Raw genomic sequence first — 1153433 nt, 5'->3', positions numbered from 1 at the left:
AACACTTTTCTATTTCTAGAACAGAATATCTTGCACTTCGAGAGCCTTAAACAGTCTAAAAAATGTGTATACATTTTTCCAGAATAAGTCTGATCTTGCAAGCCAACAGCTCAATAGATATGAATAGTATTTAGTATGAAATAGAAGCATGTGAAAATATTATCTGATATTACTTGAAATTACTGAAATAGTCAAAAATATCTGTACAGATTCATATCTGTTTGTCACTGTGCTATCAGAAATGACATAATAGAGCAACTGGATTTAAGTTGAATCCAGATGACATTAAAGTTATATTCTCCTGAAGATTACCATTTTTATAGCAGACAGGACAGTCTGGACTGAAGAGAGAAAAAGGCAAATGCACATATTTCAGTTTCTTCAGCAAAATTTCATATTTGACATGAATATAGGACAGATATCATGTCTGATCAACATCAAATGCTTGTTTCTGCTACTATAAATCCATAAAAAGTTTTCAATATGTATTGCTGTAGAGCAGAAACCTGGTCAGAATTTCATACAGAAGAAAAAGTCTTCATGTACAGGGTTTCTTTGCCAAATCAAGGTTCCATTTTTTTATTTTTCTCTTTTTGGTTGTACACTTTTTATAAAAAGATTGCTGCTGCTTCTGAAGAAATAATTTGCTTTCTGCTAGCCAGAGTATCTGAGGTCCTTTTCAGCACAAGCATGGTTAAAGAAGAAAATGTGTTTATTTTAGCAATCTAAAGGCTTAATTTCTTCTTGACTATGAAATTGGAAAAAAGTTGCAAGGCAGAAAAAACTCCACTCAAACCAGCAGAGTACAGTTCTAGATCACTCTTAACAGCAAAAATCTTCTTTAACTGCTTCAGAATACGAACATGGCTCAGCATATGAAGCATGAGAGTATGGTTGAACTGACAGGGGTTCCTGGGAGGAGTGAAGAGATTTGAATCTTGACTCCATGTTTCAGAAGGTTGATTTATTATATTATGATATATATTATATTAAAATTATATATTAAAATGATACCAAAAAGAATAGAGAGAAAAGGATTCATCAGAAGGCTAGAAAGGACAGGAATGGAATGATTAACAAAGGCTCATGACTCTCAGAGAATCGGAGCCAGCTGACTGATTGGTCATTAATTAGAAACAACCAACATGCACCAATCACAGGTGCACCTGTTGCATTCCACAGCAACAGATAGTTATTGTTTACATTTCTTTCCTGAGGCTCCTCAGCTTCTCAGGAGAAAAATCCTAGCAAAGGATTTTTCATAAAATATCATTACTACGTGAGAGTTCTCCTTTGGCTTCCTTCCCCATGACCTATCTTTCACTGAAGCACTGTTCAAGGCCACTTTTACTCCTCAGTTGTAGTGACATGGTAACAGAGATGTTTCAGAGTCATTATTCATTTTGGATGCATTTCTCCTGTAGTCCAAATCCACATAAACATGAAGGCCGCACACACTTGCAGCCTGGTTATGGCTTTCTTGATTCTCAGATATCTCATTTTGGTATGGCACTATTCATCTGTGATTCACTGTTTTCTATTTACAATCCTGGAACATGATTTCTAACTGTCCAGCCCTCATTTGCAGAGGATTTGGGGCTGTGAGCATGTTAAGAGCCAGACCTACTTGCAATAAGTTTCTGTTAGCAACCATCTCTGTTAAATAAGGATAATTCTCTGTCTTTGGCTGATGAAGAAGCAGCTGCACAGAAGCTATATTTCTTGATATTTTGAGACTTCAACCACGTGACTGTGCTTTGTTTAACAATCCTCTGAGGCTCCTGATGTAAATTCTTTATTTTCAGTAGTATTTATATACACATTTTTATACACAAATAATTGAGAAACTAAGTTAATGTAGGCTAAGTTAATGTAGCCATATCATTCTTAATAAAGACAATCTTAATTTACACTGTTGGTTGAATATAGAGGCTGACTTTTTCTGCTTAGTTTCTGCAACAGTACAGAGTTTCCATGATGACTTAAAGGGTATATTTTAGATTCATCTACAAGAACTTATTTTTTTCAAATTATTCTTGTACTGTCAGATAATTATAACGTGTCTTCCCTGCCAGTAATGGTCACCACAGGAAATAAAACTGCAATACAGACTTAATCAAATCTGAATGACAAGGTCATTGTAAAGTTAAATCCTTTTTTTTCCCTTATTGACAATGTGCTCCACAAAAAGAGCTAAGCTCAAATGTAAGATAATGTACACAATCATTTGCTCAGTTTTTTGTTTCATTAGAGCCATCTAATTGCCTGTTAGTTACTTAAGAGCAGTACTCATTCTAAAGTGTACATTGCTGACATCTCCAGCATTTTTCAGAGTAAAATCATGCTGTGTCTGCAGGTCAGTGTCTATTTTCAATTTTTATCCATTAATGCCATATGCGCATTTAACATATTCAAAGGCTATCTTCAATCACAACTCTTTCACTATAAAATTTAAATAACTGACAGAAATTTCCTTCTGCATGCCTTTAACTTGCCTCATATTTTCATTTTCTGCAAACAAAAAATGAAGCCAGCACAGCTCAAAGGCCTGAAGTCTTTTGTTTGAACTAAAGGGATAAAAGATACAGTAACTTCATCAAAGGTCAGATCTCCCCTCCTACCCTTTTTGAGCTCAGAAAAAGGCTGACTTGAAGGAAAATCTCTATTAGGTTGCTATGAACTGCTTTTGAGAAGAAGGTATTGCTCAAATCTAAGGGCTGTCCCAGAAGACTCCAGGACTCTGTATTTTTGTCCTTCTAACTCACATTGCCTTTTTGTAAGTTGCTTTTGTCAAGTTAAAAGAAAAGAAAAGAAAAGAAAAGAAAAGAAAAGAAAAGAAAAGAAAAGAAAAGAATTGTCCACAATTCAGAAAGTTTGGGTCTGTGTGAGCACGATAACCTAGAAAAGTTTCTCTTCTCTTCTCTCTCTCTCTCTTTGTTACTCCAAAGGCATTTTAGACTAAGAGAGAGAGTTTTATAAACCCTGATATTCCTGTTTATAAATCCCTGCTTTTTAACTTGAAATGTAAAATTGATCGCATAGGCTCAGATGTATGTCCTCCTAAATAAGGCTTCACTTAGTGTCACAACATCCACAGATGTAGTTTTTTGAGAGACAGGTGACCCAACATCTGAATGAAAATTTCATTCAACAAAGGTAGAATCCATCAACTGCTGATGTCCTTGAAGTCTGGTTGAAAAGCTGCAACAAGCTTGAAGTTTTTGGTTCGGTTTGCTTTGGTTTGAGTGACTTTTTTTTTGTAGCTTTTGTTGGTTTGAGTGTGTGTGTAGGTGGTTTTGTTTTGTTTTGTTTTAGCTTTTTTTTTCCTTGAGAAGCATTTGGTAACACCAAATTGATAATAAAGATTTTACTGAAGGAAAACATTAGATGACTATTTTTAAAAACTTGGAGTTAGGCTGTAGGAGTAACAACATAGTATATAGATCAGAAGGTGAAACTAGTCATGTACTTGCTTTCCTTCCCATAACATAATTGGAGGAAAGTGTACTGAGTAAAGATGCAATAATTTTCTCAGCATGAGCTACAGTTCAGTTGTATGATACTGGGGAAGAACAGCTCTGGATTCTTTTTCTTTGCTGTTATTTCATCTTCTGCTATCTACCTGCATACTTCATAATGTGAAGAAAGAAAAGATGCAAAAGTGCCAATTACCCTGTTCAAATTCTCTTCCTGTCTGATGTCCAATGAGTCCTGGAACTTTTGGATGCCATGAGGCATTAGCACAAATACCTTAAGAATTTTGCAAATGGCTGACAGTAACCATGTCTTTTTCAGCATTGACAGTAGGGATTGGCAAAGAGTTCAAAAGTAATCATATGTGGTTTGTTTCTATCTTTTATTTTGTTTGATGTAAAAAAAGCAATTGGTCATATGCTTTTAACCCTAGAATTTACATGGCACAACACCTGAAGAATGTAAAAATTCCTGAAATTTTACAGACTGGAATAATTTCCCAAATATTGGAAAAAAGATTTTTAATATCTGCCTAATATTAACTTACTGGGCACTGAATAAATGGGAGATTTAGATGTTTAGATTAAATAAATATCAATATATATATGAGATGCTGTACTTGCACTATGCACTTCTTCCGTATATTCTAATTATTTTTCACTTATACACCATGAATCTGCTCAAATAAGGCCTCCTGAGAAACTTTTGGAAGGAAGAGTTTCTGAGTTTCTTCTTTTCACTTTTTAATTGAGGGAAATTTTGCAACATACTTATACATTAGCAACCAAGGCATAACTTTTGAAAGTGCCTGCCATGGTAACAATCTCTTCCTGTGTTCCAAAGTGTCTGCTTTTTTTGTAGCATGTCTGCGCTGGGTTGCTAGGAAATGTGACTGAGCAGGAATACATGTTGAAGACAAAGCTAAAGGAAAGCCATATAAAGTGAGAAGATGTATTTAATTTAATTTAATTTATTATTTTATATTTTATTCCTGATGCTGCAAATCAAATTAGGAAAAATATAGTTTTAGAAGTGTTATTCTTGCACAACATTTCTTTTTGTCATACAATCTTTCTTGTAACATCAAAACTAAACCTCTAACTGCAAAGTAATCATCTAAGGACACAAATAAAGGCAATTTATATGTAGGATCAATAGGTGTATGGAACAGAGCTGACAAATTTTTTGTCATGCAAACTCTCTTTGTGGCTTCCCATTTGTCTGCATTTTTCTGGTGTGCTGAAATAATTCTCAATTGCTTGACCCATTTTCAAAAATATGATATGGATCCCACTTCAAAAGATGTTGTCTTCATTATTTTCTTCAAGTGGAGAATCACTTTCATCTTAAACACTAAAGCTTTTTATGACACAATTCTGCTGTTTGTCAGTAGAATAACTTATATACATTTATCTTTTTTCAAATCTGCAAGTAACTGTAATGCAGTAACAAAAGTACAGGTGAATATTATACTCAATTTTACTGAGAATTCTCACCAAGTAATATTTTATCTTGACTTTCAAAGCAAGTAGATCTTACATGAAAGCATGGTATAGATGGCTCTGTCTTTCCTTCTACTGTTTGAAGATATTTCATAGCCTCAACCAATTTAGTCTTTTTAAAAGACAGATTTACAGGTAAAGAAAAGATATCTTAATAACGTTAACAGGTGGCTTGCATATTTAACCCTTATAATTCACCAGAAAATCCTCATGAAGGAGAACTGTGAACTCACACTGTAAAGAACCCACACAATTCAGATGGAAATTGAGTGTACTTAAAACCCAGGTAAAGAAATTCATAGGAGTTTTTGTTTTTTTTTCAGAAACAGAAAGAAAAAACCCAGGTAAAGAAATTCATAGGAGTTTTTTTTTTTTTTTTTCAGAAACAGAAAGAGCTTCTTGTAAATAGCAGTCATTAATTTGAAGCAGGGTTTCTATACACTGTTTTTATTTTAAAGTTAAAAAATATTCTGCATAAAGAAGATATTCAGAATTAACAGTGTTGTGTTTCTACATCTTATAGTAAGCAATATAAAGTGAACTAATGTTCTAGAAATAATCAGTGATATCTTAAAGAGAACAAATTATATATCATATATCAAATTATGTGTACTTTCTTGTTACCAAGAAAGTAAATTCCAATAATTTATTACTGTATTTCACAGGTTTATTTCTTTTTGCAATTCTTAATGTCTTCTGCTGACGTTTTGACTCTTGGCATCTCAACCTGAATTTCAAGTTGTACATTCCAGTTTTCCAAGCAGTGTATTCATTTATTTTATTGGATTGTGGTTATATTTAAGCTGTTTTTCAGCAGTTAAGTAAAAAAAAAAAGGCAATTTATTTTAATTCTGCGACACTACTGTTAAAAACATAAGATCAGCACAACAGAAAGCATGTTAGAGTTCCATATGTGAATGATTTTACCTCAAACACACAAATGTTTTTGCTATAAGGGTTCTGGTACACATTGTTTCAAAATGCAGAGACACATGGGGATGTCTTGTATCAAAGGCCACTTCTAAACTCTCCTTGATTCGCTTCCTTGTCGGAAATATTCCATCCCTGGAAAGCTCATGGAACACAGGCAGATGCAGAGCCTGACTGCCCAGGGTGCTCCCTCTTTAAGCAGTGCTGGAACACTGAGTGGAACAGGCTTGGTAAAACACAACCAAGTTCCCTGTTTTGCAAATGGAGAAATGCAGCAGAGAAATGGGTCATCCTGTACCACTGTTAGGAAAGTAACAGAGCATGTTAATTTAAAATTATCTGCTGCTAAGGTTGGAGTATGTGTGTCTTACATTAATGCTGTAAACAATCTCTAGTATATTGGGAGACAAATCCTTAGGATTATTTTAAAGGAGATTTAGTGAAAGAAGTGAGTTTTGGTTAGGAATCCTGGGAGAATAAGGGGTAAAAGGGTTATATTCACAGAGTGCAAGGAATGAACTGCCCAACAAAGCTTGTCCTGTCATGCTTGTTTATTTGTTTGGGTAACACACTGGGACTTGTAAACCCCAGTGGTCCAGGTGAGAAGTCATTAGCTCCTCACAGCTATCATAGCTGTAAGACACCTAACAAGGACTGTCAGTTGTGTCACTTTTCCACCTACACAGAGAAAAGGGACACGTTTTTCACACTGTGAATAGTGTAAAATAAGAACCAAAGCCAAGACATATCAAACTCTGCCAGAAGAGTTTATAAATGTATGTGTATACATATCTCATGCAAATAGGGCCTAGGAGATCAAATCAAGCTCTTATCAGTTTCGCTATATGTGACACATTTACAAGAGAAATTGTTCGATGTACAGCTTTTTTTTTCTTAGTTACACTTGTGTAGTGTATAACCTTGTCAAAAGGAAGAGCTCTTAGTGGTTTCACTTGTTCTTGCAGAGTCCTTCACTTTGCTTTATGCACAACACGTATGAAACCTCAAGCAAAGGAAGTGCCCAACAGTTTGTGCCTTTTCTACAGAAGTGGTGCTACATTCTCTTTTTGGTGCAATGCTTCTGCAGGCAGAGCAGAAGTGCAGAGAGCCAATCTAAAGGTGGAGGAACAGGGAGCTTTGTCCCAGCTCAGAAAGATAATGCTTCTGCAGGCCGAGCAGAAGTGCAGAGAGCCAATCTAAAGGTGGAGGAACAGGGAGCTTTGGCCCAGCTCAGAGAGCCGTGTGCATGCTGGGAGTCCAGCTCTGCACCGTGCAGTGCAGGTTTGGGACACAAACACTGCTCTTTGCGGGGTTGTGTGCACAACACTTGCTGATTTACAGTACTTACAGTCAGCTTTCATGGTTCTGTAATTGAGAATACATTTAGAGAATGAAATGTTTTTATTGACCATCTATGCTCACGCCTTATTTTAGGTTATTTTGTTTATTTTTGTTGTTTTTTTCTGCATTCAAACTAAATTATTTGTATCATTCGTAAAATGAGAAAAGTAAACAACACAAGTAGTTTGTCTGCATTCTGGCAAAATTATAAGAAATAAGGCACATGAAAGAAAAAGATTTGTTTGTAGTTTGTATGCTTTTAAACAGATACACTTGTTCCATGTTTTAATTGTTAATTTCAAGAATATGCAAAGAAGTTCTTTAAGGTATGAATTGAAGAAGAAGAAATAGCATAGCTAGTTGAATGAAATATCTTGGACTACTTTGTTTTTTAAAAAAAACAAGGCATGAATTTATTTGATATTTCTGCTGGTGTCTGTTCTAGGGCAGGATGTAGCAAATAAAATACACTTTAAAAGCTCTTTTGTGGTTGGATTAACAGCTTCCAAAAGATAGCACATCTGTAACTAGAGAGTGGAAATTTCAATTTGTCATTACTCAGATGGAAATATCAGGAAGGAGGAAGAGAGCTAAGCAAGGTGGTAAATAATAAACTAAACCGTCTGAAATCTGCCAGTATTAGAATCGGGGCATATCTTCAAGTTTATGAGCCAGTAATGTGTGAAGAGTCTGTAAAACTTTGGATCACATGGTGATCAGTTCTATAGATATGCTAGTCAAGAAGCATATAGTGACAAAAAGGAGATATAGAAGTAGCAACCATGGAACTATATATATAATTGATGGAAAAAGAAATTGCAGAAATAACTAACATAAGCTACATGGTAAAACACCTGGGAAATAATGAAGTAAAGCAGCAGGATGACTGCAAGATATATGATCAACACAGATAAAGAAAATAGATTTAAAAAGAAAATAGTCTTCTCAGTCACAATTTAATGAGAAGAGGCAAACAGAGACCTGTAGAAAAGATATGACCTCATTTCATAAAACCAGTAGCTTCAGGAAGCTGATATGGTGGAAATTGACCTCCAGTGAGTGTCAGGAGTGTTGGGAGCGATTACTCACTTTTTAACTTGGAACACATGAGGGATATGAGGCTCAACCAACACAAGTAGGAGGGAGAACTTCTCAGGAGAGCAAAGGGAAATACTATTTTCACACAAACTATTATTACACTGTGGACCTCTTTCCCTCAGAATAACAAGAAAGTCAAAGGTCTAAATGGCTCAAAAATGTAATAGATCATTTTTTGGAACAAAACCCAGAGTTTGACTGCTAAAACTGACCTACTGATTCATGGGAGATTTTGCAAGATGGAAGAACATTTTATACTTGCCCTGTTTCTTACTCTTTTTTTCCCCCTAAATATCTGTTATTAACTGCTGTGGGATTTTGGGCTAGACTATTCTTTGGCTTGATACCTCATGGAAATTTTGATCAAGGAATCATTTTAGGCAAGAAAAAAGGTGTTGGTAAATCGAACTCATCTTCTCTGTCTTTTTATTCCAGGGCATATATACCCCCTTAAAATATAATTTTAAAAGGATTAAAAGAGTTTATTGTTTCTGAACACTATTTTAGAATTTTTCATCAATCCATCCATGTTTAAGTAATAACAGAGAGGTTGTCACTTTACATTTAAGCTATTTTATTACCTAAAAGAAAAAAAGTAACCGTGAAAAGTCAAACTTGGTAAGCTGAAGTGTGGGAGCCAGACAACAATTCTGTGGTTTCTCTCCCTTGTGGTGGGTATTAGCAAAATACAGCAATGCAGCCATTCTTCAACAGCATGATAAAGGGATAATGAATATTGCTCATGTAAAAATAGTATTTGAGTACATAAAAAGGCTTCAGACTCAATGATATAAATCACTGTAAAGTTTTTGACATCCTTCTCTAAAGTGAAAATACATTCAAATGATGAAGCAATAATGCAGTTTTTCTAAATAAATTACAATAACAAAAACCCAAGCAGAGCTGTATTCTGAAATGAAAAATAATGTTTATGCTCCAGGTAATTTTAACCAAATATTTGAACTTAATCTCTAAACAAATCAACAATTCTACAAGGAAATCCAATCTTACCTATTCAGACGGCCAAATGAATAATGGAACAGAATAAAATCATTATTTTCAAGAAAAAATAGACTTCTGGATCTGTGTAATAAGAAATGCAGTTTGATTTCTATGTGTTTGACCTATATACTTGTTACCTGTTTAATCTTCTTGTTAAGGAAAAATAACTGAATGCTTACATTACTTCATAAATGGTTGCTAAAGAAGCTTAATTCCTTTCCATTTTGATCATACATATCATTAATAGACTTGTTTAGTGAGACCTGAGACCAGAAGGCAAGTGATTTAGTTTTAGATTGGATTTTATTTAGTACTAAGGAGTCAAAACCAACAATAAATCAAGCTTCAAACCCTCAGTTCACTGAAAATAACCATCTACAAGCAGCACCAAACTTTTAAAATGATTCTAGGATGAATAGTGTTCCAGTCCTTGTGGACACTGGTAGTGAATACCTTTTATGAGCACATATTTCTGTATTCACGTTATTTCCATATGTTTATCTGCTGTCCTCAAGGCCCTCTAAAAGTCAGATGTTGCATCTTATAAGGATATCAGGGGAATAAAACTTAAGGTGCAATAAATACTTGCCATCACATTTAGTCATGTAATGCGAAAGGTATTAGTTTGCCTGCACTTTGTGTATAATTCAATAGCAAGCTTATATAGCCTGGACTGGATCTCCTCTTGGGCTTTTAGTTTGTTTCCAATTAATGACTCTTGGCATACCAATAAAGATAAATAATGTGATAGATAACTATAGTAGTTTTCAGAATACAACATTTCCTGACATTTCTAATCAAAGCTATTTTACACAAAGATGTAAAATGGCTTCAGCTACTGAACACTAGCAAAAATCACCTAAACAGATCTCAAATAAATTTTTTGACAAATAACCTGTGTAGTGGTCTCACAGAGATATTTTTGACTATCCTTGGTATCCATTAAGGGCATGGATATGGTTATGGAGTTATAAAAAAAGCTCCACTAGGATGATGTATATTATGTTTCTTATATTCCTTGTAATTCCATAAACACGAGTGTGTGTGCATGTGTGCATACCTGTGTGTATTCATTTGCCCAAAATCTACATATATGTATGCATACCTATGTACATATGTGTGCATATATGTATTCTTTTACTTAGGTACCACTGAAAGCTGGCGTTCAATTGCAGTTCACCAAAGTTCCAAAAACAAAACAATCCTTTGTAGTCATCTTGATCTTTATTCACTGCACACCACAAGCCTGACAAAAAGGGTATAGAGAGCAATAACTCCCATAACCCCAAAAGGTAACTCATGTAATTCTTGGCTGAGATATACTGGGGGAAATTTTACACTATGCACTGCAATTTCCTATTTTGTGTTTGTTCTGTGAATAGATTCTGACTCCAGGACCATTAGATCAAAGCATTTAATGAGCTAAATCCAAATTGGCAGCAGGCAATAGCAGCTTTATTGCTGATGGCTGTTACGATCCGATTATTAAAATTTTTAGAGAGATGCCTCTACCTGAATTAAGGTGAAAAAGAGACCACATGCCAAAGTCAAAAATATGGATTTTATTTAACAGTGAATATGTGTGTGTGTGTGTGTGTGTGTGTGTGTGTTTGCGTGAGAGAGAGAGAACTAGGAAAAGATGTGTGGGGAGAGATAGAGCAACAGAGAGGGAGATAAAGTAGAAAATATCACCACTCCATGGGTCCCTATAGTGTACAGTTAATCTTCCTCCGGTCTTCTTGGTAGGGAGGGTCTTGGAAAACGTAGAGCTCAACTGGTTAATACACATTTGGTCCAGGTAGGAACACCCAGGTAGTTCCCTGGAGGGGCAGTTTGACACTGTCTCGCAGCAGACCCTGAATTTGTTGCATCACTTTGCACCAGGTGCGGTGCTCTGATGCAAGGCCTCAGGAATGTGTCTGGGGGATTCTTCAGGGGTCTTTGATGAATTTTGACACATTCTCAGCTTCTTCTCATGGAAATATCCCATGTGGATATGGCTTTCCTGGGAGGTTGGGGGTGTATGGTTACAACTGAACCAGTTTGTGTAAGGGAGGATGGATGTTCACTCTCTCTTACCAGAGGTTATTCCAGACACTCAAAACCTCTCCTCCTCTCCCTTTGGTTTTGGGGAAGTGTGTACAAACCAGGTCTCAGCAGATGAGCCTGTGGGCTGTGGCCTCCCCACCCCAAACCTAGCCATAGATGATTTTCAGGACAGCTGCTGGGTTTGGCTTTCTTCTGGATACATTCTTCTCTCTCAGCCTTGTTAACTTCTCTCCAGGCCTGAGATAATTGGAAAACAGTGTCACCATTATCTTATCTCAAGTTCCCTTAGGTCCATCAAGTTCCCTTAGGTGGGTTAACCCACAGTGGAAAGTTCCCCTCAGGAGACATACTCAGGGGAGGGAGAGCTTCGGTGATTGCAGCTTCTTTAAACAGTTTTGCCACAATGGGCAAAAAGTCCTTCACAACAATGTTTAAGCCATTAACCATAACATTTCAGTTCTGAAAATGGTGAAATAATTTCACATTCTAACAGCGTAATTTTTAAAAAGCCTCACTTGTTTATCATGACCGTGGCTTGCAGACACTGCACAGATGTATATTTTTCACATTTTTTGTCTCTTTGGGATATGGTATTGCCATGGTTTAACATCAGTACACACCTAAGCAACACATGGCTGCTCAGTAAATCCCCTCAGGGAGGAATGGGGATGAGAATCAGAAGCATAAAGGTTAAAGGACTTGTGGACTTTGGTAAAGATGGGTGAAAAGGCAAAGCCAAAGCTGAAGACTCAAGCAAGCAAGAGAGGGAATTCATTCACCACTTCCCACGGGCAGACAGGTGTTCAGCAATTTTCAGGCAAACAGAGATCCATCACAGGTAGTGGTGACTGGGAAAGAGGAAAACCTATACTGCAAAGGTCTCCCCTTCCTTCTTATTCCCCCATGCTTAATTGCAGAGCCCATCAATGTAGTCTGTGGTGTTCCTTTGGCCACTTGAGGTCAGCTGTCTTGGCTGTGTCCATCGCAGAACTCTCAATGAGCCTGTTTCCATGCTGGTTGGACAGCAAGGAAAGGAGAAAAGACCTTGATTCTGTGCAAGTTCTGCTCAGCAATAGATAAAATATCTGTGTTATCCACATGGTTTTGGTCACAAATCCAAAACATGACCCTATGCCACTTGTTATGAAGGAAATTAACTCTATCCCAGCCCAAACCAGTAGAGGTGCTTTCACATATTTGGGTAAAATAAATTATACATACTTCCTAAAGAATCTGAAACTTTTTCCTTTTCTCCCCAATGAATATTAGGACAGGTTCAGACCTCAACAAAATGCTTATTGAGTTTCACTTCTTTTTATATGTCATCACCATTGCAAAAAGTTTGCATGAACTTTTGTGTAGCTCAGAGTTGCTAAAAAGACTCAACTCTTTGCTCTCAGATTATCTGTTCATTACTGAGTGTTTTATTTATCATTTTATAGGATCTTGTACTGCTGAGATTTACAGATGTGGAAAATCTGCTGCAGTGATATCTAAATATAGTGTTTCCATAACTATTTCAGTTATTTTTTCTTGTTTCTCCTTCTTCTGTTCCTGAGTTTCCAGTCTTATAGGAGATAGCACCAAATCCATTAAGAATTTCTATTTCATTTCCCACTGTGTATGTGAACACTGTTTTAAAACTTATTTTATATGCAAGCTATATTTGAAATTGGCTTCTGATCTGTAGCATTACTAAAAACCAGGGTAAATATTTAGTTGATGAGTATTGCATTTGAAAGAGTTTTGTTGTTATTTATAGATAACTTGACACAACTTCTTAAAAGAGGATTCTAAAAAATTAAAACTGGTGTCCCTGTTGCATGTAATTGTTTCTTTTTAACTTCAGAAAACTTTGTCCCTTTTTCTGTGTTCCAGCTGCTAAGCATGGTAGATAGTTTGTTATGGAATAAGTATCAAGGTAGCCCTTGATGTCTGTAGGCTAAGATCACCAGGATCAAAGAAAAACTGAGTCTCTGGAACAAACATAAGTGTTCTAGATAATGTTTGGCTATCTTTCAAGTGTAAAAAAAATTATACCATTTTTTTCTGTATTGGCCAACACAAAAGATACAAAAAACACAGATGCCAGAATAACACAGCTGCATGTTTATATCTACTAATCCACCTTATTAAGATTCAGTGCTACACACTGGGAAATAATCTACTCCCATGTAAACTAAGATAAATCTGTGAATTCAAAGAATAAAATTTGGCTTGATTCATTATTTCTCTTTTATTCCCTAATTGTTTGCTCTTGCTTTTCAACCAAACTGCCTCAAAACAGTCAGGGTTTATTTTTTGGTTTTGTTTGTTTGTTTGGGTTTTTTTAATTTGTTTGTGGTATCATTTTTGTGGTATTGTATACCCATACCTGCTTTAGCTTGCAATGTTAAGAACTAACATAATGAAGATGCTTAGTATTGCATAAGAACTGACCACTACTGTGATATTTGAATGAATATTTAGCAAAGTTTATATCTCAAATATAAAGCCTGTCTGTGAACTTTCAAACTCTTCTTGTACAGAGATCTCTACTTCTCCAATTAACTGGGACTCAATTACAGCACTACTTAAGCTGCATATTATCTGTGTTCAAGTCTTTAGTTTTTAAAGCTCTAATCTGAATTTTCATTGCAAAGTTTTTGCTAAATGCCATGAAAATCTTCATTGTTTCTTTATGCAATCCTTTATTTCTAGTCTATCTTGAACTAATTTAGGTGTGAGTTTAGAAAAATACAAAATGAAATTGCTTTGATGATGAGGATGATGTCTCCATATGCTAAGATGCTGGTCATGCAAAATGAATGTTAATAAAGTTCATGGTCTTATAGAAGTCATAAACCTTTGAAAGACTAGGTTCTGATATCAAGAGAAATTTTTTGTGCAGCAGAATAACAGGAGTGGCATTTACCTAAAACAATGAATCAGGATTCCTTAACTGAGGTTGAGAAGCTTAGAATTATTTTTTTGTGGAAAATTGCCTGCATCTATGAAAATTGAACCCCATCATTGCCATTTATAGAAAAAAAAAGTCTAGTATTTTGAATCTGTGGAAAAAAGAGAATAAGGTAAGATGATAAATGTTTCAAAACAGGACAAATTCCAGCAATGTCACGGCCATTTATTGAAAAAAAAAGTCTAGTATTTTGAATCTGTAGAAAAAAGAAAAATTTGAATACATTATCACACAGAGAATAAGGTAAGATGATAAATATTTCAAAAGGCTATAAACTAAACCAGGACAAATTCCAGCAATGTCACACTGTTGATAGAGTCCTGAATCATATGTTTTTGAGTCCATTCAAAACAACCAGAAAGACATACTTCACAGAAAATATAATCTAGTATGTATTTTATGGAAATAGTTTGATCAACAGGAGATATTAGCATCTTTTTAGTTCAACATGTGTGGAGAATCTCTAAATCCAGTGTAGTTTTCACATTTCCCTGATAAAGTATTGTCATCTAAGTCTTGAGAATGTCTTAGATTCTGTCCTTACTGAAATGAAAAGAAAAGCAGCTTAAACAGCTTAAACCCCTGATAACTGTGTTACAAGAGAAATTCGCAGAATAATTGGTCCTAAATTAAATTACATGAAGTGTTCAGGGTGAAGAAGATCACTGCAAACAAAGAATGAGTATAGGGGGTTAAGCTAAGGTCACAGCAGAAACTGCAACTGCACAGCGAGGGAAAAATTGTATGAAAATATGTCTGCAGAATATAAGTGTTGGGATAATTGTCTTGGCTTTCACAAAGCTTTGAAGATGTGATATATAAAATGGCAAAGGTATTTGCTGAAGCTGACATATCAAATTTTATATCAGAATTTTATGCATTTTATATCAGCATTTTGTAATAGAACTTCAAAACTAATCACAGGTCTTGCTGATGCTGGTGTTTACCATTTCAACCAGAATCTGACGAGAATAAACACAATTTCATGGAAGTATAACTGGGTGAAGAGTGGTTAAAAAATCAGGCATTCCAAACCTAATAACCACAAGTACTTTAAAATTCTGTTGGCAAAATAGAGAAAATGTAGAACAATGCTTAATGATCAGGTACATTAAGAAACTACAGAACAATGCTGCAGTCATTGTGCCATCTCCCATCTAAATAATTCACTTGGATTTCTTGAAGAACAAGAGGGTTTTACATACTCTGGCAGTTTTCAGAAAATTGGGAAATGGTGAATATTAGAATAGATGAATATCATATAATAGACTTTTAATGGAGCAAAGCAGTGGAAAACTGCAGAAAAAGAGTCAGTATTGAAGATAAATGTACTAAGTGTGAAGAAAACTCGTTGAATATCTGACAAGAGCTGAGACAGTGCCAGGTCTGCAAAGGAAAAACATTAGCATTATAGTTAGACTTTGGTTTAAGATTCAAATAACAGCCTGATCTGATCAGCCTTAATGAAGGCTATGAAGTAACTTCAAATGCTTTTAGCCATGGCAGAGAATAAAAACCACGGTAGCTTACAGAGTTGAATGCATTGTGCTTCATTTCTGCAAAGGACTCTATTTAAATGCAAAGGCAATTTCTACAGCCCAGCTGACAAGGAGTGATTTCACTGTCACAGGAATGCACTGCATGGCCTTCACCATTGCAAACACATTCTCTGGATATTATGCTGAAAAAATTCTTAGTTGCCTCTGCAACTAATTAATGTTATTTTCTATTTCTGTATTATGAAATAAACAATTTTCTATTTCCGTATTGTGAAATACACACCTCTCCCATGTTGTATATGCAGAAGTGCAGGTAGTTCATGTTACAAGAAGTTATTCAAGGGAACTATTTCTGCCTTGAAAAAAAAAAGGGTTTAAAATACATTCGTTGATGGAATTAAATATTCGAAAAGAGAATGGAATAATCCTTTTGAAAGCATAGAAAGTGCAACTGATTCAAAATCAAAGGCCAGTCTGTGAATTAAAGCAGGGATTGGAGCTCAAGGGGTTTCTGCCCTTGTTTTTGTCAGGGCAGAGCCCTGGACGTGATTTTTGACAGGCGCTCCTTCCACCATCTCCCATGTGAAAGTCACTCATGTCCTGAAGATCTGTAAGTTTTATTCCCCCATTCTTTCAAATTTGCAAGGAGTTCATTAGCTAGGGTGAGCACCATACAATCATAAAAAAAAAAGTTTAATATGATCCTGTTATTTTGGAAATTACGCTACAAAGTATGATTCATGGGAAGAACAGTCATGAGAGATTTTGGGTACTGCTTGCCTAGGTATGGATAAGCAAATCCTGTTTCACTGGTATCACTGAAGTGGCACATGTACACATATACATACGCTAGAATGGCGAGTATACGAACACTAGAATGGAGTCTAGCTTTTTGTTTAAGCCAAGGATTTTCTGTGCTACTAGAAATGTTTTAGAACAGCTAAGGCTAATCATTCAGAGCAATACCAGAGTAGGCCTGAAGCACCTGTACAGCTGAAGGAATGAAGATTATATGTTTTTCTGATACATACACTTACTGTAGTCTGTGAAAAAATTTTCTTCATCTAGAAATGGGTCAAGCTAGATGGTGTTAAAGCTTATCTACATGATACTTCTGTTCTTGGGTCTTTGATTTTCTGTCACAAATCAACATCAGGAAAAGTTTTACTGATGCTCATTTGGAACCAGTGTTCATATTGCCTGTGGGGAGTGAATCCCTCCTGCTGACCCATTCACTAGGTAAGCAGAGACAGTGGCTGGTATGATTCATTCATTACTTAAATTTAGGCAGAATCTAGTCTTCCTTTCTCTTGAATCCAAGTATTAATAACAAACTGCTTCATTACACTACTTTTCACTCTATTTCCTCTGAAGTTGATGATTGCTATAATAATTATAAACGCCAGTTTAAATTAATGCACATGCATTTTGGAATGTAGATGTTAAAAATATCTTAAATGTCAATAATAATGTGAAATTTAGAGAATTATTTTCACCTCTCCAATGCTTTCTGGGGCTATTTTCAAGGTTTCTTTTCAAAAGTCATTCAATGAAAAATACTGAAAATATTTTCTTAAAGATTTTTTCTCTGCTTTTTAAAAAAGAAAGTGTGAAAGAAGCAACATGATGTCTTTTTCATTGTCACAGAGCTTGCACACTTTGCAGGATCAATGATTCAACACAGCATCAGAAAGCCATTAAGATGTAGCTGCCAAAATGGGCTTTGAAGCACAACCACCAACTCAGAAAGACAGAAAAGGCCCACATGCGGTGTTAGGAAAGCCATATCTGTGTAAAAATCTCTTAACGTAAGCTAACTAATTGGCAGCCTCTGCAGGTATAAAGATGTTTTCATCTTTGTGGTCTTTTGTATTTGTATTAATGATACAACCTGTATATAGTGTAAACATGAAGCTAAAAGTACATCTATCCTTCATCTCATGCATTCTGAGTAGACCATTCAAGTCAATAGATTGTCACATTGTGTCAAAATAAACCTATTTTGTAAATCTTTGCAGTAGAGGTGTATGCACTCAAATCAGGCTTTGAGTTGTAACTCTTTCTCTATTAACAACATTGATGTTGAAATATATTTTTCAGAAATCCAAGTTTATTGATTTCAGTGTATATCAGCTACAAGAACAGGCTCAACTTGCATCTTAAAAATAATAAATAGAAAGCCACTCAGACTATGGAGAACTAAAAGGTTATCAAGACTGTATTTCTCAGGTTTCTTAATGACTGCTAATGAAAAATTACGCATTTCACACTTCTACATCATGAGCTGGGAGGATTAAAGGAAATTATAAAAACGGTAAGGTCCTGCATTTTCCTTTTTTTTCTCTACTGCTGCTTTGTGGTGTACCATGATAATTTTAAAAGTGATCTCTGCAATCCTTATCTGTCATGGTAACAAATTCATTCACTGGGTGGCTGAGCAACATGAGGAGAAATAAATTTCTCAGAAGTCTATCCCTGGAAGGCTGCTATCCATTACTGTTACAAGTTTGCAATGGAAATGGCTTTACTGCTACGCAGAGAGTATGATAAAATTTAAGGCCCTGTGAAAGATGCATTAGAACAGTTAATATAGTTCAAATAATGTATTAGGGACAAAATATTGCTGGATGTGATATGTTTATTTATTCCAACAATTTTTTGATTTTATCAAAGTAAATGGAGAACTCCTTAAATCTGGAAGTTAACCTATAGAGTAATAAAAGTGAAAATTATGCACAAATTGATGTATTCATATAGCATGGGGATTAGCATTTTTTCATCTTACCTATATATAGCACCTAGAGTGCCAGACTCTCTGGCAGATATGATCATCATAAATCAGAAGATTCGTCATAGTCAGCTACCTGATTCCATCTTAACTCTTCCAGATGTTCACTGTCTATACTTTAAAAACACATTATGGATCATTTTCATCTTTTCAACCAGGAACATCAAAGCCTTTATATCTGCTATGATTAAAATTAAAGTCTGATCAAACAAGGCACAGAGTAGCCTCAGCACACAACTTTATTTGCAACAAAGCACTTATTTATATCTCTGAAGATGTGTGCTAGAATTCTCTTTCTTTAAGTGGGACTTAAGACCAAGCTCAGATGAAGCCATTGGCTTTAAACCTGTAATGAACTGTGGGTTAATGCCAGTTATATTGCAAGTCTGTTCTTGTGGATAATTCCAGCTTTATGTTTGCATCTACATATTATGTTCAAAGAGTTCGATTGAATACCAGATGGATATTACAATAAATACTCTATTGAAGCAACAACTTGCCCTTTCAAAATTTTTCTAGGTTCCTCAAATTTCAATTCACTGTTGATTTTTAAATATGAAGAGAAAGAAAGGTGTCACTTGTCTGAATAAGTAAATATGGATGAAATAACAATATTTCATCCATAAAAAATCCTTTTGTCTTTCTCATTTTTCAGCAGAATAAAATAGATTAAGATATTTAGGCACAAACTTAACCTTAAATAAAATTTCTTCCTAAGAAGGTTTTCTTACAAGGTAACATCTTAGGATATCAGTCTGTAGACATTTTGTAGCCTTAGGCTTTCGAGTTTTGCACTGTTTTGTTCCCACTCGACAAGGCCTCTCCCTGCATGAGCCACCTTTCTTTTACAGGACACCAAATGTTAGGTAGAACATGTTGCTAACCTAACATGCTGCTCGCAGTCTGCTTTTATGCTCTAGGGAGTGTTCCTGTGGTTCAGCCCAGGTGGTGAGTGCTTTGTATATGCACGCTGCCATCCAGCTGCTTTATGTCTTGAGCTCAATGCCTGAAAGTTCAGACTGCCACGGTCACTTCAGCATCATGCTTCAGATAAGCCTGCTGGTGATCTGATCTCCTAATTTAAACTCTCTATTGAGTATTTTCTGGGGGGAAGGGAAGGATGGTGGTGTGGGGAAATATACCTAAACTGTTCTTACAATGCTTATTCTATGGCATTTTATCCTCAGTAGTTAGGAATTCACCACCAAATGTCAGGCTTTCTGTGATGTATTCCCTGCTCATTCTGGTTTCACCTTTTGTAAAGTGGATGTGCCTCAACATGTCAGGCTGGACAGCTCAACCTGTCCTCATTCTTCCTGCAAGATATGACTATTTTGTTGTCTTCTATGCATATTTGCACCTCTCATACAAGCAACATACTTTCAAAATTGTTTCCCGCTTTTTAATCCATTTCTTTTGTGTGGTAAGTTTTCCCCTGTCTCTGCAAAGAGTCTTTGAGCCAACAATTTGTTGCTTCACGGAAATACACAAGCACCTGAAAGATAAACAGACAATTGTCCTTGACTGTAGCACCGACCATTTCTCAACAATAGCTTTTATTGAAGTTTTAAAACATTTATTGGTCAGAGTAGATGTCTGAAATGCAATTCAATAAGCTACCCAGTGCCAGTTAAGAGTTAGCAAAAAATACAAGACAAAGTGCCTACAGATGCATATTGAAATTTGTAAAATGGACTTTAGACCTGTTTTACATTGCAGGGCACCAGGAGTATAATTTGTGAGGGAGAACAGACACCTCTGATTCTTTTTTTTCATGCACTTGGTAGTGAAACAGTGCAACAAGATAAGCCTGTACTTGGCAAAGCCAGTGAAATACAGTTTCCCCAACTTCAGTGAGCTCTGTGTGCATTATACTCTTCAGCTTAACTGTGTGACCTTCAGAATAAAATATATAGTTATGTTGGTGTTTATAAAGTTAGAATGTTATTTTCTAATTAAGCCATGTTCATGTGTTACTTGGACAATGGCAAGGAATTACAGGGAACTTCCTCCTTTCTGAAATAACACAGCTTTTTCAGGTAACTTTCTCAAAGTTAACATTTGCTCTAAGTTATGGCTGTACAGGTAAAATTTTCAGCAGAACCAAATACTTTACAGATAATAGGATGGAATCACACTTCTTCTAACTCTCTGCTAAGTAACACAATTCTTTATGTTCATATTTGATTTTCTAGCCTGCCTCACCTCTCTTACACTTCCATTTCAGTCAATTGAATATTTTAGCCTAACCTACCCTTTGGCTCCAATAAGAGAAAAATGAAAAACTATTGGCATACATTGATCTTCTCTCTTTCCATAATCCCTTTGTCAATGTCAAAAGGAATAAAAAGTTACAGTAGCCTATTTGTAGGATACCAGCATATCTCAGATGAATGAAAGATTAAAGAAGGAAAAGGTTCCATGACGAATCAAAAGAAGACAGCAGTACTTGCTAATGATTAATTTTTAGATATTAACTAAATCCAGTTTATCTAATCCACCTCATAGGATTTAATTATGTTTGCATTTAATTAGAATGGAAATCCACTTCTACCATAAAACACTGCAGAACTGTTTCAACTATTCTCATTTTGGCTGCTTTTCCCCCCTTGTTTATTAAACAAAAATGTCCAACTTGTGCTCATTGACTAATTTTGATATTACAAGTGGCAATAAATATTTATGAAAGGTACATAAAGGAAGACTTGCCCTTTTCTCTATAATACCGAAACATTTTTATCAAGAGGTCTGGAATTTACACTACCGTGGTTTAGCAATCACTCAGAATATCATGGTCATGTTAGAACTGGTGAATGAATCCATGTAAACATTAAAAATGGGTAGTGGTTATAAAAGATATTTTTTTAATATAATAACTGAATGTAGTAGCAACTCAATCATACTTTTTTTTTTGTATAATTTTCCTGAAGATTTTTCAGTGCAGTTTGAAAAGAGTAATGAAGGAGTGATGTACTCCTGATTTAAAATTTTCCTCCCAGCAGGATACAAAAATATAATGAGCAGAGACATAAGATGTGGTAACCTGCATGTCTTGAAGTACTACTGTAATCTATTTTGTAGGATATCTGTTTCTATATACATCTGGTGAGGGACCCAAAATTACTTTTATTTGACTGGTAAATTCCTTTCACTTTAATGCAAATCTTTTTATCCTAATGTCTAAATCACAGTGCAAAGTGTCAAGCATTATTTTTTTTTTTTCAATTTGTTTCACAATATAAACCAAAATCCTTCTTGCAGGATATTTGATTTGATGCTATAATTGAAAATGGTTTCTGGATGAGTACCATAGACAACTTAAGCACAATCAGCTGGAGGATCAATATCCTGTGATGCATTCATGGATACTTGAGTTTGGTGTAAAAAGACTAAAGCATAATTGAGAGTCAGAAGTTGCATAAAACTAAATCTCATTACATTACCTGACAAGGATAGTGTGGAGATTATAAAACTTATTACCTGTGTCTAAAATAATCTCTCTTGTGAAATATGCAGCTAAGAAAGAAAGTGCTCTAAAAAACCACTGAGAAATGTCAAAACCAAGTCTGACAAATACCACAGAATTTCACAGCTGCTACTGAGGTAGACTTTTAATATATAAAAAATATTTAAAGTCCCCCTCCAAAGTAATTCTTATACCCATTTTCCATTGTAATGTATTATTATTTTTCCCTCAGTAATTTTTTTTCAGACTCTGAGCTTTAAACTCTGACACAATTTGTCAGGCATCTTTAAAAAATGAGGAAGTCAAACATTTCATGGATTCTGAATCAGAAGAATACAAAGACTTCTTTAAAAAACAGTTGTTATTTTTGTCTTCTTTCATCTTATTATGGAATTACCTGTAGAACTAGCACTTCTTCCTTCCAAATATTGATGAAAAATGTTTCAACAATGTGATGAAAAAATCAAAATATAAGTAAATTCCCACAAATCATCTGAGCCATCAAAGCTCATTGCAAATTTGAGCTAATATGTGTTTAACATCAAGACTTGTCACTGATTTGCCCTACATTACTTTTGACCTGAATTAAAAATGCCTATCAGATCAGTCAAAAGTGATCAGCTTGCGATGCCTAAATTTGTCTCACCCTTTATGTACTGCCTACAAGAAACAAGGTAAGTTGTAGATAGGTTATTAATTCTAGTTGCTGCTTGTCATTCTAGTCTCCATTCATCCTTCTTTTTTAAGAGTGTACTTCCCTTTTTGGCTCCATAAATCTGTTCACTAGCCAGGGAGAAGATTATTTTAAATGAAATTTAAAATAATTCCTGATAATTTAGATATACCCAGGAAAATATTAACGTAAAACACACCAAGACATCTCTTCCTTTAACTTTGTGATTCTGTGCAACATGATTGACATAGAGTCACAGTTTATTTTGAAGATCTTTATGAGAGTTTGGGTTAAAGACTGGTGTTTGTAGATGCAGCTCTCCATTAGCCCAGGAAGACCTAACGACTACCACTTGTTCCTTACTGGTTTTTTTACCTTTGGTCTTCTAAGGACAGCTGCCTTTCCACAGGGTGTAATTTAAATATGTTTGACCCATATAGAGTTTACTTGTTTCACTGGTAGTGAAACTTGTTTCACTAGGTAGTGAAGACACAAATTCTGGCATGTATTTTAGAAATTTCATGTAAATATCATGTGAAGAAAGGCCATATTGGCATATATATCAGCTTGAGCTTGCAGACACTAATGGATGTTTTAGGAGGTTGTCAATGCTTGAAGCATCTCTCTCTGTTGCAGAAAGGCACTTGACTAAGATTGGGTTCCTGGTAATTGTGCAACTGTTTCACTCTCTGTAGTAAATTGCCCATCCTAAATCTACCCCACAGCTTTAAACACTCTACTACACTTCCTCGGTCATCAGAAACTAATCTGTACCAGTTTTCAGGCATATTTTCTATTCCTGTTCTATGTGAAAAGATTTTGCCAGCAGTGATAATCATTTGCTACATATTTTACAAAATTTAAACAGAAGAAGACCTTCATAGGTCAAGTACTGTCTCATAAAATATTAAATTAAACTATTGGCAATTTGAGAATGCTAATTTTAATAGAAACTCTGTCTAACGTAAGAGATAAGCCTTACCCAGAATAAATAGAGAATAAAAAGGCCACAGAGGTCTTGTATTTTAATTTTTTCTTCTTTTTGCCTTGATTTTAGGTAAACTGCACTCAAATGTTTCTCCAGTAATTTTGATGAATGTTGTTGATCTGTAACTCCTCTAGGTCAGACTGTCAATTGATACATGCATATATCTATATCTATATCTATATCTATATCTATATCTATATCTATATCTATCTATATCTATCTATATCTATATCTATATCTATATCTATATCTATATCTATATCTATCTAATCTGTCTATCTATATCTATATCTATCTATATCTATATCTATATCACCTATATCTATACTTATATCTATATCTATGTGTGGCTTTAAATTAATTGGAAAGGTTCTTCACCCTTTGTGGTCTGGTTTTCCTCAGTATGACAAGGGCTGGCAATGGCATGAAAATTTCTCTCAAAATATACCAATTTCAATATTTCCCCAGGCTACATATGCCTTGTCTAGCCAATCACTCATTCACCAGAGCAGACACTGATCTTTTCCAATGAACTAGAATGCCTAGATATTTGGTCGGTGTCTGCTGACTCTCACATATTATGAGGTCTCAGAAAATTGCTCCTGAAGAGCAAGTATTTTCCATAAAGGAATGCTGCAACTCAAGGACTGACTGAGATTAAGGAGTCAAAGACCTCTTTGTCTCCAGCAACCACCCTTATTCCTGGCATGGCACCAAGAACAGTGCCATGTCCAGCACTGTTGGACACCCTCAAGGCTAAAACACCAATACCACAATGTTAAATACTAACTCCACAGCTGTCACTGTCACCCTTGTCCTTGTTAATTATTCCCCTTTCTTATTTATTCCCATTCTTTCTATCACTTCTGCCAGTGTAGACACACAAAAAGATTTAGAACTATTTCAAAGTGTTTTGCATTATGTCATATTTGCATTATGTCATATATATATGAAATATCTTTATATCTGGGGTCAGAAGGCTTCAACAATCACTGCAAGAGTAGGCTTTAGAGAAGACTTTAGAGCCTTAACTTGTGACAAGTAACTCACTCTTTAAACAAAAGAAAGTTCCTCACTAGCTCTGATATTATCTGAAATTTTCACAAAAAAATCTTCATGATGGGACTAAATGTATACTCACCGAGTTTACAGATCATGCCATCCTAGAAGGAGAGGTTGATACTACAGAATGAAGAACGACCTTATGAACAGAAGTCAGAAGGTTGAAAGACTGGGTCAACAAGCATTACATGAAGTTTAACAACAAGAAGTTTGAAGTGTTGTACCAGTGGGTAGCAGGATGCTCTGCCTGGAATAGGGGAAACAAATTGAACAATAATTGTTATAAAATCCTGACTCTTTCCAAGAGATTCAGCATACAACTCATGAGTAGAGCTGTAGCCAAAACTGAAGGTATGTGTAGTTCAGTGGCCTGTCTTCAACAGCAGTTATTAATGGATGGCTAATGCAGAGGAGATATATTGTGGTATATCCCTTAAACATTGTGTCAGCCTCCAGCAGTTTGCAATACAGGGGCTTTATGTTTCAGTGGTGATTTCTGCATGCTTAGTAAGCCTCAGCACATTGTTTTATGTTCAACCATCCAAATTCCCCTTTCATTTATGGAAACTTTTGTCATTCAGAATGTTGTATGGCAAGTAGTGCTGCACCATAACCATGCACCATGCAAACAATCACTTCTTTTTGCTTTCCTTGAATGCAGGTCAACGATTTTTTGAGTGTATTCTGTCATGTGAAAGAGCTGCTCATTCTCCTTTAAGTTTTGCAATGAGAAAGTCATCACACTGTTGTGAGCATTTATTAGGCAACCCTCAGATACCAGCTCAGAGATCTCCCAGAGTCTCTCTGGAGAAAGGTTCAGCTTCTTTTCAGGTTGATCAGGGAGATTCAGCTGGTCACAGTTTAAGTAATGTCAAGGCTGTATATGGTTACCAATTCTGTATCTTTCAATAGCAACAACTCAGCTTTTAATTTATAGCCTGTGGGATGCTTCACAAGGATATTCTACTCTAAAACTGAGGTGCTGCTGTCCATGAAGGCTTCTGCAAACCCTGGAGATGTATTGAATAGAGTTTTCTTTTCCAAAATAGAAAATCTCTCTGAAGACTGACAGATTCTGACAGTGTCTATTTATAAAAAATACCATGACATGCGTGTCAAAGTGGTGATGGAATTTTTTAAAAGTTTGTGTGAGAATTGAGATGTTTTGTCATTTACAGTAACCTCCATTTTAGTGTAGTCTTTCTGGTGGCAAAGGATTGTGTCTAGCCTTCTGTTCCCCTGGCTGATACTCAGCTTATTGAGGAAACTATAATAATAGCATTTAGCTTTTATAGCATTTTTTATCTGAAGCTTTAAAGTTCTTTACAGGAGTAGGTACTATTATTACAATTTTTATGGACAGAAGAACAGATTGCATTACACAGTAAATATACAGATGAACTATGAGCTGTGCTTGGGTTTCTTGTTCTTTAAACAAGTCTGCTAATCACCAGCCAAATTTATCTTTTAGGAGAGCAGTGGGAGATGGGAGGATCTAACAAAGTGAGGACATAATATTTGAAGTTATCTTTACAGTGGCAGTAGTCCTGCTGTTGCGATGCAAAGATGAACTATAGCCAAATAATAACTGATCTTTTTTTTAGCAAAGATCACTGCAAATGAAAGTCCAGCATGATGCATTGAATGCTTCCTGCCCTGATGAGGAGTTCTATGCCACTGTTCCTAATGATGAGCAAGACAGAGGTTTAGTGAGTGCTGAAAGGGTTGGTTACCCTTTCCAGTTACAGTAGGGAAATGAGCTTCAAAAAGCATAAAGCCAAACAAAGCAAGAACAGCATTCTGGAAATGAAATTAGTTCAGCATTTGCAGAATCCAATGAAGCAGAAAGATTTTGTTGTGAAATTAAGTCAGAATATATGCATATATCCAACAGGTGGAGGAAGAGCAATGAATCCCTCAAGATTCCTTGCACAGAGTCATGGATGATGAAAACCTGCCAGGTCTGCCATGAGATATTCACAGATGAAATTATAATATGTTGTAGTTGATAATGTATGCTTGGTCCTTACACAAACAAAAACAAGCCCTGCTTTTATTAGTGAAAGTGAAACAGAATAAATTATTTCTTGGTTTAATCACTTCTTTGCACAGTATTTTTCTATATATTTTGTATCCCTGGCGTACTGTCTTTCATTTACTGATTATCTATCTTTAAAACCACTTCTTTTCACAGAAAGGCATTTCCTTTCAAACCAGTAAATAGCATGAAATGGGATGCACTTTCCATTACAGGTTTTTCCCAAAGAAATCATTAATAATCATAATAGAAAAGGGTAAAATTTGTGGCTTAGTGTAGGGATTCTGTTTCCACTAAAGAAACATAGAAATTAAAGAGGAAATTGAAGCACAGTTTGTTTCAAACTCCAGAGGAATGTTCTATTCTTGGATTAAAAACATGTTAAAAAAAAACCAAAACATTAAACTTCTTCCTCTGCAGGAGTGCCAGCATTTTACTAAGACTATCTTTCTATTATATTATATATGTGTGTGACAAAGTGAATAAAATAGGAAAGAATGCAAACTGTGGCACCTTAAAGTCATAACAAATCATCCAGGAATATTTTTCCAAGTGATTTTCCAGAGATGTTAAAACTATAAGGCTCTTTGAGCACAACAGACACAGGAGCAAGGTGGAGACTATGCAGGGTTCACAGCTAACAGGGTTGTTACTGAAGAAGCACACACAGAAGATTAAAGTCCATCCCCACCACAGTGTGTTACTGGGACTTTTCCAGAGGATTTCTTTTCTCTTGAATAATGGAGAAATCATGTCAAATAAAAGTGTCAGAACAAAACATTTCTAAGCAAATTAATAAAACAGATATAAACAATTGCTAAAACCAGATTACAACAATGTCTGAAACCAAATGGCATTTCCACAGGATTTCTGAAGGACCTCAGATAGAAGATTACCAAATATTAGCTGATATATATAATATATTGCTCAATTTGCCAAAGGAATAGAACGCAGTAAGTGTTACTATATATTTTCCTTAAGTATCTTGTTTCTGGCAGTTTTCAGAGATTTGATATTGGACTATGAAGCTCTTTATTTTCAGCTGTAATGGATATTCATGTGTTAATATACAACACTTGTTATATAGGATTTAGTAAATGAAACTAAAAACATTTGCTATGTCTATCTCTGTTTTTTAAACATAACTTTCAAATATTGATGGCAATAAATATGGTAGTCTTCCTCTTGATAAAGGTTGGAAATTTAGGATCTAGAAGAAAAGTCCCAGTGGCAAAATGATTCAATTAAATTACTTGCATACTGCTAGTCACTAAAAGAAAGATTCATATGGTTTATTACCTTTGGTCACTTTTCACATTTCTTCTATCACAAACATTTCTCTTTAAATTCCTTGGGCAATGCAACAGTGTTGTGGAACTATGGGTATTTTCTCAAACTGCAGATGGTTTTTGAACTGGGAAGTATAGATAAATGTTGTGAATTGGTTTGATTTGTGTTACTCAGGAGAAATTTTAAATGTTAATTGATTACATATATTTTGGAGTCTTAACAAGTAAAAGAAAACAAATACTTAGCAGGAGCCATTCCTGGTAATTAAAAATGTTCAGACTTAACAGCAGAAACAAGGCAAAATTAGCCAGAAGACAATTAAATAGAATTGCAGAACATCCATTCTCAGGGTAGATTTGTGAGACTGAAATTTAAATCAATAATACTATTATTGCAAGAATTCTTTGGCTTGTCTAGGTACAGAGGTTGTATGTATCTGACCAGCTGCAGCTCTTTATATTTGTTCAAGTTAATCTTGTCCTGTGAACACCAATTTCTTTCCATTAATTGTAAGGAATTAATTTTTGCAGCACAATGATTTTTATTCCAGAAACGTGCTGCATGTCCACAATATTGTCTGTGTCTAGGCATGTCTGTTTCCCTGACTTAAGGTGAGAACAAACTTCTAGCAATTTTACACTCTAAGCCATGCACTGATAAAGGTTGGGTTCATATTAGATGTGAAAGAAATGAAAGCCTAAAATTAAGGTAGAGATATCCAGTATGTTTTCCTTCTGATTTCAATTCAGATAAACAGGTTTTGGGGAGTCTATCCAAGGCTAAGTTGTGGATAGTATGATAGGAGTTTTGAGAATTATCATGGTGTGGTGTACAGTGTTTTCACCTGGCTCATTTATGTAGTGATACGGAACGCAGTGTTTCTTCCCTCCATCTTTTCAAGCAGTAAGTAGTCTGGTGTTAAGTGATATAGAAAATGCAAAAACCAAATTGCTGGCTCTGTTTTAGATTGATTTGCATGCTAATGACAGAAAAGACAGAAATTGCATCTGGTGCTCTAAATTCTGTTTTTCATAAAAACTGTTCTTACAGCATAATTGAAAGCTGGAATACACTGAGCTGGGAGTAAAAAAAGTCCTGTCAGCTAGAAATTACTGCATCTAGACTGCAGGCTGACTATGAGAAAGAAGTAAACTACAGTTGATAACCTATTTGAGAGGGTCTTTCTGTCTTCATTTGTTCCAAATATATATGTTAAATTTTGACTAATTAGAAAGTCTGGCATTTTGATTATGAGAGATGTTATATACAAAGTAGGGGGGTAATTGAGAAAACTATGGGAGAACTTCAGAGTTGCTCTAAAATATTGAGGTCATGAGTAGATAAAAAAAATGATTGCTATCACAGGTTAAGAAAATTGATTCTTGATGAATTACAGTGTTACAGTCACAATGTGTTACTGGCCATTGTAGTCAGTTCTGTTTGGTCAATTCTGAATGGTCCAGGTCCTTATTCCTGATGTTTGAAAAGCTGAATAACAAGCTTAGAGAGACCCGCAGTGAGAACAGCACAGGACCTATATTGATAAAACCATGGCAGAGTAAGGACAGGAAATATGGCTTTCCATAATTTCTTCTCATACATTGTTTTTCAACACACCCTAACATTTTGGAATGACCAAAGATTGTGTCATACCAAATTATGATACCAGTAAATTTTTTACCAGCAATTTTCTAACCAGTGTTTCTGGAACACAATAGAGGAAAATAAGATACATTTTAAGTAGTTCCAGTTCCTTACTAAATAAAAACACTATAACTCACAAGGTAAAAAAGTGAATTTTTTTTTCTTATTGTCAAAAATGTTCTGATTTTTCTCACAGTATTCTTCTTGCTCTTTTGGATTGCTAAAGTATTCCAGAAGCTTAATACACTTATATTAAGAAAAACTGAATCACTGCACATTTCAGGTCCTATTTATCTATCTTGGTTTTTTACTTGTCTTGTTTTATCTGATAATTTTAGCATCTTTTTCAACATTATGACATTTATATTTATACTTTGTTTCATTCTGTGTCTTAGAATATGTTGAATAATTAGGATACACATTAATGCATTATAAATTTCCTCTTAAGTAAAACAGGTTGCTAAATATTACTTTGAGTACTAATTTGTGTGTTCAGGTTAATATTTCTATTTTGCAAAACATGAAAATGTGAAGTTGAACTAATCCAATGACAATGTGGAGAGCACATTTTCTATTATATCCTGGAGTGCCATCGATGTTTATGAGTTGTATAGAACAAGAGCTTTTGACTTGATTGGCAATTTTTAGTGATATTCAAGCCAAATTTTCTCAAACCACTGTTAGAGGATTATCATCTTATCAGAAACTGTAAATATACAAACTTACAAAATAATGTCGAGAACCCAATAAGGTGTAATGCTAAAAGAGCAATAAAAGTAGATCCATTAATGAGAATTGTTCAGGTCAAAACACATCAAGTATTAATCTTTAGACTGTTGAATTATTATTAGTTTTTTCGTTGTTCTTGTTGCACCAAGACTATTCGTATGTGGAGTCCTAAAATGAAGAGTTTTGTGGACTTTTTAGAAGCTTAATTTCTAGTCAATCCTATTTCTTGGCCTTCTGAAATAAGCTGACTGTAGACTGAGTAGGTTTTCAGCATTCCTTAGCTTTGTTCATTGCAGCTACACACAGGAAGCTGAGATGTGAAAAGAAATCCCTGATCGCATTTCTTTGTTGAACTTGTAGGTATGATGTGGGAAGCTCATTCTGGTTGGGAGGGGGAAAAAAATAAAAGGATTTTTTGCTGCCTTTCTGCTTTTGAATCTGGGGTTTCTGTAGAAGCCTATGCAGTACAATGTCCCTCTTTCATTTTCAGCTCTGCTCTGACCTCTTTCCTGTACTGGGTCTTGCAAAAGGATTACAAAGCATGGTGACAAGATACTGTGCTTTTGTAATTCTCACCTTACTCTGTAATAGCAGCTCTCATCTACCAGGTGGAGGAAAGAATCATTCTGAAGTTCTTCCAGATATGTGAAAGATTTAAAAGAATTGATTGTGATGGTAGATACAGGACTGAAATAAGTGTGAAATATTTTGCCAGCAATGCTTGAACAAAAGTAATATTGTGACAAAAAGGGAGCTGTGAATATATACCTTTTTTTTCTTCCTGATAGGTTAAGATCATGAAAACCACTCATTTTTTTTATCAGCATTATAGTCAATCATAAAAGGTTTCTGCCTAAATGTTTGTAAATATTCTATGTGATGATCTGAATTCCCTTATTATTATCAATGAACTTGCCACCTTATGCTCTATACAGAGATAATTCCATTTCGTAATAAGCTTTCCATACTTAATTTGTATGGAAAATACTAGCACTTAAATTGCCAAACTGGTCTTTTTTCTACCTGATCATTTCTCCTCCTCTGCTCTTGCCTTCCCTCTCTCTGCTGCTCCTGGATGTTACAGTTTTCAAGCATATGTTTTAAAGTAAGGTTCCTTGGAGCCAGGCATAGTAGGAGAAAATTGCACAGTAGGTAAAATCAAATGAATGGTAAAAGATGTGTGTGTCCTTTCTTGTCTCTGTAATTAAGCTCCTCTCTGAGCTGCCCAGCCATGGAGATAGCGGGAGGCCTGGTCTTGCTGCTCTTTACCGTGTTTGTGCAGTCCCAGACCTGATTACCACAACTCAGCCTTCATCTGAAGCCAGCTGTGACTTACGAAGTAAAGGTTGCACTTAATGTCAGTCCTTTGGAGCCATGCACCTCTTTAGGTAAGTAGTACAGTTGAAATTGGATTTTGTGACAGAGGGTATCTGTTTTATTTGTTTTTTTAGTTTGCACATCTCCTCCCTGGATCAACTGAATCATGTGGAGGCCTCCTTTGCTTGTGAAATGGACACAGCCTAAGGGAAAGGTTCCAGACATATGAGTTAGAAGAGGCAGGCAGAAAGTGAGAGCAAGAGTAATGATCGGAGATCCTGAAGATGAGGCTTACCCTGTGAGACTGTGAAGAGGAGCAGGGAATAGAGAATGTGGCCATATGAGGCAGAAGAAACCTTTGCAGGAACTGAACAGAGCGTACATTGTTAGTGGTGACTCAGAGAGCCACTGGACTATTATCAAGCATCTTCCTGCAAGGAGAGAGGATGCTGAAGGAGAAATATTTGTGTCCTTGGTGTCACTCTTTTTTACCAAATTGCTTTGAGATTTTTCTATTTGAAATACTAAATATGCCAGTTTCTATTATAATACAGCTTTGCTCTGTTGACTTTTAAATCCCCCTGACCTTTTGAAATGTGTTCTTAGAAGACAAAAGTCTAGGCACATCGATTTCAAAACTCTGGCAACCAGGGATCTTGCTTCAGTGTATAATCCATAATCCAGTTAGATAGTTAGGCAGTGTCAGTATGAAACTAATGCATGGTTTTCTGTTAGCTTTATGCATCCATGCTCTAATACCTGGGCAAACAGGGAGCCACCATTCTGGAGCTGTGGGCTAGATTTCCTGGATAGCCATTGGAGATGCTTTTGTCATAGATAATATACAGTGAAATCTTCAGAACGGTATGAATGTCAGGACACTGAATGACACACTGAACAATCTGTCATTCTGTCAGAATAGCAGTATGAATGGCAGAAGGGCTGTAAGAATGGCAGGTGGTGTTGGCATCCAGATTAGCAGGTTGCGAAGATCACAACAAATCTGCTCAGTGCCTTTCAGGGCACCCAAACTGAAAAGGCATCCTAAAACCTGGAATGCTCTTTGATCACCTTGGTATACACATTTTGGTGTCTGAATTCTTGGTGCTTCTGAGTATGTGACATAATAGTGGGAATGAGAGACATTGATTTTGTTTAAAATACAAATACTGTCTCTTCTTTATTATTCTTTTCTTTGTTACACTTTTTCTACCATTTTTATGAGAAATACCTGCGTCTTAAGTTACTCAGCACTTTCATGCTTAAGTCAAAAGGATGAGAATGCTTGTTCTGAATGCTTTGGTCCTGAGTCAGCAAGGACCTTGTAGCCATGTTCACATTAATTAATGTTTTGTTTGGTTTTTTTTCACTGAATGAATGTGTCAATCGAAACATTGCAAATATTATGGAAAAATTCCCCTACAACAAAACATGAAAACACAGTACTGTTTCAGGAATGCTGCTGCAGAAAGTGCTTTAACAGATAGTCACCTCTAATGAAAAGATATTCAGTACTTGTGGCCAAAGGGAATATGACGTATAGTAAAAATTGATATAGCAGTCATTTGTCAGCAAGAGCCTGAATTGGTGTTCGATCTGTTTTTGAAATATGTGTCTGTGTGTGCCATATACATGCCTAACTATCTGTATACACACATATAATGTATAGCTATATAAAAATGGGGATTGATTTCTAAAACTGGAATTACTTGAAACTCAGAGGAAATATTTTTGGGTTCTTAATTTTGAATAGGTACTTACTTGCTTCAGTTTTGTCTGAGATTTTTTTTTCTCTTTAAAATTTTTATCTTGGTAAGGAAAATTCTTAAATGAATCTACCATATTCTTTGTTTTCTTCAATGTATATTTCCCATCTCAGAAATTTTTGTTCTGTGTGTAACATAGTTTTGACTGTTATGAAAAATAATATTTTCATATTTTTTAGTAAAAGCTGAGTTAGGCACTTTGCAGAATCCTTGAGTTGAATACAGACTGTGATTTACGAGAATAGGCACAAGTCAGATGAAACTATATCAGAAAATTTATAAACACTCTGCTTCGCTACATGGTCAGTCAGAATTTGTATCACTTCAGAAGGCCTATCTTTTTTTTTTTATTGCTGCCTATGAGTAAGTCTCCCCGTAAAAGTATGAAAAATATATCCTTAACTTCAATTGCAAGTCTGGTTTTGCCTAAAAAAGGCAAGCAGAGTTCAGATAAGTATGGAAGTTTGAAGGACTGCAGTTCTTGATATTAACTCCAACACCTATGTGTGGCAATACTAATATTAGCTAAAAAAGTAGGGAATTTTAAGTAGCCCCAATATTGCTGAAATTCTTGATGTCAGAGGTGGACTATCTGGTCAGTAATGTCATAACTGTTTTCAGAAGTTTTGCTGCAAGCATAAGTTGAAACAATTACCTTTGTACACTTCTCCGTTGGTTGTTTCTTTGATCATCAGCTTTTCATTTTTTCCTGGAAGATAAAATGTGCTTCAAGTTTTGCCCCATAAAATCATTCTTATTCTGTCCTTAAAAGTTTAATTTGACTAGCCTTCAGGCGGTGATAGGAAAGCTACCCAGAACTGTGACATAAATTAACCTTCAACAGTAGGTTATTTTCCATATTTTCTAAGATATTTTTTACATATGCCATCAACTTTGAATAAAGTGATATAAAATACTTTGCAGTTGGAAATTAACTTTGAGTTGAAGGAATGCAAAGTTTGGTTATTACAGATTTTTTTAAGTCATTTTAATTAACTGAAGATGCGGAAGGCATAAGTAAATGTATCATCCTGCAGTACTTGCGTATCCATTTCTGAGATGTCACATCTTAATTGACTTTCTGTCCATCTATTCTAGTATCTTATATCAGGTTACCAGTTCCAGACACATTTGCCAAAGATGCAAAATGAGCCCAAAGAACTGGATGGGATAATTTGGGCGCTGGAGCAATACATAAATAAACAATGGTTAGTTATGAACTGTTGACATCAAAAAAATACCTGAAGTACAGGGGGTGTACTTGATTTGTGCTAGAGTGTAGTACAGATTGGCATTCCTTTCTTCTCTCCTTAAAGATGGCACTTCTTAAGAATTTATTCTTAAGACTTAGTGGGAAGACAGAAGAAGACAACACACAGAAGATACATGCGCTGTCATATAAAATCCATGGATCCCACTCCCCCTGAGTACAGTATTTAGTTCTGGATCCTCGGTCTCAAAGGAGGTATAAGAGGGCTGTAAGCAGTTCAGAGTGGGCAACATGGCTGATGAGAAATAAGCAGAGCAACCAACCAGCCTGGGACTCCTGTGAATGAAAACATAACACTTAAGGAGGTCTAATTATTCACTGTCCATTCTAAAATAGAAAGCAGGGCCTTAGGATCCTTCTAAACAAATTAGGCAGTTTTTCTTAATATTAGCACAAATTCTGTGAAACTGCTTTTTAAAGTACATTGCCTATACTTAGAGCATGTTTGTGTTCAAGGGCAGATCTGACAAGCACTTGGAAAAGGCATCTTTAGGGAGCTAGTAAATGCACAAGACACTCAGGAAATATGAGCTGAAAATAGTAAAAATCTAGGAAAAATTATACTTATGTGTTTAGGCTTTCTCTGGTTTCCTTCTTCCCTAGGGCCCACTTGTAGCCACTGTTGGAGACAGAATAATGAGCTAGATAGGCCCTTGATTTGAATTAGTGTGGTCTTTCATGTATTTTTATCTACTTCCAGTTACACCTTACAAATCAGATCCTTATCTTCTCTTTGATATCTTTATTTCTGGGCTGGTCTGCATATGAGAATACAGCATTTCACATCTGAAGAGAAACTGAACCTTTAATTAAAACAGTGCACATGTATTCCTGCTCTATTTGATATTTGGGGATTTTTTGGTTGAGTTTTTCTGTTTGTTTTTTTTTTTTTTTGATCTTGTCAATAATTCTTGTGCATTCAGCAACATGTTTTCCCTACCTGGAGTCACTTTTACTTATGTGATTATCTTGCTTCTGGCTTGGGAACTTTCTCTTAAGTGTCACCTCATACCACCTTGTCCTTTTGGTGGTCACATTGAGCACATACTCTGTAAAATAATATGCCCTAAGTATATATTGCATTTTGCTATGCTATCAGAGTGCTAATAAATTCTTTTGTGCTGTGATTGATTTCACAAATTTTAAATGACTGTGTTTGGATTCAAAGCAAGGTAATAATAGCTCTAATCTGAGTAGTGGATGTGCAATTTACAGGTGTCATAGGCCCCTGCACTGGCTTTACTGCCAGGTTACAAATTTACTTCTGTACTTAAGCAATCTACTTTTAGATTTAGATTTTGTATAGATCAAAAATACCAGTACAATTATCAAAATTTAATAAATCAGTTTAACTTAAGTCCTCTGTCTCATTGACTGCTGGTAATGGGAGCAAATGAGGGCTGGGACAACAGAACTGTACTTGACACCAACTGCCCTTTCAAGAAACCTAATCCAGCTTTATGGTTCCCTGTGTTCTTGCCAGAGATTTCCTGCACAGAGGGCTCCCTGTGTTTATAGTAGCAATTTGGGTGTTTGTATCTATCTGTTAGTTTTCTGTGAGTGCTTCTCACATGAAAAACTGGAAATGTGCCACTCAGACTGGGAACCTAAAATATATTTGTCTTTCTTCCTTTACCCTTTTCTCTTCTTTCCACTTTAGAATTGTTTTCAAACATTCACAAATAGGAAGATTAAACTTGTTTTGGTTTACACATGGCATTGTAGATTGAATTTTCAAATTTATGAATAATTATTGACAGCACAAATATTCTTGAAGAGAAGCATTCATGACAAAATCCTCAGGGTTTTTCATGCCCTTACATTCTATTCTTGGGGTCCAAGAAATATGTCTATAAACATGTCTTGATGTGAAAATGTCACTTCTTTTCTTCCCGTTCCCCTTCCTTTCTATCTTTTGTTGTATATTTTCTTTCTCTCTTTATACTTGTCCTCATTCAGTACATTCAGAAAATGCTGAATTAACTTCCTCCTACAATTTTTCGGCTCTCTCCCGCATGACTTTTCTATTTCTTTCCAAATTAATTTGCCTTGCCACCTGGCCTCCTTGGAATTTAGCAATTATTCAGTGTATAAAGCCTAGCTCGTAACAGATGGGGCTTCCAAAACACACACATCAACAATGTACATCCTAGGGCCAGAGATTGTGAGTGAGCTGCAGTTTCATTATGACTTCAATTTTCTAATGCTTGTGAACATTGTCAAAGAACATAAACGTTGTTTGTGATACCATGTCTTCTAAATTGTGGAGTTCAGACCAAGGCCTGTTTCTTTGATTTAGAACATAAGTTTGTTTTCCAATTTCATGATCCCGATGGCATGTATTTTATAGCTACAGGGATAGGAACCAAAATATAATAATTACCTACGCTTGTTTTCACCTGTGCTTTGCAGAAAGCATTTTAGTGTTTGCATCCAATTACCTAGATCAGCATTTGTCATTTTCTAGGACTTTCTATGTTTTCATAGTTAACTTTATCACTCATATTTCCAGATTTTACAATATAAGAGAGAGTTCTGCATGTTGTTTTTTAGTTATATCAGGCTACATAAGGAATGCTGCAAGAAACTTCTGAGATGGAAATTGTTTTAAATGCCCAAAATTCCCATGAGCTACATTTGCAAGATCTGAAACTTTTGGGGCAGCTATTAAATTTAGGGGAAAAAAAAGAAAATGGACTAGAGATAAGGGGGGAATAATATTCTAATATTCAGAGTGAGAAAGGGTGGGAATACAAAATATTGAGTATTTTTCAAATGTTCCAGTTTGAGCTGCTCCGTTTCATATAAATAATTGTTGTCTGGAGAATTATTCCCTGTTGTCCTAACCACAAGATTATATTTGGTATTTGTCTTTTTCTTGATTTCTCCAGCTTAAATTGTTCTTTTTTGTATAAATAACAAATAATACTACAGGAGCAGATGCTAACTCTGGATCCAGCGGCACTTTTGGAGAGTGTAGATATGTGAGATGGTGCAGGAGTGATTTGAAACTGGGCATTCTGTGTATCATAGGACTTGATAATAAGTACTGTAAGGGCCAAACTCTTCTGGGGTCTGGAGTTTTGAGCTGGAATTTGATCAGAAATTTGTCCAGAAAAATTTCTGTACTTATATTTCTGGAATCCCATCTTTGCTAACACCTCCCATAGAGGTGACCATAGTTTTAAAAGCCAAAGCATCAACTACAGCAACAGTTATGCAGCCAGCTGTTAAATTGCAAAACACATCAGCTCCCACCCAAACCCTTCTCAGACACCTGTACGATTGAGGAGAACAGCATTTGGGCTCTCACATCTTCCATCTTTGGCCACACAAATCTGCAGTCCCTTGCTGACTTTGTTCCATGACTCCTTTTGTGGTTGTTTGTGTTTACCCCATGAACAGTGAGAGTGAGCTATTTGGGGTGTAGGCATTGGGAGCCTCTCTGCAATGTCTGCCAGCCAGTGATAAGGATCCCGTGACAGCAGCTCTGATCAACTCCTTCCTGCCCTGCAGATGGGAACCTCTGACACTTGGTCTAGGGGTTAATGGGTGTTCTAGGCTCAGATGCCTTTGAACTGTCCCCAGGGAAGTAGCTCCCCTTCCCTGGCTATTAGAGTGTTGTACCGATTCTGCAAATTCACATCTGAGGGCAGAGAAGAACCCTCCAAGCTACAGAGCCCTGCAGCTCATCACCACCGCAGTCATATAGTTCCATGCTGTAAAGGACAGAGTTTCTGGGTATTTTTCACATTCCCAGCTGAGCTAACTGCCCTCCTAACCATCAAAGCACCTTTCAGCTGCCTCTACTCTATGCCTGCTTGCCAGCTAAATAGGTGTTGTCTGTTGCAGATGAGCAGTAGATTATTCTTTAATTGGCAGATGGCTGTTGAACATATTCCAGACAGCTTTGGTGATAAATGCTTTTTTGCTGCTCTATGTGGTAAATTGCTTTTTTGTATCATATATGTATTGTAAAAGCTTGGTTATATTCCCATGATACCTTTTTAACAATCACTCTGAATGGAAGAACTGTCTGCCAAGACTTTGTGCTAATTGCCCTACATAGCCAAGAAGAGATAAAAATGAACTAATGTTCTTTTTGTGATCCAAAGCAATCCTAAAGGATCAATTTTAAAAAGTACTATCAAGCATTTAACTAAGCAAAAGGCTAAAACACAACAAAGAGATTCATTCCGGGAAATAACTTCTTTCAACTAATGAATGTTATCAACACTGGGAATTGGAATACCAGCATTATTTGGCTGTGATCCTTGGGGAAGATGGGCTGTTTTAAGCTCACCTCTGTTATAAAGGTATTGTAATCAAACTAGCGATTTCAACCCTATTGTAATTCCACCTTTTTCAAATTGTGTCTTTCTCTTTGTGGAAGGGAATGAACTGTTAATAGAAACAAAGGCAGGGGAAGAAATGTAGTTGAATTATAAAGACTATACACTTATGGTATCAGAACACTTCCTAATTTCCTATTAACATGAATAATGTGTGAGTTTACAATGAAAAAACTTCTGCTATCACATATGCATAGTCACTGTAGTGGATATGTAACTAGAAGCAAAGGTTGAGAGCACAGTTCTCCTGCCTGATGATGGAGGTCTTTATACTTTTGGTAGGAGCTTTGGGGAAAAGATGATTAAAAAAATTAAGATAATAGCTGTGCTAAAGTGCAACTTTTATTTCAGGTTGGACACTACAGAATCATTAATTAGGTCACAGTTGTAAACCTGTGATTGCAAAATATTTTATTCAGTTTCTGATATCTGAAGTGATAAATTACATACCTGTTAAGAATGTGAATGCTACTGGCCATGTATTCACATTTGTAATTTCCCTGTGATTTATATGAGGCTAAAATGCTACTGCCAAAATGCCTTTGACTTTTGACTTTACATTGAAAATAAGTAATTACTATAAGGATCTTTTCTTTCAATTTTGCATTATGTCATTCTAAAGCCTTCCTCAAATGCCACCCAATAGCCACTAAAACAATTTGGTCACTTTCTGCCCTTCTTTTTTTACTGGAGGCTCTTTCTCTTTGAGAGAAATAGAATATGAATCTGGGAATTGCTTTATACTGTCCTACTTATTTTCAAAATTATGAGATCTCACTTGTAGACATAAAAAATGTTTGATACCCCAGAACTCCTATTTTAACTGTTATCATTAAGCCTAAAGTTTCCCCATGTTTAAAACCTGTAATTAAAATTTTTCTGTAATATTTCTATCCATCTCCTCAAACACACAGAACTTAATCAAAAGTGTTACCTAAACATTTTTACCTTTCCAGGACTGCTGATGGACTTATTCGTATTTTGGGGAACAATTCCAATGTTTTCAGGCATTTCTTCCCAAAAGCCCATCTTTGGTAAAAAAGTATGTGTCTTTATAAGTTGATAATATACATGATTAAGCAGTTAAAAATCTGACTCTATTGAGAAGCAAAATAGCTCAGAAAAAGACAGTGAGAATTCATTTATTTGAGAAAATGACTAGCCACATATTAAAAGTTTCGGTATCAAGTAGCTTTAACAAAAAAAGAATGGAAAGACTGTCATTTTGACACTGCAAGCTGTAGTTTGAAGTTGCATTTGTGAGACAGGTTTCCAGGTCAATCATTCAGTTCTCCTGAAAGTCTGAAAACAAAATTTTCACTACCCAAATATCTTGCTTTGTTGTTTTGGTTTTTTTCCTAAGAGAAAAGCACATTCCTCTCTACTGCTCATGTGTCCATCCTGAATCCAAAATCTAGCCACCATATTCCATGTCCATATGACAAATGAACTATCCATGATCCTTTAGACCACCATCTTCCTTCTCTGGAATTAGACTGGGAATTCCATTTCAGAAGAGCCACCTCTAATGCACAACTATTCTGTTGTGCTAAAAACCTTATAGGTTACATGCCAGGATAAAGGGCTTTGAATTTGAGGCAGAAGATCTTGTAATATATTTTGTTTTATTTATGGTCTGTGTTTGAATGATTCAAGTTTAACTTTACAAAAACACAAGCTAAGAAAGGGATTCATTTAGGTCTAGAAGAAGCTAAAAAAGGCCCAGGTTCTCCAAAAGAACATGGGATCAAATTTATTATTAGAAACAGTTTTGTTAATGATAGTTGGCAAGTTTTCTTTTTCCGTAAGTTTTTAATAAATTTCTTTATATTTTGTACTTCTGTTTTTACTCTGCATCCAAATTAAGGATAGATAGGGGTTTGTTTTACTTTGTTTCATTTTATCTATTTTCACTTCTGTTCCAAAACAATATATTTGTCTCTTTCATCCCTCTATGATTTTTGTATAAATAAACATCATTTTAGGTTACTTCTGAAATTATTTAAGCAACAAGCACATCACCAGGACTGTGCTGAGATAATCAGGCTATTGGATTGCCAGTACAAATTGTGCTACACACTGCAATTACTTGAGTGCTCAATCACAGGTAGTGTTTACTGTGACATGATCACACTCTGAATATGTTATTTCCCTCTTGACTGTCACCTGCTATTTCATTACTGAAGTTAGCAAAGAAGAGTCAAACAGAAACTTTGATTAACTGATTATTTAAACTTATCAAACTATCCAATATCCACACCAAAGGGGCTTTGCTCCCTTCATCAATGATAAGGCCAAAGTGAGAGATCCAGTTAGCTTTTGCAAAGCAGAAGCATGTCTACAGTTCAGTATCAGGTACACGATCATAAGTTCAGTCTGAAATGCAGTATTACATGTCTAGGAAACTCACCAGGGCACAGAGAGGCATGCTGGTGTGGGCTTCCAAATAACAGTAAGTTGAAGCTATTTAACTGTATCTGAAAATGCATTATTATCTTGGTTAAGAAGAAAAAGTATATATGATCATTTGGAAATTGTTTGACACTTAAAATACAAATAAACCCTAATGTGCTCTAGTTATTAATTGTGTGTGGAAGAATTGTAAATATTTGCCTAAGTCACTGACTTATTTGTCACTGACAATCTATTCTTGGTTCCTCTTCTAAATTTAATGTATTTTGGATGTTTACAGTAATTGTAGGAGCAGTGGAAACTGTGGGGTACCACTGAAATAACCTATCAAAAAGCAAGTAGCAGTATTATCCCTGAATTGAAACTTTTTGACTTGACAGAATCCTAGTAAAGCAGCTGTGACTCACTGGAATGGAAGTCATGGATGACTATGCTGAGGTCCATTTTGGAGGTATGGCTGCATTCAAATGATGATTAGATATTTGTCTATCACATGAGACTTAAAAGGCATTGATTTTCTTAGTGATAACTACAAATCATGGGCAGATGCAGTAATTAGAAGAAGAATTGCTGCACCTGTCTATGCTTCATGCTATCTTTCCAACACATCAGTTCTGTCTTGTCATGTTGTCTCTGAAACTAATTAGCATCCCCAGACATTTGTAAAAAAAGGAAATGTCTGCCCTAGAATTTGAAGAGAAAGAATAGCTGTGTGTAAACAGGAAAAAAGGAGTCCTAACCTTTGAATATGCACCTGCAATGGCTACATATACCACATACAGACAGGCTGCAACCAGGACCAGAAGCTTTCTGCACAGCTTTTAGTGCCACAAGCAGATCTTAAAACTACATGTGATTCCAACTTTCACTATTTGGAATACAAGCTGGGGAATGGGGTCTGACTGTAAATGTATTTATTGTATCATTGTTATCCCTGAGTTGGATTTGCATGGTAGAGGGAGGGCTATAGGGATATCTCCTGCGAGAAGCTGACAAAAAGCTTCTCCCATATCCAGCAGAGTCAGTGCCAGGTGACTCCAAGACAGACCTGCCACTGGCCAGGGCTGGGCCAATTAGTAATAATGGTAACACCTCTGTGATAACATATTTCAGAAGAAGAAAAAGAAAGGGTGAGAATATGTGAGAGGGAAAACTCTGCAGACACAGAAGTCAGTAGGGAAGGAGAAGGAGGTGCTGGAGCTGTTTCCTGTGTGGTGAAGACCATGGTGAAGTAGCTGTTTCCCTACAGCCCATGGAGGTCCACAGGGACGCAGAGATCTACCTGCAGACTGTGGAGGACCCAGAGTAGAGCAGGTGGATGCAGAAAAGGAGACTGTGAATCTGTGGGAGGCCTGTGCTGGAACACAGGCAGACCTGCAGACCCAGAACTGACCAGAACTGGGACCTGCAGACCCAGGAGAGAGGAGTCCATGCTGGAGCAGGCTTCCTGTAGAACTTGTGACATGGTGGGGGACCCACAGTGGAGTAGGCTGTGCCTGAAGGATTGCACCCTGGAGAGAGTGGCCTACAGTGGAGCAGTTTGTGGAGTACTGTTGCCTGTGCGATGGACTCATGTTGGATTCATGGAGAACTGTCTCCCGTGGGAAGGAACCCATACTGGAGTGGGGGAAGGACTCCTCTCCCTAAGCAGAGGCAAGAACAATGGGTGATGATCTGAGCATAAACCCCATTCCTTGTATCCCTGCACTGCTGGGGGAGGGGAGGAGGTAGAGCTGGGAAGGAGGGAGGAATGGGGGAACGTGTTTTTAGGGTCTTATTTTACTTCTCCTTATCCTGCTCTGATTCTGCTTATAGTAAATTCAAGTAATATCTCTAATTCTAGCCTGTTTTACCCATGACAGTATTTGGTGAGCAATCTCTCCCAGTCCTTATCTCAAATCATGAACCCTTTGTTGTATTTTCTCTCCCCTGTCCAGCTGTAGAGGGGAGTGATAGAGAGGCTTTGATGGGTACCTGGAGTTCAGCCAGGGTCAACCCACTACAATCTAAAACCCCTTTAGTATTGACAATAAGCCTAGAAACTTACTGCAACCAGTAATGCTATTCAGCACTGAAGCTTGACATTTCCTCGAGGGAAACCTGACTGAGAAATGTATGCCTTTCAAATTTAGAATTTACTAAACTGCTGTTCATCTTCAGCAAGAGAACTTATCTAAGACCTGAAGCAGTTCTCCCAGCAGTTTTTCCTGGCTTCCTACATCCTCTTCTTCTGTTAGTACATGCTTTCAGGAATAGCATAGACTGATTCCTCTGTGCTCTCCTGAGCTCAATGCACTTAGTTTAAATCATTCCTCTAAAGGCCAAATTGGTCTCTCGTGTATTGCATATCATATTCCATCAGCAGATTTTCAGAATTAAGTATTCTGTGCTCAGCAAGATCACCATCAAAGACATAAAATTTAATAAATTTTAACTTCTTCATTTATATTTATCTGCTAAAAATTATTAATTTTACAGTTTTTACCCCATGCCTTCCTACATCTTTCACAAGGCTGTTTTTGCCTATCACAAAGAAATGACATTATCAGTGGAAACAATGATGCTGAAGGGTATTTCAGCAACTGAGATTTGAACAGAAGGTTCCAAGCCCCAAAAGGAGAGAATGTTTGGCAAGTTTTAGGCAATGTGAGGACATGCCTCAGGATCCAACCCTTTTAGTCATCTATCACAGCTGAAGTGTGGTCTACATCATTAATAAAGAAAAAAGCAATTTCTGCTAGATTCAGGAAGAAAATAATCTGACTCCAAGTACAGCTTTAAAGATGACCTGGCAAGAGGTGTTTGGAAGGAAGAGAATCCTCTTTTGTGATCCTGGGAATAATCACATCACTACTATTCTTGTAGTATGAGAAACTGTAAAGGCCACTTTTTCACAGTTGACTAAGTCATGACTCATTATTCATGTTGCCTTAATAGGCTTCCCCATGCTGTTGAGGTCAAGTGACATATTTATTCATTCTGCTGAGGCTTTTAGCTATTTAAAAATTAAGTTAACACAAATAGAAATGAAGAAACTTGAAAAGAAACTTTGAGCCATATTTGTCTGTGGAATGAATATGAAACATGAGTTCTTCACTAGGCCATCCCTGACTTACAAATTGCTGACCTAAGCACCAAATTAACCAAAAAGTAACTAAATATCACATGTAAGCTAATTATTATTAACAACTGAAAATTATCAAATTAAGACCTCTTTGTGAACAGATAGAGTACATTCCTCTATAATGCATAAGCAATAGGCTTTAAAAACACAGAAAAGGAGCACTTGTTCAACAGGGGAAAAACCATGAGAAAAATGAGAACATAAACTCCTAACATAACCTAATAGAGGAACTTAAATAGTGATTACTTTTAGCTAAAGGAACAGCCACTAGTACTTCAACACAAAAATGTCAAGCTTCCACTTGCTATTGAATAACCAGTTCTCAGGTTCTGACATCCACCTGAAGTCAGTTGGAGCTGTTCATGCAGTATTTCTATTTATACTGTTGACCCAAACCCAGAGATTGTTAATCTTCATAGGCTGTACTCAGACCACTGTGGGTCATGGTTACAGGTGTAAAAAGAAGGCAAACAGAATTCACCCTTAAGTGCCAGGGTCTGAAGACTATGATTTATGGTTATAAACAATTTTTATCAGGGCCTCCCTGATCCTGCCCATGGCTCAATGTTGCTCTATTTCACGGTAGCCAGGAGCCATCAGTTCTTGCCTGGAGCAGGTGGGTCAGAGTCTCTGCAGGTACCGGTGAGCAAATTCAACTCGCTAGTCAAGGTAAAATTCAGAAAATCATATAATTATGGAATTGTGTTGGATGGGACCTATAAAGATCATCTAGTCCAACCCTCTTGCAATAAGCCCTGAATATCTTCTTTATATCTAATCTAAATCTACCCTCTTTTAATTTGAAAATATTACTTTTGCCTTACTGCAACAGACTTTAATAAAAAGTCTGTCCCCATCTTTTTTATAAAAGTTTTCTTAGGGTGTTCCTGGGGCCTTCTTTTCTCCAGGCTGAACAAATCCAACTCTATCAGCCTTTCCTCACAGCAGAGATGTTCCATTCTTCTGATCATTTTCTTGAACCTTCTCTGAATCTGCTCCAACTGGTCCCTGTCCTTCCTGTGATGGGGTCCCAGAGCTGGGTGCAGCACTCCAGGTGGGACTTGCCAGACTGGAGAAGGGCAGAATCTCCTCCCTTGACCAGCTGGCCATGCTGCTTTTGATGCAGCCCAGGATACAATTGGATTTCTGGGCTGGGAGGGCAGTTTGCTTGCTCGTGTGCAGCCTCTCATGCACCGCTATTCCTTCTTGGCAGGGCTGCTCTGGATCTGTTCATCCCCCAGCCTGTACTGGTACAGGGGGTTGCCCTGGCCCAGCTGCACCACCTTGATTTTGGCCTCGTTGAACCTCATGGGGTTCCCATGGGTCCACTTCTTGATCTTGTCCAGGTCCCTCTGGATGGCATCCCATCCCTCAGACTTGTCAGCTGCAACTTCAGCTTGGTGTCACCTGCAAATTTGCTGAGGGTGCACCTCTTCCCTTTGTCTATGTCTTTGATAAAGACTCTGACTAGCACTGCTCCCAGAATGGACTCCAGAGGGACACCACTCATCATTAATCTCTGCCTGGATGCTGAGCCACTGTAGACCTCCCTCTGGCTGCAAACATCTATTCCTAATCAAGTCCTTATCCACCATACCTTCCATCCATAAAATCCATACCTCTACACTTGTTGGGGGACCATATGAAGGCCCCTAGAGAAATTTAAACAGCTGATGCCTGTGGCTCTTCCCTTGCCCACTGATGTCACCCTGCTGTAGAAGGTCAGTAGGTTGGTCAGGCAGGACCTGCCCTAGTTGAAGCCTGTTCAAATGCTGGTTGTCTTGAATCATGTCCCCATCTTCCATGTCACTTAGCACATCATTTTGGCATCAATAGCTTGCTTCTAGAAGGATCTGTTCCATGACCATATTTCTCAGATACTCAATTTCAGACAAGATACTCTTGCTCTTGGGAATGTTTTCCTCTCTGCATTGATTTTCTTTTTGTTCAAAATGGTCATAATCTCTCTTGTTTCCAAGGATATCTTTTTAAAAAGTGGCTTAGTTCCTGCAGTGAAGCCTTTCTTTCCTATCATGAAAAATTAGACTATTTATATCTGCACACAATTGGTAAGTAGTTTACAATTCCTATTAAGCTCATCTATTGAGCTATTAAACTGACCTGCATTCTCACATCACCAAAGCGCTACAAGAAAAACTCTCCAGAAACAGTTTCATTATTGTGATGTTTTCAAAAATCTTTTTTTAAAATATGTTTTAAAAAGAGAAAAAAAAATATAGCTCTCCTGCTTAAACCAAACGTCATACTATAAAATAGGAAGTAAATTATACAAATAAATCCCCCAGAAATCTCCTAAACCCTCCAGAAATTAAAGCCCAACACCAATCCTACGCCAACTTGCAACTGAGCTATATATTTTTATGAAATAAAATATAGGCTTAAAATTATCTGTCAAGATTTTATTTTTCTGGCAGAGAAAAAAAAATCAAAGGTGTATTATATTTTGAAATAGACATAGCTGTCTACAAGCCGAAGATTTTTATTAAATAGCTACATTCGTCTTCAAAGGAGTTCTATGTGCTAAAATAAATTTAACAGTTCACTAGCAACATTATGCAGAGAAATGAGGTTTTTCTTTTGGTTGTTTTGAACCACTGTCACAGAACCCCTGTCAGTATTAGGCACCCTGAAGTAGAACAAGTTTCTTCTGATGCTAAAGGCAACCAAGGTTTTTTCCTTCTCCAGCAGTTATAAGAAATTACTTATGATTCTATTTTGATAAGGAGTTTCTATGTTCAGAAAGTACTTACAGTTTCTGTTCGAAATGTTTTTCAAGTAATTTGAATAATTTTGAAAGTCAAAACAGCAGAGATTTTCTCAGTGCTTTAGGCATTTGTAATTACTCTGATGGATATTGGACTCTTCAGACATACATAACAGAGGTTCACAGAGAGATGGATGTTAAATGTTAACTCCAAATACTACGAAATCTGTTAAAATTGCTACATTTTATAAAAACTATATGTTGTATATCCTACCTTCTCCATTTTGCATTTCACACCTTAACCCAATTTTAAACACTCTGGTCCTGGACAATATTTCAACTAGACAGAAAAGTTTGAAGCAGCATCAATATTGTCCCTTAATCTTGAATTTAATTTCTGTTGAATCCAAAGTGCAAAACAAGCCACGGTATAACCCTGAGCTGAACTGAACTGCTGTAGTGATGATAAACAGGAATGAAATGGAAGCAGAGTTTGCAATCAAGGGAGGGGTTGGATCTTCACAAGAAGCAACCAAACTTGAACAAAACTAGACACCAAGTAAACTTACAGCAGGTTTGCTTTGAGAGAAGTACGTTCTTTGAAGTCAATCATCTCACTGGCCACTTCTTGTTATCTTATTTTAAAGACCTCAGAAATAACAAATTAGATCTTTTGAAACTAAGTATTTCTTCAGGCTCCACCTTAGATTTGAAGGCACAATCGAATGCAGATCTATTTCAAAGTTGCAGGGAAATTAGTATTATTACTGTATAATATATTGCTTAATAGCTGCTCAGTAATCATCCAATAACATTCTGAAGACTGGTGCAGCTGTTTTTATATTTATGAAATTCATCTGGAAGAACAGTTTCTGAATTATTCTGAATTCATAAAAGTGGATTCACAGTCTCACAAATGGATTCTCATTGACCTGCAGATACAAAATGAGATAAAAGGTGTTCATCCCAAACGAGCATCACTGTCACTTTCACTTTTCAGAAAAGTAAATTATATTAGCTGACTCTACTTTTTCATTTTTATTCATAAACTGTATATTCTGACATCTTGTAAAATAGCTTATTTCTGCTCTACTGAATAAGAAAGTTCTGGAGGCACTGAGAATTAAGGTGACTTTCCCCTTCCTTATGTATTTGTAGCAGCCTGGAAGGTGAGGGCTTGAAAAGGAAGGTAAAGCATGTAGAATTTCCTGTCCAAACTTCTCTTTTCTTTGAATTACCTTCATTATGGGGAATAAGGTTTTTTCTTTTTTCTTTTTTTTTTCTTTTTTTCTTTCCTTGAAATTTTGTGGCGCTGTTCCATACCAAGAAAAATAGGAGTTGTCTAGCCTGTTTGGATTAGCATTGCAAGGAGACACACACACTTCTTTAAATGAACACTTTTAACTCAAACCAAAAATTTCTGGACTGAAATAATGGCTGTTACAATACAGAGTGTCCCAAATATTTTCTTGTGTCAAACAGTTGCTTTAAGTCTAGGATTAATGATAAAAATTGTATCAGTATTGAAAATAGGTTAAAATATTGCTTACAGTATATATTTGAAAAGTAATTAAAAAATTAGCAAAAAAATTATTTTGTTTTCCATTCTATCATAATAATCTGTTTTATGCACATAATCAGAGACCTTAATATTTCATGAGATTGTGCCCTATCATCTGTCACTTATCTATTGCCTGGAGCCAAGTGTATTGTACATTCCAGTGTACAGAGTATGGTTGACACTGACCAAAGATGCTCTTTAAAGTGGAGCTCTGATTTTTTCAAAACTTATGACACAATTCTCTGTCTATTGATAATCTAGAAGTGAAGCCAGCAAACAGTGCATAATTATCTGCCCTGATCTTATTAGGTTGTCCTATGGCAAGTGCCATATCTGATCTTAAAGAAATCAGGGAAAGTAATTAATCTCTTAATTTCATTCGTAGATCTCATGTCTATCCAGTATAAAGACATAATTATACTCAAGAGAGAAAGAGAAATAAAATGAACATGGACTGTGAAATGATTAATTTTTTATCCTGGAGTCAATTACACATAGGATAACTTCAATTCTCTGAAATTACATTTAATGTCATAATGCACTCTAACAAAGGAGCTGGTGGGAGTACTAAAACAGTACTGCATATGAAAAATTGGTTAAATGTTCACTTCACCATTGAAAACCTCAACAAAACATTGATTATCCTTTGAATTTATAATTTAGAACAGTGCTAAGTGGGTGCTATTTCCTTACTAATCACAAAGTACTAAATAAGGGTAAAAGATTCAAGGTCAAATGTGGCAAATGCATAACAGAAGTGAGAAACCTGGGTTCCTAGACTCTCTAGTTAATGCTCAGTGTACTGAATCATGGGAGTCCCATGGCACAGGAAAATAATTTGGTATGACTTCTGATTGGTGACTTCTTACCAGAACAGATCAAGTAAGTTCAGACATGCATAATGTCTTCATTACCTGCACGTATCTTCAAAAATATGGTTCTAACAGGGTAGGCATCAAGTCTGGCAGTTTTAGACAAACACAGAAGTGCTGTTGTGGAAGTGTTAATGCCAAAAGTGAACACACTAATTATTCACTAGATGTCTCCAGAAGTCTGACAATACTGACCATGCTGAAGTGTCCCATTATTGATATAATTAATGATCAGCCCTTCCTCCCTCTATAAAACTGTCTCTAGAGGTCTTATTTAACATTACTCATTGAATGAACACACAGAAAAATAATCTACTTGAGACAACTAGGTGGGAGAATCTAAGTGTGGGAGAATAACGGTGTCAGAACAATAATGAGAAAAAACAGTATTAACTGGATTTTTGCAATGTAGTTTTTCAGTGAGCTTCATTGTGGGTGTCTAATGCTTGATCTGGGGCAGATAGAATGGGCTGAAGAACAGATAAATAACAAGACAGTTTTAACTGCACTCACTTCGACATATGTACTTGGATTAGCAGTTGAGTTCCTTCACCCCAGCATGAAAAATAGTAATGCTGGTTGGAAGAATGATCATTTGGGGAATGCTTGATAGATCATATTAAGCCTTTCCCAGAAATTACCCACTTCATGAAAATCAACACTTGATTGAAGAAATTTCTTCAGTTGTGCAGATTTTACTTAGCTCTTGAAAAGCAGGGACTTTGTGTTCTGTCATTGAGCCTATCAGTGGAACTTATCTGTCAATGTTCATGATGCTCATGGTTAAGTTTTGCTGACCACCAGACTTTGAATCTGAGCACCATTTCATACCAGCTACTGTGCGGGCTGGTATCAAATGAAGTGGTAATGTTTAGAAAAGACAGCTGACACCTGCTGCCAGTATCTGAACTTTGTGAAATGACATTTTAAGAATTTTCTGTACATTAAAGAGTGCCCATGGGAAAATAACTATGTGTTAATCAACCCTATTGGGCAGGTCACAGATATTGCCATGATATGTCAAACTCATCCAGATAGATACACAGATTCATAGTACTTTCAAGTAAAGGAAAGAAAAAAACAACACACCACCGTAGCAGAGCTTTTTTTGAAAAAAAATCAAGTATAAACAGAGGAGAGATGAATGTATTATAAATACAGAAAGTGTCTTCCTTAATTAGAATTTTGTTTTCAAGCTCACTCCACATAGCCACCTTTTAACTGATACACAGTGATGTAACTATATTATTAATATCTATAGCATTTTACAGACACAATGCATACCTATCAATGGGTAATCATGCAAGGTTTTTATTCGCTCTCGAAGGCCCAGTGCATGCTGCATACCTGTTTTGGTTGCTATATCTTTTATAACTCATGAGTGCAGGCTTCTACATTCTGATTTGTTGGCCATATCCAATTTTACTGTTTTGCATTTCTTTTTTCATTACTGAACACATAAATTAGTGGTATTTGTACAAACTGAGGTTCAGATACCAGTATATATGCAGTAGTCAATGAATATTTAAGTTTCTAAAAATTATACCATTGTTTTAATTGCTCTTGTTGAAAGATAAAGCACATGAAATGCAACCTCTCTTTGAACTGAAAGGTGTTTTTTTCAAGAGACTCCAAACTACCCAAGATTCATATCCACTTCAGCTGCCTTATCTCCTAGTTTGGTGTGATTCATGGCAAGCACATTCCCACACTAGAAATGATTCATCCCTTGCTACGTGTCACTAATCAGTGAGAGTCTGCTGATTCTATATTGCGCCTGAATGCGCTTTAGTCAAGCACCAACTCTCTAGAGCTGTTGCAACTTTTATCTTAAGCAGCTCATGGGGTTTATAAGGGAAGGTTTGAAGAAAGTACCAGGGAAGTTCAACCACCATACTGAACAGCTAGCAACCAAAGGAGCATGAGTGCCACTGACTGAAAATCACTATATGAAAATAATAAGTCAGTTGGCAATACGGTCATGTAAGCAGTGTAGAGACATGAAGGGCATAAAGAAAATGACTGACAACCCAGGCACTGGGTGGGAAAAATAATAGTGACAAGTTTTCAGGAACTTTTCCTACTTAAGCCCTGGTTTTCTTGTCTTTTTAGAAGTGATTACAAATATTTAAATTATATTGCAAAATTATTTTTTATATGCCTAAATACCTGTAAAATACCCAGTAAGAGCTTTTTTGCCTTAATGTTTTATCTGATTTAGTACTACCATTAGAGTGATACAAACTATAATCTTTAGGAACAAGAAAGTGTTTTCAATTTGTAATTGTTGACAGCAAAGGTATGTTTTAAGTACTGCTGAGCAGTGCTCACACAGCATAAAGGTATTTTTGCCTTCTCACACTGCTGACCCCAAGTGAACATAAAGCTGGGGAAGAAGGAAAAATGGGAGATGTTTGGCGTCACTAAATTTGTCTTCCTAAGTAACTGTAATTTATTATGAAACCCTGCTTTCCAGAAATGGCTAAACATCATCCTGCTGATAAGAAATAGTAAAATTAATAACTTATTTTGCTTTTGCTTTACCTATTAAACTGCCTTTGTGCCAACTAATGAGTTGTCACTGTTTTACACTTCTGATTCTCTCCTCATCCCAGCTGGGGAAAATGGGTGAGAACCCCTGTGGTGCTTAGCTACTCACCAGGGTTAACCCACAAGAAATAAGCTCCATATATTATTCCCTTCCAGAAGGGTGGGTTTTTTTCAGCTCATTGCTGAGTAACAAATATTAAATGTGTCAAACTTCTCAAGTAGATGATTTGTGAATTACTTGTTATGAGACCATCATCACACAGTGGTGGGCAAGATACTGTTATTGTCTGTGCGTTTTTAAAGTGTTTCATTAATTTTTATTGTCTGATGATAGACTGTTTTTGCTTTAGTTTTTTGCAAATGAAATGAAAGTACATTAGTAAGTTTCATTTAACCACATGACTTCTGATGAGACACAGCCAGTTATTGTTTAATAATTAACTGGTTCTGTTCTTTTAAAATAACAGTTCTAGTTTACTGAAAAATAAAATTCAGAAAATTAATTAGAAGTTGTTAAATATGTACAAACAAATCAGAATTTGAAAACTTTCTGTCCTGTCTTTCAAGATAATGGCTACCATTAACATTAAAATCATATTTAATAAGATAAAGAATATGTCTTCAGTCTTTTCACTGGGTGAAAAGGGCAAACAGATACTTCAAATAAAACTTTTTTTTCAAGATGTCACTATTCCTTACATATTTAGTAAGTATTTTTGAATGATTTCCAATTGTAAATCAACAGTTCTCATTATGCTAGGGAGACTATTATTCTTGGGTTTTGTCAGAGTTTCTGATAAATTCCACAAAGATGCTGTTCATGCTGGCAGAGACAGTTAGAGATAAAAGACTGCCCACGTTGCCTGTAAAGCAGTGGACAGGCTGATTTCTTCACTACACTAATTAGTTTTGTGTAATTTGGCATATTGCTTCCTGAAATAATGATTTAATCTAATTAAGATTTTTTTTCAAGATATCTTTTAAATGAATTAATTAAGGATTTTATCTCCAAAGCCCAGGAATTATTATCGTTGAGAATAATGCTGGCACCTTATTTGAGAATATAATTTTATTTTTCCCTGTAAACTGACTCTGCTTCTAACTGATACATAGCTAAGTAATTAGGTGAAAAATATCCCTTGATTTCCCACCTTCCTGGTAATCCCTCCTAGGCAAGGTTTGCAGTTCAACAACTTGTGGAAATGGAGTGTGTAGTCTTCCCTGTCTTATTTTAGGATATCTATGTACACTAACGATATCCATATGCAAATGAGAGAATTAATGATTATATGATATCACTGATAAAATCATTGTTGTAGGGGAAAAAAAAGAATAATAAATTACTTTTTCTAATCTATAGTATTATTCACTAGACTAGACTGGGCATTTTTTGGTGTTTTTTTCATTTCTTTGTTTTCCAGTAGACCCATTATGTGGCTTGCAATGATAATATTTCATAACTTGGATGTATCATCTGTCAATCATAAATCTTTTCTGCCTGTTAAAGGGAAACTCACTGACAGAATGAAGAAGGAGACCTTGCTGGACTCACTGGACAATATGTATTTAGAAACTGCTACCTGTTGTTCAAAAAACCTTCAGTGATATGCCAAGGCCAGATTCATATGACTGGATGAAGGACTGGAGAAGAGTTAATGGTTTTTAAAAATTATTATGTGGTGTAAAGTCTCTTTACACGGTCACAGGTGAAAGTTGAATGTACCTGCCTGTATACAAAATGTATTCCAGATTCAAACCTCAGCAGATTCAATCAAGAAAAACTTAGATAAACTTTGACAAACTTAGAATTATGGGAAAGAATTGATGAAGAATTCATGTAGAAGTTCATACTCTTTGTTATTTAGCCAGGGAAGGGAAGATGTTAATTCTTTTGAGCAAAATGCCTATTTCAGCAAATTAAGGAAGGTATACTCTATTTCAGCAAAAGAATTTTCTGTTTAATTGATTATTGCAGGATCCTTGAATTAAAGATATGTGAAAAGAAGATACGTTATTGGTGATACATCTAACACTGATTGTAGATTCCATCTGTAAAGAAGAAAGCTGTCTTATGTGAATAATTTCAGGAGGTGCAGGGATTGTGTCCCCAGAGGAGACTCAAGATGAGTTTCAGAAAGTGTAGGAAAGTGGAACACTTGTGGTATCTGTAAACTCTCCATTTCCATACCTTCATTGGTGGCACAAAAGTGTTTAACAGAACAAGTGAGTGACAACAGTGATGCCCCTGGAAATGCAGATGAAAATCAGAGCAACATTTTCATTTGTGATTATCCTGTTTGCTTTGACCACAACTGTCAGAAGGTCCAGCTACGACTTACACTCTGCAACACTGCGTCATTTTACAATGTCATGTTCAATTGCAGTAAGTATGAGGTCTAGTAATGTTAAAATCTATGAGAATTTATTAATCTAGACAGTGAAACTGTCTCTGAGTTAGACAATAAATTTGTATTGTGCCTATACTGATGTGAGGACTGGGATTCATCTTTAAAATTATTGCAGAATTCTTTCCTCAAAGCATACAATTAGTTGCATTTTTCAATAATTTTCAGTCATTAGTCTGAAAGGCATTATTTGCATTTAGCTGTTTTCTGAGTATATTTCTAAATATTCACTACAAATTTATTTTTAGAAAGGATATTTTTACAGATGAAGTAAAGTCTCTGATCCAATGATTAAATTTTAAAAAATATGAAGATTAATAAATAGGAAAACAAATAATTGCATTAACATGACTATGTAACCATTAAGAGATTTTTAGATTCTACTCTGATAGTAGGATATATTCCAGTCACAGCCAAAATTAATTAGTAAATTTTTGTTGGAACTAATTTACAACAATAAATGATGAACTGGTTTCTGGAAATTGCTGACACCAAAAGCATCTAGTTAAGTACAGTGGAGCAACACTGACTCAGAATCTGAGCTGCTACATTAGTGTAATGAACATAGAGTGGCAGGAGAATAAAACCAGAGAAAAGATACTTTAATCAAGCAGAAAATTGAAAAACACCCTTTACACACTGAATCACACTGCCAGTTCATCCTTGAGTACATGCTGTGCTTAATCTTCACTAACAGATTTTTTTAGTGCTACACCATCAGCTAAAGATGGCTTTGTTAGGGAGAATGAAGTGCAGTCATTGCAAAAATATGCCAAATTATTAATCCCTTTACTATTCCTACCAAATTTATATAATAAAACTTACTTCCCTGATAAATAAAAGTGATGATAATCCCACGTCTCTGCTGAAAGCCATTTCTAGTATCTAGCTGTGATAAAAGTGAACAGCAAAATACCTCAAAGACCATTGACTGCCACTGAAACTGTCTTCCCTAATCCAAAATTTTCAGCACAAAGCACAGAAAACTTGCGCTATGAGAAGTACAATCCAGAGGTCAGAAACCTCCCGAATTTTCTTTCTCATATCTCATGACTCTAATTTCCTGAGTATGATTATGCTTTCCCTTTCTATTGGATGCGTGAGCCTCTGCATGTTCATGGATCATCCCCCCAGCAGCATAATTCCTGTCTCTGTTACATTCATTTTCTGAATGGTCCCTGAAGACAAATTTTATTTCAGTCTGGACTAGGTTCAGAGATGTCACAGTGAGAGCAGCGTGACCTGAAGGGTGAGACCTAGGACTGAGTCCCTGTGCCTGCAAAAACTCCATTGTGATTGGCACAGGAGAAGGTGCTTGTACATTTGAAGTCTCTTGGACCTGATTGGGAATCTAGAAAGACTTAGAGTTTTACTTCCATATACCACACTGTAGGTTTAATCACTGAAAAATAAGCTGAAATCTTTAAGTACAATATGTAATAGACACTTCTCTTAACAGTGAGCAGTAGCCAAATTGTCCTCAGGGAAAATCTACTGCTGAAATTTTAGTATTGGGTTTATCCTTTTTATCACACAAATCTGCCCATGTATTTGAATGAGTTGATTTTCCTGCTGCTGGCTGCCTTTGCTAAAGATTTATGGTAGTTGCTTGTCAGTGGAAATAATTGTTTTAAATTAACTTTGCAGTTTGTTTTCAAATCAGTAAATAGGGAAAATTAATCTGCAGAAAACATACACCTGGTATAGATCAGTTGATTCTACCTCATTTTTAGTCTCTCATTTAAAGAGACCCTATCAAAGCATGCAACTAAATTTCCATGGTTACCAGACCTGTCAGAAGGCATTCATACACTTTCATATTAACAGATACTTGAATTTCAGGGACTATATTCTGAAGATCTTCATGAGCAACTAATTTCAGAAAGTATATTTAATAAGAAAAAATGGCTAGAGCTTTTCGTGATTACAAGCTGATTTTTATAAATAAGCCATGGAAACAGTTGTTTTCAATCCTGGTTTTGTTTCATACTTCCTTGATGAAAAGATATGTTATTTATTTTATATGTTTTTAATGATATTCAATCACTTTTTCTTGATATACTTTGAAATGTGACAGTTTTTGGTAGTTTTGTAGGGGATTTGTAAACTGCTTTGATATTTTGAAAGCACTGCTATATACTTTGTATACAGGCAGGTACATTCAACTTTCATCTGTGACCAAGTTTCTTTCAGAGGTACATATTTAAAAAAAAAAGGGTATCTAAATTTGGATTTCTAATCTTCATTAAAACACTTAAATATTTATTCCATGACTCCTTATTAAGATCTGATTCCTAAAAAGCTTAAAGTACAGCTTATTGATGCTTTGCCTTCTTCATCTCATTCTCTCACTCATTCAAGGAAGTCCAAAATCCTGCAAGTCCTTTTCTGAGGAGGAAAATAGATGTCTTGATTGCTGGAAATAATAAAATTACCATTTCTTATATTTAATAATAATAAATAAGAAAAATAAAAAATAATAATATACCATTAATAATAAAAAACATTTCTTATATTTTATACTTCTGGCTAAATATCTTAGATATACAAAACTGGTAATCATCTTATTTAGCATGAGATATTTTTACTTAAGTTGTATTTGAGAAAAATAGCCAAGCAAAGGATGTGCATGCTGAGCAATTGTCAGTCTGTTAACTTTATCACCTCTGTTTTCAGCAAGGTCTCTTTTTGGGGAATGGCACTTGTATAAAGCTGTTTTATTTTGCATATAGTTGTTCTCACACTTTTAATACATACCAGATTTTTATTTCCTCCATTATCACAAGTGTTCTCTTAATTTCTAGTGCCACTAAAAATTTGTCATAAGAATGAGCACAGAGATAATTAGCTGGGTTTGAGCCTGTATGCTGTATCAAACAAAGCAAGTTGTAGATGAAAAGTGGAAAGGACCAGGTTTTATATCACCTGAATTTTAGGAACTTAAAACAAAATCTGAATGCATAGATACCTTGGTAAGTTTCATAGGTAGTATTTTTCTTCTTTTTTATTGTTTGAGGTATGTATTTCAAATTTTATGTTTATTTTGAACTTCAAGTTCAAATGACACAAGGACTTTAAACATTCTGTGACTTTAAACACATTATCAAGAGTCAGTGGGCACAGACTGAAACACAAAATGTTCCATTTCAACATGAAGAAACAGTGGCACAGGTTGTCCAGGAAGGCTGTAGAGTTTCCATTATTGGAGATATTGAAAAGACAACTGGACATGGTCCTGGGCAACCTGCTTTAAGTAGCTCTGCTTGAGTGATCTCCAAAGGTCCCTTCCAACCCCAGCTGTTGTATGATTTTGTTACAGAATGTCTTACAAATTTGTGTCAAACAATGTCAGATTAGCTTTAAGAAAAATTTCAACTACCTGAAGTTAAAAGTCATAAATGTATTGATTCTAATTACAAACTAGACTGAGATTTATCTATTTGGATTATTAATAGAAGAGTGATTTGTTGGTAAGATACATGTCTGAGAGAACAGTTCATACAATGAAAGTACCTGTCTGTAAAAATAGTGGTGCTTTTGTGTACATTAATAATGAAAATATGGACACATAGCAATGCAGTATTGGACCAAAGTAAGAAAAGGCTATTTCCCCATTACTGTCCATTAAAAATAAGCCACATTTTTTATTGTCTTCATATATCTTACATTAAATTTTATGTTGTGTCTCAGTGCTGATAGAGTGTGTAGCTCTGTATGTTAATGATCACATTGGTGAAAATCAAGGAAGAAGTATTTTGCTTGAGAGCTTATATTAAAGCTTTATCAAGAGCAGAACTAGCTCAATGCTGCAGCACAGCAGCCAGTGAGATTCTCCTTCCAGAGTTAAAAGGAACCTTCTTAACCTCCTTTGGTTAATGGAATTGAGGCAAACCACATGGCCTTTTCATCTCTGAGAATCATGGGATTTTGTTCAGAGAGTTTAACTTTCTAAATTGCTTTTCAGAGGAAAGAATTGTGAATTGTGCTCTTAGGAATGTGAAACTAAACTAACCATAGTGACTGCACTAAACAAACAAACAAACAAACAAGGGGGCAAGCAAGCAAGCAAACTAAACCCACCAAAAACTCTGAAACCTCAAACCTCTGAAAAACTGCAGACGTGGAAACAGAAAGGAAGAAAAGAAATGTCGATGAATATAAACATGACATCTTCCTGTAATGTGGCTGAGCATCATGGACAAACTGAGGTGAATGAATACCCAATTTCTGTGTCAGAATACCTTTAGACTAATAAATGACAAAGGCAGTAGCTATTCCAGAGTAACGTATTTTCAGCAGAAAGTCACTGGAATAACAGTATACCAAAACAAAATAAAACTTTCTTTTGGTCACCAAAAGGCAAAACAAGCAGAGAAGGAGCTGATAATTTGATCTTTCAATTTTATTGTAATTGTTTGTGTACACGGGGGAACAAGGTCTTATACCATTGCTTTGTGATTTATGAAGCATGCCCTGTCCTTCCCTTAGATCTTTTGTGTGCAAGGCCAATAGTCAATTGGCCTTGTACACAATTTTTAGAAGACCAACCAAGAAAGAGAAAATTATGAGCTCTCCTGAAAGAAAGATGATTCAGGCTGAAAAGCCAAGCTGATAGTGACAGTATGGGACATACTGTTGCTCAGAAGCCATGCACAGGGCAAAAAGGCTTTACAAGCTCAGAATAAAGCCCTTTATATGAGAAAAACTATTTTTATTTTATATTTCTTTGCTGGCTTCAGAAAAGCTTCTTAAGTTCACAAATTTGTATGCCTGTCTTTCCCAAGTTTGGTCTAGGTAAGCAAAGAGTGATCAGAAGATAATGCCACATATAATGCCTCATGTTTCCAGTTTTCCACTAGTGTGTTTGAAGATGATTGTTTTGGCCTTGGTTTCAGGAGACCCTGTCAGTGTGTACAGGTTTATTAGAGAGTGTCCTGTTTCTTCCTCATATTCTGATTTTCAAGTACTCATAGAAAAAAATCTTTCTGGGGTGACTCTGGTTACTGAAAAATATCTCTTCTCTCTGCTCTCTACTTTAGCCAGGTCCTAACATTGTCATGGGTAGGTGCCTTTGAACAGATTCTGGAGCTAGATTTACATGGAGAGTTGGAAATGGTTATAGTTTTAGAGGTCATCAGCATACCAATCATCTCTCTGTACCTGCACTCTGTATCTATGTGTCCATTGCTTTCATCCTGGGATTAAAGTCTGTTTACATTTCCTGTTACAAGTTTTCATGTGCACTATCCAAAATATGTCAAAGTGTCATAGGAAATTAAATACAATAGTAACAATATAGTTGCAGTTAATTTCTTTAGACATAATATAAAATGTTTCCAGAGGTGATCTAGGTCCTCTTTAAAATGTGCTATTCAAGCATGTTGAAAGAAATTGGTTTCTACCTCAGACAGTTAAGAAATAAATGGAAATAAGTAAATTTCACCTTATAACTGTCAAGATTTGTAATGCTTTTCTAACACAAAATAGACATCATATAGAACTAAAGCTAGATATAGCCATAGAACAACTGGGAGTCAGTAACCACAGTTACAGCTAGGTGTTGTGGTGTTCGAGACTGGTCCTGACAGTTACCTTGTCAGTTATACTGAGAAATACTCCTAATTCGTGGTTGTGAGACTTAGTCTTCCCTTGAAATTTCACACTTCTTGAATACTAATACCTGCAGCTGAAACCTTGTAATTAAAAAGCCCTTTTCCTATTTTACAGTTCTTTGAGTGGTTAGTCTATATAAGTAATCAATCACAACTTCAATTCACTGTTCACATGGACAATTAAAACATAAAGAAAGTGAAAGGAAGTGAAATTTAAATCAGTCCAATAAATATATTTTAAGTGGATTTAAATTCTGGTAGAAGTCTCTGAGGGTGAATTTTTATGCTTCAATTAATTTACCCACTTCCATATAATCCAGAGCCAATTTTTGCATATAAAGTTGTTAACAGTTAATAGGAATGGATATGCAAGCATATGTTCTCTTCCACATAGAGATATCCAGTTTTCTTTACAAAATATGTGCTATGTACACATACAAAAAAAGATATACCAGCCTGTATGCATTCTTTTGTAATACTGTAAGGGTAATAACTGCTGATATGCGTATTTATGAATGTCAAATCAATAAACTATTTATTAAATGAAGAAATTTTCAAATATAATTAAAACAGTGTTTAAACTGTGCACCAAAGTACATTGTCAAATGGACACAGTTCTGCCCATGGAAAGATACAAATGATGTTACACAAAACAGAGGAGTTGCCTCCATGTGACCTGAGACACTATAAAGACTTAGACAAGATTATAGTAAGCTCAGACAATTTTACCTGTATTATCAATTGAAACAGGCAACTTTCAGATTTCATCTCACCTCAATGTAGACTATCAGATAAATCAATAGACTTGTTCTTTTGAAGTACTTATGCTATTTCATCAGCTAAAAGGAAGGCTGAGCATGTCTGCTCAGATATTGATGGCTATGATGCCATGATGACTTTAGGATTATGGTGGAAATGCAGGATGATTAAGGCAAGTAACAATGTGCCACAGAAAATATTAACACAGTATCCTTTGATTTTTTTAATTATTAAATCAAGCAACATGCTTTTGCTACCCATTTGTTTGTCCAACGTAATATGGCATATCATAACTTCTGCCATTCATTTATTTCTGTGTCATCACAAAAATTTTTCCTTGTATATATTTCTTTTCACAAACAAACATAAAACTAAAGAATGTTCCAGATGTTTTAAATAGCCACATTTATTGCCTGACAAAAGGTCATCTCCAAAGAGCTAGTGAAGTGCTAGCTCCATCCTTGCTTCTTTCTTTGACAGGTAGCATGCTCTTTTTTACTGTCTTTTAGCAAGAAGTCTCTTGCTGTTCTCACTGAGAAGGATCCTTAGTCCTCATTTCATTATCAAATTCGATGATTTTCTACAGCATGTGTTCAGCCCACCACCTGTGAATGTTCTTCCTTCAAAGAACGCAGAATAACCAGTTCTTTGTGACGAACAGTGTTGGTTGACTTTTTATTCTGATCACTTTTATAACTCTGGATTAAGAGCTTGGCCCAATGTTCACAGGAGCACCTTGACACCAAAGCAATGTACATACTAAATTCTAGGTATTAGCTTTGTGCTTTTATCGTTAAATGAGACTTTCTAACCGATTCCTTTACTTTGAAATGCAACTGACATTCAATGCTCACTTTATAGCTTCTATTTTTTTTGTCAGATAACAGCCTTGGCCCACCTTCTTCCCACTGCTGAGTGATCCTCACCCTGACCAACCTCTTGCCTGGTGGGTTTTAACACTGCTGCTGCATGATCTCCACACTTCTGACACACATGCTTCAGTTGGGCTGAACTAATACTAACTGTTATTTTTACATCTTCACTCAGAATTCCTTCATAGGAGAGAACTTCAGAGTTCTATAAACTCTGTATAACCTCTCTGCATTTGTTACAGGCTCAGAGATGAGGCTGACCACTGCTGAAAACCTCTCTCATTTCAGTGTGGAAATTCAGTGGAAATAGTAAGATCACTCAGGGCCAGCTTTTCTAATAGTATCAGAGTGTAGCTCCAGGGAAGGAAAGTTGCATAGCTTTTCCTTTGGACTAAGAGAAAGAAATACAAAGAGAAGGATCTCTTTTAAAGAATATGGAAATCTGTTTTTTGGTTGGTTTTAGTGGTTTTCATCTGGTTTTCTGTGCTGCAAAATGGCCAGGATGCAATGCAGAGAGAGTTCTTTCAGTGGAAAGCTTGATGAATAAACAATGTTAGGATGTTTAAATATAATGGCAGAATCTCAATATGAGCAGAATATGAGACCCTTTTCAAAGAGTTGTTTGAAGCAGAGTGTACTGATGGCTTTTAAAATTGACATTTGGGCAATAAAAGTACATGTTTTTATTAAGTGAGATTTGGAATTCCTATTACCTAAAACTGGAGTTTTTAAAAAATGAGAATAAAATGCCCAAATCAATTGAATTCCAGTGGACTTTATTCACTCAACCTGTTTTGGAATAAGATATTTTTGAAAATCACAAACTTTTTAGAAAAAGCATAAAAATGTGGGATTTCAATGAATACTTCTGTTTCCAAGTATTTCAACACCACTGATGTATTGTGGGAGAGGAAGGAAGGGAGGGGAGAATAAAAGACAGAGAAAATGTTCTGGGGCTGTAAAGCAAAGGAGTCAGTACATAGGAGCACCTTTTTAACCAGAGATATATGTCCATGATAAATATTGTATTCAGAAATGAACAACCAAAAATGATCTAACATTGGAAGCAACCCTGGTAATATCAGACTCTATGTGTGGGAATTACAATGAGCAGTTTCTCTTTTTTTTAATATAAAATAGAATTAGAACTTCATGAACTTAAAATCAAATTGAATTCTAACCATAAAAGAGAAGATTGAATAATACTAAAATTAACAGCCTTAACATTTCTTTTAAAATAGGGTAGAATAAAAAAATTCTATTCAGATCCTTACATAATTTATTTTTTAAATATTTCAATTAAGTCATAGAATCATAAAATGGTTTGGGTTGGAAGGAACTTTAAGATCATCCAGTTCCAGTACCCCTGCCATGGACAGGTGACCATGTTACTCAGAGCCCCATCCAACTTGGCTTTGAACATATTCAGGGATGGGGAGTCCACAACTTCTCTGGGAAACCTGTGCCACTGTATCACCACCCTCACAGTAAAGGTTTCTTCCTAATATGGTTAGTGATTTAATTCTTTAAATAAATCTTTAAATATGTCTTGGTTTGGAAAAGTTAAATATAAGATTGGAAATATTCTGAAAGATAAAGAGTAAGATGTGGAGGATTGTAAATGTTCTCACTATAATATTACTCTGTCTGCTTAAAGGATATCTCCTGGACATTTAGGTCTAACATCTTAGTCTCCAGACAGAAGAAAAAGGCTGTGATGCAGCATGATTTGTGATAAAAGGACTGCATTCTTTTATTGTGAGGTATGTTTTTGTTGTATGTCTAGTCTTGTATAAGCCAGTTCATTATGATAAGAAATGTTATCGTTTTCTCCATGCTGGACTCATACACACACACAGCCACACCACCACCACGTTCCTCCATAATGAAATGACATTTAGTAAGAAGTAGTAAGAATGACTCTAGTGTAAATGAACAAGAAAAATCTCTAAAGATGTTTTCTTTCTGCTGCATCTTGGATAAGACATGCAGGAGAAAGGGGACTATGGTGTATGGCAAAAAACCCCTATATTGTCTCAAGGCTGAATTTTTACAGATGAGTGGGAACCACACGAACAACCTTATTCTTCACAAGATTCACAGATATCTGCCTCAGTAATTGCCCATTGCCCTCAAAAACCTCACATGAAATATCCAAGACCATTTCAAAAAGAATTTAAGATGTTTTTGGAAGGCTGCCAGTACTTGGGTGTGCAGAAACTCAGCCTTTTATTGTCCCAGCAGCCAGACAGTGCTGCAACACAGATGTCATGGCAAAGAGAGAAGCATATGAGTGCAAGGAAACTGGCTCAGGTTCTGCACTGGCAAAGAGGAGAGGAGCAGTAGACAGAAAATGTTCAGGATAACAATGCCTTCATGAGGTGTTAATAAAGTGAAGGAGAGAACAGCTTGAATCTGAAACATAAAGCAGAAGGGCTACATCTATGAACTTACTAGAGAGAAGACAGGATACACGACAATATGGTAGAGAGATAAGGCAAAAACTGGGGCAGAATGAAAGGATACAAATACAGTATCCAACTACATGATCCTTTGCCATCAGACTGCAGCTTTCATTGGTCCCAAATGCACACAATTCAGCTCCTATCAGATGTAAAATTGTATGTGAAAGCACAGGGTGGTTTAGATCTTAATCAGTATTAGCAGCAGTGTGACAGGCTATTTTTTTTTTTGCTTTACACTTCCACTAATTCCTAGACTTGATAATAGCTTTCTTCCCCTATGACACAGAATACTTTTAAAATGATTGACACTAAATTTTATTATACTGTTAGTGGACTCAAAATTAATTTTTATCAAATGGTGTAGAAATGCTTTAGTTGTGTTTCCAATATGTTGCTGCAGTTACATACAAAGCTGGTAATTTATAATTTACTGCATATGCCAATTAGCACATTAATATTCAATATCTTTACAGAAAATGTATAAATAAATGTAAGATCACAAAAAATGCTTCTTACAAACATTAAATAAAAATTTTAAGGATGCAAAAACAGAAAAAGAGTACCATCTGTGACAGAAAACTGTCTACAAGTAAAAGAGTTATTTGCTTCAGAGAGTAAAATAATGGCTATTTAAATGTCTTCTGAATTCACTGAGCCAAATTTTTCATTATGGTTAAGTGTCTCTAGTTCTGGGTTAGTCAGCAACAGGAGTCAGTTGTTTTATTATTTATTTTGTTTGGAATCAGCTAGGATATGGGCCAACCTTTCATTAAGCTGTTCCAGTGCTGAGTATCAGCAGAACAATTCCCATGTGGCTTGACCTGGCTACATCTACTGGACAGATTCAGCAGAGAATACCACAAATTATTTTCTTATGTAATTTTCATACATCAGTTATCCTTATAACAATGCTGTAGGGAATCATTGAGGACAATCAATAATGATTATTGTCTTCACGAGTATCTTCCTTCTTTTTCTTCTCTTATTTGATCTAGGTCTGTGGTGTGGGAGTTCAAAATTTTCACTGATTCCTTCCATTGGGTTTGTCTGCCTTCACTCTCCAAGAAGTGGGTTAACAAGACAGGGAGTGGAAGAAAAAAATCAGACTTCATTTCTTTCCTGATCCTAGAAATTACTGCTGAATCTGGGACAGTGCTCTGTCTAGTGCAAAATAATCTCACAGATGTGAGCTGGTCCTTTGTCTATACTACAGAAGGCTGTTTTACCAAAAGTGGTGAAACTTGCAGGAACACAGCATTTTTTTGAAAACGCTGTTCCTTTGTCGAGAGAAAAGACTGGAAAAAATTTTTAAGAAATGAAGAGGAATATGCAGATGAAAAGACAATTTGGTTGCTTAAACTTATTGTTCCTGAGGAAACAAGCTGAAGAACTACCCACCACTAATTTTGATTGTGGTTTAGGGATTACAAATGACAAGTACCTCTATCTCTCAATTACTTTCTACATTTCTAAGCTTTTAAACAATTTTCCAAAATTCTCATCTGAAAATAGAGCTTTACATAATATGAAAAAATCAGTCAGGATTTTGTGTCTTATTAACTTTCCAGGGACAACTTTGACTTACTCTACTTACTCTTACTCTGATGTGTTTGGTAGAATACTTTGATAGTGCCAGCTGGAAATACTGAGGATACTTCAGTGAAAGTTATAGTCAAATAAATGGTAAATGACCTTATTTTAAATTTAAAATTATATTACCTTAATTTAAATTGGTCTAAAATCTATATTCCATGATTTATTTATCTACATTCTAAAAATTTTCACTGTGGTAGTTATAGCCTTCCAGCTATTCAGAGGGCTACAAGTTCACTTAAATCTTGCTATAATGGTATAATAATGCTTCCAAAAGGAGCATCTACAATTTCTGTATTTTTGTATCAGTGTAAATTTGCATCTTAACATGGATATTCTCAGCAGAGTGCTCACAGACCCTGGAGACTTACTGCAGAATTTTTGAAAGGAGTATTTAAAAAGATTTTCTGACTAAGGCAAGAAAAACAGCAGTTAACTACTAGTCTGACAAAGTGTACACTGTTTACTTAAAGTCTCAGTATTTGAGAATAAGACCAGATAGAAGCATCTCTCATTCATTATATATGACTTAGAGATTCTCCTTCTTTGAAGACAGACATACTATCCTATCTCCCACAATCTTAAAGGATTTACTGCAAGCTGTGATTATCTGACATGTGAGGAGTAAATTTTGCCAGAAAAGAGAAAAATTACTCCAAATATTCACTTCTGGCTATTGAATTTGGAATTTCTTGACTGAGGAGTGTCTGAGGATCACCTGACTTTACAACAGAAATACTTTTTTTCAGCTATAAAAGTAACTTTTTCAGTAGTATATTGTAGCCTAATTTATGAGGTTAATTTTTAAACAAAATAAAAAAGTATATGCTTGTGGCATCATAATGATTCCTTACTCAGTCCAATGACAGGGATAAACCATGTAGGGCTAATCTCATTAGTGGCTTGGCACCTTCCACAGAGACCAGTTTCTGGAAGGGAGAGGTGAAATAAGGAGTTCAGAAGAGGTTACTGACAGCAGGACACTGCTGGACTGAGGGATTTCTTTAACATATTTGAAGAAAAATACAAATCCAAAAGGTAATAGACTGGAATCTGCCACATTGTTCAACTTATTCTCTCTTCTTCAAGCACATCATCTTAGTCTTTCCTCAGTGTTCCCACTTGAGTGTCCTTCACCTGTTAACAAATGGGAGTCTCTCCAGCATGTTGCCTTTTAGTCATATATTTATCTGATACTGCAAGGAATTCTTGGAAATTCTCTAATCTTGCCTCTTGTCTGTAGCAAAGATATAAGGTTGCCTTCCATATCCACAGGTAAGAATTATTTAGAAAGATTCTTCACTCTTATGTGATGTCCTTTAGAAAAATAAAACATTTTGGACCTCATTTCCATAAAGTTGTTGACCTGTACTTTAGTTCAGTATTCTAATGGGACTATTCTAAACTGTGTGACTCAGGAGAATCTTGAATCTTTTAAAGGCAGACATTGGAGAAGTAGATCTAGACTCATAGAAGATGCAATAAATCTCTTCTGTTGAGTCCTTCCATATATAAGAATTTTCCAATATGTGGAATGGTTTTTCTGAAGGTCTAGAAGAAAGCTCAACTGTTTCTAAAGGTTCAGTGATTCAAAAGCATATTTTAATTAATTTTTTTTGGATGCAAATTTGTTAAGCAGGCTTAATACCACACCTAGAATTTCTAATTTTACAATTAAAAATTATTAAATTACAATTGTTTCCTCAAAGTTTTCTGTCCTGTTAATAGAACAATATTATCTTCCTAGCTATGGACAGTCACTCCTCTATACAGTGCATTTGAAAGTTGGTAAAATCAACTATATTTAAAACAAAGGTTGCAATATAAGGTTGTTGGGGTTTTTTTGTTTTGTTTCTGAAGTGAGTTATTTGAAGAATCCTTTGCCATTCATATTTCCCTTTAAAGAGATCTTTCTGTAGACTTTTGAAATAGAGCTGAAAGACCAATATAAAATGTTTGTTAATTTTATTTAAATAAAGTATTTTCTGGAGTGAAAGTATCTGAGCAACAAGTCTGAAAGTTAATTAAACAGTTCTGTGGTAAAACATTTGGAGAATCTTAAAAAAATCCCTCTGGTGTTTAGAAGCCTGAATAAGAGCAGAGGGAATTTGTGGATTGTTGTTGAACTTTCAAAGTAGTGTCTTAGAACGTTTAAAAGTCTTCTGACATTTAAAACTTTTAAGACCTACCCACAAGGGTTACTTGCCATGGTGAGGAATATATTAGACAGAATAATCCTTAAAATAAATTATGATAGTCAGTTGAATTTGATTATGCTGACTGAATTAAAATAATTAATTCAAAGAAAATATTCACTCCAGAATGCCAAGAGGAAACTGAATCACTATATTTCATGCAACAAAACTTAGTTTGCATAAATATAGCCGAACATTGCATAAGTAGTATATAAGGGACAATGCAGGGAGAAAAAAAAATGTTTTAAAATGTATTTTAAAATGACTGCTCAGTTGATGGATCAAGAACTGATGATCTTTAGGCCATCTCAGTGGCTGTGGGCTTATTAATTATTATCCAGAGACTGAAGTGCTAAACATAAAGACATTTGTGTGATTTGCACTCCCAAACCAGCTGCATATTTGTCTAGATTCCAACATTAATATTAACGACAAAGTACAGTCCTGATCACTTTCCGTCACTTTGCTCTGAATCAAACCCCAGGTAAGCCATTTCTCTTCTGCCCACCTCCCTTCAGTGAGAGAGTGACAAAGGCCAAGACTTTAATGGGTTAATAACAAAAGTATACTAAAAGAGAAGGTGCTTTACACACAACTTTATCAGTTGTGACTTTTAGTACTTTGCAAGTTCATACAGTAATACCTTGTCAGAAGCTTAGGGGGGAAAGGCTAAGGCACTTTAATATTGGAATGTCGTTTTATGAGATTAATATCCCACGAATTTTGGAGCACTTTTTTCTTCTGCAACTCACAGAGGCTTCAAATATGATTATATGTTATTGGTAAAAGTGGCTTGAGGAAGAATGAGGGGAAAATGTTAAATTAGGAAGCATGGATAAAAAGACTGTGTGCACTCTTGAACCAGAAGAAAGATTTTGGTCAAGTAACTTACTGTTGCATCTAAAGTAAACACCAGGATTAATGAATAGTTATAGGGTCTTATAATATTTCTGGAGAAAAAATTTCTAGCCACATATGGTTCCAAATGTTGCTGATCTTTAAAAATTAATTCACTGTCTAATAGTCTTAGATTTCTTCTGTAGTCAGGTTTATTTAGAAAGCAATTCAAAGGGGTATTCCTGTTTTGTCATTATAAATTCATGAATACCATGGTCCAAAAATGGGGAAAAACCCAGCAAAGATTTCATAAAGGTGGATACAAAAAGCTTTAAAAACAATAATTTTCTCTGCAATGTGTAACAGTAGGGAACAAAGTTATTGTAGCAGGCTGGAAGCACAGTTAAAATAGCAAGCTATATAAAGATCCTGTTCTGAGGATAGTAACTTGGGTGTTTGACCCTGCAGAGCTAGTAAAATTTCCCACATTCTTCAGAGGGTGTCTGTACTCAGATTCCTCCTATGTGAAAGTCCTCATGAGAAAAAAAAATCCTCCAGGTTTTTCTCCCCTGACACAACCAGTTACACAGACAATTGAGCCTTAGCAACCTGTTTGGTTATACTAGAGGAACATTCATCGTTATGAGGTTGAATGTGGCTTCATGAGCACTATCACAGGAAGGGTGAAGTGGTTTGAATAGTAATGTTGTTTGACAACACATTATAATTCAAATTTTATTAAGGCAGTGAGAAAGATGAGGAGCAACGCACCGGCACTGTGACTCACCTGATCACTGACTGCAGTTGTGGGACTGTAAGTGATGCCATAGCTCTGGTGGACTCAGAGACATGATGTTGGGATCATTTATTCATCCTGATGTAGGGTCAGGTGCAGGGTGTCATGGACAAGGGTGCCAGTGTTCTAAATATATTAATATATCATATCATATCATATCATATCATCATTTTTATCTATTGCTATCACACCAGATGTGCAGAACTCCCTAGGACCAATTTCTAGCTGTCAGCCCCCTGTAGATATTCTGCATTGTAGAGGCCCAGAGAAGCTGATTTTAGTTGTAGGATGGATGGTGCATTCCTGCTCCAAACAAAAAACTTTAACTGCTCAGCACGTATTTTCTTTAGTAACAAACAGACCTGGAACTCTTAAATAATGACTTTCAATTTTTTTAATGCTTTCAAGTTGTTCTATAAAGTGCCTGGGAGATTGATGGCTTTCATTATTCATATGATGAGAGTAAGAAACTTCTATCAGTTAGTTTGACCCAATTGTACTTCCAAGTTCTCCTGCTGCTCAAAACTTGCACCTTGTCTCTCCCTTACAGACTGAATCGCATCAAAATTCTCCCAAAACTCTGGCAATTGACTTTATGAATGACCATTCATAACCCTGTACCTCAAAAAGCAAAGTACTTGTGCTGACTCTCAAAATGCAGTCTATATCAGCCATGTCTTGAAAAATTGAAGGTAACTCTCTTAGTATGATTACAAATGCAGTGCTTGAATGATTTTAATAATTTTGGCTTCTGAGGTGACTGTAAAATAAACAGACTTACACTTGAATTCTGTCTATTGCAATCTCACTTATAGGAAATAAAAGCAAAAGACAACTTTTTGATAATTTAAATCATAATGTGATGGCAAATGCTATTGAATAGGTGCTGCTGATAGACAGCAGAGGCACTAGACAATAGGGCAGCTCATCAGCTTGTCTTCTATAAATATTTTTTCTGTGAATGTCTCCAGAATTTCTTCCAGTAAGGATTCAGAAGGAGGAAGGGATAATTCTGTCTTTAAGCGTAAACATGGCATTGTGTGGGTTTCCTCTCAGGCTCACTCTCTCAGCTTGGACACGTGGTAGTTACATCCCCTTCTCACCCTTTGGTGTGGAGAACAGCAGGATAAATGTTCTGACTCTTCTATTTTAAATATCCATAGAAGCTCCTTAGAAAGACAGGAATGTCAGCAGGCTCACTCTCTCAGCTTGGACACGTGGTAGTTACATCCCCTTCTCACCCTTATGTGGGGAACGGCAGGATAAATGTTGTGACTCTTCTATTTTAAATATCCATAGAATCTCCTTAGAAAGACAGGAATGTCAGCAAGACCTCCCTGTGCTTGAAACTGTTACCTAAGTAAAGTCAGGTGGATCCACAGCACTGCTGTCTTCCAGACACACTTCCATAGTCAGGTGTGTGTTGTTGCAGGGGCACTAAGGATCCTCTTGAAACTTTGAACCTTTGCCATGGCACCTTAGAAGAGACAGCTGGTGCTGCTGAAACCTCTCTGCAATGATTACAGTGTCTGTAGGTTCAGATACCTAAGTAAAGTCAGGTGGATCCACAGCACTGCTGTCTTCCAGACACACTTCCATAGTCAGGTGTGTGTTGTTGCAGGGGCACTAAGGATCCTCTTGAAACTTTGAACCTTTGCCATGGCACCTTAGAAGAGACAGCTGGTGATGTTAAACCTCTCTGCAATGATTATAGTGTCTGTAGGTTCAGACAGGTTTTGTTGCACAAAATACAGCAGGGTTGAATCTTCATACTTAGTTTCAAAATATCTAAAGCAGTATTTTTTCATTTAAACTCAAACTTTGAGATCTTAATATATTATAAAAACCAGGGTTGCCAGGTAGGGACCTATGTTTTCTGCACCTTTATTAGGTAACATTTGGGTGGGCTTTTCCTTCACCTGGACAGGAATTCTGACATCATAATTCTTGACCAGAGAGGAGAACTCTGGTGCTGGATGATGTTGTAAGCCTATCTATGGCCTAAAATGGCTACAAAACACCAAATGCTTCATATTTTGCTCCTCATCTCTGTTACTGCTAGCTAAAAGCAGCATCAAAATTTCTGAGTGTTTGTATATGCCTTGTGCTTTTCTAAGAGTGTTGAGCACATTCCACCCACAGGAAGCATAATCTGCTCCAACTTCTTCATTCTACTAGATTTTCTTGAAGTATCTCAAAATGAATAAATTTCTTAAGCCCTTTTTGAATAATTGTTTATATCACAGTAACCATCTTAAAAAATATATATAAAATTAAGTTGTCAGTGTATATTGTGTTACAGCATGAAGAATGTTATTTACCACTGCCCTACTCTTCTTGTAATTCTGCTTCCTACTGGTTTTCTAATAGCTTTTACATTTCTTCAATTGTCGACTGCAAGTTGAATATATATGCATATTGACATCACAGAAATAAGAACACATGAAAATTGGAGCTATTTTTATTGCTTTCTTTTCCTAGTGTATTGCTTAAAAAGAAATATTTATGCTTTAGGCATAGGCAGGCATAAATAAACCAGTTTATACACGTGTAGACATATATGTTCTCTTGCAATAATTGTAAGTGGCATTACAAGGTCACAGGCTTTGAGAAAAGAAGGAATTTAAGCAAGGAAATCTGTATAAATACCATTTCTTTTTGTTTCTGAGAATTCCCAGTCGTATAAAAAAATAAAAAGAACTGGATAGGTAATGTGCTTTTTTTTCCTTTTTTTTTTTTTTGATGTCACTAGTAGGGTTTTTCCTGCAATGAAAAAAAATGGGTCACATTCATTATTTGAAAATTGCATAATTTTTTTTCTTTCTGCACTGAATTACTAACTGAGGCATATTACAGAACTGACAGGAACACCACTTGCAACATAGTGGTAATGAAAATAAAATAAAGCTGCCTTATATTTTGTTCTTTTTCTCTCATTAGAAACCAATATTGTTTAGAGCATTGGTGAGCTCTAGAAAAACCTTTTGTCTTGCACGATAGGTTTATCTTTCCTTTCGTTTATTAGAATCACCTATTTTCACCTCATTTTATCTGCTTGTTACTTAGCAATAAATCTCATTGCAATCCAATGTTAAGCCCAGTTTTCCAATCTCAAAGCATACAAACAGTGCTCACTCTTTCTGAACAAGGAGTTCTCACTCTCTCTGAAGGAGGATCCTGAACTAAACAAAAAATATTGAAGAGCAGTGTTAGTTTAGCCTCTAGTCCTTCTTTAGAGCAACCTGTAACATAATGACCTGTTTACTGCATGCCTGTACTCACTGCACCTATACAAAAGAATAATTTTGTCCCCAAATTAGGAAGTTGTATCTTGAAATTGCATAGAAGGGTAAGAATAAATATAGGTAAATTAGGCATTGGTTAATTTATCTTGCACAGTAACCACTAAGAGGGACTTATCAAGAGTTCTGTATGGAATCAAAGTTGCTGTTTCTTAGAATAATACATAAAAGAGACTAGAGGTAGAATGCTGCCTACTGTCAGTCAAAGATTCATTCCAGTTGAACTTTATTGGCAAAAAAAGATAAAATTTTACCTTCATACACAATAAACTTTACATTGTGGTGCCTAAAACCACAAAATAAATTACACTTCTAGGCATCACCTCAGTGGCAATTTAAGCAGCTAAGCTCAGTAATGACACTGTAAATGCATCATCTTCAGAGCAATCGAATTCATATATTCCCTTTCCAGCCATTTATTACAGCATTCATACATTTTACATTTCTGTATATTCTGTTTGAATGAAAATGTTTTCCTTCTAGTCTTTTAAAGGACATTTTAGACTTGTGTTGCCATTGTGGTTTATATTCTTGCTCCGGTCCCTTAAGTTTAAATGCTCTTGTGTGTTGAATAGGGTATTACAAACCTAGACAGTAAAATGCAAACAACAAACACTTTAAAATTCAACCAGATCTAATACTTAACTCTCTTCCTCCATCACCACCCCCCCCTCTTCCTTTTTTGTTGATTATAGAAAACTTTTCCCTTCTTAATATCTCTGTTTAAATTGTTATGCAAAGTTATTTGGAAAGTAGGTGTTTGGATGCATGAAAGAAATTACACTTTTCTAAATCATGCAATGAAAGTAGTCAGTAAGTGCTCAAATGTGTTTAAGCTAGAAACTTCATGCCTATATTTCAATAGTATTACTGAATTTGTAGGGGTGAAACTGCTCTCTTTTTCATTAAAAATGGTATTGCTAATGACTTAGCTGAAGACAATGTTGGTTGTTAATGCTTAGTAAACGTTAGTTGTTTTACATGATTTGGAACGTATTTTAGTACATCATTTTCATTGCTGCCATTTTAGATTTTTTCCATTCTACTACTGTCTCCTAATGCAATTAACATTAAGAAGATGTTTGTCAAGGATACAATTTTAAGGACACCTTCTGCCACAAAGGCCTCATTAAGGGCTTTTGAAATACAGAATACTAATGAAAGCCCCTTGTGGCAAGACATTTAGTTAAGGACCCATGCAGCTTAGGATGTCTCAGTTTAAGATATTACTGCTGATGATGCAGACAGACTCATTTAAAAAAGTATCTGTTCAGTTCCAGTGAACTCAGTTATGGCAATAAAGATGAGGTCCAACAAATTCACATTTTCACAGCAAAAAAAAATAAAATAAAAATATTAAAAATTATTTATCTTTCTTTCTATAAATGAATTAAAGAGAGACTACAGTCTCTCTCTCTCTACTATCATCCATACACTGTGAAATCTCACATTTGCAGTATCCGGTTTGAATTCCTGTTTACTCTCCTTGCCAGCAATTGCACATCATTTTAATGGAATAAAATTTTGTTCATAAAACTACTGTGTAAACTCTGCCTATAGCACTTCAAGCCTAAAAGGCCTATACCATAAAACTACTGTGTAAACTCTGCCTATACTTTTTCATTACAGAGCAGTGCCTTGATGGGACACTCATGGTATGTGTTTCTGAATTCTTGAGAGATCTACTGGTTTTAGATCTAGTAGAACTGCATGCTTATAGGGTCAAGCAAAAGTTAAATGAGAATTTTGAGGATACTAGTACTGCATAAATAAAAGGCAGCTGGGTTTAAGTGTCACCTAATGTGTTTCAGCCTTTCATACCATCCTCTGGCCAGGCTTCCAGCACTTCCATGACCGCAGTGACTGTATCAAATCCTGTGTGACTGCATGTTTATCCTTTCTTTAACCTCTTTTCAAGGTGTTTTCTGTCAGAGGTAGGGCACCATCAGAGGCAGGAAAATAGAACAGACAGATCCTTCATCTGGGGGCATGACTATCTGATATTTTCTTATGCTGGCTCTCTTTTCTCCCTGTGCATCTCATGCTGTTACATATAGCCTCTCTTTATATAAAGATTTCCATAAAACAGACAGTAACTACAGATAGTTTATCTCAGATGGGATTTTCCCTTCCACACTATGAAAAAATGGGCAGTGTTAAATACCATTTTATTGTACCTATTGCTTAATGCTGGTAAGTGATGAACTTAAATGAACACTCTTTCTTTTGAGTATTTACTGCCTTTACATAACATACCAAAAATATCCCTCATTATCATCCCTCATTATATCTCAATGTTCTTTCAAGTTGGGTTTTTTTCAATTTAACAATGAAGCTAGTATGTCGGTGCTGGCCAAATGACTGAGAGTTTTCAAAAATTATACTTAACCTCTTTAAAATGGAAATGTGTCTATGGTTTGAAAGAGAACAGAGCATGAGCAGAATGTTTTACACACTAAAGAGATTGGAAATACTTTGCAAAAACAGGGGTTTTTGAGAGACTTATCTAAACTTGTATCTCGTTGTTGTATCTAATGATGCTGCTCAATTTCACAGGCATTATTTAACTGCCCTTTGTGCTGTCAGATTAGCAAGCATCAATTGTTTCACAGTCTTACTTAAGATATTTTTTTCTTTTTTTTAAATTACATGTATAATGACATAAAAACATATATGTTGTATGCTATCAGAGAAATAGTCCATATAGTTTTCTCAATAATAAAGTATTTTCACCAGGAATGAAATACCATGTAATATTTTGTATCTGTTTCTGGGCATCCTGTCCCATCTGGCTTACTGTCTGTCCTTTGCCTTTAACTAGTTCTCCTCATTTCAACTAAAAATGAGTTCTAGTTAAGGGGTATTTGAGAAGAGTGATTTAAGGCAAAGGAGTAAAGGATGCCTGAGAAAAGGCTGTGCACTGAGAGTATTTGCATGAGTCTCCTTCTAAAATATCATAGTCTCCTTCTAAAATATCATATCTGAGTAGAAACATTTTTTTTTGACTCTGTAATTTATACTTATTTGTGGAGTCAGGAATTCTTTGCCATTCTTGATCAGTCAGCTGGGGTCAAGTTGAAAGTAACATATGCTGATATTGAATGTCATGCCTCAGTAATGTCACTCACTTTTTTCCCAGAAGAACTGAAAGTTCAGAAGTCATCAATGTTAATGTTCCTGCTGCCCCAAACCAGCCAAAATACAGACCTCTTTTCTGTTGTCTGAAAATTAAGGTGGGTTCCCAGATAACTCAGGTCATTAAATGCAAATTTAATATTTAGAGCTATGGGAGGAGGTTTTTTTTTTTAAAAAAAGCTTGGCTTCTAGCTCTAGAAATAAGCATCCAGAGAATTTTGTCACCCCCAGCATTCACAGTCAACTTGTGAATTAGGCATGTTTATAATTATTCGGATGTGATATTATGTACAGGGCACTTGTACTCAGTTTAGCAAAATAGGTGGCCATTTAGAGCTGAATACGTTAGTCTATTTTATCATGTCAGTAAATACAGAAACCATTATCTACTGATTTATCATAGTGCTCAGAGCTGTGCTGTAGTTTATGACAATTTATGCGCCAAATAAAGCATGCATATTGTTTTCAATTTCTTTATGTTCCCCAAAGAGCGGCAAAATGATTTTGTTTAATAGGCTAGTAACAATAAGAGAGTTAAAGCTGGAGGGTTTCTAGAGTTTCTGGAAAGATGTATTTCAGCTTGAACCACAACAATTTCTTGTGGCATAAATGTGCTAATGGGACACTTACAGACTGTGTGGGTCATTCAAAAATTCTCTGAACCACCTGGGCATTGATATTGAGATAAACTGTAAAAAAGCACACAAAAGAATACTAATCTTTGTGGTAATTTTCTCTATTAAGAATTTGCTAGTTAAATTACTACCTTTCTGTATAGATCTTTTAATGTTTTTAGGTTTTGTTTTTGAATGGTGTGTGTCTGTAGCACACCACTTCCATGCTTTCTGAGCAGCCCTACCCTTGGTTGTAACCCTGACTCCCTAGGAGCAGCACAGTCTTACTGTGGCTTGCACCAAGCCATATGCTTTGGGGAAGGCTTATCTAGTGACTTATTTGCCTAAATTTTCCTTTTTCTCTTCAATACTTTTACTATCTTACTGAGGTTTCATATGGTGGGAAGTGGGATCTGTTTCTGCTTCAGGCACTGGTTCCTTCCCTATATCTGCCAGGTTTGTGCTGATCTGCTGACTTTTCTGGGGGACTTGTGCTCACAGGGAGCATGCATCAGCTCAAACTCTTTCCTTAGCTGACTTACAATGCAACCAATACCCTCCTGGACCAAAGACTCTGCCCTTTGTCACCTGCTGCTATCCACAAGGCACAGTAGGAGATCTGCTTGACATAAACAAACTACTGCAGGGAGTTTCATCTCCCACCCTAGCTATATTGCAGGTGGGCACCATCTGAAAGATACAAAAACAAATGGCAGTATTTTACAGCAGCTCTTTGGTGTTTCCGTGTGAGTGCTTTGGGCCATATTAAAGTTCACTAGATTTTGCAAACACAATGAAATCTTGTTTCCCTAGACATTGCTGCTGTGCAGCAATTGTGTGCCATATCATTTGTCTTTTACTGCCTATACTTGCCTAGGGAGCACTAGATCTACCTGGTCTGCTGCAGAAAGGTGTAGTGGATGGCCAGGTAGGGGTCAGCTATGCAGCTGTGCAGGATCTCAGTTGACAGGTATTGAATCAGAAGCCAGGCAGCTGCATTATTGTTGTTGTGGCTGACTTGTTTTGGCCAGAAACACATCTAGCTGATGGCTTAGATCTGGTTTGCATCCTTTTGTCCAGTCATACTGTAAATAAATGACTCAGGTCTTAATAAAGTTAGCCCATAATCATATAGGGATATTTTCAAGACTTGTTTTATGTTCCTAGCTACTAGGAACAAGTGAAAAATGTACATTATAGAGATCTGAGGTTGCAGAGCTAAAAACTCTTGATAATTGAAGCCAGAAATGATTGTACAAGAAGCAACCTGTGGGGACAGACTCATCAGAGAAAGAGAAATATGCTCAGTTTCTTCCCAAATTTGTATTTCTCTTTTTTAGCTATGTTACTCACCATATCAGTGAGCAAGGTGTTTTGTGTTGGGTGTAATTTTTTTCTATTCACAAAAATCAATTTGAAAAACCAATAGCAATATCATGTTTGTTTTAAAAATGGTGTCTCACTGGTTGCTATATGACTTCCAGTTCCAGAATTGTGCACTGATGGCATAAATATACAATTTTTCAACCATAAAAAATTATTTTTTTATTTCCATTCTATAATAAATATGATTTCAGCTTATCTAACTAAGAATTAGCTGAAATAAATTTAGAAATAGAAAGCAATTAAATTTATGGTTTATGTTTTTAATTTTCAAATGTTTTCCTCCTTGTTAATATATTCTTATTGTGTTTGAACAGCAACAAAACAAATGTCAGCATTGCTGTGCAATGAGGTTGCATTTAGCTATCTATATGGAAAATATCAACTTGACTCAGACTTCCCTTGCAAAAGAATGAGGATGATTTTATCATGTAAGAGTAGAATTTGAAAAGTAGAAACTTTAAGCCCAAGTAAATTAAAGAAACAAGTCTGCAATAATGGCTCATTGTGACTAAATCAGTGAACTATAGAGCTGCTGAGGTGGGAAGGCACCCTGAATATCCTCTAGTCTAACCCCTGTGCCCACAGCATGGACAGCTAGAGGAGATTGATAAGAAAGGTATCCAGGGGGATTTTTAATATCTCCAAGACTGGAGACTGGTATTTCTGATGTTTAAGTGTAATTTCCTTTTTTTTCAGTTTGTGCCTGCTTCCTCACTGGGCACCACAGAATGGAGCTTGTCTCCATCCATTGAGTTCCCCATCAGGGATTTACATACATGGATAAGAGCTCCTTGAACATTCACTTCTCAGGCTGAACACTGCAAGCTCTCTCCTCTGTACCTGGTGTGTCTGATGCTCCAAGCCCCTTATTGTCTCAACTCAGCATCCATGACTCTTGTACTGGGATGTGTCTTACTGGTGTTGAGTAGAGTGGAAGGGTCTCCTCCCTCAAACAGCTGGTGGCACTCTTCCTAATATCTGTCAGGATATTCCTAATATCTGTCAGGATATTCAGGTTATGTCTTTTCCCCAAGGTGACATTGCTGGCTTCTGACTAGCTTGTTGTCCACAGGGATTCCCAGGATCTTTTCTGTAAAGTAGTTTTCTAACTGATTAGCCTATACTGTGTGTTTTAATGCGCCAGGCTGTTCCTACGTAGGTGCAGGATGGACTTAGCATTTTACTTTGCTGACCTCCACGTGTTCCCTGACAGCCCATCTCTCCAGCCTGCTGAAGCTCCTCTGAGGGGGAGAACATCCATTGGTTGTATCAGCCATTCCTCCCCAGTGTGTACCATCACTCCTGCTCAGAGTGCAGCCTGCCTCCTTGTCCAGGTCATGAATGAAGAGGTAAGTCAGTACTTTCCTGGAATGAGTCCCTGGAGTATACCAGCAGTGGCTGACCTATCAGGCTGTTCAGAACAGTCCCTGCTGACTGTTTGCAGTCACTCTTGGCGGCTTGGCGGTCAAACCTTTTTAACAGATTTGGAAATAGCTTCCAGGACTACTTGCTCCATCACCTTTCAAGGGATCATGGTCAGGCTGACAACACTGTAGCTCCCTGGGTCTCCTTTCTTGCCCTTTTTGAAGACAGAAGCCTTTACATCCTCAGGAACGTCCTTCAGCTCCCATGAACTTTCAAAGACAATTGAGTGATGTAGCAATGATATATGCCAGCTCCCTCACCATGGATGCATCCTATCAAGTTAGAAGACACATTCAGACTTTAAAGAAGAAACAACTTTTTGAAAGTGTATACAGCAGTCTCTATTAGAAAGAAAATATGGAAATTAAAACAGAATGCGTTTTGAAAGGAGGAATTTTATTTGATCTCACCTATTCTTGCTAAAATAGGAATTACTATAGCATAATGATTTACAAAAATAATGTTAACCTTTAATATTTAAAATTTATTCATGCCTTTTACAGAAACAGGTTGTGTTTATACCACAAAGGCTAAAATTATTTGGAATTTCGGGTTAGTGTGGAGTGAATCTAGCTTCTTGGTGAGAGGTCTCTGACACTGATATTGCAAGTAGTGTGTGAACTTCTGATAACTTTTCCAATAGAAACTAACACTTGGCTTTTGACCCAGAAGTGCCAAGGTGATTTTGATTTCCTAAAAGAAATTCTTTCTTCACAGACTGTACTGCCATAATTCAGATCACTGGCAGTTTTAAAGTAGGAGCATTTCAACAGGAGTGACTGTTGAAGAGAAGAGACCAAAATGGCAATTGATACTGGTTCGTTCCTTTCAAGTGGAGTGAGGACACATCTGTGAACTCCACATCTGTATCTCTGCCTGCTGCAGGTGTCCTGAACTTCCTGCAGCTACATAGGAGACACAAATTCTTTTATTCCCTGCATGAACCGCTACCTGTTCTGTACCCAAAACAGAATAAACCACCTTGATATTGTGAGATCAATTCTAATCGTGTTCTAGTTAATCTACTGTCCTTCCCTGTCATTGTCTGTTGTCAACTTTTAAAATAAAATAAAATAAAAATAAAAGTTTTAATAGCTTGGGTCACAAAGGGTTGAAATATATATGGTTACCATAATTTATATGTATTTGACATCTCATGAGCACAGTGCATGTGAAGTTTTCTGCTGCCATGGATGGCAGGAGTCATTCATCTAGCACATAGGATGCTTCACAGCTCTTGGAGAGGACAGGTCTGATTCAATGATACAAAAAGGCTTTTTGGGTTCTTAAGCATTGGTACATGGTCAATTTGATCTAAAGTAAAAATCAGAAAAAAGAGTATTGTATCTGAATGACTTTACTAGTTTAAAACATTTGCAATAATTACTGCCCCAAATACTTTTCCAAAATTTCTTTCATCCAGCTGACAGTAATTGTCTTTTTGCTTGCAGTACGACAGTCTAAGTAAAAATAACTGCCATTGAACTTGTCAATCTTATGTTAAAGTGGCCTAATAAATAGAAATATCTTACCTAAAAGGCATTGGTCAGGAGCCAACCCAGTGGAAACATTATTGGGTTTCTAAAAAAAATATATGGATAACCTATGTACCAAACAGCTTGGCTATTTTCTAATGAATTATTTTCTGTGCAATAAATGCTGTCACTTATCCTAGGTCTAAAGCAATCCCGTAGAAATGGCCTTGAGAAAAACTTAATACATGAAGATATGAACACTGGCATTATGGCAGGCAACAAATGAAAAAAATATTCTCAATATTTCTCAGTATTTTTGTTCTTGCTGAACAAAAAAAAAATGTCACCAAATTACTCAGGTATCCTTTCACTTTGATACAAAGTGTATGTCTTGGTTTCTTTTGTTTCTTTCTACCATATGGATAGATAATAAGTTGTGCTTTCTTGATCTTCTTTCTGCTTAATATCTGAAACCCTTGGCCTGCTTAGGAATTATTTTTCTTCAGCACCCCAAGTAAAGAATCTGCTAGCTGCCAAGATCTGTTTAAGTAATATACACCTTTAGAAAACAATGGCAATGCTTTCTAAAATTATTAATGCTAAGAATATGACAATAGCCACTCTGGTAATACTCACCTACAGGTAAGAACAGCAGCAAACAGCCACAATGCTGAAAATCTGATGACAGACATGAACACTCAGCAGTTCATTGATAGTGAAAACACACTAGTCTAGCTGAGAAAACAATGCTGTACAGTTCTACATATCAGTTGAAAAAATGGGCATTGCCTCTACAGTCAATGTGTTGTGGTTTGTTTGCATAATAATTATTCTGATCTCATAAAGTACATGCAATTTTCATTTATTAGTAACAGATCACCTTATATTCCATGACAATTGCTTTTGAGTTACTGTTCTCTGCTGAATGCCATCTCATTTATGACACAGTATCACCTTATTAGAATGCACCTAAGAAAGTGTCAGCATGGCTGGGGCACTTCTGAAATAGTTGAGACAAATTAATATTGTCAAACCCAAGAGAGAGATTATAAATTCCCTTTTAAACTGTCTTTGTGTCTTTCAAGGACAATTTACCCCCTGCAGATTCAGCTGATGTTTTAAGTATCTCACACTGACATCCTTTAAATGTTTTAAATTGTTTTAAAAGACACATTTTTTGCATATTATTTATATATAAAAGAAAATATAATATTACTGCAAGTTTAAATTTGTTACATATAATAAATACAGATGTAAACAGCATTGTCAGGGGAAGACAATAATTTTGAAAGTAATTTTAAATTATAAAAATTATATTCAGCTGATACATCTAGCGAGCAGGAATCACTTGAATTAGTCAGCATTCAGGTTCAGTTTCATTGCCAATAATTTATTTAGAAAGTAGGACACCTATAATATTGACTATTTCCTTTCAGACTTAAGCATATTCAACTCTAAATATTTCCTTACTTCAAGTTCAATTCAGCTTTAGTGATTCTTGTATAAGAAATTCATCATGGACATAATCTGTAATGTCCAAAACATCTCCTGCAGTGACACTGCTCCCAAAATTTCAATCTCTTTACATCAGACAGGTGCAAAATCAAATGATTTGAACATTTTTGCAATATACTTTTTCACCTCCTCAAAGTGAGTGCTCTGCAAATTAGATCAACAAGGTCACTATTCACACACCCCAACCTTATTCAATGAACTCAACAGATGTCCTCGCTCCTTTCTCACAGATAAAACTCCACTCGTGTTTTCCTACCAAGCTTGCTGTAAGAGTTTCCCTGCTCCCCACCGCCCTTGTAGATGGGGCACCTGCTCAGTGCTCCATGCTACTGATTGGGAAGTTTGCTTCCAAGAATTATTCCATTGTTTCCAACCCTGTGAAAAGCTGACCCAGAAAAATGTGATCATTTACAAACAGATTAGACTTATAAAGATCCAGATCATTAATGAGAATGTTGTATTTGTCTTCTGGATTTTTGTCCTTCAGGGTGAAATTTGATCACACAACTAAAATTTATTTCACAACCGTAAGAATGTGATGTTTCTCTTTTTTATAGATAAAATTTACATCTGATTAAAGAATTTTAAGGACAGGGGCTTGAAAAAAAACACTAAATATTTAAAGACTTACTATAACTGTTTCAGGCCAAGTATCTGGAGCACATCAAAACATTACATAGAAATATGACAACTCAGTAGAGATTCTTCTGAGGAACAAATTAAGTTCTTCAATATTTTTTACCATTAAAAAACCTACTCTCTGTATTTAGTATATCATTAATGAATATTTTAAAATTTTAAAACAAATACTTCTGCTAATCAAAATGAATTATTTTAAAAATATTTAGCAGAGAAATTTCAAATATTTATCTGGGTATACAAATTTATGCTCATTTGAGCAATCATGATACTTGAAAATACTAATACATATTAAACTTTAGATTTTGAGAGAACTACACTATGAGTGTATTTGGCAACATTTCTTTTTCCTTTTCTTCTGAAAGAAATTTGATATCATTTAAAGCGTTTAAAGCAAGATTCAAGCAAGGAAGTAGGCTAGAAATCTTACCTGAAATAAGGTAGTCAGACTTGTTCTGATTACGACTGGTAGAGGTACCATATTCAATCTTACCCAAATGCTGGCCTCCATCCAATATTGCATCTCTCTTACACCAACATGTAATTTCAGTGCAGACTTAGAGGTTCAAAAGCTGAGCAGAAGAAGAATGCTTTGACTTAAAACAGACCATTAAATGTTGCATCAGGAGAGATCACAAAGTCTAGGTATAGTGCAACTTCTTCTTAGACCTCTATTCTGAGTATTTCAAATAATATTGATTTGTTGGAATCGCACGTTCAACTACAGTTATGGGTCCTAGTCATCACCATGCTCCCATTTTATTTATATTCATACTCTCATTTACATGTCCCTTTGATTTTTTACATTTGTCAGCCTCTTAGTCCTTAATTATTTGAAATGTGAAATAACAATTTTAGAAATATGCACCATTGCCACTATTTAAAAACATTTTTGATTAGTGTTTTCCTTTGCCTCAAAGACTTTCAGCTAATTTTAGTGCCACCTTAATCTTGAAGTAGAGCAGCTCTAATGTACCTTGGATTATTGTCTTTAAATACAAAGTTAAACAAACTGACAAGCTCACTCAAAAGAAATCTTTAAACTCCAGAATATTTCTTCTGTAGAGCAGAATTCATTACTTAAATACAAGTTGTATTAAAGTCATTGTTTATTTAGAAACACTGACATTTTTATAACTGGTTTTAAAAATAATATGGTATAAAGAAGCAAAGTTAAATATTTTAAAAGCCTTGGGCTCTCAAGAATTTTGTACTTTCCAAAAGTCCGTTGCTGATATATAAACTTTTTTTGTTGTGCAAGGTGCTTATCACTGGGGGAAAGGTGGGCTTGCAGATGGGGCTGGTGGGGGAATAGAAAGGCAAAGTACAATAATATTTTGAAAATAGCTGTTCCTTGCTTTTTTTCCCCATCCCAAGTTTACTATCTGCAATAAACCTATATATTCTATGACTTCATGGCATTATTTTTTTCTGATGAAAATATCTACTCTACTAAATGATTCAATATAATATCTAGTCTCTCACACTAAGCAACTCAGGACTGTTATTTTACAATAATAGGTGTATTCAATTCAATCTTGTGAAGATATTTTTGAAACCCAGAATGAATTAAGTAAAGCAAGGAAACAAAAGTTAAAAACATTGCTGTTAAACCCATGACTCTTCAGACCAATGAAGCAGACTGTTTCAGGGCTGCAGACTTGTATCCTAGGCAATCTAAAGAGGTGTTTTATAGACAGAAGCAAATTCATTTGTATATTAAAGACAAGTAAAAAATGGCATGCCTTTTGCCTGGCTATCAAAAAGAAACAGCTTATTTTTTTGTCAAACCAATAAAACACATAGGAAATGGAAGAACTTTCCTAAGAGTCTATTTATGCAAGAATCAAGAAACAGTGGTTTTGGTTTCCTTTTTAGATGAAAGAATATGGTGTACTATATAAGAGTCTATTTATGCAAGAATCAAGAAACACTGGTTTCCTTTTTAGATGAAAGAATGTGGTGTACTATAAATTTAGTATGATATTTAAGAAATAATTGGTGCTACATTCTCTTTTTCTCACCCACCTATCCTGTAAAGATACTTTTAAGTGGATTTCAGTTTCATACTGCTGAAAAAAATTAACACATGATCTGTTAGAGTGAAATTGTTTAGAATCATTCAAAGTCAAATAAACTTGGATTGGGAACTCAATCTTTTTTCCTTAATATAAGGAAGTTTTCTGCCTAGGTTTTCACATCTGTGTTACTTTCTTGGAGAGATCAAAAATGAAAGACAGCTTTGACATGAGGACAATAACTGAAGAATCATCAGTGTGAATGATGAGTACCTGATCTTTTACTGGCTCTATGAGCTTGTGCAAATCTTTTATGACCAAGCCAGGAAAACAAATTTTATTTTGAACTGAAAGGAGGGATTCATAGCCCTCTGTCAAGTTCACAAAATCAAGCATACTGACTAAAGGATTAAGATAATTTAGAGTGCTGAGGAAAGGGGAATAAATAATTTACTTCCCTACAGTTTAAGTACCCACCAACCTTCAAGACTGTACTTCTAAGCACAAATTTGTAATTAAATTCCTCTCAGCCCAGGGAGACCCCTGCTAAATATTTCATCCCTCCATGGAGATGGGAAGCCATATCTCCTAGAGGAGTCTTTTAATCATCAGGTAGATGAGATGATCGACCAGTTCAATCTGCCTGCTTGGTATTTCACTTTGCCTAAGAAAATACGTATCTTCCAAACAGATTGATGTAAATGCACTTTCTAGAGTACACATTCTTGAGGAGAGAATCAGGACTTTGGTTCCTTCTTTCACTAATATTTTATTAATTTGTTTATTAATTTTTATTAATTTGTGTTGGAAAGGAAAATCCATGCTTGTCTTCACCTCTGCAAACTGACTAGTTTGTACCTCTGTAAACTGATCAGTTATATGATCAGTTTCTTATGGTCTTTGACTGAGTCAATATTTAACTACACTGTGTAAGTGGAATGACTTCAAAAGAAAAAGCAAAATGGGAACTCCCAATTTTTTATTATACTAACAGCTACAAGTTCTTACTGTTTTGCATTTCTCAATGAAATATCAAAAATCACAGAATGAGAATGGAAAAAAAAATATTCTGTACCCTGAAAACACTGTTTACTTGTTACACAAGTACAGCTGAAAGACTAAGGCACCTTTCTCAGATGTTTAATTTTGTTCTCTCTGTGACCTAATCTGCAAAATGTTCTTGGTGGATGTTTTGCTTAAGCTCTGCAGACAAGTGCTTTGTGTGCTTGTCAAAGTACTCAAAGCAGACACGTCTGAAACAGATTTAGAAGTCACCAAAAAGTCTCTATGCACCTAAAGAAATTTATTGTTGGAAATTTACATCCCCATAGACTTCAGTTACTTAAGCCTTATCATGATGTTTTGGCATACAATTAGGAACTGAAATGCCTGAAGTTATAGAGTTATATGATCCAGTAATATTATTATTTATAAAGTGCTTCAATTCGAAGGAGTCTACAAAAAGCACAGAGCAGAATTTCTCCAGTGTACAAGTATTGTGTAAACGAATGTTTTAAATCTCACAAAATTTAAGGATCAGGTATGAGGCAGTGGAGTAAAATGCCAGCTCATATAGATAATTGATAAAAGACACCTGCTACTGTGATACAGCAGAAATTATTCTATAGCATTACAAAATATTTTCTTTGCCAGCAAAAATATCCTGCAATGACAACACCTTAATAAGAATAGCTAAGCATTATTTCTTCATATTCATGAGCTCTGCAGACATAAACTAATATATAATCAACATCTTATTATAAAGTGAGTGTATAGGAAATGGGATGAAGTTTGGAAATAGAGATTTTCCTTTTTGGAATGACTCAGTAATTAATGCTTCATTTCAGTGTAATATGAAAATATTTCCAAGCTGGTAGAATGCATAAATCTAGAGCAGACCCTGGGTCTCACAAAAAACAAGTATATTCAGTTTGTTCTAAACAACAACAACAACAACAACAACAAAGAAAATGATGCAGCATATCCACATTAGTCAAGGGCACACTGACAAGAATATAATATTAGAAATTCAAAATTAGGAAGTAATGGGGTAGTCCTACGGCCAAGAGGAGGCTTGTCAGAGGGTAGAGATGAGCATGGGAGTTCTGCTATGAGTCTCAGCTACACCAAAAATTGGCACATTTGTTTGCTCAGCTTTTCAACTGAGCCTTAAAAATTATGAAAAAAAACTTGACCAGATGTAGGATGTTGATCATAACTGCCCTCAGTGCTGATTTCTTGCAATACCATGAATACTAACAATAGCTAAAAAAAAATGAGCAATATTTTTGAACAAAAAGCTTTTTGCTTAATGTTTCACCATCTTCATTAGAACAGATTTATCCTAACTGTAGAGAAAGTATCACAACATTGGTAGACCTAAAGACATAAAAGACAAAGTTAATCTTTACTGAACAGAAGCCTCACTGTGGAAATTTATATTAGAAAGTCACTTCATCAACTTGTGATTCATAATTAATTAGCAGCATGGGCTCATTCAATTTTTTCCTTCTAATATTTTTACCCTTTTAATTTCTCCACCAAAAATGCAATTCATTAAAAAATGCTGTCAAAGGTGACTAATGCAACTGAAGAAACACCTCTTAAATGTAAAATTCTTGTTCAGAAAAAGATGACGTTTCATCCCCGCAAACAAATGACTAATAATGAACAAAAAATTACTAATAATTATATTCCTAAAACAATACTTGACCATCCACTAGTGTTTCCTGGAGGCAGAAAATCTGAGAAATAGTTTTTCAGAGCTGAGTAATTTTTAATGTACAAGATCATCTGTAGTTATATAAATTGAATTCTTGATAGGAGTAACAGGATGAAACTAAGAATAAGAAAATTTTGTCTGAATATTGAGATAAATTCCTAAACACTGAAATCTATTATACTGTGCAGTTATTTCCAGGAGCATACTATTTTCATATTTATTTTGCTCTCACTCTCCCACAAGTCATGCTGATTTCAAGATTAAAGCACTTTGTGGAGTTTGAAATTAAACCCAGATGTTTGGAAAAGAAAACAACATATATAAGAAATTAACATCTCTGTGGTTTCTTCTGTTTACTGTTCCCCCCCCCACTTTTCTACATCACCCACTTTCAAGAAACTCTAAAGCTCTGAAGCTCTGAATAAGAAGTATACCTGCCTGGTGTGGGAAAAAAAAATTACTGTTTTTTTAGCTCCATTTGCAAAATATTCTTCCAGGTGTTATATTATTGTATATTATATTATTATATAAGACGACAACACACTTTAACAGTCATTTCAAACCAGATTTTGACATAAGAGATTTCTCTATATTTTCTACTGTGCCACTTAATTCATTATTGTTTTTAAAAAATCTTAACCATGCTTGGGAAAGAAAGAGCTCACATAATAACATTGCAATACCAGCTCTTCACGTATAATTTCCTTGATAGTGTGAACTGGTGACAGAGAGCCTTTCATGATTCCAAAAATAATCTTTCTTGAACCAATTAAAAAGAAGAGATATCAGAAAAAATTGTCTTATTTAGGGAAGGAAACTTCACCAATGATCAGTGGTGATTTGTTGCCTAAATGAGGCAATGGAATACAGATATTGTATGTACCTATAACTGGACTTATAAGAAAAGCTGTACTAAATTTCTTATTGTTTTGCTCTTACTTGGTCAACCCTCATCCTGGCAGATGGTGATGAGCAAGCAAATTTGGAGGCATCTTAGTCATTATAAAGAATAGCAATCTTATTGGTTAATGTCACACAAAACAGTGTGTGACCAGTCATAACTCCTTACAGCCATCTGTTCTTTCTGGGTATGAGTAGACTGTTTTGGTATGGACTATGTTTTTTAATGTACCAAATATTTTATTGTGTTCAGCCACCATGAGGGTATATACATCTCTACACCAAATGGGTATGGATAGGACATAATGATGATTTTTAGTAAGTATGATTTATTCATATTTATTCTTCACAGATTCTTCAGAGGAAAACTAGACATTTTAAATTCATGGATGTACTGGTAATAAAGAAGATTGTACATAAAATGTTTAGGGACCTGAGGATAAGAGTAAAAGCTTTTTATTGAAGGATTCACTACAGATGTAGAATTAGTTATATGATACATTTCCTCCCTTCCCATGCTATTCCTTCACAGCTGAGATTCATAACTTAGAGGTTATATTCCTGCTGTGATTTTTAATACACAATATACTGGTGCTCCTATGTCTTTAAATAAGCATTTGTAGAATGTTTTGGATCTCACAAAGTATGCTCTCACATAGTGGTTAGATGGTCAATGCAGCCTCCAATCACTGGCAGTGGCCAGCAGGACATGCTCAGTGAAGGTCACATAGCAAAGAGTGATCATTTCCCCCCAGAATTTTCTCTGAACCTTCTGTGACCTGCGGCGCAGAAAGCCCCTGGGCCAGAAATGAAAGGGACAGTGATTTTAATGATCTCTATCATACCTTCTTTGCAACATCTTCATCTTAGCCTGAACAATCCTAGTCACTCCTTCCACAGAGGCAGGTTACCTATCAATAAAATGTGGAGGTCCTACAAGTATATTTTAGCTTCTGATTATTCCTTCCTTTTTTTGTATTTTTGCTTTTAAATCCCTTTCTAAAATTTCTCCTTTTATAATCTGAATTTTTGTTTGAATGCAGAGAAACACACAAGATTTGGATTTGGTTAAAAGAGAGAACACTCAAACATTTAGTTGTATGCACTATGTTTTGTTCATAATCCTTTCTCTTTGAGACCTAGATTCGGCAAATCCTTGGATTATAGACTATTTATGTAGTTGGTAGTTGGCAACACTCAACAATTATCTCTATAATGTTTTTTGATCTATAAGTCCTTAGATAATCGTGGTATATTACATACTACTTTCTCATGCTAATTACAAATGCAAATCAAAATTTATCATATATTAATATGCGTTTTTTTCTTATTAGAGTCATAGAAGCAACATATATTGGAAAATCATCAGGAATGATTTATCTTCAAAGCTAACTTGTTATTATATGATAATGGTTTTGTTGTTTCCAACCCCAATTTAGGATACTATATAATTTATCAAGATAAACATACTCAAAGTACTTCTGGAGAAAGCAGCTGTGGATAATATATTTTATGAATTTTGAAATATTAAATTATCTCAGCCAATCATACATTAAAAGTCTTTTATTATGAGTTGACCCTGTGACTTTTAGGTGACCTATTATTTAATTGTGATTACTTGTGGAATAAAGATTAACAGTCGTAAAACAGTTAATCTCCATTATGTGTACTGTCTAAGAAACTAGTCGCAAATTTGGTATGCCAATATGAAATTTCCATTTAAACTAATGCCCACATCCACTGTCCACTCCAGATACAGAACTATAGCTTGAAACCTTATGTAAGCTGCTAAGGGATCCCCTTGTGCCTTCTTAGTGAAAATTAAATGTTCAGCATCATACTCTTCTTCTTTTCCAACACCATACATACGTTTTAAATATAGTTTGTTAAAATATTAGTCACCTTTTCCACACAGAAATTTTGGTCAACTGTTTAACATGTCATTAGTTTTCAAAATTTTCAGGCTCCTGCTGAGACTAAAAGTGTGGTGGTGGCCATTTAGAAGAGGATATATACAAGAAAGCCAGATGTAGACAACTGACTAAAGTTTAATACAGAATATATTCTGTTGGCCAAAAGTATCTGGAAAAAGAGAATACTTATAAGTGAGAGGACATTACTACATCATAGTCAATAAAGTTTTTCTAATGCTGATATGAATAAGAAGAAGACAGAAATTAGGGGAAAAATGCTGTAGACCTTATTTTTATGCAGAATTAGGTCCATGTCAGTTATAGTAATTTTTTAAAATAATTGGAATATAGCTCTGCCTAACTAAAATCTCTCATTGTGCTATGTCTTCTGACTTGAATCCCATCATCCACCAAAATCATCTTGTAAGATCTTCACTCTGGTTTATGCTAGAGATTTAAATTATATCCTAGATAAGAGGAAATTGATTGTATGAAAAAACACAGTGGACAAATATGGATGCTTTACCTCAAAATGGCCAAAATCTTTAAATTACTTCTTATACCCAATGCATTTACTATACATATAATTAATAAAACTGATGCTAAATATCCCTTGGAATAGTGGGAAATGTTGAACGGTCCTAATTTTCCAAATGCCTGTGAAGCTGAAAATACAATATGATCTGGAACCTACACCCAGACCTAAGTAGGAAGGTGATGGAAATCACACAGAAACATTCTGGTGGTTATTAATGTTAAAATTATGCTAGGATTAAGCCATACATATACACACAAAACAAAACAAAACAAAGCAAAACAAAAAAGAATGGAAAAAAAGACTCTGCTTGACAAAGAAAGGAATATTTTACAGGTCAGAAAGTAATCAAATAAGATAAGAATTTCCAGAAGCCAAACACAGTTAGATCCAACAAAACAAATTATCCAAGAACAAAGCAGTGTTTATGCATTGGTTGAGCTTTTCATTTTCCATACTTTTAAAAGTTATGTGTTTTCAACAGGTAACTGTCATATACAATCTGATAGATTTCAAAACAGTGGGAAGCTTCTGCTTTCTTTTGGGGATTCTGGGACTTTTTTTTCAAGTTTCTTGATGAAATGTTCCTGCCCCTCTACTCTCTGGATTACAAGTGCTTGGGTGGAGATGTCACAAAAGAAGAAAAAAGAAATGGCTCAACTTTCAAGAGTAAGGCTTTGCAGGTAGGATTTTGATGTCTGTGAAGAAATTTGTGCATATGAAATGCCCTAAAGGGCACTGTAGTGTGTAGGACTTTGGAAATATTGGCCTATCCTAAGCTGTGCCTGCTATTCCCCTTTCTCCTCTGTTCCAGTCTCCTACACACAGAATTGGTGTGGTGGTGGTGGACATTACTACAGCTTCTGTCTTGGACCAGACCTTGTTTTCCAATTCTTTGGAGAATTAATGGAATGACAGAGTAGGGGCTACCAGGAGGTCGGTGGCGAGTGCCTTCACTGTGTCAGAGACCCAGTCCCTGACGTGCCTGAAGGCCTTTGTTTGAAGTTCTCCCTGTTATTTCCTGTTCAGCTATTTCCATTATGTAATTTGAAAGATAGCATAACATGACATAAAAGATCAAATTTGGAGTGATAGATCACCATGGATTGTTACCTGAAGACCAAGAAATGAAATGGTCTTCCATAAAATTGAGTTTATGGAAACAGCACCTCTCAGTATATAAAGAGGTATATATTTAAGAACTTTAAAACCTCAAACTTTTGCATCTTGTCAAACTTCACAAAGTCTGGGGTTGGCTTAAAGCTCCATTTAGCTGCCATGTATTTTTCCCTTTTATTTCCTTTTCCATCATTTTTGATCACCAAGATTTGATGAATTGTTATCGCAAAAACATAAGAACTGGCCACTTGAATCAACTTGCTTTTCTGTCAAGAATGTCTCAGCGGTAGCTTTCATTTCTTCTGTGAAAAATTTCTTTTCAAGTCAAATGGAGAGCATTATTTTATAAAGAAGTACCTTACTGCTTTATAGCTCAATTTTCCAATGCTTCTGGAGAGAGACAGACTTAAGAGTTGAAGGCACTTGGCACCCTGCAGGAGGCACTCCACACAGCAGAGGACTGAATCATTAAATACAGTACTTTTTATAGTGCACGCACAAAAAATATTGAGCTCTGTTTTGTGCATCTGTACAGTGTTGCATTTCCTGGTAATATTTTTACAAGTACTGTACTTTCCAGATTCTAATTGAGAGTTGATTGTTAATCTGCTTCTGTAAGTATCATAGAAGACCTATATAATTGCAAAATATAATGTTAAATATGGCTACATTAAGGAGTTTCATAATAACAGAATTTCTTCTTTTATCTCTTGAGGAATGTATTTGAGGTAGATTGAATGTTGTTTATTCATTTATGTGCTTTTCAATTTATCTGTAAAAATTTTTGACTTATGATAATCATTATTATTATTACTTTTATTATTGTTATTATATGGATGAGAGCAAGTAGCAAAGGGAGAAATGGCATGCACTGAGGTCAGCTGCAATTCTGCCATATAGGTAAAATAACATAGCAAAGTGAGGTGATATTAAAGAGTGTGGGGAATGATGTGCGAGCGGGTGGGAAAGTTACATCAAGACCACCTGAGGTGCTAGGACTGAAAATTAGTGAAATCAGAGTTTCAAAGGCTAAAAGCAAAGAGAAGCTTTCTCAGGAAAGCAATTGCAGAAACTCTGCTGGGTGCATCGCACAGTCTTAGGTGGAGCAGTAGATAACAGTGGAAGATAAAAGAGAGTAGCCAGAGCCTGTTGAGCAGTGGATCAGAAATCCTCAGCCAAAGAAGCAGTGAGAACCTGAGGAAGGGAGGGTGGGATGATGAAGGCAGGGAAACCCATGGAAAAGCACAGGCAGTTTTCCAGCAATGCTTACCTGCTACCATAAAATCCATTCATGCTTTGATCGACTATTCAGGTCCTCATAAGCATTTTGCCACATTTTTGGTTGCAGCCTCCTTTACATGCCAATTCACCTAACCCAGATGTGCAGCATTGGTGCCTATGGTGCATTGGTGCTTGTACTCTGTGATATGGAAGATAAATTTGTCAGCGTTAGAACCTAAATTTCTGTATTTTATTTCTATTGTACAGGAAGGGGAAAAAGACTGTCATAAGTGAGAACGTGGTCAAGGAAATCTGAAATGAGTGGAAGAGAAGACACAGAAAATCATGTACTGAAAGAAAAAGAAATAAAAGACGTGAGTAGAATGAAAGACAAGAGAGTATAAAAGTGATTTAATAACCCAGAGAATTCATTTATGCTGCCAAAATACTATCAAAAAGACCACATGGATTTATGTACCAGATAAGTTACTTCAAATTCAGAATTTTGTTTTAATTAAAGTTATAGGGTATGTTTTCCTTTTCATTTTGAAACAAAAGGCAGAATATTTAAACTATATATAAAAGAGGTATTCAAAATCTATTTTGGGGTACAAAATCTAAATATTTTAATAGAAAATAGGATTTCAAAATAGATTAGGAAATTAATGCATTTAAAAACACTGCAGCTTCTCTTAATTTCTTCAAAATATTGCTTTTAAAATATACTCATCTTAGTCCAGTTTTGTTCACATTTCATGTTTCTACTAAGTTGTATCTGCATGGTTTCAAATTTATGTTTCATTTGCAGTAGTTAAAGCTACCTTTTATTCTGGACACAAGATTTTTTAACATTATGCTTCCTTTATTTTTGAAGATTTCCTTTGATATCACAATATAATACACTGGAGAAGAAAATTTAACAAGTGCTCAGGACCTTTATGAGTAGTAAAGCTTACATGATTTGTAAAATATTAAAGAGAGACAGATAGGAAACTTAAGTTTCTCTTTTGTTACTTCTTTTCTTCAGTTTATTGTTCCCTGGGGGAACACGTGAAGATATGACAAAATGCTTGAGACAAAATTAATGTGGCTGAGAAGTGGAAATATTCATGGGTAAACAGTGCAAGACCATCTATTTTATTATGCCAAATACAATAACAGAATATTCTCAGATTCACCTAGCTCAGAGCAGGTGTGTGCAGATGCACCCCTGAATATGTCACACTTGGTAATATGTTTTGGTGAAACTGAGACATCCAGTCAAGAAGTCTGTGGTGCAGAATCTCCATTACAGTGTTTCTTGGGTGCTGACTGTGAAACGGAGATTTTCAAAACATTTTTGGAACTTATAATTATATCATATATTGTTGTTGTGAACTTTTAATGGGCTAGAAGTTGTAGAAAACCATTTCTTATTCAATATATCCCATAAATATCAAGAGAGATTTCATAGCTGAACATACTCTAAAAGTCTAAATTTTTACCATCCTAGGTATTTTAATATTTATCAATATGACATCAATTTAGATGTGCAATCCTACATGATACAAAAACACTAGGACCACTTGTGATAATAACCACAAAATACAATTGGAATAGGCTTACCAAATAAACGTACTTTGGGTGAGCAAAAATCAAAAAGGAGAATCTCCTTGCTTCAGCCCTAATTCTTCATTCTCAGCTCTTTTGGCACTCTGCAAACACTGGAGAAAAACCTTGGGAAGATATTTTAGTCTTCTGCCACTCTTTGGTTCTAATTTCTACTTTTACTGTGATTTAATTGATGAGTGAAGAATCCAGTGTAATAAATTAAACAGAATACCATATTCAAACACATAACCTCTTCTTAAAACAAATGAGGTAATTCAACTGGTTTAATTTATTCCATAAATGTGATATTTTGGCAATATAACTAAATATATTAAACACTGTATTCAATTGGATTGTGCTCCATTAGATAATAAAGTGAATATAGCTCAATAATAATGTCAGTATAAGGACAAATATTGAAAAATGATGAGCTTTTACTTTGCCAGTTTCATGAAGAGGTGAAATTTCATATGACACAGAACCTAGTTAGTATTGGGCAAAATTGGCTTTTTTAAAATTTTACATTTAGTATCAGGAGGAGGAACATTTAAAGATGTATTTTATATGAGCTTTTCACATTGATTTGAGTTAGACCGCAACAAGAAAGAATGTCTCAATAATGTCATGTCCCACTGGCGCACATGTAGTGCCATAATCTTTCTGTATCTGTTAATCACCAAAATCCTAATAGCACTAATTTGAGTTCTGTGTGCTTCTTAAAGAATTGCTTTTTGCAGAAAAATTGCTCCTCTCTGTTGTCCTGTGTTTCCAAGTTCCAGTGCTCCATTTTGACAAATATTTTAAGTTAGCCTTCTAGGTTTATTGTGGAACAGCATGGAGATAACAGGACTCTCAAAGATCTGGCAATGATCAACAGGAAATGTCAATGTCCTTACAGTATTGCTTTGCTTTTTCAGACCTTCACGATTTTCTGGAGCCATGCCACCTCTCAGAATCTTGAATCTGAAATACAGAGGTGAAAGTCTCTTAGCGATAACTTCGCTGGTTTTTTCCATTTCACTTTTTTTTTTCATGGATAGCAGTGAAGCATATTTTTCCAAACTAACCTTAATATTTCTTATTTCTGAAAATTAAACTGAAAAAGCTGGAGTCACTTTGCACTTTTTACCCAAAAAATGAAGTTTTTACTTCAGTATTAGAAATAGTCAAAGGTTTGATGATTTTTTTTCCCCTATATACCTATAAATTTCCCATACTTAAAATATAGGTAAGTAAGAGAAGAAATTACCCCTACTTTAAGTACCCTTGCCACTTAAAGGCCTTTATGAACAATACATGTTAATAGAGACTACCTAAATCTCCTTTACAAAAAATACAAGGTTGGTTTTGTTTATTAGTTTCTTTTGTTGTGCAGGTCTGTTTTGATTTGTTTTGTTGAGTTGTTTAAATTGGGTTTTTCACGTAAACTGGTGATTCAGAAACGTGACAAGGAAATATGAATTCCAGATTAACAATACCATGGCCAAGCACCAGACACATCACCTTAACATGTGAATACTGGTGCCTACACTTTTTTGTTTCAGTTCCATCATCCCAAATACTTATTTCATTATTCTTTTCTGCTCAATAGATCAGGATATCAAAGACTGAAATTTTGAGCATTTCCCACAAGGCAGAGTTTATTTCTTCTGTTTACTGGTGTCAAGCAGGTTTCAGTCTCATGCTGAGCAGATGCTTTACTAATGTTTTGCACAGTGGTTAATAAAATATTTATGCAGCACATGAAGGAAATATACTTATATTTCACTGCTGATGATTGAGTAAGTTCTATACCATTTCTCCAATGAATAGTCACGTCCAAACATTTTCAATTATTCATGTTCTAATTTGTAAATATTGCAAGGAGTTCTTATCTGGAAATGCCTGCTAGTCCTGTCGTTGAGGAGAAAAAATTCCTTCCAGGTGCAGCAGATCCATGATAAAAAATTATTCTATTCTTTCAATATGCATGTTCAGTGCCAGCTCCTGGATAATTTAGAAATTAATGCTAATCCATAAACACATATAATTTTTCTGACTTTCATTACAGCTGAAACATTCTGATACTTTGTACACTCTTGTGGCTTGAAATGCATGGGTGGTTTAATCCCAAATAAAATGAAATAATCTTGGGAAAGTGGTACTGTAAATCAGTAACATATGTAACATCTTGCCTCTGCTTTCTAATATAAGGATGAAAGCATGTTGAGAAATTTCAAATTAAAAGATAACAAAACAAGTCCTGATTTGGCAGAATCCTTGTTTAGGTAGTCCTTACTCATACAAATAGTTCATTTAAATTTTTCTGAATTAGGCAATAATGCATGATGTACATGTTATTACATTTCAGCTGGATTTTTTTGTTGTGACAGTCAGAATGCTCAATTAGATTCCTAGGCAATACATTAAACATTGTAATTCTATACATAATTAAGATAAATGAGCACTTACCTGATATGCACTATTATATATAGAAGTAAAAAAAAATACACAAAGAAGAAAATATTGCTTCTTAAATCTGAGCTGGCATCTAACTGGGAAGAACTTAAAATCTGCAAGAGAAAGAAAAAAAAATTTAATCAAGGAGAAACGCTAGGATTTACACACATGTAGGAACAACAAAGTCCAATAGTGAAATAGAAGTATTATATATCTGGGAAAAAAAACTTGTAAAAGCCAGTCTGGAGATTAAAATGGATCCAAACTGATCATGGCTGAATAGCGTTACAGCGTGGTAACCAGGCACAGAGGTACTGTCAATGTGTCAAGCAGTCTTTCTGCTCAAGGCACTAGTGACAGATAAAGCTTCACTAAGAATATTTTGTACAGATTTTGCTGCTGTGCTCTAAGCAGGAAATGAGCCATTGAGAGATCATGGAAAAGATGACAAGAAGCAGCACTGGTCTGCCCTACGTGACAGACTGAAGAAGTTGTAACTTAGAGAGAAGACACTGGTGGCTCCAGTTTCAACTTGTGGAAAAAGGTGTGTGGTAAAAGTGAAAATCCAACTGTATAAGTAAAGGCCTTCATCTGTAGTAAGTGAGATTTATAGCATACATCTGGAAAACTTTCTGGAGTAGAATATCGTTAAGTGCTAGGAAATGTAGAAACTCATATTTTTAGGAACAACTTGAATAAACTCCCATCAGGAATGGCTTATGGAGCACTGATCCAGCCTTTGTCTAGAACTAGCTAGCTACCTAATTAAATAACTAACTGACTGAAGTCTTCCTGTAACTTTTCTGTGGAAGTAGACATATATTTAAACCACCCATTGGGACTTTTGTATTTTTCACTTTGGCATATGCACAAACGCATAATTAAAATCAAATCCTCTGACTTTTGTATATAACTGTTATTCATGACTTTTTCTCTCTTCAGTTCCAATGTCATATAACATACAGTGTCAGTCCTCTGACACTACCCCTGACTTATGAATCCTCTTCTAGAAGTACAGGTGTTGTTATAATGAGTCTTTCATGTTGCTGTTCTCTTTCTGTAGAATTTCTGATTGGCAGATGTGAAGATTTTTTTGAGTTAAAAATTTGAATATAAATTTTTTTGTAGAAAATAGTTTATAATTCTGGGGTTACCTTGGTGTTTTATGTTTAGTTGCTAGTGTTGTATTTGGTGAATTCTTGTGTTTGTGTGAAACAGAGGTTCTCTCAGGCTCTCAGCCTCCATCATTGAGACACCTACAGCAGGAGCAAACACTGTTTGGATAGACCTTCCCGTTTTGTCTCAGATGTATAGAAAAATCTTTTTAAAGGATTAAGGGATCATATATAATTTGACCCACGCATGGAAGCCCAGCATGGAATGTTAGCACGTCCATGATCTCTCTAACCAGGAATTCAGTATTTCTTCATTTAAATGTAAAATCTTCCTTGATTTATTCTGACCTTTTGCCTCATTTTTTTCCCTAATACTTTCAGCTGTATCAATTCAGGTCCTGGCACACCCCTCTCTATTCCCACCCCTCCCACCTTCCCCTTTCCCCACTCCTGCCCTAAGTCTGATTTCTGCCACAGCCAAATTAGTTGACTGAAGAGACGTGTTTTCCCAGTTTTGCCATCTAGGATGGGGACAGTTTTGTTTTCCTCAGCTCTTCCTCAGCTCTTCTGTCTCTCATCTCTATTACTGTGGAAATCACAGTAACTCAGAAATCCAGAACTCCTTTGTGATTCCACTGTGTGTTCTGTCTTGAGTCTTGGGCTGGCACTGAGCAGTCCATTAGTCCCACTCTTCTTCTTTGCAACAAACGCCTTCCTCAGCAAACATATATTCATGTAGTATAAATACGATATGAGGAATAGGTGTTACTTTCCAAAAAGGACCATATTTATAGAATAAAAAGACCAAGATCTTAGTGCATGCAGCCCAGCAGGTAAGGAGAGGTTGTGCAGCACTTTACATATTCATGGATAGCAGTTCATCACAATGTTGCCATCTAAATTTAGAATTATCACAGCCTTTACCTGATTTCTTACTTGGCAAGCACCTCTGAAAAGGTCTCATTTTTTCTGGATAATGCCAGTAATGCATGGGCACGAGGAATGAAAATAAACTTATCCCTGATATGACTTTTTAAATAACTGTACAGTTGTGAACTTACATGACTCCAGGGATCTTTCTGGAACAACATCTCACAACTTTGCAAATTCCTCATCACTCCAAGCCAATGTTATTGAACCATATCAGTTTGGGCTTTGAACCCTTGGTCTCAAGCAGCTCAACCTCTGTGGAGAGGGGAAGTTTACATAGAGAAGGGGTTAGGGGAAGATTCTAGGCTCTCACATAGCAAAATAAGATCTTCTATGAATTTGGAATACTTTCAGCCTAGTTCAGTTGGATTGAATACCTCTCACAGGAGTGGACATGTGAAGCTGGAGACTCACAATTTGGTTTTAAATTGCCTTTGCAAATCTGTCAGAGGCCTGATTTAAATTCTTTATCCCATACCCTTCCAACCTCTTTCGCCTCCAAGAATTAATGTGATAGGCCTCTGAAAGCAATTTATTAATGATTAAAAAATCTCTAGAAGCCAGAAATTGAAAGGCTGAATTTTTTATCTGTATAGTGAAGAAATCAAGGTAAATAATACACTTTTCTAGAGACAACTGTACATTTACTATAAGATTTATTCAATTTGAAAAGGAAATGCATGTCTTCTAAGTACATTAAAAGCATAGTAGGGAAATATTAGTGTCTTGTTTTTGAACTTTATAGAATGTTTTCTACTTTTGTCTAAAATGCAAAATATTTTGCAAATGTGGTTTTGAATGATGAGGAGGAGCAGAGACATGTAATCTGTAACACAATACAATTCTCATTCTCTCAATACTGGCAAAGCATTGCTATGTGTGTATGTGGTATGCAGGCACATGCATAAATCAATAGCTCAGGTGAAAAGTTTACATTAACAGCAGTTGTGTGACTCACATGGTTAGGAAAATCAGAGGCTGACATAAAAAATGGCAAATATATTGCAGCTTAAAAGGTCACTTCAAAAATTTCTGACAACCTGGAACATTAGAAGGTCAAAAATCAACAGCACATTGTCCTGTTTGGTTAGATTGTGCTACTACACTCTCTCTATGGACTCTTATTTTTTAAAATAATTGCATGCTCTTTTGAATCAGCCAGCCATTCAAAGACCACACTTCCCAATTTATTGAGAAATTAATGAAGTGTAGAGAACAGCTCATTTTATTCCAGTAGTCCTTTTAACATGCAAATAGAGGCATCTTCCAATGAACACACTTCTGTTTGTGCTATTAAAGAGCAGTAGGAGCAATTGATAATTGTCCAGTTTAGAAAATGTGTGCCTGAAGCTTGCCTATATTTTCCCCTATATAATAATGAAAGATCTCATTATACACATATTTTCTAATTTTCCATATATTTCTTGCCTGTGCCTGGACCAGTAAGAGAATCTCTGCTGATTACTGATTTATCAAAATATCCAGCCTATAATTTATAAGTTTCGGCCCCAAACAACTGTGAGACTTTTCTGCTTGCCTTGTTTTGAAACGCCTTAAAATATTTTAGGAGAAAAGGCACTGAACAGTTAGGCTGGGAAAAGTCTTGTGCATCATCTGAGAGAGAAGAAGATACAAAATAAATGCTCCCAGTTCACCACAACACTATAAAGAAAAAACCTTCTCCCACATAACAGAGATACCTAGAAGGTACACAAGTTGTTCTTCACTATCCTTATAGTAAGGATATCTTGGAATCTATTTTCTCATCCTTATTTTACCAATCTCTCCTATTTCACACAATGCAGACCCTGCACCTCACAGAGACTTCTATAAATGCATTCTACTGTCTCCACAAAGACACTGAGATCCACATTCAGAAAGGTGTCAGCGTCAAAAGACCTACAAGTCATCATCTTGGACAAACCTTAGAACAGCTTTTAGTAGCATTGAGCAGTACCTGGGAGTATATTAGTGCAAAATATTGAACTTTTTTTCATGCGTTTAACTGTATTTCTTATATATTTGAGAATATATTAATCTGGAATAGGGTTGTAAACGATATCAAGAATAAATGGAAAAATTATTTTCTGCAAAAGGAACATGAATGGTACTTCAAACACTTAGAAGCAAAACATATTGAATTTTTGTGAATTTGTAAACAGTTTTCCTTTGGTGTGTATGTCATTATAGCTCTGAATAGGTTTATAGAATTATTTTAAAGTAACCTGTGTATGGATAGTAACTGCAGCAGCTGACAGATATTGTGAGTTATATTTTGGATTCAGAGACTGGAGGTATTTCAGTGTATTTTATCACTTAATACCATTTTTATTAGAGCCAAAGAGGAAATGTTTGACTTCTTTTTTATAAACAGGACTGCTTAGAAAACAGAAACATAAAATATGTAAAACAAATAACACTTAAAGGCATTGCTTAGCTGGAGAAACTCTGATGGAGTCACTGAGAGTCAGGAAAGATCAGCTTGATTCTCTGTTACTGAGACATCGTCTTCAAAGGTAACCACAACAATTTTTTTTAAAAGTTTGCAAAAATTAAAGAAAAAAATGTAAAAACTTTTAATGTAATGTAGGTTATCGACATTCCTTTCTTTAAAAAAATAATCTAGCTTTCAAGAAAATGAAACGTAGTGGATAAACCTTTGCCACACTAGTATGAGAGGTACAATTTTTGTATATTCCACTCCTGATCTGTAAGCATGCCATCTAAAAAGTCACCTGCTGAGATGGAAACCTATCTGTGGTTTGGATCTTTTTCCAGACCCCCTAGTGTTTGTTTTTCTCTTCAAAGACACAGGTGTAGTCATTGGATCTAACTTTGCACTTGATGTAGGGACAGAAAGTTGTCTCAAGTTCAGGTCATTGTTACAAGCTTTGAATACAATAAACAAATTTCTGGTTTTAAAAAAAGATATTTTATCCTTGCGGAATAAGCCAGAGTTGTTACCTGTTTTGCTTTGTGATTTGTTATTTCTGAGAAGCGTTAATTAAAATGTTGAGATAAATAAATCCTAGACTTTCTCTTGAGGCTTTCTCTTTTTGGCATCTGAATCACTAACCTCTCTGTTGCCACAGATTTAAAATAAAACTCAAACCTTTAATTTTTGAAGGAGAGTTTATGCAGAAAACTAATCCCAACCTTCTGATTCCTGTGATAATAGTTGTGTCTCTATGCAAGCAGAGCTGCCTGCCAGAAAATTTCTCAGATGTCAAGAGTCAAAGTATAAATATTAGTGAACTTAAGTTTTCTGTAGACAACAAAGCTCAGAATAATTTTGTGACCTTTTATTTAAGTTGTGCATAATGTGTTCATTTGCTCTTATCCTCGGTGTCTTTTTGGCTTCTGTATGTAAGCAAAAAACTTGAAATGCATTTAGCTGGGGAAAAGACAATATGAAGAATAATGTAAAAGTTTGTTTTATACTACTTTAGAGAACTGAAACTTACTATAACTCATGGTTCTGGCATTTATCTACAAGTTCTTATGTGTTAGAAAATACAGCTAGTGTCTACTGAGTGCTTTTAAATGCTTCTGCTCTTTGCTGCTGATGGGAAAAGGCCTGTCATGGTCTTCTGTAAGTAACATTAGGCTTGTTCTCTGCTAAGAGGTATAAATAAAATATGTAAAGTAATAAAAAAAATCCCTTAGGAAGTATTCAGTAAATCTATAATATTACCATATCCCATAAAAAAAAGACCATAATAAATTGGATGCCAGAGGTAGGATACATTTTACTTAACTTTAGAAATTTTATGACCAAGCTGAGCTCTTACAGTTGGGAGAGGACTGAGCATTTTGAAGAGTGATTTATCAGGTCTCTTTTAGACATTCACTTTAGGGTGAGTCACTGTGTCATGGTAGTGGCTATTTCTCTCTAGCTCTGAATGGAGTGGAGGATGACTTTCAGTGTAGATGACTACCAGCAGTAGGTGCCTGCATTTTTCTGATGAATCCCATATATGAATATATGAATATATGAAATCCCATACATCCATTTGATTAAAGACTTTGGCTAATGTCCAAGTGCACAGTAGCTGTAGCTTACTACCAAGAAACTGCACCTCACAATATTTTAATCTCTGACTACAGATGTCAAGCAGTCTTTAGGTAGGCAGATTAAATTGGATTAACTACAATTTTAAAAAAATTATTTTAGCAATGCAAAAATGTAATTATCAGGGTGGGTGGAGTAACCACATCTCATTGCAGCAAAGGCAGACTTTGGCTAATGTCCAAGTGCACAGTAGCTGTAGCTTACTACCAAGAAACTGCACCTCACAATATTTTAATCTCTGACTACAGATGTCAAGCAGTCTTTAGGTAGCCAGATTAAATTGGATTAACTACAATTTAAAAAAAAAAATTATTTTAGCAATGCAAAAATGTAATTATCAGGGTGGGTGGAGTAACTACATCTCATTGCAGCAAAGGCAGCAAATCCCACATGATCACTGTGCCAGGAATGGTGAGCCCCTCATTAGCTGAGAATCCCCCAAACCCAGTTCTCTAAACATCATCTCAGTTGACCTACATCCACACAGTGTGTATGCAAGCCAAGTATTTACAATGTACATATCAATATCTGCCATCAGAATGATGGTGGTTTTGATCAAGTTTTTCAGACCTGATTTCTTTTCATGATAACTCCCCCAGCTGACCAAAGGAACCGGGTTCATGTAGTCTTTTTTGGATTTCAGTAAAGCTTCTGGTCCAGTCTCTCACAGGATCCTTCTGGACAAAATGTCCAGCATTGAGCTGGATAAACAGTTTGTGCAATGGGTGAGTAATTGGCTCACAAGCTGGGCATACAGGGTTACAGTGAATGGGGTGACATCAGACTGGTGACCTGTCACCAGTGGGGCTCAACAGGGCTCCATCCTTGGCCCTGTGCCCTTCAACATCCTCATACATGACTTGGACATTGTACAGGAGGGGATACTGAGCAAGTTCACAAGTGATACAAAGCTGGGAGGAGCTGTTGACTGCTGTCAACTCCTGGAGGCCCCACAAAGAGACCTTAATAAGCTAGAGGGCTGGGCAATCACCAATTCTATGAATTTTAGCAAAGGCAAGTGCCAGATTCTGCACCCGGGATGAGGCAACCTTGGATGTACAGACTGGGGAATGAGAGGCTGGAGAACTGCAACACAGAAGAGAACAATGGTAAGTTGAATTTGGGTCAGTGCCCTGGCAGCCAGGAGGGCCAACCCTGTCCTGGGGGGCATCAGGCACAGCATCACCAGCCAGGCAAGGGAGGGGATTGTCCTGCTCTGCTCTGCACTGGGGCAGCCTCACCTCGAGTGCTGGGGGCTGGTTTGGGTGCTACAATAAAAGAAAGATATAAAGCCATGAGTGTCCAAAAGAGGGCAATGAAGATGGTGAAAGGCCTTGAGGGGAAGCCTTTTGTGGAATGGCTGAGATCACTTGGTCTGTTCAGCCTGGAGAAGAGGAGACTGAGGGGAGACCTCACTGCAGTTCCCCCTTCCTTGCTAGAGGAAGAGGAAGGGCAGACTGATCTCTGTGGTGACCAGTGACAGGACCTGAGAGCCTGAAGTTGTGTCAGGGGAGGCTTAGATTAGATATTAAGAAAAGGTTCTTCACCCAGAGGTTGGTTGAGTACTGGAACAGGCTCCCCAGAGAAGTGGTCACACGGCCAAGCCAAAGAGAGTTCAATAAGTGTTTGGACAATGCTCCCAGGCACTTGGGGATGGTCCTGTACAGGGCCAGGAGTTGGACTCGATGATACTGATGCGCCCGTAACAACTTAGCTTATTCTGTGATTCTATTTAGTCAAAATAATTGTCAAAAACCTTCCATTTTTTGTCCTTTTAACTGCTGTTATTCTTGCATAGCATGTAGCTTTTAGAAAATCTCTATTTCAAAGAATCTACTTAACAGTCTTTTTCATAGCTTTAAGATGGATTCAATTTTTCCTCAAATCCTCACATATTGTTACATGACACCAAATCTGTAACTTAGGTCATTTGAGTAAAAGTAATAACTTTTTGTATGCAAAATGTTTAATCCCCTTTTCACCTCAGTTGGTTTTCTGCTCTGCCATTAGTGCTCATTAGTATTTTGAGATGGTAATCATTACATGCTTTTATTCTATTACTCAGGAAAATCTGAATTAACTGTCTGAGAGTTTTTCAAGAAATACACCACTAGACTGTAGACTGAAGTAAAGAAGTAAGTTTAGTCCCATTGATTCATAAGCTTAATAAAATACATAACCAGAAGTTATAAGGAAAATTTAACTATATTGTTAATGGTAGGGAAAAACCCTATAACCACAATGAAAAACACATGCACAAAATTTTGCTTGCTACATTATTTTTCAGTGAAATAAATCACTGCTTAGATGTCAGATAAAAGGCTATTCAGGAAGCACTAAATCATGGGAGCTCATGAATAGTAATTATCGATCATTTGTTTTGTAAAAATCTCATCCAGAGTATTCAGCCTAATGCTGAAGCTCATATTCTAAGAGTTTGCAGATTTCAATTCCAAGTGAGAAAGATGTTTCTCTCCAGAACTCCTAAGACTCCTTTGATATAATCAAGTTGTTACTTTGAGATTGCAAACATTTGAAGAAACTATGAAAGTATGTATTTTTGAGAAAGCAAACAAAATGGCAGTTTTATTTTTCATGACAATGTACAAACATGACATCCTTCATCTCTGATATACCTCTCTTTTGTCCCTTGGCTATTTTCAGCTGTATTTGTACACACAGTCATAAGGTGGCTCCAAAAGAAAATTAAACTCTTAATTTCTTACACATATAGATAGGTTTTTTAATACATATGGATTTTTCTAGATATTTTCTAAAAAGCAACCTTGAACTGAATTCTCACAGAAAAACCTAGAGCTCTGAAGAAACATAACAGATTGTTGTTATAGGAGTGAGGAACTTCCACCTAGCCATTCTGTGTGTGTAATTCAAGGTGATGTTCCTTGTATTCCTGATGGACCAATGCACAATTACCCTGTCAGAGAGGATGGCTGTTACAATGTCAGACTTTTGAATTTTCTGTGGGAAATAGCATAGGGAGACGAAGTTCCCAAAGAAATTCCCTGAAGAAAAATAAAAGATCTCTTCATGTCAGTTTTGGTAGTGTAGATATGTGAGTTAACTGCAACCAGAGCTTCCTTATTTATCTGAAAGATGTTGGGGATTTCATGCTGGGGGTTCTGTTCTTATCCATTAGTGTATAATTAGACAGTATCTGACAGAGTCAGACTAAAATTAGTCATTACCTGCAATTTTTCTACATTCAGTCCTTCAACATCTTGTCTATTTATCCAGATATTCTCAAGTGACATGAATTCAGCATGAAGAGTTTCCCAAGTTGTTGTGAGAAAATGAAACCCTGCAGGGATTTTCTGGTAAGTCAGTGTAACATTTTGAAAATCTCTGAAGGAAACATGAAGTGGGATTAAAAGCAGAAGATAAAAATAGAAAAAGGCAAGGACAAAAAAAAAAGGTGAAGGGAATGTAGGACATGAACAAAAGAGTAGATTGAGATATAGTACAGAGGAACTGCAGACAAGCAAAGAATAAGCAAGCTATGGGCAGAAAGCAGACTATGTCATGTTATTACAGGATTATAGAAAAGCAAGAATTGCACAAAAGGAGCACCAGAATCTGAAAATACAGATGATCTGATCCATTTGTGATCATTGACAGAACTTCAACTGACAAAAGAATTAGGCTCTAAATATATATAAACATTTATATAGGCATATATTTGTGTCCACGTGTATAGATTCATATGTGTCAGGGAAAACTGGAAAAAATATACATATATTCTTAGAGCACAGTTATAAAATAATATAATTATAATAAAGACATACCTGAACATACTGAAAAATATCTTAATTGGGTTCTGATAACACTCTGGAAAGAACTTTTTTGCTGAATATTTGTTACCTAGAAACAGTGGAATAATGAAAAGACCTTGAAAGAAGACAATCTTCTAGGCTTATAGAATCATTCTTCTGAATTTAAGATGGGATTCAGCAATCTTAAACAGAAAAAATACTGAAAAAACTTTATGAATGACATTTCTATGCCCACAAATTTCTCTTGGTCTGGACGCTGATGTGCTATGTTTTTCAGTCTGAATAAATCTTTAGTTGCATTTGCATGGAGGTTTGCATATCAAATAATTATATGAAGCAGAGTAAATTTTCTGACAAGGTTTGCAGTCCCTAGTCTGATAAGCTGCTCCAACATGAAACACAAAAATATATTGTCTGTAGAAAACCTATTTAAGAGGATATGTCTAGGAACTTTCAAGGTCTTAAAAAGATGAGAGGGATTTGTGTGTCAGTGTGAGTGTCTGACAAACAGATCATCATAAACTCTACCTCACAGCAATTCTAGCATGCCACCTAGCAGCTCTAGTCTATGAGAGAATGTCAAGCACCTTTGCAGACCTTTCAGCCTTTATTCAACTCCTGGGTGCCAAGGTAGCCTCCCTTTTTCTCTTCAGAACAATGCTCTCTGTGGTACAACAACTTTGGCTGTGGTAAGTTATGCAGCCTTTCAAAAAATATATCCTAAAATGAAATTACTTCCCATTACACTTAACAGCAAAATAAAAGAATCCCCCAAGCAGGATCCAATTTGGTTAGAACAGCCTCCAGAGACAGGCTGTCTCCCCCGGGATGCAGTTCTACTAGAAAATGGTGCACTGTACATGTACACAGCAAAGCATTTGTTTAGGGATGTTTCATATTCAAAAGATATCAAGAGACATCTCTGGTCAATGCTGTCATATCATTACTCTGAAAAGGAGTTGTACAAGGAATGAAAAAGAATTGTCATTTTAGAAATACAAATGATTACTTTGGTGCGTTTTGCAGCAAGTAATTCAGGTATAATAGTGTTTGCCATCTGCACAAAAATAACATTATACAGACATTGATATACAGTTTGATGAAAAACAATGATTGTAAACAAAAAAAAAAGACAAAAGCAAACCAATTTGGTCTAGTTGCATAAGCTGTTGCATAATCTGCTCCTAATTTTCTTGTCCTTTATTTTAGTTCAGAATGTTTTTCTTTCCTACTGAGATGGCCGTTATGTGTGTACACATCACACAAAAATGATAAAAGAGACTTTTTTTTGTTTGTTTGATCAGGAAAGAAAGCTTTTCTGTTTTTCTGTCCTGCAATACTGGCTCAGAGTAGAAACAGACAGCAAAACAGATGTATCCTGTGTGTAGCCAGCCTGAAATGTACTGCAGCAGGACAGTCTAGACCAATATGCTGTACTATCTGTAAGGGAAAACAAAACTCCTGAAGACACCAAGCCAGATTTCTAAAAAAAACCAACCCCAATGGTGTGCTGAAGTTTCCACTGCTTTTTCTCCATATTCTTGCTATTTGAAGTTCACCTGTAACAGCTTTAACAATTGTGTTACATCCTTGCTTTCTATATGTACAACACACAGGTTTATTCAATTGAATGCACCCAAACATATCCTTATCTGAAAGTTCCATTTGGTGCCAAAGGAGAAAAACAAGCAGAGCAAAACACACATATCCATAATCACCCTTGAGAATTTTGCTTCAGTGAAAATTGTTAATTTTAAATTATTATCTTATTGACAGATTTCTTTTAATGCATGTTTACAGTGTCTATTCCTCTTTACATTGCACTTGCTTGCATGGAACCTTTCACTTGAAAAATATTTCATAATCAACACAGTTCCTTTCAACATTCCAGGGTGTAATCAAATACCTGTACATTGTCTCTCTTAAATGAAAGAAAACATATAAAAAAGTAAACAAAAGGCAAGGAAATTGAAACAGCTTGAAAAGATTGGTGGTGTTAACAACTCAGGTGCTTCAGCTCTTTATTTCAAGCAATTTAACCAATAAAACACTTTCTTCTGACAGAGAACTACTCTCAACTGAACATGATTTTTAAAAAATTATCATTACAGTTGAAATTCAAATGAAAGGTGTTACTAGAATGTTTGTGCTGTAGATGAAGTTCCCGCTTACAAGCTGTAATCACAGACAAGGGAGAAAGGATGTGTTGTCCTTGCTACTGAATATTCATGCATGTGTGGAACCAGACGGGTTTTCTAAAACCTTCTTTTCCCTTGCTTTTTTCATAATAAAAAATTTGTTGCCTCACAGTTTGGGGTGCAGTTTTGTTTCAACACTTGTTTGAGGGAAATTACCTGGTTATTTGAATACCTAAATGTCTGGCTGATGCCTAAAACTGAAGTCAAAACAAGAGCAATTGTATATGCACTTAAATAAGCAGGGGAGGGTGGGTAGCTGAATCTGTTCTACAGTTGTGATAATTGATATTCTCTCTCTTAGAATCATAGCATACAATAATATATTGTACTTTCTGGTTACTAAAGGACATACAGCATGAGATAAGGAAGTTGGCAATGAACTTGGGAGCACTGAATGGAGGCTGTCACATGGAAAAGCTGAACACTCTATTATTTTGAATTGTTAATACCAGCAAAGTGTGAGCACATGGAAAATTAGTATATTTTGCTATATTACTGTTTGGGTTTTTTTCCCTTCTTGCAGGTGAGAGAAAAGAAACACTAAAACATTCCCAGTATGGGGAAAAAAGTGAGTTTGATTGTTCATCTGCTAGCTGTGGGTTCAAATTTATGAGAAACGTTCTGCATCGAATTAAACTGGTAAGTGCTTAAAGACAGGCTGTTTACTTAGCATTGAACATGGATGGGAGTGAGCTGGCTGGAGTGCAGAATGCTGACATTTTTGTGTTGATTTGATTGATCAAAGCAGAAACTGATCTGAAGAAAGAAACAGGGACATTACAAAGCATGAAAAAGTGTAAACAGTTGGGGCTCAACAACCGGGGTCCTTTGGACTTCAGCCATACCAAGTTCCACCAAGGCTGTAAGTCCTTTCTACTTGAATAATGGTTAAAAAATAACAGCAATAAAAATAAATTTCCTAATATAGTTTTTCTTTATAAATTGGAGTTGTGAGTTTTGGTTTTTTTGGTGGTTTTTTGTCGTTTTTTGTTGGTAAACAGTTGGGGCTCAACAACCGGGGTCCTTTGGAATTCAGCCGTACCAAGTTCCACCAAGGCTGTAAGTCCTTTCTACTTGAATTATGGTTAAAAAATAACAGCAATAAAAATAAATTTCCTAATATAGTTTTTCTTTATAAATTGGAGTTGTGAGTTTTGGTTTTTTGGTGTTTTTTTGTCGTTTTTTGTTGTTTGGTTGTTTTTTGTTTGTTTGGTTTTTTTTTACTTTTTGGATTAGCTAAAACCACAGTAAAATAAAATAAAAAGAAAAAAAACAAACCTGTTTTCCTTCCAGAACTCACCCAGTGGCTATACCAGTAAAAGCATGTCTTGGTCAGGACAGAAGGGCAGGAGAACTTATTAGCTCCTCTTGCTCATTGAGCCTGTCAAGAAATTGTAGCACCTTATATCACAAAGCAAAATAAAAAACAGGAAACTTTCCTGTAATAAATGGAAGCACTTTAGATCAACTAAATCCTTGTAAAGTCTTCCCTCCAGAATAATAGCAACAGCAGATCATAAGAAATCTGACATTTTTTCCCCTGGCTTGGATACAAATGAGAATTTCAGAAAAGTAATAATGCAGACAGCAGTATTTGGGTTCTGGAATGGACTCCATAAATACAACAGGATTCTCAGTTAATAATGAGCTTGTACTTGAGTGTTTTGTTGGATCAAAGACCTCATGAATGACTGGTTTCTGGACAGTGACTGGTAAAAGCCTAGTCAGTCCATCTTAAAAAACATAGATCTCGTCCACATAAAAGCAAAATAGGGACAAGAGAAAAAGAAGGGGATGATTCTGAGAACCCTGAAAATTCTGAAATTGGTGCACAGGAAAAGTGGGAAAGGCCATTATTAGGTCAATGTAAAAAGCTGAGAAAGCAGCTATTCCAGAATAGCTGTGTTTACTTTTACCTAAGTTTCTTGGGGCAAAGATAATGATTAATGCAATAAACTGCAATAAGCTGAGGAAAAAGTGATATTTGTAGTCAACTACAAAGTGAATCTTAAGTGAATCATAAAGGTCTTCATATTGTAAAAAAATTAATTCAGGAAGCACAGAAAAGAGCAACAGAATTTGAGTTTATTGCTATGTATGACTGTATAAGACTTAACTACCTTAGAAAGACAGCAATTAAAAATTAATTTAAAGAATTGTATTTCTGACATTTTTCTGCACTACTGTTAATTATTACTGTGCCTTTAGAACTGTGTACACAGTATGATAATACTCAAAACTTAAGTTTTTAAGTAGGCTTTGCTTCACCTTTGATCCCTGTCAACCCCAAATTTTAGTATTCTGATAGAATAATTTAAAAAACTAAAAGTGCAAATGACTGCAGGAAAGAAGAAAATATTAGTCTAGAATACTAAATGCTATTTCTGGACAATGTTTTCTCATATGAAAGGCCAAAATAATTTGGGAATTATAAAAATTAAATATCACTTTGATTCCCTGGTGATTACTGTAGTATTACAGAAAAAAACTGAGAATTTTGTTCTCAAAAAAATAAAAATCCTTAAAACTAGTTTAATAATGTGGGGAAAAAAAATCAAGATGTTAAAGAATAAGTAGAAATCTTATTTAGGTAACTGTGATTATTTGTTTATGAACTGTTGCCCTAGCCTGAATTTACCCTGTCCCTGGAGTCACGTAACGTTCTCCAGAATGACTGACAGTTGTTTTAAAATATGTCAAGGTTTGTGATGACTGTATAATTCACAATGATTTGCTTCCCCCTTATGCAAAAGGGTGAGTTATACTGCCTGTCGTGTGCTGTCTGTGTTTATTTCCCATACACTAATACAATTACCTTTGATATTTTCAGACAGCTGTACAGCACAGAGAAACTGCCACAGAACTCCTTAAAGTCTCCAGGATTATCAGCTTCAAGTTGTCTATAACTTTGCCTACAATACAATTTTATACCCACTGTCTTATTTGATTGTACTTGAACACTGGAGTCTCAAACGCCAAAGCCCTAATTGCTTATTCATCTTTACTATGAATAAAATATTTCCATAAGGATTATTCAGTATTGTGGAGAGAAATAGCTAATTTGTAATTTAAAAGTATGTTCAATTGAACTGAAAATTTATAATGGAAAGCTCAAGAAATTCTACATCTTTATGAACAGAAATGATGTAGGTGAGTCTGCCTCCAGAAGCAATTCTACATTTATATGGACAGGAGCCTGAATGGTATGTGGAAGATTTCTGTGAATTATAAACAGTGCATTTGCTACTTTGAAAAAAGAGGTTGTTCATACACCATGCAACTGATGGCTGAATTCACACTGAACCACTGGTTCACATGTGTACACATGTGCCAAAATGAGCTGGATATAAAACTAAAGGATTTCCCAGAATGCAGTTTGAGGTGAATTAAAGCCTTCAGTCACTCATCTCATTGAGTGAAGTGGTGCAAGATTAGACTTCTGTTCAGATCTTGTTTAATAGTTTTTGAACTATTCAAAATCTTTAAATCACCAGGTATGATAAATATTCAAAACACATTTACACATTCATGCAACTTCTGAAATAAGTTAATAAAATAGCATAAACTAGGGTCTTTGAATCACAGTGAAAGTAAAGAGCCATTGTATTAGGCCCATTTTAATAAAATATCAAAACAGATGTGAATCAGTGTTACATATTGTCAGATATTAATTTGACAATCACAGATGAAAGAATTAAACTTCTTATGGACATGTAAACATCTGTATACATACATCTCCTACCTGTATCATAGAATCATAGAATGGTTTGGGTTGGAAGAATCCTTAAAGGTTATCTAGTTTCAACACCCTACCATGGGCAGGGACACCTTCCACTAGACCAGGTTCCTGCAAGTCCCACCCAGCCTGGCCTTGAACACTTCCAGGGATGGATCGAGCATCCATAACTTCTCTGAGCACCTTGTTTTATGGTCTCTTTACCCTCCAAGTAATTATTTTCTTCCTCATATCTGATCTAAAAACTTATTCTTTTTTCAGTTTGAAGCCATTCCTCCTTGCCCTGTCCCTACATGGCCTTTTAAATAGTCTCTCTTCCTCTTTCTTGTGGGTTCCCATCAGGTTCCAGGAGGTTGCAATTAGGTCACTTTGAAGCCTCCTCTTCTCCAGGCTGAACAATCACAGTTTCCTCAGACTTTCTCTGTAGGTGAGATGCTCCATCCTTATTGTGAATATGCCATTTGTCACGTTCTTCAATCATTATGGCAGTTTTCTATAAATTTATATATTTAAAGGTCAATGGTGCCTTTCTGGCAGAACTTGCATGACTAATTCATAAATACCAAGCAAGTACAATTTTTGAAAAATCTCAGTGATAGAAGTTTATGCAAAGCAGCGGGTTCTTCCCAACCCAAACTGGAAACAATTATTTGTAGCAAATAATCTGAACTGTGGGAATATACTATGTAAAGTCCAAGTATGTTTTATAAGCACATTGCCAAACAGTATCAGCTGTTATTGACATATTTTGATTTTGAAATGAGCAATCATGAATTCTGAACCCAAAAGCATGTTTTTTGTGGCATGGGGGCATTTCTGAAAAAAAAAAAAAAATTGAAATTATAAATGCACACTGATGGCTGGAGATGGATGCTACTCCTTTTGTTTAGAAATCACATATTTTTCTTGTCCAGTAAATGTTGTTACTATGAATTGAGCTCCTTACATAATCCTTTTCCTCTTTCTGGGAATATGTAACAGTGATATTGTTAGCGTGCCCTATAAAGGAGCATTATTTTAAAAACCAGAATGAAATGCAATGGTAACTGCCAGCCCACAATGAGTATATTACTACTATGACTGGGTATGTAGAAATCTAGCATTTATTAGAATCTCTCATTCCAGGCTCTTACTGTGCTTTATAAATACAGCCCAGCTTTCCCAGTGCTATAATTCTGAAGCACAGTCATCCCAGAGAGGAGTGTAGCAGCTATTTTGCTCCCACTTGATGGCTGTTGGTTATTATGACATGCTTCTTTCCTAGAGTTATTTTTCTGGAAAATATATGAGAGAGAAATCCACCCACCAGGAATAGGCAGAGACCATCTGCTGCAACTAATTTCACATTTATTCCAGGCAGCAGTTGCACCAAAATTCCAAAATGAAAGCTCAGTTACTATTATAACTTGAGCCAGTGGACATAAAATGAAATAATATGTTTGGGATCTTTCCATTATATTGTCCATGAGTGCAGATCTCCATCAAAATTGTAAACATTTTTGAATGCCTTTCCAAATTCAAGCAGGGGTCCTTTGAAACATTTAGTTCTTTTAGTCATTTAAAATGGTGTCATGTTTCCTGGACAAGTGTACCTAAACTTAGAAAACTGATTAGAGAGAGCTTTTCTTTATCCTAGCAGACAAAGCCAAATAGAACATCTGATCTGTGGTCAGAACTGTTGATTTTTCTATCTTTAGGTACTGAAATGCATATATTAATAAAATAATTGTTTTCAATTTCTGCTGTGGTCAATGGAAAGAAATAGATACTCTATAGGGAAAATAAAAATTATTCTCTGAAATAAGTCTCTCTTTCCCTTTCTTGCTTTACTGATTACAGAAACTTCATAGTGTGACTACATTCTTAATCTACATTTTAGCTGATATATGTTCCTCTGATCAAAGTCAACAGAGAGCCAGACTGCATAGCTCTGTGCTCTACATTGGGTTAAATAGTTTTACATGGGTCTGCCTATCTGGAGGAAGAACTTGTGAACCTCTAGATGAAATCCTGCTCTTTGAAAGAGATTTGAACTTCTTCCATTAACTGGTCTAGACTCAGAATTTTATGTTTGTTTATGCTTTCTATAAAAACAGATGAGGAATAATTCTTGGGCATACTTAAAATAACTATTCCTCTTGCAGATGCACTTTTTCTGCTGTATCTTCCATAAAGTATTAGTTTTCTTCTTATTCATGCTAGTTTACTCATCCCTACCTACCATCAAGTTTTCAGAGACATTTTTAAAATTTCAGTGTGGATCTCATCAGTTTAAGTTTCTCTGCTTTGAGGCAGTGCATGCATTTGTAGATGTATGTAAGAGAAAGTGCTTTGAAGACATGATCTGAATCTTACACAGCAAATTGAAAATTGATCTGTTATCCAACACATTTTATGTGAAATAAATCAGATAGAGCCAAACCATAATCCATTCCAAATGCAGTAACTCAGCAGCTTAGATAATACAGGACAAAATCAATAAGAACAAGACAAAAATGTAAGGCAGGTTGTAAGGTTCAGCAAAAAATGGATTAGAGAATGATCATGTTAAGAAAAGGATGAAAAAAAGGAAAACTTTAAAATACTTTTCCCAACTACAGGCCTCCTGTTTCTTTAAAAATGCAACAACAACAAAAACAACAAAATTAGATAATAAAATTAGTGCTTTTCCCTTAAGCCCTTAAGCTAGCTGGGCCAACCTTTTCTAAATTTAAACTTCAGGCTTTGAATTTCATTGCCTTCATGCCTCTCCCAAACCCACAAAATTCACTCTGTAGCTGGAAGACCGTAGGAAACAGTGGAAATGATGTATGGACAGTAGATTGGGATCTAGGTATATTTGCATTCACATCTCTCAAGCTTGACTTTAAATCATTCAACCATGCAATATACAGGTCTTAAGAAGGCAACAGCACATCACACGATATTTTGGCCTCCCGGCCTTCTACAGCCAATTTTTATGTAGTCCTATAGTTAGAGTTGAGCCTGAAAGGCACAAGATTGATTTCTGCGAAAAGCAGATAAAGCAGCAGCAGGTTTTAGGTACAAAAACCAAGTTAAGAGACTTCTGGGAAAGGACTTTACACTTTTTGAGTTCTTGGAGAGGGGTGAGGCTTCAGGTCACAGGTAGAAAACACTAAATGATCTTAATAGCTGCAGTCAGTAGCTAGGTATGACAGAGGAAAGGAATCTTGAAGTTTGTATGTATTTTGTGCCTTTAGTTTCCCTTGCTGACCAACAGAACCGAATCTGAGTCATATCCTAACTCTTTAATATGCTTGATTTTAGAGAGGCCTTTGGATTTTTTTCCAGGGCACAGCTACTAAACAGATTTTTTTCAGGACATTTTTCCAAGAGAAAACAAGCAGCATTGGCTGATCAAAAAATTACTCCATTTAAATCTTTATAATGTGACAATGAAAAATAAACAATATTACCTTTTAAGAATAAAAATTATGTTAAATACTTTTTACGGTACCCAAAATAGCTAAATGAATTATTACCAATAATGCCTTAAAATTATTATTATTAATATTAACAACAACAATCAAGCTAAGGAAGGTCCTTATTTGACATAAATTGAAAAAGAATTATAAATGCAATGAAGAAAAAAAAATTTAAGATATTACTGTCCTGATGATCTGAAAATTATATTTGAACACCTCTGAATGCAACAGCTTTTTTTTTGCATAGGTCTTTACTAACCACACTTTCATACTTGCATAGCTTACTTCAGTTTTAATGGGAGCATTAATAAATTTTAGTATTCAGAGAAATGCCAGCCTTTTCTGACAGAGAACTGTGAGATCACTTCTAGACAGGGTAAGATGATTTTCTGTGATAACAGCAGTCGTTCTGAAAGCAAGACAAATATTTTAAATGAGCAAACTTAAGACGTGATACGTATTTTGACTTAAAATCTAGGGAGGTGCTGAAAGAAGAAGTTTATACCAATCTTTATATGGTATCTGGTAGTGAATTTATTTTATACCTGTGAAAAGTACATGGGTCCTTAAATAATTTTATTAACATTAACCCACACAGTCTGTTGATAAAATAATGGGATCCCCATAAGTATCAGAAAGAAGATCTAGTTAACAGAAGAGGTAAAACTTGTAAGATAATGCAATTTGCAGCTCCAAAGGACACATTAAATAAAGGTTACTAGATCTAAGAATATTTCTTAGTCATCCATTAATTTTCACATTATCTTTCTTCACTGTAACTGAGGTGACTAATTGTGCATGCAAGGAGGGCAATGGTACTAAGAGATACTCCAAATATGTTCTGGAGGTATCGTTTAAAGAAGCAAAAATTTCCACATAAAATGCTTAGAAGGAATTGATCCTAGTCTGAGTTCAACTGTGGTGCAAAGAGTACAGGTTTGAACTTGCAATAGATGTGGAAAATATAGAGAAAAAACCTTATCATTCTTAATAATGCCTATGTACCTAACACTACTGATATATGTCATATTTTTGGCAGGGGAGGGATGTGGGTGTGTGACATGTTTCTTCTGGTAGACCAAATTTCCTTTGAATGCTACAAACAGGGAAACCTGGAAAAAGTAAGAAACTACAAGAGAAAATAACATAGCAAATCATTCAACATATGATCAAAGGAAGCAGTATCAGAAAACCACTTTAATAAAATACTATGGTGTACCTTAAATTAGTCAGATTTTCGAGGAAATGACTCATTATAGGAATCTAGTCCACAACCTCAGTTCTCTGATGCTTGAAAACTTTCCAACAAAGAGAAACTTTCTGTTCCTGGCCTGCAGATATCCATTTTATGGAAATGCTTTATGATTCCTCTATCCTCTTCTGCTTGTATCCTTAGAACTACTAATTGCTTAGTACAGAAAAACTTTGTAAGCCTTCTGTCAATAAGTCTTCATTACCTAGATTATCTGCCCATTTTACTTCACAACTCTCTCTATTTCAGTACATTTTTGTATAAAACAGGTGATCAACTTGGTAAAGGATATTGTAGCCAATATCCTGGTGTTTTGTCTGGCAGCACACAGTTTCCCACATAAAGTACCTAAAATCACATCTACTTTTTTATAAGTCCATCATAATATCAGTTTTTAATATCACAGGAAGCTACTATGTCAGACTTGTCTATTTCTAAGTAATTGCCAATTGATAAGTTTCCAAATAATGGTGAAAAATATTATTATTAGTTCCTCTTCAAAAGGTATCATGTTTCATTTAAATTCCAACCCTTTTCTATTACTATAGTTGTCAAGATCACAATACACTTCCTGAATTATATGCAAATTTTTCTTCATATTTACTTGCCTCTTAATTTTATATGCTATTTCTCATCAAGGCTTTGTTTTTGTGCCAAATTCATTAAGGTAAATATTAAAGGTCTGCTAAAAAAGACCTTGAGAAATTCTGCTACTGCTCTTCTTCTAGTCTGATATTTTCACTTTTAATTATTAATTTTAGCAATTTTTCTTGTTGACACATTTTTGTTATCTTCTATGCTTTCACATACAAAAAAAGAAAATAATTCTCCACCTGGGTTTTTAAGTCTAGCTGGCTTGAGTAACTAGGTTCCCTAATATTTCTAAGTTTGACACAAATTTTTAGTTTCAGAATGAGTTTTGCTTATATTTCCATATTAAACCATAATCGTTTGATGTAAATTTGAATAACCATAGCTTACATGAACCATAAATTTTACCAACTATAACATGGAAAATAACATGACATCTTTCAGGCATCAGAGGTATGTGAGGTACTTCTTTATCCATCACATTTTGTTTTCAAAGTAGATGCATTAGATTAATCTGGATAACTATTTTATTATATAGCATTGTTGCTGCTAAATGCTTCTTATTGACAATGAAGAAACACTATTTTTAGTATTATTTAAATCTTAATAGTCTGACTAAAGTATTTTTATTGTAGAAAAAAAGAATGAATGTCTATATGCAGAAGAGGTTAAATGATAAAATAGAATAATGAAAATAACAATACTATTACAATTATTACTCACAATCATTTTCCACCCCTTATTCTGATGCTATGTGCACCCTATGGTCACAAGGTTTTCAAGGTCACAAGATTTTAAGACTGAAACTGTGATGCTACCATATATCCCTAGGAAAATAGAAAGCAACAGCTGTAGTCCCCCTCCAACTAGAGCTAAGACAAGTAAAGTCAATCTCTAAACATGTCAGGAGGCATTCAGAAGGAGCAAACTAGGCAAAACTCAGTTGCAAATCCTTACAACACAGGATTTAGACTGTGGCCTGTTACTAGCCAGGGCTACAAGGTTTGTTACATTTATGATGACATCTGTAATTAACTGGAGTGTAAACTCCAGAACTCCTCACTTCTCAGTTTAAATATTAAAAGCTATCTAATAATTCCAGATGAATCCAGGAAAGCCTACGGAATTAATCCAGATTAATCCAGGTCTTTGAGACAATCTGCGTTTCTCAGAGCTGGCCTTTTACCTTCTGCTTGATTCTCCTTCTACTTTCCCCTCAACTGGTGCCCCTGAGTGTATTGTGAGAATGAAAGAGTGAAAAATCAGATAAAATTAGGCAGACTAGGATAATGCAGCATTCTGAATCCCCAGAATAAAACCTATTTGTGGTAAAAATCTGTGGTCTTAAATTCATGAAGGTGCTTTGCTTTTAATTTTCTCTGAAAGGACTTAAAGGAGAAAATGCAATTTGCAACTCATCTTTCCATCTGCGGTCTTAAATTACAACTTTTTTTTTAGGGTTACTTCGTTGCATGTAAGTTAATTCAATCAATGAATAATATCTAAACATAGCAACTTAAACATTTTTTATAGAGTTATGAACTATTTAAACAACATCATCTAAATTTCATTAAATTTTTAGCCCTCATTAATTCCTGATTTGCGTATTTCAAATGATTTTTCACAGTGCTGGCATTTTGGAGTTGTATTTACCATCACATGCTTCCTATAAAGGCACAAAATAGAAAGCTAAATATATCCTTGTTCTCATGTTGTGCAATATAAAATTGGTTGAAAAAGATTGAAAAGGTTTCTTACTTTCATGTAGCCCGATTTCTCTTTGGTTGAGATAATTTTTAGAGAAACATAACTCAAATGTTTAGTGTTTATTTTCAACATTTATTTTGTGAAAAAACACCCTCATGTTTAAACATTTGAATGTAATAAACATTAGAGGAATGCATAGACAGTTTTGCAGAAAAAGCCAAATATTAAATCTTAAAATGAGTTTTCCTGAAAATTGGAGTGTAAGTGTGAACAAATGTTTTAGCATTTCCACATCTGCCAGTCTCTTAAATGGTCTGGTCCTTTAGGAGTTGAACAAATCTTTAACAGATAGAGAGTACTGGGGAAAAGAAATGTGTGAACAGACAAACTTGGAATGGATAAGAAGCAGTTTCTATGGGATTTTTTCAAGTAAATTTTTTATACATACTGTTTTGGTTGATAAGTATGAAACAGTTTCATATTTTTGTTGTTCTTCTCATATTGTTTGGTTTTCCAGTTTTAGATTCAGCAGCTATATATATGTTTTTACCTATGTAATGCTTGATTTTTACTTTTTATTTTTCAGAATTTGTGTTATAAAGAAATGTTTTAACACAGTTACATTACAACCTTATTTAAGGGCAAAGAAGAAACACATCTTGTATATAATTAAACAAAATAATTAAGATAACTGAAATGTTAATATCCAAACATTCAGAGTTTAGATCAAAAGTGTTACAAAAAAAGAGCAATGCAGTTTAAGTTGTTTTACACAGATGTGGCTCCTATCCCTTTTCCCAGTGTCGTATTCAATCTTTCTAGGTTTCTGTCCTGATGGCTGTGACTGTGGTGGCATGGTGGTCAGCACCTGGCCTATCTACCTGGGAGGAATGTGATTATGTTGATTGTTCCTCACTCTATAACCCACTTGGTGTCAATCCTCTTGCTAGCTAGCACCCTTTTATAAAACCTTTATTTTATCTTCATTTGTCTCTAACATAGAGGGGACATCTTAATTTGCTGTATATGTTACATTTTACTTGTATGAAATATTATTTCTTTACTTTCTCTGCTACCCCTAAAAGTACTTTTGTCCAGCTGCAGGTCAGTATTTCCTCTACAGACAGCAGGTGAGCTGTTTATGGGGTTTGCAGTGCAAACTGGTATTGCTCACCCGCCATCCCATGCTTACATCTCTGTGCAACATCCTATGTCTCTGCTTCTCAAGTCCTCTGCTGTCCTACAAGGACTGTTTTTCTCTACATGGTCATTATAATAAGAATCATAAATATCTCATGCTGCCTAAAATAACTGCTAGTTCTTGTTAGGTGTAGAAAGCATTGTACCATGCACAAGTAAACGAAAGCAAACAAATTAACCACAGACACGAGTCCAATTAGAGAAAGTACCGTCATAGGTAAAACAAGTTAAAGATTAGAAAACTTCAGTCTTGAGGTCTCTCCATCTTAGCACAACACTTAGGGCCTGCTACTAACAATGGAAATAAAGCTTTTTAGGCTGCACAATCACAACACATTTCAGTAAAGTATCCATTGATGGTACTTAATAATTTTTTAACATCAAGTTGAACCTGTGTATGGGCATTTTCCTCTTCTGTTTTATTATGAAACAATTTAAATCAACATAAAATCAAATTAGATGCAAATCCTGTCATGCTGGCAAAAAACAATTGAAGTATTAAAAAATAATTCTAATCTCATTGACAGATGGCAGCAATTTCCATGCACCTTAGTGACTGGAAGTGAAACAGAAAAAATGAATCTGGCACCCAGACCTACTAGTTGCCTATTTAGCATATTGCCTTTAAAGTTTTCCACTGCATTTCCTCAATCTGATCAATAGGTGGTAATGAAAACGTATCTCGTACAACATACTTCTGCAAAGTTCCCATCAGACTTGTGGGTGGACCTGGCTCATAGAGATAATACTCTGTCTGGTCTGCAGCAATGCTTCTTGACTACTTTAAAGCACTCTAAATTGTTCATTTTCATGAGCATGGTTGGAGGAAGATGGTATCCTCAATTTGTTGCAGATGGGCTGGGATATATCTGGGTCCACTGGTGGATAGGAATAACTCTTAATATAGGAGAGTTATCTATCTCACCTTCCTAAGTAAAAATTCCTGTTTGAGACTCCTGTTGAAGATATATGTTATTTAAAAAGCATTTGAATGCCATTAACTATAGGCTACAAATTTTGCCTTAACCATACGATTTCACAGAATTAAATATTGCGTAAAAACTCATGTAATCAAACTGACATTTGGATGCCAGTAGTAGAAACAGAAATGTGAGCAATAATATATGTGGATTGTCATGACTCAGGTGCCAAATGTCCCCTCCCTTCCTCTGTCTTTTGTTTATCATCTGTTTGGTGTTTCAGGTTTAGTTTGATTTTATTGGAACACTGCTCATTGTTCAAGGCTCCACATGAGGACTTCACAAAATATTATGGGAGTTAGGAGCATCTGGCTGGTTTGGCTGAAACTCCCAAACAAGCTTAGTTACTCTGGAACGTAAAATAAAATGAGAAGCTGAAGAAAAAGATAATGTTAATGAGAAAACTTCTTGGCTTTTGATCAGCAAAACAGAAATACAGCCAATTTCATACCTTTGAAAAAAGTTAAAATGTCTCAGTAAATAAGAAATTGTTACTGTATATATCATTAAAGTCACTGAGAACTACCAACCAAAATAGAATTTTTTTAAATCTAAGAATGTACTTGAAAAGCTATCATTTGCTTACCCTCTCATGGTAAATAAAATAAAATTTTCTATCTAATAAGTATTTTTAACCTGAATTTCAGGTTTTCAGTTTCTGAAGTTTTAGGTGAGAAGTCTATAAATAGCCAGGGTACTGGTAGGTGTTTCAAACTAAAAGCGGACTTGATGCTGCACTGGTGATCTCTGTGTCTATTTGCACATCAACATTATCAGCCTGACTGGGGGAGGATGGGTACCAGAAATTTTCTGCTTCTGTAACACTCTAAGCAAAATGTGCCCCTGGCAAAGGGACTCCTTCCTTTCTGTCCCTTCACATGTGTCCTGTGTATCTACAGTAAGCCAGGTTACCTTTGAAATACTCAAGCAATATGGAATATTGAATATTCCAATATGGAATCAGAGTCTGATGGAAAACTGAGAGACACAGCCTGTCCTGTTTCTCAGCGGAGAAACAAATGAAATTCTTATTAGCCTTTGTTGTGAAGATAATGTCCAGCTTTCAAGTCAAAAGGATTGTAGTCCTTTGGAAAATGATTAATTTTTTTCTTCTAACTTTCTTGCAACAAAAATTAATTGTGATGAGAAATTCTGGTAATTTTAATGAGAATCCTGTTTGGAATTTTTGAAGATTTTCAAAGAATAACTATAATAATTTTTGTCCATATGTGTGACTGTATGCTTTGACTTGTGAAAAGTCAGTTTGAACACAAGAAACCGAGTGGGTTTTAGTCATTGTTTTCATCTCCCTAAAAATCTCACTGGTAGAGAAGAATAAAGATAGGTAACAGAAAAGACAAAAATATATCAGTGTCACTTGAAATCAGACTTGGATAAATGTTAGTCCTGTAACCTGTTAGCAGTAAGACAACAGCATAAACCTGTATCTGGCAGAACACTAGCATGAGTGCTCAGATAAGGAAGACTGCTGCATCAAGCAAACATCTCCCCGTAGGTACTGTATAGATAATGATTTATACCTTAAACCATAAATTTTAACATACCTCTTCCATGAGATTTATTATAATTAATGGCAAATTTTAATACTGATCTTATCTGGTGTTCTTTGAAGTCTTAGTCACCAACACTCTATAATCATACATTTCACTGTTCAATTAAATGCTGCAATGTGTTTCATTTATTCAATGAAATTGTGATGACAAAAATGGAAATTTCCTTGAGTTGACCCATGAAGAACTCCTAAGATACGTGGGTCATGAAGCTCCACCTGGAATAGACTCTAGAATATAACAGGACAAGGGATATGGGAACAAAAAGAAAATACAGCTTTCTTCAGGAAATGTGATGACTGATATTCCTGAGCTAGCTAGTCTATGTTTTATTACAGCATTTTTTACAGTGTTTAAAACTCTTTTCATGAATTCTTATAGATATCTCTTTTCTAGAGAAAAAGGAAACAAGAACTGCTATACCCACTTACAGGTAAGTTTTTTCATGGCCTTGTCACCCTTTTTGGAAACATTTCTTTCGTGCTGACATACTTCTGATGAATGCTTAATGCACAATTGCAGTGCAAATGAGGCAGTGCTGTTGGTTTCTAATAGCACAATAATACTTCACTCTGAACATGACTTTGTTTGCATTTTTCTTACCAGCTGCACATTAAGCAGAAGTGAAATTTTTTGTATTTTCCCAGATTTTCTCTGAAAACAGACCGGTGATATAATTTTTTTAAGCATACAAGCCCTTTATATTTTTACTTATTTTATTTTTATTTCCCTGTGGTGAGAGATACTTGGAGTCTGTTGATACTAAACATCATTGTTATCCTGTACCTTTGGACAAATGTTATGTAGATATCTCAGATTCCCCAGCTGTCTCTGCTTCCAGACCAATCCAAGTACATTCATCGCTCTGCAAGTGTCTGTTTCTCTAATCACATCATTTTAAAGGTAATAAATACAAAAAACAAGATCTTTATGAAAGAACTTACTAGCATACTTGCTGTAACCTTTTCTCCTGATGGAAATCAAACATTAACCACTATTTTCTTTTTCTGTTTCCTAGGCAAGTTTGATTCTTGTTTTATTACATCTTACAGGATTCAGGGAGGATTCAGAGAGGCTTCAGGGAGGCTGCAGTAGGTTAAAAGTCTACAAAACTATCAGTTGCTCCTCCATTATTTTGGATATTTTAGAGCAAGAGGTTTGTAAAGAGTTTTTTGCCTACAGAGCTGGAAACGGACTACATTTTACTACCAAAATATGCAAGACAGCTTCAGTGAGTTCTGGTCTCACTGTCCTCAGGGATCAGGAGGAGGAAACATGTAATACGCTACCTTCCATGCCAATGCAGATAAACACCACAGTGGCAGGTCACACACAAAAGGCAGAATTTAACTTAAGTTCTTCCTTGGAAACATGGTTTAACTCTCAGCACTGGCTTTCTGTGCACTTAAACCAATCTTTAAGAGGAAATGTGAAGCACATCAATTAGTGCTTTATTCAGCCAAGCAATCAGGTCCTTAGGTTTCAGATTTCGACCAATTTTTCTATGCATGCTTTTCTGAAGGAAGTGAAGATCAAGTCCAATAGAACACAACTTGGCCAGTTGCTTACAGCAAAAAGATTTGCCATGAGTTCCATAACTAAAAATTGTATGGGGATGAACAAAGGCCCTCATCTACAAGAGGCACATGGGACAACGGGGGAATTCAAGAGTTATCAAAGAAGGCTCACAAAATCTTGCGAAAGAGAAAAGAAAGGCTTACAAACACTCTGGAAAGGAGATATGATCAAAAGAAATTCAACTGAAAAAAAAGCCCAAAAATACCCAAAAATTGGGACATTTAGTGACTCCAAGAAAATGGTCTGGGAAGAAAGGAGGTGCAGTGCAAAGGACCAAAACATGCAAAAAGTCACCACAAAAGGCTGCAAAAGTAGGGGAAAAAATCAAGGAGGAAGACACCACTTTGAAGGGAAGATATGAGACACATGTCATGGACACTGAAAAAAAAAAAAATTTGACTAAAGTGAAAGCCATCAAAATGCATGGGATGCCATGAAGCGCAAGGACCTGGACCTAGGCTTGCCAAAATTGATCCCCATTGAAGTCCTGGGAACAGAAAAGAAGGACATACAAACACTCTGGAGTAGAGATATGTTGCTGCCCTATTGCAAAGGTTCCATACCTTCTCGGTGGTTTCTCACAAGCAGCACCTCATAGCGCTGACTCCTTCTTCTCAGCACAGACAACAAACTCCATCTGCCCTCTCTACCAGCCAACCTGCTCTTTTATAATACCCCTCTTAACTGGATCCAGCTGTGGCCTATTAAGGGCAGGCTTGTTCTTAATGCTTGATAATTAGCACACCTGCAACTCCTTAGGGGCCAGATTACCTTCACTACTTGTCTCTATTCTCCTACCTTCTATCTAACCACAATTCTCCCTTTTCTTTTAATTAAAAGTTTTCCATTCTTTTAAAGTCTTATAGAATGATTTCCAAGTGGCAGCCAAATCTGCAGCTGCCTTGCCCTCTTTTTGACACTATAGAGATACGATCAAAGGAAATGCAATTGAAGGAAATAAAAAAAAAAAATTGGAAAATTTAGTGATTCCAAGAAAATGGATTGAGATTACATGAGATGCAGTGCAAAGGACCAAAATATACAGCAATCTTTTGCAATGTGTGAAGTTATGTAACTGGTCTCAAAATTGTCTTTAAATATGGAGACATTTTACAAAGGCATTTTATGTTAAATTAATTTTGTGGAACAGTTGCTCTAAAGAGTTAAAATATATGCTTAGTCTAATAATTGTGTCTGATGCAATTTTTTATCATAGGCCTTGTTATAGAGTGTGAAGAAAGGTAAACTTGGACGTGAGAAGTGCTTTGTCCACTCTTTTCCAGGTGTTCTGTACTTCAAAATATCAGTCCTCTGATCTCACCAGCAATAGCATGATGAATTTAGAAGTCCTGGACAGGATCACAAGCTATTTAAAAATTCCTTTTGTCACATATCCCAATGAAATGAGATTATTTTTTATAAGATGAAACATATTTCTTTACAGTCAGTTGGAACGAGACTGCAATCATGCAGACTATATTTTCATTATGATTTGTTCTGCTCTTAATTTTGTATTAAGAAACAGGGACAAGGGGCATCTTGTCCCTTTTTCCCCACCACAACATCTACACTCTCTACATGTTTGGATACATTTGGATTTTGTCTTGGTGCTTACCAGATGTCTTTTTAAATGAAGAAACTCATATGCAGGGAATAGATTTATTACACAATTCTACACCTGCATAGATAATTAGTAGGCATAGTATAACTTGTATAAATATTGGTAATACAGCTATAACTCTTACCAAATTCATTCTATTTAATCTGTCTGCAGTCTTTCAAAGCTATATAGCCAACTATGCAGTTTTCTAGTGGTCATGCCTTGCTCAGCAGTGGAAGGTTGCTGTGAAATGTGACTGCTTGTGACCTATGAAACAGCCTTCCCCTTCCCTGGCATCTGACCTATCAGGTTTTTTAGATGCTCACATATATATATAGCCAATGAGAGATGACTCAACTCCTTTTGAACATTTTCAAAGAACATAAAAATTGTTATTTAGTAGTCAGGAAACTTTCTGTGTATTCACTGTTCCCACAGCATAGGTAAGAGGTGTCATTCTAACAGTGAACTAGCATTGATTCAAATGAAAATAGTTGGAGGTAGTTCCTTGCAGGCCTTGGATCCCAAATGACTGCCCAGAGCACACAGTCACTGATTTGCCTGTCTCCTGTGAACCACAACTGAGCTTTTCTGTCCAGATGCTGTCTGCAGCACAAAACTGCTGCATGCATCAAAATCAAGCAGTCTCAAATAGATACTTGAATTGCTGGAAGCTGTAAAGGGAAAGTAAGGAGTGCAAAATGCCCTCTTCTAACCACCTAAGTCTGTCCTTCCTTTTGACCCAATCATCCATCCCTTCCTTAGCAGAATGAAGCTGACAAGCATGACAAATATGTGTTTTGTTTGGTAAAAAACACTTGCCCAGTCAGGCATTTCTTGCAGAATGAGGAACTGAAAAAATTTGATCAGCAAAAAGCACTTTTTTTGTCTGACATGAACCCGTTTTTTCCCCTCTCCTAGATATCTTGGCACAGTTCCAGTTCTTCTTTCTGCCTGACCACTCCCAGCAGCACGCCCCTTTCAACATCAACAGTGTACTCCCCCCAGCAAAGATATTCAGACTCTATTGCTCAGGCCTCACCTTTCCATAGAGGAGGAATCATGATCTTGTGTGGACAACTTTGGTACTTAAAGGAGCAGTGAAAGAATTAGATTTGCACGTATCAGTTTTTTGTAGGGAATGAGTTGAAATAATTGGATAATTTGGCTTATACGTGTTTTTATTAGTGCAACTATGCTAATAATAATTAATTTATTAAACCCCCAAGACCATAACAGGACTAACCATATACTCCTGGCTTCACATTAAGGCCCGTTTCTGTAATCCAACTGAACTGCCTACCATATTGATCTGAAGCCAGTTCCTGTGGAATAGATTTAACAATTCATGGGGAATACAGGTAGCCTAGGCTTTAATTTTCAGTGCAATAAATAGCTCTTTGCCACCTGCAGATTGCCCTAATGATATCTACACTGTGCAAGACACAGAGTATTCTTAAATGTCCTCACCATATTCTTGGCAAGATCCTTCTAGGACATCCACCCAAAATATTTATACCTGTTGAGCCACTCCATTACCTAACACAGAAACTCTCATTAAACTTTTATGTTTGGTACATAGACTGAGCTTGTTGCACCTGCAGTTGAGACAGGGTGGATGCTGTGAAGCTGAATGAAGAGAAAGCAGAGCAGACACCAACACTATGTATCATCAGAAGAGTGTGCATTGTTTTCACATGCCACTGAAAACAGTGATTTGCAGTAATCCATCTGAACACATTCAGTCCTGACAAAAAACACAGTAAACAGTTGCTTTCAAAGGAATACGTTTCAGAACAGTGATGAGACTCTACATCATCTACTAATGACTATTGTGGTGAATTTTACTTTATTCCAACAATTGGCTAATGGATGACATAATATAGCTCTTACAATTCTAAAGGGAATTCCAGTAAAGGGCTATTTCTTAGAATAGCAGTTTATTGTAAAGAAAAGATCCTGAAAATGGAGACAAAAGGCAGACTTTTAATCAGAGCATGGATGTGGGCTGTCAGTGATGAAGCTCTTACCATTCCACCACAAGCAGTGTATGGCACTCAAAGAGAGATCCTGTACAACAGTAATAGAGGTTTTTAAATCATTATTTGTACTTTAAACATAGGGAGATATTTGATTGCTTCACAAAGCATTACTCAGAAAGGAAAATAACTGTGAAGATGAGTTCTGACCTTTTTTTTTCCCTCTGGACGCTAGTCTGTGGTTATCTCTTACTAAAAGCAAATCCAGCAGTTCAAGCCCAGTTAATTTAAATTCTGTCTGCAAGAAGCCTTGTAATTACTGAAAATTTCATTGTTCAAATGACATGGGTATATCTCTATAATGGGAAATAGCATGAAAAGAGAGTGACTGATCTGGTAGGGGTCTGCTAGTCCCATAATGGACTTAGAATATCAAGACTAAAAAATGCCAATAACTAGGGATCAGCCCGAGGGACGAAGCATAACTGTTGCAGCCAGAATTGCTGCTACTCAAGTCCAGGGTAAGGAAGCAAAAAGGGCCTTTCCATAATATCCACTGCTGTTTCATTCAGCTGCCCGGTAAGATGTTCAGGTCCCAGACACACACATATGGAGGGTCCACATTTCTCTGTGCCAGGGGACCCCAGAGGTGACCCTGGACTCGGGGCAGTACAAAGATAAGGGCCAATCAGGGAATAGGGATGGAGGGGCTCACAGGCATATGAACACAGAAAGAGGCCAATAGGGTCATAACAGCTTTTTAGGGAAACTTCTCATGTCTCCCTAAACCAGGGAATGCTCCTCAGGGCCTCCACACATAACCACCTATTGTGATACTTAAAGGTGAAGAAATACCTAACACATCTGTCTAAAGCATAGGGATAGAAGGTTTCCACTGGCACCTTTTGAATTAAATTAAGCACATTAAGAAAGAGATTGCTGTAGCTTTAATGCAGAATAGAATAATTTGTAGCTATTAAAATAAGATACCATAAAATGTTACTTAGGAAGAACTTCAGCTGCAGTCTTCTGCTGACTTTCAGTTGGAGATTAACTTTTTTTGTCATGCTTTTATTTATTTTTTTTTTTGTACTCCAAAACACTATAGCAGTTGGAGAAAAACGTCATGCCTTTTTTTTTTTTTTTTGTACTCCAAAATACTATAGAAGTCCAAGGGATTCAACAACGGAGTTCACTTAATTTGATAGTGAGTGATGTTCACTGAATGTCATGTTACAGAAAGTATTTAAGCTGCTGCCTAATTTGTAATCTTTATTACCTTAGGGCTTCTAGTCCTAATAGAATAGCCCAAGCTATTCTAGTCACAGGTGCTGATTTTGGCTATGCAGAGAAAAAGCTGAATGAGGCTTAGAAGGTATTCATTCATTTATTTATGCATCCATTCATTTCATTCCAGCTGAATAGAAAATGAATTAAATATTTGTAATTAACTGAAGGATTCTGCTTCTTTTGCACTGACATCTTGTGATACAATTTCATACAGTTCTTGGTTATATGGAGGAGTACTGTATCTAGCTGAACTCCAAGGCTGAGTTGGCAATCCTATGCAGATCTGAAAAAGAGTCCAAGTATTTTGCATGTAGCAGCAACATGGTACTCAGGACTGTTATTTCACACAAATGGAATCACACAGGGTCAACAAAAGTGACACTGAGTGCACTGACATATAAACAAAATTACTGACCCCCACAAAATATCCCAAATAATATAGACTTACATTGAGAAAGGTAAAATAAAATTTCATAAATTTATTTTGTACCATGAAAGCTATTACTTTTAGTTGCAGTCTTTAATTTCACCTACAAAGAAACATGAGAATGAAGGTTTAGCTGCATAGCAGCAGGATTCCATTGTTTACATGCAGAATTGAAAACCATGATTTTTGTCCTTGCCAAAATTTGAAAAAAAATCCTTAAAATGGATGAAGCTGAGCTTGAATTCTTTTCAAAATCATTGGTTTTACATAAGAATAATAAACAACTTAGTTTTGCATGAATTTGCAAAACAATTAATTTTTAATTCCTGTGTCTTGGGAACTTCGTAATGAGTAAATATCCTTAAATGCATCAAAGACATTGGAATTGTTCAGAAAGATGGAGCTTTGGCCTAACATTAATTTCCTCTGTATTCACTGTCATAGAAATGAAAATGAATGCACACGAAAACATTGCTACAATATAAGAAATATTCAAATGTTGACATAGATTGTTTCCATTCAGCCTAAACTTGTTTTTAATATTACTGTATTTCAAGAACCAGAGAAAATAATTTGAATTTTAATGCAAACACAACCAATCTATGAGTTTATTAGACTCTCTTTGCCTGAAATATTTTAACATCTATTTCAAATTTTATGCTTTGAATGATTACTTTGCTTTACATGTGAAGTGGAAATTTAGATTTTTTTTTTGTTTTAATGTTACTCTAAGTGCCATTCCCTCCTGCCAAGATAGTAATTATTTGAGGAGGTGAAGAGCATGATTACAATGGTTTTGTGTCATCACATAAATATTCCAAGAAGCAGAGCTGCATATTTATATCAGTATTTAATAGCAAGATCACATGATACAGATATACTCACTAGAAAATAAAGTAGAAAATAGTTCTTATACAGATCACATATATTTAAATGGTGCTAGCTCTAATTTTCTAGTATAGTAGATCAGATCAATCACCTTTCCTAGTCACATAAAATCATAGGACTTGTGTCTCTCAGGTTCACTCTCTTCTTCAAGATGTCCAAGAAGTAAAATGCTTTTTGAGTATGAAGGACAACAAAATAATTTTGTTGGGTAAAAAAGACAGAACACAGGCAAATATGGAACACTGGCACCAAAGCATACTGTTTTTATCCCTTGTCACTTACTGCCCTACTAATTGTACTACGACCTCCCATTCCCATCCCCGATGATTTATACTCTTTGCTGATGGCCTTCTGAAAGATAGCACTTACCTTTTACTTCCACGATGCATTCTGTTTCGCTGCATCAAAACCAGCTGTCAGTCAGGCAAGGGAGGGGATTTTTCCCCATTGCTCCACTCTGGTGAAACCCCACTTCGAGCCTACCAAGGAAAGGCTGAGAGAATTAGGATTGTTCAGCCTGGAAAAGAGAATGTGTCAGAGTGACCTAATTGTGGCCTTCCAGCACCTGAAAGGACTTTACAAGAAAGATGGGAGAGAGACTGTGCACTGGCACAGGTTCCCCCTCCTCCCCACAGACATTATATTCCAAATCCCAGTGTATTTCTCCTAATTGGGTCTGAATTTCTCTGGTCTGTATTAACAGCCTCAAAAGATAAGTTGAATTCCATTCAAGTATTTTTATTTATCTTAGACCTCTGAATTTCTCTGGTCTGTATTAACAGCCTCAAAAGATAAGTTGAATTCCATTCAAGTATTTTTATTTATCTTATACTCAGACTTTAAACTGGGTCCAAAAATGCTTTGAGACAGCAGTGGTTTTTGCAAAAAATACTCTTAGTTATGTTACTGGTTATGCTGGACTTCTAGTTTGGAAGACTAAGCTTTTGTGTGCAACCCAATATTTCTCTACACAAGTGCACTATATTAATTGAAGTCAATACATAAGTTTAATAAAATCAACTTTTTGATGAAACAATACCAATTTCTATGAGTTTTTTTTTTTCATTTGTTTTTTATTTTTTCTCATGGAGAATTAACAGCATGTGAAGGAGATGCAAGGAGATATAATTTAACATCATGTTACTTTAAACTTTAATTAAATAAAAGGAAAAAAAAAGATAGTAATGTGAAAGGATGTGTTTATGATATGTGTGGTGAGGATAAAACTAGAAATTATTGGGATAAAATTAATTGTAAAAAGCCTATTAAGGATTTGTTTAATTGTGCTCTTTGCAAGAAAACTTTGCAAGCTCTCATTCAACAAATAAATAAATCTTTGCACTGGGGCGGGAGTTCATTTAATAAACATGTCAAGAAGTGTTTGGTATGAACCACAGAAATATCCATCACCTTCTACCATAAAAGATAATAATTTGTCTCTGTAATTATACCCTTTGCAATGGCAACTACTTCACAAATATGCACTAAGGGTAACATTTCCAAGTACAGTGCCCTTTCTATATCTGCCCTACTAATTTAAAGCTATGGAAAAGGTTTTTGAAAATTTTCACTTATATGGACTCATGAGTCCCTAGGTAAAAATCAGAAGACATTTTACTTGATCTGTTTAAACACAGATTGGACAAACTCATGGTAGACACTGTCAGGAAAATTAGCAAGGGAGTAAAAGTGTGTTTATGTGTATTTGTATGTATGAATGTATTAATGCATGAATGTGAGCATGTATGTAATTTTTTTATATGTATAATTTTATATGTATAATGTTTTATATGTGTATGTTTTATATGTATAATTTTATTTCTGTGCTCAAAATAGATAAGTATTTTTTGAGAGAGATGTCAAAATGTAATATATTTAAACATAATCTCACTGGCAGAAGATTATCAAAGCTTTGGGATTTGTGTATTTTAGTCATAGGGGAGTTTTATCATAGAATCTTTCAGAGAAAGAAGGGAAATAAATATAGGATAACAACCTGAGAGGTACTAATGAAAATGAACTAGTTAAAAGTTTTGCAAATAAATGAAAGCAATTATTATGCCAGATTTCTTGCTCTTTGGGATTTATTCATATTAATTGTATCATTTATATATTAAAATGTATTTTCTTCCATCATTGTTTTTTGGAAGGGTGAGGTGTCTATTTTGGTATTTTTGTGGTTTTTTTAAGTAGCATTTATCACCGTCTGCAGCAGTGGCTTGTGCACTAGTCACTTACTACATTTTAAATTCTACCCACATGCTGTTTTACTTCTAAGTATGTGAGTCTGATGACTCTGCCACTGGGAAAGGTTGTTTCATTAAAAATAAATAAATTAATGGAGTCTTGTACTTATGGTGAACTTCTGTCAGATCTTTTGACTTGGAGGAATTGGATTGCAAAATGCCTTTCAGCTCTTTATATGACACCTTGACTGGACTTTTATTCAATCATCCATCAGTAATAATAAACTCAATTTATGCTTAATTAGTCATGACGTTTTGTCATGTCTGGACAGAAACAACCGTTTAGCTATCTCCAAATAATGACTGATGAGAGAGCTGGGTCTTTCTGAGACATCTAGCATGAAATATCCAGGGAGATCTTATTGGAGGATTTCAGTAGTTAAAGAGAGCTTATAAGAAAGACGGGGATAGAGTTTTTAATAGGAACTGTAGTGATAAGACAAGAGGCATGAGTTTTAACCTAATTTTTCTTTTTACAATTAGTGTAATGAAACACCAGCAGAAGTTCCCAAAAGTGGTTGCAGATGGCCCAAACTTGGAAACATTCAAGGTCAAATTGAATAGGGCTTTGAGCAACCTGGTGCAGTTAAAGAGATTTCTGTTCATTGCATGCACTTTTTATAGTGCCTCGCAACTCAAATAATTTTAAGATTCTACAGTTCTAAGAGTAAAATCTAGTTACTTCAAATTTATCTGCTTCTGAGATAACTTTGTGCTGAGGTGAGTCATAAAAAGGCTACCTGAGACCTCACCAGTGAGGGGAGTCTCTCAGCTGACCTGTATCAGAGACTGCCACCAAGCCTGAGGAGAGTATTGACTTCCTCACTACACTCTGCTTTTATACTATGTAAAATATAAAAAATACGATAGTCTGTGGAGCAAAATACAGGGGGAACATAAGAAAAAAGTAAGCATATGAGTAAGTAACAGGTTGCTGACTTGTAATGTGAAGCAACGATCACAATGACCAGCATGAATTTTTTTAAGATACCTTGAGTTCAGGGACCATTTATTGTATGGCGTGCAAGCTTCAGGAAGATTTCTTTGCCTCTTCTTTTCCTCTTGTGGAATGTATAGCTTTAAATAACAAAATGTTACTTCATTATTACTGGCTCTTATCAACATATTTAGGGTTTCTTACATCACATACACAAAAATCCCCCAGAAGCTCAGCTTTTTATTTTCCATTCTACCTTTGTATTGTCTTACACAGAAAATATATAAATGCAGCAGATATATAAGAAATACTTAAATAACAGAACCCTATCTGGACTTCAGTCCCAAGGGCTCAGTCCAGTATCTGAAAATATTTTATTTCAGTCCAAAAAAGAACTACTGTGCTAATCCCCCTGGAATGCAGCATTTATTACTTACCTGGCAGGACTGAAGCATTGCATGCTAAACGGATTATCTCCCCCTCCTTCTCTCCACCTTCTGCTTTGTTTGGGCAAAGTAGAAGAAGGGAAGGAGGAGATAATCCTCTTCAAATGGAGTATTTATTATCCTAGATGTAGGCCCAAAGAGCTGCTTGCTGAGTGGGAGTTAGCACAGGAGCATCTGCTTATACAAGTGATAAACTCCATTGTAAACAAACTAAAGCTTCATATTAATCTGACCACGGCCTTCTTGAGAAAGTTCAGGACTTTTTACTGCTCTTTACAATAGTTCCTGATACACAAGACACATTCTTAGTATCACATTATTGATAATGGGAATTTTTGGTAACAGTTATAACTAGCTAGAGTAGTCATAAAACAAAGTTGTGAGAGGTTTTGGGGAGTTTTCCCCTTTGGCTTTTTTTTTTTAAGCTTCCTGAGTTAGGTCTGCCAAATACATCTAAATATCTATCTAACTCCTTTCAGAGATTAGGGTTGGATGGATTTTCTCATTTCAAGAGCATCAATTCTACTTTCCGTTTCACAGACAACTGCCTTTGTCATCAATTCTCCATGTTGTGTTTGTGACATTTGTGAACATATTCCCAACCCTTATCAAGTCCATTTGTTTAGAAGATAAAAACATTTTGTTTGTCCGAAAGAGAATTTTCTGCAGAGGGCTTACGTTTTAGGGTTTTATGATATATTGCACAGCCACATAAAGATTGCACTCTGGGGACACAGAGTGAACTTCGCACTTCTGGGAGTAGCCAAGTTACCAAATCATACATTCAGATAGACTTCATCAAATTCAGGGTGTGCATGGATCAATAAAAGTTTGTGGCATTCAAGATGATTTAGAAAATGACAGAACTTCCCAACTTGTTCTGTGGTCTAGAGCATATCAGAAGTTTTGGCATATTTCATTCAAAGCACAGAACAAAAGAATGAGAGAATGAGCTGGGAAATAAATACTGAAGCCCAAGTCCGTCAACAGATGTGGTCTTCTAAAACATTTAACTCTTGCTGCTGTTCTTTTCTCTCAGTATATGGCTGCCCCTTCCAGGCTCCAGTTTCTTTAGCAGTTTGTTACTTCCAAACCAGGTGGTCACTACAGATCTTCTGAAGGAGCTTTTCTTGTGATTCATTTCAGTCAGAATCAGCTGTGTCAGTGCTGGGCCATGGGAGTTTGAGTCATCCTAAACCAGCCTTGCTTGTACCCCTTCTCTGGATCCTAACATGCAGACCTCTCCACCCTGGTGTCAGCACTGCTTTTACTCTGCACTTATTCTGAACTAGTTTGGCTTGACAGAATGTAAAGATAGAGGAAAACAATATCACACATATGTTGAGTACCAACACAAGAACAAAGAACATCCATGTGGCCAAAGGGCAAGAGACAGAAAGGTACTCTACTGGCTCCCATTTAGTCAATCTTATTTTGTTTGTGACTTAAGTCTGATTTGCTGAAATAGAGCAATCAATAGAGTCTTAGTCAGCAGACTAGCAGTTCACCAATTTCCTCCAGGAACAGAGCAATAATGGAGTGAGGAAAATAGTGGTTGTAGAAACTGACCTCTGGAACTGGAAGACAAGTGCAGCTAGCCTGCCACCTTTCTTGGAACAGACAGAATAACAATTATGATAACACCAAACGCTGGGGTTTGCAATTTAATATTTATATCTAGACAGGAAAGAATAGTGATTGGTACAAGCCAGTGGAAAAATATTCTAATAAAAATCGATCCTTGAAGCAAAGAAGTTGATAATACTGTGGAAGAAATTTGAGGAACATAGCTGATAAATGTAATGCAATGTTCATGTAGCCTCATGCATTTAATTTAGTCCTAAAATTTCCTACAAGATGTTCAGTATGTCTGTCTTGCCAGTAGAATTCTTCAAGGAAAATGGTATAATTCTGTATGTTTGTGTGCAAATTAGACTGCAGGAGCAGGTTTGCCAATTAGGAAATTCGTACAGTGTCTAATATGCACTTAGCCTTGTCTTCACTACAGAAAGTTTAAGGACAAAATCCCAACATGTCTACTTCTATTTTTAGCTGCCATTCAGATGTATAAAATTCAAACAGCACAGCAGGTGTTTCCAGAATAAGAAGAAACAAAGAAAAAGAAAATTGCCATGCAGGCAGTATTTCCTTGTACTTATGCCAGTTGGCAATGTAGGTACTTGGTTAGACTGACATTGATTAAATCACTCTTTTGGGCAGAACCTTTGATATTTTGTACTTTCTGTATCTCTCTTAACTGTGAAAACTTATGTGTTAGACTTGCTTCTATTATCTTTCTTTTGAGTGATTTTCTAATTCGTTTGCAGCACTATCAGGTTTTCAAGTTTCATGTTTGCCTTTATATTCAGGAACAGGTGACATGCTGCAGAAAAGAGTTGAGGATAAATAGCTTGCCTAGTACTGAAGTGCCTGAACACCCATTTTATTCCAGAAATGCCATTCTCTCTCTGTGCAATCTTTTTATTCAATTCTGAGAAAAACCTCCTCCAAGATAATTTATGTTTGCACCAATTTTTTTTTGTACAATATGGAATGTTCTTGAGAAAAATATTTATCCAAAGTGTGCTTTTCTGAAGAACCAAAACATTAAGGAAGCTAGCAGGTTTAATGCAAAAATATGCTGGGATACATGCAATTGCACTCACAATACAAATACACATCTAGGTTTTACATATAGGACCTTAAGCTCTGCATTTTGCCAGGTCATAGGTTCTGCTTGAATGACAAAGCAATTCAGTGCTGAGAGGATACTGTTTGAATTTACTCTTTTCTTCCTTTTTTTTTTTCCCTTTAATTCAACAGACAAAATATTGTTCCTGTGAATACTGGGTAACTGAGTATGTTCATTAGACTTTGAATAGAGGTTTTTTGGATCCATTAATTTTGTTAGTGTATTATTGCTATTTTTTCACTCACTATTCTCTTGCTAATAAATTTGTCAGGCAGTAAAAGAACAGAAACAGCATAAGATCAGTTGAACTGCACAGCCAATGTAAGCAATCTGTCATCTCTGTATAACATATTCAGAGCATTCAGAAAATACTTATTAATTCTAAGTATGCTAACAGCCAATCTGCATGCCTCATAAATGTTTCTCAAATTAATGAAAACCCAACATTTGTCAAACTTTTCTTTAATGAGGGTTATTTAGCTTGTATTTGTTTCTTCTCCAGCCTGTGATTTTTTCTTGCCTGTCAGGGGAAAAAGAAATAGCTATGAGATCTGAACCAAATAATTGAGGATGCTTGAGGATCTTGTTATATAACTGCATTTAGCATCAGTGTTGGTAGATCATTTTGTATTCATTTTCAGTCCACATAATGTCTTTATGAACCAAAATATTTGTGTTTTAACAATTTAGTATATAAAGTATCTTTTTAAAATCAGACTGACATACACTGATATTATATAGATTTTAGTGACTCCTAGGCATACAAGATTTTTAAAGAAAGCCAGTAAACAGATTCCTGTTGTGTAGTTTGTACTAAGTTAATTTACTTCTAAATAATCTGTCTTTTGTGGTTTTTTTCTGATACAAAAAAATTGCCTCACATGGCAACTACAAGTCATCTCTGAGTCTTCCTAATTAGAACATCAACCCAACTTTTGTACCCTGGACACTATTACTCCTGTCTGGTCTAGTCAGTTTAAAGTACTGTGGGATCCACCACCGTTTGCAGAAGACTCTGGTAAAAGAAAGACTTAGATGTGCTTGGCTGTGTGATGTGGCTGGTATATGCTATGGGAAATGGCTTTTGGATGGCTGTGGGAAATGGCTTTAGAATGGGAAAATGAAAATACAAAGATCTAAACTGCAGAGGAGTTTTTGTTCTCCTTTCCACCTTTTTATTTTTTATAGTTTATTGCTACCTTTTATCTGTTTAAAAAGGAAAATGTAGAGGAGGGAGATTGGCAAATAACCTTAACCCACAACCAGAGTGAAGATGATTTCCTTTTGTTCACTAAAATACTGGTCAGTAATGTCTTATGTTGGTCTATTGCAAAGACTTGCTGAATTTTTTCATTGAAGATATATTATAAAGCAAATATTCTACAGTATTTTATTTCAGATTTCTACAGAAAAAATGCTTTAGGAAATCAGTGAGTTTGGTTTGATTTCTTAGCACCTGATGCATTTCTCATACAAAATTCAATCTATAAACATCCAAGATGCATTTGGTATTCATTCTATAACATTTTTCTTTATTATTATTTCAATACTGAAACAAATTCCTTCTGTGTTTCATGCCAGAGGGTTTTAGTTGGTCTCTAAGTACATTTTTACAGGCTGAAAAGTAGCTAAAGGAAAAGCAAATCCTTAGTCATCCTGGTGTCACAGCAGCACCAGAAATGAAAATGAATAGGCCACAACTAGATTGCTGCAGTGGAAAGCAGATGAATAAGACTTGACTGCACACTTTATGAAGACTGTAGCATTCATTTATTTATCCATAAAGTATCACAGTACAAAATACATTAGTACAAAATGCAAAATAAATTTTTAAAAATTATCTGTTTATGTCCTTAGTGACCTGTTGGTCAATATGGTTTCTTTAACTCTTTCAGTATATGATAACACAGTAATCTTTAGTATGGCCGTACTCAGCTATTCATCACATTCATGACAAATGTGACAACAGCAAAGAATTTTTTTCTGTAAGAATCATGCACATAATAAGGATCAAGGAAGATGGCAGGCAAAGTGGGATTTTTTTTGTTAAGATACACCCAATGTAAATACACAAAAACAATTTTTATGGTTTAAAAACACGGAGGAATAAACAGGACCATTAGGACCATCAGACAGAAGAGACATTGGCCATCTGACATTTGGCTTTTCAATGTTAGAAGGATCCCTGCTGCTTTATCTCTAGAAAGAGAATACTTCATATGAATTCATATAAATTTTAGCTTGCCTGCTCTAAAAGCATCTTTCTGCACTGTCATCCTCTTCCTCAGCTAAAACAAGTTCAATGAAATCAAGTAGGTGTGAAGGACAGAAAAATAGGTTAAGGATGTTTATCAGAGCTGAGTTGGCAATGAAACTCAAATGTGATGCCTAGAAAAGCAACAAATTTGCTAAACTGAATTATGTAGTCATCTGAAACTGATAAAGGCAAGTGACTGAGGTTACCTTGGAATATTTCTTGGCAAGATTTTTCTGATTTTTATGGTATGTCTTAAAGAAAATAACAGCCGTTATTTTTCAGCTCAGCAATTATCAGCAGCTCTTTTCCAGCTCTAAAATTACAGAATTATTTATCAGGAGAGATACATGCCAACATGAAACATATCAAATATTTCTTCTCACGAAAATAGTTACATCATAAGGATGTCCTTCAAATATCTCCTGAACTAGGATTCCTGAGCTATTCATTTATACCAAAGCTTAGATCCAAACTGAGAAAAAAGGAATATGTAATATGAAGGTCAATTCAGAATGGTGCAAATAAAGAGATAAAGAGTAGAAATAAAAGAAGGAAAATCAACTATATGTACTTGTTGAAATTTTTCAAACCAGCTCTTCATCATGGGATGGTTTGCTGTGGCATACTGCACTTGCTTCATAAGACCTACTTTCATATCCATATAACAGGTGTAGGAAATCAGGAGACGTCTTCCTGCAGCATCTGGAACAGACAGCTATTTACAGTTACTAGCTAGTGGTACCACCCTTGAGAATGACTCTGACCTTGACAACCAGTATTTACTACTAAGAAGGCCATTCTACCTTACATCAAATTGCAAAAGCTTAGTTAGGGGAAAAGGTGTTTCTAAACAGACTGATTTCAAAAGATTAACTATTAAGGAGACATCATAATTACCACACTTTCAGTGTATGAAGAAAATTGAATGTTTATAATGGTTCCAGTGAGTTTCTCTTTTCTTTTGGTCATTTCTAGTGAAGTAAGACATAGTTAGACTAATGCTGATATTCCCAGTCCAAGAATTATCTGAGGAGTTTCCCAGAGGAATGGAAATAGTTATCTGTTATCTGGGTGATAATCTCCTTCTGTCTAGCATGCTTAACTAATCCTAAGTATAAATTCTTTTGAGAAAAGTACTATGTACGTTGACTAATAGAAAATTATTTGTTGGGAGATGAATCGCTGGACGTAGTGTTTTAATTTTGTAACCAAGAGATGAATATCACCTAGCCCATGAACACAAATGAATCCTTTAAAGAGTTGCTCTCTACTACTTTGTACTATTAGAATCCACATGTATAAATAATCCCACCAGTGACTTCATCATTTCCCAACTGATTGCAAAGAACTAAGTCAACTCCTTCAGGCAAGATAGGCTTAGGGAATGTTTACAGATAAACAGCTGCATTGGACCCAGCCATATCCTCTCTCCAGCTGCTGGTGTTAGTTTTTGATTTGCTGCTGGTACAGAAGCCTAGGAAAAACTCTTCTTGGGAAGTGGTGAGGGAATGGATGGGAAAGAGCACAAAAAAACCGTGAGCATCCTGCAGGTGTCGATTCACAGTCGGAGAGGTACATGTATATGCACAACCACAGGTTCCCACTGATCAGAGTAAGGGTACACTGCATGCTCCTTTTTTCTGTTGCAGGACCTAAGCTGATAGGACAAGGGGTAATAATTTTAAATTAAAAGAGAGTAGTTTCAGACTAGATATGAGGAAGAAATTTTTATGATCAGGGGGGTGAAACACTGGGCCAGGTTGCCCAGATAGGGTGTAGGTGCCCAGTCCCTGGAAAAAGGTCCTGTTGGATGGGACTCTCAACAACCAGTTGAAGGTGTCCTTGTCCTCGCTTATTGTGAGTGGGTTTTGCTGCCAAACAAAATTGGGAGGTGAAAAATCTCCCTTATTTTTCAGTGCTTTTGATCCCTCTTCATTCTACATTTTTATAGTATCATTGATTTAAGTGTGAAACAGTGGCCAGCATAACATCAATTTTCTTAGAAGAAATGATGAACAAGTTTTTAATCTTCTGCCTTTGCCTTTTTCCTTCTTGGTTACAAGAAAAACACCATGTTTCTGCATCCCTAAATCAGCATTGTTCAAATAGAAAAAATGGGAGAAAAAAGTTATTTATTTGTGCCTGGAAAAGATTAAAGTGTTCAAACATTTTAAGAAAACACTTGAATACAGAACTGTGACTCTCCATTAAGCCTCATACAGGATAATTGTGGAGAGTGAATATTTTTCTGACTACATAGACTGACACTTTACAGATTTTTTTTTATATGCTATTTCTCTTCCTTTTTCTTAAAAAAATAAGTTTTGATAGAAAGCAGATTAGATCTGCAACACAAAGGAAGCCACAAATTACATGTCAGTCATAAATGGAAAGAATACCAAGCCCATCAATTTTATACAGTTATGTATATAAAGACAGCTGAAGATATGTGCCGTAGTATGGAAAATTATCCATATCTCAGGTTCTACAATAATAAAGAAATTAAAGTCAGCAAGTTTTTCTTGACAGTTTCTGTGGTTCCAAATGATTGTCGAAATTTTTTAGATTAAGAAGGAAAAATGAGATATTTTTCTGAATTTCTCTAGGGAAAAAATAGTTAGCACTAAGATTCTCAGTTATCATCTGCCTTTTCTGAAAAAAAAAAGGAGAAATGAAAGGAAAAAGAAAATCTCAGATTAAAATTAGCAATGTAATTTTAAAGAAATTAAGGAAAGGTGTGATGATGTAGGGGAAGCAAACATAGTAATTCCAATAAAAGAGAGGATGAAAATTCAATTCCTCCATGAAAAAACTGTAGCTAGGCAAAATTAGGTGTTCCTCAGACAGTTCTGGCTTCAGGTTCCATTAAACTGCTCTCCAGTTAAGTGGTTGGTCTGATTCTGTGATCACTCCTGTTCACAAGCTTAAGAGTTAAAGTAGAACTGATGACAGTGAGATGAATGTCCTTAATAACTCCCATCTGAGTATTCATTTGCAATCATTCTGATTAACCAAGATACAAATGGAAAGGTTTCTTTCAATGAGTTTGAATAAGAGTTTCATGGAAAGACTTGAGCCTTCTCAAATTTTCTTGTATTGTTGTAATAGATCCTGCCAGTGTGAAAACTTCAACTTTATTGTCAGTCAAAATGCAAGCCAATATATTTCCTAATCCATGAAAAACAGGCCTTTGAAGATCCGTATGAAACTCTGTGGAGAGATGAGACAACTTCAGGCAGCAAGGCAATTAGATACAAGCAGTATTTTTGCAATAGTACTGCGCTGTTTACAGAGACTGAAAACTAATGTTCAGTAGCTATTATTTTTCTGGTTAAGTTGCAGTTTCTATCTTTTTTTCCCTAACATAAAGAGCATAGATAAGGATCACTATTAGGGCAGCACAGAAATGTCTTTGAAGTGGTTTAATCTCCACCTCCTTGTGACCTCTGTTTTTATGCCAGAATAGGCCACAGTAGTGTCACGTAATTCCATTAACCATCCTTTCTAATCTGAATTAAAAAAAAAAAATATCAAAAGGGGTGGAAATATCACCCTGTTATGTAGTGTTATTGACAGAGGTATATAAGATGTATTACCAGAAAAAAAAAATAAAAAATCACAGAATATTCTGAGCTGGAAGGGGCCCACAGGGATCATCCAGCCCAACTCTGAACTGTAAGACCCATCAAGGCACTGAAGTCAGAGCCATGGTGTTACAAGAACACTGCTCTGCCCAACTGATCCAAGGCAGTTTTTATGATGAGCTGCACCTCAGTGATTAAGCAGGATCATTTTTCTGGTTCTCAGTAAGGGAAAAAGGTATTGTTTTTACACACCTGTTTGTACTGGTTGAGTTAACTGCTGAAATAAGAGAAAGGTCAAAGAGACCAAGAAAAATCTGGGTTTTTTTCTCATTTGCTGTTAAACCACCATGCAGTTAGATGTACTGACTCACATGACTACATATGTCCAAAAGAAAGCCTGTAGTCAGTTCCTCTTCACATAAACAGTTCTGCTTTATAAGGCACTTTGTTCTTATCACCCGTGTCCATGAAGTACTAAGCAGACCTTTGTGAATAATCTCTGTTAAATATTATGATTAGAAAAGCATGTTACATGTATTAAGGTGTACCTAAATTAGTTCAAACTCACTAAAATTAATGACATTTTCTGGAACTCACCATTCTACCATGCACACATTTGAGATTTTTACTGAGTGGCAGATTTTCTAATGAGTCTACACTATTCTTGTGCCTATCAGTATTTCTTTGTCTCTATATAAAGCTGACACACACATTTAATAGTTCATTTTTCTTGTTACCTAATTGTTATCTAATGCCATAGTGATTGCTGTGTTTGTCTTGGATCACCTCTGTATTTTTGTTCATTGACAAATGAATCTAAAGATGCATCTTTTTTGTTCATTCTTCACATTTGATATTGTGGCAGTTGCAGTCTGTGTTAAGTGGCTCTGTCAGTTTTTCAGGCAGATATAATAAAAACCTGATGGGATAAATAAAGCCATACATTTCAGCTAGAGCTAGTCTCTGATCAGGGAATACGCTGTGAAAATGCTTGAAAAATCTCAATCTTGTGAAGAAGAAATCAAATGCAGCCTTCAAAGCTGATGGGATAAAAAAAGCCAGAATCAGGCAAACAACAGGCAGAAGATGGAATTTATGAAAATTTAACGAGTATATTTATTTCAAATGATAATGAGCATGGAGAATAAAGTTTGGATTCATAATAATATTCCTAGCAGCCTTGGAACAGTTCTTCATAAATACAAACATTTTCATGGTTTCTGAGAATCTTCACAAAATTGCAAAAGATTTATTTTTAAAACAGTTACACAGCTCAGAAGCAGGACACATACGCACATGTGCATGCATTTTCTTTTTACTTTAGTGGTTCTACACAGTGGAGAACACTGAATAATTCTATACTTTCTGAGTCAGTTTGCATTTCACAATACAAACTCTGACATACAGACAGATGTCATTCTTACTTGTATTTGCTGTGTAGAGAAAGTTACAAGTCATGCATTCATAGAGGGATCAAATGGTGTAAGTTGCCCATATTTATCTAGTAAAAAATGTCTTACCCCAGGCAGAATAGTTACGTGGCAATACAAAGAGGTGCACGTGTCTCTACTGCCTGAAGCTTTATTCTAATGTTGTCCTAAATACAAACTCACAAGCATTAACTGAACCAGTAGAAAGGGCCTTAGCGTGTACAACAGATGCTTTAACAGACAGAAGGTTGAGTGGTATTGGTGAACTTTGAACTGCAAAGAGAAGTATATATCTCATTAGTATAATTAAATAATATAGGTCATATTTTGAAAAGTTAGCCAAAAGATTAACTTCTATTAGTTGTGTCTTGCTAGTGATGTCTACTATATCTGCAATTTTATTAATATTGCTATATTGAGTGTACATCAATAATCAATACACGCAGTAATGGCTTGCGCCTTAAATTATCTGTGATGTTGGTATATTTTGCCTCTTCTGTTTTCTAGGCTTTACCTTATATCCAACTACACACATTTTTCCATAAGCAGGGCTCTCCCATCTGTTCTGCCTCTCACAAACATATAGATACCGATACAGGTATTTCAGATGCAGGTTCTGAAATGGTCTTAGAAATGTGGGTATCACAGTCCTGTGCCTGTGATACCTTTAAAATATTCAAAATAGAAGTTAGATATGAGTCAGCCATCAACACTTTTGATTTTTTATAGGCACTGCAATACAAAGGGCAGTTAAATACAGAGTAATATTTCTGAAGTCTGTTACTTTTACCCTTTACCTTATGTATTGCGAGCTTTGGTTTTGAATTCTTTTAGCAGGAGGTCAGCTTGTCTACCAAAAGAAGTGACAGGTTCCTTAGATTATGTTTCATTTCCTCTGCTTAAATCCTACTTTTGGCCTTTGGAAAGTTAGTTGCATTTTCCTAGTGTAAGTCTCAAATTTTCAAAATTTCTATTTGGTTGCTAATAATAAAGTTAAGAAGTTAGGAAAGCTGCCAATTCCTGTCATTTTTTAATAAATCTGGATTACATTGCATATTGTTACTCAGTTATCTGAAGAATCTGTAAAGGTCTTAAGGGGAAAATTACATTTATGAATTCACAGGAACTGTTGCTGAGTACTGAGAAATTGAAAAGCAATATATCTACTCTAATAGATATGCAAGTGAAAACATTGCTGAAGCTGTTTCTCTTTAACATCTTGATTTCACACAGCTACTCTTCACTGCTGTTCCCTCATGGTACCACTTTGGTGAACAGAAAGAAGTGTGCAATGTGTATAAGACCAAATATACAAGGAAGATTGAAAAAGGAAATGTACCCATCGACTTTTTTACAAGTCCTTAGGAATGTAGATGGCCATCATAACCTTGTCTATACCCATTTTCTTTCCAGCCATTATTTCGTGTCTTTGCAGAACTAGACTTTGTAACTCAGTTAAACCTATGATCTTGATTGTATATCTGATGTAACCGTAGAGAAAGAGAAGAAACATCACCAGCGAAAAACATTTCATGGAAAAGAGAGATGAGCTCTATGTTTTCAATTGCACTGAAAACTCATTTTAAGGAACTCAGAAACAAAACAGGAAAAAAAAACCAACAACACTAAGTAAACTGATCACAGGATATTTTAAATCTATATTTAATGTAATCATATTTGTAATCACTTGACATTCTAATACTAATAAACATAACACTAATAAGCATAGGAATATTCTTCTGACTATTTCTATTGAAGTCTTCCCTGAAGTAGTTGTAGTAGTAGTAGTAGTAGTTGTAGTTGTAGTCTTCCCTGAGTCAGCTGCAAGATGACTCAGTGAAGTGATGAGAAAGTCATGAAACAATTAATCTGAAAGGCAGATCCAGGAAAACGAAGCCTTTGGTTTGACAGCTCTAGTTTGGCTGATGTATAATAACTAATCAATAACTTTCTGCAAGGATAAAAAAATAAAGGTTTTCAACCTTAAATATTAATTAGCAACATTTCCAGATGGAGATACACTAGAATAAATGTACAATAAAAATTTCTTTTTAAAAAAGGAATCTTGGTTTATTTTCATATACCAAGCAAATTTTATGCATACAGAACACATTTCTGTACCGCTTTGCTCCTAGAAATGCGAAACTTTTCTTTACACATGAAAATTTTCACAGTAGCAGATTATTGTAATTGCTGACTTTGGATGTAGCACACAAAGTAATGAAATACAGGCCTAAGTGGGTGTATGAAGATACCAAGTATGTGTATTCACAAATGGAATCAGGCAGGAAAGCAAATAATCCTTTCATTAATCTCCTACATATTCAATTATTGTTATATACTTTTTATGTTTGTAAGCATTACATTTACATGACCTTCAACATAAAGCACACTTCCTGCTTCAGAAATGCTACATTTTCATTTTCAAGTTTGACAGGTCTTCTAGGACAGTCAATGTCTAAGTCTGGAATTGTCATCTTCTAGGCCTGCCTTCAGCTTCACAAAAGAGCTGTGCTAGAACTAGAAATCTGAGCTCTGATTTTCAGTGACTATAAATACATTCTTAAATACACAAAGTTTGTTATAGGCTGTAAAGAAATTTCCATGATTTACTTATCTAAAGAAATTCTTCAATAGACTAACAAAACTTTAAAGAAATATTAATCTCTAGAACCCGTGGAATTCAAATATTAAGAATGTGACTTCATCTTAAAATAAATTCTCTATTTACTCATTCCTTATCTCTGTAGCCAGAATTCCTGTATACCACAATTTACCAATGAGCATATTCATACAAGGAATGGCATGTTCTAAGTAGTTCTGAAACTCGAAGAGTAACCCATATTATCCATTAGTTGAAAAAAACTCTTTAAGCTGGATTTTTATGTGCTACACACCAAAATTACTGTAAGAAATGCTGTGTAATTCTGAACTTGGTAATTAGTTAATAGAAAATACTGACTTTAAACAGGAGAAAATGTGACATTCAAAAAGCTGAAAAATATAGATGCAACATGAATTTTTATAGATATTTTTGTTTTGAAAAATAATATATTTTTTGTTTTATAAATACTGATCTATTCTTACAGGAAAACTGGGATGTACAAACTGAAAATTTCTAAAACAATGTCTTAGTTCTCTACTTTTTCAGCATTTTGAGATTTGATGTAAATTATGAATATGTATAAACTCCTTTTTGCCTTTAGCCATTCATAAATAGTCATGAATTAATTTCCAGCTTTGATTAAGCAATAGTAGGCTAAACAGATATATTGTTCTAAGCAGTAATTATTATGTAAACAACAAAATGCCACCTCTTGACTACTTACAGTAGTTATTTATTTGCAGTGCCATTGTTTTAATTTAAATTAATATTCTGCATGTAACCACAGGTAGTTGCACAACTAGCATAACTTCTGTTTATATCAAACACCCGTAAAAATGAAAGAAATATGAAAGTCTTTTGATGGGGAAAAAACTCCTAAAAACTACTTAAATGTAGCTCAAAGTTTCTTTTGTAGGGTCTTCAGAGTATCCAGGGAGAAAATATAAAAGCCTTTTCCAGTTGCTCCAGTTTCTGCTTTATCAGGCCTATTTTTGCTAGGGCCAAATTGCTGCTTCCCCTATAACAGTGACCTTACATAAGAGAGGTTGGTTTGCAAAACCCCCTGTGCACCCCTGTGCACCTCACTAGAGTGCTCCCACTGTGGATCACACTGTGGATCACACTGTGGATCACACTGGCACTGGAGTTGGGCTTTGGACTGTGCATGCTCTAGGATTCCTTTACTTGGGCTTGTTTAGAGCCTGGCAAGAAGCATCAGTTGAATAGAAACAAAACAGATAAGGTTCAGTTCAGCTGAAAATTTTAGGTCCTATTTCTAATATATAGACTATCCTTAGACACCTTATCTTCATCCATTTCCTGCTGGTGCAGAAATGATTGGGTAGCTGCAGTCACAGCAGTGGCAGTGCAGTGTCTCTGAGCAGCAAGCACCCAAAGGTCAGCCACTGGTTAGACTGGTATTAATGGTCCTCTAATTTATAAAGTCATGCACAGCCAACAGTATATTCATGATTTTGAACTCACAAAAATCTAGACTAGGGTAATACTTAAGAACTCTTTCCTCAGGCAAATTCAACTGTATGCTTACATACACTTCATTTGGAACATCTCCTTCATCTATTTAGAAACCTTATAGCTACATTCAAGAACTGCAATTTATTGAAAAAGTATGGTGATGCATAAATTGAATCCATTGAATTTCACAATGATAGAATGTTTGTCTTGAGACACAGCAAAGAGAGTACTTACTAACTTCTAGCCTGTGACGAGTTCTGGTTTTGTTTTTTTTTCTGTGAGTGCTTTTGACAGGTAAAATATTGAGCCTGTAGTGATAAAATTTTGTCAATAAATGCATAATTTTTTACACAGGGCAAACTTGTTTTTCTGTCTCTACCCATTGTATAAAAGGAATTCTTGTTTAAAAAGCCCTAACTCAGTATGTTTGAATAAAATAACACAGAAAAATTATTTTATTGTATTCATACATTGACATGCTGTATTCCTTAGTTATTTAAAGCTTGGTAACAAGATAGAAGATTCAATAACACAAAGGCAAGCCTTGACAAGTAAAACAAATTCATTCCACAATGCCAACATTTCAGACTCTGAAATGCCCACAGGGGCTCCTTTGTCTCCCATTTATTCAAGGACTCCCATATTTCTATATCATGCCGTAAATGAGATACCCTGAAGGTCAGAAGGAACTGAGTTCCAGGTCTAAGCCTTACAAATGCAACCATGTAGATCAGACTAATATTTTTTATTCTACACTATAGCCAAATCTGTCAGCATTTCACAGAAAAAGAAAAAAAGACAACATACTTTTACTGTGATATGTCCCATGTATCATTAGGTATATTCTGGGACAATTGTTGGTTTTTTGGTGGTTTTTTAATATATTCAATTTTTTTTTTTTTTTTTTTTTTTTTTGTAAATATATTCTGTCGTTATATTCAGAGACAGATATTCTAGACAAATATCCAATAATGTCACAAATATCTTTACGGGAGCATGATGTCAGGTTTTACTTGATCTCCATTTCCTTATCTGGTATTCTATGTCATTGGCAAGACTATCACTATCCCAGTTTATTTCCACTATTGAAATGCTCAGGCCTGAACTTTGCCAGCTGAGTTCTTATCTGATTAACATGGCTTGAAGGTTTTTTTTTGAATGTTAGTAATTTATCTCACTGAAGACAGAGCTTCCAAACTGTGAATCTTCCTATATGTTTGAGTCCTACAGAGGTAAGTTATCTCCAGCCTGGCTGACTGTGAAACTGAGAAAATATTTAGTAAGTTTGAGAGCAGACTGCCCTTCCTCAGGATGTAAACCAATTTCCTATGACTCTTACAGCTAATTGATCTCGTCATGTAACAGTTTTGCCATTAGAGTTTCTACAGTGTAATTACATAAAGGACTTAGGAGATATTTTTCATGATTTTGAGGAGGAAGCTGCTTTTTCAGAAATTTTTTTGCCAGTTAAGAGCAACATTTATATTTAGCATTGTATTCTTTTTTTCACCACCTGTCACTTCAGTTTCTACTTGAACTATACTGCCCTGTTGTAATGAGTTATTTGTTTGTTTAATGCATATATTTTTATTAATGTCTGCAAAATTAAGACACAAGATATATATATATATATAAATAATTTTAGGAGAAATACTAGAAAAATTAGTGCAGGTGAGGAAAATCTCACATATTTGAATGGGAAAATTTTTTAATAGGAAAATTTCACAGACATATTGTACACTGTATAGGAGTAGCTGAGTGAAAGAAAAGAAAACATGCCATGAAGTTGATTAATACTTTATTTCTCTCTCTCCTTGTTATCAAAAAAGAAGTAACAGTAACATTTATGCAATATTGTGTTTAGATCTCTTCCTGTAGTTCAAACTTTTTTTTCACACGTGGAGGTTGTTTTGAACAAGAATGGGAGGTACAGACTTCTTTCTGTATCTGAATAAGAAAAACCCATCAAATGGCCAAATTGAATAGTTGTCATAAAATGGTAGAACAAAGAGTAAGATAGATAACAAGTAAATTTTACATCCCTTCAGATGACAGGAACCTTGCTTTTGTGCATTGTCAGATAGGCCAGAGACAGACCTTCCCATGATAGATCTGCGTGGGGAGGAAAGTTCCTCCCTTCTGGTTATTTGATCTATTACATGATTTTCTTACCTTAAAAGAAGTTTATCAATAATTTATACTGTCAAAATATATACATAAGACCCTCTTGCTGCACTATCACATAGACAAGGCCACAGAGGCAGCATAATGCATCTTCCGAGTGGGTGATGATTTCGGGCTACTCTGTTCAAGTGAACTTCCTGACCTCATACTGCAGCTGAGGATTAGTGCAGCATAAGGCAGCCTGAGGGCCAGGCTGGACACAGCACAACACAGCAAAATGTTCAGTTGTGAACCTGTCAGAATCACTACATCCCACCCTCTTCATCAGCATGCAGTTTACCTTTCCAAAGATATTATCATAGGAGGTTATATAAGTCACAGGGGATTTTCAAGCTCGAGTGGACATGGTTCAATAGATTATACCTGGCCTATTTAAATTCCCTTACTCCTTGACTACAAGGTCTTCTACAAGGCTCCCAGTAGTCTGGTACAGTCTGATCTTTGCCTATTATATTGTATATTGAAAAAAAATTACATAGGTTTTATTAAACATTTATACATTACAGGACAAAAGCCAAATTCTTACTATAGATTTACTATAAATAGACTGAATGCTATGACTAATAAGAGCTGATTTATGATTCTAGGGTCAGAGACTCAATGCTGAAGTTCTTTGTCAAATAACTTCTTATTAATGTTAGTGGAAAAAAATAAACCTGGAGAGCAATAATTAAAAATTATTCAACACCTTAAAAGGGATATCACAAATTTATATAAACATATAAATCTGAAATTAAAATATTTACAGCACTGGCACTTTTCCACCAAATTTTGTTCATGCTCTATTATTTCATTTTACTTTGTCCTTCTTCTAGCCAGTCAATTCCAGTCCTAATGTAAATTAGGAGTATCTCTGCTGAAGATAACGGAATAACAATCACTGTGTCTGGGAAAGACATCTGGATCCCTATTCCATGGATTTTACAAAGCCCCAGACTTTGTAAAATCAGAATGCTCAAAAAAGCTAAAATGTGGGGGGGGAAAGTCACAAACAGTATTAGTAGTTATATGTCTTCTGAAATATTACTTCAAAGATCTCCAGCAGTGTGTTAATTGTTTTCCTTGGCAAACCTGTAACTCTGTCTTTTCTTTGTATTAAATATCAAACTGTAAATGCAGCATTATAAGCCATTCTGTTCTGAATTTTCAATTATTTCTTGAACTAGATATATCCAATTGGCATATCTAAAATTTTTACTCAAAACCCCATTGATTACTTCATATAGGAAAGGAACTAGGAATTAATGTAAGTGCTGCATATGTTAATTGAAATTCCAGTATTATAGAGCTATTAGTGATATCCTGACAGGAATTCTGAGTGACAGATTCTTGATGACGCTGGGTACTTTTCCTTCTAAAAGTAAGAAAAGTGCATATATGTAAGGAATGGAAAATATTCTTGGGAACTTGATGAACAAAAGTCAACTGACATTTCGGTCCCTAAAATTTAGAAAAAATCCAAGGAATGCCAGGTATGTAGAGCACATTATGGGTTTTGCACTGTGATAATTTCAATTTTCCAATATGTTAGTCTGTCTTTTAAATGTTTGTATATGCTTCAATGATCTGCTATGTATCCTCCAATAAAATTATAATGCTGACTAAGAGAGATTTGAGAGATTAATAAAGGAAAAGGTAAAAAGAAAAAAAAATGGAAAATAGATAAGAAATTTAAATTAGGAGATTATGAAGAAGTAATAAGACATTACTTTGGATAAATAAATATATAAGTGACAGATAGGAAGCAGTAGATGCAAAACATCAAGATATATACAGAGGTTTCAGATACATTTGATTAATTTTTAATCAGTCAACTTTCTCTTCCCACATCTAGGGAAGGTTTGTGACACCAGAAGAGAAGCAAATTATGTCCAAAGACAACTGTCACCCTGTGACTTCTTTTATGCCTGTAAACTAAGTAGTGCTACAGTACTTTTTTTTATCCTGAAGCCAACTGGCATCGTCTTGTGTAGGTTTATCCTGTAAAATTTCCTTATTCCCCAGAAGAGGCTAGTCTTTTGAGGAATTGTTCAAGCTAAGCTCTGGATGATGCCTCAGTATTGGGGAAAAAATATTTAATCCACAGGATAGCAAGATGGCCTGTTGAGCTGTAGACCTTGAATGTTTTGTGTAGATGTAGCTCTTATCTTTAATAATTAAATCCCCTGCCAAATTCACTTTACCATTACTTAAACGTTATTTATATTGTGGTTGATTTTTATTTCAGAGCAATTTCTTTAGTCTCTTCCTTGCTATAATGCTCCTGAAAAGTTGCTTGGCAGCTGAAATTAGCCATTTACCAGTAAGAAATTTGCTGCCCAAAAATTCAGACTCATTACTTAGTTTTCTATTTTTATTGACATATATTAAAAAGACAAATAAGAGGGAAACCATGAAAAACAATGTGAACTATGAAAATAGTTATAACAAATCTGTAGTGAAAAAGGAGTGGCAAAGGGCTAAATGACTTAAAAACAACAAGCTATTTAAGCATAGATAATATTTTATCAAAGGTAAAAGTTAAAATCCTGACATGCACACAACTTGTGTTCTTCTTTCCCATCTGAATTGGATTTTTTTTGGAATCTTTTGTTGTCTTGGATTTTTTTGTTGTTGTTTTTTTGAAGTAATAAAAGAAAATATATACTCAGACTTCATACATAAAGAGTTATCAATATCAGAAACAGATGCAGAACAAAAGGTTATTCAGGTCCAGCACACATCTTTCAGCAAGATTACTTTTATTCTCGGTGTGTTTTGATCTTTATCTTCAGATATTGATCAGACTTTTTCTTTAACTGTAAACACATCACTAAAATTGAAACCACAAATATACTTAGTTTCTCATGTTGCTCAAGTTACTAATAATATAGAAAACCACAGTAATCCACAATTATAATTTTTCTTACTTTTATTATTGATATGTGCATTAGTATATAAGTATGAAGCAATCTACAAAAAATAAATACATTATTTAATTCCTTGTGTACTGAAACATTTGGGAACACATTCCTGAATTTTGTATGAGTTCTGTATATCCATAAAAATATGGATCCCATAAAAACCATCTCTATGAGCAGCTCTCTGAATGAACCTCTGATGGTTAAAAGTTCCAGTCAGGTTGATTTTGAGTAGCAGGATTTGACCTGATGTTGAGCAGGTAGGAAAACCATCAGATGGTGTTTAGCAGCACATCTTTCTGAATTTTATAATCTTGAAAGTGGTGAGGAAATCTAGAGCCAGGGCAAGAGGTGCCAACAGGGGCCATCTTTCCTACCAAGATCTCAATATTAACACACAAACAAACACATATTACACTAAAAGTATTCTGAAAATCATGGAACTTTCAAAATGAGACATTTTAAAAGAAGGAGAGTGAAATTTTAAAATGAATATAACAAAAATGAAGAATCTTCCAAACTTGTATAACAAAGGATCAAAGGAAAACATTTTTAGAAAATAGAAATACTTTAGCCATCATGCAGGCTTCAAAATTCCATTTCCATTCTATCAGAAGAAAGTGAGCCTGGACTGAGATTTTGGAGCACAGTGGGGAAGCTATGCATTGTTTGTGCAATAGCTCCTGGAATTTCTATATAAACTTGATCAGCCTATCTCCCTGACTTGCTCTGTGCATGTTTCACAGTTCTCTGGCAATTTCTCTAATGAGATCTCCTTGCTTCTCCTTCCTCTTTCTCCTCCCCGTTAATGCAGGCTACAGAATATTTGCATCTATTATAGGAAAAATATTAAGACATCTGTAGGCTTGGTTTAATCATTTAATAAGGGTCTTGCTATGCCTTAAAAGGTAACTGAAAGACAAGACTGTCATACAAATCTCAGTGCTGTGCATGCAGCCCTGCCCACTGCCAGAATGGATCCCACAAGTGAGTATTCACCTTTTCATCTTGTCTTCGCCAAGGTATTTAATATCTAGGAGTAATGTTAATTTCATTGTAGACCATTTACACATTCAATTCAAACTGTACTATGTAAATGAGATGAAAGCAAAATTTTAGTTGTTAGGTGTTTTTAAGATGACTTAAGGTGCATTACAGATGACTTCTCGTAATATTGTTATTGGACTAAAGGTATGTTTGATATCATAAGGTTTTAATACGTTTTAAATTATAATGAATTTAATAATTTTTTCAGGAGAAGGAAACAAAAAATGGGGGTTTATAATGGAAATTTAAAAATGCCGTTTATCACCACCTTAGTGCTAAATTCAAATAACTTGAAAAATTTTACAGTGTATTGAAATACTTATTTAATGAATTTTTAAATTCAAGAAAAAAAAATCATTTTCTTCAGAACAGGGTTTTTGTGCTGTCACAAAGATTTGCATTGTCCTTATCTAGAAGCCCATTTCCTCAATGGCCAACTTGAATATTTGTCAATTATTTCACCCAGTAAATGCTAATCTTTGATGGACCACACATCCTTAAAAATTCACTTTGTTATTTATATTCTATTTTCTTACAGATTCAAATGTAGATAAATATAACATTTTAAATAGACTATTTTTATGTGTGATTTTTTAAATGAATGCATATTTTTAATTTTCTGTTGAAGTTAGTACGTTACAACAACAAAACACATTAGGAGGCATGGGGCTTTCCTGCTATAACCTAATTCCAAAGGTTTTTTGAAACTAAAGGCACAGCTTTTATGTAAGAACAGGAAAAAGGAGAAACCCAGCACTTTCTCAACATTTATTTTTTACTTAAGGATTCCAATATGGAGGACATGAGACAATATGATTTATTTCTGACTTCTGTAAATAATAAATTTGAATATTTAGAATATCTATTGATTAACGGTCTAGGATGAGCTGCAAAATTTGCACACATGTGAAAATTAATTTTCATCTTAAACAGTTGCAGAAGTTGATTGTATGGTACCCTTAACATGCAGAAAAAAAATCAAAAGACCAACACCACACATAGTATTTTTTGCAGTTTTAGCTTTGTAGCTCTAAAAATGATTAACATCCTAAAGCTGTGGTCATTTTTTGATGCTAATATTCACTGTGTTATCAGTCTTGCTTCTCAAATGTCTGTGTGCTCAGTTAGTGATAAAAATTCTCTCAATTCTTTGAGATGCAATATCTATTCAAATTTGGATGAACTCACATTAAAATTTCTATTATTCTATGGCAAGCATAGTTTTTCAGTGTTTTTCTGTGCAAGGAAAAACCTTTCTCCCAATTCCCTATTTAGTGATTAAGATTTGCTATTAATATCACTAAAACAAGAGTTTGACATTATATATTTGTGACTCTGAATATAAGAAATTCACACAATGGGATTGCTCCTTATCCTTTGCCTCTGCCTCTCAACAAGCAGACCAATAAGGGTTATTCTTTGGGACACTTCATCTCTACAAGGTGTCCTAAAAATATTGTTCTTTAACATTCACCCTTGCATTCTGATACTGTTATCTGGACTGATTCATTGAGATATGAACAAAACTAGTTATACGCTGGGTCAAATAAAGTAGAAAAGTGGTATTTGTTGGTGTATTATGGACCAACAATAGCCACTTCTGGAGCTGGGATCAGAACGGTGAGATCTATTGCTTTCCTTCTGGAGTGTGTAAAAGCTTAAAAGATGTCACATATTGCTCACGGTGCTCCTCATTTTAGGTAGTGGGAATTATCTCAATGCATAGTAAAAGTTGTCATTAAAAGTCTTTAAGTTACACTGGTCAAAAATTTTACAAGTTTCAGGCCTGAGAGAAGAGAGACCAGCACTTGTGATAACCTTCACCTGTAGAAATTAATCAATTAGGCAGGAGTGGGATTAGTCCTAGAAATCTCATTTGCTTCCTTGTTTCTGTCAAGATTTCCTTCTTCTGGAGGATGGGAAGGGGATGTAAGCAATATAGGGTAGTTTACAGAAAAATATCACTGTGAAACTAATTCAGCAATAATCCCCCCATCAGGATCCTTATTTGAGAGGGCTGGATTGCACTTTCAGACTGCTTCTTGCATCACAGATAAAGATCTTTAAAACTTATTAGGGACTCAGTTCTTTTTCATGATGTGCTGTGAATTCCTGAAAATTCACTACCTTGCTGCATCAGGCTCACATGGAACATACAAAAATACAGAAGTGCAATGGTCCTTTGATAGTTTTAAGTTCAGGGTTTCTTTGTTTTGTTTGGCTTTTGTTGGTTTTGTTTTGGGATTTTGATTGTTTGTTTGTTTTGGTTTGGTTTGTGCTATTTGGAGAGCAGTACATATGCATGCAGATCTGTGATGAAATACACAGCACAGCTCCTAGATACTTTCCAAAAACACAATGCATTTTGGAAAGTATTTCTTTCAGAATAAGAAGTGAGGGACTCAGGAATTCTTAACTTCTATTTCTTGTTCCACATTGTCATATATATCTAATTTTCTTTTGTATAAATAACAAAATTATTTGTGCAGTGTAACACTGTATTCTGAGAAATAATAAGCACAAGTTTAACAAGCTGACTGCCAGAGGACTGCATTATAGTGGTCTTCAAAAAAGAAAAGATACAATAATTTGAGTGAAGAAGCCCTGGATAGATAATAAAAGACTTGACTTGATAATTACTGTTCCTGTATCTGTGTTAGATCAAGACTGTCCTTTCTCTGCAGCTTTTAGGCATAATGATATTGTGACATGATGTGCCATTTCTATGATATTTTCATACTCTAAAAGGTACACTGGAGACAGTTTAATTGCAAGTGTCACAAAACACACATTTTGGACAACATGAAGGAGGGACTGAAGAATGTTTATTCATGTTTTTAAACTGAACGGCAAAGAGCTTTCTTGGTTACATCATTGTTTCATTGCAGGGGATGGTGTCTTTTTGGGAACTCAGTAAGACCAGCTGGGGTTCTCCTCTAGCAAATATTTTATGGGGCTATGGTACAGTGAAGTGGATGCAAGTTTCACGCTTGAAGAAAGCTTCACCACATAGTCAAAGTGGCATAGGATTAACATGCAATGTCCATTTATCCCAGGGTTATTTCAGATTAATCTGACATCTGCCTTCTAAAACAATTATCAAAATTAACAAAAAAAGAAGCATTTAACACAGAATCTCTAAATAGAAGTAATCATTTTCTTTAAGAGAGTTCTCTATAGAGTGATGAAGGAGATCACGTCCATGTTTTAGGAGAAGAGAGGCAAGAGGATATCTGAGACAAACTCACAAATGGGACTATCTCAAACCTTGCCTTTTTTATCACTACTGTCACCTCCCTTCTTAACTAAAACCTATGAGAAGCAGTTTCACAACCTACAATTTATTCTCTGACTTTGATACTAAACTAACTCTTGTGGATGAGGACATCAGTTAAGGGTGGTAACCACCTTTTGCAAGATTACTGTTGTTTATAGACCTGGCACGGGAGGTAGGCTCTGGTCAAGAGCTCATTTATGCCATCTACATTAATGTCCATGTAATGTAATCAGGAACAGTAGGCCCCCGAGCCCTTGACTCCTCCTCATCCTGTCATTTCATTATACTTGTTTGTTTGCTTGTTTTTATAGGGGTTTTGTTTGTTTGTTCTTTTTTTTTTCCTCTTCCCTCTCCTAGGGACATCTGAAGACAGCATGCCTTGGAATTCAAAATAGCAAGGTGGAAGGCACTAAACGTAGTGAAAAATTTGATGCTATACATGAAACTAGGAGGGAAGAAGCTGGGGCTTGGAATAACTCTTACTGCAAACTGTTGTAACACCTAGTTTCTACTGAAGGTTAGTTCTACCCTATTTTCATTGCTGCTATCTTTGTATGAAGGAAAATACAGTGTTGTGATTGAATATGATATGAATTTCAGTGTATAAAATATCACTTCAGTCATTCCAGGAAGCAGATGCTCTCTTCCTAGTAAGAAAAGAGAACTTTGCTCATTCTAGGTAAATGGTTTCTTTACCATTCCAGTCAAATACTGAGACTGTTTCAATTCTGTCCAGTGAGTGATTTCCGGTATCCAGGTAGATGTTGGTTCTAGCTGAGTCTGCCCAGCAGCCAGGGCTGTGCCAAAGACAGCTGTGTATATTGAGTTGGATGCGCAGAATCATTCCTCAGGTTAGGAAGTAGTGGAAAACTGCTAAGAGTGTATTTTGCCGTGGCAGAATTTGAGAGAAGGGCAGGGAAGTAGTCACTCTGTTTGTGGAGAAATAGTTAAAGAATGGTTTTGGTCTGAAGGTCTGGAATTGAGACTATGGGTTATGACAGTCCTGCTGGGAATTAGCTGATTTTGCTTCCAAAAATAAATTGATGAACTTCAATTCAAGTGAGAGTAGGTGCAGCTATAAGGTGCATAATTATTTATCTATTTTAAATATCTTTCTGTTTCTTTAACTTCTAATTTGAGCATAAAAAGATCATTTTCCTTTTATGGTGGAGTTTTTCTTGGAACAAAAAATTGTTTCAAATTGTTTTCATTTCCTTAGGAATACAGTCTCTAAGGCAAGGATGAATTCCTTAAGGAATTATGTCTCTCTTAGAACTAAACACTCAACAGAAATAGGGAGCCTTCAGTGGAGACATCAACCCCTGGACCTGCAGAGGTCCTTCTGGGGTAAGTAATATTGCTAGAAAGAGAATTCTCCCAGTAGTAGATAGCTATTTTATTCAGATCTAGTGTGGAAGTGTAAGACCTGAAAGGTTTCCTCAGAACTATGATATTCTTTTTATTAACTTGGACCTTATTTCACAAATAAAGTGAACAAGCTGCATACCAGGATTTTTGGCATGTATTTCCTTGTATTAAGGTGACTTTGTTTTTGAATTGTTTCTTTTGTATTATTTATGATTTGCATATTTGCTTTCATTTTTTTAAAAATCTCTTTTACATGTAATAGAATTATTTACATTACTTAATTTCACCTGATTTTTTAATTTTATTTTCTAGAATATCATCATGGTCCAAAATTAATTTTGTTGTTTATTTCACCATTTTTCTCCAGAATAAAGTGTGCTAGTTAATGTTTGCGCTATATGCTTATAAAAGCCAGCAGAGTTGTAATGGATTTCTATGGTGCTATGCCATTTTACACAGGCTGAGGATCTAGCCCCTTTTTTACTTCTTGCTGACAGTATTTAAGATTTGAAACAAAATACTGATCCTATCACAACTAGGAAAGCCTCTGGACAGTAATTCCAGAAATATGCCGAACTCCATGTAGTCATATAAAATCAGTTATATGAGTTTATTTTCTTCACAGTAGCTGAAATGGAGATGTGTTTTGGATTTGTGACAAAAACAGTGCTGATAACACAGGGATATTTCAGCTATTGCTGAGCAGAGTTTACCCAGAGTCAAGGCCTTTTCCACCTCTCACCCCAGCCCACCAGTGAGGAGCTGGGGGTGCACATGGAGGGGACACAGCCAGGACAGCTGAGCCCAGCTGACCACAGGGATATCCCAGACCATGTGTGTTGTGTTCAGCACACAGAGCTGGGGGAAGGAGAAGAAAGGGGGGGATGTTTGGAGGGATGGTGTGTGTCTGCTCCAGTCACCATTACCTGTGATGGAGCTCTGCTTTCCTGGGATGGCAGAACCTGCCTGCTCATGGCAAGTGGTGAATGAATCCCTTGTTTTGCTTTGCTTTCATGCACAGCTTCTGCTTTACCTGTTAAACTCTTTGTCTCAAGTCATGAGTCCTTTCCTTTTTACCCTTCTGATCCTGTCTCCCATCCCACAAGGGGAAAGTGAGCAAACAGTTGCGTGCTAAAGCTGCCAGCTGGGGTTAAACTGCGACAATGTTGATGTTATGTTGAGTGTGTCCTGCTCTCACCAATGCTGTGACAATGTTGATGTTATGTTGAGTGTGTCCTGCTCTCACCAATATTTTGTTTATATGTCCTGGGGGAAGTCCAGAATGCTACCCAACACAGGAGGCAAAAAGAAAAAAAAGGTTTTCCAACAACATGAGAGGAAGTGACATATTTCCAAAAAGCAAAACACAGAATTGTGGAGAGGTCTGGATGAAGTAAAAGAGCTAATTGAATAAAGTAGCAAAAACACTTTTGGCAATGTTTTGCCTTGACTTATTTATCCTACTTGTTTACAAATTCAGTAAGTGGTATGGAGCTCCCATTTTAGAGCAAGTGTGTTCAAAGCTGCTTTGAGTCCAGTGATGTAGTCTTGCATCATATCAGCCCCCAAAGGCTTGCAAATGCACCCACCCATGGCAGTTATTTGTGAATGAATCAAGTAATATGACATGAGGGAAATTAAAATACATATCCTCAAGCCTCAGATCACTTTTACCATTAGGAAAGTTAGTTCTTAGAAATGTTAGACTGCTGTGATTTTTTTCTAAATGGTGGCAGTGCTCTGAGTTAGGAATAAAGTCTTTTAATAAAAGCTGACGTCCTTTTGGTGATGTTCTTTTCCATAGTCAGGGGATGAGGTAGTAGTGGTATCTAAGCTTGGGGAGAATAGTATACTACTGTACGTGTAAATATAATTACAGTACCATCTTTCTAAAGTTTCTTAGTTATAATCCCTGATGGAATGATGTTACATTATGTAACAATATATATGCTATGTAAATTAAATTTCTGCACCCTCTTTCTTACACTTGTTTGAAATGCTTCCACGTAGTCCTTTGCACAGGCAACCCAGTGTTACTGTAATTACTTTTCATGTTGTCAGCAAGATGGACAGATCAGAGACAAAGTTTTCCCTTTTTTTCTCCCTCATATTGGACACTGGTGTTTCTTTTTTGGCCTTAGGTAGAAGCATACTACACTGAATGTAGGGTGCCATGAGAAAATTGCTTCTTGTTTTTTAACTTGATTGGTATTTTTCTGCCCACATAATTTGGGAACAAAAATGAATTGTGATTTGGAGCTATATTTTTCTCCTTTGATAACATCCTTTACTCAAGTCCTTGGCTAAATGTCCATATATAGTCCACGTACATTGACATATTATCTAGGTTTCCCTTAATTTTATTTTTAATCAAGCAATATCTTTTTCTGTCCTCTTCTGACCTACTTTCTATCAGCTATTGCAGCTGCATCAAAGAAGTCACCTTTCCCTTTTTATATGTTGTCCTGGCAAAAATACTGGTTTTCTTCTTTATTGTGAATGTGGATAGAACACAATTGACCCTGTTTACTTGCTCTTGGAGAAATACTACCTTCATTTTGGTCTTCATGTCATTTTCAGGATGGTATTATTAAAACAAAGCACCTAACTAAAGAATCCCTGACAGACTGACTTCAAAAGGATGACTAAAAGAATAAATATGAAAGACTGATGCTAAGCATAGATATATTGCAGGTGAAAACATGCCCCTTTCTGTCTCAAATCAATGAGCCAAAAGAAGCAAACAAACCCCTAAATCAAACTCCATTTCTTATTGTGTGAACTTATGTTCTATTAGTGATTTTATTTTGAAAGAATATAATTGGACTTTCTTGGAACACAACAAGCAGAGATGACAACTGGAAAGATGACAATCAGAGTGAGAAGGATGGTTACACACATGTGAGTGAGCAGTGGGCTGTCCTGATCTGACACAATCTAAAATCACATCAACTTTTCTGTGCTCCCGGCATTGCTGCACTAAGGCTCACAGACCATGGATGGTGACTGCACAGCTGGTAAATCAGATGGACAGACAGCAGGAAAGGCATCCTTCCAATACAAAAAGTTTGAGTAATCTGCAGGTTCAATATTTATTTTCCAGCTCAATAAAATTCTACTTAGAATTCTACTTTTCAGCATTAAGCGTAAGAAGGAAAAGTACTGTTCACCTTGAACTTCATTAATTTAATATCATAGAATAGATGTAAACATAATGTTTAGAATTTTGTATATATTTGGTTACAAGTCTTTCCTTCTCAGGTCCTTTTCCAGACTGTTTAAAATATTTTGTTTCCCTCTCTTTTCCTATCTGACTTTGTGAATAAGTGACTAAGTAATTTGAGAGGACAAATAGACACATTAATGGTGAAAATATCTTTGAAGGTTTTAAAAAAGTTAGAAAAAAATTACAATGTCTTGTTGAATGAACAAAATATGGGGCAGAGAGATTAGTAGATATAGGGTTTGAGAAAAAAATACCAGACACTATGCATGAATCTCGGAATTCCTTTCATCCTACAATAATGACAGATTATTTAATTTCTAATAATATTGTAGCAATATTACAGTCTGTTATGAACTGCTCACTTGTCTTTACGTCTTCTAACTTAATAAGTGCTAGAAAACATAAAAGGCTCAGATTTGACTTTCTTGTATTTAATTTTAATCAGAGAAAGTATTGTTAGAACAAGCTCCTGGAAAATTTGAACAAGACACCTTGAACATCAATATTGTATTGATCCATTGGCATGCATATAAATAACATGACTCCTACTATTACTGTTTTGCTCTATATTTCTTTAATGTATGATAGCAAGGTGCTATGTTATTGAAGATGGAACAGAGCTTTAAAGGCTGTAACTACACCTACACTTTATTAAAATAGAGAAATACTCAAATAACTATTTAAATTCAGTGCTCTTTCTTAAAAAAATGCAATATAAATTGTGTTTGAAAGGTTTTTTTGGGGTTTTTTTGGGGTTTTTTTTTGGTATTTTTTTATGTCTTTGTCCATGTTAAAATGACAACAATAAACACATAGCACATAAACACATAAACTGCCAGTAGATATTGAAAAGTAGATAACTGGTGAAAATTAAAAGAAGACAAAAGAAAAAACCAACAAAACCACAAAATTGCAAGTTGAATTGCTCTGATTTTTTGTATATGACATAAAAAATATGTTGATTGCTATTATTGTACATCTATGACCGTCATTCCCATTAAAAATCTAGACAAAGCAGGGCAATCAATAAAGCTATTGTGGTGATTGTACTATGCTTAGATTTTGTATTTTTTGTTAGTTTGACTGTAAAGAAAATACATGCCCAGACACTACTTGAGTAGTGTTGATCTCATTAACACAAAGAAAAATCATGAATTGCGTACTACTCTTCCCAGATTAAGATGGACAGTATAATTTAAATTAGCTAATGAAAGCTTTCTTCTTATGTCCTTCCAGTAACATCAAAATTTATAGTTTAGATTAGATACTTGCTTTCCAGAAGAATAGATTAGGTGAAAAAAATATTAGCCACCAAAAGCCTTATTTATCACATCTTATACTTTTATATTTAATTATAGTCATCTAAGGATTTCACTACGCATGAAAACAGGTGGGAAAAAAACCCCAAACAATGAACAGTGAAAGCTTGAGAATGACAACATCTTTCTACTTGCATTATTCACAATTTGTTTGGCACATGCCTACCCACGCCTCCTATTAACATCTGAACCACTTTGGTGTCCTGGTGAGGATGGAGAAATATGTGAGGCTCGTGGAACAAACTTTTGAGGAATCTCAAAAGCATGAATGACTTGTACTTATTTCTCCTAGCTGCCACCCACTTATCGCCATCTCTTTACCAGTATTTCTATAACACATTAGTGACACTGGAAGTAGCTTTAGACATTAAAGAATATACATGCAACTTTCCCTTGATATTCAAAATACTAAATTTATTACAAATAGTCACATTTTAAAATTTTATGAAAGAGTAAAACTTACTTGTGTGAACAACAAAATAAATATATTTCTGATGGTTTTGAACTTTGAGAATAGATTCTTTCTCATATACCAAAAACATTGAGTAATGCCCTACTTGCATCTGGAGTGTTGGTGAGTTTTATGTGCTAAGAAGAACCAGAAATACGTGTGGGTCATAGGTAATTTATCTTGATTTTCTCTTGACTTCATCAGCATTTGTTTTCACATAGTTTGTGTTACCCTACAGTGTCATTGGGATAACAACCCTGTGGGAATGCATGAATAAAATTGCCTATGGACTACATAACAGAAGGTTTGAAATAAGTAAATGGATTTCATTGTTAAATGGAATCCTGCTAAAATTGCTTTGACTGTATCAGGGCTTAGTGCTTACAGCTACTGACCTTCATGCAATCATTCACTAAGGCTGAATATCGATTTTAGAGACACCTACCTTCAAAAAACTTCAGTGAAAATGAACGCAGTTTAATATAACATCAAGGTGGGAAACTAAAGTAGAAAAAAGAAAAAAAAATCATATATTAGTTGTGGAAATGACTGCATCATAATCAGAGGCCAGAAAAACAGGGTCAATGCAGCTGCATCTATATAATGTTTTATCTAAGGCACAATATCCACTGCATTGTTTCAGACTTTTATGCAGTCTGACCTCTTCATGTCCCTCTGCTCATACTGCCCATCCAGGTGTGTGGATGTTATTGTGGAGCAAACATCCAAGCATACCCTAACACAAGCTGGTTTGCTCAGAAGCCACATCTCCAAAAATCACACTTCAGTATTGTAAATAAATATCAAATCTAGGATGCAGTAGCCCTTGAGAATTTTCCCAAAATTTTACTAATCCTGCTGAATTTCCTAATTGACAGGATGCTTCAGACAAAAAAATGCCAAGAGATTAATAATAGAAAATGCACCAGAATTTAATGAGGGACAAAAATTATTAAAAGAAGGTGGTAGTGAAGTTCTTACACCATGACAAATTCTAAAATGTGACTATAACTTAATTAAAGCACCATCACAACTTCTTCTGAGCATTGAAAAATGTGCTTTTTAGAAAAGAGGTTAAAAAGAGATGCATCATCAGAAGAAAGATTTTTTTTTAAATGAGAGGTGCAATTTTAGATGTCTTGACAAACTAGTTACATTTAATCATCTCATGGTCTAATTATGTTCTGCTTTCTCCTAAGTAGCTATCTTTGCACTACTCTTACTGTACATGCCCTGCCAGTATATATTACTTTGCAATACTTTATTTTGAATTAGGAAAGGCTGAATCTAAAAAATTCTTCTCTAGAAAGATAATTGTACTGTATGGAAAGAAGTGGAGGAGAAAAAGGAAGACAAATAAAATGTCACAGCCTGATCTTTGTTTATGAGAACATTTTCCCATCAGCTTTCTCTGGAAAAAAAAAGATTTTCATTTTGTCTTAAAAATCAGTCAGACAACATTGCTGAGCACATATTCTTCCCTGTCAAACATTTCACTGATGCTTCATTCTGTAGACAGCTTAATAAAAGATATTTCACCCTTAGCATGTTACTGAAGTTGTGTGTCATTTTCTTTCCATTTCAGATGACATTTGTGGAAGCAAGAGTCTCACATATCTTTTATGTATATAACTATTAGAGCTATTAACTCCTTTCTTTCCACATGCTTTACAGAACAGAGAAAAAGGAAATTGTGAACAGTGTTTTCTCTTGTGAAGATCATTTGTGATAATGGGACAGGTCTTAACAGTCAGTAATTAAAAAATATAAAAATTCCAACTTTTCCTCCCCTTTTTGAGGATTTCTCAGAGGATTTCTCCAATACATGGAAGGAACTTAATACAAGAGTTGTTATGCTTCTTTACATATAATTTTTTTCCATTACCAAATAAAAAGCAAACTCAAGGTATCATGTTTAGCTGTCTTTAGAATCTAATTAAATGCTTGATATTTTTAATACAATTCCTGGAAAATTTTTATTATTTTGAGTACTTGGTATATTCTTGTTTTTTCATCTTAGTTCTTCTCAAGTTTTTCATCCATTCACTTTAAACACAAATAATATTCATTAATCATAATCTCTTGCTAATTTTTTAGCAGTTAAGAAGGGATTCTTCCTTGACAAATATTTGCAAATATCCCATATGTTTCAGTAAAGATGGATTATTACAATCAATTGTATTATCTTTTTTTTGTCTTTTGTCTTTTCCCTGGGATTCTTATAGAAATTATGTTTTCCAGTGCAGCTCCATTAAGTACATGGTAGAGACTTAAAAGCCTGCAGCTCATGTGTCTTGAATGAGCTAAATCCAGCTCCCTGTGAAGCAATGATGATTGAGATATTAACTGAAGAAGAATTTACAAAGATTGCCTCCTTTCAAGTTTTCATCACAAGAGAGAATGCCTTGGACCAATTACAATAGCATTACAATGACAATCTAATTCTCTATGCTTCAAGCAATTGTCAAAACCAAAAATGCTTGGAAAATTGAAAGAAGATAAAAATTGTTAGTTGCCCTGTATAACAGACTAGAGAGCAGTTTTAAAAAATGTTCCCTAAAAATGTTGCTAACAAAAAATTTACACTTATATCTATAAATTAATGGGCATAACATATTTGTCAATGGAATAGACAATTTGTTTAAATGGAAAGTGAGTCAGTCTACATTACACATGTACTATATTTTTTATATGCATAGAAAATTATTCAGGTGTATGAAACAGCAAGAACAAGTTGGTGAAATGAAAATGCATAAAATGCAGAATGGACATGGAAGAAAGCAATAGCTTTGGATTTACAAGACTTCTTAAATGGGAAATAAAAAAGGTACCTAAATATATGAAAAAAACATTCAGTAACACTGACAAAGTCCCTGGGTTTTATAAAATTTACTCTTAAGGTCTTAGAGAAGCCAGTTTTGGTTTTTTTGTTTGTTTTTTGTTGTTGTTGTTGTTGTTGTTGTTGTTTTGTTTGGTTGGTTTTTTTGGGTTTGTTTGTTTGTTTGTTTGTTTGTTTTGTTTGTTTTTGGGGTTTTTTTTAAGAGACTCTATTGCACTGCTGTGACAAAACCCAAAAGGATACTGAAAAGCTGAATCACAACACAGAAGTCTGTTTTTTGTTTCTGGGTTGATTTGTTGTTTTGTTTTTTTTCCAGATTCCATACTAGCTCCTTACAAATTTAGAGTTTTACAATGAAAATACTGTGTTGAAAAATAGATTTGAACCACAATTTTTGTATTTTTATATGTGGCTGTGGTATTTCCAATGTTACCTGCTTTATTTGATTTCATGAGTGCCATTTTCCATTGTCATTATTTGTTTATGTCTCAGTAGTGCTCAGAGGTTTCAATCCCTATCAAAATCCCTCAGTGCCATGGATATTGCAGTACAGGCTATTCTCTGGTGAACTTAACATTGGAATAGTCAGAAGACAGGATAGAGAGTGGATTCATTCACAAAGATCTGAATCTGAAAATAGGTGGGATCTGCTACTGTGTCAGTACTGGCAGCTTGGATTCCATCACCCTGTCTAAGTGTATGCTCTCCCTGTACTCATCCAGGGATTGCGTCCTGGTCCCCAGGCCAAGTAATGCAGCATGGCCTGGGCCCACTCTGCCACAAGGGGAGGGTGCATTAGAAACACAAGGCACCTGTCTCAAATCCCTCCTAGCTTCCAGGTGCTACTCTGTGGCTCTCTGGACATACAAAATAATAGTTATTTTGTGCACACACACAAAATAACTATTATTGTGAGCTTTCTCTAGTTCAAAGGGTTGTAATAATACATTGCGAGTTTGCTGAACCCAAGTTACAGAACGTTTACCTGAATTCCTACCAGTGAGACTCTTGTTATGATGCAAAGGAGCAAACTGTGAATGCAAAGGAGGAATTTAGTTTTGGTCTAATTCTTAATAATCTAATAAAATAATTGTTTTTAGACTCGTTATCACTCTATTAAAGCTTATGTTTTATACAGGCAAATTGATATATCTACTCAAAATTTCTAGAATTCATCAATGTTTTCAGGCTGTGAGGGACGGCTGTGGCAATCTTTGGCATTCCATGTTCTTCATGGACATAGGGATGAAGATGATGTTGTCTTGACAGTTTCTTTCTAGTGCCTCCAGGATCTGCCTCGCATTACATTTACTATCATGCTTTACTTACTAACCTGCAAGTGCACAGTACCTCAAAATTCACATCCACAATCATCACATGTAATGTTTTGCACTTGTATATTTGTTCTTAATTCTCTGTTACATCCAGAATTGGTTTTACTCAGCTCCTGATGTTGCACTCTTTTTGTGACTGGTTAATTGGGCATTGGTGAGTAGTTCACAGCCCAGGAGCTGCCTGATTTCAGTGGAATTACATATTTTTTTCTCTGTATTTATTGTACACATTTGGCTGCATTCAATTTTTCTCCCATAATAGACTACCTTAGAAATACTTATCAGAGAATGTTGAAGGTTGCAGGAGCATTTAAATTACTTAAACCATTTCCTCTTCAGTAGCCTTGATTTTTGAGTGAAGCCCATCTCAAAATTAAAAGTGTTCAATGGCAACCTATAAACTACATTAAGCTCTATTAACTCATTGGAGCAACCTATTTTGGCAGATGTGCTCATCCAGAAAATAGAGAACATAAAATTCAATGGCTTTTTCCCACAGCATCAGACAAATTTAAGCCACTCATAACATCAATTTACGGAGAAGTGGCAGACTTATAAATTACTTGAGCTTTATAGGCAATATGAAGCAAACATATGGTGTAAGGTATTTGGAAAGGCATTTATGAGTCCTGTAAAAATGCTGTAATAAAGTTCTAAACAGTTATTCCAGGGTACTTTTTCAATGCTGGTATGTGTTCCTAACTCTTGGGTCATTTTTCAAACACAATTCAATAGTATCAATGTATTTCTCAGCTTTTAGGACCACTTTTGTGCTGTCTTAATTTTATTTTAGCTGATACTTACGGATATATTTTCATTTTTAATTTTAAAAAATAATTCAAGATGACTCCACTAGTAGTCACAAGAAACAAGAAAATCAAATTCTTGAAAATCTATTAATTGAATATGTAAAATGCTTTATATGTTTTAGTTGTTTGCTGTGCAATTAGGCAAAGTAATCATTAACGAACATCCAGGAGAGTAAACACTTCAATGGAAATAAGTCTGAGCAAAGAAGTCCATTAATCCTTTTTATTTTGGTGCTAGATCTTCCCCTCTAACCAGTGGCATGGTAATCTGTTGTCCTGTTGCTCTGCAGAGCTGCTGCTCGCCCTTCACTGTGGCCATACCTTCACTTTTCATCTTCAGTACCACTCAGGAAGGCACCCCAGTTTTTCAGAGCTGACACTTAAGCTCCTTGCTTCAGGAAAATACAGTAATGACAGTCACAATACTGTGTGTGAGACAATAAACAATTCAGGAGGTTTTAAGTGTCATCTTCTATTCAAATCAAGGTATCAGAGTCTTCCTGAGCCCTGAATTAGCCTCCAACCTTTCTCATGAAGGGACAGATTAAGAGAGGATTCTTGGTATTGATGTGTGCTAAAGGATATGTGTTTTTCAATACCCTCTTGCCTAAATATAATAACTAATGACAGTACATTCCTAAACATCAACTCCTAAAATTTTATTTTTATATAGCCTTTAAAAACAACACAGAACATTTTGAACAAAATGTTTTTTTCTGAAGCCCGTTAGTACTACAGAGCTACAGCATACTTTTACAAGTTCCTTAATTTAATGAAGAAACCTGTTGAAAACACATTGCATTGATAGACACAATTTAGTTTTCACTGACTGAAATATACATTTAATTTAGAAATGTAATCCAGTTGTGTATTTAATTCTCCCCTTGTACTGCTCCTTGGGTCAGAGACGGGAATCTCTGGGGATGTACTGTAATTTACTGAATCAGCCTGACTTTTTTAGAGTTAGTTCACTAGGAATATGTTGTCATTTTACTTAATTTATTTCAAAATTAGATAACTAAACTTTCTATTATATAGTTTTATTTATGAAAACTGGTGATCTGTACCCAAATCCAAGGAAATGGAGACATACAGATTGTTAAAAGTATACACAAAAGCATGATAGAAATACTCCTGGTTTTACTCTGTTGAACAGAATAAAATCCCTTCTTTTGCTTTGATCGGCAAGATTTACACTTCTTCAGTGACTTGAAAAGTAGAACATAATAAAAATTTCCATAGTTTTATATACAAAATGATAAAAATAGAGCCTGTGAATTCTAGACGCATTCTATGAAATTAATTTTCTTATATAGTCTCTAATTTTAAGCAATTTTAGAGAAATAGAAACATTTTATTGTTGATTAAATGTGAATGCTAGTTAGGTGATAAAAATCAAACCAGAATTGTTTTAAAGATAGCAAAGAAGGCAATAGTTACAGTACTGAATTATTTATTGCCTAAATACTATCTGTTGTAGGTCTTTCCTGTAGACATAAAACTGCCCGCTGTAGATAGCTGTGCAGAGTTGACAGAAAATTAGCATCTTCAATTGTAGTTCCATAAAACTTATTTGTATAATTTTACTGTTTGCAATCTTTAAAATGTTCTCTCTCTGTAGAATTCAGTCCTTAAGGACATTAAAAATAATAAAGTAGAAATTTTTGAATACCTAATAGCATAAAATTAAGATATTGATTTTTCCAGTGAATATATTAATACTGTGAAATTCATTGTTCAGGAAGAAGTTGGGAGACATGAGATGGAAAAGATTATAAGGATATTAAAAGCTTATAATTATATTGAGACTTTTCAGAATCATATAATATCTAATATCATATCTATTTCAGATAACAAATTAAATATAAATTTGATTAAGAAAAAAATTCAGGGGAACTTATTTTGCCAGAGTGTCTCTACTGATTTTGGGTGCAATTGGGTAAGGATTTGTCTCTGATCATTTTCTATTGCTCCTCAAAGGAGATGAAATATTGAATTAAACAGAGAGTAGGTGCTAATTATATTTAATTATCTGTTTATTAAATAAGCCATTTTTATGGAATCTTCCAAATATTTATACTTTACAATATTATTCAAATGATTCATAGATTACTTTGGGTATTAAGATATTTTAGAATAAAATTTAGGATCTATCACTAATGGGATTATATGACAAAATGCACAAGATAAGCATTTAGAGATTAATAAGGTTTCTCATTTCTTACACTAAAATTTGGAGGAGAGCTTTTAAAATAAAATTTAAACTGGTTTCTATAAGCATGTGATAAAATAGGATATCAGGTATACCCTGTTTGAAAAAGTATTAAGGGCACATTCAGCATGTGTCATTTCCAAGAAATTTGATGTCAGTTCTTCTAAATGGTCTTTTTCTGCTCTTTCCACTACATTGCAGGGCATCCTCTTGTGTATTACTAAAAACAATGTTAATCAGTAGGTATATTTTGAACTAGAGATGAGCATAAACTGTCACTGTCATATGATGTGACATCTAAGTATATGTACAAATATTACCTTTTTAACAAAGAAAAAATGTTTTAACAAAGTGAAGAAAATGTTTATGTAGTTTGATGAGTGAGCAGAGTGCAAGCATATCAGTGTCTGTTGTTAATGGGAAATAAAAGAGTGTTTTGAGCTACCACTTCTGGCTACATTTAGGCATCCGGAGTTGCCATCCTACAGTCATGCAGAAGTCTATAAATGAGTTATAGACTTCAGGTGGTTACAGCCTGATCTAAGTCAGATCACCTAGGTCACATCTATAGCTGGCAAGATTTTTTAATTAATGTGTTACTTCTCATGTCGCAATAAATAAACCAAGGAGCTAGGGCATCTAATTTACAAAGCATAATGAAGTATGTCTTTGGTTTTCCTGTCAACAAGTGAAGAAGCTATATACTAATAAAAGATTCAATGGCACCTAAAATATCTTATCTGCATGTACTTGAAACAAGCTTCATTTTATTCCTTGAAACTGTTATACATTCTTTTTTCTAGCTCTGTCTTGTAAGCTAAATGAAAGACAAAATAACCCAGTTAGCTATTAACAAGACCAGCATTGTAAGTGACTTCATTTTTTAAGTCAACTAGTTATGACAATGTCAAGCATCACAAACAAAAGAACACACTAACATTCTCCTTGGAAATCAGAAAAAAATCAAAACCCAGAATTCATTATCTTTCTCCTGGGGCACTCAATGTTAATGTATCTGCCAATCATTTTTAAACTATGACCACTGTACAGTCTCTCCAGGCAAATTTTTAATTTATATGCAATTATATTACAGACGTACTTTCCATATCTTACATAAATACGTTTGCTAATATCTCCCAAGATTTTTAACAAATTATAAAAAAGACTCTTTTATTAATAATTCTGTTATAATTTAATGGTTCTACTTGTCATCAGGTCATAGTTTTTGCTGCATTCCCTTAGGGAGCCAATGCTGTACAAATTCTAAGTAAATTAGTTTAAATGAAAACAAATTAACAGTGAATCATGCAAGCTGACCTTTACCTATTAGTTGTAATGCAAGATTATTATCTGTAAGTCAGTAAATACTGCAGGATAAATGATTCATTTAAGCTTTATTCACCTTAATGAGAAGTGAATTTTAATTCAGCAAAATATCCTTAGTGGATTTCACCGTATGAATGTTGTGAGTAGAAAGGAGACGTATGAAAGTCAAGAAGGGGAGGAGGAGATATCCTAGAAAGGATGGAAGAATATAGGGAAGACTGGACTCAAGCTCACACAGGTCTATACAGACTTTGGGGGACAAAAATACACATGCTCAAGCTTCTATTCATCAACAATAAGTGATCTGTTGCAGCAAATCAGATTAGTCACTTTGCAAATACTCTGTCAAAAATGGCAAATGCTAATAACCAGTTATTTCTGGCTTTAAAATATGCCCCTAGAAGCTGCAGGTCCAGATGTGGCAGACAGTCAGTGTGGCCAAGTGCTTGGAAGTTGGTTAACTTCCATCCAGGGAACTGTGCTTCTGGATGAGAATAACAGCTGCCAGAGGTACCTGAAAAATACAGGAAGATTTTAGCTACAGGATATATGTTTTTTGCAAAGAAAATAGACATGTCGTGGGAAGATGGTAAGTATGTTTGTAATAGATAGGGAGAAAAGAAAAGTCAATAAAAAAGTAATTCATGCTTGCTACAGCTCATTAATGTTTTATATCAATAGGATTATGACATGACTGGTGTGGAAGACATGAGTCAGGACTGCAGCAAGTGGAATGAACTGGAGTTTGACTAGAAAGGAAAAACTGCTCAGCAGTTTTGGATGGAAGACTGTGGCACAGTAAAAAAGTGGGGCCACCCTTTTTATATCCTGTCTTACTGTGCAAAGAGGATAAGAGCTTCTCTCTTTCCACTGAGATGAGTTAGAAAATCTACAAGTTCTGTGGAACATTAGTTTTTTGATGTTTTGTGCTTGTATAGTGCTCTCTGCAAGACCTGATTATGAGGAAGGTTCATAGGTGCCATAATAAATAATAAACAAAGAGTAATGTCAGAAAGAATGCTGATAATATAATACCAAACAGGTATTTTCTTCTAGGATTCAGAAGAGAGTGTAACTTCATACTGTCAATAGAGATGGCTGTTTTTCATAACAAATAACTCAATTGTAATAAAACCTTGTTTCTGTGCCAGGTAAATTTTCTTCTGTGCTGCTTGGTGTTCTGTTGTAATCTATTACACTGGCAATTCTGAGTAAACTTAGGATATTCCTGACACAACTTATCTGTTATTCAAACACACGTAAGACTTTCTTTTGAGTGATTTTTGGTATTTGATTGATTGGTATTCGATTTTTTACAAGATGTTCCCCAAAATGTGGAAGGGCAGAGTTCTTAAAAAAGAAATCAAAAAAGTTATTTGTTTGATTTTTCTAGTTTATGCAGTTTTTCTGCTGGAATAGTCAGGACAATCTTACCTCTGTCTAGCTGTCCATACTCCAGCCATTTTCACTGGATTTTTTCCGATGGAAATGTCCATTATGTTTTCGTCTTCACCTGATGATGACTGTTCTATTTTTCATCTGGTGCCATCTTCTTCTAATTTGATTCATACTCATAGGTTCCAAAGATCTCTTAAGATCTCTTGCTCACTACACTACACAGCTGTCAATAGTCCATTATGGTATTCCCAAAAAATTAATACTGCTTAACCTGATCATATTTCCACGTCAAACTATTTTTAGCTTTTCTGAGTCTCCAAGAAAACTTGCTGCGAATTCAGCACATCAGACTCCAGGTCTAAAGAAAGCCATTTACCAGACTAGACCACAAGAGAGCAGCTATTTAAATCACCTTCTGCTTAATAATTGAGAGGTTTTGAGTTCATCCCATCGCAAGACATTCACATAGTTCCTTGTGTGCTCTTTAGCTGATGCTACAATAGGTAGGCATTTCAATGTCAGAAGTCTTACGAAGGTCTTGTGTATGGCCAGACCACCTAACTGGGTCTATGCAACCTCTTCAGCTGTGCTTCTTAGGACAGAGCAGTGCACTATATATTTATGTATGTTCATTCACAAATATGCATGTGACATTTACATGATGCATACAAAATAGGTACCTTATAAAAAGGTATTTGGAAAAGTATGTCTGAATGGCAAGAATTTAGTCACAATGTTTAGATCTGACCTCTCAAACACAGAAAGCACCAGTGTTTGTTTTGTCCTTTGTGAATTTTGTGCTTAGAATAATTTGGACAGCCTGGCAGTTGCCTATTCTTAGTCCTGGGATTCATTAACAGAAAGCATTTCTAGTAGAAGAAACAGATCCAGAAATCTGATGTTTAGCATGTCATCTGTCAACTACTCATGGTATTGGCTGTTTAACACTCATTATTAGCTTTCAGCTGCTACAATATGAAGACAGAGATATAAGGGTCTGTCAGAGTTTTGCCCTTGCCTCATTTAACTTTACCAAGTCATGGGACAAATTAATTGAAATTTTACTGTGTAGTAATTTTTATGTGCTGCAAGTCAGTGGAAAACATAATTTCATAGTTTCTGACACTCCATGAAAACCAAAGAGAATAGATTTTTCCAAAAACCTGAGTATTTTTATGTTAGACAGTCACCACCTGATTCAAGTCAAGTCACCATCTGATTCATGTCGGTCTAAAACATTGCAGTGAGATACTTTCCAAGATTATTTAGCAACCTCTGAGAGATAAGACTTAGTTTTTCCTCCTCTGATTGCATTAATTTCTGTGTCATTTATTTACTTTAAAAAATGTAACCTCAGTGTTATTGTTCCTGGATTGTATAATATGAAACAAATGTAATACAAATAAAACAGTCCATTAACAGTTGATCTTTATCAACATACTTTGAGCTTTTCTAAAATGATGCTAAATGACAGGAGGAAGATTTCAAGAATAAAACCAAAAACAATTGGTATAAGGCTGGTGTCAAGAGCCATGAAGCTAGGGAATGTGACTTTATCCCACTCATTCCCATTTCTTGAAATTATTTACCTTAGAAAATTATGAATTTGTAACTACAGCATTGTTATTTCTTTAGTAGTAGTGATATACCTCTGAATGATGCAGTCTATATCTGCATGAGTTAAACTAAACTCATTACCATTAAAGTAAATATCCTTACTTTCTGAGCTCCCTACTTTCCAATTGGCATGTCCATATATTCCCTTAAAATCTATTTATTTTAATTGTTGAAGTCTAAGTAAAGACTGATAAAATAATTTCTCTCCCAATTTTTCAGAAAACTGCCAGGCTAAGATTTAAGTAATTTCATGTGATTCTAAACAGTCTTTTTTCACTTGAGTTCCTAAACTGGCAAGATAGCTATCTGAAATACTTGCAGGGTGTATCAGGGCACAAGAAGGGCTGGTGGATTCCTACTCAATCCTTATTGAGGGCTGGGCTCTGGGACGTGCAGGAGCCTTCATTGAGGAGGTGGGGACTGATGGCCACAAACTGAGGTGACATGGGTTCTTGGGCTGTGGGCAGGGAAGGGTCTAAGTGAGGGCTGATCACAAAGGCCAAAATAAAATGTCTTTGGTAAGTCTAAATAAAAGGTCGCTACTCTTGTCTCACAGTGCCTGAAACACTCACCCCCAAAATAGGAGAATTAGCATAACTGTCTTTTCTGGCATCAGAGACTTTGATCTACTTCCTGAATTTAATAGACTGCACTGTGTTTTCAAGTACAGACTTTTAATGACATGATGCCAGACACTTTTAATGCCTGGATGCCACCTGCTGCCAATGGTTCTTCCCATTATTACATTGATTTTTCCCCTTGTCAAAGTTAGGCAGTGAATTCGTCCCAAATTTTTTATAGTTCTGGGAACAAACCCCATAATTTTCATTAATTCAATTTTTCTTTAGGAAGTCCCCCAGGTCTTAATGCTGTTCTTTTTTTCCTTAACAATGTACTATAGAGCTGCATCTTGTCATAGTTAAGCTACGCTACATTCAATTCAAGAAGGTTCGAATCTTCTAGAAATTATTTAATTTTTCACTGCAAATGAAAAGAAGAAGACAGTAGAAGACAGCAGAAATAACCCTATTGTCAGAAATTATCTGCAAATCCACATCTAGAAGTGATTTTATTTTGGCTCTAAATTTTTCCTAGATATGGAATAGATTAAGCATATTTGAATTGTTAACAGACTGTGACTAAACAATGAAATTATATAATCGGATAAGTAATGGACTTTCTCAAAATGCTATATGTCTGGTATGTATATGATGAGAATCTGACTTGGGAAAAAATAACAGGAAATTTGAACTGTTTCCAAAGTTTTTTGCAACACTTACTAATATCCTGAAACTTCACAATTTTCTGTAAATTCTTTGGGTTTTGTGGTTTGTTTTTTTTTATTTCTTATAGACAATTTCACTTAGTGACTGAAACACCAAAAAAAAAGTAAAACCTGAAAGTAATAGTTAATTTATTTTAAGAATTTTCATGCTAACAATACAAAGCTATACAAGAAAATAACTATTTTCTGAATCTGAATTCATACCTATAGGTATAAAAATGCATTACTAATCTTTTCTACAATGATTACACTGATCTCAGTGCAGAGAAAATTGTCTTTTTCTTTTTGTCAAACTAAAGCTTTAATGACTTTATGTCAGAAGACTGTAAATAAATGGCAGACAATGAGGGGTTGTGGAAATAAAAAAGACAGTTTTATGGCAGCTTTCATTTTCTTTCAAACTTTTATTCTAATTTTATATTTTCTATTTCATAGAATCTTAGAATGTAAAAGGGAACCTGAAAGATCATCTAGTTTCAACCCTTCTGGTGTGGCAGAGACATCTTTGTGTGGCTGTATGCAGAGGGTAGTTGCCAATGGACACAACAGACAAGTGGTGTCCCTCAGGGGTCTTTACTGGGACAATACCTTCCTCATTGACACAGGCAAAAGGATACCTCAGCAAATTTGCAGATGACACCAAGCTGAGAGGTGCAGCTGATACACCTGAAGGATGGAATGCCATCCAGAGGCACTTGAACAAGCTCAAGAAGTGAGCTGGTGGAATGTCATGAGTTTTACAGGACCAAGGGCAAGGTGCTGCAGCTGGGTCTGGGCAACCCCTGTAGCACCACAGGCTGGGGTGGAACAGATCTAGAGCAGCTCTGTCAAGAAGAATTTGGGGTGCATGAGAGGCTGCACATGAGCAGGCAAACTTGCTCCTAGCACAGAAACCCAATTGTATCCTGGGCTCCATCAGGAGCCACATGGCCAGCTGGTAAAGGGAGGGGATTCTCTCCATCTACTCCAGTTTTGTGAGACCCCACCAGCAGATGCATATCAAAAGGATGTAACAGAATTTTTAACAATCTATTAAGTTTAAAAAACCCCAAAGTCTCAATAATTGTAAACACTAGAGACTTTGAAAAAATATATCCATGAAGATTACAGAACCTTCATCAATGAAGATTAAAAAAATTCATTAAGACACATCCTGAGCTGCCTGATCTAGCTTCAGAGTTTGACCTGCTTTCAGCCTGTATTAGAGTTGGAGTACCTTAGAAATTCCTTCCACCACAGAACATAAAACAAATGTAATTCTTTGTCTCATATCTGTTCTGGTTTGCCAAGCTCATTCTTGAAGGCTGAGATCCTAAAGTTCAACTACAATTAGGGAAACCAGTACAGCACATTTGAATCAATGTGTTTTATGCAACTTCTGAGCTTCCTGTGACTAGAACTGTTAGGAAAATATAAATTAGTCTCTTCTCTGATGTGCATCTAGGAATAATCTCTTTTTTGTATATTATACACGTTGTCACTTGATACTAGAGAGCTGCAGCAATAAAATATGATTTTCATGGTATGCACAACACGTAGTTATACAGACCTGTTTATTTGTAGCTCAACTTGGATAGTAATTTCTGCATTTGGATACTATTTATTTAAATAACTTTAAATAATTATTTTCATAATTTTAGTTATACTAGTGTTATATATTATATATATTATACATCTATATTATATTTATATTTTTTATATTTTATTATACTATTATTATTTTTTATGATGTTATACTAAGACTATTTAATCTGAAAACCCAGTCCTGGTGGCTATCAACTGATGTACAGTCACAAAGAGCAGTACAGAGCTGAAGATTTCACATGGAGAACAAAGCTTGTGTCTAAGTGCAAAGCAGTAATTTTTTTAATCTCTGCGGGAGGAAATTTAGGGTGTATGCATCTGAGAATCCCCTGGGGACTGGTGTGACACTGGTGTTGGCTATGAGTCAGAGAAGCTTGGGAAAACCATTTTGAAAGGCTAAAGCTCTTTAATACGGCAGAGTTCACAAAACTATTAACTACAGAGAATATAATTAAAGATGCACACTGTTAATCAAAAACATGCTCAGCTAAAATATGCCCAGCTCTTATAGATGTTATAATATATCAGAGTGTAAGCAAGCATATTTTAAAATGACAGGTTAAAAAATTAAAATTCAACTACTACCAGTACACATTTCAAGTTAAACTGTTTTACTGAACTACCAAAATTCTTAATCCTACATCAACATAATCCTACATCTTAATCCTACATCATCATTCTTAAATCCTACATTACCATACATGCAATAAATTTAAAATGCTGTTTGCTTTATTTTTCCTCCAGTATTTCCTCTTCAACTATACGGCTTGAAACATATAGTTCCATCAGAAATAGCAAAAAGAGTGGGTTCAGTCCTATTCTAGTGCTGAGAATAAATAATACCTTAGCTAAAACCAAATGTAAATAGTCTCAATTAGAGGACAAGAAAGCACAACATATTCAAAATGTCTCTGTCATGGTTTAGAAATTGTTGGGCAGGGTTTTAAGTGGAACCCAGGTCATTGTTCCCTGCCATTTTCATCACAAAATACAGAGACCTTTGAAAAAAACCCCTTGTAACCAACAAGATCTTATGCTTTTTAAAAGACTTAATTATTTGAATTACTGCTCTTGTATTAGGGATAAACACCACTCCCAGAGTAAAAACAGCCCAAAAATGGTAGAAATGGTGGGATTCTTCAACTCTATACTTTAAGCTATTGTTTAAATATTTATATATTTATGTAATATATAGTCTCTAAATATATATTAAGCTGTAAAAAAGCATTATAATGTGACACTCAATTCAGATGTTAAAGAGAGGAAAAAGCCTTGATAAGTTGTATTCTCCAGGCATCTGCTGGCTGATATTAGGAATAATGCCCTAATGTTCCCTCCTTGGTGACAGGGAGAGTTGACTCATTTCTTTCATGGTCCTGGAGGTAAGTTGTACATGATTACAGTGAAAAGAGTTGTTCCAGTGTCCTGCTCTAAATTCTGGAGATGAAACACCGGGCTGAGTGACATGTTCCTGATCACTCCCCAACTACATGATTTACTACCCTTTTCTACAGCTCTTTTCACAGTCCAGTTTCTTCATCTTTACCATCAGCTATTCCTATTTACTGTTTCCCCAGGGATCTCAGTTCTGCTGACTTTTTACACCTTCTTGTTATTCATGATATGGTTGCCCTGGAAAATTCCACCTTGGTCAGCAGTTCTGTAAGGTAATGCCTCTTTTTATACATAGTTTTTCATTTCTGCCATTTCTCATGTTGTTGTCACCTTAGTTTAGTAAAGCTTAGCCAGTTGCATTTACTCTTTTTACATCTACTCCTTTTCCTCCTTTGCTATTTGTTACACCTGTATTTTCTCTTGCTGTTCCTTTCATAGTGGAGTTCAGGACTTTTTTTTCTGGATACTCCAAAACAAGCAACAGCCAACAAACTCTCCTTGTTTATCTCACCTTTAATCTGCCCTAGACAAATACTTGTCTTTAGAAGAGGCCATCAGAACATAAAATACTATTGCACCAAGAAATGCTACTTACCAACTTTTGATCAATTTTTGTTGTAAAGTAAGGGAAAGTGTATATAACAATGACTCCAAGAGACCATGTCTATTCTTGATAAGAACACTTCTGAATTACCATCCTTTAGCAAAAACATTTTTTTTCCTCTTATTTGTAGTCCTTCCAGTTTTTAAGAAAGGGGATAGCATGCACTGGCTAGTATGTATTGAATAAGAGAGAGTGATGACAGAGCAGAAATGGCATAGTCTGTGAGCAAATGGAATAAAGCAATTAATAGATATGTCTACTTTCACTGACTGTTCTAGAGATTAAAAATAAGGTAATATTAAATGAGTGAGAGAAAAAGAGACAGGCCTTATACATACATCCACAGATGGTCATCAGTGAAAAGGAGTAAAAAAACCACAGACTTCTTTTAGCCAATGCTGTCATTAAAGTTCAAGGCCCTCAGTGGATCAGACAGGACCAAATTCATCTTTGTTCCCTAGCTCTTGGCAGCATCTGCTTCCAAATATTGGATGGAGTACCAGAGGGCCTAAACATGGATCATTCCATTGGTTCTGGAAGAGATGTAGTGATTTATAACAATTGAAATCCACCATTGTGTATTTGCAAAGGATGTAAATCAGAGAAGAGACAGATTCATTGATTTTTCCTCACACTTCCATGTCAATATTTTCTGCTTTGTAGTGCTTAACATTTTCTCTTCAGTTGTTACAGATATCACCTGCACCAATTTTAATCACTCCTGAAGTGCAACAGCTTCCAAATAAGTACATAGTTAAATAATTAATTTAACACTTTCTTTCTAATCAGAGAAATAATGAATAACAAATTGAATAATAAAGAGTAAAAAATGCTAATATTAGCTCATTGTGTAAGAATTGACTTATATTTTGTTTTACATTTCAGCCAGTGAAACTGTACTCTAAAAATGTGTAGATTAATACTACTGTAATGACTTTGATACTATAAATAATGATTACTCATTTTATATGCCCTTGAATGAACTCAGTTTTATTTCTAAACTGTATGAATGACCTGCCATTTTTATATATCAAATCATTAGTGGAGATTTATACAAATAATATGGTGATTTATTATGGTTTTCTAAGATCTCCAGTTGCAGTTTATGCTCTGATTTCAAGCATGAATGTTGCCAATGTTTTGCTTGAACTAAATAATTTATCACTAGAAACAAAAAGATTGACAAACTAGATGCTGTACTCTATACAAATTGATCTGGTAGTGGTAGATCAAAAAAAGTCTGTTAAAAATTCTTCCTGTAATAAGGCAATATTTACATTATGTGCAATAAATAATATGGAAGATGTTACTCAATGTACATTAAAATGAATTACATTCATCAGCAAACTAATTTTGAACTTGTTTTGTGCACTGTTAATTTAATATTGCTAGTAAATCCATACAATATTTGATCTGCACTTAAGATTATATTGATCAATTTCTTCAGTCAGTTACAGAGACGCGTCTTAGAAGATTTCTGTTTGTATCACTATTTAACATCTCTTTAACTTCTTTTTGTATGAAAAAGTCAATGAAATGAAGTGCAATCCTATGTTACTTAAACAAAAATTCTATTATCAAATATTTGCACTGTATGGAAAAAGACTGGAGGATTGATATGCTGATAAAAGGATTTTCTATATGTCATTGTAATACTGCAAAACTGGTCACTTACTTCAAGAAGAGGAATTTTGCATGCTTATACCATTGTAGGAAAAAAGTTTTAGTACTGAATCATTTACGGTAATGTTGCTGGAATAAAATTGCAATGCTTTGTAATTTTGGGTCATTCTCAAAGTAAGGGAAACACTCCATGAATTTTAGTTCTTTTTGTTCAAATATTTTAATACTTATCTCTCCTGTATATTGGCAAGCCTTAAACAGTGTCACAAATAATAAACTAATTGGAGATGCAGCATCACTTCATGCCAATAGTCAGAGAAAGTATTCATAGCCCTATGTTGCTTTAGTCTGCTGAATTCTCTGGTGTCCTGTCCTGTGATGCTGCAGTTTCTAGTCAAAGCAACTTGGAGTAGGCACTTCTAGGTATCACACCCCTACCTTCCCTTCAACACACAAAATGACTGAGAGAGCCAAAGCATTCTCAGAAGAATATATCACATTTCACATGTATAATGGCCCTGTTCCTGGACAGGCTTATATTCCTTTCTTAAGATTGCAAACAACATTGTGTACGATTCTGAGAGATGAGTTTTATCAACACGCATATTTCCATAGCTCTAGGAAAATGAAAAAACTTTATTTCATTTAGCAGTTTCAACAATGCTTTAAAACCTTGTCCATACACAGAGGGAAGTCTATGACTTAGTATTGCTTATCTCCAAAATAAGCACCATTTTGGCTAGCTCAAGTAGCACCATTCAAAAAAATATCAATGTTTCAAACACTTGTATTGGGAAATCCATCCTTCTTTTCTAATCTCCCAGAGCAGTCTTTTCCTTGGACTAATTTCCAACTCATCCTTACATTTATAGATTTTTCTAGCACTGTTACTTTCCACTCAACCTTTTCATAGCTGCTGAATGGAGTAGTATTAGAGGATAGGTCATCCTGCATAGCTGTCTGTAAGGAACATTTCAAGACAGTGTTGGATACATTTCTTTTCTCTTTCCATTCAATTATTTAATCAACATACCTACTATAGAAAAATAATGTGAAAAGTACCATGGTGTGTTCTATAATATCTCACTCTTTTTAAAACCCCTATATGTCATTTCATAGCATTGTAATTTTTTCATGCTTTGTAATCACTACCTTATTGACACCCACTGCATATTGACTAATACAACCACTAAAAATCCATCTCAGAGTTTCCTAATAATGTCTAAATTTACTTGCAATCTATGTCTGAGTAATTAAAATTAATATATTGCTTGGTCTGCATTTTTAACCAATGCCTGCATATGGAAAATATCAGTAATAAAAAAAGAAATGTTTAATTTCAGTATTTCATTTTCTGTTGTGCTGTTAGCTGTAGCATTATCAATAGGGCTCAGGAAGTTAAAAATCATACATCTATATACAATCAGTAATAAAGAAGTTCTTTGCACCCACATTTAACTGCTGAGCATGCAGAATTGTGTGCTTGACGAGTCCAGCTCCTGCCTCAGCATCCATGTAATTCTTCATTTTAATTAGATCTCTTGGCAAAGATGCAGACCAAAAGCTCATAACTCTCCTTTGACTGTTTTAGATGAATCAGCCTTGCTGTGATGCAGTGCACACCTACACGCTCACATGCTTCTTAGCTGTCTTCACAGGATAGCAGGAATTAAATTAAAAGGTCACATAGGCACCTTGCACAATGGAAATAATGGAAAGTTTGGCATTTTCACACTTATTTCCACACACATTTCCCTCTTACATCTTCTCAGAGCTCCAAGTATTTAACCAGCGATTTCTTGCAAAAATTTAATATGGTCCAGTCAAAAGCAGAGTGAAAATCACACTAGGGTTGCTCTGATACTGTATGGATTTTATTTAGAAGTTAAGAAATGTGGTCCATGTCATTTCATCCTGGGAAATAAAGACTGAATTTCCCAAAATGTGGTTACCCTATTCCAGCCCATGCTGGACCCCTGCTCCAGCATGGGTCCTTATGATGAGATCATTCCTTCAGGAACAGATTGCTCCAGTGTGGGTCCCCTGTGAGCCACAGTTGCTACCAGGAGCCTGGTCCTGAATGATTCTGCATGGGTGACAGACAGACAACCAGCTCAGTAGCTGTACTGGACTGAGACACGATCTGTTCTTTGCCATCTTAATGTTTAGTTCATTGCACCATAATGTATTCAATTCTTCCTATGCTATTGGCCATTAAACTGTCCATAATGAAATATTTTTTGAAATCATGTGGATATTTTTCTTTAATATGTCAGTCTTCTCAAGTTTTAATAGCTACAGAAATTCAGGAAGAGTACATATAAAAGAATTTTTTGTCTGAATTATATTGCAGCTTTGCAGAGTATGAAAGGTTTACGCTTAAGGACTGTTTACAAATAGAACAACAGACTTTAATTTCTTCCGATATGATTTCAATTTGTCACAGTACAGCCTGAGCTCTCCGTACTGACCAAACCCTTATTGTTTCTCTGTTATTATGGAAATACCTTGATCTCCAGTTGATAAAAGTAATAGATACCATAATGGGGCCATAATGGGTCAAATCAAAGGTCAACCTATTCCAGCATGTACTAGTAATAAAACACTTAGAAAAGCAAATATGAGCAGTGCAATACTACAGTCCCCAAGATACTCACTTCACTTCCCATGATTTAATGTTCTGCCACTTTTTGGACCACAGAGGGATTGGTGGTAGTTAATAACCATCAGTGGGGTGTTTCTGACACAAATTTACTGTGTCCTTTTTGATGTTATGAAATCATATGGCCTCTGCTGCATCCCATGGTAAAGAAATTCCAACGTAGCTACATAGGAAGAAGTTTGTGTTTTGTCTGTAACATGCTAGTTCTAGTGGAGCGCCTTATTATGTACTGCACAAGAAAATAATCAGCTGAAGCTGATTTCTTCAAACTCCTTCTGTTTTTAAAAACTGTTACCTGTGATCCTCTCTATCATCTCTTCTGCAGACTGAAGACCATTAATCCCTACAGATGTCCTTCCTGCTCTTCTTTGTACCTTTTCCATTAATGACTTGTCTAATTTCTTTTATTTTGTTAGTCATTCCTAGCATCTGACTTGCCCATTACTGTGTACATCATAGCAGTAAAGCTTTTTCACATTTATCCCATGTATTTATATTTAGTTGTAGATGTCATGTGATTCTTTGTGTGACCTATCCACAACTCTTTACAGTGACCCTTCCTTCATATTATGCTGAATATCTTAGTGTCAGCATATATTGTCAGTTCATATTTTAATAGTTTTGGAAATCAGTTATAAATATCTTTAAAAAAAAAAAAGGATCTATTTGGGCCATTTCTCCATGACACAGGCTGTGCTGAGACATGGTAGCTAATATTTCAGGAGCCATATTTTTCCTCTTTTCTTGTGAATTGTTTTATGGCATCAGAAGCACAGAGTAATTCCACTATTTAACTTCAAAATCAAAGCCCTTACGGCTGGGAAAGATGTGAATAAATGCCTGTTTATTCAGCTGGCCTGGACATCATCTGCACCATGTCGAGACACAATAAACACATATGCCCACAGAAGCTGGAGTATCTTACCAGAGCTACCTGGTCATTCTGTAGGACTTGAGAGAGACCAGCTCCTGGGAGGCTTCCTACACACCACTGCACACTGGCTGGCACAGGTCCAAATTTTCCTATAAGTGTAAAGGTGCGCAAATCATGAGGATACCTGGCTGCAAGAGAAATGCAGAGTTCCTCCCAATTGAACTTACCCATTCCTTCTCCCCAGCCACAGAAGGTTAAACTGTACTGTAATTTCAAACCTGTAAACCAGTTTGGAGGGTACTTCAACATCATTTTGTATGAAAGATGCTCTGCTACAGGCAGTAATGCTATAATTTGTTTAATGTTTACCCTGAATTATATTAAACAAGCTCTGGCAGGAATGATCAAAGGGCTGAGAATGCGGGAAAAAAATAAGACTATAAGTAATAAGAAGCATGATATATAGATTAGCTGTGGGTTGGGGGAAGATTGTATCACCTGGAATTCAAATGTGAAAATTAGACATAGAAGCAATCAGTAAATGTGAAATACTGAGCAATCCTATACTTTATATGTTCTCTTTATAATTTTTTGTTTCTTATTGTCAGTTTCTCAAAATTTTCTTTCCACATTTTATATGTCATTGTTTTGTTTCTCCTTTTTTGATGACACCTTTTATTTTCTCTCATCTTTAAAATGACTTGTTTCAAAATGTCATGGTCACTACTTGTCCCACAAACATTTTTATGCCTCAAATAAATTACTGTACAAGGGTAAGTAATAAAAATACATTCTATTTCCCTGTATTTATGATATTTCCTCTCACTGATAGTCTGTCTTGTCAATTAAATTTAAGTATTTGAACAGCTCATAACAATTCAATCTACTCATCTGGGTAGTCGGTAGCACAGTGGCAAAAAGTTACTTCTAAATTTCAGAGAAAAAGTGTTGATAGTATTTCAGTATATTGTAGTTTTCTTTTTAGTTAGCATACACAAAGCTCTAATGTGCGTTATTATAAGATTCTACAACACACCTACAATATCTCTGTACATGAAAATTTGCCGGGCTGAGAAGGAACTTAAAGGGGATTGAAAACTCTGTCACAGCAAGCCTTGAGTCTGCAGTGGCAGAATGTCTGCAACTGTACCAGTAATTACCCAAAGACAGTTATATCTTTCCCTCTTTTACTGGTCTAAAAATAGAGCAGTGCCACATCCCAAAATAATTACTCAGTCTAGAGGGTAAAGATCTTGTCTTTGCCTAAGGGACAGAAAATTTCCAAATGCTTGAGTGGAATACCACTGGCTGAAATTTGGGCTTAACTTAAATTTTTTGACTGGGACCAGTTACCAGCTCAAATCATCTTAAGAAATGATCCATTCTTGTTGATACGATTGCTCTCCCATTCAGTCAACTGTTGTTTTACTTTGCACCTTTAGCAACAAATCTTCACTGCAGTTTAGCTCTTCAGTCTTTACAAGATGCTATTTTTTTTCCTCTCAAGCTCACATTTTACCACATTTTGAAAATAAAGAAATTTCCTCATGTTCTTACTTAATATACTCCCACTTTATCTGCAATATAAACAAAGTGAGTCAAAACAATTTTCCTGCATAAAAGTGCTAGGTACCTACCTAGGGAGGGAGTGACTTGACCTGCATTGCTTTTGTAGAGTGTTGACAAGCTTCCTTCTGTAGATTAACACTTCATTCTGTATAAAATATGTCAGTATATTCTTGACATATTTTACTCCTTTATTTCCAGATACAGATCTAAAAGATTGTTTTAAATCTAAAAGTAGGTGAAAATACAAATAAAACAATGTCGTGTTAGTCAACTGTAGTTGATTCTGCATCACTAAAATCAATAGGAATATGGTTATTACTTTTTAGAATTTGCCCTTAGCACTAATGTCTGACCTCTGCTCTTTTTGTATTTTATTAGAACATGTATTCAAAATCAAATCAGTACCCTTAATTTCTTTTTAATACAAGATGATTTTAAACTGGCTTTGCTGAAATAACAAAGGTCAAGACACAGGTTTATGATACAAAATAGGAGAGAGATTTAAAAACTACAAACTTGTTTTTCAGTATGAAGTTTAGGTCTCAACTTCTCATATCAAATGTTCATCAAGTTTTTGTAGTAAAGTCAGCTTAGTTGTTTCTTTACAGAAACTTCAAGTGCCTCATCTGGTATTTCTAATCTCTGTAAAATTAAAAACTTTCCTCTGGGTATCAAGCAATGCTTCATGTTTGTTTTGGTTTGTTGGTTTTTTTTTGGTTTCTTTAATGACCCAAAAAAATAAGGCATTTTTACAGGCATCTTTTTTTGTGTGCAATTCACCATTGCTTACTCAATAAGGGATATTCTAGGCTCAAACCCCCATAAAATATATTTTAACAATAAATACAAATTAAAAAACTCTAAGATCTGACATATTTTTTTAAATGTCAGTGAACATATTTTTCCTTTAGCTAGCAGACAGGAGCAACCCAAAGCAGAAACAAGGCAAAAATTCTAAGCATATATCTCAACTGCATAATGCCTGTGATCTGAATGGCATAAATAATATGACATTGCTTTCACTGTTTTCTAATCCCTCTTGTGGGGGAGTGCCCTTCTATGCCAGTAGCTACTTACCAGTTTACAAACTTTCTTGTTTGCATTGAAGGAAGATCCCATGACTTCTTGGACATGTAGGAACAGATTATTTTTTTCATATTTTTCTTTTCAGAATCATGATGGTAGTCTTCCAGTTTCCATTCTGCCAGCATCAAGATTTAAAGAAAGGAAGAAAAAACCTTGTTGTGGCAGACCCAACATCAACAGCATAGTTAGTAGATGCAATGATAGACATAGCTGGTTTTGAGTTAGTTCATTCTATGAGATTTCTCCTTCTACATGCATAGCTAATAAGAAAACAAGGTCCTTGCCAAAATCCTGATAGCCAAAATCCAATCCGTATGAGAAAACCTCCCACTAAGCATAGCTTCCACTGATGAAAACCTTGTTGTGAGCATAAGTGTAATTTTACGCAATCGTAGACTCTTTTTTCTTAGTACATGACTGCAGTCTTGCCATATGTTTCAGAATCATGTTGTGCAGAATGTAAATAGGGGGAAGGCTCCATCATTCTTGGCTCACATAGTGAATTTGTGCTTATATTTTGTAGGTTATACTGCCATTGTGCTCTAGTTCTTTAAGCCCAGTGATTCTATTTTCTGAATAAAATCATCCCTTAATACAAAGATGAGCTTTGAATAAAGGTGTATGCAAACTCTTTGGGAAAGTTTACTTGCAACAAGAATTATTTGGGAGAACTGAGTTAAAAGTTAGCGGTTGGGGTATTACAGGACTGTAAAATAATGCAACAGTCGTTTTCTCAATATTTTCTTGCTAAAAAGGAAAACTGGAATTTTATTCTAAACTTAGCTATATAAGCCTAATTACTTAGTCTTCTTCTCTTAAATATTTTACTTCATCATAACAAAATGCTATGATATTTTTAAGATAATGCCCTCTTTGTCTGTAATCATAGAGGTATTTCAGAAATAACTTCAGTTGTATTTTCACATACCAGGCTGCCACCAGTGTTTTCTCACATCTAGAAGCATACTATTTTATCCACCCCTTTTCATTTACCCAGTTTTCCTGCTTAATCTTGCCAACCAATCTTCACAATATAATTGCTGTTCTTGCTATCATGTTCTGACACTATATCTGCTTCAAATTCTTACATACATTCCCAAGTTTCCATACTGTATCAGACTGTTATCACACTGATATGGCACATGGCACTTGAAGACATTTAACTAGTGTATAATTTTATTTAAATATGTTCAAAATTCTCTATGTGTTGCAATCTAAATACTTGAATGCAGAACAAGACTTCTGAGGATGATTTATGAAATTCAATTATAAATAAATGTGATGAAAAGTAGGACAGAATCCAGGTAATCTTATACTTACTTAACCTAGAAGTTTGGAAACTCCAACAATCTGCTGGCAGTCCAGAAGTGCAGCTTGCCTCTGCAGGTGCCTAACTTTACAAGCTAGAGAGTTCTGAATCTGACAAAACTTTTGAATTTTCCACATATTTTCAGAGTGGACAAGACTATTTTCATTCTTATGACAACCTCTTTCCATGAGTCTTGCAGTTCATACAGAGATAAATCTGACTTTTCCCAAGTATCCGAAGAATTTCTTCCCAATTTTGTATGGCCACAAATGCATTTGTAACATATATTTTTTGTCTCTATTGTCTCTATTGCCTAACTATACCTAGAAATTTCTGTGGTTATTTTCCACAACTGTCTCAGTTCCCAGCCATAGTATTTAACCTTTAAAAATGCATAAAGATGTAGCTTTAAAATGCCAAATTTTAATTCCCAGTAAAATTAATTTCACTGAAATGAATATTACTTTTAATATGGATGCGTCAGCATAAATTTTTCATATTGCCCTCTAGTGGCATATGTCTACTTTTTTTCTAAAACAGAACAGTTAAAGAGGCATAGCTTAAACACTGGTTTGATGTTCTAATGTTCTAATGCCAGTCAAGTCCACCCTTGTTCCTTGTTTCACATGTTGCTCCTTGTTCATTGCTTGCTTGTATTGAGCTTTACATCAGCAGTCACCCCCAAATCCTTCTCCTGCAGCGCTGCTCTCATTCTGCTCCAGCCTTTAGCCATGTCTGGGATTGCCATTGTCCACCTGTAGGACCCTTCATTAGTTTTCATTATCCCACTGAACACCACTCTCAAACCTCCAGCATCCCAGACCTCAAGTTCTCGTCCTTCCTGGTCAGAAGTCCTCAGTTTGGCTGTGGGTTCTTGATAGCCCATCAGTAATTTAGTGTGACTGATGAGGTTTTGATTTTGTCCTGGTCTTACAGGTGTGTCAGGTCTACATGTCTTTGTTTCTTATGCCCTTTATTATCGCATTTTCATAGAAGAAGTCCTCATTCAGATGGTCCTAGCAAAGGAAATTCAGATTTTCCATTCACAGAATAGCCTGAGTTGGAAGGGACCCAGAAGTATCATCCGGTCCATCTCTAAGGTGAATGGCCCTTATAGGGATTGGACCCTTGACCACCATACCGTAACCAAATGAGCTAACAGGGCCAGGTCCTACTAGGGGAACTCAAATAGAGTGAGTAATAAAAGACAGAAGTACTGAGCTACTTGATCTGGTATTGCTGGATTATAGGTATGCTTCTCAATTAGTAGTGCAGTAACAATGCAAGGAAACATACTACAGTTATCCAAAGTAATGTAGAGATTTGCTTTGTTGTTTTTTGTTTAAATATAGCTCAGTGTAAGTCAGTGAACTATTTTTGTAGCAATTCAGAAACAGGTTGTTCTACCACCAAGGCGTCTGTAAGCCATGAAGACACAATATTCAACACATGGGGTTTGTAACACCCTTCTTTTTCCCCTGAGGCAAACTCTGTCAAAGTTGTTGATCTAAGATACGGGTCAGTTAACAAGCTTGTATCTGAAGACTGCAGAGCCAACTGGGTTCAGAAAGAATCAATACTTCTTCTAGATAACAGGAGTCAAGGCCAAGTCATACATTAAACCAAACAATTTAAGCATAAATATCAATGTACTGCCTGACAGGAAGCCAATAAATGTGCTTTAAAAGCAAAGGTATATAGCTTGGTCATATAATTAGGAATAAAGTACCAATAAACTAAAGGCACTCCTTAAAAGCACTGAATGTATTTTAAAGTAGCAATTGACAAAGGCACTTGGGGGAAACAGAAGCACAGGCAGAACCCACTTAACTTCAGCTGAAGATCAGACTTTGCAGGCAACTTTCAGAATCCCACAGGTTTGGTTGCAAAGCCTTATTATCTCCAAGTCAGGTATAGATCAATACTAGCAACATTTGCAAGATTGAAGCCGGTCACATATAGGAAAGAAGATGGTATCATTTTAATGAGGAAATAAAAGATCACGACCAGGATCCTTACCAAGGAGACAGAGAAAAGTCATTCTCTGTACAGCAGATTTAATGGTTGTCTCCTAATGAATACTGTGAATGTATAACAGAGGCTTGGTTTTCCCTGAAACTAAAAGATTATGGAGTTTTTTAGGCATTCAAGTGTTCTCTGAGAATTAAAAATGAGAAAGATTCAGTGAATTCTAGCAGTATTTTTCCTAGTATATCTATATTAAATGAAAACCATATTTATACAACTAACAGGGCACACGAAGAAGAACAAAACCTCCTTATAAATGATTGCCTGTCCACAGTATGACATGACTTTGTAGGTCTGATTGTCATGTACCTTTTCTTACTGAGGAATGAAGGGAAAGAGTAAGTCCTAGTTCAGAGCAAATCAAGGCCGAGCAGCCTGCTGCTGATCTCAGCAAAAGAAGGCAGATGACTCATTTGAGACAAATATATCTGCTGCTGCTCATTCACAAAGTATCCTGCAGTGGTGGAATTGCTTCTAAGAGGTAAAGAAAATTCTGTGAATCAATGAGTAGAAAAAATAGCTTTCAAGAAAAAGAGTTTTTTTAAAAGTTCAAAGGTTTTTAATGAAAAAAAAATAAAGCCTGTTTTATTCCCCTAGCATGCCCTAATATTTAATTACTTTAAAAATGCAAACACAATTGTTTCTGGTTTACCTTACCTGTGGGGGATTCATCACCAGTATTGGTGATGACAGGGATCAGCCCAATAAGGAAATGCTAACAGATTTAGTTCCAAAGGGATTCATCCAATTAGGTCTCAAATACACTGGGGTAAATGAGAGCTTTCAATAAAGACTTGGGTTTTTGCAATAAATTTTACTGAACTGTCAGGTTTCAGGTAAACTTATTCGTCAGAAAGCTGAAGTCTGAGCAGAGACAGAAGCATTAGAGAGACCTTTTGGTCTCTATATTCTAGAATTCTGTTTTTTACTTCCAAAGCAAATGAAATTCAAAAATGAGTGTACAAATGCTAAGTGAAAATTATAGACCTATGCCAAATATCTGAAGTTAAATAATATCTGAATTCCCACTTTTCGCTTCTGCAAAGTATAGAGAAAGATTCATTACAATCTCTTTGGGTTAGAACTGAAGATGCTGAAAGCACATTTTTCTCTTAAAATTTCAGCTATCACGGGAAGAGATGCTCATTGGTTGTAAATCAAATAAATTCTGGCTCATCCGAGCTCAGGAGCATAGTCGGGTGGACACTCAGCTATGTCTGCAGAGAACCACAGTCTCCAAGGGAGTTAAAAGCTGTGACACAATGTCCTTTCCATAATGCCTCTATTGCCCCTACCTTCTGCAACTGACTTTCTTTTCCTATATTCAAATTATGTTCACAGGAAGAATTAATATTACTGCTTATAATAATTTTCTTTTTAGGATAGTCTAGTCATCAGAATGATATAGCTCTGTAATGTTTTACTACTTTTCCTAACTGTACAAAAATTACTGTTCATCTTTGGACTTTCCTCTTTGAATCTAAAATACAAATAAGGACATTTAACTTTCTTCAGGAAAAATTTGGCAATTATTAATTACGATATAGCAGAAAAGACTACAAGCTATAGCCAAAATAGTGTATCTCTTTCTGTTTGAAATTAATTTAGCAGTTATAATGCATTCCAAGTTCCATCATTAAAGATGCTTTCTCTGACAAAAATTATTTATTTGCTTTTGAAGATTAATTTGATTTAGGCTAAAAAATGGAAAATTCATTGAAAAAAATCTGCTTGGTTTTAAGCATATGGTAGATGCAAGAAATTTCTTGCAGAAAGGGAATGAAAATCTTTTTCCATATTTTTATGTTGAAGGACAGAAAAACATGTAACATAGATAAGAGCAAAAATTCTTAAAACTGCCCAAAAACAATACAGATTTCCCATTTTCAGTTTTACATAGAAAGATAATATGTCAAAAATAAACATTCTGCTTAATTATCTAGCATACATGTTCTTGTAAATTTTTGAAGGAGGTATATCTCCTCTGAAAATTTAGAAGTCTTTGATTCAGAAAATAAAGGGTTTGCATGTGTATGATTTATCTCAAGTACATTCCAAGGAAAGAAACTGGCACAAGATAAGTTTTTTAATATTTTTTTCTCATAGGTATAGAAAAACCATAATGAACAGTGTGGTTAAATAAGACAAAACATATTTGAGGCAATCACAGGAAAGGTTGTCATATATAGTGTGTGACCTTTCTCAGCTTAGTAGTGCAAAAAGACACGTGAATTTCTCTATTTTACAAAGGCTTAGGGATGGTTACCATCACACTTTGTTAGGAACTTGAAAGAATGGACCTCCTTGTGAGGATCATTCCCCTCTAGGAGCTGATGAAGCTAGCAGAACTTTAAATCCTGGGGAGTACAGTGCCATTTTTTATATTTGGTCTTCCTTTTTTCTGCCTTTAAAAAAATCCCAAACCAAACAAAACTGCAAAATCCTATGCAACACGTATGATAGGATAGATGTTAACTTCAGGCTAAGCTTTTAAATTTCAAGTAGTGCCAGAGATAACAGTATTCTTATATATAATGTTAGGATGAAATATGGTCTTATGTTTAAGAAACATTTTTATGCCTGTGGGACAGAGCTCAATTTCAGATTTTGTTTAAAGCCTAGAGTAACTTATGGATTTGATTCATGTCATTAATTTTAGCTTGTCTAAAAGTTAGACTTCCCATGCAAACTAGGGAGAATATCTTGGCTCTGGCCCCAGTTCAAGAGATGGATAGCTAAATGTGGAGCATGATTCATACCTGCTTAACATAGTCACTTTACACTGATTTGATGCATGTGAAAGTCAGGTCTTGAACAAAAAATTAATTTTACATAGGTATACTTCAGCTTGTTTTTGATTAGAATCTCCCTCTCATTTATTTTTCAAAATCAAATATTGAAGTGTTGCCTATCTCTTGGGGAAAGGTAGTGGGACCAAGAATACCTGAAGGATTTAAAACATGATCATATATTAGTTTCTAAAATGAATGTTTGATTTTACTTGCGTTCTACTTGGGTCCAATAATATCTCAGATAATATATTAGCTCAATTGGTTAGAGCATGGTACTAAGAGTGCCAAGGTTGTGTGTTTAAACTCTGTATGAGCCATTCACTTGAGATGGACTGGACTCTTGAGGTTCCCTTCCAACTCAGAATACTCTGTATAGATGTCTCTAAACACTGATTTATTTAAGTGTGAAGTATTACAAGAGTTCAAAAATTATTTCTATTCTGCAAGCCCATTAGTTCTTTTATACCTTGAATCATCTTGTTTCTTCGTGTACCTTCATTTACGTAAATGCTACAGATCCATAATGTCAGGGATGATGCATTTCACCTTCATCTGGGGAGTAGCTTTTTGTTCTCTAATTCTCTTTCTTTTCCCCAGGATGCCTAGTGACCCAGGCAGACCTCAAAAGAATCCATGGAAATTAGAAAGGCACACACTCCACTATGGATAAGAAAACCTGGAGGTTTTAAATGTCTCAAAGTCTTGCAGCATCCTGACACTGAAGTTTCATAGTGCTATGGTAGTTAGAGTGGCTGTGCACCTACAACTTGAAATTGTGCCATCATATTTCATTTCCTGTAAGGACAAGAGTAGTGAGTTCTAAAGATGCAGAATTACTTCTATTGGTCTGGGAGTGTTATTGTGGATTTTGTTTGCAAGGTAACTTTATGTCCTGCCATGGATAAGCAAACCCTCAGGATAACGAAACTTCCAATTTGAAGTTTTTCATTCTTTGATAGTTAAAAAGATTTAGATAAAAAAAAAAAACCTCTAGAGAGGAAAACAATATTGACAATAATTCCACAGGGACTGACCTCAAGTTTTCCTTATTTTTACATTGAATTACAGGTTTTGGAATATATGAGCTTCTAATATTAAAATTTTTCTCTGAATCATGAATTTGGCTGCAGTGATTGAATGTTGTTACATGATGTCAGCAATTCAAACAAAACGTGAAGCATCTACCTTTCTATTTTCCCTTTGTTTAAATTGTAGAATACCAAAAGAAAATGTTGACATTTTTGCTAGCAATTTCTGCATGGTTATGAAGCTTAATAGGTGATATATTAAAGAGATTGTTATCATCAGGCATATGAGAGAGAGTCAGAAAAAGACTGAGTGCTGGAGTGTGAGTATTCATGCTGTAAAAACGGTATTAATTTCTTGCCTCTATCACCCACAATGTGTCTTGTTAGTGCTGCAGCTTTGATGAGAGAAATGGATGTTCTCAAATTGTACTCCTTTTAGCTTCTACCCTTTGTAAGGCCACAATATGTAGGCAGTGAAAGACTCAGCACAGAATATAACTTATTCTGGAGCAGCTTTAAATTTCTGGAAATTCAGTCACTTTGTAGCCTGTTTCTAGCTCAAAAACTGCAAAAAATCTTTATGCTTTTGTCATTTTCCTACTGAGCAGAATATGCCTTTGAGTTGTAATTCTATCCATCTTGATTCCAGAAATTGTGAAGATTTGCAGTGTCTTCAGTTAACTTCATACAGCAGAGTTACTAATCAGCATCTCAACATGCCCCATCAATGTGTCCCCTTTACTCAGGACATTTCACAGTTAAAATCTTTCAATGAACAATCACGTGAAAGCCCAAAATTATCTACATGCACACTTTCTGTTAGCTAAGGGTCAGCCTCTCAGAAGACAAGAATTATTGATGATATTATCCTTTGACTAAGCTTAGATTCACGAGGTTTTTATTAGTTATGAATACTGGACTTTTAACTTTTCAGGAAAATATCAGTGCCACAGAGATGTTACTGTGGTTAGTGTAATTCATAAAGTTACAATCATTTCAATATGCCCTTTGCAACAGCCAAGGATTTGGTCCTTGGGGGTTTAGCATAAAATAATATCAAGAAGAATAATTTAAAGAATAGTACCAACTGTGAGATTAAATGTGTTTGAAGACATCTACTTTTAGCACTGCTAAGGCACCCCTGAAATACCATCCAGGGTAAAAGCTCTTCACAGTGAAAAGATAATGATAAAATAGACAAGCAGGAAGAGAAGGAACAGAGTTAGAGATGAAAGCTGTTGAAAGATCAGAGTTATCTAAAAAGTTAATATATAAAGAGGAAATATTTAGAACCTAAAATTTTATCCTTAAGGGAAAACAGTTTAAAAGTGATGGAGGTATAATTAAGAACAAGCAAACCTGTGGGCAAGAGTTGTAGGACTGAATTACAGAAAAGCAAAACTAAATTGTAGAGGTGGAGGCTTCCAAAAGCAAAGCAATAAAACAACAAGAATGGACTCATTGGGGTTGCATGAGTAGAATAATCATAAAAAATTCAGCAAGTATTTTGAAACTGAAATGTCTTGCTTTTCAGCTTTAGATTTTATTAGAAGAGCAAATGAAGAATATGAAGTAACTTTTCATATTCTTTGAAAGTCTTACTTTCTTGAAGTATGGAGAACTATTAAAATTATAAAGAGTTTTACTGGTTGGATCTTGGAGTTCAAAAATTAAAATAAAACCTACCTAATGGAATACTTCTTTGATTTTACTTTTAGCAAAACCTTCTTTGCATTTATACTGCATCTTGTAGGAAAACTCCCTTTTTTTCTTTCCAATACTAAATGAAATTGGACATTACAGTTGATTGAAATGAGAACATTTCTTGGAAAACTTAAGTTTTATTGATAGATTCTTCCATCTTAGCATCAGGCTTCTGAAGCCAAAGACAATCAAGAGCACTATGATCTTCTGATCAAAAACAAAATCTATAGAAAATGACCATTTAATGAGTGATTTACCAACAAAAAGAAAAAGTGAGACAGCAAAATAAGTGTTTCTCCAGCTACAAAGTTAGTAGCCATTCTAAGATAGACTTGATCTCCCTTCCCATGAAAATATCAAAAGGTCCAGAAGTCTTTTGCTCTAGTGTAGAATGAAAACAAATGCTGAAACCTCATTTTCTAAAATGGACTGCACCTGATTTGCCTGAGCCCTGTTACAAAAATAGAGTCAATAAGATGTGAAAAAGTAAAATAATTACATCTAAGACACCAGGACCAGTGAAAGTTATGGAGAGAAAAACGGACAAAGGAGTTGGATGAGTCTTGGCGTTGAGCTGGATTCCATAATAACCTTGTTTATGCGTAGCTTTTTAAACTGAGTTTAACATTTGTGAACAGCTGCACATGAATAGCACGGGACAACAAAATTCATTCCTTGGACCCAATCCAAAGCCAATTAAAACAAGTGGAAAACTTCCATGTGTTTTGATGAGCTCTTTTATCCTTGAACTAGACAAAATTTGGCCCCAAATGGTATAGGAATATCAAGCTTCAATTCCTGAGACTTGATTGAAAGGCTTCAATTGTTTCTGAAGAGATAATGTATATCCTCTGAGAGGCTCCTGTTTGTTCTTTTGTGTGTGTCTGGCTTTTTTCATTTTTGGTTGTATAACTTTGTGATAATGGCATTAATAGTACTTATGAAGTGACTGTACTCAAGCTCACAAATTATTTGCTTTAGGACTTGCTAATAGATTATTATACTGAACTAAGGAAACCCAGATGCTGCCATATCTGAAACAGTCTCTGGATGGGTCATTCACGCACACATACAGGTAGAGAATGTCAGCATAGGCTGCTTGTTCACAAGGAAAACAAGACTACAGTGCATGAACTTGCTGCTCCTTAGAATCTTTTGTCCTGTATGTTTTTGAATTCCTACTATTCTATGGGAGAAGGCAGTTTTCTCTTGTCTCTGCTTACTAGTTGTATGGACACACACACCAAAATTATAGACAAGGCAGCCTCCCTGCCTCACTCTGCATACTGCTACTAACACAGATACTAACAGGCTTGGCTAAATACCCCACAGAACTGCCCTCAGGTGCACAAGTCCCTGCTGCCTCAGCAGCCTCAAATTCTCAATAAGCAACCTGTTTTCTAAAGTAGGTTTATGCATTCTAAATGGAAAACTCTGGGACTGTTTCCTAATAGAAGATACAAAGATTTTCAGTGCAAATGCATGTAGGATTTGAATTTCTGAACGTCTAAATTTTTATTCCGTATTTATTTAATATTGTGTGTTTAGCTTAATAACGCAAAGGATTTTTTATTCAGGATTTCAATAGGGCAATGTGGGTGGCTCTGATCTGTCTACATGCTGAATATGTGGTGTTCATGGTCTGATTTTAGACTATGCTTCACCTGAGCCACTCTGCAAAATGACTTTTTAAAATAAGGTGATGATGAAGGGTTAATATCTTATATTTGAGCACATTATTTGGTGCAAATTTTTCTGACTTAAAGAAATCCTGAATATAAAGGCTATGATATATGGGCTTTTTATTAGGCATACCCAGACATATCCAGACATTGGAACTAATCAAGTAAACCCCGGGAGATAATACTACTACCAACTTCAAGGACAGCTTTCTGGTTTCTTGGGGGTTTGATTTACATTGTTTTCATGCAAATGTAAACCATTTTATAGGAAAGAAAACTCTGAAATGAATACTGGAATTTAGTGCCTGACCCTGTCTGTTTTGTGTAAATGAAAGAGCAACATGAAAGCTGCATTTTCCCAAATGCCAATGTACATTGTTAAAATGCTAATATGATGGAGCAGAAAGTGACAGAGATATGAAAGGTGGAAGTCTGAGGATTGTAAATGCTTACTTCAAAATACAGATGGGAATTCGAATGTATGGTGTTCTAATATGTCCTGTTCAAGCACATTATTTTTGTCGTTACAGAAGAACAAGTAGACAGAGGCTTAATATCTCCTATTCTTTTACAAACACAAAGAGACACTAAGAAAAAATGCTCATCTTCTGACACAAAAATCTCACTGTATTTGCTGACTTCTATATTGGCTTTTTTAAGGCAAATCAGGCCATTCAACCATGAAATGTCCTCTGGGAGGAAGAATATTGGTCAAAATGATGGTGGGTTTGTGTCCCAGGTTGTATGGATCCACAGTGGTAACAGACAGCAGCAGGGCACTTCCTGCAAGTGTTCTTCAACATAACATCTTCTCCCCACCTGTGTCAGGCTGACATAGTGCAAGCTTGTGTGGTGAAGTGGCACAGATGTATTTTCACTGTGCTTTTCAGATATTTCCTTTGGTTTTCTGTCCTATATCACTTGCCACTCCCCACAATCCTTTTCTGTGTTATATTCTTACACTTCCTACCTTCTTAATGCCTAACTTGACTCTTTTCTATTCTATATTGGACTGTTTCCAGCTTTGCTTTCTTCCTTTCTCAGTTCTATCCTGTTTCTTCCCATGCCATGCACACACATTTCTACTTCCATTTGCATGTCTGACATCTTCTGGTGATATCTGTTGCAATTGGGATGTTCTTTGCTTTCCCCATCTTCTGCATTATCCACACACATCATATTGCCTCCTCCCTCCCATTGAGCTCAGAACCTTTTTCCCATGTCTGGGTCCTTCCTCTCTTTCTTCTTGCTTCATGTGTCTAAAAATGATCATCATATGCCTAATAACACCACATTGCGGCTTGTTCCCTCTTGTCTTTTGGCCTCCAAATATTTTTGTACTTTTGCTTGCTTCTTCTGTGGCTTTTGTTTACTCAACCTGCTCTTTTCCTCATGCTATATGTCTGAATCGAAATGTTAGGTGTAGATTTTAGGATATTTGTCTCATATTTTTTCTGTTTTTCCATTTTCCACCTCTGTTGAACAGCAGTTTGCATAATTGTTTCCTCTCCCATTTCTATTACAATGCTCTATCCTCCATATAGCTCCTTCCTCCTTCTCTACTGTCTTCCCATTCATCTCCAATGAACCTGACTTCCTTGCATGCTTAGTCAGAAACCACATTCTTTCTTTCTTTCCCCTTGTCTGTAGTCCTGATTCAATTTCCCTTATTCATCCAAATTGTGGGGGTTTGTTCACTAGCTTAGCAAATTTTCAACTTTTCATCTTTCTTTCAAGGAATGAAGACAGAACCGACAGTACTTAGGAAGTATGAACTGCGTCATTCTGAGGGGGAAAAAAAGGTAGATTAAAGGTTATTTTCATGGCATCGAATGTTTAATTTGGTAAAGCTTTGGCTCTCAGCAAAAGAACATGATATAGCATCTGCCTCTCCCTTGTATACTCCACATATAAGGCATTGGAAACCTGGCTGTATATTGTTTAATAGCTCCTGTTCAAAGGAGTAAAAAAGGTATTTGGGCACAGTTATATTAATCATTTCTGCCATTTAAGTTTCTTGATTTTGTCATGTTTTTGTATGATCATGGATGTTTTCACCTCAAATCTCATTAATTTATGTTGCTTGACGTTAAGTCTCAGCATTATTAATTTAGTGAGGGTTTTATTTGCAGAAGTCATCTTCAAATTTCCATCTGTTCGTCTGAATGACGGCTGCTGATATTAGCTCTCCTGAAGGAAAATACATGCCAAGAAAACCTGATGATCCAATTATCAGTGTCTAACACTTTCCTTTATCAGAAAAAAAACAAGTCCCTCTGTCACTGATTAAAAGCTTCCCTGCTTGCACTCCGACAACTTTCTTCGAGAGGACCATGAATGAACCAAGGCTTTGAGGTGGATATACCCACAGCTTTTCATTAAAGTGAACACACTAGAACTACCACAATTGTGTTCTCAATATCTAAATTTATGTTTTACTAGCAGACAAATAGAAAAGAATAAAGTAACTTTTTAAAGACAGAACAATCATTTCTGCTTAGGAGAGAGATTAAAAAAAAATCTCTTGATAATGATGCTACTTGGCTTGACCATAATTTTTCCTCTGGTGCTGATTTCAATTGCTGGTTCATATTTTACCAAAGGGATCTCACCCTAGGCTGGTTCAATATTTCCTCTTCCTGAGGATTTCAGATTGCAGCAGGCACAATAAAGCGAACAGGCAGGTTTCCTGCTCTCAGCCACAAAGTATTAGTGCTGCACGATTAACAATAATACAGTCAATAAGGGAAAACAAACATATTCAAAGGTTCTTGCATCAACTATGCAGAACAGTGCTGGTTCAGCGCATCTGTAAATCCATGAATTACTGGGACTTGTTATCCACAGTTCATTCTATAATGTATATTTGTGCAACAGCTGTGAGGTGCTCTGGGTGCTGCACGATTAACAATAATACAGTCAATAAGGGAAAACAAACATATTCAAAGGTTCTTGCATCAACTATGCAGAACAGTGCTGGCTCAGCGCATCTCTAAGTCCATGAATTACTGGGACAGCTATGCTCTTCCTTCCGGAAGAGACTCAAATGGAGCCTGTAGTTGTCACTGCTCTGCCTGTGCAGGGTTGGGTTCCATTTCTCCTGCTGCTTTTTTTTACCACCAACCAAACCTCCAGATGGAGGGGAGGCTTCACACCTCAAAAGCATAATTTTGTTTTCTGGCTCAAATACACCAGATATCGTGCTCGTTTCAAATTAAAGGGTATGTTTCAAAAACTAAGTAGTTGTGAAAGCACCTTTCTGGTACTTTCTGCACATAACCCTAAAAAACCAAAAAGGACAAGGTAGGGCATTCTGAAAGAAAAAATATCCCTCCCTACCATGCTTTAGCTTGTTTATGAGTCTGTCATTATGAGTCATTAGCTTCCTGCCATGTACTCTATCTGCCATTCTGTTGTGTATGACGCTTGATTCTGAGGAATAAACAAAAACAGAGATGAAAATCAAGCTGAGAATAATTTTCTCATGGACGGAGGGTTTATGGACACTGTGGGGAGAGCCAATAGAACTCTGTACATTATTTTTCATAAATATGGAGGTAGAGGCATTAAAAACAGAAGACTTAATAAAAATCCCAGCTACAATAACCCATCTTTTAAGAAAATTCTGTGGTCACTGGATTTGAAATTTTTATATTGTTATTACACTAAACATTTATTTTAGTTGTTTGTGTCTCATGAAAAAATCTGACAAAAAAAACCCCAATCCAACCCAAAACCCTAGAGCCCAAAAATCAGCTTCCTTGATGTAAAATTACACTAAACATTTATTTTAGTTGTTTGTGTCTCATGAAAAAATCTGACAAAAAAGCCCCAATCCAACCCAAAACCCTAAAGCCCAAAAATCATCTTCCTTGATGTAATAAGAAAATTTTATCCAGTATCAGTATCAGAGGAATGAAAATACAGATAGGAAAGCAGGCAATTTTATTTTCAATTTGTAATTGAAAAGGAGAGGAAAAATTAAATTAAAGGGAGTAGAAGGTGGTCCACCTATCAGCAGTGAAGGCTACAGCTCCTAAATGAAAATGAGTAATAGATGAGAATGCTGGAGACAGAAACTCTTGTGTAGCATCCATACACAGATATTACTCTATTACCAGTTTACTCACAGAAATGGTGCAGTATTAGATGAAATTGCAGAAATATCGAATAGACTTTTTCTAGTGGAAGATGTATTCATGAAAAGCAAAGTCTCATAACTGCTGTTAGTGTAGTATGAGCTGCTAACAAGCAAATACAAATACAACCCTTGATGCAAAATAAAATCAAGTAAAGCAAAACAGCAAAGACATATATCAAAGAATCATGCTCTATAGATTAGATGGGAAATAATAGAGTGAAACTGGCACAACAGCCCACTCTGGGAGACCCTCCCACACCCCAGGTGACTGCTGGCTGTGTGTTATAACATTTTCTTTTGCCATAGCACAATTGATCAAGATAGTACATGGCAACATTAGATGCCGTGTTCACGTTTCAACACATACATGGGTATCATAATCTGAAAACAAATCTCACTCTTCCCATGCCTGGAAATGGTACCCACCAAGAATATCCACACCTTGAAGTAAAGGTGTCAAGCCTCTTCCAGCCAAGTAAGGCAGTTAAGGATGGTTAAGAAAGCAGAAATATCAGGATAATTTATGAAAAACAGCAACAAAGATAGAGACGAATTTTAAAAGCACAGACATAAAAAGCATTTCCAAAAAAATGTGTACACTTTCATTACAGAAAGTAAAATATCATGCGGAATTTCCTTTGGAAACTTCAAAAGTCAAATGGATTTCCTTTTTACATCCAGTTGTGCCAAATGCTCTGTGAACCCAGAGAGAATATGAATAAAAATCATTCGCTTCTTAAAATACTTTAAAATAACATGGTAAATAAGGAAATGCAGGATCTAAAATAAGAAAACTGTCAGGGTTTTTTTGGGCTCAACATAGTCCTCTGAACAGTGTGTCCAAAACTAATCATAAGGTAAATGATAACTTTCTGGATACAAGGTAAAATGCAGGAGATAAACTAATTCGAAGTAGTGTTGAAAACATATGCTAAGATAAGAAGATGCTTACAAACAGCAGTGCAAAGCAGAGGTTGTAGAAGGTAGAAGCCATGCAAATCAATACAGTGTGTGGAAGGATCAAGGAGGATAAAGTCAGAACAAAACCTGTGCTGAAAAGATCTTTCTCAAACACATATTAATGCAAAAATAGAATGGAATACAGAGAATTATTGGCAACACCAAATCAATTTGTTGAAATGTTCCCATTTGTTTTAAAGGTGACAAAGTATGGGAACAATTTTAATCCCATTTTTCCATTCATGCCCATGAAGTGTCACACAAGCAATACTAATAATGCTACTTTCTTTTAACCAACAGTTTTCTTGAAACTGCTTAAATTCAAAAAACACCAGCAAAGTTTCAGTGACCTAAAGGAAACTACCTCTCTTTACCAAAATGTTTATATTGGTTTAAAAGAATGGGTTGGGTCTTTTTTACAGTTCCTAGTCATTCTTGCCTTTTCCAAAAGCACCTGAACAGGTGGTATGACTTACCTAGGACAAGTAGGAATTATATAAATGGAACAGTCTCTTGAAATGTTAAGTTTCATGACTTCCTCAGGGTCAGAGTCCCTCAGACACTGGAGACAAAGAAATTATCCTTTTTCATGATCAGGGAATCATCTGCATTGGCATAAAAACTCAGCTGCTAGCTTGTACTGTCTATTTCCTGTCCTGTTGGTTATCATAAAAACATTGAAAATATTCTCTGTGGTTTAAGGCTACACTCTTTGGTTTTGTCTCCACTGGCCTGGGAGCTTTATTTTAGCCAGCTTCAAAACTAGAAGCCAAAAAATGAATTTAAAGCAATGAGTTGGTGTGGGCCTCTGTAATCCCTCAGTCACAAAGCATTCATGGATGAAGTCAGGATCTCCTCACAGTACTGTACAATTTCATTTCTCTATACCAAACTGGTTGAATCTGACCTGCACATTCCATTTTGTAACAATATATAACATCCTCTGTTATAGTAAATGAAGCTAAAAGATCTACAAAGGTATACAAATAATATTATCCTCGGTGGACAAATGTGTTTCCCTAAATAACCTTTATTCCTATGTTGATTGTGAAGTTATCTGCACAAGTCCCCTAGCAGGAACTCAGTCCTGGTCTGTGAACTGAAGTACTACAGAGAACAAGAAGAACTAAGGAAAAGCACAGATACAGTCTTTCTAAGGTGTTGCAGACTGCACTGTGCTCACTCTGCTGAGATGATCACCCTGAATGTAAGATTCAGTGCTGTGAATAGAAAATGAAACTTCAGCATTTATTGCTCAGAGACAGAGGTAAACAGCCTTTGGATTACTGTACATTAGTGACTGAAGGAGGGCTTAAGCATCCAGTTCACAGAGGGAGATTTCCTTGATTAAAAAAGACAAAATATTTTAGTCCTTTGGTGCTTTAAATCAAAACTTTCAACTATTGCAGTTTTCATTGGTCTGACAACACCTGACATTTTGTTTATGATCTACACATATGTGATCATAATAATGTTTTAGTTTTGCTTTCATTTACAAATACATTTCCAGATTTCAGTTTTACACACTGAACAAATAGCAAAAAAGAAAAGCAAAATTATTTGTGCACAATATATTTCAAAGGAGACTCCTAGTTTTGTGGATCTGAACAAATATTTGTCTTTTAGACACATGAGCACAATACATGTCTTTCAGAACTACATTGTAACTAAACCTCTTTCTGAAACAAAGATTATAAACTATTTGTCATGTAGTTAGTACCCATAACCTCCTGTAAGGACAAAGTGAGACAAACTGATATAAACTAAAATACTTGTATTCCTTTTCTCCTGAGGAAGAAAGTCTTAGGGCTGGCTCTGATACTGTAAATGAAAAGACTGAAAAGGATGAAAAAAATCACATTAAAATATGTTCCATAACACTTTTCTATATGTTTGCTTTTTAGCCTTCTAATTGGAACTGTATCTTTTATCATTTTAGCTTGCTTGAATGTTATTTCATTTCAAGCAATTACTTTGAATTTTTCTTACATTTTACTTTACTGTATGTATGTTCTGTCAACCAATGAGATGATTTTGTGTTACTTAAAAATATTATCCACCTGTCAACAGCTAATGCAATCAAAGCCTCTCTATACTGTAGAGGTAAACTCTTCCATTTTACTTATTTTATAAAGAAAAAAAATGTGTCTGCAGAGATTGAAAAAGCAAGAATTAAAAAGTAGGTAGTTTAGTCTGCACTTTCCTTCTTCCTTGTTAAAAGACCAATACTGGCAAATAGACCCTTGTCAAACCCAGGAATCTTCTTATCCCTGTTTTTCAGTAATGAATTATGAAGATTTCCTGGATTATTTTGCATTGAAAATTTTTTTTGTTGAAAATGGTATTTTCATGGGAAACTGCTAGCAGGAAAGAAAAGGTCTGAAAAACTAATCTCAAAGTGAAAATTTTAAATCAGTGAGTATGTTCTTTCTACCAAAACAATAAACAAAAATATAATGTGCATCTATATAATGTACATTATTATTTCTATTGGGTATAACACCTTAAGAAATAAAACAGAAACAGTAATCTTCAAAAAATATTTCAAAAAAATGGCTGAATATTTTAGTCTTATTTAATTAAAAATATTTGAATAAAATACATTCTCGTGTATACTGATTTAACTTCATACTGGTGTGGGCTGCATTATGTTAGTGCAGACTGAGCTTAAAGATATTACAGGAATCAGAATAAATTAAACTCTGCATTGCTATACTGAGGATCCTGGTTATGAGGAAAGAGTGTATGAATGTGTTTTACATTGTTAAGTAAATGAAAATTCAATATGTTCTTGACAGAGATAAAATATTATGTACTTTCTCACAATTCCCTTAAACTCTTCAAAAAGTTTGTACCAGGGGACATCCTTTCTCACTTTGCAGGATTTGCCACTCTAGACCTTGAAGAACTATATTTTCTCTATAAGTGCAGTTGATAGAAATTAGGAAAAAACAAATGGTATAAAATAACCATCACAGGAATTTTGTAGAAGTCTTATCAGCCCTAATTATGAACCTATTACACTACATATTATAAAGAAAATTAGCTAGAGGACAGTAAGATACTCAGTAAGCATTAACATGACATGAAGCTATAAAGTCTTCTTAATTGAAATTTTATTTTAGTAACAAAAATCTTTTAAATACCAATTTTTAGGTAGAGTCTAATTATTTTAACTGCATATTTACTTTCATTTAATAAAAAAAAATCATACAATATTCCCACATAAAATGTCAAATTTTGACAATTTTTTATTCCTCTCTGTTATGGTTACAAATATATTTGTGTCAGAAAAAAAGACAGTCTTCTTTTTTTGTCTTTAAAACTTCTTAATATATTTACTGGTGTTCCTGGAACAGAGCTAAAACAGATGCATTGTGATGGAGTATTGGGTCAGTTTGACATTCACATCATGGAGCAGACAGGTAACCTGAACAAGGCTCTGAAATTTGGGATAGATTCGTAGCACCAGGTTTGGCAGATGATCTGAAATCACACAATATAATTGAAAACGTCCTTCTGAATTTATTTGTGCCTGGGGATAACCAGTTTATTTTGCAGCAAAAATAGATATTGAAATAATAGTTACTTGTTAAAATAATTTTAATATTATTTTATTTATCATCTAACACTCCACAAGCTAAATAGAATATTTTAATTATGAAATTCCTAAAGCAATTAATTTCAATTCCCTTTGCTAAAAATCCAGGATGCAAAATGGTAATAAAACACAGAAGGATACAATTACATAAGCTGTGGGTGATACTCTTAACTCGTGCAAACAAGAGAGGCAAAGGGAGTGTTAAAACTTCACTGCTAGCCCCAGTTAAGAATGAGGTTAATTACCAGAACTTTTGAGGCTTTGGTAAGGAAATTAAATTATTCAAGTTGGTCATAATCCATAAGCAGTTTTGCAATCCACATGCAATTTTTCTTAAAGAGCTACAGCTTTAGGAATATGTTGCATTATTATGTACATAACTGCCTATTCTCTCCCTTTTCTGAGTAAATTTGGAAAATGCACAAGGGGCCAATATTTTTCAGCACTAACCCTGACCTGCACTGACCATTCTGTTCTCCCAGAACTATACTGACAGGCCAGCACTTAAAAAGAGCTTTGATGGCTTTGGGTCTGTAGCCAGGGAAGGAAGTATACAGCTGTGTTCGTATGGCTGGCTTCCACCTGCGCCTCCTTTCAGGTGAGATGATAGTCTCACTTTGTATTTTCCAAAAACTGGGAGTCAGTGCATCTTAAAAGAAAGCAACAGAAAATTAATTTTTTTCCCCTGGAGCACACATAGGGCCATAATTCTTTATCTGATTTTCCTAACTAATAGACAGAAAAGGAAGAAATCAGTGGAATGCTCTTATATATTATGTTGAAGGGAAAGTGTGCATTGATTTTTTACCTTTCCTTTTATTGCGTAGAAGTACACATAAATAAGATATTCTCATTTAGAAAATTAGAAAGCAGCTCATTTATTATTTTCTACTCCAGTTTTCAAGCCTACAGGTTGTGTGTTCCACCCACAGAATGGACAAAGAGCATGTGTCAGGAGTCTCAGCACGGCAGGCAGTGGCAGCAGCATCACAGCAAAGCCACAGCACTGGCAAGGAGGTGGCCCTGAATGAACACTAAGCAACAGGAGAAGTTGTGGTGGAGACCTGGTTCCACAAGCAACTTTGTGAATTATTTAAGATAATTAAAAAATTGTTTGGATATGACATGAAAGGAATTTCCAGACCAGGGCCACAAAACATGGAGAGTGATGCTGTGGTGAGTATGCTTGACCTGACCCATCAGAGAAGAGCTCTGGCAAAACCTCTGCACAACGACTCCCTCAGCTCATGAAATTCAAAACCAAATTTTGTCTTAAACAATACAAAATAACCAAAATTTTGGGTTGTGGAAGGACAAGGGTTTTCAGCAGTTCTTTCTGATTTTTATTCTTCAGCTTTCAGATGATGCAGTGAGGGATGTGTGATGAGATTTTTTTCCTGATAGAGTTCAGCAGGTTTTTTTTTGTGGTTATAGAATGTATTTACCTTTTTAGGTAAGATTTTCTTGGGTGAGTTTTTTTTTCCTATTTATTTTTCTACAGCTTCCATCTCCCATACCCAGCACAACACCCTGAAGTTCCCTTGAAAATCATTCACCTATTGGCCTGACTGTTTCAAATATTTTTCAGGTACCTTAGCAGAGGAATAGATTCTACTCCTTAGGCTGATAGCTTCCTAAATTTTAGACCTATATTGTCTGTGAAACCAGTAAATAATTAGTTTATGTTTTCTGGAAGAGGTTGCCCAGAGATGTTGTGGAGCCTCCCTTACTGGAAATATTCAAGAAACATTTGGAAGCAGTCCCTGGCAATATGCTCTAGGATGACCCTGCTTGAGCAGGAAGGTTGGACCAGATGATCCACTGTGGTCCCTGCAAGCTTTGCCCATTCTGTAATTCTGTGCTATGAGGGATCTGTATACTGAACCATATGATATGGAGAAAAAGAATAAAGGTCCTAGATCCCTTTCCCTTTGAATATTTGTGCTGTGAATTCAATGAAATTCAAATAAATTACAGTAAAATGTTCCTTTTAAGTGGGGAATCATCTAAATCATACACAATAGACTACATGCATCCAGTGAATAATTCCAGTGATTTTAAAAAGATTATTTTAAGATTTAATTTGCCACAATACATGCAACAGCTCATAACCCTTTATGAAGATAATACAAGTTTAAACAGTACAGTGCCCTGAATTTCTTGGGAGGCTACAAATGGTCCCTCAGTGCTCATTAGCAGGCTATAGTTCCTCCTATCATGGGTTTCTGAAGCAAGAGCATTATAGTTCAATTTACACAAAAGCTGCTGATCTATCCAGGAAAAAGTAATATTCAGCATTAATTTATGCATAAGATATGAGGAAAAAATGTTCCAAAACAAAGAAAACAAGTAGGTAATAAACCATTTTTGGGGGCAAACAAAGGGAAAATATGCCATCAAATTTCCCAAATTGACAGAAATGGCTGCAACAGTCACTGCCTAGGAAAATAAAAGCTGAGGGGGTGGCAGTACTGATGTTGCCAGTTCTGTAGTACTGATTAGTCGTAAGTTCACTGTAAGAAATTTCTCAGACTTGAGACTCTCCTGGCAGTTAATGAGTTAGAATATGAGCTGCTCATCTGAGACCTAATTTACAAGAAGAATTAAAAGGTCGAGCATGCTGATAGCAGCAGGAGTTGAGAGCTTAATGAAAATGCAGCAGAAACTTTGTGAATTACTTAAGATAATTAAAAAATTGTTTGGACATGACATGAAAGGAATTTCCAGACCAGGGCCACAAAACATGGAGAGTGATGCTGTGGTGAGTATGCTTGACCTGACCCATCAGAGAAGAGCTCTGGCAAAACCTCTGCACAATGACTCCCACAGCTCGTGGAAGATACTTCATGCCAGTTACACAATGAGAGTACATTTCTACACAATGCTTTCCTCTTCATACTTATTTATTACAAAACTACTGTCTTCATCTATTATATGCCTATTAGTGTTATCAAAGCTATCACTAAAAAATAAAAAGTTTCTTGAGAACAAAGGATCTGCAATACAAAAGCATGTCCCAAGGCAATTCTTTAAAAGGTAGATATACTGAATGCTGATTGAAAAGTCTAAGATTTTGCTATCATTCTCCTCTTTCAGGGCCAGGCTGAAAGCATGTATTGAATGGTCATGAAATAACTGTTTCCTGATATGAGCATGGAGCTCACAACATGTCCATTAAAGAAATGGTTGCGTGTATTTATGGGGTACTGTTGTTGAATTCTTTAAGATAGCTGAAAAAATATTTTTATAAAAATAAATATTTTATTATAACAAAAATTAATTATGTTTCAGTACAGTGCCTAAACTACTTTGGACCCAACACAGATCACAGAGCAGAAAGTAAAGTCCCTCTTCTTTCTGTTTGGAAATTGGAAGAGTTTAACAGTTCATAAAATCACTTAAAAACATATGTTGAGCAGTGAATCCAGAGAGAAATGCCACCTAGAAGGGTATGTCTGAAATGCTTCCCTTTAGCCTTACTCACCTGATTGTTTCCACTCCACTTTGAAATGGCAGCTCAGAGGTCTGGACTATATGTCAGAGACCTGAGAATGGCTTAGGGATTTTCCTTTGACATATACTCAGTGGATGTGTAAGCCACCTTTACATAGTTCCTTGCCAAGGAGTTTGATATGAGCAGCACAGCTAACTATTTGGGTTTTAATTTTCTGGGGCTTCTGCAGTAAATCCTAGCTTTGTTCTGATTAATGTGTTTATGCCTTCCTCTTTACAGTGAACTTGTCTTGCTAAGGTTTGTTAAAGAAATTTTAAGATGACCAAAAATGCAAATTTCCATTACAAAACTGTAGTGGACCTTTTAATGAATTGTCTTGGAAAAATTAATGTGTAATACAAACTTAAAAGAAATTTTTAAATTATATTTTTATTTAGTCTCATAAAATTCATTATTGGTATTTTCTTGCCAGTAAAATTCTGATACATAGAATGTTCCTGTCAAATTATAATCTCCATTAATACATCAGAAAATTACACACAACTGTCCCTCAGGTACACAACACATTCATCACCAAGGTAACTAATGACTGTAAGTATATATTTGAAATGCTAAATGACATTGTATGAAGTACTTCATCAGAAAGAAGCAAAGAGAACACAACAGAAATAACAATATGGCCATTTTGAATTAGACACCAAAATGGAATATTTCACTTAAAGAAAAAGAAAAAAAGGATGTGTGAAAAAGAAGTTAAAATAAGCAAGAAGCACTAATATTGCAAATTGGTGGTGGTAAGCTAGGTAGACAATTTCACACATATCCAATAAATGAAAAACTTCAAGTATATTAATAAATAATATGGACACCATATCAACATGAAAATATGCTACAACATTGTGGCCCTTTTTGTCTCTAGGAGAATCTTACTTAAAAAAAACCCCAGTTTTGAGTGAGTGAAAAATAGCATATCTGTGTTAGAAATAAAAAATATTTTATTTATGGCACATAGCACTTTCCTGTTTTTCTTTGAAATATTGTTTTTTACAATAAAGACAGAGACCATATCTGTGAGAAATATACAGCTCAGTGTAACATGCTGTTTCATAGCATATTGTATTTCATTAATATTTTGGTGCTTTTGTCACTAAAGCTAGTCAAAAATGGATGAAGAAAATAATTTTATGACTAAGATTATGCATCAAATAATTTATACTATAAATATTCATTCTGGTTATTAAACTGCTCGAATTATGAATGGTTTCCCAGAAACTACAGCATGTACTTGGAAATGGAGTCACTGTTTAAAATAAAAGCATAAGGCATACTGTAAGCACAGCAGAAGATATGAAAGATACTTAGGGAATGGAAAGGCAGGGACTCTGACATTAATGGCTTTGAACTTAACGAGCATATATCTTCAATATTCACAGCAAACTATATTTCAGATAGACATGAATTAACTTCAGAAATCCTAAGTTTAATTTCCTAAAGTATGGCCATTTGGCCAGCCTTTTCAGTGCCACATCAGGTTGGAAATTTGAGGACTCCCAGGCATGCAGAGATCCAGGTCTCTTTTTCAGTCTCTTTGAGTGCCAGTGTGACAAGAGTGAGGCAAACCTTTCTCATGTTGAGATGAAATTAGCTTCCAGGCCTGCTTAGCCTAGTGCTTAATATTATTTAGATAATACCCATAGCTGTGTTTTTCTTATCTCTTTCTCAGTGGCACATAGCTGGATACCAGCAATGAGTGACAGAAAAAGGAGACACAAAATGCATTGCCAGCCCAGTGGCACAATCTAGTTGTAGCTCTTTCTTGATAACTGTTGAAGTAGTGACTTTCTTTGAAAAGTTGGCCAGCTTTTTCTGCAGCATTAATAATGAAATCAGAGGTGTAACATCAACTTTAAATGGTAAATCTGGAGTCACCAGTGAATGACAGCTCTCAACCACTGTGAAAAGTCACTAAACCAGAAGGCAAATGTGCTGGTGTTTACTTCTTAAAGATAGTACTGCAGCTATTATGTATATTTTTTATTAGAGGGACACATAAATATTTAATGTAGCCATATTATTTTTCCTGATAGAAAATGGACATATTTATATTTAACCAGAGAAACAACATCAATAAAGTGGTTTTCATTATTGGTGGCTCTGTACATTTTTCATGTAAATATTATGCATAAAGATATTATTTTCTTGAAACTTTGTCTATTCAATGTTGAGTTAAAAATGAAATATATTTGATGGTTAAGAGCAAATATTTTATTTGCAAAGGCACTTCCTACTTTTTACAACCCTACTTTATTGAACTTATTTCTGAGATATAGATATAATTTTATTCAAGGGCAGTATGTAGTATAAAGACCTGCTATATCCCATATTTTTCCTAATTATACCCTGTTAATTTTTAGATTCTCAAACAGAATCATGAAGCTGGTTTATATAAAAATAGTCTCAAACTCTTGATAAAAATCACAGGTAAAAAATAATATTTAGGAAAAAACAGATACATTGGAATGTCTCAGAAACTTTTGGATGTTTTGTAAACTCTTTGGAACTCCAATAAGAAAAGCCATGTTTCTAGGAGAAAATCATCTGTCATTATTCCTCACTCTTCCTCTTCAAAAAGACAATTAAAATCGATGTATTAGCAAAACACCACTGTTTTATGAGAACAAAATGAAACAAAACAGTAAAGAAAAAACACATAAGGAAAGAAATGTGAGACAGATTATACTTTTACAGGATGGTTCTTGTATGTCTTTTTTAATCTTTCTGTTCATGGCAAGGTATTTCACCTATATGCATGACCACATTTTAGATTTCAGCAGCATCAACATTTTGTTAGCTTAAAAATTATATAACTTTTTTGGTTGTTGTTAGAATAGCTTTTAGATTTTTTATACATCCAGATAAAGTATTTTATAAATGCACAAAGAAAATAAATCATGAGCCTTAACATAAAATTTAGGGGAAGAAATAATAAAAGACAGAGTAAGTAGAGGAGCGCACAATGAGAATCTGAGTAGACTTTGTTGCTCCACAAACATTGAGATTTTTCCATTTGTGTGGAATGGTACTATCATCTTAAATCAGCCACCTTACCCCCTACCACTTAGTCGTAAAATACAGAAATACTTTGAAGTTTGAAGACCATACCTATACAAGAGAACTGAGAGAGTATAATATTCCCTGCCTACAACCCATGTCTCTGTCAACCAAAGGACTGATGTAAGAATTGCACTGCCTGAATTTTCACTGGAACTGGGCAAGGAACTCACTGTGGAGTTGAGCTGCTTTTTGCATGACTCCTCCTATAACAGTGGGCAATAAATAATTACAACTAGAGAAATTAATTCAGTTTAGCAAAATGGGTTATAGTTAAATGGAACTGCAGTAATTCAGAAGAGGTAAAATTTAAGATTAATTTCAAGAAGCATCTCTGAAACTGAGCTAAATTAAGCTGAGGGATTTGCTGTCCTAGTAGTCATGGTTTCTCCAGATCACAACCACATTTCTTCTCTGCATCATTTTCTCATGTTCATATAAAGATTCATTTACACAAAGTTTATTTAATACCTCAAATTATTTGCAGAGATAATTAAAATGAATTTTTATTTCATATTTGACTTAGTCCTAAGTTCTTCAGTGAAGCACTTCATTGTTGTTAGTTAGGTGATATTCATATTTTCCACAGCCTGATCCAAGTGGCTGGTATTCTGAAGGTATTGTGATTAATATAAAGAATAATAAATACTAATAATCATAAATAATAAGAATGCAAAACATGAAGGAAGCTAATCAAACCTTCACACCAATTACCACTGTGTGACATCATCAGCACAAGTACGAAGCTGACTAATTCAAACTAAGAGGCCTGATAATGGCAGGCAAACAAAAAACCCCAGGTAATTTTTAGTGAAAGACTGTCATTTTAAGATATCTCTTAAATATCAATATCTACAGAAACACCAGCTGAGCACACAAGGAATAAGAAGTCACAAAACATGCTTATAGTGTTCAATGCAATAGATGAAAACTTTAGAATGAGGAAGGTCAAAAGCACCTTCAAGAAAACAAAAGTCTTACTAGACTCAAGTGCAACTGCATTTTACTGGTTATACTTAGCATATATCCTATGTGCTGAGAATTTTATGAGGGAAACTTACTGCTGCATATGCACAGCAGAGGAGTAGAGTGGATGCACAGACAACATAATAATTTTCCAGGCTATTGCAGGTCTCCCAAAGATATAGAAACATTTTGCTTTTCTCAGATGAAATCCATGACCAACAGTACATGAATATTTGTACTGAAAAAAGAAGTGAAAATTCCTATGACTGTTTGGCAAGTTTATTATATTGATTCCTGAAACAAACAATTGAAAAAGACACTTTAGAAAAATGTGCTTAAACCACAAGATCACTTTTTATCTGATTCCATTTTCATACTGATATAATGAGAATCAGGAATTACAAGGAATTGCAAGGTAATTTATTTTATAAATACCTTTGGGATTTTGTGGAGGAGAGCTCTCACTCTCAGCCACGGTACTGGTTTTAACAGTCAAGGCATTTACCTGTCTGCTTTTAATTATTTGTGACTTACCATTGGTTATCCTTTGAGGAAAAAATAGCCCCAGATTCACTGCCTGAGAAAGTCTTTTTACATACCTCAATCTGACTTTAAACTGTATGGAGAGTCAACTGAGGCTCTCTCTGACAAATAGAGATAAGAAGTTCTTAAATTATATCTTCATGCAGTTTGTATGAGATGTATGAACTTTTGTACTTGTCAGTGAAGACCAGACAGTGACAGAGAAAGGTCTGCATTTAACACAAGCACAAGTCACTGATCTCCTCCCTCTTAAGAAAATGCTATTAACTTTGTACCCCAGTAGCTCAATAGGAAGCAGAGAAATTGTACCAAAGCCAAATGTATTTAAAAAACTTTAGAAGCCCTTTCAAGTTTCTGATTTTACAGTGCATACAAACTCCACTAAATATTCCCTTCCTGTGATGTGTTATCTGTGGCTAATATAGATTGCTCTTTGAAGAACTGAAACACTTTCCCAGCCTGACCAGAAAACATGACACTGCACTTCACACCTGGAAACAGAGGCTGACAGATTGAGTGTACTTAGGCAAAAGAAGGAAGGATATTTTAAGGTCTGAGCAATTTTAGTACATGGTACACAGTAAACGTCTACAGATGTCAGGGAAAGTATTAAATCACATTCATAAACAAAACTAGAAAAAAGAATGGCAGAAAAAAAAAAAGAGTCATGATGGAAATCCAAGGCTTATATGAAGAACACTGACAAAATCTATGTATAAAAAGAATGGTGCTGCTTAAGTGTCTTGGTAAACACCCTCATCTTTTGCTGTGGACATGCTGTTTGCATGATTGAAAAATAAGGTGCTGATTAAGATACAACTTCTAGGAAATCTACAGAAATATGCAGCAACTCTTTCAATCCTTATCAACTAGAATAATTTTCAATGATAGCATATATTGTTACCCAATAATTTAGGAAATGTAAAATAATTTACATGAGTATGCTGAAGGGGTAGGTGTTCTTGTACTTCAACTTTGGTTCTTAAAAGTAACAAGCAGATAGTAGAATTAATGTAGGAAAAATATTCATTTAGAATATAAGTTCCATCTTCTCTTACAGCTACTTTTCTCACCACAGGATCCTGATTCCTACCTACAGCAAAGAGAAGGTTAGGTGGCATGGGCTGCTATGAACAGAGATTAAGCACAAGAGGACAAAGGCAAGAATAGAGCTGAAGTCAAGGAGAGTGCAAATAGAGATTAACAGTAGTTGAAACCCCCAAAATTACATGTTTATTCTTATGCTGTACTCTTTTGTGTCATGTCCCTAATGGCTTTATTTATAAAATCTATTAGTCATACTCTAGAATCTCACAAAATCCATAGGATTTAAATTATCCCCTTTAACTCATGTTTCTTAGTGCAAAAATTGTCACTTCAGAGAGATATTCTTCAGAGAGATTAACATAGAATTAAAAAAAACAAACAAACAAACAAATTTCTCTAAATTAATTTTCCAAAAATAGAATTATAAAGTATTTTATATTTAATTCTACCGGAGATAATCCTAATGTAGAACAGGCTTCTGCAGCTGTCATTATTCTTATATTTGTGTCAATGTTTGTTCTTTCAATTTACTGAGTAGGAATTGGTGAGAAATCAGCTCTTCTGCTAAAGAAGGATTTGGATCAGATCTGAAGTTATGCATTTACGTCCAAGTAGAGGTATTTGCTTGGTTTTAATTTATGGCTGCAACTTATGCAGCACAAATAAGATGCCTTCATCACCACATACACACTCAAAAACACTGATCTCATTTTGAATTAGTCATTGTCCATACCCACTTTTAAATATTCAGTCTTTTAAAAAAAATCTCTGAGCAACAGAAGCACAAAGCAAAGAGAACCAAAGAAGCCTTTCTTAAAATATTGAGGAGGGTCATTAAATTTATTGCCATTAAAAAATTTTAAAATATTCCTGTGAGATTCTCAGTGGCTGATACTCAGAATTTTCTGAATGTGGTTTTCTTAAGGCAATTGGTAAGATCACACAGTACATATTTTAAGTTTGGGTCTGATGTATGTCTTATTTATGCAATCCTTCTCACAAAAACTCACTAGCTTTCTTAAACAGACTTAATTTTTCTGGACCCGGTTTTGGTAGATACATTAATTTAACGACATTAACCAAGTACAGACCAGTTTTGCAGAATAACTGGTTAATATAACTGAAAATAACCAAAAGGTCACATAATACTTATTCACAATTAATCTAAAATGCTTATTACAGTGGTAATCGTTGAAGCAGTTTACAATAAAAGCTTTAATTTTGTGCATAACAATTAAGCTTACAGGTATAGAAATATAGAAGCATATATCATTAAGCTATTTTAAAAACAGAGTGAACGACTTTATATCCCATAATAACATTGTAATGACTGAGTCAAACATACTGGTACTTTTCCTAAAAAGCATTTAACACTTAAGAATTTAAACTATATTCAAACATTTGGAATAACAGAAACTAAGAAATTAATAATTTTATTGAGTATGGATGTAGTGTGAGATTTCTCATAGAATCTTGCCTAGAACCAGAAACAAAATAAATTTTATCACTCAATGGTGATGGCAATAAATATAGTTTAGTGGCTGTATATCAAATATACCTACTGCAAAAATATTTTTTTCAGTATAATAATTTTAAGGATTTATGAAGGGATTTTTTAATTTTTATTTTTTTTACTGGAGAGCTTGTAGTGCTTTTTAATGCTTGGAAAACTGAAGGCTTGTTTTAACAAAATAGAGGTAAACACGGTATGGGTAGGTAAAGAATAAACATTTTTATTTCTGGGCACTTGTTCTTCTTCCTCAACCAACACTGATATTACAGTCTGAAGAAGTTTACCAGAATACCTCAGTTTAGCAAGTCTAAGATTCTATGTCCTGAAGAAACATTCCATAAAATCTTTAGTAAAACCTGTGTTCAAAATTCAAACTGAAATTACTCTGCAGAAAAGCAAATAAACTGGGACGTTCCTTAGAAGACAGGGGGAATGTTACTATTTTAGGAATACTAACCACCATAGCTGCTATACAATTAAGCTGGGATATTCCTTAGAAGATAGGAGGAATTTTACTGTTTTAGGAGTACTAACCACCATAGCTGCTATATATACAATTATGGATTGTTAATAAACAGTTTCCTGTTAATCAAACTAAATACATGGATGTGCAACAAGGTAACTTTTACCTCCGATCAACCTGACCTTTCACCTATCAAATGTAATTGCAGTCTTACTTATACATTGAGCATAAACTGCGCTATATTTTATAATCTTGTTAGCATCCATGCTTTGTTAATGAAATTTGATCAGCTTATTAAAGATGTTGAGTTTTTGCAGTTAGCTCACATCTGTTGTCAGAAGTAATTAGATCAGGTGGCAAATGACAGCACCTTTCCTGACAGATGCTTTAATGTTGTGAGTTAGAATGCCCTACATGTCTCTTTGAATAATGCCAAGATTTCAGCTAGGGTTTATTTGCCTTGAGCTTTCAAAGTGGAACTTTGGAGCAATCTGACATAGTCCCAGACAGGAGTATGTGTGACTTTCACTTCCAGTGTTAGAGGAAAAGAGAAACACCTTCAAGATGATTTTTAATAAAGATTTGTCTTGGAAAGGTAGAAGATAATGTTATCAAACTATCTCAATATGTTTTCCTTTTAGCATATATACACATAGTCTGTTAAGACACAAAAGCTATTGCATTATGCATTTAAGCATATCTCAGACAGTAAATTACACTTCACTCTAATGATAACATCATTCAAATAAATGTGCTGACAAGCTGGTAAAGATAGCATTTTATGGCAGGCTTTTTTCATCAGACAGGCATGAAATAATGCTGGCTTTCTGCTTGTGAATCAGACAACACACTTTTTTAATGAACTTACCTCATAAGTAAGCACTGTAAAATGCCCTGTGAAAGTGTCTCTTCCATCATTTATCCACAATCTAGGTAGCACACAGGTAATAGCAGCGTGGGCTTCCCAGGTATATTTGGAAAAACACATTCATGCTTCCTGGTCCATATGATTATACTTAAAAGAAGAATTGTAGGAATTCCTTCAATCAATTCTCTGCATTATTTTATCCTTACAAGGTATAGTGGAATTGTGAGTGCTCACCAGATTGGCAGTTCCTGCCCATTCACCATCCAACAACTTGGAGGAGCTGTTCAAAGGCACGTGCTGAGAGCCACAAAGAAGCATATGCTTTGTTACTGGCACCCCATGCAAAAATGTCATAGGAATTTTGGTGGTAGCAAGAGAGATGAGAGATTGTTCTCTGTTCATGCACAAAGAGCAGAGTGTACTTTCTTTTGCCTCTGAGAGGTGAATGTCTATGATGTCTCTCTTCCATTATTTTTTTTTTGTCTCCACATCCATCACGATACTGTCTGGGTCCATACAGTTAAAGATGTCCCTATTAAATTTGATGAAACAAAAATGTTTTCATTACTCCCTTAACAGTAGTGTTGATGGGCAGAATAAAATGAAATTAAGACCATCCAATATAACCATGCTTAGGTTCCATGGATGTCTTCAGTGGGTCACTGCTAAAGTCATTTGGGCCCATACTTCTGGATTGGTTCCTCATTCTTTGTTCTTCGTGTTTTTAATAATTTTTGCACTTGGGAATTTGCAAACCAGCAGTCATACTATTTTGCTTCACTTCCTTCTAAACTGGAAGATTCTTATCAATATAAATTGTAGATAGAGTGATATGATCTGGAATGATGAGGAGGTGAATTATAATCTGAAGATGATACTTATGTCATTCCATTTTTGTCTGTCTTCTTTATCTTTTCCACTTTTGTCTGTCTTCTTTATCCTTATGTAAGACAGAATAAACACGAGAGTGGGCATTCATTGCAGGTCAGAAGCATCCTCCATGAATGAATATTCACAGTGACAATAATTTCCTGGTCTGGAAATGGAAGTAATTCTAGCTGCCCTTTAGCATTGCTTTATGTCACATCTGGTTACATTTGTATAATAGCACACACCAACATGACAACTCAGTGCATCATAATGGCTTAGTGTGAGAAGATAAAGCATAAATGGAAAATGACTGGCTAGGAAAGTGATGTATGATGCCTCAAAACAGAACCTGAAAAGAAGAAAAAGTACAAGATTCATACCTTATGAAAACAGGCAGAAAGACGGTCAAAATATTTATAGATCCAAACTTAAATGTAAGAATTAGCAGAAGGAATACCATTTTTACTTTAAAACAGCATTCAAGAGTACAAACATAGTGCAATAGAAGGTAATTTATGCACAGATCAGTAAAAACATGAAAATAAATGTGAATGATATTGCACACATCATTGATTCAATGAGGCCAAACAAAGGGGGGAAATTCCAGTGCAGTGTTTGCATACAGGGATCACAGGATCTATATGTAGGTCCTGTGGCACACTGTGTTAGTGCATCAGGCTTCTAGCAGAGAATATGCTGTGTAGTTTTTCTTTGAATTAGTGCTTCGTGTGGAATTTTCAGTGCCACTGAAACCCTTACATAGATAAGGACTTATACCAAGGAGTAGCCTGAAGTATGAAAGACACAGTAAGACTGCCTAAAAGAGGACAGAAAATACACAAAAACCAGACAAATGTGTGATTTTCCTACTTACCTCACAGGACTCAACAAAGGGAGGGGGAAAAGTTGAAGCATAAATGCTTCTCCAAAAGATGTTGGCACTTCATTAGGTAAGTGCTGTCTACACCAGGACTTATTACATGACGCAGTGACTGAAAATTTGTATCATATCAAGAGTGACAGACCCATATGCAGGCAAAAAGCAAAATTAATCGTGTAATCTCTGTATTTCTCTATTGCTATTATTTTGTGGAATTTTTATTAACAATCCTTGTTTGAAGATATTATCAGAAACTATTTCAGTCCAATGAATAAAATGTTTTTGTTTTTTTTTTCTAGACTAGAAATACTGGAGTCTCTCAATATATTGGTTTATGGGGACTGAATGATCCTCACAAGACTTACTTATCAGGGTGTATGTGCTCTGTGCTTGCTAATAATTTTTCTATATCAAACACCCCAGTTTGGAAAGACAAAGAAAGAAGAAGAAAGGCAGAATTATTTTAGGTATTTCAACTGATACTCATTCTATACTTTTACTTACTGAAACTTACAATTTTTCAAAGCCTTTTTTATCGATGTAGTTCTAACCTCCATTCAGCTTAGCTTGGGGATATAGCCAATTTCTCTTGAACAGAGCCAACTTTGACCCATAGCCCACATGCTCTTACTTTTTGTACCACATATGCAATTTATTATAGTAGAATACTGAAATTCAGCAGTTGTAAAAGGCAATTTTATATAATTTTCCTTTTAAAAAGCATTCTGTAGGATATTCTCTTTATTGTTGCTCTGTAAAATCTTACTCTCCCATATGCTGTCATTGCCACTCAAGAAAAAAGCTCATTCATTTTTTTTCCCTTCAGAAGCATAATAGAAATCCATTGTGCTTCAGAATTATTTTTTTTCCAAAGAAATTTAAGTCATTCATTTACTAACTCTTGAAGTCAGAGAAATTGTGCAGAAGTGCTTTATGCATTCAGGATGATAAATTTCAAGTTGTACTGGTAGAAGAATGTGAATAATGGAAAAATTATTCACAAATATATTACCCCCAAACTTTAAAGAAACCATACATATTAAGTTCCCTTATCCACTCCAGGAAAGGAATAAATGATAAATAAATATTTCAGGAGTGTTTCTTTCAAATAATTTATTTTAAAATTATCCACACCCTGATTGAAACCCTATTAAAATAATTGATCTCACTTCTGCCACATCAGATCCATAAAGAAATATACAAGAAGCTCCAGTATTTTATAGAAATAGGCTCTTCTAACTTCTGTCAACTTTTAATCCAGTTTAAAGCATTCTTTTAGTCACTAAAGATTTGTTTTTGATTCTGACTTCCCCATTCCCTCATTTTTCTTCATCCAATTCTTTACAATTTAAAAATGTCACATTGCAAAATGTTTAATACAGTTATTTCTTAAATTATTCTGATGGCATTTTGTACTCTTTATTTAACTGAATTGGTAGGTTGTTATATCACATTTATCTATCTGGCACCTAGTTTAGCAATTTATTTATGCTGAACAAAATATTATGTTGTGCAAGTTAGTCTGTTTTACCTTTCCATAACTTTTCATAATGCCATTGCATAGCTCAGTACCTTAAGCTAGAAACTAAGGAATACTAAAAAAAACCTATGTGTTTTCACACCTCTTTTATTGTCTTTCTCTTAGGTTAAAACAATTATTCTTTTTATTCTAAATCAGAGAAGGAGTAATCATTTTTAGGGGGAGAAGGTTTAACTAACCAGCACTTCAATGGCTAGAACATTGATTTAGGATACAGGGCACCTTTTTTCAGTTCCTTATTCCCCCTGAAGCAATTTGATTTACTCTTTTTAGCTAAACTAGGGTAGTATATGCACATTGATTCAACAGGCTAAAACCCCATATTAATTGTTTTGCATAGTCAACAGAGCCCTTGCCTAGGACAGGTAAATCTTAATTCCATTCCTCGTTCTAAACACCTATATTTTTATCTGAAGTGTTTAATGGAGCCAGGGCCAGGTGTAGAACCAGACTGATTCCCAAGTGATTCTCTTAAATGTAGTCTAAAGCCATGTTCATATTCTCTGGACCAGTGAGTGTTGAACTACTTCATGCTATATTACCTCCAGAAGGGTCTTCAGAATACCTTGGAGTGCAATAATAGAATAATCACAGAAGGGATGTGATTTCAAACCTTTGCAGACAGAAGAGGCAGTTATCCCTATATCCCTTGTCTCTCCTTTCCTTCCTCCTTAACCTGAACCTATTAAAACATACGTGGCTAAAGAAGAGAGTTTGGATTTTTGCATCTTGATTACACACAACTGTTTCTTCTCAATCCATCTTAAGTTATTTGCAGAGCAGCTCTTTTCTACATCTGAAGACAGAACTCTATGGTGAGACTGTTCTGAGCAGGCAGTGTCACTGACAGCACGTCTGCAGTAAGTCTAGAGCATTGACTACTGTGCTACTGCTAACTCTTCTCTTTACTGGGAACTTCACCTCTCTCTCTTCAAGAGGATGTTTCCCTCTCTGCTCTGTACAGTGAGTCATTCACATCCACAAGAGGCTGAGCCAAATTCTTCCACCTGGCATATTTTATAACCTGTGTTAATAGCTATTTATTCAATACCATCTTTGCTATTGCTTCTTTATGCAACTGTCCCCAAACACTTTACAAAGTGCACTTTATTTAGCTTAAACATTTGCTGCATTGCTCAGTACCATGACACTGCTGTTTTTCTGTAGAATTAGCCCCAGGTGTTCCATTCAACTTGAATATTTGATGCAATTTTCAACACACACAAAAATCCATGACTAATTTAAACATCTCAAATTCTCCCTTCACCAAAGATTTAAATCAAATTTCATATGATATGCAATTATGCTGCTTATTTCAGACTACTTTCATTATTGATTTTTTTACACATTAACAATTTAGGTAACAAGAGTACTGGTAGAAGAGGTTGCTTAACATTATTCAAACCTCAATCATTGTAAATTGCCTGGAAGCAAACTTTTACTCCATAGTTATTTTTCAAGGTACAAAAGCCCCGGACCAGAAACAAGGAAGATGGAAGGATTTATATATTCCTCAGAAAATCTTTCGAGGTTTAATGTCAATTTTGGTCCAAAAAAAAAGGCAGGATTCACAGAACCTTTTCTTTACTTTTGAGCAAAATGAATATTTGTGTGACAGTATATTCACATATACATATAAAATTATACATACAGATAAATAAACATATTAATTTGTTTTCAGGCTAGACTTTAATCAAAAGTTGACAAGGCAATGGTACTGATATTCCTCCAGAATACAAAAGAATAAAAAATTAGCTTTTCCCCTCTTTAATTCAGAATATAAATATTTGACAATCCATTTGAATGAACTTTTTAATCTATCGTTACTCCATGGGCAGTGTTTCTCCACATCAGACTGTTCTTTATGTATATTAAAATGATAAAGAAAATATTTCTGAATTGTGGTTGCTTGTCTCTCAAGTGAGATAAAAGTTGACACATGGGAATTTTCCTGAACAGTAAAATAAAATTTACTTTTTTTTTTAACCAAAGTATCTCGATAAGTTTAGTTGCTTTGGTTAGATTTCATCAAAACATAGCTTCAGGCATTTGAAATCTAATGCATTTCACAAAACAAAATTCCTTTTTGCTTATTCTGTTTTCCATGGTGCAAATTTATGACCAAGAATTGTAGTAATGTCTTTCTTTGTGATTTGACATACAATAATGCACCATGTCACAAATATTGTAACATAAAAAATCAGATAGCTGTAAGGACTATATAAGAAAAAACTCTGCTCCTTGTGAAAAACAGATGACTTCAACTTTTCTATCACCATGTCACAAATATTGTAACATAAAAAATCAGATAGCTGTAAGGACTATACAAGAAAAAACTGCTCCTTGAAAAACAGATGACTTCAACTTTTCGAAATTTATCATACTTTTCACAAAAAGAGCAACTATGCAATTGTTATTAGTAAAAAAAAAAGGAGGGTAATTTCTATAGCTTAATATTTTTTAAACCTTGCAACAGGAGAATATTGAGGTAGCTATCATATAGGACCTCGCCTGATAACTTCCATGTACTCACATCTGACTAATATTATATATCTTATATTTCTAAAACTTTTTAACAAATGAATAATAATGATCAGTGACTTGTGTCTGCAAGATTAAATTATGGACAACCTAAAGCTTACTTTTCAATATTATGCAGTATATGAATGTAATTGTTAAACAAACATGTATTTATTCTCATTTCCTATTAATTAGTGGATAGAATTATGTCTTCCAAATTCAGCAGCAGAGTTATTTACCAATAGTAAGACTTTGTCAATGTTCTGACAGAGTTCTAGTGATGCTTCATTACTGCCCTGAAAATCATCAAGAAAATAATGGACAATTACTCTTCTAAGTGGCTGGTGATTAAGAAACTTAAAAATGTTATATTTCCATGTGTTTAAGGCATGAGTGACTACAGAGAAAATTATAGTCTTTTGATCAAGCCTTACTTTAAAAAGATGACCATTTCAACTAAGAGCTAATAAATTTTTGGCAATACAGGATAGTCTAGTCATGTCAAGATGTATTGTCTCAGCAATAGGTAGGCTTTAGACCACAAGTTCACTGCTAAATGATCCACTTGAATGTCTGTGGGTGACATTACAGTATGCTACTCTTCCTTTCACTAGCACAAATTTGCCTTTTTTTTTTGCACTTTGATGATTTTTAAAAAATACTATATAGTAATTTTGTTCTTAGAAGCTATGCTAGAACCTATTTTAATAGTTCTACCTAGTCACATGTTGCTTTACATCGACAGTCTATTACAACGAGCTGAGAAACCTCTACATCAAAAACTACACCTCATGATACATATTTCTTATGTTACTGAGCCATGAAAATATTTCTCTACTTATTCTAGGAAGTTCCTCCACCTTTAGCAGCATTTCTGTCACAGCCTCCATCAGTGGCACTGTCTATGGGGTTGTAATCAACTGACTAAAATCACACAAATTATATTGTTTATGATATTATCCTTGATCAGGATATCAACATTTTTTTATTGTCTTGAAAGACTAGTTGCCGAATTGGTTTTAGTCTTTCATTAGCTTATTTTAAAATAATCCCTGAACAATAAAGAAGTGATTATAAAATTGAATTTAGCTCAAATTCTAGAGGATGAGCTTTCTCGAAATACATTTCAAAGTTGTATGCTTATTTCAATGATTATCAACTATTTTTTTTAAATTAAATTCTAGAGAGAAATATCTAAGTTACCTGTCTGTATTTAAGGAAAAAATTATTGAAAATGAGTGTGCAGGACTTGATTAAGAAATGAAAATGGGAAATTAAAGAAAGGACACCACAGATTTTTGGTTGCACTCTCAGTCAGTCCCAGTTCTTTGCTTGACTAACAAGTTTTCATGCAGATGTTTCTCGGTATGATTTGATATGTTTGGGGGAAATTTAAGGTTTTATTAATTTCAGACATCTTTTGACATTCTCATCAGGTTGCAGTGCAAACCTCTGTGCTACCAAACCTATTTTCCATAATCACACAGGAATATAAAGTGCACCTGTTCCACATAATGGACTTCTGTGAGAAGACTCATCCATACAGACCTTGTTGTCTCTGAAGGAATACTTCTGGAGAGCTATGGTAAACCTTCAGACACAGGTAGGTAAATAAGTTGATGAGATGCTATTATTTAAACTCAAATCTATAGATGTATTTAACAAGTCTTTCAAATAATATTTAATAATATTCATAAAAGCCAAGAATTTATTTGTCACAAAAATGTGTGTTTCCAGTTGGAATTTATTATAATAGTTACTATAGTCTACTTTTTAATCTAGCTTTACAGTAGAAAATAAGTGGTCTGGTATAATATCAGATATTACCAGATGACATTTCAATCACAAATCTACATTCATGGAGGTTTTTTCTCAGGTACGTTATGCAGAACAGTTTTAGGACAACCTGAAATGTAAGCTTTTTCTTTTCTGAGCTTTAAAATTAGTCCTTACCTAAAGATTAAATCTTGTATTGTAAGAACCATGGCATTATGAAATAAAATAATCAAAACTTCAAAATTCTTGCTGTTGGTTAACCAGTCTTTCACAAGACTATTATTGTTCAATTTAGAAAGCTCTGGTGGGAGTTGATAATTTTTTGTGCTTCTAAATTTTACAAGCCTTTTCAACCCAGAGAATCTATTTCACTCATTCAATTTAGTAACCTTCAACTGACAATGTCATAAGATCTGGATGTTTTAGTCAAAATATTATTTCTCTGTATTTCAACAAAACTCAAAATCCAAAAATACTCTTTCCAGTAACTGAGCAGCAGGCTGAGTTGTTCAGTACAAACATGTATGATTATAAGTTGAAACAGATACAAAAATAAATCAAAGAAAACTTTTTCTGAAGACCTGGAATTGTCAGTAGATCTTCTGTATAGTCACTCCTTCAATAGCAACTATTTTTCTTCTGTACAAAATAGATAATGGTTTTTGCAGTCACATTTATTTCTCTACAAATTTTTCCTGGAATATTTATATCCTTTTTTTTTGCTCATCCTAAGAAGTCTCATATCACTGTGTTCTATTATCACTGGGGACTGAATTGGCTGTGCAGGTCCAATTAATTTCCACCGGTATTGGGTGACATTAGTTTCACACATTTATGTCACTATATTCCCACAACTTTGGCTTTTGGGTAATGACACTTCTGGAATTCCATGAGCATTTTCATGGACTACTGAAATACTGTCTCTGGAAAAGGAAAAAAGTAAAAGGGTGCTGCTTATTTCCAATAATTTTCCACTCCTTGATTGCTAAGCCAAAATGCTTGTAAAATTGCAGCTTTTATAGAAAATCTGTGATTGAAGGACAAATCAGGATTCGTTTCTCAAGGAGGTGAAACATATAATCTTCAAATGGCTGCTTCTACAGTCTTGCCAAGAGTCACCTGGAAAGGATAAAGCTAAAAATATAATTACAGGAAAAAGCAATCTTAGGGATGCTTTACTGCTAATAGAGAAGATGTTGTTGTGTTACCTACCAGTCATTCTGAAGATGTGGCAGCTTGCAGATCAATTAGTTTAACAAGTGTGCAAAGATTGCTTCTCTCAAAGAACGAGATTAAAGAATGTAAGTGTTGAAGTGGGTATGCAGTCTCAAATTCAAGTCCTTAGCAGTATTTATATGCAGTAATATAAGGTACATAAAGTACCTCTCAATCCATAATAGGGTGACTAACTTCTTGGTAGTACCTTAGTGGTAAGGCAGCATTCTGCACCAAAGATACTATTTTTTGGGCTTGTTGATTGATGCCTTTAGGCAGCCTGTTACTAAAACAAAATTGTTTTCTTGGATGGAACTGTTATATCTGTTACTGCTACCAGATCAGTTAGTGACATTGGCTAAATGGTCATTTTCTTCACTGGTTATTGTTATCTACATATGCTTTCTAGAAAACACATCTTTCCACTGAGGCCTAAAACTTCTGAGTTAAATACAAATGATCACAGCATCTATTTTAGCAAAGAAAGCTGCTTTAAGTCTTGCAGGCCAAACACCATTGAAAAATTACATAGATATTTATTTAGGTATCTGAAGGCAATGTGTCAAAAGGATGGACCAGGCTCTTTTCAGTGGTCCCATGCAATAGGGCAAGAGGCAATGGATCAAAACTGATGCACAGAAAGTTCTACTTGAGTATAAAAAAGAACTTCATTTTGTGGCTGACTGAGCACTGGATCAAATTGTACAGAGATGTGGAGAGTCTCCCTCATTGGAGATATCCAAGAACCATCTAGACACAGTTCTGTGCCATGTGCTCAGGGATGACCCTGCTTAAGTAGGGAGCTTTGACCAGATGACCCCCTCTGTGGTCCCTTCCAACCTGACCCATTCTGTGAAAACATTAAAGAACATTTTTTTTGTTTCAGTTCATCTACGTAATATTTAAAAGTAAATAAATAAATAAATAAGACTTGCACATATGTTCATTAAAAATTAAATATAAACACAAAAATATTAATAAAACACTTCAACCAGTAATGGAACAGGCAATGTTTGATAGCAATACACACTTTTAAATTTGGTTCAGGGCTCAGAAACCCTAGTTATTTACACGCATGGTGTATTTACACATACAGTGATTATCTGAAAAGTAATTATTTAAGGCAATATAAAACAGTGTTGACCAGTCATGTATAATAACATGAGTAATAACAAAATAGCACCAGTTAGAACAGTGGAAAGTTAAAACCTGGGAAAAAGGAAAAGCAGATAAAGGGAAAACACAGAATCTTTAAAGTAACCTCTTGAAGTTAGAATGCCTTTCAAAAATATTTGATGTTATCTTGATGAGTATTTTGCAAATTATATCAGCAGTGATAATGTTACATTTGATTTTAATATGAATGATTAGATAGATTAACTAGTGTTGGATGGAATAATCACTTGCCCATAAGAAAAAAAAGAACTTAGTGAAATAGCCCTCCACAAAGGAATGGGCTATTTAGGACTATAAGGCCAAAATCCCATTGCACTGAAGTGAAAATAATGGTCATGTTCTCATCAGTATAAACCAGCATGTTTTACTAGCTTGTTTCTTTTTCATCATTGGCATATTCTTGTACTTGAACCAAATAACTTACAATGAACCTATGGAACGATTTTCAATGTCAGTGTTTGCAGAACATGAACTACATAAAATTATAATCAAGCTAGTTTTAACTTAATGATAACCTTATAGTAATGCAGTGAATTTTCCTCCACTGCCCTGGTGAGTGATCTCCACTTCTACCTGTGACAGCTCCCAGCTGCACACATCTGCTCTGAAAAGCTGTAGCAAAAGCAGAATAATGACAGCAGATAAAGAGGTTGTAGGCCTGTTTGAAAGGCTTCAGAGTCACTGAAAGGAATGGCAGGGAAAGCCATAGAGCATGTAAAACCAGCTCTACCAGCTCAGGTCAAAGATTTAAGTACCTTGCCTATATTAGCAGCTGAAATCTGCAAAGTTAAGAAACTAAATTTAGCACGTATGGTAGATTTTGTGCATTGTCAACACATAACCATTTTGGAACCTTTCTAAGCCATGCCTCACTTCTGTGTATCATTAGATTTCTCTTCCTTAAACACATCTAGTCTGCCCTTCAACTAGTTAAAACTTTCATCTTTCCAGAGTGGATATTGTAGGAGGAATTGTGACCTTTACTACTATTGTTATTATCATCATTACTTAATTTCTGATAACATATTTTAATCATTCTCTTATAACCCCCTTGACTTTGTAGACCTATATCATATCTCCCTTGATTGCTTGATAGTCCTAGTTTATTTAGTTGTTTCTTGGATGCCAGGCCTATCATTGTAATTAATGTAGAGATCTTCTTGAACCTGACTTTTCAACCTGTCCTTATATCCCTGAGACAGGGAACCAGGATTTAAGTAGCAGGTGAAACATACATTTATTCTATGGCACAGTAATCTTCTATGTTTGGTACTTAATTTCTCTCCTAATAACTCCTGACATGCAATTTACATTTTTGCTTTACATAATTTGCTTTCTCTAGGAACACTTGGAGAAAGACTGACAAAGAATGAAGTTACTGAAAAGATATGGAAGATAACATGCTCTTTGCAGTTTAACAAAGGTTTCTTTGGCTAGAAGGCAACGACATGTAAAAAGACAGAATTTTTAGATTTCATGGCAGAAAATGATCTTAAGGACATCAGATCATATCAAACTTCCAGGTTGTAACTATGCCTCTTATTTTTGTAGAAATGACAATTTGCTACAGTATTTGAAAGCCAAAACAAGAAGACTGCTATATGTGGCCTGACCATGACAGTCTCGTGGATCACTTGTACATCAGGACCCTTCATGTTTACTTCCTGTATGATGATATTGCTTCAGAAGCTATCCCATTTTAACTAATTATAAAGTAGTCTAGACATGATAATGCAAAACTATTGCACCCTCAGGAGTTCAAGCCTATTGACAATCCAATATTATCCACAAAATCAGAACTGAATTAGTAGCAATCCACTTTCTTAGAAAGGATATTGCAGTATTGCTAGCAGGTGTTTTGAAAAATGTGCCAAAAACTCATTATAGTGATTAAACTTCAAATGATATTTACAGGTGTTTTCTTCCCTTACTGGTAAAGACACTGCACGGCTTAATAATATTTTGATTAATGGACTATAAATGTTCATTTCTTGCCCTAAATTTGCTCAACCTCTGTAAGCAAAATTTAGAATAGTGTCCCCAGAATGCAGTGTTTTTAAACTGTTGGTCTTGGAGTAGTTATCTAAAGCTTGTTTTTATTCCTAAGGTAACTTTCCATACAGATCCCAAGAGCAACATGGAAGATGCATAGATGGAGAAAAGGGATGCATAAGACAATGCTAAAGTAAGATTTTAACTAATTTAGCATGTTGGTTCTGCTAGCATTGCTTTTGCATATTTGAAAACTCAACTTGAATATGATCTGATAGCCTGTCTGCTGAAGATCTGGTATTGTATCAGGTGTTCTTGTCAGTGGATGCACATCTGTAGACACAATAAGACTTGATTGTAACAGTTGCCTATATGAATTGATTGTAGAAGTGGAACTCTAAGTGGTACTTAGAAAATCATTCCCTAGGATCCTCTCGGTACTGTAGGTTGGGTCAAATGATGTATACACTTCTTTGGAACTCCTCTAAGGCAGCACTACATGGCCTAAGTGCAGCACTGTGCCCTTTTATACTGGCAATTACACATTACAGTGGTATGTCAACAATTGAAAGCAAAAAAAAATAAATCTAAAGATTTTGTACATATTTCAAAGTACTATAAGATTAAAATATTATAGTTCTTGTTTGCAAACAAATATGATTGCACATATATTCATAAAAACTTTTTGTTATGCCTTCTTTGTAAGTAAACTTATTGGTATATATTGTCTGAGGGGAAAATTAGTCTCAGAATATTCAACTGAAGTTGGATAGGTCAAGATACTTTGTTAATCCTAAATTAGGACTTGAATTCTGAGTAGTCAAAATTCTTGTAAAGTCAGACATTGAGGGTGTCTGGAATGAGACTGCTTATGAAAGGAGGGACTGCCGTGAGAACACCAGCTATTGGCACTTGAACTGATGACAAATTCATGGCAATGAACTATAGTAAATGTATATTCTACTGGCTTTCCCTATGGACAATCTGACTTGATTAGCTGGAATACTAAAGACAGAAGCCTCTGTTTCTTTCAGAGCTATGTGTGGTAGACTACTCCCAGGTCAAACAGAAGGGCCCTGAGCCAGGTGGGGAGCTTTCAGAAGAGTTGTCTAACTACATAGTAAATGGCTCTGAGGGAAGCAGTTAATAGTGATCATGTCAAAAACATTGGAAAGTGACTTTGTAAAGTTTGATTCCATCAGAACTATGTTTTGTTTAGCCTTATGAGGCTGGAAAACCATTTATGATCTGACAGGGTTCCTCTTCAGGGAGAGGAATAGGTTTTTTTCAGACCATGACTCAGCATTCATGTCCTGCTACTGTTTTGTAACTTTTAGGCTGTCTGGAAAACTTCTGTATGAGAAAATAATTGAGCATTTCACATTTAGACAAACATACCTGACACTTTATTTCTCAGTCACCTCGAGGAGCAAATATCAGTATCAACAGATACTGATAACAGTAAAACAACCCTGCTAAGTAGAACACACAGTTGACACTGACATTAACTGTCTTTTTAGCGGCATTACAGAGGTGTTCTAACAGAAATGCATTATAATATAAGGATTACATTACTGAAGTGGTCTAGTTTTCTTTTATCCTAGAGAGAATTCTTCATTGTTCCTTGTAAATAGAGAGATATTTTTTATTTAAGATTTCATAAATTGCATATTTCTGATCCAGACTAAGTAACTTGTGACTTGGCTTTCTTCAGGGTATTGTTCAGGAGCATTACTATCCCTGACCCTTCTCTTTTGAGGTATAGAATCAGGATTGTGTACACAGCATCTACTACATACACATCACCACATTTTGAGGATTTGGAGGAAGAATGTAGCTCTATAATATGACACGTGTTAGTAATCACAGAAACTTTTGGTGTAATCTTTTTAGTAGTATTTCCACCATTATCATATAAACAAGCACAAAAGATTCAGAACAATGGGAATTTAGGCCTTTCATCTAAGAAGAAGTGAGCTCAACATGGAATTATTTGGGATTAATACACCTTCCTAATCAGCTCAGCAGAGGATTTATTTTAAATTAACACAGTTTGTGAAAACACAAGTTTTTTGGTTAAGGTGTTATAAATGGTGTACAGTCTTTAGCTAAACCTGTTAGTGGCATGAAAATAACACTTCTGTTTTGTAAAAAATATTTACCAACTAAGCCTCACAACCCTCTTATTTGACTTTGTTGATGTAAAACATAAATGAACATATTCATTAATCTAGAATGGTTAAAATTATTTCTCTTATATACAGTTGCTGTGACTTAGCAGTTAATTTATTGAATATGATTTATTTTGAAATAAGTTGTGAGAGTGAAGATGTGTGTTGCTTAGCACAGTTTTTAGTAAACACATTAAATCCTGGAATCAAAAACTAGTGTTTTCTGCAACACTTTATGAGACACATGTACTCCCTTAGCAAAAGAAGGTTCAACGTGGTGCAGCTCTGTATTGTGCTGATCCCATTGCTATTAATGGACCACAGCCTTGTACTAGCTGTAGTTAAGTTTAAATGTTGTTAAGTGCTGTTGGGCCTTAGAGCATAATGAGTCAAGTCTTGGCTCAGTTAGCACAGGCATCTACTCTCAAACTTGTGACTAAACAGAAAGGGCTTCCACATTTTTTTTCATTATCCTTTCCTATAATTTTCTCCCTCTCCCATCCTACCACCCCCAACACCCCCCTCAAGTCCTGCATAGATATTTTTGGGGTTTAATTGATTGATTTAAGATTTTTTTTTGCTTGCTTATTCTTGGTGTGCTTTAACCATCTAGTAAAAAGTAGACTGAATCTTGCCAGCAAACTTTGTCGTGCTGCCTCTTTGATATTAAACATGGTTTTGCTGATGCCTTTGATGGTGATTCTTTAAACAGCCTTAAAACACTCATTCATGAGAGGCCTATAAAGGCCTAAGCATTTTCTTGGCCTTATCTAGATTTGTCTGGTCTTATTGTAGCTAATCTTGGTTGAAGTAGAAAACTGGACAATTGATAGGTGACTAGAGTTTAACTTGCTTTAACTGGCTTTATTTTAGCTTTATACATCTAGATAGTTTTAGCCTGAAGAAATTACACCATATACTGCAAGTGTCTAAAAGGTCAAAGTTTTGAGTTTAACATTTGTTGGACACACTTCCCAGAACAGCCATCACGGTTTTTCTCTAAGCAGATGCCTTCAGGTCAACAAATATTTCTCCTGTTCAGAGGAATAACTTTGGTTTACAGGACAGTTTGCTAGGAAAGGTTCACAGCTGAAACTGCTCTGATGGATGAATTTTGCCAGAGCACATGTGTTTTCCAGACATGGTTGGTAATGCTTTAAAACCCTGGCGGTTGCTGAAATAACATTGCGATCCTGCACCTGCTACATATTGCCAAAAATACCACAGGGTGGGAACAGTTGGTCTTCTGGGTAGGTTTGACTTTTTCTGATCCAGTCCTTCCTCCTCCTCACTTGACCTTTGATATTTTTTTCTGTGTTCCTGAAAACAGTGCAAGTGGCCAAATATATTGGAATTCCCTGATAGTGAAGATAGAAATAGAAGAAGACAGGGTTCCTGTGGGAGTAGGGCAGATGGCAACAGCAAAGGTAGAGTTTACTTTAATAGATTTTCCACAGACATGAAGGATTGAGAGGGAGAGAAAGAAATAATTGCCTTTGCTCTGAGCAGATAGGTTAAATCACATTGCCTTGCTCCAACATTTCTCATCTAGGAAAACAAAATTCTGGACAGCAGTCCTGTAGTGCTAACCCTTGCCAAAAAGCACACTGAGGGTTATTTGCTGCATGCACAGGAGCTCACTGTGCCCAAAGCAAAATAGATGCATCTTCCTGCCCCAGGCACACACAACAACAAATCTCTTCTGGATATCTGAGAGGAAGGACTGATCATGTAGAATACCTGAGTCAGATTAAATTTCAGAGAAAGAAGGAGGTTGTAGATATATCCTGAACTGTTTCTTAGACATTTAAAGTAAGCAGTCCAAAACAACCTACTTATTTTGATCAAGGTTATTTTAGATTTCATGAGAATTCCCTGCTCAGCTCTCCCCCAAGCACTGTATGCCAGAAGTAATCAAGAACTGACACAGATGTGCTGGCAAGCAACCTGAGCTAGTAGACCAGAAATCCTGATGCAGACTCCTTTCTCTACCCTTGGACAGCTGTTACCTACATGAACAATCCTGTACCACTGCTGCAGCTTGAAAAGTGAAGTTACTCTCTGGCCACTGAAGATTTGAGAGCAGCCAGCTTTAGCTCTCATTAATTTTTGATTCTTAAGAAATTGATAAGGAGTGTAAATAAAACATATGGTACACACTGTCCACAAAGTAGTTGGATTTTCAGTGTCTGAGGATGCTTCTTTATCTTTCAGCCTTGAGTGAGACAAAAGTGCTTACATCCTTTGTTCCTTTACTTCTGGGGTCTAAGGAAGAGAGTGGTGTACAACATATCCCTCACTCAAGACAGATTATCTACATCTCTTTGTAGAACACAAACAGAATATTTTGACCCCATCATAATTATTAACAGAGCTAAGAATGAGCAATATCATATAATGTATATCCCATGACAGATCTCCAAATGTACAGGAGCTGTCTCCTTGGGCAAAAGCAATTCATCAATTCTTTCAATTTTAGGGCCATAATGATGGAGGAACCTATATCCTGTAATGTGTTGATGGAGTTTTGTTTGGTTTTTTTTTCAAAAAAGTGCTTTAGATTTTTCTTTATTTTAAGAATTGATGTTAATTAGTAATTGTTATTAATCACTAACATATCAATCTCCTGCTATTTCCAGCTATGCCTTCCCTTCCAGAAAAAATATTAAGGGAATAAAGTTTTCAGTAAAAATTTTTAGCATTTACCCATATCCTTGCTACTTGTCTTTGTAATGTAATGAATAACACAGGAAAAGTGTCACTGACAGAGAGGTGATTTCTCCAGCTTTAGAGAGCTGAAGTCAGCTCTGTCCCATTGTGGTGACCAAGTGGCAAAACTCTCTTTGACCTACAGCTACAACACTGGGGATTTGAACAATTCTTAACCTTACTCTAAATTGTGAGAGCAGCAGCTGAGAATTAAGCTCTTGTTCTGGCTAGGTCATCTCTGCACATAAGCAGAAGCTTTAAAAACTTCCCTGAAAGGATAAACTAAGATGAAATGGATAATAACAATGAGAAACCTTAACGTGGGACTCAGACCTAAGATGGTAGTTTCAATATAGTCTTGAGGATGTCCTCTTTAGATTATTCTTCAAAAATAATGCTGTTTTCATGATGTCAAACCTTGCTATTTTCATCAGTAAAGTTTTTTATAAGGTAGAAACATATCCCAACTAATTTCAAAAAATCATTCCTGTATTTTGTTACCTGAAAACAGGGAGAAATGGATAGGAATCACAGCTTTAGGATGGTGAATGTGATTATCTATACATGACCCCAGGTATAGACCATATTTTTAAACTTTGATACAGAAAGAAATTATTTCAAAACTACTGAATTTAGTTTTGAAAATGCATCTTGGTTATAACAGAAATGGGAAAACTCTTAAACTACAAAAATTGTGCGTTCTTTTATGTTATCAAAAATGCATAGAGGTATCTTGGATATACTTCTGGTTTGATTTGAGCAAAGGGTGACAAAGGCTTTCCTTTCCTCTCTGGAAAAGAAACAAATTATGTCTATCTGCCATAAAGCAAAGTAGCATTGACCTGTAATTTTGGCATTTTCTTTTAGCAGCTGAGTCTCTTCGCCTGTTGTTAGAGTTGCTTCTTGTCTCCTTTCCCACATATAAATTATAATAACTTCTTGCACTCCAACACAATGTCAAATTGCTTAATGCTTTTCTAGGTAGCTGCTCAGTAGGGATATCTGTTTTGAACATCTAAGATCCTACAGTTCTCTGAGTCATTCTCAAAACACAGCTGGAGTTGGTAGCTGTGTTATTGTCCTAAATAAAGATATTGGAATAGAGTGCAGTCTGAAATATAAGTGAATGAACAAAAGAAGTTAAGGAGAATTTCTCCAGAGAAATACTACACAGGATGTGTTACATTATAGGTATGCTGTGAATGACAATATTTTCATGGTTATTGCACTGAATTTAATTCAGGCTTCTTAATGATAAGTGTTTGCTTCTGCTATGTAGCAAACCTGTAAAAAGAAATATGAAAACAGCAATTTTATTTAAAATCTTCTTTTTGCTGTGTATGTGGCAATAAATCAGAACTTATTCTGATGACATTATCAGCCATAAACATTACAAATTGACACATTTCCTAGTATGCTCAGCATTATAATGAACTTTGTATGCTGCACATTGATATTCAACCACTGTAAAATGCTTTCATTACAGGACATTTTTGTGTGCCTTCAGACATGTACAAATCTAACAAAGAACAATCTGCAGAGTTAAGGTCTAGTTTGAAATGTCAGTTACTATTCATAAACATCAATAAAAAGTATTTTTCCTAACAACATTTGCAAGCAACAAAAAATAAACCAATTTGTTCTTCAGAATGGCATCATGAAATTATTGCTTAACACACTGAACACTCCATTGCTGTATATTTGCTCTTTATTTTTAGAGATGTTCAGTGTACTTCAAGCCCAAACTTTATGTTTCTCAAGACTCATAAACACAAAAATTGTTAATGTATAAAAAACTCATTGTATTATTCCACTAACTGATATACTAAAGCTCCAAGCTTCCCTTATCCTTAATCTAATAGAGATTTGATTCATGTTTTATGGTAGCATAGTAAGTCCAGTTTTTATAAACTTTGTAGTGGAAGAAGAAGTTTGATGCAAATCAGAATTTTTTTGCTCAGTCTCAATGTTTGGTTTTATTCTACAGCTGGGTGTCTTGAACTGGTTTAGTAACAAACTTGCATGGAGTTTATGACATAACCCCAAAACTTCTTGAGACAATGGGATGACAACTATGTCTAAATTTGACACCTGCCAAAATAAATAGCTGTTTCTAAATTGAAAGCCACGCTTATTTCTTTCCTTATTTAGGTATTAGCTCATAATCCATAATAAACTTGATGTTTAAGCAAGAAAAGTTAAGAGCAACCATTTTATATTGTTGCCTTCTTGAGAAAACTAGCAACTGACAAGTACAATCATTTCTATTCCCTGAAATAGAAGAGGTTTTGCATTTAAAAAATGTTTTAATTACACTTACAAACAAACACTGATTTCATAACTGCTTCTGAAAGGCTGGGCCAAGAATATAGATGAAAAAATTATTATACTAGCTTAGTGTGCACTTTGAACAAGGTGTGAAACAGAAGACAGCCTTGTAATGAATCTGTGCAAAGAACCAAGCTCCTCTGGAGGGACGAACATGAAAGTAGGAACTGGGACAGTCTCTCAGCTGGTAGGCCAGAAAAAGCTGTGCTTGGAGTGGGGATGCAGAGGACAGAAAAAAAGAGGAATCAGCTCACTATTAAATCTTCTTTAAATCTTTTCTCTTTACTGTCAACAGTCTATTTCAAATAACCTCCTTTTCAAATGCTGCTGCTTCAAAGGGAGTTAACAGCTACTGGTACCTGTTTCTGTATTTCAGACATCAGAAATCCCTGCAGTAGGTCAGAAGCTGGGAGAATTTTTAGCTATAAAAAGAATTCCTTATATGGGTCTAACTTGCAGCACCTAAATGTATAAATAGAGCAAGAAGCAGACTTCCTGACTCACAGTGGCCTCTCCTGATACACATGCTTTTTCTTGCTTGTCTAGGCCTAGTAGTTTTTTACATGCTCCTCTCTGAGACGCAGAGTAGAATGTACTACGTTAACTTCATGACGAAGATATTCAACTGACTTCATGTGTTTGAAATCCACAGGATAGAGAAGGCCAAGAACTGAAGTCAGCTTGAATGCCAAACTCCTTTACAGACAGTATAATTTCCTTTATCACTATTTTAAGCCCAAAGGTTTGGTGTTGATAAAGTCTATCCAAGAGTGTTAGTCTTTCCCTGGTTTTAGAACATAATGTGGAGGAACCTCAGCAGGCTGATAGATCTTCACATTCCTCCTGCAGGCAAGGAGAAAATGGGAAGTTAAGCCAGGCAGCCATATTAAGCCTTTTTCTTTAGTTTGGTTTGTTTGGAATTTTTAATTACTTTTTTTTATCATGGGAGCTTTAGCATTCATCTTCTGAGATGCTTAGTTCTCGATCTGTTGTAAAAGAAGTCTAGCATTGAATTGTGAATCTAAACTCCTGTGTAATATCATGCTGGGTTGCTTAGACTCAGGTGTTATAGCGCAAAGTGTCCAGAAAAGCAATAAATGGATCACCTTTGAAAAATATTAGATTAAACAGCTTTGCATGATAAAAAATGGAACAGAAAGCTACCATTGTAATTTTTCACTTCAGAAAGAAAACCTACATATAGAAATAAAATAGTTACAATTAAAGTTAGAAAGAAACGGAAGTGAGATAATATCTAAATTCTCTCAGATAGTATAGAAAAATAAAACCTTTACATGAGGCAAACTCTATGAATACTTATTTAAGGCTAAAAGGTGCTAGTAAACAGCTAAATGTAGGGAATTGTTAGAAATGTTAAAAAAATAACATCCAAAAAACAACAATAATGGAAAAAAAACAGAAAAATCCTTCAAACAACAAAAGAAAAACTCCCAGCAATTATTCAAAAGATGAAGTTTGAGTCTGAATGAAGAAAGCAGGAGAAAAGAGAATATGTGATGGTGAGCTAAATGTTGCCATTATGAATGAGTGTTTAGGAGTGACTAACATCATTAAAACTTCTAATTGAGGATTTTTAAGCACAGGAAGACTGTCAAAGATTTAATGAGGTTCAAAAAATGATACAAGTGCTAAAGAAACACTCAAGGAAGAAATGTGTATAGCAGAACAGCTAAAAATGTAGTGTATTTGTTCTAATGTGTCTCCACAGTGGTTTTCTATTTTTTTAATCTTGAGCACTTTAGGAACTGTCTCAAATTAAACTGTCAGTAAATGACTATTAAGATAAACCAATAAAAAGATTAATAAGACATTGACATGAAGAGATGATATTCAGCCAGGAACACTAAAGGTAATCAAATATGAAATTGCTAACTTCCAGTTAAAATCAGAAGGATAGAAAGGATCAAACAGGACATCAATTTTAAAAGACTCCAGGAGAGAACTAGGAAAATGAACTGACAAATCTGATTTAACTTGAGGCAAACTGTAAAGATTGGAACTCTAGGACTGCTAGGAGGAGAAAAAAGAAGAGAGAGAGAGAGAAGAGACAGAGAGAGATGGAGTGGGACATGGAAAAGGGAAAAGAATCAATGGAGATATAGAGAGAATACTTTCCATCTGAAAACAATACAATACTCTAAAAAATGTCAGTGGATACTTTGGGAACATTCCTAGGCAATGGAGCTTGATCCTATTTACCAATAAACTGTCAGAATACTCTGTGGAAGGCTGGTGACTCATGCCAACAGTCACTGTCCTGTTTACAATTTAAAAGCTATCATAATTCCCAAAGAGCATTCTCAACATGGACCCATGTGATTTGGAGAATATGAAACAAAAACTGTGCCCTGAGCTCATGTGTCAGAGAACAGTTATAAGCACATTAAATATGTTGGTCTTAATACATCCCTAAACTTTGAGAATAGTGAAGATTTAATTGTTAGAAGTGCATATGTTTGCAGGGGTTTAATAACATTTTCCATCAAGGTACCTTACAGAAATGGTACCAAATCCAAAACTGAAAATCTGTACCTGGAGAGAGTAGAAAGGATGGGAGAAGGGCACTGGTCCTAAATCTACACACATAATAAAAGAATTTCATTTCACTGCAACTGATGTAGAAATATTTGATGCTTTTTCATGTCATTTAAGAAGGGTAAAAGATTTCTGAAAGCAGCCAAGAAGGCAGAAAAACTGTTTGGTGTTACTGTAAATCAATGAATGACAGAATTATTTAGGTTGGAAAAGACCTTTATCTCTAAAGTAACCTCAAGTCATTGATTCATGTAAGAATTTTATTAGGCCCTTGGGTCTTTAACATTCACTTACAGAGTTCACAGAAATGAAACTTATATTTGCTGTTTTCAATATAACATGTTCAGTAAACATTAATGGGGTAATGCCACTTTGGCTTCAAGCAGACAGTTACATACATGCTATTAAAGCCTCAAAAAAATGGAAACTGAAAAACACTATTAGGTATCAATACCTGAATACAGCTGAAATGTGTAACACGAAATTGAACTAAAATTGAGGAAGAACAAATGTGATGTGCAAATAGTGTAAGAAAATTTCATATTTAATATTAAGTCTTGTGATTATATGGAAAAGTAAAAACTTATAATAAACAAGTAAAAATCATATTAAGTAATTAGTAAATATTTAGCATTCTATAAATAAAAATCAAAGGTAAAATGCAACTTATATGTAATCCAAAACATATTGTAAAAAAGTAGAATAAAATAGTTCAAAATCTGAAGGTAAGAATAAAATTCCTACATTCCCAGATCATTATACAATTAACAAAGACTTGCCAGACCAAAAAAAACTGCTGCCTCCTCTGATACGTTTCTTCAAAATACTTCCTCTGGTATTTTTCTTCAAAACATACTTGCATGCCAGGAGTAGAAGCATGAAGGAAAGGTCGTGCATAAGTCAATTTTATTTTCTAGTTTTTGTCAGCCACCACTGTAGGAATTGCTTTGAGGTCATACCTGGACAAAAACCCCTTCAAATATACATTGATTATTCTAATTTTACTCAAGTGTTTTTAATTTTAGAAATTTGTTCTAGCTTTTTTTTTTTTTTTCCCTGGGTGAAGAAATTCCACAGATAAATTCTGAGTTGTGAGAAACTTTTGCACAGGGAACTGGTTGGTTCCCCATTCCTAAAGGTATTTAACAGATGTATAAATGCAGTACTTACATACATGCTTTTTTTTTTCCCTGGGTGAAGAAATTCCACAGATAAATTCTGAGTTGTGAGAAAGCAATTTTTTTTTCTGCAGTTTAAACCTTTTGCACAGGGAACTGGTTGATTCCCCATTCCTGAAGGTATTTAACAGATGTGTAAATGCAGTACTTACATACATGGTTTAGTGGTAGACACAGCAGTATTAAGTAGCAGTAGGACTCAATAATCTTAAATGTCTTTTCCAACTGAATGATTCTAGGATTTTATAATAAATTCTTTGTGACAATAATAACAGTCATATGAAATACACCTATTTTGTTTTCAAAACTTATATATCTTGTACTGACTGGATTAAAAGCACAAGCACTAGATAATTGCTTAGTGTGCTGCTTCGTAAAATAAGAGATGTAGCATCTGATCCATGCAGCTAATTATATTCCTTTATTTTCTTGGTCTATCAGCCACTTTTTTGGTAGGAAAACAGGAATGTTTTAGTATTTTTATCATTTTTGTCACCAATCAGATGATTACTGAACTGTCACAAGCAGTCAGTACTGGAGTTTAATAACCCCAAGATAGAAAAAAATATTTGCAACACTTAAAAAAGTAGTATTTTGTTTTCCTATTTTTAATGACTTCTCTGAATCCAAAGGCAATTTTTTTACTTCCTTCCTTGTGTTTTCATTTTACTGCAACAATTATTTTCTTATTTCACAACTACATCTTAAACTGACCAGAGTGTGATGAAGCTGTAATCCAATTCAACTGAGTCTTGACCTCAGCTGAATTGACCTCATTTTATTAACAGCAGACCTTGTATTATTTTGTTAGTTATGGTGGCACTCTTTTCAGCACATAATTAGCCTTCACTTCATCCTCCTGGAAGCTTCTTCTGACTTCTTTTATCCAGTAGAGCATTAAAATAAAGGAAGTAGTTTCCAAAAATCGCAGGCAAAAGTGAGAAAAATGGAAAGGACAAGGACATAATGGTAATATCTCTCAGCCATGAAATACAATGGACAACTTGTCCAAGGACATACTTCACATCATTACCCTCATCTTACCATAACCATCTCTCATATGTTCCTCAAGAACTAGCTTTAAAACTTTCATATATTAACATTTTAACTTCATCTTTAATGATATGCAATGAAATGGCCTATACCTTTTTCACAGCTAAGAAACTTCAGGCTGATATCCTCTCTACTAATAATGTGTGCTTCCTGAAGATATTGCACAAAGAGCATATATGGCCCATTCTGGTTTTCTTCTCCTAGAGATGACATCTATAATTTTTCTGAGAAGTCAAACTGAGCCAACCATAGCACCTACAAACTGCCTTACAACAACAACTCTTATAATGAGAACAGGAGCATATTTTGTAGTAATAAAAAATGACAGACCAATTACAGTGAGCTTTAACTTTTATAGGTAAATTACACACAACAGATTTTATTAGTTCTAAAGTAATGATTGTTATCAACCTGTCCTTTTATCATCTCATGTCTGCTAAACCAGCATTGTTCAGTTGATTAACACCTCCCAGATTTCTTAGACAAGTACAATATAAAACATAACAGCACTAACTTGTACTATAAATGTAGATCTAATACTATATTATACTATAAATGTAGATCTAATACAAGATGTCATTACTTATACAGTTTTTCAATATTAAAGAGACCCACTCCATGGTATAACAAATTACTAGAGCAAGTTGTTGGTTTGTTTGGGGTTTTTTTGGTTTTGTTTTTGGGTTTTTTTTGGGGGGGGGGTTTGTTGATATAACAATAAATTCAGTTTAAAAATTATTTCATAAGTCACAAAGTCCAATGTCTGCCAATGAAAGATTGTTCTCTACAGTATTTTTTTTTCCATGTAATTTAAATCATGAAAGTTCTTAAAATATTGCTTTCATTCCCACAGAAACAGTTTTAAAACACAGATGACTGATCAAACAGCAGGGCATATTCACTAATCTAGTGTAGTTCAGCTGGTAATAAGAGAATGTACATTCTCCATTAAGGCTTCATTTGGCTCAGTTCAAAAGTCCACTGTTAAGTATCTGATTAGTAGGATCACGGAATCCTTGAGGTCCTAATGGGCCTCTGGACACCATGGAGTCTAACACCCTTGCATAGAGTACTATCAACTACACCAGGATGCCCAGGTCTCTGTCCTCTCAGGTTTTGAATATATTGAGGGATGCACAGACTCTCTGGACAACCTCTTCCAGCACTGGACTTGTTTATTCTTATGATAATATGCAATTTTACTGCTTTTCAATTTATATCTCTTGCCTTTTGTACTGTCAGTGGGCACCACTGAGAAGGATCTGTCTCCCATTTATTCATTCACTCCCATCAAGTATTGATACACATTGGGAAGACTTGTACCAGCCCCTTGCTGGGCCACCAAACCTTCTTCTGCAAAGTGAACTGTCCTATATATCTCAGATCCCCTTTCATGAAAGCTGCTCCAGTCCCATAAACATCTTTCTGTTCCTGTACTAGATTGTCCCCAGTATGTACATGACTCTTCTGCCAGAGAGCCCACAGCTGGACATTCTCAATAGTGCTAAGCAGAGGAGAAGAATCTCCTCTTTTTATCTGCTAGAGATGTTTTTCCTGCTTAGGATGCTTGTAGCCCTTTTTTTCCACTCATGGGACACTTGTGATTCATGGTCAATTCATGGTCCACCAGGAACACTAGATTCTTTCTTGAGAAGCTCTTTTGCAGACAATCAAGCTCCACAGTCTACTGGTGTGTGGATTTATTCCTCTTCAGATACAGAGCATTGTAGCAGGCACAGGGCCTACAAGGCCTTGGCGATCAGAGGCCTAAGAGCTAGGAAATGCCGAGTCAGCATGACTGGGCCCTACAAGCCCCTCTCTTCCTCCTTTTGGACCCTGCTTATCTCCCTGTAAATCCATAGGTCACTTTTCCCTGACCCTTACTATTGGACAGTTTTCAAAACCCCTGTAGGGTATAAAAACCCCTAATTCTGCCCAGTTCGGCAGAAGAGCTGTCACTGGATCCTTTGCGGAGACCCGAATAAAAGAATCCTGCGGAACCCATACAGCGCTTCTCATATCTCCCTCTCTGCTTCTGCTGCCACAGCACCTAGCAAGCTAAAGAGCTGGAGATCCCAAAAGAGCTGATTATCACTAAGAGCTGCAAATCACTATATCTTGCCTAGGCTGCCTGAGCCCCCCCCGCTGAGCTATCCTGGCCCACGTCCGGCATTCCCTGCTGGGCTTCTGCCCTGAGGGTAATGACCCGGCCACAGCACATAAAACTTTTCTTTTGTCAGCTTCATGGGGTTCGTCTTTACCCCTTTCTTCAGCTTGTTAAAATTCCTCTGAATGGAAGTCCAACAGTTTGAGCCTCTTCTTGACATTTTATTTTCATCTACAAACTGGCTAAAGGTGAATATTAAAGGTAGACTTTCTAATATGTGAAATACTTAGTGATTTAGCAGGGATCTGCTGAAAATTTGCACTCTTAATTTAAGTATTAGTAAAGTAGGTATGATTTAAGGAAGTCTGTTTCTTTGGGCTTAGATCCCTGGATAACTATAAACCAAATGATCCATCACTTACCAAAGATATGGACATACCTTTAGGATCCTGCAAATACAACTACCTGTGCTTGAAGAAATTTCTCTCTTGGGTCCTAAAAGTAGGATTCAGTTTTCTGAGCAAATATTTGTCTCCCATTTTCAGCTGTCCAGTTGTACAAGTTGTTCTATTAGGCCTGGCAAATATGATACATGGTATCAGCTACAATGGTTCAACACATTTTAGAAAGGCAAACAGAAACCAAATGGGACACTTTAGCATATCTAAATTGGCACTAAATACAAATAGACAGGCAAATAAATCCTATTTCAAGTATCCAAAGTATCTCAGGCTACATGATAGATTAGCTAGTATTTTCTCAAATCAGTCTTGAAATAGGCTCTTAAGCTCTTCTTAACTGGTTTGTTGAATGCCAGTCTTGTATTTTGTAATGGAATCTAAAACCTTTAAATTTCCTGTAGAAAATATAAAATATATTTAGGGATCTCAACATAGTATTTTATGACACATTTCAAGGAATATAACTTTCATATTGCAAAAAGGATTCCGACTTCTAATCTTCAAATGTCTTTAAGTAAGATGGAGTAGACAGAAGCCAGTTAACTTCTTCACTTATTGGGTTATAGCATGTTCACTTTTCTTTTTTTTTCCTCTCTTACTCAGTGAATTCCAAATTCTCTTCTGTGATCCTGATGTCAGAGGAAAGCGATAAAATTGAAAATTTGGGAGTCAATTTTTTTGTATGCTTCACACAACACATTCTTCTAGGAAGACAAACATATGAACTGAACTTTAAGGTAAGAAGGGCATTAAAGACAAGCCTCCCCACTCTCTGGATGTATATGTAATCAGTACTGAAGGGATGAGAGATTTCTAGAGGAGAGTGAGACACCTTTCTGTGGTAGATTGTTCTTGACTGGACATCAGGTGCCCACCAAGTGACTCTCTCACTCCTCTTCCATCAAGAAGACAGAGGGAGAAAATGCAGTGATAAACTAGTGAGTTGGCATATCCATTAATGTTGCAGGCAGAACAAATCTGGCTTGGGAAGATGAATTGAATTTATTGCCAATTATTGGTAAACAGAGTAGGATAAAAAATAATAATTAACTAAAAAACTCTTTCCCCCATCCCTCCTTTCTTCCTGGGCTCAATTCAGTTCTTAACTCTTCTATCTCCTCATCTTGGAGCCTACTGAATCAAACTTCTTCCAACACAGGGGCAGCTTCTGAAGTCTTCTCACAGAAGCCACCCTGCAATCTAAACCTGCTACCAAGACTTTGTCATGCAAAGGCAATATGTTCTGTTTGCTTAAATCCCTATGTAGAAATGGGGTCTTCTTTATATTAAGGATCTTCAACACCCCAGTTAAGAAAATAATAATTTTCATAGGATGGCTCATGTATTTATCCTAACCTACATCTTCCTCTGATGTCCATGTAGGACATATAATAATTCAGCTTTTGACATAATGTATGCCACAAATGTATCTGATTTTACTGAAGTACTGAATTCTGTTAAGAGTGGAGGAGAAATTAATCATGTGAGATGAATCCTATGATAAAAGCTTGGCAATTGTTCATAAAGGAATATTTGCCCCTGGGGAAAATTATCTATTGATTGTCACACAGAAACAGGCTTTATATGAAGAAAAATAGGCCCCAGAGTTCTAGCCTTGCACAAGCTACCTCATCTCCTGAGTTCATGCAGAGCCTCTTCATCCTCATACCTTGCAGGCAGCAGGATGTGGTCCATCATATTTATTACACACCACAACAGTAAAAATGTTTGTTATTAAAACAAACCATAAAGCAGCTGTATGAAGCCCAAAGAGAGTGCAAACACATTTTATGGTGTTACTTTGAACTCATTTTCTGTGAATGAATCAAGTTGGAGCAGGATTTGAATACTGCTAAAGCCAGATCTCTAAACCAGCAATATGAAAATGTATCTTATTTTCATTTCAGTTGTAATAACTTCATTGTAATTCTGTTAACCTTGCTGCAATCCAGGGTAACTAAATTAAAAGTTCATCTGCATGCATAATTAATTTTATTTTTGATACTGGTCCTGTCATATTATGTATTAATGACATAGTAAACTAAGGACTGGCTTAAGGACTTTACCTACTATATAAATTTCTTTTAGAGCAAAATAATCCCTTTATTAATACTATATGTCTATCCGGGCTACACATATAATTTTGTTTGCAAGTCAGTACTGGTTGTCTCCAAGCCTTGAGGGAAACCATGTTTGAGTGGTAAACACAAGCAAGGTGTCAGAACATATGCAAATTCAAGTGCAGCTTGCAAACATGTCTAGTTAAAATGTCTGAACATCTAATGTGTTTCTGCTTATGTGATGCATGTCTTCTAGCTATATACCTTAGTAGAATATTTCTGAATTTTACTTGCATAAGGCCAATTGAGGAAATAAATTGTTGTGCTTGAGTTCAAAGCAAATAGGATTTTAAATCTAAATATCTCTGTAGAGATTCTGGCAGCATAAAACAATAGAACTAATAGAACACCTTTAACCTGAGAAAGGGATATGAGATTCTCAGGACATTAACTGGTGTCTGGGTTCAGAGAAAAACAAGACAGAAAAGTGATCAGAACAGACCCAGCTAATACCAGCTGTGTAGCTATGGTTTCAGAGATATGGTATTGACAAAAAAATTATGCAAAAGTAAACTAGATAGTATTTCTTGCTTCTTGGACATAGATACCGCTTGTAAAAGTAGTCAGATCTGATTAGTGAGGCCAACAAAGAGACAATTAAATGAGCCAAATAGAGGCTTGGCTGGTCCTTTACAAACAGGACACCTTCAATGATATTAAAACTCAGCCAAATAAAAACCTCATAATATCAGAAGCCAAAATACACAATCAGAACAGGCATAAAACAAGAAATTTGATTAAAATTATTTGCCTCACAAATGGTGATGAAACAATTAAATGTACTTGGAAAAATCACTCAGAATGTAAACTGAGGCAGAAGAGGATGAATGAGAAGCAGTGCTCATATCTACAGCCCTTTAGATCTAAAAAGAGCACTGCTTCTGCTTTGAGGGCTGAAGAATGCCTCAAACTTGCATCAGAGGGTCACAAGTTTTGCTTTAGAGATTACAACCAATATTGAAGATACAATCTTCAGTAATAATCTGTATAATTTATCTTTTGAAACATTCAGTTTTGTAAATAGAGACTCTTTAAAATGATACCAGATACAATGTAACAAGACAGTTTCTAACAGAAATGAAGTAACCATGTCTTCAAGAGCTTCAATCACTTTTGTAGCTGCAGTGAACCTCGCTATCCATTGAACATACAATCTGTTGCCTGTACATTTAACCACAATGATTTCAGTAGCATTGGCTAGGTTATTTATAAAGAGGATTTATTGAATAGAGTAGAGGACACTTAACTTCATAAGTACTTATGAAGAGCTCCCTTGCAACACTTAAAGCTTTGGATCCTCAGTAAGTAATTTTTAAGATATAGTATTTATAACTTCCTAATTTCAAATATTCTGAGTTTAAATCAAGTGCCATTTTGTGTTGGGTTAGATACCCAAGAGATGCCAAAATATTATGCACCACAATAATAGCATTTAATAAAATTAAAAAAAAATAAAAGAAAGTAGCATGTTATTGTCTCATAATGCAAATTAACCACACAACATTCTCATTGGCAGTAATGGGTGATCCAAAATTGTCTTTCATTGAAAAACCTTTTCTTCTTATTCTGGTTATAAATTATTGGGTTTGAGGCCTGGCTCTTTTTTTTTTTTTTTTAAAGGTCCAGTAAGAAGACTGTCCCTTGCAGTTATTAAAAAAAAATAAAAGAAAGTAGCATGTTATTTTCTCATAATGCAAATTAACCACACAACATTCTCATTGGCAGTAATGGGTGATCCAAAATTGTCTTTCATTGAAAAACCTTTTCTTCTTATTCTGGTTATAAATTATTGGGTTTGAGGCCTGGCTCTTTTTTTTTTTTTTAAAGGTCCAGTATGAAGACTGTCCCTTGCAGTTATGCTTTGAATACAGAACCCTCCACAGGATAGGACAAAGGAAGGAATGGAACCAGTGCAGCGATCAACTTAATGAATTGTCTTTTTGAATTAGCTGTTGCCTTTTAGCGGCATAACCACATAGACTACACTTCCAGATCCCTTTTTTTTTGTTTGTTTGTTTGTTTGAAGCTCATGTGCATTTCTGACCTAGTCTGATTCCACAGGAAACAATGTACTCTAGTCCCATTGCTTTTTTCTGTGAAAGAAAACATAGAGGGAGACAGCAAGGAAAGAAACTGCAAGGGTATCACTTCAGAGCACAGAGAGGCAAAACAAAAGGCGGAGTGTCCAAATGCTGCATGTTCCTTGGTCTGGTAAATTCACATCTGAGCAGGCAATAAAAGGATGTTGCTGCACTTAAGAGAACGGTATGAGCTGCAGTAGTTTTCCATGACTGCCCCTATCTTATCTTATCTTACATGTGAAATAAAATGCGTAAGCTTAGAGTACCGTCACCATGATGCTTTCATCAGTAGTTAAATTTTGACATTACTTATGCACTATGCTTTATCAGGCCAGGAATACATGCATTATCAATGGGTTGAGAATAAATGTCTTTAAATCACGGCACCATGTTTTTTAGAAAGATAACATTTTTAAATTATATGGAATAATTCCATTATTTCAGACTCATCTATTCTGTGGATACCTCCATGCTGTAGCTAAAGTGAAGACTTCAGATTTCCTGTAAACAAAAGGTACCCATTTTGCATTCATTATATCTTTTATCTGCAGTATAAACCGAGGTTGCCTAAAGTCTCTGTTGCCCTTATGAGAGCAAACATTTTGAGTCCTTTTGGGAAGAACCTGAGGGCATCTTCAAGGAATAATCCCCAGACTATTTTCTTTTTTCCCTACTTGATGTCAATGAAATGGCAAATAGAATAGCTAAATGATACGTGCAAATATTGTTGCTGATGCGTTGGGTACATCACCAATTCCCAGTGCCATCCAGGAGTATCAGCAGGTTTGCCCCAGAGCTTGCCTTTGGGATGACTGAACAAGCAATCAAGGTAGATGGCAAGCTCCTCTGGCCTTGAGGCTACCCTGAGGGCTGCTCTACACAGTAACACAGACCCAGCATCTGGGACTCTGCAGGCGATCAGTGAAGCAGCCTGTGCTTTCAGAACTGATGCTTCAGGCTCTTGGCACACCGCTTATGTCTCACTGAACAGTTCACACTTTCAAAGTACTCAGAAACTGATAGCAATAAGCTTGTTCAGCTATGAGATGTGAATGTATTGGGCTCAAGTGAGATGGTATTGGTGACCATTTAAAAGTGGAAAAAATTAACAGATATAGAGATAAGTATTGGATGACCTTGACACAGAGTATAAAGCTGAATGACAAAGGGCCTGATCTTGTACTGGTGCTATGTATGACTGGTAATTTCTTTGATTTTGACTTGTCCATTTCTTGCATTTTTTTACTTTCTAACCATTAGAAAATTATCTCCTGTTTATTCAAGTTCTAAATAGCAAACTAGTGTCTCAATACTTTTCCTACATATATCACTTTAAGGAGATATGGAAGTGAGAAAAATAATTATAATTTTGCCCCAGTAGATATGACTCTTCAACAGAATCTCCTCTAGCTGGTCTTATTTGCATGCAATACATGTAGAAGAAAAGTATGCAATGAATTTAATGGCTTTTTTCTTATTCAGTATACTAATTTGTGGACTTATAAACACAACATAATTTGTTGAATAGTGCTGGAGAACAAGTTTATCAGCTCATTAAAATCTTGACAATATAAACTGCAATTAACAAAAGGGAATGCAGTGTGTTACAGACTTTGTCATTCAGCTAAAGGTTTCTACCTATTTGCAATCATTTGAAATGCCAGATTGCAAGAGTTTAATTAGTTTAATTGTAGTTCTTGGTGTTCCAGATGAGTTCATACTTGGACAGTATTCTAAATATTTAAAATTCTCTTGGAGAATTGGATGGCATCAAGTTGCTGCTGGGAAGCAAGAAGCGGTAATAATGCTATGCAGTGGCATGTGATGGGGGATTTAAACAATCAAAGAAAAGTAACACCCACACATTTTGGATTAAAATTCACTTTTGACAAACCTCAAAGCAGACTCTCTTGAACAACATTTCCAATTAATCCATTATGAATAGTCGTAGAAGGGTATTAGGCTAAATTGTTTCCCATATAATTATGGGAATTAAGAATGGATGGAAAGAAGCTCTGAGGAAAGAGATTTGGGGGTGTTGGTTGACAAGATGCTCAGTATGATCCAGCAACATGCACTCACAACCCAGAAAGCCAAATGTGTCCTCTGCTGCATCAAAAGAACTGTGACCAACAAGCTGAGGGATGTGATTCCGCACCTCTTCTCTGCTCTGGAGAGACTCCACCTGCAACCAGCTTTGGGATCTCCAACTTAAGGAGGACAAGAACTTGCTGGAGTGAGTCCAGAGGAGAGGCACCAAGATGATCAGAGGGCTGGACCACCTCTCCTATGAAATCAGGCTGAGGACTGGGACATTCAATCTGGAGGAGAGAAGGCTCTTAGAGCAGCCTTCCAGTACCTGAAGGAGGCCTATGAGAAATCTGGAGAGGAGCTTTTTATAACGGCATGCAGTAATAGGATAAGGGACCATGGCTTCATACCCAGAGGGAGTAAGTTTAGATTAGTTATTAGGGAAGAAATTCTTGACTATGAGGGTGGTGAGGCACTGAAACAAGTTTTCCAGAGAAACTATGGATGCTTCATCTCTGGAAGTTTGGATGGGGCACTGAGAAACTGTCTAGTGGAAGGTGTCTCTGCTCATGACACGGGGATTGGAACAAGGCAATCTTTTTAAGGTCCCCTGCCTTCCAAACTAAGATTGTATGATAATTATCCTGTTTAAACAAGACCCTTTCTTAAAATCTTAGGCAAGTATGTAATATTTTAAATATTAAACATCTTTATTATCTGTTTTAAAGTTTATGACTACATGAACCACAGAAGTTAAATTCCCAGAATCTATTCATTAATACAGTACCATGGACATAAATGTATGGATTACTGGCAAGCATCAAACCACAGCTTTTAAATACAAAACTGAATAGAAAGGAACATTACTTTCCCTGGTGCCATTCCACGGTACAATATCTGTACAAGCTGCCATACACTTTTTTCCAAAAGGTACTACTAATGGCTGTTTTCTTCTCTATCTAATCTCTGGATTTTGTTTGCTTGTGACTTCTAATCTTTCTTACTTGTAAAGAAGAATGGGTGTTCATAGGAACTTAATTTTGGAAAGCCTGAAATTTTCTATTCCTCTTGTAGTTTCATTTACCAAAGAATCATGCTTCTAGTTACACCAAAGAGCTAGACATGGAGAGGGATTGTTTCCCTCATTTGTATCCAAATAAAAATTTGTATCTGACATTTGTATCTAAAAATTTGTATCTAACCATTCAGTTGCCATACTTGGTACAATGTGCACCCATGAAAATACTGACAAATTTACAGGACACATATGACCTGCATTAAGAATGCAAATTACACCATGGGCAAAAGACAAATTTTGTGTAGCAACTTGCAAGCCTTATTCTCATGCACAAATTGATATGCTTTAGCATATATTTGATCAGTGTTCCTGTTTCTCAACTGTTTACTTAAAATAATGTGAACAGATCAAACACATTGTAGCAATGCTCATATATGTGAAGCTGTAACCCACAAAAAGGTATGTCCTTGTGTATGTACCACTAATATTTTCCAAGAGCAAAAAAAATTTAACTTAATCTGAAATATTACAATCAAAGTTTCACTCAAATCAAGTACTCAGTGAGGGAAAGTCTCAAGATTAAAATGAATTTGAAAGCTGTGTTCTACCTTCCACTGGTTCATGTTAATAGATATTCTATCAGCTGAAAACACTACTAGAAGTGTTAACAGAAAAAAAAGGATATTTTCTGCAAATGTTACAGAAAACACATAGAAGGTGATTTCAAAATTCTCAGTGGCAATTACTTGTAATGTAATTTATGTTCATTTAGTCAGAAAAAGAAACCTCTCAAACAAAAGCTTCTTGTCTGACTAAAGCAGTTTGAACTTCAGATACAAAATTCTCCCAGTAACTCAGTTATGTACAATGGATGTACAGAATTATGTTTACAGCACTGATCTCTTCGTTAGGCCAAATTAACTATATGCTCCCACTTCATTTCATTAACTTTCCTCAGCCTCATGAAGTCAACCCCATTTCTCCTTCTTGTCTAAATTTACCACACCAGAAAATAGACTAATGTTTACTTTCTCATCTGACAAAAGATGAGGAAAAAAATGGCTTCAGACAGGACCTTCTTTTGCTGTCACAGAAGAGCAGTGTTTGACTGAGAGCTCTTTAGGATTTGAACTGACTTCACTGTTTGCCTACATAGCTTCTTGTAATCTGTAGCAATATCTATCATGAGGATAAAAAACACAACATATTTTCTTGGAGTTTTTTAAAATAATTATTGGATGATTAAATAGAAACCTACATATGTAAGTTTTTCTTGATGAATTGGAGAACTTCACTCACTCCTGAGGAACTGAACCAATATGTCACAGATAAACATGTGGAGCAAATTACTCCTGCTCCTCACATTGAGGGTTGTGGTTTCTAATGGAGTTTTCAGTTAAAAATATATTATCTTTATGGTGGCAATTTAAATTTTTTAAAAAGATATTTCCATGCAAATATGTTTGCTCCATTATGGGATTACTTAAATACAATTTATGACAATGAAGATATAAATTGGGATTTCAGTTGGTGAGTAACTTCAAATATCAAATGTGTTCAAACTGTAATATTATCTGTGAGGAGAACATAGAAAGCAATATATTGTCAATTTGATTGCTATATTTCACTGCGTTTAGTAAAACCTTTTTCTCCAGTAAGAAACAACGACTGTAATTCTACAGAAAAATAAGGACATGTTTCCTTTTCCTAGCCTAGGGGTATTGTTTTTTCCATTTGGGAGCAAGCTGATTCTTTTGGTACTACAATACTTAGAAAATTCTGTTACTATCAACTGTAAGGGGATCTTGCCTACAGTTCAAGTATGTCTTGTCTTTGTTCCAAGAAAAGTGCTTGGAGTTACATGTCAGATTTAAGTTCATAGGAAACATGAACTTCATAAGATTTGTCTTGTCTCATTGCAATAAAACTGCTATCAATTAATGTCTTTCTCACCCAAAGAATGTTTTTCTTTTTTAAACATCTTTGACTTGTGTCAAGATCTTTCCTCAAAAGGTTGATACCCGTCTTTTTGTAACAAAGTGAATATCAAAAAGAGAAACGAAAGGAAATTGGAAAAAAAGAGGATACATTTTTGAATGAAGAGGTAGATCTTAATAATTTCTGTACATTGAGACAGAAGTGGTGAGTGGGTAGAAGAGACTTGTAGGGACATTTTAGTGCAGTTTGGCAGGAAATTAAGCACCTTTATATCTGCTCATCTATCATGCATTCACCTTTATCTCTTGACATGTCCTTAGTAAATGGTGACATTTGGAAACAGTTCAATTAAAGTCACTGTGTTCTGGGTAATGCTGCAAACACTGTGTGTGAAATAAATAACTTGTAAATTGCATTGCATGAATATCACTACTGAAACAGCAAGTAGTATCATAACAATGAGTATGTATAACAAAGTTGAATGAATACTGATTAGTCACTTATTTCATGATAGCTCTATAGCCAAAGGCCATTTTAACCTTACTGTTCAAGGTTCATAAAAATTATGTCTATGTTAGAAAGAAGACTGGAGAGATTAAACCTTTCTGTTAGGTGAAATGCATTGAGAGATAAAAGAAAAAAAATAATAAATTCTCTTCTCACACCTTAATCTCATATTTAAAGGAAGAGTTTTCCTTTATTTTGGAGTGAATTTTTTAAGGTAAATCTATACTCATATATAATCTATGTCTCACTCTCTTTTCCTTTTCTTTTCTCAAGCTGAGTCATGAAATATGTTTAGAGCCATGCTGGGGGAGAAAGGGATCTTTAAATATTAGTAATTGTACATACCTTCTACTCCTCCACCAGACTTCCTTTCCTGTGATATAGGTAAGGTCATGTCACCTGTTACACTCAATGAAGAGAAAGTGCATAAAAGCATTATAGACAGTAGCAGAAGGGACTAAAATAGAAATTAAAACATAGGGTACTTTAAACAAAAAGTTCCAGACAATACAGCTGTGGAATTTCTAGATCAAAGTATTTTAGTTTTCAGTTCTTTGTAAAAGACTTGGAAATCTTTCCCTGGGCCAGGGTGGGGGGTGGTCATGGTGGTGTAGGAGATGGGGCTGTGTGGAAGAAAAAAAATATTTTCAAGATATTAAAATGAGGGAAGTGAAATTTTCCAACTGGCTTAAGTGTGCATGCAAATGCATATAACAAGACCGCACAAATACAAGACTGTAGTTTGCCTTTTAATATTCTTTGTTTGACATATACCAAGATATTTTAGTAAAAGAGGAGTCTTTGCCAGAGGATTGCTGTTATATTTATTACAGAATCTTTACAACTTCTCAGACATACTTAATTCTTGAAGAAGCTTCTGTCCAGGTCAAGAATACTCTATTAACTGAGATTTTGAACCAAGCTATGCAGAAAACAATAATGAAGAGGTACTTTCTCATCACAGTCTGTAAAATTGCTTTAGAAAATAAGTTTTCAATGAGTTCCCATTTTACAAGTATCACAACTTTTTTATTGTCATGTGGTCAACTCTCCGTTTATACAGAGGATATATATAAATCTAGGTTGTTAGAAACTATTGATATATTGAAGATTGGTATATCATGTATGTATTGTTGGTCTTTTGGTCATCCAGTCTTCCACAACTTCCTATAAACATGCACTGTAACACTACAGGTGTACCAGGTGTCATACATAATGTAAGACTCAAGACACTGGCTCATGACTCACACACCCTTTCACAAAAAGTAATGCCATTGTGCAGCAGTCCTACACTTTCTTCCCTGATGTGAATTTGATCAAGCTGACAGTGATGGTCACTATGTCAGAGTGAACAATAGGAACTGAGGTATATATATACCAGCATAAAACATCTACCAGGACTTCATGGCCATGTCGTTATTGGCAGCCATTCCAGCATAACCAATCTGTTTTGCAGAGTTGTTGCACACTTTAAAACGTCTGATGGATTGAATTCTTATTACCAGGCAAGAGTCAAAAGAGGAATAGGAGCAGCTGATATCCCATAAAGATCAACACAAATGCGATGTTAAATCTTGTGAGCTCTAATGTGAGCACCTTAGCAAGTAGGTTCATGCTAACTGTGCATATGTTGAGATTTTGAATACAGATTACACATTGAAGTATCACTTGTTGTACAGTGGCATAACATTTTAAAAGTAGAAAAAAATACTCAGTAGAAAGTAGGCACTTTCATTTTTTCAGTTACCTCAATGAATCCATATTATTATTCACAACGTTTTGCAAGTATACTACAAACTAGGTAAGCCCAATGTGCATTAGAAGCAATATTTACACCGGTAAGTAAAATACCTCTGCCCCATGAAATGTAAGACTTATGCCCAATTGGTATGAACAAATAAAAACTATAGATCTCTGAAGTAAATAAGCAGATATGTAGACCAAGACTCAGTAAAGAAGACAAGCCTCTGCTAAAAAAGAGGGCTGATCCTCTGCATTGCAACTTCTCAACTATAAAAAAAAGGAGCTGCCCAGTGACTTAGACTGGCTACTTTACTTTGGCAATTAAGTTTGTTGAATGCTGAGTGTAATAGATCACACTCAAACATTTTCCCCTTTATTTTCGAATTTTTTTAACATATTAAGAAAAAAGTCCATATCTAGTCCCATTTGTCCAGCTTTTGCTCTTGTAGGGTGATGATGCCCCTTGTAACATTTCTTATGAGTATAGTAAATCACAGAAAATACTAATTAAAAAAGGACAATCTGAATCTTTACGGCTTTGTGTGTATTTCTAGTATGGTTTTCTTATTAACCTGGTCTTGTCATTTGCTAAGAAACTCAACCTGAGATAAATGGTGAGTACGTTTCCCCATATGGTATGTTTCTCTCTTTTTATCTCTCTATATGCACACCACAAATTGTTTTCTGAGTGGTCTGCTTTGTAAAGCTATATAAATAGGGACTGAAAGGCTGCTGTTATGGATAATTAAGTAAAAGGGAGAGAAATGCCAGTTCAGGATGCCACAAAATCATGGAAGGACATAATAAAGAGGGCATTTTTTTAACCTTCAGTCTAGAAGAGAGTATGTTAAAAATAAACTACAACAAAAATTGTGAGCAGAACTATTACAGGAAAATTACAAAGCATGGGTATTTTTAATTTTTTTAATATTAGTGTAACATTTTTCCTCCTTCACTCCTCCCCTTATTCAGTTTTTATAACTTGCAGTTACTTTAAAATTAAACTATCTTCTAAAGTCTGAGAAAATGTCATTGCATTTGAACTACAAAGTATCCAGCGTGCCTCAGAATGCTGTATAAATAACATGGAGGTCTAATTCTGTGCTCAACCTCAAGAGATGTCAGAATGAGCAGGATGATTTTTAAGTTATTTTTATTCTGTTTAGATTTTGCTCTGACTGAGAACAGATGGTGTGTTGTAACTATCTTTTCGAATGAGCCGAATGTCTACAGGTTTGAAAGTTTAAGGTAAATCTCCTTGTTATACTCTGCGTGAAGGAGAACTATAGAAAGGCCTGTGCAAGTACAGTGTAGTTTCTGCACTAGGTGAATCCTCTGCTGGGATGTTAAAACATCTTCATTAACTGCAGTGATATACATGGGGCAAATATATGAGGCCACATAGCTCTTTAAAGACCCAGATGTGCAGCTGGCCCTGTTTGTCAAGACAAATAGGTGCCAGAGATGAGAAGCCACATGGAAGCCTGTTTTCCAGCTGGCAGATTTAAAAGGCTTCCAGTCAAAAAGAGGATTCATGCAGAGAGTGGCTTATTAGCTAGAGGACAGAAGAGACTAGCTGCCTGATTTGAAAGGTTCTAGAAATTGTTTTCTTTTCCCCTTCTCTAGAGGGGATGGGATTGTTCTCCCTGTTAGCTTGATGGTTAATCAAAGTCATGTGTATTCTGTAGCAGAATTGCTCTGGTACTCATATCAGGCTTTGACTAGAGAACAAACACTGCACCACAAAGTTTTGAATCAATATGTTTTAACTCAAAGGAGATTAGTCACAGAGGCTGGTTTTCTTGGTTTGTTTCTCCCACTGTGTTTTCTTTACACTCAACACAGAAACAAAGCCTCTTTCAGAAAGAGCTTAGAAAATATCTAAGTTAGGCTGGTTCACTCATCCTTGAAGGACTTTCTTTTCTTTCTAAGGAAGCTCATTACATTACTTGTCACCTTCATCAGAAGTACGTTCTTTTGGATATCTTTCTCTGTGTAAACTGCTCTAAGAAATGTGATGTTAAATATTTTGTCAATTTTAGAAGGCTCATTGAAGCAAAATTCTGTACACTAAGCTTAAGCCTTGCAAACTGCTGTCTATATGTTTCTGTTCAAATTCATAGAGATCTTCAATATTATCTAAAGAAAAACAGAATTTAGACAAATCAGTGTAGCATTCATCATAGTATTGTTCAATTAGAATTTATTGTGGGATTATGAATACAGAAATATTTCAATATTCCATATAGTCCCCAAAAGACTTATGCTGTGGGTTTTCCTAGGTGGGCGGAGGGGGGGGAAGGAAATGACTAGTACTAAAATTGTTAGTTTTATTTCAGTGTCCAAGTGATAATAGAAAATTTGAAAGCACACTTTAAAAGAAACAGATTTTGTTAGAGGCCCTGTTTGTTTGTTGGTTGGATGGATTCAACTGTAAAAGGTTGTTAAATCTTAAAATGAACAATGAGGTGCAGATCATTCAGCTTACAAACCATTGTCATGATCCCTTTTGTAGTGAACATTTAAAAGAAAAAAATACACCATCAACTCTTATATTTTATGTGGCAACTTGAATACATCTGTTACCTTCTTTAGTAAAAAGTTCTATAGTAGGAATATGGTTGTTTGCCACTCTGGATTTGACTAGTAGCTGATTACTCTTATCCTGTTTACTTCCAGCAGGAGGCAAAACTTAAAGGTAATGAGAAGTAAGAGGAAAGCAAAAGCACCTGGGGAATCAGCATCGGATTCTACATTACTTCATACAATTTTACATAATTACTTAGTTTTGAATTCTTCTCATCTGTGAGCAACATATAATCCACATAATCCCGAAGTGGAGTGCTATAATATTTGTCTCTGTCTTTTGAGGAGTTCCTTTTCTGTGGATGCTACACAATATTCCTATCATAAAGCCCTCCATGTGAGACTAGTTCTTCTGTGCATGAATTGCTATTAATCCTTGGTGACTTCAGAAGTTTTTTCCAGAGATCCATAAAGTCAGTGCATGACCATCTGAAATTCTGCAAGTTTTTTGTATGTTTGTAGAATGGATTTCACTGTCATTTACTGCAACAAATTGCTAAAAATCTATGGTATAGACCTCTATGCACACTCCATTCTACTGTATTTCTCCATTTGAATACATGAACTTCATTCTTTTCACTTATTTCAACAGGAATCTGCCAGAGACATTAATTCTGATGTAAACTATATATTTAGCAGCCGAAGCAAAGCTTTATGAGGAAAAATTGTCTGTGAGACATTTTGACATTTTGTATAGACTGAACTATTCTCAGATACCTGACAGATAGAAAAACCTTTCTATTTCCTGAATATGCTTTGGTAACATGTCTTTTGATTTTCTTCTTTCATGGTCACAAATATCTGCTGTTTTCTGTCTGTGTGGAGCTCAATTATCTCTTAACCCTTTCTCATTCTGCCTGCAAATGATTCTGCTATTTGATCTTTCCTTCCTATGTTTGTTTTTTTCTTGTCTTCTCTTTTCTCTACTGGGCTTTGTGTGTGTGGTTCTTTTCTTTTCTTTTCTTTTCTTTTCTTTTCTTTTCTTTTCTTTTCTTTTCTTTTCTTTTCTTTTCTTTTCTTTTCTTTTCTTTTCTTTTCTTTTCCTTTCTTTTTTTTTTTGTTTTGTTTTGTGTTTTGCTTTGTTTTGGTATTTTGTTTTTGGGTTATTTTTTTTTGTGGGGTAATTTTTGGGGTTTTTTTGTTTGTTTGGTTTTTTTTGTCGTTTTTGTTTAGTTGGTTGCTTGGCTTTGGGGTTTTTTTGTTTGTTTGGGTTTTTTTTGTCGTTTTTGTTTAGTTGGTTGCTTGGCTTTGGGGGTTTTTTGTTGTTGTTTTTGGGGGTTTTTTTTCTTCTTTTTCTGTCACTGCAGTCCGGCAAATTTGCCCCTGAACTTTTAGACTTGCAACTATCTCTTCCTCTGCCATGCATGTGTGGAAAGTATCAAAGTCCAAAAGTCTGTGCTCTAGGTTTTATTCTGCACCCTTGTATCCCTTATATCTTTAAATGTCAATGTGTTCCACACTACTTTTGCCTTCTGTTATGATATAATGACAGACAGGAACCAAGTACCATGCAGCCATTCATACAACCAGCAGCATCAAGGAGAGAATTGAATCATAAGGATAAAAGGAAGAAAACTTGTGGGCTGAGATAAAGACAGTTTAATAGCGAGAACAAACGCCATGCACACAGCAAAACAAAACAAGGAATTAATTCACTTCTTCCCATGGGCAGGCAGGTGTTCTGCCATCCCCAGGAGAGCAGAGTCCTGTCACATGTAATGGTTACTGGGGAAGACAACTGCATTTACTCTGACTGCTCCCCCTGCTTCCTCCTTCTTCCCCCCACTTTATATACTGAGCATAATGTCACATAGAATAACCCTTAGGTCTGTTTGGGTCACCTGCCCGAACTGTCCCCTGTCAGCCTCCTGTGAAACCCCAGTCTCCTCCCCAGTGTGGCAGTATGAAAAGCAGAAAAGGCCTTGGCTCTAAGACCTCAGCAATAAAAACCCATCTCTTTTTTATCAATCCTGTGATCAGCACAAATCTAAAACACAACCCCATATGAGCCACTGGGAAGAAAATTTACCCCAGCCCAAACCAGCGTACCTTCATCTTTACTTCCTGAATCTTTACTTTGCTAACCTCTACAGGATGATAGTAAAAAGACAAAAGTCTGTATCTGCTCTCTGAATAAAGACTCTCATGTTGGGCTGGGTTTTTTTACAAGAATTTCTGTTGCTTTTTCTCCTTCCTTAGGCCACTTCCAGTATTGTCTGTGAGCATCATCACCTTTTCTTTCCAGAAGACATCTCTGAAGAGGAAAGATAATAATTGGAAAAACTGTCATCTAACTCCCTGTACTGTTTTAAGTACTTTTTACACAATTTCACATACCTGTTAACCATACTCTTATACTAAAAAAAAAGATTTCTTCTTAACTTGGTTGGTAATCATTTGAAAGTTCAAATTCTAAGCCAACTCCTTTTTATATGAAAAATTTTAATTGCTTGTAGTCATATTATTCATAAAATGACTGGTAACAGTAGCCAGGCATATATTCAAACTTCATTAATGTAGCTGGTCAGGGGATCAACAAAGATGTTTAGAAAGAATTGGGAAATTGAAGGTATTTGGTAGTTTACCCAAATGTTTTGGATTGAAATATTTATGCAAATTCAAAGCTTGCATAAAAAGTTTGTTTGGTTGTTGCATTCAACAATAACCAAGCAAACAAACAAACAAAGAGAGGATTCTTTACCACAGAGTTCTAATCCAGTAAATCTGACATATAATTTGAGTGCAGTCACTGGAAGAGGTTTCACACAACTTTCAGGACTGCGTTCTTATTTTTTCTGTATAAACATTTTAGTTTAAACATCTTAACAATCTTAATTTAGCTTGAGATCTTTAACCATTCCTTGTCTTTAATTTTAATTTTCTTAAAACATGACAATTATGTCTCAAAATAAAATCAAAATTCCAGCAACCATCAGCTTTTATCCAAATGCTAATACACAGTCTGGCCATGGAAAATCTGTCATTCCTCTATACGCTACTTAAAACAGTCATTTTAGTATTGGCAGTGCTGATTAAAAAGCAAACTTTTACCAAAGCATCACAAAATGAAGTTCAATACAAATGAGATCTTTGCATGTATATATATGTTTATATATATGTATTACTACATACTTATATACATATATATATCACAACTATTTATATATATTTATATATATACTTTAGCTAACACTCAAGATCCATTATAAAATTGATCTCTTTAATGTTAAGTATAAAAGAGGGAAAAAGTGAAATTACCTAAAATATTGTACTTACTGAGTTTTGAGGTTTTATCATTGTTTGTATTTCTTTAAAACAAAACTGTGTCTGGGATGTCATCCTTTTCAAAGAGGAGGAGTAGATTAATTGGGTAATAAAACCAATCATTTACATAGGGCTGGATCCTAAGCCACTTTGTCACAATCAAAGTGTATGTTTCCACTGCTCTTTCACCCGCTGAAGTGTTACCAAGTATCCACAACATGGAAAGAAAAATAGCAGAGTAAAAACAGAGAATGCTTTTTCTTTTTTTCCCCCTGTTACTTAAGTGTAAATATTTTAACGGGTATAAAGCCTTTCTGGGGAGGAGAACTTAAGTTGTGAGAGGCACTGTAATCTCAGCTACTCTTTTCCCTTCCAGTACTTATAAAGATATTAATAAAATCTGAGAAAAATATCATTCACTTATGAAAAGAAAATAGTTCCAACAGAAGACTATAGAATATAGTTATGAGGGATTATACTTTTCAATAACTCTCAGAAGCATTGGAACTGAAGCATGACATAGTTCAGGTAAATTCTACTTTTGAAAAACTAGTTTTTAAGCATGTATCTGTACATTATTAACACAATAATTTGAGGTGCAATCAGAAGTGCAAGACTACATGTATCATGTAATTAGTTTTTACTTCATCATTGCATTCCATTCTGATGGAAATTAACAGAAACAGACATCTAATTAACAGATTATTTATACAGAGCTATATTTTTAATTTTATTTGATACCTGTGAGGATCTATTTATTTCAGAAGCAATATAAAAAGTTGTAACTCACCTCATGGTTTGATTCATACCTCCTCTACCCATTAGTGTATGCCTTGCCTGCTGGCTAGAATCAAGGTAGAAACATTTGGAAAATAAGTATTTTTGGCAATTAGAAGAACTAATTTTCAGTAAGTGTGCTTAGCAAAATCAGCAAGCAGCTTTCCATAAGATGTTTAGTTGGAAATTATTCCTTCACACCAGAAGAAAATGTTAAGTGAGTAAGAAATCCTTTTCAGACTGGGGTTTTGCCAGCAGCACTGAATTCACACAGAGGGAGATTTTTTTTTTGGCATGAAAAGCTGCAATAGCTTTAACTCTCCTCCCAAACACAGACACTCTCATCTTCTTTGCAATTACAGTGAACTTGGACTGTTTGTTCAGTAGCAAGAAAATCTTAGTTCTTGCCTAAGTGAAAGAGGACTGACATCACAGGTAAAAGAGATTCTGATCCTCTAGATATAGTAGTCTCTGACGGTATGCTGAAAATCAGTGGCATTTAAATATGACAGTAGACATCTGAGTTGGTAAAGTAAGTTGTTAAATGTTCAAGTCTAAGAAATTTTAAATCCCCAAATTAAAATCATGAGAAATAAAAGCATATTTTACTGAGAGTCATCACAACACTTTTCAAAAACAAAATGTTTAAGGTTTTATTTCTCTCTTTAATTCCTTTGGCAGAATATTTTTCCAACACTGTCACATCCATGGGCCTTTTCTGTTGCAAGAGCACACTCATCTTGACTACCATCATGTGGTTTAGTACCTGTAATAAGATCCTGAAAACAGTGCTTTTCAGCATGGATAGAGAGCAAATTTTATTTTTTTTTTCTGTTTTACAGGCATATTGTCAAAAAAAAAAAGTTTAAAGTTCTTAACTTTGTATTTCAAGCAGCTGGAGAGCCTTATCTGAGTTTCATTATCTGTCCTAGAGAAAGTCATCCCATAAAGTCAAAGCTCCAACTTTCTGCCTGATTTGAAGCTAAAAACCCACCCATATTTTCACATGGTATTTGCTTAACATTTTTTGAAATGTTCTTTCTTCCACTGAGAGAGAAGGTCAGAGCTGAAATGTTGAGATGGATTTGTTGAAACTTGCATAGAGGAAACGTTGGTCTTATGCAAGGTCAGAGTCGGAATTCAATTTGCAAAATCATGGTGAAGATAGGCAAAACTGTGGGCTCTGAAGGGAGGTTAGGAAGTTTCTTATTGTTGAAGCACAGCGGAACTTTAATCCTGTTTGCTTTGAACATTTCATTGGTCTGATAATGACTTCATAAACAATCCAATGAAAAAATTCAGTGCTGTAATTAAGGAAATTACACTGCAGCCCTACTAGCCTCTCTGTAGAAGCAAAAATTTGTAAGCAAGCTAACACAAGATTAGTCCAAATAATAAAAACAGAATACTAAAGTCAAACTATGTAGTAGGTTCTTAAATACAACGGCAGAAAATGTCATTTCTTTATAATATTTTCACTACAAGGCAAATCACATCTGCATTTAAAACCATGACATACTGGGAAAAACACTGCCTTTTCTTTATTATAAGAAAACAATTGTATGGGATTAAATAAGATTGAGAAGTCTATGAGTAAATCTGACTTGATTATCAGTCTATTAGCATATTAAAATTGTTTACTGGGAGAAGGCCAGGAGAGAAAATCAGGAATAAAAGGAAGAAATTATAACTCCTTAAACTTCAAAGAAGTAATTTAGTTAGTTTCCTACAGACCATCCTCTCATGAACCTGATTCTCACAGGACATCTCAGTCAATTTAAAATTTGTTTGCTCTACCATCTCATAGGAATCATGATCCTTCTATCAGCATCTTGTTTTTGTATCAGCCTCTGTGAAAAGTAGTGAATCATTATTTTTTAGTGAGGATTCCACACCACCTAATTATGAATTTTTACATTTTAGAGTAACTATGGTCTGATTTGCTTGTATTTGTATTAAAAAATTGAATTCTGTTGCAAAAGAGTGTTCTGAGGTCATAAATTAGGTTCCTGTGGGAGATACTTTATTCCGTTAGCTCTGTAAGACAATAAACCTAGGCTAAGACATGCTCTACCTAGTGGTACAGGTAGTCAGTAAATAAATATAGTCAGTAAAAATACCTCTCCTAGTACTATGTGTTCATAAAATTAGAAATTACCTAGGCCTTCCTGGATTGTCAATCCAGTTATTTCCCATGAAATACAACCATGCCATGTCATATTTTTGATATAATTATCTACACTGTTCTGCTTCTAATTTGTATTTTGACTATTACAGATAGACCCTCACTACTAAAATTATTAGAAACTTTTTTTTATTCTTTCCAGTGCAAAGGTATGGTGGGAAAATATTTAAAAAGTGACTGGTCCAAAGTAAAAGAAAAATATAACTCTTTTAAAACATTCATGGACATTGAGACATGTTGAAAGTATAATGCTATATTTGAGGGGAAAGATTCTGCCTCGTGTAATAAACTGTTGACAAGTGGTAGCATTTACTGAGCAATCTGAGAGAGCATTCTCCTTACTGACAAAAGGCTTTTGGCAGATACCTTTAGTGATCTAAAAAGCTAGTTAGTGTGTTCCTTGAGCAGCTGCAAAAGTGAAGCAAGGCAGAATTAGACTGCATTTTTGTGTTTCTTTTAAAAACTTCCCTTACAATAAGCTACAAAGCCTCATTCTTTATAAAAGAAAATGATGCTCCATCCATAGAAACTTTCAAGGCAGGACAGAACTTTCAGCAACCTGATCCAGTTGATGTTCCTGCTTATTGCAGGAAGAGTTGGATGAGATGACATCTAAAGGTTGCTTCCAATACAAACTATTTTTTGGTTCTATGATCAGTCCTCATATAAGGAGAGCCTTGTGGGCTGCCCAAATCTAGAAACCTATTTTCAAGTAGTTGTATACACACTGATTGAATCCCACTATTGTACACAAGGCAGCTTGCGGTGGATGGAGAAGAGGCAGCTATGACACATGTATCAGAAGTAGAGATTTAGTAGTGTGTACCATAACTGGTGTGTTCTGTTACATAAGAAAATACAGAAATTTGTTCTTAAACCCTGGCGGTGAATTAATTTCTTTGTGAGACCTATTTTCAATTTACTTCAAGTTTTCCTTAAATGTCAAAAACACTGAAAGTTTGTCCATAAGTGTTGCTATATACAATTGAGTCTTGCTCCAGTATACCAGAGGTGAGAGTCTCCTCTTTAGATTTATATATGTGAGAGAAATTCCCTATATATGGTATGAAATGTTAGAACATTAGATTTATATATGTGAAAGAAATTCCCTATATATGGTATGAAATGTTAGAACCCTAAGAACAAGAGACCCCAATGATCCCAATCAGCCTCCCCTGGAGACCCACACCCATATCCTTCCAAACTCCCAGCTCACCTCCCTGCAAGGGGCCCTCTTGCCCTAACTCTGGGATCCTAAAATAGTAATTTCTGTTGTTTGTTTCTCTGAAATACTTAAGTAAAACACCTTAAAATTACAAGATTTGTGGCCAGATTATTTTTGATTATATTATGCTAACATCCTCAGTCTACAGTAAGATGCAGCATCCCGTAGTCTCCAAAACACTCAGATTTAAAATCCACATGAGCATTACTGTACTGTGAACTCTGTTCTGAACCAAGTCCCTTGGATAGCAGTATAACATATAGCAGATTTTTTTATTTATTTGTTTCTTATTACAGAATAACTCAGTAATATAAGGTAGATATAAACACCTTTGTGATGAAAAGGCACTAAAATGTCCCTGGCTGGTTAATTATGACAGTTGAAAAAAGAGGCTAAATTTGGGATTGAGTGGCAGGTGGCAAGGGCCCCAGAAGCTTCCTTTCATCTGGCTACCATTTTCACTCTACAAGAGCATATGAGTGAGAGTGCGTGTTCCAGGGAACCATGTGGAATGAAATAATCCCCTACAGAAATGGAGTGTAATGAGGCTAGCCACCAGGCAGTAAAATATCAGCATCTGTCTGACAGTTTGGGAGTTCACCAGCTTTGGGCCTCCATGATGCCCAATAAATGGGATTATGAAGAATTCTTCTTCTCTATTTCATTTTCTTGCCTAAAGACATTCTTGTCTCAGGTTAGACAGATCTCTGCTTGCTTGTCAGTCCCTACTCACTTCACTTGAAGCCACATAAAACAGCATATAGGAAAGCAGCATCAGACTCAAGTAGAAATGACTAAATTCTTGATATCAGGCCATATCTTGGTTTGAGATACATTAATATCCCAAACAGCCCTGAAGCCTTTGACAGTCTTTGACACTGGAACAAGTAGCAGCATATGGCCTGTGTTTATACCATTAACATTTCACAAACTACAGCAGAGAAAATGTGCAAAATAGCCTCATCAGTGGTAATTCCTGATTGGTGCTGAGGAACTACTTAGAAAACATATAATTTGGTTTGATTCAAAGCAATGCTAGGGATCATCCTAACAATTTCAAAGTGGCCAATAAAGAGCCTGCTGAAAGATGTGCTCCTTGTCAGAAACAAGATTCCAAAGTGGCTTTGTCAGCTTTGTCATCCATTTGCTGTAGATAGTGAGTGAGCTAACAGGTGGGTATGGATTAACAGGAAGGGTAAACTTATCCCTCGAAATGTCACATGTCAATACACCCTATTTCATGGTCATGGCCCAGAAAGGCACTACTGCAGTGATTTCTCTCCAATGACCCATGAGAATATACTCATTGCTCAACATGGATCACTGGATCAGTACGTATGTGTAGTCTGTTTGCTGGCACATGTACCAGAATTTGGTAATTCAGGGGAGTAAATTTTATACATTTCATTACTCTATTAATGACAAACTCACAAACAACTTCACGTTCCAGTCAATATTGTATAAGGAATCATTGCCTTTTCTTCTGGAAAATAATTCAACTACTTACAGAAGTTAATATTGCATTGTGGATTTTGCTGTTGTACTTGCAATTTTACAGTAAATATTAAAGCTTAATTTAGTATAAATTTAAATGTTACTGACAAGAATTATTTCCATGTTTCCCTTTCTCACAGAAAATAGCTCTCTAATTATTTGGGGCATTTTGTGTTGGATTTTGGTTTTTCCTGAAGTCAGTCTGTCCTTCCTAATTATGGGTGTGTTCTCAGTATCTTTTTGTTCACCTTATATGCTCCTCTGCAATTATTAAATCTCTGCTCTAATGTATAAGCTTAATGCTGTAGGGTGCATATGTCATACTTAAATTAAAAAAAACCCAAACATTATACTGGAAAGACATTAGAGATGTGGAATTGATGATACTTCCCATCCATCATCTCTTTTGATGCATTGATTAAGATGCAGAGATACTCCTCATATTGCTGTCTATACTATGTTCTCCTGTGTTGGTGCATAGTGGACCATTTTGTGCACTATTGCCTCTGTTGCTGTAGAAAAATGCTCTGTTTCTTTTGCAGGAGTAAATATTATCTCTGAACCACAGCTCATCATGAAGCAAAGAGCTCTTTTAATGAATATCACTAAGTACAAAAAGAAGAATTTCCACCTTCGTAGAGAGAACATGAATATACATGCAGTGTTTGGCAACTCTAGGAGGTGGACATCTTAACCAGGACAACGCAGAGCACAAGATTCACCACAGTTCTTTTAAGTTCATATTCATCATTGGCAGTTATGTAGTTCAGCTCTGAAATATGCTTGCATTATACTTGAAAACTCAACTCTGCCACTAATAATAAAGGATACTGCTGAATTTGAACCTATCCAACTTTACTATTTTGCAACCAACCTGATCCTTAATGTTCATGAGTCTAAATGTATAAAAGATGTGTTTGTTAATATATTTGTTTTTGCATGTCTATTTTGTGAGATCATGTGTAGTTTCTGACATACTGTGTGGAGTGGAAAGGGAAATTACTAGTGAAATGCTGTCTCTCTTTTGCTTATCACTCAAATTTTTATTTTTGCACCCCTTACTTCATGTAAGGAACTATATCACTTTTTCTGTCTTTGAGTTAAAAGCACTTTCTTACATGGAAAGTACTAGATGAACCTATAAAAGACCTGAATATTTACAGTTAAAAAAACCAAAATGACTCTTCAACATTAGGCTTTTTTCTCTGCTGTGACAGATGGTACACATTTCTGTTTGGATCAGAAAAAATGTCATGTTAAGAAATATTTCCATGTAACTTTTATTTATGCTATTTGAAAACAAGCCTGAGTTAACCTGACCAGAAGATTAATACCAAAAAAGCATTACACCCAACAGTTCACTACCCCAAACCTTGCTAATCCAAAACACTAAATTTCTTTTTGCCAAACAACAGTGTCAATGAAGAGACTAATAAGAGATAAATCCCTTCCTTTCAATTAACATTTGAGACAAATCAGTCATTTTCAGATATTGCATGCTGTGGGTCAGCTGTGAGGATGCTGAACTGCAGCCCAAAAACATTCACAGCATACTGCTGGTTTTTGTTGCATGCTAGACTGCAAACATCTGACAGGATGGCAAAGTAAGTATGTTCAAATAAACCAGAAAAAATAGCTCCAAAAACTGGCATGCACATTAACCCAAAACAACTGGCTGTCCAAATGATTGCTAATTCAGTTTTCATTATCACTCTCTTATTTTGTTTACTGAAACATTCTTTAGAATGTTTATATAGAACCACAGGGGACATGCTGGAGTTATATATTGGGGAAAATTCTATTACCATACCCAGTCCACTCTATTATACTGTTCCCTCCAGGAAAACAACAGAGTATTTTGCTGGTTTATAATTTTCTTCTCTTTTGCAGTAGGAATTAGATGCTTACTGAAGAAAGATGATTAAATTTTAAGTTATGTATTTTTTAAAAAACCTGTCTCAATCCTGCTGGTGACAAATGTTCTGCTATCCTGGAGGAAGGAAATCAGCGTGACAGCATTATCATGCAGTTTTTTGATTACCTAAATAACAAAGATGTTCTTCTTGTCATCTACACACTTTATTTTGTAAAATCAGTAAGTAGCATAATTTAATATAAACAGATAGAATGGCACCTGCCTGTCAGATAAGATTGAAATGTAAACATGGTGGCACTGGGTGGGGTAGGGGGGTGGAGAATGAAGGAGGCTTTATACCCACTATAATGTTTTGGTTTTTGTGCTAATGCAAAGGCCAGTGACAAATGACAAACGCTTGAGGCTAAAGAGCCTTTCCACAAAGCCATGCATAGGACTGTGTTTGGACAAGATATTACCTCTAGAATTACTGGAGATTGTTCTTCCTGCAAGTACTTTGTTTATTCTGCCCATATTTTGTTACTATGTCTGTAGAAGATTAAAGGACCTCGAAGACCTGTATTCTTCAGGACATCACTCTCAGAAGAGTGAGTAATACTCACTGAATAAATGAACGCTGAATAAATTCAGATTTCTCTTTTCTTCTTTCCAGAAGGACAACTAGATAGGCCTACATAGTACATATTTTTTTTAAAAAGCTATTTTTTCTCAGAAAAAGGAACAACAGAATAACAAAAGAAAAAAAAATACATAACTGATGATGCTACTTCCAAATCAGTAAAATATATAAGTATATTATTGATATAATCCCTATTCAGAAATGTGTGCTTACCTACATGCTTCCTCTAAAAAAAAAGCATGATTCTGTCTAATCATTCATGTGTTTATTCTTAGTGAAGAATCAATCACTGAACTGGCATTTCAGGGACAGACAGACTAAAGGAAGACAATTATCTGGAGAAAAAAAGAGGACTCCAAAGAGAGAAACTATTCAAACACCTCTGCATAATATCAGTGCAGAATACTACTGAGAAAATTCCTTGCACTGGCCAAGACTCATTTCAGCATGACAATAAACTTTGTATAATATTCGAATTCTAACCTTCTGTTAAAGGCCCCCTCTAATTACCTAGATATGTCAGGTGGTAAGTCTTGCCACTCAGAATAAATCTGACATCAACAGATTTCTCCTCCTAATTTTTATTTTAATAAGTAAGCCATACAGCAGCTGTGAAGTTACTGATAATGAATGTTAGGAAATAGGATTACTCAAGTGAGTTAAATCCTTCTGCTTGTTCATTATCTGCTATATAATACTTGAAAGTCACTTCCTGAATAGACAGAGAACAAGTAGCTGGAACCTACATATTTGATCCCTATGCCTCTAGCTCAGACACTAAACAAGGCTCAGTCCGTGAGAAAACCTGGGATGACCACAGTATCTACATGTGCTTATGTGCATTGTTTTGTTCAGAAACTCTCCAGCAGGTTGTGGGTGTTTGGATATTGGCATGCTTGTGTGTGTAAGATTACTTTATGAAGAGTAGGCTGATCTTGTTTTGACATGATGTGGGCTATTTTTTAGCATCTAGTCACAAACAGCTTGGCACCTAAAACTCCAGGAGGCATTTATACTTACAGGTCCTCAGAGTTTGAGTTACTATGGGGCTAATTTATATACTTCCTGAGCTGCCAAGCTGCCTTGCCTGTTCCTCTCACCTGCTTTCCCTTGTAAGAGATGCACTGCTGTTGGCCTTTTCTTCCCAAGCCTGTATGATAATGTCACTGCACTAGATCCACTAGAACTTCAAGTTTGACTAACTGGACAAATAAATTTACAAGTTATCAGGGAAATTCTTTCCAATAAAACTAATAACCTTTTTTCCCTGTTAAATTCAGCTGGATTACATTATCCTTTTATCAACAAAGAGATCAGAGAAATATGATGCAAATTTTGCATTTATACTGGTAACAGAAAGTAGATCAGATGTAACAAATTACATTGGATTCAGTTTCATAGCAATGTCCATGTCAGTTATGTATTTATTTTAAGGAATGAAGCTCACTCTGAGAATTTTCTGCCTTAATAAAGTTGTCTTTGGTATTGAATCATACCATATCTTAATTAAAAACTTGTAGAAATTAAAGATAGCACATAATAAATGGCTTAAAACCACCTTAAAGGCTATTTAAACTTAATATTTCTAAGTGTATAGGAATCAGTAAATAGAGCTGTTTTGACTGTGATTCCACACATAGAAATTTTTATGAAGTGTCTATACTAGACACTGTTTTGAACTGCATGCTAGACATAGGAGTGGAATTGCAACTAATGAGGAGGACAAGTGATCGGTTACCTGAGTCACTCTGAAACCAAATGGTCGCAACCTACCAAACGTATTTTAGCACACTTCTTTATGGGTTGTAGCAAAGGAAACAAGTAATAACTGTAAATAATATTATATATATATATAATAGATTATATAATAATTATAATATTAATATAATCTATAAAGTCTATACCGACAGAAAAGGACACTAGAAATTACTCAGAAAATAATTATTGAGAAAGCTACTTGAAATCATCAGAAAACATCCTTAATGTGACATTTTAATCTCATACTGGAGCAAAAGGCCTAACATTGTCCATGTGAGAGAAGACTGTCAAGTTAAAGTAAGGAAATAATTTTGACTTAGTATGCAAAAAACAGATTTCTGTGAGGATGTGTCTACTGCCAGTGTCTACATTCAGACAAATATGAAAATACTGAAGATAGTTCAAAGAATGGACATAAAAGGGCTCTGGGAATCAAAAAATGTCTTATTATCTGAGGCTTAAATAATTCAATCAATTTAGCACATCTGCAGAGAAGGTTAAAGGTGATCCAATCTGAGTGCAGACCCTCATTCAAGTAAAAGAGATCTGATAGTGGGAGTGCTCAGAATTGCAGACAAAGACATAAGAATCTCCAACACTTGAAACATGAACTTGGATGAATTCAAGCTTGGGAGATTAATTTTAAAGCACTAAGAATAATTTATGTAAGAATAGATGTCGTAGACACACCAGCATATGGACTTTTTGAAGGGCAGTCTAAATGTTGCCCTTAAGTACATACAGCTTCTAGAAAAACTGAAAAGACAAGAGGCTCAGTTTTTTCCCCTGTCTGGGTTTCAAATTTCAGACACTTAATTACTAATTCAGGAAAGAGAAGAGAGTTCGTTTCATAAGAGGCATAAACCAGAAAATGCAGCACTTCAGAAACTGACTTGATTTCCAGTAGTGCTGTGGCTTGTGATTGACTGGCACAGACTTCTATCTCAGAAGACAGGAGATTTACCTGTTGCTGAAAAATTTACCTTCTGTATGCATTGTTGTGCAGAAGGGGGTATGAAATCATCCTTTGACCATTCTATCAGTCACACCTGCTCTTTTCTGTTCCTCTATTCAGTACTGTCGAAATTTGCAAAAGTTTAAATTTGTTATTTTTGAAGTTTAGGACACAGTAAAAGGGATGGTGGGAGAAAGAATTGGAACAAAACATTTTCATTTTTTTAGAGATGAGGTGACAGTAATCTAGCAAAATTTCTTGGCTTTCCCACTCCTTTCTCAAACCAAGAGTACTAGAAACTCTCTAAAGACTTTTAGTGACTTTGCTGCTAATTTAATTTCTGAAATGTGAGAGTAATGCAAAACTTTATAAAAGTCTAAGATAGATAATTGCCACCTTTCCCTTTGTTCCTAATAGTTGACATATTCTCTGAGCAAACAAACTTCCCTTAAACGAAATAATTTTCACTTTCCCCAAACCACATTTATCAAAGTCTTTATTACTTACTGTTATGTCTTCAATCTATGGGTCCTTTAGTCACATAGCAAAATGACAGATTTGGACCTTACAATAAAATTGTTCCCCATTTTAACACTGTGCTGACTGAATATTTCAGCAGTGTCATCTCCAGTAGGTTAAATAATTATTAAAAATTACTTACCCTATTTCATGATGTGAAATCCAAACAACTGTTAAATGTCTGCAACAGATACTAGTGAGAAAAGTAAACTTGCAGATACCTTGCTAGTGAAACTAATTTTTGCTGGTGAAAAAGATTCACCTTTTCCAGGAACTGAGGATTATCTAAATAATCTTGCTGATAATTTTGATTGATTCAAATTATACCCAATTCCAACAGTTAGCTAGAAATTAAAGTTGAGTTTTCTGTGCAAGAGCAAACACCTCACCTGATGAATGCTGAAAGTATGATGATTTTGGTTTGGAAACTCTTCCAAAAGATAGTTAATTAACATTGCATCCATTGACATAATGCTGCTTTCTGTCATATTGCTGGCTTGCAGTACTCTAACTGCAAAAGTCTACCCCAATTGAACATTTATGCCTTTTAGCATATGAGTTGCTGCCAACTGTTTGCTTCAACCATTTACTGTTAATGTTTTACATGGAGTGGCTAGTCACATGAGTCTCATGGCATTGTCCCTGCTTCCTAACCCAACAAATTATTCAGAAGAAGGTTGTACCATGTAAAGCTAAGGTGTTTCAATCTATATTAATTTGTTCTTCTGCTGCTCTCAAATGTTCAACAGGTTGATGCAAATTGTTGGAAGACAAATACATGCATGTTTCAAAACATGTGAATACCTCTTTTCTGCATAGATGAGTCAAGAAGAAGATGTCTCATCTAATTGAGTAAAAATAAGAGCAAATTTAGTCTCCTATACTAAGATTCCCGTTTCTGGAATTTTGCATCAGTTTTATATAGATCAAAAAATTAAGTCATAGTAAAAGAATGCTGAACTCTATGCATATTTGATTAGGATGTTTACACATTTTTATGTAATCTGAAAGAGGTAAGTATATTCATAACTAAAACTGAACGCTGAACAGCTAAATGGACCCTCTAGAAAAGTGAAGGAAGGAAAATAAATTTCCTCAGAGCTCTGAGCTGGTCCAATATAGAGTAAGATTTTAAAATGTTTTGCTACATTTTTTGGGGTTTTTTTGAAATTTGACTTTGTAAGTCAAAGAAAATAAATGCACCCATAATCATTATGCATCAGAATATAAAAATGCATATTTCTCCATTTGCTCCACTCCTTTTCTCCCCTTCAAAATTTTGAAAGTTACTGAACATTTACAAGATTGGTCAGAGAAGCACATCTATAAATATTGAATTTCCACACAGCCTGTACAGGGTCACAGTGATTGGTCTGACTTATCAGCTGCTGTGAGGTGAAGTGTTTTGTGGAGCTTACACGGAGGCCAAGAGTAGAGGCCAGACAGGCAATCAGCACTTCTTATTAACTGGCCAAATTACTGCATACAAACCTGGCAGAATCCCAGAAAGGAATACAGAAGACAGTTTCAAATGCTGTAATAGAAGAATATAAGAAACTTGATAGAGGACAATGTAACATCACAATTCAGATTTAAAATGGTCAGAGAAAGACATGCTTCATTACTGCCTCTACTGAAAAACTTCCTGTTCAGTTTTCAAAACCAATTTTCCCCCTGTAATACAGGGAGGTTACATATGAGAAGCTTTTATGTCAACTTTCAGTATTTAGAAAAAGAGGCATCTTTCTGGATATGTGAAACATGATTTAATCCTATAATTGCAATAACTTGATAAATAGCTGGTTGTGACTTAATATCAGTAAAGAAATGTTTGTATGAGACTTGTTTAAAGCAAAGTTCTAGTCAGAAAAGGGAAAATATGAGGCAGATAATACAAAAGAATGTAAATTCAATTTGCAGAAATCCTATTCAATGCTGAAACACTTTTCAACATTGACCAAAGAACCCTCCTTAGAACTACCCAGGAGCATAGTGTGTTAATAAGAAGAAGGAAATAAGTTTGAAAAGAAAATTAATCCATTGATAAGAAAGTTCAGTGAGAATATCTCTGACTTTAAGAAGATTTCATGGACATTAATCACAATAAATTTTACTTTCCCACTTGATGCCCAATCACTGGAACACTCTGTAGAGATGGAAGTGCAGGTCCCTGTTTCATGAAAGTGTTGTTTGTAGGGTAATTTTTCTAATCAAGGAATTACTTGCTCTCTCCTATCCTACTTGCCCATACTCAAAACAGGAGAAGGAAATTAGGATCAATTAGGATTTAAATGATACCTGGAAAAAATGCAGATTTTTTTTTTACGGCATTTTAAATATGAAAGAACCTACAAATCTTGATAAGGAATTGACCTTTGGGCAGGATGATCTTTACCTTTCAATTTCTTTTGAACAGAAATTTTGGCCCAAAAATATCTTGTATAATTTTTATAAGTTGTTCTCAGTTGATAGACCTCATGATAAAACACATCTTGGACTTTAAGAACAGACATACAAAGGAAAACAGCTTTGACCTCAAGAAGGGAGAATCAGTTCATATGAATGACATAAAATCGAGGTGTTTATGTGAGAATGGTTGCACATTTGCCCAGTGCTCAAACTCTCTGTGCATTAGGTTGAGATGTTTGCCTAAACACTATCATCTAAAGGTTTGTGAAATGCCCTCATGCTATCTGAGACATTTGCACAGAACTGGAGTTAAAAAGACTGGACAAGCAAAAGACCTGCTCCTTTATGGAAAGACTGGGACTAGACCTGTGTGACTGAGTTGAGTCTTCATCTCCATTTAGTGAAATGGGAACTTGGGCATTTTACCCTGTATGTTATGCCAGCTTTAGGTAATTAAAACTGGGGCTAAATCCCATTCTGCCTGTTTGCAGCAGCAGAAGTTACTGTGTCTCAAAAGAAACACATAAGTTTTGAAGTTTGGCTTCACTTGAGTTAAGAAAAAAAGAAGCATGTACAAACCAGGTAAACATCAGAAAAAAAAAGGTAAACTGACTACAGTTTGATTGTTTTGATTTTAATGTGACACAGCCAGTACTACATTTTTATTAAAATTTACAAAAGAATGGCAAAGGTTACAAGCAGTTCAGAGTGATAATACAACCTCATTAACAAATTCCTTTTGTATGTTTAACCATATTAATTTAGCATTCAGTTAATAAGAACTGCAGGGTTCTCTTGAACCTGTCACTAGTGATTTATTAAGTCAATTTTATATTCATCTGTTTATAGATCAAACATGCAGAAGATGGGTCCAACAGTATTGAGCACATTTAACAAAAAAAAAGAGGAGAATTGGGTGTTTAACTTTTAGGTTACACATTTTCAGCAGGAAGACAGTAATTAAATTTAAGCTACTGGTTTGATCAAGGATAAATGTTCTATGCCTCTTAAATACCTCTGAAATCAATACACCTTTTTAGAGCAACAGTTCCTGGAAAAAACTGGCATTATCTTGGCGGTGAACTGAGGTTTCACTATGTATGTGGTTTGCAAAAGTGAAAATTTGAAGTCAGCTCTGTTTCAGTGGGATTCATAGCTCACAGTACAGTCATATGTAGTGCAATGTTTTATTAATGTCACAGATTTTACAAACAAGGAAAAACACTTCAAAGAGCAACTGCTAATATCACAGAAGTATTAAAAAAAGAAGAGTTTTGTGCTCCTGCTGCTTATTTTGGTTTGCACTGCACTGTGACAGAAAAGAGTACTTGGTGATTAATTTGAAAAGAATGAGATTTCCTGGATTTTTTTTTCAACCAATGGTAAAATGTTAAAAAAAAGGGACATGAAATAAATACAAACATAAAATTTAAGTTTTAAAGACACAGTGTGCATTTGTTTTGAAAGCATAAAAACATTTTAAAAAAGAAATAATAAGGGTTGGTTTACTTAAAGAAAAATGAACAGAGAATGCATTATTTCATACCAGTACACTCAAATACAGGCTCAAGTTAAACACAGAAACTGGGGAATACACATATTACACAATCTGGTCATTGGAATATCATGAGCAACAACAGATAATAAACTAAAACTCAACAAGAGTAGTCACATAAGAACCTAGGTAAGATTAGGTAAAACTTTTTAAAGTATGACATGCACATCTGGTGTCTGAATGAAATGAGAACAGTTATCACTTCTCAGACTTGTCATATATAAAAGATGTATGAAATTTGAAAGGCTGGAAAAGCTTTTGTCATTTTTAAGGACGCTGGTAAATTCTTTCACGTAATGTGTTCAACAGCTTCTGATACGGAAGATTAAAAGTTTCAGGGTGTTTCATTATGGGTGTAAGAATTTAGCAGAAAATAAACACCCTTGCACTCCAGCTGATCCTCAGAGATCAAAGGATCTAAGTGCTGCTGAGCTTAATTTCTGGTTATAGCCAATTTAAGCACTGTAAATCTGGTTGAGTTCAAAAGAAAAACTTGCATGAGCACAGAGGCACAAACAGTGAAATTTACCAGTCCTGTACTATACATATGATCACGTTCAACAAGGACTTTGCATGATCTAGATTCATGACTAGTACAGCTTATTGCAACAACAGGAAAGCAGGTTCAGGATTGCTGGTGAAAAATACACTAAGTACAGACTGGCAATGTCTGTTACAACAGAAAGTATAGCAAGAGAGATTCTAATAGCTCCATGGGCATATAAATGAATACTGGTGTATGCTCCAAGGTCCTTGCAGGCCCAAAGCTCACCAACAGGTGTTCCCTCAGAAAAAATACAGCCTGTTGACACATACTTTTAGCAGGCAGAGATGTTTTCCCCATGGTCTCCTTCATTTGTATCCTGAAGAGTGTGCAAGTGAACATGTTAAAGAAGCATATTGAGAATATTTGTTACTTTGAGTCAGAAATTATAGATGACAGAAAAGGTAGAATAAACACTTTGGCCCTCCACTACTGAGGTGGCAGTAAAGGCTGTTAGGCCTTCATCAGAGGTTCTTTGAGTTCATCCTTATCTCCTTTATGAAGCAGATTCATAACAAGGTTTGTTTTTCTCATGAAGTAAATGTGGCTATTAGCTGGTGCAGAGACCAGGTGCTATTTTCTGTGCCTCAATGAAACAGCACCAGGCTGCCAGACCTCCACTCCAGAGAACAGTCTGTTGTTAGGCTCTAATCCAGACAGGTGCAAGATAAGGAAGAGGCACATCTCATGTCGTTCTTAACCAGTCTCATCTCAATTTTTTACCATCTTGAAGAAACACTGTACAATTCTGACCATTTACCACACAGGATAACAGCACTGGTATTTGCTGATCTTGTATCTGGAATTCACCTTATTATTCATCAAGTTTGTTTTGGCCTATTATACTACTTAAAGATAAGTTCCTTACGCTGGACAAGTTAATAGTTTTGGTTAACAAGTCAGCAGCGTCTGACCATATAGTCATAAGTAATTCTTTGAAACATGACAAAGTTCCTATAATTGTATTTCACATAAAGCATTGTCCCCTACACTGTATTTTATAAACTGGTTAGTTTTGGTCTTGCATTAGTCAGTCTTCTTTATTTTAATGACTGAGCATTAGTGATGGGAAATTGCTGAGAGATATTTGGGCTAAAAACTTAAAGATTGACTTCTAAGAATTTGTTTAACACAAGAAATTTTCTGATTCTTTGACTGTGGGATGTTCTTCTTTATTTTGGGGGAGCTGTGTCCAAACAATTTAAATGTTTATCTCAGAAATAGCTAAAACAGTTAAGAAGGGGAAAGACAGAACTCTTATCTGTTTAAACCGGCATTCATTCTTAAAGATTCAGCCTAAATAGTTCACCATCTGTTAACGACTTTTTGTTAATAACTTTAGTTATCTACACTGAACTTCATTGCATAACTAGTCTGGGCCATTGACACTTGACAATGAAATGCAAGATAGTTTAGCTCCTGGTCAAGCTTTCCAGTGACAAACCTTGTCATTAAGTTGTTAGTAATTACAAACTCTCGAAGTTCATTTTCACTTGTACTCTTCACTGCCATTGTTGTTTGAACAAGTCTGAAGGGTGACAGTTCTTAAGTGAAATTACTTTTGTCTTTATGTAATATGCAATTTAGAATAATTCATGCTTATGTGAAATATACGAGAAATGTACAAGATGTAAGTTATGACATTTGTAAGAAATATTCTTAAAGGATTGCAAACCCACATGCTGGAGCTGGGAGATTGCCTCATGCCATTGCGAAACCACAGATGGCAGCAGAGAGAGATCTAATTTACAATCCAAAGGCTGTAGCTCCAGCAGAGATGGGCTCTTACCCAGGAACAGTCCAGGAAACACCCAAGCGATGAATACTCGATAAGTATCTGCGATCGAGATAGCCAGTGTGTCGGGAATATGCATCCCAATGCCAGGTTCCCATAACCCAACATCAGCATTCATCATTTGCCAGGAACTGCTTTGTCCAGCCCAACTCAGAGAAAGAAGAAAACATGAATATGTGAAACTATGAAAAGGAGAGACTCTGCTCTAGGCTGAATAAATTGTATAAAAACTGCCCAGACCGGACAGCCTTAGTGAACAGAGGGGATCCGGTGTGATAGAGGTCAGATCAGTGTCCACCCCACATTGATCCCAGGCTCGGTGCTATTGGAGACCGTATCTCAGTAGTGAAATAAAATATATTTTTATTAATTATTAATTTGGATTTATCCATTATTACTTATAACAGTTTACATTCAAAAAGTTAAATTCTAGCCCAAATTAAAGTGTTTGGATGCAGACTATATACCCTTCATGTAAATTTTGTATGAACATGAAATTAAAGCAAAAATAGAACCAGGAGCTTTAAATGAACAACAACCAACAAATGAACAGAACTAAACTGAAAAAAAAAACCAAACAAATAAAACAACAAACCAAACAACAACAAATGAACAGAACTAAACTGAAAAAAAAAAAACCCAAACAAATAAAACAACAAACCAAACACAAAACAACACCCCACAAAAACCAAACAATATAATAAAAACTCCCGTTTGTACTCTACTGTAGCTGAAAGTTTGTTTTAATTATATATTGAAACATTATGACTGTTCAAAATACTGTCTAATTCCCACTGTCCTCAAAATCACTATCCCAGTCGAGATAAGGTCTCAGTTGTCTCTCCACCCTCACATCTCTGCACAAATAAAGGAATGAGATTCTCATATTCTGTAGGGTCAGAAGAAAAATAAGTGGCTCTTTTTATGCCCTATTTTTTTTTTCTTTTTCCCTCAAGAAAGAAAGTTTCAGGAAGTGAGCAAAGACAAACTCAACTCTTCTTCCTTCTTAATTCGGGAAAACTGAGGTATGACACCATATGAACTGTAGTGTATAAAAAAATTAACAGTATTAAAGTTATATTTCCTGCTCCTAACTTGATGCTCTAGGTGGACAAGTGCTCTCAGTTTAATGAGCACATCTATTTGTAGTGCATGCCTGTGAGCATTAGAAGACCTTGATTCCTTTTTCAAAGCACAAACCAAGATAACACAGACAAAACCAGTGCAGAATGTCACTAGCAGAAGTATGGACATGGATTTACAGGTGATGATTTACAGGGAACTTAATCTGCTGATTTTATAAATGACATTTGAAATCTGTCTCACGTTTCTTGGGTTACCTTTAGGTTATGTGTAAACAGATCTTCAATTATTAAATCAGAGTCATTATTTTGGAAGGCAACATGGGTGTATTCCAGTACATCCACCTGATCAAAGCAGAACCAACCTTGAATTCAGACCAGACTTTGTAGAACTTTGTCTAATCGGTTTTTGTAAACTCCAAGAACAACCCCCAAGGCACTCTGTCACAATGTTTAATTATCATGGTAGTGCTTTCTTTTTTTTTAATATCCATTAGTACCTTTGTTGTTGTAATTTATGACCAGTGTCTTATTTTTCTGCTTCAGTAGGCTTCTAGTTTCTGGTCCTCTCTTCTTTAAAACATCCACCTATGTACTAGCAGACTGCTCTGTGTCTCTGTAGCTGCCTCTTTTCATCCTGAATAAGACTTGAATCTCAGCCTCTCTGGTGAGTGCTCCAGCTTCCAAGAAGCTTGGGGCCCTCCACTGAAGTGGCACCAGTTCGTAGTTGTCTTTCTTCAATTGTGGAGCTCAAAACTGGACATGGTATTCCCGATGTAATGTCAAGTACAATGTCAAGTACAATGTCAAGGGATGAGTGTCAAACCCATCTTGCTTCCAGCTCTTCTATACTGCCTCTTTTCATCAAACTTTGGTCACTTGTTTTCCTGAGCACTGAGATGCAAGTGTTGGTTGCTCTTTAACACATAATGTGTTGGACTCCTTAATCCTTTAGAACTGCTGTCACATGACTACACTTGAGAGTTCCTTTAGAAAACTTAATTTTGTAACAATCCTGGCAAATAGAAACTGCTTTACCATTTACTAGCCCACCGGCTGGTTTTGGAATCTGTTCAAGAATGAGACAGCCCCTTTGTGAAAGTATTTTAAACACTTACTGGCTTTAAAAAAGTCTTGAGCCATTAGACATTAAATGTTGAGGTTTATTTTTTTGATCATTTAAGCGATTCATAGCTGGTTATTCAGGAATGTGTATGCAACTGACACCTATCTCCTCAGGCAATACAAGATAGTGTGAAATGCATGACTAGCACAGCAAGATCCTCCTCCACCTTCCTTATAAAAATCCAACTTAATTCATGGGCCATTTAATGTCTGTGTGCAGAGATAAATACATTTTAAACATCACTGAGCCAAAGTCTTGTGTAACAAAATTTCCTTTCCATTTCAGACAGCCTCGATCCCTTGAAACTCACATTATGCACACTTTATTCTGGTTAATAACTGCAGTTGCAGGTCACAAATGATTAAAATAAGCCTCAGTAACTTCCAGTTCATTAGGGCAACCAAAGTACCAGAAAAATATTTGGCTTCTTCACAAGGCTTAGATACTCCTAAAATATTTTCTAGCTTTGAATTCCAGTTAGTATTACAAAACTGTAAAGCAGCCCTATTAATTGTCAATTACTCGCTTTCAAATACTAAAATACATATATATATATATATATATATATATATATATATGTGGGTGTGTGTGCTGATACATATATACACAGATACACAAGAATACACATTTATCTTGGTAACCCTCTGTTTAATTAAACACCTGGTTAATTGGAAGACAGGTTTCCTTGTAATCTCTCATTTACATTTGGCTCAAAACTTGAAGTAGGTTTGAAGTAGGTTTTAAATTCTCTGAAATTATATTTTCTATCCTCAGGCATTTCACATCATAGAGTACTCTCTTGCAAATGAGAGGAAGAGGAAATTAGAAATTTCTCTAAACCATGCAGTTTAAAAAAAGTGAAGTATGATTACATAAGAAATTATAATATTGAAATCATATGGATATTAGAATGTTAGTTTAAAATATAATCAAAAGCTCTACCTGTTTCAAGTTTAAAAGGTAAGATTTTGTAAAACCTTTTAATTCACAAAGAGTAAAACATTTTATTTTTAAAAGTGTGAGCTGAGCTTTGATATAAATGTAACATGCAGATAAGAAGACTACCAATCATTACACTCATAAATAATTTTAGCAAGGAGAAGGAAACTTGGTAAGTTCCTTTCTAAATGTTAAAGCATTTTATATCACATGATTGCAAAATTCGCCCTGTCCCTCCTGACTTCATCATTTAAACAGCTTTCTCTTATAGGTGATGCAGTCCTATATTAGAAGAAAAAATACCTAATAATCCCAAAAAGCAATTTTTTTAATCTGCTGGTTTTCCATTAACAAAAATTTCATTTGACGTCCTATATTAGAAGAAAAAATACCTAATAATCCTGAAAAGCAATTTTTTAATCTGCTGTTTTTCCATTAACAAAAATTTCATTTGAATGTAAATTACATCATAAAGTTATATTTTAGACTTGCATATTTACAATAAGCTAGGATATTTATATCAGTGGTCTGTAATTCATCACCTCCATACTGGAACAAAACTGAGGTAAAAGTGACTGTTCTCTAGGAGGATGCTTCTACTGGTCTGCATAAAGCTATATGGTGAAAAAATATTGTTTTTTTGAAAAAAGACAGAGAAGTTTCACAACTGCCCAGGAAAAATGTAGAATGCTCTGATAATGTCAAATGAATATAGCAGTGTGTAAATAGCTAATGAAATTCACAATATGCCTTTTCTAATAATCATTTAATACAAAAGAATAAATAAGTAACCTAATAATGGGTCACTAAATTAAAATATTTTGAGAAGTAACCCTTGAATTTGTTGACATACATCATATCATCTTTTCTTCTTTTAGACATTTAATTAATCTTCAAGGGTTGTAGAAAAAAAAACAATTTTATGAGTCGTATGCTGTATTTTGCTATGCTGCTAATTAGTGCTGATCAGTATAATTCAATTAGAAGTTCGAAACCTGTAATTAAAAGAACATAAACTCTTCTGAAAAGATCATAATAATGTTGGAACTTGCAGCACTATGAAACTTAAGGTGACAGAATTTTTTTTTATTTCCCATCAAAGGTGATTTTTCAAATTTAGAAAAAATCAATTACCATCTAATGGTGTTAGTACACACATATATACAATAAATCTGCAGTGTGGAGTATGTGCTATAGAGAAATATAGAACACTGATTGCAACTCATATTTCCATTAAACTTTTAAAATATTAGTAGAATCATTCAATGTGTTACTCTTTTGATTCTTCTAATGAGCATAAAATTGCTTCTGTTGCATGTTGTGCAGCAACCCATTTGTTGCACATGTGAGTAGCTGGATGCATCCACAACATATTAAAACTTCCTTTACCTGAAGCTTCAGAGTTCCTGGGAATTTTTTGGGACAGAACTCTGTGAAGGAAGCAAGGGGTCTTGTTATACTTACTAACTATTTTCTCATTATTTTATTGTGGTAAAAATTGTCAGAAGTTTGCTATCCAGTTCTCTCTCTCTCATTCTCTATTTTTAAAAAAGAATTATTATGTAGCAAAAATACTAAAAACCCAGTTTAACAGAGTATTTCTATATAATTGAATGACAAACTACGACTCTTCTAACAGAGGATGTCCTGGGCTGACCCTGGCTAGAACTCAGGTGTCCACCAAAGCCTCTCTCTAGCTGGACAGCAGACATAAAATACAAGGCTCATGGGTCAGGATACAGACAGGGAGAGATCACTCACTAATTGTATCACCACCAAAAAAGGCTGAATGTGGGGAAATAGGTTTATTACTGATCATATATGAGTGATATCAACCCCCTCAAGGTCTGATCACCTGAAGTTCTAAGAATCAAACTTTTAAAGTTATTTATAATTCTAAATGGGTAGCTACAGCTAGAAACTTATGACTAAACAATTGCTTAATGAACATTGGATGCCTGGCTAATCTTTTATTATGAAGAAAAGGGAAGACAATCCCGGGAAATACAGGTTCTTTGGATGATAGCCACCAGGACTGAAGTCAGAAAAACTGAGAAAAAATTCAGGAAAGGTAGTATCAGCAGTGGGAGATAATGATCATCAACTCATTCACCACCTATTCAGAAGGAATCCCAGACACAAAAGAAAGGACTGCTCATGTAGACTAATTAGCATAACAGACGAGAGAGAAAACTAGAAAATATTATTTGAGTACTAATTAATAAATCATTATCTAATCTGTAACCAATAAATATGGAGGCACCTGTTGTATTCACATGCCCTCTGAACAGAGAGAAGCTGTGAGAGAAGAAGAGAAAAGAATGATCAAAACAATTCTTATCTTATTTGCTGCTCCTGTGTTTGTGCCCATGTGGAATGTGTTGGGAAGATTGTTTTACCTGAAGGAATTTGGTAATTGGACTCTGGTGGAGATTGTTTATGTTAATTAGCCTATCAGGTCCAAGCTGTGTGGGCTGTTGGTCTGCAGACAGTCACGAGTTTTTCAATATTTAGTAGTAAGTATGATATAGTATAGTATAGTGTCTCTCTTTAATACAGTTGTAATGTAATGTAGTATAGTTTTAATAAATCGAGTGTTCAGCATTCCAAAGCCTTGGAGTCAGATGCCAATCATTCCCATGATGGGGGCACCTACAATTACTATAGGCACCTTTTCCCGTAAAATGTATAAAATAGTGAAAAAGATTGATTTCCCTAAACTGCAAAGTGCCCGGGATTCCAGTGCACTGGCCCAAACTTACAGGGTGGCTCTCGTTCTTAAAGTCTGACATTTCCAGAGTAAAGGACAAGACCTGGTACTGTACACACTTCATCCTGTTTGTAGCTCTGTCAGACAGTGGAATGGTTCAGCTCTTTCATTCTGCTATATCCAGCCAGCCTTACTACTGAACATCTGGCAACTGGAACACCTTTTTGTCCTTGATCTCTTTAGCTATCATTAGAGCTCTCCTTTTTAATAATGATTTTGTCGGTTTTTTGAATAGTTCTTTTTTCTTTCACTTTCCCTTCTCCAATACCCTAAAATTCCTCTAAATGAGGAATTAATTCTTCATATTTTCTGGCTTTAATTCGTCCTTCAGGAAAATTGAGGAAGAATACTAATAATATAATAAATTACAATGAAGCAGTAATACTTTATTTTGAATAATAATAATACAACACTATACAGTAATTTAAAATGTCCAGCTTATCCAAAGTATATTTGCTTTAATTGTGGTACAGGGTGAGGTTTCTGGCATTGTCTGTCTCCAATCCAGTTTATGTTGATCTAAATGCACTCTTCTATATGTTAATGTTTTCTGAAGGATCATCAAGATTCTTATTTTGTAACCTGCACTACTCATGGACATTTTCTCTGTGCTCCATTACCACCTGTGGCAGTGGTTGTGTGGAAGGCGGTAGTAGCTGACTCACACAAGCCGAATTCTAGTTTGTGAGACTCTCTGTTGGGGATGCTAGAATTTGATGGCAAGAGCATCATGACTGGTAGGCTATTTAAACTTGTTTTATTAATTGGATCTGAGAAATCTTATTCTTTCAATTTTCTTTCAAAATTGTCTGATGCTAAACTATTTATTTAAACTATTTATTTAACTATAAAAGGAAAAATGTGATCGCCTTTCTCTTAAGTTTTATCACACATTTAAATAGGCTTCCAAACTTCTCCAAATTGAATTTTCAATCTGCCAAAAAAATAGGATACCAAAAATAAAATAGTATTAAATTTTATGTAATTAATGGGTCATCTGGCTGAAGAGTCAAAGCAGTGGTTTATATTTCCAGGAAAAATCCAAACTGTCATGAAGAAAAAACATCTCTTCTTGATACAGGAATTCAATTTTCAATTATAGATGTCTCATATTTTCAGCAATTTTAATATAAAGTGAGGTTTTAATATACAGTAGAGTAAGATAAATATAGTACCCTGCAAAGTCTTTCAAGCATTTTCTATTCTAAAGTGTAGCAACTTCCTCAGAACTGTCCTTGAACAACATGAATGAGCTATGCTGCATGTCAAACAGAATAAAAGGTTTTGTTCTAATTTTATCCAGAAGAAACCTTGGTCCATATGTTTTCATTTGAACACACTGTGAATTAAGCTTTGCACACAGCAGTAAACATGTATATCATCCTTCACAGTTCCTATGCAATTGTAAGACACTGTAAATTGTATATGTATATATTATATTATTAAATTGTATATGTGAACTGTATGTCCTGTAAAGTGTCATGATATTTTACTGTACACTGTCTGGCATGTATTGTAATATTCATCTTATGCTACTCTATACCATGGAAACAATACTTTAGGAAAGGTTTCTGTCCTAATATGGCCTTGAGATAACATCAGAGGAAAATTAGAACCAGCATAGATAATGTATATTTGTTAATATGTTTTTAACAATTTAATGGACATAGAAAAGAAAATATTTTAAAAATCTAGTACTTCTGAGGTCAAACAATGTCTATAAATTGAATAAAATCTGGCAGATTACTTTTTTTAGAAGTTTTCTTTCCAAGTTTCATTCAATATTCTTTTAGATTTCCTGAAACAGTCCATTATCCATTAGCTTTTTGCCCTACCAAGGGTAGATAGATTTCATGATTTATTATTGCAATTGTTTTTTAGCACAGACTGCTATGCAATGACAAGCATCAGTCTAGAGTGCAGTGTGAAGGTTCATATTTTTACTTTTTTAGAAACAAAGTGGGGAAAGAAAATTAAGGTTGCTTTTTGTCAGCAAAATATATTTATGATTTCAACTTTATAGTGCCATCTGAACCTTAGTTTGACAAATTATTCTGCCTGTGTCTCTTTCTCTACATAGAATAAGATAAAATCTTAAATCTGGTGGGTTTGACTTTCTAATATCAGCTTAGCTAGGAAAAAAAAAAATAGTTTTAATATTCTCCCCCAAATTTTTAACAGGCCCAAGTCCAGTGTTCATTTAAGCTACAGTATAATTTCCTTTTTTCTGTCGTTAAGTCTGAAAATATAAATATTGTCTGTCTCTTACAAGAAAGAATATGGATAATCCAATTTTCTAATATATCCTAGAATTGTAATCCATACTTCATTTCTATGGTGACATTTATGATGTTAGTTTTCATCTCACTGCAGTGCATCTCATAATAAAAAAAAGGAAAAAAAATCAAACCAAACAAAGAAATCGCCCATTAAGATAAAGGAACAAAGCATTTATTGCCTTAATTCAATTATATACAGAAGTTAAAAAAACTTGAACACACTTCTTCAACGTGATCTGGAACACAAAACAAACAAGTCACAAGTAGGAGTAAATCTAACGTTATTTTAGAATTCACAGGATTTTAGAAAGATTTGTGTCTTAGCTCTGCTGGAGCCTTCCTCCTCACTTGTCCATAGCCCAAAACCCCATTTCAGCCCAGTCTGAGGCCATCAGTCCCAGGCTGGGGTGGACAGGACAGATCCTCTCTTTTCTACTACCTGGCAGGTTTGGCCAAGGAGGACCTTCCTCAGTCTGAGGCCATCAGTCCCAGGCTGGGGTGGACTTGCCCACCCCACAGATAGGTCCTGCCTCAAGGATTGACTGATTACTTGAGGATTATTCTTAAATATTGGAAGCATTGAAATCTCACTAAAATTTAACTTGCACATACCAGAAGCACTTAGCATTTGTATTTATGGCTCACATACCAAATGCAATCAAAATAGGGACTTCTGAAAGAAGCACAGTTGCAGGAGTTATATAATGAGTTAGCCATGAGACTAAAACTGGACTGTGGAGACCACTTTTTAAAAAATTTGACCTCCTGATAGTGCAACAATTTTATCATAAGGGCTAATTTTAGCAGTGCCAAAGCTACCTAGGCAAGAAGATCTTGTATGATTTCCTGGGTAAAATTCCTCAGTGTAGAATCATAGAATAGGTCAGAAAAGTCCTTGAAGTTTGAGTCCAGCGATTAACCCAGCACTGCCAAGTCCACCACTAAACTATGTCCCCAAGTGCCACATCTTTTAAACACCTCTGGGGATGTTGACTCATCCACTTCCCTGTTCAGCCTGTGCCAATATTTGACAACCCTTTTGGTGAATAAATTTTTCCTAATATCCAATTTAGACCTCCACTGGTAAATCTGGAGGCTGCTTTCTCTTGTCTAAAATATGCCAGGGAGGAGACCAACCTCCACCACTTTATAAGCTCCTTTCAAGTAGTTGTAGAGTGCAGTAAGGTTTCCCCTCAGCCTGCTTTTCTCCTGGTTAAACAACCCCAGATCCATTGGCCACTCCTCCACTTGTGCTCCAGACCCCTCCCCAGCTGTGTTACCCATCTGTGGACACACTCCAGCACCTCAATGTCTTGCTTGTAGTAGGGGACCCAGAACTAAACACAGGGGTCAAGGAACATCCTTAAGTACAGAGGGACAATCACTGCCCTGGTCCTGCTGGCCACACTATTTCTGACACAGACCATGATGTCATTGGTCTTCTTGTACACCTGGGCACACTGATGGCTCATGTTCCACTGTCTGCCAAACAGATCCTTTTCTGTCACACAGCTTTCCAGCCACTTTTGTTTCAGTCTATAATGCTGCATGTGGTTGTGATCAAAGAGCAGGATTCAGCACTTCTTGTTGAACCTCATGCAACTGGTCTGTCCAAATTCTTCTGCAGAGCCTTCCTACCCTCCAGCAGATTGACACTCCAACCCAACTTGGTGTTTCCTGCAAACTCACAAGGAGTGCACTTGATAATCTTCTGCAGATCATTGTTAAAGGTATGAAACAGGCCCCAATAAGTGAGCCTTGGGGACCATCTATATAACATTATGTGGTAAAACAAGTAATGCGATCCTCATGGCAAGTGGATTAGCCAGGAGACTTTTATATAGTGCTCAGTGGATTCAGACTATTTTCTGTGGTTTGCTCTGAGGCTGTTTAAGGTGTAGCAGGGTGCTGCAGGTACTGTTCTGTCAAATAAAATGAAAGAAAAAAAAGTAAGGTAAAGATACTTGTCATCCTCATTTAGTCTTGCACCAAGCTAGATACAAGTATTAGAATTTGTTTATATTCTTTCTCTTAATTTCTTTTTGCCACAAAGGTGTTTTTAGGAGCATGCATCAGGAATAACAAGGAAGAATTATGCATCAGGATTATTGTAAGATTAGAAACAAATACATAGTACATGAAGTTTAACTTTTGTATCCAATGTATTCAGAAATTTGCCCATTAGGGAAGAAAAATGAGTAGGCAAAAAATGCTTCTTCCAGTCTTGAGTCTAATTCACAGGTAAAGGAAAAAAAACTTTAAAAAGATCACAACTAGTACTTTCAGTAGTTCACCTCACAGTTGATTAGCCTGGGTGTTAGTGACTAAAGGGTTTTCCTCTTGAATATTAACATAGTTTTTGAAGCTTGCAAGTTTATTCCCTCTACATCCATCCCTATAACCTTGGTAAAAGACAGACAAATCAAAAGTCTACAAAGGCCAAACTGCTGCTGCACACCAAGTGGTTGTTTTCTCTGTTCACCCCATTATATCCCAGAAGGAGCTCTTTTGACTCACCACAAAAACTTGTGTTTTAAATAGGTGAAGACCAGAATTATTGCACAGTTTTCACATTGTATTCCTCAGTGAACAGTGAGATAAGTATAAATAAGAAAATTAATAATCGCAAACCTTAAGAGAAATCAAATAATTCAAAATTGAAACCCTGAACTACTCTCAGAACTGGGAAGCAGTCTCTAGGTTTAATTAGGGAATTAATCAAGAAAGACTCTGAACACCTGCATGGCTATTTCAATTCCAGATCCAAATGCCATGGTCAATCCTAGCTGATTATTACATACAGTGGCTGGTCCACTCAGCATACTGCAAACTTTATGAGCTAAGATATCACCCAGGAACACAGTCATTGCCAGCCCCATTGCATGCAAATACCAAGAGCATAAATATCTTTATGGTCTTTTATTTGCAGTCTATAAAACCAAAAGACCTTTATAACACAAATGAAAATTAATTGCACAATTACCTTTCTCCTGTCTAGGTTCCAAGAAAAAAAAACTAAAACCAAAACAAACGCCCAACAAAAAAGGTAAAACAACAAACATGTTTTTCTCTCATATTCTATATTGCCTTTCTGCTTGTTTCATTGCCAAGTAGGACAAACACAAAAGACTTAGCAAAACCTTTTCTTTCCAATCCATGTTATCCATTGTTAGCATTGTGCTTTTTGAACAGCGCAGTTGAGATTTCTCAGCCAACTTTATTTTTCTTGTGCCAAAATTTACCTGAAGTCTTCAGCAAACAATACTAGTAATAAATGTATGGTTTGCAGACTTCAGTTTAATCTTTTAAAAGTCATAGGCTTTAAAGGCTTATTTTAGCTGTGGTGGTTTCTTTGACCTTGAAAAAGTCAGTGTGTCCTCAAAATATAATTTTCTTCATCTCCCAAATAAAAATAATAATAACTAAAAAATCCTGTTTTCATTGATATTGTGTCAGGGAGCAGCAAGGTAAAGCTGCTGCTTCCAGCCCTCCCCTGTGAGCAAGTGTGGCAGGGACAATGCCCACATGGCCAGGTGCATCCACACAGCACACAGAGCAGCAGAGCACAGCCAGCCCAGGTCTGGAGTTTTGTTGAGAAGTCGAATCCACAGATCTGAACGTAAAGGTCTAGGCACACACACAAGTTATGCCATAACTTATAAAAGGACAAGGATTCAAGACAGCTCCTGAGCAGAGGTAGCAAGCCTGTGCCTCCTACAACTCCTTCTCACAAGTGTGATAGAAGAGCTGCATTTTTTTTTTTACTATTTTCTAAGTCCATATTTACTGAAATCTCCACCTTTTTTGATTGTATTCAACAGAAGTAAAAGTTCGTGTATATTGAATATTTTCAGGGCCATAAGTCATTGCAAATTTTTGCTGGATTCTCTAACTATGTTTGGGGGATATACAGCTTTGGAATGGTGTATCATTGGGTTCTACATTACAGTGGAAATTTTGCTGGAAAATCTGGAAAGACTGCATTGCATATATACTACTCATTTTGACCTAACAGGCTTCATTTGAAATATATACTGAATAAGATATTAGTGTATTGACCAACTTGCATGACCAATTTTCATGCAAAGAATGTCACACTTCACTGTGATAGTTTTCCTTCATATTAAAGGAATTATGTACTTATTTTTCTTTGAATTATACATGTTTACTTATTCTCTGGGGCTTTGTGTAACATTCAAAAACAGCAGTAAGATTATTAAAGAAAACATTTTGAGTCTTATGCTTTAAAAATATCAAATAATAACCTTAGAAAAAAATAATTTACATAATCATTAACACTGTCTATTGAATTCCTGGAAAATATGTGAAACAGATACTTGAACTTGTTTTAGGTGGTGATCTTAACATTTACCTTTACTGCTGGGATCAACAACAATAATATAGTCATTTATGTAGTTATTCTTAAGCACAGTGTAAACATCCTCCACACAGCTGTGGCCAGAAGGTAGAGTGACCAAGAAATAGTATGGAAAAAGATAGAGGCAATATTTTAACACTGAATGTTAAAACATGAATCATGGCACTTTTCTATGTATGAAATATATAAAATGTCATATGATATATATATAACATGAAATTTTCCATGAATAATGGAGAAACTTCTGGGAAGAACAAGTGAACTCAGAAAAAAAGGGAAGAGTCACCCCTTTTGTGGATCCCTGCCACAAATGTTTGTCTCCAGCATACCAGGGTATTAGAAATGGCACTAAATACCTGAAATCCATGTGCCAGAGGTCACAGAAGGTGGTTACTAAGGTAAATTCTTAAAAAAAATAACTTAAATAATGAAAAAAAGACAACAAATCTTCCTTAGTATTTAAAGGTATTTTTGGATACAAGGATATCACTCATAATTTTAGTCAGTTTTTACCTATAAAGGGCTGTTTTTTTACACTTTCCCTTGAGGTGTTCAGTACTTGTCTGCTCATTTGTCAGAACATAGAGGTAGATGCAGCCCAGATCAGATCCAGTGGAAACACTTAGATATTCAGTCTTGTTTTCTGTTTTCACTCCTTGAGATGCATTTTTTAATTCCTTAGGCAAGCAAAAGATCTTATTAGCTATCAGGGAGGGAGTTAACAGAAGTAGTTCTTTATCTTCTTGGATGACAGCAGAGAAGACTGGACGAAAATTCTTTGTGTGGGCTTGGAATCTGATGCAGACAGTATACCCCTACACTGAGCATCCAGCTGAAGAGTGACATTAATCATGTCCAGTCTTATCTAAACTCAGCAAAATCTCTGGAAAGTCTCTCATGGATGTCTGTAACTAAAACAAGATTTAATACAGTAAGAACAAGATGATATATAGAAAGATGTGAGAAAAATATTCTTTTTTGCTTCTTTTTCTGTTACAATTGGTCTCACACTTTGAAATAATGTACCAGCATAAACTTTGTTATGTCTGTTGGAGAAAAGCAGAGGAGGATAAAAAATATAATCAATCGGTTTAAAATGCTATATTATGTTGCTCTAAAAATGCCCTTTATGTTGAAATGTTGTCAATTCCAAGCACAAAATACCCTGGAATTTGAATCAGAAGGATGCTCTAAGATATTTTCTGGTTCATTGCCCAGCAATGTGGATAAATTGGTGTCTCCAAAACTAAATCATTAGATGTCTTGACATATTCTGCACCTTTATTTCCACCAGCAACCTAGGAAGCAATAATCCCATTGGACCTTGAGTAGACTTATGCCCCACAGGTCTCATTCAATCATTTTCCTGTTATGCTATATTCAGATGCTGCTGAATTTATTTTCTAAGAATCAGGGTCTCAAGTACGAACTGACTGGTTGTTTTCATTTACAGAAATATTTTATTAGAAGTATGTCGCCTGCTACAATGTTCTGCAGATAAGTAGAATGTCTATGGGGGGAGTGGCATATATGTTTTATCAGTTTCTTCACATAAATATATTATATGAATAGTGGAAATGGACTTGTATATACATATTTATTGATAGCATATTTTCTATGATTCTTGTCTCCTTATTTTTTATTCTATACCATTCCATGAATGGCAAATTCTTCCTAAGAAACCATTTCAAGTTCCTCCATGAGAATACCCTTTCATGTATTGTAGTGTAATAAATTAGCACACCTTTGCTTTCAGAGTGTGTCTTAATAGTAACATGAAGCATGAAATAATAAATTTTAGTTACACAGCATCTTATTTTTATATTAAGAGCTTGATAAAATCAGCTACTTCTGTTTTAGTTCTGATTTACTCTTTTGGAGTTTACAATCTGTAGTGACATTCTTATTCTGGGTCCCAAACTGCACACAAGTTCTTTCTGTATTTGACTCTCCCAGTCAAATACTGTGATGGGCAAAGTCCATTTTCATTCCACTGAAATAAGTCACCCAGATGTTTGTTTGCTTTCCTTAAATGCAGGTTTGTGTGTTCAAACACTCCTATGAAAAAATGTCAGGGTGAATTACATGAACAGTTTTGAATTTGTTTATGTGAAACCAACACTTAGTTGTGTAGATACTGTCATGAAATATTTTAGTTATTACAGAGATATGACATATTTTAGCTATCGTAGAAATATTGAGTTTTATTTTAGAATATTATCAAACAGCAGTAGTATTATTGCATTATTGAGCATGTAATTATTCAGTACAGAAACTCAAGTTGTTGCTTTATATTTATTAGACATTCTTCATTCAGTAGTGTGAGTAGATCAAATGTAGACAACTAGTACAGGTCACCAGCTGGTGAGAGGAGTTGTAGTCATGCTGGTTTACTGATTTGGGGTCCTTCTGGAGCTGCTATTGATATTGGAATGGGGAAATTAGGTGAAATGAACCTAAAACCGACATGCTTGATTTTGCATATAAGTGCAGTCATTTGAAGTTAGGCTAAGATCACTCATGTGCATAAATTTAGGGAGTTGTTGAAGCAGTTAGTAGCCTTATAGTGCACAATGTAGCATAAGGCTCAGTGGGAAAATGTTAACTTTGTATCAGGATAAACAGTGTTAAATTGGCTCCTAGTGAAATTTCTAGTCACAAAAAGCTGAAGATGTGCTAGGTGATTTGTTTTGTTCTGGTTTTATGCACTGTATCACAAGGAACACAAGTTAAATACTGTTGTGACACAAGGTTCAGTACCTTTTTGCATCTGTCCCTGTAGATGTTATCCATTCCTAGCTCAATATTAATTCTGTCTTGAAAGAGATAAAGTGCATCTCCTGTTACAGCATTAAACTCACAGATGTTCAAATCCATAACAGATCCTCAAATATAAAAATATTGCCTATATAGTTTTAAAACATGGTTTCCAATATCTAGGACAGTAATGCATGTTGTGATTCTGTTTAGGATTCTGATATATAAACTCTTGTTTCCTTTCTAGTATGTAGGGGCAAGTTAGATGACATCACAATCTAAGGGCTCCCATAACAGTTAGTGAGGAGACACACAGTTCTGCCAGGGAACCATAGAGAAATGCTGAGTTGGTTGATCACCAGATATTTTCTTTAGGATGAGGCAAATCTTCTTAGCTGAATTGATTGAATTGACTAAGGAAGCAATTTGGTTGCCTAAGACAGATGTTTAAGATGACATGATATATTCTTCCTGGTCTTCAGCTACATCAAAAAACCACAAGACTCCTTTTAGTCCTGTTTCCTATCTGCCAACTTCATGCAGTATCTCTGGAGATCTATATTCACAAAAACACTGATCACTATAGAAATTTAGGCATTAATTTAGATGTTAACACCTACAACACACTTTAGTTGCCTAGATATAGGTAATTTACATTATCTTATATATCTTCAGATGTAATATAATTTTTGTCCTTCAGTTAGAACAAAAGACCTAAAAAAGATCTGTATTCTTCTATAGATGACAATCTGAGCCTAGATATGATGTCCTGAAAGTTCTCAAGTGGCAACAGATAATTATATCCAGTCAATATAGTTACTCTCAGGTTTAGACGTCTGACATTTACATTTTTCTGTATCTATATCTTATTGTATCTGTAGAGCAACAGTATTACACACTTGTAAAGTCCAATAAACTCCCTTAGTGATTTCAACATTGAAACAATGTAAAATGGCACAGACTAGAACACTATGGTTTCATATATTAATCACAGAGTCTGGATAATATAGTAGGAGGAAGGAGAGAACACACTGCCCACATAGTTGTGATCAATGATAAAGTATAACTGAAAGCACAGCTTTGGATTTTGGAATGCTATCAAGCATAAATATGACTGATTATATGGGCTCTGCAGTAACAGGACAAGACCTTCTCCACCATTTTGTTACATCCTTATGTTAACAGATGCCAGCTGACAGAGTCCTGTATGCCCACAATCAAATGTAATACTACATATTAGAAAATGAGATATGCCAAAAGTGATAGAATTGCCATCATGACTAGATATGAAAATATGGTTAATGAGGTATATAACTGAGCAGCCTGAGGCACCTTAGGATGGCAGTACAGAAGAAGAAGGAAAGATAGGTGCAAAAGAAGAGGACATACAATAGTCTTACAGTATCACCTACTCTATTCTGAAACCAGGGACACTAGCTGAAATGGCAAACATATAAGTTTGATCAGGTTTCTAGTAATTATCCATTCATGTGATTCCACCCTAATGCCTGTTTACAGCAAAGTACCCTAAATCAGAATATCTGATATGCTATTAACAAGTAAATCATGTTTTCTGAAAGTCTAGGGCATGGCAGAGTGTGAGGAGGTACCAAGAATGGTACTTCTTCAAGCATTTGCACAAAAAACTTCACCCAGCAGAAATCTTTCACAGAAACAAAACAAAACAAAACAAAAAACCCCAAACAAACAAATAAAAAAAACAGGATTAAAGCTTGTGTTTTTACTGATTTATCACTCAGAATTCTAAAACGTAACAGGAAGCACCATACCATCTTAGGTATGTGTATATTTACAAGTAAGCTAGTATCCAGGTGGTTGCATAGTTTGCTATTTTTACTGCATAAGAGCTTAGCTGATAAACTCACAGTAGATTTCAGTGATATCAAAAACCGCTTCTCAGGAAAAAGAATTGCAGCCTTCTCCGGGAGTTGCCTTCGAATTACAGTACAATTTGACTGCTTGGTTACTCATATAAAGTCAAATGAGCAATTGACACAGATGCACAGCTGGCAGTTGGTTGAGAAACAATATAATAGAAGACTAAAGTTGATTCTCTTTAGAATTGAAGCAGAATAATTTGAAACTTTTGTAGAACACACATAGATGAACTGTTTGTAAATGACTTTAACACAAAGAAGATTTTTAAAATAAAAGAAGATGCATATGTTGTATAAAAAATTATGGTAAATATTCTTGATAATGCTGGCAATGAAAAGCTAGCCTTTGTCTTTAAGAATTATAGAGAAAAAATGGGGAAATACAGACAATAGCCATATGCCAAGCCATATGCCATACATAGTCCCTGGAAGATCTCAATCCTATATACACATAATACATGAAAAGTGTAACAAATTTGAAAGATACAGAGTTTGTACATTAAAAAAGGTGGGGGGGGGAAGAGGAAAATATAATCTTCAGTGATGTTCTTATTATTGATTACTTTTAAAGAAAAAATTATATTCACAGGAAATTAGGCTATTCCTAATATATTTGTATGAATTCTACTCCAAGTGTACTCCCTTCTGTATTGGATAATTGATATATTTAATTTATACTGCCTCTTAATTAAAATATAATATCTGTTATTTGACTATGACAAGCAGAAATTACTAGCTGTGTTCAGAATTTCAACTCCAGAGCAGAAGGCAATCCATTGTTCTGATGCTGCAGATGTTTAAGGTAAGAGTGATTATCATAACTGGTAATGAAAACTATTCTTGATTTTATAATAATATCAGAATCATATGGGACAAATATTTTATAACAAGGCAATACTCTTTTTAAGGTTTTAGGAGTGCATACTTGAAAAGTATTATGACTGTTAGATGTTTTTAACTTTATGCTAACCAATTTAAAACTACTCAGGCAAAGTTCATACTCACTTATAATATTTAATTCATAATTTTGTTGTTCCTGTCAGTGGAGATCAGCTCCTCTCAGGTTTAAATGCATAAATTCTAATCATGGGAAATAGCAATTTTTCTTCAATAGTCTTATTTATACTCAGTAGTGCATTCACTGAAATTGTGAAATTCACTCTTGGTCAATTGAAAATAAAAAATGTAAAAAAATTGAAATTGTAAAAATGTTTAAAAAATCAGAAAATATTTGGAGCTAAAAAAATATCTGTAGTATGTGGTTTTTTTTTCTTTTTCTGTTTATCTTTTTTTCTTCTTCCCCAAGCTGTCCCCCTTTCCCCTCCCATCTAATGTTGTTAGGGAATAACTAATTATCTCACTTCCCAAGAGAATTCCCTATGCTTCAGGGTCTGCAGAGGTGATTTGCTTTCCTATCAGAGTTGTTCCTTTTTAAAATCATCTCATATACTGTGGAGAAGAGAGGGGGTTCAAAATATACTCCTTGTCAGTCGATTGCTACAGCAACTTAGTTATCAGAGAATTATCTTTTCCTCTTTTCAACCTGAAAAAGATGAAAGTATTCTGACTTACTTAATAGCAGAATTTTTGAAATATTTATTTAGCAGAGATACACACACACACACTCTCACAGAGTATTTATTTAGTAAACAAGTAATAAAGTATTTCAACAACTCCGACTGGTAATTCTCATCACAGAACATGAGTCTTTGACTTGCATGATTTTGTGGCAAAAGACAATTCAATTCAATTTCTGCCCTAACTGATGCATTACAGAGGGTCTTGACCATGAATTTTTCTAAGAACATGTTTCAGTCCAGTTGTTCCCACTACAAGGGAAATGGCTTGGTTTCATTTGAGTGAATCTTTAGGAAAAATTAGTTCTCCATGTCATTTCATTGAAGAGCAGAAGAAAGAGACAAATATTTGTAGCCTGACCATCAGTGTAAATTTATAGACAAGGTATCAGTGTCTTGCAAACCTTGTAGAAGCTTTCACTAAATGCCTGAATGATGGAAAAATGTAGAAACCACAGAAAATTCTTGTGATTCATACTCCAAAACTTAACACAACGACAAGTAAGCTTATATGAGATTAACTTTTCTTCATTTTTTAAAATTACTGATGATACTACACTTGTCCAAAAATGCCACAAGGAACAAATAACTGGACAAGATCTCCTTGGCCAGCCCCTACACAAAGTTATATCGTTTTAGTCCCCTGCATTTCTTTGTCAAGACCCACTTAAAAATCAGGCAGTTACCTCAATTATACTTTTTGGGTGAAAGGCTATTCCATTATTCCATGCTCTGACAACCGTTATTTTTCTTCTAATAATATTGCTTTACCACAGATAAAGGGGGAACTATTAGTAAAATGCACTGTCACACTGTGAATGACAAGACAGCAACCCTCATTTGCCTGCTGCTTTTCTTATCAGTTACACCTACTTCCAGCTTGTCTCACCTTAAAAGTTTATTTTATTGTATCACTTCAAAAGTCCTGGAAAGCTCTTGGATTTATTTTTATGAATATTTGCAAGCAAAAGCAGATAAATTGAGTATATGAAGCATTTTCATAGAACTGACTAGGGGGAAGGTTTCTTACTAGTCTTGGTAGTGTCTAAGGCCATATCTGATCAAGGAAATTAACATTTTTTGTATTAAAATACAAGAAAATATTTTAAGCTAAAATTTACATGTTTTCTGGATAGAAAGCTGTGAAGTTTCTTTTCCTGTGCTTAAGAAAACATGCACAAAAACCCCCTAGCTCTGTAGAATCCAATAAAACTACAGGGCAGGAACAACCTTGAGCATGGACCAAGTACCAAATCCTTTAGAGTAACTTGGTTAAAGACTAAAAAACATAAAGAGTTTTTTTAAAATAAATATGTAAACTCAAGTTGAATTGTGTTAAGCCTGAACAAGTGGAAAATTCATATGATAATAATCTTTAGAGAAGGAGTAGTCTTTTTCTCTGACATCAACGAAAATGAGAAATTCACTAAGGAAAATGAAAGTATATGCCTCAGCTGTTGGTTTTACCAGGAAGGATGAAACCTGTTTCTTCTGTTCTTTGAGGAGAGTTGTTTTGCCATATGGCAGCCCAGTGAGACAGGGTCACACCAGGGTAAATAATGCTGCAGCTTCTCAGGCCTGTTGTACACAGATATTGCTGTAGAACCATAACAGGCAGAGACACTGTTGAAGTCTGTGAACAGCTTGGTGGAAATATATTCAAGCATTTACTGTTTCTTAAAAGTTTTTAAATATAAAATGCTGTACACTTTCATTTTTATGCCATAGGCGACTGGAGATTAGGTTTGCTGTGTTACAGGCTTGAGAAATTACAGAAATAGAAATGACAAAAATTGTTTTAGTTAATTTTTCAGACCAGCTATACCAGAGCTGGTGATGCTAAAAAGGAGTTCTGAATCTAACACACACATAAAATACATTATATTCTTCATTTGTAATATTATTCTGATCTACTGTTCTTAAAATTATTAAGGCTAGAAAAGATATATGCACACATGCTGACTGGGAAGGTTAAAAAGCAAAATCTGCCTTTTATTTTTCACAATGGCAATATAATATTGCCATCATTGTTTTCTATTAGTTTCTCTTTAAAACTGTATATTGTCCTTCTTCTTTTGTACATTAAGCAGGCATTTTCATTGTGCTAATTAAATGGCACTTACTTCTTTCTTAAAGATTACAATGTACTTATTTCAGGATTTATTTTATTTATTCTATTTATATATATGCTTGGAATTTTTCTGATGAAACCACATATAATGAGACAACACTAATACAGTCAGCCAAATTTTAAGCACAAACATTATCATTGAGGTCTAGGGGAATTAAGTAAATGCTAATAAACATAGTATTATCTATATATTTAAGTTTTCTGCCAAAATATTATTTCTCTAATGCTTTTTTAATAAAATCCACATTCTCTTTATTTTTTTTTTAATGTAAAGGATCATCATACTAGAATTTGAATTCAATATTTGGTCAAAGCTGTAATTTGGTTTACCTTATTATTTTTATGTTACATAGTTGAGATTTTCTCTCTCCTGAAACTTTCACATATGTGCAACTATACATGTAGATTTTATGTCTTTTGATGGCAGCTATATTTATTAAATTCTATTAAGTCCATTTTACCCACTTCCTATAATCCTGACCTGGAATATCACAATTACAAAATTGGAAGAAGATTTATTCCTATACTCCTGTGTTTTCTTTTTAGTCTATTTGTATAGTATTAATTTCTGTTCCCTACTTTTTCTACAGGTTGGAGTTTTTGTTTTTTAAAGATACTTCCTTGGTGTGTTGCACTACACCACTTGTAGTTGACAGACTCTACAAGGAAGAGTGAAGAAATTATTGATAATTTAATCAATATTATTATTAGTCCAGTTAATCTAATGCTGATACTAATATGCCAAATTATACATTAATTACAGCTAATTCACACTAATAATGCAGTTAATCATCCTACTTTATTTTATTTTCACTCTTCCAGTGTGTTGATAAAGCCAGATATCAGTATCACAAATCCAAAAAGAACATGATGGTACTGCTAAGTTTGGATGCCAACTTGCTTTTGCATCTACATGAGACTATTTTTATATGCCTGCCAAAACCATCAGATTACTTGCTTGTTCTTGATATGTCCTCAATTATATTATGTAGTCATTATTTATTATATGTAATCATTATTTATTATATGTGGAATATTTCTTTATTGTCTTTGATATCCTATAGCTGGTTTTATCATCTGCTGACCGTTTGAGGATCTGGGTCTGATCTTTGAAGGCCTCAGGTTGCCCCTGGCTCCACTCAGCTATGCTACAATCCTTTTCTGGTGTCATGGATAATTTGCTCTGATGCACACCATAGCTACAAGCTGATTTTAGGTGTGCTCTAGTTTTGGCTGTGATAGAGTTAACTTTCTCCTCAGTAGCTGGTGTGGAGCTGTATTTAGGATTTGTTTCAAAACAGTGCTGATAACACAGGGGTGGTTTAGCTGTTGCTGAGCAGATCTTACTCAGGGTCAAGGCTTTTTCTGCCTCTCACCCCACCACACCAGTGAGGAGGCTGCGGTTGCACAAAGTTATTGAGAGGGGACACAGGCAGGACAGCTGACCCCAGCTGACCACAGGGCTATCCCAGACCATGTAGCATCATGCTCAGCATGTAAAGTGGGAGAAGAGGAAGGAAAAGGGGAAGACGTTTGGGAGAGATGGCATTTTTTTTCCTAAGTCACCCTTACCTGTGACAAAGCACTGCTTTCCCGGGTATGGCTGAACACTGGCCTGCCCATGGGAAATAGTGAGCAACCCCCTTGTCCTGCTTTGCTTTTCTGCATGGCTTTTCCTTTACCTATTAAACTGTGTTTATCTCAACCATAAGTGTTCTCACTTTTACCCTTTTAATTGTCTTTCTTGTCCCCCAGAGAACTAAGTTGCTACACAAGGCTGAACTGCTGGCTGGGGTTAGAGTACGACAATCCATTACTTACGTAAATATATCAACACTATGGTATCAGAAGGCATCAGCTCGCACCACTGGGCGTGAGGTGATGACTTACAGCTAAACTAAATATCTAATGGCCATTTGGTCATTCTCCAAGTGGGTTAAGGAAGTTAGAGAAAACCTTATCAATCCTAAGACTTTTTCTGCTCTTGCAAAAACTGTGTCCTCTTACTTGCATTTGGGATTATGAGGTTGCAGGTGATTCTAGAGCTTTGTGAGGTTGCTGTCAAGATCAAAGCTACTTTTTTTTTTGAGCCGTGATGTCTTAGGGGAATATATTATGGTATTTAGTTCAAATAGTAATCTTTTCATTACATCAATTTTGATTTCAGGATATTATAAAATCATTTTCTCATATACTCCAATTTTAAGAGCCTTCATACACATTTGGCCACAGTCCCTGAGTAAGTCATGCAGTTCCGTACGAAATATTTAATTTTGTTTCTGCTTGGATTTAATAGTAAACTCATTACCGGTGCTAAGGCTCTTAAATATTATGCTCATGGCTGCCAGTTTTTGTCCTAGAGACATATTTACATAGCAGGTAGAGAGATGCCTAGGCTTATTTTGTATGCTACGGCCAAAAGCAAATTTAAGCTCATTCCTCAGTCCGTAAAAGCAATGAAAAGGTCTTATGTCTTCCTTGGACATGATTCAACCCTTGAAAGGCTTAAAGGACATGGAAGAGGAAATTGAAATAGGCCCAAGAGATGCATGGAATCAGAATAAACCCAGTACACTATATAGGAAATGTATTGAGAAAAATAAAGTATCATAAGAGTTTAGAAAACAAATTTGGAATAAGTTCCTAAAGGAAACTTAAAGTAAAAATAAATTTGTAAGTCAGTAACACAGTACATTTCAGTTATACAAAAGATTAAAACATAAAAAAAGTCTGAAAGTTTTACCAGAAACCCAGCCTTCTGTACCAAGTTTGCATGAACAGTTTTGTCCAGGGAAGGTATAGGGGTGGCTTCTGTGAGAAGCTTGCCTGAAGATTCCCCCATGTCCAACAGAGCCAGTGCCAACCACCTTCATGCCAGGCCCACCACTGGACAAGGCCAAGCCCATCAGTAACAGGAGTAGTGCCTCTGGCATAAGAGATTTCAGGGGAGAATTTGCTTCACAACAGCAACTGCAATTCAGAGAGGAGTGAGAATATGTGAAAGGAACAACTGTGCAGACACCCAGGTCAGTGAAGTAGGAGAGAGAGGAGGTGCTCCATGCACTGACCCACGATGAGTTGGCAATCCCTCTGCAGCCTACAGATATCCACATTGGAAAAGAGATCCACCTGCAGCTCCTGGAGACCTCCATGCCAAGCAGGTGAATGCCCGAAGGAGGCTGTGACCCCACTGGAAGTCTGTGCTAGACCCAGCTCCTGACAGAATCTGTGGCCCCACAGAGAGAGGAATCCGGGCTCCATTCATTGCAGTGGATTTGAATTTTAATGGACTGCTTTACTGCCACAAGGTTCTGAACCTGGGGAATTGTGCTTTTTGATGAGGCGGCCTCTATGCTGGGGTCATCCCTGTGGCTTGTTCCCATGGGTGGAGCAATGCTGTTCTTGCCGCTCATGACATTTAGTATCTGCATCAACCTGAAAACTGTGAAAATGGATTAAATAGAAGAACTGGGAATCATCTATCATCAACTAATGTTTTTAAGGAGCAAGCCTTCTCAGAAATAGAATCAAGGATTTATTATATCTCTCTAGACACTGATTCCCAGGTGTGCCTACAGTGATAATTTTTATGTTCTCTTTGCCCACACAAGTGGGAAATTGCATCAGTGACTGGATGAGTATGTAGGTTGGTCATGTTAATGGATTTTAAAGATATTTTTTTGTTTTGCTTCAAGTGAATTCTTTCACAGATGACTAGACTGAGGAAATTTGATGTCCTTGAAGCCTGCTTATCTTTTTCTGCCTAAATTGGCTCCAAAAATTAATCTAGTTTTGCAATCCTATTTATTTCTTATGATCACAGGAGGATGCACAGCTGTAAGTGAGAAGGGTGTTGCTACCAGCAGTGTCTCTTGCAGAGAAGGTAGTTTCAAGTGTTCAGTTTAAATTCATCTGTTATTGTGAACAGATTCATTTTATTTAGTAAGTTCTCAGCTTGTTTAAACAAGACATTTCTGTGGAAAGGGAACATGAATATGATAACTTCATCATCTTTTTAAAGAGATGTTCCTTAAGCCTAAGGGCTGGAAGCCAAAGAAGGAGACGTAAATTAAAGAAAGATAAAAGAGGAGCTCTCCTATATTTATACCATAATAAAATCTTATATGTATGAGGTTTTCTTCCTCTGGTACTGTCACTGATAGATGTTTCTAAAGATAGAACATTTCTAAAGATCAAGTTATTCAAAACAGAGAGAGTTGTGGATGCCTTTAACCTTAATGCATCAATTTGACAACATTTCGCATGTCTGTCAATTACATCTGTTCAGCAAAATTAAGAATGTAATGTTTAAGAGAAAAAAATAAGTAAAGACGAACTTTACATTTAAAGTTATAGGAAGTTTTGGCTTACCTGAACAGTTTGTATTTATATATGTTTATGAATTAATTAAGGAGGAAATTATTATAGACTTTTTAAACATTTTGGGATATGTCCTTTTTTTTGCAAATAGTTTAATGGTTAACTTTCTAAAGAACCATCATAGTTGCCTACCTGAATTAAAGGACTGGTTTTCCAGTACTGACCAGTGTTTTCATGTGTAAATAGCACTAAAAAACAAACTAAAGACACTTTTCTTGCAAAAAAACTGCAAATACCAGAGTTTATGCCAAAAGTTAAGATAGAAAATCTTACATATACAGTCACTAATGGCTGGCTCAATATCTGTGACCATCTCAGTTTAAATGAGGGAGAAATGCAGAAGATTTACTTTTCACAGGACTTCTTTGTCATCCAACATATACACTTTGTTATGCTCAGACAGTGTTGTTTCATTTTCAGGGGATACAAAAACCACTTATGTCCAAAGTCTTAAAAAGCAGCCTTTCTGCTCTGCAGTTGGGACAGTTGTAAATGGTCCCAATCAATGGAGGTTGTATTTAAATTAAGACTTTATAATTGATCAGTAAATTCCTTTAAAATTAGTTTTATATATGTCCGGTGCTATGAATTTTTTTTTTCTAATTTTGGCAATGACATTACTCAAATCAGGAGAAATGAAGAAAAAAACAGATAATTTGGCATTATTTTGAGGTAGGGTTTTGTGATAGCATCCTTATTGCAAGGGTGAGTGAAAAAAATTTGCAAGACTCTAACTAAGACAAGATACAATACTTTGAAAGCTCTTTTCTACCAAGTGCCTCTGTTTATATCTGGTTTCTGACAAAAATAAGGGCTTTTTGTTTTCTATGTTCTTGTTTGTTGTATATAAAAAAACAACACAGTCATGAGACTAATAGCAAATTATTTTTGCACTCATACCTGAAAGACATGCTGATATTGTGACTATAACATTATTAAGTTTCTTTATGAAATTACCCAATGATTAAAGTCAGCTGTGAAACAATAGTTCAAGAGCAACTGTCTCATTTTAAAATAATATCATTAGTCCTTGTCATGGAGAGAAATGTAACTAATGTAAATTTAATTTACATATCCCTGCATATTTATTTTCTTTCTTTAATCTTGTAATCACCATGAAAATTTTTTCAAAAAGGTGACCTTAATAAGTAATTAACATTTTTCCTAAACTCAACCTAACAATCGCTAGTTTTATATTACTAGTGTTCTTGTAAACAAAGAAAAACTCAGCTCTAAAAAAAAAATGCTCAAAAAGTAGAAAACCTAAAGACAATGGTAAAAAAAATGCATTATTTCATTTAGAAGAGTTGAGATAATGATAAAACCACTAACATTTACATATGCAAATACAGCCACAGAGTTCAGACCCACTGTGAATCTCCTTGTATAGTTCTTGTTGACCAACGGTTACCATCACGCTGTCCTCAATCTTTTTTTAATCAGGCAGAAAACTCAGAGTCAGGTATTAATTATTTGTATTAGACGTGGGCCAATTTATTTTCCTTCCTCCATGAATTATTCACAACCATATTTCTCAAATTTAGTAATTATTCAAAGACTATTTTCTGTAGTGAGTGGTGAATAACATGTTCACAAGGATTGTGAATGTATCTTAAAGGTAAAATTGCAATTCTGTTCTAATTTCTGTGGGCACAAATTCATAGGAAAAAAATTCCTCTTGCATCAGTGAACAGAAGACAAAACAACTGAAGCAATTGGGACACACTAGGAATTCTCTGAAACACAAGTAATTTCCAGGGCCTGAGAAGCCCAGAATTGAAAGTATAAATATTTAAGTTGTTCAATTAACTATTCATTTTATTTGAATAATCTGTCGTTGCTATAGAAAATTATTCTCATTGGCACATCTTCCTTCCAACAACCCATTTGCTAGAATATTCACAAGAAGGCGAACATAAAGCCGTCAGTACAAGTGAAAGGATTCATTTAACAGTGAATATTCACAGGAAATTATTTGCCCAGCTGGCAGAAATCACTGTGGTAGCTAGAATAATTACTGGATATCTGAACTACATAGTTTTAGCCAAGACTCAAAAGCTTTTCTCTGAAAAATGGAATCCTAGGGCTTGGGATATTTTAAAGGAGCTTTTGATATTTCTTCAATGGTAGTTCCATATGACATGTGCCTCCATTGCTAAACTAAATGAAAAATCCACTGTATGGATCTGATTCTGGTCTGAAATATGTGAATTAATCAATGTAGTAGAGTATAATCACAAGTAGTCTGTAATGTTGACATCTCTACTAGGTATTGTGTTTCTGTGAGAAGAGATCTCATTAATAGGCTGGGAGCTTTGTAACATAATGCAGTTGTCATAAATTTATGGCACAGTAATATTTTGTTTCATTTGTGATATGATACATAGTGACTATAATTTGACACTGAGAAACTAGGTTTAACAACTTGCTTCATCATAATCATAGTCAGCATAAGTCAGATGTTATTCTGAATTTTCCAAAATGTGGTAAAAATTTACTTTTGTGGTTGTTTTTTTCCTCAAAATCTATGATTTTTCTTTTGATCTTCCATCCTGTGAAATTGGAATTTAACATTCTAAGGTTATTTTATCCTCTTAAAATATTCCTCCTGAATTGCAGAACTGTTCTAAAGTAGTTTTAACTTGTTCAGGCAGAATTAAAAAATAAGACATAATTATTAAATATTAACATGTACTCTGAAATAATCTAAAACAAGTTTTATTTAGTTATATACTAGGAAAGTGAAGTACTTAATTCTTAACTGAAATATGTTAATCTGAAAGTCTTTGAAGATGCTGAAGTATTCAATTTTCAATCCACCAACAGAGTAGGCTGCCTTTTACATCAAATTGAGTGTGTTTAAATGTCCTATCAAACTATAGCCTGAATAAACCTAGTAGCTGTTTACTTTTTAACTTCTTACTCAATAAATTTTCCAACTGCCATGCCTTTGACTCATTTTTCATAGCATCAGGTGTGTCTTTGCCTTACACCATCTCACACCAATTGACCTACACTGTCAAATCCATGATGATGGTCTGGGCTTGACCTGAGCAATACACCTCTTCTTATGGCTGCTGCAGAGTAAGAACAAAAGAGAGAAGGTACAGTACATGTCGTTTAAGCAAAATACACATGTAAACAATGTTATTTCAAATCTCAAGTTCAAATTTCAGATGTTAGCAGATAGGAGTTTGAAGCTCAAGGATGGTCTCATTACTGGTTATAGGGAGATTAACAATTTTTGTTCTGTCACTGCCTTGGAAAACTGTGTGTCAATGTACAGATACAGGACAACTATTTTTTTTCTCATATCTATTATGTGTGCAATGTCTCACTCCTAATGGTTTTCATTCTATGGAAATTTTCGTGGATTCAGTAGAAAAATTATTTCCAAGAAAGTCAGATATGATGTAGGAGGGCACTGGATAAAAAAAAACAGAGGGAGCTGAGTCCACAAAGTGTATGTTAAGATATCATCCATCATTTCCCCTGTTCTTAGTTTTACACTGTATCTGCTATGCTACAACCATATCACTGCTCCTGCTTGTGGCCATGTACCCACATTCTTAATGGTATATCAACATTTGTTTGCATTTTCAGGTAGATATTTTGGGGTGATTAATTTGGGTGTCAAAAATCAGACTGCTGTCTTCCAGAACTATTCTGATAAGATTAACTGTGTCATTATCCATAGGTATAAGGCATTTCAATTCCATCCCATTGCTCTGTCTTGATAATTAAATTGTCACTCCTTTAAGCAATTTATTACAATATAGTATGCAATTGTTTTATTATACATGAAAGCCTGTAACAGCCAGGGTCCCATCAGTGGTTTGCAACTTGATTATGTGCATGACTGACAAAAAGAAAATGAAGTGCATGTCACTAAGAATAAGAATGGAAAGAAAAACCTAGAAAACAATGATATATAGCATTTCTAGGGTTTTTTTGAAATGTTTTCTCAGAATTATAATATCTCCAGCTAATATAATTTACAGAGATTTGTTCATTCATAACCAAGCAGGTAATTCTATATGGTAATAGTGAAATTAATAAGTTAACATGCATTGAGTAAATAAACAATTAGTATTAGAATATTGTAAAACACATCCATTTGTAGTGAGTAAGACCACCTTATTTCAGCTAATATTAATGACAGAAAAAAAAAGAAGGAAAGAGTTTTCATGACAGAAACCCTTGTCCAAACCTGCCGAATTTAAGAATTTAAGATTTTTTTTTTTTAGCAAAAATATGGGTGAAGAAAGCTTTGAGTCCAATCACTTGTCCATATACACATTCAATTGCATTTCAAATGCAGAGCCATCTTCCTCAACTTCTTTTCTCGGTGATATTTTAGCAGAATTGGGACATTTTCTAACTTTGGTTTTTTCATCAGAGCAAAAGCATGTTCTCACTGCTACAGTCAAAATGTTAGCCACCTCACCTTCTTGACCTTCTAAAGTTATGTTCAAGTGTAATTTTGGTTGGTTGATTGGGTGGGTGAGTCAGTAGATGACTGCAAATAATTTTTTATTCCAAGAAACGTTAAAGAACTTTTTATTAGGAATTCAAAGAAAATCCCAGTTTAATGGATTACATCAGCTCCTATCACAAAGGCATATTTGTGTATGTTGCATTGTTACCTCTGTTTTCTGGCATTATCAGGCACACAGTGGGTCACATTCATTTATATCACTGCAGGGGCTGGTCTATATCCTACCTAATGGTCTCCAGCACGTGTACAGTTTTCAATAAGATTGAACATCAAGGATGAAGCATTTGAAATGTACACTTCTTCCGTGATCTAAGTCTCCCCACTACATCTACTAGAAGCAGATAAATGGGTTTATAATAAATATTTGGCAAAAAAACCCCACAAAAACACAAAAAACCAAAAAAACATGTACATATACCACTGTAAATATGTGTAATATAAAGACACAAAAAAATTCACCACCTAGAACTGTGTCCTTTGCATGACCTCCAGAGTCTTGAAAAGCTTTTAAATCTGCAAGTAGTCATATAAAACTGAACTAAGTAACAAATACATTAGAGGAGAATATGAATGCATTAAAAATTAGTGCAGTTTGAAAAGACAGTATGCAAAGAGTTCGGGAACAAAAACATGTTAAAACTACCATGACATCAAACAAAGCAACAAATCTAGTTCCACATACAGATTAGAACCAAAAAGAAGACAGCTTAATCCTATTATATATTTGAGAGAAAAGTAAACATAATGGATGTTGCAGGGAAAGCTGAAGTAGTCAATGCTGCCTCACTTCACCCCTCCCAACAAGAAAGAAAAGGAAAAACCAAGATTAATTATGACCAGACTCTAAGGAAAATTAATTTTAACATAGAGACAGACACAGGCAGAATGTGTAAAAAAATAGCTTTAAAAATGTACATAGATCAGATGCATTCAAATCCACAGGCTCAGATAAAATTCTCCCCAAGGTACTTAAGGAACTAGCTAATACAATCTTGTAATCATTAGTCATTCCCTTAGACAAACTACTGAGCATGAGAAAAGTCCCAGGGTATTGAAGAAGGCCAAACACAGTATTTATTCTTAAAACGAAGGTGAAAGAAGAACCAGAAAGTTATAAGTATCAGTATCATCTCAGTACATAGTAAAGGTCTGATTTTCTTTTTAAAGTAAACATTTTGTACACTCTTAGGACATAATAAGATTTGAAAAAAATAGTTAACCTCCTTATGTCAATGATGATGTCATTTCCTTATTTGTGAGAATGGATGCTTTAGTGGACAATGGGAAATGCTTCATGATTAATTGCATTTCTTACAAAAAGGTTATATAGAATATTCTTATAAGAAAGTGAGGAAAATACAGCTCAAATTAAAATAAACTATTTTTCTGGAAAAAAGGTTTTTTTCTCAATTCTTTATCTAAAAGCAGATTAATCAAAAAGGACTCTTATATGGGGCTGTTTCAGTGTGATTTTATACCAAATTTACACTAACTTGAATAAGAGAGTATGTGCACCTCAAAAGAGGAGAAAAAAATATACTTGGCTAGAGGGCCAGACTTCAGGACAATCTTTACAAATTGGAGCTATAGCAAAAAAGCAGCAGGAGGCAATTCAATTAAGAAAACTGCAAAGCACCATTCCCAGGAAGAAATCTGTCATCAGTGCAGCATAGAGACAACCTGGCTATAAAGGTTCTCTAGGATAAAGCTAAATGAACACAAGGCTGTCGTACAATTTCAGAGTGATTCTCCAAGAAGTATTCTGTGTAAAATTCAAGAAATTATTGCCCTAAGTAATGGGAAAGCTTCATCTGAAATAATATATCCAGTTTTGGGAGTGACACTGATGCAGACACACCAGACACAGTGCAAAACAGAAAAAGATATTTAGGAGATGTGATCTAAGACTTGTTTTGTACAGATTCTTAAATACTAAAATAGGAGACTGTATAAGAGGACCTGATAATTGCCTTTTGGATTTTTATAGGTTACAATCAAGTGTTTTGCAAGTATACTAAAGCAAAGACAAAAATGTAATCTATTTGATAAGCAGTAAAAAGATATTTTTGGATGTCACAAAAAGAAACATTCCAATACTGTGACAAAACCTGAAATTGACAGTCCAGGGGAAATTTTGGAAATTTACTTCCTTGGAGATTTTTAGCAGATATTTAAGGGATATAAGAACAAAAGAACAGCTGAAGCGGGTTATTCCACAGTAAATGGGACAATATTTCATGCAGTCCTGGAGGGGTGGGGGTGAGTTAGTTTGTGGCAGTGGATGTAAGTGCCTCTATTATAACTCGCCCTGAACCTCCAGAAATTTTTTGACTGGAAGAACAATAAACCAGGACCATTTCACCTGTGCTTAACAGTCTCAGGTTTTTTCCTCTAAATTTGTCCTGTGAACCCATTTAACATTTTTAGCTTGCACAGTGTCCAGTGCAAACACATTTCACAGCCTTATGTGAACCATGTCGTAATGATCGTTTTAAGCCATCTGTCTGGCACCTCCTTGCAATGCCCATAGCTTCTTCTCCTGAAAGAGGAAATTAAGCATATTTCCCTATTTGCTGTCCTGATGCCACTCTCAGGCCCTTCAAACATCTTCCCTCAGTCATGTCTTTATCTGGAAAATGAAAAGTCTTTTTGAATAAATGTTTACTAGGAATAGCCCAAGTTAGGGTGGAACTGCCCCTGGGCAGAGGATTAGAGTAGATGGATGAGATGCTTTGAAACCTTTTTAAGCATCATGAAACAGAGTCATGACCTGTATGATTCCTCCTATTGTCGACATTTCAGGCACATTCTCTTTACTGCAATCTCTTAAGTATAATGTAAATAACCTGTTTACCAGTTTGTGGATAAGAAAACTAAGATGTTAAGAGAAGCAAATCCATGTAAATAGCACACAAAACTTTATATTTTAAACAAAACCATAAAATATAACTGAAAACTTGATATATTTGACAATCATCTAGTTTTCTGTTCTACAGAAAACAACCTGCTTGAAATATGAATTTATAGTAAGTTTTCAAAAGATAATTTCAAAAAGTATTTTTGACATAAATTACATTCTGTTCTACTTTTTCCATCAATATGTTGTTTAAAAAAATCTTAAAAACCTTTGAATTTCAAAGAAAACTTATATTGCATAATGAAAAGAGTTGTTGTCAAATTTAAAGTCAATTAAATTGCTAGCAAAAGCTGAATGGAAATAAAGATAACCTGTTTACCAGTTTGTGGATAAGAAAACTAAGATGTTAAGAGAAGCAAATCCATGTAAATAGCACACAAAACTTTATATTTTAAACAAAACCATAAAATATAACTGAAAACTTGATATATTTGACAATCATCTAGTTTTCTGTTCTACAGAAAACAACCTGCTTGAAATATGAATTTATAGTAAGTTTTCAAAAGATAATTTCAAAAAGTATTTTTGACATAAATTACATTCTGTTCTACTTTTTCCATCAATATGTTGTTTAAAAAAATATTAAAAACCTTTGAATTTCAAAGAAAACTTATATTGCATAATAAAAAGAGTTGTTATCAAATTTAAAGAAGTCAATTAAATTGCCAGCAAAAGCTGAATGGAAATAAACGGTCAATTTTACATGTAAAAAATAAAACAGTGTAATGAATGTAAATTATTTTTTCTTAGAAAATGTAGAAAAAAACTAAAACATTGAAGTGTCTAACGAAGAAACAAAAATCCTCTATTTTTCATTTATCCAGGAAAGAATTGGTCCTAGCTCCCATAACATATATTTGGCAATAATATAGACCCAGTAATCTTAAGAAAACCTAATGCATACCAGGTTTTCCTCTTGAAGAAAATAATGTTAATAAACCCCAGAGAGTCTTTCCCATGCCCTGTGGATCCTGTCACTCCAGAAAACATAATGTCATCTTGTTAGAAGCGTTTGGCTGGCAGACATGGAGAGAGGCACAGAAGCAAAACCAGTTAGTGCTGTGTAATCAAAGCTGGGCTGTGGTGCTCTTCATATAAGCTTGGAAGCCTTATGAATGTCTGTGGGCAAAGTGGTACTTAGAATGACAAAGATAATGTGTTTTGGTCATCACAGAGCACATCAGGGAGATTAAGACAGCATTGCGGGGCTGTTCATGTTTCCACACAAAACCAGGCAAAAATAAAATAAATATTCCCTTATAAGAAGAGTTTAAAATAGGAACCATCTCTGGAAAAGAAGATTAATTTCTGTAAAAAATAATTTTTTAATAATCTTTAAAAATTCTATAGATCCTTTACCTTCCTAGAAATAGAACATCATGATTTCTCTCATTAAGTCTTCCATATGTGTGGAGTCTTATAATGATGCTGATGTGTCATTAATTTGTTACATTTACTGCATGGTTTATTGTACATATATGAGAGACATCACCAGGCTTGCATACTGGGATTAAACTTTGCTGCTGGGAGTCTGTTTTGTTTTTACTAGGCCTATTCCTTTATACTTCCTCTTTAGCTGGAACTTAAGAGCTTTTTCATAAACAGACTATTAAAAAAATTACTTAAGAAGTATTCAGGGTTAAGCACTTCATACTCATTAGATGTTTAGTAACACACCTATTTGCTAGCATCAGATGGTAATAAAAGGTAATTTACATGGATCTGCAATAAGATTTTTAAAACCCTGTTAGGAAAATATGTGCAGTAATTTTAATTACTTTTATTGCTTTCATTATTTAAATTAAACATATAGATGTTTGTTTTTATTGGAAAGCTATATTCATGCAAACTTGGAATCTAATTTTAAACACTTTTCTGTCTCACTAATTCTCTTTCATAAATTCAGTTGATTTGCCATTTATATTTTCATTTAAGAAATTCTGTTCTCATTTATTTTGTTTGAAATCTCAGCTTTGAAACAATGTAAATGAGATCAGAATGTGACCCGGTGAAAATGGTTTGCCATCAAAGGATTCACACTTCAAGCTGTGTTATGTAGCTTTCCAAAAGTGACATCTGGCCTCTTGGCAGGTTCCTCAGGCAGCTGTGCTGGTGGCTTAGAAATTGCTGATGGGCCTGCCATATGCAGTACCTGCAGTTTGGCTGCTTCAGGCTTGCTCCAATTCATTGCCCTACTGAATAAAATTTGCTTTGAATTATCTTCTATTTGAAATTATTGGCACACCATTCCTTTTTTGCCTTTTCCCTGTAATTCAATCAGAGATGTGGTCAGAAAGGAGAGTTCCAACTTCTGCTGCATTGGCTCAGCTAGAGAAAACAGCTCTGTGATCTAAGAATATCACTGTGCTGCTGGCTGCTATTGAACACATCCCCAGGCGCTGAGCAACAGGTCTGCATAACTCACCTGTGCCCTTGATTAGGCATTCTGGGTGAATGTATGGCCTGTGCAGCTCTGGAGCAGCCTGAAATCTGTTAATTTAGTTTCCTAGGATAGAATTTGGTGTACATACTCATTGTAGCATGAAAGGTTGAAAGCGGTGAGATGTCAACAAAGCTGACAGTATTTATAAACTCAGGTTGCATTCAGGGAATATTTGTCTGTTTGGTATGTTAATATGATGAAAAATGGGACAAAAGTTCCAAAGACTGACAGAAGAGACCACTGAGAGAGCTTTGTGTTCTTTAGCAGGATGCTTTAATCAATTTGTTTTTCTTCTTTGTCTGCACATCTGTACAGAGAAACATCCTTTTATGGCTGTATTGCTTTAGCACCTAGAGACCCATATTTCTAACAAGGTATCAATTGAGCTAAACTCTGTACTCTTACTGAAATTACTAATAACAGCAGTGCCTCGCAGCTCTTTGTTGCATGTTAAGATTCTCTCCCTCTCCTACTCTACCTTAAGTAGTAGATACCATGCCCAGATTAGCACAGCAGAGATGCAAGGAGCAATGCACAACTGCTTTGCAAATGTTCTCAATGTTAATGGTATAAACTGTGAAATAATCTCTCAAATCATTAAATTCTTGAAAAATTTTGCTCATTATTTCATATCCTCAGTAAACATATTAAACACAAAACCACACAGAGACATCTCTTAAAAATTATTTTAAAGTCAGTGTGTACTCAAAAACACACTTTTAATGGATATCCCTAAAGCAGAGTAACCAAGACACATTGGCCAGGAAACAGCAAAATTTAGATAACATATAGATGATAAACTCCATCACTCTGAATGAGAGTGACAATACAGTCCATAACAAGTAATTAGTGCAACATAATGCTTCCTGTTCACCTTGTATGAAAGATGGAGTGTGATGGGTTCACCTTGGCTGGCAGCTAAGCCCCTGCTTTATCACTTGCTCACTCTCCCCTAGTGGGATGGAGGGAGAATTGGAAGGACATCTGCAAGAAAACTGATGGGTTGAGAAAAAGAGATGTGTAAAGGAGAAAAAAAGGAAACAAAGAGATTGAAAGGCAATCACTCAACACTTCCCAGCAACAGACTGATGTCCATCCAGTCTCTGAGCAGTGGCATAGCACAAATTTAGAATGGGCAAATCATGCCTGACTGACCTGATTGCCTTGATGGGATTTGAGGATTGACAGAGAATATTCAACAATTTTGACTTTAGCAAGGCTTTTGACACAATATGCTTATATTCTTGCATTCGAGTTGGAGGGTTACAGTATAGGTAGATAGAAAAGTAAATGGATGAAAAAGTGGGTAAGTGCTTGAGCTCAGGAGTCACTGATCAATGAAGCCTAATCTACACAGAGGCAGGGTACTGCAAGGGTCTCTATGGAACCTGCCCTGTTTAATGTCTTTGTCAATGATCTGGGGGAGATAAGAGTATGCACACTTGTCAGGTCTAGAGAGGGTAACCAAATGCAGAGTACAATTAATATGCTTGAGGGCAGGGTTGGGTATTCAGAGCTGTAGGGATTACCCAAGAGATCAATTTTAAAATCAACAAAGACTAATTCAAAGTCCTGCAACAAATATGGACTAATCACGTACTGCAGTACAGAATGGGGAGAGACTGAATAACTGTACAGTAGCTCTAGTGAAAAGAACCTGGGGATCCTGATGAGCAACAAACTGAAGGTAAAGCCAGCAGTGAGCCCCAGCAGCAGGGAGGCTGTACAAATGGGAGTATGGCTACTGGAGTAGGGGAGAGGGTGATACTCTTTGACTTTCAACTTGTTGAAATGCATCTAGAGTTCTATGTCCAATTTTCTATCCTCTAGGACGTGAAAGGCATTGATAACTTGGAGTGAGTTCAGTAGAGGACTGCCAATGCAGAAGGGGAACCTGCCTGTTAAAGAGATGCTGAGGGAGCTGGCTTGGAAAAGGGTGACTTTGGGAGGGATGACCTGGCAGCTGCCTTTCTAAAACCTATGGGGACGTTGGTAAGAATCAGATAATTCTTGCCAACCTCCCCATAAGAAGACAGGGGATTGGAGCATGGCAGCATTATGAGGGGCAAGGGACATATTTTGAAACAAAAGAGGTTCTGACTGAATGGAAAGAGAAACTTGCCAACATGAGGACTGTTAGGTGATAGAGTAAGCTGCCTAAACTGTTCATGCAGTGTTTGTCCTTGGAGATTGCCAAGACCTGACTGGATAAAACGTTGACAAATATGGTAACTAACCCTGTTTTGAGCTGCAAGTCGGATCTGAGACCTTCTGAGATCATTTCCAGCCCAAATTGTCGGTGAAATTGCTGATCTACAGAGACTATAGCAACTCAAGGAGTCACTGAAAGCTGTTGTGTAGAAAAGCAAAATTACCAGGAAGAGCTCTGTGGATTGGAAAAAACATGCCTTCTTTTAATCTCTCTTACTTACTTACTTTCATTTTTTCTCTTTAAAACCCTTTCCCACCCACCCCATTTTTTTATGTTACACTAAAATTATAATTAGAGATTTAACATGCTTTTCATGGTTTTAGGGTGATCATTACAAGAAATCACAGGTAGATCTACCTCAAGAAACTAAATTTCACCAGGTTCTACTACATCTTAACAGAGGTATAATGAGTTATATTATTTTTCACTCCTTTATGTTCATAACTGTCAAATGCAGGGAGCTTGAGACTTCCTTTCTGCTCCTGAAACTGTGTGGAGGAGTAATTACTGATACAATGTTCCATTAGAAAACAGCTATGAGATTGTCCATGAAATAAGCAATAAATAGAATGGACAACATGCTGTTCTCCTGAAACTGAGTGAATAGCAGAAGTTTTCTTGCAGTTTCACCACTTCAATACACATACCAGTTATCACACTAGTCTTGTGAAACTATACATCAGAGAGCAGGTTATTTTCCTTCGTGTACCAAGCAAGCGATTTGTCTTACCTTTCACTTTCTGTGTGTTCTGAGTGTTTAAATGAAATTTTTCTACATGCTGGGTTTATACATTTTCTTTTTATTTGATAATGGAGCTTTTTTCTAGTAGAGGAGATGCAGACAATCTTCATACACATATCAGTGGTACTACATAATCTGATTGCTTGTGATTACTGGGAAACTGGACCTAATGAATCTGACAGCTCCTGGCAGCATTATGCTCTGTGTTCTTGATCACCTCAATGATATATATGCTGCCGTAATTCCTAAAACATGGTCTTTTTTCCTTAATTCATAGACAATCTAGAGGAGAGAATTTTATGCTATATGAGGTATATATGGGGCCTGGCTGAGATAGAGTTCAGTTATCCCATAGCAGCCCTCACAGTGTTGTGTTTTGCACTTGTAGCTGGAAATATTCTGTCTTCCACATCTCCACACACACACCAGTAGGTTGGTGGTAGGCAAGATCTTGGTAGAGGACATAGCAAAGACAGCTGATCCAAACTGACCAAAGGCTTATTCCATACCATATGATGGCTGCTCACCCATAAAAGTTCAGTGAAAGGAGGAGAAAAGGATGCATTTGTTATTACAATGTTTATCTGCCAGAGCAACCACTGTACGTTCTAAAGTCCCATACATCCATTTAAATAATTATATAAGCCAAATATGTAAATAAATGCACATTGTGGATAAACTTTCATATGACCACTTGTCCTGTATGTTATATGCTCTGATTTTATGTAGCAGTTATTCAGCACATGAATATGTTATGTCTTTATCTTGTGATTTGGAAAAGAGTGAGATAATATATTACTATGAATTATTTATTAGTAATAAAGGATACAAAAATTTTTAATCTAAATATGTATGCTCATTATTAATACATAGGACATGTAAGAGATTTTTCCCCTGTATTTTCTGTACTCTTCTCCTGTTTAAGATAATATGTCTAGATTTTGCTGGAGTTCCTTTACATAACCTCAGTCATATGACTGGGCATCTAGTCTAAGTAATCATAAAAGCTCCATCTGCTGTAACTGGAGGAAAGAGAAAGAAAATAGATTGTCATTTAATGTAATTATTTATCAGTTTTTATAAAGCTAAAGATGTATAACAAATAAAAATTCACAAATGGTATACTTTATATGTCCTGTATCTTATCTTATCCATAATGTATACATGCCACTATTGTATACATGCCATAACTATAGGTAGTTGCATAGACATGCAACTTCTGGATATGTATCTATAAAGACAGGGTCTCTGAGAGACCCTTATGCTAATTCCATCTCTACAGAGAAGATGGTTTGCCTCCTCAGGGGGACCCTTTCCCTGGCCATTTTCACATTGACTATAGAGAAATGTCTGTACAAGGCTAAATGTCAGGCTAGAATGCCCAGATTCTACAAGCCTCACAGTCAGATTTCTGCTTATTCACAGGAAACATCTATCTTCCAGGAGTCCTGCCTTAAAAGAGCTGAACTTCATACTTCCAATGCAAATGACAATTTGCTCTGCCTTTAACCTGGTGCCAGTGTAGAGGCACAACTGATTGTGTCAGTGTGAAGCACAATGTACCATGGATCTACAGAACTGCTCTAGCTTTATATGACAAATTTTTACCTTGCAGCCTAATGGGAATTGGCCAGATAAATGCTTTACAGCATTCAGTGCATACCATTCATGTATACTATCTGCCACTGCCGTTATCTTCTCATTTGCTACAATTAGATTTATATTTCCTTGTGGCAGCAGCTCTCTGGCCACAGAGAGAAACATAACTTTTCCAGGCATTGTTCTGGGATGCGAGAAGATCAGAGAAAAGAATGAGAAACAATTCTTATTTAAATTTGCTGCACCTGGTATTGTGAACATGTGGAATGTGGAATATGTAAATGGAGATTTGTTTACCAAAGGGTGCTTTCTTAATTAGCCAATGGTGATGGTGTTTGGACTGGAGGACCATCAAGTCTACATGTATTGTAACTATCTATAAAAGAGCAATGGGTTTTTTAACAAAGATTATTGATCAGCCTCCTCTAATACATGGAGTCTGTGTAGCATATTACCCAGCCAGGGGCCTGCTGCAACAATATTTCCTATCACTGTAATTGTACATCTAATTCACACTTTTACCTTTTAAGGAAATGTAGAAATTTGAGCTCTGTAATCTGAACTAGCACAGTTAAACCATGCTATACTTTTCTGATAAAAAACACTATGTTGCATCTTTATCCAGTGTTATTCAGTATAACTCTGCAAAATGAGAGAGCTGAAACGATTGAGAGATTTTGAAAACCTGGCCAGCAGCTGACCTCTTCAGACTTTTCTCTGAGAACAAGCAATATGAAATATTGATATTCTTTTGGCCATAAAGAATTTAAGCAATATTTCAATTGAAATATATTTCTTTTAAAATGTAAAATTATTGTGTCTGCATATATTAAAAATTCAGATACTAATATAATTCTCACAAAGAAACATTAGAATAAAATTACACATTCTGTTTTAACTTTTACATTTATGCCACTTTTACATTTCACAAGCAATTAGAAGAATTTTCTAAATGTATTAAATGTAGTTATCTCAGCATAGACTTACACATGTTGTTGTCAACTGCTGATAGCTGTACATTTCAAATTTGTTTAAAATTATTTGCTATTTCTCTTCTCCTTAAAAAAAATGCAGTGTTCTCTAATTATGGCTGTTATTACAGTACTTATACTTATTCACAGTAACACAGTGATCTTAAAATCCTTTAAAAAATAAAAATATGTAAAATATCACTTATTTCATAGATCAGAAAAGAAGCATAGCAATATTTCATTCCTTCCTACATAAAATAAATGTGAATTAATCAGTCCGACCTGGGACTGTATGGGATGGTCTTTTTGTACAGGTGAATCTAAATCAAGATATGATTGAATAAGAAGTATTATGCAAATACTAGAAAGCTTATCATCTATATATCAGAAAATGTGCAATTAATAAAGGATTCATGTGAACAAAATGGGGGGGAAAAGATTGGCAATGGCTAGTAGGAATGTAAAATTAAAACAAAACAAAACAGAATTAAACAAAGGATTACAAAGAATCCCAAAGTCTGACTTAGTTACTATAAGAAAGTGCTGATGCCAACAGGCCTACAAGCTGGTGACAACAGGCGCTCAGTCATCTGTCCAGAATGCCAGCATCCCACCACCCCTGTCTTCTTTACCACAGAAGTGAGTTCATCTCATATGATGTGGTCAGAACAAGGAAGTTTTCCCCATTCAAGCTTCTGTGATCAGGAGATTCAGGGCAGTCCAGCAGATTGTCCAAAGAACACCAGCCACGTTTTTGATATGACCATGCTTTCCACCCTTCCTTTCTTCTTGTCATTGCTTCCTGGGTTTACATCTGTTTCAAACTTTGATATTTCTATACCCAGTAATGATATTGCCCAAGATAACATCACTGATACTGTTTTCTAGACTGAGTTAGATTTACAAGACTTAGCTTTTCAAAAAAATGTAGCATTTCCTTCCAATTGTCCATGAAGTTCAGCTACTTGTCATATAACCTCCTCTAAATCACCCCAGTAGTTTTTCACATCCTTTTCAATTATCTTAATCTCAGGCCTTGTCCTAGTCATTGTACTAGACCTTTCTCTTACAACTGTGACAATTACTAAGAGAACAGAAAATATCTTTCATTACATCTTGAGGATGCTTAAAATCAGCTCTGGCTCTGCAACTCTGTCACTGTTGCATTTCAACAAGTCACAATGTCTCTTCCATACATAATGTTATCCTGGAAGAACCAGACATAACAGTGAATAACACTCATCAAGCCTGGATGGGGAAGAGAAGTCATTTAAATAATGCTGGGATAGACTCTGATATTATAAGTCACACCCAGAGCTGAAGAGGCATTAATTCTTCAGATAAAGCCTTGCATTTCCTAGGACTACCTTAAGTGAGAAAAGTAGAAAAATATTATCCAGAAATTGTAAACTTTTAATTCTTGGAGTGTGTGGATGTGGCAAGCCTGTTTTTCTAAATGTCTCTTATTTATATTACTAGCACACCCATTAATTTAATTAAATTTTAGTCAGGCTGTACATGCATACCTAGTGACTTTAATTTCTGTAGTAGCTGAGTGGCACTTTTCAGCCCAATTTCACAAAAAGAAAAATACTGCAAATTTCAAGCTCAATAGAAAGGAGATAATAAAAATGTAATGACACATTATATTAAAAAGGTTATTTCTTACTTCTTTGAATGGATGAATGGATGTAGGCTAAGGAGACAGTGATACCATGAGAAAGATTAATTTCTGTAACTTCCAATAACTTCTGAGAAATTAATATTCCTAAATATAGAAACATGAACATCAAAGAAGAATCTTTCATGCTTTCAAGTGTGAGGAAAAAAAAGGAAGTAAAATAGACATTTGAGTGTCTGGAGAAAAAAAATGAAAAATCAAATCATTACAGTGGAAGTACCCACCTCCATGTTTGATATTTAAGTGCTTTGAGATAGGTGCAGTGCAATATTCTATTTGTAATAAGGACGTAAATTACATTAATTGGGAGATTTACCTTACAATAGTTATAAAGCTATTGCAACAACAATCTGCTAGCTGAGCTGTGTTTGAAATACTGTTAGGGCAGCCACTTTTAACTTTAATATAGGAGTCACTGATAGCAGTCTGAACAAATATTGTCAGAATAGTCCAGTCACTGAGAAACTTAAAACTCTATTCTAGCAAGAACTTGAATACTAAATTTACTATAAATATGACGAAAACAAAAACAACTATACATTTGTGAACGTATGAAATTTTGTTTGACAACCAAGAAAAGGCTGTAACTGATCTCCACTGGGCATTTACTGCAGACTGTGCATAGATATATATAGTAGCAAGGAATTATGTTTCCCCTACAATCTCACCCCAACAGCTGCATCACCAGAAAGCCTTCATCTCTGAAAGGATCCTCCTGTTCTTCCCCCATGTCGCACTTCTTCCCTTCCCCTTTCCTTCTCACTGCCCTGATGGGAGGTGTAGGTGACTCTGAGTCCCAGGATGGTAAAAGGGGTTCTTGAAGTGGAGAGGTTGAGGCAGGAGACACCCAAGAGAGTTGCCAGAAACCACTGTCTTTCTCCTGATTTCAAATGCCCTGACTATAAGCCAGGAGAGAAAACCCACTATGGATTTCAGTCTGTGGTATGGAAAAGAATTTAAGTTCAAATCTCATGTTCTAAGCAGGTGCAATAATCATGACTTATTACTCAGAAAGGAGTAAAAGCAAAACCGTCTTCCATTCCTGACAGAGGAACGCTCTGCACCAGCTGTCATCTCTAAGGTGATTGACTCCTTGCTGTTTTTCACCATAGACAGGATTTCTAATAGATGGTTTAGGCATGTCAGTCCCAGAGAGTGATACTACTCATCTCCCTCATCCTCAAAGCACACTGAAGATGTGTCTTTTCTGGATTGTTCTTCACAGGCACCTGTCTCCCTGCATTTACTGCAGTCAGATATATTAAAAATATTTTTATTTTTTCAACCTTCAAAATTATTTTCTGCAAATAGTTTTTGTGTTATAATTTTAATTAAACTAGTTTTATGGTTGTTTTTCCAGAACACCTCGTCTATCATGTTTTCTTTGTTTGAACACAATTTCCATTTATTGAAGGGTATCTTTTTGCCTCTATTCACCTTTTTTTACTGAGACATTTAATCATCTTGCTGGTTTATTTTTCCCTTTTGGTGACTTTTTCATTGATGATTTCTGTTTGCTAATATTACTGTTATATTAAACAGTTTCTAGTGCTTATATATTAGAAATTCAACTTACCCTTTCAGTTTTCTAATTCGAAACATCCTCATTTTTGTGTCATTTTCATTTTCTACAGTTAGAAGATATAGTAAAAGCTGTTCTCTCCTATAAGGATTTTGAGTTTGAATACCCCTACATTAGGACTAATACCATGATTGAATCACTTTTGGTTCTCTGAAATAATCAGAGCAGAAATATACTGTACTGGAGAAATAGAAGTAAATTGTTCAAAGCCATTTAAAGTAAGTAAGTTTAACGACAAGCCTTTCCGTATTATTCTAGTCTTTATTGTTCCATTCTTCCTATTTAGGAGCAGACATTATCCTGTGCTGCCTTGAGTACAGTATGGGCTTCTCTGGAAGTCAGTTTCCTCAGTGATCAATAGCTACCAAGAGCCAAATTCTAAGGAAATTACCAAGTTCTTTGAATACACTTCTGAAGGTGATTAGCCTGTTTTGTTGATGGTGTAAGGATACTAGAGAGAATATGTTCTTAATTCAGTCACTGTGGTTGATTATGTAAGCTTATGTGGCATGAATCCAGGGATAAGAAGACAGATTTGAAATAGATAGGAAGTAAATACAGATAGTGACTCCAGCTGTCCAAAGTATTTTGTTAATCTTAGCCATTTTAAAGTATTATTTTTAAAGTATTGTTATAATTTGTAGCCTAGTCAAAGTGGAAAAAAAAAGCTAGGATCATATGTAAATACGATTTCTGTACAAGTGTACAGTCAGATGGCCAGTGTTTAGATGATACGCAAGAAATGTATGCCATTATATTTCTCATTACTACCCTTTGTTGCATTTTAAATAAGGGTCAAAATATGGCAAAAATAACATCTTCAGAATAAATTCTGTATACAGTTTGAATAGCTTTGTGAAACAATTTGCTCTAAAAAAATAGTTTTATATTAAAAATATTGAACTAGTTGGGCATAAAATATTATAAAAATGTAGCAGTTGCAGTGCAATGGCAGAATGAACAATGAAGAACCCTTGCACCTGAGGGAAGTTGCTGAAGGAAGTACAGATGGTTGTACAAGCAACAGAAGACTGCTATCTTTGATAAAGTCATTTTGAACTTTAGCAGGTTGTTGGTGGCTTGTCCTATTCAGTCCAGACTGGGATATCAGTGCACATACAGGGTTAGCAGTGGTGCTCTCAAAAATTGTTAACTCCTGGCAGGCCCATGGTGGGAATCACGCTGAGGAGGCACCAAGACAGCCCCAGGCACAGCCCCTGGGCCAGGCTCTCTGCAGTCACCCCCAGTGCATGGGGAGTGAATGCTTAGAGCCAGCCAGAGGTGTGAGCTTCCTTGCTAGCAAATGTGCAATGTACACCCATGGTCCTGGAATCACACAGGAGCACAGAAATCAAACACCAGTTCTTTCTCTTCAAAGTCAGATTCATCACTAGCACTGAATGCATGCATTGAATCAACTGCAAGACCTCTTGCTTCACTGTTGTGAAGTATAAATACTAATTAATTTATTGTTAATTTTTCAAATAGAGATATATACATAATTTAGCATTAAGGTATCAGTCTCAATATTTAATATTGGTTTCTTTGTCTTTTGACATTTTCACTTTCTTTCACTTTCAGAGTAAGTGGAGATCTCAAAAAAGGAAAAAAAATACTTAGTTGTCAGTAGTTCACATTTCATGCTTTCAGAATAGCCACTTTATAATAGAGTAATCATAGTGTAAATGTCAACAGAGAGACTGTTTAAACATTTCAAGAGGAAGGACACATTTCAAGTTGGAGGACAGGTACAAAGATGTAAAATTATACAAAGATTTACAAAGTTCTGCAAAAAAAATCCAGCACAGCCAAGAATAAATAGAGTAAAATACGCAACTGATTTTCCTGGCTTAAAAAAATCCAAACTAACTAAAATCCTTTCCCATTCAAATGAGAAAAATAAAAAATTATGTGCAAACTAGTGCAAATGAGTTACTAAAGCATGTCAAAATTTCTTTGAGAAGCAATTAAAAGCAAAAGGCTACACAAAAAACATTTAAGATAAAATGCACTTTTATAATAAAGTTATTAAGAGATAAAATGACCTCCTAAAGAAAAGTCATCTCTATGTCCTTTATTTCTTCCTTTTTTTTTCTGAAGTATTTGTAAATGTCCTAATTTGTATACAGAAAAATCAGACTAAGCAGACTTTTAACCAGGCCCATAATGGTGGTTTTTGAATCTGAGAGCTGTATTATATCAATATGGGGAAAAGGTCTTAATACAGCCTTGAAACCTGCTCCAGAAGAAAAGCTATGTCTCTATTCTTAATTGAAACCAAGAAAATAAAAGAAAGCAGATGAAACCCTCAGTACAGAGCATCACAATGGTACTAAACTTAGTTTAAAAAAAAATTAAATGTATGTCAAGTAGAGTGAGAAATGGCCAAATTGGAAGGTTGTGCATTCCAACACGAGTCTGAGCAGCCAGCAGACCACAGCACCCTAATTTAGAGCAGTAGCTCTGGCCATGTAACATCGTAACAGCTTTACTGAGAGAAAAATGAATTGCATGTCTAGCACAGCAGAGGCAACAGAAAGATTTGTGGAATTCCTGCCTGAGGAATAAGCCTATAACATCACATTGTTGTTAGGTCAATCTCTTGAGTCTAAAAGTGCACTTGTTTAAGAAATCGGTTTGCATGCATCATCATAAAAACAATGTCTCTGCCCCTATAATATTCTCATTTTGACTCAGTGGCTGAATGGCTCAGAGGGTTTTGAAAACTTAATTGAATGAATATTTCATACAAATTCCCCATGGTACAATAATTTTCCCTGATTACTACCAGATCACCGAAGCAAACACTCTGTTTCTGCTGATGTGCAGAGCAGGTAAAATATGCTTCTGACATGTTTTAAGAAATACTTAAATACTGCATCTTTCAGAACATCTCTTAATTATTTTTACACATATAATGCTTTTAAATAATCAAATTAAACATAATGTTTTGCATATCGAGATTTTGTTCTTCTAGAATGTACGTTTTCTTTAAGAATTCTGTTAATTTAAAGGGCATTCTATCTTTTTACGTCAAAAATATTCTTTCAGTTATTAAGACTCTTGAATCATAAAAAGCAAACAGAAATTAAAGCAATTCTTCTCTTCATGCATCACATAGTTTTAACCTACTGGCTTAAGTTTTAAAATATAAAGGAAGTACAAAATAAAACTTCTGGTCATGTCGGAGTGTTTGACAGGCGGTGAAATGCACAGAAAATAAAGATGTAAGTTGAAGTAAGATACAAAACAAATCCTTTCAATTAGGGAGTTGGAGAAATGAGAGTGTATGCAAAATAGCTAAGCACCTGAAAAAGGAATAAAGATCTCCATTCTAGCAAACATCTGATTTCATTAGGCTGATAACATTATATAGAGACTGAAAATAATGCAACTGCAATAGAACTGTCCCTAAGTTCTTGTCACAAAAGAATTGCCTGATAAGGCTGGAGCAGGGAGATAAGTGCATAAAGCTAAATAAGACATGGTGATAAGATGAAGAGCAGTAAGGAGACTTTAATAGTTAAAGCCTGAGGGACAGTACAGCGTTTATTTGGAAGACTAATTATCTGAAAAGAAAGACTGAGTGAGTATGCAGATGCCTCAAAGCAGGCAGTAACAAAGAATAAAGCAAGAGAAAGTAGTGATGCATTGACCAGCTTTGTAACTGAGGGTTCTCTGTAAAAGCAAGATTCAAGACAGTAAATTAGTCTAATGTGTATGAAATAGTGCTGGACCCTGTTTCATCCCTCTTCTTGCGACTGTTTTCCAGAACCACATTTAAGTGTCCAGCAAAGATTTTTTCATTGCAGACTGTGCAGTACTAAGCCATTTCTTGTGCAGTGCTAAGCAGCAGTTGGTATGACCACAAAGGTCTCCGTAGCAGAAGCAAGCAGCTGGGTGTTAATAGCTGCATATCAGCAGCTGATCTGTAATGAGAAGTTCCCTAGAGCACCCACTTCCCAGCACTGTAAATGTAGCAATTTGCATGTTGCTCAATTAATATGTCATCCCTTATTTATGTTTGCAGTATTTACATATTTTACATCCATGATTGATGATGTATATACAACAGCACAATAAACACATTAGAAATACCAGATGGGTTGGTGGATGAGATTAGATTACTGTTGCTGTCATCCCCATCACAGATCAACCAGATACAGTCTAATCAAACAAGAAATCCACTTCCACTTAATTAGCATAACCTCACTGTACTATAGTTTATTGGGCGGTACTGTCCCCAGCACAATATATTAAGATTAAATGCTATGATGAAATTGTAAGTGCAGGCTTCATCTACTCTTGGAATTCTTCCTAAGAAATTCAGCCAGACAACACCAGCAATTATTCACTGTCCACAGAGTCTGTGTCTGAATTAAAAGCCTTTAAACTCATTATCTATTTCAGTGTTTGCTTCCATCAAAAGAAACCCCCTCCCAAAACAATCCAAAAACCCCACCAATCCAAATGGTAAGTAGGCAAACAAATTCCAGATTCATCTGAGGCATTGAAGATGTAAAAGCTATCCCCTGGTCCATTAGAAGGAAGATTTGAGAAATTAATTTGTACAGTGTCTTTCTGGGAAGGACAATGACTCAATCTTTGCACAGCTATGCTAGGTAGATTTGCTGTCTCTCTTTTCTCACTCTTAAATATAATAAAATTTTTCTGGGGGTCTTACAAAGAAGCCAGAAATTTCAGCACCTATTATGAAGTAACTGTTTCTGCTGGGTGGAACCAGATCAAAGGAGAGCATGGTATTCACATGGCAGGCTGTGTATAACAGACTTACTAAAATTATGTCATGTTGTAGCACTAAGGTATGCCAAAATTGCTGTTCTAATTCCTGGTAAGTGTTCTAAAAATTGGTCAGAATAGACAGTCATATGTCAGACTATGTCATAACTTTTCCCTGTGCATTGGTTCCCTGTATTTTTTTCAACTCTCTGACTAGTGTTATAAGCTAGGCATAGAGATTTCTTTATCAGAGATTTATGTGGTTTCTTTAATGCTTTAATCTTTGCTTCCATGATTTCCTCTCTATTGAATCTTTCTGTTAGAAAACTGTCAACCCAACTCATTCATTTCATTCTCAGATTCCCTATGATGTACTATGATTTATATATGTTTAATAAATTGGATGCATGGGAGTGAGATACCTCTTCAGAAGAGATTGAAGAGAGCTTTTATATCAAGCAGAATATTTCTGTCTCTGTGGCAACAAATAAATTCTTCCCATTTTCTAATAATACATCTAGGTAATGTATCTGCTTCATATTGAATGATGCAGTAAATTTTTCTCAAATACTCTAGGTAACTTTCTAATTTTACACCTTTCCCCTTTTAAAATAAATATTGATGAATCAACTTGTGTGAACTACAGACCTACCTCAAGCTAAAATTGTCAAGCCAAATAAGGCCATTTAATTCATTATTCCTGCATTAAAAAGTATAATCAATTCTGGGTTCTGCTGATTCTTTGTGTACTAATAGTACATTTAACTCTGTGTGTACATTTTTGTAAATATGTTTTTTAGATGTATTTCAAAACAGTTTACCTCTTCATCAGACACCTCTATATGACCTATTTTTCTTTTGGCAACTCCTGAGATGGTGAGAATTTGATCCTTTGAATAGTGAACGTGTGCCAAGCTAGCAATTTAATGCTGTTTGCAGTGGGCTCTATCAGAGCATCAGCTGTATGCTATTCAACTGATTAAGCAGGGGTTGCACCCATCTCACAAGAGTTAATAGTGAGAACAATGTGTGGAGAAAGGTATTGCTGTAATGTTCAGAGTGATGTGAAAGCCAGTGAAATGTACACGGAGCCATCAGCAGAAAACAATAATTATTTCTTTAACATTCCAGGGAAAATACATCCTTCTTGCTATAGGTCTAGAAGGTATTGAGGCTCTAATAAAATAAAAAAAAGGGGTTAGATATCCTAGGGAAGATGTTCTGCTAATACATCTTCAATATTTGTATCAGCAAAGACAGCAAGAGAGCTCTATTGTAAACTGCTCCTGGTGACCTTTCCCACTGTGTGCACAGCTGTCGCTGTGCTCAGAGATGGGTGTATAACTACAGTGTGCTAAACCTGCTACAAGTGAGCATTAAGAAATAAAAACCAGCTCCTACAAAGAAAAGCACATTCCTACTGTAGTTATAAGACAAAGGGATACTTAGACTTACTGAGTAAAAGTACTTCTTCAGCAATTCAGAGTAATATGCCTTGGCTTTGCTGAGTACACAAACCTCCGAAAGCTGCTTAGTGAAGTAATGTGACACTGCTTAGTACTGCTGTAAGGGAAGCCATGGGGGAATTAACAGTTCCACCTACACACTACATTGATGGCCCTTGCCTAATCCAGGGTGCATGTTTATTCCCTTAACTGGATGACAAAATATCAAAACTAGATGTAATGAGATCTGGCTTTTCTTCCTGTGAAGTCCAAATACCTGAGGGTTTGAGGAAAAAATGAGGATGGGAACTAGAAACTTGTTTTCTATTTCTCCCTAATGCATTTTCAGTCAAATTTCTACTCACAGCAAGTAGTAATTATTGTGATAGTCCACATATTTTAGTTAAGTTAGTGGGAAAGCCTCAGGCATTTTCAAAATAAATACTGACTAGACCACATTTTAAAAGTTTTGAAGCCTTTCTAGAACTCTTTGTTACCAAAAAAATTTCTAAAAAATAATGACGGTATCATCTACCACTCAATAAATTACAGTTTTCTTGTGCCTCTGCCTTTCCAAGTTAATGGTTCTGCTTTCATAACATCTTTTGGTCAGTTGTGCAAATCTACCTTCTACTTGGATTTTTCCATGGTAATTTTAAAGATAAGCATGTAAGACTACCATGGTGAAGTCCTTTATCTCTCACTATATTTAAACAGATATCTTCATTTTTTCTCTCTAAAATCAGACAATAAAGAGAGGAAAACTGATGCACAGAATTTGCTGTCTCTCTTCTCTCATTCTAAAATTCAAAATATATGGGATAGCATTAGCTAGGAATTCTCTTCCTTTTATGCTCTTTTTCAGTTACATATTTCCTTCAAATGAATCCTTTTCCCTCTGTGGACTATATACATGTGTATGAAATTTTTAACACATTTGATAATAACCTCCATTTCAATAACATAAATAAAAATATTAGTGATAAGGCAGCAGATACTACCCTGCAGCTTGCTACCTCAACACACAAAAATGTAATCATAGATAAGAAACCAAACTTTATCCTATTTGCAGCAGCAGACTACATAAATACCTTCTAAAGAAAAAAAAATAACCCCTTTAACAAATATGAATAGAAAAAAGATATATGAACTCTAAAATTTTTTTTTGCAGTAATTAGGTGGTAATATATGCTTTCTAAAGATAATGCACTTATCTCATTGTCTCCCCAAACTCTTGCTTTTTGAGTAAATCTCTCAGCTAGATAATACAAGCTTGGCTTCAGACAGGAGACTCATATGTTTGCTTGGGAATAAAATATGCTGATTATAAGCATAAGGTGATGAGACCAATAAGTTTAATTTAATTTACTTTGAACATCATAAATTGGATGTGAGAACAGTACTGAAGTATAAATCTAGCAATCTATCATAAGCTTTAGAGAGAATGGTTGTGAGGGTTATACTGGGTTTTTTAATACACACTCTTCTGAATTATAGAAAGTATTGAATGAATTTCTTTAATTGCACTGCCAATAAGGTGAGCAGCTAAAAGCTCTTGCCCTTATTTGTTAGTGGCACTCCAGAAAGATCAAAACCACTTTTGAATTCTGATAAGTTCTTGTAGAGAAAATGCCTTTCAATGATCTTCAACATCACAACAATAGGACAGTATAAGGAAATATATCAAAACTCTTCTACTGCACCTTGTGCCGACTCCTTAGCGGTAGTGCAGAAGTCAAAAGGTGGAGAATGGAGCTGCTCAGTATGAACAATGGCAGTAGACCCAGGCTGTGATTTTGCTGCCCTGACCCCCAGCATAAGAAAGTGATCACAGAATAAAATTACAGGAGCAGAATTAGGCTTTTAATGCCTTTAAAGCTCTTTGAAGTGTTCACTGACTGCAACAGTCATATTAAAGTACAACCAGAGATTGAAAACAGTTTGAGTGTTATTGCCCCTGGTCAAATAGTGTCATAATGCTGAAAAGAGAAATGCCTTTAAAGTATTAGCCTGGAATTCATATCACTTCTGCTAACTTTATTCATTTTTACTAGTAAAGTGTGGGCTTTTCCCAGCTCAGTATGACAAATACTTCACATCGTGTTTAAAATAAAGTTCTGTCTTCATCTTATTATATAAAAATTTGATTTTTCAAATTAGAAGTCTCCCCAATACTCTGTAAGCATATTCTTCTTATCTTTTCACACTCAGAGCTGTTTCATCTGCAAGCAGAAATCCATGGTTACCAGCACCAACACTTGGACAGCAAGCTGGTTTAAGAGTTTGCAACTACCTAAACTAGATTTTATTCCTCTCTTTTCTCCCCTCTATTCTTTTTGTTCCACTCCCCTGGTCTTACTTTATGAACCTTGTGCCTGTTACTCTCCCCTAAGAACAAATCTATTGAAAAAGGGAAAAGAGAAAGGGGAAAGATTAATGTCATTGAGGCTTGTAACACTTTTCAAAGTTAGTTTCAGGAAGCTGACAGGACAGCACGAGTGGGAATTGTTGAGGTGCAGGAAGGTATGGCTTTTGAAGGCAAGAGATGCAAAATCTCCCCTCTTCATGGCAGACTCTTAAGGGTTTTTTTTCTACTCATGAAAACATAGCTTTTGGTTCCCAATTGTTGGGGTGCAGGAAGGTATGGCTTTTGAAGGCAAGAGATGCAAAATCTTTCCTCTTCACGGCAGAGACTTAAGTTTTTTTTCTACTCACAAAAACATAGCTTTTGGTTTCCTGGACCTATTTCTGTGACCAGCCAAAATCCTCTTCCTATAAAGGGGAAAATTTCTAAATATCTCTTTAACAGTCATGTATTCAGTCAGAGATAAAATCACAGTAAAAGAATACTTATTTCAGTTTTCTGAGTATGATAGAAACAACACAATCTTTCATAGAAACATGTAGGCATTTAGTTTTATGTTATTTTATGCCAATACAAACATTTTGATGATCCAGAGTTTGAGTCTTGGGACAAAAAGAAAGAAAAATTCTTCTTCTACCATTTACTTGGTTTTATTTTGGAACCTAAAAGCCATTGAAGACAATGAAAAGACTAATCAACTCACCTCCTCCACTTAAGAGTCTAGACATGATGTGTCAGGAAAGCTAGGTGGTTTGCTGTCCCTCTGTATTAAATATGAAGAAATGTCTTCAGACTATGTTTTCTCCCCCTGTCTTTAGGGAGGAAATGTTCTGTGAAAGCTGATTGCTTCCCAATCAACACAGATTTCCAATGATCAAGTACAAAGCTTAGTTTTTGTATAACTGAGAGTTTTGGACATGGCTTTCACTGCTTCTTCGTGTCTATCTCATATTGTGTGTGTGGTGTTCAATTGACTTCAGCATCTTCAGCATTTTCATAACATCAACTGGACTGCATAAAGAGAAAACAGATATTTCCTCAAATTTCCATACATTACTTCAGTTGTCCAAACTTCTACACATTCATTGAACACTTTAGGCTTTGGATAAGGCCCAGAAGATAAGACATGGTTGAAGGAAACATAAGCTTGGATCTAATGATGAAAGATAAAAATGTCTCTCACTTGTAAAAGACTTTCAAAGGTTTATACATGTGCCAATAACTTCAGTAACTTTATTTTATTTTATTTTATTAAATTTTTATTTTATTTTAATTGTTTTGCTTCCCTGGGTTTTGTTTTGTTTGAGAGACTATGTAAAAATTATCTTCAGTGTGTATATAATTTCTTTCATTCTAAGAACTATATGGCATCACTGCTCACATTAAGGACCAGTCATAAACTCCAAACACTATTGCATATCAATTAATACTAAACATGGATGTTCTAAAATAGTTTAAATTATGTTGTTCTTAGCTGAAATATGGTCTACAAATACAAGATGCTGGGCAATACAGTAGAAGCCTGAAAATTCCTAGTGATTACAGATTGAAGCAAAGCTCTAGTGTACACTAGACATTATGCAGCAGTAAAAACAAATATAACTGGAAAGGGTTTATGCTCTAATAGGTGTCTGATACACATGGTTTGTTAACTCTGTGTTTCAGAAAATGTAAGTAACTAATTAAAGACACTGGTAATTAAGACCAATAACTGGCATTACTATGTTTTGATTAGTAAGGTATGATTAAAAATCTAGATTCTAAGCCTCAGTTCCTGGCTAGCTCACTGACTTTGCATGCTGTTTGCTTTTGTTCAGTTTATTTAACCCTAAACCAGGAGAATAGTGGTTAGTTCCCAGGGCATAGTGCTTGAGAGTGTAGTTTGGGGAATTAACTAGTTGACATGTGTGTGGTGTGTTACATTCCTCAAAAGTGCACAATACACTAATAATGTGATATATTACTATTCCACTGGCAGATTACATTGACCGATGGCTGGATGTACAGCCATGGAGTGCTCTTCAAATCAATGTTTTCCAGAGAAATTAGGTGGCAGCAGTGATGATAAATATATATTTTTTATCTCCACTTGGCAAAATAATTATGCATTTTATTTTCACATGTAGATCCATCACGATGATTGAGATCTGTATTATTTTTTGAGTGGCTGACTCCAAATATCATTGGCTGACACTGACACAGAGCAGTCAAAGGCAGAATAAATGTAATTACCAGGCTCTGGTAGAGCAAATACTGTGATGTTCAGCATGCAGGAGGGCAGAGGCTGATTACAAGAAGGTTCAACTTTTCCCCTCAACTATAGTCAAGAATATTAAGTTCAAGTAAATAATTAAGATAACAGAGTTGGTGAAAAATTTGGAAGTTCCCCTGGTTTCTCTTTCTGTATTATTTTTTGAGTGGCTGACTCCAAATATCATTGGCTGACACAGCAGTCAAAGGCAGAATAAATGTAATTACCAGGCACTGGTAGAGCAAATACTGTGATGTTCAGCATGCAGGAGAGCAGAGGCTGATTACAAAAGGTTCAACTTTTCCCCTCAACTATAGTCAAGAATATTAAGTTCAAGTAAATAATTAAGATAACAGAGTAGGTGAAAAATTTGTAAGTGCCCCTGGTTTCTCTTTGCTTGGAACAGTGGTAGTTTACTAGTGTAGCATTTCATGCAGCAAGTTCTGTATATTCAGTGTTTTGTACAAACAAGGTTTTGATAGATCACAAACTTTCAAAGCCATATATTGATCTTTTGGCCAATGAATATTGTAATGCTCTAAATAAGCAGGAACAATCTAAATAAGGATCTTAAAAAAAACCTCACTATATATCTGAAATATAAATAAACTTCACAGTGCAGGTACAAAATTTATTTATGGGCAGATTTATTTATAAAGCAGAGACTTTGAAGTTTAATCTCTACAAATAGCTCTTTGTAACCCACAGAATGGTGCTGATACATAAGATGTCCTTAATGAGGGTGTTTTGGTTGTTTAATGAGACAGATATATGTGTTGTTGTCAGGCTTTTGGACGACACCTAAATTTGAGGTCTATGTCTTGGCTGTAAATCAGAATGTATAATCTAGTAGCCTGTACACAGGTATTACAATATCTACATATTGTGAGATGAAATTGGTTGAATTTTCTCAACGTGTCCCTTAAAAAATTTTAAGCATGTAGACAGTCTGCTGTTTAAAAAAATGCACTTAATACTGTGTTATAATGCCTATAAACAGAATCCTAATGTTACCATTCAATAAATGCTTTTAGTTTTCTATATTATGATGCCATGCTAAATGTAGCTGTCCATACTCTAGTCAGGTAGATTGCCTCATTTTTCAACACAGGTGTGCTTTAATTAACTGATATCAAGTTTCACTGGCAGAGGACAAAGGAAAAAGGGGCCAGAATCTCTATTATTCTTTTTCCATATAGTCACTGTTTTGCACAGGCTAGTTGGAAGTCACACTGGCCAGAGCCAAAAGGGAAAATTTGGAATAAAAATGGGACTCCTACAAAATCCAAATCACTATGTTCATGAGAACCTCCCAGCTGCAGTGTGCCCCCAGATTCTGTTTTATTAAATCCTGAGGGGACACACAGGTGTCATATTCACTTCCCACTTACTGCTCCACCCCACCTTCCAAACTATCTATTGTTTCTATCCTTCTAGGGCCCTATTGCTCAGAAATGTCCAAGACTGCCAGAAAGTGATAATATATTTCAAAACTAGCAGGTAATGGAGTCAGCTTTGCTACCCAATTCTCTCTTTTTTTGCCCATGGCATACAGGTTACTTTCATCATGCCACCTGAAGCAGAAAGGAGAAAAGGGCCTTCCCATGTTGCCCAGAAGAGCCTGGAAGAAAAGGAACAGCAGAAATTATGTCCAGTGCTCCTCAGCAGGTGACTGTCACTCCAATGGGTCCACAATTAACCAAGGTATTTCGAGGAGAGTCATGGAGCAGGTGTATACTTCAGCTCTCTGCAGTTCTCCAAGTACGCAGATGCTGAGAAAAGGCTATTCAACACTTTTAACAGCCAAGGATTGTGTTTGGTTTCCTGCATTCATAATTGTTGTACCTCCAAGAGAAAGAGATAGGAAAAAAACCAACATAAGTTTTCCCTTTATGATTTAAGTGTCTCAGGACACAAGTCAATATCATATATATTTGTTACTCCAGTTTAAATTTGATCATTACTTTACTTAACAGGACTTGATTGAAAAAGGAGTTAGCATGTACAGAATATATCAGCAGCAAGATGACATCCATAGATTAAGATTTTCTTCTGAAAGAAACCATTTCCCTGTAACAATGTTTTTATAGATGCCTTATCCTTGGAGCAGAGTGGAACAAAAAGTATTTTTAAATTAACAAAAAAACCCGAAGTACTTATACCTAGGGAAAAAAGTTTTGGCCTTATGTTTTGTTACAAAATCTATGAAATTGGCAGGGATTTTCTCACAGATTTCTGTGGTCATTGGTCCATGCCTTAGATGAATAAATAACAGAATTAAACAAATAGAGAGAGATCACTCTAAACAACAAGAGAGAGATTTACTGTTCTAACAGTATAACATGGCTATTGTTTCTTGCAGTCATATGCTTATCTGTAACACTAGTGTGAAATATAATTAAAAGAATGCTTTGATCTGTAAAGAAAAGCAGAAAAATTGGCTTACCACTTATTCATCTACTTACTAAAAATATCAGAAAGAATGGGTTTTAGACAATTCATCACTAGAAAATTGGCTGTCAGGGAATATGACAATCTCTTTCTACAAGAACAATGTAGTTATTAAGAAGTGTAAATTGCTTCTACATCACAAAATTTTATCTAAGTTGGTTCGAAAATACTTTCATGGGCACTTTTTTAAATGCTAAAAAATTAACTTTACATAATATACTTGAGACTACAAATACTTTTAAGAGAAATAATTAAATTTTTTCTTAATTGAAAATACATATTGAATTTATAGAAGACAGCATTTTCCTCAAGATATAGAAGTCACAACATGCATTAATGCTTTCTGTCTCTTGTTTCTCTCTTCTAAATTACAAGATCTTTATTTAATTATTCATGAACTATACTAAAACAATTAACATGGCCTGTATGAAATGATAATTTCTTCTGGTGTAAATTGACTCCCAGGGGTTAAGCAAGCTTCCTCTTCAGAAGACAGTAGGGCAAAAAATGACAAAAATTCCCCCTTAGGATTTCCCCCCAGAAACATGCATGGAGAGGCAGAAGTCAGCATTTAGGGATTGGAAGTGTTCTCCAACAGTAGCTGGAACCAGCAGGAGCAGCAGGAGTGTTCAGGTCTCATGCGGTATCCCATGCTCCCTCCACAGCTGCCACCAAAACATAAAAGCAACAGTTTCTCTTGGATACTGAATGAGAAAATTAATTTCCTGTCACTGCTTTCCTACCACTTCTCCTTCACCTCCTCCATTAGTCTCTCCCTGCCTCAGTATATAGCCCTTGTCTTGCTCTGTACTGCATGCGTGATCAGTTGTGGTTCACCAAGTGCTCATAAGATACTCCACTCTTACACAAGAGATTAAACTACATCTGAACTAGAGGGACAGTCTTGTCATATACTTCTTTATTAAAAAACTAAAAAAAACCCATTTAATTGCAGTTGTAGTTAAGACTTTTTAGTATCATTTTTATGTGCTTAACAGCCAGCAAAAGTGAGGTTTCTAAGCACCACTAGAATAAAAATGAGAGTGGATTCTGCAGTCCTTTACAGAAACATTTTAGTTCTTTAAGATTCATGATAATTCAAAGCCAGATGTCTTGTTCCCTTGGGCACATCTGGAAATCCTTGTCTTAAAGCCTTTCTGTATAGAATAACTTTGTCTGACAAGCAGCTAAACATATACCCTGAGCAGACTATTGATAAGAAAGTGGTAATTAAATGGTACAGGTGTAACAAAATTATTATGTAAAACATTTAGTGGTTCATCAGACATTCAAACTAATGTGTATAATTTGCATCAAGCTCCACACTTCTAATAATTTTAGCTTTAAGCCTCAAGCTCATTTCACCTTAAAAGATTTGCTGGCAATATTCCTACTTTGGTTTTAAGTTAATGTGCTTCTGCCAAAGGAATGAAAGAAAAAGTAGGCAATTTGACAGAGCTTTACAGACTAGTTTTATGCAGGAACATAGTAAAGCACTGGATCATGGCTCTCCTTCCTTAGAATTGCTGAGTAACTTCCTTTGTTGGGTTCGTGCAATACTGAGATAATATAATGATTTTAATGGAAAAGATGTTCAAATTTCTCAGTTCTTGTACTAACTGCTTCCCAGCAAGCTTCATTCACATGTCATCATAGTAATTTCTTGATTAGGCCTAAAGTTCTTTGTGCCTTGAATCTTAAATTTTCATCTAAATTACAGATACATTTCAGACAGATAAAATGTTCTATCACTTTTTGCTGAACACAAATATGTGATGAGTTTTAGAGAAAAAAAGGCTAGAACCTCTTCTTTTGTTAAATGTATTGGTATAAAACACTGGAGAATAGTATGGCAATATTAAATTAAAGAAACAAATAAAATATTCAAAACAAAAAGGACTGAACTGTGTCTAAAATCTGTAATTAGAGAACAGAAAACTGAAATTACTGCTATTCCTTTCTGTCCTTCTCAAAGGAATGGAAAGGCTGAAGTGCTTCAACCACAAGAGGTTTGGTTTTGTTTCAAAGCTTACGAATGGTCAGCATCACACTCCACAATGAAGTGTAAAATTGAGGCATTTGCTTGTAGTACTATTTTTTTTACAGGGTTGGACTTAAACCAGGTCCTGCTACTGCAAACACTATGACAAGGAGGGGTGTTCCAGGAGAATTTTTCCATACAGGTTTCCCTAGTCTAAGTGAAGGACATTGCACAGAGCCCCTGTTGCCATTTTGCTTCTTTGAACAAGCAAATGATCTTGAAGAAGGGAGGAGGGAGTAGACTGGCTAGTTAGATTCCTAAAATCAAATCTTGAAGCCAGTTGTCAATTTTTTCCCTCTAGCACTACAAGAGGATTTGAAAAGGTAATGTTTGGAGGGAGTCTCTTGTCTCTCTCTTTTTGCATTCCTTTTTGATGTCTATTCTGCAACCCAATAATTACACCTGGGCAGCAGCTAAGGGGTAATCAGCTGTCTCAACGAAACATGTAAAATTCTTTAGAAAGAGAAATCCAAACTGGAAGAGACATAGATATTAGGATGATCAAGGGGCCAGAAAGCCCCCCGAGGGAAGGGAAGCAATGGATTTTTTTTTTAACTTAGCCAAATATGGGGATACATAAAGCACATTATACATATTAAAGAGTGTGATCACCATGTAAATGAAACAACTCTGCAGAATGCCTTGCTTTGCAATGCAAAAGAAAAGCTCTAAACCTCAGAGATCAGAGATTTTCTTCTAATACAACCTAATGGTAACAACAACAGGATCAAGACACATACCAAAACAACAACAAAACAAACAAATGAACCCCCACTAAATAAAAACCAACCAGAAAAAAAAACAAAACACCAAAAACAATCCCAAACCGAAACTAAAACCAAACACTACTCATATTTAAGGTGGAGATTATGAGTAGGTTGTTAAAAGGCCTCTAATACTAGAAGACTGCTTTTGCCAATCCTGATTTAATCCTCTGCCCCCAAAAGAAAATGTGTTTTGCAGACTGGAAGATGCCACAATGCAAACAGCTGCATTCACTATAGGCAGAAATCCTACCTGGCACTATCACTGCTGTGGATAAAATAGTCCTGGTGGCACTGGGGAGCTGCTCAGCCAGCAGGTCAGGCACGATGAGCATGTAATCAGTAATAATGGACATGGCCACACCACCTCTGCCCCGCTCAGCCAATAAATCTCTGCCTAGCAGATTTTAGGCTTTATGGCATTTTTAAGAAGCAACAAGTAATTCCAGTTACTCAAAACTTCATCAAATGAAGACAAACATTTTATTTTAAGAGATAAATTTTTAAAGTGCAAATGGTATATAATTGTCCATGTACCACCTATCACAACATGTTAGTTCAGGCAGTGGCAGATTAATAATTTTCTGATAGCAAGGAAAAGCAAAAGTCCTTATAAATACTCTTCATGAGAAGACTTAACACAGCAATTAATAAAGACAGAGGAAAATATAGCAAATCAGAAAATAATTTTTAAGTGTAAGCACATGCAAATTGGGGGTTTTTTGCTTTTCTTTAAAATTCTCCCAGGAAATGTACATTTCTACTGGCTAGGAAGGATGAGCCTTAAGGGATAATCAGGCTTACATGAGACCCAGATTTTCAGTAAAGTAAGAGAGAGATATTTCTGGTTATTGCTAAGCAGAAGAGCACAAGGGAAAGGTTTGTTTTGTAGAAATAATATCTTACGCTGTCTCCATAATTTTCCATTACTAATCACTCTCAGCATTAGGTAATTAGACAAGGGGGAACCAGTATGACCCTATATGGATCAATTAAATGAATTATTAAATTAAAATGTATACAATTAATACATTTTTAAAAGATAGATAATTTTTCAATATTAAATTCCTGAAGCATCTCAGGCATTCAAAAGTGTCTTTTTTATTCTCTTCTTTTTGCTTTTTGAATACAGATGTTACAGATTTTCAGTCCTAGTGGAGGCAATTCCAGCTTCTAAGTCAACACAAGCCCAGATTTCCCAGGCTTAACTCATTGCCCCTTTATTGTTCTCTGTTTTATACAGATAATTCTGTTTTGAAACTTATCTTTTTCTGCATTTAATGTGCCTACACTGCAGGGAGTGCTTATCATAATTATCATACAATTGGAATCAAAGATTATAAGGGTAAATGCCTGTAAGGGACTTGCTAGGATTTAAATGTTGGCTGTCCTGTTATTTCATGCCAAGCTTAGGAGCATTGTGTGCTGTCTTGCTTAGGTCCCTTAATGATCACTGTTCTAACAGTGTGAAACTGCCTTCTAAATAGGCATAAAATGTTCCCAGTTGGAGGCCTCTCTTTACAATCATTCAAATCGATGCCAAAGCCTAATAGATTCAGTGGAATACAAACATATTCTTGAGGTTTTTTCTTCCTTTTTTTTTTTTTTTTTTTTTGCAAAGATTGAAGCTGAAAATACAAAAATATGCATGAATTAAAACAGAAGAAAATATTCCTAGTTCTCAGAAGAATAACAGAATCCTAAATTCAATCTTGCAGGAGGGGCTAGGAAGGGCTACAGAGCTTTACACTTTGCCCTATTGCTGGGAGATATAAAACATCTTTGACTTTCTCTGGTTGAATTCATGTGGTATTATATTAAAAAAGGATTTTTCACCCTCCTCCTAATGGGTCCATTTATTCTAGAGTGTGCTTTTACTGAACTATGAAAACAGTAATTTGTTTTGGTAAATAATTTAAGCTTTTGTAAATTATTTTCTTTTGAGTATAAAAAAAAGAAACAAGCTAATTGTATATAATAACATATTCAGACATGATATAATCAAAGAACACCACTCAAGATAAGAGTGGCAATTGGGAATCAAGGGTGGCTCATGACATACTGTACAAAAAAATGAAACACAAAACTTTTTAAAGTTTCTATTTGCCTCATAATGCAACATATTTGAGTCCTTCAATACTTTACAGGCTGTAGTTTACTGGGTCTCACCAACTTGCACTTGCTGAAGTATTTCAATAGAAGTATTTCTATTGAAGAAATATTTTCCAATAAGTATTTCATTGAATTGCAGCGTGGGGGATATTGTACATATTTACATCAGCAAAGTGGTTTTTAGTTTGCTAAAGAATATAATAGGTTGCACACATTAAAACTTTCTGTGATATCTTTAATTTTGGACTTTGCTATTATGGACTCCAATGTTTCCCCGCTCCATTCAAAATAATGTAAAGTCTAGGTGTTGTGTGAGAGATGCAGCAGTAGCTGATAGTTGATATTCATAGTGAGACTACAAGAAATATATTAGGAACATTACTGATTTTTTTTGTTAAAGAACAAAAAACCAGCAAAATAAAATTATAAGACTTCATTATCAACCACATTATTTAAGAATATAGATCTCTTGCCTCTGTCTCTGATCTCAAAAAACCAGAAAATTACTGAAGCTTGAAACTTTGTTTTAAAGGGGAAAAACCTATCTGAAGTTTACAGAAAGGACATCTAAAAGAACACTTACAAAACTGCAGCAATTTTGCTGCAGAAAAAATGAGTCAGTAATTTCTTCTACAAGTGAAAGAGGCTCTGTTTTATTTGGTGTCCTGCACTGCCAGCGCATGACGGTGTCCTGCTTGAAGAGGATCTTGGTCCATGACCTTGCACAGGAGAGGAACTCTACAGACTAAATAGAAACTTGTCAGTATCAGGGAAATTTCAACTGAGCCTTTCACATGTTGTGTACAGCATTTCCATCTTTTGGGTCCCAAATGGAGACAAATCATCAACTCCTTCATATTTCTGCTCATACCACAACTTAGCAGATCATCCCAATTAGCAGAAATGCAGATAATTTCTGGACATCTACAAAACAGAAGGAAACGGCCAGGACCCAAATTCTTGCCAGTGCTGGTGACTGTACCAATCCCTTTCCTGTGTTTCCCAGCTCCCAAGGACTGAAATTCGAAAGACTTTGCTCCTATAGGAAAGTCAATTATTAATTTTAGGGAAGAGACCACATCTTCTCTTAAAGATTTTCTTACTTTTTTATATTCCCCTTTTTTTCCGGCTGCCACCTCCCCAGGCACATTGGAAATTCATAATATGAACTGGAGGTGTTCCCACCTTCAATTTTCATTCCTCTGGCAGTCCGAACATAAATTATGAGGGAATAGAAATGCTGATGCAGCCAAGGTTCACCTGGAAAGGGAGAAAGCAGCCAAGTGTCTTAGCCCATATAAGCTTCTAAGACATACTGGAGTTACTCATTAGTCAAAATTTTATGAAACAGATAGTCATGAGGGGAAAGACAAATTAACCAAACACAGGTTGTGTATACCCTGGCCCACCCAAAAGAACTCTAATCCAACCCAACCCTATAAAAACCAAAAAAACAACAACACAAAAAAAAAAATTAAAACCTTAAAACCCCAAAAATAAACAAAACAAAACAAAAGAGAAAATTGCCTTTGTAATGGCAAATAAGAGAAATTTCACACTCAGTTCTTCAAGCCTACATGTTTTCATAGCTATTAGGAATGCAACAGATTGTTTCTTCATCTTTCAAGAAAAGGGGCCCTCATTTGTTTGTTTCTATCTTTTCCCTTACCTTTATTCTCTTTGTTACCTTCAACTATGTCTTTCCAGTCTGTCCCATTCTTCTCTTCTACTCCTTCACTTTATGTCCTGACAATCACAGGTGTGTAAATATATGTCAATGTTCTAATGTTCAGAGGCCAGCCCTGAAGTCTTAGGATCTCAGTGTTGCAGTGAAGCAACAACTGTATCTCAGAACAAGGTTATAAAAGACCTGTATCTTGAATACAGGAGTCCAAATTAACACATCACAATTCTGAGAACGTTGGCATGGTTGAAATCCTACCCATCTATAAATCTTAGGTAGTGAAAATAATTTTCCTTCTCAAGTTTTTCATTCCAAAGAATCTAGAAAACAATGCTCTGCTTCACATAGCCCTGTTTTGTTTTCAAAATGAGAGCAGATTTTGCTTTTGACTTCCAAAAAGACAAAAAATATGTTTCTGGTGTTTGATGCACTATTTTAAATAATTAGTCTGAGTTTACTGCAGTACTTCAGGAAAATGTAATTTCTGTTTTCTTTTAAGACTTAACATATTTCAGTCTTCAGGATTTCCACATAAAAACTTGTAAGTGTGATTGGGGTTTCCTCAGTCACCACCACTGAAGATGGTTACTTCTGCTGGTGGAAGCAGAGAAAATGTGAGATGCCTAATGCAGAACTTAGGTAGAGCACACATCACAGCTTTTCTTATAGTTTCTTTTTGGCACAGGTGCTTTTTCCTTTCTTCCATGGCTGTTTTTTCTACAGGAACTAGTTTAGAATGAGAAACCAAACAGGGGCTTCACTTTCCCCAGACACTGACAAGAATGGCTGCTATGTGACCCACTGGCTGCTCCATCTTTATTTTCAATGCTATATATTATCTATGTATACACTGATTTCCTCTCAAGAATTCACACAAAAGTATTATTCAACTTGGCAAGAGCAATTAGGTTTTATCATACCATATGACAGGAGTTTCTGTTCCAAACTTATATTTTTACAATGTGTATGAGAAACCATAATTTTCACACTTAGCCAATCTTCCATTAAAAAATTACTTTAAACCATTCTATAGAAATAACTTATATTTGAAAAAAAGGCTATCTGAAGTGAAGCTGGACAAAAATAGATTTGTTAATATGTAGTGTGTGCAGGGAGGCAAAAGAAATAAATGTTATATTGATTCATGTGATAGGCAAAACTGAAGTTAAAACAAACTGTCAAAAATTAAAATTACCCCTCCTAAAGTATGTGTCTGCATCCTTTATACAGTCAACGTCTAAGCGGGATATCACCTCTTCTGTGTAAGAAGAAAAAGAGAGGAACAAAACCAGCAAGCCACCAATTTAATGACTGCTTTTGTGTAAATACATAGGCATGTGCACTCATGTGTAAGAGCATACACAGTGATAAGAGCCTCTGTACCTATCACATAGACAGAGATGATGTCATTATCGTCCATCTGCACTTAAAATACATTTTCCATTTATAGAGAAAGCTTCTCCTAGACTGACAGCTACAGCACAGACCTTGCCACAACAGTGTAATTGTTTCCAAAGGTAAATTACAAGCCAGGCCTTGCAGGGACTTATGTTCACAACTTCTAATCTCTGAAATTTTTTTTTTAATCTTGTGTAAGTTTTATTTCTGAGTATGATCTTATATAGATCTGATACAATCCCTTTTTTGTTTTTAATCTACATTGGTATTAGGGAGTTTAATCAGGATTCAAGAAAAGGTTGCCTAAATTCCAATAAAAGTGACATCCCATTGCTTCATTATATTCATTAATTTGCCCTTTTATATTTCAAATCAACAACTGTATCTAGCAAAGAAATAATAATTGTAAACCAAAATTAAGAGAATTATTGTACACATAAAAATAATATCATTTTATGTCAATTTGCATGGCAAAAAGGAATACAGGAGCTGTTACAAAGCCAGGAATATGGTTCATTATGTATAGCAAGATGTTATGTCTGAACATTAATTGATTTTTAAAATTAATACACATAGTTTCATATCCTTTTCCACGCTGCCTTCCATTAGTATTCTAGCTATGAAGTTTGCTGCAGAAGTTCTTTGTGGATCTATGTTTTCTATTCAAGGCCTGAATAAATACATTATACTGGATGGAATATTCGTGGGAAAACTTTCAAGATTCTATTAGAAAAAGCAGTCTGTAATTCTGCACAGTCAGAATTTATTATTATGCCAATCACTCTAAATTATTCTATCTATATAAACGTAGTGGACAGACTGAACTAAATTGTGTTAAAGCAAAACACTCAAAAAATTCACTAATGATGGACCCACCTACAGATTTGGGGTTTTTTTATCTGAAAAACTGCAACAATCATCCAGGCTCATTGCATGTCCCCAGCTGGAACTGGCTACCTAAATCCATTAGGAGCTGGATGATAAAGTAATACCTAACTCAGAAAGTAATAAATAGCACTTCCCTCACTCCACCCCTCCAAGAGGATCACCATGCTCTGATCTGCAACACCATGTGGAAGCTGCAGGCTGGGGAGAGTAATTGCTAGATATAGGATCTGAGCAATGAGCACGGTGAGCTTTCCATTCCCAGGGGTCATCTGAACTGGCTGGATGAGCAGGGCTGAGCTGTGATTTGTGTGAGGTCTGTGTTTGCAGAGCAGGCATCACTGGCCACAGGCTTTATTTGTCCTGCCAAGAAAATCAACTTTAGGTTGTGTGTCAGTGACTGCTGTAATCTGCTTGAACAGCCACCATGACATCTCTCCAGACATCCAGTAAAATATGTAATGGCAGATGAGCAAGTAAAACAGAGATGAGATCTGCATCTCCTGAGGCAGTGACTCAGCCCACAAAAGGCTTAAGAAACCTTCTTTTGACCCTTAGTGAGCAGAGGCCCAGAGCCAAGACGAAGGAAGAAAATCCCAGTCTGTTGCTCGTAGGAGACTGAAACCAAGACTAAGGAGTCACAGGGGACCTAATCCAGCATTGCAATGGATTACATTTTGCTTAACTGACCATATCTCCCTTAATCACTGCAAACCTCAAACTTGCCATTCAGCAAAAAAGTGAGGAAATCGAGTCATAAAGCCTTCTCAGCTCCATGCTCTGTGTGTTTTAGGCATTTCAACTGGGGTAAATGCACAAAACTATGCAGGTGCCCAAACTCTATCTTTCCCTGCAGACCCATCAGTTCAAACTCTGATAAGCTAAGCACCCCAGCTTAACTGTTTTGCGCTTTGAGAGGCTTCACCCTGGTATTTACAAAGCAGTTGTCCACATCTTAGCTCATCGTTCTCAGGCCCCTTTACAATGACTGGCATGAAACAGACAGAAGACGTCTTCTACAGTGAAATATGTAAATATATTTTTAAGTTCCCATTTCCCTCCAGCGACTACTATAGGATATTTAGCTAAAGCCAGCTGAGTTGCGAGCATTAAAATCTAATTTTAGTGTTTCTACTAGCCAGTTTAAGTGGTTTTTGTGTTCAACATGCAAATGTCAAAGGCATTTATTCTTCAGTGCCAAGCTAACTGCAGATAGGCAACAAAGATGCTGAATGGAGTGGTGAAGATGAAAAACTAGCTCTGTATCATAAAGGCAGGTGTTAAAACATTACAGCTAAAATACTTAAATCTGCTTCTTTGTTTCTACACTCCTTAGTTCCTCATGTTTAAAATAGTGTACCTCTCTGCCTCAGAAAATTTTGAGTATAATTTTGTAAAGAGAGAAAAATAAAATTTTATGAAAATACAAAAAAAAAAACACATTGCACAGCTAAGTAGAGATACTTAGCTTATTTACATTCCTTATTTACAAGTCTATCTGCTTTTCCTAATTATAATGAAATCCTTTTTAATCTAACATAATTCAAATGGTTTTTAAGAGGATGAAAAAATAACTATTTTTATTCTGTTTTTATTATATTTAATCTGAACAAGCATTGACGTCCAGCTCCTCAGAGGTATTGAGATATATAATTCATTCTGAAATCAGCCGGAGTTTCATTTGCAGATCCAGGTCCGAGGTATTTTTTGACACATTCAACAGAAAACCAACTTAATAATAAGCAATGTCTTACTTATCTAACTGAAATGCATTGAGAACTAGAAAATATTAGCCATTTTGCACTGTACCATTTTTTCCATTCCTGATTAAATTCACTGATATATTTGCATTAAATTATGCAAAGTATTCATATTTACCAAGTCCAAGCACAGCCATGCTTTCAGGGATTCTGCAGTATCAGTTATCTGCCCCAATACCTTCTCCAATACCTGGAGAGGAGAGATGGAGTGATATGTGCAAGGTTACACCACATCTTTTCTGTGAGTTCTTACACAACCAGGTTTTTCAATAGGCAGAATGGTGTGGTTTTGTTGAAATACAAATTATTTTCCCTACTTTGGTAGCAGTGAGTCAGAAATCATGATCAGATGAACTAACTTTGCTTAATTAAAAAAAATAGCTAAAGCAAATAAAGATGGAATGCTACCCAGGAGCTGAGTAGCTGCACAGCTCCAAGGACACAGAAGGAGAGAAAACTGGATCATGGAGGTCAGGCCAGTAGCTACTGCTGAGGAGAGAAATGGGAAGAACTCAGGAGAAGGATGAGAAGATAGTCCTATGAGAGAAGATCCCATCTCAGGCAACAGGAAGGTAAGACCTGTATCTGTGTATTGAACTAATCTTCATGGAAAGAATATCAGGATCCAGAGCGGTTTTTCCCCCATAAATTTCCAGTACCCTCTATTAAGAGAATCTTAGATCTACAAGTTTTTGTAGATCTGTATTCCTACTTACTCTTAGTTGTTCTGTATGTTAATTTCAAGTTCTAGGTGTGATTTCATCATCTGACATTTATGTTTCCTTTTCAGAAGAATTCTGGAATATTTCCTTTCCTCCAGAGCTGCCAGTGCAGCAGAATTCAAGGGAATATATGAGTGCCTCTGACACTTTCTCTCCAGAATAAGATCAAATACAGCTTGTTTAAGGAAAAAAGAAAAAAAAAAAGAGAGAGAGAGAGAGAAAACTTAAAAAGAGAAAGAAGCAAGGAAAAATAAATTCATAAAATGCTTTGCATATTTTGCAAATCTTCACAAACAATACAGACGTTTCTACAGTCAAAAGGGGATCTGATTCATCTGGAGCATTTTGGCAAGTTCTCTTAAGTTCATATATTTTAATTTTACACCAATTTTCTCCAGGATTCTGGTAAATTTACTGCCCTTACGGATTGCAAAAAACCAAAAAGTAATTTATGTGCTTTTGAGGCCTTTCTCTCTTCTCTGTCTCAAAGAGAATCAGGATTGCCAATATTTTTTCAAGTTTTTCTCAGAGGTTTCCTTGAATTGACAGGGATAATAGATTTGCCTCACAAGTCAACTTCATTCTCACCCACAGTTTAGGAACCCTGTAGACTGAAGATAATAAGAAAAAGCAAAACAGCACTCTTTAATCCTGTGTTATCACACAGAAGTCACAGTTTCATGTTCAAACATAACTAAGTCATTTTCTTCCAAAAGAAAGATAGATTTGGCATATAGTACTTTCCAAAACAAGCCCATTGCTTTATTCACTAGTAACTGCCCTTTTTGTTCTACTACTGGCAGTTACAAAGGCCAAATTATTTCAAAAGTGATCAAGCGCTGATGTGTTACAAGAAAACATAGGATGGCTTCTTGATTTTGTCTAAATGCAAAAGGCCTACTTTGAAATGACATTTCTTTTACAACTTCTTCAATAAAGGAAATGGAAACCAGCATGTAATGTATCCATTATTCTTGTCCTAATTTTCCAGCAATTGTACTCTTGTCCAGCAATTCTTGTCCTAAATGAATCTTGATGAAGTCAATTAAACTCTAACTCACAATATTAAGTCAGGTATAATGCTAATCGGAAACTTTTCCATTCAATAGTGTAATTGCTTCTACCAAGCATTGGAAAACTCTCCAAAAAACTCCTAAACTCTTTTCTGGCACTGGAGCCTGTTGTAGCAAATAACTCTTGGCCTTTGTTCACATACAGAACATGTGTGTTTCAAATTCCCCCTTCTTTGACAGGGAAATGTGTTGGGGGGAGATATAGATCACAATAAGGTTTATTGAAATATATTTTATTAGACTGTTGCTATTACAGGAAGCAAGACAGCATTATTAAACATTATTAAAAGCAGATACTTGCATGGTACATTTGCTTGTCTTGTGCCGCTGTTCCCACCTCACAGATGCACACTGTCACACACACAATGTCTCACACACACTGTCACACACACACAACCTGTCACACACACACTGTCACACACACAGACCTTGTCACACACACCCTGTCACACATGCACACTGTCACACACACACCATGTCACACACACTGTCGTCACTCGCAGTGACCCGTGTGCAGCCCAGCCTGGCTGTTGGCTCCCAGGGAGCTGCTCTGGTGTGGCAGTGGCCCTGGGCAGGTGCCACAGGGTCCCTTGCAGTCCCCAGCAGCACAGGCAGAGCAGCCACGGGCACCTGGGACGGGACTGAGCTGCACAGCTGGCACAGCTGGCACTGACATGGCCTGGGGGCCTTGCACACCTGCCACAGGCTCTGGGTCTTATTTCTTGAAGATACAACAGGGTGACAAGATTTTGATGTGTCAGCTATTTGGGGGATTTTCACCTTTTCTCTCATCACGTACTCTTTCTGTATTCAGGCTGCTCTGTTCTCATCCATGGGTGTTGATAGGGCCTACTCACATCTTTAATGGCACATGAATGTGTGTTCTCCTCTGTTCTCCTCCCTCTAATTTGTCTCTGATAATACCTGTTAATTTATTAAAACTATTAACACACTAGCAGAGATTAAGTATACTTCAGAGACTGGGAGTGGGGGAACAGGACTGCCAGTCTCCTTACTTTATTCTTATTCACATCTCAAAGAAGTGTCAGTAAACAAAATATCAAAATCTTGGTGGCAAGTGTGTTGTATTGTAACAGACACAGAAGTGTCTCTTGTGTTACATACACAGTCAATTACAGGGTTTGTAATTAAGAAAAACTGAGCCCAAGCCCCAGCTGGTGTTTGACACAGTTGCCAAAGTGGATTATCTGGCCCACTGATAAATAAATATTGCAGATAGTTTCCCCAGATAGTAATCTGGAATTATTGCGCTGAAAAATTGTGGAGTTGATAATGTGAAATGAACACAAATCCTTGTCTGAAATGAAAGCACAATGTATTTTCTTGGGAGAGGATGTGACAGTTCCAGTCTCTTTAATGTGACTGCATAGAGCCACATTGTCTTCAGTCTTTTCTTTTTCTCTCCCTTTCCAACCTATGTAAATTGTATGGTTTCATATCCAGATATGTGGATTGTAGCATGAGCAATGAAATGAGTAAGGTAATTTCGTGCCCATCATCACAGAATGGACAGCACAGTGTTGGCTCTTCCATTATGAGAGCAAACAAAATTCAATTACTGTTTGGATATGATCAATTATTGCCAAACTACCTGCCAAGTCTATTTGCTCTGTTGGCATAAAAAAAAGCAACTACAGAGAGGATGTCAAGTATTTCTCTGGTAAAGAGTGAAGGCAGGAAGAGAAGAAACAGAACCTTAAGAAGAGACACTAAAAAATAGTAAGACCATTTTGAGCCATAGTTTTTCTGTGAAAAGCCCCCAAAGTGTGACAAAGAAAGTAGTATCAGAACAGATCCCAGATGGAGCTGAAAAGGCTATCAGCTGTGCTTTGCAGGCGCTCTGCAGTGCCTGGAGAAACAAATGTCTTGCAGCTGGTCAGTGAAAAAATAACTGCCATGCTCAGCGTAAAAATGTCACTGATATTCTATTACTACCATCACAATTTACATGCCTAACAAATTTTCTCCAAGCCTTTTCAATTAAATCAGAGAAGAAAAGCTTGTGGAAAAAAGCATTCACGTGTACTGATGTGTTTTAGAATCTGACTGTTCAGCAGCACAACTCTGTGACTCTATTTTCCTATGGAAATACCTGTAATCTTTATTTGTTGATTGACATAACCTAGCAAATATCAAGTAGAGGTATGCTTATATTTTAGTAATCTTTCAAGTGGTGGTTTCCATGTAGCTTTTGAACTCTGAAAGTTTGAAGTACTGATTTTGTTATAGAAATGATGAATCAGGAAAATAGAGAGAGTCCAGACAATGGTGGAGAAAGGCAGGTTCTTCTCTCTTACTTTGAGAAGAGGGAATGGATTGGATTGTAGATTACTTTAAGGTTCTATAACCTGGTATACACAGACAAATCTATATTTAGTCACATCACTATATGCAAGCACAAGACACTATAAGTCTCAGTTTTGAGAACCTTTTAAAAAAACTACTGAATATGATAGTTTTCTGGGTGCATATGAGGATTGGGTGTATATGAGCGTACTATTTTATCTGACTTTAATTTGTGAGATGTGACTTTTGGAAAGTGACCTGGGCTATAATTTAGAACCTTGAAAAAACTCACAGCATTATTTACTGTAATGAATTTCTGTGGAAAGCAATGCTAGGAAAATGAACTGAAGACATCATTAAGCAAGTGGTAAATAAAAAGGTAATTTAGCAAGGTCATTTATTTAGTAAGTGGAAGCAGACATTGTTGCCTTTACTTTCCACTTCCCACTGGCTCCAAAGAGGTAGAATACTTTTCATTTGCTTCTATTAGGCAATTACTGGGGAGATACTGATGCCACCAGGCTCAAACAAGCCCTGAAGACATCAGATGCCATGATCCATCAAGCCCAGGTTTTAAGCTCTCAAGCCAGGACCACCATTCCCATCCTTCTGAGTGCAGAAATAGGTTCAATGTTCATGTAACCCTGACAGCAGTAAAAACTGTGTGATGTGGAAACTTCGTTTTCTGCTTTTCTGGGTTTTCACCCTCTTTTTCATAGCCTTTATACTTCTTTTTCATCACCTTTATACTTCCCTTTTTCCACCCCCAGTCCCAAAGGAACAGCCTCCTCATATTTTACCACCATCAGTTCCAGTTTCACTTTCACAATACCTTTACCTAGGCCCTTCCTGCCTTATGTGTTAGCGGTGGCACCTTTGCACAAGGCATTGCTGACCCTTGAGGATTTTAATCCCCAAAATACTACTGGACTCCCCCTTATCTGTAAACTTGGTTAAACACCTACTGACATAGACAGCCTCATGACTACCTCTATGTCAGCTTCTTGCTGTGCCACTGCCACAGCCAGTGGTTTCTCACATACTGTCTAGTGTTCTTCTCCATCCCACTGTGTTATCTCAGCCACTAGGCGCAATTAGTGACCTAATAATTTTTTTGCAGATATTTAAAATTATTACCTGTAAAAATATAAAATCTCTCTCTTGTGTTGTATGTATGAGTACTGCACAATGCATTTCTGTCTGCAGAGGATCTCAAACTCCTCCATTGTGTAGAACACTGAACTCCACAGAATCACAGAATAGATGAAGTTGGAAGTGCCACCAGTGGATCATCTGATCCAACCTTCCTGCTCAAGCAGGGTCATCCCTGAGCACATGGCACAGGATTGTGTCTAGATAGTTCTTGAATATCTCCAGTCAGGGAGGATCCACAACCTCTCTGGACAATCTGTTCCAGTGCTCAGTCACCTGCACAGTAAAGAAGTTCTTCCTCATAGTCAGGTGGAACTTTCTGTTCATCAGTTCCTGCCCATTGCCACTTGTCCCATTGCCTGGCACCCCCAAGATAAGCCTGGTTCCATCCTTTTGACACCCTCCCTTCAGGTTCTGACATTCATTGATGAGGTTCCCCCTCAGCTGTCATTTCTCAAGGCCGAACACGCCCAGTGCCTTCAGCCGTTCCTTACGAGAGAGATGCTCCAGCCCCCTACTCCTCTTTGTTGTCCTCCAGGACCCCTCCAGGAGCCCAGAAGTGGACACAGAGTTCTAGATGTGGCTCACCAGGGCTGAGTAGAGGGAGGGATCCCCACCCTCGTCCTGCTGCCAATGCTCTTCCTAATGTCCCCCAGGACACCACTGACCTCTTGGCCCCCAGGGCACTGCTGGCTCAGGGACAGCCTGTTCTCCACCAGGATGCCGCAGGTTCTTCTCCACAGAGCTGCTTTTCAGCAGGTCAGCCTCATGCTTTTGCTGGTGCAGTTATTCTTCTGCTGGGGTTTATTGTTCCCCTGATGCAGGACCCTGCATTGCCCTTGTTGAATTTCAGATGTTTCTTTTCTGCTCCTCTCTCCAACCTGTCCAGGTCCTTCTGAAGGGCTCACAGCACTTGGGTATCATCCACTCCTCTCAGCTTTGTGTCATCAGTAAACTTGTTTGTAATCCTGTTTTATGTTTTATTGCTTTTATTGTATCAGCTGAAAGAAAATTCAGGATAAATCAGAACATAGAGGCTACTGAGATTTTTTTTATTTTGTACTGAAATATGTATTTGTCCAGTGGTGCTACTGTTAGTATGGTACACAAGTTTGCATTCATATCATGATAAAGAAAACAAGCTAATGTTCTAACGTAGCCATGACTTTTAAGAAAACATGTTTCAGAGAAACAGACTTCACTGTAAGAAAATAATAAAAAGATTTTTTGAAATTATCAAATAATTCTTTATCTACTGCCTTGCTCTAAAAAAGAAGATTATATTATATGGCAATACAGTGCACTTACCAAAATAACTCAACAGCCATGCTGGGACAGACTAAAAATCTGGTCAACTCAAATTTTTATTAACAGACAAATGATGGCTGCTTTTGCAAAATAAGTATGAAAAGAGCATAAACAAATGACAGTTCCAGTGCACAGTCCTCCTTTTCAGCAATTTAAGTCTTAGAGACTTCCTGAGTCCAAACTTGTATGTTTGTTGCTGTGTATGTTTATATGAAAAGACATTGATAGAATTTTTTTTCTCCCATGAACTGGCTCTTTTGGGGATGGAATCAAATACTATTGCTGTTCCAGCCTGTGCATAATATAATAATGTCATGTTTCCAAACTTACACAGAGAGTAAAGTGATCCTGAAATGAGGATACTTAGCAAAGAACAGGAGGAAAAATTGTAAGAATTTTCTGCATATAATAAGTAATTTGAAAAGAAAATATCTTAGAGAGATAACACTAGAGAAGTTATGGAGTTTGTAATTGTAATTTTTCTTTATCCTCAAGTCTTTATTTACTGAATTTATAATCATACAACTAATTAGACAGAATGTAATATATAATTTTATGCTACTTAATACAACATAATTCCTCTCATTGTCTTTATTAATACACTGTATTGTGACAGGAGGAAAAAAATGATTTAAAGTTAGTTTTGAAATTACTTTAATGGTATTAGTAATTTGCCCCCACAACACAAGAATGTACTGAGCATAAAAATGGAAAAAAATGTGTTCATGAGATTTTAGATTTTAGACTTTTAAATGAATATTCATATATACAACACAGAAGAAAACAGATCCTTGGATAGCACAGAAACTAAGGAGGTGTTGGGCCCCATCTTGATGACAATGATATAATACCTATTGCTCCATCCTCTACCCACACAGTTACACAGAGAAAGTTACTGAAATAATGTTATTAAGATTACTAAGGCAAATACTCAGATGTAAAGATATTTAGAATACTATTGTGAGTTGCTTACACATATTGTTTTTATGAAATAATAGAAAAAAATATCTGGAGATGAATCCTGTTTATCACAGGATCACAGAACACTTTGGTTTGGAAGGGATCTCTGGTGATCCTCCAGTCCACCCCCCTGCCAAGGCAGGGTCGCCTGGAGCAGGTGGCACAGGAGTGTGTCCAGGTGGGGTTTGAATGTCCCCAGAAGGGAGAATCCACGATCTCCCATGGCACCTGTGCCTGTGCTCTGCCACTGTAAAGTTCTTCCTCGCGTTGAGGGGGAACTTCTTGTGTGCCACTGCTTGTCATCGTGTCTCTGGTCACCACTGAAAGAGTCTGGCGCCATCCTCTTGGCACCCACCTTATTGGTACTGACATGTGATCACAAAGTGAGAACTGTGCAAGGACCTGTACTGTAGAAATAGAAAAGATATCTCCACAATTAGGGCAACTGAATAGTTCTTGCTAAACTTTTACCAGCTACCTAGTAAATACTGAGTCTCCTTTTCAAGAGGTTTGCCTTGAAAATCAGATTCAAAGTACTCAGCTCTCACAACTGTGACAAGGTCAAAGGTAACCCTGCTCTGTGAAGAGCTCTGATGAGTCAGGTCAAATTTTGTGATTGAGATTACTTGCTTAGAGAAGACCTTCAAGTTTCTCTGTGTGCAATAGCAAAGCTCGTTAGTTGAGGTCCCTTAGCCTACCTTCCTTCTGACTATTTGAAACTTCCTCCACAACACATTTTACTACCTACTCAGTTAAGCTGATTCAACTCTGCATGTGCATTCATGCTATGAGCCAGACTAATGAAACCATCAGTATTAAAAAATAATAACATCCTTTTGAGGTTATTAAGCAATTTCTGGTTGTTTCTCTCTTTCCCAGCTGGGCCAGCTTACAGCACCAGCTTTACAAGCAGCTGAGGCTGCAGGGCTAGGAGTGACGGATTACATGGTGAAAGGAGACAAACTGCTGCAATAGTTTAGCCACTAGAGGACCCACAGAGCACGGCGACACCTCAAGCCTGGCTCTGGCAGGGCTGGTATCAACACTGGTGCCAATTAGCCCTAGTGAGCTCCAAGCACTCCAATGTGGAGCCAGGTGCAGCTTGAGGTTAAATCCTCTCATTCTGTCGTTAGTTGCCTGGGAAAAGAGGCCAACCCCCTGTCTAGCCACCATCTCCTTTTGGGTAATTGCAGAGAGTAATAAAATCTCCCCTGATCCTCCTTTTCTTCAGGCTGAACAGCCCCAGCTCCCTCACCACTCCTTACATGACTTACTCTCCAGATCCTTCACTAGCTTCGCTGCCTTTTTCTGGACATCTTCCAGCACCTCAATGTACTTCCTGAATTGAGGGACCCAGAACTGGACAGTGCCAAGAACAGAGAAAAAACTCAAAAACCTCCCTGGTTCTGCTGGCAACATTATTTCTGATACAAGTGAAAATGCCATTGGTCTTTTTGGCCACCTGGGCTCAGCCAGATGCCAACACCCCCAGGTCCTTTTCCACTGGGATGCTTTATAGCCACTCCTCCCCCAGCCCGTACTGCTGCATGGGGCTGTTGCTATCCAAGGCCAAGACCCAGCACCTAGCTTTGTTGAACTTCATGCTACTGGTCTCAGTTACATTGTCTTGTATTATTTGTTTTACAATAGTTTATGCCATATTTTAATGATCAAAATGATATGACAATATCATTAAACATATTATAGGCAGTTATCACTTCTCTTTCTAGTAATTGTTTTCAATACTGCATCTATACCTATGATTCTGTAGGCATAATAATAATTTAACCAGCTGGTTTGCCTGATTTTAAAAGCTATGAGGTAGCATTCCAGGAGACATGTATCCTTTCAACCAACCAGTATAAAACACATAACCAGTTGTACCAAGGGATATTTTGTCAGATATAAATAAAATTTTGTTTACCATCATGTGTGTTCATGGCCAACACCATATGATTCCATTGTTCAATTACCTGGGATATTTTTTTCTTTGATATCTGTTTTAAGTCTGCTTTAGTTAATTTACCATTTTACTTTGAAAAAAGATACAAGTTACTGAATGTGAAAATGGGATCAAATGGTACTATTGCCTGAAATAATGAACTATTGTACTAAGTACTTCAGAGAGGCCCAATGATTTATTCTGGTCCCATGTACATTCACCCTACCATCACGGGCAGAAAAAGTCATTATTATATGATGACTCATTATAGCTCTGTGATCACAGAGAACATTTTCTACAGATATTCAATATCCTTCCAAATTACGTATTTCACAGAAGTAGGTCAAATTGAGCAGTGATTGAAGACTAACATTTCTGCAAGTATCCAGCTATCCAGATTTTATCAAGATAATACTGTAAAGAAGTGCTCTGCATATTAAGGATGACTTATCTTTTTGTAATAGAGATCTAAAACTGCTGTGGGTAATTCAAAGGTCTTTTCTTTTATGACCTCTTTTTAAGTTCCTGCTCTTGTTCTCTTCAGGTGTTATTAACTCATGTTGTACAAGATCAAGGTAAGTTCTGAGTCACCGAAAACGTTCACCAGTTCTGCATTAGAGTGAGAGGAAAACAGCAAGGGAACTGAACATGGAAATTCCTGATCACATGGAATCTTCTGCACATTGCAGAAATGCACTGGCACTATGGAGCTGGGGCGTATCAAAGAGTCTGCTAGTGCATGTCTTTGGGTATCAGATTGGCATCTGTTCTTTGTTCCTTAGTTTTTGTACGGGATATTAATTTTAATATTGTTCCTGGTGAACAAGATCATAGGAAAATACATTATAAATTTTTGTCTACCTTTTATATTTCCCTTTATATCCTTTGTTGGCCATTTTATTCACCATCCACATGTCCTTCTAGAGATAAACCAGTCAATTACCACTTGTACCACAATGTCATGCCAGAAGTCTGCAGAGTACATTCAAGAATAGATTGTGACTGGGTGCCCCTGTCTTGGGAAGATGATGTTCCTGGCTTTAAATAGATGTCACTTACCAGCAGTGATGTCTTGTGCCACAAAGGGAATTTGGTGTCCGAAGAAGACGTAACTCTGGTCACCATTAATTGACTTAAGCACAGCAGCTGCAGATGAAGGCTCCAGTGTGGAAGGCTATATTAAAAAAGATTATATAAAAAAAATCTGGTGAGCTTTCTGCAATAATGGCAATAATGCAATACAAGGAGAAAGAGAGGGTCTAAAATAGTACAGGAGAACAAGCATAAGGTACCAATTTAGCATGGCAGCTCAGCAAAATAAGTTAAAATTACAGGACATTACCCACTGAACCATTACCAGATTTTTTGGTAGACATATTAGAGGTGGACAAAAAGAGAATTACCTGTCTGTAGAAAAATCTAACATTTTGGAATCTGCTTTTATTATCATTAAAATGAAAAATCCAAATGTCAACTTTTTCTATGATACAGTTCTAGGGAAGTATTTCTTTGGAAATGTCAGAATTTCAGCACAAGTTTCTTGTTAACAATGTGAAATCATTAAACTATGAAAAATTGCATATATATGTGTGTAGATAGTTCTGCTATTATTTACAACATATGAAGTTGATGCAAGACATTATTCATAGCATAAAGATGATGAAATAATTTAAAAATAGTCTTATCATGGTGAAGTGACAAGTTTTCTTGTGGCAATACTTCCACTAGTTTCAGTAATTATGTAGGAATAATATGTTTAATGATATTGTCATATCATTTTGATCATTAAAATTTCTAAGTCTGTTTTGTAGAATCAAGGTCACAAGTACAGTGATTGTCTGATGTTATTTATTAACTGTTAACTCTGAGTCACTCAGATAGTTTCATAGTCAGTGTTTCATAAGGCACCCAGATATTTTTTTGCCTTAAAAAAGCTCCATTTGTCTATTGGCAAGTGACCTCTTGGGAAGAAAAATAAGTTTTGATTGCAGTTAAGCAAATCTGGAACTTAAATTGTCTGTCAAATTAATTACAATCCTATTTAAAAAGTTATTAAATGCCTGTTTGTGTATGGTCTTGCATTTATAATTCACAGAGGTTCTTATGGACATTTAGCTATACAACGCCAATAACTGCAGAAAATTTATTTCTTAATGTGTTATTTTTTAGACTTCAGTAAGTAACAACCTTGAGGTTTATAGCCTAAGTATAATATTTTTTTCATTAGCTGTGTATTCAGGTTTTTTTTACTGCTGGGAATTAATTTACAAAGCTACACTTCATAGATGATCCTTCTTATGCCCTGTAGCATGCTTAGATGTTGGAAGAGTCTTTTAATGTGGATTGCATTGCTTCAGAGCATTTATTGAATTTAGTGTTATTTATAAAGCATTTATTAAATTTAGTGTTTAATTGACGGAATACAAGGGACAGAAATCTTACTTTCCTAAAAGCCTAAGCAGTACAGTTTGTTAAGATGTCCTCACCAGGGCTTATCCCTGTTCTGATAAAATGTTGAGGATCCATCAAGCTCCCAGAGGAATCAGTTTACAGCAGAATGTGTGTGTATGCGTGTGTTCATGCACAAGAGTGGGATATCATTTACTCAAGTGCTTGGTACTGGGCACTGCCCTTGACAGTACTGTGAATGGCCAACTTCCTACAAGGAAGTCTTCATCCGTTCTGTGAGACCTGGATGTGAGGTCCCAGGCACAGTCCTTGGATGTTATGGCCTCATTTGGACAGTCTGCTTTTTGTTTAAAAAAAAAAATAGTACTCAAGTTCTCTGTTAAATTACATCTTGAAATTAATAAAACTGTCAACACATCAGCCCCCACAGTACTTTTTAAAAAATAAAATAGAATTATTTTATTCCATTCCTCTTGCTTTAACTATGACACAGAACTGAATGCTATTTGTTAGTTTACACTTGTGATCCAACCAATTTAGTCTCCTGTGTAAGGCACCAAATGAGATATTCATCCCATCAGAGCCATTTTTACCAATCTGTCTTGAGATGCATGTGCACATACACACGCCATGAACATTTCCCAAGTTATGTTCCAATGGCAATTTCAAAATTTTTCTGGCCCATAAAGGCCACATGTAAATAATTTTAAAAATATTTTTGAATACTCATCTTTTTATGAGCATCCAAGGTGTAGTAGGCAAGTGTCTATTGTACCAACTCTGCTTCCTTCATACCTCTCTCACCTGCTTTTGTCTTGCAGTGCCTCGTAGTACTGCGCAAGGGGTGCTACTGTAAACCAGTCACAGAACCTGTGCATGCCAAGTGATGGGATGAAGCAGTCAGGCCATGCCTGCATCTGCTTCTAGCCTTATCTCTTTCCCATCTCCATTCTGATCTCTTGGCCAGCTCCCTACACTCCACTGCTGTCAGCCTCATCTATGTGTGTGTGTTTCACAGCAGCTTGGTACAAACCCTGTGTTTCCCCCGGTTCCAGAGTTCTAACACGTACTTCTTTCAGGAGTACAGCACACACATTTATATCCAGAATATTGCTCCCTGTGGTTCCCTGTCTTGCACAAGAACCTGTGTACTTTGGTACTGTCATATTTCACTTGATGCACTAAGTTTTCTCCACAGTTCTCATGAAAATATATTTCCATTGGTCTGTTTTGATCAGTTATCTGTCACATTTTTACAGATTTTCCAAGTCAAGGCTTAACTGTGTAAATCCTGTCCCTGTCCTACTACTAGTCCTTGCTGCTTCATGATAAATTAACAACATAAGGCAAAGTTAATCTTTCAGGTCAGTATCTCCATTTTCCTTAAGTCTTACCCATTACAACTTGGAAAAAAAAAATCTGTTTGTGCTGCTACACAATTTAAAACTGCAGTGTTTAGTAAACCCAAATATTAATTTGGCTATTATAATACCAGACATCAACATCCTAAACAATTAACCTGAATTTTAAAAGTTTTTTTTCAGACAACATAATTATTTGCAGGTTATTACATAGCACAGATAATTTGTCTCTGTCAAATACATTTTTTGTTAGTTTTAACCAGTCTCAATAGATCTGATTGCTACCATGCAGAGAATAGAACAAAGCAGATAAGTGAATGAATTTTCATTTTATCCTAAGCTCAAAAATTCTTCAAGCATATCTACTCAAAGTACAGATAAATTAAAATGTAATTTGCTCTTTTCTTCCACTTCAGTAATTTCTTCCACTTCAGCCTCTATTATTCATATAATGGTGAGCTCTAGGTCACTGTATACAGGCAGCTGATACTTAGCAACTCATCTTAGTGGAGCTTAATTCATTGTCTTTTGAAAATTCTGTTTCCTAAACAAAGGACAAAATACATTTCTACTAGCAGATCCTTTTTTTCCTGAAAAATATGTATGAGTGAGCACTTCAACAAAAAATTACAATGAACACAAGTATTGTTTTTCAATACATTTTTCTTCAGACATAATTCAATTTTTATTATCAACCAATATTTATGGAAATGGCTGTTATGGACTTCAGGGATAAGGACCTAAAATCTTGTTTCTTTATTGAGATTTTATTTGTCAGGATTCTTGATGCAGAGTTTTGGTATTCTTTCGTAATATGATCACCTAAAAATTCCATTCTACATCTGGTATGACAATACAAACCCAAAAATTTGTATGCAAAACATAGGGGTGGTTTAATTGCTAAAAGTCAGTATAAAAGTCCTTAAAAATTAATCTGTACTGATGTCATCCTCTGGAATGTGTCTGAATAGTAGTTCCATAAGGTAGAATTTTTGGGTGTGTATTATTAAGGACATTATTAATTTTTCCACTGTTGCTTTTTCATCCAATCTAAATAATTAGTGATTTTGCCAACTTTATTTTAGGAATGCCTAAGCACTATAGCTAAATTCCCTTATTTCATTTCTATTGAAAAACATTTCTTGCTTGCTCTTTTATCAGGAAGTGCAGGTCAGCCTCTTCACCCTGTATTTCATCTTCACTCTATTTCATCTTCACCCTGTATTTAATCTTTGGCTAAAAACGTTCCCTCATTCCATATAAAGGATTTTCTTAAGACACGTAGCCTGAGTGACAGAACTAAGAGACAGCCTCTCTGTCAATTCACACAGATAAAGCTTCCACTACCTTGCATCTCAACAGCTGAAAGGATATTTTTTTAATTTCAGATTAGAGAGGACATCCCTCCTAAGTAATAAGCCTAGAGATGCTGCTACAAAGATTTTGTTTCTACACTATCAAATTTTAGCCATTATCCATCTCATCCTCTCTTCTCCCTCTGCTTGCCCCTTCTGTGCTCTGTTAAATATGGTTCCCTTCTCTGTATGCAGTTTGTATCCAGTCTTGCCAGTAATTATTCCTTCACAAGCCCAAAATTATATTCTCCGTCACCCTGGAAAGATTCTCTTTCAGTCTGGAAAAAAAAAAATTCTTTCCACTTGGAAAAATTTTCAACCAAATACCTGCGTGCTTAACACTCCTCTTTGCCACTTGAGAGGAGCTACTTGTACACAATTGTGTTGTCTTTATCCTTTATCCTTGTGTTGGTCTTTTCCAATATGAGAGTATTACTACCTGTTATATTGATGTGCATGGTCCTTTTGCAGTGCTTGTGTCTATCTGATGTTTCATCCCTTATGTTTAGAATATTGAGTGTCTGCAGAAGAAGCATTTTCTTATTGTTGTTATTATTTTCTGATACAGTGGCTTACTAGCCCATGAGCAGGACTGATGCTAATAGAATGACAGTAACAACATCAGCAAGTTACTCTGGGAAATGATTATGCACAGAATGCTCTAATGACTGAAGAATTACAAAAAAAAAAAAATTTATTGCTTTCTTTTCCTTTACAGTGAACTCTTCCTCTTCAGTTTACAACATATGCATCACTAAATTAGTTCAGATTCTGGTCCAGCACAAGGTATTACATGTTATCCAGAGTCACTTTATGAAAAAAAATTGTTTACATTTTTGGCACCTCCATAAATGCAATGAAACCAGCATGAAATATATGCACTCTTCAAGTAGTCTTTTCTGAGTCACACTGATCTTGTGTACAGACATTGTAACAAGCCCACTGTGCTGTGATGGAATGATGAGCTGGAGAGAGAGCCTTACACTAGAAAGCAAACTAGAGCAGAGAATACATAGCTCCAGAAGGTCAGTATGCTTCTTTATGTGTTTTACCTTCCTCTTATTTCTTTGGCAATGCTGCATCTGACTGTCAACAAAGTAATAGGAATGAGGAAATTCTTTAGTCTTAGGTTGCTTTCTGGAATTGTTAAATCCAGGATGGGAAGAAGGCTCTAGATCAATAAGGCAGATTAAAGCATACAAATTTAAAGAAAAAATAGTAAGTTCAGCACTTAAATGGGGAAAAGTTCTTTAGACAGAGAAAGATTTAGACATAAAGGTGTCACTTGACTTATAGGAATATTAAAAAAATCTTTTATCATCTGTGAGGACTTAGAGAATATTGTTGCATGTCTCAGAACATGGATCAGAGAAGAAAGTTTCCATAAAAAAAGCTACCACAACAGGAATAAGGACAGATAACAAACCAGAAATCTCAGACCTAATGAAGGTGATGATTTGGAATTAGAACAGACAAAATTCTGCTGTGCAGGCTGTGGGAATTTAAGATAGCACTTTTCTTGACACAAAAATTAGCGCAATGGCAAAACTGTGTGAAAGGATACAGATTCCAGTCCAAGCTGTGGCAACAGCATCTATGCCCCATGGATAGCCATAACCTGGACGTTATAAAAGTAGTCCCTCCAGAAGAATGACTCTGGGACCCCCACCACTGAAAACCAGGGTGAATAAGGACCACTAGGATGCCTCAGGGCCCATGTGGTAATAATATCTTTTGCTTAATTTCTTTCTCTCTCACACTCTCTTTCCTTCCTCCACCCCCTCCCTCTGCCTTTCCTGTTTCTTTCTATCTCTCTACCTCTCATTTGCTGTTAAATAAAATCCGTGCTATCAACTTTGGCATATGGTCTTGTTTACACCTTAATTTGGGCAGAGCCATCTCTTCTAATCAGCTCTAGCCACCTGAAACTTCTCTTGAATACAGGCAAAATTCAAATTTTTTAAATGCTATGTTTAACCAGGAACATCACCTTCAAGCAGGTACTCTTATTTCATATTTAAACTACTTTGAAAAATATGAGCAATGTGATAAACAGACTCTTTACAAACTAGGGTTTACTTTCAGTGAGATTTATAACATATATTTTTCTTCATCTCCAAAAGAATATATTTCATTTCCTTCTCTCAGTTTAATGAGCAGAGTGAAACTTAAATCAGAACATGATACAGTGTCCTATGTTTCCATTTCTAGTCTATAATTTCTTAGGAGAAATTACAATACAATTCCCCTCCAGTCCTCTATAAGGTTCCCTATATTAAACCAAGCTATAAGAAAAAAAAATCATTATCTACACTATGTTTTAAGCAAAATTTAGCAATCTACATCCAAAAGAACAATCTGTAAGGATACTGTTTAACTTAAGATCAATTTGAATGTTCAGTAGCCATATGGGATCCAAAAGAACAATCTGTAAGGATACTGTTTAACTTAAGATCAATTTGAATGTTCAGTAGCCATATGGGATTAATGACCTAGACACCTAGATATTCAGAGAGTCCTTGGGAATTTCCTTTCACATATCTTGAACCTACAGTTCAAGTAAACATTTATGTCGGAGCTGGTCATTCAATGCTCATTATAATGAATGACCACAAATGCAAAGGTACATTTCAGTTCTATTTCAGCCATGAATATTAGGATGAGATTGTACTGTAGAAGCACCAACTCACTGACCATGAGAAGTCTACTTAGCATGCATACATATTTTTGCAGATGACTCAGACTCCAATGGGTCTACATTTTTATTTGAAAGCTCACTATGTTGCCTATTGTGTGTGCCCAGGTTCACCTTCATGGTTCAGCAGGTTTTGAGTGCCTCACTTGTATTATTTCTGATTCAACACTTGACCTAAATCTTCTGATAATCTACTAGGCACAGTCTGAAACCAGCTATGCTTGTGTGACAACAAAGACCATATTGCTGAGGACAGAATTCTGTGTGGGATCGTTCAAATTCCAAAACACGGATAAGGTACCCTGGAAGTGAAAACTTTAGTTTCTGAAGTTTTGTGAAATGTAAGAAAACAATTTCCTACTAGATCAATGATTGCTTTTTCAGCATAAGGATGGATGCAAACACCCTCTGGACTACTGCATTTGTTCTGGATAATCACATATTTCATGCTGACTTGTGACTTCCATACCCAGAGTTGGGCATGAAGAAACAGCAACACATGATATATCTGTTGTGAAATTTATTGCTTAAGTCTCAGTGCTTAATGTTTAGTGAAGAGAGGATTCACCTACAGCAAACAAACCCACTCATATTCAGGAATACAGAACAGATTAAATTCTTTGAGAGAGGAGAGAGACCCTCACATGTACCTAACATAAGGCAGTACACTTTTTAGACCTATTTAAAAAAGAAAATCTGTGGTGCCATGTGCCCATATGTCTATAAATATATGTTGCATCTGTGTAGAGTTATCTTTATTTTGAAAGCATTTATCAGACGGAATGGTTCTTATTCCAGTGGGCCCACCTGCTCCCTCCCTATGGAGTTCTGAAGTTGTAGTGTTTGTCTGGCACTGTGTTTTGAAACTACAGAAGCTCTATTAACAAAAATATACTTCTGAGACACCAGAAAGTGGATACAAAACCAAACATGAAGGCATATATTTCCTTTGTAAAACTGAAATTGCCTTGTGTTAAAATTACAAGAATTTTAATGCATTTTTACTTTTTTTTTTTTTAATATCTCAACAGTCAAGAGATAATAGGACACTACAACTATATAGGAACATACATGTAGTATCTGCTTTCACACTTTCAAGGCAGCTTTTGCCTGAGGGAGGCTCTCAATTATTTTAGTTGTATCAGCTCCAAGGTAAGCTATGGCTACGAGATAGAGGTAGGAAAAAGTACCACATCTTTCTGTGCCCAGCAATGGTAGTATTGTAATACTGGTAATGTTGTTGAATCTAAAGCTGGCTTGACACTGCGAAATGACCACAGAATAGAAACTTCAATTTCCCTTTATCATCATATTTCATCAGCACAAAGCATTATCAATAGTTCATTCCGTCTAGGAAATTACTCCATCATATCCACTTACTTGCTTGAATTTATTTTTACATTTAGAGGAATGGAACATAACCTGTCTGTGCTTACTTTTCAAAAAAACTGGGTCAAACATTTGGAGATATATAGAGTATGCTGTTCACAGAAATAATAGGCTATAACTCATCTGCTCTCTTAGGATCTGATTGTTCCCTAGCGAATTAATGTTATTTTACAGGCAGGAATCTCAAATACATTCAGTACTTCTCTGGGAAACTACTATTCTAAGAGTGATACTTTCTCCTGTGCAATTGAAATAAGAATTCCAATGGGAAAGGGAAATGACAAATGAAGCCTTTGTATTACTCATCCAAAATATCAGGTTGCTGCTAGCCTGTGGGGGGAAAAGAACCCTGAAAAGCAAAACCTTTTGGACCAAAAGCAAAGAATGGAGGATAAGAACAAAGGCTGACCAAATAATCACTGTTTGGGCTGTTTGTGCTCCACTGTGCTGCTTCTCCAGTAGATAATGTTCCACACAAGAGCCAGCACCTGTGATTTTGAGGCTGCTTTCAGCTGCCTCTAGTAGGTATCATCCATTTCCAGGTAGCCTGTAGCAAACACCCACAGCTGTGTCACCCTTACTAGCCTGCCCTTTTATCCTAACCCATAGGCTACCTATAAATGAATCTCATTAATCATCAAAGAAATACTCTTCAACAAGGTGATTTTCTAAGTCATTCATTTAAGTGAAAGTACTGAAAACTTTAAATAGAAAGAGTGTGAAGGCACAATCATGGTTTATCTGTGAATCTCACTAAAAAGTAGTCTACCAAAAGTATTTGTCTGCCTTCTGAGATTAAGTTAATTGGATTTCTTTCACTTTTGTTCTTATATTCCATAGAATGTTTATTAATTTTGTCACTTCTGAACAGGCTGCATTAAAGAATTCGTTCTCTGTTTTTATCAGAGGAAAAGTTGGTGCTCATTCTCTGATACTTGCCATTTATTTTCACAGTCAGAACAGCTATTTTCTGACTGGGCTTCTTCCTGTTTTACTTAAGACACTTAGCACTTGCATATACATGGTCTCTGACATGGAGGATGGCTGGGCAGCCCCCATCATTAGTTTTCATCTGAAATAAACAAATGAACTAGAGCAATGAATTCTGTAATAGGCTCCCTGATAACTCTAATCTCATTTCAGCACCTCATAGCCTGTATTTTACTCACAAGGTCCTATTTGAATTTACTAGTGAACATTCATACATTCAAGTATAATTTGTTGTCTAAGGCATATAATTTCTTTAAGCTCCTAGTGAGATCCGTTTCTATTCCAGTAGACCTCAGTGTACATAACTTCTATATAATAAGCTTGCCTTAAGTATGACACTGTGCTTATGACCACAGGAAACAAATGTTGCAACTTGTTCTCTGAACTGAATAGCTATGTAACAGTCCTTTTTGACTACAAAATCTTGACCTTTAATATTTAAAAATAACTTCTATTTTCTATGCAACTGCTCACTATTTGTAAAGATTTAGCCATAGAGTCATCCTGTCCTCCAACACTTTCAAAAATCCTTGGCAACAACAACAGGCAGGAAATATTCAAACAACTTTATTCTATAAAAAGACTGAATTTAGTTTAGACTAGAAAGAGCTGGGTGTTGCACAGTTTCAAATGTTTAATATCCTGAATCCTACAATAAATGTTTCACTTTAAAGGCAACTTGTAATATATATGAATATGAACCTCTTGGATCATTCAGTCCAGTCATTTACTGCTGCAGGCAATTATGTCATGCCATATACTAGAGTTATCTATATGCAACATGACATTTTCGCATCCATTAGAGATGCAATATCCAGGGGTTATTTTAGATTTGTCCATTAGGGAATCATCCTGCAACGGTAAACTGCAGCTCCACTGTCCTCTGTGCAGAAGTCACTGAAATGCCCTGAAGAAAGTAAGAGGCAGAAAACCCCTCTTCCATGAATTAAAAGCTGCCTCATTTTTTCTTGATTATGCCAGAGAGTGACCCTACATGTGGGCAGACCCTATGAGTGATGGAGTGACTGACCTCTTGGCATCTCTTGGGGTGAGAAAAGCCCAGTTACCTTTCATGGAAGTAGAGGGAGTTAGCTTAGCTTCAACACTGGAGGGAAGAAGCCAGATTCCCTCCTCTGATACAGCTAATAGACATTCTTCACATCTGCATTCCAAACTCATTTGCCTGGAACACACGTGCAAGGTGTTCATTATCACCAGTGAAGTTTCAATAGGGTCTTTTAAAGGAATTATTGTGAGCCTAATAATAACATGATCCACATGTGTTAAGATATCATTACTAAAGCAACTTCTGATGAATTAACTCTTTCAGTATTAAAGTGTATGTGTTGTTCATAAGTATTTTGGGCTATGTAACGTACTCCGCATTTCTTCTGCTTAGTGATCTAACAGCTAGATACAAAAAGTCAGTGATTTTAATTTTTCTTGATTATTTTTTCTCGGTTCTATTGGATCAACAACATCTAACTTTTCTCACTCAATATCTTACTCCTTGAAAATGTCCTTGAACTTGTGTCTTTGTCAAATGTCAGTAAGGCAAACCAGATTTCCCATCACCAGCATGAACTGGGGAATGCAGTACTCATATCTCCCTGCTTTACATTCTCTTTTCTTGACAACCAGCTACCTTCTGATCTTTAATAAGTTTCACATTCATTCAGCAATTTTGGTAAACAACCATCAACCCTAATTTAACAAAATTTCCACAACATTGCACAGGTATATTTATTGATTTGTTTTAATCCTACAAGATCAGGTGCTTTATAAAGAAGTATAAAAGGGTAATTTGGCTCTTCTAACCTGAGAATCTAATTGCTCTTAACTCAGTTTCCATTGTGCTTTGCTTTAATGAATTACCCTTTCAGTACCTCTTTTGTTGTCTGCCACACTATGACACAAAACTAATGAAGTGATGTTCTTCATGGGCATAACTGGTGACAATAAGTTGGTTTTTTGTTTGGATTTTTTGTTTGGTTTTTTTTCATGAACAAATTATTTTTGCTTTCTTTTCCCTATTTATAAATTATAAGGAAGTAAAGTTTTTCTTCTTTGGCTTGGTAAGAATATCATATTAAACCACACAAAAATGTTCAGGATCATTCTTTAGCTGAAAATGCTCCATTGTTGACATTTTGACAAAGACTTTATGTCAGGCAAAGCTATAGACTGCTAAAAGTAAATAGGTGTTAGCTAAACTCCAAACATTTTAGTCAATGTGACTTTATCTTTCTCAGTCATTCAGTACCCTTGTGTCTTGTGATATAAAGGATAACATCAAAACTCATAAGATCTGAATACATAACAAAAAAAGCCAATAACATTGACTACAGTGGTGCTAAAATTCCACTTGTAGTGCACCAAAAAAGATTGATTGTTTCTTTTTCATATCAACTGTAGTAATAAATATGATCAATACATAACAAAATAATATTAGATATAAACTCAAAAATTCACTGGTAAATGCTTTGAAAGGCAACATGGTGACAGCATTCCATTCAAATACTCTACGATATTTTAAACTTTGGAGATGTGTTTGGATTATCATGTAATATACATAAATTAATAAACCAAATTCTTTAAGGGAGAAAAATAATTGCAAAGAGATTAGGTGGCCTGACTTCTTATTTAACCAGATATTTTTAGGGGGTCTAACTCCATTAAGTTAGATTTAATTTCCACACTCACATGCAGAATCTAAATCAGACTCGTGCAAGACTACTCCATCAGTGCTGAATACACAGCTGGTTTTAAGGATAAAAGGAAATCACAAGAGGTCAAGCAATCACTCAGTGAAAAGGAACATTTAGAAGAGCTTGGAAAAAAGGACTAAAGATGGGAATCTGCGTTCTTCATTTTTATTGAATGGACATGTTCAGTATTCATTAAATTAGTGTCCATGATGAAAGCAATGGTAACATAATTGATGGACACAAAAGAGGGAATTATAGAGTGAAAGAATTTTTGAAGGACTAGAGTCAGTTTACACTGTGCTACAATTTAAAGAAATTAAGTCACTTTTCAAGTAACATAAAAATAATTTAATGGGGCCACTGCAACAAAACCATCATTACTTTCTTCATATCAACCCCACTGAGTGTCACAGAGATATTGTCCCAATCACCCTCTTCATTTACCTTGGTTTACATTAGGTTAGTGCAGCAAAGCATCCTAGTGCTCACCTGCCTGGCACAATCTATTCAGCCACAAGTGGAGGCTGTTTATTGCCTGTACACAGCTACTTTAATATTGCTGACATAGAGAATAAAAGCAGGAAGGAAGATGTGCCAGGAAAGCTTCTGTATGCTTCAGTTGTCCCCAGAAAATGGGGCAATGTTTCAGTATTCATCAGCCATGCCCTAAAATGTGTGGAGCAGCTGTGATCTACCTCAATCTACATTATCAGGATGATATACAGTCTTTGCTCTGTCTTCCCACGTGACATGTCCTTGTTTAACTCTGTGCCCTTTGGTGATAACATGTCAGAGAAAATCTTTGGGGCAGATTCATATATCAAGCAAGAAGATATTTATGAACTTCTGTTAGGTCACTTCCCTTCAGAAATAAATGTCCACAATCTTTTGTAGGCCAAGTAGTGTATTTTATACTGTTGTCAACAGCATCCCAGAATAGGCTTTTGTCAGTTAAAGGGAGCTATTGTCAGAGTACCAAGTACAGATGAATTTATACTTCAATTCCTTAAAAGTTGTGTATCAGAAAATATTTTCCAGAAGAAAGAAAATGTCATTTTTAAGGCGGATAGACAGAAGAAAGAAAACATCATTATTAAGGCAAATAGACAAAAAATAAGTTAATTTCCTTTCCATCAAATAATAAGACAATAAAATTGCATTAAAGTATTTATGTCTGGAAATGCATTTCAATATAAAAATCTTATCCATTTTGGAAAATCTATAGGCGTGGAATATATGAAACAGGAAAGAATTACACTGTCTTGAACATTGAATTTAACTTTCCATTAACTTATGATTAAATTATGCTGATGTGAGGGTTATTGTGCCCTTGAGCCAAAGTTTAACAGTCCACTTACAGTCTAGTAATAGAGATTTTAAGAAATGATGATTCTGTCATACTGCTGGAGTTATAATGGATATATTTGGATGACTGTTCACATACAAATGTATTCAAATGAAAAGAGCATCATATCAATCATGATCTGCAACACATCATGGATTTTTTTTCTGGCACTTTATCTATTTAAATTGCATCTAAATTATAAATACTGTGAATATCAGCAGTTAAAGTAATATTAGCCTAACAACAGAGGAGCTGTATAGCAGAAACATTTTGTTATTTCACTGTGACCTGCAACTTCATTGCATTTTATGATACTATTGCAAGAACTTGCCTCCCCATTTTAACTTTGTAGAGATTTCTGCATGCTTAAAACTCATTACACTGCAAAAGCACAGACCTCTGTTGAGAGGCACATATCTTGTGCCTTAAATTGCATACTTACTGACTGCATGGCCTATAAGGCCCTGAAATAAAGCACCCAATGTTAATAATAATTATCACTTTTTAATTTTATCTTTTTTCAATATTGTAGATGTGGAGCATTTAATTTACTTCACTTGTTTTGACACTTTCCCAGCTTGTATTCTACCCTAGCGATGCTTTTCTTAAACAAATATTTTTGAGGCAAAGTGGCAATGACTATACTTCAAAACTGTATCCAGTAACAGGTTCATGCCTTGAAATGAAATAATCTCTTTCCTAAGGACATTTTCTGCCTTTTCCCTATTTCCAAAATAAAAGGGGAGGGGGGTGGAAAGGAGAAAGCTCACCAAATCAGAGACTGCATTTATAAAAGTTGTAGCTAAGTAAAAATGTTTCATTATATAAACTTCCCAAATAAAAGCATTTCAGTATAAGAAAATCCACAAACTTTTTAGAGTAAGCCAACCTGCACCTTTTATTACATGTAACATGATCCACCCAAGCCATCAGGCAGAAACGGTCTGATTGTGTATTCCAGCCCTGCTTAATGGCTGTTAGAGACTGAAAGGATTCATGCCTTAAACATTGTCATGAAGGAGTTTTGCCCATTATTGCAAAACATGTATAAATAGGCCATGTGTCCCTGAAGAGGCCTGAGTGGAACTTTGTACTGTGAGTTAAACTGCGTGGAGAAGACTAGTGGGCAATATTGTTCAATCTTCTTAGGTCTAGGGAGAAACAAACAGGGCTGAAGGAAAAGCTTTTCATCCACAAGAAAGCCAAATGCATCAGAGAATCATCCCTGTCTGGGTTTGGGCTGGGGTAGACCACAGCCCACAGAAGCCAGGCTAACACAGACTCCCCCCTCACAGGGGAGGAACAGGTTTCGGATGTGTGGCGTAACCTCTGGTCAGAGGCACTGAACTCCCTGACACCTCCCTTTCACAAACCAGCCCACCACCCCACAGACCACATCCACAGGACAGTCATGTGAGAAGCAGCTAAGGAAATGTCATAATCCATCAAAGATCTCCCAAAGTGCTCCCTGGGGCCTTGCATGACAGGACTGCACATGATGCAGAGTGATGCAAGAAATCCAGAGTCTGCTGTGTCAACCTCCCCCCTGCAGGGGAGGTACCTGGACATTCCCACCTGGCCTGCACACATATTAATCCATTGGATCATATAGCTTTTTTGGGCCACCCTCACCACCATGAAGACCATCTGGAGAGGATCGTTGGGACACCAGTGGGATCCACAGAGTGGTGATATTTTCTTAAACTGTCTCGTCACTATCTTTCTGTCCCCCCACCTCTCTTCTATTTCTTTCTTTCTGTCTCTCTCTCTCTATCTCTCATATTTACTATCAGATAAAATCCATACTATTGATTTTGGCATATGGTCTCATTTGCACCTTAATTTGGGCAGAGGCATTTCTAATAATTTTAATAAGAGGACAGTAACAATGTCAAAGAACACTGACAGAAAAACAGTATATGCAGGTCTCACTTGCACTTCCCTGATCCAGGAATAAATAAATGTGTGAGACTGCAGATGTGGCTCCCAAAGTTCTAATATTAGTTAAAAACAATCACAGGAGCACAAGAACAAAATGTCAGTCTGTCTTAATGCTCTCCCTCTGACAGGTATTCTTGGAGAAGAGTACCAGAAGCATGGCCTGTATAGAGGGATAATTTCAAGAAAGGTGCTATTTAGTATCTCCAGCCAGAGGTGGTAGTTGAACCATAATGTTAAATGTTCTCTGGTGGAGCTCAACTTTATGAATTTTTTCTTGAACCTGCTTATACTTTGACCTCCATGAGACTTGTGGCAATGAGATCTAGAGTTTAATAATGGAGACATAATGAAAACTGTTCCCAGTTTACCTTCTCCACATCATATATGCCTTTATAAACTTCCCTTGTCTTTCCCGTCATCTCGCTTTCCATTCTGAAGTGTTGTACACTGCTTTGACTGTCTTTACACTTCTGCTTTTACAGCACCCTGTGGCAATGAATTCCAGAGTTAAATAAATGAGGAAAATAAAGTCCCACATTATTTACAATGGTACCAACTATTATGTTATCTTCCTTTAGTCTTTTTAGTTTGAAGAAGTCTGCCGACTGTCTTTACACTTCTGCTTTTACAGCACCCTGTGGCAATGAATTCCAGAGTTAAAAAAATGAGGAAAATAAAGTCCCACTTTATTTACAATGGTACCATGTTTTCTTCCTTTAGTCTTTTTAATTTGAAGCAGTCTGCTCCATTTTATGAGTAGTCTTCACTTTTTAATAGGAGGTTGCTTCAAACCTTTAATAACATCTGTTATACTTCCCTGTGGCTGAGTTAATTGCTCCTTTCTGATAAAGGAAGACCACAACTTGCAGAAGTTTTTAAGTTAAAGGCACATCATGGATTCTCAGTGCCATAATGATTGCTCCATTTGTTTCTCATTCCTTTTGAAATTATCCTAAACAGTATATTTGCTTTTCTCACTATTGTGAAGCATGTGATAAGCTTTTCAGAAAACTGTCTAAGACCCTGATTTTTTCTGAGTTATTTTAAGTAATTTCAAGTCTATCATTGTGGATATATTTTTCTCCATGTGCATTGCTTCTCACTTGCACTGAATTTCATTCGTCATTTATTCAGCTAATAATTTAGTATTGTGAAACTGTCCTGTCTCTCTAGGCAATCAGTTAGAGTTTCTTCTATAAGACTATTCTTTCAGATGCTGCTAACAGTAGTAAATCATGCAGACCTGTTGTCATGTGAGAGAAAATAGTTATTGTCTTTTCTGACCTGTATTCAAGAACCAATTGGAAGGTACATATATTTATCCACTTTATATCTTTAGTTGTATATTTAGAGGCAGACTGATATAAAATTAGGGTTTATTTAAAATATACATTTTAATTCTAATTATATTTTTTAATGAAATGTACACAATAAGTTAAGAGAGCTGGGGTGAGGAGGAATGAGGCAGACTGATATAAAATTAGGGTTTATTTAAAATATGCATTTTAATTCTATTTTTTAATGAAATGTACACAAGTTAAGAGAGCTGGGGTGAGGAGGAACAATTTACTTCTTGATAAGTCAAAAGTTGTTTATTAGCTAGCAAAGCAGATAAAATTTGATTTTAAAAAGACACAAAATTTCCAAGGATTTGGGTTAATCCACTTCTTTGGTTTAAGAGACATGACAGACTGTCCATCTCTTGTAGAAGACAAAAAAATTTGACGTAAGAGATTATATGTCTGGAACCTGGGAGGATTTCAAAGGAGAGATTGACTATAAAAGCTAACATGCATCACCAAGACAGGGTGATCTCTAGTAATGCAACATGAACAGCATGATAAACAAAAATGGAAAACCCCTGACAATCACCTTGTCTGGATAACTTATCACAAATCACCTAAATATGAGATAAAGGAAGAAAAAGATTGTTCTTTCTCATTTTAAGCAGGTTAAGCTGAGTTTTACTTTCACCATCCAGCCCCCTTTAAACCTCTGTAGCTGTTTTGCCTCTTTTGTGTGTGCTAAGAAAAATAATTCTGCATTTTACTTACTATGGACTTAGACATATGTTACATGAAACACAAGTGATATGTTTTAACAATAAGACATTCCTCACCCAAAAGTGAAATAAATACATTTTCCTAAGATGCCCAAAACGCAGATTCCCAGGATGACCTTCTGAGTATACAAAGCATAAAAGGGTGTGCACATCTTCATCTACTTAAAGCAGTTAGAGGAGTTGCAGGTGGAGTGCAGCAAGCTGGGATTGGATGGGATGTGGGGAGGGAGAGTGATAATGAGGGTGATTAGTATTTCCTGTAACTATTGCTAGTCGGTGTGGTTTTCTGTATTGGCACTCTAACTGGACCCTGCAAATGCCTTGTAAGTTTTCTTCAGCTACTTTTATTAATTGGATATGAGAATTTTCACTTTGTTATTCTTCTTCCTTATGATGTAATGAGGTATGTGACAGCAAAAATCTAAGCACAAAATCATGGGTGCAATTTTTCTACCAGTAGGAAATCTGTTCACCAACCCCTACCTCATGGTTCATACTCTTCAGTTGTTTCCTAATCCTTGTAAGAGGACCTCTCTTCCCTCTGATGCTTTTTGAGGTTTTTTTAAACCCAGGTATCTCACATAAATGAGTTATTCTTTGATTCCTCCTCAACTGAGCAGTGCATCATACTTCCAAATCACCTGTTCCATATTGTGGAACATTTTTCCCATGCATTTATTTATCCTGTTCTTCATTACATGCTTTAACAGTCTGATATTGGAAATTGCTCTTGAAATACTTTTTAAGATTTAAATCTTATTTTCCTTGAACCAGCTGTGTTATAAGCAACAAATTATACCCTAATTAGAAATTGAAAGGAGTATATCATCCTTCTAAGCAAAAGGGGTTTTAGGTATATTCTTGTGTCATTTTACAGCACAATCTATTTGGAGCCATCACAATACTCAATTTCACATGAATTTTTGCTTTCCAATCTCATACAATTTCCTAGAAATCCAAAATTATCATACTAAATTATTTCTATCTGATCTGCCTCTCATCTAAAAATCCAATATGTTTTTTTCTTATGTGAAATAGCTAAAATTGAACAAATAAGAATTAATGTAGAAATGGGTAGCATTTATTGCTCTACTGTTGCTATGTAAAGGTACAGCTGGATCCCATCTAGGAACATGTTGTTAAGGAAAGAAACAGGAATTATCAGGAAACTGTTTTCTTGGCTGTGGTGGGTATCTCACAAAGAACAGCTCAAACTCAGTTTGTGGTATCCATTCCTCTGAAACAATTGTACTGGTAGCCTAAGGAAATTACCTGCCTGTAGCTTTTAGGTATCTGAATTTAGGTGAGATGAAGCATGTCTTTATTGACTGCTACACAAAGACACTGTAGTTAAATGAAGCGAACAGATGAAAGTGGGTCAATGGGGACAGAGGAGAAAACAAGAGCCTCTAATTCTTTCTAAGGTAATTTTAAAAATAACAATAAGTTTAAAAATAAAAGCAAACAAAACAAAAAATCCTTCCAGTGACTACCCTCACTATGACTCTTGTCATAAAGACTGTCACCCTATGTGCATTCTGCACCCACTGAATATCTGATCTGCTTTGCTTTTACTGGGATTGCACAACTTCAAGTGTGTGCTGCTCTTCCCCTTTTTGCATCAGCAGGTGAACAGCAGCCCTGTTCATGCAGAGATTATGAACTGCATATGTTGTACTGGGTATGTGTTTTTAGTAGGGGCCTACTAACTCTGCTTCCAGGTCACAAGCAGAGGAAGTAACAGTGTTTGCTTAAGGCAAAACATCTTCAGTGATTTGCTTCGTGGGATAGAAATGTATTTATTTATCATTGCATTCTCTGAACAAATTTCTGTAACAAGGGGGAATGTTTTACAAAGCAATTTCTTTACAAAATAACCTTTCTTTCTTTTCTCATGTAATTGCACACTTCCCCTCTCTAAAGAAAAAAAAAATTGTGAATAAATAGATTCTACTGGCTAACCACTTTATTTTATCCAACACCATGCAAATCTCATTCTTCCAGCTGCAAAAGCTACCCTTTTCTTTTAATCCTTACATTTTGCCTTTGGTCAGTTATCCCCAGAACCTTGCCCCATCTGTCCTTCCAGGCTCCTTCAATCTCTTAACATTACAGCTTCAAAGAGCAGAAGACTGCAGCTGGGGAGGGGATGGGAGCACAGATTTATATGCAATGTTCAACTGGTATTTAGACAAGGAATTTGCCTGCAGCCAGTAGGAGAATGAGGTAGATTAAATTAGTTTGATGTTGTAAAGAAGTGAGTGACATTTTTATATTTTAATTAAGTGAGACTAGCAACTAGAAAAGAATAGGAAAGCAGGAGCAAGGAGAAGAAAAAAAGGAAAGGAAATGAAACAGCAGCTTGCAGGAAAAGATGAATAAATAAGATTACTTTTTAGATTCTGTATTGTAAAGCAGGGGATTATAACAAGATGAATATGAAAATGTGAAGGTAACAGGAAACATAAGCAGGAATTTATAATATATTTCAAATGACCTTTTTATCTTGGAGTCTGCAACAGAGAACAATCTGTCACTCAAGAAAGCTAATTTTAAAGGAGTATTCTGGGTATTATTGTCATCTAATGTACCTTGTTTAATATCCTGTTTTTTCATCAGAAGTGATATATAACAGGTCAGATTCCATTTCACTGCACATGCTGAGTAGCCATTCCTTACTCATTGAGTAGTCACACTGTTTTCAAGGAGAAAAACCTGCAAGTAAAATGCCACTCAGTCAAGTCCAGACCTAACCAAGTGTTTTTGACTGTCTATCCACTCAAGGGCCTAAATAAAATACAGAAAAGTATTCACAAATTATGCTCCCAAACTAGCTAGAACATTTTTGTACAAAGACATACTGGTGTACTTTGATGTAAAATCACAAAAATTATAGACCAGGTTATTTCTATTCAAATTTAGGCGTGTGTAGGAGATCACGGAGCAAAAAAATCCCCTATACAACAAGAGCTTATTACTTAAAGAGGTATGAAGGTTTTCAAAGGGATTGATTCAGACCTTATGTGATTAGATTTCCCATTTATTACAGTGGGATAGTACAATTTCCCAGCTATGACAAATAATATCTATTAAATGCCCACAAATGTACATTCTTTCCTTTTAGTATATTATGGTTCAGTCTTTAATATAAACTTCCCTCAGATGTCTTTTTATTCATTGTGTGCGTAATATTAATGCCAAAATATTCTAGTTGCCCAACTAGTTTTTAATAAGATAATCCACTAGACTTGAATATTATTGTCCCAAAAAGTATGAAAGAAAAAGTTGCCTTCTAGAGGTGCCTATCACTCTCACTACCTGAATAATAAGCTTAGACAACTAATTTAAATTAATCACCTAACCTGGTGAAGTTTATGTGTGTGTTGAGTTTTGCATTTTGGGAGTTTTGAAGCATCCAACTTTGACAGACATACAAAAGAAGAAAACATACATAGCCTTTAATAATGTCTGACAGATTTCTCAATGCACTTTCTTTGACAAAAATGTATCTCATGTAGTGTGGAATATGCTTTTTCCAAGAGTAGCCAACTTCTACTCCTCACATAATCTCTTTTTTCACTCTCAATGCAGAGATAAATTCATGGATCATGACTTTGACCAAAGAGGTACTAGAAGTGACAACCCTGTTATTTGATCTGGCTTTTGTCCCTCCTTTCTCTTTACCAAAATGTATTGTCATTCTGTAATTCTTATTGCAAGTCATATCTCTGTATGTTTTCTTGTGGTTGGAATCATGAATTCAGAACATTCTTCTTTAGTCAGAATATGTGTTAACTTTTACTCAAAGTTGAATTGTCATAGTCTTTTCAATGTGTCACAAGCTAGACTGTAAACACTGCAAGCTTTTCTTTTAATTTCATTGTATATGTTAGGTACAGAAACAGAAAATTATATTTAATTTAGAGCACTCAATTATTCAGATTAATGGCAGTGATGTTTTTTAAGCTAACATTGTTTATTCCCCCAGCTAGTGTATTTTTATATTTGTAATTTCCTTATTCATGCATTGTGTCTGTGTGCTTGGCTTGTCCTTACAAGAGGATTTCTTTAGAAATCAGAGTAGTGTGAAGTGCTAATGGCTTTCCAATTGATTGGACTTGAAACTAACTTTTGAAGTATTATTGGAATCCAAAGCTGTTCTACCTCTGTAAAGTAGCACTAGTGGTTTTGCTGGGTCATAAGCATGTGATTATTTGAATATTCCTGAGTCAATCTGTAATTTTTTTTGTGCAGAATTGTCCCTTGTGCATATTCACACAAGGAAGAAAATCATAACACTCATTTGTTATGGAGGGCTTTCTTTTCCCCACTGTTTTCTAATTACAAAGTGATGGCAATTGGTTTTGACTAGTAAATATATTAGTTTGAATAGCAGCAATAACAAAGGTGTTAAAAGAATTCTTCTGTATGCTCAAATGGGAGAAAGGCATAGTGTTTTACTACTCTGTAGGGAGCTTTAACACCTGTTTTAAATGTAAAGCTGCAGCGAGCATTTTAGCAGCTATCTGAACTCTGGAGAACAATAAAGTATATGTAAACTCACTTGAATAAGTTCACAACCTAAAGGGAAATAGTGAAAGTGAAAAAAAAAGAAAAGTGAAATGTCACTCCAATTTCTACCATTTCTAAATTCTCACAGATGTTACTCGTGTTTAGGAAGTCAGTTCACCTTACCCATGCCACCTAATTACTCTCTAAGCTAAGTTCTTTCCTTTTAGAATCAAATGAAAGCAGACAAACAACTTTAAGCACTTGTACAATTTGAAGTGTAATTTTATACTTCATTTTATAATCCCTCGGGAGAATTCAGTAATAGAAATATCCTTCTACAATGCATAATCTTACTGGTTTTCTCCTTTTCATTGTCTTTCCATTTGTGTTTACATATAGGATGGGAAATTGTGGTGCGCAGACATACTGAGTTTGTTAAAAGCTGAAAATCTAATTGTTGTGGGTTGATTCCAGTAGGCAACTAAACACTACAGTCTGTCTGCCAACAGACTAGCTGGGGAGATCACACAAGGAATTAACAACCTAAAGCTGCTGATACACAGCTAGATTATTTTCATACATTTAAATTGAATTCCACTGGTCTTGTCACATTTGTGTCATCCAAATTGTATACAAGATAAAAATAGCTTCCATAGAAGCATAGACTCATAAAGGTTAGAAGGGACTTCTGAGGACTGTCCAGTCCAATCTCATTTTCAGAGCTGCTCCAGCCAGAGAAAGATGCTTAAGAATGTTTGTGGTGTATTGACCCGGGATGGAGGCCACTGCCCACCAAAACTGTTTTATCACTTGCCCCAGTGGCTGGACAGGAGAGAGAAAATAGAATGAAAGTCGCATGGGTTGGGATAAGAACAGGGAGGGATCACACCTGTTACCATCACAGGCAAAACAGACTCAGCTTGGGGAAATTAGTTTAATTTAATGACCACCAAATCAGGGAAGGATAATGATATACACAGCCAAAACTCTAAAAGCACCTTTTCCCCACCTCTCCCTTCTTCCTGGACTCAGCTTCAATTCTGAATTCTCTCTCTCCTCCCTCCCAGAGGCACAGGGGTAGAGGAATGGGGTCTGCACTCAGGTTATTGCACATTGTCTCTGCTGCTCCTTCCTCCTCAGGGAGAGGACTCCTCACTCTTTTCCTCTGCTCCAGCATGGGGTCAGTCCCACAGGAGAGAGTCTTCCACAAGCCTGTCCAACCTGAGTCCTTCCCATGGGCTGCAGTTCTTCACAAACTGCTTGACTCTGGGTCCCTTCCATGGGAGGCAGTTCTTCAGGAGCAGACTGCCACAGTGTGGGTCCCCTGTAGGGTCACAAGTCCTTCAGAAAACCTGCTCTGCCGTGAGCTCTTCTCTCCATGTGGCCAAAGGTCCTGTGGCTACCCTCTTGTCCATACAGCCCAGTATGCAGCTGGCCTCCTCCACCTCAGGGGCACCCTGCTGACGAAGGCTGTGTGCTGTCTATCAGCACTCCACGAGGACTTCCTGCAGTTGCTTTCTGTTCCATCAACTCCCAGCTGAAAACAGGGTGCAGGTGCCTTTGATGAACTTTCTGAGATACCTGCCAGGCTATTTCTCCAGCCTGTATAGGTCTTTCAGTACATAGAAGACCTGCTCTCTACTGGTGTAACCCACAAATTGTTATCACCTCAGCCCACGGTCCAGGCCACTCAAAAACATGTTGCAAATTATCAAACATTATATCAGTCCCTGAACATATATGACCAAGTATCAGTCAAGGATTTGGATCCCCTATCTCACTATTTTGATCCCAGAAGGCCAACCAGTTTTCCACCTAGTCATCCAGTCAATATTTAATCTATATAGTCCCAAATGTACTACGAGAGAACAGGTTGGATGTCTTGCTAAAAGCAAAGTAAACAGATTTACATACTGCAAAGTCCCCTTCTTCATCACAGATGAAAAGCTGTCCATTTCATCAGACTTGTTCTGTCACTTGAAAAATCACAAATGCACAGTCTCAAAGAAGTCTTCTCTTTAAATCTTAAAAATACCTTTTTTTGGTTTTCTCTGTATGATAGGAAAAATTTGATAAAAAATAATTTCCTTCAGTTTCAAATCACTTTATTTAAAGGTAATTGACATTTCAATACATAGGGTCCTGCTATGATATTGGCAATTATGTCATCCAAAAAAATTTAAAGTAAGTTATACTATGTGAACTATTTTTTTAAAGCTTCTAATTGAAAAATATTACCATTATTTCTACTAAGTATAAAGCATGCAATAATCCTGTAAAACTGATTAGAAATTTTCCAAGAATAATGAGTTTCAGTATCTTGCAGTATTGAAACAGATGTGGCATTAATTGTTTTCAACAAATTTTGGTTAAATACTTATTGCCATCTTGAAAATAATTTACAACAAACATTATTTTATTTTCATAAATAAAAAACACTACTTTTTTCTGTGTGTGTATATGCAGTAATATCTTTTTATCTTTTTCTTAACTTTTTAATCAATAGTATAAAGCTAGTTTTGGAAGCCTAAACTATTATTCACCCAACAGATTTAGAATTCCAATGTATTTCCTTTCAGAGAATAATTTTTTTTTTAATACTCACCTCGCTAAAATTTTATGTTATCTTGGACAGCCCAATGTTGTACAGTTTTCATTGTATAGTCTAAGAAAAAATGTGTAACTGTGTCTTGAAAGCACAGTCAACCAGATAACCAGTGAATAATGATAGCTGAGATTAATTCATAGACATTTATAACTTGGCTTTTGTTAATTATTCAAAGCATCTTTAACCTTAAATGTGTAAGTTTGAAGTGGAAACAGAGGCTCTTTGATGGATAAGAGTAACTGGAAAAAAACAGGGCCAGGATAGAGAAGGTTCTTTCTAAATAATGGTAAACCAGTGTTCTTCAGTTTAACCAATGTACTGTCAAAGGTGAAGACTAAGAAAATCTGGGTGAGAAGGCCATACTGGTGCTTTTAGTTAGAATGAAAAATATTAACTACTATTACTATGAAGAGTATATAATAATAGACCTCTTTATTCAAACTACTTTTTATATGGAAATTTTAGTATTAAACATTTCATGTGGAAATTTCCATGTATCCAGATACAAACTGAAATACATGCTGACATATCGTTATTAATTACATTGTATTTAATCTAATTGTTTTGTTTGCTTTGAAATAAACAGCAGCATTTCTGTTATCCAGTCAATATCTAAATGGTAGAAAATTTTAACAAATTGCCAATAACCTTCTTTGTTAATTTACCATCATTTTTTTAATATCTGCAGCAGCATGATCTGATAACTTCAGTAATTTCATAGGCCACTGTAACAGTTTTCCTGTTATATTTTATACAGCATACATTTCAAAATTCTAAATATCAGTAATGTAAAACTCTGAGGTACATTCAAGAACAACTCCTTTTATTTTATTTCTTTACAGATATTGATGATAATGATGATTGTTGTTATTGTTGCTACTATTATTATTAATAATTATTATTAATCATTATGGCTTTCCATTTCAACAAAAAAGTGTTAGTATTGGAGGGTTCCCAGTTATCTGCACCTATCAAGAATAATCTGTACTTTTTCTAAAAAAAAAAAAGGGAAAAAAAATTATTTTCCCTGAGCAAAAAACTTCAAGTCTACTATTAAATGCTTATCATATACCTTTTTTCCCAGATGAATTCTCCAGTTTCTGCTCTCTTTCCAGTTGCAGATTTCCATAAACTGTGGCTTTAATTACAGTTTTTTCACAGTCTTCTAGGAAATTAGATAGCTTAACATTAGCATACCAATGTAGAGAACAGGAAAAGGATGTGTTCGTAATAGGAGATCTAAATTTAAATATCCCTGTTACATGTCTTAGAGAGACAGGTGAGATGAGAGAGGTTTAAGAACCCATAATAATCACAATAATCTAGTCATTACATTTAATAGAGTCAACAGGTAAATTCAGGTCCTGCTAAGCTGTCTATAGGTGTGGAAAATGCTTGCAATGGTGTCTGAGGTGCCCTAACAGAACTGAAGCACCCACTTGACTCTGCCAGTCATGACAGAGCCTCTACAATACCCACCTCCCTCTGGCACAGAAGCTGTTGAGCTAGCAGGATGCCCTGAGCCATCATGACAGAAGCTAAAGACCTAGAAGCCTGCATGACAGAAGCATTTAGTCACTTGAACCCAACTTCCCTGGCTTAGAGGACGTATCTGTTTTCCAGGGATAGATCTTTAGCTGCCACTGTATTCTGTGGCATAAACATAGACATTACTGTAATTTGATTCACTGCTGAAAAGCTACAGATGCCATTGTGATGCCAAAGCACAGCAGATGTCACAGAATGACAGAACATTTGAGTTTGGAAGGAACTGGTTGAGAACATTTAGTCCCTCTCCCTCTTCAGGTAGGGTCAGATAAAACTAGTTGCCAAGGACCACATCCAGCTGGGCTTGAATAGCTCCACAGATGGAGACTCCACAGTCTATCAAGAAATCTCTTACAGTGTTGGATGACTTCCAAAACAAACAAAAAAAAATGTTCTGTGTTATCAGAGTTTCATGTTTTTCAGTTTGTGCCATTATCTCCTGTCCTGTTGGTGAGCATTCCTGGGGTAAGTCTGGCTCCCTCTTCTTCACATCCTCTCATGATGTGTATATATAAGCACATTTGGAAAAGAACTGCTGCCCCTCCCTGAGCTTTCTGTACACAGGCTAAAAAAATCCAGCTCTCTCAGGATGTCATTGTACAAAAGTTGTTCCAGTTCCTTAATAATCTTATATTTTACAATAATGGACAAGTCATAAAGTCTGGTCTTTCCCCCTAAGAAAACAATGACAAATGCGTATCTGATGCCCCAGGCTTCTGTACAGTAACTTGGAATTTTCTCAGGAAAGATTGTAAAAGGGAGGGAAAAAAAGAGTTGAGATTAACAAGTATCTCAGATAATACTAAGCTCTTTTGCCTAAGCAACAACAATTTCAGACCACTGCTCACAAACACTGAAAGGGAGACAGCTGAGGTAGGATTTGGTTCTCTAAACACAGAGCCAAGTTGATTTCCTTTGGTGACTGCACTTGGCTTACAGTTATGCCTTTAGAAGCATCTTGTGTTACCCATTTATCCATTAGCGTAGCTGATAATCCAAAGTAGTTCTTTCAGTTAACATAGGATCCCAAAAATGTATCTGCTTAGCCAAATTAATTTTTCTCCTAGCTTGTGTGTAGGTCTCTTATTTCTTCATCTCCCTCTGTATTTAGTTTAGAAGTCACCCTGACAGAGACATCTAAACCCATTATATCCTTATAAAACATGGAGTTTACAGGAGACACTATGGCAAATAAAGACCAGGTAAAATTTTCAAGTGTACCAAAAATGGTGCAAAATTCTTATCTGTGAACAAATGAATGTTTGTCCAAGGAAATGGTACCTCAGAAGATTATTCATATCACCTACAATGATCAGGTGCTCAGAATATTCCTCTGGCAAGGCATGGTGCTTCAATGACATATATATGTATATATATACACACACATATATATATATACACACACACACATATATATATATACACACACACATATATATATACACACACACACATATATATATATATCTTTCATTGATCACTGGGAGACGTAAAGATGGGGTTTTTTCTGTGGCTCTAACTAGATGATGGCAACAGTTTGAATCAACCCTTAATGAATGGAAAAAGTATTTTAGCCCAGCAACTGTCATGCTAGGGCTCCACTGTGTCACATTGGGGTTTAGAATATTTCTCTAGTGTCAAATGCAGAGTTGTTCCTAGTTCTGTGTGTGGAAAACAAGGTCAAGGCATAAATATTGTGATCTGATAACTAAGTAACCATTGCCAAACATAGAGAAGGATCACCCTGGAGGATCTAGCCACATCATAATGGCTTTGTTTTGGTGATGTGGAAAGATATACAGCTAAAGTTAAACTTTATATACTATCATTTGTCTCCTTCAATAATAAACAGCATCACATAAGACCTAAAATCTATAATGATACATCTTTTACATTAACCAACCGATGTTTTAGATCAGTCATAGGAATTACCACTATTGTTACAACTGAGACAAGAGTTAGGATCTACTTTAGATTGAGTAATATATTATTTGGTATCTAGAGTCATATAATAACTAATAGGCCATGGTTACTGAAAGATTTTATCACCTGTATTTTTATTTCTTTTTTTTTTTTCATCTTGCTCTATTTTGTAATTTGCTCTAGGATAATATGTGGTTTGTTGAGCTGATAGTTTTACTGATACTTTGCTGCAAAACCAAAATAATCAATAAAAGTATATAAGGAGACAACTGAGACTTAGCCTAAATCAGAAAGTTTTGAGTGCAAAATAACTATTATATGTGAGGGATAAATTACTTGAAGTTGTCATGATTATGCACTTAATGGAGTTTTGTACATGAAAGATAATGCTGCAAAGAAATGTTAAATGATGCCAGCAACATAGCTTTAAGGTAAGCCAGGAGTTACTTGAGGAAAAAACAAAAGAAGCCATAAATATATTGAATGATTTTCTAACTGTATTTTGATATGGATCCTCTTCAGTATGCTTTATATTCAGTTATGGAACTTTGGGAGTAATGGAAGATACATGAAGAAATGCAATGCCATTGAAATGGAACAAGAGCAGAGTTCAGTCTCTGATCAGGGACTTAAGTTATCACCTTTTGGATTGATTGAGCCCCTATTTCAGTATTAGTCAGTATTTCATGTGCTTCTAGATGTACTGAAAAGTCCCTCCTGTAGGCTGCTAAAAAGATTTGGAAGCCTAGCAGTCATGCCTGAGAATGCAAATTAAACAAAATGGTTGAACAAAAAGAAACATATCATTTCAAAAAGGTGAAACAAAATGTACTACTCGTTGAAATTCACTTGCAGACACGTTTGTGTGTTTTGTGAGCTCCTGAGATGGAGGCGCATCTAAGGAATGTATGAAGTACGTGGAGAAAATACAAAAGGACCATTACTTAACTTCTACTCAAAGTATATGGAGAGGTATTCTACTGTCTCAAAGACTTGGAGCCCAGACCTCTCATTAAGCTATAACAGCTTTTTGGTTATCAAAGTTGTGTTAGAAATTAAAAATTGCAATGAAAATACTTGTTTTATATTTTAGAGTATTACTCCCAGAGGGTCTGATTTAAAGGTAAATTGTGTGCATTTCTATCTCTAAAATATACTCTCAACAGAAATAGTACATACAATGCATGCTTTGGTATCATTTTTAGGGTGTTTATGTGTAATATACTATATTGTTGGCAAATAATGCCTTGACATTTTAAAAGAGTATTTTTTTCATTTGCTAAATGTGACTTAAGGTCTGTTTGGGAATACAGTCACTCCTTTTCATGCCATGCAGCAACAAAATTATTGGAGAAAATAAAACACATTGATGTTCTAATGAAATGAGAGTGCCGTGTGATCTGCATGAGGAAGCAGTATTGAAAATGCATTCTGAATTATCCTATGTAGCCCTCATACAGTCACATAGTTCATCATCAGACTTTATCTGGGAAAGACAGGAGCTGAAGATATTAAAATTTAAAAGGCACATTTGCAGAGAATATGTAATGAGTTCAAGAAAGATGATTGCAGTCAACTATTATACAGAACATGTGTAATGAAAAAATCAGAACATATTTCAGGAATAGATAGAAAGAGTAAAATCTTTATTAATACTCATAAAATCTAAGTGTCAGAAAGCAGCATAGAAATCAGTGAGATTAAGCAAAAGTCAAAAGGCAGATGGCAGCGATTTCAAATGCAGATATGGTAGCATAAACAGAAGAATGTACAGATCTTTAAAACAAGCAGAGCAAGTAAAGGCATTGTACAATGTGAGAAGTTGGCAGTTGTAAGTTTACAAGGATAGGGAAAACAAAACTAAATACTATTCTTTCCATAATAAACTAAATAGGAAATTCTTATATGGATTAATTTTTGATGTAGTGTAGGAAGAACGTGGGAATTAATTAATAGAAATATATATTTAAATAGAAAAGAACAGTATAAATAAACATCTAAAATGAGGAGCAAATTTCTGTTGCAGTTTGAATGTATTCCATTAGATTTTCAGTAGGTCAGTGGAGTTCCATTACCTACACTGGATTCAGGCCCTAGCATTTAAATAATGTGGCTGTATTAAAAAAGCAGCATTTTCACCACCAAGTGATATATAGGATCTGCCATCCTGACAGTACAGGTGTAGATTGACAGCTGCCTTTTCCTCTCTTGTAAGTTTATATCCATTAAATATATTGCTTGTTTTCAAGGATTTATTTAAAAAAAAAAAAGTGATGTATCTCAAAAATAATGTGGAAGCATTAAAAGGAACAAATATTTCCTTTGCATATGGAAAAAGAATATTAAAGAAAAAAATCAATATGAAATATGAGCATGGTAATGCCAGGAAACCTCAATTCTTCCTTGTTCAAGACTGGCAAGAGTAGTCTAAGTAACGTCACCTTTAAGTTTGTGTACCAAATGAAATTCATCAAGCAGCTCAGAATTTCCCCACCACAGAGCAGGATTTTGACAAATGGAAGAATTTTAGAGGGCCTATGTCAAGATGTGTAAGTATAAACTTAATATAAAAAGTCATATACTGAAAAAAGAAAGCAGCAAATTCATTATAAATAAAATGTTACAAACCAATATCAGCAAATAATACAGGATTTGATCAGGAAAATATCCCAAAGACTCTGCCTGGTTATGAGTACTTCAACTATTTTCATTTTTGCATGATACTTGATATGGCAGATTGATGCCTTGGCTGCATATTTTTTGACAGTACCAACACAGGCAACCCAAAATGCTCATCAGGAGGACCTGGCAGAGAACATATGCAAGGGAAAATGTTGAATATGGACAGGCAAGCTGGGCCTTTCATTTTGCTAGGGCTATTTTTGCAAGTGATAGATTGGGTCAGATCCTGTTCCAAAAGAAATTAAAGGATAAAAGTCCCTACTGTTTAATAAACAGGAGAGGTTTTCTCATCAGAAGAGCCACAGAGATCAGGACAAAAGTCCCTTCTCCAGAAACTATTACTAGACAGGTGTTGTTTTGTGCACTACTGAAAATATTGTAGAAAATTCTTCAGTTCATAGTTTTCACCACTAAAGACTGCCAAAGCCTAAATCACATTACAGATATAAAGCCAAGAAATGAAGGATATTATTTCTTTGTTTGGAAATATGGTTTGAAAAATATCTGGATAAAGGGGTAAAGGTCACCTTGATCTTTGCTTAGAAAGGAGATTGGAAGGTGAAGATCAGTTTGAATTTAATTCAGTATCATACTGGTAGCATTATATTAAATGCTACTTGGTATATAGTTATAAATTATATCTACTGCTAGGATGTGTAAGCAGTAAATTCACACTTGTAAGTCACTCTAGGATCTAAAATTGTGAGTCCAAGTTGTAAAGCAAAATGCAAAGTTTCACTGAGTTCTGAGCTGAGGAAGAGCATGGTGAACTCCCCAATATAAGAAATTGAGATCTGTGGGAAAAACTTGATCACTTTACTTGGTTTGAATGAAACACAATTCATATACCATTTTCAGAAAATAAAAGCCTCCAAAATCTTGGTTCATGGAGAAAATTGTTGTTGGGATGGAATTCTGTTAGGTCTGAAATGTCTACTTTCTTTAGCAACAACCTGGCATCAGCTTTCTCTCAAACATTAAAATCAATGGCAAAAGCTCAGGCTTCACTTCATGCACCATAGGGGTAAAGCTAACAGGCTCTCTCCACCTTTTTTTTTTTTTTACTTTAATTTGTAACTGGAAGATAAATTCCCTGGCATGTTTTGTTTTTTTCTTGTTTCTGCAGTGACACAAAATTGCTCTGAAATCATCTGCATGATGACAAAGAGACAAAAACTTAGTTTGTGTCAAGTTTTGGCGCTTCTGTACTGCTGAAGGACAGTGATAAGCCTGACCCTGTGTTTCTAGTGATTGTGTCAGCCTTAGGGTTTGTCGAACAAAGACTCAGGAGTATATATTCAACTATACAGCAGCATACGAGGTTGTGGTAAGTATCAAAAATAGTGGAAACTGAAAAGAAACATAATAATCACTTCATTAAGTGTTTCAGTAAAGCACAAAGAAATATTCTGTTCAGTTATTGTGAGATATAGAGAGGTTTTTTCTTTTTTCCTCCAGTTTTATCAGTACAGCTACCTGATGAGTTTCTGTTTCTTCTGAAAAGCGTAAGCTAAGTTGTACAAAAATATGTTACGTGAAACTGGCAGCAGAGCTGATCTATTTCTCAATGTCGTTGACAGGAAAACTTACTGAGAACTTCAGAAAATTTTTCTATGAAACAAAGCTACTTTATCAATAAATGGAAAAGGTGCTTCTCAATAGCAATTTATAAAGTACTTTTTCCATTATCATTGCTTAAACTAAGATAACATTTATAAGCATCAGATTAATAATGATTCCTAGAAGTAGGCTTCTGAATAAATTATACCTATTATAACATTGCAGAGAAAATTATTCTGAAATACTCAATAAATTATTTAGTGGCAACATTAGACATCGTGGTTCAAGTGATGACTTTTAAATAGCTTTCAATCAGGAAAATTTCCTTTGCAAGAGGATGTGCCATCTTGCAATTCACACTACTGTGTGACAAGGTTTTCAATCCCAAATGTTGTCAAGTTAGTCAAATAGGTCTGTTATATAAAGCAAAATTACACTTTTTGTTAGGCAGGAACTATATTAGGTATGATACTACATATTCTTACTTAATTTTTTTTTAATTTAAAAGTATACACATCAATTAGTTTATTATTTAAAATCAGTTAAAAACTTGGGGCATTTAAGAATTTTGGCAACAACATCAGTTTTGATTTTGTCCCAAGTGATCCTAGAAATGGAATAAACTTTATATTTAGCCTTTCTGTCATTAACATTCATTGAAATTTCGTTCATAAATTCTCTTTCGAAGAAATTAGATTCTAGTTTAGCATCTCTATAAATGTTATGATTACATAAACTACAGACAGGTCAGGGGAACAGTATGTGTAGCTCATCACTGTGACTACTGTGACAACAGAGGTAGTACCTAGCCACCCTTACCCTCTTTAAAACTAATTGTCATGAAGCAATTCAATTTGCTTCTATGAATTATTACTATTAATGTGCCAAGAATTTTGATTTTTAGGTTTTTCATTCAACTCTTGCTGCTTTTTAAAGGTTCTGCAGAAAATTGCTTTTGGGGCTCTTGAGCACGAATAACACTTTACAGCACTGCTGCCTTGTCAATACTGCTTAAAGTACTCACCCTTTCGGAAGGAAGTGATACAGAATGACAGGGAAAATCAGGCCAATACACCTATCTGCACACACATCAGAATTGTGTTTGCCCTTCACTATTGGACAACAGACTACCCCAAAACCCAGGAGAAATAATATGCAGACAATGAAATGAAAGTCAGATTAATCCCACTTGGCACTATAAACAATAACAGAAACTGGTGAGTTTTTTGTTAGTACCACAGGCACTAGTGAATTGAGCACTTCAAGATAATAACCTGCTTGGTTTCCTCTGAAGGTCATTGGCTTTGGCATAATCATAACAGTTCCAAATGAAATTAACTATGAACACTTCCATTCTAAACCAATATATTGGGTTTGGGTGGCCAGGTTTTGGTAACAGAGGGGATACAGGGGTGGCTCCTGTGAGAAGCTAACAGAAGTTTCCTCCATGTCCTGTAGAGCCAATTTCAGGTGCCTCCAAGATGGATGTGCTGTTGGCCAAGGCTAGGCCAATCAGAAGTTATGGTAATTCCTCTGTGATAACATATTTCTGAAGAAGAAGGAAAAAAAGTTTTTGTGTGACGTAATTGCAACCACAGAAGAGAAGGGTGAGAGCACATGAGAGGGACATGTCTGCAAACACCAAGGTCAACAACAGAGGGAAAGAAGGTGCTCCAGGCACCAGAGCTGAGATTCCCGTGCACCCTGTGGTGAAAACAATGGTGAGTCAGGCTGGCCCCTCCAGCCCACGGAGATCCACAGGGATGCAGAGACCTGCAGGCCCTGAAGGAGACTCATGCCAGAGCAGGTGGATGTGGGAGAGGAGGCTGTGAATCTATGGGAGGCCTGTGCTGGAACAGGCTCCTGGCAGGGACCTGCAGACCCAGGAGAGAGGAGCCCATGCTGCAGCAGGTTTCCCAGTAGTATTTTGTTACCCCATGGGGAAACCACATTGGAGCAACCCACCTTAAAAGAAGAGTGGAAAAGTGACCCACTTTGTAGAGGTTCTGGAGGACTGCTGCTTGTGGGATGGGCTCATGTTGGAGAAGTTCACCGAGAACTATCTTTCATAGGTGAGATCCCACAGTGGAGCAGGGGACAGACTCCTCTTCCCGAACAGAGACAGAAACAACCTGTGATGACCGTAACCCCCATTCTTGGTCTTCCTGTGCTGCTGGGGCAAAGAGATGGAGCTGGGAAGGAGGAAGGGATGGGAGGAATGTGTTTTTAGGGTCTTATTTTACTTCTCATTATACTGCTCTGATTCTGCTTGTAGTTAATTCAAGTAATGTCTCTAATTCTGGCCTGTTTTACCCGTGACAGTATTTGGTGAGCAATCTCTTCCAGTCCTTATCTCAAATCATGAACCCTTCGATATATTTTCTTTCCCATCTCTAGTTGCAGAGGGGAGTGATACAGTGGCTTTGGTGGGTGCCTAGAATCCAGCCAGGGTCAACCCACTATAACCAAATATTCATAATGTGCTTTTAATTAATGATATAGAGTAATAGAGCATACTAGATTCATCATGCCCCATTATTTAAATTATTTTGGTTTTTTCCACTTAATATTTATTTTATATATATATATATATATATATATTTCATTTCCCTTACATACAGACATTTAAATTATGCATATAATAATTCATACATGGAAGTAATTTAAGATTTTAATTTGATTCAGTATGCATATTTTCTTTTAGAAAATTTTAAAATTTAATTACTTTTGAAAACTTAGAGTTAATAGAATAGCTATGTAGAAGCTTCAGGTGAAAGGATTATTAGCTAAGTGGTTAGAGCATAGCACTACTAACCTCATGGTTGTGGGTTTGATCCCTGTCTGGACCACCCTTTTCAGAGGTGGACTTGATGAGCCTTGTGGATCAACAAGTAAGAATATTTTGTGAAAGTCTGATGATTATATAGTTATTACTGCTTGATACTCCAGATGGTACTATTAATTAATTAATCAATCATCTATATAGTACTAAGAACATAAGTGGCATTGTATGAAAAATAACTTCAGTGTGCTGTGGAGTTCAAAATAACACACTATACAAAAGAAACAAATACAAACCATGGGATGCATGGGAAACTGCCGAGAGAGAATAGTGGTAAGTAATCCAGGGAAGATTGCCTAGAACAAACGAATTCTCCAAAACGGTTTGAAGGAAGACATAAAGGTATATGGTCTGTTCACAGGGTTGCCAGAGACCTCTTGGGTCAGCTCCCTGCAGACAAATCAAATTGAAACCACTTTCATAAACCCTCAGAGTTCTATCTTTAAAGCATTTTGGGGGTGAATTGCCCTCAGTACTTGTACCTGGAAGACTGGCCCAGAATTGTGCTCTGAGAGTTAGAACCTGTCTTCTCATTCCAACTTCAACTTACTCATAGGGGTTGATAGTCACCTGTTCCCATGGCAGTCAGATCTTTTATCTTTAAAAACAGTTCTCTCTCATATGCTTGCCACCATGACATAGTCACACACAGTAATATCTTCCCTCATATTTAATTTTTTCAGGATTAATCTCTTATCCTGAGATTCAGGTTCCTCATCTCCTTAAAAAACTCTACATCTTCAGATATTATTTCAGTTCATTTTTCTGCAGTATACTGACAAAAATGGAACATGACATTAGATTTGAAATCTAAATCAGACCTTTAAAATGGCATTCTGTCAATTCTTTTCCTGGGAAAACCTCTCCAGATACATTAAAGTCATCACTGAATTTTCTCTGTGGTAGGAGGTAGCCCCTCTGTAATCCTGTCATTAGTTAGTGCCACTAGCTATTTCACAGATGAAGTATCTCTTAGAAAAAATTATTTTTGTTATCCAAAGCATTAAGCTGATTCAGCAAGTGGACAAAATCAGCCTACAAGAATACTGTCAGATGCCAGTGATATATAGACCCAAAAAAACCCCTGAGATCTGATGATGATTCCTTTGTATTATATGCACAACTGCAAGCAGATGGAGGATTCTGTTACCTTGTCCAAAAGCTTCTTCATCTGAAGGTGGTAGGAAACCAGAGTTAAATCCAGAAGAATCATTATATGCAATTTTCTTTTAGCATGATAACATATTGAACTGTTTTTTTCTGACTTTTTCCTGTTGGAATTTTATGGTCTGCTAGAGTCCGGACACTGTTTTCACCAACATGAAACCTTTCCATTGCAGGACTCCCTTCCTGTCTTCATCCTCAAGGAAATGTTTTCCTCTCTAGGTTCTGCATACCTTCTTTCAAAGTTGTTGTTTCTTAAAGAAAGAGGCTCTCACATTCTCTATTCAGTTCATTTCAGTAACTAGTTTCCCTCAATGCATCTGAAAATCTCTGTCTAATATTGAATCTTAGTTACTGGCATTCTCCTCTGAGACTTTTATTTGTTTTGCACTCAGATCCTAATCTCCTTGTAGATGTTTTCAGAAGTCACAGTTTTGGCACAGTAAAACTCTCCTATTTGATTTTTACCCTATTTTTTTTCCACTGCTGGTTTCCTAGACTTTAAGCCTGTTACCTCAATCGTCTCTACTGTCTCATTGGAGGGTAGCAAATAACTGCTTTTTGCACTCTGTCACACACTGAACTGTTCTGTGCTATTCCAGCACAGGATCCCTTGCTGTCTCTTGTAAACTGTGAACTACAGCCACACTACCCTTACTAAACACAGCTAAATCCCTGGATCTCACCCTTACAGTGGAAAACACAGAGATTGGACACAGAGAGCAATGAAGCATAGAAAACTCATCACAGTTCCATGTCCATTCATCAAGCTGTCATTGACATTTTCACCTATAAGAAATAAAGAAATGAAACAAGATAGATTGGGAGGAGAAATTCTTCATGGCTATTGAAGATATATCTAAGAGAACACATAGAGGCAAGAAATTTGAGACAATTTGATGATCCCACACATAACTTGGTTATTTCACATTAAAGTTCAAATTGTCATAAGAAATAAAATTATATAAAATACTTCCATTCATGGCCATAAGTGATCTCTAGTTTATCACCTTGTTTGGGATGGCAGTATATACATATTTAAGAGCTTCTTTCATGTGCAAATGTGGAGTTCCTGCATAAATAAATTTTTAACCCTCTAATCAGATCTTGATTTGGACAGAACATTGCAGGAATTTGTTCCAACCAAACCACAGCTGTAAGCTTTCTTCATACACCTGCGTCTCTGGTGTGTCAGATCATTTCTCAAACATTAATGAACTAACCGTTTTTTAAGGCAGAAGGACTTCACTGCAAAGCCTTCCATAAATTATGCAGGATTATGAAAAGGTCTCTCAAGTCTTTGATCACAATTCAAACTAAATGGGTCATTTAAAATGTATTAAAATATCAGTTAATTTAAGTTAATTTAAAGTTTTGATTTTTGCCTTATTTTGGTTAAAGTCAAACACAGAAACATCAAGTTACTGAAAAGAATTGTGATTTATTCACCATTTGATTGGAAATACATTCCTGACATGCTACCACATGTCTACTGACATGATGTGTATTACCCTATTCAGTGTTTCCTATTAGAAACAAGCTAGCAATTGCACATATTGTTACTAATTTTAAGGAATAACATATGCCATTAGATTTATCTGTGATTTTGACTGTGCCAGCCAAAGGTTACAGATACGTCTTTCAGAGATTTCTAACACCACTCCTGGAGATTTATGTACTATAATGAGCTGAATTTCAGCTTTGCAAACAGAACTATAGAAGTATTTACTATAAACCTCCTGGTTTTCCTTCAGAAGTTTGAAATGTGTATGGAAGAGTATTTATTTTATTTAACAAGCCTAAGTTTACATATATATATATATACACATATACACACACCCGTACAGTGCACACCTACTTTCATACTACCACCACTCTAAACAAGGGAGAAATTCAATAAGGTTTCCCTCTAAGGACTGATCTAAGGAACCCGCTCACTAAGGAATGCCTTAGTCTATCAGTTCTTGATTAAGGAAGGAAATTTATTCTTTCAAGAGATTTGGGAAGAAGACAAGATGATGCCTCAGGCTGCCCTGTACAGAAATTTTGGCACCTGTTTTTCACTTGATTGTTTATTTTAGATTGTCATGGGAACTTTACTAGGTATTTTGTGTTTGATCCTTTCTAAGACAAGCAGTGTCCTAGATATTTCGCAACTTCTAATTTTATTGTGTGTTTTAGCGTTTGTGAAAATGTTAGTAACGTTTTCCTGGACAGTGTCCCATGGAAGAGAAAAATCACAAATAGCACAGTTAAAAAACCACCAATAATGATATATGAGCTTGGTCCTTATGTTTGAGAACTTTCCTGGTCTTGCTGCTAGTGACCTATGTTTTCCATAAAAAAAGAAGAGTAAATATTACTACTGTAAATATTGTATCTATGACTGAAGGTCAGTAAAATCTTTTTCACGTCACCTTGTATTTTCTTTCTCTTTGTTTTGAAGTACATAACTACATTTGGGCATGTTCATACAGTCATGCAGTTTTAAAACCTTTTAAGAAATGTTTGCTCTCTCAATAAAGGAAAAAAAATTGTGGTATTAAATATCTTGTTGCTATGAGACAAAAACAGGACTGAACATTTTTGTCATGTTGTTAAAATATGGTGTTGTGGGATTAAAATGGCTTGTGTATAGTTACCAGGTAGCAATTAACGTGTGTGAAAAAGGAATTTTATTTTGTAGAAAAAATAGTATGGTAGGGTATCACACTCTGTTTTCATTTCTCAAGTATATTGTTGCAACTAGCTTCCAAGTCGAAGCTCAGTAGGAATTTTGTGTACCTCAAAAAAGTGATAACCTTGCACTGTTCAACATCAACTTATCAGGATGCAGCTATCCAAATGAACTGGAGATTTCAGTCTGAAGACACGTTCTGGAGTTTTCACACAAAATATATTGCTATTGCAAAAAACTGACATCAGTGTGACTTTGGAACTCAAAAATGCATCCACAGTCCATGAACTTCACACCAGGAAAGGTGCTATATGATCCTAATAAAAAAGTAATTATTCCTAGAAATTGTGTGATGCTATACATTTTTATACAGTGCAAAAATTACTCTTAGTAACCCCAAGACCACATTATTCAGAGTATTTAGCAACTCTACCACCAGCTGGGAATCTTGGGAATCTAGAACATCAATTTTGACCTATAAGTAGAAAAAAATTATGCTCACTACTATCAAATGTCATGTTGAAATTCAGGCCCTTCCATTTAACTTAACATATTTCACTTTCTCAAATTTCCTCCACCCTAAATATATTTTTAATTTTCATGTAGGAACTTACTGAGGGAGGAAAGTGTCAGAGATTGAACTGTGAGACAAATTAGCAGTTTCTATAATTCACTGACCTAAAGACATTTTTTTTATTTTTGCACTTTTTTAATGTTTGCACTTTGATGAGCTTCTGTGACATTCTGCCCTAAAGATGGGAATTCAGCTTTTATAGTTTAAATTTCTGACTTTTTTGTAGGATCTGTGTGCAGATGCTAAATACCGAAGATATCAATATACAGTCTAAAATAAAATGAATATTTTATGCTTCTTGCTATTTGCTATTAGTTATAGTGGTTATTTTTCAGTAAAAGAATGTGTTGATACAAAAGTGCTATCTTTTTCTAATTTTTTTTTCTAAAGGAGATGCTTGTTTTGAATCACATCCTCCTATTATCCCTCACTTACACACTGTCAGAAAATGAATATATTAATGATTAGTTTAGTAATAAATAATAGTAAGTTGGTAGAACAAAACAAGCAAGAATCCTTTGCACCACAGCCCTTCCAAGGAACATTGCAGAGACACAAGATTGATCCTTCAAGTCAAGCAAACAAAAATGAGCCTCTTCAAACGTAAATTTTTTCACCTTTATTTAGTACAACACCTATCAAAATGCAGGGGTGCAGACTGGTTCAAGATAACAGAGTAAAATGGCCATGAAACTGTTGTGTGGAGAGGTCCATGTCTGATGGGTGTGAGCCAGCACAGGCTCACAGTTGTGCAGCTCCATGAGATAAGCCATAGCCAATAAGCTCTCCTCAGAACAGTTCCTCATTCACAAAGAGGTCTTCTGAAGAAGAACAGGTCTTTCTCAATCCTTCCAAAAGCCATCTGTGTTCAAATGTATTTTTAGAGTTGTTTTGTTTTTTGTTTTTTTTTTACTTTTGAAATATGTCATTATGGATGCAATTTCCAAGTAGGCAAGAAGAGAAAATATTCCTTTCCTAAGAATTAATTATTGCTCAGCTGATGTAAATGGTATCACTTCATTGATTCAAAGGAACTGCATCAGTTTACACCTGCAATGCCCTATGTATTATGGTCAGGCACTTCTGTCAATTTCATTTCTACTTTGCATACTTTTAATTGCAACTAATATATGTCTTCATTATTTCTCCGGTAGTTTAAAATTTAAATTTCACTGGTCCCATAGCCTTTCTTTTAACTACATCTAGGTGATATTGCTTTTTATTTTTAACCTATGTTTTCAGTGCTATCATCATAATTCTTACACTCAAATTTATGATTTTTTAATCACAGTGTTTTGTATTATTTTTTGATTCAGTCAACTAGAGAGAACTAACATAGTTTTCAGCTAATGAAAAAAAAAATTTGGCACCCCTTTTGTTGAATTATTTAATAAAAATGAATTTTTTAATATAATCTTGTGACAATTATTCCCATTTTTCTTTAGTGTTCCTGTGAGGGTTTTCACAAACCAGACCCTGTATAGTTTGTAACATTATTTGGAGTGGACAATGACTAACATCTGCATTTTTAGTACATTTCCACTGAGAAATGTCTTTAATCCCTCAGAAACAGATTGTGGATGAGTAATCATGAAACTGACTCTTCAGCAAAGCCATGCGCTTTCAAAGTCATGCTGCTAAAATGTTTTCTCAGACAATATGATTCCTGACTAACTTGTCTGAGAAATAATTATGTTCATTTCATTGCTGCTTCTCCTCCAAATGTCTCCAAAGGCTCCTTCCATGAGCCCCATGGAAGAAGTCTGGACCTTTTTCTGATAGGTACCAAAGAACAAAGCCGTTTCCTAATTTCTTGTGGGACGCAACCAGAACATTTTCATTCACTCTTTTTCTCTATATAAATTTATTATAAAGGTACCTCATCAAATCAAGGGACACCATGCTCTCTAAAAAATCCAGTGAGTTTTAATGTGGTCTGAACTTCTCCCAATATACCCTAATCCACCTAAAGACCAGTGTTGGATACAGCCTACTTTCCTAAAGAATATAAAATTTCCATCCCCACCATCTCTTGAAAACTAAAGCAGCTGGCTATACAATTAGAAAGATGAGACTCATTATATGAGATGGCAAAGCTGGACAGATTTATCAAATCAACACTATTTCAACTTATTTTCAGTACAGCAGTCCTACATCTGTTCGTTGCTTCTGAAAAGAAAAAGAAATTATTATGTTTCTTGAATGCTTTTCTCTAAAGAGATCAGACCACACTCAGACCACACTTTTGTTTGGAGTAGTTTTCCATCAAATCAATTCCATCTTCATCGTTAGTGATTTTCTTGTTGCATCTTCAGATCTAATTAAGGCAATCATGCCTTTTCAATTAACTACAATTACTTTAATTAGGTGAATAACAACAAGAAAAAAAAGAAAACAACTTCCGAAGTTAATCAAATTAGTGTATCCTTATTTACAGACTGCAATCAAGTCTGTAGATTTCAGTCCAGTTTCCAACTTCAAAACACACCGACCTCAAGGAATGGTGGCAATACACAGCCAGCTCAATTTGGAGAGGGAAATCCTGTGGGTTTAATGTAACTTAGAGGTGAAACCATATTCCCTGGTAGCTAGATATAAAGCAAGCAACTTTCCCCATACAATCAGTGGCAAGAACCCAAACCCAAAGTTGTTTGCTATTTGCTATTTGCTAAATATGTCAATTTGGAAGCAAAGAAAGCAGCATTCATTACTTTTTTAGGGGCCATCAATTTCTATGCTATGTTTTGAATGCAACTGGAATTATTAAAGCCTGAGTCTTTATCACTGTCTTGGAGCACTAGTGGTTCTTGTGAACAAACTCTGCATTCATTCCCTGTGAGCAGATTCACTTTGAAAGGCAGTTCTGGTGTGCATGGCCTGGATTCCTTTTCAGTGGACTCTAAACTAGAATCCTGAAATACACTAAATACTTTAAAACTCCTGATGGAAACATAAGTATTCTAAATAAAAAATTATGACCTTTGGACAGCTTTGATTGAGAGGCAAGGTGTGCTGGTTTTGTCTAGGACAAACGTAATTTTCTTCACAGTAGCTGGCATGGGGTTGTGTTTTAGATTTGTGCTGGAAATACTGTTGAAAACACAGGGATATTTCAGCTGTTGCTGAGTAGATTTTACCCAGAGTCAAGGCCTTTTCCACCTCTCACACCACCCCACCAGTGAAGAGGATGGGGGTGCACATGGAGGGGAGACAGCCAGGACAGCTGAGCCCAGCTGACCACAGGGAAATCCCAGACCATGTGTGTTGCGCTCAGCACACAGAGCTGGGAGAAGGAGAAGGAAGAGGGGTATGTTTGGAGTGAGGGGTTTTTTCTTCCTCACTCACCATGACCTGTGATGGAGCCCTTCTCTCCTGGGGGATGGCAGAACACCTGCCTGCCCCTGGGAAGTGTGAATTAATTCCTTTTTCTTGCTTTGGTTATATGAACAGCCTTTGCTTTGCCTGATAGACTGTCTTTATCTCAACCTCCAAGTTTTCTCACTTTTTACCTTTCCAATTCTCTCCTCCATCCAACCAAGATGGGGGAAAGAGGCTGGGGAGAATGACTGAGTAGCAACATGGAGCTGAGCTGTTGATTGGGCTTAAACCATGACAGAAGATGATAAAAAATAAAGCATACATGCAGTGAGGATGTCAGCTCATGAGGCCAACCTAAGCCTAAGAGGAGCACAACACCCAAATCAAATATGAAGAAAATATAAGACTTGGTCTTCAGCATCAACAAATTCATTATATATATGCAGTTAACTGCACTGGATCACTAGATAATGGAGACATAGTCCAAATTATGGCAATATTTGGATTGATGAATTGATCATGGGATTGTCTCTTTCTTACAATAAGCTGAATAAAGAATGGGAAGCAACACGAAATGTAATCCAAATGAATACACTAAACCTATGGTATATTCCTATGAGACTGTTGATGTATACAGACATTTATGCCATCTTCTTTTAGACGAAGAATTTTGTCTTGCATAGCCTTTGTTTCCTGGAGAACCTAAGCAATTTCCTTTGTCAGCAAAGCGGATGTTTTAATTCAAACTGGCAAGCAGTGTTCCCCCACATCTTTTCACCTAGGAATACGTCCTTACAGCATGTTCTATTAGCCAGTATCAGGCAGATTTTATATCACAGCTAGAAGGATAATAACGCTGAAGAATTTTCAAAAGATTGATTTGTTGCAGTTGAGATTAAAAAAATTAGCTTCATACTTCCACTAGCACAACAAGTATGCTGCAGGTATATAATTTCCCTCCATCAAACGTAATTCTTGACAGAACAGTTGATGCATGATTGAAAATGGATGCTTTTATGAACACTAATAAGTGGTGAGAAAGCCCATGAAAAATGCATTCTGTGTTTCTGAAATACTTCCTTCTTTCATTTGTGTAGAGAAGTTTTGCCTGCCTTTCATTTTAGACAATTATATGTCACTACCAATTCAGAACAATGTATAGACTAATACCAAGTACAATTTTTTAAATAACTCAAATAAATTTATGTTCAGAAATTTCTTCCATATTAGTGTATGCTTTACTTGTAGTAGTTTCTTGTAGCATGGGAGGAGGAGGATGAAAATCTGTCCCTAGCCAGATATAAAGCAATTTAAAGCAATTTCAAAAATCCTCTTATTTGTAACTTTCCTAGACATACCTTATTGAAATTACTTTTATGCAGTTATAATTCACTGAAGGAAAATAAGAGAAACTTTTTTAACTAACAGCCACTTTTTATATTTCTATGTAGCTGTGACTCCTTTCAAGAAGGTCTAGGAACCAATTTAGCAACTGGTATTCTTACAAGATAAATATAGGTGAAAATAATATCTGAGGGGAAAAAAATGAAAAAAATCATTTAGATACGTGTATTCTATTTAGGGGACGGAAGAAGTTTTTTAGCTACTTCCTGAACTATGAGGGTCGATTCCAAAAAAAAAAGGTATTTTTCAAATACTATTTTGTATTAGTTTTTCCTCAGCTCATGTTATTCTGTTAAACATGAAGAATTAATAGCACTAGCTAAAATCACTGTAAAATTTATGCCCGAATCTCTGCCATCAGCATTCAACACTGAATTATTCTTCATGTTTATTTTGGTTCTTGGCTTCATCTGAGCAAGGATGAGTAAACTCTGCCAAATCTTATGTTTACATCAGATGAAAGGCAGATGTCCTTGGGAAAATAAATTGAGACTTCAAGCTTTATTTCAATGGAGAATTAATTTCATTCTCATTTTTTCCCCAAAACAATAGTTCACCGCAACAGTCCAATCTATAATATTTCCCTTTCAATTATACAAAATATGACTCTTCATGGTGATGCTTTAATATAGGAGTCCAAAATTTATCTCAGTGATGACTCATGTCATCAAGAACTGAGTTAAGGAATTTTGACTAAGATAAACATCTAGCATATATACATGTTTTTCTGACAGCTTATCACAGAGGTGTAGAAATGAACTTGCTTTTCCAGGTTTCTTTACAGCCTCTGTGAAAAGGTAATGTACTACATTTGTTTGGTTGTTTAGTTTTATCCAAATGCACTGTTTGTGTTACTCCATGTCTTTTGCATCATTTTAGGAAACTGTTTTAAATCTGCTGGAGGAGCTCAGAATCAAACTTTATTTTCTGTTAGCAAAAATATAAAATCCCCTGACCTATGAATACTACTTCCATAGCATCTACTTAAATTCACAGTATACCAGGCACCATAAAACAAATACTCACTCCCCAAGTGCCCAATCCGTCCAAGCTGATTCCAAATGTAGATCTCAAAAAACCTTAATATTTTTTTTTGCCTGCCAAAATAGAGGAATGGAGATGGTGAGGCAAGGGTTCAAGCAAAACACCAGCAAAAAATAACTAAAGCCCAAGGCCATGCAAAAGTGTTGTTGTTTTTGTTGTTGTTATTATTGTTAATATTATTGTTGTTATTGTTTCTGTTATTTTAGCTATTATGTATATTAGCTATCATATACCTATTATTATATTACACTTTGTGTAGTGTTGCATTTCCACATTCATTTAAGGTGAGAGGAAAAGACAGATCAAAAAACCAAGGAGGCACTATGGTTTCAGGTTAGCACATATATAATTGCAAACACATTTCTGAAAGCTAATTTGCAGTGTGGCTTCTCAACACCACAGAAAGCAGTGGAGCACCTCCCTAAAGTGTATGTGTGCGTTTTGCTTTGAAAGGTAACAAAGACTCTCAGATGCACAAAAGAGTCTACTCAGAAAGAATCAGTAACTCAGAGATTTGGCAGAATTAACTCTTTGAATTGTAAAGCAATGAGTTATTGATCACTCAAAATTAATGCCCTCCTTTCCACTCCTTAGTTACATCTGAAACAAAGGAGTCCAGTAAGGAACTCAGTGAAATAAAAAGGGCCAATGAGATCACCAATTCTATATTTTTTTTGTTCAGTCAGACATAGTCTCTGAAAAATGTCCCTGCCTCAAGGTAGGTTTAATAGTTATAACATCTACACATTTCTTTTTATGTTCTTTCCTGGTGTAGATGAAATGCATGGACAGTTTTTCTCCAAGGACATGCATCTCGTAGTTTCCACGGCAATGTTTGTTTAAAGTATAAAATGCATATTGCCACAATACAAACAGCATGGCATGTGTATCATCTTTCTGCCATTCTGAAAAATGAAGTGCATGAGAGTCTGGTAATGGTGAGGATGTTTTTGTGTACCATTCATTCAGGTGAAAATTGGAAAGGTGAAATCAAGTGTATAGTGATTAGAAAACACTTGAGAGAGTAGCTGTAATCAGGCTGATAAAATGTCACACCTCAGACATGGTTTTGAGTAATTTAGAGATCACAGAAATGCCCAGTGCAAGGTATGCAGACAATAAACTAAAGTGCTTTGACTAGTTTTGAGTGGTTTGTGATAGGTGAAGATTAGAAATAAATTTTTCATTGTATTCTCTTTTCTTTTGATTTCAGTTTTTTTTCCTCAGTGTCTGCCGTTTAATGCAGGCTGTGTGCCAAAACGATCTTAGAAAGTCTGCTATGCCAGATGTCACCCTTTTGCCCTTTTGCTCTGTCTGCAGATTTTCTTTTAGCAGCATTTGAAACTAAGTTAGCGAGCATACATTTTCCAGTAAAAAGAGGCATTGTGAATAACACTTCTTGTATCACTGAACAACCTACACAAAGTGCAGTACACATTATACATCAACTACATCAAATAAATATTTTTAAAAAAAGGTTATTCTTAACTCTTAGCTATGTGGAGAGTACTTCAGTGGTGTCATTCTTTCAAATACATGTAATAGCAACAATGGGGGCTAATATTAGGGGTTAATAAAACCCCACAGAGATGGATTCTACAACATTAATTTGACCTGTGCTAGATAAATATTAGCTATTCTACATACCTCTTGCAAGTTTTTCATCTTCTGATGTGCAAGAGCTCCATTCTATTATTTCCAAAGGAGAAAACTGTTCCTGTTTGAATTCTTTGTGTCACATTAGGATTAATTTTCTAAGCTTTCATTCCTTAAACTGCAAATTTCTAGACATTAGAAATGCCTATTGCTTCTCAAACTATAGGCATGAATAAAAGCATTTTATTTTCATTAAAAGAAGATGAGACATACATAAACTCTAATTTTCACAGGCCTCCCCCATGCTTGAAGTACCAGGCACTAATCAAATAGTTAAGTAATATTTTCTTTCTTTGCAGAAGAGATATTTTTAAAAAAACTTGAATTTAACAAAACCTCTAAATATTACTCTACATCTGATAGTGTCTGATGACAGACTTCCTTGGTCTGACTACTGCAGATGACTGCAATGTGTTCTTATGAGAAAATGTGTTGGTGTTTTTGTTGTTTCAACTTTTTTACTCAAATAAAGTTTGGGCAGAGGTTGACTGCTGTGGGCCACTCCTTCTTTTGGATCAACCATGAAATAAAAAAAAAGAAACAAACAAAAATCACTAAAAAAAAGTGCCCCAAATTCAGGCCCCTCCCTCCTGCCCAAAACCCAAACAAATAAGCAAACAAACATACAAACAAACTTAAAAAAAAAAAAGTCAAAATATCCATAGTCTGGCTCAGTAAGAGGAGGTCACTGTAATTCAAATAAAACATTCTGTTTATACATACAAATTGAGGAATGAGAGGCTGGAGAAGGGCTCTGTGGAAGGATATCTGGGGATTCCGATTGAACAGGAGTTTGCAGTGTGCCCTGGCACCAGAAGGTCATCAGGCATATTATCACTGGCTGCTGGAGAGATGTGGTTGTCCTTCTCAAACCTATGCAGGTGCAACCTTACCATGAATACAGTGTACAATTTCGGGCACTTCAATATAAGGAGGACATAAAATTATAATTATATCCAGAGATATATTTATATGTCAAGACTGTGAAAGGCCTTGAGGGCAAGACAAACCAGGATCATCTGAGGTCACTTAATTTGTTCAGAATCTGAGGAAAGGCCTCATTGCTGTTTAAAAATTCCTCAAAGTGGGCAGCAGAGGGGCAGGCACAGATCTCTCCTCTCTGGTGACCAGTGAGAGGACTCAAGGAAATGGAATGAGGCTGCATCAGGTGAGTTTAAGGCTGGACATTAGGCAAATGTCCTCTCTTAACTGGGAGGGTGTTTGGGCATAGGACAGGCTCCCCAAGAAAATAGTAATGGCAAGAAGGCTGCCAGAGTTCAAGGAGCATCTGGATGATGCTTTTATTCATATGGTTCACCTTTAGATCATCCTGGAATGAGTGAGGAGTTGGACTCTATGACCCTCATGAGACTGAAGATTTCTATGGTTTTATGAAAATATTGTAATACTCAAATAAAATAAAGTCACTGAACTGAAACTATGAAATTCTCACCAGGTCATGGAAACAGCTCTGAGTTAGCTGCCAATATATTTATGTAAAGGAAAAAGACAAGTTACTTACTAAAATTATCTGTAAAACAGCCTCATTTCTACACCACCTATGATACAAATAAAGTAGGTAAACATGTAGAATTGTTCAGTTCAGTAAATTTCTATGCTATATCATAAATTTCTATGCTATGCTATCTCAGCAGTCTCCTTTCACAGCCACATGTACCCTGCCTCATCTTGAAATTGTTCAAAAATGTGACAAGATTTTTTAAGTTTTCAGTGAACACTGATTTAAATATAGAGGTGATAATTAGCTCTTGGAATCCATGTTTTGAATTATGCAAAGCAGTTTAACAGAGCAACAAGTTGCTGAAAATATTTTTGAAAGGTCAAATCACTTCTGTGTCTGCTTCATCTTTCTTTTTGTAAGTATACTCTAAAAAATGAAAGACATTAGAACACTATTTACCTTTCTAAGAATAAATGTCAAAGTCATATCAAATGGAGGAACACTAAAAGTTTTACTGAAGGCCAGCTGCCAAAATGGAAATTAACACCTACAAAGAAATATTAGACAATTCCCTCTAATAGTAACAAGACAAATATGAACTTAAAGATTGATGTTACACAAACTATTCATTAATATAAACTGATGTAAGTTAATGGTAAGGCTCAGAATTTTGATCTCCACAAATGGGAAAATTGTCCCTTAGACTTCTAGGGACAATTTATTTTGATACTTTGCTAGGCTTTAACACCAGTACTTTGTTTTCTGTAAACCTGTCATATACAAGTTATCTAATACTGGCCAGCAGCCAGAATGCAAATTAACACCTACATAGAAATATTGGACAATTTCCCCTTCCCTTGTAGTTTTGCATTATCACTATTGAAAACAGTTGAATATTCATCTGTCCATTAAAATTCAGGTCATTATTCCTAAAAATAAAAAAAAGATTGGTTTTGACATAGTTTTTCCCACACCATCTTCTCCTTCAGGATTTTTTTCTGCATCAGCTCTAAGTGAAAACATATTCTTATGTCAGTTTAAGAATTAAGATTTTCACACATGTATAAAAATCTTATCCTCTTACAAATTCAGTAACAGATTAACATTACACTTTAGCTATAATTAGAAATAATTAAATCTGAATCCAATAATCCATGTTGAAAAATGCAGGCACTTCCAAAGTAGACTTTTTCCAGCAGGACATTTAAAAAATATATCTCTAGTTTACAGCCACAGAAGTTGATTTTGTGGGGTTTTGTATGTAATAAGAGGTAGTGAAGGAGGCAAACTTTAAAATGCTATCAAATTTCATGGTTCCAGTGTGTTATTGTGTGACATGCTCTACTGCAGAGTAGAAGAGGTTCCCATTGATAACAAAACCTCTTAATTCAGTACATTTCCAAAAAACTATCAAAGAGAAAAAAAAAGAAGACTAACATTCATCTATTATCTATTTAGCAGAGATATAGCTGTGTGAGGTCATGCAGTTAATAATTTCAAATATTATTGGAAGTCTATGAAAACTAATTCAGTGATTTCACAGGATTGTTTAAATTGTTTTAAAACTGTGAGTTTTTTAAGTTTCTAACATTTAACTTCAAACATTAAACTACCTAAACCATTTTTCTTTTAATATTTAAACCTAGGGAGTTGGGGTTTTGTGGCTTTGTCTTGGTTTTTTGGTGGTTTGTTTGGGGTTGGAGTGTTTTGTATGTGTTGGGTTTGGGTTTTGGTAGGGGTTTTTTGGTTGTTTTTTTCTTTTTATTTTTCTTTTTTGTTTTTTTAAAGCATCTGTGATATGAAATTTTTGCTGATAGGGAAGATTACACTAAACTTCTGAATACAAGCCTAATTCATATAATTTTAAAATTACTGGCAGTCTCAGCCAACAATCAAGAATTTATTGATCAGTTGGAAGATTCTTCTATTCAGTTCATACAAAAGAAAATAATCAGAATATTTCCATATGTTTGTTTGTTTGTTTGTTTGTTTTTTAAGTGTGGTGGGAATGGTGCTGTGATGCTGCATATTTTCTGTTCATTGTTTTCATTACTAAGAAGCTTAATTCTAAACAATTTTTTTAGACCTCTGAAGTCCAGATGTATTTCAAGGAAGCAGGTGTCAGAAGTTGGCTCACCTAAGACTTGTTTTTGGCAATATACTCTTATTATACCTGCCAAAACAAAGGTGTATTACCACACATTCTTTATTTCTCATTATGCTATCATCTTTGTTTATAGCACTAAAAAGATTGTTCCAGCTTTGGCAAACCATAGCTGGAGTTTAATTAGGCTTTTGGCTACCCTGTCATAAGATATAAATAGAAAATAAAACACATATGCAAAAGAAATCTACAGCACTTGTGAAGAGAAGTGGGTGCCCTGGGAGACTTGGAAAAAAAGAAACTTTTTTCATCTACTCAGCTAGTTGATAACTTATTTAATATCCAGCTGCAGTAAATGAAATTTAAATCATTAAGTTTCACAGCATTATGTGCTCCATTTTATATAATTTAAAAGTAAACAAACAAACTCTCTTAATTGACTAAAGGTAAGATGATTAATTAGAAGGCCAGAAATGGTGAGTCTGTAAACTAATCAGGCACTGGTTTACGAGGGAAATGTAGAGGGGTTACTTTTTAACACTATACATATACACAAACATATATTCAAAGACACACAGCTGAAAGATACCAAAATGCTCTCCTCTGAATTATTTCATTATAATGTGTTGGGTATTTTTAACCAAGGGTACAGATGCAGCCTTTAGGCTGAAGATTGCCAGAAATCCACCTTCAGTATATGAGTTTTTTAAGCTTGATCTAGATGAGTTATGGTACAGTGCCACAAAAGCAATCTAAATTAAAACATAAACCATCACTACATTGACTGATTGGCAGTCTACAAGTATGATTAACTCTCTACAGAATAAAAAGTTCTAAATCTTCAACAATTCTAGGAAAACATTAGCACTGTGAAACAGCATTCAAAGCCAATTGAAATTCTTTTGCATTCAGAGACATGGTTTGTTTTCTATATACTTTTGGATTTCACTTATGGCTTCTTTTTTTTTATAGTAAGAGCTAGTAAAATGTCAGGCTTCTGATTGGATAATAAATACAAATACTATGATATCTCTTTTAGAGTGTATGTTGAAGCTAGGTTTAATCATATTTCATAAAATTCTTTCAGATGCAGTGACTAGCAGGTTCCTAAAAATGGAAGTTCTCCATTTGTTAAGTTCAAAAATCTACAAAAGTCTTTATTTTTAACCTATACTCTTAAAATACACAAGCATAAAACTGCTCAATAAAACAAGAGGTAACTCAGATAACAACCTTCCTTTTGCTATTTATGTCATTAATGATGAAATCATGCTATGGAAAGTTTTAATCACATCAGCTATTTTTGGCATCAGTGATATTCTCAAACTCCCTGCCCAATTTTGTAGATACTTATTCTTTCAATTGAAAATTCCCACTAAACTTTTAGGCTCAGAGGTGAACTTTACATCATTATCTCTACTGCACTTACCTGTTAACACTTGTCTTCTGTCTAACCTTATGCAGTATGCAAGAGTGCTTCATTTATTCACATTACCTCCTGGCAGAAATCACTAGAAAATATAGCTGGAAAGGTGGAGTTGGCAGTGGTGCTTATGATGTTCCAGCCTCATTTAATCCATGAATTTAAGGGTTATAACATTTATCATACATGTGTCCAAATCACCTCTGTCAAAAGGAGTATGAACTCCCACTCCAAGAAATCGCCTCATCAGCAACTGGGTGACCTGACAAATGTGACTCTCTCACTCCTGCTGTGGGTGATTCACCTTACAAGAAAGATACATCAAAATACAAGATCTCATGAGAAAGTTATTTCATATCCTGTGATAGTAGTCTTGCTATGAAGAGAAAACCTAAGTCAAAGTCATTGCTTTGCTGAATATGCTGTATGTAACTCCAAAATGCCAGCTGCCTTCATATCCCTATGTGCTAAAAGTCATAATTTTCCTTGTCAATTCCAACCTGTTAACACCTCTGAACATGACAGTTGTTGAGGATTCTCTATGCTCACTATAGACCTAAAGACCTAATTTTTCTATCTTTTCTGTGAAGGAGACCAAATTCTTAACACCCACATTTTGGAAGGAGGCCTAGCTACCACATTTAGTATTATGAATGACTTACGAAGGACTCAACCTCCACTTAGCCAATCGGTCCTGAAGAGATTAGTGAGACAAAAACCAGGGCCAAGACACACCACAGCACACCCACAGGACACTACCTCTTTACATATTTGGTAATGGACCTGGAGATCAGAATGATGCAAAACTGAAGACTTTGGGGAGGGTAATGTTAGAAATCTCAAAGGGCAAAAGAGCCCAAACTGTGGTCAATAAAATAATCAAATTTATCTCTCTCTTTAGCTGAGTGGAAATAGTGGCTGCTGTTCTTTGCCTTTCCCAAAGACCCATTTCATCCAAGGAAACACCTATCTCTCTACCTTTTATCATCTCTGTGCCAGTTTTACAGTAAAACTGGTGTGGTCCTAGAATCTGCTTTCTGATCCTTTCTCAACAGTTGTCATGGACAAGCCACCAGCACACGAGCAGTGTTCCTGTTCTTTTCTTATTTTTCAGGTTTTATTTGGCCTCATGAAATTATTTAAGGTTAAATGTTCCATAGGTCTAGAAACATTAAAAGGCTTGCAATATGATTTTTTCTTTAGAATACATTTAAAACTGAAAAATATTACATACAACACTTCAAAGTTCATAGTAAAATAAAATGAACTTTTAGAAACTTTTCACTGACAGTCTACTTGACACTCCAGGAATCAAATAAAACTAGGAAATAAAACCTTATCACGCTTCTTTTAAATTGTACCACAGACAATCTTTTTTCAAAGACAGTCTTTTATGTAGACAAAATTTTCACTTCTAAAATTAATCTTAAAAAAAAACCAAACTAGTCAATATCCAAAATGTTACAGCTTAACAAAGCACTTATTTGGTTTGGCACTTCGAGCATCATGATTTTAAAATACAACATTTTAGTAAAGAATATTTAAAATAAAACTTGAATGAGAAAAGAAATGGTGAAATGAATTTAAAAAAATTATTCATAAATTTTTATGTTGATTAAATACACTATGCTAAATGCAATTAATTTTACCCAGTAAAGTTTCTGAATGAAATGCTCAAGTGTTCCCTTTATATTACAGCAATAGATGTTTCTGACACATTTAGGTTTTTAAAAATACTTTAATTATTACATTTTATGTCTGACATCACTAATATGATAGAGGTTTAGTTGCTCATTACAAACATTCATTTATTCTTGCAGCAAACATTAACCATAGTTATGGGATATAGTTACAGGAACTTAATGAGATACTACAATACTTATTGTATGCATACAAGTCAATAAATCTGACTGTCCCACTCAGGTCTCTGGAAAGGCTACTCTGCCATACATCCATCCTGCCACAACAATGCCAAGGTCACCAAGCTTTGAGCTGGAGCTGACAGATGGCTGGATGCTCCTTGGGTGCAGGAGGAGTGCAGACTGCGAGTATGAGCTTCTGTTTTAACTCCAGAGACATGCATGTTTCCATGTTATAGACTAGCCACAATTTTTTTTTTTGATAAATTTTTGAAAAAAAATTGATTTAGCCATAGACAAATATTTGGCTGTAGTATGCAGTGGCAAGAGCAAATTCATACACCACTGGTGTATGAATGACATCTTGGGGAAGGTACACTACAAAACTTTGGCTATCCCTTTGCAACAAACATGGATCTAGACAGCCACAGTGCTCTTGTCAGCAGTCTGAGCTCACACTGAGTTCAGGCTGCCTGAAGGTAACATAAAAACTAATGTCAGGGCATGTTTTGTGAAGTAGCCTATAAAGTTTGGAATCCTCTGAAAAAAGTTAGTTATTTTTTCCGCCTTTGTCTCGGCCCTGTGGTTAACTGAAGTTCACAGAAGCAACTAAAGCAGTTAAAGTGGTTGATGCAATCTTCAAGTGCAGATTACATCTTCTGCCAGAAACTGTGTCTTCTCTCCTCTGGTATTACCAGTGAATTAATCTCCAGACCAACACTAAAGGTTTGCCAACACAGTGTGCAGCTGTATTAGTTCATCACTGAGTACTGTCTAAAAACAATTCTTGCGCTATGTTATGATGAAAGATTTAAAAGCAGAAGTGTCTGCCACCACTGGAGATGCAGTGAAGTGAATGTCAAGAATGAGTTAAGAAAATCCAAGATTTCCTATGAGATACATTGAAGAAGACTACAAGCTACCCAGCTATAACTGTAATACAGGACCAAAGATGAATGGGAGTCTAGACAAGATGTGTTTTCACTATGCACTAACAATAGCCAAGAAAATCAGACCACATTTATTCAGAGCAAAGGCATTAATGACTTCAAATTCCAAGGTCTTGTTGAATGGTAGAGTCAGATAAATTTGTGGCCAAAAATATGGCTGTTATAACTAGGCAGTACAAATCTCCCAAGAATAAAATTTCTGATGGCATTTTTTGTTGTGATAGAAATAGAGGTCAAGGAAAAAGCAATCCAGATCCACAGCACCAACTTGAACTGACAACCTAGCAGGTTTTAGTAATGGCTGCATGCTAGCAAGCTGAAACTGAAGACACTTGAACTATTCTGTTTTGGTTGTATTGACACCTACGGAAACAGAAAGGCTGAAAGCTGAGATACATCATAATAAATAAATTAACAATTAATAATTTAACAATTAACAACATTAAGATTTAACAATTTATAAGAATGGTAAACTACTTTTCCATAGTCTACACATCCTTCATATAAAAAAGAAAAAGCCAGTTCTGAATTCTCTAGCTCAGCCTACAGTGATATAATGAGAAGGTAAGCCAAAGTGCTTCGAGCAGACAACACATACCAAAATCCAGACACTTTCTAGATAGCAGTTCAGTAGCACAGGAGACAAGCTTAATCCATGTGATACAGTAGCTGTACATCTCTCCAGAAGGCCCCAAATAACCCAAAAAGACTTTGATGTGAGCTGCCTCATCCATTAAAACACTGCATACTCTAGAATTTAGGATCCAATGCTAACAGCAGTTACTACCAGACTATATGTGGATGAGCTGGGAATGCAAGATAGACTTAATCAGTGTTGTAGAAGCTGACACTTATCTGAGCAAACATTTCATACTTAATGTAAACCAATATGCACAGAGCAAGCCAAAAGTCATAACTACAGGCCATGAATTTGTTGAACACGTATTTTGAACAGCATGAAATGCACAACTGTTCAGACATCGTAAAACTCTCCAACATCCTTAAATCATAACTTGGTGTTGAAACAACTAAGGCAGATATAACTTTTACAGGCAGGACTACATTTCTGATCTACCTTTAGTGATTCCTGAAAAAACTTCATGGATTTTAAGTTGAGAACCTACTGGGAAACTTTAGGCATATTTTTCAAGTATTTGGTTTAGACATCAACTGCAGAAGAAAATGGAAATTTATAGGCTGCAAAATAGGTATGCAACCAAACCACTCACACAAAGCAAATGATGAAAGATTAATCCTGGGTGTATAATATAACTAGAAATCAGGGCAGTAGAAATGAAATCAAGGACACCTGCAGAGCAAAGGCAAATCAAAAGCCAGAGTGAAATCGGGGGTTTTTACTCAAACAGTAAGTTTCAGGAATTAACAGTAAGTTGTTCAGTAAATATGAAGATCTGGTGGACAAAACTAAATGAGCTCTTAATAAAGGCCATATTCCTATGACACTACACCCTTTTTACTAATCAGTTCTTGCCCCATCAATTCAGGCATTAGTCCCAGAAAATTCAACTACAGACATTGCTCAAGGAAGGAGTAGCTACCTGAAAATTACTTGGAAGAAAGAATTTAGAATGAAAGGCAGCCAAGAAATCAGCTTTTTATCCATACAGCCTGTGTTAGCTACAATTTTCACCTTTCTATAGAAGGTTCTTTTATAGACAGAGTATAAAATTCTAGAAATAGTATAGAAACATGAGGCAGGACACAGGTTAATATTGGATGTCTACAAAAAAATAAATAAACAAATAAATGAAAATTAATCCTAAACCTTAAAGGGGTTCTGAATGTATTACTATGAATGATATGAACATAAACATGACATGAAGCAAGCTTAACTCAGTTTATAGGTAAGCTATTGTTGAAGCATAATAATTGTTGCTATTTATAATTATACCACAAAGATACTGGCTCCTGTGTCTGTCACAGACAGCATCATTCCCAAATTGTTGACATTCATCTGGTCTAATAGCAGTGTTTTAACATTCAATGTAAGCAATCCAGCAACAAACCCTTTTATATTTCTGTGTTAGGAGCCGTCATAGGGGAGAATTACACCATCCATGGCCAAAACTGTTAATGTAATCAATGAGCATTTGGGCATTCCCTGGTATCTGCACTGTGCAAGTCTCAAGACACTCCCATTTGTTTAAGATAATCTGTGTGAAATTACAATGAGGAGATAGTCATCGCCTAAATTTTGCTTTTTAAGTCAGGTTCATTAGGATTGGGCACAAGAATGTGAAAGTATAAACTTGTGAGTGTTAGATGGAAATAATTTGCAGTCTCTTGGCAGCAGCTTGGAAATAACAATTTCTGCAATAGCAAGTCATATCAAATAATCTACCATCCATAAAAGACACAGCACTAAATGCAAACTAATGAGGATTGCTGAATCTGGGAACAATTAAACCTGTCAACTAAACCCCACACTGCATGAAAGGTACAGTGCACTCCAAAACGGAGCAAATCCTCTGTAGCTTTTGATGTACTTCTTCCAGATGGATTCGGTGAATTAAGCAGAAGAAATGGTCAAAGGCTTTCAAAAATTTTGTTGGTTCCTGGACTGCAACCTCCTCAGTGAAAAGTTCAAATGGTCACTGCTGCTTTTTCATCACAAAATTGAGCTCTATGAAAATGGTCACTATCAATAAAACATGCTTAAAGCTGGGGATGGGAAATTGAAGTAAAGGAAAAGCCAGTTCAGGGTGACCATTTCTAGAAGCCATGTCTCAAGATGTAGAGAGGATCATCACCAATAGGTTCACAAGGATTTAGAAAGCCTTGCTTAAAGCCTTGTTTTGTGTAGGGTCCTAATGAATTTCTTATGGATTACCATAATTGCACAGTAAAAAATGATTTATTTTTGAAGAAGGTGGGTTGTTTTGTATATTACCATGCTAAATAGGTCACTTACCAGTTTTAATCTGGTTTTTTGACAGGAAAAATATCTATGAAGTTGTAAAGTATGCAGTTTCTATTGTAAAGAATGCTTCTGAAATTGAGTACTTCTAGCTTATAAAAATAATGTTGCCTGCTAGTTTATAATAGAAAGAGTCTAGAAATGACAACCCAGAGGAAACGTCCCAAGACTAAAAGTCCAATTTTGTGTTTTGCCTGCCAGTTCACAATGTTTTCCATGGTTAGCAAAGCTGATTTGAAGACATGGAAGCTGTCTGAGAGCTGGGAAATAAGTTACTCTTTCTGTTTTTTTCTCTTTAAAAGAATTAATTCCTAAAGAAGAATTGTATGAGGGAGCATCAAATCATGTCCTGCATTTTCAGAAGACATAGGATAGTTTTAAATTAAATATATAAAGTACAAAATAACAGGCAGCTTAATTTACCTTGGGGCTGTTTCCTTTTTAAAAAAATCATACATGCATGAAAAAGGGAGATTTTTGGAACATTGACATCTGCTCCTCCTTTGCCTTGGCAAGAATAAGGAAAAGATGAATAATCAAAACCCACCCTTGTCTAAGCCAATAAATGTCATTCCAAATTGGTACAACTTGAACCTTTCTAACTACATTAGGCAGAAGAGCAACCTGAGGCAAACAGATTTGGCTCTCCCAGCTTGTGTTGAGGGGAAGCTGTGACACTGCAGAAGCCAGACACTCCAGCAGAAAGAAATGACCTCATTGGAAGGGAGGTTAGTTGATTCTCCCTGTTAAGCCTGTTCAAAGCCATTTCCAATTACAGTTTTAATCACTTCGAGTAATGAAGGACATAACATTTTTGCCTAGTCCCTGGATTGAATCAAGCCATTCTTCTGTGAGTCATGTAGATCTACAGAAGAACTTCATCTCATACACAAGAACGTTACTCAAATTGCTTTCACATAGCCTATTCCTCTCTGGGAGTAGAGAATAGGATGGGAAAACATTATGAAAAAGGCTATGTGTAAGGTCTGTCTTTCTGATCTTGCCAGAGGGAGGGTGTATTCAAAAAAAGGCAAAAACACATCTCACTTGTATTTTCCTAGTTTTGCATATCATCACTGAACTGAAATTGTCATGTCCTGTGATGCAAAAGATAGAGAATTCAATTAAATAAGCACAAAAGGGATTCAGTAGTTTGAAACTCACACATATATACATACTGTCATAATTTCTGCCTACTGAGCTTCCAAGCTGAGGAACATTCAGCTCTCTGAAGTCCTCAAACAGGCTTGGCAACCATGGATCTTACACTAGGCTATGTTATGCAGATGAAAGTGGCAGAAAAGCCTGTGTGCTTAGCTGCTACCCAGACTGCACTGACATGCTTACAATACAAATGAAATCATTAAACCTTTGGGGATCCTTAAGGACATGGCCTATAGAACACTTATTTATTGCTTTATTATTTTGAGTGAACAATAATTTGTTGAGGTGATCTTGACTGAGGTGATCTTTGAAATTTTCTTTCCATTTAATTTAGAGCATCTAAGTGATCTGAACAGATATGGGAGAATATTAATACAAGGAAAGAGCAATATAAAGCCTTGGAACCCAAAACTGCTGTCTGTCTACCAGCTCAGCACCTTGATCAACTTGAAATGATGCTTTGAAGTTAACACATCAGTCATGTTAAGATTTAGTCAGATTTACGAAATTCAAGTTTTCTTCCACAAGAATAAATTCCTTTTTCTCAATATTTTAGATACTGAATTATTTTTAAGCTCCAAAACTAGATTTCTATCTAGGAGAAGCAGGAAAACATTAAACATGTCATGAAAACATCATTTATGGTAGACTAAAATGTATTAGATTTCAGATGTGCTAGTGACAATGAAACAACATAATAGAGCTCGGCAAGATGAAGACAGTCATAACACTTGTCTTTGACAACAGCATCCAGGTAACAGAAAAAATAAATCTACTTCGGAGGCCTTAATAAAGGCTTATAATAAATAGATAAATAAAATATGTAATAATTTTTTTTTCTGGTGACAATCTCTCTTAGCATTCAAAGTAGGCACTACATAGGATGTGCAGTAAAGAAAGAAAAAGAAAGAAGGTGAGGAAACAAGTCCTGAGAACCTTCTGTGTTCAGCATTTGCATCTAGGATAAAACTCCTAAAAGACAGCTTTACTTAATCACCTACCTATGTATCTCTTCATGCTGCACATAATAATTCCATAAGAAAGAAACATCAGTAAAAGATGGGAAAAGATCCCGAGTTCACAGATAACATTCCATGGCCAGCTTTAACTGTTTTAACTCCATGCAGAATGAGTTTTCAGCACCCTTAGGCTGACTACAAACACTATACTGGGTAAAGGAAAAACACAATCTATAAGGAACCTATTTCCATTAGATCACAATTATTACAGCAGAAGTAGTATCAAGAAGAGCTTTTCCTTTAAATTATTGTCTTCTCTGTGTCTATCTGATGAAGTGCTATCTGTTGATGTTGTCCTAACCCTTTCCATTTCATACATTTACTTTATTCAAATTATCCATGATTATCATGTGAAAAGGGTAATCATGTGAAGTGATCTTATTGCCACTCCTACACCCCTTCAGTTTCAACTGAGATATCTGTGAAGGCCATGCTCATGTTCAACAGACTCACTCTTACTGTGGGGCATTAATTCAAATTTCCCATTTATTAACCATTTTTAATCCATAAGTATACGTTGCAATTTCTGAGTGTAATAGAAGATTGAAGGGCTGGAGAACCTGCTATGTGAAGAAAAATTGCTGTGTGAAAAAGTAAGATTTGTTTTGCCAAGAGAAGGGAAGGTTTGGGAAACCTCACCACTGTATTCCAGTCCTTAAAGGACAGTTAGAAGGAGAACAGAGGCTCTCCCTTCACAAGACCTACATGGAGAAGACAAGGGGTGATGGGTACCAGGAGAGCTTTCATCTCTGTATAAGACATATTTTTAGAGAAAGAACAACCATTCCTGGAACAGCTTCCCCTGGCACATGGTAGACTCCCCACCACTGGAGGTTTTCAGGATGTGATTGAACAGGGTGATAGATAATCTTAATTAGGCTCCTTTTCCTAGCAAAATATTGGACCAAATGATCTTTTAAGGTCTCTTCCAACCCTGGCTGGTCTATAATCCTCCACCTTCGATAGAGGTTTAAAATGGAGTGAGTTTTTGAAAACACAGTAGAGAGATACATAGACATTATACTAAAACCACAAGCAAACATTGTTGCTCTTTCTTTCTTAGGTTAAAAAAAGCCCCACAATGAATTTTGTTTGTGGTTTGGGAAGCCTTTACTTTTCACCAGTGTTTCAAATAGTATTAAGGGTGCCATTATGCCATTATGTAACACTGAATCACTTCAGAAAAAATCTCAGAAGTATGGTAATTCCAAAACATAATGAAAGTAATAGTATTTGTTCAAGAAATTTTATAATGATCAGAATTGAATACATCAACTTCTTCGATAACAATAAGTGGCAATTAATGCCATCATTTTTACTGACTAGTTTTAAATACAGACACAGAAAATTCTATTACAAGTATAGAAAAAGTAGCTTCACCATTCATCCAAGAATTTCTGCTTGCTCCTCAAGAAAATGAAAGCAATTTTTTTATGTTTTGTGCTTGTAAAAATATGTGTGATGACCTTCCAAAACTTTCTCTCCATTACAGATGAGAAGGTTTTTCCATATATATCTGAATGAATATACATTATTCAGCAGACCATTTAATGGATAAATATATTAACATTAAAGAGGGAATAGCTCAAAAAAACCCAAAAAGACAAAAAAAATAAAAAGAAAATAAATTTTTTGTACACCTGATATAAATTTCTGGGAGTCTACCATAGATTAAACTGCAGAGGACATCAACTTCACTCAAGATAGGTGTACTGCTTTAGGATTGATAAATGACAGTGACGAGACATAATATTTTTCCTCAAATCAGCTGTGAAACCACCTTATAAAGATAAAAAGATTTTCTGACTTTTGCAATTTGAATTGTATGTTTTATAACACTTATGAGTTATTTCAATACATATCTATGACACACTCTATTGGAGTAAATGAACTAGGAAGGGTATTTTCACAGGAACTTTGGGACAGAACACAAGAAGTTTCTGGGGATATTAACATTGGAATTGACAGCTTCATTCAGCAATATGGAAGTTACTAAACAATCTTTTGAAAGTTTGAGGTTTTTCACTGAAAGCTAGGTGAAAATCAACAAAGTGTAAGGAGATAATAAAGTCTAATTTGAGAGGATAGATTTCAGTGAAAGCTGAAAGAAATCAGCATGAATTAGATGACTGTTAATATTAATGTCACCTTGATTTTCAAAAAGAATGTGACAAAAAATTTTGGGACAGATTATTATACTCACAATGTGTTTTGTTTATATCTTTGGCATCCTAGCATGTAATAACATACCTTAGCAAGGGAGAAAATGCAACCAAAATATAAGTCCATTTGATTCTAGAGAGAGAGAAGACAATGTATATGTTATTTCTATAAAATAACTTCCCACTGGATCAGGAAAATACCTCAGGGTATCTAATTTAGATAATCATTTTCACATCAGCAAACAAGGTATCAAGTAATAACAAAAAGTTCACTCTATTGCTGACATAATTAATACGTAAAATTTCTAGGAGTAGAATAATTAACATTGTTAGCATTTTATAAACAAGAAACAATGAAAAACCATTTATCAGAATTTTTTTCCACTAGCATAAACAGCAACAACAGCCTCAGACAATATGTTTTAACAGACAGATTTAACACCCAGGAATTGTTACCAATTTCAAAGGTTGGCCAGAAAGAAGTGAAGACAAAAAGAGGGAAGAAATGTAATGCACACCAAATTTTAAAGATTATAAATAATAGTGAATGCAATTCTCTTTATTCTCTTTATTATTGGACATCAACTGGCTATAAGGTCAGACTGTGTAAATGTGTACAGAATTATAGGAACAAAGCTAGGAGTTCTCTTCAAATTAGGTAACTATTGCAAGAAAAGGAAAATGTTTACCTTATTATATCATATTTAGTAACACCTGTGAATTCAGAAAGGACTGCCAGAACTATATTTTCTCAAGAATCAGGTTCCATGGACCTGTGCACGTCCAGGTTCTTTAAACATTCCACAGCCTGGGCCTTCCCATACCATGAGTAAAGCTTCCTTTCTCCAGGTCTTCCATCTAGTCTTAGGGGCCTGTGGTTCCTGAAAACAAATCATTCTAGTAAGATTAGAAGAATGCACTGGGTACCTCAGCCTTTTCCATGTCTTTTGTCACCCAATCTTATCAGCACTCTGGTCTCATTTCCTCTAGCCTTCATTTTCTTCTTATATGCCTGGAGAAGCCCTTCTTATCCTTCTTTATGGCCCTCAGCATATTCAATTCTAGATGAGCTTTGGCTTTCTTAACTTCATCTCTTTTCACTTGCACAGTATCTCTACATACCTGAGTAATTAAACCCTACTTCCACTTCTTGTATGCTGCTACATGATAGTAGGAGATGCCAAGGGGAAAGTTAGGTCTAGGATTTCTAACTCCAAGGCAAAGATTAAAATATCCCATCTAGCAACACTCCACAATTTTGAGAGAGGAATCAAAAAGGATGTTTATTCCATGAAGTAAAATATATTGTAAAGACCCTTGAGCTAGTTCAAGTCAAGCTGGCATGAATATATGGTGGAGGGTAATGCTATGCAGAGATAACAGCTTTAGTCTCAAAAGCTCCATGAACAATTAAAACAGCGGCCAATGAAAGCTTGAAAACCCTACTTTTAAGTACAGTTAAGTGGCTCAGGTGCTACATTGCCTTCATATGCATATATTGTTTCAACTTCAGTAGCTAGTTCCATTGGCACTAGCTTTTCACATTTGCTACACTTTGGTATATAAATATCCCAAGCCAATTAATCTTATTCCCTTTTTTCTTAAACAAAACAAAGCAAAAGAAAGACAAATCCTTTTAGATAACCATTTATCCAATGCTTGGAGCACAAATTTGGGAAAAGCTCAAGCTCAAAACTTCTGATTTAAGGGATTTGGAATTAGAATTTGATACCACAACTTTTTTGCAAGTCCTAAATGCTAGGTTAAAATTCACAATAGAGTTGGAGTCTTTCTTAAGTTTTCAGCTCAGGAAAAAAAAAAAAAAAAAAAAAAAAGCAGTCCCTCCAATCTGGTTTTGAGGTCTAATAGTACATCAGGTCGCATTAACCAGTTTGAAATCTGACTGTTGAAAGACTGTCTCACCCTAAAAATACATGCTTAACTCTTTTCCTGATACATCTGTTCTCCTGCCACTTGTTGCCACATCATTTTGTGGGTGTCTGAACAATGTAAAAATAGAACATTGCTTTTAGGGACAACCAGTTCCTTCACTAAACTCAATGTCTATGCACAGTCACTGGAATCTGGCATAAATTCATCTTTCTGCCAAGTATAGACATACTCACCATGGTCTACTGCGGCTGTTGCAGCCAAGACAAGGAGAAACTAACCAACGTTGTCTAGGTGAAAAGTGCTGGTATATTGAACATTTCCCAGGGAGACACCGTACATTTCTTTATCTTCCATGGGATAGTCAGACTTTCGAATGACTAGCAGGAGTATCCAGGAAGAGCATCGCAGACTAGAACACATTCTGCCTGCCAGTGACTGGAAAAAACCCCCACCCATAAGACTGAAATGGGAACTAAGGGAAACAAACATGAACAGCTGTTTCCTAACTCACAGGCAAGTTAGATGCACACACATAGAAAACTCACAAGCCTAAACACTTGTCCTCTCCAAGAACAATATTCAAGGCTTGGTGAAATATCTTTTGCTTATAATGACTTGATGGTTTCCTACATTCCTTTGTTGACTCTATGTAATTTCTGCTGTTGCCCATTCACTTATTTATCTTTTACAGATTAGATATCTAGCTTACTTGAAATGTCCTTCTATAGGCCTAGATTATTTACTTCTATAGGCCTAGATTATTTAATTTCTTCCACTTTTAAGTCTGTAGGGATTAATCTGGTGACTCTAAAGATATGTTATGGGGTGAAGGAATCTCATTCATATACAAAGTAAACATTGTTAGGAAATTTGGCTGAAAGAGAAAGGCTTCCCACATTCTCCAAAAGGTATTTAATATTCATGCGTGAAGCAGAACTGCAGCAAAGAAGATGTGTACAAATATGTTTCAACTACGCACTATTTAGGTGGAAAATTTGAGTCTAACCATTGCTAAAAATCAAACAGAGCAAGGAATTGCACTGGATCACCTGGATTTCATAACACTCAAACGACAAGGAAAAAAATATATTCCACAAATATATGCAGCTGCTAGTACTGCATGTGAAAGATAAAACATAGATTTTTAAAATAGTTTTGTAAGCATTTCAAATGGAAACACTCTCAATTTTTTTACAGCTTTGCTCTCTTTGAACATTTGTTGGAGCACGCATTTATCTCCCTAAATGATTGCAATAAAAATGGTGGTGAACAAAACCTCCAGCAAAGCAAATTACCAGCTTGCATTTGGAAGAAATCACTCTGCTGTTGCATTTTCCAGCCCTCTTCCACTTTGGCTTTTACAGACATCAGAGTTCTCTCCTAATAAAAAAAAATATTATAGACTGTATACAGTAGTGCAGGAGGATTGATTGAGTAGAGCTACTGGAGGGCAGAACTTATCAACAGGCAGCCGTGACTGTGTCATTTACCTGCCAGCTTTGAAGTCTGCTAATCTTTTTATGTAACATGAAAAAATGTAAGCAAAGAACTGCTAGTGTATACACACAATTTCCTTCTCTTTCTCAGTCTCAATCAGTCAAATACACATGCAAATGCACATGCACACACACAGCATTTCTTTCTTTGTTCAGCTTTGATTGTGACGGTTATCATCTACATTCTCTGCAGTTTTGGTTTTTTTCTTTTTTTTTCCCAGTTAAAGGCTTTTCAGGAGGAATTTCATTTGCACAGGCTGAAAACTGGAAGAAACCTTTGTCAGTTGACAACCTCAGAATTTCCTGATCTAACATTATTCATTTTAAAATCATTATTGTGAAACCAGTTAAAGGATTTTGAAATGGAAAATCCCAGGTTTTACAGTTCTTCACTGCTTTTTATCCAGTCATTACTCTCATCGGCATTTTCTACTTAGAAATAAATGCTTTCATTAAGAAGAAATAGATTTTTTTAGCTGACTAGAATCTTTCATACAGCAATTTTTATGTACACCTTTATTCTAAAAAGTGAGTTTCTTAAATAACATCTATTTGCTCTCTGAAAGCATGCTAACAGTCTTATACAACACACTCCATTAGCATGGAAATGGATTTTTTGTGTGTAATTTATTTTTCTGCTGCTGTATTACATTATAGCTGCAGTTATCAAAGAGAAACTGGAAAATTCTTGTTGTACTTTAAAGTGTATAAGATTCTATCTGTTTTGGAGGTTTTTTTTGTTGTATTTCTAATATGTCTTCTAATGAACAACATATTTTGTAATAAGTGTAAGTGTATATGTATATCACTACAGAAATGTATCTAAATTTGTCCCACTTTTGAAACATTTCAAGAAATAAAAGCATTGCAAGGAGCATGTGACTATACTAGAAAACTTTAGATTTATTAGGATAACATGTAAACATTTAGAAATAATATTCCAGGAATTATGAGAGAATAAAAAAAGAGTAGGTAGGAATGAGAATATTATTGTTTTCACCTGGAGTTATTTACTGCAAATAAGAGTCATTCAAAATATACATAATGGAAAACAATTGACAGCAAGTATGTAGCTACATAACCAAAAGAGGTTTTTTTCTTCAGTGAGATTGCTGGAAATGATTCCTACTGTAAATTTGACTTCGTATGACACAACACTTGGTTCTAATCTTAGCATAGAATCTTACTAAAAAAAATTAAAATTTATATAGAAAAAAGAGTGCTGAGCAACTGAGATTTTCTAGCAGTGATCTCTGATAACAGGATGAAATGCTGAAGTTGAACAGAGGCAGTTTTGAACACTTAGAATTTTCTGTACACAGCAGTATGCCAGCTCAGTCCTTTCTGGGGCTGTTTTTCTGTGCCACAGACAACAGATAAGTCTACCATGGCTTGATGACAAAAGAATTTCTACTTACCAACTCATTCCACTTCAAGACCAATATAATGAGTCTTTCTGGTATCTATTGGGGTATAGAAGCCGTGGATATAAACTGGACATATTGAGGAAGCCAGACAGGTCATGAATTTTTATGCAGAACGTCTGAACAAAACAAAACATGTTTTACTACTGAAAAAAAGGATTAAAAGGATAACTTTTTCTCCCCACAATGTTGGTTGAATCAATTCAGTACTCTGTCTGTATGAGTTAGGTTAATTGCACCAGGCCCTCAACAGGCATAAAGTGTGACTAAGCAATAAGATTCATGAGGACAGAGCACCCGGCTGTCCAGATGTCCCATAATGGCAGCATATCCAGGTGATGGGAGTTGTAAATGATGTTCAGTCACTTGCTCCCCATCTGTACTTCCACACAGTGCAAACTTTCTGCTCCAGGTGCTGAGTTCTGCTTTTCTCCATGCTCTTTCCTGGCTCTATTGTTAGCTGTCCTCAGGCTTACGGAGACACCTTCAAACTGGAGCAATTTTCTATGTCAATAAATCTCTCTCTTGTTTAGAACCACCTACAAATTTGCTGATGTTGCACTCCTCTTCATCAATCTGGTCATCAATGAAGATGTATGAGGTACAGTATGAGGTCCAGTACTGACCTCAAAGTACAATGCTCATTCACAGCTATCAAATGGATGATTGAATCTTCCATCTGAGCCCTTTTGAGTCTGTATATAAGCCAACATTGCTTTCAGCTTAGCCACTACAGCCCAATTTCCATGACATCCTTTTATTGCTCCTGTTAGCTTTAGGTGCATGTACATAAGTAATCATTATTTTGGATTTTATTACCAGTCATCTTGCTGCTGGGGTTTCTCAAATTCCTATGCCATTTATCTTTGTCTTGTAGACATCTAAAATCCTTAACTTATGACAAAAAAATGGGATTTTAGTATCTTGCTTGTGAAATATTGTTGAAATACCGGTAGGGGAAAAAAAAATATTTCTTCTTTTTTACAAAAGATTTCCCTCTCTGAAGAGCTGTTTTTTTGTGGAATTCACTGCTTCAATCTGCCTTATACTGAGAGGACACTCCCACCTACCTCACTTTATGCAGCAATTATGATAAGTTAGATTGCTTCAGAGCTTTCCAGTAGATAAGGCTTTAGCTGAGGATTAACGTCTCTGAGATATAGAAATTTCCTGAAGATGTGTGAAATAAATACATACCATAACATAAAAGAGACCTCTAAATACCTGGTCTAACTGTAAACAAACCTTTCAACATTGGGGTTTCTTATAATAAACAAGAATTTCCCCACTCTTTAAGGATACTAATCTACTGCATAATGTCTGCTGAGAGCTTTGCATAGGATTTAATAAAAGCAAAACAGACTCCATCTCTATGCAATGCTCAGCAGCTGGTAGAAGGAAAGTGTTCCAGAATGGTCTGTGTTGGCAGACCTTCCTGATATTTCTATTTCTGATACATATAAAGTTGCTGTGTATACATCATGTTCATGCCACAGGCACTCTTAGGAGATGAAGCCAGAAAACTCAAGCTTTACATTCCAAGATGAGATAAAACAATTCAGTTCCCAACACCTTGTACAAACTTGCAAGGTCAGGAAGATCTCGAGTTGTATGCTGCTGTGACAGTTGCTTACGTTAAAGGTACTTTTTATGGCAATACATATTCATCACTTTCTGTTCCCAGAGAACAGATTCATAGACAGTGGGTGAAAAAAAAATAAAGCTAGTAGTTCTATTGGTCAGTATTTTTTTTTTGCTCATTCTGCACCTATAAAATTTAATACCCTCGAGTTTGCTCACTTTCAACCATATGCAAATTGATACGAGACAGACGAACATGTAAAAATTGTTTGTTGTTCTCTAGCCAGTGCAGTGGACTGTACAAGCCATGGCACACAGCTTTCCAGTTCAATTCTCTATGCAGCTGCACCCTCTTCAGCACTGTGTTTTGAGACTTAGAAACAAAATAAGTCGTTTCAGTTGAATGTCCCCTTCAGCAACTTCAGAGCATGGGAACCCTGTTACAAAGGAGAATGTGAGTTTTCTTCAGACACAAACACAGAGCAGAGTATTTTGCTCATCAGAGAAAATCAGGACTGAGGACTTTGGTGGCATGGAATCGTCTATATCAATGAGGTCCAAGAAAGACAACACAGAGACTGTCTCAAATGTCTCTGGATGCACCTTTCTGTCCTTCCAGGTCCAAGATGGCTAGTACTTCACCTATCAATTTACCACTGCCAACAGAGCCTGGAAGGGATCAGTAGCTATGGTCCCGCTTTTAAGTGTGCTGCTTTCTCTCACCACATAACTGACTGTAAGTGTCTGCTCATGGGAGCAGCAGTTCACCTCCAGAGCCACCTAATTCGGCACATCAGCACATGCACAGTCAGGATCTGTGCTTGTGCCTTCAAAAGGGATTGAGAACATGAGTGAGCAGAAACCCTGGGAAGAGTCATCCCTTCTCCATCCCTTTCCTCTAGAGCTTAGACACTGGAGTGAAAAGCACCTGCAAGAGAAAGTAAAGTGATCCTTTGGTTGCAAAATGAAAAGGCAGAAACTTTAGCCTTTTGGCATATTCTTCATGCACTCCATGTCCCAAAGATGGAGCAGTGCAGATTGTTAAGAAAAGGGCTGCAAACAGCCCCTTAAAGATGAGGCACTTCACAAACCAACCCAAAGATACTGAGACTTTTCTCAGTACAACCTTGCAGGCTAACCATCAGTGCCTTAGGAGGCCTGTGGTGATTAACACATCATTACTGTTTCAGTGCAGGGCTTTGTAGTAGTAGCCTTCTAAAAGGGCTTCAAAGGCTTTTTGCCATGTAATACCTTGACTGCTACACCTGACAAAGATAGAATGCCCCACCAGGCCGTTCATGCCAGATCTGATGCTGTGTTTACAACACAGTCATGCTCAGAACTGTCAGCAATGCTGCCAGCAGCTCTGTGGCAATGGTGGAAAGTGTCCCCAGGAAGCAATGGAAGAAGCCTCTAGCCTGGAAGTTGGCAGCCTTAGCAGTGCTGTAGTGGTGACAGTCAGAGAGGGTGGAGATGTTCACATTTTGAGACTGTTACTGCAGAAAGACAAAGAGAGAAAAGCTAATTTGAAGCATAACTTCATAAATAGAAGAATACAATAGCAAGAAAAAGAGAGCATTCATTTGGGAGAGGTATGAGGACCAGGTCTTTACTTCTTAAAATCATCATGTCTCCATAAATTTCAGTGAAACTACATTGATTTACCTCTGTTGGATGCCTAGTTGTTTCTACAGTAGAAGAAAGGCTTAATAAATACATGCATTGCATTCACACCCTGTATTAACTGTTAAAGTTCCCTTTATATCAGTGGAACTATGACAGACAAAGGTCAGGCTCAACTATACCCAAGAACATTCACTGAGTGCTTACTGAGCTTTTGTGTCTCAGCTTCCCTATATATGCATTCTCATTCCATTAAGTACTTCCAGGAGCTGAGCTCCCTACATGCAAGTTTGTCTACAAAAGACATTTTACAATTTTTATGGAAATTTGGTATAAAAGAGATGTTGTTATTTGCCCATGCAAATGTAAACGTATCTCTTACATCTAGAACACCCTGATTATTGAAGAAAGTGTTATTTGCATTTAATTCAATTGTGCCTGATGTAGAATAAAAGAAACCAAAAAAGATAACAGCCTGTTTGTCAAAATGAAATCTAGTTATGGCTGTCAAAGTTTGTAAGCAAAAGGATATTTGAAAAGGTGCCTGGACTGAAATTTTCACCCCTCATGACTTTATGTAAGTCTGAACTGTATTAATTTTTTCTGTATTACCTCACAGATACATCTTCAAGAGTTAGGATTATTTCTCTAAACTTATGAAAACTGTGCTCTGCTTTGAAATATTACTTCAGAAACTCACTCCTATATTGATTTCTGATGTTGCTGGTTTTAGAAAGATAAGAATTCTAATCCATCTGCTGAATGTTACTCTGCTGAAGATTAAACAGCTGTCATGCCCACTCCCCAAAATAATAAAAAAAGGGAAAAAAAAAAAGAAAATATTAGCGTGTTGGTGGACTAAAGAAGTCTATTTTCAGATATAAGCAAAAGACAACAACTTGTGTTATCTTCTATGTCAGTGTCAACTTCTGAAGCTTTAAAGACGTCTTCTATCTACAAAGAACAGAATGCAAAAAAAACCAACTGTGCGATATCCCTACCTATAAAAATCAGAAACACATCACTCAAAGCAAATGAAAGGCTTTCTGAGCTCTACCCAGAGGTAGAGAATTTTAGCCCACTTAACCTCACCCTCCTCTATTCTGAATACAAGAATGTATATTGGGTTTTCTTGGTAATGTTTTGGTACATTAGCGGGCCTACAAAGGTGGCATCTGTGAGAAGTTACCATGTCTGATGGAGTCAATTCCAGCCATCTCCAAGAAAGACCCACCACTGTGCAAAGCTGAACCCATCAGCAACAGTGATAGGGCCTGTGGTATGGCAGATTTAAGAAGGGGAAGAAACCACTAGGCAGCAGCAGCCAGGAGAGAGGGGTGAAAATATATGAAAGGAGCAGCCCTGACCACACCAGGATCAGTGAAAAAGGATGGGGAGGAAGAGCCAGAGCTGAGACTCCCCTTCAGCCCCTGGTGAAGACCCTGGTGAGGAAGGGTGTCCCTCTGCAGTCCATGGAAGTCCAGTGGGGAGAGGAGATCCACCTGCAGCCTGAGAAGGACTCTATGCCAGAGCAAGTGGATGCCTGAAGGGAGCTGTGATCCCAGGGAACCCCTCACTGGAGGAGGCTCCTGACAAGACCTATGGCCCCATGGGGAGAGAAGCCCAGGCTGGACAGCTTTGCTGGCAGGACCCACACTGGAAAGGTCTGTTTCTGAAGGGCTGCACTGCATGGAAGAGACCCCTGGAGCAGGGGATTAGTGTGAGGAGTCCTCCCCCTGAGGGGGAAGTAGTGACAGAAACAGCATGTGGTGAACCGACCGCAGTCTTTATTCCCTGTACCCATGAAATGCTGGGGGATGGAGTGAGGGAATGAAGAGAGCAGCTTCTCTAGCCTCCAGGATTAGAAACAGGAGAAAAGATATCTCTTTATTATATTCATGCATTATTTCACAGGTATATGTTCCATTTTCTACAAATTTTGCTGCGTATAACAGAGGTAGCATAAAGGAATGTGAGAGTCTATGTAACTACGTGATCATGCATTAATACTTTAGGAAGACTGTATGTGAAATCATAGCATTAATATCATCACTTAACCTGAACATGTTTCATTCTCTTAATTTAACCTTCAAATGTGTAGATTAATATATCTACATTTTTCAGCTATCTCTAAGGTCCTACAATAGGCTTCTTGTGGACAGAGGGGAAACTCTTATGACCCCTTTAAGTCATAAGATGCTTATCTTTCCACCAGATTATGCTGAACAATTTGTTCTCTGTTTTAACATGAATAAGTTTAATAGTTTCAGTGGCACAGCACTGCATTGAGAATGTAGTTTTATAATTTAAACTGCAATTATAATTTCTTTAATATGAGATAAAAATCCAAGGAAAGGTGAAATCTTTTTGTCTTTTTATTTTTATTTTTTGTCTTCATTGGTTCAAGACTAGGGAACACTTCAAATTGTAATTATATTGTAGGGCACTTGAACATTTCTATTACATAAAAAGACAGCAACTCATCTTTTCTAATTATAGAAAGTTTGCATTAAAGTGTGCTGTAGTTATGCATTTTATAATTAGTCTTATAGAGTTTAAATTTCTGGCTTTGTTCTGCCTTTGAATATGAAAAACTCCCAAATAATATTCAAGTAAAATAAATTTTTTTTAGATCCTAACACTCTCACTGAAGTTCACTAATGTGAATTCTGTTTCAGGAGTAAATCTGACCTTTCCCACTTTCATACTCAAAACAAGCAGGCAATAAAGAAATAGCAGACAATAAACCCTCTGGAGCAGTTAAGAGTCATCCAAGAGGGACTTGTGAACATCCCATTTCATACTATTGCAGGGGAAACAAACTTTCCCTTGTCATCAACACAGGAAACTGCACCTGTGCCTTCCTAAGTTCACTCATGAATTTTGTGATGAAAGTGAGACCAGCTGGAAGGAAGGCTTAGTACTCTGTGGATGTGTCACAGGCAAAACCTGGGACAGCCTGAAGTCGTCTGTGAATTGTGAGTTTTCAGATTTTTTTTTTTTTTAAGTTGTGTTCTTATTTTCTTCTGCTGCTCCACTCTGAAGACCTTTTAGCTCAGTGTATGAGCAGCAGTATGTTCCTCAAGGTCGTTAGAATTACAGAACTTGATGCCATCAAAATTTGTCTTTAGATGTGTTTACTTCACATACTTTAAGATTATCCTTGAGATAATCTTCCCAATGTTTCAGCCACCCAGTTCTGTATCTTTGTCTTTCTATCAAAACAATGGGATGCTTCCCTCAGGCACATGAACTCCATGACATTGCTTTCTCATCCAAGTTATGATTAGAGTGTCAATGTCAAAGCTTTTACAAACTGCACAGCTTTAGTTCTATTTATTTTGCCACTTGACATTAGGAATTTGCTGAAAACAGCATAGGTGAAAATGAATGAGGCATTTACATAGCAATTTGTCCAAAACTTGAAGCCATAAAACTATGACAACAGCAGCATAATATTCCCATTCAAAAACCAATTTTGAACTCAATGGCTGGAACCATAATTTACCAAAATGTTGCTAGCCAAATTGATACACTTTGTGACATCATCAGCAATCACCACATTTCATTACCAAGATAACAAGACTTGTTGCCAGCCTGTATCACATTTTATCATTGGGGCAGTAGGGGGGACTTTAACAAAGTTAGTCTGACCTGTGGGATGCACAATTTCTGGGCCTTAGGCTTTTTCTGTAGACTGTGAGGTCACTGTGCTTTGTGGAAAGGCGATCAGTGGTCAAAGGGATATCTGCAGGTTTTTTTTGCATTTACAGGTTTCAAGCATATGGAATAACACTTACTGATAACTGACCTTAAATTTGTCCAACAACATGGCATCACTCAAACTGCTAGGGCCATTATGAACTTAGTTTAACTTATTTGAAAAAGCACAAAATACTTCAGTAAACATCTTTGACTGATGAGATAAAACCTTAATTCTCATACAATGGCACTGGATATTGCTAATTTACTAATCAGGGTAGAAAAAACGACTGTTCACAAAATAGAGCAATTCATAGAATCTGACTTTAGCAGGATTATGAAAAATCAGGTAAAAAATTTGGCTTTCCTCAAGATGCAGGTGGCAAAACCAGACAGCCATGGCATAGTCAGAATGGAATCCGTGTTAACTTCTACATGTTTCTCACCACTGCAATTTCTCGAAGAAAACAATTTGACAGAGTTGGCATGCACCATTCCAACAGCTGTTGAATTCCATCATTCATCTGAAACTGATAATCTCCCTCTTTCATAAACTAACCAGTCAGATTGGCTGTTTTTTGGCAAAGCTAAGGAAGGGACAGAGGGATATCTGCTTAGTCATTCCAAACTAGTCCAGTTTAATTTCTGTCAAAACAGTGACTTCATTTTGCTACCAGTGTTTCAAAATGTGTAATGACCTGGTGTGCATACAGGGTCTAGATCCTTTGTGCAGAGTCACACAGCTCTCAGATGACTTGACTCATCTATCCTATAGTGTGCAGTGCCATTAATCTACCATATCTGCACTGGGAGAAAAATCTAATCAGATATATACAAGGAGATTAAAAACTACAAGGCGCGTATTCAGATTTCCTCTAAAGTAAAGGGATATTTGCCAAATATATTGCTTGCAAGCCTTCTGTCTCAGATGATTATGTGTTTCTGATTGAGCTTTATCCTATGGAATCCAAGCACTGGAAATAAAAGAATAATTTCCTGTCCTGCTGAAATAGGATGAAAAAATGTTCAGAGTGAAATCACCTTAATGCCTTAATCCCATTCTCAACATAATGTTTTTTTCTTCCAGCTCATGAATGTCAGTGAGAGTGTGGACTTATATTTTCGTGTTCTAAATAAAGCTTCATTGTATAATGGAGTGCTTTCAGAAAGCTATTTAAAAATACATTTCACTTTAAAATAAATATGTCATTAATAACACGAGTTTGTTTTTTTTTTCATTTTAATCTCACAGTGGAGCAAAGAGTTCAACATAACTAATGCAAAAATAGGAAAAGTTACAAGATTATAGTTCTGTTTCTAAAAGCAGTACCATAGGGCAAACTTGTCAGTATAAAGAGACAGGTAAAGTGGCACACTGTAGGAGGAAACAGGAGCTCTGGCACACATACTTGGCAAGAAAAAATTATATATATATAAAATATATGTAATATATAAATTATATATATTTATAATTTCAGTTTTATCTGAAATTATGATAGTCAAAGTTCTATAAAGCAGAGAGGTGCAGGAAAGAAAAAACAGCAATGCACAAGCAATTTGCTTATGTTTCTTAATCTTCCCTACATTTTATATTTAAATGCACTTGTCTATTCTTATATTAACTCACCATCCAACTCTAAATCCCAGATAAACCATAGTAACAGATGTTCAACATCTTGCAGGTCAAATTCTCAATAAAGAAAAATACTGACAGGTTTCCGTGTTTTTTCATGTGTAACCCTTTTACACAAGTCCTGGAACAGAAATGGAAAGAAACAGCACTCAAGTAATCCTCTTTCAGAAATCAAAGCAAAACATTTCTATCTGACTTAGCCTCAGTGGGTAAATTATGACTTGGGAACAGAGTTTAGCCAGCAATCAAAGTACGGTGCAAAGTCTTTTGCTGATCATACAGTTTCTTCTATCCAGAAATTTGTGTAATGCTACTTACAAGAACACAATTTTCGTGTAAAGAGGCCATTGGTTACACACATACAAACAGGAATTCAGACCCCAACAATGTCTCCAAGAACAAGACATATTGCTTGTTCATTAATCTCCAATTCCACTTCTCTGGGTTACCATATAAGAAATCCTTTTCATCACTGTTTTTATCAGAAAGCTCCACAGAGAGTGGCCTCTTGAACATAACTCTTCTGATGAGTTTTTTGCCTACAAATAGTTGCATTAATTTAACGATTTTTTAAAAGGTAAAAAGGTAAGGTTTTTTCTTTTTATTTCATGGACATAATCACAAAGTTTGTTTTTTTTAATGGCAATTATTATTTCTCTTTAGAATTCTTAACCCATATAATATTTATTCCATATATGAATATTTAATTTATTATTTCTTTCTTAAACTACATTAATTCATACAGGAATGTCATTGTTTAATATACCAGATATCATTCCTCCACAGAGAGATTTTTAAACTAAATACATACATTTTCACTTATTCATTTTGACAATCCAGTGACATTCCAGTGACAAAGGAAGTTAACATCATGAATATTTTTTATATGCCCCTCAATATTTTCTGCGATCCATAATAGAGCATTGAGCATTGATTTTGAGCACTTGTAGCCCAGGGATACATATTTTTCAAAGAAAAATATGGTCACATTGAATAATTTCCATTCTACCTACAGTATCTGATTTGCTTTAGAGGCACTTACAACTCTGTCAGTAAAACTGAGATTGATTAGGACCACAGCATAGGAATACATAAGGCATGAAACCCTGTTATACACTGAGTCTTAAATCTTTTTATCATTCAGGTTGGGGTTTTTAACTTAATTTATTTTCATCTAGAAAAAATCAAGCCAATCCATACAAGACCTCTCTTAACCCTTGTCTCATTCTGCCCTCCAGTTAATTCCTCCCTCAAAAATGTACCCAGCTGACTCTTTAGTTACTTCAAACTTCTTGTTAGAGTTCAAATCCTTGACATGCTCTATATATCAACAATATGTTTATAGACTGGCTTACAGGTCAATGTCCTATTTAACCATATTCAGAGAATGTTTTACTTTTGACCTAGCCACTGTTACAAACTCTGCATTTCTCACCACCCTGTTCTCTTTTTCTCAGAATTTAAATGACTTTATGACATTCCAACTGGTCATTATCTAATTCCAACCATGAAAAGCAAAATCTGTCAAACAAGATAATTTGTGTTTAGAAAAACCAACCAAACCTGTTGCACTTTTCTGAATCGTTTTGTATAGGTAAAGGCAAGAAATAGTAGCATATGAAAAAATAAGACAAGGAATCTTGAGCTGAAATAGTAGATACACTTGAAGACAAGGACCACCTTGTTTTAGCAAGGTATTCATCAATGGCCTTTTTACCCCCTATTATGTTCCAACTGTGCTTTGAATCTCAGCTTGATTTGCTGCATGCACCATATGGATTTCAAATTTGCAGCATTTTCTCTTATGATACATCAATACTGAGATGAAGAATGTCAGTCTAGGTTCATCATGTAGCTAGATAATTATGTTTTCTTACATGGATACACGAGAAATAAATTTGATAATGCAGTATTCAAAGATGTTGTGAGAAGAAAATCCTGAAACAATGGTTTATTTTTTTTTTGTTAACTATTATTATTTATATTATATTATATTATATTATATTATATTATATTATATTATATTATATTATATTATATTATATTATATATAAGGGTAATTATTATTTCTACAAAGTTGAATTACATAATAGATTTTTTGGAAAAATCAAAAGAAATGTTTAGAAGGCTATGAAAGAAAGGAGCACATATGAAAAAGGAAATACTCTAGGTGAGTAGCTAAGCAACAGAGTGAAAACTAGGAAAGGTGAGAATAAAATTTTTTAAAAGAGACGATTTTTCAGCATTGCCAGGGGGAGTAAAAGTTTATGATGATTAAACTGATCAGTAGAGTGAAAATAAGAATTATGGACTGTGTCTAGAATAAAGAAAAAACTAACAGAAAGATTGCTAAAATAAAACAAGTAGAAGCTAAATATGAGTGTAAGAAGTTCAAAAGCTTTAAGTTACTGAAAAACATTTGCTGATTGAATTGCCATATTGTTTTCTTTCCAAATAATTGATTGAATTATTGGAACTATGTATTCCAAATAAATTTACATTAATCACTCATAACAGTAGCTACCCTCATGACACTTATGCTTCTTGGCACACTTCTACAAACTCTTTCCCTGCCAGTTTTCACTATATAATTTGTGTCATTCAAAGAAAAATTAAGCATCACCTGACTTGAGAACTACTTCCAAACCTTCATTGCTTTTTGAAAAAGTACTCATTTTCCTGAGACTCTTTCCAGGCAGTTTTAATTAACTAGGACCAATGCAATCTTAGATTCTAACTAACCTTTGGACAATTTGGACATTGCCCTGTTCAGTGCACTTTGAAAATCTCATTCTTCCATAGCTAATTCTTCTTATGCTAAATAGGGACACTGGGTGTTCATATTGAAGATGCTAATTAAAGAAAAGTATTGTAGCACTTGTAACTTTTTGTGAACACAGCTTTTCATTCCTTAGACACCTACAGGATTAAGTATCATGGGTATGTGTGGTGTGTGTGAGAAAGACAAAGACAGAGAAACAAATGCACAACAGAAAGTAGACTCACCACACCTACATGATAGGCTAAAAGAACTTGTTTTGACTGTTAGACAACTAAATCATTTTATGAATTTATCACAAAATTATTTAGCATAAAAAGTTCCATGTATCTACTTGTGCCATAAAGTATTTAAAGTATTCTTAGAAAATCCCATCAGAGGTTTTCTGTGTCTTTAAAAATTTTGTTCTATCTTGTTACTGAGAAGGATTTGTTTAAAATACAGGTTATTAATAGAGGAAAGGAGGAGGAAATAATTTTCTTCTTTTTAGTCAGTTATCAAAAGAGAAAATATTTTCAAACTTACTATCATGACAACTGATTTTCAATAGTGACTAGTGATTTTGCAAGTTAGGCATTTAATTTCTGATAACTTAAAATGAAAACCACCTGATTTTCAAAACGATTTAAAAAGTAAAGCACTGAAGAACGGACACTTTCTCTTTTGGGGTGAAATCAGTGTAAGATTTGGCATTGTGCGGGTCGATGATCCAAATGAGTTTAACCAACAGTAGAGAGAGAACAAAACCCCTTATTTTTTGTTGAACTTGCTAGGTGCCACTGTGTTTAGGCCATATTATAAAAAGACTTTACTTGCTTATATAATTGATTCTTAAATTTAGTTGCTCTCATTGTCATATGGTTACAATGTCAAGAACAATAATTGCTCCCAATTTAACATAGGGGATAGCACAAGTAAACAGAAGTTAAAGAAAAAACTTTCAGACTTTACTCAGATGTTTTCTGTTTACAAACAGACTTTTCATATGCTGCTGTTAAAGCGAGCACTAACCATTTATACAGATAGTGGAACATTCAGTTACATTAGAAAGGATATAAGATAAGTAAGAAATTTAAACTTTCATGCCCCAGGGCATAACACTAACTGCCTGGGGCTGAAACGTAATTTCCATTTTGACAGGTTATTCCAAACTCTTCATTATGGGAAGTATAACTTACTAACCTCTGTCAGGAACAGGTTACTGGACAAATGGACTACTTATCTAAACCCTTAAGATATTTCATGTCCGATTTATAAACTATCCATTCATAATGAAGAAAGAAAGAAGAATAAAGGAAATGCATTTCTTTAATTACAGGCTTATCAAAAGCAGGTTAGAAAGTTAAGTACTATAGCCTGATCTTAGATCCTGAGGCAATCAAGTCCTACAGAAAACAGGACCATCTGTGTGATTAATACTTGTAATCAAATGGATGAAATTGTGGGGATTGCTAAAAAAAATTACTCTTCTATGTTTCATTTATTAATTGAAATGCGTGTAAGGAAAAAATATGGGTATGGTATGTTTAGCTCCCAGAGGATGTAAAATTCAATTTTGACATTTAATAGGAGGAGATGAGAAAAGGTTAGATGTTAAATAAAATGCTGAGACATTTGCGAGTGGGATGGAAGAGGAAGATAGTTCATAATATGGTGGGTTAACATAGTTCCAATAAGTTATCACAAATTAAATATTTTTTTTAATTAAACCTTTCCTCACTGTATGTTTGGGGTAACCTTCTATTCAGATATAGCTGCTGCATTTTTAAAATAATCTACACCCTTGGGGTATTAACTATTAAATCTTCAAAGGTGAACCCCTCATCCAATAGCACAATTAATAAATTTCAATCAAAAAAATATGTGGATGATGACATAGCTTAAGCATTGACAATTTTTTCTGTGTAATGTTCTGCTTAAAAGTCTCTGGAGGTGCAGTTGCACAAATCAGCTTCTGGTTTATCTTTTATTTCACAAACTAAAAACCAAACAAATAACCCCACAGCATTCAGGGTCATAAGATGTTGCTAAAGGAACTGCTAAAACTTCCACAATAGGAAACACAACATTTTTTTAAAAACACTGGAAAACACTAGCTGAGATTAAATTTGTAGTTGTGGTACCAGATTTAATAGTCTGAGCATTTAATTCACACAAAGGAGTTACTGAAAAGGAGTACAGATGTACTGATGAGAACTTCAGCTCTGCTACCTCTGGGATTCCCAGTCTATCCCTTAAGCCACTGCCACAGGGTTTCTTGCACCCGTTGTCCTCTAGTTTCTTTCAATAACTTCAGTTTATTTTTGCACAAAGCATAGCTTCTATAGGATGGTGAGAAAGGGCTGCTGCATGCTATTAACACAAATCCAGTGGTTTGGGGTGAAACTGGGTATTTTTGGAAGGACATATCCTAAGATATTTGCCACTATTATGGCCACATCACATATTCTATGAGCCTATAATGCTGCAGGAAACTTAGGTCTAAACACTCATTTTTTCCTCTCACCATACAATTGTGGAAGGCTAAGCTGTCTACTCAGAATTTTGGTTTTCACTGATCTTTAAAATTCATTCAGATTTGTATTTTTTATCACAAATTGTACATGTTTTCATTAACTGTGCTAGGTAATGACAGTAAATGACAGACAATAAATAGGTAGGCTGTGATCTAGGAAATTCTGAGATTTTTTTCTAAATCTATCCTATGTATCTTATGGCCTTGGATAAGATGCTAAATAGACCATGGTAAAAATAGACCATGTTGGCATGGAAAGGAAGAAAGTAATAATTCTCTTAATCATAATAGTAGTGATATTAAAATATTCCAAAGTGAGAGAATTATTCCACATTATAGTAAAATACCAAAGGATAACCAAATTCACAGAAGAGCATGCAGGTTCATCAGCTTGCTAGACACCTGAACAATACAACTACAGAAAGATAATTCTGACAGCTGGCTTACTTGTAATATGCTGGAATTGTTTAGAGCTCTGTCTTATTTGCATAGTAAACAAATTTAAAGGAATGAAAAAGATATGTGAAAATCAAATTCTGCATAGGAAGAGCTCATATCTGTCATCACTTGACTATGCTGTGGTACTTTTGGTTCATATGTCTTAGTTGTGCTCGTAATGTGTGGTGTTTTATTTCATCAGTGTTAATACTTGAGGAACCAGGCAGTGTAAACTGTTTAGTATAGCACAATCTATTTTCTTGGCTTTACCTTTTTCTCCTTGGATAGTTCTGCACTAAATTATCCATTTTGCAATTGCTTCAGAACTGAACAGCTAGTGCTCTGTGTATGCAATGACAGATTGCCAGTATTCATGTTGCATCATCTAGGTCTGTTATCCTAAAGGATGAATAGATGGAGGAAATTAAGCTCAGCATGTCTTCTAAGCTATGATGTTCCCTTGTCAAGGGAAATCCTGACAACCTAATTGAAGATCCTTAGACTCATTAGATGATCATTCTTTACTTACACCAGCTTTCCACTGTCTCAGTTGGTGTTTTAGTTTTCTGTATGAAGCTGTGCTCCTGAGATACACAGCTTTGCTCTGTCATTTTTTCAGGGGTGGTTGTGCATGGTACATTACTAAGAGTATGCATTGGTACCCTGCTAAGAGTACCAATTCCTGATCTTTTTGCAATGTCTCTCCTTGCTCTACAAGTGCAGTCTGGCAGTCTGTTCTCCTTCTCTTGGGCCATAGGAAGGTATTTATGGGATGCTAAAACATTTTTTAAAAAAAACAAGCTTTAAAATATCCTGTCATCCTTTTACTTCTTAGTGTCCTACTCCTTACTTGTGCTTGCTCTTATTTAACTCCCATCAAATACAGATATAAGCCAGCACCAAAAACCAGAAGGCCTGTGAAGAGGCCTTAGAAAGCTAATTATGATGGCCATGAGAATTTTGTTACTTATTTCATTACTTCCAGAACAGGCTTCTCATTATGTGTTTCACATTTGTAGCTTGAAACCCAAAGGTATCAATTAAATAACACCTTTAAATATGTGCTCATAATGTGTGCCAATCTTGGTCCTTTCTGCTTTGAAAGGAAAGGTTTGCCCTTCATGCTCTGGATACTGAATTATCTGTTATGATTTCATCGAGCTATTTCTATTCACCGACCTACATGATAATGTAAAATGTCATGCACATTAATATGATGAAGAAAACAGCTTCTTTTACAGGAAACTGGTTCCTTAGATGCCTATTAGAGGAAAAATGGTACATAAGAGTACTGTAATACTGTTAGGCTAAAGAATCTAATCTAAAGAATCATAGTTATCAGTCTAAAGGAATTAGATATTGATGCAACTGCCTGCCCAGCATCAAAGGCACCACCAAGATTACCAAGCAGAGAAGATCTAAGCAGAGAATGTATAAAATAGCTGATGTAGACCTCAGGTCTAGTTCATCCATCCTTCTATCTCCAACAGGCCTGATAAAAAAAATTTAAAGTCTTGCAATAAAAAATAATCTATTCAAGTGTTTCATTATTTTTTATAATTAAAATATTTCTTTATGTCTTATCTAACAGTCCGTATGTTGCATTATAAGTTTATTAGATCTGCTCCCAAACATGATGAACATGGAGAATCATGATTGTCTTGATTTCACAGCAATCTTTCATAATTTTGAAGACTCTCTTAGACTCTGAAGACTAAATGATAAACCCAAGTCCTTCCAACATTTCTCATAGATGATTTTTTTTGTTCCTCTCTATTTTTGTTGTATCTTTCTAAATATTCCAGTTGTCCTCATTTTTTTTTTTTGTATCTGGCACCTAAAATTATATCCTCCATGAATGTAGAAGGAATACTGTTTGCTGTGTTCACAGCCTGTACTGCTCTTTACAAAGTGTGTATTTTCCTTGTTCAGCATATTGTTGCCTCACGCTCAGCTACAATCCACTATATCCAAATTTTCTTTTAATATAATCCAGCATGTATATGGATAATTATTGCACCAGACTCTCTGCTCATCATTATCTAATTCAGATCACTGTGCTCTAATACCATTCTCCAAAGTTACATCAGTCTTTGCAACCATCTCCAGACTTAATAGGCATATTCTCTATTCCATCATTTCATCATTTATATCCTACATACATCTCCATATAAATGCATGGATATTTATAAATATGTGTATGAAAATACAGATTAATAAATATTCCTTGAGGCATGTCACAGTTGAATACTTGGGACATGGAAACTTTCATAGCCTGTACAAGTGATAATCAGCTGGTCTTCACACAGACAAAGGAGCCTAAAAGAACAATGGAAGCTGTGGGAACCCAAATAACACCACAATTTAACTCCTTTGTGTCTGTTTCAGGAGTCACCAAACTGTGAAAGTCCCACCTTACAGCTATGAAGGAGCTCTGAGACCCCTGAACCCACCCCACTGGGTACAACTAACACCAGGAAACAGAGGGGCGGCTGGCTGGGTTGCCTGGCAGACTTGCCCATGGGTACAGGTTTTGCTGGGGAGTGCAGGGCAGAGCATTTCAGTACTGCACAAGACTTCTGAGGTGTTTAGGTGATCAGAGTCAGTGAAATAGGGATGGGTTGGGGAAGATCAAGTGTGGAAAAATATAGACAGAAGAATACAAATTTTAACCCAGTGAACAGAGCACTTGTGGGCTGCCAGCTTGCCCATGAGAATGCTGTGGGAGACACTGTCAAAGATTTTACTGAAGTCCATGTAAATATCCACAATTTTTCTGGCATCTGCTAGGAAGGTCACCTGGTCATAAAATGAGATCAGGTTGGTCAAACAGGACCTGCTGTTCCTAAACCCATTCTGGCTGAGCCTGACCCCCTGGTTGGCCATGTGATCACATTCAAGGTAATCTGTTCCATAATGCTCCCCAGCATGAGGGAAGGCTCACAGGCATGCAGTTCCCTGGATTCTCCTTCTGTCCCTGAATAATTCTGAATTTACCGCAATAACACGCAAAAAAACTGCATTAGTTTAACTAAGAGACTTCAAAGACCTGTAAAAAACCTTTTTGGAACAAAGATCCCGACACATAAAGTAGTCAGAGAGTCTACAGAGATGGAGCATTTAAGAAGAAAGTTAGTTAGTAATAGATAATTTTCATAGTGATTGAAGCTATCATCTAACTCACAAGGCAGATGTGTATGCTCAAAGAGCTGTAGACTCACATTAATCTTGCCTGAAGTTCTGATAATTGCATGTTTTTAGCTGAAAGTGTTTAAAGATCTTTTCTGTGGTTTGTTAAATTTTTTTTAGCACTAGCCTATGTGAGGTAAAATTCAATAAATATGAACAAAGGCTGGCTCATTGATTTGTCATTGAAAATGTGTAATTTTCCAAGTTATTTTCACTTATAATGTGTGCAGCTGTACTTCCTATTCACAGAGTATATTTATTATATTAACTATATACTAGAATAATAACTACATATTTCTTATCTAATTACATAGTTTCCAAGAAATGTGGCAATCAGTACTAACAAAGATTTACTCTACTAGAAAAATTAATTAAACACTGCCTTCAGATAATGTAATATCATTTGCACAATTTGACTGAATATCTAATTCAGAAAGATATACAGGAAATACCTATATAAAACAATTTTTATCCTGAAATAGAAAATACAAATAAGTAATAAATTTAATGATAAAAATAAGCTGTATTGAAGGCTTTTCACCTTCAGAAGTACTGATTCCTCATTGTAATTATAAGACAATCCAAAGTATATATGTTTTGCGTGTTTTTTCTTTTTTCATATGCAATTAATATGAATAATTTCAATGCAGTTACAAAAGAAACAAGGTGAATGTAAAAGATCAAAATATTTTATTGAAGGTTTTAATATTTTCTTGTCCAGAGAAGCACAGGTACAGACATAAGCCAAGCATGTTACTGCTTCTAGAAAAAAAATGAACATTCAGTTCTTCTACAACCAATTATTTCAAACTGAATTAATATACAATGCCCTAATATTGGAAATTTTTAAAACCCACCAAATAATAGAACAAACAAAGAAAAGAAACACAAAGAATTTCTGGTGGCATTGTAACATTTAGATGTCACATGTATTTGTTGACATGACACTGATGTCAGAGCACATGGCAAAGATCTTACAGGTGATGGCATAACCACTGAAACTCTTTCTGGTTGAACTCATGTCAGTGTTTTCCTGCCTGAGCTCAGATCACTCCTGCTCTCTGTGGAGTGGTTTGCGCTCCGGAGGAAGCATCGGCTCTAACTTCTGCCAGCGTTGTGGAGGCCAGAGGATATGAGTGGCTCGGGCATGTAGAAGTCCAAGAGAAACCTGCAAGCAAAATACAAACCAGAGGTGTTATTAGGTAATGCAAATAAATCAGCATGTGAAAAATACAAAGCATGTGATGATTTGTTAGAGCAGTGGGAGAATACAAAACAGAAGAGTGAGTACTCTCTCATGCATGTAATGAGGGGAGAAGAAAATGTCTTTAGTAACAATTTGTTTTTCTTTTTTGATAAAACATTTTTTGGAACTCAAAACAGCTTGCTGAAATGCACTGTCTGTAGCACAGAACTAGGAATGTTTTTTTCATTTTCAAGAAAAAAGTTGCTCAAGATAGGTGAGGCATTCTATAATCCACATAAAGTTTTTTTGTTATTAATTATTCTGTGTCCAGAGAACAAATTTTAAGTATCTATTTTGAAGAAGTTCAACAGAATCTGTGTCTTGGATTTGAGCCCTGTGTACTAACCATACCAGGATAGTGGCTTTTCTAAACATGCTGTGTTTACCATTTATCACTCTCTTCCAAAACCCCATTTTGTCTTCAACCAAAAATGAAAATTACTGTGAATTGTAAAGATTCCCCTGAGGATGAAAAAGTATTTCTCTACAGGTCAAAAACTTTTGAAGTGCTAGGGCTACTTAAACCTGGTTAATATGTTTTGCAAACACGTTTTACCATCTTATTATGTATTATTGTTTACTTCAGTAATTTTATTTCACTAATATTTTACTTCAATAAATCAGAATAAAATTCCATTCTGATATTGCTCATAAATGAATCAGAGATAACATAGTATAGAAAACAGAATTGTTTAGAAAATCTTAAGTAAATTATAAACAAGACCCTTTTCATATATGGTATGAAAATAGCTAGACTAAGAGTAAGAATAGAATCGTCACAATTTCAGACTGAGATAAGACAGTCCATACTTAACACTGAAATTAAGTCATTATGTATGGAGTTAATCTCAGCTAATTTGAAAAGCCTGCAGGATAAACTTCTGCATCTTAAATTATTTGTTTAGACTTGTAGAGAAAATAGCATGTAATAAGCATCCAGTACCAAGAGAAGTTATAAACAGGACAAAATCATGGTTAGAAATACTGGAATGTCTGTGTCTGTGAAAAGATTGAATAATTCAGACTCTTAAACAGACAACAGTGTTATAACGGTTATAATGGCAACAGAATTAGCAATGGCATGGATTAAAAAATGCATAGGCTTTATTTGACACTTATGCCATTATTTCTCATACGAACAAGGAAACATCTATGATATTATCCTAAATAATTTTTTTAACCAATAAAAAGGAAATGCTTTTCAGTATGTATAGCATTACACCATACTTGCATACATTATACAGGATACAGAAGTGACCAGGAAAAAAATAGAAAACTGTTTCAAAAAATAATGATGGGAGTAAAGTCCAACACATATAATTGAACATAAACATTGTAGTCTCTATACTCCATATTAGGAACCACCAAAGGAAAAAAATGCATACGTGCTTTATTCTTATATTTCAATGATCTGGTATTGGCTGTTGTAGGAGCCAGGAATTAAATGGATTTCTGGTTTGAACTTGTACTTTGTTGCTTAAATTCCTATGTAAACTCAGTTCCATTCCATTTCTCATTAAAAAAAAAAAGTGATTTTAGTAAGCAGGTAATTCAGCATTTCATGCAAACAGACACCAAATAGGCCCCTAGGAATATCTTCAGCTAATTTTCTTGATTTAATTTCATAGGATTAATATATATTCACCAGTCTCTCTCTACTACATAATCAAATCAGTGAAGCTGAAGTGGTATATATCTAATTCCATATTCTGTAGCTTGATGAAGCAGGTGCTGAATTACTTGAATATAATTTGGTTACTTAATAACCCATGATATCTAAAAGAATCTGAAGTGGATCACTGAATTGAAGTCTAGTATTATATTTCACTTGCCTGATCCCTTGCAGGGACCACTTTTTGCTTGGATCCATAGCAGTTCTTTTTCCTACATTTAAGCAAAGGACAGGCTGCTAAGTGGCAACTCTTTTTCAACAGCATTGAGCAACATTTTTTAATGTCTTGACACACTTTTGTGCAGTTTGGTTGATATTTATGGAATTCACAACATCCTTTATCTTAATTAGCCCATAAGTGGGCTGCAAATGTAATATTACCATGTTGGGTTTTTTCCCTGAGCATACAGCATGATAGCACACACATTACAGGCTGGTGCCAAAATATAAAACCACAACAAATCCCACAGCTGCATATAAAATGTGACAGCATTAGTACAGAGAAAATATGTTAGAATACTCTTTCCAAACACAAATAACATCTCATTTTCAAAGCTCTGTGTTTTTCTCAGTATACTGCTTGTTACTGATATCAGCAGGAGGTCTGCAAACAGACTGAGAATATAACAAATGAATCAAAACATGTTTTAAGCTGAGCCTGGGAATAATTTTACCCAGAGGATTATTTCTACTGACCATCATCTGCCTTGAAACTAATAAAGAAGTCTCCTTCCTATAAACATGATTTACAACATGACTAGACTTAAAAAGGAAAAACAGATACTGTTGGGTGATGGAAGCCTTTGCTAAATAACAAATTACACTGATGCTATAGGATTTCTTTTATAATAACTTAAAGGTTCACTTTAAAAGCACCTTGATGTTTGACTTCTGCAAACAACCATAATAACTTTTTTCCATTGCCTATTATTATTCTGTACTTACTACAGCAGCCATGAATTTCACTGAGGAAGAACAGAATTGTTCGCAGAGAATAACCTGCCCTTGCTAATGGATTTACCCTCATCAAGGTTAGACAGGAATGATCTCAGAAGAGTGAACTAAAAGGCTACACTTTCTGTTGTAACAGTGAAATACTGAGATAATCTATTAATTAATCACTTCACTTATAGACACTATTTTGTCCCTTTACATAAGAAAATAAGTTTATTCCCTTGAAATACTGTCTTAACTATAAAAAAAATCAGTATTCTAAAGACATCAATTCTTTGAGGAATGTGCTCCCTTCCCATCACAAAGATGCCAGCAATTAAATAGTTGGGAGTTATTTCTACCTTATGACCTATTTGTTTTTCTTGCTGTGGCAACAACAACCACTATATTGAATTGAATCCATATCATTGCGCCTAAGCTGAGCTGTTTAAACTTTTTTTAAATCTTTGCATATTAAGTTGAACAACTAAGAAGTCACTTCATTACACAGCAATTTTATCTGCAAAGTTCTGAATTAATAATACTGTTTTGACACTGTTACTGTGCTAAAAGCGTATTTCCTCAGTGTGTGTTTGTTGTAAGCATGTTAGTTGTATGGAAACTGATTAGTTTTGGCACTGCATAAGGAAAAGATAAGCCCAAGACTGATAGTGCTATCTGCAGTGGTACTTAGAACAATCTTGCTCATTTTGTCCTAATAGGCTTGGATAAACCAGCTTTATTAGTATGAAGTCTTACAATAATATCACATCCTCTGGTTCTAAAGTACATCATGAAAATATGAAAAGTAGTATTCAGACTGTACAAGACTGTATCCATGTAGCATACAGTGGAGGACATCAAAATTTCTATAGAAATGACAGGTACTCAGTTTGGATCTCAAGAAAAAGGAAAGTCCAAATAACAGTGTGATGATGTGCTGGTTTTGGCAGGGGTAGAGTTAATTCTCTTCACCTTGGCTGTGTTTTGGACTTGTGCTGAACACAGGATTAATAAAATGGAGATGTTCTTGTTACTGCTGAGCAGGGTTTACACAGACTCAAGGCCTTTTCCTCCTTTTACTGCAACTGCTACGGACACCGGGTATGCCTGAAATGTTGGAAGACACAGCCAGACTGACCAAAGGTATATTCCAGACCACATGACATCATGCTCAGTATGTAAAGTTGGGAAAAGTAGGAAGAAGGGAAGGTTTGGAATGATGATATTTGAGTTTTCAAGTCACCATTACATGTGATGGGGCTCTGCTCTCCCTGAGATTGTAGAAGGAAGCAGTGACTTAATTCCTTGTTTGGCTTTGCTTGTGTGCATGGCTTTTGCTTCTACTATTAAACTGTCTTTATCTCAATCCACAACTTTGCTGGCTTTTACCTTTCCAAGTCTCTCCCAGATTCTCCTGGTGGGAGAGTGGACGAGCAGTTGTGTGGAGCTGGGTTGCTGGCTGGTGTGAAACCACCACACCCTAACAAGGATATTCTCAGCTTTCCCAGAGAATGTAGTCTACCCAAACAGCTAAATCCAAGTCCTGTAGCTCCTAGTCCTGAGTTCACTTTGGTTTAGGAATATTCCCCACAGGTTTTCCCTTGCTTCTTTTTTCCTTAAGCCTTCTTTATTTTATTGCACCTTAAACAGCCAAGATTTCAAATTCTGTGACAACTCTGAAGCAACAAAGAACACCACTAAATATATTCTGAGAAACAGCACTGCAGAATCAAAAAATCCAAACCTATCAAAGGTAAAGGGACCAGGCTAATGAAAAAGGTGAGAAGTTCAAAAATATTTCAGCCCTCATAATCCAAAAATCCTGAACATAGAAACACCTATGCAACTACACAGCATTTCAGCTATAACCCTAACAAAAATATAACTCCTGGAACAGCTATCTGTGTCAAATTAGATTGCATGTCTTTAAGAAAGGTTGTGGCACTAGGTTTGATATTAGATGGTAGCTGTAAAATGGTCTCGCAGAGAATTGTCCCAGTAAATTAATCTCTCAAAAAAATCCATACTTTAATAGAAAGAAAACATGATTGCTATTACATTTCATCTTTTGTACACGGTTGAACCTTGAAACAAGTACTATCAAGTGCAGAGTAGGAAAAGAGCACAATAAAAATAAAATCCTGTGGATTACAGTAAAATCCCAAAGAAACCACTTCCTCTAGTAGAAATATCTGCGATAATGAACAGTGACAGAAGAAACAAATATCCTTCACCTCCTTCTTTTATGAGTCCAAGAATACACAAATATTAGAATCAATAAATTATGTTGTGAATAAATCGGTACCAGAATAGATGTTCTTTAACTTATAACAGCTCACTGAAGTTTGAGGTAACAAGGTGCCAATTAGCTCATGAATACATAAAGTGATAGATTCTTTTCTAATACATAGCAAAGTGCCAGCATATTCATTGTTCTTTCTTCTTGTAACTGAAGAAATCAGGCCTAATGGAGCCATACAGATCGAGTGACAAAGAAAAGAATGCAGACCATTAATTTTGTTACTAAGTGTTCCATTACACTTCTATTAATTTGATAGCTGAAACAGCAGCTCCAGATATAGAAAAAACATCCCATGTGTTCTCTTTCATAGAGCTAGTATATAATCAGTCTACATTTGTATTAGTTATCAAATTTAGAAATGTTAATTTAGATAGAAAATATATTTTTAAAACCTGAAAAAATATAAATGGCAATTATTTTATTTTAAGAAAGTCCTAAACAGTGAAAGTATACACTTAAAAATGATGCACATATCATATATATGCACAGAAAAAAACACAAAAAATCATGGACAAGAGAGAGATGTATTTCAAATGCAACGGTTGATTCCCTTCCCAGAATTAATAAACTTCCCAGAATAAATAAAATTTTAGCATGGAATAGCTGTGTGACATTACCATAACAATTGTGACTGCACCCATCCAACACAGTTTTGTAATTTAAGCTATTCAGAAAAGAAGAGGTGAGTACTGCATTGTAATGATAATTCAGGTTATTGATTGAATTGAAAAAAATGTACTAAATATCAAAATAACTGGATTGCAGTCTCATTTTTCTATCATGTCTGCATGCTTATATAAACCTAAAGTTACCAAAGAGGAAAAGGAAGGAAAAGGTCACTGAAAACAGAATATATTTCACATATGAGATTTCTTTACAGTCAAATGTGCAGAAAAAGACTAGCTAACATTGAACCATAATTGAAATTCAAAGTAGTGCAGATTTAAAGGAATTCAGTATAAAGTAGTGCATCACTTATTCATCTCCTGAAGAAATCAACTGTCAATGCCATTGTCTAAATTAAATAGAGTAACTGGCTCAGTACAAGAATTCCATGAACTGAACTCCATTTCAATTCCTTTTCTTGGAATTGTCATGGATATATTATTGAAAAGGCCACTATAGCTAAATAACTTCACTCCTTCACAGATTTTTCTGTGTTTTCTGTTCTCTCAAGACATATTCTTTAAATAGAGGTTAGCATTTAACACAGTACTACTTTTCTTTTTTCTTCAGTAAGTATAGCGGTCTTAACAAATACTCTTTTTTATGATTAACAGAGCCATTATGATAAATAGGTCTACAAAAGGATTTATAAACCAATCTATTATTTATTTTAGATTTCTTGTAATAAAAATGATAAAGGAATTTGCTTAGTGCACAGCCTTGCATGCTGCATATACATAAAAATAATTTAATAGTTAAAACCTTTTAATATTTCACTGGATGATACACAAAGTTCCTGACTAAATAGGGTTGTCACTAAGTCACGTAACTCAACAGAAAAACAAAATGTACTAGCAGCTCTCACGAAAGAGACACACATAAAAAAGCCATAATACATTTGCAATTCAATATTTTAAGAATTGATAAATCAAGTGGCTGGAAGAAAAGAATTACTAAACCACATTTATTATCTTCAACAAGAAAGTATTAGCTAATTCCAAAATATCTGCATATTAATTGTTTAGTAATACATAAAAGACTTCAATGTGAATTCCTGTTCAGCCACGTATTATATCAGTGCCACCAGTCAGAATAATGTCAGGCTTAGTGATATTTTTCAGCTTACAATGCTGATACATTACTACTTAGATCTGCTGTACATGACAAATTGAGTGTATTTCCAGTTTGGTGCCATTGCATGTCATTAATTCAGTTTCAGCCTGAACCTTTGGCAAACACAGTGGCACAGTGCAAGACATTCAAGCACAGGAGTGACCAAGTGGCCCCAAGAGCTCACACACTACCCAGGGACTCAACTCCTCTCACTGTGCTGCTCCTCCACAGACACAACTCATCCCCACAGGCTGGCCTTCAAGCAGAGGACCATGTCCTCCACTGCTCTGTGGGCCGTCCTCTGCAGTCCTTTGTGCTTCCAGGAGAACCAAATTCTGCATCCCAGTGCTGCTCTGGCCACGGAGATTTACCATGATGCTCTGTGCAATATGGGTGAGAGCCCTGATGCGCTCCTGCTCTGCTTCAACTGCACACTCACAGATAAATCAGGCCCTACTGATGAGTGGCTAGTATTCAAAGCTGAGCAAACAAACTAAGATGACAGGTGAAATTCCATCAAACTTCTGTGCAAATGCCCTGCTGTGCCAGGGATCATATGCCTGCAAGCTGGGAGAGATGACATTTCAGACTCATTCAGGAGAACTAAAAGGAAGAGAAGGAGTCCTACTGTAGGAGGAAGCATTAAGCTTTAATCTCTAGATACACTCAAATTCTTCCTCAAGAAAGTGATGTGAAAACCCCCCACATGCTATGCATGCTATGCAACTATGCAGCTAATTTCTATTATTCATATATTTTCTAAAAGCTCAGAAAAGTACCTGATCTCATGGATCAAAAATCAGGGTGATTTCTGAACTTAGAGAAGTACCAAAATTAAAGAATGTCATTGGAGAACATTTCAACCCACTGATGTCTTTTCTGTCTGTAAGAGCAGCTACAGCCTGAACAGACCCATAACTGTGATGGGACAGCATTGTGAGAATTTGGAAAAGTTCATAATTTTAAATTTTCCTTGGCAGACGTGTTACAGTAATTATCAAATGCTGAGGGAAGAAAGAAAAAAAAAAAAAAAAGAAAGGCCAGCAGTAGCCAGAAAAGCTAATTTAAGGGAATTTGTGAAAAATAACCTCTTAATTAAAACAAAATTGTACAAGACCTTATGATATTACAACTGTTACTGGGCAAATCAAGCCTTTTCTAAAGCTAAATTGTTCAGAGATTTTCAGCAACAATAGCTTGTATGCACAGCAAACGCATCTGTCAGCTGGCTCAGAGTTTCTGTGGTTTTTGTATCATCTTTTAGATTTAGATTTAGTCTGATACAAATGAATTTGTTGCAATACTGTTCGTAAAATAATTTTCATTTTCCCTTACATTAAAAAGACGACTCTTCAATAGACTGTTCCACTTAACTAAATATTTCAAAATATCCTACTGTGAAACTTGCCTATATTTTCTTTCAAAATGGCGACAGAAACAGTTTGACTTACAGAAAACATGCTGTTGGTAATACGAGCTATGAAAAGCAATGGGGAGTAAATATTCTATGAGCAGTTAGGATATCTAAATGTCATTAAATAGCTGCATGATATGTTATTAAAATTATAAAAGACTTTTTAATAGACCTCTTTGTGTGAGGACAGCTAGAGCTCATCTAAATTGGTAAATTTTAGCAAGAGTTCTGTATACGTAATCTCTCCAAGTTGATTTACTGGAAAAGAAAACCCCACAGAAATACTTCAAATATATATAAATATTTTTCCTTCCTTAAAGCTATAATAATAGCTATGAATTTAAGAATACTAAATACTTTCTCTCTTTTCTTTATCTGATTTATTCTGCATTTTTGCTAAAACTGTGGAAAAGAAGGTTACATTTACTAAACCCAGTCTTTACTTGGAAAAAAAGTCTCAAAAACATTAATATCTTATTCAATCTTGCTACTATTTAGCATTCTGTGTTTATATATACTGTGACATTTGTCAAAATAAAAGGCTTCTTTTATAATTTAAATCATATAGCTATCCTTTCACTTCATAACAGAATTTATGATTAAATAATTGACACTATATACTTATGCATGTATTTTCTCCAGCCTACCTAACTAATCCTCTTCAACTTTTTTTTTCTTTAGTTCACTTCTGATTAGCTTAGGATAATGGCATAAGAGGTTTTGCAGAGAAAAAAAATGTTTCACAAAAATATAGCAGAAATATAAGATACACATCCTTCTCAAGATATAACTGTTATCAAATCCCATTGCAGTTCTTTCTCACAGTCCTGAGCCTACAAAGATTGCACATCATGCAATCTTACATGTGACATGACTGTTTAGTCCTCCACAGAAAAGTCCCTCAGTACTATTACTATTGGGAACAACAGTACTAATGGAGAAGCCAGTTTTATAGAGCAGTGACATGACTGATCAAGTTCCCAGGCTTGGCTTGTGCAGCCCCAGCAGACTCAACAAGAGGAGGAGCAGGGGACCAGCAGTCAGCTCCCTTTTTTATGGGGACATCAGAAAAACAAAGAAGAATGGGAGAAGCCCACATATGAGTTCTCTGATCATTATATTTGAGGTTCAGGTAATTAGCCTAAAAAGAGGTACTGCCTTCTGCCCTTTGAGATGCACCAGGAAACCTCTACTGGCCGTGGAGCCTCCTCATTCAGAAGGGCAGAGGCTCCTTCAAAGTCCTGTGCTACACCTTCAAAAGGCACATAGAATTTGTGTAAGATTCACTAGGACATAAGAAAAGCAGCTTTGTTTTTCTTATGTCCTAGTGTACCTACAGTTCTCCAACAGCTCTCTTCAAGACCTTTGGTATTCTTCGTGGCACACACGCACCAATTATTTTTTTCTGATTTACCCTTGATCTCTAGCCTTCTTTGATGTGTCCTTGCAATACAAGGAAGGATACTAAACCAAACAACTTAATCACAGGCTGCATCATTTCAAAATAAAAAAAGCTACCCTATCTTTAGCCAAATACAGTAATCAGTTGTGGCTGGAGGCCAGGTGCTCACCAAAGCCACTCTATCACTCCCTTCCTTAGCATGACAGAGGAAAGAAAATGTAACAAGAGGCTCATGGTTGAGAATAAGGACAAGGAGATACCACTGACCAGTTACCATCATGAGCGAAACAGACTTGAGGAAATTAATTTAATTTATTTCCAATCAAATCAGGGCAGGGAATTGAGAAATAAAAACAAAACTTAAAAGCACCTTTCCCCCACCCCTCCCTTCTTCCCACTTCAAGGTGAAGTTTAATTTCACTCCCAAATTCTCTCTCTCCTCCCCCAGCAGCACACACAAGACTGGGAATGGGGACATGGTCAGCTCATCACACATTGTCTCTGCTGCTCCTTCCTGGTCAAGGGGAGAGCTGCTCACACTCTTACTCCAGTGTGCAGTCCCTCCCATGGAAGACAATCCTCCATGAACTTCTCCAGTATGAGACGAGTCCATTTTGGAGTGGCATTGGCTCTGTTGGACATAGCGGAAGCTTCTAGCACACACAGCTTCCCACAGAAGCCAGAGCCCTGTCCCCACCCCCCCCCATCGCAGCAAAACCTGCCCACACAAACCCAATAGAGAAAGTTTAATCCACAGTTTTACCATCAAGATTTATATTTATCTCAAGGAGAAACTAAAACTTTTCCTAAGCTCTACATGATAAGCAAGAAAGTAGTGAAGACTAATGAATTCAGTTCTCTGCATATGTAATAAAAAATTCACTCATAGTCATAATCAAGCCATAGTTCAGCAAAGCATGTGCTGAACTTTAAATATTCAAATAATACACTTGAGCACATTATTAAAATTAAGTAAAATAAAATAAAATGAATAAATTTCCAGGGACCTGATGATCTAGATTTATTAACTCTTTAAATGACTCAATTTTTCAGATTATATGTAGCCATTAAGCTATTTTAGCAAGATATAACCACACAGGACTGCCAGGTCATCAGTACAGGAAAAGGATTAGCACATTTAGGATTTCAAAGATATACATGTTAAAACTTATCACCTTTAAAACAATTTTTTTACATGGAGCTCTTTCACTTCCAGGAAGAAAATCAATGTGATTAAAATTCCTTTTAAGTGCTTACGTTTATAACAAAATCCCATACAAAATATTCTATAAATCCAATGCTTATTTTTTATCTCAGTGTTTTGGGGGACAAAAATCACATTTTTGTTAGCAACAGACTGTGTAGCCATCACCATTGCTACAATGCCTGAAGATCCAAGTCTCTCAAATTAGCTGAGGAGACAGCAGCAGTGAAATTGCAGACAGCACAATCTGATACATTTTCATCAGTCTGCTGCGGAGAAAATATATTCCTGTGTGTTTACTGAGCTGTTTTTTCTGCTTCAGGATCTTAGCATTCAAAGCAGATTTAAAAATGCTCCATATTTTAATGAGATCATTATTAATAGTTCATCTTCTCACTTGCTAGAGCACTAAATTTCCATCAGCTCTGGGCAAAGGCAATGTGAAGATGGCTATTACAACTGCTTTGCAATGGATTCTGGCAACCTCCCCACACTATCTTTGTTCTCCCATGTCTGCCCAGCTTAAGCAACCCAGTCTGAGCTTGGTACGGACTCTACATTCTCATTTACAAAACATTTTATGTATTTTCTTGTTCAATGAATCTAATGCATGTTTTTCTTGAACAGTCAAACCACCAAACCTGCAAAAAGAATCAAAAAAAAAAGGCTCCCATGTTTGCTTTACTCCAACTTTCTCACAGTGACCTAAGTTTTCATGCTGTCTGGAGCCACACAATGGCAGCAGTGAATCAGAAGCTGCCTTGACCTCAGGAGCCTAGTGGTATGCACCATTAGCACATTTGAAGAGAGAATCAGTCTTCAACTGGAGTCAGCCACCCTGTGTGCTTGTAGACTGGAGGATGTGATTCTAAGCATGAATGAAATACATTGGTCAAAATCATGATTCTCTAAATGCAGAAAGTAAGAAGATGAAAATTAGTAGCTAATTATAAGGTAAACTGTAGTTTGTACCAAATGTGGACAAATGCAGGGGTAGATTCTTAAGAGAGCTGAACTTAAAAAGAAAAAAAAAGGAAAATGTAAATAGCATCTAGAGCCTTTTAATTGGAATTTAGAGATGTTTGAACAGCCTACATCCTGAAATTAGAATACTTCCTTCCCAAACATCAGAAATTATATCAAATCAGCAGTAGCTACAACTGGAAAACATTCCCAGTTAATACTAACACATTAAATAAGAAATCAAGAGCTTCAAACTTATACTGAGCAAGATTAACCTTGAGCATCCATGGCAACAGCAGAGTCCAGTGCAGCACCTGCCATGTTCTGCAGCAAGGCAGCTTTCTCTTCAGTCGCAAAATACTGCTTTATGTCATTTTTCTTCATAGTCTCTGCAAGAACTCATCTGAAATTAATTCCCAGATAGTCCAAAGCCCTTTAGTACACACTTATATAAGGGACTTTTTATGTACAGATTGTATCTGGATAGAACTGTGATACTTTCCTCCCTCTTAAGCCCAACCACAACTCCTGAGCGACCTCTCCTGCAGTGTCATTCTGGCAGGCTTGTTATCTTTCCCATGTGTGTGCCAGCTGGATTCAATTATTTATCTGCAAGGCCTCCTGGCTGCTGGCTGGTAGCATTCCCCAGGCATGAGAAACCAGCAATCTCCATCCACTGCTGGGCAGAGCAGGACCCAGCTCCAGTTCCCAGAGCCTCTGCTGCCTTGCTCCGTTATGGCAAGGGAATCCACCAGAAATCCCCAAATGCTGTTTTATGAGGAGGGCTGGAGAACAAGGCATAATCACATGTGGACGACAAGGAATAAAGAAACAATTTCTAAGACAAATTAATTTCCAACTTCAGCCAAAAAAAGTAAATTCTTCAACAGAAATGCTAAATCCCATGGCGTCTGAAGAAATACTCAATTCTCTGACCACAGAACATCACCTTAGATTAGGCCTTAATTGAGATTAATGGGGCATAGCCTATCTCTCTTGTTTTTTTAAACCTCATCTAGAATCAGGGAAGCCATCTCACCTGTCTGATAGCAATGAAAGCAAATTGTTTTGGTCATCTTTCAAATCATAAGGAGTCTTTTTAAAGAGAAGTTGAGATTCTTCTCTAAAGAAAGGTAAAATAAACATAAATTTGTACAATACATTTTTTGTATACTATAGCTGCTATTCAGAAAACATAGCAGATAAAGAAAATAATAAAAGCAGTATGTTCACAGGGATAATATTTTAGAGGGCCTCAGTTTTTAGGTTTAGCTATTGAAAAATTTTTCAATACCTTTTTGTCTTTCAAATGTTGTGGTTATAAGAGATTCAAGATCTGTTAAGTAAAACCCATTCCCTACAACTCTATGTTTATGTAAAGTTTTTGTTAGCATGTATAATGGCACTGCTATCAACACTTTTTAATCCCTAATATTCATTTCTGAAAATGCTAAACCAAGCCCTCAAGCTAATGAAAATGCTAGACAGGTTGCGCTTCAAAATATACATATGCAGAAATTGAGACGTTCCCTTTCAAATCAACAACTTTCTCAAAGGTGTGACAATCAAAAAGTTGAGTCTCTGCTTACCATTCTTTAGTACTCATTTACATAATGACAAAACACATGAAAAATACTCCTTTTCTTGAGAACCATAGACATGAAACTACTAAGAAAAAGATCTCAGAATCTTTATTAATTCAAATTGCATCTTACTTTAACAAAATTTATTTCTCCTACAGAAACAAGGTTGAGCCTATTTGATGATTATAATTTTAGATTTCTTACTTAGAACTATGTCAAAATTAATTCTTATTTAATGAGGTTTTTGAAAAGTGTTTAAAATAACAAAATTCTGAAACATGCTCATTAGAACTATTTATAAATAATTAAAAATGATAGCTTTTAAATAACTTGTGATTGGATCCTAAAGCCATGTCAGAAATAGTGCTCAGATGACAGCCTGTCACATAAATTTATGCTTGATACATGAGCCCTGTTGATCACTAAATAGTGAACATTTTATTATTCTCTTGAAAAAAAAATGAAGTTAAAATTTCACTGTTACTTTTTCCTTCCTTTTCCCTCCTACTTCGTGACACCTAGATCATTGACAGCATCTTGCTGAACACGAGACAATCATCAATTACTTAGTCTGTATTCTCCAATTTTTCTGCTATCAAATGCCACTGTTAGAATGTAAGAGAGACATAAATTGAACAGAAAAGGTAACCAACTGCTCATGAAAATGTAATTTTTCTGTTTGACAGAGACACTAACATGATGAGCTATGGCATTTTTGCGTAAAATCCTTTTTGGATTTGGAGTGTGTCACTTTCTATCACTCAGGAGTCAACATTTTGCTCATGACATTGCACCCATAGGGAAAGCTTGGGTGTGAGCTTTTGTTTTGTATTGCTATTTTAAGAGTTTGGCAAGGATTACAGTAAAGATTCTGAAAACTTCTCAGCCTTCAAAGTGTGGTATAAAAACTGTCTTTAAAAAGATTAAAAAGATAAAAAATATACTTTTTCAAAAAGATATTCTTAAATATGAAGTGCCCTTTATTTTTCATAAATAAACCACTTGAAGTGCAGAGTATTTGAAAATGTGCTGGCCAACAAAAACATCACAATCATTTTTGCTAACAGTATTTCTTTGCTATTCTACAGAAAGCCAGTTAGATGACAATAAAATAAATTAAAAGGCAAATTAAAAATAAAAGTATTTTTATTCAACAAACCAGGGTAAGTGGTAGAAGTAAAACCTAGATATTTTTTTCATAATTTCTTGATTGTGATAATAATGTTTAAGGCTTTTTAAGAGATTAGTTCTTAGTCCATTGGTGTTTCCTACAGAAAACAAAGCTGCCCAGGACTAATTATGTTTATATATGTGTGTGTGTGTGTCTGTATGCGTGTGTGTATTTATTTTCCTTTTAAATAATGATACATGCTGCATATAAAAAGCCACAGTCAACTGTGAATTTCTTAATGCCTTATTTTCAGGTATAATTTGAACATTGACTGGAGCCTGGAACCTGTTCTCAAACTGATTAGTAACTTACTTGAAAGCTTGTTGCCATAATTTTAGAGGACTATTCCTGTAAACCAGGGCTATAGCTCATGTTTAAGGACACCTGTGTCTGACCCTAAGATTTATTTAATTTCCACTGCAAAATGAGAGATTAAAAAAAAAAGGAAAGAAAGCAACAATAGGTTTATAGAAGATTGTAAAACGTGTATGTCAAACTTCACCTCTTGAATTTTACAGATTTCAAATATTAATTTCTAGAACAGCGTGAGCAACAACCTTTAAAAGTATTATTATTCTGATACAAGTAGATGACAGTCTAGTCAATTGCACTACATTATGCTTTTGATGAGGACTATTATTTCCAACAGTCATAATATGTAACGATGTCACAGCTTGTCATGCCTTTATCTGAAAAACATGAAAGCATGCACGAAATACATAGATTTATGAATGTCACTGTTACACAGACACTGGTTTTCATGGTAATTACTGAAGTGCTTTTGTAAACCGGCTCCTATTCATAGGGGGAGGGAAATGAGAAAAATATTTAGAGAAATTCTATGTTTTCCAAGGGAAAAAACCCCAAACCAAACTTCAAACATTTTGTTTTCTGTTACAGAAGTGTGAATGCTACTAAAAAAAAATATTTTAGCATTAAAAAGTGCCACTGACCTAAAGAACCTGTTTAGAGAACTTATCTAACAGAACACAGCCTTATGCAAACAAGGAGGAATGCTTGCTTCCTTCAAAATTTCTGAATACCCTGTCCATTTATGAAGACATGATACAAACAGTGAGCAGCAAATTACCTCACAGGTATTACACTCAGCTATTAGAATATAGTGCAAACTACTGTAAAATTTACAAGACTGACACAGAGCTGATTGGATTTAAGGGATATAATTGCATTTGATTCAATAGACATTGCATTTAACCTCATTGGTATGTCCCAATGCCTACTGAACCATATGGACAAATGTCCACAAAAGGAATCATATGCAGAGCTCTTATTCAGAGCTCTTTGAGTGGATGAAATGATAGATTCAAAGATTTTTAGCACTATCACCCTTGGCTTATACTGTTGCATTTTTTCCCAATTCAAGGATACTTGTATTTACATAGGAAAAGTTCCCTAGCCATCACCAGAGAATGATCTCATGTAATTCCTCAGTATTTGTAGCCCATGTTACAATCTTGTCTTCTTTAGGAAATCTACAATCTTGCCTTCTTTAGAGATTTCCTGCACAAACATCTCTCTGGCCCAAAAAGATGTTATTGCATGCAGGAGGAAGAATAAATTAAATACCTTAGGTGTTTTGATAGCCCTAAATTAACTACATGTACTAAAATAAGACATCAGAAAAAGATTGATTCAAGCTGATAATTATTACTTTTTGCTGAAGTGCTCTGATTCCCAGACAGAGAAAGCAGTGATTACTGTTGAGGTATTAACCTTATTTGGAAAAGTTTAAAATGCAAATTAAAGTTAGAAATTTAAAGTTACAAAATTGAGTTTGAGAAAACATTTTGATCTAAGAACTGATTGAATTGTTTGTTTACTAGACCTTCTCTCAACATTCTCCTGAAATCCCATGAGATATTCAGCAAACTTGGATTCTCTCATCTAAATCAGTAGCCTAAAATGAAAATCATGCTAAGCTCTGTATAAAACCAGTGGAAAAAGAGGACCATGACATTGTGATGTAGATCAGTATTAAGTTGTGTTAGTTTTCCCCATTTCTCTCCCTTGACTTTAGAGGAAAGCTAGGCAACTGTGCTATTAATTTAGGTGTCTCTGCTCAGGACTTATGATTAGATTAAAAGAATCTGGGCTTCTATATTGACTTAAAAACTCATGCAATGTTCTCCATTAAAATCTATCTGTTCAAAAGGTATCCTTGAAATAGATGCAAGATAACATCTAATGTTAAATTAGCTTTCTAAATTACTTGGTACTAAATTTAGAGAGGACAACAGCAAAGCTCCCTTCACTGGCCTAGAACCTGCATACACTAACTGATACTGCATTTCCCAGTTTAACAAATAATTTGTGAGGTTTTTCCTGCCTCAGAAAATTCTCAGAAGTCCTTCTCTTTATACTGCAATGCTAAAGGAGAGCAGTAATAACTGCAGGTCAATTACTGAACATAGGTTACAGGGTTTGAAATCTTAGTGACCTTGAGTGGAATCAGGTTCCAAATGAAATTGGTTAAATACCATTATGTTACATGACAACTCTGGGAGTCAGGTAATAAGAGAATAGTAGAGCCAAAGTCCCTTAGGGCAGTCTGATAAAATGTAGCAATACCTGTATAAATAACACATTTGTTATATCTAGTTTTGTTGCTTTAAAATGGTTTGCTCAGGAAGCTGCTAAGCTCAGAGGAATAAATCGCCTCATCTCAGCCATCACGGAGGCATTGTTATATACTGCCTCTGTTCTAACCATGGCAACACACTGCCACAAAAAAAAATAAAAAAAAATCAGTGATGTGAAACTAGATTAAAAATATTCATTTCAGAATTAAAACATAACACATTAAACCTAAATATTTCTTGGCTAGCATTTAATCACACAATTTTTTCTTTTTAAGAACTCTCAATTTAACCCCAGTTCCCAGGTTTTCTTTTTTAGATTCCACTTCCAGTGCAGTAGATATGCCATGTTTTCTCTATGGGACTACATCTGAAATGAGTCAGTCACTCTATGCTACTCACAGTCGAAAGAACTTCATCTAAAAGTACCTTCAGATTGAATCTTTTGTGTGAAGCCTGAGCAATCTGCAGCCAGTCAAGAATAAAAATATATTGAGGACTCACTGCCAGAGATGCAATCGTGAGATGCAGAAATAATTGCTGGAAAATATCAGAAGATGGTGTGCTAGTGAAATTTTGAGTTTTGTCTGCTTTTAGAAGATTTTGGGTATCCAGCCTACATTCTTACTTTATAGTCCAGAGTGCATGGATAGCAAAAGAAGTACAAAATTCATCAAGAACTGTTCAAACATAAAAATAACAAAAAAGATAAGGCTAATAATGATCTATTTTTATTTAATTTTTACATAAAATATAAAGTCAGCGTTCAGTTCCTAGATGACAATCAAGCCTAGTTTTACTCCTGTCTAATTAACATGCAATGCTTACAGTAATTTATGGTTTCTATTAATTTTCTAATAAGTTTCTATTAAGGTAATAGAGATTATAGGCTTAATTTTTCACAATTTTTGTCAGGTTTAAATAAACTTGAGGTTTATATTTTTAGTCTGAAATAAGAAAAAAAAAGAAAAAGAAAGAAAAAAATAAGTTCTACTGAAGGATTTGTGCTGGTACCTTGTTTCTGCAGGACGTTGATGAATATTTCTCTGAAAAGCAGTATCTCTGAGATAATTTTCTTGCATTTTATACTGTTCTATGAATTATAGAAGAATCCACACTGGCTGCCTGTGATATTTTGCAAGAGTCGCTATGCTTTTTAGAAGCAGACTGAAGTAAGAAAAATTGAATCATCTACATCACTTGGTGCCATCATAGACTTGCCCAAAGTAAAAAGGAAAGTCAACATGAAAATTATTTTGAAAGATAAAGCAGGTTAAAAAGAATGAGGTCACTATTTTCATTGCTATGAAAATAGCAATGATCCAACAGATCAACAGTTGAGACTTTTACAGATGACTGGAACAAATTATGAAGTTCTTAGAAGTTCCTAGAATAGTTTCCCAACTGAAGATCAAGGAATGTCATGTGTTTATTATTTTTGTACTAATTCAATAACATACCTTAAAATTCACACCCCACTTCTCAAAACTAAAATTTAAAAAAAAATCTAATAAATCATGAACATCGATATCTGCAGAAATTGTAACATTTTTTGAAAAGTAATGAGAGCTAAGACATGAAAGCCTGTAGACAGGCTGGCACTGCTTGCACTGTTCAGAGAATCCAGTGCAGGTCCTCAGTGTTTCTCAGCTGGGAAAGCTGCAACTTTTTGCAAAGATTAGACTTGGATTAGACTGCACAGCAAGGCATCTCTCACTGCTCATGCATCAGGGACTACTGTGTTTAACAGTGTTATTCATCTTTTCCAGGAGACACTAATTTTAGGATATTTTAGAAATGCTGTTCCATCTGTGAATTAAATTGCACTTCATATCTCACAAACACCAAGAACTAAGTAGAAGTCACCTTCACTTTTTCTCTTTCTATTTAACGTTAATTTTGCTGCAAGAGGCATGTAATCCACAGCTTTCTTGTTGTGCCTGGCCATTTAAATTTTTGATCCTTTTTAATAGACTGTAATAATCAGTATATAAAGTCCAATTACTCAGGGTAAAAATGACTGACACCTCTACACTCAACAAACCCCAACTTAACAAAATGTATGACTGGGAACTCTATCATTTTCTGTGTAAATCCATATCTCCCATTTTCATATTGTCCCAGCTTGTTTCTTCACTGGCAAAACAGCTTTGCTCTTATAGGCAGGAAAATTTAACAACAAATTATAGAGCACATGAATGCATAAATCATTGCATGAATATTAAAAACGAAAGTGGAAGTAGTCTACTGTTAAGGGAAAAATGTGGTTTAATATCTTTATGTATCACTTCTCCAAGAACCCTAGAAAATTTTGTGTGACTGGAATAAACAAACCTTCAGTTTAATGGAAATTGTGAATGTCCCAGAAATGCTAGTAAAATCATTAATTTCTAGTAAAAAAGGACAAGGCATTAATGATGTCGTTCCTTAAGATATAAACTAAAGATAGGATTAGGAATAAAAAACCAAAACAATTGGATTCTCCATTTATCTAATATTTTCTTTTATCTGAGTCATTGTAACATGTACCTTTCCAAACCAATTTTAAGTTTTATAAAGAAGACACTGTTTCAGTAGTTTTGCGAAATTCAAATTCAACATCTTTATGATAAGATGATAAAGATGTTCTATGCGTAAAAAGATGCTCCACTAGAAATGTGTACTTAAAATACCTAGAATATGACATCTCTTATGGCTTTACCTGAGGCAGGAAAAAGTAGCTTTTACACTGGGTACGTCATAAAGTATTATGAAATACTAAGTATTAGGAACTATAGCAACCATTAATATTTTAATTTTTTTTATTTTAAACTATAATGCAAAGTTAAAAGCTCATTTTTTTACTGCAAGAGAGAATTCTTTCTCTGCTTAAAGCAAAGCTCTTTTAAATAGCAACGCAATACTGAAATTCTAATTCTGGGGTTGCTAGTTTATACACAACTGGTGGTCATCTGACTGCTGATATGAAGCCAGTTGCAATATGCCTAATAAGGACTGAAACATTCTACAGTTTCCTGAAGTATTTTTATAGAAAGCATAATGGGAAAAAAAAATTGAATAAATTTATAGGATAGCGTATTTACATGTTATTTACACTAATGTGTTTCAGGAAAAAAAAAAGAAAAAACAAAACAAAAAAAAAAAAAAAAAAACCAAACAAAAAACACCCCACCAAACAGAAAGCCATGCAGTAGACTCCCAGCATGAAAAGGTCATGGACCTGGCTGGAGGGAGTTTGAAGAGAGCCACTAAATTGACCACAGGGCTGGAGCACCTGTGCTGTGAAAGGGAGGCTGAAAGAGTTGTGGTTGTTCAGAGTGGAGAAGTCTCTGAGGAGTCCTCAGAGCAGTCACCCAGCACTTCAAGGGGCTTAGAAGAAAGCTGGTGAGGGACTGTTTACAAGGGTATGTAGTGATAGGACTAAGATAGTTCAAGAGTAATGATCTTAAACTAAAAAAAAAAAAGGTTGATTTAAATTAGATATCTTTAACAAACTCTTTAGTGTGAGTGTGCTGAGACAAAAGAAGAGTTTGCCTAGAGATGTTGTGGATGCCCCATCCCTGGAGGTGTTCAAGGACAGGCTGGATGGCCAGCAACCTGTTCAAGTGGAAGATGTCTCTGCCCATGGCAGGGCATTGGAACTGGATGATCTTTAAGGACTCTTCCAACCCAGGCCATTCTATGATTCTATGATAAATCAATACCAGATAATACATGTAAGCAAGACTATGAGAAATTTATATGGTCCCCATTTAGTGACCTCTAATACGTGTGCTGAAGTGTCTATGCTGTAATAAAATAGAAAGAACCTATTTTTCTCTGCATGAGACAGTGAAAAAAATAAACTAGATCAACCAGAAAAAGAGCATGAATGAAGGAGAATACAGTAACATATGAAATAAGATAATTTCTCAAGTAACAGTATGCAATCTTGCACACTTGACAACTCAAATTATTTTGAACAATGAGTAATTTATGGCTGGGAACAAGCAAGCACATTCCTTCCTTCATTTATTTGTTTTATTCCCCATAGTATACAGCAAATAAATAATATTACTTCTAAGGAGACATTTTCTACTGTTATTATTTGCGCCTTGAGGAAAAGAATCTTAATATCTTTGAGCTTATGAACAAACCCACTTACTGTCAGACATTCCTCCCTTTTCTCATTCTTCATAATAAATTCCACAAATTTTTGTATTGTCACACATGCTCTAAAGAAAAGCAACATTAACAGGTTTAGTGTGACACAGATTTAGGTTTTTAAGACTCTTTAAAGTTAGAGCATCTGCACAGCAAGTCAATAATTATTTTCCTAGTTGGGAAGATACTTTCTTGTCCTGTTCAATTTGAAAATAAGCCCTGTGTATCCTAGAAAGCAGATTCAATTCAAAATACTAAAAAAGTATTGAAAGTTATTTAAAATGTAAATGCAACTTTTATGTCAGTAAAATTGTACAAGGTTAATCATCAGAATCCAAATTTAGAGCCTTTTCTACAATGACATACTGCATGTTAATTAACAAGGTTGAATACTTGGTATTTTATATTAGCAGTATCACAGCAAAGAGTTAATTGTGCAACCTGGAGCAACAGCCTAATTCCAATAAAGCACCAGTAATATAGTTTCATAATTTGACAAAAATACATGCAAGAAATAATATGTGTGTTGTAGCTAAATCTAGGCACTAACAACTTAGTCTTCACTCTCTGCACTCTTAATGGTGACAGATGTTAAGACCCTGCTGAGCCAATTTCTACAGAATTCATTTCTCTTTCTGGTTTTGCATTTACCACAGATGTACCCTAAAGAGATCATCCTAAAGTCAGCTTTTGGGAATACAAACCAATGCCATTTTTAGCCTATTTCCTGAGCAGGTGACCACAGTCAGAGGTTCAGGTGTTCCTGTACATTGCTATGAAGGAAGACAAAAATATATATTGTTGAAAGATAAGATTGAAAACTACCTGAAATATTCCTAAACAATGACTGTGATCACAAGGAACTAGATAACCAGTAGTAAGTAAATCAGATCTGTTTGTAGTTAAAAGTGTGGGTTAGAACTCATAAACCTAGAAACAATTTTGGGATGCAGCAATTTTAGCTGCTGCCTCTTCCTACACTCCTTCATTGATGATTTTACTATGTGTCTCAAAAGCTAAAATACTTGTTTAAATATATAAAAGCCAGACAGGCAACTCCATTATTACATGCAAAGGTATCTCTAGATCTGTAAATACAAGCTTAAAACTTTCCACCACTTTTGAAATTCTACTTGTGTTAACAATTGTGAGACTAGAACAGGCTTGTCACCAGAATGGCCTCATCTAGGCTTTGTCATGGCAGTGCAAATTAATAAAAAATACCTCCTGGATTGTGTTAAGGTTGCATCAAATGAACTTCCTTACTTGTTGGTACATGTCATTCAGACATTTCAAAGACAAGCTGGGAAGATCTATTAAATTAAATGAACCCTTGCCATTACATTCTTATTCCTATTTGTTGCAGACAAGGTTTGGGCAATGCAATATCTCTATTATCTAAAACATGATAGTCATACTTTAAGTCAGGTAAATATAATCAGAAAAGAAATCAAAGGAACGTGCTAAGCTGCAAAGAATCCTAAGTCTTTCTTTTGTCTTACAACTATTTTTGTACAAATTTTCAGTGTAACACTGGGCATTAAAGCTTAAATAAATTTTATGCATCCTAGTACCTCATGAAGGACAATAGTGATATAGTGTGCAAAAAAAAATAGGAATAATGCTTTGTGGAAAAATCTAGACCCTTTTTTAAGTGACCTTGTTCTGGCAGCACAGAGATGTAATCTGAATTCCTACATGAAAATGACAAAAAGGCATTAAACTCAATTTTATAATAAATTGCTTCTGAAATAATATTTTCTGCCATATTTCAGCTCCGAAAAATTTCATAACATCCAAATTCTACCTTTTGATGAACAGACATTCTGAGTAAGTCTGGCATGCTTTTAATTGCAGAAGCACATGTACACCTCTAAAATAAAAGTGTTCAGTATTCAAACTTTTCAGGGACCACTTCATTTAGGACTCTGAGGGTGATATCAAATCTGAAATGACAGTTACGATTTTCAGGCATATTTCCCTCTATAACACTTATATTCTTCACACTTTAGAAAAATGAAGACGCAGTTACAGCTGCTGCCTACTGATCTGTGTGCACTGAGAAGAACATCAACAAATTCAGCTTATCACAGCCATTTGCAAGAGCATGTTTGTCAAGCAAAACTATCTCAGACCATGAGAATACTGATGTCTCAGTTGGACTATTTCACTAACTCTTCTATAACAGCATAGAAGGTTTATTTTAACTGAGACTATGCAAACAAAACCAAAAAATTCTCACAGACTGTTAAGCAACTCAGAAACCTCATCAGTTTGAAATCTAAAATTGTTTAGGCTTGAGGTTCAACATGCAAATAAAATCTAGAGCTACTCTGAATACAACATCAGGAAGAAAATTATAAGCTTTAATACTGGCCTCTTTCCAAAGTACAGCTTATATCTCAAACAACAAATGGGTGTTGTGATGCAGAATATATTAAAAAATACTGATAATTCCAACATTTTTATAGGGCTATTCCTCAGTGAGTCACAGCAAACTTCATAATATGGTACCATTAGGCTCACATCAGCGATGTGGAAATAAGAACAACAGGACTCTCGTGGGTTCTAAGCAAATACAACTAAAGATCAGAAAACACTGATTGTTATATAGAGACCATGTCTGTTAATTTGTCACACTAGTTTGGCTTCAGACAAAATTGTCTTTTCATTTATGACTTTTATCTTAAGGGCAGCTGGAGAATAAATTAATTATAACAATGATATCTCCCTGTTGGTTAACCTTTGAGACCTTTGATGCCTGAACCTAAAATTCTGTGCGCTAAGGGCTATACTTGCCTAAGGAAAAGACAGCTTTTCCTAAATTGCTTTGAAATGTCATACAAGCATGGACAAAAAGATAGACTGGTAATTTCACTTTTTACTATTTACTGTTAAAAGAACTTACAGCATTCTCATGGTCTGTCCTTACAAGAGCAGGGAAAAGGGCATATCTATGATTTTTTTTTTAATACCTATTTGGCTTGTCTAGTCCTTCCTGACTAAGCTCTGTAACAGACCAACTCCTTTCCTCAAATTCCACAATCAAGCAAGATAAGGAGACCTTGAGGAAAGAAGACAAGGTATCCTGAAAATTAAAAGCAGATTCTTGGAAGCAGAAAATCTAATACTCTTAGGAATTATATGATTACAAAACTCATCTCTGTATACTCTGTATACTATTTGATGTTACTAAAATATTCCTAACACATTACAATGCTTTATAAATGTATTTGTATACAATATAGGATATTTGTATTTTATATATAAATATATTCAAGTAATGTATAATCAGATCTTTATCATAAATAAAACCATTTAGAGAAAGCTTCTCAGAATTAAAAGCTTCTCAGAATTAAAAGCACAAAAGTGTCAATCCTTTTTCTGGTGGTATCTATGGAAAAGCTGAGCAATTTCAGCAAGGCCAGGGTTTTGTTAGGGTTCAAAGGAGGCAATCATTTTGACTGGACTGTGACAATGTAAAGAGTCTTGTTAACTTGTATGGCATCAGCCAGTTTTAGAAGGGGTAAAGCAATTGACACTACCCATTTAAGGAACATGAAAAGTGAGGACAAGGACCCATAAGAGTTCACCTTTTTCCATGATTGCCAAGTTATTCTGATCAAAAAGTATCTCAGCAAAAGCTTCTGTGCTTTGTTAAGTATTTGCAGCCCCTCAGCTGTGGCTCTGACTGACCTTTACTTAGCACAAATTACTCTAACTGTTGTACTGCCATATAGAAAAGATTGGCTCAAAATTAGTCTCTTCTGATATGAGAGACCAGAAAAATTGATTGCTCAGTGCCTTCTTACTAACCTCCCACTCACTTGAATATTAAAATTCCAGAACTGCCATGAACACCTGAAGGGTTTTTGCATACATAAGGAATGCATTTTACTACCCTACTGCATACATATGTAACTCAAAGTAGAATTGAAGGATTGTATAGAGAATGTTATTAAGAAAATAATCTCATTAATATTTCAAAGGGCCAGATTCCCTTCTTGGAATGGGCAGCAAATAAAGATAGCCTAAAAAAATGCTAAACCCAGGAGACCCTGTACCCCGTGTTTGTTACAGACCTTCATATATGGGGAAAAACTTTAATACATGATGTCATAAAGATATCTGGAAAGAGATTAAAAGAGCCAAGTAGACATGCTTTGGATGTGCTGAGAATACAAGCCTGGGAAGAGGCCTTCATACAGTTAGAAGAGATTCAAGCTCTATCAAGCACTTCTCAAGGCATTTCTTCTCCAATGGGCTGCTACTACACTGTGACAACACACTGAAAGTGCATAGCACCGTAGAAAGACACAAAATTCCCATGGCCATGGGAAGGCAGCCTCATAAACATCTGAAGAAGAGACAGTAAACCAAAGACTGGCTACACAAAGCAGAAATAACACAGAAAGCAGGGAGCAGCAGCGAGGATTATGGAGCATGGGAACTCTGAATTAGTAGGTTATATCCAGGCACACAGATGTGAACATCCACATGCCTCTCCACAAAAGCTTTTGGGAGTCTGACCCTGCAGAACATGCCTACCAGGTCATAATCTTAGTCTGTCTTCTGGATTTCAGGAAGACAAGGTAGATGGAGGCCCTTCCTAAAGCATAGACTCACAGAATCACATATATGGCACACTACAGGAAATTAGAGAATTTTGATGAGATGGGAAGACACCTTGAAAGCTTAGAATTTGGAGAATTGGTAAGCACTAGTCAGTAGGGTTTATATTAAAATTTCAAGTTTAGATGCCTGAAGATCATTGAATTTCCACCTTAGGAATCTTTGCTAGGATCGCAATGAGTAAATAAATTTTATGCTTGTTATGAATCTGATAAATACACAGTAATTTAATTTTCTCAATAAAATTATCAGCAGGAGGAAAAATTATTTTATTATATAAAACCAGGGAACAAAAATGTGATTTGTGCAGATCCCCACCAATTTCAGTAGGGCTTCCCATAGTGGCAGTTATCCTTCCATTTAGTGTAAATTACAGCCCAAGATCTAACCATCTGAACAGATTTGCTAATAACTTAAAAATTGCAAACATAAGCACAAACAAAAAAAAAGTGGCAGAAAACAAGCTATTGTTTTCTGCTAATCTTAAATACAGACTAAGTCCAGCATTTTAAGGATGAAATTTCATTTCTAGAATACAGAGAGCTAGTAATGAAGTTTGCATAATGATCTTAGACAGCTCTTCTCCAAGACACACCATATCGTAATATGGACAATAAATGTTTTTATTAATAGGCAGATGAATTTGCCATTCCTATGCCAAATAAGGATCCTCTCATAATTAGAAATTGCACATTCCCTAGAAGGAAAAATCCTAGTGAGTACACAGCTGCAAGGAAACCCTTCTGCAACTGCAACCTGCTTCTCTCAGAAGAGGTCCCCATGGTGTGGAAATTACTTCCAGCAGTGTTGTAGGCATAAATGCAGTTTACATTTAAAATATATTTCTACCTTTAGTTTTGAAACATAGGGTATACTGAGGCTGCAGTTACAAACAGATTCCACCCATCCATTCCTCTTTGACCCCAAGTTTAGTAGCAATATGTGTGACTGAAACTTATAGATGGAATTGATGGAGAAAAACCAAACCACAAACCCATGAAAACATGTTTGATTTCAAGTGGACACAAAGCACTTTCAAGGATAAGGATACGTTTCATAAAAAAAATCTCAGCATTAAGCCATGAACTTATAACTAATTGAAAGACCTCAGGTAAAAGCAGCCCTTCCTTCCACAAGGTTTTCCTGAACCCTTCTTTTGCACTTAAGAACTCCTTTCCTTTCCTTTCCTTCTCTCTTTCTCTCTTTCCATTCCCAAGTTGGTGTACAATAGGGGCTTAATAGCCCACAACCATTCTAACAATTTTGGGGAGAATGGTCTACCTAAGCTCATCCAATACCCTTCAGGCTAGAAGGGTATAAGAAACCCAAAACCACCCTTCAAACTACTCTGTCTTTTAGCTGGAGATTTCTGCTTTTTGCACCCTATAGTGTTTGAATTTTTCCAACACCTTTCAAACACCCACTCATTTTGTTGCCAAGTGGCAACAAAATGCTCAATTTTGAGACAATCTGGAGATTTTCCCTTACTCGTCACAAAGTTTGTTACATTTTAAAGTGTAAGCTCTTCTTTTCAAACACTTGGTAAATTTGTCTGATTTGTTATCCACTAGGGTCTATCTCATTATATACTAATGTTTATTTCTGGATTCTAATGTGAGCATATTTGCAAGGTAACATGTGAATCACACAGAATCTACAGCTAACTTTTATATTCACAATGCTGTCAACTTGAGTTTTATATCAAGGAAATGTTGTGAATATGATAAAAATGTCATCTGGGGGCTTTTCAGACATTTATTTTAAGGCTATCAGAATTTGAGGTAGTCTGTAAAGAAAAAGATAAAGATAGGTAAAATAGTAGCTCAAAACCAGTAGTTTATTTACCTAAATATTTAGCTTCCAAGTGCCTTTTTTTCAGGGATTCATAATCAATGTTAAAGATAGTTTAATATTCTATATTACTTTCCCCAGAACATGTCACTATAAAGTGCAGAGTAATCCCATTAGTATCAGTAGACAGAAGCACACAAAAAATTCTAAACTGGAACATACCCAATAAAATTTCAAACATTTACAGCTTTTTGCATCCAAACCTATTTTCCTGTAAAAAGTAATGCTGGCGCAAACATCAAGATTATCATCTGCTTTCTGAATCTGCCATAGCAACAACCATTTCTAGACTCTCACACCAGTCTTCAGAAAAGCTACTTTAAAGTTCAATTAGATAAAGGAAATAAATGCTTCTGAAAATGCTGAGACAACCATCAATGTGCTTTGCAGGCACAGATAATGAATAGAAATATCTGTGTGAAATATTTCTATAATGTTTAAAGTAGAATACTAGTAATACTGTAGAACACTAATTATTTCTATTCTTTAGTGAATAACACAATGACTGCCTATGATCAACTTGTACCTATAAAGGTAGTTTATTAATGCTATTAGTATTGAGTAGGTTAAGATATGTAATGAAAAAAAAAATTATTCAAATAGGCTATGCAAGCCTTTTTCCTCTAAAACTCTTTATAGGAACAAAGAAAATCCATCAGTTAATTTAACAGCATCCTACATTTTTGCAGACTCCAGTGGATACACTTTCATTTTCAGTACAGACAGTATGTATTTACAAATAAGAATGAAAATTTTAAACATTACGGAAGATGTAAACCTCTCATTTTTCAGTAGTATTAGAAAACAAACTACCATTAAGGAGGGGAATTTGATTTACAGATAGAACACAATCAAATGCATGGCAGTTGTAGGATTTTACTCCATCCAAACAAAAGGCTGAAAAGCTGTCCATAATGTAATTAATGGAGCTTAAACACAAGTGAGAATTCTGGCCTCCTGTTGGTGTCTATTGGTATTCTTGTCAGCATGTTAGTTAGATACACACAGTTTTGTTGTGATTTGCTGACAGATTTGGATTGTATGTATTGCTACCAAAGGATGTGGGCTCAGTTTGCACAACATATGCCTCCACAAACTGGGTTTCCTCTAAGGAGTAAATGAAAGGCATCAAGAATATACCATTGCCATTATTTGAGTCCTAAGACTCATAACAATTATTCAAACATTCATACTGCAAATGCCTAAAATAAAGATGGAGAATTTCTGGTAAAAGGGTTTTGGTTTTTTTGGTGGTTTTCTTTTTTTTTTTAGGACATATGAAGGATTCAAGCAATAAATATTTTATCAACAACAGATACAATTATAAGGACTGTCTACATACACACATCATCATTCTAGCAATCTTAAGTTTTTCTTTTGGTTTCTATCAAGGACAGCCATGTGTCCTTCTCTCACTGATAATTCTGCACTATCTGATCTCCTGCAATATGGACATAGATAATTTCCTGACTTTGCATTCTTTACAAGGGCTCACAACATCTGACCCATAGTCCTGAGAAGTTTAGCACATTAGATGAGAGGTGAAAAGAATGCTAAGAAACTACTGGAAATATTCAAAAGCATTAAAGAATAATTTATGTAGGAAGCTCAACTCAGTTCTTTCAGGATTTTTTGTTTATCTTGACTGCCTTTTATAGTGAGAAACAGCCAAAGCAAGGAATATTTTATGACAATTAGGAAGATCTTTGGAACCACTTTAATCAACTCTCTTATCCTCCTTGATTGTATACAATGGAGCAACCAGCCTGTGTGTATGGCAATATCTCCAAGGTAACAGATTATAAAACATAAGCACAGTATTATAAAAACTATTTAGAAAAGGAAGCAATTGAACATGAGGAAATTCCAGTCTCAAATACTTCCATTTCCTTAGGATTTCAGCAATGACATTAAAGGACTGGAATGACCCATGCTGCAATCTCCAAATTTCAATTAATTATATATTAATTAGACAGTTTATATATTTATACTAGGAAAAAAGATAGATAGATAGATAGATAGATAGATAGATAGATAGATAGATAGATTTTTTCTTCGTATTATTTTTTTAAGGTAACCTTACTTATGGCTCACCATGAGTAAAGTCTTGCAAATAATATTTCTATTGAAGTCAAATTGTCTGCAGGACTATTTATACTCTTAAGGGGCAGCACTTAGTTTATAGCATGCATGCCTCCAAAGTGTTCTGCATATTGTATTTTTGATCTAAAGTATAGTCATACAAAAGAAAGTAGGAGATGTACCTCAATCCACTTAGCTTTGTGAGAATGTCTGAATAAGGGAAAGGATCTGATCAGACATTTCCTTAGTTACAGTTATGGACTGTTAATAAGAAGAGAATGAGCACAAAATGATTTCAGCAGACTTTTAGGAAAATTGCTTTTATGGGTAAGTAACATACTTATGTTTGGAGCATATTTAAGTAGGACAAAAGAAAGTTTCTAAGCTTTCATTTCAATTTGTTGCATTTCATCTTCTCCTATGTGGAAAGAACCTATCACCTTTTCCTAACTATAAATCTGCTGGTTTGAGCAGTGATATCTAGTGCCCTTGCTTTTGCACAACAGATTACAAGAATAACAAAAATAATTATTTAGATGCGTTAGCTGCAAGATGAATTAGCAGCAAGAACCTAAGCATTTTACCAGTTTTGTTTACTTTTAGGAAAAAATATTTAATATATCATTATTACATTATTATATTTTATGCAGGTTGAATGGGAAGTTGAGCCTAAATATCTAACTATTCATACCATGCCAGGATGTGTCCAAGGCAAAGATGATTTACCTTCAGGAGTAAATATTTCTCTGCAGTGGTGGCAGAGGGAGCCAACATAACCAGCTAATTTTACAAAGCTTCAAGTTACGTGTCATAAATTCCAACCCCAGCTGCAGTTCAGTGTTTTATTTATTTACAAATAAAAGGGACTGGCTTGCAGAAGATGCATTTCTCTCTAGGCACTTTGTCACTGAACAGGTTGTGTCTAAATATCTGCTATTTTGTTCCTGCTCTATCTATTTCCACACAGACCCAGAAGTATATAATCATTGACCAAAGTGCAGACAGCACACCTACATGGCATTTTTCTTGCTGTAGCCTGCTAGGAATAGAAGCAGTTTGAAAGATGCACAGTTGCAAGCAGTAGTTTATTTGCATTACTTGTGAAAGTCCTTCAGTTAAATTTCCACACAGCATGCTCATTATGTCCATGCAAGTGTGTCTGTGGAGCTTTTAAGCTTATTGAGACAAATAGTGAAACTAACAAACAGCGAGAGCTTCCCGTACTGTGTGTAACTGGATTTCCACTTTAGCTCATTCTGAGCTCCCTCAGTGAGTGATCCTTTTAAACATTTTCATATCATCCTAAACATGCATCAAAGATTGAGGGGCAGCACTGCATTGTTTTAAAATACCCAATTAACAAAAAAAAAGCAATTTCTTCTAAAATTATAGGTATATTATGAATGGTAATCTAAGAGAAATTGTGTTAGGTTCAAAAAACAGTAACAACATTACCGGGGACTGCATTGTGCATGGATCAAATTTTCCATACACTGAAATATTTTTTCTTTTCTCTAAAAAGCATTCAGAGCTAGGAAATAACCTGTCTGGAAGCAAAAGGTCCTTGGGCAAAATTCTATGGACTTCATTATTCCAGAGATCCATCTAAATCATCCAAGAATCCCGTCTAGCCTCCATGAAACTTACAGAAACTACAAGACCTTAATGAGTGCAAGTGTATACATTAACTAGTCTTTAACAGAGCCACATATCTTACAGATCATTATGTTAATTTGCTATGAACTTCTAAAGTAAGCACTTATCAAAACTTTAACTTAATGAGGTATAAAAAATTCCTTACTAAGAGAAATATAGATTTTAAGACTGCAAGTGATACAAATCCAGTACTCTCAGGCAAACTGTCCTGGAGATAACTACCCTTCATAATTATTACTTTTATTTACTTATTATTTTAATTATCACACGTTCAGGTTCCAATGACTTTGTCCCATTAAGCCATGTTTCTTAACCCTTCCTTTTGTCAAAAATCTGTAAATAAAAATTTATTCTAGCACCTACCACACTCATACTGTTCAATGAGATCACATACTAATATTTTGTTATAAGACAGCAATTCCTCAAACTCACCCTACAAAGGAAACACTAGTCATACCTGGTGTTTTTCTGAAAATTACAAGCTATCATGTCCTTCTTAAAAACAAAGTCACAAATTCAAGTCACTATTCACCCACTACTTCTCTGGTGATTCTGTTTGAAATAGCTCGTTCCTTTACATAGATGTTGTTTCTTTTACCTTGTTTTATACCCTATGAACCTGTATATAGGCATCTATGTGTATGTGCTTTACACACATGTATATTTGTCTATATTCTGCTTGCAGTATCTCCTTGCACACATTGAAGGATGTCCAAGTAAATAAATCCAGAAAATGGCCATACAATTACTTCCAGAAGTAATGAAACTGAACTGCAATATGTACTTGAAGTTCTACATTTGCAGATGGTCTGTGGGATCACACTAGGGTTAATTCCAATATAAAAAGCACTGTACTGTGTCTCATATGATTGCCAGCTCATTAGGGCTTTCTTTATCATTGTTCAGATCCACTTCTTTTGGTACACACAACTTTCTGAAGTCACTAATACCATTTTAATTGACATTGTACATAAACCTCTGAAAATTCTACTCAGAGTTTTGCTTTGTTTCCAGACTTTTATACAGATGTGGCAGGAGACTTACTATGTTCAGCAGTCATGTTATGTTGCCTGTCTTAACTCTTAGTTCTCTTAAAAAGGAAAATAACCTTTGAAATCATACTGATACCTTTTGGATCTAACCTATTTTTAATTTTGAAAGATTAATTAAAATGTATTTTGTTAATATTCACATTATCCAATTAGCCCATTTCGCAACTTAAATTCAGTCTTTTCATCCTTTGACCCATCACGAGGATTACACTTTCACTGATGGAGTGACAGGAAAACAGAGCAGAAAGACTTCACCAGCTCAGCATGGTTCTTGTACTATATAAGATTTTGAAGCTGTAACACAAAGTTCTTTCAGGTTTTGTACAGCTGAGTACATAAAACGTATTTTTCCTGGGCATCTATGTGTATGTGCTTTACACACATAGAGAGAGACTGTTGTTTATTTTTAATACTTCAAAGGCATTGACTTTTATATTTTGTTATTCAAAGCAGAAAGCTATCCCATTTGTTTGACATGTGTGTCAATTACCACGAAAAGCCTCAAATCTGGGAATCAGCAGTGCAAATGTAGAAAGGTCACCACATCTCTTATCAGGGAGAAGCCAAAACTGTTGTTTCTCTACTAGGTTTTTTTTAGCTGCCACACTAAAGGAAACTTACTGTCTCTCCTGAAATTCAAACACCCATATGGACTGAACAATGCACTACAAAAAGAATCTGACATTGCCTGTTTACCCTTTTTTGCCTTGTTTTTAAGCAAAAAGCTTAATAGAATTGAAGGTTTCAAAGCTGAGTAACAAAAATTTTTAAGTAAAAACCTTTATGTAGAGGATCACGTCACTGTGACGCCTCACTGTACTGTCACCATCTGCAACCATACGAGAAATAGATGATGCATCCACTTTGGGGGGAAAAAAAAGAAAAGAGAGACAAACAAAGAGTCCAACAAGAGTCCAGCATGTCTGAGCACAGCAGTTAATATGAGTTGTTCCTGGTTAGCATAACTGTCAGCATAACCATGTGAGCTAAAGCCAGATAAAGTAGCAGGGTTTAGGAAGTGTTTTGTATAAATAAAAGCAGACAAAATGTGATCAATTACCTGTCCCAAATAACAGCCTGCATCTTAAATAGGTTTTGTGTGCTCAATTAAGCACAGAGACAAACTATGCCAACAATTTGCTGACCATGAAAAATTACAAAAGCATGAAATGTTCAGACTGTGAGCACCACCAGAAATGCCAGCAAATAAGAAAAAAACCCACATTTTGAAAAGACTAGACATCAAAAATTTGTTCTCTACCCAGTCCTATAACTGACGACTCCTAATTGGGCAATGCTGCAGCTTGTCTACATTTTCTGTAAAAGGTTTCTAGGAGGGAAACTTCATGACCCTGCAGAAGTATTCAAAATCACCAGGGAACAGGGAAAAGCCCACAAGACCCCATAACCATGCCTTGAGAACTGTGCAGAGCCTGACTGACATTATTCACCCATGCAGCTTCTCTGCAGGACTGGAGAATCTCTCCTGAGAAGATGTCAAGATATTTCCCTTCTAAACCTCAAAGCTCTTGTTTATTTTTTAGAATTCTAGTAATTATTAACAGGTGCATATTGCCTCGACTTCCAAAGGTATGGGCAGGGGTAGGTGTACCCCTATTCCACACAAATGTAAAAATACTCTTGTCATACACATGCACATATTTATCGCCACAATGATGAAAACCAGTGTTTTCTGATTTGTCAAATGCTTCATGGGAGGGCATCTGAACTTATGTAAATTCATGACTGTACAAACACATTCTTCCAAGTGCAATATATCCCTCAAAGTAGTGCCACTTATTACTGCATATGGAAATATTCCTATGAATGCCATTGAAGATAACTGGGTTGTTTGGGTTTTTCTTGTAACTGAAAACAATATTGATAAAATATTTAACAAGAGAGTTAATATTTTTTCAAAAACATTATTTTCTTATCAAAATACTTCTTCATATTTCTTACACAATAGAGATAATCAAATTTCCAAGAGACATACTGCTTTAAAAATGGGAGAGAAAATTTACTGTTCAATCTTGTCTAAAAAATGGCACTACCTATTATGGTACACAGTCATATTCAAATTACATATTCCTTTGAAAAATCCAGCTGCATCCAACTTGATCAACTGTTTATACTGATTTAAAAAATCAGTAAAATCTAATTTTCTCAAGTGAAATCACTGCTACCTTGAAAAAATACCAGTTTTTAAGTAAGAAGAAGATTTAGGCTATGTCTATTTCTAAACTCAAAGATGCATCCTGGCTTCTTTTGAGATGAAAGCTGTGCACTTGATTGCCTGCTGATTCCTTTGTAAGATAAGATCTAACCAAGCATCAATCGTTTCTCAGACCTGGGAGACCTTGCCATGGAAATCTTGGTACAGCAGAAAATAATTCTGAAAGTTTCTGATTGTGTACACGCATCATTTTAGAATACACTCAGCTCCAATTTTAACATCTCTGTAATTAAAATGTTCCAATGTTTTGGTTTTCTCTCTTTTCCTGAAAAATCATTTTCAGCACAATGGATTGAGATTTCCTCATTGATCAGTGGGAGTGCAAAGACCCAGGACCTAAGCTGCTGGAGAGCAGCATAACAGTGGTTCAGAACATCTCTGTGGCCTCAGCCTTGAAAAGGTTGTTTGGGAGCACAGAATGACAGAGGGCATTCTGAGCACGGGGAGCTAACCTGCAGCCCTGAAAGACTTCCTTAAAATAAATGCTTGTAGGTTTTGCATGTCCCAAATGAAAACTTAGTTTCCTACCAAATTAAAAGTTTCATGTTGTTCTAAAGTACATTTCAGTATTTTGGTATAATAAAACAAATATAAAAAATATATTCCTTTTTCCTATATCCTTTTTAGTTCATCATCTGAACTAAATATCAGTTATTCTTACAGTTGTACTTGCAAGTTCTTTAGAAATTTTTGATTCTGTAAAATCTATCATTATTAAGTTTTATTTACCAAGCTCTGAACAGTTATTCCATTATTTTTTCAAAATTAATCTGATGGGACTAGGTTGAATGGAAGTAGCAAGGTACAGTGAGTAGGGCTGCTCTTGCTTTTATAATTAGGTTTTTTATTTTATTTATTTCATTTGATGCTAAAATAAATAAAATTAGATTAATATCGTTTTCCAGTGAAACCAATAATAAAATTGTAGACTTTTGGGATGAAAAAGGACATAATTTCTATGCAAGATTTGTTAGCTAAACATTGGGAATTTGGTAAAATTTAGGAAATCTTAGGACTTCATCAAACTGAGTAGGAAGCTTAGAGTTATGCTAAATGATTCTATACATCCAACCTATGGTTTAGTTATTAAAAGCTGGACTCAAAGGATGGAGACCCATAATCCTAGCTTCTGTTATAGCTATTTAGCCCAACCAAAAGTTGCTTTATCCTGAGTTGTGTCATTTCATTCATTAGGAATTTTCACCTGGAATGCTTCTTTTCCTTACTGTTGAACAGACAACCTTGAGTCACAACTCAGACATACATGTCTAATTTTTAGATAAGATGACACCTAACATAAGAGCTTATTTTTTTTTCTTCTTTCCCTACACTAATTTATAATTCTAAATATTTAGGTCTAAAGAAAAAGTACATTCTGAACACCGTCCCTACAGTAGCTATGCATGATGATGGTGTCCAACATTTTATCAGCTTACATATTATACTATTTATGCAATGATTTTTTTAAACCACAGATTTCAAATGCCTTCTTTTAGTTACTATTTGCAGTTTTGCATCTCTATAGAAAACTGCTTACTTTGTATCATCTGTAACTTTGGTAAGAATAAACCATAAAAGTTGGGTTTTTCCTCATTAATGAATTTGATTTTATATTCCTAATGCACTCAAGCACTATCTTTATTAACTTGACAGTTGTAGAAAACATTTAAGGACACCTTTTTCTGAGAGCACAGAATGTCTATATTCATTTGGAGTTTCAAAGTGGATGAAAATTCTCTGCATTTTCTTGTATAGATTTCTTCAATATTTAAGTATTCTTAAATTACAGATGTAAAATATGTTCCTTACCAGTCTTTCAGAGAATATAAAAGCTTACTCTCTCCACCACACTACAAATTCTGAACATATTAATATTGATTTTTACCTTTGAGACGGCTTTGAAAATAAGATAAGAAATTCAAAACTAATTCAGTGAGGCAATGTGCATTAAAGGTCATCTATATTTTATACTGCTTTTTCAAAAGGAACTTCTTGCAAACATCCTACTTGTACATATTAATTTAATGATAACTGGCTTTTTAAATGGAAAAGTGAAAAATAGAGTTGGTAGAGCAGATTTATTTGCTGTATTAGAAATCAGGATTCAAGACTGATTTGCTTGAATATAAAAGTATATTTTTCTCAATAATGTATGCTTAAAATAAAAAGGAGAAGACTTACAGAGGTTTTTACTTCAAGAAGAGTACCATTTTATGTATTGCTCAATCAAATAATGAGAGTGGGAGGGAGTAACAACACTCCTTACACCATTCAGAAGTTCATTGAACCCTTTAAATGGACTGAGAGGTGTGTGCAATCAGCATCCTTGGAGGCTCATTTTCACATTAATGGCAAGTAATAACAGGAAGTTCATAGGTGTGTAATTGCAATCTCACAACAATGATCTGTGGAGGCAATGCTGAATGCTGACAGTAAACACACCTCTCTCTAGAGCAAGTAAAAGCTGATCAAGATGCACATATAATACAGTTTTGATAAAAATTATTCTTTTATATTTCATTCAAAGGCTGCTTTCAGGTTTCCCAGTTTTTTCTTTCTTTGCTTCTTCCTCCTTTCATTTTCTCCTCATGGCATTTTTTCCTAAAATTGTTGTTTCTGTATTACACCTTCCTTTCAGGGGCTTCTGCCTCTTTTTGTCTTAAACACACAGAGCAGAAGACCAAAGGAATCAACAAAATTCCTAGTGAAGCTGGAAAGATTAATTTATAAGAGAGGTTCAGTTTAAACTAGCAGATTCAGTTCATAGAACTAGCAGGTTGAGATAAGAATTAACACTGTGTGAGTTTTCACACATGAAACAGTAAGGAATTAAGGAGTAAGACCAAGCAAGCAAATGGATATGTGAAGCATGAATACAGCCAGCACAGAGCTTAGGGAGACAATCTTTTTGGAGAACAGAATAAAGGGGATTTGGAAATTGAAAGCCTGTTGCGTGGCAAGCATGCTGGATTCAGATTGGTGAAGAAAGCATGTGCAGGTGTTTCAGGCATTGAAATAGGTTCTCTGTAGAACAGAGTAATATGTCTCAATCCCACAGTTTGATTAGAACAAACAACTAGATGGCAGTTTTTGGTAAATTTATGTTTTGAAATCATGACATAAAATAGTTCACCAAGTACCTTTTTTTTATACACCTTTGACCACCACTTTTACTATTTTTCTTTCCAACTTTTTATTATCTTCTTTATTCTAGGCTAGCTGTTCCTGCCCTTCCACTCACAGACAGTTTCAGTTCTAAATTGCACTTACTTCATTCAGGCCAGACTGTAGGAGCCAGTGTTCCATCTTTCTGTCAGTTTACTACCTGTCAACAGCAGGTGTCTCTCTGCCATTCTGTCCATCTAAAGCTGATATTTTCTCACACAGATTAAGAGTAAGAAATAGGTAGCTCTGAGCAAAATTCTGAAAAGCTTTGGCATTACTGTTTTTGTTTTAATGTATTGCTAAAAGGATGTATGGCATGTATAATAGAAAAAATGGGACATGATAATGGAAAAATCTTTATGACAGTGAAGGGCTGGATTTAAAAATGTTTCAGAAAGAAATCATAGATAACTCTCAATCAAATTATTTCACAGTTTTATAATGTGAAAAGAAATTTGGCAAATCATTTTCAAAGTATATATCTCAAATTTCAAAGAAAAGAGTGTTGAAATCAGGCTATATTCATAAACAACAATGATTTCAGGTGCTTCAGTTCTGAACTGCTGAATATACCAGTATGACTATATATGGGGAACTGCATTCAAGTAAACAAAAAACTTCCAGCCTTTGAGCTACAATTCCTTTATATCATTCAGTTGGGTTATCAAAACCAGAAATACCAAAACTCAATTTCTTCCTGGAATGCAGTCTGAAGTTTACATAAAAATATAAGAATATAGATATATATATATAAATAAATTGAGCTTTTCTTAAAAAATAAAATACATCACTGCTCTTATGTGCCATTATTTCTTTTCCAAAACGAGCCATTAAATAAATAAAATATGTAATCAATTTTTCTTAAATTTATTAGGTTGTTCAGTTTATTTAACTATAATGCTGATAAGTTTTAATGAAACTGTAAGGCTGTTTTTAGTTCAACATTAATTGCTTGATATGTATCTTGTAAGTTAAATTAGATCTTAATATTGGCTGATAATGAAAAAATGGATCACAATAATAATAACAGGAAAGTAATTATGATAACATTAATTATTATAATCATTGTGTCTGTCAGTATTAAAATCATGCAATGGTATTAAAATGCTACCAGATTGAGGTCAGCTTTATTCTCTTGCAGAAGTCTTTGTAACATGAAATTTAGAGCTGTGGAGAACAACAGTGAAAAAGCATCTCTTACGCACATAAAATGGTTTTCAATTAGCAGCTAGCTGGAGGTGAACAGTAACTGGTAGGTATTTCTTGAGCATTTTGTTACTTAGTTAGTTACTCTGAAAAAGAAAACGTAAGAGAGAAACTTTTCGAAGATGGAGATGTCATGTCCAGAGACTCTGAACTGCTCAGCCTAATTTAAGTCTCATTATGCAACATATTTGTTTAGGAAATAATGGTACTAAGGTGCTCTTTAAGCTAATTGCTTTTACAGAACACAGAAATTTACTTTGAGTAACATAATGAAGCTTTACGAAGTAAATCCAGCTGAGACTGCAATAGATGAAAAATACCTAGTTACCAGAGACGTAGAAGACAATGGGTTGAAGTGAAAAGATTGGTCTAAACTACTCCAAATGGAAATATTACAGCACCACTTGAATGTCTAGAACAGGATGCACAGAAGAGAACAGATGACTCGCTATATCTTTTAAGACAAAGTACCTTCTATCTGTTCTTGATATTATTTCTTTTCTTAAATAGTCTTTAACTGGTCAATTTAATTCAATTTGATTTTTAAGGGCTTTTTGGAAGGGGTTTTTCAGTTTTGGTTTTTTGGTTGGTTGGTTGGTTGGTTTTTTGCCACAGGAATATCCAGTAACCTCTTTTTGGAAGGGGTTTTTCAGTTTTTGGTTTTTTGTTTGTTTGTTTGGTTGGTTTTTTGCTACAGGAATATCCAGTAACCATTAGATACCTATAGTGCAATACTGAAATCAACTTTCAGCATATAAATCTAACATAACCTTTTTATCCAATATAATGGAAACCAGCTACATTGTATGTATATACATTTTCAGATAAACACAACACAAGCAAACTGATTGTAAAATAATGCAACAAATTATGAAGCTTTAAAGATCTTTCCTTTAAATCTCATGTTAAAGAAACAGTAAATATTGCTTTCTCATTTCAGTGTAAGAAGGTCACAGGATCTCTATAAGATCTTTGGTTTTGAAATTATTATAGTCCTTTTACTGCCTATAGTTAAACTTCATCTTATGTGCAATTTAAATAGATTGTGCTTCATTGTACTTACATGCATTTGTATGCAAATATGAATAAAATTGGAGAACAATTAACAATATTAGTTTCAGGGATATTTCATCTCTAAATGCTGCTTTCCAGCCAACGTAGATATGAAGTGCTTAATTTTGAATGACACCACCTGCTCTTACCTATAAGTGAAATGAAAAAGCTGCCAAATAACATGTTGGGTACTAACTTTCAACCTTTTATTTAATCAGGCATTCCTCCATAACTTTAGAAGCCAACAATCTCATGGGATGAAAATCACCAGGGTATATGTCTGCAATTCAATTCCAAACCCTCATTGTGATGTCTGACTTAATACATATTTTCCTTTACTATTTTCCTTTAGTTTCAGGGTGGGTCACCAATCACTTCAAGCAGCCATACCAGATAAATACCCACACCTCATTCTGACAATGACAGTGAAGATAAACAAGCATATATAAATTAAGACTTTTCTGATTTTAGCTGGGTTTAATTTCAAGGTCTACATCAAACTCACCCTTTCCAAAATGTGAGACTGTAAGGACATCAGTGAAAGAGGAAAGACATTTTAAGAGTTAAAAAACCATACAGTTTGAAAACCAAATATGAACTTGTCCATAGAAGTGTGAAGTAAATTTAGCTTTGGGCAGCAGCGCATAAGGCAGGTTTTGAGGGATACTTCTGTTACTTTTGTGTTTGAGGGTTCCCTTTTCCCCTAATAAACTGCTAATAAAAAGGTAAAATTCAGTGCTCTGTCATACATTTTCTTCTATGTCCTTAGTGTCACATTTGATAGTTTGTCAAACTGTTTATCATCATGTATAGAACTGCCTTAGCATAAGAAAAACCATCCTACAAGCACTTTGCATGATAGAAAATAGCAAGATAACAACCCTTTCAGTTTATGATTACTGGCAAGAAAAGCCACAGTGATGTTTTGCAGCAACCTGTCAAAGCCTGTTTATATCTGGCTCTCCTGGCTGAAGTGGCTACAAATACTTTAATAGCTACAACAAAGTCATTTGCACTGCTAAAGTTCCTCATCCAAACAACCTCTCAGGTTTAAAAGGAATGCTGCTGTATGTTTCAACAGCACACAACCCAGGTTTTATGCCTCATATTTGTTCATGTTTACAGTATTTGTTTCTGATAAGCCCACAGCCTTTTTCATCATAAACATCACACTGTTCTGTAGGTGGAAAGTATCACCTGCTGAGGAATTTGAATGGGAATATAACCTTTCACTTTTCCTCAAACAAAACAAACTTTTCCTCTGTGAGTACTGAGTTCATTCCCTACACATACTGTTTTCAAATTCTTGCATTAAAAGTGTTACTTTTTACCTTGGTATAGTCTCCTGATAAAATTCTTGCTAAAGACAATGACTGTCTTCCCCAAGACAGTTTGCACAAAACAGAGTCAGATAATCTTTAAAAAGATCATTTAGATGCCCTGGAAGAATATTTGAATATTTCCATAGCTATCTGAATATTTCCATAGCTAGACATACTGCTCAGATAGGCATATAGGAGTGATCATTTCTTTTGGTGCTATGCAACCAAAAAGTAATAAAAGACCAGATCCTGGATATCTCAGAGCACCTTCATAAAATATTATTTGTAATAAAACAAAAGCAAAAGTAGGTCAAACAAATTAACTTAGCAATCCCACTCCAAAAGCATAGGAATTGCTCTTTATGTTTATGCAGTCATTCATAGATGTGACTTCAATACATAGGGTTCTCCTAGCAAATTTCACAGTAGTCACTCAACTTCCTCCTGAAGGTACAGAAGAGAGTTGGGTTCCTAGACTGTAGTTCCTAAAGCTCAATGTGTTGAGCACTGACTATCTAAATCACATGCAGGAAAATGAAAAGAAGGATTGATGGAAGCTCTGAATGGTGCCAGGTATGCCATTTCACACATCTAAGACTCCATGCCTGAATTCCTGTGTTTTAAAGCTCAGTTTTAGCTCACTTTAATGCAAACTTCTACTTTTCTGTCTGGGCAGAGACCCAGGTCTAACAAGAGGGACGGGCCAGATTAGCACATAGCTCAGCAATTAAGATACTCACAAGATGTGGAAGTGAAGTATTCAAATCTGTTCAGGCTGAAGAAGAAAGCCTTGCAACCATTGATAAATGTTTCTCCTATACACACTTGAACATTTCAAAACTCAGAATACTTAGAGACCTAGACAAAAGGAGTACATCTATACATAGCCAAGGCAGTAAAAAAACAGACATCAGTAGTTTCTTAGGCATCCAATCAGTTCTCCTTCCACTCTTCCAGCATCTAAACACATTGCATATTGGTGGTGTCCATCAAATACCCTCAGGAAAAGCCTAATGCTCCCCATTGTAAATGGTTTTAGTATTCAGTTTGTCAAGGGGACAGATGCTGCCAGAGATAAAAGAATAAACACCAAAGTAGTACTAAACTTGTGGAATATTTGTGATTAGGAATAATTCAGGATCTTGTACCAATAAAGACATTTTATGGTTAAGCAGAACTTGCATGCTTTTTTGAGAGGTTGCATATGGACTGACTACATTCCCTCTTAACAACCACTGACAAAATGCATTAGAATGCTGGTGCATTGCATAGAGATGATCTACAGTAGCAAGAGGCAAACAAAGCTCAGGGAAGTCAAATACTGAAATTACAAAAAAAGGTATTAGGTTTGAAGAGGTGAGAGAGTTGAAAACTGATAAATCATAATTCAGGGTCAGGCACTTCTTATTTTTTACCGACGGGCTGAAATTCTACTTTATGTGATAGAAAAAATGAATAGCTCCTTCAGGGGGTACCTAAAAATTGTTTACTGTTCTCATCACTTTGCCACAGTTAATACTCACAGCACATAATATATTACCTAGCAGTTTAGAATTATTGCTTTGCAGCAATTTCATAGTGCTTGCTTCAAAAAAAACCCATGATACATGCCACATAAAGGATAAATGATGACAACAACAAATAAAAGATATATTAGTGGTATTTTAAATTTCAGAAAGTTCCAGTCTATTCTGTTTTGTCCGGCACTTGTCAATAATATATGAAGGTCTGTTCAGCAATTGCTATTTCTAATAATAGACGGTATTTAAATGGACCTTTCACTAGACTGTAAAGCATTTCAATATTTTAAATATACTTGTAGAGAAGACATATGAAAAATGGACAGGTATACCCATTAACTTACCTTCCAAAGGTCAAATGGAAAATCTAAAACAGATCAGGACATTGAGTGCAGCTCTTCCAGAAGTGTATTTTGGAGCTTTCTTTCACCAACTAAACTGTTTGTTACTTGTCTCATTTTGCTACTTCTTACCTTTCATCTTAGGATCTACCTTTCTTTGAAAGCAATACAAAAAGATGAAATTATGTTAAATTATTGCAACCCAGTTATTAGAAATTCAAATATTGAAGCTGTTCTCCCCCTGAACTTCACATACTAAGGGGCACCTTCAACACTTTAGACTAAAACTCTGTTTAAAAAAGGTGAAATATTTAGGGCCTATAAGCTCATTTTTTTTCTTAAAGACCATAAAAACAGCAACCAAACTTCAATGTCTCTCCTAATTTGAATCTTCATCAACATCATATAGCATTCTTTGTTCAAAATAATATTTCATTAAAAGAATTGCATGTTGATATCAAGAAAACAAATGCAATTAATCATTCTTTGTATGAAATGTTCTGCAGTGACTGTCAAATTCAATTTTATCAGCTGTACTGAAGCCAGAGCACATTCTGAATTTTTCACTTCAGGGCAGGAAATGGAGAATCTCTACAGCTGTCTGGATAATGTTGAGCTGTATTCTGATCCATTGTGTTCCAGTCAAGGTTTTAAAACTAATATATTATTATATAGTATCATTCCTGGTTATCAGTTTCATAGTTTATTGCAGTTTCAAACATGTAGTCAGATAAAGCATTGGAAAATTTGTGTGGGAAAAAAAAATCTCTGTAGTCAGATTTCCTACCTTTCTTATACCTAAGGTTTATAGCCTGAGTTTTCATTAGGAACATCTAGAAACTGCAAATAAGTAGAGTAGAATATTTTCAGACTTCACAGAAAAAAATTATATAATTTCAGATAAACTACAAGCTTTAATAACTAATATTTCAATACACCACTGTTTGCATATTTTCTGTCTTATGAGTTCTATATAAGATTAGGCCTAAATACACTAACACACTAAAAACATTTGAGCTACTAAAAACACAGAGATAATTATAGCTAAAGTACACATTCAGATATCTTGTTAAGGCTTATTTTTTCCTAAGTAGAAGAGCAGCTCATTTCATTAACTCTTATTTCCCTATTCATAGGGACAGACCTCTGAACATAAATGGTCAGGTCATTTAAAATATGTATCGATTCATAAGCCTAAATGAAACATCAACATCTAAAGTAATTGCATTGTTGTGAATATACTAAGTTCACTAATTAATGATTAGTAGCCTCTAGGAGAAAGTTGTGCTTGAAAATTAGGAGGTTAGAATTTAAAGAGAAATTCTTGACTTTTAGGAACTAAAGTCTTAATTTAAAATATTTATGCAAATAAGGAGTCAGCGCTTACCTTCATTTAAGTAATCAAGTACGAAAGTTTAAAGTACTCAAAGTGCCTGTTCTAAAGGAGAAATCTATCAAGCCAAGAGAAGAAGGCAAAAAATCTATCAAGCCAAGAGAAGAAGGCAAAATATCCCTCAAACAGATCATGGAGCTGAGGGTGAAAGGACATTTATCACTAGAGCCACAATAAGACAAGCAGGTAGGAGAGACACCATAACTGAGACAGGTCTTCTCAGGACTGTAATTACATCAAGGACCTTAAAGTAACATGGTACCAGGGAATATGAAATGTATCACGACTTGTAATTACCTAAAGCCTTCTCTTTTGTGTTGGGTCTTCTGTTTCCACAATAAAAATTTCTACCTTCCTGTTTCACATAGGCAATTTCTCATATATGAAGAAATCTTTTGTTTTCTTCAAGGATAGGCAATTCATATGCATGTATTTCACACACACAACTTTAATTAAGTATTTGATTATGAAGTAAAACTATTTTTGAAATATGTTGGGAGGACATAGAGGACATCTCTAGATGTCCTCTATGCACTCACAGTGAGAGGTTTTTCCCCAAATACTGTTGATCATCGTTGGCCACTTTGCTGCTGCTTTCCTAGTAGCCACAGGGCAAGCACTGGCGCTAACAAGACACTAAAGATATTTCAGAATATGGGCACTGTGGACAATTGGCAATCCCAGGTTTCACAGTGGCAGAGCATATCAGGACTTTGAGAAGAATGTGGGTTCTTTCTAATCCAATTGCCACACTTTTTGTCAACAGAAGATGGGGCAGGAGGGCTGAGGATGGTGTACATGCAAGTCTCATCCAAACATTCTCCCGCAATGCAGCTGGGCATGCTCCCAACCCTATGATCTGGAAATAGCTGGCATGTACACACACTTAGTTGCTGCCAGAATTCAGCCCTTCTGTTGTCCAAACCTGTGCACATTATATCTCTCTCACGTGGTGCTTATGATGCCAGTGGCAAGAGAAGTGATGTCATGCTGGTGCTAATGCTACTGAGCTGCTTCACAATCATGGAAACTGATAATGATTGAAATGAGGGGAAAAAACCCCAGAGGAATCTCATAAAGGTAGGTGAACAGGAAACATGACAACAGATAAAATTCAATTTTGACACAGGTATAATATTGTGTATTTGAAGGAACAATGCAAACTACTTATATGTAGTGCCTAAATCTAGCAACTGTAATTGGTCACAGAAATGACAAAAAAATTGTAATGAAATAAAAAGTAAAAATACTGTTGAATTCTTAAGTACTGACAAGAAAATAGAAGCAAACAGCCTGTATGTCCTCAGAGAATCATTTTAGTCACTGTACTCAAAAATAAACTATGTTTTTAATGCTATGGGTGAATTTATTTGATTTTAAAATCACTTCACAGTACCAAGCAGGGAAGACACAATTTTATATGTCCATACCTACACCAAAAAATCTGTTCTTAGCTCAAGAATTAGCTAATCAGTGTCAAAAAGTTATAGGTGTAAAAGTAATTGCATAATAAAAGGGTGAATCTCGCAGAATGGTGTAATCTCCTGTCTAGTCTCCTTACCAAGTAGCCACCATTTCCATTTCATTACAATGAAGTAATAAAAGGCTTCTAAAGTGCCTATAGGTTTTAAAAAAATCATAGTGATGATCTACTGGGACATCTGTAGTTTTATTCAGAAATTGAGGTTAAAATGAAGATAGATACATAATGACATCCTTGATAAGAATGAATAAATTCCCACAAGATTAACAAAATGACCTATCAATTGTAAAGAAATTAGAAATAAACTCCATTTGGTCCCTATGAATCTACTTTGCCAGATGAATAAATTCCCACAAGATTAACAAAATGACCTATCAATTGTAAAGAAATTAGAAAAAACAAAAAAGCAAACAAAAATAAGACAGGAAAATATAATATAGCATATAATTTTTTTGTCTCACAGCTGCTTCTGACATGTTTAAAAAAATCTGCACATCTAAGCAAAACATTATGAATACAGATTACATGTTTTAGACATACTTTTAATCAAATCTTATCTAAACAAATTTTCTGTCTCTGGGCTAGGTTTGAAATAAAGTAATATTAAAGAACATTTTTCTTATTTAGTGTTTTTAATTTACCCTTTTTTCAGATGGTTTTCTTGGTGTGTTTTTTGTTTGTTTGTTTGGGAGAGTTTCATGTGGTTTTGGTTGGTTGGTTGTTTTTGTATTTGTTTGGGTTTTTTTTATTGGTATTGTTTTCTAATAGAACAAAGGATATTATAATGTCCACAGTTCACTTGCAAAATCCAAGCTACTACACTGCCAAATCCTCAGGGATAATACCTGGCCTCTGTGGATTGTAGAGTAAGGCAGATCTTTCATCTAACAAATGCAAGCTTGACAAATATGCAGTTATAAAAGTTGAAGACTTGCAGAGTTTCTGTGCAGTAATATGGACTAGCTTTAAATGTCCAAATTTTTTCAATCTTAATCACACTTTGCATTTGTGACTCCTGTTTATGCATTTTTCAAACTTTGTTTTCCTTTTAATCTCTTTGATTGAGAAAATATTGAATTATCTCATACCCTTCTCATACCATACAGCTAACTAGCTCTTTTTCAAGCAAAAATCTGTCCTTTATATATTTACCATGAGCTATTACAGGAGTATATGATGCCATACTTCTTTAATTGCTCTTAAAACATAAAGCTTCTTTTTAGTTACCTGTCAAGTAGAGTGTACTCTAATACAGAACAATGGCAATAGCAATAATAACAAAGATTTTACAGATTATTAACTTAAACATAACTTATCAGTCAATATTGCAGGATCATTTGCATGCAGTGTTCTCCTGCAGACATATAAATATAAGCAAAGGATCCTCATTTGGGCCTGGACAACCTAACTATAGTATAAAAAATAGATTCCACTTTGTTCAGCAGGGTGTAATATAAGAAAGAATTTGAAAAAAGAAAATTTCCAATTTTAGAGATTTGAATAGAATTGGATATGTTTACAACTTTAAGGATTCCCTGAAACTTATCAGCACATGAGTCTATGGAAACTAATTCTGGAGTGGAAATCTCACATGGATACATAGCTTGTGAAAGCTGTATGAGTTGGCTTGTTGCAGTACAATAAAAGCTTGTTGCAGCAATAAAAGCTGAGAACAGCCTCATGCAGGACTCTAGAACTTTTGGTACTATTCAAAGCTGAGTCTGTGAATCAGAAAATGTAAAAAAACTTAACATGAGTGTGACCAAATTCTTTTGGAATACACAAAAGATTCCCCAAAATTTTATATCTCATCTGGATGGAGTTTCATTTGTTTCCAATTCTCATTATATCGGTAAATACCTATGGAACTAGATTTCTAACTAAACTTGGAAAATTTGAAATAAGTTCCAAAAAATAAATCTTAAGTATTTCTTTCCTTCTTAAGTGAATCTGAACATGAACAGCCTCAGTCATACCAAAGACTTACCAAAACACTTGTCCACAGTGAACATTTACTAAGTTGTTGTGGGCAGATAAGAGAAGCATCACACTTGCAATTGGGACCTTACATTAGCATTATCTCTACATAAGCACATTTCATTTATTTGAAAATGAAACCAAATTAATGAAAGCTTATCTTTCCTTTTCAATTTCTATGTAATTTACCATTCACTTCATAAGTTTATGTGTATTCTACACAGTAAAATGGTATCAGCAAATCCTTTCAATAAATCTTTCTAAATGCCCTGAAATTATGGACTGTTTTCAATTTTAAATTCCAATATAGTCTCAGAATGTTCTTATATTCAAGTACAGGTCTCTTTAGCAAGTGCTTCAAAGGCCAATTCTCATGCCCATGGAAACAAATTAAATTACAACATTAAGATTAATTAATATATATTACTTTAAATGTGTAAGCCAACTGTTAAAAACCAGAATTGTTATATTGACTATACTTTTTGAAATTTATTATCATGATTCATGTTTCTTTAAGAAATTTCCCTTTATGACACTCATACATTTTTTCCATTTGTTACTACAATTCACTATTTTCTGTTAGACAATACTTTGAATTTTGGTAACTATAAAAAATTGATGGGCATAAAATATCTGGAACATGAAAAGCTATGTCACAGTAGTATTTATTGACTCAGCAACGAAGCTCATAAGAGAATGGGATCACAGTATTCTTAATAGCTGCTCTACATTTTTAAACTTCAATCATCCTATATATTTACTTCAAAATTAACTTGCCTGAAGTTAGAAACTTGTGAATGGTCCATACACTGATTCAGAGCTCATTTGAAAGATAAAATGCAGGATCATGACTAGTCAGGTACTAAATACTGTCTCATAGGAATGGCTGGCAGGAAAGCTGTAGAATTTACTCAAAAGTCTGAATAAATGATTCCATTTATTATGAAAATTGAATTACAAGGAATGAAGTCATGTGTCCAGCAGATCCAAGCCTGGCATTTGGATGATTTTACAGCACAACACTACCCCTCTATCTTAGTCTGCTACTGTCACCTACACAGTTCAACATACAGGTACCTTGAACAGCTCAGCTTGCAGACAAAAGAAATAAGAACAGCACAGAAGCAGACAGCATCTTTGTAACTTAAATATGTTAGAACCTATTTTTTTCTTGCAGGAACAGGAAAAATAATAGAAAATTCTTCGGTTTGTGCTAGGGGTGGAGAAGATGGAAATTTCTCAAATCATGTGACTGCAAAAACAAACTCTAACAAGACTCTAAATAACACTGGTGGATTTAAAACATTAACTCAAAACCATTAGCAATTTTTTATGTCAAGACAGCAATTAATAAGTATATTCTAAGTAGCCAAAAAGTGATATAAATTTTACTTTAAAATATCCATTTTTTAAAAATTGAGATATTTTGGATGATTTGCATCTTGAGAAACTTATATTCCTAACCTGGGACAGACTTCTTTGAAATATATGTACTCAGTCAGGTTAAAATAGGCGTGACCAGGTCAGGTAGGATGTAGAACAGTTTCATCAACTGATATGTTTAAAACAACCTCGATTTTTAATTTTTTAATTAAAAATCAGAATAAGTAGATATTTTCTGTTCTAAAATTAGCTTAATTTTTGGTACACTAATACCAATAAAAAAATGAAAACAGGACAATCAGGATAACAAAAGCTTGAGAACGTGAATGGTAAATATGGGTTTTGTGCAGCCATCATCATCCTCTAGAAAGATATAAGAGGGGATATTGCTTTATGTCATGAACCTGACAGTCCTGAGAGAATATCACCAGTAAAAAGAGGGGACAATGATCCATACTTCATAATGAGAAAGAATTACTGTTTTAATTAATGCACCAAATTAATGCACCATTCTATCTTTAAGAAATGTACCAGTGTTGATCCCCAGTGGATGAATAAGGATACATTAGATTAAAGAATATCCTTCTTGATCAATAGGACTAAGAAAAAAATTCTTAAAATAAAAATTGGAGCATACCTAGGAAATCGCTCCTGACCCTCTGTGGAATACAAAATTTGGGCCTCGGTATTTTGTGATAAATGAGTTTTATCATTTACTGACATAGACTCCATTTGGTCCATATGAATCTACTTTGCCAATAATAGAGCACAGGTTGTTGCCAATATCTGAATAGAAAAGATCTGGTGTGCTATGTACTCTTCAGCAGCACTGACTAATACTTTTCTTAGATATGATATATCTGTTCCATAGTCCCTATTAGTTAATGAACCTCCACGGAGTAGATGATTAATGGAAACTTTTGCAAGTTTATCAGACGCATTTGCAGGCCCTACAATGAAGACTTCAGCAAAAGCACAAGGATTACAACACAGATTAGACACCTGACACTTTGAAAATGCATATGTATATAGCTGCATGGCATATTGAATTAGCCTGTCCTCCTGGCATCTACAGCTAATTTTGGTATTCTTGGCTTCTTGGCGAAATATCGCCCCTGATGCAGTGGTTGAGAAAATGGACTCTTTCAGTGTTCTAACTGGGTAATTTACTGGGATCAAGTCCCTACACAGAAGACATACTGTAAAACATACAGATTTCAAACACTTTCTTTTTATCCCATATAAAGCAAATAGTCCCAGATGCAGTTACCTCACTCTGGTGGCATCTGATCTTAGGTCAATTGCAAAAAACTAGAGAGGAGCTGTTTTTTAGCTGGCAGGTTCCTGCCAGCAGGATAGTGATCATACTTCTAGTTAAGTGTCTGACATGCTGAGGGAACTATTTTATATAGTTAATATATATCCTGCAATTGTCACCAAGATAATAGAAAAATGTAATGTAAAGCTATCTAAATCTTCTTTCAAGTCCTACATCTGATTCAGGCAGACATTGATTCCTTCATTCATCAAAAGTTGTAATAAAGCTGCCATATCACAATCCATAGGTATCCATCAGCTGGTTTCTTCCATAAGTTGGCTGAAAAACTTTAGGATAGAATGTTAGTTCTGCAACTCAGTGAATGTAAAACTCTTGAGAAGATTATTGTCAGTTGCAGCATGGAAGAAAATTGCCATCATTTTGCACCTGAAACAGATCTTTATTAAGACTCTTTCAAGGTCCCCTTTTTCTTAGAATAACGGAATTGCAGAGAATAGAAAACCATCTTCCCTTGAAATCTAATAAAATCTCTTCTATCAAACCTAAAATAAAAACATTCACACCTTTAAAAGCATTTCATGGAAACAAAGATGATGTTGTGAGATAAAATGTATATCGTGCTTTCTACCATACATAACTTTGGCTATTCTACCTAAAGCGCTGATTGAAATGTACTCAGCTCTTTTGACCCCTATTCCATTTTCCCAGTAAAGCCTCTTAAACTCGACTTTGCTCAGAAAAAGGTATTATAAGCTTCAATTCAATGATGATCTGGAAAACTGCTGGATAGGAAAAGCATAAAACATGCAGAACACAGCAGTAAGATTCATACTGAAAGCAGGCTTTTAACTAAAAATTATGTTTAGTTCTGACTGACATACAAAAAAGAAACTGTGTTTTCTTTTTCAGTTCATTAAGGCTAAGGTTGAAGGAACATTTCAGTGTGTGCAAGGTAATTAACTCTACAATGCCAAATACACAAATTATGAGCTTATCTCTGCATTACTGTGTTGGTAAATGGATCCACTTTCAGAAGATCTTAACACCAGCTCTTAGACCAAGATTTCAGTTTTCTTGAAATCAAAATAATGTTAATGTGACTTGCTTTGAAGCTTTTACTTTTAAAGAAAAATTGCAGGAACTAATCCTAGAATTACACTGCAATAAATCCTGGAAGAAATACATGACAGATTTTTAAATACTCAAAAGAAGTACAGCTACTTGGTATTTGACAATATTCCCACTGACTATTTTAAGAGAACCACCTATTTCATAAATAAGATTTGTTTTCTAAAATGAAAATAATCCTCCCTGTGTTAACCATAGCTGTCTAAAAGTTTAATTTTCAATTTGTCATTTGATCAGATGCAGTTGTACATATTCACTTTAACAATTTGCAAACCTTTAGAGGTTAAGCCAAAGGCAGTATCAAATATTCTGTTTTAGTTAAATACCAAGTAATGCTATGCTCATCAATTTGGCATGATTTACAGCAGAGTCTTCTTTTTGTCTGGATCTTTAATATCCTTCATTGCAATAACACAGATTGAAAGGATCTTCATAAATTCAGGTGAATCTGGGCATGTCACATAAAGGGGCAGATAGAAAGGAAATCCTGCTTTGTATTACTCAGTTGTGTATATCTTAAAAGGGCTAACTAGTTGCAATGTTGAATACACACAGCAACCTCTTTATTGGAATAGACAGCATATAATGTGAAATGATACTCTGAAATGTTTTGTGAAATAGAGCCTGTTCAGACACATCAGATTGGGTTCACTCCAGGAATGCTCTTAGTCTTCAAGATACCATTCAGTGCAGTACAGTTCTTGATCCTCTTGCAACCAATAAATGCTCGTGGTTTTATATTAGTAAAGTTGTACTGTAGTAAATTATATCTTTGAAAACTATTGGCTTTTACCTTAAAGGTTGTGCTCATCTATTTGCTTGATATGTTTTACATCAATAGTTCCATGCAGTCAGCACAGGATAGCTGAAATCCCAATAAACAAGGGTGGTGACCTTTCATTACTTGTAAACATAAGGCAAACTTTATCAAATATTCAACAAATTCTCTTTCAGGAGCACCTGTGTTCTAAGCCCAAGAGAAAATTTGAGAGCAAGCAGATGGATGAGGTGCTCATATTAAAATACAGTCTCAAGAAAGAGATCAGTGCAGAAATGCCAACTGAGATTTTATTTACTGTTCAGTCAGTGAGGAGCACAGAGAATAGGAAATGGAAAATTCCTATGTGATGGGAATTATATATGAAAGCATCCACTAAAACTCAATTCTACTACTTTGTATGCTTATAACAAAGCGAGGTTTCAGCAACTTCAGCTTAAGATACTCTTTCTACCAAGGACAGCTCATACTTTGGCTTCATGATCAGACCTCCTCTTTCAAAATGTCTCCTTTCTAACTACAGAATATAGAATTGACATAGTTATATCCACAACAGATAGCATTTTCATTCTCTTTTGGCCTCCTGCAATTCTAAACCATTCTAAACTGAGAGAAATAAGAATTTTCCTCTAAGTTTCCTTTCAGTTCCTGAATTTCACTGGGAACCTTCTGAACTAAAATAGGTATGGTTGCTCTTTGGGTAGAATATTTTTATTTTTTTATCAAGACCGGAATTGAGAATAAGAACATTTTAAAATGCATCATTCTGCTGTAAAACCTCCTTTGCCTTCGCTCTTCAAGGCTTGCTCTAGATATACAGCTCTTATGGGGTAGATGTCTCATAATTATTTCAGATAGTTGCAGAACACTGTGAATCTACTAGCCACTCTTGCTAAGAATAGCTTCAACAAATGCGATATCAGTGTTTGTGCATGAAAATATTAATATTCAGGTTCTGCCTTCAGACTTTAACTACATTAAAAAAAATATGTACTTTGTGTTAAGGAAAGAACAAACTAAATCCCCACTTGCATGCTAATTAATGCCTTCTAAGAACAAGACAGATAGAAAATGTTTTATAAGAAACCTCACTCAAGAAAAAATAAGTTTGCAAAAATACATTTCAAAGCACTAAAATGGCAGATCCAATGCTGTTTAGTTTTCTTACATAAATTAAAATAAAATTTTATTTTCTTCTGAAGCATTAGGGATAAACTCATTTTTAGAATTTAAGGTCAAGAGACTACATTTGTTCCTGACCTAACTTCAGTGATTATGATGAAACTTTTAACAGGAACAATTTTTAGATGGATAATATTTGGGTTTGCATTTCTCTATATACTCCTTAGAAAATATTTTGATAAACTAGAACGCTTCTCCAATCTAAACATAAATGAGAGATTGAAGCCCTGTGGGAAAGATGTCATTATTATTTAAATAGTATATAAAAATAAATACTTTCTTTAAAAAGGTTCAAAAAGATCATACAATGTTCTGTCTATTTCAATCACTTAACAAGGTGAAGAGCCTCTGTGAAGTGGCAATTCTTAATTAACAGATCATTACTAAAGGTATTTTCTATGTTGAGAATCCTCATTAAAGACACTGGAAACACCTGAGATAATTTGAGTACTTTTCCTGTGGATTAGTACTTGTGAGGAAGAAAAGAAAAAAAAAAGGAAAATAAAAGAATAATACATTTAAGTGTTTTCTTACAACTCAAAATTTTGAGGTGCTCTTAAGAAGGCAGATGAGAAGACTAAAGTGAGTACAGCACTTACATTATTGAGCTGCTTCACTTATATACGGTTAAAAATTTACAATTTCTGTACTTTATTATTATTATTTCTAAAGGCCTAAACCACCAACACTCCAGAAAAATATAAATACACCAATACATTGGATTCCCTGAAGATCAAACATAAAGGTGGTGTCATTGCAGCTGCACTACAGATGTTTTTTCCCTAAACTATTTCACTGAATACTAAACAGATACTCAAAATGTTTGAAAGCATAATAAACAAACAACTGAGTCTAAAAGCCCTCTGCATTTATCAAACACAGACACATTCAAAGTAACTGGATGCCTATGAGATTTTAAAAGACGAAGAAATGACAAAGCTATACTCAGGAAAACACTGAAAATAATTATTTTGAAATTACATATAATTACATATTTACATCCTTACCATGATTAACAAAAAAGGCAAGAATGATGGAAACCTCTGCAGGATGGGGCATGCAAAGAACACACAGTTCTGCATACTAGTAAAAGGATTTCCTAGGTTGTGCAGAACAGGGTGAAACTCAATCAGTTCCAGGCTTTTAACTTGGTATGATACTGTGACACAAAAGCAGCACATGGAGGCACTGGAGGGTGCAATGGAATGCCACATCTTCTGACTTCTCATAACCCTTAAAAGCTTTTAAAGTACAATGACATCAAGTCATAAGCATTCGAATGCTTACAAGAAAAAACTGATCCAAAGTTCACTCATCTCACTCTGGCTGTCAGAAAATGGACTACAGAATCACAATTTTCTCAAAATTTCTTATTCAAACCGTACATATATGATGTGACACAATCAGCAAACAAATGCAGTTCCATGCTTTTGGCCAGTGAGCATCTATAACATTACACAGGCATGATCATTAGTTAGGGTTAGCATCTTACAATGCTTTTAAACATTACAAGTTTAACTCTTCCTTGACCTTCACTTTTTCTGTGTTCAGAAGTAATCAAATCATAGTGTTATACCAAATGTAAATTATTTCTCTTGAAGTAAAAAATTCCACTCTCTCTTAATCAATTAAAGAATTGTTAGTTAAATAATTTTGGGTTTCTCTAAGACTGCCTCAGTATAATTTCCTCAAGTAGTATTGTAACTACTATACTTTTGTACAGTCTTCTGATATATTCTTCCTTCTTTCGCCAGCGAAAGGATACATCTTGTGCACATGAATTATCTCAAAATATTTAGTCTTTTAGCCACTGAAATAGAGAAGCTTTAATTTCTTTTGGGATTCTGTTGCTGAGAAGGAGTTAGAAATCCAGAGCAAGTTGAATGGGGATAATTTCTTTCAGGGGAATTAATGATCATTCACTTCTTGAACAGTGCACTTTGCTAGTGCTTTGATAGACAACAGACTGGGTTTTGCTGCTCCTTTTTCTTAAAGGCTTTGCACAAGTAACACAAAAGGCTTTCTGCCATTTACTTGCAGCCAGTGCTTGAAGAACAGAAACATCTGAAGATTATTATCATATATTATGATAATATACATAATATATATAATATATTATTAAAATATACATAATATGTGATAATTATGATACCATTTTTTTGCATAATATGGAACATATTATGTAAACAAACGCTAGAAAATTCACAGTGCATTTCCTGTCTTAAAAATACAGCTTTGAGCCCACAGAGCATGGTAGAAGATTTTTCCCTATAAATTTACACAAAAAGAAAAATGTAAGATTTGCCAGATAAACTTGCAAATAATTTTCCATTGTGAAAAAGTATTTCTTTTGAGACATATTGAAAAAAATCCAAAGAAAGTAAGAACAAGAGCCAGTAGAATTGAAAAAGCCTTGAATAAAAGGGACCTTGCAGCCATCCTGTCTTGGAGCAGATCAGAAAAAGGCAAACTCTTCAAGGCCTCCTCACTCCCAGCATAAATGCAGATGTAACCTACCTCAGCCCTATACTAAAGAGAATTTATTTTCCTCTCTCTTGTACCGTGGTTATACTTTCAGTTGCCCTGAACGAGGCTAAGCCAGGTTCACACAGTCTACACATCTGCACAAGAAGATTACCTGACACCAGAGGGACTCCTGAAGTACCACAGACTTTACAGAATGAATGAATCATTCTGTAAAGCAGAGTTAAAAGGCCTAACACTGACTTTCCTGTACAGGCAGAAAACGGCCTTCAAACATACTCAGGGTCAGGGGTAATGCTGAAGAGTTCTTTCTATTGAAATATCTTCCCAAAGGCAGGGCTTTGGCAGATTTCAGGTGTGTTCCCAATATATATTACATCTGATAATATTGCATGTAGCTCTTTTGCTTCTATTACTTCACATTGTATAAATACCTACAAAGTGTGGTCTAGGAAACAATAAATAAAAAAGAAAGAATTTTGTAGGTTTTTTCTTCCAATCCCTAAATTATTTTAAATTATCAAGACCTTTATAGTCTATCTACATGTTTCCCTTTTACATTTCCATTCAAACAATATTCCTCTTTTCTTGAACATAGAACACCTTTATATCCTGTTAACAACTAAGAACAGGGAAAAATGAACTTCACAGCATGACATAATAACTAAAATAACCCATTTCACATATGTGAATTATGGACTTTTCAAAATACAGAGGAAAGTACTAGAAATTCTTCCTGGACTCTCTCCAAGGGCAATAAGGCTCTATAAACACCAATTGTCAATTTGCAAATATTTGCATGGATTTTATGGCTAATAGAGAGTGTTCCAGAAAAACCTGGAACTTAGATCTACAGGTTAAATTGCAAAGCATTATTTTTTTTGTGACAAATGTGATAGAGAGAAATTTATTAATAAATTAAAATAAGAGGTAGCAAATTGTAAGAAACAGCTTTTTGTCTTTTCAGCTGTCCTGGAATGCATAGAAATTTTATAGCAGAATTTTTACTGTTTACTGCAACGCTTGACCTTGTTTGTCTTGTCTACTTGTATATAACTGCAATGTGTGTAGTTTCTTATTTGTTTCTGTATTTTTAGTAAGCATTGCATTACAATTCACACAACTACCTGCACAGAAAAGCTGTGGCCTGATTTGGTACCCCAGTTGTTCAGATCATGAAATTTATTCTTGAGGAGCAGCAAAAATCTTGTTTTTTGTGCATACTTTGGGGTTTTTCTATAGAAGACATGGGGGCAAGAATCTTGATCTCAGCAGAGTGCCAAGGTAGAGGCAACATGCACCTTGACCTGTGTACAGGAAGGTAGTCCATGGCTTCATCGTTAACTGTGACTGCAAGAATTTTTCAGGACTTTATACCATCTGTTTTCAGACAATGTGAAAAGGCTACAACAATGAGATTATCACCTTGTATAAAACCTCGAACTCTGAAGTCTTTCAGAATATCAGTGATGAATACATTTGCAGTTGTCTTTGTTTCTCATAGAGAGCACCAGTGAAGGGAAGCCCCAGTTGTTTTGAAATAGCTCATCTTGAACTCTACATACAGATACTTTTACAGCCTATTTTGCGTATATTGCTAGGGAAGAATACCCAAAATTATATAAAGCTAATTCCTTTATAAAATTTTGAAAAAAGACAATTTATAGGATATATATAAAGTTCAGAATTTATGATTATATAGGAATGTCAGCAATTAGAATATTCTGTTATCTTTCAATTTTGACTACAACTAATTAAAATTCAATATAAGGGTATTTCTTGTGAATTCCTTCTACAAGACAGTTGTCTGGTTAATTATACGGTTGGATTTCCTAAAATTTAAGTAGTAGTCAGACAAAATTTGTATGATGTCACAGTAAATCAGTTTCAAAATGCAATGAAGGTAAGGAAGTTTTCCTTTTCCAAAAAACACCGTGAACATACCTCATTGTTTGAAGGACAGCTGTAAAGAATATAATGCTCTATGAGTGTTTACTGAAGGACAGTTTACAACAAATTATTAAAAATATAATAAATCCTTTTTCTTTCCTATGGAGTTTACTTTATAAAACGTCCACATAAGAAGCCCCATATTCTCAGGAATTCTAGCAAGATAAATTGAGGGATGTTTCTATAACTGGAAAAGGTCACTTAAAGAACTCCAGCTAAAATGTTAGTGAAAATGTCTGTACTATCAAATTATTGTGTGAATTCTGGAAAATATTTCCTTTTACAGTTCAAAAAGGGAAACCACCGAGAGAAAAATTTGGCTTTATTTTTATAAACAAGGAACAAAGCTCAACCCAACTAGCTTTATGAAAGATAAGGCTGATACTCTTATTGCTTTAAACTAAATTGACATCTATCTAAAGGGTTTTTTAGTATGCCAACAGAAACAGTATTTTTAATTATTTTATTATTATTATTATTGTTTTTATTTGTATTGTTGGGGTTCCTTAGAGTTATTTTGGCTGACAATAAAAGATCATTGCATTTTACCTAGACTGCTATGTATTTGTCACACTCTCCCCCCACCAAAAACAAGTAGAAAAAGCTTTGTTCTGGATTTGCCAGTAGTCACACAAAAGTAAAACCATACATTTGAGGTGAATTTCACAAATGCCTCTAAATCAACTGTTTTCAACACATTTGTTGCTTAAAAAAATCAAGCTTTCTATTTTAAGAGGACAAAGGTTCAGTGCATTCTCTTCCATATCTTACAGATCTTTTTTTGCCTCTTGTATTACCTTTGCTTATTAGAAAAGAGTATGAATGACTCAGTGAGAGAATGTAATAATTAGAATATAGTATGAAAGGGCAAGCAGTATCTGGAGGCATTCCACTTGTGCTTCCAGTCACTACAACTACTGACTGTTTCTCTTTGGCCACCAGATTAATTCATCTGTACAATTAACCTTATGTCACCCTCCATTACTTTTCTTTCCCTCCTCTATTCACCTATTTTGACTTCTTGCCTGTGACTTGCTTTTTACATGCCCACCTCAGGGTACTCAGCATTATTCTCTCCTAGTTACCTTCCTCAGACAACTTTTGCTCACATTTCTCGTTTTCTACCTTTGAATTCCCATTTTTAAAATGTATCCATATAATAAAAACAAAGGCTCTTGAAATAGGATGCAAGGTATATTTTATAGGCAGACTTAAAAAATTAGAATTGCTATAAAAGAAGATATAATCAAGCCATGTAATTGCAAGGCAGTATTGTTGCATGTTTCATTCTCCTATCCATCCTGCATGAACTTACACTGTCACAAATAAAATCAGACTGTCAGCTGTCCTTTTTTCATCTGAGAAGAGTCAGTGTAGTGCTTTATAAATGCAAAAATTTAAAATACGGGATTTCTGCCTTGAAGATCATACAGTGAGAAATAGAAAAGAAGAAAAAAGAAAGCAGGATGAGGGGAAAGAGCAGGAAAAATAAGAATTAAACACACAGAGAAAATATGAGACATATTTTTTTGGCAGCTGAATAGTACTGATAGTACTTTGAAATGAGAACAAATGGGGGAGTAAATAAGACCAAGCTGGAAGTCTGCATTAGAAACAGAGAGAAGGAAATGGATTTTGCAGGAAGATATTGATGGTGTTCTAAGTGTTTTATGAATATGGACTATGAAGTTTAAAGAGGATTTTCTACAATAACATAACTCCCAACTGGACCAATTTTCTAAATTCATTCATTCCTGTCAGTTTGACTGTGTTGGTTTCGATGAAAGCTTTTTTTTCATCAAAGCCTCCCCCATTTTAGTGCCCCCTCAACACAAACCATGACCACTAAAAAATAGCTATGAATATTTCAAAGAACTAAATGGCATGGATGGATTAATATTTTAATTCAAGTTATGCTTGCCTTTTATCAAGTTGCAACTTTGAACATAATAAATTCTGTTTAAAGAAGCAAAGGCTTTCATATTCTATATTTTTTCTCCTTTTTCATTATTTAAGTGTTTTTCTAAACACTAGAATGTTTATGGACCTAGCCAATGGCATGTCAACAGCAGAGAATGAAACTACAGTTGTACCCAGCTTACTCTTCTGATAAATTTTCAATCTAAATCAAAAAAATAATTCCTTTTACCTTTGCCTATATCAAACTTTTGTGACAAAAATTTCTTTACTTTAAAAAGACATTCAGAGCATTGTACAGTATTTACCCCCCAAAAGATGTGAAGAAATACTTTTTGAGGCTCTGCTCTAGGTGGCAGCTGAATTACAACAGTGTGGCCAGTGTATGCTACTGAGAGTGTAGAATTTAACAGAACTGAGTGATTCACTTGCCTTCTTTTGTGATATGATCACATTTATTTTCAGGAATTTATTGATAATAAAATGCAGGCATGTCATAATATAAAATCAAAACAAGTTGATTAGGCTATCTGCCAAAAAAGACTTTGCACTTCAAATCAATTTGGACACACAGCTAAAACTTGCTAAACTTGAGAAAGGCAAAATTGAACTACAGAAGGATTAATTTTGCCTTTCTATCACATAAAGTTAATATTTCTGATAATATCTTTCAGATAATATCTCAATGTTCCTTTTAACTTAGTAGCTATTTCAGTTTTTATTGTGTTTTACTTCATTACATCATACTGGCTTCAGTACATTCAATTCATTCATTGGTAATCTGGGCTGCATTAGACAAAGCCCTGGCAGCCTGTCACAGGAGGTGACAGGAGGTGATCCTTTCCCTGTGCTCAGCACCTGCAGAGACACCTGCAGTGATGGGCTCCTCCTCAGTACAAGGCACATGGACATACTGGAGTCCAAGGGAATGCCATGAGGATAATTAAGAGATTGAAGAATCTCTCCTAAGAGGACAGGGTGAGAGATCTGGAACCGTTCAGCCTGGAGAAATTTTTGTTCTGTTTTAAAAATCACATTATACTTGCCATATGAAATACTTACTGTCTCATGCAAATGAGCAAGGTGAAAATGAGGCCTTGCTGGATATAACTACAAAAGTTCAGCACAGCAAAATAGTTCCGCTGACAATAAACTGCATTTCAAATCCTGGCTCGTCTTTGAAGCTGAAACAATAATGGGTTTATAAGGAAACCTCAACATTCTTGCAGTATTTTGCAGGGTTACTATTGAGGCAGGATACCTGAAGTTGATATGCTAAATATTGCATCTCTTGACAGTAATGGTCCAAAGATTTTTTCCTTTGAAGATCACAGAATCAGAGAATGGCTGAGTTGGAAGGGACCTCTGGAGGTCACCTAGAGGTTCAGTCACCCTTCTGAAGCAAGGCCACCTAGACTCATCTGCAAAAGACCATGTCCAAATGAGTTTTTATTATATCCAGGAACAGCAACACCACAATCTCCCTGCTCAGCCTCATGACCCTCTGGAAACACACCGATAAAGCTAGCAAATTCCAAGACATGGTTTTTCTCCTTCATGTCAAATATTTTCTTCCTTTTTTTTTTAATATGCAATATTCTAAAAATTCTGGATATTTTTGAATATTTCAACAGAAATTCTTAATCCAGATAGAGGTAAATATGAGATAAATGTGAAGAAGCACAGACTTCAGGAGGGCTGCAGAGATTTGTAAGCAAAAAAATTTCTGATTGTACTTTTGAGACCAAGTATTATACTATCACTACATTATATTTCATCTCTTCCTCAGCCATTTTTAACTGTGAAGTCTGTGCTAGAGATTCTACTTTGTGATTTCTTAAAATATATCTCCAAGCTAATTTGATGCATAAATCCTCCTGTATTAAAGAATATATAGCATTGACTTCTTGTTTGCAACAGTGAATACAAGACATTTCTGCAGCAAAAAAGTATTTTTAGAATAAAGAAAAAGAGAAAAAAGGGATGACCTATTTTATCTCACAATGGCAGGTTTCCAGTCATATACACCTGTACACACCTAGAAACGTAAATTATAATTGATTCATGAATCCTTTGCCTTTTCATATTTCTTAGCATAGCAACAGAAACTCACAGATGTTCTGGGCTCACTAATTTTGTCTGTTCTGTTCCACACAGTATAAAACTTCTATTTAAGACAGCACTGTGGTTTGGCAGTCTGAGAAACTGAATGCTAAGACATGTTATTTTATACAAATTAGCACAGTACGGTGGGTCACATTTGCTTATGGATTCTTCTGCCATGTTTTTGTCCTGCTCAGGCCCCACAAGCCATCAGACTCAGCAGAAGAAGATGCCTTGAGTATATGGGCCCACAACAGTCATATCTGCACATTGCCTCGCACAGCAATATGTCCCAGTTATGCCAAAGTGCATGGCAGGGCAGGCTTTAGGGCACTGGAGCCTGGCAGGGATTGTGCTACCACAAGACAAATTCCCCAGTTTCAGTGCATTGTTGCTGTCCTCTTTCTTCTCTGGTGCTGTCCTCTGGTGAAAACAACAGGTAGATCCCATGCCCAGAGAAAATGTATGCATCTAACAGCTGGCTGCAGAAATCAGGAAGACTTTAAGATTCTCTTTGTGCTGCAATTTTAAGTAGAAGTAGTACTTCCTCCCATTAGAGTTTATTCAAATTTATTGCAAATTCCAGTGTCATCTTTCTAAATACAAACTTGCAAATTAATATCTGCTATTTGTGTGGAATACCTTGCCACTGGACTGTTGACAGAGTACAGTGTGTGTGAACAGTTACAGTCTACCACTTCTATTAGAGCTCTTGATCCTGAACTATTGTACAAAGATCAGACTATAAAAAATACAGTTATGTTCTCATAGCTCCTCATTCTGCTACAGATCTTCCTGTGGTAATCAGATATTTACTTTGCTACTATACACTGAAAGAATTACTATTGTACATTGAAGTAGTTGTTCAGCCACTTCAGTTCATGCTGAACTGGGCTGGGTCTCAGGCAGTCATGATCAGACTCCTGCTAGCCCTGTCTTCTCCCTCCATCCAAAACCCAACACAAAGGATTCTACTACTTCCTTCAATGTGGAATTCACCATGTGAGCATTGTTTAGATGTCAAAGAAGGAGAGTAGACTTAGCTTAAATATCAGTAGGTCACAGCTATTATCTATATATTTCAACAATTTTTAATAATTAAAAATAATATTGTTTGTGACTTGTTTACAAATATTTCTCACCATATTTAAAGAAAACACACAGTGCATTAACTTTTTCCACAGTCATTTCAAAACAGAGGAGCAATAATAGCACGTGCAAGGGTTCTGACAGCAGAAATAATTTGACAAGAACATTTGACAGGAAAAAATTGACAAAAGAAAAATTGACAAGATCAAGGTTTAACATCAGGTTATCAGGTTCATCTTAAATAAATAGTGAAATTTTGTAGTTTAAAATTAATTACAAAATGTACAGAACATGTCAACTTCCCTTGCACTTTGATCATTTAGAATAGAAGATTACTCTCATACACATTTCAGATGGAGCACATGCAAATATCAGTAAAAATAGGAAAACCTTGTATATTCATCTGCTTTACAAGTATTTCCTTCATAATCATCAGGAATCTTTCCTGCACAGTCTGAACTTAAAGATAAGTCTTTAATGTACCTAAGACATGTACATAAAAGTTTACTATGAAAGAGAAAATCATTAAAATCCCCAGGAAAGGGTCTGAGGGTGGCAGTCTGCACTGTAGCACTTGCAAAACAGTAAATCTTGTTCTTGTCTGTTTTAAAAATGGAATTCTGCATGACATACAGAAGCCAGTAATTTTCCTCTATGCAGCATTCATGAGGCTTTCCCCACAAAGTGCTATGGTTACATGTTACTAAGAAAGAAGCACAACATTTGTGAAAAAAATATAAAGTAGATGACCACAAATTATAATTTCTTCAGTAATTCTTTGATATTACAGATTTGAAGCAGAAATTCATACCTATATTTCAACTTTTTAGAAGAGAACTACATATTTATTGAGAAAAAAAAGAAAATAGGAACTTACCAAAAATAAAATACCATAAATAGTAACACAAAAAATAACTTCAACTCAAAGAATTATTAAACTTTGACTCATGACAAATTCTATTTTGTAGTATTCAATTTTACTTGCTTATTAATTGATGTGTAAAAATACACATTATCCTTGTGTAGTTCAGTTTGAATGAAAAATAAAATTTAGAGCGCAAACAAGCATTTATACAGGGTTTTACAGAAATAGAAAATGACCTCTTTTGCCTGGGAAACTCACTATGAAATCTCAGAGTAAAAAGTAAGTTTTACTTATTGCCACAGGACTATGCTAAAGGACTTGCTGTGGAATTCTCTATAAATGAACTAGGTATACTTGCCAATCTATAACTCCAAAAGAATTGCAATTCAGGACATATAGACAAGTAAGTTATGCTGTAGGTGTTAAATAGCATTTTCATTGCTTTTCAAACCACTATTTCTTTATGCACATTGTTTTAGCTTTGGATCAGTTGAGTAGGCACTTGCTGGAGAAAACATTTCCACAATTAATCTCGTGTTTGTTTGGGCATAATTGCATGCCATGAAACACTCACTGAACATAATTAGCTGCTTTGTACTACTAATCCAAAACTTTTTTGTATGAAAATACTGACTTGCCAGATGGTAAGAAACATCATGCTATCTCACCAACTGGGAAATGTGAGTTCAGGTTCACAGGCCACGGAACAACAATGATGAAAGGATACAGGGAGCCCCCAAGGGTAGAGAGGGAAGACTGCCAGGCTGTTCCTAAGCAAGCTATGATCCTTGCCTCTCTCAAAGTAAGATTTTAACATAAGGAAGGCAGTGGGGTAGAAGACAAAAGCAAAGGCATGCAGTAGAAAAAGAAATCAGTCTAACTGCACCCGGATAACAGAGTGCAGTTCTTTTCTCCACTCTCCTTTCCTCCCTTTGCTCCCCCACATCCTCTGCCTGGTTAGCCTCTCTGCTGCTACTGTGGCTGCATGAAGGAGTGCTCACCTAGATTTACAGAAAACCAAACAAAACACACACACAGAGAGAAGAAAAGATGCAAAATTTCTGCTAAACTAGCAGTTCCCAACAGAAGAGAATAGATTGTTCTGCGTGTTTGTTCATTAGTAACTTTGTGTTATGCTTTTCAAAACAAAAGGAGATCTCTGTGAGCCATTTCATTATGCATCCTTGTAGCTGAGGCTCTGTGCAGTGCTTAAGGGAAGGCAACTCTAGCTGAGGTGGATGAGGGAAGAAAATTATAATTGAAAATCAATGTTCTTGTCCTGCAAATTAAAATTCCTGGCCTAAGCAGGACATTGAGGGTAAGATGACTTAACTTCGTTCTGCAGCCAGAAATTATAAGATCTAAATCAGGAGGGTTGAGTCAGATTGAAAATTTCTCTGAAAATCCTTTTACCATTTTTACATTTCTGTAAGTTGCATGTTACTTTTTAAGGCAGGTAAGACTAAAACTGCTTCTCTAAGAAAGGTAAAAAAGCTCCATGAGGGAACAGAGAGGCCAGCTGCTTCTAAAGGGCAAGAGAGCTGGAAGATGAGGAAGGCAGCACCTGGCTGGCCTGTCATGGAGAGGATGCTTTGGGCCACAAAGTGCACTGAGGGAGCAGAAAACCCAGAAGTGTAAAGACCAGCATAAGATCTATGTATGCCTCTTCACTTAAATATAATTTTAATCACAGATGGAAACAAACAAACATATTGTTCCACATCCCTGCAAGTCCTTTAAAACAAATAGAAAAAGAGATCTCAAAGGGATCTCTTCTTACCAATATGATCCACAAATATTAGTTTGAGAAAACATGCACTGCAATGAGCTGCAAAAATTCTGAATAGAGGATCAGCAAAGCTCCTTGCTCAGGCTGAGTTGTAGTGTTCCCTCCGAGCTGATGAAGTTTGCACCTTTGCACCTGGCCCACAGCTGCACTGCACACCACTGGAATGGAAGGACACCTGACCCAAGCCTGGGCCAAACTGGTGCCTTGCTCTGTCTGTCTGTTTATTACATCAGTGGCGTAATTATCAGAAGAACAATAGCAACAATACTACTGATAAAAATACACATAAGGCCAATCTTCATTTTATCACAAAACTAAAAAATCCTTGCTAGAGAACTAAATTTTGCTAACAAGCAGCAGTACTTCATCTGTTTTTCACACAGTCATACAATTTATCTCACTTCCACGTTTAATCCTTTATCTATTCCTACTATTTTGTATTCTATCACTGAAAATGTTTTTTTCCCCAGCAAACCTGTGGTGAAGAATGTAAATTTTGCAGTAGCAGCAGCAAGTAAATTAAAACATGGGAAGTTTTATGAATTAAATATGAAACTGGCTAATGCAATCAGTTCTGTACTATTTACATTATTTATTTTATTAAATTAATTTGACTGTAGCTCAGTTTCCAGCTTTGTAAGGTTTTCATATCAAAGACACAGTAGGACACTGTAAGAGAAATGCCTTTGGAGCTGAGCAGAGAGCATTAGGGATCTGGTAAAGGAGACTGCTTTGGGTTGGGGATACACACATTTTGGAAATATTGGTACTTTGATAAGCAGGATGATAGCTTACAGTGTTGACATTTAATCTGTGAACACTGGGCTACAAGACAAACACCTAAAAGAAGAGTAGAAGCAATTCACACTTTCTCATGTCATGATTTAAGTCTTTCTGGGAACTAAGACATCACTGCAATGGTCATATAGCATTTCCATCTTAAAATCTCCTTTGATGTATTAGCCCCAAGGGAGACTGTAACAGATGGCTATTCAACACACATGTAGTCTTCCAACCCATACGCCTTTATTCCCAGCTACACTTCAGAAACCACTAAGGGAAAGTGTGAAAAAATGCTCTCAGTCCTACACCAGCAAGGGTTGCAAAATTCTGCTCCTGAATACAAATCCCCTTTTCATTATTTTTAAAGTATTCTACTCAGTTTATACTTATTGCTTTTTCAAGATGATCTTGCAGAAGATATTTTTTTGTTCTTTGGAGATTGGCTGTTTATAAAAAAGCTACAACTGACTATCCATCCAACCACCCATCTACCCTTCTCCCCCAAAAATAGCTTTTCAAAATGCATTATAATTAAAGTCCCATTTCCTGCTAAATAGTAGTTGCTAATACATTGTTCATTTTTCTCATGAGACCTAATGGCACTGTCACAGTATTTCTCCTTCCAAACAGGGAGGTCAGCTTCTTTTAGCAATTTTCAAGGAACTGTAATCAGAATAAAAGGTTTCTCAACTGGAAATAGACTGTCACAGAAATCTTAGAAAAAAACTCCACTGGGGGGAATGGAAGTCCAAGAAAAGATGACCACAAATTAGTTTATTTTTAATGTGTAATACATATGAATGGACTCATTTCTAAAGAATAAGGGTGGCCAAAGAAATCAGAGTATTTGGACACTGCCCAGAGGAATATATCAATGATGATAAGTTTTCTGAAATTATGAATAGTTATTTATGGAGATTTCAATAGATTTATCCCTATATACACAAATTTACTTCTTTTATGATTGATTAAACTGAAAGTTTCTTTAAGGGGACCATGATTTTCTTTATTTTTTCATAGGACATAGTACAGCAATGACATCTCACAGAATTAAAAGTGGGTGGATAAAGACAGAGCTGTAAGATATTTGCAAAGCATCACACTAAAACTATTTCAGATTTTCTTGAAAACATGACTTGAAAGCTGTCTAAAAAATCACAGACAAACTGTGTTATTAGATGTCAGCATACCCCACTGGGAAATGTTGCTAAAGGAACCAAGGGGGTTTCTGTGGGAAGCTTCTCTGGCTTCTGCTGCTGGGAACTTCAGTGAAATTTGTGTGGAGAAGAGGATTGCTACCTTGTGCAAACACTGATTGCCATTGTATTTACATTTACAATCCTTCATAAGTTATAAAGTCATCTGTAATTGCTTGTTCGGATATCATTTATGCACTTTGATAATAATTCCTTTATAAACAATAACAATAATTACCCAGCAAAAATAAACCATGTCCCAGATTAGAACTTTTCTTCAGAATAGCAGCTAAGACTCTAATCAAGGAAGAGTCTCTCAACTGACTGCTGAAAATATGGAAAATTATCAAACCCGAGATCAAAGGACATCTGATCTTTTAAAAGGTCTGCCCTTCAAAGAGAAAAGGGGAATCTGTCAGCTACAACTGACAAGCACAGGCTGAAAAAAGCATCTGTGTACAGTAGAAAGATGAAGAACACTTAAAAATTACTGAGAAATCCCAAGCACTTTGGCTGCTGTAGCACTAACAGTAAAAACCGAGCAATTGTTACTAATGAATCCTAGTCAGTTAAGAAGTAGCTGCTTCTGTATACCAACATTAATACCAATCCCATGCCAAATGACAAGGAAGAACTAGGGGAATGAAAGTTAATTTTGCGTCTGTGTCTCAGCAGGGATATCTAGGCACCTTCCAGCCTACGTTTTCAGGGCAAGTGTAAGACATGCAAAAGCCCCTTCTTATGGCCATGGGTATATAGACCTCAAGGAATCTGCAACACTTCCGCAGTGAACAACTGGGAGACTGGGAGTACTCAAATTCCAGCTACAACCTCAGGTCACAGCACAGCTAAAAGCCTGAAGAGTCATGATTAAAATCAACTCTCAAACTGCTTTGTGGTTTATTGATTATAAAGAATTCAAGTGTGGTCACTGCTTATAAAACATGGCAGAAGCCATAAATTAAGATTTTGTGATGCAAACTACACATCAGTACTAGAATTTATGCCTAATATTAGTTATTACAAGTTTTATAATCATAGAATGTGTGTAGAACTTATAAAATAAGGCATCAACTTATTTGTTTTGTATTTTATTGTCCCCTAATTAAAAAAAAAATAAATTATGCCATTTTTGTAAGGCTGAGCACAAAGTAACAATGCTTTGATGAGGCATCTGAACAGACAAGGCAAAGATTTTTTCAGAGAAAGAAGAGCTACCAGGGCAGAAATAAAGGCATAGCAGTAAAGGGAGAGAAACAAAATCAAAAACTGGAGCTGCACAACTGTGAAAAGCAGAAGTATCTACAGCTCAGTGACGTGCAGCAAGAGCAGAGATGCTACAGCAGTTTTGCACTGAAAGTTGAGGAGCCCTGACTTGACAAAGGGAAAAAATACAGACAAGTGGGCACCAAGAGTATTCACTCCATACGATGTGTATAGAGCTTTTGTTATTATTTCGTAATATTTGTCAAGCCAAAGCAGTGTTTTAACCAGACTCAGGATAGGATATTTTTTCCTGACCTTTGACATTTGGTATTGCAAAAAAGATTAACCATGACTTAGACGACAAACAATATTACCTGAATTAGCTTAGCTACCTTTTGCAAGTTCAGAGCCCTGAATAATCTAGGAAAATAGGTCTAGTACAAAAAAAGAGTGAATCTAACGTTAAAGGTGCATCACATTTCCTCTGAAAAACAGATAAAAATACATTCTGAGAATAACTAGGAAAATGCTAATCTAGAAAATAATCTAAAATTCACTTCTGTCAGTAAATTATTTTTAATACTTTTAAAAAGTTTACTTGAAATGCAGCAATGGCAATACAATTTTGCAATAGCATGTGTCCATAAATGTCTACCTTTAAAACACTTAACAGGGATAGGTCTTCCCTACTTAGCACCAGTACAAGTAATGCTGGAAAACTTCCTGCATGCATGAACAGCTTGTCAGTGGAAAGGCTGACAGTGCCATAGAGGTGTAATTCCTCTCATCTGATGGGCCCTGTTTAACCTATATTAGTCACTGATGTCCTGGATTCTTCTAGGCACTTTTGGAGGATTATTCATCCAGTCATCTAAAATCCCTGTTTTTCAAAGGGAAAAATCACCTTCCAGAGGTGTCATAGGTAAAAAAATGATTGTAGATGATTAGTTTAACTTAGCATGGCAGGCAAAGCAACACAGTGTAGCCAAAGCAGAAGCATGTGGCATTCCTAAATTATAAAATATAAACCAAGATATAATTATTATGCTTTGTCTGCAAACCAAGAGTAATTCAACCAAAAAGTGTAACCAGCAACAGTATGTGTTTGGTGGTTCTAAGAATGTGTAGCCAGACACAGTTTCCATGCATTTCACCTGTCATCAACATGACTACCAAAGGTGCAAATAGTGGACATCAGAAATCACAGATACCAAGGACAATCAGATTGAGAAATATGATTAAAACTAGTCCTAATATTTACTGGGAATAATAGAGTATTGTACAACATCATCTGAATTAAAATCAAGATTGCAACCCATGCATTTCACATGTCATCAACATGACTACCAAAGGTGCAAATAGTGGACATCAGAAATCACAGATACCAAGGACAATCAGATTGAGAAATATGATTAAAACTAGTCCTAATATTTACTGGGAATAATAGAGTATTGTACAACATCATCTGAATTAAAATCAAGATTGCAACAGAATAGAATAGAATAGAATAGAATATTTCAGTTGGAAGGGACCTACAACTATCTAGTCCTATTGACTGACCACTTTATGGCTGACCAAATATTACTGAGAGGGTTCTACATATGTCTCTTAAATTCTGACAGATGTAACCTTCAAATAGCATAAAAGCATCAAGCACAAGTAGGAAATATGGAGAAGAAGGAAGAAAAGCCCATTAAATAAGCATAAACACTAACTGTTTTGCATACTTATTGCTGATGGTTAATAACATCTAAAATGAACTTCATTAGCATGAAGTGTGCTGTTAATGAATGAGTTTAGTAACATTTTTGTTTAAAGTTTGAAACTATCCTGCTGTGTCAGTCTTTAAAATACAACAATCTCCAATTCCCTGGAAAATATCAACATACATACCTGCATTTTAATGTGGACACAATGTGGACACAAGTTCTTGACAGCAAAAGTTGTTGCAGGCTTACCTTACTAAAAGATTTTATATTTTTAATAGCAATATATAGCTTTAAGTATTCAAAAACCTTTAAAACTCATAGTCTAAGATATGAGTCCTTCCTTATGCTTATAATTTTTACACAGCAGCCAGATTAGATCAGTGCACAAAATTTCAATCTATGACAAAATTAACCATAGAACTATAGAACATTTCCATTCGGAAGGCATCTTTCCTGACTCCACACAGGACCACCTCAAAGTTAAACCACATAAACCAAGAGCATTGTCCAAATGGCTGAGCACCTAAAAGCTTGTGGCCACAGCCCCTTTTTCTTGGTTGCAGATTCCAGCAACTGACCACCCTCTTAATGAGGAGTCATTTCCTAATACCAAGTGTAACCTTCACCTGGTGTAACTTCAAGCCATTCCCTCACATCCATTATTTGTGTAAGGATAAGAATGTTTAGAAATTTGCTAAATAGAATGGAGAAGATTAAAAGTTATACTTCTCCATTGCAACCTCATATTACTAAAAGGTGAAAGTCAATCTGGGAAAAACTGGTTATCTGCAGATGTTTGCACACCTAATTGACTTTGGCCAAATCTGAAAAACATATCCAGCTATTCATACAGTCCTAAATAAAATGTCTTTTTTATCAGAACATTCTCACTCTTATGTTTACAAATAAATAAATGAAAATTACCAATGTTGCAATAAAATTTAAAAGCTGTTGTCTTTTTTAAAAAAATTTTAGAACATAAAAAAACCAAAAAGCTGCAGATATAGCATTTTATATTTTCCTAAAATGTTGTGACTACTTATCTTCTAATAACAGATTTTTTGCAAAGCTTCTTAATTTTTTTACCAAGCAACATTGCCTTTCATTTTCATTCTGCTAAGAAGCATACTTTTTAATTCTAAACTAAATTTCAATAGGAAACATTTTCCAATATATGGAAATCCTGCATTATCAAACTGTGCATTGTTAAATACTGTTTCAGTAGATCTTGTAAAACCACAGCACTGGCTCCATAAACCTCTTCTATACTACTGAGATAAATAAATCTCTGGAGAAGGCAGAATATTCTTTACTACTGCAGGAAATATGGAAGGGTATTAAACTTCTGAACTGAGATTTGGTTTTGGAAAATGCTAAGTGCCTACTTTCACTATCAGCTAAGATAAAGGTTTAGTATGAATCATGTGCACTTTAAACAGTACTGACAAGAACAATGTATTATTAAGCATTGAACTCTGCCACAGCAAATAATATTTATCTGACAAAATAGAACAAGTGACTGACATTTTCTATATTAATGTCATGTTTCATCATTTTAGAAAACTTATTTTCTTAATTCCTACAGAGTGCCCAAGGTGTTTGAAGCTTTAGCAGATGTGTAACATACACTCTCTGTTCATAACATCTCACAGACTGACTCATACTCAGGGAATCAAATGTAAATGATACAATAAAGAGGAAATTAAAAAGTAGTATAAACTTCTGTAATGTGAAGTCATGATGTACAGACAAAAAGTGATTATTCAGACAGAATTTAGTGGAATAAACTGAGAACCATAGGCAGTATTTGAAAGTTAGCCCATAGGCCCCCCCAAATTTCTAAAAGCCCATAGTGAATTCCCAATCCTAAGGTCTGAGAACTGCTACTTCCATTAGGAAGACTAAGAACTGTTCCCCAAGAGACACCTAGACAACTGAGGTTGAGACTTTCTATGATAAAATATATGAGACTGAAAATTATCTGTGCTTCTATTTCAACAATGCATGAAGTTCACTGTAAAAAAAAAAAATTAAAAGGTATCTTCTTTTGTTATGAGAACAAAAAAGGTAAAAATATGGAAGAGAAGGAAACAGAAACACAGAGGAAAAAAGTAAAAAGTGGGTTAGGTATTTTTTCATAAATGCAGGTCTTGAGAGTGGGTTTACATTCAAAGTTCACCTGACTTCAATAAATATCATGATCTTTGAAAGATTAATGAAGTGACAGAATCATATATGTAGCATATTACTGAAAGCCAGGCCTCTCATTAAGTGACATTTTGAATTACAGACTTAAATGCACATCTTACCTTATACTTCCATTATTTATAAAAAAAAATGTGCACATTATTTTTTGAAACACAACATTTTGATCTTTTGGTTAGGCCTTCTCAAGCATTTTTAGTTTATCAATTTTCTTCCCTACTACAAAAATAGCACATACACATTTCAGATGTTTGTCTTGGGACACTCTATTAGCCTGCACTTGAAAGCAAACACTGGGAATTTGACAAATGTGTCAAAACAACCAAGATTAAAATCATTACAACCATATCTGCAAGATTAATGTGGAGGAAAGGTGTTAATTTGAGAGTTGCCAAGTATCAGCTCCACAAAATGGTAGAAAACACACATTAGCAATGCCAAATCTACATAAAGTTTGCACTCTCTAGAGCACGCAGGAATTGCTATATTCAGTAATGAAATATAATGCAATATTTGTAGTGCTTTGCTTTATATTTTCTGTAGAGAAGGCTTAAAGCACAACACGATTCTAGTTTCATATTTTTGATGATTTTGAAAGTTTTATATGAACTCAGTTCAGAGAACAGAGATTATTAAACAAGAAAATATCTTCAGCATGAAACATCTTGCCATCATATTATCTTTTACATCTTTTATATATGAGGAAAATGTTTTAAAACATGCTATGCCTCTCACATAGTTTTTTGATGGTTTTGTCAGTTTGCTTGTTTTCCCGCAGTGAAATCCCTTGCACTCATTTTCACCATCCTTTCAACAAACCTTCTTTCGTTCTGCTATCTGAAATGTCTGGCTTTGTGCTGTAACTAAATACACAGTCCTGAAGGGCTGCTGCAACTGCCTACTCACACACTGCAGTAGCATTGAACTCAGTCAGGGTGTTCTTTCAAGTGCTTTGAAATACCTTGAGATAGAGAAGGTATTATAGAAAAGCAAACTCTTTTCTATTTTATCCATGTAAACAGAAATCTATACTGTCTTCTGCTGTGAACTAATAAAGGCTGCTGCATGAGAGATGAAATGCAATTCAGGAGACCCACCATGAGAGTAATCCTTTCAAATGCATCTAGGATTGTTCAGATGATCAAGAAAAAAAGTGGCCATGAGTATTCATACATTATTTAAAAGAAAAAAAGTTAGCATGAGTAAAATATTAAACTAGATGAGATTCTACATGCCTGAAAGACATTTTTGTATTTAAAACCAAACAATTCTGCAAACTTCACCCCAGTCTGTGACCAAGTGTGAAAATGTGTCTACTGATAGGACAAATTAAGAGTGAAAATATAACAAAATCAAATGGGATTTATGACAAATTTTTTACATTAAAAAAAAGCATTTTTCCTAAGAGGGTCTCTGTGCATTTTATTCAGGTAGCCTAATAAAAGTTGTTACTTTTAGCAATTACTTTTCCTCTTTATATAACTAGATTAGCAATACCCCACTAAGTGTTTTTCTGGTGAATTACCCAGAACCCCAAGAGACTTTCCAGTTTATTGTTTCATACTTCAAATTGTACCTATCTAGCAAATATTACAATTTGTAGTAAATTTCTAGTAGTATTTACAATTTGCTGGCTATTTCCATTTTTTGCTGGTGATACACAGAGGCTGTGAATTATAAGAAACAGTTCAGAAACTACAAGCATTTTTCACATACATGACTGAGAAAAAGATATTCCATTTATAGTATGCAACCCTTTTCTTAGTGTTAAAACATGAGATCAATTATGAATTTTAGAATTAGCCCCAGGTACTGGGAGATGTTCCTCACTGGCAAACTGCTACCTCTGACTATGGTGGTTTGAAGGACAGGGTGGTTCTTAATATACAAATAGAAAGAATAGCTCTGCTACCTGTATTTAGCATTTATATGCCACAAAATAACATCAGAATAACAGAGGAAATCTCTAACTGTGACAAAGGAATAAGAATCTTCTGGTGCATCATTGTATGACAAAGATATGATCCCTTTCTCTGCAAGTGTTGCCAGCCCTGGACAGATGGAGCATGGCAGGGGCTGGACCAAGGCATTGCTGGGAGTGCCATGTGCTGTCCCTTGCTGGGGACAGTCTGTGGTCATACGTCTGCAGCACAGCATCAGCAGGAAAACCCTGCTGGGGGATGAAGTCCTGACATCACTGACCCTGGCAAAATTCCCAGACACAAGATTTTACCCAAGTTTTAAATACTTTAACATACTGTGCAAAGCAGATACAAGGTAAACCTATTTTACCTAACAAAAGCTTTGGGGATTTTTTTTTTTACCTGACTTAGGTAATAAGCTATTGCAAGTGCCCCAGACCTCAAGGAGGCATGTAATTATTTTTAAACTGGAATGTATCTTTGTATCTATATAGAACAGAAAAATGAATGCAATATTTTCTAAGAGATTGCTTAATGTCATCACTGTGCTGTCACTGAAAGCCCTGTTAATACTGGAGCCTAATTTGCACTTTTACCGAAATTTCAAAACTATGAAAAGATGACGTATCTTTTGTCCTGTTCCAAATGCAATGAAAAAATATGTTACCCTTTGTTGCAGAGAAGGCATGAAATCTAAAGCTAACTGTTTTAATGCTATGTAATGCTTATTCTATGAGAAGTTAAATTAGTCTCCAGAAAGCGGGCACCATTCCATTTTAAAGATAAATTTTAATTCTTTACTTCAAAACCTATAAGAAGCATCTCTCTATTAATTTTTTATAGGAAACTTTGATAGATTTAGTCCCTTATGAATCTCATTTAAAAATACATGCATTTAAATGCCATTTGGGACTTTCTCTAGAGAGCTAAGAATAAAGGTTTTAAAGTGGAACTCAGAAAGAAGAATAAAGCTAATGTTTTTATTCCCAAGGTAATTGAATCTTTTCCAGGTATTACTGGTATCTGCTACTTTGTCTACTCCTGGTAAACAGAGCTATTTCTCCTTAGATTATACTATTTACTTTTCGGAAAAAGCACCCAGGTATTCTGACAAGGAAAAAGCCTCTGAAGAATAATCAAACCTTATTTTTATCCACTGTATCAATACTTTCTTGAAACTAAAGGTGTTATACTATTACTACTTTTTGTTTCACTAGTCTTGGTTTCTGCAGCAAGACACTATCAAAAGCACAAGACCATAATGATCCTTAATAAAACTAGCACATGTAGCAGCATATTATTAAGCCCCATTGAAAAAAGAAATATAGTTTGAAATAGAGATGTTACTGATGTTGTTTACTAAGTTAATTTTACATAGATATATATTATTGAGTTGGAAGAATTTGAGGCTTTTTAGATTATAAATGTGCTAAGTCTTTAATTATGCACAATAAATCACATTGGATTTTCAATAGATCATTAATTTACTTTAAATTTTGGATTTTGTAAAAATAATATGTCTGCTCTGACCTCACTTTTTTTGACCAAAAACTTTGAAACTTCAGATTTTAAATACTAGAAGAAATTGCATTTCTTTCTTTCTGAGCTTACAAACACGAGATACCTGGAGGTAGGATTACTCAAAGAACATTTGTGCTTTTTTTAACAATTACTTTATAACACATCATCTGTCTAGTCTATCTTCAATTTTCAGTCTCTATAGAATTTATCAGAGGAAAATACACCAACTTCTATTTTTTTGTTAATTTTTATTTTCCTTTTTTTTCAATATGTTTCTGCAAGCATCATTGAATAATCTTTCTGAGCTTACAAACACGAGATACCTGGAGGTAGGATTACTCAAAAAACATTTGTGCTTTTTTTAAAAATTACTTTATAACGAATCATCTGTCTAGCCTATCTTCAATTTTCAGTCTCTGTAGAATTTATCAGAGGAAAATATACCAACTTCTATTTTTTTTTAAATTTTTTTTCCTTTTGTTTTCAATATGTTTGTGCAAGCATCATTGAATAGGTACATGTTCTCTTTTCCTGTATAACCCTGGGAATATAGTAGATGGTAGATGTCTTCAGTGTACTAAGAAACACAGATTTATGCTACTAGGATAAAAGCTAACTGCACAGGTTAAGTTTGGTTTGACAGGATTTGCCTCTCAGGTTATAATTTCAAAGGCCCAGTGTGTTGTTAGGGCCAGAGCTCTTTTTGATGGATAAACTCCTAATAGCCTGAGACATAGTAACAGGGGTAAAACTAAGGTTACTATGCTGTTCTACTTCAGGTAGTGCAAGATTCACTAAAAAAAATTTGCAAGTCAGGGAGAATGTGAAAGCTCAGCTGGCAGTCGATTTTTTTTCCTCTCTGTGAAGTCTGCAGCTTTTTTCTATATATAAGCAATCTATTTGAATGTGATGAAGCACTAAGGTTTCACACACTTAAAGACAAGTGATAAATTGAAATGACATGGCTCTGTTGCTAGTTTACTGCTGAAGTAATCCAAATACCTTTTTAGTTTTTGTTACTGTCAAATTAATTTGTGTAAAATGTGCCAGGAGAGAACTCTAAAAGCAAACCAGGGAAGAAAGATATCCCATTATAATCTTCTATTTTAGTGCATGACTTACTTCAGGCGGCACTACTTCCTGAAACTTCAAACTAAAACACAGATTTAAAATCAGCCTTCCATACAAACCACACTGCATGCAAATGCAAATATAAATGATCAAGACAGTATCTTTATTATTTTCTTTTTTAATATAGTTCAAACATAAGATGAATGCTACAACAGAAATATAAGATTTTCTTCTACTATTATGTGAGTTGAATCTTTTTCTATGCACAATGCAAAGTACACAGTTTTGAACAAATTTGGAAGGGAAGAGTGAATATTATAGAAGGGAAGAGATATGAGCTCTTTGATATGAGCTTTATTTCTAACTCACGTACTAAAATCCATTTCTTGATCAAGTTTCCAATGTACAAACATACCTGTTATGTACAAACATACCTGGTATGTGCACAACTAATGGGGCTAGTAGAGCACTCAGCAGTATAAGGAAACAATCAACTGTAGATTTTAAACAAATGCATTTTCCCCTTCTGCTTCTTGAAACTCAGATACTGTGACAACAGAAAAATACTTATGAAACATTTACAGAAAAAGTCTCTCAGAGAACCTAACAGTAGGAAAATGTAAGAGAGTTCTGAATGGGATCCAAAGTGACTAAAGGACATTTCTTCCTAACTCAACATCATTAAGATGTTCATGTAAACATGAAGACTTTATTCTTCTATTTTTTGTCTTGTTCAATCTAAATATTTTTCACTTAAAAGCTGATTTCTTTGTAATACTTGTAATCAAATTCTTTAATTGAAAATACAATGATTTCTTTGAAAATTTATGTGAACAAAAATTCACTCTGATATTACAAACATTTTAATAACTGTGAAAATTAGATTGCTTCTTTACATATCTCCACTCACTAAGTATAACCAGATCCTATATTAACTAAGGAATGTTTGGAATTGAGACCTTATGCTTTCACTGATGCATTCAGAACTCTGAGGTCCTCTAAAATTCCTCTGACAAACCTAAGACTTAACAGCATATTTGGGTACAGATATCATGAATATGAAGCAGTTTCTAAAGTCAAGTAGTAGTAGTAGTTCTTAAGGCCTCTATTACAGGACTTACCAGAAAACAATACACACCTCTGAGAAAACAGTATATAGAGCTTGTCAAAGGGGAGTGTTATATCTCTTCACTTGAGGATATGGAGAACACAGCAGTTGCAGCAATATCAGAAATTCTGAGGGGCATGCCTAATTTCACTCCAAAGTACGCGTTCATTTTTTTACTATTCAATCTGGAGGAGTAACATAGGTATTTCTGAATTTTACTATGTGTTAAAACCTGCATTAGCAGCATTTTTAACAAATTTCAATTAGTGTCTCATGGCTGTGACAGAATTATAAGAGTTGTGAAAAAAAACGGTCCTGGAATGCCTGTGTCTAATCTCTAAAATGGTAAAAAACATCATCTGGTGAGCGCTTTCTACCTGCCAAAGACTCTGAAATGTGAAGGTGAGCATTACATTAGGTGGAGCTATAACCTGCCAAGGAGCAGTCATGGAGGATTTTGTAGGTAGTCACTTCTTCTGATCCCTCTCCTTTTTCAGTGTATTACATCTTGTTTCGGTCATAGGCTTCCCCTGGCTTTCATTAGAGGTAGTGTGTATATGGCCAAAATTCAGTGTTGGATACCAGTTTCACATCTGTTACAGAGTAGTCCAGAGTCTGTTATGTTGGCATCTAAATTATACAAATCCTGGTTTTTAATAAGTTGCAAATTAAACCCGAATTTTAATTTTCATAATATGAAAATATGTGAATATGATTGGGCATAATCCAGAATTGAAAATACTAAACTGCTAAAATGATAGTACATTTAAACTTCCTGTTATTTCTTTTGTGCATTTTTAGTGGAAGGAAGATGAGCTTTTGGCTTTAAAATTTCTGACTGGCTAAACTACAAAAAATCTGAGTCCTGCTAAGGTGATCCAAAAGAAAAATTGGGAAGGTTTGTAGCTCTTTGCTTTCATATCTTGGTTGTGTACCAAGTCAAAGCTATATTCTACAAATAATAACTCTGGCAGTGCTGACTAAAGGTTTGAATAAGTTTAACCCCTTTGCTTAAGTATCCCTTCATATACATTAATCCAATGGCTGTAAAGCAGTCATTGTGGGAACCATTTACTATGCTCTTAAGAAAGATCATGAAGTGACTCATCCAGAAAATACCTAATAATTCATTTGACCATCATAAAATACTGAGAGACTTTTGTTTTTCTTATTAGTTTAACTGATGCTGCACAGATTTTTGTTACTAAAATTGCATGTTTTCCACCAGAATTGGAAATGTTATTTTGCGGAGTTATAGATTTGTCTTTTCTTTCTTTCTTCCTCATTCTTTCTAGCAATTGATCAATTATCGATCTTATCGATCATTGACCCATGATTTAGAGTGAAAATTGTTCATCATCTTCAGATTTATACCTTTGCTAGGAAAGAAATATCAGATCTCATCACATCATGTTAACTACTGCGGTGGTTTCCTTCTACTCCCATTGCAAAAAGTGATATCTCACATATATGAAATGTACCAGTTAACAACCCCCAAAGCTTGTAATCTGGTCTCCCAGCTTCAAGAAGATATATTTCATGGAAGAAGAGACAGCACTTGTACAAGCTCTAATACATACTTATTTTAGAATAGGATTCCTTAAAATTATATTGGGATAGATTACCTGCGGTAAAAAGAAAATTTTGCAATTAGAAAACGTGATATTGAGTAACAGATAATGCAGCTTGCAGCCATTGTTATCAAGGTTCACAATCAAAACTTAATGTGGGACTTGTTCTCATAACCACAGAGGGCTGATGATCACATGATAGGAGATTTCAGGTTTGCATCAAATGCATTTAAACACATTTTCAATTCCATCAGGACATACATTATAGCTATATAATGTATATGTGCATATGTGAGAGAGGAAATACCAGTTTTCCTATTATACACAACTCTTTTCTAAATCTCCAGACTGACAAGAGAAAAACAAAAACTGTGCTGCTTCCTGAATCTGACATTGGGTTGCAGGAGCTCTTAATTAAAATCTACATAAAATTTCAAACCTTAATAGATGCTAATCTGCAGTGCCCTAATCCTCAGAGCAAGCAACTTAAAAGAACTATACCCAACTTTAATTAAGTAACATTATCTCAAATACCAATCAAGGGAAGAGGAATATATTTTATTATTTGTTTTGCAAGCCTATTTGCTACTATGTTAGTAGGCATTATCCCTCTCACCAAATGTAACATTCCGTGGGAATTACCTCTGAAGAATTATTCTTACTTGTCTCTTCTGCAGTGAGATAAATAATAACTTGAAAATTCTGCTATCAATCTGAATGTCTCTCTGACAAGACCATGATTATGTTAATCAAAAAATATTTCTATCCTTTTATTTTCTGAAATTTAATAAATAAATAAATAAATATTTTCATTACAATTGTAGTTTTCAAAAAAAGCTGACATAGTTTGGAAAATGCTTTGATTGCTTGGATAACAATCAGGAAATATTTAACAGCAAAAGCTCTGCTTAATTAAAAATTTAAGTTTTTACTGAATTTGCTGCCATCACCAGAATCAGTAAAATGATTCAGTTTGAACTAGGGTGCTTAATTTAATAAATATTTCAAAATAAGAGATGGAAAAAAGACATAACATAAACAAGAGAAATAGTCTGAAACATGCAGGCCCTGGACTTTATTAAGAAAATCCTATAGACATAAAATATATAAAAAACAAATGTTTGAAAGATCAGGATCCTCATAAAAATTAGATTTAGCTCAAATTAAATATTTTTATTTGCTCCATAACATACCTATAAAGTTTGAAGTACTGCTTAAAAAAAAAAGTCTTTGCTGTTAATATTTGAGAAAATTTTTTCTTCTCTGCTCAGGCTGGAGTTTAAACATGGCCAGGTTAGGAAAATTCATATCTAGTATATTTTCTAAACTATTCATTTTAGAAGAGAGTGAATACAAATAAAGGTTTGCAAAGAAACATTTGTACAATCTAAAATGCAATTTGATGCCCTTGATAATCTTCTGAAAGACTGCAGCAATAGAAAAGTAAATTTACTATTTTCTCTCTCTTGATAAATGTGATTCCATCAGTGTTAACACATAACTTTTGTCAGTTTACTGTCCAAATGCTAAATAAAAGAGTTTAATGACAAAATAAAAATCATTTTCCTATATGCACAGACACATAGGTAAGAAGGGGCATCTGGAGATTATCTTATTTTGCCTTATCTGGAGTCCAGCCTCCTACATGGCAGGACTCAGCCAACTCAGGTTCCTCAGGGCTCTCCAGGAAGACTTTTTTACTATCTCCAAAAATGGAGATCTTCCTAACATTTCAGCAACCAATGCATGACTTTGCCATGATGAAAAAAACCCAAACGTCAATAACTTAATGTTCGTTCAGAACTTTGGGTGCTGTGCCTGGTGTCCCTTGTCCCACAACCCTGTGTCTCAGAGGAGGCTGGCCCTGCCTTCCCCACAGGCTGTGCAGAGCTGAGGACACCTCTGACCTCTCCTTGCAGCTTTCCCACCCAAGGCTGAGCAAAGCCTGCTCTTGAGCCTCTGCATGGTGAGCTACAGGTCTGTCACAGAGGCCTTTCTCAGGGAACTTCTCAGAACTTCTGCAGGGAACCTCCAAAGCACACGATCCTGACTGTACCAAGTGCATGGAAAACAGCATTTCCCTCTAATAATTCATAGCAGTACTGGTATAGGATTTATCATGGTTCAACACTGTTTTTCTTCCAAAGAAAATAAACCTACACATGTAAAAAACCACATAAACATTGCTTTGCACATTCACTGCCACACAAATATGTATTTTTAAGCTTCCAATATAATGTGCAATCATGTAAACAAGTAGAGTAAAATAGTCTTATTTTAGGATTGGGATCTTTAATGACATGAGTACTTATTGCACCAAAGCATTTATCGTATCCATAAATGGAATCAGGTAAATAAAAATGTCCTAATTCTGCAAACTAAAATGTAGAACTTCTTTTAAGTAACCACTGTCTGAGCTTTGACAATAATCCATGTCCAAGGAGGTAAAATTATAAAGAAATAAATACATTGTGTTGTATTTTTTCAATTATGTCCTAGCAAATCTTAATATGAATGCCAGCATGAATCAAAATTCCCTATAGTTAAACTATACAGAAGTCAGCAAAGATTCCTTTGTGCCTTGTATGCATTAAAACAAGGAATTTTTAAAAATTCAATATAAACATTATAATGTTACGAATCCTGCAGAAATATTATCAAATATAAGAGTACTCCAAACAGTAACATGAGAGAAATAGAACTGTTAGGAAATGGATGAAGGAGTACACAGGGTTTCACAAATTATTATATTTGAATGCAGAGCTGTTAAAATTAGATAATTAAAAATGATTGCATGATTCTGACAGCTCTCTGATCTCTTCTAATATTTCATTAAATAGATACAATACTGTTTCAACATTTTTCCTAGTTTATTTCAATATAAGTGATGCCAAAAGATGGCTCAGACTACCACTCTTTTCAAAGTGGGTGAAAAATTCTTTAAAGGGTCTTGCATTCAGAAATACTAAATATTTGCATTAATAATTCATTGTGCTTGAATTTGTTACATAAATCCTGCTCCATAAGCAGAATGGCTGAAGCTTTATCAATGTTAAATAAATTACATTTACAAGTAATAGAGAAAACTAGCTGGAATGCATGAAATAAGATTTGACATAACTAAGACAAAAAGCGAGCTTTCTATTGCTATTTCTTAATAGAGTAGCCTTAACTGAGAGCTTTTAGTCATATGATAATAGCCATATGCATTGGTTTAAAATAGTCAAGCTAAATATTTTACTTTTCAAAATAATTAGGACAGCAATAGGGGACTTTTTATTCCCTATAGTGCAAATTCAGTTAGCCATGATAATTTAATGGACAGTCAGGCCACACAATCTTATTAGCAAGGCTCCCCTTCAGCAGCTCCTGGAGTGAATTGTCATTCTTCACCGAAAAGCCACCATCCCAATTTGCATCTCACATACAGTACTCCCTCAAAGAGACAAGCATATTTACCCTTCGAGCTTTATTTATCATCAGTCATAACACATAATGTCCTATCTGTTTTATTCACCATAGATTTTTACAAGTTCAAGCTGTGCATCCATGCCATTTACTACTGGTAACTTCATGCTCCATATGCAAAGTCTTTTTTCTGATTTTAAACAGTTTCACCTGTTTCATATTTGCCAGTAGCCAGAGAGAAATAATGGAATGGCAGTGATTGCATATTTGCATTAACATCCTGTTTAAACACAGGCTTAATTTCTTCTTTAATACCCAAGAGAGAACTAGAAATGTCACTGACCCCATAGGAGTTACGCCACTCTCCAAGGCTACATCTATGCAGCAGAGTGAAGGTGCACTGGTGGCAGTGGTAGCAAAAGATTAACTGAAGAATCTGCAACATCTGTTAGCAAGTTAATGCAGACAAGTCCCCAGTAGGTCATTCCCAGCCTTCACTGACTCTTTTGTCATCACTCTTCTCACCTACACTAACTTTAGGAGTGTAAGCACAGATAAGTGTTTTCTTGTTAAAATCACACTTTTGTATTGCCACCCTTGACTATCTTCTTGACTGTTCTAAAGTAAGAAAAACAGAGTTTGGTACTCTGCCATTGACATATTTGTCTTAAGCCTCTTTGAATGGCATTTTGGAGTCAGCAGGTATTTCAAGCCCTGGCAGAGCTCTCTGTGGGAAGCGTGCCCTAGCTATGTGCCTTACTGTGCAATTCAATGCAGTGATGTTCAGTGCACTGCTGGGAGCTCTTAAACTCTTCCCACCTCTTGTCTTTGGGGCTGCTACATTTCAGGGAGATATGTAATCCTTGCACTAGTTTACAGCTCACATATGAAAGTTTCTCCAGATGGCAAGATCATCACCAAGATGATGTGCACTTTCAAGACCTGTGGTATTCTTTGTTTGCTGTTATGTAAGTAATTGAAAACTGCAGAAAGAGATCTGCTTCCTCCTTCAACTGTCCACTGAACCGCCCTCAGAAAATGACAGAGCAAATGAAGCAGTGGTACTCTCACAAGTTGCAGACATCTTGGTTTAAATATTTCCTTTACCAGCAGTAACCTCTGCACTCCATTAAAAGTATCATATTTCTATTCAATGTAATCTCTAATGTAATTTTCTTATTTTCTGCTTTCGACTATTTGTATTCAGTAACAGTAGTTACAGAGAGCAATACTAGATCAAACTAAAAAAATCATTAAATAAAAATCATTTAAAAATCATTAACAAATTTTAAAATCACATTCTTCTACTGTTTGTAATTGAATTTGCCCATTGAGGGTTAAAAGTTAAACCATTCCTATCTTATAGTTGAAAGGAATGATGATTGCCTTTGAAAATCATTTCAAAACAATGACTAAAACCAGCATATTCTCTTCAGTGTCATCCTAGTTTATAGTTTCCTAGCCACAGTCTACAGGTTTCTGCTGTTAAATGAAAATGTGGTTAAACAGATAGAAATGTTTTTCAGATATTTTATTCCATGAATTTACAGTACAGAATAGGCAATCATAAAAATTGACCTTTACAGTAATGCTAAGTAAAAATATTTTACTCATTTGAAGCTTATGAATGTAAAACTTATGTCAAACAAAAAAATTTAGGCTCAGGTTCAACAAGATTTAGTTTTGAAAATAAACACATTTAAGATATTTTAGGAGAAGGGCTAGGATAGGGTCCTGGATGGGCAAAAAGAGATACTTTTGACACCATCCTGAATCTATCTGTGTCACAGGTTTCCAAGGAAGATAAGGAGGATAATAGCTTTTTTGCCCTTACACTGGATTGTACAGGTTAACTCATAAAGAACTTTATCCAAAGCCATTAAAGCCAACAGAAAGCTCTCATTGACTTTAATGGGCTTTTGTTCAAGTCTTAAACATGACAACTGAAAGACTGCCATAGATTGTAAGCCCTAATTTTATAAAGGTCTTTCATATTCCCAGTCTGGAGGCATTTGGAAATACGTAAATGTATAAATAAGAGCATTATAAGAAAAAAATTGCCTGTTTTACTTTAAAATTATGAGAGAGCTTCTCATTGCACATGTGTACATACAGGAATATATCAGTTATTCCATGCACTTATTAATAACTGTTTCTTAGATACCCTCACATATTGTTCGGATAACCATCTCTGCACTGCTGGGTGCCAGATCAAAACATTTAATCTACACAAAGTACAGTTTATAATGACTTTTCCCTTGAGTTAGCCAGAATATTGGAGACAATATAAATTGTCCCTTTGCTTTTATGCAGATATTATCCTGACTATGCAAGCAAAGACAGTAACTGATCTGGCATAAAGTTAACCCTTTAAAATTTTTAAGAAATTTGAAGCAGCAGAGGAGTCTAACACTTCACCAATTCTTTATAATATCTCCTGCATTTCTGATCTGAGAAAGCAGAAGCATTGCCAGGAACATTACTTTTATATTTCCTATGCTGTTGAACTGCAGCCCATAGTAAAAAGGTCCATCAAATAGGAAAATTAACACAAAAAGAAACTTTAAAAAGTGGTACCTTAATTATATTAGGTAATCATTATCGCATTTCTGTAGTATGCCAAATAAGGAAGGCTAACCTAATATTATAAAACTTTACTCAGAATTTAGAAACAGCAATATTCAGTTTAACAGAAATCTCCATCCTTGTCCAGGTAACTGAAAAAAAAATCCAGCAATACATAATTTTTTACCCCTTAAATAATAGTAAAAATATGCAAGTTTGATGTTTATTGGCTTCTATTCAAAACAGCTATTTTTCCTGTTTTGATTGGCTAACAGATTTCCAAACCTCAAACACATTAGTATTAAAGTAATAGTATTATGTATCACCTGCTATTCAGCATTACACAAAGCATTTTTTTAAAAGACAATGTACAATAGCCATGATTTAATTAATTTAGTCCCATATTAAGAAAATGTAATTAATATCTAAGTTTTGATCATATACAAAGCTAATAGCATTTCTAATTTAGTACTAACCATATATACCCAGTTATTTTTCTACTATCAGTTAAGGTATTAATTTTATTCAAAGACAAAATTAGAAAGGTAATAGTAAACCTTTAAAAATCTTAGTTTAAACATTTTCATTTTATTTACACACTTCAGGAAAATATGTGTCTATTCTTTAAAAATCCAATTTTAGTCTCGTAAAATCATGCAGTAACAAGATATTATTTATTTTATAACATTATCATGAACTAAATAAACATAATTTAATCAGGCCAAGTTTTGCAGTTTTGAAATTCATATCTCTCCAAAGGTGCATCTAATTTAGAACTTGATTGGTATAAGGGTTTATGCTTTATCAACCTAACCCATTAGGCCATTACACAGAGTTACTCTCCAAGAGAAAAAAATTATTCTAACATCTGTTCTCAATCTGTTTTTCTATAATTTCCTTTTATGCCCCATGTAACTCATTAAGTTCATCTACAAAACATTACTGAGTCTATCTGCACTGTAAATGCCTTTTTACTATACGATCACATGAAAGCAGAAGCAATGGTAGACTACAACACAGTCCACTTAAGCCCCTACTATTTCTACTGCATCTGTTGATCAAAGAAAACATAATTTTGAAAGTCAGAATTGTGAAACACGTCCTAATGTGACACACATTTAACCTATTATCTTAAGTGACCTATATACGAACAAAGCGAGAAAAACATTTCCATCCATGTTTTATCATGTCTGTTCCTTACCACTGCTGCAGTCTCAGGAGAGAATTTTTTTTTTCAAAAAGTGCATAACTTCTGAATGGCTTGAAAGAGTAATTTTAATATTTTAATTCACTTGTAAAAATAATCTCCAGAGTACAGAAGAGCAGTAGAAAATGTCCCAGTAACCTATAATTTTACATGTGTAGGATGAACAGAGCATAGAGTGCAGTGTGTCCTTCTAAATGCACTTTCCACTTTTTTCTACAGACAAAAAAAAATTATATTTTAGTATTCTGAAGCTAGTTTCAAACCCTGTGATCTCTTCTGTGCCTTCTGCTTGCATTCAGGGTTTCCTGTTCTAATTTAATTTCAGAGGAAAATACCTATTTACAGCTGACTTGCCCATAATGTATTCATCAAAGCAATACAAAGGTCATTCTTCCTGCAGAAAGATAAAGAATTCACTGTCAAAACCTGTCCGGCTAGCTCTCAAAAGTGCCATTGCTGTAAGAAAAGTGATATACTATCTGATGTTAGCTAACAATTGATGATTAATGTGAGGTCAAAGACTAGTGAAGGGGATTTACTAATATTTATAAACATCAGTGAATTGAGAAAAAAACAGAGTATTTAGATTTACCCCAACATTCTATCTTGCATGAAAGCTGCATGGTGTCTACCTTGAGAATTTTACCTTGTATGAATTTCTCTGTGAACTGCTGTAAATCTGAAACGAACGTCCAACTGCTAAAGGTGCTTTATGCTCTGAGCCTACATTGGCAATATATTTGTAAGTGAAAAGAAGATTAGTGGCTTTATGACTAAGATTTATGTTGGGAACAGAGAGTGACAGAGAAAAGCTTACTAAGGCAGGAAAGAGATACCTGCACAGCATTGACTGACTTAATTCTGCTGGAAAGAACCTCGAAAACTAGATGATAGAAATCTTAGAAGACAGTAGAAGGAAAATAGCAATGAAAAACAGCAGCAAATACAAGCACACAAAAAGTGAGGCAAACTAAAAGAAGGCATCACCATTACATACTCCAAATCAGACAGTGGGTCTATTTAGTATTATTTCCTGAGAAAAATTTCAATTTAATAATTGGGCTAAACTTCAAGAAGCCAGATAAACTCATAAGGTCCTTCTTGTCATTAATTCAATTAGTCAGTGTGATGACTTCTGTATGAAATAGACGTGAAATACATAAGGGTCAAAAAAATCCAATCTTGACAGCTTCCCTGTGACAAACAGTGGGTTTTTAAATAACATTAGAGGAATATTCTCCCTTAAAAAGAGAGAAAAAACCTGCACATGGAATACTGCTAAAAGAGTTTGCATTTCCACAACAGGACACACAGTTTATGCAACTATTTCCTGCATGCTAAATTAAGTTAAAACAAGAACAAGAATCTATACAAAGCGTAACAAAGCCAAAACCAAACTCAAACTAGAGTTCAGAAATTTGACTGTCCGCCTGATGAAAAGATGCACACTTTTACACATCAAGAAACAGATTTTATGGGTTACATTTTCTTTTCATTGAATATGCACAGAAAATTTAAATATTTACTTTGGGAAGAGTTTTAAAATGTGTCTACTATTGTCCACTGACCAATTTACCAGTTAACACTTGTTAAGCATGGTTACAGTTCTCCAATTCTTTATGCCAGCACTGGCACTAAAGCAAGATACAGCTCCCAGGGGGGAATCATTCCAAATTGTATCAGCTGGCAAAATGTCCTCAGGGAGCATCTGTCAGCTACAGGGAGCTGGCTCACCCTCTGGCTACAATTCCAGCATATCCCTCCAAATTTAAAATCTCTACCATATCTCCTTCCATGTGGGGAATTTAAAGAAGTCCTTATTCTTTTTATAATACTTAAGAAAAAACTCAATATCTGCTGACCAAGATATTTTATAAATTTTAGTAATTTTCACAAAAATAATAAAAACTACACTCACAGTCAATTCATACTCACTGTGTTTCACAAAGGCACAGTTTTTCAGTTTCAAAGTGTGACATACAGAGAACTGACTTACAGGACCAAAAGCATTGCTGTCAAAACTGTGGCCATGGTGATCCCCTTCCACCCAAATATGACCGTGTGGAACTTTCACATACTTCTTTTTGTATCCAATGGTTCTAAGCAGAATTGGAAAAAAAAAATGGTTAGTTTAAAAGATTTTAGAAACAAACAAACAAGTCCCCAAATACCCAAAAACCAAAACACAAACAAAAACCCCTAACCCCAACAAAGTTTTTAGGAAAAATTCACATACTCCTGGGTTTGGAATTTGACCTTGCATACAACTCAGCATAAGCTTAAAACAGCCTGCACTGAAGTCCTTAGGACTTCAATAGTGTTACTCAATTCAAAATATATACAAATTTTTGTATGAGCTGGTTGCACTATCAACTCTTTACTACACTGTTTTGTCAGGAATCACAACACAAGAAAGGAAGAGACTTTTCAGTTAAATATAATTAACAGATTATTAACTTCACCTCTGCAGTAACAAAATTTTGAACCATCAGATTTTATCTCAGGTAAATACTAGTGAACTTTCATATGTTGCAGGCACATAATGATACAGTTTGAGACTGTTTTTCTTCATCAAAAATATACTGTTGTATCTGAATTGGACTCAGATTCAGAGCATAGATTCCTGCAAATATTCTATCCTGGGGGTAGGATTCATTCAGCTGTAACAGGCTAAACAGGATAAACTTAAAAAAAAACCTTTAAGAGAAGGACAAGTGATGAAGAAAAATGACACTGATGCCATCCTCTACAGAAAATCATACTGCTGCAGCATGTCCCTGTATTACAAAATGACAAACTATAGATTAGTACTAAAGCTGAGGTGCAGAGGATGCAAAATTCCCGTATTTACTTCCCCAAGTGGCTGTCATTTTCACAATGGCAGTCTGCCTTCTACCACACACTTCTGCTTTCTTTCAGATGGGACCTGTTATTCTGCAATCATTCATGCAGTGATGTTGTCGTGCTTTAACCCCAGATAGCAATTGTCATGCACACTGAATTACTACCAGGATGAAGCATTTACAGATGGGACTATGAATAGTGATACCTCGCATTTAGTTTTGAATAAACAAATCTGTCCATCAACAGAAATAGACTTTTGATCTAGCTTGTTGCCTCCAGCTGCTCATTGCTTTTCGCTGCCCGGAAGACATGCCCTCAGAGCAGAAGGCAGAAGAAGCACACTCTAAAATTAAAAAAAAATTCAACTGGAGATAGAAAACCATCTTCACCAGGAGATTCAGCTGAACTGTGCAACAGCACTAATCAGGGATATTCACAAGTCAAAATCAAAAATACTGGGTTTGAGGAGGTTTGTTTTGGTTGCGGAGGAGAGTGAGTATGTTAAAAGGACAAGCTAATCAATACCCTGGAGGCCATGAAATATTAGATGAATAAGGAATACTCAAAAGTGCATTTTATTAACTTTGACTATATTAGTCAAATAAAAATAATAATTACTTTATTTGCAAGTCATAAAATTTGACTAATCCTTTTTCAAACAGCTATTTTTTGGCAGCTAAAAGGATGAGCATTCCAGTACTATATTCAAATTGAATTCTACATGTACTTTCATTGAAAGCTGAAAAAATAATAGCCTATTTGCAGAAAAGAAGAAGACTGATCTTCATTTTTTTTAGAACAGCTCTATATTACACATTATTCAAGACTAAATTCCTAAACCATTGAAAACAAAAATGTAAAACTGTCCTAGTTGGTAAATATATTATTTCCTAAATACAATGAGTGTGCTATAATAATTCAATTATGCTAAAAAAGCCATTTATTACTATGCAAATCCTTTTATTTTTTTTCAAGAGATATGGCATACAGTTTGGACAATAAAATTATTTATGTTTTTAGATTTCATAATGCTCCATCTCATTGACAGTTTCTTTTACAAAATATCACATATTTTACTAGTAAAATGTTCTAAAGTATAAGTGGAGAGTTGTTCATTAATTCTGCTGTTTGATTAGACACTTTAGAAAATTATTAAATGGGTCTCTTCCGTCAGTGATAAAGGCAAACAATAGCTAAAAAAATATTTAATTTTCTCTTCCATTCATCCTCCTGAATACACAAGAGTATATTGTGATAAAGTTTTGTACCCTTACAGACTTCATGCACAAGACTGAATTTCACTCAGAAGGGTGAAAGGATTTGAAAGTTAATTCTGCTGGCATGTTTATCTCATAAATGTCAGGAAAATAAAATGGCAAAGGCCAGTCAGTGACTCAATTTCAGACCTGACACAATCTCTTATCCCCAAATAATCTCCTCCTTTATTATGATTGGGAAATCACGAAGAGGAAGGGAAAAAAGTTTTGCAATAAGTAATTAGAAACAAAATTAGAGGGAAAAAAAATGGTCCGCATGGATAGGTCTTCCAAAGGTTTTCAGAGACTCTGTGAAAATCTAAGGGTTTAACATAGGTGTATGATGTGTTCTTTAAGGCCTAAGAGAAAAAGAGAAAGATTACAGAATGCAGTAACTATAATTGTTTCTTTTTATAATTTCTGAAATCTGGTAAATACATATTTCTTTTCTACTCATGAAATATGCATTATAAACCAGAATATTTTTTTGCAATTATGCAAAATTTAAAGTCTCTTGTAGTGATTAAAAAGGAATTATATACAAATTCTCATACTGAAAAAAGCAGATTATTGTATGCAAGTAGTTTTTACTTAGAGGAAATAGAATTAAAATTTACAGTGTTAATAAACATATTACGGGAATAGGGAAGAAAAGAAGAAATGGAAAAGAAACAAAAGCAGCAGTTCTAATTGTCTACTTTAGTAGATAGGAGTGATACTTCATTACTAAGTCCTTTAAATTCAGCAGTTAAATATAAAACTTTCTGCCATTTCATGTATGGGTTATATAAGTCATCAGATTTTGCCATACGTAGGCTCAAAAGAACAAAATATATATTGTAAAAAATAAGTGCCCACATACCTGTGAACAGAAGAGAGGCAAGAAAATCTATTTTCCTAAAGCAATTGGTTCAAAATGTTACTGCAGTATTTGCATAGAGCAGTTATCTGGGGACTTTGCATCCTTTCTAGCAATACTACTCTCCTGTAGAACACCCTGGAATTTGAAAACAAACTTCTATTCGAGATTTTTACTGCATGCATTAATAACAAACCACAGCAAAGGCTCATGTTACAGTGAGCTGGATCATCTTTTACTTCATATTTGTTTTAATTTTTAAAATAATTTCATATTTTGAGTCCAGAAAAGGGCAATAAAGTATTGCTGCAAACAAACAAGGCTACAGGCTTTAGAAAGCCATGTTTGGTTCACAATGGTAGATTGTTTTCAATTACTCTTGCAAAGACTATGTTGATATTTTAAAAATTAAAAAAAAACCAAAAAACACAAACTTGGTTTTCTTTCCTAAAAGAATCCAAATTGATTCATAGTCAGAATTAGTCACTGTCCCTCTCTTCCATGAATCCCGCAGAAATTTTAATCTCTGACCAAATTGCACGGAAGAGACCACGTGTGTGTGCTGCAGTGGCAATATGGCTCCTGATCTAAATGTACAAACTACATTTACTACATTTGTACTACTGGTTTTTTTTTTTTGTTAAACATTTTAGCTGGGCATGCTGAAATAAAACTATTGTCCATCACTTTGTGCAATCTTACGAAGCCAAATTACTACCATAAACATTTTTGAAAAGTGTTGACTCCACCCTTTTTCTTAAGGATAAGACTACTGCTATGACATTTGGGAGTTTAGATCTATGTAAATGAATAACAGTTTTAAATATAATGATCAATAGTTCAGTGAAAAATAAATACAATTCAAAGTGAAAAAATACTTTGGAATGCTTCTAGCATTATTCAACAATGGCTGCAAAACTAAAAATCCTCAAGGCAAATACCAATTTAAAAGCATTACTAGCTCATCAGGAATTTTATATCAATTCCTTCTGAGAGGTTTTTGCTACTAAGGAATTCCAGTCAATAATATCTTTATAGCATTACAAACTTCTATTTTTCTTTCTTAGTTTAATGTCCTTAGACTCATTTCTCTGACTGACTGTAACCATGACCTCTGTTAGCTCCCACACATGAAGTTTTTAATTAAATTTAGAAGATATCTGGATGAATTCTTAAGAGAAAAATTGCTGTAATAATTAGTTTAGTATTTGTGAATTTGATATCTAGCTCATTAGCATGAGTTATAATTACTGAATAATCTCTTAAACTTCATAAAGCCTCTACTAATGAAGAGTAGTCTTTCACTTTCTTAAATTTACTATCTTATAATAAAAAATAAAAAATATTTCACACCTCTTATTCTTTCCATTTAAATGGTATACTTAGCAATGTTACAGGCAAAGACATCAAATTACCCAGATTTTGATATATAGAATCCAAGCATCTGACAGAAACCATACTGGTGTGAGAAAAAAAATAATGTCAGGTTTTACTGACGTCTTCGACACATTAGTAATAATCACCTATGCTGCTGTTGCTCAAACTGTAGTTGAAGTCTCATTGGCTTAAGAATAGGGTCTACCAGAGCTGCAGTTATTTTCTTGTTCAGAACATAATGGAATTGCATTTATCTTTTTAGACATTTTTACAGAAGTTGGTCTGAAATTCTGATTTACTTTTTTCTTACATATGAGGTACATTTTGAACCTTTGCAAAGTTTTTTTTTTTCTCCACAATTTAATAGCTAACAGATGTACTTATAGCTATCCTTGGCTGAGAAATAATTTCAATCTTGACAGTCAAAAATGAGCTCTATATGGTATTCTAACCACCTGCCCACAAGCAAGAAAAATCTGCTTTTTTAGGATGCGGCAGCAGTGCCAAAGCAAGCAACTTGGCTCAGCTAAGCTGGATGAGGAATGATTGCCTTCAGTTTGATTTGACCTTGAGAAATCCAAAGGTCTCAGCAATCTGCATATCTTTGCGTGTCAACAGGGAACAAACGCTGTAGATAATGTCCTGTTTGCAGAGGAGATAAAACAAAAATACAAACTCTTTTGTAAAATAGGTAGTCTCTATCATACTTAACAACTTTCTCCAAGCAACATGAATTGCCGTACATGTTTATTGGGTTTGCATGGCCAGGTTGTGGTAGCATGAGGTCCACAGGGGTAGCTCTGTGAGAAGCTGTCACAAGCTTCTTCCATGTCCAAAAAGACCAATGCTGGCCAGCTCCAAGATGGACCTGCTGCTGGCCATGGTCAAGCCCCTCTGCAATAGTGATAGGCCTGTGCGATAACAGGGTAAAAGGGGAAAAGTTGCTGTACAATGGTAATTTCACCAAGAGTGATAATGTATTGTAGCTCTGCACACATCAGGGTCAGTGACGAAGGAGGAGGAGGTGCTCCAGGTACCAGAGCAGAAATTCTCTTTCAGATTCTGGTGCAGACCCTGGTGAGTCAGGCTGTCCTTCTGCAGCCCATGGAGGTCCATGGTGGAGCAGACATCTACCTGCAGCCCACGGGGGAGCCCAGACTGGATCAAGGAGATGCTTGAAGGAAACTGTGACCCCCAAGGGAAGCCCACTCTGGAGCAGGCTCCTGGCAGTCATGTGGCCCCATGGAGAGAGGAGTCCATGCTGGAGTAGGTTTTCCTGCAGGACTTGTTACCCCACAAAGGACCTACACTAGAGCAGTCTGTTCCTGAAGGAAGGGACCCATGCTGCAGTTCATGAACTGCAAAGTGTGAGAAGGAGTCACGTTGGAAAAGTTCATGTTGGGGACTGTCCCATCACAGAAACACCAAGATCAAGCAGAAGAAGAGTGTGAGGAGTCCTGTCCCTGAGAGGAAAGGAGCAGCATAGATGTGATGAAATGATCACAACACCCATTCCATGTTCCCCTGCACCATTGCAATGGAAGAGGGAAAAAAAAATTGAAAGTAAAGTTGAGTCAAGGAAGAAAGGAATGATGGAAGAAGGTGTTTCAAATATTTGGGTTTATTTTTCTTTATCCTACCCTGATTTTCTTGGTAATAAAATACACTAATTTCACCAAGCTAAGTTAATTTTGCCCAAGATGGTAACTGGTGAGTAATCTCTGTTTGCTCTTACTCCACCCACAGGACTTTTGTTCCACTTTTTCTCTCATGCTGAAGAGGAGAGTGATAAGCAGCTTTGGTGGGCACCTGGCATTCAGCCAGGGTCAAAATGCCATAATGTGGAACTTTTTCCACATACATCAATCTTAATAAAATTCGCAGAATGAACAAATGCTAAGATATTCAATTTCAAGTAACACTCAGATCCTAAAACATGAACCTTACTGCAATATAACATGTAAGTTTTATTAGTATCACTGCAGGGAATCTTACACATGACACTAAACACCTTCCAGCTCCTAAGAAATCTCCTTTTTCACTTCCAATACACACATACAGCCATCTGTGCCTTTCTACTTTGACTCTTCCTTTACACGTACATGAAGACATAAAGGCAGCGTTCCATATGTGAAGCAACTAAATATCTTTTTTTCTGAAGGACACCTACAGACTATGCACAAGAGTAAGCAAATAGGTTAGGGAATATTCTTCAGTTGTGTGCAGCTATTAACTTTTGCCTCAGAGCTGAAATCTATTTTCCATATGACCTGCAGATCCACCAGTTATTGAGAGGCCTGACTATAAAAAATGAATTCAAACTTAGAAAGTGCTGGAGGATTCCTAATGTTTCAGGTATTGCTTCATTGCCAGACCTGAAATATTGAGAAGGGAGCCCACAAAGGAATACACATGTAAATGACAGAGATGGCACAATCTGAAACAAAAGAACCCCATTCAGTGATATTAGGAATAGCCATTATGGTGGCAGTGATTCCCTCTGCCTACAACTGGGCAAGTTTTTGATTATATAGTCTGTTATACTTTTTGCCATTAAATACTTTGAAGTCTCATGAAAAATTAACACTAATTTAATAGTTTCCTTATTTGGAACAGAATTATAATTACAAAAACACCCTCATTACACAAAGCCATTAAAGCAAGCTGAACTACAAATGCTATCTCTTTTTTTCCCAGCTAAAGCACTCCTACCACAGTGCACCAGTGCAGGTTCCTGTAACTCAACAGTGCTACAAATAAGTAGAGATCTGATATGGAAAATACAGGAGATGTTCATAGCTCTGCTTCATTAATTAGATAATTTCTCACAAAAAATGTCATTCTTAAAAAACATAGTGATTTACCCATTACTTGTTAGACCAGCATCAGCATAATGCGGTTAACAATTTTTAAAACACATGGCATTCACAAAAACTACTGGATTTGTGCATATTTATCTAAAATGATAATATGATTGAAAGGACAAAGAATAAGCCAGCTCATCTACTAGAGAGATTAGACACACTTCAAGCCTGACATTCCCTTGTTAACACCCCATTTGTATAAGAGAGGACACTGTAACAAGAAAGAGACTAGAAATAATTATATGAGTGAAAAAATGTGAGGTCATTGCTTGTAAGATTCACAAAATTTATGGCATCATCACTATGAGCAAAAGTATCCTTGATAGATCAATTTACCAGAAAAGGATGCTAATCATACTTTTGAATCCAGATATATTTAACCAAAACATACTAAAGACTTAGAAGGAGCTATTAATGTCTCTTAACTTCCTTAATATCGCATAATTTCCCAGATAATTGCTCAAGTTTATGTTCAAGGCATATGTCAATGCAATTAATTTTTCTGTTGTTTCTTTCTTCGTTCTTTCCCGAATTTTCAAAATATCCTCAAAATACTCTTCAGCTTTTTAATGAGGAAGTAGCTATGGAGCTGCTGCTGTTCTGCATGACCAATACACATGATAAAATAAATTCTTTATCTCAATGCTCTTTACTTTCATATATCTCTTTCTCGAGAAGATTTTCTTGATTTCTGCCATTCACTAAAAATGTTTCCCAAAGCTATAAATTAATCTTGGATAATGACATGAGTTGATAGCATTTCTAGAATTTATTTTCCTGTGCTTTAAAGATATTGTGTATATCTAGGGCCTAGGTTTTGCCCCTCTCAATACTTTTACCAATATGCAGGTATTTGTATCACAAAGGTCTGTTACCCTGGTGCTGGAAAGCATTCTGTAAGCTGATTAAAAAAAAAAAACTACAGCTGACAGAAGCTCTTCTCTATGTCTTGTGAACTGTAGGGTTCTAGAGGCAATACTTACCAGCAATGCCAGGGGATCTGGATTTTAAGGAAATAACTTCTCCTTTGGTAAAATTTTTTTCCATTCATTTGCAGTCACTTTTTATTATTCCCATTTCCAGCCTCACATTGTTTTTCTGTATTTTTTTTCAATTCATACTACCTTCCTTCAGGAAATGTAAAAGGCTTCTGCAGATCCCCATGCACATAACACTCAGCAGCACAGGAATTTCCCTCTGCTCCTGAGTTTTGCTTACCTAGTCAGGAGGCATGAAGCATTTAATATTGTTTGTCCCTACAAAGCAGAACTAATTTGCTCCCACTGCTAAGAAAGATCAACTAACAGTAGCTTCCCTCACAGAGATGACTTTATCATTTCTCCTATAACATCTGTGAATAGTTTTGTACTTGGGCCTTCTACCCTATACCTTTTATATTGTGTGCCACTTTCTTCTCCCTGCATGAGTTTCATCTGTTTTAGCTCTAGCAACATTCTTATTTTACCATCCTTTCCACACCAGATCTCCTCAACCCATTCAGGAAAATACAATTTTGTTGAATTTTAATGAACTATGGATGACTACTGCAAACCTGTTTGTGAATAATAGAGAATCCAGAATCTGGGTTGGATTTGGGGTGTTTTGTTTGCTGGGTTTTGTTTGGGAGGGGTGGTTGTTGTTGTTTGGTTGGTTGGTTTTGGGTTTTGTTTTCTTTTGTTTGGGCCTTTTTCCCAGATTGATTAAATCTAAAGCAAAATACTGCAAAGGTAGTGCTGTGGAAAATCTGTTCAAGGACCATATTCTTTACAAAGTCCATATATAACTTACAATACTATCTCCAACTATATTGAGAGCATTATTATCTAAAATTAGTATTAGAAAATTCTATTTTTAAAATCAATATGTATTTCTCAATTTATCCATTCAACAGTGGATACTATCTAAAGATGATTGCATATACTAGATGTATGTGAATAGAAATTACTACACACTTTTACACAAATCTGTTGCTCCCACTTGGAGTACTGAAACTACTCCAGTCTTTTGCTCACCATATTCTCTTAATCAGAAGAACAATAATTATTTGCAGGATAAAATTTACAACAAATACAAAACAGTAATTTTGTGTTGAAAAATAGAGCAATCCTTATTGGTTACATAACTTTCATTTAGATGTCTAACCAGCATATTGATTCAGGAGAAAGAAAACATAAAATATCTCATTTTTCTCTACAAATCTTTCACTTGTGAATCTGTCTGAATCCGACACTTGCCCTTTCAAGTTAAGACTATGAAAATTATTCACTTTGGTTCTTTTGATAAAAATCCCATTATCCACATAAGTGTATAATTTCATTACCTTCATACATTTCTCCACTAAATTATATTGATAATTAACATGATAGGGTTTTGCTAATATCATTAGCAGATATTAACAGTATCATATTATATCATTTATTAGATGGGTATAATTTGTTAATTCATTAGCTTCATCATTTTACCAAGGCAAAAACTTAGTAGCTATTCTAGGTCATCTAAGTGAATTACCAAACCCTGACATCATTGTCAAATTGGAAACTATACCTGTAGTAATGGGAGGACATACACAGCCCAAAGAGGTATTGCAATCAAAAATATTAATTCCTGCACCCAACACCCTCTTTTTATTAATATTGAATTAACTGAGAGCATTTTAGTTTTAGGCACATTTTAAGGAGTCTAAGACAATGGTTTTGAAGTGAATTTCAAATGTTAAGATTTATGGTGCTACTAAGATGAAAATTTCACCTGATATATAATGGTTTCTATTTTCTCTATTTCTGCAATACATGTAGAAATTTTCCTTTCAGTAATGCCTTTGCCAGCCTAAGAAAAGAGATGTTCAAACTTTTTTCCAGATTTTAAGTTGTGGATTTTAAAATTTGACTCAGCAGCAAAACTCTAACCTGCAGAATCTGCAATTATCAAACATAGTGCTCCATAAAATTCTTCCTCTTTGAACTCACTTTTTCTGCTCACCCAAATCTTCTCCCTTAGCAGGTTTTCTGCCATTACTTTTGTGAGAGAAACCACCACGGGAGAGGCTGCAGGCTGACCTTTCGTTACCCACTCTGTGTATTTACTCAGCCTCAGCGTGGAGGTTGCTGGCCAGGCCAGTTTTCCAACAAACAGGCTCTGTGAGAGGAGGAAGAGGTGCACAGGAGCAGAGGAGAAAACAAAAGGTTTTAAAATTCTTTGTATCCCAGAGGGGAAAATCACAGCATCTACCACCTTGGACAACTCTGCTCCTCTCCTAAGGAAATTCTGAATAAAAACAATGCTCTTAATTTCAAAAAGTGGTGACAGAGAGGGTCATACCAGCATTGCTCCTCATCACTGTTACAGTTTACTGGGCTAAATTCTTGAAGACCTGTGACTGATAAAAGAGTCTGGCAACACTTCTGCCTAGGTCCAATGGTAAGAAATAATTCCCCAGCCACACACCTCTCACAAAGGAGCTAATTGCTGTACTTTCTTTATTGCCTAGAACAAACCAAAGGTATTAAAATTTTCTAATCTGCTTTAGGCAGCATATGCAAAATGAGGAACCCTTAATGTAATAAGCGATTTCAAAGTGGTTTGTTTTGATTTTTTTTTTAATTTATGGAAGGGGGAGAGTTGTTATTCTTTTTACAATGGAAGACTGAAACTTCACATCTTCTTCTATTTATGTTTGTTAGAAAATAATATTTAAAAATGCCTTTTATTACTTTTCCTTTAGAAGTGTATTTTTTTAAAATAACACTACTATCAAAAAGATAATTGAGAAGCTTACAAGTAAGTAATAAAAAATATTAACCATGCATGGATAAGTGAATTACTATTTTTACTATATAATTATGATTACGAGTTTAAAAACTCAAAAATATTTCAATTCAATAAAAAAATCTTAAAAAGTAATAGGTTTCATATGTCTTCTGTTACAAGATATATATGTAGAAGACTGCAGATAACTACTTCCGAAGTGGTGGTGGTCTTTCAGACTGAACTTTCAAATTACAGAAAGAAACAATTGAAATTTGAAGTAAGCAGAAAAAAAATCTTTTTTGTGTTATTAGATGCATATCTAAACATAGATGGTATTTTTGCTTGGTGTATAAGATAATGTTATGGTATATCCAAAAATCATTACTCAACATTATCTTTTATGAAGATTATAAGAAATGTCTTATTTCTGTGTCTGAGCAGCAGTTCATGTAGGCCAAGAGTCTGTCTCCAGACAACTGGAAAAGCTGACACTGCCCAGGTAAACACATTAGCTTGACTGCTCTCCATGAGCATCAAGACTTAATCTATCACAGATGTTTGATTGTACATGGTTGTCTATTTGTTTTAGTGTCTGCTTACTGATCTGTTATATTGTCTGCCTTCAAAGCATCCTGGGACAACAAATTCCAGAAGGTAACTATCGGTTGCACAAAGACATTCTTCTGTCTTTTATAGACCAATCTCCCACGTAAAATGCCTCTGCTTCTGTACTGTGGGATTTAATGAATAGTTCAGCTGGTCCATCAGCATTGTTTTTGTTGTTTTTAACCTCTTTCTATGTCCATCTTTAAAATCATGTCTCAAGAATCAAGAACTGACTGCATTCAGGGGTATTATACTCCTACACTGTTAAGACAACTCTATATTTTGAATATTTTCTTATTTTTTCAGCTTTTGAATTACATATTTAGATCAGTGGAAATCTAATAAAGAGAAACCCTTAATTTAGGAAAAGTCTAATACTTTTTTAGAGCAACCTTCTGTTTGCCACATGAGCTCATGTATAAACATTTTTTTCTGGAAGAGCTCAGTTACATGCAGCCCAGTGCTGGGAAATAGTAAAGAAATGCTTCATGGAGCCTAAAAAGATTTATATAGGTGATCTTTGCTCTTAGGAATAGATGTTAATACCATTTTTCTTTTTTCTCAAACCAATGAAATTTCATATTCCTTTGTTAAAAAGAAAAGCCTGCAAAGCAGTAAACTTTTCAAACCAAAGATCATCAAAAAGATAATCTGAATTACTTCCAAAAGAAAAGGGCACTGCCCTCATTAATACTTCCACTGCATTCAATAACCTCATATCACTGAGTCAATTGATATTTCATTAAATTTCTGTATTTCTCACATTCTCCTTCTCAAATATGTTTTCCCATTTAATGTTACTGAACCAAGAAAATGTTCATTCAATAGTAATTTTTGAAAAAGCCCTCAGAATTAATCTTTCATCATTTTAAATATCAACAGAAAATCTAATTCTGCATCTGGCCATAACAGTAACTTCCTAGTCATTCCCTTGTGTTGGCAGGAACACAAGCATGCTGAAGAGTTCACTGAGTCTTGTAGTGTTAAGAAATACTTGTCAAGAGGGGAATTTTTGTATTTCTTCTTTTAAGACACAAAGTGCTACAAAGGAACCGTTTCTGATTTTGCTTTAAAATCTTACATCATGAGACTAGGAAAAAATAGATATTTTTGTATAGCAACAGAAAATCCCAGCATGCTGGTATTTCTAGAAAGAAAAGTGTTATCAGCATGATCAGATGGTGCTAAATAAGTGAGAGTACAATGATAGGAAGCCTCTTAGTCAAAATAGTCTGAGACAGACACAAACTCCAAATTCTTATTTATAAACAACAGAAAAAAAGAAAAATATCAATAAAAGTCAAAAATATTTCTACTAATGAAGGCCAGAAAAAATGTATAAATTTAGGATCAAATCACAACAAAGAATATGTTGCTAAATGTATTTTGAAATAATGAATATCACGCTCCACCTGCTTTAGCAAAGTGTAAGGCTCAGTAACTCAGCCAAAAGCTGAATCTGAAGCGTGAGAAAGAAGAAAAAATGACACTACTTGAATATTACTCTGAAAATTTCATTGCCTTTTGTCAGTATACATTTTAAAGTTGAAATTTTACAGGTAGCATAAAAAGCAAAAGGATCAAGAAAAAGACTTCAGTCTAATGTCTTATAGAATTAAACTACTTAAAGATTAAAAATTTTAATTCCAGACTACTAAATCAGTTCTCATAGTCTGGTGACTCAAACCAGAAGAAACTGTTTGCATGTTTTCACAGAAACTTGCAATGCTGTCCTGACAAAAACAAAGCTCCCCACATGCTTGTCATTTTGTTCTTGAAAGAACATAATATAGCTATATGTAACTTCTGCATACAAGACTTTACTATCCATATAGAGAAGCCAGCAAAAGGTAGGGAGGATTTAGTATGACTATCCACATTTGTTAGAATAATTTGTAATGAAGATTAATAGGTTTCAACAAAACTTAGATTTCCCATCTTCATTATTTGACCACGTGTGTGGCTTTATTTGTAAGGATTGGTTTTAACTGCAATTATTGTCTTGATTTTTTTTCTCAGCAATCATGGCTACTCTAGTACATTAAGAGAAAATAATTTGTGTGCATTGTTGTAATAAGTTAGGTGTACAAGACCCAGTCCCATCTCCTCACGTTTGTTCTTCAACACTAGAAAAAAACATTTTTTTCTGAACAAGGGGCAATGGGCCACAAAGAGAAAAGCAAAAATACTGATATTAGCATGTTTCTGCCAGCTTTTTCCTTCAACTCCATAGATGAGTGGATTTGCAGGGGTTTTCCCCACAGGAATGAAGGTACATGACAACAAAAAAGGAGGCAGGAATAAAATAACATGTTTTGGTGCCACACACGCCAAGTTAGTCACAACTACCAGCAGCAAGAGCTGCTAGCTCAGATGTTGGACCTTGTTTACCTCTTCAGTGGCCAGACAGAGATGCATCATGGCCACTGGGAGTGTGTCTGTGTGAAGGATAAATTACTGGCATATAGCAGAGAAGCAATCAAAGGTCTGCACATTTCACTGGAGTGTAGAGCTGGGCTGAAGAGACTCCTATCACAGTTGCCATGCTTTAAAACACACATACTTCCCAACTGTGCAAGGGGAGCCAAGGGAGCCAGCTTTCCCTGCCTTTCTTCCAGATGAGCTGCTCCAGCACAATTCCCCATCAGTCATAATCTGTCACTTCTGCTGAGCATTAAGATTGTAATTAATTCCTCATGCCCAGCTATGCAAGGAAGCAGTACTGTATAATCCTCAGCAAGTCATTCTCTCTGTCATAGCAGAGAATCTTTACAACAGAAAAAGGAATAATCTGACAGACATGTGACAGCTCAAAAAATGCTTCAACCATTTGATTCAAAGCAAAAAACGCACATATGAATTTCTTGAGAGGATGCCTTTAGAGTTCTATTATATTTCACCAGGTCTTGAGAGAGCAAGTAGGGAAATGTTGCATAGGAAAGCAAGAGTCATTGCCAGGCAATTCCCAGCTCTTCCTATTCAATGAATTAGTTAACATCTAGTTTAGAAGAGGGACAATCATACTTTGTTATGTCCTATTGGCAAAATTCCTAAGACATAAAAGCACAATATGTGCTTTCCTCCAGTGCACAACCAGTTCATTTTTCAGCTTCTGAGCTGATGAGTTACAAGTACCTCAGTATGGAAAGTCAGTAGAAGGCAATAACCAGCAAACAGCTGGCAGATCTGAAATAATCCTCATATCTAAAAATCTGCCTGCTATATTGCTGTGGAAATACTACAGCGCTTGCTGCACTGAGAAAAGGTATTAGCAGCATCAAAACTACCTACCAGCAGAGACACTGAGAAAGAAGTAGAAAGCAGGATTTCTAACCCAGTCTTTCACACTGCCAGCGCTAAGCGACTTCCCAGTTATACCAATAACAGCTTAAAGACAGCTTTGAGGAAACCTGAAAATAAAAAAGACTACATTCACAGCAATCAAAACAGTAACTTCAGACTTTTGTAGGTTTTTTTCTTTTTTGTTGTTATTTTTCTTCTGATATTTCTACAGGCCTTTATACAGTCTTGTATACACTTCCCCTTTCCCTTATGCTTCCTCAACGGAAAGGCTGATATATGTTAGACCACTTCCACAACTTTTTTTCAACAGCCCTAAGAACATGCAACAACCCTAAGAACCCAAGCAACAACTGACAGATGCAGCTAGCAAGGGTTGATTGGTCTGTCCAATAAATTCTTAGTGTCCTTTCCGATTAAACACGTCACAAAACCTTGAGCACTGTTTCACTGTGATACAGCCCTTCTGTAGAGCTGGGCTCTTAAGCTTCCCAGGGAGGTGGTGGAGTCACTGTCCCTTCAAGTGTATAAAGAAAGATTGGATGTGGCCCTTAATGCCATGTTTTAGTTGATAAAGTGGTGTAAGTTCATAAGTTGGACTTGATGCTCTCAAATGTCTTCCCAGCCTAGTTAATTCTGTGATTTTGTGATCTCTACTCTCTTCATAGTATCTCATTTGCTCACAACAGCCAGCAAGACTCCTCCACACCTCTGAGATGCAGCCATTTAATAAATTGGGTGGTAGAGCGTAGCTTTGTGAAAAGCAAATTAAAGCATATCCTTTATCTGCAAATTCCTCTGTCAACACAGCTCTGCTCCGGTCCATACCTGCTTCTCAAGAATGACAACCTTTCTGATAAAAAAATATCCTCTGAGAGCACATTAACACAAGCACCAAACCAGTAATAGGTAGGTGATAAGGTACTAAATTGGTGAAATTATCAGATTTTTCAGGCTGCAGATATTAGGAAAATTAATACTTTTTTTTCCACACAGGAAAGTACAACTCCAGACATGCTTGATATTCATGTGGTTAGAGATAATTAGGAAACAATATGTATGTGTGAATAATACATATACCATAAATAGACTTGAAGTACAAAAACACAGATAGCAACTTTTGGACACACTGAAAAAAATCATGAAAACACTATTAAACATCTGGAATGGGTAAATTAAAGCAATAGAGACCTGCTAATTTCCTGCATCTATAACATTAACATTAGCATTTATTACCACTACTATATCACAGCAAAAAAAGAATGTACAAAAGCTAAGGAAGACAGAGAGCAGGAAAGAAAACTAAATACTTTAGACTGAAACCTATCTCCAGCTTAATTCTGAGAGACAGGATATTTTATAGACAGGTCAGTAATAGGAACGGTCAAGTACATAATGTTCTGATGTACAGACCATTTGTATTCAGTTGATATGCAGCTGACACAAGAGGTACAATTACAATTCCTAGTTTTCTGTAGATTTCCATGACACCAAGTTTTCTTAATGTAATGAATCACTTCAGTCTCATATTTCAATTTAAAGCATTTATGGCAATTATGAAACTCAGTGTTCAGTCTGAGAGAGTCTGAGAGTTTGACTGCTGCATGTTTGAAAGATGAATCACATAAAAGTCTTCAGTCCCTATTCAGAAAATACAACATATGGAATGAATACTAAACATTACTTTATCTTTCCAAAAAATGTGGAAATGTGGGATTAAAGGACAGGAAAATAACTTGTTTCATAACAACCAGGAAGCACTTGGGACTTACCCCCATTCCTTATAAGAGAGCAAGCAAACAAGCAAGCTCTTTTCTGATATACTACTTTTACAAGTAGGAGTCCAAACAGGTGCATTCCTGTGAAGCATGGTGCTATTACCTCAAAGGGCTTGGATCCTGTACAATAATATACCTTCCTTGAAAAGCTAGATAGCTCAGAATAGAGAACTTTCTCATTTAAAATCATATCATGGATTGAGTTGGAAGGAATTTTAAAGATCATCTAGTTTCAAGGCCCCTGCCATGAAGTCACTGGTTCAAATTTCTCCTGAGTTTCAAAATTTAAATCTCACCTCTAGATCAGAAAACATTTTTGAATATTTTTTTCTCCCCAGAAAATCTACTGCCATGGTATGTACTCAATCAAATGTCTTATCAGCTACCAAAATTGGAACAAGCACAAAGTCTAAAACATTGTTCAGATTATTGTCTTATCTTCAGGGCATTAATGGTCATGCAATATGGGATATAAAAATTAAACTAGATAGCAGTTACACAATCTATTGAAAAAATACCTAGGGATTTAAATACACTAACATAAGGAAACTCAATTTTATAAGCCATATAGTTTTTTCTTCTCATACATTGCACATCAAATACTTTTTTATTATACTACATGCTTTTGTAGAAATTACACCTTCTTAGAAGTATGCAATGTGGCACAATTATTGTTGCTATGGGAACAATACTACTAAATTTTGTGAGTTTTGCACACATGTTCTCAGATGTAATGCTACTCTCATGTACTGTTTAGTAATAAATTTTCTCTTTCCCCACCAGTCTTCAATGCACTACGTTCTTACAAGAGGTAGACTGCCCTCCCAGTTGAATTTTTGCCCTTTTTAAAGTAAGTAGAAGTTCTACTGTCAGATTCAGCAGGGGGGCATCCTTTCACCCCAGGCCTCTGCCCCAAATGCGTTTGCTTAGGAATATGCCCTGAAGATATGATTCTGGTTTCACTTATACAGAACAGAAAAGGAGAAAGAGAGAGATACAGAAAAAGCATGAATGCAAGAAAGCAAGGCAAATCAAGAAAGCAAGACAAAACAAGAAAGGAAGACAAAGTCACAAAGCAAGAAATCAAGAAACCAAGCAAGTCTTCTGTTCCATGTCAGATTTACATGCTTTATATGATTTCTTTGGCAATTTTCTCATCATTCAGCTTAACAGTATAAATCCAAATGTAATATAATCAGAACAGTTCTTATGTCTCAAGAACTAACCGGTGTGGTTTCTGTCAATGACCTCTTGTCTGTTCTTTTTAAAAATGAAGTCAGACATTTATTACAACTCTAATCGTAAATTCAGATATGCTGGGATAGCTGGGCCTATCTAGAGGAAATAGTGTCCAAAGAGGAAGCATTTATGGCAATATTTTGACATCAAAATTTATGGGCCTCTCTGCTTTACTCTGCCATTTACAAACTCTGACATGGCATTTCTGTACTTGAGCATTTTAAGGGGCTTGATCATCTTCCAGTTACCTGTTAGAGCTATACAAATGGAGATGCAAAATGTAGCTTCCTGAAGGCCCACTCAGTCTGACAGAAATTATCTTGCCCTACAAATGTGTGTGTGTGTGTGTGTGTGTGTGTGTGTGTGTGTGTGTACTTCTCTACACGCACTCCTGTGTGATGCACAGGAACTACATATTCCTTGGCTATCCTGGTCCCGAACCTAACAGAAAGTTCCCTACATAGTAAGTAATAAGACAGAGGTTTTAGGTTTTGGCATGCATTTTTTAAAAAGCATCACTTTTTACCATGCATTAATAAGAGTACTTATTTTGTAAAGTCCTTTGAGTGACTCCTAGAAAACTGAACTCTGCTCACTTCACAGTCAGCAGAAACTCCAGATATTCATCATCTTTGAAAGCTGAAGACCATGTCAATCTCCAAATGTCAGGTTTATTTTCCATTTATTTGGTATTTATATATCTTTTAAGAGGAGGAAGATGAGTGATGGGGTTAAATAAATTGATAACTGTGAATGATAAAACTCCTACTCCCTCAGACTTATCTGACATTCATAAGAAATAGAATTACAGCAAAATAGAATACCACCCTACTAGAATACCAGTGCGCCTGCAAAACACATAGTAAACCACCTCAGCTTACCTTAGGTGGTATAATGTTAGGTGAAATCTTCAACAAACAATTGAGTAGCATCTTGCAAAAGTGATATATTTTTTTGTTTTTGGAACAATGAGTGAAATGCATACAGTACAGAAATACAAGTAAACTAAAGTAGTTTCAAAGAAATCATTTTATATATGAAATTTATTTTATTCTTCCAAAATGTTTATAGTGCATGAAGTCTTTAAAAAACAAAACATAGATTAGAAATACTAAAATGTTAAAAATGAACCCAGCTATACAATCTATAATGAAAGCCAACTCTTTTTAAACTTTGTTGCTCCCGACAATAAAAATCTCTCCAGCTTCAAATACCCACTCCTTTTATACATAACTCACTACCATTAAAGCTGCTTGAAGAGAGCAGGGAAACACATCAATGGTTCAAAAAAATCAAGAGTAGACTAGACTACATTATTTAACATATGCCATACTGGTATTTTAAAATCTCAGTGTCTGTAGTTTTCTATTGTACACTCAACAAAGAGGTCACACAGAGCTTTATCACAGTTCCAGTTGAATATTATGTTAGATCTCATCCTCTCTTGCCTTTTTTGGAAGGGAGGCTGGGTTCTACAGCAGGCAGATGTGGATTCCTAAACCAGTATATGAACCACTGGGTTGAAGGCTATAGTATCGCCTTTAATAAAAATAGATGTTTGCATAATTTGCTTTGAATAAGGAAGGTTTTTCACAATTATAAAGTCAATGTTTAATTGTGTAATATTGTTTATACAACCCTTAGAAATTCTGCATGTATTCAGAGTACTGTTTTCTGCAGTTTGCTATAAGAAAGTGTACTGGTGATATCTATCTGCATTCAAGATTTTTTTCAAAATAATGACCTCCTCAGAATTTATATCTAGTCATGGAAACTGGTAGATAAGTGGTGAAGTCTGGCTGCAGATGTATGTCTCTGCTGATACAATTTAATCTATTACAGCCCAACACATCTTGCCACATTACACCTATATGTACATATATTTTCAGCACATGCCTGACTCTTCCTTAAACATTATCACAATTCATATTTTGGTTACAACTGACTAAAATGTGAATAGTATATATTAGGCAAATACAAAATATATATTAACAGATTTATTTTCATCATACCATGGTGCTTGACATGTATTTTATTTAATCAAAATCTCTAATCAATTTTTTTAATTGTTCAGTATTTTGTCAGTGCTATTTCCTTCATTTTGATCATTGCATTAGTATCAGCATCAATTGCTAACCAGTAGATCAAACACCAACAGAATCTTTTTCCATTGCTGTGTGTTTGATAAAGATCATAGCCTTATATTTTTTTAAAACATTTATGTAAATATTCTCAAAAATATCCCTTTAATTATTGCAAATATAATTTTAGGTAACATCTTAGAAGAAGGGTCATCACACTTAAAATAATTTGATTCCACTGTGATTCTTGTTCTCCAAGATGTTAAAAGCAACAATCAAGACTGAGTCCCATTGTTAGATATTGTATAAAACCCATTAATTGGGATTCCACTTAGCTAAATTTAAAAGTTACAAATCTATTTTAAATTCATTACTTTCAAAGGAAATACATTCAGATGAATTATCATTCATTGCATCTATCTTCGCAATCTATTTTATGCAATATAATTTTACATATCAAAAATAGGATGTAGATTGGTAATTTTTAGAAGAAACACTCAGTGGGAAAGGTAATTGGAACAAGAAATTTGAAGTCCTCAATCAATGGCTGTGACAGTAACACAGTACAAAGTGTACTTCAGTTACTCAATAGTCATTGTATTTACACTGCACAGTAAGCTATGATTTTTTGTTCACAGGGCAGAGAGAAGACTGATGGGCTCAACACTTTATTAGCCTCAGCATTCACAAAAAAAATCATGATCAAACACTTAAGTAAAAGAATTTTAATGATGGACTAGGATCATAAACCAGAATAAAGAGGGAATGTGCTATACATTATAGACTCTGATTGTTTGCAAGAATGTTAAATAGTAAGGAAATGAACAACATTTCTGCAATCAATTTGCAGTAAAGATTTCAGCATCACACCTAATCAAAATATAAGAGAATGTTGATGAAAAAGGAAGACAAGTACACTTGAGAGATGTTATATAGAGATGTATTAAGAGATGTGTTTTACATAAAACATGAAGAAAATGGACAATTCATTTGATCTTCTATCAGTTGCTGAGGCCCAGCTAGAGTACCACAGCATAAGAAAAAATGAAATCTATTGGAGACAATCCAGGACAGTGCAAAGAAGGGATATTCTAAAAAAGATGTAGATCTCAGTGCAGGTAAAACAATGCTTTTGGGGAAAGTTAAATAAAGCCATGTCCTAATTTTATGCACACAGGGATGGGCTCTGATCTAATTGTTACCATACAGAGGAAAAGTGTAATTGGGAAAATTATTGTCAGTTTGAACAAAGGTTAGCTTAATGTCTATTAGTCAAATCCATTGTCAATTATAGCACAGAATGGCAGAAAAAAAAATCCCAGAAACCACCCTTTTGTTATTCTAAAAAACTGTGATGATGTGTCTCATCTTGAATACTGTCTGCAGCTCTGGATTACTATGACTGAACTGCAGGACCTTGCACTTGGCCTTGTGGAGCTTCATGAGGTTAGCACGGATTCCCCCTGAGGCCTGTGAAGGTCCCTCCGGGTGTCAGCCCTTCCCTCCAGCATGCTGACCACACCACACAGCTTGGTGTCACCAGCAAACCTGCTGAGCTGCACTGGATGGCAGAGTCCGTGTCACTGATGTGACACAGCACACCCAATGTTTGAGATTACACAGATTTCAAAAGGGTTGAAACATGATTAAACCCATGGAGGAAGAGTCTAGTGAATAGTTTATTCAAGGATATCATCAGCCCCAATTAGGATGCTGCTCAAAGCCAGGATGATATCATTGAAAAGTGTCCCTACGCACCTGCCTTCTCTTCAAATTCCCCTCTGAAGAAGCAGGGTTATTCTGGGAAAAATAAGATCTGTCAGGAAAAGTAGAAAACCTTTATATTTTCTTCCTGCTGGAAAAATTAGACTAAATGCAAGAAGCCCATATACACTACAGTGCTGTATGAAATTATTTAGAAGGACAATGATAAATTTTTTCAATAACTTTGGACACAAAAGAAAATAATTGCTTAATTTTCACTAACATAATTTACTATTATGAATTACTATGAAAAATATTCTACATAGATAGCAAAGCACTAGAATTGTATTTCCATGGAGGTTGTAGAATAACTTTCTACAAGGTTTAAAAGAATAAGACAGTCAAACATTTGTTAGATATACTTGATCTTTCTTCTTTGCCAGAGACTGACTAGCCCTTTCTTCCAGCTTCATTTGTATTTTATGGCTACAATTTCCAAAAGAGATGAAAAATGAAAATGTACTTCAATAAAAAGTGCACCTTAAAAAGTTACAAATTTAAATAAATTAATTAAATAAAGGTTTGAGACAACACATCTGTTACTTCATTCTTTCAAAGAATGTGGTGAACAGAACTGAATGTTTCAGAATAAAAATGTTCTGGCACTTTTTTATCATTTAAAATCTACTAGATACAAAGAGGAAGAAAGCATGCATGATTGAAAATTAGATGTGAGCATGGATCTGAGCCTCAGTGGGTGGATTTTAGTAGAAGGGTCATCTCTTGAATAAAGAGAGAATTAGTCCATACATAAATTCCAGTATAATCATGTACAAAGTCAGTTTTGTGGATAAATATAGCATAGTTCAGACTCTAGGGCTACCCAGGCAGTGCTTTTCCATTGAAAATAACTCAACACACTGAAAAATTAAATGTGAAAACATTGTTTTTAATTAATCAAATCTAAACTTACAATGAGAGAAAGAAATACTAGTTTTGTTCATAAAGATGTTAAGATTAAAATCTTCCATTTTATTTAGAATACAGCTTCAAATCAGAAAGCAGGGTGAGGGTCCCTCCAGAAAAAGTATTGTTTACTTTTCAGAGTGGAAATAGGTGCATTTTCAACAACATCCTCCTGTCATCTGACTGTCATCTTAATTTTTTGTCTATGAACTCTGTTTATTTACCCTCTTCATCTCAGTTTGTCTTCTCTGCATGGGGTGGGATGAGAGATAAAGATCTGACTTCCTCTGGTGACTGCTTCTGTAGCAAATGTGTGAAGCATGATGCCAGGATATGTTACATCACTATTTTTACCCTGTTTATCCTTGGATAACTGTTTTCAAGTAGGATACAACACAAAGGACAAAAAGGTATGAAATTAGATTTTACAAAGAGTAATTGTCTTCCTTATCATGACTGTGCTGGTCTTAGAGTTTCCAAATCACTAACTTGAAAGTAGAAATTGGTGCTAGCTAAAACACATAAATACACCAAAAGATAACAGAGCAGATTAACCTATACAGCAATGAAATCTAGGTCAGGCTTAATAACCTTCGAATTGCAGCTGACACAATGAATATTAAGCCAGTCAACCATGAGAGATGCATTCATGAAGCCAGACCAATCTAGGTTTTTTAGATAAAAATTCATTATAAAATACTGATGTTTATGTGATTTTTTTTCTCCTGTACAAATGTAATTGTACCAATTGTACCATTTCTAGAAAACTCATCACAGATAATTGACAGTGGACCTTGCGCAGTAATATTTTTACATACTAAAATAATCTATCAAGAAGGCCTAAGTTAGGTATTATTTTCTGTGCAGATTGTTACCAAAAGATGAGGAAAGGAGGAAGGAAAGCAAAGCTTTTACTCTAAAGATGAGCTAAAAGAAAACTAATAAATTGAGAGAGTTTTTTTCTGAAAATCCTACTAAGTAAAATTTCCTGCAGAAAACAATAATAAAAATTTTAAAAAAAAGTTTTGGTTAACCATTTTTTGAATTCAATACATCATCATATTGTGGTTTTATCCTATGAAGATAATATTTTCTGGGGAATATATATGTATGCATGTATGTATGTATGTGTAAATCTCACAAAATAATAAATTAAAATGTTACATTAAAATTAAACATTAAACTTGTTGTGGGAAGAAAACTGTCCTTAAAATCTCTGGTTTACACAGTTCAATCATAACCATTTCATTAAATTTGTCTGAAAAAGACATAGGAAGATGATGACTTGTCTTTTCTGTGCTAGCACCTTGTGTAACACAGTAAATATTCAACAAATGTAATATCTGATAAAAAATTATCATTTTTCTGGACAGCAAATACTTAAAGCCAGATACCTGAGCATTTTCCAGGGCTACCATCCCCCCCAACACCCCCCACCATAGGATTTCTACTTCGTATTTAATAACCCTGTGGAATTGGGCTGTGTCAATTCCTGTACCTGTTAACTTTTACAGAGAGTTCATAGAATTGTTCATTCTTGCACGATACTGTGGCTTCTCCACAAATATTCCCTTGCTTATGGGGATGGGCAACCTGCTGTAGCGGGCACTGTTTGGGCAGGGAAGCTGGACTAGATGATTTCCAGAGGTCACTTCTGACCTCAACCATAATTGTGATTCTGTGATTGTCCAGCTCTATGAGATCATAAATGAGCTCAGGAAAGGTTTATTAAAAATAAATCAATATTTGAAAAATCTTTTGGAAAAAAATTCCCTAATCTCTACTTCCCTTAAAAACTAGATAGAAGACATGCTAGTGTTCAAACCATATTCCCTCTTTCTCTCCCCTAGGAATTTTAGAAAAAGGAAATTAGATTAAACAAAAGAAATCCGAAAAGCAACAAAAACTCAACTGTTCAAAACGGATTAAAGCCTCATTAAGCAGCAACCAGGACTGATGTTTTCAGTCAGTTTGATTTATGAACTTTGTTTGCTTTGTGCTGTTCACCAACAAACAAAAAAGCTGCTCTGGAAGTATTCTCTAGGGCCAAAATTGTAAACAGAATGAGCACTCCATTAAAACTCCAAGGCTACATTTACCAAAAATATCTTAAATATTTGTAAATTTTAACTGCATCTTTTTTTAAAATACTATGATGCAATTAATTTTTACTGATGGGTGTGTGCTCTACCCAACATTATCTTCAATAATTTTTGATATTCCTCAGATTGGTAAATGTGAAAGCAAAGAGATTTCACAAAAAAAAGGCTGGGTTTTACAGACAGGAATCTGTAACAGATGCCTACTCTTTCAGCACCATCTGTGAATTGATAAAGGTAATGATAGTTTTTTAAACATTCTTATGCAATTCATATAGGTGTTCCTATGTAATTATAGAACAACTTTAAAATCCAAATGTTGTCCTCAGCTTCTCTCCTAGATAAAATGCTAAAAAAACTCCAATGTTAAATGAGTACCTGCCTTCATTTTAAAACAATAAAAATACCATCTACTCTACAAGCAATTAATACTGTGTATTTTGATAAAATAATTTTCACATGTGCATGTGTACACAGTATCATAAATGGGTTACTTTAACTGAATGCTACAAGTATCTCCTGGTAGTGTGAATGTAAGCAAGCTGAATTTCCTTTTGGAAGACTCCTCAAATAAATGCCTATGAAAAGGGATGTTTACTATTTAGAATCCAGTTTATCTGGCTACTAATGCACCAAAATTCTACTAAAAAAAATCCCTGAATCTACCTTTGATTCTGATCTAACTCTGACAATCTTTACCAGATATATGGTCCTCATGTCTCAGAAGTCAACAATCAAATTTAAAAAAAAACAGTAATGTTATGATGCCATGCAAATGTATCTAGTAACTTGAAATAGGTCTAAGAAACTGGTGGCATGATTCATAAACATATGCTGGTGACATGAATCATCTCATTTTACCTTTGGCAACTAAGTTGGATTTACACTATTTCTCAGAGATAACTGCCTATGCTCTTTCTTAAAAACCTGTAAGTTTTCTTAATATGGAAAGGTCAAAATTTTTTGTATAAACAAATACATTGAAAGATCATGTGAGGCTGGAACCAGAATTAAGCAGCTAACCAAAAGACTAATTACAAAGTAATTACTAGATAGCTGCAAGACATTATACAAACAAATCCAGTTTGAATTCTGTACTTTATAGCAAAAAATTTGTTTGTTTGTTTTTTTTTTTAAAGGATGCTGCAGTAATAAACAGGTATTTTGCACAGCATTTGATGGGCAGCTTTTATGTGAAGTAGAAAAATGCACCTTGAATGAATACAAAGAAATTGTATTTTGCTTATGTAAACATCAAGATTATCTGTCTAATTAGGCATGCAACCATGCTTTTAAATTATAACAGGTAAAAAGCAAGCGAATTAACTGTGTACTTCAAAACAGCCTAGAGAGAACTGGATGAGCCAGAGGCACTGGCATCTATTTAAATATGCTATGCCATTTTCAACATAATTAGTTACCTAATTGAAAACCCAAACTTAGTCAATGCATTTGTACATGTAATTAATTAGTTTATTTAAAAGCACTTCATTCATAGTACTTTATTCTTCATTTCCTTCCTTCTTCACATTACCACAGCATAGATTTGATTTTCAAAAACAAAAGAAGACAAACACATAAAATTAAGAAGGGCATTAATAAAAGAAAGCACTACACCACTAGTGCTATCTAGAATTTCAGAGATACACTTTGTTTTTTTGGCCTGGAGCTATTTTAACTTTTTCAATATACATCTTCAATATATCTACATCCTAACAGCTATGTGTTAAAAGACTCTTTAAGCTTTTTATATGAACAGAATATCAAGTACACAGGTCAGATTCACATTGTAAACCCCAAGCAAACAGGGAATTATGACCTAATAAAGCCTTTATTTATTGGTGTTTCTAATTTGTGCCATACAGATTAGGAATTAAAATGCCAGCTTTTTATCATTGTGTCCCAAAAGGTATAGAAGTTGCACTGGATCCATACCAGAGTATATATATAGGCATGCAAGAGAACAATGAGATCATCATAAAAAAAATACAAAACTATTTTCTGTAAAGTCATAAATATTAAAGAGATTTATAATAAACAGGTTTTTTATAAACAGTTAAATGAAGGAACTTTTTATTTTTGTTCAGAAACACCAAAGAAACTAGATGGTGTTTGATGGTGTTTGCAAAGCCCTTCCTCAGGCTGAGAAGAGTTCAAATGATGAAGGGTGGAAAACAAATGAGAAGCTGAGTGTCAAGAATGATAATTTACATAATGATTTATGGATAGACCCAAAAATCCACGGGGTAAGATAAAGATAAAGCTATGAGGAAGAAGAGTCTCAAAGTCCCCCAATATTCACTAGATCAGAGAAGTCACTTGCAATACTCAAGTCTAAATACTCAGCCTTTTGCACTTACTTCTGAAGAGAAACAGGAACCCACACACATTTCAGAACAATAAAATATTCTTTATCATGAGAAGATAGGAGGTGCAACTGGAGCCTGATACTAGGACTGACAAAATCACACAGTGGATTTTAGCACAGTTCCTCAAGTCAGCTGAAACACAAGCAAAGACAGTGGGACACACACTGAGAAAAAATCAGTAAGACCAGCCTGGATTTAGAGAAAATAAGAGTCCTGGAATAGACAAAGAGTTGTTGATTGCAGATCTACAAGAAACAGTCAGAGTGGCAGTACAAGATTTAACTTTGGACAGTTGGAAGCAGATTTGGCGATAGCACAATATATAGTCAAAACCCTGGACATACATTCAAGAAAATAATGTATGCAAAGTATGGGATCACAACATAAATCTGATTCAGTGATGGAGAAAAAATGAACAAACAAATAATTTTGAATTTAATACCAGATACAAGCTTTGAATGTAAGTAAAAATATAAAGTGTAGGTAACAGATAAAGAAACTATTAACATTCAAAAGACTAAGGAAAATAGGATGAATTATAAAAATTCATTAAAGATCACCTAGGACAGAAAAATAAAGTTGATAATATCTATTGCATCTATGATAGAAGAAAGGAGACAAAGTTCTAGAAAAAGAGTGAGGTGTAATCAGAGGGAGAAGGAAGTAACCAGGAGTTACCTTTATCCAATGGAAAACACTGTATTTGCATAAAAACTTACAGACTAGAGAGAAGATTCATGCATACCTATAGAATTTTGGAAATATTTCTGTGAAAGCTTTAATGATGGCAAAAACTTGAAATACAGTTGTGTTCCAATGGTGTATCATCATCTCTTTTAAAAGTGGTGTAAAAAAAGTGGGGGGGAGGGGTGGGGTGTAGAGTTCTAGAAGTTACTAGCAGCACAATAAAAAGAGGATGCTGTTACATAAAGAGACATGATGCAAAAGCATACTTAACCAGACCTTCCTTTCAATGCACAATGTGCCCTTTCCCATTAACACGACTACTTATTACAATAATTTTTCTCCAAAAGGAATTAGACCTCCAATAGCACTCAGGACTAAGGAAGAAGAAGGGCAGTGACAAAAGAAACAACCGGTACACAAAATCTCTAGGGAAACAAGGGAAGGTAAGAGAGAAGCATGTTCAGAAAATATTCAAATAGCTCAATTTTTTCTCTTCTCTATCTTCCCTGGAGAAGTGCCTTTCATATATGCATGTAAAAAACCCAAAAGTCTTCTAAATAGCTGTACTCTCTCCTCCTCCCAGGTAGTAAGATAAAACTTAATGTCTGCAACAGACTTTAATTCCATTCTGTCTCATAATTTTGACTGCAGTAGTTGCTGCATCTTTGTCTGCAGTGAGACTGGACTCATTTTGAACTGTTTAAAATGGTAGTGATATATATATATACATATATATATATATACACACACATATAAAAGCATATTATAATTTTATCTTTACACTCTGAATATATATTTCTGGGTATATATTCTTTTATACAACAAAATCTCCATATGTTTTAAGGACAAAACAAATAGGGGAAACTGGAGCTTAAGTTAGTAGCATGTTTCCCAAGTTTAGATCCAGACCCTCTTCAACTGGTTCTCCCTGCATGGCCAGCTGCAATCACTGAAAATGGATGAAAATTTCTTCAAAACCATGCCACTTTGAAAAGCTGTGATTGTGGAAGGAAATTACCTTATACATTCTGTTTTCATTTTATTGTCTTACTAGGAGAGCCTATAACTGATTCAGCTCTGTTTCCCCTGTGGTGCACAGTATTTTAAGTTCTTAACTTCTAAGCAGCCCTTTAGTCTGTAAAAATCAGGACACAGCCTGCCACTAAACTGTAGGGCTCAGGGATACTTCCTGGATTTCCAGATCATCCCTGGTCCTATGTTTGTATGAGGCCCACAAGCACATCCTATTTTTTCCTTCCCCTCTTCCCTTGGAAAGGAAAAACAAGTATAGAGGTCAGAAGAGGGACACAGCATGAGCTACACAGAAGCAAAGACAATGGGTGCATTATGGTAAATAAATGCTATGTAGATTAGACACCATTGCTTTTCTAAATCTATTTATATAATTTCCAGAGCTCTGATGATTTTAATGGGTTTGCTTCTAGTGAAAAAATTTTAGTTTGAGTAATCTTGAAAAGACTGTCACGAGCAATACATTCACCTTTGCTTTCTCACCCCAAATGACAGGATGGGACCAATCCCTTCACTGAACAACCATTCTATGGACATTCATAGTAAATTTAACAAAAAAAGGTCTAAGGAAATTTAATCATCTCTTGAAAATTAAAAGAATTAAAACCTTCTAGTGACAGAAATTATACAAATTTCTACACAAAACAATATCTAATACATAAAAATCCTTTAGTTATAAAATTATTCATAATATTTATTGTATAGCTCTAAACACTTTAAGCCAAACAGTAATTCTAATTTCCTATGTTTTCTAAAGCTATAGAGAGTAGTTAATCATATCAATCATATAGGAAACTTTTACATATTGAATTTTTTTATTAGATCTCCTCTATCAATCTTATATTTCTGAATCTTCCCATTCCTTCAGCCTTCCCTCATCTACCCACACTATGTGCAACTTTTAGGTGCACTCAAAAATCAACCTGCAGTTGCTGTTAAAGCTTCTCCATTTCCATACTGAATAGAATAATTATCTACTATGTCCTAAAACAATATTTCTGTTAAGTAATTAAATTTAGCTTCTGTAGAACTAGCATATTCTTGATTTTCATTCACTTTATGGTGCAGAAATCCCTCCACTCTAATCTCATTTATAACATCTCCCAGCACATATCTCACACCTTGAAATTTTTATGATAAATGGGATGACAAGAATGATGCTGCTTTTTAAGTAAAAAGCACATGACAAACTATTTTATCACCTCCACCAAGCTGCTTATACTGATGCATCAGTACAGGAAAGACATGGTCTAGTATGAATTTTAATTAATTTATTTATGTGCTTTAAGAGATAATGAATTTTTTGACTGATATTTTTTTGCAAAGTTCCATGTACAAATTCTTGACAAAGTTCCATGGACAAAAAGAATGGTGGGGAAAAATTACATTCCTACTTTTTGTATTGGTAGAAACTATTATATTTTGATGTGCTTTGAATACCAACACGTAGGTATTACATTCAATTTAGCACCTCCAATTCCAAGAGGATTACTGATAACAGATATGCATTGAAAGGGAAAGTAAGTTCTACCTTATACTGATAGAATGCCATATATTCATCATCTAACTGACAAGAAGTCCCTTAGTTTGGGAATCAAATCTGCCAGAGCAAACTCTTGCATGTGGATATTTCTTTTAGATAATAGCTCTAAATGAACAGAAACAAACACAAATTAGATACTTGACATAGACTTTTCCCGGGCTAGAAATTCTAGAACTCTCTGCTTTATTTTTGTGAAGTTTCACTGTAATAATGTAGACAAGTCATGTAAAAAAATAACTTGAATATTATACTAGGAAAAAATATATTATGTATTTGAAGATTTGCAATTTTTACCGATTTTATGTTTTCAAGATCAATGCTCCACTTTTTTTTGAAACAATGGCCACAAAAAACAGAAGGATTAGGATTAGGGTTAGACTTGTATTTATCAGGTTTACTTACAGCCATACTATCTGTATATTATACAATCATGTATCCAATAACATATCAAAATCCTGAAACTACCATTTCATAATATCTATATAAATCAAAGCATGTTGCCAACACTCATGAGAAAATTTGCTATTGCTTCTGCTACAGGCATAGCCCGAAAGTTGTAACGCAGTGGTTGTGGAGATGTTCCACACCGTGACAGACCTCCAGAGTCACTTCCAGAGATGTGCAAAGAAAAAATGACATCTGCTCCTATCATTTTTAGCGAGTTGTGGAAATGTGTCAGGTTTTCAGTTCCTCATACTGTCATCGTTGTTGAGCTTTTCCATTTTCACAAGGACAAAATGACAAGCACTGTTCCTGGGAGCAGAGATGAATCTGTGATTGCCACGGGACTCAGACAACAACCACAGAGTTTTTTCACTTAGGCCGTAGTGACTGGATGTAGTAAAGAAGGAATTAATTATTTCACTGCTGAAATGAGGAGAAACTATCTCTTGCAAAACTAGACAGCTTATTTGCTTTCATAACTTTCTAGGTCAGAGTAGTTGTTATAACCAGTTATGATCATTATGTTATGATCAGATGATGAGAAATCCACTAAAAGTTTTTAAATAAATAAATAAATAATCACATTATGTTTTCACTAAAAATCACCATGACAACAGTTAACTACTAAACAAGCTTGGAGAAAATTACAAAACACAAGGTTATTAATTTTCTATCACCCACTGTTCTCGGGAATTCTCATTAGCTTTAATGCTCATTAAATACTGCAACTTAAAAATATTTTCTTGCTATATACATTTATCTTTTTTAATTTTTGTAAATGGCTTGTCTTCTTCCTTTTGACAGTCTGAAGATCTGTGCTGCAGCACAGCCAGACCCAGTTTCATGATAAAGCAGTTTGTAACTGGATTTTGTGTGTCTGAAATCATCTGGTTTTAAATTTACCCAGGGACTTGATCTGCTGTAGCAAATAATGCGAAACTAATGGGATTTTGATATTATGCTGATGTGAATATGGCTTGGAGACTTGTGAAGTCAAGATCTACCGAAACTTTTAAAACAACATTAAAAGTAACTGAAGGTGATTTGGTCAGAAATTGAGACTCATTTTATTTTAAATATCACCAGACAGGTATAATCAGAACATGGCTGAGATGGAGCAGTGACACATCTGTATGAAACTGGAACTCCATTCTTTTGTAAACAAGATTTCTTTTGTGAAGCTGTAATTTGAATCACAGGTTTTAGTTAGGAATTTTAGATTCACCCTGTAATGCATCTTCCACTGGGGACTACAAACTCCATTCAGTAATAAGATCTTTAGCCCTAACTTAATTACAGTATCTGAAAAGCTGACAGGGAATAAACATGACTAATGATTCTGATTTTCTCTCAACTGCTCACCTATCCAGAAATCTCTCTGCACAGAACCTTGCAGTGTGATCACAATTGATGATGTTTACATGTCTGACATTAGAAATAACTATTGCAGCAAATCACACTTGTATCTCTGCTGTACTTTAAAACTGAAGTAAAAGTTAAAAATAAAACAACTATGTTCAATTTAATCTGAATTTAAGGGGCAATTTTTGGTAATTTTCTCATTTTCAGAATAAGTGAAACATTTCATTCTCTCTGCACATCTACAGGGATGTAAACCCTCTTTTCAGAGATTTCCTGTTCAAGGCATACTTTTGCAAGCAAAGCCCAAGAGGGAAAGCAATTTCATTTGTTTTCAAATTTATGTTTATTGCTAGCCACTGTCACTGTCGGAGCATTTCAGGTACTTGAGAACACCAGCTTAGCAATCTTTCCTTGCTATAAGAGACAGGAGGTTTATTCCTCCAATCTGCTTCTATTTATTCTAAGCAGAATTTGTCTCCAGTGAGTAAGGATGTTTTGAATTTCTCATAATTAAAGACAGGGTGTTTAAGCATATATTATACATTTAAGTTCTATTTAGACTGAAAGTTTCAGTCAGACAACACAGAAACAAGGTTTGAAAAGCTGAATCATGATCCATTTCAATCTATTATTCAGTCCTCTTTTCAGCAGGCCTATCATATACCTTTTAATTCCTAAAAAATTTGGCAGGCCAGTTTCTCAGTCATGTATATATCACATATACATATTTATAAAATGTGCTTATATATAGTCAGGTTGTAAATCCACGTACCTTATATGAAATATTTAGAAGGGCTTGATTATAAATTTAGGATTAAAAATTAGTGTATTATAAATACAAATTACAGGAGGCTGTCACAGTAACACAACATAGTCAGAATTTCCTCTCCAGAATAAAGCAGCTGTTCCAGTAATCACACACTCAATAATGACTACAAAACAATCACACTGGAAGCTTGCACACACCTTAGCATCAAGGATACTCTTCTATTACTGATCATCCTTCAAATATCAACCTGTGTGTATACTTGGGAGACAAACACTGGGCCAAAGTTGAATAGTTTTCATTCATTGCTGTAAAAGGTGCCTACTTATACCACAAAGGGGCCCACGATCCCAAAGCTAACTTTATGTACATGTAAGAAAATTCAAAGAACAATTTTAATACGGGAAATGAGTCAAAGATTTAAGCCCAAAAGGTTGCTGAGTGTTTGCCAAAACTTCAGCATGATATTTTTAATTGCTTTTCATGAGCCATCTAATTTGTTATGAAGAGTGACTTGTATGCCTACACATAAATGACTGGTGTTATTTTAGGTAGTCTGCTGAGACATCCTCATGACAGGGGCAGTGATAACACAATGTTCAAGAGAATTGTGCCTTTCTGAAACTGTAGCTTATAAAACCAGACAGGATAACTAGGACATCTAAAATGGCACTGGACAGGTATGTTTAAAGCAACTGAATCCTACCCATTAAGCCTGTGAAACTCAAGAGTTTTCCTTTGGAAATTAACAGTTCTACCAAAAGACTTTTAAAATTCATCAGTCAATTTTCAACAGTTAATTAAAGACCTTTGATGCAACAATTTCAAATATTAATTGTATGGTCTTTCAGCACTGAATACACAACATGGAAAGTGCTCATAGCAGAAAAGACACCTAAGGAGGTAATCACTAAAAGACTGAGGAAAAAACATTCTTCATGAACATATGCTAATCTCTTGCCTTTCTTCTGGCAGCATGTCAGCAAGTCAGTTAAGTGCAGCAGAAAAATCTGAGCAGGTAAAAGGTGAAATTTGCCATAAAAATCTTAAGCTCCTGTAAATGACAATTCTGGGTCAAAAAGTAGATCTCCACCATACCTTGGGGTGTTCAAAATTATTTTTACATGCCTGTGTATCATGTAATGTATTTCTAATACTTCTAAACTCTGTTATGTACATCAAAAGATACAAAGGAACAGAACTCAATTACATCTGTAATGGGTTTTACAGACTGACTGAAGCACTGGTACAGAGATACACGGGGAATACATGAGCATGATGTTGAGGACAGGGCAGGCAGAGCACAAACATAATTTCCTACACGTTCCTTAACAATTAAAAGAAAAGGAGTGGGGTTATAGGATGAGTTAAACTATACTGCACTGCATCCGCTGATTAACTGTTGATGCAAATATTTCTACAGTAAATGGTTATTTCTGTCCAGGCAGAATTTTTAAGTCTCTACATTAAATAACAAGTGTCAAATTAGCTACAAAATGGTCTGACTTCTCTTTTTCTTCAGAATCATAAAAAAAATCACATTATCCACAGAGAAATGAAAGGTGAGAAAGTTTCCCTGTGCTTTAAGATTTGTAATGCTAGGGGCTTTCCCTTTACAGATCTGTAACATTTCACTTGTAGAACTGAAGCCTGATTTTGACTTTGTTGTCCTGCTGTGGCAAAACTTTTACCTCTTACTCCCAAATGCTCCTGTCCTCATGGTGTCATGTCACTGAACTGCAAGACTTTGATAGGTGTCTGATGTGGGGTTTCTCACAGGATTACGGATTATGACCGATTTTTAACTCATCCTTTCTCCTCCCACCCTTCTTTCACCTTTTTTTTTTTTTTTGCTTGCTTGAGGTTCTATGGTCAGGAATATGTAGAGCTCAGTAGAAAACATTAGTAGGCAATTATGGTTTGGGGGGTTTTTAATGGGTTATTTATTACAGTAAATAACCCATTAAAAACTTCCAGAAACATACACTCACAGAACTTCAAATAGTTAAATTAATGCAACATCTGTACCTGACCAGTTGCTGCAGCCAGAAATTTCAACACTAGGATGTAAAGGAAGCCAGCTGGGACGCCAAGCTGATCCCACTTTAACTGAATAATCATGGTGGGAAGTGTTCAATGGAATATCTGTGGTGCTGCAGAAAATTATGGCAATGAGAATTTTGCCTGGTGATATTCCAGTCTCTTCCTTTCCAGTCGGCTGTGGGTATAGCTTTCCTCTTTCTGTCACACGTTCTTTTAAAAAATACTTTAAAATTTTATTTTCAATAAAAGTTTGGGTTTTCTTCACTAAGACTGTACGTAACCATCACTTAGGGACCTCCCAGGAAAGCCTGTCTGCTCACAGACAGTGAATACTCAGAAACACAGAGAACACTCCAGATTTTAAGAAACTTTCTACAAAACTCAGTAGACATATATGTAGCACTCCTGGTATGTCTGCTATTTTTGCCCATGTTTAGGTATTCTCAAGCATGAATAGTGGTAAAAGGGATAAGGATGTTACTAATTAAAATGGTGAAACAGTTTAAGTCCATGTGGCCTAGAAAGATGGAAAGTAATTATGAAAGATTCAATATTATATACCTCCAATACGCTCTAGAATAAAAAAAAAAATTAAAAAAGAGAGAATTTAGAGTATTTGAATTGACAGAGGGAAATAATTTGGTTAAAAAGTCCTCAGCATTTGTTACTGCTTCAGAAACTAACCCAAATTTATTTCATATTCTATATAATAGAGATCTCAAAAGATCATATCTAAAGCTGATCTAACTGCACCTCTTCAAACATCAATATTTCCCAGCAGAAGAAGACAAAATTAAGGACCTCTCTGCAATCTATCAGGAAACTAAAGCTTCCTTTAAAGAAATACTGAAACTCAACAAAAGAATTAACATCATAACGAATTTATTTCATCTTTCAAATAATTGAAAATGTTCAAGGTTTTTAGACAAACAGCTTGGAGAAACACAGAAACAAAGAAAAACTGCAGCCAAATATCAGCAAGTCCTTTCAACTTTACTATCTGGCAATGCCTAAACATAGAACTGAATAGTTTTTTCATATGTAAGGAAATGTTGCAGTTCACTAACTCCTTTATAAGCCTGCCGTACTTATAACAAACTGAGGCCCCTTCTATCCCATGTGACAGAAATCTCTTGATAGAGATCAGCAAGAGCTCTATATTCATCTCTGTCTCCTAGCAAAGAAACTAGAATTAACATCAGTTGAATAAAACTTACACAGATTAAAAATATTCCGGTGCTTAAATATTCCTTACGTCATTTTGACCTTTCCATAAATTCAGCTCAAAGAGTTAATTGTGCTGAAATAAACATTAGCGTAATGCCTAAGGATACAATTTTATACCTGGCCATGGAGTATTGGCAGCACAGACAATGAATCTAAACTGTAGAATAATTCATTAGGAAATATGCAGTAGCAGTGGCAAGATTTACTACAAATATACTTGAAGTGTTTTTAAAAATTAATATTATGCTGCTATGCCTGGCTTAATTAGCTCTCTTCTTCATTTACAAATCATATCTGTCTGGTTTATGAACTCAGTTTCTACTCCCCATTCTTGAAAACCTGTTTAATTAAAGTTTTAACTACTGCATAAGTTTTAGAAACAGTACAATGACTTTTATTACTATAAGCATAATTCCTTCTTTTAAATATGATCATACCTACATATATTATATCAAAACAGGATAAGACATGCTTCATAATACTCCTGTGTATACACACAATACTGGTCCTTTCCATTATATGTGCCCTCTATTTCCACTATGCTGCATCTAGGCAATTTTGGGGGTTTTGGACAAGCAGTTGGATTGTGATTAATTTAGCCAATCAACAAGTAAGTTTTCCTAAACCCATTAAAACTCACCTTTCTTTTTTTTGGCATACACATATTTCTAGCCTGTTCAGTGATTTCCTCATCCATTATTCTATTTTATCTCTTTTATAGATCCATCACTTATTAGACTCCCCCTTCTACTAGCAGGTGACTCTATTTTGGTTTTCAACTACAGCAAATCCTATCACAGTCTTTTTCAGCATTTATCACTTCCTCCCATTGATGCTATTATAAATTATTAAATACTAATTAAATTTTGCTATACACACAAAGTTGAAACATAGTCATTACATGCTAGCTGGGATTCATCTGAAGTTCTAGAAATGCATGACATACAGTTGATTGTAACTTTTTTTTGCCTGCATATTAAAAACCTCATGGCCTAATGGTCAGAGAACAATTATTTGTGCAATCACTGCCTACAGACTACAGCAAAGCAAAAAATATTTCTTGTCTGCCTCTGCACGGGTGCTGGAGACTCTAGTTAATGACTTGTCACCCATTATACCCAAAATACACTCCAGTTTCATCACACAATTTACTCCACAAAAGCAGAATGTCAACAATATTCTACAATAATTAAAAAATATAATTGTCATTTTCCCTCCTGTTCTCATTTGAATCTCACAACCACTGTGGTGATCACTTTCAAAATCTTATTAATTCTGCTGATGTGAACTATTCAGGACATCAGATAGGTTTGCAGTACAAAACTATAATAGGCAATTTTTTTAAATTAACAATTTACAATTAATATTTCTGCCAACATATATTTGTAAATTTTCCATAATCAAAAACACTATGTCAAAATTTCCAAATTAAAATATGGCAAATTATTTCATATGGCTCACAAACAGTGCAGTAAAAAAGGCAGGAGCACTAAAAAACTGTCAGGCTATAAATCTTATGAAGAAATGAAACAAACAAAGAGGAAAATTCACATTATTTTTCTAAGTTAAAAAAATAATAGCTAAATCATCATCAGTTCATTCTGTGTATAATTGTGTATTCATTACTCCACTTAATGGAAAAATATGAAATGCATAAAATCAACTTTGAAGAGATGACTTTTTTTTGTATTCTTCACATATAGTCTAATCCCAAAAAAAATATTTTCTTTACATATACTCTTATCCTTAAAAAAAAGTTTTAACCAGATTTTCATTCAGACTAAATTGGCCTATTTCTCTTAACATTACCAGAGCTGAGAGTCATCATAGCAGCTGAGGCTCAGATCCTCTGAGTCTGCTCAGATGATCCCAAATGGCAGTGTCGGTGCATTTTGAGAAGTTACTGTGCTTCAGCTGGAGCTGGTAAGCAGACATGTGGTCCCTGTCAGCTCATTGCAATGACAAGTACATGGTGTTCACTTAAGCTGCTTTCAGCAGTTCCAAAAGGGAGCCCAGGTGAAGCATTGGAATATGAGCATTTAGGAAGGACACTGGAGGCAAGCTTTGCTCTTTTTCTATATACGGCATCACAAGAGATGCAGCTGCTGTTGTTTTCCTGCACTTGTGTGGAGAGGCAAATAAATTTTATCATTACACTGGAGTGGTATCATGCATATGATCAGCTTAAATCAATCACATGAGCACATAGTATCTCCAGTTCTGGGAAATGGAAGGCAGGAGGGAAGAGTGGGCTTGTGTGTCTGTGTGTAGAAATGCAAGGGGATAAGAAAACCTTTTAAAAAACACCACCTCAGTCATTTGCAGTTACCTGACCATTGATCAATTTGAAATGAACAGCAAGTCTGCTTAAGTCTTTCTTCAAAGAAGAAATTCAGATGGAAACTCACTCCTCCTCCCCCCACTCCCACCCCAAAAAAGTCATCATTTGGACTCTAAAGCAAGAATAAGGATGCAGATAATAAAACAACCTCATACTGAGACTATCTTACAAGACAGTTTTCTACTCATTATATTATGTGGATACAGCTCTTTCACAGTGTCACTGGCTGAGTTCAGCACACAAAATATATTCAAGTAAGACAGGAAGAGGACTTTTGCACAGCTTTAAAATGAAATAACCAGGAAGATTTATTTACGTTTCTCAGAGCAGAGTATTTTGTTTCAACATGTTTTTCCTCAAATTGCAAACATAAGAATATGTCTGGTCCTAATACTGCTTGAGTTAATAAAAACTGTAGCTTCAGTTTACAGAAGGAAAGTGCATGAATTTCCAGGTTTTGAGCCTGTTTGACTTCCAGTACACCTAGAAAAATCTGTGCTGACAAATACATGAACTTATTGTTCATTTTCTGAGATGAGGAGCCCAGGGAGCTCAGTTAATATCTGTTCCACAAGCTTCTTATATAAGCATAAGCCTACAACAACATCTTTCATCCTGACTTTCTCATCTATAAAATGGGTTTAATACTCTTTCCTTCCTCCTACCCTCATCTTTGTTCTTGTCACAGTGAGCTTTTAATGCAATACACGTAGATGAGCACCAGAGTTGAAATGGAGCTAAGCTCATATCCACAAACTGCTTAACCAGACATCTAAACACTGAGAATATGCACTTCTAAGCTTTTCAGAGCAAAGAACATTTTTACTAAACACACCCTTTATTCTGATGCCTAAGTATGGATTTCAAGGCCAAATTTCAGATGACCAATGACATTTGTATCCATAGGCTGCAAAAAGAAAGTAATTTTTTTTTAAGTTGAAACACATGATGGCATTTTATTAACTACTGGATTTTTAAAATGTTAATGCATTTTAGTCTCTCACTGCTCACTTTTTAAAAATCTTTATAAAGACAACCTATTGAGCTTCCCATTGGGATGATTCTAGTCATATGAATGTCTTTTCTAACCATCTGATGGCTTGGCAGCAAATCATCTTTCAGTGAAACAGAAATCAAATGTGTTTCTTTAAAGAAAAATATCTATGAAAGACATGCTGTCTTAAATGAGATGACTACACTGCATTTTTTTTAAGCTTCCAACAGAGAAAACATTCATCTAAATGTGAAGTCATACATTTGAAAATTAGTATTTGCTATTGTAGAATCATAGGACAGTTCAGGCTGCAGAGCTCATCAGGAGGTCTTCAATCCAAACTCCTGCCAAAACCAGGGTGAGCTGCGAGGTCCATTATTGAGGGCTTCATTCAGTCAGGCCTTGCACACCTCCAAGGATGGAGGTCACAGCTCCTGTGGCAATAGCCCCATTGCCTGACAATCTTCAAAGAGGGTTTTTAATCTGGTCTGAACATCTATGGCCAGTGCACCACTAGGCCTAGCCCTACCTTCTTGCTAAGCTCCCCATGGATACTGGGGGCTTTCTGTTAGGTCACTCCGAAGCTTTCTCGTCTCCAGGCTGAACAAGCCCCATTGGGCCAACATCTCCTGGCAGAGCACCTGCTGCTGCCCATGCTGAGTTTGAGGGCATGGGGCCCTCTGCTGTACTTGTTATGCATTACTTTTACCTTTCTGCCCCAAAATGCCCACTGAAATCTATGTGTGGTCTAGGACACAACGGTATTTTTCTTTTCCTAAAACACTTTTGTGTATCACAGCCCTGGTCATAATGCCAAATTTCAGTAATTCAGCTTTTTTAACCTTTACTACTGGGCCTAAAGATTGACAGAAACTTAAAAATTCATTATGGATATGGAAAATCTTCGTCGTTCTTTTCTCAATTTGTTTTTCTGGGTTAAAGATGCTCACCAATATACGTTCCCATCATTTGCATTTACAGAAATGGAGTCCAGTCATGGAAGGACTCTGTGTATAGAAAGAGAATAAAAATCAATGGAAACTCTATTTAGGAGACTTGCAGAATGCAATCAATGATAAAGAGTCATAACAGAGCAGTACAGCTGAACCTAAAAGAAAACTTTCATTGGATAAAATAAAAAATCCCATCAGTACCTAACAGTAAGTACTACCAAATAAACTGCAGAGATATATAAATGGTGAGATATATATTCTGTGCACATGGACACAAAATAAGAATATTTTAGGGAATGAAGAGATTTCATCTAAGATAATTTGACTGCTACTATGTCCTTTTGATACATAAAGAACCAAGACAGAACAATATGAAGAAGACAGTCAATATAAAATACATTGCAAAATTTGTAATCTATGAGGATGTTGCTGTGTCTCTGTAGAGTACAACCTATTCTCACTTCTGCAGATCTACCACTCCTGTCAATGTGGATCTGACCACTCACAGATTTGTATTCACAACCCAAAGACAGACACAGCAGACTCTGACAAAGATAATAGAACACAGCCATCATCATCATCATCATCATCATCTACTGTGATTTCTAAATTTAAATGTGTTTTACTGATAATCCATTTTCCGATTCCTACTATCAGCCATTGCAAGCAGTACCTCTCAATAGTCACCAGGAACCCATGTGTTGGGGGCAGTAAGCAAAGAGGGAACAAACAGAGTCTTGCTACAGCATTAGTGAACATAAATTGCTTCTGTATGATTAAATAACAAAGGCTTGTATGTAATTCCTGCCAGGTGGTTGCCCTGAAGATATTATGTACAGAGACATTTTAGGGCTCCAACACTGGCAAAGTCTGAGTTTTTCTGAAGGCTGCTCTGCTTTCTAGAGACAAGCACAGATTTTTTTGTATCATCTAATACAAGTTGTTATCCAGCACTATGGTCTCTGTGTGAAGACAGCTATTTTGTGGGAAAATCATTCCTGGACCTCAGTGAAAAAAAAAATGGCAGCCAAATATCTCACAGTTTGAAGCTGAAAGCTTTCTCCGATAAGTGGACAGAATTACTAGATTTTGCTTATAATTTAAGGAAGAATGGGATCTTTGACTGGAAAAAATATAACAGCCTGTGTGAACTTGACAACAGGAGTACATAAAGTTAATAAAAGTGATTGCTGCATTTAACAGCTACTGATGGATGGGCTTTATTTCTATTAATTTTCTACCCTTTTTCAAATCCCGTTATACCTCCTTCCTTCCTAACTTTCTGTGGCAATAGTTTCTACAACTTAATGATAAACCTTGTAATAAAAATTGATAAGTTATTGTTGAAAAGTTGGTTTAGACCTACAGTTTAATAATGCAATGATCTATGTCTGCATTGTCATGCTTTGAGAAACAAGGAGTATTTCCTTTTTCACATCTTCAGAGCAATTTTGCAAGATGTAACATGTGAACACACACTACATTTTCCTGAAGCATTCAGCTCAGAACACTAAGTCCTGAAGAGCCTAACAATATTGCCACATAATCTTTTTTAAAAAATTACTCTTCCTATAGGCTCACTAATCATTCTTAACTTAGGTACAGTATTAAGAAGCAAACAAATAGATGAAAAAACACAACAGGCACACCAAGCTCCTCCAGACCTGTAGAACTGTGACAGACAGTAGGAAAACAAATTAGTTCAGCAAGGTACTAAATAGACTTAATTTCAAATTTTACTAGCTTAATACCAATTTTTATTTCCTTTGCATAAACCACCATTTATTTTTGTTACTGAAAACATACCATAACTCATCTGTGAAAGATTACTATAGATTTTTGAATTACCAGTAATGCATTTAAGATAAATAAGTTTAATTTCAAGTTATTCCAAGTGTTTTATAATACCAACATTAATTTTTAACAAATTATGTTATATTGACTTTTGAAATAAGGCTTCCTTTGGAAGACTTATCATTTAAACAATCTTTAGGAACTGATTTTCTACTTAAAGTTAATTCTCCTGTGAATCCATGGGAAAAAAAAAAACAAATTCTGATCTATGGGAGCTACACTTTGCAATATTGTCTCTATACAAGCTGACCTATAGACTCATTCCCAAGGACTAACTGGGGATTTTTTTCTGTCCATTCTTTGAATTCTTTTGAGGAGGAAGTTGCACCAGCTTATCTAAATGAAATTATCATTTACAGGTTTGTGGCATGTACCGTATGCTTCTAGTGATTTACAAGACACTACCAAATTCATTTCACCTGCACTAGCAACTAGACTGGAAACAACAACAGAAAACTGTAATGACAGTGCTTTTATTTCAGTGCATTTGTAGCATTTTGCAATGCCGCAAATCATATTTCAAAAGGTAAATTTTTATGTAGTATAATGTCTGACTACCTGAAAAATAGAAAATAAAAGGCGAAAATGGACCTATTATAGATTTTTCACCTACACACCTTTGCAAAAACTCTAAGTCAGTCATTGTTACTTTTAAAATGTCATGATTTTCATTTCATTAAATACTTTTAGAATTAGGATTTGAAAAACGGGATTTTTCTGCCATGGAGTCAACTCCTGAACACAAAATATAAGAGACCTTTCCTATGGCACTAATGGCTCTGCCTACTTGATCTTTCATCACTTTCAGTAATTAACAAACAGTAAAATGCTAATTAACTTACTTTAATTGATAACATGAGAAAACACAGCTTTCTAGTATTATCCTTAATCATGATCCAAATGGATCAAATAAAGATAATTCGTTCAGCTATGAAAGCACAGCTACAGAACCACAGAACATATTGCCTATCACTCTTCTTTTTCTAACCCATGGCAGTATTGCTTGTCTGATTTAATTGCAGCTGAAAAGGAAATATCACATAGCCATTTGCTCACTCCAACCTTCCCTGGCAGGGGCAGGGAGGGGAATTGGAAAGAAAATGTAAACTTCATGGGTTGAGAAAGAGCAGTTTAATAATGGGGAGGAAATAAAATATAATGCTAATTACAATAACAGAAATTAATACAATAATATTCACTCTGCTGTGTTAGTTATTGTTATTGTTGTTGTTGTTACTGAAAAGAGAAAGAGAGGAATAAAACTCCAGAACAGCGAGTGATGCACAATAAAATTGCTAACCACTTGTCCCCAAGCAGTGATCAGTGCCCTCCAGCCAGGTCTCTGCAGTTTACACACTGAGTATGACATTCTCTGGTATGGAATATCCCTTTGGCCAGTTGGGTCAGCTGTCCTGGCCATGCTCCTCCCTGGATTGCTGTGCTCCTTCTCACTGGCAAAGCATGGGAAACGGGGAAGTCCTTGACTTAGGGTAAACACTATTCAGCAAAAACTGAAGCATCACTTTGTTAGCAACATAATTCTCCTCCTAAAGCCAGAAAACACAGCACTGACCAGCTACAGGAAGGAAATTAACTCTCTCCCAGACAAGAGTAAGACACACAGCAAAAAGCTCTGGGATGATTGTCACATCTAAAAAAAAAATGCACATCTGAATTACTGAGATTTCTATCGGTATTTGTATCAGTATTTCTATCAATAAATTAATCTGACCAGGTTTACCACAGACAACTGAGGATCATTGCACAGTCTTCTGCGTCTAGTGATTCACTAACCTGCAGGCTCATCACTATTCTGAACACACTTGAGCCACACACCTTTGTCCGTTTTGCCAGGAACACCCACAAATGTTAATGAAAAGTTCTAAGTCTTAAAGAGTTTGAATGTACAGCAGAATTAATTTCCTAAAGCTAGAATTTATGCTATTAAATGTCCTTTTTTATCAAAATCTATACTCAGTTTCAAAAATAAGGCAAATATGTTAATTATATAGAACAATGTAAAGTAACCCTTGAAGTTACCTCATCTTACAATCCCTTTCTGATATTGCCACAGAAATGAATGGGGAATACTGAAACATTAATAACGTTCTTATCACTTATATGAAGTACAGCACTAATATCAGCAATATAAGTACCTTCTTAAGGACACAGGTCAATAAAAGACAATACACAATCTTTAGCTCTTGAAAGTGATAGCAAGTTTTAGCTGTAGAAGTCTGCAATTTTTGGACATCAAATTATCTCCTTTGTTCTAGATATTTTGCTTCAACAGAGACGCAACAATTTATTTTGGTTTCTCAAACTGAGATAACTCAGAACTTTTCAATAAAACAGGAACTGTATTGACTGCAAGAGGAAAAATAAATACATAGATATATTTCACAGTGCCCATGCTATACACCAGGGCCCACTGAGATCAATTCAAATCCTTGATCTGAATTACAGCTGTCAAGTACTTCTCTACCAGTCACTACAACAGAGCAAGAATCATTATCTAAATGAATTGAGGCACAGTCTGCCATATTATCTGAGATCTCCCAGGGTCATTTACATCTTAGTATGGGAAACCAGGGATTTACCCTCCCATCTCTATGCCTATTCCACTCTGTATCTGGGAAAAAGAAACCTTTTCAAGCAAGCGTTTTCTTCAAAGTAATGCTGTTCCCACAGAAACTTTTTATTTACATATAGTAGTAATTTATTTCCACCCAGCCCCAGTAGGAAGCTCTATCTGTCAGAATAAACCAAGTCTTGAAATACTCTGGATTCTACTCTTGCTACAGTGGGGTTTTTTTCTGATAGAATAATTTACTAAAAATCAGTTGCACCATATTCCCTAAAGACACCTGCAGTGAAGATAATAATCTATGAGGTATGTTTTTTTCTATAAAAATATAAAAATAAAATAAAATAAAATAAAATAAAATAAAATAAAATAAAATAAAATATCAAAAATTATATCCTGGAACAAACAAACAAATAAACAAAACCCTAAAAACAACCTACTTGCCCACCCCAGTGCAAAACAGCAGCTGGAGTTTCTAAATGAAAAATCACAGCCCTATAATCTCACTGAAAACTGCTGGTACAATTACCCGCCTTGATTTGTGGCAGAGATATTCTCAGAAACAAGCATTATTTGTACCCATGTACATTTCATGAGAGAGTGAGTAGTTTTGTGTAACATTTCTCCTCTCATTAAAAAGCAGACAGGTACGATGCTGACATCCTTGTTTATAACAGACAGAAAATGCTAGAAATTACTCGTTGTCTAGGATACTGATTTAAAATACATTAAAAAGCTGCACTATTCCTATAAAGACTCTGAGACTAAGGCTTAAAATACTTACTTAATAATGTCTCCTTCAAGTGCAATCACTCGTTTAATAATCTTCTGTTCAGGATTTCTAGGAGACCTGAGACAGGAGATAAGGTTACACAATCAGTACCATTCCCATTGTTTTAAGAAAAGAAAGAAATAGACACTATGGAAGCCATTAGAAAATTCCATGTTCTCCTTGAGTTAGCATCAGTCAAAACGTTCCACGGGGAAGTGAAGCTTCTGCAATCCTTGTCACTGCAAACCATCACTGAAAGCAGTTGATCATCTGCTTACAAACAGCACAAAAATCCATATACTTTTTATAATGAAAAATACACTCCACAACATTAAAAGCAAAGCATCCCACAAACCAATGAGGGATGTACCTTTACAAACAGATTAATGTATTAAAAACTGAATCCCCCATCATTTTTTTGGAAAATGTGTTAAATATTTATGTTATTCCATCAATTTGGGAGGAAAAAAAATCTTCCTATGTTATATTAACATCTATCATTAATTTAGGTAAGTCTTGCCTAGGGAATTGTGGAAGTTTGAAAATAAAAGATGCAAAAAATTTCTGAAAATTGCAGCTTCTGAATGCACTGTTTTTCACTTATTTTCCCATAGCATTTTTAATTGAGCAGATTCTGATCATACATCACATAATATGAGAAAGCAAAGATGAACTTGCATGTACAGCCTGAATATTCTGACTTCCTGGATATATATTATTAGATAGACTATTAAAAGTGTTATTTTACTATAGTTTTCACAGGTTAATGTAGATATATATTCACCACAAATTTTCTTTTCCTTTATCATTTACCTCTGTTTTTTACTCTTCACTTTTAATTATCTAACTAGGCAAACTTAGAAGAAAATCTTCATGTTATAAAAAACCAATTCTTTTTATTTGCTGCTTGTACACAGAAAAGTCAGGGATGGAACAAACTTTATTTCCTACTGATGTTCGGATTCTCCCTATTAAGGTTTCAAGTAGAGTCTGCTAGACACATCAGAGGTGTATATTACAGTTTTCATGGCTAAAACCATCTTTGAGCTCATCTCTGGTCAAGTGGTAAGATTACACTTCTTTAAAAAGCAGAGCTGAGCTAAGTCTGGATGAAAAGCTTGCCCACACTGCTGCATGACTAAAGGCATTTGAGGTTCACTTTCAGTTCCAATAGTTAAGTAAAATGGGTTCAGACTTATTTGTTTCTCTTTTTTAATTATTGTGCCAAAAAATCCAAATATTTTAAAATTAGTTTGAGGTTTTAATATTATTTTCTTGTATGTACATGTCAATATATTTGAAATAAATTTCTCTTTCAAAGTAATGAAATAAAAATCAAGAATCCTAATTTTTAATTTCAAAATATCAAATAGCTTCCCTTTACAGTTTACCAAGCCTGGAAACCTATTTTCAAAAAGGAATTAAGAACACAGAACATGAATAAAGACCATATATTTATTCCCTAGTCATCACTCAAATTTTCAAATCATTATGTAATTTACAGTAATATTTTATTTAGCAATAATTTTGCATGTTTAGTTGTATATTCCAGTTTTCAGCCTTGCATTTCATATTCCTTCTTAAGGTAGAAGCACACAGTTTCATCATATTTTATATGTCAGTCTTGGGAGGAATTAATGAAGTTTTAGACGCTCATATGATTTAAATATATGGAATATCCACAGCACTTTCAGATGCTGCTCCTTGCAAGTAACACTTACTTTGTTGAGCACTCATTTGAGCATTGACCATGTCCTATTCTCAACCAAAGCACAGTCTATGAAAAGACAACACAGCCTTATTATAAGCTGTTATAAATTGAAAATATTTTTTAAAGTTACTTTACTGCTAATTGATTTAAATTTTAATCAATTCAAGGCCAGGCTGTAATATTTTCATGTCAAATTTAAGCAATGGAAATGATAATACATAATGTATGTGATGAAATGTGCATTTCTTAAAGATTGAATGAAAACAAATTTTATGTTTGCTCTTTCAAAATTCTGTTCTGGTTTGACACCTTACTCAAATTAAGGTTCTCAGCAATTTCCCTGCAAGAATTTCCACTTGATAAGAATATATATATTGTAATTCATTTATTGACCTCTCCCTTAATTTTCTTTATTGTGCAAAAATCTCTACTGACCATGGAAAAACATCTCTCTAAATTTGAGGTATGGTAGTTATTCTAAGAGTAGTTAATGTTTTGCTAGCAATGATATATTTAAACCAAAACATGATTTATCAGAAAAACTTCAAGGAACTTCTTGCAGATATTATTATGAAAGAGTAATATTTTTAATATCGGAAGCCAGAATATTTTTTAAATAAACTTCATACTAACATTCGGATCATAATTCATTAAAATGGCAAAGGACTGGTAAAAGACAGACTCAAAGTGGGCAAGAATACAAATACTTTTAGACTAAGAATTTTTAAGAGCTGAGACAAATGGGTTTTTTTCAAAAGCCAGTGTACAACCAGGAGGTAAGAGAGACTGGTTCTGAAGTGATGGATGTCGGTGCTTTCCTGAATGGTGTAGAGCATAACACTGGGATTTCACTGATTATTGAAAACACAGACATACAAGCCATTTCTGTCATCTACGTTCAATCCTACAGAGAACAGTGTGGAATCACACTACCACAAAGCACATTGCCCAAGACAAACAGGAAAAATCATACTTTTCCAGCAGAAAAATCCACTTTTTAGCAAGTGATTGTCAGATAGAAATGGTGACAATTTCTTGAAAGCTTTCTTTTTACATATTTAGCAACTGAGTATTTCAGTCAATATTACTCCTAAACATCTCCCTTTCAATCACTTGGATTATTTATTTATTCTAGTGGATACTGTCCAATTTTAAATAATTGTTCCATGAGCTAATTAGCATTTGATCAAACAAAAAATTTTCATAACATTTCTTGGTTTTGTATGTGTCATTTGAGTCTTCTTTCATTCTTTGAATTTTCCAACTACATATTTCTCATGAGCCTCCATAGCAAATCATCCTCAACTTCCATTTCTACTGGCTTTTCTAGAGAGAATTTTTTTTTATAAAATGTACTAAGATCCCAGCAAAATAACTGAAGCACTGTCCAACTAAATAAATACTACAACATACAGTAATACTTTTTTTCCTTGAATAAATACTCAGATATTTTTGGTACCTGCATTAGAAAGAGACCTGATTCTGTGTACTCAATGAAAAAGCAGACAATATATTTCAAACAGATAGCTTCAATTACATACTTTCATTATCTGCATGTGTTTAATGTTACCCATCCATTATCACAGACAACCTGGAAAAATTGTTCTCACTCTTTGAAAATTGTTGGAATTTTTACACCAACTCAGCATCTTCTAGAACAGAACAAATAGCAAGCATTTATTAATAAGTTGTAGAGAAAAGTACCTAAAGTTTTCAATTTTTATATGTATATATCTATTTATCTATGTATATGCATAAGTATGTATATTACTGTTAGAAAACAGTATGAGATAGAAGCAAGATATTTAGGCAGCAGCCTCAAAGTTCGTCTTCAGATTACTCTTGGTTTACTTCAGATTGAGTTTTATGTGATTTGATCATCATTTACATGGTGGCAACAGAAGAAATTAGACTGTTGTTGTAGTATAAACACACTGAAATAATGAAGACAATCTTCTTCAAAATTAAAATTTCTGCTTCTATTAATGCCGTTAAGGACAGATACATAAATTGACTTAACGCCATAAAATAGGATAAGAGAGAATTTTTGAGATCTCAGCCTAACATTGTGATCCAAAACCACTCAGTGAGCTCTTCATTTCTCAAAACTAATTCCTCTCTCATCAAAAATTCTAGCATAGCTGGAGTCTATGCTTCTGGGAATTTCCAGGATTGATGCAGGAGGAAAAATTTGCTGTTTGTCTCATTCTCAACCCATTTGGGGATCCAATAAATAGCTAGAGGAGTAACTAAAATGTTGACAGAGTCCAGAATAAGTGGCATTAATAATCTAAAGAACCGAGAACCTCACAGTATGTTTTTGGTGGCTTTACCTAAAAACATGCTTGGAGGAAGAGGAAACAGAAGCAGTGGAGCCACATCATTGTTATTTTCTGTTGCTCATCCTTGCTTCCTGTTGCCAACATAGTAGCTGATGCTCAAACTCTGTACAGAAGTAAATACGTACCCAGTCTTTCATTCCTCCTAGCCCCATGGCTATGATAAACAGAACCAAAACAGAAAATTCTAAATACTGCACAAGAATGGAAATTTACTTAATATATGCACATACTTTCCAAACAAAAATATTTTTAATCTGTTTGTTTAACTTTTTTCCCAGTCTATAACTTTCATCTAAATTTCATGCTTCTTTACGCAGATAGAGAATTCAATCATAAATGCAATATCTAATTACATCATAGGTTATGACACAATTTCTATATTGTGGCAAATATTATGCAATGTAACAATGAAAGATAAAAATGTTCACACATTTTATTCTTGCTTTTTCTTTGATTCTTGTTTTCAGTTTCTCTTGTACAGAATTACTGCAATAAATGTATCCAGTACCAGACTTAGTATCTGTGTTCTGTTTGGACCACCAGTACAAGAAAGGTATTCACAACTGGAAAAAGTGACACCAAAATAATAGTAACAGAAGAGCAATGTAACAGCAGTGGCTAAGGAAATCTGGTTTGTTCAGATCAGAGATTAGACAAAGGGTTTAATTCCTATTGGCATCTCTCTAATTGTTGATTAGGAATTCAGAATTTTTTTAAAGGCACCCAGCAAAAGAGATTAGGAAACAACGTGAGTTGCTGAAAGGGAAATTCCAGTGGTGCAGTTTGACCTGAGAGGCTGAGAACCACAGACATACTCAGAGCTGAATGGGACACAGGTCTGGACAGTCTGACCCAAATTCAGAGTCTAACCTGCCTCGAGTGGTTGGTAAGATTAGACAGTCGCTAGAGGTGCCTTAAGACATAAATTACTTTTCACTTCTACAGCCTTTAGTCTTATTCAAGTGTATGAAGAATCAGGTTGTAACATCTTAAAATACAAAATATTTTGTCGCGGATGCAAGCTCTGACGCTAGAAGAGACCACACTGATCACTTTATTTATCTGCTGTAGCCCACAGATCATTTTTTTGTGTTTTTCTTGCAGTACCTAATTCTATTAGAAAGCACTTTTAAAGAATGTTATGATATCATGTCTCAACATTTTGAGTTGCAATGAGACTAACATCCAGAGAAATTACTCCACAGTTTAATTATCCTTGTTATTAGGAAATTGCAACTGCATTCAAAATTGAATTTATCATAGTTCAATTTCAATTTCATGCCTTCTCCTCCAAGGCAGAAAACCCCTCAACATCTTATTTCTTCTTCATGAAGAAAGATTTGAGTACATCAGTTCTTAAATTTCTCTTGGATTCAACAGCTAGAATTTCCTAAACTTCTTAGCACACAGTTTTCCCATTCTGGGACCCCTTTTCGTTACTATTTTTCAGACTCTTCCAACATTTTCATTTTCTTCTTAGCACATATGGGAATCTAGCATTATTCATCTTGGATTATTATTATGCTTAGTAATCAATTAAGTAGAGCAACATGGCCTTTTTTGCTGGCTGAATCAAAAAAATTTTTTCCCGTTTCTTAACATTCCATTTACTTTTGTATAGTCAGGCAAAAAGCTCATCCTTTTCATCCTAAGAGCTGGTGTTGAAAAGACACCAAAAGGGACAATTAAACCTTCTCTGAGTAAACTGCTTGCTAAAACAAACAATAAATTTCAGACGACTACTTGCACTTCACATTCTATAGAGCATGGTTGTGAACACCAATCGTGTGATTCACACAATGCCACCCTGTCTTTCCCTGCACTGCTTGCACACTTGGCCAATGATTATGAAATAATTGACAAAACCAGCACCTGCCTTTGGATGACACAGCAATCTGCTGGAAATATTACTGTTCACAAATGTGCCTCCAACCATATCTACGCCTTCTCAGCTGAACGGAGCCTGTTTGTAATCTGTCTAATGTACCCCATTAACTCCACAAAAGGAAAATATCTTGATTAAGATATAATGTGGTAGTAAAAATAATTATTTAAGAAACCAAATATATATATTTTAGCCTGTATCAAAATAATATTTATCTATCTGTTTTGTAAATTTACGGATAAAACATACCAGGTTTGCTTGACAAAACCTGTTCCTGAATTAACACCTTTAAGTGTATTTTACCTTCTGCTAATAAAATAAGAAATAAACCATGTGATTATTTTGTTCAGATAAGACATTTCTAAGGTCCTTCTCTTTGTTTGAACACTGGAAATTTATTGCAGGTCATGAAGTCATTTGCATTTTCCCCTTTGTCTTTCAGCCTCTTCAAAAGAGGCATTTTCCAAATGGTATTCCATACTACAAAAACAGTTTGAGACCATTCGTGCCTGTCAGTATCAATGTTTGAACCCCTTTCTGATCTAAAACTGTGTATACTTTTAGAGGAAGTGAAATAGATTAGATTAGCAATTTTTTCAAGCAGAAATATTATGCAGAACTTATATGCAATTTTGAGAATGTTAGCAGATAATGGGAGCATCAAAAACATTCCTCAAATGCTCCTAGATTTCATTTGGGCTAAATTTGAGGAAGCGGGGCCTTAATAAATACTAGTGTAGTGAAACATTTTGAATAGTCACAATTTTTCACTCATAATTTAAAAAGTACTTAAAGACAGCAGTTGCACCAACTGGTTAGGCATAAGTTCTGGTAATGCTTGATTTGCTCAGCATCTCCAGTGTAAAACAAGTATAAAAATATAATTAAAAATACGAGAAAAACTGCTTCTAGGAACATCCTGTAATTCCTAACTCTATACTACATTAACACCTCTTAGTCAAACCTCTGTTAAAAAGCAAAATCATTCACTGCCAAAAAACCATTTTGTTTTTACTGAGAGTAGTTTCTTATATTAATTATAGATTCCAAGCATGCAGTGGTGGAAAGGTAGTGTTTTATTTTTCTTACATTTCAACCTATTTGTGTATAACCTAGAACAATGCTTACTTAAAATTTCTTGGTGAATTCTAAGCAACCTCTAAACAAAAATAACAACCTGAATAGAACACCTGCATGAAGCCTCAGAAATGAGTCATACACTTTCTTGCCATAGTTAGAGCAAGTAAACAATGCTCTTAAGCTCTGCACTTAGAAGGGTTCAAGAGGATGTGGCACTTAGTGCTGTGGCCCAGTCAGTAAAGTGGTGTTCAGTGAAGGGCTGGACTCAACGACCTTGGAGGTCTTTTCCAATCGTAATGTTTCTAGGATTCTTGCATGCTTGTTGGTCCTTCCCCTTTCTAATAGGATTCTTGCATGCTTGTTGGTCCTTCCCCTTTCTAATGGGCTTCCATTACTTTCCTTCTCTCTGCATTCTGATTTAGTCTTGAGCTTTCAAGCAGAGCAGGAAGTAACTCTCTAAAGTGAAAAAGTAACTTCCATGGAAATAAACATCCATAATATCACCTCCCAGACATTATTTAGCAGAGATCTCCTACACCAAGGATTGACTTGGAGGGAAATTAATAAAGGTCTGTATAATATCAAAACAACTGAGTTTTCCCTGGTATTTCTGCAGCATGTTATAGAATTGCAGCCTCACTGTATGATGAGACATCAGCAGCATCAGCTTTTAAGTGTTTCTCATAGGTGTTGGAAGGATATCGCAAATAATTTTATCTTCATCAGCAGATAACTATGGATTCTGTATTAACTAGATGTATCATCCTATATGACAAAATTAAGCAATCTTTTCTACACTTTGGATCAGGCAATTAAAATTTTGTATCTGAAAAACTTTCAGAATTATTTAAAAGAGAAAGTAAAAAAATAATAATAAAAAATAAAATACATCTCCACTAGAAATGACCATTTTTAAATTACATCTAGCTAGATACAATAAGGCAGGGGAAAAAAAAAGGACAATTGAAAACTAAATTAAGTGCTTCACAGCAATAAAACTAACTGGTACTGCAAAACAACATGACAAGGGACTCTGAAAAAAATCTTAAAATACTACAGTAACTTGGAAGTATAGCTACTAATTTGAAGTTAAATCACATTTAATTGTTTCTCAGTCTTCCAATCTAACCACTTTCAGGTTAAATGACTCAGCTGCTTATAATGCAGGCTGTGTAATCACAATAGTTATGTGCACTTGACCTTCTTCCTGTTAACAGAGAGACTCAATTAATTACTTGCTGTTTTAACTGGCCATTTCACCTTATCTTCACCTTTTTCAAAAGGGTTGAGTAACTCTAACTTAACCTTTGACTTTGGAAGCATACATAGAAATATTGATCTACCAAATAGGAAGTTAGCCTGATCTGGGAAGGAGAATATGTGTGTTTCTATGCTTAAGAAAAAACCAGTAATATATGCAATGTTTCATTAACCACTACACTGTAGGTAGGAGCCACATTTCATCTTTACCACAGCTGTCCAAACATTCTACCCTGTAATGGAAATAAAATATTACTTACTTCCATTGCAACAGACAACAGAGGAAAATGCACAAAAAACTGTAAAATGTAATCAAATGCTTGTAAATTCTTCTTACATTGCCATATGGGGTATTCGATAGAAATAACCTAAATAATCTACACATTACCTATTAAAATGATCAAAAAATTATGCTGTAATATGCACTTCTATACCTTCTTCCATTCTGGGTTTAGACATCTTCTATGCATATAAAATTAAGTAGTCACTCGCTCATCCTAAAATGGCAATTGTGTCTACACACCACACATTATGCAGCAATTTTCAATCATTGTTCCTTTCTGATGGGGTGCCAGAAAACTTTTCCAGTTATACAACAACACCACAACTATTAAAAAAAGTAGTGGATGCACATTTAGGTGTTACAAACATCAGTAACCTAGGAACCAAAACATTATTTCTTTTGAGATAATAAACATTAAGAAGTCTGGTTCTCATATAATCTCTCCTGGACACTAATTTGAGCATGTCAGATAGGATTAACATTATTTTTAAAAAATTATTACTCTAAAGAAGTTGAAGTTTTTATCTATATTGAAATCACCTAAACTCCATCAACACACTGTTTTCTAAATTTTTCTAATGCTGTTTCAAGCACCTGTTGTGAAAATCTCTTTCTTGATAATTCTAAGTAGCTGAATATATTTTCTCAAATGGAATCTCAGCCACAGTCAGGAAACTAAGCCTTTCAAAAGAGTTAAGTCTGTTGTAGTCAGTGCACAGAGTGTAACAATTAAAGTGGGATGAATCAGTCTTTGGAGGAGTATCTCTCTCCTCAATGACTACAAAAGAAGACAGACATCAGATCAGTCTAGCCATCTTGACAATAAATGATTAAAGATAAACTGCTTAAAAATATTGTTTCATCTACTTTATAAGTATCTGTAGCAGATTTGGTTTTTCAAATAACACAGGAAAGCAAGTATTAACAGTGAGGTAAAGGAAAAACTAATAACAATATAATGTATACTTTTTATATAGTTGTAATATAACTTCTAAGTAAAAAATAGTTTAAGAGTAGAGAAATGTCAATGTCAATTCACAGAAAACCAAAAGAACCACCAATTTCAAGTTCCCTAGAGGTCAATAGAAGTCCTGACTTCAGGATTATTTATCTTTTTTTTTCTTTTTTTAAATAGTGCTGCATGCAATGCAAATACTTTTTTCCATATTTATGATAAACAAAATGAAAACCAATTATCTTCCAACTAGTAAAACATAAAGGCGGAGGTTTAACTAAGAATAAATTTTGTATCTCTATTAATGGTCATTTAAAAACCTGTCCATAAGATAGAATACTAAATATCTCTATTTTCTCACTGAGCACACAAATAGAAAAATTACTTTCAGACTGTGCAAAGTTAACTTCACTGGAACTTGTATACAGTTATATCATAAAATAACATATCAGAAATAGAGAATGCTGCTTTATATTTTATTTATATATTATTTATAAAGCTGAAAAAATAGTATTTTTTGAAATAAAATACAAGAAAAAAAAAAGTGAGAACCAGAATTTGCAAAACACAACCACAGTTACAAAATGTCATTTGCAGAAGTTACAAGACATGCTTCCACTTCTGTGTTAGATACAGAAGTAACTGCAGGTGTCCATGCTGCAGATGACATCAAGCTGAATTAAGCTTAGATTGGCTGCTGTGACAGAAATCCTTGTAGCAACAGAATTTATGACCTGCTTATGAGGATTTAGCAAAAATAGGCAATGGCCAATTGAATAGGGAGTGTTTTTCCACATCATATTCGGTCCCAGAACATGATCTTCTGTGTCAGCAGGCCATGAAGCATTTTGCTCAATTTGGTACTAATTGCACTGTCCTCTACTTATGTGCTTCCACAGAAAGAAGAAGGGACCCTTCAGAAAAACTAAGGATATTGTTTTAAGAGACTTTGTTCACTTGAGCATGCATAAAGAACTTTGAGGAGTTTGTCAAGAATAAAACAGTGCCCCATGTTGGTTTTTGCCATGAGATTTTTAGGATTCTGAGCTCTAAGACATTTCTTCTCTTGTATGATGGCAAATATATTTATTTAAAATATTAAGAAAGAAAGATTAAATAAATAAGAACTATCATCAACAATGAACAGCATAAATGAGTAAAATATTTATACCTACAGATGCTTTTTTCCCTTCATGCACAGCAGTTTACAAGGTTTTCAGACAGTGCTCCCCTTTGCCATGAAGGCCAATCTGCTCTCTCTGCCCCAACTGTGCACACAGCCCCAGGGCTTGGTCTGCACACTTGCTTCCCAGCGCTTCCCACGCTTCAGTTCGCTCTGGTTATTCCACCCAATGTGAATTCAGTCTCAGGCAGTAGCAAACCCCATCCCAGCCCCATCCAGCTTGTCAAACCCAAACCTATGTGACAGTTTCCCACAGAAGGTCCCTGTCACCATTTTATCTAAGGAAGTGACATGATGCTCAGAATTTTGCTAGATAAGGAAGAAACTGGCAGAAGAGATAGAGAGGGGGAAAGAATAGACTAAATTTTGCAGAAAATTTTTTCACTTTCTGAGGACTAATTCTTCTTCACCTTCTATCCGTGGGACTAAATTTAAAAAAAAATTAAATATATTTTCTTTTATCTTCACCTTTTTTAACTGGATCTATGAAGAACAAGGTGATTTCCAGTTTTACTAAAATTTGAAATTTTTGTGCCAGTCTTATGTTTCTTTTAACCCATTGATCCATTGGTTTGGGTTTTTTTAAAGAATATTTCTTATTTCTGAAAATTTTATAGAATAAAATAAAGGAGAATGTCTTCTCACAGAAAACAGTCAGAAAGACAGCAAAATAAAATGCAAGCCAGAAGGACTAATGACATAAGCTTGTATGAGAAATTAGTGTGGAAGAATAATTATTTACTTTTTAGTGACTGGAAGTATTGGCAGTATTAGCAGCATGAAAACTTGTGAGGAAAAAATGCAAGATATGGCCTGGGATTAACAAAACTTTCCAGAAATTTTACTGGCTCTACTGCAGAATATTTTGAATATGTAGTTTATATATTATTCTGTATATTTCAGACAGTATTGACACATTCTTAAATGTGTTAACTATCTCTGTTGATTGAGAATATCAATTAGAAACCAAAAAGGATAATTCAGCCAATTCAAACTTGGCGTTTTTTCCTTTGCCATTCTAATTTTAAGCCTTTACATTTTCGTAAAAAAGGTATATCCATAACAAGTTTGAAACACAGACTTTCATGCATCTGGGGTTGAGAGAAGCTGCTTATTGTAAGAAAGCAAGAACAACAATACAAATTATTTGGGTTACAAACAGCCAAAAAGTAAGAGCAAAAATTGGGAAATCATAGTTCTTTTCAACACTGGTGACTACTGCATCACAAAATTAATTATTTGGAACAGCCTAACCTTATAATATTGATTCTCCAAAGGTTATTCTACTACACATTCCTTATCAGTATGTGCTACAGTCAAAAAGCATAAAATATATACTGGAATGCATTTAAGCTGTACGACATAGAGTTTTGAGACACTAGCTGTATACTTCTGGCTCAAAATCTAAAGATAGCTTTTGCATATGTGCTTCAAATGACGCATCACTACAGAAATGGTTACTAACACAGTTGCTTAAAATTCAAGCTGGCAATATGTTTAGAAAGTAGGATAATGGTAAGGCTGCCAGAGCCATAATGTTAGAAGTATAACCTTACTTCTCTGAAAGAAGAAGTGCAAGAGTATAAAAAAAGTGTCTATGAGATTTGTTTGAAAGATTTATATAATTCAAAAACAGTTAGATTAGGTTAAGTTTCTTTTTAACTGAACAGCAATACTAAGACTTACTACTTATGTAACTCTCTGTACATTCAAAGCACTAAGTGACTGACATCCCTGATTTACGCTGCTTGATGAAAAGCTACCAGAGTACTCATCTATGCTATTTAATTTTGCTGTGCACACAGTATGCAATGGAACTAAGCTTTACAAATGATTAAATTGAACATAATCAAAATGTTATTAAAAATAGTTGTCACATTTGAAACACTAGATGTTTCTATGCTTTGTGATCAGCTCAAGTTGTCATGATGAGTCACCAGCAGCAAAACAACTAGTGACAGGCAAGGAGTTCTCAGCAGGCAAGGATGTTTGTGGTACAAATCTGTCATATGAAGCATAATGGGAATCCCTCAAATTCCTGCCTGTTTATCAGCTTGGAGGAGGAAAAAAAATAAAATCTGTTATTCCATTAGATGTTCACAAGCATGTCTGTGCTAGGATTAGGCAGCATTAACTCTTTGAATGTAGTGAGGAACAAATGCCCTTGATCTCCCACAAAGACAAGGCAATTCATTCATGGGGGTGGGGGATTCTGCACTGCTGGTACGCTCACACGTGTCTCCACAAAGGGCAACACTCACAGAGAGGTCACTCCAGTCAATGCAGTCACTGAAATAATAAATATATGTTTAAACTAACTTCTGTCTCATACAGAAAGTATCGGGACTTATACATAAAAGAAATAGTTTCAATATCTCCCCATCATCATTATATTTTGTCTTTAATTGAGAGAGGAATCTACATTACACAACACTGTATACAGACCTCTTTAACCTATTGATAATTAGATAACAGATTAACTGTGACTGCAACAAAGTCACTGGCTAACTTGTGCTCTTTTTCAGTTCCTATGCTTCAGAAAGAAAACTCTGCATCATTTCAGGATTTTCATGTGGTATCCACAATGATATAAAATACAGCATGAATATCTGTCCTGAATCTGAAGGCAAGATCTAAGGTAGATTTAAGGATAGGCATCTCCAAGAAACCTGGCACAGCCTGGGCTGAACTTTTGTAATGCAAGCAAGCTGTTAGTAGCTAAACTTCAGCATCATGATAATACTTATGGCATCATCTTGGCTCAAATGGGTGACTTCATAGCTTATTCACCAGAGTTTGTTCGTTCTTTGTTCAATGTAGTTTAGGGTCAATAAGGAAGGGAAAAGACCTTGAGCCTGACTTCTTACATGCACAGGGTTAGTATGTACATGCTAGCGATGCCCCCATCACATGAAGGTTCTTCTTACATCCCTGCAAAAATGGTATATGTACAAAAGTCTGTTATATGGTTGATGGATATTATCCTTAGAATTGGTACTAGTCAGCACCGACTACAAAACAAACTCACTCTAACTTGCAGTAAAAGAAGGATCAAATTATTTTTTTCTCTGTTAGGAGCTAAAAAGAAAAACACCATGAAACAGTTACGTTGATAATGTATATGTAGGCCTGAGATTTCAGGTCATGAGATTTCACTAATGTAACTTGATATTGAGCCTAATAACTTGTGATTGATTAAAACACAATTTGACATCGTACTTTCATTTGAAGATTCTAATAAATGGTCACTTTCAATTGCATTTTTGTTCCTCTGCTTAATCACAATTATCTTCTGAGTGTTAATACTATTTTCACATTTGAAGTAGTCCAACACCCTTTAACTTTCTTCTCAAAATTAAGTTTGATGTACAGAATAGGGTCAAACAGAAAAACTTCCAATGCCCATCTTTATGCATAATGAACTCTGTACAATTTTAGAAGAGCTTCTCTCTCTCAAGACACAGATGAGAAACATTTAAAACTATTTTACATCCTGAGAGTCGTTAGCCAATTCAAAGACACACGCAAGATCTTTTTTCTTTTATAACCTTACTCTGCTTTCACCATTACTTCTTTATGAATAATTTAATGCTGCCTGTTTGAAAACAATTAAACAGGGGAAAATAAGCCTTGCAGTCCTTTCACATTATTTCCCATACTTATTCATCTTCATTTCTTTAAACATTGTCCATTTCTTTAAACTTTTGCTCCACTGGCTTACATTAGCTGGTGCAAACTTTGGATGAACTAGAAGGAATGGAACAAAAGGAAAACCTCATTTAAAAAATAAAATTTTAAAACAGTGCAAAAAACAAATCACAGCATAACCTAAAAGAATGGTGTAGCTTCTGTTTGTGTTAGTGAGAGTGGGAAATTGAGGAATAAGTAACAGATTTCTCTCTTCTTGAATTTCGTGTTTTGGTGCATTGCAGTGGTTAACTTGTTTGAATTAAGAACGTAGACATCTAAGTATAAAAATTTTAAAAGGTCAGATAGACTAATAGGAAGCCTGACTAGCAGCATATGACCCAAATAAACAATAAAGTTAGCAAGCATAAAGTAAAAACTATTATTATGTGAAAGGAAATGCTTAAAAATAGTTTTTAGACCCCCTAACAGCTGAGTTCTGGTCCATCCAGCAGACGGTTGAGTAAATAAATTTCTGTAACATTCTTGTTTGCCCCATCTCAGATCACATTGAGTCTTTTAAACACATTCTCAGCTTTGACTAGATGATCTGTTGTCCAGTGTTTGCAAAAGTCAATAGAATTGTAATTACACTCAAAAAGGTAAAAAATATTTCAGATCTTATAGAAAGTCACAACCTACCTTCAAAAAACTCTAAATATAAAGAAGTAGAAAGTTTATGGATTACATTTAACTGTTCCCTCAAGAAAAATTTTGTAAGCTACAGTAACAGCTCCTAAACATATTCTGAAGAAAAAATGTATTATTTCTTTGCTTTAAAAAATTATTGTCATCAAGATGTTGGTTTTGGAGATAAGGCAAAAAGAGGGAATAAAAACTTGTGTAAACTAGAATTTTTAACACTAAGTTCATTTGTGAATGCATTGTATATTGCTTGCAGCAGTTCATTGAGACTGCATACATTCCAGAAAAATTTTAGACTGTATCTTAATGAAACAGATGCAGTCTTCTCCCTAACTGTTGAATAACAATTTCATCACTCATGTAGTGGAGCAGAAAATGTACGAATCAAATTAGAAAAACCTTCTCCATTTGAATATAACAAGCCCTTAAATGCATAATAAATTTTGGAAAGAAAATTAGCCATATAAACACTAATGTGCACTGTGTATTTAATGGTTTTTATCATGTGTGGAAATGCAGTGCTCTACTCAATTGATCAGTTTATAATCATACAAAAATTTGAAAGTACTAGCATAGTTCAAGTGAAATGTTATAAAATGAGCAGTGGTACTAGATGCCCAACTTAAGATGCCTGAGGGCCTTGTTAATTTTTTTTGTTAAGAGCTCCTGTTACTTACTTTAAAGTGGGTCGAAAAATCATGAGATATAGAAAAAGTTGATTTTGTCAATAGGTCCCTATCTGAAGGATCACTAACAGTGGGTTATACAAAACTTGTATATGCCTATACCACTCAGTCTTGCACTGGTGAATTGGCATGATCTATGAATTTATGGATTCAACATCAAAACAAGTTTGAGATAATTATTAGACCTCCAATTACCCAGAGATATCATCACTTTCACCCTCTACAAAACGTAGAACCTTCTTGTAACACTTAACAGACAAAAACATTATTGGATGTTGCTTGTCCTGATCCACATATTTGATTCCCTGGCTTGACCTTATAGGAACTTCAGGCTTTGTGCCTGAAGACTTGTCTGGCAGGCTGGACACTCAGCTGCCCCAACCACATTTCTGGCCTTGTCCCACACTGCCTTTTATAGAATCTCAAGATGGAAGGGACCTATAAGGATCATCTAGTCCAAATCCCTGTTCCTTGCAGGAGTATCTAAGTTATATTACTCAGAGTCCTGCCCTGACGCTCCTTGAACTCTCTCAGGTTTGGTGCTATGACCACTTCCTTAAGGAGCCTGTTCCAGTGCCCAAGCACCCTCTGAGTGAAGAACCTTTTCCTAATGTTCAGTCTGAGCTTCCCTTGATACAGCTTCATTCCATGTCCTTGTGTCCTGTCACAGGTCACCAGAGAGATCAGCACCAGCCCTTCTGCTGCCCACCTTGAGGAAGTTGTAGACTGCAATGACTCCCTCAGCCTTCCCTGTTCCCTTCTCCAGGCTGAACAGACCAAGTGACCTCAGCCATTCCTCATGTGGCTCTCCCTCAAGGCCCTTCACCATCTTGGTTGCCCTTCTTTGGACACTCTCATAGTTTTATATCTCTTTTATATTGTGGTACCCAAACCAGCCCCCAGCACTGGAGGTGAGGCTGCCCCAGTGCAGAGCAGAGCAGGACAATCCCCTCCCTTGCCTGGCTGGTGATGCTGTGTCTGATGCACCCCAGGACAGGGGTGGCTCTACTGGCTGCCAAGGCACTGCTGCTCATATCCAGCTTGCCATTCACCAGGATCTACAGATGTCTTTGTGTGTGCTTCTCTCCAGCTTCTTCTTTGCACAAAAAACAGGATTACCCTGTCCCAGGTGGCAAATCTGGCAGTGAGATACTGCCTTGCTCCTTGGCTATCCAAATGTCTCTGTAAGGCCTCTCTACTCCAGAGAGAGTCCGCAGCTCCTCCAGGTTGCAGCACTACATATTCCTGTACAAGAAATGTGTACATTCGTTTGAGGGGACAGAGCAGGGCCTTACATACCCTTTTAAAAAGAGCAGCTGTAATATAAAATATTTTTTGCAGGGGCTGCAGGCCTGTCCCCAAGGTCTGAGGGACTGCACAGCCACCCAGCTATCCACTGCTCCCTGTGCCCCTTCTGTTCTTGCCTGTTCCTGTTTCCCTGAGGGTTTGCAGTTCCAGCTCTTTGCTGTCAGGCCACCCACTAAGCCAGAATGCCTTTGTCTTAATTCATATATCTCTAAAGCAGTACAAGGACCTGATTAGCAATGACAAAGTGGCTGCAACATAACTGAATAAATTTTTAATTACTTTAATTAAACAAATGCAAATTCCCCAATGCAGATGAGTTTAAACCAGTTTAACAAAGATCTAGTTCATTTCCATGCATGTTCTCGATTCTTCTTCTTTGCCATCCCTTCAGGTTGGCAAAAAAAATGAAAGCATACATGTGTCGAGTAAAACAATTGCTTGCATAATATCATTCCAAGAACTAGATGAGGGCAAGAAAGAAAATTGCTACTTTGAGCAGAAAAGAGGAAGTTTCACAGGTTTTGACATCTCTTCGGGGCAATGAGCAACCACATGCTGAAATCTAGACTGTCAGTGAGCAGGAGACTAAGCTTCACAAAACTGTGGGATGGGATGGAATGGATGGATGATGAGCAGGACTGAAGTGCAGAAATAGTTTTATCTTGCAGAAACTGGTAATGGCATCGCTAGACAATTACAATAGGGGTGGCTTATGAAGTCACCAAACTTCTGGGAGAATTTACAAGCTTAGGCTGGAAATCAGTAACTAACAGCATTCACAAAACTAGTAACAAAGATTTTGCAGGGGTAGGGGTGGGTTGTGTTTTGTTTTGAGCATTAGCGTTTTGTTTTGTCTTTAATTAATGCTGAGAGCAGCAACTACTATAGAGCAATAGTATTTTATTTAATTGCTAGAACTCAAATCCTCGTATCTTTCTGATTACACTGAAAGAAACACTGTCTTTGGTTAAATCAGTTTAAGCAATTCTGAGGTTTGGTTTACTTTAGTTGGTGAGCCATTAAAAGTGAACAACCTTACTAGAACCACAAACCTGAAACTACACATAACGTGTAATTTCCTACATGGTCATCACAAGGCATGACAATTTTGGTAACAGCAGGGGAAGGAATGGGTCCTGATAGCCTCCTGCACCAATGCCTCTGAGTTCATCGTCATATGGGTAGAGCTTAACAGTCTCAGATCACCAACCCACTCACTCCCTCAGTTACATACCTGCTATTGTCAAGTACTCTGCTTCATTAAATCTTAAAAGGACTCTGATTGCAGAACACAATTGGGAAGTGGTTACACTCTTTTTTTCCCCTCTGCAATTAACACAAGTCTGCAGAATCTCACATTTCCAAAGTAGTTCCATTTTGGTTTAGTTCTTACTAAGAGGAAGAGCAATTCATGTCTTCTTTAACTTGAGCAGACATTCAGATTGGGTTCCATCTGCCCTTATAAGTGGGAGTGGGAATATTTTTACAGTATTTACTGTACCCCTAAATGGCTAGTGTGGCCACAAGTGATTTAGCAGATTACAAAAGGCAATGAGCCACTTCTAAATACATTTTCTCACTTTGAATTATAGTTGCTGAAATAAAATCCTTCAGGAGCAAACAATTTTGACAGATAACATATATACAATATCCTACTGCTCAAACCTGTTGTTTACACAAGTAACTTCACAATGGATTTTTTGAAAGTTGAAAAATCACATGAAGATATTTACTGTTTTTAAGTTCTTGTAAAATACAGGTTATCAAGCTATATTTAAATACTTAAAGAAAGTAATCACCTCATTAAAAAAAATTCTGTATCATTGAAATAGAAATGTCAGAGATGTATGCAATTAATCACTGTTTACACAGGAGCTCATTTGTCAAAATGACTTGCCAGGTATTATAGACCAAGGTATAATAGACACTTTTCACAAGGTGTTCAACTGTGCAAGTGCTAATAATTCTGTCTCTCTTCCAGAAAAGGTACAATCATGTAAATAGGCCCACTGACATCTAAGGCTGAGGAATGATCTCCCTATTCAATAACAGATTATATCCTGTCCTGCCAATTGTCTTTCTGGGAATTACCTATGTGATCCCCAAAGCAAGCATGAAGCTAGGAATACCAGAGCACCAACCCATTCCTACTCTGGAATGAGAAAAATATTGAATTCTAACCAAGTAACTCTTTAAAGGAAAAGGGTCAAGTCATATCTCAAAAGAAGTCATAACACCTCTCCTTTCTCACTGAGGCTTATTACAAAGCTTCTGACAAAATATTTTTCTTTTTCAGTGTAAATTTTTGTTTCTCTAGTTTCACTGCATTAAGTCTATTTCTTTTTTTTTTCTTTCCACATATGGCAACTGCTTGTATTTTTCCTCTTCACAAAGATGCTATTTAATGAGAACCTACATTCAATTTAGCTTTTTTCTAATTTTGAGGTACAATGAGATTCTGCTAGGTAGACTGGGAAACAAAAGAAAATTAACAGGAAATTAAACACTAGAAATTAACAAACACCAAAAATTATTTTATAATACTGAAAATATTCAAAACTGAATTTTCAATTTGAAAATATTTTCAACAGCATATAAAATTACCAGAATGCACAGAAAAACATAATTAGCAATAATAAAAAGAAAAATTATCTTCTGTTTCATTAATTATAAAGGGATCAAGAGGAATGACAATGGGAATTTTACTTCTATTCCTGAGAAATTAGCTACTCTTAAAAAAAACCAAAAGTCAAACAGCATGAAATTACAGACTCCTTACATATTGTGAGCTTTGGCTACTCAATTCCAAATAAGAAGGTTTTTATTTTTAATGCTACATAAGAAGGACAATTTGCTTGTTTCCAGAAAAAATCAAACTAAGAAGGTATTCTTTTCTAGGACAGAGCAAGCTAATACAAAATAAGTTAGAGTACTTGGTTTAGCTCCCATTGAAATAAATGTTGCAAAAACTTCCCCTCATTAAGCCAAGCCAAAACCAAGCCTGTAGTCCTCATTTAAAATCCTAATGGCTATAACAAGAGAAACTGTAAATAACTATTGAACTGTAACTTATATTCTTCAAATGCGGCTCAAGATTTGAAGTGTAACCAACCAGCTCATGAATTTTAATGATTATGGTATAGGGTATAGGGATTTTTTTTTCCTAGGATGTTTACCTTTGTATTCAGAAACTGAAAGGCATCTTTCAAAACAAATTTTGATAAAAATAAATCATATTGGTCCTGATGCAGACTTCCATGAAAGGACATAGAGATACTCTTAAATGCTGTCTGTTACAAAGAAGAGAGTTTTAGACCTCATGGGGATCTACCTGAAAAATTTATGGACAAGCAAATGACAACTAATTAATTTTTGAAACCTAATTAAAACACAGCAATGTGTTACAGCATTTGAAACCACAGACTTGCATGTTAGTCAAAAGTAGAGGAATTATTTCTTCACTATTACAGTAAGTGTGGTACAGATGTTTTATTGTCGTCCAATAACATATCAAGTAAAACATCTCAAAGAAAACCTGTTTTCACCAATGCCTTTAAGAATAGATTTTTATAAAACAAATATATTCTTTTTCTGCAAAATACCTTCTGTCATTACACCTTTGTATTAGTTAATTGAATTTCTAAATGTCTTGGCAAAAATTTCATAGTATACAGCAGATTCATTAGGCAGCTCTAATAAGATCAGTCATGCATTTGTTTATATGTAAAGTTCATCTAAAAGCATCAAAATTCTAAGACAATATCAAGAGACTTATGATTAAGTCATACATTCAGGCTTACTACTATTTTTTATATTTATTCAGATTACCAGTTTCACAGTGAATATATTGGTATTGTCCTTCTATGTCACTTGCATACAATACCCAGAATTAAATTAATTTGGCTAACATATTCAGCTACATATCACATAGTTTAAATTATAACTCTCTTGGTGAATATTCAACAGATCAGAAAGGAAATAAAAAATGAAATATAATTTTAAGAAACTTGTTGCTACTTGAGCTTTAACCTAACCTTGGTGTTTTCCAAAAATTACTGCTTTTTCTATTCATGGGTAATAATCACTGCACTAATAGCAATTAATATATAAATAAATGTTCTATGGAAATCAAATTACTCCTGAATCACAAATTTGGGCATGCTCACTAAAAGCTGTAAGTGAATTTTTAAGATCAAATCAATGAAAAATCATTGAATCAATTTTAAAAACAATCAAAAACAGGTAGAAACACTGTGATTAAGAAGAAGAAAGTGAGAACAAAGAAATCTCTCATAAACTCTGAGGGAAACCAAAAAGGTTTTCAGAAAGTACTTTGTCAGTTAAATTCATAATATATATAATAGTGACCAAGGAAAACAATAATCTTTGTTAGCCTACTCTGTACTTAATTCAAATCCTTGAAATGTATTAATGTGTGAATTTACTAAAAAGAACAAATATTAGTGACATTCAGACAGAGAAGCAAAGGAAATGTAAGTTCTTATTTGTTCTTTGCATACCCTTGAGATTGGGTATATTGCAGAGGCTAGAATATTGAATACAAGAATGCCAATTACAGGGTCTGTTTCAGATAAAATCACATTAAAGGGTCTGATGGAATACCATCACCACGACTGGTAAGACATTTGATCCCTGCAACATATTAAATGTGAGCTGCTTTGGATTCAGGCCTAAGGCCATGTCCTACAAGACACAACTCAAAGAAAGAAAATGCTATTAATTTTTCCTATATTTAAGCTTCTTAAACAAAGGGTTCAAAAACAATTTTTATCCTGAGGATCTCTGGTTACTTTTATATGCAGTACTATTCTGGTGAAAGAAATGTAAGGACTGCTACAACTAAGAAACATCACTGCTATTTTCACCATTTCACCAACTTTAAAATGTCACCTTTATCAGACTAAAACTCTACACATATTCCTTTCTTGTTTTCAGCTAGTATTTATGCATTGTTCATTGTTGGTTCACTTTTTTATTATTTTAATAACGGTGTGTACTTCTGTAGGATTGAGGAAAATATATGGCTTCTTCAGTTTACTCATCTAATTTCTGATAATGAATTTAATGTAAGTCTGTATTAATCATACTGGTGATTGGGGAATAAACACTTAAAGGTTAAAAATAAAGAAAAATAACTCTAAATCTTTTACCACAGTGTATAATGTTTCTGGATGTTTTCAAAGGTTTGTATTTAATATAGTAAAAATAAGTGAAAAAACTGAAAGCGGTATCTATGCACAGAACCAATATCTTTATCAAAACAAGACAGTGATGACTCAAGGATTACCTCCTACACAATTTAAATTAATTTTCTTGAGTAATTACATCTAAATACTATTCTTCCCTTTCTAATCATCTAGATCTCTTTGCCTTGTAAAAGAAGAGAAAAGGATTAAGTCCTAAATACCAAAACACTAACATTTTAATCAGAAAACCCACACTTGTGATACTGTGATGTTCAAGGGAACAAATGAGTAGGCCTTTGATGATTCTTGTGGGTCCCTTCTGACTCAGGATATTCTAAGATGCCATAAAAAATTAGTCTGTCATAAACATTTCTAACAAAAATCTACTTGGCTTGAGACTCAGCATTTATCATTATTATAGGTTTGTAAAGGGAGTCTTTTTATCTAATTTGCCTAATTTACTACTTTTTCTTCCGCTTGTGATTCTTTAGGAATATTCACCATTAAACCATATTAACTATTACAATGTCATTTATTACCCGAGACGCTCATCATATTTAGTAAGTACATCAGTTCACAAGCAGCATTTACCTGTTCCAATTCTGATAGATAACACCTAATACTACCTCTTTCATACAATACAAACGTCAAATTAGTGGGCATTCAGAAGTGGAGATCATACTGTTTACAAAGTGATTCTAGTAGTGCTATTTCAGATGTAGCCTTTGCAGTAGACAAGGCTGACATTATTAAAACCAATCAATGCATAGTGCTCATTTTACATATTGTTTTATACCTTACATTAGGATGTTAAATCATGTATGCAAATGTAATGGAATGTCACTCTTTTCTGGAAACTTAAAAGTATTTACAAGTTCCTTGCTAAACAGAACATATACCCATTCAGCAAAAAAGCACAAATCACATGCCTTTAATGAGACCCACTCTAGATTCTCCTTTCTACCCACTGACCCTCTATTTCCCTAAAGTACCCTCACATTTCCATGGTTTCCACTACTTTTCCACCATGACACTGTGATCCATTCTCTTAATCCTTCTTTAGAACACATCTAGATCTCTCATTCTCCTTCAAGCTCCAGTAATACCTCCTCTAAACATGCCCTTCTTCATCCAACTTATTCCTGATACCATAACCTCTGAATAACACCTCTGCTGCAGTTGTGCTACCTGACAGCTATCCAGAGCATTTACATATTTTATTTTTTCTAAATCCTTATCAATTATAAAGACACAGACCTCAGAGTGAGATATAACTTTACTTGCCTTACCACTGTCAGAACAGATGGTGAGGAAGTTATGTTGATCTTCTTCTCTAAATCACTTCTTGTACCCATTATCTCTTCTTCTGGAATGGCAGAGCAGTAACTTCCTTTCTTTTTTCTGTCTCTTCCATGCACTTACACCCATGTACTTATGCCCATGTACTTATGTTCAACTGTTCACTATCAGCTCCCTTTTCAGTTCTTGTTTCTATATACTCTTCTTCTATTGCCTTAGCTTTAATTTCTATGTTAATTGAATAATCTTCTTCCTAACCTCCTCACATATTTGTCATTTCCTTGCTGAACCACACTGCAGCTCCTCTCTAAATCCACCACTTTCCCAAAAATGTTCAACACACTTGATCTTCTCAAGACACCCTTGCTTCTCCAGTCCTGCTGCTGTGCCCTGTTTGCTTGATCATACAGCCCTTGTCTATTACCTCCTTCACCCTCAAGTGTGATAAAGTTTGGGTATTTTCTTCAAAGAAACCTCTTTTTGATATATTCTATTCTCTACTTATGTTATCTCCGGAAATTCACACATTTAAAACTCCCAACTGCACACTCAGCATCGCATGTCTCATTTGCTGCAGCATCAGTTTCTCTGCCCTTAGCAAATGCAATCTTGTTCCTCTCATACCCACTCAGAATATTGCTCCAAAAATGGTTGTCCTACTTTGTCACTTAGATCATGTCAGTGCTGTCTCTGCTATATTGCAGCAAGCAGACTACTGCTCTACATTTTATAGGTCCTCTAAATAGATACAAGAACCATCAGGTTAGCATGTATGTAGTATTAAAGGGGCTGGACAGCAGGGGAAAACCTTCTGAGTTTTGTGACCTGGGTGGCTGCAGGCTGACTCAGCTTGAATTCTCTAAAACTCAAAGATTTTCCTTAAATCTTAAAAACAACTGATATGCCAGGAAGAGAAACTTCTGGAATCCCAGACGGGATCCTTCCTACAGCCACTCTCCCTAACACTCAGACCTCAGATACAAACAATAAAAAATGAAAACTTTTAAAGATACAGAGAGCACATGCAAGTCACTTATGAAACCTTGGGGCTCAGCTGGGGCAGCAACAGGGGTGCAAGGGGTGCAGGAACTGAAGAGAAGAGTTAGGGCTGCAGGTTACTTTAAGGAGTCTGAACAAGGTGACAGTGAAATGCAAGACTATTTTCAATAGACTGGGAACACTATTCCAGCACCTGCATGTCACCAGAAAATTGTAAAAGGCTTTTAAAAAGCAGGAAGTTACCGAGCTAAGCAATTCTAAGATGAGTCATGGGTTTCAGTTCATGTGTGACATCTAAATGTTCTGGTTGCAGTTGACAGGGTCCAAGTGAACATTTGAAGGAAAACAGCATTGTTCAAAGTCAGGCAAATTTCAAAAATAACTTAAGGAAAACCTGTTCTACATACATATAGCACTCTCAGTGCAAACACAATTATGTCGTTTGTGTGCAAGTCAACAGGCACTGAACAGATATTAAAATTAAGTTCTGGACTACATTTGTGTACTGTGTTACTGCTTTAAGACAATACTTACTTTTAAAAAATATTATTTTATTTATGTAGAAAATTAAGAAATAAAATCTCTGTATCATTATACCCTTTATTAAGCCAACCTAGTCACAGACTGACTGGCAATTTACCTCTAATTGGTCAATTATAGATTTAACAATATTTTCATGGCTCTAGCTTCTATAGATGAGTATTCAAGACATTTTCCACAGATGTGAGCGGCAAAGAGAAAAACTATATGTACTTTTTAAGGAAGGCTAGATCCAGTACAACATAAAAACAAGAGCCTATCACAAGTGTTTCTTTCAATAGAGAAAAAAAAAGGTGCACATGTGCCCTTAAGAATTTTTCAATAGAAAAATTACGAATGTTAAAAGTCTACATTGCTAAAATATATGTCCTTAAAATATTATACAGATTATTAAAATAGTTGGGTTTAAAACCTCATCAGTTACCAGTTTGTTTGCTCTTAAAGATGTACCAGGCTTTTTTATTACGTTCTATAAACTACACATTTGCAGTCTTGTCCTAAAATCAGAGCAAAAAATTAAATTCTTCCTTTCACACCTATGCAAGGTGAACATAAATCCCAAAAGAACAAAAAAGCAGCAGAATAAAATGTGACATAATTGTCTGTCAAGGTGACTACAAGTCATCACCATGTTGCAGCTGTGAAATACACCTGTGTAACCTATTTGCAGTAAAAAACAGAAACCACTTTGATACCACATACACATCCAGCCATCCATTCTGAGGCAATTTAGAACACATGAAAAGGAAAGGTAATAAAGGTAATAGTGAGACTGAAAGTTACACTAATTTCACAAAAAACAACTAATGGAATTAGGTTTATCTGACAAAGCAAAACCAGAAGACTATATGATATTATATACACTAGGGGGCAGAAATTGAAGCAAAAAGTGGAAAGTGTTTATTGCTTTATTTTAGCACTGTGAGGATAGAAAATGTTAGAAATTACAGAAAACATATTTATCCTGGGATTAGACAAACATTGTATTAATTTCCAAAGAAAAGTCCTCATAAACAACAAGACAAAAACCCCCCAAAAACCTAACCTATTACAGGAGAAAATTTGAGAATTTTTTGAAGTATATGATGTTGATCCTAGACACAGCCAGGGACAGATTTTTGTGAAGCAAAGGGTTTATTTAGCTTCCTTTTCCTACATTTGTGGGGAGCAAACTTCCTATTATTGCCCTAGAAATGCCAGAACATTACTGATCAACACACTTTGTGATAGTACCAAATTGTATTCATTCTCATCACTTCCTCAGAAATGCAGATAGTGTTATTTGATGAGCACAGTTTCAGCTTCTCTAAATGCTCTATTCAGACAGGAACTTAAGGAAGAATATCTGGTTATTTCATCAAATAGCAGTTCATCTGCTAGATTCTCAGATAAGAGAAAATCAGCTGAAATATTCTCCATTTTGAGAAGTGGAAGCGAGTTTCATACAGCTGGCATCTCATGTAGCAAACACACAAATAATGAACTAGATACAACTATCACTCCTGAGTCACCACTGTACACTTCCCATGTATTTTTAGACATTTACATACTGCAAGTCAGAGGTACCGTAGTATCTTCCTGTAATCTAATCACATTGGCAAACTGCAAAACCTTTATCATCACTGATGAGAAGTTATACTTGTCTGCCCAGTGAAATCAATCTCTGCTGAGAATGAGCACTCAGCAGTAGTATAGACACTGTACATCTGAACATGGTCCTGCAAAAGCAGTACTAACCTGTCCTGTGCTTTCAAGCAAACAAATAAACAGCAATATAATATAAACTTTCACTGGACCACTAATGTTTTTGCCTTTTTTTTTAAATTCTAATTAACATCAATTGAAGAAAAAATAATATCGTGTGTGACATAGGGGTGCTCTTCTGGTTCTGACTTTGAACTTAGACTTGTAGGAAAAAAAATAGTATACAGTCATATATTTATGATATATTTATGTACTGCAAAAACAGATTGTTAACCCACTACTTTCATTAGTGACCATTTCCTCTTGCAATCAGTAATTTTCAAATCAGTGAGGACATCCCTTTGGAGTTTGTCAAGGAGAGTCACAATTTCTGCTTGTTTCTTGACAAGTAAGCATTTATGATTATGACTCTTCTAAAAGAAAGAAGTAACATTATTTAAAATAATATTTTTAGGGACCTAGCAGAGATAATTTCCAGAATGACATTGATTTAAACAGTTTCTTTTTTATACTATCTTCAATATGATTTGATTGGATATTGAAGATGCTAATGTTCAATATTAATGTTGAAATGTCCATATTTCACCATGTGCCATTTCAGTTTTCAATCTGAAGGAAATGGACATGAATTATACAAATATAATATGTGCAGACATCAATCTCACAGAGCACATTGTTTATTCTAATCAACATCATTGATATGCTCACACTTGTCAGTGTGGATATTTTTTACCATCTTTAACCCTACTCCAGCTACCTTTTTATTACATTCCTGTTCTTTTTCTACAGTGTATACCCCAATTAACATAATTTTCTTTTCAGGATTAGGAAAATTTAGCATGTATTGTATGGAGTCATACATGTGCTACCATGGGTCAGCTATTTTTAATTCAGTGTATCACAAATTAATGTGACATGCAAGACTGACAACAATTTTATTCCTTGGCCTGCACCACACAACAGTTACAAAAGCTTAAATCTCACAATAACAGTGGAATGATACATGGACACATGAACACAACCTCTGCCATTATGTTCTCTTTGGCAAGTTGTTACTAACTGAAAGACGCCCACTGATTGCATAAGGGAATAAAGTTGTTATTAATGCATATGGTTCCTTGTCAAGATCAAGCAATATTTGGGCTCTTTGCTCTATCAGACAGGCTACTAATAAAGCACTTGCAAAAATTAAACCACCCTCAAGGATGCACCCAACAGATCAAGGCAAACATACACACAATCTAACACTGGTGATGCTGTGAATAAATAAATACAGCCTCCAGTGACATCAGTATTCCTTTACAAATATTACATTTACATATACACAGAAATTATGAAAAAAGCATGTATAAATAGTTAAAAGGTAAAATATTAGTTGCACCTTTCAACTAGATTAATGCAACAAATTAAAAGCATAGCCACCCTCAACATACAAAAGCGGTTTTCGTTGTCCCACTATACTCTGCTGTTGTGTGGCCCCTACCTTGAATGCTGTTTGCAGTTTTGGGAGCCACAATATAAGATATTAAGCTATTGGAGTGTCCAAAGGAGCTACAAAGGGCTACAAAGATAGTGTAGGCCCTGAGGGTAAGCTGTAGGAGGAGCAGCTGAGGTCACTTGGTCTGTTCAGTCCCAAAAAGTGGAGACTAAGAGGAGACCTCATTGCAGTTACAACTTCCTCATGAGGGGAAGAGGAGGGGCAGGCACTGATCTCTGCTCTGTGGTGACCAGTGACAGGATCCAAGGGAATGGCCTGAAGTTGCGCCAGCGTCAGCTCAAGTTGGATATTAAGAAAATTATCTTCACCCAGAGGGTGTTTGGGCACTGGAACAGGCTCCCCAGGGAAGTGGTCACAGCACCAGCCTGACAGAGTGCAAGAAGCGTCTGGGCAAGGCCCTCAGGCACATGGGGTGACTCTTGAGGTGTCTTGTGCAGAATCAGGAGTTGGATTTGATGATACTTCCAGCTGAGAATATTCTATATTTCTAAGTGACTGCAACTATTACAAGACTACTTGGCATCCAAATATAAAATAATAACAATTCCTACTTATAGACTTTATTTTTACGCTTTGTCAGACCCAAGTTTGATCAAAATAGCTGCAAATAAAAGACCATGGTGCATTGGACAGTTATTGAAATGTCATTTTTTTCGCTTGCTTAGTTCTATTAATTATATTCATATGCCAATAAGGAATACTAAGTGCTTTTCTTGAGATAACTTGCTATGTATTTCTAAGTGAATGTCTGTGTAAGATAAAAAAATCTCACTGAAATTTATTTAATTTTTGCTAGATATTAAATAAAGGGCAATAAAGAACTTGACTTGTTTATCTGCATGTTAACTACTCTTCCCAAAGCTTTGGAAAAAAAGGATATAGCACATTACCCCACTGCATCATTATAGCACTACAACAATTTTAGTAGCTTGAAGTATTGAGGTAAATATAACATATTCCAGTAGTGACAGCATTTGAGTGGTTTCCAGAATCATTCCTCTATTTATAAACTGATCCTGTAGATGACTTGCAGGATATTTTATTTAACACGATAGACTCAATACCTATCTATACCTAAATCAATGGCTCTCTGTCACATTCTCCTTTTCTCTAAACATTCAGGAAGTCATGGATTCAACTACCTCACCAAGAGATCAACCAATCTGCTTTTATAACCCACAGAGATTTTTAAGTGGGCCTTTAGATTAGCAAAAAAACCCCAGCATGTTGGTACTCTCTAGTCAGCTCTTAACAGACCCCCTTTGCTAAGGGAAAGGGAATAATGATACTGGCCTCATCTCTCTGGTTCCCTGACCCAAGCAAAATCTGAGCTGTTCTGTTTGGGTAGCTTTAGGCTGCAGTGTGCAAAACCACAGGGTGACCTGAGAGATATACCCAACTATCCCTAGAAATGTTCAGTAAATGTGTGAATGCCATATCAAATTACATATACATACATATGTACACATTATATTAGTTAAATAAATATATAGATACCAATATAAAGACAATTGTATTTCAGTTTCTGTTTGAATTCCTTTTGAGATAGCAAACTTGTATAGGAAAGTAGAACCTTCTCAGGATCATAAAAAGCTCCTATTAAATTTAAGGATAAACTGAATAGTTTGCATGTAAAAGAAAATAAGCTTAAAGATTCTTTGTCGTCTCATGTGACAAGGAAAAGATAAGGACAAGGGCATGGAAGAGAAAAAGGAAACAAGGAGAAAAAGGTAAAAAAGAAAAATCAGGAATTTGCTGCAGCCATGCAAAGACTAAAAAGCTGATGATTCATGAAGGCCAGCTCATGGAAGTGTTCAGACAAACAAATTACAATTCCTTTCAAATCACAAGACCAAAACTGGTGGGCATTTTTCCTCTCATCATCACTATGAATAAGAGTTAGGTATTAAACTCCTAGTAATGATATATAATCAGAGTCAGATAGTGACTGAATGTTTTGTTCAACTGTAATTGCAGGGTTCCCAAGACATATTAAAGACTTCATAGGACTAAAATAGACAAAATATTATTCACCAAAGAACTTGAAAACAAATTATTAAGATTTAGTCTCTATCACTTCTGTGGTTTATCACTTTGTTATCTTTAAAATACATATATATTTTGTCTCCCTTAGTATTATTCTAAAGAGAACATTACTTCACTATTTTTATTCCGACATACCTTTTATACATTTTCTCAATTGGACTGACTTACACCCAGTTAGCCACTTCTGTATTGCCCATGTAAAATTAAATCACCGCAAAGATCCATTTGTTTTTTATAATGTATACTTAGTTATTCCTTATTTGCAATATTTGCCAACACTGTATAAACCATTCAACACAGAAAACATAAGCTTTTACCTGCTTGAAGGGCTTATAGTCTCTGACTAGAGTGATTTGGCTATGCAGGACATGAAAAGAAAATTGAACAATGATTAACACCACCACCACCACATCAACACAAACACACAGATTTCTCGTGAATACTGCAAAACCAAAATTTTTTTTGTGCCAGAAACACGGAAAAAGGACAGGATGCTTTTTACTTAAAGAAACCACTGGGAAAAATGCTTTCTGCCTCAAGCAGGGTGGCTATGCCTACTACAACACAGAATTCCAGACCATGCTGGAAGGTGGAATTGAGGGCATCTGTGAGTATAATCAACTGCTTTCTTTTTTCCTCATCAGGTAGGGAAACAATCTTCTCAGCCTATATTACAGATGTAGAGCCACACGTATCCTATTTCTAGTCAGTATTTGAAGAGTTTATTTTTAACTGGTTTATTATCAGACACAGAGACATATTTGGTGTGCTCATTATGCCTTCTCATATTCTGATATGACAGAATATGACAACCTGACCACCACACCTAGAACAGAAGAGATGGCCTCTGCAATGGTCCTGAAGTTCTGCTCTCCTGACCATCTACAGTTGGTGGCATGCAGATGTCTTCTCTGGCACCCAGGTTTCCTTTCTGGGGCAATTAGGACTAGAATAGAATGGGAATGTGGCTGGAGTGAGTCTGTCTGTCTGTGTCTCTCTCCACAGTGGGAGACAGTCCCCAAAACTCCAGTCGAAGAATAAGGCTGGACTAGGAGCACAGCACATGGAAAGTAGGACAGTTTGTGCCTACACAAATAGTGAGCTGTTGAGTCTACAGCAAGAAATTGATTTTGAAATATGATTTTGGCCCTGAAAAAAATGTGCTTATTGGCATTAAGAGTAGCATAGGACAGAAACTGTGGCAAATAAAAAGGTAAAAATATTTCACTAAGAAGAAGAAAATATTTACTTGTGGTGAAGACTTCTAACAATAGTTTTATGGGTTTGCTTACCTTCAAGGCACAAAATGCATTTATTTTAAGGAAGTAATGAAAACATTTATTTCAGTGCACTGAAAGAGCAATCTCATACTATTACTATAGCGTAGTGAAGTTTAATCCATACTGACCTCAGCTGTGGCAGTTCTGATAATACATGGAAGTGTATTATCAATGCCTGGAAAGCAGCAGGGAAGCAGCTAGTCAAAATAAACCATGTCAGTTCTGCAGTTTACATACAAGTATGATTGAATTTCTTTTCCTGTGTTATTATAACTGCTCTGCTACAGCAATTGCTTGGGTCTGGCAATGACAACATGGGCAAGCAAAATAGAAGGAAATTAAATAAAAGCAAGATGACCTAGTAACAAGAAATATAAACCTTCTTTTTCCCATAATGAAAAGATTATATTTAATCAGCAACTGTGTGCTTTGAATTTGATTCAAACTACCTTAAAAGACCCTTGACCAAAGACATTTACAGTCAGTGAATGGAAGCTATTTCATGCAATTTAGTATTTTTGAATTTGAATAACTTTTCTATTTACCCAGACTCCAACAATTTTCCATTAAAATAAAGTGTTAATAACATCATGCTAAGTAAAGGCTTAAGGACAGAGAAGTTCAAGAGTAAGAAACGTTCCTGTGTTCCTATTTACCTGTCACTTAAGTTTAAAGCTCTGCACTGTGCATGCTATTCAGCTCAGAAAACACATTATGACTGCACACTAAACTAACAGCTCTGTTTCTAGTTTCCATTAAAATGCTCTACTATGAAGAGGTTCAAAATTCACCCATGAAAATATATTCCTAGGAGGCATTTGATCTCATGTCAAGAATGGATATTTTGATTTTTTCCACAGCAAGTATCAGAGGACAAATTTTTAAAAAATCATTTTCTGAAAACACAGAGTGAACTAAACATTGATTTGAAGAAGGTCAGTATGACAAAGGAGCCCTCAAGGGGGTGCAGAAGCCTCACTCACTCAAAGCCCCCGCTGGGAGGAGGCTGGAGCCCCTGACAGCAGCAGCAGCAGCAGCCTTGGCTCCTGCCCAGTGCAGTCACAGAGCCCTGATAACACGTCTGCACGGAGTACAGATGGATCCCCTTCAAGCATATGTCCCTAATGTGAAAGGCTCAGTCCTCTTACACTGTACCATAAGCTTTCCACATCCTGTTCCATTCTACAAAGAGGAACCAGATTTATTTTGCTTCCTTCTGCCATATGTGCATCTATAGAGAAAAGAGGATTTGTCCTAGTAAATCAGCACATCATACAAAATGAAAAATATCGGTTCCATTTCCCTCTGTCTCTGTCATGCAAAGACTTAACAGAAAAAAACCAAAATCATTTAATATCAAGTGTTTAATTCAGAATCCTGCTTCTGATATTTTAAAATATGTATTTATGCTTAAACATCCCAAACATTTAACACAATCAATAGAATTCTGTAAGATTTGGTTGTCCACTTTCTAGCCATCTTAAGCAACACAGTGAAGGAAAACAAAAGATTTCCATGTTCCTAAGACATGTTCTAGCAGCTTTTTCTTCAAGGTACCATTTGAAACCATGTTGTCATTTCTCTTTAAGGTTTATCAAGCATTGCAAGTCTCCCTCTGGAACCTAAACATCATTGGAGGAGAAGTAATTACAGAAAATGCCTCAAACTGCTGCTATAATGAACCAAATTTTCCTAGTCAGAATAATGTTTTCAAGTTTGTTTTGGCAAATAGTTGCATGTGAAGTGCTGCTATAATGACACATCTTTGAGACAAGTGATTTTGATAGATCCTTATAATAATAATAATACCACAATAACCTGTATATAAACTCAGTTTTTATTTAATTTCTTATGGAAAGGCTAAGCTGAAATGTGAGAAAACTGAAATGCAGAAAATTAACTTTGTATTCTCTTCATCAGCCCATGCATCTTTATTTTATAAAACAAAAGTATCTGAAATTGAAAAATAGTGTCAAAGAGCATTTTCTACTCTTCTCAATGGCATTACTTTCTTATTAAACAAAAAAATAGTGACAATTTTAGGGCAACAGATTTGACTTTATACCTTAGGAAAATCACTTCTTGACCTAAAAGAGATCTTTTTGGACTGAATAACTAGTTTTAGGGTCCCTCTGTACAGGTGTTTGGCACAAAACAGTTACTTCACAGGATCTAGCTAAGAAGATTTCTGTGAAAAAAAGTACAGAAGATTATTACCAGATTGATGACAAAAAAGAAAAATTTCCCATGGATGAGTCTAAAGAAATTTTGGCTGTGCATTTTTCAGAGTGGAGTGTGCACATTTGTGCATTGAAAACATAAAGTATTCTATCCAGCCTCCAGAACTGTCTTCTGTTCTGGCAAGTCTCTCTGACTGCCAAATCTTACACAATTTGTTTCACAAGTATGGGAGTTAGAATGTACAAATTGCCAGAAGAGGAAGATAACGTTTGGGAGTAGTTATTAAATATGCATATATATTCATGAATACTTCACACTTCTCCACTGACCACACTACATGAACATTCACTAAAATATGTAAGAGTTCATCAAAATTGCATGAATGACAATGAACATCAAATGAGACATTGTGTATCACTTTTTGATATGTGACATCTAGACCTTCAGAGATACTGTCTCACTGTTAGATTCTTAAATATCTAGCTTCAAATTTCTGAATTACGCTCTGCAGGAAACTGTATTGTTTCTTAACAGGATGTCAAGTAAACATGCAATATCAAAGTTACCAGTTCATAACAGGTTAACCTCAACACAAATCAATCTACATGCACTGGCACTTGGTCTCATCCTTCCATTCAACCTTCAGGCAATCATTCTTCAAAAACTTTCCCATTCTCTCCCATGCTTTTTTTTCTCCAAAGAACACTTCCAGTAGTCTGTGAAAAATTCAACATTCCCACATTTCAAAATGTAACTAAGGCTCCACTATTAGGAATTACATGCTAGTCCTAGTCTATTATAGCATATACATAGAACCACAGAATAGTTAAGGTTGGAAAAGACCTCTAAAATCATCAATCTAAGCCATCAATGGAGTAGCACCAACACCTTCAACATTAACCCATGTCCTCCGCTGCTCTATCCACATGGGTTTTGAACACTTCCAGGGATGGTGGCTCTACCACTTCTCTAAACAGCCTGTTCAAGTGGTTGAAAATCTTTTCAATAAAGAATTTTTTCCCAATATCTAATCTAAACCTCCGTGATGCAACTTGAGGCCATTTCCTGTTGTCCTGTCACTTGCTACCTGGGGGCAGAGACCGACCCCACCTCACTACAGCCTCCTTTCAGGTAGTTGTAGAGAGCAATCAGGTTTCCTTCTTTACCCCAGGCTAAATAATCCCAACTCTCTCAGTCTTCATAAGACTTGTGCTCCCTCCACCTCAGCCTCTTCCTTGCTGCTGATTTTTTCACACTTCTCTTGGGGCTGCTCCCTCAATCCAGCAGTCCCTCCTCTTAGGACACTGAAAAGCACCAAACCAGTAACACTTCTAAGTGAGAGTTGTTAGACATGACCAATAAGACAACATGAATCTACCCTCTGACAATTATTTTTCATGCCTCCTACACCCTCTTCCTAGAGGAATATAATAGACTTGTCCCTCACTTCCTCACTGAACATACAAAATCACATTGTGGTGTCTATAAATAAATGGCATGAAATAGGCAAGTGACCACATTATAAACTTATTTCCTCTAGATCAGTTGCAATAGATTCAAATGTATACATGTGAAACTTGTCCAATCTATGTAAATTGATTTAAATGTCAATGTCATTTAGATCACCGTCACTTCTTTTTCAGGAAGAGCCTTAAACAGGCATTTCTTTCCATTCAATATAGGAATTCACTGGATCGAACATATGACTTTCCTTCTGGTAGCAGCATAGATAATCTTAGGTTTTGTTTAACTCATTCAAAGTAGTTGAAACTGTCCACTGACTCTAAATTAGTTCTGAATTACTTCTGTGGTGGAAGATATGCCTTTAAGAATTAAATAAAAAAATATTACATTCTGAAGTTAATCTGGCTAATGTACACTCCTCTGTTCTTGGTCTCTCAGCTCAAATAAATTCCATTTATCTTTCTTTCCTCTTCCCATATTTATTTGAAGAAAACTATTTAAAGCCTCTCTTTTACCTTTGCACTTATTATTTTCTGCTCCTGGTTCAGTTGTCGTGCCATGTCTAACACTGTATGTTTTTTTAAAATAGCTGTGTCTAGTCCTCAAAAAAAAGCTTATTTTCTAATCTATAATTATATAGGAAAGTAACATTGACAGGTGTATCTGTCAATAAACTGTTTACCCCCAAATGCCATTATGAGTGGGTCATGTAAAAAAAAAAAGTTGCAACCTAGATTGCAAATTTATTTCAGATTACAGGGCTGAAAGCAGACTATTGTAGTGACAATTATAGAGAAGTTAGTTACCTACTTGTTTAAAAATAGCCAAGAAATTTCAAAATAAGATCTATCCTAAGGTATAAAATTAGAAGTTCAGTAAAATGAGCCTTAGGTGCAGCTCAGTGCTTAGTAAAGTGATTACCAACGCCATACATATTAAAAAAACAAAGATAGATAGAAAGTCATTATAAAGTGAAGCGAAAGGAACATGGATTTTTTTTTTAAATAACTCCTACAACAATCAGAGACCACTACCATGAACACCTGATTTTCGATTCAACTGGGTTTTTTTTTTAAAGTTCAGTTCTAATGAGAGACAATCATTCTTATATAGAGAACAATACTGTGAACATAGGTTGGACACACTGCATCTCTCCTTCTACCTAGGAGCATTTTAATTATAGTCCAGGGCTCAGTCAGTTGGATACCTATGAGCTAAGTCAGTGGTCCCTAACTTTTTTATATTCTCTTGAGAAAGATGGCAATAATCTTAACCTCAATGGGATCAGCTTATTTCCTTTGCTTGACAATTCCTGCTGCTGTCTTTGTTCCTGTTGATCCCAGCACAAGGAGTACAGTGCACAGAGTAGATCCAGCAGTATTTATATATGTGAAATCCACACTGTTCTGTGGATTTATTCCATGCCATTAAGATGGACCCACCACCAATTACGAACTACTGAGCTCACATGAACTGTATGTAAATGCTAAATATATTTAACAGTGCTATGTGAGAAAGAGCTGAGATATGATACTTTGCTTTACAGATGAAAAATGGCTCAAAGATACTCATCTCAATCAGAAATAAAACACTAATGCTGCTGTTATGGTATTGCTGTTTGCTTATTTTCTTCTATTTTATTAAAACTGGACTAATTTTTCAAGATACAAATTGCGGTTTTTGCTTTGTCTGCTGAGTTCTGAGATTTGTGGTTTAAGAAATAATACTTCTTTCCTATAAAGAGTAGTCCTGAGACAAGGAAAAAGCATTTTGCGCATATGTTGTATAAACAATCAAATTGAACATTTCCCCAAAAAGCCAGGAAGAAATGTGTTTTCAAAGTGAGTGAATTTGGATTTTAAAAAAAAATTCCATATCCTTTTCTCCAGTTTTATACAGCTGGTAATTATACCACAGCTTTTAGTCAAACAGCATCACTTCATAGGTTTTCTGAAGCCATTGTGGTTGAAATAGGGGGAAAAAAGGGTCTTGTAACATCCTGCCATATCTGGATTCCTTTAACCAATTTTAGAATGCATAAAATAGCAATAATTCTTATGGACATGTTTTTTTTCAGTGACCTCCTGCTGCCAAAGAAAAGTAGCCCGACTGGCAATAGTGAATAATAGGATTAAAAATGCTGTCATTTAGCAACAAGGGTTTGATCCACAACTGACTCTGCTATAAGACTCTTTCACTCACTGATCAAGACCACTGAGTTGTCAGAGACAACCCTAACTTCAGACATGACCAGATGCCAGCTCATAGCTGTTGTTCAACTACTTTGAACAAGAGTCTCTAAAGGATGCTGAATTCTGTCATTAGGAAGAGAGTGACCTCTCTTTGGAAGGCATAAATACATTCATAGTGAGTTGATACAACAATTTGAAAAAGAATAACAACAGAAAAGGTCACAAGCGCAGAGCGGAATATAAGAAAAAGAAAGGCTGAGTCCCTTGACAGGAAAGATTTCTGCAACTAAGCTGCCTTAAAAAAAAAAAGTCCGAGAAGTGAAAGAAAAAAGGTTTTTCTACAAATGTAAAGTATTTTTATTCATTGTAACTGAACTCTAGGGAGACCTATCAAGATGAACTTTGCAGAGTGTCAGGCTACATATGCTATGCAAAACATTTTTTTCCTTCTAATCTTGAGCAGCTTCTGTGCTTTTAATAAATCCTGGTTTTAATTAGACCACTTGAGTCTCAGACTTTCTAGGGAAAATTTCATCCAGGTTGTCCCACAGATAAAAAACTTTCAATCACAAAAAGGTAGTGTCCAACAGGGACTCCCAGACAAAGAGGGCAATTTTGCACTTCTTTTACAGACCATATTACTACAGCAAGACTAAGGTCATAGTCATTCTTCCACTGACCAAGTACAAGAAGCAAATTCAAAAGAAACAGCAAAGAACAGAACATCTATGGTCTTTTTCCTTCCCCTAACTTCAAATACCTAGTCAGATAAAAGGATTGGTAAGTACTTGCACTATGACAAAACCCCAAATACAAGATAGTAATTTCAGAGACTAAAATTGCAAAAAGATTTTCAAATGCAGCTTCTAATTTTATCAGCCTTTTTTTTGTCCCAATATGAATTGAATTAAATGGATCATCTTTTTTGAAAGCATTGAGAGTGCTTACTTAGATTACATTAAGTGTCAGTTCACATAGCAGACCTGTAACAAAAAGGAAAATACAGAGCTCTTCAGTCAATGGAATGTTCAAAGACATCTTCTTTAATAGCAAATAAAATTTAAATTGAGAAAAATTTGAAAGATCGGGAATTTGAAAACTTTGACAAATCGCATGACAAATAACAAATAGCTACTAGAGTGAAATAGCAAATACCTGACAAAGTATACTGTTCAGCCACTCTCTGATCTCCTATAATCTTCTTTCATTCATGATTGGACAAATACAAAGGGGAAAAAAAAACCAATGTTGAATATAGTTGGATAATAAATTTCTGAATATGACCCTTGAAGTACATCTTATGCACATTAAAAAATGCTTTGCCAGCTATAATACATGTGGTATTTCTACTATTGTAATAGTTGCTTTCTAGTCACTCCCTACTTTGCATACAGTTCTAAATAAGAAATACTAGCAGCAAGATGTATTGCAGCAAGCAAACAATACTTTCAGGACATATTTGGTCTGCAAATTTCACAAACTAGCTGCTGCAATCAACAGAGAGACAATGCAGCTGTCACCACCTTTGAATCTGCTTAATAATTATCCTCTAAAGAATGCACAAACCAACACAAGAAATTAACCATAAAATCTACATAGAAAGGGAGCATTGTAATATGGAAGCTAGCATGCTCTGCAAGCATGGCTGTAACTACTGACTGAACAGAGGTTCCTCCAAAAGGAAAACAGCATTAAATAAATATCTCAAATTTCCCACATGCATCTCATTCTCTTAGAAAGTTTTCCTCAGGCTTTTTCCTTTTAAGGGAAAGACTGCAAAACTATATATATCAGTAATATAATTCTTTCTTTTACTCAATTTGGAAATATTTCTTTTTCTTTAGTTTTGAACTGCACCTGTTATATGACACACTGCTGTGGCAAAAGCTGTGCATACAAAGGTTGTAAAAGGAATGTCCAACATGAAAGACAAAGAATGGTCTAAAATGGGATATCAGTGACAATAGCCTGACTCAGTGAAAACTAATTTTGGGTTGAGGTGGGGAAGGAGGGAGAAAAATCAAAGCTTTTCATGTATTTTTCTCTTGACCTGAGAAAGAACATGTGAGACACTTAAAAAAATCTTATGATAGATAATGAAGACCTTCATGAAGACTCTCAGATTCTACTGAAATAGCAACCTGCTCTAAAAGAAGAAACACTCGTCTCCCTTTATTCCCGATTCTATACATGCTCTATGGATCTAAAGACTGCTTCAGCTGTATTACCAGGAAAGAATTATATGTAAATATATTCAACAGGTGATAATTAAACAGCTAAAAATAGAATGTAGGGTATGATGTTATACAGATACCATATCACAACTGAGAATTCCACGGTCTAGCCCTTTTTTTTTTTTTTAATTCAGTAAGATATGAGACAGAGTCCATGTGTAATGAATATATGGTTTTAAAAAACACTGATATAGTAAATGTCAATATTCAAACTATAATGCCTCCAGCTAATTGGGCACTACAATTCTAAAATAAAAGTGTTAACCATACTGTGAAAACACCTTAATTCACAGGTGAGACTATTGTTTTGAAGCTATGATTTTGCATACACATAAACATTATTTATCAAGGAAATAAACAAAATTGCAGCGTCTTTATTTTTAACACCTGAACACCTACAATAGTTGTGGAGTTTATATATTTATAATGCTTTTTATTGTTTTCTTTGGTACTACAAGGCTTACCATGCCATATAATCCCACTGAAGACTTACACTGTATTAAATCAGCTACTTCATTACTTTTTGAGACCAAAGCCATTTTATTTTTCTATTTGTACTGCAACATCAATCATTTAAAGTATATTTTCAATTGTGTTTATATTACAAGATATATAAAGCACATGAGGAAATATATTGTAAATAAATTATTGCTACATTACTAGATAGCAATAAAGGTTGAAAGTAAAGAAGAAAAAAACCAAAAAAACAAAGCACATTACTCTCTGATAGTGAGACTGCAGCAAACTGCAAACTGCTTAATCTATAGAGACAGGACAAATGTCAGAGTAAATTCTTGAGCAGGACTACACAGCTCCAGGGGAAGATAATGGCATACTGTTCTCTTCAGCTTTAGGTCAGAGCCTGGCACCAGGCTCAGATCATTCCTCTTTTATGCAATGATCCACTGCTTGCATACTCAGACGTCAGAGCTGTTGGTTAAAGGCTCATGAGGGACGCTGGTGATAAAATTCACCATTTTCATTTCTCACAGCATTGCCAGGAAATCACAGCACAGGCCAAATAGTTTCCATCATGTTCGAAAACCAACCACTAGCTAACGGTACGGGGACCATCTATAAATGTTTGAGCAGGTATGAAACAGCTGCTGAAATGAGTAATGGAGATTCTCCCAGGCCATCTGATGGCTGTCTGGTGCCTCATGTGAAATGAGCGCTTGACTCACTTTTCCCTGCTCCCAGTGGACTGATAAGAAGCAATACCCAAGGAAATCAGTGACCTTGGCAGTAGAGCCAAAAAGAATGAAAATTTCTGTCTTTCTCACAGCACCTAAGAGTTGAGAGATGTTACTGGAATACAGAATAGACACATGAAGCGTCACCAAAGACAACACTGTTGTGATAGCTCTGTGTCACTGCCAGTCACTGGATGCCATTACAGACAACAACCTTCACATTCAAATTACAGGAGAAAGCAACTCATTTTCATACATGAGAATTTTCACAAAATTGTCTACTGGTCTTGACACTAAGATATGTCCCTGGGAGGTACTAGAAACACCTCTATAAAATATGTTATATATACCACAGACAATAACTTTTCCACTACTATCAAAATTCTTGAAGGAGCATTTCTGGTGGTTTCTAAACAAGTTATACTGGCCAGTTTCATAAAACAGGATTCATGATCCAGCACCACCTGACAGATGTTGCTACCACCATTGCTACTAAGCTGTTAACTGCTGTAATGGCACTATATCCCTCCTTAGGAGAATCCTTGACAGACAAATGTATGGCCCTGCTCTCAGTATGCAGCAGAACAATTTTGACAGGTCATGATAATAAACATTGAAAAAATAAATTAATCTTAGCAATGGTGGGATGAAGTTTATTATTATTTTTGCCAGACAGAAGCTAGCCAAACCAGGCAAAGCACAAGTTTTGGTGGGAAAATGGCATCCTAACTAAAAGGAAAGACATTGGGAAAAAAATACAGGAAAAGGCATAATGGCCAGCAGTCTTCAAAAACACTGATCAGTTTTCAAAAAAACTGTAATTTTTTTAAAGGTTATACAGTTTCACATATATTTTATATTTTGAGTTGAACAAGAGCTAGAAAGAAAAAATGGAGGAACGGCTACTCTAGAGGTGGACATTCACCCCAAGGAACTAGTTGGTCAAGAACGTCACAGTGGGTGGAAGGCAACTTGGGTGACACGGATGAATAATTTACAGAGCTCATATTCCTATAAAAGGGAAGAAATAAACAGCAAAATAAAACAACTAACTTCAAGAAGGCAAACAAATTCAGATGAATCAGTGAAAAGACAGCAAAAATAAGTTAAAAGAGTAATTTTTTCCAATGGGGAAAAAAGGCAGGAATTGCACAAAATCAGATATTTCACAGATCGTCAAGAAGCATAAAGTATTACAAGCACAAAAACACGCAGTTAAAAACAAGAAAATCCAACACACATTATGGAATACAAATAAGAAAGGAACAAGATTAATATGAACACAAACCCCTATAAATACACTGATAGTGAAAGAACCTTTCAAAAGAGAAGAAAGGATATTGATAGAGTGCAGAGAAGGGGCCAAAGGATTTAATAATCTTTTTCACCAATTTTCACTAAACTGTTCATTTGCAAGTAAATGGCCAACCTGGTTTCTACCAGAGAGCTCAATTCTTAGCTCTGGTTAAGTTGATCTGAAGATATGGGCTACAATTATGACTGTCATGCCAAACTTTGGACAATCACCTCCCTAAAAAAGGAAAGTAAGGGACATAAAAGCCATTAGCAAATTTAAAAGAAAGCATTGATTAGGCAGTGCAGTTGGGATTCAAGGATGAGTACTTGGGGAGAAGTATTTTTTTGGTTTATGTAGTAATTAATAACAGACCAGTGTCCAAACCAAAAATAGGGCATTGAAGCAGAGTTGAATATTCTAAAACTTCAGTGACTAGCAGCAGTTCACAAGAAACACTTTTGCCGTTACAGATACTGTCAATTGAGCTAAAGTGGATTCATCAAACTCATAACTGAAATAAAATTATTATGTTTCTTCTCACTAAAAGCCAGAAGATGCTCTAATTAAAGAAAAAATATTATTTATCTACCTCAAATGAAATAGTGTAAGCAGAAAAAATCTCTATGGAACAATTATTTAGTTTCACTATTCAATTTTTACCATGATTTCTTTTCCTTGTTTCTTCCTGGTTCTTTATTGCAGGATGTGCACATAAACACTATAACACAACTGACAAAGTCTAGACAAAATGAAATCAATCTTAAGATACCTGGGATCATGGGATCCAATGAATAAACAGTACTTCTAGAAGTGGTCTAAATCTCCATTCTTTTTACTCTTCACTCCAAGAAGACATGAGGGAAAAGACTTTAGGGGTAAATACACCCAAGTAAACACAAGAGTTTAGACCTGACTCTGAAATCTGACTGAACAATAAAACCTAAATACTTTAACTTAAGACAAGAGCTCAGTCTCCTCAGGAAGGAGCTGTGAATATGAACACAGCACACACAAAATTGGTAGGGAATTCTTAAATATAAAAGGATTTTCTGTTACAAGATCATAATCAGAAATCTATCATGTTGGCAAGTGCAGACTTTGTGTTTGTTTAGGGAATGAAATAAATATTGCCCTCATTTTTTTAAATTATTAAAAGCAGCAAGTTTTACATTAGGAGAAATAGAACATATTTTCATAAATTTTATAAAGAATAAAGGTCAAAAAGAAACTCATTATTAATTTAAAATATGTATAAACAAAGAGTCTGCATTATACATTAGTTACATTTTAATAAGAAATACAAGTGTGGGTTTTGCAGCTAGAAAGAAATCCCTACTTTTAAATTTTATTTGTATGACACTGTTTTGCAGAGGAAAAAGTACACATGTAGACTAAGAGGTATAATTAATGACTACGTACAGGTAGGAAGAAGATATTTAGCTTCCACGTATGAACACTGCTGTCAGGTTGATCAAACTCAAAATGCAGGGAGTTAACAGTGGAAAAATTAATTAATATTTTACAATCATTATGCTGTTCTGCTGTTGGTTCTCTTGATCAAGCTGTTTGTTGATTTAAGAGACCAAGATCCTCAAAGAACATTAATCATATTCCTGACATTATAAAATCTGGGTGTGTCTGTTTTGTTTTGTAAATCTATGCTGTATCTGAAGCATGTGATTCAGACTGACTTAGAATATCACCAAAAAGATAGAGAAGAGAAGAGAAGAGAAGAGAAGAGAAGAGAAGAGAAGAGAAGAGAAGAGAAGAGAAGAGAAGAGAAAAAGAAAAGAAAAAAAGGAAAAAAATAAGAAAAGAAAAAAATAAAAGAAAAAAAGAAAAAATAAAAGAAAAATAAAAAAAAAGAAAAGAAAAGAAAAGAAAAGAAAAGAAAAGAAAAGAAAAGAAAAGAAAAGAAAAGAAAAGAAAAGAAAAGAAAAGACCCATAAGAAATTGGAGAATTATAAGATGAAATGAAGGCAAGAAGCAGAAGCCATTAATTTCACAAGAGAGCTTTGGATGGTATAACAACCCACTTCAGATGCATTAGTTGGATATCATTTTCCGTTTCAGTAAGAGTAAGATCAAATCAAGGCAGCCTTATAGTAAAATCCTACAGTTACACTCTGAAAAGAGGGGTCATTTTAATTTCAGGGTCTTTTATTACACAGCAAGATAACTGATTGAACTGTGAAATAGCATTAACAGCATAAATATATTCTGATGTCCTCTCTTTAATGCATTTAGAAATTACAGAGTTGGGTTTTTTTTGCAGGAGTTATGATGAATTCCTTTTTCTCAGTTACAAAATATTTATATGAAGACTACTGTTGTTAAATCTGCTGCCATGCTGCCACTGCTAAATTTTGTCCTAATTATTAAATGGACTTTTTTAATGGCTGTGATGATGTAATAGTTTCAGGGGTTCAAAGGTCTTGACCAAAAGTGAAATTGTTTTCCATAAACCCATTACATTTCTTCTTATTTTTGGAAGCCTTTTCCTAGAGCAAAATATTGTTGTAATTCAAAGCAAGAAAATGGAAAATGGTGGGTGTTTCTACTACAGTGCAAATAACTCAAAAAGGAATTTATACTTCTTACAGCCTTCAGAGGATCTACTGTCAACAGAAAAACAGCCTGGTACCTGCAGAAGAATAGTGTCTCCAAAAATCAGGCAAGTAGCTTCAACTTAACATGTAATTACTACTAAGTAATACACAAAGAGGGTTTTGGTAAGCACAGATGCTTTACTGCTTAAAATATGTAATGATCCTGAAAAACTCAAAGACACTAAGTTCAACTAAACCAGCATTCATTCAGAAAAAATCATAAGTGTGTGTTGATGTTACTCTCATTCTGACTAGTCTGTGCATTACACTCAGAGCATTTTAGGAAATTGAGTTGATGATATGATATTTACTCACACTAAAGGAAAAAACTGTCACTTTTATGCTAGGACTCTCAAGTTCCTGCCTGTAAATTTATAATTCAACTGAAGAAAATACAAAGGTTTTTGGAAAATCTCCCAAGTTTGTCATATTATGATAATGACAGAAATCAGTGTGTACTGGAATGGCTTAGATTCAGTGAGGCTCCATCCCCCTCCAGCTACAACCCCATTAGTCTGACCTGGGATACTGATCCCAGGTATTTCAGACAGATATTACACTTCATGGAAACTTTGATGAAAGCCTCAATACATAAAACATACTCTATTGTTTTTATTTTAAGGTCTTAGCCAAGTATGTGCAACACCTCTCTCAAAAGATTATCTATTAATGCATGAATATGCACTGGGACACAACGCTTTACACCGGCAGCTTCACAGTTCTGAATGTGCTTAGCAAGAAACAACCTAACACTTTTATTTACATCCTACCAAAAATACCCTCAGGAAAATACATAAACATGAAATGAAATGTAAAGTTGCAGCTGTCAGTTCAAACTTACCCATTGCAACTTTGAGTAACGTGAGTTGGCTGAACTGAATATTCTGAATCCAAGTAACCTCATTTTTACTCATAGATTCGTTCACACCTCACCCTCAGTGCCAAACCTCCACTGACTAAGGAACAGATTTGTCTACTGTAAGAATAGCAGATTGTAGGAATGAGGTTAAATACATTTTACTGTTACCATAAGTACTTACAACTAACGGAACAAAAAATACCTTTATTTTACAGTTGAGAGAAGGTTACTATCACGTGAGAAAAGTAAAAATAAAATACCGAGAACACAAGACTTAGTTGATATATTACTATTAGTATGGTAAAGAAGAACAAAGAGGCAGCTCAAAACTTTCAGTGTAGGCATAACACTGCAGGATGTAGATCAGCTATTCTATTTCGATCACAACACTAGCAATAATGGTAAATATGTCTAGATTTTAATTAAATTTCCCATACACTTAAGTGTCTGTGACTAATGGTATTTAAATTTCTGCAGTCACATAATATTTATACAACTTCACATTGTTCATTAAGATATAAAGAACTATACATAATCATTTTTTCACCCAAGGAAAGAATTATTATAAACAACTCTGATTATATTTCACATATAATCACCACCTACACTTCAAGAGTATTGTGGATAATCTGGATCACATTATTCTCATACTCTTGATCTGAAATCTTTACTATCTTCAAACATAATACCAAACTTTGAAATAATAATTCCTGTTTCCTGCTGTTCTGCATGTGTCCATAGAGATGCTTATGTCTTCCTTTAAAATAGTCCACGTATATTTTAATGCCATCCTAGAGACTCCAATATTTTTCATTCTCTTTGTGGTGATTACTATATCACTGTCTTGTAATTTTTTCCAATGTTTTCATGTAGATCTTTAAATGAAATTTCTACTCCAGTCCAGTTTTAATTTGTATGTAGAAATAATCACTCCTTCATAAATACCTAAATAATAGAAAGACTTTTTCATAGTTTAAATTATATTTTTAATAGAATTCATCCATTATCTTTAAAAAAATCCCTGTTATCAGGAGCACCACAATCTTATTTTTTAATGTTTTGATCTCAAGATCACCTTGCTATGCATGCCTGGAAATTAATCTTGATTTATGTTCTGGAATTCTTCAAGTCATTTCACTTGGCTATAGAAAAACACATGCAATTTCCAGTAAAGTTTTCCCTACAAGTTTTCACTGTAAGCCTAGGGAACAATCCAAAGGCGGCACTGACATGAATAGTCATGTGTGCTAATATAGAATTGATGCTAATGAAATAAATTTTTGAATCAGCTGCATTTACAATTCTTAACATTCAAGGGCTCAGATGTGCTATTCACTTGTTGAACCACTTATGCTTAAGAATAACATAAGCCCAATGTAAAAAGAAAAGCAACTCATCAGTGACAGAACAGACACTAAACAGAAAAGAATATCCTAATCTCCTCTGTCTTTCTATTTATGTAGAAGAAAGGTGGTAACCTTTGTTTTGAGTTCCTGGTGTACAGTTGATTACTAATTATGTTAATTCAGCTGTAGTTGTTTGTTGGGTAATACAAAACAATTTTTAAAAAACAGATACATTCTTAGAGATCCACTTTTAACAGTACCCTTGTGATTTCTCAATGAAGATTTGATTAAATATTATTGTTGAATTAAGGTGGACTACCTGCCAAACAAACACAATTTTAATAAGTGTTATTCTACTTGAAACTCTGTAGTAGACACAGAATCAACTCTATTGACCAGCTTAAAGAAACACCCTCTGAGGTTCAGAAGGTGAACCTAACAGAGTTTCTCTCATGGAATTTTATTAGGAGTAACAGACAGCTAAAATTTCCCAGTGTGATTCTTATTCCATTTTTCAAGGCACTTCTCACTGACCAGACATTCTAAAATACGTCATGAAGTCATTTTCTACAGAGATTGAATTATTTGATCAAATGGCTCAATCAAATTATGTGGCAAGCATAAGTGGACTATACTTTTTTTTCAAACTACCTGGACTCTGACTTCAAGCTTTATTTTTATCTCACACTTATAATGTACCAGATAGTACAGCTGTACTTAAGATCTAAAAAGAAAACTGAAAGGCAAAGGTTGAATTGATTTGACAGGGTAAATTCAACAAAGAGGAATGCTACTCCTCTTACAAAGAACTGTGAAGACAGTCTTCTGACAAAGATGAGATGCCTGCTGCAAACACATTTTTACATCTTCCCCAAATATAAAGAAGGTATCAGTAGTGTGTTATGCTGTTAGGCAAACATCTTAGTTGATCTCAACAAAAGCCAGTGGGCCACAACATACCAAGTTACTTGCCTTACATCAACAATTTATTGACCTACTGAAGTCAATTTAAATGGTCATATGCTTAAGGGTAGATAAACTGGTTTAATCTCTTAACAAATCAAAATTTCAAACAAAATATATTTTTTATACACCCCCTTTAGTCTCTTTTATTTTTATGTGCAGTCCTGGTGGCTTCTATTAGCTCATATTAAAATAGCTGGATAAAACAGATGTACATTAAATTCTTCCTAAGGCTCTCACACCATTTAAAGCAAAGCAATGTATTCTGTACATAAATCATTTTCTTCCTATTCCCAATTTTAGAACCTCTGCCTTTGTGTAGGGAGGCAACAGTGTTTTTCATTGTTGGGAAAGTACTAGCATACTGGGTACATATTTGATTAATGCACATGAAATAAGTGCTTTTTTCTACACCTCTTGCTTTCCCCAGTATACCCTTTCAGAATAGTGCCTACAGAACAGGCACTTTTGAAAAGAGGTGCTTAAAATGTGAATAGAAAAAACAGAATCATATGTATTACAGATAAAATTGCCTAGCAGGCCATCTATGCTCTCTATGCACTAGAGCAAGATTGTTCTCCATGGTACATTTTCTACTATTCCACTGGTGAAATTTTTCATGTGCTAAACATGACTTTTATCATTCATCTTGGAGATAATTTCCACTTAATATATATTTCTAAAGATGTTTTCTTCAAGATTCTACGCATATTTTCTCTTTTAATTTTACCATACAATATCCTGTGTGGGGACAACCTACATATTCTTTCCTGTCTTTGGTCTTAACACCTACAAAATATTTCACAGGCTTTTCATTAATCCTCTTCTAATCTGTTAGTTTATATATAAACATTTATTTTTTAAAAATCCAATTAACTATAACTCGCCCATAGGTATAATTTGAACATATAATTTGAAATAAATATATGCAGTACATAAACACACATAGAGAAGCATATATATGTATATTATAAATGTGCATTTAAGGTTTCCATCTTAAAGCAAAACTTCCATTATCCTCAATTTTGCTCATCATAGAATCATCTTCAACAACATTTTGGGATATTGATTTATGTATGTTTGGATGGCATTGCATCTACATTCTGGTAAGGAATATCTTTGTTTCTACCACACAACAGTGAAAATGTGTGTCTAATAGATCCATATAACAATTAAACATCTAAAAATATAAGTCTTATTACCAAAAGCCTGCAATCTTACTCCTAAATGTCAGTAGCACAGTTTGAAAAGAGATAGCATGGTTAAAAAAAATAGTAAAAAAAATTTCCACAACTTAATGACATTAGACTTTTGCTACTGACTCCTATGCTATCACAGAAGTTAATTCAGGAAATAAGTTCTAGCTTAAACCACTCAGTAACAGAATGTTATTAAGTCTGGGTTAGGCAGAAAACTGTCAGATATAATTTAAATAAAGCTGATTCTTCATTGTTGAGAGGTAGCTATATTAGAAGCAACTCAGGCGTCAGGCAGTCCTGTTTTTTATGGTTCATTTAATAAATTATAACAACTGTAGCAATTAATCCTGAATCATTAAAAAGTTGATGACTTAGTTTTGTTATGTATTAGCAAGTATATACATGCTAATTTAAAGAATAAATATAGAATTACTAGACATACAACTGTAGAAATCAAGGTCTACTTTTCTCATCTATACATACAAAAGGACGTCTGATATTACACAGGAATATTTGCTTTGGAAATAACACAAGGACAAACCTTTTATGCAGTTTCTATATACTTTTACTACTTATCTAAGGAAACTCAAATTAAGTGAATTCGTACAAAATAAGGAGGTGAGAATTCTTAGACACTGTTAATAATTTAACTATTATTTTTTCCTCTTAAAGAAGAATATACTGTTGGACACATAAGGCTAAATTAGCTTTATCTTTTTCGTTTAAATATTTTATCAATCTTCTTTGTCAACTAAAGTCTTAAAATTTCACTGTTCTGTTTAATAGCTCAAGCTGCTAAAAGCATCAGAAACATTTCTAATCTTGTGCAGAATTCTAGAGGTCTCTCCTAGCACATAGGAATGAAAAATGCACAACAGCAATTACCTATGGAACACATAAGGTACAGCAGATAAATTGCAAATTATCATTACAAAGCCAGGTCTAAGGAACACAGTCTAGCAGACAGAAAATACATGGTTTACTCAAATATGACAATTGCCATACATTGATTCACTATATGACAGATCTTATACCTAGTTAAAGGATTTTGGATTTCAAGCAATAAGGAAAATGAATAATTACATTACAAAAATCTAAACATGTTTAAAACCCTTAAATTTGTAATGTCACATTTAGTATCCAAAACTTATCTTTACAACTTCTGATGTAAAGTGATCTAAAGGCATTTCAATTTTAGAGTGAAATGAGATGTCATCTATAGATCTTTAGTATCAGCAAGAATCAATGAAGTGGTAATTTGCAGTAATAGGCAAAACCTAAATATGGCACACCTGGGAAAGGAGCAGCTATGAGGACTAGAGCAGACTCATCCCAACTGCCTTTATTCCAACAAAGGCTGCATTAAGCCAAGCTCTCTCACTCCGTTAAAGTTTTAGCATGCAATAAAATTAATGTTCCTCTACATATTGATTTTTCACTTCATAAAAATGTAACACTCTGCAAAAGAAAATTTCGTCTCTTTGCAAGTTTTCGTATTTGTTTCTTTCTTTGGCCTAATTTCAACTGGCAACCAAAGTGCTTCACACTCAAGGCTGTCCCAATGTCACTGATCCCTCTGTCCAGAAAAAGTAATGCATTGCAGCTGCCATGTCACTGTCACAAGAAAAATCCAACCTCAAAACTCCTACTTGTAGCAACACAAAGTCAGTCAAATGCATGTTTAACTATAAATATTGGATTGCTTCACTGGCCTCCAGTAAAACATCTTTAAGTCAGGGGTTCCCCACACCAGTTTAACAGCAATGTTTTTCAGTTTTCAAGGAAAAAATCATACCTCACCCAGATGGAAAAGCTGGTTCTTGTCTTAAACAATACTAAATTGTTCTGTTTTGAAGAATTTTGGAATGTAAAATAGGATAAGAAAGAAAAATAGGATAGATATTAAGTCTGGAGTATCAACAAAGAAACCAAGTAAGTGTAAAAAATTCACATATGATGCCTTGAGATGAAAGACATCCCTCAACTAAATATAAGTAATTGAGATCATTCTCGGAAAGATTTCTTAAATGGAGGGTACATCTAGGAACCAAATAAAACCTACTGATCTCTACCTCTATTGTAAGAGACATGGAGAGTCACTGATCTCACTTAGGTATTTTCAAAGACAAGCTGCTTTGCAATGAAATTTACCCATTAGAAAATCTAAAATATTTAATTGGTTTGAATTTTATCATACTTGCCCCAAACTGTGTGTATTAAAATTGTTGCCTCTCTTTTAATCATTTATATAATTATTTTTTATGGTATAAATATTCTGTCAAATAATCCATAATATCATTTCTCTACTATCTTTGCAAAGCTCCATTTTTGAGCATTTGCTTGCCTTCACTGAGTTTCTGTGGAAAAAAACCCTTTTTCCCATTTGAATCCTAGTGAAAGATGAACCTACCTATATTTCTTATTTTAGATTTCATATTAGATTTCACATGAGATTTCATCTTTTTCTTACACTGTATAACTCCTTATGACAAAGAATTTGGCATTGATTTTTATAAAAGCTAGACCAGTAATAATATAATTAGGAATGCTTAAAATTATAGACATCTTAGAACCAATTTGCAGAGCAATCTGGAAGAAATTATTATTTCTGTGTTATATATCCAAAATTTAAAGGTACAAATTAATTAAGACTTGAACAATAGCTGGCACATCACACTGAGTATAAAGAACTTTGACTAATGCTCTAAGTCTGCTAAGCAAGGTACCAATAATGCAGGTGGTAACTGAGTTCTTATGCGCCCTGGCTCAGCTTCTGTTACTACCCCTGCTACAAATATGAAATCAAAATAGTATGGTAAGACCTTTGAAAAAGTAGACCAGGCTTTTCACCCCTTCCATAAAGTATGCTTCTCAGTGGCACATTTGTATTTATCAGTGTTACCTAATTTAAGAATTTTGTTCAGTTGCCATAGAACAAAATTTATTGTTTTATGGTCAAAATAATATCGCACTCTTTTGCATTTCAATTACTTAGTACCATCTGAACAGAAATCTCTCTTTCTTTGTTTAGTATAAAATTATTTTGTCTGAAGCTTCTTCTCATCAGTCTCTTGTTTAATTGCTTTTGTCTTTAACAACCACAGCATTCAGTTTTTTAATTATATGTTTGGGTAGGCCCTAAATCATTGCAACAGACATGGACAGGACAACCATCGTTTGCTTCCATGGTAAAGAACTGACTGTGGCTAAACACTGTCATCTGTAGAATTTACATAAACACATTAATTAGCCTTCCTTTGTTTCTCTTCAAAACCATATTAAAATACCAGACACAGCTGTCTCTACAAAAGATTAAATTCATGTCCTTTCTAATTCATGATGTCACCCCAGTCACAAGCAATTTTCAGTAGTTTTACTTTCAAAGGAAACACAGCTAATGAAAATACCACTATAAAATTTTACATGGGGAGGTTGTGCAGACATTCTACAAAAAAATTTGTATTTATTTGAGACCTCTTCCCCATAGCAATGGGCAAAGATCTATAGGCTAGCATTCCTAAAGCTAAATCAAACTTCACTTCCAATAAAGTAAGCAGTTATTATGACACAAGCTGAGAGCTTGTCCTTCTATTAGAATATTGCTTTATCAAATACTCTGCTGGTTTTGCCTGGGATAGAGTTAATTTTCTCCACAGTAGCTGAAATGGAGCTATGTTCTGGATTTATGCTGGAAACAGTGCTGATAACATGGGGATGTTCCAGCTATTGCTGAGCAGAGTTTACCCAGAGTCAAGGCCTTTTCCACCTCTCACCCCAGCCCACCAATGAGGAGCTGGGGGTGCACATGGAGGGGACACAGCCAGGACAGCTGACCCCAGCTGACCACAGGGATATCCCAGACCATGTGTGTTGTGCTCAGCACACAGAGCTGGGGGAAGGAGAAGGAAGGTGGGAACATTCAGAGTGATGGTGTTTGTCTTCCCCAGTCACTGTCATGCATGTTGGAGCTCTGCTTTTCTGTAGATGCCTCAACACTTGCCCACCAATAAATAGTGGTGATACGATTCCTTGGGTTTTTTTGCTTGCCTGCATGGTTTTCCCTTTACCAGTAAAACTGCCTTTATTTCACCTCATGCGTTTTCTCACCTTTACCCATCTGATTCTCTCCCTCATCCCACTGCGAGGCAAGTGAGCAAGCAGTTGTGTGGGGCTGAGCTGGCCTCTGGGGTTACAATGGCACAACACATAACAAAATTCATTTACAGTGCAACACTTAAGGATGAGCCAAATCATAGGGGCTTTACTTTTTCTGATAGGGATGATCAGTACTAGCAGAACAGTTTATGGAAGTGGATCATATTCAAAGCATCACATGGAATAAAGTAAATGGGTCAATGTGGTGGCTAAAAGGACTGAGTATGAAAATTTCTAAATCTGAAGAGCAGTATAAATGCTAAAAGAGGAAAAATCAGTAAAATCATAAGATCTTATGTTAGAAAATAATGACAAAATTTAATTATTTTATTGCTACAGCCATAGTCAATACACCTATGTCTACAGTGTTGCAACAGATGAGGACAAAAAGGAAAAGGACAAAGAACATGGCAAGAAAGTCCATCATCAAGAGACTGAACCCACTTGTTCTAATAAAGCCCATATCTCTTCCACTATATTGAAATTCATATAACTACCTTAATTCCTTATTTAACATTAATGAAAATACTACAGTTACACTTAAATGCCACTTACACATCATACAACATTTGTGATCACAGACAGAAAGTTTAAAAGGTAAGAAAACCGCTGTGAACATTCACTTTCTCACCCATGTCAGCATAATACTCTTTATAAGAGAAACAAGCAAGAGAATGTTCACAAGTGAAGAACAGGATTAAAACAAAGTGTTATTATCAAACTTTTAATTTCATTTGCGGCATAACAGAGTTTTACCTTTTTAATCTAATGAACCAAAATTTCTTTAACAATCAATAGTGATAGGCACAATACTGACAACACTTACAAAACAAAGGCTCAACACACACTAATATTATTCAGGTTAAATTTTTCCCAAGACCAGACCTCAAGTCACTGTCCACACAGAGTTATATTATCACTTCTTTTTTTTATTTTTAAAATAAAAATATTCTTTATTTTATTTTTATTTTTAAAAAAAACCTTAAAATGCATATAAAGGGTTTATTATACTATACACAAACATTATAATCAATATTATTTTTTATCCTCACTATGGAATTGAGAGTTAAGACCTTACTCTGGAATGGACCCACCTCTCTATCTAACCTCCAGAGACGGAATATTGGCAGCATTGGTGTTTAATTAAACTATTCTCTCAAATGTTTTGAATGCTTAACATAAACTAATGCTAATCATAAACTAACTTCACTGTGCTGCCAAGATACATTTTGAATACAGAAAGACAGCTTTACTGAAATACCAGTTTTACAAATTTAAATGCACTAAATTAGCAAAAGGAAAAAAATTAAAACAGCCTTGGTCACCCAGCCCCATTATACCTACACACTCTTACTTTGAATTACTACCTAGTAATGGATGGTTATTACTCTGTAACCACTAGGTCCAGAATGAAAACTGGGGCCCCTGAATCAAGAACCTTTCAAGCATGAAAGCCTATGAGATAAAGGATGTGCCTTGCAAAGACTCCTAAATGCAACTAGATTTGTAGCAGTAACTGCATTAAGCAAACCCAGCTGTAGAGAAAGCAGATGAGTGTGAGAGTTGGCTATTGCCCGTGACAGGAAATGTTAGCAAGCTGCTCTCATTGGCCATGCTTCAGCAAAGCATTTAAGGATGGTGCTAAAGGGCTCTCTTGGCTAGAATACCTTCTTGAATTGAGCCTAAGGGCCTTGTGGAGTTAGGGCCAGATAAAAACATGCATTACTCCTTTCTTGTGCACAAAACTATTCAATTAGAGAGTGCTCAGAGAACTGATGCATTCAACTCCCTTGCTATTTGACAGAAACAAAACAGGATGTGATTAACAACTCTGGAAACATACAATTTTCGTGGGTATTGACAGTCATAGCTGAAGTTGACTATAAACCCATTTTACACACTTTTCTCTGCAAAGCTGAAGTGATAAAGATACAATGAGGTTTATTGGAGTGAGTGCATAGTTACAAAAATGAGAATGAGAAGCATGTTTTTATTATAAAGAAAACATTAGAGTATGTCTGCTTTGGTTGAAACTTTTAAATTTAGAAAAGCATGCAAAGTATCTTTATTTTTCTAAGGATATTTTTAGAGGAGTTTATGTATTTCAGATATATATATTTTTGAGCTTGAAATTTCAACAGTCCACATACCTATGGCAGGAAATAATTTAGTGAATGCTACTATGTCACATTTCTTCTAAAAGAAAAATGCCAATATCTCTATCACCAATGATACAAAATATTTATAGAAAATATCTGTTGAAAATACTTATTTTTGTGTATGGAGGTGTAACCAAATCAAAAGAGCAGAAGCTATCCAAAGGAATATGCTCTTCCATCTATTTTAAGTGTACTTTATTACTTAGTGTTATTAAATATTAAAGAAAACACATGTATTGTTTGTGGTATAAGTTGTATAAATGCTATGAACTACTGAAAAAATTGAATATTTTTATTTTACAGCCCTTAAAGCAGACTGCATTTCTTATTATAGATATCCTCTCAGCCTGACTTTTGGGGCTTTGAAGGCTTCAGGGAGGAATTGCTGCAATATACAACTTTCACTCAGAAAATCTGTCCTTTACATCTTAGGAAATAAACCTCAGCCTCACTAAATATTAATAATTATATCCAATTTCTTTCCTCCATGAAAGAGGCATGTTCCTAGTTCCTCCCAATTCAATTCTACCCTATAACATCTCTAGTATAGGGTGGGGGGAGATTAAAATTTTTTTAAGTCAGAAAGAGCCTTTATTTTCTGTCTAATTTCCAGCTTTAAGAATTGTGTATTTTATATATTCCATGTAAAAAAATATCAAGCTGTTTCACAGTACTAGGAGAAAGAAGCTACCCAGCACACTTACTGATCAATCTAGAATTTTAGTCCCAGACAGTTATTGTCCCTCATTTCTATGAAACAAGACACCATTTCCAGAAAATACACATTTGCTCTTCTGCTAACATTGTTCTACATCTCAAACACATTCTCACTTAGCCAGTGCATTTATTTCTGAGCAGAATAAAAACAGTGCATTTCTTTATTTCACAAGGAGACATAATAACTCCTAATAATACCTAAAACAGAGTCTGTTTCCTCAACCCTAGCTACCCATCTTGCACTTCTTCCTTTTAGAATTCGTTTCGACCATATGTGACCCAAACTACAAACAGAATTCCAGATGAAATCCCACCAGTACCAAGTACATTGCCTTTAATATTTTCTTTCCACTTTTAAAAATGCTGTAATACATCCTGATATGTCTTTACACTTGTCTTTTTTCATTGCCATCTCACACTTATGGCTTTAGTCACCCTGAGACTTATAAAGACAGATTTCTCTCTTCCTCTGACACTTTCAATTATAACTCCCAGCTTACAACAGAAAAATCATATTAGTTCCTAATTAGACTTTGTACTACACACTTTTTGTTTCACTCACCCTTCCTTCTCTTACTTTTAATCTGACTTTCACATATTTTTTCTATCAGCCAGTTTTCCAGCCATTATTTTTGCACTCAGAGAAATATTTCCTATTGCCTCCAAATTAGGCCACAGTTCAACATGAATTTCAGTAGCACTGATCTGAATTAAACTAATCTAAGGGTAGAAAAAAGTGTGGCTCTATATTGGCTCCCCTATCCAGTTTATCATACAAGTTCTGCCAACAGTGAACATGAGGATGAAAACAAGCCCAGAAGGGAGGATGTTCTTCTTTCAGCACACAGACACATCAGCCTGCTCCAGAGGCATTACCCAGTAGTCCTTCACTAGCCTCAGCCTGTCTGCCATAATCTTCTCTTTGCTATTAGCCTTTATCTTCTCCTGGCTGCAGCACTTGTTCGATCCATCACTCATTGCACTGCTTCAGGATGCTAAGAACGTAGATCATCATTCACCTGTTGCCACGATCCTGACAGGGCTAAGCAAAGGGTCAGACAGAAGAGCCTGTGGAGGGGGTGGGAACGCAGCTGCTGATGGCAGAAGGTTGGAAAAACTGCAACCAGGAAGTTAATCTGCAAAGATTCTTTTACAGCTCAGTACCAGACTGGTAAGAGCTTGCTGCTCTCAAAGGACCGGATCATTCACCTTTTTCCTTTCTGTGTTATTACTGTTCCTCTTCCCTGCTTTCAGCAATGCACTCCTGCCCTGGGCATTGCTCAGTCCCTTTGTGAGCTGCCACCTGCACCCACCTCAGAGCCAAGGCCTGCCTGAGACACTGGGAGTGACTGCATGCACATATGCAGTCCAACAGCAACACTCAGCAGGGAGGAGACACGGAGGCAGAACCATGCAGCTCTTTTCTTTTCCATCTCTTCTCCTTTCAGTTGTTTTATCAATGGATTGCAATACAAACTAAGAATAAGTAGTATCAATAATGAGCAACTAAGCAACAAATTTGAGTTGCTTTTCATGTACCAAGTCACTGCTACTCAGGGTTTAAAACAATATTGCCATTTAATTGTTCAAAAAGTATTTAGGAGTTGGGAAGATCTGAATTATTCACTCAGCCAGACTCCACAATATGAGCTTACGGTAATTGTGATTGCCCAGTGGGTCAATTAGGAAAGTTCAGGGAAAAAATATGTCTTTCCTTCAGAAGAAGAGAAGAAATATACTGCAACACCACTCTGCAGCATTGAAATTGACCATTTTGTCACATTAGAGTGCAAGCATACCTGCTGATATAGAAATAGATCATTCAATAAAGTCTCTTGTCCAAATATTTATGACTTAATTACCTGCTCATACAAAGAAAAACTTCTGCTTTAAAAAATCATGAAAGTTTAATGAGGACAGAAGGCAGCAGACTGAGACTTGTGAAACAAATTCCATCTCCAAGGTAGCAGCTGAGAAAACGTCCCACCATTATTACAGGACTTGAGAATGGCAAACAGGTTCTGACACAATTAACCTTTTGGCAATACAGAAAAGTTATTAAAAAGACTAAGTGGTGTTTTCTTGAAGGCCAAAATTTGTGTAACTCGCAAACCCACTCAAACTCAGCACTACTTCAAAACTGATAAACACACGAGGAGCAGTTACAATTAACTTCTGCTTTCAAAAGAGGTATTAGAGGTACCAGAACATATTCTTAGTCTGGATGTCAATTTTCTTTGTTTGCAATAAATGAAAAAAACAGGCAATACGTGCTGAATACTAGCATAGGAAACAGATAACAAATGAAACAGTATAAAGGGGAAGGTAAAGGACACAACTTCTAAGCATAACAAGGTAACAGTACCTGGCAGATAAATGTATTGTGCTCTTAATCAAGTCTCCTGTTACATGTAAAGTACTGTTGTGAATGTGTGAAATGGATTCCAGGATTAAGACTTAACAAATTTATCTCTTCCTGAGGCACCTTATTTCCCTATGAAAATATATTTTTTTATTTCTATTTTAATGGCATGCACCATACTATTGCTATTGCAGGTAATTGTAAAAATAGCAATCAAGGGCAGCTTTACTGATCAAAATGTTGCTGTTCTTCTATTGCAATTTAAAATATAATTTTCAGAGATTTTGCTGATTTAACACTCTAGCTAAGTACTGGGATCATGTCATCTGCAGATACATTTACGATATCTAAAACATAGTACAGTAGAAATTCATATCACACACAAACACACACATGGATGCACACATACAAAAAACAGCAGGACACAAACAGGATTACAGTAAATTCCATTCAGTATGATATGCAGAAAATTAAGTGTTAACGAGTTGTAGATCTCAAAATAACTTATTTCTCCTATTCTTCTTTCTAAAACACCTTTTATAAATATTTCTTAAACTTACAGGTGAATTTCTGATCACACTAAAATCAGTAATTCACAAATTCTCTTCAACAAAACCAACAGTTTGTCTGGCTTTTTACTTATATATGTCCCCTAGTTTTATATGTACCACACTATTTTTATTTTTTTTTAACTTATGGGTAATTTGGTTTCCAATCATATAAATAGATTTTACAATAGGGCTTGGAAAACTGACCACAGCATATGCAGTAATTGGTACCCTGAAAGGCTCCATTTCAGATTTTTTCATGGCTTCAAGTAAACCAGTAGTAAATTTCTCTTTCTACAATTTTAGTTCTAAACCCAATCATGTAAAACATTTTACTACAACGTCTGTCTCATTCCCTACAAGTATGTTTGGGAATGATTTGTCAATGAAAGTGAGAATGATTCTGTGATTCCTTGAGATGTTATCAGCAAATAACTGCAAATGAACTTCCAATTAAGTTCCATGATGCTGATGCTAAATGTTTCATTTCCACAAGCTGTTCAGAGAGCCAGTGCATTCTTCCACTGAACTACTGAAATACATAATTAGATGGTACTAAAGGTGAGGTACGTGATAATAGAGCCTATTGAATACTTTCAAAAATAAAGACCTATAGTATTTCATTGTTTAAAAGCAGTTTCTCTCTTTCTTTAAACCCCTTTAAAAGTCTATGAAATTTTTAATATTCACAGGAATTACACACAGGTAAAATAATAGAAGTATGGTTCTCAGAACAAAAAGATTTTCCATGTATTGTAGAGATCTGAACTACTAGAGCTCTTCTGAAAGGGTTGATTAATCATACTATTTAAAGACTGTGACACATTTATACCCAAACTAATGCAGGCAATGCTAGTAATTCACAGTTACAAACCTGTGCAAGAGACAGGTTATGTGTTGAGACACTTGGTTTAAATTCCAGACCTTTTTGGACTCTGCCCATTTCTGGTATTGAACTCACTTAATTGGTGTATCTTAACTCTCCTTTATATGAAGAGGGGTAAAATAAAAATTATTATTATTTGATTTGCTTTTAAAATCCTTTTCCACTGAGGTTGACACAGAAGAACCATAAAAACTAAAGAATACAGATAATAATTCCTATTCCTCTTTAGTCAAGATTATAAATTTTAGATTCACTTTTTTAAAAAAGCAAGCTGCAGAACATTTCTTTAAAGCACAGAAATAGGTGTTGATCATAAATATACTGAAGATGTCAGACCAGTTTCAAATAAATATTAAAATGGGTTTTAGTAAATTATGAACATAGGCCTTCAAGCTCTGTAGAACAAAAATTTAGTCAAGGTAGAGACTTAGTCAAGGCTTTTCTAGAGTGGGAATGAATATTTGGTGTCACCAGCATCCTAGAATCCTTGGAGTACAGTTGTGCTTTTCATGGGCAAAGAAAAAGCCATACTGGTATATGCCAAGTAAAAATTCTTCTCCTCATCCAAGCCAGAATACAGACATTTCAATTTATTTGCCTTACAAGCTTCCAAAACATTTACCCATTAAAAATTTACTTACCTTATTTCATCTATTTTCCACCAAAAAACAAGAAGAATGGACTGCATCCATGATTTTACCTTTCCATAATTTAAGCTGAGAAATGGGGGTGTAGCAGCTGACTCCGGGAGAGTGAGGGGCAGCTGTTGCTTAGGCAGCACTTACCCATAAGTGCCTGTCCCATGCACATACTTCATTTCAAAGAAGGGAAATCCAGAGAAACAGAGCCTATTAAGCGGGTCTTAGGCTGGCAGCAATGTCCTAGGGTCAGATTGGCCACGTGTTGAGCCCTACTAAGGCAGACCACCTCAGACCAGTGTTTAAGCCAAGATTACAGGAGTCTTTCTGCCACAGCCAAAGGAAGGAATAGATTACACACAGACCTGCCTCTGACATCCTTGAAATTGTGTCATGCATAAGACACCTTGAAAGAGGAAGCAAGGACTGAAATCTGCATCCCTCTGGACAGAAGCTAGCAAAAACAAAGACTAGAAGAGTCAGTAGGGAAGACTTCAGAGAAAAGAAGGATGAAATGTTTTTTCTAAAAATTAGGGACAGGGTGTGAGAAAGCAATTGCATGTTCTTTGCACAATCACAAAGAGGAGGAAAAAACTGGGCATGGGAAAGATGAATTTGTGGAAAGTGAGATTCAAAGCCTAAGGTAGTTTATAATTAGTTCAGTTAGGAATATTCAATTAAAGGCTTTTAAATGCAGTGTAGGCAGCAATGAAGTTTGGCTTCTCTCCAAAATTAGTTGCACTCATACCCAGAACCAGGACAGTCTCAGGAGAGATTAGTGAAATTAATGGAATTACTAGAATTTCCTCTCCTGGTCAAAAGTTAGAGCTCCTGCCTGATATACCAAATTATTCCCCATTTAGGTTACTCCTGAGGCACATTTATAAATAGCAATATTGAGTCTCCTTTATGTTTAGTTCAATATTCTCCATGTGACATAACAGAAGCCATGACAAAAATATGTGTCCTGAGAGTACAGTTAGGAAATATGTATCAGCAGTTTGATTTCTCCCTCTTCGACCCATGCATTTTAACTTCTTGGGTTTCCAGTTTGAATGTTATTACTATTTCATTAAGGCCATAACTATCTGTGTTCTGGTTCCTGAAAGCCTATTTGGCATAACATTCGAATTAGCAGTAATGAGAGGAATATGCTCTTCCATCATCAAGTTTGTTACCTTGATGAATATGTCTCTGTAGAAAAATATGAAATGAGTTAATGTACCTGCCTATTAAAGCCACTTCAGGAGATGGCTGAAAGTATGAATGGCCTATTAGCTAAAGAAAAATTCAACCTAAGGCCCAAGGAAGAAATACAGCTGTATCTAAAAAGCGGATTTATTGCAGCTATTTCTTACAGTACTCAAAGAAAAAGTAGATGTCAGCAAAATTAGGAGTGTTAAAAGGTCACACTAAAAAAAGTTAGACAATTTTGGGGCTAAAGGATTTTGCATACAAAATAGTCAGGCTTATATGAATTGTTTTGTGCATTTAAGGCTTTTTTGCTACTTCTTTGTAGCTGAACTAAGATTATCTGTCACAATAAAAAACCCAAAAAAACAAAAAAACCCCAAACAAACAAAAAACAACCAGAGGAAGAAACTGATGAGAGTACTTGACCAGCTGAGTAAGGCTTCTATTTAGTAATCAAAGTAGCAGATTGGAACAAAATTTTGGATAAAATCTAAGGCCTGACAATTTCTTTTAGAGATTATTATCAAGAAGATTATTATTTTCAGATCTATCTAGAAAAGTGGAAATAAAAGACTTAAATATGGATATTCGTTTCCCTTTCTTCTTCTGAACTTTCTGTAGTGCCACTGAACTATTTTCATACAGAGTTAGGTAAATCACTACTATATAATTGCAAGTAAATGTAAAAGACTAAATTCATATTTGCTTTATTTATACTTACCTGAGTAAATAGTGAGAAAAGCTGTTTTAACATTGAAAAATGAGTATTCCCACCAGCTGAGGAGTCAGAAATTCCCATTGTCACAAAAATCAAAATTATCAAAAAGAGTTGAATAGATTTTAGAACACACAGATAAGCACTGAATCTATATAGAAATCTGATAAGTAGGCTTAATCTTTGATAGGCAAAAAAGGACTGGAAAGATCTTCCAAAAATGTTAAACTGAGCTGCTTCTTCTGTAGGCATGAAGTTAGCTATTTGTAAACACACCTCTGTTATAAATATATCAGTATCTCTGAAGAGGGTTTTTTTTGCTAGTGATTTATTTCACCTGAGTTTTGGTTGGTTTGGATTGCTCTTGCTTTGATTTTCTACCCAAACTATTTCCACTGGAAATTTATCCCAGGATGTGATGACTCATGGGGGGGAAAAAAAAAACAGACTTAAATTTAATCACAGTCACACACAAATTTTGTTCTTCTACTCCCTTTTCCTCATTACGTACCAGCAGGATGTATTTATCAGCAGGAATCTTATTTCCCCCCTGACTCTCCTACACTGCACAAGACAAGGTTTTATAAACCTCTCTGCAATGTGGGCTCTGCTGTCACCTGAATAGTATTTAATTGCATGTGTTCCACTTTGAGTTCACATGGTTTCCAAGCACAAAAAAATCATAACTGAATTAATTATCCTGCGTGAAGTGGCCAGTTACTTACTGTTCCTGGAACAACTCTGAACAACAATCCTGGCACATCCTGAGACATATTTGCTTTTTTTCAATGAGAGCTGTGAGCTCTTACCTCTTGGTCAACCATAAATACAGAGATATGTTCTGCCTCTCAGTTATTTCTAATAAGCTCACAATTTAAAGAAGAATTACATTTTATTGGCTCCAAATGACCTTTCATCATCAACTACTTAGAGTGTAATCCCATTTCTATTATTGAAGTCCAAGCAGCCTTTCTGAATGATACTCCTGTGTCCCTCTGAGCTGCTCACTGTGGGAAAACCACCCTCCTTCTCCCATTCAACCTGTCCTTTGCCTTCTCGTCACAGTGATGGCATCAAAAGATTTACTTGGCACTAAACAAGTTATATTATCTACTGAATTTTATATGATACTTTTACACAATTACCAAATAGTTAAATAGCTACAAAATGTTAGTTCCTCTTCTCTGGTAATTAGAATTCCCAATTAAATTATTAACTTAATTATTTCTCATTATCAAATGGCCCTGGTCCTCACCAGGTCATAGTCTTGTAAGAAAACAGATGTTAACTTTCTCTGAAAGTACCTATCCCTGCTATTTTATTAAAAAATATTTATTTCATCTCCTTTATGATAATACTGAAGGGAGTTAGAGGCTGAATGCACTCTCTTGGAAACACAACAGTTACACCATAAAGGAAATGGTCAGTATTACCAAACACTGAAGATTTTATTTCTTGCTGCAGACATAAACTAAAGGATAATGAATAGCAGTGCTTTTAGTGTTCCTTGAGGTGTATTGTGAATTCTTATACTCAAAAGTAGAAAGTAAACATAGCCTCTACAGTATTGAAATAACACAAATATTCTGAAATATTAAAAATTGATATTTCTTAGCTAAGACAAATGAGTCCTGATATCTCTATGTAATCTAATTTATTTTGCTTCACCCAAAAGTATTCAACTAAGTCAAGACAAGGACATGTCAGCTTTACCACAGCTGTCATTTTCCCATGCTTTTAACAGTCCAGGAGTTACAGCAAAAAATCTATAGGGACAGGCTGCTTATTAATTGTGCACACAAACACACACATAAATCCCTTTGAGGCATATTAGCTTTAAAAGTAAACTTTTGTCACCCAAAATGGCTCATGAAATATGCAACATATATTACAAATAATTATTCATCAGACATTTCAGATAGCAATAACTGATTACTTAAATTCCTTAATTTCAAAATATGGCATAAACACACACAAAACATAGGAGAAATTAATTTTCTATAGTACAAATTTTGTTGTCACATGACCCTACAGAGCCCAGGGCTTTGTAGCCCTTGAAAATGGGAATTTCCATCTTTTTCTTCAATTTTCTACCCCGTTTGGCAAAAAAAATTAACTGATAAACTAATTCATATAGTAGAACTTGCTGAATTACAACATTTATTAGCCAGAAACTTCATTTCCGTGCAGAACTACAGTAATCTTCTGGATTTCTACATTTCTCTGACACTTTGAACTTATTTGTGAACAATTCTCAACTTTGAGGATACTTTGAAATCAGTTCTAAGTTATTTAAATACTTATACTTTAAACATATCAGATTCATCTGGCTGTACTAAGGCAACCTTTTTGTTTCTGATCATATCAGCTGAGCATACAGAATTGGTAATAGAGGAGTAATTAATTAAATTGTTTGTTAATACAACTGCTTGGTCAGCACAGAATATATGCGCTATTCATGTGGGGAAAATGTGCTGACCCAACTATAACATAAGCATGGTTCGGTGTGTATTTGCAGTCAGGTCTTACATTTCATCAAGAATTTTGCCAAAACAGACTCATTTTCCAAGCAATGGTTTGATCAGCTGTTGAATGCAGATCATTCAGCAGCTTGCAGCCTTTTTTTATCCAAAACCATGGATAGGGATTTCTTTCTACTTTGATCTCACACTGTTTTGTTTCAGGAATTGAAAATCGGGACTCATATTTGTTGCTACCTAACTGGTACACCAGATTTTTCAAATGTCCTTATAATAGAGGCATGCAAAGTACAGGAAGTAACAAGATCTACTTTTCCTCCCTAATTCATTAATATTTTCATGTTGCTTTTTGTAGGAACAAAATAATGAAAATGCATACATATATAGACAGCTCTCTCAAATACACATAGTTATGTACACTTTCATAAGCATGTAATACAATATGCTATATTCCTTAAAGATGGAATGGTTTTATGCCTCTTTTGTTTCCTTTACCTCTTTCTCAGTGCTATAATGCAATTCTGTGTCTGAGCACCAGACTTCAAATGAGAGATCTATTCAAAACATGCACAGACAAAATAAGTGGTTTCCTTAGTAATGGAAACTACGTGAAAGCCTCTGAAACAACTCCTCCAGTAAGTCATGGTGTACATGATCCTTTCTATCCCCAGCTTACTGATTTGAAGATAGTTTTACATTTGAATAAAAATACTTAATGTGCACAGTTTTTGAAACTAGAGATGAGAGGGAAGACATCTACTGCATTCCTAGTTACATTGTTTGGGTTTTAATTAGTATGTATGTTGTACGTTCCAGTGACCTTTTAATTAATTTTCTAGATCTCCAAGTTGAAAAAAATGAAATTGTATAACTAAACTCTAAGGACTTCACTTAGGTACGCATTACACTCCCACAGTTTAGTGTACTTTATTCAAACTAACATTAGATAACCATATTCTGAGGACACACTGCACTTATTCGTGCTGTTTCTTGTCATCACCATGACAAATTCATGCTGTTAATGGCATGGGAAAATATCTGATACCTCTCTCAGTCTCAGAGTAACAGTAACTAAAAGCAAAATGACATTCTAGTTCTAATATTTATCTTAGTGACTCTAAAGTTTTCTAAATCACCAATACAGCTCTTGTGCAAATAGTTATGAAAAGCAGATAATTTAGAATTTGTATTGTTATCCACCCATTTTAATATTAAACCACAAGAAAATGAAACAAGAATAGCTTGTTTAGTTTCATCAAAAAAGTTAAGAAATTCAAGTCTGAAGATCTGCCCTTGAGAAACACACACTATATGTATCACATTTATTGCCACAAATGTGGCATTATCAGGGAAGATGGCTAAATTTAAAGTAAAATTTTTACTGGGAGAAGGAGGTTCCTTTTCACTGATCACATACTATTTGCCACACCACACAGTGTCAACAGAAAAAGTACAAACCTCTTTCAGATAAAATATCAGTTAATGTCCCATAGAAAGGCAAAAAAAGATATCAGCAAAGAAAAGGAAAATGGCTTCTCTATAAGGACAGAAATTTCAAGACCTACCACCATCCAATTACAACAAATTGGCACCAGAATGGAAATTCTAGGCCTTACATTCAAATCATTACTGCAAATATTATCTTCCTCAGCCTTAGATACAGATTAGCTCCAAGAGCTATGACAATACCTGCTATATTCCATGTACATTCTAGGTCTCACAAACAAGGATCACGAACAAGCAGATCCTTAAGAAATCTACAAGGGCATCTCAGTTTTAAAGATCCACCATAGAGAAGATCCCAATAAGTTATATCCAATTAACGAAGGCTACAAAACCTGAGATGTCACCATAAGTAAGACATAAACTTACTGAGGTGAAATCAATATTTAAACATATACACCCAGCTTGACAATTGCTTTTCAGATACTTCATCTGCCTTATCCAGCTGCATATAAAGATCCCCTAGCTGCTTTTCACTACTTTGTCTTCATTAAGAATTCCATGTGATGCAGCAAGGTTTTGGTTGCTATGTTTGACTCATTTCCAGCCTTCTGCAGATACTGGTATGCCAAGGATTCTTGCCTATCAGAATAGGGTCAAGGATGAAAACTAGAAGAACTCAAATATCCCCCTGTGTTGGACCCAGTAGGGATAAAACTTGTTAAGATTTTTCAGACCTCAAGCAACTCCTGCAGAAGGCTGACTATGGCTCTGGGACCTATAATGAAGAAAGAGACTATAGCTTTTGCCTGGGATCTCATACTTTTTGTTTCACAGAAAACAGTTGCTACACGAATAGGCAAGTTTTCTGGAATAGGAAATATCTCCTTGAACACCAAGATCAGCTCCTCACCCCTGCTTTCATTCAACCCCATCACACATGATTGAATTTTCCTGTACTATAAGGCTCTTTACTATGCAGTTCCAGATTTTGCCAAGTCATATAGCACCTACTACCTACGTAGCATTTAAAGAAGTAACTGGGGCTTTGTATATATGTGAATTTTTCCTTATGTGAAATTCTTTACAGATTTGTTTCCATCTGCTTTTGCTCTATTGTATCAACACTAACTCCCAGATCTGATAAAAGAAATTTCATAGCAGGTTAAGTAATCTGATGCAGCATTTTCCATTACGAAGTGCAAATCTAGAAATTTGAATTCATTGTTGGCAACAAGCCTTTCATCTTCAAAAAAGACAAAGAACGAGAGGCAGAAATGTTTATCGCTGAAAAGAAGTATTCAATTTTGGAAAGACACATATTAATAAAAATTAGTCTGTATGGGAGCATAGCCCTTTTAGGAAAACATCAATAGTCTTGCCATGACAATGCAAGGTTGTCAAATGCATATGACAATGTCAGGTTGAAACCATTGGACTGAAAATGCTAGTAGAACAGGGTTACATGAAGTGGTGGCTCTTTTTTCTCTCTTCTAGGCAAATCACATAATGACAACCAGGTATAATTTGTAAGTCAATTAATAAATTAACCGATGACACCACAACATAGATTTCTTTGAAAGTGACCTTCACTCAGAAAGAAATAACTCCCCACAACCCACATGGAAGATATAAAAAGGTGTGCTTTGCAGAACTGGTGAGAATTAATCTGTCCAAAAAAAACCCACCAGCTCACCTCTTTTTTTACTCAGTGGACTACGAGAAGAAGCAAGAAAAGCCACAACTGAGCCTCCTCCTTGTAGTCATGGTGCCTCAGAAACCAGGATAAGAGCACATAAGAGCAATAAAGCTGTCCCAAAAGTGTTGTCTGTTTTACACATGCACATAACCTGTATGAATACATACTTTAAAAAAATAATTTCCAATTTCTGATATAAAGTGTGTCATTTTAGAATTTAAATCAAATAGTTGTGGTATTTTTACTGTAACTGCATAGTATTTATTGCAGTTTTTAATTATACTTGCTGCATTCTAAACAGAGCTGTGTTCTTACAGACTGAAAACACTAGAAATGGTCATGGGTAATCCTGAACCACAAAAAAGTATATGGAGGCCCAAAGATGCTCTGTCTTTCTACATAATAAAAAGGGGGAAAAAATTTTGAAACCATCTTCCAATTTTGAGAAAAATGAGGACACAGAATTGTTGCATTTAAATAACTAAGGGGTTTATGGATTGTGTTTATTGTCCATTAAAAACAAATAATTACTTAGTTTATTTAATGTGCACTCAGTAATCAGATAAAATGTATGCTAAATAAATTGCTGGAGTCAGTCTGCATTAATTTCATTGTCTCTCTATCCGTCTGAGAGAATTTTTTTCTATCCTGTAACCTATTAAGCTATATATATATGATTTTCATAAAATTGATTACATTGCTATTTTAAAACCACCAAGCATCACAGTGAAATCAGCAGAAAAATAACTTAATGAACTTTAATAATCATAATTGTTTTGGTTATAAAAGATACTTTTCTCCTGCAGATAGTTAAAAAAATTGTTTAGCATTACCTAAATCATAAAATTCAATTACTTCACTTTTTTTACAAAACAGAATTTTAGTATGATTTAATAACATTTTAACTAATATGTAAATGTATGCCTATCAAGGAAGTACTTTAATTGCATATATAGTCTATCATAAGAACTCACTTTCTTTATGCAAGTATACTTTAGTTGATTTAATTATCTAGCCCTCTAATTACACAGTCCATACCAATCAACCAAAATGAAGCACTTCTCTAATCTTAATTTCACATGTCAAACCACTGAATATGTTTTTTGCATGATTCTCATGTTAATTAGAAAGCCAGATTTTGAATGAATGGCAGTGAGTTCATGAGCAGGCTAGGGGCAAACCCAAGTTTTCACACAGGGCAATGCTAGTCCCCATCTATTTACCTTTCCCCAGATCATCTGTTTCTCCACCGGATAAGATACGAGATCCAGCAGTTTTTAGCTGTCTTTAAAGGAACATTTCCAACTTTGTCCAAACTTTTTGAAATATTCTTGTCTCTTACTGCCCCCACAATCCCACCCCTCTCGCACAGGTTAATATCTTTTGTGGGGGTAAGGTAGGAGACGGCTGAGATCAGGAAGGATTTCCATTTCTCTTGTGGGAACTACAATGGCAAGAGGTTTACTCTTCCAGCTTTGGATTGTGTTTACTTAAAGCATCCTGAGAGGATTCCATCCCATCCAACACAGGACATTATGCTGTGCAGCAGGGAAAGCTTACAGGCTGACTTGAAGGTTTAAAACGGTTTGCATTTGCAGCTCTTGGTGGTGAACATTACATACATCAGAGGCTCCAAGAGCCACCTCGTGGGGGCAAAAGAGAAACAAGGTTTCACCAGTGAGACCTGAGGCTACAGAAAAATGATGTGACATCTTTCTGATCTGAGTTTTCCCTGTCCCAACCTCAGGCAAGAATACCTGAAAGGTAACTAAAGATGGGTTTGCCCCAAATTTTCATTATAACTCTTTAACTCACATTAGAAAAATTTTGAATATCCATAACTAAGAATGAGAGAAAATAAAAAGACCACTTGGCCTTTCCCTGGCCTAGAGTATCTCACTTATTTGCAGCTAATCAGCCACATAAATCCTATTATTTCATCTTTGAAACAGTCCCACTCAGTTGGATGAGTGAAAAATGAACAGCACACATCTTTGAAAAAATTTAACTCTTTGTTCACTGTAGTTAGCTGAAGTGCAGCATTCAAAAATTTGAGGCAGAAGGAAAAGACTGCTTTAATATAGCCACAATGTAAGTACCAGTGAGCCTAACAGGAGTAGTTTTGTAAAATTTGCCCTAACCAATTATAACAACCTGAAATTTATTCAGAATGGTAGCATTCATTTAATTCAATTTTCATAATAAGTGATTTTATGAAGGATAAAATTATTTTCTTACCAAATAAAAACAAAAATAATGCAGTCCAAGATCTGAGCCAAAGTGAATTGAGATGAGCTTCAGTATTCATAAAATAGCAACCATTCTATTGCAAAATTCTGGTGCTATTGCTGTAGCAAAAAGTACATTAATTCACACCATTTACTGATCTTCAGAAAATATTCATACTGTTATTAGACAAGATCGTGAGTCTTTCTTCAAAGCAGATGAGTGTGAAATGAGAACCACATCTCACTTCAGTCCACTAGAGGGTGGCCTGACTTGCTCAGGGCTGTGGGACTGAATTCACACAAGAGATCCAACATTTTCTTCTTTTTGACCTGTTGATAACCAATTCTTTGTGCTTCATTATTAATCATATCCTATAATAAAGTAATTGTTTTTATTTAAAGAGTATATATGATAAAAACCCTTTTCTTAACAACATCTATCTAATTTATTTTTCTGTATACCTAGGAGAAGAGGTGATGATAATCACAAATTATTCTACGGTTTTTAAAACCTTCATAGTTTGTATGCCTTTGGTCATGGACACAGAATAAGCAGGAAAAAAATAAATCATTAACCAAATAGCATGGCATAAAGGGAAAAAGAAAGAAAGGGAAGGAAAAATCTGGGCATCCTATTGTTTATGTAATTGGATAGTCATAACAGACAGACTCAAGCAGAGAGAGATTGAGAGAAACTGACTTCTTATTTAACCAACCCCTTTCCGAGTTCCTTTTTAAATTTTATTTCTCAGGAAGATGTATTACTGCTCTCACTTTCTACTGATAAGCACAGGTAGTAAAATGTAATATTTGACAAAATTTGGAAGAGGAAGAATACGTAAAATCTTTTCCTGTCTTAAGCTTAAAAAAAAAAAACCAAAAAAAAAACCAAAAAACCACTGGGGGCAAGTCACAACACATTCTTCCTGAATGGTTTCACCATACAGTATCCTCTGAACTACACCAGCCTTTGCAGAAGTTCAGTGATCTCTAATAAGTTGTTATGAGTACAGATAACAGCCCTTAAAGGAAAAAAAAAAAAAAATTAAAAAAAAAAAGGGGGAGTGGGGGTAGGAAATGTGGCCCTCCCAGTCTGCTCCGTACAGACAGAAAGCAAGCCCTGCAGCTCCCACAGGTCGGAAGGGCTATGTGGGCGCGTTCCCGGGCTGCTTTGGTGCTGCCGGCCCCAGCAGCAGCGGTGTCACGTAGCAGACATCCTCCGCGGCCGCGCAGCCGCGCGCCCCGCGCATCTGGGCGCGCCGCGGCAGCGCTCCGCTCCGCTCCGCTGCGCTGCGGGGAGCCCGGCGGCCCCGCTATCAATGACCGCCCCACAGCAGCGCCGTGCCACGGCGACAGCCGAGCGCCCGAGCCGTGCACCGCTAACCACCATGGAAACGAGGAGAAATAAGAGCAGCTAGCGAGCTGCTCTCTCCCCCGCCTTCCTCTCTCCGCTGGATTGCGAGCCTCAGACAGCCAGGCAGCAACAGCGCCTGGCAAACGCAAGGGATCTCAGCTGGCAGCACGGAGAGTCTCTCGTGTTGTAGGATATCAATAGATACATCTCTGTATTACAGACTGTTAGACACACGCATGCACACCGACTCACACCCACACGTACATGTGTGCTCATCTATACAGACTCTGGCTTTAATACAAGTATGTCACTACCTGAACTAAGGATTCGAAATTACTGAGATGCAAGAACTCCTCCAGCTCTGAAACTACTCTTATTATAGGGTAAGTTCCTCTTTATTTTCAATTTTACCCTGACTTTTATCTGACTTCTAGACTCTTTCCCCTTTCTTCTTTTTGTGAAGTTATTAGTGTATTTTCACATACTATTTTCTGAACAGAAATGCAAATGCAATATGCTCTTTATGCCAGAGATAATCTAAATATGCTTGCAATAGTATCAGATTTGTGCATCTGTTAGCTTGAAAGAACATCAAAGGATAAAAAAATATAAAAGAAGAATGTTTCCACTGATGTTTCAGAGGCAATATCAAATTAAATACTTGCTCTGTGTTTTGAAACCAATAAAACAAAATACAGGACAGCCTCCTTTCTTTTCTCCAGTGCTAGGATTAAGGGAAATGCTGTTTATGTCAAGACCTAAAAACCACTGAGCAATGAGGCTGAATGAGCATATCACAAACAGTTATTGAATTTCTGCCAGGCTACATCTTAAGGATTGTGGCAAATGACTTTGCTTAAAAACATCCCCTTTCCAGTCAGAAGGGACACTGTGAATGTCTGATTACTGATGCAGCTGGAACTGATGCGTTAGGTAAAAAGGATCACATTAAGCAGAGGAGTTCTAATCTTCTTTGGTAATTAACAGTATCTCAGCAGGGTGCCTCTATTTAAATGGAAGGAGAGCGTTTAAATCCATCACTATAAAAGCTTTGCCTGTTTTAGTATAGCAAATCTCAGAACTGTTTGTCTCTGCTTTCCATGTCTTTGTTTTCACATGTCTAGCTGGAGTTTTTGCCCAGCACTGCTGATGAGAAAGAGAACCCAACACAGGGGAAAGGAGAAGGCAGCAAATGCAGGGGGCTAGAAGAATATCAGTGATTTTCTATTTAACCAATTTAATCAACTTAAAATTCCAGGCTAGCTCCACAGCTGTCTAATGTGCTTGTGCTTATGCATGTGTATGCCATTTCTTCCATGCAGTATCAGAGCACCTCGGTATCATTTAGATGAAAACATATTTGGTAAAGTGCATCAGCATGGATCTGTGATTCATGCATCAGTGAAAGACAGAGATAGATTTTACTTTACACCATGAGAAGGACAGGTTACCCCTCTAATGCATGCTTCAAAGTGAAAAAAATACAATCCACATCTTTCCGTATGCTTTTGTTTGCTTTTTAGAGTACTACATCTGCATTAAAAACATCTCAGTATTTTGATTATTCCTCAAACCCCTTTTTTCTCCCTTCAGCCCCCTCACTCCTGTGAACTCTGGAGAACATCATAAAGATTCTGTTCCTTTGTACCAATGTAATTATTTGCTTGTAATTTTAGAGCTACTGTGTTCTGAGAAGCAAACTGTGAAAGAACCATCAACAGATAGCCACTGGCTTTAAGTCTGTCACCTTTCCAAAAATGTCAGGAAATGGGTAGCTTAACAATACGAATGGTAAGAAGTCAATTAATTCAGGTGACCTTTGTAAATGGTGACAATAAAGCAGCTCTGACAATATGCCACAGCATTCGACATTCCCTCCGGAAAATGAATGAGCTTAAGAAGAGGTTTTCTTTTCAGAGTACAAAATGAAAGGTACTGAAGCATTAGCTCCTGCTATTGGCAAGCTTGCTTCCTCTATTTTAGGTGGTCTGTGAAATCTGTTTAAAGCAAGCTGACTTATTTTATTATATGAAACACAATCTCTGCTCTAATTAATTAAATATCCTGTTTTCATTCACACTGCATGTGCACAACAAGCATTTCCAGCTCCTGGTTTGGATTTTTACAAAATGTGCTATAAAATAAGTAGACAAAACCTGATTCTGATCTCTTCATGCTGTCTATAAAGGACTACTCAGAGGAAACTTTTTCTACATGCCTCAGTAGCTTCTCAGCTCTTCTGGATGTTTATCCTCATTCATTTTTAATGTAGAAAATAAGTAAATATGAGTAACTTTACAGAAATGCATCTTGGGTTTTGCTACATATATTCTAATGTGCTACTTCAAAATATTATATAGCTATGCCAAAGAGCTTCAGAAGAATGTGGCCATTTCAATCATACACGTACAGAGAACATATGCTGTAGATAAACCTTCTCTACACAGCATAAACATTCTTAACCAGCAAAGCAGGCAAAATATATGGTGACTGTATTTTGGTTAATACTCCCTCAAATGTTGTAGTGTCAGCCAACGACTGGCTGATGTTGTTATGGTAACCCTGAAGTCCCGTCTTTTAGGGTGGCAGCTCTGAGCATGACATCAGAACATGCCTGCTTGGAGTACCCTGAAGTGGGTGAGTACTTCATTTTTGCACCTGAATTAGAACAGATCAACTAAGCAACATTGCTACCTGTAATGCAGATCAAAAATATAATGTATAATCTTTTGTAAATGATCAAGATTGAGCAGCTTATGGAAATGTTCAGATCCTGCTTGTCACTTGTAATCACTTGTTCCTTGTCACTAAAAAACAAAACTAAGTATTTGCAAGAGAGAGCAAACCATTTAGGAGTGTTGGAGCCACTTTCTTTGACTCTCACCCATAACCTTTATTGTATTAACAATTACAAGCTAGCCCAAAAGCTTTGCTGCTTGCTGACAATCACTCTTAATTAAAGTTAGACTGGTATTTAATAGCCAAGTTTTAGAGTATTAAAACAATAGAATAAGATAAGCAGTAGAAAACAATAGACTTTTTCAAGACAGCTCTATCTTCAGTTGAAACAAGTCACCACAGAGAAATTATACCTTTTTTGAACTATATATAGATAGTTTTAGTGTTTCATGGTACATTACTGTTTTAGTTAATTCATATGTCCTTTCTTCAGATAGTACCATTAAAAGCTGAAGGAAAACAAAATTCTTGAGAGAGACATTGTCAGAAACTACCTTAGCATACTCTTCCATGTCAAATTCCAGAATCTACTTAATATCAAGAAGCAAAACCTGACAATGAAAAACCAGTTTCACATGTAGCACTGAAGTAACTATTTTCTGAAGACAAAGGCATGGAAAGTTTCTAAAATTTTTCTGAAGATCAAAAATCAGACAGCTTCTAATTATTTTTTTTAACAGAATATGACTTCCACAAGCCTTCATACTACTTTAAAAGGATACTAATTCTCATTCTAACAACACAACAAGCAATTAAAATCCTTTGATTCACTAAAAGAAAATGCCACTAGAATTTGAGAAGAAACAGTAGTGACAGATGTCATTAGAAAGGTCATTATACACATTAGTATTAAGAGAAAAATCAATGCTTCTCATTAAAACTGTAATGTAACTGTAAAAAGGAATTACTGTGCCTTTTACTTATTCAACTGGCCAGTCCACAAACTGTTAAAAGCCATGAAATGGTGTAGTTCATAAAGAACTTATTTAAATAAACAGTATGACCTTCAGTGTTATACACAAAATCTATAAATTATTTCATCAATTTTTCCTCAATAAAGTAATATCCTCAACTGAACTGATAAATATTTATTAGCACAGAACATGGAGCTATACTCATCTGCACCAGAGAAAGATTCAATATGGATGTCAATAAGATTATTTCACATTGGGTTCTTCATGGAGTAGCTGAATGTGACACCTTGTGAAAAAGAGGATTTTCATGAGGGCCAAATACAAACTACTTTTACAATTTTGATTGATCCAATTCTGTCCCAAGGATTTCATATTCTTTATACATGGAACATCAACCATAAGACAAACTGCAGGCACGCTCTCACCCCTAGCATTTACCAAACTTCTTACTTTTCTTCAAAGCAAAACCAAATGCAGACATTAAAATAAAGGGGAAGTTTCATTTTATAAACACAAGTTTATATAGCAAATCCTCGAAACCATTATCCTTCATTTAGAAATACTGCTTTTTCACAAAAGATTTATCTCAAGTCTCTTTCAGTTTGCCACAAACAGCAATGATCTAATTGAAAGGAAATGAGAAATAAGATCTCTGTATTCACATTGTTTCCATTCAGTTGTTGTATTTCTGGAAATCATTAAAATATCTGCCCCAAATGTAATAGTAGATTAACTGTACTGACCTTTGTATTAGAGTAGAAAAGAATTTTTGCCTCTTTAGTGCTCCCAGGTCCCACAGTCTCAGTCAAACTGGGAATTGCTTTTTGACAACGCTGGCACAAAAGAAATCATTTAGCTTTTCTCTTTCCTGAATAAGCATCTGTATTTAGAGGTAAACACTGCAAAGCAAAATAAAATGCTACAGGGAATATATTTTTTAAATGTCTTCTGATTATCAGTATTACCCCAAGAGTCTTTTAATAGACATTTCTTGTTATGCAAATAGCAACCAGTCTGCCAGGAAATACTTTAAATTCTCTATAACATTTGGCATAAAAAAGGTACAAGTCATAATTTTAGCTGCACCAAAAATTCCTGGGCATCCAGCTGCTAGTATGAAAGAAACAAGAAAATATATTTTTATACAATTATATGTCTAGGGATCAGACAATTACAGCAATTACCTATTTAATAAATTATGGAATAATAAAACAAAAAAACTGTGGTGTAATAAAACACACAACGAAGAGCAAAGTTGTGTATTGAGACATTTTTTTAAATCACCATAGTGCTCTATGCTATTATACCATCACCCTAGATAAGAAAAGATTACTCTCAAATTGTCTGTATAAAAGACAACATGATGGTCAGACATTGCTAAGGCTCTTCTGGTGTGGTGTTGAGAGGTTAAAGGAAACTGGGTTGGTTGGTTTTGTCATGGTGCTAAAACAAAAAGCCATTCTTATTTGAACTAGAATGGGAAATATATACCAGATTTGGGAGGCATTTAAATAAGTACAATTATGGGAGTCGTTCCCTGAATAAGGATAAAGACAAATGTCTCCTCCTTTACAACAGTAGCATATCTCTGCTGAAAACAGATATATATGTGCCATTATTTATATCATATTTATGTGATTTATTCAGTACCTAAAGACCTAATAAAATTTTTCATCTTGACAGGAATAATTTTTATGTGAAAACAGAAACTTTCTCAAAGATTTCAGCTAGTGTCATGGTAGCTATAAATAGAAAAACTAGAGAGACACATTTGTTTCTTCACCCCAAGCTCATTCCTGTTGCCAAGTTCTCTCAAGTCACTGAACTTCCTCTCCCCTCTGGAAAGCAGCTTTCTCTAGAGGTCATGTCAAGCATCAGCAATTTTTGCAGATGACACTTAACAGTGAGCTAATTCACCCCAGTCCAGTACAGTGCAGTGCAGATTTCCACCAAAGTGCAGAATTGAGCTCCCCACCCCAGCTGGCTCCATGTTGCATGCCATGGAAGGACCTGAGGAGAGCCCACACTGCTCAAGACTCACATGGGAGCTGAGTCTTCCAGAAAAAAGTTTTCTGTGTAACAACAGCTCCAAACCCACTGCATAATACTAAACTGCTCTCTTTTGTGTGTTTCATACAGAAATCAGGCAGTGCTGTAAAAATTCTTCCTCCCTCTGCACTGCAAAAGGATGTTCTGAAACAATTCCATCAATATATGAAATACAGTATTTTCTCTTATCAAATTCTAAACAATTCTTTTAAGAAAAGCCTTTCAGTATGAAAACTATAATTACAGCCAAGTGGTGCTTCATTACTACTGTAGCTTGAGGGACATTACCTGCACAACTCCTATTTCATATCATTTTATAACAAAACATAGTTACTTAAGTTATCCTCCAAGTATAACACTAAAAGATTATCCTAGATATACGATGTGTATTACATAATTTTGAACATATACTTCTTTTTTACACAAGATGCACCATGTTAACTTTCTGAAATGACAGCTGTGACTGTAGAGTATTTCATCACACTCTCACTATGCAGTAATTTACTTTTTAATTTTGGTCAGTTACTTGCTGGTAAGCCCAATACAGGGCTAAAACTCAACAGCACTTGAGAGAAATGGAATGATTAATAATGATTATACCAGTTTATAGAGGTATCCTTATGAGGTGAGAGAAGACAAAATAAGGAAATTGCAAATATAATGATCTGTTAAGCTAGAAATGTTTGTCTGAAGAGCAATTTCACCCAGCATGTATTCGCATAACATATTCTTCTGAATGTTGCTTTGATATAGATTATCCAGTCATCAATATTTGTCAGACAAACACACTTTCAGTCATTTTATTTTTATTGTAAAATAAGAGGCAAAAAGGATATTCAGCAAACTATTCCAGCATTAGACTCTAAGCTCCAGAAAATAAGGAAAAGTACTCTGTCTTCTACCAGCAGCAGCCAAACTGCTGAGCTCTTTCTTTCCTGGGCAGAAAGAAGAGCCAGTCAATCTGAGGAACCGCCCAGAAATATTTCTGCATTTCTCACTTCCTCCCAAGGATAATAAGCTTGAGTGGACACACATTATAAAAACCCCACACTCCTTCTGATAGGAAGGAATCACCTTAGATATTTAGTGCATAGAGTCATTTTAATGAGGCTACTCAAGACAATGCAGATGCAAGTGCCTTTATTAGATATTTAAATATTGCCTTCAGCAGGTATCCTTAAACCGTAAACTGTAACTAGAATAGATAAATAAAATTATATACAATTTCAAATATTTAAATACCGCAATCTTAAATTACCTCTACATACCTATATATTGTCCAAATTATTAAGGAAATTTAGGATCTTTGGCCATTTCAGTTCAAGCAAAGTATACAGATTCACATATCTGGAATTTGCATACTTGGAGGTCCTGGCCTCCTGCTTCATACTGAAATAGCCTTTGTTCTTTTAAGAGTTGGAAAATCCAAAAACTTGCTGATTTTCAAATGTTATTCTCATTTCTGCTCTGACAGCTTCTGAAGTTTACTTTAAAAATTCACAAAAAGGAGCAAAAAATCTCCATTAATCTTAGGTGAATGTGGATTAAGTATTTGTAATCTTTACTTTGTTTTAAATTTGGTTCTTCAAAAAGCATCTTGTGTTGGTATGCCATTGTGTCAATCCTAGGAACAAGTATAGAAAACATTGAAAATTAAGAAAAAAATATAAAATGTTTAAATAAACACACAATATCTTTGCCTGGCACAAATATTTCAGGAAAACTATAATGGTTATGTTGAAATTGTAGGCTACCCATTTACAACTACTATAGCAGTAGTAAATGGATTTAATGTTACTATAAGCACATTAAAAGTTGTGGCATAAATCCACTATACTACTATTTAATCTCTCACCTAGATGTTAGCCAAGCTTTCAGAAAGTCTGAACAAATTCTGTTAAAGCCATCTACTCCATCATTAATTACAATGTAGATATTTATTTTTTCAATAGAGAGTAATCAATGCTCAGGGCTGGGGAAAATGTTCAATTCCAGAAAAATTAAATTTGCATTAGCATTGCTTTGAAATAAATTTTGTTTGGCATGTCAAAGTACAATATTGAATTCACCATGATCTGCTTGCAAGGGAATGGTCAAAGAACAAGATTTGCAAGTAGTAAGAAACTCCAGTTTGATTTTTACCTTCCATGAGCTTGTCTGGCATAAGAGCAAACTTTGCTTTGAGTGTGAGGATGGACTAAAGAGCTCCTGAGGTCCCTTCCACTTGACTCTCCCATGATGATCCTCTCAACAGAAAGGCTTTCTTCCTCTGCCATCACTGCCTTGGGTAAGGACACACAGCAGCACTGTCATCGGAGCCTGCTCAGATGTCTGGTGTGACTGCATCACATGAGAGCAATTTAGATGTTACTAGAGGTGAAGGGCACTGTTCAATCTGTCTCTGAGCTAGTTGTATGGAGCTGAAAATTCTGAAAAGGCAGACAGTCTGCTGGACTGGTAAAGGAAATAAAACTCCATTTGGTCATGAGGCAATATATGCTTTGCTGTTACCTACAAGAGTAGGTAACAGCAAAGAGTAATTCAAAGAAATCCCAACAGGACACTAGAAATGGTTTAAATGTCTTACTAGTTTGTTTAAAAATTTTAATATAACACACTATATTTATTCAGTTAACAGAAAGCAACTATTTTCTAGGAAGAGAGAAGCATGATTCCCTGAAACATTACCATCTTAATTTGTAATCTCTCTATTTCTGCTCAGCGAGGTGTTCAGTGTTTTCCACAGATCTGGGACTGAATACACTACAGTTTTATACACAGCTTCAAAAATACAGCTTTAGCAATCAGGAATTATTAGCATAATAACTACTTCATATTAAGTGCTAAACTTTGGCTTTAACTTCCTAGCATGGTATTTTACCTCATGTCATGAATATACTTGAGCTGTTTCACTCTTTACATGTTATAAACATGCAATGAGTTTCATGAGAAGTGCTTCTGCTGAGAAAACCTGCCAGTTTGAAGGTGTTATTTATGCTGAATTTCCATAGTTATCGCAAATATCAAGATTACTTACTCCAATATCAAGATTATCAAGATACTCTACCAGAGTAATTCAAGAAACACTAATTTGTCAATTAAATTTGCCTAAAATGTAGAGTACCCTTTTACAGATGATTAAGTGGACACAATACAAGTTCTAATTTTGAAAAAAGCAATGTGCAAAGGACAACAAACTAGAACCATGCACTAACAATACCTGTAACCTCAAGGAAGCCATGGAGTGTAAAGCAGGACAGAAATAAGCAGCAGCACTAAATTCCAGCCTTTGCTCTAATCTTATCAGTAGATAACATAAGACAGCCCTTTCTGTTCCTAGTTCTGCATGTGCATAAAATCATTGTCATGAGCTTTACATAGTACTAAGTTTAAAGGAAGGCCTTTAAAGCATTTTTCTCATATTAGAACCATCCCATGCAGACAGAATGCATTTCTATTCTTTAGCATGGGTAAAAGCTATAATTTGATAATGTTTCTAAAGAAAAATATTTCTGAAAAAAAGTAAATTATATTGCTTATATTTATCACTGGTATTGTAGCAACTCCCTAAGTAAATATTCTAGCACAGGAATATTCTAAACTCAAAAGTATAAAGAATAAAAAAGTTTTAGAAGAAGAATTTCAACAAAATAATAGGTTATATAGTCTATGTTTATTTATGACCGTTACATCTGCCAGACAAAGTCTGCTTGTTGGCATTCACCAGGGTTAACTATTTGAATGTAACTCAAATCAAAATGTTAATGATTCATAATAAAATTATTCTTCTTGTAACAAGGATGCATTTTTCATTATGCAGTAATCTGCAGAATTTATTAACAAACATTTTTGAAAACCAGCACAGAAAGGTTTGCTTTAAAAGGAATTCCAGTTCAGTCCTAAACAGGACTCTTGTGAGATCAAGAAAATCTTGTTCTAAATGCCTGCTGGCTTTTAACTCAGACTCTCATAGTCAAGATAGATGCTTAATGGAATTTGAATAATTTGAACAATTACAGGAAATCATATTAAATGCAAAGGACAACTTTTAAAATTCAATTTAATTTCTGTTTACATGCCCTGATAATCATACCCAGCAAACATGATCAGCACTTACAGCAACCACAGCTATATCTTATTGACAGTAAATCTAGATAGTTTCACAGGACAAAAACCAGTTTAAGCTTAGCAGTTGAAAGCTTAAATGCCTTTCATAGCCATGCAAAATACAAGTGTATGGGAGATTCAAAGTTAAAGATGAAGCAGATATAATTCATTGTTATGTAAATAATATAGAGGAAAACCATAAAGATCAAATTGAGAATATGAGACTGTATATAACACTGCTTTCCACACTGCCAATTTACATGTGTTTTATTCTTGGACTTTTTCTACAAAATGCAAAAACTGGTTACCCTAGCAACTGCCACATGTTACTCAGTTTATTTCTGAGGTACAGAGCAGCCTGTAAAAGAATAATATTGTGCACTTCTATTAGGATCTCTCAGAACCATAGAGAATTCAGAACTTCATGTGCCAGCATGTCCATGTATTTTCTGAAAGTTTTAAGAAAGCGTATTAAATAAATAGTATTGTATGTATTTTGAAAACTCATTTTCTTTATGGTTTATGTGCAAATTAAAAACAAAGATTAGGAGCTGTATGCAGAAAAATGTATACTCTGTCCAACCTGATAGCTGTTTTCTGCATTCTTTTTTTAGTACAGTTCTAGTAGACATCTATAACAAATAAGTAAAGACTTCAAAACTTCTTAAATTATTTATAGGATATCATCTTCCAAAGTGTAATAGGGACCTGAGCAACCTGGTATAGTGAAAGGTGTCTCTGCCCATGGTGGGAGGGGTTAGAAATAAGATGATCTTTAATGTCCCTTTAAACCCAAATTATTCTGTGATTCTGTTATAATTCTATGACAACCACTATGAAGATCTCAAATTCTCATAATCTATTAAAGATTAAGATTTAGTTCAAAGTAAGAATTAAAGGATTTTGCAGTTGCTCATTAATTATATGCCCTGCCTCCCCAAAATGCAGAACTCTTTGGTACATGTCTAGGCCCTATATAATTTATGAGGAGACGTCTTGCAATGTAGTACAAAATAACCAGAATGATAAAAAAGGAGTCAACTTTAGTTAGCCATTAATGACCATATCTTAAGGAAAACTCTGTCACTCTTTCACTTTTGAAGCCTGGAAAGGAGTCTCTGTGTCCCTAGGAGATCCACAGCCCCTGATCCTATAGACAGGCCTTTATCCAAGCAGCCTGCACAGGAACCAATCCACAACTCATAATTTATAGTTTATAGGTCAATGTTAAGCATTTATTCCAATCTTCCAGTAATTTCTTTTCTGGTTTCCACACAAAAATATTTTTAATAGAATAGAGGAAAATACTTGGTAACAGCCTCACTCCTCATTCCAAATACACAACTTTGCCCATTAAGATAATAAAAGTATTTCTAAATTTGTACTTGAAACAGAATAATCAAAAATTAAAAAGTTTTTGGATTTACATAAGCATTTCTATGTTTGAATATTCTTCCTGCTAGCTATTTTCACAAACTCTAACCAGTAAATGCTACTCTGCCTGTTTTACTTATCTCTGCTGACTTCTATATCATCGCATACCTGAAAAGAATACAAAAGCTAAGGAACATCTTAGCAGAAGAAAATAAGCCCAGATACATTTTTCCTATGGTTATCAGGGTGAGGATTTTGGCATGTAGCTAAAACTGCAAATTATAGCCTTAGATTGACAAGCAAAACAAGAGCACATGTCTAACTCCTGAACAGGTTAGAAGTTTTGAACAGATCTGGCAGCATCCTCTTGGATTGGAAGGCTAAACTAATAGAGGCTAATTCTGTATTTAGGCTTTGGGAAGCATTCAAACTCAAAGTGCCTCAGACATTACTGCTATGAGAATATGCTTCCCTTTGGATTCTTGTGATGTTTGGTTTAATCAAACTACAGAAACACAATAGGAGGGAACATATAAACAGACCTTTTTTGCATTCCCTTGGGACATACTACAGAGTAATCAATTGTAAATTAATTGAGGAAAATTTGTTTTGCATAGCATAGAGAGGCAAAACATTAATTCGGAATCATTTGCTTAGTGGAAATTCTTATATGTTGCATGTATTCAACTTTGTTTTTTATAGTGAGATGCAAAACAATTATCAAGGATGTAAATACCTATGAAATGTAATCTATACCTCTATTGCAAATAAAAGTAGAGTAAATCTACTACTTCTAAATCTATACCTCTATTACAAGTAAAATACTAGATAAAATTTAATTTCTACCAATATTCTGATTAGTTATTTGAGTGCACCAAATCTCCAACCAACTTATGAGAATTTATGACCATTTAATTACATTTAGGCACACTGGATATGCAAAGCCACTCACCATCACAGAGGTTTCATGTTCTACAATCTATGTGTATGGAAGCATTTGAGTCAGTGCTAGCTCTTCATCTGTTACTTACTTTAGGTCTTATATAAACAATACCTGCTCTAAGGACACTTCCAAGAGAAACAAATACTAAGCTGTTAATGGTATAAGTCTAAAAATAATTCTCTTTATTTTTAAACAAAATCCTGCATTTGGTTTGCCTCATATTGGTCTAGGTAGATAAACAGATAAAATAAGTATATTAAATATATGTGATAAAGGGACAGAAATTTTTTTAAAAGTCACTCCACAGATGACTTGAGCACACCTTCACTTGAACAAGCCATTGAGTGAAAGCACAAGCACAGAAACTAATAAAAGAAAAATATGTAAAAAAAATTAGTATTTTGCAGTTTATTTGCCTTAATAAGTCACCTTAATTCGAGACTCAGTGAATCCGAGATTCAATAAATGCCATTCTTGCTCTGATTAAATGTCAGGGCCACAGGCTTGTTGTTTCAAGATGAGAGAGCAACAATTTTGTGTGTATAATGAACCCTCTCAATGATTTGTGTGTGCAATACTTTTCTTATTGATGAAACATCACAGAGTAGGTTCTTTATTATGATATCCTTTGGTTTAATAGAAATTAATTTTTATTTTTAACACTAGAAACAAACTGATGCAAATTTGACCTGGTTGTTGACTAGATCTCTGACAGAAGGCAGAGGGGAAACAGCAGTCAGAAATCTTATTGCATATGGAAATATATGGAAAAGTGTGGCTTGTGATGATTTTTGCTTTTCATACCATTAATGAGGTTTGAGACGTCCTTTTTGAAGTTCCTGTCCTCAAATCCACCATTTCCACAGCCAGAGGCATTGTAGGTCAATGTGGTTATCTCAGAAAGATAAAGGTTTTGTAAGTGTACAAGCCTAAGCCCCAGAGGCACTCTATTTCCATGTGGTTATCTTAGAAAATGAAGCTCATCACCACACAATTCTACAATCTATGCCTAACCAGACACAACTGAGCCCTCAGGAATTAATGGACTTTCCTAAGTGACATAAAAAGCATCCCTCAGCAGAAAGAAAATGCTGTGCATTGGATCATTCTGTTCAAATTCCTTGCATTTCAGAATGCAATAAATAGTTTACAAGTAGTTCTAGAAGTATTCTTGGTATATTTAGAACTTATGTCTACAACACAGAAATACAAACATCTAAAAAATAGCTAAGGATTTTTGCAAAAGTTACATTGCATTCAGATTCCAGACATTCTGAATCATATTTGCTTTTCTATTTTTCTGCTTTTCAAATTTGTTTGCAGGAATAAATCTGTGTTCACACAAAAAGCTGTGCAAAATAAATTCTGAGTCTATTACTTGAAATTGTTCAGCTGTAAAACATATTCTGGCTTGGATTCAACAAAGTTCATAAGCAACAGTTTATGAAAAGTGAGTCATTTGCTTTGAAAGTACCTCCTAACATAAAGTACTACACAGAGGTAACAGTAAACTCAGAATATCAAATAACAAATATGAATGATTGTGTCTCTTTTGGGCTGGTGACATGGAAAAAAGAAAAAGTGTTGAAAAAAATATACAGTTAAGTACTGCAATCAAGAACTGGTAAATGAAATCTAGTACACATGACAGCACGCTGCAGAAAGTAGGAAACACCAATAACCCAAAGAGACATGGAGCTTGGCCTAGAATTTGAGACTTTTCAGACTGTGTGATAAACACTGAACTCTCGTAACAGGTTGATGGCATTGTGAATGCTGGTTTCATTCATCTCTTTTAGGCCTAAAGACTGAGAAGTCTAATTCTTCCCACATGGGTCCCCAAACAGCCATTAGGAAGAGAGCCTTAGTCTGAGTGGAAAAAAAGCCCTCAAAGGACAAAGCAACGAATGTTTCCTTTTATGAGAAGTGCTAGAAGTCACTGCGTAGTGCAGAATTAGAATTAACTTAACATCAGTTTGGTTTTACTTTCAACTCAGTTAACTTCCAAAGATGGTGACCAAGAGAATGGAAAGCAGGAAAAAAACCTCAACCCTTGTCATTGCCCTCATTTTACTCTCCCATCTGCCTCTAGCAGACAAAACCTGTTTGTACCTAATCCTTTCAGCATAAATCAACAATTAAATGTAATAATTTATTAGCATAAGGTGCAACTGAGATGATCAAATTAAAAATAGTAGATTAAAGAAAATCATAGTCGTTCTGAATATTTTGACACATTTTTTTTACCAAATATATTTATTTTAAACTCTGAACCTGTCTGGCAGGAAGACTGTGAATATAATGAATGGTACATAGCAGCATTCCACAAATCAGGATGTGAAAGGCATGGAGCTACTTTAAGTTAATTTCCAGTCAATAAGTATTCAGAATAGTTTGCAGGCACAAAATTAAATGAGACCACAATTAACCTCAGCTGGATTCTGACACATGCCCATACTGCAGAATGCTCTGTCTGTATCCTTCTTTCCTGAAGCCAGACATTGAAATTTTATTTTTAACTCTGACAATGCCTACTTTATGAAGAAATAGATGCAGTTTTGCAGCGTCAGTGCCCCCATGAATATTGTCACATCAGACAGAAATCACTGAAATCTGATGCTAATAATTTTGAATATTTAAATAAAAAATGATATATAATAAAGACTATTGGAACTGTTGCATTAGAAGTATGTTGCCTGAGAGACCCAAAGAATTACCTGTATTTGTCTGGTATAGTTTTGTAACCCTGGAAAGTTCTTTCTCGAACAGACAGAATGGAAGCCTAACACTTGTAAACATTAAAATATCACACTAGCACGGGTAGCCTCTGGAACTAAGGATTTTTCTTCCAGTGAAACAAATTCTGTTTCATGCTGCTTAGCTATTATTATTTTTTAAAGGCAATTAAAACCATGGTGAAAAATTCATCGAGAGCGACTTTCATAACAAAAGTATTACAGACTCAATATCAGTAAGATAGGAATGAGCCTGTTCCAAAACAATCTGCCTAAACTAATTACCAAACTAATGAAGGTTAATAACTTCAAACCTTAATAACAGCTTGAAAAATATGCTACTTCACAATTAAGCAAATGAACCAGAAAGACTTTTTTTTCACTAGAATGTGCTGATTTATCTTTCCATTGGATTTCAAGGATCACATTTGTGTATAATCTACTCTTTTATTTATAGAGTAAAACAAAGTAAATCAAAACAAACATTTCCATTCATCAAAAATAGTTTGCTGTAAGTTTGTTTAGCATTCTGTTACAAATGCAGCGGAGAGAAATGTTGCCGTGTTGTTGTCCCTTAACAGTTCTAGAAATTCACTTTATATACAGGGAAGTATTTGGGGACATTAATAACAGCACTTCTGCTTTAAGAGAATAGAATTCTTACTTCTCTGACATAGGGGAAGTCTAATAGCAATTCCTAAAAGAATTAAAATCCTGAAAAAAGCTTGGAAAACCAGAAAGACCAGAAAGAAAAAAAGTAAAGCTTATCAAGACTTCTTCATTTTACCATTTCCTTAGTTGTTAGTTTGGTAGATACACAGCATTAAAATGAGATTATTCAGCCTAAGAAATAAACCACTATGAATGCTTATCAATTAAGTATAGCTAATAGTTAGCCTTTTGATTCACAAACACTGAGCATTACCTATAACCAAAACATCCTTGGTGCCATCTTATGTACTAGGTTATCATCTTGGATAGTCATGATAAGGAAAAGGATATCTAATCCTTCTGAAGAAACACTCAGATGTTTTGCTAACTGTCAACAAAAAAATTTACTACAAAGCAAGAGTTCCCTTAATAAAAAAGGGTTTGGTAATAGATCAAGCTACTGAGAACATAACCTGCTTAAAATTTTTGGACTGGTGCAGATCACTACACGACAGTGTTCAAAGGAATACCAAGCCTTGCCTTATCTTTGTCAACATGTAATTGTAGTCTTCCATTTTTATTTCTTTCAAGCTAATTATAGGGGTTTGTTACTAAGTACCTATGTCTCCACCTGCAGTAGAAATGCCATCTTTCATTAAAACATTAGGCTAGTGAATATCAGTTTTCTCCATCCAGATGACTGACTATAAACTACAAGAACATTAAAAAGGATTGAGACATCCTGACTTTGGAGAGAACACATCTCAATAAATCTTCAGTATTTTTGTTCTGAGATAGGCTTCTATTAATACCAAAAAATATTAAAAATTGTTTTTAAATTGAAAAATAAGTATTTGTAGAAAAAAGGCAACTAAGAAGCAAAATTCTTTGCATCATATCAATTTACGTTCAATTCTAATTTTTTAACAGCAACCTGGGAATTATAATGAAACTAAAGCCCAATTTTCAAGCCAAACATTTTTATGGCCTTCAGGGTATTTTAGGACTTGAAATGCAAGTCCTAAAAGCCTGCTCCTGAAGGACTGCCAAACAAAGCTATTCCACCTCATAACTACTTGACTTTCTACTCATTACTTCTATAACTTTCAAATGCTATTTCATCTTCTCTGGACGTTGCTCACATTATTGCTTGTGAATACCAAGAGACAGAAAAAATACATTCTTCACCTTCAAGGGAATGTTTTCAGGACTTTTCAAGTTCTCAGCCATTCAGATGTGATGCTTTGCCTATTCATTTAATCACAACATAATCTCAACCTTTAACTAACTGCAGATTACTGGATTCCCAGAGATTCAGAACTGAAATTTCAGAAATACATCAGGATCATTCTCCACAACCAGCAGTGGAAAGGGAACCTGATTGGTCTAGGTTTGAAAATACAGGAATTAGAAAAGCCAGTGTTCCACACTCCATTTTCCAGATCTGGATTTACTGTCAAGTTTGCATTTCCCATATACAACAGGATAGGATGATAAGGACAGTTTAAAGCACACTTAAACAAACCCAAGGACCACTATGGACTTTGATCTTTAATCCCGTTCCGTGTTTTATTTTCTTCTTATTAGGAATGTTAAAGCAACTTGAGGTGACATTTCCCAGCTCATTAACAGAGGACACAAAGTCATTTTCAAGGAGACAGACAGGTGGTTTATAACTTCCATCATTATAATATCAAACAAGGTGACAACTAATGCCTGAAGGAAGGATAATTACACTACAAGAGAACTTAAACTATATATTCAGTTCACATGTATAAGAACTGACAGAACAAAGCCACACACCAAAGCTGAATTATCCTCATTCACCTGTTTATATTATGATTAACCATATTAACCCTCAATTCTTTTTTATTGGTATTGGTTTGTGTACTGCATCAGCTAACTCCATCAAGTGAATTATTTGCAAAGTATCTGCACTACCTGTTATGCACTGGTGCACCACAGAAGACCTATTAATATCTTTAAAGAAACAGCATCTTAATGTCTTTTTTTAGATAGTCAATCAACTAGCTAAGGAAGGATGAGTTAAGAAGTCAATACACCCTTCCAAATATCTGTGTCCACTGTTTTAAAATCTTCCATGGTATATGCATATTTTTCTTCTCAACTATAGCAACATATATAGTTTTAAATACTGCAGATTGCATGTAGGATTAAAAAAAAAACTAACTCATCACCTTCAGCATGCATCTAGAGATTTCCTATGCCTTTTCTGTGCCCCCAAACAATTCACCTAAGACACTAAGTATTCTTCCATTATATATACTCTTAATTATTTTCCATACATGGCAATATGTATTTTCAATTAGTTCCAGTTAGTTTCCATACATACTCCTAGTTAACTAGGGAGAACCTTTTATTAATTCAACAAAGACCACCAGCAATTAATCTTCGTATGGCCCCTCATATTTCACATATTTTTCTAGAATTGTAATGCACATACAGGGAGAAAAATGACTCCACATTTATTCAATAAATATAACTACTCCTTATGTAGCTGTAAATTATTTGTCACTATACTAAATATTTGTACAAAGAACTAACACTTTCTCCTCTGCTGTCAACAAATCTAAAACTGTTTTACAGAGGAAGCAACCTTCATCCTCTTTCAGAAAATTTATTGCAATTTTCCTCATACCAAATTATTCTGCCTTAATTCCAATTTGTTGTAGTGAACCTCAATGACCAGCACCATATACAGCATTTTGTGAGGGTTCTTACTTGTAGCCAATAAGCTAACATGATTTCTGGCATCTACTTTGTTCATAATTTTTGTTTCACAGTCATTCTGGTGCCAGTGGTCCCCCTGTGAGAAGGAAGCACACCATGTCTTTTTCCTTACTTCTGATAATCACTCTGATGACTTCCAGCTTTGAATCAGAAATTACTACTAGACCCTGAAAGCATAACTTCTCATTTTACATTGTTGAAATATCACATTATTGTTAGATCCATCTTTACTCATTCAAGCTGTTTTACTGCTGAAAAAGACAGCATGCCATTATCTGAAAGTATGAAGGCTAGAGTCAGGCTTAAAAAAATGTCTTAGAATAAAGATGCAGGTTGCTTTGTCATAACATCATTACAAAATTATGCCAAATCCATCTTTGGATGGAAAAATTGGAAGGACAGTTTGAAATGGTTTATCTGTCCCACTTTAATATTTGTGATTAAAAAAAAGCTGCTCCATAATCACCACTAATAGCATCTTTTCAGTATCTTAATTCAAACTTGCCTTTTCTTCAGCCTGAAAATTTTCCATAGCAAGAGGTATTTCATTACACAAATATATCTGTGCATCTTCCATCATTCTGATCATAATGTCCCTACATATATAGAGTTCCTACATGTCTCTAATAAGCAACTACAGCAGATCCAAAGTCTTGGAATCATAAGTAAGAATCACAAAAAATGCAAGAGAAAGGATGTGTGTCAAGGAAAATCTAATGCAAACTTTTGATTACAGTAATTTCAATCTGGTTGATTGGTATGAATTCTTGATCAATAAATACTGGTCAAAATTCTTTGGAAAATCAAAATGTCAGATTGTGTGCTGATGTCAGACTTGGCATCCAAAATTCAGAAAGGGGATGAAAAGATGATAGATTCTGGAAAGCTAAGAAAGAAATACAAAATCAAGATATGGCTATATAATGTAAGTTTAAAAATTGAAGTAATCCTGTTCAATGCTAATGAGCCAAATCTTCTAACATTAAGGAATTGAGTCAATCTTTCACTTCAGAAAAAAAATTAAAATATTTTAAAATAACAGTTATATATTGGGAAACAATGGAGATCAGCAAGTGTTGTATCTACACATAAAAAGGTTTAAATAAATTTGCAATTATGAAAGGAAATAAAAAACAGTTGAAAGAGGATTCAGTTAATGTTCCAAGAACTATAAGATTATTTTGCTGTAGTGACACACACTGTAGAAGGAATATGATAGTTAACTGTAAGTATTGCTGCTTATCTATATTGTATTTATACTCTTCTGGTCTTATTTTTAAAAGAAAATCTTGAGAAGATTATATAATCATTTTAATGTATGTGTTTCTGGGGAAATAAAAAGTGAACCATGGTAAACATATAGTGTGGATTAGAGCAAACAAATAGGTTATAAAAGCCAAAAAAACCCATAATTTCAGGTCTAAATATAACATTAGTATTGAGAATCACATGAAAAAAACCTTAACATGTAATATTATTAATTACATGCTCAGTTGAGCAAAAACTGTAATTAAAACTAAATAAAGACCCAAATATTTTCTGCAATCAAAACATCACATGACAGTATCTCTATGAGTTAGGAGTATGCCTAAATTATTCCAACTGTTATAAAACACAACAGAAAAGAGAACTTTTATTTCCTGATCTTTACAATATTATTCTGGTTTATGCATTGTCAGTTCTTGCATCCTGAAGTATTATTTCTTATCAATCCATTTCTGTACACGACCTCAAGCAAAAAAAAAGATAAAAAATACAAAAAGTTATCAATTTTTATTGAACAATACATTGTGAACCTGGTTCCCCAGGTGGCTCTAAATGAAATAATCACCCAATGTTGTTATCAATTATAAAAAAAGCAAGTCAGCCTAATTTGGTAGGAATATTCATGACATAGTAAATATCTAATCCACTATTGGCTGCTCAAAACCATTTTTTGGTTTTTAATTTTTGTTTACTATAATGATAAGCAATAAATGCTTGTCCTTCGTGTTCTCAAACCAAAAATCATATGATATGTTCTAAATAGACATCAGTTACTGGCTGTGATTGGAGCAGAATGTTGCTAATATAGGTGCATTCATTAAACCCATTTAAATTTTTGGATTATTACAGTTGATATGCAATACAATGCACCGTAGACATTTTTTATTATTATTATAAGAGAATTTACTTTGATATGACTATGTCCCAAACAAATCATAAATATACCAATTAACTAAAAGATTAATTCACTAAATATTTAGAGGCTGCCATTAAAGACTGACAATTTAAAGCAATTTAGGTCTTCCAAGCCTAAATTTCTGTTATTGACAAATTACAGAATAGAAATTGTAACTCCTAAAGTTATAATGTTTATCATTATGCTAATATATTACAGTGACCTTTTTCCCCATGATAAAAGAAAAGAAAAAAAAAAAGACAAATCAATTCCCAAGGAAAATATAATGTGCTAAGTATAGCCACTACCTGCTTGTGCCTTTATTACAGATATCTGAACACACCTATTTCTATGGTTTAGGCATATTTAATATTTACATTTTAAGAGACCCAGAGGAAAAACATATGTAGATTTTGCCAGTAGCTTTGCTGGATTTTGGCTAGGCTTTTTTACTAGTCAAATGTACTACAGACTTGTAGAATCTGTATGGTAGCTTTCTAGAAAATCAAGCCAAAACTGGTCTGAAATCTTTAATTCTGGCCATCTGCTAGAAGCATCTGGTAGCTGGGTACATGCACCCACATCCAGAACGTGACTGCTCTCTTGCCAACTATGTGCCTAGGTAACTGCCAATATGTGCTTCTCCACTGCTAACATGACAACTGTCAAAAGGAAGCTGAATATGTTCAAATAAATCTAAGTTAAACTAACATATTACTTTCCTAAGTTACAGCCATCATTTTTGTACATAATTGCTCAATAATGGCAATGATAAATAAGTCACACAGTGAAATCTGTCTAAGGCTAAGGACTACAGCAAGGATACCAAGGATCTAAGTATTTTGAAGAGTTATTGGTAACATTTTAGTCTGTTTTCTCTGACAACTAGAAAATAGATATGTAATTCTCGCAATGTGTTACATCTCTATATAAAAACATCAGAATTATGCATGCAGTATCTTGCATGATTCAGGAAGAAGAAATAAAATTAAAATCAGTTCAGGTTCTTTCTAGTTGCTTTTTCTCGATTCAAGTAAATAAAATTATGCATAGTTTAATGGACAAGCTTGAATATATTGCAAGAGGATTTGTAAAGCCATATTACACATAAGAACATAAATGAGAAGTTAAAATACAAATGGTAAAGGAATGTGTGGCTCCCATTGAAATTCATTCTCTTGTCATATAATTTTCTAAAAACTCTGCTCACAAAAAAAAAATTATTTTGTGCACTTTAAATTAAGAGAAGTAAAAAAATAGGTGGTAACTGTAATTACTGAAATGATTAATTCCTTTGTGAGATCAAAGCAACTTTTCATCACCTTTTGCTGTGACATTTGTGAAAAGGAGAGATGTATTCAATGGCTAGGTAGTGTATGATTAAAAGTTAAAAGCACATGAGAGACAGAACAATAGAAGGAAAATCTAAAATTAAAGACTAGAAAAGTAATGCAGGATCACGATAGTAAACTAGTAGACTACAGCTAAAGGAGAAGAATAAACGACTAAAATTAAAGACTAGAAAAGTAATGCAGGATCACGATAGTAAACTACAGCTAAAGGAGAAGAATAAACCCAAGGATATTCAGAAATTGCCACAGTGACTTTTTTCTCTTACCCGTCGGTATTACCAGTTGCTCCTTACCTTGCATTTAATTTTTAAGCTCCATGGAGTAAAGATCAGATTTTTGTTTAGCAACAAGTGAACACACAAGGTGACAGTCGTGATCCACTGCTTTAGCTCCGATGCACAATGATGGTGCTGACACCATATTAATAATGGCAACAAAAATACCATTTCTATTAAGCTTTTTGATTTTAATTGACAAACATCTTACTGCACAGGTACAGGTACAGGTACTCCCAAAATTGTCTGCCATCCCATGGTCAGTGACGGCAATCCCTTTTAAAGCAGGCTACTAAACATCCTAATATTTTTCTATCCTCCATTTCTTAAAAACTGTTTTAGTAAATGTTCATTTATATCCATTGAAAAGTTATTCTAGAATAGCATATACAATAAATTAATATATGTACATATTCCTTTGGATTTAATTTAACCTTTTGCTTTTATCACATCTAGTTTGAATACTGTATTTTCTAAGCTGTAAGATTCAATATACTACAACATTTTTCAAAAATACTGGAATGTAATTTTTGATTGATACAGGAATAAGAATTATAGTGAGATTTTTAATGAATTGTATGTGGTGATAATTCCTCTTATATCTGTTAAACTCCACTAAGAGACCATAAAAAAGAACAAAAGAATAGTAAGCCAGACTGAGTTAGTGAGAAACAAAGGTTAAATCTCTTGTAAACATAGCTGATCATAATGTTTTTCTGACCCTGTCTGTATTTGTAGATTAAAAGAACCTCAAATCACAAAATATCCATTGATATTAAAAGTTTTCATTATTTACAAAACCTTATCATTCTTGCAATGGTCTAAGGTATGAGAACATGTCCTGTTTTACAGGCATATTAAACATTCCAAGATTGTGACTTTTCCCTCAGGCAAATTTATTCCACTTAAGGAGAAAAATTAAAAGTAGTTGTAACAAGTTCACAAAATAAATCTAAACACATATGCTGATTATTCAGATAGTTCCAATTGCTCCTAGGGTTGAATACCAGCTTTGCCATTTCTTTTGCATCTTGCATGTAATGCCATTCAGGACCAGTGTGAATTCTAAAAATCAAACATTAGAAATAAAGTAAATTGGATTTCCAAAATTAGTCAACGTCCCAACAGAGCCCTACCCAAATTTTTCACAAATGTTGAGGTATTTCAGGTACTCACTTTTCAAATTTTCAACTTCAGAAATTTGACACTCAGCTGCCCAAGTTGAACACCTCAGAAACACAAAATTTCTAGAAAATCCTCATTTGTCTTTCAATGTGAGGCTACATCTCAACTACATGTAGGAATATAAAATATTAAGACAGTAAGCATAGAAGCATATTCTCTTCTGTAAAGAGAAACAGAACAAAACACTTGGCTCCAGAGAGTGGAATGAAAGCAAGACTGCATAGGCTAGCAGAAATGCTTTCCATTTTTACACTGCCTATATAATTTTCAGGAATCCTCTCAGATGAGCTAGTATAGCTTACTTCTATAAATATTCTTTCAAGACCAATTCTGTTATGAAATCTATTATATCTACTATACTAACTTTTTGTGCTTTAATAAAATATGTCAAATACACAAGATGTCACATCTTTTTATTAATTGTAGTGTAATAAGAAAATCCCCAAGGAAGCATTTTTTGTTTGTTTTGACCATGAAACAAATAAGGAAAAAAAAGCCTTATAAAATTATCAGAAAGATATTAAATATTCCATCTTCAGTCTGTATATTTTCATAATCAACATTTAGAAAACCCAAAAAACCCCTGTGCGCCATAACTAAAACCAAGTTATGGAATGTCTCACGCCCAATTTTTGGTTAGTGACATTTCCAGATTTCTTTCCATGGAACTGCTCAGGGTGGTTATAATGACAAGAACTGAGAAGTGCTCTCTGAGTTGATGTGTTTGAAAGGTAGCTTTGTATGAACAGCTGTGTTTTCAAAATGCTTGCCACCTCTAAATTGGTCCTTGTGAAGTGCACTGTTTGCCTTATTGCCAGCAGGGCACATTGCACTGTAACTGCTGCATTTTTAGTTTTTATCGCTGTCTCTCTAACTGCTGAAGTGGAAAAGAATGATTGCCAAAATCTGACGTGTTTCTTTTCCTTTCTGCCCACTCTGACTTGGTTCTTAGCTGTCTGTTGCTCCAGTGATGACAAATGTTGCTCAGTTTATTCATTCACTGAATGTCTTTTCCAGCTCAAATAATGGTGATACCATCTTGTAAATCAAGTCTCCAGCTGTCAATAGCAGTAAATCAAAGAAACCTAATCAAGACATAACAATCATTGTTTACACAAGAAATAATTAGGCGGCAAAAAGTCACATACATCAGGGTACATTTTTCTAAAAGCAAGAGATAATACTTTAAAAGGAATTATCGTTATTACGTTTAGTAAGATACCAAGTATGGGTGGCAACAGGGATGGACCTCCAGAAGAAAACAGATAATCTGTTCACAGATATTTAGCAGTTTTAGTACATAAGTTCTAGTGCAGGAAACAATAACAAAAATCCTGAAGCACTAATAAGAAACACTAATTTGTTAGATATAAAATATTTAGCCTTTTTATTTGCAGACATTAGGAAGCAAACCATACTATTTAATCTGCATGAGGAAATACAAGTACAATCAGAGTACCCACAAGGATTTGTAAGTGCATGTGGGTAAATAATTACATCAAAGACTCCAAAACTACGATGCACAGTTCTTCCTGCTGGTTGTGTGGAAACATCTGTCCTGCACCTCTGCTTACTGGTGGTAATCTGCCGTGGAGTCCTACCTGTACAAGCTTCTCTACTGTGAGAAAGTTCTAAAAATAGTACAAGTTCTAAGCTTAGAACATCACATCAATAATCTTGAGAGGTCACCAAAATCAATAATCATCATCAATAATCTTGAGAGGTCACTAACAAAGAGTTAGTGCTGACATACTTGCATTATTTGAAAAAACTTCTTTTTTAAAACAAGAAAGTAAGTGGTTCCTTGGCACAGAAACTTTTAGATATGTAAACCTCAGTTACTTTAAATACTACTCAAAGAAACAGAACAAATAACTTTCAGGTTCTCTGTGTCCTTACTATACTATATTAGTACCTTTAAAACTGGACATTCAAAAGATAAAACTTTCACATAAAACTCTAGATGGTACAAAGCATTCAGCTTTAAAGCACCAGAACACATTAAACAAAACTCTGAAAGTCACTGCTAGAAGAGCACTTACATTCAATTTTATGCAGTATTTACTATTACAAGTGCATTAATGAAGAAAAGGAATCAATATGTTCCAGAAGTTGAAAGTAACATGAAGTTAAATGCTTTTTTTTTCAATACACTTATCTCTGTGACACCACATTCTTCAAGGAAACTGAACTTCACATACAGTTTATGCTGCTGAGTACAATTTACATGATGTCTATTTTGCTACAGTGAATGACAGCTCACTTTTCAATTCAAAATTATTTGAAGGAATCTTGAGGTTGGGAATTAGTTACATACACCCAGACACACTCAAATAATCAATGCAACCAGTTAGGTAGTTTAACTTGATCACTTCAAGTGGGACTGGAAAACTTACGTCAGCAGTCCATGTTTTCTTATACTCTTAGTCAAGATGTGTATTGGAGTCACATTATAATACTGCTATAAACAAAAGACCCAATTTTTTTTCCACTCAAAGCATTATATACAATTTTTGCTGTTGTAATGTACCACTTTTTAATGTATTCTGTCATGTGAAGAGTATTACTGTCACAGGATTTAGTTTTACGTTGTCCTGCCAGAAGCAGGTGATCTTTATGGGTCCCTTCCAACTTGACATATTCTACTCTATGATTGTATGGTCCCACAAGCCACCATGTATGTCCATTCTATTCCAGAAACATTATTTTATTCCACATCTTAAATGACAGCTAGAACCAAATAATTTTTGTATAAAACAACACATAGATATGCCACTATTTAAAAAAAAAAATCTTTCTCAATTGAAACAGTGCATTTTGTAATGATGACTGCATGCTGGAAGTGTCAAAATTATTCTACAATCTGTTATTCAAACCACTCAACCTCAGTGAATATTTTACACAAGACAGAAGCACTTTAACCAAAGAAATAAGAAAGATTTATGCTAGAACACCATATGAGTTTGAGCTGGTGACTTATTAGCTGAAGCATTCACCAGAAGGAGAAAGGACATCAGATTAAATCATAACGAAGAAGAATTTCAACCTGGATCTCAACTCTTCTTTTTTCTGCTGCTTTTTTTTTTTTAATATGACATGGAAATATCCACTGGTGCCCTTACTTTTGGTTTGAGAATCCCATAGAAACTAGAATATAAAATAAGGTGTATAAATGCAAATACAGAAGCATGTCGGCTCAAAAGTATACAAAAATGTAGTTTATTACTTTAAATGGTACAGTCTCTCAGGTGCCCGGGACATGAAAACTCCATCTGGGTCCATATTTTATGTTTCACAGTGACCAATAGCAAATTTCCAGGGAGGGACAGAATATCAGGTCAGGTGTATTGTTATGCTTCTCCAGAATGCTTTCACAAGTACCTCTACTGAGCAGACATCCCTGAGTATCACAGTGGGATCAAAAGGCTGAGATAAGACATCAACAGTAGTAGTCTGTTGAATCCCAATTAATTTACAATTCAGGTAAGATTTTCAATAATCTTTCGATTATTTGAAACATACATATTGTATTTGTCATGCTAAAAATACATTTTTAATATATAATCCAATACTATACAATAGTCAGCACGAAATGTTCTTCAAGAGTATGTATGAAGAACATGACCAAAAAATTCTCTACCACATGGCCATCTTCTTTTCCCCTTACACGAGAAATTACGTCTCTGCATTTGGCATAGAAGGATTTCTACTAAGATGTTTAAATGTGACAGTACTCCACCTAGGGGTATCACCTTGCCTACTGGTGGCAAAATTAAGTTGCAGGCATTAGCTTTCCAACACAAACCTTTATTTTTCTGCAAGCCTCAAGTTCATCTAATTTCCCAGAACAAAGGAACAGATTATATTTTTACTGTTTCAGTCAGTATATTTTAGTATTTTAGTATAATCTGGGCCATGTGCATAAAAACATATTATTGATCCTCAAAACAGCAGAATGTTTTCTGTATGTTTATCTCACACATTGTCTGTTCACTCTATTAATAAACTTACATGTTGAAATAAAATATTAAATGTCCTTAAATGCACACAACACAAAGAACAACCTCAAAGACTTGCCAAATGTACTTCAAATTGTCCCAGTTCTCATATTACTTTACACAGTCCAACACCTTTCCTCTACGCTGTTGTGGAATGTGTGGGTGGTCTCTATGCCAAATCCCCCTGGGCCTGGAAAGGACACATAAATCCAAATGCTTGACACTTAACTTTTGCAATTCTGTCTATGCTAACAACCCCCTGAAAGTTATTTATCAATGTCAATTAAGCATTGATCTTAAGGTTTGTAAACAATGTCAATGTGAATTTGAGCACTAAAGGCAGAGGGAGAAAGGGCATAAATGTGTATTGCACAACAGTCTTCAGAAACAAAGTCTGGGTGAAGTTAAGTGTAAAGTCTATATTCTTAAGTAAATTAAACAGTGAATGTGTACTACTTTATATAAGAAAACACAGAAGCTTTTGTATTACATGCGTTGGAAAGAAATGTACACTCAAAGTCAGATTTTTCTCCACAAAAAGAAAGTACATACCAAAAATCTGGAAAGCGCACATTTGATGCCACAAGTGGCTTTGATGCCACAAGGTTTCAGTCCTTGCTATAATTTGGGACCTGAAAACAGTCTACAGGCTTCAGATTCTTGCAGAGCTACAGGGCAAAGAAGCAATTGCTAGTGTAATTTTTTTTTCCTTATCACTCTGAAGACACTTTTTTGCTAATATTCCTTGCAATTGAGGTTATTGAAGTCAGAATAAGAAAGTCAGTGATTAGCCTGAATTTGCCAAGATGACAAGCTATTTATTATAAGGTATATATTTCCTTCTAAATAGCATATTAAAGAAAAAAAAATGTTTTCTTTCTAGACAGCAGCTACAAAAGTATTAAAAATTATAAAACCTGTGGATTTTCACTTTCATATATTTATATATAAATATCTCACAGGCTTGCCTGAGAATGTCATTAGGAATGTGTATTAATCCAACCATTCCATTTCCCTTTCATTATAGATAAATTACATTCTTTATAGTTACAAACTTTATGTAAAAAAGTTAAATATTCATGCTCCGTAGGATTTTTCTCAGTATTTACATTTTCAAAGCCAACAGAAATTAGTCTGCTTCTAGAGATAACTGAACAAGAAAATATTTTAAAGGAGGATAAAATATGTAGAAAAATCCCACTGATATATTTTACTTTATACTCTGTGGATCTTCATCTTTCTGTAGAACAATGCTCCCCTGGATGTATGACAAGCTAAAAGTGTAAAGACATATTACTCTATTAACTTAATTTATGCTATCTGGATACCACTATAATACTCCAGACACCACAATCATTTTCTTTTCTTACTTGCAATAATTAACAGTAAAGAGCAAAAGATGGCTAAATTAATTTATAACTTTATAGCTTCTTATACTAATTATTTCCTCTTCTTGTATTTTAGGTCATCTTGTCGTTCCTACAAACACTAATCAATCATGGGATTTGAAGTTAATACTACTAAATAAATGAATTGTTTAATCTCCTATGACCATCTATACATACTTCATCTTCACAAAGCTCATCAATTTTATGTCATCAAGGACGAAGTGACCTTCATTTCCACAAAATGCTTCTTACTACTGGACAAGTTGGTTACAAATTTATCACTTACCCTCAGGAAGGAAGTCCTTCACGATCATCATTTGATAAATGCAAGATTGTGCTGTATTAACTGACCAGGTCATATTGAATACCAAGACTACAATTGTGGAATACTAAAGGGTCTGTTACTTTCCTGAACATTTAGGCTAAGATGAAGGACCTGCAACTTAAAATTAATTTACTGCTTGGTCTAGTTACCACTGCTCTACTACAAGCCGTAGGAAGAAAAGCAGACTGCCCGGAGTCATGTATATGTGAAATCAGACCATGGTTCACCCCCAGGTCTGTCTACATGGAAGCTCCAACTGTGGACTGCAATGATTTAGGCCTTTTTAATTTTCCAACCACACTGCCTGCTGACACACAAGTTCTACTTCTACAAACTAATAATATTGCAAAAATTGAACATTCAGTAGACTTCCCAGTGAATTTAACTGGTCTAGATTTATCTCAGAACAATTTATCCTCAGTGACCAGTATTAATCTTAGAAAGATACCACAGTTACTGTCAGTGTACCTTGAAGAAAACAAACTTACTGAGCTCCCTGAAGAATGTCTCTCTGGACTCAACAATTTACAAGAGCTTTATATTAATCATAATCTGCTTTCTGTGATTGCACCAGGAGCTTTCATAGGCCTCAATAATCTTCTCAGACTTCATCTCAATTCAAATGGACTGCAAGTGATCAACAGAAAGTGGTTTGAAGCTACTCCTAATCTTGAAATTCTCATGATTGGAGAAAATCCAATAATCAGAATTGAAGACATGAACTTCAAGCCTCTTAGCAATCTGCGCAGCCTAGTTTTAGCAGGTATAAATCTCACTGAAATACCAGATAATGCTTTGGCTGGCCTTGACAACTTAGAAAGCATTTCCTTTTATGACAACAGATTTGTTAGAGTGCCCCACATCGCTCTTCAAAAGGCTACAAATCTTAAATTTCTGGATCTAAATAAGAACCCCATTAACAGAATACGACGAGGAGATTTTAGCAATATGCTGCACCTAAAAGAGTTAGGAATTAACAACATGCCTGAACTGATTTCTATAGATAGCCTTGCTGTTGATAATTTGCCTGATTTAAGAAAAATAGAAGCAACCAATAACCCCAGATTATCATACATTCACCCCAATGCATTCTACAGACTTCCCAAGCTGGAATCACTCATGCTCAACAGCAACGCGCTGAGTGCGCTGTACCGCAGCACGGTGGAATCCCTGCCTAACCTCAAAGAAGTCAGCATACACAGCAACCCCATCAGGTGTGACTGTGTCATCCGCTGGATTAACATGAATAAAACAAACATTCGGTTCATGGAGCCGGAGTCCCTGTTTTGTGTAGACCCTCCTGAATTCCAAGGTCAGAATGTGAGACAGGTACACTTTCGGGAAATGATGGAAATCTGTCTTCCTCTGATAGCTCCTGAAAGTTTTCCATCTACATTGGATTTAAAAGCTGGCAGCCATATTTCTTTGCACTGCAGAGCAACAGCAGAGCCAGAACCTGAAATCTACTGGATAACACCATCAGGACACAAACTTTTGCCTAATACTGTCTCTGATAAGTACTACATTCATTCCGAAGGAACGTTAGACATAAGTGATGTAACGCAAAGAGAAAGTGGCTTATACACATGTATAGCAACAAATTTAGTTGGGGCAGACGTAAAGTCAGTCATGATTAAAGTGGACGGCTCTTTCCCTCAGGAACACAATGGATCTTTAAATATTAAAATAAAAGACATAAAATCTAATTCTGTTTTGGTTTCATGGAAAGCAAGTTCTAAAATTCTGAAGTCCACTGTTAGATGGACAGCCTTTGCGAAAGCTGAAGACTCCCGGGCTGCACAGAGTGCTCGAATACCATCTGATATAAAGGTATATAATCTTACACATCTAAATCCATCAACTGAATACAAAATTTGTATAGATATTCCCACTATCTATTCTCAGAATAGGAAACAATGTGTCAATGTAACCACAAAAGGACTGGACTTGGAAGTGAAAGGCTATGAAAAGAACAACATAATAGGATTCCTTGCTGGCCTTGGTGCTCTTTTGGGAATCATATCTGTGATATATCTCTATAGCTGCATCTCTCAAGATATGAACTATGGCATTGGACACAGCTATCTAAGGAATTACCTGAAGAAACAATCCTTTTCACTCAATGAGCTTTATCCTCCCCTAATCACTCTTTGGGACATGGGCAAAGAAAAAAGCACAGCAATGGAAGTAAAAGCAACTGTAATAGGTGTACCAACAAATATGTCATAAATATGTCAGTATATCACTTTCTGAAATAAAAAGCACATGACTCTATTTGTGCTGAATAAAAAGGCAACAAGAAAAACATATTTCTCTTAGGAACTAGATGCCTGGACTTTGTTGCTGCCATCAAATGGAATATATATGACTCAGTATGAGAGAAGAATTTTAATTAACTGGCTTCTAAGGGTATTCTACCAACCAAATAAAATTAACTTCATATTCTAGAACTTTCATGGGACTTTTAAGTCTGGAATACAGTGGAAGTAGCCAAGAACATTTTCTGTATTTTTTTTAAATTATTATATAAAAGTAGTGGAACTGAGCAATACCTCCTCCTGTGCTGTATTACACAAAATAGCCACGAGTTTTTGCAGTGAACAGATATACTAGGATTGACATATGGTGTAATGAAATGGACAAATTCTGTAGAGTAGACACAGTAAGTATGTGAATTTTTTTTAATGAGAAAATACATTTTTGATTAAAATCAAAACACTTTTTGTCTTGGTTTTTTTCTAAAGAAAACACCCCACCTTTCTGGGAGTTCTTGTCTGACAATAAACAAACACAATCCAAAGTCTGGTAAAATATCTCTTTACATATTCGCCTATGAAAATGCTAATCTGAGCACAAAGGATATTTTTGCTGATTTTAGGTTGTATAATGTTTCTAACAGAAACGTAAGCTTTGTGATAGTTTTTTATCAAAGTTTATTTGCCCTAAGAACATTATAAAGGTAAAAGGGATGTTGGAGATGAGGCCACTTAAACCCACTTAAATAGATTTCAGCATGGATATTGGTTAATGAATAGTTCTTTGATCCTTTTATTTTATACACTTTTATGCATCTGTGTGAAATACTTCTGTTCTCTTAGCAACATGTGAGCCTGCAGATCTTTATTTCCATGTATTTGTATTGCACCATTTTATTACTAGACAAAAGTAGTCTCTTCTAGAATACAAGGCAACGCTTCCCAGGGCAGTACTGTGAACCACCATGCATATAAACATAACATCTTTAATCTCTACACAGAAACATCTCCATGGCATTAACATTTTCCATAACCAAGGACATTCTTTATGTCAAAATCCCCACAGAAGCAACAGGTGAGCAGTGGAATTCTTGTGTAACTGTATATAAAAATGGACAGCTATTCTTTTTACAGATATCCTACATAAGCCTGAAGTCCTTAGGAAGTAATAAATTCACCTTGTAGCTTTAATAGCATAATGCATATTTATTTGCATTTTCCACAAACATGCAAAAAAAAAAAAGTAATAGTAGTTTTTTCAGCAAAGTAAAATGTCTTTAAAATAATAGAAATAACTTAGTTGTGTTGAAGTATGTTTTTTCACAATCTCCTCATTTATACAAGGGTTGTTTTTTTCTACACACAGCATAGGGCTAAAATTTTCATGTATTTCATTAATTGGGATGTTTACTCTCTTTAATGGAGGAAGAAACTGATAAGGAACTATATTTAATTTCCTCAGAAACAGACAAGTATTATTACACACTTGTCTTTCCATTTATTTCATAGTTTTCTCTCAGGAATGCATTAAAATGCTTTAATGCATTAATTCATTAAAAGCAGTACTTGCTGGTTATTCAAACCAGAAGAGTAGAAATAGATTAATTTTTCTTTGGCATTTGACAGCAAACCTCCTTCTGAAATGTACCACTAATAAAAACAGAGAAGGCAAAAATAAGTATTTGAAATATCTGGCTAGGAATACCTAAATACAACACTGAAAAAAAAAATAATCAGTTTATATTACTTTTTTCTATCAGCTACTAGAAAGATAATGTTTTATTCATAAAAATATGAAGTATTTACTTTTTGGTAAAAAATGTGCTGCCATTTAAAAAATAAATTGCAATATTTCATCAGCTAACACAGTCAACTGCTATCTTATATAGGAAAATTTCAGTTTCTAATTTAGCTAAAATGCTGTGAAATCTTAACTCAAAAAAGTACCCATACAACCTAGATAAGAGATTGGAGGAAAAATATGTTGATTTATATCCTAAAAGGAAATTTCCATTTCCAAAATTCTCTAATAAAACTTATTCTACTTGTGTATCCTGAAGTAATGACCTCAAGATAACTTAAAATAGAAACTGGAATTCTTCCCATAATGTTGTGCTGGTCAGTAAGACACAATGATAACAATAATCTTATAACATATCCTTTTTTATCTGAAACCAGAAGAGACTTTTCTGAAAAATGTTGCTATATAGTACAGAAAATAAGTTCACATACCAGACAATTCTAGAAGAGCTGACAAGAAAAAAAATTTAAAAGCAACACTGTCAGACATAAGGAAAAAAAAAATGCTATTATTGAACTGAATAGGGTGGATGTGTGGCACTGACAAAACAAGAAATTTTACATGGAAGAAAGTATACAGTAAGTATGACAAGTTCATTATTAAAACTTCAGAAGACATTTTGAAGGAAATAGCTAAATGGAATAGAAGAGACAGCCATTGACACAACCCAAAATAGCCAAAAAGAGACTGAAATTTCATCTCATGCTAAAGATTTGAAAACATACTTGAAAAAATAATAACAGTTGCATGCAGTTTTTGTAGAAGTCATAAAACAGATGACTAGAAATATATCCAGAGTAAAAAAAAAAAATGTAGTATTGCCTGCTAGGTAGGAAACACCTCCCCCCAACATCTTTCTGGAATGCAGGCTGACCTTCCAAACCTAGTGTTTTGGTAGGTCAGTTGGCTGATGTTCCAAATGTGTAATTTGAATAGCTTTTCCTTTAATACCATTGGCAGTAATTGGAACTCATTTTCTCAGGAAAAGACTACATAGATACTCAGGGAAAATGCTAAACAACAACAACGAAAAAAGAGAAGGATTATAAAAACAAGAGAAAGATAATCTAAACATTCAGTAAACATTAAATCAAGACAGAGAACAAGAATTAAGCTAGACGACAAAGTTTGCGAAAATTAAAAGCAAAAACCACCAATCTTCATTTCCACATATGACAACTATATAAGTTAGATATTTAATAAGAGAATTGCAATTACTCAATTTATGGATAAATTCAATATATTATTGAAACTTGGCAAGCTTTGCATGATTGGAATGTTAAAATACACAATCATAACCTGTCTAGTCAGAACTGTGCTTTTAAACTGAGACTTGAGCTATTCACTTCAACTTCAATAAAAATTCTAAAGGAGTTGCATCTTCTTCAATGTTTCCATTATAGGGCAGTGTGAAAATGAAATACCAGACTACATTCTGTCCATGTTTAGCTGCACTTCAGTATTCTGAGACAAAATGTACAAATAACCTTTGTAAATAACATAGGCATACAGTAAAACTAGTAATGAATAATGAAAACAGACCCTATGGTGTGCAACTGACTATGGTTATGTTATTTTTCTGGCTACATTAAGTAGTGTTTCATTTCTACAGCTGGGGTGACCAAAACGAAATAGAAGACTAAGCCATGTTTAAAAGACTTGTTCTTTTGAACAATAAGAAAAACTTTAAATAAATTTGTTGTACATCTACCTACTCAACTACAATATTCTCAGAGAGATATAAAGCTGCATATATATTGAAGTATGTTCAAAGCAACCGAATCTTTTATTAAGTCATTCCTTCCTTCCTTCAGAAACTCTGAAAAACTACAAATTAAATTCCTCTTTCAGCTAAATAATGCTTTTTAAAAATGTCTCTCGCTTATCTTTCTGTCTCTCAGCTTCAATTATTTTTACACCCTTTTTCCCAAAGCCCTTTTCTTTGCCTTGATGCAAATTCTCTGTTCCCTTCCATGCTCCCTGTGGGTTCTTTGCTTATTTCCTGCTACTATTGTTGCCAGACTGTCACATCATTTCCAACACTTCCCAGTAAGGACAGATGTTGTCTGACTACTAAAAAAATTATCAATGAAACATAATACTTGGAAGCAAAATATTTGAGTAGAGAAATACAATTATTAAAAAAAGACCTGGCATTTTTAGAGAAAAATCTAGTTGGAAAGTTGATCAGGTAATGAGATTAAGCATCTCTCAAGGAAACAAAAAGCAGAAATAATGTAACAACATTCCAATGAAAATAATAATATAGGAGTTAGATAAAGCTGGAAGGGCACACAATTTGGGCAGATGGCCTGTTCCTGATCCTAAAATAGCTGATGTTCTTTTTAACATTACAGTTTAGATAAGTGGAAAACAACCCCATCTGCCTCACCCTTACGTAGCTATTGTTTGTTGTCCATGTTAATGACAATTTCACACTGTGCTCCAAATAGCCACAATGCTTTTGTGAATCACAAAAGTACATCAAATTCAGTGCTGGTGTCTTCACCTATACACATTTTTTACAGACCAGACCGAGAGTCTATACATAAAGTCTTTCAGCATTCATATACTACACTTTACAGGTCAAAGAGTTTAGAGTTTTGTCATTTAGCATGTGAGCACAAGTCAGAGTCCATGAAATGGCTGTTCAGAATAACTTTTGAGGGCAGAATTTGTCCTACATTCTTATTTTTTCACATGAAATTTCTACTCTGTGCTGTTAATGTTTATAATTTCTTTTTGTTTTTGTCACTAGTGTGAATGTCAGCTAAACTTAAAAACATACAGCCGAACACTTCACAACACCACAGAAAGTGAGTTACTGTCTGACATCTACTAAAGACAGCTAAAACACGCTTTTGACATAATGGTGGAATGATTTCATAGGACACAAAAGCAGATTATGAAAATCATCTATTCCTAAATATCCAACATTTAAATGGAATATAAAGGGGCTAAAAATAATGTCAGAATTATCACTTAATAAAATGCAAAGTGCCCAATGACCATGCCAAATAAAAAAACTCAACAACTTACAGTTAGTCTCACAATAGCAACAAACATCATTAAATTAGAAATAATCAGCTATGTTTTTCTTTATGTACCAGGTAATAAAAGGATTAAGTTAAATTGTTACTATTAATTATAGTCTCTTATATTAATCTTTCCTTAACAATTAATATAAAATGGGATGTTAAATTCTTACATAATTTATTTCATAAATGCTCTGAAGGTATTCATGATAAGTGCATGCCCATTTTTAGCAAACTAAGTGCTATACTGAATATTCATGTGTTATACCACATGTTCCAAAATACGAAATAATGTTTTCTCCTAAAATACCTGTTTGCACAATTTAAACTAGCAATTCCTAAAATAAATTGCACATGCACACCACTATCCCAATTCCATTTATTCTACAGGAATGTAAAAGGATTTTTTTACTCAAGCTAGACTAAACTGCATCCCCAGGACTCCCAGACATTTCGTTTGACAGGTTCACAATAGTACAGACCAATGTCACAACACTTATAAATCTATCATGTCCAATTCAGCATTTCAGGCTGTTGAAGTCCAATTTAAAATTACTTCCTTTTTTACCTTCCAAGAAATTCAACCTCTCTTGTACCCTTCACATTTCATTCCTTCACTCAGCAATCATCTACTGTTTGCTTACACAAAATAACATCAGCAGCAGCTCTCCTTTTTAACTATTTTCTACTTCATTAACACTTCATCTTTTTGCCAGCCTCCTGTATGAAATAGACTTTCAGAGTATCCTACTGCCTACGCTACTTCTAGAGTATTCTTCCCTATGACATTTGTCATCATTTTGTAATTATCAATGACATGGGAAAAAATATCCCATAAAACAACAACAACAAAAAAGCTGAATTGCTCTATGGATTTGAAGGCAAATTGCAAGTGTAGCCAGAGGAAAATCATAACCCTGAAGACTCTGCAGTCTATTCTCCAACCTACTTCAGCAGCCAGCTCTGCTTTAATAGTATTATGTTAACTAAAGCTCCCTTTCTTCCCCTTAGTCTTAGGAAAGCTGAGTGAAATGGAGGATGTCTACTACAGGTAGAGGAATTTGAAGTTATTTGTAGCTTTTGCCATATCTGGATTATTAAAAAAAGAAAACAGAAATACAATAATCTTATTATTCATCCAGCCTTTCAAAAGCATACAAAAATTTATAAGTATATACCAATAAACACATCACACCAAAGCACATACACCAAGGATTAAACACCTCTGCAATTAACAAAAGGTTTAGAACAAAAGAAATAGAAATATATTGTCAAAGGGTTGTAAATCTTTTCTCTACCACACTGAGAGGTAGACAACTGACCCCCAGTACTTCCTCATATATTAAAAGCATTTAGATGTGTAATTTCCACTGAATTTAACAGATACTAGTCTCCAACCTGTTAAGGTAGTTTGGGCATTACAAAGTATGCCCCTGGATGACAAAGGCCTGGCCATACACACCTGTCCACCTGACTGAGAGCCATCAAGAATTTTCATCTACACAGCTCTACTAAAAACAGTATAAATGTAATATACATCATTCATTTAGTTTAAAACATTACATATATTTTTAATTAAGACAAAATGGGAAAATAACAATATTATTTATTTAAAATGCTTAGAATAGAATATTTTGTGGAGAGCATCTGTTTTAGGATTAAATAATTCAATATACATCAAAGAAATTCTGGTGAGTGAAGAAAATTAAACAACAGCAAAGAAATTCTCTTTACGTTCAGCTATTATCTAGCTGCAAAAAAAATAATATGCCATACAATATATTCTAAATTACTGCATTTTAAGATATCACAAACAATATATAGGTTTACCTTGGATTCTTACTCCTCCAGACCTCAAAGGTTTTCAAGAGTCTGCTCCTGCTATTCATCTCTTCCTATAAATTTTCATCCTACAGAATTTCTTTGGCTTCAACTTTTCTTCTTCCTTTTGTCTACTTCATTTGAAATTTTTTTTTCAATTATGCTACACATGAAAATTGCCTGTTCTTGTATATCATGCAACATTGTGATCCCACTATCAGCATTTCTTCTCTATCATTCTAGAAAAGAACTCTACTTTTCTCTTGCCAAAATTTATATTCCACCACCCTGGTTGTGTATAAATAATCTAAATGCTTCTTGCTAGAACACTAACATTAAAATGACAAACTTTATATATAATGTGATGACTTTATGGTTGGTAGAGGTTTACCTTAAACAAGTGCATCAAAACTTTCTCAAAAATATTTAGAAAATGGACAAAATATAAGAAAGAAAAAAAATACTTAAAACAAAAAATGGTAAATTAGAAACCTTCATATGTTGCTAAAAAAATAAAGTGCAGACCATGTAAGTATTACAGTTAAAAGTGAGGAAAAATGAGAAACATTAGATACCCAAAGGGAGGTAAGTGAACAGGTAAAACCAATTGCAACATAAGATGGAACAAATACTTTAGAATAAACCAGAAAAGAGTTGTAAAAGTGTGGCCAAAAGGGCCAAAACTGCTAAAAGAACAAGTTTGCAATATGATCAAATCAATAAATAAGAGAAAAAATAAGTTGAATGAACAAAGTACTGCAAGTAGGTTTAAAGACAGTGAAGGAGAAAAATAGGATGAACAAAAGGTATAAGAAAGAAAAGCAAAAAGTGAAGGCACTGTGTCTAACAGCCCATCCTGGAAACATAATTAAATGTAGCAATAGACTAGTCAGTAGTCAAGCAAATTTTAAACAAGAAGAATTATCAGACAGTATTATCAGAAGTTAAGAAAAATTAATAATAAAGACATAAAGAAAGACTCAGGGAAAACAAGTGAGCTCAAAGATACCATGAAAAAAAAAAAATATATATATATTAAAAAGTTTCAAATTAAGATGAGACTTAACAAAATGGGGAAGAAAAAGAAGACAGCAGCCCTATGTGTGTTTGATTTGGCCAAAAAATATTTAGTACAGAAAAAAGCTGTAAAGATTGACCACTTTTAAATGCCTTTGTTATTGTTGGTGGTGGTGTTTTAGTTTCAAATATATTTCAGATTATTCTGAAACAATGCTAAGGAGCCAAACTATAATTTCCACACCTTATGATCATGTGTCAAGGGAAAATTTACAATACTAATTGTAAAACAAGAGCAAAAATATTTATTAGAAAGTGAAAAAAGTGCTTAAGCAATGACAAAGAGCATTTTGGCTAATATGCAGAAGGCAGTGAGAGGTAGTCTCATTTGGGAGGTTTCATTCAGAAGACAACCGAAAGCTGATAAGCCTGTGTTGTAAAGCAAAACAGTTTCATAAGGAAATCTCAGAGGGAAGGAGACACTACTGCCTCTAATTAAAGAGAGTGCTCAAGGTCCAGGAGCTGCTTAACAGTATCAATTAGAATGCCACTAATAAGCAATTAAGGTTTGTGATTTTTTCTAAATATTACCAGAGCCAAAGCAATATCAAATATCTTTTTTAGGAAGCCTCAAAGTTCTTTAATAATAATTAATTCTGAAGGATTAACTACAAAATCCATTTAAAGGCAACAATGAAAGACACTAGAAGGTATTTGAGATTGTTTCAAATTATGTTGAAAGCAAGTGTATTCCAGCAAAAAAAACCCAATAATTGTTACATAGAATAAAAGCTTGAGGAAAAATAAAAGGGAAGACTAAGAGCAGGGGGCAAAACAAAGAAAATAAAATCAATTAAATTAAGAGGCGAAAAGAGGGAAGACAAGAATGATCCTGTTTAAAATTGAGTTTAAAAAGTCAAGTTAATATATTAAAGTTACATGCTAAATTAATGACCAATGCAAAAGAGTCAGTCAGAATACAGTAACAGAAACATAGATTTTTAAAAATAATTTTTAAGACCCCTTTTAAAACTCTTAGCAAACTAACTGAAAAATCAGTGAAATTGTGGAAGTAAAAGAGACTGAATAAGCCACTAGGTGTCTGTATCTAAATGAGCTGATCTGCTGAACCTCTGACAATATATTTACAAGTAAAGTTGCCTCCCCGGTGCAATTTGGAGAGATCTGAATTATGAAGTCCATACAGTGAAGCCCTTCAAGGGTTTTCTAGCTCAGCTCCAAGTGCATTAGGAATTATTAGTTTGATAGAAAGGCACACTAAAATCACTGCCACATAGATTGCATACACAAAGGTGCTAAAATAAACAGTACTAGCCATGGCAGTCTGGACAACACCACTCCACACTCAAGGGGTAGAGGTCAATGATTTGTACTGGTTTGGGACCAGTTGCCAGTGGTGTTCCTCAGGGTTTTACTCTGGGATTTAACTTGCTTATTAATGACTTCAAGGAGGAGACAAAATCCATATCAATCTGACAGTGCTAATTTGGAGAATGCAGTCAATACATTTAACCACTGCTGGTGGCAGCCTAGGGCTGCTGTTTAGAAGAATCTAAAAATGCTGGAAAATTAGGCCAACAGGCCAATGTGAAATTCAGCAAGGATAGGTTTAAAGTCCTGCACCTAGAGTGGACTAACTCCTGAATGAGTACCAACCTGTCACTGCCCCACTGGATAGAAGCTCTGCTGAAAATTATCTGGGGTTCTTAAGCACAGCTGGCTAACAGGCTACTGGGCTGTATTAACATGAAACTAACAGAAGACTGAGGAAAAGAATGTCCCTTCATTCAGCACTTGTTAGACTACCCCTGTAATACTGTGTCTAATTTTGGATCCCTAATTGCCCAGCCCCATATGAGACACTGATCAAGTGTAGCAAGCTTAGCAGGAGGTTCCCAAGATGTCAAGAGGCAGAGCTCTATTCCCAGGAAGAAATTCTGAGGCAGCTGGGTTTGTTCAGCCTGGGAAAAAAGAAGGTTTGAGATGAATAAGTGGCAACCTTCCCATATCTAAGAGGTGGCTACTGAGAAGAAAGAATCAGGCTCATTACTGAGGTGCACAGCAGGAAAATGAGTGACAAACACCTAAAATAGGATTTAGGGGGATTGGGATTTAACTAGATACAGGGAAAATAATTAATTATGAGGAAAAAAAGTATTGGGAATAGATTGCAGAGATACAGTACACAAATATAAGCAAAATTATCCAATTCATAATTGACCCAGTTATGAGCATGAGGTAGAATAGTTGACTTATCTTCCAATCTGAATCATTCTGCAGAGGAACTTTATTCCCCAGAGACTATACATGCAATGTAACCTCTTCAGAGAAGCAAAAAAAAAAAAAAAAAAAAAAAAAAAAAAAAAAAAAAAATTTGCTGAAATTACTCAAAAGTTTGCACAGGAATATCCTCTCACTGTTTTTTAAAATTATTCCATGAGTTCTTAAAGAGATGCTACAATTTCAGTAGGTGTTTAGGCCTCTTAAATGTTCAGATTTTAAAATATATTCCTAATGAAATTCCTAATTCTATTTCCATACTTTTTCAACATGTGGCCATACTTTATTTCAAATATATTTACTCTACTTTTTTGAACAAAATCCTTAGGAATTTCTTACATGTCTTTTCTCATGCTCTACCATTTTCATTACGATGCTCTTTGACATATCTAAATGGCATGATTTTGCATAAATGGAGAGCAGCAGACGGTGAAACTGAATATATAAGTTTTTCCTTCTTTTTTTACCAACACAGACATGAGTAACCAGCTATAACTAGCACATATTTTTCTGAAATGCAAAAAAATTTTGAATAAATCCATGAACACGAGAAAAAGATTCAAATTCACAAATCCAAAATATATTCAGTGTTGGATGGGACCCACAAGGATCACCAAGTCCAACTCAAATGAATGTTGCATGCAGGAATTGAACCCATAACTTTACCATTCCTAGTACCAATCAACCTAATCTCTCTTCTAAAAAAGCATGAAAGTAATGAAACAGAAAATCTTTCCTTGTGTACTGTCAACTATTATGAAATTTCATTTCTTTGGGGTATGGTTTTGTTCCATACCATTATAGAATCCTTTGTGGCTTTGCAACTACATCAGCCAATTCCCTCAGGACTCTGGGATGCATCCCATAAGGTCCTATAGACTTAAGTACATTCAGGTTCTTCAGGTGGACATGGACCTAATCTTTACTTACAGAGATAGACTCTGCTTCCCCAGTCCCCATCCCACTCCAGAAGCATGGAAAGAGAGGCTGTTATTGAAGACTGAGGCAAAAAAGTTGTTGAGTACCTCAAACTTCTCTTGCTCTGTTATTACCAATTTATCAGCATTGTTTATCAGGGGGTTTACACCTTCTTGGACCTCACTTTTCTGGTTAACATACCTGTAGGAACCCTACCAGTTATTCTTTGCATACCTTGTTCAGTTCCAGCTTCTCCTTGGCCTTCCTCATCCCATCCTTGCATGAGCAACCTTCATCTCTGTGCTCTTCTCAGTTAACCTGTCCTTGTTTCCACTGCCTGTGGATTTGCTTCTTTGCCTTTGGTTTGACCAGCAGGTCCCTACTCAGCCATGCCAGGCTTTTGCCTTCCTTGCCTTATTTCATGCTCCTGGGCATTTCTACCTCTTGTGCTCTGTGGAAGACTTTCTTAAAGACCTGCCAGCTCTGATCTGCCCCCTTGTCCCAGAGGTCAGTCTCCCAGGGGATCCTATTGACTATCTTCTTGAAGAGCTGGAAGTTTGCTTTCCTAAAGTTCAGGGGCCTAACTGCACTGTATACCTGATCCATATCCCTTAGGAGTACAAATTAACTACTACGTCAATGCATGATCACTGCACTCAGGCTGCCTCCAACCTTCATGTCCCCCTTAGCTTGTCTATGTTGGTGACCATCAGACCCAGGAACACATTCCCTCTGCCAGGGCTGTCTCTTACCTGGCTCAAAAAGTTATGTAGGACACATTGCCTGGACAAGTTCTGTATTGTCCATCTTTGGAAGCAAATGAGGTGAAGTTGGATAGAGCTTTGGGCAGCCTAATCTAGTGAAACCCTGTCCACAGGGACTGAACTAGGAGACCCCTAAATATCCCTTCTGATTTGAACCATTTTATGATTTTAAGTAAGGAACACATAAGGAAAAGAGGGGCCACTCACATGTAAGCCAGTGACTGTTCAATACATTTGCCTGGCAAAATGTGGTACCCGACCACCACAATCTGTCTTACAAAAGTCATCTCAACTATTTTTTGTGTAAATTTGCTGTCTAATGTGTGTGTGTGCAAAATCTACTACAGAACATCAGGCTGAACTGAAGCCTGTGTTGGATGAGACATTCCAGAAGGAATCCAGGTCTGGGGGACCCGTAGGTCTTATTGCCAATAACTGCAAGACACTGAGACACAATTCTGGGTAGAATAATTTGTATAAAACCCATATGTTGTGAATGAGTCTGAACGTGAGCAGTAACAAATTCTAGCCCTCATCAGCTGGCTATCCATGCTGTTCATGTTTCTGTGCTTATGCTGGTGCTGATACAGAAACTGTTTTCTCTCTGTGTTGTCTGTGTGGTCAGTTAAATGTGTGTTCTGCATAGTGCGTGCTCCTGCCTGTGCAGGATGTATGCTTAGCCTCAACCACTGGCTGTACCCTGGCAGACAGAACCACAGTAACTTCTCAATTATGGCATCAAGACAGGAGCTTCCCTGAGTCCAATATGCACCACAGTTGGTACTAAAGAAAAAAATCCTGCCAGCAACATGAAGTTTATAGTATCCACCATCTCTAACACAATTTCTAAGGTTATGCTATCAATAAAAGCATTATAAGTAGCAATATCTGAGGTGATGACTGGCTTCATACAACAATCACTATATATGTAAATAAGTGTTTTTCTAGTTTAGAAATAGCTTCTAGATAAAAATATTTCATTAGAGAACTTTTCCAAACTTATTCACATTATTTCCCCTGTACAGTACAAAATAAACTCTCAGCACAACATCACCACCACAGGCAATAAGAATTGATCAGGGGTAGGCTTATTGGATCTGATGTATGCTGACAAACACTTTGACTAGTTTTCTCTAGGACTTCAAACACACTATACCGCTGAAATAATTTGCTTTTTGACCACAGGCAAAAGAACTGCCTATTACTAAAGTGAACAACCTGTACTTCTACCTTTGAGATCATAATAATCATTCAAATTGACAGCACCACCCAGGGTCAAAATGTCCTAAGGAACCAATTCAGGAGATCCACACCTTAATTAGCTTTTTAAAACAGCAGCTATTTTCATTTTACCTTCTAATATTAATATGATCTTTCATTTGAAACTAATATAACACATTGACTTCAGTTTGGTGTCCTCCTCTCATAAAAAGCCAATTAGTAAGTTTGTTTGACTACTTTTGCAGCCTACATATACAGCTGATGCCCATGATCTTGACATCCTCTCCTAAAGCACTTGCCAAATTTTAAACAGTTACAGTCTAAACTCTACCTTCATCTCTACTCCTGGTATTTTCTTAGCTTCCCTCAGAATGGAAAATATGAGAGGCAATGACTTAATTATATTTAGAGCATCTGTTTCTTAAAATCTTGAGTCATATAGGTCTCCATTATTCCTTCTTCCTCAAACTAACAAATGAATCATGCTGCAGCAGCAATAATTCCTTCCCTTTGTCAAACTGCTAATGATGGAAGAACTTGTAATATTTAACTCCATGTTTATTCAAAATGGTTGACTTGTGTATTCTCCACACAATCTACTTTTTAATTGCACAATAAAGTATCAGGTGACGAGGAAATCTCTACTCTTTTGCAGATTCAGGTTCTTCCTGGTCTACACTAGTCAGACCAGTAAGTTCAACTTATTAATTGTAATTTCATAGCTCTGAGCAGCCTAATCTAGTTGAAGATGTCCCTGCTCATTGCAGAAGGGTTAAACTAAATGTCCTTTAAATCTCTGTTCAAACTGAAACTCTTCCAAAATTCTTTTTTTTTCTTAACTCTATGAAAGCTTCAGACTTTGATATTACAGTCAAAATAATAACTATAAAAAGTATTTATTAAATGTTTCACACTAGGAAATATCAAAGCTTTTTAAAAATTTTCATAGTTCTTAAATTATTTAAACACAGGAAGTCAAATTATTTGGTAATTTTTTTAAATTATTTTTCTATATACTTCACTCTTACATTGATTTCACATTTCAACTGATTTGTAGATACTGTTAAAAGAACCTCTTCCCCAGTTAAGATGGTCCAGTGTCCCTTTCAAACTATTTTCCTAATAAAACAGCCACTTTAATGTGAACTTTATATACAAATCTTAATTGTGTATAGTGCAATGAATGCCCAAGTTTCCAACTCCGTTTCTGTAAAATCAATTGTTCACTGAATGACTGCTCATATCCACTCAGCATGAATTACTGCTTTATAAAGTAGATGGATATTTTTCCCTTGTGTGCAACACAATATAGTGTATCTAGTTAAAAACAGGAGAGATCCATATTTTCTACTGCTTATTCAAATTTTGTGTACTAGATATGTCATTTTTTTAATTGCCTCAAGATGTTACACTGAACAGTTCTCTCAATTTTTATGAGCTACTAGTTAGCTCATATGGGTTTTCTTCCTTTTATTTAAAGCCAAAGGATTGATTCCTGATCATTTCATAGGAGAATGAGTCATTCCCATGCACTCTTCTCTACTTATTACATATGAAAAATTACAGATGCATATTTCCTGTAGCATACATTATTGTTACTTACTATAACCAGTAACTACTACAAACAACAGAAGTTACAACTTTGATTCCCTCATTTCAAACAACAAAATCAACAATGATCAGCATTTAAATTATGCTTATAAGGTTAATATATGTAAGGACATGTTCACACTTTTTAAATCTAGCAACCACTGACTTTAAGACTAGATACTAGAATAAAGTTTAGCACATACTTGGCGCATGTAAGTGCCTATAAACTCAGAAGTGGAGTGCTGTGGTGGCTGCATCATTTGCTCCATCAACTTCTAGTCAGAGTAGAAATCAAGCACCACTATATTCAACATGAAATAGTCAAGTGTTCCAAAGATTCTGAGTACATAAATGCACCAGCAGAGTTATCGATGGAAAACTTTACTATAGAAATTTCTTATTCCTAAAGATCAGGAAATGGTAAATTTCACACACACACCAAAAAAACTGATGTACTTTGGCTAAAAGTGTCTTATAAACTATATAAAGCTTTGAAAAGCATTTTGGGCAATATACAAGTATTTATTCCACATGCATCACTACATTCAATATTAACACTGAAAAAATAATAGCCCTTAGATTTACCGTCAGTTAAGCTGCCATACAACACCTTTTTTTTTCCCAAGATATTAATATCATAGCATGTCAGAAGACTTTTCTACAAGCAAGAGACAAAAAGCAGAAAAGGCAAAAATGGCCACATTAGAAATCAAATAACTGTAATTACATTGAAGAATAGAGTTTGGTTTTGTTTTTTTTTTTAGATTACAGAGTCTGGAAAGGTTAGGAACACGACTTACAGTAACAACTGCTTTAATTACCAGCCTCAAATTGATGCTCCAAAAAGCCTTACACACTATACCACCTACAAGGATGCTACTAAAATGGAATTAGCCTTTGAAAACTATTTCACTGAAATTTATCTCCACAAAAGTATGAATTCAGTGGTATCAGTTTAGCTATCAGAATGTAAGCTAAGCAACACAAGCACATTAAAAAATGAAGAAGAAATTTCAGGAAATTTAACGAAATTAAATAGATGCAGTTTCTTAGTCTCTCTTCTCAAGAAAATCTCTCTCTGTATTCATCATTCTACCTGACTATATGGCAATAATAAATTTAACTAATTCACTTAGGAAGTCTTAGAGTAACTCAGCTTACTACTTCTTTATTCATCTGTTACTAATGAATTTTTACATTCCATTAGTCTGCCTATTCAGCTTGGTTGTTTTTCTGGAGTTCTTCCATCTTCCATGACACTTTCTCATTAAAATAATTTTATATTACATATAAATGTTTTTTTCTTCTTCAATAGTGTCATTCCTAAACAGCACAAACATTACAATAAGTTATTAATTTACATACTGAATTTATATACTAAGTAAAAGATCTCTCAACCTTATTCATTCATCTGCTCTCTCCAGTCTAATCTTAGAATTACTATCCCAGTATATGAGTAACATCTGTACAAAACCAATAGCAATAAGACAATTTTAATGAAGCCTGCCAAATTTCCTTGGGAATAATTAAGGTGTCACTTGATCTTGAGAAAGTCTTACTGTAGCAATGAGTCTGGGTTTTTTCTTAAACAGTCTAAAAATTTAGATCTATTCTGACTCTTCTGCGATAATAAAACCTGCATTATTTATTTTTTCTTCATTTGAACTGATCTCATAATCTTTGAAATTTCATAATTTTATATATTTGAAATGTTTGTATTCATGCAATTTGTGCTGGCCTCCTAGCTGCATCTAGCAAAAGGCCAAATCTTGTTTTTCGGTTCCAATGACAACTGCAGTGATTCAAATAACCTGTTTGTCCTTTTAACAAGGAAGAAGGGAGTAGATTTGGAATTTCAAAAGAAGTTTATGAAAAAGAAACAAGAAATTATGACAAAAACTTTTCGGCAACCGTAACATGAAATTAGTGCTGTGATCATAAACTAAAGCCATCACTATTGTTCTATTCTGTAACTCCTGGGCACAGCAATTTATAATACAAAATAAGATGCATATTGTCATACACCAGTGTCATGATTAGAGGACTAAATTTTATAACTTTATTTATATATCTCTTGTATTATATAGAGCAGCTAAATGAGAAAAGGCATCTGATGAAGGAAATACATCACATGGGAAATTCTTGCGAGAAAATCTGTTCTATGAAGTATTTTATTACTAAGCAGACTGACAGAAGCAAAAGGTGACCCCAGTTTACAGCAGTCCCATTTTGATTAAACCAAAATATGGAAACAAAACTTTCTGTATGCTACTAAATTTCAACTCCTTTGGAAATTTTATAGCCCAATTTCCTGCAAACTTTTCATGAATGACCTATTTTTCTTACGGGATTATGTACGGGTAAATTAAACTAAATATAAACAAATGTTTCTGCATGGAATGAGCTTGATGATTAGCTTACAACAGTACTAATAGATTTTCAAAGTGATGCTAAGTTACTGCCATAATCTAGTCTCACATCCTACAAATCACACAGCTTCTGTCCCTGAGCTCAAATTACTGTTGAACTATAGCATATAGTTCAAACAGTACAGTGTTTTTTAATTAAAAAATAAAATATGGAGAACCTTTTGTTTCAATGTTCTAATGCAGTGTCAAAAGGTCACAATAAAACAGGTATTGTATTTTCAGTTTTACTGATTAATATAAGTTATAAAAAAGAACAACAATGCAAATGACCTCCAAACATCTGCCCCTATCAGTCACTTGAAACTCTGCAAAATCTCTCATTTAATAAGTTTTAAAAAAATCCTAGAGATCATGCCTTTTGAAAAACAAACTGAGATTTGTATCTAGGAGGGAGATTTAGAAAAAAGATTAACTAAAATTTAATTTAGATTTCAACTGTCTAAAAGTACTACCTCCCCAAATAAACAATTGCTTTCCATTTTGATTTGTATCTAAGACACCACCTAAGATACCACATAAATTTCTTCCTCTTTAATTTAGTGGTCAGAATCATAGAAAACCTTTATTAGACAGCAGTTTTCTTGAAAGACTGACAAACAGAATCAAGGACATTATCAACAGAAATACCCTTGCTTATTTCTGCCAGGCTTTTTTAATCTTTTTTGTCTCATTTTATTTTCAAATGTTCTTTTCATCCAAGACTTCATTAAATTTGAGATTATAAGGGAGTATGAAAATAAAATATAAGAAAAATAAGATAAAGACTTTAGCATAGTAAAATTAAGAGATGGTTACTTACTATAAGTAAGAACTTTTAAATGTGTATCTAGAAAGCAAGTGAAAGGAGCTGTTTCTGTACAAAATTACTCAGCTTCATGATTCTGTTTGACAAAATGTTTTCTTCTCTTCCTTTTTCCTATACCTAAACTATTGGTCTGTCTCTTCAGCATTCTACACTCATTTAGCTGTAAGACTAAATTCCCTGCGGGTCCATTAAGTATGTTGCTAGGCAAACAGTCCAGTAGCAACTGTGAAACAGGAGGTTTGGATGGGAGCCAGTTTTATAGGTCACTACACTGTAAACCTTCACATCATTAGATTAGAAACTAGTCTTGCAAACTGCAACCATTACTACTGATATTCTTTCTTTTCTCAGAGAAGGCAGTCATTCATACTACACCTTTTCAATAATGGGTATTTCCAAATCAAAGGCATTAACGAGGATAGTATTCTTCCATATACTAGAAGGGTAAATTCTCTACTTATTTAATATTTTAATGCTATCTTATCCTGTGTTTAGAAATAATAGTCATAGCCATGTTAGAGATGTACAATTACCATGGGAAAAACCTTTATCTTACAAATGCAAAGAGCATATATACATAAAAGAGGGCTTAACCTTAAGGAAGCAGTATTTTTTTTTCTTTGTTGTAACAGCTATAAGAAAAACTAGACTATTCACACAAAACTACCCAACCATCACATTATCTGATTTGGAAGGTTCCTTCTCTTTGAATAAAGTACTGTACCTTTGCTGTAATGCAGCATTATCTTGAAAATGAGCATATAAGCCCTTCAGTGTGATCTTTACATTAATTCAGTCACAGAACTCTAGCTGAGAATAGCAAACTGCACAGTCCTGCTGATGTGACCACACTGCATTGCCCTGTGGAAGACCTGCTGCTCCAGTTAATAAGTTCAGAAATAAATGGAAGTGGAAGGTTCCCTGCCTATGGTGGGGCAGTTGAAACTTGATGATCTCTAACGACCCTTCCCACCTAAACCATTCTATGACTCTGATTCTATGAAATAAATATGACCCCAGAAACAAGAACATTTTCATGTCATTGTTTTTACAGGCTGGAAACACAGCAGTGAAATCAGCGCACAGGAATTGCAAAATGAATGAAGATCCACAAGAAAAATGCATAGCTTGGGCATGAACATGTTTGGGTTTCTTTAGTTAGTAGTTTGACATTGGTGCACTTCTAAGCTGAAGAAAGAAAGTGAAGCAGAGCAAAATAAAAGCATTTCCTCTGGGAATGTTATGTACACAGGGATTGCTTTAAAATATATATTATTGGAAAGAATAATAATGATAAAGTAATTGAGAAAGCAAAACAGTCATGATATCAATCAGTTCTTGAGCTTCTGTGTCCTTATCTGTTCATTATCAGTAACATTTTAACTTTTATGGTAATAGAACTACACAAATAATCCCCAACCTTTATGCTTTCACGTAGGAGAAAATGAAAAATGGATTTAGATATAAAAAATGGAAATGCACAAGCTGAAAGATCACCACTGCCAAAGGTAGAGAGATCTAAGCAGCGACAGTAATGCCAGAGATTTCTCACACTATCAGGTGAAAGGAAAATAGTGACATTTTTCCAATTAGGCCCTAGATAATCTTCTGTACTGCCTAATTTAATGGTCCTTATACATTTTTTTCAGTCTTAACACAATTCTCCATATACATTTACTTCTCCAGAAGTGCAAAAAATTTGAAGCAAAGAAATTGATTGTTATAACATTACTATAATCTTGAAAGAAGGTTTAGAATTTGTCTACTTATCTTGTCAGCTCCTGAACAAAAATGTCATCTGACAAAGCTATCAGCATTTTTTAAAATCTCTAGTGTATATCTGTTTTGACTAGAACAAGTAAGATGATAACTTATGCTTCTAGTTTTACAACTTCTGTGTGTTATTTGGGCTATTTTGGAAACAAGATCAGCAGAATAGTTCATGACCACTCTCTGATTCTACTCAAGCGAATTCTTAAATCCATCTAATCTATGCATATAAACAAAGCTGCCAGAAGGACTCATTAAAGAACCCCCCCTTTTAGAAAACCCTGAGTACTTAAAAAGTCTGCTGGGAATAACAACCAAAAGGGAATAAAAGCTGTTTTTCAACTGCTTTTAAAAACTTGGCATTATAATTTGTGTTCAAAAGACAAAGATTAGATTCCGGCTACTACTAAATTCTGTATATATGCCTCAGAACAACTAGCAAATTGTTAAACAGAGAGCAAAAACTGATACCTCACCTTTGCTAGTTCTATGACAATTTTGTTAAGAAAATTAATTTACATGTTGAGATAAAAAAGAAGATGCCATTTGGCTCTAAATATATGCTTGAAAAATACAACCATCAGACTGTTAGTGGCGCATTGCCTTTTTTTTGTAGACAAATGTCTGGGCCCTGAAGGCACACAACATTCTCAGTTTCCCTGCTTGACTTCCCAAGTTTTTCCCTTACTCAGTCCCAGACTCATCTTACTGCAGCCCCTGCCCCAGCCAGGCTGGGGACACATGTCCCAAGCCCTCTTCAAGTGGACATTCCCACTGTAGCCTATTCCAGACCTGTCTCTGCTCCCATCAGCTTTTGCTGCCGACAGAACTCTGTGATGGGCGGCTCATCACTTGCTGTGTTGGTGCTGTAGCTAGACCATGATACCTGATCTTGGCTCTGCCCTGGTGTTAGCACCTCTCAATGAGGACACGGCGAGCTCTTAGCTTGTCCCCCTCAAAACTTTGCTCTGTTCTTGCTCCTCCCTAACAGCAGATACAGGAACATGCTTGTGGTAATTCATTGTCTCACAGGAATTATGAAGGCTTTGCTCTTAAGCCTAGACATGGACTAGGTCACCCCTGGACACAGTGGAACCAGAGCAAGTTCATATGCAAACAGCAAACAGGTGCCTGTCTAGAACTGAACCAGATGTTGCTTTCCTACTCATGCATTTAGGCATAGAAATAGCTTCTTAAACCTGGCAATCAATGTTTTGTTTATTCATATTTTTTAACTGACTAAATAATATTAAACAATCTATTTGGCTGTTTTCTTGACAATTTTTGTAAGTTCGCAGAGATACTTTCTTGTTTCATTAATATTCTTGTCTCTACTTTTTCTGAATTAAGAAAACCAGACAAACAAAAACAAAACAAAAATTCGTAAACACAAAATCACGAACAGAAGTTTGAAGTTGTACTGAGGCAGTCCATTTAATCAGAATGTGAATAGCCTGAGAAATCTATGAATTGTTGAAAACAATAGCAATGAATAAGTAATTAACTCCTGTCTGTAGATGCACAGTCTACTTTTTTTGGTACATATTTAATATGGATAAACAAAACCTGTAACATTAATTTTCTGCAAGTAATTTTCTTCTGACAGTGCTTAAAATAGTTCTAAACGTGCTCAGTTGCTGAGATAGCATCGTCATGTTAGCACAGCCACTGCATTATGTACTTCAGACCACTAGCTGTAACATATTTTTGAAGACAGTGGTATATTTAGAAATTATATTTGAAAAGCTATATGAACCTAAAGAAACTAGGTTGCCTCAAAGAGGCAGTCCCATTTCAGAACCCAAGACAACAGGAAGGAATAATATTTGGACTCATATTTAAAAAAAACAAAACAAAACAATATTTTTTCTAGACAAAAAGGTCAATAAGTAAAATATAATTTAATAAAGCATCATACATAAGAATCTTTACATGTTGCAGCACTAACCGGAGTCCACTGCTACTGTCTAGGGTATGCTGCCTAAATGAGTAGAATTTAGAGGAAAAACAGCTTCTAACAGTCAAACACACTCACCTAATCAATATCAGAAGTAATTGAATTACTATGTAAGCTCAGATTTCTAAAATGGTCTTTGTGAAAGTTTAAAATCATTATACACTTCAAACCACAATTTATTGTTAAAAAATAGATGGGAAGACTGAAAATGCATTCAAACAAAAACAACACAATCAAAATATTTGAAGGAAATACAAGCTTTATGCAACACAATTACAACAATGGCCTTATCTCTTTAAAAAGCTTCATAAAGATGCTACAAAAAAATTAAAAGACAAGGAATCTATACCACACACTCTTTTGTTGGAAAATATGAACTACATTAACACTGTGCTTCATGTTCTAAAGAATATAACAACCTCTCTTCCTTAATTGCATTTTTTGACATTTCCTCCGTCAATCACAATCAAATCAAGAAAAAACAATTACTTGATTACTATCTGCCCAACAAAGTAGCAAACTTCACTACATAAACACTACTCACTGCTGACTGAACATTAAATTTTATCTTGCTCCTCTTCATAAGAGGCCAAATTAAAATCATAACCTAACAAATGTTAGCCATGCATCCATGAGAGGATAAAACCACCCGGAGTGCTTGCATATAGAAGCAGCTCTAAAAAAAAAAACAGAGAAATTAAGATTCGGAGCCTTGCAACCATGTTTTATAAGCAAAAATTAGATTTTTAAAAAATTATATATGCTATATGTTATTATAAAGATGGTGTGTCAGACAGAAGTAATTTTTAATCTGTGTTTGTTTTCATTTCAGGGCATATTTGGTGTTTTAGCTTTTAGAAAACAATTTTTATGTTTATCAATTTCCATACTTAGTAAAATGAAAACATAGCAAACATATTTATTCCTAAAGCCTTGAGGTCTTCCTGACTTTGCCAGCTGCAAGAGAAACTCACTCCAGGCAAAAAGCTGAAGTGCTTTTAAATGTAAAATGTGCTCGCTTTCACATGAGCAAGCAGCCTGCAGGTATAAAATGCCTGCCACAGATTCAAAAGATAATGGTGGTATTTCAAGCTCTCTTTACAGAATATTTGTTTCTAAATTTGTTGATCAGAGGACCACTGAATATCATAACAAACAGTACTATAATATGCAATAGGCACAGATGTGAGATCTGACAACAGGATGCCATTTTCTTGCTCACATTTTTTTAAATTAAAAAATGTAACCTTTTCCTCTCATAGCTGAGCCTATGTTGGATAATTTTTATTTAGTGAAAATGCAGAAAAAGGGGTGGGGGAATGAAAGAATAATGATATCACATAGCTTAAAGAACTCTTTTAGCCTGAAAGCATTAGGCTATTTTACAAGAGTTGCCACCCTCACCGAGCACTGCTGGCTTGGACTGAGTGGTTCAGAAAGCTGTTACCATGTAGATTTCTGCCTATATGACAGCAGACTGAGTGGCACCATCACTGAGGAGACAGATGAGATAAAAGCCTAAAAGGCTTCTAACTTAGTTAAGAATCTCTAAAAAGCATCTAATTTTTCTAGTAAACAAATGGACGAAGAGGGCTAGCAGAGAGAATGTACAGCCATTAAATACTGACTGATGCCTCTGGGTTTCTATGCTCAAGACGGAAACATCACATGATACTTCATTTCCAGTCCTGCATCTGGAAGATTTTAGTCTATAAAGATGTAAGCAAAACTTCTATGTCATTAAAAGCTCTTTTACCTTGTCTGTGTAGCATAGACATTTTTAATATACACTTCCACTGGGTTTCACAGATTTTGCCTACCTGAACGGCTTGGGTTTTTATCTCAAGCTCCAGGAAGAAGGTTCTCCAAGATTTTCTCAGGCATTCATTATTCTTATCCAAAATTCAGACTTCATTTTGTAAGTTGTACTTTTAACATATATATAGTTAGTTGAAGGAAACAAGAGTCTTTGGGATTTATGGCATCATATTATTTTTGTTCACTGATACTGGGAGAGACACCAGGAACTAGTAGCTATGGTTGCAAATCAGAATGTTCCAAGAATCAATTAATTTCATAAGTCCTGTTAAACACAAACGCTAGACCTATTTCACCCATAGTTTCTTGTCTTTTTTTATTTAGCAAATATGAAAGAAATCAAGAAACCCTACTCACTGCTTGAAAATTACCAAGTAATTAATGATTAATAAATCCAAGAATTTATATAGTTCCTTTAAAACTGTTCTGGATAAAGAATAAAAACACACATTTAAAAAATAAATAAATAAAAAGGTAGTCTACAAGTAAATTGCTAAAAATGCTAAAAATTTAATGAAGTTCTAAATTTAATTAACAGTTTGGAATATATGTCTTTATCTCTGGATACCAAGTATTCTCCTACTCATTTTTCAGACTTAATTCTGGGAAACATCAATAAGTAACGACTCTCCCAGGTAGAAATAAGCTACATGGGTGAATGTGTGGTTCACTACGCTAAAATCAGGGTTACTTACATATGACTGAATCATGAATTCCAAAGAAGATGAAATGTCTTTCACTATTGATGAGAAGGATAGCATGCAATTTTATTCAGGGTCCTCTCTATGCACTTTTACTATTCAAGCAGTATATTTAATCCTTGCATGGTTCAAGAAGTCCAAGACACACAGCTGGAAACTAAGCAGGTAGACAGAAACAGTAAAATATCAAAGGTACACTCAGGTTAGATCATAGTCTTCTGTAAAAGATCTTTACAATATGTAAGAAAAAAAAATTCTACTAAAAAAATTTTTTTCACTGACTTCAGTGGGACAGCATTTCATCCTGAAAAATTAACATTAGAGGAATATACAGTTCACTGGTTAGGTAGCCTAAGTTCTATACAGAGATCAATTCCCCTTTGGCTACCATTCTCTGTTCGACATGCCTCCTAGCTAAGCCATCAGTAAAAATGTCTGAAATACTTTACTTACTCTGCCAAAACTGCCGAACTGTATCTCTTTTGCCAAACCTAGCCAATTCTTCACACTCTCCAACCTCACTCTTCCAAGTCCCAACTGGCATCGTCTTCTTAAAAGAGCCAACCCACACCACATCAAATAAGTTTGAATTTGTATTTTAAAACTGATCTCACTCAAACCTTAGATCATAAAAAAAAAATAAATACACTGAGTATTTCTTCATTAGAGATTACAAAATTTATTCTGATCTAAATCTAAGTATGAAAGAAGTAAAATAGGAATATGTCTACTAGGAGTGAAATTTGTCTAACTTAAGGTAGCAGTAAATTAGCCACATAGTGGCTAATTTAAAACATTGTCCTGGCAAATGTAAAATTGAGGGATTTAATTCATTCCAAATAAGGATCCACAGTTGTTATGTTGTCAATAAATTCTAAGGGACTCAGAGTGGAGCTGTATATTTTCCCAGAGTTATTTTTAGCTATCATCAAAGAAGGCCGTTACTTGGACTGTCAGGCTAGACTGTAAAGGCAACAAAATGTGGAGGAGGAGAGCATGGAAACACCACCCTCCCTAACAAGAGCCCTGTGCTGTGTAATGAAATGGGCTGGCACATGATGGGGCACAGGCTTTTGTAGTTGTTTTCCTCTAGTCTATCCATAGTCCATGGAGAGAGATGCTGAGCAGTCAGTGAGCTGAGCGCCTGTTGATCAGGGACAAAGTAAAGCACCTCTTCTGCTCTTTTCTTATCAATGTCCTTACATTGTGCAAAGGTGTGGGGTACAAACATCTGACATTTGCAGAGGCTGGGATACTGGCAAGCACAGCTGGCTTGTTGCTGGGCGGTGAGTTCACATAAGAGGACATCGTGCCAGTGGGTAGGGGAGGGAGAACAGGGAACAGCAGCTGTTCTGCTTCAGCAAAATTTTACAATTCATTAGATGAATGCAAAAAAAAAGCATTTTATCTTTGCTCTCAAGGGGGCAAAATTCAATTCTTCCTACACTGCTGAGTAGTTCTAAGATGTGGCACACCTGAAATAATGAAGTCAAGAAAACTGTTGCATTTTTTAAAAAACACATTATCTACACTTGGTTAGTGATACTTTGTATCACTGCATAATTACAGACCTATAAAATCTTCATTAAATTCACACCAGTAAATATTTCTTTGAACTAAGTGAAATAAAGCTTTTTGATGTATGGTGTTCTCAGCATTTATCACAAATATTAGAAATATATTCAGTAAATTAGATTACAAAAGAGTAGTAATTCCACAAGAATCAAAGTAAGAGGGTGTTTAATTGCCTCAGATCAATAAGGGAAAAATGATGGCAGAATCAATAAAAATATATGAAACAAAATATGTATTTTAGGTATTTAAGGCAGCAACCCACCTTCATTTTAGTGTATATTGCCTTGGGCTTTATAAGCTTGTTAGTTTTACATCAGATATAGCAAGATATAAAGAGAGAAACTACAGTCATTGCTCTATGGATACGAATATAGGCTAGAAAATAAAAACAGCAAAAACCAAAAACCCCATACAATATATGATACACTTTTTGGAGGGGATAGAGTTTTTCTTTAGAATCACTTTAACACCTTTTCTCTCACCAAAAAACACTGATTTTAAGAAAGTCTTCTTTAAATAAGAAGCACCAAAATGCCTGTTTCCTAAAGCAATGAATATTTAAAATGCTCCTGGAAGGTCCTGTTCAATGACTGGGATCATTTGCAAGTGTCACATCTTTCCCAGTCTCTTCTGCATTAGAGACCATGGAACTTTATCTTTTAATTGCTCTATGCTGAAAAAAGGCCTTATGACAAGCACAATGATCCATTCTGAGTGCTGCTAGCTGTAAAGTAGTAAGAACAAAGAGGACTGGAGGACTTAGGAAAGCTGTCTGAATTGGTTTTTTTCGGGTTTTTGTGATTGGGCCACAGAAAACCTTTGGTTTTGTACTTTTCTTGAACAGACAGAGACAGATGTTTTAATTTCCCGGAGGATGTTAAGTCCATGGACTCATCTTCATTGTACCACAGTCACAAGTTATAGAATTTAAAAATTCTGGCAGATCTTTCTCTGATATGCTCTCTCCCTTAAAATATTCAAGACATACAAGATGGAACATTAAGAGCTAGTGCAGAGGGAATACCTGGAATCAAAAGGCTCCTCACATACATTTTCATGGCATCAACAACAGATGGCAACATCTAGTTTCCAAATTCTCCTTTATATGAAATTTGAGGTGTAATTTTACTTTTTTTTAAGCCAAATAACATGACATTTAAAAATCAAAGCAAAAATCATAGGTAAAGATATTAATTGTAAATGTATGAAGATACATCATTATTTACAGAAGCACACGTGCATTCAATCAGTAAAGGTCCTGTGACTTTATCCAGTAACAATATATCAATATATCAGCAAAATCATGATATTGAACACTGAATACACAACCTTCACAAGGAAATATTCACAAACAATTTAGTTACATTGTTTTAGTAAATGCATGGAGGGAAAAGCAATTAGTTAAACAACTGGTATATTTCACAAGCTGGAAAAGAGGACATATTTGAGAGAGACACAAGTACAAAAGCAAATATTAAAATTTAAAACAGAAAATTCCAACATGAAAATAAAATAAGATTTAAGTTAGAGCCAACACAAGACTTTCCAGTTCTCTTGAGAGGGGATATGACTATCCCCAAGGACATAGCTGTCTGCACCCTTCTTTCTGCCCCTTCTCTTAAAAAAAAACAAAGAAACTCATACTCAAGAAGTTCCAATATATTCTAGTAGTAAGTCTTTATAAAAGATAAGGTTATAGCTGAAGTCAGTGTATGTTATGCCATAAAGCTTTTCAGCAACCTACATAAAGAGCTGTGGCTGATGCAGTGGCGGGCCAGCCACAGGCTCAGCTGCCAGCTACAGCTGCCCAGCTCAGGAAGGGATGCACTGGGAGTCGGTCACAGAACTCTGATGCCTTCAGGGCAATGTGTGCCCAAACACTGCTGTACCACTGAGCTGGCTACTTCACAGGGTAACAAAAGTTTCACTTCTAGCACAAGAAAACCATTTAGCTCTTCCAGCTAAACATCAAGGAGTGCAATTGCAAGACAGAAAGGGGTAGACACTCTATCGCAGATAACAATCCGAGGCACTATGATATATACTGAAGAAAATGGTTTCCTTGCCACTTAATGTACACACATTGAACCAATGAATTGCAGGGTCTAAACTGCTTCTTACTGATAGGAGAAGGAAGTAAGCCTTTTTTTAGTGTAAAAATATTTTTGCTTCTTGTTCTAAAAAGGAATAATTTTTAATTAAAGTAAATTAGTTTAAATTTTAAAAATTGCCTCAAATATTTCAAAAGGAGTAGTAGAATTAGATTTGGTTTAATAACATCATATGTATAAAACATGTTATAATTGAAAAAACTCTGCAATAAAATATATATATTTATTGCACATATATAATTCAGTTTCCCAAGTGCAAGTATTGCAACAAGATGTTTTATCACTGATTGCTGCTCTAATAATATACCAAATGCCAGCTTGGAAATTAAATATTCACAAGAATACAATTAAAATGAAACCCTCACTCCCAAAATAAATCATAAAAAAACACCTCTGTGATAAATAAAAGAAAACAGTATTCCTGCTGCCTTTGTCCAGTTCTTTTTTTCCCATATGGTAACTTATTTGTCATATGGAGGTTGCAAAAATACCCTTTAAGAGAATAAATTAGAAATGAAGCATAAACAATAAAGCCTGCTCAGCAGTCGTGTTTTTCAGTGCTCTGTAGGGTAGCTGCAGGAATTTTCCATGCTGTGAGTGTTAATGAGACCCTTCATAGGCAGCATTAATACATAAAAGCAATCACCTATAATTCACCTTTTCAAATCTATACTTTGTGAATTCAGTAGCTAGAAGAAAAAGAGGTAGAATAATGCAAATACTATCCCCATCTAGTGATACACAACCATTAGCCAGAAAGGTTGACAACAAAAAACTTATCACCAAACGTAAATGCTTCGATAATCATGCCCAGGGTCCAGAAGCACTTGGAGAACACATACAGTTTTCAAGACTACAAAACAGTCCCTAAACATATGGTTTTCCTGATAGAAGAAAACATACTTACAGGAATTATTAATTAGCTAAAATTGGCTGGATTCAAGATACTTAGTACAGAATGGGTATCTGACCAAAGTCTGTAATGAAAGCAATCTGGCATGAAGGAAACACACAAATTTTATACAGTTTATTTCTAAGTTGCCACTTATCTTTTATAACATTTATTTAAATCAAATTGTGGAAAAATTCAAATTTTCAACACGGATACCTGCAAAGTTCTGGTTAACAGCTGCCAGCATGAGGCAATTGTCACTAACTAGTATCTCACTCAAGTAAGTTTCCAAGCCAGGCACTGGACTTCAGCCAAGGACAGCTTCACCAAATGGAGACGGTCTTCAAGGTTTTGGTAGGAAGTTCGTCATGTCTATTCTGAATGGCCAACCCATGGGTAAAGACATGAGTGGGATCTGTGCGCCCTTAATACTTGATAAATTTTCAAGTGAAAGAATATTACTTCATTCTGCCAAATGCACTATTTTCTAATTCAGTGACAGAAACATGAAGCAAGAGCATACCTGATAGCTATCTTGCACTCTGATCCCAGTTCAAAGTGATTTCTCTGTTCCAGGTACTGGGAACTTTCTATGTAATTTAAATACCCAAAAATGAGATTAAGTTAAAAAAAAAAGACCCAATTCTTCCACAAAATGAACACTGATTTTTGGTACAAGCTTGCTGTGGGTCATCCATTCTCAGTTGCATTTCTTCTTCTAACGAGGCAAACTAACTCTTGGGTTTCCCATTACCATTAACTGATTCAGGCAGGTCATCCCTTATCAATGAAATTCTTTTTTTGAACAGTACCAGGTAAAAATATTTTTTGAATAGTACTACCTCCTGGATGAGGCCAAGATCTGCATTTTTGCTGCAGATCTAAAGTGAACATAGCAAATATATATCAAAGATATGCCTCAAAGCCAGATTTTCTGGAGGTTAGGTATGGCCTTTTCCGACTCTTTCTGGTTTTGATGCCATTACTGGCATTTTGAGGCCCATTACTGAGAAATTTCAGCATGCTAAGTTATCAAAGGCACTTTTATTTTGGTGGCTAGGTTAGCTTCCTGATGCCTTGGTGTGCTGCAAGAGCTCTTTCAGCCTCTGATGTGAACTGAAGCATTTGAAAGAGAGTAGTATGTGGATAGGGTGAAGGAAGGCAGTGGGCAGCAGTTATAGGTGTTTGACTGCTGTGACAATAATTTACACAATGAAATGCACTTCCTGAGCACATTTCATGTTCATAGAAGTGAAAAACCACTGGCTTACATGAAATTTTCATCCTTAAATAAAATTACTTCAGAAACACTTATGCAAACACGCAATATAAAAAGAAGAAATGCACCTCATTAATAGCTCTTCCTAAAACCAAAACATGATGATGGAAAAACTTGAGAACGCCAGTTTATATGAGATGAATGATTTATAAATATGACTTGCTGGAAGGGAGTGGGACTGGGAGGAGCATCATGGATTTCCATCTAAGACTAGAATTCATTTTGCTTCCAGTTTTAGAGTGGAAAACTGCTAAGAAGGAATCACTGACATTTGGTAGTTTCAGTGAACAGTTCATATAACTGAAAGATCATTTCCTCCCATCTTAATTCCACCAAATAACTCATGAAAAAAGTAAATTCTATCACTGTTCATGTGCCCAAACAGCAGTAGCTGAACTGCAGTTTTCAAAGGCAGAAGGCTTTATACGCTATCCCAGTGGCATGTTACAACACTGCATCAATTAGTATTGTAATCTATATCATCTACTACATCTTCCTCACTTACTTTTTTTTATATCTCTCTCTTCTCTCTATTTTTAATGAAAAAGTGAAATACTGCTAGTGGCTGCCAGACAGGAAATTAGCTCAACACTAAGGACAAGGAAAACTACACTACCACTTACTAAAAATAATATAGCTATTTTCTGAGTTTTGCTTATTGCTTTTCTACTGTGCCACACAGACATTAGACTGAACCAATAAATAAAATTTAAAAACAACCTGATACAAAGGACAGAAAATACAAGTACCCAGCAAAGTCAAGGGAAAAAAACTCACAATATTTAAATTTAGACATGTTTGCTACAAACTTACACTTCAAAACAACTTTTAACTACTGTTAACATCAGTAGTAGAACTGTTATTACCATGAGAAGCCCATTGCCTCAGGATGTTGTATAGACCAAAAGTCTCGAGAGGTAGTAAAGTGGTCACTAGAATTGTTGGAGTGTGGATAATGAATTATTTTGAGGTATTAAACAAAACAATACAAATGTAACTTGTGACTTAGTGCCCGAAAGCCTATCTCTTGGAAGTGAGATTCTCCAGGGGAAGAAACACATGATGCTTCTTCCATATGTTGCAGTTTGGGCAGATTCACGGCAATTTGTTTTGTTCTTAAATACTATTCATGTCTTTATTCTGTTTTTAAAAGTTCCTCATTTCTTAAAATTCATTTACTTGAAGGAAAAAAAAAAGTAAACCCCATAAAATGCAACATCTGCAATGCTTTCTGGTTATTTTATGTTGCGTTTTCGTTGATTGTTAGTGATATGGTACAAATAAATGGGGCATTCTGCTAGCAGTAGACTTTCTTCCCTTGTAACAGATTCATTAAATAATGTTCCACATTCTGTGACACCAAAAGAACTGGTGTTCTTCATCTGTTGTAACATTGTTTTAAAGAATTGTACTCAAATATCAAAGGCTGTTGCTCTCAACCAAAATTTTGCAGAGATATAAACTGCAGTGGTAGATTAATCTCAATATGTCAAGTTATATACATGAATCATTAGGTCATATAATGGACATTTCTAAATATCAATTTTCAGTGATGTGTGCACTGATTTTTTTCCTTGTAATTACCCCCAAATTTATTTGAACTGACGTATTGCTAATATGCCAAAATAAATAATTACACTAGAATCAGCAACTTTATGTTAAACTACATATCTATTTAATGTCTGTGGAATTATATTTCATGTGTTCCAAGAAAACATAATGGGATGAACTTCTCAGGACTTTACTCATGGTACATAATATAAATTTTATACTTTTAAATTACTTTTCATTTAAATTATGGCTTCTATGACAGCCACAACCTAATACGTTGTGTGTTCTTAATTGTCTACTTTGTCCCTTCAAGAAGAGTCAGATAAAATTATATGCAGCTAGGAGAATAGTGTGCCATCATAGTGGCCAAGTGAGCATTAAGGGACAGAAGGTCCCAAGGCAAAGCAGAGTATGCCAAGGGAGCAGGGGACATGCAACCAGGCATCAGAGAAGCAAGAAAATTAGTAAGGATCAGAGACATTGATTCCAAATTTCCTTAATCCCAGAAAGTCAAGTAGTATTGAAAACAACCATGAATGAAGGACCTACTTGCTGTACATGGAAAGAGTAATATTGAAACCTGTTTATATTGTTTTGCCTAAGCTAGCTATGTGGTGTGTTTGGGTTATTTTTTTTCTCTATCAATAAACTAATTGCCCAGTATATGCTGGATTTCTGAATTTTAAAACCTTTTGGTCTTTTTCAGGAGCACCTGATAAAGAGAAGGTCAAGGCAGATTCTCTTCAAAGCTCTTGCCACTTCAGGGAAGCACAAGAGCTCACTAGAATTTTGCATCAAGCCTCATTTTATTAATATTTCAATATTATATTTTATACCTTTTGTAGATTTACAGTTACTAGATTTACACAATTTATGGAGATGTGCTTTATATAGGGATTTAGAAAAATATATAAAGATAATTTTATTGGTCTGTAAAAGTTTTGAAGTAGATGAGAAAACATTAATTTATCTGATATCTAATATTTGTGCCAGCTACTTGCCAGGGAGCATGATTTTCAGATTATATTAAATTTTCTCTTTGTGCAGAATTTGTCCAGTAGGGATTATGTATCTATCAGATTGATTGGATCATAGGAAAATGACAAGAAAATATATCATATTAATCCAAATTTCTATTATATTCAAATGAAGTATTACAAAAAAGTTATTACTATGAGTAAGATTATGATTACTCTTCCCAGACAAGATAGCATTCAGATGGAGAAGACATAATACAAATGCCATTTGAAAGCTGAAGAGAGAGGCAACAGTCACCTACACATACCACTGAAAAATACATAGCAAATAACAGCACCTCAAAATTACTGTAAAGTACACCTGTCTGGTGTTCACTGGATAACTAGAGCAAAGAAGGAGTACAGGTCAACTTCTCAGCTCTAAAGGAAGAGCTTACTCTAGGAATCTTCAAAGTGAATCTGAATCTACAAGGGCATAATCTGGGAAAATAGGTTAAGAACAGGCGATGTTGCTATATTTAGGCACAAAGGAAATCTAAGAATATGCACACATGTGAGTCACAACAGAGACCAATGTCAAAAAATAAAATAAAGTGAATGAACACACAGATAGAATAAATGGTTTTTGTCAGGTGAAATGACTCAGAACTAGAATGACCAAAAAAAGCTCAAAAAATTACTTCTGCGATAGAATACTCTACTCCATAAATTAGAAGGAAAAATAATTTTTTCCCATAATTTCCATTAATGGTAGAAAGTGATAAAAAGGGAAAATTTACCTATCACACTGAAGTTCTGTAAACTGTATTTATTGTTCACAAATGCTCAAAAATGAAAAAAAAAAGCTGCCTATACATTTATAGTTATTAAAATGCTTTCAACAGATTGAAATAACAAAATAGTTTTGAACGCTCTGCCCAGATGACCAGACCTTCTAGTTTTGTCAGCCTCATGCATTTATCTGTAAATTTTGGTTCTAATCCTGGGGTTTTTTTTCATCCCTTTAAAGGTTCTTATTTTTCAGAAAATGCTGCTTTTATAGTGAAGCATTCCCATAACTCTTCATATCATGAAAGCATAATCTCAAATTTCTCATTTCATAAATAACATTCTGCACCTAATGAGATACTTGCTTTGCTTTTAACTACTCATGAGGTTATATTTTGACCTATTCATGGTGTTATACCTAGTTTACTAAAGGACTTCAGTGGTAATCACAAAGCTGTGTGTTCCAATAAGAAGCAACTCAAATTTGGAATATCAGCTAATGAAAATGTTTGCAAATTTTACATAACAACATTAAATATTATCACAGATTTCATGATGACATATCTAATGATCCATACTAGGAAGAGAAATCTGACAGAACACTTATGTCACAAATTTTTTGAGGTTCAATAGATACAGATGATAAATTTTAGATATCTTTGCTTCCTCTTTAATGAACCATGAGTATTTGAGTACTGAACTAATTTAAATATAAATTTTCTTTTATCAGAAAGAGGCTATTTTCCTAGCCAATACTTCTTAAAACAGAATTTACTTTTTTTCTTGGGTTAAAATATTTTTAAACACGCAGAGTAAATAATTCAAAATTTTCAACTTTCTATGACATGCATATCAAAGGTGCTTTTCTTATAACTGTCTGTTTGAGCTTATTTACTGTGATTTTAAGTGATACAGACAGGAGGAGCCAAAATCTCATTATTACCTATGGAATAGCTGCTGCCTTTTGGAACTCTTTTATCTGACAGCTCCTACAGCTCATCTTGTACAAACTAGGCTGCCAGAAAACCAAATTATTCTAAAGACTAATTTCATGACATCATGTTTTAACATGTAAAAAGACACAGAAGACAGTTTCTAAGATTTGCTGATAATACAAAATGAATCCTAATCAATGATAAGAGACTCAACAATTTACCATATGTTTGATGAGATTTTTCTTCACCTTTGCCAAATAAAAAAGCACCTTTACATAACTCAAGCCATTACTTAGTTAAGTTTTAAATGACACCTCTCTTTTGTATGCTTCTTATTGTACTAAAAGAAAAGCAGTTTTATTCAAAAACAGTAGGTATATCATTGACAGTTATTAGCTAGATTTCAAAATGAATAGCAAAGAAATTCAATATAGGCTAACTAATAGCCCAAACTTCCAGTTTCTGTGTAATTGCTTCACATTCAGAACACAGTTTTCTTTGTCTTCCTATATTGCTATTTACAGATAATAAGTGTTGTTAAAAGAACATGCTTCTATGTTTTAGAGTCATAAATATCAAAGCCAAAGAATAAGGTCCGATTGAAGAAAAACTGGTGATGCAGTTCTATTCATTGGAAGAATGAACCCTTTCTGCTTTTCATGTTATGTGATACACAAGCAGATCAAAAAAAATTTGCAGTTTTCCTTCGGTCATTTTATATACACCAGAACATTTTATAATGTGTAGTTTTCAATGACATTACTTGAATGCTTGAAAGAGAAGACTTCTCACTACTCAAGCAGTTTTGGTGGGCTGACCCTGGCTGAATTGCCAGGTGGTCACAAAAGCCACCCTATCACTCTCCTCCTCAGCTGAACAGGGGACAGAAAATACAATAAAAGGCTCAGGGGTTGAGATAAGGACAGGGAGAGATCACTCATCAAATACCTTCACAGGCAAAACAGACTCAACATGGGGAAATTAGTTTAATTTGATACCAATCAAATCAAAGTAGAATAACTTTTACTTCTGTAAAACCAAATCTTAAAACACCTTTCTTCTACCTCTCCCATCTTCCTAGACTTTCTCTATCAAATTCCTGAGCCCATATTCTCTATCAACTCCCCTGCAGTGGTGCAGACGGACCACAAATGGAGGCTGCAGTCAGTTTATCAGACATTGTTTCTGCCACTCCTTCCTCTTCAGGGAGATGGCTCCTCACACTCTTCCCCTGCACCAGTGTGCATCCCTTCCATGGAGGGCAGTCCTTCAGGAACACACTGCTCCACTGTGGGTCCCTCACTGGGTCACAGGGCCTCCCAGAACACCTGGTCATTGATCCAGAATGGGCTCCTCTCCATGGATCTAACCAGGAGCCTCCTCCATCACAGACTTCCCAGGGGGTCAGAGACTCCTTCATGCATCCACCTGCTCCAGTGGGGGGTTCTCCGTGGGCTGCAGGTGGATCTCTGCTCCACCATGGACCCCCGTGAGGTGCAGAGGGACAGCCTGCCTCACCAGAGTCTGCACCATGAGCTGCAGGGGAATCTCTGCTCTGACAGCCTGAGAATCTCCTCCTCCTTCTTAACTTACCTGGGTGTATACAGAGTTGCTTCTCTCACACAATCTTGCAACTTTCTCCAGCTGAAGTTTTTTTGCCCTGAAACCTGTTATCCCAGAAGTACTATCACCACCATGGATGGGCTCAGCCTCCGCCAGCAGCAGGCCCATCTTGCAGTCAGCTGGCACTGGCCCTGTTGGACACAGGGAAAGCTTCTTGCACCTCTTCTCAGAAGCTATCACTGTAGCCCCCCTGCTACCAAAACCTGGTCATGCAAACTCAATTCATTGGTAGGTGCCTGATCACTGGTGTCAGAAAGAACTCTTACTGGTGTCAGATGACACAGACTTTTATTCTTAACTTCCTGTGCTTTTCTCTCTTTCAAACCAAGAGAAATGTTTGTCCTCTGGACCTCATTCTTCTTCGTTTCATACAAATAGTGGGCGGTTTGTACACAATGGTTGACTCTTTTCCATTATCTGTTCCACCTAAATCAGTGTCCACCTACCCATCACTGGCATGTTTCGTTGCTTAGCTGTCAACACATCTTTATTATAGCTCAGTCAAGGTATGTGGGCACTCAAGGAGTTAAAAATATTCAATAGATTAATTCAGCTAGTGGTATTAATGACTATATTAATTTCAGGAGACCTCATCTTAGACATAAACCCCTTGCAAGACATAAAATGTCACTAGTCTATCCTTTAAGTAATCCAGCTCCATCAGGAAAGAGGATAGTAGTTTTAATAAAATGGGACTCATAAGTTTTTATTACTTTTACAGTGAATGCTTCTCAATTTTATTGGCTCTTCAAAGGAGTAATTTAGTTTTTCTATTTAAACATGACTTTTTATCCTTCACAACTTGCAGGTTTCAATGTTTCATTACTGTAACATTATAAATAATGCAGATACTAAGGTTTTAATAAAGATATCAAGTCCTTTTCACTGTTATATACAATCTACAATTATGAAAATTACAGGAAAAGAGAAAAAAAGAATTGCTTTTCTAGGCTGATACAGCTAACAGCATTTTTGAGAATGGATGAATGTAAGCATTATAAAATGGTTATCAGTGGTCACACTGAGTTAAGTAATACATACTGTTACACATTGATTTCAGTGCTTCTTCACTCCTAGCATTTGCATGGAAAAAGAATTCAAATATGTCCTCTACATATCAATATCATGGCCCTAACTGACATCAGTAAGAGTGTTATCATCAGATTGCAGAATGGAAAGATGGGACACGAACATTTTTCTGTAAGGTGATCCAAGAGGCTGATATTGATTTCAAGAGGAAGAAAAAAATTTATCTTTTGTTCTATGTTTTTTTTTTCTTTCACCATGGCTTAAATAGTTAAGCATCAGAAATTTTAAAATATTATTCCTGAAATGCTATCTATATTTTTTTCCTACAGTTTTAGAGCAGACAAGGAAGACATGCTCTGATATCACAAAACTGTGTTTTGCTCTTCTCTGATTTTATCTGTGACTGGGAAAATGAGAAAAGATCAGTGTTTATAGAACCATGAAAAATCTTTAATAAGTAATGAAATTCTGGCATCACCAACAAAAATTGACTGAAGTAGACTGGCAACCTAAAATTCTACTTATTAATTTACATGAGGTAAAGATGACAAAACTGTCCTGGTATAGAAACAATGAAAACTTTTCTCTTGCACTTTCTTGTTTATCAGAATGACATGATATCAGGAAAGTGTTTATATAATAAGATGAAGAAATGTTTATAAAGAGTATAAGCTTTAGCTGTAAAAAAAATAATCAAAAAACTTATTTTATTCATTTAGTTATAACTGAATGGGTGATATTACAAAGAAACATCAATTTGCAACAACTACATGCAAGCCACTATTTCTGCAACACTAAGGTGGCAATAGACTGGCTAGCTAAAGACAAAAATAAGACCTGCCTTCATAACTACACAAGTTATGACAGAGTTTGTCAATGGAAGCTGATGCATCACTTCCTGTCACCTCTGAAATAACGGTGAACAGCAGCTTGTGCAACTATCATACAACACATCAAAATATTCTGGCATTCACATATGGCACAAGAGCAGATAATCATTTTAAAAATTCATAATATCTGGCTATGAGGTAAAAAGAAAAAAAAAACAAAATTATTAAGATAAAAATTTAGTAAAGCTTCATTTTGTATGTGACATAGAAATCTCAAATTTCATGCTTTTTTTTTTTTAATTGTAGCTGGCTGCAACAAATTTGAGGTTGCTAACATGTTAGCATAACTAAAATAATTAAGCTTGGGAGCAATAGAGTTTTTTAAATTAGCTCTTCTAGAAGAAAGTACCATTATAATCACCTAATTATGCTTTGATGTAGCTTTATTCATAAATGCTGTAAACATTCATTGCCTTACTACCAGGGGATATGCCTCAGTTTATACACTCTGAAGAAAATAAAGTTACTATATCCACTGAAGAACATGTGTGAACAGAAAATGCCACAATTTTAAGTCTATGTTTTTCTTTCAAGACTTTATAAGGCTTGAAGAAATAAACCAGCTTGTCCATTTAAATTAGATACTTTTAAAATAGCTATTTTTTTCAGTTTATGCAATTTACACTGTCTACACCTGCCGCTTAAAGCCTAGTATAACACAACCACTCAAGTAAATGATTGAGCTATAAAACTGTTAATGACTGGATTTGTCTTTTGAGATTTGTCTTATATTTAATAAATCAGTCCTTCAGCAAAACCACTTCTTTAAAAGACTTTCAGCAGCTTTCAAGAATTGTTGGTATATCTCCCCAGGCAAAAGAACGCTGGCCTGCAGTGTGAGACAGCACAGCCATCAAAGGGTATCAGCAGTGAAAATGCAGAACACATTAACAGCAAGCCTGCTCAGACTCAGTACCCAGCAAGGATGTTGACCAAAACCAAAACATGTGCCAGCATGTTTTTATTAATATTGCTACTTTCAGCAGATCCAGAAAACCCTGAACAAAATCTGTTCATCAGTGCAGCAATCAGATCTTCATAGGACCTCGTGTCCTAGGAGGGCAAGTTTTAAATAGCCACATTTGGCTTGATAGACACTTAATATTTTAGGTACATGCATAGTTTTCAGTGGATTAACATGCAGCTGGCATATGTTTCAAACTAAGAAAACAAACAAATATATTCAAATAAGTAGCTTAGTAGTCCATTTCTCTTTTTAAAGAGTACATCAAATAATATTTTTATGATCCTATAATTTTTTACTCAGAGGACAAGATAATTCAACTTCAGAAGGATAAATTGAAACATCTGACACCCAAATAGTTAAAAAAGAAATCTGAAAAAACGTATGGAGTCCATGAAGTAATATGATTTTCTGGTTTATTATTTTAATAGAATTATATGTATTTTTACCTTAATAGGGTCCAATCGTCTGCCATTGTTTTTTATATCAAGCTCTTGTAATTCTGGTAAATTGCAACTGAGAACCAAGTAAAGTAAGTCAAAATGACAAAAGATACTTACGAAATGTAATTCTTGTATGTTACTTATGCAATTTTTATATTAAGTTAAAGCAATAAGATGGGCAAACATGCAGAGCATTTCAAAGTATTAGAGCAATCAATAAAAACACTTCCTTGCCAATTTACTGTAACACCCAAAAATCTAATCTGGACCTATTCCATGAACATTCAAGTCTTTTCTTGATTTGACAATATTTTCAAAAAGAAGTTGTTTGGCTGTAGCAGGAACAAGTTGTTGACACATTCTGTCTCTGGATTTTCAAACAAAATAACAAAATAAAATCACTAATAAACTACATTTCCTAAAGAGCCTTGCTTGTAGGCAATATTGCTAGCAAAAAAAAAAATAGTGAAATGTACTCTAGATAAAAAAGCAAACCAAGTATTCTGAAAGTTTTGGTCTCCACAGTTTCATCTCTTAATGAAATCAAAAGCAATCAAAAGCAAACATTTGTCAATTTTCTGTCACTTCTCTATTTTAATAAAGAATTTTAAAGAATCCAATATTCTATCTTACATTTTAATTGCCCAGCTGAGACAGAAAAGTTTATATGCACATCCATTTACATTCAATCCATCTACCTGTCAATGTGCTTCATGAAAATAAATGTATTCCTCATGAGAGAGGAATGCAGATCTGTTGAGGCTGTGTCTGTAAGGTTTATACGCTCCACTGTATTTCCTAAGGAACATTCTATTTTTTAAGAAACAATGAGAGGTGATTCTTCCATCAACACAACAATAGTTATCAGAACTTGAAAAGCAACTCCCTTTTGAAAACAAAATGGAAAGCTTTTTTTCAAAACCTTATAACAATTTACAAACCACTATATCTCTCTTCAGCTAGACTTCCAATACACATTCCAACCCATGAATGAGGACAAAAACCTATAATTACATAATTTCATTTGGACTTAAAATCTTCTACGCATAAATGCCTGCAAACTTTCAAATTTCACTGGACAAGGTGCATGGAACAGAAAACAAAAATCCCTTCTTAGCTGTATGAGATGTGAATGCAAGATCAGATATGTTTATTTGACTTTAATTTTCTAAGTTACATTCATATAGAGAGACACAGAAGATTGAAGATTAAGAGATGTCTTTTTTAATTTATACTTTTAAATAAGTATTCAAAAGATATATGAATGCAAAAATAAAATTTCCTGAATTATTTTTCTAAATCTCATTGTACAATGTCTATACAATGCATAGTTATGAGATTACTTTGTTCCTATAGGTAAACTACAGGTAACTGAAACATCTGGAGAGAATACAAATGCCACAGCTAATCACGGGTTTGCCTGGACTGATGGGAATCTTGTGACTGAAAGCTAGCTCTTTTTACAGCTATGTATGTGGTTTTTTTTTCCTTGATAAATTGAACTGGGAAAAGCAGTACATCTCAGAGGCTTTAAAACCACCTATGTTAACTATCTATTCCAGGATGAGATAAATTGACCTTTGAGTGAGTCCTTCCTCTTTTTAAAGCAAACCAGGATGATTTTCCTAGACTACTTTGGTGACAAAAGTACATATTCAACTGGAAAAGGAATAGAGATGGCAGAATTATTTGACTACTGATAAAAGCAAGCTATTTTTGTTAAAATGCCAAAAGAAGCAACAAGGCCCCCCAAGCAGACTCACAGGTTTTGCTACCCATCTCCTTCGTATGGGTTTGACCTTCCAGAAGCATGTCCATGGACATAGCCAGTTGTGGTGGAGTTTGTGTCACCATGGGTCCTGCAGCAGTGGGGGTTCCTCCCTTGTCTGCCCTTGTGCTGGCTTGCAGCTCATTCATGCCTACCAACCTGCCCCACAGGGCTCTCTTTAGATGGCTAAGGTGGCCTACTTTGACCATTAACCAGAAGAATGTATTTGCTTTCAGTGGATGCATCACAAGTTTACATTTATGCATCAATTTAGAGTTATACTGGATATGCACCCCCCAACCAAGTTAAAGCAATGTTTGAGGTCGCAGTATAACCTACAACTCATTAAACCACAAAACAAATGGAGTTGTTTAACATTTTCATCAATTTTTCTCCCCTTATCACATTTACTATAAAGTCTTTCATAAAAACTTGCCATTGTAATTCAATGATTTGTTCTATTTTCATTAAATCCACACGAAATATCCAATTATGCCACTCCCTCCTATTAGTCAAAGTAGTCAAAACTAATTGACAGCTTTTTTTCATGTTGTTTCTGCACCTGTAAACTTTATATCTCATGGAGATTGTCCTTATCTACCTCACTGAGGTTATCTGCAAGCTGTGGGCTATTTGTGTCACCAGTGCAAACAGACAACCACCACAAACACTCTCCTGATGGATTGTCCTGATGAATCATCTGGGATTGTCCTGATGGATCATTTGGGACCTCCTTGAGAGAGCCAAGGGCAAGATGCTAGATAAAAATTCAGCAGCAATTGATTTCCAACAGAATCTTGAAAATCAGAGACATGCATTTCACTTGTCTCTCCAGATACACAAGTACAGATTCTCCTACTGTGCACTGCAAAAGAAAATACTCATGAAGGACTGGTAGTTTCACTCAAAACTTAAAAGAACTACAGACTGCTATATTTTATCTTTGAAAACAAAAGCATGCTGTGTTACTGTTGTTTCAACACATCAGTATGTATTTTAATTGAAAGTAACAACATACTAAGGTTTTGACCTTTGGAAACTGAGTATTTCAAATTGGGGATCATTCACACCACCTACTTTATATGCTTCATTTGCATATGTATCCCAGGATTCTTATACAGCCACTGAAGCACAGTTCTGTTTTAAGCAACAGTCACATTTATTAGAAAGCCAAATGCATTTGGCCTTTACATGGGTATTGTAGGAGAATGGGAAGAACTCTAAAAGTGAGCAAAAGCCTTGGAGACACTGAAGTTACAGCAGAAGGCAGCAAACTTGCAGCAGCATCTCCTCAAACAACAACAAGCAGCATGGAAGATAAAGAAATACTCAACAAAAATTTGTTTTTAGAAACTGAAATGCTAGAGAATGTTCCCAAACAAGATGTTGCCTGGTACTACAGTAATATCAGAGTCTGAATCTGCATAATTTAGACATTAAAAATCATACTGCTAATTCTATCAAAACCAGACAGACTGCAGACAAATAAATGTTAAGCTCTGCCTATGCACTTGTAATTTTTCTAAGTAATCCAGACATTTTTACAGCTTATTTCATAGTAATGTAGGAGTCTAACAAGTCCTGTTCTGTGGCATTAAAACAACTCTAGTAACTGTTGAGATTGTTAAAAATACTAATAACACCCCCACACCAGAGAAGATTCAACCTGCTTGTAAAGCCTAGAAAGTAGTTCACTCCTGTTCTTAAAAACTAAAAGTGATAATAACACAGAAAAGAAAGAAGTTTCTTGGATTTTTTTAATATTGAAATACATTCATGCTATGTTTCCTAAAATGCAAAAAAGGAAACTAAATTATTAAAAAGGAAAAGGTGTATGAAAAGTTGAGATAAAACTTTGAAATTTAAACTCTTATAAGTTATACTATGTAAAAGTGCTATTCTTCCAAAATAATATAATATAGATAAAAATGCTTCAAGATGTAGACATTTCATTATCTTTCTCTCTGAGAATATACTATTTTTGCAATGGCTGTTCCAGCATATGATATTATTATTTATTTTAGTTTAAATGCTAAAGTCTACAAAAATAAAACAATTAAATTCAGAAATCCATGCAACTACAAGCACAAACAAAACACATTCTCTTCTTTTGTTTTCTGCTTAACAATGGCTTTAATAATATCATCCAAAGAGATGAATTCAACTAATTGTGCATGTCTGACATTGACATGATATAATATTTTCTATCATAAACAGAAACCACATGTGGTCAACAGTAAGAGCTCTAGATGAAAAAAAAAAAAATAAAAGTCTAACTTTTTTCTGTCCCCCCCATGGAGGACAGAAATCAGCACTAATTGAAGTTACACACAAGGAGGAACCATATGGGGGCGCCCAGACAGAAAGCTGCACAGAGAGGTTCCCAACATATATCACTGTATTATTGATGCAATATTTAAATATTATATATACAGGATCCAGGAGATCACTTATATTATCAGGAAATATAAGGTATCATAGGAATCAAGTGAGACAAGAAATAGTCAACACACTATTAAGAGGTCTCATGTATACGTTTCTGCTGTGATTATAGAAGTCCAATAATTATGACCTTGAACAAATTTTCACAATGCCTAAGGGAATTAAGGAAAAGGCTCTTTAAAACATCCAGCACATTTGCATAATGCAACCATGTACCTAATTCAGATATAAGCATGAAAAGCCTTAAATGGCCAAGTGAGACCCTAAGACATACCCAAAGTTCAATATGCCACTGTGACAGGTCTGTGTTATACAGTTTTGAAGTCTCCAAACGTTTAAAAAGATGAAACACTTTCAGCATGGATGTTGAGTTTAGCTGATGAGCACCAGTCAGTGTACTGAGAGTTTACTAGGGCAGTGATAAGTATTAATAATGGTGATTTCTCGGTAGAAACTTCCCAGGCCTGACTGGTTTTGTAATCAGGCTTAGAAAATCAGATGAATGATGTAGTTTCCATAATGGTGGCCCCACTGTGGTTACCAAACAATTGCAAAAATCTGAGTTCAAATTTGTACTAAAGCAAAGAATACAAATCCCCATGTAAAGAACAGAAACATGCCTCAAATATAATGCAATTATATGTAACATTACAGTACAGTTCAAGAATGTATTTATGGTAATAAATAAACATAAGAATGCTATTAGTGTCACCATAAACCCATTCACTAACACAAGTTTTGTGTGAGATAGTCAAAGAATTATGCTTCTATTTCCATATTTCTTTACTTAACTGTACTAAGAAAAATCCTACCATTAAAATAACATTAATGCTAAATAAACATGGGTCTCCACTGTTCACATTCTTACGAAATTATTAGAAGACTGAATCCGCATTTTAAAAAAATGTACACAATGTGAATTCTTTCTCTGTCAATTTATATTAACTCCGTACAGGAGTCTAGCAAAAAAACCAGAAAAATTAAAATAATGGAAAAAGAACTCAGAAGTTTGCCTATATGTTTGAACTTATCTTACCTATAATTGCTAGAGAACTATAGAGCACAAAGTTAGGGTGGCCAGGCAATATGTAACTTATATTCCATAGTACAAAGAAAATACAATTCTAAAGAATTCACTGTCAAAAACTTCAGAACTAAATTTTGCGATCTTCTCACTAATTAAACAGGAGAAATTGACAGAAGTGATCCCAGGTAATTTTTTTTTCCTGTTGCAAGGTACTTTCTAAAAGAGATATGTATGATGAAAGAGAGCAATAATCATAGCAAAGTCCCATATAACACCAACAGAAATGAGTACACCCCTGTCCTTTTTTTAACATCAGAAAATTTGAAAAAAGTATAATAATATAAACCTATCTGAGAAAAGATAGTAAACTTGTCACATCAACAGATTCAAAGGCCTATTAAAATTAGGTTTATCTTACTCAGCTGCCACTATCCCTATTGCACAGTGAAGAAACTTAAGTAAAATATGAGTTTTGTATGGAGTTTCATAATGACATTAAGGAAGAAAGGAAAACCAACATTCAGAACTTGCTCATCTCAAACCCTGTTCCACAAGATCATCCTGCCCATCTCATCTACCACAGAAGACACATAATTTTAAAATTATGCACATAAGAAGTGTATACCTAAATATCATGCATATTTAGTATCTATGATATTCAGTAGTAAGTAAATAATTGCTAACTTCAATGAGCACCATGCAAATCACATACTGCATGGATAAAATAGGAATGTATAATATTCAGAATGAATTCCTGGTTTGTTAATATATAAAATCATTATTTATAACCACATATAAATATTTTGCAAGGTATTAAAACTAATAAAATTAATAACTGCAATATGTAATTTAAATAGGAAAAAACCCCTTTTTACCACATGAATAACAGAGCAATTTCATTCAAAAAGTTCATAGTAGGTTTTTCAAAACCATCCTGCTTCATTGTTCACAATAACAGATATTTCTCTATGTAACATATTTGCCTAATTAATAAAAAGGAGCATGCTGTGAGTCTATGAAAAAATCTGTTACACAATTCCTCTGAAAACCTCTACACTGGATTGCATATTTTCTATCTAAATTTTACATCTCACTGCCAGACAAGCTATGGCTGCTTGCTAATTTCTCTAAAGTACCCTGACTGGAACTCATCATTACTTTAAGTCAGTTTTTCAGGAAGAAATAATTCAATCATTTTGTATTTTGTAGAGCTCTGGATCAATTCAAACATCTAAAAGGTACAACTTTAAAAGGCATTCTTCCTTCAATTAAGAAGAAAGAAACTTAATTTATAACATTTCTTGTACTGAAGAAAGATAAGTGTATGTGGGCTTAGATAAAAGAAATCCCCTTCTGCTCCCTCTCATGCTTCAAACCAGCAGACACAAGCTTTAGTATGGGAGCCATAAATACAGAAAAGTTATTGGTACTCTGTTACAAAAAATATTTTTTCTTCTGATAGGATGATGACAAATTAGAGCCTGGTCCCTAAACCTTGCTATTCTCATTTTGCAGCGACTGCAAACACTTTCCTCCACACAGAGCTTATAAAGTTATCTACTGATGACTCAAAAACCTACCTGTTGCACCAATTGATCTCCTATACCTGGTACATATCTTTCTTTAGGCATGCCACAGTCACTTTAAACACATGACTCTCCCATCTTCACTTTCAAATTTTCTGCCCTTTTTCTCATCACTATTAGGACTATTATCTTAATCTTTCAAGACTATAGACTATATTTTTTCTTTTCTCTCCCTTCATTAGTTATCCCAAAATATCTCTCTAATACCTATCATTTTATTTCCATACACATCTCAGCTAGCACTGACATTCACTAACTCATCACTTCTATTAATAGGGCCTTGTTCTGGCCCTGAGCTATTCTCTCATCAATCCCTTCTGTCTTGGTGAAAATTTTCATGCAAGGACATTGTTGTCAAATCACATAGCTTTGACTCTTTTTGGTAAGACTCTGCTGCCATTCCAAAATTTAGATAAAGAACGCTGTCATAAAATTCTTGAAAACACTGTACTTAGTCTGCTTTTCTGAGCCCACTTCCTCACCATCCAATCCACCATAGGTTGTCCACATATTCTTCAAATCCCTTTTGTTAAGCTCCTCCAAAGGCCTCTTTTGTTAACACCTACCTTCAGCCCACATAAAACCAGACAGGTGATTCATTCTGACAAGTGTATGCACTCACATCCAGCTCTACTTACTCACACCCATGTGCAATCTGACATGGCTGCTGAGGCAGTTTGTATCAGGAATGCAACCTGAGCCATATGAAGTGCAATATGGTAGAAGAAAGAAAAAGAAAGTATTATATATACTGCTCTTTTAAAGCTCATTTACAGTACATTCATACTGTTAGTAGTGATTTTAGTATTTGTCCACTCTTCTACCTATGTTCATACATGATGCATGGCAGAATTTTATTGCTTCTGAACTACTGAAACACTGTATTATAAACTAGGTACAGCTAATAAATAATGCCTATGATCACTGGGTAAAGTGGTTAAAGGACTATTTAGTCTGAGTAGATACTACTCTATCTGCTATATCTGATACTCATCCTCAGCTTAACAAAATTAATGGCTTTCTCTTATATTTTTCCTAAATGTGGTTCTGCAGTGGAGATATTTTAGATTATCCCCACTCTTACATCTGTTCACCTGATCAGATTTGAGACAAGAACTGTGTGTCATTTGTTTTCTAAATGAGCCCCATGCTCATTATATGCATCAAACATTAGCTCATTGATCAATAGAGGGTTCTGCTACTCCATTACTCTAGGATTTTATATAAGAATTAGACTGTATGCTATTGTTTGCTATCCTTCTATACATTGTTTTGATATTTTTCCCGATGAAAAATAGATTAAATACAAAACAACTCAAAATATGAACATGCCATCTATCAAATATGCACAATTCCCTACTAACATGGAAAATATTTAGAGCCTGCTACACCATGGGAATAATTCAGTTCAATTTTTATCATTGGGATAGTTATATAATCCCATCTAAACAAAGCCTTGATCTGACTGCTCAGTATGATTTGCTGTGGACAGAAATGACACAGATCGGAAGTAAGTAGTTCTAAAACAGAACCACCATACTTTTGCAGGTGTTGCTCAACCCATTACACAACCTGCAGAAGGTAGCTTGGGAAAAAGCAGAAATTACATTATCATGCCGTCAGCATTATCATTGCACCTCAGCAATCTCCACCGCAGAAGCATAGAGTCTCAATTTGTTTTTTAAAAAATAGTGAAAAGCCTATACTGAAATGAAGAGCAAATTACTATAACAAAGCAAAAGAAATTACTGTAAAATTTATAAATGAAAATGTAAAGGACACTTCCTGCAGCTGGTACAGACATCACATTAAATTTTAAAGGGCCTAGTGAATGTGAAATATGAGTATTAGGTGACCGGAGCATGGAAAATGCCCTTAACCAATCTAGGAAATGGCTTTTCTCTCCAGATCATGAAGAAATATACACTGCAAGAGCTGTGTATCATGGAGTAGAATAAGAAAAAAATGGGACAAAGAACAAAAAAAATGGACTAGTAGTTTCTTTTACCATAAACCTTGCTGAATATGCTTTAGGGAAATAGAGACAGCTACAACACAGGAGAATAAGGACAAGTGTGGGCTCCTCGGTGGGTGCTCAGCTGAGCAATAACTCAGTCCCTTTAAGAAGCTATGAGCTTCACATACAGCTGAAGTACCTCGGCAAGAGAGAAATCCAATCTCCTCAGAGATTATTTATGACAAAGTGCACCTAACTAAGGTCCAATTTGTTTGTGGAATTGTAGTCATTCCATTGCAACTAAACAACAAATGAATCTGCCTTGTAGAGAATTCATTCAGGGTATAAAAGAAAACAAAAGAGAGAAACAGATACCACACTTCATTTACACACCGATTTACAGGCTAACTTAAAGAAATGATTGATAAAGCAATTTTTGAAAGCAGAGAACTCTCTGAGAGAGGAGGCCTTCAAATCACATCTCTAAAGTGAGCACTTTCTATTTCAGATTTATCAATGAATACTCCTTGGCTTAGAATCCACCCTTTGTCGCATTATATTGCTGTTTCCCAATTTACTTCAGATGCTTAAATTGCAAATTTTGTTGAACTCAGAGAACTAGCATAATTCTTGTTTTATATAAAAGTAAAACACACTCTAAGATGAAATTTTTTAAAGTACCAGAGCACAGTGTGTCCTAGCAGCTTCCTGTGGGCAAGGATACCAGAAGCAGTGAGGGCTTCTACAGGGAAGCCAGGTATCCATCCTGATAGCCAGGGTTTTTCCCACTATCTCTAGCCAGGGAGCATCCAGGGGGCAGCTGAGGCAGCCCTTGCATCAAGGCACCTCCCTGGAAAGGTGCTTTTCTAATTATTCATATTAAACTTTTATTATGTGTGTTATTTTAAAGCAGTCTATTTGAAAGTGCTTACATTTTAAATTGGATTTACTGTGAAAACATTAAAATCATGTAACATTGGCTAACATATCAATTAATATTTTATCACTTGGCTTGATTTTATTCAAAATTAACATTAAGTACATTCACTGAAAATTAAAAACTGGAAAGGAATTTTGGTCACTAATTACAATTTTAGGTCAATTTCTGTTCCTTGTCTTGTCCGTATATAGAGCAAGAATTTCTCCATGCAAAGATGATATGAGCATGAACCCAGTCAACAAAAACGAGCACATACCAAATAGTGAACAAAAATATTCAGGGACAGACTAGACAAGGTTACAAGAGAGGCATTGCTTCAGACATGAAATTAAAGTAGGGAAAATCTTAAATTGTTCAAACACAGTAACCAGTGGTTCTAGAAAAACCCCACAGGCCCAAAGAAAATGAGGAGTGAAAATAGCCATTGTCCACTAATTAAAAGCAAAGGTGTTCCTTTGCTTTTGACCAAAGAATTCCAGTTCTTAAATACTATCAAAAATGGCAAAGCAACACTGCTTTTGAAAAGTGACATTTGCTTTTCAGGTACTGAAAAAATACTTCTTAAATTAAAAAAAATTCAAAATAACTACTGAGAATACAATTCAGTAGATATTTACAAGCAGGAGATAACACCTATTGCAAACATTCAAACAGAAGGAAGGCCAAAGGCCAAGACTAGAGAATGAAACAATTCAGAGAATGTGTATTTGAATAAGATAAATGAGCACCTGCTGAAGAATAGTGCAGAATTATTTACAAAATAAACCCACCATAAACAAAACACAAAAAGGGAGTAACCAAACTGCTTGTCCAAAACTTAAAGATAAAAAGAAGAGCCTCCATCAAGCACTAAAAAATGGGTTAAAGCATTTAAAGGGCTCAGAACATTTAACTACAGTAGAGAAAATATTGTTTTTTGGAAACCACAGCTTAAAAGACTTTCATTTTCTTCTTCATATATATATTACACTTTTAATACTCTTATTAACTGTCTCTTCTGTGCAGTTTGAATCAGGAAATATACAGCAAAAACTGCATGAAAAAATTACTACATGACAAAATTCTCTGAAGTAACAGTTATGGAAACAACTTATTGTATGCAAAGTAAAACAAATCTGTCTTTATGGAGGACTGTCAGAATACACAGTAACTTACTGACTAAATAAGGGATGACTCTCACATATTGACACTTTGTTGCAACCACGCAAATCACTCACTATGCTTATCTACAAATTGGCTAGTTCTGTATCAATGAGGAGTTCTCATCTCAGCTGGTGTTTTCTAAATTTGTTTTGGGTTCTTCAAATAAGAAGATACATCTTCCATTCAATGAAAAGCAAAAATAATCTAAGTGACATATTTTTCAACAGTTTTCTAAAAGAAATATGCTCCAATCTTATATGAAAGTTCAAAATTAGCCAATATGTCTGTCTTTCCTTCTACCACTTAAAGAGTTCCTCTCTAGACAGCTCAGCTTATTTCCACGAACTGCCAAAAGTAGTTATAGTGTAAGCAAATGACCTCATCATGGCCAAAACTGTAGCCCACACCCAAAGAAGGCATCAATGAGGGAGGAAAGCTAAGGTTGCTGTGAGTACCAAAGCAGTTCTATTGCTATGAAGCAATCAGAAAAGTTTCCAGAGACTACAGAAAGGTTTAAAAACTCTTCTCATGATTACACTAGCATGACCTAATAAATCAAACTAATGTCCACTGAGATGTGCAGTTTTTTCACTGAACAAAATAAAATGAAAGGAATTTGCTCACTGTAAAATGCAGTAAATTCTTATCACATAAATAAATGAAAGACTTGTCATCTTGCAAAATAGACTGATTTAAGTTATGTGTAAATTACACATTCCTCTTTCACAGTGTCTCACTACATGTAATAATGCCAATTTAAATAAGCCAGTGCCTTACTGAACAATAGTTCAAGCAGCATGAATTTCAAAGAGTGAAGAAATACTCAATTTTAATATAATCACAATCTTTTGTCCAACAAAAGCTTGTTCATTTGGGGATTTTACTGAAGCAATTCTCAAGTTTTTCTATAAGGCAAATTCTTTCAAGCTTTGTATCTCTTTTTCAGCCCAGTGATTAACTTCATTCTAAATTAAAACCTCTTCATGTCTTTTTATGCTAGTCTGTATTAAATATTTCCACAAAACACTGAATTAATACAGTGAGGGAAAAAAACAAACAAACAAACATGCATACTTGTTTTTGAAGACTGTCTTCCTGTTATTAACTGCACTTTCCCTTAATTTTTCAAACATATTAAAAACCTTCAAATTTTTTAAATAATGTGAATAAATTGATTGTTTCATCTGTAGTATGCATCAAAACCAAAAAAGATTGAACAGAATATTCCTTTAAAAATCTGGAACAGAAACTACTTCCCAGTTTTCAATTTCTTAAAAATTCTTCATTTACTCATAAAGCTTTTTCTAAACTTAAAAGAAAATTAAACAAGAAACAAAACAAAACAAAAACAAAACCAAAAAAACCACAAAAAACCCCACAAAATAAAATAAGACCCAGAAAGCAAAATAAACTCATTTCTGTTTCTTGTCAATTTGCATGACTTGTTTTCCTTAGTGTTTCTCCTGGCAGTTAAGAAGAGTTTGAGATGTGCATGGCCTACTTTCACTGCCATTTCAGGAAGGATTCATGTCATCTACTTTGGAGGTGTCTGTATCTCAGCTAGTTCCCTTATGTTCTATAGTGAATAGAGAGCAACTGGTCACTTTTAGTACCCAATTTATGTAACTTATTTTAGGTGTCCTTTCAAAATGAGATGGTTTACTCACCTGGGAATGCCCATTTATCTCACTGACTACAAGGGAGAGAAATCTAAACAATGAACTTAAATTTAGACACCTTCATTTGGCCTGATGAAACCCAGGCTCATAGACCTTCCAGATACAATCTCTATTTCACATGCCCAATGGGCCTTTTGCTTTTAAATCCTGTAAAATAAAACCTTGTTTCCTCACAAAGTTCCACTGTGATACTCTCTGAACCAGTCACTAATAATTTGCTTGTAAACTCTGCAAAAGATAGCATTATTCCAACAGTGCCATGGTTTGCTTTCTCTTATCTGTATTTTCTTTTCTTTTTTAATTCTGCTATTACAGCATCATATAGCTTAGTTTCCACGAAAATTTGGGCAGATCTAGACCAACCGGTTTTTCCTCATTTTTTCAGTTTCCTAAATTTGTATGGAAGTTGGTATACCATTGATTCCATGCCTTGGTCTGGGGGTTTTTTTAATGCCCTTTTTAAAAGGCAACCCATTAGGTTTTATTTCCTTTTTAATACTTTCATTCTCTGAGCTATACTGTGCTTAGGATCATTTTAGTCTTCAACTGTAAGGATGTCATCCTAAACCACATTGTCTTCTATACTTCACAACAATACAGCTCTTCAATTTAATTTTTTTCTTGCAATCTTCTTGATGTTAAGTGTCAACAGTTTGGTTCTAAGTGAGGTTACTCTCTCTTACATAGGTGTTCTTTATTTGGAAAAGTCCTTCATACAATGCTTCTTCCACAAAATGTTAAAAACATTTACATATGAGCTTCTGAGTTTTAAACACTGAGTTGATGAGCAGAACTAATAGCCAAAAGCAATAGCTTTGGATTTATTTCCATATTTCTAATCTGTTTTGGATTTTGGACAGGTTTCTTTTGGAGTTATTCACAATAAAATAATTATTTAATTCCCAGAATGGCTCCCTTTGCAGGACACAGATTATCTACTGTCCCTCAAAGGACTGAAAGACTGTTACTAAAAAGCATTTTAAATTAAAATTGCTGTTATCTTACAATTAACAAGCAGAAATAAGTCACTGATCTAGCTAAATCTCAGTAACCCAAGATGAGGTTGTTCAAGTACACCACAGTTCTCATTTTCTCAACAACTCTTCAAAAATACTAGAGTCAAAAAGCAGTTTTAAAATGAACAAGTATTTAATTGAAGGCCTAGGAACAAAACAGAAAGGTTTTTCTTTCTTGATTCCCAAGAGAAGCACTACAGCCACTTATTGTTTCAAGTCATTATTCTTCAGAGACACATTAAAGACTTCATCAATATGTAAACCACTTGCACTGTATCATTTGTAGCTTTGCTTGACATTTAGTTTCATACACAAAAAACAAGGGACAAAATTGGTATTGTGCGTTGATATTCTAAATTTGAGGTATATCAGACATAAACATGGCATTCTTCCACTTTATTTGAATCTGATCACACTAGGGAAAATATGCTCAGATTTTAGCCTCCCAACAATTCTCACAAGAATCAAAGCTATCTCTCAACATGATTTGTTAGCAACAAAATTCACTACCCAAGGTCAAAAAATATTGCTGACTACATATGAAAACTTTGTAAGGAAGCTCATGAACAAAGAAAATGATATTTTTCATTTGCATGCTTTGGTAAATCCCCTTTGGAAGATTAGACCCTTAGTATTTACAATTACCTTACCTGCACAGATATAATAAGCAAACTGCATTGATTTCAGCCATGTTGTATGGAGCAAATAATCTGATAGCCTTTTTCCATACTTACAGTGTTATATTTCAAGCCTAATTTATCTACATTAATTCTGCTGCTAACTTTCTTGACTAGAAGTGACAAGAAGGGGAAGGAAGGGACCATATTACTTTCTTCCTGTGTAAGTTCTTATCATGAAATTTATTAGAAACAACCCTCGGATTTCCTAGAAAGAAAGCTCAGCTTCCCTCTAGAGGCACTCAACAGTACAGGTCCAGAAGGTACATAATCCTTGTATGCAGAAGTAAGCCTGATATGAATGACTGTGACAACCTATTCAAGCCAGTATAATGTCAGCAGCTTTAACTACCATCATTACCAATACCTAATATTTTGATTTATATATATATATATACACGCACACACCCCTACCTTTTCAGGCATATTCTAATGTGAGGTTAGACAGAAATTGGTTATTTATACAATGATAATTCATCTGTCATACACAATTTTGAATCAAGCTAATTACAGATCATACATAAGGGTGCTAGGTATGCTGGGATTCCAGCTGGATTTTGAGAGCTGTCTCAAACTTGTCTCTTTTGCAACCTAGGAATTTTTTTCCACTTCCATATCTCAGTACCACTTGCGCAATATCACAGTGCTTCCATGCCTGAAAAAGTTCTTTAGAAAATATTCACAAAGTTTAGTGAACACATTTTACTTTAATGATATTGGCTATATGTGCATTAAGATGGCAAGCAAGGTGAAAGAGGCACATCCAAAATCAACCATGTTTGCAGGCAGATGACTATGGAAATGATGAGACAGAAAAGAGGATGTGAGCCCCAGTACATCCATTAGCCAAACCCTTGGTAAATTACAGGCATAAAAATAAAGCAGGCATTGGAAGCTGTAACCACCTACTTACCCACTGGCAGTCATGAGAAAAGCATGTATGCAGCACTTCCCATTCTGCAATTTGTTCTTGAGAAAGTAATGAAGGTGATTTTTCTTCCAAAACTGCCAGGTCCTTCAAAAACTCACAGTATTTACAAAAGTATCAAGGAGCATTACGTTATCTCTTTATTTTCCAAGGAACAGACATTTGCATGTGGCTATACAGTCCTGCTAAGTACCTTCTAAAAAGTAAACTTATGGTCTCAGCACTGAGAAGGCAGTACTTTCAAAAAGCAGTAAAGCTCACATTTATCTATGTAATGCAACGGTCCTGTGAGCAAAAGATGCAAAAGACTTTTGCTGAAAAATAAAAAAAAAAACCTTTGCTCTTCTAATTTAACACTGAAAGATCTGAAGAACTAGCAGTGCTGCATGAACTGATGCCACTTGATCTCAAAAACAGCTCACAACTTGTTATGATGGCTGGTTATGATTTGGACATGCATTTTAAGTTCATCTTCAATACTCAATTTAGACTTCATGAATTAAAATATGATGTTCTATTCTCTAGTTTTCTAGAGAATTTCTTTAGATTTCTTCATAATTTAGTTGCTTCTTATGCTATGCAAAATTCAACAAGATGGAAAAACCATTATGAATATTTCCAGGCTGCAGTGCAATGTGTCTAATGAGAAGTGTAAAATTAATTGTCTCAAAACCCAACATATGTAGTACTAAAAGTCCTTGTCAGTCTTTAACTATAATTGTACTCTGCTCACTTATAAGAGTGTCTAATTAGTCATTACTCACACTGACAGAACACATCCCCTATCCTTCAGAATCAAATATGACACAGCAAAATATTTTAGGCATGTGTTGTTAACTATGTATTTTTGACAAACTGAATATTCCAGGAACACAGCCATCAGAGACCCAGAGATTCTAATCTCATTTGAAATTGTTTGGCAAGATGGAAAAGGTTAGAATGAATCTCTTTATTGCCTCCCATCAAGATCAACAGACAAAAATCTACAGCAATGCTGAGCTCAGACTATTCACAATTAGAAATAGGATTTCTATCCATTATTTCTTTTCTTTGGAAAGCAAATAGAGTAATGAAGGAATTAGTATGAATGTTTATGTCTGGCATCTAGCAGAGCTGAGTAATTTGTAGAGTGCAGGAAAGTGAAGATTGGCTGATGGGTTTAATTTGGGCTTGTTTTTACACTTAGAGTAATTTTAGCTAAATTGTTTGGATACAAAAATCTAAATGTTTCATTTTCCAAGTATTTAATTTTTTCAGAACCTCTTACAGAAACATTCACACACAGTATCATTTCCTTAAAAGATGCAATTCTAATGAATAAACTATTTGTCTGTTAGTAAATTTTGCTTTGAAGCAATATGATTTACGGCCCAAGACTGTGAAGTTTGGAAAACTTTTTTATGTGACAGAAACTAAGTTTACAATAAAAAGTGGCCAAGAAATTCTTTGCTATGATATCTAAATCATACTACTGCACTTACAATAGTGTTGCCAATACTGTCCAACCTCACAAAGTACCATTGTCACTGTTGAAGCAATTCCAGAGAGGGGCTACAAGGATGACGAGAGGGCTGGAGCAGCTCTCTTATGAAGACAGGCTGAGAGGTTGTTCAGCTTGGAGAACAGAAGACTTGGGGGAGATCTTATGCTTTCCAGTACCTGGAGGGGGCCTACAGAAAGCTGGAGAGAAACTTTTTATGATGGCATTTAGTGACAGGACAAGGATTAATGACTTCTTGCTGAAATGTTCCTGCCCATTGCAGGGAGATTGGAACTGGAGGTTCCTTAAGATCCCTTAAAATCCAAACTATTCTATGAGTCTGTGCACATTTGGATCTTTCATACAACAGTGTTAGGCACTAGAGAGATAAAAGTCTTTGTAAAACATGCAGTCCCTGTAGTTTTTGTGGTCAAAAAAGACTGCCTTACTGCCAAAATTTTCCCATAATTTTCAATAGATTTCTACTAAAATCCTGTGACAGGCATTTACAATAAACTTTCACTCCCTTTAAACTTCCTGATTGGTACAATTTGCTAATAGCCTAAGCCCGAAGTAGTCTTGGCAGATCTCACTCCCTTCACATTGCTTGAGTGGTACCAAAAAGGTATCTGGAACATCTAGTTTCCCTAGGTGCTTACACAAAACTGATATGCTTTTGTCCACTAGTCTAACCCAATGTGAGCATTTTAGGTATTTTACCACATCCTTTTGAATACAGTACCTAAAGCCACAGGCATTTATCAAAGTGTAGAAATATGTGTGTATATATATATATATGTAGGAATATGTGTATATACAATATCATATACTCTAATTTATACTTTCTTATTTTCTTGTGAATTCATACCAGCTGCTTTTCTTTTTCTTTGCTAGTTAATACCTAGTTTTCAAAGTTTGCCTGTCATAATGTCATGCTTTCATTATCATATAACGGTCAACTGAAAGCCATAATTTTAGATACAGAGCCAGGGTACCTTTTTCTTCCATGTGCACCACCTTAAATTTAACTTTACTGATTTTCATTCTATTTGCCATATACTCGATTCCATAAAGTCCCCTGGCAAATTTTCAGTGTTGGTACTACCTTACCTACCCAGAGTAAGTTAGTAAGTCAACACCAAATTGAAACATATCACTGATTACTGGGTTTTTTCCATATTATTTATTAATATATTGAAAAGCCTATGTTCAATAAAGATCATGCAAACTTCAGAGGAAACCATTCTTCACTGATCAAAGTAGCATACATTTTAATCAAGTATTTATCCTTGCAAACTTAAACACAATAACTATTTCTTTCATAACCTCTGGTAAAGTACCGGAGTTAACATATTTTATCAATTCTGGCCAAATGTATTAGTTAACAGGATGCACATAACAACCAATTGTCTCTAAGTAGCACCATGTATCCAAAATGAAAAATTTCCTTTTACAACAGCCATGTTTGCTTGTCCAAAAGCATATGATATTTACCCATTAATGCATTAATTCTATTATCCACTCAATAATCAATAATAAAAAGGAAAAATCATTACTTCAAATGCATTCAGATGGTAGTAGGAAGAGTTTTTGTTTTGCAATGATCAATTACACAAAATGATGGAGGCAATTGAATGCTTTCCTTTGAAGAACAAAAACACCACAGTTATATCAAAAAGTGCTTCATTTTCGTACACAATTTCTTCTGTCTGTATTTCTGTCTAAAGATTATAGTAGACATTTGTAACAACTGCATAAATGGTCTGCAATAATTAACAGACATTTCAGGCATTTATAAAACTGCTAATATTTTAGCCTATAAAATCATTATGTAAATTAAACTAATTTCCACCACAGCCATTCAACTTCAAACAGCTGCATAAACCAGGGTTTTTCCTTTTCTAAAGAAATCTGCATACAATTGTGTTTTGTATCACAGTTATACAGCCCCAGTATTGTCCTTTAGAGACAAAAAAGAGACCTTGAAGCTGTGGTCCATATTTTAGGTGCTTGCTGTGATGCTCACCTTACCATCTGTTCTCATTAATCTCTCAAATGAATCTACTCAACGCATGCCAAATATAATGAGATTTATGGTAAAGAATATATGTAATTAAAGGCAGAAAGGACCACTTGGTCAATAGAATTAGTGAAGTTCTATGTACATCCTTAGTCAGTCTTAAGTTTGCATTACCATAATTGACAGGTTTTCTTTGTTTGAAAACACCCACTTGACAAAGTGGATAAGGTAATCAGGTAATATTGGCTCTGTAGCTTTTATGACCAAGTGACTCTACAGAGAAAGAACATGACTTGGCCTCTCCCTTTCTTTCTCCTTATCACCCACTACAGCAGACTAGCAAACAACCTATGTTTTTGGAAAGAGCAATAAAATGCTATCACTTAATGAATACTGCTGAAAATAACACAGGGAGTGTCATGGATTCTCAACACCCTAAAGATCATAGAATGCTAGAGTAGTTTGAGTTGGAAGGGACAGAAATGTCTTCTAGTCCCATTTCCCTGCAATGAGTAGGGACATCAGCCAGATCAGATTGCTCAGAGCCCCACCCAAACTGACCTTGAATGTTTCCAAGGATGAAGCATTTATCACCTCTCTGGGCAACCTGTGCAAGTGTTTCATCAGCCTCATTGCAAAAAACTTTCTTCTTACATCTAATCTAAATCAACCCTCCTTGAGTTAAAAACTATTACATCTTACCCTATTGTAACACACCCTACTAAAAGGTTTGTTCTCATCTGAAAATATCTCCTTTAGGTATTGAAAGGCTGCAATAAGGTCTCCCGGGAGCTTTCTCCAAGCTCTGACCCCAACTCTTTCAGACTGTCTTCATAGGAGAGGTGCTCCAGCCATCTGATCTTCCTTGTGGCGCTCCTCAGAACTCACTCCAAGAATTACATGTCCATTTTACACTGGGTGCACCAGAGATGGATGTGCCACTTCAGGTGAGGTCTCACCAGAGCAGAATAGAGGGACAAAATCACCTCCCTCAACCTGCTGGTCACGCTTCTTCTGATGCGGACCAGAAATGAAGACTGAGCAAGACAAATGAATTCCAGCAGTAGGAAAGACAGGAAGCCAGAAAAAATAGGGCTACTCCCAGTCCTTTAGAATCTACAGCCTCTCTAGTACCCTGAACCCCCTTCAATTATCCTTCCTAGCTCTCTCTCTCCTGTCCTAAATGCACTCAGTAATGATTACAAAACTGAAATGTCTTTCTCTCAAAAGTCTTGACTCACTTCTAATTATATAAATTCAGAGGTTATAAAAATTGTGGCTAAAGATGATGAAATTAGGAGACACAGAAAATTTAATATAGAGAAGATAAGCAGGAACCGAAAAGCTCAAGGAAAGAAGGTTCATTCTTCATGTAACTGTTATCAAAGTTTTAATCTATTAGTTGTTAAAAAAAAAAAAGGCAACAAACTGGTAAAGTGCTTTTTCATTGAAGACTAAGACATATGGTAGAAAAATATGACTAAGCAGAGACTCACAGAAGGTCACAAACATGTGTTGGACATCAGCTATATTTGGTACAGCCGTAAATTTCAACACCTTGCACCTAGCCAGGTGGGTGAACACAAGCAGGTGCAGATTAGAAAGCAGGACAATATAATACCAAAGTCACATTTAGAGATCACACAAACACAAGTACATATCAGTAACTCTGACCTTAGCTCAAAAGATTAGTTTCTGTGTTTACTAAAATTCTTATAAGACACTTATTCTGATATTTGATTCTGATGAATTCTAAAACTTTGTATCCCTTTAATTTTCTAATTACAAGACACCATGAAGTAAGGGAATCACAAATACCACATTTACCTTCATTTATTTCTCCTTCTCAAATAGCAGTACTAGTTTGTACTACAATCAACAAGTTTTCAAATTTTATTTTTTATAAAAGAAAGTCTTATATTTCATTGCATAGCCATACAGCCATATCAAAAATTATGATCTCACTCCCTGACATATTTGAAGCAAGTTTTAAAAGCATGATACGGTCCTGACAAAACTCTTTAACCCACACTTCTGAAATTAATGTTGCATAACATATTCTAAACTGGGCCTATACCTATTTCAGAGACATCAAATAGGTCACATAGGTCAATAGACAAGGCCACAGTAAAACATCATCTGCTACATGATCTATCTTTATCCATTTGGCCAGCAAATTCAAATGCAATTCAGAAGGATGATGACTTAAAATATTTCATTTAGAAATAGTACTCACTCCAAACCATTTTAGAAAGAAATCTATTCAACAAAATAAAGGTCAAGTGCCAATTAGTGTTACATAGAATTTATAATGTTACATTTCCAGAGAAGGGAGTAAAATAGACCTGATATATTTGTGATGGTTTTTCTCAATATATCAAATTGAATGAATAGAAGGATAATGATAATGAGCAGGACCAGGCCCCAAACGGTTACTGTGCAAAATTCTAAACAACGGCAGATCAGTCTCTGCCTAGAGAGCTTACAATACAAATGATATTATTCTTTGAAAATGAAATACAGAAAATAACAGAAACAAAGGAAGTATTTAGATTGATAAGAAGCACTCTCAATTAAAGGGGCTTTAAATATCCTGTGCTAGTTTCCTGAAATGCTGAACTCAAATTGATGCAACGTAGCACTTGTCAGTGGAGGTATTTCACCCCTGATTCTATAAAGCAGATTACAGTGAATCAAATATCTGTTTGAACTGTGTCCCAAACTATGTCCAAATGCATGTGTGGTTGATAGCTGTACTCTTCAAGCCCATCAGGCAGCAGGCATGTGATTAACCACAGTTAATTCAACTTAGAATTGTCACTGTCTCTTTTAAATATCCTGCTCCAAACTAATGAGAGGAGATATCTGAAGCACTACCACAGTAACATTTGCTGCTGTGAAAGGACTATAATTAGCTTGTAAATTATTTTAATTTGTTTGATTAGCCTGGACAAAAAAACAGGTCATCTGAAGATATTTCTTCCCTGTTTTGATACCTAAATTACTTTTTCCTTGGGATCATTACAGACAGCATGTACAGTGACACCTTAGTTGTAAGAGTCAGCTTTTACAGTGTCTGCTATTCAGACTAGAATTTTCCCTGCTGAGCATCTATTAAAAGCTGATTTTTTTTTTCTTTAACTTTCCAATTAAAATTGCTCAACTACTACTGGAAATCAGGTGGAGGCAGAATGTATTATTCTGCCAATACTATGATGTTCTTCCAGTGATTTCACTTAGAAATTTAAACAACCCTTTATTTTGAACCAGATCTTCAAATCTGTCCAGAGATTAAATTCCTGTAAATTTATAATGTCTTCTGAGATCACAAGACCTTGTTTATATCCTGTAAAGTAGCAGACTTTTACAGACTGCTTTTTGCTTATACTCTGTTGAGGTCACCTACTTTACCCTAAGACAACCTTGTTTACATTGAACATATTCAATCCCCACGTAGAGCCAGCATGGTTCATCTACTCCCAAAGAAAACTGGGCATATTTACCAGCTTTATTGACTCTCCAAATTAAACTAATTATGCCAGAAACCAGTTTGTGATTCAATATTTGCTGTAAATAATACACTGAAGTCTATGTGTATCATGCTAGATTATTAGTATCATGATCCACTTCAGGGCTATCAAGCATTCAATCTTGTTTGTGCAATTGCTCCCCATGCCTGGCATTTGATGATGCAGCGGTTCACCATGAGAATGTGAATCAAGGAGAATATCTCTCCTGCCTTTGTTCTACCAAAGGAACCTAGCAAAGACAGAAAAAGTAACAGTAGCTAGTCTTGCTGGGAGTTGGAAACAGAAGTAGACCAGATAATAACCTTTTCAGGACACAACTTGGGTTTGCCAAATATGAAAACTAGTCCTATTGCAGCAATCACAAGCAAAAGCCACTACCAAAGTTAATACCTCATCTTCCCATACTTTTGCTTATATAACCCAACACTAGCTTGCAGCTACTAAACAGTAGCTTGATATTCTTTCAACACAATAACAGACAGCAACTAAAACACAGGCTTGTATTTGCATGTACCTCTTGTTTTTCTGTATTTCTTTCACAAGCAATAACTTTTTTTTGGTGAGAAAAGTCAGCTTCCTTAATTTCAATGGTTATTTTGCTCTTCTCAATATTTAACTGCGGTCTGAAAAGAAAATAAAAACATCACAGTACCTTCCTATTATTTCAAACACTAATGTCAATTTAATTAGCCTGTTTATTTAGAAAACTATCATATTAACATAATTCTTTTAGAAGAATGTATTGTTCATGTGTGTCTTAAATAATGAAAGTGTTGTTATTTTGAATCTCTTTCTTAACCACATTCAGCTCATTTTAATCTTAGCACCCAATTTTACCAAAATGTCAGTTTCTGGATCAGGACTCATATTTCTTTCTTCCCCAAAACAATTTGAAACATATGTCTTTTCATAATATCTTATATCTCTCCATCAATGCAGAAGTCCTTGGTTACTGAGAAACCACCACCCCAGAAGTTTCATTTTGTTTGAGTAAGTTTTCCCACATCTCTAACCATTTCCCTTTACATTTGTTCCTAGTCTATTTTAGGACCTACATTCATAGGATGGATCTGTATAGCATGACAGCATGTCAAGATTAATCCAAGACCATAAAACTAAGTACACACATCACCTCTAAAGGATTTTACTATCTTGAAAAGATCACACTATCACACTTTCTAGCTTGCAGCTTTGATTGACAGGAGGTTGTTTCCTGTTACAAGGAAAACAGTAATCAGATCTCAGAGTAGGAACAACCGATGCTCATATCAGAGGCACTTCATTTGGTGGTGTTTCAGAAATTTGAGATGAAAATTTATTTATATTGGCCAATACTCTGATGACAGGATCAAATCAGAGCATTCCAGTGCTTCCACTGCTACAAGAAAAAATTATTGAAATATATCTACTTTTACAAATACCATATCATATTACAGTCATCAAAAAGAAAACACACTGCTCCAAGAGCCTACAGAGTATCTATCACTGTAAGTTTTTAAGGATAGATTAAACCAATCCTGACAGTGTGTTAATTTTACTTGGAAGTAAAATTAACATTAATTATCTGAGGGACACATGGGCAAGAGGCTATCACTGCAGACAGGAAGTCAAAATCCAGCACACATGCATTAATGTGTATGTGTGCACGTGTGGGTGTGTATAACTAACAGAAGTCCAGAAACACCCAGGGAACAGGGAGTTTTGATTCCTCTGCTCATCACACTGGACACAAAGCTGCAGATTGCTTGTCCTCCCTTCTGCAGGCAGCAATCTTACACTGAGCACCCAGTGGACAGTTTCATTGCTCAGAAAAAGGATTCTTTGATTCAAAACGGTGCTTAGAGCACTGGGGTGAACTACACAAAGCCACTTGGGCTAAAGTAGCTTCCCTCCATGGCAACTATACAAATTCATACCCTGCTATGCTGAAGTAGAAATTACCTAATCCTCCAGCTACATATTATCACAGATTTAATGATCTTTGCAAAATAAAGTTATATCATCCAGTGATAATGATCTCCACATGAAGTAAACTTGCTCAAAGCTTCCAATAATTCATCAGCTTTCCATAATTTCCTGCCACTCTCTTTACAAAGTCTCTGCCTTTCTTATGATAAGTTAATTTTTAATTTAATGGCAGTGTGGTGGTTCCAATTTTGATTTCCTCTAGTGTTTCTCATTGTCCAATATCAGTGAGTGTTATATCTTACATTTTCTTCAGGTTTTTTGTCTAGTTTTAGAACTACAGATTGGCTCACAGAAGGGAAAAAACTGCAACATGAATTCAGCTATACAATATTGTGTAATTATAGCTAGCCAGTTTCATGTATTAGTACTCATTCCTTAGTGTGGTCTGATTCAAACACTTTGTTTGAGTGGTTGTTAGGACTTAGAGACATTTCTAATAATTGCCACTGATGTCTTGCCCTGCAGCTATCTGGATAAAATTCTATTGCAATCATGCCATGCAACTCAACTCTACTAAGTCAGTCTGCTAGAGCACTTCACAATCTTCCCCATTTAAGTTGCTGAAATAGTTTTGTGTCTTCTGCAAGATTTGCTGCTTCTCTGTTCATCTTCCATTTTCTGGCTAATAATAGCACATTAAGTGCTAACATGAGTCCTAGCAAAGAACTGAAGTACACTGCACTATTAATATAAAACTTGAACATACATACTGACTACTTTCCTTCTGTCAGACACTCCATTTGAGAATCCTTCCTTGTCCTCTAATATCTTTTGCTTGTCTTAGGCTTTTCTACAGAAAAGCTGGAAAAATACTGAATGAAAGTAACATATATCCTTCAGGTAAATTTCCTCATCTCCTTTCCAGTTCACTTTCGAATGGATTTAATGTTTTCTTTCTGATATTTTTCCACCTACTATAGCAGTAAATATAAGAAATAATATTGACAGCTAAATTATGACAGAACAGTTTGATTTTTCTTGGAATAGGTGTTAAGAGAAGTCTTTCTCACAACTCGAACCTGCAAAAAATTCCCCTGCTTAGAGCACAGGGGTGCTTAGACTGATTCCTACAATACTAAGATACAGCATGCATGTTTAAAACTGGGAAAAAAGTTCAAGGCAAGACCTGAAGATTTGGAATCGCCTTACAGTTCCAGAATTTAAGGAGAGAGTGAATATTTTTAAGAATGCTGTGTAAACTATTGAAATGTAAATGTAACCATGCCCAGGACAAGGACTAATCTCATCATGGTTTTACATAAGCAGAATTATTCAATGCCAACATAATCTTTATTAGCACTCTCATGCAGAATCTTAATTTTTCATAGCTGAAAACAGAATTTGATAAATATCCTCACATGTGCTGCTGCCTATATGGAGTTGCTCTGTAGGCCAGATTAACGCCAGTAGGGTCAAAAGCCATAGTGCTGTTATAGCTCTGAGGATTTAAGGAGATATGTCAAGATTTGGAAGAAGTAGTACTATCTTTTATTTAATTAAGTCATACAGCTGGACTGCCTGCAATTAAGATCTTCTATTGGGCCTGTGTTCCCAAAAATAAGTGGGATTTTTTTATGGAACTGATAAAAATCACTATCACTCTCTGTAAATCTTGCCTTAGTGATATGAAAAACTCAAAACAAAAGAGCCCAGTTCTGAAGAAGACCTTAATTTTGGAAATTTTGACAAACTAGTGGCACATATCTGAATGTGTTTCCTGGCTGTTGCTTAGAAGGAATGAAAAGTACTAGTTAAACAAAGACTGAAGATTAGGAAAAAGTGGTCCCTTTGTTGCCTTTTTTAAAAATCATGGTGGGCGTAGAAAATCTTTCACCACTTCACCACAAAGACTTATGAAATAGTTATTTCTTTAAATATCATTGGTATACCTGGTATTTTACTGGCTGAAAAACACCAAAAATCTGCCAGCCTAATAACAGACAGTGTTCATAGCGAAGGAAAGAATACAAAGGCATGTCAATTCAGACACACAAATGGACCTAAAATTTATACCCACATGTGACAATTTAGTAAATTATTTATATGCGTCAGAAAATTTATAGAAAGGATTTGAAAATACAGAACAAAAATGTTTTGCAGATAGACTGAGAAAGGTATGTACAATTGAGTAGGAGGTAAGATATGGAACAATAGAACTAATAAATAAATGCTAACCTTGAGAATGAATGCCTAGAAAATTATGGCATTCAGAAGAGCAAGTATTGAGGGCTGCTTGGTTTTGCTGAAAAAAAGTTACAAAACAAAATGGAAACTATGCAACTGAAATAAAGAAACTGGTAGGAAGTATTTTGCAGATAGAAGGGAAAAAAAGAAAATCAGTTAAAATTTGTGTGAGGCAATATGTTTTTCAGACACAATATACTCATGGCACTTTATCACTCAGTATAATTTACTGTTTCAAAAGTTTCATTTATGATATAATGATTTTGTAATTTCATATATTTTGAATCCCTGCAGGTTTTCTCATTTATTATAAGAAAGTGTGTATTTAACTATAAAAAACATGATGGGTGCCTGGCTCTAGGACCAAGCAAATAGATGAGTACAATCTAACAGAAGTATTTTACAGACCTGGTTTCTGTAAGCAGTCATGTCTCTTTATAGCATGGAGAGTAGAAATGGGCTCTAGCGACATACAAAAGAAACTCTTACTTTGATTACGCCAGTATTAATTATACAATACAATAGCTCCTCTGAGATGAATAGAATTGTTGTAGCTTGTGAAATATGTGCATATCTTTTACTACTGAGAAGCACTGCAGAAGTATAATAATTGAATTAACAAATTAGAAGGTTTGCCAAGCACATAGCAGGATCTAGGTTTATGGATAACAGTGAAACAAATGGTAAGATTAAAAAGTCATTTCACTTTTTAAACTGAGACCTTCTGCCATATATGGCCACAAGCATCCTACTTTTGAGAATTTAGTCCCACACTGAGCAAGTCAGAATACTGCAGTGTTTTCTCCTGTTGTAAAAGTGTAAAAAGAATGTAATTACTACTTGCCAACCATCCCTACTTTTCTACTGCCTCCATCTTATTGCAGACACATCTTTTTTCCATTATTGGCAAAAGTTAAAATCTCTTCTTCATAACCATAAAATTATTGCAACTTGTTTTAAAATACCAAGTGATCCTAGATCACTGTACTTTAATAATTTTGAAAATAAACTAATTCTTGAAAATAGTGTGTTTGACTCAAGTGGGTCTTTGGGGAGCTTCTTTTTGTAGTTAAACATTTAGTTTGGTTGCATGCATGTGGTTTTTAACTTCTTTGTTTCATCTCCTGTTTTCATGGATGATTAAATGCTGCAGTGGTAAACCATATTCAATGTTGCATTTAAGACTTCAATAAATCAATAAATCTAAACTTTTATTCATGTGCTCTAAAAGGAAAAGATGTAAAGTGGTAACAGTTTTTTGACTTCTGTTCTGGTTGCTGTTTTATTGTTTGGTTTTTAGCAAAATCAAATCAGAATAAAAATAAAGAAAATCACTAAGAACTAAAATATGCTTTTTGGCAATTTGTCTTATAATCTCTCCTAATTCTGGAAAACGTTCTCATCCCCTGTCTATGAATGTAGAGCAAATATAACACTCACATAGCAAGTAACATCTTTGTTATGTAATGGTGTGACATTTTAAATAAAATTGAAAATATGCATAGCAAGACAAACATGCAGTGGAAACACCTCACAAAGCAAATGCAGAATCTATTCACTAGTGAATGGAGGGATGTGTGATGATCAGGCATTTCTAAAAATATCTTCTTGATTCAGATCATAGACCTCATTTCAAATTGTACATGAGAAAAGTTAAGCTGATTAAAGCAATTTGATAAAGACAACATATTTAGTGTTACCTTTTAGAAGTACATTGCCATTGTTATATTTATAATATTTTAAATCATTATCTAATTTCGCCTTTAAAAAATACCTTTGCAGAGAGAAAATGGTGACATCAGCTGTTAAATCAGCTGTAGCTATCAGTAGATATCCTTTGCAGGAAAAAAAATTATTACAAAAGCAAAAGGAGTATTTCTTAAGTAGCACTTATTACATAAGGAGTTCTACTCACCAGGGAGCAAATTACTGGACTTTTCCATTTTAATTACAAGTAAAGGAACTTAGTTCTTGACTGTGTATCTAATATGCTGTGCAATTGTTTATTACGACAAATTGCTCAAAATTATTGTCTTTCAAGAAAAATTTTATTATGGCAATCAATTCTCCCAGAAAAAGACATACAGATTCAAAACCAGGTCATCCGGGTCACTTCTGCAGGTCATCTGAGAAAATTCCCTATTGGCTTCTGACTTTAAGAGACAGTACTTCATTTCACAAATGAAGAAAAAGCAACTGCAGAAGAAATATAGTCTTTATCTTATTAGGCTATAGAACACAGAAATCCACTAGGAATGATCACAGCTATTTCACAGAATTGTATTTTAAGTTAAAAAGAAATATCTGAATAATGTACAGGTTATTTTTCCATTTCAAAATGCTTCCCTATTTAAAACTACTACACCAATTACAAAAATATCAATAAAAGTAATAAACAAGAAATCATCTAGTCCTGGTTTTGAATAAACTTCAAATATTGACCTAATAGAAAAGCATGAACTTAAATCTGTGTAGAGAGTTTGGTATTTTGAAACTGACAAGATAAAGTGTCATGTTTTTATCTACCTACATGGAGATGAGGGATGTAAATACAGGGAGGCTATTCCAGTTTGCTGCTCATTATCATTCTTGAAAGGACAAAGTTATTTTTCAGATAGCAAAAAAGGAGCAAAGGAAAAGGCTGCATATGACCCTGGAGGCATCTTCATAGTGCATTGCTTTCTTCTACCAACTTCAATGAATTTGGACAGTAGTCACTGTAAATTGTATCCTTCTTATCCAAACTACCACAAAGGCAGCTTAAGGTGTTTCCCCTCTTACAAGGGCATTGCTTACTTTGATATCTACGTGATTAGCATGGCCATTTCTGTATTTCAATATCTCTGCAAAACACATGCTGCATATAAAAGGTAATTTGAAATATTTGACAACATGATATGAATTCTTTTACGAATATGCTGTAAGTAACAGGTACTAAATTTTGCATTAGTATTATTTTGGAAATGTAGACTAAAACTATATACCATATTGCAGAAAAAGCCTAACTAGTTATTGAATCCAGTGGGACCAGATTAATACAGAACCCTCCTGTGGCTTCTTCGGTTTTCCAGTAAATGAAAAACCCCACAGTTCATGTGACAAAGCAGCTGGCAAAATGCAGATTTAGCTGTCAGGCAGAAATCTGTGTATGACTGAGCTCAAGCAAAGAAGTGGAAAATAACTTTTCAACAAAGTTTTTTCCTTGCAACTATTTCCTTTGAAGGAGTAAAAACCAGAAAATTCTGGTTATTATATAGAACCACGCCATTGATTTTCTCCCCACTAGTTTTTTAAAAGAACATAAAGTCAGCTTCTTCTTTGTGAGAATATAAAGACATCTTTTTTTTTCACAGACTTCAGCCAAATTTGAGATTGGCATTAAACGGGAATGCTGCTTCTATACTGCTAACAACTGTTCATTGTCCTATGACTTCTATGGTATTTAGGAAAACCAAAGTGCAAAAATACATCACATTATTAGTCTTATATGTTAATTGTAAGTCCTTTGGTTCTCATCCAATGAAGAGTGGGAAGGATTTCACAGCGTGTTAAAACGTATTAAGAAGGAATATACAAAGAATGAAGAACTATTTCAGGTGAAAGTATTAACGACAGAACAAATAAATTCAAAAATATAAACACACTCTCTGTATGTATAATATTCAACTGATCATCAATAAACTCACACAAATGTTAGTACCTCATCTTGCAATAAGATATGCTAAAACGATCTTAAAGCACTGGGTACACAAACTTATAAAAATATTATATGGTGTAATAATGAAAAGATATTGGCTGAAGTGGTCCTACTAACTGTATACTCTCCAGCAGAAAACGAAGACACAAGTCCTTGCATTCTAAATCTCACCAGGATAAGTCAAGACAAACATCTCTTATTTTGAATTCGTAAAAATGAAAAGATTAAAAGCACTTTTCAACAAAGTAAACTTTCAAGTAAAAAAAATGCTTAAAAATGGCATTGGAAATCTTGACTACAAAATTACTTACTCTGTAATTTAAGAAATATCAAAGAAGACTCCAAAGAGAGAAATTGAGAAACCTCTGAAATCAGAGACCCATATTCACTAGAGGGAGAATTTCTCTCCTGGAGAAAACAGAAGAAAATATATAACTTACAGAAGAAGAGCATGTAGAAATAAGCTCTGTTTATTTCACTCAGGGACTCCATATCCATCCTCACACACCAAAGACCCAGAATGAAACAATGTTTTAAAATCTTAAAGGTAAATATAAATTCTTACTTTAAAGCTTTAAACATTAAGAAAATGTCAGTCTCAAATGTTTCTATTTGATTTGCTGAACAAAATATTTTCATACGTTTTTAAATTAAAATTGTAAAGTAATAGCAAAAATCAACTTCAAGGTCTCATACACTGACAACACCTATTCTGGCTGTTGACAGCAAAAAAAAATTCTTAAATTATCACAGCATCTTAATCATTCAGTTGTTGTAGGCCAGCAGGCAGACTTGACATCTGCTTTCTAAGGTCACCATCTAAACAGGATCACAAAAAAAAAATTGCTTCTAACAAAGAGCAATTTACACAGAGGTGAATCACTTATGTATGATGTTTTATAAGACCTAATGTAGCACTGCTGGCACTCCAAAACCTCATATTAAAAAAGAACCAAACAAACATACCTCATAGGAGGGTCAGTGTCATCTCTGGAGACTAAAAAATTACTTACCTTGAGGACCAAAATTCTTGACCGCTCTTTTACATTAATCAGAACACTCTTCCAAATTTAGATAAAAGGAAAGCCAATGATTTATAGGCCAAAATTTCTGTAAATCTGAAATTAAGTCCAAATGTCTGAATTTGAATTTCAGCATCCAAATGTCAACTTTTCTATATTTATACTCTCTTTCAATTTGAAGATGTATTTTTCCAGAATCTAATTATGTTTTTGGCAGAAACATGGCCCAGCATTCTGGAGTTCTGCAGATTTTTAACACCAGAACTCCTGGCAAAATCTGTATATAGCAGATAAAATTTTAGTAGAGAAAGCAAAAGAAAAAAAAGCAGTAAAAATCAAAATTCTCTCCTCATCTCTTACATAATCGATGTAAGAGCTTACATCGGTTCTTGGACCTTACTTTCTTCTTTTTGGCTAGAAATGAAAGATTGCAACAGGGCTCAAAAGTACCATTTCAGAATGGTGCACTTTTCATTGGAAGCAATTTGAAGTTTCTGCAGACAATTGTTTCAATTTTTTTTTTCATACAATAAGATCCTTTGAGAGAAAAAATATATTAAAAAAATTTTTTTTTACTAGTTCATTACTCATGAATATAAATTCTATGAGAATGAAACTTCAGTTATAACCTCCTTTTCCCCAAGCTAAACTCCAACACATGGAATTCTAACAAACATTATGGAAAATTAAACACTAGAGGCAAAAAAGATAAAATTTTATGCTAAACTGTAAAGATGGGCGAAGGATTTGTTCAAGACCATATGAAAATAGTTTCAAATATTCACTGCCTTGATCATCTCCTCTGTGAAAAAAACCCAATATTATGCATCACCAGCATGGAGAATGAATGAACTACTTCTGATTTCTCCCAACTAATCTGCTTATAATATCATCCCACAAAGAGAGAAAATTACTCAGTAGTCATGAGAAAAAAAATCATTAACACCATACATCATATTATAATTTCATAAAGGAACTTTACAGAGTCAATAGAAGTTCTTCAATAATACTGCAAAGTACTCTTCAGAAAAATATCCTTAATTTCGGCAAATTGTTTTGTAAATACTAGGGAACATCATTCCAGAGAAAGCCTAATTCTTAAACAGAATCAGGGGTCTTCAAATATGTCCTCATGCTGCACATTAAGTGTTTTCCAGGTCTCGTCCTATGCACCAACCAAAGTCTGAAGATCTGCAGCTTCTTTAGGCAATATAAACCAGTACTTTTACCTTATTGTCAAAAGTGGTTGTCTCATGTGTTGATTTTTCTCTCAAATAGCCAACCTAAAAATCCCTCGCTCTTCTCTAAATATATGTTTGAAAAGCAAGTCAGAAATCCCCAAATGCGATCCTTATGCTTGAGTTAACTGATTGTAAATGGGTACATTGTTAATTTTACAGCTGATTCTAGTTCTAGCTGCAAATGATCCTAGATTATAACTCCAAGGTTATTTATGAGATCCTCTTAAATTTAACCCCAAAATATTCAAGAACAGTATTAAAAAAATATTTCCAAGTTGTAACATCCACTGACTATACACATACATCTAATATATGTACCTCTAGTAGAACAGTACCTACCAAAATCACTGCATTAAGACCTCCATCAAAAAAGCATAAGTATTAAACTTCCAAAAAAAAGTTAACAGAAAGAAATTAAGCTTTTGAAAGAGAAAAAATAAGTTTCAGAAAATTATTTTCTGAGTGTCCAAATCTTTAATTCTGTGTCTCAAGAAAGAAAAAAGAAAAAAAACTTTTTAAAATTCAAAAAATGTAAAACACAAAAAAAAAGTTAAATTGGGAGCAAGTTGGAGATTCAAATAATCATAATTAGGCATAATTATTCCTAGAAACATCATGGACATATTGGGGACCAGCACAGAATTTAAATCAAAGCTTGTGAAGGTCACAGGAGCTCATAAGAAAAAATGTAAGAGGACCACTTGCAAGGGCAAGGTTGAGATCATTTACAGGATTGAGAAGCTAAAACAAGAGGTTTAGATGAGGTCAGAAGTAGAACAATTGTTGATTTTGTTATGTATTGAAAGCATGAAGAGTTGGATTACAGCAGTAGGAAATAAACACAATGGTATACAAGATATGCATAACTAATTGGATCAATTCCTCAACCAGGTGATAGGCTTTGAGTATTATCTCACAACTGTAGGAAAACAACATATTCAAAAATTTCTAAAAGTTTTTACTCAAAAGCTTTGCAATAAACTTTAAATACCACAAAATACTTTTTAATGAATAGGCCTTCCTGCTGGATTCGTTTGGATGAACATTTATTGAAGCACTAATTGTCAGCACTACTTTCAGGTCTCCATCAGTTCTCATAAATGTCCATATGTTCTTTGGCTTAAAAGTGCAGCTTAATGACACAGGAAAGTGCAAGCCAATTTATCATCCTTCCTTAACCTTTCGAAAATAAATTCGTTTTTATGAGAAAGAATCACGGTAAATAAAGTAAAGAGCATTTCAATTCTATCATAATATGGTGTCATTTTGCATTGTCTTAATGCAATTGCTTAACTTTAAAATTACTCAAATCAATCACTTTTTTTTTTCCCTGACCTAGTTTAATATCTCTAGAAGGGCAAAGACAAGGACCAACTTTCCAAATAGCTTTATACATTTGAGATGTGACTACCCACCAGGTGTTTGTACATGTCTCTCAGCAGAGCCACATTTCTACAGTACAGCCTCTACTTTCAACATATTTATGCTAGTATAAAATTCTTTGTGCTATAGGGATTTATTGTTCCTTCAAAAACCTACACTTATGTGAAAGATTTTAACCAGTATAACTGAATCCACACTAGAGGGTGCTGCTATTTTAATTGTAAAAGGTTTTTACAGATACTGCAACTTCAGAGCAGTATAATCTGTAATGTTTAAGAAATGTTTTCTTGCTATCTGGGACAGCAAATTACTACCAAATGAGAATTACACTTATGATCACAGACAAGCTTTTGTGCTGAAGTTCAGGGTGTGATGTGCTGCCCTAGCCAACCACACATAAAATGCACACAACCTACTAACTCATGTGGTGTGTTAAAACCTGTACTTAATGCTTCAAAGCCACAAAATTCTCAACAGACACAGGAGAGTCTTTTTTCCCCCATCTGCCTCACTATAGCTCACCAGACACATCACTGATACATGTCAAGCCTTGTTTAAAATCCAGAAGTCAGTTATTATTTGCTACCATAATTGCACATCAGTGCTTGTATTTAACATATGAGTAAATTAGAAAAGAGAACATAGGATTTTTAGCATCAGAAAAACAGTTTGTAAAATGAATCTGACAGATTTGAAACTGCACAAAATTGTACTGACTCTTCCAAAAACAAAAGTATGCACTTTTTCCATGTTACGCTAAAATTAAAGAGGAAAATACACTTTACAAAGTACATACAACTTGAAAGCTTCAAATAGAATTTTGCCTCAGGATGCAGAATAGCCTTTGCATGAGCTTCCATACCAATAAATCCATCTTTCTTGATCCATACAAAGAACATTTATATGCTGCCTCTTATCTGATCTTCCTGCTCACACTGTAAAGTTTCTGAGAACATGGGCTTTACTGGGAGGTCTAGTGTATCATGTCAGGGTCCATTTGTCCTGGTCCATATTTCCACTGTTCATGCAGTACCAAACCCACCCCAGAATAAATATGATAGATAAGAATGAACTTGGAAGAAATAGTTTATCTTCTTAGGTTTTACTTCCCCAGAGACTTCTATCTCTCAGGCTCTATCCAAAGAATAAAGGAGAGAGGAGAAGATATTACTCTACCTTCTCTCTTCTATCTTTTCCACAGGCAAAAGGAAAAGATTCATAAATACAAGAAAGTGAAGGAAAGGAGTTTGTCATTTTGGAAAAGTGTTTCAGCAAAAAACAAACCTGATGCCATGGAGGGATCCTATGAGAAAATGTTCTGTGGGTTAAGGGCTATAAATCCAGTTGACCAGTGCTATACTGAAAAAAAAGGAAGATTTTACTCTAATTACAGTTCCTATGCAGAAGAAAAAAAAAAACACCCAAGCAAATTTAAAAAAACCTTAGAAAATTATAACACATGTTGCAACAGATGCACTGATTAAGAGCTACAATGTACACTGCACAGTAAACTGCTGTACAAATCTTTAAAAAAAAAGAATCTAAAAAAAATATGGGGGGGAAAAAAAGCTAAATATGAGAATTTGAAACATTTCTAAGACTTGTTGATTCCTGGTCTCTTTCCCCCACTCTCTTTTTCTCTATTTTTTCTGTCCTTTTCCCTCTTCCCACATTCTCTCCCTCCTTCCTACTATTCTTGTAGAAAGAAAGAAAAAAAAAGAAAAAAGAAAAAAAACCCAAACCAAACCAAACAAAAAAAAAACCCAGATAATGAAATGCTTCACTTAATTGTCAGAAAGACATAATCACTATTTACATTTTTCAGGTGAATCTCCACTTTGAAAAGCTTATCCATCCAAACAAAAAGCTATTAAGCAAAACTTGTAAGTAACAAATAGCAAATATTCATATTAGAATAGCTAGCAAAACATTACATTGGAAAACACTCCTTTAAATGATGTATTAATTTTGTTAAAAATACATTTGCATAAAATTAAGTTCTTTGTTTACTGACAATTCTGTAAATCTAATATAATCTTTGTACAAATATATGTTGTGAATCATTTGCACAGCTGCAGGAATACCTCCAGTGGTTAAAACTACTTTAATTTTTTCTGAGAATATATAATATCTCATATTAGGATCACCAGCATAACTTTGATAGTCAAAACAACTATCCACACACTTCACTGGTATTCAGGTTCAAAGAATTCTAAACATCCCATAAAAACAAAACCTGTTTCTGGATTACAACACCCAGGGAAAGGAAGACCAACATTGCAGATCCCTAAGGTCCAATTTCTTGCCCACTTTTGTTATTCAACAACATTGGTTGAATGAACATAAGAATGGGCATTATGAAAATTGTTCTTTGAGACAACTAAAACAATTATTCCAAAATATTTTTCAGTATTATCTCATAAATGAGGTGGCTTCTTGCTTTACTCCATGTACAAACTGAAAACCTGATTTTTAAAAAAATCTATCACTAAATACAGATTTGTCATTTAACTACTGACAAGGTAAGCAAGTAGGTTTTACCATTTCATAGTAATTCAAACTATATTTTTAAGAAATGTCTTAGAAACAACAGGTCACTTAGCAATTCTCTCCACCACTTAGCCAGAAGTCTGTAAAATGTTATCAATTAATATTATTTGATTTGCTACTATGATATTGCTAACATGTATAATCCATACCACCTGAGGCATTTTCTCTTTGCTGCAAGAGTAATGTTAAGTCTCATAGGACATGCAAAACATATACTTGCATGGAAAAATGCACAACACATTCACAGAACCAAAATTATTTGGGTTTGAACTGACTTTTCAATATTGAAATCTGTTCCTTAGAATTCACTTTTAAGGCAGCAGGAAAAATACGTCCTTCAAAACTTGTTCTGTTTATTAGCAAAAGCATTTGTGACTTATTTATTTCTATCTAGTCTGTTTTACTTAAATTTGCCTTTACATTTTTCCCCAAACATTTGAAACTTCTATATGCACAGGGTTCTATCAAGTTAGACAAATTGAGCAAGATTACTTGTCCACAGAAGTCTATCTGAATTAATCAGTTTGCACAGCTTCTTGTATACTGATATCATGTGAAAAAAGAAGGGGAAACTTCCCAGTGGGTGACATAGAACCAACCAGTATTTATAAATAATTGTACAGTTGTAAATACATATTTTGGTATAGTTTGTCTCACCATATAATGTACCTTTTACAAAAGAAGATATTATCTGTCTGTACTAATGGAAAGAGCACAACACAAAGACTAGATAATACTTATGAGAAGAGGTTGCTGAGCAAAGCAGACCTTGCTGTAAGCCAGCATCATAATTCCTATATTCTTAGTTAATGTCACTTTGGAAAAAGGTCAGTTGTGTATGTACATGAAAAAAATATTGCAATGACAAAGTAAGAAAGCATACTTGGAAAGAAAAAAAAATTAAAATCCAAGCTGTGTGTAGTACAAAGGAAAATACAGAAGTACATACTGCAAATTATATCATATTTTCCCTAGTCATTATGCCCATTTCAAACAGGATTTCAAATAGCTCAGTACATTTCTTAAATAATCTATTTTTACAAAAGCTGAAATAATTAAAATACTATTATAAGATCACAATCATATTAGGATGCTACAGTCATCACCACGTTGCAAATCTAGCACACCCTGAAAACAAGCATGCTGAAGGAAAGGCATTTGTAGGTGTATTGTCACAGGATTTCACTTTCTGTTCCCTTTGCCACTGCTCCTAGCCGTGAATCATTCTAAACATTCAGAAGATACTCCAGAAACTTTCCACTCTGGTAAAAATACATGGGAATATATAAAGACCTTTTCCTCCTTCATTTCCAAAACCAAAGAATTGTAGCCATCAGGATCAGAATTGTATGACCACATGTTAATGTAGTAGGGCATTAAGAAGAGGACTTATGTGTTCTGCCTAATAGCTGGTACAATAGCTCAGGGCATCTTCCCCCTCACATGAATTTGCTAATTGGTGAAATAACTCCATCAGGACAGCTTGCCTGGCAGTGAGTTATTTTGGCACTATGGAGGTGACATTCCCAGCTGACAATAAACACTTTGTCTTGAAAGGGAGGTTGTAGGAAGATAAGCTGGAATTTCTGACTGACAGACACTTCACAAACTATAAAAGCTACATCAAACTTCCATAAAGCAGAAGTCTTCTGCACATTCCCTGGAAATGCGTGGGGTCTTTCCCCCAAAGTTGGGATGCCAACTTTTGTGGTTACTCTCTCAAGGATTGAATGAAATGACTTTGCAAACCCCATCATAAACTTGGTGCTAAGTTAGATTGACTCCTAATCTATAATATTTCTTTGCTAGTCATAATATAGGTACCTTTATGTCACACACTGTTTTATGCAATCTAGTAGTAGTTCTTTTGTTTTATCCTGTAGTAAGTAGCTCTGTTTAAGGGTTTTTTTGTTTGTTAAGTTCCTATCTATTCAATAGACACTTTTTATAATAGACCTGGATCTGCCATTCTTGAGAACCTACAAGCCAGAACAACTTAGGTCCATGGCACCTGTGTAGAGCTGCTGCCAAAAATCTGAGCCTAAGGCAGGGCTTGTCTAAAGCTCTCACTCAATCCATGACAATTGTACTGAAGATGATGCAGCAGCATTTAAAGATGTACCTTACCTGCCATGCGACAGGTCCAAGCAAAAAACACACAGCTGGGCAGAGACTAAGATATGAAACTGGGAAAAAAATCATTATCATTAAATCAAAGTAGCCAGAAAAATGTGGGGAAAGCCATTTTATCTGGGCAGAAAGAAAAAGAAGACTACCTTGGAAACGTTCTATCGCCTAAAATTTGTCTAATTTACATCTTAACGTACAGGTGTGGCACTGAACCAAGGTTTTATTTAGCTTGGAAACTGCTAAAAATGCTTAGACTTGTAAGCAATTTGAGCTAGTGAAAGGCACAACAATCAGCTAACAACCATCCCACTCAAATAAGTATGGACTGGCACTGCAAACACCTATCTGAAGCTGAGACCATGACTCCGCATAGCCAGGAATAGGTAATACCTGTAAATAATTATCAAAGGTAGAGGCTGGAGTAGACGATAGCTAGATAGCCTTTTTCCATAAAACATGTCCTGAAGCATTACATTTTGTAATTTCAGGACGCCACTTTGGTTTGTATCAGTATTACTGCATTATTATATAGTCACACCCAAGTTTGTCTAACACACTCCCTTGCCCAAAAACTTGCAAAAAGTTTAGCTTTTCATTTGCTTTCATTTTGATCTAGTTAAGAAAATTAACTAATATTTCTTTTTTGAAGTTCTAAAGTCAAAGTCAATGATAAAATAAGGCACAGAATAATGCAAATTATATGTAATAGTAAAAAGATAGATTAAGTCTTCTGAGATTCCACAGGGAGATATTTATTGCCAAAATTAAAAGGAAGAAAAGAAAGAAAAAGAGCATGATATTTTGTATTCAAGTATAGAGATACAGACATTGTAGGCTCTTCCTTGAAAATATCAATTCAAAACACCTTCTCACTATCCCTACTTACTCTGTCAACTTCAGACATTTCATGCGTTGTTTCTCCCACAAAAGCTCACAACTCTATACGAGCAGGACATTTATTTTCTAGAATGTAGGAATACATTTCATTATAACAGACTAGTAATGTCATGTTAATAATATAAGGAATGAAATATTGATCTCAAAGTTACCTGATGTTTAGAGACCATTTAAATTAATGACATGTTAGTTTTTCAATCTAGAGACCTTGTATGTGACTCTACCTACCAGATAGCTAGTGCAGTGCTAGAACTTCCAAAAACAGTATTCCCTTCACCCACAATGTATCCTGCTCTACATTGCCACTGAATCAGAGGACAGCTAAGAGAATGAATACAAGAAAACCTTCTGATAAGAAACCTGAGTTCTACAGAAGGTCACTTCAACTGCTCTGGCACAGGCAGTTTTCTGGAGAGAAGCACCTTGCTAGGACTTCCTGCAACAGCATGTACTTTGCCCACATGTGTAGGACACAATCAAAAAAAAAGAGAAGAAGGAAATATTCAGCATCAAAGTAGGGATGATGGTATAGAATGAAAACATACAAAATCCATTGAAGAACATATTAACATCTCTGTAACCCAAAAAAACCACATGTACATACAGAACTCTGTTCCACATTTAGTGCCCAACTCCACAAAGCTAGCTTTATTTTCTATTTATTAGTATTGCCATAATATGAAAAACAAATACTATTTGTTAGGAAGGCAGCCGTTACACAAAATTAACAGACATATTCTGCTTCAGGGCATGAATACAAGAAAATTGTCAGACATTAATAATGTAGACAGAGCATTTTCCTGGGAAAATGAAGATCCAGTGGAACAACAGATAAATCATGCCCAACTGCTCACTGTTTGTTGTTTCACAATCTGTTGTATTTTATAGAATGTGACTAGTACAAGTCTGTTACAGCCATAAAAAAATTAGCAGAAATTAATATGTAAATTACTGTAGTGCTTGTGTGGGAATCCATTTCATTAATTTGAATTCACTGACATGACTGTGTAATCTAAATTTATAAGGTTTTCGACTGCCACTCCATGGAGAATTCCAGATTTATTGAATTTTGCTTTAAAAGTATTTTGTGCATCAAATAATACTTGCAGAGCAGTAATGTACATGAATAGCAGTAATGTACATGGCTTGGAGTTGAATTTATATGATATATACCAGGCATTTTGCCTGTGAGAAGACATATAACCTACAGTGCCAAAAAAAAGAGAAGGCACTTAGATATTTCCTTTTAAAACATTTATGGACAGCAATGAAAACAAATTACTGGAAGAAGGAATAAAGAAAGTTTTTGGAGTTCCCAGTGAAGTAAATACTGCTCATAATTATTTTGTTCAAATAAATGCAAGAAATCTTCTTCTTGTTAATATAGGGTCTTCATGATGCATAGGACTCAGGCTGAAGAAAAAAGGCACAGAATAAATCACATGCAAATCTGAACATGAAGATTTATCAACACATAGGCCCGCTTGAAGGTTAAAGCTTCAATACCAAGTTTTGGAAAATAGCAGCAAAAAAAGAAATAACAAAATTCCTTACCATTCAGCACTTTAACTAATACATGGATGCAAATATAGCAAATGCTTTGCATAATCTTGACCTTAAAATCCTCTAGTTTTCTAGATGTAAAACAGGTATCCAAATAACATGATACTATCAAAATGTTTCTCAAGAAAATACTGAAAATAACATGTTAACAAGCTTTCTGAAGAAAAGTGGAAATAAAACAGAAAAGACAGAACAAAACATTTACTCAGTTATGAAGCTCTAATTTTAAAAGGACAAAAGTATGAAGATTTAAAAATATTTATATGATAAAAAGGTTTAATTTTCAATTATTGACAGCACTGTAAATTGGGATTTTCTCCCAGTGTGATTCTAAATGTTTTTATATGACCTATTTGTTCGTTGGATGCATTACCAGGCTCATTACTTAGCAAAATGCAATTTTGTTAAGAAACAGGATTGTTTCATTACTACAGCTTAAGTGTTTTTCACTGTGGCATAAATACGAGGTATTTATCTAGGAGTGCCTATGGTGGAGTTTTACCCCTACACATTTCAGTCTTTTTCACATACAGACATGTATCCATCAACAAAATGAGTTTTCATGTATCATCAAGCATTTGAATGAGGAAAACTGCTTTGAAATGAGGATTTGGGGGCAGGGGAATAGACAATTTGGTATCGGATTTGTTTAAACATGACACAATGAAGAATATATTCCCAACCAGCAACGAATCTTTCACACTTGTCAGATCCTCCTGTCAGCATCCCCTGCAGCTCTGCTGACTACCACAACACCTGTCTGCTCCAAGGTCATTGATTCAATGTCACATTGCAATGAACACGCTCATGCACAATTAGGATTTCAGTATCATCTTGCAAGAGATTTTGTTGTCCCTGTTATTTTACTTATAACTCATTACTGGGTAATTATACTTTGTGAATTGGTATGATTTTGTAAATCAGAGCCCTGAAATTAGTTCATCTGACTAGCAAAGAAGCAAGTAAAGATATGACCCAAAGAAGCATGTACAGAAATATGTGTCTCTTAGATGGAATGACTACAGTCCATTTATTTATATCACTTATGTGGAGATAGCATCTCCATAGGTTTCTTTGCACTGATCTACTAAAGGAATCTTTTTTCTTTTTTTTTTTCAAGAGATACATTTTATTGTTAAAATATCATCTGTTTTTTGCTTCCTAAAACATCTCCAACTACTTGCTATTTAGGAAGTTATCTGTTTCATGCAGAGATGTTAAAAATTGCAGTATTTTTTCCTAATAGTAAATAAAAATATAAATTAAACAACAATTACATGCCCATAGACCTGCATTAAGGTGTCAGTTATAAAAAGTAAGAACTACTCCAGGAGGCTCTGTTTTACCTAAACCTTGGCATTAAAGGAATGTAATACATAACTTTGTTCTTTTCCCCTGAGTAACCGTAATGTTAGAATCACATCCTCCAGTTGTTCTGAGATTGAAACCTTCTGTTCATGTCTGTAACTACGATTTTTCTATCCTAAGTTTTGCAAAACATAGTAAGCAATTGTCAGGAGACACACATTCCTCAACAGCACTTAAACCTACATATCCTAAATTCAGGTATTTGAGAGAAACATTTCCTTTTTACTACATCAAGTTAAACTGTCCTTTCCTCCTATCCACAAATCGAGCAACAGATTTTATAGGTCAGAAAAGGGGAATGATTCAACTCTTCAAATGCTCAGAGGAATAGAGATGGTACTGCTGTCCCTCACAGAAAAATTCCATTTGTCTCTGCAGAAATCCATGTAAAGACCCACTCATCTTGGTTCTTGTAAATCTGCCACGTCTGAAATTACATAAAAATTGCATGATTCTGCATATGCTGAAAGATTGCCTTCTACTGAAAAAGAAATAAACCCATGCATCCCCATCTCAGTCAAAACACAGCTAAAAAGATAACTCAAACATAAAAATCTGCTAAACCTTCCCCAAGCATTGTCTGAACATTTGACTGTTTTCACAGCACTGGCTAGCAGTTCATTAGCTCTGCACTCTCTAACTGCTGATAGTCAATAGCAGACAGAGTTAAGAGTGCAGATATCGGAAGTCATTACAGAGGAGCAATCATGATGGGTATTGACTGCTGTGACTCTAAGATGCTTTAACTCTGGAAAGTGGCATCTGAAGACTTGCTGCCAGAGCTAGCTGTCTTATGTCTCCAAAATTGACCTACCAGGGATACCTAGGTACAGATTTTACAAAGTGGAGTTATTTCATGAAAAAGTAGAAGTATGTTTAATGTCAGCTCTTTCTCAAGAACACTTATAGTCCTCATTCTGTAGACATCAGCCAATTTTGCTCTTAGTAATCTGTACATACTTTTCATTTAAAGTATTGCAGCTTGTACAAGTTCCCTCTATAATTTTCTGAAACGTAATTCAAAAGTTATCCTTCTTCACAGAAAGGAAAGGGATGAGGAAAGAAAATAAAATCAATCTCATGAATTACTTAGTTTGCTCAGTCTCACACTTTCTTTCCCCCTCAGCTGGAATCTTGTAATGTTATGAAATGAACAACTAATCTTTCAGATACACAAGTCCATCTTCATATTTGATCCCTCTTCTTCTAAGCTTATAGTTTCTCTGCTGATTTAAGAACCACAGCCAAGGACTTTATAGATTTTCTTTTCAGTGGGAGAAAAATAGTACTGATGGCTGGTTTTGCTCATGACTTCATCATTCATTCTTCTGTTGAAGCCAAAAGAAATATGTGATGTTATACCACAAGCTGCTGTAACGATCAATTAACCCCAGCTGGTACCAGGCCTTAACAAAGACTCTGCATCCTGCTTCAAAATATTTTCAATGACAGCAAACTCCATCCTCACCACCTCCCAAAAATAACGTACAACTTGTTCTGTCACTCACAGACCAAGTAAATTAAAGAAAAACAAAAAGAAGAAAATCCTACCACATGTACACTGCAGGCTAGTATTCTCTCCGAAGAATCGGTGAAATTTAGAAAAACCATCTAGCCTCCAATTGTTCAGGAGTTACATTTTCTGGGAAATGCAATAGATTTCATCCATAGCCACCATGACCTTGGCCAATTCAAAACACAAATCACTGTCTGCCTTCAGTAAGAACAAGTCTAATACTCAGATTTCCTGCCTAAACACAAACTGACTACATTCTCATTCACAGCTACCTTATCTGCCAATACTGACTGATCTAAAGCACGACAAGTTACAAATGAAAGACTAAATGCAGCACAATTTTACTATTCATATAAACTACACAGATAACATTCTTATCTTCTGGACTCCCTCAAATTACTAGGATAAAATTTCATAATCACTACTTGTACATCAAAATGCATTTCAAATACACCTACAGCAGTATCCTATTATTAGCCACTCTGCCCAACATAAAACAGAAAGCATACAAACTACTATACATGAAAAGCATGCAAAGTATCATACATCATTATAAAGCAGATGCTTCTTGAAATACCCCTAGAAAGCTATAACATACAGAAAGCCCTCAGACATCACAAACATCCATGTGTATCATTCTCTCACAACGCCCTGCTCAGCAACCTCAGACCCTTAACTAAATAAACACACCACTCCAGAGAAATCCATCAAGTCTTCCCCGAGTCCTCTAAAGCTCTCAGTTCTGACTCTGAGGAAAATCATAAACCCAGATGATTCTGAGAATTAAAACATAAACTTCAAAGGATGCTAAGAAACACAACAAAGAACATTAGGATTCTAACGCTTTATAATTCTCACTCATCCTTAACAAAAAGCTCCATATTCATCTCTGTCTCCATGTCTTAAACCAATTAATGACTCAACTGTGTCTTCTCTGGATAACATCCTTTCTCCTTCCTCCCCCCCTGCTCCACAGGCGTCCACTATTTTTTCTTTCAAATGATGCAGGTAAATTGAACCCATAACAATTTACAATTGTTCTTCGAGACCTCTCCCGCTATTACAAATTTTAAGAGGCTCACATGGTCAAAAGGAGGCATCTTTTCCAATTATTGCAACAACTCTACGATATTACCATCTCCTTATAAAATCTGTAAAGCTTTTATTCTTAAAAATCACAATTACAATGCTATGAGTGCATTATAGTTTTTTTCTTAACAAAGACTTTCAAGTGCTCATGTTAACAGAGATAAATAAAACAAACCATGTAGAGCTTCAAGAAACCTGATTACAATGTTCTTTTGTCTACAGCAGAAAAATTATTCTATGCTGCACATAAAATTAAGATAATTATCTACTAGTTTAATTTAAGGAAAAGCATGCATGCCTCTTACTGCAGTAACAAAAGCAATTACTTTTGTGGTAAGTTAAATATTAGATTTGGAATGTTTTCAAACTAAGCATAATAATGTTTTAACAGCAGTTTACACTATAAAAAATTCAAGGAGTGTCCTTTTATGCATCTGAAAATTTAATTTTAAATGTGTTGAAACTTTATGGGTACAGCAGTATAAAAATTATGTTAACCAGCATTTAACAAGCACAGGAATTATACTGAGTTATGCAATTATTAGCTATAATTTGCATATGTACGTAAATTACACAGTATAGACGTATATAAGCAGTTCTTATAATGATTCAGTTAGGAGAACTGCTTTTTAGAAATGTGATCTGTTACTGGTTTCCGTACTTGCTTTCATTAAGTCAGCAAGCCAAGCTCTTAGTAAGCAAGTATGGTAAAAAACTACTGAGGTGAGCATGTTAATAATGTTTGTAGTTTTGCATAGGGATATTAAACTCACACTATTTATTTTATTACACAAGCAAGCAATGCTTTTTATACATTAATAATTTTCATTCGATAGTTTACAAGGACAGAACCAATTAAAAACCAAACTGTTTTGGTTTTTACTTACTAAAACTGTCTGGTTTTCATGTAAGAGATCTCTGCCACATAATTTTCAAGTTGTTTGGGTTTTCCTATTACAAATTTATAGAATAGATGCAAGGTAATTTTCTAATTATGTTTAAGCCTGGAGTCCACCAAAGTTATCACAGAAGAGATATATGTTATATACTGTCACTTCTGGAAGCATCACATCATCCTGAGCTGCAACAGAGACTAACAGCTGAAAAGGGCAGCTAAGGCTCCATCCTTCTCCAACAATTCCCTACTCGTTCTCTTCAAATTACACCCAGCATAGTATCTCACACAGCCCTTTTCTTCTCTGTAAATAATCAGCAGCTGTTTTGCATATGTCAAAGAAGTTTCTTGACAGACATTACAATACCAGGGTCTTTCTAAGACTGTGGTAACTATAATGCTGATGTTCAAAATATTTTGGAGAATATAAAAATATTTATCTGAAATTCTGCTTTTAACCATTAGAAGAATGCTGATAAATGAAATCCAGCAACGTTTATACTTTGTCACAATATACTTACTGAGTAAAAAAAAAATAAATTTGCTTTTCCAAAAGAAACATTCTTCCAGAAGCAATATTTCAAAGTTGCCATTTAAAAAAAGGCTGATTTCCTTAAGACTTCATAATCATATTTTATACATTATTGAAGACTACTAGCTAGAGTACAGGGTTTTTTTAAATTTCTATCTGGGATCATGCAATTTGAATGTGGCTTGTGGTTTTTTTAGGTGGTCTACAAATTAAAGAACAATTTTAATGAATTTGATTAATTATATATGGCATTACCACATTAAGAGATAATGGGTAGTTCCAAACAAAGCTCTACAATGCTTTTCTAACTATGTGGATTAAAAAATAATTTTTCTCAGGAAATTAAATATTTAAATAGAAAATCCACACAGTTTTCAGCAAGAATAAAAGCAAGATAATAGATCAGTCCTAAATATGTTTCCTTTTTCATCGGAATATACACCAAGTGAAAGGAGTAGATATTTTCAATTACGTTCCAATACCCCCAAAGACAAAAAATGTTGGAATTCCTCATTTCTCAGTCTCTTCCTGTAGCTATAGCAACACAAATGTATCTAAACCAAGCTATATGTAAGTATTAAAATTATTATTAAACACATTAAGATATCTTTCTTCCCCACTGTGTTATATTTGTTAGGAAAACATTCTTATTTCTAATAAGGAAACAAAGAAAAAACAAATTTTGAAGAAACTGTAGGACAATTTCTTTAAATATTAGTAATAGTCAGATAATTTTTTTTCATAATATTTAACAAGATCACCTCTTTCTGGTAACTGGATAAATCGAGACAAAGCAAATGAATACACTATCATTTTCAAGAAACTATCATATGATGAAAGGTTCTCAAGACAGAACTTAGTTTTCTTGAACCAAGAGGACAAAAGGATCTCTCTTGCTCTAATCAGTGGCAGCACTAACCTTTCCTAGCTTGTTGGGATCTCAACAGTGTGTGTAACGTGCAATATTTTACCTGTGACTTTCTCTAAATGTAATTTAAAGAGAACATTCAGCAAATTAAAAAGGAAATTCATATTCAGGAATATAGTTAAAGAGCACTACCTAGTGTATCAGCAATTTGGAAAAGAGGAAGCGAGCATTTTTAGACACAATTCACAATATCTTTGATATACCTGGAAGCAATAAACCAATTCTACAGCCTGTATGAATCAGTGCAGTTTCATTAATTTCAGTGATAATAGGCTGATTTGTATAGCCTGACAGTCTGACACAAATCTATTAAGTTTTTCAAGCTTTAGTTTTTGACACATAACCAGTTTTCAGAAGAGATGACATGGAACTTGACTCCAACATACCATTTGTAATGGTAGATATTCATTATAAGTATACAGATCTGAAAAATTAGTTCAAGTACTAAGGTTCTAAAATCTACAGATTAAAGGTAATACACTAATTACTTCTAAGAACATCAAAATGGAACAATATGAAAAAATGCAATTGTTTTTAAACTAGCAGCAATTTATAAGTATGCAAATTCATGTTTCCTTGTGTACTTTCCTTGTGTACCTTGTGTACAGAGGGAAAAATTTCAAGTAAGAAGAGAGACCAGGCACCTCAAAAATTTTAAATAAAATATTTAAACATTTTTGAGGTTCCCAAAGCCCAGCAGGCAACTCAGTTGACTCAGTGCCTAAAATTCCATTGCTAAAGTTTGCTGAAGAAAAGAAACCTTCACCTCAGCACACCCTATGTCAGCACAGTCATGGTGTGGTCCTGGGTGACAAATTTCCTCCTGCAGAGGAAAGGTGAGCCCCAGGGCAGGGGCCCCTGCTGAAAAAGAAAATATGTACTACTTCACTCACTCTTTACCCATCCTTCTTCCATTTTTGAAAAGTAGACTTTAAAAAAATCTGAGGCTGAATTCCCAGGAATTAAAAGCTTATGCTAGTACAGACTAATTTAAATTCATGCCCTAACTACCCTGCCAGAACTTCATATCTCAACCCTGGCCCTTCTTCACATGCAACATATATGAAAGATGCAAAGCTAATTTCACATAGCAAAGGGTATCTGAAGATTGTCATTTAAATGCACATTATAATGCTTCAGTCATTGTCTGAATCTAAGTCATGCAAAGGTCTCAATACAGACTTAAACATTATGGAATATATTCTAGTCTTTTTTTGTTGTTGACGACATGCTCCCCTGGCCTTTTAAAAAATATATCTGAAATATTCTATTGAAATAGAGTTTAATCACAATGCACATTTTTATGCCTTACACTGCTGACTAAATAATTAACCTAAATTGCTAATCAGAAAGCAATACATCGTGGTTTTTCTGACATGTTGGAGTTCCAGATTGAGCCTCCTATCTCAAGCAGGAAAATTGCTGAAGCATTTACATGTCTCAAAAGTAATTCAAAACTCAAGGCTTTGAGGACAAGGCAAAATCTTCCCAACCCCCAGCCATCCCTAAAATGCTAAGCAAACAAAAAACCCAAATAAAACTACAAGCAATAGTGCATGTATCTATGACCTGTGACTTGAATCAATACAGATAAATTAGAAGTACATTGCTCCTTGGATCAGGTAATATTTCGATTTTGGACAGAATTAATGTCTGGGGTGGGGGGTGTCTTGTACACAATACTGAATGGCCAGAACAAGATATATAGCTTGGGAAGTGATGTGTGTAACTGCTTATCATTAAACAGTGGAGAAATTACTGCAACAAATTCCCACATCTGTCTCATATGCAACTTCAATGTACCTTTCCAACTTGTTTTACTTCTATATTTATCCAAGATTAACTCTCCACAATGAAATAAAATGGTGAGCAAAAATGTAGTCACTGATTCTGCCTGACAGATTCAGAGGTGTTTCAAGCAGTAGAGCAGGCTACATCTCAACTAGATAGCAGAAATAAGTTTAGAAATTACCCAATGTGTTACAAACATTGAAATAGAGATTATTATGAAAGGAAGCCAGCAGATACAAAATTCCTTCATTTCCTATGGCAATAAGGCACATTTTATTTTCAGTCTCTTTTTTAAACAAAAGAAACCCATATTTTTTCTACTAATTTGACATGCACAATTTGTTTCATGTCCTGCTTATGAGGCAGCACAAATCTAGTCAAAATAATAACCCAGGTGACATTTTAAACAGAACCACTGGAAGGATTTGGTGTGTTGGCCAGAAATAGAACTCCAAAACATATTGATTCATATCTTGGCTCTAGTAAATGTTTAGCTATGACTTATTTAATTTTCTCTGGTTTCCATTTCATTATGCTCATAAGATAATGAGCAGAATGCACTTACAGAAGGACTGATGTACTGGTTCTGTCTGCAATCTTTTATCCTCACTTTTCAAGGTATGAAGAAAGCACTTAAAACAGCCTTCATTATCACTCCTTACTGGCAAGCAAAGCAGCTGAAGAAGATAAAAGATATCATGGGAGGAGCAATAGTAAACAACTATCACCTCCTCATAAGTTCCCTTGAGTCCAAGTTCCTATTTCTTTCCTTCCTCGTTATGTGTAAGAAGTTCTCTATAATGAACATGCACTGGCTGCAGAATTAGCCTATCTGAAATTTTATTTTACGAACCTGATTGCTGTTTTAATTGTTGGAAGCATATCTGAAGAACAGTTTATTTCAAATCCATCAAAATTTCTTGTTTACCACAACGAATTTCTGAAAAAATTAGTATCAGCTAATGCAAGTCTAAAACTGGATATAAGAATATTCTTTAGTTGCAGAGAATTTTGTGAATACTCAGCACATTCATGGTCAGAATATTTCCCAAATATGTAGGGATGATACTGAAATTATCCTCAAGCATGCACATACAAAAATGCATATTCTTTGGAAGTTTACACTTCCATGGTATCAGTAAACAAAAATACTTAGAGAATCTCTTTGCATTTAACATTACTACATTCATATAAATGCATGATCTGTCTTACAAAAAATTAATATAAACTTCATCACAATACAAATGTTTATACTATAGTTACTCTGGCTTCATGCATGTTTTGTAAACAACTATTTCTAAACCACGTGGGGATTTGCATCAACTGACCTTAAGCATTTGAAGTTGACACATGGTTTATGCTAGAGATTTAAATCCCCTCTTCAGTCAGTGAAGAAAAAGAGAAATACCTTTGAAATTATTCATCATGTTTTACTTAACAATCTTACAGGGCAGTGAACTAAGCCCTGAAGAGAGTGTTTTCTACCTGTTGAGTATTACAGGAGCCATAATAACAAATGTACATGGCTAGAGCAAGTCACAATGGATCTCATCTTTTATAATCAGAATATCATTGTCTCTAATACATCAGCTAAGACAAACTTCTCATTATTTGAATACTGACTGCCACTGGCAAGACTTGCTATAAAAAGACTTGGTAAATAGGATAACAAAATGATTTAACTTGTGCTCCTGATAATGTCTGAAAACACACAATTTACATCGTAAGAAATACATTTATGTCTTTGTTTCTTTCAGACCATACTTTCTGAAAGTATCATACTTGGATATCTGTATCTCTTCTTCATTATGTTATTGCACAAATGTGAAATTCCACTTATAGAGGAGTGGGTGCCTACCATCAGAGATTAGAATTGCCACCTTTCACTTGAACAGAGATATTTTTCCTCTCTGCTGTGGGAAAAAGGTATTTGTGGCAAAGAGGTCTATGAACTGAACATGAGTCAGTACTGCAATGTTGTTCTTAAAAAGAAGTATGTTTGATCTCTTAACAGGGATATTTTGAGACGCACTGGGGAAAAGCAAGATCCTGGGATCTAATTGCCTACAGAAGTGACAGACATCCTAAATAAAGGGGTAAACCATGTGAAATGTCAAGGAAGATAGTGACAATCAAAGAAGTGAATAAACCTCTCCAGAATATACTACGCTGTAACATTCTTGTTAGACGTTGTGTTATGCTTGTTAGAATGAAGGTGCCATTCTCATGTAAACTCTGGAAAGTAGTTCATCTTTCATGTCCCTTCCAACAGCCAAATTATTCAATAATTCTATAATGCATTAAGCAATTTTTCTATTTTATTCAGCATTAGCAAGTACTATTCTTCGGTAAAATATTCTGTCCTATTTAGGATGTTAATATTCTGGAAAAATTTGACAAACTGCAGAGGATCCAGAAGACCACAGAAGAGCAGCAAGTACAATCAGCAGTCTATAAATACAGGAAAAATATAAAAGGTCTACAGGAAAAATATAGTCAGTTGATCTTGTACAAATAAAACAAGATGATTGAAGTGAAGACTTAAACTCTTAAAGTCCTCAAATAAAGTCCTCATAAAACAAGATGATTGAAGTGAAGACTTAAACTCTTAAAGTCCTCAAATAAACACAAAGGAACCATAAAGAGGAAGGCTATAAACAGTTCTGTCTACAGTAGACAGGATTAAATGCAATGGGCTGAAATGACATCAGCGTACAAGAGACAAGAAAATAAGAAAAAAACCCATATTTGTAAGAAGTAAGGTTTGAAACAGCATGCCTAGGTAACTAAGGGATCATCAAAATAATGAATTTTTCAAAGTAATTTAAAAGAGTAATTTACAAACCAGCATAAACACTGGCCAGGTCAGATCACCTTGTATTGTTCCATCTCATCACTTCACATCACGACCTTATATCATTTGCTGCTCCTTACATCATCCAGTGAGAAATTACTAGTTCTACTTCCCCAGTTTCATTCCAGATCCTTTCTCAAATATTGTGTCAGGCACCACAGCTTCTAGAGCGATCTCTGTCCATGGATTCTTATTTTTTCTTCCATCTCTCTTTCAAAAAGAATTAGCACCCACTATGTCTCATCAGCATACACAGCTCAATACATAAAGAGTCCTTTGGACTCAGTTTCAGTAAAGCTTAATTACATGTTCTCTCATAGTCTCCCCAGTTATAGTTTGCTAAAAATCTATTCATTCCGCCAATGGGGTGGAAATGGCTTTCTTCAGAAAGCCTCCTTGTGGCTGGAAGTTGTAGAAAAAATATTATTTTCAAACATGCATCAATACATTTGATTGATAGCAGCTGATCTACTGAATTGTATATCCAAACCTTCTGGAAAAAATCTGAAAGCATCTGTAATATGTCATACAAAATTGCAGGCCCCTTGAGGCCATCAGTATACAGAAGTCTGCTCAGCTTTACAAGCTTTTTAATAACTGCCAGAGCTTCCTATATTTGGGTTAATTTAATTAATTATTTCATATTAGGATTGGGAAGCCTTCAAAGCCATTCTTTATCTTCATTATGTGCTTGTCTTCACTGATGCATATCCTTAATTGTGAACCAATTGATTATATGAAGCAAATGCCTAACTCCAGAAACATCTAAATAGTCATATTTTTAGTTTATTTTGTTACCTGAAAGGACATATTGATAAGTTATGCAAAACATATTCTAGAAATGCTGGTACTTTCTGGAAACTGAGCTTATTGAAAGAAGAATTTTACAATTCAACAAATAATTACTACTATTATGTAATTGCAAAAGTTATTTAGTATTTTTTTTACAGAAAATATCAATTGCAAGAAATATACACAACCACTTCACATTAATCTATTCAATATTTTCTAAAATATAACAGTGATTTTTTTTGAGATATATTCACACTAAAATATAAAAAAAACCCTATGGTATAAATTTGTGAGATTAATACCAGGTATCTTATAGTTTCCAATCTGAAAGACATCCTCTGGGTTTAGTCAAGTAAAAGCTTTGAAGTTATGGAGATTTGCCACCCTTATCCATTCTTAGGAGGCAATGACAATGATGAAAAAACAGATTAAAAAACTGTTATAAAAATGCTTATTTCCTGACAACTGAACAATTATGTGCTATATATTCACAAAAAATATATATAATACTACTTATTGCATATTGAGCTTTACATAATGCTACACATGGGTCAATTATGAAAGACAGTAACACTCCTGCTTCAAAGAACTGATTCAGAGATTCTATCACGGCCTCTCAATTCTGTGCTTTACAGGGATGATATTGAGTAACTAATTTTTTTCTTGGATATACTTTGAAGTTAAAAGGCAGTAGCAGTTCATGCAGCAATCAGTCCTCAAATTCAAAACTTCCTCCACTCAGAATCACCAATTAAAGAGTTTCCCTTAAACAGATCTACTTTGTTGCAGTTCAGTAACATAAAATTGCTTAAGTCCCCTCTACCCATGCAACTGTTTTAAAGGTTATCAGTTTACAGTGTGTTAAGTGGTTGCAGACAGGTCAGCAAAGAGAATCCAGAATCTGATGATAGGCAACTGAAGATTATAAGCTGAACAACAAAAAAAAAAAAATAGTGCTCTTTGTGGATGCAATTCAACTAGTGGACTGGAAATTGGAGGAAAACATCATCCCTCCGCTGAAGTTCAAGTCACAGAAGTCTGCACTTTTTCATCCAGGCTTTTTCTAAGGCAGTCTGCTCAATCCAGTTGAAAACACCAATGTAATGTTCTTCTATTTCTTGCCTCTATTTAAAATTAAGAAACAAAATGACAAGTATGTAACACGCTTACTATTAAAACAGATCTGCTAATGCAGAGAAGTTTGATACTTTCAGTAGTCTATGGTATCTTGTGCAAAAGAGAATAATAAATGAATCAGAGTATTATGTAAGAAAAAAATTAGCAGCAATTGCTGTTCCAGATTGAAACCACCTTAGTCTTGCCTAAAAGATGAACATGTAACTGAAAAGGCATACTCCTCCTTTCCACATCCCGTCTGTCAGGCTGAAAAGGTTTTACACACATGCTTGTGTTTGCACCTTCAAACAGAAAAGACAGAGACCTTCCAGTACAGAACACCTGCTTTACCCCTCTGTCCTAACCAGTTGTTTCTGTATTGCCAGCAACACAGCCAGATGCAGGAGACTATGGTGAATCAATGCTTTGGAGCACAGCTATTCCTGCAAGGATGCATTCAACACCCACCAAGAGAGGGACACAGTTTTGAGATCCATTCCATTCAGGAATCCCTGGAGCAATTCCATTCAGCTCCTGGAGCAATTCATGACCAAAGTAATTTTGTCTTTTCAACAGGCTTACTGATTGTGGAGGACTAGTTCCATACACTAGCAAAAGTGGGAGAAAAAATTAAAAAATAAACCTTCGGAGATTCAGTCTATCTTTCCAGCCTAATCAAGACCCCAAGACTCACCAAGGATCAAAAGGAAGTTTGTTACAGATACAAAAATAGGACTGTTTTAGTATAATTCTAAAACTGATGAGCCATTATATTACACACCTATTTTGGGAGATGGGAATAATTTCTCTTATCTTTTTTTCTTCATAATTTCATTGATTTTACAGGTACCGATGATCAAAAATATTTGCCTTAGAGAAAATATCACATTGGTTGACCCACTATGGCAGCATTTCACTTATATTAACAGCTGAGCCATTCACCACCAATTGCAATGTCATTTCCTAAATTTTAGTATCCTGGTAGTTCTACAGGTACAGTGATATAAGTAAACACACACCTAGGAAAAAACAGAGCTGCAGAGATTTGTAATAGAAATGTTAATACTGAAATGACTTGAGAATAAATGGGAAAACCAGGGAGGGGAAGGAAATAATAAAAAGCAATTACAAAAGGCCTATATAAATGGATATATTAGTGAAAATTACATTAATCAGCCTTAAAGGCTCTCCACACACATTTTCATAGCACATGCCAATTAGAAAAACAAGCTAAAAGAACAAGCTAAAAGGGGGAACAGTGTACTGCAGCTAAACCAAAGATCTACAGAAAAGTAAAGAACAGGGTTGAATGACCCAAGCAAGGAGACAGGAGACAGTGAGTACATCTTAAGGACCCAGTGAAGGGGCATAGGATGCAAAGACTGTCAGCTCCTTGAACAGCATATCCCAAATCAACACATGGTCACCAACCTAAGAAGAAAGACTGAGAATGACAAGAACTTGTAGTCAGAAATTTTAGTCAGTGTTATTATAAATATGACTACAGTACAGGTGTACCATAACAAAATAGAAAGAGATTAAAAAATTAAATTATATTTATAGATTGCAATATCTTTTCACTGTTTCTATCAGTCAGAGTGACTAATGGTTCATGTATCCACATTGATGATATTCTTCTTTATTTTCTTGTCTCTTTATGGCTGACCTTTTAAAACAGCATGTAGTGTACACTCCTTTCAAAGAAGTATAAAGATATTGTATGCTGGTGTACAGATTACATATAAATTATATAACTTGATACATAACCTTCTGGTTGAATCTTGTTGTTCTGGACATCTTCTATGTTACTTAATTGTATTAATAAAGTCTACATTTTAAAGAGCTATTAGAATATCTCTGGACAACTCCCACATTAATTTTAAAACCTGTAATGTTAAGGTATGTTTATAGCAAAAGACCAAAGTGTTTATATTATTATTATATAATTTATAATTTATTTTAAATTTTAGTTTGAAACTTGGTAGATGGGTGGCTGAAAGAAAAGAAACATAATGCACAGTCAGTCCTGGGGTTTGCTTATGGTTGGAATTTGTTACAGTTCCAAAGAAACCCCACACTGCCCATTCTCCTTTCAGGCTTTCCATGGGAACTATTTTGCCCTATCCCTCTTTGCAGAGAGTCTGAACTCCCAGGTGGTAACATCCGTATTCACTGAATTAACTAATATCCAACTTCTTCAACTCCATTCCAGGGCATATCAATGCTTTCAACTGGCTGTGACAGAGAACAGGTGTGGATTTAAAACACCATTTTTCTATTTCTAACACAGCAAAAAGAAAAAAGGATTAAGATAACAGATGATATTTAACCTTAACTTTTGCACTTCTTTACAAGTTTGTAGATTCCTTTTCACTTGACTCACCATGCTATATAGTTCCAGAGAAGACAGACTGCACTTGCCTGTTGCTCTCAAACAGCACTTCCAGTGTACAAATCAGTCTCTCAAAAGACACTTTGTGCAGTTAGCTTGCACTTTATAAAGCTGTTTGATTCCTGTCTCCAGTGGTGGATTTTCAGCATTTACATTTCAAATCAGGAAGTGAATACAAGCCATTTTCTGACCCTTTACATTTGCATTTTCTCTGACAGGAATTACCCACTGGAACAAGGGCACCCCATTGAACCTGTTGTCTTGCCATGCTGTAACAAACTGAATAGTGGCAATAAGACTTTTTTCTTCCCCCCAATACCTGACTGGAAGTAAAAACTCCATTGTACAGACAAGTTGTACAAGGATACACTGCCTAAACACAAGATTAGATAAGAGATTTTCCTGTGTGGAATGTAACTGTTTTAGTGCATCTGTTGTCTAGCATCTTTAAAATACACAAAATAAGACCCTTTTTTCTACAAATAAGTAAAACAAGGAAGGTATAATTCTTCAAACAATCTTTTTTTCTCCTAAATACTTTAAAACATAAGGACAATCATGCTGAACTTGATCAAAGATCTCATCTATCTTTGCATCTTATCTCTGACACCACTTAGAAAAAGACCTGCCTTCAAAAGTGTTTGACAGGAAAAGCTTGTATCATGCTTCCTTCTCCCTTGACCCCATATTTCCCCAGCCTTCCAACTATTTTTTATGTCAATGAAATTTGTAGCCTGGTGTTGTTTTCCTAGAATTCCATTTAGTGTAAAATATAAACCAAGTCTAGTGTTTCATCACACTGATGTTTTGTCACACTTGACTTCATCCTCAATCTCAGAGGATAGAATACTTTCTCTGTCTTAAATCTAACAACAAGCAAAATGAAAAAACTCATTTACTGATGGTGTTTCTGTATATTCTCAACAGCAATTTTCATGTAATGAGAGAGGATTTTAATTGCAAGAATTAACAGCTATATTTAGCATTAACTTGACATAAAATTAGCAGTTTCCATCTGAAAATAAAATCTGAAGCAGTTATATTTTTCAATAGTTGATCAAAATAAATGCAAAAATTAAGGAATACTCAGGATTATTTAATCACCTCCTTGGCACAGCTGACAGTAATTGTAACCATAACATAAATAATTTGTATACACAGGCATAAAAAGAAAGCACTGATGAGACCGACTATAAAAGTCTTTTGGTTGCAGTTCATTTAAAGTCAAGTTCAGACTGAAGCATGTTTCAGCCTAGTGAGGATCATTTTATATCTGGACATCAAAAGCATATTCTGTGGTCCACTGCTCTGCAATAAACAGATGTTTGAATACACCCTATGGTATGGATAACATTAAATTTGCCTCCTGGGATTTACAGGACATTGGTTCTTAATGAGCAAATTTAATACAGTGGCAAAATACAGAATGTGTGAGATAACACACAAAATAATGCAAAAGTCTATTTTTATTCATGCATCTTTAACTATACTTAATATTTGCTACAGTCTAAAATAATACCAAGAAGGAAGTATTACACTGTGTGTCTTACTGTTATGCATTATAGACCACTAGCTATGTATAACACAAAACAATATATGTTGGCTATTCTAAAATTTTTATTTTCTTTAGAGGAAAAAAAAAAGTAAATTAAGCAAGGAATTCACTTTATGGCTATGAAGTTACAATTAAATATAGGTAAGAGGATCACAAATAAGAAAATTAAGTCTTTCAGCAGGAATAGATGAGAACAAGGTCCTGCTAAGACTGTTTTGTAAGAAAGTAAGTGAATCTCTCATCTTGGAGTAATGTTCACAGCCCACCTGAGTCACTGTCAAAAGAGAAGAGAGTTCTGCCTTGTTTAAGGCAAGATAACTTCATTTAAATGTGGCAGACTGAAAACTTTTGAAAACATATACAAATGTATCAGCATGACTATAGCAAACAGATGAAGGATGATATGTCACTGAAAATTACTAAAAAGTGTTTAAACTCTCTGAAAAACTGATTTCTGGTAAAACAGACTAATTTTTAACTCTGTCCTGCACAGAGATTACTTGGGGAATTTCCTTTGAAGAAGCTCGGCCATTTTTTATAGTATTTTTAGGGAATTCTTCATTTATTTCAGCAAAAATTGACACAGCATGAAGCATCAATTCCTAGTAAACAACAATACAGAATTATCTATGCATAATTGACAGTAAAATTCAGTCATCCATATTGAATTGTGATGACCATAAGAGCCATTAAAAGCTTGGTCATTTGTGTAGCTTTTAATCACATTTAATTGAAATATTAGAACAGTAAAATGCATTCCCTTTGGATAGAACAAGACAAAAAAGCCCAACTTATCTATTTAAGCCCATTTTCTCAAAACATGTTTTTAAAATACATTTTATCTTTGAGAGAGTTAAACAGTTTAGTACCAGAGGCTCATTTGTGCACTTGCACTACAAAATTTAAATCAATTTGCATAATCAAGTCCTAGCAAGTGTTTGCCACCAAGATGAATTACTTCTTTTAGCTTATCTTTGAGCTATTGTGAGGAGTAAAACAAACACATAGTGTTAAATAAAATTTAGAGTTCTGACTATTCCACTGAATTAGGAATGACCATAAATACAGCTTACAAAGTCACATTTTTGCATAGCAACAGTTCTTTTAAAATGTATTTAGTGTAAATATATACCTTAAATGTACAAAGACTTGTACTTTTCATATGAAGAGTGTCTTGTAGCAAGCATTTGAGTGGCTGTGACATGCCTAGCCTAGCCCTAATCCCTTCTCATAGGGTGATTAGTACCATTCCGGGAAAAAAGCATGAGAAATCTCAGATGGATCCTATCTGATTGTTACTGTAGATACTTTCATCACTTTGTCCCGTTTTGAGCCTTAATAAATTCTTAGTTTTATTTCAGTACTGATTGGTTTTGATATATGTCTTCCAAAAATATATATCCTGGTAAAGTTGCATAGTCTATCCTAAGTTTTCATAATAAATAAAATAAATTAAAGTTAGTATTGTTAAGTGAGTATTGTTATGCTCATCATCAACAGTTTCATTCAGGGTACTCGAACCAAGCATTTTTTGAGAGAGAGATGAAACTCATGAAATTTTTGGCCCCTTCTTGCGTACACAGATTATACAAATATCTGGTGAAAATAAAAGGAGACTGGAAAGGTTAACTTAATCCTTCAGCTCCTATTTTTCCAGATGTCTTTAAGCAAGATAATCACTTTACCTTTTCCTGTCCTGTAATGGTGACACAGAGAGCAGAAATATTCCTACCGAAAATGAGTACAACCCACAATAGTAAAAAGCAAGTAAAATGTCATCTCTTTCCCAAGGAATCACCACAGCCACTAGGAAATTATAATTATTGTTACTGGCCATGAGACAGAGTGATTAGTCATGAACCAAGAAGAAGAGAGCTAAGTATATCAGCTCTTCAGTTCATGAATGTAAAAAAAAAAGAAATTAAAAAAAAACCCACCCCACTATCCTCACAAAAGACAAAAAACCAAGGCAAAAAAACTGTTGAAAAAAAAAAAGTAGGCTTTCTAACAAGAGAAGTTTCAAAAAAGTTGAAATCAAATTCAGTAAGTCTAAAGTAAAAAGTACAGTGACAGCAGAAACCTTAATATTACATTGGAAGAAATACATTGCAAAGGATCAATTTTTTCTTATAAATTGATGATAAAACACCAAAATAAATACATCAGCTGTGAAAAAAAAAATCTATAAGATAGTAAGGTTCAAAATATCAGAGACAGATTTTCCAACCTTCCCGAAATTAATACTTTACTAAAAATATTAACAATTCTATATGTATTTTGCTAGCATACATCTCATTTCTCTGTTAATAGTAAGGGAAAATTAATTTTTACACCTTATAATTTGTTATTTAATACCCTGTAAATCATAAAAACTCAAAGAGGAAAGGGTTTCTAATTGAGAAATACATTGAACTGATATTTTTAAAGGAAAAAACTTTCAAAAACTTTATTGGTGGCATAAATCAAGGTGGAAATTTTTAGCTACTGAATCATGTGAACCATGTCTAAACTACAGAAGAAAGATTAAATACTAATCCAAGTTAATCACAGAGACAGAATGAGCAATATTTTCTGGAAGATAATCCATTGCATTTCTTGTAATTAATATCAAAAAATCTCAAGCAAGAAATCCAGTATCAACTATACCAAAACATTTTGTCAGCAGACTTATACATACCAATGTCTAGCAGAGCTATGGAGTAAAATTCAAATCTAAAAGAATATATCAAGCTGAAGATTTCACAGCAGAATTAAAATAATTTTCTACTGTGTTGGAAAAGCCTAAACAAATATCTATGTGCAGGAAACTCCAGATTCTCTGCAAGCACCAATCCTCTTTCAAATACACACACATTTGAATCCATTGACTTGTACTGCCTTTTAAAGAACAGACTAATCTAACATCACCAAGCACTGCATCAAATGAAGACCGTATTCTCCTCATTCTGCAGCCCTTTGCCTTCACCTTTATATCCTGAACATCCCATTCCAACTGTGACAGAGCATTTGTAGAGCTCCCCAAAACCTGAAATTATCTGGTTTACAATGTTCTCTGAGAACAAACAAAACCAACAACACAAAATAATCAGAACATTCCAAATGGCTGCCAGTTAACTAGTTCAGTATAATTTACTGGGTGAGTTTCATGTGCAGTGAGCCAAGGAGGACGGATGCCTCTTGCAACTGCAATGTTGAGAGTTTGGAAAACTGCAGCGTTAAGAGTAACAAGCCACAGAGCTGCCTCTTCTGGAAAGTACTGATCTACTGCACAGGTATGGCATGGGAGTGCATCATGTGCTAGCAGTTCCTGCTTCACTCACCATTTTCTACATAAATATAAGTTCTTGAAACAGAAAAAAAATAATTGTGAACAGAAATTATTTGAAGGTAAGTGGATGAATTTTAGGGGATTTTAACTGGAAAAAAGATGATGTAGACAGTTTTGGATTTAAAAAAACATTATACCCAGATTTATAAACAAAAGAACAGTGCAAAGTAAGAAAACTGGTTTTATTGATGTTGTAAATACATAACTTTCAAAAATGGCATGGAGGCCTTGCAGATAAAGCGAGAAAACAGAAGGCTATGTAGCTTTCTCCACCCTCAACATGTGAAAGCAAAAGAAAAGTGAAGAATTTACTATGAGCTCTCTCACTGAAATGAAAATCCTGGTCAACCCTGGAACCATGTTTAGTACACAAAGATGTACAAAATATTAGAAATATATAATTTTTCCCATCGCTCAACAGTCTTTACATTTTATATAATTCCCATTCCTTTGCGCTTCTCATTCTGAAGCAATATTTTCTTTTGTTGCTCCTCAGCTCTAGTGATATAAATGAAGATTTTTTTATTAAGTAATCACAGATGTTTGCTCTTCAACTTGTTGTCTGGTCATTTTGGATTACAGCTGCATAAACAGAAAGTGTTATAGAAAACTCAAACAATCCCTCTTGAAACAAAGCTGTCAGAATACATTTAAGTTAGCTACATTTGCAGTACTCTAATACAAGTAGAAGGTTCAACATCCTCTCTCAAGGACTAATTCAATTACATACTATATGACTTTTCAACAAAAGAATACTGAAATTTGGCACAGGCATTTTTCAAGAGAAGGACTAGGACACTTTGGCTGAGTTCAGAAAGTTCATTTTCAGCTGTTAACATGTAAGCATCCATTTACTTTCTTGCCTCTACTGATTGTTTTAACTAGACCTCTGCTGTACATCACAGGACTTTAAACAACTGACATCCTAGATACCCCCAAGTGGGCACTTGGATGCAACCATCAATCCCTCAATAGAATTCTAATCTTTAATTACAGAACAAAACCAGGTTTTGCCTAAACTACAAATGATTGTCAGAACCAGTAGAACCCTAAGATAAAATTCTTAGAAGAAAGATACTTGATGGTTTCTTTGAAGTTAGTCTAGGAATTTTCTATGATGTAAAAGATGGACTACTACCAGAAAAGTCTGATTTTCCTCACCTTAATTAGTTCTCTTGACTCTCATTGTCACTGTCATAGTATAACAGCCACTTCAGTGAATTCATCTGAATGATTAAATCAACTCACCATGGAAATTAGAGCAGCCTAGAGACCAGTTACAGAAGCAACATGCCTAACAATTATATTTTACCAGCAGATACAATTAACAATATTGCAGGAACAAGTATTCAAAATATAAAGAAACAAACCCTTGCAATTATAGAAGCTGACATTTGCCTCATAGTGAAGTAGATGACTATGTTAAAAAAAAAAAAAAACACATTTGAGGAAAGCTTTATATAGGAAGGTAGGCCACTTCTACCTATATGTACTCTACTTTGCCTAACTAGGCTTTTTTATAATCAGTCTTCCAAAAAACAACCTGCATTTCTTCCCACATTCCTGTACCATTAATTCAATTATCACCTTAAACTTGTGTCACATTAAAATGATGTTGCCAATGTAAAAGTATGAAATTACTGTAATGTATCTTGTACTATCTTTGTCATATATTCAGCTCAGAAAGCTCCTACATCATTTCACTAAAGCCCATGTTTGATTTCTCATGAAGAAATTATGTTCTAAAAATATCTTCCAAGATATCTTGCTGTATTAATACATTTACTACTTAAAAGAAAATAAGCAAATGGCTTTGCTAACTCCTAGACTTATTTTTGCTAACTCTGTCTTATTTTAGACTTATTTTCTCTCAGACTGAGGAAACTATTTTCAGGCTTTTCACCCAACATGAAAGTTTAATATTGACAATATTCAAACTGCTGGGTCAACTCCCAAGAAGTCTATACCAAATTTCTCTCAAACTTAATAGAAGACGACAAAAAAGTTTAAACAGCTGACAGTTAGGGTCAAAATTAATGCAGACATTAATGTTTATAGCATTATGCCACAGATAAGCCAACATCCAAACTATTTAACTAATAAGGAAGTGAAAAAATCTGAGCAAGACCAAGAAGTCATACCTAAGCCCCTCTTAAATGAGGCACAGATACAGGTATTTATACATTCTTGAAAAAAAGGGAGGAGGAAACTCACAAAGGCAAGCATCACCTTTGAAAACATCAAAATATTTGGAAGCTGCAGTCTGATAATAATAGAGTAATCCTGATTTGGAAGGGACACAGAAGGATCATCAAAGTTCAACCCTGGGCCCTGCACATGACAGCCACAACAATCACACCATGTACCTGAGGGTATTGTCCAAACACTTCTTGCACTCTGTCAGGATGGTGCTGCGACCACTTTCTGGTTCCAGCGCCCAACAACACTCTGGGTTTCTTGATATCTAAACCAAACCTCCCCTAACACTAGATGAATAAATGAGCTAGAGAAATAAAGATATTAGGCAAAAAAGCACATGAAATTGAGAGGTGCGTGAAAAGGTTTTATAAATTTAAACTCAAGAAAAAAGATTACAGACCATGAAAACAAAACACAAAAATAGCTCTATACAACTTTCAAGTCTTAAGACTCTAAACAGAGTGAACAACTGAAAATGGATTTCACCTGCAGTGTGTTCTATTCTTTATGCTGTTTTTTCTGAAACTGTCTGAAAAAATGAAGCAGGAAGCAGTCAAAACATGCAGGATGTCTGACCCCACTGTGTACAGTGAGACCAACCTAAAAAAATAGTCGTGAAACACAAGAGAAGACAGTACGTTTAGTAAAACACAATGAAAGGTATGACAGGTCTCATCTGCTCAAATTTCAAGCCCACATTAGTTGTGTCACTGAAAAATTTTCAAAGTGTGGGACACTCCACAGACGAAAACTACTATTCCAGGAAATAATTTGAGATGTCCTATACCTGATGAGCGGTGAACGTAGAGATATGAGTAGGTACCTGAAAGGGTAATTTAAGAATTTCCAGGGCATAAACTTTTATTGGCCTATTTTCCCATTTCTCACTCGAATAAGGTTTTTGAAAAGTATTATGTGTATAACAAATCTAGAGACTCGTGTATACTTTCCTCCCACCTGTTTAATATTCCTTTGTATACAGCCAAGGCATAGTCTTATGAACTAATTACCAAGTCTTCTCTACATACACCTTAAAAATCATTACAGTAAGCAATGAAAACCTTAATAGAAGCTCTGTATTTGGCTTACTCACAATTTATCACTAAGAAACAACATGTGTAATGGGAAGGGTTTAGTCATTGCCTTTTACCATCAAAACAGGTTGTACTCTCATACAGCTTTATTATTCCTTTTTTCCCCTTTTTACTATGCTTTCTCATCTTCCATTTTTATTATCCATCTGTTTCTCCTTTCTCTTGCGTAACTTCCCATCTTACTCCCCTGCAGTAACACAAGGCAGAAACCTATCTTCTTATAGACCTCTACAAAGATATTAAGCCATTCCAACAGGCAAAAGAAATCAATACAGTAGAAGCAATCAAATGCAGTAGAAGCACAATACTTAAAATACAAATATGAATGAACACAGAAATATTGACAGAAACTAGGAGTCAGCACAACAGTGAACTTCTGCAGCCCTGTTTCATTTCTCCTATTTGTATTATTATATTATTTGGATTTATTTGGTTTATAAAGTCTACAGATACCAAAAAAACTGACTATTAATGCTGCAAAATTATTAATGGATCAACTTTTACAGAAATGCATGTATTCTATCATTTCTTGATCTTCTTACATAAGGAAGTAAAATATCAATAGCTATAAAAAACATCCCTGGGAGTGTTTAAGGTCACGTTGAATGGGGCATTGATCAACCTGGTCTAGTAGAAGATGGCCTTGCCTATTGCAGTGGGGTTGGAACTAGGTAATCTTTCAAATCCCCTCCAGTCCAAAACTTTCTATGATTTTAGGACCATAATGCAAGCTTAAAATAAAGCAAGAAAAAAATCATCTCGCTCTGCTCCTTTTCCTCATTTATCTGTCCTATATATGTTCCACAGATTGAACAGACCTGACCCATTGCATGAAACTCACACCAATCTATCAATAAAACCAACTGAAGATTGTTCTGAAATGGAAATTTTTGCCAACCTGTTAATCCAATTGCCTTGTACTAAGCAGACTAAATACTTAATCATTAAAAAGTAACACAAAACCAGATATACTGCACACTATTACAGTTGTTTGTAAACTGGTATATAGCTAAAATTTGTGCAAATATAATGCACAATAAAATTGATCACAACAGACTAAAAGGTCATGTTGTAGTAATACTTCCAGATGAGGTCATCTTTAAAATTTTCATCTCTTCTCTTTAAAATTAAATGAGGGCTTAAAGCATTTCTGATTCTATTCTCCCACTAATAAACCCTCATTAGATTTAATTACTTACATTCTACATAGTTACATTACTCCTACAAACAGTCAAGTTTACTTAAAGTTACTGTTCTAATTGTTTTACTGTTCTAAAAATGACTAGAATCTATGATCCAGGAGAGGTGTTTGTTTTTCTTTACTACACACCAGCAATTCAAATGTTCCTTCCTGGTATACCTTATTATGAAATAAATCAACAAGTCCCTTCGAGGTAATATATCATTCTTACATTCCCATGATTTTTTTCTGAAATGCCTAATTTATTTTCCATGTAACTGTCTATGTGGAATTTGCATATAACTGCCTACGTACAGCTCACTCCTATTTTCTAACTAATAAGTGAATTCATGACTTTGTTTTAAAAAATGTATTCCTGGTGCAATTATTATCCATCAGAATGACTCCCAGTTATTCACTGCAAGTTTGTCTGCTTGTATGGCATTCAGCATGTCAAATTCATCATGCTTAACTTCACCAATCTGAAACATAGGTTTGTCTAGTCTAATCACCCAGATCCTCTATCCAATTCATGCAAACAGACAAGCATGAAAAGAAGAAAATTCATACCATCTATATCAGATGTCCTTTAAAAAGGGATATACTGCTCTCTTGGGGTGCCTGCTTGACCAGTTAATTATAAAGGAAGTCTAACTGACTATGCTCTATTAAAAAACTCATTTTGAGACAGATACATTTAAATAAGACATAATCCAGCCATGACACGGCCACGGGATCATTTCTGACAGTATAGGTACATCACCTCTGCAGAATGACATAAATTAAGCCAAAAAAAGGGTATTTGCTGTCAGCAGAGCAGAATTCAGACTAAAAGTGTCTGCACAGCAACTTTAGCTGGTTTACTGCACTTCTACAATGACCCAGCACTGCTACGCTGGCAAAATTCCATTATTATAAGGTTGGCCTAGAATGCAACTATGAAAAAGCCGAGAAATTATTTAATAAACATATTAGTTAAATATTAAAAAACTTCATAGCTAAGTACGGCTGCTGAGATGCAAAAGAATTCTGCTGGATATTAGTGCTTATTCTATGCATTCATGTTTTATAATCTTATTTAAATGACAATCACAAGTGCAGTTCACAGCAAATACTACGGAGTATTCTAAGAAATATACTGAAATACAGAGCAGTATGGGCTGGAAAAATCCCACATTTCTAGACCTGCACACAAACATCATCCCTTGGGTTTGGATTATGTGGTGGGCTACTACCAGCACAGTAAATTTCCTTGGGAACTGAAACAACTCAGGTTGTAAAAACCCAAAACTTTGATTCGGAAGTAAATGCAAGGAAAACAGATTTCAATGATGGTTTAACCACCTGATTGTGTTTCTATACATTAGAAGCTTTGTCCTTATCAAATGTACTTAGAATAAAAATCATAATAAGTATATTCAGGCCTTTTAAAAGGAAACTAATATGTTCAAACCAAAATAGCAAATATCAGGTTTAAATCAAACTTTTGTATTTATCAGGCAAATATAGCAAGAAAAGACAGTAATAAACTTATGTTCTGCTATGCCTACTGAACTCACAAATACTGCTTTTTCTTGCCTCCTCTCAAGCCTGTGATCAAAAGATAGAAAAGTTTTGGCAATAATAAACTTAAGATTACAGATGAAAAACAAAAGAAAACTGTTACAAAAGAAAACTTTTGCTCTGTAGCCAGCATCAACATTTTTATGAAATCATTAAATCTTTTTTTAAAGCAATATATGTTTCTGTCTGGAAAAAAAAGATTGAGTGGGAAATAGAATGTTTTGGAGGATTCAATAAGAAAATACAGCCACAATGACTTTATGAGACACCCTGCTCCACATTAGTAGTGACAGTAGTAAGAGAACAGATGTCATATCAGTAGTACAGAAATACAGTACGGATGTACTGATACTAGATATCAGCAGTGACAGAAACCTATAATGCAGTCACCAACACACACTTGTGCCCTGTCGCTAATCTACAGGTTAACTTAGGGGAACTATTATCATTAACAAAAGCAAGACTTAATGCTGTATTGCCAGAAATCAGTTTTGATCTTTAGCAATAATGCACTTCTTTTGTAAGAAAGAGCAAGGTCTGAAAAAAAGGGAGATGATACAGTTGAGTCCTTCTGCACTGAGGTGTAATCAATAATATTTGATTTATTCCTGGCAGAACTTTGTCTAATTTACTCTTTACATCAAGAATTCTATGTTTCTTCCTCATCTTATTTATTTCCTTGACACTTAAACTCAGGGTTTCTGTCTTGTTTCAAAAGGCTTTCTTTTAAAAAACAAACAAATGGTTTTTTTTTTCTTTTGTTCTTCCAAAATCTCTTCAGTCTAGTAATGTTACATAGTATGAGTTTCCCACATCCTTACTAAAACATGTGCAAGGATGATAAAAAAGAAAATCAATTCTCCATTTGTAATGATAGGAAGCACCTCAGTTTCATCTACATTTTATTTTCACAGACTCAGAATGTTTGGAAGGGACGTCTGGAGGGCATCTGATACAACAACCTTACTCAAACCAAGCAGGGCAACCTACACCCAATTGTCCTGGACCATGTCCACATGTCTTTGTGGAATTCCAAATTATCGTCATGACTTGAACTGGTTTTTACATTCACATATTTTTTCAACTTCAACATAAATTAACAAACCTATTCTTTCTAAATGAGCACAATGACATCCTAGATCTGATTTTTACAACACTTATTTGCAAAACTACAGAATTGATTTCTTCATTGCTGCAGCAAAGATAAGTTCAATATATGCAGGCTAGATGGTTGATAGACCTGAGATCTTAAAAAACACATCAATACAATGTGTGGATTTTTATTTTTATTTTTCAGGTTTTGCTATTGACAGATTTATGTCTACCTCCTACTGTAGAAAGAATATGATCATATTACCATGATAATGCAGTAATATTATGACTCAATTTCACTTTAATGTACACTATTGCTTACGAAATGGCTAATAAAGCAGTTTTCAAGATGGGGACTAAACTAGAACAATATACATTACACAATAATAGATAGCAAACTACCACTAGGAGAAAAAAAAGCATGGTAAATGATACAATTCTAATTCATTAATTTTTTAAAACTGGCAGAATGATTTATAGAAAGCTTGTATGAACACAAACTCCCCAGTCAGCTCAGATGGCATACAATACTGGCTGCAAAAAAGAGTTTCAGATTTTGAAGAAAAACTCATTTTAACTCTGTAACAAAGTTTGCAGCCCTCCTTCTTTGAGTCACTTTTTTCAAGTATCATTAGCTATATGCAAAAAGTCACTGAAAATAGAACAAACCTTAGAACACCGTTAATAGACAGCATTTATTCAACAATAAATATGATATGTAAAACTATGTTTTGGCTAATGCCCACAAAATATACCTTCAATTTTTAGGTAAGTATGCATTAGTATCACCAGCCAGTCAAGTCACAGAGAGTCTTAAGTGTTATCATTCACATTGGGAAAGGGCCATCTTTCACTGGTATGTGGAAATAATCCATTTTTTGTTTTAGTTTTGTATCCACAAAATATACCTTCAATTTTTAGGTAAGTATGCATTAGTATCACCATCCAGTCAAGACACAGAGAGTGTTAAGTGTTATTCACATTGGGAAAGGGCCATCTTTCAATGGTATGTGGAAATAATCCATTTTTGTTTTTAGTTTTGTACGATTTTTCATGCTGCTGTTTTCTAACTGGTGTTATTATTTATTTCCATCTCAACAACAAAACCCACATCTCTTATTTTGTCCTCCTTAGCTTGCATCATTCTACTCTGTAGACATTATCTCAGTTTTATTAACATAGAAGTCTCCCCAAAAACCTAAGCCATAGTTACACCATATCAAGAATGAGGTATGGTACCTTAATCATGGCTGAATACAGAGGGAGAAAGTGAGAATTCTAGCAAATTGCTTTTTCCTCATGTAAGATATTTATCTGTAGCCATTCTTCAGTTTCTTTTTAAGTAAAATGGGAGGCAAATTTCGGATGTGCTGCCAAGGATTCCACTCCAAATGTTCAGCACCCAGAGGAAGTGTTTCACATAGAAAACCTGAAACAGTCACACAGCAAAACCCTATCTGCTTAAAAATCTGAATGTAAGTAGGTATCAACACAGCTCAGCAAACCCAGCACTTCATCTTTCATGCAGAACTCAAGGGATTCAAGTGATTTAAGGATGCATATTGACATAAAATGCAGTCTTTAAATGTGTTTCCCACTGATAAAATTACATAACACACCTCAAACAGTAATTTCAGGCTAAAATGTATAAGCAGCAAAAAATTGGGCAAATCAGAATATTAAAAACTTCTGAAAAGTCAGCTAAATTGCCTTGTCATATAAAATGCTAATTAAAATTACTTTAACCTGTAAAAGGGTTTGTTGTTCACGCAACGAATACAATGCTTAATAAATACGTCATAAGAATGCTGTAAAGTAGTAGGAAAGTTAATCCCTTGGTTTCTGATGTATCTTTGAAGCTAAGGAGTAACTGTGTGTCAGGCTGCAACCCAAGGTATTTTTGTGAGCTCCAACTGAATAATGTACAAACCTTGTGAAATTCAACAAGGCCAAGTGCAAGGTCCTGCACCTGAATAGAGGCTGGGCAATGAATGGATGACAAAAAGCCAGGCAGAGAAGAACTTGAAGGTGGTGGTCCATGCAAAATTGAATTAGAGCTAGGCACTGGCAGCCCAGAAAGCTGACTGTATCCTGGGCTGCATCAAAAGCATTGTGGCCAGCAAGTCAGGGGAGGTCACTCTACTCCTCTACTCCACTCTGGTGAGACCCCACCTGAAACTTTGCATCCAGCTCTGGGGCTCCCAGCACAAGAGGGACACGGACCTGCTCAAGAAGGTTGGGAAAAGATCAGAAGGCTGAAGCATCTCTCTGATGAAGACAAGCTGAGAGAGTTGTGGTTGTTCTACCAGGAGAAGACTCTAGTGAGACCTTTGAGCCTTCCAGTAACTAAAGGGGGGCCTGCAAAAAATTTGGGGAGGTACTTTTGGAGGGGACAAGAGAGAGTGGCTTTACATTGAAAGAGGGGAGGTTTAGATAAGATATTAGGAAGAAATTCTTGAGGGTGAAGCACTTGAACAGGTTGTCCAGAGATGCAAGTGCTCCATCCCTGTTCAAGGTCAGGCTGGATGGGGGTCTGAGCAATCTGGTCTAGTGGAAGGTTTCTTGCCTATGACAGGGGGGTTGGAGTAAATTATCTTTAAGGTCTCTTCAACCCAAAGCATTACATGATTCTATGGATTATGTATCAAAGAATTAAATAAGAATCCTGTTACAAAAAAAAAAAGAGCGAACCATTCTTCAAATAAGCTTTTTTCCCTTTGTCTAAATTTGAGTTTACTGAAATGTAATTTCTTTAACTGTTCTTCACTATATTGACAGAAGAGTTGCTATCATTACCATTGCAAACAGGTGTTTGCCTGTGTTTTTTAAACATAAGTATGGAAAGACAAAGAAAGGAATTAAGCCTGTTATAATGAGCAGAATAGTGACTACCTTTAAGATGCCTTGGTCAGAGGACGGAATACAAAGAACAAAGGCAGAAATGAAAAGCACAGCAAAGAAATTACTTTAAATTAATTTTCATAAACAAAAGCAGGTGTTTCAAAAGGCATGTCAAAATGTTACATTTCTTGTTTGTTACAGTCATTACATGATTTTATGGTTTATGTATAAAAAAATAAAAAAAAAACCCTTTAAAAAAAAAAAAAAAAAAAAGAAGAGTGAACCATTCTTCAAATAAACTTTTTTCCCCTTGTCTAAATTTGAGTTTACTGAAATGTAATTTCTTTAACTGTTCTTCACTATATTGACAGAAGAGTTGCTATCATTACCATTGCAAACAGGTGTTTGCCTGTGTTTTTTAAACATAAGTATGAAAAGACAAAGAAAAGAATTAAGCCTGTTATAATGAGCAGAATAGTGACTACCTTTAAGATGCCTTGGTCAGAGGACAGAATACAAAGAACAAAGGCAGAAATGAAAAGCACAGCAAAGAAATTACTTTAAATTAATTTTCATAAACAAAAGCAGGTGTTTCAAAAGGCATGTCAAAATGTTACATTTCTTGTTTGTTACAGTGACAAAGCAAAAATGGAAAATACCCAATTAATTACATCAGTAGGTGGTCTTTTGTAACAATTTATCTTCAATAGCTACTGAATATTGTAACAATATGCATGTCAATGTTAAGGAGCATAAGAGAAGGATTATGGTTTTAATGATCATAATCAAATCTGGAAATCAGATCTCCCTTTAGCCTGTGACAAACCATTATTTTAATAATTTCTAGAAGTAAAGAAGGAAGCACAAGAGGAAAGAAAGCGAATTCAACCACTGACAAGTTTGCAAAACTCAGACACAACAGCCTTGAACCCAATCTGTCAGGTATGACATTCTTCAAAAAGGATGAAACTTTGTACTTATGAGATTCCTTATAATACACCTGTGGTGGGATCACCCTGGCTGAACACCAGCTGCCGACCAAAGCCACTCTGTCATCGCCCTCCTTGGCTGGACAAGGGAGAGAAAATCGAACAAAGGGTTTGTGGGTTGGGATAAGGACAGGGAGAGATCACTCACCACTTACTGCCACAAGCAAAACAACTGAACATGGGGAAAATAAATTTAATTTACTACTAATAAGATCAGAGCAGGAAAATGAGAAATAAATCCAAAACTTAAAAACATTGTTTTCCCCCACCCCTCCCTTCTTCCTGTGTTAAACTTCCCTCCTGATTTTCTCTACCATCTCCTCCCCAGTGCCACAAGGGTACAGGGGAGGGGGTTGTGGTCAGTTCATCACAGGTCTCTGCCACTGGGAGAGGTCTCCTCCCACTTCTCCCCTGATTCAGAATGGGGCCCTTTCCATGAGAGATAGTTCTTTGTATATGATACACACAATCAAAAGTTACTTCAAGATCCAAATCCCCAGGTTATCTTCTAGGCCCATGCTAACTACATGCTAAAATAATTCACAATTTAGCATTTTCATTTTGATGTTCTTGTCCAGAGCAGTCATTCTGGTGTCATTCTGACACCCTTCTGGTGTCACTTCTATAACAAAAAGAAGAGACAAAATGTACCAAGTTGCATCTTCTATAATTTACCAAAACAGAGAGAAGCCCTAGGTCATCCTCATGATGCTGAAACCTCAAGTAAGAAAACACCAGCCTCTTTTTCATAATAAAGATGTAATTTTCTAATACTTGTCACTACCATGCTCCAGCCTGAGAACTCCAAGTACCATGTAATAGTGCAAGAGTTATCTGACACTCCACTGAATTCAAGTAATAGTTATTTTTCATTTAGATTGACAAACCATGAATTTTTTTTTTGTGAAGGACTAGGTAATGCATAAAATTCTAAGCTACATCCAGGAGAATTACTTTTTAGATTTTGCTGATCAACCTCATACCTTAAAATGTCAGGCTTCAGATTTCATAACATTATACAAGATGACTTCTACACCTCCTAATGTAGTCCTCAGCATTTCCTCCAAAAAGAACAAAATTAATCAAGCCATGAAATCATGCTACCTCCTACAGTAGTTCCATCTGAAGGGGCAAAGAAAAGAAGAAAACCACAAAACTTTAAAAAACAAAACAAAACAAAAAAAAAACACGAACAAACCACACCAAAAAAAAAGTCTTGTAATAATCATGCCATTGCATCCTAATGCCATAATTTGATTCTGTCTTTCTGACATGCTGGGAAAAAACCCCATGCCACTAATTAGTCAAAGTTATGTAGAGTTTGTGTTCTACTCACATCAAAAACAGCCAAGATCCATATAGATACTGTTTAATGGCTTTTAAGTAGAAAAGACAACTGTTCTCAATTACAAAAAACAAATTACACCACACTATTGCATTATGCACCCGTTACCAGTTTTTCAAATCTTCTTTCTTGATCCAAATCTCATTTTAAATAAACATTTTTTAGTTTGGCTTTTTGCCAGATCATCTGCAAGCATCAATTTTGTAAAAAATTATTTTAAAAAATCTTCTGCTAAGAGTTGAAAATTTAAGCAAAGATGTATAAAGAAAAAAAAATTAACAAACAAGTATCAGTGAAAAACTGCTGCTTTGACTTCAATTTGACTTAACTGAGTTCACATTAATGACTTGGCAGTTAGTAATCTACACAGGAGAGCTAAATTAATTGCACTACAAAATATGTTCCACTATTGTATTATACCTGCAAGTCTTACTACAATAATATTAACTGATTTTTTTCTAAATCTGAAAAAGAAAATGAAAGTTCATCATGACCATGCAATTTTTCTTGATTCTTACAAGGAACACTGTCTCTCACAATATTCTTGTATCTGTGTCAGAACATTGCAGGACATGGATGGAAAATCAAATGTGAAAAATAAAAATGCTGTATTATCAGGCTCAAAGAGAAGTGGTTCATGGATTGTTCTCTGCCTGGGAGCCAGCAATAAATGGAGTACTGCATGGAGCTGCCCAGAGAGTTTATACAGTCTCTGTGTTTGAAAGTCTTCAAGACTCAACTGGGTAAAGCCCAGCAGAATCTTGTCTGGCATCATAGCTTGCTCTGCTTGAGTAAGAGATTAAAGGCCCTGAGGTCACAACCTCAATTACCTTATGATTAGGGATGTGATCCTATGATCTATGTCTCCCTTTTTATTGAAGGTATAAAGACATGTACACTTGTGTGTAAAAAATGTCCAGCTTTTTTACATTTCTTATATACAGGCAGACAAGCTCAGAAGATTTTGAGTAATTTCCACTAACTATAGTAAAAATGATGGCCAAAGAAGTGGATGCCCTCCCTAATTCTTTCCTTTGACCTCACCCCTGGTACAAGTCCAACCTATTTGCAAAATTGCTCTTTACTTCCAACAACTAGACAGGCTGTCTGAAATATATGGCAAGTAAGTCTCAAGACTTCATTCTCTGGACATAAAAGGCAGATACATCCTTTTAAGCTAGTATCTCAAAAGAAGAAAGATAGAATAAAGAAGCCAGTCCAAAAAAAAAAGCATCTGTGGAGAATTCAGTCCAGCATATCACTAAGAATGCTGATAAAATTCTCATGTAAATTCACTGTTCTCTCTTAACAATACAAAGAAAGCATTTCCCTCCTGCCTCTTCTTCCTTCAGCTGGAACTCTTCAGGCTTTTAACCCTTCATTAGCCATGTAGCCAAAAAAAAAAAACTAAGCATTTGCTAAAGTTCAGTATAAAGAAGTTTATGGTGTCTTGACATGCTGGGGTGCCATTATAAACTTTGCATGAAAATGAAGGCTAGAAACCCAAATAATTATTAAAAAACATTATCTCTTTCACACAATGTAAAATTAAAATCAAAGATGCATTAATACATCTGTTAATATACCTGTTAATATAGCTGTTCATGCTCAGTGGACAATACCAAAAGAATACTACTTATTCAAGGACAAAATTATACAAGACCCCTGAACTGGAAAATTACCCAATACACCATCAAGTCTTTCTCCCAATTACCAAAAAAAAATTATATACCATGCATTTTATTCTAGCCAATTCAAAGTAGATTAAATGATTTCTTAGTGTTTTGCCTATGATTAAAGTGAGGATTCCCAAATCAAGAGTCATGGCTCAAAATCATCACTGACAAATTTCAGAAGTTCACAATCACTCTGCTTTTTCTAATTTGTTTCCATGCTAACAACCTTGTCTTTGTCAAATCAAAGATGCATTAATACATCTGTTAATATACCTGTTAATATAGCTGTTCATGCTCAGTGGACAATACCAAAAGAATACTACTTATTCAAGGACAAAATTATACAAGACCCATGAACTGGAAAATTACCCAATACACCATCAAGTCTTTCTCCCAATTACCAAAAAAAAATTATATACCATGCATTTTATTCTAGCCAATTCAAAGTAGATTAAATGATTTCTTAGTGTTTTGCCTATGATTAAAGTGAGGATTCCCAAATCAAGAGTCATGGCTCAAAATCATCACTGACAAATTTCAGAAGTTCACAATCACTCTGCTTTTTCTAATTTGTTTCCATGCTAACAGCCTTGTCTTTTTCTTTGTTATAGATACATTCAAAAATCATCAATTGTTATTTCTTCTATTAACTCAGCTTTGCTTGCAAGCTAACTGTCAAGCTCCTCCATATAAACAGAAAAGCAAACTTACAGGAAAAAAAAATTCTTCATATCGAAAAGATGAGAAATAGATGCAGGCATACAACTGTGTTTGTAGAAACTTACACCATTTTTATAGTAAGTAATTTGGAAATTCTGGTCAATTTGTACTAGTCCCAAACAATTTTTAATTTTCACATTGACAAGATTGCGTTAAGGAATTTATGTAATGGAAGATGGGCCAAAGGCAGCAACCCTGGTTTCACTGGCATATACTGAATATCACATTTCAGAATTCTACAAAATCAAAATCACTATTAATTATAAAATTTATAGTATAAATTAAATTTATAAATTATAAATTTATAATTATAAATTATACAAATTTCAGTGCACAGGGGAAACACCAAACTAGCTGGCAAGGCATTAAGTGTAGCACTGCTACTAAGCAATGTCATATTTAAGTGAAAAGACTTGTTATTGGTTCATTACCATCTCTCATTTACAGTGTTCTATTTTTGACTATTTGACAAAAACAGGCCACACATTATACATAGATTTAACAACGCAAGATATAACAAATACTAGTACCATCTCTAAGATCTTTTCAATCAAAAATCACTCAGTCAAATAGCTCTGGCTAGCTTACCTTTCTTTGGCTATTTCACTTCCAACATTTGGTATCACTATGGACTGAACTCAGATGAAACCATTATTTGTACTTGTAACTCCTATTTTTGGTTATGCAAATACAACGAGGTTGTGAAGTCTGTGCCAGAACAAAAGACACCAATCTCAATAACTTCTGGAGAACTAAACATGCAATGACAAGGAAAAATCTCTAGAAAGTCTGTCTATTTCCATTTATTAGAATTTAAATGTTAGAAAAGCACTACCTAATTCATGTTAAGCTGTCTCTGTACTACAAAGGCTTTCCCTTCTAAAACTCTGAATTTCCACATTTGTGCGGGAACATAATATATAGCAGCAACTTACAAGTCCCTAAGGGAACCATGTCAATTGGCATTTTAAAAATTAATTCAGTGACCTACAATAATATGAGTTTCTTATGCATAATATTTGTCAGTAGGCAATGTGGGAAGTTCTGAATTCATTTAGAGAGCCAGAGCTTTATAAAGGCAAACAAAAATATTCTTGAATTGCTTCTTCTAACTTGGTGTCTTCTGGTGAATGACTGTAATATAAGAACAAGGAAAAACTGAATACGTGAAAGGGATCTGCATGCAGTGTCGTTAACATTTAAAACAGGAAAGAAAAAGAAATAAAAAATTTTGGTGGTATATGCCCTGCCAGCTGCATTATTGACCTGGTAAGACATTCAGAGCTTGTGGAAATTTTGCAAATCTTCTGAAAACTATAGCATGGTAGGTATTATATGTGTTTGCACAGATCATTTTTAGTCACTATAAAGAAAATTTGCAACCATGAGCAGGACTTTGGGGCAGAAGGCCCCATCTAAAAAGGCTTAATATTTAATTATATCAGCACTCCCTCTTCTGATCTTAGATGTCAGTGAAATGTCAGAGCAGCAGTTCACTGAACGGTTTGTGTAAATGAACCTCGCACAGGGCTGCATAGCATTTTCCACAGTTTGCTGCAGTAAGTACAAGCTGTCTTTAGGTCAGCTTCTTTCAACTTATCCCCATTGTTTCATACTGTGCACATGAGTTTGGTTTATCAATCACAGAGTTAAATTGGGATGGAGTTACCAAAATTAGGGTTTAGGTATCACTGTATATGAAAATAGAGCATATTCTAAGCTAGGATGAGATATCCATACTATTATAATACACTCAAATAATGGAATATTCAATATGTTAAACATTTACAAAAAAAAATATTATAGTCACATGAAAACAGAAGCAGAGTAGTCAATACTCAAAACTTAAGGAAAGAGTTTCAACTTTTAACTTCAAAATCCTGCTTATGAAGCCTCTCTCAAACATTTAAATGACACAGACAAGAAACAGTGTGTTTTGTTACAAAAGCATAGTAGTTTGCATCTGAACTATTTAAAATGAAGTACTATAGAAGAAAACTGCAAGAAGTGATTATGATTCATTAAAGGATAATACAGTCTATATGGTCAAATTTCCTATTTTTTCATGGAATCTGAGACAGGAAACAGTTCAGAAAGTGTTTTGCATGCAATTAATTGCCATCTGTCCTTCAAGGATAGTTTCCATTTCCAAATAGTACTAAAAATATTTGAAATAGTGAACAAGAATTGCTTTAAATTTCTACAGAGCATTCATTAAATCTCCATACTTATCACTGGATAATCATTATCTTCCTCAAGCAGGTAACTACAAAACTTCCCCAGTCAAATACCATTCTCCATGTTTTTCTAAACTACAATTAATTTTTAAAACTAGAAGCCTTTGCCACTGCACAACATGTCTCTGCATAACATCAATATTCTTTTAGTCAAATACATAACATCTGACAGATAATTTGAAAATTAGCATTCTCAGTAACATGAAAATATTTTAATATATAATCAAATACAGCACAATGGCCACTATCACAGAACAGGGAATTTAAAGAGAAATCTAATAACATAGTAAGACAAAAATAATACAAAAAATTAAGTTCCTGCAAATGATTAGTTTGTGGGGAGTTTGGTGGTTTGTTTTGATTTGGTTTGCTTTTGGTTTTCATTTTTTGGGTTTTTAAAATATGTTCTTCACTTAATGGTCAGGTTCTGGTCACAGAGTTTGTTTCACTCATGGAGAGTAGCATTCTCTCAGGTACGGTCACTGTTCCAGCAGAATTACTGTAACATTCTCTGTAGTGACATCAGTGTAAGCATCTTCAGAACCAAGTACTAAAATTTATTGTGCAAATGGGCAAGGAAATTAGGATCTCCCTGCATCACAGACTCTCAAATACAGTGCATGAACTTCAATAACACTTGCTCTTTTAATACCTTTTTGTCCTTCTCAGTGCTACGTAATACAAAACTGGAACTCACATAAGACTTTAGCACTGGAGATATTCAAAATGCCTGTTTAAGTGCCTTCACAACCTGATCTAAAAGTACTTTAAGCATGTGTTTGGACTCCAAAGTTCTAAGTCTATATATTCACAGTCAGAAACTAAACTACTTTATGATTATGACAGAAATTAGGAAGACACCAAGAATGAGAGAGAGGGAATAACAGCAATGCAGGGACTAAGGGCCACTAGGAAGCTGAAACTAGTCTTACACTGACGGATGGTAAGAAGAAAGTCAAGGAAGTATCTGACATCTGTAGGAGCAAAGCTAGAATCCACATTAAGTGAAGCATAAATTTCATTAATAACTACATTTTTATTTTTGCTGAACTTGCACCTACTAATGAAAACCAGTTTAGAGAGCAAAACTGGAAAGTGCAAGCTCTGAACTGAAATTGCAATAATGCTGAAAAAACCAGACACTTTGAAAGATTGCAAATGAAACTAAAAGAAAAAGTGAAATAATTCCTTGAAGAATCTTTTAATAATTTTAAACTAATGAGTCAGACCTATAATTAAGGTAGTTGGCAGATTTCATTATAGCAGATATACTAGCTCAGTTCAGTTAGCCAAAGCCACAGACAAGTGGGAGGGCAAGACACAAGTACTTAACAAAAGCTATGACTTCACATTTGGAGAAGAGTTGTGTGTGACATGGAAGGTTGCAGAAATCCCTCAGGACAAAAATAAAATGCACAAAAGAAAAGGAAGAGGGGAAAAACCAAACAAAACCCCAAATATACTTACTTTGGGGACAGAATGAAAAAGAAATTTAAAAATACAAAGAAAAAAATTAGGAAAACACTCACAAAAGAAATACTGTTAGAGATAGTACAAGACAAGCATATGGGATGTAGGGCCATGCACAGTATTTGCTAAACAACATACAACTGCAGGCAATGCAGGCAAGACCTGCCAACTCAGAGTAAAATGAAAAAAGTCCCATTTAGCAAGCAGATGGACGCACAGTGTGTTTAAAAAGCAGCAGACAGCACTACAAGCCTGCTTAGAGGTCACGCTTTTAAGATCCAACCTGGAAAGTGGTACCTCTTCAAAACAAGAAAGCTTTTTGAATTCAGAGCTTAATTTAGACGATCTTACGTAAATATCATTTCCAGAAAATGCTTTAAAAGCTTGATATAGAAGACAACTAAAATTGAGAGCCTAGAGTAAACAAGTAATTTTAAGTCTTAAATGACTCCAAACTAATGTGGCAAAACCAAAACTAGACAAGCTTTTTCTTTTGTTTTTTAACTGCCATGATCCACAGTAGTAATACAATCTTTTAGAAATCTGAAAGTTTTATATCTTGTTTAATAAAAATACAGAAAAATGTAGAAGTAGAAAACTGTATTGAAATCAAGAGTATAGTGACCCTTTATTTCTAAAATATGTTTTCTCAAAAATACCATTATACCCTCTACTACTTCCAGCTCAAGAAAAGAAGGGTAAATTGGAACGAATTGTATCAAGATGAGTTGAATGCTATGAGAAGAGCTTCAGAAAATTTCTGTCTTCTCTTTCCAGAGGAGTAATGTTGTAAGTATTTTAATCAATGTGTAGAATGCAAGTAAGAGTAGAAACTTCAACCTCTTCTTCCATTGTCCATCCCATTTAAACCAGGCTGGGCTGTCCCTGATGCCTCAAATTTTAGATTTTCTATTTTTCTGACTCTGTGGTGCTTTAGTGCGTAGTTCTGACTTTTGTATTGTTTGCAAACGCTCTTCACAGAGTAGGGAGACAAAACAATTCCTTCTGTAGCTGTGGTGAAAGGACAACTGATCCAAATTTCAGGCCCAAGAGCATAAACAACAGTGATTTGAAGAGAGAAAAACAAGAACAATGGAACTTCATAACCTGAAGCTATAATTGGACAATTAACTCCAATACAAAAATAGACCAGTACTTTAAAAAGTGAGAGACCCGGTGACCAGTCGTCCATTTTGGGTTCATCTGGGGCGTAGCCCTGGTTGGGCTCTTGTATTGCTCCAAGGTGTATCCCTTGAGGCCCTTTAATTAATACCTACTTTATTCTTTAACTCTACTTAGCCTCTGTTCTAGGTCAGCCTTCTCAAGGCATCATCCCCAATGCACAGTCTTGCTCTGGGAAATATGTGAGCTGAGAAAGACCTGAGCAATGAGCCACCAGAGCTGCACAGACACAGCATCTCCTTCTTGCAGATGAGGCTCAGGTTAGAACAAGGAGCAGTCAGGGCACAAGGAGCAAGGCTTTAGAAAAGAAACCAGTAGAGACAAGAGGAAGGTTCCTCCTCCTAAATTTCAAGTGCCAAAGACAAAACTATTTATCATCTGCCCATAGAAACAAAACCCTGGCTAGGAAAAAGGGGAAAACTAGAATAATTTTAAAAGCTATAATGAAGGAAACTCTTCCTCAAAAGGCCTGAATTATGGAACATGTTTTTTAGCATTTGCTAGAAAAACAATGGGAATTTATCTTTAACCAAGTAGCCAAAACACTGTAATATGGCCACTGCTTCCTTTGCTCCAGATTTAATATGTAATTTCAGCCATGTGTATACAACAATGAACTAATTAAATAAAGAACTCACCTGGAAAGTAAAATCTAGATCTATGAGGTTTTTCTTTAGATAGCAAAACAGCTTGAACACAAAATCATACTCCAATTGGGAAATAATATTTAAAGAAAAACTTTTCCTTTATCCTCACAATTACTTCATGTCAACTGAAAAAGTTTGCAGTAAAGGAAAAATGTGGGCCGAAATCCTCCAGGATGTCTCTCTGATGAGAAACAATCCAAATTGATTCAACTTTACACAGCACATTCTTCACTGCAAAAACAAAGCAAAGAAAGTAGAGAAAAAAAAAAAAGAGAGAGAGAGAAAAAGTACATGGAGAGAGAGGGATGGGGAAGGGAAACTAATGTTTTTTAAATTCTGAAGCAGGATGCAATTCCAAATATAAATTAAGTTGAAATAACACAACAGAGTTTTCCTTATGTCAATGGAGGTAATTTCTTTCCTCCTTTACTTGTTACATCAGTATCATGAAAACAGCAGCTGATTTTCACAGGATGGAAGTGAAATTAGGCAGATTTACTTGGCAACTTAATTGCTGATGAGAAAGAGACAGCTCTGGTTAATAATAAAAGATTTTGCTCTGCATCTCAGTGAATCAGCCTCGTTCTAAATTTCACAAAGACACATACTGATACACAGCTGATAAGCAATCACTGCTTAATTTTTTTATTATAAAGCAGGGGTTTTTTTATGGTACGTATGAACACATGAAACCCCAAACTCATGCAATATTCACCTTGGTATACTTAACACAAACTAAAAACAAGCTAAAATACATTCTGGTGGTATGGTATATTTTTAGAATAAAGATGTAGCCACAGCAGCAAAAGACTTCTTGGCAGAAATGTTTTTGTCAATCAAAACTCAAATAGTAAAAAAATTATAGATACTGCTTTCCATTTAGAAGGTATATTTACAGATCTATATGCAAATTTATAATTATAAAAAAAGGTTTTCATATCTACAGGCAATATTTAGGATATATATTTGCTTCATATAGAGACTCTAGTTTTCATATTTTTTTATATTTTAACCTGATACGAGCCTTATTTAGCAGGAAATCAATTACTGCCCTTAATTCCATCTGAGTATGACTGGTCTGCCCAGAAAGCAATAGATCAACTATGAATTTATGGCTCAATATGGATACCAGCCCACAGCTAAAAATTTGCTGCTCTATATAACCAAACACATTAAGCAGTCCTCTGGGGTAACGTATAAGCAGAAGTAACTCACATAATTCAGCACACACTACAGGAAGAAGTCTTTCAACCACGTCTGTTCACCTTTTTTTGGTCCAATCCATTCTGAAGAGAAGCTGTGCATATTGTCAATATAATGAATGAAATCTCAAGACTCCTCATAAATTTTACACGTCCTAAGGGTTCTTTTCTTCACCACCATGTGAAATCTGAGTATGCTTAAACTGAGCTGGGGAGTGGGGGGGGGGGGGGGGGTTTAAATAAAATTAAGTATTTTGATAAATGTGCCCTTTTATTGTCTACACCAATATTCTGTAATATTCATGAAAATAAAAACATTCAGCAACATTAGAGCTGTGTTTTCTTTAATTAGCCTTGTTTTACTGTATAATCCCCTCAAACTTCACTGGTTTTCATTGCAGTAGCAGTTCTTGCCACACACCTTCCATTATGCCTTAGAGATTCCATTATTTATGAAGAACACTATAAAAAGAAAGTATTTATAAAATGTACCATGACATTCCGTAAGGAATAGGTTTTTACATCATTCTAAGAAAATAATCTCTGAATTCCAGTAATAAAGAAACAACATCACTTCATAGTAAATACAGGATAAGAATTGTGTGTGTCTTCTGTCAAATGTACTAACACCAAATATATTTTATTCTTTGTAAAGCAAATGTTCCCTAGAATAATCCTTTCAAAGAAGGAAGTTGGGGAATTTTTACAACTGAACTAGAAAGCAATGAAGTGAGTACATCAGTGTTGGCCAGTTGGGTATATTTAGCAAAACAATGTTTGTCTTGTTCAGCAGCCTTAACTATTGTCATGACATTCTTTTTTCAGTAAAAGGAAAATATTTGAGAGGGTGAGAATTTCTAAAGTCAAACCAGTATCTGTAGAAAGAGAAATCCACTGTGCAATAGAAAATACAAAACCAGACTTTAAAAACTACCATTTTCTTCAATAGACCTTGGTCTTCTCCCAGAACTATTACTGCTTCCACTAAATTTAATAGACATCAGAAGGGTATCAAAGCAGCATTTTTCTAAACAACAAATAAAAGTATTAGATTACGAATCATTAGTATGAGAAATTTAAAAAAAAATTAAAAAAGAAGAGCACAGGTGTAGTTCTTTTTGGTTCATTTGGGAAAAAAATATTTTGTGAAGATGTCATAGTAAACTGTGCTGTTTCATAGCAGAATGTGAAATTATCATGAAAAAAACCTACATCTAGCCAATGCATTTGTCAACAGGCCTATTTCTCACTATAATATAGAAGTGAAGTTTAATCTTGGATTTATGTGAACCTTTCTCCTGCTTCCTTACATTGCATCAAATTTCACAATCCAAGTGAATTTCACAGATACAAGTAAACAATACAAAAAATATGGCAGAAGTAACTAAAAGTTAAATAAACATATGTCATTTTAAGATTGCCATCATGAAATAATCATGGATATAAAGAAAAATTGTGATGACATTCATTTTCCTGTTCCAGAGAGGTCATTCATATGCCTCTTGGCATCACTAAGATACAAATTTAATACTTGCTCTGAGGTAATAATATTAATAATGGAAGACACTATGTTAATGTCAGGACTCAACACCTGATCTATGGATACCTGCCTACAGTACATAAAGCATTGAAACTGAGATAATCTTTGAGTATTTTTCATTTTTTTACAATATTGATGCAAAGGAAAGTGAAATATGAGCAAGAACACATAGTTTTCACATAAATTACTATTTCTTATTTTTGTGAAAAGTCACTCTGAAGAGATTCCCCATTTATAAGCAATGCTCTGAAGACTGTGTTCAGATTTCCATCCAACCCATCCTGAATTTTACAGAAAGAGCTAATGAGAGTTGCAATAGTGGCACAATTTTCAGCTAAATCTGAAATCAATATTTGAAATTAGTAATCAGATGTATGGATTTTTGACATTCCCTGGATGAAGAACAAATGAAGAACAAAAATTATCAGGTATAATTTTTGCTGTTTATTGCCATGGAAAGTTGTAGAGGAAGTAATATTTAGCAGTTTATAGATCAACTATCCCTGAATTTGTTTAAAAAGATGCTGTAGAGATTCAGGTACTATTTAATGGAAAGAAACATATCCAATGTCTCTCAATGCTGTTGAACTACATAGGGAAGAGCACACAGTTAGGGAATCCAGCTGACAATTCACACCTTCTTTTGCCAGTTTTGAAAAGAGATTGCGAAATGTTTTCTTTGTCAAAGAGTTACAGTAAGTAGCCTTATATTTACAGAACCATAGAATTCCAAGTTGGAAGAGAACCACAAGGATCAAGTGAGTGGCCAATATAGGGAACAAACCCACAACCTTGGTGTCAATAGCCTCACACTCTGTCCAGTCTGAGCCAATCTCAGTGTAGTAAACCGTTAGCTTAAGATGAATTTTCAGGCTGGGCAGTGGCTGAAGCCCCTATACAAGACACTGTCCACTGTTTCAAAGTGCAAGAGTCTAATTAAGTAATTAGCTAAACATGTATGTATTTAAATAAAAATATTGGGTTTAATTCTTCACTTTTGAGAGAGCTTCAGCATTTTCTTTCAAACCTCATCATAAAATACTGCCTGAAAATCCTCTTAGATCAATGCGGTGAGAATCTAATTAAATCAAGTTACTGAACTGTGTCCATAAACAGTGGTTTTAATTCTGTCAACTTAGTATCACTAATGCCATCCATAAATTTTGTCACATTTACAAAGAAAGCATGAAAAAGTCACAGTTTCACTACATAAGTTATGCTCTCTTGTGTGACATTAATAGGCTCTGTTAGGATAACAGCAGCCGGCCAATTTAAAATGTTCAGGTTTCATTTTGTCAGCATCTGTGATCCAAGGGGTCATTCATTAAATCATGACCTTACGTCTTCTGTGTCATTTAAGAGACAGAGAGGAAGGAAGGGAAAAAAGAAAATAATATTGTAAACACCAGAACAGTATGGAAGCTCCCCAATATTATTTAGTTATCTGCATGTATAGCTCATTTAACAGATGCTTAATCTCAATAGGATGAAAAAACTGTTGACTGTTCAGTTTTGACTGTTAAAGTGAAGATCCTTGTTGGTCAGCTATCACAATCTCCCAAAAGGAGAGTTCAAATAGGTACAGTGAAAAGTAGCAAATGTCACCTGGAAATTTAAGATATAACATGGAAAATACTTTTTTCTGGGCAGCAGTAAATTGCATATAAATAATCCTTAAAACTATATGGTGAAACATACTAAAATAATTTCATTACTATTTGATTATCTAGTTTAGGGACAAAAATGGAAATATGTTTTTATTCTAATTAAATTACATGTCATTTATTTGGCCCATCATTTAACATAAAATGTCTAAGGATAACTCATAAAAACTCATTTCTGTAAGTGCTCGTTTTTCTCCAGTGACTAGAGAGAAATTCTGGCGAGTAGGCTTGATTTATGATATCTAACTATTACAACAATAGAGATAATTGGAGTAAGTTTAATGCAGAAACCCCCCTTGAGGCAAAGAAATCTATGTAGAATTTCTTGAATAATGATCCTTTTGTCCAAAACCAGCATCCCTAGGCATGACAGAACATAAATAAGAATAAAATAATAAGTTAAAGGCTTCATCCTTAAGCCTTCATTAGAGACTTCAGAAACACAAACAAAACATAAGATGCTCGGAAGGAAGGAAACAGACTTGCACACTGGCCAAACTTTAACAGATGAATTAGTCTGTTGTAATCTGTTTAATAAAGTCTGCAATGATAAAGCAAAACAAAGAAGAAGGAATAAAAATTGTCACAATCTTCTCTTTAGAATTGCTACTGAATAGACACTCCAACAAAGTGCAGCTAGGATCAACAAAAGAAAAGAACAGTGTCAATCATATTTTTTTTTCCTTCATCACAAGCCTGTTCTCAGCTTCCTTGTTTTCTCTCTGATGTCTCTAAACGTATTTAAAGTCTGCAATGATAAAGCAAAACAAAGAAGAAGGAATAAAAATTGTCACAATCTTCTCTTTAGAATTGCTACTGAATAGACACTCCAACAAAGTGCAGCTAGGATCAACAAAAGAAAAGAACAGTGTCAATCATATTTTTTTTCCTTCATCACAAGCCTGTTCTCAGCTTGTTTTCTCTCTGATGTCTCTAAATGTATTTATTACAACTGGTTGAAAGAGGCATGATTGAAATGAAGTGGGAGATGCAAAACAGTTAATTTTTCAGTAGCACATTATTTGTGGCTTGGGCAGGACCTTGGATACAGATAATCTAAGCTTCAAAAGCCCTAGAGACAAACCTAAACATGTGTTTTTTCAGCATATAACTTCCATATAAATCCCAGTTACATCAGTTGAACAGGTAAAAATTCCTTTCAGGTTATTAGTATGTATCTGAGTACAGCAACCCAAAACCAGCAAGAAAACAACTTCAGGAAGGGATCATTTTGCCATGCAATGCATTGGGTTGAAGGAGACCTTGAAAGGTCACGCAGTCAAATGTGACCATGCATTCTGCCATTGGCAAGAATACACAGGTCAGAATGATTTTTTTTTTTATGGGTCCTAAATGGAACAAAACCCTACATGTATATATCATGTGCATTACTGAAATGGTGAATTATCCTCATATCCAACTATAGGATTCTAGAGAGATGATCTTCAGCTGCTACATGCACACTCCATACAAACTAATGAACATGAATTTTGTTTTCAAATAAAATAGGATCTAAAATATTTATATAGACTGTAAACATATCCATAAATTAACATGTATTAAACACAATATTATATATTTGATTTTTAATGAAGTGTAAAACACATCCATTTATAATTTTCCCTTTTGCTCTTAGTCTTCTGATTTTCTGGATTGTTTTAAAATATATATTGGATTTGGATCCTAAGTAGAAAAAGTGGACCATATACTCTGGACTTGCAAGAGCAAAACGGGGATAACAGTCTCTCTTCTCACATGCAATATAAACATCATCCATTCTAAGGAATTACAACAAGGACTCCAAATCCTTTCAGATTCTGGGCTCGCAGCAGTACCAACCATTGCTTTTGTTCCAAGTAGCTGAGGGAAAGGAAAAATTACGATTTTCATAAACATATACATTTAAGAACTTTTGCAGAGTATGTGAGTAATATGCTGCAGTCATCCTACTACTGCACGCCAACTGGTTCAAAATCTGACCTCTGTGTGTCCCAAAAGGATACTTCCCAAATCAATAACGTAATCTGAAATTGTTCTACAAGTATTACATACACATAATAACTATTAAATTATTATGCAAGACCTTTATTTGCCAGTTTGTCTATCAGAGATACTTTAAAACAATATATAATCTCACCAATTCATATTTGTTGAAATTTTTGCTATAACAGTTCTCAAATTCTGAGTGTGGTTTATTTTCTTCCTAAGTCAAAGATCATTTTGAATATCAGCTAGTCATACAAGTCTGCATTAGCTCACCTTTTGTACTTGGATTAAATTTCCATAGCAATCTCCAAATCAGTTTATTCTTAGTAAACACATGGGAGACCAATCAGCAATATATGAATACAGCCATCATAACTCTGTTGTGTTCAAAAGGGTTCTTCACAAGATAACATTAAATACTATACAAATTTCAGCTTCCTGCAGATGAAGCTCATGATAAAAGCAGTATTGATGTGTTTTATTTGTTCACTTTATCAACTGCAAGTATGAGACAAAGAACAAAACAGTAAAATAACAAAACCTTTACTCAGCCCAATACCAGTATCAGTTTATTACTATTAATATATTATAAAGCAGGAGTATAACTGGTAGATTAGATATAGCAAGATTGATTACTTCTAGCCTGAAGTATTGCTCTGTGCTAATAAGAGCAAATGCTCTGTTCATGTTCTCTGTATACCAGAAGCTGACATGTTTGCCAGCCCTGCTGCAACCACCTAGAGAATGTACTTGTTGCTGCTATGTCACACCTCATGAGCTTCAGCAAATAGTATCTACAGCTGCACACAGGAATGGAAACAAGCCACACAGAAGAGCTAAATGTAGTTGCTAACAGAAATTTCTAGAATAGCCCAGGAGGGCTTTTACAAATCAGAACATGAAGAGTCCCTTCAAATCTAAATTTCCCTTGGTGGTTAACTGCTGCTGCATTAGCAAATCTTGTGAACTGGAAAACCTCGCTGAGCTGTCTCACATATAGTTACACCATTGAAATGTGAAATACATCTGCTAAGAGTCTTGGCAATCTTTAAGTATTTTCAAATTTATCAAATCAATCATACATCTATTAGTGTTATAGTATGCTATACCTGTTCCCAAACCACAGGTAGTAGCTGATTAAAACATACATAGCAAACATGCACAAAAAAACTTAAGTATTTTAAAGGAGAAAAGTGTAACTTAGAATTAGGTGAAAAAACAGCAGCAGTCTTTAGAAGAGTGGGAGACAACAGCTCCAAAGCTGCAGACTTACAGACTTGTAAATACTTATATATAAACCCCAACCTACTTTACGCATTCACAAACTGTAGTCTTTTCAACACCACAATTGGCCAAAGGATTACAAAAGAGAACTGAAAGAAAAGGAAAACTGGAAGGCCAGCTACTCAAAACTCTCTCAAAAATAATCATTGAGATGATTTCTCAAAAATTATAAGCAAAGAGGGAAACAAAGAGGAGAAAATATTCTATATGAACATGCTTACCTTATAAGGTATAGATTTTTATATTTATTTTTATATTTTTATATTTATTTTTATTTTTATAATTACCTATGTTCATATAGAACATAGGTAATTATAAAAACTAAGAAGCATCTAGAAAAAGTTTCAGATATTAAAATGCACTTTTTTCTGCTGAATTTGGGTTCAGACATTTTAAGGCCTTTGTTTTGCTACGGCAGGTTTAACTTAATGTTAGTTAACATATACTCACATAATAAATTTCTTCCAGTAAGGAATCACTCCAATACCACACTTTCCCATCACTGTCAGTTTTAAAACCTGTCTCAGGATATCATGCAATAACATAAGGATCTTAGAAGGTTACAAGAGGCCCATGAAAGAGTGTTCTTAAAATTTCCTAGGATTGCAAGATATTTAAAAGATGTTACAATAAATGTACGTCAACTATATCAACATTCTCCTTCAGTTATCAAAGGTATGCACGCTGTTCCTATGAACTAGTAGTGGTAGTACTGACCTGGAACAATTAATACTCTTCACAAGTTTTACAATGACAACACTACTCACCATGAGGAAAATGTAGTCAACAACAAAGTCTATGGAAGCTATTTCTATTTTAATAGAAATGTGACACCACCTCATCATAAACTGCATGGAACAATGAATTTAAATCTGTCTCATGGAGTCAGGTAATCTATATCAATTAAGGATACAAAAAATAATTTGTAATCAGGTTTTCCCTGATAATGTTAAACAGGTAAGCCTTTGAACTCAAGTAAAGTGCAAACTAAAACAAGTTTTTTGTGAAAAAAGTACTATTGTCAGCGTCCTATAGGACTGAGGAACACACTGTGCATGATCACGCACTTAAAAATCTTACAACAGTATTTCTTTACTAAGGTCAAACTGAGCGCCAGTTTAAAAATAGCCTGTTCTGAGGGCGAAGGGGATCTTATGCAGACGCAAACATCACAGCAGGCCTTCTGGGTGTACAGGATGCTATTATCCTTTGCTTGCTGACAACATACTTCCCTTTATATGGCAAGACCACACTTCTGTCATTACAGTTGCCCTAGTTCTAGAAACATCAAAGTTATTGTTCTGAGAATGCCACTAATTTATCCCTTAAAGCAAACATATAAAACAACACATAACACAAGAAATATGCTCACTAGCTATCTCTTTTTTGCCTTAAGATATACACTATTAATTACTGAAATTCTAAATGGCATTATGTTATGGATGACGGGTTTATGAGAACAATAATTTTAAGTTTTTACTCCTACTTTTTCCTTTCCTTAGTCCAAAATTTTGCTTATATACTAATTTTTTACATTTCACAAAGGTAGCAATAAAAAGGATACCTACAATAGCAGGGAAAATCAGAGCAGACCAGCAAAAGAATAGGCTGGCTAGAGTGTTCTGCTCCATATGCAGAAGACACAGGTCAAGTTCAAATCAATTTAAGTTCTATTTATTAAATAATTGAAAAATATTTTTGTCAATTCTTCCTACATAAAGTCATTAAATTACAGATATGACATGAAAATTTATAGGTAAGCCCTGTCTTCGCTTCTGGGCTTCTATCAAATGAATTTTTTCACCTTCATTTTAGGTGTCTTTTATACTTTATTCCTGACACATTTTTCCTCTCATTTTCAGTTCTTTATGAATGAATCCAGTAAGACTCCACTGAAAATTTAACAAATGAGAAAACAACTGCTTGTGTACTTTAGCAGGCTCCACTTCTCACTTGGGAACCACTGACCTCATATATTGCCAAACCATTTCCCTTTATTGTAGTGTATCAAACATGTCCCATTCTTCAGACTTCTGCTTGCAGCCTTCCACCCACCCCACCGATTGTTGCCCCACACACAACTGCCTGAACCTACTCATTGTTTCTCCTTCAGAGAATTTACAATCTAGTTATAAAACCTAAATGCAATCTGACCGTTCTCTGCATGGTTCAGCTATTAACAAAACAGGTTTTCAATGCATGGCTGGGTTTTGTAGAAGCAGTTATAAGACAAATATCACAACCACATACACTGAAAGAGGTTTTAAGAAACTCCATTTCCATGCTATAAAACAGATTAAAAACATCAATGCTTATTGTAAACATCAATTAGTAATGTAAACCTTGATAGTGTATAGCTATTATGTCTCACATCTTAAAAGCCTCATTGCTGAAATTCCATTTGATGCAAACAAACAGAATAATTCAGATTAGAAAGGACCTCTGGAAGTAATCTACTTCAGTTTATGGCCAAAGCGGATGCAACTGGAAAGGCAGATGAGGATGCTTGGGTTTTTGCTAGTCTAGTTTCAATTAAGGCTGGAGGTTAGCCTCTCTGGCTACGCAGTGATTCTAATCCTTCTTGTTTTTTCCCCAATGTGTATAGTCAGAATGCCCCTTGCTGCAACTGTGGTCCCTGCTGCGTTCTTCTGCTGTACATCTCTGTGAAGGACTCTTCTCTGTAGCCAATCATCAGATAGACAGTTGGCAATAATGATGATAAGTCCCAAATACAAATACATATGCTTATTTTTAAAGCTAAGTGCTGTTCAATTGCACTTTTCAGGAACAGCTGATTGTGCATGAAAAACTAATGTTACTTTCATCAATATAATTTCCCTAGAAAATACAGTGATTATAAGGTTAATTATCATTTTAAACCTGTTAATTTGCTGTTCCCTTGCCTTTACCTTTGCTAACAGGTTGAAAAAACAGAAAACAAGGCCAAGGCTGCTTATTGCATGCAAAAATATTCATGTCCACAATATACTCAGCACAGGTCAAGACCCATGGTTTTTCTTCCAACTTCACCAATTAGATAGGAAATAAATATTTTTATGTGTAAGCAAAATTATCTTTGTCAGCATATGTGTAGTTAATTGAAAGATTCCTAGAAGAAACATTGTGTAGTTAATATTAATGGTTGCTCATAATACAACTGACTAAACTGGCTTAAGGGAAGTTATTACTGAAAGATACCAAGTCAGCTGTGGCAATATTTAATCTGTAATTTGTCCAAGAACACAACATTTGAAATATCCTGTAAAACAAAATATCACCTCCGTATTTCCCAAATTGTACACAGAATGAAAACAGACTAACTGCCAAAATAAAAATTGATAAAATATATTTAGGTATCTCTTTGCATACAAAGACCCAATTTCATTTTGTTAATTGCTTACATCCAGAACTTATAAATAATCAGGCTTTATCTCTTAAGAAAAAATACTGTGTTCTGGGATTCAAGAACTGCTGAATCATACTCTAACATCCTACATATATTTCTCTATTACAGCTTTCATAGTGCAGAGAGCAGAACTTAGCATTGGAATACAAATGCCTTGATGCCAAGGAACTGGATCTCTTTGAAACATCATTGTTTCATATGAAAAAGAGAGAATAAGCTGATTTCCAGAGTCATTCTAGGAAAAAAAAATACATTACTTCATCTTCTCAGAAGTATACAACAACTTCTTTATAATAGGTGATATAGCATCTTTAGGTCCAAAATGTGTACTGTTCACAATTCAAGTAGAAAAATATGAAAGGTAAACAAAATAGTGTTAAAATAGTGAGTTTATCTTAAACTGAATCTAACATCTCATGAATTCAGCACTCAGCATTTCATAAGTGCAGTGGAACCTAACAGTAAGTACTTTGATTTGTTATCTTCTCTAGGAATCAGTCGGAACACTGGCTTCACTTTCAAGGGAAGGAAATTACTTTCAACAAAGTATCAGTTTAACAAGCCTCTAAAGTGTCAAGGTATCTGATCATCAGATTAAATAGAGTATGTATTCAGAGCATATATTTCAAAATTTTGATCCATCTATATTTATCATAATTAAAAATACACTTGATCTAAAGTGCAAGACAAACCATACGAATACCCATTTTTTTTATCCTATATCATCACAGATTTTCAGTCTGAATTTACATAAGAAGGAGGTGTCTAATCTGAATACCCTACAGAAAATGAGCACTGGAATTTCACATTAGTTGCTGAACAATCATATTGCCTGCCACCTCCAGCAATGAGATTGTGTAGCTTATTTATTTCACTGACTTGTAAAACCCTTCCTAGTTCCAAGTACCTACAAGCAATGCCAGTCATAAATAACCAGCAATTACTTCACAGCAGTTGTAAAGAGAAAATGTACAGAGAAAAAAAGGTATCAAATATTTTCCTATAAGAGTTGTCAAAGTTTCTTAAGGTTCAAGGAAAAAACATTCAGGAAATATATACTGATACCTTTCTGTACGTACATGGCAGCAGATTCTGCTACAGCAAAGCATATTCCTAGCATCTGAATTATAGCTATTTCAAAAGGTAAAAGCGACATTTTTCTAAACCAAGGCAGGTTTCAAGCTCCTTTTGTTCAACATGATCTTCACAGGATAGTCAGCCATCCTACTGTAAGGCAGTTAAAGGATCAGAGAGAGCTTTCCAGCCAACCAAATCTCTGCTGCAATTTCTGCAACATTCCAAGCAGCTGTCCACTTAGACCCGGGACCTCCAACATACTGTGACTGCTCATCATCTAAAAGAGCATAAAAAACTATTCTATACTGTTCTACGTTTGTAGTTTTAATTGAAAAGGTAAAAATTATGTCATTTTGTTTCTACTTCTTCATTTGCCTGATCACTAAAAGATGCAGTAAAAATAAATTAAATTGAATTGATAAATCAATTAATTTTGAGATTGAAAGTTACTGTTAACACTCCTCCAACAGCAGAGCATAGGGTCTCCTTATGTAACAATTAGCAGCTAACACGTGATCATCCTACAATTTGAAGATCAAAACATAACCATTTTTTCTCACATCTTTCTCACTTGCCAAAGAATCAGACATATATTTTTGTGTAACTACAAATTAACGTGTTTTTATTATTTATTTCCTAATCTAGCTGAGTTGCAACACTACTTCAACTCACAGTTCTTCCACTGCAAACACAGGTAAGTCAATATACTTACCAGTACATACAGTACCAATTCAGTAGCATCAAAATTAAAGCTGTTCTTCACAGGATAATTAACAGATCTGTATTTTTAAGTATTCTGCTTCTGAGGTGGTCAAGACTAATATCCCTCCACTTTCACAACAATGGGTCTTAAAGAAATTTTATGCTATTTACCTCAGAAGAAAATTCAACCAAATACCTGTCTTAATGTTGGAGGTTGGAAATGGGTGTGTGTATTCTATCCCTATCCTAAGATAACAGAAGATAACTTCTGTTAAGGAAGTGGGCAGTTTTCTTTATCTCTTCCACAACCAACCCTCCTCCTGGGGAGATACCTTCTGTTAATGGACCATTGAGTGTCATTGCATGACTGATAAAATGACATCATCCCATCGGGAGATGCTCCGCCCAGAGGGAGGAGCCAAGCATTCCTAACTGGATAGAATCAGAGATTTGGAAGGCCACAGCCAGCCTTTTCCACTGGATTCCCAGAGAGAGATCAAGCCCATTTACACCACCACTGGATCTTCAAAGGAAGACTACACCTTCTTACAGGGTCATTGCTTCAACAGAACCACACCTGTTACTCCAGGAGGATGGTAGACCCCATTTAATCAGACTGCTACCACCACCCTGACCAGCAGAGTGTCAGGTTGTATTCTGACTTGTCAGTATTGTTTTGTATTACTGCATTGTTTATTTTATTTATTTAATTATTTTATTTTCTGCCCTAATAAAGAGTTGTTATTCCTACTCCCATATATTTGCCTGAGAGCCCCCTTAATTTCAAAATTATAACAATTCAGAGGGAGGTGGTTTATATTTTCCATTTCAGGGGAGGCTCCTGCCTTCCTTAGCAGGTATCTGTCTTTTTCAAACCAAGAAAATACCACAGGCTGTGCATCCGACTTGAATTATTTTTGTCAAGTCTCTCAATGCTGCATTTTAAATTAAACACAAAGACTATATTATATGCAGGAAAACTTAAAACAAACTAACAAACAAACCAAGCCCAAAACCTAAAACAACTGGGTAAGCAATGAAGTGGATTTAGTAAACTTCCAATGTAGTATTCTCATATATACTCCAATACACGTTCAGCAAGCAACAATTTGTTTCTTAGTTCAACAGCAAGGTACTTAATTCGATAAAAAGGCTAATAAAATCAAAAACAACCAGAATATGAAGTTTGCACAGCACCACTTACAGTACTACAGTAGTCTTCTCAATCAATCAATACCTCTTTCACAAACAGCAAAGGCCATCTGACTCCCCCATCATTACCTTTTTTAAAATAAGTATTGTTATTTTTAAATCTCCAACTTTCAATTTAATCACTAAACAATCTGTAAGCTATAATATTCATTTATGTGAGCTTTTGGCCTAAAGAGTCCAGCCAGACTCTTTCCAGCAGTGATTCTTGCAATTTAATCTTGTCAACTTCCTAGTCACAGCCATAGAGTTTAAGCGTAACAACCATAACTTTAACGCAACAGCTTCTTTCCTCCACAACTGCTCATTTTCTACAGTAATGCAATCACTGCCTATTAAACCCCTCCTGAGCACTCCATAATACAACCAAGGATCATGAACAGTATCTGAAAAGTTTCCTTAGAAAAAGGACTTTACTTTATAAATAGAAGACCATAGCTTTCTTCCACCACCAGTGTTAACACACGTATATATAAGATACTCACACTAAGAATAGATTGTAATATAGATAATAAAAGAAGAACTACATATTTGATTTTTATCAAGAAAATACATGAGAGGTTTTGAGTTTTTTTCCCAGCTAAAAGAAGAGAATAGGAAAAGATTTTCTGAGGTCACTGAGGCACAGAAACTAAAGTGATTATTTAGCTTCTGTGTCAGCACAGCCTCCTTTGCAGTGTCCTACCTGCCAGAAGACAGATGACTTGGTACAGAGACCTAAGCACAAACAAAAATAGAACAGAAATTGGAAGACTTAAGAAGGCCAAGCAGAGGTATTTGTAAAAGGTTGTCCAGTATTTTAGTCAGAAAGAAGCTTTCTTAAACATAATACAAGAACCATTCACATTATATCTATCAGAATTTAGTAGAAAATCTTTTCATAATCACACCTAATTCAAATTCAAGGCAGTTCCTTCAGTAAGTACCTTCTTGCTGATATTTATTTTACTAAGCTAGTCTCAATAATGAAATTCCAATTAGTGATCTTCTATGAATAGCACATATTCAGTTTGCACCATTTGAGAACTCTTGTTTTCATCAACTAAACAAGACTACATTCCTTCAAAAATTGCATTATTCAGATTTGCGTGTATAGGCTGAAACTTGTTGAACCATCACATAACATCATCACCACAATTATATTTTCCAGTTCTCATGTTTGAATAGATGCCAGTGAGGGACACAGCAGCAGAAACAACCTCAAATGCAGTACTTTGATTCTTCCTCCAGAATGATGATCTGCACTGGATTTTTCAAAGATCAAGCTCATATAGCAGTTTACCCAAAATAAAGGGGTTTACAGGAAGGCATGAGTATAATCTTAGAGGAAGAAGTGACAGAAGACATTTAATATCCCTCATAAGGATAAGAAGGATAGGACACAGGAAGTACGACTTGGAGTTTTTTTTAAATGTCAAGGCATTTTCTACATAGAAAATTGGGTTTGTATTTAAAGCAATTATGTTCCTATATGAGTGCTCAAAAGAAGCTGACAAAATAAACAACACTTATTTCTTTATTTTTATAGCTGACCTTTAAAAACATGTTTTTAAACATACTGCCCATTTAGCTATTATAGTTCATACTTTTAAAAGTATGTTACTATTCAGGATGTACAGAACAAAGAGCATGGTTCCCTTTTTTTCTCTCAGATTAATTTAGCATAGCTATTTTTATTTGACACACAAGAAGACATTCTAAATTAGCAATGGAAGGACACCTGGCAACCCATCCAGCAAGTAAGTTCTTGCTCTCAGTCAAACATCGGAGAAGGTGTTGTCTCTATTACAGACATAGCACAACCTTTAAATTAACCTCTAATTTTTGACCTCAAGGTTAAAATTAGTGTCTGCGAATATTTACAACTTTAACTTTTCATCATTTGAAAATTTAAGCACCAACTTATTTCTACATTAACACAGGAATTTTGGAATAAAAAGACGGTATGATTGTACAATCGGGACAGAAGGGTTTCCATAAAGGCAACCCAAATGAATTCTAGACCAAGAAACCACTCTTTGGCAACATCTTTTTATAACATTGCCTGCATTTGCACACTGTAAAAAACAAATTACATACAGGTAACGTTGGCAAAAATATCCCTTAATCTACAGTAGAAGAGCACTATCTCTATAAGTGCCGGCAAGTGCAGCTGCAGCATGTATTCCCAGGGAACTGCATGAGCTGTACAACCCCCACTGCGACACACACAGCTCCAGCTACAATGCTGCTGGCATTCAAACTTTACAGAATGAAACCAGCTGAGAGAACACTATGTATCTTATAACTCATTCCACAACATCCGATAAAGTTCTACACAACTGTTTAGATCTACCTCAGCTAAGCTCTCACAAAATAGATGCCTGTTTCAACACAAAAGTTACTGAAAAATCAAGGTCTGTCTGGCAAAAACAAGCATTCAACTTTGAAAGATGAAGTCATGTGCTACATGATTATTTTTCCTCTTTGAAGACAAATAAATGCATTTTCCAAACTAAAAATATAACACATTTTTATTTTTTAAAATCCATTTAAGAGATGGAAAGGTAGTATTCTGGAACACAGAATAACTGACAGTACTTGACTTATTTAAAAATTATTCCTGTTTTGATTTTCAATTTATTAAGTCCCAGTAATACAGCAGTATCTAAATTAGGCATCAAGCAAGTGATCCAGTTTAGAACAATAACATTCTGCTCAGTTCTGAAACAACTTACAATTGTGAATTCAAAAGTTACAGCATGTAACATTGAGCTCTCCTAATTCTGGTATCAATGAGTGCAAACCAAAGGGAAAAAATATTCTAAATGCTGAGGTGAGATATAACTATAAGTAAAACACTAAACTGCAATTAAAGAAATAATTTTTTGCTACCAACTTATCATCTCCATTGGTTTTACCTGACTCTAATTTAATATATTTACAGACTAATGCCATTTAAAATATTTTGTCTAAAACAAGGTAAATGCACATGTGCACATACAGTGGCTAATTTGACAGCTATGATTGAGATGAGTGGTTCACCTACATCAAGTACAGAGACAACAGAGACATGCAGTCTTCATTCAATACCTTTAATAAGTACAAACACCACCAAGTACTTGAGTAGTTGGGTGTTCATTTGTAATCAAAGTCATAAAATATATATATGTGTGTGTGTATATATATATATATATACATATATATATATGTTTATCAAGGACTAGATTGGACAACAGAGGAAAAACTATCAGATCTACAAGCAGTATCAGGATCATGACCACAGGCTCACTGATTCTCTTCTGGGGCATCCAGGATCACCAAGAGTGACTCCCCTCTTTGCTCTGTTCATACTGTCAGAGATACCATGTCATTCTGGATGGCTGCTGGTTCTACCACAATTCCTAAAGGGATTGTTGAGATCACAACTAGCAAAGTCCATTTTAAGTAGAAGGTCAACAGCCAGAACTTGGAGCAAAGATACGCGTTTGAATGGCCCTGGTCAAGCAGCCACGAAGGAATATTTTACTTCAGCTCTTGTTCTGCAAAAGACCACTCTTCCACAACCTCTAAACTATCTTCTGCTACAGCTTGGCAAAGAGGAGGCAGTGGACAAATGTAAAGCAGCCAACAAGGATACAAAACAAAGGTTTACATATCCATTTGCCTATCTCAGTCACAACAATACTTTCTCAACTGAATTTCTGAGATCAGTAAAGGAGCATCTGATGGGACATCGTGCTTCCCCGTTCATCCCTTAGCTAAATCAGGATCTCAGGACCAGCAAGTAAAATTCATGCATATGTGTGAGTTATAGAAATCATAAGTAAACAATCAAAATGAAAAAAATAAAAGTGTTAACCTATTTACACAACAGAAGCATTGTATAGCAATTGTCTCAAAAACTGACAAGTACAAAATCACATCCTGATATTATATCCTGCAAGACTTTACCACACAATTAAAAACTTAATACAACAAGGAAGCAGGCCAAAACTGCTTCTAACAAATCCATATCAGGAGGTACTTGAAAAGTTGTTACTGAAAATGTAAACATTGAATGATATTTTATAATAAAACTAGCCAATAAATTATTTTTACATTGTCTAACTTATTTTGTATTGATCTTAAAGTGCTTTGGGAATACTCTGATCTGATTATCCAGTGGACTTCCCAAAGACTAAGAAAAGCTTCCATACAGTGCATAAATACAACTACTTCTATGTGGGTCAACATAAACTCTATCAAGAGTAGGGAAAAGTTTCCAAACATACAAAAATCTCCACAGCACCTAAAATACCAGTTATCCTGCTCAAACATACAGCAAAGTGAAAATAACCAAGGCAGATGGCTCACAAAAGTTCAAGGAGTACAATAAGAATGAAACATTAATTTTGTTTCCTGATCAGACAATGTGCTCATTTTCTGTTCAGTCTATTAATTACTAATCAGTTATACTGACTCTTTTAAACAATCACCAGAGCATGACTTGGGCAGAGGGATGCACACACAGGCAGAATCACATTTTACAGCATTCATTAAGTGACCTGAAATTGAAGCCTTTTTGCAATATTATCTGTAGCAAATGTGAATAAATTCATATTTGTAGCTAGACTATTTACAGAAAATTTTACATGACAGATAATGAGACAGATCACAGAGCAAATTTTAAGTGTCTAGCAAAAGAAGAACAAATTTCCACTAGTGAAGAGGTAGGACAATTAAAAAAGATACATGACAAAAAGGCAGTTAGATAATATGGCTTCCAAAGACATTTTTGTTACAATTTACATATTGTGCATTTCACTTACAAAACAGAACCTCAAGCTTAAACTCTCCAAGCATATGAGTATGTATTATATCCCTGCATCAGTTATGAGAACTTGGACATTCTATTTCTATATTATATTAAGGCTGAAATGGAGTTTCTGTCCTCTGTTAGTCTTGAGTATTTTCAACAGCAAAACACTGCCACCTTTTGGCTTGATACATAGACCTCCCAATTTTAAATGTAGAATTCTATATTTTGCTCCATTTGTCCTTTAGGGAGGTGGTTGAATCCTTGAGATCATATCTAAAATTTTATTCAGTAGACATACTTCATGAGGAAGAAAAACATACAGTACTAGTCGATAAGGAAAATTTTTCTCATAAGTACATAGCCCAACAACTCAAAACTATACTCCTTTAGGCCACATAATGTTGTAGCTATTTTCTATCTCACAACTCTTTGTTCTTGGCAGTTTTGGTACACACACACACTGTATCACATGATACCTTGCACTGCACTCCTTTTAAGTAAAGACTTGGTAATGCGCTCTTTGAACATCTGAGTTTTGAAAACAGATGATAGAAAAAACAATAATGCATTATTTAAAATGTAAGTTCCTTGCTCATGTATAAACCTACATTATAGTAGATGAAACACCAATAGTTCAACATCTACATAAACACATATTGAAATATATGCAAAATTACTTACACCAGCGACACTATGTCCCCACGTTGTACATCATAATTTCTAATGCTCCAGTGGTTCAAGAGTACTACATCAGATGCTTGTCTTCCCCCAGGATTCAAAGATGGCTGAGAGAAGGGGAGAGAAATAGACCTACATTTAGATCTACATTTCTTTATCAATTTCCCACCTAATTATCTTTCCATCAACAAGTGAAACCCATTAAAATTGGTAAAAAACATGCCCACTTATTGTAAGAGGCCAAGAATCTGTTTTATTACAAGAAATACATTTGAAATACACTTCTTTATTAAATGACATGTTAAATATCATTATTTTATGACAAACTCTAGTTCACATCTTTTAATGCACTACTGCATACAAATCAGATTACATAGCATACATACTTAGGGCAAACCTGATGAAAAGAAGGGATTGCTGTTACTCCTTATCTTTTCATTTTAAAATCAAAGGAGAACCAAGTACACTTATTCCCAGAGGAAAAGAAAAAAAATACAAACAAGCTTTTTGCAGGCATCTTACTATTTATAAAAGTATAATGCACTAAAACTGAATTATGTACTCATAGCAATATTAATCTCAGCATCTTTTGCAAAGAGGAAAAACAAGCCCTATACCTACTGCACACACTGGCACTGGCAATAAACGTGGGCCTTCCACAACAGGACACAAAAGGGCACATGTTGTCATCCCATTGCAAAAGCGCCATACCTTCTTGGCGATTTCTCACGGGCAGCTCCTGGCAGTACTGACTCTTTCTTCCTCACCGCACAGCCAACAGACTCTAACTAACTTCTCAACCAGCCAACCTACTCTTACAATACACATCCTAACTGGATCTAGCTGTGGCCTATTAAGGGCAGGACTGTTCCTAACTCTTGATGATTAATGCAGCTGTAACTCCTTAGGGGTGAAATTACCTTCATCACTATCTCTATTCTCCTACATTCCATCCATCCACAGGCATGACTCAAAATAACCAAGTAATTAATACTTAATTAGGAGGTACGTAAAATCCCCCAAAATTATTTTGTGTGATATGATACAAAACCAGCATACCTGATTAATGCTACCTCTGACTTAACTCTTGGGAAAGGGCAGAGGAAGAAGCCCATCACAATACTGTCTTTATTTATTTTTGCAAGGCTTACTTTAAAACAGAGACTCCTTTTACTAGGAAGAAAATATTTAAGAGTATTCCAGACTGAAGTTTTCTAATAGTTTATTTCTCAAAAAGGTTTTTCAGGGTCTTCAAATAAAATTACAGTATCTCCCAAGTTGGCCAAGAGATAATCACTAATGTATATTCTAGAGTTAGGTGATATATGCAATAAAGCACACAGCGTTGAAACTAAGCTACCCCTCCTTCATATGGTAACTACAATATTAGCTAAAAATTTTGCTGTTGCTGTTATAGAAAAGGCACTTACACTATAACTTGAACTAGCACATAAACCACTGGACTTTCACCGCTGATATTCCTCTCTTCAAACTTTGAGTAAACCAACAGAGGGACTGAAATTAACTCTTCTCAACCCTAGTAATTACACAGTGTCAAATGTCATTCTATTATTATTCAGTAAACTGCTCTCAAATAAAATTGTTTTCTAGTATTTATTTTTAAAGAAGTGCCGATTTCTCTTTATTACAGTTTCTTCATTCATCATTGCTAAACAGATTGGTTGACAAAGTCATACTTCTAGTGGGATTTGCAAAAAATTTGTTTTTCAAGGTGCAAGAGGAAGTCATGTGGTAGGGCCATCAGTAGGTGTAATTCACATGAACAGTAAGCAATATGCTAGGTCAAAAGAATAAACATGGTAGGGAGAGGGGGAGGGATATGACATCATATGTTTAGTTAAAGAGCAAATGAAGCTAGTCACATTTTGGGATACAGGAAAATTTCCAGTAAGGTAAGTCAGGGGATCAAAGTAGATCACTTTAATATCCATAGAGATATGGCCAGTGTCTAAGCTATAAATAAATTAATGCTCATTGCTGTTTTATTTACTAGACTCAATGCACTGCAAGAACCACATAAATGAAAACCAGGACCTAATTAGCAGGTTTTTTATTAGTAGTTTTTAATCAAGATTTCCAGAATTATTTATCACCTTTACAGCATTTTTCACCAAAGGATCAAATATTTACATACAAGTGATTTACATACAAACTCAAACAAATCAGTCATACTCACTTTGCCAAATGCAGGTACATAGGGGCCAGAAGCCTTCAACACTACTAAGTATAAGGCAAAGACCAATCTTACAAAGCAGGAATCATACATATGACATTCCCACACATATGACATCATACACATTCCCACAAAGTAAGCTACTTACTACTCAAAGGTATCTGCCTTCTATTCAAAAGAGGAGGAAGAAACCTTAAATAGAAACCTTAAAACCATTGTTCTAAAAGATAATGTATCTCACAGCTGATACTTAGAATATATCTAAATAAGTGTTCACACACTTCTTGTATCACATAAACTTACATCAACTACATCTTAGAGATACATCAGGTAGTTACAGAATTGTCCTAGTTGCACTATCCCAGTTGACTCCTATTTGTTTCTGCATTTTAAAAAAAGAAAATAGCTTAGAATTTAAATACATTTAGATTTTGCATAAGCTTTTTTAACTTAAAGCACTCTATATGTGTTTTTAACAATGCCTGACCTCATTTTGACATACAGAGTGGATATTCAACTCATTATACATTAGAATGGTGTTTGAGAAAAATACGATGGTGTAGGCTTTTTTCTTCTCTCTCAAAAAAAAAAACCACAACAAACTGACAAACATGCAGACAACAATACTATTTTGTTAGAAGAAATTGAAGGAAAACTATAAAACAACTATTCATTTACATCATCACTATTGTCTATTAAAAAACTAAAAGGCTAAATCCTTCAGCAAGCCTTTCTCTATTGTAAATAACACTGAGATTCCACAACAAACAAGTATAGAAACAATACAACTTATTCCTCATGATATTTTAACTACTGGTAAGGTTTCAGGTCTAGCAAAATCAAAATACACCTTCTGCAAAAGGAGTCAACAAATAGGGTCACAAGGGCTTTTCATAAGAAACAAAAAATGACAGTTTTCTTCCTTCTAGTCTGAACCATTGTAACTTCTTTGCTCAAGTTTTTGGCATAAAAGCCTGCTACAAATAAAGCACACAGGTCTTAATCTAAACTGTGGTGCAGAAGCCACAAAACATTACTCTTTCCAATTGCTAACTAATCCAATGCTAAAAGCATGCAAATTGAGATCCCCAGCCATATGATGAAGCCTCATAGGACATGAGGTTCCATAAGCAGGAGGGTAAAAACATGCCCTTTTGCTATAAATAATGATTAACTTGATAGTTGTTATGCTGCTAGTGAAGGTCACAACTTATTTGCTTGTAGCTTGGGGAACACAAAGAATATTCACATGAGCTTACAGGCTTAGGTACAGTAATCCTAATAATAAAGTTAGGAGGAACTGCCACAGAATAATTACAACTGCTATTATGCATAATGGAATAGAACATTCAATAATGTTTGCTGCAGAAACATGAATGCTTCATCAGAGATCGCTGCTCAGGCCACTTCCTGTAATCCTTGGTATTGAACTGTTTGTAACAGATTTGTAACAGACCTTGCATATAAAGCTGCACATATGCTGTCATTTTCTACCCCACTTGAAAACAGTCCATTTGATTTAATGAATTTACAAATTTATATATCCATGAGGGGTTCCTTTTCCACATCTTTATGTATGAAGAGTCTGTAATATCAGACAAGTAATGAAACTAAAAAAAAATTACATAAATGCATATCAAGATGTCCATATTACAACAAACATTTTAAAGTATATAGCACACACTACAAGAAATCACACAAAAAAATCTGCAACAATCAATTACGAAATCTTAGGTTCTTTTTTTACTTACATGTAATGTTGTAAAGAGATTACAACTCACTAGAAACACACTATTAGTAAAATGCTAGATGAGCACATCAATCTAAAATCCTAAGCAACAAAACTACCTTATGTGATAATTAAAAAACCCAGTAAATTTGGAAATAAAAGAGAAGGTAATGAAACTATTAAAACTGTTAAAATTATAAACTGCAATAGGTCACTATAAGTTAGAGTTAACACACATATATACTGAAGTCAGCACAAGTGAAATTACAACAGGGGGCTGAAAGCACTGAAAAATACAAAATCAGCTAGAGATAATAGAATGCATGAAGTCTGTCTTAATTGGTTGAGTCAGAAAATTTTTATTTTCATTAGAAGCTTTATTCATATACTTGCCAGGGTGTCAAAAAGTGTTCCTATAATCAGTAAATACGAAGCAGCAGTAAGGCTGGTCCAGAACAAATGGAGAAAGTGCAGGGGGAGAGAAAGCACATAGCAGAGAACAAGAGTAGGAGGACAAGCATGACACAGAGAAATTTATTTCTTGCTTCTTGTCAAAAATTTTAAATTCAGGCTCAACAGAAGCCAGAGTTATGAGTACACAAAGCCAGCTAGACATTTTAGAGGTCTATTGCAAACAGATTCTTGGGAATCTTACCATGATATCAAATCGAGACAATAAGGTATGACTGGAAGCATGTGATTGAAGGATACAATCTGACTTCAAACTGACTGACTGAATCTCAGTCTTCCTCATACCTATGGCTTTCAGATATATTTGCGATAGATCACTCTCCAAAGAACACAGTTACCAGGCAGAATTGCAACATGACCAGTACTCCCTCAAGCTACTCTTAAAAAGAGAGATATATTCCTTATAATTGTGTCCCTGTCAGACTTGCTTAGATGTCTAATAAATCTTGGCAAGGAAATTAGTATCTTATTAAAAGCACTAGGACTTTTTTTCAACCTGAAAAATGGCCATATGCATAAAAGTTTAAAACAAACCTCTATTTCAGTTTTGTTTCAGAATAAAACCAGAGAGTTTTACAGACACTGAGGTGTCAGTAAAATTATAAATGTCAGCTTTCAAGCTATCCATTTGTCAATCAACAGAGGGAATGTTTAGTTAAGAGATACAGCAAGGGAAAAGCTTCAAATTTAATAATCCAGTGAATATATATTTCTTTCCCTTTGTCAGGTTAAATAAATCTAAGCAAATGCCTGTAGTGTTTTTCAAATCTTCCATGAATAAACTACAGTCAACTATGTGCTCTACAAGTGAGTAGCAAAGCAACACTCCAAAACAATACCAGAGCACTCTCAAACACTTGGGACTGACTTAAAAGAAAACATAAAACTGAGGTACTAACCATAGGGACACAATAGATTTGTGTAGAGGGAAATCTAAGACATTTCTTTCCAGCTACTGAAGCAAAACTATTGAGAAATAATGGACATTAAAGAGAACACTACATCAGAGGCAGAAAAAGATCAAACAATAAATGGCAACGTGGTATGCTAAAAAAATCAACACTCCAAAATTTAAATGCTCAGGTGATACCCACTAGTAGCAAAAAAACCCCACCCAAAAAACAGAAACGAACAAAAGAAGAAAGCCAAAACCAGAAAATCTAACATGAATCTGAAGCTTAAAAGATTCCATGTGGCTCTAGACCTGCAATAGAGGCAAAAATTGGGAAGATGAAAAACAGATGAGTTGTACTCATCTGGATAATTTTTTGCTACTCTAGATGTTGTGCTATATATTTGAAGTCCTCCTGCCTGAAGATAGTAAAAATGGTTTTTTTCAGTTTTCCCTTCTTCTCCTTTCTAGTGCAAATTTCTGGCTCTGCAACGGTAAGCCCTGAGATTGTCCTCTCTTTCACTGGTCACACCAATGGTATTCAGAAAAACATCTGTAAAAAGGGCAATAATAACTTACGTTACACCCAGCTTGTGGCCTTGGATTGTAGAATTACTGGAGTAACAAGATTTTATTTTTATCCCTGTTCTTGATGTGAGAGCTGCCTGCTGAGGTTTCTTGACAGAGTTTAAACATCAGATTACAGACTACCACAAAAGCTACAATGCCACCTAGCCATTCCCTCCTCCCCACCACATGCTTTTTAGAACATTCAACATAAATCAGCCAAGTGCAGGATCAAGCCTAAGTTCTCTAGCCCATATGTAAATTCTGCATAATTCAAACTCCAACAGCTGGTCTTGATTGCTGTGAAACCTCTCTTCAAGGTTCTGAGTTTATATCAGAAAAGAGAGCTTGGCACCCAAGAATCAAATCCTTACTCTCTGCTAATTTGAATGTTGCGACATTGGAACAAAATACATCATAGTTATCAGTGCTGATGCATACCAATGTGCACTGCATATGATTTAAATGCTAGGTAACAACATGGAAATTTTCTGTCTACATTAAAATATAGCTTTTTCAAGGCCAAATAAATGGTGAAAAAAAATAGTGTTCACAAATATTTGTCATCTAAATGTTACACATTCTATTTATATTTACTTGTTTATGCTGTATAAGCACTCAATATAACCAACGTAAAAACAGTGAACTGATACCTATTTCGTGATAAACATGAGCAATGATAGTAGGTTCATGCCACTTTCAGTATTCTTCCCTGCAATTGCGCCATATGTGTTCAAAAGTAAGAACAAGTATAGCAAGAAACAGTTTTACCATACAGTTACTATAATGTAGCTACTAAAAATTAAAGCCTCTTTGTGAGTCATCAATTCAATCCCAAGCGACAAAATATATGGCTCCAAATATTTCTAAATGTCTAGGAAGATATCAAAACAATCTATCTTTATCACTATTTCTCCATATATTTTCTTTTTACTGACACAGAATTTTGGGAAGTTTTGTTCTCAAAATCTTTCCTTTCACATCATAAAATATTTAACAAAGTAGAAATTAAAGTATTCCATACTAGAATGTCATTTAATAACAATTGAGAAAAAGATTTTTTTCACCTTGCTATTATCAATGGAGAGCCACCTTTTAATTTCCTGACAAACAAAAGATATTTCCAGCAATACCTGCATTGATGCTCCTTCCACCCTCGCGACACAGGCAACTCTATCCAGAAAAGTCACAGTTACAGGAACGGCAACAAAGAAACCTTTAAAAAAGGCTTTAATGTATCTCCTCCCCAAACCCTGAGCCTGTGCCATAGTCTGAAAAACATGAAGGAAAGAAAAAAGTAGTTATAGAAAACATTTGAACTAACATCAACACAGAGCAATTCAACACAGAATAATTAAGAATAAATTTATTATCTTTTAGAGGTTCACAATATTCAGAGTGGAAAACAAAAGAATGTGCACACGAGAATGGAAAAATCCCAAACCAACAAATCAGAAATCTTCATCAGATTTTAAATGTTTATTCTAAAGAACAGAGCTTGATACCTCACATTTACCCTTTAGCTAATTTGAACGTTTCTTGTGATCCTGTGCTAGCAGATGTACTCAATAAAAATGATTCAATGTGGCAGGTAAACAAAAAGCAAAGTGATGCAACCAGACAAAATTTAATAATGCATTTTGGAAAACAAAAGCATTACAAATAATTTCTCTGCATAAACTGGTATTTATTCATTTTTCACCCCCAAAAATGGATTGTGTTAAGCAAAGGAAAGCTATTTGCAACACATCACCTTTTCTTTATTAAATATTTTCACAAATGAAAATGCACAAATGCATCATTTCCACACTGGTGGTAACTGCAAACATAAAATCAATTCAACTTGTCACATATATCATAGGGACACACCATAACACAATGACTCCCTGTTCACCACTCCATCACAAAGTTAAAAGCATGTTGCCAGACTAGGCAGCTACATAATGACACATGGGATGATTCTACTCCAACTTCATGTATTATACTACCTCTTATCTCTTTTATTTAGCCCTGAACCATTGACCATGCTTGGAAAATGCCTACAAAGTGCACTGAAACACCAGCTGTTTGTTTGTAGAGTCATACCTCTGAAAAGCAAGTTGAATAATCCAGGTACTGCTGCATAGACCCCAGCCTAATTCACATAACTGCAGTTTGTCTTCCACCTATTGGCAACTCCCTTTTAAACTGCTTCCACCTAATGAATCCCTAGTAGATCAGCTTGTGTTTATATCCAAGAATCATTTTTCAATTAAAATAAGGAAAAGTGTAAATATATGCAGTTTCATTCAATCCTATTACAAAGTACTTAAAATTTCACAATATAATCCTTTTTTCTTTCTTGCATTTTCAGAAACATGGAAGTGATTAATTGTTTGTATGCAGAATATAAACTGATATCACTCTGACGAAATAGTACTGAAAGTAGTATTTCTGTCACAGATAGAGCTTCTTAATTCCAAAAAACCAAAAAACTTAGAAGAGAAAATCCGGTTCTACAAAGTAAGTCATCTGCATATTCGTCACTAGAATTCTTTATAGATATTAACAGCTTTGCAATGACAAGATCTATCTTCTGAGACTATTACTTCTGACATTCACCTTCAAAAGGTTTTAATTATTTTTTAAGTGGAAATATTTCATCATGTGTAACTTGCTCACAAGTTTAAATTTTTATAATGCTTACAATTCAGTCATTTTCTTTCTGAACATTTCATGAAAACATTTTCAATTTGCATCAACCACTTTTACAAATAATTTGAAATAGGTTGTGAAACAGAAAAAGCCCTCTCTATTTTGAGACAAAAGCTAAAAGGATTTACTCTCAGCTTATAATTTAAGAAATGGTTATTAGACTCAATCCACCAAAAAAGACTATTACCTCAATCAGCAAAGCTTTACCATTGGAAAATATGCCACCTAAGAATAAAATCTCTAAAAATGAGGGCTTTGTCCACCTTCTGACTATATTATTGCCTACACCTTAATACCCTTCTCTCAACCTATTTACTTTGAACTTTGCATCCTGAGTTTTGTGGCTGGAACTCTACTTCTCTGCTTTGAGGTCTGGCATCTCAGACCTCCTCCGCTCTAATAGCAATGTCAGCCACAAAACACCACTTCGAGACCTTACACACAAATATATTCACCATGTTCTCTAGAGTAACTTGGGAAGGAAAACTGTCTGACACATGCATCACAATATGGCTGATTTAACAATAGTTTTTAAAAATTCAGAAATCAAACAACTTTACCTCTCTTAAAATTCCTCAAACATCTTTTTCATTAATAATGAAACATGAATATTCATCCCATCCTGTCTACTGAATCCATAGACAGATATTGTTATAAACTTCTTGCAGAAGCCCCATGCTAGTATCTACAGAGAAATCCAGAATCAGAAGTAATTGGTCAGACAATCCACAAGAGACCAACCATATGCTTCCTAGAACTACAAGCTAATTAATAGTGATGAAGAATCTAGCAGTCAGGTTAAAACTGATAAGACAAAGTGCTTCATTCTCAGTGCACCACTTGCACAAGGCAACACCAGCAGTATTAAGCAGTTGTGGACAGCACTGGGAATTAAATTCTTACTTTTGCGAATTCAAACACATGTAGCATTACATGGCACAATATAAAAAAACATAAGGGGAATAGCACCAGCAGCACCCCTACAAGCAATCAATTTGCAAAGCCACCAAAACCAACAGCTTATGTACTGAAGGACTTCTCTACTTGTCCTGAATTTTCTCCTCTCCTCCCCTGTCCTCTTGGTAACAGATCAAACTACCGGTTTCATTTTCCCTGTACACCAATATGATGAATCCTTCATTTATAATGATGAGCTACATTCTGAACTTTTCCTGGTTCCCCACCTCCCACAGCAAAGGACACCTTTTTCCCATAACACAAGCTGAGCCGGTCAGCAGAAGCCTTTCTTCCCAAAACACAGCAAACATTCTCACACACATTTTAAACACTTTGAGAAGAACTATTTAAAAACAGTCCATCTACAACCTTAAGTCCTTTCATATAGCAAAAGGTTTTCAACACACAGGTAAGTTACTACATCTCACTATCTGACTTAACAGTGCACACATTTTTGCCTGGTCTGTTTCATAAACTTTCCCCTCTAAAAAGCACAGACAAGTAAATGGACATGCAGAATTCCCGTGCAACTGTTGACATAGTTCACCACCCAACTGCCAGTAAATGGGAAGTTTCCCCTCACTCTTTTAAGTTGTCCTGCACTGCCACAGGGGAAGGGCTGGAACATAGGCAGCAAAAAAGGCAGTTTGCAGCATTACCTTCTACCAGTAACTGGACATGTGAATGGATAATCCTCAACTGATACATACCGCTGGATTAAAATGTTCAGTGTTATCTTTTCTTAAACTTTGATGGTCGTAGGAGAAAAGAAGGGGGAAAAGTAATGATAAGCATTTACTGCAGTCACAAGAGAGAATTTAGAGTGGTAAAGGGAGACACAAAAACGATCCTGAAAAGAAAAAATTCTGGTTGGAGTTTTTTTTATAAAGAAAACATAAGATAGCCATCACTCCTAAAGATAACATTCTGCTCTTAGAGATTTCTAAAACATCTGTAGATTTTAAAAGCATCATATTTCTGGAGTGAAATTTTGAAATACAGTGCAGTGGCTGGTTTATGATGACAGGTTGAAATGCATGTCAGTGAGGCAAGCCAAGTATTGTTTGCTGAAAAAAATAATTTCCCTAACACATACTTCTGGATCTCTAACCAATCTGACACCTTGAATAAGATCAACAAATCACAACACTTAAAAGATGTGGTGAAAAAAAAGAAGAAAAAAAACCAAATACAAAAAAAAAAGACCCCAGAATAAAATACTTTAGAAAAGCATATGCTTTTCAGCACCTGTAAGTTACACTTGGTTTAGGGAAAAAAACCCCACAGAATAATTTAGTACAACTGACAAACTTCAAACAAACAACCTTGAAAACTTGTTTGAAACAGAAACACGGACAAGTAAAATCCAAGATCAAAAATGCTAGCATATAGCAGGTCAAAGCATTAAAAATTTCACATTGTGCAGCTCAGAGATTAAGGCAGATGGAGCACAGCATTATCCGGACTGAAGTATTTGGTGCACAAAAGGTCCGGGGATTATAATGAGCCTCTCGTGGGTACTACAACATATGGAGCAGAGATGCTATTTAGATAGCTCTCTATGTATAAAATGTTTATTTTTTCTTACACTTGCCTGCACATTAGAAGACACTGTTTATCTCATAGCCTGCAGAAAATCATCAAGTAATTCAGAAAGCCCCAGGTTACAATATATTTGCAAACCTAGGTACTTAAAAATTACCCACAGAAGTATGATAGGAAAAATAGCTGTAAAAACAAGGCATTAGCAGTCATCCGCAAAGGAAATAGAATGGCCCCTGATGTGTTCTGCAGGAAGACATGAGGGAACAGGAAGGAGGGAATTACAACCTATATGCAAGACAACTACCCCACCAAGACTGCTACATTAATGTGAAATTACCTATTTGATCTTGTTCAGGAATTAGTAACTATATGATATATAGTTCAAGAATCCATTGAAACAACCAACTTCTCTGTCAATCAAAATATGCATTTTTCTATAAATCAATGGCACCATACTAGAATTCAGGATATATGGTTTGAAAACAAAGAAGACTTTCATAACAAAAAACTCCACAACACATGAATAAGCCAAATTTTATTGTGTCCTATAAAACATAAAACTGAGGACAAAAGCTTTTGTTTTAAGACTGGTCTAACTTGAAGATGAGGTTATACCTGGCTTAACAACCATGATTAACAGGATACTGCTCAGTATAAGAATTTGTGTGATCTTTTTAACACACTCTTTTTCTACAATCTTCCATAGTACAAGGCCATGCAGCCTGAGCCTAATTTCCCATTTTAGTTTTACATTTTCATAGCTTTTATATTACAGTGATTACTGTAAGGATACAAGTATGCAGAGTTCTTAGTAGGCTGATTTAACTCACATATATTTATCCAAGTACAGGCTTGGACATGATGATGATGAATGCCACAGAAGAATCAAAATAGACTAGCCCATACATTTTCTGTTAAAATAATCGATATAGATCAGTGCATTTAAGTTTTCATTTTAAAATCCTACCTCGTTCCAGAAGAAGCTCTCATTTATCCTTCAATAAAGCCAACTCTATCCTGGTATTATTCCACTATAGTAGTAACATGTCTATTCAATTCATGTATTTATACTCTGCACAGGTTTTACTCATCCTATTCCTCCATCATATTACCCTCTCTCTATCCCCTAGCACACAGACATGGAAGAAGACCCCTCTATTTTGAGTTTGGAAATATCTCAGGTCATGGAAACAATGTGTTGTGTTGCTGAAGAAGAAAATCATAACCTAATCTGCAGTTTCAGCAACTGCACATGTATGCTCTGCTGTTCTTTTTTCTTTTCTCTAAATTAATCTTTTTGTTCTGACACCCAGATGTTTTGCTTCTTCCAAATAAAAAGCAGTCGATTTTGTTAGCTTCAACTCCATTTTGTACCACTTTCTTAAGCCTTTGCTTGAATTCAAGCAATTACAATTTACATGTAATAGCTCCCAGCCCTATGAAATATGTAGCATTTTTTCCAGTATACCACAGTAAAGAAAAACAATAGTAAAAATCCATTTTTCTAATCTTCTCAGTGCTGTAACACACAGAGAGGTTCCCAGAAGCAGACAAAACCAGATCAACCATAATGAGCTTTCAGCCCACCAAACAAATAGAAAAGCTTAAACCACAACAATCATCAACATAATCAGTCACAGAACTATTGCTGGGGGAAAAAAATTAGTTTAATGTGGAACTGATTCTTCTTTTAATATAATATTACTATATCCCATCACTGGGATCTATGTCACGTACAAAGGCTTAGTTGATGCATTGGCTGTAACAGGAAAGAAATTCATATTGCTTATTCTTAGAAATTAATTTTGTACTTCAAGTACACAAATTTTACCCTAATGGACAATCTTGTATTTCCAAATAAAACATTTCACTCTTCAGATATAAGCAAAACTAGAAGAAAACACAGCTGTAGACCAAAGCTACCCTCAGCAATCAAATTAATCACTAGTTTAGGATGGCAAGTAATCAGCCATTCCTCAGCTCTGACAAGTTATTCAGGATTCCATTTTATAAACACAAGCATCAAGGAAAGGAATTACAATTAAAAACATTATTAATTGTTACAAACCAGATTTTTTCCCAGCTCTTAAAACATCAGATGTAATGAACTATCTTCCAAGTACTATCACACAGGCAACTGGCAGAGCACCAGTTCTTCTAAAATACAAGTTACACTACTTGGGTTTATTCATGTTCCTGCACCTTCAAAGAAACTACAGCTCATTAATATATACCATAGATAAAGGAAAGCACTAAATTACATCAATTTCTGGAACTCACTTAACACAGCAGCATAACACATGTTCAGCTTACAACTGAAAGTTCTGTGTTGCTTTCAGCCTAAGAATTCAATGCCTGCAACCAAATTGTTTAAATTCAAGTGTCCTTTGCAAATAACTACCAGCTGCTGCTATGTTTTGCTCTCAAGTAGACTGCATAAATGAGGAGTTGCTTTGAAACTTACTGAATTTGTAAATTATATTTACAGTAAACAATAGCATAACTTTTGAATTTCAATGAATTTGCACATTCATCTAGTCAACTCTCTGGATTTTTTCAAGCACCATAGAACTATGATGTTAGTTGTGGTTATCCAGAACCAAACTTAGGCAAAAACAAAGACAACAAAAAAAAAAAAAAAAAGAAAGGAGAATATTCAGTTTTCACCAAAATATATAACTTTAAGTATTCAGATACCATTTAGCAAACAGTCTAAAAATAAGAATAACAGCACTTAGCTTCAAGCATTAATATCATCAGAAACAAATTCTTCTAAAAGGTTTTGCTTTTGGATTAAGAAGAACTAAGTTTCATATGGAACAGGGAAGTTTCTTCTAGCCTAATGAAAAGTGAAATTAATACAAAAACAAACTAACAGAAGAAACAAGATTCTCAGCTATGAATCTTTAAAGCCTTCCAGTAAGCACTGAGTATATGAGGACAGAATAATGACTGAAAATAATATTTATTATGGTATGAAAAAATAATGCCAAGAGAAAGAATAGAAAATTCTTTTACTATTTGAAAGGTATTTTCCATTTTCAGCATACTTCACAAAAATAACTAGTTCTCCCACAACTACTGTAAAAGCAGCTTTGTGTATCCTTGTTCAAAGCAGGGAAATTGGGACTGATTCCTCGACAGAACATTCCCATGAAACCTAGCAGTAAAACCTAATGAACCAACTACTTACCATCTACTGTCTGGGGGATAGCAATAAACTAAATGTATAAACTAATACAGAAAATTATGCCTTCAAAAAATAATTGCCTTTATTTTAACAACTCATGTTTTATCCTTGAACTCTAGAGGTCACTGTGGGAGTTGTTAGTCTGGGATTTGTGATAACTTCAACTGCCTTGTAAGTTTCTCAGGTCTCAAGAATAAGCAAAACAACTTAACAAGCATAAGGATATGGATTTCCAGAAACAGCTGAAATCTGTAGTACCCTAGTCAACTTATAAAGATCTCACCACAAAATTACAACTGTGACTGTGAAACCATTTGAATCTTAAAATTATTGCTAGCATTATTTTCAGGGATCAGGATATCACCCACTACCATACTATGTGTACAGTTATTTACCACTAGTTCCAGGAGAAAATTTGTTTCGGTAACAAGATGCTAGTTAAATAAAAGAACCTGTTAATTTAAAAGTAATTTAAATTAAAGACCTCCTGGAAAATCTTCCAAATACACTACTTTAAAATGTTAACTTTTTTTACTAAATGCATATGTATTCAGTTATAAACCTGCATATTGGAAAGAGCAAGTCTAATTCTGAAGTTTTCTAGAGAAATTATTTCATTCAGCCTGAAAATCCTCAAAAGGTTCTGTCTTCCTAGTATATTTTATTGACAATTTTGATTTTCTTCCTAGATGAACAGTGAACAAGTATGTGTGGCATCTGCTTTTAGGGGAGAAAAAGAAAATAAAAACATAGTGGTACAAGAAAGTTATTTAGAGAGCTATGTAAAGCAGCTTTGCCTATTCTGGTATCTTGGTGTGCTCAATGAATTCCAGTTCCACAGAAGAAGAATGGTAATACCAAAAAAAATTTAAAACTTCTGCAATGGAATACCAGCTCATTTTACAAGGTTAGAGTTGGTTGTTCAGCTGCACTTTTTTTTATCTAAGGTTTTTGCCAGCTTCCAAGAAAACGTGCCTTAAAAAAAGTAGGAACACCAGAGAGACGTGTGTAGGAACTGGCTGAATCTCTTCAGCTTCAAGCATCGCAGCCTTTATACACAGAAGCATCAGACAAAGAACAGATTGCAGGACAAGCACCAGACATGGAAAAGCAGCCACTTTAGGACAAGTTATATCATTATGAACAAATGAACAAACAAACAAGAAACACAACAACAAAAAGTTCTCCCAGATGTCCAGGCTGTAGGGTAGCAGGAAAGCCACTCCACCAGGATACCGGAGAACAGCCACTAACAGTAGTCCTCGTAGGACAAATACCAGATGTGATAGAAGTTTAATAAAGCAGAAAAATACGTGAAGTAAGAACTGCATTTAGTCCAGGACCAAGCACCGTGCCCAGCACAAGTCCCAGTTGCAGACACGGCGCCAAGAACGGCAGCAGAACGCCGGGGTCGCTTCCAAGCCCATTCCCCCGCCCTCCACGGGCAGCAGGGCACACTGCCTGCCGCACCGCCTCTGACAGGCGCCGAGAGCACAGAGCAGCGGTGCTTCTCGCCATTGACTGGGCCGGTTCTTTCGAATTCCGTCCCTTCCCCCGGGAAATAGATATCTCGGTAATCGGAGGGGCGAAGAAGGCAGGAAGCACACCCCGGGCAGCAGGGGGCGCCACACGGGACCGCCGCTTCCGCCGGCCCCACGGGCCCGCCCCGGGGGAGGGGCCGCCCCGAGCCGCCCTGAGGGGCCGCGGCTGCCGCGCTGCGCCGCTCGGCCGGGCGGCCTGGCGGGCTCGCCTTGTGCCGCACACAGAGCCAGACGGGCCCTGCACGGAATAAGGTGCTTGGCCTGATCCTTTCTCAGCCCCTGCAGTTACAGTTTGAGTCCCCAAAAAACTGAGGATGCTGCATTGCAGTGGCTATGTTTTCCTTCAGTGAGGGTGGATATTCATATACACAAGGAGTTTACACTTGTGGCCGTTTTTTGGCAATTGGACAACAATAAATCTCTTTGGATATTCATATGTAATGTTGGGAGTTCTTAATACTTCAGTGCAAAGCTGTTCTGTACCTTGCAAACAGTGTAACCCACACAAAAGGGCAGGATTTTTGTTCAGCCGATGATTTCCCCGAGAGCACACGAGATGTGATGGAGACCGATGTAAGCCACATCTGCTGCATAGAGAGCTGGCTGCATTGTGCTGGCTGCATGGACGGTGGCTGGGTTTTGTTTTCCTGGCTGGGGCAGATGGACAAACTAGAGCTTGTGTTTTCATTCAGTAATCAGTTGTTTTTATCAGTTGCTGTAAAAAATGCAGGTGCCAGTATAGTCTGAAGAAGGGGGTTTTTCCACATAGCTCATGTACCTTCAAGAATCAGTGGGCAAATTCATGAAGGGAAAATCTATTACAAATTACCACACACATAGAAACTACCTCTGGCTCAGGGCGTTCCTAACTAGATGCTAGGAGATACTTCTACTAGTCAGGCCATTGTTGGAAACCAGTGTAAGATGACACCTCTGCCTGTGTCTGTGCATTCAGATATTTGCAATTTATTACTAAAATATTATTTTTAATATCAAATATAAAATTGTCCATAATTGAATTGATCTTGACTTCAAGGCTGAGCTACAAAAGTATGAATGCTTACTTGTCCGTAATCTGACCTTGTCTTTCCACAGAGATAAAATGTTTCCACAATTTTTGAGATAGGAATTAACTATCTTAGAAGACACTGTGGTACTTTATTAATTAATTGAATTGAAAGGCACACTTTAAGGCTGTTTTTAGTGCAAGGTACATGAATTATGTACACATAATCTATAAAATTTCTTGTTACACGCTATTCCAAACACGACATGCCCAGCATCTTGTAAAATCCAAACCTTTCAGCAGTGCTTACCGCTTTTAATGCTGTGTTTTGTGGGGCTGGGAAGGAGTGGCTTGTGGTGATGGGTGAAGGGGGGTCCGGGATCCTGCAGGGGTTGGAGCTGGAGCTGGTCTTTCCCTCCAGTGGGGGATTGCTGCATCCACGCAGTATAGTAAGTAAGTCTTACTAACTTGGTTGTTGATTAATCCTTTATTTAATGTATTCTTTAACACATTTGAATAGTGTGCTGTCTTTAAGATTCTACAGGTATGTTATCAGTGCACTGTGTAGAAAATAATAGAGTATTTGGCCACTGCTATCCACCATTTCCATTTTCATGTAAATATTTCACTATGAAACCTTCACTAATTGTTTACAAATATTGCTGCAAAACAATATTTTTAAATTGTAACATAAGAGAAACACCTTATAGGAATGTGCCTCAATGTTTCCATGCATTTGAAGCTCACAGTATGAAATAATTCCCTCTAAAACTTTTTAGCTGAAACTCTTTTCAGATTAAAGATTTTTGCTATAAACCTCTCAAGGTCAAATCATGGCTTATCAGTTCTCTTCATTTTTAAATCAGATGTGTGCTAGGCAATGAGCAGGAAATGCCCATTCTTACTCCTTATTTAGTTGTAGATAAAGTGAAATTTACCAAAGCTGATACTAAAACTATGAGAACTATTGCTGGGGGAACCAATATTTGCACCATTTTTCTTTTTTTTTTTTTCTTTTTTTTTTTAAATAAGTATTCTACCACAGGTGCATTGGTACCCAAAAGTAAATGACAAGATTTTTTTGCTTTCAACTCTTAACGAGGAGGTACTGAAAATGTTTTGCTGCTTCTATGTTTTGATGCATCTGTGACTGAAATAAAGAAAAAATGAGCCCTCTTTACCCACCTCTTCAATTACTTTTCAGTTGAGAGTACCACTAAAACATTCTTGGTAATACACAAAACTTTTGCACTACAATATCCTTTTAAAAGACTCTCAAGAGACTCCCAAACAGCAAGCTTTAAGCTAAAAGCACATTTACTTCAGTTTCCTCCAGGTTAATTTCATTTTGCATTTTAAGACTACAGAAAATCTATGGGAGATATTCAAGACCTGCTTTGAGTTAAAGTCCTTACATTTGCAAATACAACTATCTGTAGGGTATTTAAGGCATTTTTATCTTCCTCCATATAGAAAAGGAATGAATGTTTGAATGGTGTTGAGTGTACTGCTCTGAGGGATTGTGTTTTGGAGGAAAATACTGGGCCAGATCCAACTGCCTCAGAGCACAGGAAAGGTGCAGTGAAAAAAGGGCACAGGATCAGAAAGTCTGATTGCTTAATGGATATTGCAGATGAATACTTCATATAGTCCAGCAGCGGCTTGAAGAACTTGTGGCCCAAGGACAGCAATCAATGGTGTGGCACAAAAGAGGGCAATAAATCTTAAACTTGCTATTGTACTGGAAAAAATATGATTGCAGCATCTTCAGTATTGTATTATTACACATCTCCATTTCATTACATGACTGGGAACCTAACTTCTGCTACCTTGGAACATCACATATTATTCATTTTATGCCTCAGACACGCTGAAACACAGTCTGGTCAGAATAAAGTAGATTTTGCTTATGGTTGGTCAGGCAAGACACAGAGCAGTAGAGGGGTCTCTAGTGACCTCTCCTTCAGGGAAAAAGAGTAAAATTAAAACACAAGAAATTTATTCCTGAAATCCTATCATGGGTCAGTGAAAATAGCAGAGTCTTTGAAGGCCAGAAAATATATCAATATATCAATAACTTATGATAGTCAATCATCTTGTATTCCTCAAGGAACACTTATTCCACTCATATTTTTGCATGGGAAAGAAGAAAACAAACATGATTTGCAAAGTCAAGAGTCTGTTGTCAACATAGGTAAATTCTTGAAAGGCTTTTCAGTTCAGATTTAATAATTACAAAAAAAAAAAAAAGGAAAGTAATGCTATTACAAGGAAAAAAACCCACATCTATAATAGACAGCTAAAATTCTTATAACAACTTCCTAACATTCACCTCCCTGGTGTTTTGCTCACCCTTTGGTGTTTTCCACAGGTCTTTAGATGGTTTGGTTCTGTGTGATGGGAGTTGTTTGTTTGCTTTGTTACCCCTACACTGGCTTTTCCCAACTTCCCAGGTCAGTGTATTTTTAGCTGACCAACACTGACTTGTTTACAGCCCTGAAGTTTCCAGTGTCATCTTGCACCTCCCCCCACTCCTGTCATTGCAACACTGTAGTCTCCTGCATTGCATTATTATTATTATGATAAGGGCATAAACATTTCATTATATCAGCTGTTTATTACCATGTGTTATTATTGTGTACTACAATTATATAAAATTACCAAAAAGTAAAACACAGAAACATAGAATAGCTCAGTTTGAAAGGGACCCATAAAAATCTTTGAGTCCAGTTCCCTAGTCCCCATAGGACTACATAGTCTAAAGCATATGGCTAAGTTGTTTAGATACCCCATGAACACTGACAGGTTTGTGGCTGTGACCACTTCCTCGGGGAGCCTCTTCCAGTGACTGACCCCCCTTTCAGTGAAGAACCTTTTCCTTATGCACAATCTGAACATCCCCTTATCCAGCTTCATTCCATTTCCTCATGTCCTTCTGCCTAGCACTGGTCACCAGTGTGGAAATCGGTACATTAGAGAAGTCCCTCCTGTAAGATTGTTGTTACAGGTAAGCAGAGTAAAACAGTGGCAGGAATGCTAAAGCAAGCTCAACAAAGCCTGACAAGTCCAGAAGATTTCCAAAATCAGTATAAAGCCTATGTTCTGCTGCTAGCCATAGCAATAATGTATTCACTGAGCTACTGGTCTACATAGGTCCTAAGTATTTAGAAGTGTGAAAGTAACTCAGCCTAATATTACTTATTGCTTAATACTCTTCAACATATTTAATCAATATAACATTCAATTCTTCTATGCAATGTGTTAATCCTTATTTTGCTTTCAAGGGCAGAGGTTACAAAGGTTAGTAGCAAAACCCAAATGTAGAGCAATCATTGTAGATTAATGATTATTAAATGCTTAGCATAAAGAAGGCAACATTCATCTTACTATTACATGCAGTACATTTTTTCAGTATTGTCAGATTTAAAGGCTTAAATTTACCGGTATTGGGTCTGTATTGAGTCAGTATTTCTGTTCTGTCCTTTCTCATTACAGAAGCTTTTTTCTGAATCATTTCTCCTGCATGCACTTTAAAGGTGTGTAATTAACTGGTTGCAAGTTGTTAGGCAGTTGATGAAGGGTGAATGAGGTGCTGATTTGTTTTCTTTATTTACATGTTTCCCATAATACTCTCAGGAGAGCAGGATGTGAAGGCATTTTTACCCTTTGTATTATTCTTTCTTTGTTTCATCAGAGTAAGAAGTGGTTTGTGAAGCCATTTGGAATTCCTCAAATTCCATTAAACGTTAGTGTCCAGGGAGGCCTAAATCAAAACCACAGTAAGTGCCACACGAACATTGCTGACACAAATAACCAGGTTAAAGAAGTACTTTTTTTTCTAACTATTGCAGTGTATCTGATCACTCTCAGCTTGTTGTTTAATAATATGCTGTTTTTGAAGACCTAGACAATTCAGGACCTGTATCTTGTTTATTATTCAGTCCTCTCCGACCTATTAACTTTTAACCAGAGAGGAGAATAATTGTGTGGGGCAACCCACCTTTCAACCAAGCAGTAGGGAGAGAGACATTTTAAGACAGTTTCGTTGCTGGGGTCTCACAAAGGCCCCCATTGTCTACTCTTTGTCAAATATGTCTACCCTGGAGTGTTTGTAGCCGTCTTTATTTTAACATGTTTCTAACAAGCATAATAAATAACTTGCACCGTGAAAAGTCCATCCCCTTAAGCATGTACCTCTGAAAATCTCGCTGAAAAACCCTACCCTTAATTATAGTGTATTAAGTAAAATCAGCATGACAGGTTTTGAGGGAGTGGGAGCTGAATTAGAAGTAGACAAGCAGGCTGAGAGCTACCAAGACAGAAACAACTGAAAGAGCAGAGGCATGAGAAAATTAAACCAAGGCGTGCATGGTGGAGTGTATTGAAGTGGCAAATAATAGTCTGGAGGATTTGGACAAGCAGGGGACAAGCAAGCAGAAACATAATACAAAGTGTAGATGAATATGAAAGACAAATGGCAAAAACAAAGAGTCCTTTATAACAGGCAGGAATGATTAAGCTGTGTAATCACAAAATCCTGCTGTGACCGAACTCCTGTGCAATTACTGAATGGACACATATCCCAAGCGCGGCACTTTGAAGAATATGGCAACACTTTCTGTCTCTTGTTTCCAACCCACTCCCATCAGCAGCAGCTTGTGTGCTATCCTTGCTTTCTGTACAAGAGCCGGCTAAGCAGAACCTCCCTGGGAGCAAACCTAAGGCTGGAGGGGCAGATGTAATTAGTTCCTAGTCAGCACCATTAGTTCCTAGTGGCACCATCAAATCATTCTTAAAAGGTATTCTTTAGTAAAGCTGCACATAATATTGTTCAAATTTTTTTCCCTATCTATTGTTACTTTAGAAAGTATAATACATTCTTTACTAATATATTTAAAACAGGTATGCAACACAATGTTACAGGAGAGCAGTGGGTGTCATTGCTAGGGGCAATTGGCATCTCCATTTACCTCTGCTTAGTGTGTATTTTGAGGACCTTATTACAGGTTGTTAGGTCACCATGTTCCGAGCACATCTTGCTTTCTAAAACAATTTTTACTTCTAATGGTATAGCCTGGGCTGTGTTAAAATGTTTTCTTAAGCACCATCTGAATCCAGAATCTCCAAAGAAAAACTAGCTGCAGTCTTTTTGAAATCTCCCATGGGAAAAATTCTTTCCAAACACATGAAATTAGGGCAAATAAACTACTAAGGCATCAGATGCAGAATTGAAACGCTTAAATTCAGAGTTATGGTCCAAACACTGCTGCTCAGCTGTTGTATAACCTTGTGGATAATTCCTCATTTGACCTGCAAGTTCTTTTGAAATCCTTCTTTCCTGCAAGCTACACTTTCACATACCTAAATCAGAGCACTGAACGGACAAGGCATTTAAATCTGATATGAATTACCAGAGCATGACTTACACTTATCCCAAAGAATCAAGACTGTTGAAGCATCTAACTTGCTTTAAAATAGCAGCATTTAGTGTACAAGCACCGAGGTAGTTAGTGAAGTAGGAGTTAGTTTCCTCGCTCAAATATTTGGTTTCTTTCTGAAGCTCAGGAGTTTCTAGGGTTAATCCATACATCCCAGATTGACTCCATGTACAAGAGAGATATTGACTGCTGTTGCTAAGATGTAAAAGAAAATGGTAACTCAATACTGTAATTTAAACAGCTCCTTCTTTCAGAGTGCTCAATGCCTATTCTAAAATTTCCTGCTGGACCTTAAGGGTTAAAGACAAAATGAGTCATTTCCAAAACCTGATCAGGTTGGCATAAAGTTTAGCTGTGGTACATTGTAGGAGACAATTCTCAACTGTATAGCTTAATTTCATACCTCTGAGTCATATTCAAGTTGTTTGGATAGAAATTTTGAGTCATTAGAGACCTTTTGTAAAATGTTGAGTCTGAAGGTTAATGAGTTTATATGAGGATACCTGAGATAACAATGATTATATGACTGAGTGGATCTGGGTCGCTTCTTGCCATCTACTCTTCAGTATCTCTGCACACACACACACAGACATATTTACCAATAAAATTTCTGGGTGTAATTTATATAGCCATTCATCTGTCTGACCACTTCTGTCCACATAACACGCTTGGTCTGTCCATCCTGTTGGGATTCTGTACCCTGGACAGACAAACTCCTTTGTGCCAGCCTCACCTAAGCTACAGGACAGCAACAGGCAAAGAACACATGACAGAGTTATGGCTTTGGCTCACTTGTCATGGTTTGTCTGCTGGTGACACCAGTAAAACACACTGCAGCTTTCAGGGCACATAAATTAGTCAAATCTAATGGAGCCATTTTTTACTATAGTGCATTTCAGTTCCCATCAGTTGACCTTGGAGCCACTTACTTGAGACCTGATGTAAGATTTTTCTTCAAATGAGAAAAGGTCTCTTTTTCATTGCATACTTGATCATTTTAAAACATTTTAGAGAGTCATTTTTCAGGCCTTAATCTTGACATTCCTGCATGAAACTCTAAAGCTGAAACTCACAAAAAACAGCCTCATCTGGAGCTAAAAATATGAAAGGTAATGGTAGTAATTAGGGAAAGCAATGGAAATTATTCTAAAGCTTTTCCTTGACTTCAGCTACATGTATGCATATATCCTCTTGCCTGAAGGCATTGCAGCACAGGTGTTAGGGTCTCTCATTAAAATGAATCTCAGTGATAGAATCCCCTTAAAAACAGTCATGTTTTTAATTTGCTTATATTTGTACATTCACAAGTAAGCTTACAGGGCCCATTTTCTTTTGCAAAACTCATCTCAGATGTTCATTAAAGTTCAGACACATTGAAACTTTTAAGGCTTAGCAAAAAATAATTTGGAACTTCAAAAGATTGTCATCTGAATATAGTGCCTACTGGTTAGCATCCTAGAAAACAGAAAATATGTTCCTCTGTGGCCAGGTGAATTCTTCAGCAAACCTATCAATAAAAGGATATAAATCCCTTGCAGGGAAACAAATATTATAATATACTCTGGATTTATACACTTAGGGCTAGCTCTAGTACCAACTGCAAGTACCTAGCCTTTATGTTTCTGCCTTGTCTCCTTCCCAGCCACAGGAATGCATTGGCCTGATGGATGCACCCAGGGGTAGCTGGTCCTCAGAGTGGACACTCAGAGCTGCTTGGTCTCCTCAGCCAGTACTAAAGCCGCTAGAGAGCTGTGGTTGGAGCAGCACCATTGGTAAGGCTTGTGTGCCTCAGTGCACTCAGCTGAGAGAGTCCCAAGTGCTGTGCCAAATCCTGCACCAAGGACAGGCACCTGCATTAGCTCTTTTAATGAGCTGTGTGCTGTGGTACTTTTCAGTGAATTAGACATCGCCTGTATCACTACCAGCAGTAATGTTCACCCAGGGAGATAAACAAGTTGTGAGAGCTGCTCTCTGACTCTGCTTCAGCAGGCAACTTTTAAATGAAGAATGAAATTATCTAGGCAGAATGCAGGCAGGTATGTAATCACAGTGTCCTGCTCCCCCCAGAAACACACAAATTGAATTATGCTGTGTTTGACAATATGGCAAACTTCTGATTGTGTCACCTAAACGGAGAGAGCTGTACAAGGGGTGCCTTACCCTGTGCTGGGAGCCTGTTAAGGAGAGCATTTTCATGTACTGCGGAAGCTGTAGATGACAGAGTGCAGCAGAGTTTTTTCCAATGAGAGCAACTAGCACACCACACATACAACAACTGAGACAAAACAAGACGTGACAAGGAAGAACAAATGCACATCTTCATTCTGTTGGGTTTGATATTCATATGGGTTTAACAGGAAATCTGTGTCCCAGGCTCACCAACTAATATTTGCCACATTTAAAGTATATTACATAGAACACGAATATATGCCTACTAACCTCAACATAATTAACAGTACATAATATTTAACATAAAATTTGGGAAGGGACTACTACTGCAGGTTGGCCCCAAGTTACGACATGGTCTCCACAACCTTAACAACATTATGATAGTCCCAACAATGGTCAAAGGTTTAACCTAGAAACTGCATATGGATGGACCCCTGACCAGCTGACTGCTTTAACCATGGGATTACTGTGTGAAAGAGGAGATACTGCCTCTCCTGGTGTTGGTGTCTCCCTTCTAGGAGGAATGCCATGGGAGCTATTAGAATGGGAGCACTGCAGACCTGCATGTGAGCTAAATGCTAAGCTACTTTGATAGTGCTCACTCCAACACGCCTTGGCCACAGAAATATATTGCGTATAACAATAATACGTGCCTATTAACCTCGACGAGGTTAACTGTACAGAATATTTAACATAAAATTTGGGAAGGGACTACTACTGCAGGTTGGCCCCAAGTTACGACATGGTCTCCACAACCTTAACAACATTATGATAGTCCCAACAATGGTCAAAGGTTTAACGTAGAAACTGCATATGGATGGACCCTGACCAGCTGACTGCTTTAACCATGGGATTACTGTGTGAAAGAGGAGGTACTGCCTCTCCTGGTCACATTTGGTTGGTGTCTCCCTTCTAGGAGGAATGCCATGGGAGCTATTAGAATGGGAGCACTGCAGATCTGCATGTGAGCTAAATGTTAAGCTACTTGGATAGTGCTGACTCCAACACGCCTTGGCCACAGAAGTTTGAAAACCTAGAGAATGCTAAATGCAAAGGTATATGTTCATACAGACTTTTAAATATCAGCAAAGAAGAGTGAGGTCAGGCCTTGTAGTTTTGGATGTCTTATTTGAAAACTTTCAATGACTACATATACCAGGTGCCAGTAGAATACATATATCCTTTCAAATGTATTGAATTCAATATAGTGTGCATAATAAGGTAAATTCAATTGCTCTCTCCAGGTTAGACTGTTCTGTTCCAAATTATAGTGCTGTAAATACAAGTAACTGCACTGAATCTGCTTGTCAAACCTCTTTTTTAAAATCAGATCGAGATGACTGACTCCAGTTTTGTAACTAAGCCACAGCATGAACTGTTTTTTCTAAAGAGGTAGTTTGCATAAGGAATGCATAATTTTACAGATTTTCCAGGTGCCTGAGACCTAGGTTTTAAGAAGAGGGAAATACCACTCTGAAACATTAGATGTGAACTTTCAAACTTATAACATACAGTAAAATACTTATTCTTAAAAAAGAATAGCACACGTCCCATGGCATAAAAAAATTTGCAAACAATCAAAAGTCAAAAGCCTAGAAAAACATATCGTGTGAACTTTCAAACTTATAACATACAGTAAAATACTTATTCTTAACAAAGAATAGCACGTCTTGTGGCATAAAAAAATTTGCAAACAATAAAAAGTCAAAATCCTAGAAAAACATATCATCCATAAATACCACTACAGATTACCAAAGTACAATGAATATTTTGTGCAGTTAGCATGATGATGGTAAAGCATCTTTACGTCTTGGTTGAAAAGTGAGACAATACATCCCCTTGTTTTGTATCAGGTATGAAACACATTTTCATACAATGCACAGAGATTACAACATGAACTAAGACTAAATATCAGAATAAAATTCCTATATTTTCTGGATAACACTGTAAATTATATGCACTTATCCCCAATACAACTTCATTTGGGAGACTAAAATATTCCCACAGCTCTGCTAGGGAAAATTCTGTGTGTGAGGAAAAAATATATATTAAAGATAATAATTCTAAAATATTGGTCTTTTTGGGATTAGAATATATAGTTTGAAACTTTAGGGGTGTGGGGTTTTTTGTGTTAGGCTTTTTCACCTCTTTCTTTGTAAATTGGTGTTGCAGTGCATTGCATGGGAATGTAAGCATTCTTAGTTTGGGACTGAAGAGGTAAAAGGCTATTTATTTGACTCTTCCAAACAGGAAATAAGTACTCTGAAATCTGTGGAACAGAATCCAGATGAATCCAAACTTTTGCTTTCACAAAGCTGCTCTGATAATCATTCAGTGGCATAAAACGTGTTTTTCCAGTAATGTTGTAGGTAATATTCACTTGTAATTTATTGAATTTGATGAATTTAGCACACTAATTGTGCTTTTAGACTTATCAATTTACTTAAGGTTTTACATTTGATGGGGTTTTTCCAAGCACATGAAAAATGTGTAGATTATTACATGCCACATTGATCTAATGTATTTCTGACAGCTTAGAAAGAACGTGAATGCCTTTATTTTGCTTTTTTCCCTAATTGTATGCTGTATATTAGCGTTTTTAAAATTCTAATATGTAGCATCACTTGATTTCAAAACACATCACAGAAGTACAACACAACTATGTAGTAATTGCAATTTTATGCTTCAATTCTCTACCATACCTGAACATTTCAAGATTAGTCTGTTGAAGATGATTGCCTCTGAATTATCTGATTATAGATGGTTTACAGAGCTTTCACTTTCACCCCAAGTATTTGCCCAGTCACATACACTTTTTTTCATACTCTGGTTAGATACAGTAATTTTTCAGGAAGAAGCTTAAATAAAATTATGTTGGTTGTAATTTGTTTAAAGCAAAAATATTTTAGTCTTGAAGTTTAAATACTTTTGTTCCCATTCTATGAAGAATTCCAGTTATACACAGAACTTAGTGGGTATTCCCAATTACACAATGCATAAGCCCACCCAAAGCCCGTCTTATTAATAAACCACTATATTTAAAATTTATATTTAAAATTTAAAATTTATATTTCAGTCTTTAGTCTGAAGAGACAAACTAAAGCAAAAGGTGAGAACATAAGTACTGGAAAACATAACTTAAAATTTATTTTTTATTAAATAATTTTATAAGGTCATTAAAATCATCATCAACAACTATTATTTGACACATTCTCTTAATGCCTTCATTATCCATGACCAGTTTGCTATTTACGCTGAACGTACTTAGAAAAAAATTAGAAAAGAGTCCCTTTACAACTCATTTGTGCAAAAACAGCCCTTTTGAAGAACTCAACATCTTTTTGACCTGCAATATTGTTATTTGGGTGCTGGGAACTCATACAGCAATGTACTCAATAAGCTGTTTGCCCAAGAGCAGCCTCTACTGTGGAGTCAATATTTCTGCTATGTCATTTATTCACCTATTTTCTGACTCTGCTGTGCCATGATTTCCAGCTGGAAATATGCTTGAGGGTGGGAGCCTGCCCTTTTCCTTTTATTGTGCTGTCCTGAAGCATCATTTAATAGGCACTTAGTGAAATGCAGGCAAAGCAGGTGAGGTGGACTGCTCGTTCTTCCCCTGACTGCTGCATGACCTTGTCAATATGGTGCTCTACAGGCAGAGAGTACAAGACACCTACAGAAGACCCAGAAGGAGCCACAGCAGTCTGTCTACTCCAGATAAAAATAAAAACAACCTCAATACCCTTTGTCAAGTGCTGCTGACTGAGTTGGAGTCAGGCTGAGGATTCAGCAGTGAGATTAAAAAACTGTCGTTTCTGTCATTGTTAAGTAACTTACTCTTAATGCTGCTAAACACATTACACAAGGACAGCATGGCACGATGCTTTCTTGCCCATGACACCCTGAAAACACTCGCACATATTTCAAGGCACCGTTTCTAAACTGGGTCCTCAAAAGAAAGATGGGGAGGCAGGCAAAATTAGCCTGCTGGGGAGTGCGGTGCCCAGAGGCACGCTGGCCATTTGCTGAGGGAAGAACCCAGAGCGTGAGGGGCTCAGCTCGGGCGCCTGCCGCAGCCGCCGGAGCCGTGCCCCGGGGCAGCCCGAGCAGAGCCGCCTCCTTCCCAGGCGCCCGGGCTTGTGCCATGCCTGTGCCTGTCACAGCATATATCGCAGTTGAGACACCCACAACACACAGAGTATCACCACACAATGTCAGAAAGCTTTAAGCATGGCCCATACAGAACACCACCATACCACATCAGAAGGCTTCAAGCATCTACTCTTTATTGCTCTTCAGTCCAATCTTTTATACCCTTCATCTTGCGTGCCTTACATCTGTGTGCCTTCTGTTTCCTTAGGTTATTGGTCAGTAGACCTCGGCACTCCATGTCCCATTACCTTCAATACTGTTCACCTGTCCTGTGCAGCTGTAGCCCATTAGGGATGAGGCTCGGCTGCAGCCCCATTCCCAGTTACCACAAGCTGTCTGCCTACAGTTTGTGCCTGTGCCGTGCCAGTGCCTCTGCCATGCCTGTGCCTGGCCGTGCCATATGTGATGGCCCCGGTAAATCTGCTGCCGGCCACTGTGGCGCCGCAGGCTCTGCGGGTGCCCGGAGCCGGCGCCCGAAGCTGCCCAACCCGCTCCGGGAGCAGCAGCGCGTCCCAGGCTGGGAGCACTGCACGTCCGTGCCGCCCTCTCGGAGGATCCAGACCGTCGCCACTGCGCGGGGCGACCTTGTCTGCCTTGTGCCCAGTGCCTTGTGCCTAATGCCTGTCCTCATCTTCTTTGCAGGCTCTGCGGGTGCCCGGAGCCGGCGCCCGGAGCTGCCCAACCCGCTCCGGGAGCAGCAGCGCGTCCCAGGCTGGGAGCACTGCACGTCCGTGCCGCCCTCTCGGAGGATCCAGACCGTCGCCACTGCGCGGGGCGACCTTGTCTGCCTTGTGCCTTGTGCCTAGTGCCTGTCCTCATCTTCTTAGTTTCCCTTGCCCTGGTCCTGAGGCCCTGGTCCCTGCCCTCACCCCGTGCACACCCACACCCAGGGCCCGGCGGGCCGCCGGGTGCTCCGTGCTGCTGGCAGCCCTCAGCAGGGCCATGGCGTGGCACACGCTGCAGCAGCGAGGCGGTGCAGCTTTCAGCAGTGAGCGGCGGCAGCAGCCTTCAGGGCAGCCGTGTGCTACCGTCACCGGTGCCTCGGAGCTCAGTGACAAGGTCCGGGGCAGGCTGCACCTGCGGCGACCAGGCCTGGCTGAGGCGGTGGTGCTGCTACCCGAAGAGACTGGGACAAACTGGACGAGACGTGTTTTAAAACATGTTCATACTGTGCTGCGTGCTGCCGGTTGACTGGTGGAGCAGCAGAACAGAAAGTCCATTTTGGCATTTGGCACAGTAGCAGGAGCCAACAGTTCCGATGGCATAGAGGGTGTGAGGGGGCTGGTCTTCCAAAGGGGCAAGACAGAGTAGCTCAGGAACTGTCCTGGAAGTCCAGCACAGCAGCCTTGGAGCAATCATCAGACTTCCAGTGGCCCCCACCTGCTCAGGTTGGGACCTGGCCCCACCCTGAGCCTCCCTTCAAGAGTGCGGCATGGATAACTACATAAAAGGTTAAGTTATAGTTTGAAACTTGTCAGCATTATGTCAACAATAAATTCATAATACGGTTTAAATGAAGTTTTTCTCTAATTCAGGCAGACTCCTGTCTCTTCACTTTTTTTTATTTTTTTGTAGACACCAAGGTAGAAATGAGGAATAAACTTATGGTTTACAGGGCAAATTCGTGTTAATATAGCTGCAATATTTATTCACTTATGTATAATCAGTGTTTCTAGAACAAAGTGTTACAATCCTGTGTTTCACAACACACAGAGCTAGACTGAAACAGCAAACTCGCCAGATGTTTTATCAGCCCAGCATACCTTCACAGAACAGCTTTCCATTTTGCCAGGAGCCACAGCTTTGGTTCCTTTTGTCACCCAACCAAAGCAACTCACCTCAGCAATTATCATTTGCTGATTAGTTTCAGTTACGCAATCACAGCTGAAATTTTAGCAGCCTGTTCTGGAACAGATTTATTAACGATGATCAATTATGACCAGGTGGAATTTCTGACAGATTTTTTTTTTTATTGTTGCTTGACAATATATGGGAAGTCTCCCATTAGATAAATGCAGTTAATGAGCTGACCCTGCCATCTGCTGTCATTTCTGCTGCTGCTTCCATGGTTCAGTGTCTGCTCAGAGTCTCCCAGGTCACTCCCTCTCCTTCAGCTCAGCATGGAATACAAATCTTTCTAATGAGCCCACACAGTGTTGAGGATTTGTCATTCATGCTGTGCCTGGTTTCATGTAGCACAACTGCTGAAACCTTCACTTGCAAGATGGGCTGGTGTTATCTTCAGTAAAAATAGCACTGAACCAGAAAAGGCTCACTGAGAGAATTTTCAAAATCCACCAAGTTTCCCAGTTATCAAGATAAATAAGTGTAGAGTTTGTGAGAATGATAAATAGCAACTTTGTCTTTCAATTCGACATTTTGATTGTTTCTGTGTACTTTACACAGCTGCAGCTGTTGCAGGTAAGACAATTGTGTGCCACACTGTGACTGCTAGTTATGATACTCAGTGTCCCACAAGTACATCACTGCTGCAGCAATATGGACACCAAAGAGAGGGCAGCATTCCATGGTGCCCATCCATGCCCATACCTCACCATGCCTGAGGAGCATATAGAAGCACTCTTCCCACAGCAAGATGGAGCTCACCCATTTTTTGTCCTTGTGCATAGGTGTGACAGGTCCACAGTGAACTAAATTTAGCCTTTGAAGGTATGAGATCAAGAACTACCTAGAGAATAGAGATGTTTTGCTCTGAACATGGAACCATAGAATGGCCTGGGTTGGAAGGGACCATAATCACCTTGTTACAACCTCCCATGCTGTGGACAGGGACACCTTCCACTAGATCACATTTCTCTAAGCCCCATCCAATCTGGCCTTGAACACTTCCAGGAATAGGGCATCTACAAATTCTCTGAGCAACCTGTTCCAGTACCTCACCACCCTCACAGTAAAGAATTTCTTCCTGACATGTAATCTAAACCTACTCTTTTTCAGTTGGAAGCCATTGCTCCTTGTCCATGACCACCTCTGGTACTGCACTGACCAGTCTTGTCTTATTTCTGCTGTCCTACCCTGTCACAGGACTGAAGAAAAACAAAACCCTGAAAACCATTTTCTTAGGGTACAAGACAAATATCATAATTCAAATCTACACAAACACCAGAGAAAACCATTTCCCAGCATTCTCTCACACAGAGGGAAAAACCCAGTAAAGCATGTGCTGAAAATACAGTACTTCTCAAAATGCAGCAAAGATTCCAGAAGTCAAAATTGATCTTTATGGCCTGAAAACCAATTTTCTTTTTTTTTTTCTCCCTGCTTGCTCCCCTGTAGCCCCTGTCTGCATGTTCAAAGTAGCAGGTTATGACTTGCTTTGATTTTGCTTGCTTATCATCATGCAGCTCAGGTTTTACAGCTATAAAAAGTCCACTGAATTATAGCTTCAGGGGGATTGACAAGATGTGCTTTAGTTCTGAGACAGAGCTTGGAGGGGGAACTGTAGATGCAGGAAAACTCTCCTTGGCAACATAAAAAGCCTCTGTCCAGTGTGCACAATCTTCTCTTGCTGAACTTAATGGCCTGAGAAGTGCACAGCACAGTAATATTTTGTTGCTTCAACTCCTAATACACTAGCTGAAAAAAAAGTTTTTATTGATATGTTTTGTTCCTTGTAAAGTGTTTTATGCTCATGTTAGAAAGTTGTTTTTTTTTCAGAGGGGACCAAATTCATTAGGTACCAGCTGCTTTCACCCAGCTCCTCTTGGACACATGCCATTTCTAAAACCTTGGTATGAATCTTCAGATTAATTCTACTGGGTGTTGTGTCACATCCTTGTATTTACCACAGCACTGTACTTACAAAGGTGAACTGAATATCTCAAAAAGAAGCACAAAGATCACGCCACATCAGACTCTGCTCCAGCACACCTGCAGCAAACCTTCCTCTCACAACACAAGGCAAAAAGAGACTGGCATGGGAGTTCAGATGGACAGCTGGCTCTCAAGGGTGCATTCAGAGTATAAGGGCAAATCATTGCACAAGTTACATCCCTTGAATGTAATGTGGCCCAGAGACCCAGAGGAATGATCTCTCAAATCAACTTATGCTAAAAGTGTAGATTCAGCATTTCTTCCCTGTTCTTCCCATGCTCAGCAAGCCTAAAATAAAACTTGCACCCTCCACCCACCCTGTCTGTCTACCTGGCATTACTTTCTCCATGAAAAGATCAGGAAATAAGGCAAAGGACTCCCATTTATAGGACATGCTGGGACTAAGACTCCCCCTTTAGCAGAGCCTGTTGGACATTACCTACATCCCACCTCCTGATTTTAGTAAATTAGTTTAGTCCCTGTCCTTGAGCTACTGCTCTATCTGTGAACACAAACTCCTACGGGAATAGCTTTATGGGTAAACTTCCCCCTCAGCTTTTGTTCCTAAAGCCCTTGCTTATAAGTCCCCCCTGGGAACAGTCGCTGTGCTGCATCCCATTCAGGCTGTGCTTTTGAAATATTCCCCACAGGAAAGGCAGAAGTAGCTCCTCGCTGATGGTCTTTTGAAAAGCAAGAGGAAACACTTCAAGGGAAGTCAGTGAGGTCAACAAAAACCAGCAGCGATAGTAGTCTCTCACAAATAAGCAAGAATGTAATGCAGAAAGTTCTTCTGCAGAATTTTCCAGAAGTAAAATAAATTGGAAGACAGAAGTGGATGTAGTTCCCATAGCAAATCAATGATGTAAAACATTTAAATATTTAACCAAAATTTCAGCAGCTTATGAGCTATCAGGGAAGCTCTTTATTATGAAATTTTGACAGTAATTTGCTCCCTAAAATACCGAGATGTTAAATGCAAAATGCACTGCATCAGTTATGCACCTAGGGTTAAGAAAGTAACTGTTTAGCAGAGACTGTTGACCTTCTTTTCCCTTCTTCTAACAGTCTTCCTGGGATGAATATCAGTCAATTAAAGAGGAGATCTGCACTGTGTCCTTAACACAAGTTCTAACCTAGGTAAGTTTGCCCATCCCCACTGAAATCTGAGCCTTCAGCCTGTCAAAACAGACACACCAAGTTCCTTATGGAGCAATCATTAAAAAAAAATAAATTAATCTTCTTTCTTCAGCAGCCTTATTTTACCACTCAGGAAGAGTCCCTAACCTCGTGCTTATTGCACATGAGATATGCAGCTCTAAACCTTTCCTGTTCCTGAGGTTTGAATGGTTTAAATAGTTTAGCTGTTTAATTCCTTTTTTTTTTTTTTTTTTTTTGGTTACTGTTATCCAAACCAATAATTCTAGTTTCTTCTATGAATTATATGTCAAAAGCTGAATGAAAATGTCAAAGAGAAGGTAAAGACAAAGTTCAAAGTCAGAATCTCAAGGGATCCAGTAGCAACCATCCTTCCACAATATCACACCAGATAGGACTTTGCCCTTTGGCCAGCACGTGTCAGGGCTCTGCCTGAATCATCAGAAATTCTAGCAACCAGCAGAGTTCTGGAGCAAAGATCTGAATCTGTCAGCACCTGGGTTTGCTGAGACAATGCTGCTACATGCCTCACTGACCACAGTTACATTCAAAACAAGATGCTTTTCATCACTTATAACTCAGGCACTGACTCTGCCTATCAGTATGTTTTTGCTCTGTCACTGTTCTTTTTGCAGGTGCTATTGGACAATCAGTGAACAGGAAGAATGGTCAGGCAGGTGGGCAAGGTGCCACTTTCATACAGAAGATTTTCACTAGACCCTGGTCCATGTGAGCAGGGCCATAACTGCACTGCCCTGAAACCTTTACTAAGAGGGGCAACTTCAGCTTTTGTGCTTCTTTCAGGGCACAGCAATTGGCCTGACACAGCATCTGACCTGGGACAGAGGTCAGATCATAACTGAGCTCACTCACACTAGAGTGAGCTGTTATGCCATCATGAGAACCAGTCTGAACTGCGTCATTTCAAAGCCAGCCAGCTGAGTTTGAGGATGTTTCTCTGGCACCCCAGAGACTCCAGCATCTCAAAGATGGTATTTGAATACAAGATTATGTCACCCATTATGCACACATTGGCTAATGTTCAAGCTGTTGAGAAGTAAGAGCAACTTGTTCCCATTGGCCTTCCTGTATGAGCTGCTGAATTACTCACCATAATTTTTACAGAAAGCAGTAAAATTATATTTATGACTACTACATAAAATTCAAACAAGACCTTTATTTACATTAGGTTTTCAAGCAGTGGGTGTTGCAACATACATAACAAAATTTCATACTACATTTTTTATAGGTAATCAGGTTGAAAATCTGATCTACAGAATCAATTTGTCAAAACTGGCTAAGCAGAAAATGTGTTAACTCGGCTTAGGAGTACTCTGTCAATTGTACATCATTTTCTATCGTTCAGAGTATTTCTGATGTCCTGGTTATAAAAACAGAATGTTCATGCAGGTTAATTTACAGTGAACTCTCTAGTAAATTTTGCGTTCTTCACTTGTTCAGAAGAGCATGTCACTACTCTTCCCACCTTGTCTCACAAAGCAATTACGAGTCCAAATAGGGAGAAAACTTGATCAGGAGATTTTTAACAAAAACAAAAACAAACAAAAAAAAATAAAAAAGAACTTTCATTCTGTGGCTAACTGAATTAGAATCTCTCATTCTGCAGAAAACAAGTTGTACTGTAAAGATTAAGCAGGTTCTTTTATTTCATATTAACATTATGCAGCAACCAATATGAGTGTCTAGGTAAACAGAGACTTTGTGAAATGTTTTGCTGCAAAGCTGACCAGTAATGCACACAAATGATAAGGTCATCAACTCTGCTTATTGCCAGAAATAAAAAAAAAGGCTTCAGGAGCAAATAACACTGATTCATACTGTACTGTGCTCAAGCACTAGTAAACAAAATCTATTAAATTACATAGGTGGAAAAAAATCAGAGCAGCTTTGTTATCTTACTTGTGACACCTTATTTAAATTTCAGGCATTACTTCTTTATATCAGCATAAATATGTAGCCTTCTACAGGTTTTATGATGTGGTTACAGACATAAAAATGTTATAGTAGAAAGCAAGAGCTAGTTCAAGGAATTCCAGACTTTCAAATCAGCAAGATACAAAGCTAAAATTCATATGTTCCTTTTCAAGTTATGAATACTTTCACTAAAACATAAATATTTTAACATATATTATTTTTTCTGACATTCAAAATTGTAAAGTCAATATGGCAGAATTATTGTTAAAAGCACATATTTACAAATATTCTTTTTTCCATACATAAAGTATTTGGCATAATTATAACAATCTTACTGCATACACAACTGTTTGCTTCCTTTTCACATAATGGTACACTCCTTATTAAAATTTACCAATTATGTACAAAAATACTTGAACATTTATTATAGAAAACTTCTATAACTACTGTCAACAGCTTGTAACTGCTGAAGGTTTAATTGAGAGAATATAAAAAAGTGGTCACTTTCTTCCAGTTAAACTATCAACAAATCAAACACAGCTAAGATCAAGATGAGCTTCCCAACAAAAGAGGGAGAATATTTTTAACAATATGATTTGAAATGCAGTTCACACATCTGTTCCCAAGCACATTTAAACAGTCAATAAAAGAAAGAGGATACAAAACATACATACAAAAGGTGCATTTTTTTTTCTTTTCCCTCCACATTCCTATGTCTTGGCATTAGCTTTCCAGAGCTCTTCACATGCCAGTCACTAAAATACAACCTAAGGCCAAACACCATTCTCAACAATAAAGATAATGGTGATGAACTCAAGCTAAAAAGCAAATCAAAAGCTTGGCTCCAATGGCTCATACACATCCAAGGAACTGTTCAGAATTTTTGCTAGATTTTTACAAAATTATTAATGACCTTTGCAATTAGCTTTTGAAATATATGGATTGTAAACCAGCCATTTGTATTTAAAAAAATTGGCTCATTTAGTGAATTGTCTTGATAATAGTCAGTACTGACTCTTGTACACAAGTTAAATGAACAATTGAGTTGTACCTATTTCATACACAGATAGTATTTTAGGGTGAACTTTCAAGAACAGCAGAGAGCATTCACTAGAAAACTCCTAGCTTAAAAAAAGCCCCCAAAACTAAAACAACAACAAAAAAATACATTAACTGGAAGAATAAAAGTAAATTGCACCTCAAAAAGAAAACGGATGTGTCAGGTACATACATGAATGGCACAAAACCTTTTCAGGATCACCAGAAAGGTGCTGTATGCTGAATGAAATACCAGTATTTTTCCATCTTAAAAATAACGTAAGCCAAGTGTGTGTTTCAAAAATTCCAAACCAAATTCTTACAACAGTCCTCTGCTGTATAACTTGCATTTTATCTCAGTTTTGCCACATACATTTGAAATGACCAACCTGCTCATCAGGTAAGAGAAACAACTTTCAGCCTACTTGCAGAAACATCCTAGTCTACAGACTACTTTGTTAGAAAGCGTGCATTTATCTCTAGTAGTAAAGATCCAGTCAGTATATTCTGCATTTTGTAAGAAGCATTCAGCTAACTCAGATGAGAGTTGTAGGGTTTTAGATTTTTCAAATAAAAATAAAGCACAAATAAAAGCATTTATCAGTATTTTCACCACCATGAAATTTAAAAAAAATCCTCTCATTCATGCTTCCTGTAATATCTGGCAACCTAAATTAGTAATTTCATTTTGAATGTGCAACATAATATTAATAAGCATTTTGAAATTACTCAAAAGAAAAGGTGGACAAAATATTAAAGTGCCTAACTAAATGAGTTTTACCATTCTTAAAAAATATTATTTCTTAAACAGTAAAGAATGTGTTGCAATTAAATATAAAAGTGGCTTCTCATAGCTGAGAGACTTTGCGGGGCAGAGGCCTGGGCCGGGGCACCTGCTCAGTCCTCCTGCTGCTGTTTTCCAGGTTGTTTGGCCGAACCAGCTGTGGCTTGGGTGGCAGTGCCGGGGGGTCTGCGGCGGGCGGGATGGAGAGGCTGTGAGGTAGAGGAACGGGGCGTTTCAAAGTCCGCTCATACACGCTGTAAGGTGGCGGGGTTTTGCTTTCTTTTCTCACAGGCTCCTCAGAAATGCTGTAGCTTGGGACAGTCACTGCTGGTTCGCTGCCTTGGCTTTCAAAGCCTGATGTTTCGGATGTGCTACATCGGCTGAGCGAAGAGATGCCGCTGCTGTAACTCCCTGACAGCGCCGGGGAGTTGGATATGAGCCCCGAGGAATGATACTCCACTGGAGACGGTGTGAATGATTGCACAGACCCCTGCTCAAAAGAAAGGGCAGAAGAAGAATTTACCTGGCATATGGGAGGGAGAGTGTTTCTGTGCTCAGACTGAAAACATACACGGATACAGTGCATGTAACTCTGAGCTTTGATAAATAGAAGTATTTCTGTCCCCGTTTAATCAAGACCTGGTAAGAAACTGATAAAAAGCTCATTTCAGTAGTGCCTGGGTACACCTTAGCTTAGGTCATGCCAATAATTCATATAAGTGGAAATAAAATTGTTTTTAAATATTATCTTAGTATCATAATACCCTGGAAAAATCTGAAAGTCTTTAGAATACACCCTTAGTTTTCCCAGCTGGAGGTGAAATGCATCACTGGGCGCAGGGCATACCTGGGGGTATCCTGCCCCCTAACGCCAAAGCCCAGCCACTGCTGCTACTGCAGGCTCTCGCATCCCAAATTCAGTTTCCAAACCTTTTCCTCACAGCTTTTAGTGCATTGCTGTGCAGTGAAAAGTGCACTTACACCATGGCATTGTTTCTGAGGGTACCATAAAACCAGTGTTGGGGGAGTAGCACAAAGCAGGTATCAAGGTAAGAGCCACTGCTGGGTGCCAACTCCCTTCTCTGCTGTTCCTGCTCCCATTTGGAGCAGCAGCAGAATGGCAGGAGATGACAGCATCACCACCCTTCCTCTCCCCCATCTCCCACGTGTTCCTTAGACATACAAACACAACACACCACGTGTGCCTCAGGGACAAGGGCACATGGAGGGCACAGGCGGCCAGGGCTGCACTGGCAGCCTCACAGGTCAGTGAGGGATGGTGAGGGACCAGCAGCTGAGGGCCCAAGCAGCAACAACAGTGCTGATGACAAACAAAAGGCATGGACAGTAAAGGCCTACCTAAAATCACTGAGCAGTTCTAGTCCAGTGAAGCAACTTCAACTGAAAACTGTGAAAGGTTAGCCCATGCTTTCCAAATTAAAATTTTTTTGCAACATATCTAATTATGACTGGACTCATCTGAGACAATCCCGACTTATTGGTCTCAAGCCTCAGGCTAAAAAAAAGGGATGGAGAAATCAAAATAAAGGCAAATTTCTCACTCCCATTCTTGTTAGACTGGTTGATGCTCAGTTGCTCAGCTTGAGGTGAGAGTGGGAGCCATGCAAAGGATGGGAGTGGAGGAGGAGAGGGGCAGGGGTGTACAGAGCTGGCTGCACTGACTTTATGCTGTTGAGATAATTTTAGTTATCCATCTAGGACTGGATCCACAGAGCACTGAAATCAATGGAGAAAAAAATCTTCATTTACATCAGTGGGTTTTGTACTAAGATGGTTTTCTCTGGTAGCACACTGTTAGAAGAAAGGCTAAAATCTGAGCCCTGTATATGGCTGTGGAAAAGCAAAGCAAGTTTTATTTAAAGCTCAACACCTGGTGAAGACATTTCAGACTTTCTCAGGAGCCTGTTTAACTACTCATTTCATGTTTCATTCCTCTGTATGTGAGGAAGCTCTAACTGCACTCCTACTCCCACAAACACCCAGGGTCAAGGTCTTCAAATAAATTATGTATTTGGCTCCAGTTCCAAGACCATTGGATACTTGGAGTAAGTGACTATATATAAGATTAGGACCTTTGCTTTTGTCATTTAGAACAATAGCAAATATGTACAGCCTGCACATGTAACTCCTTGGTTCTGGTAAAACAGCATAAACTACTTTTACCAGTAGCAAGTCTAGACACCAAAACAGTCTGGAAATTCATGGATGCTCAAAGTGAGATCCAGCAGTTCTCAGAAATTTGGGCCAGCATTCCTCTTCCAAGCAGCAATCCAGACTTTGTGAAATGCTTAAATTCTGTCCAGACCTATAGAAGAAGAATGTTAGGAAGAGCTTCAAACATCCCTAAGAATCATCAGTACTGTGTCCATTAAGGATGAAAAGGAAGGGTCACTCATCTTTGGACAAGATCCTAATGTTCTAAAGAGCTTCCTAGTAAGCAATGGTAATAGGACTGTGGAGCACTCTGATGGCCAGCAGAATTGCTTTGTTATGAATTTGGACCACTGTGCAGACCCAAGTAGTAATGTTACAGGCTTATGGGAGGGCAAACAGGACCATGAGTGTGGACTTGTAATTAGGGACCTCAAGTAGAAAGGAGATACTTTGGGGTGCTGTTCTCCTCCCCAGGCAATGTGTATCTCTGCAGTATTAATTAGGCATTGGGTTGCTGAGGGGTTACTTTGGCAGTGCTGCTTCCCTCTGTCCTTGCATCTGAGTGCCTGAAACACCAGTCGTGCTCCTTTCTATCTGCTCTCCTTCCATGTTGTTGACTGTTATATTTCTACCTGCAGAATCATCTCTGCTTCAATGGGGTGGCAAAGGCTATCCCCAAGACCAATGAGACACACTCTGCCAGCACCAGGGTTTGCCTGGAATAAGCAGGCTATGTGTTTGTGTGCTCCAATGCTGTGGAAAACATAGATTTGCCAGTCAAGTTTTCCAGAAAAAAAAGCAGGTACCGGTATGTGGGTACCAACACATGCAAACATCTTGAAATAGAAATGAAATGTGCACATTTCAGCCTTAAATTACTTTGGATGTTTAACTACCAGTGCTTATTCACAGCCTATGCTTAATGTGTCCTACTGGCAGGTGTCAAACTACTTGCATCTTCTTACAACTGCCCTGGATCATCCTGCAGAGGAAAATGGGTATTAAAATGATTGAAGCAGGAAATACTCTCTAACAGACCCGCTAATCTAACACCTCAGAATGCTGGAGGAATAAAACAAATAGGTTGCACAACAGGTTTTCCTGGCACCTCCCCTTCTTCCACGTTGGAGACAGCATACTGGTTTTTGTACAGTATACGATAGGAAAAAGAAAACATAATATAATCCCAATAATGCACATGAAGTATATACCACCTACCCCACAACACATGAGATCTGTCTCACAAAGGCAATTCACTGCAATAAGACAGTACCTTCATTGGTGATCTTCCAGCAGGAGAAGGGGAAATGGAGGTTATGTGTCTTGCTGGTGATGCTGTAATGGTAGAAAGATTTCAGTGCACTTGTGGCATTACAATTTTCACTAAGAAATCTTTGTAAGTGGATAGGAGATAATTCAATACATAAACATTAGCTCTAGTTCTCTTGGCTGATGGTTGTAAATAGTTTTAGAGATTTTGTTTATTTTGGTCTGTTCTCTGGACTATCTTGCAGTGCAACCATGTATAAAAAGTTTCTGCATCTGCCTTTTCTGACAAATTTTATATCACTTTAAATTGATTTATAATCTACCAAATGATAACAAATTCAAAAAAAGAGTCAATATAACAACTTTTCCCTTGTTGTTCTAAAGAAATGTATTATGTATTTGTAAGTCAAATAAGGAAAATAGAAAATACATAATTTACTTGTATCAAACATTTACCTCCAAATATACTAGAAATATGGCTGGACAAACTTAGAGGCTTAAGTACAATATACAAAATGTTTAGTCACTCCTTTGAGAACAAGTATATTTATAGTATCACTTGAGCAGCCTTCCCTTTAAAAGGAAATTAATCTTTTGAAAGGCAAAATGGTTATAGTAACAGAACTGATATACTTTCATGAATGCTGTGCATTTTCTGGCCAGTGAGATTCTTTGTGGTTAATGATCATTTCTGATTGCTAACCTTCAATTATCATAAAATCAAAAGACTAAATTTGATCATCCTTCCTCACACTAACACTAACTGTCTGAAACTGCTCATTCATTAGTGAAGGGGCAGAGTATTGGAAACTGCAGAGAACATTAAAGAGATGAAAATACCCACAGAGGCAGTTCTACAGCCTTTCATGTAAGAAATAAAATAAGCTAACCTGCCCAAGAAGTTAAACATCAAACAGAGTGGAAAGAATCTAAGCCCTCAAGTACTGGAGCTTTATCTGAGAAGTCCATTAACTCACCAGTCTGTGCAGGTCTTGGTGGTACAGGAGGAGATATAAGCTTTCCACTTTCTGATGTGTTTCTGGCTTCCTTCCCACTGTCCAGGCTCCAGCTGCTGGGGGTGGAGTTTACAGCTGGAAGAGAATGAAAAAACTGTCATAGGCATCAACACTTCTAGTTCTCTGACTTGCTTTTATCCATGAGTGCAAAAACAGACAGAACTCAAATGCCTAACAACCTGCATGCCTGAAAAGCTCTCCATCTGCACTTGCAAAGCTCTTAAACAGCAGCCATCAATCTCATGGATGCCTGATGGATGCACCTGGCCCTCAGGTCAGTTTGTGACCAGCAGCAGCAGCTGAGATTGCACTCCGGTGCACTGCAAATCCAGCCGCAGAGGGAGATAAACTGATTATATTAAAAGGCTTCAAGCTTATCTTTGCACCAGACTCCTATTTAGAGGTTTCCAGGCAGAAGGGAATAGACTATTCATAAAATGTTCCCATTAACTCATTTTATATACAGAAGGGACTGGAGAAAGAAACTCTCCAAATTCCTATCGACCGCCTTCATAAAGCTTTCTGTGCTAACATTCTTGTGTTGCCTGCATAGACTACAAATCCAGAATTGAAAAAAGCTGGAAAGAAGGGCACAAAATGTAGGGAGTAAAAACTGGAAGAAATGAAAAAAAGCAAAACAGCTGACAGAAAAAAAATAAATTAAGAAATATTATGGACTGAGAAAATTTCTGTACCCTTTGTATTTGTGGTCAAGGATCTCTGCTTGATTATTGACTAAATAAATTGACTAAAAACTTGACATGCATAAAAGTGGCTGTTTTCTTTGTTACCCTGATCAGATTCTATGATTTTACCCTGATTCTATTCTATGATTAACTGAATGATCCCGTAAGGTCTGGAACATCTTCCTTGATAGAACTGGATTATCTCATGTCATCAAGATGTCACCAATATTTGAAATAAGTTAGACAGAAGAAGAGGGCATTTACATGGGCAGGTCAAAAGCTAATTTGAAAAATACAACTCTCACTACACATCCTTAGAAATAAAAAAAAATGAGTTGAAAATAACCACTTCAAACCTTCCATTCATCTCCCAAATACACCACCAAAAAATCCCCCACCTTAAAAGCCTCAAACCTCTTGCTTTGCCATGACAGTTTCCTTCTTGTTTACTTGTTTTAATTCTCAGTAGAGAATCACATGCAAGGACCCTGTGTTTATTTACAAAAATGAAAAGTAAAAGCAAAGTATTGTTGCTAACAGATGGCATCAATTATCACCATTGTAGCAACTCTGAGAGCTCTCAGGACTGCAACCCCACTAAACACCAGACTTATTACAATAAGTACAGTAAAAATGACACTGGTCTCATATCTGAAACAATATTGTTACAGTGTAATTACACTTTAGTTGACCCTGGAATCAATGAACACAATAATCTATTTTTTAGAGGATAATTTTGCTTTGTTATTGCCGAAGTATGCAATACAGTATTTGCTTTTATTGTAAGTTGTCACCCAACAGCATGGCTTTGCCCTTATCCTAAAAATCACATGGCACCAGACCTAGGTACTTCAAATGCCTGAATCTCTTGACAAGCCAATTTCTTTTCTTTTAAGTCATCCAAGCAGTCAGGTTTTTGGACTGCTAAAGCCTTCAGGAGAGAAGGCTGTCATTTTAACAATTCTGTGATGTACTTGGCTGCATTGGCCAGTGGAAAAGTTTTGCTATTTACATGTTAAATTATTTCATATGTTTTTCAGCCCTGTGAAAAAAATCCACCTGTGTTTTCATAAAAATGTAAACACAAAAATACCTATAAAACCCAGCTGTTATTAAAGAAAATCTGATTCTTGGTCAGTACTTACTACAGTATATTATTAAAATAGTTACTTTCTATACATTTATTTTACTGTATCCTTTATTCAGCATACCACAAAGGTACACTTCATAATGAAATTATGGATATTATTGATGTGAAGCACATAATAAAATCATGGCAAACAATTACTATGCTGACAGTATTGGGTTTCCCATGTGCAAAATTGTAAGAGGCAATATTTTTCTAAGGAAATACATATATTTCTCATTTATGGTAGTTAAAATTCCCAAAATGCAAGAAACCACAAATTGCTGTTTTCAGTCCAAGTGTAATCAGAAGCACACCGAGTTATATTTGATAAGCAGGACTTGCCGGTACCAAACTTCAGGACTCTGTCATCTCTTTACCTTCTCTTTGCCCCGTTCTCCAGAAGTTGGCTTTTCCCCACATATGTCTCTCTTGAGAAGCAGAAAGGACAGGTCTCACAGGCAGCCTGATGAAACCTGCTGCTCCATCACCCCCTCCTGCAAACTTCTGGGCCTAAGTTGAGTGCTAAATTCAGTTCTCCCCTTTTGGCAAGGTGTTTTGACACTTAGATTTGTTAGCATAATTTATAGTTGGTTAGAATGTTTTGACGCTTGGAGATGACAGTGTGCACTCAAAAGAACTGCATTCTACAGGAACAAGATGGAGTAATGAAGTTTTCATTCTTCAGAGATTGGCATGTTGTAGGATGTCTGCTTACCTTTGTCGATGGAGTAATGAAGTTTTCATTCTTCAGAGATTGAAGGATGTTGTAGGATGTCTGCTTACCTTTGTCAGAGCCGGGCAAATTGGAATCACTTCGTGGCAAAGCACCATCTCCAATATGATTAAACAGCATTCTCTGTAAATTGAGAACAGCATGGTTTACACATAGCTCCTGTTGTATTTCAGTAGCCTTTATGAAAATAAATATATTTTTGTTATTATCCCCCCTCCAGGTCTGCTTAGGAGGCAGAGTGATAAACATCACATAAGAACATAAACAGTTTAATTAAAGTATGTGCATACAGATAGGGAGTAGACTAATTTTCTGAAAATTGTACACACAGAAATTGGAGGGAGGATTATTATGTACTGAGTTCTGACAGTTTCCAGCACCTTAAAAAAACATAAAAAAGCTCATTCCTAAAGAGATATCTTAATAGATTACTTAAAATAATTGCAATAATTTCATTACAGAATCAGGATCTGAACAAGATAATGTTCAAGTTATGGCTGTTACCTAAGAAAAGCATTGTGTATTGTTTTCCAACCCTGACTTTTTTGGTAGCAATCTTCTTACTTCTCTTGTGGATAAGAGCTGACCCATAAAGCATGTTTGTCTTTAACTTTCTTAAAATCCATTTTGTTTACATATCAGAGTAAATGTATGAAAAAAAAATCTACCATTGAATTAATTTGGCAGCATTCAAATAATCCATGGGTCACCAGTTCGTCTTGAAAACATACGTAAACAGCATAGAGTTTATCCTAAAAGTAATTCAGACATAATTTCCAGAGGAAATGGGAACAGATAAATGTGGGGTTTTTTATTACTTTTTTTTTTCCTTTAAGAGCAAGATCAGATGATCAGTAAAATCCAAATAAAATCCTATTATTGTGTCTCTTTCCAGTGTTCACAGAGCACTGTGCCAGGTTGGTGAGGCACTATGCTGGGGTTCCACAAGATGGCAAACCCAGCTGCAAAGCGATCATCATTGACCTAATATGTTGCAGCTTTGTGTTACAAAGTGAGGAACAAATACTTAAGCTCAATTCAACTTCACTTTAAACATCTCAGAGAATGCTTTTGGTACACTTTGAGCTACAGCAGGTGTGCTGTATGTCATGTGAGAGTCATTCTGGGTCAGGAAATATCTGTTTTCCTGGAATTACCATTAAACTGAGGTGCTAAACCTACATATGTACTCTGATGTGACAGAGAGTGTGACCATATGTTCCTGCCTGGTCTGATTGAGTGTTCACTGCCTAGTGAGTCTGCAGTGTACTAGGATATGATGGACAAGTGTTGAAGTCCATTTTCTGTTACAAAGGTAAAGAGCAACGGCTGACAAAGCAACTGAAATTGGAGGAGATAAAGAGACAAAAGCTGAATGAAATACAGAGAAACAAAGACATACTAAAGAGAATGAGATATAAAACCATATGGAAGAACAAGAGCAATCACAGGATGTTTAATGACACACAAATAAAAACCCCAAAAATGTAAAATTCAAAAAGCTCAATAGAAAGAATAATAGCGCAAAAACTAAGGAGGCTTGTTGACCAGTCAATGATAGTAGCCATTCCTCTTCAGAGTATGGGAAGAGCTGGAGAGACACTGTACAACCATTCAGCCAGAGATCACAAAGCAAGCACAAATGGATGTTGACTCAAAACAGCTGTACATAACCTTGAGCATCAATTTGAATGAGGAAGCGGATGAAGTACTGCTGTGGTCTTGTTCTGTGAAGTCCATCAAACTTCCTTAAATAAGGTAGCTATGGCTTGAAAGACTTGGAGTTCAGGAATTTGCCTGTGAATCTCACCTCTCCCAGTTGAAACACTAATGTGAAAATTGCTTTCATTGAGCTGTATCTAACAAAGTAATTCATAAATGGGTAGTCCTTTCCTCTCAGTGTGAAGCTCCAATCAACACTGTTGAAGTGGTGTTAGAATGAAAGGAGAAAGGACAAGGAACAGTTTGAGCAGCTACATTTAAATGAGAGTTGCAGGTATCTCTAAGATATCTCCTTACAATTGTCCTGAGGAATTCTTTTCCCCTTCTTTATCAGAAGGCAGAGAAATGGGATGCTGTTTCTGATCACAGTCCATTTTTACAGCCGAGGGAACAGCAGAGAAAGAAATTTCACTTTTCCCCAGAAAGATAATATCCTTATTTACGGTTATAAGGGCAGAAAGAAACCTTCAGACCTTCTCATCTTTGAAATACACTTCACTGTACGAGCAAGGAGATTTTCTACTTACCCTCTCATGGGACACTGAGGGTAGAGACAGATTGGGAGACTTTCCTGCTGGGCGAGTCTCAGAGAGAGCGGAGACTGGGCCTACGAGCTCCTCAGCCTCCCTTATGCAATCTCGGATAGAGTGGGGGATAGAAGTCGCATTCCACTTGGCAAAGCAAGAGTTTGTAGTCTGGGAGCAAAAATGGGATAATTTTTCTTTGCGGCAAACTGTAAAACCGCATTATTTAAAGAGCATCTCCTGATCTTTCCTGTCTGTTGTTTTGGCTCCACTACCACTGATGAAGTGCCCAGATCTATCTGCTCTAAGTAGTTCCTGAGAACTGTCCTTAAGTCTGGCTAAGCCTCAGTATTACTTTTAAGCCCTCAGGTAGTAGCATGAAGATTTAAACTGAAAAGAGATTAAAAATGAAATCAAGAGCCAATTCAATAACCAAAGAAACAAGGGACAAGAAAAGAGCTAATTAGAAACGAATAAATAATTTCTAAAATACAGAATCCTGGAGCTGTTTTTTATCAGTGGTAAAACTTCTGATAGATATGAGAGTATTGAAAGCACAGCCTTTAACACTGTATGTATATTCTTATCTTTCTCAGCTTCAGCAAGAGGTGCATTATGTGATGGCAGGGATTAAAACAGCAGCTGTGTTAAAGAAAAGCACTTTGGGAAAATAGGTCCATTAAGAAGAAAAGATGAAATAATGACTCAGTATTGGCCATCTTACCAAGCTCAATGTTGAATTTCAGAATACTCAAAAAATACACATTTCACATAGACCTGTCTAGCAGTATTTTAAGGCAAGAACACACTACATTGTTTTCTCTGGTGTAACAAATGTCTATAATTTTTTTCTAAAATTATATTGGAAAATAGAAATTGCCACTGTTATTATCTCACAGTGGCTAGGATTAGCTTTCTTAGAAGGAAACAAAGGGGAGCTCAACAAGGACAACTGACATGATAAGAGTTTTTCATTCTTTGTCTTCTTCCCTAGATTGAACAAATGCTTGTTGTTCCACACAAGCAGGCTGTGTCATCTGGTAGGTCTCTGCATCTCTCTCTCACTTCAGTAAGTAAACGTAAAGAAACAGACCTACACCCAAAGAAATTAAGCAGAAATGTGACCCAGCACTATGTACTCTATTCATATCTCTTACATCTAAAATATTTTAGAGTATTTTCTTATAAACCACAAAAAATCCCTTGAGAAGTTACAAGAGTGAACAGGCACCGAATCTGCTCAAAGTTCAACACACATCTTTGTTGTCTTCTTAGGTATTTGTGCTCCAAGGATTCCCAGCAAGCTTCTTACCTGGGAAGTTTCCAGAGGAGTCGGGTAGATGGCACTGCAGGGCCTCTCTCTGGGAGACAGGCAAGAGTTTTCTCGGGAATGCTTATGTTTGTCAGACAACAGAGGAGAAGCTAGAATATAAATGTCTAGTGGTTAAATTCATGCAGTGAAACTCAAGCCATTTCAATTCTACGGTTATGACAAAAAAATCTTCTGTCTCTAATAATTCAGATTCCCCAAGTAACTGGCTAAATATGATGTCTGACCAGTGACATCATGCAGAAATTCAGCTGTGTAATGTATCAAGAGTCATTTAATATGGTTTACCACAGCAGAGAAGCACTGACCTCTGGCACTGGATGGAGCAGAACTGGTCACGTTAGGTGAAGCAGAATGAGTAGAACTAAGGCTTGAGGTAGATGGACTAGGCTGTGTATAGAAGAGATGCTGTTGTTACCAAATCACATTTACAGGTTTGGAAAACAAAAATTTATAGCATGCTTTTCACCAGAACAAAGAACTTTAACTTAGAGTAGTTTATCAGTAATACATAATAGCAAATCAGTATAAAAAGCATTAATCTAACTACACAAATACTAAATAAATAGAAATGTAATTAATACAGTAAAATAATTACATCGCAATGTGACAACTGGACAGAAAAGTCTATGCACTGTAAGATCACTTTGTATCATAGTCCATTGCTACTTACTACATTTGTAAAAAAATAATGGTCTAATTTAAACAAGAGAAAACAGTTACATAAAAAAAATTATTTTTAAGTGAATGAATTTGACATCTCCTTTAAAGATTTGTTTTTTAAAAGAAACATCAGCAATAGTTATGAGATTTCTGAATCAAATAATAGAAGAATTAATTTAGTAAATAGCCTTGTAAGAAAGATTCTGTACAGGTTGAAGAATGACAAATTATACCTGCATGTTAAAAACTTCATCTGAACTTTCTGACTGCCCAGTGATGTTGCTGACTTCAGCAGAGGCTTGGGATGATAGTGATGAGGAAGAATACCGATTGACAGCTGGGTAACTCAAGGGGCTATTATATGAATAATGAAATAAAAAATGGTTAACTCTAATTGTCAATCATAATTTCTCATGTGAGAACAGCACACGTTTATTAATCTTTAATTGCGGAGGGAATAGAAAGAGAAAGGAGAGAGAATACATATATGAACTATGTATTCAAGTGTATTCAAGGCTGAACACACTTCAGCCAGATCATACAAGAAAGCATGCATAATAGAAGTATTTATGGGCCATCTTCCATGGGTAGCAGAAATACGTCATTACTAATATTTAACTTGCCTGCGTCGTGGTATTACCCTGGCAGCATCAGGGCTCATAGAAACAGGTATGGAATTCCGGCATACACGAGGACTTCCATTTGGGAAATGAACAGGGCTAACTTGTACACAGGCAGAAAATTCCTGGTGAGTTATTAAAAGAAGATTAATTAAAATTAACATAGTATCATTAAGCATTTCATAATATAAAGATATGTAGATAACTAAACATAAATGTAGTTACATGGTATTTTGGATCAGCTTCATCATTAATAAGGAAAATATTATAACTTTTCACTAATGATAGTAAAATATTACTAGTAGTAAAGCGTGACTACTTTTCTCTGCATAGTATGGGAGGTTTATGTTTCTCTTTGCTTTGTGGTAGTGCAAAAAGGCTACAAGCTGTAATGGGGACAAACAACCAAAAGATGTCACTGTTTGTTGCTTGGGAAAATGTACCAACCCTTAATGCAGCTGAACAGTCTGTTCTATCTGTGCACCTGCTCACGTGAGTACCTGTATTCCCAAGCTTGACTTCATCACAAAGAACTGATCCACCAACTTTTTGTGCAATGGCCTCATGTCCTGTGGCACCACCTTCTCGTGCACAGCCAAGCCAAATTCTAGAATCTGGGCCTGCAGAAAAAGAAAAAAAAATATTTGTGATCCATTTTCTTTAAGCTCTCATCGTCAGGTAGGATAATAATTAAAAAGCAACCCAACAAAATGCACATTGCCTTAAATCACTTATCTAAATCCCTGAAAGACCTGTAACCAAAAAAGGGCTAGGACCAAAAGCACACAAGAGGATTTACCCCCTCTTCCTGTTCAACTTTCCCAAAGGTTTCACCTACACAAACTCAACTGTAAAATTAAAAAACATTATGGATAACATAGTGAAAAATCTGACTTAATGGCAACTTTACAAAGGAGCAGTTCTAAACCCTAAATAAAAGCCATTTTCTACAAGAACATTTGTAAAAAGCATGAAACAACAGCAATGGTCAAATCCGCCAGAGACTGTAATATATTGGCAATGAAGTCCATGGTCCCTATCCTATTTCAACTTCCCAGAAACCTCCTTAAGTGGTAGCCTGATGTATATCCTTGACACAAGGCATGACATGCTTCAGAGTTACAGTGCTAAAACTTCAATCTCGCTCAAATTTGGTCACATGAATTCAAAATATTGAATTGGTTACAGGAGGAATCAGATAAACTCAGATTTAAAAACAAAATAGCTAGGGTGTGCTGTAATATCTTTGGATGAGAGCTCCTGGCTGATGTTTTCAGGCAGCCTGTGATCAGGCACACAGCTGTACAGCATCCCTGACCTGGGGTCAGGACTGCAGCACATCCATCCACACACACAGCCGTGCCAGCCCTTCCAAATGCTCCGCGTTAAATCAGCTGTGGGTGCCAGAGAGGGTTGAGCTGCTATTGCTTGGAACCCGTTACAGGAAGCTGTTAACTCCAGTTTTACATTGTAAACATCAGTGAGATTAACTATAGCTTGAAAAAATTAAATTATAATGTTAATTCCTATACATTGTCTCAGTGAAATTAAAGTGAGCTCAGTGAATCTATTCTGATTTATACTATCTGAGGACCTGAAACTTGGCTGATCTGACCAAAAGATCCCACAATGCTGATGAAAAATGAAATTTCCATCTTGCCAAATTCTAGGTTGGCAATAAAATTCAAAACTTCAACATGCTGCCTAGAACAAAAATGGATAAATGCCAGTTTAAAAAGCTGAAATATTAGTAAGATATTTGATTAAAAAATACTCAGCATTTTCAAATGGAAACACTTTATATTTGAGGCTGGTAGGTCATTGGCTTATAAATGAATAGAGAAATAATGCAAAAAAAAAAAGCATAGAATACTCATATGCTTAATTTGATCACTTTGTGTTTCTTTTACTGCCTACCTACTTTGCCAATTACTACTAGATATCTTTCATTGAAGTAAGATTTTGAATGCTTTTGTGCTCTTATAGCAAACTTTGTAGTGAAAATATTTTCTGTAATATTGGTAAAATACAAATATATGCCAAAGGCATCAAATGTTTCAATGAAATAATGTTTATTCTGTCATAGTGATAAACTATTTTGCGCAAATATTTGTATATGAGCATGATAAGATCGGCCTCTCACTCCAACTTTATTTTACACAAACCAGTTTGAAGTGATTAAGTTCATGATGGAAAAGGACTAGGGAAAATATATTAGCATGGCCCAGAAACCTGCTTGTATAGAAAGTTACTCTCTACTTGGAATCTAACTCAGAAAAAACACTGAAGACCACAGGGCAATTACTAACCTCTGATATTTTTTATTTTATCTAGGGACATTTTTAGCTAGAATAGCTGAACAGACCATCTTGTCAGTCTTTTCCCCACTTTACCTGCTCGAGTGTAAGTTCTCTTAAGCGTGTGATCTTCTCTCCATCTTCTGGATGGTTCAAGATGTATTCTTTGACAAAGAATGCCTAAACACAATAAAATGACAAAGTAAAACAAAGTGAGTAAAACCACACCACTTTATTTATTTAAAAAAAAAAAAGTTTCTAGATAACATTTTCAAATTATTTCTAAGTTCCTTTGAACTGCAATAATTGATAATACATGTTAAATAGGTAATTAATCATATAGTCATTGGTGGAGACCATAGGCAAAAAATGTATCCACTAGTGAATGGATAGGTTTAACATTTGAAATATGAAGGTGCTGAATAGAGATAGCATCTTCTCCCTCAGAAAAGAAAAAAAATACAGGAAATAATTTATAGAGGAAAAGGAGGGAAGAAGGAAGACAGAGTCAAGAAGGTAGCAGATGGTCAAAGGACACTTCTTAAAACTTGGAAGTTGCCTGAAGGGAAGGAAGATAATGGTAAAGACATGGTCACTCTTACCTCAAGACCAAATGCTCCAAGAGTGACTGAACTTTGAGTTTCATACAGGGCAGAAGGGAAAAGCAGGTGAAAAGGAAAAGCATTTACAGAAAACAGGATAGCAAGAAAGGTAGAAAATAAGAACTGACAAAACAACAGGTAGACATGTAAAGACTGAAAAATGGACATGCAAAGAGAAGAATTAGAGAGAAATGGAAAAAAAATATTGCTAACAGTTTTGATGTTTACAAAATGAATTGCTGAAAAGTCCTATATTAATAGTGAGAGACAGAGGGCAGAAGAGAATCAAAACCTGAACACTGTCTAAGAGATCAAGAATTACAGCCAAGGACAATAATAAAGAGCAAGCTAGAACCTTTGATACACTTGTGAAGAATGGAAGCTTTGCAGAGACACTGAGCTAGCTCTGACACTGCTAATTCAAACCAGACATAGTTCTGGCATGACTGTATTTCTCCAGGGACTCCCTTCATCGTGCTTCACTATGCTAAATAGTTTTGTTGTTGTTTAAAGGCAGTTAGGAAACAAAAATGTTACTGCTTTGCTTCAGTCTCACAATTTTCATAACACTGCAGTTTTGATTACAGAGTCTAATACTATATTGGACTCAATTTCTTGTAGTTTAATTAACATGCAGTTTTACCAAATTTAACACTATTGAGTGAATACTGAATCTCTCAGCCTTTGAGACAAGTGGACAGAATGTTATTCAAATTGCCATTTTCAAAAGAAAAACCAGCAGACTCACGTATCTCATAAGACTATTAGGAGAAAGAGAAAAATCAAGTTGGGCTGCAAAAGAACCTCAACTCTTTCTTTTTACTGAAGTTTCATAATTCCACAGAATTTTGTATAAATACAGCATCCCAAACATTTAAGGTTTTCCTAAGGTGATTCAGAAATGATAATAATGAGGAACAACGGTTAGAAACAAATCTAGTGTTAGACACTCCTAAATTGTATTTATTTTTTACATGTTTTTCCCTCTCTCCCCCCAAAATAGCTTTTCTTAAAACTTGGAATTCCAAGAGAAACAAGAAGGAGCTAGAAAATTATAATTCTTTAAGATAATGAACTTCCTGTTGAGAATTTATGTGTATATATATTTATACACACACACACACATTTATATATATACACACATGCATATAAAAACTAGAAGGTCAGCACAAAAAAGTAAATTTGTTAGTTGGCCAGAAGTATCTCCCATCCCAGAACAGGCAACATATTATAATAATTTACTTACAATTAACCAGTTAATTGAAAATGTCCAAACAAATCACTGAAGAATGCAGGGTAATTGTGAACTGAGTCATCATTGGAGTAAGTTTATGGTACTCTCTGCAGCAAAATGGTTATTTCAATAAACCACATTGTTAACATTACCTAACCCAAAACTGCCATATAGGTATGATTACAACGATTATTCATACAGCACTTTCTGTCCTTAATTCAGACAGAGGAGCTGCATCTGTACAGGGAAAGAAATCAGATTTTTAATAAGCAGAAAATAAATTGCTTACCTCTTGGTATCTAGCAACTCCACCATTAACTGCTGCATCAATGACCCCGTTTAGACACATTGTGAGAGGGTTAATGTTCTGCATCTGTCGAGTTTGACACTGACTAATCAGTGTTCTTAACTGCTGATTCTTATTTTCTAAAACTTCAATAGCATTCTCAAGGGGACTCATTTCCACCTGAAACATGAGTGAGAGGCATTGCAAACAACTTAATCTTCAGCTGAAAGATGAAACATTTTGCAGGTAGTTGTTGATTTCTTAACATAAACAATATTATTCTATGTCCTAGAGTAGTTTGACAGAAAAAATACTTATCAGCTGGGGGAAAGATTTGATTTTATCATGTAATCAATGATCAAAATAAACAACTGGTACTCTTTTGTAGATTCATTATCTGACCTTGAGAGATGACCCAGCCCTTGCTGCAAAACATTAACATACTTTCAGCCAGTAGTGGAACTCTTAGAACTCAGGATTAAACCATCCTTGGTAATTACCAAAAACAGGCTTGGTGTCAGGGAGCTTAATCAGATGCAGGGTACAGAGCAGAGCTGAAGTATTGGTGAGCTAGTTTCCCCATCCAAAGTGAAGTCACCAATGAGACTTTATATACTTTCAGCCAGTAGTGGAACTCTTAGAACTCAGGATTAAACCATCCTTGGTAATTACCAAAAACAGGCTTGGTGTCAGGGAGCTTAATCAGTTTCAGGGTACAGAGCAGAGCTGAAGTATTGGTGAGCTAGTTTCCCCATCCAAAGTGAAGTCACCAGTGAGACTTTACAGATCAGGAATTTGAATGTAAGCTTTGAGCTAAAATGATGATCAAGTTATAGTCAAAGGCAGCCTTGAGCAGGATGCGCCTCTCAGCTCTCAAGGGTGGGGAAGTTCCTTCAACAGGTAATGTAAATTGCCAGAAAAACCAAATGCTGATTGTTGGGAAGAGTACAGGCTTGCAGCTGCCTATAATTTACCAAAATATACAAGCGCAAATTTGAGTCATGACCTCATACGTGCCCAGGAAAAATTATTACAGTTTACTTTTGGAAATGGTGACTGTAATGGTAAAATGGTTGTAAACTGAATGTCTTCATATCAGTGATCATACTAGCCTAGTAAAGACTCAGCAGGAGTCAACTAACAAAATTTCTCATGTCACACACATTTTGATTTTACTAAACTCCACCTTTGGTTTTCTACAGGAGAATGTCAAGATGGTGACATTTTCCTGCTATTATAAAAGAAAAACTCAGCAGAGTTTTAGAGAAAATCAATTGTACTATGGTATCCTTATATTTAATGGCATTATTCTAAGACTATCTTTGACAAGAAGGAACAGAGCTACAGATGCTATGTATACTCCAGGGCTCAGCAATTGACCAATTATTTAGAGATCTTTATAGGAGGAGCAGTCCTCCAAATATATCTAGAATCTATTTAAGGATTTTTTAAGTAATAGAACAAGCAATGAAGAAATTTCAGTGTGTCAATAACAGACTGGTACATTTGCTGAATTTTAAGGAAGTAATTTACTGACATTAAATGTTTCCTTTGGGTGTCCATTATTGTTCTCAACTTCTTTTTCCTCAGCTGTTTAAATAAATCCTAAGGGTGGTTCTTAATACTAATTTTCAAGAGAAGAGAAATCACACAACTCGATATACTTTGTAAATAATTTTGTTGTAGACACCTTGAGACCTTGGTCAAAGAAATTACATACATGTAATAAATCTTAAAGCAATTCATCGAATAACAGATGATTAAGGAAGTAAACCAAGCCACAGTAAGTATTGACATGAGTCTCATACTCACCACTTCACGTTTTTCTACTTCAAACCATCGAGATATTCCGGGTAAACTCTGCACCAAGATCAGTGTGGTTCTCTCCACCCAGAGACTCTAAAATATATAAAAGAAATTTATTTCCCTATTTGACTCTGTATCTTCCTTGATTATTAGCAGTTTCTTTTATGAACACCTTCACTAAAGGAACAGTATACATTAAAAAAAAATACTAACATCCAAATTCCTACTGAAAGGTCTATCCCATAAATCAACAGCACTCACTTTTCTCCTTTCTAGGTCTTACTACTAAGCAGTAATTTCTGCTGATTTTTCACTCTTAAATTTTATTATATGTTGTCCACAAACCTCCATTAGTCACTCACAACTGCATTGGTATTTGACTTTTTTTTCTGATCTAACATCTAAGAAGAACCACAGTTCTGAAGCAGAATAACTTACAGAGCAGAGAGCATGATCAGGTCTCCTTTGTGAAGCCCTATTCAAGATTCCAGAATGCATAGCTGATGGGTACTCAAATATCCTACTGGTAAACACTTTGTGCAAGAGGTTTGTAAAATGACAAATCAACATACAGGATGGAGCTTACACAAAATATATATGTAAGCTGTACAGTTAAAACAAAGCTCAAACATACATCAGAAGACAACAGTGACTCAATTTCACTAATTTATTATCCTTACAGTTTTTTCTTCTAAATTTATAACAAAATTATTATGGGATAACTCTTTTTGTCTGTCTGAATACCAGAATATATTCAGCATCAGGATGTGCTTCTAGTGGTAAGAATTAAAATTACACCAAAAGATGAGTTTTCACTGTGACATTTTTAGTAGAAGGAACAGAAGGGATTTACCTATCAGGGAAGGAACTATTGCTTTTCCCTGAGACTATCTCTAAGTTCAGAGGTAGTTTTTAGTCTTGATATCACAGGAACAGATCATTATGCTGCAGTACAGTCAAAACTGTCTCTTTCTTGCTCTAGAAGGAGATAGCTTTAGGCAATCCTATCCATATCCTAGACTACCTCCTTAAAATTGTTTTTCCATCTGCCTAAGAAACTTTTCTGAGACTGCTCTGTCCAGTTCTGCCTTCTATACATCAGGATGAAAAAAAAAAAATTTTTTTTCAATTTTAGTCACATATACAGCAAGACCTCTGCATCTCCCATATATTTTTGATACTATTTTATTAAAAATAAGAAGGGAAATAGTCAAACCTGAGATACCATCTGCTCTAGAGAATTTGATGTACCACACTCAGCTGAATAATACAAATGCAGATAATATTTCAATAAGACAGCTTTTCTTGATGTTACAAACAAATCCATAGGTTCAATAGATCAGGAAAGGGCATGATACTTTACCTTGAATTCATTTTCCTTGTCCTTGGTCCCTTTGTGAAATGGTCTGTCATATCGGAATCGCCAGATGTGATTTACTTTGTAAAAGCTCTTGATATTATCAGGAATGCCATCTCTCTGCAAAACTTCCTGGTTTTCTGGAATTGGTGTCACTGCATAAATCTGCAAATCTATATGTAAAGTGTTAAGGCTATCCCACTTTATTCAAATTAGCAAAGCATATTGACTCCTGAAGCTTCTTTTACAGAAGAAAAATTCTTTAAAAAGCGTGCCTCATGAAATGCTTTTATACTGTTAATGGTTTGGGAAAGGAACCAGAGAGATTTTTTTGATTGTTTGAGATTTCTTTGTACTGTTTTGTTGAAAATTTCATCCTTATTTTTGAAATAGAGCTACTTACATGAAATAGAACAAAAAGTAAAGGGATTTAATTGAATATATTCTTACATAATATGTCATGCCATACTAACATAATGTTGTATTATAAGAAGTTAAATTACTGTACCTTGAACTGCTACACCATTATCACAGTGGTGATAGTTCTATAGGTATTTTTAGCTAAAGAAATAATGTCAATAACATGTCAAGGAATTCTTAAATAGAACCAAAATTACACAAGGACTTTCTAAACATAATAGAGTGAACTGGGACAAAATGCAGGAAAATTCTCACCTACCATTAATTTCAGCGGAGGCACCATGTGATCGAAATTGGCTATAGGTGTACCTACATTTTTTAAAAGCATAGAAAATGTAAGTGCAGAGTATGGCTTTGTGATTATGTGGATACACTGTGCTTCTGCCTGAAAGATGGTCTCATCTGGCTGATTAGCATGTTGCATAGCAATGGCATGTGGGAACTCATTCAACATTCGCTGCTGGAAGGCCTCCAGCCTTTCATAGTCATGTCCTCGGCAAACAAATTCCTTATTCTGAGAGGAATAAGAAAACAAAAAGCAAAATCAAGTTGCATGAAAATAACTGGGATCCAAAGACACGCACTTAAATATAGATTTTCCAGACAACTTTTCTATAATTTAAAGAAGGGGGATAAAAAGAAACCAAAGGCAAGAATAAAAATAAGGAACATAGAAAGAACAGGTTACTTAGAAGAAGGACATTTTATCATATAAATTATGTTTTATTCAAAAGTCTACAAAAATGTAGTCATTACACTTCAAAATTTAATAAAAATCTGAAGGGAAAAATTTTTCTTAGTGGATCAAAGTATGCAATTAACATGATATATCAGACTGTATAAAATACGTAACAGAAATATAACCCAACAAACAGTTAAGACAATGAAATGGGTTCGAAGTCAATTCCATGAGGAACTAAGAAACTTTGTTTTGATGTTATATAATTCTGAACAAAAACATTGCATAAGAAAATTATAAAGGCATTCAATTTGCCTTTCTCTGTAAATGTTGATCAATTATCAGCCTGGAAAATTAAAATGATTCAGTTTTTACAACACAAAGTAAAAGAATGCTCTTGGCATTGAATTCTGAGAATCGAGACTTTCATGGGAATTGCTACAAAAAAACCCCTGTAACAGTATTATTGTTCAACTACAAATTAAAATGTGAAAGCTTTATTATGAAGTTTAGTCTTTATTTCTTCTAAAGCAAACACAGCCAGATTTACAAACTGCTTTGCCATAAAAAATTTAAATCAAATTTATTACGTCCGTCCTTGCTGGTGTTGCAAGCATAAATATGTACTGTGTATATTTAACTAGAAAAATTCATATGAAGATGCATGAGCAGTGAAAGACCTAAGGTTTGAAAGCACTGCACTATTGTGCAACTCTTTCCATTACTTTACTCCATCAGTTAAACTCTTTCTGATTAATATTTTCAAATTGGTTTATACAGAAGTTATATTCAGATGAATATTGGGTAATCTCAAGAACTATCGTCCCATCAGACTCTTTTTGAGCATTACTTTTAAAAGCGAGAGTTTCATGCTATATTTACCAGTTAGAAAGAGTCTTTTTCCCTGCCACTAAGACAAAGACAAATCAGGCTTTCGAGGCCTCCACCACATAGGAGGCTCCTTCATCACTTATTTTAATTACCACAGGAAGGAGAACTTGGATTATGATTGCAGCTGCCCCATGAATATGATTCATTCTGTCCTCTTCCCAAGGTGACAGTCAATGCAGCTAAACTACTGCAGTGGAAGAGGGGAGCAGCATAAACACCACTAACATTTTCGGGCACTTCAGTAACTTCAGAAATCCAGATTATTGATCAAGAGTAACAACCTTATTATTTGTTAGCTTTAGTACATTAATAATCAATGAAATTCAGAAAGTGGAATTTCTAAGCCATTAAAAAAAAGGAAACTTGGGAATGTAATTGCTTAAATGCTAAATTGCTGATTATCCCACCACCAATGGATACTACTACTGACAGCCCTTCCCTGAGTACCCACCAGCAGGAACAGAACAGGAGAAAGGGAGCAAACTACCATGAACCATTGGCCTATGGAACAGTGTAGGTGCACAGTTTCCAACATAAACATGAATATTGTGTTTCTGTGGGACTCCAGAAGCCTAGAATTTGTCTTTTCATTAGTCAGGACTTTTTCTTAACCATGAAACATGAAGGTAAAGAATTTCTCACAGGATATGAACTTGTATATGGTATGAACAAATTTTAACAGAGTGAAAGTGATTATGAATGACAGCATTGCTCTATTCTGTTTATTTTCATTTCACTTACCCTCAGGAAGAATGGGAACTTTTTCCCATAGAAACCAACTCTGAAAAATTCTGGCTCCAAGCGCTGTTGGTCCATAATTTTGTCATAGAGAGATGCTTCCATCATCTGTGTGAGATTGAGAAGAAACGCAATTAGTCTTTTTTGAAAGTGTATTTTTACCATAAGCTGTCACAAAAGGGAGTGTCTTTCACCTCTGGGGTAACAGAATTGCAATAAATCTCTGAGCAACAACTAGGACATCCAGAAGTTTCTGAATGCATCAGATTAAGTAATTATACCTCTTAGGGATCTGAAATTTTCCAAGAATTAAGAAATAAATCCTTTAAAATATGAAGTACCGATATTAAAGTGGTAAAATAGAAAGACAGTTTGAAACATATGACCCAGTAATCTGCTAATCACCCAAACACAGGGTAGTAATGTGGTCAGTTAAATCAGCAAAGTCTGATTTCCATATTCAAGGCAGTTGTGTCCAAATCACATCATATTCCAATGATTTAAGCATCAAACATGAGGTCCTTTAGAATGTCCCAATAGCAATTAGCACAATTTTTGATAAATACATCTGGTTTTTATTTCACTCATAACACTGACACAAGGGGATCTTAATGCCAAAGTTCCCTTTTTCTGATGATATTTTCAGCAAAGTTTTCAGGACTGTGGAAAAAGCCAAACACAGTCTTAACCCTATTTTGGGTAACACAGGCAGCTATTTAGTATGCATATGATATCAATAGCTGCCTAATTATACTGCTATAAGAAATCCCCACACCTCCGTTTTTGGATTAACATTGGTGGCACAGATACAGCAAAAGAATATTTCAAACACAAAACACATTCAGTACAATTAATTAAACATGCATAAACTAATCATTTTATTCACATGATGATAGTCTCTTTGCTTTTGCTTATAGGATTCTGCCATTGACATATCAAAATCTATATGGAATAAGCAGATAACAGAGAGTCCTGCCACATTGCATAATTTTGCATAATGTTGTTAAGCAGCTCTGAATTAAAGGGACTTCACTCAGTCCTAGCAGCAAGCATCCTACATGTACAGGAAATTTAAAAGGCGAGTTGTAATACAAAATTGAATCCATCAGAAGCAGGTAAGAAAAGAAGACTCAATAATTTTTAAAATCCACTATCTGAATAAATGAGAAACAATGTTTAGAGTTCTAAAATTAAAGAAACAATAAGACTGTACCAAGAAAGATTCATTTTACTATGTAATATTAAACAGACAATATTTTTAAGCAGAAAATGAAAAAAAAAAAGTAAAGCAGTGCATTGCCTGTGTCTTTGCTTGCAATTACAATTGCAAAGACATGCTGCTGCTCCTAGTGAAGGACTGCACACAGCACATTTCCTGGCTAAACTGTAGGGAACTAATGAAAGTGAGTTTGTAGTGTTATTTTTCTGCATAAGCATGCACACAAAAAGGATGCAGTACAGGTAAAAATATTGTAAGAACATTAATTTTATAATAAAATAAAGTAACCTGATTTAGTGGAAGGTGTCTAGCAGCGGGGTTGGAACTAGATAATCTTTAATGCTTCCAACCCAAACTGATCTGTGAAGATAGGATTTTCTCATTTTTCTTTAAAAAGCTCACACTCCTTTTGTAGAATCCTTATTGTAGAAAAAAACCCTCAGGGTAAAAAATAAAAGTGAAAACCAAACCTAAGGACCATTATGTGGGAAATTTAATTTCCTCAGTAATATTTTATAACCTAAATTAAAAAGCATTTGGATTCCTGATTGATGAAAAGTATTCAAGTACATTACCCTCATCTTGCTGAGGTTTCTGTAGTCATAGTAGCTCTCATATTGTTCTGCAATTTTCCTGCATAAGATAATGCCATTTTCCCAACACTGCAAGCAAATAAAAGGTGTTCAGTAATTCAAAGCAACTGTTTGACAATTTGTGATTTATTAGTGGTCTGTTCTATCTATACTAAATCTTGTTGTTACTGAAAATATTTGAACACACTGTCCACTAAACATGCTGATAGCTTCTGAGTAATACTGATGAATTCTTTGAAGAATTAAAAATATATTTAGAGACTTATTTAATAATTATTCTTTTTGCACCATGCACAAAATGTAAGTCATTGCAACAGCGATGGACAACTCTTCACACTACATGAGATGGATTCAACACAGTATGATTTTTACATTTTAAAACTGTACTTTTAATAAATCAAGCTTAATTTTTTTGAGGTTGCACTCTATTTCATTGCACTATGTAAGGTAAACTATATAATATAATTATAATATAACTATATAATATGTTTGAAAAACATGATGATCAACATCCATTTGATTACATTTATGAGGCTTACATGGATTTTACACTAGCTACACAAAATTGTAATGCATTGCTTGTCCGTAAGATGAATCAGAGCACTACATGTATATAAAATTTTAGACTGCAGGATAATTACATTTACTTAATTCAGAATAGGCATTTGCAGTAACAACAAGGAACTGTGATCTCCCAAAACAAATTTTTAGTTTTTAAGAGATACAACAGGTGTAACATAGTCTTTACATGAAGGTGCAAACATGGTCTTTACAACCCTTGCTTTGTCACTAAGTGAACTTCATTAGCTTTATAAAGCTCCTTCTCACCACCTTTAAAATGAGGAAAAATGATACCACCTTTTATAAAGTGCTTTGACAGTTACAAAGCCAACTGCTATGCATGTGAAAATTATTCTCATATGTAAGTGGGGGATTTCTAGGATACCACCACAGGATTAGAAGAAATGTACTGCATCACTAAGTTACTGCTTAATCAAGGACAAATACTTCACCTCAATACAAGAAAAGAGAGCAACCCTGGAAGCAATATCCCAGATCCACTGAGTAAAACAGGACTATTTTACCTTTCCCCTATCAAAGTTTTGAATGATGGTCAGATGGAGACACTCCTTACGCTGCCACTCTGTTTGCATGGGGTAGTTGAGAAACTCCCTGAGCGGCCGATCCGACCACTCCAGCAGCTCGTCGTACAGCAGCAGCGTGTAGGCAGCCTCTGCAAGGCAAATTACAGCATGGCACTCAACTCCAAACACATAAATCAGACAAGCAAAGCACACAGAGATGTGAATGCGTTTCTTGAAAGGCACCTTTCTAATGGGTAATTGATTTATTTTGAGTATTAGGCAGATGGTAGTGGTGGTTTGGACAGAGTTACTATTACAGCTATAACAAAAATAGCTTAAAAAATTTTCACACACTATTTAAAGTGGAGTCACTGGGACACTTCTCCTGGAGTCTGAAAATACAAAGGAGACAGAAATTAAGTAACCATTTCCTGCTTAGCCCCAGTCTTCCTTACTGCTAAGGAGAAACCCTCAATGACTCTGCTGTCTGAAAAAAGGAACAAGGACTGGAGGATGAGGAACATCAGCAGTGAAAGAGGAAAGACAACAAGACTGTGACACAGTCCAAAAGAGAGGGCTGGGAGGAAAACAGGGAGGCAGATGTGTGCTTAATAGAATCCACTCCTTCCACAGAGAAATAAATTCCTGATAGCTGAGCCTTACCAGCTGGCCATAACAAGCAATTCAGAAGTGCAATGTTTTTCTCTTTTTAATTTTTAAAATTTTATTTAGTTTTTGGTTTGGCAGGAATCAAACCAGTTGTTGGTCTCTACTCAGTGAGCGGTGTAGTAATCTTTATATTAATCAGTATAAATGATCTGGGAATATAAATTTTTTTTTTTTTACTTTGATTTCAGGAATTCCTGAAATCCCACTAATACAATATAAAATTAATCTTTTTATTGTAAAGTCAGACTTCGGCAAATTTCAAAACACCAGAATTACTACTGGGTACAACAACTCAATTTGGCTAACTGAGCATATGTATTATTGATTTCCAAGCTAATATTCACGGTTTTTGTTGCCACTCACAGGACCACTTTGCATGACTGAGTCAGCAGAAAAATGGGCTGTGTTCTGGAGATGTACTTCATTGGAGAACGTTCCCTACTGGACTTATTTTATTGCAGATTTTATAGGTTGTACATAAGGCAAAAAAATAACAATAACGTACTAAAGTACTTTTTGTTCCAAGCTAAGACAAATAACCATATTCTACTTCTGCCTCTGCCATATGAGCTCCAGTAAGACAGGCAACTTAAGCCAAATTTTACAGTATTTTTTCTAACAGTAGTGTTCCTCTGCACATCCAACTAAGATACTGCGGATGAAAAAACATCACTGCAGCAGATATTTGTGTGAGAGAGTGCCTTGAACCCAGTGTTGCAAAATGCTAAGTGTGGTGCAAACTGGTGCTGTGCTGTGACACACCCATGCAAAGAAAACCAGCTCGGGTTCCACAGACAGCCTTAAGCCTGGCATCACACTTAGCAGCTCTCAGGCTGCTTCACTGGTAACCACCTTTGGCATAGTTTCAAGCTACATTTTTGTACTCAAGACATGAAGCACATCTATATGACAGTTTTAAAAATCCATGAAGCTGATAATAAATTATTCAAAATCATAAGGAAGCAAAAGATAGCAGAACATAAGTATTTGCTCAGGATAGCTCATTGTGACCTTTCCTTGGTCTCTAAACTTGGCATCTAAGACCTTAAGAAAATTTTGTCTGCCATAACAATGTAGTTTTCTTAAATGATAATAAAATTATACAGAAGGTTTCTAAAATAAGAATGACCATACTGGATTAAAAGTCTGAAGGGTTCCTCCACCCAGCATCCTATGTCTGGCAGTGGGCAACACAACAAATAAAATACTAGTACATCAGGGAGAGGTCTGACTTGCATCAAAGCACTAAGAGATAAATAGGGTTGACTCATGATGTGGAAAATTCAATTTATACAGGAAATATTCAAAGCACTAGATATTTCTAAGGTTGATAGGTAAAAAGTCTCATTACAGATCTCAGGTGACTGAGGGGACACAAGGAATCAGTGCATTCATGTGATTCAGCCTCAAGAGAGGTATAGTTAAAGCTGTAACTGAGTGCTTTGTAAATAAAGATTTGAAGCAATGCTTTGTATAAAAATGACTTCTTTTTTAACAGAGCATTTTTAGAAACAGTCCAGTAAATCATACTACAGAAATGAGAGAAAAACCATTTCATCCCTATGTTGCAGCATTAGCAAACTAATGTAGGAATGCTGCTGAAGTATCAGACTTATTTTCCTAATCCCAAATTCTCTAGACCAGCTGATTTACAAAAATCTGTATTCTCTCTCATAAGGCAAGGCAATGGACTACACAAGTCTGTTTTCTAATTATGGGCGTGCGACAAGTCTTATTAAGGCTCTCCCAGCAAAATATTAAAAAAAAAAAAAAAGGAAGCAGCGAAAAGCAAAATCTACCACAGTAAAGAGCACAAAAACCACAGATTGATAATAAAAACATAGGAAATAGAACAAAGTCCTAGAAATAAATTTTGAACAAAATACTGTTTAAAAGCAAAACAATTAAAAAAATTAGGTTCATATCACAGTTGAAGATAAACTGGACACATAATAGTACCCACTGCATAAAGGGAACTCAACACTGCTCAAAGAATTACTAAGATCTACTACGCAAAATAATAGCTTGATAGCCAGGTGTGGCAAAGAGACTTCTTGATAATAAAAATTCTCTTGTGATTCACTATTGCCAGGTCATGTGAGAAAACTAAAATCTCTCCTTAACATATTCTGCCATCTAATCCACATTTAAATCCAGGAACTGCAAAGGGAGTGTGGAAATTCCAAGTGAACAATCTTTCTTATGGATAGCAGAAAAGCATAAGGAAAGTTGCTGTGACACCAGGTACCTGTAAGCTGTTTACTGGAGACCCCCAGCCAACTAACCTGCTTCTAAGAAGAATCAAAATCTAGAAATTTTGAACATATGCTATTGCAAACACTGGGCAAAAGATGGAGATATTACAGGGCCAGTAAAATATTCTGGCAAAGGTAAGTGTGATTTAAAAGGATATTGATTTTATCTTCTCCAGCACCTACTGATGGCACGTAGTTCCCCACATGAAGGGCGTGTTTAGCTGTATAAACAACAGCCATGCACAATATCTTCTTATTTCTTCATGGAAAAGAACCATCTCTTGTAAAAGAACCATCATGTAAAACCACCCGTAGCACAAAATTAGAGAAATCTTGGACAATAGTACTGCAAATTGGTATGTGAAGATTTAGAAAGACATCATGAAATTCCAATACTTGTCACAGGTTTTAGGGCCTCTACCTCATCATGAGTAGGTGATATGGATCTTCCTTTCTTTTATTTCTTTTTACAAACCAAAAATGAGGTTCTGAAGCACAGCTGTGTGACAGCACTTCACCAAACAGATAGCCAGGAGCATTACAAAAAAATGTATGGACTCAGATACCACTAAAGGAACTCATAAAAACTTCTTCCAAACTTTACTCCTTTTGGGTGAAAAATGACCATATCACACATTTATTGCTCGTGAGTATCAACAGAAGAAATTTACATTTACAATGTCTCAGCAAATAATAGTGCTGTGGGGCTGAAAAAGAAGCAGTATTTTGAGACATCAATTAGGCAATGAAACTCATCTGTTTCCTGGGTTGTTATGTTCTGCACTGAAGATACAGCTTACAGGGTTGCAAAAGATTGCAAACCATAGACCAGTTCTAAACAAGTTTTTCTAGTTTGTATTCAGTTACCTGTGAAGTTTTGTGCTTTCAGATGTAGGTCATAGAGCTTATGAATATAGCGAATATACATCTCTTCCTTGTTCAGTTCAGTCTTGTAAAAATTCTGAAATAAAATTGAATTTTGTAACAAAATGCAGTAGTCAATAAATTTATGATAATGGTTGCAAATAAAAGATTTCAAACATGATATTCTAGAACATGCATAGATTCCATTTCTGAACATATAACTGCTATTTGTTGTTACATGGATGAAATATGGACTGCAATATCATAATTCTTAGTTGAAAACATTCTTTATTGATTTACAAGCCCTAAAGCAAAGTATGAGAAAGTTCCAGGAAGAGGAGCACAGGCCTATAGCGCTGTTCAAATGTACTGCCACATTCACAATGGACATGCAGCTGAAGTCCTCCTGCTAGACATACTCCATGTTCAGAATAATCTGCTTTGGTTAATAAAAATTTGTAAGCTAGAAAAGTCTAAGCACTGCTTCTCATTAGCAATTAACAATTCCTGTTTTATTATTTAAATCACTATTTTAAACTACGCAGTTTTTCTTCTAATGTACAGTATTCATATTCTGTGCCACTGTTTCCTAAACTGAGTTATTATCAAGGTGAAAACATAAAAAATAAAAACTTTATAGAGAAAATATTTTTAAACTGATTTGAGAAAATGTAGCATTCATTGCCTCTCTGTTGTGCAGGAGTATCGAAAATTTCTTTGAAAATTATTAGGATATGAAATCCACCTTAGTCCATATGAGTCATTGAAAATCCCCTTAAAAAGTAATATGGTGTTTTGGGATTTTAAAATATTTAAATTTTCTTTTTATACAAATCTTGGATGCTTTGCTAATAATAGATTAAAACCTCCTTAGGGATGAAAATAATCCAGGTGCTTTACAGAATTCAGATCATGGCAGATATTTTGACAGCAAGCCAGCTGCTTTACGGCTTCATAGTAAATATCACCCCTATTTAGAGCACAGTTTTCCTACTGAAGAAATCCTTTGTTCTCTTATGTATAACTGCTACTTAGAAGTGATACCAAATTGTTTCACTGACGTAAAAAATGCAAAATTACAAGTCAGCTTATTTTGGTTTTTTCTCCTCTGGCTAAAAATACAGCTTTTTCAAAAGATTCACCATGAAAATGGAAACTTTCCAAGGTTAACAGAAGTCAACAAACTTGTCAGTGGAAACTGGCCTAGAATCAAAATGCATCTTGTAAACAAAAATGACATCCCTTTCATACTATGGTTTAGCACTGCTGGTTTGTGGTAATAATGATAGCATAACAACAGGAGGTCTTGAGCAGCAGTTCTGTCTCTTCTACTGGGAAGAGAATAGTCAGCCTGCAGTATTGACAAGATATCCCACATTTTATATAAGAACCACTTGTATCAGTTATTGGAAGAAAAGAAACAAGAGAAATCATGTAGGTTTTGTTGGGTTTGGGAGAGGAGAAAAGGCATGTTTGTTTCTGCAAACTGAGACTAATTAAACTTGAAAAGTAGTTTGATGAAGTTTGTCCATTAGGAAGAGACTTAAAACTGAATAATGCAGTTTTGGAGACCTTTCAGAACCAAGCTATGAAATGCCAAGGAAAACTATCTCCCTACTGTATCAATCTCAGCCGGGAAAAAAAAATCAGTGGTCCTAAGTGTAGTGTTACTCTGTCAAATTCCACTCAAATTGCAACAAGAAGGAAAGTATGTCCTATTCAAACATGTATTTTCTCAACTGAAATTGAAAAGAGAAAGTATTATACAAACCAAAAGGCTAACAGTGCAGCCAATCTTTTTGCCATCCACTTCTCCCATTTTCATGCAGTCCCTAAATAAGAAAGTAATGAAAGTCAAAAGAAATGCTGTTTATCCTCTTACAGGGAAGTACACCTCAGAAAACAGACATATTTCACTTGGCAAGCTGACTGAAAGGATTGCATTTAGCTGAACACCTGACCCAAGTAGCTAAGAGATTTCATGACTCCTTTTGTAGTACATTGAATACCTCAATTGTCAAGAAAGTCAATGTTTTCTTTCTGGCTCTGTCATTACTATATGACCTTCTTTTTTAGCACACAGGGAAAAAAGTATAACCATGCTGAAATAAAAGAATAACAGGCAGATATCACCAGATAATCACTAAAAGAAATTTAACATAACTTTAAAACATTCTAGCATACATGAGCTAAACAATTGCCCCAAATAACTCTCATAACTAACGGCACACAACTGTTTTGAAAGACTGGGAGTCCTAGAGGTTGTAATCCAGCTGATCCCTGAAGAGAAATAGCAGTGCCATGTTCTAGAAATTAAAGAGTTCAGTCTCTTTGTTGATGAGATAGCTTTCTTTTCAAGCTATCGGTGATGACAAGTGCAGTACTAGGTCTCACCACATGTCCCTATGGAATGAGGGAGAAAACCTTACAATTAAGCTCTGGACAGTGCTACAGTTGGTGGCAATAAGCTGAAATGTGAAGCCTCTACACAGGCTCACAGTTGACTGGGAATTGCTTTCAGTCTCGCATTCCTGAAAGAGAGTACATGCTTCTCATTTCTCTCTCCTTTGATCACATGGTACAGTCAGATGTGAGGTGTTCATCCAGATATCATGTCTTTGTATACACACTTACTGTGCCAGCTGACACTACAACTAAGCATGATTGACACAGTAATGAGAATTTTACATATTGTGTAAAACAACTGTCAGGTGATTAGTACTGAGCTCTGTGTCTTCAGACAGACTTGAGTCACCAACCTACTGCCAAAAGTTACTACATTTCCTGACAGCAAACTCAAGCACACCACTGGATGTTTTACACCATGGGGAGCCTACTTGGCTGTTTTCATCCTGCCAGTTGCACTTTCCTGCTGACCAAGCAGCTCCTGTCAGAAATCCTGAGCACCTACAGCTGCTGTATCCACGTATCCATGTGCAATCACCGTTTGAACAAGATAACTGTATTTGTTTCCTAATATTTCAAAGATGACAACCCACCTCTAAATTGTGACAACCACTCACCTGTAGTCCAGGAGCCTCTCCATGAGGCGAGTCACAGTGGCAATTAATGAAACACCACTTTCCCTCCATGTTTCCCGCTCAATTTTCTTCAGCAGACTGAAAAAAAATAAGCCAGAAAAATGTCACTGTTTATTTTTAACTGTTACTATGACAACCTCTCTGCTTTTACCAGTACCTTAATACCTTAGCAACATCTTTGATAGTTATATTTTTTTTACAAACACCCTCCCAAGAAGTGCAATTCGCAAACAATGTCTTACCTAGGATAAGGACCAAAAAGTGGAATTCTAGTCCAGGAAGCATTGACAAAACAAACGATTTTTATATTAGCTGCATCATGTTAAAAATATGTCAAATACCTAATTTTCAGAGCATATTAATATTCCAAAGACTTAACACAACTCTTCCATAAAATTTATATAGTCACTTCATGCTGATATGTCAGAAAATGAGGAATTTAATGGTGTTCCTAGAAAAGAATATTCATCAGCTCAATATACCTTCTTAATTTTTAAAAATATTTTTCTTTTTCTCCTCTCTTCTCTAATATTTCAATAAGCATGATATTTAAGAATAGAGGAGGAGTTTTAACATGATTCGTATTTGTCGTGGTTTAGGGCAAGTTTGGGAGATAACCAGGACACCCCTCTTCACTTAATATTTCTTTCTGAGAACATACTATCATGCAAATGTACAACTCCATTAGCTTAAAGTGTCATGAGATTATTTTATTAAAAACCGTTGTGCCAATGTAAATGCATACTACACATTGAAGTGGAAAGATTTCAAAATGTTAATGTTAGTGGAGCTGTCAGTAAAACTGCACAATATAATTTTCTTCATTATTATTATTCTTCATATAATTCTGCTACAGGCCTCTGTTTTTCATTGCTTAAGTTTATCAAATATTTATCATTTAGGCATGAGTTTCCACATTTTCTCTATAAGAGTGAGCAAGGAAATATTTATCTACAGAGCTGCATTACTTTTACACTTTGGTACAGGAGCTCAGGTGGATGACATGTCCATGGAGATATTTCAGCAGTCTCCCTGAAAATGTATTCAGTTATGGTTTATTTAGAAAGCTCTGAAAATTCCCACATCCATATCCTTAGAGCTTTCAGGGTACCTCTGAACCTTCTGTCTGTCAGCTCCACTGACCTCCATCTTCCCTGAGCCTGCTCAGTCTCTAAAACCTCCTACGTGCCAACCTCAAACCTGTAACAGCGCTCCGGAACTCCTACATGCCAACTGCACTAGCTGTGCACTCCAGCTCTGCTCCTTACAGGCTCAGGGATGGCACAGATGCAATTCTCCAAGCAAATTTGACCTAAATGAAGCTGTGCTCTTCTGGAACTGAGGAGCAAATACTGATCTTCATCCTGCACCCTTATTCCAATCTTAAATTCACTTCTTCTCTTAAGGAGGCAGTCAGATGTCTTTCTCTCACAATCACAGGCTGACTATCTTTCATTGCTAGCAGGTAAGGCCATCCTTAACCAGAAAATGTTGAACCACTAAGCTGCCACCTCTGTTTTCCATACAGAATACCTTAATTAATTTTTGAACCCCTTATGTTCCTTCTAATAGAAGTTTTTGTGTCTAGTAAGAAATAAGAGTAGAACATGTCACATTATTGAACCTTGATCACCACAGGGATTTTTCATTACTACTTTTTTTTAACCCTGTGCTAAAAAGGAATATTTCAACCTAGATTCAACAAAATAATTACTGATAACTCTTCTAGAAAAACAACAGAAGTATGACTTCTCTTTCAAAGCAGATTGTTCTTATCTGCATTTGATTTATGCATTTTCTTTAAAATTGCATTGGCATGTTCATTATAAACACACAATTTCTAATAATGAGTTCATACATTCAAAGTACTTATACAAACTGACATCAATATAGTCAGTTGAAAAAACGTTAAGACTTGCCTTCTGATGCATGCACTTGCCTCTCCCTCCACATTTCCAGCACAATGCACAGAACAAACTCAGAATGAAAAAGCTACTCAAATATATTCTGGCTAAATCTAGGTAGAATTGAATCCCTGTTCTTACAGATCCCAAAGCATAGCCAAAATGCTTGACTATTTGTACAATAAGCACTAAGGGGGGTTAAACAACAAAGGGAAACTATAAAAATGTTTCTGTCTATCTATGCTAATATAGCCTAACACCTGAACTCACCTGAACAATTATGGTTTACATTGTTTTGTTTGGTGGGGGGAAAAGGGGGTGTATTTAATTATTTTTAATCTTGGGTACACCAGGAGTAAAAGAATAGTGACCAGAGTTCTCCAGGGACAAACAGCAGGCTTAGAAAAATGCTCAGGCTAACTCAATCATGTAGTAGATGGATTTTGTATGTCTAAAGAACAGCATTATTCAAACTTTCAGCTCACAGGCAGCTAATCCTAGAGGGGCTTTAAAACATCTGGGTGCCTCTTTTGGAGTTCAGAGACCTCATTATAGCCAGAGGTTCCCTGAATGAGTCATAAAGGCCCTCAAAAGACTCACTCCAGACAGAGTCTAATGAACTGGGCAGTGCTGAATTCCATCATGCATTTGGAGAAGAAATTAAGATGACTGAAAACAGCAGAGGAAAGGTAGCAGCCATCACTTTTTATATAACAGATTCAAGGTTGAAGAAATCACCCAGAAACTGGCAGAACTCAGTTATAAATCCCTGCTCAGCTGAATGTCAGGTACAATCTCTTCAAAGAGAAGCTTCATTGCCAGGCCCCCAGCAGAACTCATTAGCCCAGGTTTTGTGCTTCAATGGGGCCCCCTAACTTCCAAATCTGAAATGCCTCGTCTTAGGCCAAACTGAAATACAGCCACAGAAGTAATAAACTGCCAGCATCCATCTGATTCAGAAGAAAGACCTACTTGAGCATATACCTTGGCTTCTGAGGGTTTTATTTTAACCACCAACTGTTCAATAAGGTAAAATCATTATTTTCCCTGTGCTAATTAATTCAGGAATTCAATTGCAGTATTACAGTGTAAATGTAGATCAGAACAGCTTTCATACCATAACTACAACGGATAGCAATTGCAACATCTAGTTTCTCATGGTAACAAAATGTTCACTATTTCATGCTTTGCACATCCTTCAAATGACATCAGGAGCTAATCAGTGAATGGTCACATTCAAGTCCCTAGAAAGACATTGATTCAAAACAAACAGCAGTCACCTTCCCTCTACTTTCTCTGTCTTTTTATTTGATATAGATAATTTCATTGCAAGCAACAAATTCTAAGCACATAACATCTTAGCTATCTCCAGAGATGCTTATAATTTATCCTTGAAAATAGATGTTCAAAGGAAAGATGCAGTGATTGTCTCTGGCAAAAAAAAAAAAGCAGCTAATGTGGGAGTTAAGAGATTTAAATTCTTTTTCAATTCAGACACAATAAACAGCACGACAAAACCTGAAAGTCTCCCACCTGCTGCAGTTCCCAGGCTGTATTCAAAGTAGGTGTGTGCATCCCCTTGGTTCCCACTGATCCTATCAAAAGTAACCACGCCTAATCTTCAGAAAGACCAGGTAATATTGTAGCATTTTCTTTCATTAAAGACTACAAAACCACTGCTTGCTGCAAAACTGTATTACAATTCAAGTTTTGAGTACCTGCTACATCTCTTTTAGGCTTCTCCATCAGCCTAAACAAATCTGTTTTCTTGCACTGTCCAAAGACACCCTAATATTGCTTAGGTTAAATTACCCATGGAAGAAATAAAGAAACCCCAAAATCTCAGGCTAACCAACCCTGTTTCTTGCAGTCAACTCCACAAACTGTCCATCTGATTTTCATCATTTTTCTTCACATGCCCTAGAACAATATGTCATCCTCCATTTCAGATTAGTATCTTCTACAGGCTCTCCTCTTGAGAGGTGGTAATGCATACAGACAATCAAAGTAAAAAAAAAAAAACAAACCTAATCATAAATACTACCTTTTTCATTAGCTGCGAGTGAACTTGAGCACTTATTCTGAAATTTCCCAGAGTTTAGTTTTCACTTCTGTTATATCATGACAGAAACCACAAGTATACTGATGCTGTGAGACATTTTGCAATTTAAATTACCATGACTATGTTTTCAGAATTTAGATTTATAAAAGGTTCTCAGCATTTTTCACTGCATCATGTTTTACATTCCCCAGTTGAAATCTAACTCAAAACCATACAAAATTAGGAACTGTATTTGATACCAGTATGATTCCTCATAGAATTTTAAGTTATTTCAGTGATAGACACACTGATCTATTTGACATAGGCTTCATTTTATAATTAGAGCTTTTCCTTAAATGATTTAATTTTACAGCTAGAATACTGTATTACTAAAATATTGAAAACATCTTACCTTTTATTATCTCTAGTCAGACTATGAAAATGTCATGAATAATTATAGAAAAGTTCTGCTTAAGCATACTGTACTGCTGTTCACTATTATTCATTCAATTCCATACTATTCTGCCTAATTTTCACCTTTGCTTCTATACATTATAAATATTTAAAAACTCTATTTTTTTAGCTGGTACAATTACAGATTAATACGTCTTTGCTGTTTTCAGACACCAATCTATTTTTTTAGCTGGTACAATTACAGATTAATCTTTGCTATTTTCAGACACCAAGACCTGACTCTTGTTCTTTAACCAAAGACAAGAGAGCTGAAAATAATACTTAAAGAAGAAAGACTGATTAAGAAATCGTATAAACAGGAAAAAAATCACACACGTTTAGTAGAACTGAAGAAAACATAGCAGCTTGGAATCCTGAAGAGGAACAATACATCTCCTACTAAAATAAACACATCAGAAATAAGTGAAATCTTTCACTTTGGTGGAATTGAGCTCTGAGGAACAACAGAGACAGAGCCCAGTTAGGTATTTTGCACCTGTACTCTGTGACAATCATTTATTTCAGTCAGTGGAACAATTTATGCACAACTTTATGGACTTTAGCATTATCATTAGCTTTTCCTATTAGATTTAAGTGACATGTCATTTATTAAAAAGCACTCAAAGCTTAGTCAGTAATTTACCAAAAAAATTTGAAAGAAATAATCTTATCAGAACAAACACAATTGTTTACACCACATTTCAAACAAGAAATCAACAAGTGACATTACTCAGAGGACTACAAGTTTGTAGCAATAGAAAATCACTTTTTAAATGCTTTGTTGAATTGTCATGCCTTGTTTTCAAAATGCTCCATCTGAGGTCTACCTGCACCCTATGCAATTATGAAGCATTCGTCGCTTTTCTGATTTTAAAATTAGTAGGTAGAGAATGTTCTGTGATATAACAGATTTAGCCTTTCCCAATTATAGCTGCATGCAAGAAGTACTGCCAGACTTTACAGATGCTATACAACACCATGAAACATTTTATTCTGCAGATTTTAAGGAAACAAAAAAAAAAAAACAGATAAAGAAGAAAAGAGCATCACAACTGGCTTAAACATTACTTCTCTACAATGACACAACCAACCGAACTCAAGGAATTATAAGATAAACATATTACTCACATACTGTTGAAGAGCTCTCGGTATGTTTCATCACCTTTACCTTCTGACATTAGGCTGTCCAGTTTGTCAATCAGCTTTGCTTCCACCTGCAACATATAAGTGTGGTGTAAACAGCTTCTTTTTCCTTTAATGAGATTAGAGAAAACAGAGGGAAGATCTGGTTTTATGTAAGAGACTTTGCTAAATGCATATTTTAGAATTATTGGTCAATCATGTGATAAGTCACTTCATCTCTTTGAAGCTGTTATAATTCCCGAGGTTTGTAGGGCTTTCTCTTTTTTTGGGTGGTGGTGGTTGTTGGTTTTTTTTTTGGAGGGAGGGAGCTAATTTAAATTGAGCAACGTGACTTTAAAACTACAGGCTGAATAGCATTTGCTGCTGCTAAGGCAGCTATCTATTTATGGAGTCAGAGGAAAAGCACACAGCCCAAATAAATTGCCTGAATTCTCATTGCAAGCCTATAAGCACAAGCTATTTTCTTAGGCTGAAGCAAAAATATAATATTTTCCTACCTGCACCCATTCTTTATAATTTAATATACATAAATGTCTGCACTGTTCAGAATACTTGGGAGCCCAGATTCTCCCAACACTCTTATCTGCTAGTGTATTTCATTAGAAAGCAAATTTTCTGGACTTACATATTAGCTACCAAAGAAACTTCATGGTTACGAAAATCCAGTGGCTAATGATTCCTCCAATGCATGTTTTTAAGTGCATTGATTATAAAAAAAAATAGAGCTGATGCTACACTGTGTATTTATATTTCAAACCTCCTTTTTATCAGTATTATATATTAACAATCACAAGTCTAGGGGAGAAAGCAAGCTGTAGTAATTATTTTATTACAGAATAAATCTATTACAACTTACACTTAAAATCAAGCTTAAAAGACAGAGTGGATTTTCTTCCTTCTCACTCCTTGTAAACATTTATGTGTAATTTTTAACAATCAGCTTATATATTGATAGTGAAAAGCTACCTACTTACATCACCTGCACTACTCTTGTTTTTAATAGTTTGGTTTGTGTTTTACATGCAACTCCCACCCTAAGCATTATGATTGCCTAGGAGTAATTAAAATACTTCTACTTTCTTTCATTTTGAAGCAGCAGGAAGGAGGGCACTGAGAATGGTTTGAGGCAGTCTGAAAGAATTGAGTGGGAGCTGAGGGAGCAGATGGCACTCTTGGTCGTTCCTTCCTAGCCCATTAAAGAATGTGTTTGAGCAACAAGAATACTTGGGATCTTTACAGAAGAACACCTGGTCTTTTTCCATAGTAACCAAAAGGGAAGCTGGTTGAATCCTACCTAACCAGCAGTCTGTAGCACTGTAAAGCAGAGGTGAAAATCCACCAAAACAACCTTGTTGAAAACAGCTCAAGTTTTGCTACAAACTTTATTGCTACAAACTTCAGCAGGCCATGGATTTTATTCCTCATCTCACATAACTAACCTGATAGTATTGACTGGTGAATCTTACTAGCCCTGCAAAGAAAAAAAAAGGAAAGCCCTTGTAATCCCTGTTCAACAAACAGAGTTGAGGGTGCCTTCTCCACCCTGAACCACCAGTGGAAGTCCAGGTTCAAGTCTGCTAGGAATCTATGAACTGCTTTATATTCAGTCCTGTTTTATAAAGAGCTTCACACAAAGTACCTGTTTAAAGTTGCCACTTCGCCTTTGTTCCCAGTCCATCATGTCATGGAAAATAGGAATCATTACATTCCTCAGGTCTGGCTGAGGGATCAAGGTCACTTCCAGGAAAGGGCCAATCAATGCTGGAATAAAGTGAAGCTTGTGTTCCCCTAAAATGAAAATGAACATAAACTTGAATGTGAATTGGGTGTCCTGTGAGTTATCAAGCAATCCAAAAGCTGTCTGAAGAATGAAAAAATAGCATTTTAAATGCTTACAGGTTTTTTTTAATCACACATCTATCACAGCATGGGCTATTTCTTAAGCCCAAAAAGTGAAAGCTATAGACAAAAGAAGAATATAAGGCCAACATAATTTATCAGATTTTATTATGCACTACTGAGTTCAGAAGTGACAGTGGGTTAGCCGTATCTGAAGTTAATCCTCCAGCAAGATAACAAAGACAGACAAAGCACTCTGCACTTCATTTATATTTCACAGAAATAATTTGGTTTCTAAGCTCTGCATCCTTGTGTTTACAAAATGGTTAACTGTCTGGTATTCTGTGCTTATCAAAGAGGTAAGTACTTTGATTTTTACTTATCTTTAGTTTTGCAAATATAGAAATGGAAATATATGACTCAATTGCAGGAAAATGAAAGTATGACCCAGTTGTTCTCAAAACAACTTGCTTTAAAATCAGTTCTAAGACATCTATTATCTCACCACATTCCACTTAAAATTAAGTTATTGTCAGTAAAGCTAGAAATGGCAGAAATGGCATACAGTAAACACTGACCATCAGTTTCAGTTTTCAACAAGACTTCTGATATCCTCAAAAGGAAGGTATTATGAATCAGGATGCATTGATTTTTCCAAGCTAGGAATTAATTTACATCCAGCCTACCTCTGGATATTCCAGTGGGCATTCAAGCCTGCTTGCTGCTGTGTTCAGTGTCTGAGTTTGAGCAAAGGAAAACAAGAACTCCCTTTTCTGGAAACATCCTAGAATGCTTATCCCTATGAAAGCAAGGTGACTGTACAAGGATCAAGGCTTGGGTTAGGATGACTCTTACTGCCACCAGAACTGTAAAATGCTGATCATCATAACACCAATTGAAATAAATATCCTAGCATTTAGTTGGACATATTACCAGATGAGCTCCATCCTGTGTCCCACAGAACTCATCCCTACTGAAAGGCATCATTTGCCTGCATCCCAAGGTTCTATTGAGCAGAGAACAACATGAGTGGGGAGTTGATGCACACTGAGGTGCATGTGCAGGAAGGAGATAGGGCCTGGGAGTACATCCTTGATACACCAGTTCTGAAATACCCATCCTGTATCCATGCAATGTAGAGGGATGTCTTAGCAAGTCAGCAATACTAAATATTGCAAAAAAAGAATAAAATATGCTACTTTTCAAATGTTAACAAGATATTAATAAGAAAATATTTCTTATTTGCAACATGTCTCTCCAGTACAGGCTGAGTTCAAAGACCAGTTTTTTGCAACTACATATCTTAGTGGGGAAAAGATTGATAGAACTGAAATTACATTATCTCAAAAATCACTGATGGTTGCAGTATCTTTAATAAGAAACCCTCTGATGAAGTGAATATTGAATAACTGAAATACAAAGATGACAAACATAGTGTCCAAAACTTCTACTCACTTTTTATTTTTTTTCCCAAACAACATTCAGCTGCATTTCTCTGACACCCATAATTTCAAACAGTTTGCACAATTATTGCTTAAAAATATAAATGTTTTCCTAAGTTTATATTCAAGCATGTATTTTTTCTATGTTGTCCGATGTCTCCTTTATACATTATTCACTGACTTGTTTATGCCTTTATATTTTAGTGCAACTAAGACTTCATAGAAGACTTGATGCAAATCCAAGATCTCAGGAGACCCTCAGAATTAAGACATGTCTTGTCCTTAAACAATTTGACAAAAGGACTAAAAATAAGAACCTAAGTATATTTCAAGGCATAATAATTCTTCCAAAAAGGAACAGTACTTTGTTTCTTAATTTTCTCTGATGGTATTTTCTCAGTTGTCAGTGAAGAAAAGATGATGGCTCAGTTACAGTATCAAGGCACAGAAAGCTGAGTTCAGCTATAAAGAAGGGAATTATAGATGACAAACTTTTTCCTAAACTTGAATCAAGACTTCATGTCTTGAACATAATTATCAACAACTCATCTATCACTGAGAAGTAAATATAATAGGCAAAGAACTAATAATTTGCCTTCATTTTAAGAGTTACTGATGATGTGTTTAATCACTTACCTAAATTTTGCCACATACTGAAGATTTCACATCCCATTGTTACCCGCATGTCACCATATCTGCAGTGTATCAAAAAAGAAAGCAAGAAAGCGAAAGATAATTTAAGAAAATCAAGTTCATATGCCATTCTGTGACATTATCAAATGAAATGTCTCATTTGTAGCCCACAAAAAAAACCCCAAAACTTTGAAAGTGCTGGTTTCTCCCAAGTGTTTTGCTCCTTTAATTGTACCCAGCTGGATTCCTAAACCCAGGTTTATTTGAAATATTGTCAAAATGCTACACATCACTAACACAGCTGTGAAGCAAAACCTATTTTTGCCATAACATGCTCCAGTTCTCTCTCTGAGAGGAAAGAGTTTTGCTCTAGCTTAAAGAAATACAATTAATTCATACAGACAATAGCATGGCAGAAACACCTGAATAAGTTTGAGTGACTAATGCTTTCACTGGCAATGAATGGCTCTTTTCCTCCCAGTGTCTGAACCAGTTCAGGCACTCACGACGGTTATTGGCTCTGAAGACCTGTACAAAGAGCCAGAACCAGCTCTTGTTCTAGTCAGTGGACATACCATTATGTATTTTTTTGGTGGGTCCTTTTGCAACCTCTAATGTCTTGCATTTTGAGAAATTTTCAATCTATTAGTTTTCTACAAGTTGATAGCAATACTTACTTTTCTAAAACCTTTTTCTTCTTGGAAGGTGTGAACATCTCCAGTTGCAGACATAACTGGTTTATAAAAATGACAGCAAGAAAAAAGTAGGAATCCCATATCTACAATAAGCATATGGCATGTGGTTATTTCACTTTCTCAGTACGATCTATGATCACCCAAGATGCAAAATTTCCAATGACAGCCCTTGTTTCAGCCTCAACTGCTAAATTACTCAACCTGCTTTAGACTAAATTTCTTGGACTCAAAATATACTTTTCACCAACCCCAAGATGTTCAGCAGAAATACATCTATTTACATATCCTACATCTTGAAATGCAAAAGTTTCAAATTTACAGATTAGGTTTTTTCATCCCTCCAAATCAAAAAGCCTTACTCTTGTAAAGTTGCTTTTTTTTAAATAGAAAACTACAAAAGTTATGCCCTTAAGCCCAAAACCCCAAAAATTCTGACACCTCAAAAGCTATCACATAACAGGACTGACATTCTCTGTCCATCACACTTTATCATACTATTTGCAAGTCTCACTTGCTGCAAGCTTCACTGGACAAAACTAAAGTAAGATTTTGTTAATATATTGCAAATATACAGATTTTTTTCTGCTTATGCTTTACAAAATAGATGTTGAATATTCTACTTACAAGACTTAGAGATAAAATTAAAGTGAAATACTAATTACTATAAACTAATTACAGATGCTTCCTGATTGGAAGTGTAAAGAGAGCCCTATTCCAGACCCTGCAGCTCAGCAGGACAGCAATAACATTGCTAACCATTCTAAAGAACACAGAGGCCTTGTCGACAGGAAATTCTTCTGTCAGTTTTAGCCTCTGAACTTACATAAATTCATAAAGGATAGGCTTCCTCATGTTCACTTAAGTAGATAAATGTGCATTCCTGCCAATCTATCTAACAAGAGTCTGGATTTTCAGAGAAGCATCCACAACCCTGCTGGAAGTCAACAGGAGCTCAGGGTCTTCTCTAGGAAGGACATTCTGCACTTTTCATGATGCAGCAGTTGGACCAACATCTCTTGGTTGGGTAGAATATTCATTCACGTTTGTTTCCATGGAAATGTGTCTTTTCAGACACTTTCCTAGATCTTCTCATCTGAATCCTAAAAGCATAATCTGTAATTCACAATTTATTATAAATGCAGTATGCAGTATCTCACTGTATGTGGTATGCACCAACATCTTTAACTACATTCACCGCGAAGTGTCATAATTTTCTAATTTTAATTATGCAGCATGTTAATTGGTCTGAGACAAATTACAAAAATATAAACTGCATTTTATATAAATCTGCATTGATTAAAAAAATGAAATACTTTTTCTTTCTGCAATAACTGAAAAACCCAGCTAAATAATTTCATTAGTTTTTATGATCCAAAAAATTGCTACATGAAAATCCTAAAGAAGTAGTCTAACAAAGAAGCTCAAATAACAAAATGAAAAATTAGATGAAATTAAAAAAAACTCATTTTTAAGGTAGTCCTGTATTTAAGAAAAAGCATCTCTGAGCAGTTGAAATTGCAGATTTTTTACATATTCTAGCTATTTAGATGATGGAGCTAAGTTTAATAATCACCAAGCCACAGGATGATGTAGCAGCTATTAAGTCTATCGTTTACTCTACCTTGTAATCAAAGTTTTCATTTAAGAAGTTTTTACGAAGGGCATCCGAAAGGTACAAGACTGTAGTAATGATCACACTAGGAAGAAAAGAATAAAAAAGACAGGAGTTTTCATTATGTGGAAATTCATATATAGTACTCAAAGCAGGACAATTTTCCAGCGAAGAAACTGATGTAGTGTGTCTGGTGGCATTAAATACTACATTTTTAACATACCATATAAATACTTAACAACATCTATTGGCAGAAAACATGCCAATTAAGATAATGAGTGCTGAAAGAATGTGCACTGAAAACAGACATTCTATATAGAACATAACTGATCAAGACCAATCATAAACTTTGTTCTGAAAATAATTATGATTTCAGATTTATTATACACCTTATCTTAACAGTATTAATACCTACAGTTGTACAATTTGTTTTCAGCTTTCTTGGTGTTGAAAATATGTGCATATAGATCATAAATGCAAAATATCTAGTAAATACCAATATTCAACATTGACACCTGTATGAAGAAAAAGTCGCTCTAATGACAACAGATAAATGCAAAACTGTGTGAGCTCTGAGAGAAGGATTTGCTTCTAAAGATCTCTATGCTGTATGTTGTAAAAAGTCATACATTATCCTACATTTACACCTGCATGAATTATAATAATCTACCTTAAATAAATATATATGACCAATATCCTCTCACAGTGGTTGTCACCACAATTCAATGATGGCTTTGTTTATTATAGCAACCAACTTTGGTAATCTACAGGAATAGAACATTCTTTGAGATTACTTAAATGCACCTAATTTCAAAGGTTGTTCAAACCTTAAACTAAACTTTGCAGCCCTCTTGTCTTCCAACATATTTAGTCAAACTAGAAATCTATGTAAAGCATTAAATTGTTTTTAAAAATAGTCAGAAGTGAATACTTATGGAGAGGAAAAAAAGATAAACACAGACTGATCTTTTTGCTGTTATGTATTTTACAACAATCAAGTGTTTAAAGATCTTCTGAGAAAAAAGGTTATATCTACACACTTCATTTAATTACCATCTGTCTATTATTAATACGTTTAGTTCTTCTTTGAACATAATTCTTGACCAGCATGTTGTTACAACGCTAAAATATGCTTCCCTTTCTATATTTTGGACTTCTTTTTTTAAACTATTTTTTGCAATACATTCAAGACAAAAAGACTTAATAATACCAGCTATATATATTTCAAGGTTACAATATTTTTCATTTTTAGAACACTGGAGAATTAAATGTTAGCCAAGCCACCTAGAATATAAACTGTATTTTTCTTCTAGCACTTTGAATAGTTTTCATGTTTATAAATAAAAACTGGTTATGTATAATTTAACATATTAGTAGTTTAAATGTTTACTTCCATCCTTCTACTTTTAAAATTACTGTCCCTGCCAAATTTTACCTTCTGTTTGATGTGCCTGAACACCTGCACCAGCCAGTTCTGAGTCTGTTTCTAGAGCAGGTCTTGACTCTCAAGTTTCCTATTTATTCCTATTCCATTGCTGAAGTGCATTTTCGCATGTATTATTTTCTCAAGGATTACACTGTAAGTTTTCTATCCAAGCAGTGTTCCATGCTTAGCACTCATGGGTAAATTAATCCCACTTTTTAACCAACGGAGAGTTACAGCCTGGGTACAGCACTTGCTATTGCAGCATGGAACACAAAGTGAAATGTTAGTAAAATGCAGTATAAGAAAAGTTAATAATCGAGGCATGGGTAAGAACAGAGCCCTGTCATTCTTTTTGTTGTGCATGATTTAATTCAAGGTCCATATGCTTCACAGAATGGAAATAGTTTGTATATTTCAGGAAGACATTCTGGTAGAAAAAGTCAGTTTATCAGAATTTTTGCTATATGAAATTTCCACCTAAGTCCAAAGTAATAAATCCCTGAAAACATTACTCAATAGAAAATTCCACAAGATCCATAACCATACTGCCAAGTTTACATGACATAGTTCTATTTATGTCTGAGACAATTCCTATCTTGCTACATTCCTTCCATGGAAGGTGAAACTGAAGAGAAAGACCTGCTTCAATTTTTATGAAGTGAATAAAGTAGACAAATGCAACTTTTAGAATATTTTTGAAGGATTTTCCTGAGATAACAGAATAATTGCAATGCAAGTATTTCTTCCCATAGAGAACATAGCTCAGGTTTCATTTATTTGGTAAGCCAAAGATATGATATGGACTAGTTGATAAAATGTGGGTCTCTAATATGAGAGGGTATGTTGTAGATAAAAAAAACCTCAAAACACCAGATGCAACACACAAGGTAGAAGACATTGTTTTTGACCCGCCATCTGTTATTCTGAATCTACAACAGTCTAAAATCAGGTAGAACAGAAAACAAGCTAGGGCTGGGGATGCTCATCTACAAAAAAAGCTGAAATGCACAAAGCAGAGGCAGCAGCCAGAGGACAGCTGCCTGATTCGGTACAGTATTCACATTCCAAGTTGATTCCCAGCCAGTGATTGCCAAACAACAACAACATTCATTTGAAATCCATCTGAGTATCAAACTGTAAACTACTCAGTTTGTGACAAGACTTGCTTTTCTTCCTCTTACCACCTGCTACATATTTGTTCAGAATGCCTGTTTCACAGGAGAGAACCCTCTACTTTTAGCTGCTAAGTTATTCTGGACTTATACACAGGATGCTAACCCAATGTCTGGTAAGGCCATTGTTGATGGAATGGCTTTTCCATCACATTTTCAGAGCAAACCTTTCTGCAATAAGCTGTTTGAAAAAATCCAGAAGTTCAACAAGTGTTTACTGCCTGGGCTATGCTCTGGCAACTTGGCTTTTGCCTGGGCAGCCAGCGGTAGAAAATGACAGTTTTCCTTTTCCATGCTGATATAGGACAAATGTATAACATGAGCTTCTCATTCCATTCTTTTCTATTTCAGAGTGAAAAAATCCCAAGCAGAGAGGTATTCAAACAGAAAAAAAAATTATTTCATATTTCATAAATAAATGAAATAAACCTTGAATCACATATATGTGTATGTATCTATTGTTATAGGCTTATGAGCTTATTTATATATGCATGCCTGTGTATATATGTTTTTTGTGAAGGACTGAATGCCACATTCAGTTGCTAGCAACATTTTGCATTACATAAAAGCAAAAACTTGTAGCAACACTATGTATTACATAAAAGCAAGAATTTTTGTTCATTGTAGGAGTCTCAGACTCCCACACCATAGGAGCTAACAGGATTTTTTAGAGCAGCCATTATGATGACACTAATGCTGATTTGATACCTCCCCTGTGTATTCCATTTGAGTTACTTTTCTAATAATAATAGTAATAGTAATAATAGTAATAATAATAATGTATTTTAGCCATTACTGAATTTTATAACCAAAAGGATTCTCTGCTTAAAGTACTTATGCCCAACTGTCAATAGATACATTTGTAATTTCAGGGTGAGTAACATATTATGTAAACCTTACTTTACAGATAAATTATTTTGCTATTAATAGTACTATTTGTACTTCTATTTGTATGCTTATAATATTCAAATTGAGGACTGGATGACCTAACATCTCTACTATTAAGTGGAATGCTAAAAGGCTATACATAGTTAATTACACAGAGATCTTGAAAATTAAAGCTTCTTGTATATCAAGAAGCAGAAAATTAGTTCTTTGTATCTTTGCCTATGATACATAGGCATAGTATATTATGAATATCAAAGATTTGCTCAGCAAGTAGTTGAAGCTCCTTTGCTCCCCAAGTCCCTCCTCAACTGTTAATAACACAACATACCTGAAAAGTTCAGCTGAGTCTGTTAACTGTTCTCAAAATAGGCCAGGAAAATAAAGTATTAGACAAATCTTTCTTCTCCTAACCTTAAGGTAACTGAAGCCAGTGACCATTACACAGGGATTTCCAGTTGAAACTGTGAAAGTCTTCAGAAGCTTCGATTTAAGTCAGGCATATTTTGCTATAAAATTTAATATTTCTCTCTGGCACTAGGCAACTGATCCAGACATCTTCCTATATTACATGGTGCTCCCCTGCAGTTACAAAGAGAAGCTAGATACTACCTACTTGATGTAGAAAGTCCGCTTCTAGAATGAAAGAAATTGAAATAATATTTTCCATTGTAAACATAAAGCCATATTTTTCACTCAGTAGTAACATTCATGTTCGAAATATTAAACGACCATAAGTAATTATTTTGCTTTCCTGCACGTGTGCTGATTAGCTCAGATATTACAGGGTTATAAAGCTTTAAACAGTTATTTCTGTCTCTTTGCTCAGCTATTAGAAGCTAAGGATGTTTTTTGCAAGTTCTCTTTCCATTACAAAACACAATTTAAAAAATCCATTTCTCTGCTTTAGTGTTAAGTTTGCCTTTTCAAATGTTACTTTATTTATCAAATTTTAGAAGTCAATTGGCAGTTTATAATGCTAGCCATTAATAGTTTCACACATTAGGCATCAGAACATTCAGAACTATAGATCTGTTATCTTGAAACATCTTAGTATCTGGACAGTTATAGATTTGACTTCTTGAGCTCATAGTATCTTCTGGTTTTGGTGGGTTTTTTAAATTTCCCAGACAGCATTCAAGTATCAGATGCTACATAATTACTGAAAACATTGCAACTAGAAAGAAGAAAAATCCCTAGGAGCCAGGGGGCAGTAAGATTTTTATATGTAAATATTTTATATTGTAAGAATTATGGCATTTTAAGACTCAGAAATACTTCAGGTAATTTTAGTTCTGCATACATAAGTAAGAGAAAAAAAAAAGTAATTTCTCCCTCAGCAAAAGCTTATTCCTTGATTACATTCTTGCTAAGACTTATTTCTTCCCTAGACTCAGACAGGCTAAATCTCTCTTCCTGTAAATATCAGACAGTCTGAATTCTTATATCAGTCTATGGAGAGGGGGAAAAGCAGTGCTGCTGTTGATGGGATGGCAGTGATGGGTGATGTGATGGCACACACACTGCCTTCAGGTGAGCCACAGTCTCATGAGTGAAAGGCCAGACAGACCAGAAGGCAGCCATGGGATACAGGAAACATAGCACCTGATTTATTCCTGGGAAGCAGAAGTTTGAAAAGACTCAGACTGTTACTGGATCACTTAATTCTGCTCTTAAAAAGATGGGCTAGACCTTCTAGCTTTTTCTTTTAGAGATGAATGGAGCAGAGAGTTCAAGTAGTTTTGCCTTCAGCTGTGAAGAGTCTCAGATCCCTGGAAGTGCTCTGGCTGATGAAGTGAAACTCAGGAAGAACAGCTCACTTCTCTCTGTGGGGCAAGCAGTGCCCTAATTTTGCATTCTGCTTCTAGGATCTTTCCTTTGCATTTAAAGATTTAGGGCTGGAACAATTCTTGCAAAGCTACTACTCTGTGCTTTTGAACACCTTGAGGAGGAAGCTGAAGGAAGGCAGTCACTGCCATTGCAGTGAGGGACACGAGGAAAAGGAAGAAGCTCCCATTCAGAAACAGCTCTGGAAAAACTATTTCTCTGCAGCTGACGAGAGAACAGATTTCCCTTTCTGCTGCCTCAAAAAGGAACAGAATAGAACATAGGAATAATGAGGCTTCAGCCTACATTCAAGTACACCTGGTCAATCCCCTGTTTCATAGCAAACTAGCACTTCCTCTCCATAGGAACAAATTCCTAACCAAGCAATTATTCAAAGCTGAATTGGTAAAGATATGCTTATAGCCCACATGCTTTGTGGGCAGAAGTTCTTATGCAATTGTGTTATCAGGATCAGTTAGCTGGTCTGATGAGCTCCTCGTGGCTAATTCCCACCAGCAGTTATTGTAAGCCTCTGCCTATCTTCTTTCCCTGACAGAACTGGGCATAGACTCACCTCCTAGATGGTCAGAAACAACATGACATGCATTAATATAGGGGGATGTGTGGTGGTTACTGAAATACTGGAGAAGAAAAGTGCTCCTTTTGCAGAACTTGGTATCATCTGAGTATCACACCAGCCATGTAATACATGCCAAGGTCGTTCCTAAATCTTACTTCTGTACATGTCAGCTGTTGCAAAGCCATCTGCCAAACCAGCTGTTACTGGAATATATAAAAATTTCTTAGAGTATTTATTTTGTCTAAAAGTTCCTTTTTTTTTTTTTTCCTTCTTTCTTGTGCTTCACTGTTTATTTCTTAAACATAATTACCAAATGCAGGCTGGTACCAGTCATACCTTATTTAATATCATACACAGAAACAAATGATCATATACATTCTTTAATTAATTTTTTTTTCCTGGAATTTAAACTTGAAAATATTAGCAGCACTGAAGTAATAAAAATTAACAAAAAATTGTTTCAAGTCATGACAAAGTTTGAAGAAGTACTTTGCTTAGTTTGAAGAAGTACTTTGCTTGTTCAAAGCAAGATATTTTGCTTAAATATCCATACACACACATAACAAACACAGATCGTAAACCCAAGTGTTGTTAGATTTAATTGTACCAGTTCTATTGCTACTAGTAGTATGTACAGCACCACAATTAAAATTCTCCTTGAAGCTAGCAGGCACAATGCAGAATAGAACTGAATTTTTATCAGGCATTGCAATATGTATCATGAAGGTTTAAGGCAGGCCTTCATTCTGGATTCCTAGGTCTGCCCAACACAACGTTCCTCCTCTGCTGACACTGATGTTGGTACAACTGTGCTGACTGCTCAGCTGGGTTATCTGATCTAAAGCTAAGACTGCAAAAAGGATAGGTGGTGATAGAGGTGAAATAAAACTTAATATATTGTTTCAGACCTGTTCTAATTACTTCTCAGAAATGCTGGGAACCCATTTCTTTAAAAATAAGGCGTGAGCAGACAAAGAATGACTGACGGGCTGGTTTCACGTGAAAACCTCACTCAGCAGTGCTTAGAGTCTCTTGTCATTGTTGGCTTTTGCTGTATCTCATTTCCCGATTTGTGATTTTTGTGCTTTTTCTGACAAACGCTAAATTAAAAAAACATGCAAAAGCATCTTTAACAATATTACAGTTGAAAATTTCTTCTTGAGAGCAAACAGATCTTTACCAACTCAGAATTTCAAGAAACAGATTTGAAAAGAAGTTCCTCAGAGACTTGTCATTTGTTACTTGGAAAACAAAGCTGTTGATGCTTTGCAGCTCTATTCTGTAAAAGTGTTTCTGAGTTTCCAGTTATATGTGCTTACTAAAATTCAGAACAGAAAGAAGTATATAGATTAGATAAAAAAACTGCTGTATAAAAGAAGTGCAGAGATTTGAAATCTTAAATTAAAATAAATAAAACTGCAGCCAGCATTATTAAAAATACATTTAATTTTTATTACATACATCATATAACTTTATTTTTATTATGATCTGTGCATACTACCCATACATTTTAATAACATTAAAAATGCCTTACTTGTTTGCAACCAAACGCATCACTGTCCAGTCTTTTGGAAACATCTCTGGTCGTATTAGTATCCGAAATACTGTGAAAATCTGCAGCAGGAAATCCTTTGGAAGGAAAAGAAGTAGTCATATGTCTTTGCTGCTTTAAAAAGAGCAGTGAGCTTTAGAAATATTTTAATCAGAGAGAAAAAAAAAATCATTATAGAAATAGCAGAATTGTACTTATTTTCACCATAGATGAACCTCTGAATGCTTTTTTTTTATTACTTCCCAAGAATTTTCAAATAATGATTTAATCCTTTCTTCTTAAAATGATGAAAATAATATAATGTGCCATTTGATTGACAGCAGTGCATAAAAGAAATGTCAAAGATGCATTTGGTTTCCACCCATACACTTCCACAAATGCAATGTTGAGAACAATTTGCAAATCAAAAAAGCACTTTACAAACACCAGAGAGTTCAGAATATCTCCTTAATCATGCCAGGTTTTCATCACTTTCAAGATTCATTCTAAAAGCAGCAGAGAGAGTGTAAGTACAATTTTGTCATTGACTTGACAAAGACCAGTGATTCCAGTAGAGATGCCCAGGCCCCATAAGTGGCAGTGCAGCTGGCTGCTGTGTGCAGGTCACTTACCCTTTCTGCTTCATTTGTTGGATCAAAAAAAACAGTCAACACCTGTGAGCTACTTTGAATGTAGAAAGCACTGGCTGAAAGCTTTTAGCATTATCATCTCCTATGTCATGTAACTCACTAATAAATAATGAAAGTATTCCTCTCAGCATGGTTTTTCAGTTTTTTCTTTTCACAAATAAAACTGACAAGGGACCATCTTGATTATGTACAGTACTGCCAGGATTCTTTTAGTACGAAAATCGAGCTGTTGACAACATGAAGAGCATGAGGCAAGTGATATAAACACACCTAACAGAATCAGTGCAGTACCTGACCTTGAAATGTTTGGTGTTCATTCTGCCCACATCATCTGTAGAGAGTTACCTCGAAACACAGATGAGATGAAGATACAAATAATTTTGAACACCAAAATATATTCTCAAGTGCATTTATCAAAGTGTAGATGACAGGCATTGCACAACAGATGTCTTTCATTAGAGAAGCACTGTAAAGGGGGATGAATACAGGCAATGGGTAAGGCAGATGAGATCCCCACACCCACCCACCAGAGAAGATTACATAAAAGAAACAACCTGTTTTCTGAGCAAGATGCCAAAAATTATCTGTATTAAAGAGTATAAATGATACTCACTGCAGATAACGTACTATTTGAATGCAGGTGACCAGTTTTACAGATAAACAAGTACCTACCTCTACAAGACAACATAGTTATGCCAAGCCATTTTTCTGTAGGTTTGCACCTTATACTTAAGTGCCTTTTTATTTTGCAGAGGTTACCTCCCTCCCCTGTGAGTAATCCCACAGCTCTGTGCCATAATCCCAACAATATGGCAATACCTTGAACATTGCTGCATATCGCCTCACAATAACATCCCAGATTCTTTCATACTCCCTTTTTATCTCCTGTCCAGACACAATACATGTTTCTGCCATTAGGGATCTCACCAGTGGACTGCTGAAGAGGCTAAATGGCTGTTATTGGGAAACCATAAAACCATGCAGTCATATGAAGATTTAAAACCCAAGGGCTGCGTGAGGTGGAAACACAGTACCTTTGAGATATTCTTAATGACTTTTGAAGCTGACAAGCTAACAGTCAGAAAGGAAGATCATATGTACTTCATTTCTTTGGGTAACTAGGCTAGAAGCAGAATACATCTTTTATTCCAAGCAAACTTTAAAACAAAGCAAATGTAGACTCTGGCATTTCATTTTGAATCATTAATACCCGGCTAATTATTTCTAATTTTCATTGAAAAAAATAGAAAATGGTGTCATCAATGTAGCAATATTAGCTGCAAAACATAGATTTAGTAACAGATTTTAACATTTAAAAAACATTTTTGCCGGCAGTATAAGTGAGCTAACATTTGGTTGGTTGAGTACAGATAGCATTAATGTCTCATATGTCTTCTATCTTAAAAGACAAAAAGGAAATAATTTTGTCTTTTACATATTCTAAATACCATCTCTTAATAGTTCTACTTAGTGTACATAAGGTTTAGTCCTATTTGTAAGATAATACTAGATGTTACCTTATTAGTAGTACTAAACTATAACGTCTAGTACTAATTCCCACCACTTAAACAACTTCGCACCTGAAGGATGGGATGCCATCCAGAGGGACCTGGACAAGCTCAAGAAGAGAGCTGGTGGAATGTCATGAGTTTTACAGAACCAAGGGCAAGGTGCTGCAGCTGGGTCAGGGCAACCTGACCTGCAGCACCACAGGCTGGGGGAGGAACAGACGCAGAGCAGCCCTGCCAAGAACGACTTGGGGTGCATGAGAGGCTGCACATGAGCAAAGTGCCCTCCCAGCCCAGAAAGACAACTGTATCCTGGGCTGCATCAAGAGCAGCGTGGCCAGCTGGTCAAGGGAGGGGATTCTGCCCCTTCTCCAGTCTGGTGAGATACCACCTGGAATGCTACATCCAGCTCATTGGATCTCTTGGGGTACACATGAAGCATTTTCATCTGGGTCAACAGTCCTCTTTGAAGGTAACTGCATGATACTCCATTGCTTTGATTCACACTGTAGGATTATCAGGCTACTGGTATCAAGGTTTTGTAGAGTGTCCAGAGCGCCAAATGCCAATAAGAAAGAGGATAGTTCCACAGTGAGCTGTCAATTCCTGGGCAACTCATCCATCCCTTGGACAGTTCCTTTCCCAGATCTTCTTTGTTTCACTGCTTTCTTAATTTACATCAGAAGCCACCTAAATTAGTGGCTTTAGAACTACCCCTCTGCCCCAAAACTCATCCTTTCACAAGTTCCATATGTGAAGGATGGTCCTGCAGAGCAGGGGAAGGATGGTGGCTGGAACTGATCTTCACACCCCCCATGCCCTCACAAAGCCTGTGCCCAGGGGCCGTTACAGAACAGTGGAATAAACTCCACTTGGTATTAGGCTATGGCACCCATCTTACCCTGCTCAGCCCTTAGAGCTGGAAGACAGGAATGACAGAACTATAAGATTTACACCCATCCTTATGAAATATTATCTTTTCCTTCATCAAATCTCTATTCTGTCATGTTATGTGACATCAAACTGCCAAAGAATAAAAGCTAGGCCTTCTGGTAGGTGCTTACTTTTAATCTCTTAATTAAAAACCCCAAACATATAACCCCAAACATAGGGATCAAAGCCACTTTGCTGTGGTCAAAACTGCATTGTGCTAACATATACCGTTTTTGCATTCACTGATCTCTTCCTGTTCATAGCCTTCCACTCTTACCTTTTGTCATAAATTACATTTGAGCTTTTCCACAGCAACAAATATTCACCTAGAAGGTCGCCTCTGTTATATAAATTAGTGTAAAATATATTTACTAGCAGTAGAAAGCGTTTTGTGGAAAGAAAAAAGAGCATACCTTTAAAATAATATTGAAAGATAAAAGGAAGCATTTAAAATTACTATCTTGTTAAAGTCAGGGTTTCAAAAAAGTGAGTGAAGTATAGCATCTGGTTCTACCACTCAGCTATGAAACCCCTGTCAGTTCTTTTATACTTCATTTGCATGTTTTCAAATATAAAATGTTTTCCCTATCTTCCGCTTTGAGTGGAAAAAACCTCTCTTAAGAAACCAAAAAACAGTCACCATGTCAATTATTTAAGATAAATATATTTACAAAATAAAGAGAATATTTGCATAAGCAACCACTCTTTTAAGGCATCACTTAGATGCATGTCATATAAATATGTATACATGTCATTCCTTCAAAGTCTCCATTCTACTTCTCTTTGTTTAACAAGCTGGAAACAGCCTTTAGTAAGTTTGGTATACACTGCTAAAAAAAAAAAAAGAACTGCAAAACCTGCTTTCCTTTTTTGCAGGTACCTTCATAAGTCAATTTTTGTTTGGAGTTGTTGTTTGGTGGGGGTATTTTTATTAACTGTATCACAAATGCTGTGCAAACATACATTCATGCAGTACTGACATAGTCACTTTGAGTATTAGTCTGGAAGAAAGATGAAATGCCATGTGGTAGAAGTGCATAATCATTTAGTATAGATGGTTATTATAACCAGAGGTAGCTACAGCCAAAAAGCAGAGCACAAAGCAATTCAAAAGCCTAGGTTACACTCCCTTGTAAATAAGATAAGGTTTCCCTTAGAAACCTCCTATCAGATCTGTAACTCATAATGTGGCTTCAGGAAGACCCAACTCACTTTGATACTACTGACTAGAGATAAAATGGGTCATCAGAAATGCAGCAAGCTGATGGTAGTTATCACTGAAGTTCAAATCCCAACTAGCCACTAGATTAACTGAGGATACCATTTTAGCTTCTACAGCATCTCAGGGAAAAAACGTCACTGATATTAACACCTTCTGAATTTTCATTTATCCATACTGATATCATTTCCTAAAATATCTCAAAGCAAAGAAAATTCCACACTTAGCAATCAAAGCCAAAAAGGAAAAAGGGAAGTAGCAAGATGGTTTTGATAGCCTAGTCATTCACAATCACCTCATGATTAACAGCAGTGGCGGTCTCGCACACTAGCTCTCATCTTTCCTCTTGCTCTCAGTGATATTTGATATTTCCAAGTGAGGGGGAAAAACAATATATTATTTAAGATTCAGAAGAGAAGGCATGCTGCATTGATGATGATCAGACTGCTACCACTGAATCACTGGTTGAGCTGATCCTGATTCGATGAGATGTGAATGGAAATAAACTCTGGACTTGAGTTCTTAAGACCTCTGTTGTGATAGCTGATGGCATCAGCTACAGCTGCTTTCCATATGTCTCTGCCTAATAGTAGGGTATGTACGTGGGGGGAATTCAAAGGTGTCAAATCAAACAACATTCAAGCATTAATTCCAGAGATTTTTCATATTCCAAAAGAAAGAAAAGCCTGAATAAACTCAACACTGTTTTTCACAGATATATCAAATGGAAATAAAGCCTGAAACCTCTAGGAATATCTGTTCAGAACTCACACAAAAGGTAAAATATTTCCACTAAAAAATGCCTAGGTTCCACAATATTTACTAAAAATTGCCTAAGGATAGCAACTATGCTAGGTGAAAATAGATGCTGTATGCTTATATAAATATCATTCACCCTATACAACTCCTAAGTAAGTAGTGGTCTTGATTTATGATAACTTCTTAGCAGCATTTTCTATCTGTCAAGCTCTATATGACCATCTTACTCAAAGAAAAGGCCCTCACAAATGATATGCTCTCTTCAGCTCTAAGCAGTTATGAGGAATTTAAGTAAATCTGAAATTGCACCATGACTAGACTCCCCTTTCCAGGGCAGCACTTAAGTATATCAAATGGCAATTAGGGAGTAACAACTAAAATATATTATCACATTAGGACATGATTACTGGCTGAATAATGTGCATAAATGATTACTCAAGATTTTTTTCTGTGGATCAAATTTGGTACTATATAACTTTCTAGTGTCCACTAGAGTGGAAATCTTAGTGTATATGTTTATGCAGGGAATCTTAACTTGAAGAAAATTTTTTTAATCCTGCCCCTCCTCCATAATGGAATTAAATATGTTTTATCTCCAGAAACCCAATAACTCAATTAACAAAACTGGTAGAAGTTGCCTAAAAAGACCTCCACAGCTACTGTTTTATATGATTGAAATGAGCAGACAGACATTATAAGTCTGACACATCCTCCTGCCAATGGACATGTTGCACAGCTAAGAAAAATGAAGAGTTAGTTGATTATGCATTTCTCAAGCTGCATATTTGCTATTGCCATACACAATTTAATGAATGAAAAAAATAAGCAAGTATAATAAGCCAAACACAAAATCCCCCAATTGCCTGACAGTAAGAATCAAACAGGAGCAGTGGAACCTTAGACTGACACCATCTTCCAAAGTGTTTTGGTGTATAAGTTCATGGCTTTAAAGCAAATTTACAATTCCTTGCATCCATATTCTCTCTGCTGTCATTGTGGAAGCAATAACAGCCTTGCCCCACTGTGAGAGTGGACTCAATTTCCCAAGAAAATCTGTGCAATAGTTAGCTAATCTGTAAAACATGTTGCATTGAAATACTGAAGTGATCCATCAAAGCACAGGGATGTCTTAAAGGGAGATAAATCAAAAAGAGAAATAAAAAGGCCTAAGCAAGTGGAAACACAATTCTGTTACTCACCCTCAGATCTTCCTTTGTGTTGAAGCTATCAAGAAGCTGTTGATAATGTCTATCAGTCATTTGTCGCAACAGTGACAATAAACAGGAGACAAATTCCCCCTGTTAGGTAAGCCAAGAGGAGAAATATTATGTTTTCTTCACTTGAGCTTAAACTCTTATAGTATAAGCACTTGAAAATAATTAACAAATGCAAGGGAAATTAATCTACAACTAGGCTTCAACTCCACATTTTGTGAAAATACATTGATGGCACTTCCTTTCCATTTAAGGAAATATTTTTCCCTAAATGGAGTTTATTTGCTTAGAAAAATCTATTTTAATTAGTTCCAGCAGGGCTAAACCAGTAAAATTTTTATTTGTTATTTATTTTCCTTGTATCTGTTTTTAAACAAATTACTTAGATTGCTAAAATTACAACCTCTTTAGTCAACTCAGCTTGGAAACAAATGCAAACAAACATATTTTGCAAGAATTCTCGGAAGAATGCTATTGTTTTCCTTTAGGGAAGAAATGAATGGAATTAGCTGGGAATTATAAAAACATTCTGTCTTCTCAAAACCCAAAATTTGTCAAAAACAAAACTCATTTGTAGGACTGAACAAACTTTGAAAATGTTTTGATCAGAAATTTCTTTGGGTTTACAGAAGAATTTCTCATTGAAAGAGCCGAGAACTGCACTGGGTATCTCCAGTGAGCAAACAACCAAGATATTATAGGAAGGAACAGGTTCCCCCATTCACCCTTTCCTGTCTGCTTATTCACTTTTGGACTGGGGAGAAACACTGAATGGTATCAGCCCTGACTGCAGAATTTATGAGGACAGGGAAGAGTCAAAGGTTTGCTTTGCATCCCAATGCTTAGAAAGAACAGTTCTGAAATCTCATAAGCTTGCTAAAAAATGGGAAATATATTTTCACCTGTACTGGGAATGGAGAATGAGACTGAGAGGACAGGTGATAACAATACTTTAAAATGGTGTCTTTCATCTGTTTACCAAGTGAAATTTTGGAAAGATTTCCCTCCATATTTCACTAAAAACAGAAAATAAGATTAAAAAGAAGTAGTATGTTTTCACAGGAATGGCTGTTCTAGATTTTACATTTGAAGGCCTAATTCATTTGTGATTGTACCTGGTACACTTGATCATGTGGGGTGATGGCTTTCACTGGCGTAAGGATTCTGAATTTCTTACTTCCCCTTGTTTTACAGTAAACATAGCATTCATAGAAACAATGAATCACAATCTCAAAACAACATCCTAAGGCTACAAAATCTCTTAATATTCATGCTCTGGGCATAAACATAAAGGTTACAGCTGCTGTCTTGTCATATCTGTATATCCAATTGCTAGCTTGAGTTACAATTCCTTCCCTGCCTAGGCATTTTAAGCAGTCCTTTTTAATCACCTTTCTTCTATGTTCCCACATTTCTTTCAACTTATATAGTAGTATATTAAAAATCACAACCTCTTATAGAGAGCTGTACTATTATAGTTGACAGAGATTAGTGTTATAAAAGTATCAATTTAAGCTAATTGTTAACTGACTTCTAAATCTGAGCTTTTAATTTGAATGTAGGTAGCTATACAGGCTAGTTTTTAAAATAGCAATGCACATTCAGCCTCATTTGTTGAACTCAACATAAAGATCTATGTTGTACAATTTCTGCCAGTATTGGCCAAAGATTAACTTTCAAATCATGCACAAAAGCAAATTCCACACATGTAACCTTGCTAAAAAACATTTAGGGTCCAACTCCAGGATCAAAAGTCAAGCCAAGCAGTATACTAAAACCATTTAGGTAGAATCCTTAAGTAATTTTTTGTGTCTTATTTCAGGAGCAGAATTATTAAAAACCGTGGAGCTTTTAAATAAATTGCAGCTCATTTAGGTTCTGAGCGACTGAACTTTCAAGATCTAAAATCAATTAAAGTTCATTTTAATTGGACTACTTTCTGCCAATTCTTTATATGGAAAGGTATTTTTTCTGAGGGAAGTCCAAAGGTCTAATTCAGTGACAAAACAAAACAAAGCAGAAATTTCACTTTCACCATTGCATTAAATTGCATGTTTGCCAATGCAACATCTGCAACACTGTCACCCTGAAGCTGTGTCTGCTTTGTGCTCAGTTTAAAGCATCACACCCACCTTGCAGGTTACCACTGAACAAGGCTGCTGACTGAAAATCAAATGGTATCCAGCTAACAAAGCTGCTTCAAAGAAATGGTGGAGTCATGGCAGCACAAAGCCCAGTGTTGCCTGATCTGATACTGTTTCTTGGTGAAGAAAAACAGTGACACATGGGCCTGGGAGACCACACTCAGTTGGGTTTGGGACTACTGCCACAAGGAAGACTATGTCTCATTCACAACTATGAGAGAATTTTATTAAGTGTGCTCCCATGGCACATCTCACGAAGAATTTTTTATGACACATGCAGTTTGAAATAATGGCAACATACTGGAACAGACCCTACTGCTGTACTCACATTGAGTACTTTATCATACATGCTCTACAAATAGTTCTAAGAATCTGGCTCCATGTGCTGCCAGAAGCCCATACTGCATGATATTTCTACATAAATGTATATAATTGCCTTATGCTGTGCTGTGAGTCACTTCCACATCAAATATTCTTTGAGAGCTTGCAGTGACAATAACATGGCTTTTCTGATGCATAAAAGGAAATTTTGCAACTTGAAAGCACTTCCAGAGTCTAATTTTTTGATGGTGTAAAAGAATTAGGCTGTCATGATGTTTAATAAAAACTTAATCTGCAAGCAAGGGTATATCTCATAACAAGCCAATAAAGTCAGAGCTTTGCAACACTAACAGTCTAACACTAGCACCTTTTCTTCAGCTTAGATTTTCTTGCGGTGGCCTGATATGCCACACAGCATACATTTGCAATTTTGTAATTTAAAGAAAAAAACCTTCCAAACTCTTAGATGCATATTGCTGTTGAACCACAGTGACAAAGCATAATGTTGTCTTATAACAGAGCTTGGTCAGCTCCATAAAATACTCCATACACAGTTTGGAGTATTGTGGGTCTAGAGTAAAAGGGAAAACAAGCCAAAAAAAATGTGGCAACACTTTTTTTTTCCTGCAGCTATTAAATGCTTTTGAAATGTTTGATCTCAGAGGAAATTCTGGTTTGAAAAGCAACCCCTCTATTCATTAACAAAAACTGTTACAGTGTAAACACTGAGCAATTAGTTAATAAATGTATAATGAGATGGTAAATCACTCAGCATAATATGTTTTCTGCACTAAATTATAACCCCTCACATCTTCTTGGGGTCACATCCCTGGCTATATTAGAACCAATTTGCCTTGAAAAGCAAAGTGAAAACCTTGCTGCAAACAAAGCAAAATAACACTTCCATTTTATTTGATCAATGCTCATCAGACTTTTCTGTAAATGCCTGTATTTCAACCTTCTAATTTCCATGAGTTGTTACAGCAGGTTCACCAAAACATCATTCGCTAATCTTCTAAATCTGTCCTGTATGCTCAGCTTCATGTGACAAAAACAAAGCTCAAACGCTCAGCCCAGAGAACAACAAAATGCCCCTCAAGTAATAAATTTAGATTAGTACAAGTTATCACAGATTCCACAGGCATATTTAGAGTTGTTTCATCATGAAAAAATGCATTTTAAGAACTATTATGAATTGATACTCTTCCATTTTCAGGAATTCAAACTGAAGGAGAGTTTCAGAAAGCTATTATATTGCAAACAAAAGGATCATACTGAAATCATTACTAACCTGAAAGTCTCAAAATAAGTGTTATCTTTTCAGCTTGTTTTTTTGCTTTGTTTTGGGTTTTTTGGTTTTAATCTATAAATAAACTTAATGAAAAAAATTACTATTTCCACTAAAAGTTAGTAGAACAAGAAAGGTTTTCATTGTCCTCCTCATTCTCTTTTATTCACAAAAATCTAACACTGTGAATTACAATACAAAGACAATACATTCACAAGTCTAGTAGTCCAACCAGTGATAATTGTGAGCTCTTTCATTACAAGAGACTTACAGTCACATCTTGAAACTGGAGGCGCATAGCGGAGCCTGATGGCTGTGGTCGGCTGGTGATCTCCAGGATGGTCCTTAAAAGAATGTCTAGCAGACTGTTTACAATCACATCAATTTCTTCCAGGACTGATTTTTCCTTAAATAATAAATAAAACATTTAAGATTTTAAAATAAAAATATGACCGCAAGTATAATTCCTTTGATGCAGTTTTAGAAACTAATTACAATTTCACTATGAATGCCACATTCAAGAAACAAGGACTAACCTCTAATTCAGATATTATTTAATTCTATTAATTTTTTTCCTAACAGTTTTCCATTAATTGCATCACATAGGACAGTTACAGGGATGACTTTGAATATGTAAATTTTCAAATTACCATCGCTCTATTTTCACTTGACATTTAGAAGAAAGCAGTAAATAATATACAAAAACTTTTCGGGCAAGATTTTTATAGGTAACATTCATATATCTTCTGGGGAAATTGCCAAGAAAAGCTTAAAATCTGAAAAGCAAAATCCTGTTTTACACTTTGAAACCATCACCAGAAATAAGCAGATGGTGCTCAACCTTCAGGACACGCTTCATCAGTAAGGCCCAGCTACGCTGCTTCCCATCAGCTGAGTAGCACAAACAAATTAGTCATTTATGTGAGCCTGCAACTGCTTGTACACAACATCAAAACAAAGGAATCAAAGTGCTCACTGCCAAAACAGACCGTGAATACCTCAGTTACCAGCATGAAAACACTGGATAAAGTCAAGTTGTAGTTACTTCTCCTTTTTATTCAGATGGAAATATGTTGCCCCTGCTTCAAGACTGTTTTAAGTCTCCACTGCAGCAGAAACCACCATCTTAATCTGAGCAATTTTATCCATTGTTTAACACGATCCTTCTTCACAGAAAGAAACACTTGATAATCAAATGCACACAACCAAGCTAAAACTAAACTGACAAAGAAACAGATCAACTTTGCTGACATTGAGGTGTAGGAGTGATTTGGGTTTTTTCTTTTGTTTAATTTTGCTTCCTAGACACCCTAAAGCATATGATTTGTAACAACACTCAAAATTCCTTTTTGGATTAAAGTTGAATCTAGTGTCAAGCCATGTTCTCTATCACTTCATCTAGCATCAAAGAACTGTTTAACCAGCCTCTATAAAAACAGACAGTACACAGCATATTTAGGAACTGCATCCACCATGACGACCCTTCTCTTTACTACTAGAAACTATTTTTGGAATGAGCAATGGCTTTAATTTTCAAAGCTGTCTTACTGCAAATGCACTTGTTCCCTCAATCTCCAAATTATCTGGATTATAACGGAAGGAATGAAATTCTGTACTGGTACCAAGAAACATGTCAAAGTCACCAAGTCGTCAATAATCTCAATTACTCAAAGAATACTAAAATAGAAGCTGCATATCCTGAACATTTTGGAGATTTTTATGTAGATATCCACTTGTAATTGTGCACATCTCCGGCTTGTGACTCCAAATGGAAGATCTCCTGAAATTCAGACCAAATACGTAAAGTTTTCTCCCACGTCAAAACCACAGCTCTGCTTTAGTATCTATCACTTTGTCTTGTGATGAGATTTTATTCTTATCCAGGAGCAGCTGGAAGGAATACATTGTTACAGTGCCAAAGGTGCAAGCCACATCCATATCAAATCACTGATGGAGCAACTTTAATTGCTGAAAGTGGTATGAAAAGAAGAAGCACATAAAGGAGTTCGCACTAATGCATTACAAGGTAATGTATGCTGGCCTTGTGTCCTAGGGTGAGGTTATGATGCTTGTATCCCCAATCATGTGTTCTGTTAATGCTGGATATTATGTTCTGTGCCTTCAAGACTGGCTCTGAAGAGCAAGGTTTGTTATCAGCCTGCTCCCCCATGGCTGGTGGGACAGAGAGATGGGGCAGTCCATAGTGCAGCTTTTGCTTCTTGGCTTTGCTTTTTGCTGCTTGCTTTGCTTTTGCTCCTGCTGTGCTCCTGCTTCGCTTTTGCTTTTTGCTTCTGCTTGTTAGTTAGTTCAGCTAAGCAGTCCACATTTTCCCAGGACTGTTTTTTCCTTTCCTTTTTGGAAGCACTCAAACCTGCTCCGGACTGGGACCTGGGAAACGCCAAGAGTTTACATCTGGTGGCTGCAGCAGCCATCCCCAGCGCCGGAGGGAGCGACAACAGTGTGACCACTCCCAGGAGAGACTTTCTGAATTGGACATCCTTTTCAGATTGGTGAAAGTGTTGTCATCTGGTATTGCTCCTTTTATGTGCTGGGGGTGTTTTTCCCATTAAATAAACAGGTTCTTTCCACTTCTCTCTGAGGAATCCTTCCCGAAGTGGTGGGGAAGGGTTTGCTTTCTGGGGGGAGGGGGGGTGCTCCCTTTGGAGGTTTTCTCCCAGATTTGCTCTAATCCAGGACACCTTGACATGCATGTATTGCACTAATTACAGGCAATGCTTGGTTTTAATTGCCTTGTATCCTTGTCTGTCAGAACCTATCATCACCTTCCCACATATGCAGCTTTCACACATTAATTCACAAACATCAGAAACTGGCCACAAAGTTTATCGACTAGCAACCAAGTGCAATCTCCCTTGCAATACTCACATCAACCTCTTTATCTAGATCAGCCCTGTGTCCCCTAAGAATACACAGCCCACAATAAAAAATATCCCTAAAGAAAGTAGACATTTCTTTCTTCCCAACACAATGCTCAAGAAGTGCAAAAGCTTGTCAGAACACTATGTGATACAATTAAAATACTAATGCATGGAAAGAAAAGGGTCATGTAAAAATCAAAATGGCATGTTTATGCAGATTCATTACACAGAGAACTCCTTAAAATGCTCTTGGGCAAGGTCCAGCTTGTGTCATTAAATGTCACTGAGCCATATAAAGAAGTTCAAGTGGATGTGACATGGTGTTTACTCACTGAGCTGTTCTTCTTGATGAGGCAAAATATGTTGCTAAGGATACGGGCACACATTATAAGGTCCTTCTGCTCTTGTAAATGCATGTGGAGATGATGTAAAACTACTGGAAGGAGAATGCATCGAGAATCTGGAAAAAATGAAAAATTTCACAAATAAGAGCATCTCATAGAGTAATTTAATTTTAATACATCTATAACATATGTCTTCAGTCCAAAACTGTTTCTGATAAGCAGAAGCTCTTGCTAGCATTAACAAAAATTTTTGATAAGCAGAAGCTTTTACTTCACAATCATAAGCAAATGTTTGAAGAGTAAACAATATGCTGAAAGTCACTATGTTATATCACGGATGAAGAAAAACACCACTGTGTGGAATATACTACATATAAAATAAATTTTAAGTATTTATTGAACTGTAATGCAAAATTAATAAAATGCAGAACCAAACCACCTGTATTCATAACAATGAGAAATTATGCTCTGGTGTTCCTGCCACATGACAGGATCCATTTATACACCAGGGTTATGACAGACTTCAGCAGAAACTTAGGTTATTCTACAAAAATGTTCTACTTTACAGACCAGCAGCAGTATTTTCAGATTTCTTTCAGAATTTTTACTTTTCCAGATTCCTCACTCCAACTGAGTATGAGCAACTTAAATGAGTGATTTCTACATAAAATAATTTGCCTTTCCACTCTTTCATTTTCTAAACACAGCTCTTTGGTGTTATTTGCAGTCCTGATTTTACTGAAAATTATGCAAGAACATAATTAACATGCTACTTATTTCTGCTTCTTTTTATTACAATCAAACAAAATATTAAATGGGAAGAACCCTAACACTTACACTTGTGATAACACTTTGAACACCTACTCACAACTTGATAAATGGGAAGGATATTACCTGTTTTCATTTTGTTGTTGTTTTAAAATCTTTTCCATAATTAAGAAATTATATTCCCATAGAAATGTACTTGAATAATTTCCACTATTAAAACTTTAATGATTATAAGCTGCATTATAGAAATATATTCATCTACTCCCTTTGTTCATTAATACAATTATATGCTAAAAATTGATTTCTCTAGCTGGAAAATTACTCTTTTAAAACAATTTTGCCATGCAGGTATGGTTTGTGGATTACACTTTCTATAAACACTTTCCCTACCTCAATTATTTCCTCTACTTTTTCTATGAGGAAGAAGAAGATATATTTATTCTGAGATTTTGTTTAATGTTTCTTTCGCTTACTGAAACACAGCACTAATCTTGTTATGCTTTACTATTCCCTTGTTTTCATTGTCTAGTCATCTGTGTAATAAAGACAAATCATATGGACAAGGCCATTTGTACACACTATATTTATATATATGTATATTCATATTTTTGAAATAAAAGCTTGCTTGCTCTCTTTAAATGTTTCATGCTTATTATTTATTCAGGTGTACCTCTGTATCTTCCTACTAAAGAAAATAATAAACAAAGGCTGTAAGGCAGTAGGCAAATGACCATCAGTCAGCTGAAAACCAGTGGTACAGAAACCCAACACTGGGCAATAAACAGCCTTTCTCCAGTGACTGCTTATTCTGCAAGTGCTTCTGCAGGTTTCTATCAGGCCTGCCATGAGATTCCTATCTGCCTGTAGCACCACAAATGGGGGGAAGTTTCTCAATGAAACCAAGGCAGCATATTCTTTTTCTCTACCTCAGAACCTGGCTTAGCCAAGGGTTGTCCCTGGTGTTCTGAGATGTCAAGTGCACACAGCTGCCACTGACCCATCCACTGCAAGACTTCTGGGGTCCAAGGGCGACTGGGCAGGGAAACTGCCAGTGCAGACCTGTAGTTAGAAAAGTGCCGCCTTCTGATCCCCACTGCTAAATCTGCTTATTGATTCCTGCTGGATGAACAAACAGAGCTAGTGCCTTCAGCTGAAGCAATAAAGCAGGATTTTTCTATTTGTATAAAAAAGACTTAGCCCCTGGATTACAGAGGTGGCTCCTTTTCCCTGCATTCTCTTAGGCCTTACACGTATTGAATTCTTGACTATCTGGCAATCCATCATCAAGAGACACAATGAAGGGTTCACTGTGTAAACCAGCCTGTGATTCTGTGGCTGGGGTACTGTGCTGGCAAGCAGTGATAGAAAGCTTGATCCAATCACTACTCAACTCTACAACTGTCACAGAGCAGTAATAGTAGCTCTTTCACACATTTTGGGTATGAGCATTATTGTTTGGGCCATGGGTCCTCTCTTGCAGCCACAACTCAAATACCTCAGTCCAGAAGGTCAGAAGAAACCAGGAGCAGCCCTGTGCCAAGGTGTTTCTTCCTGGTTTCTTCTTCTTTAGATAGCCTCCTGATGAGCCCACACAGCATTCGGCACCTCACCTGAGGTGCCATCTACTCTGTGCACTGCTTACACATAAGTGCAGCATCATGAACTACGTTTTGAAGACCAAAAATCTTGTAAATAGCCAACTCTTACACACAACATAACCTGAGGCATCTGAGGCAAAACTGAGCATCCTCATCCAACTGCTTCAAGTATCCCATTTTTGCAAAAGCTTCATAAAATGATCAGAAATTCTGTTTTGCCAGACCAAGTGGACTAGCAAAAAGCACCTTACAATGACTTCCATCTATTTATGGGAGGCAATAGTGCCAGTTATTGAAAAACAGCCACTACATATATCACACCTTTAGATATATTCCTTATAAGCCCAGAATCTAAATACATCTCTGTCTTGATTTGTTTAGGAGGAAAGATGTAGTGGTATTACAGAAAAGGAGAGCTGGTTCATTCACCTCTGGAATCACCAAGGACTAGGTGAGGAAGTTTGGAGAATATTTGTCTGAGGTTATTCTTTTTCCTGCTAATTGTCAGCTGCAATGTCAGCCACTAGATATAGAAAAATTAATGAGTGCAAGGAAGGGTGCAACAATCAGAACTCTGAGCCATCACTCACTGTCCTAATTTTTCTTCTATGCAGGAAGTCAAATTAGCTGACTGTTTTAAATGCTAATATTTGCCCTTTACAAATATTATACAGAAAGACAAGAAAAAAAGCATGACACAGAGCTTTTCAAATATGTGCTTGGCATAATTAGAAAGAGGGCAATCTTAGACTCTGGGCAATCCTTGTGACTTTCCTATGCAACATTAACATTTAATACACAGCACATCTTTCCTCCCTAATTTCCATATAGTGGTAAAGTCTCTGCAGAGACATACTTTTTTCAGTTTAGCATATTTTAAAGAATACTTTCAGAAGGATGATATTAGTTTCAATTACTGTATCTAAACAGATGGTCAAAGTTTCAGCCTGCTTGGATAAATTGAACCCTATTGCCTTCAGCACCTGCTGGCCCAGGTACAAAGCAGACAGTGTGAGCTCCTCATCTGCAGGCAGCCCAGAGTAACCTTACCTGGGTTAGTGTACAGGTGACTCTCCACAGTTTTCCCAATGCTCTGCAGTTTAACAGCTTGCAGGGATTCATCCCCATGCATGACTGTTGGCAAGCTGCCCAAAGCATCGTGAACCAAATTCGCCACTTCTCTCACATCAAAGAGCTTCAGAAGTTCTGAGTACACTGATGGGAATGAGCTGAGAAACACAGCCTGGAGGAACAGGGTAAAAATGGACAGTCAGAACAGTTTTGACATTTATAGAATTTAATAAACTATAGAAATTTAAGTAACTCTAGAGAAATGCCTGGCTTCCAGGGTAGGTAATAGCTTTAAAAATTATCTTATTTTCAGAATGAATAGCCTCACATTCATTAATGAACTCACACTTGTGACTATTTCCTTCAAGTAATATCTAATGATTGTTAATTTCTCCCAGGACAAAGTGCAAGTTCAACTCTGAACAAAAATATTTATTCTTTAAATACACTTATGCCTCTATGAGAGAAAATTTTTAAAAGTATGTCAGAATCTAGCTGATATGATACAAAAATATTTGTGTGGTTTGGATTACTTTGTTTTAATGTAAGTAATGCAACAGCCTCTGTATCTTCCATTTTTCAAATACTGAACATTTTTATTTTGGAGTGAGGCAGCACTGGTAGTCTTGGTTCCCTTCAACAATCTTTAAAATGGGTTAGAAAGTCATTGATGAATACAAAAAAAATATACCATAAAAATAAGGAGAACAATGCCAGAGAAAAGAAGCTAAAACAGACATTCCCTTCTCTAAATCCTGCTGATTGTGAAAAGTTACTTACAGACTCACACTGCTGGCCAAATAGGCTAATGTGGGTTAAAAATACTGAAAAAGAACTCTAAATGTATTTGTTTGCATCCTTTTGTTGTCTTTTGACTCCAGCTGGTTACACTATATGAAATGGAAGAACTTCCTTTCTAACTGCGTTCTCTCTGATTTGCCATTTTCTTAGTGGAACGGTTTTCTACAGAAATTTGGGGAGCATTAATTCTTAACAGGATCTTAACCATCTCTGTTTACAGAAACGTGGGAAGAAGATGGTATATTTATAAGCATTTAATGTAGAGTGCTGTTTCCTGTGTTTTGCCTCTACAATTCAGCACTAGCCCATTTTTGTAGTCTCAAATGAAATAAAGATATCATCTGAGTATTAAACCATATGGTTTTAAAAATTTTCTGTAAAGCATGAAAACTCTGATAGTAGTCTTTTGTATGGCTCAAATCCGTCAGTGTGTTGCCTTTTTGTTGCAAAGGTTTCATACCTTCTTGGTGATTTTCATGAGCAGCTCCTCACAGCCACAGCACTGACTCCTTCTCCTCTGCACAGCCAACAGACTCCATCTAACATCTCCACCAGCCAACCTGCTCTTTTATAATACCCCTCTTAATTGGATCCAGCTGTGGCCTATTAAGGGCAGGCTTGTTCTTAATGCTTGATAATTAGCACAGCTGTAACTCCTTAGGGGTGAGATTACCTTCACCACTATCTCTATTCTTTTACATTCTATCTATCCACATCTATCTATCCACATCAGTGTGGTTAAACTTAGCAGTAAAAAGACCAAAACAGATAACTTGTTTTATTTGTATCCATAATTATTATAACTCAAAATAAAATGTCAGCTTTAGGATTATCTATTCAAAGCATATTTAGAAGGTGCTGGTATGAAAATTTCACACTGTAGGATGGAAAGCTGAAAATGCCACTTTGCTCTGGCAAAAATACATTTCCTTTCTGAACAGGCATTTATACTGTTCTTATTTATTCTGAACATTTTTATACTGGGTGTGGAAAATGCCAACAAGCCATAAAACTTACCTGTAGCTGGGACAAAGCACTAGTTCCTTTGCTCTCCTGAGACAGGAAGAAGCGTACTGACATAAGGAGCTCTTGAATACAGCAGCGAAATTCCTCCTCATTTTGTCCGCCAGTAGCAATAGAGAATAATCTTCGAGACTGAACTATGTATTTAAAGATATATTCCTGTGCCTGTAAATGCCAAAATCACAGACAACTCACAAAAATGCACATGCTTATCTCCAAACAGAACACAAGCAATGATTATATCATTCAAATAAAGAGGAGTCTGAAACAGGACCCTGTTAGTTAATTTTGGTAAATTTCTCTATTGAAACACTAATATATTACAAAAAAACAAAACAAACAAGCAAAAACTCAACACCACTTTCCTTTCCCAACACCTCCTCTCCAAAAAAAGCTTAAATAAAGTTGCAAAACTGTTGGAATGCAAATTCAACATACTGCCCTCTCTTATTGGCAAGACACCAAAGTTCACAGCAGCACAGAAAGGTACCTCACTGATATTTTATTTCCAAATTGTAGCACATGTCCCAAATGGGATAATTGTGTTGCACAACTCAGCCTGATGGCATGTTATGCTCTTCTGATGGTAGAAACCAGGGCAACAAGAACAACCACAACCACCATAATTTTTAGAATTCTACGGTGTCAGGACTGAGCCATTAGGTGAGCCATGCGTGTCTGCCATTTAGATTCATGTAGTGGATGTTAATACCACCAGTGTAATCTATATTTGATTCCTTTGCCTCATTCAGTAAAGAACACAGAGCTCTACAGACGAATGGTAGTAAGCCTCAATGGTCAACTTACTGACAAAAGAGAATAATGAATAAACTGACTGCACTGAAAGTCTGCAGCCCTCTAGAATTAGTACTACAGTTCCATCATTTATATATATTCTGCTTCATTCCCTAAGTTAAACCATGTGTACTGTATGAATACATCATTCAACTATATAATTCAATAATTTTTATTACCTTTAGTACTTCCTGTATGTGATCATGAAGCTCCACCTCAGTGACTCGATCAATATGCCACTTCAGTACTTTTATAAGATCTCTATAACAGCACATCAGAAAGTATTACAACACAGAAGTGGGGAAGGGTTAACTTTGCACATAAAATGCAAACCAATAGCTGTCATATGAGAAACACTGGCAAAATAAAAAATAGATCACTAGATTTCACTGATCATCACAGACTCAATAGTACCCTTAGTTTTAAGTCTGCTGAAGAGCACCTAATAGATCTCTGATGAATGGCCAATAATACCAGCATTAAATATGTAGCAGAATGATTTTTAACAGGGATACACCATTCCCTTAACCCAATGATTGATTCTTTTAGTACAGTAAAAACTGTCAGTATTAAGTCAGATAGAAAAAGTACAAACTTCACCTGTATGCAAGTGCCCCTGCAAAGTGACTTTCAATGTAAGTGTCCATTACTGGCTTAAAGTGGTGAAACTTGCTGTCCTGCAGCAAATTTATTATGTGAACCTAAATGTGAGAGAAAAAGAAAAAAAGCCCAACACATTTTTTTTGTTTTACTTGGCTTTTAGCTAGTGTTAAGCATGATCACAAAATGAAACTTACCAAGCAATCAAATACTTTTGATCCATATTTTTGGGAATTTTCGTCTAAAATCCCAAATAAAGTGTCTAGTGTATCTTGAAGAAACTGATGGGAGAGAATAAGAGTGTTATTAACAAGATACTTCTGTGACATGGAAATACATTATTTCCCTCATATCATCTAAAAGCATGAAAAGGTATATACCTTCACTATTTCTGAACCATCAATTTCTTTTAATTTTGAGAGGCAACCTGCAATTTTGTCTGGGTGGGTTCTCCACTTCAGAAGGTCAAGCATATCTCCTGCAAAAACAAAATGCAAGATTAAAGCTGGAAGCAAAGCAGCATTTCACAATTTAAATTTTACTATTACAGTCCACTCAGCAAAATTTGGCATCATTACATCAAAAGAAAACACATCCAGATTTGCTACAGTATGATGTTCCCAAGAATACATTTTCATTCCATTCCGTAATTGCTCCACCAATACAAACATAAGAACATGGTCCTGGGTCAGTAAAATCATTCTCCTGTGGCCACTCTATCATGCAATCTCATTGAAGGATGCCTTCCAGAGTTACTCTCTGAAAGCTAGAAACAATGTCTTAATTGCTAGCTTGAATGTATTTGAAGCACTCATGTTTCTATGTCTTTTTAGAGATCAAACACGATGCCTCTAAGATCCCACTTGATTAACAAGTAAAAAAATCCCTTCTGGAAAATGAACTATTCTGAGCTAAAAAAATACCTGAGTATGTCCAAACTACCACCTGTTTTAATTCCTTGTCCTTCAGCTTTCTTAACCAAAATGAAAACTACATTACAGATAAGATTACATCATTTTCTACATCATTAGCAAGCTCATACATCTCTTGTAAACATCTGACATGTTCTAGAACTTGAGTGTCTTTTAGATAGACATATTTATGTCAACAATATGATGCTTCTGTTTAACACTATTCAGCTCCCTTGATAAAGAAGAATCCCCAGAAGTGTCCACTAGGATATCCTGCCTTTTCTACCATTAGAGTCAATCTAATTTCTATTCTTTCTTATTAATTATTTAAGTCAAAGTTACAATGCTTTGCTATATCATACTTTGATTTTGTCCCTCTCAACTGATGAGATCTTTCAACAACATATTAGCAGAAAATTGTCTCAGATTTTAATGAAGTTACTCTCATCTCTACATCCTTCCAGTCCTTTAAAACAGAGACAAATCCCAGAGATTTCTTCATATCTAGTAATATTTTCCATCTGCTCAGGAAATTCCTTTTGCTATAGTGCAACCTTCCACTTCCATTTTAACTTTTATTTGCGTATTTGAAAATTCTTATTTCTAATCTATATGTTTTCTTATGTGCTGCATTGCTGAACTGCTGCATTTCCTCTTGACAGTAAATAAAAAAAATGAAAAGAAAGATTAAGAAGTTTATTCTGCCATGATTTGTCTTTGATAAATTCATCTTACAGCACACTTGAATTAGTTACATGTTGATTTTTTCATCCATGATTTCTTGTAAATACTTCATAAAATTCACCGTGGACGGATGGCCCAATGAATGTATCTGTCCTTCCACACATCTTAAATGTAAATTCTACATTTAATAGTCTTTGAAAACACATTATTGCTTCACAGAGGTACTAAAAAGCCCACCTTGCTATAAGATTGAGAATTTCTTGTTCCATACCATTTAATATCCTAAAATAGTTTTGCAAACTTGGCTTGGTTTTTCAGCAGTTTTTCCTTGCTGAACTCAGACACATCTGCAGAGCTCCTTTCAGGAAAGGCTAACCATATTTTTGACTGTTAAATTAAAAAAATTCCAAGTCCCTTTTATATTCAAGTTTGCTACTGCCACGCTTCACTGACTAGCTTTTCAGAAATTCTCAGTGTCTAGTGGTTTGAAGCAGAAAACCTCAATCACCATCCAACCCTTATATCAGTTTAAGCTAAACTACAGTCTAGGTGATCACTGCCCTGCACTGTGTTAGAAGGAGCCTGGGCTTCTGAAGTGCTCTCAGTAGTTATTAAAGTAAGAGGTTAATAGCAAGTTTTCCTCTTGGTTCAGCATCTTTTTGGCTGCTTTCTACTACAGACTGTTTTTACACTCAAGTAATACTTGAACAACATCCATCTTTGTGTCACCTCTTTCCTGATTTGCTCCAGGGAAGTTCCTCTATCCCACAAAACATGAAGTAATAATTTTTCCTTTATTAACATTAAATAAATCTCCACCTATATTCAAATTTTTCCATAGATGTTAATGGCAAACAACTAACATAAGATTCCACAAATATTTTGCTGCCTTAATTGCTTTTGATGGGCACAGATTGTTTTGATGCATTTTCATGTTACATTTTTGTTTTGCTTCAAAGCTGTGCTGGCACAGAAAAAGGAGTTCCTTGAGTTGCGCTGAGTGATGAAGAGTCCCACACATGCATCAGAGAAACGTCCCAAAGATCAAGGACAAATGATAGCTCTTATTATTCTTTCTGTCAGGAATTTTTAAGAAACAAGATTTACAAATCCAGTGAATACATTTGTCTTTTGGATAATTAAATGTACTTCCACACTTGAAGCCTCAGCTCAAGCTGACAAGTAGCAAGATTAGCTGAAGCTGTGAGTTTCAGAGCAGGAAAAATACTTCTTTACAGGTTTGCTGGAGGAACTTGGTAGAAAATAGTTAACACTCAATATTAGGGATTTGTTGGGGGATTTTAAAAGAAAAAGAAAGCAAATGTAAGACACCCACTTCAAAGGACTTATTTCAAGGGAAGTGCTAAGGAGGAAAGACATTCTAAGATAACATTAGCAAATAGCCTAAGTATAAATGACATGAATAGAAAATCTGACACGTGAATAACAAGAGGAACGGATAGCAGTGTGTCATGTAGTAAGAGACATGAGAATATAAAATTGTCCCCAGAAATAGGCCCACTAGGAAATCATAGTTTTGGAAAAGGGCAAAAGTCACTGATGATAAGTAATTCTGCTGAAGAATAAAGATATTTCCAGTGCATTATCTTCAAGATAATCAAGGCCTGTATATTTAAAACAGACTACATCTGACCTATTATCCCTACCAAATAAAACACGTCCCTTCTCAAAGCATGCAATTTAAATCCAAAGAGCTAGGTTTAATAGAAAGTTTAGAATCATGAGTTTAAGGAAGTGGTTTGGGATGATTTTCCATCTCTCTCATATAAGTCCTGAGACGTCAGAAATTGACTTGTTATGACAAATAACAATTGACTTGTTATTACACTTCAGGAGGAAAAGACTGAATTTCAGAACTGGCAGTCAGCATGTCTCTTCCAACAGGCTGCTTCTGTGGTCACCAACACTTCCTCCATAACACGAGTTATTTGGAAACCTGCCCAGTGCTACTTTTGTTTTATTGATTCACTGTTTTGTTTGGTTTTTTTTAACGCAGCTAGAAGGATTACGCCTCTGCCATGCTGTATGGTGTGTTGCTCTGCTGCTGAACAGCTACTGACCAGGGATGCCCCAATCAGAGCTGAGAAATTACTGGATGCCAACAGCTAAAATATTCAGACTTACTGGAAGGATCCTGACTCTCTTGCAGCCAACAATCCCTGCTATATGTCAAAAACTGAGAATGTTTTGGTAACTACTCAGTAGAAAAATACTGTGCTCTCACTCTTTTGGGGTTTTATAGAGTAATGAAAAATAACTACCCATCTAAGAGTATAATAGAAAAAAAGCTAGTAGAGCTTTTGCTAATATTAACTGATTAACTATCCAGGATCAAAAGGAAAAGAGAAGGAAAAACTAAATGAGAGAAAGATTAGATAAGGATGCGTTCTTAGCCATGATGAACGCACACACTCCCCTGGTTAGAAGGTCTCTAAAAATTATTTGGAAATATTCCTAATAACCCCTCCAGAGTAGCCAGGGTAAGGAAGTTATGGATCCCAACAACTAGGAGTCAGCCTCTGTCCCCCAGTCCCCATAATTTAATATGCATGAGAGCTGATGGCATGTGGGAACAATCAATGAGAGAATGACAGCTGAGTAAAATTTCCCAGCAAGTGAGTAAAGCTGCAGCCTAATTCAGTCACGCCCTTTACAAGTCTGGGTTTGGGGTCCTTCCCCACCCCACAGCCAGACAACAGAATAATTTTTAATTCATTTTCAGACTGGACATTGTTGTTTGTAAACAATGGGTGAATCTCTGAGACATTCAGAAAAAATCTCCAAACTTCAAAACAAATTAAAAAATAACCAGCAATTTTCAAAAAGATCAATACAAATGTTTACTAAGAAAAAATAAATACACAGATCTTTTTAATCCTGTATTTTTTAACACATAAGCTACATTCTCTCAGGGATAACTGAAGTAATGCTCACATGACCAAATATCCACATGCTTTGCTCTATGTTCATTTTCTGAGCATGCAATAGAATTTGGCAAATTTTTGTTTAAAAGAATCGGGATTTGGAAACTCACCAAGATGAACTTCCCAAAGAAGATCCTTGGAGAAAATATGAGCCTGTCTATTGAAAATATTTCCACCCTCTGAAGTACTGCTGAAATAATTGTTAACTCTTTCAGAGCTGAAAAGGGGATCGATATTATTCAGATATTCTACACCCTCTTACTCAGAATATGGTTAAAAATAGGAGGAAATTTTATGCCCTACGTCATACATCTATTTACAATAAGTACAAAATAACTCCTGTACTGTAAATAAAAATTAGTATTAGAACCCCAAACAATAGGGCAACTATTTATCAGTGAGACACTTGTAAGTTCCAGACAGCACTTTTATGCACGTGTAAGTACCAATAGATTAATGTAATTTCCTAAATCAAGGCCTTTAACTGAAGCAAATTTAGTCTCTGATTCCCTATTAGCTACCTTTGGGAAAATCTTTCATTAAGTAACTTTCATGACTAAGGTAATTGCTATGAAAATACAAAATGGGTGTGTGCAAGGAAACCAGCCACTTACTGGTTGCACAAAGCTCTATTTTGCACACTTGCTATTAAACGGTGAAAATTAAGAGCACTATTTCAACTTAAAAAGCTGCTCTAGTTTTTGTTAAACATTCATAACTAATTTGCAAGCAGTTAGCAATTTCATCACCATACACAGAAGATGGGTAAAGTCACAGATATTCACACACGAGAGATTGAAGTAATAATATAAAATTATGGGGCTACCAAAGAATGGTCAGAAACACATTACCAAGCAAATACACAATATTTAGAAATTTTTGGAAAATTGTTCCACAGTTTTTTTTTTTAGTTACAGGTAGTTCAGTTATGGTAAATAGACAAGAACCTCAAGAACTTTATACATAACACTGGTTAAGAACTTTACACAGAGCACTGCTGGAGAGTGTAACCACATGTATTTAAATCTGCTGCTCCTTATAGCCAGTGTATAAGACTGTTTTAAATAGAAAAAATGTTTGTTGGTTTGAAGAGAAACAAACTGCTACAGCCTAAAGCTAACAATAAGTAATTAATAAAAAATCTACAACAAACAGATTAAGAGGTTTTATAAAGCAGCTGGGTTTTGATAGTTGATTCCAGAAGTGCTGCATTTGATTCCAATATCACGGTCATCTAAAAAGCATTCTCAAACTACTTAAAAACAGTGGTTCATCATGATCCATTTGTTCCCATCTGGATATAAAAAAATTATGAAGAAAACCAGTTCACAAAATAGATAGAACATAAGCTATTTTTGAGTACATCCATGCTTGCTTGGCATGGAAAAGACTAGCTATCACACTCATTTCAGCTCATCTTGTTTTAAATAATCAACATTTCCTACCATTTTGTGTGAGTTTGGTGGAGCAGAGAAAGGATGTAATCCAGAAGGACTCTTTAGTGGTTTTTACTGCTTGGCTGTTGTTTCCTAGGGATATTCCCTTTGAAAAGGGGAGTTTGAGGTAGCGACCAGAATCCTGAAGGTTTGCATTTTCCTCACACTGTGGAAACAAACCAGTTAAAACAACTGTACTGCAGAAAACAATTGACCAAATCTCTAAATTACATGAACAATTGTTTCTCTGTCAGAAACTGAAGCATTTCCACTATGCCTGTTGCAACTTTTGTTTTAGAACATAGCATTCAAATTTAACAAATTTGCACAGGTTATTAAATTAATAGCTACAAATTTTCATGTTGAAATCTAAACTTTATCTGGGACCACATAAAATCCTCTAAACAAAGTGGCAATTCTTATATGTTGAAAGATAATTCCACAAAATTAAAATAACTTACCTTTGTGAAATTCATTGCAACACAGTGTGACATAATAGTAAGACTTAGGTAAACCATTGCACTGAAATACATACCTAGATTCAATTGCAACTGTATCAGGAAGGTGAATATTAAACAATCAGCAATGGATATTTTAATGGTGACAAGATTATCACTCTTTCTCAGCTTCATGTCTCTGGGCATTTAAAGTAGGTTCCACTGGAATCATTACAGCTAATGAGTGCTAATTCAAATTACCTTGTGTACAATTAGTTCATGGGTGCCATCTGGCAGAGTCCTCCCATTTTCCTGCATCAGGGGCACGAAAGAAAAGCCAAACAACTTCTTCTCACCCTTTTCTTTTGCTGAAATGCATATATAAATAGCAGCAGTTAAAGATAAGAGTGTACTTTTTAGACAAAATAAATGTATGCAACGCAACATAAGAAAGTATACTGGAGCTGCAGCCAGTCAGACAAAGATTATCTTGAATTGCTGTTCCAATTTGTGCATTATCTCCTGTAATGTTCTTTCTTTTTTAATCTCACTTTAAATCAGTAGGGAATATTCTGAAATAATTTAGTATATATTAACAACAAATAATGTAAGCCACCAAATAGGCAATCTTAGCAACATATAGAAGTTTATCCTCCTCTGTGAAACCTGTTCCTCATGCCTTGGAACGCAGAATGTGGAACCAGTCAGCAATTTTTACCTCAAAATTATCTCTAAAATGTTTAATAATATTTTTAAAATTTTAGAATTTTGTTAGTAAAAAAAGCATTACAGAGAAAGTTCATGCAGCTGTCTTTTCCCTGAGGCGTTACAGAAACTCGTGTGCTGACTGCAGCAGTAAGGGGAGGACCAGAAGTCATGAGCACCACTCACTGGAGCAGTGCCGGAATTCACAGCGGATGTGAGCTCCTCTGAACTTATCCACAGGAATTGGAAGTTTCAGCAGCTCAGCCCATCTGGGACCATTGTTGTGATAAAGCACAAAAGAATGGTACTCGCTGGCTGGTGGCTCTCCGGAGCCAAATGAGATAAAATCCTAATGAAGAAAAAATATGATTAAGGATAGATTAATTCACTGGTAAAATGTCAACAAGGATTGCTTTTCCAAGGAAGACTGTTTAATGTTTACACTCATCATAAATGCTCAGTGTGGTACAATGTTCAGTATCTTGTAACCCTCAAAAACAGCAGCACTTTTTTTTAAATATTTGCAATTAGAAAATTAGAAATTGCAAGAATCATTCACATAATTTAGAACAGAAGTGTTTATCAGGGTGTACTGTACTGGGTGATCAGGGAGGCCTAAGCAACAGATGTGTTGTGGATTCCCAGGACACAACATGGTCCTGCCAATGTTATGCCCCAGCAACAAAGAATGGAACTGAGACCAGAACAGCCCAGGCTCGAGATCTTCAGTCATCTAAAACAAGCCTGTAACCCTGGCACTGTGCTGGTATGTCCCAGCATTAGAAAATAAATGTGGATTCTGTGATCAGCAAGAAGCAAAATGTTGGCTGCCTTTACTACACCCATGATGGACTCCCCAGAGCAAGGCAGACAAATGGATTTGTCTAAAGTCCTGATTCAGGAATATCTATTAATTCTCTGTGGGAAAGGTAAGGTGTACCTTTTGCCATGATAATCTCAATATCATGTTCTTGTTTAATATACACACACAGAGATATATAAATAATGCGTGTAAATATTAAATGTATATGTATGTATATAAAATGTATCTATACTGGATGCCATGGATCAATTTGCACTATTTAACTTCAGATACACAAACACACAATTTGAGGCTGTGCAGCCTTTCTTCATTGTGCTACTCCACAGCCCATGAAATCATTCAGAACATATGAAAATACTACTTTCAAATGTAAAACAAAACAAAAACAATATGAAAATATGTGAGGAAAAGTTTGAATGTGAACAGAAATCTTTTTGGTACAGAAACATTTTGAGAAACAGTCATCTATTAATAATTAAAATTTAAACCATTGCCTGTTTGTAAGCCATCACCAGCAGCATACAATAAAATTTGAAGATGAGAAGGAACATTAATTTATGTTTTTTACTGCTATGTGGTGCTGACTTCTGCAGCAAGAATCCCATATTTATTAAAATCAGACACAAAATTCACAATTATCAAGAAAAGTTGTTCTGTGTAACAAAAAATTGCATATTTCTAAGAAGAATTCTTAGGAAATACAAGAGTTTCCCAAATTTGATCTTGCTTCAACATTTTCCAGCATCTTAATGGAATCATCAGTTATTTGGCTGGCAATTTTACATGTTTATCCCAATCATGTAATTCACCACAGAAATAAAACAAACATAGATTAAGGTTTTATATGGACATTTTATAAATGTTTTCAGCAAAGTGGAAACACCTGAATACATAAAGACAGCAAAAGATAACCATGTCTTTTCCAAAGCATTTTTGTATTCTTCAATCAGTGCCACAAAAGAAGGCATATAAATGAAAAAGTGTATCAAAATTAACTACAGCCAAGAAAAACATAAAACAAAGATACCTTTAAAATTTGGCCACTGCTGTCCACCACATGCATTGTCACTTCCACATTTCTGGCCACACTTTTCCCTCCTTTCTCAAATTCTCCTCTTTCTACAGTGATATATAAATCATTCCTCATTTCACCTATCAAAAAAACAAACAGAACAATGTGTCCAAAAGTCAGTCCAACTTGCTAACATTGGCTTTCAGTACTTCAGTAGATTTTAATTTTATCACACAAAGGATAGTGCTACACCCACAATTTATCAGTATTTTTGGATTTTAAGCAATAATGGTATTCATAAACCAAAAAAAGCAAAGGTCTTCATCCCTCTCAAAACTCAAAGATTATTTTCCATACTAAACCAGTTCTAGGGGCTTCTACTCAACTGTTTGGTCTGTCTGTCTTTTCATCACCCTATCTATACTGAATCTAGCATCTAGCTCCACCCAATTTAATTCTTCTTCTAATCTAAGGCAATGTTAATGTACTTCCTTTCACCTGTAATTGTTACAGTTTTCTGTTTAACTGATTACAACTTTTTTCTGCTTAATCGTAACAGTAAGTGTATTATTTTGCAAAAGGAAAAACCAAGAGGTTGGTGTTTTTCCCATTTGAAGGGCAGTCTTCCCAGATTGTGAGCATTACGATTTGTAATCTAAAAAAGTCTCAATATATTTTACATTAACAGGGTGTTCCAAAGCTTATGAGGAAAAAGCATGCTTAGTTATCTTATTTGTTACTTGTTGAAAAGGCTTCTAAGAAATTAGACTCTTCATCAGGACATTTAAACTACAAATCCTATACAGACACTACCAAAGTACCATATGGTATGTACAAGTACTGCTAGCATATCTAAATTTAAATTCTTTGCACATTCATGCAGTATCATGCTAAGTAATCTGTCAGAACACAAACAGATCTCATGGACTAGATCAATAGTAATTTTATTTTAGTTTCAGTTGACACAAACTGCAAAGTTTGATGAAAAGGGGAAAGAGTGGTTGCAGTGGGGATGGGACGGGGGAAAGCAGTGCTGGTGGTGACTGAAGTGCCATGGTAAGGAAGCCCCTGTTCTGTTTAAAGATGCTTGATCTATTTGTGAAGAGTCTAAACTAATTCAGCTCTTAACAAACATTACCAGAACTACTTGTGAAGCAGCTGGACTTTCCTTGTGAAAGGCAGAACAATGAAGGATGAACAGCATCATAATTAGGAGAATTTTCTAAAATTCTTATTTCTGGACTTTGCTGAAACAGCAACTGAGAATATATGTTTTCATCTAGAGAAATGCAAGTTTAGTGAAAGGGGAAGATCATATTTTAATAAGGCAGATTTTCACTCAGCACTGCTGAAGGTGTGATAGTTTAATATATTTATAGGTGTGCCACTTGTAAGGCAACCATGGGATGTGTATTTGTATTGTGAGTAAAATTAATTATAATATATATAACATAAAAAATTAATGTAGCTTCGATTTCTAGCTTCATTTAATTTTCAAGTAGAATTTGACTTGCTTGAACTTTCCACAATACTCTCATGTTTCACATACCTTGCATTTTACTCCATGCAACTCTCCAGTGATTTTCAAGTAACAGAAACAATGATCTTGCTATAGCCATCTAATATTTTTATAATATTATTACATCACTGGATGCAAAATAATTAAATGATTCCTCCAAAGCACCATCTCAATGATAAAAAGAGTTAAAGAAGAAATTGCCATATCACGAATCCCTCAAGACCCATGCCCATAAACAAGGGGGGAAATTGCTATTGTATTACCTTATTATCCATTAACTCCTGAAACAATCATGGACAGAGGCTAGAATACAGCTAGAGAGAATCAACAGAACAAACACTAAATCGTATTCACTTAAGAGTGTCTGAAGTCAAGAATGAAAGAGTTGAATTACTAGTGAGAGCAACCACCAGATCAGCCTCTGGTTCCTGGTGGGAAACAGGTTTAAAATAAGCAAAAAGTGATGGTTATTCAGGTGAGAGACTTGTAAGAAAAAACCCAAAAAACAAACAAAAAAAAACCCACAAAAAACAAAAAAAAAAACCAAACAAAAAAAAATCCACAAAAAAAAGTAATCTAAAAACAAAACCCAAACACAAACCCAAAGCTTTCCAAAGTATGTTATGAATGTAAGTAATGTAAAAGGATGAAAGGAAAGGATGGAGAAATTGTGGAATAAAAGATCAGCTACCGGATATGAAAACGGCAATCATAAGGACTCAAGAAGTCCCTTGAGTTGAAAATAGCTGGAGGCTGGGAGAGCATCAGGGGGTAATTACCATACTCACATGTGCATACTCAGCTTTTACAAAATGCCATTTTTCCATCTTCCTTAACAGAAATTCTCACTCCAAAAACTGAGATTGTCTGTTTAAACTAAGTTAGGGCATTCTTTTGTGGCTCCACTTCCCATAAAAAACATTCCAAATCCTCTATAAAGCATTCAAATATCAGCAAATTGCTCAATCTATCTATATTCCTTTAACTGTTCTTTCTTATTTATGGTAACTATAATTACACATTTGATTATAAGAATATGTATCATTTTTCTGTGGGATCTTTGCCTTTACCAGTACACCGGACAGATTAAATCAACTCCTTGTCACTAAGGTAATCAATTACAGCCATAAGTAGCACTGAAAGGCCAAGTCCTGCTGAATATCAGAGTTCTGAAGTAGACTTTGCTGAGAACAAATGGTATCTCCAGCTCAACCATCTGCATGACTCAAATAATCTTACAGGTGTATGTCTATTGACCCTTTACAGTGTCACACTTCACCAAATGTGAGGAATCAACACAAATAGGAAGGGCACATTTCAAACAGCACAGTTCGTCAGACTTTAATTACTGGCTGAAAACATACCTACAGAATTAAATCTCTATCACACAAGAGGCTTTAGATGAGATAAAAACGCAACACACTAATTCAAGCCCATTTCTGTGCTGAGAAACACAGTGTCTCCTTCTTCAAGGAAGAGAAAACATCCAGTGGCTGTTTTCAGCATGAAGTTTGGTGCAGGAATAAATAACTGAAAACAATATCAAAAATTGTGCTCAGCTTTTGAAGTGACTAACCTGCCTCTACCTATAATGATACTGAGTGGTATGAAAGATGTAGACCACCTGAAAAAGCATTTATTTCAAAACAAAGGGCAGCTCATTCCTCCCTGCTCTGATGGAGCATTTCCATTCCCTGGCCCCTGTTATGACAGGTCACTTTCACCTTTCTGAATTTAAGGCATCCAGACTGTGAAATGAACATGCAGAGAGCAACACCCAGTAAGAAACATTCTTAGCCAGAGTCAAAACCCACTGTCAATCAGCTTTGTCTAGGACTGTCAGTTTTCTGGGTAAGAAATGACTACCAAATAGTGACACAGATCAACACAGGTTTGAAATCATTAAACATTTTCTGTGAAGCTAAACCACCTAGGTCTCCTTAGAAGTCAAAGATGCTTCATGTAGGTTATGAGTTGAGTCAACAGTACCTGGAGAAAAGCAAATTAAAGAAGTCTTGTGTCACAATTTTGTGTTATTTGAATGGTTTCACTGCTTAAAAAGCTGCTTATCTTGGTAAAGCTACTTACTTGACACTATTTCAAGAAAAAAAAATGAGGTTAACATGTTAAAATCAGCATAGATAAGACAGAGGACTATTGTACATTGGGTGTGAGATGGTAAACAACAAAGAAGAAATAAAAAAGTTGATGTTGGTCCCTATGTGAGTGGGAAGTAATAAGCTGTTTCTTGGAAAAAACAGAACTGTGAGGGTCAAAAACTGTATCTAGGGAAGCTGTTTGTTCTTCTGACAATCATGCAATTGAATGTGTTGAAAAGGACTATATTCTGTCCTAATTACAGAAGTGACCCAATAAACCCATAGTTTTGGGACTTCCTAGTTGCACCCTATGATTTCACCTTTTCACCAAAAGCAGGCTGACAAATTCCTACAAGACCTTCTAATATTAAGTGAGGGTTAAAGCCATATGGAAACCGAAATTCCACAGAATTTAACAACAACAACGTCAAGCTGCAGGGGTGCGAATACAGACATAACATTTTGACATACCACAAGCTTTCAGTGCACATTCTGCATGGACAGCCGCTCTGGTATGTAAATTTAATTGTAAATGAAAGGTGTTGAATTGAAACGTCTGAGTTGCTAAATAGAAATGTGTACAGCACAGCATTGCCCCTACCTGCCTCCTCATATGGTCCTGCCAATACATTACAGCTTTGATCTGGCAAAATTATCTTGAAAGCACTCTCCATGGGCTAGAACAGGAAAACCCCCAACACCTCTTGTCCCAGCTGTAGGTGCTTACCAGGGATATTATAGCTCAAGAATTCTGACCTACAAAGAAGCAAAAGCTTCGTGACTTCAATCCAGCTAGCAATGAATTGCACAAGGGCAGAATGAGGGTGAGGGACAGACACCTGATCAGCATCAATTACATGCAAAAGTCTAATATTAGGAACAGGAGGAAAGGCCAATTAAAGTCAAAAACAACCACAAGAAGACTGCTGGAGGATGCAGTTAATGGGGGTCAGCCTTCCTCAACCTGCCAACTATAAGCTACAACTATTAAATAAGCAGTAAAGAGAAAACAGCCAGGAGTAATTTCCAGGCTGGAGACAACAATGTATACTCAGGGACCTATTATGCCCACTGCAGAGTTTTATTATGGGATGTCCTCCATAATAAAAGGCTCCTTTTTGAGGGAGCCTCCCCTTGAAGGCTCCCTTTCCTTCATAGGTTGGAGGCTCCATCATCACTATCAAGGACCTGTGTACAAGCACTGGTCTCCTGCTACTCCCAAGTCAGACCTATGTGTAAAATGCCCCCAGCTCAGAGAGGCTTAACTGCACCCACTGAACCTCAGGTGACAGGAACAACACAGGTAATCACTAGCAAGGAGAAAATAACATCAGTACACGCCTCAGGAGAGACTTTGTATGAATATATAATTTGTACTGCTATTTTTATAGGAACATTTGCACCTAACCTAAGCATCAAAGCAATGATCTTTTGTCACAAAATTGTTTTTAAACTTACACTGACAAAGCTGTGAGTTGCAACCACAGTATGTATATTATAACAAGACTTTTCTTGTATTTTAAACATATTTAGAACTGCAGTCTCTTGTAGCATATTAATATGCAACAAGGAAGAGATCTTCTTCAAGCAGAAGACAGCTGTCAAAGATCAAAGGTAGTGTCTCTGTTAGAAATGAGTTTAGTTTGCCAGTTATCCTCAAAAAGCTTTCTAGTGAAATAAATTTCAATTTGATTGCTTAGTAGGGTAACAAAACACAGCATGACTGTATTTGAACAAGCATCTCTGATAGTTACTGCTGACAACAGCCACTAATTTAAAAATAAGTACACAGACCTCACTAGGAGCTTTTGTTTGGAACTGCTTTTCTGAAAGCTTTGCACAGAACTGTAGGCCTTTAGAATCATGAATTGCAAAAGAGCAAAAAACCTGATTTCATTTAAAGGAAGTTCCTGTTCATCTACACCTATGTAAAATACAAGCTAATGAGATGCTTTATACTCTAAATATATCTTGAACAGCTCTTAAAAAAATTTCATTTGTAGGGACTGAAAAATCTCTGGATGTGGCACAGACAAAATGGTATTAACTCAGAATGTAAATCTTGTGGGTGAAAACATTCTAGAGAAAAGACCCTTTGAATACTATGTAGAATGGGAAAAGGGTTGTGTAGCAACTGCCAGTGGGAGGATATTAAAAAAAATATAAACAGCAAAGAAAAAATAAAAAGCAGCAGAAGGTGATTTTAACTTTTAACTTGAGGAGACTGCTAAGGAAGCTTAGTAAAGTCTTCCGTCTCTCTAATTCCCTTCTGGCAGTTGAACTTTGATGATTTCATAGTCCAGCTTCCATGCAATGAGCTGGGAAGTTCAACTAGAGCAAGTTGCTCAGAGCCCTCTCCAATTTGTCCTTAAATGTTGCCAGGGATAGGACATCTACACTCTCTGTGGGCACCCTGAGTTGGCATTTCTACCCTTATAAAAAAACTGGTGTAATGTTTCCTTTTTTACAGTCACTGGGTACTCCATGTGACTGCCACGACTTTTCAGATATCATGGAGAGTGGCTTAGCAACTACATCAGCCAACTCCCTCAGGACCCTGGGTTGCATCTTGCCAGGTCACACAGACTTAAGTATGTTCAGACTCCTCAGGTGGTCACTGTTTTCCTACAGAGGGAGGAACTTTGCTCCCTTCAATCCTCGCCTTGAAATCCACAGATTTGAGAGGCTGAGGAGGGACTTACAGTGAAGACTGGGGCAAAAATATTGTTGAGTACCTCAGCCTTTTCTTTTCATCTGCTGAGACCAATTTACCAGTCATGTTGATCACAAGGAGTACACTTTTCTTTTCTGGCTAAAATAGCTACAGAAGTTCTTGTTTTTCTTTGCTGATTTCAGCTCCAACTTTGCCTTAGCCTTCCTGATCCCATCACTACATAAGTGGGCAACACCCGTTTGTACTTTCTCTGCTTCTGCATTTCCCTGCTGTCCTTTAGTTTGACCAGCATGTCTTCACTCAACTATTCTTTTCTCTTGCCTTCCCTTCCTGACTTATTACACATTTAATTTAAAAAAAATTAATTAAAAAAATTCAAGTTAAGAAATCTAGGATCATTTGTGAAAATTGTAATACAGAAGAATGTTATCTGAGAGAAGGGCATTCTTAAGGACAGCAGCTCAGGAAGACACACAGGCATGCTGCATTTCACAAAGAATTTCATCACTGTAGGAAATGAAATCCCATTACTGAAACAATTTTCTTTTTGTTTTGCACTTTAGAAGATACTGAAAGACTGACTGGCTGCTTATCAAGGAATATATTGAGCACTTTTAAAAAGGGGGGCAAATCTCATTGACATGCTTGAAGCTGCCAGTGAACATGTTTGAGTTTTAAAGACTGTGACAAGCACCAGACAGCTGTCTGTTCCGTGCTTTTTCCCCACAGAGCATACCTTCACCTCTCCATCACTGAGGCAAAGAATAACCAAGCAAATTCTGCACACATTCGAGATATTTATGAGTAATATATACACATGACTCAAGAATGAGAAAATGTTTTATTCAGTGCTTAAATATATACTTACAAAAGAAAACCTCAGACTGAGACCTTCAGGGTGACACTTGACCAAGAATTATTTGGGGCAGGTTGTGTGTCTGTATTTAAGTATATAGGGGATAGGCAGAAAAAATTAAGGCAATTTCTACTATTTATATGCTAGCAGATACTTTATACATTATGACTGGTATTCTTGTTTATATATGGGAAACTTAATTAAAACAACTCTGCATATGTTAGATTTTGGGAGCATTGGTCTCTTTGGTAACACCACTGCCTTTTTATTGTTGGATTAATTAGACTTGGGCATTTAAATGAGAGATGAATAAACTGATTTTTTTTTTTAGTACTCTCCTCAGTTACTTGACTTTCATTTTTTGATAGAACATTAACTGCATTTTCAGCTTTACTGCAGAAACATTCAACAAGCTCTAAGACGCACCAGAAAACATGCGATTAAGCAAATGAAGTGCCCTTTACAAGGAATTCTCAAACAAATACTTTCAGATTTCAAATGGACTGTACATTTGCCACATAATACCTAATTGTCCTGTGACTTTTTTCTTTTCCTTCTAACAACAAGATGTAAACCAAACTGTTTGAAACAAGTGAGGAATGAAAGACTTGCAAACTTTTTTCAAGAGAAAACTTTGATCTGTTGACTTTGTCTAACTTCAAAATAAAGAAAATATTTCCAACAGAATTTTGAAAGACTGTTTACTTTAATAGACCTAAAGCATTCATTTGTTAGTTTGCCAGTGTTCTTTACCCAGTTTATCAAAGAAAATCTTCCAAGCCATAACTATCATTGCATACACCTCCCATGCATCACTGCTACTTATTCTATACCCAGTAGAAAGCCAGCTTATCCTTCAAATACCATAAACTGCAGAAGACCCTTTCCTCCATTCTTAATTTCCAGAGATTTTAAATCAAGGGAAGTACAATTAAATTCTGGCTTGTCTTCCCTTTCCATAGTTTTCTTCTGTTTTTTTCCTTCCATTTGTAATGAACCAAAAAAATAAGACAGAGGGGATGGAAAGGAGAAGGAAAACAATACACAAGTTCCTTGCACTTGTCTTGTAATCAAATACATCATATCCTTCTTTTCTCCAGTGACTTGTAGAAATGTTAATTCCTTCAACAGCTAGGATTAAAGTTTTTAAAAAGTATTAAAATAGGATTTGAAAAGCAGAGCATATTCCCCCTAGAGTACTATAGTTCTGTGAAATGTCAAAATGCAGGGTGTGTCTTGACTCCACCATATTGCTCAAACATGTTTAGTGTAACTAATATATCCAATGGCAGAAGTTAAATTTAAACTGTTGTACTTCACACAGTATAAAGAAAAGTTTGGAAAAATTCACTCCACTGCTCAAGGGAGAAAAATGTTGAAGTGTGTCTGACAGATTTCTTCTCCTAGAATCAACAGCTCTTTACTAACTCCAAGCTCACTGGCAGATACAGACACTTACCATGATGAGCACAACATACTCCATAGCTTCCTTTATATTTTTGCAGAATCTTTTCCTATGCTTTGAAAGAATGACTGCCCCTAGTCAGAAATCACATAATTGATAATGAATGTTTATCACAAAGATAGCATTTTGTGAGACCATTTGTATAAAAAGACAAAGATTTTATTTCTACTTTTATTTTAAAAAGCTTCTGAAAATAGTAAGAAAAGTTGATGAGTGTGTACTTGGACATGAAAAGACCTTTTAATAATCCAGATGAAAGAATGATTAATACATTCAGTAGCTTTGAAGGACAGCACCTGATGAGATTTGACTGGACCGCAAAGGACATCTAATGAAGTTAAAAGGTGACAAACATAAAGCAATGCAGATGTAATGGTAAACACTTACCATGATGAGCACAACATACTCCATAGCTTCCTTTATATTTTTGCAGAATCTTTTCTATGCTTTGAAAGAATGACTGCCCCTAGTCAGAAATCACATAATTGATAATGAATGTTTATCACAAAGATAGCATTTTGTGAGACCATTTGTATAAAAAGACAAAGATTTTATTTCTACTTTTATTTTAAAAAGCTTCTGAAAATAGTAAGAAAAGTTGATGAGTGTGTACTTGGACATGAAAAGACCTTTTAATAATCCAGATGAAAGAATGATTAATACATTCAGTAGCTTTGAAGGACAGGATTTGATGAGATTTGACTGGACCGCAAAAGGACATCTAATGAAGTTAAAAGGTGACAAACATAAAGCAATGCAGATGTAATGGTAAAAAACTCAGTTACTTTTACCAAATTGAGCATATGAAAGCTTAACATAGGAAACTTAAAAGCATGGCAATATCCCAGGCGCCTCATTTTATCTGCTAAAAGAGCAGAAATTGCAAAAAAGAAAAAGACAATGTTGAAACAAAATGCAGCTTTTCATCTTGGACAAACAAGTTTGAAAGAATGAAAGTTCCTCTACAAAAATTAATAGTGCAGCTGCATGTAGAGTTTTTAGCAATGCTATTTGTCAAAATTTTTTCACAGAAATAGAAAGAGACCAAAAAATTCTGGGTTAAGTATTACAAGCCAAGACTTCTGCAGTCAGGACTGACTAGCCCAGCTCTAGACTCCAGTACAGATACCACACTGTATCTGTACAAGGTAAACACTGGTCAATGTAGAACCATTGTAGGGATGCACCAATTCTTTAACCTCTTCTAATATTGTATGAGTTTAATAATTTGGATGGACAGGAAGAAATATTAACTCTTATCCTTAAATCAAAGCACGTGGTGATCAGCTAGCAGCAGTGGTAATGGCACCAGTTCAGATCATAAGCTGAAAAAAGGATAGCTAAGTGATATCCATCTGAGAAAATCTTTTGAGATGTCAGCCAACAGGCCAATTCTTTACACACCAAAGTATATTTTATGGATAAAGGCATTTTGAGCTGCTGTCTCTAAGTCACAGAGCCTTTCAAAATCAAATCCATAGCTGTTCTAAGTCAGAATTATCTTGTCCTGTTGCTGTACACAAAACTGCATAGAGGAAGTTTCTAGGTAAAATTCCAGGAAGGAAGGCTTGGACCTCACTGAATTGCTTAGTGAAAAAAGTATTCTACAGGAAGACAATGAGATTATTTTAAACTCTTATGTATCACACTGAATGGATTTTGTCTTTGAATGTACCAAGCAGTTAAGACAACAACTACCAGTAAACTACCAGCAATAGACTTAGCACTGTTAAGAACAGTATAGTTTAAATGAAGTAAAACAGATGCAGTTCTGATCTGGAATGCACAACAAAGGAAGACGTGCACCTAAATGTATGCTTACCACACAAAAGTTCAGTCTATTTACAACTGGGAGGCAGAGCAGGCATATAGTGAAGCCAGTTAAGTCCTCATTTAGACAAACAGCTGTGCTAGGGTTTATTCCAACTCTAAGAACTGCAGGCAACGCATATTAGTGATCAGGCTTATTTACAGAATTAGATATTTTCCACAATGGTGCCAAAGAACATGTACATTCATGTGTATAAACATGAGCATGAAGAGCATTGAAGGCATGCACTGATACAGGTGCTCCAAGTCAAATTTGGAAAGAGATTACATAATACTGAGCTACATAAAATAGCAAAAAAGCTGGTAAAAGTATACACAGAAAAAGGTCTTTCACATTTCATTATCTATTACATATGTAAATTTTACTTAGAGTGCTCCTCCAAAGTATACTACGTTTGTAAATCTCAAATGCTGAATTTTATATACTAACTAATGATGTAGTTGTCAGGAAATGGTGAACACGGCAACTCAGTGCACAAGCACAGATGTCCTTCAACATTGTACCAAGCTTCCTGAGAATATTGGCTGTATACCTGCAGACAACCACACTAGAATGCTGGAATGGAATTTACCAATGCTTGCATGGAGTCTGCCCTGAAATCCTGATCAAACCTAGAAAATGCACATTGATTATCTTCACAAGTTGACGCATTCACTGCCTGCCCGTCTTTTGTTGGCTAGAAGAAAGTGAGTTACCTATTTCACAGCCTTTTTGAATCACAGCCATCTACTTTTTTCCATCAATCTACTCCATTTCCTAAAACACTTGGACTTCTTCATTGAGAAATTCCAAGGGTCCTGGATAATGCATTTTGTGGCTTCAGCCTGTCAAGCTGCAGTGACACAAAAAGCATTACTCTATAAAAACATGCACTATTATTGTCACTTCTGGTTTGGCACGTATGCTGATCCCAGTTACTTTTCACAGCAAAACCTCCTCAGAGAAAAGGATTGGTATGACATAAAAGGAGGGTCAGAGAGAGTTTAAATATACCAGAATAGGAGAGAGACTTAAAATATGGCATTTCTAAGAGAGACACTGCAGTTTAGCAGCATGAAGCATTTCTTATTGAATAATTCAAGAGAGTCTTATTCACAACACTAACCTAAGTGCTAATTAGCCACAGCAACACCCTTTCAACAAAAATATAAAATAAGATCTAATTAATGACCATTTCTAGTGGCAAAAGATGAAGTTCTCTAATTTATCTGTGGGGAAAAAAAACACTAGAAGATAAATAGAATGAAAGGGGAACTTTAAATTAAAAAAGCATTTCAAAAGCTAGGTTGCTGAGGGCATTTCAGGGCCTAGGGCATACTGCTCTGGTTAGTCCTTGAAAGTCATCATTGCAAGACTGAGATGATTATTTCTCTTTAGGAGAAATCCCTTCTATGCCAGTAAACACAGAAGTTGTACATTATTTAAACTCATGCATGCATACAATTGGACTGAGAAAGCAGTATACCAGAACCCATATATTATTTTTTAAACTAAAAGAGTGACAAAGTGAACCTGCATAATCCTTTGAAACTGAGTCAAGAAACCCCTCCAGAAGCTGATTACACTGTACTCTGCTATAACATGTTTCTTGCAGTTTAGTACATCACATTATTTCTCAAGTGGAAAATGAAGGGAAAAGAGATCTATTTATAGAACTTAGCAAATGTGATAACACAGAGCAGCAGGTCACTAAATCATAGATAACTGGGGAAATTATTCCTAATGGGAGTTACAGCGTGCTCAGTAAAACTGCTTCCACTGCTATCTGCCAGACTAGCTACAACACTCATTTTATTCAAATTTCAAATCCAACAGTAAGACAACAAATAAAGCCTAGCTAATAAGCCATAAAATTTCAATTGAATTGCTTCCATTAGGCATATATATATAAACTAACTTCAATTTAAATAGCACCTGACTCATACATTTCATTATCCTAAATGCTGCAGTCATACTATTTTCATTGTAGTGCTGAAACTGTTTTATTAACTCGCGTTATGTGCATGTTTTAAGTGACCAGTAGTGCTGATCAAGGATGCAGAAGGACAGATGTTTAATTGGCAGTAAGCACACAAGAGCGAATTCTCAGATGTCAAGTTTCAGGCAGAAGTTCAAGAGAAATACATGCCCACAGCTAAAGCTGATCCTCATTACTGAGTTTCAAATGCCTATTTAAGACCTCCCCTATTAGTGAAGTATGAAAGTTTATTTATTCTTGCCTCAGAACCCTGGTTTACTTCTGATTTAGGTCCACAGGAATGCAAAGACAGATTTTTATACGAAGAAGATAGTCCCTATTAAAAATCTGAAAGTCATGAGGATGATTTACATTTGAGAAAGTCAAGACTGTATGCGTGGACTCAGCTGTAACTAAGATGTGAGCTCCTCCCTGCAACATTTCTCAGCAACAACATAACACCATAATAATGCCAAACTGATCTGCTTGAAAGTATGCTTTTCCTTTAAAGAGACATTTGCTTCCTAATTTTTACCAACCCACTGAACTTTTACAAAATTTCATTTCAGGGATGTACCTATAAATTGTTCTACCATCTTCCTCCCATATTTGCTTCTTCACAATTACACAGACACAATCTTTCCACCTTCCATAGCATTAAGTATTTGCCTATTTTGTCATATAATATACACAAAATGAAGTCTCTATATTATAATCCATTTCCAGCCATTTCCAGTATTGGAGACACAAACCCCATGAAAGCAGAAGCTGTACAGTACCAGTGAAATTCTGTCTTTATTCAAAAAGCTACCAGCTCCTATGAACAAAATGTTCTGCTGGTTATCTTTTTACATGCATAGAGCTCAGTAGTCTTGCATTCAGTCATCTTCACTTCTATAAAGTGAGGTTCCATCTCCCAAAAAAGGCTGCTGTAGCCATAATCTTTTTTGACACTGGCATAGCAACTATACAACATAATATAATGGGACCACTGAGACACAGTTTTCTTCTATCTTTATGAAAAAATGGTAATATAAAAGTCTTGGGTACTGTCTGGTACTGTTTGGTACTGTTTAAGAAGTTTCAGAATACAGCATTCATTTGAAAATCACGTAATTTCTCATAAGTTCTTTCTTTTACTGCTTACTGGGATAGCTTTCTCTTTAACTTACCAGGCATTATAATATTGGAAAAACCTAGTTTCCTTGTTATGGATACTCCATGGGTAAATCTGGATGTATACTCCCTCCTAATTTGTTCAATGTCTCCATGAAGCAACTGAAGAGAAACTGCCAGGCCTGAAAATGAAGAGAAAAACAATGAAAAATCACACATTCAAGATTATTGTCAGTACTTCTTAAAAGTGTTATATATTTGCGAGTATATATGCATTCTTGAGAACAGGAAATTCAGAGGAAGCCAACCCCCTTCAATTCTGAAGTGTATTTGTGAAGGGTATCAATATCAAAAAACCAGTAAAGACTTGAAAACCACTACCTATGAAAACATTAGCAAGTTATTACTGATGTGTAACTGAACCATAATGATATGAATGAAAATTATATCAGTAGGGATGGACTAATGTTTTAACTAAAAAGAGAACTAGAAAGAGGTCAATTTGGAGAAATTTCAATCAGAGTATTTGCTACCATTTTAATTTTTCACTTCCTTCAACACAATTCTGCCTCTATTGATATGCAAGAAAAAGTGCACATGCAGTGTCCTGAGCTATCCAAAATCTGAAGAAAAAAATTCTAGTAAGCTAATATAGCATAATCAGTATCCTTAGGAACAGTAATTTCATAATGACTGAAATTACAATTTTTGTTCAACATTTAATCAGATTTAATCAGTCACAGTCTTTCTTATGTTTGTATGAAGACGTGCAAAATGCAAGGGTGGCCATATAATAATTTTCCAGTTTTTCTTCCTCTAGAACCAAGGAAGCATAACTTCTTGTACTATATCTGCAGTATACAAATAAATTGCAAAGAGCATACTTCATTACAGTTGAGATTAACAAAAGCAACAGGCATGCCTTTTGGTTATTTCAAATATAATCCCTGAGGCAAGTGTCAGAATGACACAGCTTGTAAAGATTAATCTTCCCTGACCTTCAGCGTTACTACAGCATATCCTGTGTCAACATGCAGATCAAGGAGAAGATAAAAGCAAACTCTTTGTGTACACTCAACAACTGGAGATAAATAGACAACTCAGAAGAAGAGTCATAATGAACTTGAGATTAAGCTGGAGCAAATAAAATGCACAACACAGACTGAACAACAAGGTCATCAGTCCTTTTGGCTTTGAAAGAAATTTTCCCTACAACCATATTATTGTTCAACTAAATAAATTTACTTGAAGTCTGGCAGTTCCTAAAATCAGGACTCAAAACTCTGTACTATGTACTGCCAGTCCAGGCTCCTGCAGATCAGATATATAATTACCATGACAACTTTTATATTTTTCCCCTTACCTACACTTACATTTTCTTATTTTGGCAGCTCCAGAGAATGTGATACTCTGACCAAACTTTCCTTCTCATGAAAAAGTGCTCGCCTACACATCTCCAACTGGGTACATAAACAAATCTTACAAGGAAAAGCATTCAGTGAAGTATTTTCTATTTTAAGAACTGTATTTAATGCCATAGATATTAATTATTTTGTAGGGGAATTTGTTCTATGACCTTTAGGAAGAAGTGACAATCATTATTTGGGCAGGTGAGAAAACAAACCACGCCATGGCTAGCTGACAGTACAGAAGCTGGGCACAAAGCCATACAGGCAAAATTTAGGCTCTGTTAGAGCAGGTGAAAGGTTTTTCATTGCTGTATGGGAAGAGCTAGGCTGGGTATAGCTCCCTGATAAATATGGATATTTAGCCCACCCCCAATCTTGCTGCTTTTATATTTTAAGAAATTGTTATACATAGGCATGTATAATCATGCCCTCAAATGCCCCCATTGCACTGTTTCCTTGGAAACCTGAAAAACCCATTTGCTATTGTTACAGATCACATCAACCACAACAGCATTAATCAGATATTGCACACCACCTGGTGTAAAGTTATTGTGTTTTCCAAACAAAGGTTGAGGACTCCAAATTCCATTTTCTTTCAGTACAAATTTCACAGATTCCCTTGAAGAATTTTATTTAACTTTGAAATCAGATGTCAAAAAAACCTCATCAATGGCCAAACAGTTTTAACTTGAAAAAAAAACAAAACAACTATCTGTCAAGGATTTGAAGTACTTGCTCATACAAGGTAAGAAAGATATAGAGGTCTGTATTTCATGGCATTCATTGTTAGAAAATGAGCAGTCCAAAAGCATCAAGAAATCTCTCAGTGAACATACCTGAAACACAGGTTAGTCATTTAACCTATAGTTTAAATGCATCTTTGGAATATAAATGGCATGCATTCCTCAGCTTTTCAGAAAAATGAAGAACACTGGATTACAGATAGCAAAGTTACTTAAAAATGTTATATGGTGTAAAGAGACCAGTACATAGGAAAGAGTGCAAGTCAACCAGAATGGAAAAAAAGCAAGGATGCACAGAGAAGGAAATCCGAAGGACCTCCAAAAATCAAGCCTTCAAGTTAACAGTCTTGCCACTGAAGACTCAGCTGTCAAACAAAAAGGAATTGACAAGAAGTAGAACTGATAATTCCAGTGCAATACTAAAGCTGGGATCAGTGAAAAACCACAATTTCCAGGTAAGCATTCAGATTGCTCTGTCAAAGCTCCACTGATTTTGCAAGACACCCAGGCTACCCTCCACTAAGGACATAAAATCATAAGAGGCAAACAGAGGTGTTATACCCATGCTACAGAACAGGTTGCCTGAATTCCTCACGAGTTGTTACATTTGGGTTGTTGAGATGAGCAAAAGGAACGTACTGGATATCAAAGGGTTTCCCCTGGAACCAGTTTCACTCTGCTCTCCAGCTCACACTATTTGATGACCAATAACTGCCCACTGCTGAGCTGTTCATAGGCCTCTAATATCATCCTATGCCAGTACTTTCAAAGTGTGTTATGGTTACATGTCTTTACTCTTCTGTGTTCCATTTTAGTCTAAGACTATAGCTAGTTAACTCTACACTGAGGAACTACGTCATAGCTATTTGTTAAATACAAAGCATACATACACCACACACGACTGCACAAAACTAAGCAAAAGCTATAATAAGGTAGATAAAATTTATTACTTTGTCATTAGATATATGCTTTTACAAGTCAGAACAAATCTCCTGTCAGAACAATGCAGGGTAAGACAAGTCCAGTCAGCCAAAGCCAGATAGGTAAAGAGGACCTTGTTGTTAGCTAAACACAAAGCCCATGGCCAGTTGCAAGTTGCACCAATCCCATATCCATGGGTTTATAAAAATGCCATACACTTGCTAAGTAAAGTAGACACGCATCATGACTGAGGAACCACGCAAATGTAACAAAAATCATTGGGAAGAGCTACTTTAAAAAATACGGAATAATTCACATTTTGCAAGGGCCTAGACTTTGTATGCTTATTATTAACTGAGCTACCCAAATATCAAGAAGCATTAAGTAAAGTAATTTAAAACACACTGACACATCCCATTCAGATTTTCAGAAGGGTGCAGATTCAGCTTAAGAGGGACTCCCTCAGGCACATTGCAAAACAAAGTAGATTGAAGAGGAACTCATAAGTTGAAACACATCACCCTTAAACTAAAAGAGAGGTGCTTTAGGCTAAATGTTAGGAAGAAATTCCTTATGGTGAGGGTGGTGAGTCACTGAAAAAAAGATGCCTAGAGAAACTGTGGATGTGCCATTCCTGGAAGTGTTCTAATCCAGGTTAAATTGGGCTCTGGGCAACCTGATCTAGCGGGTTGCATCCTTGCCAACAGCAGGGGGACTGCACACAGCAAAATTATTGGTTAAAAAAAATAGAGCATTTTGTGATGGGACAGCTGTTCTCAGACAAAGCAAAATAGAGATCTGCAACATGTCACCATACACTCCATCTGACTGTGGTTGATAGGACCACTACACCATTTATTACACCTGGGAGCCATCAAAAACTTCATAACTATACATTTTCCGTTTCTAGAACATTAGGAGCTAAAACATAACAACAAAAATGATTATCCAGTCTCTGAAGGACTGTGCACATTTTTTTAATAAGGGATGTAGTCTAGCTTTGTCCCCTCAGAAAAAAAAGCTTCAATTGCCTTCCCAGTGATAATTAAAACCTCTTGGTTAGCTATTATTCTTTATTTCCCCCAGTTTTGAAACTACTCCAACAATAATTTGTAAGGAACTGCAAATAGATATGCTTTTATTTCTTTCACAAGCACATGACATTTCTTACTATTAACTTGTACTAAATTTCAACACAAGACAGATTATTTTTATTATTCAGATGAAAGACAATGCAGAAAATTGTCAATCTGCTGAATAAGCATCCCAGATTTTTGTTAGATTTGTCATTTTACCTTCAAACAGCTTTTGATTAAACTGCATTATTGATTTCTGCGCTTAGTTATAAGAAAAGGCATCTGTTCATTATGCTTATAGACCCTTTATTTGCATTTGAGCTTCTGGGGGCAGGGGAAATAATTTACAGTCAGCTTCCATCAACTGGCAGCAGAGGATCCAAGATCATATTAAGAAGAAAACGCCTAGCAGCTGCTCAGAAAACTGATAGAAGAAAAAAAAAAAACCCAAACCTCAGACAGAATGTTATTCAGCAATGTTTGTATTTTAAGGAAAGTAATAAAATAAGGCATCTGTCCAAATAAAGCTGCCTAAAGATGTTAAAGCTTTTTGAGAGCTTACAGGTGTTTCCGTTTCCAGTAGTGTTTTAAGTGCAAAGGTAAAAAGGTAAAACCAGTAGGTTTGCACAAATAGTTTACTGATTTAATGTGATCTGGGACAAATGGTTGTACAAATCTTGGCCACAGAAAACTCTACGTAGAAAATCCCACCAATTACAATGTGGGAATAGAGAGATAAAAAAGTAGAGCTAGATTCAGTCCTTGATTGCCTTTTTGAAGACTTCATTCTGATTAACTTGAATTACCAAATACAACTCTGAACTCCTCTTTCCCTCAGCTTTAAATTCTGGGGTTTAGTTCACTAAAAAAAGAATGCTTGACTGCCATTTCAACACTTTGACAGATTTTTTGGAGCTCTTTTGTCAAGACTTTTGTCAGAAATGCCCTCAAGTGTATAAAGTAGGGACGTTTTTCTTCCCCAAATGGAACAGAAACACTTAAATGCAAATGAGATTTAGCTGTCACAGAAAAATTGGCTTGGAATTTCTTTACATGGTAGATGATAGAAAGGCTAAGTTATTATTATAAGCATCTAGTCTAACTGCCATATAAAGAAAATAAAAATTTCAGAAATATTGTCTGCAGTTCTTGCTTTAGCAAGCCCACTGCTACCCTTTTCCATTAACAAGTCACTGGGCATGCCAGCACCCATTTGCCCAGTACAGTGTTATACTGCAAAGGTGAACCATCTTGCACAAAACTTTTTTAAATTACATTTTTACAAACTAGATGGTTAGCAAGAATATTGTGGAGTGTGCAAAGTACACAATTCTGCAATTACAAGTGGTTTATATTGCTTCTAATGCTAATAACAGACAAAAGGTTCCAAGGAAACACTTGTTTTCTCCTTCATGAAGTGTTCTTCTTCATGCAAACCGAATTGTATTAGAAATTTAGCTATTTGCATTCCAATTATGGGTCTTATTTCAAAGGAAACAGATGTTCAACAGCTACCTGAACAAAATGTTAAAAATCAAATCCCCGCCGATATAAGAACCTAGGCAACAATTGTAAAGAACTTATAAATATATTCTTTGAAGAAGTTAAAATCATGTGTATGTGTTCTATATTAATTATTTTAAATAGTGTTAAGATTTTGTATTCTTTTAGTAGATGAAATGAAGGAAGTCAACACTATCCAACGAGTAGAAAAAATTTTTGGAAAAGGCTTATAAAAACATAATACAACTCCAAGATAGAAATATGAACCAGCTATTGTTATTATGAGCCTTAGCTAGGAATTTGTGGGTTTAAATTGAGTGCCACTTGAATCACATACAGCAACAGTGTGTCCAGCAGGACCAGGGCAGTGTCTGCTCCCCTGTCCTCAGCATTGGTGAGGCCACACCTCAAATCCTGTGCTCAGGTTTGAGGTATTCACCACAGGAAGGAAACTGAGGTGCTGAAGCGTGTCCAGAGTGGGTGAAGGGTCTTGAGCAAAGTTTTTATGAGAAGCAGCTGGGGGAGCTGGGGTTCTTTAATCTGGAGGAAAGGAAGCTGAGGGAGACCTCATCCCTCTCTACAGCCACCAGAACGGAGGCTGCAGTGAGGTGGGGTCCACCTCTACTCTCAAGTGACAAGTTGCATTGGAAAAGGCTGCCCAGAGAAGTGCTTGGCTCACTATCCCTGGAGTTATTTAAAAGACCCACTTGGCAGTGCTGGGTTAATGGACTCCAAGATTCTTAAAGGCCTTTCTCAGTCTAAATCATTCTATAATTCTATCATTGCAGTACTGACTTGAACAAAAAATCATGGTTTCTACTGAATAGAAGATCTCCCTGGCAGTACCACAATGGGACATTTTTCATTCTTCTCTGAAAACAAGTCTTTTAGCAACACTTAAGAGAACAACATGAATTTAACTCTATTACACCCTTATCTCTTCAGGGCCAAATGATCTTGGAACAACGCTTTATGCCCAAAATTTTTTATATGGGTAATTTTTTGGCTTTAGCATTTTTTGAGGGGAAAAAAAAAAAAAGCCTAAGCCTTAATTCATTGTATACTTAGTGAAGCACATAGGAGCAGTATTCTTAGTTTACATGTATTTCAAACAGCAGCCTTCAGTGACAACTAATTCTTAAACACATCAAACTGGAATACACATAATCTCCTTGTCACAAAACAAAGATTAAAAATGACAGACTTATAAATTGTTCTAGAACTAGAGTAACTAAGCAAATGCACTTGCTGTTTAAATGTTAGTGATGTGAAGATAAAAAATACATTTCAAAGCAATACTGACACCTGAGAACCTTGTTGATAAAATACAAACAACAGAAATCTTTTCTGTGATTAATTATATGCCCAGGAGTTACCAAAAAGTTATGTACTTCATTCTGTTTTATCTTCTCAGTGAAGTTCATGTTATCACTCTACTGCTATCATTCCTCCTCATTGTTCCCCAGTCACTGCTCCAGTGAATTCTCCACTGTAAGCCTATGCTTTCTTTCTGGCTAAAACCAATAGCTGTTCCTAGGCAATGCACATTTAGTTTCCCATCTGAGATTTCTTGTGCTGGTTTACAGGAAAAAGCTCTCCTTGCACCAGCTCTGAGTGTGGCAATGCTGTGAGCTGCTGGGGTAGTGTCACGTAAACACAGTCACGTTACTTCTGGTATCTATAAAATACTTCAAGTTACCACAGCTCTACTCCTTTATTTTAAAATTTATTTATTGTATTTTATATGTATTTTATTTTAATACTATATATACTTTAGTAAAATAAAAACATATTTTAAAGGTATATTTTAATATATATATTAATATATCTTTTTTAAATTTTTAAATATTGTTTTATATGTATTGGTTTTGGGTTTTTTTTTATTGTAGACTTATACTGAGCTCACAATTCCCTGCTGCATTTGATCTCCTGTAGCTCTTCATTTCACAAGTCTGAATAAATGATGCTCCCTGATTAAGGGGCCTCTGCAGTCTCTCCCTGCAAGGTAAAAAATTACTCAAACAGGCTTCCTGCCTGTTCCTTCCTTCAAACCAAGGAATTTGCAAGCCAAAGCTTACTTTTTGTGAAAGAGGAAATGAAACAGACAAAGTATTTGTTCCCTTAAATGTCTCATTGTTTGACAGTAACCATGGAGAAATGGTATCATCAGCGTGCCAGGGGGCTGCTGAATGCAGGTAAGCAGAGAAAGCCCCAAAGCACACATCACTGTTTGTAACCAACTGTTTCCATTGTCATACCAGAACTTACATCTTGTCAGAGGAGTTCATGCAGTGGACTGCTCTACCTCATGTCTTTTCTGACCAAGCCCTATATGACCACTGAGCCAGACTGAGACTCAGTGGCAAGTGACTGGTATGCTGTGGAAAAAAGTTCCACATATGACATAAAAATAGTTCCCTAAACTGAAGGATGTTCTATGAAACTTACTTTAGATTGGTTGAATTAAAATTAAAATTATTTGCCTTTGAATGAGCAACCTCAATGAACTTCAAAAAAGTTTGATCTGACTTTGAGGTGGGTTCCTCTTTCCGCTGGTGTTGGACCACATAACTTCCTGAGGACTCTTCCAGCCTAACTTACTGTATGATCTGATGAATAATTTCCTCCTTGAGATGACAGATTGCCCTTCCTCATGATGGTAGTGTCAGCAAACATCTGTCAACACATGGGCTTCAAGTTCTCCAAGCTTCAACCAAGGAATTCTACTTTCAAGCACTCGCATCAATTAAAGTTAATGTATAATTAGCAGTGCTCCCAGTGGAGTTGCAAAGTAAGTTTGTTATTGGTACCACAGAATAAACCACGCTGCACTCAGTATAAATGCAATTGTGTTACATCACTCTTGTCTAGTTCATCAGAACATTCCAAGAGAATGGCACAGGGAAAGACTTTCCCACTACATTAGTTATTTTCATGGACTCCACAGGAGTTCAAAGCTACAGAGCATCTAGAGGTGCTTATAATTTCTAACATCAGTAATTTAATCTCTATAGGACATGATAGGATTTTTACCTCCTTTGCTCTCACAACTGAAAAGCACATGTATCCCTTCCTCAGCTTCCAAGAATTATTGCATGAGGCATATGCAACTTTTCAATACTTTTTATAAGGAAATCCTAATCAGCATTTACAGAAAAGCTTACACTTATTAGGAGCCTAAAGGGAAAAACAGAGTAAAACAATGTCTTGCATCCCCTTACAAGTAACTAATTCAGTCTTCATTTCATAGGCCTGTGAAGAAAAAGAAATTTGTAGTGCATTCATCGACATTTAAATATGATTTTTATCAGGTAACTCACTGGGGAGAACATTCACATATATCATGAGATCCAGGCTCAAATCTCTCCTCTGAGAGATCGGTAAGAGGACATGAATATAGATCACACTTAAGAAAATTATGCACTACTCAGAAGGCTTTAAAGCCACTTCCACTTTCCCCATGGTATCGTGAATATTTTCAGATCATATACAAAGTTGAATAGTTGCTGCAGGGAAGTTGGAGAAGCCAAGCAATTAGCATGCTCATCTGGGACATGCAAGACTGACTGAAAATCCTTTTCCAAATCAGATCTCTGATTCTACAGATACAAAAATAGAAATGTGCTATTTTCCTCATAAAATTGATGCAATTAAGTGTGATATCTATGCAGGAATATTAGGTTTTCCACTGCTTTTTGCATTTTAAAACAAAGAAACCAGCTTCTAATTCTAAGAAAAAAATATTACACAAAAAATAGATTTTACAGCTAGCTGTGCTCCAGATATTACTGAAATCTGGTTTGTGTAATAATGACATTCCACAAATACCAGAAACCCTATGTAAGAAATAACAAAGCTACTAAATGCAGCAAAGGTTGTACAATTTGGCCTTTGCAATATTCGTTTGATCTCTTACACCAGGCAACCAGGTGTTTTCCAGCAACATGAGACCTTACACCAGCTGCCAAGACCAGTGGTGAATGGGAATTGCATCCACTACCTGCTACTCCACTCTGTTAGATTGGAAATTCATACAGAAAACACATTCCAGTTCCCACTTCAGCAAAGGATACTAAATTAGCCATGAGAGTACATCCTTCCTTCCATTCCTGCACCCCTGAGAAGAGGAAAGGGGATGAACATCTGTGTCCTCCTCCTTTTGGGGCTTTATAAACAAATGACAGTCATTTGACTGTATGTGATCCTTTTTAGACACAAGCTGAGAATAAGATGCAAGAGGATTCTGCACATAAGAGCTGTCATGAGTTGAAGTAGGAAAGGTAAGTTTTTGGCAGTGGGGCATTGAGTGGCAAATAAAATGCTATAGTATGTCACTATGCATTTTACATCCAAGACACTCAAAGTACATTTTGAGTTCCTTTTTACATTGCCACAAAAACGGGAAGATTTTTTTTTCTTGAAGAATATTATGAACTATCTGATAAACTATTTTAGCAGGGGGACACAACAATTTGTGGGAACTGAAGCATGTAAAATCTCCTGACTTGAAAGAAACTGTACAGGAATATGAAGAGGGAACAAGCTTAGAGAACAGACACTAGTCTGAAGCATCTTTGCTGTTGTTTTTACCATGCTTCCTTTCCACGTCTTTTCTAAGTATTCAAGGTGATTTGGACAAGGCAAGTGTGATATAAACCAAAAAAATCAAGTTTTCCTACATCTGGCTCATACCTACAACAGTTCCCAAGGGAGAGAAAAGACTCCTCTCTCCTGTAATGCAAGGTGTTATCCTTTTTTGACAACAATAAGGTGGCAGCCAAAGCTAATGAGGCTTCAGAACCAGACACAGAACACTATCACAGAAAAAGACAGCAAATGAAAAATAAAAAGTAGTGTAACAACAATATTTTCCATGAGGTGTCAGCAGAAGTATCTGAACATATTGCAAAAAACCTTGCAAGTGCTTTTTCAGGCTGCTAAGGAGTCACAGGAGAATGAATTTCATGTGTGTGCTATAAATAACCTTCCATAGTTTATCTTTCACTTGCTCGGTGCTCCAAGAGACATTACTGCTCACTTCTTCTTTCTCTCTCCAACCTTCACATCCACTGCTGGAATTGTGTGCTGCTCTTCCCTCTTTGCCTCCCTTACCCTGATAATCCTTTTCAAAATGCAACTAATCTTCCATTTGCTACCTTTAGTTCACAGCCTCGTGTAACATGTAAAATAATTGATGTGCCACATCTTTCACAATAAATATTCACATAATTAAGAATATTCAAATTTATCCCATGTCTCCTTAGGACTGCACATTTAACTGTGAACTTTAATTTCATGAGAGAAGAATAGGATTAGCAATGTATCACAGAGTAAGCACATATTATATGGACAGTCAGAATGACCAAGAATGAGTTTTTCTTGATGAATAGTATTAACACATTTAAGAAGCCAAACATGAAACTTAGCAATGTATCCTTCTATTTTCAGTACATGATTTTTATACTTATTGTCCAATAAAATCCATGATATTCTAAACCTTAAATATATATTTGGCTAGATTCTATATGATAAAATAATTGAATTAGAAATGGTTAAATGTATAACTTCAATCTTGATAAATGAGCTTTTATGTGCAAACAGAAAGGTGGCAAATTACTCACCTGCATTGGAGCCTGTCAAGTTGTAACGTGCATTCAACTTTTTAATGATATTTTCATGGATCTGATACCAGTCACTCTCTGTGTTGCACCTAGAAAAAATATAACTTTCAAAATTCTGAAATGGGAACACAAGTATATCAGACCAGCTTCACAACATATTCCTAAATAAATTCTCTTTAGCTCAAGAAACAAATAACACAATAGGAGCAAACTGCCTATCTCGATGGAAACAGTGCCCTTCCCATTTGAGAGAGGCACCATGAAATACCTGCTTCGTGTGGCAAAGGATAGGAGAACGATAGAAACAACTATATTGAGGAACTCAGCCATAACCAAGTTCAACTCTGTATAGATCTATCCTTCAGGACTAACCCACACAGAAGTCTGTCTTGTGACACTCTAAAAAAGACACAGGACTCAGAGTTGGTCTTAGTAAACAGAAAAATCTGCGCTATACACTTCAAAGTTACTTAAAAAGGTTGTTATCTTCAGGAGGTAGTAAATGAAAGAGCAAATTTCATTTCAGTATGCATTTAGAAAATAGCTGGTTTTCCATATGGAAAACCTGTGTTCTAATGATCAAAGTGTAGACTTCAGTTAGCTGAGCATTAAATCTGATTTCTAGTGATAATTCTTCTTCTATTGTTTTTGTTATCTTAAAACAAACAGGCAATTTTTTTAAAAACCCAAAATATATTAGGTAGACAAAACTAACAATTTGTTAACCAAGAGTGAACATTTATCTGACTTTAATGTTCTGGGAGTCTAAATAAGAGCCAGCCCACTTGCCCAGTGCTGCACTCAGCTGCTGCTCTGCAGCACTGTTTCCAGCAGCTCCAATTCACCACAGACAGAGACAGAGGAAACACGCCCATGCCTTCAAGATTTGAGTGCTACCCCTGGGAAGGGCAGAACTCTCTCATACACATGCCAGTACGTGTTCCAAGTATATGCAATTAGACCAGACCACTGCACAAAACAGTTCTTACTACAATGTCCAAGATCAGCAGGAAATTGCATGCATTGAGTTGCTTGCTACTAGAAGATTGAACTTTCTGCCAATTGCTATCAGCCAACATCCACTATCTAATCAAGCACTTGTTTTTAAACCTACTTTTGATTTTTTATTCTCCAGCATAAACTGCCTTCTATAGTTTTGTTATCCCCAATATGTAGTCGCTTTATTTCACAAAAAGATACTCTGCCTGCTTTTTTTTCTGTATCTACAAAGTACTTCCACTAGATGCCTTGGTAGCACAAGGCACTTAAATAAATCCAAAAACCACTTTATGTTGCCATAAAAAGAGAGCTCCAGAATAATGTGAAAAATGCTGATACATACACAAATACCTCAAAGGATGTAGCCCACTATTATCCCACTTTATAAACACACCTATAGTACCAGCCAAAATTTCCACACTGTGATAAAAAAAAAAGGGAAAAAAAGCCAGCTACTGTGCATTTTTGGAAAAGAAAGGAGCTAGAGCTATTTAGTCACACTGCATTTAACACCACTGATTCTGATGCAAATGACTCTAAGGTACTTTCAAAAATTAAGAAAAAACCATTTCTTACATGTAGACTTTTAAGACAAGGTCATCCTTTGAATCTCCCGCTAGCAAATCTGCAATACTGAGGACTGCACAGCCAAAAGGCCGTCTATATTGGACATTGCAGGCATTCTTCTTTTCTCCAGCTCCCATTCGTCCTGCCAAACAAAACACATATTTGATGCATAATCCATGGAACTGTGTCTCTCCAAACCACAGAAGGGAGGCAGCAAGCAATCCAGCTCAGACAATGCCAAGCGTGCTCCCACTGGGAACCTACCTGGTCCATCTCTGTGCTGCACTCAGACAGCAAAAGGTACAGTCAGCAAGTCCACTAAGCATGTGGTGATCTCAAATGGCCTCAGACCAGAGGCTCTGCTCATCCTCTCACGACTCTCACTCAGCAAACACCACTTTGTAACACCCAGTCATAGAATCCTCATGACACTATCAAATTAAACTTAGAGTTCAGACATGACAGAGTGTTCAAGGTTTGCTGTCTGGTAAGAATAATATTACCATGGCTGCTGCTACCCATCATTTATGTGAGAGGTGTGATTGAACCATTACAATTTGGTAATCAAATGCTGTTTCCTTATAGGCAACTGGAAATCAAGGGGATAATTGACCAGTTGCAGAAAAATAAAGAAAAGACAAAACACAGAGAGAAAAGATGACAAAGAACAGGAAAAAAAATTTATGGTAAGAAAAGAAAGAAGGCAGTCAAGGAAAAGAGATTTGAAACAAAATATTTTTATAGCCTTTTCTATTTGATTTAAATACAATTTCTCAATCTTCCCACTGTGTTCCTGGCATTTGAAACTGCCCCCTTTCTATCAATTTTATTCAATTGTGCACTAGCAGTTATGTATCTTTCCCACCAAGTCTTAATTTCTGTCAAAAAACCCCCTATGGCTGCAGTCGCTGCAGGACAAGGTCTCCTCCAAATATCCCTATGCATCACAGCAGCTTGAAGAGTAATTGTTCATTTTCACACCACAAAGCAGATAAATGTTGTTTTAATTTTTTAATATTTCAGTGGTTCACATATAAACTTGACTGTGAATATATCTGAAACTTATGAACTTGAAAAATCCTAGTCTTTAATATTTTTTAAACATTTATTCTTCTAACTGTACTTACATCAGAATTCACCATACCTTTTATAAAATCTTGCAAAAAAAAGAACACTGTATTTTGATGAAATATCAAATTAGCATAAAAATGCACAATTATTTTCTCACAGCTGAAAAATAAAGAAACAATTCAGTAACAATTTGTTACATTGTAACAAATTGTTTCTGAACTCAGCATAAGTTACAGTGACTATACTTCAAACCAAAATGCCTTTCAAAAATAGGAAGAAAAGTTATATTTAGTACTGCACTGATGCAACTAGAGGCAGTTTACAAAGAAAACATATCTAAGAGGTCAGAAATAGACCCAAAGATTATTGCTTCACATCAGTACAGCCCAGAGGACTTCTTAAAACAAGTACACAAACATACTCTTTTCTTCTCCTCCACTTTTTTTCTAGAGGACTTGATATCTGTCCATAGCATCATAGATTAAAATTTTTATGAAATATTGTCCATTTTTTTCACCTCTCCCCCTTTTTAAAGGAGTCAGGGAGAAAACAAAATTTAGACCCAAAGATTATTGCTTCACATCAGTACAGCCCAGAGGCCTTCTTAAAACAAGTACACAAACATACTCTTTTCTTCTCCTCCACTTTTTTTCTAGAGGACTTGATATCTGTCCATAGCATCATAGATTAAAATTTTTATGAAATATTGTCCATTTTTTTCACCTCTCCCCCTTTTTAAAGGAGTCAGGGAGAAAACAAAAAAAACAATATATCTGAACAATATCAGATATACATCAGATACAAATGAGGTACACTAAATGTCCATACAAGCTTTTCTATGTTGAAAGGATGCTTGAAATTACACTTGAGAACAAGAGTGGACTCCCCAGTGACAAGTCCGTCATCTTAACACAGTTCATCTTTGACACTTCCATTTTGTTTTGTGATAGTAACAAAGCATCTAAACTCAGTTAGCAGTATACTTGATAAATAACATAAAACAATGCTGAGAAATGCAAGCAAATTTCAAAAAAAACCCAGGCATTTTCTTTTCCAAAAGTTTGTTCAAAAATCTAGCTATTATAGCAAATCCAAAAGCTAGCCCCAAGCAGTTTTCTTTTATTTACTGCCATATGTCTAACAAATAAAACCTTATACCTACCTATTCGGATAATGTGCACAGTGATATAGATGTCCTTCCTGAGTTCACTGCTACCCAAATCCTGCACAAGATCAGAACCTCATTATTCATGGCTCCTGATTAACATGCAACATTTAAAGAGACCTGTACACACTGCTTTCACTGACAGTGAGTTCATTTATGCAACATTAACAAACCCCTTCAACACTGTAAACTGGCAGTCATGCACTCAAAATGAGCATCCTAAAATATCGTGGTTAGAATTTGTTGTAATGTAGCAAAAGCAGTGGGAGGGCACACAAACTTGCTGTGTGCCTTGAACAGTAGTGCAGCATTCATATCGTGGTTAGAATTTGTTGTAATGTAGCAAAATCAGTGGGAGGGCACAAGAGACTTACTGTGTGCCTTGAACACTTGTGCTGCATTTGTGGAATTCCAAATATTCTGGAAGTACAGAGAGTGCTGCACAAGCAATTGTTTGGGTGTAAAAAGCACAAGGAGGAAACATAACTGGTCGTTGTTGCAGAGAGAATGAGTGGTACATACGCCTACATGGAAGTTCAATGAGTGTCCACATACTGCCATGAAACATTCAAACTGGGGGTTCACCCATATCCTGCAGCCCCTCAAACCAGCCTGCTGAGTTGATGTTCACTGCAATGTACAAGCTTAGGGAGCAGCTCTGATGCAACCACACAATAACAATTTAATCTAATTTCTATTCTTAACATCCAGCACAAAGAAATATTGAGATCAGGAAGAACTCACCACAAAGAGAGAACAGTGTCTTTCAGGCTTTTCTGGACATTTTGGCAAACCATTTCTATTCAGTCTTAAAAAAAATCTTTCACTGTAAGAAAACAAATATGACAGACATGTTGAACAATACAGCAAAAGTAGATCTCATTTTAATCTTATTTCCAGATGCAACATTTCTCAAGATAAAAAAAATGAAATAATTTCTTTCTGGAAGTCTCAGATGTATGAATGAAAAACAAAAGGGAGACACTAGTAAAGGGTGGTGATTAACTTAATCACCTACAATAATTACTAAAAACTCAATACAAAATAGAAGACTGATTGTCATTTGGAAGAATGATATTGTACATCCTCGTACACAGAGAAACACAAGCAATAAAATCCATTTATCCTAAAACTAAAATTAGATGTGTAGTAAGTTGGTATTGATTCTTGCTAAACAAATGTCAACATTGCTGTGTTTGTATTCAGCCAATATTTTTTTTCATATGTAGGATGATGATTGTAGGAGACATTTTTCTTACACAACTCTCTTAAAACCTCTTACTACAATACACTGATTTTAGCAGTTTTGTATGAGTCTTGAAAGTTCCAGCAGGGCAAATGTCATTTTTAAAATCCTGTTTTGCAATCTACTGTGGGGTGCTAAATGCTACAGCTGATACAAATATTAATACTGTAATACTGCTAGTATGGAGATGCAGAGAATTCTTATTTCCAAATAGAAGAGGGCACAAGAGCACACTGGAAGAGCAACTTTCTTTTTTTTATATATATATCCATTAGATAGCAGAATTTATGGATAAACTCTATGCAAACCTGGCAATTCTTGCATGGCAATATTATGAAAAAGCCAGCCTTCCATGTTTTGGATAATTTTTAGTAAGATACAGCCTCATAATAAATGTAACAATCATATTTCTGTAGTGAGAGATGTGGAAGATGGGAAAGGCAAGTAAGTGTTACAGACTTAACTTCACTCTCTCACCCCCAGCCCCAGCTGGCCAGGCACATGCGTCTGGATGTCCTGTAACGCTCAATCAGAAATAAAATTTCATAAGTACACCTATTTTTTTTAATCAGCTGTATCCACATCTTCTGCTTATTCCAGAAGCTAAACATGGTTTACCACTGGTCTACATCAAGCATAGCTTTTCAAAATGCAGCTGGAAAATCACTAGGAATATGTTGGATAAGTTCCATCTCAATAAAGACTAATTAAATCTTTATTGCACCAGTATTTGCCTTGTAGAAAATCGCATTGATCACTCACAGAATCAGTCATTCACATTAAAAGGGACCTCAAAGGGCCTCTACATCCATACTTCTGCTCAGAGGGGGTCAGCTATCAGGTCAGATTAGCTTGCTCAGAGCTTTAGCCAGTTGGGTCATGAAAACCTTCAGCTATGGAAACCACAAAGGCTCTCGGGAAAACCCATTCCAGGGTCTGACTGTCCTCAACTTTTTCTTTACATCCAGATGCACACCTAACTTCAGCCTGTATCCCTTGTCCCTCACTGTCCCACCACTGATGTTACTGATCTTCTTGTAGGTAAATGGGGACAAACTTTTTACTTGGGACTGTTGCCATGGGACAAGGGATAATGACTATAAACTAAAATAGGATTGAATCAAACTAGAAATAAGAAAGAATTTTTTACAATGGCAGCAGTAAAACACTGGAACAAGTTTTCCAGTGAGGTAACAGATGTCCCACCATGGAAATACTCAGTCAGGTTGGACAGGTTCTGACCAGCAACACTCCAAGACTATGATCTTGAAGGACTTCTCCAACGTTAATGATTCTGTGATGATGTCTCAGCTTGTTGCAAAGGGGCTGAATTAGATGACCTTTAAAGGTCTCTTCTCACCCAAAACATTCAATGCATCTGTGATTATTATGTGATTTAGCTCCCCTCAAAACTATTTCTTCTCCAGTCTGAACAAGCTCCACTGCCTCAACCTGACCTCCCAGTGCAGAAGCTCCTGCCCACAAACAACATGAAGCCTTCTGCTGAATTCACTTCAGCTCATTAATGTTGGTCTTGAAGGACCATGGTCGGACCAGGGCTGAGCAGGGGATGATCACTTCCCATAAGCAGCTGGCTGTGTTCCTGTTGACACAACTCAAGATGCTGTAACACTCAAGAACACACTTCTTGAGAGCTATTTCTGCAGAAGTCTTTATGCTTTTTTGTGCCAGCTATCCAGGCTGAACAAGTAAATATTTAAGACTTTCTTAATGAGATTCTTTGAAAACTTTTATGCAATCTTCAACTGTACAGCTTTTTTATCAGACACCATAAAAGGCAGAACCTAAATAACAGTAGAGTGGCACTCACATGTCAAAGTATGTGAAAATGTTATTTCTTCAACAAAATGCTATTTTTCTCATTCACTTTTTATGATACAGCAAACTTCTGCAGCTTAGGTCTCCATGAGAACAATAAAATTGAGTTTTACAGACTGTTTATGTAATTGTATTTTTACAGAGGAACAAGCTGGTATTTTGCCATTGATTTACAACTGGTTTCAAAATAATTATGCCTTTTCATTTAGAATTTAGCTAATTTGTAATACTGGAAAATACAGTAAAAAAAAAATTGCAGAGCTTTGTTTATAAGTCTCACACAGAATCACTGTAAATTGAACAATAATTATTAATTATGTTGCCAAAGTAGCTAAAGTTTTAGGAATGCATTATCTGTGGCACCACTCCAAACTGGATACAAATGAAAAAGTCTGTTCCAGAAGTAACAGAGCTTCTGTGCACTTGGTATGTGTCAATAAAATTTGGCCAGTAAAGGGTTGGTCAGTAAAGGGGATTCTGAATTTCACCACTTTATCTTCAGTCTATATAACAATTTGAAAGAAATACGTACATACATATACATCACATCTCACTATGTTTTTGTCTTTAAAACAAATGCTAGGTATGTTGGTTCAAAGAAAAATACCATTCATAAGCTATCTTCATAATTTACTTGTTAACTGGGAAATTAGGAGTGTATTCTGTATTTAATTAAGTTTATATTCCACACAAACAAAGGCACATCTTTTGAAGGCTTCCTATTCACTATCCACTACAATATGAAATTTTCAAGCTCTGCTTATACTCACAGATCATGAGATTATGATTCACAACACAACCAAAAGCCAAAGACTTCTGAGATGCCACAAAGAAATATAGTGATTGCAACAGATATGTAATGGCTATGCAGATCTACTTTCCTCATTTGCATTTGAAATTTTCTTTCACTGAAGCAGAGGACTCAGTGGAAATGAAAAAAGCAAACCAAAAACAACAACGACAACAACAAAAATCATAATCCTTGCTTGGTGCTTTATGATAACTTTTTTTTTTCACTAGAAACATATGACAGAACCAGTTACACCTCGGATTAAAATGGTTATCTTTGAACACTTCCAGGGAGCAAATGCAAGCAGTTAGACTTGTGAGATTACAAGACCAAAATGGCAATGTTATATCTACGTACATAGAGCATGGGCATTTATAAACCATTTCAAAGGATTTCTGTAGAGACCAACAGGTTGGAAAAAGTGCAAAGTAAACAGCCTTCATAAAACAAAATAAAGACAGCCTTCCCAAGATCTGAAAGCTTGGCTTCGAACAGCAGTAAAAATCTCAGAGGGTTAAACCTAGAGCTAGTATGCCACTGCACAGCAGTTTTCTCAGCAGGCAGCTACACATACATAGATGCAGCAAATATACACAGCAGTACCACAAAACAGAAATACCTCTTCTTTGTATTAAGACAACTCGGTTTTCGTTTGTACTACAACGAGCTTTCCATGAGCACCAATCTCGCCACTTAAACATGTCATACAGATTTAAACTCAGCTGTCTTCCCACTGAAAATAAGGAAATAACTAATGCTGGAGAGATTAATTTAAGAAGGTCAACAAGGGATTTTTGTACTGTAACTTCTCATGCATTAGCAGAGTAACAACATGTTCCAAATCTGCAGGCTTAACAGATGTATTTTAAAGGAAAATGGCTGAAAACTGTTCTATTTTCATATGTGACCCCTATTTCCTTAGTATTAGCAGGAAAATATTACCAGTCACATGTTACCAGTCTAGACAGATTGCTTGCTCTATGATTTATAAACACACTATCAAAAAAAAAAAAAATCTGGCCAGATTTATACCACATGGCATATTCTTGTGGCAAAACTATGACATCAAATAGCCATAATTCTCAGTAGAGCTCCACTTTCAGACATCTTTATAAATGCTCTCTACTTGAAAATAGGTTACAGTGATTTCCAAAGTAATCAATGAGGAGCAATAAGAGAATTCTGCTACATAATTCACCACCTCAAGTTTATTACATTCCACAACACGGATTGTCAATGGATGTTCAGTAGGAACTTGAATCTCAATTGATTTCATTTACAGCTAAAGGCTCAGTGGTTTTGTAAAACCCAGATCAGACACAAAATGTTACCCTCACACTTAGTGGGGAAATACAGAGGAATGTTGTACAACATATCATAAGTTACTGAAAGATCATACAGCCTTCAAGTATATCCTTAACCAGAGAAAAACTGAATGATAAATGTGCCAACATGACTTAGCAGTACCAGCTGATTCACAGTAAGTCAGGTCCTGTATTGCATCTGTTATGCACTTAAAAAAACATTCCCAAATTTCTAACTGTAAAATATAAGACAATAAGCAAAGGGGAACGGAAAAGGAAGAATGAGTACTATAAAAATATCAGCCAATTTCAGATAAAGATCAAAGCAAAAATACTAACAAAAAACCACAAAACAATCTTATTACGGTACATCGAAGCTTATCTGCTATGCTGACAATGTGAGGGAAGAAGAAGCAGAAAGCATTCAAAGAACGTTCATAGATTTCTGCAGTGGAGCCCAATTTTCCTTGGCTAGCTGTACAGTTAACAAGGAAAAAAGAAAGCAGAAAAGGGGATTGGAGGAAAAGCAAAACAGATTTACATAGTTAAATCAAGCTCCTGCTCTCATCCTCTTTATTAACTGAAGACAGCCTTGAGAAATTAGATTTTATTACAGATTTTATGAACATAACCTGTATTATTTTAGATATTTGCACCTGTATTTGAAATGAAAGATGCTCTTTATTAACTGAAGACAGCCTTGAGAAATTAGATTTTATTACAGATTTATGAACATAACCTATATTATTTTAGATATTTGCACCTGTACTTGAAATGAAAGATAGCATCACACATTTCTTAAAAGAGTTAGAAAGCAGTAACTTGAAATTACTTTTTATGACGTACCAGGAGCCAGAGGAAGATGACAGTTTAAAAACAGAAAATGTTTTTAGGAATCTATCATCATGTATTTACAATTAAAGAAAAAACATATACCAGAAGCTGAAGCCTTCACTGATCTTAGTCTGCCACCAGGGATAAACATTTTGCATCACAGCATTACCAGTACACAGACCTACAGATCCTTTAAGCTGAATTACAGTCTGGATTATTATCCTAGTCAATGACTGAGCTAACAGCATGGATACAAGAAGATTTGCAGTATCTTTCCCCAAAGATGGAAATTAAACCTGAAGGGAGCAGAAGAAATCGGTAAAGTGAAGGGAAACAATAGCATTTAAGAAAATTCCCCTTCCTCCAACACCTCCTGGCTTTCTATGTATTCAATGTCATTTGGAGGCTTACAAGGAGCACAGCTGCATTTTGTGTCAATCCTAACAAGCCTTTTGCTGGTAGCCAGTGTGACTGCAATATGTTCCTCATGAGATGATCTGTAAACCAGCTATATGTGTGCACACACACACACACACATATACACACCACTGGTGCTCAATATAGCTCACGGTGACCTGAATCTGGTGCATACATGTCATGGCTGGTTCACATACTCCTACTCCAACACTGCATTTATTTCTGAATGCAGCTAATTGTTTAACCTCCATCAGCCACATGACAGGTCACCTCTTCCATTGTTTTCATCATCAGATTTAAAACAGTTATTTCTCTGTCAGTTTCCAGTTTTTACAACAGAATCAGTAGGAGGGTTACTTGTTAATGCATATGAGTGGCGTAATTGATACCACAGGTTCCTCTTGGGTTTGTCTACTTTAAAAATGTGTCAATCTATACAAGCTCAGATCAAAGATCTATATCAGCTAGCACATTTAGTCCAACTACAGCAAGTAGAAAATATTTGAGAAAGAACCTTTTAAACAGTTGATAAAAAGGTGGATTTGTTTCACTGAATATGGCTCTTCTTGAGAGGAACTGAGCTATATCATGAAATACAGCTAATTCCTAACACACCCTCACTCCTGGGAGGAATTATAATGTATATAAGGTATAATGAAATGAGGCTCTGTCTACCCATAAAATACAAAACCAAACCTTCTTAGAAGCATTTTCTTGCTAGACTACACTTGTGGCTTTTTTTTAGGAGTTTATTCCTACCATATCTATCTCATTTTACTTATTCACAACTGCAATTTGTTGTTAAGTCACATCCAGCAGCTCCCATACACTGAATAGGCTGAATAGGACAGTCTAGGCTATTAGGCCAAAGAAACACACTTGCTGAAACATCAATTCCTCAAAAAATACTTGAACTAGCCTGAATAAAAATTTTAATTCTCTTGCAATTCAAGAATGGCCAGTATTTAAAGGGCAATTTATCAAAACTGTCTCATTAATGACAACAAATTATACAGCACTGCAAAAAGTCAGATAAAATGAATGACTCATATAAGTGCTGTGGTTTAACCCCAGCTGGTAGCTCAGTCAGCAGCTCACTCCCCTACAGTGGGGTGGGGGACAGAATCAGAAGGGTAGAAGTCACAAAACTTGTGGGTTAATGTAAAGGCAGTCTAGCACATAAAGCAGAAGCCACACACACAAGCAAAGCAAGGAATTCATTCACCACTTCCCATGGGCAGGTAGGTATCCAGCCATTCCCAGAAAAACAGGACTCCATGACAGGTAACAGTGAGTGAGGAAGACAAATGCCATTACTCCACTGCCTTTCCTTCTTCTCTGTCCCCAGCATTCTATGCTGAGCATGATGTCCTATGGTGTGAGATATCCATCCCTGTGTTTGGGTCAGCTGAGGTCAGCTATCTTGATTGTATCCCTTTCCAACTCCTTGTGCATCCCCAGCCTCCTCACTGCCAGGGTGAGGAGCAGAAAAGGACTTAACCTTGTATAAGTTCTGTTCAGAATAGCTAAACCATCTCTGTGCTATCAGCACTGTCCTCAGAACCAATCCAAAATACCAGCTACTGTAAAGAAAATTAACACTACTTCAGCCAAAACCAGCACAAAACAGAAACTGAAATACTGAAACTATGAGAACCTCTTACAAAGCAGGATGAAGCGTTTTGATCTCCTGGTGTTGTGGGTAACCCAAACTATCATTGCATTCCTGTGGTGGGCACCATCTTGGAAAGCCTCAGATGCCATTTTCCCTTTGTGCCCCTACACGGTCAGCAATGGGGGCCACCATCTCAGGATGGGGAGGTACCTCGCCAGTTTGGGTTCATTCCCCCTTTATTCCCACTTCTTGAGATTTAGCAATTTTGTATCTAGTGATTATTTACTGGGGTTTTGTTTTGCCTGTTGCTGTTCCACTTTTTAGTAAACTGTTATTTTTTCTGCCTTACTGGTGGAAAGGGATTGGTTAAAACTAAGGGGAGGTAACTCATTTTAGAGTGCACACCTCCTTAAATTGTCCTAAACCAAGATACCCAGCAATGAAGGTGAATCTTAATCTGTAGAAAATATCTTCTTAGAGAGGCTACCATAAAGCCAAACATTTGGCAGGATACAATGGTGTCACAAACATTCCTTTCAGACATCTTCTTCCCACTAGATGAATCCTATCTGCTTATACTATTGTTGTTGATGAATATGTAAAACTGAGCTATGAGTAGAATTGGTCAACTGTGAGGGAGTAATAAAATATATATTTGCTACTGATATTGGTAACCCTGCCCATGGCAGGGAGGATGGAACTAGATGATCTTTTTGGTACCCTTCCAATCAAATCCATTCAATGACGGTATAGTATCTGAAAACTAAAAGAAAATAAAATATTAATAAGTACAAAGGAGAAACAGGACAGACCTGTAGAAATACTTGTAACATACAAACCCACTGATTTTGAAATTTCTAATTGGCTCTGCTTTGTTCCTGTGAAAAGTTTCTAAATCCAAATATGATTTCAGGTCAAAACCTGAAATCAGACTTAGGAAAAGAATAGAAAAGACATGCAAGCTTGAATACCCATGGGATACCTAAGAGGCTGAATTCCTGTGCTTGATTACATTACAGGTCAGTATAATAGCTATAGCAAATGTTTTGCCATGTAAAACAACAAATGACAATGTACTAAACAGGGCACACTGACTGACTGGGCCGGTGCTTCCATGCTCTCACCTCTGGAGGAACTCCACAGCAGGCAGCTCAAGACAGCATTCTCAAGCAAAGAAGCAGAATTCAATTGAGGCACATCCTCCACTTTTCTAGGTTGACTTGGAGCAAGAAACAATCTTTTTGCCAATCTCTACTGATAATTCCCACTCCAAAATATCTCCACATCTAGTATCCACTATTACTACTACACTACTCCTCCCAAGAAAAGGCTAACAGGCTCTATATGACCTGACTATATTTCTGCACATAATAATTTTACTGTGCACAATGAGTAACTGGAAAAAAATTATACACATTTTCTGAGGGAAAGCTTTTGAAGTTTCTGGAAATTCAGGCTTCTTTTTTAAGGTACTTTTTGTAAGCCAAATTACAGCTGTACTAATACATTCTTGCCTACAAGAGCAGGCAAATTACCATGTATCTTAGAGCTAGTAAAGAAATAATTAAGCCAGCCTATATATTGTGTTTATATAAACATATATCAGTATATAGGATGACATAATTTAAAAAAATAGCAACCACATTCAGAAACGTACATACTAAGTAAGCCATCTAAAGAGGGATTTTTATTCCAAATGCATAAAATTTTGGTACAAGAGTAGTGGCTGCTTTCTCATCAAAGTGACCTTTACATTTCCTTGAGGTGTTTTAACCTTCCTGCTAAAATTAGGACTAACTCTTGAATTCACAGGATGTAAATAAAGCTAGGCTGGTTTTGTTTAATTTTTGCTTCTAAGGAGTAGCAAAGTGACAGAGCAGTAAGTGACTAAACTAGAATGGAGGACTCCTTTAAGAGTCGGCCAGAAAAACCAAGATGCTTAATCTCTCCTGCATCCATGAGGCATACATACATATATATAAATGTATATATTCATTGATTTTGTGTAATTCGCTGTAGCACAGTTTTAATGTTGTGCAAGATTAGATATTTTTGTGAACACAGCACAGGAAATTGAAAACAACACTAAACTACCCTAAGCTGTGATCCACTATGAGTGCAATCATGCTTTTGTGGAAATACTGTAACAGAAAAGTAGCCCTGAGCTAATTCATGGTTCAGGTTCCCATGGGTTGCTCCCTTTATCAGAAATGCTGTTAATTCCTTTATCTTAAATCCCTGCACTACTGAACAGGCACATCTGCGTGGAAAAAGTCAGGATCCAAGAGGACCTCAAGACAAAAAGCATCCATGGATAATGTGGAGGTATTGGAGCAATAATTTCCAAAGAACAATATGAAATGAAGGTTTAAACACACTAAAAATAGTATTTTATTGGAAATAGGTAGATTATCATCTAATGATAGATTAAAAGTTTTAGGAGCACCTGTTTTGTGCTCCTAATATAAATAATTCACATTGCTGAAAAAGTACAACAAAGTCCAGTCTGAGCTCTGCCTTTAGTCATAGTTCACACCTCCCAGAAATTCTGTGCTATTGGTACCAGATAATTATGGCTGAGGCACAGTTAAAACATATCCTTAAACAACTCAAAAATACCACATACACTTTTTTCCCCCCAGAATGATACTGATTCTCATAGATAATGTTAGATACAAGCTCCTGTCTTTATGCAGGATTTATCCTGTTATTTATTAATAGAGCCCCTGAATTTCCATGACATTCAGAGATGCAATGTGGTGCTGCGTCAACCAAGACTTAAATATCAAACAATCAAATACAGAAAAAGAAACCATATGCAGAAGCAGAAAATCTTAATACCAACTAATGTGCATGCACGTATGCTCATAAATAAAAATTTTTTCACCATCTCTCTCCACCTTTTTTACTTGAGATACACTGCACCATTTGAAATCATTTCCAAATCTGGATTTAAAGTGTCCTCATAATTATTTTCCAAACCTAATTTGTTTTCACCTCTGATGTCAGAATAAAATAAAGAAAGAGTCAGAAAAGAAGACGGAAAGTAATAACAGACACACACATCACAGACACCAAGTCAAACATAAACCAGAAATGTGCCCTTGCAGTACAGGAGGACAGTGATATCCTGGGATGCATTAGACAGAGTATTGCCAGCAGGATAAGGGAAGTTATTTCCTTTTCCTCTCTCCTCAGCACTGGTTATACCACACTTGGACATGATTAAGGGACTGGATAAAATGCTCTGACAGCTGGGACTGTTTAGCTTGGAGAAGAGAAAGCTCAGAGGTGATCTTATTAATTAATTGGAATATATCTGAGGAGAGGGTGCAAAGAGGACAGTCAAGCAAAGTTCAGTGGTTTCCAGTGAGGCAATGGACATAAACTGAAGCATAGGAAGTTCCCAAAAAGCACCAGGAAACAAATTCTTTACTGACAGATGGTGTCTGAGCACTGGCACAGGTTGACAAGGGAGGTTGTGAAATCTCCATCCATGGAGATACTTGAGAGCCATCTGGACATGATTCTGGGGAACCAGCTCTAGAGTGGTTAGACCAGATGACTTCTGGACTTTCCTATTAGCTTAACAATTCCACGATTTTGTGATTACGTGTAGAGTACCACATACAGGCAGCCCAGACAGACAGCTGGGTCATTTGGGTCTTTATGGAAATATGTTTTTTTACAGTCTTCTCCATCTTCCACCTCTGAAAGTTAGTAACTGCCATGATGCAACATTCCGCCACTGTCTGCTTTCCCAGGAATTCTAAATGACTATAATTAATGAACTATCCCTCACAACAACATGTGGCATGTTTTTTGTGAGCCAGAGGGTCAAGGTTGAAGGTACTGTACCTTTTTATCAACTTCTGTAGCTTTGCAATGAGTACCCACCCCACAGCTTCACAAATATAACCTCCATCTCCGTTGTGGTCTAGAGTTCAACATGACTTAGAAGCAACAAAGAATTTATTTCTGTCTCCTGCATTTAGAGAGCTGATGTCTGGAGTACTGATTCTAAGTAAACTAGATACTGAAAGTCACGTGTAACCTATTTCTGTGCTTAAAATAATATTTAATCTTTGAGCTCCTGTACAAGAGAGATCATAGGGATATATTAGAACAAAGACATCTTGGGTTGTCAGTAGTGAACCTTCAGAGTAGAGAAAATGTATTATTAGCTTGATTCAAGGGAATCCAAGCCCTTCCTTGCTGTTGTTAACAATAATAGTGAGTTGAGTAAACTTAAGAGTGCTGGCTAAAAGTAGGGTTCTTTGAGATAAGCAGTTCTCAGGTTTGAAGATGCTGATGGAGGTTGCCAAATATGTCTTTAAAGATTCTCCTAATATACCAAAATCCTTTCAACATTATTTTGGAATACGGGGGGAAAATTGACAGTATGTTTTTTCAGAAGCTGTTGAAAAAACAGTTGTGTTATGTTGTTTTAAAAACCAGAACACCAAGTAGTGAATATTTGGACTAATTAATGTGGATTTAAGCTTTTGGCAATTGATTTCATTGAATTAAATGAATAACAAAATTGAAATAAGAAAGGGATAAAAAGATTGATGATGTGGATGTCACTAAAAGGTGACATTGAGTGTAAAACAAAGGAAGAGTAATCTTATCCTTTGGTATGGCCTGGAGTTTACACAATCATTAAGGATATAATCAAAAGCTCACCAAAAAAAATGCAGTTTGCTTCCACTGGCCTTGTATAAACAGCCTATTCTCTTTGTGCTGTTGAAGAATCTCTTCTCATTTGAGGGCAATATGAGAGTAACAAACAAGGTTGTTCAAGGTGACAGTAAAAGGAGGATTAGCATGCCAACTTATCTCTGCTCCCCACACAGATGGGGCCAGAAGCATCAATCATTTCTGATAAGATGTTCCTATCATATTGACACAGACACAAAGTGGATATCAATGAAAGAAAATCTCAACAGGCTCCATCTTACTGAAGTGCTGCCTTGAAATTTTCCCACTAATAGAACTGTTACTTGGAAAACAAGAACATGATTTAGAATGCTACAGAAGAACTATGGGTCATATTACAGATTTAAGAATTTCTGCAGCAGTATGTTGGCATAAGACAGAAGCACAAACTCTACATAAATGTAAAGGTCAGCAAAGCAAAGCAGGACTGTGAGCAGGAGATGATGCAGCATTTTTACGCATACACATCAATGCCAAGAACAGGGGCCACAGTCTGAACTGAACAAATGTAGGCAGCAGCCTTAACACCTTCCATTCCCTTTTTTGTAATACACTACCCAGTGTTGCTGGTGTTTTCAAAATTCTCCTGAAAAAAGCCCAGGCAAGATCTCTAGATGGTAATGTGCTTAATATATTAATGCAGCCTTATGGCATCTGCATTGGAAAGGTAGGAATTTCAGAGGGCATGGGGATAACTTGATTTTTCGAACACAGTCATCTATTAAATGTTTTCCTTGGACTTTATGGCTTTGGTTTTTTTAGAGCAGCAGAATATTCTTACAGCAACAAATAAAATTAACACAGCCTCAGTGAATAATGTACATTGTCTAGAAAACAGTTAAGCTCTTATTTTGTCCCTTGCCACTTGTTAAACTGATTCTATTAAAAAGCTAATAAGTGAGATCTTTCCAGGATCTGATAAGAAAAAAAATCAATATATTTTTGATTAAATGATTGGTGTTCCTAGAGCTCCAGTGTAAATGGGCCTCCTGGCTATACTAAGGTCATCACTGTTGAAAAAAATGCTGTATTGAGTAGCTGATATTAGTGCATGTGAACAGAAAGCACAGACTGCCATCATTGTCTTTTATTTCTCTGAAAAAGTGCAACTGCAAAATTTATAACTGTGTAACTCTTTTAAGTACTTATCATTGGCTTTTTAAGTGTGATCTTACTGCTGAAAGAAAGTTTGTTTCACTACCTTCTGTTTGGGTAAAAGATATCCCCAAAGCAAACAATCATCACCACACTCATACTCTAAATGCTGGGACTCTATAGTCACCTTCATATTCCAAGGAATAGAAAAATTTCTAAAACCTCACACACTACAAAAAAAAACCCCACACACTACAACTGATTTATAAAGCAGCTAATAAAGAACATCAGAACACAGGACTGTTGTAGTGTGCTGAAATGTGGCAAACTCATTTCCAGTTTTCCTTTGGAGCTGTAACAATGGCCTCTCACCTATTGTTTCTCACATTAAATCAATTGCACTCAGGGCTGTATAATCCCTTTGAACTCTAAAATTGTTTTTGCAATATGATTGTAATAGAAACAATTAAGTCCCTAAGCACAGCTGAATTACTCTGTTTTACAGAACCTTCCCCCATTCAAGCTATGATCCTGTAATATCCATCTTACATGCACTATTTTATGATCTACATGACCAAGTTGAATTAGGTGCTTTTGAAGACAATCTTCTAATCATCTCCACATTTTGTTTCACAAGCTACAGCTATGAGTCCAAACTAGAACATATGCTGCTGCCACTCAGTCCACACAACCACAGATTTAGTCCACAGTAAAATCCTTAAAACATTTGCATGTTAGCATTGGGTCTAGCATGAACTGCTGCTCTACAAACCCACTCCTACTGGCTGGCACTCCTTGCATAAGTAAACAGCAGTCTTAGACTTTCAAACTGTTGATTTCCTGACAACAAAATTAGATTATATAAAAACAAATCTTCAAGGCTCTACACCAAATTGGTAAATCCTTCTGATTTTGCTTTTCTCAAACATTTGTGCAACATGCCAGATTCCAGAACAGCTTTTATAAAAGGATTTCTTTAACAACATGAAGTACCAGTACAGATCCAGACAGGGTATGTTTGAGCTCATATACTTTAGGAACAAGTATAAGCTTTAGGAACAGTAAAAGCTCAGCAGTGGTCAGAAAAAAAAAGACTGAACTAAAATACAAACAAATGTCATGAGATGTGACCAGGACCTCTTTCAATTTCCAACTAGAGTAACAGCACCTCTCTACAACTGCATATGCTGAAATGCTTCCTTTAGGATTCTATACTAGTGAAATTAGTTCTAAAATTTAAGTGTCATCATTATAGTATTTTACTTTCTTAAAGAACCAAAAATACCCAAGGAACACACAAACTGGGCTTCTGACCTTAACAGAAATAAAAGAGGAACAGAAACATATGGTTAGAAGACATAACAGCACATAAACCAAAGAATTTTACTGGAACAAGCCATATGGTTGTATCACGTTAAAGCAGTGCCACTCACAACTTGCTCTACCCCACTCAGGGGCTATTACTGTTCTAGGAAAGAAAACTGCAAAGAAGAAGGAAGGGGAGACAAATAGAACATGATACAAAAACACACCAGGGAAAACTCTAGGAACCACCAGAGGCTGACTTCAGCTGTTTATTGTTAATTTAAGCAATAGCAAAAATTATTCCTAGCAGCTAGTTTAGCCAGAAAATATGAATATATACATATGCATACAGATCAAGTGAAATTAGCATGCACCAATTAAGTAGAAAATGAATGACTTACAACTGTAGCCTTAATAAGCATAAGCATGTCATGACTCAGATTTAACCACTTGACTTAAATACTGACAGTTTTTGTGCTTCCATAGAAGTAGAATATTCACATTCAAAAAAAGCCTTTTAGAGTGAGATGGTACACATTAGATAATTATTTTAATATATGAACAGTCTGGAAAATAATATTTATTATTATTGTTTATTAACACCAAGAAAAAATTCATAGATAAACCTGTACTTTATTATTACCCCAAACTCAATACAACAGGACTGCCATTATTGTGGATGTCAACATATTTAGAAACAGTTATTTTTAACAGCAATTTCCAGCAACAAAAGAACAGTCTGTAGAAAAGTACAATCTCATCCTGTCCCAAACAATGGAAAATTATCCAAAAAGAGTATTTACTTCTAGATTAGTAAAGTTGATAGAAAACCATTCCTATTGCCCAAAGTGGGTGCTGATCTCACTAACTTGGGTGTAAGTGAGGCATAACAGCCCTTACCAATCCAGAGAAATCTTTAGATAGAAGTCTGAAAATAAAAAACCGTGAAGCATCACTGATTTTTTTGGTCACTATCTGATACCAGATTTCTGCTCTGGGGAAGTTGCTAATGCCTTTCAAAATCAGTTTTTCACATCTCATGAAGAGCCTATTATCTAATTCTCTGTACATGTTGGAAAAATTATGAGCATTTATACATGCTGTTAAAGATGAAAAAAATGTTTGAGAGTAGTCTAGCTATAAATATACTTAATTTTTCTTTTATTCATAGAAACAGAGAATGGTTTGGATTGCAGCACACCTTAAAGATCATCTAATGATGATGTATTCAAAACACTAAAGGACTATTAAGACACATTATCAAAACCAGAATAACTGTTAAATGATTTTATGGCTTTAGTTTCCATCTCTTTACTTATTTTAAAAGGTGCTATCCTAAAAATGCACTGGTAGGCCCCACAATGAGAGCACCAATGTTTATGTTTAATTAGGTGAATATTCCTTAACCGTATACATTGACTACCACAACATATCTGTTCTATTTAAACTTTAAAAAAACCCTCAACACATAGAGAGAAACAGTAAATTTGTACATATATATATTTATCAGTTATTTTTGATCTGAGGACCCTAAATCCTTTGCAAATATTTAAGAAGAAATTCAGTGTGGTTTTTCCTATAGATCGCACTCTTAAGGGCTGCTGTCAAAAACTCAGATAACTAATATTGAGAATTTATATTCTGTATGATTTCAATATCAACTCTTTTTGAACTTGAAGCCTCAAACTTTACTGAGATCTAAAACAGTGAAACAGAAAACAAAAAAGAAATAGGATAGATTCAGATCAAAATTACTTCAGGGTACACTGAGCAGCTCCTTAATCAATACCACCATGGATCCTAAGGAGCTATCCAAAATGTCCTAAAGCAGATGCAGACATTTCACCAGCTGAATTGCTTTCTGGGTTTTGCTGACTATAACTAGCAACTAGTTACTGGAGGTACAATTCACACAAAGATCTTAAGCTTAGATGTCTTTGAATCTGGATTCCAATCCTAAAGTCCATTGATTCATCATGAAACCTTCTGGAATCAGATAAAAAGGAAAGAATTGGTCTATCTTAATCTTGGCATCTTACTTGTGACTGCAGAAAGATACATCCATCTACACAGATTCCAGAGGTGATGCTGGTAGTCTGCTCTTCCCCCTGCCATCCACCTTAAGACATACTTGTAATTCATTTCAGCACTAATTCATGTCTAGTGAGGCACAACTACTCAGAGAAACAAAAGATGATGAAGAGGAGCAGATTGTGAATTTAAATGTAGAGCGCTTTGGGGTTTTTCCAAAATTTATTTTTAAATAAAGAGGAACAAGAGTGCAATGTAATTGAAGAATAGATTTATATTAGTAGGTGTGGTTTTTTTTCTTTAAGAGAAAAAAAGACCCATGTCCAATTTCTCACACTGCCTTTGAATATTCAAACTTACACTTCCTATCTGCCAGAGAATCTGAACTGTCTCTTAATCCACAGCAATTTACATTAAGATATTTTATAAAATGTAGAAGGAATTAAAATTACTACTGTTCTTCTTCTCCTCATCTGCTTGTCCTCATCTGCTTGTCTCTACACAGACAAACAGAATCTACATTGCATCATATTGAATCCACTTCTGCAAAGTATAATTACTAAATGTAGTTCCTGTGGCAAAACATATGGATCACAAGAATTAGAGAAATTTTTTGCTGACATTCAGGCACATAACTTTCTATTTGATATTTAGTTTTTTTCTATTTTATACATCTGTAGTCTTTTAATCTGCTCTTAGCATGTAATGATACTATATTTCCTTATTACACACTCAACTGTGGTCCCACTAAGCCAATGCAAGAGCTGTTAATACACTGTGCTTTCTCCTCATACCTTGGTTTACCTCAGTTAGTACAGTATGATTTTTTTCACAGAATCTATAACTGTACAACAAGAAAAAGTTGCACTATCTTTCATTGCTGGAAGTGGATATTTTCTAAGTCTGATAATTTCTTAATATTGCACAAGAAAACTATAGTTTAAAATGGGTTAGGGATAATCCTATTCTTGTGCTATAATACAAAGCTCAGCTATGAAACCGCACATTCCCTACATTATGAAGTACCTTCCTTTTACCTTACTTTCAAAGGCATGGACTTTTCCACAGGGTTTTTTATAGCACTAGTCTGGACTGGAAATACCATTCCTTATTAGAGAGACTTTCCTCACCTCAGTATCTACAATTGCTATTCTGTTTACTGTGACACTTGAACAAATATTGCTGCTCCAACAGTTGAATGTGTGATTCTGATAGCATAAAACCAATTTTAAAAAAAGCTGTGGAAAAATATATCCAATCAATTATAGAAGTAAAGAGACAATGTTGCTTCTAGTCCTCCAACAATCTTTTAGAGCTGCTATTTTAATTGCATATACCTGAGGTTAGAAAAAATAAAATAGATTTATTAGAGATAGATATGTTGATAAAGAGAGATCTTACAGGTCCACCTGAGAAGAAGCTAAGTTAGTTTTAAGAAATTCTATTATTAAATCTGAATTCTTTACTCTCTCCAACTGAACTCTTTAGGAGGCTACAGAGCTGACTTATGTCAATTTATGTGAGGTAAACAATGAACACTCTATTATGCATTCAAACAGTCTCATTAAAATAAACAGGATCATCCACCTGAGGAAAGCTTGGTACACATACAGTGCTTGCAATATTTAACATATAAAGTAGCAAAGTCCAAAGAAATAAAGTAAAAAAATTCTAATCACATAAGCAATAGTTTGGAGAAATACATTTGAAGTAATTTAGAGCCATATACTTCTATCTTTACCTGTGCTAGTAGCAAGTTTCATCTGTTCTTTTCATTGCAATATTCTACAGGACCAAAAACCATGACTTGGGAAACCAATGGACAAATGACACAACTAGGTTCTGACAGATCCTAAGGTGTAAGGATCTGTACTACAGTACACACAGCTTTTGGCCAGCACTTCTGCTAGAAATGAGCAGAAGAGCTGGAGCATCCAAGCTCCTCAACGCCACTGCTGCCCAAAGGCTTTGGCATCATTGCAGGGCATGGACTGCAGGGGCTGGGGACACTGTCTCCTCTCATGCATCAGCATTCTTCTGAGGGAGATTGATCATGTCAAGCATGCATCAGCAAGGGCCTAAAGATGTCTGAATATCCCACCCACTTGTATCGCATAAAAAATATACATTGTACCATACTGTTGTGCACCACAACCAACCAGCTTTGGTTTAAGTCTGTAACAAACTGGTTAAGTCACTTCCACGTCTAGTCCAGACAGACCTTATAAGGATCCATCTTGGACAACTCTGCATTCCAGAGTTCATTCTGTGATATATACCTCGCATTTAATTTGTTCTTGTGAAAGCTCTCTTTGGTTTAGATTTTCCAGTATGTTGAGAAGTCTCTGTTTGCTTCTTGGGACGGTTTTTTTGTTGTGTTTGTTGGGGGTTTTTGTGTTACAGTATGGTATGTTTGTTTGAATTGCAGATGGTGCAAACTACCTTCACAAAGCTTATCCTGTCATTCCCCCCATACCGTAGAAGGCAGTTTGGATTTGTAAGAACACATTTCTTCAAGGCTTGCCAGTAATGGGATGAGGAAGTTCACAGCTGCTGAAAACAGACACTGGAGTCAGGAATCAATAGCTAAAGGTCAGATCACAGCAAGCACGTGAGAAACAGCTCTAGAATTTGTGCTTTCATGTAACACGAAATCAAATCCATTTGCTTTCACACCACCACCACTGCCTTGACCTTGTTTTCAGCAATCCATATCACCCCAAATTGTTTTCTGTCAGAGTCTGCAGCTCTCTTGTAAATCTATCACCTGCTGTGGCATTCATTGGAGTGAACACAAACAACATGTCCTGATGCGCATTTAATTCTCAGAAACTACAGGAAACTGAATTTTCGTGACGACTGTCTGAAGCGCAGGCCAGAATGAAATGTCAGTATTTAACAGCTAACACTGCAACACTAGCTGTGTATACATGATCTCACTAACCATAAAAGTTAATGTACTCAATATACTCTTCTTTCAAAGTACTGGTTACTTATTTTGCCTGCACTGCAAAGCACAGACATAATTTTATTGAATTCAGCCCAACTTCCATATAGCTCCCCAAATTCTTATTGCCATATTTAAGACAATAGCTGTGGAAAGGATTCAGGCTGGAGAAGTTCACAGCAAACTGCCTCCTGTGGGAGGGCCCTCCAGGCTGCAGCAGAGGAAGAGTGAGGAGTCCTCCCCTGGAGGAGGAGGGAGTGGCAGAGACAGTGTTTGACCAACTGACCACAGGTCCAATTTCTAGTCCCCTGTACTGCCAGGGTGGACAAAGGAGAGAAAATCAGGAATGAAGCTGAGCACAGGAAGAAGGGAGAAGTGGGAAGGAAGATGTTTGAAGTTTTGGGTTTATTTCTCATTATCCTACTGTGACACGATTGGTAATAAATTAATTTTCCCCATGTCAGGTCTGTTTTATCTATGACGGTAATTGGTGAATGATCTCTCCCTGTCCTTATCTTGACCTGTGAGCCTTTTGTTCTATTTTCTGTCCCCTATCCAGATGAGGAGGGGAGTGACAGGGTGACCGTGGCTGGCTGGAGGCCAGAGTCAACCCACCACACCCATCACCACTGCACAGATATTTAATGGCTCAGACTTCCTGGCGTATTCCTCAAACAGAACTTACTGAGCTCTTGCACTAACTGTACTCTCCTCCTGTGCTCATATTTATTAAATGCACAGTGGTTTCACTACTCATCACTCCCATGTGCATTCTGAAAATAGAAGTAGCTACTGAACATTTTAAAAATCAAAGTTTATCAGGTCTCCAACAGAATTTAAACTCTAGGACAGAATGATTTTGACAGTTTCACTGAAGAACCAGCAAAGGCTCCTTTTATGAAAAATATGCTTAAGTCACTGACTAAGGACAGCCCTCCAACCTCATGTACCAAGGAGAATTTCTCTTATAAATATTACAGAGAAAGCAAAAGTTCAAAGTCTTGAATGAACACTGATTAGGTGATTAGGAGAGATGAAAATAGGGATACCGAAAAATGACCATTCTGTACACATACATGTATATATACTTCTATTAAAAAAAAGGCAGTTGAAATAAATAAACAAGACAGATGCATACATTTTTGTAAACCTTACATGACACTACAAACCATTACACATAACAACTGAATTTCAGAAGGAAGCAAAATATTCTCATGAAAGAAAAACACCATGCCCTTATTTCTAAATGTGGAATTTGTTACCTGTATCAAAAGATACAGTATTTATTGTAAAACTTTTGTAAAATCAGTATTTAAATTGAAATCCTATGGTACCTGATGGGTCGATTTTCTTTACTATCAAAGAGTGAAAAGATTACTTCCAGTTCCTCTCCCAGATTGGAGCACATTAAACTCTTCATCTGAACAAAGAGATGGTGGCTGCTAGCTGGTACTGGTGTGTCTTTTTTTCGATGGCGATGTTCCATCTAAAAACACCACAAAAACAGTGACCAGTTTGAGTCAATTACAAAATTCTCAAAACAAGAAGAGGTAAAATATGTAATGAGGAACTACTTTCTTATTCCAAATTAGTATTTTTTTTTTCAATTTAATACTAGTATTTTTTTCTCTTTTTTTTTTCTTTTGCATCTGAGAAAGAAAACATAGGGAATTTACTTTCCCAGTGTTACGCTTCATCATAGTTATCTCTAGGTGAAAAACAGTAATCTCTAGAAGTTGGTGTTTTTTTACTCTGAAAGTGTGGAGCCACTTTAAAGCTTTGTGCTATAACAACATAGCATTTCTTAGCTGGTTTAAACAATTTTTTACTCTGAAAGTGTGGAGCCACTTTAAAGCTTTGTGCTATAACATAGCATTTCTTAGCTGGTTTAAACAGTTAATGATCTGATAGTCCAGTATTCAAACACATTAAAAAATGCTTTTGCAGAAGACTAAATACCAGTATTTTAAACTGGCGTAAAGCAATCATATCTGCATTTTATGATCTCTGGCAAACTGCTTTACACAAGCTAATAAATTGCCTTGCTTTGATGTCACAGTTTATACCTTCTGCATTTTAGTCACCCATTAAGAGAAGGACAAGATGAAGTTGTAATACCCCTCTCTTACATTGTAATAAAAATAATTTTAAACAGCAATCTTTCTAAGCTACACAGTCTTCATACTGAGGTTATTTTCCCCCTTTTATTTTTCAAAGTACACTCCATCAGTGCCATTATTAGTTTTCTGGGTTATTTTCCCTCTGTATATTTCTTCTTATGATTAATGGTTCTTCATTGTATCATCTAGTGCTTCAACAGGATTCCATAATATTACATATCACTTTGAAATTACTCAAAGGTATACTGATTCTAGCACAAAGAATTTACTATTAGGCTTGACACCACAAGTCAACAATACAAGTAAAATACAACTTAAAGTTATTACAAAAATACATAATTATTTCAGATCCACAAAAATTTGTAGCAATGATGTTTTTGGGGGGTTTGTACTTAAATACAAAAGTTATAATAAATAAAATTCAGCTTAAATACAAGCTTAGTCTAAGCACACAAAGCTCAGAACTGTATCTGTAACAGCTGCAGTACTTAAACACGAGCCAAAGCCGATGTAAATGAATTGGCAAGTTTTCTTAGACCTCCCTGGAGATTTAATCAGAATAAGAAATATCAGTGCTGGTTTTAGTAGATCAAGATGGGCTTTTACACCCAAAGGAAATCTTTCTTATGCAATTTAACTGCTATTTACATTAATATATTAGAAAGTACCAAGAGCCCAGTGTGATTAATTGTGACAATATTATACCATTATTATATTTCCACAAAGCTTATCCAGACAGGCTCATAAGCCAGGTAAAGCTCTAATGATAAAGAGTCCCATAAGCTTTTATTGATTATTAAATTCATATTAACATAATTTTAAAGGTATTCAGAAAACAAAACTTTTAACAAATAACATTTAAGCTAAGCATGTGTGCACAGACAAATTTGATAACAAATCAAAGAATTGCATACAGATGTAGAGATGACATAGCTGTTCAAAAAAAATCTTTCCTTATAGTAAAACTCATTACACTACGGAATGCCAATTTATTGGCTCTAAAAAGGTACTTTTGCTTAAATAGAAGACTGGCCATCAAACTATCAGTACATAATTCGATAGCAAAAGTACCAAACATTACATTCACCTACCAGCCTGTAGAGTTCTGTAATGCTGATCTCTTCAGGATCCACCATAGCATATTCTTTTCTTGGAACTAAGTCAAGTCCCAGTTGTCTGTATGAGAAATGGAATAACAGTAAGTAGCTTCTACTTTCAAAAGCAACAAATCAGCTCTGCATGTGTTTGTTGTTTATTCCAATAAACAATGGCCGCTAATTGGTACTCTAGAATTAGTTGACTTTGGTTTTATTTTGATGTATTTTGGCTATAACCACCATTCACATTTGACTCATTCCCTTTCTCCACTTTGCAACATTAATAGAATGGTTTTCCCACAATTTTTAAATTTGTTTCACAGAGTGGACAATGTGCAATGGGCATTGTCCTTTGTACTATTGTGAACATTTCAGTGTGACTGCACTAGTACTGTCAATTTGAATAACAACCATGGAAAGGAAGATAAAAAGAAAATCCATCAGATGCCAAAACATCAGCTTATTTTCAGTTTGGAGTGCATGGTATCAAAGATGCTTGCCTGTATCCCCTGAACAAAATAAGGAAATGAGCTTGAATCAACAGGAATAAAATTTATTTCCAGCACAGCAGCAAGTAATAATGTTTAAGGATGCATAAGGACACGAAGGTAATTATGCTGAATTTAGGAAAATTCAAAAGATTATTAAGTTTTTTAAAAATATGTTTTAAAGAGCAGGAACTCTCCATGTCAAAAACCTTCAGAATTAATTCCTTTCAATTACTGCAAAATTCTAAGCAGACAGGTAATCATACACATTTAGTCACAACCCTTTCACTCTGTTAGGTATTTATGCTTTTAGACAGATGTAGAAACCCTGGAAATTCAGTTAATTCTACTACTGAATATTGCTTCCTTTAGTTAGCATTTAACTGCATAAATATATGCTAAAGAAGAGACTTTGGAAACAGCATCTAAAAGCCAGACAGTGTTTTAACCATTTTCTTGCTTAAAAAAAAGAGTAAGATAATATAATTTGTGTAAGCTCATTTCAGTTATGCAGATTAAAGAAAGATGCGCAGTAGCTGGATGTTAGAGATGCCCAAGTAGGAACTAAATTGTGTGACCAAGTTAAAAAAGAAGGAATGTCAATCAACATAGTTTCAGTTAGAAAACAAAATTCTGCTAAATACATCATTCAGGAATCATGTTTTAAAAAGATGCAAGATGCTGCTTCAAATATTCCAGTGCAACTGGAATAAGTACTATCTTATAGATAGTACTACAGCTATGTAAATTACACTGATATAAAAAAGCAGAATGAAACAATAAGCCACTTTTCACTGTTAAAGCATAGTAGACAGAAAAACAATGAAGGAGAAAGTCCATTGGAAAACAACAAACTTGTTAGAAATTTTTTCTTTATTTCAACATTCTACAATCAGCCTAAAGAACCGGTTTTACTACAACGGGTTTATTTCCATCCACTCACTCGTTGCCCCAGTCCAGCCGAGCAGTGATGTGCCTCTTGACGTCCTTCATCCGATCGTGGGTGAGGTGGCCAACAAGGACCTGCCTCCGCAGGTCCAGGATTTCGTTCATTATGTGCCACAGCCGGTGAAAGAGATCCCCCTCATTCCTCTGTGGGATAAAAATATGATTGCCTCTGCATCACCTGATAATCAGGACATCAGCTTATAGACTGATAATCCTAATGAATACATACATGATGAGGAAATTAGGAAAACCCCTTTTTCTCCTTACTTAGTCTTTTATTCCCCATCACACCATGACCATTTTACCTGCATGTGTGTGCATGTAAAATAATTTCAGATCTTGCCACAGACCTTGCTTGTGCACCACAACCATCCCAATATTCCAGTCCAGCTCCTTGTGCCTCTCTCACACTAACCTAATCTAATGTACATGACAGGTATGACAAAATGTCAACAACAAAAATGTTCATGTGCTTCACAACACACCATTGTTTTATTCCAAGACTATGGTCATTCTGTGCTGTTGTCTCATCCAAACTGAATATATCATCTCTATTTCAAGACTATTTGAACTCATACACAAAAGGGATAGAAAAAAGGGATAGTAGTTCTGAGCATTCAACCTCTGAACCACAGTGTTAATTTAACACAGAATTAATTACCTTGCATTGATATAATTTTACACACTACCACCTAATCATAAATAAATAGTATCACAAAGACAATCTTGTCCAGACAGTTCTTCATCTAACTGTGAAGTAGGAGAAATTATGTGACTATGACTGCTTTGAAACCACATCCTCCTACCCTAATTATATACCAGCTATGGACATAACAATTTCCCATAAATGAACCTCTGTTCTGGAAAAATCTATTAACTCTTCCTTCACTAATTCCATGAGGTTTTATATTGGTTTTTTGAGAACCTTTAGCTTGAGAAAATTACTACAACCTTCATCTAAGTGATTCATCACACAGTTGAAAAAACACTCCTGTTAAGGTTTGTTCTGCTAATTCTTGCCAAAAACCTTAAGTCCATTTCCCTTTTCCTTCTTCCTATGACTAAAATACATAAAGTTCAGCTACTTCTGCTGCGTAAGTTAAATCTAAAATTCATTTGGAAGTACCATTACTCTCCATCAACAACTTTTATATTCCAAGCACTCTGAAAAATCGCAATTTGATAAATCTGCTCTTTTTACTTCACATTCATTCACTTCATAAGCTCAGTAAAAGGGCATTAATTTATTGTTTGTCTTGACTATTGTTTGTCCAGAAAGGAAGAAAAGGAGGATAATTTTGAACACGCAATAACAACAGCAGTGAAGAAAAACATTGCCAAAAAGAGAAACAACTGCTGTAACAACAAGAGGGAAATATGAACATTATAACTAAAAGAAAACCAAGGGAAAAAAGGTCACAGAAAGAGCTCTTGAATTAGAAACAAGAGACAAAAAGGACTTGGTAGAAACATTATAGAAAGCTATACTGACAGTATGTTTACACAATTTTCCATCAGACACTAGCATATAGAGCTTTCATTTCTGCAGTCAAAACCCAAAATTTAATAAACAGTAATTCAGGTGCATCTTTGGTCCTGGTATCTGATAAGTTCTACTGTAGTATATTATTCATGTGACTACAAGAGACATGCTAATAACACTAGAATAAGATTTCAAGATATTAATAAAACAATTAAAAAACAAACTGAATGTTTGGGGGTCTTTTTCTGAAATATATGCTTCAACTAAACCAGACCATCTAAACAACAGTTCCTTTTTGAGATTACACTAAATCAAAGCAATATTATTCCGGGTACTTACTACATAGAGTTGTTTCCACATTGTTCCCCAGTCTCTTAGAGTTGATGTCATTTCTGTAATAACAGAATCTTCTGTTGGAATAACCATTTCAAATTGTCTGTAACATGCAGAAGAACACATGATATTGCACAAGCATTACTAATCCCATTGCAGTTACTAATATGTAGACTTCCTATTGCCAACAGTGATGTCTGTCAACCTACATGAGTGCTCCTCCAGACCATGACACTTTTTATTTGTAGATTTATTGAATCCCCATGGAAAAACTTCGGGTGAAAATAGTTTAATCCCCATGCAAAGTCTTGGCCCTAGAGAAGTCAAGGTGAGATTTTTTTACTATGAGATAAGCATATAAAAACCGACTTTCACAGCAGAATAAATCCCATAGTTTCCAAAGGGATCTTGACACTTCAGCTTTTCATGCCTGGATTACTTTTTTCGTGATATCTTGTCTCTCTTACTAAATTAACATAACAATGTGACAGCTCTTGGCCGTGATGTGCAGCAGGGAACATGGCCTGAATGGGAAACTAACTAACACAGGAAATAATGCAACAAAGATTGAAATCCATGCAAATACTGTCATGGTATCCACTAACAAAAATTATTCTGCATTTAAACTTCATTTTAATTTTTAATTTTGTTTCACTGAACTTTCAGTTTTAGCTACAACTTTAAAAGGAAAAAAGGATCCTAGGGCATGACACACCACATGTGGCTGCAACTTCATAGAGGATAACAGGGAGCTTAACAGTAACGTGGGGACGTTTTCACCTGTGACAATGGAACTTGTTATAGTGTTATTAAAGTCTTCATCATTATTTCTGCCCATCATGAATAATGGATCTCAAACACACTCATTTATGCTCCCAAAACAAAGGTCACATCATGTTCAGGCATCCATCTATTATGAGAAATGTCCTTACCTAAACAGTTTTCAAACTGTTTTGTATCAGTTCTCTACTAATAAGTCCAAATAAAGGATACAATATGAACAATTACAAATTAAGTAAAACTGGGGAAAAAACTGTTAAGATCACTGACAATTTTTTTTTTAAGTTAAGCTTTAAATTTTTAAAAGTGATACCATCAAGGCATAAGAAAAAAAATCAGTGTTTTTTTAAGTCAGACAACTTGAATTCCAAAACAAAATCTAAAACCTAATATTAACCAATGACTCTGGTTTTTATCAACTCTTCTACATGTGAAAAAACAGCAGCTGTTGTCAAAAATAAACTCTGGCTCTCCATCACCTGAAAAAAAGGAAAATGTTTCTCTACTCATTTAGTTATTTAGCAAAATTTTTTGCCATTAAACTGATATATTTTTAATGGGTTTTTTTGTAAAATGGCAACTGGTAGAGCTACTGCCCTCAAGACAGCTAATCTTAGACAGCAGACTAAAATACAGCTTATGTACAAAATAATTTCTTCAAATTAAGGCAATGCCATTTTCAAGCCAAACTTAACATAACTGTTTCCCCTTTTCTCTAGACAATACAGAATGATATTCCCAATTGCATTCAGTGTCTTTTCTGGACACAGCATTCCAATTTTATGACCATGCAGGAGTATCAGGTTAGCTATAGACAACCATTTCAAGTCTGCTAGCAGTAAGCTGAAGATATCCTAGCATAACTAAATTATTTACTTTATAAGCAAAAGGTTTTAGTTACAAATATCTGACCAGACTTAAATATTTGAAATCAGAACATTTCACACATACCCTTTGTTCTTAACACATGCATTCTTCAAGTGAATGTAGTTAGATGGAAATATGCCCTGAAAAATAAAAAAAAAGTTTAGGTAAAAAGCCCCTTACACGAGTTTGGCATTCCATTTAGTACAATTCAATATGCAAATGCATGCTGAATTCAAAGTCCTCCAAATAATTAACAAAAAATGCACACAAGGAAAGAATGCAATAAATACTCAGTGTAGCTCTAACAGAAACTAAAATGCCATATTCAGTAGAGTTTAAAATCTTCAACACTTCAGAAAATTAAAAGATAAACTCATGTAGAACACACAGAAAATTATTTAAGAGCTCCCTTATGGCAAATGGTTTTATTCATTATTTCCACTTTGGTAAGAAACAGACCAGCTGTGAGGAATACTCTCTTATCAACACATCTTTAAAATAAGAATTTTCAGACAGGGATTTTTAAAATTAAGCAGAATAAATGAGGCTAACAATATTCAATAAAAATAAAGGCAAGTAAACAAAGGAAATCAAATGGAGTCTAATTTGGTGGCTACTCTGCCTGCAGTGCACAGGAAAGTTGTGGTAGGTGCCTGTCACAGAGCCTGGTCTGCCAGGAGCAGCCCTTTCCCAACCCTTTGAGGGCTCCCCCTCAAAATGAGCACTCAGCACTGCTGCAGCAGTCCCACTGCTCTTACAGCACACTGGCCTGCACAAACCAGAACGAGCAAAAGGAAGCAAGTCAGCTCCAAGCCTCTGTCTGGGAAGATAATACACTACAGCTCATGCAGTGAGGGAAAATGCATATATGGTCTCTTCATAAAAAGCACAGCTGCATACAGCTTTCCTTTGTGATGATGGTGTCCCATTTTCTTTCCGCACAACCATTGAGACCTTCAACAAAACCAAATCTACTCTGGAGAGGCAGAGACCCTTTTAAATGCTCCAACTCCTCTGTGATGCAGAGTAGTTTGGGGGAGCATTTCCAAGGACAGTAGGACATCCATCCCTGCAGGTGCAATAATGTGTCAGGGATGCAGATGCAGCCTTACTGCACACCAGCTGCCACAGATTACTTCTTCCACTGTCAAAGCTAGAAGAATAACAAGGGAAGAGTCTTGACAGAGCAATACCAATAACAAGGAGGAGGTACAAGGTGCTGTTATGATTTTACTTCTGGAGAAACTCCCTTCAAAAATCCAAATCAGAAAGCTGTTTGCATTCTCACTAGGAAAACAGAACATATATCTCATCTCTTCACACATCAAGTCATGTTTAGCAAACCTATTCATAACTTCCATCACACATTTGACAGACCACAAAGCAAGACTGACAGCAAGCATGTGGTGAGAATTGCAACAAGAGACACAGAAGATGCAATAACAAACCACTACTGCTCATTTCTTATAAATCAAATTGTAATATACATCACTGAGGTCAAAGTAGTAAACATCAAATTAGACTCTGTGGCTAAATTTATTGTTTGAATCAACCTTTCGTATAAAGAAAGGAAATTTATGTGATTAGAGACAACAGGCCTTGGAACAAAAGGCCAATGACTTGATATGAGCCCCTAGAAACTTTTCAAAATTATTGTGTATGTGCCCTTTTTGCAGCTGAAGAATCTTGGAAATGAGGACAGAAAAAAAAGAGCAAAGCTTACAATGCAAGTTAAAGGATGAACAGATAATTTAAGATCTTTCTTTCCCATGAAAAACAAAATCTGTACAATCCCAGAGGCAAGACAACAGGAGAGGTTAAGAAAATAGAAAGACAAATAAGACAAGTAAAGCTTAAACATACAACACAACAGACACTGAAATATAAATTTCAGTAACTTTTCATGTCTGAAGGCAGAAGAAATAAATCAGTGGAGTCTGGTTTAGAATACTATGCTACTATGGAAACCAAAGACTACACATCAAAGAAAACCAAAATGAACCGTATATTTTACATGGCAACACATATGTTTTATTCAATTGATACTCTGCATGTGGCTCCTATAAACTAGCTGTCTTCACTGGCTGCTGTAAATTAATTCGTAGCTTCAAGAAAAACAGGCACAGTTTAACCAACTTTTCTGACAGTTTTTACAATTTTTATTCTCAGCAGTCTTTTGCCTTCAACTCAGCTTCCTCAGAGTGGAAAATGTAAAATTTGGAAATGAAAGAAAATTCACCACGGCCCTGGATTTGTGAAGTGTATTATCCTAATACATAGAAGCATTTCAAAAGGGTAATCCATGTCCAAATCTAATTAAAGTAGTACCAATAATATACTTAACACTAAGCTATGGTTTTCTTTTAAGAGTAAATATCATACACTTACAAGCAGATTATTAACTTTTAAAAAGTAAATATGTATTTTTGCCCAAGAATGCAAAACTGCAATTGACCTTTACCTTAAGATTGGGGTTTTTTAAGGCAAATCCTCTGTACCACCCTGTGAAGAAAGCACATTTTGCTTTTTAAAGAGTGCAAATCATTTACATATGTAAAACACATTTCATCTTTCCCTTTTGGACAGATGAGACAATTCCATAGTGCCATCAGACTGTATTAATTTAAAAGATTTTTCCACACAGTGAAAGGTATTTAATTTAAACCAGTTCATATTTGGATGACTTCATTCACACAATATCAGGAATTACTCTTTAACCCTAAATGTTTCTAACAATGTAACCTAGGTAAAGTCTGCACTGGACACCACAACGGTTAAAACACAAATAACTAACTCAATACATTTACAAATCACTTCTGGATTTCAGGTTCTACATCTATCAACCACAATGCTATATAAAACTCATAATATACCTGATTCAACAGAATAGATCCTATGCCTTCTAAAAGAATATTTCTAACAAGGTTAACCATACATAATCCTGATACAATATTACAAAAAATATAAACCCTGTATGATCCCAAATGATTAAAAAATTAATGTGTTGATTTTTAGATGTTAGGGAGGCAGATTATGAGAAGAAAATGCAACTTTATTTCTGACACTAGCAACAGACATTTGCTAAAATTATATTTGCATTCTCTAACACAAAACAGCGGAGAATGCTTACGCTGCTTTAAGATTTGAAGTTGTGACTTTGAATTAATTTGAAAATGTCTTGATGGCAGCCAGGTTTCCCACAGAAATACTAAGAAAGCAGAAGAATTATGAGAGACTCCCTTTCTGCTATAACTTTGATCTTCTGTAAATGTTTATTAAACAGAGAGAGTTCAAATAAAAATTAATGTACTGTAAATTAATTATTATAGAGATTAGAGCTCACTGGAACTGTGGAAAAAAAAATTAAGAGGCCAAAATGTATTATATTATTGACTTCAAAAATGTGTTACTTTAAGAAAATAAATGAATATTAATGGGGTTCAAACCATCAATACACAAAACTTAATTATCACTGGAATCACCTGTGAACTCACCATCGCACTTCTCTAATATTTGAACAGTGTCTCCAATCTCCAGTGACAGGCCATGTGGGACTGTCCCTCGAAAACCAGCAATTACTGAAAAACATAATATGCTTCAATTATTCCTATTGTTAACAAAACAGTATATTATTATGACAAGTTACAAGTTAGAACAAACAGGCTTACTCAAATTTAATAAGCTGTGAAAAAAGTCAAAAGAAAGAATCATTAAGCCACTTTTATGAGCAGAAAATTCAAAACACAGGACTCAGAAATAAACTTAAACACAGCTTTATGATAGATGAATGGAAAGCTTGTGCTGGAGAACACTATTAGCTAGTATAAGCACCCCGAAGGACAGAAAGTGTTTTATTCCAAATGCTTACACTAACACGCATCAGACCTCAAAATTTTGCGAGCTGAAAGTGCCAATATGTGCCAATATTTTTGTTGCCATCCATACCACTCACACACCATGAAAAGAAAACCTTATTTCACATTTGCTTAATGGATGCTATAGACCCAGCACTCCATATAATCCCAAATGTGAGGAAATGGTTAGGGGGTGGAGACCACTAAAGCATGTTGTTCACTCCAATATATCAAGTGCACACTAAGCTTCCCCTGCAGCTTCACCAAAGCCATTGAAGGGAGGTCATGAGCTCAGGCTGGGACAAGAGCTACAGAAATGGAGATGGAGATAAAACATGCTTCAGAAACAAAATATCCACCAGAGCAGTGATGTTCCCAAATACTTACAATGGCCAAATATTAAGTCTTATATTGTCAATTCTAAAACGATAGACAGCTATTTTTTCACTCTGAATCAAACAGAATACCCAAAAGCCACTCACGGAGCTCACTCCTACCATGCAAGATAGAACAGGATTGAATAGCTGAATTGCTTTCTCTATTTGAAATGCAGAATTAAAATATTGCCTAATTCAGGCCATGAGACCAAGCAAGAGTGCTTTTGATTCTCTGAGCTGTATTCTTCTTTCAGAGCTGAATTTTGAAGTGGAAGAGGAAAACAGCCTATCCACTAGGGCATAATGCACAAAAAGACTTTGTACCCTAACAGCAGTCTTACTCCTGTCAAATATCTACCCATCTAGACAGGAAACCACAAATCTCATAGCAAAAAAAGAAACCCCACTAACTGAGAGGCATGGCAAGGAAACTTCACATATAAAAGCCGAAAGGACACGCATCTATGCAAGGACATATATACGCTCTTGCCTGCTGCTGGAGGTCTACCCTGCCACAAGCAGACACTACACTCAAACACAACATAACCTGTCATCCACCATCTGTGCCTGCCACATTGTTGATCAAAGGCAGCAGGAGAGCTTAGCTGTCAGCAGCCACAGAAACTGAAAATTCATTTGTGAATCTTTGGAAGAAAGTTCCAGATTTTAGGAGTAAACCTACAGGATATGACTTATGCTATAGGACAGCATATTTAAAAATATACCAAAAGTACTTTTTTGCCAAATCCTTCTTCAAAACTCATTGTATTCCCTCATCATTTCACTCATGAGAAAATCATCACTGTGCTTAACCCACAGACTTTATCCCTGAAAAAATCCTGTGAGATTATATCCCTGGACAGTCCCTAGAAGTATGATACAACATGAGACCAGTATTTGTAGTATTGATCCTCCTCAAGAATGTGTATTGAATCAACTTCTGTTTATCTTGGTGGTACTCCCACTCTTCAAGTTTTTTTACACTGAACTGAATACTGTGAGATATGCAGTATGAAATAAAAAGTTACTTTGGTTCCACACCATGATCAAGTGCACCATTTTTAAAGCATTAGTACAGTGAGAAAATTTGTCTAACAGCTGAAAAATCCAAGAATTTTTCAATTAATTATTTCACAAAGATCTGAAAATTAAACAGTTTATTAAATATGAAGCAATAAAAATAAGAAGCAAACTCCCTGAATATCAATGTCATGTACGTCTAAATTCTGCTGTGGCACTGGAATGACAGAAGTTACTCTGGTCACCTTTCTAGTTCGAAAGATTCAATATTTCAATACGAAGCCTGCCAAAATAGCATGTACAGCAACTGAAATAAAATTAAGGAATTAACTGAAGAAGTATGCAAAACAAACCAAACCCTCATCTCTTATTACAGTAATGAGATGTCTTATTTTTAAACTCCATGAAATATAAAAGGACAGTAATTTTCTCCTTATGAGCCAATATATCATGTTACATTGTTATGATTTGACTTTTCTGTGACATTCAAGTTTTATTACTTAGATACTACAGATGTTAAAGATCTTCTTCTCTTCTTTTTTTTTAAGTTTAAAAAAACTTTCAGGACAAAACGAGACTGAAATCTGACACAGTGTAGAAAATAGCTAGAAATCATTTTAGAGCATGTATAGAAGAACAAAATTATACCCTGAAATATCTTCTAGAAAGATGGCCTGCAGAGTACCAGGAAAAGAAAGAAAGAAATGAGGGCATCATCTTTACCTCTAAGCACATTGACCTGATACAGTTGAAAAACACTCCCTGGATTCTCGTGGTGTAAGGTCAGGCTCAAAACAAGTAGCCTGTGGTGTTTAGCAGTGTCAATCAAAGCAAAATAAAGGGAATTGCAGAGCAGTAGAGGATTTAATGAAAAGCACACGATAAACTTACTTCACAAATGTTGACTCTGATAACTTTTTAATAATCAAATCATTCTACTGAACTGGAACTGAGACAGAAGGTGGCCATCACAACAACTGTTATAACAACTGGCAACAACAGTTGAGGGCAGAAGTACCCAACAACTTTTTTCCTCGGTCTTCAACGGCAACTTCATGATACACTCCAGAATCCCGAGGGAATTGGCTGATATAGTAACAGACTATTTACAAGAGCATATAGCAATAAGACAAGGAGGAATGGCTTCAAACTGAAGTAGGGTAAGTTTAGTTTATAATAGAAAAAAATTCTTTACTGAGGGTGGTGAGGCACTGGAACAGGTTGGCCAGAGAAGATGTGGATGTGGACTCCTGTGAACACTTAAGGTTTTGGATGGAGCACTGAGCAACTTGGTCTAGTAAAAATATCCCCACCCACAGCAGGGGAGGTGAAACAAGATGATTTTTAAGGTCCCTTCCAATCCTTCTATGATTTTGTAGATCCTACAGAACTCTACAGAATCTGCAGATTCTACAGAACTCTATGGAATCTGTAGATTCATCTGTTCTATTATTCATGTCTTTTTTGTTTATCTGTGGTGTATATATATATATATAAGTAGACTACAGGGAGGATAAAAATTAATGGATGGAAGGAGGTAGCTGCTGTTCCACCAGAGACGATCCCAGGGTTCAGCTAGGACATGGAGTTCTTAAGCAAGCCATAATATGAATGTCATGTACGAACCGTCTCACCATTTTCTCCAACATTTTTCAGCAAAAGCAGATGCTCCTTAATTCTTTTTTCTAGTAGCAGTAAGTATATAATTAATCACTCTGCAGTGACCATGGCTTAAGATGTTCCCAACCTAACTTAGGAGCAGTACATATCTATCATGCTCATAGAACTAGACTTTTTTTATATACAGCATTTACTGAACCATATGCATCATATACATCCCATTTTAATTCTTCTAACAACAATAGCTGTTGCAACTATCACTTTCTCTACATTCAGTGCAAGTGTATACCAGAAACCTTGAAAACGAAGATGGACAGGAGAAGAAAAATCTACTCAGAGTACAGTCACTTAGCAGTACCTGCAGTCTCTGCAGATGGACAGTCACATGCATGCCCCAGGAAGCTATGTATCAAAACCACATCCAGATATATTTTTTGTCATTGTAGTAGCTGAAGGTCATATAAATGTCCTTTTCAAGCACAGAAACAGTGATTGATGTCCTCTTCAATCACCTCTTGGCCACAAGAGAAACATGGAACTCCACAATAAAAGTTTGCAACAGGATATGTCCTCAGAAATATTTTAGAAGCTGTGTTCAAATACTGCAGCCAGCTGGCATTATTAAAATTTTCTGTCTGCCAAAGGGTGCTCAGAGAATAAAAAAGACAACAGCATGGGATACAAAAAACCTAAGCCATTACAGAAGGTGAAATCATACAGTAAAAACTGTAGTGATATGCAATATTAAAGGAACTTCAGTTTTGGTTTGGTCCTAAGTTCAGCTTCTCAAAACAAAATTCATCTTTGTGCTCTCACTCAAAATCTCTGGTTGGATGTGCTCATTGTTGGACAGTTTTATATATGAAAGTGCCTGGTAAATGAAAAGATCTGTCCAAGCCCAAGATCCTAAAACCTAAACTAAGCGGGGGTTTTGGTGCAGCTCCTGCTCATTTAGAGTGTTGAACAGCATTGCTGTTCTAAAAACTGAAACAAGATATTTTCCTGTTGCAATTAGTGTATACAAGCCTTACCTGCAAGTTAGCATTATAAAGAGGATTTGAGACACCCAGAGCAAGCTGGTTTCAAGGCTGGCTTGACTTTATATTTACAAGATGAAAGTGTCTCCCCACAAAGGGTGCAGACATGACATGGTGCCCAAGATAACCTCATCACAAGTTAGAATTAAGGTCAACACCACAAAAGGAGACACACATTACATTCAGTTCTGGGTTGTGTGGCAGGACAGACATACCCTGCCACATATAAAGGGATGAAAAGAAGTCATATTTACAGCAACTGCTCCACGTTCAAAAATGTTTGACAAAACCATATTTGGGTTTCACACAATAAAAACAGTCCTTCAACTGAAGAGAAGAGTGGGGAAAATATGTGATGTAGTATTGTATTTGCAGGGTTCCCAGATGAAGGAAGGAAATTATGAATCTGACTCCATGTTCTTAGAAGATACTACATTATGATACTAGAATATATTAAAGAATACTATACTAAACTATATTATACTGCACATAAAGAATACAGAAAGGACACTTACAGAAGGCTAAAAAATACTAATGAAAAACTCGTGACTCTCTCTTCAGACTCCGACACAGCTTGAGCCTGATTGGCCATTAAGTCAAAACTATTTACATGAAACCAGTGAAACAATCACCTGTTGCATAAATAATATCTAACCATATTCCAAAGCAGCAAAACACAGGAGAAGCAAATGAAATAATATTGTTTTCCTTCTCCTCTGAGGCTTCTCAGCTACCCAGGAGAGAAATCCTGGGTGAAGGGATTTTTCCAGAAAATATGACTGCTACAATGTAGAAGATGAAAAATTACTTTAATAATTAATTATTGCTTGGCTGTATTCCACATGCAAAATACTTGAGTAAAAAACAGACTCTAGTTCAATGCCCAAAGCCATGATGCCCCATTTAAGAGAGGTGGCATACAAAGCACACAGAAATGCGGTAAGTACATACTAGATGATCAGATTTGGAGGGTGGGAACACTGTGTCAGAGAGACTGGCTTTGACAGAGAACAAGATGCTCTGATAGAGAAGGAATTGATTAGCTGGCAATAGGGGTGGTTGGCCCACTTCAAAGTTTTGCTTGGGGTTATATTCTTAAAATGTTTATGCCTGAAATAACTGGAGATCTGCATATAAGAACTAATGAGGCAGAGACTGTTGTTCTTTTCCTCCTAACAGATGGCCAGAAGCTATTATTGATTCCAGATATTATCTGCTATAATTGAAATCGGGTCCTCTTGGTAGCAAAAGCAATTTTTAAAGTTTTTATTCTGGACTTAAAAGTGCTTTTCTCTTAAGAGGTTGAGACTTTCAGGAACAACTATTTCAAGGGGTTTTGCTTCTGTTGAACCATTGAAAAAAATCTGTAACAAATGAAATTGGGATGTTTCTAACATTATGAAGTTTTTATATTGGTTAAAACATTCAATACTGTATTTTAACTTGATGACAGAAAACTGAACTTGCTTTTATGCAGATTTTTAGTTTTTTGATGAGTAATGACAGGTATATATTACCTCTGAGGATTCAGTGGTCTTTTTGCAGAAATATAAAAACTATCCTTTGATATGGCCTTATGCATAGTGAATACAACAGACATCTGGCATTGTGAGCAGCTGCAGAAAGTGCAACATCATCTTCATGACAGCCATTATTCAAAAAGAATAAAACTGTCAACAACTCTCCTGAGCATACTGTTCGCGAGTTCATGTCTGAAGCTGCTGGCCACTGGCAAACAAAGCAGGTATCCAGTAGTACAACTCAGCATTTTGAGGCACAGGAGTCTCCTGAGCCAGACATGGTATTTCTGTGTTTAACAACCATGGATGTATTTTTCTTCTATGAATTTTCCAAACTAGAATTTATATGCATCATAATGTCAGTGTGCACAAACTCACAGTAAGCTTTCCAGTTTAAGGATGCTCATGCCACAAAAAATCTTCATTTCACAGTGCAATTTATTGTGCCCTTGCTCTTGTGGGAAAGTTTGAATATGAAATCCCTTGTCAGCCTCTCTGCTGTACTTTTTTCAGGATGAAGTCTTTTCCTCTTCAAAAGAAGCTGAAGAACCTTTTTGCGTTTCAAAACAGGCAGGATATTACTAGCAGCAGAAATACATGGAGGCATGCAGCTCTCCTAGTGCCAAATGGCCAGAGCTGACTGTAAAAGGCCATCACACGCACCGAGCTTTGCCTGCATATGAATTGATCTGGATGGAGCAGAACGATAGCACAGCTACATGCTCGTGCTTCTAACACACGAGTTAATTCGGGCATCTGTTCATAATGCATTGTGCTGCCTACAGCCACCCCAGGAGGCTTGCTGCAAACCAGCAACAAGCTAATAAGACAGAGACAGAAAAGAGAGAGGGAGCGGGGTGGGGAATCGATTTAATCTCCTTTCAATAAACACAATATATACAAATGTTAGTTTCAATAACAGAAGTGATCCTTAAATCTCTTGCAGATTACTGAGGATGAACACTTTCAAATTTATACTGAAATAAAAGAATGTGAGTTTTCTTGTCTGTGTACACCACAATTAAAAAGATCAAGTGCATAGTTCAGATAACGACAGCTTAGTGTGACTTTTTCTCAAGTGCTGGTCACATGCAGCAATCAGTATTCTTAAGAGATGAGAGCTTGCATGGAATTTTCCTAACAGATTTTTATTGAACAGCTACGCATGAAAATATGTTGAGGCATATAAAAAATAATCAAAAAAACTTTGCATCAATGTCCAAGCATTGAAAATACTGTATAAAGTAGAACAGATATAGAAAACTAGTCTGCAGTTGCCCGTAAAACAAAAATCTGGAATTTCTACTGCTAATAGGACTGACTACCTGTACAGATAAGGCAAATACCAAGTCTGAAATACACAAAGGACATGGAGCTGCAGCAGATTGTATTCCCTCCTGTGCCCAGCTCAACATTTGAATTCAGTGTTGTAATCACTTTCAAATCCCTGATTACAACAATGCCAAAAACCATAGGACAATTCTAACACAGATAATCAGTTTTGTGTGAATGTCTGAATGCATGTCAAGCTCTCTTCATCCTGCATCTCAGCTACAGGCAGACACGTTATAATCTCTTTTATGACAGCTTGATCAGTTCTCCCACTACCTGCAAATGATTTTGTTCACTTTTTGCTTTGGGTACCTTAAGTATTATGACTACATATTAAAATAGAGCACTAAAAGTAACAAGGGATGATGATACCTATTTGCTGTTGAGAATAGCTGTCCATCTAGAACACCAAAACTGCAATAATTCAGCATGCACCACCAGTGTCCCAGTCCTTGCAGGTATGAGATTTCATTAATTGTTTTCTTTCTTCTATCAAACATCTAGTTAAGCCCTTTATATTCCTTGAAATCCTGCTTGACATATTTTTATGTTTATGTCTTGTCTCTGCTAAGAGCATTTTCTTGACATGCATTAGTTCTGGAAGAAGGAATTTAAAAGGAAAAAGAAAATAAAACAAACATTCTTTGCAAGTCCAGAAAAACTAGTACAATTTAAGAGTTTATGGACAAATGACACAACTCTTCCCATGAACTTGGTCAGGAATATCCTTTACAGAGAAGAAATGTTAATGTAAAACCCACCAGAGACATCATGGAAGAAGGCAGGGTGGACTCCATACAAACAGGTTTAGTCTTCATGCATTTAATCAAATTATGATAAAGGAACAAGTTGGTTCCTTCCAACAACCAGTTGGTTTGACTTTAATTCTTTACTGTAGAGCTAGAGATGCAGTATCAATGCATTAAAACTGCCATGTTAAACAGAAAGGATTAAATGTGAATTTTCTTTTATTACTTGGAAACAGCAATAACTTAAAAATCCAGCTAGTAGAAAGGAGTAAGTGAAAAAAAGTAGGTTATGTTCAGATGACATTATCTATAAGAACAACCTGTTTTAGCTAAAAATAACAACGCCTTTTATTAAGACTAAGTACTTCCAAAGTTCTAATAATTTTTAAACTTTGTTAAGGGATTGTCTTAATTGTTAATATCATGATCAAGGAAAAGAGTTACAACTATTTACTTGGAAAAGTATTTATGTTTCATTCATAGCCTCTGGGGAAACATTTTCTGAGCAAAATCAAATAAACCAGCAAGGGTTTTCTAACTTCCTGTAAGTGTCAGGTATGATAAAGAAGGGATGATGAGAGAACATAGGCACAAGCTGTATCAGGGGAGTTTCAGGTTACAATTCAAGTGGAATTTCTTCCCAGAAAGGGTTGTTAAACATTGAAAAAGACTGCCGAGGGAGATGTTGGAGTCACCACATCTAGAGGTATTCAAGAGATTACTGGACATGGCACTTACTGCTCTGATCTAGTTCACAGGAGGGTGATTGATAATTGACAAGGAGGTTGGACTTGATAATCTTAGAGCTCTTTTGATAATCTTAGAGTTCTTTTCCAACCAAAATGCTTCTGTGATGTGTCCACAGTACAAGTGTATCATCTGAGGCCTATCAAAGCCAACAAAACTGCAAATGTCAGCTCTCATAGCAACCCCTCAGTACATTTTGTACTTCATTAAAGCCCACCAAAATCTCCAAAAACTTGAGACACAAAGTTGTACATTGCTTTAAATACAGATCTATGGTGTAATTTGGTATCTGCCAGAGGGTTTGCTGGCTACATGTCATATCCCTACAAAGCCAGCAGAAACTGAAGCAGAAAATTAAAAGCCTCACATGATTATAAAAACAGGAGTTACCTTCCAGAAAACCATAAAACTTGTCCAGAATAATGCGATGACAATTATTTCCAAGAAGGCCTTGAATACAAGAGTATGTGTTTACAATTGAATGCTGAATAATAATGTCAGAGCAGTGGGTATGGCACGAAGCCTAATAACTACACATTTCTCTATTCTCCTCTTTCCTCCCGAAAAGCACCATAACACAACATGCTTCTTTGAACTGGGGGGACATAATTTCAGAGCCCTGAATAAACTTTAAGTAGCACCACACAAACTCAAGTTCAGAAGAGCTGTGGTCTTACAGACAGCAAAAAAAAAGAAACAACCACTGTGCAAGCTGCAAGAATTACTCTTCATAGCTATGAGAGGCACCCAAGAGGAACAAGGGTAGACAACAGTGCAGTAGTTCAAAAACTCCACGTGCTTGCTATCAAAGACTTTGGTAAATGGGACTGGCTTCCCCTTAAAATTGCACTGTTTGCTCCCATTCAAGTAATAAGTAGCATTCCAGGAAGCCAAGAAAAGCAGAGCATAAATTTTCTTAACTAATACAAGAGACAGGACACCCTTCCTCCACAACAAAGGCGGGTCTGTCAACTGACCATAGAGATGAAACACCTTCCATGTATTGTACACAGTCTCGTATTTCCTTTGGAAGAGCAGGGTTTAATTTTGTATTTGACCTGCCATCAGTGGAAGACAATTAAATAAAACCAAAACAAAACACCAGAAAACTCAAACACACACACAAAACCAAACACAAGTCATACAAAAAAATCAACACAGCCTGCAATTTTCAATGGCATTGTTCTTCAGCTTGTCTGGTATTGTATTTCAGATGAGGTTTTGCCTTCTGCTAAGCAGCATTTCTCTGATATTCAACCATATAATTATAAATGTATTTCAAGCACTTTCATTTACCAATAAGACTTCTGATTACTTTGACTTTAGCCTTCATGCAATATTCTCTATGGCACTTTATTACTAAATAAATTATTCTGCTTTTCTAACCTATGAGCCTTAGCCACATTGCTACTTACAAAGAACACTTATTAAATATAATTTTTTGCTGCACTTCAAAAATTATTGCAATATGGTATTTTACAGAAATAAAACAAAAACCTTACCAATTTATGCAATATGGAAATTGTGCAATTTAGCTAACACAAAATATAAACTGGAATTTTGAGATTCTGTAGCCTGTCCCACAGATCAGACAATTCTCTGTAGATAAAAATATCAAAAAATCTCCTTAAAGAAAGGAAAATTTCACAAGGCGAGGAAATAAGTGCAACTAAGGAAGACAATTACAAATCACTTACAAGTACCCTGGCATATGCTTTTTTTATCTTAAATGAGGCAGAACTTTCTTGATCCAGTGTAATTGAAAGGTGCATTTCAAATACACTGGAACACAGCTATCAGGACTAGTAAAGAAAAACTACTTCCTCCTGTGAAAATCCTCAGAGACAGCTGAATGCAAGTTTAAACATCCCACTCTGGCTTTAAGCTGGTTTATTAGGTTTAATGGTTGGAAATAACCAGTGCACTTTTCAGCCTGATTTCAACAGCTGAGCCAGCAGAATTCAGTGTATTTAGCCCTGCAGGGTTTCATCACTAATCCATAATCTCTGTAAAGTTAAAATTTCAGGGATATTTAAAGAAATTCTACAATTATTTTAAAATGTGAGACCAAATAGAAATGTAACAAGTGCATACGCTTTTTTCCTTACTCAAAGCTCCAAAAGTACTACCTGGATGTATTTTAAAGAGTTTCTGTGGCACTGTGCACTTTCAAAAATCCAAGTGTAGGGTCTTCTTGGAAAGTCAGAACCTTTATTTTCTGATCATTCTTGTTGAAGAATAGTACCTATAATTCCAAAATTAAGGGTGAAGAGAGTTTAGGTTCAGTTGGCAACTGTTTATAAATGCACAAAAGAACATGAGAAAGATGTATCTGAAAAGTACATGCAACCAATTAAGAAAATGAAGATTGCTGACTAGAGGGCAATCCTGTTTGATGCTATGGGGGAAGGAAATACATGAGCCAACAGTCCTCTTTAAAGGTTTATATTATGATTCATTGATTCATCTGAACTTTTATTCTTTTTTTGTTGTTGTTGTTTTTGTTTTTTTGTAAGAGTGTTTCAAGAGACAAGATAGTTCCTTTGGTTTTTAACATCTTGGAAGAATCACTAAAAATCCCTGACAGTGTGACAGTTCTAACCTTCCTCTAGAGATTTGGCACAGAAATCTAGGAACACATTCAGATAGCACAAGTGCGGAAAAACATGAAAAACAATGATGTTGTTCTAAGAGATTGGTACTGTGAGACACACGCTATCATCTGGAACCATAAAATACTTCCTGAGTGAAACTAATCATGGGTTTGATGAGCAGCTGGGCAGTGCCAGGCAAACCAGAACAGGGACTTTTGTCTTTAAGTATTAAGGCATTTTTCAACCCTTCTCCAGTTGAAAGAACATACAGGTCTCCTTCCTGAAACTTAAAAACAAAAATTCCCTTTTGTACCTAAGAAAAATTGGCAAAGACAAGTAAAAAGATTTTTCTGTCAATGTGTCTGGACAGCAGGTGAGGAACAATGCTGAAATAAGCTAACACAAATTAAGAGGATTTGCAATCTATCCACTTGGCCACTGTCCACACACAGTTGCACCAAGCCAGATGCCATGTGCTTGTTTTGCACTGAATCAAGGTACAAAACTCACAGAGTTAAAGAAAAAGACACAGCCAAACTTCCCTTGAATGTGGCATGGACAAGGCAGGGAATGAAGGGACATGAAAAGGCAAGGCAAGACCTTCAGCAAGGAAGTGCAGAGCTCCTTAGGAGGGACCATTCCCAGGGAGGGACAGCAAACAAACTGCAGCTCCAGGGCTACACTTGGCCACAGTGCCACAGAGAGCCATCACACCACATCACATCACACACACCTGACAGAATTAATACACTGATTTAAAATCAATTTTCATAAATACTTTGGGGTTTTTCCTACAATTATTAGCCTTCAAACAGAATAACAGACCTCACAGGATTTATCCAGGAGCTAAAGTAAGCACAAGACAAAACTGCATTTCCCCCCCTGCTTGAAAAGACCTGAAACAAAAATATGAAACTCATGCAGACATGTCTCGATTCAGCTTGGTAGTTTTTCAGTGTTTGTACTCCACCAAGCAGTTCCTGATCTCAACTTCAGCTTCAGTAGCAAAACATGCGTTGAACATTAGCAAATTAGACAAACAGTAGACTGTGAGGTTGTTTTTAAAAGTGAGTGAAACAAGCCCTTAGGACTGATAAGATGAACATTATGTGGCATGTCTACTATACAGTGAATTCTTCTTTTTAAAGAAAAGACTTTCAAAGGCACTGAAAAAAAAAACATTTTCTGAGAGGGAAACCAAATGGTGAAATTGAATATGGTTAAGCACAAACATATTTAGAAACAGTAACTTTCCTTAGTCATAGCTGACTTTAGAACAACTGTATGATTCAGTATTTCTGCATTATTCTCTTCCCCTCTCTCAAAAACTCTTTTGCCCAAGAACTCTGAATTCTAGTCAAGAGATAGATAGATGGATGGATAGACAGACAGACAGATAGAGTCATCTAGACTGTGCACAAGTTCATGGGACCCAAGGATATTCATCTGTGGGTCCTGATCTTTAAAGTCCATTCCAATCCTTAACATTCTGTGATTCTATGAAATATTGAATCCCTGGAGCACTATACATGAACAAACACTGCTTGGATTTGATTCAGCAGTTGGATTTGATCCACATCATAATCCCACTCACTAATTAAAACAATTACAGGTGTGTAAATAATCAACAACAGACCTAGCCTGCAATGGGCTTACGTTTCCTAACAGCAAATTGAAAGGACCAAATCAAAGAAAAATGTTATTTTTCCTTGCAGAAAGAAAGTAGGAGTAAAAAGAGCAGAAAGGGATTTGCAGCACAGTACACAGTTAAACTTGAGGAGGAAAAGGAAAGTAAGAGGCACATCAAGGCCTGCAACTTGCTTTTCACTTCCTTTGACAATTTCAACTCACTTATTAAAAATATGCTATTTATTAACTCTAAAATTACCATCCAAATTAAAAGGAACTCCTTTTTCACTTCAGTAGGATAGCTTGAAAGGTCAGCCAGCACTGCTGGGCTCAGACTGAATTCATTATTTCCAGCCAGCAGTAATGTTAATGGCTGTGATAATTACAGCCATTGGTGATTTGGTTACTTGTTGTGCCAGAAAGAGATATCATTATGTGACCAACATAATCCTACCTAATCCTTGAAGGCTGGCATATAAACCACAGAGGTGTCACAGAAAGGAAATGAAATATGAGCAAAATCACCCAAGTGGAATGACTTTTCATACTTGTTTTCTAAAATGCATGGAAATTAGATTATTTAATGTTTTCAGTCTCCAAAAAGGATGGGAGATGTCAAGTGAGCCAAAACAGAATATTCTTGCTCAAGTACATGTTGTGGAATTTACAGCCTTTGCATTTCATGGTAAAAGAAGTGAGAAGGCACTATGAATTTTATTTGGGAATACCCTTATCAATGTTTCACCTTTTCTGAAAGTTTATTTTCGTCTTAACTCTGTCATTTCTATTTTGCTATTTCAATTCCTTACCCTCCCTTTGTTATTTTAAGGACTGAAAAAACCACCAACACTGGCACACAGAGTGATCAAGTAGTGATGGACAAATTAGAATTAAATTAAATTGAAGACATCTTTAACTTGTGCCTTTGCAAAAGCAGCACAGTAGTACCTGGGACACAGGGTGTGACTTTAGGTGTAAAGACTGGTCACCACTACAAATACTAAACTGATCAATGGAATTACTGTAATAGGGCAAGTACCTGCCAAAGACTAAAATACCATCTTAACCATTTAACCCTCCAACTTGCTTTGCCCAAACTGTTCAGTTTTTGAACGTACTCCATCAGGATGAGGGATTTACATTAAATATTCAGGGTTGACCTCATTTCATCAAAGTCAGCCCTATTTAAACTTGTCTGGCTAGGACTAGGAAGTGGAATTGGGTGACAGATCAAGGGTTCTCTGAGTTTTCTGGTTTGGGGTAGGTTTTTCTCTTTCAGCAATTCTTAAAATATATCTAATATGTTCCAAAATTATTGAAAAAGAAAAGGTCTCCAGTTTTAGCAATACAAAAGCTAACCCAAAGTATAGCAGAGCAAAAACTGGAACAGTTCAGATAGACTTATTTTATCTTATTCCTTATTAATTTAGGGTAGTAGTAAATGAGAAAAAAACTTTCCAGTTTTGTCTCCTCCCTTACTAAAACCCTGCTTTCCACCTTTGGAAACTTTTGCAATTTAGCACTTCATACTTAGATTTTTTTTTTTAACTACAGAATTGCTATTGAAGGAACAAAAAATGTATGTTTTGCAAAACTATGAATTATTCATAAACTACAAAACATGACCCATGTAGAATAATATATTCTGATTCCTACTGAAGTAGCTTGAAATAGGAGCACCAGTGGCAAAATAGCCACTATTAAAGTCATAGAATCACTTAGCTTGAAAGGGACACTTAGGATTGAGTCCAAACATAAAATACACTACAATGCATCCATACATACTATGTACTGCACCCATTTCTCAGTAGGCTCATTAACTCCTGCCTACTTAGCACACAAAAGTATCTGATCTTAAATTTGTTACCAAGAAAGTTCTTTCACAGTAATTTTGGTGTCTCTGCATAGCACTATACTCTGCCATACAGCCACAAACACCCAAATGCCAGAGTGGCTATGGTTCATGTATGTAGATTTTACTCTTCTTGTATTTCCAGTGTACCTAAAATGACAAAAATAAAAAGAACTACCAGACTTTGACAAAGCTGTGGTAACAAGAAGAATATTCTGGCAATGACCTACAACATTTTGGCACAGGACAAATGCTTCCAGTTGAACTTGCCCTGGAATTCACAAGGCTGACACTGGGAGGACAAAACCTGTAGCTGCTATATTTTGTCTGATCTAAGTTAGGAACTTAAAACCATGAAAACTAGACAGTAGTCTCTGACATAATAATTAAAAATTATAAAAAAAACCTCAAACAAGAAGAGAAGAAACAAGAATCAAAACAACTAAGGAAAATCAAAAAAATCAAGGAAAATCAAAATAAAATCAAGGGAAAGGTATCAAGGAATTAATCAGAAGCTTGTGATGAGAAACTGTGTATTATCCCCAGTAAAATAAAGTGGTAACACAAACACAAGTGCTGAAACTGCTGTATCCTGCAACAGGGAATTCACTGAAATTCCTAATCTCATCATAAGACTCTAATGTAGGTCACAGCAAGCTTAAAACTTGACAGAAAACAAAGAACAAGAGGTAATAGTATGCAAATCACCTTCTTTGCAAAGTTGAGACTTCTTCCCCCTCCCCCCTTGATTTTGACAAAGCCTCAAATACAAAAGGATCCATTGTCTCTGAAAACAGAAAAATATTTCTGAACACACCAGCAAAAAGTACTAATGACAAATCATGTGCTTTTAGACCATGTATAATTGATCTAGAATTCCTTCAGTAATTATTTTTCCTTAATTACTGATTTACATCTGGTCAGTGTTATCTTAAATGTTGTGATTAGAAGGTATTAAAAAGACCAGCCACATGAGACAGAAATCCTAGTTGAAAACATACACATGATTATAAAAACCTTCCCCCCCCCCCAAATTATACTCTCACAGCTCAGGAGAATTTAATCTTACTTTTGCACAGAAGTATGTTAGAACAAACTTCAATTAAATTATGTTCTTGTCAAAAGTAAAGAGCAAAACAACAGTTATTTATTTTAGAGCAACAATTTTAAACATTGTTAAACATTATGCAACCAAATTCTTAACATTCAGCACATCCTGAAAATTATATTTTTTGGTAAAACAAAGAAAAATGAACCAAGAATGAAAAAGTCTGCAAAGTGTCTGGCTTCATTACATTAGAAATTATGATTTTCATTACTTTATATGCTTAACATTTAGTAACACTTAGTAATTAAGTGATATTCATCTCCTCCCTATGTCCAACAAGTTAACTTGGACTAAATTTAGGACATCAGAAGCTCAAAACAGTTTTCTTTGGTCCAAGGAAAGGTCAATGCTTGATGGTAAACTTCTCCACTATAAGTAAAATTGTTATAAGCAGCTCCAAAAATCACACTCTTAAATCTGAAAGACATATTCTGATAAGACAGCTAAGCAGCTAGAGATTTTGTTTCTAGCTCAAAGTTTCAGATTTCACCCTGAGAATAAAGCATTGCACTCATTATATATTTAGTTAACTGTGAAATGTTACTGTACCAACTCTGCATTCAACACAGCATATCAATCTTATTCTACATTATTATACCCAAAAATAATCCTGCCAAACAATGGTTTTTTCTTTATTTCTTTTCACCCTGTTTTAAAAACAACCTTTTCAGACTTCAATACTTTACACTTGCAGGGCTTTGATAGAAAAAGGACAAAACATAAGTGGTTATAGTAGGGAAAATTATGCTGGATACAATACAGTGACCAGTTGAAACCGTGTGTGTTAAAATTTTAGTTTTGTTCTCTAGGTTTTAAGAGCTCCAGTACAATACTTGCATTTATTGTCAATATACAGTCATGTTTTCAAATGTCTGCTTTGTAATCAAGGTAAGTTTTATGTAAGAAAATCTTTCAAACCCAAATTTTACATAAGGTGCTGGAATAGAACTTCCTAAATCATTTCATGAGACTTTAAATATTAAGTAAATCAACTGCCACAGTTTGGAGTATCTGTCTATCCTTGCCCAGGTTATATCACAAGTACTTTCCCTATTGCTAAGAGGTTGGTGACATGTCTGCAAACAGACCTTTGGGTGGGCAATGGGAATCGAGGACCATTAAACTTCAATGACTACATCTGTTGTAAAGGGAAAATACTCCAAGACTGAGTAAAGTTTTTAAAATATTAATGCAAATTCTTCTAAACCTTGGTCTCAGGTGAGCCAAGGTGGAGAGATGTGGAAGAAGCCACAAAAGGAAGTGAAAGAATTGAGGAATCTGAAGAAAGATTCTGCAGGAGAGAGAATGATGGATGCTTATAGGAATGAGGTTTCCAAACACTCCAATGAGGTTTCAAACACTCCAGCATCAGAGAAGTTAGAAAACTGAAGCAGGGAGGAAATGTTAAAATATCTCACCTGTGAGAAATGGAACAATTATGTGGGAAATCTTTTGAGAACACATATATTCTTAAATATTGTTAGTATCCTTTCAATAGAACATTTGCTTAGAGAGGCAACTCAGTGCCAACAGAATGGTTATACCAGCATCTTTTCAGGACAGAATTCTTCTGAGAATGTAAGTGGTACATCAAATCAGCGATGGCTCCAGGACCTGCTTTCATGAAAAAGCAGAATGCTGATAACCCACACTAGGCAAGTGCAGCTGAAACACTGGATGAATCTACCATAACCTAAGAAACTCTAAGACTGTCATTCTGAAGTGAAACACAGTCATGTCAACACAAGCCTACAGCTCTCACACAGCTGGATTTTGGTATTTATTCAGACAGAAGGTTATCTGCTGCCATAAAGGAAACTGCAAAGGACCTTAAATCAGAAAAGAAAGGAGAGGTGCTGAATTCAGAAATGCTGGGAAAAAAGCATTTTGGTTTTGGCTTCTCAGACTTTTTGCCCCAAAGAAAAACAGCAAGTGTTAATGCTGTTCGGGGAGTTTTGGGGGAGTCTTGTTTTGTTGGTTTTTTGGTTGTTTTTTTTTTTAAATAATATTATCATTTGCTCTCAGAGAATGAGACTAAGACCAGAAGAATCATTCCATGTAAACCATTACACAAGGGCAGATGGTTCTCATTTCTGCATTACACTGACTATTTCAAAGGTGAATGCCCCTTCTGACTAGGCACCAGTGTCCCTTCCTATTTCAAAACATTATTTATGTCTCTTATTTAGGCTGAGGCCAAAATAAAATACAGTCACCATTTCATATTTGACGCATTTCAGTATTAAGAGATTTGATAGTAATTACTGTGCATGAAAGCCTCAGTGTTGCAATTTATCACGACAAAAGCACGGCAACAAACAAAAAATTGGTGATGAAGGGACACTGCAAAAGGCTGCAACCCCTAGTGGGCAATGAACTTGTTGGTTTACAGCTGCACAAAGCCAAAATTTAATAGAAAGCAACAAACTAACCTAAAGGATCTGTATTTACACAAATAGATGAATTAAGGAGATTAATTAACATTATGATGTGTCAGAGAAAGCAAAGTGTCAAGATGAGAAGGGACAAAAAAATATTTAAAAGGTAAGAAATAATGTTTCTAGAAGAAAACTAATTAGCAGCTAATTTATCACATTGGAACTACCTGCCATCCTGAGGGGGTTTCAGCTAATTTATCACATTGGAACTACCTGCCATCCTGAGGGGGTTTCTGATAAGCTAGAAGGGGAAAACTAGAGAAATCCTCTGCAGCAGATCTAGGGCAGCATTCTAGGTCAGTATGCCGAGAAGCAGCACTGCAGAGGGCTGAGCAGAGCGGCTCTGCAGCCTTGCAGCTGCCCCTGCGCATTGCTATGGGCACAAATCTCACCAAGGACTCATCCTCAGAACCCCAGAGACTCATCTTCCCAAAGTGCTGTTTGGGAGGAAAACTTAAGAGAAAGTGTGAGAAAAGTGAAGGAAAGTTGTAGCTGAGCTCCTCCTCTCCGTGAGCAGGGAAGCGCTTGTGAACCCTGGTGAGTTCCTGCTTTTTGCGCTCCCTGGGGACAGCTGCCCGCGGCGGGGACAAGGCTCCACTGATGGCTTGGCCACCATGGTGAACCTCCTGCCCTCACTTGTCCTCACCCTCAGCAGCCAGCAGGGCCCTTCGTCCTACTTTAACACCAGTGCTGGGACTTGAGAATCTCCTTCCAAAATAAGCAATTAAAAAACAAGGCAAATCAAGTATCTCAGAAAAACAGCCTAGCCTGATTTTAAAGGCTGTTTTAGCATACAAGGAAGTAATAACAGCAACAGAAAATAAAACAAAACAACAACCCCCCCATACAACCTAAAAAAGCCCCACACACATTAAAAAATCCCCACAAACCCCAGCAACCTACTTAAATATCTTACATCCTACTTAAATATCTTACATCTTTACTAGTTACTAGTAAAAGAGGCTGCAGATATTGAGATAACAATCCATTTAATGCTCTAAGGACCAAAAAAATGGGGAATCCCTCACTTACCAACTACAACCCAAAAAAGCCCCACACACATTAAAAAATCCCCACAAACCCCAGCAACCAACACAACCCTTCCCACAAGATTTGCATTTTCAGTTCCAAAAGACAATTCATTTCTTCAATTACCTCCTCCACACCCTTTTCTAAGCATGTGTTTAAGAAGTTTGTCATATTACACTATATTTTAAACTCAAGATGACTTAACAAATTATACTGCCATAAATATAGCTGGCAAAGTTAGGTAATTCCAAACTGCTTTTTTTTCCAAACTGAAAAAAATTGCAGCTTATCCTAGAGATCAGAATAGACATGCCCAAGTAAATTGCAAATATCTACATCCCAGAATAAACATTGCAGAAAAATCTGAAGTAGCAATTACAAAATAATTAACTACATCATTTTAAAGGACAAAAGGACATCAACTAGTACCTACAAAGGTATTTATTAGGCAACAAGCCTTCAGTTAAGACAAGCCCAAATAAATGGTTGTAAGATCTAGAAGGCCCTAGTCAACAGCTCAACATGCATAGCACAGGAGTCCAGAGAGAACTGTTTTTTAATAAAAATATATAAAACAGATAAATTAAAATACATTAAAGAGATTATTATAAGACAGCTTTAAAAGTTCAAGAGGAAAAAGCAGGAATCTGAAGCAAACTCGGGAGTGGCTGCCCATTAACTTCAATTGAGCTCAAAGTGTTTGCTTATCCTAAAATTCAGTGTTTGGCAGCTAGTGAAAAACTGGAGTCTCTAAAATTCATTCATCTGACAGACCTGCTACAAAGCATCATTCTGAGTTACTACACCTGGAACAAACAGAAGGCAGAGTCACAGATCACAGTCAAAGCAGCCTTTGCAAGATCCAACTACCAAGTGGCAAACTGATAAAGCATTTAATATTCTTGAATTAGTTCGCTAGTATTTTTTCTTATAACTATTTCTTAGGTACACATGATGGTTTTTGTTGCTGCCCTATTGCAAAGGTTCCATACCTTCTCAGTGGTTTCTCACGGGCAGCTCCTCACAGCACTGACTCCACCTTCTCAGCACAAGCAACAAACTCCATCAACCCTCTCGACCAACCAACCTGCTCTTTTATAATACCCCTCTTAATTGAATACAGCTGTGGCCAGTTAAGAGCAGGCTTGTTCTTAATGCTTGATAATTAGCGCAGCTGTAACTCCTTAGGGGCCAGATTACCTTCACCACTGTCTCTATTCTCCTACCTTTTATCTAACCACAGGTTTTGGCTACAGTTTTTTTCCCCAGCTGTATTACTTTTGAACAAACATTCTAGGAGCTTGCCAAATAATTTAATGTAAGAGACAGAAACATGAGAATACCATAGGCAAAACAAGTTATTTTGCTTCCTAATTTCCAGCTGTGGCATACTGTTAGTCAATTTAATATTGATACCATATCCAGGACCAGCCTTCCAAGACTGCAGATCTAAGTGAAATAGAGAAAGTGAGCCTCCACACTAATAAAAGAAGTTCACAAGTTACTTGCTTATATCTTGTGCTGGTTTTGACTGGGACAAAGTTAATTTTCTTCATATCAGCTTTTATGGGACAGCGTTTTGGATTAGTGCTGAAAACTGTGTGGATAACATAGGGATGTTTTAGCAATTGCTGAGCAGAGCTTATACAGAATCAAGGCCTTGAGGCTGGAAGTGCACAAGGACTTGGGAGGGGACAGAGCTGGGGTACACTTGGCATTGCAGCCACTGCTGCCCACGTGGTACAGAAGTAAAGCTCCTATAAAATACAACTTTAAATTAGCTTCTTCCTTACTAAACTGACATAAGTATTGCTGGCAAGTTCCTACTTAAATATCTTACATCCTACTTAAATATCTTACATCTTTACTAGTTACTAGTAAAAGAGGCTGCAGATATTGAGATAACAATCCATTTAATGCTCTAAGGACCAAAAAAATGGGGAATCCCTCACTTAATAACTACCTTATTCATGAAACACAGAGTTCACTGGCTGCACAACAAAGCACTAAGAAATCAAACATAGATATAAACCTGAACTATTTCAATGTATTAAGGATTTGAGGTCTTGAAGTCCTCCAGTTTCTCCAAGAAAATACAGAGATTTGGGATCTGGCAAGACAACACTATTAAAGAGTCACTAAGAAGCATCATAATTGCATGAAATTCAGCAACTAAGATGTATCCTGTAAACCACACAATCCATTCCACACACTGATCTTGACTATCACAAGACCTACACAAACACCTATCACACGCACCCACTGAACACACCTTCAGGAATAAAGAAATAACATTGAGGTAGAAAGCAAGAGTTCAAAAAGTAGAATATCAGACTGGATAATTATTATAAACAATTAACAAAGGAACAAAAGTAGACATTGCCTCTTTAAAACACAAAAGTACATGGAAGTACAAAGGGACTTTCTTCACTTCTTAAAATTTATTAAAGGTTTCTGCAAAACAGCAATGGGGATAAGCATATTAGCTCAAACCTCAGAACTCACTGCATACACAGCACAATCTGTTACAAAACCAGAAATACAGATCAGCAAATGTTTATCTGCAGGTTAAACATACAAACATCAGGTCAGAACAAAAGATTTCTTTTTTAAACAGCTTGACACCTCCTCTCTGATTTTACTAACTATGTCTTGTGTTGATAAGCAGGGTTGCATGCATTTTTTTCCACTTTCCATTCTAGCTTTCTGATGAAAACTTTTTGCTGTTCTAAAGTTCAGTACTTTTTATCTCTTAAAAATGTATGGTTACTCCAATTTTAATAAGCTATATACCCTCAGAAAGATTTTTATCTGTATTAAATACTGTTACCCCCAAAACAAAGCCTAGACCTCTCATCCACTTTCTGTAGGCCACATTTATCAAGAAAAGCACATTTATTCCTAGAAATGGCCTTTGTTCAGGACTAAAAGCTTGAAAGCAACTATTCTTTATGTTGACAGATTCGTAGGAAAGAAAAAAATAGAAAAGAAAAAATTATATTCATGTAGCAGATTTGCTCACAATTTACTACAGTATGATGAAGATTGCAGGTTACATACTAAATCTGCCTTTTACAAGACCAGTTACAATGATTTCCATAGTGCATTAAACTGTATGAAATCACCTGGGAGCTTATTTGTTATGAAGGACTTTTAAAATCTTTTTAATTTATCCAACCACTTCTTACAAGAAATTCAAATTATTCCTGGAGATGAATGACATTACACGACCTGGTTTCCAATTTATTTTTTTCAATATTTTTGAATAATCTCCAAATTTCATCTTTCATCTCCATCTTTCATCTACACATCTGGGTAACAAAACTGCTTCTTAGTTGCTGGTTAGTTCTTGGCTTATCTATAATTTCATATTGTCCCAATAATAAGACTATAAACAACCATTTTAACTTGATTTCTGACGAGAATCAGATCTGATTCACTGATCAACTCTGCTTCAGTCTATGTTGTGACATTAGAATTCAACACTAGTCTGGCTGAAGGCAAATCACCATGCCAATGGATATCTTCTCCACATTTTTGCCTGTTTTCAAAAGAGCTGAAGAAGCCTACTTGCTTCTGGTAGCATAATCTTTCAAATACACTTCTAACTCATGTTATTCTATCCTCAAACAGAAAAGAACTACAAAATAACCATGGCATATTCCTTTGCTTTCCATTTGTACCAGGCTTTGAGTGTCAAAGAAGCATTATGGTTTTATACATAATGCAACCATTAAAGCATTCTTTGCCTTAGTTTCCTTTTCTGGTTACTTTTTTCATCATCTCTACAAACTTTTATAGAGTAGTGCTTGTGGGAAATTCAAAGGTTATCCATACATCACATCAGTGACACCAGGAGAGGTAGGAGAGAGGAGGTTAAAACAGAAGCTAAAGAGGGAAAAGGTTACAAAGGAGAAGAATGGAGATAGCAAACATGAGACAGATTCCTTCTCCTTTTAAAATTCTAAAATCTTTATATTTGGCTTTTAAAAGGATATAAGGAAAAGCTGTCACAATAAGACAGTACAGCAGTGCAAGAGGTTGCTCAGAAGGTTGTGCAGTCTCCCAAATATAAGTTTTCAAGGGTACCAACCAGATAGTGTGAGTAACCTGGTCTCATCTCACAAGTGATGCTGCTTCAAACAGAAACATGGACTAGAGACTTTCTGAGGTCCCTTCCACCCTGAATATGCTATGATTTATTCTGAGTTCCCAAGCTGAATTTGTGAATACATTTCTAAATCATGCATGCAAAGGATAAAAGAAACCTGAAACAAACAAGCAAGTAAATTCTGAAGAACCCTTTTACTATGATTACAGCCTTTCTTCCTGTTGTCATGTTCAGAAGCAACATTAAGGGTAATCTGCTTGATCTTCAAAAAAAGGAAGAAAAAAGTGTTACTCAGTATTCCCATAAAATCCTGTTTCCTTTAAAAGCTATGTTATTGTACATTTTGTACCCAGTTCAGATGAGGCTACAGTGAATATAACTTGTACTTCAATGAAGACAAACTTGTCTAGATAAAGCCTGAAGCTCTTCTGCTCTTCAGAGCAGTCGTTTGCCTGAGCCCTGCTCTCAGAGAGAGAAAGGGGAATTTCTGATGACCCACTAGAACCAACAGCACTCCCAGGTCTTGCTCATGTACATCTATCTTAGTTGTAAACACTGCTGTTAGTGACAGAATTTATATCCAAAATGACAAAGATGTAACAACAGTCTAACCACTGAAGGCCACCTAGGAAATCTTAAAGATATGTCCAAAGCAACACACAACACCTTCCCCTCCATGTAAAATCAAAATACAAATGGTTTGCGGAGGAAAAGAGTTAAAGACAACACACAAGCTATTTGGATCTGCACTTTACTGCACATACTGCAACAAAATACAGACAGACATTACACACCAAAGTAGAAAGATATAAATAAAAATTATAATAATAAATAATGACAACTACATTTTTAGAAAGTATGGTATATCCTGAATTAGCACAAAAGCACAAGCATAAGCACAGTCTTGTTGTGGAAAAAAGTAGTCCCTAAAACCAGAGAAGTGGATTGAAAGTAGAACACTGAATGACAAATTCCAACAAGTAGACCTAGAACCAGACATCTGGACTTCAGGTTTCAATGTTTCATGACAACTAAACAGAACCACCTTTCATCTCACTTTACTGTAGTTAAAAGTGTACTAAAATAAAAATAACAAAAGGAGAGACTGCATCTATTACCTCAAAGGGGAGGATGGGAGAAAATGCATTAAAAGAACACCTATCCCTCAAAAACCATCAACAGAACAAAGTATCAAACATATAGAATGCCTGAAAAGTGGAAGGTCCTTCACTTTTGCACTTATAAGCTACATATAAATATATGTATAATTTTGGTAATGGGCCGAGTCTTGGAAACTGAGACAGTAAGACAACAAACTTATTCACTATGAGACTGATGAAAAATAGGCCCATTAAGTAATATGTAGCATTCAAGATTGACTCCTTTTAAAACAAACAAACCCAAACATGAAAAACCACTCCAATTCCCAATAACCCCACCACCATCACACAATCATCAAGTTGTATCGATGAAAACATACAAACAAAAATCAACTATGGTAACAAGGTATTTCCCAAAAAGCTGGATTTTGACCAGCTGAACCTGTTTGTATACAAAGAACTGTACATCTTAAATTGCTACAGTTCTCTACAGAGTGGGCTGTTACATTGCCCCGATGTCAGGCTGGAGGGGGAGAAAAAAAAAGCAAGTCTTACTTTCTCTTCTACTCACATTACTCCTCAATGAAGAGTTTACATCTTAAGTCTCTATTTTAGGTGAACGATAGTTAGGAAGAAAAGTTATCTATGGGGTCACTAGTGAATTCCTCTAGCAATGAAAAAAACATACCTTGCAGTACACAACGTTTTATACAGTCTAATTTAGACACCAGTCAATAGCACTTTCCAGGGATGATTGATTGCATATACCCCATCAGAAAAAGCTGTGCTGTTTAATCCAAATATTGTATATTTAATTTCTAGTCACCAATGACAGGGAAAAATTTCTGTCTGTGAGTTTTGTTCTCTGTAGTATCTTCCTGCTTTGCACTGCCAGCCATCTTCCACCAACCTTCACAATCCCTCAGGTGGAGTTCCCTCATCCCATTTTTTTCCTCTAACTATGTATGCTGACACAGGGCTGATAAAAGCTGCTCAGCTCATGCACCACTTTCCTCTACAGCAGCTCTGTCCAATACTGATTCAATACAGATAATGAATGCAAGGGAAGATTCAACAGACAATAATTTCATGGGACTAAGGACTCTTGGGGAGACTGGTAACACCAGTTACAAGCAATTATGGGGAGAAAATAGCATGTAAAGTTGGGATAACAAATAGCTCAGGAGCCTTCAGTGACAAGAGAGAAAACCAAACAAAAACGACTGATAAAATAAAATAGGGTTTACAAACCTCATAATAAATCCTGAAAAGGCTCATGTAAACCCTACCCATACCCTCTCCACACCTGTGCATCAATGCTGCTGCAGTTGTGCTGGGGTTACACCAGACTGCTCTTCCCCAAATCAAAGGTATCTGCTGAGCCACAGTTTCAGACCTGCAGCAGACTCTGCTTTCAACTCATTTGACAGGGAAGGTGGATCTCAATTCTTAACTTGTGTTTTTATTGCTGTAGTGTCACTTCTTTCAACTGAACGTTTTCTGCAGGCCCACACACATCAGTGTGTTGTGAGTGGTAGTGTTGGTGTCATTTGTGTGCTTGGTGGCACCTCCTAAGCAAATTATTTCAGAGATGACTGCCACCACATAAACTCCATGCAGAATCTAGTGCTTAGCAGAACTGTAAAATATAAACCAGATAATGAAAGCCCAAATTGTCAGCTTGCTCAAAAAAGAGCCCATGCCCTTGGGATCAAGGTGAGGCATGAGCAGAGTGATAGACTTGTCCAATCCCTATCTCACTTTGAAACAATAAACCTAATTAACTAAGCTTAACTTTCAGAACAAACCCACACGTTTAAACAAGATAGGCAAACTACCTGGCAATATGCAAATTGATCCATTATGGAATTTGCATAAAATCTGAGGGAGAAAAGCTATGAAACATTTGGCACTTATGCTTTAATCCTCATGCTGTCTCCCCTGGCAGGCAGAGAAAAGTCTCTCTTCAAATCATCACAACACTCAGCATTATTAATGGCCACTCGCCTCAGAGACACTTCTGTGGAGAGGGTTTTCATAGCTAACATTAATATCTGTGCAGCAAATCATTTTTATTTCATTTTTCTAGTGCAGTAAGCCCCAATGTACCATTTACAATTGCTTCACAGAATTGCAAGTCTAACATTCCCAGACATTATCTCATAGAAAAGAAATAAAAAAGTAAAGACAAGAGAGTGTGGAGTGGAAAGAGATTACTTAACTGCAGTTATATATTTCTGTGAACTGTTACAGCATTTAGCTGAATGGTACCTGAATCTTCAGCTGCTAATAGTCCCTAAATCCACTATGTAATGAAAGCACTGCTCTTCCTCTTGGTCCTGTCTGAACAAAAACCACAAGAAAAAGACATTCCTAGTATTTATTTTTGCACTACTTAGTCTACCTGGCCCAAAGTAAAAAGAAAAGCCATTCTGATTTCTAACTGCACATCCTTATGTGGACAAACTTGATGGAAAAATTCTCCCTAGGAAGAAATATAAAGTCTACTAAAAAAATTTCCTGTTGTGGTAAGTCAAAGAAAAATAAATCAGTGCTTTTCTGAACAGAGAGTGCCTTTCTATCCCCATGACATTAACATCTTAGCAACACAGACTTCTTCAATGTTTAGGGGAGTGTGTGTCACTAAGAAATTCTGTTTTCAGCCATTAAATATATGCAGATCAAGCAAGCTCTTTGTATTCCCAGGGAGCCTCTGCACGTCAGACATGCCTATCATGAAGGCCTGTATTACAGAGCGAGCAATTTAACTTGCCCTGTGCACAATGAAATAAAATCTTCAGTTATTTCAGTCTCCAGAAAACAGAAATGGAATAAACTTCCAAAATACCCAGGAAAACAATAAACACATAAACTGACAGAGCATTGCAAACAAATGCATTGATTACTAAAATTTAAACATACTATTTCTAGTAGATATTAGATTGTTTCCTGCAGTTGAAGAATGGTAATCAAAATTAATATGGAAAACCTAGTACTGAAATTATTTGGCTACCACTTTATTTCTCAATATTTAAGAAAACGTTGAGACCTCAGGTACTTTTCAGATTTTATTTGGTTTTGGACACTGCATATACACTGGATTATTTTTCATGTGAAACTTCCCAGAGAAGAGGAGATGAATGCAGTCAATAACTCAGTGTGAGAAACGATCTGCACGACTGAACCCTGTCCCACTTTCCAGCTAAAGTAGGTTAGCTCAGCTGTCAGCAAAACCACTGGGCCCTTTTGGGGAAACTGCTTGGCACACAAAAGGGTCCTCACCTGTCTTCAGCACTTAAAAGCCAAGACAGAATTCCATAAGTTATAGAATTTACTTATTTTAAAATAGTATTTTTAATACTATGACTCATATTGCTATCATTTTATGAGAATACTTGACTAGCATTTTGAAGCATCCTCCTAACCAAGTGTAGTAATATATAATGCCAATGCAAAGACTGAGTTGCACAAAATACATTTACCTTTTAATAATTAATTTCAATAAATGTATTTCAGACACAAAAAGGAAAATTACTTTAAAATCTGGAAATTCTGTTGTATTATTAGAAACCTTTACTAGAGTAGAAAGTTGTCAGCTCTTGGAATGCTGGTGAAGTGTTACCCCACACCAGGTACTGGCAACAACAAGCAGGCACAGCATTAATGAATTGTCCTCAATCTTCACATCTCACCATGACTTAAACACAATTTGCAATTCTGCTCACAAAAAAACCCCCAATCTGAACTAGTACTGACGCTTTTTAAACACAACAGCCTGCAGTCCTGAGCACCATGCCATAGCTGAGCCTCCTTTGAGCAGAGCGATTGGACAAGATGATCTGCAGATGTCTTCCAGCCTCTGCTTTCCTATGATTCTGTGATCTTTGAAGAAAGCACAGCTATGAACCAGCAAGCTGTACACATCTGCACAGATGGGCTCCTTTTACCATTCAAAACCAAGCAAAAAACAGATAAACGTGAGCAACTTTGCTATGAGTGGAATGAACAATAGACATTGAAAGGAAATGGCAGGCCACAGTTTTATTTAATCATGGCATAGCAAGAATCCAGGTCAAAGCTACAGCATTCCCAGTATGCTATCTCCTAAGGATACCATTATTTTGATACAATCAGAGCCCTAGCTAGGGAAAGATGATCTCTTTCTGTTGACATAAGATCTATCAACCTGAAGTACTAACAACAGTCAAATGTACAGCTATCACAGGTTTAAAACTGGAACAAACCCAATTTTCAAGAAAGAATACTTTTTAGACAAACAATAGCTCGTCAGTCTCAGTTTCAGTTATTAGGAAAATTTCTTGACCACGCAAACCTGCGATTAAGTAACTCACAGAATAAGCACAAATTCAGCTACTCTGCCACAAAGAAAGCAAGATAAGTCCTGCAAGTTTTCTTCTTCTGTCCTGAAAGGGTTTGATATCTGAAACAAAAGTTGGAAGGCTGCCACTACCAGCCACACTAATCAGTGCTCCTGGGTCTAGCGATGACACCAATGAACTTCATTCTCTCCCTTCCCTAGACCTTTTGTACTGTTACACATGGTCAGCAGTGTTCTGCCTCTTCTAAATGTTTCAAAACCACAGAAAACAAAGTTAGAAACAGCAAGGCAGTGTTCCTGTTGACTGTGGATGGGATATCATGGGGGCTTTTCCAAACCTACTACACTTGAAGCATCAACCAACTTGTTTTGAGAAGCTTTTCATAGAAAGCTGTTATGTTCTCTCTCTTCTTACCACACTAAGGTAGAAAGGCAAAGGAGGACAAAAGCAAGTAGTCTGAATAAGTAACTAGAAGCCAGTGGGAGCTTAATATTTTTTAATTCAAGTTAACGTCAAAACCATTTGTTAAGTGCACCCAATTACTGTAGTGTGACGCACCTGCATTTTCAGTGCCTTACTAGCACCAGCTTCCACTGCTTAGCAATGAGTGATAGCAATTCTTACTCCACTTAAGACATTAGATGCTCCTTATACAGCCAATGGCAATTATTAGTTCCAGAATTCTTGAAAACCTTCTTAACAGTAAAAAAGGCTGCTTGTCTTACATCAACCTCTGAATGATAAAAGAGCCTGATTTCAAGCAATAACGTTTGACAATCAGTGAATTCTGAGAACAAAGCATGCATGCTTTCAGACAGTTTTAAAGAACACTACCTAACTGAAAATGAGCATACTGTAAGACTTCTGTACTCCTGTTACATACATATTTGAAAAATATTAGAAAAGCATCAAGTCTTTAACAAACATTTCCACAAATTCAGTATAAACTTTTATAAAATAAAACAGCAAAATATTTCTATTTTGGCCTATATCTTACACATTCCTTCTGCTTTCTCAAACTGGTACCCATTTGCATTCCTTCGCTGATTAAGCCACTTGAAAAAATAAAGACAAAATTTAAGAACAACTACTGTAGCAACACTAGTCAAAAGAATGTCATGTTCTTGTACCTCCCTTCATCAAAATTCCTGTTGACAGCTGAAGAGGGCAAGTTTAGATAGAGAGATGCCACAGATATTTTTCAACCCTTGAGCTGTTATACCTTACTGCTGCTTCATATCAAAAGGCAGCTGGCAGTCTGGTCTGCTCTCTCTGGCCAGCCAGGTACACTGGAGCTGCTCCCTCACAGACAGCATCATTATCACAGTAACCCTTCACAGCAGATCTTCACACCAAGGCTCTGTGGAAGAGGCTCCCTCCTAATGATCAACTCCTGCTCTTCAGCTCTAGATCAGAAATCTCAGTGCATTTCTCTAACCGCCTCTTTAAGAAGCAAAGAAAGGGTAGTATTGTAACAGAATAAAACAAAAAATTCTTTAGCACAGAAGTTGGAAGACATGCTCAAAACTCCATTACATTAAGTACCACATGTAGCCTAGGTGATGATATGCTATAAAGTAATTTTTAATTTTCAAATGCAAAATAGTAGTTCTCTTCTGGAGGAGGAAGTGGACACATCAGCTGCAACTCTTCTTGGTAGCAGTCATTAAATCCCATGTCTAATCTCAGACTGTTTGCAATTTAGTGCTAAGGTTCCTTTAAAAACCAAAAAGAAAAGGAATTGGAGAAAAAAAAAGAATTTTAAGGGCCTGAAACTAAACCTGTAAACCAGCTGCTCAAACAACTAAGCTCCAGTTCAATTAAATGGATTTTTCAGCTAACTTCTTCTTGCTACTTGGCATTTTGAGTCATAGGAAGATAATTACATTTTTCATTCTGTATAGGACAAGGGAGGAGCTGGTCACAAGAGCTGAGCAGAGGAAATGTCACACTTTAAAAAATAGCAAACAGCATCTAATTTTTTTAGATTGACAGGGATGATTTCACAGACCTCTGCATGAGACCCACAGGTACCCAAAGCCTTAATGAAAATTCAGAAAATCATAGAAAGGGCATTAAAAAAATCTGCATATGTTCTGTAGTGCTATTCTCATTTTTTCCACATCAATCAATTGCTGTCCTTTTCAAGAGAACACTCAGCTAGTTCAAATATCCCATTCACTCTCTACTCAATAAAAATAACATACTCCATAGTTCACTACCATTGATCTGTTGTAGATTAAGTTAACAGTCATTATGCAATTAATGGAAAAACAGATATATTAACATTGGGCTACAGAACAATGATGGCTTCTGATTAGATCTTTGATATAATTCAACAGTTCCATAAATTAAAGTAATTTGTTGTAGAATTAGTATACCTTCACTGGCCTTTAGAGCCAGCAGTGCAGTTTTATGAGAGATGCTTTACAAGCAGCTGAGGGCTTTGTTTACATTAATAATTTACTTCTGTAGTAACACCGTATATGATGCTTTCAATTATCAATTAATGTTTGAAAACAAACAAAAAACCACCCAAGCTTGTCATTCCAAGAACTAAGCCAAGAGCAGCAAGTTGCTTTTGTGTAATTCTGCTGAGTTCTTATTTTGATTTACTGCCTGTACATGGAGATATGTAAAGTGGGATGTACTTCACGTTTTTGATCAGTGTTAATTTCTCCCATGTGCTAGCAGTGCTGCAGCAATTAAATGATCATGACAGCAGCAGTAGCAGCTGGGACCATGGCAGCAATCTCCTTCCTTTGTTTTCCTCCTCTCCTTCCAGAAAGGCAAGAGGTAAAAGGAAGGAAAAGCCCTTTATTCCCATTTCAAACTGGAGGCTTATGATCCTGTTCATAATGGTTTTGTCCCCAGGAGTCTGCAGCAAAGATCGCTCCAGACCCTCCTCTATAAAACTAAAAGCTCTACTGGGAAGGCAAAGTAAGACACAATCTGCAGAGCCAGGGAGTAAATGAATGAAAATGAGAAAAGGTAGTGCAAACAAATGGAAGAGGAGGGAAAATGAGGGCAGTGGAGTCAAAGACTTTTCAATGGGTGTGACTTTTTATTAAAGAAAAAGAAGCCACAAGTGTAACAAAAAGGGACACGGAATACTGCTGACAGCACCCACCAGAAACTGCAGATTTCCAAAGCACAATGACCAGTCACAGACCACGTGGTCAATGCAAGGCTCCTTTTCAAGTTTCCTCCCCCATCCACAGAAGTCTGGCTCAGTTGGCAAACAACCCCAGAAATCTGTAGTGTGTTGGAATATCAAATATTAGGCAAATGCAAAAGCATCACTAAGTTGTGTGAGAGAGGGTGAGCTCACTCAAGGAGAAGCTGGTGGTCTTCACAGGACAAGGTCCCCACAGCTCCTGACTGTGTAGCCCCAGAGAGGAACTGAGGAACCCCAGGGACCACAGAGCATCCTCTGTTTTCCCACTGTGATGGGTGTGGCTGGGGAGCTAAAGCATCCTGATCACTTCCTGCCTTTACCGCACAACTCTGGGAACCATTCAATCCATAATACATATTTAATCCCTATACAATACTATTAAATTTAATATCTCAAACAAGAAATACCAACTTACTAAACATATACACCTCAGGTGAAGAAAAAATGTAGATCAATTTATGGAAAATAATCTAAAAATAAGAGGCAAGAAGGCCATTGGGAAGTATGTCTATTATGCTCATATACAATCAATGGATGATTTTCAGAAACTAAATTTACTATGTGCATCTAAACATTTCTTGAATGATTCCCACATTGCAGATTTTGCTTCAGCTTCTTTAAAGCAATAAATTAGTTCAGGTTTGTGGGGGTTTGTTGGCCTTTTTTTTGAGGGTGGGGGTTTTTTTGTTTGTTGGGGGTGTGGTTAAGTTCAGCGACAAAGGAACATCCAGTCTTTATGGCTGCTGTATGTTAGTGCAAGTGCATTGTAGTATTCCAGGAAAGAATGTCTTCTACTACAGCAGGAAGCATCCAGGAGGAAGAAAGAAGCTTGTCCTCAAATCCGACTAAAAGTCTTCCAGAACTCTAAGAACTCAGCCTATTTCAGCTTGAATAAAGTAAAATACTTGTCAAAATGATACACTGATTGTCTAACACAGCAATATCAGTTCTCTGAAACTAATCTCATGTCTGATCTCTATCTTAATTGCTGTCTGAAAATTGAAAAATTAATGGAAATAATTTGTTTTCTTCAAGGATTTATGGGATTTTCAGCGTGATGCTAAAGGAACCCCCTATGTACACTGCTACACAAATGCACATTGACTGGAAAGTCTCATAAGGCTCAGGGCTATTTATCTACATATACATTGTATTAAGGAATGCTGAGCATTACTGTAATAATGCAGTAGGAAGGGCAGAATCACTTCCATTTTCCCTAACTGGTTATGTTACAGGCACATTTTTAATATCTAGCAGAATATAGTAATTAGATTACATTTATGGATATTTTCCATGTGGAACTTGCAAGACTATACAGATTTTCTTTTTGCGTTTACAACACTGAGTAAGGACTAAAAACATCAAGAAAGTTTTGTTTCCAGATGTTTAATTGCAAAAGGAACAAGTGAAAGCCACACCTAGTATGAAAAAGCCTTTACACAAGTATACACACAGAGAGCATGGGATCAAAGTAGAAGTAAACACATTAATGCAGAGTTCCCACATTATTACAATATATTGAAATGAGTGTGTACCCAACCTCCAAGTGCTGAACTACCATTACTGGAATATTACTTCAGGAATTATTTTTCCTTAAAGACTCTATTTAGAAGGTGAAATACATTTTGAGGGTTTTATTCTACACCTCTAGGCCTGTGACCAATAAAAAGTGGCAAAGCAGTTCATGTTAATGGATTCTTAATTAGTCTGGGATGCACAAAAGAAATTTAACATAAGAGCACCTTCTAATTCTAAACTTTAAAGCACCAGAGAGCTTCTCAAACACAGCAGCAGCAATGTGTGTTCCAGTGTCACAGTAAATAGGAAAGCTAGAGATTGAAAATTATACTGTAGAACTCTCTTCTGCAGAAAAATTTTCAAAAAACAAATCATCAAACATAAAAGCAATAACAACAACAACAAAGCCCAAAATTCCCTACATTTATTTTGCAAGTATTTACAGCAAATTAAATTGTATAGAATAAAATCTATAAACTTATTGATGTTTTTTAAAATATAGGAAGATTAACAAAAAAAGAAACCCAAAAAACAACACACTAAGTTTTTCTAGAAAAAAGATCTACCTCTAGTAAATGGAGAACAGTAAGTCCCAGTGTTGCCCCAGAAGCCATCCAAACACAAGTACCAAGTGTCCAAATATGACTGCAGCCACGTGCTGCAGAGCAATCCAGACCTGCCTTGGTCTCCTTGCCATGGACCAGAGGCAGGAGTACAATTCCATGTCACATTTCCGCCCGGGATAAACAGAAGCACCATCTCATTCTATTGATGATCTATTGATTACTTGCAATCATACCAGCATGTTCTAACATAATAAGTTAAAACAAAATTTAGGTTAGCATACAACATATCCATGACAAATATTGGTACACCAAAATATCACACAAAATAGAACCTTCCTCCACAAGCTGTGCCATTGTGCCACTCCACTACAAATCTGAACCACAGCACTCTTTAACGCTCTTTTGTGCTGAAAGGTCTTCTACAGTACCAAGCAGGATGTTTTATTTGCCATGATGCCAGCTTTAACCTCCATCAGTGCTAAAGCAGAGGACTATTATATTTGGCTGCACTGTCTCTGAGATCCCTAAGGGAAGTGAAGTATTGGCTGGACAGACGGATGAGTTGATCAGACAAAAATCCCTTCTTTTGGGGTTTCCCCCTTTTAGGGGATTTTGCCTCCCTTTTTGGTGGGTTCTCCAACTCTTTTGGGGTCTCCCCGCTTTGTTTTGGTGAGTCTCTTCCTGCACCCAGTCTGGGTCCAAGAGACAGAATCAAGCAACATTTCCTCTCTATGAATACAACAAGAAAGAACACAAGTCAGCAAGATGAAAGCATTTTCTTGGTAAGCCTTTCTGAGAGGAACTGGCAAAGACTGGAAAGCTCTAAGAGACAAGAGGACAGCACAGCAGTCGTGTTATAGCTAATCTACTGTGCCAGCACAACTCAGGGGTGGAACTCCCTCTGCAACAACAGAGTAAGGAAAAACAAAACAGAGTAATGTTGAGTTTTGAATTAGACTGGCAACCTACAGGAGCAAAACAAATTTATATGACAGCCTTCAAAGAAGTCAGGGGGAACTAGTTCAATTAAAACCAGGGGTGGGTTTAAAGACTAGTTCAAAGAATGCAACAGAATTATTTATACTACTGTATTTTGCTTAGCAGGAAATACCCTTTTCCCATTAATTTCTCTCTTTATTTTTCCTCCTTTATATCAGCATGCCAAATTAAGATTTAGCATGTTGAATCAGTTAGAACAGTCTTTGAAAGTGTAGAAATTAAGTTACAAGCAGATATAATTAAGTCTTAACAATTCTGATGATGTTCCAACATAAATAAATTCAACACTCCTTTGCAAGTTGTTTAAATTACATGTGTGCATGCTTGTGTTTATGGCAGCCAGCTCAAAGTTATTATATCCATTTTCAAACAAAAGCTTTATCTAGCATTTAAATATGTTTTGGTAGATCCTTCTTATAATTCCATTTAAGCACAAGTTTACTTATCATTGGCAATCAAGAAAACAAAACTTAAGTGAGCCATTAGTTCAATTGCTCATTGCAGCCAATGAAGCTGACTTGAAGCTAGGCATCAATACAAGATCTCTAGAAGAGCAATGCAGCCACTAGCAAGTTTAAAGCTAAGGTTCCACCTCTCAACTGTAATTTCACCACTTTTTTTGGTACTAAAATTGGAAACATTTTATTCAGTTTATATATCTGGAAATGTTACATCAAGTATTAATGGAATTCATAAAGGCAGGCTGAGCAGGGAGATGGAGAAGAAAAAATAAATTCTTCATACTTTGTGAGAATTGAACTTGAAGGATTTCTGGAGGTTTAACAGAAAGGGACAAGTAGGAAGATGAAAACAGTAAAAGCCGAGGGCAGAGCATAACTAACAGAGACTGGTAGGCATAAGCATAAGTTATTAGAGGGAAAACAATAGTCTCTATTCTCATTAGCAGGCTTTGAACACCTCAAGAGCTACAGAAAGCAATGTTGGGAACTGCTGATTGCAATTTCAAGGAAAGCTGTGGGCAGGTATTAAAAATATTCTACGATAATCTTCAAAATGCTACAATAATAAATGGATTATAATTCCTCTGCCATCTTGCTTTTTTATTAGGTCAGAAACCTATCTTCTTCTGCAAGCTCAACATCCTATAAACAATAATGATTGTTTTAACATCAAAGAAGTTATATCAACATCTGATATTTATTATGTAAGTAGTAGTCCCAGCCATGCCATTTAATCACCATTCACCTGATAATAATATGTGACATCAAGACATTTTCAGCAGCATTAACAGGTAACCCAATAATTCTGTTTCCTAAGAACTCTTGCACGAGACTGGTAAAACATACTTCAGGAGACAGCTAAAAGCAGATTTGTCACATTTTGAACCATCCTGTCCAGGTCTCAAAGGAAGAGACTGAGATGGTGCCTCAAAAGTTCAGCACATAAAAACCACTGCTTAATAGCAGTAGCTTTTGAAACTGTATTTACTTGAAATATTTTTGTTAGTGTTACTTCAGATGCTCCAGACTGAACTAAAGCAGTAAAGCTATTTAATAAAACACATACAATTCTAGGAAAGCATAAGATATCAAGTCAGATGTCTGTATTTCTTAATACTATTCCATACAAGTCATCTAGACACAGATGCAAAATAGAACCAAACATTTCTTCCTTTTATAACAAATTTAATCTTGACCCTTTCAATCCAGTTTATGCTGCCAGCCTTGCTAGAGCTTCTCATAGACTAAAAACCATAACCTGAATGAAGTATTAAAGAATTTGGATGTTTTAACATCTAGCGGTTTTATTGCAATCTTTCAATCCTCAAACAGTTGCAAACTGCATCAAGCACAAATTCAGACATAAAGAAATGTCATAAAAAAATTAATTGAGTCTTAAGTTTCTATTTGCTGAAGAAAATAGTAAAATAATTTACCATGAGTTTATCTGAACACACACACCAAGTACATCAGCTAATGCAGATAACACTGTACGTCTTCACAGAAATACAACAAATTGCTGCATCCAGACTTCCAACTGTAACCAAGAGCTAATTCAGCAGGATTTTTACTTCAGCCACATGTGAAAGATTGCATGCTCAAACTATTTGTTTTTAGTGTTCCTTCTGGATGACATACACATTACTGTTTTGTTTTGCTTCTTATCCATCTTGACAGTAGTGAAGTTCACAGTAGGAACCACAGGCTGGAACAGCAATTCAACAAGCAAATGAGATCCAGATGACTTTCTCTAAATGTTTCATAGTGGTTTATAATATGCCACAAGATTTGTTTTTATGCGCATCATCACATGCAGAGACACAGCTACAGCTGTGATCACAGAAAACAATACCATTCTTAAAAGAATGACCATACTTTACATGGTATTTCTTTGTTCCTTTCCTCAAAACAAATAATGGCAATACAGCCACATATTTTACTATTGAGACAGTAGCTTAAGTGTTGTCATAGAAAAGTTGGATTTATATTTGTAGTATATTGGGAATTATACCCAATATACTATATCAACTGCTTCCTTTCTAACAAAGGACTGACGATGGCAGAGGCTACAGCTCTCACATAATTGAGAAAGAGAAAACATGCAAATACACATTGATGAGACTGTAATTTGTCATAGAAGAAACTGAAAAGTCTGTTAACTTATAGCTTTTGAAAACTAGATAACTTTGAAAAGTTTACTATAATGGAAGAAGTGGCTTTAGTGCTTCCAATCCAGGCTGATTGCTTCCATTAAGCTTCTTGCACGTTTAAAAAGAAAATCTTTTAGTGTCAAAAGTGCTTTAGTGCTTCCAATCCAGGCTGATTGCTTCCATTAAGCTTCTTACACATTTAAAAAGAAAATCTTTTAGTGTCAAAAAGTACCTTCAAAATATACAGAAGCAGCTGGTAAGTGGAAAAAGAAGACCACATCTATACTGCTCTGTCCTAAGTACCTAAATCCTTGCAAAGCCATCTCTCACCAAAAAAGGCCTTTTGCAGGGAATATAAAATAGACCCAGACTGGGGTTTTCCATGTTATCTACCTACATTTCCAAGGTTGGAATTGCTGTTTTTCTCCCTAATTCACTCATATTTGTGGTTTCTGTTCCATGTCAAAATCATGTCTCTAAAAGCTGCAATTGAGGATGAAAGGTCAGGGGTACCACACAAACCAAATATCCTTAGATGCTGAGATTTGATGAAATATGATTGAGCCTGTAGGGAAGAAGAATTTGGTCTAAAATAGGAGTGCTTCTGATAGTCGACAAAATTAAATACTTTGTGAACAAAACAAGAAGTGGGATGGGAAAGCACAGAGAAAAGAGACAAGAAGGAAAAAACAAAAAAGAGAATAAAAAAAGGCAGTGAATAATGAATTGCTGGAGTAAGTAGAAAATCCTGAAGAGAATGACCTTACAATGGCAGCAACTGGGAAGCAGTGGGCATGAAAGAAAAGAGGCACAGCCAGTGACTACTTCTTACAGGTCTTCTCTTAGTTTTGGCAGGGTTTTTATTTTAAACACTAAGCATCAAAAGACTGGAGAGGGTTTAATACCCGATTTAAATTCATTGCCGTAGATGTTTATTAGGATTGCTTTTTAATCACTGAGGTTTCAATAAATGGAGAATGACAAATGACAGGACACAAGTGTTAGTTTAAAGTTTTAATTTGTATTTTGCTCTTAATTTAGCACAGAAGAAGTTTCCTCTTTTAAATTCTAGTTCAAATTCCATGGACATAGTGGGAAGCTCTAACAGGCTCTTGTGGCACAACAGCCATTTACAGAATTTAGAGAATGCAATTCTAGTTCTCTCAGCTTTTAAGAAAATTGTGAACAATTATTTTAAAGAAATGGCATCAGTAAGCAAGCCAGAAAAAATAAGGCTGAATTATGTAGGATTCACTATGTAGAACTAAATAGTCAGATGAGACATTTATGATTTCAACATTCTCTCCTTAAATTTTAGAAGAAGGCTGATAGAAAACCTAGAGAACATTTTCAAAGACACAGTCAGCTTTCAAGCATCCTGGTTAGTTTCCCTGTGACAAAGTAATAATGGCAAGGGAGGCAGAGAAGAGTGATCACAGGCCTGGATTAACAGCTGTATCACTTCTAGTACCAGCATGGATCTGGAAAATTTACTGCCCATTTGGACTATGAAGCTGAGCTAGTTTTATGCAGAACCAGCTCAGGCGTGTTAAGAACATAATCCTTGAATTGTAACTGCTGTGGACTATGGGCTGCAGAATGCCTGAGTTCTCAGGGTCTGCCCAAGCACAGCCAAGGGATGTGAACACCAGGGCACACAAGTTTCAGCACAGCTTTGTTCTCCAGGGCACCGTGACAGGTCCCTGCTGTCCCTGCATGCCTGCTGCACCCATGCAGAGCCTGAACACTGCAGCAGCACATGCTGGATTTGAAAGTCACTTCAAGTCCTGTGTAGTTAATGGTGGTGAATAAAACCCATTAAATGTGAGGCAAAAATTGCAGAGTCACTGAGTGTTTCTGTGCTATGTTCCCAGCAGTCCCTGGTTTCTTAGCTTCTTTGGGGTACACCCATTTTACATAGTCCAGTTAAAATAAACAGTTACAGAAACATTTCCAGACTTCACTTAAGGAGGAACAATAGTATTTCAGTGCAAGGTCCAGGGTTAGTCTCCTGAAGGTGGCATCTTTCAGCTGGAGTCACAGCTAATTAGCCCACATCATTTCACAGCCTGCCCTCAACATGTGACGATTACTGCTGTTGGACAACTTTGTTTCCATGGTCATGGGCTACAACACACTGCCTACCTGAAAGATGAAGTGAAGGAAAAAGTTTTAAGAACATACTTTAACATATTAAAAAATTAAGTTGGAGTTTTTTTTAATTGTTACTTATAATACACTGTCAATAACTTCTTCTGACACTGAGAAAATGTCTTCATCATGACATGCCTGAGATTCATATTGGAAGTTTCAGCTAGAAAGAAAAAGTAATATGATTTGATTTTTCATATCCAATATATGAGACGTCTAACAACAGCTTGCCTTTTCAAGCCTTTCCTATCAGCTGTAGACATGAGCATGTACAAGAAGTAGTGTCCAAAGGGCCTAGGCAGAATTAGTTTCCATTAGTCTATATCTATGTAAACATAGTGCAACATCTGCTCCAGATTTACACATATCAACAAAGAAGTTGATTATGCAAATAATGAGAAATAATACATTTGCATTCAGGGAAATATTTCTGTAGTAACTTTTGCTCTTCCATTCAAACAGTGTACTTCAGACACACACTACCAGGTAACAATAAAGCCACAAACTAAAGTATTCATTGTAACACAGTAAGTATTTAAGCAGCTCAACAGTTAACCACACATAATGGACAGTTTGGATTCCAGAAAGCAGCACAGAGAGAAACAGTTTTGAGGAGAGAGGAAAAAAAAAAGGGGGGATTTTCCACAATAAGTTTCTGCTTCTTGCATAGTTCCAAATATTTATGAGGAACAATAAATAGTAATAATTTCTGAGATAGCTCCCAGTGTAGACAGAGCACTCTAGAATATTTGAAGCTAAACAGATCCACCAAGTCCTGCGTTAATATTTCAAGAAGGGGAAGGGACATCATGTACCTACATTGCTAGAAAGCTGAATCAGATTGAAATGTAAATAGTTGCAATTGCATGGTCTTTCTTTTAGGGCCTTGCATTTTAAAGTACCTACCACAAATTAAATTTTACTCTAAAAAGATTTTTTTAAAAATCCTTTTTTTGCATGGTTTGCAAAAGACACTCAGCAGAGGCACTCAAGCCCAAGCACTTGCTCACAATTGTCTTGGTGTGGGCTGTCCACAGGCCTTTTCCTAACAGAAAGTCTGCCCCTGAATTAATGTCATTTTTGATCAGCAAGAGCCCAAATTCTATGACTCTCTAGACAGACTCTAAACTCCAAATCCTATTTTCAGTGAAGATAAGAATTTGACAGATTTGTAAGTTGGTGACAGAGGGTGATGAATTCCACTTCTTCTGGTGTTCAAAGTCTTCCTTATATTTCAATAGAAGAAGACACACAACTGCAGTCTGCTTGGGAAAGGCTGGGTTAAAAGCTTGGAGATGTTTATACCCACATGAAACCAAGTACATGGTCATAAATATTTCACATTTCTTCAAGGCAAGGTCTCTCTAAAATTATTATTTATTAAATCACATTAAGCAAGTTTTTTCATCAAAATTGAAAAGGCTAGATGAAGAACACTAAGCACTCAGTTTTAAATCCATGTACACGCCCACTGACAGGTTCCATACCCAGATTTCACTACTCCTTAAACAGAGCTGCCCCATCTGCCCAACAAGGTGTCCTGAAAAGCCCCAGCAAGGCATCTGTAGGATTTGCTAAACAGTGGTTTAACATACCAGAGATAGTTTCTCATTTTGGGTTTTTTCCAAGTAATTTGACAGCAGTTTTTGAGCCATCCAACAGGCCGAAGGGTGTCTGAGGTGAGGGCTGGCTGTTGGGCAGCCTCAGCCAGGAAAGGCACAGACATGGACAGCTCCAACACACCTGGGCAGGCTGTGGCCAAGGTGGTGGTGACTCGGGAAACCATCTTGGAAAGAGCCAAATGCCTGAGGGAGAGAGGAGAGGGCAACAAGAGAGGAGGAAAGACTGACCCCAGCCAGTGAAGGAATGGGAGGAGTTGCTCCAGACACCAGAGCAGATATTGCCCAGCAGAAGGCCATGCTGAGGCAGGCTGTACCTCTGCAGCCCATGGAGAATCCCCACACTGGAGCAGGCAGACATGTCCTGGATGAAGCTTCTATCCATGGAGAAACCACAAAGGAGCAGGTTGTCTGTAGTCAGGGACAAGGATCCAAACTGGACCAGTTCTTGAAGGACTGTACCCTGGGGGGAACCCGTAATGGAGCGGAGAAAATGTGGAAGGAGCTGTTATGGACTTATTTAGATCCTCAGTTAGCAACTGCCCTGCACTGCTTGGGGAGATACTGGAGTTGGGAATGAAGGAATGAGGCTGAGCCTGGGAAGAAAAGAGGGATGACTGGCAAGAGGTGGTACAGTTTTTGCTCAGTTTCTCATTATCATACTCAATTTTCATAAGCAATAAAGTATCTTTCTCCAAGTCAACCCTGCTTTGCCTGTAACAGTAATTCTGAAGTGACCTCTGTCTTTGTCTTCATCCAAAAGCTTCTGCATCTTACATTCCTCAGGGCCTGCTTGAGGGAAAGAGTGAGACGCTGGGTAGGCATCCAGCACCCATCCATGGTCAATCCACCACACCAATATATCATTAGTACCAGTTTTCTTGAAATATTAATTCCCCTGTATGACCTACCTGAACCAGTTTTTTAGCTGCTTTCATCTGCTATATACATAGAACAACTAAGATTTTGTTAATATTTTCAAACTGCAGAGAATAACAATTCTGAATTGTAATGGACATCAGACTTAATATGATAGGAAGCTTTATTCAGGGTTACAGGTTAAATTTTTACTTCATGTAAATGTCTCAATGCATCCATCATTTAACCTTTTTATATAACTTAATGTACACCTAATATACTTGGAGAAGCTATTTACTTCAAATTATCTTTTCTTGAATTATTTCTCCATTATGAAAATTATGTTGCATAGTCAGTTCAGAGAAGTTAGCCATGACTAAATATTCATTTAAATCCTCTTAGCTCAAACTGGTACAGAACTTCATCATAAAGACCAAATCTTTTCTTATACACACATACGCCTCCAGTATAGTTAGAGACTCATTTCTTCTCTGAAATTACCATTTTCAATGTCTCAGTAATCCTTTACATCAAGCAGTTTTTCAGCCTTTACCCTGCTGTAATCTGGCCAACACCTTCTGAACATCCCTTGTGGTTGTGGACACACAAAACAAACACACCCTCAGACAAAGGCAGAGGACATGGGGAAACAGGGATTTTGGGTATGTGTGCATTCACACACACACATCAAGCAAGAGAAAATACTTGTGCAGAAAATTGTTCCATTTAGAAAGACAAACTGCAGAAGGCAGAAGAACACTATATAAAGTGTAAAGTTTGCAGAAGAAAAAGTGTGTGGTTCAGTGTTCCCTTTATTTCTTTAATTTCTGCTTTGAAGCCAAGCTTCTTTCCAATGCATTCCTAATACTTTATTCCTCAATCTAGCGGGACAGCAGGAAGAAGCTCTTTTCATGCTTTAATAAAAGAAATATGTTTACAATTAATGCATTAAGAGGTATTTAGTTCTTTCATAATGTTAATATTGTGACAGAAAATAGAGGAGGTGCTCTTGGATAGACATATATCAAATGTAACAACATTTAGTTCACATTTATAACCAAGTAGACATTTTCTACCAATGGCTGCTTTCAATTCCAAAACAACTATTTTAGGCTTAAAAGAGGTTCCAATGAGGATCAAACCCACTACTTACTGAAGAAATTGATCCAAAACAATAATATGTTGAGGCAATTCCTTAACCTTTTGGAAGTAGCTGTGCATTTATGATTGCTCCTGGTGCACACACACACTGTCCCCCAAGCAGGCAAAGAAAGATCAGCAGGAGGTCCTGCAATCTATTTCTAAAGCAACATTGTAGAAACATCAGAAACAACTGAAACATATTGGAAACATTGGAAACAACTGAAAAGCACTAAATTGCAATGAGCATGCATCATAGGAAGTGTTGTTCCACAGTTGGTCTTTTTGTTTCTTCCTCCTTTTCTACCAGAGCAGTTTCTGTTTAGGGTGTCTTCCAGTTGACACTCGATGTCATCAAGTGTGCAGTAGTGTGGAACACCTATCCTGTTTCTCAAATGAAGCTTTAAGCCAAGGAAAGTCTTTCTGGTATTTTTCAACCTTATAAAGTCATCTTTTAATTTCTAGAGCACAACTGATAACTCTGACATTTCTTTGTAAAAACAGCAGATGTTTCTCATACGTTTCATTCAGCACTTTGATATTTAAAAAAACTAATAATTCCAGAAGTTTATGGAGCATTTTCTTTCCAAAATCTTTATTCAATTATCTTCCCACATCAGATGAAATATCTTTCCTTCGCATTTTTATTTAGCTCAAGTGTAGTAAGAAACACGTGACTTCAAGCCAGAGTTCTGTCTATATCTCATCAATTCTTTGAATCAATTTCTTTAATTCTTCTCAAGAGCAATTTTTATTAATATGTTCATCTCCAAGTCTTACGTCTCCAGTTAGCCACATTAGAGATTTTAACTCAATTTGCATTTGCCAATAATTAGTTTGGCCCTTCCCCCATTCCTGAATAAGCAGAAACTGGTCAGAAGGAACTAAGTTCTGGAATACTTGAAATGAAATTAGTACTTGAGGAGAAAAAAACCAAAACTCTGAGACTGAAACCAAGTATGTCAGAGAACACTCAACCAGATTTCTCAATTATGTCAATGTTGCCCCTTGCACAATGTTCAGAGCTGCTTTGAACTGCACACATTGTTGACTGCTCACCAACTCGCACATCAACAAGGCCACTGACGCTCAAATACACAGCTCATCACCAACATATCTCAGAAAATATAGAAAAAAATTGTTTCATGAATGAGACTGGTAGATTCTAGACAGACAAGGGAGAAAGTGCACAGACATTCTATATTTTAAGCCTCACTAGCATTTTGTGAACGCTATTACCACTGTGGTAACAGTAACTCCATATTAAGTGAGAAAATTAACATTAAAGGGGACAGAGAGGAGATATCATAGGCATAATGAACTTGAACAATCTTGTTACTTCCTGTACTTCCATGTTAATCCCATTGAAGGAGTAAACAATATCATTTTTCTGAGATTTTCTTTAGACTGTAGCCACTGACTCAGCTGTGGACTGATTTAGTGCTTACCTACACACTCTTTACATCTTGCCTTGTTTCTTCTTCATATGCACATTTATTCTGAATTTGCATATTCATATAAACCTTATTGCAAAATCAACCCTGGTAGTGGGAGAATGAGTTCTGTCCCAACAGCTTCAGCCTTTTCAGATTTCAGAGCCTGTCTTCTGCCGGAAACAAAATGAAGACAGTAAAAAATGTTTACAAAAATTAAAGTGATACACTTTTTTTCTACTTCCCCCCCTTAATAGTTCATTTTCCACAGCCCTTTCAAAAAAAAAACTAAGTACTCCAGTGCATATGAACATGGTTACATGTTCCAAAAGGGACAGGCTACATTGATGAAGAAAACAAGAGAAAAATAGTTTCTAAAAATACTTTGGTTTCAAAATGTGCCATGATGGAAAAAAAGGAACCAGCACTGTCAGTATCACTCCCTGTGAGGGAGTAGGCAGACAGAAGAAGTATTTCATAATCATTACAGAAGCTCATTACAGCTGGGGGCTGAGCTGCATGCCCAACCTCCCTGCTCTCCCATGGAACTACATTGAAATGACAGCCCTACAGACACATTCTCTACAGCAAGAAATTCACATTTCACCTGATTTCAAACCAGATTTCTTCAATATGACATCCCACTTCTGAGCTGGGCAAATAACTTACACTTGCAATCCCTCATACCATGACAGGGTTCCATGTCTCTCTCCTCCTAAGGCGAGATGCTCGCCACTACCATTAGGCACAAAACTTCTCTGAACCTAGTGGGTCTGTGTGTTACTGAACCTAGTTAACACACAGACCCACACGTGAACTGGACAAGGAACATGACTGCTACTCAGAGGCTATCAGTAATTGCTGTTTGGAAGATAGTAATTGCAAGTCCTGAAAAACTGTGTTGCTAAAGCAAGTCCAAACAGCTGCTTCCAGGTCAATTTTTCCATACAGTCCCACAGGTACAGCACCACCAGGCAGGAAAGGTTACAGGCAGCCAACATGACCACAGACAGACATGCAGTGGGCACTGCAGTGCCCCTGTGGTGCAGCACTGTCTCATGCCCTGATGACTTCCAAGTAATGCAGCAGCTGCTGCACTCTACCTACAGACATGTTGCCATCTCAGAATATCTGTTCCAGGCAACAATTTTGAATAGCATAATATTCTTCTTGATCCCAGACTTTGGTTTTAGAAAAATAAAGCAACTTGATGACAGACAGGAAGACATGTCTTCATGGTTTCCCAGAAGGAACTCTAGAAAGATGGTATTTTTCAAGTACTTTTTGGTCTATTTTCTTGAGCATCTCTTTTGATTTCATTTCACACATGCAGCCACCCAGAAAATAAGGAGTTAAACTAAGGTATAGTGGGTACCTTCATCCCTCTCTTCTCTAAATATTTTCTGAATAGGAAGTTAAACCCATTTTTTCCCTGTTATGGACTGTCTTTTGAAAAGCAAGTAGCCTGAGTTCATATTTAAATTTCATTCTTGAATTTTTTACCTCATATATAAACTCATATATTGAGATTTTGGGGGATGAGCGGATCCAATCATTATCAGGCAAAGATTACCGACATGATTGGTTTAATTTCCCAATACACAGAAACATACAGAGAAGTCCCTTTTCCTAATTGTATCCATGCCTATTCCTGTGACCATAATTAAGTTTTGTTCTGAACAGTGAATTTACACAAAAGCCAAAAGAAATCCCACACTATGCTATCTGCCAATAAAGCATTTTTGCCCATACTCTTAGCCCCCACTAAGCCATGGCAAAGTAACTACTGTCTGGCAAAACTATGGCAAAGAGTAACTACTGTCTACCACAAAGAAGTAACAGTAGAAAATTGAGTCATGTGAATTTCAGATACCTACCAAACATCCACTGAAATGGTGCCTTGAGTTTGAGTCAGTGAATGAGTCAGATCCGTATATTCTAATGCATCAGCAGGAAAGAGTAAGCCATTATCAGAAAAGAGTTTTTCTAGAGAATGAAGTAGTATCTGAAATAGCATAGTAAATAACTGCTCCAGGTGAACCCCCCAAATTCAACACCTGCCACTGCTTAGCACCAATCCAAGTGCCAGCTTTCCTAGCTGTGAGCAAACTCTCTGAAGAGGCAGAAAAAAGTTCACACTTCCATGTCTTCTACTGAAGTAAACTCATAACATAAGGAAAATAGTCATAAAGTCACAGCATGCTGTGATTTTTAGCTATGACTGATCTTACCTTGAGGGCAGAAGGAAAATTGCACACATGTAATTCAGTATCTAAATACAGGAAAGCTCATTCCTCTACCCTGGGAAAAAAATTCTTATCTTCCCAGAGGGTAAAAGAAATAGTGGTAAAGTATCTAGAAGTAAGAGAATCCACCTACAGCAAGGAATTCCCACTCATAACAGCAGCATGTTTTATCAGTGAAATATGAAAAAAGCAGAAGAGATATTTTCTCCAGGGAAATAATCTCCTTTCAAAAGCTTTCTTACCAGTAGCCAAAAAGTGAAAATAATGTCTCTGAGGACTGACAATATGGAGACCACAGCTTCTTAGTTTAGCCAAAGCAGATTTTAGATTGGAGCAGTAGAAATGTATTCCAATGAAGGGGTAGAGAAGGAGTTGTTCCTGTCAAAAAATAAAGTGCCTAAAGAGGCAACATGATACAGATATACAGTATAATGAACAGCACAGAAAAACTAGGTCAGGAACATCTATTCAACATTTCTCATTAAATTAGAAGTAGACACTGCAACTAAATTAGTACTGGTAACAGAAAAGTCTTTATATAGAAATACTTATTTATACAATAATTATACTAATTACAAAAAACAGAAGGGAAGCACTTAGTAAAACTGCCCCAAAAATTTGGATATTTGCAAGGGTCTTCAACAGCATAAGATTCAATATTTAAAATGAGAAGTATTTTGAAAGAACACAAACTCCCAGCTCCAGGTGATAACCACTACCTTGTAACAAGTGAGGAGCCTTCCCCCACTGGCAGGTTCTGTGTCTCCTCCCAAGGAACTCTCTTCACACCTCCCACTGAACAGACCCTGGCTTATTGGAAATTAATCACTCCTTCAATTAAAAATGCAGTTTCCATATACTTAAAAGAAAGTCTACATCATCCATCTGTAAGAAATAATTTTCCATATTAAAACTTTCTTGTGGGCAAAAAAGAAAAAGCTCGTTTGTTTTTTAGCATGTCTGAAATAGAGGTAGTTTTCTTCCAGTCTAATTTTATTTATGGTCAATAATAGTATTAAAAAGTATAAAGAATTTTGTCATCTGCACATTCTACCTCAACTTTTCAATTTCCATTTCTTGTCAGCACCTAGGTTTAGAATTTTGTTTTATTTTTTGTGGTGACTTAGCATTTTTTTTTTTCTAATTATACATTATCAAATAGGTGGTGGAGTTCTGGGAGTCACAATAAAAAAAAAGTTGCCAGCTATTCCATTTATGTTCATTTAATAAAAACTGAACATTGCCACATCTATGTAATTTATTAATTTAATTTCAGTGTGGTTTAATTTACAACCTGACAAACTTTCAGGGAGACTGAGAAACAGAATAAACACAGCTAAACAAGTCAATCCCTCTAAGTTTTCAGCCTTACATTCTTGATGTTTAGGTCACAAATGGAAGCATTTTGAGTTTTGTACATGTTAACATGTAGAAGTGAAGCAGTCTGCCTGTAAGACTGATGGATAATTACTTTCCTGAGCTCCTACTACACCCTACTTGAACATTCCTGATTTCAGCTAATTTAAAGTGATTTACTGCTGTTCCAATAGCCCAGGAACAGCACACAAAGAAGGTATTGGGAACAGTTCAAAGTGATCACACACAACACTTTACTGAGCTGCAGGAAAATAAGGAGAAGGGATTGTTGCATATGGTAAAGTTACGGTCCTTGTATCAAGTAGAAAAATGGAACAGTTGAAAGACATTTAATTGAGCAGCAGGAAAGTTAAAAGAAGAAATTATTTTGGAAGAGTTATGTGCTGAGATTCATTTATTATGCATTACACTAAGCTATCATTTTCATAAAACCAAGAATTACACACCTGAAGTGACACAACTCAAACTGTTCAGTGGCAAAATTTGAAATAAACCCCCAGAAAACTACCTCCTCAGTATGTTTTACTATACATTATATTGCAGTACAGTCATATTAGCCACCATTTTCATGGCTATCAGTTCCATCAGAATTCATAACATGAATTTTTCAATTCCTATATACCAACACACCATGAATAATACCAGCTATCTATCCCACAGATTTCATTCCTTACATTTTTATTGCCTGTCTTGGTCTTTGTCATCTTGCAAAGTGCTTTTTTAATGTTTGTTTTTATACATTAAACACACTCAATTGTCAGAAGAAATAATGAATACTAGAAGAGCTACATTCAAAAACAGATACTCAAGAAAAACTGTAAAGGAAGTAAAACAAAAATTCTGCCCTTACTCAAAAGTTTCATCCTCACGGACATCAATTCCATGGTTTCTACAACACAAACAGTAAAAACAGCCCCATAATTCCCAGGTCACCCAATGATTCAGAGAATTTGCCACCTTGAGAAGTGTCATTGAGAACATCTCATGATTGCAGAATTCAGAGTTTGAATGTGTTGGGTTTGACATGGAGACTGAACTTGACAGACAGCAGTGTGTGTGAATACAAAAGCAAACCTACATTAAAGAAGTTGTATGCTAGGTGATTGCTTAGTCATGGAAACATAAGTGTAATGGGAACAAAAGAGTGAAGTTTCACCCAGAAGAGTCATACAAAAAAAGCAGTAAAAGCAGTGGGCAACTTTCCAAAGGGTCTTAGTCTACAAAGTTACTTCTTTTAATTAAGTTTGCCAGCTCTTGAAAAAGCACATCCTAGTTCACACACTTTACATGAAATCATGTATTTAAGTATCCTTTTAGTATTTTCTTCTACTCTGGTATTATTTGTCTTTGCATTATAACATGTCAAAAGATGGAATGTTTTCTTTTACTCAATATCCTAGAAATTGCTCAGTGACAAAACCCAAAAACATCTTCCTTCCAAGAACATCTTCCAGAGCAATTCTTAAAAGAAATAACAAAAAAAGTAAAACAAAGGAGTAATGCTTCCCTCCATATACATTTTCAACTCATTGTCACCACCAGACATTTGATGTTACAAAGAGGACACTAGATCTTTAAGACCAGACCATAAAACACACACATACACACAATTACTACAATTCTAAAAGTAGTTTTAGTGTTCTACATTAGTTCAGTATATGTTATAAACCCAGTAATTTATCTAAATGATAATTTCCACATTTGAAATTAAAGCCTTCTTTGGAAAAAGGCATTTCTCATTTTCAAAGAACAAAATGAAACCTAAATGGCTAGGTAAGACACTGCTTAGTTGTACCCAAGCAGCACATAAAAATCTTTAAACAGGAAAATAATGCCATGTACTTATTTCTAAATTAATTAAAAATTTAGGGACAAAAGCTGTATTAGGAATTCAACTGATCCCAACATACTGACATCCTGACCCATTGAAACTCACAAAAAAACCTAAAATTATAGTGAATATCATAATTCATTACAGAAATAAGCAAGTAGCTTCCAACATAGCTAAATAAGTGTAAAATTAATTGTGATCTTTCCTGTACTGTTCTTATCACTTGACAGTTACTCTTGTTCTTTTCAGACAGGATAGCCCAAGTACTGAAATTTAGTCAAAACCCTTAACTTTTTTTTTTTCCAAAAAGTATTATAAAAGGATTCAAGAATTGTTTTGTTCAAAGACTAAAACTAGGCACAATAAAAATAGAATAGGTAAGTTGGTAAATGGCTTAAATATTATCACCTGAAGTTATATAGTTTTTTAAAGAATCCATCATTCTGTCCATCTCATTCTCCTTTGCCAGCAGAAGCAGATATAGAGAGTGGAGATACACCTTTAAACAGTACATTTATAACTTTTACATGCTGACTTATCAGATTTAGTGAAATTTTAAACACTTAATAGCATACCATTCAAGAAAATTGAAAGATTTATTCTCATCTCCCTCCCTGCTTTATTCTAGTATAAATGTCTGATTTTATATTCTGCATGAAACATATTTGTTTTAACATGAATAAACATTCAGTCACCGTTCAGGACTCGGCCACCAACACCCTGCAATAGCTGTTTTGCCTTTGTGGAGCCAAGGAAGCATTGCCCAGCCTTAGCCCATCCTGTGAGGAGGTACAGATCTGCCACTCAGCCAAGCCACAGGCACTATTAGTTCAAATTCAGAGATGCATGCTCCCCTCAACCCTGCTTCTTGTGGAGGACTCAGGAAAGACAAAAAAGCTATTGAGCACTGAGAAAATGGTCTGATTCTTCCTCACATTTAAGGGTACACCACAGAAAAATGGAGGCTGGCAGTGAAGACTGACTAGGTCAGGCAGAATGTATTCAGCTAATAAATTTAAATGTGTTTTACCTTGACGTAAGTGACCACATTAAAAATTCTCCCCACCATTCCATTCACCAAACAACAACCAAACAGCTCCAAATAAGAAAGAAAATTCCCTGTTCTATGCAAAGAAGCATATGTCAATGTCCATGCTCAATTATTTTAAAAAACAAAAAGCCTTAGGGCCATAAATTTTTATCATACAAGGGTAAGTTTACCAGAGGAGAAGCTGAAGTTAATGGAACTGTGGCTGTATTCAGCAGCCAAGCAGTTGACCTCCATTAACTCTGCTACTTCAAAATATGCTTTCAGAAAAAACAATTGCCATGTAAATACAATGGCTCCTTGCTATCCACATACAGCTGGGGTTTGTTCTTGGCAATCATTTCAAAATAACAGACTCCCTGGTAAACATTAATAGGGTGTATCTTATGCAGTGATCAAGTACTTTTGACAGAAGGGAGCTCATCCCTGTGAGTCAGGTTCCATGGCATTACAAATCTTCTCCTGTTGTTCCGACCAAAATAATTCACTTTCTTCTGAGCAAAAGTCAAATTAAAGCCTTGCACTGAAAGTGACTAAGTACACTTAAAATAGGACTGAAGAACAAAGAATCAATCTTTTTTCTCCTTTCACTTTGCCCAAGTATCCTATACTCTAAAGTTAATAAAAAATAGAGAAAGCCCTAGATTTAGCAGTTTGTCTCAAAAGAATTACAACTGATCTTGGGAATACAACATATTTCGTCAATATTTTTTATTAATTATGATTTAACAAACTATCAAATTTCTTTTTTTTTGGCTGCATGTTGTTTTCAGACATTCCAAAAATATGGATGTCAGTGCATACAGTTACACAAGCTTAGCACCAGGATAAAAATTTTTTCTACTTATACTTTGTAAAAAGGGAAGAGAAGAACACAACTAAAATATACCAAATGTTGCTTACTATTTTAATTATTTAGCAAGCAGATACTTTTACACACAACCGCATTTCAAAACTCCATGCCACATATTATTTATACTTTATCTCAACCATGACATCCATAAGCTCCCTTTCATACAAAAATATAAAAATTAGGAGTTTAATTTATTACTTTCCTCTGAAACAAAGTTTGTTTAATAGAAACAAAGATATTTAGAAGGAGTAAAATAAATACATACAGTACATGTAAATTAACTGTCTGAAGTATCTTCTAATAGTTCACAATTATAAGGATAGAATTTTTTCCTAGGCTTACAAATGAGTATATAAAGAGATCTGGTGATTTGCTGTGTGTCATAAAACCAAACTGAGGAACAGATAGAAATAGAACACAGTTTCCTTATTCTCACCCCAGGCCCTGTACATTATGGCATAATTACTATGGCTAAAACTATACTGCAAGCAATTTGTGGCTGACAGCAGCCAGACAGTAATTAAAGGACATAAATGAACAATGCAAATCCCACAGTGGAAGTCCCTAAAATACCTTTTTTAATCCCTAAAGAAATTTATTTGGGTTTTATCAAAATTGAAAAGGGCAACTAGAGGTTTTATCTCCATTAAATATTGAAATAAGAAGACTGTGATAAAGACTTAAAGGTTTAAATATTAATCATAAACAATCTGATTCTATTCTATATATATATATAATATATATTCTATTCTATACAGTCGCCAGGTGTCCCAAAGCAAGTCTAAGAATCTCCCCCAAATCAATTCTATACAAACATTTCATTTGTAGAGGGGAAATACTTCAATCCCATGAAAAACCTGCACATTAAATATTGTACCAATACTTAGACACAGGCACAGCCACCCTCACCCTTCCTGGATCTTTGTTTCAGCTACAGTAACATCTGACAGGGTCCTGCCCAAAGTCTTTTCCTCAGACCCGTTCTTCAGGAGCTCAGGGAACAGGTATATGATGCAGCCATGCTCTTAGCCCATCACCCAGCACAGATGTGAGCATCAGGAAGGAGCAAGCTGTCCAGGGCACTCCTGAAAGCCAGCTCACGTCAGCTAAAGCAGAACTGAAGCAAGCAGCTGGCCCATCACATCTTCTGCACCGTGCCTGCTGGGCTGCAGCAGCTACTGAAGACATTATGTTAAAGATAAAGAGATGCTTCCCCCACTTCAACATGAAAGTAATCTTTAAATCACTGTTTATAAATATGAAAAATTTTTGATCACTTCTGAATCTGATGCTACAAAGGACAGCTTCTTTACTAAGTCTGAATTATTTGCTGTGTGCCAATAGATAAAAAGGCATTGAAATTCATCAGTGACTGAGGTAAAAAATTTGATCTTTATTTCCTTGTGTGCAATCAGGAATATTAGATGCTCAGTGATGCATGCATCACCTTCCATGGACACACTCAAAGCCTGGGGACAAGACAGTGTGGGGAGAGGTATCCCCACCTGCTACCCCCACATGCCTGAAGGCCACCTCTAAGGTCCAAGATCAGACAAGCAGGACCTTCAGGGAGGTTCTGTATCTCTGCTGTGGAAGACATAACCCTGTGCCACAGACCAGGAGCTACAGTTTGGCAAACTCCCCTACAATTGTAAAGGACATTAATTTCTACACAGTAATGCAAATATTCCAGATTCCCTTATCTTTCGTCATGCCTACATACTTCAACTTATTTATAAATCCAGTAGCTCGCTACTGTGGCAAAGTGAAGATACCTTACTTAAAATACTTTAAACTAACAGTGCTTACTTTACAAAGTTTTCCTTAGTTTTATTCCTACAAATTCAGTGAAGAGACACACAAATGCCCTCAAACAAAGCCCATAACATGAAATGACCCAAGAAAATTCAGTGAAAGCACGACTCAATAAAAAAGCCAAAACTGAGCTAAATGACAGCAAAGGAGGAGATTGTAAGAGACTTAATTGCTTCAAACACTGCGCTTTTGTTTCTTCTGTGGCCCTTGACAATCTCACCTACAACAACTTCTTTTTGTCATTCATTTCTGTATCTTCAGAAAAAGCAGGTAGCCAGTCACGAGAGCAGAAACCTTTTTTCTATATGACAAGTACAACAGAAATGCATACAATGCACAATATTATTGCATAAACACTCTTATTGTAAAGACTTACACAAAAAGTACATAAGCAAGAGGTTTAAGGTTATCTTCATACAGTATTTTACCATTACTTTTGCTGCAGTTAAGTCAGTTCAAGTGTGTACATAAAACATCCATTTCTGAAACCCTACAATAAGAAGTTAGTTTCCATGGCAACATAGCAACTGTGGGATGCTTTGGGGGGAGGTTATTTGTTTTTAACAGATGGGAAAAAATATAATGCTTGCTGTTCTCCAGCTTCAATTTCATTTCAGATTTGCTAATATTAAGCCTTTAGGCAGAAATCTGTGGTAGGACTTTTTAAAATTTTATATTTTAATTGAACAGTGTAAGGCTTGTTAGAATCAGCTTAATCATGTAGGATGAGACTAAGCAAGAATAGCTATGGCAGATCACTCCTTAGGTACTTGTAATGATGTTTTGAAAAAAATAATTTTAACTAGTTGAAGATGTTCCAGAGCTTGAAATTTATCATTAAGGTATTCCACACTTAATAAAATATATCTATTCCCATTTTGCATATCATTAGTCATTTATCTTACCTAGTAGAGTTAATACCTTCAAGTGCAGAAGCCTAGGAAGTGATATATGGTCTATACAGTGCAGATCCTGAAACAAACCTAGTAAGAGCAACGCTTCAGGAGTTAGAAGTTAAACAAACACACATGTGCAAGGCACAAACCTACACAACATCCTGCTACAATACAGAGACTGGCCTGGCAGTCAGGAGGAGAGCAGTGGGTAGTGTCTACCTGGACTTCAGTAAGGCCTTTGATGCTATGTCTTGTAAGACTGTCCTAGAGTAGCTGACAAAGTGCAGGATGAGCCAGTGGCAAGGTGGATGAAAGCTGTCTGGATGGCCAGGCCCAGGCCTTGTGGTCAGAGAGGGGTGACCAGTGGCACAAAGTTAGGCTGCTAACTAGAGGTGCACCCCAGGAGTCAACGCTACATGGAACCCTGTTCAACACAAGCCAAGCATACTCCCAGCAAGTTGGCTGAGGACACAAAACTGGAGGCAGTGCATCCGGGGGGAGCCTCAACAGGCTGCAGAAATGGGCTGATGGGAACATCCTGAAACTCAGACATGGGAATTGCAAAGCCCTGCGCCTGGGAGAGAGCAAACCCAGGGACCAGGATATACAGGGAGTGGTGGCAACTATCTGGAAAGCAGCTTGGTAGAGAAGTGTCTGGGAGTCTCAGTGAACACCAAGCTGAACATGCACCAGCAGTGTGCCCTTTTGGGCACAATGGTACCCTGAGCTGCAAGGTATTACCAGCAAGAGTGGTGATCATTCCCCTCTATTCAGCACTGGGGGTGGCCACACATGAAACAGATGAAAGTTTACCTATTTCTGAGCTCAACAGGGCAACAGACATGAACACATTGAAAAGCATCCAACAAAAGGTCACAAAGGTGATGAAGGGACTGCAATGAAGAGTTGAAGAAAATTTGCTGCAAAAATGCCAGTAAGCAAGGTGTAGTAACTGTGTGTTTTATCAGCTGTGCATAATTACATGCTTGTAATTCATTGAGCACAAAATTTTTTATGACTTGTAATGAAGGAAAGAAAAGAGAAAGTCTGCTGAAGTCCAGCCTATGCTGGCACTTTGCTGCAGAAAGTGGCAGGGGGAAAATATAAACTAATAGAAGCAGAATCCAGCGTCCTTGGGTTGGACAGGACCTTAAAGATCATACAGTTCCAACACCAAGAGCATAGAATGGCATGCCACCCACTAGACCAGGTTGCTCAAAGTCCCTTCCATACAGGCCTTGAACACTTTCAGGGATGGGGAGTCCACAACTTCACTGGCCAGCCTGTTCCAGTGCCTCACTACCTTCTGAGTAAAAAAATTATTTAGACATCTAATCTAAATCTCTTAACACTTTAGGCCATTCCCCCTTTCCCTATCACTGTCTGCTTGAGTAAAAATTCACTCTCTCTTTTTTATAAGCCCCTTTTAGGTAGTGGAAGTGACCCCAAAGCCTGAAGTGACCCCAAAGCCTTGTCTTCTCCAGGCTGAACAACCCCTGCTCTCTCTGCCTGGTTTTGTAGGAGAGGTGCTCCAGCCCTCTATCCATATTTATGGCCTCCTCTGGACCCACTCTAACAGGTCTGTCTGGGGCTGAAGACCACAGAGCTGGCTGCAGCCCTTCAGGTGGGGTCTCAGCAGAGCAGAGAAGAACATCTGAATCCCCACCTTTGACCTGCTGCCCACAATGCTTTTGATGCAGCCTGGGATGCATTTGGCCTTCTGGGCTCTGAGCACACACTGCTGGTTCATCTCCAGATTTTTAGCCATGAGAATCCCAAGTGCTTCTCTTTTGGGCTGCTCTGAATGTCTTCTCTCAATCTGTACAGGGCAGTAATTTTTCTTCAATTACATCCAATATATTTGCTGAGGTAAATGGATACTTTAAACATTTAAGTTCTACTATGATTCTGGAAAAAAAGCAAACATCACTTTGCTGCTAGAGTAGATCAAAAATTTAAGACCATTTCCACCCTTAATAAGAAGGGTTTTAGATTATTTCATTAATCACTGTCTACTCTAAAAGAACAATTTTTCCCTGCAATGAATTTGTAGAAAAAGAGACTGGCATTTATTCCTCCGTAAGATAAAGGCACTCTCATATCTTACAGAAATATTGGCACAGATTAATAAATCTAGACAGGATAGATCTTCAACAAGGCTCATCTCTATCACAATTCCTCTTTTTAAAATACAAAGGCCCTACTTCATTTTGTCCATCATTTGAGTCATCATGAGCACAAAAAAGTCCAGTGCAAGAAAAAAATGACTGTACTATATGTACATTGACACAGCAAGAAATGCTAGACACATTGGAAAAAAAATTCACTACAACTGGTTTTGAAAACTATCACATAGCTGTTTATTCTCTGTATGGAGAGAAATGGAGACAGTTTAATGATAAAAAAAGATCTCCAAGTGCTTCTTCCAGGAGTTTTAGAAGCAGTCATTACTATTAACTGAGAAGCCTGAGTCTTTGTAGCTGGCAGTAATTATTTCTTTTCACTAGCTTGCTTTTATGAGTTAAAGTGTTTTTGATTAACATTACATTCATTAATATAAAAAAAAAATCTATTTAGGCAGGAATGAAATTGTCTGCTAATTATGAGAAGCTGCCAATTAAATTATAACACTTCATCAAAACTACTTGTTAAAATGATATATCTACTTGAAGTCACACCAATAATTTTTTTTTTCCAAGGATCCGGTTTTTACTATACATTTATATCTATGAATTATTAAAAATAATCAATTGCTTATGAAAATAAAAGTATTTGGGATTGTGTCTGTGGAAAAAAGATAAGTCCTTCCCTATTTTTCTCTGGTTTGGGTAAGGTCAAGTATCTTCACTAGTATTACTTCAGGCTGACATTAAAGAACAATATTCACTCCACCACTTCCACACCCAAATGCCTTGAGACTAGCTGAAAACTGTCACAGTCTTTGGCATTATGTGAAACATGGAAAGATGACCACTTCTCACAAGGGTGAGACAGCCCCTTGGAAATCTTTTTTGTCCTCATGTGGCAGACAGCCTTGAGGCTTGACAAAGGCACTAACCTACTAAACTCCCCGCTAGCCCAGCATAGCGGTCTTCCAAAATTTTACACTGCATGGCACACACAAACCTCAGTCCATATACTTGTGTATTGCCTAGTATGCAGAGAATGCAAATTTAGAATCAATTATTTGGAGTTATAAAAGTGCTTTGACAGATTCAAAGCATTCTCAAGTGCAAGTCTAGAGTTCTCACATCACAACTTGGAAGGTTTGCATTTCCAAATTTATTCTCAGCAATTACCTGGTGCAGACTTATGGTTGTGTTCAAGGGTCCCAGGATGAAGGAAGACATGACAATCCTGACTCCATGTTTCAGAAGGCTGATTTATTGTATTATGATATTATATTGAAATGCTATACTAAAACTATACTAAAAGGAATAGAAAGAAAGGATCCATCAGCAGGCTAGAAAGGAAGGAAAGGAAGGAATAACAAAATCTTGTGACTGCTCACAGCCTCGACACAGGTGGCTGTCATTGGTCATCAAGTAAAAACAATTTCACATGCTGGGTAAACAATTCTCCAACTCATATTATAAAGCAGCACAACATGGAGAAGCTGAAGCTTCCCAGCTTCTCAGGAGAAAAGATCCTGGCAAAAGGATTTTTCATAAAATATGTCTGTGACACAGCCTCAGGGTATCCACTGCTCAACAGAGCTCAGATAGCTCTCAAAGTACACTTTACACCAATCCACTAATGTTTTGTGACTGCAGGTAAAAGGAATTCATACTGAAGACAAGTGTGGTCATTTTAAGGCATAAAAACTGGGTCTGAATGGGGGTAGAGACCTCAAGACCACAATAAAGGCCATTATTTCTATCACAATGGAGCCCTGAAGTCCTTCAGCTTGTTAGGTACTAAATATATTTCATGTCAGCTTTTAAGCCACCATTACTGATGTCCTCTAGGAACTCTAAAAACTATGACATGAAAATAATATGCTATACTTAATAATTTGAAGCCTTCTCCATTTTTGCATCAAAGGATATTGCAAACATTTTCCTTAGTACAGGCAGGTATTAGGAAAAACTGTCTTTGTGGCTCCTGTCCACCACCTTCCAAGCTGGTAGCAAGAGGGCCTGAGGGACAAGAGGTACATCTATGTCTCAGCACTTGCCAGGCAATCAGAAACTTAAAAGAAGCAACAGGAGTCTGTATCCATCAGACCTGGGCTCCTGTCCATGCACCAGAGGGATGAGACTGTGTGGATGAAAAATAACCAAACAGGTTAGAACAAGGAGTCCTGGACAGGCATCTGCCCATTAGTCTGTTCTCACTTCCTCTCCTGAAGCTCTGGCCTGAGATGGTTCTGCTTTTGCAGTTTCAAGCTCTGACTTCCTCAAATCAGTCTCATTGTCTTCTTGTGACCAACTCTCCCCACAGCAACCTGCTGCAAGGCATGTAGGAAGAGCTTGGAGAGGAGAGCTGGAAACAAGGACATAAGCTGGGAATCAACTGAAGATGTTAGAAAAGGGCCGAGCACACCTGCTTAGCTCAGGCTGCAAAAGGTGGTAGCAATCCAGGACACCAGCAGAACACAACATGCCTGCACAGATAACAAACCAGAGCATCCACATGCTCAGCCTGGCAGTGCCAGCTGCACATAATCTCATTCCCACTGTCCCCTACTTTAAAATAGCTAATAATGAGGCTTCTGATAAACCACACACAACAGGTGACATTCCTAATTCAATTATCTTCCCACATCCACGGGCTAAACAGAACTAGAAAACACCCAAAGGCAGAAAGCTCTCCTATAGTCAGTCATTCCCCACAAATCCTACTTCTGTTGCCCCCAAGTCTTCTCTCTCAAATACTTTCCCTGACAGTTTCAAGCTCCGATTCATACATGTCTGCGCTCTGGCTTCATCCTACCAAATTCAGGTTTTCTTCCACCATTTTTCTTCTTCTCTTTGTTGCTGCTTTGCATGTCCAAACTATGTGCAGAGTATAACAAAGTAATGGATGTAGCTAATAAAAAAGTCTCAAGGGAGGTGAAACACCTGAACTTCAACAGTGGTGCACTTCAAGGGCTCCTTTTATCTATCACTTTGAGAAATAACTGTTTCATGTTAGACATAACTGTTGAGTGTTGCTCAAAACCAACAGACTTTTTGTGTTCCTGTAACTACAGGGAAAAATCTCTCATTTCCAAGTCAAATCGGAGAACTAACAGGTTTTTCATATAAACGCTTAAGGACACAATCTCAGTGCTGTCTGAAACACAGGATACTGTTAGCAACTTAAAAAAACCAAGGAAAATATGAAATTAAAAAAAATATTTAAAGTAATCTGTTTCTCTTAGAAAAGCAGGTACTTCTGCAGGTGATATATACCTCATTGAGCCTATAAAAGATTTCTAAGATTACTGTAACAAATATAGAAATATATAGAAGCATTGTTGTCAGGAAATAATTCTGGTCCTGCTGAAAAATGTCAATCCCAATCCTGCATTACTGATACAATCAAAATATTCATATCAAGTAGAAATATCATCAGGATATAAACACATTTCAAAAATATCTTTGAATAAGTGGTTATTTTTCAAGTCATTCCAATTTTACCTTGTCCTTTCTTCCAGTGCTTGCTCCCCTCCCAGCAGCTGACAAGCTTCTAGTCTAAGTGATAGCAATGGGTAATATAAGTTTGGTTCTTTTTAGGAACTACAGATCTCTCTGTCATGAAGTCTGCCTTTGTTAACAAGGCCTTTCTAAGTCCACACATTACAGAAGCTTAAATACTGACCTAAAATAAATGACCTGACTGCACCATTTCCTTTTTTTTGCAATAAGTATTTCCGAACGCATCAGCCCCTCTTCTCCTCTGAGGTGGGTCAACCCTGGCTGGAGGCCAAGTGCCCACCTAAACCATTCTATCATTCCCCTTCTCAGTTGGACAGTGCATAATACAGAAAATAAAACAAAGCTTGTAGGTCAGAGTAAGGACAGGGAGAGTTCACACACCAATTACCATCATGGGCAAAACAGACTTAACTAGGAGAAAAATTCATTTAATTTTTTACCAATCAAATCAGAATAGGATAACAAGAAACAAAACTAAATCTTAAGCACCTTCCTCCTCACTCTTCCCAGGCTCAATTTCACTCTCAATTTTCTCTATCCATTCCTCAGCAGCTTATGAGGACTGGGAAAGGAGGTTGCAGTCAGTTCACCACATGTTGTCTCTGCTATTCCTTCCTCTTCAGGGAGAAGACCCTCACACACTTCCACAGTTCTCTCCTGTGGAAAGGACCCCCATGCTGTGGAGTCCTTCAAAACTTCTCCCACGGCTGCAGCTCTTCACCAGCTGCTCCAGTGCAGTCCCTTCCATGGGGTGCAGTCCTTCAGGAACACGCTGCTTCAGCATGGGGCCCCACAGGGCCTCAAGTCCTGCCAGCAAACCTGCTCCAGCACAGAGCTCCAGCTCCTCTCTCCACAGGGCCACAAGTCCTGCCAGGAGCCTGGTGGAGCCATGCTCCCACACGGGGCTCCCACAGGGTCACAGCTGCCTTTGGGCATCCCCCTGCTCTGGCAGCTCCAGCACAGAGCTCCAGCTCCTCTCTCCACAGGGCCACAAGTCCTGCCAGGAGCCTGGTGGAGCCATGCTCCCACAGGGTCACAGCCGCCTTTGGGCATCCCCCTGCTCTGGCACGGGCTCCTCCATGGGCTGCAGGTGGATCTCTGCTCCACCACGGGGCTCCATGGGCTGCAGGAGGGCAGCCTGACTCACCCTTTGGGCATCCCCCTGCTCTGGCAGGGGCTCCTCCATGGGCTGCAGGTGGATCTCTGCTCCACGGGCTGCAGGAGGGCAGCCTGACTCACAAGGGGCTGCATGGGAATGCTGTGGCACCTGGGGCAGCCCTCCCTCACTGCCCCCGGAGCCTGCAGGTCCCTTCCTCTCGTGTAATCTCTCTCCTCTCTTTGGCTACAGCTGCTGCCATGCAGCACATTTTCCAGTGTTAAATACATTACCCCAGCAGCACTACCACCAGCACTTGGCCAGTATTGGGTCTGTCTTGGAGCTGCCTGGCATTGGCTCTGTCAGACAAGGCAGCATATCAAAGATCCACCCCTGTACCGCTAGGAAAGCCTGACCACGCAAACCCAATCCATCACACCCTCAACAAAATGTTGGCCATTCACACTGAAGACCGTCTGTCACAGCAAAACTAATTCACTGATGATTTATTCATGCACTGAAGACCCTTCTGGGTCTTGAGAACCAAGACCACTCTTTCTCCAGATTACACAAAAACTATCAGTAGCTCATGTATAGCACATTCACATCATTGTTAATGTGGCACAACAAAGTCAGCTGCCAAATCTTCAAGCCAGGATAAGTTCTCTTTCTCCAGTGGCACTGTCTGGAGAATACCAAAGAGAATATTGACCCTGTTTCTTCTTTCTATAACCTAACAAGGTGGGGCATAAAAATGGTCAGATCTCAAACCCAGCTGTTACTACACCTAATTGCTTTTGACATTGATAGCATCTCTTATCCAAATACCTGACTGAAATGGTGAAATAAAATAAGACAAAACAGGCATTGCATCACAGAATTTCCAGATCTGTGCATTTATTTTGAGAAACAAGGCCTTAAATTAGGCACAAAAACATAACTTGGCTTTACGTTGATCACTTACAATTACAAATGAAAAGAAATGTTTGTTTTTTCTCATTACATTTTTAAACTCTTCCTAGCAGATATGTATTGAAGTCTATCCAGGCTAAAGCCTGAGTAGGGTGAACACACAGCCAGTTAAAGAAGTACATCTCTGGAGAGCTTGGATGCTCTACCAACACTCTAAGATATACCAAGAAAAGCTGTTATTAATTACCTTAATCCAGATACTACTGTTTCAGACTGGCAGTGGCACATTGCTGGCATGTAGCAATCCACTACTTGTCTGGACACTATTGTGAACAGAAAAATAATCTGCATTTGACACAGAAAAACCCCCAACATACAAACAGCTGACAGCATGTGATTTGCACAAAACAATAACAGCAAATGGTTCAAAGAGGTAATATTTTCCTTAACCCATCTTTATAATATACAGTGTTTTACCACTTGAGAAGCAAAAACTCTATAAACAGGATGCACAGAAATCTTCCCCCTGTATCAGATGACACTAAACCAGATATTTATCCCTGCATTTGGTTCCGAGTGCTCACAAGTAACTAAAGAAAATTGTTCCCATGTGTATTGTTTAATTGCACTGTCTTTCTAATATGCTGAAAGCAGAATTCTAGATACTAACTGGTAAATGTTGAACTTGTGGTTCAACAAATACTGGTTTGTATTTTGTTGCAGGAATCTTTTGTTGAGTTCTGGTTTCAATTTGCTTTTGGTTCTGGTGGGTTTTTTTGTTTGTTTGTTGGTTTTTTGTACAAAGTTTTATCATGTTGCTTTACTTCTTCCATGGTAGATTCTTTTACAAAGAAAGGCAGGAAAGCAAAGAAATGAATGAACACTGTCTGAAATTCATCTTTGGTACCCAAGAGATAAAAATCAAAAGAGAATATAAATATTTACTGTAGAAAGCTTAAGAGTGGGAGCTCAATTATTCCATTTAGGTTAAATAAATTATCAAAACCAGTAAGATATGCTCAAAGAATTCTTAATATTTCTGTTGAAGCCTCTACAGCATGACAGCTTAGAGGAAGTTAAGTTTCTTGACAACACTGACTTGCCTTAACTGGCACCCTCATGACAATCCTCTAGGATGTCAGAGGGACCTGCAGACACTACAATGGCAATCCAGCAAACTTCTCAGCCCCACACCCACACAGAGCTCATGCAGACCCTCGACATCTCACAGTAGAGTCTGCACAACCACATCCTGATGCCAGATCCCCTGATCTTAACACACCAGGTACCTTCTTAAATGGTAGAACATGTAGACTTTCCAACCCGGGCTCTGTGACTCCCAGACCAAAGTTCCCACTTCAGCATTACCAAATAACAAATCTGTCTAACGAGTAATATTGCCAGATTACAACAATCACACTCATCCAGACAATGCTGCAAGTATGTGCATAGCTGACTATATTTAGATCAGATTCACAGCCAGTGCCTGCTCAGTTCACTCTTTTCTCCTGCCTAAACCGGTGAAAAACAGTCCAGGTAGTCAAGCCACCTTTTGAAAAATGACACCTATTGTAGGTATTACAGAAGTATTACAGAGTGCAATGGAAACAAACACCAAAATAAAAGTGAGAGTTCATCAAGCATGTTCACAGCTGCTGCAGTACCTTCTTATTTCACTCTACCCACTCCACTAGACCAAGCCTGTGCCAAATGCAGCCTTCAGATGCAACAGAAAAAAGCAGGAGACAACTTTTTTCCACGACAGAAGCATTTTTAAAGCGCAAGATAAAAGCAATCCATTGGCATTTATACTGAAACCGGAAGTAATTTATGATTTTTCTTGTTTAAAATTTAATGCACCCAAATCACTGCATCCCAGTTATGTGTCTTGACAAAAATGGGACAAAAACTTTAGAAACCAACAGGAGCATTTAATGGATGAGAAGCCACAGAACAGCCACCCATTTTTCCTTTAGTTTTCATCAACCAACAACAGACGTAACTCTTAAACTATCTCAGCCATGTCAGATGAAGCAAGTACACAAGCTTTCAGTCAGCAGTGCTAGCCTGCTTTTCAGAGTGCTGCTTTACAACCCAGGCACTGAGGTCATGTAATTTGGATGTAGCCAATGAGCAGATCAGTAGATGTGGGAATGCAACTCGCTACTGAAGATTCTCCAGTCAGCATTCCAGTTACATTGGGCTATTAAGGGATTCCTTCTCAAAAGCATTTACCATTAGGTCTCAAGGATATATTTATGACCAGTGTTTCCTTTTTTCCAGTTTTACATATTAAAAAGACATAAACAAAGACAAATAATTAAAGCTGCCTGTTTCCACAGTTAAAGGAATATCCACACGCTCCCACAGCACATCAGCACTACCTGGATGTTTTCCACTGAGGACAGCTACCAAGCTCATGCAGAGAAGGAAAGCTACAGTGAGACTGAGCACAACTACACAGCTGCCACTGAGTCTTGCAATCCAAAGTGTAGGAGCATGGCTGGGGAAAGCAAGCATGGAGGTGCAGAAGGCATCATCCTCTGTTCTTTTCCAACAAGACCACACTTGAATGGCTGATGAAAACTCAAATGACTACAAGAGTCACAAAGACATCCAAGTGGTCTACAGTACAAACCTTATCCTCATAATTTGATTTCTTTTTATGAAAGCCGATGAGATGCCAGAAAAGGAACAAAACCTACATTTGCAAAGGGAATGGAAAAACAGAAGCAGGTGGTCAAGTAGCTAAGCTGGCAGAGCATTTGGATGGCAGCCGAATGGCCTGAATTCAGTCTTCAGTAAGGTCACCAGTGTCTTCCACTACACACACAGCTGCATTACTTAAAAATGTACATCATATTTGTGATAAGAAAACAGAAAGCACTTTCAAACACATTTAGGATTGCAGAAGTGAACTAGGTAAGAACAGACATTTAAAACATTCAACCACAATTATTAATTTATTATGAAACATGTATTGTTTTCAATAAAAAGGCCATCACACAAACACTACAGGCATTCATCACACTTCTGCATAGTTCATAATGACACAGACTCAACTCCTATCACTCTCTGCCACAGCCCTTTGTGATGATATTTTGAGCAGTACTGGTACACATGTACTCACACATGCTTGCCGTGTTTTCTAACTAAGAGTGCCTGCCAGTAGACTGAAGGCTTACTCTACACAGAAGCTTATTAAAATGAAAAATAAATAATTTGAAAGAAAAAAACCAAATCCTGCAGTCAACCTTAGTTTAACATAAAAATAAATCACAGTCACTCATCACTTCCTACACTTCTGAACAAATATGTACTCTTTATCTTACTTAATAAATAGTATTTTTTAGTACACAAGCTCTACTAGTCTGTATTGAAGGTGAAGTGAGGTGACAATAAAGGGAATGCTAGTGTATTGTACAGCAAACAAAGCATTTCTTTTAAAGCCAAGTGAACATGTCATTTAATCAAGATAACTTCCAAGTGGTGAAACCGTACTTACAAACTAATTCAAATTTGATTCCCAGCAGACACAGGACACTGACAGAATTCACTGCCTTGGTAAAAAAGCATGAACATTTTACAGATAAGATCTGCAGTGTCTAATTCTTTCAACATCTACCGCTGTCTCTGTCATTTGTAGGTCACACAGTGACTGAATCCTCAAGTTGCAGCTGAATGCTGCCTATTCCTAGCAAATCCACCAGCACCTCAGTGGCTAGAGCACATAATACAGCAAACAGCATTACCCCATGAGCTCTCAGTTCTGTCACTTCTTTGGGCACAATTAAGTATTGAGCCAAAAGTTTCCAAGCAGCCTTCTGGAAATGAGAAGCTGTGTATTTTCAGGAAGAGTTCATTCAGATAGCAGGGAGCCCTGAGCCAGAGGACAAGGACTTTTGATTAGTCCAAAGCTCATTAGCAACATTCAAGAATCTCTGAGTCGTTATCTAGCAAACTAAAACCTGCATGACCTATAAACTGAGATAAAGACAACTGATTACAGAAAGCTCAGATCTGAGGTCCCTATCTAAAAGCACACAGCTAACATGATTCCATGAAAATTGAAGCTGAATCAAGTACTGCAAAATCTTGACATGGTCTTGTTTCTGAAGTGTACTTGAGTAAAATCCAGTTAGCACCAGAAGTAATCTTATGTATATGGTTTCCAAACCATAATCCCTGACAAGCACATCACCAGAAACACTTCCCAGATCCGCTTCCCCCACTGTCTTTATTCTGCAAGTTTTGCAGCAAACCTTAATTACAACTTCCCTACTGGAAAGGCAGAGAGCAGATGCCACAAAACAGGCCATTAGTGGAGCATAAAAAAAGTTTTGTACAAACTTTCCCACACTTTAATATATTTTTCTGCCTTTCACTATAGTCATAACTCCTCTTTACTCTGTGTCTGACTACTAGGTTTTTCCCCTGTAAGTTCATTAGTTAAACCTGATAAAACCACATGGCAGTTCTGACCTCTCTGCCCCTGCCTGTCATTTCACTTGCACTCCATAATCCCTCATCCAGTCTCTTCTGAAACTCAGTACCTTCAGGTCTCTACTGGGTCTGCCAAGCCTAAATTTGTAAGCACATGTGTCCAAGTCTCCCTTCATTTCCAATTGATACTGCTACAATAACATGTGTCCCTATTTACCAAAAAAGCCCCTCCAAAAAATACAAATAAAACACATACTTAACATAAGTGTTTTCAGGTCATATAATTCATGAATTATAGCAGTTCACCTTTGTAAGGTTAACAAGATGAAAGGTTTTTAGGTAAAAACAGTTTGCAATTAACCACAAAACAATTAGCATTAGGTCTTTGTCTATACCTCCACAAGCTGTGCAGATAAATTTCTTTTTCATATTATGAGAAACTTAAGCTAATTTCGCCTGAAATTGACATTGCACAGAAAGTACAAAAATGATCATATTTGGGAGAAGCACATGGGTAAATGAAGCAGGGGGAAGGGTGGAAGTTCTGCTTCCAAGTCATTATTGTAGGAGACGTTAGAAGAGCCAAGTGCCAGCAAAGCCTGCCAAGTGCTATTCACCCACTCACGCACAAGTGTATAATGCTGCCTTGAAGAGATCTTGACATGAGATTACAAAGCAAATTCTATGAAATTCTGCTCCATCTCTAAGCTTGGGGAATTTGAGGTATTTAAATCAGGTATGCTGCAGTGTTTGTGTGCTGCAACATTTCACAGTAGCAGTGTCAGCGTTTCAGTGCGGTATCTGAAGCCCCAGCATTCCTCTCACCTCCCCAGGGCCCCCGTGACATACCACAGGCTGCAGGAATGCCTCATATGCTCATTGAGTCAACATCCATACAGAACACAAATTTCTTTGTAGCTAGTACAAAATACCTAATACTAGGAAAAAGTAAAAGTATTTTATGACTGAACTACACACTGATGAATTTCTGGAGGTAAAGTCCTCTGGAGAGGAAGAAAAATGACTGCATCATGGAATTACCCAGTATCCAACCTTTGTAACTAAAAAGAAGCCAAACCAGACCTGCTCAGACAGCTTTCCTATTAAATATAGATCGGAGGAGACCAAGCTATTCCTTTCAAAACCACTTTCATATTTTATCATGAAATTGTCTGTATCTAATCTTCCATAAAGATATCACCCACCAAACACTTCCTTTTGCAAACCGATAGGGCAGAGTTGTTTAAAAAAAAACAAAAAAAAAAAGCAACATGAATACATATGTAAAGGCTAAGGGTTATCTAAACTGCTTTTGCAAAAAGCAATAGGAACACTGATGTCTGATAGCAACTATTTGCCCCTAAAATTTTAAAGGTACTTCAACAAATCAAGACTTCATGAGAAAAGTAAATATTGACATTTTCAGACAAGTTACATATTTTAAGATCACATTATAGAACTCTTTATAAACAGAACCCTGGATATGAGCCAAAAACCAATTATCACACATATGATAGCTCCTTTTCTCTCCTCCTCACCTCCCAGTTCATTGTGATAGGGCTGAACAGCAGAGACACACAAATTCAAAACCTTGTTTGACAACTGGTCAAAAACACACTTAGTAATCAAAGTATCAGAAGCAAGGTGACTGACAATTTGAGGAAACTGAGGAAAAAAAAAAAAGCATCCACAGTTTATGTATAGCATTCCAGTTCCTATTCTCATACATTTCTATACATTAAACACACCCACTCCCAGAGGGCATTTTAGATTTTAAAAATTCATTGAACACAGTAAGTCAGTTCATAACTAGACTAATTTAGAAGGGGAGAAGACACTGAAGAAAATGCCTCCAGTATGATGCTAGATGTGATGCCCCAGCTTTACAGCTACCATACCAGAAAAGTCATAAGGATGCTGTTTCATATTTAACAGACACTGAGAAGTCTGGTACCCATAGATCATAGCCAAATCAAACAATTCCTCCTGTGCTGAAGGCTCTTGTTATGTATCCAAAGCTTATTTTGGTACAAAACAAACAATGCATAATTAACCAAAGAGTATTTTCTCTAAGCCCGAGTCGTAGTTTTCAGACCTAAAAAACTGACAGACAGAAGTGAGACAAATGAGCTGGGTGACAGAGGAGAAGAGCCAGGAGGGAACATGACTGTGGCTCAGGAACTCCACTGATGGTTTCCAGGAGAGCTAACACAGAAATGGCCACAGCAAAGAAGAAAGGGGAGAAGACTACTAGAGACAGTTGGAAGGAGAAACTGTCAAGGCCCTTTCCTCAAATTTATTCCCCAATCTCTGCTGACTGAAGAGGCAATGGCAACGCTAGAAGAGATGATGCAGTGTAAATACCTCCCTGCCAAAAAAAGTGATTAGTTTTCAGCCAGATCAGCTCTCTCAATTGCTCTTCAGAGAAGCTGTTACAAAGACATAGGAGGAAGCACATGGCCAGAGCTGGGTGAGCCCTACAGCTGGCCTAGCCATGGTCATGCTGGCCCCCAGACAATTATATTGTGCTCAAAGTCTTGCCACACGCATATAATCAAGACAATATGCTATTCTGAGCTTCCTGGATTACTTTAACATTTGGTAGGATAGCTGTGCATATTCATAGCCTATACAAAACCTGCTATTTGTAGCCTGCAGAGTGCTTTTTAAGGTTTTGCATAAGGCACATAAAAACATAAATGGTATTTTACAGATGTCATTAACAAGCCAAACTTATGATGGCTCCGCAAACAATAAATCCACTTCATAGACTAACCAAAAGATCCTAACTTGCTTATTTAAGAGTCCATTCAGTACATATCAGCTAAATAGGTTTATTCTGGACCTTTGCCTCTCTGAAAAGAGGCACCTCCTCATCAGTCCAGTCCCTTTCTACTTGGTCACTATTTTGCTGGGGAACTCAAAAAGAGGCAAAGCACACTGATAAACACCACAGATGTCTATCATCTGTAAAACCCTATTTGCACATCAATTATGATGCTGTTAACTGGCTGCTCAAAAAGAGCAAGAGGCAATATTTATCAATATAAATCCAAACATATATTTGTAAGAATCATGATGAAAACCAATGCAATTTTTCTAATGTTGCAGCTGCACTTCTCCTATTTACTAGGTTACATTTTTCAGATTAGATTGGGAAAACAGGGACCAACATAACTTGTGCCTGCTTAACAGATAAAGTGTATCTCAGCCATTAGAACTGGTGCCACTTAATACACCTATTAAATATACATCTTTAGAGGCACTGCTATTCAAGCCCCAGCCAATTTGGCAGAACTGAGTCTTTGCAGAAGTGAAACAAAGGAATGCTTTTCTTTGCATGCAAACACATTAAAGATCAACAATTTTCAGTCTTAAAGGCTTCCTCAGGAATTTTCTGAATGTAAACAAGCAAGAGTTCACTTAAGCTTGAAGATACAAAAGCAATAGATTCAGTCCAACACTGAGCAACAGAGAGGCAGAAACAGCAAGACTGACCCTACTCATCCTTCATGGCACCAGGAAGCCAAGGCTTTTCATCCATAGAACAAGTTTTATGTATTGATTCTTGAAGCACATTATAATTGCTGAGGTTGAGATAAAGCTACTATTCATATTTCTAAAAAAAAATAAACCAATAAAACAATTGTGTTTTCTAGAAGCAACCACTGACAGCAGCTTAAAAGAAGTAACACTGCAGGCAATTATGGAATGTGTGATTTCCATGTCACCGTGTCTGCGGCTGGAGAATCCATTACCTCAAATTCCTCAGAATATTGCTTACCATGTTACATTTCAAAACACTATCTCCAAAGAAGATTAAACTCTAAAACCAATAGCTGTCTCACATGCAAGAACACCACACATTTGCCTGGAAAACCACATATTATTGTGATATTCTACATATTTTCAGTACCTCTTGCAATGCTTTTTTAATTAATTGGTGAAAAGACATTGTCTTTGGATAATTAAATCATTACAAAAAGCCTAACTTGTCTGTTGTCTTTTTCACATACAAGTCTTTTGTCTTCCAATTCAATCTGAAATAAAATAATCTAAATTAAAGTGATTTAATTGAGCTTTCCAGTAATGGAAACAACCAGAGAATCTGTAATTTGACATGCAAGCTATTACCACTGGCACATTTCACCAAGACAAATCTAATAGCAAAATATGTGCAGGCAGATATGTCTGCCCTCACTTCACCTATTTAACCTGGCAAGCAATAGGAATAAGCCCATTTGTTCAACACAGCTGAGAACTTAAAACTAATTGTCCAATGAGAAAAAAGCATTGGTCTTCTTACTCCAAATGAAAAAGAGGATATCAATATCATTTTGGCTTGACTTATAATCAGCTAGTATTTTTTTTCTGACAGTGGTAGGTGGAAGAATAGAGGTTACAAACCCAATAGAGAACTGACACGTGCTTCTTACACTGAAACAGAAGAACAGGAATCTTCTGTTTTCCACCTTAGGATTTCCTCTTTTTTTGTCCTAAGTTTTACAGACCAAAAAAAAAGGAAGGAAGCTGGGGGCAGGGGGAGAATGAAGAGGAATAGGGAAGAAACAGATAAGTGAAGAATGTTTAAGAAGTTTCCACTATTAACCATGAATAACAGAGCAGCTCTGCCAACTGTTGTCCATGAAATTATTTCAGAAATACAGACTCATATTTCTTCTTTATCTGAGTAAGAGGAAACAATCTTAACACCAGAAGGAGAACTTCTAAATCCCATGCAAAGACACAAACTCATGTCAAGCTCTGTATTCTCTATGTACTGACAGGTCTAGTACAGAGGTGAAGAAAGGAGCCATGCAGCCTAGGAAAACAGATATATTCCTTGAAGATACAAAATATTATTCAACTTTATTTCTTATCAAAACTACCACTATCACTTACCAAAAAATAGCATTTACAACCTGTGGCCCATCTCTATCCTGCTTAGTTTCAAGCACCATACCTCACAGCTGCACCTAAAAGTCCGAGAGTGCTCCTCATAGTTGTACCTATGGATAACAGTGGTTCATAGTGACATTTAAATCACTCTGAATTTGGTTCTGCTCACATTTAAGTTACCCCATGCTGTATTTTTCTCCAAAAGATAAGACAGTGCACTTAAAACCCAACAGCCATCTTCACACAGGGCTTTTCTCAGAAAAAAAAAAAGTTAATAGTCTTTCTTTTATGGGTAACATCACCTACAGAAGTATGAATGCTACCTCATAAAAGTACAACTACTGCACACTTATATAGTCTATAACATAACTCCTGCTTGATCAACAATCAAGCTGTTACCCATTAGGTTTCTATAATAAAAATAATGAAATAAATTTGCACTCAGGCCATGGGACAAAACAAAGCATCAGAAGTACTGGTGTATCCTGTCCCAGTCTGCCCAACATCTTGTACATACTCACCTCACTACACTGCTCAGGAGAAAAGTTAAAATAAGACTTTATGGAGTAATGATTTAATTTCTGCACTATAACCTGTATTTTAAGAGTTGCAAAAGAATAAAACATTATCCTATTATGTAGTAAATTATTTATAATAATAAAAGAAAATGCCTTGCTCTAAAAACAACAAAGGAGAATTCCATAATTTCTATTATGGAGAGGCCCTATTATGCAGTTATGATGTCTTATCCACAGTGTACGTAGATTCTCACTTACTCCATGATAAGTATTCATGAAAGTGCATCAGTATACACCCTTATAGTTAAGGACTCATTTTGCATTTCTAAATAAAACTCAGAAACCATAATTTCAGTACAAACAATAAAATTTTAATCAAGAAAACCCAAGAAATGCATTTCAAAGGGCACCACATTTCTTCTCTACTGCAGAAAGGACTGAACAGACACATGATTTAGCTACTGACTGCATTAGACCAGCCACCACCTCCTTCCAGAACCTTGAAAGCACAAAAACATATGCTTGAATTCCAATAACACAAAAAGCAGAACTGAAATAAATTTATTCCTCAAACACCTTAAGTGAGTCTAGGTAATTAACAACTCCATTTTCAGTTTTATTACCTCATCTACTAGTGTGGTTTTGTACACAAAAACTATAAAGAAAACAAAATTCTTTGTACTGAGTAAAAACACCTTACTCACTTTTAGTTGAAGTAACTTCAGTAGTTACTATTAAAGTAGATAAATAATTGCATATGAATCCAAAAAAATAAGTTGACTTGGTTCTTTAACTGGAGAAAGGTGAAAGGTGCAATCAGTATCAGCAAGGGGTTTTTTCCTACAATAAGACTCGATTTTTTTTTAAATACTGCAAAACTAATTTTTATCCTACTTACTCAAAACAACAAAAAAGAGCAAGCACAATGCATGACAGATTGCAAAATCCAGGCTTGTTTCTTTGTCCCTAGAGCAGAGGTGACTTTCACAGCTACACTGTTTGCACCTCTCCTAATTACCCATGAGCATCTGGAAGTCAGATCAGCATTATTTTTAAACAAAACATTTCAGGTGCCCAAAAATGCAAAATTGTCAAGTTACCATATAATCTTTAAACTATATAACTGGGAACAAACCCTGAGTAACCAGAAAAAATGCATTATGAAGAGAAACTGCAAGCAGCTGACTTTGGTCTCTTGTCACTGTAAAGATCTGAAAAACACATTCCTTCAAACATACAAACACAAACTAATGGCAAATCATTATGGCATCAAAGCATCTTTGGTTACTTATCCTGCACTGCTTCTCATAAAAAGATCTGCTTCTGCTAGTGAGTACAGTTCCTAAATTTCATCTCTCAAACCTGTCAAACAGGGTGATTCCAACAGGCACATGAGAGAAGGGAAATTTGGGAGTCAGTGTGGCTGACAAATGGAATAAATAGCATGAAAGAGAAGTGCCATTCAGTAAAGACACATAAGCAGAAATCATCAGCTGACAAATGCAGGATGGAAGAGTGACTGTCTAGACAGCCGTACTCCGGAAAAGGATCTGAAGGATTGATGAGCAGCTCCCGACTGAGCGGGAGTCGGCAACGCTCCTGCAGAAGGAACAAACAGCACCCCAGCAATGACAAGCAGACAAGACACATCACCCAAAGCACACACTAAGTTCTCATGCTTTACCTGATAGAGTTTCCCTGCCCAGTTTTGAACATGGATCAACTGGTCACAGATAAGAACATATCATCTACAAGGAACGAATGAAATAACTGGAGCTACTTCATACTAGGAAAAAGTCCTGGCAAGTCTTCATATGTGCATAATGATATATTCAAGAGGCAAACTAATCCAGTGCTAAACACTTACTAGGTAGTGAAATTGCTAAGCACTGACTACAGAAGTAGTAGAAGCTCTGCTATAAGCATTTAAAAAGCATATTGCAAATATGAAGCAAATATGCTTCAGAAGTGACAGCTAGAGTTGACCTGGACTTGAGAAAGCAGTACAGATTAAATCTCCCAAAACTCTTCCTAAACATTTTTCTATATTTCTATTCATCACCTTCAGGAAAAATAAAGTTACAAAGCAATCCTCTGTATTACATAATGCTAGAGACATTTAAGACAAATCAAATACATGTGACAAATAAATAAAAAAAGAGACATTTCCCACCAGGTTAGTCACCTGGCTTCCAAATCACTGGGAAGTGGATGATGGTCACCTCAAAGTCATTCTGCCCAGCTCCTTACAAAGAGATAGCAAGAAAATGAAGGAAAGCAAAACAAAAGGTTTCTCAATTATGTCCAATTACATGCAAAAAAAACCCCCAAAAAACCACAGTAACAAAAGAAATTCCATTAAATTGAAGCAAAACTTTTGCATTTCAACCCTTCTGTGAAGAACCAGGCTCTGATGGATTATTAAGTTTGTTCCCCTGTACTTTCACAGAACCAACGAAGCCAGTTTAAAAAAAAATATCCCCAAAACAACAACAAAAAAAAACCACCACAACACAAAGTCTCTAAAAACCAAAGAAATGGAGTAACACATTTCCCAAGGGTGCAAACTGTCTGCTCAAAGTGCCTTGTCTCAGTCTCTGAATACATTCAAGTGTCACAAATGATCCAAGCAGTCAAATACCCTCCTCAGGATTTTCCGCTATCCCAAAACTCAAATTATAGAGAACTTTAGAGAACAAAACCTACACAGTGAATTACACTCAGTAGTGAGCTGGGAACTCTGGAAAAATCATAGAAAACATTGTCCAGGCTGCAAACATGAAACCAAATTTTATTCTGCAGTTTCCTTTCTGGGGTGCAGGTTAGGGAAGCAAAGAGATGAGTCAATGGCAGACACTCTTGCAGCAGTGCAAAAAGCTGCTGAGCTCTGCATGGTAGGAGTCCAGTAACCAATTATAGCTTCCTCCACAGAGAAGTTAGTGACTCTATCTCATGCTGCCTGAGCGTGCAGAAACAATCACAGATTACATTAGCCTATGTTATTAAAAAAATACAAAAAGCTCCTTTTCCACAGGCAGAACACATCCTCACCTTTGTGGCTTACATCATTTAATTCACCATTGTTCCATCACATTTTGGATAAATCCAGCCCAGCTAGCAGCCTCACAAGTCCAACAGTGAGAATAGTGGTAAAAAACCGTCAATATAGCAAAAGAGGAAGAAAAAGTGACATCAGTATACAGCTAACCATGAAATAACCACCAGAAATTTTCCTCAGTAGCTTCAGATATATAGAGAATAGGAAAAAATTGGGTCTCTGAAGGGCACTATATAACATGGTAACAAGCCAGCCAGCTCTGAGCTGTCCTTAGGAAATAGTGAAGACATTCAAAACATTGTAAACCCATAAGGAAGTATACAGATTTTTGGAGGCAAGTTTTTAAAATTAGTTTTAAAATCTAGATTTAGCCTTATTCTACCACCTAATTTGTTTAGTCTAGGACTATTCTTATGACCAAAAATTACTTAAGAACCTCAACCTCATGTTCTGTACTTCAACAGAATACAGTCACCATTTTTTTTGTTCAAAAGCTGCAAGTTGAGATAATTCCATTTTTAAAGACATTGAAAGTTACTGCTTACATAAAAGACTAGAAAAAATACCACCTTTATTTGACTGTCATACTAAATCAATATAAAAGCCTCCATGACAAATGCGTCATGTGTCAAAAATGTTCCTATAGAAAATATGTGGGTCTTTGTGATCTCAGCTGCAACTGGAGGAATATTCCATAATGGACTCCCACTGCCCCAGTGAGGCAAAGGCAGCACTGGTATCCTGTCAGCCTCATTCTTGGAGCCCCATGGTACCTCACCTCCACTTGCTTTCAAGTGACCAACTATACAGACAGTTACAACCTATAACTAGAAAGCAAAAATTACCCTTCAACTGCCCCTTAGTTAAATGAACCCACAAATACATAACATTTTGCCCTGCCTCAATTATTTAGACAGCTTCATAGAAGTTTTGGATATAGCTCATTTTCAGTGAATATATTAGTCTAAGACAAAAACACAGAGTGAATTCCACATAGAAACGTGAGGCACAATTAATGGAGAGGAATGGAGGAAAGAAGGCTTGATTGAAGAATTTATTTGTACTATTTGAAGAGGCACACGGGAAAAGCAAATTAAGTGCTTATGTTTAACAAAAAACATTATACCATGCTATTGACAGAGCTACTGTTGAGCTGAACAAACCAAGCTCATTTACAGTGAAGTTAGCTGCAGTCAAAAAGGGGATTGCCACATGGAGATAAGGATATCTTTGCTATCTTTCAACAGGACTGCTAGCAAGACTAGTTTGGTTGCAACTCAGAAGAGGACACAAGCCAGTTGATGTGGCATTTGGCTATGTGCAAGTCAATACTGCCCCTGTGATCAACTAATAGGCCCATCTTCCTCCTTTGAACCTCAGCGTACAACACAAAGCCATTTGAACCTTACACTTCTCCATCTATAAACCAAGAGATGCCAAACTTCATGGCCTCCCCAGAAAGGCACATTTATGGCTTAACCACACTAAAAATATCAATCACTATTTCAGCTTGGCAGAGTTAAACTGGTATATTTTGCTGTACAAAATAGCTTCAGCATCTGGAATGCCATTCTGCTTATAAATTAGGTGATACATTCAGCAACTACTTTTAATTATTCTCCTTAATTAATCTTTCCACCCTAATCCAAAAAATGCCTTCCAGAGAAATGCTGAGAAACTTTGTGCTCAGTGAAAAAGGGTAAATCGCCTATTCTGCAGAAAACATAACTGCACCCTTACAGATTCAGGTAAATCAAAGAAATCAGATGATATGGCAATATACAGATCTGGTGAGACAAATAAACCCCCAGATATCCTGAATATAGAGGATGAAACAGAACTTCTCTCTTTACTCCAAATAGCAGCTACAAGGTAATTATTTCATCCTGTAATTTATTTATTACAGCTAAAATTTTCCAGTACCTACCAACCAGTAAGAGTCACTTTTGAAAGCTACACTTAATGCTTTGCTGCCTGTAGAGCACCCAAAGCTAGGCCATCTTGAATTATTCATTTTAACAAAGCATTTGATTATTGTTTTAAACAATATTGGTCATTGGTTGGACTCTATGATACTGGAGGTCTTTTCCAACCTAGATAAATCTTTGATTCTCTTGGGTTCTGAATTCACATAGATCAGCATACAGTATTTACATAAGTTAACTCCATTTGACATCTACCAGATTTAAACATCATTAACAGCAAAAAAATAATCTTAGCTCTCCTACCCTTTCAGAAGCATATTCTGTGCTAAATACTCCACATAACTGACCACAGGATCTGTACAATGCCACCACAGCTGAAGGTGTCATTCAAAACATATGCAATTTCAAAGTGAAATACACAAGCTTAATCTTCTGTTCTGAAAATACAGCTATCAAAACCCAGACAAAGCAAGTTCTCAATAATTGAGAAGTATTCCTATTTCACTTTTAGCATCCTGAGGCATAATACAACATAACTGACAATCTGTAGCCTTGGAAATAAAAAACACACAACTGTACTACAGAAGTGCAGTAGTGTTTTCCTCATAGCAGCATGAACGTCTACCATGAAATGAACAAGCAGTGTGTCTGCCTTACAGTAAACGAACTGAGTTAAGCAACGTGCTCAGTGAAAAAAAATCAACCAGATATTATCAATAGTTAGCAGGCAGAAGTTAAAAAATTTATAGAAGACTGTGACTTGTATTACCTACCCCTCAAAGTGGGATCAGCCAGGCCGTGCAAGTGAGCAACAGCCACCTGGTCACCAGCAACCCTTCAGTGCAACCAGGTGGCTGCTGTCTGGTTATTCATCCATTTTGGCAGCACAGCAGAAATGTGCAGCACACAGCATGTGCTGCAGAATTCAGACTGAAAATGCAGATGAGGTCTGATGTTGATGCGAGTCCTGAGTCCTTGCATAAAGGATACATATGCTTGGTACAACTACTCGGGATTCTCAAAGGGGTTTCCTAACACACCCATTTTCCCAGAGCAGATAAACATACAAGTATTAAAATAGCTGTTTGCAAATGTAAGAATCCTTTCAGTAAAAAAAAACCAAACACATAAGTTGGTCTATGGTGCAAAATACAAGTTTGATTTATGAGATTCACTTCATATAAAGTTTAAACAATTATACAGCAAGATACAACCCTTCCTCCTGCCTTCCCTCCACGGCTATGTAGTACAATAGCTTACAGGGTAATTGGGTGTGAAGATTTTGCAGACAGCACTCATCATGCAGGTGAGTGAGCACACAGCATAAAAAGCAGTCCAAGAGAAAAATTAATTCCTTTAGGTTAGTATTCCAACATTTTGCAATAGTCATATTGAACTATAGTATCGTTCTGTACCTAGGGGTACAGAAAAACCAATGTGAACAGTGGCTTTTTGTTACTATCTTGAATAGCCTTTGGAAGCCAAAGCACAGAAAACCAGGAAATGAATTTAAATAATAATACGCATCATTTTGGTGACTATATTATATTTGCACAAATAAAGACAATCTTTGTAGTGGACCACATTTTGTGTTTGATCCAAAGGAAGCTCTCTATTGAGAAATTGCAACTGTATCCCTTTAGCAGGAGTAAGCTTTCAGTGACACCAGCTCTGGTAAGCAAGGCAGAGCTGAAGAGCAATTCACCTCCAAGTACCTCAAAAGGGTTACTAAACGTAAAAAAGCTTATTTAAGGGATAGCTCTTAATTGTTTAGCAACGATGGGATAGTTATTCAAATAGGGGGAACAGTTTAATCTGCTTGTTGTCAGTATAAGAAAGATCGTGATTTTTAGCTCATATATCGGGGGCGGGGGAAGAATGCTTTCAGTTGTGAAATAGCACACTAGGAACAAAAATAAAAATAAACAACAAATAGGCGGAGAGGAGGGCTGCAGCTTGAAATACTTGACTGCTAATATCCAGCATGCCATTCCAGGGAGTCCCAGAGTGGTTTTTAAGCCTCTTGCCCATCCTTGTAAAGAAAGGCGTGTGGCAGGACTAATCAATATCTTGCAACCCAGCTGCGACCTGACAAATAAAGAAGTCAAGGGGAAAAAAAATATCCCATCGATGATCTGTGTCGTTTAGCATTCGGAAGACGGCCACATCTGGGCTCAACTCCAGATGGGACGGAGCGGCCCCGCGCCCCCGGCTCGCCACAGCGCTGCTATACACACACACACACAAAGGAGGGCTCCGCGCTCCTCCCGCTTTTCTCCAACATCAACAACTCCGCGTTCAAACGCGACGTAAACACACGGAGAGCTGCCTACTACACACAGTTCAGCTACACCCGTGTCAGAGGGGGCTATTGTCCGGGACCAGCGGCCGGCGCTCACCGGGTGTTGGCGTAGGCGGTGCCAAGGAAAATAAAATCACTGCGAGTGTCTCCGCAAGTCAAACCCGCGGGCTTCAGAGCCCTGCACGGGGCAGAGGGGAACACGCAGGCGAGGCAGCGCGGCTCCCACAAGCGACACTTTGTCTGGCTTCCAGCGAAGCAGCGACAAAACCCCGACGCGCGAACAATGCCCGCGGCCCCGCTGCCGCTCCTTGCCGGGCCGCCGGCGGACACCGTCTCCCACCGGGTCGCCGCTCCCAGCGATGTTTTTAGGCTGCTTTGTTCCCCGTGAAACGTCAGCCTTTTCGCCCAGCGCCGGCGAGGAGAACCGAGCGCCCGCCTCGGAGACTGGGGACCGGCCCCTGCCCCATCCCCTGGCAGCAGCGGGAGACGCCGGAGCCGCGGCTCGGGCATCGGCCGCCCTTTGTTGTGCCCCCGGGGAAGGGGCCGCTCCCCCGTGCCCTGACGGGACCTCGGCTCCCACCGCAGCGCCCACACGCGCAGGGCGCTGCCTTCGCTCCAGCGGGAAACGGCAGCAGCGCCCCGCGGGGCGAGCCCGCTCTGCCCGGGATGCGCTCCCCGCCGGCAGCGCCGCTCCTCGCCCCACGCTGCCCCGCTCGCCTCCTCTTGCACTCACCCACGCCGTACTTCTCGTGCTCCGTGGGTATCCACATGCTCGCGGCGTGCGAGCGCCCGTTCCCCCGCCAGCCCCTCCGCCGGCAGCGGCGGTGGCCGGCAAGCGCGTCCGCTGCCCGGGGCTCCCGCCGCGCTCAGCCGCGGCTGCCCGGCCCCAGCGGCGAAGGCATTGTTCGGGCGGGCGGACTGACTGAGGCGCGCTCGCCGCCAGCCACTTATATTCCCCGTCCCGCTGCACGCCGGGGAACGTAGTGCCTCGATGCGGCCGCGCCCCTCGTCGCCCGCGGCCGCGGGAGAGACTACGAGCCCCGTCTGGCCCCGCGCTCCCCGCCGGGGCGGAGCGGGGCGGAGCGGGGCGGAGCGCGGCTCCGGGGGCCGGAGCGGCGGCGGCATGGCTGCGGGCCGTGGGGCTGCGGGAGCGGCGGCGCGGGGAGGTGAGTGCGCTGCGGGAGGCGGGGGGGTCTCACACTGCGCTCCCCCACTCCCCTCCCTTCCGCGATCCCGGCTTGGGCGGTGGGACGGGGCTGGCGCAGCCGTCTCTGGGATGGGGAGGGCGGACACGTGTGGAGCAGCCGGCAGCGCCGGGGCCCGGCGCTTGTCGCCCGTCGGAGCGGGGTTCCGCGGAGAGCCCCGTACTCTCCTCCCGCTGGTTACAGGGACGTGAGTCGTCCCGGTCCTACTGATGCCAGTCCTTCCGCGTTTGGCACACGGAGCTGTGGGGACAGGGAGTTTCCAACAGCGAGTCGAGGTGGAGAGGGAGTTGATTCCGGCAGCGCGCCAGGGCGGTGGGGCTGATGGTCCGGGGAGTGTTTTGGCTCCTCACATAAATTCGTTTGTCAACGCACACATACACAGAGGTAGTGCAAAGCAGGCAGTGCACAGCGAGGAGCACAAATGGACCGTGGGGAATTACTGCAGGGATAAGCCAGGTGCCGTAAGCAGCAGGAACAGCAGGGTTTGTGTCCTTGTCGAGAAGTCTGGATGTCTGCACCCTCCTGGAAGCAGCTTAGCTAGAGTCACTGCAGATAAACTGCAAGAAGTCCTCAGGCTACACTGGTCATTTTGAAAGAAACCTGAGTGTTTTGAGGCAGGAGCAACAGCTTGCATTATATTTTCTGGTCCTGTGGAAAGCCACAGACAGAAAAAAGGGAGAAGAAAACCAATGATAATGGTGCTGCTTTAGAGGCCTTAACAGGTACAAGTTGTCTCTAAACTGAGTATGTAGTTTGTCTGGTTTTAGAAAAGTGTTCTCCAAAGAAATCAATATTCTGAAGTGGTATCTAGAGATTTTACGGGTTTCTTTGATTTGATCCAAATGAAAAAAAAATAGTTTAATGTTTTCACATTTAAGAGAAGAGAGCAGCTTTCAGTTCAGGTTGACTTTTAACTTCTACTGTCAAGTCATTAATAGTGTGAAGGGCACAATGAAAGGAAGTCACGTGCAAGGAGGCAGTTTCAAACCTAGAGTTAGAGCACTTTTATTCTGTATTTGGGCCTTTGATAGTGAGTGGCCTTTTAAGTGACATTTGTGTTGTTTGTCTAGTATGTGCCCTTATTCCATTCATAAAAGTAATATCAATTTATGCTAGCAGTTAGAGTGCTACTCTTGCCTTATTTCTGTGCTGCAGTATGTTGGCATGAACCTCATACATGAAAAGCCAAACTCCTTTTAGAGCATTTCCACGCTGGTGTAATTGCACCTGGAAGCAAAGCTGTGCTATTTTAACTCTTGGAAAGAACATGTGCCTGGGTCTGTGCAACTCTTCTACATATACATAGGTCTGTGGACTACTAGAGATTATGAGGTTACCCTGAGGTTTTTTCAGATAACACCTGTAAAGACACTGGCACCAGTTCAAAGAAAAAAAGGACATTTTTTGAGGAAAATGGAAATTCAAAGGCCTGTGCTGTTTTCCTTTTACTGAGCACAAACACTCATTGAAATCACTAATGGACTTTCTCTGTCTTTGCTCCCAAACTCACTTTGAATCCCCTGGCAGATCATTTGGAGTCTCTAGGTAATGAAATATGTAAAAAGTCACTGTTGAAAATCAAAATAATAGATGTCAGGCTAAATTAACTTTTATGACAGCCTATAGACTTTCATGTACATCCTTGTGCTTCATCTCCCCATAAGACAGGTCTGCCAGCATGCTGGCTGGGAGTCATTAAATTTTGTCCCAGCCTTGTAACTGCTGCCTCATGTTAACCATGACTGATTTCAGCATTAACAGATTCCCCTTGGACAAAGGCAAGAGTGCCCAATAGCTCAAACAGCTTTTTAAAATGATTTGTTTGCAACACAGTTACTTAGGATCAAGAGATCTTAAGAGTATAAATCACATTGTCCATGGGCAAATAAATACCCCACCCTAATATTTTTTATTTCTCTGCCTTTGAACAAAATCTTCATTCATTCAGAGGTTTAACTTCTACAAAACCATTGTCTCTAGCAACATCTTGTACTTGCATGTGCACCTGAAGTGTGTCACTTACTTGGAGGCAGCATATAAGAAAATTAAATAATATCCTATTTCCTGGTTTACTGATTCTATTTAGATGAAAGCCTATGTTTTTATATTCTAACCCAGGACAGTGTTGCTTTCTAGTTAATTCCTTCCAGCAGCCTTCACCAAGTGGCTTTTAATAAGTATATCACTGTCTACAATACAGTTTGTTTATTCTGTGTATCAGCACTTCTTACAGTATCTGTCAAAGGATTTTAAAATGAGTATTTTTTCTGGAAGTGTGTCTTTCATTGTTACATCAGTAGTCTGACATTTACAGTTTCCTACTCAAGACCTTCTTGTGCTCAAGTGCTTCTGAACACCTATTGCTGAGGTGCACCATGTCCAAGCACAACATGTTTGATTCCTTCCATGTCTGTCTCAGACCCCATTTTTAAGAATATTCAGTTTACTCTGGAAAACAAAAGTTTGACTGCACGTCTGCTTTTTTTTTGTTCTACCTAGAGGGTACTCCAGTGAAAGCTGGAGTATGTTCCTGATAGTACAGCCATTACTTCTTTTGCTCAACTCTAAATTCTCTTAAGGATGCTATCAGAGCTGCTCAACACAGTGGACTCTGGAGTGCAGGGTTCTCTCTTTCCTGGTCACTGAAAGGCAGTCCCATGTACTTTCAGACCTAAAAGATTTCTCCATACAGGTTAATGAATGCATTCCTCCTTAGATTTACAAGCATTCCCATGTTCACAGGCCGCTTTGTGTATGGATTCTTAAGTCTGTTTAAGTCCATTTCATAAAGTATACAAAATTCCACTATCACCTTCTGATCCCATCTACAAACACCCTCAAAAGTACCATAGTACATATGATAGTCACACTTTCCCATCAGTGACAAAAGTTCATCTTGACCCTGTTCTAGTATGTGTGAGTAGTTCCTTTAATGCCATTAGTTCCCATATGGGCAGAGACAACTTACTGTCTTTGTTTTCACCTGCTCATTAACATTTTTGTGCAATCTACCATTGCTTTTGTTATTTGTTTTATACTGAATAGTCCTTAACCTGCTTCCTTATACTACCACTGCTATTCAGATCAGACTGAGTGCTTTGCTTCTTTCCTCTCTAAAATATCCACAGCATTCATGGGGGTGAATGGGGAGCTGCTGGCTGCTCTGTCCATGGGTGACAACTCCAGCAAGGTGACAGAGCAGCCATTGCCCCAACACGCATCTGCCTCTGCTCATCTCTTCATTCTGGAGGGAGCCTCAGACCTTAGCCTGATGAGCAGCCCATGTGTATCTGCCTGTTTCTGTTTCATGGGTTTAGAGGTTGAAACCCTTCCTTAAGAACCCCCACCTGTTCCAAATGGTCACACATGTGGTTGCATCCTCAGTTGTTTTCCCACAGAGCACTTTCAAGCATCCAGAATACCACCAGTGATCTGTTTCTCAGGTTAAATCTTTGTGTGTAGTAGAGGATTTCAAGACCTGAGGCTTCTACCATAGTACAAATTTTGGACAGAGAGAGAGGAGGTTCCTTTTACTAGTAGGTATTATAAGCTCTGTAAAGGATGCAGATTAATCATTGTGAACTGAACAATTAGCAATTACACCTGGAGGACAGGTTCACTAATTAATTCTGGACGTGCAACACAGTTTATTTTAAATGATTACCAGAATGGATCTCCTAAAGCAGAATTATTTTAAAATATTTAAAGAGCCTTTTTTGTGATTTTTAATTAAAAATCCAATCTCAAAGTAATTTCAAACATTTACCTGATAAGCAAGTGGATCTTTTGGAGGACTGGAAATTACTAAATTATTGTTGTAAAATCATCTTTTATGTGCTTCTGTGTTTGAAAATTGAAAAGGCAGAATCCTTTCATGTATTGGTTTCAGTAATATTTTAGAGGTTTTAGCCTTCACATCACATTTCTTAGATAAGTGACGATGGGAGAATATACAAGTGAAACTAAATATTTCATTAAATAGGTCATAATGGCTTAATAAAATAAGTGATGGATTGCATTCGTTGGTAATAGAGGTCTGAAGCGCCCATGATTCCTGCCATAATTTTACAAATAATTGTGTTGTAAATGTGCAGTGTATTTTACCTGAAGACAAGGGGCATCCCCACACCTCAGCATGACTGCATCATTTCTGTTAGCACAAGGCATAGGCTATGTTGTATTCCCCAAAAATACCCCATAAAGACTTGCTATTTGATTTTCTCTGAATTCAGAAAACTTTCATAACTTAAAAGCAAAGATGAATGGTCTTATCTGTGTATTTCATTCCAGTGTACCAAGCCAATTCTTGCCCTCCCAGTAGCAAGTAAAGGCTTTGATATATGAACAAACTGCATAATATCAGCTCCTCTGTACTCTAACCAGGCTCCTAATTTAGAAGTGCGCTGCTGCAGACTGCCTGGTGAGCAGGTACACAGCTCAAACGTGGTAACTTGTGTGCATGTTAAAACCTTCAAGTTCTTTGAAACCTCTGCTCAGTCTTTCTGTTATCTGCAGTAGAGCAAGAATGAGTGGTGTTTCATCAGTCCTCAGACTCATGAAGACCTTTAAACTGTTTCTGTATTGGCAAATATCTGATTCTTGTCCCAAAAAAGTGTTTCTCATCACTTGAACAAATAATACATGTGGACATGCTTTATTTAGATGTAGAGGTATAGGCTAGAGAGATACTTCAAGTGTTTTGAATGTTCTGAGTGTAACACAGGTGCCAGGATAATTTGTTATGCCTTTATTCACTGGTTTGTTTTTACTGGGGAGTACTGGTTTTCTGGAAGAGCACCAAAGTTGTAGCTTCTTATCAGCAATGATGACTGCCACAGGGTCTCCCCATCATTTAAACAGGTCTTAGACTTCACCCTTCAGCCAGCTTTCTTGATGGAAGGATGTAGGGTTTAAACTAGCATATGGCTGTGCATACAAGCAGTAGGAAAAGAAGAAAAAAACTTAAGCATTATGAAATTACAAGCATTCAATATTTTAACTTCAGTATAGGGTAAATTTGTCTATCCAGTCTTCATAACCTTTCCCAGCCCTGTGTGCTTCCTTCCACCATGTCCTGCCTTGAAACCTCTGCTAGCACTCTGCAACTTTGTGTGACCATTTATATCCTAAAACCACAGTTGTTCCCAGTCTCTCTCTGAGGTTTTTGCTTCACATTCTCATCGACAAACTCCCAGCAGGCTGAATCTGGCAGAAAAGCCTGAAAGCATTGGAATGTCTTTCTGTGGGCTTTTTAAAGTAGTTTTAAATATTGCATCAATAAAAGCCTCACACAATGGAGGAAAGAACATGACATTCAAGGAGCGGGAGGAAAAAAATGTGGTGAGTTTTGTACAACTTTAAAGCAGGTCTGTGCCTCTGAAGAGCTGGGTACATCCTCCTGACCAGTGTCTCACTGAAATCAGGGAAATGTGTTTATAAAAGTTCGGTTCTTTGCAGAGTTATTGTCTACAGTACTAAATTACAGTCACTTGAATAGGAAAAGACTAGTGTTCAATGAGGTGGTAATTGTTGTATTAAATAATGCATTAGTCAGTACCACTAAAACCACATAACTAGACTGAAATTGAGCTGTGGCATCTCTGCCTATGGCAGGGGGCAGGCTGGAACTAGGTGCTCTCTTTCAGGTCATTTCCAACCCAAACAATAGCAGTATATGTTAACTTTTAATGTTTCCATAGGAAATGGTATAGCTGTAGTATCAATATAGTCCAGTCATTGATCCCAAGACCTGATTTTCCAGCAGGTGTTTCCATGATCACTGCTTGTTTGCCATTCTGTCCTAATAGTCTGCTGTAGTAGACGTTTAAGTTAGAAATTGTAGTATGTGTTTTGTCAGTAGCTTCAGTGGTCCACAGGCACATATTTGTTCTTTGTAATACATTTCAACTATGTTTCTTGAAACCTTCCTTTTGATTTTTTTGCCTTGTTTTCACTGGACCTTTTACGGGATACTATCTTCCAATTGGTCCTTTTTTCTAAATTTTGTATATTTTTCTCTGATTTTTAAGACTCACAAGCAGTGGCCAATGTGAAATGGCCCAGCTGTTTCTGTTTGATTCTTGCTCATTGAGATGTCATCCTCCCATTTGTCTTTGGAGACTCTGTACTCAAGGAGTAGCCACTTTCCTTGTGTGGTTGTAGCAGGCTAAACGCCTTCTCTTTTTCCCTCTGGTATAGAAGCTCTGTGACTTGACAAACAGAAGAAAATCTGTTTCAACCTCATGATTTTTTGTAGTATGTTGTGGCTCTGTTCACCTGAACAAATAATAAGACACAATAGATAAAGGTGCCACAGTCCCTGCAAAGGCACAGTAGATAAAGGTGCCACAGTCCCTGCAAAGACACAGTAGATAAAGGTGCCACAGTCCCTGCAAAGACACAATAGATAAAGGTGCCACAGTCCCTGCAACTGTACTGCACGGTTTGGCATTTCTGCTCACATGGAGTGCGTGTTCCCACACTGGACAGCCCCTTGGTTTAGACCCGGGCATTTCTGTTAAAGGTTGGGATGCATTTTTCATAAACCTGAGCTCCAAACAAATCCTGTTCACATGCTTTGAAACTGATCTCTAAACCCAGGCAAAGCACAAAGCAGCTGGAGAGTGATCAGGGGCTGCAGGACTGCTGTGTGGGTCAGAGCTGTGCTCAGGTGCAAGAGGAGCGACAGGGCTGGTGGGCAGCTTGGGGAAGCTTGGCACAGCTCCCTCCCTTCCAGAGCCTCATGCCAAGTTTGTGGCATGTGCCCCCAGGGTCAGCCTGTGAGTCCTATGGTGGAAGTGCACCAGGCTCACAATATAAAACCAGCAGTGGTTGTGAAACAAATGTGTGCAGTTCTAACTGACACTGCTGTCAGAGGAGCATTTTGCTAGCATTTGTCCTGACCAGTGTGCCAGCACAGAATTTTATTGACTCCATAATGCATAAATAAATGAGGAAGAGCTTTTTCTCTAAAGACCAGTATGTAAAAAAACCATCCTGATGAAGGTTTTAATTTGATTTTGTCTTACATGGAATGAAAACATGCAGTCTGTGCTGTATTTTTATTATTTATTATTACTATACTAATTTAGTGTTCAGGAGCCTGCAGGTATTTTACAGTTAGCAAAATGTTGCCTGAAAAATATAAACAACTTGTATTGCTAATTCAAACATTCTAATTCTGTTTCTTGATGAAGTTAATTTCAATTATTGTATCATCCCTGTCCATGAGCTACATTAGTAGTATCAATAAGCATATATCATACTTAGGAAGTCGAGATCTATGTTATATGTTTAATAAATTCATGGAGGACAGTATCACAAAAATATTTATTTCAAACTCTGGTACAAAGTCAAAATAATCTCACAGAAATTTTATATGGCTTGCTGTAAAATGTCTCTGGGATCTATGAGACATAATTATTTGAGCCCTGACTTAAAAATACTTTCCTCTCAAAATAATTTTCAAAAATGTATGTGTAAAGAGTAAAAATAGTGGAATATTTGAAGTACAATCAAAGCTTTGTTTTCCTGAATCATTATATCAGGCTGAAGTATGTTGATTCACATCACTGCACACTATAATGAACTTTCCCTTTGAGCCTCTGTTTTTCCAGTTTGGATACCAGTTTATAGAGGTTTGATTCTAAAAGTAGGAACAACTTATTTTGCTATTTTCCATCTGGAAAAGCTGCAGTTCACTGGGAAAGCAGCAACAGACCACAGAGATTCTAACATCACAGGGCCTCTTCTTCATACAGATTCTTCATTAAGTATAAAATTCACTTAATTCAGCTTTGAAGGCTCTCTGTGTGTCAGGAAGCTCAGTCAGAATATCTGAGAGAGATTTCAGCCTGTTCTGTCAGTATGACACCCACACACACAAGGATGCCAGAAACAAGACCTCTCAGGATGCATTTTGAGGTTAGTTCTAATTTGTATGAGTCTGAAAACATTTAAGTGCTATTTAAAATAAAAGTTTCACACTATTTGCAGTTGTTTTTTTCACATAGTTGCCTTTTTCAAGGAAAGTCTACCAGCAGAAAAGTTGTAAACCCTTCAATGCAAATGTTTTAGTTTGGAGCATGGTAGAAATTCCCATCATAATGATGTGGGGGTGTCAGGAACTGCTAAAGCAGAAAGCAGGCTTTATGTTTTTAAGGCAAATCACACAGACTTTCCTTTAGTTACAGAGAGTAAAGCAATTGTTTAAGAAGACCACGAGGCAATTCTTTTAACATCAAAAGGATAAACGTGCTTAGAAATTGAATCCTGTTAGAGGAAAAGAACATCTGACAAGAAAAGGAAAATCCTTGTAATAAAGCATTATTGATCACTACTAAATGATCATGATAAAAAGCAGAGAGTAAAGTGATTAACCTGCTTTACATAGCAATGCTGGCATAGGAGTTACTGGGCTCAGTACAGTATTTGTTAGAGGCACTGCAAAGATAAATTATAGCAATGAAGTATTACTATCCATATTAAACACATTGTTAAGACCCTTCCTTTCTGGGAGAGCTAAGGTCACAGACACAGAATATGTAAAGTAGACATGCCTTTTTCCAGCTTGCTGCTCTTTGCAGAGGGTTAAGCAGAACAGTGGCAGTGGTAACATACACAAATACTACATTTGCATATACATTTTTTTTTTAATTGTGATGCCTTCCATTATGTATTTTTTAATGTTTTCAAATTATGGTCCAGAACACCTTGACACAAAATTGTACACTTTTTTTTTCCTCTTCTTTTTTCCCCCCAGGGAGTTTTCATATGAAAATAGCAGAAATTCAAACAACATTGTTTATACTTTATTCTGATGTCTTTGGTATGCCTTTTTACTAAATAGCAAGTTTAACAGAAAAAAGCTGCTAATTTTTGTTAGATCGATTTGGGTGATAAGTACAAAAGAAGACCCTGGATGGTCCCTTTTGTCCTTCCATTTCAGATTCTTCTTTGGATCTTTTCTTCCTCTTCCTTGTAACTCAACATTCTGAGTTTCAGGCTACATAATTATTTTGTTAATCTTTCCAGATAATAGTCTAGGGTTTAATCATTGCTTCTAATCCCTTATTTTAGTAGATAATATGGATCTCAGCTCTCCATGTCTACCAAGTCATGTGATCAGACTAAACAAGGAAAGGTAAACAGAAGTGTTGTTTAACAATAGCCATAAGAATTCACAGAAGCTCTAAAAAGTATAATAAAATTATTCAGTATTTAATGCTTAAATAGACAAATATTGTTTTGTATTTGTTACCAAAATATCAAATCCTGAATTTGGTTATCCTAATGTAAGTCTGTGTCATTTACCCAGGAGTGAGACATTATACAGCTCTGGGCTTGCATAGTGCTGTAGTGTGTTAAATATTTATAAATTGCATATTAACATCAGCACTTAAATATTGGTATGAATACACACTAGGGTGTGTGTGTGGGCATGTGTGTCCCTCTGTGTGAGAACAGGAGGTTTGCTCTGGTCTTTACAGATGTGGGGGTTTGTCTGGACTCCAGCAGAAAGACAACAAGCAGTGGCATGTATCTGCTGCTGAACTGGGCAATAATCTAGTCTATTATTTAAACGTGATCTTATTGGCAAGCACATTGGTTTTGTTTTATTAAAATTCCAGCACTTCACATTTTTATTAATCACTTTCCCAGTCCTATTCAGTTGTGTTCTGATGCCTGTGCTGCGGTACCCATAGCAACACTTGTTAATGCTAATGAAACTGCAACATCCTAAGCTCCCCGACAGAGCAGCCCTGTTAAATATGGCTATTAAGCACAGTTGTATTTCTGTTAGTTCCAGCTCCCAGCAGACACCTGCTCTATAGAAACTCTGTTCCGAGTTATTAGGATTCGGTAACTTACAGCTTTTCTTAAAGCTGTCATTTAACTGGAATAAAATTCTCATATTCCTAGACAGCAAATGCTACAGAATATGTACAGTGTCTGTAAAACTGACAAGCTTTTGCTGTAGGATTAAGTGTTCTTTTGAAGTGCTCATTTGCATTCAATGAAAAAACAGGCAGGGTTGAGACTGATTGATCTTGGGGGAAGCTACAGGATATGTTGTCCCCTAGAGCACATGGACATTTTAACTAAATATCATTCATGGTGTGTTAACAAGCAGAAGTAATAGGTAAATAATTCCTCATGAACTCAGACTTAATTCAACTTAATAGAAGTACTTGAGGGCTTGAATATATCAGGGTAGGAGATGATTATGTACATTGATTCTTCTTTCACTAGGAAAGATATTTGCATGTAGTATTGGTGAGGACCATGACAGGGTGTTTTTATTTTCATTATTCTAAGTTTTGGCTTTGAATACTGTTTATTTGGCAAGTCATTAGTCATCCATCTTTTGTGCTCTGGAAAACAAAGGAAAAATCCTGTAATAAGTATAAAATTGCTTCCAAGAATATGACCACAAATTAGGGAATGCTGCTGTGCCAACAAATAGATGCTGCAGTGCCAAGGCTGCAAAACAGGGAAGCTGTCATGCATGTATTTCAAGTGTCAAGCCGATCCTTCTCAATACTCTTACATCACCTCAAAAACAATTGATTCCAAGACAAAGCTTTAAAACTGCTCATTTCCTAAAGAGTTTTAAATGCAGCACTCTTTTGTGCGGAATTACCCATGGGAATACAGGTTGGTTCCCCAATGTACTCTCCGTAGGGGTTTGGTTATTTTGGCAACTAAATGGTTTTGCCATGCAATCGCTGGGAATTTGGGGGAGGCTGCTCAGCCTTTTTGTTTTCTGCTGGGCATCTGTTGGATTGCTAGTGTGGAGTGCCAGGTTTGCTAGGTGTCTTTTGTTTTCCTGTCATTCTTTCTTCGCTTTGTTCTTTGCATGTCTAAAAACCTGTCTTTTGCTCATTATTTGAACTCCTGTATTCACCAGTATGTCTTTGTTGTGTTCATTTTTGTTTTAGGATCATTTCAAGTTCTTGTGCTAATCTCCTCATAATATTAACCAGCTGTATTAATGAGATAATAAACCAGATTTGTTGGTAATGAATTGATCCATTCAACTATCGAATTTAATTAGAAAGACACTTAACATTCCAGCAGATGTTCTTATTTTGTTTCATTATCCTTGTGTTACCAACAGTGGGATATTTACATCATAAAGTCCTCAGCCTAAGGCCTTGCTGCTGTGCCGAAGACTACAAGAAATGACAGGAAACCCATAAATATGTCTTAAACAAATTTCTATTAATTCTTTTTTCATCATTTCAATTCTCAGGCTTTGCAATGCCCTGAATTTTCGAAGTATTCTTCATTTAATAATAAATCTATTAATCTGTTTTAAAATAGTTTGATTTCTTCTTCCCTAGTTAAAAACCCATAACTCCTTTTCCTCTGGTCTTGTGACTCTCATTCCTTTTTATCTAGTGGCAAAGCTTCCAAAAGAAGGATGTGAGTGCCCTGTCCTCAGCATTTTCTGCAGACCAGTTTATGGAGTTCCTCCCTCCGCTTGCTGGCTGCCTGCTGGGAGAGTCTGCCGCTCCCTGAGCTCTGGCACTCGAGGCACAGCTGCAGGTCGCACCTCAGGGCCAAGCTGTGTGAGTGAAGAGCTCTAACAGTGGGGTTACTTCATTTATCTGAGCCCACAAACCTCCACTTTCTAGTTAGAGGATGTAGTTCATGCAGCAGTGTTCAGTTTGTCCCCAGAGCTAGTCAGAACAGGTAGTACAGGTGTGGAACCGAGTAGAATTGAGCACAAGACTCATTTAGTGTGTTAGGTATACCCATGCTGACAGCAGTGGATCCTGCAAACTGAAGCCAGTGCTGAGTGTCCTTGTTAGGAAGCAGTGATAAAATCTTAGTGGCTTCTCTTCCTGTGGGTAATGCCTTTAAAGACACCTCACACACTGTGGCAGGCTTATGCTCAAATTGTATGAGACAGGTGAGGCTGTAAAGCTGAGAGGAGAAGGCTGAGAAGGTTCTGTTTCACCTTACTGCTTCTCACTGTGCACCCCTTAGTTTGCTCTTGCCCTTGGTGGACTCTTGTGTCAGCATTTTCAACATTCTTGAGCAAAAAGAAAGGAAGGAATGGTTCTTAATGGTAAAGAGCTGGATTGATTCGTCAAAGGATTTGGCAAGCCTGGGAACCCGCAGAAGCAAAGGGCAGTGGTAGGTGGTTAGGAGTGGTGGGATAAGGTGGCGAAAGTCAGGATAATGAGACATCCCTGTGCTTCTTGGTGGCAGCAAATGGTTACGCTGGGGACCATCTCTGAAGACCTTGCCTTTCAAAACCCTCATTCAAAAGCCAAATCTTTCCTTCCTTTTCTTTCTGATAATCTGCTGTATTGGCTGTAACATTGCATGGCATATTGCTTTGTGATAATTGCATGTGTGACTGTGCAGGTGGGATACATTGCCGGCTCTGCTGTAGGCTGTGCTGTAACTGTGTGGGTGGAACATTTACTTAATTGTGCAAACGAACGTTGGTTTGAAGCTTAGAATAATTGTATTCAAAAGTAAAAATGTTCTAGTAAGGAAAATGACTCCATTTTCATCTTGTTCACTAGTGTGCTGTGAAGATTAACTAGTCTATATTATGACAATTCCTAAAATAAAATAAAGCCATATAATTTCTATAACAGGCAGCCTTTTTTAATTTACTCTTTTTTTTTCCCCACTGTTGTGATGGTGTGCACAGTCCCTGTGCAGGGATCAGAAATCCGTTGTACTGGGTATCCTGTGGATGCTTATAAAAAAAAAACAGTGCTTGCTCTAGTTTTGAAAGTAAATTGTTTTCTATACCATCTCATTCTCAAATAGCTTTAAAGTATTTATTTTCCCCTAAAGAGCTTGGAATATGCTTCTTAGTTTTAGTTTTCAAAGAATGTATTCCTCTGTTCTCTTCATTCTACTAATCTACATTTTTTAGCTCTGAATTAGCTGGTAAGGACCATAGTTTTATCTGTCCTGTTAAAGGTTAAACAACATGGTGTCAGCTGCCAGTTCTGTGGCTGAGAAAGGGATTTTCTTATTTTCTGAGTTCAGAGGGCTTTCTGTGAATCCTCTGGGATATCTCTTTGCATAGCAGTCATGCTGTTTTTCTTTTAGGCAGAGAAGAAAAACTCAGGGGCGACAACATGATTCATCCAAAACTTAATGGATGGGTTTTATAAGGCTCTCTTCTCATAGGGAGTCTCATGAGTCCTGTGCTGCTCATCACAGATGCAATAAGGAAGGGTGATATATTTTGCTGGTTTTACACTTGTGTATCACTTTTGGGTGATACACTCTTTTTTCCCCAAGTGGTAAACAGTGCTATTCAATGTTAACAAAGGCAGAATAACACACAGGAGTGAACACCCAAAGAATATGACCACTGTCTTGTGCATTAACACCTGATTCACAACTTAGGAGATTGAATCATTGAAGAGAATTCAGTGGTTAATTCAGTGATCCTAAAAACAAGCAAAATACCGGAAATAAAAGGTAAACAGAAGAGAGATTGAAAAAGAAAAAAATCTGTGCTGATTTAGAAACATATTTTCTTCCACTCTTGGACATTTTCAAGCTACCTCTTATCACATTACATGAAGGGTAGAGTAGAACTAGCCTCGAGATGAACCAGGACATCAAGGAATAAAGGAAAAATTTCATAAAATCATTACAAAAATACAAAAAGTTGATGCAAGTTTTTATAGGTGTTAAAAGACCAAGAATTTCAAATAGTGCAGGAATTAGTCAATGGAGAAAAAGAAAGAAAAGCTGCTTATCTGAGGGACTCATGTAGCCTTTGACTTAAATTCTCCAGACTCAGACTTCTGGAAGACTATTCTATTTGTGTGATTACTGTTTGTTTGCCCTATTTTTATACCATTCCTAGGTAATTGCTTCTCACCCTTGTCAGCCAGGGCACCAGAGGGGTGTTTAATCTGTCTCTGTGAAGTTATTCTTGTTGCAGTAGATTCTAAGAGAAAATCTTGCTACTTTTCCCTCATTTTCCAATGCCTCTGCATGTAGGAATCTTGGAGTCTGAGAATACATCTGAGAGTTTTTATTTTCCTGTTAGCCCTGAGCTGTGCTGTAGTTAACAGCTTTTATTCAGTACCTGTAGCCACTCTGCTCCAAATATAGAAACAAAATTAGCTGCTTTTGCAGAGATTTCAATATTATACTTGGATTTATTTGTACTGTTTTTAGGTTTGTGCTACATTAGTCCAGTAAGTGCTATGCTAAAGGCTGTGCATTTGTTCAGCTCTGTGCATTTATTCTCTTGTTCAGTGTTTTTTGTAGCAGATGAGTAAAAAGAGATTTACATGGATTCCTTTTTCCTTCTCCTCTTCTTTTAAGTGCCTTCGAAAGAAATTGCATAAGCTTCTGCATTTGCAAAACTGCTCTGATAGCCTAAAGTTATTCTCTTTTAGTATTAGCTACTCTGGGCAGCAAAAAAACCCTTCACCCCAGTTTATTGCTTTCATCTGCTCATGGCTACAGTTAAAGACTTAGTGGTTCTGTTTTTCCAGCCCAAGCAGTTGCTATTCACAAGTACCCTTACTAAACAAGGCTCCTTGTCTAAGTTTTGTACCAGTTCCTGCTACACACACCTATCTGTTGAAAGTTGGTTTCTTGAGGCAGATAGGTGCTTATTAATTTGGATTTCTAAAGGTTTAAATAGGTCATTGCAAGAGAGCTATACCAAAAATTAACAAAAAGCAGTGTTGCTGTTTACTGGGTTAAGTTGAACTGGCTGACAGTATCTTCTTAGTTCACTTGGCATCAGCAATTACAAAGGAAATTAAGTTCTACTTTTCTCAGTAATATGGTGTAATGCTTCTTCAAGCAACAGAACTGACTGTGAGAATGGACAAAGCTGGACTCTTGCAGGTACCACCAATTTTGCTTGGGAGATTTGATCCTTTGATCAAATCAATCCTTTGATTTCATCCTCCATTACTCTAGCACATGGTGTAGCCACTGCTGTTCTTAAAATAGGACAAAATTGAACAATTTCTGCAATGCCAGTTTAATAAAGTAATTTCTAAGGGAATGGGCTGAAGTGTAGACAAAATTATGAGAATCAAAGTGTTAGATTGTGCACAGCAGCTGCATTGCTCCAGGTAATCCCATGCTCTGTGTGCTGCCATCTTTCCACAGCGCTTGGTTTTATGGGATAAATTGAATTCAGTGTAACCCAGCCATCAGTCTTCAGTCAAGGCATTGCCTTTCCAGGAAGTTCTGTTTCTCAGAAGTCCTAAGTAGAAGCCTCAGCAGTTGTGCAGGGCATATGGATTGTTCCAGGAGCAGCACAGAGCTGATAAAGCTGTGTTTCCTATGCTTCGATACCCTTTACCACCTGTGGCTCCCTGTAGCTCCAGCTTACCCTCAGTCCCCCGGGGTACCCCCACCAGGGAGCCCTTGCCTGTGCTGTGGCTGCTTTGGAGCACTGTGTGCCTGCTCCTGTGCCTGAACACAGAATTGTCACAGAACTTATAAGTCTGCCTCTGAATGGGATTCTCCAGCCCTTCTTTGGTTATTTCAGAGTCTTGGTAGAAGGTTCCTCAGTCCCCCGGGGTACCCCCACCAGGGAGCCATTGCCTGAGCTGTGGCTGCTTTGGAGCACTGTGTGCTCCACTCTGTGCTTGGAGCACTCTGCTCCTGTGCCTGAACACAGATTTGTCACAGAACTTATAGGTCTGCCTCTGAATGGGATTCTCCAGCTCTTCTTTGGTTATTTCAGTCTTGGTAGAAGGTCGGATAGAGCACTGATACATTAACATATTCTCCTAGGAAAAAAGCTAAATTACTGTGATTTTTAAAATTATTTTTCTAATCTTCCATGTGAGCAAGGTACCAAACTGTCAGATTTAGTATACTTGCCAATGTATAACGTATATATGTGATTTTTGTAGGGTGAAAGTTGCTTCTTCTATCTGGTAAATATTAATTAAGGTTCCTTAACCATGTGTATTTTAAAATTCATGACAAAATAACAGACTTGAAAGAAGGCCTTTTTCTTAATTCTTCAGATTATCTTCAGAAACTGAAGATTCCCTCAGAACATCAGGAGATGGTTTTGCACTGTGAAGTGTCTGAGCACTGGCACAGGCTGCCCAGGGAGGCTGTGGAGTCAAAGCCATTTGCATATGGTCCTGTGTGAGAGTCCTCCTTGACCACATGACCTCCAGAGGTCCCTTCTAATCTCATTCATTCTGTCATTCTGTGAAATTCTATTTTTCTACAGAAGTTCATGGCACTGCAGGAATCCAGAGACACAGAGTTCGTTCTCCTGCTGCACAAGCTAACTTCAGGAGTCCAGGGCACCCATGTTTTCAATTTTCAACTTCAACAGGGCAGGAACATGGGAAGCTTTTTTCTGTTTACCTTTTGCCATCCAAAATTTATGTATCTAAAATTGAAGATACGTGTTGAAATTGTCATTTGCTTCCAAGAAAAACCCTAAACCAAGACTGAGGTAGGATTATTTTGCAAAATGAACACCACGATTTACTTCTGGACAGCTGGAATTTGGTTAGGCTAATGGGGCCAACTGTTTAACTCCCTTGGTCAGTGTGTCTTAATGAATTATACTAAATTATGGCAATGGAAGAGCTTATGAATTTAGACCGGCGTTGTTTAAATGGGAAACACACACATGTAACCCCAGGACAACACGTGGCAGTGACTCACCTCTGTGGGATGTCTCTTGGGGAACCTGTGTCTGGCTGGTACAGTATGGTACAAACATGGCCATTCACCTTTCCACATGAAGCATGGCTGCCCCTTCCTCAACAGTTAGAAAGTGTTCCAGTGGGCATTAGCATCTGTGTGGCAGTAGTCTTGATCAAGGATAGTCTTTTTGTCGTAGAACAGTAAATTGATTTTAATGGGAAAAAAAAGGCAAAATAAATGCATATCTTCAAGAGGCAGTCAGAAAATTATAGAAGTATTCTGCAATAAATAAAAGTATAATTAGGAAAATTGACGTGCAAAACAGTTTGTGCTAATACAGTCTAAATCCTTCCTGATGCTCGGAGCAATGTGGCTCAGGGAGCCACAAAGAGAGTAGCTTCATTCATATCAACAGGTAGATTAGATAGTGAGAAGAAGAAAATTAGGTTTCCCATCATAAAATATCTTTAGTAGTAAGCAGAGCACTTGTGTGTGACTGACTTGGTGTCAGCTGGGAGTTTCATTTGAGAAAGACACCTGAGAGCTGTCCTGTGCTGACCTCCCACTGTCCTTGGAATCAATGCAGTCACCCTGCTTACAAGCACCTTGCTCCTCAAGTGATCCATGCAACACAACCGAGACTCAAACAGGTTTTACGTGAGAGAGTACTACCTAAAGGTACTCCAAGAAATGTACATTTATTTACTTAGTCAAAATTAATTATTTTTATTCTTATTTTAGATACCGAGTGCATTTTGGAGCCTCTGTCTCTGCCAGAAAGTCCAGGTGGTGTTGATGCAGTAGAAAGTTCTCCCTATGTGCCTTGTATTTTCTGCAAAGAATGCTATGTCTTAGCAGAACAAAACCAGCTCCTGAAGCACATGATTATTGAACACAAACTCGTTATAGCAGATGTGAAATTAGTGGCAGATTTTAGAAGGTAAGTGTTATGTCATTTAAAATGAGTGTGTTATGTGTGCAGGTGTTATTGAAAGCTTTGGAAAAGTCTTTTTAAAAAGATGTCTTTTTAAAAAAGACATTGTGGGAGGATTTTTGCTAACTTTTCTTATGAGCAATTTGCTGCTGGGCTGTAAGGTTGTTTTCCTATTTCCTTCCCTCTCCCTAGTGCCTAGATGTTGCTGGGACTAGGGAGCTCAGTTTTAGACTCCAAGGAAATTCGTGTGTTTGACATTTTTTTATATATCCTAGGGTCTTCTCAGGTCCTGTCACTAATCAACAAGTTGTGTGCAAGCTAGAAAGCTGTTTTTTAGCAAAGCCCATTCCAGACAATCAGCTTTCCTAATCTGGGGTTTTATTTGAGTAGGGCAAAACTATTTCTATCCCTGTACAATGTCCTAAAGCTAAAGTCTTGTACACAGAAGCTGCTCAGTACAGGATCTCTCACATTCTGGGATGAAATTTGTGCTACTTTAAGGACAGTATTCCCCCATCAAAATCACATTTAATCCTTAACTGCGCTTTACAGTACAGTGATCTACATACAACTGTGACTCCTTCTACAGCTGTGTCATTGATCATCCCACCAGGGTCACATTTGGCTTTCTCTCTCTTAACTTCCTCCAGTAGCTGGCATGGCCCCAGCTGGCTTGTAACTTCAGAGACAAGGTGCTTGCTTGGCATTTTGCTTTCCACAGTAATGTATGGGCCAGGAGGAAGGCTAGACAGTACCTGCCAGTGTGTAGATAGTTCTGCTGTAGTATTTAAGTATTAGACAAATAAATTCTCAACTAAAATGATTTTTATAGTAGGTCTTCTGTCACTAGTTACTAAGTCAAAATCAAGACCTTGTGTCTATCAAGACCCAAAAAAAAAAAATAATACAATATAATTTAGGAAGAGAAATGTAAGCCATATAAATCCTTAATCAAATGTATGAGCTTAACTTTGCTTAAAATTGAAAACTGATGGTAGTTTTTGTTTGCTTTTCTGCTGAAGGCAGGCAGAAGGAGAATGTATTGTTCTTTGGAGATAGTACTAGAATTTTTGGGTAAGTAAAGGAATCAGAGCTGCTCAGTCATGGACCAGCAGTCTAAGCATGCTTGGGGGAATTATTTTGCATTAATAGAAATGTATTTTAAAATCACCCCTTCAAAAAGGGCCCATTTAGATTCTTTTTGCTGCTAATGCCATTGGAAGGTAGCCAAATCTTATAGAAAGTGGCCCCAGGACATGAAATGGTGGAATTGTTGCTCTGAAGTGTGCTTTCTCTAATTTGCTGCATTAGTAAAACAGTCTAATACTATGCACAAAAAAGAGAATATATTCTGAAGTGTTGAACTGAGGTGTGGAAAATACAGGGATCAGCTCTGTAAAGATAGTATTAGTTTTATATTTAGCAATGAGTTACAGCCAGTCTTAGGAATACATTTCTTGACAGAACTGCAAGAAGTGGATAATCCAGAAAAGACCAATGCTAATGGAAATTTTTTTTTCTTTTCTTTTTAACTTTGAAGAATAAAGATAAGTTGGCATAAGGGCAGAGGGAAGAGATAAGGGGAATAAGCTTCTGCTTTGTGACTCAATATGATCACTCATTCTGTCTCCCTGGAAGTATCACAAGGCATTGGTTTTATCTGGTCATTGATTATTCGGGTTAAGTCTTATGATATGAAATCCCTGAACTGTAATTTCTGTGACACAGACAGTTATGGGCAGGTGAGTTTGTACCAGTGGTCATTTCTCTCAGTGCAAGGGAGAGACATTTATTAAATCAGCTCTTGGAATCTCTTCATTTGCACATTTATGTCCTAAAAGCTCAAGGATTACTTAGTCTGGAAGAACTACAGTTCTGTTTAGCAGCTCTTTCAATGAGCATTGCAAACAAGGGAGCAGGCAGGGTGAGAACTGAAGACTCACCTCTCACTTAGTGACATCTGATGATGCTGCTGAATGAGCCTCAGCCACATGTGCTGGCTTCACTGTGCTCAGCTGGCTGCTGCACCAGAGGTTAGTCCTCTCCGTGTCAGAGTTAGCAGAAAGAAAGATGTGCTGATTCCTTGGCCTCAAATATATTAGGTGAGAATGGTAGAGGCAGTGTGAGCCACTATGGGATGTGATGGCTGTGGCAAGTAAACTTACAGATTGCACAAGTATTAAAAGCTGCAGCTATTTAAAAATGCTCTCATAGTAATGATATCTGATTTTTTAATTATCCTTTTTCTAATTTGGTGGCGCAAAATAAGAAGAAATCATTGAATAGCCTTTACCTTACCAACCCTCACATGATTTATATCATACATGAGTATAAATTTAAGCCAGCATTTAAGCATTTTCAGATTATTTTTTATAGTAAGATGCTGAATAATTAACACAAGAATTGCTTGGTTCCCTTCATCATATAAATGAAGTGATGATTTCTGCTTGGTTAGACAGTAGCTTCCTAGTTCAGTGGAAATCTAATCTCACCTGTGTTCTGTTGATGCAGTTGTAAGACCTACAAAGATAGTACAGATTGGTTTTAAACAACTGTAGTTGATGGGTTAAACTTTCAAGATGTCTTTAGGTCTTTTCTTATTCTGTCTGCTGTCTTACCCCCAGGTGTTCAGGGACTTCATTTTTCTGTCTTTCTAGTTGTCTGCCAAGCTACAGCTTTCACTGTAACTCCACAGGAGACCTGCCAAAACCTCACTTTTGTCAAGTTGGTGTTTTTATTGAGTTTCAGCTTCCTGACTGCATCTTGCAGAACACAGAGCACAATATTTTGGGAATTTGAGAATGCTCTGTAATATATATTTACAATAAAGATGCATCTGAGTGGCACTTCTGTCTGTAGATGTGAATAGGTCACAGTGTTTATGCAAAGCTTAGTGCAAATCTGCTTATTGAGTTGTTCACTTTGACAGCATGGTTAAATCCAGTTTAAGTAAAATGAATTAATTTCATAAAATTGAAATTTCATAAAAATGAAAGAAGAAAAGAGGGACACGGGAGTTAAAAAAAAGAAACAAAACCACGAATGTACAGCATTAAAAAAACAAGAGCTAATCAATTTTTTATTAAAAGTTTTTCTGTGTTCCCTTTTTCACTGATCATCTCCTCCTTATTTTTAAAGCTACATCCTGTACTGGAAGAGGAGGTTTGCAGAACAGCCTATCACAGACTTTTGCAGTGTGATAAGAACAAATTCAAAAGCTCCATTAGGTGAGTATGCTGCTTGCTCACTCTCTGATGAGCAGATCATGTGATAATTTCTGGCATATGCTGCTGCTTTGATCAGCCAAGTGTGTCTGACACTAGGGCAGAAAACCACAGAAATAATGTTTAACTCTTAAGCACATACCTAAACTTACCTTTCCCGAGGATTGCAACATGTGCTTCAGCACTGTGCTGAATGAGGATGAGATCAATACAGGCTCATGATGTGCTGTGAACTGGGCCTGTTGCAAATCAAGGCCTGGAAGCAGAGCTGCTCACAGGGTGCCTGGGGAGATGTTGGTACCCACTGCACAACAAATCAGTGACAGTCCTTCCAAAATGATGAGAAACATTCCCAGTGAGCTGCCTTTTCTGACTGCACCCTGCCCACCACCTGCACTGGTGCTGCTAATTCTTCTTGGGGATCAGGGCCACAACCTCCCTTCCTTTCCCCTGCCACAGTGCTCCCTGCCCCAGGAGTGTCAGGAGATGTCATCTTCACAGAAGCCATATGATTGTGCAGTTTGCTGGGCTCCAACACAAGTCTGAAACCTTAGTTCACTCTTCTGCTGCATTGCTATGGTGGCACATTCCATCCCTGGGACACTGTTGACTGTGTGAAGGAAGTCAGAAGTAGCTTTGACTTTCCTTTTCTAACAGAAAAACACAGTTTACCTAAAATAGATAAGAACTTTAGGGCTATTCTGCATCTTTAATTCTTAATGGAGACCTTAAAAGAGAGAAAATAATGAATACAGCTGGTGTCAGAGATAGTTAGAAAGTGGAAACTGAGTACAAAATGGATGAAAGTAATTTTTTCAATTCATCAAAGTAATTTTAAGAAAAGTAGCCCTGGAAAACATGAAAATCCTTCCAAAAATCATAATTCTGTTTATCTTATAAACACACTCAGTTTGAAAACTGCAAATCAAGCACCTGAACAGCAGAATTATGAACTGTCATTGAGCATTTTCCCTCTCTCTGTCCTTCTCTCTCTCCCTCCCTCCTCACCCCTCCCTCCCCCTCTAGAAAATTTTTCTTATCTTAACCCATCATCTTTTGTATTTTCCTACATGCTGAATAATTGTAATTCCTTTGAATAAAATTTGCTGCCTTATTCAATTGGATATGACCATAAATAGTAAAAAGATTACTAAAAATATGTGTAAAACACATGAATAGAAGTGTAACTTAGGCAATGTTACAATGTGTGGTACTGAACAGCTGTGTACATCCACAGGTGGAAAAATATTTGATGGTAAAAGGTAATGTGATAGACCAGAGCAAGGGGAGGATAAACCAAATTATGATAGCTCCTGAAAACTGACAGTAGCTTAGGGAAATAACTGGTAAGATAAAATTAAAGGTAATTTCATATATTATTACAAGAAAGGTAGTGTTTGTGTATTACATGAAAGCGTAGTACATAGTGTGTTACATGAAAGTGTTTCATGCTGACTTTAATCTGTAACCAATGTAAATGCTAATTGTTTTATGTGTCCAGAAGAACCATTACAAAAATGAATAAAGCTGGTAGTGGAGAAAAACTATGCAAGACTTTTGCCTTCATTCTCCAATATAAACATGCACAAATATTTAAACATGTTTCATTAAATTATGAAAAGTAACTGACTTTTATAGGTTAAAAATCACATTCTTACATTGTTAATATATTCTAAAATCTTAGCAAATTATCTGCCAGTAATATTCAAAGCAGCTGCAACTTCCCATTCCTTACTCACAATTTTAATCTCTTAACAGAGGAACAGGACAATTATTTTCTTTTATGTGATGTTTTACCAGAAGACAGATTACTTCGAGAACAGCTTCAGCAAAAGAGACTGGTAAGAAATTATTGTTTCATTTTTTAAGGTAAGCTCCAAAGGCATGAGGAGTCTGTTGGCAGGTGAGCGATCTCATCTGCTCCGCAAGTAGACATTTCCTCAAACTCTGGAATGAGTGGAGAATTTAACCCAAAGCAAGTGCTGGTTTTCTTTCCAGAGTAATTAAATTAGGAAAGAAAGAAATATGCATCTTTATTACGGTGCAAAATAGTTTGCAGTTATCACTGTTTCAAATACCAGAATTGTATCCTCAGTTTCTACACTGAGGATTTTGTGAAATCAAACTGCAGCTGTAGCTGGGGCTAATGGTGTCACTGCTTTAGTTACAGCAATAAAATCTGTTTATTTTTGCATTTCCTTTTGCTGCAATCTGAGTGTTGACTTGCAAGTTAAATAGATATTTTGCTTTGTAAAGCCTTTTACCTCCAGACAAGTCCAGCAATTAAGAGTGAGCTTGCAAATGGGCTCATGTGAGTTGCGTAGAATAAAGACCAGAACCATACAACTTCTGGTGATTTTTCTGCATCCTTTGAATCCTAACTGCTGTCTCCAACAGCAAGCCCAAACAAGGACAAATGCTGTCTTTGAAATGCTTCAGGCAGCACATTTTATTCTGCAGTTTTGAAACTCCAGTTTAGGAATATTTCAGGCTGTATTGCAGCAGGGAGCTAGCCAAGGTGGATGTCATGCAGAGACATAATGGTGATTGTGATGTATTGAGAGAGGCCAAGGAATGAGCCTGAAGTAGGTTAGAGAGCACAGCTTGCTGAAATAGCTGACAAGGCTGTGAAATATAAAACAGATACAGTCTTTTGGAAAAACACAGTCTTGACAAAGATTTCGTAGTTGTAAAGCACTACCAGGCAAGGAAGTCCTGGCAGCAAAACTGAGGATACATGGAGGGGCAGTGTCAGTATAAGGCACCTGGGTGTTTTCTTTAAATAAAAAAGTAACATCCCCAGACCTATTTTTTTGAAAATACATCCTACAACAGCACTGACCTTGTCTTGCTGTCATGCATACAGCTGTTCACCCATCATCTGACCAGTAGTTTTAGGTGAAGAGGCTTCTCTTTCTCCCAGTAAGTAAAGACTCCAAAGAGGAGTCTTCACCAAGACTGCAGGCTGTACCAGCTTCCCAGGAAGAGCTGTTTGTGTCTGATCCCCAATTTGTCACAATCTTAAGCTGTGACAAGGTTCAGGAGGTTGAAGATACACACTGGAATGGATGGGGATGTTAGTCCAGTTTGGTGTAATGCAACATCAGGAGTGCTTGTGGTATGTGCCACAGCTTCTTACAGAAACTGCCAGGGCTGTGTCCTGTATGAGGAAAGAGCCCTCTAGGTTGCCTGCAATTAGCCATGCAGGATTGAGTTTGCCATTCCATGGGGGTTAGGTAAACCTGCTCATTGATACCACAGGTAAAGCTGAATCACAGGTAGTAACATTAAACTGATACATTTGATACAAAATTATTTAAATCATTGCATAAGTTCTCACTGTGGATTGTATTTATTTCCATGCACCATGTATATAAACTTAAGAGAATTTTACTGGAACTTAACTGGGACACATACTGCCTTTGGAAAAACTTGGAATTTCTGTGAGAATCCACATTCAAAACATACTAACATCTGGTTTGTGCCAGCAGCACATTTGAATTTTATATATCCATTGTTACCAGTAAGGATAAATATGTATAATAAACTTATGTGATGGAATGCTTTTATGATTATGGTTTTGTCTGAATAGCTGTATCTGTTCCTTTTCATAGAGAGAAATTCTAGAACAGCAACAGCAAGAGAGATATGACACAAATTTTCATAGTACGTGTATGTTCTGTGATCAAGAATTCACAGGAAACAGGTTTGTTTATTGCCCTCTTTGCTTTTGTTTTATTTTTTGATACCTACTCAAGCATCTTTGTTTATGTTTTCAGTGTCATTGAACCAGTTAATGCATAATGGTAGGACTCAGAAGGTAGAATTAACTTTAAGGTATAGTTTACATATTTCTTTCAACTGTAGTGGCATTTTAAATAGATCCTGTCCTACTTCTCAAGCTTTTTTATTTATTCCAGTACAATTATTTCTACTACACAGTATGCTGGAGTTGGGAACAAATTAATTTTAAAGAGAGACTTTTTTTTTGGCAACTGTTTTAGTGAAAAGACAGCTGTGTAAGCTATTGTGATGGTTAAATATTTTTTTAACCAGTTATATATTTTCTTGTTTAAAGCTCACCTAACTAGTGTGAATTTGAATATCAAATGAAAAAGAGGAGAGCAAAATTAGAGTGAGAACAGAGGACTTTACAGCATCAGTCAAGTGCAAGCAAGAATTGTACTGAAGTGCATGCTCCAAAGAAACTTTGTTTACTCAAAGTAAATCAGTTTCAGTTGTAGAGGCTAAATCTGTTTGCTTGGGTAGTTCTGGTAATCTGGAAGGGTAGAAGCACCAGGGGTCATACATCCTGCAGGTCATCCCAATGTTCTGTGAGTGTCCCTCTACTGCCTGGTGACAGTAGAGGAATTTCAACCTCTGCTTCCTCTGCAGTCTGACAGGCAGAGTGCCTGTTTGAAAATCATGCCTGGACAATGGTAAAAGCAAGTGTCAACATTTGGATATTTCTTTAGTCCCCAAAAGCAGAAGCTGAGGCATATAGAGAAGTTGGGCACCTAAGGAATTAACCAGTATATCTCTGTCAGAAGAATATCTTATTTAAACATCCATTATGTCTATTTGTGTACACTTTTGAATGCCATTCATGTTGCTGGTGCTGTGTGAAGCAATATTGATGTAAAAGCACATTGCATCCAAGAATTTCTGCTCTGCTAACCAGCAGAGAGAAGTCTGACAAAGGGCTTTTTAGAATGTTTCTCAAGAGAGTTGTTTGAAATGTGATTTGCTTATACAGGGTAATGAACGAGCTTTGCTAACAGTGAGGGTCAAAATAAACTATACTGTAATTTTCATTTAAAGGATTATATTTCATGCATGTGGATGGAGCAGTTGAAATGTTACTGAACGTTCAGCGGAGCTGAGAATTAAAAACTTCCTGTTTCAATAAAATTACATTCTTTATTTCCTAACAGTGGCAGCAAGACTGTTACTGTTTATTTAACATTGGCTTTTATGCAGTTTTAGAGTATTTTAAATCAGTAATTGAATAATTCTTATGCATTCTTATAATTTGCATTCTTATATATATGCAAAAATATGTAACATTCTCTTTTGAATGTCTTTTGTAGATCTGTTCTTCTCAATCATATGGCAAGAGAGCATGCCTTTAACATTGGGCTGCCAGATAACATTGTGAACTGCTATGAGTTTTTGGCTGTGTTACAGGGGAAGCTTGACAAGTAAGTCGAGTTTTGTTTGTTTGTCTTCAATCAACTTGGGTTGTATTTCTTCTGACTTGGAAGTAGTAGGTACAAATTAATTCCACGTTTGTGGCTACTTAAGAAGAAGCAAAGAGAGCATGTAAGTTTATTGAGAGTCCTCTTAGAAGTCTTTTTGTTGTCTTATTGAAAGCTAATTCCTAACAGTTATTAGTATGAAGTCAAGTGCTGTGTTTCAGTTAGGTGTTGCACAGTTTGACATCAATAATAGCATGTGCCTTTTTCTCATAACTGTTAGCATTACTCTTCTTTCTCATAATGACAAACTTTTTGCTAAAGATCTCTTTAATAGCTGAATACAGAGTCCTTGTTCCAGTCTTCATTTGCCTCCATATACCATTACTGTGGGATGTTTGGTCTCTCCCTTTTGTACTACTTAGAGAGCAAACCCAGAGCAGAAGGGGATGGATACATGTTAACTTTTCCCAGAAATGAAGACACATTAAGAATGCCTTTTATTTTATCGTTGGTGTTGCCTTATGCACTGAATTACCATGCTCATTGATAATTTGCAGCTCTACTGTTTATCAGTAGGACATGAGGCTTTCACTTAGAGGGAGTTTTCTCAAAGCTGATCCTCTCTGTAGTTAATGCACATGCTGAAATTGTGTCCAGAGTAGTGAAATGCCAATCCCCCTACGGCTAAGGATAGACATATTAGCTATGCTAGTAGAATAATACCTGAGAATAAATTACTAGAGGAGAAACATCTTGTTTCAGGCAAATAAGACTACATTATGTATGCTGACAGAAAGCCTTCTGTACTCTTCATGGGAATGCCTTTCGCAAGTAGAACAAACACTTTGCTGTTAGCAGGTGGAGCAAAGCAGATATTAAAATTCATAGATGTATTCTGGCATCAGACCTATGATTCACCAATCTTGATTTGAAGTCTGCAAACATAGGGAGAACTCAAAACTTCTTGCATGTCTTTAAAGGCGGAATGATACTGAGAATCCTGAATTCCTGCTCCATACAAAACATGTGAGGGGAATCTGGAACCAAAATGGTTTTATGATGCTGATTTAAGGCAGTGCATCTACTTCTGTTTTGTTTGAATTGCTCCGGAAGACATACTGTGGTCAAATTCTCATTTTTTAATGAATGTTTTCACCTTCTCAAGTAGTGTATATATACACCTAAATAATACTTTCCTGTCTATGTGCGTATATGCATGTACTTATGTGTATGTATATCTATCTGTGAATTATATATACTTCTGTGTGTGTGTGGATATGAATTTACAGAATTTTACTTCTTAGGATTTCAAAACTCATTGCCCACCCTCACAAACTTTCCTTTACCCTCCCTGTTGAGGTAGAACTATAAAAACTTTCTGTTTAGCTAATTTAAATTGTTTCAAAAGAAAAGTAGTATGTTCACAGTTTGGTTTTTTTCAATCTGAATTACAAAGAAACAATTACAGATGGATTGGATGTCAGTGTAAGTCCATGCTGAGTTACAGAGCTCACACAGTGAGCAATCAGCAGCCTTTCTGTGCCTGCTTTGGGTAATGAGACTTTTCTCCCACTTTGCGTATGAGGAAAACAGTAATATTTTTTGCTATCTATATTTTTCATTTTTTGTCATTGTTATTTCTGTTTGATTGACTCTACTGTGATCTAAGATTATCTTGAAATTTTTTTTTCAAATAAGCTTTCTGTTTCTTTTAGTTTGCTCTGGCGTGCTTAGGTTAATCTTACTATATCTAACTCCAGCTTACCTAAGTTTATTATTTTGTGCTATTCTCATTTTAACATGTTGACCTATTTACCTTTTTCTCTTAGCTTGCAGTGTTTATACTGTGAAAAAGTCTTCAGAGACAAAAACACACTTAAAGATCACATGAGAAAGAAACAGCATCGCAGAATCAATGCCAAAAATAAAGAATATGACAAATTTTATATCATTAATTACTTGGTAAGTAGTTCTGTGAATAATTAGCAAATTGACTAAAGAAATATAGACATTATCTAGTTAAAAGTGAAGAAATCCAAACTAGTAATTAGTATAAAGGTCAAAAATCAAGTGAAGGATTCTTAAGAAGTGTGCTCATTTATGGTGTGATATTCTGGATAATTGTCAAACTAAGCACTAGTAAACATTTTTTGTTGAGATTTGATTTTGAGAGATGCTAGAGTGCAGCTTGAAGAGACGCTAATCATCATGTCATTAGTGCTCAGTCTCTGCTTTAAAAACAGAAGGGAAGGTGAGATAGAGCAATTAAGTAAATGGAGGTCTAACTTAAAACAAGTTGGTTTTGAGCTCATTTTCTACAAACCTTAAGCTGGGAGTGCTCTTCAGAGAATAAAATAAATGCAAAGAGGAAGAAAATGAAAGACACAGAGATGAAAGAAAAACAGTTAGTTTTTAGCCTCCAGGTAGGTGTATGTTGCTAAATATTTTTTTTATCTCAGACCTCTGAGAGTGTGTGCATGTGTATGTACCAGGTTTTCATTTGCTGCCTTCAACTTATGAATATAGGAGCTGCTTCAAAAGCTGCTATGTTCTGTCCCAGAAATAACTATAGTTCACCTGAAGTAGTCTTTGTGCCTTCTGCATGTGCTAATATCCAGGTTATAAATAGGCATTCTTGACTGTTTTACCTACTCTTTCCTTTTAATTTCTCTCCATTGGTGTTACTTTAATACTGAGAACAAAAAATTGTATGTTTAGTGCTCTACCAAGTCCCTTCTACCGAAGACAGAGTGAGTTCCCTTGGTGACATTTCATATTTTTCTTCCAAAGGTCAGTGATCTGAGACCTGGGGGTTTTACTAGATACTCAAATTTCACAATGTTGAAAACTGACCTGTATTTGTTGCACAGTGAGGAAAAAGTTGTGAAGCTGTGTAGGGTAGATGTTCTTACATCCTCAACAGAACTGAGCATTTACTTTTCCCTTGGAAGTTAACAGATTTTAATTTCATGTAAATGTTTTAAGTTCTTAATAGTTTATTTCTTCTCTGCTTGTAATGTAATGCTTGTCCTGCATGTAATATTATGTTTTCAGAACTTGGCATCTTTTTAAATTATCTTTTATCTCTCATTTGTATTCATTGTTCACATTTTAATCTGTTCCGTCTTAGATCAGGAAATTGAGCTAGATGACTATCCAGAATCTCTGAGAGCCATGAAGTACTACTTGAGAGGCATGCAGGGAGTCATAACATGAAGGAGGTCATGAATGCCAACACAATGGCTGTGTCACGTTAATAGGCAGAATATGCCAAAGGAAATATAACAGCAGGGCTAATGTTCACATACCTAACCTCTTTTCTCCAGTTGCTCCAAAACTGGTGGCCTTGCCCATGCCTGTCACCTGAGACACTGTGGTCTGCGTGCTTCCTGACCCACATGCAAGCAGGGTCTGAGTGGTGCTGCTTGCATGGCCCCAGACCATGCAAACAGTTCCACACTCAGGGCCTTGGTCCCTCTGCCTGCAGCTGGGATTCAGGATTGGCAGCCTGAGCCAGCTCAGGTGTTGGTCACTGAGCAGCATCACTCCGACATGCATTCTTTCAGGTTCTTGACATTACAGACAATAGTAAATGTAGCTCAGATAAGCTACATCAAACCACCAAAATGTTTAAAATTGGGCAGTGGGTACTGCTTATGAAAGATCTGTGCCAGTACATCTTCTGGGACATACTTGAATGATCACAATTCTTTGTCTGGTTGTACGTGCTCTGCTACAGCCACATTGTCTTTCCACACATTTTCAGTTGTCTACTCTACAGTCTACTCAGGGAACTGTTTCTGCTCAGCCTTTCTGATCCTTCAGACTATAACCACATCAGAATTTCTGACATTTCTTCTTTTAAGGAAAGAGTTTTAAAAAAATTAAAAAATTGAAAACAGACTAAAAACTCTGTCCTAAACACTTATAACATAGTTCACAATAAAATGTATGTTTGCACACAGGAAATTTTTAGGAATGTTCGTACATAATTGAAAGTGTTTGCTTTCCAAACAGCCTGTGACAGACCCTTTTTTTCTGCACAGAGACAAAAAGACTAAAAGGAAGAACCTCAGTTTCTTCACTAGGAGTTCAGTAGATTGGCCTTTATGGAGGAAATATTGTGTAGAGCACATACATGCTCAACAGTAGATTATATTAAATGTGCTGGGATGGATTTTTTCAAGTTGCATCTATATCCAGTAAATTCTAGATGTTATACAAGATCTGCTTTTTCTAATGACTCAATGTAGTGGCTTTGCTTCCTCTCCCCTAACACCTCACAACTTACCAGAATTTTTTTTTTAATGTGTACTATCAAGATTTACTCATTTTTACCAATAAGTGTTAGAGGTCTGTGCTTCACATTGCTCTAAATGTCCAGAGGATTATACAATTTCAAAGACACAAACATGGTTTACATATCACACCATGGGAAATGATTCCCCAGTGGATTTGGAGGTCTTTTGTCTGTATTGTGTAAGTGTGGATGATTATACCAATCCTAAAGAATGGCTTGAAGTGTCAATTCAGAGAGATGAACTGGTACTGGAGTGCAAAGGACTAAGCAACAATGTATCCATGTTATATAGATATAGAATTCATTCTTTTTCTTTTCGTAAAAAAAAAAAAAAAAAAAAAAACAAAAACTTCCAACCTAATTTCCTTGTTTGTCTGTGTGTATTATCCTGTGGCCCCATGGCACACCTTGCACAAAGACCCAAGTAAAAATGGAGAGAGAACTTTGTAATCTGTGGTGCCTGCTGGAGGCCATAAAAGAACAGAAGACAGTATTAATACTCTCTTATTCCCAGAGGAACTGAGACAAACCCAGACTGACAAGGCCTTCCTTTCTGTACTCACCTGATTGTTACCAGCAGCACTTTTACGTATAGAGTATCCTTTGTAGGAAGCCCAGATGTCCATTTTCAAATTGACTTATGGCATGTGTCTACAGTATGTAGTATCAGTGAATTAATACACTTATAACTAAACTAGGCAGCTGAGAAATGGTACCTTCTACTTACTGGAAAACTTGTTTCATAAAGCCTTCATTTTCCTCAAAAATAAAAAGATGGTTTTTCCTTACTGCCAAGCTCTAGGTTGTCACTATTATGTGTTGGGGGGCAGGGGAAGAATATTTTATTATGGGAGTCACCTTTACATTTAGCGTCTTTTGATTTGCACGGTGTGTATTTTGTAAAATAGTAAAGGGAAACCCTTCATAAGTTGGTGATGATTCAAGATTTAATAAAATCCCCCAATTGGGGAATGGTTCATATTGAAATTCATCCAACGTGGATTAACTAACGTTGGGGTAAGATGGTATGGACCATCTCGAGTTCTGCAGCAATATGAAACAGATAACATAACTCAAGTGATCACAGCAAGGCAGGTGAGAAGAAGGGCAAGAGAATATTTGCAGGGAAAATAAACATATGTTTGGAGTTTGTGAGCTGCACAGGCCTGGATCTCCATTTGCATGTAGTTTGGGAACTGTTCTTTAGGGAACACTGCTTGAGATACCAGCTGCTGTTTCTAGCTTCTCCCATCTCTGCACTCTTTTCAAGCTGGGGTGTGTTGCCTCAGTGAGGCACACAGACTTTCTTCCTGTAGAACTGCACTCAGGTTGCAAATGTAAATTGCCAGTGAGGCATTTCATCTCTGTGCATTTCGACTATGTTTTGGAAGAGGAAAGAATCAAACGACACACGTTTGCATATTCATATTTTTCTATAGCATCATCCTTTCTGTGAGGTACACAGAAAGTGTTTAAAAGAAAAAGTTGTTTTTTCTTGAATATATAGCAAAGCCTTCAGGGTTTTTTTAATTATGCATTTTCTAGTGTTTGAACTATTAACAATGTCAAGTCTCATTTTTCCTATGGTTTTGTTAAGAATTTCTTGGGAATCTCTAGAGATGATTCCTGGCAGCTCTTGCATCTTGGATGAAAAAGCAAAGAAAATTGAATACTTAAAAAAAGGCACCCTTAGTCCCAGATGCCCATCAAGCTGAAGAACTGACAAAGTATTTACACAGACTTTCTTCCTGTAGAACTGCACTCAGGTTGCAAATGTAAATTGCCAGTGAGGCATTTCATCTCTGTGCATTTCGACTATGTTTTGGAAGAGGAAAGAATCAAACGACACACGTTTGCATATTCATATTTTTCTATAGCATCATCCTTTCTGTGAGGTATACAGAAAGTGTTTAAAAGAAAAAGTTGTTTTTTCTTGAATATATAGCAAAGCCTTCAGGGTTTTTTTAATTATGCATTTTCTAGTGTTTGAACTATTAACAATGTCAAGTCTCATTTTTCCTATGGTTTTGTTAAGAATTTCTTGGGAATCTCTAGAGATGATTCCTGGCAGCTCTTGCATCTTGGATGAAAAAGCAAAGAAAATTGAATACTTAAAAAAAGGCACCCTTAGTCCCAGATGCCCATCAAGCTGAAGAACTGACAAAGTGTTTAAAAAAATAATAAAATAAAAAAAAAACCTGAAGGATTTTTAAGAATGTTTCAAAGAACTCTTTTCCACCCAATTGCTGAGATTCAGTCTCTTGGCACTTTCATCACGGTGTTCCTAGTTATCCATTCACCATGCAATTTTCTAGCGATACAAGACCTGGTTAGCTTTTTGCTTTTTCCTTTTTTTTTTCTCCTCTGGATATAAATAGATGAGGGAAACAGAGATATCTTACAAGCTCCCTCTCTGCCTTCTTCGCAGAAACACCATAAAAACATCAGCAATAACAAAGCTCAGGCATGTTTTTTCTCTTTCACCTTCAGTTAAAAGGTGAAGCTTAAGGCTGCTGTTTTGAACATGCTCTCTTATGCTGATACACTTTGAGCTGGTAAAGGGAAAAATGGTGAGCGTTTGTCTTCATCTTGCAGAGGTTGTGAGCCACTATCTGCTCATTAAGGTGTTAACATTAGCAGACATAGGAAAGGAGTGTGCAGCTGGGGGAACATGTGGTGAGAGGTGTTAAATGGCTTCATGATAGCTCACAGTAATGGTGACATTAATGAGTCTCCCCTCTCACTCAGAGAGCTTACACACTGCCATGTAGTATCACTGAATTAATTACAGAATTTTCATTCTGTAATATATGATGACATTATGTTTAGAGCTGCCTAGGGATAATTGTTTATAATTTTCCTGATAGACACTAACAACTTTAAAAATTCTCATTAAATTGTTAAATGATAGATATCTTTTCTTCTTTTTCCAAACACCCATAAAGACAATAATCATACGTGTTACTAAGGATGTTATTAAGTATATTTATTATAGGAATATTTTCATAAAATCAATTAAAGTATTATCTTTTTATTAGCATTTTTTAATGGGGACAGCATCATTAACTATAATCTTTGTGAATCCTCCACAGCCACAAAAGTATGGGTTCAAAAATACTATTCTGATTACTGGTTAGTTTGCTTGGATTTGTTTTTAAAGACAAGAAGAATCCCAGGAAAGAAAAACACTAGCTAAAGATGACTGCTGGTATTTGAGTAGAGCCCTTCAGCTTTTTATTGCCTGTTATTTATATCTCAGTCATGCTGAGAGTGCTTGCCATTGTGCTGAAGGCTGCACAAATGCATTGTGATATACTTCATGCTGAAGGTCTTTAAGGTAGAAATAAACAACACAAAAAGCAAAAGGAGGAACAGAACACCATGAATAGATGTGCTTACGTTCACGTCTGAGAAGAGGAGGGAAGACAAAGTGGGGTGTATCTCAGAGGTCTGTGCCCTGGCTCTCCCTGCTGTCTGCAGCACTCTGGAGCTGAGCTGACTCCGTGTCCTCGCTGGCACAGCCTCGCCCGAGGCACAGGCACCGACTGCTGCAGCTGAAGCCTCAGCTGGGACAGCTGCAGGGAGCAGCACGTGCTGCTGGAAGAGCAAGGTGGGCAGACTGCATTGAGCAAACTTGAGAAGTGGTAACACACCTGCCTCAGGAGCATTTGGGATGGTGATAAACTTGGGACAGTGTAACATACCTGCCTCAGGAACACTTGGGATAGTGATAAACTTGAGACAGTGGTAACGTACCTGGCTCAGGAACACTTTGGAAGTGTTGCACCGCTGGTTTTCTTGAGAACTCTGTGCCAAATCATCTTCCTCTCAGCTACACTGTGGGAAGTGCCCTGTTAAAAGTTGAAAATAATCCTTACTTTAAATAATCCTTACTCACAGCAATACTGAAATGATCCCTTTTACTCACAGCAATACTGAAATGATCTAAAATAAGATATTGGTTGTGACTTCTGAGATGTTCATTCGGTTCAGTGACAATGTGTGATGAGAATCAGGAAGTGTTTTTTTCTTTTCTTTTTTCCCCCCAGGAGTTTGGAAAGTCCTGGGAGGAGGTGCAGTCAGAGGATGACCGGGAATTACTAGATAACCTGGAAGAGTAAGAGTTACTTATGCACCCATTACACAGACTTGCAGGACCATTATTTTTTGAAGTAGTTGCAGGGAAGATGCTGTGCACAGTTAGCACACAGTTTAAATTCATTTAAGCCAATCAAATCAACTCCAAATTGTCCTCATTAAAGCACTTCTCAGCAATGAGAGCTGTAAACTCCATATTTCATCAACAAGCCTGTTTTTTGTTTCTCTAGAGCTCAAACAAGAGCCTTCTGAGTTTGTAGTGATGTAGACAAAATGCATTATTGTTTACTTTTGCACCAGAAAACAGTCAAACAGATTTTGCTCAAACTTAAAAATTAAAAGTAAGCATCAAAAGTGTCAGTGTGAAGAACAAATTGTATTAAAAATTGATAAAAAGGTAATAAGTAGAGATTAAAGGATTTCAAAGGAAGCTTCTCAGCAGTGCTGATTGAGGGCAGCATCCACCTCCTCTGCATTCTTTGCATTCTTCTGTGGTCCAGGCCCTCAGATCACTGCAGAGGTGATTTCCTTGGCCATAGAAAATTGAATAAGCAGGAAGTAATTTATGGGTATCAAGGTCCCTGATCTTCCTGGTTCTCTCTGTGATTTGAGGTCAATTTTACTTGACTCTACCTGGTTGCAGTAATAGTTCTATCTCTCAGCAGCATTAGGATTTAAATGAATGTTTTGGTAAAGTATTCTCTGTGTACTTGTCTAAATGTAGCATAAGTAAGTAATTAATATTTCATAAGTAAATAACAGTTAGCTCTGCCTGATGATTATGACTTTGGCTGGTGTATTGAAAGATTAGAAAGGTATGCAAGAATTTTAAAAGACCTTAGAAAAATAAATACTGAAAGCAATATTTAATGACTTGCCAAGCTGGATAGAAATTGAAGTTAGTATTCTGTTTATTAGTGCAGACAGTTTCAAATAGGATTAAATGGCTGTCTGCATAGAAATTACCCAATATTAACTGCTCAGTTTTTCTCAAATTTTTAATTTTTTTAGACTCTACACCAGATTGTAATCATGTATCCAGCTATAAATCCACACTGTCTTTTCCACCCCTTTAAACTATCCAGTTTTTCTAGATTTATTTCTAGTGTTGTGAAAGCAGAATCTGAATTGCCCTTTCTCAAAATGTCTCTTCTCTTGCCACAATGTAATGAATCTTTTTGACTTTTATTCATAAGAGATTGGTCTGACTGGGAAGAGCATCCTGTATGTGCAGTTTGCCTGTTTTGTGAACAACAAGCAGACACCACAGAAAAATTGTATCTTCACATGCAGGTAAGACTTCTTTTAAATAACAGTTTTTTCATCACTCTGGAATTAAAACTTGTGATTGTAATGTCTTTATTAAGGTCAAATCAGCTGCTGCATTAAAATGTCCTCTTCAGCACAGAACTGAAGCACTGCAAGCACCTCCAGCATCTATTCTTTAAAAAATGCAGAGAAGTCAAGCTTTAGATTAAGAGTATGACTGTCTGTACTTATGGGTGTACAGACTGCTACAGGCAGTAAAGAAATAGCATCTTTGATATCATAATGGTTTCATGATTTAATATATTTTGTGGTTAGCATCTGTGTTTCAGTTTTAATAAACTAATTAACAGTATTAAATATGAATGCAAAGTTTCTGATGAACCAAAACTTCTGTGGTTTGTTTCATACATTCATGTTTGTGTGTCTATATGTGTGTGTCTGTGTCAGCCCATGAAAAACTGAGCTGTTTTTAACTTGGAATAGTAGAAGTAGTGGAAATAAGATTTTTTTTTCTTCCCTTTTTTTTTCCCTCCAGAAATCACATGGATTTCACTTTCCTAAAATAAAGTCAGAGCATGGTGAGTAAGAGGGGCTGTAATTGTCAGCATTTGCCACTAGTGTGGAGAAAACCACATCATAAGAATAGTGGAAAACAAGTTTATCGGTTTTATTTTTGTAGAGACATTTAACTTTTCCATAATGGAAACTGTTTCTGCCAGCTTACAAAAGCAAGCCAAGAACACTTTATTTTTATGGAACTGTTGCTACTGCCAAGGATGTGTGCTAAATTCTTTAGACCCATTGGATTCTTTTGCAGAGTAGCTTCTACAAATACCTGCTCTGTGAGTTCCAGGTCTGGCTGCTGGAGATTTGGAAGTATTACTATTTTTATTATTGTTGTTGTTGTTATTATTATGCCTGTTTATGCTTGCTTGCAAGCTAGGAGCTTTTTTTGCCCAGTGTTTGCTTTCTGCTGTGGAATAGAATCATTTAGGTTGTGGAAGACCAGCACTGCCAAGTCCACCACTAAACCATGTCCCTGAGTGCCACATCTACACCTGTTTTGAACACCTCTAGGCATGGTGACTTAACTACCTCTCTGAGCAGCCTGTACCAAGGCTTAACAAGCCTTTGGTGTAGAAATTTTTCTTAATATCCAACTTAAATCTCCCCCTATAACTTGTTACTTGGAAGAAGGGACTGACCCTACCTGGCCTCCTTTCAGGTGGCTGTAGAGAGTGGTTAAGTCAGTCTGGAGCCTCCTTTTCTCCAGGCTAAACAGGGGGGCAATCCCTGCTGTGGTCCTGCTGGCCACACTATTGCTGATACAGGCCAGGTGCCACTGGCCTTGGCCCCCTGGGCACAGCTGGCTCATGTTCAGCTGCTGTCACAGCACCCCAGGTCCTTTTCTGCTGTGCAGCTTCCCCCAGCCTGTAACCCTGCATGGGTTGTGTGACCAGTTGCAGGCCCCAGCACTTTGTCAAACACAATACACTGACATCCTGACCCAGGCTCATCTCTAACAGGCCTGGGTTATCCCTTACCCCTTCAAATCTAGTTTGAAACTGGTCTCAATGAGCCCTGCTGACTCCTGTGCAAGGATCCCTTTCCCCTCTGAGACAGGTGTACCCCATCTGTCACCAGCAGGCCTGGGGTCATGTTGACACACCAATGATCCAAATACCCCAAATTCTTCCAGTGACACCAGGCGTTGAACCAGGTATTGATCTCCTGTTTCTTCCCTCATTGTTCCTTGCAACTGGAGCACTGCTTGTGCTCCTGATCCCTTAAGCAGTCTTCCCAAGGCCCTGCAGTCTCTCTCGATTGCCCTGGGAATTCTTGTTGCAACTTCATCACTGCCCTGAAAAATCACTAACAGGTAATTACCCACGAGGGCAGGAAGGTTTCTCATCACACATTTAACTTGAACCCCAAGGAGGCAGCAGACTTCCCCTAAGGGTGGTCTGGTGGGCATTTTGGCCTTCATTCCCTCCAGGAACCATCTGTGACAATGACCTGTCTTTTCTTCTTTATGGGAGCAGCTTTTTTGCAGGGCACAGGCTGACTTAACCCCAGTGGCACCTGTGTGCTGGGTGAACCATTGTCCCTGTCACTGTTGGGTTCCTCTTGCAGGGGCTCACACCTGTGACACCTGGGGAGGTGGGGCAGTCACAGAGGAGACAGGTCTGCTGGAAGGGACTGCCCTGTCCCTGAAGTCACTGTGCTCAGGCAGGCAGAGGGAGGGCAGGGAGTCCTCCAAACCATGCATCCTGTCTGCCTGCTGGGCCTGTCCCAGGGAAGCCAGGGTGCAATGCCAATAGTCAGTCTCTCTCTTATTTCCCAAGATTCTTCAACCTGCTTGTGTCCTCCCGAAGCTCTGTCACTAAGCCTAAAGACAGACTGAGAGGAAGCAAAATGTTTGCAGTTTGCACTAAAAGAAGGATTGGTTTCCCAGCAGCTAGGAATAAACACTTATTAATTTGCTAAGATACAGCATGCAGGCAGTGCTGTCTTCACTAAACTCTTATAAATTCTTATGCTTAATCCAATGTAGCATTTTTAAATTAAGACTTATGTTGCCCAAGTGCTTGTTCACTACCATCTCTCCCAGGTCTGAACTTCTATCAGCAAGTAAAGCTAGTGAATTTCATCAGAAGAGAAATCCATCATTGTCGTTGTTACAACTGCCAGGAGAAATTTGAATCCAAAGGAGGATTGATAAGTCATATGGAAGAGACCAAACACATTGCATTCCTGCCAGCCAGGTCTACATGGGATCAACCACAGTAAGGGCAAATACATTTCTTCCAGCATTTATACTTTTACCTGATAATTTCTATGAAACAGTAAGTTGAAAGTTCTGGGATTTGCAAATACAACAGTGCCCTGAGCTCCCTAACTCTAGTGGCCCAGATAAAATAATAAGTGGTCTCAGAACTGCTCAGAATTAGAAATCTCTATACAGTCTGAAAATAAAACTAACATAGGTTACTGCTCTTCTAGTTGCATCAAGGCTGTAGTGTTCTTATACATAGGATCTCCTCTTTCAAGACACCATCCTAGAGAAGTTTGTTGATGCAAAATTGTTCTAGAACCAAGTCAAACCCCTTCTTTTGCATGTCTAATGTACATATATGCATGATGTCTACCTAACTTTAGCATCAAAACAAGTTGGTTGTTTACCCATAGTTTTTTCCATGGAAAATAGAGACAGTGTAACAAAACACTGGTTCAGACTCTAAGTAGGCTGCATGGGTCCAGGGAATGATGCTCTCTGCCAGGTGGTAGAGCACAGGGAGTGTTCTAACTCAAACACCTCAGTTCAGCATTTGTTGAGGGACAAATATGGATCTGCAGTCTATTTTGTAATATCATATGGTTGAAGAAATAGGAGGAAGGGCTCGTCTGTTGTCAGCTCTTCTCTGAAACTCTTCTGCACTGTGCATACCTGCACTGTGCAGTTGATTTTTTGGGTGTGCTGTGTACTGTCATTCCAGACAACCAGACTTGCTCATGTTTCCTTTTTTAAATTCTTGTCTCAGCCTCTCAAACAAAATGTGTGTCTGTCTAGTAATCGGTTTTTGTTGCTTTCAGGTATTATTTTCCTACCTATGAAAATGATACACTCCTGTGTACACTGTCAGACAGTGAAGATGCAAAAACTGAGGATCAAAGTGAAGAAGTGCCTGTTGTAAGCGAAGATCTATCCAGTCTAAAAGCTCTCAAACAGAGCAGTGTTTTAAACCAGCTTCTGTGTAAAGAGAACAAGAATCAGGGGAAATTCTGACCTGGAAGTACAGTAGCTGTCCTTTAGTGCTTTTTCTGCAAGACAAAAAAAAAATAAATTGCAATATTATTGGAATACAATTAAACTCACAAATGTTATCATCATGGGATAAACATTAAAAAGTGAATACTAAATAAATATTTAAGTATTAACTTTGTTGGTATATCTTCCTTTAAATTTTAGCTTCATTTTAAAATCGAATGCTCACTTTTCTGCTAGGCTCTTCAAATACCCTTAGTGTGTTAGTGTTACTTACAAATTTTTCATCTTTTTTTAATTTTTCCTGAAAGAATCAGAACATGAGTTCTATTTTAAGGCCACCTTGTGAAAGGTGGGAACAACTAAGACAATGTGTAAAGCCAGTGAGTAAATCTTGTGTATGTTATTGCTGTTAGAGAGTAGACAGAAAATTAATTCTTGGTCTGGTATGTGAAGGAAATCTTGCTCATTTTTACCTCAGAACTTTTGGAAAATAAAAATAAATCTGTATATCTCTATTATTAATCATCAGTATTTAAGACATGTGGTGCCTATTCTGAAAACTAGCTCAGAAACATCAGTGGTAAAGCTCTGCCTGCCCCGTGAATATCTGACTGCATGAAAAGTTGCCAATCCAAAGCCTAAAAAAGCATAGGAATAATTTCAATATTGGTTGCATCAAAAATCCAAATAATTTAAAGTAGATTTCTTGTATGGTTATGAACTGAGATGTTAAAGAATGGCTTATGGAATTGCAGACACATAATCCAAATAAAATCCTAAATATCTCAAGTCCAGAAAAATTGCCATATTTCCTTTTCAAGTTCTCAAAGGGGCAGAAGGTCTTCAGCATGTCCAGAAAGAATCTCAATCTTGATAGGGTAAAGCTGCTCAGAGCATAGGTCCTGCTAGGATGATCCAGACTAAGTATTCCTGAAATGTTAAGTAGTTCCAGAATTCAGGTTTAGCTTTCCATAATATGTATAACCTCTTTCAAAAGTGTTAGTACATTCTTTTTTCTTTTTTAGGTCAGTCTTAGAGCACTGGCTGAAAGAATGGAAGGCTAGTCTCAGTGCCCTTCCCTGCCTGAGAAGATTCAAAGCTTTGGCTGCCTTTGCACAGCCCCCATTACCTGAAATTCCTTGCTATCAATAAGAGTTGTTGTTGTTGTTTGTCTTTGTGAATTATAAAGCAGTTCCTGGGAGCAGGGGCTAAAGTGCAAAGCTTCAGCCATGTTCTGCTAAGCGTCAATGTCCCTCCTAATTCACCCTGCAATCTTATTTGCATCAGGTTCTTTTCATTTGCATTGAGCTGGTTTTCTCCTGCCATTACATGTGTGAACTCTAGCACCTCTCTTTGCTTTCTCTTTCATATTTTTTCTTAGGCCTGGGTGCTCTGGAAATAAGTTAGACCAACAGGATTCTGAAAATGCACTGAGTGAGACAGATCAGCCACATAACTGCAGAGGGAAACAGAGACAGAAGCAGTATCTGACTCTGTCAAGAGGAAATGGGATAGAAGAAGTGCAGCAGGTGCTGTGAATACAGACAAAAAAAGGGAACAGGTGTAGTCATACGTTTGCATTGGTACAAAAATCTAGGAGGAGCAAGCACAAGCCCAATATTTTTGAACTAAAATGTCCTGGCCATCTTAAATGAGCTACAATCCGTACTTGCATTTGTAAAATTCTTAATTTCATACAGCAATTGCAATGGCTGTTGCTGGTTTTTTTTTGCTCCCTAATTTTCTCCAGGCAGTTATTTTCTTCCTAACTTAGAAATTGATTTCAGTCTTTGCTTTTTAGTCAGATTCGTAGCTGAGGGAATAAGAGTTAATGGGGCTTACATTAGTGATGTGTGTTGAGCAATGGAAAAAATCAGCAAAAGAACTATGGCAGCAGCACACAAATGAGTTTTATGGCAAGCCCATCTCAGGAGGGCACATTAAGGGGAACATAAAATTTTACTGACATATAATAAAGTGAAATTGCAAAACATTTTCTAATCATAAGGAATGTGATGCTGAGTCATTCAAATCCCTACAAAATGAAAACAATGTCAGCAATATGAAATAACTTCTGATTCTAAGAAATTTGAAAAAGCAATGTTTCAGTGTAGAATTAAGAGACTATCTAAAGAGAAATTGTGTACATAGCACAGACTGGTTGTCTACTTTAGGTAAAGAACAAAAGGGACTTAGAAACAATTCATAAGCAGTGTGTAACTGTTCACTGAAATATCAGGAACATGAGGAATCAGATTAGGGTTGAGCTTGTTATGAAAAGGCAACAAAGTAGGTTTGAGTCTTTTGTAGGTTCACAGAGAGGGTTGGTTATGGTTTCTAGAGTAAAAATCAAGCAGTTTCATGTGTAGCACAATGATGCTTGTCATTTTGGTGGAGCATACTTATTTGTTCATATAATGCCCACAATTTTCCCTAGGCATTCTTGTCCTCTTATCTGTTTTAAAACTGAAGCTATTTTTTTTGTCACAAATAGAGGACACAGTAATGACTGCATACAGTTATTAGGGGAAAATATGGCCTTCTAAAAAAGAGTATTTTTGGAAGCATTGCAACAAAAATAATATAATAATGCCTTAATTCTTTGAGTGGACAGAGTTCAGGTTGGCAAATACTCTTGAGAGAGTCAGATCAGGGGAATGAGTACTTCTAGTTGGTATGAAAAAATCTATACTAGTTTAACTCCAATGAATATTTTGATAATAATTCTTCCTAACCTAGACCTGGACTCCTTATACACACTCATTTTTCTGTGTCTAAAGCCATGCTTAGAAGGACCTGGGTTAAAGGAATAAAAATGCTTGTGTCCAGGTGACCAGTAATCCTTCCTGCCCTTTTTACAAATATCTTAATTATGCCTTTGATGCGTCTCCACACTCCGTTTAGTCTGACAATTCTGTGCAGACTTAATCTGACTTAAGGCATTAATGGCTGTTGGCTTCCATTTAAGGCACTGTTTTCTGTTTCTGTCTGCATTTGCCTGGCTGCTGTGAGAGCTGTCGGTGTCTTCTCTTAGCTGGCTAAATGTACCTGATGTGAGAAACACCAGACCAGGTCCCTGAAAAGTCTCTCTGCTGTTGTCCTTTCTCAGTGTCGTCGCTGCCCCTGAATTCCAGTCAGATCTCTACCAGTGAGTGAGGTGTTTGTTACAGTCTCTCTCTCTCCTTCTTCCATTTAACAGAGTGTTTGACCTAAATCTGACATGGGACACTGAACTTGGAGGGGAAGTAAACAAGGTTACCAGTGTCCATTCTCAAGTCCAGAGCAGACAGTGGACACAGGCCTTGGCATAATCTACTGCAAATGAACAACAGCAAATTCCTGGCTTTGCTCATGACTTGATGCTGTATTAAATGCTCTTGCATTATTTGCATTTTACTTAGATGTATGCAGAGAATCAAAGATACCTGGAGAAAAGCTGTATTTCACATTGGCAACATGAAAAATACTTTGTTTCCCCAGGAGAGAAACAACGTCAGGATGTTTCTGAGTCTTACTTACAGTATAACCACTGAAGCATCTGCTGTTCAAATTATGCCCTCATCTCCCTCTGCCAGGTATGTCAAACTTGGTTAGATAACAATTGTCACTTGCAAGAGGTAATCTGTAGCCCCAGAAGGACTTACTGCTTCCTTGCAGTAGTCATTAAAATCAGCTACTGTAGAAATACATGCAGCAGTGGTTGCTTGTAAAATTAATCCCTTTTTCATGAGCATTCAAAGTGCTGTTCTTCCAAGTGCTGGGTTTGGTTTTTTTTCCTTTCTGTAGGAAGTTTTCTCCTACTAAGCTGTGCTCAATTTGACTTCTTCCACCAGGAAGAACTTTTTAGTTGCTTCTTGAATTGGATTTTGCATCTTTTGCCAAACCCTTGCTCATAAAGATCATGCAGACATGATCTACTTTGTCATGCAGACAAAGTAACTATTTTAGTGATTAACATGTAACCCTTTAGTTGAATTCGCATTTGATATTTTAAATCCCTGATAAATTCACTCTCTCCATAAGAAAAGCAGGGGAATTAAGGATATTTACAACTAAAAATACCATCAGGGGTTTTTTTGCATAAATTTAGATAAAAATAAAAGTGTTTTTCTTCCACAAATGTACCTTTGGACACAATTCTCTCTATCTGGTTTATGATCTTGAGGCTGGAAAGCTGGCTGTGTGTAGATTACATATGGGTCTGATGTCTAACCTTGCACTATCATCAGTAAATGTAGGCTGTGGATGCTAGAGCTATTCAGCTCAACCTAAAGAAGTGCCAGTGGCAGATTTCTAGTGTTACTGCTAGAACACTGACATGCTTAAATTGTAATTTTCAATAAAAACAAATGCTTCAACATCTCACATTAGAGGGGGTCATACAAAGCATTTGGCTATGACATCACGTCTCATGAGCGTGTAGTAAAATCCCTCAGAATAACTACAGGCAGACTTTTGGTATCACCTCCAGCCACCACTTCATTGTATGTCAGGAGATTTGCTTTTTATTTCTATGCTTTCTGGAAATAGCAGAACAATCTAGGAATAAATAATGCAGGAATTGCTAATTGCTCATTAGGGAGTCTGTCTTTGTAAACTGCCTGCACAGCTTTGTAGAGCCAAGTACTACTTTAACCTTTAGGTGGTTTTAAATTTAGGCTTCCAGTTGTACTGAGGTCATTTTTTTACTTTCTGATGCATATCTGTGTCTTCCCACCACTTATGGAAATATTGCTATGGATCATCACAAATATTTGACCTGTTGCAATAAACTGGTTTTTGTTAGAATCTAGGTGAAATGAAAAGCAGATGAGCAAGGATGGAGCTTAGCATTTGTGAAGAAGGATCATGAACGTGTGGCAATGCTTGCCTCCTGTATTTTTACAAACAGTGATTTGCCATGCATTCTTTGACAAATATTGTGTACTTTCTTCTGCCTCAGTTTCCTAAACAGCAAGATTGTGATTATATAATAAGAACTTTTAGGAAGAAAACCACACATAGAAGATAAGATTCCAATGTATGCATGCAGCTTATCTGCATTAGTTGGGCTTTCAAATTTGAAATATTTAGTTCAGAAGATGACTAGATCACAGTCAAAAGGTTTACTCATTCAGGAAGAAGAAACCTAATATTGGGAGTACATTCCCATAAGGAAACAAATGTTGAACATTTTGAAAATTACTGTTTTTAAAGAAGGGTTAGCTTCCAAATGAGATCTTCAGAATATTTCCGATTTGCCTTCAACTGAAGTTTTCAAGTAGAGAATGTATATTTTGTGGAAGATCCTCTGCTTTTTAGCAATTGATCCATTGCTTTATAAGCAGACTATCTTTAAAATCCTAGCTCTTTAAGAAGGTTTCAAGTGAAGGTTTAGTATTTTTCCCAAAAAGTATACACCTGAGGTAGGTAAGATTTCTCAGATTTGCTTAAGTTTGTTATTGCATGTACTTTGCTTTTCCTTCAGTGTAGGAAAATCTCTGATTAAGACAAGACTTATTTTCACTATTAGAGCTGATACTTGGATATTATCTCCTCAAAATTTGCTGCAATGGTACTTTTGTTCATATTGTCATCTTTACCAAAGGCTTGAGTTTTTTCATTTGCCTTGAGCCACTCAGACAAACAGTTACATTTCAAGTAAGCAATCTGTGAGAGGATTCATGCTGGGATCCATGCTTCAATGCAACAGTGTGGACCATTTTCCCATTGATGCTGGATTGTCCCTAGGGTTCTTTAATGATGAAGGAGATGTTATTCCTTCTGCCTCCTAGGCTTTGGTGATACTGGAAATGTTGTTTAAATGCCCCTAATGACTGATTTGAAAACTGTTAGAGGATTCCAATCAATACCTAAAATGAATGTCAAGCAAAGATTTCTTGCTGTTTAGTTTTGTTTCCAGATGGAAAAAAAACCCCTAACATTCCTTAATATATGTGACAGTGTTTATCTACTAAATTTTTGGGGCTTTGTGCTGATTAAAAACAGTACAGTTCTAGAGTCTGCCCTCTCTTGTTTCTACTGTTTTATTCCTCATCTCTGCCACCATCCCTCCCATTACCCTGGCCACCTCCCACTCCTCAGGGAGTTTTCCTTGCAGTCTTTCATCTGAAAGCTGGACTAAATCTTATGCCAATATTATTCCAAGCTAAGGATTTAGTAGATCTTCATGCATGTGCAGAATGCCTCCTGTGCAGACTAATAGCTTTGCAGAGGCAAGGGAAGGGAGATGGGTTAAATGTTTTGGTGTTCTCTAGTCATGAAGTGAAAGGCAAGAATGTACATGGGATAATCTGTATAAAAAGCAGTAGTTAACACTACTTGTCTTGCAAAATGGCTTTTATTAAATCAATAATGATAAAATATGTACTAATCTATTGGACATAATATTTGAGCATAATATAAACAGATGACTGGTGTCATCTGTTATGCAGGCTGTAAATTGATGCTCTGGTAAGAACATATACTACAAACAGTAAAAGAAATCTGGATTTTAGGGTTTTTTTCTAATTTCAAAGAACCAAATAATATTTAGTAAAAGAAATCTAGATTTTAGGGTTTTTTTCTAATTTCAAAGAACCAAATAATATTTTATATTTTATGTCTTCCTTTAAGAAGACTATATCCATTCAAGAGATTTGAACTTTTTGTCCAGGTATTTGCTTGCCTGAATTTAGATAGCAATTGAAGTGGTCCTTGATGAGACACATGGTGATAAGGCAGCCATCTGTTTAAAAAGGGGTCCAATAAATCTCATTTTCAGTGACTGCATTAAAATACCCTTTATCTTTATCTCATTTTATTAATTTATTATTTCATTTACTTTATTTTTTGTATCACATTATGTGGAACACAGGAGGCTTAGAACCTGGAAACAGAAATTTAAGAAAAGGCAGAAACCATGTAATAGTGGTACAGCTTGAGATGCAGGATTTCCAAAAATGTCAGAGGCATGCCAATAAATGCATTTTATGCAGAATATGCATAATATGCAGAATAATATAACATCTTGCAAAAAATCTGAAATTAAGTTTTTGTTTTCTGAAATTAAACTTTAATTCTCAGGAATGGGAGTCACTGAGAATGCTTAGCACACAGAAATTACTAGAAGGCCTATTTAGGAAGTAGATGTAGCTTGTCTACACTTGAATGCCAAGGAATAGACAGACCACCAGAAGTAAAACCTCCCAGACCTCATGAATCCTCCCTAGAAATTTTCCTTCCCTTCCCACCCTCCTATTAGTCCTGATGTCTCAAATCTTTGAAGATTTTGAGGGCCCTTGGTTTCCCATGGTTTCTGTGGCAGTTGCCAGGAGCAGCTTTCACATTCAGTCGCCCAATGTATTCCCTCCCTTTGCAGGCTGCTGCAGCCAGGAACTGCAATATGTCACACTGTAAGATATTTTTCTAGGGATCAGTGCCTGTTTTTATGACAAAGAGCCACACAAGTACTTGCAAAGGCACCAAGGAAGGCAAAGACACTCATTTTCTCCCCTCCCATGTCCAGCAGGTGAGTGACACCACTTCTGTCCTGTTCTGCAGCCAACTGGCAACTCGCCTTGTCCAAAATACACCTTCTCCTGTGGTGGTGGAAGGTAATGACCTCCCCATCATCCAAGGACAGCCAGAATAACAAGAAACCCTCCTGATTTCTTCTTCCAAGAGCACTCTGTTTATATTCACCCTTTTCTGTTTTGAGGCAGAACACACATTTTTATCCCTGCCTCATCAGGTGGTGCCAGGGGTTGCAGGCAGATGGTTCACTGTCAGGCTCCAGATTTCTTTAATCCCTCCTTTCTCTTGAGGGCAATAGCTAATATGCCAGCTAAAAACATACCTAGAGCACTATTAACTGATACTTTTTTTGCCCAATGACTGCTGATATGGAAGTTCTTAAATATGCACAGATTATTTTCAATTAAATATTGAATTTCATTATTTTATCCAAGTAAGGTTTTGGGTGCTTTAAAACTGAGCTAAGCAAGGTTCAAATTATTGGGTTTTACTCCAGTGACTGTTTGTCTGGATTTTATGCTATTCTCTGAAGCAGGAATTGTCCCTCCAGGCCGACTGCCCTCAGCATGGGGGTTTAGACCTGTGCCCATTTTGGTGCCACATTCTTCTTGCATCTCTTTTGTGGCAAGACATCCACGAGACTTGAAAATGTTTAAGATGAGGCTGCCTGTGCAAAAAATGCTTTAAACATTTTTAGGCAGAGGAAGGTGGCAGACCAAGTCCCCACTCCCTGTGCATCTGTACTAACTAGGCTCTTACATAGCAATTCCTCCCACAGCATGAAAGCAAGCAATGAACACATTTCAATAATTTAAAACCAGGTGAAAACAATCTCCAGGGAAGACTGTGAGCTCCGTATCTCACCTAGATGGTATTTCTGCAGCTCTCATATGCTAGAGACCGTGGATGCAAACACCTTTTCTGCTGGCTCCCTTTGCTGACTGGTTTGGGCTTTGTTTTAGTGCACTTGTCGCTATGGACTGGGCAGGGAATGCAGATAGCATCTGGGGGTTCTGTATTTTGTAGCAAGGGAAGGTACCTAAGAGTTACTACAGAGCATCTGAGCTGCTCATAAAGGCCTCTGCAGTCCCCCACGTGAGCAGAGTGGAAGAAGGGTGCACCAGCACAGAGACGCTGCGGCACAGTGCGGTGACCTGGGCTCACCTGCTTTGGCTCTCTGGGCCACCACATGGTGAGTTAATAAGCCTCATCCTGGGGCTCGAGGCAGCTTTTTTGTTTCAGTGCTGTTTAACTTCTCCAGGTCCTGCAGGTAGTTGTTGCAAAAGCAAAAAGCACACAACCGCCACAAGTTTGCCATCATTGGATTAACAAGCGGCAGAGGTCCCTCCTGTCCTTTTCTGCGTAGTGTTGCTGTTCTTACTTAAAATTGGTTTTGTCACCAGTGACAGATTGCAAAATGCCTCACCTTTAGAAAGTTGACCACTTTAGGCTCTGCATCTATTACTGTCACTTTGAGAGAAATGTAGAAACATCTGCTTCCATGCAACATGCTACAAACTTCCTATGAAAAAATCAGATGTGATGTTTTGACAGCTAATACTGCTTAGCATGCAAGTCAAGTTCTACCTGAGAAAGGCAAAACCGCTGTCACTGAAGTAGAAAACTTGAAATGTGCCAGCTTCCTGGGCTGACAGAAATAGTATGGAGCAGGAATATTCAACCCTGTTTGTTACGAGGCACAGACAGCTTAGAAACTTGTGGCATGCACAGAGTCAGACATGAAGGATAGGTGTTTGCTTCTCTTGGTCATTTTGGAAGCAGCCACTGGAGCATCTGGTTGGAAACCACAGACAGAACTCTCAGAAGAAATGAAAGGACTAAGTGTGTCCCAGTTTCTGGTTAATGAGAATTACTGGGTTTTGTGCAAAAAATACATTCAGTCGTATAAAAGTTACGTATAGACTACAATAGGTGAATGGCAGAGGTGAAAGGACAGGAAGAGCTGTGGGGCTGAAAGCCCTGTAGCCAGCTGTGCAGTGCTTCACCTCACCGTTCTTGCTGCATTGCTTTTCTTAATGAAGTAAATGCTCACAGATATACCAATCTGGGTCACTGAACTCAAATCATTCTGCAAGCACTTCAGCCCAGTAATAGTGAAGAAGAGCTCAAATGATTTTGAACCACTGATACAGCTGATGATCTTTCAGTCATTGTTTTCCGTGCATTATTGATTGTCTCTTTTGCTTGTTTGTTCAAAGGGCGTTAAATTGCATTCAGGAGCTGAAAGTTTACATCAGGAGCTGAAAGTTTGTAACACCTGACAATTGGTCTGGAGGCATCTCCTGGCTTCCAGGAGATTAATTTCAGGATGTTAAACATATGCATATTCACTGCTTTTCAGTGATCTGCCAACATCCAGGAGGTAAGATGTGGAATCTGAGCTACCCCCACCCCAATGGTTTCTGCAGGCAGCACATGCAGAGAGTGTATGTAGGGGTTCACCACAAGTGTAGGCTTACTGGGGGAGGCCTTTGGATCTTGTGCCCTCAGCCCTGCTTCCTTTTGTGTCTAGCATTTTTATATTTTGCAATTAATTTCCTGGGAATAAATTCAAGTCTCTCTGACTGTCCAAAAGGTTTTCTTGCAGGAAATCAGTTTGAGGGTTTGAGAATGCTTTCAGCAAATATTTGTATTTGTACTCAGAGTAGCAAATCAAGCACATACATTATTATCTGCTGGTCGTTCTTTTTCCTTCAACAGCCTCATGGAACACTCAGCACCAGCTCATTTTTGTGAGGACACATGTCAGACAGTCTCTCTCCAACTTGCTTGAGTGCAATGCAATTTAACGCAGGTCAGGCAATCTAAGAAGAGCATACAAGGCCAAGCAGCTGCATTTGCTCTTCTGGGAAATTGAAGGGAATTGAAAATTTCTCATTATATTTGTGCCTTTGTATTAGAAAGGCAGTTTATTCCAGCCTCAGAAGTTTGCTACCCAAAACTTCTGTGTTAGCACTTGGCTTTTTTTAGTGAAAGACTGGGGGGAAAAAAGGAAGACAGAAATGCAATTGCATTAGATAAAACTGCAAACAGAGGGACAAAAGCAGCCTAAGTAACATTGTGGTCTTTTCTGGACAGTTTGCAGAAAGATGCTGGACTTCATTTCCCTGTCCCTGTAGTGTCTTCATTTATCGGTATGACTATACTTCCTGTATTGGAGCAATTTATCAAGAAAGTTTTCTTGCAGAGAAAATTTTGAGAGTTTCAAAAACACAAAATCTATTTGTCAGTCTAATCTACTGATAACTTTCTAAAAGGTCTTTTTTGTATAAAAAGTGGTTAGCCATCTCTTTTAATATAAAGAAGCTTATCTGATACTAATCAGGTTTTCCATATGTACAACTTGGCCAGTATTTTATATCAAGGGATAAATTGGCCAACAAACATAAAGAGAAAATAATAAGTTCTCTTGTCTAAATAACTCACTGAATGTAGTTCACAGGTTGGAAAATAAGATTAATTATAGCTTTTCTTTCTACAATTGAAGAAGAAAAAGATGAATTTATTTATAGGACTGTTTGCTTATGAAAAAAGTATTGAGTGGACTACTACACTAAAGAAAAAAAAGGATTTTCTTCTATTTGTTTTGCATATTACCTTCTGGCTAATTTTCGTTTTTTGGACAAGTATCCTGTGACTCCATGTCAATGCTCTTTGTCCCACACTGATAAGCACCCACATATGCTAAAGAGTTCTGTCGTGGTGCCATGTTCTGAAGGAAAAGACAGGATCTCTGGGGACCACAGCCTAGAAGTGCCCTGTGGGTATGAGCAGTGATTCCCCAGATCTGGTCTGGGTACGATAACTGTCTAATGATTCACTAGGCTCTCATTAAAAAATATTTGGAAGTTTTGCTGTTCTATTTACCAATACAAACAACATTACTACATTCTTGGTCTTGCTTCCCTCTCCTTCTTTCCTCTTGCATCTTAATCCTATTTAAGTCCTGGGCTCTGAGCATCAGAAATACATCCATGTGTATTTGCAGAGTTGCAAAATATCATAAGCACCTTTTCTGCTTTGACTTATGTCTGGTGTAATATAAAAATGTATAATAACATTAGCTCCCAGCTCCTTCTTTCAAGCATCAGGTAGGTGTTTTCTTTCATCCTCCATGGGCAGTTATCATCAATTTATAATTAGGCCAACTTCACTGTAGGATTCTATGTAGTTTTCCTGCTGGCATGTAAATAATACTCTGTGAATACTCTCAGAAACCACACCCTTCTCTCCCTGAAGTCCTTCATTAATGTATTACCCTCATGTTTTCTAAGATAGCCCAATTCTACACTCTTATGCTTAGAGAAGCTGTTGGATTCTCCTAAAGCAGAGACTTGAGGATAGCATAACTATAACATGAAGGTCTAACCCTTAAATGCTGGAGTCAAGTGCAAACCTATGCCTTTGTAGGGAAAGTTGTTCTCCAGAATTACTTGGAACTCAATAAGGCACTTGTCATTAAGGCTGTTAATTGGAGAGGGAGGCAAGCACTGTTCCCACAGTTTCCAGTGCTCATGCTTGGGTCCACCTAAGAGCTGAGGCAGCAGCTGGTTGTGAGGATGAAAAGCATTTCTAAGCATTACACTGCATTGCTTCAGCTCTTTGAATTAAATATGCTAAAATACTCCAATATAGTGACAGTAGAGCAATACACACCACAGGTATATGGCAATTAGCTTTGGGCAAGAGGGCACTATGCTCTATTATGCAACGCAGGAATCCCAGGCACACCCTCAGGATCATGTGGAACCTGCTCTCCATCTTTGCTCACTGTGTGTCTGCTTGCAGCGATTGTTTTAGGATATTATCCTGAAAACCTTCTTCTATTTCCAATATACATTCATTTGCATTCCCATGGGATAATACTCTGCAGTTGTTACTAACTAGATGCTGAATAGCCTCTTCCAAATAGAGGTATTGCTCAACAGAAGCAGAGGAATTTGAATGAAAACCCATAGTCACCCAGTGGGAATGAGGAATCATTTCTAATTTTCTCTCTGCAATCTCTATAGGTCATTGAAATGCAGGTGGTCTTATATGAATCTTCCATTATCTGTGGAGGAAAAATCCTTGCTACTTTACAATAATTGTGCTATTCTGCAAGGAAAGCTGTGAAACCATGGCTATATTTCTAGGCTCTTTAGCCAAACATTTTTTTTCTGATGTGACCTGGGTCTCCTTTGAGTTTAATTTGGAAACCTTTCCAACTAAAAACATATGGGAGTACATCTCTAGCATGAAGCAATTCAGTAGAGGAACACCACATCCCCTCCACATAAGAGCTTTTGGATATGCTATTATGCCTTGCAGACAGTCCTCAAGCTGTGCCAATTGTTTCATGGTGCCTGCATGTTACAAAAATTGTGCATATTAAAACTGGGATGGCCATTAAAAGATATCTGTGTTAGGGAAAGGCCAAGGTGAGGTCTGCTAGAAGTTTGTGCTGACTAAACATCCTTGCTTTAAATCTTCACTGACAGTAAGAGGGTATCAGAGGCTGTATTTCTGGAGGGCCACTCCAGAAATACAGCCTCTGATCTCTGCCTACAGACAGGGAGGCAGAGGTTAAACCCTAACTTGTCAAGTCCTTTTTAAGAATCATTCATATACTAATCCCATTGAGCGGTCTGCTATGGTTGGAGACACAGAATGATCCCCAGACATGAGAAAGAGCCCTGATAACTGCCCAGGGCTGCACTCAAAAGTTCATGTACAACAGCAGGGCTCAGTTAAATCCTCAATTACTGTGAATGCCCTGAAAATCTGGCATTTCCAGCTATCAGACATGCAAGTTAGAGGCTCTGCACAGCCTTTTGCAGACTGCTGTTTTGCAAATCAGGCTCTACAAGGCTAGAAGTAAGTCAGGAAAACAAGTGAGGCAAGGGGCAGCCTGGCTGACTGCTTGTGAAACCCTTCTGTTGGAAACAGGCTCCACGCCAACTTCTTCTTTTCTATGATGTTTCCCTTTCAGATTTGAGTCCGCTGTCTACCTCTGCCTCTTCTGAAGATTTTTTTTTCCTTTGAACATTGCGTTCCTGCTTCACGGGGAAGCAGAGCCATGGGAACACCAGCAAAAAAACCCAAAAAATCCACATTTGTAGCTCAAGAATCTAGAGTTCAGGCCTCTTACTTCATTTGCTTTTGGATCTTCACACATATTCAAACCCCTTACAACCTCAGTCCCTGCTGGCAGCAGTTGGTTTGCCAGTTCCCAGTTTCTTTGAGTGTTAGAGGTATTGTTAGGGCATCATCTGTATCTGGAAGAGAAGGCAATTACTTTGAAACTTATGTAGCAATTGGGACCTAATTTCATTATAAAGATGGAAAGACATTTTTTCTTTTTTCCTTAAAAAATAGGATCCCAGCTTGATAATGCCTAAGAAAGCTCTGAAACATTTGCAGCGCTGGTTGAAATAGATAAGCCTAAAATAGATTCTCCACAGGCAGTTACAGAAACTTGAATCTGAAATATTGATCAGGTAAACTGTTGGAAAAACATGGTGATTTACAGCTGTGTTACACAGCCTAACCTTGCCCATTCATGCTTCAAGTGACAGCCCAAAACAGCCCAAGTGCCCACATTAGTTTAGAAGCAGGCATGGGGTTTTTTGGGGTTTTTTGGGTTTTTCTATTTTTTGTTGTTGTTGTTGTTTGTTTGTTTAAAGTAACTTTGTCATCTCTCATGCTGTACATTCACACCAGGAAAAGAAAAGGAAATCAAAATCTTTCTTAAGCTAATTCCCCCTCTGGAGAGCATCACACTGTGCCTCTGGCCAGCCCAGACAGAGCCACCCGCCGCTGCCACCTGTCCCCAGCAGCTCCCTGCATCAGGTCATCCTCCTCGTAGCACCAAAGGTTGGGAACCTTTCCAGTCCCTGTCATGGGCTTTTCTACACAGAGCACAAAAGGCCTTGTCCAGGGCTGTACCAAAGCCAAGCCTAGATTTGAGCTTTCCTTTGTTTTCTCCAGTCTGACACTTCCCAGCTAGCACAGTGGAAGATGCACCATCTGAATCCAGTTGTCTGCAGCCACAGCTGTGTGCTAAGATGGTGTTTTCAGACATCTAATGTAAAAAAAATAAGACTACACGTCTTTAGTAGACTATACACCAAAAGAAGTGTCTTTCTTTGGAATTAGTATGTATTTTTTAGCACATTTTCAGGAGTTGAAAACTGCATGGATAGTGGAAGGTACTGCAATTGCCATGAGTGGTAGGTGCACAATCAAGATTTCCCAACAGAGCAATCCCAGGAAGTCATGTCTGGGGAAGAGCTTTGTGAAGATGAGGAGGAGAACATGGTCTTTCATGGCCAAGCAGAGACCACTGCCCCAGCAGCTTCCTCAGTTCAAAGCTGAACCTCAAGGCAAAGGCAGTGCATGAGACAACCTGACCAAAGCACCAGGACTGAGGCTGCTGCAAATTTCTCTGTATCGTGGAGATCTCTGGGAATTTGGCAGCAAAACCACACAGACAGTCAAATAAAATAAACACATCATAGCTACAGAGACTCAGAGACAGCTCAGATTTAGGTGCATAAAACCAAGTCTTCTCAGGCTGCAGCAAGGGAGAAGGTGGTCTCATCTCTTCCTTGGTACAAGCTTCAGAAGACAGGACAGTGAAAACTGGTTTAGAACATGTCTGTGTGTCTGCAGAGGTGGTTTCAAATAATTTTCCCTTTGGGTGAACAATTACAAGACAGATCTAATAATCTGTTGTGGTATCTTTAACAATCTAGTTCCTGTGTGTTCTGCTCTTTCAGGTGGTCCAGTTTTTTGTGGGTTTTTTTTTTTGTAAAATGAGATATTTTAACCCTGGTAATGGACAGGGTCACACAAACAACAGATCATGGTTTTCATGTCTGCAGCATCATTTCATTACCACTAAAATTACCAGTAGAATAAATTAAAAGACCATAATCTGCTATTTCTCTCCTGACACAAATACTACCTTATGCTGGACAGGCCATTTGAGAAAGCTTAAAATCAATGAAAAAATCTAATCCTCCATGTAAACCCCTGTCACTTGAATAACTAAACTGCACAAACTGTAATGCTGATGCAAACCCAGAGCAGAATTCAAACCAGCTTTAAATATGTGCAACTCATTCCTTCTGTTCTGCCAAGTCATCATCCAAACAGGAACACACAGACACACAAAATGATTCATGCAGGAAATCCAGAATACTGTAGAATTTATCTCTCTGCAGTGACAAGCTCATCCTAGTTTCATGTATTTTATTTCCAATGGAAATATCTTTCAAGACTCTTCTTCCATGTTTTATCCAGGCTACTTGGTATGTAGCATGAGTGACATACCTTGATACAGACAAGATTTAGCAAATACAGCACAGTGTTTCGTGAATTACGTGTTTCTGCATTACAATCCTACAGGCTGGAGATGTCAGTGCTGCAGACACTGTTTAGACAAGAGCCAAGTTTACATCAAAGAGAAGAGGAAGAATAAGTAGAAGAAGAAGAAGAAGAAGAAGAAGAAGAAGAAGAAGAAGAAGAAGAAGAAGAAGATACAACATTTCATCTGGGTACTTGAAGTAGAAGTAGAAGAAGAAGAAGAAGAAAAGATATAATATTTCACTTTGATACTTTTTGGTACCTCACTGGTTTTTTGCCTATCCTCCTTAATCATTTGTATTGTTACTGCAGTCACTCTCTTCCATTGATGGCCTGAAAGTCCCCATCACATTTTTACAGGTTTTGAGTAGAATCCTGCAAAAAGAGGAGATAGAGTGGTTTGTCATCAGCAACTAGGATGCTGCAGGGCTTACTGGGGGTACAGCAGGACAGGGCTGCCCCCTACTTACAAAAGCTGGTGTCTGGTTGCAAGGCATGAAAAAAACACAGGTAATGAAGAAAATGTAACTGCACCTTAAAACTGATATTTGCCAGCCTCTGTGTCTGACTGTGAAATTCAATGCACTCTTATGGAGAAATGAGTGGGTTGCAAGGCAGAGTCTTTCTGGGGGTGCTGCTCTGTGTGCTGGGTTAGAAGTCGAGGGAGAGGGAAGCACTCGCTTGCATGGGTACAGCAAAGCAGGGTGTGAGCTGGGCCCTGCTGCTGCCCTTCCCTCTCACCACTGGCAAAACGGAGCTGACACAAGGCTAGGCACACATGCATTATAAAGGACAAAGCAACATGATCTTCTGTTGCCTTAACAAGTTTTGAAAATATTCTGCTCATGTCTCAATGTGGCAGGTTTTTGCAATTAAAATCTCCTTTCTTGTGAGGGTAAATTTACACTCTGTATTAGAGATCAAAAGCATAAGAACATAACATGAATGCACCTCAGTAAGACATAAATTAAGCAAAAGTTAAAAGAAGACAGAATGGATTTTAAGTAGCATTTTAATCCACTTCTACTCCATGACTATGTCTTTTGAAGGGTTGTTTTGAGAGCACAGAAATAAAAAAGGCACAATATTTTTTAGAAACATTACAAAGGCTTTCAAAAGGTTTTCAGAACCTTTTAATCTTTTTAAGTACTTCGGTATTCTGACAATCTTCCTCAGTTAAATACCTCCTCAGCATCAAAGATGTCACTGGTGCTCTCAGGAGAATTCTGTGGCACTTCTCCTTCCACCAGCCACCACAGTGTTGCCCACATCTTTGGGCAGATCTTCTGCCAAGTCCTGTAGATTTGCTCAGCAGGGGAGAGAGGTATGAGCAACAGGCTTGGCTTTTGTTTGTCTTTTAGCTTTTTGAATCATCAGAATGCCTCATGAGTAATTTTTCCAGTAGGTTTTGGTCTCCCCACTCCTTCTCCCCTTTGGTAACTGCCTGGACAATGCTCACTGCTACCTGTACCTACACTATTAAATTTTATTTAAAATCTTCCTAATACTGCCAATATGGAAGTGCCTAACAGGTTGTTTGTTTTGTCAGTTGTTTTTGGTTTTTTGTTTGGGTTTTTTTTTTTTTTTTAGTGCTTTTATTTCCCCCTTTGGTCCCACAGCAAGTTTTGCTGACTGTAGTCTATGTTAACAGTAGGGTAAAAAAAATGGTGGGAAAGGTCAGGAACTCCAAGAAATGGAAGGACACAACAGTGACTCTACTAAAAGGCTTCTTTCTACTTCAGGCAGTGCACTGACTAAACAAATGGGAAGCTGAAGATAAGTTAGAGGAGAAAAGGAAGGAGATTACAAAAATAAAGGCTGTTTCTCCTTGGGGATGATCTCATATCTGAACAACTGAACTCTCACTTCCTTGTCCTTTGTCTTCTGCTTGTTACCAGTGTTGACATATGGAAGTCAGGAAGGAAACAGAACAAAACAATTTTAGGGTGATAATGTTATTTGCAAATATCTGAGAATGCTAGTAGGAATCACCATTTTCCTTGTTCATTAAGAGGTTTTCAAAAATATCTCCTTAGTCCAACCTAAAAATGAAGACGTTTCTGAGGAAGATTGGGTTCTTGTGGTTGTTTAAAAGTAGCAATAAGTACTCATTGCAGAGCAGTCATTTAACTAGGACTGCCTGACACAAAGGGGATGCATTTCAGGCTCTGCCAAGAGCAGGATGGAATCACTGACTTAGGACAGTTTGCTCAGGACTCCACTCCTGCAGCTTGCTTTGGCCGTGGTGGTGGCTGTACCCACGCTGGCTACCCAAGCCTCTCTGTGGGTGTGAGCAGAGACAGAAGGGGGCTGTGCAAGGGGAGGGCTGGGCTTCAGCAGGTGTGCACAACCCAAATGCACCAGCTGCTGGTATAACGGTGGAGGAAGATCTCCTCCATGCAGGCTCCCAGAGGTAGCAGTCAGTGTGTGCCAGCCTTGCTGCTCCTAGTGCTGGAGGGCTCTCTGCTTGCCCCACAAATAATGAGGGGTTCTCTTGCAAGTGAAACCCCCAAATTCATGGTATTTCTGCATGTACTTGCAGAGGATTTATAGGTAGCTTTAGCCTTCAGAGTTTGGAAGAGGGAAAAAAATTAAAATATCATGGGAGTTAGTTTCTAGATAGCTCACACATAGGCTCGTTGGGCTCTCTGTTCTCCTTGTCAAGGGAAAATAAAATACCTCCAGACTGAAAACTAAAGAATCCAGCCATGCCAAGCAGGTTTTGGTATGACCATAAACAGAGAGCAGTGCCTTGACAGAGAGGTTGTCTCTGCTTTTCTGTGGACCCATGCCATTACACAGCAGCCCAAGTCCTTGCTCCCCAGAATGTTGTCATGCAAATGGCAGACATGGGCTTGCAGCATCTCTAATTTTCAGGCAGCAGTATTAGCCAAGCTGGAAGATTGAAATGGCAAGCCATGAGGGAAATTAGTGTATTGTGGTAGAGTAAAAGCATTCAGGCTGACTTCAAGTGCCATGCATAAGTAAGACACCATTCTCTTTCTCCTGCTTAGCAATTCTTTTTCTTTATACTCCATTTACCCTGTATTAAGTATTTATAAGAGATCACTTTAAATCCCCATTGCAGTCAGCATGTGTATGTCAAGACTCATGCCTATTTGCTGAGGCTGTATAGCCAGGGTTTTGGCTGAAGAGGTAAAAAGTATACAAGTGCCTTTACAAAAGAAGCCATTTTTCATCTGCCCACTCTTACGTATGCCCAACTCAAATCCATTTACCTAAGAATGCTAGCATGTGCTTGAGAAATAGCTGTTAAGCTGGGGAGAACCAAGTGAATTTCATGTTTTGTAACTGGAAAATTACTTTCTGCCCATATAATAAGCCAATGTATGTGGTGTGTCTGCGAGGCGCAGCGTGCAGTGTGGTACTGCACCCTGTTGGTCTGTGGTGTTATGAAAGCCCAATTGCATTCTCAGTACCATATGAGGCAATTTCTTTTATATTAAACCTTTATTTCAGGCAAGCTGGTTCCAAATGCAACACAGGGACAGGTGGGATAAAAAAAGAAACTCATTCTGGAAGAGTGAGTGTGACCTACAAAAGTGAGAAGAAAAAGTTGTGTTAGAAAAGCAGCTGTGATTGAAGTGCTCTCACTCACTAGTCAGTGCGTGGAAGCAACAAAAAATAATCAGCAAGTGAGGAAAAGGATAGCAGGTTTTCATGTTACTCATAGGGAAGCAAGAAGGATGTTTTAAGTCATTAGAAGAGTGACTCAAAACTGTGGCTCACGTGGTTCAGATGTCTACAAAATAGTGAGTTCAGGAGAACAACATTTTGGGAACTTGGTGCCAAAACTCAAATTCCAGAAAAGGTAAGGAAGGATGTGCCTGATTCAGCCTTATTTCCTGAGTACATGACTACTGAACTCATTCTAAGTCAGAAAGATGACATCAAGGTGGCCTCACAGCAGAGGAGGAAGAGCAAGCATCCTGGAAGGGGGCCAAGGCAAAGGACACACGTGCCAAGGGTCTGGCAGGCTGTAGAGGCAGCGTGTACATGCAGTTACAGTGCCATCATGAAGTAGACAGCAGGATTAGGGACATCACATCTTATAAATCAAGACAGGCAAAGATGCTCAGAGGCAGATCCTTGGTTGTAGGACACTTTCCTGCAGACAAGCCTTGCCCATGCACCCTGCTGATTATTTGGTCATATGTTCCTGTGTCATTAGCAGTGTTTCACAGCTGAGCCAGGAAACAGTGCATACTCATCAGGCAGCCTTTGCCCAAGCAGCCTGCAAAACGAACTCATCGTGTTGAACCACTGTGTCAGTGTTCACATAAGATGTAACTTCACATATGTCATTGGTCTTAACAGTTCTTCACCCATTCCTACAGGTTACCTGTGTTGTGCCACCACCTTCTGGGAGGGGACTTCCCAGTGAATGCAGAGATCAGCCAGTGGTTGTCATGTCCTTGCTTGCCCCCCTGCTACTGCCCATCCTCCCATATTCCGAGAGCTCCTGGCCCAGCCTGGCCTTTTCTTTAATCAGTCTTTACCTGAATGACTTACCGTAAAGCTAAATAGGATTGAAATTAAAGGCTAAATAGGATAGAACCAAAGACAAGCAGCTGGTTACACTAGCTTCTGGACTAGCACCTTAAGGGAACAGGTTTTAGGATGTCCATTTGGATGTTCAGATTCTTTTAATAGTTGTTGACAGCAGTATTTTATATCCAGTGTATTGCAACAATATCAGAAACTACATGGAGATAGGATTGGGTTTTTTCTCTTTAAGACACAGGTTTCAGTGATTCTGTCTCATTACTTCCTTGGAATTTAAACTAGGATGCAGTACAAGCTGTACATGCCTAAGCATCCAAGAACCTACTTGTCACTTAAGCACATGACTTGAGATGATCTGCTGTGGCTTTCCCTGGGCGCTGCATTTCAGGTAGGGTTCCTACCAGTACAGCTCTTCTGTAACACACCCAGGTGCTCCTCTCCTCACCTTCGAATGCAAAGCAGCCCTTGCACTGGGGAGCTTCACACAGTGTTTAAACCAGCCAGGAAGAGTGTTTGTGTCAGCAGCTGTGATCTGCTGTTCTCCAAAGGCCAACAGAGCTCAACACAGGCATACAGGCAGGAGCCATGCCTCAAAGGCTGCATGTTTAATTACTAATTTCTATGAGAAACCTCAGCATTTTCTTGCTCTCATTTTCTCTTGCACTTGTGTGTAGTCCCCAGCAGGAGACAGCTTCATCCCAGCAGCCATTTGTCACACAGTGAAAGAGAGAGCTGCTACCATGCCAGGCAAGAGGCAAGGAGGGAGGTGAGAGCCAAACACCCACCCCAGCTCTGGCTTCATGCACTGAGAGCAACTCGCTTAGGAGCACCGCAAGCAGGACACGAAGAAAGGCAGCACAGTGACAAGGCTGCAGGGTTAGAGCAGCCATCAGAACCTCCCCACCTTACACAGGGAGAAAGAAAATGCAGTGTGAGAATGACACAGCACGTCATTCAGCTCTGGTGAGGTTCGCGTGTGCACCACAGCCACACAGGGAAGCAAGTCAGGCTGCAGCCACAGAAATAAAGCCTCTCAGGAGCCCACCTGCCCTAGCAGAACTGGCTGAAAGCTGCTGGACACTCCAGGGCTGGCGGGTGCTCCAGTGGAGGCTGACAGGCAGAGGGGATGGGGACAGCTGGAGAGCAGGCAGAGGGGTGGCCACAGTGCACCAGTGTCTCTGGGCAGCCCCGGGGGCTGCTGAGCTCCCACACCAGCCTGATTCAAACCTACACCTCTTCACCTCTCCAAGGGCAAGGTCCTTGAGTCATTAGACTTGCAAAGTGACAAAAACATGGAGTCTTCCTCCCAGGTGTTATGAATAAAAAGTTATCTATTTTTTTTAGGTTGCAGAGTTAAAAACAAGTCAGACCAGTTGCTGTAAGTTAGTTTCACTGTTAAAGAGGAGTTCTTCAATTACCTGTTAATGGTTGGTGATTAACCATTGTCCCCCTGATGCTTGCCGCTTGCCAGGGAGGAACACCGGCACCCTCCCTAGTACCAGGAGGATAGGAGTGGCATCAGAGCCAGTATGCAGATGAGAAATGCATTGCGCCCTGAATTTTTACAGTTTTCCCAGGAAAACCCCTAAAATTACGAGCCAACATAGAACTAAGTGACCTAAGTGACGTCTAAGGATGGGAACGTAGTCCAGTACCTGCTTGGACCCTTTTTGCTTCTCATCCTGACCTAAAAAGATGTTGATTAAAGAGACGACCCGGAGTGTTAGACCAAAAAGGTGGAATCTGCTAATTTCTCATGAGGACGGACTCCCCAGCTCTGTCTGCAGACCAGCGGACAAAGCTGCATCACCCTCCTTCTCCATGCCACGCCTGGGAGCAGCGGCGGTGTGGGCGCGACCCGTCGATTTCTCCCCACCTGAGCTGATTCTTCTTAATAAAGGCATTAAAAAGGAGAAAGATCTCCTGCTCATTTATTTCACTAGGCAATACCCCAGGAGCTACAGCAGGAACCTTCTCCTCCTGCCTGCACCCAGCAGGAACCAGCTGGCATCACAGCTGGAAGCAGAAAGCAAAAGCAGCTATGGTTTCCAGGCCCAGCCCAGAGCAGCCAGCAGGATTTTCCTGTGCTGTCTCCTGTGCTTTTGCAGCCCTCAGCCATGTGTCTCTGCTGCCAGGCCATGCCCACCAGGGCACTGACTGCCGTGGCATCCACCTGCCAGCCAGTGCTGGGAAGGGCCAGCACACCCAGAAAGTCCCTTGAGAAGTCCCCCTTGTTCACACTGAACAAAGAGCACATCAGCTCCTCCCACCCTCTCTAATTCATAGTCAGGCAGGACTTTACATCTTCCCATACTATGATCTAGCTTGAGGCAGACCTTGTCCACTCTGCTGGGCTCCCATGCAGGAGATGGGAATTTGCTCAGGGGTCTCCAGCTTCCCCTAGGGCAGTTTTGGTATTCAGAGAGTCTTGAGGGGTAACTTTGCAAGGGCCAACACCAATAATACCATGCAGCTAGATGGCTGAGCCCTTGGCCTTTCTCATGTGATATCTATATCTGCCCTCTTGCCAAACATCACAGTTACTGGGTTCAAACTAAGGGTAACAGCAGGTATCCGAAGTGCATAAAAACAGAAACAAAGCTTCTGGGAAACTCCCCAGCTCCGGTTCATTTCTGCTTTAGCAGGTGCAAACAGCAATATCCTCTGTCGCCTCAGGGCTGGATTACAGGCAGAACATAATGAGTTCTGTGGATTTGAGGAATGGATTAACATGCAAGGAGCAGGCAAGACCTTCAACACAGGAACAGAAGAGTGGAAATGGTGATTCAGCATCATAGCTTTAGCCTACTACTTTTGAAAAAGAGAAATTTTAATTTTCATTTGACAAGCTACCTGAGACAGGCAAATTTGCTAAAGAGCAGTCATAAATATTGCCATATTTCAAGCCACTGAGAAGAGGCTTACTCTTATCTGTTTACAGTGTTCTTCATATATTCATCTTGATGAGATATTTAAGACTGTCTTTTCTTCATTTGTGAGCTAACCCCTGTCTTTCTGTTCCCCTCGTAATATGTAAGAATATCAATCACTTATCCTACTGTTCAAACTGAAAAGAAAGAAAATTTAACTCTAAGCTCACTCATTATTTTACGGTGTCACTCATCCTTAGTCCCTTGACAATGAGAATATCAAGGCAAAGTTTCAGCCACTTCATCTTCTTCAGACCCCCTAGAGATATTATGAAAACAGCCCTTCTTTCTTTATTATTTCACTATAACAATGCTGCAGCAGTGCAGCCAGCCAGAGGGTGACCTCCTGTGCTTAGCTTGCAGATTTGCAGGGAAATCTGGAAAACCCCTGGGTTTTTAACAATTCAGAGTTTGTCTCCCTGCATTACACTCACCAGGTGCTTCCCTGGTGGTGCCAGCAGGCTTCGTGTTGCAGGCAGATATTGCTGGGGACCATGCTCCAGGTTTGCTCAGGAATTGTCACTGGGATGGCTGAGAGAGGCACACAGTCCCGGAGGAGTGCTGGCCCAAATCTCCATGACAACAGATTTGGAATTGAGACCTGGCATGCTGAGTGACAGAAGGTCATTGCAACAAAAAAAACCCCAACCAAAACCAAACCAAACCAAAAAGGTATAGGGTGGGGAAAAGAGCAGTTGGGGGAAGAGATCAAGGGGCATCTTGCATATCTTCATCATATTGCAGTTCTGAGTTCATTGGCTCCATGTGCTGGGGCTTTTAAAACAGCGTTGTAAGAAGCAATTGCCATATAGAAAAAAATATTGCTAAGTCCTGTGTATTTCTATCTGTTACTACATTGATTCTTCATGGTAATAGAGAAAACAGAGAGCAAAATATGTTCCTTGCCTTGTGGATCTTGTGATACAAAGGCAGGATGAGAGACAAGAAATCTGGTAGACAAAAGGAGAGGGTACTGAGTCCAATTCCTTATGATCCATTTTCCAAAGTAATTAATTTTTAAGTTCTATTTTCAAAGGAATTGGAGTAGTGTAATTGCAGTGACTGCCTCTCCTCCTATCTGCCTTCCCACTGTGCAAACACTTCTGAAGCCATCCTGCTATTTTTACCAAATCTGCCAAAGAAGTAGGAGTCTCAAAGATATTTAGTTCCTACGAGGATCAAAAAAATGCAGGTGACTGGTAGAGAGGGCTGAGGAAGTGCCCCGGAGGAGGAGAGGAAAGGGTAGCTCAGCCCTCCTCCCGCGGGAGGCACGGCTCTGCTGCGTGAACAGCATGCGCTTGCTGGCACAACGGGCAGCACCCGTGGAGCTCTGAACCCCACAGAGCATATGTTACCTCTTGGGCTGCCAAAAATATAGAGGCATGAGAGGAAGATAAAGCACCACCACCAGTGAGGAATTAGTGAAAACGTGATGTACAGAAATGAGAGAAAGAGTAAAAGATACAGCAGAAATCTGGACAGTGAGTGCAGAGATGGTGAGCAGGTGACCAGGATGCATGGGAGGATCATTTGAAATGATCTGTAGGAACTCAACTTTGTGCATAGAACAAACACTTGGAATTAACTCTTGCATGTTGATGAAAATGTGTGCCTGGGAAAACTGCTGGGCTGGAAAACATGGCAACACTGGTCCCTTCTTTAGATGGGGGAGAGGTATAACACAGTCAACAGCAAAACAGCATTTACCCCATTAGTGCAAAATACCTTCAGGGAAGGGTGAGCCTGTTGTTCACTGAGCCTATTTCCCATTTCCTTCTTGGGGTTAATGCTAAAATTACTGAGCAGTATAAGTGCAGTGGAAACATTTTGGAACGTGCTCTGATCCTCACTTGCACAGCCACTACACTCAAACATGTGTGCTTTCAGCATTCCTCCTGTTCCATATGCACACACAGAGCTCACTGAAATGCTTTGTTCAGGCTGTGATCCACCTGCAAATGCTCCCAGGCATCTGCCTGTGACAAAGATAGGGGGAGTTTTCCCACAGGTACATCTGCCATTTATAGTGGTAATGGAAAAACAAATAAACGATAAATATTTTATATTTTCTGTGTACCTTCATTCTCATCTGTTCTTTGAGAAAGCAATAAATCTGAGGTTCACTGCTGTAAGCAGCCTTGAATCACACCAGACACCCTCCCAGCACCGTGGTTGTCACAGTGCACTTCTTGTGCAGTCCCTGCTCATCCTGTGCCTCCCCATGAATTCTTCATTAGGTCACTTGTCTCTAATGTGTGCTAATTTTTCTTGCCCATCTTCTTATTGTGACACATGAACTAGGAAGGCCATAAGTAGAGCAAAAAGAAGTGCATCCTTGGTTATTTTATTCTGAATAGCAGTAATATCAAAGTAAGCCCAAATTCTGATCATGGTTATTCTTGAGCAGTTTCATGAGAGCCAGTTGTATTTCACATGGCAATTGATAGTGAGATTAAAAATAGATTTACAGGTAAAAATTACTTAGTTCATTGCATGGGGTAGGGATTTCTACAGAACATTTTATCAAGGAATTTTACTTTACTCCACAATGAAAAGAAAATTAGCTCAGCTAAAAGGTTAAGTTTTATATTTCTGAGGTTTATGTTCATTTATAAATTAAAATGTTTCTTAAGCATAAATGACTATGCCCCAGAGTGATGTGCACTGCCAAAACTTTTTTGATCCCAAAATAATTTTGTCTGATCATATGTAAACCATTCTTAACTCCAGAAACCTGGATGCCATATTGGCAGGTTGCCAGCCAGGGTAAACCAAAGATATTCTGTCCTTGGAGTGGGAAAGGTACGTGGTTTGCAGAAGCTCTTAGGAAAAAAAACAAAATCAGCATCAGGAAGTATCTTGGCCAAGAGGAACTTGGCAGAGCAGTATTTTAGCTTTGCTGAGGGACTGTGTATGCCCATTGAAACAGTCACATCTGTGGAGGAAGGGCAGAGAACGGGGATACAATGCAGTTTTATGGCAGCACTGCTTAGTCAGGGAAAGGCACTCCAAAGGGAGCTGATGCAGCCAGCTGGCTGGCTGATGAATGGAGTAACGATTGTGGAAGAGATCAAAAAGCTATCGAGCGCTCCATCTCTCCCACAATGAATTTCTGAGGATTAGTGAAGCTTGCAGTTGAAGCATATAGGTGGGATGTCGGGAAACATTGAGTAGTTTTGTGCCTCTTTAAATCATTAAAATTTTATTTGAACTCACAAGCAAGCCAAAGCAATGAGAAAACTCTAAAAAATCTAAAATACAGAATGAATGAAGGAAATACAGACAGATTACCGTGCTTTTGTTCACAAAAGAAGGGCAGAAATTCAATGTATTTTCTATTGGTATGATGGATTCCCACTGGATTCAGCTGTGCACCTCACAGAGTTGCTCTCTTTGCAAAGCACAGCAAAGACTGGGGTTTTTTTTTGCAGTGAAATGTGTTGAGTATGCAGCAAAAACAGCACCTGAAGATATTTATTTATTTATTGCCCACTGTATTTCTTATTTTGCCTTTACTGAACTCCAGGAGATTTATTAATTATTCTTTCATTTACCACAGTTACCAAACAACAGCAATTATAGGGACACTGTCAGGTTATCTGTTCCAGAAGTGTTAATCAAAAACATTTCTAACCTTGCACCTCACCTTGAACTTTGATGCATAATTTCAATTGTTAAAGCATTAAGCATCTACCTGCTTAAACCCCAAAATATTTTCTTTTTTCCTACTCTGAAAGAGCTCTTCAAACAGCAGAGAAATTACTCCATCAAAACCATAAAATTGATTGCAGAGTCATTGTGTCAAACGCCTACCAAAACACAGAGAAATACAATTTTTTTCCATATGTTTTCTAATATCATCCTGGATGTTACATTGGTACTACAACAACAAGAAAGGCAATTCCTTTGACATTGAAATTTCCATCTGGCAGTGGTCCTTCTGGTGTGTATTATCTTTTAAAATGCTTTCCTGGCATCTACCAGCTGCCTTCAGGAAAATTTATATGCTATTTTAGTATGTTTAATTTCTCTTCCCCACTAATGTGCCTTTGTTATTGCTGTGTGGAGTTCATTAACTGTGCCAGGAGATGGCAGCAATGGAAACCACTTCATGCCCTCCATTCAGAAACGATCTCTCATGCTGAGCAACAACAACACGATTGTCAACCAACGTTTAAAAATTGTTTTGGAAAACCAAGCAAAGCAGTCTTCACAGCTGTAGACACCAAAAGATATGAAAAAAAAGAGCTACAAAACGTGAAAGGAACTATGGGATCCCTTCCCAGGATCTGAAGGTCATTTTTTCACCACGTAAGTTCCAAAGGCCACAGATAGACGTCAATAAATAAAACTGTTGGAAGGCATGACTTTCCCAGGCTACCAAGACCAAAAAGGTCTGAAGTAGCTTTAATTCATCTGATCTTCATGGCATGGAAGAGAAAGCATTTGAGTCTACAGCAGAGGAGGGCAGGGGAGAGTCTGCAAAAATATAAAGGTCAGAGATGGCGTTTAGAGCTGCTGGACTTTGACCCATGTCTCTGGTTTGGTGAGAAGAGGCACAGAGAACAAGCTGCTTATTTAACTGTTTTTCTAAAACAGGTGAAGGGACATGCAGAGCCAGACAGAACATCTACTTAGGAGAAATGAGTGTTTACACAGGCAAATTACCATACATATTTCCCACAGGACACAAGCATTATTAGACCTGTTACAAACTTTGTCAGCAACCACTGAGGAAAAAAAGAATCTTATTTACCCTTCTAAATACAGACCGGTCTTCAGGGTAATACAGCTGCTGAATTTTCTGGCATGGATGCCTGTGTTACCACAGCCAGGATTTATCATGCATGATAAATGCAAAACTGTCTCGGCCTCAGTTACAAGCCTTTGTTCCAAGCATATTATTTATTTATTGCCCAAAATTAAGAACATATGGGGAAAATGAGCTTCCCCACCAGGGGGTAATGTTTGTGTGCCACTGAGCAGAAGGAGTAGTGGAGTTGGGGGCTGTGGCAAAGTCCCAGCTCTGCCCTGGTGCATGCCTTTCAGCACAGCAAGGACAACCACAGGCATGTGTCCCCACAAAGGGTTAGGAGGCAAAGGTTGCTAGTTATGTACTCTCCTGAAAAGGAATTGGAGTGGTGAGAAAAGACACAGCTCTTTGTCATGTTTCTTGTCAAATTTGGGGCTGTAAGTCATCTTGCTGCCTCTGTGAATGAACAGGAACTCCCATCCTGAACAAACATGTGCTTTCATCACCAATGTATCCTCACAGAAAAGTCGGTAACACTAAAAGCTTTGGCTAATTGCTTGTTTTAATGAGACAGATAACACAATAAATCATGTTTATGGAAATCAATCTGTCCTGCATCGCACTCTTTCCATTAGTGAGAAATTAGTTGTGACTACTGGAAACAAATTATATTCTAAGGTTTTATGGGGCTTGCTTGAGTTAAAAAAGGATAATATTGCCAGGAGGAATACATGATTTTTGTAACTACAAGCCACTTCAATCATGGTAGAGACTTCCAAGCAATTTTGCCTTCTGTAAATTAAAGATACACAACCCTCAGGGCAAAGGGAGCTTTATTGAAAGAAAATCTCACTTATACTGCTCAGAGACGTCCCCTGTGCAACCCAGGTCAGTGATTATTTGGATGTAAAGCAAAACTGTCTAAAAGAAATGCAGATCAAAAGAAGTCTCCTTTAGTTATATAAAAACCTGTAATTATGAGGTTAGTTGATTTTCAGAAGAGAAGATCACAACCTCTGGGTTTGTTCATAGTTGAATACACTTTGTGACTAAGAGCACATGAGGAACGTGGACTTTTGCACTTCTAATTGTTCCTGTGGTTAGTTTGTATGAGAAGCACCCTTTCTTAAACACCTCAATTGCAATTATGTCCTATTACTACCTGTGTTAAAAATTTTACTACAAGCCACAGTGAGTATTCATCGTACATGGGTCTATAATACTGTGTTTCTCTTCCTTATTTCTAGCTCCTCAATTACATCAAAAGGCAACATGATTTATATTTTCAGCATGTTATCCTACTGGTCTTAGATACTTTTAAATAAAAAATGGAAGAGAAGGTACATGTAGCATTACTGGTATGTTGATCTATAGCGTATGTCTCATTCCTCCAGCCCTAATTATATAACATATAAATAGACTAGAGAGATTTAAAGATATTTTATAATTTTAGGTACAATTAAAAATATAAAAGTTCTGTGGTACAGGAAGAGGAATATAATGCCTAACTGCCCTCTGACCAAAAAGGCCTGGAGAGGTATGGTATCACAGAGAAGCATGGAGGTCCTGGACAGCAGCATCCATGAGGGGCCTGCTCTGGCTTTTTTGCTCCATCAGCTTTGCCCTGCAGAAGGAGGAAAGGGCACTCGGAGGCTTGTGAGTTCCACCCCTCTCCCTACTTCAGTGTGGGTGCTGGCTGCCTTTAATAGTAGCAACACAGAGCATTTTTGTGAGCCTCCTTTAAAAATGAGATGCCCTCTGAAACACCCATACTTAGAAACAGATTTGTTATACAGGCTGGAATAGTGATGGGCTCTCACCAGTGCCACCAGGCAAAAGGGAGCTTTCTCTAGGTTCAGCAGTGAAATCTAACAACAGCAAAAAACAACTACCACCAAACAAAAAACCCACGCCAAAAATGATACAAATGGAAAACAACCTGATAGCATGACCTTGTCCTGCCTGGTCACTTGATCAACTTTCATAACCACAGCAGTAATATCTTACACAATACAATACTGCATTGTACTGTATTCTACCTTGCACTATCTTATCTTTTCCATTATAGCCTTGTTCATACTGTTTTCAGTCCTAACCCCAGTGTCTCTGTCCCAGAAACAGCAGGGGGACTAGTGGAGTGGACACGCTAGGTGTAAGGACATCCCTTACCAGGCCTGCTCCTGACCCCACCACACATGCAGGCTGATGTCCCAACCTGGCCTCAGGCTGTCCCCATCCCCACGGAGGTGCCTGATGGCTGGGAGTAGGGCTGCCAAAAAGGCAGTCAAGGTCTGCACAGGGCTTTAGTGCTGATATTTTGGAGATGAGGATGTGGTTTTTAATGACATTACTGGCAGGTGTGGTGAGGTGTTGGCATCAGTCTGACTGGTTTAGGGTGCTGACCTCAAGGCAGAGGAATGCTGCTGGCACTACACACTGTGATTACCACCTCAACCCCGCAGCTCACGAGGCCTCATCTCTGGCTCCTGCCACTGTGCCTCTGCTCCACTATTCATGACACTCAGCACAGGGCACTTTGAACCCCCTCAGGGATGGGGGTGCAATCCCTCCCTGCTGCTGCCTGCAGGGACAGGCAGCAGAGATGATGGCATAGAGGCCACAGGGGAATCTCTGAGTCTGCAGGCACATTGTCTGTTTGAGACATGCCACAGCTATGCTCCTTTAGTGCGTGATGAGGGTCCAGCAGGCACTATGTTCAGTGTTTTTCTCTCTTATATGAAGCAAGCTGGAGGCAGAAGATCTCACCCATGTGGAGTACACAAATACTCAACATGAAACTGATGCAGGGACACATCTTTTTCTCTTTTTTTTTTAACAGTTTCCTGTTTCTGCTTCTGTCTTAAGGGTCTTTTACTGTGACTAATCAGGAAGACAGCATGTTCTTTACCC

General features: G+C 35.9%; 4 protein-coding genes and 1 long non-coding RNA gene across 9 annotated transcripts in view; 2 read left to right on the top strand and 3 right to left on the bottom strand.

Annotated features, from left to right (window-relative positions):
• Positions 1 to 445827: 445827 nt before the first annotated feature.
• On the bottom strand, positions 445828 to 843522 carry IMMP2L (inner mitochondrial membrane peptidase subunit 2). Of its 2 annotated transcripts, XM_039726940.1 has the most exons (6): positions 843440 to 843522; positions 831288 to 831425; positions 824305 to 824408; positions 581667 to 581732; positions 535957 to 536059; positions 445828 to 446328 (listed from the first exon to the last, which is right to left on the bottom strand). In XM_039726940.1, exons 2-6 carry the CDS (start codon positions 831420 to 831422, stop codon positions 446209 to 446211), a joined length of 528 nt encoding a protein of 175 aa, XP_039582874.1. In that variant the 5' UTR covers positions 831423 to 831425; positions 843440 to 843522; the 3' UTR covers positions 445828 to 446208. The 2 variants fall into 2 exon arrangements, with proteins under 2 accessions (XP_039582874.1, XP_039582875.1); XM_039726941.1 differs by lacking the exon at positions 581667 to 581732.
• On the top strand, positions 653168 to 685030 carry LRRN3 (leucine rich repeat neuronal 3). Its single transcript, XM_039726939.1, has 2 exons — positions 653168 to 653750; positions 682066 to 685030. The coding sequence occupies exon 2, from the start codon at positions 682417 to 682419 to the stop codon at positions 684541 to 684543; it is 2127 nt and encodes a 708-aa protein (XP_039582873.1). The 5' UTR covers positions 653168 to 653750; positions 682066 to 682416; the 3' UTR covers positions 684544 to 685030.
• Positions 843523 to 859485: 15963 nt separating the features above from the next.
• On the bottom strand, positions 859486 to 1082799 carry DOCK4 (dedicator of cytokinesis 4). 4 transcript variants are annotated; one of them, XM_039726790.1, is made up of 54 exons: positions 1082524 to 1082799; positions 1001894 to 1001977; positions 1000861 to 1000901; positions 998484 to 998539; positions 996759 to 996855; positions 994932 to 995080; positions 993495 to 993579; positions 991618 to 991769; positions 970886 to 970967; positions 970139 to 970199; positions 967915 to 968047; positions 966340 to 966428; positions 955123 to 955248; positions 941565 to 941689; positions 939901 to 940063; positions 939271 to 939377; positions 938582 to 938738; positions 932977 to 933074; positions 932794 to 932877; positions 932597 to 932697; positions 932176 to 932257; positions 931196 to 931366; positions 929357 to 929549; positions 925929 to 926056; positions 922989 to 923123; positions 918950 to 919048; positions 912685 to 912779; positions 905270 to 905345; positions 903631 to 903731; positions 902957 to 903015; positions 900679 to 900827; positions 899025 to 899110; positions 893741 to 893767; positions 893481 to 893576; positions 892229 to 892289; positions 890461 to 890554; positions 886670 to 886818; positions 885567 to 885653; positions 883776 to 883880; positions 881837 to 881978; positions 881051 to 881217; positions 879694 to 879780; positions 877885 to 878061; positions 875856 to 875939; positions 873963 to 874082; positions 873466 to 873587; positions 873076 to 873196; positions 872488 to 872569; positions 872162 to 872271; positions 870853 to 871020; positions 868654 to 868726; positions 866017 to 866130; positions 865044 to 865105; positions 859486 to 862085 (listed from the first exon to the last, which is right to left on the bottom strand). In XM_039726790.1, the coding sequence occupies exons 1-54, from the start codon at positions 1082558 to 1082560 to the stop codon at positions 861660 to 861662; spliced, it is 6075 nt and encodes a 2024-aa protein (XP_039582724.1). In that variant the 5' UTR covers positions 1082561 to 1082799; the 3' UTR covers positions 859486 to 861659. The 4 variants fall into 4 exon arrangements, with proteins under 4 accessions (XP_039582724.1, XP_039582726.1, XP_039582725.1 ...); XM_039726792.1 differs by lacking the exon at positions 870853 to 871020; XM_039726791.1 differs by lacking the exon at positions 893741 to 893767.
• A 105-nt stretch (positions 1082800 to 1082904) lies between these two features.
• On the top strand, positions 1082905 to 1122598 carry ZNF277 (zinc finger protein 277). Its single transcript, XM_039726969.1, has 12 exons — positions 1082905 to 1082956; positions 1100378 to 1100576; positions 1103709 to 1103797; positions 1105553 to 1105635; positions 1107409 to 1107500; positions 1108885 to 1108995; positions 1110822 to 1110954; positions 1117342 to 1117409; positions 1118587 to 1118683; positions 1119195 to 1119237; positions 1121271 to 1121445; positions 1122254 to 1122598. The coding sequence occupies exons 1-12, from the start codon at positions 1082914 to 1082916 to the stop codon at positions 1122444 to 1122446; spliced, it is 1326 nt and encodes a 441-aa protein (XP_039582903.1). The 5' UTR covers positions 1082905 to 1082913; the 3' UTR covers positions 1122447 to 1122598.
• Positions 1122599 to 1149545: 26947 nt separating this feature from the next.
• The window catches only part of LOC120510727, a 9090-nt gene continuing 5202 nt past the window's right edge, over positions 1149546 to 1153433 (bottom strand). Inside the window, exon 4 of the long non-coding RNA XR_005629569.1 lies at positions 1149546 to 1150249. This is a non-coding gene — a long non-coding RNA (uncharacterized LOC120510727). The remainder of the gene's footprint in view (positions 1150250 to 1153433) is intronic.

The sequence above is a fragment of the Passer montanus genome, unplaced genomic scaffold, assembly GCF_014805655.1.
Source record: "Passer montanus isolate IOZ18808 unplaced genomic scaffold, ASM1480565v1 scaffold6, whole genome shotgun sequence".
Taxonomy (NCBI): domain Eukaryota; kingdom Metazoa; phylum Chordata; class Aves; order Passeriformes; family Passeridae; genus Passer; species Passer montanus.
Note: the sequence above shows the minus strand (reverse complement) of the source record. Positions and strands in the feature narration are given on the sequence as shown.

Coding starts and splice junctions, on each gene's coding strand:
- LRRN3 (XM_039726939.1), top strand. CDS start 682,417: ATGAAGGACCTGCAACTTAAAATTAATTTACTGCTTGGTCTAGTTACC.
- IMMP2L (XM_039726940.1), bottom strand. CDS start 831,422: ATGGCACAGGCTCAGGGTTTGGGGAGGAGATACATTAAAGCCTTTTTT. Junction 581,733..824,304: donor GGGGACATAGTGTCGCTGGT/GTAAGTAATTTT, acceptor CTCCTGTCTCAG/GTCTCCTAGAAATCCTGAAC. Junction 446,329..535,956: donor ACAGCAATGCTTTTGGTCCT/GTAAGTCAGTTC, acceptor TTTTGCTTGCAG/GTTTCTCTTGGACTTCTACA.
- DOCK4 (XM_039726790.1), bottom strand. CDS start 1,082,560: ATGTGGATACCCACGGAGCACGAGAAGTACGGCGTGG. Junction 905,346..912,684: donor ATGCGTTTGGTTGCAAACAA/GTAAGGCATTTT, acceptor TTTTCTTCCTAG/TGTGATCATTACTACAGTCT. Junction 892,290..893,480: donor GAGAGGCTCCTGGACTACAG/GTGAGTGGTTGT, acceptor TTTCTTATTTAG/GGACTGCATGAAAATGGGAG.
- ZNF277 (XM_039726969.1), top strand. CDS start 1,082,914: ATGGCTGCGGGCCGTGGGGCTGCGGGAGCGGCGGCGCGGGGAG. Junction 1,105,636..1,107,408: donor AGCTTCAGCAAAAGAGACTG/GTAAGAAATTAT, acceptor TCCTTTTCATAG/AGAGAAATTCTAGAACAGCA. Junction 1,108,996..1,110,821: donor TTACAGGGGAAGCTTGACAA/GTAAGTCGAGTT, acceptor TTTTTCTCTTAG/CTTGCAGTGTTTATACTGTG.